The sequence below is a fragment of the Stegostoma tigrinum genome, chromosome 6 (genome assembly GCF_030684315.1).
Source record: "Stegostoma tigrinum isolate sSteTig4 chromosome 6, sSteTig4.hap1, whole genome shotgun sequence".
Taxonomy (NCBI): Eukaryota; Metazoa; Chordata; class Chondrichthyes; order Orectolobiformes; family Stegostomatidae; genus Stegostoma; species Stegostoma tigrinum.
Window position 1 is genome coordinate 53970029 of NC_081359.1, and position 1145636 is coordinate 55115664.

At 41.8% G+C, this 1145636-nt stretch overlaps 5 protein-coding genes across 17 annotated transcripts in view; 3 read left to right on the top strand and 2 right to left on the bottom strand.

The window, feature by feature from the left end:
- LOC132209768 (synaptotagmin-like protein 2) overlaps positions 1–2066 on the top strand; it is an 18513-nt gene extending 16447 nt beyond the window's left edge. The window contains exon 5 of the mRNA XM_059646581.1: positions 1347–2066. Coding sequence (XP_059502564.1) covers positions 1347–1495 — 149 coding nt within the window. The 3' untranslated portion in view covers positions 1496–2066. The remainder of the gene's footprint in view (positions 1–1346) is intronic.
- A 7740-nt stretch (positions 2067–9806) lies between these two features.
- tmem126a (transmembrane protein 126A) lies at positions 9807–24109 on the bottom strand. 2 transcript variants are annotated; one of them, XM_048533244.1, is made up of 5 exons: positions 24000–24109; positions 23446–23561; positions 16988–17181; positions 16207–16321; positions 9807–10787 (listed from the first exon to the last, which is right to left on the bottom strand). In XM_048533244.1, exons 2-5 carry the CDS (start codon positions 23550–23552, stop codon positions 10586–10588), a joined length of 618 nt encoding a protein of 205 aa, XP_048389201.1. In that variant the 5' UTR covers positions 23553–23561; positions 24000–24109; the 3' UTR covers positions 9807–10585. The 2 variants fall into 2 exon arrangements, with proteins under 2 accessions (XP_048389201.1, XP_048389200.1); XM_048533243.1 differs by having other exon boundaries at positions 23861–24063.
- A 13-nt stretch (positions 24110–24122) lies between these two features.
- Positions 24123–915623, top strand: dlg2 (discs, large homolog 2 (Drosophila)). Of its 11 annotated transcripts, none has more exons than XM_048533248.1 (27): positions 24123–24181; positions 24801–25449; positions 62640–62771; positions 103681–103820; positions 197530–197637; positions 211282–211446; positions 253387–253503; positions 328598–328651; positions 401339–401389; positions 426076–426200; positions 436292–436461; positions 451608–451744; positions 453559–453703; positions 484851–484995; positions 517644–517800; positions 538339–538441; positions 693880–693994; positions 809829–810005; positions 836664–836739; positions 860594–860693; positions 861971–862012; positions 862844–862894; positions 872228–872329; positions 887706–887878; positions 892416–892525; positions 902301–902392; positions 911042–915623. In XM_048533248.1, the coding sequence occupies exons 2-27, from the start codon at positions 25431–25433 to the stop codon at positions 911146–911148; spliced, it is 2913 nt and encodes a 970-aa protein (XP_048389205.1). In that variant the 5' UTR covers positions 24123–24181; positions 24801–25430; the 3' UTR covers positions 911149–915623. The 11 variants fall into 11 exon arrangements, with proteins under 11 accessions (XP_048389205.1, XP_048389202.1, XP_048389203.1 ...); XM_048533245.1 differs by having other exon boundaries at positions 24149–24212; XM_048533246.1 differs by lacking the exon at positions 24123–24181 and adding an exon at positions 24213–24289.
- A 115120-nt stretch (positions 915624–1030743) lies between these two features.
- On the top strand, positions 1030744–1074509 carry ccdc90b (coiled-coil domain containing 90B). Of its 2 annotated transcripts, XM_048532123.2 has the most exons (9): positions 1030744–1031258; positions 1032739–1032858; positions 1043857–1043960; positions 1047124–1047225; positions 1056043–1056084; positions 1058474–1058545; positions 1059828–1059881; positions 1073360–1073474; positions 1073621–1074509. In XM_048532123.2, exons 1-9 carry the CDS (start codon positions 1031153–1031155, stop codon positions 1073677–1073679), a joined length of 774 nt encoding a protein of 257 aa, XP_048388080.1. In that variant the 5' UTR covers positions 1030744–1031152; the 3' UTR covers positions 1073680–1074509. The 2 variants fall into 2 exon arrangements, with proteins under 2 accessions (XP_048388080.1, XP_048388081.1); XM_048532124.2 differs by lacking the exon at positions 1059828–1059881.
- A 2989-nt stretch (positions 1074510–1077498) lies between these two features.
- On the bottom strand, positions 1077499–1119677 carry LOC125453520 (ankyrin repeat domain-containing protein 42-like). The gene is made up of 12 exons (XM_048533226.2): positions 1119579–1119677; positions 1111793–1111953; positions 1108092–1108199; positions 1107512–1107631; positions 1102691–1102826; positions 1099292–1099492; positions 1098474–1098599; positions 1092612–1092717; positions 1090749–1090918; positions 1090043–1090169; positions 1088721–1088862; positions 1077499–1083313 (listed from the first exon to the last, which is right to left on the bottom strand). The coding sequence occupies exons 1-12, from the start codon at positions 1119604–1119606 to the stop codon at positions 1083128–1083130; spliced, it is 1611 nt and encodes a 536-aa protein (XP_048389183.1). The 5' UTR covers positions 1119607–1119677; the 3' UTR covers positions 1077499–1083127.
- Positions 1119678–1145636: the final 25959 nt, after the last annotated feature.

Here is a 1145636-nt window from a genome sequence, read left to right on the forward strand (position 1 = left end):
CTGCAAATTCCCATTCAAGCTACTCATCATCCTGACTTGGAAATATGTTAGTTTCTTCACTGTCACTGGATCAAAATCCCAAAACTCCCTCCCGGACAGCCTTGTGAGTGTACTCCGACCAAAGGGAAAGCAGTAGTTCGAAATGGCAGCTCATCATCTTAAGTGCGACTTAAAATAGGCAACATATTTTGTCCCGGATGATGCTGCCCATACCCCATGAACTATTTTTTTAAAATTAGTAGCCTTAGTTGCATGCTGGACTGGCACCAGAACACCTAAATTCATCTGTACCTCCTGATTCTGTAGTCATTCTCTGTTTGAGTAATACTGTTTTGTTTCTTTTTTCTACTAAACTAATCAACTTCATATTTCTTTCATACTTGTACTAAGGCTAATGATGTCTAAAGCCACATGACCCTTGTGGAACTGAAACTGAGCATTGGTGAAGAGGGTTTTGCTGAGTCATTGTTGTTTGAAAAGATGTGTGCAAGTACTTTACACATGTTATTTGCATTGGATGATGTTTGTGGAATTTGTTCCTTCTATTTAATTGACCATCACTATTCACAACTGGATGTGGCAGAGTGGCAGAACTTTGATCTGATCCTTTGGTTCTGGGATCATTGAATTTTGTATTTTAATTCTGTTTTTGGTTCCCTTTTCATGGGATGTGGGCAGGGCAAGGCCAGTATTTGAGATAACAAGGTATAGAGCTAGATGAACACAGCAGGCCAAGCAGCATCAGAGGAGCAGGAAAGCTGACGTTTCTGGTCTAGACCCTTACTCAATTTTCTGAAGAAGGGTCTAGACCCGAAACGTCAGCTTTCCTACTGTGTTTTTCCAGTTCTACACCTTGTTATCTCAGATTCTCCAGCATTGGCAGTTCCCACTATCTCTGAATTCTTTTCTGAATTGATTAATTTTAATTGTACAGAATGCCATGATGGGATTTGAATCCATCCTCCCAGGGTATTTGCCTTGGGAATTACTGATCCAGTGACATCTGTTAGCAGGTGATTGTGGCTAATTGATCAATTACTTGACTGGGTAGACATTCCATGTTGTTCAGTCTATTCAAAAGTTACCTCACCTTTCTCTTCTGCTCTTTGCTCAACATTTCAGTATGGCCCACTATTATAATTGCAATTTGCTCCCTCAAGTGGCATTTGCATCTGTTTATTTTGTGCAAAGTGCTTGATGTGCAGAACAATGGAAGTGTTCTACATCATCACCTCATGTACTTGTGACAGCAGTCATTTGTGTACATTTTTAGCGGTGTAATTAATACGATGCCTTTGTGAACAAAGTCTGAAACATTCTCTTTGACTATTCTTCTTACGTTACAGGTAAAAGTTATGGATTGACAGTAGACTGGATGGATTCTACAGAAGACGAAGTATCTGTATGGGATAGAATGATGACCCATCCAAATACTTGGGTTGAGGACTTGCTCCCTTTGAGAATGTTGATGCTCAGCAAAATGTCAGGAACCTAAACTGAACATTTAACAAAACCGGAAAAAGTTGTTTTATAAATTGGTATGCCAAAAAAAATGCCTGCACACTAGTTCTGATTGTCTGGAACAAAAGTTTTTTTTAAAAGTTTTGCTGTTGTGACCAATTCTTTGTTCTAGGCTGAGAAGCAAATAACATGGATTTACCTGAACAAAAATAAGTTTATTTAAAGTTTATTAAAGGACAAGCCAAAGCTATATGCTGCAATGTTTAAAAAGTATATATAATGTTAGAAATAATAATTCAGTTTGTAATGGACTTCAATGTTGAAGATTCAATTTAACTTTTTCAGTCAGATGCCACTATATTATATTGATGCTGTAATACATTAACTACATTAACATACATTACCAGTACACAATAATCACAGAAAATCTGTGCAGTGATTATTTTCTGTTGGAGCACTTAAACAATTGTCAAACTGACTAATGGAGATTTTAAGAAATATGTAATTAAAAAAATTGGGAATTAAAACGTTCTTCACAAGCTGTTGCACATATGTACTGCAGAATCAGTTACAAATATCTATGTGGTAATAAAGACAAAACTTCATGGAGTTGTTTAAATTGTGTCTTATATGGGGATTATTAGTCAAATGCCAACATTGCTTGTGGCTGGCACAGCGCATCCACTTTATCTATAACATGGAAATTTTCAACTGCAATTCTCATGCATAGAATGCAGAAAATTTCTCTCACTTTGATAAGTACAACTCTGACATTGCTCAAGAAATTCAACACCATCCAGGACATGACAGCCTGTTTGTTTGATTGACATCCTAAAAAACACCTTCAACATGCACTCACTCCACCAGCAATGACATCCTGCCACTCTGTGATGTACTGTGCCAAATGTAAAAAGATTCTAGGACAGCAACTTCCAAACCTGAGACTTCTACCATCTAAAAGGACAAAAGCAACAGATATGTGGAAATACTGCCACCTGCAAGTTCCCCCTCCAAGCCAAGCATCAGCCTGTCATGGGCTACATACCGTTCCTTCAATGTAGTTGGGTCAAAAATCCTGGCATTCCTGTAATCCCTCCCAAAGAGCGCTTGATTGATTGATTTGATTTATTGTCACGTGTACTGAAATACAGTGAAAAGCTTTGAGAGTTATAGGCAGGTCATAGTAAGCAAAGGATGTACAGATCAAAAAGATTTAGACAGTGGCATACAGGCTACATCACACAAGATCAGCATTATTTGAGGCTAGACAGTACATTCATCAGTTGGATAACGGCCAGGAAGAAGCTATTCCTGAACCTGCTGCTGCATGTCTTCAGGCTCCTGTGTCTTTTGCCTGATAGAAAAGGTTGTAGGAGATCATCGCTGGGGTGCGATGGGTGTTTGATGTTGGCAGCCTTTCAGTGCCAGTGCTAAGGTTAACTAAACCACGTGTTGCAATGCTTTCAAGATGACCACCCCTACCTACTGGGTAATTAGGGATGGGAAATAAATGCTGGCCAGAGCTGAAGAAGGATCGCTGGACTCAACGTTACCTCTGCTTTTTCTTCACAGATACTGTCAGACCTGCTGAATTTCAATAGCAATTTCTGTTTTTATTTTAGATCTTCAGGATCTGCAGTAACTTGTTTTGTTTAGACGAGATTATCTGAATTGAGACTGGGAAAGGGATAGTTGCATCAAAATGTGGGTGTCATTGTACGCCAGTTGCTAAAAGTACACATGCAAGTGTAGCAGACAGTAAAGGCAGCAAATAGTTTGCTGGCCTTCATAGTGAGACGATTCAAGTACAAGAACAGGGATATCTTGCTGCTATTATACAGGACCTGAAATGTCAGAGAGAGTAAGAACTGCAGGTGCTGGAGTCAGATATAACACAGTGTGGAACTGGAGGAATGCAGCAGGCCAGGCAGCATCAGAGGAGCAGGGAAAGTTGATGTTTGAGTTGGGACCCTTCTCCAGAAAGGCTCCAACCCAAAATGTCAACTTTCCTTTTCCTCTGATGCTGCCTGGCCTGCTGAGTTCCTCCAGCTCCACACTGTGTTATACCTGGAATGTTGTGTGCAGTTTTGGTTGTCTTATTTGAGAAAGGATGGTTTTTGAAATGGAGGAAGTGCAGCAAAGGTTTACCAGACTGATTCCTGGAATAGCAGGACTGATATGGGGAGATTTGAGTCAGTTAAGATTATATTCACTGCAGTTCAGAAGAATGATGGGGCTTCTAGAAAAAAAGCTATAAAATTCTAATAGGACTACACTGGGTAATTGCAGGAAGGATGTTTCTGGTACCCAGGGAGCCTAGAATCAGATGTCATAGTCTAAGGATATGGGAATGGCAGTTTAAGATTGAGAAGAGGAGAAATTTCGTCACCCAGTGAGTGGCAAGCCTGTGATATTTTTTGCGACTGAGAGTGATTGAGGTGACAGCATTGAATGGTTTCAAGAGGAGTTCGATATAATTCGTAAGGCTATCGTGATCAACAGGTCTGGAGAGGAAGTGGGAACAGGATATGGAATTAGACGGTCAGCCATATCTGCAGTTTCAGCCATAACCTGCAGGAGGGGATTTGCTGTTGAGTAAGGGGTTGTCATGGTTTTGTTATCTTGTTGTTATAAGGGATCACAGAGCAGGCTGTTTTGACTTTTTTCCTCTCAAATTTGAAGGACTTTTGTTTGAAGTTCCTTTGCATTTATAGGTAGGACATTCCGTGATGATTAAGTACTTTCCCAGTGGATATTAATACTAGATTATTCAGTGACCAGTCATTTGGGACACTTCACTGCCTGAATCTTCTAATGGCTAGGAGGTTGTTTGCTCCTGTCTGGGACATGAGTTGGAGGAATGATAACTGAGGCAGATTCTTTGTCTGTACTCCATGACATTTCAATTTTGTCCTGCTGCTGGGGTCTCCAAATTCAGTTTTCACCTAGCTTTGGATATTCTAACACCTTCCCGCACCCTCTAGAATTCCTTAAGCAAAATGAATCTGTTTTCAGTGTGACCTGGTGTCAAGGCACTGCATTCCTTGTGCACTTCTAGCATCAGGACACTATCATTTAAGGCTAGCATCATTGCCATACCAGAGTGTTTTATAGCTTAATAAAATGATCGAAGATCTGGAGATTTCAAGTGAATTGAGGGTTGGGGATGGAATCTGCTTCTGGATTATAGAAGGCTGAAGTTTGGTCCCCTTCTGTATCCCAGGCTAAGTTTGTAAAACCTAATAATCTACGGAAGGAAAGAAATTCACACAAAGAAGTTGTTCTGTGAGCATTACTGGTTACAGGCACAGGATTATTAAGTATGTGCAAAATATGATAGTTTGCCATCGTTGTCCTCCTCACCTTGAAGATTTGGAGGGATTCATCATAATCCCACACTATTGGCATATTGCGACCTCCATGAACAAAATGGCTTCTTTTCAGCAGATTGTATTGCTTTGGGACATTACTAGCTTGATCTTGTTAAGATGGAGCCATTTTACTCATTTTGCAGCTGGATCACATACACAATGAGGGCTAGCTTTGTCCACAACACCACAAGGCAGCTCCTTAAATTGGATTTAAACATGACCATCCTTGCATTTTGTATACTTTTGCCTCATCAACTATGCACCATTCCTGCAATTTGTTTGGAGCTAATACATCTGTTTCTTTGATGGAATTTGCCAATACTGCTGGCTGTCTGCAGCTTCTATCCTCTGATTTTCTGTAATGTCTTTAAAGGACTTATCTGCTTTCCCTTCATGAGCTTCCATTTGTGGATACTGTTATTGAGTGGACTTACTGCCAGACCCTTAATTGTGCCAATCCAAATTCCCTTTGCTTTATTATTACTTTCTGCTACCATTTTGATAATAGCAAATTTATAATGTTGAATTATTAAATAATTTAATTGATTTATTCAATGTGATGTCATTCCATTCTTATTTTAAGTGAGACATTCCATTAACTTATCTTTTATTTTACTCAAACTTTAATGCCCAATTATAACCATGTTTTCATAATATTTTCAAAACAGAAACCAAACATTTATAAATACTTCTAAACAGTACCACATTTTCTCTAACGCAACTTGTCTGATTGCTCAGGTAACTGTTGATAAACTAACAGGTTTTGTTAGTGTCCAACTAATTGCTTTTCAAAAGGAACTATATTTTTATTGCCACATCACTGAAACCATCGAGACTGCATATATAAGACCAAGAATATAGAAGAATTAGACTATTCAGTCCACTGAGTTTACTTCACCGTTCGTTCATAACTAATATGTTTCTGAACTTGATTCTCCTGCCTTCTCCCTGTAATCCTTGATCCACTTACTAATCAAGAACATATCTATCCCTGTTTTAAATACAGTCAATGATTTGGCCTCTGCAGCTTTATGTGGCGATGTGTTCCACAGATTCCGATCTTGCTTAATAAATTCATCCCTTCTCAATTATAAAGGGTCATCCCTTTACTCTGAGGCTGTGCCATTTTGTACAAGTCTCTCTTACTAAAGGAAACTTCATCTCCACATCTACTGTATCTCGGCCTTCCAGTATTCTATAGTGTCAATGAGATCCCATCTCTCTTAAACTCTACTCAAGTCCTCAAACATTCCTCATGACAAACCGTTCATTTCCAGGATCATTCTTGTGAACATTCTCTGGGCCCCCTCCAAGGCCAGTAAATCCTTCCTTAGATATCAATACCAAAACTGCTGTCAGTATTCCAAATGTGGTCTGACCAGGGTTTCATACAGTTTCAGCAGTGCATTCCTGCTCTTGTATTCTAGCCCTCTCAAAACGAATGCCAACATTGAACTTGCCTTCCTAACTTCCAACTGAAGCTGGATGTTAACCTTTAGAGAATCTTGCTGTAGGACTCCTCAGTGCCTTTGTGCTTCAGATTTTAAAAGGTTTTCCCATTTAGAAAATAATCTCTCTCTATTCTTCCGAATAACCTCACACTTTCCCACATTGTATTCCGTCCACTACTTCTTTGCCAACTCTCTTAGCCAATCCAAATGTTTCTGCAGCATCCCCATGTGCTGAACACTACCTGAACCTCCATGTATCTTTGTGCATTAAGAGCAACAAAGACCTCCAGTTCCTTATCCAGATCATTAATGTATAACATAAATAGTGTGATCTCAACACTGTGACCTATGAAACTTTACTGCCATCTGAAAAGAGATCCTTTTAACCCCACTCTTTACCTTCTGCCAGTCAGCAAACCCTCTATCCATACCATACCTTGTTCCTCACACCATGGGCTTTTATCTTATTTAGCAGTTTGTGTGCAGCACCTTTTCAAAGGCCTTCTGGAAATCCAAATAGAATTTGTCCACTTTCTCTCCGTTGTCGAACTTGCCTCTTACCTCCTCAAAGAATTGTAACATATTTGTCAGGCATGAACTTCCCCTGACATGTTGATTCATTCCTATTTTACCATGCACTTCCAAGTACTCTGAAATCTCATACATAATAATGAATTCTGAAATTTTACCAATGACTGAGGCTAGGCTAACTGATCCATGATTTTCCATCCTCTTCCTCCCTCCCTTCGTAAACAGAGATTAGCCATTTCCCATCCTCTGGGACCCTTCCTTACTCCTGATTCCTGAAAAATCACACCCAAGGAAATTGTGTGGGCATTGGTGATCTCCTTTACAAGCCTGGCATGTAGAGAAGATTTATCCATCTTCAGCTGTTTCGGTTTCCTCAGCACTCTCTCCTGTTGGTGTCTATTATTACTTTCATAAAATTTCTATGAACCCAAATGAGCTTTATTTAGTTCATTGATTCTAATTACTTATAAATATAAAGCAATTCTTGAAATCACTGGAAATGTTGTTCCTATAAAAGAATAAAAGATCCAATCTGTTTAAGACAGAATGTGTAAATCCTGTAACATAAAATTGTAACCTGCCAGTGGATATTCTCTGATTAACCTAGTTTATTTATTTTAAATATTTTAAAAATTCCTAACAAAAGGGAGCAAGATTTTACGTGAAACACTGCCTTATCAAAAACAAATTGCTGAACATTTTGGGAAATAAACTGTACAGATTTATTTTCACCTCACAAAAGGTCCACAACATTTTAGATTAAGGTTAATTTCCCAAACATTGTTTATCTTCTTTCTCAAACTGATCCTTGTGAAGCTGTCCATTTTAAAACTTTGAGCTCACTGTATCAAACTTAAAATTTTTTTTGAGGTTTCAATCAGGTGTATCCAAACTAAAATTTACTTATCCTTTTAAAAATCGTGAGGAACTTACCCTCAATTCTTTAAATTTTGCAAATTTTTCACTACAATCACAATTAATCATAATAACCCCAAACATGTTAAGTTACGCGATCAAACATCTTTGGAAACATGTAAAATTTGTATCCAGACTAAAAATCCCCACATTTCTATCAGAATATCCTGTAATCTGAATTCTGGCCAGTAGCCTTGATTACAGTCCCTATTGGGTATTTGGGATGGGTTTACAAGGAAGCTCCTTGCTCAACCCATACTCCCACCGTCTGCTGTACCATTTCAATAACTCGTTTTATCTGCCTCTGGCAATAACTCCTTTCCCCTGCAATTTGATTATCTGAATCCACTTTCCACTGAAGAGGTCATTTGCGTGTCATATACTTTATGACAAATTCAGCTATATTATGTTCTGCCATTTCTTATAGACCTCCTGATTGGCTTGCCATTCTGTAACTCCCCTTTTTGGGGGTTCTAAAGGTCCTTGCACACATATCAGTATACAACTTTGATATCAGTCCACCTTTAATTACATCACTAAGCAATAACATATTATCACACAGTTGCTTAGATGGCCCACAAATCAGAATCTGTCTCAAGTGTTCAATCAATTAACAAATCTTGTAATGCAATTTCAGAGCAGCTGACCAAATTGTTCGAGCCAACTGCAGTATTGTATTATATAAAACAATCGGCTCATTTAATTGTCTTTTAATTACATCATTCCTGTTCAAAGCCATCACCTGATGTATTTTCTTTGGCCTCCCTTCAAGGTTATGCTTGAAGAAACACAGGCAGCTATTTGTGGTATTCTCTCAGACTCTCTTATCTTTCTGGTCACATAAACAATGGTGGATTGCTCCTACATAGTTTCAAATGTTGAGCAAAGTATCTGGCTTGACCAATACCTTCCTGTCCTCATGCCTACAGTGTAGTTCTTTGGCCAGGGTACCAATTCCTTCTTCAGTGTCCATTCCACCACCATAAGGCAAACCCACTTTACATTCATTAACATGAAATAAAATTAAGCACAATTACATGATTTAAAGTGATTAATAAGACAAGGGTGAATAACATATTGGCCTACAGAGCTGACATCAGAGAGTGTAAACACTGAAGGCATTAGTTTGCTTTTAGTGTAGAATAATCAAGGATTATTAAGAAAAACCCAGCAATTGAAAGCTTTTAGGGCAGTTTTGAAGGTAACCTTGACTGAGATCAAAACCAAGTAGAGTTTCTTTCCTAAAAAGCAATACAAAACAGTTCAGGGAAAGTTTTACGAGTACTGGTGTAGAAAGACTTCACAGTTTCCAGGACTGAACTGGAGACAAGTAGTTAACTCAAATCTAAAGATTTGATATCGAAAGGTAACTTCTCTGAATTTGGCTCATTGTAGAGTGGTGTTGAGGAATAGATAAGACTGCTTCATTGCGACGTTTTAAGATCTTTCAAACTGAGTTTTATTTAGTGTGTTCTATTTAAATAATTTTTATTTTCTGTATGTGTAATAAAACTTGTCTTGCTGGTAAAGAAAATCTGCAACCACATTTCATTCTGGTTTCTGACCCATGCTTGAATTTGTTAGAAGGAAAAATGTGAAACAAATTGTTCAGGAAATATCGTTTTTTTGGATCTGATGGTCAGATTGCACCGTCTCAGTGTACCACACACACCTAAAAAATATAACATACAATAGATTTTTTTTACCTTTAAAGTAGGACATAGTGGATGTATTTGTTATCAATTAAATACACATCCATCAATAATTGCCATTTAACATCTTTAAAGGACTCAAGTTGATTACAAAAGTATGATCAAACATTAATGGCTCCGAGGGAATGAAAAAGTGTCAAGTAGGGAGTTGGGGGGCCACGTTGGACAAAAATATTGATTCAAGGAGGCTGTTAGGAAGGAAAGGGAGTTGCAGAGATTTAGAATGGGAACTCAAAGTGTAGGGCCTAAATAGTCAAGGTCACCTACCACTGGTGGAGTGAAGGATATCGAATTCACAGAGTGCTGGAAAGGGATGTACAATTGGGGAACTGGAACGAAACAAAACGATAAATCAAAATACACCATTCAATTAATTATAAGCAAATTTATTGCATGAAAATTTAGATTATCATTATGTCCAGGAAATCATCCATACTGCTGCTGTTTCTTGATTACATAAAGAATGCATGTACATATTATGGTTTACGTTCAAGATTTCTTTCAGAATCAGTTTCATATTTTAACAGTGTAGCCAGAAGAATTTTTTAAAAATGATTTTATATTACAATTGCAGCACTTGGACTTAATGGCTTAAAAACTTAAATTTATATTGCATGTTTCAAAAACTGCCAGATATCTCTAAGCACTTCACAGCAAATTTGTGCAAAGGAAACTCCCAAAAATAGCATTGTGATAACAAACACCAATCTATATTTTTGATGTTGATTGAGGGATTAATATTGCTCAGCAGATTAGCTTTTCTTTGATACAGTGCCAGGGGTCTTTTAAATCTACCTGAACACTCAGATGAGGATTCAGTTTAACAACTTGATCTAAAGACTCCCTTTAGGGAGTGTCAAAATCAGAATTTTTAAGCTTAGATTCTGGAATGGGTCTTGAATCTGAAACCTTATGATACACAGGCAAAGATGTTATCAAATGAGGCAGGGCTGGTATGGTCACAAATACAGGATGACAAAAACAAAACAGTAATGTAGAGTCACTGACTTTGTGACTTTGATCATATTTGGTTGCGTGCTGTAATTCTAAATTCACAAATTATCTCCTCATACGATCATGCATTCACCAGTGTCAAACTATGTTGGTGAGTCCTGAAGAAATTACATTGTTCTTTTCCTCCAATTTATGCATTTAGTTCAGGATCTGTATGAGTTGGAGGAAGTGACAACATTTTCATGTAAATTGCATAGTGTTTGGAACTCAGGTAGACTCCGAACAGAGTTTGGAGGATTAATATGAAGCTCAATTTCCTCATAACTGGTTGACAAACAGTAATCCAGAATCGTAATATATTTCCTCTTTGTGGCATTGGGGCTGTATTATACCTGGAGCAAAGAGAGCAAAGCACAGTTAGAAAATAAATATTATTTAGAATACTTGTACCTAAGAGGTAAAGGTAAAGTGGCCAAAGTCCTGCTGGACCATAGGCTTGCTCTCCCGTCAGAAAAATACTACTGGTGACCATTTAACCCTGACGGTCACTATGCCTTAGGCAAGGGGAGGGTTTGAAAAAGAAGGTTCTTCATGGTAACCGCAGCTGGTGCAGAAATTAAACCCATGCTGTTGGCATCACTCTGCATCATAATCCGTAGTCCAGTCATCTGAACTGTAGCAATGGAGAAGTGACAGCAGACACAGGACAGGTAAAGGATGCTGCTAACATTCTTCAATCATGATTAAGCAACTTAACAGAATTAAACAACTATTATTATCTCACAGTACAACGGGACTTTGATCAGATGAGTGGCAGGTGAGTTTAATTTAGATCAATGTGAGGTGTTGCATTTTGGTAAAGCAAATCAGGACAGGGCAAACACCTAATGATAGGGTTGTGGGGAATATTGTCCAACAGAGAGAATTTGGGGTGCAGGTTCATCGGTCCCTGAAGGTGGAGACGTAGGTAGACAAGGTAGTGAAGGTGGCATTTGGTACATTTGAGTACAGGACTTGGGATGTCATGTTGCAGCTGTGCAGGACATTGGTTTGGCTAGTTTTAGAATACTACATTCTGTTCTGGTCTCCCTGCTAAAGGAAAAATGTAGGTAAACTTGAAAGGGCTCAGAAAAGGTTTATAAAGATATTGCTGGGGTCAGAGGTTTTGAGGTATAGGGAGCGGTTGAATAGGCTGGTGCTTTTCTCCCCTGGAGTGTCGGAGGCTGAGGGTGACCTTATAGAGGTTTATAAAATCATGAGGGGCATGGATAGGGTGAATAGCCAAGATCTTCTTCCCAGGGTAGGCGAGTCCAAACTAAGAGGGCAGAAGTTTAAGGAGTGAGGGGAAAGATTTAAGAGGAATCCAAAGAGCAACTTTTTCATGAAGAGAGTGGTCAGTGTACAAATGAGCTGTCAGAGGAAGTGGTAGAGGATGGTACAATTACAACATTTAAAAGGCATCTGGATGGGTATATCAACAAGAAGGGTCTACTGGGATATGGACGAAATGCTGGCAAGTGGGACTAGATTAATTTAGGATATCTGGTCAGCATGGACGAGTTGGAACCTAAGCATCTGTTTTCACATTGTACAACTCTATGACTCAATGAATACATTTATTTTGATTTTTAAAAATCAAAATCCCTTTTGTCTTGCAACTGCAGTATGGTGGCTCAGTGGTTAGCACTGCTGCCTCACATTGCCAGGGACCTGGGTTTGATTCCATCCTTGGGCGACTGTGTGGAATTTGTAATGTTCTCCCTCTGCCTGCATGAGTTTGCTCTGGGGGCTTCTGTTTCTTCCTACAATCCATAGATGTGCAGGCTAGGTGGATTAGCCTTGGAAATGCAGTAAATAAACATGATTGTCATTATGGCGACATGGCTTCAGGAACAACAAAGATTGCATCCTGAGCATTGACAAGTATAAAACATTAAAAACAAAGGTATATAGATAAAGGTGGCAGCACAGTACTGCTAATCAATGATGGCATTTGTGCTAATAGTTAGATATGACTGGCTCAGGAGATCAGGATGTAGAATTGGTTTGGGTGGAGACGAAGAGGAATTGGTGAAGAGAGGTAATTACTGGGAATAATTTACAGGCTCCCTAACAGTCACAAAATGCAGGACACGATATGCAGGAAGTAACACTGGGTGCTCGTGATAAAGTAATTCATGATTATTGTCATCCCTTTATTAAAGAGATGAACTGGGAAAGAAAACAAAAGATTTGTGATAGTAGCGTAGATGATGAGTTCATATGATGCTTAAAATAGGATACTACAGCAACATGATTTGAAACTGACTTCAGAGCATGGTATATTACACAATATATCATTTTGTGTAGTGTGATGGGATTAGTTAATGACCTCAGCTTGAAGGCACCCCTGGTAGCAATGACCATGAAATGATTGAATTTTACATCCAGTTTGAAAGGATGAAGATGGAGTTTAAAACTAGTATTTTAACCTACAATATGGGAAACTATGCAGACATGAAATCTGAACCAGCTAAAGCAAACTGGCACGCCAGGTTTGGAGACAGAGCAATGGAAACACAGTAGCAGACACTTAAAGGGATATTTCTGAATACTTAAAATAAGCTTATTCCTAGTACAAAAAAAATTCTAAAAGGGAGGACCCATCATCTAAGGTTAATTGAATGAGCTAGGGAACCATCAAACTGAAGGAAAAGTAGTCAACCACAAAGATGAATGACAGGCCAGATGATTGGTCAAAACATAATGAATATATAGAGAATAATTAATAGTTTAAACAGCAGGAAGAAAATAAAGCTAGCAAGAAATGTAAAAATTGACAGCTAGAGTTTCTACACGTATTTAAAAGAAAAGAGCATGTAAAGTGAGTATTGGTTCTCCAGAGAAGGGGGGAGTTAGTAGTAGCTAAAAGCGGCAGATGAAAGACAAATATTTTGCATCTGTCTTAACTATAGAGAATACAAAAGTATTTGAATAATAGCTGTACATCAATAGATGGAAAGGATTAAGATACTTGGTGGCATTGTGATCATGAGGGAAGTGGTACTAAACAAACTGATCGAACTGTGGGCTGACAAATATCTGGGTCCAGGTGGACTTCATCTTAAGGTCTAAAAAGAGGTTGCTAATGAGATCATAGATGCACTGGTGTCAAATTTTCATATTCCTATAAATTCAGAACGGGCTCCAGGGGACTGGAAAGTAGCAAATGTAACCCTCTGGTCAAGGTGTTAAAAGTCTAAGCCAATCTGCTTGATATCTATTGTGTGGAAAGCATTAGAATCAATCAATCAATAAAAATGACTATAGCTGTGCATTTAGAAAATCTTGGCTTATTATTTTTCTATCAAAAGGAAATATTGTTTAATTCATTTATTGGAGTTCTTTGAAGGAGTCATGTGCACCGTGATTAAAGGGGAACCCCGAGATGTATTATACATGGATTTCTAGAAAGCATTTGATAAGATGCCACGTAAAAGTTACAGTTGAAAATAGAAGTTTACAGTGTATGAGGCAGAATTGCAAGAAAGATGATTGGCTGGCGGAAAACGAAGTATGAATAAATAGGTCTTTGCCTTACTGACAGGATGTGACCGTGGAGTCCTGCACGGATGTGTGCTGGGGTCTCAATGTTTTACAACTTACGTCAATGACTTAAATGAGAGAAACAAAAGTATGGTGGCTAATTCCACAGAAATCGCCAAGACAGATAGGAAAGCATGTGGTGAAGATGGCATTGGAAAGTGCAGATGGGAAGAGCTAGGTTGAGTGACTAGGCAAAAATATGGCAAATGATATATAATATATGAAAATGTGAAGTTGGTTTCTTTGGCATGAATATTAGAAAATCGCATTTAAAGCAGAGAATGTTGGCAGAGTTCTGAGATGCACAGGAATAGCACATATTCAAGAAAGCTAATGGGATGTTTTCTTTCATTATGAGGGGTACCAAATGTAAGAACAAGAACAGACAGTGTTGTTGAAACGTAACAGGTCTAGCAGCATCTCTGAAAAGAGAAACAAAATTAATGCTTCTAATTCAATATCACTCTTCTGTGGAAGTGAATGTGGCTGGGAAATGATGTTTTTTCTGCTGTTGACAAAAGGAATAGAGGAGTGAGTAGAACAGATAGTGAGGATGTCCAGATCAAAAGGCAAAGGGAGTGCTAATGATACCGAAGGAAATAGAAGGATGCAAAGTAAGTGTGAATGACAGATCCAAACAATAGTAAATAGGTCAGATCTGCTCACAGCAAACTTATACCGTCAACATGGGGCAAGGATGTACATGCACAATCAAAATGGAGGGCAGTGTTCATACTTTGAAATTGTTGAATTCTATATATTTAATTCTGAAAGCTGTAAAGTGCTGAAATGGAAAATGAATGCTGTTCCTGTATGTTGGGCTTTGCTGGAACACTGCAGCAAGCACGGATGAAAATGTCAGCTTAAGAGGAAGAATTGTGTATGGAAATGGTAAGCAACTGGAAGGTCAGGAGTGATCCTACAAATGCAGTGAAAAATCAAATGGGATTTAATTTTCCGAATCATCCATATAGATAGTTTCCATTCAATCTTAATACTTGGCAGCATTTTTTGTTTAATTACAGGAGTTCATACATTGAACCGTACAGCATGGGAATGGACCCTTCGGCCTCGGTTGTTGGCTGAACATGATGCCAAATTAAACTAATCTGTTCTGCCGGCCCTTGGTCCATATCCCTCCATTCCTTGCATATTCACTTGCTTGTCTGAAAGTCCCTTAAATGCTCCTATCGTATCTGCCTTCCACTACCCCATCTGGTAGTGTGTTTCAGACTCCTAACATACTGTGTAAAAAAAACTTGCCCTTCATATCTACTTTGAATACTTCCCCCTCACCTTAAATGGATGCTGCCTGGTTTTAGACATATCAACTCTGGGAAAAAGATTCGAACATCAACCCTATCTAAGCATCTCATAATTTTATTGACTTCTATCAAGTCTCCCCTCAGCCTCTGCTGCTCCACAGAAAAGAAACCCGAGTTTTACTAGCCTCTTCTTATAACTAATAACTTATCTAGGCAGCATCCCAATAAACCTCTTCTGCACCCTCTCCAAAGCCGCCACATCCTTCCTGTAATGTGGCACCCAGAACTGAAAGCAGTGCTCCTAAAGGTTTTACAAAAGTCTTATAATGCTGCAACATTACATTCTGACTCTTATACTCAATTCCCTGATCAATAAAAGCAAGTATGCCGTATGCCATCTTTCCCACTCTATTTACTTACGTGGCTGCTTTCAGGGAGCTATGGACTCTTAACCCAAGATCTCTTTGTATATCAGTGCTGTTCAGGGTCCTGCCATTATCTGTATACTTTTCCTGAACATTTGATTTCCCAAAGTGCAGCACCTCACACCTACCTGGATTAAACTCAATCTGCCATTTCTGCACCTATATCTACAACTGATCTACATCCTCCTGTATCCTTTGACCCCCTTCTACACTATCCACAACTCCACCCACCTTTGTATTGTCCACAAACTTCCCATCCACACACCTACATTTTCATCCAAGTCATTCATGCACATCACAAACAGCAGAGGTCACAATACAGATCCCTGTGGAACACCACTAGTCACGGACTTCCAGACAATGAAATATGCTTTGAGTGTGTATTTTCTGCAGAATATTCTACAATTTTGTGTCCATTTATTGATGATTGGTATTAAATGCAACTGTTCTGTCCACCAAACTGCAAATATACCAAAACACTACAGTATCAAAACAATTCTTTGCAGCAAGACAGTACAAGCAAATATCATTCTCACCGCAATGCAAGGCCAGCATTTATTGGTAGGGCCAGAAGAACAGGATACAAGCCTCCTCCAAGAGAAGCTACTAATCCTCCTCTAACTAGAGCACATGTGGGACAATTGATATCACCTAAACAAAAATAAAAATCCAGTTTCAACACAAAAATCTCCTTTTAAACTTTAAGAACAATTTCAGCTTTATATTTAAAGAGCTATTCAGTTAATTGAGGTGGTATATGAGCATCTTCAAAACCTACTTTAATCTCTTTTCTAGTTTCCTTACTGTGTCTGCTTTGCTCAAACTTATTCTCTTCTGCCCATCTCAACACCAAATGCTGGGGCATTTTACTGTTTGAAAGAAGACTTCCATAAAACGAATAGTTATCAATAATGGCCAAATCCACTTGACAGATGTCTGTAAAACTAATCATGACTCATTTGGTCAAGCAAAATAACAAAATCACAGTCAGCTCAAGGTAAAGTTGTCATAGTCCCAGAGGACGATAGGCCTGTTCTCACACTAGACAGATGACTGGTGGTGGTTTAACCTGTGGAACACCACACCTCAGAGAAGGGGTGAAGGTGAGAGGGTGGGTAACCTCAGCCAGTATGGAAATTGAACCTATACTGTTGGCGTCACTCTGCATCACAAACCAGTCATCAAGCTAACTGAACTAACCAATATTACACTGCTCCAAAATATCTTCAATACTAAAAAATCCGAATGTGTTATTATTTTGGATCTAGTTAGTGTAAACAACATGCTTGCACTATCCATAACAAATACCTTACCAACCTGAAAGCAAAGGCTTTGATACAGCAGCATTATACCCTGCGACAGTAGTCAGGAATGGAAGAATTCCCATTGGTAAACTGGAAGCAAAACGAGCCTGTGCAATATTGAGTATTCTTCGAAAGAAACTGTTGGCAATTAAACCAGCAAATGCTGAATTTATTCCAAGGTAGATGGGTCCATATGAAAAAAATTTTCTGTGGGGACAAGAAGAAATCTACTTTTCATTACAAATCTCAACTGCTAACATGAGCTAATGTACAGAAAATCTTTCACTAACTATTACTTCACAGTGTTCAAGAAACATCTGAGGTGTGTGGAGCTACCTCCATCGTGCATCTCCAAATAGTTTAAAATACAAGATGTGGAAAGAAAGAATTGATTTAAGGGTGGCCAGAGTGACAGTGATTAACTTTATCAGTAATGATTCTACTACCACACATCTATTGCGGAACTCCCAGATTAAGTTGAATCTCAGGTATTCTTATCTGTCTGCATGAGGAAACCCCTACCTTGTATCCAAATTAGTGCCTTATTCAAATAAGACTATCTTACTTCTGTTATTACTACATTTTCAAATTCCTATGACGCATTTATAACTATGCTTTAGAATATTATTCCCTTTTCAAGGTATCATATTCTACAGTAATTGTATAATGCTAGTGTAACATGCTTTTGTAATTCCTCCAACAAATTTCTTGCTAAAATGAGAGATTAAGACAAACATTTATTCCAGATAGCATGATGAATGAATCATAACTATAGTTATTTTAATCTGCTAGATTGCTCAGTAGTTTTGATAATTTATTTCTACTCTATGTAAACAAGCTACTGTGATCTATAAATAGTATTGGTTTTTCCTAACTTCTTAATTGTCTCACACACTAAATAATAAAGAATGTGTTTATCATTACAAGTTTGCATGCATAAAAAATTATACTAAGTTGAGAAGAAATTTATGCAGTATATATCTGCGGCTTAAACGTTTTCTTTATGAATTCTGAACAGTGCAATGTAAATCTTAACCAAGGCCTCAGTCCATGAGTTTGCATAATTGATTTCATAACCTGATTGAACTAAAATGCTCCAATGAAGGGGAAGAAAAACTGGAGCCAAGAGCAAATATGGATAATAATTTCACTTTCTTTGGCTACAGTATTGGTATTGCTAACCCAGACAGAAAAACAAGGCAAAAAGGTAGAAAAGGCAGAATGCAATCTTATAAAATACCAAGAAAAACAGCTGATGAGCAAAACAACAACGACCCCAATATGGGAGTTCTATCAAGTAAAACTTCAATCCTCTTTCCACAACAAGCATCTACACTACTCTGTTCCAGCTGTTAAAGAACTCGCTTTACAGGCCACAATCATGCTGTTCTAAAACTGCAGATTTGTGGAAGGGGATGGAAACCTATCCAACTGTCATTTAAACATCACCCTCAAGGGGAGACATCGAGAATTTGATTAACCCTTGGACAACGTTATCAATTCTCCTAAAAGTTTGAGATCTTTCAGGTTTCTGAGAAGACAGGAGGCAAAGTCCAGGCAATTTGCAAGTGCTGTTAACTACAGAACCAGTGACGAACAAGAAACCTTCACTCTCCTAAATCCATTGATCTGCTTTATTCACCTTCACAAACATTCAACTACTAACCTACATGAGCTATTATAGCAGCTCAGTTGTAGTTAGTTTTCAACCTTCATTCTTGAAGCTTTCTGCTTCTATAAAGACAAGCCAGCAACAATATTAGCAACCAAGCTCACTGATATCATCACATGTAACTTTTATTCTAGAGTTGTATTTCTGATCACACATTTGCTGGGTGATTCGAGGTCGTGTAAATGGTCCTTGGTCTTGAGACTGCTGGCATTCCTTTCTTGGGTTCCTTTGCTCTACTTCCTCCTGCTGATGGGTGTTTTCAAAGTACAGTGTTCCTTCATACAGGAGGCTCGAAACAAGAACAAAGAAAATGACAGCACAGGAGCAGGCCCATTGACCCTACAAGCCTGCACCAACATACTGCCTGCCACAACCTGCCCGGGTGCTTCTGACCAGAAATGAGAGCCCCTCAGGGCTGTTGTCTCTGTCTCACTGGGTAAGTGAAAAAAAATGATAAAATGATGGTATTTCACCAGCAGCCAAGGCCTCCCATCTATTCTACACCTCTCATGTCTCCTCCAAGACAGTTCCCAGGCAGCGGTGTCTGTGCTGCATTTCTTGAGGTTAGCCTTCAGGGAGTCTCTGAAATGCATCCTTGGTGCTCCCCTTATTCAAGCAGTGGAAAGAGATTTGCTTTGGCAGTCAGAACTTGGGCATTTTAATTACATGCCCAATCCAGCAGAGTTGGTTTCGAACATTTCATAGCCTCAGTACTGGTGCTATTGGCTCCTTCAAGGACACTGATGTTAGTACATCTGTCCTCCCAGCTGATGCAAAACAGTCCAAGTTTCAGAATTTTACAGATGGGTCAGAAAGACGACTGCGTTACTCACAAATATGTTAAGCTTGAAGGTTCTCTTCCAAAAGAGTAGAGCTAATATTGTCATCCGTATACTGAAATTCCACGTTTTTTTCTTGGATTTCAACTGGTTGAGGTTGAAAGGTTTTCTCCTGTAGACAAAGTCCAAACCATTGGGATCTTGTTTTTGACAAGATGAAGAATAGTGGCAATGAAGAAAAAGAAATGGATGGGGGCAATTGCACATCCCTGCTTGACTCCATTTTTGATCTCAAAGGATTCTGTCATATTATCATCGGTGAGGAACATCGCTGACATTTTGCCATGGACAAGATGAAAGATGTTGATGAATTTCTTTGGACAGCCAGCCTATGACAGGGTAGTGCATAGCACTTCCTGATTGACTGAGTTAAAACCTTTGGTCAGATCAATGAAGGCCATTTAGAATGGTTTGTGTTGTTCTTATGATTTCTCTTGGACTTGTTGAGCAGTGAAAATCATGTCTTTAGTTCCATGGTTTAGTTATTAACCTCACCTGATTTCCAGTAGAATTTCTAGGGAAGATTTGGGTGATGATCTTCTTGACAATACAGAAAAGGAGATTCCTCAGTAGTTTACAGTCTACTTTGTCTTCTTTCTTGAATATGGTGGCAATGGCAGGATTTGTAATACCCAATAACTTTTGGCAACAGCTGTTTAATAAACTAACTTTTTATCTCGCTTGGAGCATAAAGTTGTGCTGCTGGTTATTTTTAAATTAATGCAAACTTAAAAGGAGTTATGAATGAATTATCATAATATGCAATTCATGGACGACTCCAAAGATAGACCTGACATAGTTGTGACAATGGCCAGAAAATACATGGCGCTTGAATAAGCCATGACGCAGCAGGGAATTTGTTAATGAAATTATTCAGATGAACCACAATTTAAAGGAGAATGAACTTTTAAGGAATACGTTCACAAAACGTGTGTCTTTCTAGCGCTTGCAAAAAAGCATCACTCAAATTGGTGGAATGGGTTCCAGACTAGAAATGTCATTCAAGATTTTAGAAAGAAAACTATCAGACACCATCAAGGTCAGGAGATCCACTAACTTTAGTTTACAGTTAGAGATATCTTTTCTGGAATATTTGTGCCCAGAGCAACAGGAATGTGTTCTGGAAAGAACTTCTAAATGATAAATGGATAAATACTTTGGCTTTTTCCACGTCTAGGATGACTTGTTTTGGTTATAGGTTAATTGTCTGCTTTGTTCCCATGCTAAGAGTGAGCATGTGCAAACTTGGTCCCTAAGTTTGATAGGCAAGCAGAGAATCACATTTCCTCGAGAGGGAATTGACAAATTTAAGATGAATTGAAATGATGAATGGATTCTTAGAATGTGCGAACACTCTCTGAGATTCAAAGACGAGGGGCAACTTATTCATGTACAGGGTTCTGCATATGTGGAATGAACTGAATGGAATGAATTTCCAGAAGAAGTGGTGGATCTGGGTACAGTTACAACATTTTAAAGATATTTAGATAAGTACATGGTTAAAAATATTGTGAGTGTTTTGGGCCAGATGCATGCAGTTGGGGCTCATTTAGTTTGGGATTATGGTCAGCACGGATTGGTTGGACTGAAGGGTCAGTTTTATGCTATATGACTATGAATGAATGCATGACTTACTGTCACATATCTGAGGAGATAGTGAAAAGTGTTTTGCCACCACAATCCAGTGCTATTTTGAGGTACAAAAGAATAAAAAGTACTGAATTAGACTTCATCTTCATTGGACAGGGTCCCAAATTTCACTTAGAACTTCTGCAAGATCCTCGCTCTGGGTCTACAGCAGCCAGGAGATCCCACTGCAGTCAACAAATTGCCGCTGCCTCTGAAGGAGTCCGTGCTTCGAGTCTACTGCCAGGGATCCCTGCTCTGCTATCGCTGCAGCCACTGCCATTCGCGGAGTCCACATATCAGGGCTATGAGGCCTGGAACTCCCACTTACCATTACTACAGCCAACACCAACCACCATTCCACGAGTCCTCATTGGGCCTAGGAGCCCAGAGTCATCACTGATTCTATTCCGGCCTCCTCACAATGTCAGGGAGATGAAGAGAAAGAAAAAACACAAAGGACAGGCAGAAAAAGAATGCAGCTGACCTGGAGTAGATAGACTCAGCATGGGCACTACTTACTGTGCTGGCACTGCCATCTTTACATTTAGAAGAACAAGATGCGATCATATTGAAATATGTAGGATTCCTAAGGGGTTTTACAGAGTAAATGTTGAGAAGATAATTGCTCCCATGGAACTGTCCAGGTAAGGAACCTTGATCAATCAGGAAGCAAATATTACAGGGGAAAGGTAGATAAGTGGAATTGAGAAATGTTGTGATCGACCTGCAAGAAGAACTGGTAGATGCAGATACAGTTACAACATTTAAAAGACATTTGGACAGGTACGTGAATACAAAAGATTTAAAAGGATAATGGGCCACATGCAGGCAAGTGGGGCTAGTTTAGTTTTGGAAACTTGGTTGGCATGATGAGTTGGACTAAAGGGTCTGTTTCTGCACAGTATGGTTATTTCAAAGAAAATAACAACTTTACTTATATAATGCCTTTCACAACCTTAGGATGCCCAAAAATGCTTCATTTAAAAAGTAGTTTAAATGTAGTTGTAGTATAGTGGGTACCAATCTGTGTAGATCGAGGACCTACAAACAGAAATGCAATATTTACAAGATGATACATTGTTATGATCTTAAGGAACAAATAGTGGAGAAGACAAAAGAATTTTCCTGTCCTTTTGTAATGCAGTCATTTAATTTTTTTTTAATATAACCGCTCGAGAGATATAGATCAGATTACGATTAATCTTTCATTGAGGAGATGGCTTATCTGACAATCACCATGTGCTCAGTATTGCGCTGAACTGAGACTGAACCCACCTCTCAGGACAAATTACCATTTACACAGCCACAGTTAACATTGATGGAATGAGAGGATAAAGATTAAATAAAACTGAATTAAGTTGACATTTCCACATTTCTTGGATGAGGAATTGATGCAGTAGAATGAGGCATCTGTCCAACATTTCTGACAATATCTGCAATGCTCCAGAAGGGAGAAAAATATTTAGATGGAGGTTGACAGGTTTTCTTCCGAGAATTATAAAATTATTTGCCTTTTTTCTGCATTCACATTTCACACTTCCAAGACGAGCTTCACTTTCAATTGTTGCAGTTGGTACATTACCTAAAAGTAATACCCCAATGGTGAAGAGAGCAGCTACATAACCTCTTACACATGATAATCAAATCAAAATTTATCTTCTAATCTTACCCACTTATATGTAATTCATTAAGGACCATCTTACAACGATTACTCAGATCTTGCTAGATTCCACACATCTCTTTTCTGATGTCCTTTGCATAACTGTACTGGACTGGACAGAATGAAGATACCCTTAATTCAGCACAGACTAAGGATGGTATGATGGCTGAAATATTTAAGTCATGGTAGGGAGCATTTTTCTGACATTTGTTTTAGAAATTAAGAATTGAGTACCTTGCCTTTGAGGTAGAAAATAAGTTAGTAAGCATTTTGGAGATGTAGTGTCATTAGCATCACTTGATTCCTTTTTATTACTCTAAATGAGGTTTAAATATTTAGTTCCTAACCTTTTAATTGCAAAAACTTGCTTTAAAAATTGTCCTGTATAAAAATGTGTAGTCACTGGTTTTAAATGTTTCATTTGGAAACTATCATTATCACCTGTTGAAAGTTTATTTAGTTCAAATAAATGTGAATTAGAAGGTCCTTCATCTGAAGTTTTTAAGAAAGCAATCTTAACTATGGCACAGAAACAGAAATTGATGGATAATCTCAACAGGTTTTGCAGCATCTACAGAGAGAAATCAGTGTCAAACTTCGGGGTCCAGCGACCCTTTTATAGAATCTTAACTACAAGTGTGTGTTTGTGGGGGCATAGATTAACTAAATACCTGTCTAATTCTGGAAGCTGTTGAAACCGTTCGAGAAGCATTTCCATGACATTTTGTTTGGATATACCAGGTTGCAGATCTTGAGTAAATAATGTATTAGCTGCCATTCTTGAAACCTACAACAAATTAAGATTTAAAATTAGGTAATCGACAATATTTTATTGGATGACAATGTCAAGCCAAAATGGCGCCAGAAATATTATAACTGAAATGCGAATGCGTAGAATTTGTGAAAAGAAATTGCGAAGTAATTAATAGCATTACACCTGACTTTATTGGGTTCAGTTCGTCGAAATGAAAACAGCATTAGATAAAATGAGAAATGCTACAAATACAGTAGGTCCATCAGCATATGTGAAGAGATGAACGAGTAAAAGTGCATTCGTATATTTCGCAAAATGGTAGAAAAAATTACCTGTGCGTGAATCCTTAAGTTCTACAGTGAACAAATATAATAGCTGCCGAGTACACTGTTATGAAGATAACAATTTCACGACTTTATACACTATCACAACATTTGAAACATTAATCTTAATCAAACATTAACATCTCACACTCTGTCAAGCTCCAGCACGCAGACATGTTGATCAGCTGACCAAATTGCCCTTTCAACTACGTTGCCCCGCCCACAGAGGAAGCCCTGCCCCCTTTCAACCAGTCAATTCGTCAGCCGTGGAGGCTCGTGGGTAGTGTCTAGACGCCAATCAAACGTGGCGCGAGCCTCTTCCGTTATTCAGTAAGAGCTGCGGCCGATGTGGGAGGATCGGGTAAAAAATTGGGTGGAATGGGTGGGAAGATGAGATGGTGCAGAAATCGCAGTAGATAGCGAATCGTATTGTACAAGGTTTAACAGATTTAAACAAGTAGTTTTGCCTTCCCCGAATTTTACACACCATGCTTTATTGATATTTAAGTGCCGATTCTAATGTAATCAATGTAGCTGGTAGGTGTTGGCCCTTTCAGTGTGTCCCGTGAGAAAGCCGCTCTGAGCTGCAGATTGTCTGAATTAAGATACATGGAGCGGCTCCTGAAGAGGGATGTTTCTATTCACTTCTGGAGCAGATGCAACTTGAACCGGGCTTCCTGGCCCAGAGCCATGGATATTACCATTGCACCACAAGAGCCCTACTGCTTAATAATAACATTGTACTTGATGAATTCCTTCTCATTCTTCGGGTATCAACAATGGCCCTTGTTATTTCAGTGTAACTGTAGAAGGGGAATCAAGTTAATAAATGATCACTTCAGTATTTTTATTATAAGGCATATTCGTATTTGGGAGCGATTTCCGATCCGTTTATAGTTAGATTTCAGGGCTGTTTCTGTGTTTCTGATTTAATTTTTCTCTCAAACAGTGTCACGGATGATGGCTGAGTCCGTCAGCGATGGGATTGAGACATTGATACGCGATGAATAAAACTGATGCTGGATTAATGTTAGGGACAGTCAGTACGGGCTGACGGGCCAACTGCTGCTTCCTTCTTTGGATCCCGGCTCCAATCGGACAGCGTCTCACCGCCTGGCTGGGAAATTCTACAAGCTATCAAAAGAAATCACGAGTGAAAGGAAGAATCACGTTTATTTTGCCAAGTTGAGACTACAGCGAATGTCTAGACTCTCTTGGAACAATTCGATTTAAATCCTGCTTGTTTTATTTTCCTAACAAACGTGCCATATCCTTTATGGATGTTCTGAATTTGAACTGGACAGTGAATTACCGTTCTATATAAAACATCTAGAAATCCCGTTCTCACTTTTAACAGATAGTTTTTTCGCAAAGCTTTTTATTGGGAGTTTGTGGATGTGTGTATTTGAGATTTGTTTGTATTCTTTAGCACATGTACTCCTTGGGCTTTCGTTACAACGAAGTTTAACTGCTTAAGAAGTTTCATCTGCTTGAAAAGTGAGAAGAGAAAACGAGCGGTGTCTGGTATCAAGCCTACCCAGAAGTAACGAAGATAGGTGATGACACTTTGGCGGAAAAAATGCCGGTGAGGAAACAAGGTGAGTTGGGTTTCCACGGTTGCGATATCTCGTTTGTGTTAATTTTTTAGAGAAATGTTGTCACTGACAAAGTGCCAAGTTATGTTATTTTTAAACTTTTAACTGCGTTAGCTTCCAGGATTCCGAATCTTGTGACGTACTTCAAGGGGACATTTTTAAATAAACCAAGATTAATTCAATATTGTACGTACAGAGTGGTGTTTCCATTCAATAGTTGTTTAACCGAATGATAGAGAATTTAGTGTTTTTGGTCAAGCTGGGCATCAAAGCTGACCTACCATATGTACATATTTTGATTCACTGTTAGTTTCCAGAAGTTGCAAAGTAGATAATGCTAGGTCAAGAACACATTTTGCGAGAGCCGTTTTTCTCTCCCTCTTTTATTGTTGCACTGGTGTGGCTTTGTGTTTTATTTTGTTGTTGCTTTTTGCTTATTTGATTCACTTTGAACTAAAAACAGACCATAAATGGTGCTGTGCAGAACTTGGTGTTGAACATACGAAAAAGTATCTGATGCCTATGATTTGTCAGGCTTGTCCTGACCGCGTATGTATGTGTGTGTGTGTGTGTGTGTGTGTGTGTGAGAGAGAGAGAGAGAGAGAGACACGCACAGAGATCCATTTTAGCAGCCCACAAAAATAACTTAAAATTCAGTAACTGAAGCCCCGACTGACTGGCCAGACTGTTTTTGCTATCAAAGTTCATTTCTCTATTTTGTAAATTGGGTACTTTCTGATTAGACCAATGAAAAACTATCTAAATTTGACTTTGTGGTTAAAATGTTAATTAGTATTGACTATTTGTTGTGCCTTGTGTTTGGATGTGCTTTTGAACTGAGCCAAAATATTTTTTTTTGTTCAATGTCCAATCTAGCAAATTGTATAGCAAAGAAATAGAAATGTGGCACAGCAAGTTAATAACCAAAAAAACTAACTAATATTTGCCAAATGTATACATTGTAGTGATTCCATATTGTCTTGTACTCTGAACATAAATGTTGTGTATTTTGGTCTAAGGACATGTGTATTAATCATAAGATTTTCCTATTTTCACAAATGGCATGGCTTTTCAACAGGTTTACGCATCCAGTACTTTGACTGTAATGGACTTCCAATACTGCACACATAAGCCCTTGTTGTACAGCCTATTAAATACTTCACTATAAGAACGCTATCAATGTATTCCAATATTTCACTGCTTGAAATAATGCTTGCAATTCTAATTCAATATTACATTGCAATCCACAGTTGGAGGATTTTCTAATGAATTATATGTGTTTTAGTGGATTAGTTTGTTGCTAAATTTTGTATAGTGAAGTGGACTTGTACAATGGCAAAGATTGACATGTCAGAATAGGTCTGATTTGGTACTCTCATTTTAAAGATTGCCTGTTTACTTGTTAGCAGTTTTAGAACCAGACTTGAGTCAAATCTACAGAGGATATCTCCTTTTAGGAAACCACCTAGGAATCCATTTGGCAAAAGATCAGCATTGGAGCCCAAGATGTGCTCCTTTTTAAGAAACAGCCTTAAATGTGTTTAAAATGTCACAGGTACTTTTCCAAACTATGGAAAGAAGGTAAGTGGCTGGCTTGGGCAAGGTGGCAGGTGGTGTTGATTCGGGGTGCTCGGGTTGGGCAGTGTCAGGTTTTTTGCCTTGGCGGGGATGTTGGGAATGGGATGGGGAAGTTGTTTGGGGAAACTGGTGGTTAGGGATGTGTCTGGAGTTCAGTGAGAAGCAGGTAAAGGTTTTCAGTTTTAAGCTTACTGTGAAGTTTGATCTATCAAATCTTCTCTGGGTAACTATTGAGCTAAGTAAGTCTGAACCTCCCCAAGTCTCTAACTTAGTGATGGGGATGTTTTTGGAGGCTCCTGGGCACCAGGAAATTGTCACACATGAAGTTAAATTCCCTTGGTGAGAGCTGTGTTGGGACTTTCACGTGATCCTGATGCTTATCCCTGTTTGTTTCTCCACTGACAATCTTCTGTAAGATCTGGACAAAGTGCACAAATTTTAGTGATTATTCACCAATACAAACATGAATGATTGCAATTTATACCACAATTTATAGGAGAAAAAAGTTGCTGGTTGCTTGGCAAATTGACTCTGGTTGTGCAAGCTTTTCATAATTCAAAAGCATGCAGTGCAGTTTACAAAGAATGGGTCACCACATATGAATGTATGTACGAAGCAGTTTCAAATCATGATGCTCTGTGATTTGGAGGGGAAATTTCAAGCAGAGATTCCCTTGCATTTGCTGCTGTTAACATCCTAGGTGACAGAGGTGCTGGTTTTGAAGGTGCTGTATGGAGCCTTAGGAAGCTGCTGTAGTGCATCTAGTGTAGTGGAGGGAGTGAATGCTAAAGGTGATGGACTACATGTAATCAAGTGGGCTGCTTTAGCCTGGATGGTGTCTAGCTGCTTGAGTTGTTGGCACTGTATTCCTGCAGGTGTGTGGGAGTATTCTATCATACTAAGACTTGTAGCATGTAGATGATAGGACAGACTTCAGAGAATCAAGAGATTATTTACTCACCTCCGTGTCCTAATCTTTCACTTTTATCATAGCCACAGTTTTTATTTGATTAGTCCATTTCACTTTGTGGCCACTGGTAACCCTAATTTGTTGCTGAAGAATCAAAGGGCTGAGGTAAGATTCTCTTGTTGCAAATTGTCCTTGCATAACTTTTGAACATTTTAATGTTGCTTCCACTTATACACACAATCCAGCCTTCAACTGATATTTTGCTGCATATGGTCATGGACTGTTTCAGCATCTGAGCTGGTGCAAGTGGTGCCAAAGTTGTAAAATCGTCAGCGACCAAAACACTTTTTTTCATCTTATGATGGAAGGAAAATCATTGAAACAGCGGAAGATGTTTGGACCTAAGAATTGTTGGAACATTTGAAATGTAGTGTTGATGTTTTGCACATATCAGGGCACACTGTTTCCTCTCTTTTGCACAAGGTTCAAGCTTTGAGCCACCAGAAGCCCATTCTGAAAGATTTGATGTTTAACAGGCTCCTTGGTCTGGATAATCTATTTGAATATGATGCTTTCAATATCATACACACTTGAGTTGGAAAGTTTTGGCATATTTGATGTGATTATTCACATTAGCTGACTGTGGGGGCAGGAAATTAGTAGGTATCAACTTTTTAAGTAGGTGACTTGGGAATGGTGTATATTCATGAATGGCAGCATGATTTTTTTCTAACGCTGATCTGTAGAATGACTGGAGTGGCATGGTGGCTCAGTGGTTAGTACTGTTGCCTCACTGTGCCAGGGACCTGGGTTCGACTTCAGCCTTGGGTGACTATCTGTGTGGATTTTGCACGTTGTCCCTGTGTCTGATTGAGTTTCTGCTGAATGCTCTAGTTTCCTCCCATAGTCCAAAGATGTGCAAATTAGGTAGATTGGCCATGCTGAATTGTCCAGGGAGGTGTAGGTTAAATGTCTTACCCATGGGAAATGCGGGGATGAGTGTGTGCACACTTGTTGGGCCGAATGGCCTATTTCCACACTGTAGGGATTCTGTGACTGCTTGCTTTCTTAGAGCATATTCTGGAGCCAACTATACAGCACATTATACTAGATCTGGTATTGCACAACAAGATAAAATGATTGATTACTTGAGGCACATTTAAAATAGCAACAATTATACAATGATGGAATTTTACGTTGTGTGAATGAGAGAGGGTTGATCCAAAACTCAACTCTAAACTGAAACTGGGGCAATTAAATGACCATGAAAAGGGAGCTAGCTTAGGTGAGGTAGTTAAGTGATAAATATCTAAGGGGTATTTCAGAATACACAAGAGGCACATTTCAACAAGAGAGAAATTCCAAGGTGTGGGACTAATCATCTATGGCAAACTATGATGATTTAAAGTATGAAACTTGAGGAAAATGTGCATAAGTATATGCAGTTTACTGGCAGGTCAGAAGTTTTCATGTTCTGATCAAAGAGCAATTAAAAGATGTACTAGGTTTTCCCACATTGTACAAAAAATTGCAAACAGTTTTTGTAAATAGTTTAGAAAGTTAACAAGTGAGTCTGGAGAGTACTTGATGGAAGAGTAAGGAGACTGCAGGTGAATTTATCAAGTGTTTTGCATCAGTCTGCTCAATTGATGATACATATCGTGTCCTAGAAATAACTGTAATCAGGAAATGGAATGAAGCTGTTAAGGGCTGTAGATAGGCTAAATGAATGGACAATGATCCATCAAATGGAATGTAATGAGAGAAAGTGTGAGATTTTCCATTTTAACAGGGTATTAAAAAAAACAAAATGGTGGGAGATTGCAAAGTTGAGATCTAGAGAAATCATGTGTCCTAAAAAGGTTACTATGCAGGTTCTGCAAATAATTTGCAAAGTAAAATAGAATATTGTTTATTGCCAAAGGAATTGAATGCAAAAGTGAATTTATGCTTCTGTTGTATTGGTGAGATCACATCTGGAAGACTGTGTAGAGTATTGGCCTCCTTTTTAAAGAGGGATCCGAATGGATTAGAGACAGTTCAGAGAAAGCTTATCTGGAGTGGGTGGATTGTCTTCTGAGGAGAGATTGGACATACAAGCTTGTATTACCCAGAGCTTAGAGTAGGAGGTGAATTGCTTATAGCATCTATGATCTTCAGGCATCTTGACAGTGTGGAAGGGATGTTTGCTGTTATGGAAGAAGGGGTTGGTGTTTTTAAAAAGGAGTTGGCCATGTAAAATAGATGAAGAGGATTTTTTTTTTCTCAGAGGGCTATGAATCTTTTGAGCTCACTGTTCCTGGAAAAGTAGATGCAGAATCTGGACATTTTTAAGGAACAGGTAGATTGATTCTTGATAAGCATGAGGGGTGAAAGGTTATCAGGGTCAACAGTAATGTTGACTAATGAGATCAGTCATGAGATCCTGCTCCTAATTTGTATGTATGTTGTGGTTGGTGCTTGATATGCGTTACGTTGATTTCTCAGCTGATTTACTTGTGATATTGGAGGAAAAACAAAATGCGAAGGAGTAAATGAGATATGGTAGTTATTATCCTCTTGCATTTGGTTGGATTAATTGAAATGGAATGATACAGGCTGTGAGACTAGAGAGGTTAGTTTTTTTTTGTCTGACTGTGCATGTGCAATAAACACAGTTCTGAAATGTAGACTAAATGTGAGAATTGAATTCTGCTATTTCATACTTGAAATGTAATTGTATGTGACACTTACTACTTTGTGCTTGATGGCGAGACATCAGTGTTTTGTCCTATTAGTACCAATAACTGGGCAGATGCCCAGTTAGCATCAGTTGCAGTAATACTTCAGCTCAGTGCAAGCTATCATCTTAAATGTTGAGTTTTGATGGTATATAACTTTATAATTTGATAAGTTATTTTAGCCAAGTTGATGATATTGAATATTTCTGCCTGCTGTCTCCTCCTCAGAAGAAAGAAATGCTGTGTGTGTGCTTAAAGCCTGTGTCTGAAGAGATCAGTTGTTACCCAATGGAGGTGGCAGCTAGCGAGCAGTCAGTCTATAGTTTAAAATGGTGTGTGCTCCACAGCAGCTTTTAGTGTAGGGAATTTATCAAGAGACTTGCAGAAGGTGAGATGAGAGAATGAACTAATTTACCTAAACGTCTTCCTGGAATGAGACTTTTAAAGATAATGGATGGGGTGAAAGAGAATTCTAGTGGGTCAGGCTGAAGTCTCCAACATTATAGTTGCCACAAATATAAGAGCATAGGGTTACACCAGGTCATTGTCAATGACAAAATGTAAAAGCATAGGACCTAGCCTAGTGTAGCTAATGATCAAGTAAGAGAGATAGTAAGAACTGCTGATGCTGGAATCAGAGATAACACTGTGGAGCTGGAGGAGCGCAGTGGGCTAGGCAGCATCAGAGGAGCAGGAAAGCTGACATTTCAGGTTGAACCCTTCTTCAGCAATGTCTCATTTCTGAAGAAGGTTTCCAACTTGAAACGTCAACTTTCCTGGTCCTCTGATGCTGCCTGGCCCGCAGTGCTCCTCCAGTTCCACACTGTGTTATCTCTTATTGGTGATAACGTAATTTTATATCTTCTGTACTGGCAAAGAGGGAGTTAATGTAGGACATTTGAGGGATAATTGTCAAGTGAGAGCAGACTTTTGGACATGTTGAAACTTGGGGAAGGGGGCAGTTCAAATTGGGGGATGTTGGACAACTTTGTGCATTGTTGTCAAAAATGCAGTAGGAATTTCAGAAGAGCGGAGGTGACATGAGTTTTCGGGATGGAAATTGGCCTGTGTTAGATTATAGGGTTATTGGCTTCTCTTGCAATCAGCCAAAAGGCTGAAGTTTATGGTAGAATAAAAAACAATAGCTTGATCCTAATGTTCATTTGGGAGAAATTTTCATGAGGGCAATGATGCTAATGTTATGGGCTCATGGAAATTACGGAAATTCAACTGAATATCATCAGAATACGTGTGAAAGCTGACTCTGCCACAAATCTTGTTACCAAAGACTGAGCAGGTGGTTGGTCAAGGAATTCGAAGTTATCAAAGATGTAGAAGGAGAAGCCATTAGATGAGTGAAGAAATGTTGGTCTCACTGAACTGGAATACAGGAAAATATATAGTGGACTGCAATGTGTTAAACCATATCCAGTGCTGCAAGGATATTTGCAGTTAGTTACAGAATGCACTCTCTGGCTTTGCCCAGAACAATCTCAGTGCTATGACAGGAAAGAAGGTTTAAATTTGAAAGTGTTGACCATTAAGGTGGGAGATTGGAGATAATGATCTGTCAGAGTCCTCCAACGTAAAAGAGTCTTGAAAAAACCTGTTCATCCAATCAAACTGCGGATTCAAGAATGATTTAGAAGTTGAGTAAAAAATGAAACGTTTTATAATGGTGATTTGAAATCGGAAATGGAGACATGAAGGTACGTGGGAAGGTTACTGGAAAATAACTGTAGAGTTATGTGGAAGCACTAGTAAATGTGTGAAATTGAGAGCATTGGGATAGAAGCTGATATCTGGGGGATCTGTATAGATGACTTGATCTCCAATAAGGCATATGAGCTCCTGTTGCATTGGTTGAAGGATTAAGACAGGAGGATGTTAGTCATAGAGAATAGGAGCAGTTCTGCACAGTGGCAGTGTTGGATGAGAAGAGTGACCCACTGTCAATGGATTATTTTCATTATGGCTGAGTATTTAGTTGTCACTAACTTCTGATTTTGTATGCTTTCATTTTCGAATATTGTCTTATGTGAAACCTTATTAAATGCCTTCTGTAAGTTCCTAGAAATACCATTTTGTAGGCATGCCCTTAGCTGTCGCACACTAGCTGGGTATCTAAAATATAACCACTATGTTAGAAATATTCGTTAGGTCTAACAATGTCTGTGGTGAGGGAATTAGCATTCATGTTTCAGTTTGATTGATGTTTCACCAGAGCTGAGAAAAGAGAAATATGGACAAGTAGAGCAGAGAAGGTGGGAGGGGAAAATATCCAGGGAAGCCTTAAAGGTGGCGGACAGGCAAGGAAATAATGAAGGCCGTGGTATAGGCCAAGTAAAGAAACAAAACAAAATTGTTTAAAATAGGTGTACAAAATAGAATGAACAGCTGCTGTCTGTTAGCAAAATTACACAAACTATTTAAAGCCAATGCCTGTGAAGGGCGTAGTTATTACAGCCTGAAATCGTTGAACTTTACATTAAACCCAGAAAGCTGTTTCTCTTATCTATCATGTTTTTTTAACTTCTCATGTTCAGCTGTGCTTATTAGCTTGATTTGGCCTTTTACAAATACATTTGAGATTCTTTCTGCTCCATTCACGTCTGTTCAAGCAATCTATCCCTAACTATAGATTCTTGTAACTTTCTCCTACCACAACATTAGACTGACCAATTTAGTTCTGAGTTTTTCATTCTTAATTTTCCTTGATAGAGTGACATTGACAATTTCCTAAACCAAGAAAATCATTTGTGGATTATAGAAGATCATCATTTCAGCATCTAAAATTACCTCATCTAATTTTAATACCCTAGGATGGAAGCCATTTAGTCCTGGAGATTTGTTTATCTTCATTCTTTGGCACTTTTTTTTGATCTGCAAGTATTAATCACTTCACTTGATTTTTATTATAGTTTTCGTTGACCTCCATAGGGGATAAATATCATGTTAAGCATTTAGTAAGTATGGCATTTCTTAATACTTTCTGCCCTCTCCTACAGTTTATTACTCATCTAACTTTTTAAAAGAAGCTTCCTTCTGTGAGCCAGAATGTTAGGAACAGCCTGTAGAAAGTAGCCTTTCAAAGTGTAATAGCTGCAGTACAAGTTGTCTTTTATAATTTTGAGACATTTGCTGAACTTTGGCAAAAATGAGTTTTGGTTCAAATCCAAACCTTTTAGCAATTAATATATTGAATACCTCAGAAGTGACATTCATAAAAGATGATGGATCCAAAAGTAGAAATGAATAATATATTTGGTGGTTATTTACATGAAACTGTGTACTGACATGAACAGATCATTTATAAGTAATTAAAACTGAAAATTTCCCAAGCCTATGCCCATATACATGGAATTGGTGAATAAAAATTTCTGATTCAAAAGATTGGGGAAAGTGTGGCATGCACCCTTTTAAACCAGGTTACGTAATGTCTACTTATGATGTCTGCTTGCATGATGAGTACCATGTGCAAGTTTTGTGATTATGCTCATTTCAAATGAATGTAAAATTTCATGACATTTTGTGAATGGCAAGCAATAGTCATATAAGTCTGAATGATTTATTGCTACTTTTATGCAATTTAGAAGTTCTCAACTGTCTGATGTTTTGTTTCTTTTAAGCCACCAACGCAGGATGCATTACACGTAATGTTTTCTTAATATCTGTGCATGGCAGATTAATTTTGATTATTTTAGACTAATTTTCACATTTGAAGGGGAAAAGTTATTAATTTCATCATTCTATTAATGGTTGTGCTGATTGCTGCATGTTTATACTGATTTTATGTTCTAGTGTAAATGAGATTGGCATTGAGGTCAGAAAATATGTGGTAGGCTGTAAATTTCAGCCAAACCTGATCATTTTGTCATTGATCCAGATCAATTGTGCCTTCAATAATATCGACTGTTTATACTGATATGTAATGGTTTGATTTTAGGTGTTGTAATTACACTGTTTTAAATGTTGCTTGATATCAAAGTCTTAGGAGCTGAGCTAGTTTATAGTTTGATTCAGTTTGCTACATACTTATTCATTTCTGTCTTTCTTACTCTCTAGGCTTTCTGGCTGTCATAGATGAGTACTTTAACTTAGTTTTGATATCATGGTAAGGTTTTGGCATTGTGCCTTGGATAAGAAAATCGGTAGCTGTTGTGTTGAATCTAGCTCCAAGAATTATACTCTTAAAGAAGCAAATATCTTGTGTTTTCATCTATGGTAAGAACTTCACATCAGACGTCCAATCTTAAGTAAATTTTCAACAAATGCTTGTATTAGGAATTTTTTTTTCTTTCTGCAATCGTTCGGTTTCCATCAAGTTTGTTTTATTAATTAAAATCTTTATACAATGCCTTTCTTTCCTTGCTGTAGGAACTAATAGATGTGGACTTGTACCACCTCATGGAATTACATAGAAATCAAGTAAATTTATAGAAGTGGACTATTCGAATTATCCAATCCAAGTTGCTGTTTATCTTGCCAAAGAATAGCAGTTCAAATTTAGTGTCTGCCGTATTATTATTCTGCCGTGTTCCTCCTCCACTGGCTACTTCCCTATCAGTGGCTGGTGATATCCCTTTACCTCACTTTTCTAGGGATCTGAATATTCCTGGTTCTCTGGGAAGTGGGTGTGGCATTTGTACAGGGAAACAAAACAGTATTCTCTCCATTACTTCCTGGAGAAATCTGAACTTGTTAAGCTTCATTTAGCTCAAATGAAATCACAGTTCCACTCTACCACTGCAAACTGTTTGAGTGATTTTTTTTTTTTGTTTTGATTAACTTTGTACCAGAACCCATTCCTGCAAATCATTGAATGATTTCAACAGTTTGTTCCTTTCAAAGGTGTACAAGAGCAGCCTTCATGCGGCTGTCTGTTTCCCAGTACAGTTTTGTGGTAAGGTTTCTTTTCCATATTTTTGTACCATTAGTGACAACTTTAAACCATCTTGTTTTGCATTTGGAAGCATGTTCTACAAAATCTTTCTCTTGTCCCAACTTGTAAATATCCCTTTCATTCCTCATTGCCCAGTTTCAATATCTTGTCTAGCTCAACTAAAGCAACTTGGGTCTTTGACAGTGTTAATCCACTTACGAATTCTTGGAATCCTTTTTCTTTTCTTTTTAAAGGGCAATCAATGTATTCAAAAGAATGAAGGTTAAACTTAAACAAAAAAATACTGCTGGCGGTGGAAATACTAAAATACTGAGCAGATCAGGCAGTATTTAGAGAGAAACAATTATCATCATATCTGTGGCCATTCTTCAGTACTGGACAAGAGTTAGTTGCCGCACTTTTCGCAAAAAACAATTTTAAAGTTGCCACAGTCTCACTGGAGCATAGGATTCCTCTCTCATTAGTGAGCAAAGACTGGCAATTTAAGCCGAGTACACTGCTCCTCAAGTGAGGAAAGAGGTTGAGAAGGAGAGTAGTTCATGGCGGAGAAATTGAACCTATACTTGTAGCATCACACTGCATTGCAAACCAGCTATCCAGCTAACTGAGCTAAGTGACCAACCTACAAAATTACAGCAGCAGGATGGAAGAGGAGAAAGAACAATAGAAAGTTTATGATCCTGCTTTTTAAAATCAAAGGCTTCAATGGCAAAGGGAGTTGAGCATTTGCCATCTGCCTTGCCTAGCACTATGATCCCTTTTGTTATTTACTCTCTGCTGCCTTGTACTCTGTCTTAGACCTACTCTTTCATTCTGCACTCGCCTTTCCACAAGTTTAAAACGTGGAGGACTTGGGCCAAAGCATTTATTGTTGCTGTGGTTATTTTATTGAGCTTAATTTTCCATAAAATTGACTCTGTTTTATCACAACCTCTGAAATGAGTTTCAGAATAAGTTAGCATGACACTAATTAGAAGTAGAAAGCTTTGAAAGAACTCTAATGACAGATGGGAACTGTCCAAATCTTGAACAGGCTACAGTCTATGATGGCAGTTTTAAAGTAAAAGACACATTCCTGAAAGGTCAGATAATATCAGTGGGGAGAAAAACTGTTAACTATCTGGTCTATGATCTTGTGTTGGAACTGGAAATATTTAGGGATAAAACAAATTGTAAGCAAGTGCAGAGGTGATGAGGGATAGAAGAGAGTAAAAATGGGGGCACATTTATATTTACACTTTATATATTTTGCGTGAAGTATATGTGGTCTGGGACTTGAACAGGTTTTATTTTTATTGAGGTTATCAAGTTGAGTGCAAAAGTTGATGTTTCTACCCTGAAGAAGCACCCTTCTATCTCCATCACCACAACTCCTCTCATCTACCAGTTTTCTCCCAAGTGACTGTTGTGGTTTTGGTTTTGGATGAAGCAAGAATGACAACATAGCTTCGCAGCCAAACCTATACCAAATCAAAGAAACTCCTCTAACTGTTTCAGACCATCTTGGTTTCAGTGGATTACAGCGATCACTCTTAAGATAAAGTTTTATGATTGCACCTGAAATTGCTATATAATATGAAAATGGTAGTATTACAATTGCTAAATGATACCGATGCTGATCACTGTGCTCTTGTAGATCTTAAATGCTGCAAATAATTTAGTTTGGCAGCGTCTATTGAGAGGGAAGCCCAGTTAATATTTGTGGTTGCCCTTTCTTGAATTTACAGGTTAGCACTGCAGCCTCACAGCACCAGGGATTTGGGTTCAATTCCAGCCTCAGGTGACTGTCTGTGTGGAGTTTGCACATTCTCCCCATGTCTGCGTGGGTTTCCTCCAGGTGCTCCGGTTTCCTCCCATAGTCCAAAGATGTGCAGGCTAGGTGGATTGGCCATGATAAATTGCCCACAGTGTTCAGGGGTGTGTGGGTTATAGGGGGAATGGATCTGGGTGGGATGCTTCAAGTGTCGGTGTCGACTTGTTGTGCCGAAGGGCCTGTTTCCACACTGTGGGAAATCTAATCTAAGCTAATCATCCCTGTCATGAATGTGCTCAGCATTTTTCAATTGTTTACCATAGTACTGACTTTTGTCATTTTTTCTTTTACTTCTAACTCTTGAATTCTTAACTTTTGATTTTTGTATTCTGTATTACCATCTATATTTCACAACAATGAAATGCATTTCATTAAGCATCTTTGGAAATGCAGATAATTTGATGTTTTGAGTGCTTAGTTTTATGTTTCAATTTTGAATCAGAGCAAAATGGGGATGTGAAATTAATTATTTAAATGTGTTGTAAACTGGTACACGGCTATTATACTGTTTTTTTAAAAAAAAAGCTTTAAAGGACTGCCAGATTGTATTTTAGGAAATTGAAGAAAAAAAACTGAAATCCTGTAAATCTGGACTAAAATGAAAATTGAGGCTGGCACAGGAGCAGAGAGAGTCCACTTGCTTGAACTATTTAGCAAACCAATTTCAAATGTGTAAACTCCTCAGCCGTACTTTTTCTAATGAACGACTTCTGGTCTAACAGCCACCACATCTCCTGTTAATAACATTCCCTGTCAAAAGGAAATATGCACTAAAGTTGTTTGAAGTTTTCCAAGCCAGTGATTGAGCAAGCTTGAGTAATGTTGTTATTCATGTTTTAAGTTTGGTTGAAACAGTGTACAAAGTCAGAAATGGAGAGATCAAAGTAGAAGTACAGATTATGATTTGAGATGGGTGGAATACACTGTCTTTCTCAAGTCTTGCTACACCTGTGAAGCACAGCATTGTTTTACCTGGTTTCTAATATAGCTAGTAGTATGTTTTTCTATATTAGTCATGAAACAAAAAATAAATCTTTTTCAACAGGATTTTTCAAGTACAATTATTGATTAATTATACAAAGCTTCAATGAAGATACAAAACTGCATAACATGCTATTTGTAATATCAGGATGTCTAACACTCCAAACCAAAAAATATACACAAACTCTAGGTGGAGAATGAACAAACTGATTTCTCCTTGTGGAGCTTCTCTGGGGGTCAGAGACGGGGAACAAAGAAAGGGAAATACTTTTGGTCAATGCTTTTGGCGTTTGAAGGCAAAAAGAATAAAGTTTGACATTTTTAGTTGTTATTATGGCCTGGAATGTAAAGACAGATGCCACTGAACATGGACAGTTGCCTGTTGAATATTGTTGAGGAAAGGCCGTATTGTGAGATCTTCCAGTCTGTCTTCAGAGGACAATCGAGTTTCATGCTGATTTCACCACAAAACAGAGATGAGATGAACACAAGCTTGTTCTTTAAAGCTTTCCTCTCCCAACATTCCAAAATCATTTCTAAGCCTGAAAACATGATTGAAACAGAACAGCTGTAAAACCAGTAGCAAAAAAAAACACATTTCGAATATGCAAGATTAGCAGTTATCTGGAACATGTGGTTTCTGCGAGTAACCTTTCTTAAAGTTTGAATGTTTCTTTACATTTGAACTCTTTAAAAATCCAGATATCTCTACAATCCTTCAAGTTCAATTTTGCCAACATTAAAGGCCATCATAATACCCCAAACCTTTTGGGGATGGAGAAAGAAGAAATACTACTTTCAAAACCATTTCATTCAAGTGTAAATAAATTTTAAAAATGTAATCATTTTAGAATTAAAACACATTTGCTATTTCACTCAATCTGCAAAGCGATCTCTGGTATCTGGTATCATTGGGGAAACCAAGCGGAGGCTTGGAGACCGCTTTGCAGAACACCTCCGCTCAGTTCGCAACAAACAACTGCACCTCCCAGTTGCAAACCATTTCCACTCCCCCTCCCATTCTTTAGATGACATGTCCATCATGGGCCTCCTGCAGTGCCACAATGATGCCACCTGAAGGTTGCAGGAACAGCAACTCATATTCCGCCTGGGAACCCTGCAGCCTAATGGTATCAATGTGGACTTCACCAGTTTCAAAATCTCCCCTTCCCCTACTGCATCCCTAAACCAGCCCAGTTCGTCCCCTCCCCCCACTGCACCACACAACCAGCCCAGCTCTCCCACCCCCCCCCCCCCCCCACCCACTGCATCCCAAAACCAGTCCAACCTGTCTCTGCCTCCCTAAGCGGTTCTTCCTCTCACCCATCCCTTCCTCCCACCCCAAGCCGCACCCCCATCTACCTACTAACCTCATCCCACCTCCTTGACCTGTCCGTCTTCCCTGGACTGACCTATCCCCTCCCTACCTCCCCACCTATACTCTCTCCACCTATCTTCTTTTCTCTCCATCTTTGGTCCGCCTCCCCCTCTCTCCCTATTTATTCCAGTTCCCTCTCCCCATCCCCCTCTCTGATGAAGGGTGTAGGCCCAAAACGTCAGCTTTTGTGCTCCTGAGATGCTGCTTGGCCTGCTGTGTTCATCCAGCCTCACATTTTATTATCTTGGAATTCTCCAGCATCTGCAGTTCCCATTATCTCTGGTATCTTTTGAGTTCCTTAGATCATTCAAAGTTACATTCTTGATGAAACACTTAATCAGGGAGAGCGTGTAAATTTGTATACAAAATTTGGCTTCACAGTAGGAGACAAGGTGGTGATGAAGGGTTATTTTTTGGACTGGAGACCAGCAGTGTTCCTCTGGGATTGGTGCAGTTTATTGTTTATATCAACAATTTGAAGAATTTAGGAGGCATCATAAGTTTGTAGATGACACTAAAATTAGTGGTATAGTGGATAGTGAAGAAGGTTATCTAAGAGTACAAAGACATCTTGATCATTTGGGTCAATGGGCTAAGGAGTGGCAGATGGAGTTTAATTTGGATAAATGTGACACATTGCATTTTGGCAAAGGAAACAATGGTAGGACTTCTACACTTAATGGTAGAGCTTTGAGGATTATTGTTGAGCAGAGAGACCCAAGGGCTTAGATACATAGTTCTTTAAAAGTTGCGTCACAAGTAGACAAGATGGTTAAGACGACATTTTAGCACGTTTGCTTCATTGCCCAGGCCATTGAATGTAGGAGTTGGGATGTCATGTTGAGGTTGTACAGGGCAATGGTGGGTTAATTCTGGAATACTATGTGCAGTTCTGGTTACCCTGCCATAAGATAGTATCAGAGAGGGTTCAGAAAAGATTTACTGGGATGTTGCTGGGATTGGATGGTTTGAGTTTTAGGGAAAGGCTGGATAGGCTGCAATGTTTTTCACTGGAGCATAGGAGGCTGAGAGGTAATCTTTTATAGAAGTTTACAAAATCATGAGGGCATAGATAAGGTGAAAAGCAAAGGTCTTTCTCCTAGAGTGGGGGAAATCAAGGATGCGTATTTTTCAGGTGAGAGGAAAAAGATTTAAAAGAGATCTGAGAGGCAACTTTTCCCCTGAAGTTGGTTCGTGTGTGGAATGAACTGTTAGGAGTGGTAGATGCAGGTACACTGACAACATTTAAAAAACACTTGGACACGTACATGGGTTTAGAGGGATATGGGCCAATGCAAGTAAGTGGGGCTAGTTTAGTTTGGGAAACTTGGTTGGCATGGATGAATTGGACTGAAGGGTCTGTTTCTGTGCTGTACAACTCTGATTTGAGTGGTAATTTTTTAAGGGATAAGCAAACTATTAAATTGGTCTGGTATTTTTCTTTCTAAAGTTTCTCACAAAGGCTAGGAAGTTACCAATACTAGTATTTCCCTGTAGCTATATGGATATGTGACTGATGTAGAATCTCAGGTTTTCCTTTTGTCATCATAGAGAATAATAACATATAGATAGGATTAGCCATTTGGACCCTCAAGTCTAACTCTCCATTCATATCATGGCTCCTCCATACCAGACCTACATGTCTCTTTCTTGCCAGTTCCTCATAACCCTCAACTTCTTGAATAAAGGCTAGATCACTGAAAATATTTAATCTTCTTCAATGTAAAGAATTCCACAGTCACTACCTCCAAAGAAACTCCCTCCTATCTTGGTTTTAAATGATTGTCTCTTTTTATTCTGCATATCTGCCCCCTAGTTGAGATTCCACCAAAAGTGAAAACATCATCTCAACATTAACCCTTTCAAGCTCCCTCAGAATCTCTTGTACAGTTCAACAATTAGATCACTCTTCATTTTTCTAAGCTGTAATGAATAAATGCCTAATATTTTTAGCTGTTCTTGATATGTCAGTTCCTTCAGACCAGCAGTCAGCCTCGTGAATCTCTCTTGAACTGCCTCCAATGCAATGGAATTGCAGTCAAGATTAATTTAGGATATCCTGATGGCTTGGATGATTTGGACTTAAATGTCTGTTTCCGTGCTGTACGTTTGCTCTGACAGTAATCTTTAATAAATATGGAGACTAAAACTCTACATAGCACTCCATGTGCAACTTGGCAATATACTGCATAGTTGAATAAGACTTCCCTCTTTTTAAGCTTCAGCCCGTAAGAATAAATATCAAAATTCCATTTGCTTTCTTAATTACTTGCTACACTCGCATGCTAATATTTTGTTTCATAAACAAAAACACCCAGCTCCTTCTGTGCTGCACATTTGGAGTGCATCTCTATTTAAATAATAATCTGCCTTTTGATTTTTCCTATTTAAGGTACATGATTTCTCATTTTCCTGCATTAAACACCACCTGCCAAGCTTTTGCCCAGTCACTTGACAAATCTATGTCTTATAGATTCCTTAAGTCCCAATTTGTCCTTGCACCTGTTTTTGTATCAATTTTGGAAAAGAAATATACTCTGCCCCTTCTCTAAACCATTAATATAGGTAAATGACACTCTAGGACTGATCTTTGTTGCACTCCACTGGTTATGTCTGTTCAACCTGAATAAAACCCATTAATCCCAATTTTGATAGCCAGTCCACAATCTATGCTAACACATTCACTCTCAATATTGAGGTCTCTTGTACAATTACCTTTTTAAGTAACACCTTATTTAATGCTTTCTGGAAATTCAACAACACCAAATACAACAGTTCCCTTTTTATCAAATCTGCTTGTTATATCTTCGATGAACTCTACTACATTTGTCAAATGTTATTTTACAAAACCATGAGATAACATAAAGAGCTGGCTGAACACATTTGGCCAAGCAGCATCAGAGAAGCAGGAAGGTTGACATTTTGGGCCTAGACCCTTCTTCAGAGGGTCTAGACCCAAAACATTAGCCTTCCTGCTCCTCTGATGCTGCTTGGCCTGCTGTGTTCAGCCAGCTCTATGCCTTGTTATCTCAGATTCTCCAGCATCTGCAGTTCCTACTAGCTCTGAAACAATTTTAACCCCCTTTACAAAATAATATTGTGTTTTTGGTTACGTTAAGCTTTTTCGACATGTCCTGCTAGTTTCTCCTTAATGATAGACTGTAGCATTTTCACAATAGATGTTACATGATGGCTTACTGACTTGCTGTCTCTCTACTTGAACAAAGGATGTTGCATCAAAAGTTTTCCAATTTTCTGAAACCTCCTGGAATGCAGAGTGTTCTGGAATAATTTGACCAATGAATCTGAGCCATGCCTTATGAATCAGAACCCATTTCTCGTGTGTCAGTTTTTGAACCTTGCATTTATCTCTCTAGTCTTACTTACCTTACAGAAATTTGCATGCATTGCTGGTAGTAATCCTGAGGCCACACCTTCCATCCCATTATCCGCTCCATTTATACAAATAAGCAGCTGAGGCCCCAACTCTGATCTATGTGGTACACTGTCATTTAACTTGATATACTTACAGAAGACTTGGGTACAGGCAACAAATTATTTGAGCAGGCACGCACAATTAGCCTGGTTAGTCCAAGACACAAACTTTGCATAAGGTCACAGTTTATAGACGCAACAGATCATGTAGTAAATTCCTCATCAGGTCAAATCACACTGCATGTTGATCAAATATCTTGGTGTAGGTTTTTTTTTGACACAGGCATTATTTTCACTTTATCCTAAATAATTTATTTTATGTCTTTGAGTGGCGTATCTCTTCCCGTACTCTCTATCTGTCACTCTTTGCATTCATTGCCTCACCCTCCCTTTATGTTCCACTCTTGTTTCTACCCATATGTGGGTCTTCAGCTTTGTTCCAGTTACTATTATATTTCTGACTGGGAATTTGACTTTTGACCTAAAAGGTTAAACCCCTTCAGCTTCCCTTTTTGGTTCCTCATTTGGCCCAAGTTGACCAACCTCGTAGTTTTGTTCTTTTCTCTTTCCACTCCACCACCTGTGGATACTGGCCAGGTATCGAGCTTAGGATTGTAAAGGTATTCGGTGCTACCGTCCCTTTCCAAATGTATTTTGTCACTGTCGTTTTCAAAATCCCACACTACTTGTCATCTCTTGGTTGACTGCACCAGAAACAGACAAGAAGGTTAGTACAGTGGGTTTGGGGGTTGGGGGGTGGGGGAGAGAAAAAGCCAATTGGATGATAACCAAAATTTGGACATGATCCTTGTACATGGGTGTGTCTACATTTGATACTGAATTCCTCAAGTTCCAGCAAGTGGTAGTATCTATTTCTGATATTGTCAACTAATGCCCTGATTTGCTGCTGCACTGTGTAATATATTTTATGCATTCCTGAGCCTCATCTTGATATAGGAGATCTTGCTTGGATACTGTAAAGTTTTTCTTCACCTGTATGTTAACTGTTCTTTCCTGTACGCTTCCACCAGTTTTACTTTTCCCGTCCTAGATGGTGCTGTGGGTGTAAAATGCACCACATGGCGAGTTGGACTGGATTAATTGCTCCCATATTGCTACTCCTTTTTGTGGCCTGGAAATGTAATTAGAGTTTGGTTAGCTGATTTGGCTGAATGGCTGATATTTGCAGAGTGATATCAAGAGCAAGGGTTCACTTCCCACATTGGTTAAGATTACAATGATGGACTCTCCTTCTCCATCTCTTGCCTTGCCTGCAGAGTGGTGACAATGAACAAAGAACAATACAGCAAAGGAACAGGCCCTTCAGCCCTCCAAGCCTGCGCCAACACATTTTGCTCTTCTGTATTAAAACTGCCTTCACTTAGAGGATCCGTATCCCTGTATTCCCTTTCTATTCATGTATTTGCCCAGGTGCTTCTTGATTACTGCTTCCACCACCACCTCTGATAGTGTGTTCCAGGCACCCGCCACCCTTTTGTGAAAAACATACCTCGGACATCTCTTTTATACTTCCTCTTTCTCCCACCCAGGCGCCTACTTTGCACCTTGAACCTAAATCTCCTAGTAATTAACCCCTCCAGCCTAGGGAAAAGCCTCATACTTCCCCAGGGACCGTTCCGTCCAGGATACCCTGATCAACTCTTCCTTCACTCCCAACACCCAACCACCTACCCTCTTACCACAGCTCCACAGCACCTTCCCCTGCAACCACTGAAGGTGTAACACCTGCCCATTGATCATCTCCCTTCTCACTATTCAAGGGGCCAACATACCTTCCAGGTGAAGCAGCTGTTTCCCTGCACTTCTTGCAATCTAGTCTACTGCATTTGCTGCTCACAGTGTGGTCTCCTGTCCGTTAGGGAAATGAAGCATAGACTGGGTGACCACTTCGCAGAACATCTAAGCTCTGTCTGTGCAAAAGACCCTGAACTTCCAGTTACCTGCCACCTTAACAAACCTCCCTGTTCCCTTGCCAACATCTCTGTCTCAGGCTTGCTGCAGTTCTCCAGTGAAGCTCAGCGCAAGCTGGTGGAAAAGTGCCTCATGTTCTGCTTGGAGACCCTTCAGCCCTCTGGATTCAGCATCGAGTTCAATGATTTTAGGGCCTGAACTCTCCCATGTCCTAACCCTGAATCCCACACACTGGGCTTTGTTATCTCAGTCTGCCATTACACAGTACCTATTGTTAACCACTAACGTGCTTCATTAACAGTTACTCACCCTCCCAACCAACTATCATTTACTCCCTACTCCTCTTCTCCCCACCCCCCCCCCCCCCCCCCCCCCCCCCCCCCCCAAAACCCTATCTTCTGTATATAAATTGACATTTGTCTCGCTACTTTGGTTCTGTGGCAGGGTCACTGGACCTGAAACATTATTTCTGATTTGACTTCACAGATGCTGCCAGACCTGCTGAGCTTTTCCAGCAATCTCTCTATTTTTGATTTATACTTTCTACTTATCCATGTCATTCACAATCTTTTAAACCTCTATCAGGTCATTCCCCCCTCCGCCCGACTCTTCTCATCCTCCTGCATTTCAGTGAAAACAGACAGTCTGTCCAACCTTTTTCAGTAGCTGAAATTTCCCCATAGCAAGCAACATCCTAGTAAACCTTTTCTATACCCTCTCCAAAGTATCCACTTTCTGGGAATGTGGTTACCAGAACTGCGTGCAATATTCCAACTGTTGCCTAACTAAAGTTCTGTAAAGCTGCAGCATAACTTGTCTATACTTGTACTCAATTCCCCTTCCAATGAAGGCAAACACACCATAGGCCTTTTTTACTGCCTTATCTACCTGCATTGCCACCTTCAGTGACCTGTTGTCCTGCACGTTCCAGATCTGTCGGCATATCAAAACTCCTAAGGGTTCTGCCATTCATTGTATAATTTCGATCTGTACTTGCCCTTCCGAAATGTATCACTTCACATTTGTCTGGATTAAACTCCATCTACCATTTTTCTGCCCATGACTCCAACTGATCTATATCCTGCTGTATCCTTTGATAATCCTCCTCACTATCTGCAACTCCACCAATCTTTGTATCATCTGCAAACTTATAAGTTAGACCAGCTACATTTTCCTCCACATCATTTATGTAGGTCACAAACAGCAGAGGTCCTAGCACCGACTCCTGTGGAACGCCACTAATTGCATTCTCCATTCCAAAAAGCAGTCTTCCACTGCTACCCTCTGTCACCTATGACTAAGCCAGTTCAATATCCATCTTGTCAGCTCACCCCTGATACATGTGACTTCACCTTTTTTACCAGCCTGCCATGAGGGACCTTGTCAAAGGCTTTGCTGAAGTCCATGTGGACAGCATCAATGGCTTTTAACTCATCAATCATCTTCATTACCTCCTCAAAAGAACTTGCTGAAGTTAGTGAGGCGCCATGCTGTTTATTGCCAATCAATCCATTTGCTTCTAAATGCTTATAGTTCTTGTCCCTGAGAATTTTTACCAATAATTTCCTTGCCACTGTTGAGGATCACAGGCCTGTAGTTTCCTGGGTTGTCCATGCAACCCTTTTTTAAACATTGGGACAACATTAGTTATGCTCCAGTCCTATGGGACCTCACCTGTGGTCAGAGAGGATACAAAGATGCTTATCAATGTTCCAGTAATTTGTTCTCTTGCCTCCCTCAGTATTCTGGGAAAGACCCCATTAGGACCTAGAGACTTGTCTGTCTTAATACTTTTTAAGATGCTCAGCACCTCTTCATTTTTAATGGCAACTTGGCTTAGAAATTTGACACTCCCTTCCCTGAGATTATCCTTCACTCATTCCTTCTCTTTGAAAACCGATAAAGAAGTGTTCATTTAAGCCCTCGTCTATCTCTTCAGGCTCCATGCATACATTCCCTCAGGTGAATGGACGTACTAAGAAGGAGAGTCACCAGGAGTGAAGCCACCACCAGTCGTCTTGCTCACGAGATCAGCGATTATGGTCTTGTAGGACTATTGCGACTTTACCTTCAGTGCAACATCTTCCTGTATCCAAAAATGCCATGCACGTTGGAGCCACCGCAGGCACTATAGCTTTCCATTGTATAGTTGGCTGTTGCATTAAGCATGTACCTCCATTTGCGCTCTCAAGCTGTAACCATGACACCCACACACGTGTGCACACACACATAATAATAAACATTGGCTGCTATGGGTGGATGAGAAAGAAAAACTAGATGGCAGTTCAATGTTCCCTGTCAATTGGGTGCATCAAGATGTGCTTTGCTTGCTAAACTTTATTGTTTTTTGGTGTCTTCTTCAGATACTATGTATACTTCCTTACAGGAGGCACAGAGCAACTGGTTTAAAATGTTGCAAGATCTGTGACCTGTGGTTTTGAAAACAGCACATTGCAGCAACTAGTAAGAGACAAACAATTTTTTGGGCTTCAGGTACTTCTAAGAAACAGATCACGTTCCCTTCTGGAAGGTCAAAAGTTTCTGCTAATATTGTTCAAACCAACAAGCTGTTCAAGTACCCAGGAAACCAGCCACATAGATTTTGATATCCACAGTTGTTCATCACACTAAAAACTGATCAGCTACTTGTTGCTGCCCAAATCTCAATTTAAGCTTACATGTTTGGTGCCATCAGCAATCAGCCTCCCCAACTACTTGAACAAATCAGAAATGTGAATATGATTGAGTTTGGATAACTATCTTTTAAAAGGTGTAGCAGTCTCTTCCACAATCCTTGGTTTTAAAGTATTTCATTTCAGTTTACAGACAAAAATAAAGATTGTCTCTGATATTTCCATATCACCATGTGGGGGTTATATCTTGAGTGATACCTCTCATATAACTGGGATTTCCAAAGCAAAACAGTTTTATGTACAGCACATTCTGTATCAATGTTAAATTCACGTGTTCAGCCCCTTGGTTGGCAGCTGGCCAGGCCATAGTCCGTGCTGTGACTGTTCAAACAATTTTGTCTATTTGTTAACCACAGGGGTACCTCACTCTCGTGAACTTGTCTGGTCAAGCATCCATGATCTATAGGTGCTGCAGACATAATTCTATTATTTAATAGATTGAGTGCTTTTTTTCCTTCCTGTACATTAATGAATGGTCCATGTTTGTGTCTACGGTACATTGTCCAAACCCCAACTGACTTGTGTCACTCTTTGGCCTGTGCCAAAACGCCTGTCCAGGATACTTTGCCCTTCTTCCTGAATTTTATTAACTCGATCTCTGAACCTTCCTTGGTCCCCTGTTGCCAAATCAGATTTACTCCTTGGATCTGTGTGTTAAATGCCAGACTCTCTAAGTTGGATCTTTTCTCTGAACAAGCCATGTAGCCATTGGTCGCTCTCCTCCATTAAGCCAAGTTGCCCATGTTGTCCACAATTTTTGGTAAAACAAGCGATAATTTTCCAGTCTGAAATAAATGCCATTTGGCCAAACCAGTATTGGAGATGTTGAAAATGATGGTACCAGATCATGCTGTACCTAAACTCAAATAATTAAATTTGAGAGATATCTGGTCGAGTCCAATTTCTGGTCCTGGGCTTGGAGACAATGTGATGGGTCAATTGTGCTTGCCACCTCTTTTTCATCCTCATTGATACTGCTGTGATAATGGGTGGAGTATTGATTTGACTTTCCTCCGTTCAAAGCCACGAAATTGGGACCTGTTGCTGTCGCTATTGGTGGCAGAATGTGGGGCTCTTCCCTCTTCCTTTAGAGCTCCCATTTCTCTCATACTGGCTGAAGTCATTTTTTCTTCTTAAAACTCACTCTACATCATGTACAGTGAGTAACATGGTGTGGGGCTGGAAGGAAACGACTTTCCAGTCGTCATAAAAATAAAATGCAAGAAGAACTTGGGTCTGGCAGCATCCGTGGAGAGAGATTCCATGTTTCTAGCCCAGAAAGACACTGCAGACCTCTAAAGAATAGTCATTTTAGTCTCTGAATTCAATGGCTTTCTTTTCGATACTGCTGATTTATTGCCAGCAATTTTCTCTTTATTTTCAAATTTCCAGCATCTATAGTTTTTTGCTCTCATTTGACCTTTTAGCCATCTCTGGTTGTTAATTGTAAAGAAGAAAATTTGTAACAGGAATCAACTGTAACCAGTGCTTTCAATGATCTTTTTCCTTTAATGTTGACACCAATGTCTGTATCTCTAAATGAAACTTCCACAAGTTACTGTTCGTTTTGGTGTGAATCCTAGCTTCTCCAGCATGGCCTTAACTGTGACCTTAGCACTTACGCTGGGTATCTCAGCCTGCTTCATTCCTGCCCGTACTTCCATATAGTGTACGATTTCTGATCCCTAATTTCCTGTGTCAGTCTGTGCAACTGCTTGCAAAGCTCTCTCTCAAACCATTTAAACTTTCTTACTGGTCCTACTTCTTTGCTACTAGCCGCAACATTTCAGGGTAGTCTCATCTCCCTTGTTGCCATCAATTTACCTGGTAGAACAACCAGATTAACTCCATGTGTTACCCTGAGTTCCATTAGGATCCCAGGCAACAGATCTTCTTTCTCTTGGATGGCTTTAGAAAGCATGCTAGTTAATATTCTTTTCATTCACAGGATCATGCTTGAGCTCTGCAGATGGTAGTCAATGTGTTTTATGGATATGTAGGTGAACAATACGATCAAAGTAGACAGTTTTGATGCCCAGCAAGCTACAAACTTATTTGATCACTTGTCCTGTAAAATGTGTTCCTTCATCCAAATTTCTGTGCAAGTATTCTCCATGCTGCTTTTACCATAACTCAACTGGTTGGGTAGTCTTGTGTGAGGTGGGCTGCTACCCATCTCGTAAGTTGGTCAATAATGACTAAACAATGAGTTTCTCCCCAACTTGATAGGAGGGTTCTATGAATCTATTTGTAATTGCTTCTTGGATCTTTTAGTCAGGCTGGTATGACATGCAGGCTTTAATCTTTTTTTCTGGATTATTTTGGACAGCCAACAGCATCTCTGGCATTTTTTGCTATTTTTCTTCCTGTTTCCTGCCACCACCAGCATTTATCCAGCCTATTTCTTCCTCCACTACCTCCCTTCTACCCCCCCCCCCAAACAATCCATCCAATATGGTTTCCTTCCTGTAGTGTGCTTTTGCATGGTATATTTTCATGAATGTATTATGATACTGCCACCTTTTTTCCTTTCTGCAGTTGCAGTCAGCACTTTTTACAACTCCCTGTTCTTCCACTTCATTATCCCTGTGTTAGTCTACCATATTCACCTTCTATGGCCCAATTGCTACTGCTGCCACCTGATGGTTGAGGTCAGTGCTGGCTGCCTCCCTCATCTATACATCGATTACTCATTTGGATGAAGTCTTTTCTTGCGTTTCGACCTTCATCACTTTCTCTAATGGGCAAACAATAATTAAGACTTTAATGGAATCTATCTCGTGTTGTAACTGAACTCCATTGCTACCTCAAACATTTACGTTCTATTGGTATAAACATTAGCCCTTTGGATGCAGTAGCACATTGTATGATAAAACTGTACCTATCGTTTGTTTTTCCCTCCAACGTAGCTGATGATGTGGACAATCAATGTCTACCTGTAATGATATTGCTCACCTACGGGTTACCTCACTCACTAACATTGAGAAAGTTAATGCTAGTTCTTAATGGGCATTTAAGCATAAATTCTTTAACTACAAAATCAAATAGACCTTAAAAAAAAAACTATTTTTGTAAACAACATCCAAAGATACTATTTTTGTAGATGACATACCTATTCCTATTATAGTTCACAAATGTTTAATTAGTCCAATTCAGCCTTTTGTCCCAAATTTTTTATTTTCAGGTGCATTTTATTTCACTAAAACATGATTTGAATATCTCAATTTTCAAATCAAAATATGCCCAGATAAATTTATTCCAAGCTCTCTGAGCAAAACACATCTGTTTCTAAATTCTAACTGAAGCATATCATATTATCTTTGTCTCAAGTGTGAGCCTTGGAGAACTTTTACTGTTTTGATTAAAGTATTCATACTATTTTACAACAGCACCAAACACCTCTCTTGATTCCCAGCGCTAATGTCTTGTATATTACATTTTTTACAGTTGGATGCCTCAGTTTCCTGAAAGTAATTCTTTTCAATGTTTCACATCTCAATTATTGCACTTTTTATTTTGTGTGCAGCTGTCCCTGTGTTTGTTGGCTATTTATTACATCCCTTGTCATTGTGTATTTTTGTTTTGGTGGTTTTCTTCCAGAAATGAAAACAGAAGCTTTATAATCTGTGTACACTTTTAATAACTTAGCACTATGTAACCTTTCTTTAATAAATTCTATTTTAAAATGTGCTTTCAGGAGGGATCAGAAGACTCCCTTTATGTGTCTTAAGATATTTTCCTGACCCTTTTGGGGGTACCTATTCTGCTATCAGCCTCTAGGGGTCTGACTTGTCTTTGCAGGCCTGGCATTCCCATTCTGCCAGTACAGTTCAGCCTGCTCAATTTTGTATCCTGAGTCCTCCATATTCTCTTGGATTTCCGCCCTATATCACCCCCAGATGGCACTCTGCCTGAATGATAGGTGGTAAATTAGAAATAGAAAGACAATTATCTTATTTTTTTTCCAAAAATATAGAAAAATAAAGAGCAAGGGACTGTTCTTAAAGCAGGTATGTGAAAAGGATTTCAGTACTTCTAACAAAAACCAAATACTGGCAGTTTGCAAGTACTTTTTATACTATTGCTTGTAAGTTTTTAGTTGTGGAATGAGTTAAGGAGTGTGTTTTATCTGTAACTAGAATCTCTTTATTTCTAATAAATAGTCAATTCTTAAGTGTAGAAACCTTTTCTATGCTTTCCATTACTTTGGATCTTAAAAGAAGGCAAATCAGGGGAATTCGCTGTTTTTTTCTTTTAAAAAAATCAATTTTTGTGCTGACCGAGAATGACGGATTTGTTTTTCTTCATACTACCGTAATGAAGCGTAACAATGTACTCACTGAATGCAGTGCTGATCCCAGGTGTGTGATTCAAGAATAATTGATATTATTGTATATTGCTCATCTTCCAAACTTAACATAGCTCTTTAAATTAAGGCAGGAGGGCTGAAAGCTATGATGTGCCCATCCTGTTTGGCATTGGGAGCCAGCATTTATGCAGGAAATGTTCAGCTTCGGATTTTGGAGCTGAAGACAGTGGAGTTTCCATGCGGTGAAGAATATTAAGGGTAACATGTATAGGGAAAAACTGTCTAAGACTTCACAGGCGGGAAAAGGATGGGTGACCGCCAGACAGAGCAAGAGGACGAGGCACATAGAGCAGGAGTCTTCTACGGCTATTCCCCTGCAAAACCGATGTACTACTTATATTTTGAGGGTGTGGAGTGAAAGTAACAACCACCAAATTCATAGATTTGATAGAATCCCTGCCATGGAAACAGGCTCTTCGGTCCAACAAGTCCACACCAACCCTCAGATCATACCACCCAAACACATCTCTAATAACCCACCTAATCTACACGTCCCTCAACACTATGGGCAAATTAGCATGAGCAATCCATCTAGCCTGACATCTTTTGGATTGTGGGAGGAAACCCACACAAACATTGGGAGAATGTGTAAACTGCACACAGACGGTCGTCCGTGGGTGGAATTGAACCCAGGTCCCTGGTGCTGTGAGGCAGCAGTGCTAACCACTGAGCCACAATGCTGTCCCCACAGTTGACTTTGCTGGACAAGTGAGGAATAAAATGTACTTGGATGCAGTAGCTGTGTGGGTTTTGCTTGTAATGGGAATAAATGGGCAGTTCGCCTGCAGTTAAGACTCAGGATGGTATGCTGCATTTATGGTGTGAGGGTCAAAGTGTCTCAAGGCAGATGTAAGACATGCTGGAGGGGGAAGGTGAACAACCAGTTATTATGGTACACCTTGTTTTTTAAACTTATAGTACAAATGACAACAGGATGATGACCAAAAATAAAGGTTCCGAGGAACAGTCACCAGACCCGAAACGTTAACTGTTTTCTCCTACACAGATGCTGCCAGACCTGCTGAGCTTTTCCAACAGCTTTGTTTTTGTTACTACCAGTGCTGGTGGGCCAAAACAGCAGGATATTTTTGGACTAAAGAGATGGTGTGAGGATTTATTGTCACCTGTATCTAAGTACAGTGAAAAGCTTGTTTGCAAGCAGTAAAGGTAGATCACAGCAAACAAGGACATACAGATCATAGGGTGAAAACAAACTTGGACAGAGTACAGCATACAGGTCACACTATGCGTTAAGAAAGGTATCATTAACAAGATCAACATTATTTGAATTTAGTCCATTTATCAGTCTGACATTGGCAGGAAAAATGTTGTTCTTGAACTGCAGGTGTGTGTGTGCATGTTGTATCTTTTGCTTCATGGAAGAAGTTGTGGGAGAGCATTACCGGAATGGGATAGGTCTTTGATGTTGGCAGCCTTTCCATGGCAATGAGATATTTAAATGGAGTCCATGGATTGGAATTTGGCTTCTGTGATGCTCTGGGCTGCGCGGACAACTTCTGTAGTTTCTTAGGGTCCTGGCAGAGCAATTGCTATACCAGGCCGTTGTGCACCTGGACACTGCTTTCTATGGTGCATCTGTATAAGTTGGTGAGGGTCCTTATGGACATGCCAAGTTCCCTGAGCCGCCTGAGGAAGAAAGGGTATTGTTGTGCCTTCTTGACCATTGCATATATGTGGGAGGCCCAAGCCAGGTTGTCAGTAATTGTCACTGTTAGGAATTTGATGCTGTCAACCTCTGCTCTGTTGATATAGATGAGGGCGTGTTCTCCTCCTTTCTTCTGAAGTCAGTGATCAGTTCTTTTTAGTTTTGCTGGCATTGAGGGAGGTTATTGTCATTGCCACATAGAATGTACAGCACAGTACAGGCCCTTCGGGCCACAATGTCGTGCCGAACTTTTATGCTAAACCTAGGGTCGATCTAACCTCCACCCCTACCTTACACTATCATCCATATGCCTATCTAATAGCTGCTTAAATGGCCCTAATGAGGTCAACTTTGCTGCCATCTTAAGCAATGCATTCCACACCCCGACCACTCTAAGTAAAGAACCTACCTCTGAGGTCTCCCCTATATGTACTTCCCCCTCACTTTAAAACTATGCCCCCCGGTAATAGCTACCTCCACCCTAAACAGTCTCTGGCTATCCACTCTATCTATACTTCTGATTATTTTGTCCACCTCTATTAAGCCATCTCTCATCCTTCGTCATTCTAAAGGTAGCTCTCTCAACCTTTCCTCATAAGACCTTCCCTCCATTCCAGGCAACATCCTAGTAAATCTCTTCTGCACCATTTCCAATGCTTCCACATCTTTCCCCTAATGAGGCAACCAGAACTGGACACAATATTTCAGATGTGACTGAACCAGAGTTTTGTATACTGCCAAGAATCTTTCCGTTATCCTGAATTCTGCTTTCAAGCTTGTCCTTCCAAAATGAATCACCTCACACTTTTCAGGGTTAAACTCCATCTGCCACTTCTCTGTCCAGCTCTGCGTCCCATCAATGACCCTTTGTAACCTAGAACAGCCTTCTGCACTATCCACAACTTGTATCATCTGTGAGCTTGCTAATCCACTCTTCCACTCCTACATCCAAATCATTTATAAAAACGACAAATAGGAAGAGGACTCAGAACAGATCCTTGTGGTACACCACTCATAACTGAGCACCATATTGAATATTTTCTGTCCACTACCACCCTTTGTCTTCTCAGGGTCAGCCAATTCTGAATCCAATCTGCCACATTTTCCCCATATCCCAAGCCTCCTTACTTTTTGCATGAGCCTACCATGGGGAATCTTATCAAAGGCCTTACTTAAATCCATGTATACCACATCCACTACTCTCTTTTCATCCATGTGTTTGGTCACCTCTTCAAAGAATTCAAGAAGGTTTGTGAGGCCTGATCTCCCCCTCACAAATCCATGTTTGTGTCAATCAGAGAATTCCCAGCTTTTACTGACAAAGAATCAATGGGAAAGTGGGACAGTACTGTGACGTCCCTCACTCTATCAAGAAAGAGATGAATGTGTTTAATAAACTCATGATTATGATTATTTGTACAATGAACAAACTTCCACTTGTACAACGGATCCATGTAATCCCCTGATGTTCATCTGTGAAATGGATTGATGTTCATTCTCAGAAACTAACTAAGAGTAAACTCTCAGAGATAATGGGAACTGCAGATGCTGGAGAATCCAAGATAATAAAATGTGGGGCTGGATGAACACAGGAGGCCCAGCAGCATCTCAGGAGCACAAAAGCTCCTGAGATGCTGCTGGGCCTGCTGTGTTCATCCAGCCTCACATTTTATTATCTAAGAGTAAACTCTCACTGTCTTTGCTGGTTAACTGCAGTCCCACTCTCCCCTTGTGTTAATCTATATGAAAATACTGTGCTCACCTGTGGGATAAATTTGTGTTCCTGGCTGCAGAAGGTTCTGTTCCTTTATCTGGATAAGTGCTTTAAAACCCCGGGGGTATGTGTGTGTGTGTTCTGGGTTGCTGCTTTCTCTCCCCCACCACCACCCCGCCGCCCCACCTCTAACATCACAAAGAAGCTTCTTGGTTTGCTCCATATCTGGAGGATGTGTTCCAGGTAGAGACAGCTGGAAACTGATTGGGTACCTGTGATTTGGAAGGAGAGAGGGGTTTGAATGACAGAACTTGGGGTTTATAAAATTGGTCTTGGCAGCTGTACTCCCCACGTCACCAAGCCCTCTATCTCCTTTCTGGATTCTGACTCCTCATTGTTAGATATTGTCCTACCACAGTGGCATCGTCAGCCAACTTGTAGATGGTGTTTGTTTGGAATTTGGTGATACAGTTATAGGTATACAATAAGTACAATAGGGGTCTGAGAACACATCCTTGGGAAGCTCCAGTGTTGAGTGTTATTGTGGAGGATGTGCATTTGTCTATCTTCACTGATTTGCGGAGGATGGTTTCAGATTCTGGGGCTTCAGGACTCCTTCTGGGAGGTCGGGCCAGTACAAAACTGAATGGGTTACACTCGAACAGGACCCGGATTGCTGACCGAAAGCGAGTGTTTGCTTGCGTGATGATTTTAACCTAAAGTGGCAGGAGCATGGGAACTACAGAAGGAGTCAGAAAGTTGAATCGAGAACAAAAACAAAAGATAGGGCAATAAGAAGTGATAGGCAGAGAAATCAAAGGCCAGGATCAAACAGAGCCACCGTGAAAAAAATCACGGTAATAACCATAAGATATAGGTATAGAATTAGGCCATTTATCACATTTGAGTCTGCCTTGTCAATTCATCATGGCTGATATGTTTCTCGATCCCATTCTCCTGACTTCCCCCTCTGACCCTGGATTCCCTTGCTAATCAAGAACCCATCTATCTCTGTCTTAAATACACACAATGACTTGGCCTTTGCAGCTATCTGTGACAATGAGCTCCACAGATTCATCACCCTCTGAAAAAGCTCCTATCTCATTTCTGTTTTGAAGGGTAGACCCTTCACTCTGAGGCTGTGCCCTTTCGGTCCTAGTCTTCTGCTAGTGGAAACATCCCCATGTCCACTGTATCCAGGCCTCTCTGTATTCTGTAAGTTTCAATCAGACCCCCCACCGCACCACCCCCCCCCCTCGGAGTACAGACCCAGATTCCCGAGCAACTCCTCATATGATAAACCCTTCATTTCCAGGATTATACTTGTAAACCTCCTTCCAATGCTATTGTGTCATTCCTTATATACGGCGCCCTAAATTGCTCACATCTTTCCAAATGTAATCTGACCAGAGCTTTACACTGCCTCAGCAATACATCCTGCTCCTAAATTCTAATCCTTTTGAAATGAATGCTAACATTGTATTTTCCTCCTTAACTGTCAACCCAACCAGCATGTTAACCTTCAGAGAAAGCTGAACCTGTATGCCAGCTTCAGATTTTGGATGCTTGTTCCTGTTTTACGTAATATTTTATGCTTCTCTTAAAGAAGTATTAAATTATTATATTCAACTTTTAGTTATGTTTTTGCATATTTTATTAACCTCACTACAACCATCAGCTGCTGTGCTCTTTTGAATTTTGGCATAGAATAGAACTTAATCATTTAATAGATACTCCTCAATTAGTTAGCTTCTCTTGTAACAAAATAAGAATCAATTCTTTGAGGCTGAAAAAGTTTAGGCAAAAGCGACAGATCACCTTTTTCTTTTTATTCCCTTGACGCCCTGAAATACTTAATCATGCAGTCTTTTGAGTTGCACTTAAGTGTAAGCCAGTGTAAGCTGGTTAGGTGTATGTGCTTCTCACAATGGTCCACCAGACTCACTTGATGATGGTTCAGTTTTAACTGATTCTTATTAAACTGTTCTTTCATTGGATGCCTTTTTTAGATGTATTGTCATAATTTTTATTTTTAGTTATTTCATTTCTGATTTCAGACAGACTTGTTTCTCTAGACCTAAACATGCTGTTTTCTAGGAGAGTTCTCCTACGTTCATATTGTGTGTAACTAAATGGGCACATCCTGGTTTGTCCTTTTATAAACTTGTAATACACTCATCCAAATTATGAATTGCTTTGATAATTCATCTAATTGTTTTCCACATGTGAAAGCATGGTGTCTAATCTCCTTAATTATTTCGTTGGCTAATTAGATAACAGTTGACAATATCCAAACTGAACATGTCCTTCTATCTCATTCTCTCACCATATCCCTTCCATCCTCCACTAAATCTTACTACTTAACAAACATGCACTTGATTATCCTCCTAGCGATTAGTCTTGCTTTGTTGTATTGATGTGATTTGGGTATTTATTTTGGATGACTTGGTATGTCAAACAAATAATTTTACCAATTCTTTTGATTGCCCAGTGTGAATTGTTCAACTATATTTTCGATGGTTCTCCAGTAAAGGTAACAAGACTAATACAACCTCCTTAGTTGGAATGTTAAGGATTTAATATGTTTATCAGCTCACCACTTCTGTATGGTTGTTTGTGAAGCCCGTGGGTGTTTGAGTTACTATGTGTTAGCTGTTCCCAAAACGCTGAAACATAACCTACTGTGAAAAGTTTGTCCTTCTATCAATTAGAAAAAACTTTCTTGGATAAGTTTGAGAGGAGCTCTTGTGTCTGCAAACTGATTCAAAAGGATCGAAATCAGTAGACTTGGTGACTCTTCAGTTGTAAATAACAGGAGTTTTAGTCCTTTGTCCTGCTCATGAGGTTATTCTTAATAGTATGTTTTGATCATTGTTTTAAGGGTTTGATGGTACCATGTTAAAGTTTCTTTGTGTCTATGGGTGACACACTGAAGACTTTAACTGTTGTTCACAGACTACTGATGGCTTCCTGAAAAAAATTACATGTAGTATTGGAAGATTGATCCAAATGGGTCACTTGCTAATTAGTAGTGGGTAAAGAACTTGTTTATTATATTCTGTCGTTTGTGGTAATGTTTTTCAAAGACATGGCGTTTAGGAATCAATTAACTATATTCATAATAGTAAGGAAAAACTTGTGTCCTGCTTTTTTGTAAAGGTCCCACATAGACCTCTAACATGCTACTAAATTGTTTCATAAATACAGGCGTGGAATTGAAGGTGCCAGTTTGATTGCATATTGTGATTTTTTCCGTCAACTGGCAGGTTGACATTTTATGCATACCTGCAAAATATGTCCTTGTGAAGACCAGACCAGTAAAAATGGCGATGTGTGTGCTTGGATTTTCCAGATTCCCCACGTGCTAAGCTGTGGGAATTTCATTGGCTGTTGTTAAAACTATTTGCAATATTTAGAGCAGTAGTAACTTCTGGTGCACCACCATCATCCTTAAATTTATGAGCAGATCTTCTCCAGAATCCCTTTTTGTTTTGACACCATAAGGTTCTAGAACACCATTTGTTTCAGATTCAATTTGAGCCGGTTGGACTACTTAACTCTGTAGTTTTGCAAGTCAATTAAATCGAGATGACTTATTGAACATCCCTTTCAGATTATCTAAACACCTAGGCCCATCCAGTCCACTCCGCCATTTAAATCATGACTGATGGGCATTTCAACTTCACTTCCCTGCACTCTCCCCGTACCCCTTGATTCCTTCTGAGATCAAGAATTTGCCGATCTCTGCCTTGAAGGCAGAGGACATAATGTCAAAGGTGAAGGACAGGAATTTAAAGAGATTCTTTTTCCAGCCAGATGGCCGTGAGAATTTGGAATTCAGTGCATGACAGGATAGTAAAGTTGGAAACCTATTAAGTACCCTTGTCAATTTGATATCCAATGATTTATGCTTGTTTAACCATTCCTTGGGCCATTATTCATTAAATGAAGGACTCGTGGAACCTTTTCCTGTGTCTGCTCGCTCTTGTTAACTTTATTTGGCCTTTCCATGACTACAGGCAAAGCTACAGCCTTCAGCCTGGACATATAATTGACCTACACTGGGGAATAATATGTACAATCAGTCTTTACAGATGCCATTCCAGACGTTCGGTCACATTCTAGGTGGATCAAATACAGATTTTCAGGTATATATTTCCCCACCAACACCATTCACACAGATATTAACATTCATTTCACACACTGATGTGAAAGTCATGTCTTTCCTCAGTGAAGCACTTGGGGTTACGTGCCTCATTTGAGACATACAAATTTACTTTTGACCAGTTCTCCTGGTAACTTGTATTGTGTTTACTTACCGTGCAGTTAAAGAGTCTTCCAACTGCAGTCAGAGCTACAACTCAGCCTGTTGTAATCTGTCAGGGTGTTTTCTTTATAAACCTTGGATTATCCTGCAACTTCCAGTAATCTGCATAAAGACAAATAGGAGCAGGAGCAGGAGTAGGCTATTTGGCACCTTGAGCCTACTTTATCATATAAGATGATCATGATTGATCATCTAACTCTGTTCCTGCTTTCTTGCCAAACCCTTTGATTCCTTCGACCCAAAGAACTATATCTAACCCCTCCTTGAAAACAATCTTTTACCCTCAACCACCTTCTGTAGTAGAGAATTCACCACCCTGGCTGAAGGAATCTTCTCAGCTCATACAATCATACAGGACAGGAGGGGCCATTAAGTCTGTGCTGAGCTATCTACGCTAGTCCCACTTTCCACCACTTGGTCCAGCACTTGAAATGTCAATATATTCAAGGTTATGGACCAAGTGGTGGAAAGTGGGACTAGCGTAGATAGCTCAGCACAGACTTAATGGCCCCTCCTGTCCTGTATGATTGTATGAGCTGAGAAGATTCCTTCAGCCAGGGTGGTGAATTCTCTACTACAGAAGGTGGTTGAGGGTAAAAGATTGTTTTCAAGGAGGGGTTAGATATAGTTCTTTGGGTCGAAGGAATCAAAGGGTTTGGCAAGAAAGCAGGAACAGAGTTAGATGATCAATCATGATCATCTTACATGATAAAGTAGGCTCAAGGTGCCAAATAGCCTACTCCTGCTCCTGCTCCTATTTGTCTTTATGCAGATTACTGGAAGTTGCAGGATAATCCAAGGTTTATAAAGAAAACACCCTGACAGATTACAACAGACTGAGTTGTAGCTCTGACTGCAGTTGGAAGACTCTTTTACTGCACGGTAAGTAAACACAATACAAGTTACCAGGAGAACTAGTCAAAAGTAAATTTGTATGTCTCAAATGAGGCACGTAACCCCAAGTGCTTCACTGAGGAAAGACATGACTTTCACATCAGTGTGTAAAATGAATGTTAATATCTGTGTGAATGGTGTTGGTGGGGAAATACATACCTGAAAATCTGTATTTGATCCACCTAGAATGTGACCGAACGTCTGGAATGGCATCTGTAAAGACTGATTGTACATATTATTCCCCAGTGTAGGTCAATTATATGTCCAGGCTGAAGGCTGTAGCTTTGCCTGTAGTCATGGAAAGGCCAAATAAAGTTAACAAGAGCGAGCAGACACAGGAAAAGGTTCCACGAGTCCTTCATTTAATGAATAATGGCCCAAGGAATGGTTAAACAAGCATAAATCATTGGATATCAAATTGACAAGGGTACTTAATAGGTTTCCAACTTTACTATCCTGTCATGCACTGAATTCCAAATTCTCACTGCCATCTGGCCGGAAAAAGAATCTCTTTAAATTCCTGTCCTTCACCTTTGACATTATGTCCTCTGGCTATTGACCCTACAACTGAGGGGAAACGTGCGTCCTGTCTAACTTGCCCATTTCCCTCATCTTATATGATGTAGTCAGCCCAGTTGAATTAGCATAGAATTTACATTGTCCTCCATCCAGTTTCAAATGTTATGTTATTATTCTCGTGCTTTTTTTTCTGTCAGTCACTTTACAAGTGACAGACCTGCGGAGATACTCGGCATTAACTTTAGGTAGCATCCAAGCATTGCTGAGCACTTCATGATTTTCCTTTTTGTTGTTAGAATGGGGAACTGTGCTACTACTTGTACCTTTTGCAGAACTTATGGTATAGTAAACTTGCTCTTACTGAGGTTGACCACAAGATTGACTGACTGTAATTTCTGCAAGCGTGCTTCCATTTGCCCTGTGAGTTTGCCGTACACTCTGAAGTCACCTCGGCACACTAGGCAACTAAATAAGCCTTTTAAGGGTTGCATTTGAGTTTGAATGGCATCACTTAACTTTGTTCTAATCTGTCCAGAGTTACAAAGGCAAAGATTTCCTCTGTGTAGGTGGTCAAGAGAACTGGCTAGTGTCCCCTGAATAAATCTACCTTGGTAATGTGGTCTGCTTTACCCATCTGATCTATGCAGTCTTCAAGCTGGAGTATTGGTTGGCAGTCAGCTTTGGTCACTGCATTCAATTTTTGACTTTTAGTGGAGCCAGCTGGCATGGGCAAAAGCTCAGTTGGGAGTTCCAGCTACTGTAGCTCTATTAGTTGGTGCTTCAGCGTGAAGTTAGTTTCCTCCCCTACCTGTGAGACCTTTCTTAGGTCTGATTGAAAGAAATGTTGCCTTATGAGAAGGCCTCTCCACTTCACAAAACAACATCTGGTAGTGGTAGGATGCTGTATCTTGGACTGCATAATCTCACTAAATGCAATGAACAGCCTCATTAAGTCTGTTTTATACTTTACACATCAGTGTACTCTGCCCACTGAATTGGCCTTTTAAGGATTCACCTGGTATTGGTCAGAACATTAACATAATATAATTAGCAAGCATATCTTTGACTTCATTTGAGATTTGTAGATGACAGTGTCTGTCATTGTTGGCTCAGGAATAAAGAAAGCTTGGGATACTTGGCCATCAGGAGGAATAGAAATCAATGAATTCCAGCTGGGGTTGCCTTTCTGCTGCCTGTTATTTCAGTGATGCATCTTAAGAATGGGTTGTTGTCTTCCCTGTTATCTCCAGTCAAATTCTGCATTGATGATCTGGGAAGAGTCGATTGCCTAAAATAAGCCAGAAAAAATTTTGTTCGTTCAGAATATTCTGTAGTAAGTCACTTTTCTTCCTGCTTTTCAGACACACAGCGTGCTCTACTGCTTCTTGAAGACTACTGTTCAAAGCTGAAGAAACCAGAAGAAAAACAACTTAAAAGTGCTGTTGAAAGAATTATAAGTATCTTCAAAAGTGGCTTGTTTTTGGCACTACTGGGTATGTTTTTAAAAAAATGCAGAAGCGAAATTAGGATTGTTTTCATAATATGGAAGAGACTTTCATTTGATTTTATATTGATTTTATTGATTTCATGTTTCTTATGTTTAAGAAATAAGTCAAAATTACTTTAAGCTGTTGAAAACAGGACTTAAAGCTGTAAATCTGACCATGATGCAAGTATTACATGAAATGAAATATAATGGTATATTCTATCAAGCCCAAATTATATTGGACCATTCACAGTGTAACTAACTGCTTTCCTACACTACTATTCATTAATTATTAATAGTAATATCAACGTTTCCCAAAAATAGGAATATAAACTGTAATGGAAAGTTATGTGGGAAATAGTCTAAGTTTATTAACTTTCATTTTAACTTTTAAGAAGATTATTAAACAGTAATGCTTCAGAAGGTATGGTGTCTACCTGACTTCTTTTGAAGTCTAAGATCATTCTGGAATTTAAATAGCAAACTTTCAGAGATTAAGGACTCTGATTTAATGACAAGCACAAACTAGTTTTGTTTTCTTGAAAAATCTCAGCAGGTCTGGCAGCATCTGTGAAGAAGAAAACAGAGTTAATGTTTCTGGTGCGTTGACCCTTCCTCAGAACTGATGGTGGCTGGGAAAATGTCAGTTTCTAAGCAGAAAGTAGGGAGCTGGGTGGGGTAGGGAGTAAACAATATGATAGGGCCCAAAGAGAGAGAAAGACAGTTGTTCAGAAAAAGGAGTTGCTAACGATTGGGCTGGGAGAGTGAGTACTTGTTAATGGGGACTGTTAGGGACTAACAACAGAGGATGTGTAGTGGCAGGCTATGTGGTAACAACGTCTAGTGTATGGGGTGGGGGGGCTGGGACACGGGAGAGTTTAGGCCCTAAAATTATTGAATTCAGTATTGAGTCTGGAGGGCTGTAGGGTCCCCAAGTGAAAAATGAAGTGTTCTTCCTCCAGCTTGCAATGGACTTCACTGGAATACTGTCTCAAGCCAGAGATAGATGTTGGCCAGGGAGCAAGGTGGTTCATTGAAGTGGCAGGCAACAGGTAGTTCAGGGTCTTTTTTGTGAGCAGAATGTAGATGTTCTGCGAAGTGGTCACCAAGTCTACACTTCGTTTTTCCAATGTAGAGGAGGCCACATTGTGAGCAGCAAATGCAGCAGATTAGAATCTTGTAAGTGCAAGTGTTGCTTTACTTGGAAGGTATGTTTGGGCCCTTGGATACTGGAGAATGAGGAGGTAAACGTGCAGGTGTTGCACCTTCGCCAGTTACAGGAAAGGTGACAAAGGGCTGTGCGGAGGTGTTGGGGATGAAGAAAGTATGGACCAGGGTGTCCCAGAGGGAAGGGTCCCTGCGGAAGGTGGACAAGGATGGGGAGGGGAATACTTGTCTGGTGGTGGCATCACGCTGGAGGTGGTGGAAATGGTGTCTGATGATCTACTGGGTGTGGATGATGGTGGGATGGTAGGGTTTGCCTTATCTTCACCTATCGCTGTTGCGGGAGGGATGAGAATGGGGGAGGGCAGAAGTGCAGGAGATGGGTCAGACCCGATTGAGGGCCCTGTCGACAAAGAGCTGGGGAATCCTCTGTTAAGGAAGGGAAGGGAGGAGTCAGATAGACCGGGTGAAAGTGAAGGCAGGGTGGAAATTGGAAGCGAAATTGATGAAGTTTTCCAATTCTTGCTGAGAGAGGGAAGCAGCACTGATATCATCGATGTATCAGAGAAAGAGTTGTGGGTGGGGGCCATAATAGGACTGGAACAAGGAATGTTTCACGTACCCCATGAAGAGGCAGGCATAACTCTATCCACATTTTTTCACATTCTTCTTCAACCAAGGATTCCCCAGCTCTGTTGCCGACAGGGCCCTCAATCGGGTCTGACCCATCTCCCACACTTCTGCCCTCACCCCTTCTCTTGCCTCCCGCAACAGCGATAGGTTTCCCCTTATACTCACCTACCATCCCACCATCATCCGCACCAAGAAGACCATCAGACGCCATTTCTGCCACTTCCAGCAGATGCCACCACCAGACACACATGCCCCTCCCCTCTCTTGTCCGCATTCCCCAGGGACCGTTCCCTCTGGGACACCCTGGTCCATACTTTCTTCACCCCCAACACCTCCCCACAGCCCTACGGCACCATCCCCTGTAACCGGTGAAGGTGCAACACTTGCGCATTTACCTCCTCACTCCCCAGTATCCAAGGGCCCAAACATAACTTCCAGTCGAAGCAATTCTTCACTTGCACTGCCAAGATCCTAATCTACTGCATTCACTGCTCACAATGTGATCTCCTCTACATTGGAGAAACGAAGTGTAGACTTGGTGACCGTTTCGCAGAACAACTACGTTCTGCTCACAAAGACCCTGAACTACCCGTTGCCTGCCACTTCAACTAACCACCTTGCTCTCTGGCTTGTTACAGGGTTCAGTGAAGCCCAGCGCAAGCTGGAGAAATCATACCTCATTTTCCGCTTGGGGACCATGCAGCCCTCCAGATTCAATATTGAGTTCAGTAATTTTAGGGCCTAAACTCTCCCGTGTCCCAGCCCCCCCACCCCACACACCAGGCCTTGTTACCATGTAGTCTGCCAATACACACCCTTTGTTGTTAGTCCCTAACAGTCCCCATTAACAAGTACTCACCCTCCCAGCCTGATTGTTAGCAACTCCTTTGTCTGTCCAACTGTCTTTCTCTCTCTTTGGACCCTATCATATTGTTTACTCCCTACCCCACCCACCTCCCTATTTTCTGCACAGAAACTGACATTTTCCCAGCCACCATCAGTTCTGAGGAAGGGTCACCAGACCGGAAACGTTAACTCTGTTTTCTCCTTCACAGATGCTGCCAGACCTGCTGAGCTTTTTCAGCAACTTTGTTTTTGTTCCTGATTTACAGCATCCACAGTTCTTTAGGTTCTTAGCTTTATTTTCTTTCTCTTTAATTTTACTGTTGTGTTTTTTGGCAGCCATAAAGTGAATCTTTTTAACATTTTGGTTGTAAAGAAATACACTATGTCCTTGATTAACTCTTGCATTTGTGTTTTTTTCCTCTCACTGTTGTAAATGTCAGGTATTGATTTCACTTAACTTAGTTTCTACATGTGGTATTTGTCTAGAATGTGAGTAGAAGGTTTGTGAAAATCATTAACCATGATGACAAAGGGCCAGTATTTAAACTACTTTGGGGCACAGTTTGAATGGTTGATGCCATGGAAATATTACGCTAGTTGTACTATTTGTAGTTTTTGTACAATAAGTTGTTGCATTGTGAAGTACTGGGTGTTTGCACTGTTGTCTTTGAGCTGTACATGGCACAGTACATGACTTGCTGTTTTCTATAAATATTTATTGTGATGATACTATGACTTAGAGGTGCGTTTTGTCCTAGTTATTTCATGAAGAATAGTTGAGACAGAAGTGATGAGCAGTCTGCTCAAAGCCAGTGAAGCTTGTGAAACCTTGGATTTTTAAAAAAATTGAACAACAGATGCAGCCTGAATGGGTGGGTTCATGCTCTCGTAGAACCAGGATTTTTAGTTACAGTTTTCTGCAGTTGTTGGGGTCTTGAAGCTGGATGTGGCAGCTCTTTATTCCCCTCTCTGTTGCAGCTAAAACCTGGGATTCTCTTCCTACTGCTAATGCAATGTTCCAGTGAAGCTCCATGCAAACCCGAGGGTCAGCACCCTCAACATTTCATAAGACAGTTCACTGTCTTCCAGACTCAATAATGAGTTCAAGAATTTCAGACCATCTATTGACCCAAGCCTGTTTGTCTTTTTGGGTAAGTTTTTTGTTTTTACTCTTTTTTTTAAACCTCTGGTTGATTCAGTTAGCAGTGTTCTTTGTTCTCCTATTCACTCTGGATCCAGCTTTTTTTTTTCACATGTCCCATTAGAATCCCATTAGGCTCAGTGCTACCAACTCTTCTGTCATTTAATGTTTCCTGTCCTTGTCCAATTATTTTATTTTTCCACTCTATCCTATTCTCAAAAATCATGGAGCATCTTTTGAGCTAGTGCTGACATAAATGCACTGAACCACTAAACTGAAGTAATATTTTCACATTGTAGAACATAGAGCAGTACAGCACAGTAACAGGCCCTTCGGCCAACGATGTTGTGCCGAACTTTTACCCGAAACCTAAGATCTATCTAACCTCCACCACTACATTATACGATCGTCCATATGCCTGTCTAATAGCTGCTTAAATGCCCCTAACGAGGCCGACTCCACTACCTTCTCCGGCAATGCATTCCACACCCCTGCCACTCTGAGTAAAGAACCTACCTCTGACATCGTCCCTATATCACTTTAAAACTATGCCCCCTCGTAAAAGCTACCTCCACCCAAGGAAAAAGTCTCTGGCTATCTGATCTACGTATACCTCTCATCATTTTGTACACCTCTAACAAGTCACCCCTCATCCTTCGTTGTTCTAAGGAGAAAAGCCCTAGCGCACTCAAGCTTTCCTAGTAAGACCTTTCCTCCATTTCAGGCAACATCCAGGTAATTCTCCTCTGTACCTTTGCCAATGCTTCCACATCTTTCCTGTAATGAGGTGACCAGAATTGGACGCAATACTCCACATATGGCTGAACCAGGCTTTTGTATAGCTGGAGCATAACTTCACTGCTCTTGAACTCAATCCCTCTATTAATGCAAGCTAACACACCGTACGCCTTCTCAAGATCTCTATCCACCTGGGTGGCAGTTTTGAGGGAACTGTGAACATGAACCCCAAGATCTCTCTGTTCCTCCACACTGCCAATAATCTTTCCAGTAATCCTGTATTCTGCTTTCAAGTTTGTCTTTCCAAAATGAATGACCTCACACTTTTCAGGGTTAAACTCTACCTGCCAGTTCTCAGCCCAGCTCTGCATTCCATCAATGTCCGTTTGTAACCTAGAATAGCGCCCCGCAGTGTCCACAATGTGACCTACCTTTGTATCACCTGCGAACTTGCTAATCTACTCTTCCACTCCTTTATCCAAATCATTTACAAAGATCACAAATAGGAAGAGGACCCAGAACAGATCCTTGTGGTATACCACTTGTAACTGAGCACTGTATTGAATATTTTCCGTCCGCTACCACCCTTTGTCTTCTCAGGGTCAGCCAATTCTGAATCCAATCTGCCAGATTTCCCCATGTCCCAAGTGTCCTTACCTTGTGCATGAGCCTACCGTGGGGAGTTTTATCAAACGCCTTGCTTAAATCCGTGTATACCTCATCCACGTGTTTGGTTACCTGTTCAAAGAATTCAGTAAGGTTTCTGAGCCATGATCTACCCCTTGTAAAATACCCCCACAGTAAAATACTGTGCCCCAAGAGAAAGTTTTCTACTAAGTAGGGGAAGGCAAGGTAGAGGTGCGTTTTCTGAAATAGATTAAAAATAGCTTGGCCAGGGAAAGAAAAGACCTGGACAAAGGACTATCATGAATATTTAGTGTGAGGTGCTTGAGTTATTGCTGTTCAATTTTTGATAAAATTATGTTGGGCTGGGGTTAGAAATGAAGCAGTCTAAGTTAGCAGTCAACTCCAAGTTGAAGAGTGAAGTGAAACAACCGAAGTAGCATACCAATTGTAAAAGCTATTTGAAAATATTAGGAAGCTAGATAGACAATTGATGTTAGTAAAGCAAATTGGAGACTGGAGATGTAAGTTAACTGGCTTTAGGCTGCAAGTTAGAGTACAGGCATATGCAAGGCTGATGTGACTGATGCCCTGTGTGAAGTCAGCAGCATGAATTAGCTGGATCTTGGAATAGAGAAACAGAGAGCCCAAACAAATTCCAGACAATAAGACCATAAGACACAGGAGTGGAAGTAAGGCCATTTGGCCCATCAAGTCCACTCCGCCATTTAAATCATGGCTGATGGGCATTTCAACACCACTTCCCTGCACTCTCCCCGTAGCCCTTGATTCCTTGTGAGATCAAGAATTTGTCGATCTCTGCCTTGAAGGCATCCAACGTCCCGGCCTCCACTGCACTCTGCGGCAATGAATTCCACAAGCCCACCACTCTCTGGCTGAAGAAATGTCGTCTCATTTCCGTTTTAAATTTACCCCCTCTAATTTGAAGGCTGTGCCCATGGGTCCTAGTCTCCCCGCCTAACGGAAACAACTTCCTAGTGTCCACCCCTTCTAAACCATACATTATCTTGTAAGTTTTTATTAGATCTCCCCTCAACCTTCTAAACTCTAATGAGTGCAATCCCAGGATCCTTAGCCGTTCATCATACGCTAAACCTACCATTCCAGGGATCATCCGTGTGAATCTCCGCTGGACACACTCCAGGGCTAGTATGTCCTTCCTGAGGTGCGGGGCCCAAAATTGGACACAGTATTCTACATGGGGCCTAACTAGACTTTTATAAAGCCTCAGAAGCACATAGCTGCTTTTATATTCCAACCTTCTTGAGATAAACGACAACATTACATTCGCTTTCTTAATTACGGACTCTACCTGCAAGTTAATCTTTAGAAAATCCTGGACCAACACTCCCAGATCCCTTTGCACTTCTGATTTGCAAATTTTCTCACTGTTTAGAAAATAGTCCATGCCTGTATTTTTTTTCCAAAGTGCAAAACCTCACATTTACTCATATTGAATTTCATCAGCCATTTCCTGGACCACTGTCCTAAACTGTCTAAATCTTTCTGCAGCTTCCCCACCCTCCTCAGTACCACCTGCCTGTCCACCTATCTTTGTATCATTGGCAAACTTCGCCAGAATGCCCCCAGTCCCTTCATCCAGATCATTAATATATAAGGTGAACAGCTGTGGCCCCAACACTGAACCCTGTGGGACACCGCTCGTCACCAGTTGCCATTCCGAGAAAGAGCTTTTTATCCCAACTCTATGCCTTCTGTCAGACAGCCAATCCTCAATCCAAGCCAGTAGCTCACCTCGAACACCATGGGCCCTCACCTTGCTCAGCAGCCTCCAGTGAGGCACTGTATCAAAGGCCTTTTGGAAATCTAGATAGACAACAATGGAGTCTGTACAAGGCATTGGTACAGACACATCTGGAGCACATTCTGTAGTTCTCAAAACCATACTACTATACAAATATTGAGGCAGAAGGAGGCGATTGGTTTCCATGAATTTTTAAAAGTCATTATATATAAGCATAGAATTGCGTTGTGCAATTGTTTACATTTTGTGTGTATAATGCAGTATTCACATATTTAGATGAACTGATTCAAAAATCACATGACACCAGGTTTATTTGAATCACAAGCTTTTGAAGTGCAGCCTCCTCATCAGGTGCAGTGAAAGAAGCGTGCACAGATTTTATAGGTAGAGAGATCAAAGGATCATACAACTGGTGTGAGTGAAGTGATCACACTTAAAATGCCTGCCTGACTGCTGTTGAATCTTTAATCATTCATACATTCCTGCATTCTGGAAATTGCAGAAGTCGGGTATGGAGAACTCCAGAAGCTTGCTTTCTCTCAAAATATTTGGCAAGAGACCTACTTACAATTGATTAAACTATGTCGATTTAGCCTCTTTTAAGTGTTATCCTGGAAGTGTGACTAACATAATGGAAACTGCACAGATGTAACATTTCTATAATGTGGATAGTAACTCAAGCCTTTTTAGTTTTCAGTTGATGTAGATTAAGTCTTTAGACATCTGGCATGTATGATTATACTGACCAAATGAAAGTATCATTAAAATGGCTTTTTAAACATTCAGTTCATTAAAAAATGTGTATTTTCAAGCCAATCGGCTTATCAGTGACTTGTGCAAAATAGGATAGTCGACATTAATTGTTAGTATTTTCTGTAAAAGTCAAATTATTAAAAATCTGAATGTTAGGTCTAAAAGACAAAGCATTTAATGTATAAAATTACATTTCATGTTTACAATTGCAATAGATTTTTCTACTTTTACCAATCCAATTGTTTTCTGTTTACTTTTTAAAAATGAAGAAGAAACCTGGAGTGTTGTTGCTGTTTTAAAATCATAATTGTCCTGCAGTGGCAGTGGAAAAATGAGCTCACTCTCTCCAAGGAATGGATTTCACAGGCAACCTACATGTAGAAGAGGAGGCAGGTGGACTTGCAAAATGCGGCATTGTACATCGAGCGCATTGCCCTGCTCAGCCTTGCTACGATTTTGCAAGCAGTGGGGAGGTGCAGATTTATTGCTGGCCTGTTGCCGTTTGGGTCCCTAAATATGTTATTAATGCGTCATTGAGCGTCTTATCTCCAATTTCTCAAATGTAATGTACCAATTATATGGTACTGCTGGCCAGCAAAAGTGGTAGTGGTTGTAGAGAGTGAATGGCTGCCTTCTTTTGAGCCCGCACTGTCAATCTATCACAGCAATGCCTGAGCTGAATTCAGGTGTTTTTCATGGCAGTCAAACTGGCCACCCAGAAGGACTGTAGCCTTCAACATCAGCTAGCCAAGCACACTCAAAAGTAGAAATCCTTGATACAATATGCCCATTTTTCTTACGTTAAACAGCCAAGAGCAATGGTGCAGTTTGTCCATCCCTTGAAAGAATGGTAAAGCTGTTAGTGATAGTCCCAAAATTGTGGATTAAGACTGTGTGTGCTTCAGAGCTTCTCAGTGCTGCATAATTTCCTTCAATGAAACTCTGGATGTAAGAGCCTCAGCAGCTGAAAATGTGCTGCATCTGGTGAATTTGAAACCGTGATCCCACCAAGAACAATTACTGTACTACTCGTTCCTTTCCCAATAGGCTGGATCACAAACAAATGGGGACTCGAGCAATGCTGTCTTTTCCCTCAAGGAGCCAGTCCTTCTGATCTCAATAACCAGAACAGTACAGACTCAGAATAGAGAACCCAGGCCCTGTATTAACCAAAAGAATCAAATCTTTTGACCATGATGAAAATGCATGATTTGTCTTCATTTCCCCTCATCAGTAAATAATCTCAGTTCAAACTACAGCATTTAGGTGGAAAGACAAAAGTTGAAAATTCCGAGAACTTCATAACAGAGATGCAGATGAAGTTAAAAAGTGAATTTGCATTTGAATGTGGATTTTAAAAAAAATACAAATAGACTGCCTACTTAAGATTAATGGAAAGGGTTCGCAGTTTGAGATGCTTTTCATGACTCTAAACTGCCTCAAGTGTTTCAAAACTAATAAAGAACTGAAGTAAATGTGGTATATGGCACATTTGTATACAGCAAGGTCTTCTAATCGTCCACATAAAAATGATCGGTTTTCAGGATGTTGGTAAGAAATATTGGTCAGGACACCAGCCAAAATTTCTGTGCTCCTCTACCTCCTCTGTTTGTAATGGTATTCATACATCCTTCTGAAGTAGTAGGCAGCTTTGTATTAGTGGAAATATGGGGATAGGAATTAATGTGGATTAACAATAACAATGTTAGGTTAGTGGGACTTGATATGGAACAGGATATCAACAGCAGAATCTTAAAGGAATTGAAGTTTGTGATGGATGGAGGCAAGCTAAGAGTCCTTCAAAATTATCAAGTCTGGAAGTGATCAAGGCAAAAATGCAGTAGGAGATTTGTTAAGTCTGCGAGGGTGGTAACACTAGAAGGAACAAGGTAGGCTTTGTGGAGGGTAAGGGTATGAGATAATAACCTTGCGAAGTTCACTGGGCTTCTGTGACTACAAACAGACTGTTTCAGCTTAAGATGGTGGTTATGGAAGGAGAGTGAAACAGTGGTCAGGGTATAAAGGCTTATGGTGGAGGCTGACAATGACTTTAGCCTTTCTAGTGGTTTGCAGATAACAATTGCAACTTATCTATTATTTTGCTCTTCTTTATCTTCCCTTGCCCCTCTTCTAAGGATAATTAACTTTTACACTATGTTGGGAAAAGGGTATCATTTAATCGCTAAAAAGTTTGAAAATTCCTCAACTCTCTATTTCGGTAGTAAAGTAAATTTGCCACCCACAAATAACATCAAGAAATAAAAGCAGAAGTGCTGGAAAGGCTCAGCAGATTTGGCAGTATCTGGTGAGAGACTGTTAATGTTTTGAGTCTAATATGACTCTTTAGAACTGAAAGGGTTAAAAAAGTAGTAGATTTTTATACCATTGACAGAAGTGGAACAGATTAAGATTGTGAATGGTGATGAGGGACAGAGACAATGGACATTTTACATCACTATCTCTTCAACATAAGCAACTCTTTTTGCTCTGGGTACTTTCACAATCTGATCCACTTGCTCCTTTCCCCCTTTGTCAACAGTGTTTAAAAAAAACACCAATTTTCAACCCATACCGTTCTGAAGAACAGTCAGATCGGACTTGATCTTAACAAATGTTGTCAGATCTGTTGCATTTCTCCAGCACTTTAAGTCTTTCAGATTTCCAACGTCCACAGTATTTTGCTTTTATTTGAATGTAAGGTATCAGCAAGATGCACTTTTGAAAATTTACAGGCAGAAACATGAAAAGAATAATTTGGAAAAATTAGTTTGAATAGTTTTCTTGATCCTCACCAAATTCTGCGGAAGGGATAAACATAAGCATTTTGAGTAGCCTGAGCAACAGAATTTGAGGATGCATTAGAACATAGAACATAGAACATAGAACAGTACAGCACAGAACAGGCCCTTCAGCCCACAATGTTGTGCCGACCATTGATCCTCATGTATGCACCCTCAAATTTCTGTGACCATATACATGTCCAGCAGTCTCTTAAATGACCCCAATGACCTTGCTTCCACAACTGCTGCTGGCAACGCATTCCATGCTCTCACAACTCTCTGCGTAAAGAACCTGCCTCTGACATCCCCTCTATACTTTCCACCAACCAGCTTAAAACTATGACCCCTCGTGCTAGCCATTTCTGCCCTGGGAAATAGTCTCTGGCTATCAACTCTATCTATGCCTCTCATTATCTTGTATACCTCAATTAGGTCCCCTCTCCTCCTCCTTTTCTCCAATGAAAAGAGACCGAGCTCAGTCAACCTTTCTTCATAAGATAAGCCCTCCAGTCCAGGCAGCATCCTGGTAAACCTCCTCTGAACCCTCTCCAAAGCATCCACATCTTCCCTATAATAGGGCGCCCAGAACTGGACGCAGTATTCCAAGTGCGGTCTAACCAAAGTTTTATAGAGCTGCAACAAGATCTCACGACTCTTAAACTCGATCCCCCTGTTAATGAAAGCCAAAACACCATATGCTTTCTTTACAACCCTGTCCACTTGGGTGGCCATTTTAAGGGATCTCTGTATCTGCACACCAAGATCCCGCTGTTCCTCGTGATACATTTTTTCATGTGGAAGCTTCCTAGTTGATTCAAACGAAAAGAAACTGAAGAAAACATTTAGGACAAAATTTTCCACTGTTGTGAGTGGCGCAGACAACAGCAAGAAAGATTTTCCCAATTTCTCTCTCTCTCTCTCAATATTTTTACATTTTACAAGTCTAGAATCTTATTCTTAATCAGCCATTACCTTATTTTCATGCTTTTACATCTCATTATTATTGGCCCAACTTGCCTCATTTATATGCCACACTCAATTTTTCCCTCACTTGCGTAACTAGAGCAATTTCCCATCCCCGGAAGTTAGAGCAATTACCTGGTGGCAACAGCTCACCATGTATTTCTCCTTCATGCAAATCAATATTAATTGCAATGCCCTACCTGCTTCATGGATAAAGATGCTTAGTTACATAAATTCACTCCATCTAATCTACTCTCCCTCCCACATCCCTCCCCTGCAACCTCTGTCATAAAATATACCACATTTTCTAGCTTCAATCATTCTGAGGCATAGTCAATGAACTCAATACTTTCTGTGCTTTCTCTCCACAGATGCTACAAAACCTGCTCCATTTCTCCAGCAATTTCGGGTTTTGTTTCAGACAGCCAGCACCTACACTTATTTGTTTTAATTGTAGGATTTGACCATTCAAGCCTCCCCTACCAGTCAATATGATTATGGCTGATCATCCAAATTAGTACCTTGTTCCTACATTCTCTCCACACCTTTTGATCCCTTTAGCCCTAAAAAACTACAATTTCAATGTATTTTCAATGTTTTTTCTCAGCCACTTCCTGTGGCAGAAAATTTCATAGGCTCACCGTTCTGTTGGGTGAAGAAATTTCTCCGTAACTCAGTCCTGTGTGGTTTACCTGTATCCTTACACTGTGACTACTAGATTCCCTAGCGGTTGAAATGATCTTGCCTACTGTTACCCTGTCTGGTCCTGTTAGAATTTCATGGTTTCTGTGGGAGTCTGCTCATTCTTCTAGAGTCCAGTGAAAATTGTCCTGACTGGTCCAGTCTCTCTACACCCTTTCCTCCTCCATCATTTATCTGCATAAGTTAGCACTTGCAAACCACAGCTTCACATCCTGCCTGTTCCTCGTTCAACATGCACACCACTTTGGTCCTTTAGCACTTCATGTTGAAGCCCAGAGGCACCCACAACCTGTGTGCCACTGCCAGGCTGCTTTGTGTGCGAGGTTGCATGCAAATTGTGCAGCTGCATATGATGTATCTTGTAGATCTTAGCTTCTTCCTTTAATGATCACTCAGTTGCTGTTGGATGCTGCCAGTCTGTCTGGCTTGTAATGCTTTTTGGTGCAGGAGAGAGAAGCAGCTTTATCATTGTGGGAAGCATTGAATGTTCAAGGGGTTTTGCGTGTCACTATTCCACGCTGTCCTACGTTGATGTCTCATCTCAGGTGTGTGTCACAGCACAAGTTTCAATCACAGTTATATCTGCTAAAGAGGAATAGTCCTTAGTAGGAACAAGGTGGATGATGATTAGTCAGGGGATGCCAACACAGTCAGCCAAAGGCTCATCTGATTCATGTTCAGGGGCTTGGCCACAGTCAATTCAGCACTTGGTCCTACTGGAATATCAGTTTAGTCCAGCAGGTCAAATGCAACCAGTCTGGGGATAATGGGTGTGCCAGTTGAAGTCCTGTAGAGACGTCAGTTGTTCTTAGTTAGGTCTGTCCTCGCAAGTCAGTCTCCGGGTGAAGGGTGTTGGTAGCAGAGGGGCTGGTGTATTGCATAGAGTCCACAGTCAGTTCTGGGGTTTGGGCCTTAATGGCTTGGAGCTTATTCAGGGATAGTCCACTGAGTTCTGTGGAAACTGGAAACTTTCTTCTGGGGATGGTTTTAACTGGACTGGGTCACTGAGGCAGTAGTTGGTGAAAGTGGAGAAAATTCAAGATTGGATAGGATCTTTGAGAACATGAAGTGATAGGAAGTTCCACTGCGACAGAAGGAATGGGAGAATACATCACAATCATTCTGATCTCTGCATAGGAAGAGTGGCCAGCCAGAGAGCAATTTGCAAAGTCATGGGTGCTATGGATAATCCGTGAGCATTAACTTATTAAAAAAATGAGCTAAATGGAAATGCGGGGAGATTGAAAGTCATTAGGGTCACAGACAACAGGACAATGGAACATGAAGGATGGAGAGGATCAAACTCTGTCTCTGATGGAGCTTGGAATTCAGTCAAGAAACTCAGTTGTAGTCTTCTCATTCTAGATCCAAAGTCAGCTGCGTAATAACTGTAGAAAAGGATGTGACTGCATGCATTAAGTTGGTGTTTTTCTCTTTGGGGGTGGAGTGAAATTTTTTGCATTTATTATGCATTCACTGATTTGGAAAAGCTATAAATTGGCATTATTTGTACTTGAGGTCATTTATTGTCCAAGAATTATGTAAAGACTACTGCTTTTTTTCTTTTTGAACATTGATCTGTGGATGTTAAAAATGAGAAACAACGTTGTTTTAAAAGCAAGAAAGTTGGAAGATGTCGCAGTTTGAAAACCTTGGCTCTGTAGGTTTGTGTCTGGGGAGGTTTTACCCAGTGACAGACTTTTGACTTTACAATCTTGGCCATTTTGTGTTCAGGAGTACTTGACATATTAACAGCTTCTTGATTTGGTTCTAGGGCATGTGGCCACAGTTTTGTTTTTGGACAATACACCTGAAATTTTGAACAAGCTTTTGGGGTGGTGTATGTGACAGCAGCTGTGGTGACTGGCATCCTTTCATTTGTAAGAGGTAATGGCAAAGAAACCTCAGCCGTTAGGTAATATCAGATGAAATCATCTGCAGCACTGATGGCTGAGCAGGCTAGTTCTGGAAAGGCCACAAGTGTTGATGTGATGCTATTCCTTTGTGAAAGAGGTACAGAATGATCTTTGCAGACACCTTGTTTGCAGGGCAGGTATTTGCTTTGGAATTTCTGAAAGCACATGTAGTTGTGGTGGAGACAGTGAGTTATTGCTTACAGCTGACTTTGTCTTTTGCATCAGTTGTCAGCTAGAGTTTCCTATTTGTTGTGTTTTGTGTAGGCTTTCACATCTCTTTGACAGCATCATTGTGTCTAAAACTTCAATTCAATTCACTGTTAGACTTTCTGCACAGCTAACCTCCCTGTATACATATCCCTGGGACTGTATCTTTTGTCCTGCCTAAATGCCCAAGCCAGTGAAATCACTTTTTGTTCTATTAGTGCTAACATATTCAATACATTTGCTGAAGAAAGCCTGTGAACATATGCTAATGGATAGTGAATTGTACGCAGACAACACCTGGGATTTTCAGGAGAGATTGGGAGAAAAATGATAGAAAATTGTAGAAGACCTGTTGTTGCAATAATTCTGGTATTCCCAATTATGTGCCTTTCCCATAAACCAATTAGAAGGATCCGAGATATGTTTCATTTACACAGATAAAGGAGGCATCTAGTAATATTTTTAGGTGTAAACCAATTAATGTGTAGGAGCTTATTAACTGTTTTTATTTCCTGTCAAGTTGGAAAGGTGATGAGTTGAAATTGCTTTGGAGTTTACTTACCTAAAAAAAACTGTTACGTAGATCATTTGCAGCCTTCACCTGCTCAATTTTGCAGGCACTCAGGATACTTGCAAAATGTGAATGGTGTCTTTTTTTTTAAAAACACATGCATATTGATTCTTGACAGTAGTGGCATGTGATTTACAAACATTAACTTGGTGACCTGAATTGTGTTTCGCAACAAATTTCCTACAAAGCTAAAACGACAAAGTTTTTAAAAAAAATTTTTCTTTGAAGACTACCCTTATAAAGCCAGGGGGAGCGGCGATGCATAGTGTCTTTTGCAGACTTGCTCCGTGAGAAACTGCAACCTTTGTGACACTGTTGTAGCAGCTGACATCCACTTGTTGATCTTGACAATTTATGGCTTCACCATATTTGCTGTTCATTGCCAGGAGCACTTGGGATCTTGACAGTAAGATTTAAATGGGATTAACGAGTCACAACACTGTCCTCATATCTGGAGTAGAAAGAGATTTTCTTTTAACTTGCATCGACAAAATTTGGTCCAGAATTAAAATTAGAGTTGCAGAATTCCTGCCAGGGAAGTTTTTTTTAAAATACGTGCATATTGATTCTTGACAGTAGTGACATGTAATTTATAAACATTAATTTGGTGACCTGAATTGTGTTCCGCAACAAATTTCCTACAAAGCTAAAACGACAAAGTTTTTTTTTTATTTTTCTTTAAAGACGATCCTTACAAAGCCAGGAGGAGCAGTGATGCATAGTGTAAGTTTTATAATCTGAAATGGATGCTGGAATGCTGCTTTGTGATTCCTACTGTTTTCACCTGTTGTAGTAAGTGCTTGGAACATAAGCAATATCTCTTTATTAAAAAAAATCCAGAAAATTTTGAGCGTAAGGTTGGTGACATGCTGACATATCTCTGTCCCATGTTTCTTTACTGAATGTTATCTTACACTACTGACCCTTGAGGACTAAAGGGTTTTTAAAATGAATCTTTCATAGAATGTGAGCATCCGTAATTGTTAAGTGGACAGTTAAGAGTCAACATTGTTGCAATGAGTCACGTAGACCATAACAGGTACAGATGTCAGATATTCTTCCTTAAAGGGAATTCAGGAGCCAAATGAGATTTTACCATTGCTGCAAGGCTGTAATTTTTACTTCTAGATGTTGTTGAATTCAAATTTCACAATCTGCTATGGTGGGATTCAAACCCACCTCTTCAGAACATTAACCTGAGCTTCTGGATTACTAATCCAGTGATTTTTAAAAAGGAATTTCAACAGTAACTGCTGGACACGTACATAAGGGGTTTGGTCTTGTGGTTGTCAAAATAAGCAGGAACTGGAATTTGACTACACAAGTTATAGCCATAGAGCTGTACAGCCTGGAAACAGACCCTTCGGTCCAACTTGCCCATGCTGACCAGTCTTCCTAAATTAATCTAGTCCTATTTGCCAGCATTCGGCCTGTATTCCTCTCAACCCTTCCTATTCGTATTCAGATGCCTTTTTAAATGTTGTAATTGTACCAGTCTCCTCCACTTCCTCTGGCAGCTCATTCCATACATGCACCACCTCTGCGTGAAAAAGATAATTCTAGGCCCCTTTTTAAATCTTTCCCCTGTCATCTTAAATCTATGCCCTCTAGCTTTGGACTCCCCTCCCTGTGGAAATGACCTTGGCTATTTGCTCTACCCTGCCTTTCATGGTTTTACAAACCTATAAGGTCACCCCTCAGCCTCCGATGCTCCAAGGAGAATAGCCGCAGTTTGTTCAGTCTGTCTCTACAGCTCAAACCCTGCAACTCTGGCAACATCCTTAAATCTTCTCTGTACCCTTTCAAGTTTCACAACATCTTTCCTATTGCAGGGAGACCAGAATTGTACACAGTATTCCAGAAGTGGCCGAATCAATTTCCTGTACAGCCACAACATGACGTCCCAACTGCTATACTCAGTGCACTAACAATTAATGTGAGCATGCTAAACGCCTCCTTCATGGACCCTGTCTACCTGTGACTTCACCTTCAAGGAGCTATGAGCCTGCACTCCAAGGTCTCTTTGTTTGGCAACTTGCCCCAGGTCTTTGCCATTAAGTCCTGCCTTGATTTACCCTACCAAAATATAGCCCCTCACATTTTTCGAGATTAAACACAGTACGTCCAGGCAGAGTAGTTTTGAAATGACTTGGGAATTGGGTAGTAGTTCACATGTAACAGAAATCTTCAGTAGAATAGAACAAGGTGATGAGAGAGGTTTTGTAAGTTCATGAGATTGTGTTTACTGCTTTTAATACACTATGAAAAATTGGAGAAAGACAGACAACCTCTCAGCTTTAGGGCAGTAGGGAACCTTTTATGGAGGGAGGAGGAGAGAGGGCTGAATTGGGTGAGCAAAGCTGGATTGACAGCTGTCTACATGACCGCACCAATTTCCTCACAGCAAACATCTTTCGAAAATAATGTGATAATGACCACAGAGATGGTAGGAACTACTGATGCTGGAGAATCTGAGAGAACAGGGTGTAGAGCTGGATGAACACAGCAGGCCAAGCGGCATCAGAGGAGCAGGAAAGCTGACGTTTTGGATCGAGATCCTTCTTCAGAACTGTTTTTAATTGGTCAGTGTACCAGGAATGTTGTCCTGCTCCTCATGAAGCTAATGCCATGATTTTTTTTCTTTACGGCCTGCTCTCAATTATCAGTGTAGTGATGGAAGTTGTCATCAACAGTACCTGCTTGTTGATGGGTTTGGGCTTCACCAGGCCCACTCCAGATCCTGACCTTATTACAGCCTCTATTCAAAGACGTACTAAAGTGCTGAATTCCAAAAGTCAAGTGGAAGTAAAAGCCCTTTACATCAAAACTATATTTGACTATGTGTGACTTCAAGGAGCCCTAGTAAGAGTAGAGTTGATGAAAATCAGGGGGGAAAGAAAATCTTTTGGAGCCATATGACCATCTCTAATAAGGGTAAATATAATCACCACCAAATGGTATTACCATCATCCCTTTATCAACATCCTGCAGGTTACCATTGACCAGAAACTCAACTGGACCACCTGCACAAATACTGTGGTTACAAGAGCGGGTCAGAGGCTAGAAATATTCCAGACAGTGACTCTCCTCCACCTGATTCTCCAAAGCCAATATGCTGCCTACAAGGTGCAAAACAGGAGTGTGTTGGAATGCTTTCCACTGGCCTGGATGAGTGTAGCTCTGCAACACTCTAGAAGCTTGAAGCCATCAAGACGAAGCAGCCTGCTTGATTGGCAACACACCCATAAACATCTGCATACTCCTCTACCGTTCTCAGTAGGTGCACAGTAGAAATTCATGAAAGATCCTTTGGCAGCCCCTACCAAACCATAAGCATCACCATCTAGAAGGAAAAGGGCAACAAATAAATGGAAACACCACCACCTTCACGTTTGCCTCCAAGCCACTCATTATCTTGACTTGGAAATACATCATTGTTCCTTCATTGCCGCTGGGTCAAAATCATGGAATTCCCTTAAAACAGCATTGTGTGTCCAGCTATAGCAAATGGACTGCAGTGATTTAAGAAGGCAACTGACTATTATCTTCCTGAGGGCAGCTAGTGATGTGCAAATTCCGTGCAGCCAATGATACCCTCTTCCAGATTTGATTTTTAAAAGCAGAGAGAGCTGTTTTGAACCTACCGATTTACAAAGATGGCTGCCTATTTTGAAATTAAGGCATTTAATGCCTTTTGTGAACCTGTGTACTGTGTATTCAGAATTCTGAAGAAGGTTCGCAGACTTAAAATGTTAACTCGGTTTCTCTCCAAGATGCTGCCAGATCTGCTGAGTTTCTCCAGCAATTTGTGTTTTCTTTGTTTCAGATCTCCGCACTTGCAGTTCTTAGTTTTATTTTATTGCCGTGATTTCTTTTCATTGTAGGACTAGACATGAGACAAATTTAGTTATTGTTAGTTTGTAATAATGGTCTCAAAATTGTGGAACATGTAGATTTAGTGTTTATTTTTGTTCATCAAAAGTGATGTAACTGCTACTCACAACATTGAAGCAGTTGGTTTAGCCTTTGGAATTATGGTAGTGACTACATATAAATATTTTAACTATGTAGGTTAGATTTCTAGTTCATGAATAGCTATGTGAATACCAAGCAGCATTTGGTATTGGTTGTGTGATTGGCTGTGTCAGGTGAATGAAGAGAAAACAGCTGTTGAATCATAACTGTTCAATCTCTTCTGCGTGAAAATGTGTAACATACATTGTTTCAGAAGAAAAATCAGCTCATAAGCTTAACATTAAAATAAATATCACTGTTTAAAAATATGTAATTGCAAATATATTTTGTTTTCAAACCTGTTTAATTGTTTGTAAAATAATCTTGCAATTTTTCTAATTCTGCTCTAATAATTTTCTTACAATTGTATTCATATATGTTTAATGACTCATCTTTTGAAAATATACTCTTAGGACAGGAGAAAAAACGTTTGCTTTATAGGCTGCCAGCGAATTCTTCAAGAGGTCAGTGTTAGAGACCTTACCCCTCCACTTTTTGATGCCAGAATTAACAAATAGAAAAAAAAACTGTTTTCAGGTGTGTTGGGTTTGACAAAGGGTTGTGAGGAGCTAATTCTGGAGTCCAAAGCAAAGACACCCAGGAGGGTGCTTTGAAGTGTAGGTTATTGCATCTGGAAGGGTGGAATATTGTGGCACCCTGAATTGGTGAAGGCTCAGATCGGTTTCAGAATCTTCATTTGTCTTTTGTATAACTCTGTGTCTTTAAACAGCTGCTTCATCAGTGCTTCAGAAAGCTGTGTCTCCAGCCAGTAAGTTTCAGCTGCTGTATTAAGTGTCAAAATCAAGTTTGAATCCTATTGCTGATGTAAATGCATTTAGAAATTTCTTGTGATAACTCTAGTTGATTGTTTGCTGAAGTTGTCAGAATATCACTTGGCAATCTGAGAGGTTTTCATATCAGAAATAGCACAGTGGGTTAAATATACTCCCTCACAATTTTAACATAATGAAAGGCCTGAAAGTGAAGATAACAACTTAATTTCTGAAGTTTTGCTGACTAACAAGAATTTGTTACCTTCAATTTTTAACCATTTGGTGCAAAAACATTTTTTGGGAAAAAAGTGGGAGTATCTTATTTACTAAAAAAAATTCACCCAGTGTGATCATAACTAACATTTGTAGTATTGCAATAATAATCAAATTATAACATTGGACCTATATGTCTGTTATGGCTAATCTGTGTATCATTTTAAATGTAGCAACTTGGCAATCATTTAGAATTAGAAAGCAGCTGTCAGTGGGAGTGATTTTTTTGTGGGCTGAAGGCCACCCATTCTATAGTTTGTGATCAGGCCTTCAGAATTGTTCTTGTCTGGAGTGTCACTGAGACCATTTTTAGTTTTAGAATTGCTTAGTCTAACAGTTTCAAGCTGTGGATAAATACAACAAATTGGTTTAGTTTGTTTTTCAATTGTAGTCTCTTTGATTTACTTCATGTTTTGTTATACCCATGACTTCTATGGAGACAAAGGAAGTTTTGCTTCATTGTAAGTTATTTAATTTTCTTTTCACCCATTATTTTTAACAGTAAGTATGACTTATTTGATGTCATAAGTAATTATAGCAGAATATATGTAATAGTTGAATCAGGATATCAATACTTTCAAGAAATGTGTGAAAAAACTTGATTTCACATTTGTGTAACAGCTCATTCTTTTTTAGCACACTTCCTTAGTAATGAAGTATACTATAATATATGCTCAGAATTATTTATTTTACTGTTTTTAGTTTAAGAATTACACAGTCCATTAGTTTCAAGCGGTGTGCAAATGCACATTAGTTGGGTTTGTATTTTAATAGGAGCTAAATGTTTTTCTGTTCTAATGTAAGCTCAGTTCCTGGTAGATATATTATTAGGATATTTTGTGAACAAACAACATTTTTTAATGTCTATTGTTTTCTACTGTGTCAGTTTTAAACAAAGATGAAGCCTTCTACTTAACTCCTGTGTCTGTCTAGCCTATCATGGAATGACATGCTAAAGTTAGTGACTAGTTGAAATAATGTCTCATCGTTTTTAAAATCAAATAACTGACTAAGCATAAACAAATGAAACCAATTTTAAATTTGGTTGGCAGTTCAGTGAGGAATGATTAACAGATATCTAAGCAGTCAGATCATTTAATTTTTCTGTTATTCATCTCATCTGACATAGGAAGCAAGCAACTTGACTTATTATTGTCACATAGCTCAGCACAGTGAAAAGTTTTGTTTTCTGAACAGATCAAAGTGCATAGGGTAACAGAACAGAGTGAAGAATATAATGCTGTAGTGTGAGATCAATGTTAAATTTAAAATTCAGAGGTCCATTCAGAAGTCTGATGGCAGTGGGGAAGAAGCTGTTCTTCGATCTATTCATACATGTATACAAACTTTTAAATCTTTAGCCCAATGGAAGAGGGTGGAAGAGAGTTTGACCAGGGTGCAAGGGGCCTCTAATTATGTTAGTTGCTCTCCTGAGGCAGCAGGAAGTATAGATGGAGTCAGTGGATGGAAGACTGGTTTTTGTGATGGGCTATGTTCATGACTCTCTAGTTGCTTGCAGTTTGGGAAGAGCAGATGCCAAATCACGTTGTGATGCACCCAAATAGAACGATTTCTTTGATTCATCAATAAAAATTGGTAAGAGTCCTTGTGGATATGCTGAGTTTCCTTAGCCTCCTGAGGAAGTAGAAATGGTGTTGTGCTTTTTTGACCATCACATTGATGTGAGCAGATGAGGACAAATTATTGGTGATCATCACTGCCAGGACCTTTACACTCTTGACTATCTCTACCTCAGCACCATTGAAAAAGACGGGGTGTACCCTCCACTCTACTACTTGAAGTCAATGACTAACTCCTTTGTTTTATTGACGTTGATGGAGAAATTATTGTCTGCTGCTAAACACTCAATCTTTTTCCTGTATTCTGGTTCATCACTGTTTGAGATTTGCCCTATTATGGGTATGTCATTAACAAACTTGTAAATGGAGTTGGGGCATAATTTGGCTAGGCAGTCATATGTGTATAATGGGTATAGTGGGAGGTTGAGTGTGCAGCCTAGTGGGGTATTGGTGTTGAGAATTTTGACGGCGGAGGTGTTGTCACCTGTTTGGCGAAATGTCAAAGAGGAGTCTTAAGTCCTGTATTCCTTAGCACAAGCAGTATTTATTCAGAACGCTGGCCTCTCTCACATATAAGGTAATAGAGATCCCTCTGAATTTAGTTTTCACATGGGGTCAAATTGCTGTCTTAACTACAGCTCAGAAGTCAATGAGTTCTGCAGTGAAATACAACATTTTTACACTTTTTGCCTTACAGTAATTACATGTAACATTGATATCATTGTCAGCCACATTCCCGGAATCTATACATCCAATCCAGTAAACACTCAATTAATTGATGGGCAACTTAATGGACAGCCTTAGCTCCTCACAATCTCATGATGGCTGCCAGATAACTCCATCTGTCCTTGGGATCTTAGAATGCTTCTGACAGTATTATTCCTTCCCAGACATTTGCCAGCTATACTGCGTTAGTTATGAATAACCTAAATAGTTGCTTTACATTTAAAAACTTCTCCAAATTCTGTATTAACTTCAATATGGCAGATTAGGAAGGATATTAATTTCTACCATTTGTTATGAAGTCTTTAAATTTGACTTTTTTTAGAAGTTACTATGACACAGCTGACAAATTGAGAACAATCTCTGAGTTCAGCCCGAGTGAGATAACACCTGCAACAGTATTTATGACCCTTGCTACTGTAAGTGGATTTTAAAGTGAGTTTCATTTTTTACAGTTTCTACTCTACACTTTCCATTACTAATTTTCTTTTAATGAAAAGCATCTCTCTGAATTCCACTGAGGGTGAAATTCAGTCACTTTACAACTTTAACAAGCCGTGTGGCTTCCACAAAAACTAGGGAACATATGGTTATTGTCCATTCTGTATTTTGTAATCTGTCTTTGTTGCTCTTCCCTTGACTTTTGGATGTAGGAATTTGTTCGAACTACCCACATCTACACGCAAGTCTCAATTGTTTATTTTTCCACACTCATGATCTCTCTTTATACAACCTTTCTCAGCCCTTCTCCAGTGCAAATGGTTTTTTTTGGAGGTTGTTTTTGCATGATATGTTACTTTATACTCCCCAATAATGCACTGGGCCTCTTTATTGCCTGTAAACATTTGATTAAGGAATGCAAACAACCTTTTCATGTAAATCTGTTGTTTGCTTTTCTAATTCAACAATTACCTAATCAGTTCTGAAGACTGTAGGATCAGACTTTTCCTTCTGCCTTTTACCAAGTAACAAACATTGGACTGGAGCTAAACTAGGTCTAACAAAAATGCCCCCTATTAAAATGCCTATTTTCTTTTAGAACTGCCTGTTCATGGAAACCCAATTAACTTCCCTAATGTTTCTTCCTATGGAGAATCTCATCTTATCCAGTATATCTATACGGACACTATATAAGTCAAGCTATGATCATCTTTCGGCCATCTTATGTTGGCTGAAACAGCTCCAAGTGGTCAATTTCAGTCATGGCTGCTAGAACATTGCCTGTTCTTCTTGACCGTGGTCAATGAGTCACAGTCGAGGGTCCAGTTAGAGAGAGGGGAACCGAGATCTATGTCTCTGAGTTTAGAATGTTTGGAATTATGGGGTTGAAGGTGGAAGTGTAGTCAATAAGTAGGAGCCCGACATACATATCCTTGCAATGCAGATATTCCAGGGATGAGTGTAGGGTCAGGGAGGTGACATCTGCTTTGGACGTGTTGCACAGGTAGGTGAATTGCAAAGGGTCAACTTTTTGTTAGTTAAACAAACAATTTTTGTGTGCTGCAGTCAACTGTGTGTTTTTTTTATTGGTTGGAGGAATAAGGTAGAAATGGTGGGGGGGGGGGGGGGGGGGGCGGTGGAAATGAGATCGCAGAGAGTGTGACTCACAATAGGATGGATGCTAAGCCAAACTGCTTCCTATGCAACCTTGGGTTCACCCCATAATGTAATGGGTGAGTGAGCACTGGAATTGGCAGCCTACCCACCATATGTAACCAAATAATTAAGGGTTAACTGAGCCTGTTAAAGGCCCCCCACTAATATTTTGCAAGAGCTGTTGTATGGTTGATGTGGGCAACCCATTTTTTGCTTAAAACAGAAGAAAGGAAGGGGGCTGTACTGTGTTCAGGAGAGTTTGTGCAGTGGAGCCAATGCATCTCCAGGGTACTATCCCACTTTCCTACCTGTCTGCTCCTAACAGCCCAGCCTACCCACCCCCATTGCTTCCCTCCCTAAGCTGGTCAAACCCTCTATGCCTAATACCCTTGAGCTAGCTTAGCTCAGAATCTATTGCTGCTTTTCTCATGGAAACAAAAGCAAATGCTGAAGAAATCACCGGGTATGGCAACACTGTGGAGACAGAAAAAGCATTAACGTTTCAGTCCAACATGACTTCTCTTTGGAAATTCACCTTAATCAAAATGTTTTGGGAACTGCATTCCAGCATGTACAGGTGCGACTTTTTGTTCTCTCCATATTTCCTAACTTCCTTGAGCCCTCGCAGCATAGAACTAATTTGGCTGCTGTAGATATTCCCTCTGATTGAACTACTACTATTGTTAAATGTAATTCAGTCTCTTTTACCAGTACAGTTAAAACAGTCTTGCCTAACATAGAGTTTGCTTTGCTCTCTTTCTCTTTCTTACACCAACTTCCAGTTTCATGCCCTGTCCCTTTGAACTCCTTTTGGTGACCCCTGAACTGCCCAGTGTAACCAATTGAAACCCTTACAACAGGCCCTGTCCCATGAGGCAGGGCTGAATGTCACTAATAGGTTGTTGCCGTCAAATGTAATAGCCTCTTGGAACCTCTTGTGTCCTGTTACCACAAATTGCGAGCAACAGATGGTTTTCACCACAAAGTGAAGATACATGTTTAAAAAGCTATGATAATCCCATATTAGTTTACAAATCTGGGTACTGGAACATGAAAAAAATTGACGAGCAAAATATATTACCATTGGAAGTGAGACATGGTTGTCTAAGATAGAATGAATGACAGGAATGTAAGAACATACTTAGGAAAACAAATAATGATGTAGAAGATCCAAGAGAGGCAACTTGCCCTAGTCTGTTTAATGTTGTATGTTCTACAGAGTTACAGGAGGACAAGAATTTGACTAAGACAAATGAAATTTCACATGTTTGCCGAAGAAAAGGATACAGTTTTTAATGATACAGTGATGTTAATTCGAAACTGACGACAATGGAATAAATTAATTTGTGATGGCAGGATCAATCAATATAATGGATGTAAATTTAGCTTTAGTATGCCCTGCTGTAGTGAAATGTTGCGCTATTTTATGTCAGTGTTATGGGGGAGGCAATGGCCATATGGTATTATCACTGGACTGTTAATCCAGTGACCCAGGTAATGTTCTGGTGATCTGGACTCAAATCCTGCCAAGGCAGATGGCACAAGTTGAATTTAATAAATATGTGGAATTAAGAGCATTCATGACCATGGATCCATTGTTAATTGTTGGAAAAATACATGTGTTTCACTAATACCCTTTTAGGGAAGGAAACTGCCATCCTTACTTGATCTGGCCTACACGTGACTCCAGATCCACAGCAATGTGGTTGAGTCTTAACTGCCCATTAGGGATGGGCAATAAATGTTGGCCTAACCAACAACTCCCTCAACCTGTGAATAAATAAAAAAAAGAGTAATGTGTACTGTGATCTTGAATTGTGCTGGCAGGAACAATTTGTTTTTCTTGTTAGAGAGATATGTTTAAGATGCTTTAATTTTGAAATTGGAAATTATAGTGAAAGAATCAGCTTTCTGAAGAAGGCCCAGACCCGAAACGTCAGCTTTCCTGCTCCTCTCATGCTGCCTGGCACGCTGTATTCATCCGGCTCTACTTCTTGTTATCTCTCTTGATCAACGAATCAGTTCTGTTGCTTGATGAATGAATTGCTCTTTAAGTCATTCATTAGAATCTGACAGTGTGGAAGAATACATTCTAATGCAACATTATGCCAGCATTGGGTTCAGTCAGAACTATAGATCTATTGGCTTCAGTGGAGAATAAAATCAGATCAGGAATGAAGTGGGTAATCCATTTGAATGAAATGGGTAAAACCAAGGAGGGGTTTCAATTATTTGAGAGGGAAAAACTATATAAACTGTTTATAAACTATTAGGAAGCCATGTATTTTCATTATCGATGGAATACGTAATATTTTCTGCATTTCAGTTACGTGATAATTCTCCAGTACATTTTTCTGACCTGATGGACAAATTGTTATGTTCAGATTGTAATGATACCAGTATAAACATAAACGATCATCTTCTACTTATAAAAACACCACCTTTTGAAAAGACAAACGAGAGCTGTGTGTAGTGAAATCAACTTCTAATTTTTAATCCCTCAAGGAAGTGAAATGTAGCAGACATGGCACAATTTCCTCCTTTGAAGTTAAAGCATGGCAGTATTGATGTTTGTCATGACTGTTGGTGGGTTACGTTGTTTGATCAAATTCTTTTCATCTCCTATTTGTGGAATCTACATATTATGTAAGTAACATGGAAAATTGTATGGTGAGTGACGCGCACCTTCCCAATTTCAAGGCTTGGGCACCATATTTAAAGACCAGCTGTTTACTACTTCAAACACTACAAGCCAAAACTATCCTTCAGCATCTGGTGGGCAGAATTACAAAAGAGATGTCAGTAAAACAGAATATACTATGCTAGCATATTTGCTACTATAATTGATTTGTGCACTATAGATTTTGCCAGATGTGGTCACAGGCAACAGCTTCTACCCAGCCAGTAGAATTGCGATCATGGCGTCAGACCCATTCAGCCTGGTTACAGATAACTGTACGGGCATTGCCGTTGGTTTGCACAGAAACTGTGCCATACATAGTCCTGGGGAAAAGGTAAATGATCCTCTGTGCTTTATAAGTTAAATTGCACTATCTTTCCTTGCTATCTTGTACTCACAAGCCCATTGCTCAGTGTGAATCTTACACTGCAAATGCCTCTCACCAAGTGTGATAGATTGCAAGCCTCCACATTGCCTATATTGTATCCACTCAACTGTCACCCATCTCCTCCTCCTATACTAACACCCCTTCCAAACATCATCATATATGCTCCTTAGGGATGCCAAAGCATCTCACATGGTTACATGCTGTTGCACCCATACAATTACATTTGATCTATCAGTTCATCTCCTTGCAGGATAAACTGGCCCAGAAATGGATGAAGAGGGCCATGACCGGCAGGGAGCTGGTATCTATCAAGGCACCCACCAATCCTGTCAACATTTGACAAAAAGTCATTGAGTTGACCACACAGAACAGAGAAACCTTATGGTGACGAGGGCAACAAGAGTCCAGCAAACTAGCCAGCAACATTGTACTCTCCTCTTTCTTTAATCAAGAAGCACATAGCAGGAGGAGACCATTTGGTCCCTTGAATCTGACTTCCTATTTAATAAGATCATGGTTAATCTGACTGTTACTTGGAATCCACATCCATGCTTGCCCCTGTTACCCTTGCTGATCGAGAACCTTTGCCATCTCTGCCTTGAATATTCAGACTTCCACGACTTTTCAGGAATAAAGATCCAGAGACTCATGATGTTGAGTGAAGAACTTGCACTTCATCTCTGTTTAAAGGGGCAAGCATGTGTACAAAAACTGGGACCCTTGGTTTGAGATTCTCCCATATGCAGAAATGTCTTCTCCATATCTGCTCTATCAAAACACATTGGGATCTTGTGTGTTTCAGTTAACTCATCTCTTATTCTTTAAACTCCAGTGAATACAAACCTAGCCTGTCATAGTCCTAGAGTCTTACAGATCGTCCAACCAGTCCACAGTGACCACGTTCCCAAACTGAACCAGTCACACTTGCCTATGCTTGGCCCATATTTCTTCCAGTCTTTTGTTTTCATTAACTTATCCCAATGTGTCTTAAATGTTGTAACTGTACCTGCGTCCACCAAATCCTCTGGCACTTTATGTAAAATATGTTTCCCCCAGTCCCTTTTAGACCTTTTACCTTGAAAATATGCTCCTTAGATTTGAAATCACCCACCCTAGAGAAAAGACCCTTGTTATTGACCTTAGCTATGCCTGTCATAATTTTATAAACCTCCAATCATTCCTTTCAAGACAACATGCCCATCCCAGGTTTTGGTCTTCTCTGAGCTCCTTCCAAAGCTTTTACATTCTTCTTTAATAGTAAGGTCATAAATACTGTGCACGGTGCCCCAGATGTAGTCTCACCAGTGCTTTGTACAATTGAAGCATGACCCTTCTAATTTTAGTGTATAATTTTCCCTTGCAATTAATCCAGACATTCTTCGAATTTTCCTAATTACTACTTGTATCTGTATACAAGTCTTTTTGCAGTTTGTACGCTAGGACATACAAAACCCTTCTTAATCTCCGAGCTCTGCAATATTTCACCAGTTTGGTCGATCTGATTTATCCTCAAATCCACTTTTCTGTTTTTCATACGTAACCCTTGATTCTCTTACTGGTTTTTAAAGATCTATTATTTACTTAAGGATTGACCAAACTACCTGGCCTCAGCAGTCCTCTGTGGTAAGAATTCCTCAGATTCACCACCCTCAGAAATAATTCTCCCTTACCTCTGTCTTAAATGTGTGATCCAAATTCTGAGATGATGCCTTCTGGTTTGTGCCTTTGGTCCTAGAATCTCCCACAAGGAGTAAAGGCCTTTTCATACCTACCCTGTCAAATCATTAAAGAATCTTGTGTTTCAAAACGTCACCTCTTGTTCTTCTATATTGCAATGAGTACAGGTCCAACCCTTTCAACCTTGTTTCATTAGACAGTCCCTCCATACCTGGTTTTAGCCTAGTGAACTTTCTCTGGATGACTTCCAATGCCAGTATATTTTTCCTTAGTGAAGGGGCATAAAACTGTTCATAGTATACCAGCTGTGGTCTGACTAGTGCCTTGTGCAATTTTAGGAAAACATCCTTACTTTTATACCCCATTCCTTTTGAAATAAAGGCCAACATTCCAATTGTTTTCTATGCTGAACTTGGCCAACACTCCAATTGCCTCCCCTGCGAACTGTTAGTGAATGCATGATAAGCTATGTTAAATCCCTATGTTCTGTAACTTTCTACAATCTTTCTCCACTTACGTAATATTCATCTGTTCTCTTCTTCCTGACGAAGTGCATAACTTCACATTTCCTTACATTATATTCTAAACACCAGGTTTTTACACACTTGCCTTCTACCTATCTTTTGTGTCATTTGTAAACTTGGCTATAGTGCATTCACTTTCCTCATCCAGTCATTTATACACTGTAAACAAATGTAGTCAGAACTGTCATGAGAATTTCTCAAACATTGTCATTGTCAGTACTGACAATAGCAGAACTACAGCATCAAAAGTTAATTTTAGTTAAAAATTGCATATTGTATGTTTATTTGAAGAAAATGATAGCCAGGAGGCTGATCAAGGACATGGTGCAATTGCAGGGCTCAAAGAACCTGACTGTAACACATGACATTCTGCAAACACCCTCAGCTGTTTATGTGCCTTTATAATCTTGCTTGTGGCTGTTCGTTATTCTCGGCTACAAGCAGGAATATCATAACATGGTAATTACAGTTTACTTTCCTAGTTAACTTGGTTATCAGTAAATGTTACGTTCTATCCATCTTCCAAATCAACTAGATAAATTGTAACTAGATGAAGTCCAGTACTGATCTGTAGTACATTACATATAATATCTTGAATCCGAGAGAAACTTGTCGTTATACTCTGCATTCTTTTAGCCAATCAGTCTTTTATCCATGCCGTTATTAGTACCCCCAGCCACACTATTCACTTCTATTTTGTACACTAACCTTTTTTTATGGCATCTAATCAAATGCCTTCTGGAAATCTAAATCCAGTAAATCATCTGTTTCCTTTTATCCATCATACAGCGAGAAAGGCAAGAGAGGTGGCAAACAAGAAAGATACAGAAACCAATTAGAATACCTGCAGTGTCAGGTCACAGAAGGCAGGAGTAGTGAGCAGGGACTAAAAGAGGAAAAAAGCTTTGCTTCCTGCACTTTTAGTTGCTTCCCCTGATGGCTAAGAGACGTGCAGGCAGCTGATAGGGTTACCTGCACCAAAGGATAGCAGACATAAAATGTAAGGAAATGCCAGGAGCAGATCTGTAAACTGAGCTGTGTTCTGTACCAGACTAGAGAGAGGGTTTGCCTGACAAACCTGGTTGTGGCCCATGCAGGCTGGGAAGAACAAGGGGGTGAGGTTGGGGACCGATGATAGGGCAGCTGGGAACGCTTGGCCACCTGTGATGCTGGGAGGAGGGAGAGCTGATTGGCTGTGGGGTGCTCTGCTTTGCTACTTGTGCTGGGATCAGGCCTGGATAGGCAGTAGGTGGAGGCTTAACTAGTACCTATGCTGGACTGAGCCTGCAGTGGGTGCTGTGGCACCTGGAGCAAGCCTGGTCCAGCAGCAGGTATATGGGGGTGCAGGGGCGGTATGGAAAGGTGGAACCAGGGCCCATGTACTTGTTATGACATGCCTGGTGAGGGTGAGGAAAAGGGGGATCTGGAGAGCCCCTTTGTGTCCCTGTGCGCAACCCAGCAGTTCAGGGATATGGTGGCACACCCGGACAAGCTTCCACACAAGGGGGACTTGTCTGTACATTTAATGGAGGTGGAACAGGCAGTAGAAAAAATGGCTGTGATGATGCTGGGATAGTCAAATTCCCACTGCCTTTCCTGACAGGGCCTCATATAGTCTACTATCATCCTACAACAATAAGAGGTGGAGTATGTTCACCAACATCCAGGAAGTGATCCTGGAAGCCATAGATATCAATGATTGAAGTCTCTTCTCCTGAGTGGAGAACATCATCCAGGTCGCAGGTGAAACCTCAAAGTATGTGAGCGCTTATGGAGAGTACCTCGACCAGAATAACTACTGGGAGGATGGTTGCCTGAGATGGAGAAGGAAAGGTCCAGGAAGGTAAGGGATGTGTTGGAGATGGTCCAGGTGAACTTGAAATTGGGGTGGAAGGCATTGGTGAAATGAATGAACTGTTCGAGTTCCTCTTGGGAGCATGAGGCGGCGCCAATACAGTCATCAGTGTAACGGAGGAAGAGGTGGGGTTTGGGGCCAGTGTAGGTGCAAAAGAGGGACTGTTCCACATAACCTACAAAGAGGCAGCATTAGCTTGGGCCCATGTGGGTACCCATGGCCACCCCCTTAGTCTGTAGGAAGTAGGAGGAATTGAAAGAGAAGTTGTTGAGCGTGAGGTTCCATCTCAGGCAACTACCTACAATCCGATGTCCATTTCAAGCTCACCAACTCCCACAGCTACCTGGAATACACCACCTTCCTGCAAAAATTCCATCCCCTATTCCCAATTCCTTTGCCTCCGCCACATTTGCTCCCAGGATGAGGCATTCTACTCCCTCACATCCCAGATGTCCTTGTTCTTCAAGGGCTGCAACTTTGCCCCCACAGTGGTCGAGAAAGCCCTCGACAGTGTCTCCCGCATTTCCCGTACCTCATCCCTCACACCCCACCCTCGCAAAACCGCCCCAAGAGCATCCCCCGAGTCCTCACATACCACCCTACCAACCTCCAGATACAACGCACCATCCTCCGACACTTCCGCTATCTACAATCCGACCCACCACCAAAGATGTTTTTCCCACCCCACCCTTGTCTGCCTTCTGGAGAGACCATTCTCTCTGTGACTCCCTTGTCCGCTCCACACTTCCCTCCAACCCTACCACACCTAGCACTTTCCCCTGCAACCACAGGAAGTGCTACCCCTGCCCCCACACCACCTCCCTCATCCCAGGCCCCAAGTTGACTTTCCACATCAAGCAGATGTTCACCTGCACATCCGCCAATGTGGTATACTGCATCCGCTGTACCCATTGTGGCATTCTCTACATTGGGGAAACCAAGCAGAGGCTTGGGGACCGCTTTGCAGAACACCTCCGCTCGGTTCGCAGTAAACAGCTGCACCTCCCAGTCGTGAACCATTTCAACTCCCCCTCGCATTCCTTAGACGACATGTCCATCCTGGGCCTCCTACAGTCCCACAATGATGCCACCTGTAGGTTGCAGGAATAGCAACTCATATTCTGCTTGGGAACCCTGCAGCCCAATGGTATCAATGTGGATTTCACCAGCTTCAAAATCTCCCGGCCCCCCCATTGCATCCCAAAACCAGCCCAGCTCGTTCCCCCCCCCTCACCTGTTCTTCCTCTCACCTATCCCCTCCTCCCACCTCAAGCTGCACCTTCATTTCCTACCTACCAACCTTATCCCGCCCCCTTGACCTGTCCGTCCTCCCTGGACTGACCTATCTCCTCCTCGCCTCCCCACCCATACTCTCCTCTCTCCACCTATCTTCTCCTCTATCCATCTTCAGTCCTCCTCCCCCTCTCTCCCTATTTACTTCAGAATGCTGTCCCCATCCCCCTTTTCTGCTGAAGGGTCTAGGCCCGAAACGTCAGCTTTTATGCTGCTTGGCCTGCTGTGTTCATCCAGCTCCACACTTTGTTATCTTAGATTCTCCAGCGTCTGCAGTTCCCATTATCTCTGATCAGAGGAGCAACTACTTTGGGTGCAGGAGGAGTGGCGCTCTGGAGGAAGGATTGTCCCAACCCATGGAATAAGTGGGAGGTTGGGATCTTCCTGTGCGTGTCTGGGAAGTGGGTCTGGTAACATAACCCCTAATGAGGCTTTTTTAAGAGATGTTTTGGGCTACACACACAGGGTCAGGGACGCAGCCATGGTGGTGAATGTGAGGGCCCTCACTGTCCCACATCATAACTCGTGGCTCTCGTCATAGGACAAAGGTTCAAGGCGAACCCAAATTAAGCACAGGTGGGCCGCCTGGGAAGGGAAATTCCTCAGGCTGATTGTCTGAGTAGGAGTAGGAGGAAGAGGAAAGACCAGACCCTGTGCTGAGGGCAACAACCAGGCTGGTACACTTGCCAAGGAACGCACCTGAGCAGTACCTGCTGGGACCCTAGTGGCTCAAGCCCAAGAGCAACAGCTAGGGATGGGGGACACCTGCAAGTATAACTCAAGCTCCAGATCCCGAGACACAGACTCCCGTCCCAGGAACATTGGTTGCGGGGGAGAATATTGAGGCTTGCAATAAATAACGAAGCAACCGAGGCTGTGGGTCATGATAAGAGGGCAGGCAATAGGCAGTGACCACAGGCTGCAGGGCCAGGGCTAGTAGCCCACCCATGGTTTGGCACTTGGGAGTTTCCCCAGGGGAGGCCACAGATCAGGCCTAAGCTCCAGACTGTGAAGGGCCACTGGGGAAGCCACAGGCTGCAGGGTCAAGGCTGCTGAACTGCTTAGCAGAGCAGGTTAGGCCACCTGTAGTTTGGGACTTTGGAGTTCCCTGGAGCCCCAAGGGGAATCTACAGTTTCACAGGTTGCAAGGCCTGGCCAAATGAACTGCTTCACAGAGTAGCTTGGCCCACCTATAGTTGGGGACTCAGGAAGGGTCCCTAGTTAGAAAGTGGGAGTGCTGAGGAGAACCCACCAGGATCCAAAGCCGAGGAAGCTACGGTCCCCAGTGTACTTGCCACCCAAAAACTGTAGGAAATGTGCAATTGCCCCAAATGAAGAGAAGCTCTCAGGGAAGGCCACAGGTTAAGCAGTGGCCCCAGACTGGGAGAGTCCCAGGGGAGGCCACAGGCCAGGCGGCAGTCAGAGACCATGGAGAGCTCTTAGGAGAAGCCAAGGTCCTACAGGTTGCAGAACCAAGTCCCCCTCAGGCTAGATCAGCCACCCATAGTCTGGGATTCGGGAGCGTCCCCGTCAAGTAAAGAGGGAACAGTGCGATAACCCTCCAAACCCTGAAGCTGAGGACACCGTGGTGCCCAGGGTACCAGCTGCCTAGAGGCTGCAGCAAGGGTAGACCCAGCAGATTTTAGCCTGGCCACCGGGAGACACTGGGCACTGTATATGGCTTTTGACTAAAGTCTTAGGTTCAGTTGGAGATGTTATGGAGATTGATTGATTGTGGGAATTTAATAATATGGAGCCTAACTTTAGTACTGCTGAAGGGCAAGGCTGTGTTTGTGTTCTGTGTCCACAGGAAAGGTCGGTCAGACGGACAAGAGTTTTACTGTTGGGTTGCCCAAACAGGAGGGGAAATAAGTAAGCCTATGTGGTCAGGGGACATTTCATTAGATAGGTGTCCTGCCACCCCCAGGCGATCAGGGGATGTTTTGGTGCTGTATGGTTGTGGGGGAGGGGGCGGTGGAGAGATGGGGTCACAATGTCACGGCCTCCATTACAAGAAAGTTTAAACTGAAGTTCACTTAGCCAAATGGTACCCAAGGAATGTCCTGAGTTTCCGAAGCTTCATCCTAGTTAGCAATGAGCAGAAGGTGGGTGGTGACAGCACATGGGGATGCTCAGGGTAGGAGCCCTGATTAAATTCTGTAATTAGGCTGTAATAGTGGTTAATCCAGCTAATCGTGTATTTAATATTACTGTCCTCTGGCACACTGTTCTTAGTGTTCCCATGCACTCCCTGTAGGATAACCATGCGACTTACAGCCAATTACAGCTAACTTCTTCTGCAAAGCATTGGTAGGGTACCTGGCAGTCCTCTGAATGTTAATGACCAGTAATGTATTATTACTGTCCTCTGTAGAGTTGATTGTGTCAATTTCCCTATTTATTGAATTTACCATTTTTTGATATTCTGCTTAACTTCTGCTTTTTGGAAATCAGTGTCGAGATTCTTTTGCCCTGAGATACCTGCCTACTGCCTCCTTCATTTCACATTGCCTAAATAAGTCCAGTGTCTACAGCCAGGGATCTGTAGATGGTTGAAATCACTTAAAAATCAGAACCCTGCACTTGCAGTTTAATTCATTTGCCATCTCCTTATTTTTGATGATTAATTCTCCAGACTCACTTTCTATAGGACCCAGGCTCAGTTTGTTGATACTTCTACTTTTTAAATATTTATGGGAACTCTCATTACCTTGTTTTATTTTTCTGGCTGTCTTGCCCTATACTCTGATTTTCATCTCCCTATTAATCTTTTAGTCTTTGCTTTTTTAATGTTCTGGCCAACCTTCTGAGCTGCCTGTTTTTATACAGTTAGGTGCTTTTTCTTGTAGTGTGATGCTATTTTTAACCTTTCCTGGTTAAACTTGAGCAGATTGCCCATCCCTTGTATTCCAAAAAATTAAAAGAAATGTTACTTATTCCATGTATCTGAAACATTCCCTTTGTCTGCCATTGTATCTGTATTAACCTATCCTTTAACGTAGTTTGCCAATTCTCTTTAGCCACCTCTGCTTTCGTGCCTCAGAAGTGTCCCTACTTAAATATGTAAAACAAAAACATCGGATCCATTCCTTTCCTCCTTGAACAATTGAATTTCCCATTTGTACTATGGTTGCTGTTACCACATGTGTTAGCCATGACATAATTAATTAAATCTATCTTGTTTTACTATGCTAGGCTGAGTTAATTTGTTCTCTAATCAGCGATGAAACTTGCTGTTCTGAAAGCAACCTCAAAACCATTCTTTGAGTTCCTCATCTAGGCTACTTTTGCCCATCTGACTTTAGAAGTTTTAAGTGGATTGAAATCTCCCTTGATTATTGGCAAACTTTTGAGCTCTTGCTATTTCTTTTACTAAGTTTCACTCTACCATGTTACTATTGGAGACTTACGCCACTTCCACATGTGGCTTCTTGCATTATCATTCCCCATCTCTACCCAAACTACTCCCACACCTTGGTTCCTTGAATTTAGGTCAGCCCTTTCTACTGTATAAACGATAAGATCCAGCAGTGCCACCCTTCGATCTTTATGTAACTTTCTAACCTTCCTAAATGCCTTGTCCCTTTTCAAGATTTTGGTCCTAATCAGTGCCATCCAGTCATCCATCAGCCATGTCTTGGTATTGGCTGCCAAATTTTGCTTATTTGTTTCTATATTCAACTAGGAAGAGGCTGCAGCTTGAGACCCCCTGCAACAACACCACGTTTAGAGGAGGCAACCTCTGAACATACATTGGCAGTCCTCCTCCAGAGACTGTTATCTCGCTTGGTACTTTATTTGGATTTGATTTGGGGGCAGATCTGGAGAGCACATCACTGCTGTGTTCTTAGGAGAGGAAGAAATGCCCAAAATCATTAACACTGAGGGTACCTGGGCAGTCCTCCATCAGTGCTTTGCAGACGAACAAAAACAAAGTTGTTGGAAAAGCTCAGCAGGTCTGGCAGCATCTGTGGAGGAGAAAACAGTTAACATTTCGGGTCTGCAGAACTCTCTATCCCCAGAAATGGAAACAGAAATGTAGAGGAAGGGAAGGGAGGAGTCAGACATAGACCAGGTGAAGATGAGGGTAGTGTGGAAATTGGAGGCGAAATTGATGAAGTTTTCCAATTATGGATGAGAGAGGGAAGCAGCACCAATGATATCATCGATGTATTGGAGGATGAGTTGTGGGTGGGGGCTGGAATAGGACTGGAACAAGGAATGTTCCATATACCCCACGAAGAGAGAGGCATAACTAGGGCCTATTTGGGTACTCATGGCAACCCCTCTTATCTGAAGAAAATGAGAGGAGTTGAAACAGAAGTTGAGTGCGAGGACAAGTTCAGCCAAGCGGAAGAGGGTGGTGGTCGGTGGGGATGGTTCAGGTCTTTGCTCCAGGAAGAAGCAGAGAGCCCTAAGACCCCCCCCCAACTCCCCGCGGTGAGGAATGGATGTATAAGGGGCTTGCACATCCATGGTAAAGAGGAGGTGGCTGGAGCCAGTAAACTGGAAGCTTTGAAACCTGCATAAGCCTTCAGATGAATCATGGATATAAGTGGGTAGGGATTGCACTGAATCAAGGTAGGAAGAGATGAGTTCTGTGGGGCATGGATAGACTGAAAGAATGGGTCTACTTGGACGGTCCTGTTTGTGGATTTTTGGCAGGAGGTAGAAATGAGCAGTGCGGGTTGGAGGACTATTAGCTTGGAAACAGATGGGGGGACATCACTGGATGAAATGAGATCTGTAACCATAGTGGATACAATGGCCTGATGTGCCACGGTGGGGCCATGGTCCAGTGGAAGGTAGGAGGAGGTATCTGAGAGGCAGCGCTGAGTCTTTGCAAGGTAGAAGTTAGTACGTGAGGCAACAACAGCACTGCCCTTATCGGCAGGCGTGATAACAAAGTTAGGGTTAGATCTGAGTGTACGGACAGTTCTCAATGAAAAGATTGAGTGCAGATAAAAGGCTGGAGGGAGGGGTCCAGGTGGAGGGAGAGTGTTGGAGTTGGGCAAAAGGGTCTGTGGGACAGGGAGAGGACTCTTGTCCAAAGAAGTGAGCACGGACGTGAAGATGGAGGATGAGCAGTTCAGCATCGTGTCGTGACCGAAATTTGTTAAGGTGGCGACGCAGAGGGATAAAGCTTTGCAGAAGAAGTTGACTGTAATTGGCTGTAAGTAGCATGATTAACCACCAGGGAGTGCATGGGAGCATTAAGAATGGTATTCTTCTGCAAAGCACTGATGGAGGACTGCCCAGGTACCCTAAGTGTACCCTAAGAGCAAAAGATGGAAGAGTCTATCTCTGGTTTCACTACCGGTGGCTATGTGAGCTGTTGGGCTGTTCTTTGTGGAAAAGTGACCTAGATCCAGCAGCTCAATAGCTGTCAGATATGCAGTCCAATATACACTCCATTGTTTTAGCCATGGGTACTTGACATCAATGGCAAGATCAAAAGGTTGAAGGACTTTGACCTTATTCCAGGCGTTGGCATGCTTCCACAGGGAGGAGGATTGGCAGATAATGCACCCCTGTAGTTTATTCTCTGGGAAACAGTGTTCCGCCTATCCACTTCACCTCAAGTTTTGACTCCCAATTCCGGCAGTGATTCAAGTAAAACGGGTGAGCCTGCATCCGTGTTGAATATTCGGCAAATCAAGGCCCTCTAAACTCTCATCCACCAGAGGACATCTACTGAAGTATTTGAAATCAACAGGGCATACTACAGAGTAGATTTCCTTCACAACTGTGGAGGCCCATTTTGCACCAAGATGTAGTGGGAGGGCAGAAAAACAAGAAAAAAGTTCTCTGCGGACATGGGTAAATAATTACGTAAAAACTTCACTTTTGTAACCTTATTTTTTTCTTCCACCATTTTAGTATCTATTGTAGTCGTCTTACTCAATAAGCCTCAATTAGATAGAGCAATGTTAAACATGTGGGTCATTTTTAATCAACAAATGGATGCAATGCATTGCAATTGCTGTGCATAAGTTTCTTTCTCTGAATCAATGAAGTGTTGACTGCAGGTAGCCTCATCCAAGAAGGAACTAGAAACTCATGAATTGGAAAGGTAGTCAGAGTGCTACTGATGAATGTCAGGGAAGTTGGAGCTAAAGATTTCTGAAAAGAGCCAGCACCTGGGATGTCCAAATTCAATCCCTTCTCCTCCACCTTTATTGAAGGGATAGCACAATCTGTGATGTTGTCGCACATTTCAGGAAGGAATGTTTTGATCAACGTGTGGTCTCTCAAAAGTGCCACTCTAATTTGTAAGGCTCTGAAATGGCCAATGCGTTATGTTTTCTTTATGCAATGCTCTGCTGAAAGTGGGTGTGCAAATCATAGTCCATTGTACTTTAAATACTGTCATATAGTGGAAACGTCCTGGGAGAAGTGGAAGTGCACATTATCACTGCTGCTTTATCACTGGTGTTGGGTCAAGGAAAGATTTTATGCTGGCACTTTAAGGTGAGGACATTAGACTCCTATTAGAAAGAAGAACTACTTATTCCATTGAGTACTGAAAAATGTAAAACAAGTAAGTCAATTTCCAACATGAAATATTCCACCCAACTACGCAAATAAAATTAGACTTGGCAAATTGAAACTGTCCACCAGTGCAAATGTCTCTCAATTGTGTAGCTATAAATTACTGTCTGGCTATCTGGAGCATTGCTCTTGGCCTTGCTTTGCTATTATTACTGGTAGATCTCAGGATTCTTGCCATAATTTTCTTCATCAGAAGATTCCTTCAGCCGTTGCATCTCTGGCTCATCTGCTTCTCACCAACTGAGACTGTGGGGGGCACAACACAACAGTATGATATAGCATACCTTAAATGACAGCACTGCATGGCACCTTCTGCTTGGTCCTGGGATCAGAGCTTCATCTTCAGGGGGATTTTCTGTTAGTCTTCTGTTGTATTTTTTGGATATACTTCTACCAAAGTATTTGTAGAACAATGTAGCACATTCCACATCAACCATCCTTGTATACGCCAAGGGCCTTACAAAGATGCTGGTGCATATCAGTGCTCTAGTATGTACAAGTTGTAGTATCTCCATGGATATCCAATATACAACTACAAATTTATTGTTTGTAACTTTTGCCAAATTGCAGATTAGAAATTGATAACGTGCAACCCCTGAAGTGATTGTGGTGGTCCCTCCAGACTGGGGAGATTGTGGTCTGGAACTCCCCATTTAAACACACTTCACCATTAACTTTCACACATCACCATTCTCTTTGAGCAGGTGCAGTGTGTAACACCTACAGCCTATCTGGCATTACCACAGCAGTGTGTTGTAAGCATGATCGCACCACCACAACTGTGTGTTTTCTTTCAGTGTTTCCTATTGGAAAAAAAATCCCATTTTGTTTTTAACCTCGGAACCAAAGGCTGTTGGGTTCCTTTCCCTCTGCATTGAATTTTGACCTCTGAGCCAAGACTCATCGGTTGATATCAGTATCGGAGGAGGTGCGGGACCCACGCAACATGACTGTCTCAACTCAGAGGCAGTGGATGCGGAAGCAATGATGCCAGCAGCGACAGAAAAGGAGCATATTGGTAGGATCCTAGGGAGGATGTTGTATGATGGTGACTGGAGGAGCAGAGAGGGTGAAATCTATACAGGAGGAAAAATGAACTTCTAAGATGTTTCAGTTTTGGTGATAACAATTTAATATCAAGTTATTTTGTATTTTACCGTTTCTGCAATTTATTCAGTAAGTTATTTTGTAATCCAAGATGGCACTGGTATGTGACATCATTGTCCACTTTTCAGTGTACTTAGGTACAAGTGACAATATTAACTAAATCTAAAGATAAATAAAGAGTATCCTGCTGTCCTGCCTACCAAAATAGTATTTCAGAGCTAGAGGCTGATGGCTATCTTTCCTTGCTATTAAAATATGGTCTGAGAGTCAGAGGTGGCTGACAGGACCTGTCTGCTGAATCATTCCTTCAGATCCAGGTACTATTGTCTGAGGCTGTTGGCTAAAGAATAAGTCCTGTCTGAACATGTCCAATATCTGTGGCTACCGTGTTGCTGTTGCCCAATTGTACGGAATAAGGCTGCAGATGGACATCATTTTGAGTGATCATTGAGGCACCTGCTGCAGTTGTGGCCGTTGTCGACAAAGTGAAGACAAAGAAGATGGCAGACATAGTCATGAACTCACTCCAATTATAACTAATAGAACAAACTCAACAGGAGTTCGGAGAAGCTAATCAGGAAGGGGAAGTTAATACGGTAAATAATGTAACTAATCACATGCGGATACATGCAAATAGCTTTTTGATGCCTGATATTTGATCTCACTGTGAAAGAGGACCTTATCGCACTTGTTTTCCCAATGACCAGAATCTGATTTTTGGACTGTCTGTCAATTAAGACATCACAATCATTATTCTTTTCACATAGGAAGGGGTAAGTCTTGCTTAAGGGCTCTTTGGAAGATTTTTTTTATGTGGTTGTAGACACAAAGAACAGGCTTACTTAAAAGCATTAACTAATTTGGAGAAATACATTATTCTCTTGCCATGTTTTGAATCAACAAATTATTTAACTTGTCACTTTAGTAGTCTCTGAAATAAATTTTAGCAAAACATTGAATGCTACAAGACAATTAAGATTCCAGATAATTTCAATAATGGTTCCATTATTTTGTCCTGTTTTTCAGAGAAATGGTTTGTGTTTTTTTTTCTGTTCAGATATCCAAGAATTCTATGAAGTCACGTTACTCAACTCTCACACAAACTTTGCACAGAAAACTGCCGAAGCCAACCAAGTAGTAGAAGAATGGGAAGGGAGAAATTCACAAGTGGTGGTCACACAAAAGAACATCTCAGAGGTAAGAAACTTTCATGTGTTTTGTATGGGAGAAAACAAGTTGCCCAGTTTCTTTAAATCAATCTATAACACAAGAATCTTTATTCTGCACTACTAGATGGGTGCAATAGCATATTAAATTTTTGTTTCTTCTGTTGGAAAAAAAATAGATGAGCATGATTATCCTTGATCATAGGCAAGTTAGTTCTATTTGGCATAAGTAGCACTCTATCTCTGTCAGAAGGTTGTGGGTTCAAGTCCCATTCCAGACATTTGAGCACGAGAATCTAGGCTGGCACTAAATATTGAAGATAGGGAGAGGTGGTCAGATTTTCCCGCTTTCTCACAGCTTGCCTTACCCCAAAAAATCTACTTACGAGAAGAAATATTTGAGCCTTTTTTCATTCTGTGATGTTAAAGAACAGAGATGACCTGTCAGCGTAAAAATGTGCATTAAAGGCAATGTATGCTTACCCATATTGACTCTGACAACAGTCCTCTAGTCTTGATTTTAGTGAAGCTAATCATTTTCTTTAAAGAGAATAGCTGCTCTCATTTGTAGGTTTTTGATTACTTTTGATAAAAGCTATACCAATGTACCACAAAAAAATATGCTGGTAATAATATGAAAGTTTAGATGAGTGTTCAAAAAATTGTTAGAATGCTAATCATACAATTTGGAGCAACCTATCTGTGCACGAATTGCCAGATTCTGTAGTTCCAGTTAGATTTTCCACAACAAAAATCGAGAAAAAAGATGAGTCTACTTCATTTTTGTGCAGAGCAAGCAATTTTACACTGGAGAGAGATAGTAAGAACTGCCAGTGCTGGAGTCAGAGATAACAGTGTGGAGCTGGAGGAACACAGCAGGCCAGGCAGCGTCAGAGGAGCAGGAAAGTTGACGTTTTGGGTTTACTTCTGGGCAGTATTCTTTATCTTGGCCATTAAAGTAAACTGATAATACATTTACAGTAGTTATCAATAAAATTGTTTTATAGATTTTTTCGAAAATATAAGCATAAAAATACTCTACCTAATTTCTTTTCCATACATGATGGTAGCTTTATGCACTAGAATTCCCTGCCACACCTCCCACTCTCTCTCGCTTGAACTCTCACTTGAATTCTCACTCTCTTGCAGCCTCGGTCCCTGTCTGATTTACAGCTGTGGCATATATTTGTCAAGTGACTGTGACATTGGGAGTAACTTGGGGGCTGTGTGAACAATACTGAGAAGGAGACCCAGATTTGGTTATCGCAATGATACAGTGTTGAAGGTCTTGCTCTGACTGAATACTAAAATTTCATGTTGGGAAACAACAAGGGGGGATTGATAGAGATGGTAGATACAATCTTTCGCCAACATCAGTATGGCTGTGGTCATCCCAGTGTTCGTTTGGAGGTCATTTTTGCTTATTCTGGGTTTGCTAGGCAGGGAACATTGTGGTGGTTCCAGGATCAGCACAGTTGTGGAGAGGTCAATCTCTCTTTAGCAGTTAACGTCATGTTAATGAATTATATCATCAAAGAATACCGGTGAGGGGAAAAAACAGATCAGAGAGGGATATTTGCAAATACATCCAAAGTGTTTTTGGGTAGGTAGCAAACTCGTCCATTTAAGGAAACTGAGTGCAAACCTGAGTTTTAAAACTGTTTGACTCAGAGTCATTGAGATGTACAGCATGAAAACAGATCCTTTGCTCCAACTCATTGTTGCTGACCAGATATCCCAAGTGCAGCTAGTCCCATTTGCCAGCATTTGGCCCATATCCCGCTAAAATTTTATTTATATGCCCATCTGGATGCCTTTTTAAATGTTGTAACTGCACCAGCTTCCTCCACTTCCTGTGAGCTCATTCCATACATGCGCCACTCTGTGTGTAAAAGCTGCCCTTAGGTCCCATTTATATCTTTCCTCTCTCACCTTAAACCTATGCCCTGTAGTTTTGGACTCCCTCACCATGAGGAAAAAAAACTTGTCTATTTATTCTATCCATGCCCCTCATGACCTTATAAATGTCTATAAGGTCACTCCTTAGCCTCTGACGCTCCAGGGAAAGTAGCCTCAGCCTATTCAGCCTCTCCCTTGAGCTCAAACCCTCTAACCACGGCAACATCCTTGTAAATCTTTCCTAAACACTTTCAAGTTTCACAACATCCTTCCTGTAGCACGGAGACCAGAATTGCACACAGTATTCCAGTAGTGGTCTTACCAATACTCTGTGCAGCTGCAACATGACCTCTGAACTCCTATACTCAATGCACTGACCCATAAAGACAAGCACACCAAATGCCTTCTTCGCTATCCTGTCTACCTGTGACTCCACTTTCAAGGAACTGTGAATCTGCACTCTAAGGCCTCTTTGTTCAGAAACATTCCCAGGACATAGAACATAGAAAAGTACAGCACAGTACAGGCCCTTTGGCCCATGATGTTGTGCCGTGGAATAATCCTAATCCAAAAATAAAATAACCTAACCTACATTCCCCTCAATTCACTGCTGTGCATGTGCATGTCCAGCAGCCGCTTAAATGTCACTAATGACTCCGCTTCCACGACTATCACTGGCAAACTATTCCATGCGCTCACAACTTTCTGGGTGAAGAACCTCCCTCTGATGTCTCCTCTATACCTTCCTCCTAACACCTTAAAACTATAACCCCTCGTGGCAGTCAGTCCTGCCCTGGGGAAAAGTCTCTGGCTATCGACTCTATCCATGCCTCTCATTACCTTGTACAATCTATCAGGTCACCTCTCTTCCTCCTTCTCTCCAGAGAGAAAAGTCCGAGCTCAGTCAACTTCTCCTCGTAAGACAAGCCCTCCAGTCCAGGCAGCATCCTGGTAAACCTCCTTTGCACCCTCTCCAAAGCCTCCACATCTTTCCTATAATAGGGCGACCAGAACTGGACACAATATTCCAAGTAACAAATATCTGCACACAAAATTGCCCCATCCGTTGGTGCATATTCTTGATGCACAATGACTGTAAAATAGGGAAATAGGAAAGAAAGCTTAATCCCAAATCCTCATTTATTAAGTGTTCTAGCATTTTTCTTTTTACACAAAGCTGATGGTGACAGAACTGTACTGAATTGTATAAAACACATTCAATTTGATAACTCGCTGCAAACATTTAGAATGTTAACTGCAGTTCCTAAAAAAAACAGTTTTGTTCCATATGTAAATATGAAATGCTCAACATCAAATGTAAGGCATTTTTAAATGTAGCAGAAGAAATAGCATTTAGTCTTCCAAATACTACTACAAAAAAGATGCATCATGCTCAAGAAAAATGATTCTCTCCTCCCTGACCTGACTGGTTTTTTCATTTATGGTTTTAACTGGAGTGCTTTTCCTTGGTAAATATGAAATTGACCAAATTTAATAAAAATTATTGGGGGAATGCTATTTTAGTTCAACTGCAAAGGGACATAAATAATTGCACCGTCAGATAAAGCGGCAAGTATATTTTGGAGCATGGAGGTAACGTGTATCATTAGAAAACAAAATATTTTGATTTTATTTTAAACACAGTCACCAATCACTAATAGATCATAGACAACATTTCAACCCAGATCTCAGCAAAGCTACCAGCAGTATAACTTACCATTAAGTGTATATGTCCTGCCCTGTTTTGCCTTTCAAAAATGCAGCATCTCAGTTATCTGCCATTCCTCGGCCCATTGACCCATCTGATCAAATTCCCATTGTACTCTGAGGTAACATTCTTTGCTATCCACTGTATCTCCAATTTTGTTGTACTGCGGGGAAATTAATTAGCTGTTTGGTGTATATCTGGGAAATGGTTAAGGTCAATTTTATTCTTAAGTTTTAACAGAGTGTACAAATTGGAAGTGAAGTTAATAAAATAAAATGCAACATAGATAAATAATAATTTTAAAAAACTCACTAAGGATTTTTTGCCATAAAAGTTACAAAGACATTTCAGTAAGAGCTACAAAGCAGAAGGGGAGCTTGTTTAAAATTACAGTTACAAGGGAAACAAGGGCTGACAAGTCTGTGGGTCTAGATCCTTTGGTCTTGAAAGCAATTGCTAACAAGGTATGTGTGGTGTTAATTTTCCAAAATTTCCTGAATTGAGGAAATGTTCACTGTCACTGGAAAGTAGCAAATCCATGAAGCGAGACAGAAAATAGGAAGAAATAGGCCAATTACTTGACATCTGTCATAGAGCACTTTGCTAGAACTGATCATCAGAGGTTAAAGCTACACATTTAGAAAAACTCAAGGTCTTTGGGAAGAGTCAGTAGGTTTCGTGAAAGGGAATTCACACTTGATCAATTTGTTAGCCTTCAAAGGAGTCTAATGTGATTTGGATAAAGGGGAGTCTAGAGATCATTGCACTTTGGATTCCTTGGATATATTTGGATAAGTGTCACAGCAAAGGTTATTCTGTAAAATAAAAGCTTGTGTTGTGTTGATATAAGATTGGCTGGCTGCTTGGCAGAAAACTGAGTTTGCATAAATGGGTATTTCACTGATAGGCAGATGTGATTCAGGAGTTCTGCAGGGGTCTGTGCTGGGGCCTCAAATTTTTACAGTTTACATCAATGTGGTGTGAGAAGGCATCATGGGTAAATTCACAGACAGCACCTAGATACATAGGAAAGTATGTTCAGAATAAGACATAAATTAGGGACAGATGTAGTTAGGTTGAGTGATGTTGGACAAGTGCAATTCACTTTGGCAGGAAGAATGAATAAAGTATTGTTTAAATTGACACCAACTGCAACATTGAGGTGGAGAGAGATTTGCGAGTACCAGTGTATGAACCACAAAAATGTTTAGTATGCAAATTGAGTATGTAATCAAGATGACTAATGGCTCCATTATTTTGAGAGGAGTTATACTGCAGTGTGCAGAACAGTGGTGAGATCACATCTTGAGTATTGTGTGCAGTTTTGGTTTCCTTTTATTTAAGGAAGGCTGTAAATGCCTTAGAGGTGGAGCAAAGGAGGTTTCCTGGATAGATGGGAAATACAGGGTTACAGGAATAGAGTAGAGAGGTGAGTCTGGGTGGGATGCTTTTCAGAGAGTCGGTGTGGACTTGTTGGGACAAATGGCCTGTTTCCACACTGTAGGGGTTCTATGATCTATGAAATAAGCATAATGTCTCATGAGGATAGGCTGGCAAGCTGGGGTTTAGAAGAGTGACTTGATTGTAGATCAAGGCAAATAGCACATTAAGGAATGTGATCACACAACTTAGGACCATGAGTGACTGCTGGATATTTAAGAAAACCAGGCAGGCGGGATAGCTGTCCCTTGAGATGATTTACTTGCTATTTGGTCTTCTATTCCGGATACTGGTGAGAAAAATGTTTTTTCTTGCCAATGTGAACCCAGCTAGTGGTCCTTCAGTTGGCTCAATTGTATAGGAAAGAACTGTGGAAGTCAGGCAGTCATAGGAAATTCATTCGTTAGGGCAATAGTCATGCAGTTCCGTAACTGTAGATATGATTCCAGGATGGTATGTTGCCTCCGTGGTACTGGGATCAAAGCTGTCACAGAGCAGCTGCAAGACATCTTTCTTAGACAAACATGGATACTTTAGTATACAAATTAGAGCTTAATACAAGCTGTAATAAATGCACAATTAATTTCTTACCCAGAATTTACATGTGGTAGATATGGATAATAGTCTGTGATTAAACACTCCACAATGCACAGAAAAATAACAAATATGGCCAGGGTAAACACCTCAGAAGTTAATGACATAGTGGGTCATCAATTTTCATTAAACTCCACGAGGATTACAATTCTTTACTGTTGCTGAACTAACCCCAAATCTTTCCCTTGAGCTGTTCTGTAATGGACAGCTGCAGTGATTGCTTCTTTTCTAGAATGAACATAAGGATTAGGAGCAGGAATAGGCCATTTGGCCCCTCAAGCCAGCCCTGCCATTCAGTAAGATAATAGCTGATCTGCCCCAGGCCCAACTCCTCATTTGTACCAGTTCCTCATAGTTCTCAATTCCTCGATGGTTCCAAAATTTATCTGACTCTTTAAATAGTGATCTGGCCTCCACAATTCTTTTTGGAATAGAAAATTCCAGATGTTCTCTACTTTTTTGGGAAAAGAATATCCTTTGCATCCCAGATAGGACTGTTAGGAAGGCATTTGGCACGCCTGTCTTCATTGCTCAGCCCTTTGAGTGTACGAGTTCAACATCATGTTTAAGTTGTACAGGTCATTGGTGAGGCGTCTTCCGGAATACTGTGTCCAGTTCTGGTTGCCCTGTAATAGGAAGGATATTATAAAGATGGAGAGGTTTCAGATTTACCATGGTGTTGTCAGGTATGGAAGATTTGAATAGTAAGGAAAGTATCATACTTATTGTTCCCACCTCCAGTCTCTCCTTCTGTAAACTGTTTCCCATAGAATGCAATCCAAATTGCAAGTTTATCTAACCAAATGAATGTGCCAAAAGAATTCTGTAGTCAGACTTAGTACATTGATTTAAAAGTAATTTAAGTTTAATAGTATCTAATTGGTATGTGTTGCTACAGCTTAAAAAAACTTTATTTGTAGTTATATTCAACCCTCTTCACTAGAGCATAGGAGGCTGAGAGGTGATCTGATAGAAGTTTATAAAATAATGACAAGTATAGACAGAGTTGATGACAGTTGGCTTTTCTCTAAGAAGGAGAATTTCAAGACTGGGGGCACATTTTGAAGGTGAGAGAAGAGATTTTAAAAAAGATGAGGCAAATTTTTTACACTGCATGAGGTATGTGTGTGCAGTTAATGCCCTGATGAATTGGTAGATGTGGGTAAAATTACAATGTCATGTCTCATGTCTGTGTCCATTGTTGTATTGAAGTCCTCCAGTAAGCTGAGTTGTTCCAATTTGAGAGATTCTGCAGACAGCAATGTCAATCCCTTCATCTTAGAAAGAGGAGATCAATGATGGAACATAAATACATGTGAGGTTAACTGGTGCTGCTTGAATTGAGAAACAGTTGAAGAAAATGTTTTGAACCATTTGTGGATAGGGATTATCACTGAGAGCAGCAAGTTTCTTAAAATGAAGCCTATAGCTTGCTAATGTGTTTGCCCTGAATTCTTCCCCTGCCAGATGAATGAGTAATGTTTTTCTTTTGGTGATCTGTTATTAATGAACCTGGCTTCTTGAAGGGTAGCTATATGGATGTACAGCCTATCACATTTAATGCAGGGACTTTTTAAAAATGAACTTGAAATCATGGCAGTTATGCACACTTTCTGCACTTCAAGTATGTTTATGTTTGCTCAATAAATGCATGAATCCCACATTGTGGGTCAAAGCCCTTAGAACAGTCGTAGTGCAAGCTTCTGAACTCAGTATTAAATGTAAATTGTCTGTTGAATTTGGACTTCCTGCCTGTGTAAATCATTCTCTGTTCAATTGCCCTTACTATCACTTGTTTTAAATTAATCTTTCATCGGATAAGTGTGTCAGAATCGGGGTGGGATTCTGTATTTCTGGAGAAAACGCAAACAAGGAATAAATATTTGTCTACCGCTTTGAGACATGATGTTTCCATTGTTTCCTTGCAGGTGGTTAGAGATTGTTGAAATATAAAGTTGGTCTTGAAAATGAAAATGTCACGGCAATGATAGGTAATGAGTAATCACTATTCTTTAGTTGATCATTGAACACAACTACAAATAAAGTTTTTTTTTAAGGAGTAGTAATGCATACCGGTTAGATACTATTAAACTTAAATTACTTTTAAATCATTGTACTAAGTCTGACTACAGAATTCTTTGGCACATTAATTTGGTTAGATAAATCTGCAATTTGGATTGCATTCTATGGGAAACAGTTTACAGAAGGAGAGACTGGAGGTGGGAACAATAAGTATGATATGAATCTCAGTTGGATTGTTTTTATTTGAATAAAACTGAATCTAAGTAAAACATTCATGAAGTTGTTTTGTTGAACATAGACATTTTGTTGAAACTTTTTGTCTTGTACTACTAATTAGTACAATCATAATATTACCTACTTAAATTGAAAACCATCATTTAAACTTTGGAAGAGGTGAGTAATGAGACATTTGATATTTGAGTTCCAGTGCCAGTCTGATGACAGGTATATAGGTCATACATCCTAAAGACTGGCAGTTTAGATCAAAGGGCATATCTGTTTAGCTATTTTCAACAAACAAGGTACTAGAGCCATGGAGTCAGACAGTGCTGAAACAGATCCTTTGGTCCAAGCAGTCCATGCTAAATTGCCTGTAGGATCTGCATGAGCTTCAGCAAAATAACAAATAGGTTCTATATTTCCAACATTTTCTAATCAATGTGATATATATTATTACCTTTATTGACTTTTGTTTCATTTTTTTTGGCAGAGCATTGATGGAATGAGCCCAGATCAGTACAGTTACCAAGAATTTTAGCAATAAAACCACTAGAGTATATTGAAACTATGCACTAAATGTTTAGCTGTGGTCCTATTTTGAAATTTGACTCTTGCTTCAAGTGTTTGGCGTTGGATTCTATAGTTAGGTAACAAGTGTTAAAACTTGTGTCAATTATTTTGGTACAAAAATGCAGGAAAAACCAAATAATTATTTGTCTTTTATAAATTAACTTCTTGGACCATTATTGACCAAATTTCAATCGGAGGTGTGGCTATTGATAAACTTACAGAAGAAACATTGAAATGTCTCCAATAATGTCCAGTCTTGAATAGCTGCTTGGTTACATAAACTGGCATTCCATTTGTGTCATCCCTTAAAACATGTATTGTAATTCCTGTTTTCTGGTTCTTAATTCGCAACCAGATCATTAATTTCAAACTATCCTAAAAGCTGATTATTTTGAAGAATGAGTTATTTTTGTAATGTTACAATTAAGATAAAATATCGAGGGAGAAATGTCATTGTATTATGTGTCTATACGATTCCTTCGCTAATTGTTACCTCTTGTATACTTCATCTCTGCTCCTTTATGTAATCATTTAAATGTTCAGCTGAATGGACGGGAAACCTTTAGTAAATAAGGAAAACATACGTATTTTCAAGTCTTTGTTTTTAAAAGCAATGTTTGATTGAAGATGGAACAAAAAGACTGTTCTGGATATTTATGAACTGAATGAATTGTTATCTAGTTGATGTATACCTAGAAATTTTACAATGCTTGTTTGAATATTTAATAGCCTGCTAACCCTCCAATTAAGTGGGTACAGAGATGGCCATATTGGTCTAGGGAAAAAGAAATCAATGTTAAGAGCTCATGCCTAGATCATTATATTAGACTCAATATATATTCAACCAAGGAGATTTAAAACATCTGAAGTTTCCTCTCCAATTCTAGTCTGCCCTGCATTCAGCCAGTGCCAGGCTCATCCAGCTGTGTTCAGGAAATAAATGTTTACAAGTAGTCTTGTATGTGACCCTTTAAAGAAGTCACTGGAGGCTGCCAACAAGGTAAGTATGTGGAGCTAAGATCGCTCATTCAATCTCATTCAATCTCATTCACTCCACGCACTCCACGCACTCCACGCACTCCACGCCATTTTTTTATCACTGATTCAGACTAACTTTTTTAACTGATCTTCACCCTTATTCACTCAGACTATCTCACTGATGTTACTCTCATATTCATTTGTCTTTATTGGATGAATCAATTTCACAATTGCAATTTCTCTCTCTCTAACCAAGCCCCTGGATACAGATATTTGTGGAAGCCACTTGAGTACAAATTAACTGCCATATTTCTTAATTTACAAGAATGACTGCTCTTCAAAGATATGTTGAGAAGTCCTGAGGCCTCAAAAGACATGAAAGAAATCTTGGTATACAATTGTCTTTAGGTATACATACCAGCTGATTAATTGAATTGTTGCTACATTGTTGGCATTGCAGTCTGTTGAATGAGCCATTCAACTGTGCGCCATCTGTTTGTTTAGTTAATTATATGATAACCTAAGATAGTATATGAAGAAAAGCAGAGATTTCTCCCAGTACCCTAGCTAACATTCTTCCATCAACCAAAGTTACTTAAAATCCAAGATAATAAAATGTGAGGCTGGATGAACACAGCAGGCCAAGCAGCATCTCAGGAGCACAAAAGCTGACGTTTCGGGCCTAGACCCTTCATCAGAGAGGGGGATGGGGAGAGGGAACTGGAATAAATAGGGAGAGAGGGGGAAGCGCACCGAAGATGGAGAGTAAAGAAGATAGTTGGAGAGAGTATAGGTGGGGAGGTAGGGAGGGGATAGGTCAGTCCAGGGAAGACGGACAGGTCAAGGAGGTGGGATGAGGTTAGTAGGTAGATGGAGGTGCGGCTTGGGGTGGGGAGAAGGGATGGGTGAGAGGAAGAACCGGTTAGGGAGGCAGAGACAGGTTGGACTGGTTTTGGGATGCAGTGGGTGGGGGGGAAGAGCTGGGCTGGTTGTGTGGTGCAGTGGGGGGAGGGGACGAACTGGGCTGGTTTAGGGATGCAGTTGGGGAAGGGGAGATTTTGAAACTGGTGAAGTCCACATTGATACCATTAGGCTGCAGGGTTCCCAGGCGGAATATGAGTTGTTGTTCCTGCAACCTTCGTTTGGCATCATTGTGGCACTGCAGGAGGCCCATGATGGACATGTCATCTAAAGAATGGGAGGGGGAGTGGAAATGGTTTGCGACTGGGAGGTGCAGTTGTTTGTTGCGAACTGAGCGGAGGTGTTCTGCAAAGCGGTCTCCAAGCCTCCGCTTGGTTTCCCCATTGTAGAGGAAGCCACACCAGGTACAGTGAATGCAGTATACCACATTGGCAGATGTGCAGGTGAACCTCTGCTTAATGTGGAATGTCATCTTGGGGCCTGGGATAGGGGTGAGGGAGGAAGTGTGGGGGCAAGTGTAGCATTTCCTGCGGTTGCAGGGGAAGGTGCCGGGTGTGGTGGGGTTGGAGGGCAGTGTGGAGCGAACAAGGGAGTCACGGAGAGAGTGGTCTCTCCGGAAAGCAGACAGGGGTGGGGATGGGAAAATGTCTTTGGTGGTGGGGTCAGATTGTAAATGGCGGAAGTGTCGGAGGATGATGCGTTGACTTAAAATCCAGTTTATTGCCATTTGTGGGATACCTGATGTGCAAATTGGCTGTTAACTTTGGTAACATGATAGGTTCGGTTATATTTGAAAGTTCATTGGTTCTTTCACAAATTCACAAAGGTTGGGTGAGTCTGACAGTGTAACTCATTGATGTTCCTACTTACTGTACCACTGAGTGGCACAGAATATGCATGTATTTGCAGTTTATCATGCTTTTAATTATCTGATGCCTATTGAGTTAGATGAAGGATAAAGTGGACCATATGTCTATCAGCAGTGCACCTTGCTGGGGTGTAGAAAAAGTGCTGTCAACCTAGTTTGTTTGCTTGTATTTTGTCAGTAATTAGTGTGTAGTCCATATGGTCTTATAATAAGGGGAGAAAATTGATTAACAGTTTTCCCACTGATAACTCCACGGGTAAAATTAACAACTGATCTGGTACTATTTTAGCGCGCAGCCTAGAAAGTTAGTTATCCTAATTTGCTGTAAGTTGGCCTATCACATCCAGGGTGGAAGTAGATGAGTAAATCTAACAACAGAGAAATGAAAGAATTATCCCTCTGTCCTCTGTTATTTGTGTCTGATCAAGAATGGCCTTGGCGGTGATGACCACCATGTTGAACAGCCAAGTTGGAAGGAAGATGTTATTTCTGCAGCAGGTATTTTGCATGTGTCAGTGACTTCTGATGGTGGATAGACCAGAGTGACTCAAGTTATAATATTGAATTAGGTGGTAGCATTGCCAGTTAACATCCACTTCAGTTTGCAGTTTTCGCTAGTCAATCAAGTTATGATCTCAGCCCCATTTTGTTCACTGTATTCTTTTAAACCTTGACTCCTGCTCTGTCAAAACTCTGCCTAGCTCAGCTTTTACTAAATTTAAAAATTCAACTTCCACTGCCTTCTGTGGAGCATAATTCTACCAGAATTTTAACAGTCTAGAGCTGTTTAAATGTGTTCCTGCAACCAGATTTCATCAAGCTTTAGAAAAGCATGTAATATCTATGTCAAACGTACCAAAGGTTTTTATCAACCAGGATAAGAATAGACAAGTGAAATCACCCACGTTATTACTTCATCCAGGCTCGTTAACATGCAGTGTTCTCTGTTACCACCTGTTCGGTAGAAATTAGATGCTGAGCATTCCAGGCATGAAAGTCAAAATGGGTACTTAGTGACTCTTACTTGCTGCTTACTCCTCCAGATGTGCTTACTACTTCACTGTAATGTCTTAGGGCATGCTCCCATGGGCAGCGTCCACATGTCCTCTATATCCATGCATGCTAATATGTGCCAAACTCATTTTAATTCTGCATTTTGGAGCACACCAGAACCTAGAATTGGAATGTTGCTCTAAGCGTATCTGGGTGCAGGGACAGACACCCACCTCATAGATCAGACCATGCAGCACCCCAGGGCTGCTCACTTGCTCTCGTTGCACTCACCCACTCTGAATCTACTTGCATGCCCATCATCCCAAAACCTTGTCTTTCAGCGCTTTGACCCCTCAGCCAGAGTTAAGAGATGCACCGTACTTCTATTTTGACCTTCCTTTTAGCATTGACGCAAAGGCAGGAAGTTTGTCATGATTATCCATTGTTATCAATAAAGTGGGTAGCATCATGATTTGTCGGTTTCACTGCTGCAACATGTGTCCATAGTATTCCTGGCAGTCACGTATTTCAAGAAATGGGTATACCTCAAAATTTAAGGGAAAAACTCTTCAGTCAGGGGGTCCTGGTACAGTCAGTCAAGGGAACTCTGTCTGTCCAGGGCATGATCAGTTTGCTACTTGGGGTGGTCGACATTGGGATTTTCTCCTCATAGCTGAATGTTGGTCACCCATCACCTGTCTTGGTTCCTTCTGACCTATTATAGACTGTTGTCTCCTGGAATAAGAGACAAGGAGGATTTGAGTGGGATGAAAGTGGGTGGTGGAACTGTTAGTTTAGTGCAAGGGAAAGATGGTGATGTGAAAGTGAATAAGTAACTTAAGGCCATGAAGGGTCATTAATGTAGGGGAATGGGAGTAAGAGAAAATGAGTAAAACGTTGCATACAAAAGTGAGAGTGGTAGAGCACAAGAATTCATGGGAGTTGGTGCAATGGCTAAAATAACGAGGTGTAACAACAGTGAGATTGTTCTTATCTTGGCAGAATGGAGAGGGTCATTGAACTCCTTATCAAACTGTTGAGCATTCCTCCAGATTACTGAAACTGCATTGACCCAGACAGCAACCAGGCTGGCAAGGTTTAGTTTTGTGGCCTTTGCTGCAGATTCTATAGAAAGAAGACATTCCTCCTCTGTACCATTCTGACCCCAACATATCAAGGTCCCCTTTCACAAAGTAGTGCACCAATTAATGCTTATCAGCTGGAGTTAATGCTTTCAGTCCAAACAGTCATGTCGCACTCAAAATATCAGCTGATTCTCACTCCACAAAAGCTGTCAGATCTGCTGAATTTCTTCCAGCATTTTCTGCTTTTAATTCAATTCTTCTTCCCAACCACTGATTCACATAATTTTCAAAATATGTTCACAAGAAATATGATATCAGTTATAGCCCAACAGGTTTATTTGAAATCACAAGCTTTTAGAGTGCTGCCCCTTTGTCAGGTGAAGAGAAGAGAGAACCTAGCAACAGACATCATAACGAGAGAACAAAAGATCATACATATGGTGTGAGTGGAATGTTGACAAGCTGAATAATAGGCCTGAACAGGTGATCGAGAGTATCAGGTGGTGTGAGTAAAATGTTAACAGCTGAATAACCAGTGAAGGGATAACCCTAAGCTGATTAACTGAGGCAGCGCTATAATTACGAAAAAATTAAAAATAAGGTTCTATTGGAGACGTTGCAAATGGTTGGAATAATGTGCTAAGTATAAGAGTCACATTTTAAAGGTCTGATGACAGTACTAGTAATCCAAAACTGTACAAACTAATTAAAATGGAGAGATAATAACAAGTTGTCAAAGTGATGGTGTTAAAACAAGGCAATAAGGAAGATTTTACAGAACACTGTGGTGGGCCGCATGTAGCATGACATAAACTCAAGATCAGGGTTGAGGCTGTCTTCATGGGTATGGAACCTGGCTATAAGTTTCTGCTCAGTGATTCTGCGTTGTTGTGTATCTTGTGCAGTGCAACCACCAAAGAAGAAAGTCACATTGTCCCCTCCAATCAACTTGGCCTACACATCTTTGGATAAAATGGAGATGTTGGTAACCCCACAATTAACCATGGTCTCATATGACCTAATAAAATCATGCTTCTCCTTTTCCTCCTGCTGTGCATTACTCATTTCCCCTGTTAGGCAGATGGGGTGGAGGGAGCCTTCTCCATAGAGGAGCCTATTGGCTTTGAAGATTTGGAGGCTTGTCCCAGGTGTTTATGTCTGGATAGGCCAAGCATGCTAAGGATCATTTCTTCAGGACACAAAATCCTTCCTGACTGAACTTCTAAGGTATGGAATGCCCAGCTCTACGGCCTCCTGAGTGTACACTGCCAAGTGTGGCTGTACTTGCAGCTGGGTGTCTCCTGGCACTACCCTGTCTCCATGTGAGGACAGCATGCTTGGATAGTGGCCAAGGCTCCCTGAACACCTCTTGTCTTGGCTTTGGTCTTATGGACCACTGTCTGGGACATTAGAGTCTAGACTGTCGTGCAATACAGCATCCCTCAAGGGTGCTGGGCCTCTTTCTCTCATAGGCAGCTGCCAATAGCTTGAAGGAAGCAGCTGGACAGTTAGTTGACTGGCTGCATTGCTGCAGCTTATCAATGAGGAGAGCCATTGCAACCTGAACTCCATCCTGCCAGTCTTGCTCATCTCTAAATATGTCCATGAAACCCCTCATTGATGGGACAACAGGGTCTTCTTCTGCCAGTTTCTGGCACTCTAAGTGCCAAGGATCTGGAGTAATTCTCCTTCAACCATCTGCATAACTGTGGGTGTGAGGTCCTCAGCATCCTCCCATCCTGCAATCCTTTCACCTGTCAAGCCCACCAACATTTTAATATTTACTGTTAGGGTAGAATGGGCAGACTTGCCAATGGTTGTTCCATATCCTGAATGGTTTCTTCCTTTTTTAGGTTGAAGAGGTTTCTCACCGGGGAGATAGATGCCTCTCAGCCAATTTGCTCAGCTTGCAGCTACAGCCATAAGACAGAAAAGCATTGCAGCCAGTAGTTAGAGGTGGTGACTGATATATCACACTGACCACCTGGCGAATGACAACGTTTCAGTGCTATGATAGGTGGTACTTGGTTGCAGGGATACTGATGTCTCTGCATCCTTGCAGGTCTGATTCCTGCCTTTACTAACCAAAGCAAGTATCCTCCTCTTTTGTGGGCAAGGACTCCACTGAACGTTGGACAGGCACTGACCAAAGTGACGGTTGGTGACCAGGCAGACATTGTGCAGTGGTGCTACCTCCTTTGTTTGTCCTTTGGGAGGATTTACGACCCTCTTGTTCACTATCCCATCAACCAGGATCTTCAAGTTCCTGTTGAACAGTCACGGTACTAACTTGTACTTCTCAGCTGTTTTGTCCTGTCACCAATCATTAACTGGGCAGATGCCAGCATTCTTCATGGTGGACTTTAGGTTCTTGAAGATGGCATAGCCACAAGGAATGCTATTCCTAGGTGAATTTTTCTAGGAATGGCGTGTGGCGAGTTGGAATGGAGATGTAATATTTACCTTGGGTTGGCAAAAGCAATTCCCTTCTCCAAATGATTGATGTATGTTGTAAATAGCTGGGACCCAATCACTCATCTGTGGTACTCCACTCATAACTGGCTTCTACACCCGAATAATGACTCATTTGTTCCTATTTTCTGATTCCTGTCTGCTATCCAATTCTCCATCCATGCCAGCATATAGAGTCATAGAGTTATCCAGCACAGAAGCAGGCCCTTTGGTCCAACCAGTCTATGCTGAACATAATCCCAAACTGAACTAATTCCACCTGCCTGCTCCTGGCCCATATCCCTCCAAACCTCTTCTATTCCTATATCTACCCAAATGGTTTTTTAAACATTGTAATTGTACCCACATCCACCACTTCATCAGGAAGCTCATTCCACACGTGAACCACCCTCTGTAAAAAAAAAAGTCTTTATTAAATCCCTCTTCTCTCACTTTAAGTGTGCCCCCAGCAATAAAATTCCCCATTTTAGGAAAATGATAGCCACCATCAACTCTATCCATACCTGTCATTATTTTATAAACTTCTATCAGGTCACCTCTCAACCTTCTATCCTCCAGTGGAAGAAGTCCCAGCTTATATAGCCTTTCCCTCATAACTCAAATCTTTCATAGCCGTTAGCATCCTCATAAATCTGAAACCTGTCCAGCTTGATAATATCCTTCCTAATACAGGACGAGCAGAACTGGATCCAGTATTCCAGAAGAGGCCTCAACAATGACTTGTACAACCTCAACATAACATCCCAACACCTGCACTCAAAGGACTGAGCAATGAAGGCAAGCGGGCCAAACACTCTTTATTTTAAAAGCCATCCTATCTATATGTGACACAAACTTTAAATAATTATATATCTGCTCCCCTAGGTCCCTCTGCTCTACAACACTACTCGAGGTCCTACTATTAATTGTATAAGCCCTACCCTTGTTTGTTGTACCAAGATATAATACCTCGCATTTATCCAGATTGAACTCCATCTGCCATTTTTTAGACCATCGAGCCATTTGATCAAGATCCGTTTGTAATTTTGGAAAACTGTCTTCACAGTCCCAAATGCCACTAATTTTAGTGTCCTCTACAAACTGATTAACCATGCCTCTGTATTCTCATCTATATCATTTATATAAATGACAAACCAAAGAGGTTGCAGAACTAATTCCTATGGAACACCGTTGGTCACAGTCTTCCAGTCCAAAACACAACCCTCCACCATTACTGTGTCTCCTGCAGGTAAGCCAATTATTTATCCAGTTGGCAAGCTCCCCGTGAATCCCATGTACCTAACTTTACTAACTAGATTACCATGTGGACCCTTGTCAAAGGCTTTACTAAAATCGAAATAAACAATGTCTAGTGCTCTGCCATCATCAACCCTTTTGGTAACTTCCTTTTACCTGGGAACAGGCTACTGCAATCACCTTTTGAAAGTTCTTGTCTCATAACATCAAAATTTGTGTCAATCTAATTAAAACCTTTAACTTTTATGGAAGGCTTATCCTTTTCCATAACCATTTGAAACTAATAGAATGATGATCATGCGACCCAAAGTTTTTACTTTAGCCATTTGCCCAGCCTTATTGCCCAAAAGAAGGTCTAGCTTTGCTCCTTCTCCAGCAGGAGCATCCAAATACTGATAAAGAAAATTTTGAAGAAAACATTTAACAAATTCCTCACCATCCAAACCTTTGACTGGGGCTACCATAGTTTTAATGTTTGGAAAACTAAAACCCTCCATTATTATGACGTTATCATGCTTACATGTATCGGAGATCTCCCTACATGTGTTTCTCAATTTCTCTCTTACTATTGGGGGCCTACAGTACAATCCCACAAAAGTGATCGATCCTTCCTTATTTGTAATTTCTACCCCTACGTTTTCCCTAGATGATTTTTCAGAAATATCTTTCCTAGTTGCAGCAGTAATGTATTCCTTAATCAAAAATGACACCCCACCCCCTCCTTTTTCTATCCTTCCTACAGCAGCTACAACTGGAAACATTGAGCTGCCAGTCTTGTCCATCTCAGTCGAGTTTCTGTAATAGCTATGACATCCCAATCCAGTGTTCTTAACATGCCCTGAGTTTATCAGCCTTATCCCCTTGCTTTGAAATAAATGTAGCTCAGTTCTTCAGAGTTACTACATACTCTGACTGTCTCTTTTTTAATTGCCATGTTCTGCTCACATTCAGAACCTACCCCATCAATGCTTCTATTTTCACTGCAAATTAGAATTCATTCAGTACCCCCTCCATCAGTATAACGTCTCCCCAATAGAATAAGCAAATCTCCTCGCTAAGATATTGATCCCTTTCCAGTTTAGATTTGACCCATTCTTTTGGGGTCTTTTCTATCCTGAAAGATGTTCTACTTGTGCAAGAATCTGAATCCCTAAACAATACACCAAGTCTTCATTGATTTACCTCCTTTATCCTTTTGTTCCTTTCCTCATTTGAGTTTGGCATTTGGGAGTAAACCAGAAATTGCTATTAAGGTTTTTTTAATCTTCTCCCTAACCTCTTAAATTCACTCTGTCCTGCTTTAATCTTTTCCCTAAAAATGTAATTCCTACCAATGCGTACAATAATTCATTGCTTTTCAATCTCATCTTTTAACAATGTTTGAAACGTTTAGAAACATCCTTAATCCTAGCACCAGGAAAACAACAAACCGTCTTAAAATTTATTCTCACTGCCACAGAATTGCCTGTCTGTGCCCCTGATAGGAGAGTCCCTTATAACAATAATTCTATTAAATCTTGTCAAAGGCTGCCTAACATAATAATCATTCCAATTGTCCAATAACTGACTGACCCTTCCATTTTCCTTGGAGAGACTATCCACTTCCACTTCAACTGTTCCCAAAAACTGGGGATCTATCTGATAGAAGAATAGCCACCATAGAATTTGAACTACCTTCTTACCTTTGCTGACAGTCCCCCATATATCTGACTGATCCTGCTGGTAATAACGTTTCTAAGTCTACTAGCCATCTCGCTCTGTATCTAATATATGACCTTAATAACATTAAGCTCAAAAAAGGGATGTTTCAATAACACCTTATGTATAAATTAAACTACTTTTCATTACCAACAGCAAACAATGCTATAATGGAATAAAATTTTTAAAAATATTTAAAACATAAAAATAAAATAAAATCAACCGCTTGGCTGATTAGCTGAATAAAAACAATTCCTCTTCAATAAATTCCTTGAAGAACAAGAAAATTCTTCTCTGGGACTGACCATGTGTTTGTCTTTCCAGAATGAAAAAACAACTCCTTATTTAAAACAAAACTGTTTGCATTTTTTTCAAAAAAAAGTCCCTTTGCAGTGTTTAAATTAAGCCTCTCAAGCACATACAGACTCTCTTTAATTTCTGAATTAAGAATATAAAAACCTCAACCATTCACTTTAGTCTTTTTTTAAAAAAAGAAACATCTTTTAAAAGAAGAGATAACAAGGTGTAGAGCTGGATGAACACAGCAGGCCAAGCGGCATCAGAGGAGCAGGAAGGCTGACGTTTCAGGCTTAGGCTCCAGCTCTACACCTTGTTATCTCAGATTCTCCAGCATCTGCAGTTCCTACTATCTCTGAAACAAATTTTTAGAAGAAGCCCATTTTAAAAAAAACACTTTTTTAGTTTGAGTTTTTAAAACAAAATGGAAAAAAATCTTTGATTAGTACAATATACCATTAAAAAAGTCTTTAACTAAGCCTGCAATCCCAGGACCAACTGTAAGATCCATGCTGTTTCAAGTTTTCCAAGAGTCAATTAGAGACCATTTAAGAGTCTGAGCCTTTTGGCACAGTGATTAACTCAGCTGCAGACAGGCCTGTCATGTGTAATATTTGGGACTTTATGAGAAAAACCGCAGCCACTGTTTCTCCTTCATATTATGTCAGTTAGATCCTGAAAAATAATTTCCAAGCAGTTTGTCAAACATTATTTCCCTTTCATAAATTTATGTTGAATTTGTGTAACGCTGTTAGTATTTTTTTCAGTGAAATTCTTCAGTATTTTTCATTAAAGCCTTTTTAACAGACTTCCCCCATTTTCCCATTCATAAAATCCTAAAAAGATAGAAAATTGGAGCAGGAGTAGGCCATTCAGTCCTTCGAGCCTGTGCCATCATTCAATACGATCATGGCTGATTATCCAACTAGATAGCGTGTTCCTGCTTTTCTCCATATCCTTTGATCCCTTTAGCCCCCAAGTGCTATATCTAGCTCATCATAATGATGTTTTGACCTTCACTGCTTTCTGTGGTAATGAATGCCACAGGCTCACCACTTACTGGCTGAAGAAATTTCTCCTCACCTCAGTCCTAAATTATTCACTCTGCACCCTTAGATTTTGACCTGTTGTTGAAGGCTTCCCCATCATTAGGAACATCCATTCTCTATCTACCTTTGTGAGGATTTTATAGCTTTCTGAGATTGCCCCTTGTTATTATGGACTTGAGCAAATGTAATCCAAACCAATTCACCTACTCCTCATATCAGTCCCATCATCCCAGGAATCAGTCTGGTAAATCTTTACAGAAAACACAGATCTGTACTTGCTAGAAATCTGAAGCAAAAACAATTTGCTGGAAACACTCAGCAGGTTTATGGAGAGAGAAACAAAGTTAGCATTTCTGGTCCAGTGACCTTTCTTCAGTATTGACTGTAGCTAAGAAAAGTTGGTATTATGTACGGTAAAGACCCGGGGTTGGTGTGGATCGAAAGTAAACAGTAGGTGGGAATCAAGCCCAGAGAGAGGGAGAGAGAGAGAGGAGCAGCAGTTGGACAGACAAAGGAATTGATAGTAATGAAGTGGGGACCAGGGCGTGGCAAGGTGCTCAGGCCGTAAACCATTGAACTTTAAGTTGAGTTTTGAAGGCTGGAGCGTTGCAGCAGGCAAGAGGCCAAAACTGGCCATGCTGAAATTCTGTTGTGTTCAGGGATGTTTAGGCTAGGCTGTGTTCTTTGGTGGGGTTGGTGAGACTGGATGGACTGAATGGTCTCCTTCCACACTGCATTCTATGATTCTATGAAATATGTGGCATATATGTACTTTTTATGAATAAGCTTAAAAGTAAATGATCAGCCATTCCGAAAACATGATTTTAAACCATTATATGTCAGGGAGCAGTGGATGACAGGGCTTCCTATTGTTTTAATTGAACCTTCTTATTGTAGGGACTTACGGTGAGAGAGGGAAAGCACAGAAAAACATTAGCTTACTTTTAAGTTTAGTATAGTCAAATATTTATTTTAACTTTGGAAAACTGAGTCTGGAAAATTTTTGGAAAGAGACAACTGAATGAAGTTAGAAGCAAGTATAGATTCTCCTAGAAAAAAGATTATTCAAAGCAGAAGGAAATAAGTCACCTCTGTGTATTTTGTGAAACTTAGTTATGGAGTGTTTGGTTAGAATTCTGCCGATTATTACAAGTGTGGGGAAATCGAGGATCTCAGTTGTGTGAATATTCCTGGAAAAAGATCTCAACTGATATTGCAGAAATGGAAAAGGAGCAGTTGAGTCAAACATAAGAGATAATAATAACTGCTGATGCTGGAGTCAGAGGTAACACTGGATGGAACTGGAGGAGTACAGTGGGCCAGGCAGCATCAGAGGAGCAGGAAAGTTAACATTTTGGGTTGGGACCCTTCTTCAGAACTGAGGGAGGGGGAAGGGAGATTCAAAATAGGTAGAGACGTGGGCGAGGCTGCAGATGGCAGGTGTGATGGTGATTGGTGAGTGCAGGTAGGCAATGGTGGGGGTTGATCAATGAGCTGGGAGGAGTGGATAGGTGGAGGAGAAGTTTGATAGGGTGTGTCAGGTCAAGGAGGTGGAGATGAGAGGGAGGGTTGGTCATGGGACGAGCCTGGGGATGGGTAGATTTTGAAACTGGTAAAGTCCACATTGAGACCATTGAGTTGGAGGCTCCGAAGGCAGAATCTGAGGTGCTGCTCTTCCAGTTGCTGCTTGGTGTCATTGTGATACTGGCATTGGCAGTTCTTACTATTGCTGAGTGAGTCATAACCCCAACTGTGAAGCCTCTTCTAGAGTGGCCTATCTTAAAGAAGTTATCCTGTTCCCTCTGGAACGACCTCAATGAATTTCTCTTCCAGTGCAACCCTCTGGTAATCTCTCCGGTCCTGAAACTGCTCGGCCATATACTGAAAAAAATCCTCTAGCGCCATAATGATGCCACACAGAAACTAGAGGAGCAGAACTTCCTATTCCACCTTGGGAGCCTACAACCTAATGGTCTCAATGAGGACTTTACCAGTTTTAAAATCTTCCCACCCCGGCCTCAATCCGTGACCAACCCTGCCTCTCCACCCTGCCTCCTTGACCTGACCCAACCTGTCCATCTTCTCTCCCACCTATCTGCTCCTCCCACCTCACTAACCAATCCCCATTACTGCTGACCTGCGGTCACCTGTCACCATCCTACCTACCTTTCCCAGCTCCACCATGTCTCTCTATTTGAGCTCCCTTCCCTCTTCCCCCATTTCTGAAGATGGGTCACAGCCAGAAACATCAACTTTCCTGCTCCTCTGCTGCTTGGCCTGCTGTGCTCCTCCAGCTCCACACTGTTATCTCTGAATTAAACATAAGGTCTGTTAGGAAGGAAATTTGACATGTCTGTAAAGTGATGAAGTTGGGCTTTCAAGCTTTGCTTATATTTAGCTTTATTTAATTATTTTTAATTTCTTTTGTGTCACAAATTTTAGTTTTATTGATAAAATAAAATCTGCAGCATTGTGTGGTTGTGTTTCAGTAAAAGACCACCCTGTTTTTAAAGAAAATGGCTGATCAAGCCAGATTTCATTCTGTGACCCGACTTATCTCGCAGTAACATCAGGTGGGGATCATAGTACGTGTTTAATCTGCACATGTTTAATCTGCATGATTCTGCCCTGTGGAATGTTGTTTCCATACCTCATGTTGCCATGGTACTTGTTGTGCCATTTCTATTATTGGGGTGCTTTGACCACCTGCAGTTGAGGAACAACTTATCTGCCTGTGCTTGCAATGAAAAATCTAGCCATTCACTTGTACTGCGTACAATTTCAGGTGGCTATGCTCTACATAGAGCTCAAGTTACCAGGTGGAACTTACCACTTGTCGTGAGCTTTGAAGGCTTGTTCCCTGGCTGTCTAATGCTCAACTATGGCAATATTTTGACAGATGTGTCTAAATAACTTGTTTTCTGTCATGTCACTTTGATTTCATCACTTACATCTGTTACTTCTTTAGTATTGGAGAATTAGTTTGAGTGTAGCATGACATTTGAGTTTGTAATGGATTAGTCTCCATGCCAACAGCAGGTGTGTTTTTGTACACTAAGATTGTGTTGTATGCTGAATTCATTTGATTCCTTTACTGCTGCCTCAAATTTTCCATTTGAAATAGCAAGGAAATGATGAATGGAGTTAAATTTCCTAATTCTTTATGGAAGGAGCTGAATTTGCACACTCAAACTGAGGGGCATTGTGTTTCATCGCAATGTTGGGAATGCTGTAACGACTGATGTGTACTTTCAGGTGTTGTCTAATCTTACTGGTAGTCACTGACATAAGCTGCTTCTATGAGGTGGTCTGGACCACTTCCGATAGTGGCTTATTTATCCAACTATTCCTCATTTCCACCCAAGTCAGATCTACTTTTTAAAAAAATTTACCCTGGGGCGTGGACATCACTGGCTGAACAGCGTTTATTCAGAAAGTGGTGGCGAGCTGCGTTATTGAACTACTGTAGTCTCTATACCATTGTAATGATACTTCTTCTGGATCTGTCTTGCCAGTGGGAAAGGATGCATTCAAGGTTGGTGATGGTAGTATCTGGGATGTTGTTTTTCAGATATGATTGTCTGAGTCAGGCTGTTGCTTGACTAGCCTATGAGACAGCGCTCCCAATTTTGTCACTAGCCCCAGATATTAATAAAGAGGGCTTTGCATGGTAAAACAGGAATGTTTCTGCTGTTGTCTTTTATAATGCCTAGGTCGTCGTCATCAGGCAGTCTGCCCAGTTGTATTTCTTTGTTGTGTCTTTGTAGTAATTGATACACCTACAAGTGACTATAACAACTGTAAGGCTATTCATAGGGCAATTGAGAGTTGTAGAGTCATAGAGCTATACAGCATGGAAACAGATCCTTTGGTCCAACTTAGCCATGCCAACCAGATATCCTAAATTAATCTAGTCATGTTTGCCAGAGTTTGACCCGTATTCCCTCTAAACTTCCATATCAATGTACCCATCCCGTTGCCTTTTAAATGTTGTAACTGTACCAGCTTCCTCCCCTTCCTCCTTCAGCTCATTCCATTAATGCACTATCCTCTGTGTGAACAAGTTGCTCCTTAGGTACTTTTTAAAATCTTTTTCCTCTCACCTTCAATCTGTGCCATCTAGTTCTGGACACTCCCTCCATCCTGGGGAAAAGACCTTGGCTGTTCACCATACCCGTATATGCTTCACGATTTTATAAACCTCCGTACGGTCACCTGTAAGCCTCTGATGCTCCAGGGAAAAAAGCCCCAACCTACTCAGCCTCTCCCAATAGCTCAAACACTTCAACCCTGCCAAGCCAACAACATTGTGGGTTTGGAGTCACATGTAGGCCAGACCAGATGAGGATGGCAGATTTTCTTCCCTGAAGGCCATTAGTGAGCATGTTCTCAGAGGCCAAGGTAATCTCTAACTATTGTACAAATGCCAACCTTGATTAACAGTGCCACCCCTCCAGCATTACCTTTTTTGGTTGTGGAATACCGTAAACACCATAATAATTGGGATCCAATCATTAACATCCTAAAGCCATGTATCAAATTAAATTTCATTTGGAGATAGCAAGAACTGCAGATGCTGAGGTCAGAGACAAGATGGTGTGGAGCTGGCAGAACACAGCAGGCCAGGCAGCATCAGAGGAGCAAGAAAGTTGGCTATGTTGCCTGGCCTGCTGTGTTCTGCCAGCTCCACACTGTCGTCTCTAACAAATTATATTTGTTTGCTTTATTGTGAATGCCACATGCTTTCAGTTACACACCCTTTATAGTTTTATCTTTTTGTTATCATTTTACCATTTAGACTTGATTGTTGGTATGTTAGTAAGTTTTGTTTTCTCTCTGCTCTTTCCTACTATTCTTTGACCTTTATTTCCTGCATGTCTATTTTCCTTTCTTACCTTGTCTCTACTCTGATAACTACACCTTTCTACATTTAGTGCTTTGCTCCCACAATTTGGTTTTAAATCTTCTCTATTTTCCTAATTGTGTGGTTTGCAAGAACAACGGCCCCAGCTATTCCTCTGTAATTCTATAGACTGGTGCTAATTTGCTATCAGCTCAGGTATGTTTTTATCAAATGTTCCTGAACCTTTCTGGCACTAAGAAGAGCAGCCACAGTTTCTCCAGGTTAATCCCTCATCCCTGAAAGTTTTTGCACCATCTCCGGAAATCAAGCATCCTTTATTTTCGGAAGGTCTTTTGATGGAAGGCCTAGCTGGTTTACTTTACCATATCTTACCAAACTTGCTCCATTAACTACCTACGTTGACCCTATTACATCCATCTGGCTGATCCTATCCCTTTCTTCACAGAACAACTCACCATTCCGTGAATAGCTGCCAAATGACCAGCATTCTTTGTGCCTATGCAATCCTGAAAATCTACTGTGTTAAAACAGTGGTCCAAAGCTGCTGCTTGGTCCCTGATATTTGCCTCAGATGTGCAAAAATAAAGAAATTAGTTATCAGAGATAATGGGAACTGCAGATACTGGAGAATCCAAGATAACAAAGTCAGAAAACATGAAGGGTCTAGGCCCGAAACGTCAGCTTTTGTGCTCCTAAGATGCTGCTTGGCCTGCTGTGTTCATCCAAGCTCCACACTTTATCTAAAGAAATTTGTGGCCTGGATTCGTGAGCAGGGATCTGAGGTCCTGTTGAAGGAACTGGTGCACAGGTGAGATGTCTCCTTTACCCCTTTTTGTGAGTAGGCAGTGGTGTAATGGCAATGTTACAAGGCTGTTGCTGTGAGGACATGGGTTTGAAACCTAACATGATAGGTGGTAAAATTTGAATTTGATTAAAATCTGAAATCTGAAATTTGAAATGCTATTCTAATTGTGACCACTGTAATTTATTGTAGAAATCCACCTGGTTCACTAGTTTCAGGAAAGGAAATCTGCCACCCTTACTAATTCTGGCCTATACATAATGTGGTTCAATATTAGCTGTCCTGTGGGCAATTAGAGATGGCAATAAATGCTAGCTCCATCAGGGATATTCACATCTCGTAATAAAAAATAATTAAAAAGGACTAATAGAAGAGGCTACAATATTAGGTCTTGACAGCCTAGTGTGAGTTTGTCACATAGCTGAGACTGCAGTGACCTATCTGGAAGAATGCATGGCAAGTTATGAAGAATATTAAGGTCAGTGTCCTTCTCCATTCCACCAGCATTATTGTACCCATCTTTTCTCTAAAACCTCATACTCAACTTATTTCTGCCGCTGAACCCGCTTCGCACCAAGGATCATGCTCTACCACACTCTATTGCTTAAAAATGTCTTATCTCACTTTTTTTCACCCATCCCAACTTCCCAACAGTACTAGCTGTGCACACCATTGCTGCTGCTACTCATTTTCTTGGGACTCCTCTCCCTTCACCAAAAGTAACAACTGTGCCACCGCTTTCAGCTCCCCTGCTCCTGCTCCCATATTCCAGGAGGAAAGAAGAGCAGAAAGAGTTAGATTGGGTAGTGGACTGCTTTATATTTGGTTTCTTATCCATTGTCCCTTTGCATGGAAATCAATCTGACTGTAATTCCCTGAGTGGCTGGTTGACCGTGTCCAAACCCTTGGATTGATATCAGAGGCTGCCCTTGACTTACTGTTCCGTGATCTCCTGCGTGAAGCCTATCTTTCTTTACTTGACTGAAGCCTACTGACAGCCTTGATAAACTTCCAGGCTTTAGGTCTATTTTAAATGGCAAGGCAGCACAGCAGTTCCCTGAGCCTGATATCTTTGACTGAGGGTCAAAGTTAAAACAGCCAAGGAAAGTCAATACAAAGCAAGGATGCTGTGACCATCCAGTTATGCTGAGTGTGAGAGTGCAGTGACAACAAGTGCAGAGGCTGGAGGTGCAGGCTGGTCCTGACCAGGAGTAGGGTGCATATCCCTGATGGCACTGTGCACTTGCACTTACAATGACAATAGCTGATGTAATATTGATTTGTGGAAAAATACTGTAAATAATTTGGGGATGTGTCATGTGGGCTTTTAGAAGCTGATACAAGTTGGATGCCAATAACCATGAATGTCTATGTGTGGCTGGCATGCACGCAGCATGCGCTGGGGTGTTTGTTTAGTATCCATCATAGAAGCTCCTCTCAGCCAGTGCTGGACTGAACTTGCCAGGTATGTACTCTGACTTGCATGTCAAGAATTCTAAGTGTCTGGCATGTTCAGCGTGTTTGGTAAGATAAGCTGAATATTAATCAGGCAAGTTGTGATGTTAATGTGGTGTTTGAGTTACAATCCCTTTAACTGGCAATTTGCTGCTGCCTAGTGAGAAACTCACATAAAAGCTGCAGTGAGTCGCTCCAGAAGTTGAGATGGACCTCTCCGGATTTCTTGTCTGATTCTGCTACAAATCTGGCAATAACCTAGGTCTTTCAGGCCACTATAAGATACTGACCACTATTCCTAGTATAAAATCCAAAAGCTTTGCTAATTATTATCTCAATATATTCTGCTGCTTACAAAGATCTACGCACATCGGGCGGCACGGTGGCTCAGTGGTTAGCACTGCAGCCTCACAGCGCCAGAGACCTGGGTTTGATTCCAGCCTCGGGCGACTATCTGTGCGGCGTTTGCACATTCTCCCTGTGTCAGCGTGGGTTTCCTCCGGGTGCTCTGGTTTCCACCCACAGTCCAAAGATGTGCAGGCTAGGTGGATCGGCCATGCTAAATTGCCTGTAGTTCAGGGCTGTGTGGGTTAGCAGGGGATGGGTCTGGGTGGGATGCTTCAAGGGGTGGTGTTGACTTGCTGGGCCGAAGGGCCTGTTTCCACGCTGTAGGAAATTTAATCTAATCACAGCCTCTCTGGCTCCCTCTGCACTCTATTTATTAACAGATCTTTGTACACTTTCGTTTTGAGTCACACCAATTTACAAGTTTTGATACAGCTTGAACATCTTTAATTTTTATCTATTATATAATCAAACTTGATTGACAGTTAACTGCCACTGATTGTTCAGAGGTTGCAGTTTCTATTATTCTGTTTAAAGTTCCAAGTATATTCAGAATGGTAAAGTAATTTTCAGGTTTAGGCACACTCCTGATACTTGCATTGAATTGTACCACTTGCACCAATGCAGCCATGTAGTAACAATAACAACTATATTTGGAACTTCAGAGATAGTGAGAACTGCCAATGCTGGAATCAGATAACAGTGTGGAGCTGGAGGAACACAGCAGGCCAGGCAGAATCAGTGGAGCAGGAAAGCTGATGTTTCAGCTTGGAACCCTTCTTCAGAAATGGGGGAGGGGGAACGAACCTCTGAAATAAATAGAGAGAGGAGGCGTGGGGCTGGGGAAGGTCTCTACCTACCTTGGTCTCTCTCTACATTGGTGAGACCAAATGGAGGCTCGGAGACTGCTTTGTAGAGCACCTGCGCTCTGTTCATGGCAAACAACAACACCTTCCAGTTGCAAACCAGTTCAGCACTCCCTCCCACTCCCTGGGTGACATGTCCATTCTGAGCCTCCGCCAGTGTCACAGTGACGCTTCCCAGAAACAGGTGGAGCAGCACCTCATATATTTCGTCTTGGGAGCCTACAACCTAATGGTTTCATTGTGGACTTTTTAACCACATTCAAAATTTGCCCACCTCCGGCCTCAACCCATGACTAACCCTCCCTTTCATCCCTGCCTCCTTGACCTGACATAATCTTTTCCTCTTCTCTCCCACCTATCCGCTCTCCCACTGCTGCCTACCTGCACTCACCTATCACCATGCCACCCACCTTCCCCAGTCCCACCCCTCCTGTCTCTCTATTTCAGAACTCCCTTCTTCCTCCTCTGTTTCTGAAGAAAGGTCCCAACCTGAAGCGTCAGCTTTCCTGCTCCTCTGCTGTCTGGCCTGCTGTACTCCTCCAGCTCCACACTGTGTTAGCTCTATTTGGAACATCCCTTGTTCAAGTCCTATTCTGGCTCCCAGCCACAACTCTTTCTTTGGTTTATCGATGAGATCATTGGTGCTTCCATCTCTCCAGAATTGGAAAAGTTCACTTATTTTGCTTTCAGTTTCCATCTGCCCTCACTTTCACCTGGTATGTCTCTGACTCCTTCCTTTTCCTTCCTTGACAACTGTTTCCATTTCTGGGGATAGACTAGCCACTAATTTCCATTTATAAACCCACCAACTCCCACAGCTAGCTCAACTATACATCCTCACTTCCTGTTTCTTCTAAAGACACTATTCTCCCAGTTCCTCTGTCTCCATTGCTTATGTTCTGATGTGGCCAGATTTGACGAGGGAGCCTCCGAAATGGCCACCTTCCTCCTCAACTGAGAATTCCCCAACACTGTTGTCAGCAGGGCCCTCAACTGGGTCTAACACATCTCCCACATTTCCATCCTCACCCCTTCTCTTCCCTCCTGTAACAGTGATAGCATTCCCCTTTGTCCTTACTTACCGTCCCACCAACATCCACATCCAGAAAATCATCAGCTGCCATTTCTGCACCTCCAGCAATGTGCCACTGCCAGACATACATACTTGTCCCCTCCCTTATCTGACTTCCACAGGGACTGTTCCCTCTGAGATAACCTGATTCACACTTCCTTCACTCCCACCACTCCCCACAGCCTCAGCCGAAGGTGTAACACCTGCCCACTTGCTTCCTCCCCCTTCAATATCCAAGGGCCCAAACGTACCTTCCAGGTGAAGCAACCCGTCTCACAATCTAGTCTACTGTATTTGCTGCTCACAATGTGGTCTCCTCTACACTGGGGAAACAAAGCAGAGACGAATGCTTTACAGAACGTCCATGTTCTACCTGCAGAAAAGACCCTGAGTTTCCAGCTGCTTGCCATTTTACTACACTGCCCTGTTCTCTGGCCAACATCTCTGCCTCAGGCTTGGTGCAGTGTATCAGCGAAGCTCTCAATGCAAGCTGGTAGAACAACACCTTGTTTTCTGCTTGGGAACCATGCAGCCCTCCAGACTTGATATCGAGTTCAATAATTTTAGGGCCTGAACTCTCCCACGTCCTAGTTCTCCACCCCACACGCCAGGCCTTGTTATCACATAGTTTGCCATTATAGACTACCTGTTGTTAGCCACTAACAGTCTCCATTAACAGTTATTCACTCTCCTAGCCAGATTGTTGTCCACTCCTTTGTCCAACTATTCTTTCTCTGGGCTCTAACCCCACCTATCGTTTACTCCTGACTGCCTCTTCCCACCCTATCTTCTGCATATAAACTGACATTTCCTAGCTACCATCAGTTCTGAGGAAGGGTCATCAGACCCAAAATGTTAACTCTGATTTCTCTTTGCAGATGCTGGCAGAACTGCTGCGTTTTTCTAGCAGCTTCTGTTTTTTGTTTCTGATTTGCAGCATCAGCAGTTCTTTCTGTTTGTACAACTATTTTTGTGTTGATCTGTGGAATATTTGTAGCCATCTTGAAGCAGAACTGTAAAGATTCATCAATGTCTTCAACAAGTATCTAACTCTCTTTGAAATAAAATTACAACACAAGGAAAATAATACGTTCCTCTGCATTGATGTTAAGCTCATACAGGTCAACATACATAAATTAGCAACAAGCTTTATTTCAAAATAACAGACACATTTCTACACAAAGTGGCATCTCCATAAGAAATAGGAAGAGGAGTAGGCCATTTGGCCCCTTGAACCTGATCCTCCGTTGTGTAGGCGCATAGATGATGCAACACGCCTCAATTCATGTTTTCCTGCATTTTTTCTGTAACCCTGATTCCCATAATGATCAAGAATATAGCTATTTCTGTCTTAAATTTACACAAGGGAGTCTAACCCCATTGGTCTCCCTGTCAAGGGGTCCTAAAGACCCTGAACGCATCATCCACAGACTGCTGGGGCCACAGCTTATGTGTTACCGTCACACATATACAAATCAGCAGTATAGTGACTAGGAAGTTATCACCATTTCTAGTGCGTCTCCAACCTCAATCTCAGATTTAAAGTTGACTATTAAGACATCCTTCATTTCAATAGTATCTGCTATATTTTTCCCATGTAGTAAATAACCCCTCAACTTATTGAATATTAAGCTATGGGTTCCTTAGTAATTTATAAGAGATTCATAACTTAAGTGATTTCAGGTATTTCTGGCTCCCAGATATCTGAGCATTTTTTTGTTGATGGGTTTAAAACTGTCGTGTAACCTTTGCAGCTTCCCTCCCCTCACCACTCTTACAGACTTCTCTTGCAGCACATATCCCCTCCCGCTCGTGCAACTCCTTAGCTCCTTCCTCCACACACACACACCCCGCAGCTTCCTTCCCCACAATCTCTCTTGCAGCTTCCTCCTCCCAGCCCCCAACTTCTGTCCAAGTCCCAGCAAAGTGTAGCTTTGATCTTTACCTCACTACCACTATGCTTCACTACCATTATATAATTTCCTAATGTTTGCAGCTCCTGACAGGACCAAATATTGACCAGAACACTGTGGATAACCCCTGCTTTTTTTTCTTTTGCAGAGTGGTGCGAACACCCACGAGAGTGGGTGGATGGATCTTGGATTAATATATCATCCATTTGGAACATGTTTCCTTATCGATGCTATCTAGACACCTTGTGATTTTGAACGCTTCCATCAAATTTCCTCCAGTTTATTCTATAATACTTTCTACAACATTTGCACTAATGTGTTTCAATTTCTTTCTTTTAAAGTATCTTTTGCTGATAAAACACTGCTTAGTTCTTGTCTTTTTCTGTGAAGCTATGAAGTGTTGCTATGGAAACTGAGGATCTTCAGAACCATTTAGCTAAGTTGTGTTAGCTGTGTATCAATCCATTGTTGTGGTTCCAGTGGTAAAGGAAGCAGTTATTAGTTACGAGTTGCTATGGTTACAACTGGTAATTAACATGTTTTTGATGAACACTTAAATCTTCACCATTGTGTTTTTTGGCATTATCTCAATTATTCACTGCATTATTGCTCTGTGATCCTGCCTGTGTATTTTCTTTACTTCAGTTTGTCTGGAAAATGCATCTGTCGATCCTGTTTAAATTATGAATGGATATTTTGCATCATGGCTTATTAACATATAAAGATAGCAATTCCATTCAGCAAATGTTTGTGAAGACACATACTGCTCTCATAGCCTTTTTTGTTTATTGTCACCCAAATTAGGTTTTGTATGTGAAGTTCACTGATTGTAATCACTGGTCAGAATCTTAGGGTTCTGTGTGAAGTGTGCAGTGTTAAGATTTGGGTCAGAATTGGATAAGAAGTTCAGCAAGGCCTAAATTCATGTTGGAAACATCTTATTTCATCTTGTACGTTTTTGACAAATGGCACAGTGAGTTTCTTAAAAGCAAAATGCTGTGGATGCTGGAAATCTGAAACAAATGCAGAGATTGCTGGAGGAACTCAGCACGTTTGGCAGCATTTGTGGAGAGAAGCAGAGTTAATGTTTCAAGTCCAGTATGACTGTTCAGAAAAAGATCATAGTGGACTCAAAATGTTAGCTCTGCTTTCTCTCTGCACAGATAATCCCAGACGCGCTGAGTTTCTCCAGCATTTTCTATGTTTGCTATAGTGAGTTTCTTGCTTTTTAAATGATTTGTTAGCAGCCCAACTTGCTTCATTAAAATTCAGCTTAAGACATGATCCAAAGGTACCTGCAGTCATCCACAGACATTGGTTTCTAGTGTTTGCCAGCCTCTCGTGACCATCACGGCAGCTGCCGAATACACTTTTTCAAGCCGCTTAGGTAGTGCAGACATGCATTACAGGGTGCACAAGCAAGTAGAATTGAAAGCAATAGCATTTTCAATTTGTGTGTTTGGACAGGGACACAGTTCACAGATTGGTTCCAGCTGCATCTCAAGGCTGCTCGCTTGCGTTCATAGTACCTACTCAGTGCCGTTTTGCATGCTCATAGTATCCATGCCGTGTCGTGTCGTGTTGTGTTGCGTCATGCCTTGCCTTTCCAATAAGTGCAGTTGCACAACTAGGCAGCTTGCTTTGCTGCTCAATAGCTTTCTGTTAAGGGAGTGGACTTCTTGTTGTACATTTGTGCATCGGTTATATTGATCTTGCACGCTATAAGCCAGCAGCTTGTGTGGCCAACATACATGTGCAACAAGCAAACAGCCATGCCTCAAGTATTGAGGGAGTAGTCTCATCGAGGTCCATGGAGACGCATTGCAAAGAATCTGAGCGCAGTAAGTCAAGGGAACTATCAAGACACCAGCACCATTTTCTTACCCCCTGCGCCCCCCCCGCCACGCACCAATCTAGAGGATTGGCCACGGTCAGGCTTTCAGTCATGGTGTCCATATTTCTGCAGTCCAGGGATCTGTTTTTACACATCTGAACAGATTGCTTAGAAAATGTACAGAACATACTGCCTGTGGAAGGTGGATGAGAATGAGAAGGCTATTTTTCGCTTCAGTTGCTGAAAAGACAGGAAGAAAAGAGATTGAGCAAAGGTTATGCCCAAAGAATGTAACCAGTCAGGCCATTTGCTTGCCCCCAATCTAATTTCTCTTTTCTGAGCTGACCTATCACCATTAGCCAGCTTACCTTCCCCACTAGGGTGCCTGACCCCAAAAGTTCCAGGCTGTGTTTCTCTGATATTGTGATACTTGTCATACCACCAGCCCCAACCACAAACTTATGGCACTTCTGTGAATGCAAAAGCAGCAGATCTCATTGACTTGCAGTTCTGAAGGATGGGTCATCTTTCCACTGAGACATGTCTAACCTGCCACATGTTAACACTTCAGAGCAACCTTTTTTTAAAGGCAGCCAGAAGTTTTATCCTTGTCCAAGCTGTAGCTCATTCTCAAAGTCAAGCCTATGATTTCTGACATGTAAGACGAGGTCAGTTTTTAACAACACAAAACTAATGAGGAAGTTCTGAGGAAAGCAGACATACAAGACGAATTTTGCAAATGACCTCCTTGTAGTGACTGGTAAAATTGAATGCAGTACAACAAAAGGAAGCCAAAAAAGAAATGCTAAAATAAACAACAACAAATACTATCTGACCTTTTAAAAAGAAAACATGGAAAAACAGCAAACTAAACCAAAGGACCAAGATGCATATCTACAAGGCCTCTATCCTCAACACACTGCTGTGAATAGTAAAGCCCATTCAATTACAAAGAAAAAATATTTCTACCTACAGTGAGGATCACACCTTCTTTTCATCACATGGAAGATGCAGCCATCATTTGAAGAAGCCTTTTTAGTGCAAACATGCTGAACGTACAAGCAAGAATCAAGCTGAGGAGACTTTGCAGTCTTGAGTATATATACATAAGATGGAAGATGACTGTATTCTCAAGATCGTTAGATAAGAACCAAGAAACCACTAGGGTACCCAGAGCTCTGATACAAGGTTGCTGTCAGAAGAGATGCAAAAGCCTTAATTGTCAATCATGACAAGTTGGAAAGAAACTATAGCCGAGAATTAGTGTGAATGAGGAAAGCTTCCATGGTCAGGAATTTGTCATCGTGGTAACGTGTGGTTTCAGAAGCTCCAAAGCAGATGCCGGCCCAGCAAATAATGTGTTGGGAGAGGTCATTCTGATACCACTAGTAAGGGGCAACTTCAGGTGTGACATTTGCATTGGATTTTACTTTTCTTGAATTGGAAAAAAATGTAGCTGGTGATGATATCTGACCTGACCAATGTTCAAAGGCTGAATTCCTATCATCTGTCTTAGATGGAAGAATACCAATGGGAACACAAAGCCAAATTGAGGAATTTGACAGTAGTTGGTGCAGGAAATGAACTATTATGTTCACATACAGAAAGAGTTTGTGATTTGTGTGTGCAGTCTCCTGTAAGTTGAAGGTGCAAATGCATTGATAAACACTGCAACTGCCTAGGCCTTACCAGTTCCTAATTTTGAACTATTTTTAGGGATTATGTAAGAAAAGGCCTCAAGAGAAGTTGATGTAGTCAAATATATGCTCAACAAAGCCCTGTCAAATAATTGCTAATACTGAAAGGTCTGTTACAAGTTGTTAATACTGAACAATTTCTCAGGATCCTGGAAATTGTGACTAGAATGATTTTTAAACTGTGCAAAGATTCTGTTGATGCCAGGAATGACCTATCAGTTGTGGAACTACCTAGTAAGGTTTCTGGGTTGGATTATTGCATGTTACCTCCAACATCAATTTGAAGGTATTTACTTCTTCAACTCAGACCAACTGGAAGAAGTAGTAGAAGCTTCACTCAAAATTTCTATACCAATTTGAGCGTAAACTCTGAGACTTTAACATAAAACAGTACCGATCAGCATTGTTACAGCATGTAGAAAACGCTTTATCAGTAGTTGGCATAATGGATTGTGACATGATACATTTTAGATTAAAGAATCCTGTGATTTTCTGAGCAGAGGTTACCATTGGTGTTAGTCGTCATTGAATTTTTTTCCAAGCTTTTTCTCAGATAAACGCAAAATACTACCAATTCTGGAAATTTGAAACAAGCCAAGAAAACACTGGAGAAACTCAGCAGGTTTGGCAGTATCTGTGAAGAGAGAGACAGGTTTGAGTTTGGTATGATTTCTTCCGAATTGAACCCGAGTCATACCAGACTGGAAAAACTAACTGTTTTTGTCTGGACAGTTGCTGCCAGATCTGCTGAGCTTCTCTAGTGTTCCGTGTTTGTCTAGTGATACGTTTTCCTACGGTTCAGTAATGAACTACTCTCTCTTATTTTTGTATCAATGCCTTTTTAATGGTCATTCAAAGACAAGAGCAAAATCACAGTTGGCTGATGTTATTGCTAGTTGATTATCCTTCATAAAAAGAAAAAGATTGCATTTAAAAAGCGTCAGAAAATCTTTTGAGATGTCTGAATTACTTGGTACAATGGCGCATCAGTCTCACATTCTGCAAAGCACAGGTAAATCAATGTGTTAATCTCCGAAAGAAACAAGAGTAAGTAGTAGTTGGGATTCAGCTGCTGTTGAACCTAATGCCTGCTGCCTGCAAAAGTTCTTGAGCATGGTTTATTTAGGTAAAATTGCTGTGAATGCAGCACATAAGTAAAGCCACCAGAGAAGGATTAATCAGATTTTTTTGACTGGTGGAAGTACCTGTGGAAGATAAACCTATCACTTGTTGCTGATCTAAGAAAGATGGAATTTACCCAGTGACAGATCTGAGTAGCGTTCAATCACATGGTAATAATTTAGAATAATAAATTTCAGGAAGAAAGACTTCTTGCCTCTTAAAGTTATGAAAATTGTGAAGTAGCATTTCAAATATATCTGCAAGACCTGTACCTTCAAGAACCTATCTTTGCCACATGTTTTTATTTCCTATGTAATCTGATTCAGTAACTTTACAGCACTCATTAAACTCCTGCCGTATTTAACTTGCTTTGGACCTGTGGTTTGGAAGCTTCTGTTGGCTCAAAATTCCTGAGTACAGAATTTGGCTGTGTAGCACAGGTGGTTTTGGGGTGACATGTACCAATTTAGTAGCAAAATTGTGTCCATGACATTTCTTGAACAGCTTGTGCCAACTACCGTCTTGATGAGGGGTGAGCGTGGAAATAAACTTGCAGAGTGGTTAGTTTGTGATGTCAGCCAGAATTTAACATTGATTTGACACCAGCATTGTTATTTTGGACTTTGGTGCTCAAGAAAATGTATGTAGCTGATCATGCATTCAAAAGCATGGAAGCGTTCCCATCACTGCTGTTTAAAGGATTCATCAATAACGTGCATGCTAATCATTTTCTCAGGCTTTATTTGAGTTTGTGGAAGTATAAAGGTATTGAAAGAATTTATTCCAGTTGGTGAAGAGTTTTGGTGGTGTTGCACACGAAAGGGGCATTCGTGCTACTGCAAGGACTGTGAGCACATCACATGTTCCCAGTCCTGAGTGGCATAGAATAAGTCTGCCTTTGGCTGTAGCAGGAGAGGTAGATCGTGTAGAGAACCAAGAGTAGAGAAGCTGCTTGCACATACAGGAGGAGGAGGGAGGAAGAGGAGAAGCAGAGGGCTTGCCATAGATAGCATCATCCAAGAGCATTTTCATGCATCACCTAAGCCTGAATGAATTTAACTTAGACCTGTGATTCACAGAGAAAATCTTCAGCGTTCTAACACCTCTTGAAGTCAAATCCCCAGCCCCAGAGGCGTGCAAAGATGACTCTGCCAATGGCAGTGATGATGGCCCTTGCCACCTAATACGTTGAAATGATTCAGGCTGAAACTGGTGACAAAGATTACATATTTTAGCTTACCCTCTATGCGGCATCATAAAGGTGATTGAGGCACTTTTGTCAGCCAAGGGCACTTCATTGTGTTATCACTGAACAGAAAGAAATAGGTGGAATCTAGGTATAAATTTGCCAGGTTAGTGGACTTCCCCATGGTACTATTGACTGCGGACATGTAGCTTGCAGGCACTGTATCTCATTACTGGGAAGTGACAGCTGCAAAATTTACTGCTTGTTCTGCTGTTGTGTGACCGTATCCAACAACAATGCTGGTTAATGCCCTTTACCCTGGCAGCAGTCATGGCATGTTCATCCTGCACCAGTTGGCTGTTCCAGTATTTTTTTAGCCATGTATCTGATGAGAAGTTGGGCACTTGATGCCCAGAACATCTGGTCTGCCCTAGGCTGATTGCTACCTATCAACAACCTTCCAGGGCTCACATTCCAGTCTGGCTGTTGTGCAGACCAGCCCTTGCCACCGTATAATAACATGTCACTTCAAATATACACACATGTCCATCATGTCCAATGTCTCGTCGTTGGCACTTCAAAGTTAACCACCTGGATCTGAGCTGAATTTTGGGATTGTGGCCCTTTTGAAAAATCTAGGCATGGGGTCAGATAACTACTTCTGTGGCCAAGCTGTCAGTTTTTAATGGGTGTCTTAAGGGAGGAAAATGAGATGGAGAAATGGAGTGCTGTAGGAAGACAATTCAAGAGCTTAGAATAAAGGCAACTGAAGGTCGAACATTTAAAATCGAAATGCCCAGGTGTTCTGAACAGGATGCATGCAAGCATGTTGATGAGTTTTGGGACTAGCACAAGTTACAGAGAAAGCCAAGGTTGATGCCTTAAGAGATTTGAAGCAGTGAAAAATGGGATTCATGTAGTGCTAGTCATCAGGATCCATGCTCTAAAGGGAACCTAGACTCAGGAAGCAACTACTACAGCTACCACCACTTTCATCTTGTGTCTGTTAATATATTGTAAGAAGAAAGCTGTAAGGTGGAGTAGAAAGAATGAGGCTGCAAGGTGGAAAAAATGAAGCTGAAAAGTGAAAGAATCATTTAACAAAAGGAACACACAACTAACTTACACCCGGAAATTCTTTGCAAAAACATGTGGAATCTATAGGTTAAGGCTGCATTTGTTCAAAAGCTATTATGGGGGGGAAATGTAGTAGTGCTATTACAGCAATCTTTGTGTCAGTTGTTAAATTTAACTGTGAATTGAGATCTGAGATACAATAAAGGGGTAGTAATTTTTTGGTTTAAAATATTCCAGCTGTAGGATTGAATGAGGAAAAAGTTCTTCACTCAATGGATAGTGAAACTATGGAATTTTTTTTTTTAAACCATAGAAGGCTGTGGAGGCCAAATCATTGAATCTCTTCAACAAAGAAGCAGATACATTTTTAGTTATTAAATTCATTAAGTATAGGGGAAAACCAAAATATGGCATTGAGATTGAAGAGTAGCCATTATTGTATTGAACGGTGAGGAAGGTTTAAATGACCAAATAACCTATTCTTGCTACTAGTCTCTGTTTTTCCATGTTTCTATGACTGACCATGGCTCATCCCCTAACTGACTTGGATGAATAACCTCAACTAATTTCTCTGCAACTCACTAACTAGCGTACCACGATTCCATTGAATGGTTGCACTGGCCCTGTACGATTGACAGTGGCATACTTCCTGGACCCTTGTGATACAGTCCCCCTGACCTTAGATGCTTTGAGCAGCCAAGTAACTGTGTTCAAGACCCTGGACTGTGATTGGATACTGTGCTTGACTTACTGTGCTGTTTTCCTCATAGTCCCCCTTGACTTGTCTGAGGACTGCTCCCCTTAAACTTAGAAATGGCAATTTTGTTAAAGCACATGCAGTTTTTTTGTCAGATTGAGGTTGGTGTGACATTAATGTTTGACATAAGGCAATATGAGAAGATTTGTAGCTCAGGTTGAGGCTCTGGATGTGAGTTTGCTCACTGAGCTGGAAGGTTAGTTTTCAGACGTTTCGTCACCATTCTAGGTAACATCATCAGTGAGCCTCCGACGAAGCGCTGGTGTTATGTCCCGCTTTCTATTTATCTGGTTAGGCTTCCTTGGGTTGGTGATGTCATTTCCTGCATTGGTGATGTCATTTCCTCTTTTTTTTCTCAGGGGATGGTAGATTGGCTCCAAATCAATGTGTTTGTTGATGGAGTTCCGGTTGGAACGTATACAGCGTATTCAAAAAGAATGGGTACCCTATGAACATAGTCCGCTGATTCCTCAGCATTAAACCCAAACAAACAGACAAAACGGGCTCAGAAACCATAACCACTCTCCCCTACATCAAAGACATTTCCGAAATGACTGCCAGACTACTCTGACCTCTTGGCATCAGGGTAGCCCACAAACCCACCAACACACTAAAACAGCAGCTAATGAACTTAAAATACCCTATACAGACAACAAACAAAACGAACGTCATCTACAAAATACCTTGCAAGAACTGCGACAAACACTGCATTGGACAAACTTGCAGAAAGCTAGCCACCAGGATACATGAACATCAACTAGCCACAAAACGACATGACCCACTGTCACTCGTATCCTTACATACAGATAAGGAAGGACACCACTTTGACTGGGACAACACAACCATCCTAGGACAAGCCAAACACAGACACGCACAAGAATTCCTAGAAGCATGGCATTCCAACCAGAACTCCATCAACAAATACATTGATTTGGAGCCAATCTACCATCCCCTGAGAAAAAGAACAGGAAATGACATCACCAACGCAGGAAATGACATCACCAACCCAAGGAAACCTAACCAGATAAATAGAAAGCGGGACATAACACCAGCGCTTCGTCGGAGGCTCACTGATGATGTTATCTAGAATGGTGACGAAATGTCTGAAAACTAACCTTCCAGCTCAGCGAGCAAACTCCCACCCATAAGGCAATATATCCATCCTCTTGTCTGACGCTGACAACCATGACAAGTTACCTAGCTTTATGTCAGTGTTAAAAATCATGCACATGTACTGTGTACATTTAAACTTGGGCTGTGGGCTGTGTGAGAAATGGCCAGGCAAGGCAGAGATAATGTGAGCATGAAAGATGCAAAGTGAGATAGTTTCAAGAGAGCAATTGAGGAGCCCTGAGATGCTATCTGTTCTGAATCCAACAAACACATTCTTCTCTCTAAGCAAATGGTCCTTTTGACAGCATAACAACAATAGACGCTGGTGCACTCCAAAATATAGTATTGTAAGTGGGTTGCGGAATTCTGGGACATGTTATCTCACCTGTTACGCCATTACTCTTTGAGTTTTTTTCAACTGCTGTTCTTTAAGTAGTTCAGAGAGGCCTAGAGCCGGAATACAATTTGTCTTTGAGGTACAGGCTGGCTTAAATCTCCAGGGCCCAATGAAATTTGTCACAGGTTGTTGTCTGAGACAAGGGAGGAAATAGCAGGGGTTCTGGCAATAACTTTTGATTTATGTCTTGCCACAGGAGAGGTGCCAGAGAACTGGAGGACAGCCAATGTGGTATCATTATTCAAAAAGGAGGGGATAAATCAGGAAATTACAGGATAGTCAGCCTAACCTCCATGGTAGGGAAGTAATTGTAAGGAACAGAAATAATGTGCACTTGGAGGGGCAGGGATTAATCAAGAACAGTTGGCATGGTTAAATTAAGGGAGCTATGTTTGACCAAGTTGATTGAATTTGTCAAAGTGACCAGGGAGTCTACTTGGAGATTAACAAAGATTTTGATATAGTCCTGCATGTGAGATTGATACTGAAGATAAGAACCCATGGGATCCAAGGAAATTTGGCAAATCGGATCCAGAATTGGCTGAGTGAGAGGTTACAGACAACGATATTGAGGGGTGTTTTTGGTGAGTGGAAGCCCCTGCCTGTTGGGATTTCACAGGAATCAGAGTTGAGGCCAAAGCGTGGGTTCAACTCTTGCACTGGCTGAGGTTACCATGAAAGACTCTCCTTTTCAACCTTTTTCTTCACCTAGGCTTGGTGACCCTCTGGTTAAACCACCACCAGTCATCCCTGTGTAATAGGAGAACATCCTATGGCCCAGAAGGTCGATGGCAACTTTACTTTTTTATAGAAATGATTTAGACTAGCATGTAGGAGGGTAAATCGCTAAGTTCATAGATGATATAAAAATTGGTGGGATGGTTGATAGTGAGGAGGATGGCTTTAAAATTCAGGAGGATCTAGCGGGCTGGCCAGATGGGCTGATCAGTGGCAAATGGAATTCAGTTCTGATGAGTGAAGTGATGCACTTGGGACAGGACAAATAGCCAAGCAAATACATTTTAAGACCCTGGAAAAAACTGAGGATCAGACAGACCTTGGTGCGTTTGTAGATAAAGGTCACGAAAGTAAATGGAATTCCTGTGTTTATTAGCTGAAGCATAGCTTTTAAGAGCAGGGAGGTATGATGGAACTGTGTAAAATATGGATTAGGCCACAGCTAGAGTACTGTAGGCAGCCCTGGAATTCATATTACAGGAGGAATGTGATTCCACTGAGAGGGTGCAGAGTAGATTTACCAAAATATTGTTTGCAACGGAGAGTTTTAGTTATGAAGAGTGATTGTGTATATAGACTGGGATTGTTTTGCTGGGAGCAAAGGAAACTGGGAGGTTGCGATTGTGATGTATAATATTATGAGGGGCATAGATAAGGTAGGCAGGGAAGGAACATTTTCCCCTTAGTGGAGAAATCAATGACTGAATATAGATTTAAGGTGAGGTGCGGGAGGTTTAGAGGAGATGTGAAGAAAATATTTTTCAACCAGAAGGTGGTGGGAAGCTGGACCTTACTGCCTGTAAGGATGGTAGAGTCAGAAACCCTCAAATTTAAGTATTTAGATTTACACTTGTGATGCTGGGCATACATGCTATTAGCCAAGTTCTGGGAAGTGGGGTTAGAATAGATTGGTAACAAAGTGTGAAGCTGGATGAACACAGCAGGCCAGGCAGCATCTCAGGAGCACAAAAGCTGACGTTGTGGGCCGAGACCCTTCGATGAAGGGTCTCGGCCCACAACGTCAGCTTTTGTGCTCCTGAGATGCTGCCTGGCCTGCTGTGTTCATCCAGCTTCACACTTTGTTATCTTGGATTCTCCAGCATCTGCAGTTCCCATTATTTTAGAATAGATTAGTGCTCACTTATGACCAGTACAAACTCGATGGGGCCGAAGGTTCTTTTTCTTTTCTCTATGGTTGTACGACACAATGACAGCAATTTGCATTAATCGATTACCCCTAATGTGGTGTAAGGTCCCGAGACATTTTACCAGTGTATTGATAAACAAACATTTTTCCATGAATTACAAAGAAAAAATGTTGTCGGAAAACCAAAAGCTTGGCCACAATAGCAGTATTTTAAGTAGTAGATTAGAGGTAGAGAGGCAGAGAGGTTTAGGAAAGCAGCTCCAGGGCTTGAGTCTGGCTCGCTGAAATCATAGTTGCCAGTGATATGATGAGAGAAATTAGGAATACTTAAAATGACCATAATTGAAGGAACACAAAATTCTTGAAGAGATGGAGAAGGTTGCAGAGGTATGTTCATTGCCATGGAGGGATTTGAACACAAGGTTGAGTGCTTAACTTTGAGGCAATTCTGAACAGAGTCAGTGTAAAACATTAAGCGCAGGAGTGACTTGGTTTGGATGAGGAAATGGACAACACATTTTCCAAGTCCAAACTGTGTCTTTCTGACAAGACTGTATTAGCCAAGTGGCTAAATATTTTTGGCTGTAGTTCAGTTTTTCCACACTCACAGAATTGAATTGCTTTTTGAGCAAAGTAAAATCAAAATCAACATGTATATTATTTACCTTAATGACAGTTATATTTAATTTGAAAACTGAAGCTAACATGATGTGATTTGCTATATGATCCCTTTAAATGCAGACCATTTAACAGTTAATTTGTTGCAGAATTTTTTTGGGAAAATCTCCACCTTGTTTTTAAACCAGTATGTTATCAGTGGGAGCATACACTCTTCCCTTCTGTTGTATTACGATAGATCAACTGTCTTCATTGCCACAGTAACTGGAAAGCAAGGATATTTAAGGATATTCTTCTGCAGCAGTACTGGAATTGTCAATTGTATTTTCATGTCATTTATCGATTTCAGTGCGTGGAATTTATTTGTAAAATAATGCTTTTTTTCTTTTGATTACTAAAATCACAATCAATGCAGTATCAAATGCACATAGAAGACAGAGGCATCTCTACCTTGCTGAAGCTCCTGTTTTTGGTCTTTACTATATGTACCAGGAAGCTAGTCACTGTTCCATATGCTCTTTGCCTACTGCAATGTTTTTTGCATGTTACTGCGCAGTGAGAACCAAGGTTAAGGTAAGGACTAGATTAAGGCTATTGTGCAGTTGGAGTCATGTAAACAAGCTGGAAACCATCAGTGTCTGTCTTTCAGTTTATTAAAAGCAGGAGTTTACAGTTGCTAGATGAACAGGTGGTGCAACTCAGTTGGTTCTGACCATTTGTGCTTCTGTATTTATTAATCAGTTTTTCACAGTTGTACTAGCTTCATCGTACAGGTCCTTTTTAACTGTTTTGTTACCTTGCTGTTGTGTATTTTTCAGCTGTTTGAACAGCACTGATGAACAAAATATCAGTCTGAAATAAAACAGGGTAGGCCAGAGCTGATAGCTAACATGGTTTATGCCGGGAGATAGCATGAATATCTGAGAATTTTGTTCGACTTTTAAACACATTTTTATTTTTCTTTGTTTTATAGAATTTGTGAAATGAGTTGATAAGATTCTAGATCTTGTAGCTAAAATTAATTGCACAGCAATGTATGTGAATCAAAATGAGCTACTGCTAAGATTATTAATTTATGAATTAATAAAAGTGATGCTTAGCTGTGTCACCTATTCTGGGGCTTATGATGTATTGGCGTCAGAGCTTTGATTTAACATTCATGGAATTGGGTTTACCAATTAATTATTTCTGGAACTTCAGTCTAAGTTGTAGGTTTGCCAATTTAGTTGAAGATGATTGCTCTGCTGTAAATTCTGTTGACGCTCCAAATGTTTGGGGGAAGTAGCAGGCCTGACGTTTGGACAGATTACATAATGTAGACATGATGAGGCATTTAGCTTCATAGAAACACAATGTTTGTGTATATTATGATTAAAAATGCCACTATTATTATGGAAAAAAGATTAAGTTGAATCAATGTATATTAAATTTAGCTCTTTCTAATTGATACTTCAGTAACTCAATTTTGTTTCTGACTTGTCAGAATTGTTTCCATGAGTACCAGTCAGCACTGTAGTTTAGCTACTAGTAAATTTATAAGAATGGTGTATTAGGACATCCTTGACTGTTTGTTTATTTTTAAATGTAATATTATTGCAGAAGGTTTGCTGAAATGGTATTGAAAATTATTCTGGAGTTAATCTGTTTTATAAATGTGGCAATTTTATTGACCTGTAGTCACTATAAATAACTGAAATCATATTTTCCAATTTGCCAAAGCTCCTCCTCTTCATTGTCATGGAAACAATCTATCTTATTTGCATGGTGCATTCAACTGTGTACATGCAACTGTGACTGTATGTGCAAAACATATGCAGGATTCAGTTGTTTTTCACCATATATAAAATTTTAAAAATGTAATTGGCAATTTAAGTTCTGAAGGACATTGAGAACACGAGACAAGTTCCTGTCAAAACTAAAGTCTATTTGTTTTCTTTTGGAGCGTACTTAAGAATTATGGACTTAGTGTTTTGTCAATTGTAATAGTTCTTTAAATGTCACCAAAGTAAATTCAACATGTTTGAAACATAAGAATTTATGAACAATATCGCAGCGACGTATTTGAACTATACATTTTACACATTCAAGCAATAGATAACAAATGGAATTTTTTACATGGTATGGGAAGTTGATGGCCTAATGATATTATCACTGGACTGTTAATCCAGAGACCCAGATAATGTTCTGGGGACCTGGGTACCTGGGTTCAAATACCACCATAGTAGATGGTGGAATTTGAATTCACTAAAATATCTGGAATTAAGAATCTGATGATGACTAAGAACCCATTGTCGATTGTTGATAAAACTCATCTGGTTCACAAATGTCTTTTAGGGAGGAAAACTGCCATCCTTTACCATCCTTACCTGGTCTGGCCTACATGTAACTCTGGACCCACAGCAATGTGGTTGACTCTGAACTGCCCTTTGGGTAAACAGGGATGAGCAATAAATGCTGCCTAGCCAGCAATGCCCTCATCCCATTTTTGAATTTAAAAAAAACTATCAGATTTTGTGTGTCATTTAGCTATGTACTATTACTGTGATAAGCTGTTGTAAATTCTGGGAGCATTCAAAGGTGGAAAGACTAGCCCATTAACTAAACATTGGGGCCCAAATTAAGATGTTTGTACATACATTAAAACAGATAATATGAAGAAAATATAGCGCAAAAGAACCACCCAAGTCACTATATAAAAACAGGAGTCAAAATTCCACAGCTTGTCAATAAAAGAAAATAATGCAGGGTAGGTGATTGGCCATGCTAAATTGCCCTTTGTGCCCAGGGATGTCTAGGTTAGGTGGGTTAATCATGGGAAATCAGGGGTAGGGGAATGGGTCTGGGTGGGATGCTCTTCGGAGGGGTGGTGTGGACTTATTGGGTCGAATGGCCTGTTCCCACGCTGTAGCGATTCTATGATTCTAATGATTAATAAAAATATTTGATGAAAGGTTGGCCCATTTAAATGTATGCTCTTTGCAAGGATTGATCTCTTTATGCACAAGTTATTTCCTAGAAATGTTTGTGTATAACTGACCATATAACAGTTGCCTCTTGCATCTTTGTGGTTTGAACAGAAATAGAGATTTCATCACAGAGTCAGAAAAATGAAAATACATTGAAAACTCGGGAACTGATGTAAAAGGACACCCAGGTCTCATTATATCCTCCCTTTTCCAATCTACATCCTTATTCAAGACTATTCATAAATGGTACTGAAAGAGTCTGTAATATCACTACAGTTGCTATTAGTACTGAAAGAGTCCAGATACAGAAAGGAGAAAGAAAATTATTTTTGGAACTTACTGCACACATTTGAAAAAGATTGAGGCATTGGGGATCAACTTCCATCCGTCAATAATAAGCCACAGTAAAGCATTGCTGGCAGTCAAGTATCATGTTAGTCTTTTCAAGGAAATAGAGACTATATTTAATCACATTTTGAACAAAAGAATGTACATTTTAATCCAACTATTTTCTTGTTTCATGTAGACTGGATTGATGGCATTTCTAAAAAATCAAATGATCAGGAAGCTTTGATATGCAACATAAAAGAGAAGACTCATAAAATACTTCATGCTGAGATGCAGAGATAAGTTGACATAGGGATCCCAAAGATTGGTGATTGGGAATTTAATTAAGTGCCATCCAAGCTGTAGATTTCCATTCCTAAATCTGCTGATAGAAACATAGAACAATGGAACAGGGATAATCCATTTGACCCTTCGAGCCTGCTCTGCCATTTGGTATGATCATGGTTGAATGTCCAAGTCAATACCACGATCTCGTTTCTCCCCATAACTTTTGAACCCTTTAGTTCTAAGAACTATATCTAATTTCTTCTTGAAAGCATTCATTGTTTTGTCCTCGGCTGCTTTCTTTGGTAGAGAATTCCACAGGCTCACCACTGTCTCTGGTTGAATAAATTTCTCCTCCTGTCTGTCCTAATTGGTATACACTGTTTTGTTGGACTGCTTCTGGATTTCTTGATCATTGGGACTATACTTCCCATGTTTACCCTGTCTAGTCATCTTAGAATTTTGCTGATTTCTATGAAATTCCCCTCATTTTTCAAAAGTCTAGTGAATATAGCTGTCCTGATACAGTCTATACTTCTGTCCTGCTATCTGAGCAATCAGTCTCGTAAGCTTTACCACTCCCTCCACAGTCAGAACATTCTTCCTTAGCTATTCCAGGTGGTCTCACCAAAGCCCTGTAAAATGCACCATGACATTCCTGCTCCTATACTCTCCTGTTCTTAGTATGAAGATTAATATGCAGTTTGCTGTTTTCACCACCTGCTGCATGTTTACTTACAGCAACTGATGTACAAGGACACCCAGACCTTGTTGTATCCTCCCTTTTCCAATCGAACACCGTTCAGATCATAATCTGGTTTCCTGTTTTTGCTGCCACATTGGATAATCTCATATTCATCTATATTAAACTTCATCTGCCATGCATTTTCCTATTCACTGAACTTGCTGCAATCACACTGAGGCATGTCTCACAACTCCGCTTCCTACCCGCTTTGTGTCATCTGCAAACGTGGAGATTTTAGTTAGTTCCGTCATAGAGATCATTAATATGCACTGTGAATAGCTACATTCCAACAACTGATCCCTCTGAATACCTGAATAGCCACTAAAATAAAACAAAGAACTGCGGATGCTGTAAATCTGAGGTAAAAGCAAAACTTTCTGGAGACATGCAGCAGGTCTGGCAGCATTTAGGGAGAAAAAGCAAAGTTAATGCCTCAGGCCCAGTGACTCTCCTTAAATTGATTATAGCTAGAAAATATATTACAGGCATGTATGCTGAACTTGGGGGTGAAGGTAGGGTGTTGAGGAAAGCTGGAGGGGATGCAGTTTGCTGTTAAAGGAGTAAGCAATGGATGGAGATGGAGCCCAGGGGAGAGAAAGACAGTTAAGCAGATAAATGGATGGATACTGGTAAGCTGGGGAGAGAGAAAAGCTGACTATTTGGATGATAAATAGGTGAAAATGGGATAGCTGTGCTGAAAGTAGCCATGTAAAGGACCTGGTAGAAGTTGTTCAGGCCCAAAAATGATTGAACTCTATGTTGTGCCCTGAAGGCAGTAGGGTCCCAAAGCTGAAAATTAGATGCTGTTCTCCCAGTTTGCATGGAGTCTTGCTGGAACGCTGCAGCAGACCTGAGACAAAAATGTTGGCCAGGGAGCATGATAGTCTTTTAACACTTGAACAGAAGAGCATTCCCTAACCATATCTGATTGCATAAAAAAAAGCTGAGTTATGAATGAGGCAAAACACAATGTTGAGGTTAAGATGCTCTCTGCAAAACATTCTTTCATTCATACAAGTTGAAATGTTTAAATTGGGCTCATAATTAATTATAGATTAACTTGTTGAAATTGAGATTAAAAATAATGTTTCCATGAATGCATGCAACACACTGGTAATGCACTTAATAATGTTTATATCAGATCTGTAGAATTCAAATAGACATGTAACAAGTTTGAGAAATCAATTTGGCAGATTTGAATGAGGGTTTGAAACAGAACTCTCAAACTCAACGTTCATGCACTGGTCAAAATTGTTTGTCTTGTCACTAGCTCTGTCAAATTTTATGCTTTGCTACTATATTTCTCACTTTAAAAAATATAACCTCAATACCTACCGAGTGAGTTTTGAGAAGATTTGTAGCTCAGGTTGAGGTTCTGGATGTAAGTTTGCTCACTGAGCTGGAAGGTTTGGTTTCAGGCGTTTCATCACCGTTTTTTTTATTTGAAAAAATATACTTTATTCATAGAATGTACAAAACAAAATTTATACGCCTATCCAGTCATGCAAGTTGCTCTGGGTTACCCAGGGGGTACGTACACCAACTAAAGGCAACAACAAAACGAAGTAAAAAAAAACAAAGCAAAGAAAATTACCCCAGCAGTTGTCTCCCTGCACAGTACCCGTTGGCCCCCTGACCAGTTGGGGAAGGCGCCAGCTGGGCCCAGTTACCAGATAGGGCACTTTTTTGCTATTCTGGACGAGGGGTTTCATATGTTGGTCTTTCCCCACTGCTCCTTGGTGGCGGCTGCCCTAAGCTTTAGTGCGTCCCTCAGCACGTAGTCCTGGACCTCGGAGTGCAGCAGTCTGCAACACTTGGTCGGGGTCAGTTCTTTCAGCTGGCAGACCACCAAGTTGCGGGCAGACCAAAGCGCGTCTTTCACCGCATTGATGGTCCTCCCAGGTGCAGTTGATGTTGGTCTCGGTGTGCGTCCCGGGAAACAGCCAGTTGAGCACGGAGTCCCGTGTCACGGAGCTGCTCGGGACGAACCTCGACAAATACCACTGCATCCCCCTCCAGACCTGCGCATAGGCACACTCCAGAAGGAGGTGATCGACAGCCTCGTTCCCCCCCCCGCAGCCGCCTCGAGGGCAGCGTGCGGTGGCGCAGAGATTCCGGGCATGCATAAAGGACCTCACTGGCAGAGCCCCTCTCACCGCCACCAAGCAATGTCCTTGTGCTTGTTTGAAAGTACTGGCGATGAGGCATTCTGCCAAACGACTTTGGCAATCTGCGTGGGGAACCACACAACGGGATCCACCCTCTCCTTTTCCCGAAGGGTCTTGAGGATACGACGTGCTGACCACTGCCTGATGGCCTTTTGGTCAAAGGTGTTTCCCTTCAAAAATTTCTCCACGAAGGACAGGTGGTACGGGACGGTCCAACTACTCGGAGTGTTCCGCGGCAACGAGGCCAGGCCCATCCTTCGCAACACCGGGGACAGGTAGAACCTCAGTAAGTAGTGACACTTGGTGTTTTCATACTGAAGATCTACGCACAGCTTGATGCAGCCGCACTCAAAGGTAGCCATCAGGGCGAGGGTGGCGTTCGTTGCGCCCTTTCCCCCATTTTCCAGGTCTTTGTACATGGTGTCCCTGTGGACTCGGTCCATCCTCGACCCCCAAATGAAGTGGAAGATGGCCCGGGTGACCGCAGCGGCGCAGGTCCAGGGAATAGGCCAGGCCTCCGCCACATACAACAGTACCGAAAGCCCCTCGCACCTGACAACCAGGTTCTTAGCTGCGATGGAGGGGGACTGGAACGTCCACCTGCCCAGTTTCTGCTTCAGTTTGGCGATACGCTCCTCCCAAGTCTTAGTGCACGCCCCAGCTCCACCGAACCAAACACCCAGCACCTTCAGGTAGTCTGTGCTGACGGTGAAGGGGATGAAGGAGCTGTCGTCCCAGTTTCTGAAGAACATGGCCTCGCTCTTACCCCTGATAATAAAGTGTGGAGCGGGATGAACACAGCAGGCCAAGCAGCATCTCAGGAGTGCAAAAGCTAACGTTTCGGGCCTCGACCCTTCAGAGAGGGGGAATGGGGTGAGGGTTCTGGAATAAATAGGGAGAGAGGGGGAGGTGGACCGAAGGTGGAGAGGAGAGTATAGGTAGGGAGGGGATAGGTCAGTCCAGGGAAGACAGACAGGTCAAGGAGGTGGGATGAGGTTAGTAGGTAGGAAATGGAGGTGCAGCTTGGGGTGGGAGGAAGGGATGGGTGAGAGGAAGAACAGGTTAGGGAGGCAGAGACAAGCTAGGCTGGTTTTGGGATGCAGTGGGTGGAGGGGAGAACTGCTGGTTTTTGGATGCGGTGGGGGAAGGGGAGATTTTGAAGGTGAAGTTCACATTGATATCATTGGGCTGCAGTGCTCCCAAGCCGAATATGAGTTGCTGTTCCTGCAACCTTCGGGTGGTATCATTGTGGCACTGCAGGAGGCCCATGATGGACATGTCATCTAGAGAATGGGAGGGGGAGTGGAAATGGTTTGCGACTGGGAGGTGCAGTTGTTTATTGCGAACTGAGCGGAAGTGTTCTGCAAAGCGGTCCCCAAGCCTCTGCTTGGTTTCCCCAATATAGAGGAAGCCACACCGGGTACAATGGATACAGTATACCACATGCGCCGATGTGCAGGTGAACCTCTGCTTAATATGGAAAGTCATCTTGGGGCCTGGGATAGGGGTGAGGGAGGAGGTGTGGGGGCAGTGTAGCACTTCCTGCGGTTGCAGGGGAAGGTGCCGGGTGTGGTGGGGTTGGAGGGCAGTGTGGAGCGAACAAGGGAGTCACGGAGAGAGTGGTCTCTCCGGAAAGCAGACAAGGGTGGGGATGGAAAAATGTCTTGGGTGGTGGGGTCGGATTGTAGATGGCGGAAGTGTTGGAGGATGATGCGTTGTATCTGGAGGTTGGTGGGCTGGTGTGTGAGAACGAGTGGGATTGTCTTTGGGCGGTTGTGGCCGGGGTGGGGTGTGAGGGATGTGGAGCGGAAAATGCGGGAGACGTGGTCAAGGGTGTTCTCGACCACTGTGGGGGGAAAGTTGCGGTCCTTGAAGAACTTGGACATCTGGGATGTGCGGGAATGGAATGCCTCATCGTGGGAGCAGGTGCGGTGGAGGCGGAGGAATTGGGAATAGGGGATGGAATTTTTGCTCTTACCCCGATTGACTTTGGAACCCGAGGCCAGTTCAAACTGGCCGCACATATCCAACAGCCGACTCACCAACTGACGATCGGTGCAGAAGACGGCATCATCGTCCACGTACAGGGAGGTTTTGACCTGAAGGCCTTTGCTGCCTGGGATAGTCACGCCCTTCAGGCTCACGTCCTTCCTGATGGATGCGGCGAAGGGCTCCACATAGCACACGAACAAGGCAGGAGAGCGCGGGCAGCCCTGCCTGACTCCAGATCTGACGCGAAAACTGTCCGATTCCCACCCGTTGATCGAGACTGCGCTAACGATGTTGGTGTAGAGCAGCCGGATCCAATTGCGGATGCCCTCCCCGAACCCCAATTTGGAGAGGAAGTCCCTCATGTAAGCATAAGAGAGCCTGTCGAAGGCCTTCTCCTGGCCCAGGCTGACAATGCAGGTGTCCACCCGCCTGTCCAGCACGTAGGCGATCTTATCCCTGATGAGCGCAAGGCTCTCAGCGATCTTCCTGCCCGGCACAGCACAGGTTTGGTCAGGGTGAATCACCGACTCCAGGACAGACCTGACCCGGTTGGCTATGACCTTGGCCAGGATTTTGTAGTCCACGTTCAATAGTGAAATGGGACGCCAATTCTTAATTTCTTCCCTCCCCCCCTTACTCTTGTAAATGAGGGTGATGATGCCCTTCCTCATGGACTTGCACATTTCCCCTGCCCGAAGTGCACTATCGTACACCTCCAGCAGGTCCTGGCTGACCAGGTCCAAGAGAGCGGAATACAGCTCGACCGGTAAGCCGTCGCTCCCGGGAGTCTTATTCCGCTCCAAGGACTTGAGGGCTGTGGGCAGCTCGTCCAGGGATATCAGCCAGTCAAGCCACTCCCTCGTGCCGTCATCTAAGTCCTCCGTGATAGACGACAGGAACGACTTGGAGGCTGTGCTGTCCGTGGGCTTTGTCGTACAGTCCGGCATAGAAGGATCTGCTGATCCTCAAAATGTCGGGCCAAGACGATGTCACCGAGCCGTCGTCCTCCTTCAGCCGGCTAAGCACAGAACTCTCTTTGCACACCTTCTGAAAGAAGAAACGTGAGCACATCTCGTCCTGCTCCACGGAGCGGACCCTGGACGGGAAGATTATCCTGGAGGCCTCCACGGCGAAGAGCGAGGCTTGCTGGCCCCTGACCTTGTAGAGGTCATCCGTGACATTGACCCCTATCAACTGCAGAAGGAGCAGGTTCTGCACCCTTTTCTGGAGTCGCGACAGCTTTCCCCGCCTCTCTCTCTCCTTCCGAACACCCTTGAGGACAAAGAACCTCTTGATGTTTTCCTTCACCAGTCGCCCGGAGACTCAGAGGAGTTTCACGGTTCTCCAACCAGCGTACTCCGTCTTAAGCCCCTCGATGTTCTTTGGGGTCAACAGAGTCGTGTTGAGCTTCCACGTCCCCTTGCCGGCCGGCTGGTCGTCTTGTTAGTGACAGTCGGCCAGCAGGAGGCAGTGGTCAGAGAAGAACACTGGCTCGACGCCGGTGGACCTGACCGAGAACGCCCGTGACACAAACAGGAAGTCTATCCTTGAGCAAATAGACCTGTCTGGCCGCGGCCAGATGTATCTCCGCTGTGCTCTCTTGGCAGGGTGGCTGAAGACGTCGAGCAGCTTGGCGTCCTTCACCGTGCCCATCAGGAATCTGGACGTGACGTCCAGTTGACTCCCCTTTCTCCTCCCCCCCCCCCCCCCCCCCACCCCCCCCCCCCCAACCCGCTGTCTCCACACCGGATTTTCCATCTGCATCAATGATGCAGTTGAAGTCTCCACCTAGGATGACTGGCCTGGATGTAGCCAGCAGGGGTGGAAGCCATTGCAGGACAGCCAACCGCTCACTCCGTACCGCTGGGGCGTACCCATTAATCAGCCTCAGGGGAGCGTTCCTGTAGGTGACATCAGCCACTAGGAGGTGCCCCCCCCCCGACCACCTCCACAACTGGAGAGATGGTGAAGTTGCGCCCCCGCAGCAGAATAGCCAGGCCTGAGGAGCAACAGTCGTGACTCCCCGACCAGATTGAAGGCCCACAGGTCCAGGCGCCAGATCATTTCCCGTACCTGCTGAGGTGCGTTATCCCGCACTCCTGCAGAAACAGGAGGTCCACCTTGACGGTGGTCAGGTGGGCCAATGTGGACACACATCTTGCGGTGGACTTGACGCTGCGCAGATTAATGCTCGCAACCCGTACCCCGATTGTGGGCAGTGACTGCAGTACCCTCTCCAAGTCCAAGGTCCAGCCCCTCCATCTGTCCCTTCATGCCCATGCCCGGGCTAACTGCTGGACGCTGTCCAGGCTCAGGAAACCGTCCGTGCTGCCTTCCGGGTGGCATCCCCCTGTCGGTGGAACGGAGGCCAAGAGGGCTGAGTAGTCTGGCAGTCATTTCCGAGATGTCTTTGTAGGGGACAGTGGTATGGTTTCTGGGCATGTTTTGTCTGTTGTTTGGGTTTGTTGCTGAGAAATCGGTGGACTGTGTGTTCATTGGGTACCCGTTCTATTTGAATATTTCAAAGACATCTTGGAAATGACTGCCAGACTACTCAGCCCTCTTGGCATCATGGTAGCCCACAAACCCACCAACACACTAAAACAGCAGCTAATGAACTTAAAATACACTATACAGACAACAAGCGAAACCAACGTCATTTATAAAATACTTTGCAAGAACAGTGACAAACACTACATTGGACAAACAGGCAGAAAGCTAGCGACCAGAATACATGAATGTCAACTAGCCACAAAAGGACATGACCCACTATCACTAGTATCCTTATACACAGATGAGGAAGGACACCACTTCGATTGTGACAACACATTCATCCTCAGACAAGCCAAACAGAGAGACACACAAGAATTCCTAGAAGCATGGCATTCCAACAGAATTCCATGAACAAACACATTGCTTTGGAGCCCATCTACCACCCGCTGAGAAAAAGAAAGGAAATGACATCACCAATGCAGGAAATGACATCCACACCGGAAATGACATCACCAACCCAAGGAAACCTAAACACATAAATAGAAGCGGGAAATAACACCAGTGCTTCACCAGAGGCTCACTGTTGATGTTACCTAGAACGGTGACAAAACATCTGGGAGCAAACCTTCCAGCTCAGTGAACCAGCTTACATCCGGAACAAAATAAAGACTCACTCTTTTGTGGACCGAGAGGAGGAGAGTGCTGTGTTGGAGGTGGAAGGAAGACGTCGGGTTGGCTATGCACCCTTGCAACTGGTGGATCTTAATTCTGGCTTCGGACTAACACTGGTTCAGGGGAGCAGCCAACCTGCAACGATGGCTGCGGCAAGTGCTCGTGCCCCAGGTCCGGGTGTTTGGAACACCATCCGTGTTTCCGTGAAGAAGATGGATGAAGGTGCACCTGTGGACCGCACCTTCTTCGTGAAGAGGGTCCTGTTGGACTGTTGTGGATTCGCTGCTGCGGACATTTACTGCCTGCAGGATTTCCCCAGAGGCGGTTATTACGATGTAACCTTCAGGAGTTCCAAGATTTGCGAGCGCTTCCTGGAGTTTTTCAAGGAGAAAGGAGGTGAGGGCCCCCTCTCTGTGTTGACCGCTGTCCCACTGTTCGTGATGACAGAGCGCAGAGGAGCCGTACGGTGACTATAAACATGTACAACCCGCATGTGCCAGCAGTTGATGTCCTGACCTTCATTGGAAGGTACGTGAAGGTGGAAGGGGACCTAACTGACATCATGGACCCCTTTGACATCTGGACTAGTAAGAGGCAGGTCAAGGTGCTGCTGAGGATGGGCGCGGACGGGAACATTGTACACCCACTGTCCACCTTCGCGATCGGCGGGAGCAAGGGCTACCTGACCTACGCAGGGCAACCTAAAGTCTGCCATGCCTGTGGTAGGTCAGGTCACGTGGCAGCCGACTGCAAAGTCACCATCTGCAGGAACTGCATGGAGGAGGGACACCTCGCAAAGGATTGCCCACAAGAAAAAAGCTGCAACCTTTGCGGGGAAGAGGGCCACCTCTATAGGGCGTGCCCGTGGCGGGGGACCACCTACGCCCAGGTCGCCGGCAGGGGCAATGCGGGGTCAGCCCCCCCTGGAGGAGAGGAAGGCACCAGGGCCCTGCAAGGACCCCACTAATGTGCAGGAGGGCCCAGGCCCGCAGGATGAGCCCGAGGCCAGCAAAGCACCCCTGCAGGCTTCGCTCCCCCCCGCGATCCCCCACCCCCCACCTCCCTCCCTGCACCCCCCCCCCCCCCCCCCCCCCCCCCCACCGGGCCACCGACAACCCGGAGTTGATGGAGGGGGCGACAGGCGACCTAGGGGAGTGGACGACGGTCCGGAAAGCGAGGAGGAAGGCGTGTCGGCGGGCCCAGGAACAGCAACCATCAGGCGGGAAGAGGCAGCTACAGGGTGGGGCTATAAGAGCTCCTCTGACGAGGGAGGATCGAAGGGGGCCTGCCCAAAGCAGAAGCTAAAGATCTCAAGGGAGAAGGAAAGCAGCACCCCGCTTCTAGGTGATGGGAGGCGTCCTGAGGCTCCGTCCGACACCCCAGTCACGTGCTGCTGGGGCCCTGGCCCCCCCCCCCCCCCCCCCAGAACTTCCAGGCGGGAAGGAGGAAACGGCGCGTCCCCAGCCTGACCCAGAGCCGGACTTCCCTGCCTCCGTACCCCTGACGGGGGGATGGCACCTGGAAGTCAGCACGGACGGTTTCCTGAGCCTGGAGAGCGTCCAGCAGTTAGCCCGGGCAATGGGCATGAAGGACAGATGGAAGGGCTGGACCTTGGACTTGGGGAGGGTACTGCGGTCACTGCCCACAATCGAGGTACGAGTTGCGAGCATTAATGTGCGCAGCGTCAAGTCCACCACAAGATTGGTGTCCACGTTGGCCCACCTGACCACCGTCAAGGCGGACCTCCTGTTTCTGCAGGAGTGCAGGATAATGCACCTCAGCAGGTACGGGAAATGGTCCGGTCCCTGGACCTGTGGGCCTTCGATCTGGTCGGGGGGTAATGACTGTCGCTGCTCAGGCCTGGCTATTCTGCTGCGGGGGCGCAACTTCACCATCTCTCTAGTTGTGGAGATGGTCGGGGGGGGGCGCCTCCTAGTGGCTAACGTCACCTACAGGAACGCTCCCCTGAGGCTGATCAACGTGTACGCCCCAGCGGTATGGAGTGAGCGGTTGGCTGTCCTGCAGTGGCTTCCACCCCTGCTGGCTACATCCAGGCCGGTCATCCTAGGTGGAGACTTCAACTGCATCATTGATGCAGATGGAAGATCCGGCGTGGAGACAGTGGGTGGGTTGGTGGGGGGGGGGAGTCAACTGGACGTCACGTCCAGATTCCTGATGGGCACGGTGAAGGACGCCAAGCTGCTCGACTTCTTCAGCCACCCTGCCAAGGGAGCACAGCGGAGATACACCTGGTCACGGCCGGACGGGTCTAATCGCTCAAGGATAGACTTCCTGTTTGTGTCACGGACGTTCTCGGTCAGGTCCACCGGCGTCGAGCCAGTGTTCTTCTCTGACCACTGCCTCCTGCTGGCCAACTGTCACTTACAGGACGACCAGCCGGCCGGCAAGGGGACGTGGAAGCTCAACACGACTCTGTTGACCCCAGAGAACATCGAGGAGCTTAAGAGGGAGTACGCTGGTTGGAGAACCGTGAAACTCCTCTTTGAGTCTCCGGGCGACTGGTGGGAGACGGTGAAGGAAAACATCAAGAGGTTCTTTGTCCTCAAGGGTGTTCGGAAGGTGAGAGAGAGGCGGGGAAAGCTGTCGCGACTCCAGAAAAGGGTGCAGAACCTGCTCCTTCTGCAGTTGATGGGGGTCGATGTCACAATGATCTCCACAAGGTCAGGGGCCAGCAAGCCGTGCTCTTCGCCGTGGAGGCCTCCAGGATAATCTTCCCGTCCAGGGTCCGCTCCGTGGAGCAGGACGAGATGTGCTCGCGTTCCTTCTTTCAGAAGGTGCGCAAAGAGAGCTCTGTGCTTAGCCGGCTGAAGGAGGACGACGGCTCGCTGATGTCGTCTCGGCCCGACGTTTTGAGGATCAGCAGATCCTTCTATGCCGGACTGTACGACACGAAGCCCACGGACAGCACGGCCTCCGAGTTCTCCCTGTCGTCTATCACGGATGTCTTAGATGACGGCACGTGGGAGTGGCTGGACCGGCCGATATCCCTGGACGAGCTGCCCACAGCCCTCAAGTCCTTGGAGCGGAATAAGACTCCCGGGAGCGACGGCTTACCGGTCGAGCTGTATTCCGCTCTCTTGGACCTGGTCAGCCAGGACCTGCTGGAGGTGTACGATAGTGCGCTTCGGGCAGGGGAAATGTGCAAGTCCATGAGGAAGGGCATCATCACCCTCATTTACAAGAGTAAGGGGGAGAGGGAAGAAATTAAGAATTGGCGTCCCATTTCACTATTGAACGTGGACTACATAATCCTGGCCAAGGTCATAGCCAACCGGGTCAGGTCTGTCCTGGAGTCGGTGATTCACCCTGACCAAACCTGTGCTGTGCCTGGCAGGAAGATCGCTGAGAGCCTTGCGCACATCAGGGATAAGATCGCCTACGTGCTGGACAGGCGGGTGGACACCTGTCTTGTTTAGCCTGGACCAGGAGAAGGCCTTCGACAGGGTCTCTCATGCTTACATGAGGGACTTCCTCTCCAAATTGGGGTTCGGGGAGGGCATCCGCAATTGGATCCGGCTGCTCTACACCAACATCGTTAGCGCAGTCTCGATCAACGGGTGGGAATCGGACAGTTTTCCCGTCAGATCTGGAGTCAGGCAGGGCTGCCTTGTTCGTGTGCTATGTGGAGCCCTTCGCCGCATCCGTCAGGAAGGACGTGAGCCTGAAGGGCGTGACTATCCCAGGCAGTGGAGGCCTTCAGGTCAAGTCCTCCCTGTACATGGACGATGTGGCCATCTTCTGCACTGATCGTCGGTCGGTGAGTCGGCTGTTGGACATCTGCGGCCAGTTTGAACTGGCCTCGGGTTCCAAAGTCAATAGGGGTAAGAGCGAGGTCATGTTCTTCGTGAACTGGGACGACTGCTCCTTCATCCCCTTCACCGTCAGCACAGACTACCTGAAGGTGCTGGGTGTTTGGTTCGGTGGAGCTGGGGCGTGCACTAAGACTTGGGAGGAGCGTATCACCAAACTGAAGCAGAAACTGGGCAGGTGGATGCTCCGTTCCCTCTCCATCCAGGGTAAGAACCTGGTTGTCAGGTGCGAGGGGCTTTCGGTACTGTTGTATGTGGCGGAGGCCTGGCCTATTCCTGGACCTGCGCCGCTGCGGTCACCCGGGCCATCTTCCACTTCATTTGGGGTCGAGGATGGACTGGATCCGCAGGGACACCATGGACAAAGACCTGGAAAATGGGGAAAAGGGCGTACCGAACACCACCCTTGCCCTGATGGCTACCTTTGAGTGCGGCTGCATCAAGCTGTGCGTAGATCCTCAGAAAACAAACACCAAGTGTCACTACGTACTGAGGTTTTGCCTGTCCCCAGTGTTGCGAAGGATGGGCCTGGACTCGTTGCCGCAGAACGCTCCGAGTAGTTGGACCGTCCTGTACCACCTGTCCTTTGTGGAGAAATTTTTGAAAGGAAAGACCTTTGACCACAAGGCTGTCAGGTAGTGGTCAGCACGTAGTATCCTCGAGACCCTTCGGGAAAAGGAGAGGGGATCCCGTCTTGTGGTTCCCCAAAGTCGTTTGGCAGAATGCCTCATCGCCAGAACTTTCAAAGAAGCACAAGGACATTGCTTGGCTGGCGGTGAGAGGGACTCTGCCAGTGAGATCCTTTATTCATGCCCGGAATCTCTGCGCCACTGCATGCTGCCCTCGAGGCGGCTGCGGGGGGGACAAGACTGTCGATCACCTCCTTCTGGAGTGTGCCTATGCGCAGGAGGTCTGGAGGGGAATGCAGTGGTATTTGTCGAGGTTCGTCCCGAGCAGCTCCGTGACGCGGGACTCCATGTGCTTTGGGCTGTTTCCGGGGACGCGCACCGAGACCAACATCAACTGCACCTGGAGGACCATCAATGCGGTGAAAGACGCTCTTTGGTCTGCCAGCTGAAAGAACTGACCCCGACCGATTGTTGCAGACTGGTGCACTCCAAGGTCCAGGACTACGTACTGAGCACTAAAGCTTGGGGCAGCCGCCACCAAGGTGCGGTGGAGAAAGACCACCGAATGAAACCCCTCATCCAGAATGGGGGAAAAAGGGCCCTATCTGGTAACTGGGCCCAGCTGGCGCCTTCCCCAACTGGTCAGGGGGCCAACTGGGGCTGTGCGGGGTGATGACTGCCGGGGTATTTTCTTTGCTTTGTTTTTTTTCCTTTAGTTGGTGTATGTACCCCCTGGGTAACCCAGAGCGGCTTGCATGACTGGGTAGGTGTATAAATATGTTTTATTTTTTGTGCATCTTATGAATAAAGTATATTTTTTTCAAATAAAAAAAAGTTACGAAACATCTGAAAACGAACTCTCCAGCTCAGCGAGCAAACTTACATCAATACCTACCTCCTTAATCACCATCCCAAATCATCGCTGGCTGTTTGTTCTCACCTTATCCAAATGAAATGTCTTTGGACACTTATATGTTATTGCTGCTAATAAATACAAATTGTCAAAATTCTGTTCCTAATGCCATTTGAAAATCTCAATCTGAATTGCTGCTTAATATTCACGATGGCTGTCTGCAAATAGTTAGAGAGACGATTCTGGGTGTTCGATAGTGCATCACATGGCAGACTGATTTATTGTCAAAATCTGAATGAATGTATTTGTGAAGTTTTGGGATTGGATTTGGGATACTCAAAATAGGCAGTCGGCTATTCCTAAGTTAGTTCAATATCGTTTATTCAGGTTCTTATGAAACAGCAGTTTAAAATGATGCTTTAGCTAAATTGACATGAAAAATATGTAACCTATGATTGTAAGTGTGGTTCACTGACGCCAGGAGATAAATGGACATTTTGCAAAGTATGTGTTGATCTTAATAGCTTGTGATATCAGCAGCTTGTACGGTCTCTAAAGTATTAGAGATCCATCCCTTGGTCTTCCTCCAGTTTTCCTATTTATAGCATCTTGAAGAAAGCAACTGCTTGATGAGCACTGCTGTCTAACGTAGACTTGTTGATATATTTTATTTCTAATTGCTAGGAGTTTACGCTATGTCAATCATATTTGTCCAAAACCTTCCCATGCTTATCGGACTGCACCTGACGTGTCAAGGTATTCATTCCCAATCCGTGTGGTTCTTTGGTTCTTTCTAAACACTTGTGTATATAATGGGTATACAGGGTGCCAGACTTGAAAATAGAATTGCAGGTAGACAGGATAGTGAAGAAGGCGTTTGGCACACTTGCATTTATTGGTCAGTGTTACGACTGTACAGTACATTAGTTAGGTTGCTTTTGGAACACTGCATTCAATTCTAGTCTCCCTGCTGTAGGAAGGATTGTTAGGAAGGGGAGGTTGAACCCCTCTGATAATTAAAATTGAAAAACAAGCCCCCAGTCTGTTATGGCAGGAGTAGAGATCTCTTTCTAATGATTAAACCCGAAACACCCAGAAAATTTTGCCTCACTTTGCCTAATCTGTTAAACTGTTACAGAGAAGGGGAGGTTAAATGAAAGAAAGTCCCTGATGTTCACTTTGAGTAACATGTATCAATTTATTTAATTAATCCTAACCCCGAAAAAAAAAAAAAATTAACAGGACTAGTAATAAACCGAATAATCCTCCCTAACTCCTAACTATTCTCTAACTGATCAAAACTCTACTGGTATACATTACAATAAACACGAGTCCCGCTTATATAACCCAAGTAGTAAGAAAATATAAATTAAAACTTAGTCTCTCAAAGTCTACACAGAATGTGTCTCCTGGAATGCTTTGCCTTCTCCACTGTCTCTCCAGTCATAAACACCTTTCTTCTGCTGTTCCTACTGTCAGGGATGTTTCCTCTACGAGGACTCTTAGCCACAAGTGTTATGGTGTTGTCTTTTATGGGTAGATGGTGTTTTCTTAGAGAGATTAGCGATTTCTTAATGAGAGCCTGATGCTTGTTTTTCAGATGGCGGTTCGCTCTCATAATGATTTTCAAAAACCTTCTCCTTATGTATCTTGGATGACATATCAATTTTCTTACAATAGCATTGGTCTGAGGTTGTCCAAACAATCAGATTTAAATTCAATTGGCTTTCAATCACTAAGTGCTTGGTTTAAATTAATTGACTGATTCCAGCCAGTTGCCAAAACAGCAAAACATGCCTACAATTTCCAGTCACACAGCCAATTGATGTATGTTTCCATTTCAGAACTGGCAGTACACCTTCAGCAACATATAGACATTTTTCTATTATATAAATCTCTAAGCCTAGAAAAGCACTTTATCTCTTTGAATGACCACACACAACTTTGTAACAGGATGTTGTGAAACTTGAGAGGACTCAGAAAAGATTTACAAGGATGTTGCCAAGGTTGGAGGGTTTGACCTGTAGGGAGAGTCTGAATAGTCTGGTGCTGTTTTCTCTGGAATGTTGGAGGCTGAGGGCTGACCTTACAAAAGTTTATAAAATCATGTGGGGAAGGATAAGGTAAATAGACAAGGTCTTTCCCCATGGTGGGAGAGCCCAGAACTAGCTGGCATAGGTTTAAGGTGCGAGGGAAAGATGTAAAATGGACCTAAAGGGCAATGTTTTCAGGCAGAGGGTGGTGTGTGTACAGAATGAGTTGCCAGAGGAAGTGGTGGAGGCTGGTATTTTAACAACATTTAAAGGGCATCTGGATAGGTATATGAATAGGAAGGGTTTGGAGGGATATGGGCCAAGTCACAGCAAATGAGCTTAGATTGATTTGGGATATTTGGTTGGTGGGGACAGGTTGGACCAAAGAATCTGGTTCCATGCTGAACAATTCTATGACTCTATGACACCCTGATGTTAAAGTAGCGATTTTGGAACCAGGATTGAAATCATTGTGATCACTTTTTCTATTTTATCTCACTTTTTTGCAGAGAGAGAGAGAGAGATAGCAAGAAAATGAAGTGGTAGCAGCATTTTCACAAGATTCTCTGTTGTTCAGAAAACCCTAGTTTGTTAAAGCCCTTTTCTTTGAGATTAAAAGTAGTGGCAACATGGCTACAATTATACCTCAGACATATTACAGAGTAATGGTGATAGATTATTTTTCAGGATGAAGCCTCCTCTCCCCTTCAGGGTTCAGAGTTACGATCACTGCTGTTTCGTGATTATATTAATGAATTTGACTTGGATTTGCAGGACTCAATTTCAAAATTTGACGATGACACAAAACTTTGAATTTATTGGTTAAGAATGAGGAGAAAATTAACAGTTTATAGAAGAATATCAACTGGTGATTAGGGCTGACATATTGCAAATGATATTTAATGCAAATATGTAATTTTGAGATATTTTGGCAGGAATAATGGAGGATGAACTAAATGGGGTGATTTAAAGGGGGTGAAGTAAAATAGTGATTGGGGTGTATGCGCACTCATCTTCGGAGGTGCCACAGCAAGCGAGAATATTTTAAAACCACCCAGAGGCCCTATCCTTTATAATTAAGTGTGGGACCAGATTTTCATGTTCTAAGAGGAATTGGAAGATGGAAATACTTTGAGTACATAAGCAGCAAGAAGAAACTGTTTAGATTTAATTATCCTACTAGGTTACTCGTGTTTATTAAGTAGTTGCATCTAGCATACAGGTGCAGTAGGTTATCGGGAAGACTAATGAAATGTTGGCTCTTACTTCAAGGGGGTTGGAATATAGAAGTAGGGAAATGTTTTTGCAATTTACAAGGCTCTGGTGAGACCACATCTGTAGTACTGTAGAGTTTTGGTCCCCTTACTTAAGAAAAGAGATCATTTCATTTGACGCTGTTCAGAGAATCTTCACAAGGATGATCACCAATATGGAGACAGAGTCTTATGAGCGAAGGCCTAAAAATTACTGATTCGGACTCTACTGCACTCACTGGAATTTCAATAAATGAGGTGATCTCATTAAAACATATTGGATTGTTAAGGGGCTTGACATGGTAAATACTGAGAGAATGTTTTCCCTTGTGGGAGAGTCTAGGACCAGGGGGCATAGTGTCTGAAAAAAAAAGTGCCAATTTAATACTGAGCCGAAGAGAGAATTTCTTTCATGAGAGTTAAGAGTCTTTGGAACTCTGCCACACAGAGCTGGGGCAGTATATGATGTGAGGAATGTTGGATCATTCATGATCCTGTGGATTGGAGGACATGCTTGGGGTCTGCACAGCCCACTCCTGTTCCTGTTTCTTATGGTCTTATGGTTTTATCTTCCAGTCATGATTGGCCTTAATGAACACTGTAGCAACTCGTGCCATAGAATTTCATGATGAACCGTGTCCCCTCTTCCACACCCTTTTCGAAGTCTGTTGTTATGCCTCTACCTCTGACCCTGCTGCTATCAGCAGTTTTAATTTCATGTGAGGTTTCAATTTGTTTTGCATCTTTGGTGTATCTAAGTGACTATGATAGTACTAATTATTAGGTGTGCTCTGTTTTTGCATTTGAACACTTAGACCAGAAAATGTTTGTGACATAATTCCATAGGATAATTAATCATTCAGGGTTGTTTTATGAGAATTGAGCATTGAGAGATCTCATGCAGATCCCCAATTAGTCCTTGGAAATTGGCCAGTTGTGTGAAAATCTAGTGCAGCTCTCTCTCCTTGACAATCAACATGATTTGATGGTCACATTCAGATCATAAATCCTGCTCTTGCAAATCCCACAGCTCTGTGATGGTTTTGTAAGATGTCCTTAATCTGAAGTGGCAATGCGCCTCACTAGTCTGGGGACAATTGTATCATGCATAATAGCAATTAAACTATGTAGAAGACATCAGAATCTGAATCAGAACAGCTCCTCAGCAACGTGAGCTGTCAACAGTTACATTATACACAAATAATCTGAAATAATCCTTGATACAATGGGACATGGAGGCCTCTGACAAGGAGTTGGGCTGTCTTTATATGGACCTTTGACATAGTTGATATTATTCCAATGTATGCAGCACAATTCAAGTTGTGGAAATTGAGAGGTAGGATTTTTGGGAAACCTGTTCTCCTCCCACTCACAACCTCATCACTGAAGAAAGGCAGCATTGCAAATGAGCATGTTGGCAAATATATACAATTCAAGGTGAGAGGAAAACAACTCCATGCCTTTGTGCAGCCTGCCTCTGAGATAAACGACCCACAGTTGACACTTCAGAGATTTCCTGTGATTACTTACGTTTCACAGAGATGACAGGATCAGCTTGTAATGACCAGTGACATGGTCAAGATTTCTTTGATCATGATTTGTATTCAACAAATTTGGCATTGAATATGACTCTCATGAAGCATTCTGAAATTACAGCTGTCTTTACCAGTGATGTATGTGTGTCTGTTTAATGCAGTTGCCCTTTTGAAGCGCGTCACATCATTCACAAATAGAATCCACTCTTTCAGGCAGACAACCTCCATCTACTCAGTGTGTGATGGCAGGCATTTCTCATTTCCTTTGCACACTCGCAATTCACAAAAGGATGGAAGGCAATACAGGTTGTATTTCAGTGAGTGTCTTGGACTCAGCCTTTCTGTATGTTGACCTATCCTCACTCTCTCAAGTTCCTCTTACTGTTGCTGTCAATTTGCTGTTAATTTCTAGACTGTGTTAAGCACTGACAACAGCCTATTCACCCTTGACTTTTTTTTATTCATTCATGGGATGAAGGCAACACTGGATGTGATAGTGTTTACTGCCCATTCTCAGTTGCCCTTGAGAAAGTGGTGGTGAACTGCCTTCTTGAACTCTTAAAGGTATGCACACAATGCCATTAGGAAGGTAATTCCATTATTTTAACCTTGTGACACTAAACGAATGGTTATATATCTCCAAGTCAAAATGATGTGTGGAAGGGTATTTGGAGGTGGTGGAATTCCCATATATTGCTGCCCTTGTTCTTTGAAATAGTAGTAGTTATTGGTTTGGATGTTTCTGCTAAAGGACCCTGGGTAAGTTTTTGCAGTGCATTTCGTAGATGATGCACATTGCTTCTATTGAGCGTCACTTAGGAAACAAGTGGATGTTTGTGGATGTGCTACCAATCAAGCACGCTGCTTTAATCTGGATGGTGTCAAGTTTCTTGAGTGTTGTTGGAGCTACACACATCAAGGTGAGTGGAGAGTTTTCCACTACACACCTGACTTCACCTTATGGATAGTGGATAGGCTTTGGGAGTCAGGAGATGAGTTACTTGCTGCTGAATTCCTAACCCCTGACTTCTTATGGCCACAGTTCAGTTTTTGGTCAATGATAACCCCCAGGTGGTTGTTAGTGGAGCATTCAAAGATATGAATAAGAAGATATGTTGGTTAGATTCTCTCTTGTTGGAGATGGTCATTGCATGATACTTGAGTGTGTGAATATTATGTGCTATTTGTCATCCCAGTTCTGGATCTTGTCCAGATCTTGCTTGGATTGCTTCAATATCCGTGGAGTTGTGAATGGTGCTGAATATCATGCAGTCATCAGCGAACATCCTCACTTCTGACCTAATGGTTGAGGGAAAGTCATTGATGAAGCAAGTGAAGATGGTTGGATCAAAGACTGTACCTGGAGGAACACCTGCCTAGATGTCCTGTGGCGGAGGTGACTCCCCATTAGCATCTTGCTTTATACAAGACAAGACTTCAATCTGTAGAGAGTCTTCCCCTGAATCCATTGCCTCTAGTTTTGCCAGGATACCTTGAAACACCTGGTCACAAGCAGCCTTGATGTCAAGGGCGGTCACTCTCACCTCATCTCTAGAGTTCACCTGTTTTGTGCCATGTTTGAATGAAGACTGTATTGAGGTCAACAGTTGACTGAACCTATCAAAATCCAAACTGAATATCAGTGAGCAGGTTATTATGATGTAATTTCTGCTCATTTGCATTGTTGATGACTCCTTCCGTCACTTTACTGATAGCCAATTAGCAATACATCAATCTATTCTGTATGTTGGATTTGTCCTTCGACCCTTTTGGAAGACACATAGCCTCTGACTTGTCTGGACACAAACTTGCTCTAGTGTCTCTTTAAATGTTTATGGTTTTCCTGCTTGATTAGAACAATAAGGAAATACCTCTTCCTTTGAAATAAAGTATTGAAAACCTACAGTAGCTTGATTCTATTTGTCAGTAATGAAGGAAAGACTTGCTAAATGTCCTGAGTCATTGCTTCCTTCCTAATAGGTTCTGAGGTAACAGTCCACTGGTAATGCTTCTGTAGTTTTAATACCTATTTCCTTTTACTGATACATCCTTTTCTGAGGATTCCTTAGGCACTGCTACTATTGCAACAGATCTCCCATTTCATTTTCTGCATTCGTTTTCATATCTCCAGCCTTATTACAATGACAGCATTTTATTTTCTATGTCTTACTTTTAGGTTCTAGCCTTTTTCCTTTAATTTTGATGTCCTTCAGTTTGCTTCCTAAAACCCATATATTTCCCATATCCAGATCATTTTATTCTTCAAATTTCCTTGTTGAATCCCAAATGACCATTTGTTTTTGTATAAGTTGTCTATATGATAAATAGTTATCTACTATTTTTGATGGTTTTTGAATTTTTGATCCTTGATCATTAGGGTCATCAGAATATTTTAGAATTGTCCCATTTATTATGATTTTCAACATATATTCAAACATTTTCTGTAGCTCAGTGATAGATACTGCTGATTGCACAGTATTTATTTTCTTCTTGCGATCTCTATAAATGTTTAGTCAGTTTTCTTTCTTAGATTATAAGCTTTAATTGATAACATCTTCATAATCTACAGACAACCCTTCTGAGAAATAAGGGAGCATTTATAGCTTTGCCTGTCAGTGGTTTTGGCAATGGGTCAGAACCCCAAAATACAATGGCCATTCATTGCTCTTTCTTCCAGTATATGTTTTCTAACCTACAGACACAAGATAATTTGAGGTGTAAAAAGTAAATGATACATGGGACGGAAGGGAATGTAACACCTTAGGGTGTTGAAGAAACTTTAATCAGATTAGACTGATCTTATTACAAGAGTCTAATGAACCCCTGCTCAACAGCAAACCATTCCTATGGATTATGTATTAAACTGCAGACACATTTTGTGTTTTCCCCTTTTGAAGTTTAAACAAGGACAGAAATTAAGAAGCTCGTTTCAATTCTACAAGTATGTGGTAGTGGAACTGAATGTTCACACCTGCGTGAGTCTCTATTTGAACATTAGCATGCTGTTAAGGTCCCAGAAAAAAACTATCTCCTAGTAGCCACTGCACTGCAGGTTAAGGAACTTTCTAACTTCGAGTGATAGAAGTCTGGTAGATAGCAAGACAAATAACTGAGATCCTTATTTCACTTTGAGTGTTGCAACTTGCTTGTAAGTATGAATAAGGCAAATGAACTTTGATCAGCTTACAAAACCAAGAATCTCAAAAATTGGTCAGCTACCAATGCCTCTGCTACTGGTAACTCTGCACTATACCAGCCACAATATTCAACTTTCTCTGCTTTATCAACAATTGAGAGATGATCTGGGTATCTTTTTAAAAATATATGTATCATTTTGTTTCTAATCTGTGTGTACAAGTGGTTGCATTAGCATTTCTTCTCATATTTCAACTAATGTATTGAATATTTTTGTTAAATCAAGAAAGTTTGGTTAAATTTGGCTCCTTCTAAAACAAGATCCCTTCTAAAAAGGGATCTTTTTTTAAATGAACTTCGTTGCAACCAAAGAAGTGGGTGGGTGAATAATGAAGGCAGCCAGTTTATTCCTTCTTCCCTGAGAGCACAGCAGTTTAGGTTTCCTGCCTGAAACTGTAACAAATTGGGAAACCTCACTGAGGGCCTGGTCATAACCTAAAATACTCAAACAATAAGGTCCAAACATCAGGCTGTGAATGTGGCCCAGACCTCTGGCTTCTAACACCAACTGTTGCAGATCCTCCACTGTCAATATACAAACAGATCTTTTGAATATCACTGTTGATGTGATATTCTCAGCTTCATCATGACAACTGATATCCTTCAGATCCTTATCTTTATAACAGCATCTGATCTCTACCAGCTCCTTGCCTTTCCAATAGCAACGGAATTCTCAATTTTATCTCAGCATTGATCTTCCCCCAAAGACAAGAACAGATCTCCTCCAGATCCTCATCTTCGTCACTGAAACTGATCTAAGTATATGCCGTTACATAATACTGGCTTGATCACATCTGGAGCCTCCCGTTCATAAAAACAAATGATGCTTCTCAGATATATTTGTACATATTGTAAAGAATTCATTTTATTGTAAATACATATTCTGTTTGTAAAATAAACTGTGCAGCATATGATGTGTAACATAAATGCACTCTCATTCTGGGATTGGAGACTGCTGCCTATCAGGGGTCATCTCTTCCAGGCAGCGGATAAAGAGAAGGCAAGGCCCAGGGTCTTCACTCCCCTTCACTGACCACATTTGCAGGAAGTACTGCTGGTTTGATAAGCTTGGAAACAGGGTTTTCGAGCTCGGGCATGGTCATCTGGTAACTTAAGGAAGTATTTCTGACTGACAGTGAGCTCTGGTCAGGAACAAGGAGGCCATCAAAGATTCAGGAAAGCCCCAGAGTGCATCTTGCTCAAGAAGAGATTTTATTTGTTGGAAAACAGTGAGAGTGATGGTTACTCTACAGCATGAAGCTGGAGCTCCGCTGCGCACTGAGGGGAGCAGAAAGAGAGGGAGAACAATAGTGGTGGAGAATTTAGCCATGGGGGTGCACTCACAGGTATTTCTGCTGCCACAGACATCACTCCAGAATGATGACTTGCCTTTCAGGGGTCAGGGTCAAGAAAGTTACTGAACCATGACGGAGCATTGGGAAGGGGAAGGGCAAACTTTCAGAGCTGCTTCACATTGGTACGACATAGGTAGTGTAGGAGGGAAGAGGCCTTGTGACAAGAATATCAGTAGCAGATTTTAAAAATGGGCCTACCTTAAAGACTGTAAACTCTGAATTAGTCCCAGTATTACATGTTGGCAAATATAGCAATAGGGGTATAGAACAGATGAATGTTCTAGAGCAGAGGAAGGGCTTTAGAATTCCCTATTATTGGGTCCATTTCTTGGGACGATTGGGCAAATCCAAGTCTCAGGGTTTGTATCTGAAACACAATGGGGCCATCATCGTCCTAGCGAGATTTGCTGGTGTGATTTTGGTGGCCATTTAAACTAATTTGGCAGCAGGATGGGATAATGGAGGCAGTGTCAGGTGTGATACACAGACAAGCATAGAAGAAGGAATAATTCAGTGTAGAAACAATGCAAATATTGTCAAGTTAAGGCACAAGGGACCATGGCAAGGCCCGATGGCATTTATTTTAATGCAAGGGGTATCATAAGGTAGGCAGATGGGTTTATGGTGTTGATTGGCATATGGGATATGGAATGGAGACATAAGTGAGAGAGTGGCAGACTGGCAATGATTTTGTAAACAAAAAATTCTGAAAGTCAAGGCAGGTCAGGCCATATTCGTGGAGAAAGAGCAAATGAACACCCTGAATCTAGATGACTTAATCAGAGCTAATGTGAAGTATGGAGAAGGCAGCATTTATGCAAAAGTGTGTGTGTGGAGTGCTGGGGGAGAAATGGGGCGGTTGGTGCAAATTAAGTGATTGAAATGCGAGAATGGCAGATCAATGCTGTGTCTAACTGCTAAACTGGAAAGAAGATGCTCACTCTGGAGCAGGAGAGGGGAAAGAGGACATTTTGACAGAAAATGCAACCAGTAAATCTAAAGAAAAGAATAGAAGTAGATTCACAATTTGAAGGTGTTGAATCTGTATCAGTCCAAAAGTTTATGAAATGACTGGACTGAATAGGAGATCTTCCTCCACTTTACACTGTGATTAGATGGAGCCTTGCAGCTCGCTGAGGACAAAACAGTGGACATACGAGCAGGACAATAAAATGTGAGGCTGGATGAACACAGCAGGCCCAGCAGCATCTCAGGAGCACAAAAGCTGACGTTTCGGGCCTAGACCCTTCATCAGAGAGGGGGATGGGGTGAGGGTTCTGGAATAAATAGGGAGAGAGGGGGAGGCGGACCGAAGATGGAGAGAAAAGAAGATAGGTGGAGAGGAGAGTATAGGTGGGGAGGTAGGGAGGGGATAGGTCAGCCCAGTGAAGACGGACAGTTCAAGGAGGTGGGATGAGGTTAGTAGGTAGGAGATGGAGGTGCGGCTTGGGGTGGGAGGAAGGGATGGGTGAGAGGAAGAAGTGGTTAGGGAGGCAGAGACAGGTTGGACTGGTTTTGGGATGCAGTGGGTGGAGGGGAAGAGCTGGGCTGGTTGTGTGGTGCAGTGGGGGGAGGGGACAAACTGGGCTGGTTTTGGGATGCGGTAGGGGAAGGGGAGATTTTGAAGCTGGTGAAGTCCACATTGATACCATTGAGCTGCAGGGTTCCCAAGCGGAATATGAGTTGCTGTTCCTGCAACCTTCGGGTGGCATCATTGTGGCAGTGCAGGAGGCCCATGTTGGACATGTCATCTAAAGAATGGGAGGGGGAGTGGAAATGGTTTGCGACTGGGCGGTGTAGTTGTTTATTGCGAACCGAGTTGAGGTGTTCTGCAAAGCGGTCCCCAAGCCTCCGCTTGGTTTCCCCAATGTAGAGGAAGCCACACCGGGTACAGTGGATGCAGTATACCACATTGGCAGATGTGCAGGTGAACCTCTGCTTAATGTGGAAAGTCATCTTGGGGCCTGGGATAGGGGTGAGGGAGGAAGTGTGGGGGCAAGTGTAGCATTTCCTGCAGTTGCAGGGGAAGGTGCCGGGTGTGGTGGGGTTGGAGGGCAGTGTGGAGCGAACAAGGGAGTCACGGAGAGAGTGGTCTCTCCGGAAAGCAGACAAGGGTGGGGATGGAAAAATGTCTTGGGTGGTGGGGTCGGATTGTAGATGGCGAAAGTGTCGGAGGATGATGCGTTGTATCCGGAGGTTGGTAGGGTGGTGTGTGAGAACGAGGGGGATCCTCTTTGGGCGGTTGTGGCGGGCGCGGGGTGTGAGGGATGTGTTGCGGGAAATGCGGGAGACGCGGTCAAGGGTGTTCTCGACCACTGTGGGGGGAAAGTTGCGGTCCTTGAAGGACTTGGACAACCCCCACCGCATCCCAAAACCAGCACAGTTCGTCCCCTCCCCCCACTGCACCACACAACCAGCCCAGCTCTTCCCCTCCAACCACTGCATCCCAAAACCAGTCCAACCTGTCTCTGCCTCCCTAACCTGTTCTTCCTCTCACCCATCCCTTCCTCCCACCCCAAGCCGTACGTCCATCTCCTACCTACTAACCTCATCCCACCTCCTCGACCTGTCCGTCTTCCCTGGACTGACCTATCCCCTCCCTACCTCCCCACCTATATGCTCCTCTCCACCTATCTTCTTTTCTCTCCATCTTCGGTCCGCCTCCCCCTCTCTCCCTATTTATTCCAGAACCCTCACCCCATCCCCCTCTCTGATGAAGGGTCTAGGCCCGAAACGTCAGCTTTTGTGCTCTTGAGATGCTGCTGGGCCTGCTGTGTTCATCCAGCCTCACATTTTATTGTCTTGGATTCTCCAACATCTGCAGTTCCCATTATCACTGACATACGAGCAGGATGCTGGGATAAAATGACCGGATCTGGGAAGGTTGGGCTTCATACTTGCGCATGGACCAGAAATGTTCTGCAAAGCCAGTCAGTGTTTGGTACTCCAATGTAAAGTTGGCCACATTGGCTGCAGCAAATACAATCAACCAGATTGGAGTGGGTACAGGCCAGATACTTTTCATGTGTGAAGACTGTTTAGGAGCTTCGATGGTGAGAACGAGCAGGTATTGCACCTTCTGCAGTGACATGAGAAGGTGCCGTAGGGAGGGGGTGTGCTGTTGATGGTTATGGAGGAATGGACTAAGGTGTTGCTAGGGAATGGTCAATGCGAAATGCAGGCAAGGGCAGTGGGGGGGACAATCTGTTCAGTGGTGATGTTCTGCTGGAGTTGTTCAACATGGCAGGAGATGATCATTTTGAATGCGGAGGCTGGTTGGGTGAAAAGTGAGAACAAGGGGGACTGATCGTGCTGCTGTGAGCAATGGGAAGGGGCAAGGGTGGAAGTACAGCTGATAGGCAGTATATAATTGTGGGCCCTGTCAACAGCAGTGGGTGGGAAAGCATGGCTATGGAAGTATGAAATCACATGAGCATGACCCGAGCAGATATGATGTAGGCAATGAACTGAGATGGAATCTTTGCAGGATGGGGAAGTGTGAAGGGCTGTGGTGAAGGAACTATGGGAGTCAATGGTGTTGTTGTGAATGGCAGCAGACAGTTTATAACTTAAAATGGAGGCACAAAGCTCAGGGAAAGGAAGGGGAGTATTGAAGATGTACTGTGTGTAAGTCAAATAGGGAAATTGGAGCAAACTAACAAATTTTTCAAGGTCCAAGTGAGAGCAGGAAGGGGAAGTGAAACAATTGTCGACATATAGAAGAGAGTGTTGTGGCAGGAGGCCAGTGTAAGGACTGCAACACCGATTGTTCCACATACCCCATAATGATGCAGGCATAACTGGGAACCATGCGGCTATCTGTAGCTAGTCCTTTGCCATTGCAGAAGTGAGATGAATTAAAGGAGAAATTGGGGTGGTACAGTGGCTCAGTGTTTAGCACCAGCGGCCTGGGTTCGATTCCACCCTCAGTGACTGTCTGTATGGAGTTTGCACATTCTCCCTGTATCTGCGTGGGTTTCCTCCCACAGTCCAAAGGTGTGCACGTTAGGTGGATTAGCCATGCTAAATTGCTAATAGTGTTCAGGCATGTGTAGATTAGGGGATGGGCCTAGCTGGGATGCTCTGAGCATTGGTTTGGACTTGTTGGGCTGAAGGGCCCGTTTCCACGCTTTAGGCATTCTATGAAACTCTTGGTCGTTACAACTCTCATATCTTTTCAAATTAGGCAAAGTATCTTTAAACTCTATCCTCTGGAAATTTAACATTAAATGCAGGTTTTGATTTTAAAATGTGGAAACAGGCCGTTTAACTCAACAAGTCCACACTGACCCTCCAAAGAGCATCCTACCCAAAGCCCCCCTCCCCCGTATATTTCCCATAGCTAACACATCTAACCTATACATTCCTAGCATCTAGAAACCACCGAACGTGCACATCTTTGAACTGTGGGAAGAAACTAGAGCACCCAGAGGAAACCCACACAGGCACAAGGAGACTCTGCAAACTCAACACACAGTCTACCAAGAGAGGGTGGAATTGAAGCTGGGTCCCTGGTGTTGTGTGGCAACAGTGCTAATCACTGAGCCACCGTACCACAATAGATCATCATCTGAGGCTTCTTTCTGCTTTGCTGTAAGCTTTTCAGTAGCCAATTCATTTGCTCTGATTTCCCTCTCTCGTTGGACTTCAAATTTTTTAGTTCCTTTCACTTTCCATTACTTTTTCTCCTCCCTTGCCAATTCAAACTTTCTTACTTTCATCATTTTCATCTCTCTTCTCCCCGTCTTCCAATTCAAGTTTTTAACAATTTTTTTTCATAGAACCCATACAGTGTGGACATTTTCTCTTTCCTCCAATTCAACTTTCTTTCTAACTGAATCTGTCTTAATTTCAGGCTTCCTTCCTTTTTAACTAAATCTTGTGTAATCGCATTAAATATCTTATATTCACAAGATCCTACTTGAATTCTACATGCAATTTATCCACGAGTTCCCTCAGTTTAAAAGTCAAAGTTTTCAAATAAGCCACTCCCAGCAAAGCCTTACCAAAGACAATTTGAAATGCTAGCCCTTGTCAGAGATTGCACATTGACTGTCCTATTTTGCCCTCAGTAGCTGTTTGTAAAGATCCACAGATCCCTTTTAAATATAATAAATTTTGATTAAGTAAAAATTCCTGCTTTCTTTTGATCTTGATCCAAAGAAGGGTCACACTGGATTTGAAATGTTAACCCTGTTTATCTCTCCATGGAATACTGCCAGATACACCTTCAGTTTCAACCCTTCTACCCTTAATAGCAACCTTACAGATACTCAGACCCCAGTGAGGGGTCATCCTTTTTCCGCTTAAAAGTTCTTTGTTCTTGGACATAGCTATAATTGATTTCTTCCTGCCAAACTCCAGAATTCACTCAATGTTTTCTTTAGTTAATGACTCTTTGTGAGATATTTAAACAAACTGTTCACACAACTAAATTGCTTTTTACATGAGTTCCTGAAACTTAAGCATTCAACAGCCTTGTGTTATATCATGAAACTTTTTGTTTCTGAAACTTTTCTCCTTTGACGTGTAAGTCACTCCCAAATTTTTTTCCGCAGAAACTGCTTTTGAGACTGCTAAGCTAACAGCACCTTTGCCACTATAGAGGTGTTCTCTCTGACAGACACTCATTAACACTCACTAACTTTCTGGACTGTTCTTTTATTCCTAAAAGAAGCTTATTTCCATCTTTGTCTCCTTCTGACATAGGACACCTTGTTACTTGTCAAAAATCTACTTTTTTCCTTTTTTCTACATATTTTGTCTGAAGCACCGAGTCATTCACCTAAAGAGTTTTTTTTTGAAAAACTTAATGTAAAATACAAATGTAAACAAATATGCAGACAAATCTGTACAGCTCAAAAAACTCAAAAAATTAAACGAAAATCATTTCTTCCTTACCCCTCATAATATAGAATTGCAAGTCAAACTAAAAACTACATAAAGTTCTGTCCACTTTAAAACCCAGCTCTCGAACAATAATAATTCATAATGAACCTTTATCACAAGATTAGATGTAGGAAGCTGACATGGAAAGTGCCAGATAGTTAAGAGAATATGGTGGGAGGTAGAGTGATAGATGGAAATCGTGGCCGTGGAGACAGTTGTGGAGTTATTACTTCATGTCAGAGAAGGAGTTTTGAATGGGCAATCAGAGATCACAAGGGGTAGGGGAACTTAATTGGACCAATTTCCCATATGATGTAGTGGCAAAAATAGGTCAGAATCTGGATGTCCTGTGACAACAACTCAGCTTCTCACTCTCCAGAATCAATCAAAAGTAAGATGAAATACTTATCAGGATGCGTACATCTCCAGAAACACTCGAAGCTCCACACAAAGTACAAATTAGCTCCATGATCTTCAGATCCACCATTTTATACTTACAACTTCTCCACCATTAAGGTATTGCTGTTGCAGTTGCAGTAGTATTTGCCAAAGTTTGACTTCTGATGTTTCTTTGTAGAGTTGATCACTTTCACTCGGATATTGTATGTGATGGTCTTCTCAGTTCCTGGATTGTATTAAAAAATGTCTCCATCATAAATGTGTAAGCAGAACAAAAACTATTTTCAAAGTTACTAGCTACAGCTGGCCATTACAGTTCTTTCAACAAATAGAACATATGAAATTTAATCTTTAAATGATGTAAAATTAAGCGTAATTTCATTCCCTATCCATATTTAATGAGTTAGTAATAGGAATATTGAAATAAACTAATTATTCATACCAAAAGAATATCTTTGCTCAAGGAGTGTTGCAAGTAGTCTTAAAAAAAGCCTGTCAAATAGGATGCAAACTTTTACTTGAGGAAAGATATTCTTTAAAGTTACATTTTAACAGATTGTGTAACAAAGCTGTTCCTTAGTTGGTTCTTCTAATGTGTTCCTAAATGAAAACTGCTTTTCCCATAATAATGTTAACTTAACTGGCCATCCTCTTATTAATTCTCACTACCTTCTAATCACTTACTCCTGCTTATTGGCTGAAGAAATCTTAATAATTTGTTAAACTGTTCTGCTTTCCTTTGTTCCACCACAGTCATGGTCACAGGTCATTGAGTCTTACAGCATGGAAACAGGTTCTTTGGTCCACTTGTCCATGCTGACTCAATCTGACCAATCTCATTTTGATTGTTTGACTCATAACCATCAAAAATGTCCCATTAATATACTCAGATAGTAGGAACTGCCTAGCTGTGAAAGTGATGGGTGGAGCGATGTCTCTAGCTGTGAAAGTGGTGGGCAGAGCGACGTCTTCAAGACAGAACAATAATACAGAATCCTGCCGAGTCTTCACCATCCCCCCAGACCTCCCACTTACTGAGGACCAACCGTCAGTCCTCAGTAATGGTCTCACCTTTTGACGCCCTCTACCCACACATTGATGAATACAACTCTTGTCTAAATATTGAGCAGTTTTTCCGCTGCCTCCGCCTCCGTGCTTATTTCTTTAATTATGAAACTAACCGTCCCTCTACTGACCCCTTCTCCTGCCTCCAACACAGCCCCTCCTCCTGGACACCACCCCAAGGCCTCCTACCCTACCTTGACCTCTTCATCTCTAATTGTCATCGAGACATCGATCGCCTCAATCTCTCCACCCCTCTCACGCACTCCAACCTCTCCCCCACAGAACGTGCAGCCCTCTGCTCCAATCCCGCCCTCATCATTAAACCCGCAGACAAGGGAGGTGCAGTTGTAGTATAGTGGACTGACCTCTACATTACTGAGGCCAGACGCTAACTCTCTGACATCACCTCCTACCGCCCCCTGGATCATGATCCCACCCCCGAGCACCAAACCATCATCTCCCAAACCATCCACAACCTCATCACCTCAGGTGACCTCCCACCCACAGCCTCTAACCTCGTCAACCCCAACCCGGCACCGCCAGCTTCCATCTCCTTCCTAAAATCCACTCCTTCCTAAAATCCACAAACCTGACTGCCCTGGTCGACCCATTGTCTCGCCTGCTCCTGCCCGACCTATCTGGATTTCCAGTTTTCCTTTGGCAGCTGGTTCCCTATATGCAGCACCTTCAGTGTGAAGAAATTATACCTTTGGCCCTTTTTAAATCTTTTCCCTCTCACCTTAAACCAATGCCCTCTAGTTTTGGACTCCTCCACCCTAGAAAACAAGACCTTGGCTTTTCACTCTATCCATGTTTTATAATTTTCATCCCTTTAGCCTCCGATGCTCCATGCCACCTACCCTGGCCATCCCTTTTTCTGACCCTCTTGTTTGGTGATCTTCATTCATTGTTTCCCTCTCTCACTCCCTTGTGCTTGCTGCTTCCTGTTCCCACTGTCTCCCCCTAAGTTGGCAAGGTTGGCGATGAGTGGAAGGGTCAACAATCAGAAGAGATCGTGAACAGAGGTGATAAAGGAAGTGGCAAACCAGAGTAAATTAGGGTCAAGTGAGCAGGAAGATTGCATGTGAGTGTAATGAGTGATAAGGTTAATGAGTAGGACAATTGACGAATGGGAAATTAAGTGAGACATGTGGTGAGTGAGAGAAGTGGGGTGGAAAGCAGTTAGTGAGAAGGTCTAGGGAGGGAAGTGGCGAGCAGGAGAGATGTGACTAGTAGGAGGAATGATGAGCAGGAGTGGTGGGGAGAGAAGGGTTGATTTACCTGCTAAAATCAAATTGCATTGGTACAGTACCCTTTTAGATGGGGGAATTCTTGTAATCATATTTACAATATGGAATGTATTCAGGTTGGCATGAAACTAATGGTTTGAGAAAATATGTCTAATTAATTAGTAACTTCTAATGGACTTCAGTTCAATCACATGCCAATGGAATAAATTGAACTTTTTGAACAACAATGAACTTGATCGGGTTTAAAACAAAACAAGGAAGTCCTGGAAATAATCAGTAGTTCAGGAAGCATGTATGGAGAGAGAATGTTTATGTTCAGGAGTTAAAACCATAAATGATATTATACAGAGACAATTGACTGCATTGTTCCTGTGTTGGTTCTTTGGTAAAGCAACCCAATTAATTGCATATTATTTTTATCCCCAAAACCTTCACCCCTTCAGAATTTATCCAATTTGCTTCTGAACATGGCTATTTAAATTGTCCACCAACCTGTCAGGCATTGCATTCCCAATTGTAATAATGTAGTACATAAGAAATGTTTCCTCATCATTTTTGGTGATCTTACCAATCACCTTAAACCTGGGTCCTGTGTTTTCCGACCTCCTGCCACTGCAAATATGTTATTCTTACTGTTCATGATTTTGATCACATTAACCAATTCCTCCCTGAACGTTTTCTTCTTTCAGGTGAATAATACTAGCTTCTCCAGGCTGTTCATGTAACTGAAATCTTTTATCCCTGTTATCATTGTGGTAAAATACTCACTAAGGCATTGTCATGTTTCTAAAGAAAAAGTGTCATCCAGAGTTCAGCATAATATTTCAATTCATACTTCTCTGTATTATTTTTCATCTGTCATACCCACTTATTTCATTAGTTTCCATATGTCCTCCTGAAGACATTGCAATGTTTACTGGGGCCTGAATTTTCTGATTTGCGTCAGAATCCCTGTTTCAGGTCCATATCAATGTAAAATTTACCTAATTACCTTTGGAGTACTTTCCAAGGTGAATTTGTGGACTTGGAGCCTGCCAGCCTGAAGCTGCACAGTCCAGGAACAAATGCAGCAGCAGTTGAAAGGAGCAGTGCTGATAACTCTTGTCTCTTTGTTAGCAGTAAATGCTGTGTTCTGTAGTTTATTCATATTCCTAGAATCCCCACGGTATGGAAACAGGCCCTTTGGCCCAACAAGTCCACAGCGACCCTCAGAGCATCCCACCCAGACCTATCCCCCTGCAATCCACCTAATTTGCTCATTCGTGAACACTATGGGCAATTTAGCATGGTCAATCCACCTAACCTGCACATTTTTGGACTGTGGGAGGAAACCAGACCATCTGGAGGAAACCCAGGCAGACATGGGGAGAATTTGCAAACTCTAACAGTTGCCTGAGGGTGGAATTGAACCCGGGTCTGTGGTGCCCTGAGTCGTCATGACCATCCTTTTTAAAAGCCACTGAGACAGTTGCAGAGAGAAGGTTCTGTATGTAAGATAAGTGGAGTGGGGTATAGTGATGTCATAGAGTAATTGTTGGTTAGGATAGAAGAATGTCGGGTGGGCTGAAGGTGTAGGTACTACCTTGGTAGCAGGCTGGGTGACTTATGAGTGCAGGTGGTGATAGGGAATTGCATCCATGGGAAGCTTGAGTGGTCAGGTAAGGATAGTTGTTGGGTCTCGAGTGGGCGCAGAGGGGCTTACTTGTGTGGGAGGGATTGGTTCCATGGGGAACCAGCGGTCAGGTCTCGGTGGCACTGTGGGTTGGGAACAGGAGTCGGGTCTGTTGAGAAAAGTATTATCGGGTACAGGAGCAAGCTGAGTCAGGTGAATGTACTTCAGGGTTTGGGGTTAACTTGATTTGGAAGTTTTTCAAGCCCAGGTGTGGGGACATCGGGTGTAAATTGAGGGTCAGTGGGGAAACCAAGTGGGGGTTGTCAGTAGTATCTAGATGAGATTACTTATATGGTTTTATTGACTGTATATTTTCCTGGCTATCGATTGAAGGAATTTTAGATGGTTTCAGATGCCAGGTAATTGCCGATCGGAAATGCTTTGGAGTCAGCTGTCTAAGGAGTTTGGGTGATCCTGATACACAACTCAAATCTATGCTTCAGCAACAACAATCTTTGAACTATCTGGTCCATTATTTCTGAGTTTAATGTCATTTGGAAACCTTGAAATTCTGCCTTTATATGTAAAAATCATGCTGTTACAATTAAAGCAAAAATGAAATGTCAACATTCAACTTTCATCAACTATTTCTAATACCTGAGCCATTCAGGGTTTAAAGTGACTTTTAATCAGGACAACTACTGATGTAACATGGCTGCTGTGATCTCTTGACTATGGATTGAGGCAAGTTTTGTGAAACCAGTGTAAGAAACACAAAATAGCTCTGCACTCAAGTTACATTTCCTCCAAATTTGAGTCATAGAATCATAGAATTGAATTCCTACAGGGTGAAAGCAGACCATTTGGCCTAGCGAGTCCACACCATATCTTTTGAAGAGCACACCACCCAGACCCAGTCTCCCATCCTATCCCCGTAACCTGAATTTACCATAGCTAATTCACCTAGTCTTCACGTCCCTGGACACTATAGGTAATTTAGCATGGTCAGTTCACCTATCCTGCGCATCGTTGGCCCCTGGGATGAAACGGTAGTGCCTGGTGGAAACCCATGCAGACATGGGGAGAATGTGCAAACTCTGCACAGATGATCATCTGAGGCTTGAATTGAAACTGGGCCCCTGGTGCTGTGAGGGAGCAGTGCTAACCACTGAGCTGTCATGCACCCCATGAAGAAATTTGCATACTGTTTACCTTGCATATTGTACAATGAAAATCTTGTCTAGCTTGGAAATATAATGAACATATTCAAGAATATACAAATGAACTTATGTCAACAGCTGCTTGGGACAGCAAAGTAGAGGCAAGTAAAATTGGATTTATAAGCAAAAACTGGAAGATACCATTTCTTTCTGCCTTTCATTCTCATTTAAGTCGGTGAATGGTGCAAAAGTAACTTGAGACAACAACCATTCAGGGATATCTTCAAATTTCCCTTTGGCTGTTATAATTCCTGTCTATATTAGGACAGCTAAAGTCTCCTATTATCATTCCTCTCTATTCTTGCAACCCATAGTAATTTGCACTATATGCTGTAATGTACTAACTATTCTGGCTATCAGCTGGGGGAAAGAAGATTGATGATTGAGCAAAAAAAACAGATCTACTCCAAAACCTTAAATAATCACCATAATTTAACTTTTTTACAGGATCCAAAATATTTAAATTTTTATTCACTCTTTGACAGCAGTTTAAAAGCCTCTAACGTCAGAGAATCACTACTGCGCAGAAAAGGCCATTTAGCCCATCGAGTCTGTACCAACATTCTGAAGAGCCTCCCACCCAGATGCCCCCACTTCCCTATCCCCTTTACCCCACATATACCCTGGCTAATCCATCTAGCCTGTACATCCCTGTACACTATAGGACAATTTAGCATGGCTAATCCACATGATTTGCACAACTTTTGGCTGTGGGAGGAAACAAGAGCACCTGGTGGAAACCCGCAAACAGTGGGAGAACATGCAAACTCCAGACAGACAGATAGTCACCCAAGGCTGGAATCAAATCTGCGTCATTGGCACTGTGAGGCATCAGTGCTAACCACTGTGCTGTCAGGCTGCCCCTCTATTTTGTTTCAAAAACTCATGGCCATCTAAACAAACCGCTTTATCTTCCCAAGTTGAAACATGTTAATGAAATGTTCCTGGGCTTCTTCAAGCTTCTGAGCAGCCCTCAGTACAATTTTTTTAGAATGTTTTGCCTTTTGTACATCATGGTGATACTGAAGCTGAGATAGGAGCTTAGCAGTAGGAGGATCAAATCTTCACATTATTCTGTGACAACATGTAATACTGTCATTTTACTTATTCCATTTGCAGCCATTTTTTAAAATCATTATTATCTAATGCAGCATGTTATATTACTACTTAATGGATTAGCTGTAGATGCCTCAGTGTACTTTAATTAGTTAAATTATAAATAGCCTAGCGATTAGTAGTAAGCATTTTGCATATAGTTGGCTTTCAAATTTTGTGATACACCATTGCATGCCAAAACTTGATTGATGGTATGTGCGATACAGAAGATTTGACATGATAATGCAAAATAAAGCTGGGTACACGGAAATCCATCTATGAATTTTTTGGAAATTTAGCATGTCATGACTGATTTATGAATTATGATCAGATCGTTATAAACTGGTGAAGCACCCCAATAGAAGAGCTCACTGTATGTTGTGTGTAAGGTACATTTATAATGTAGATTGGCATTTAGTTTAAACTGATATGACTGGGAATTGTGCTTATTCTTAAATTATAAATATCTCAGATTTCTGTTGTAATTAGAAATAATGAAATGTCCAAAGTTGTCCATTCCAGGATACTTCTGTGTTTCATTTTCAAGGGTATTATTTAACTGACTGTGCTGTTTAACTTCTGTGGAAAAGACTACATATTAAAGAAAGAGCTCAGAAGAGCCAGGAGGTAAAGAGAGAGCTCAGAAGAGCCAGGAGGAGACATGAGAAGTTGTTGGCGGATAGGATCAGGGTAAACCCTAAGGCTTTCTATAGGTATTTAAGGAATAAAAGAATGACGAAAGTAAGATTAGGCCCAATCAAGGATAGTAGTGGTAAGTTGTGTGTGGAGTCAGATGAGATAGGGGAAGCGCTAAATGAATATTTTTCAACAGTATTCACTCTAGAAAACGACAATGTTGTCGAGGAGAATACTGAGATACAGGCTACTAGACTAGGTGGGATGGAGGTTCACAAAGAAGAGGTATTAGAAATCCTTCAGAGGGTGAAGATAGATAAGTCTCCTGGGCCGGATGGGATTTATCCTAGGATCCTCTGGGAAGCCAGGGAGGAGATTGCCGAGCCTTTGGCATTGATCTTTAACTCGTCATTGTCTACAGGAATAGTGCCAGACGACTGGAGGATAGCAAATGTGGTTCCCCTGTTCAAGAAGGGGAGTAGAGACAACCCTGGTAATTATAGACCAGTAAGCCTTACCTCAGTTGTTGGTAAAGTGTGGAAAAGGTTATAAAGGATAGGATTTATAATCATCTAGAAAAGAATAAATTGATTAGGGATAGTCAGCATGGTTTTGCGAAGGGAAGATCGTGCCTCACAAACCTTATTGAGTTCTTTGAGAAGGTGACCAAACAGTTTGATGAGAGTAAATCGGTTGATGTGGTGTATATGGATTTCAACAAGGCGTTCAATAAGGTTCCCCACAATAGGCTATTGTACAAAATGTGGAGGAGTGGAATTGTGGGAGATATAGCAGTTTGGATCGGAAATTGGCTTGCTGAAAGAAGACAGAGTGTGGTAGTTGATGGGAAATGTTCATCCTGGAGACCAGTTACTAGTGGTGTACCGCAAGGGTCGGTGTTGGGTCCACTGCTGTTTGTCATTTTTATAAATGACCTGGATGAGGGCATAGAAGGATGGGTTAGTAAATTTGCAGATGACACTAAGGTTGGTGGAGTTGTGGAAAGTGACGAAGGATGCTGTGGGTTACAGAGAGACATAGATAAGCTGCAGAGCTGGGCTGAGAGGTGGCAAATTGAGTTTAATGCAGACAAGTGTGAGGTGATGCACTTTGGTAGGAGTAGCCAGAAGGCAAAGTACAGGGCTAATGGTAAGATTCTTAGTAGTATAGATGAGCAGAGAGATCTCGGCTTCCATGTACACAGATCCTTGAAACTTGCCACCCAGGTTGACAGGGCTGTTAAGAAGGCATACAGTGTTTTAGCTTTTATTAATAGAGGGATCGAGTTCCGGAACTAAGAGGTTATGGTGAAGCTGTACAAAACTCTGGTGCGGCCGCACTTGGAGTATTGCGTACAGTTCTGGTTACTGCATTATAAGAAGGATGTGGAAGCTTTGGAAAGGGTGCAGAGGAGATTTACTAGGATGTTGCCTGGTATGGAGGGTAGGTCTTACGACGAAAGGCTGAGGGACTTGATGCTGTTTTCGTTGGAGAGAAGAAGGTTGAGAGGTGACTTAATTGAAACATATAAAATAATCAGAGGGTTAGATAGGGTAGATAGGGACAGCCTTTTTCCTAGGATGGTGACGGCGAGCACGAGGGAGCATAGCTTTAAATTGAGGGGTGATAGATATAGGACAGATGTCAGAGGTAGTTTCTTAACTCAGAGAGTAGTAAGGGAATGGAACGCTTTGCCTGCAACGGTTGTAGATTCGCCAACTTTAGGTACATTTAAGTCATCATTGGATAAGCATATGGACATACATGGAATAGTGTAGGTTAGATGGGCTTGAGATCGGTTTGACAGGTCGGCACAACATCGAGGGCCGAAGGGCCTGTACTGTGCTGTTATGTTCTATGTTCTATATTACACTCGTGCCTGTCGACGTGTTTTTATGTCCACATGTTGAAAATAGATAATTTTGAGATTGGGGTTGTGGTCAGTGTTCTAGATAATAAACACATTGTCTGAAAATACATATTTCATTTTTGGGTTATTATTCACTGTACCATTAGCAAGCCATAACAAATCAGGAAGAACAATTATGTGAGTGGAAGCCAACAAAAAAATCTTCCTGTACCTCAACTGCATGTGAACCATGCCATCTTTGAAGGTAGCTTGCTGTTCAATTACAGCTTTCTCACCAATATCTTATTTTGGTCAATCTTGCCTCATTCCGTTTTTGCCCTATTGAAGTCAGCTCTCCACCAAATGATTTTTTTTCTGAGCCTGGATTTTTCTTAGCTTGTCATTCTCCTCCATCATCCAGAGCTTTATGGTACAATGATCACTGACTCCTGAATGTTTCCCTATGAACACTTGATCCACTTGTCCCACTTCATTTCCAAGATCCAATGGTGCAACCATTCTTCTTGGACTGGAGACATACTGCAGTAGGAAACACTGCTGCTTGCAATCTAGGAACACTTGCCCCTCATTGCCCATTCCACTACCAATCTTGCAGTCTATGTTTGGGTATTTGAGTCCCTCATTGTATTCACTGTAATGTTCCCATCTCTCTAAAATTTCCCTGCAGATTTATTTGCTTCATACTTTCAACTAGTTCGCAGACTATAGACTACACCTATCAATGTAATTGGATCCGTTTTGTTCCTTCACTCTAGCCAAATTGATTCTGTCCTTGAACCTGCTGTGATGTGTTCTTTCTCCAGTACTGCAATGCTCTCTAACCAATACTGCAAATCCTCCTTTTTTCCCTTTATCTATCTTTTCTGAACACTTTGTACCCGGGAATTTTTAACATCCACTCTTACCTTACCTTGAGCCAGGTCTTTGTTATCATCATTGGATCACATGGCAATCTGCACTTGGAACACCCCAATTTTATTAACTGCACTCTGAGTTTGTATGTCTGTGCACTTACTCTCTTATTAAGTTGTAATTTCTTCTATTCTTATTCTGACTTTGTCTTTTAATTCTATGCTAATGGCAGCTGCACCTTCAAATATTTTGTGAACAGTGGTATTTTCCTTCTGAGTTCTCTCTTTGTACCCACACCCTGCTTTAAAGCCCTTCCAAAAGCCTTAGTAAAATGCCCCACGAAGAACTCAGTCCAATCTCTGCTCAGCTTGTAGGTGCTGGCTTCCCCAGAACCAGTGCCAATGTCCCAGGAACCTAAAGTTCTCTCTCCTGTACCATTTTTCCAGCCACACATTCAACCGTCTTCGCCTCCTATCTCATTGTTAACTTGTACTGGGAGCAATACAGAGATTACTAAATTTGAGGTCCTGCTTGCTAACTTATCTGCTGAGCTCTTTAAATTCTGATGGCAAGACCACAACACCTTAATCTTAGTCATTGGTACCAATGTGGATCATGCCATCTGGTTGCTCACCTCCTCATGAGTAATGTCCTGTAACAACGTTGACTGGCACCAAGGAGGCACATTAAACAGGCATTCCTGTGGTTGTCATTCCTGTCTGTCTTCTTCCTTAACTAATGAATTCCCTATCAGTATCGCTCCTCCTTTCTTCCTCCTCCTCTCCTGTACAGCTAGGCAGATTGCAGTGCCATAGGCATGTCTCACTTGAAAAGATTAAAGCAGTACTGAGTGAATTTAAGAGTTAGGTAGAAAATTTTTTAAAAAACCTTAGAAGTAATCTCTGGTTTACTCCCAATGCCAAACTCAAATAAGAGAAGGAACAAAAAGAGAAAGGAGATAATTCAATGGCTGAAGACCTGTGTATTGTTCATGGATTCAGGTTTTGGGACAATTGGAATGTCCTTTGGGACAGAAAAGACCTGTTCAAAAAAGGAGGGGTCTAACCTGAACGGGAAAGGGGTGAATATCTTGGCAGAGTGTTTTGCTCATTCCATTAAGGGAGACTTTACACTCATAGAGAGGGGGCGTGGAGGAATTCTAAATAGTGTAAACAGGATTGATGAGGAAGGTTCTGAATATGAGGAGAGCATGACAATTAGAAAAGAAAGACGAGAGAGTCGATGTGTAGTCACTCTGAAGAGCTAAATTGCATTTATTTTAATTCAAGGAGTCTTGCAGGTAAGGTTGATGAACATGGGATTTGATGTCACAGTTATTACAGAAACTTGGCTGAAAGTTGAACAAAACTGGCAGCTCAATGTTCCCGGTTTTAGATGCTATATTGAAGGAGAGAAAAGTTGAGGGTGGCATTTTTGATTAAGGAATATATTGCTGCTGTAACTTGGGAAGATATTTATGAAAAATAGTCCATTGAAAATACATGGATAGAAATTAGACATAAAAAAGGAATGATCACATTGATAGGCTGTAGGTCACCCCATAGTAAGAGGGAAATTGAGAAACATATGTAGGGAGATCTCGGATATATGTAAGCATAATAAGGTTGTAATAATGGGGAATTTTAATTGACTGGGGCGACGATAGTGTTAGAAGTTTGGACGGTGAAGAATTTGTTAAATGTTTTCTTGAAAATTTTCCTTTACCAGTATTTGGATGCTCCTGCTAGAGAAGGAACAAAGCTAGACCTTCTTTTGGGCAATAAGGCAGGGCAGATGACAGGTAAAAGTGGGGAACCACTTTGGGTCTCACAATCATAACTTTATTAGTTTCAAAATGGTAAAGGAAAAGTATAAGGCTTCTATAAAAGTTAAAGTTTTTGGCTGAGTAGGGCAATTTTTAATGGTATGAGACAAGAACTTTCAAAAGTAGACAGTTTCCAGGTAAAGGGATGACACACAAGTGAGAGGCTTTCAAGAGTGTAATGACAAGAATTCAGAGGCATTTTGTTGCTGTTAGAGTGAAGGGTAAGGCTGGTCAGATTAAGGAATAATGGATGAATAAAGATATTGTCGTTTGGGTCAAGAATAAAATAGAATCCTCTTTTAGTTATAGACAACTTGGTTCAATTGAATCTCTTAATCAATATAGGGTCAGTCTTAAGAAATAAATCAGGAAGGCAAAGAAGGCCTATGAGATAGCGTCAGCAGATTAGGTGAAGGATATTCCAGAGAAATTCTACAAATATATTAAGAGCAAGAAGGTAACTAGAGAGATGGTAGGCCCCCTTAAAGATCAAGGAGGTTGTCTTTATGGTGAAATCCAGGAGATCAGAGAGATACTAAGTGAGTACTTTGCTTAAGTTTCTACTGTAGAAAGGAATGGAGTCCAGAGAATGCATAGAAATAAATTTTGATGTTTTAAAAGCAGTTCACATCACAGAAGAGGAAGTTCAGGAGGTCTTACAGAATATAAAAGTGGATTAATCTCCAGAACCTGATCTAATGTATCCCAAAACATGGGAAGTAAGGGAGGAAATTCAGACTCCTTGCAAAAATACTTGCATCATCTATATCTACTTGTGAGGTGACTGATGACTGGAGGGTGGCTAATGTTGTTCCTTTGTTTAAGAAAGATTGTAAGGAGAAATCAGTGAACAATAATCTCTGACTTCAGTTGTGGGTAAATTGTAGGGAGTAATTATAAAAGATAGGATTTGCTAGTATTTAGAGAGACAAAAATTGATTAGGGACAGTCAGTATGGTTTTGCCTGAGGAAAATTGTGTCTGTCTAGTTGATTGAGTTTTTTGAGGAAGTTACCAAAAAGACCGAGGGCAGAGCAGTAGATGTTGTTTACTTAGAATGTAGTGAAACTTTTGATGAGGTTCTGCATAGTAGATTAATTAGTAAAGTTAGATCATGTGGGATACAACATGAGCTTGCCAGTTGGATGTGTAATTGGCTTAATGGCAGCAGACTGTGTGTGGTGGCAGAGGGTTGCTTTTCGGACTGGAGGCCTGTCACCAATAGTGTTCCATAGGAATTGGTTCTGTGTGCTGTTTTGTTTGTTATTTATATAAATGACAGATAACAGATTTGAAGGCATGGTTAGTAAGTTTGCAGATGACACTGAAATTAATAGCATAGTGAAGAAGGTTTTCTAAGATTACAAAGGGATCTTGATCAATCAAATGGGTCAGTGCGCTGAAAAATGACAGATGGAGTTCAATCTGAATAAATGTGAGGTATTGCATTTTGGGACAACAAACAAGAGTAGGGCTTATACAATTAATGGTAGGATCTTGGATAGTGTTGTAGATCAGAAGGACCTAGGGGTGCAGATCTATAAATCTTTGAAGTTTGCAAACTATATCGACAGGGTGGTTAAAAAGGCGTTTAGCATGCTTGCCTTCATTGCTCAATTCTTTAGAGTATAGGAGTTAGAAAATCATGTTGCGTTTGTAGAATATTGGCTCGGCCTCTTGGAATACTGTGTCCAGTTCTGGGTTGCCCAGTTATAGGAAGGATATTATTAAGCTGGAGAGGTTTTCAAAGAGATTTACCAGAATGTTATTGGGTATGGAAGGTTTGTGTTATAGAGAAAGGCTGGATAAGCTTGGAAGTTCTTCACTGGAGCATAGGACGTTGAGAGGCAACCTTGTTGATGAGGGATGTAGGTAGAATTAATTGTTGCTGTCTTTTACCTAGGATGGGAGATTTCATGTCTGGGGGCACAATTTTAAGGTGAGAGAAGAGAATTTAGAAAAAGACATGGGGGGAAATGTTTTACACAGAGGGTGGTTCACATGTGGAATGATCTTCCTGAGGAAGTAGTGGATGTGGGTACAATTATAATGTTTAAAAGGCATTTGGATAAGTACATGAATAGGAAAGATTTGGAGGGATATGGGCCAGGAGGAGGCAGGTGGGACTGGTGTAATTTAGAATTATGTTTGACATGGACTTGATTGGACCAAGGGTCTGTTTCTGTGCTGTATAACTGTATGCACTCCTTTGAGGAACTAATGCCATCATCAGCTTCCAAAATGGAAGAACGTTTTGAGTCGAATCCTGGGATTGCTGTGCTTTCTTCCTGAATCTCTTAAACTATGTGTTGGTCACCTGCTTCCTTCAGTCCCTTAAGCTGTGATCACTTCTTTCAATAAGTTTTCCATGAACTCTTAGCCTTATGGATGTACTTTTCTGTAGCTAAGTGCACTTCCAGCACATGTGACATTTTGGATTCGAGTAGGATACATGATTTCCTATCTATTACAGAATACATGTTCAATTTGACCAATTTGTGCTGCCAAGCCTTAAACTTAAACTTACTTAAGTTTTACCTACTGGACTTAGTCTTAACTTATTTCCCTTTACAATAACTTTACTCCACTTCTCTTATTGTACTCTCCTTACTAATATTCCTTCTTCATATTGACTCTGACTTTCACTTATTCCTGTTTCTCAGTTAATCCCAAACTTCAAAAAAAATGTCAGTCGGGATGCTGTCCTCATGAAGAGTGAGTAACTGAATGTTGGACAGCTTACCTTGATTGTTTCTCTCCTAATGTGGGCTGCGGTCCTTGTGGAATGAGAGAAAGACAGGTATTGTGGGAGATGAAAGTGGGTGGCAACAGCATCCCTTTTGGTCAGAGTTGGGGATATGAAAGTGAGCTGGAAAGATGTTTCAGGCAATAGTGAGAGTGGTAGAACATGAGCCCTATTGGGAGGGGTTGCTTGGAATAGCAATGTGAGTGTGAGATACCAGAGAGAAAATGATGGCATTTTTGCTGGCAGTGTGGAGAACATCATTGACTTTTTTGCTACATTGCTGTACATTTCCTCCAGGTGCCTGCGACTACTGTGAGCAGGGTAGCTAATGCAACCAGGCTGGAATGGTCTGGTGTTGTGGCTTCCATTACTGGGCCTGAGGACAGATGATGCCCCACACCTGCACCGCTTGTTCCACCAAGTTTCTTCCTTCAAAGCAGGGTTCCAGTTTCACACTGTCCAAGTCAAATATCAGGAACCATGTAGGGCAGCTCCAGACTGGCAGTGTTTGTTTGGCTGCACAATGCGGTTTTAAAGATGACACAGATGCAAGGGATGTACTTCTTTCGTAGATATCTTGTAAATGGTGAGTTTTTCCAAAAATGACACGTTAAAATGGGGATGAAATCAGATGTGAGGGACACCGTAGGCACTCAGTAGGTAATTAATGAAACAAATTTGGTAAGATGTGGTGTAAAGCCTTCCTGGGCGTTGCAAACTCTCTGGTGAGAATCACTGGAAAAGACTCGCCACAACCTACACTGAGTCAAAAAATGTAAGATTCAGCCCTTTGACTTTTCCCAGAAAAAAATAGCAATTTTGAATTTATCTCCCACTATTACTGATGCTGTAAGACATTAGTGAGAGTGTCTTAAAGAGTGTCCCTGACTTTAGGGAACAAAGCCTGGCAGGTAGGCTGAGTTTAATATGATTTGACCAAAGTTGACTGGGAGCAGTTGCTTGTCAGAAAATCTGCATCAGAGTAATGGGAATCATTCAAAAAGGACAGTTAAGAGTGCAATGCCAGTGTATTCCCATAAATTTGAAGGGCCGGACCAACAATTCCAGAGAACCCTGGATGCCACCCATGTTGTGTTGGATTGATAAGAAAATAAGGGGTAACTTATAGAAGATGGGGTTCCAAATGCTAGAAGCCCTAGAGTAGAATGGAAATTGCAGGAGGTTACTTGAAGAAATTAGCAGAGAAGAGAGGGCATGAAGAAACACTGGTGGGCAAAATAAATGGAAATTAGAAGGTATTTTCTAAGTATATTAGGGGGAAGAAGAAAACGAGAGAGAGATTAGCACCTCCACCAAACCCACCCAAAATAAAACAGCGACCAATGTCATAATCCGGGGCAGCATAGTGGCTCAGTGGTTAGCACTGCAGCCTCACAGCTCCAGGGACTCTGGTTTGATTCCAGCTTTGGGCGACTGTCTGTGTGGAGTTTGCACATTTTCGCTGTGTCCGCGTGGGTTTCCCCTGGGTGCTCCGGTTTCCTCCCACAGTCCAAAGATGTGCAGGCTAGGTGGATTGGCCATGCTAAATTGCCCATAGTGTTCAGGGTTGTGCGGATTATAGGTGAAGGGGTCTGGGTGGGATGCTTCGAGGGGCAGTGTGGACTTGTTGGGCCAAATGGCCTGTTTCCACACTGTAAGGAATCTAATCTATATGTGGAACTGGAAAATGAATTCACTATAGAAAAAGATAATGGAGGTCCAGAAATCAGACAGAAAGACTAATATGTTTGAACAAATTAGCACGGGGGAGGAGGCATTATTGGTAGTTTTAGCCTGCTCAAAAGTGGATATGTCCCTCACACCCAGATGATCCTAAGTTGCAGTGGGATACAGTGGAGGAGATTGCAGGTGCTCTTACATTAATTTTTAAATTCTCTCTGGCCACTGCAGAGGCGCCAGAGGAAAGGAAGGTAGCTAATGTGGTGCTATTATTCTAGAAGACTCAGTATTAAACCAGGAAACTGTAGGCCAGAGAGTCTAACATTATTGGTTCTTACACTATTGGAAAACATTCTGAGGCACAGAATTACTATCCACTTGCATTAATCATGGTAGTCAGTTTGGCTTTATTGGGAGAGGTCATGTCAAACAAATCTTGATTGAATTTTTGAAGGGATGACTAAATGTGTCCATGAGGGTAATGAAGTTGATGTAGTCTACATGGATTTCAGTAAGGCTTTTAATTAACTATCTCATAGGAAACTGGTCAAGAATGAAGAAGGAGCCCCTGGTATTCAGGGCAATTTGGCAAAAAGAATCTAAAATTGACTTGGTGGTAGGAGTCAGAGAGTGATGGGTGAAGGTTGTTTTTGCAAATGGATGTTTGTTTCCAGTGAAGTGCCACGTAGTTCAGTGTTGAGTCCCTTACATTTTTTCGTATACATTAATGATCTAGACATGAATTTAGGAGGTATGATCTGTAAGTTCATAAAAGACAAAAGTTAGTGTGGTAAATGATGACGAAAATAGGATATTATAAATGGCTTGGTCTGATGGGAAGAACACTTGCAATTGTAATTTAATGTTGAAAAGCATGGGATGATGCATTTTGGAAGCAGTAACAAGGTAATGGAATACACAATGACTGGTAGGATTCTCGGAAATCCAAAGCAACAGAGAGACTGGAGTCCCTGTCCATATATCCTTGAAGGCAGAAACACAGTTTGATCAGGAGTTTAAGAAAGCATTTGAGAACTTGCCTTTACTAATTAAGACATTAAACATATGATCAGGGAGGTTATGATAGAGCTACATAAAATACTACAGGTGGAGTATTATAGTAGTTGTTGCTGTTGCATAATTGTAAGTGTGTGAATGCACTAGAAATGGTGCAGAGGAGACTCATCAGGATGTTGCCTGGGCTGGACTGTTTCAGCTATGAAGTGAGCCTAGATAGACTGGTGTTGTTTTCCTTAAAACACAAAGATTGGGAGGTGGACACCTGATTGAGGTGTACACAAGTGTGAGGGGCATAGATAGGAAGAAACTTAGCCTCTTAGTAGATGAGTCAACTACTGGGGGGATTGATTTACAGAAAGGCCAGAAGGTGTAGAGGGGACTTGAAGGCAAGATTTTTTACCCAGAGGGTGAGAACTCACTACGCAATAGAATGGTATAGACAGGAACCCTCACAACCTTTAAGTATTTAGCTGGTCATTTGAAATGCCATAACGTACAATGCTGTAGGCCAAATGATGGAATATGGGACTAGAGCACTAGATTACCAGCACAGGTTGGGCTGATGGGCCTCCTTCTGTGTTGTAAAACTCTATGACATTGTATGGTTAAGCATGACTAAATAATTATGTGTAACCAAATTTATTTTGTCTGATTTGAATTACCTTACATCAACCAGAAGGTGTTTTCAGGCTTATTATTCACATGGAGTGCTTCATTTCCCAATTCGATCTGCAAGTGTGACTTTGTCTGAATTAGACATCACAACAGAATACAATTAGACATTTTAATTATCGGAATATAAATTGAAGAATGATTGGAGATAACTGATTTGAATTGAATCAGTTATACTTTTCACATAGTTATATAGTTCTGACAAAAGGCCATTGAGGCAAAGTGTTGAATAATTTTTTCTTCACAGATGCTGCCTTTTAAATTGAATATTTTCAACATTTTCTCTTTATACTTCAGATTTCCAACACCCATAATACTTTGCCTCTGTATACATTGTGGTCCATGATGTCTGAAATATTTGTGTTTTGTTTGAGCAGACTTCATTTAAAAAAATGATCCCGTAGTGTCAAATTGTTGAGGTACACTTTTCATCTGTTTCGTCATGATTTATGTAGGCTAAAGATTTACACACAACACATTTATGACTCAATAGATACTAAAGTAATTTTGAATTCATTTTTTTTTAGCCAGCTGGTACAGAACAAGACGCAACATTAACAAGAGTGAAAGATGAAACTGATGAACAGGAAGGAGAATTGCCCGCAAAATTGCAAGAACAATGGGACCGTGCCCAGGTACAGTCTTTTTGTTAACTTCAAACAAAGCAGTTGCATTGAACCAAAACAGCATCAACTTCATCTGCTGGATCCATGTTTTAGCTCTTGGGCTAATCATTACTGGAAATCTGGTAGAACACTATTCTGCAGGAGATGTAAAATTGAAGCTTTATTGAACAGCAATCAGTAAAGAAATGTAATGCAAAATCTCTCGATGTTTCACCTCACTAAGATTGACATGTACCTTAGTATCAAAGTGAGGAACACTAACAGATTTGCCAGACTCAGTCTCTATTGGAACACCAATAGGGGCAATACATTTGACTTTACTGCCCTTGGTCAAGAGAGGTTGCAATTTGCTTCTGGTTGCTATCCAGTACCACTTTTGGAAATGCTTGCAAGAAGATGGATTGAAGTTCAAATATCCCTGTTGAATTCATGTCAGGAGTGAATATTCTAAGATGCTATATCTCTGCAGTAAGTCTGTAAGTAAGGTGAAGAAAATTGCAATGAAATACATTTAGCATGTAATGAAGAAAGAAGTCAAAGTATTAGACAATATATATTTTATGTAACTTTAATTTATTGGCCAAAATTACCTGCAGAAATGTTTTAATTCTATTGTTGGTCAATTGGCTTCTGGAACTAAACTATAGAATAGACTGTAATTTAATAAAACTTGACATTCTAACTAAATGACTTTAAAAAGAGAAATGGAAAAAAAAACAATTTTTAGAAAATATATTTTATTGTGTGAAAGCCCAAAGGGGAAATTTACCCTGCAAACATATGTGTACGTTCCTGGATTGTCTGTTGCCTGTGGCACTACTGAAATAAACTACCTACCCAATACTGAAATCCATCTTTGAGTGCAGATTTTTCTTTGACATTCTTTTCCATTAGTTTCATTGTACTACTGTCCTTACCTGAAATCATAACAAATGTCATGGAGGCTCGATGATATCTAACAACCTACTGAAATGAGCATAGTTCAAATGTAAACATTCTCAGTAAATGTTAGCAGGCTTTATATGAAGAGGCATCAAGGCTAATCCCAATTCCTGTGTCAGTCAATGTTCACGTGTTTCAGGAGGTATTGATGGATAGCAGTTGAGAGCATGAGGCTCTTTGAATATAGAACATAAAACAATACAGCGCAGAACAGGCCCTTCGGCCCTCGATGTTGCGCCGGCCTGTGAACTGATCTAAGCCCATCCCCCTACACTATCTCATCATCATCCATATGCTTATCCAAGGACTGTTTGAATGCCCGTAATGTGGCTGAGTTCACCACATTGGCAGGCAGGGCGTTCCACACCCTTACCACTGTCTGAGTAAAGAACCTGCCTCTGACATCTGTCTTAAATCTATCACCCCTCAATTTGTAGCTATGCCCCCTCTACAAGCTGACGTCATCATTCTCGGAAGAAGACAGTCACTGTCCACCCTATCTAATCCTCTGATCATCTTGAATGTCTCTATTAAATCCCCTCTTAGCCTTCTTCTCTCCAATGAGAACAGACCCAAGTCCCTCAGCCTTTCTTAATAAGACCTTTGCTCCAGACCAGGTTACATCCTGGTAAATCTCCTCTGCACCTTTTCCAATGCTTCCACATCTTTCCTGTAATGGGGCGACCAGAACTGCACGCAGTATTCCAAGTGAGGCCGCACTAGCGTTTTTTACAGTTGCAGCATGACATTACGGCTCCAGAACTCAATCCTTCTACCAATAAAACCTAACACACCGTAAGCCTTTTTAACAGCACTATCAACCTGGGTGGCAACTTTCAGAGATCTATGTACATGGACACCAAGATCCCTTTTGCACATCCACACTACCAAGAATCTTTCCATTGACCCAGTATTCTGCCTTGCTATTATTCTTCCCAAAGTGAATCACCTCACATTTATCCACATTGAACTCCATTTGCCATCTTTCAGCCCAATTCTGCAGTTTATCCAAGTCTCCTTGCAATCTGCAACATTCTTCCACACTGTCCACCACCCCACTGACTTTAGTGTCATCTGCAAACTTACTAACCCATCCACCAATGCCTGCGTCCAAGTCATTTATAAAAATAACAAACAGCAGTGGTCCCAAAACAGATTCTTGAGGCAAACCACTAGTAACCGGACTCCAGGCTGAATATTATCGATCTTTGAACATAGAACATAAAACAATACAGCGCAGAACAGGCCCTTCGGCCCTCGATGTTGCGCCGGCCTGTGAACTGATCTAAGCCCATCCACTCGTTGCCTTCTTACAGAAACCCAGTTTCTAATCCAATCTGCTAAATCTCCCTCAATCCCATGCCTCCGTATTTTCTCCAATAGCCTACCATATGGAACCTTATCAAAAGCTTTACTGAAGTCCGTATTTCTTTCTTTCTTCACAGACATAGTTGGGACTTGTGATGTCCTTGGAGCAATTTGCATAATAGTGTGGGAAAGAGCATAAGAGCGCAACTAAAAATACTTGTGTGAGGAGCCTTCAAGGCTTAATGTTTATTTTATAACTGTTACCTTTTATGCATTTTGAAAACAAAACTTGAATTGGATAAAGGAATACAATAGAAAACAAATTACACTTAATTATTCTGTTCAATTATCAAGAAATTCAATTCAAATGACTGTATATTAATAGGTATTTGAATAAGTATTAGTGATTGATAACAGCATTTTGAGTGCACTTAGTCCATTTTGAGCTAGTCTCTATTGTCATGTATTTGATGGCACAGCCCTTTGTTTTGACTTGCATTTTTCATGCATAAATTAGATTTGATCTTTAAAAATGGTGTATTTGATTGAATATCTAATTCAGTGCCAGCTAAGGAAAAAGGCAGTTAATCAAAATAGTCAATTTAAAAAAGTGCTGTAAGCACTTAAATGCATAATCAAGAGAACTGAGCTTTGTTGAGTCATCTCTGTTCTGAGGTAGGTTGAAATAAGCATTTAATAAGAAAGCCAGGTCAGTGGACAACTAAAATCTAGAAAATGTAGTATACTTATTGCAACCTTTGTTTTAGATGGTGTAAAGCAAACAAAATGCATGCAGCAATCTTTGACTATGATAGTAATACCCCAGTAACATTAGGAATGAATTTCCGAAATAACACATTGTGGAGATGGAGAAGCATTGTAGGCCAGGCAGCATCAGAGGAGCAGGAAAGTTGATGTTTTGGATCAAAACCCTTCTTCTGAAGTAGGAGAGGGGAAGTGAGCTCCGAGGTGGGGTGTGGCTGGGGAAGGTAGGTAGGATGGTGATCAGTGAGTATATGTAGGCAGTGATGGGGATTGGTCAATGAGGAGGGAGGAGCGGATAGGTGGGAGAGAAGATAGATGAGTTGTGCCAGGTCAAGGAGGCAGGGATGAGAGGGATTGCTGGTAATGGGATGGCGAGATTTTGAAACTGGTAAAGCCCACATTGAGACCATTGGGTTGTTGGCTCCCAAGGCGGAATATGAGGTGCTGCTCCTCCAGTTTCCGGGTGGCATCATTGTGACATTGGAGGAGGCCCAGGATGGACATGTCACTCAGGGAGTGGGAGGGGGAGTTGAAATGGTTCGCGACCGGAAGGTGTTGCCATTTGGGGCTCATGGGGATTGTGCCTTCTGTCTTCACACCCCAACAAAAATAAAGACAGAATCTCCCTTGTCCTCACATATCATTCAGGACAAACCAGGGTTGTCTTCGAGGAGCAGGGTAGTCAATGTTTTGGGTCAAACACCTTCGTCAGGACTGGCGAGGGGGAGGTGAGCCCAGAAGTAAACAGAGAGAGGGGGATGGAGTTGGGGCTGGGTGAAGAGTAGGTAGGAAGCTGAAAGTTGGGTGCAGGTAGAAGGTTATTGTGATTGGTCAATGGGAAGGGTGGAGCGGATATTTAGGGAAGTTTGTCATGTCGTTTTGCAGCTAGCTAACGTTCGTGTATTCTGATGGGTAGCTTCTTTTCTGTCTGTTCAATGTAATGTTTGTGGCAGTTGTTACATGGTATTTTGTAAACTACATTGGTTCTGCATGTTGTGGGAATAGGGTCTTTAATCCTTTATGAATATTTGTCATGGAGTGGCTGTGGGCACGTGTGCTACCATGATTCCTAGTGGTTGTCCGAGTCTCATTGTCCATTCCGATATGTCCTTCCTGTAGGGCAGTTTGGCCAGTGTGTTAGAGTGTACTGTGTCCCCTTGTTGTCTGTTTAGTAGGCAGCTGTGCATGAATTACGGGATATCTGTTCGTTGCGAAGATTTTGTATAGGTGCTCATTGTCTTTGCTGTGTATTTTTGGCGTGTTACAATGAGTGGTGGCCCATGTAAATAGTTCCCTAACACAGCTTTGTTTGTGGACATTCAGGTGGTTGCTGCGGAAGTTGAAGATTTGGTCAGAGTGGGTTGCTTTCCTATATACTGAGGTTTGGAACTCTCTGTTGGTCATATGTTCAACTCTGCTGTCCAGAAACAGAAGCTGATAGTTGTTTTTTCCTTCTCTCATGAATTTAATCCCAGCGAATATGTTGTTGATGAGGTGATGGGCCTCTTCTAGTTTGTTACATTTAATAATAACAAATGTGTCATCCATGTACCGGATCCACAGTTTAGGTTGAATGCAGGGGACGATGGTGTGTTCTAGTCTTTGCATGGTTACTTCAGCGATGAGTCCTGAAATGGATGACACCCTGGGTGTGCCATTTGTATACTTGACCGTGAAAGACGAAATGTGCAGTGAGGCGCAAGTCTAGTAGTTTCAGTATGTTGTCATTGCTGGTCTGCATTCCTGCTTCCTTTACTAATGTAGCCAGTGTTTTTTTTTGGCTAGTGTGATGTCAGTTGACATGAATAATACTGTGATGTCAAAGGATGCCATACTCTTGTCATCGCTAATTTTTATGTTCTTGAGGGTATTGAGGAATTCTTGGGTTGAGTGGATGGATTGGGGTGATCGGTCGACTGGGTGTTTCAGTCTCTGTTGTAGGTCCTTGGCCAGTTTGTGTGAGGGTGTGCCTGGTAGGGAAACAATGGGTTTGAGGGGAATGTCTGATTTTTGTACCTTAGAAATTTCATAGAAGCAGGGGATGTTCATGCCTTCTGGTTTAATTCTCATGTAGTCCGTCTTGATTATCTGTCCTGCAGTTTTTTCTTGTCTTTGACAACTTTATGTGCCATTTCTTTTAATTTTGTACAATCCTGATGTTCATTTATTAGCCATGGTTGTATGACCTCTTGAGTGTTTGCACCTGGAAGGATTGAATAATTACTGTAAGTCATGTGATATTTCTGTAAAAATTATCCTTTGCTTATGTAAGCACTGACAAGTCCTTCTATGAAGATACCTGTCCCAATTCGATTAAGATGTAACCTGTCCAACTTGGTACAGGTCCCCACCCACCCCCAACCCCCCCGATCCAGAACTAGTCCCCAGTTCCTCTGAAATCTTATGCCATCTCTCTTATTCCAGTTTTCTAGCCAACTATTCAGTTGAGTTCTTACAGAGGCATACAGCACAGGAACTGATCTTTTGGTCCAACTCGTCCATGCTGGCCAGTTCCCTAAACTAAACTAGCCCCACTTGCCTTTGTTTGGCCCATGTCCCTCTGAACCTTTCCTCTTCATGTACCTATCTAAATGTCTTTTACATGTTGCAACCGTACCTGTACCTGCACCTACCAGTTCCTCTGGCAGTTCAATCTACACACAAACCACTCTTTGTGGCCCCTCAGGTCCTTTTTAAATCTTTCTCCTCTCACTTGAAAAATATGCCTCCTACTTTCGAACTCCCTCACCTTAAAGAGAATAGCAAAGATCTCTTCTCTAGATCTATGCCCTTCATGATTTTCGAAACCTCTATAAGGACAACCCACAATCTCCAAAGCTCCAGTGAAACAAGTCCCAGCCTATCCAGCTCTTCTTATAACTCAAACCCTCCGGTCCTGGCAACAGCCTGGTAAATCTTTTCTGAATTATCTCCAATTTAATTATATCCTTCCTATTGCTGTTCAAATCCTGTGTTTTTTTTTAAAGTTTCAGCTCCCGAAAACATACTTTCAGACCTCATCCATCTTTCTGGTACTAATATGGGCCATGACTTCAGACAGATTCCTTCACCACCATCGACCTTCCCTGAAGGATATCCTGCAGATGCTCCATGACATTCTTGACCCTGGCACCAGGCAGACTATACATATTCTGCAGTCATGTTAACCACCACAAACTCCTGTTCTATCCCATTGTCTGTAGAATCCCTTTGCATTGCCCTTTCATTCTCCTTTTTCTGCTGTACAGCTGAGTCACCTATTTAAGATGCCGGGTAGTTGTGTGATAGTAAATATGACATGGAAAAAGATACTGGAAGTACTCTTAGACAGTTGCATCTATCTCTCGAGTGCATCCTGATGGCAAGAATTTGTGAAAGAGCAATAGAGACAATTTCTTTTCTAGTCCACAATTTTTTGTATTATATGTCATGCTATTTATAACATGCCTCTTAACTGCTGAAGGCATGTCGTTCAGTCATTTCATTCAAGGGATGTGGGTGTTACTGGCTAAGCATTTATTGCTCACCCTGACTGCCCTTGGAAAGGTGTCGATGAACTGCCTCCTTGAAACGCCACAGGCTGTTTGGTGTAGGCTCATTCACAATGCTGTTCCGGAGGGTGTTCAGGACATTGGATGCAATATGGTTGTGGGTGGATACAGCTCGAGCTTGAGTGGAAAATTGAGACTTCCAGTATACTAGAAGCTGACTTGGAGAGACAGTGAGATTACACGTGGTTGCATGTTTGTGTGGGAAGTGGTGTAGGTGCTGTAGATATATAAGATGTAACTTTATTGGATTGACTATTTAAAGTAAAAGTCAATTTTTTTTATTTGATGTGTCTTTTGCCTGTTAATTTATGTATAGTTTATATTAGTTCTGATTTGTAAATTTAACATAAAATACTGAAAAAGTGGAATATTGTTGGTACTTTATTAATTTCACAATCATTCCGTAAATTTGGTTATGTTGCCTGATAGTTTTCCTATAGGAAAACTAACAATATAATTTCTCTTCAACTTCTCATTTTACTCAATATATTCACATCCTGTCATTCACCAGTGGCACACTCTGGCACTTAAATTTCATACCTACTGTCCAGATAATTCCACTCATTGTTGCATGTCATAGCTGTCTGTCTGACACCTGACATCCCCCTCAGACCCATTGTTTCCCTACCAGGCACACCTTCACACAAACTGGCCAAGGACTTAAAACAGAGATTGAAACAGCTAGTCAACAGATCACCCCATTCCATCCAGTCAACCCAAGATTTCCTCAAGAACATAAAAATCAGCAACGACGAGATTATGTATCCTTTGAAGTCACAGCTTTATTCACATCAGTCGACATCCCACTAGCTAAAGAAACAATGGCCACATCACTAAGGAGGAAGCAGCAATGCAGACCAGCAGCTCTATCAGCAATGACAACATACTTAAACTACAAGGTTTATGCCTCACCACACACTTTGTCTTTAATGGTCAAATATACAAACAGCTCGGCAGCCCACCAATGGGGTCACCCAGCTCAGGACTCATTGCAGAGGCAGTCATGCAAAGACTGGAACACACGACCCTCCCCTGCATTTAACCTAAACTGTGGATTAGGTACATAGATGACACATCTGTCATTATTAGACACAACAAATTAGAAGAGATCCACCGCCTCATCAACAATGTATTCGCAGGGATTAAATTCACAAGGGAAGAAGAAAACAACAATCAACCTCCGATTCTGGATGTTAAAGTTGAGTGTATGACTAACTGGGAGTTCCAAACCTCAGTGTACAGAAAATCAATCCGCACTGATGAAATCCTCAACTTCCACAGCAACCACCCCAACGTCCACAAACGACGCTGCAGCAGGACACTACTTGAATGTGCCAGGACACACTGCAATACTCCGGAACTATGCTGGAAAGAGGAAGAGCATGTATACAAAATCCTCGCTATAAAAGAATATCCCTGCAACTATATCTGCAGGTGCCTACTAAACAGACAACAACAGGAGGACACAGTACACTCTAATACACTGGCCACACTGCCCTACATCAAGAACATATTGGAACTGACAACGAGACTCCTAGGACCACTGAGAATCACGGTAGCCCACAAGCCCACAGCCATTCTACGACAAGCACTCACAAGGAGTAAACACGCCATTCCCAAAACATGCAGAACCAGTGTGGTTTACAAAATACCATGCAATGACTGCCACATTACATCAGACAGACAGGAAGGAAACTAGCCATCAGAATACATGACATCAGCTAGTTGCAAAATGACACAACAAACTCTTGTTAATATCAGAACACTCAGACAATGAAGCCCATCAGTTTAGCTGGGACAAGGTAACCGTAGTGGCCCAAGCCAAATATAGACACGCATAGGAATTCCTAGAGGCATGGTTTTCCACCTGTAATGCAATTAACAAACATACAGAATTGGACCCCATATACAAACCCATACAGGTCAAAACTGGAAATGACGCTATTCACCATAACAGACCAGACAGTATAAATTCCAAGTGGAGTAGAACAACATCGCTTCATCGAAGGGTCCACTGATGATGTCACCTAGCATAGTGACGAAATGACTGAATGAAACCCAGCTAGCTCGGCGAGCAAGTCAATAACCTCACCCACAACCTGAGCTATAGATCTTCGCCAAAACTTTAAACTCCAGATATTCATTTAAGCACCACTGCTCTCTCCCTTCCAGGGAAAGTGACATTTAGGAAGGAAAGCAAATTCAATATAGAACAAGGACACCTGCATCTCCTTCTATCACCAAAGGAGATGATTCTCAGCATCATGGTATGGACTGGGACAGACCCATAATGTACATCGTTATTGAGAGATTTGAGAATTATGTTACTTTACTGTCTTAAATCTCTTCTCAATTGGCAGCTCAAACTCACTCAGCGACATAACACGATTAGCAACTTACAAAGGGTCCAAGTGTGGACTTCCTGTTTCCAGTCTACCTAATTTCTTTCACACCAACTTTTCCTTTCTGAATTCCTGCTCTCAAATACATAGCTGCTGCCTATCCATCCGCAGTCGTACCATGAGATTAGAAACAAAATAGCAACATGTAACACCGATGAAAAGATTCCATCACTTGTTCTGACAGTCACAGCCACCTGTCCAGAGACGAGCACTGCATGTATTTCGGAGGCTAGCATCCACACAAGGAGGGTTGCAGCTAGACCAGGGTTGAAGGAAAAATTGTAGACCAGTTCATCAGTGGGTGAGGTGGCAGGGAGTTCTTCTGTAGAGGCTTCCAGCAAGGACTTCATTGAGGCAGCATACAGGACAGGACTGGTGGGCATACATACTGACATGCTGGGTGTGTTGGTTGGTTTTCTGAGTAGCCTTGTTCAATTGTTGGAGAACATAAAGGCGTCCAGCTCCAAGGTGACAGAAGATGTGTTGTTGAACTTGGCCTCTTCATATCCTGTCAATCTTTAGTTCATCACAGGCCCAGAGGCACTAGGACCACTCTTCAACAAGTCTTGCCTCCTTTCTGTACTCTGGTCACCTATGGCTCCAGTATCACTGTAAAGTTATAAACAAAAGGAAAAACTCCACACAGTTTGTAAGAGAAAAAATTCCACAATTGAACTGTCCTATCTGTATATTCAAATAACATGACTGTTGAGTCACCTTGCTGCCTGATTCTTCCTTTCGCAAGAACAACACATGCAAAGCTAAAATATGCCTTGTTCAAATTTAGTTTCCAGGAGCATGATTTTAAGGTCCTGCCAGCTCTGTTTCTGAGACTGAAATTACCCCTGCTGGCCAGTGTGCCTACCCAGTTTAATTGTCTGGAAGCAACTATGAATGGAGGTGTGGGTGTAGGGGGGCAGATGGGATAAATTACACCAGGCAGACCTGGAGGCCCGCCCTTGGTGCAGAGGCATAGAACTACAGACTGCTTGTAGTGGGCACAACCCTCAATCCCCTGCCTTGTGGAAGCAAAGGTGTTAAATTTAGTACTTTTTATATATCTTCACGAAACAGGAGGATGCTACACAGGCCATTGTGTCAGAGGAGAAAATTCTGTCATGAGAAGGGTTCAAAATTAATAAGGAAGAAGTCTTGCATCGACTATTGGAGTTTAAAATTGCAGTACCAGGACCAGATAAGGTGCATCCGAAAAGTTTGAAGGAAGTGAGAGTCGAAATTATAGGGATATTAGCCATAATTTTTCAATCTTCCCTCAGGGGAGGTGCCATAAAATGCGGGACTGTAAATGGACTTGTTCGAAAAAGCTTGCAAAGATAAACCCAGCAATTATAAATTAGTCAGTTCAATTTCATTGGTAGGGAAGGTTCCAGAAATAGTTCTTTTGAATAGAGTTAGTAGTCACCAGGAAAAAGATACGATTGATTAGGAAGTGTTAGCATGGATTTCTAAAGGGGAAATCATATTTACTTAGGTTGCTGGAGTTTTCTGAAAAGATGGATGAAACAGAAAATGAGTGGAATAGATCGGCTCAATGATAACAACATTGTTGATGTAATATACGTGGATTTCCAAAGGATGCTTGATAAAATGCCACACAGCAGACTTGTGAGGAAAGTTATAGGCCATGGTATAAAAGGGACAGTAGTAACACAGGTACAGAATTGGCTAAGTATTATGAACTAGCGATCAATAGTCATTGGATATTTTCAGGCTGCAAGAAGTTTGTAGTGGAGTTCCCCAGGGATCAGTTTTGGGATCCTTACTTTTCTTGATCGTAGAACCTCAGCAGTGTGAAAGCAGGCCATTTGGACAATCGAGTCCACACCACCCCTCCGAACAGCTTCCCACCTCCTTGTCCTATCACCCCACATTTCCCATGGCTAATCCACCTACCTGCAAGTCTCTAGTTTCTATAGGCGATTTAGCATGGCCAATCCACCTAGCCACATTTTTGGACTGTGGGAGGAAACTAGAGCACTCAGAGGAAACCTACACAGACCCAGGGAGAATGTGCAAACTCCACATTGACAGCTGTCCGAGGTTGGGATCAAACATGGGTCCTTGGCACTGAGAGACAGCTGTGCTAACTACTAAGCCACTGTGCAGTCTTGATATATATTAATGATCTAGATCTTGATGTGCAGGGATCAATTTCAGAGTTTTCAGATGACATGAAACTTGGAAGAATTGTTTTTGGTGAGGAGGACAGTGTAGAACTCCAAAAGGGTATTGACAAGTTGGTGTAGTGATACATGGTGGATGAAGTTCAAGCAGAGAAGTGTGAAGTTATGAAGAACATTGAAAGACAATTCCAAAGTGGGTGAGAAGCAGAGGGCTTGGGATGTATATGAGCACAGGTCATTGAAGGTGGCAGGACAAGCAGAGAAAGCAGTCAAATAAAGCATACAGTATCATTAGCTTCCTTAATAAGAGCATAGAGAAGAATGAGCAAGGAGGTGATGTTGAACTTCCGTATGACACTTATTCAGATTTCACCTGGACTATTGTGTACAGTTATAAGTGCCACATTTTAGGAAAGATGTAAACATATTAGTACAAGTGCAGAAACAACTTTCAAAATTGTCTTAGGAGTAAACTATGTCAGTTATGAGGATAGATTGAAAAAAATGGAACTGTTCACCTTAGAAAGAAGAAGACTGAGAGGAGATTTTGATAGAGGTTTTCAAAATCATGAGTGACCGGGACAGAATAGGAGCAACTGTGTCTGCTCAAGTACAAGAAAGCATAGATTTAAAATGAAGCACAAAAGAAGCAAAGGTAAAACGAGAAAATACCTTTTGACTTAGCAATTAGTTAGAGAATGGAATGATCTACCTGGGAATGTGATAGAGGCAGATTCAATTGTAGCGTTCAAGAGGGCATTAGATGATTATTTGGATAGGAATAGTGTGCAAGGGAATAGGCAGAAAGTAAGAGATTGGCACGAGGTATTGATGCTTGCTTGAAGAGCCAGTACAGGCACAATGAGCCTCCTTTTGCACCATAACAATCTTTAGATTCTGTGATTCCTGCTATTATGGTGTTCTGTCTGCAAAATCCATTTTTTAAAATTGAACTTCAAAGAAGTTCACAGTGTTGTTTCTAACCAACTTTTCAGCCTTGCAATGGAGTCTTGAAGCTGGTCAGACTTGGTAACATCAGATAGAAATATTACAAAGTGCTCAGGTAGGGTTGTGTCATCACATATTCATATGTCTGATGGGCTGTTCAAGAAGCAGCTGGAGGCAGAGCCCTACAAAAGCTCATTCAGACTAAATGAACTTGGCATGCCATATTTTTACTGATTATTCTCTGTTCCTTCGAACAACTTGTATTGTCCTCTATTTTAAGTCCTGAGTTTGAATACCTAGATATTCAGCAGTTGATATTCCTATCTGGTGCTGAGGCAGAACTGAAGTGCAGCGTACTTGCTGGATTACTTCAGTAATTTGAAGGACCTGCCAGCTAAACTATGTAAAACACAATTAGCTCTACTCAATGTAGAACATCAATAAGGAGTGTCCTGTACCACAATACTGCAATGGCCTAGCATTTCTACTTAAAAGTGGAGGAAACTGATTTTACAAAATTATTTAAAAAGGACCTGAGAGGCACAAATAGTAGTTACTGTGTGGAATAATCTGCCAGCGGAAGTGGTGGATGCAGGTACTATCGCAATGTTTAAAAGACATTTGAATAAATACATGAATAGGTTTGGAGAGATATGGGCCGGACGCAGGCAGATGGGACTAGTTTAGCTTGGGAACATGATTGGCTGGGCTTAGTTTGACTGAAGATATCAAAGTATGAAGCTGGATGAACACAGCAGGCCAAGCAGCATCTTAGGAGCACAAAAGCTGTCGTTTCAGACCAAGGGTCTGTTTCCATGCTGTATGATTCTATAAGTGTAAAAGATCTATTTCAGCGTGGTTATTACGAGCTGAAAATATGAATCAATTCACTTCAGTAGCTACGGATGAGAGATCAATCTCAAACTGAGAGCAGCCAGTGAAATATGAACATCCAGAATTACATGGAGTTAATGCACAGCAGCATTTCAGCACTGAGATGCAACTTCATTGGAGTTTTTTTTCCTCTGTAACTGATGTTTGTCTGAAATACATAAGCAGAGCTTGATCCAGACGAGTTTTATTCAGTGGGAATTGAGGCTATGATTATCTAGGTATTAAAATTAGACAAAGTATGATAGCAGCTCTCACACTACATGTGCGATGTAATTTGTAGTCTATCATGAATGCTGAAGTGTATTCAAGGCAATTTGTATATAAATAGATTTACACGTGAATCCACGGACAGAGACTATTGTTATTTGAGCGGACATTGGCCTCAGTGCAGAATGTTGAAGAAACCATTTCAATCCCATTGTTACAGTTATTTTACAGTTGTATTTATGAATAAAAATGACACTTTTTACTTTCTTTACTCCTGTGTACTGTTGTAATAGTTGAAGGGAGCTGTAGAACGAGCAGGGACAGACTATCTGGAGTGTGAATTCTGAAACAACTACTTATGTAGACACTTTTTGGGAGATGGAATGCTCTGCTCTGGGAAGTGGCTGAGTCGAAACTTATTACATCTGTTAAGAATTGAAATTATAAATGAATTTTCCCAATTCCTTTCACTCATTTAATTTCTTTTTTTAGAACTATCATTATCAAGATGAAGCTACATCTCCACATGAATATAGCTTACCACAGCTAACCAATGAAGTCAAAGGCCCCGAGCTCGTTCATGTGTCTGAGAAGAATTTATCACAGGTTGAGAATGTTCATGGATATGTGTCACATGCTCACATATCTCCATTAAAGGTTAGTTCACCTATAATTATAACATGGTTTGGAATCAGAGTAATACATTTCGCTCCAAGTGCTCAACATTTTTGGGATATTTAGAATTGTTTCATCAGTGGATAGTTAATTCAGCAGTAAAGTCACCTAAATACTCCAAATCTTACATTTTAACCCTTATTAATTTGTTGCAATGGTAAAGTTTCTGCTGAGAGGAATTATAATTGTTTGGCATGCACGATAGGTTAATTTGCAATATATTATTTTAATATATTTACACTTCTTGTCTGAAAGAAAAACAATTCAAAATTAATACATCTAAAATAGTTTATTGCCATTTCATTGTCTAATTGTGTTTGGCCTGACTTGATCTGTTTTCTCCCGACATTTTAATTGAAATAAACCATGATCCTGCCTTTTACTTGCTCCTATGTGTATGGTGATCAAGCAATATTACAACTGTTGTGTTTGACAGTATATATGTTAACAAAAAGACCAGGATACTTCTGTACTTTCTCCTATCTATGGCATTCTTCACACTCAGCCAGCTGGGAAATATGAAAGCAACAGTACTATATATGCCCTGCTGCTTAAAACTGCTGAAGTGTTGGTAACCCTGTGAGTAATAAGTATAACTTGAAAAAGTAGCACTATGCTTTGCAGTCGGCAGTGAAGTGAAGGTGTTCACATTGACTGTGTGAAGAAGTACAACTCTATCTTTGTCACAGCTTGCAGCATGGACTTGCTGTGGCTGCACTGGGGCCCAATGATGAGCTAAGAAGCAAGGCCTACAAAAAATTGCCCTTGAAGCCAAACCTTGTTTACTGAGCAGGTTTTGTGACTAGTTGGAGCAATTCAAATTAACTCAGTTAAGAACCAACTTAAATGTTCACCAATCCATCCCAAGTTCCTAAATGATACACATCAGCTGGTGTTCCAGAGAAGCCTTTTCAGGTGCTCTGCAGCTTCCAGATTTGGATGTCACTGAGCTCCCCAAACAAGATTTGGCACTATTGACACCACAGCATTTGCTGCTATTGGGTCTGCACAATTTAGGTCTATACTTCATGGCCAGGGAGATGGTAGTTTAAAAAAAAGCTTGCTTATGTTTCTCAGTGTAAGTAAATTAAAGAATGAAGAGACAAAACTATCAATAAACAGCAGCTGGATGAAGTAATACATAGAGTAGCAGTATACTGTGGGTGTTGTGAATCTGAAATAAAGACAGAGAATGCTGAAAATATTCTGCAGATATCATAATGTTTGTGGAGAGTGAACCTGAGTTAAGATTTCAGGGTGATCATCTTTAACACTTTTGTGAATGAATCTAGTTTGATGCAGTTCCAATTTCTGGGATGTTGAAAAAAAGAATAGAATTATCCTGATTGATATTACTGATCAGATGATCAGAGCTCAATGCCTTTCTGAAACAACTTATTGACCTCCAACTGCAAAAAATTCTTCAAACATTTGAAAAGTTAATAAAATGCAATCTATTCCTGCTGTTGCCAATTAATTTTTGAAGGAAACATGTAATTATTCTGACATTGGAATAAGCAATATTTAAGAGTTTAATGGCAATTCATATTCAAATCATTTAGTATTTCAATTGCCAGTTGAAAACTGTAGTCATTGCTTTCTTACATGTGGTTCAACTTTCTCACAATTATTTTCAAAATTTAATGTTATTCAGGAAAATATTTGCTTTGCGCTGTTTGCAGTAACACTGCTGAAGTACAGTGCAAATAGTGTGAAGTGACTAATGTTATTAGGAAAATGCTGAACAACCAGCATACCAGTATCATGTTTTGTGTCTTCTGTTAAAGTGACATAAAATCACATTATATTTATGCAAGGCATGCAGTATATAATACCATACTTTTTGTGGAATACATAGGTCAAAGTTTCCTCCTCTAATTAACAACATATTTTGTATTTAGGCAGAGTTGAGTTTTGTTTGTAACATCAACATTCTGCCCCTCCCCTATGTTAGAAGCCTAATAATGCCCTATCCAGATTTCTGTGCGAGTATCAATCTATATCTTCGCTAAAGGACAAATTGGGAGAGTGTTATGATCTTAGAGACTGACAACTTTTCAAAGAGCTTTGAAATCCCACTTATTATCTGAATTGCCAACTGTGCTGTACATTATGCAATCATCAATGAACATTTACCTTCTGACATGAGGGCAGGTCATTGAAGCAGCTGAAAATGATTGGGCCTAGGAGACTACCCTGAGGAATTCCTCATGAGTGTCCTGAGACTGAAGTGGCAGACCTCCAACAACCACAACTATTTTCTGTTGTGCCAAATTTGACTCCAGTCAGCAAAGGATTTGTCTCCAGTTCCCATACACTCTAGTTTTGCCCCGGTTCCTTGATGCTACACTTATTCAAATGCAAGCATGATGTCAAGGGCAGTCGCTCTCCTGTCACCTCTGAATTCAGCTCTTTTGTCCATGTTTGAACCAAGGTTAAATGAGGTAAAGAGCTGAGTGGCCCTGGCAGATCCCAAAAAGTGGGCTTTGGTGTTGCTGAGCAGGTGCTGCTCGATGGCACTGTAGATAACACCTACCATTGCATTACTGATGACCAAGAGTAGACGATAGAATGGTAATTGATCTGCTTGGATTTGTCTAGTTTTTTGGGTACAGTATATAGGTTTGCACTTTTCCATGTAGTTAAATAAATATCTATGTTTTAGCTGTACTGGAACAGCTTGGCAAGGATTACGGCAAGATCTGGAGCACACATTTTCAGTACTTTTGTCAGAATGTTGTCAGGCCCTTAGACTTTGCAATATCTAGTGCCTCCAACCGTGTCTTGATATCTTGTGAAGGAAATCAAATTTACAAAAGACTGGCATTTGTGATGGTGGGTACCTTTCTGAAGGAAGCAAAGATATCCAGCAATTCTAGCCAAAGGTTATTGCAAATGCTGCTGTCTTATCATTTACACTCCCTATATTGAAGACGGGGGTATTTGTTGAGCCTCCTCCTCCAGTCAATTGTATTGTTGACCACCATGCATGAATGCATGCAGCAAGATTTCAGAGCTTATATCTGATCTGTTGTTTGTGAAACCACTCTGTTTTGTCCATCACTTGCTGCTTATGCTGTTTGGCATGCAGGTAGTTCTGTTTTGCAGCTTCCCTAGGTTTTAGGTATTTAAGAGTTTAATGGCAATTCATATTCAAATCATTTAGTATTTCAATTGCCAGTTGAAAACTGTAGTCATTGCTTTCTTAGGTTTTAGGTATGCTTTGTGTTGCTGCTGGCATGCCCTCCTGTTCATTGAACCAGGGTTGATCTCGTTGCATGACAGTAATGGTAGCACTGGGGATATGCTGGGCTGTGAGTTTGCAGATTGTGTTAGCGTACAGTTCCAACAGCGGTAAATGGATGCCCAGCTTTGAGTTGCTAGATCTGCTTGAGCTCTAACCCATTTAGTATTGTTATAGTGCCACACTGCACAATGGAGGTCATTCTCCATGTTAAAATAGGACTGTGTGGTGGTCACTTTTATTAATACCTTCATGGAGATGCATCTGTAACAGGCAGATTGGTAAAGATGAGGTCAAATATGTTTTCCCTCTTAGAGGTCCCCTCACCATCTGCTGTAGATCCAGTCTTGCAGCTATATTCTTTAGGCTTCAATCAGTGGCGGTGCTGCTGAGCCATTCGGTGATGGATTTTTGAAGTCCTCACCCAAATTATGTTCTATACTCTTGTTTACTTCAGCTCTTCCTCCAGGTGGTACTCAATATGGAAGAGCACTGAGTCATCACCCAAGGGAGGGTGATGTATGGCTTTAGTCAGATGTTTCCTTGCACATGTTTGATTTCATTGTGTTCAGAGTCAATGTTGAGGACTCGCACCAAAACGCTGTCCTGACTGTATTCCACATGTTGCCTATTCTGCTGTATCTGTCCTGCCAATGTTACAGGATATAGCCCACAGATTGTAACCTGGTTTTTGGGATGTTGTGTGTGAGGTATAATTGAGAGAGTATGACGATGTCAGGCTGTTGTTTGACTAGTCTGTGAGATCACTGTCCCAATTTGGCGTAGGCCCACAGATGTTAACAAGGAGGATTTTGCAAGGTTGACACAACTACTTACCATTTCTAATGTCTTCAATACTAGGTGGTTCCATCAGGCTTCATCCCTTTCCTTTTCAGCAATTGTTATAGCTGAATGGCTTGCTAGATCATTTCTCTGGGTAGTTCAGAGTCAGTTTCTGTGGGTCTGGATTTGAAGTCACATGTAGGGCAAACCAGGTAAGCATGGATGTGTTGGTCCTAGTTGTCTAGAAATATTCATCTCCAGGAGGTCATGATTATCTAACACAATTGTGTGGCAATTCCTGAGTCAGCATAAATAGCAATCTGCTGTTAGGTATACCAGGGCAAGTCCAACAGCACATAATATGTTGATTCTACTGCCCAGCTGGAACTCACGAGCTTTTGTGTGGTTTTCATTAGTTTTCAACACAGCTGTGGTGGTTTGGAAGCGTTGATGCAAAGGTCACTGTTCGGTCAGGAGTGATGCCAAGGTATAGTGTCATTCAGTCATGGGACAGTGGTCAGCTCCAGAATGGATGTTAAATTCTTCCTTTGTCTTTAAGTTGTAATGGGGAATTGCGGTCTTGGCAGGATTTGGTTAAATTCACCATTTCCCAAAGAAGGTTTTGAGAGAACATAGATCTGCAATGAATATTTTGTGCTCTGAAGCGCATAAGCTTGGAAAGCAACGGACAATTGATAAGTGGGATTGCAAGAGAAGGAAGTTACTGGTGTGCATATATGTTGAAGAGCATCACTGCAATCACATATCCTTGTGGGATCCTTTTGTTGGTGTACAGCTGATTTGATGACTAAGCTATACTGTCAATTTCTGAACATGGACTTGCTTAATTATTTTCACATAGATGATTTTGAAGAGCAAGCTGCAGCCTACATCCCTTGCATCATACCAGCGCTGAAATTCATATTTGACTTTACTCATTTGTGTGACAGGCAGACTATCTTCTTGGCTTGACAGCAGAAACCTCTTAGTGCATACACCACTCATGTTGGCACTGCATAGTAGCAGTGTGAAGTAGCTGACTTGACCTGTTTCTCAAACTGTCAAGATATCTGAGATAGACTGAATACTTTTTATGTCCGAGAATGACCGCCTCGTGTCCAAAAAATGGCAGATGATACCAAATAGTATGTCCCTTCGGCTGTTTACAACAACAAAGATACTGACCACACCCAACCAGGCCATGCTTGAAAAACTTGCAACACAGTGCCCATCATTAGATATGATTCTGCAATTAGACAAAATTTGCTGGATAATCCTGAATTTGCAGTCCTCAAGTTCGATGCTACCAGATGTCTATACTGACTTCTTTGGCTTCAGTTGGTTGCATAGCTTATTGAGGTGTAATCATAGAGTCATAAAGAACAGAAGAGGCCCTTCAACCTATCAAACTTTGCTTTTCTAAGTGGAGATTAATTTTCTCCTTCAGAATTTTCTTCAGTAGTTTTCCTACCAGTGATGTGACATTCTGGTGTATAATTCCCTGACTTATCTTAATTACCTTTCCCAAAAAGTGGAACCACATGAGCTGCCCTCTAAACTTCTGGCACCTCCACTGTGGATAGTGAGAAATTTAAAATTTGGGTCTACTCTACCCTGTAATTTCCTCCTTTGCCTCCTACAACAATTACTTTGGGCATCTGCAGTCAGGCATGTGACTGATATGTACTGACCCATAAAACTTTGATTTGTTACGAAGTTGAATGGAGTAATTGTGAAGTGGGGGGCAGGAAACTAAAATGTGTGGTTCCTTTAAGAAATTTGTGCTTTGTCTGTACTTAAATTAAAAAAAAACATATGTCTGTGAGCAGCAGTTGAAGTTGCCAGTACAGAGAGCCTCAGAAATGAAACAAGCGTATCAAAAAAGCCTTTATAGGTGGCAGGCAAGACAGCAGAGATAACAAGGTGTAGACTGGATGAATGCAGCAGGCCGTTTGGCATCAGAGGAGCAGGAAAGCTGACATTTCGGGTCAAGACCCTTCTTTAGAAATGGGCGAGGGGCACGTAGAACATTACAGCGCAGTGCAGGCCCTTTGGCCCTCTGTTGCGCGGACCTGTGAAACCAATCTGAAGCACATCTAACCTACACGGTTCCTTTCTCATCCATATGTTTATCCAATGACCATTTAAATGCCCTTAAAGTTGGTGAGTCTACTTCTGTTGCAGGCAGGGCATTACGACTCTGAGTAAAGAACCTCTGACGTCTGTCCTACATCTATCACTCCTCAATTTAAAGCTATGTCCCTTCGTGCTAGCCATCACCATCCGAGGAAAAAGGCTCTCGTTGTCCACTCTATCTAATCCTCTGATCATCTTGTATATCTCTATTAAGTTACCTCTTAACTTCCTTCTCTCTAACGAAAACAGCCTCAAGTTCCTCAGCCTTTCCTCATAAGACCTTTCCTCCTTACCAGCCAACATCCTGGTAAATCTCCTCTGCACACTTTCTACGTCCTTTCTATAATGCGACGATCAGAACACCAGAGTTTTGTGCAGCTGCAACATGACCTCATGGCTCTGAAACTCGATCTCTCTACCAATAAAACCTAACACACCGTATGCCTTCTTAACAACCCTATCAACCTGGTAGCAACTTTCAGGGATGTATGCACATGGACATCAAGATCCCTCTACTCTTCCACACTACCAAAAATCTTACCATTAACCCAGTACTCTGTATTCCTGTTACTCCTTCCAAAGTGAATCGCATCACTTTTCCGCAATAAACTCCATTTGCCATGTCTCAGCCCAGTTCTGCAGCTTATCTATGTCCCTCTGTAACCTCAACGTCCTTCTGCACTATTCACAACTCCACCGACTTTATTGTCATCTGCAAATTTACTAACCCATCCTTCTACGCCCTCATCCAGCTCATTTAATTGGCCCCAAAACAGATCCTTGCGGTACACCCCTAGTAACTGAACTCCAGGATGAACCTTTCCCATCAACCACCACCCACTGTCTTCTTACAGCAAGCCAACTTCTGATCCAAACCACTAAATCACCCTCAATCCCATGCCTCCGTATTTTCTGCAATAGCCTACCGTGGGTAACACTATCAACTGCTTTACTGAAATCCATATACACTATATCAACCACTTTACCCCCATCCACCTGTTTGGTCACTTCTCAAAGAACTCAGTAAGGTTTGTGAGGCACGACCTACCCTTCATAAAACCATGTTGACTATCCCTAATCAGATTGTTCCTTTCTAGATGATTATAAATCCTATCTCTCATAATTCTTTCCAACACTTTACCCACAACTGAAGTAAGGCTCACTGGTCAGTAATTACCAGGGTTGCCTCTACTCCCCTTCATGAACAAGGGGACAACATTTGCTATCCTCCAGTCTTCTGGTCGTATTCCTGTAGATAATGACGATATAAAGATTGAAGCCAAAGGCTCTGCAATCTCCTCCCTAGCATCGCAGAGAATCCTGGGATACATCCCATCTGGCCTAAGGGACTTATCTATTTTCACACTTTCCACAATTGCTAACATCTCCTCCCTACTAACCTCAATGCCGTCTAGTCTAATGGCCTGTATCTCAGTATTCTCCTCGACAACTTTCTCCTGTGTGAATACCGATGAAAAATATTCATTTAGTGCCTCTCCTATCTCTTTGGGTTCCACGCACAATTCCCCACTACAGTCCTTGACTGGCCCTAATCTTACTCTAGTCATTCTTTTGTTTCTGACATACCTATAGAAAGCTTTAGGGTTTTCCTTGATACTACATGCCAAAGACTTCTCATGTCCCCTCCTGGCTTCTCTTAGCTCTCTCTTTTGGTCATTCCTGGCTAACTTGTAACTCTCAAGCACTCTAACTGAGCCTTCATGCCTCATCTTTACATAAGCCTCCTTCCTCTTGACAAGAGATTCAACTTCTTTAGTAAACCACGGTTCCCTCACTCGAGTACTTCCTCCCTGCCTGACAGGTACATACTGGTCAAGGAGAGTTACCTGTTCCTCGAACAAGCTCCACATTTCAATTGTGCCCAGCCTCTGCAGCTTTCTTCCTCATCCCGTGCGTCCTAAATCTCTCCTAATTCCCTCATAATTACCTTTCCCCCAGCTATAACTCTTGCCTTGCGGTATATACCTATCCCTTTCCATCGCTAAAGGAAATGTAACTGAATTGTGGTCACGATCACCAAAGTGCTCACCTACCTCCAAATCCAACACCTGGCCTGGGTCATTACCCAGTACCGAATCCAATGTGGCCTCGCCTCTTGTTGGCCTATCTACATACTGTATTAGGAAACCCTCCTGCACACATTGGACAAAAACTGACCCATCTAAAGTACTCGAACTATGGCATTTCCAGTCAATGTTTGGAAAGTTAAAGTCCCCCATAACAACTATCTGTTACTTTTGCTCCTGTCCAGAATCATCATCTTTACAATCCTTTCCTCTACATCTCTGGAACTTTTCAGAGGCCTGTAGAAAACTGCCAATAGGGTGACCTCTCCCTTCCTGTTTCTAACCTCAGCCATACTACCTCAGTAGACGAGTCCTCATCAAACGTCCTTTCTACTGCCGTAATACTGTCCTTGACTAACAGCGCCACACCTCCCCCTCTTTTACCACCTTCCCTGATCTTACTGAAACATCTAAACCCCAGAACCTGCAATAACCATTCCTGTCCCTGTTCTATCCACGTCTCTAAAATGGCCACAACATTGAATGGCCACAAGTTCCAGGTACCAACCTATGCTGCAAGTTCACCCACCTTATCCGGATGCTCCTGGCATTGAAGTAGACACACTTCAAACCACCTTCCTGCCTGCCAGTACACTCCTGCTTTCTTGAAACCTTATTCATGACCTCACTTCTCTTAACCTGCTGTACACTGGAGCCGCAATTCAGGTTCCCATTCCCTGGATGAATTAGCTAAAATACTCCTGAAGAGCATTGGCACATTCCCCCCCCACCCAGGATATTGGTACCTCTCTGGTTAAGGTGTAGACCATCCCATTTGTAGAGGTCCCATTTACCCCAGAATGACCCCCAATTATCCAAGTATCTGGATGTGAGTTTGCTGGCTGAACTGGAAGGTTCGTTTTCAGACGTTTCATCACCATTCTAGGTAACATGATCAGTGAGCCTCCGGTGAAACGCTGGTGTTATGTCCTGCTTTCTATTTATCTGTTTTGGTTTCCTTGGGTTGGTGATGTCATTTCCTGCGTTGGTGATGTCATTTCCTGTTCTTTTTCTCAGAGGATGGTAGACAGGCTCCAAATCAATTTGTTTGTTGATGGAGTTCCGGTTGGAATGCCATGCTTCTAGGAATTCTCGTGCGTGTCTCTGTTTGGCTTGTCCTAGGATGGATGTGTTGTCCCAATCAAAGTGGTGTCCTTCCTTATCTGTATGTAAGGATACTAGTGATAGTGGATCATGTCTTTTTGTGGCTAGTTGATGTTCATGTATCCTGGTGGCTAGCTTTCTGCCTGTTTGTCCAATGCAGTGTTTGTCACAGTTCTTGCAAAGTATTTTGTAGATGACGTTCGTTTTGTTTGTTGTCTGTATAGGGTATTTTAAGTTCATTAGCTGCTGTTTTAGTGTGTTGGTGGGTTTGTGGGCTACCATGATGCCAAGAGGTCTGAGTAGTCTGGCAGTCATTTCTGAGATGTCTTTGATGTAGCGGAGAGCAGTTATGGTTTCTGGGCACATTTTGTCTGTTTGGGTTTGTTGCTGAGAAATTGGCGGACTGTGTTCATTGGGTAGCCGTTCTTTTTGAATACGCTGTATAGGTGATTTTCTTCTGCTCTTCGTAGTTCCTCTGTGCTGCAGTGTGTGGTGGCTCGTTGAAATAATGTTCTAATGCAGCTAATCCTTACATACAGATAAGGAAGGACATCACTTTGATTGGGACAACAGATCCATCCTAGGACAAGCCAAACAGAGACACGCATGAGAATTCCCAGAAGCATGGCATTCCAACCAGAACTCCTCTAATAAACATATAGGCTCCAAATCAATGTGTTTGTTGATGGAGTTCCGGTTGGATTGCCATGCTTCTAGGAATTCTTGTGCGTGTCTCTGTTTGGCTTGTCCTAGGATGGATCTGTTGTCCCAATCAAAGTGATGTCCTTCCTTATCTGTATGTAAGGATTAGCTGCATTAGAACATTATTTCAACGAGCCACCACACACTGCAGCACAGAGGAACTATGAAGAGCAGAAGAAAATCACCTATACAGCGTATTCAAAAAGAACGGCTACCCAATGAACACAGTCCGCCAATTTCTCAGCAACAAACCCAAACAGACAAAATGTGCCCAGAAACCATAACTGCTCTCCGCTACATCAAAGACATCTCAGAAATGACTGCCAGACTACTCAGACCTCTTGGCATCATGGTAGCCCACAAACCCACCAACACACTAAAACAGCAGCTAATGAACTTAAAATACCCTATACAGACAACAAGCAAAACGAACGTCATCTACAAAATACCTTGCAAGAACTGTGACAAACACTACATTGGACAAACAGGCAGAATGCTAGCTACCAGGACATGTGAACATCAACTAGCCACAAAAAGACATGATCCACTATCACTAGTATCCTTACACAAAGATAAAGAAGGACACCACTTTGATTGGGACAACACATCCATCCTAGGACAAGCCAAACAGAGACACGCACGAGAATTCCTAGAAGCATGGCGTTCCAACCGGAACTCCATCAACAAACAGATTGATTTGGAGCCAATCTACCATCCCCTGAGAAAAAGAACAGGAAATGACATCACCAACGCAGGAAGCCAAAACAGATAAATAGAAAGCGGGACATAACACCAGCGCTTCACCGGAGGCTCACTGATGATGTTACCTAGAATGGTGATGAAACGTCTGAAAACGAACCTTCCAGCTCAGCGAGCAAACTCACATCCAGAACTTCAACATGAGCTAGAAATCTTCTCAAAACTTGCTATCCAAGTATCTGAATCTGTCCTTCCTGCACCATCCATGCAGCCACATGTTCATGCTCTCTCTACCTATTCCTTGCCTCACTCGCACATGGCACGGGTAACAAACCAGAGATAAGAATTCTGTTTGTTCCAGCTCTAGCTTCCACCCTCACTTCTTGAATTTCTGCCTTGCAACCCCATCCCTTCTCCCACCTTTGTCATTGGTACCTATGTGGACCACGACTTGGGGCTGCCCCCCCTCTCCCTTAAGGATCCTAAAAACATGATCCAAGACATCACAGACCCTTGCACCTGGGAGGCAACACACCAACCGCGAGTTTCTCTCATTCCCACAGAATCTCCTGTCTGTCCCCCTAACTATGGAGTTCACCATGACTAATGCTCTCCTCTCCCTGCTTCCCTTCTGAGCAACAGGGACAGAGTCTGTGCCAGAGACCTGTACCCCATTGGCTTACCCCTGGTAAGTCAACCCGCCCCGCCCCCCCCCGCCATAGTATCCAAAGCGGTATACTTGTTATTGAAGGGAATGGTCGCAGGGGATCCCTGCACTGTCTGCCTGTTCCGTTTCTGTCCCCTGACTGTAACCCATCTACCTTATTCCTGTAGCTGAGGTGCGACTACCTCCCTGTAACTCCTCTCAATTACCCCTTCAGCCTCCCGAATGATCTGAAGTTCATCCAGCACCAGCTCCAGCTCCAGTCCGCTAACACAGTTTCCAAGGAGCTGGAGTTGCGTGCACTTCCCGCAGATGAAGTCAGTGGGGAGACTAGTGGCGAATCTTACCTCCCACATTCTACAGGAGGAGCGTGCAACTGCCCTAACATCCGTTCCCACTGTTCTGAATTCCCAAACAAACTATTAAGAAAAACAAACTGGTAACCTTACCAAATCAGTGCTCAGAACCTTTTTCTTTGGTTAGAGGAGGAGGATGGGTGGGAGACAGTGTTTCATGTAAAGCAACTGCCCAAATATATTATAAGATAATAAAATGTGAGGCTGGATGAACACAGCAGGCCAAGCGGCATCTCAGGAGCACAAAAGCTGACGTTTCGGGCCTAGACCCTTCATCAGAGAGGGGGATGGGGGGAGGGAACTGGAATAAATAGGGAGAGAGGGGGAGGCGGACCGAAGATGGAGAGTAAAGAAGATAGGTGGAGAGGGTGTAGGTGGGGAGGTAGGGAGGGAATAGGTCAGTCCAGGGAAGACGGACAGGTCAAGGAGGTGGGATGAGGTTAGTAGGTAGCTGGGGGTGCGGCTTGGGGTGGGAGGAAGGGATGGGTGAGAGGAAGAACCGGTTAGGGAGGCAGAGACAGGTTGGACTGGTTTTGGGATGCAGTGGGTGGGGGGGAAGAGCTGGGCTGGTTGTGTGGTGCAGTGGGGGGAGGGGATGAACTGGGCTGGTTTAGGGATGCAGTGGGGGAAGGGGAGATTTTGAAACTGGTGAAGTCCACATTGATACCATATGGCTGCAGGGTTCCCAGGCGGAATATGAGTTGCTGTTCCTGCAACCTTCGGGTGGCATCATCGAGCAGTTCATCCACTTCACTAACACCTTCCACCCCAATCTACAACCCCTCTCTGATGAAGGGTCGAGGCCCGAAACGTCAGCTTTTGTGCTCCTGAGATGCTGCTTGGCCTGCTGTGTTCATCCAGCCTCACATTTTATTATATTGCATGGGCAAGTTGGCTTAGATGCTACTTTTGGATCACTTTTCTTTCCACTGGATGTGGAAGATCTTGGTAGAGAAGGTGAGCATGCATTGCCAGTGACCTCCAGGATAACTGTCATTAGAGGACCAACCCCAACCTCCATAGATCACTGCCACTCATCAACCTTTCGTGCCCTTTTAGCAAGGAGAGAAAGCAGAGAGATGTGTATTATTGTAATCACTTATGTAGAAAGGAATGACAATATTTGTGAAATGTAACTGAGGCATGGCTATGAGAGGGTCATAGCATAAGTGTGAGTGATAGCTTCTCAGTTTGGGATTTGAGGTGCCTGAAAGAGGGATGGATAGAGCTACAAAATCTGTAATAATGAGAGGTGCTTTGCAGGAGAATTGTATCTGCAAATGTTATACCACTCATCTACTACGCCTCCTTATGTCCCGTATGATGTGCACTTTCCAATCCTGCTGCTGACTTCCTCAACCATTTCCATTTACACCTACATAGTTGATGAGATTGTATCCTTCCTCCTGTCCTTGATAAATTTCACCTAACTGGACTCGTCACAAAGCACAGCAGGACTCCAGCTAAGAGACACCTAGGGATGAGCAATCTGAGTTTTTCTTCATTTTTAGGGTTGTTGCTTCAAAATAACAAGTGTTGATTATCCCTTTCAAGCCATTGCTTTATCACTGATTATTAGCTTCCCACTCTCATTGCTCAAGGAATCTAGAACCAGGATGATAATTTCCTTCAATCAAAGAGCAATGATTTGGGCAATGATGCTTCTGTGTAATGGACAAAACTGTGCTCTGCTATAGTAGTTTCGCTATCCATCTCCTCCGTGATGGCAAAGTGTGAAACGGTGCCAAATTTCTTTCATGTGTAAAGTTTGTGATAATGTTCCACCCACCTTTAAACTAGAGAATTCAGGAGAGGTTATTAAATTCTCCAGCACAGACACAAATAGGATAAAGTGTTTGGAAAAGGCTGGCAATCAAACAGTGGGAAAACGAATGAAAATGAGAAGAGGGAGGGTTAATGCAGGACTGAAGGTGTTATATCTGAATGCAGTATAAGGAATAATGTAAATGAGCTTGTGGCACAGATTGAAACTGGCAGGTATGATGTGGTAGGCATCACGATGTGGCTGCAAGGGGGGTCAGGATTGGGAACTGAATGTCCAAGGATATACATCCTATCAAAAAGATAGGCAGGTGGATCAAGGGGGTGGGGTTGCCTTATTAGTGAGAAATGAAATTAAATCAATAGGAAGAGATGAAGTAGGGTCAGAAGGTGTAGAATCTGTGTGGGTACAGTTGAGGAATTTCAAAGGTAAAAATACCATAGTTGGGGTTGCGTACAGCCCTCCAAACAGTAGTCAGGAGCTGGGGCGCAAGATACACCAGGAGATAGAGAAGGTGTGTAAGAAAGGCAAAGTCACAGTGATCATGGGTGATTTCAATATGCAGGTGGACTGGGAAAATCATGTTCGTAGTGGATTGCAAGAAAATGAGTTTGTGGAATGTCTGTGAGATATTTTTGAGAGCATCTCTTGGTGGAGCCCTCAAGGGAACAGGCAAAACTGGATTTTGTGTTGTGTAGTGAGGCAGACTTGATAAGTGAGCTCAAGGTAAAGGAACCCTTAGGAGGCAGTGATCATAAGATGATAGAATTTACTCTGCAATTTGAGAGGGACAAGATAGAATCAGAGGTAATGGTATCACAGCTGAATAAAGGTGACTAGAAAGGTATGAGGAGGAGCTGGGCAGAATTGACTGGCAGAGGGGCCTACCAGGAAAGACAGTAGAACAGCAATGGCAGGAGTTTCTGGGGGTAATTCAAGAGACACAGCGAGAATTCATCCCCAGGAAAAAGAAGCATGGTATGGGGAGAATAAGGCAAACATGGCTGACTAAGGAGAATGGGGTTGAGAAACTTATCAGTCAAGATTGAATGGCAGAGCAGACTCGATGGGCCGAGTGGCCACATTTCTGCTCCTATGTTTTATTGTCTTATGGTTTTAACTTTCTATGTGTTTGCTTGCTTTACTGACAATTACTGATCTCTTTCTCTTCAAGAGAATGACTTGGTTTCTGCTATGTCCATTGTGTTGTTAATTCTTTTGTACTCCCAGATTTCAGATATAGCTCTATACTGTTACAGAGAAACAGAAATTTATTTATACAGCGTTGACCCTTTAGCTCTGATCCGTTTCTGGCAATTCTGAGTGCATCCATACTGGTTTAAAAAGAACAAGGATACTTGGAAAATGAGTGTACTGATTCTCCATCTTAAGAATACAAAATCATTCAAACCAATTTGTCTTCACTTACTGGTTTTACTATTTTTTCTCTCTGACTCGTTTCCGGGGGAGTGCATAACCTTTCTTCTTTTGTTTAGCCTGCTATATTCTCCAGATAATTTTAAGGGCTCCTGTTACAAGAGCAAATACACTTTGAACAAGATGGTATTTCATCATTTTTAGCTGTCAACCTCTCTTGCATTGGAAATTAACTATCACAATGGGAAGTCGTGTTCTTTACGACCTTTATTTTTAAGGAAAGTTTGTTTTATTACTTCTTTGTCTTTTTTTACTTCCTAATCCAATTGTTTCTTCCATTTCTTTATCTCTTTTAATACCGTATTTATCGTTGAATTCACTTACTTTAATGCACCCCATTCCTCAGATTCAGCTAGGCATCTTTTAGGATATAGCCCTTTGACCCCTTTGCAACTGATGATCATTTTCCCACTCCAGCAAACAACCCTTCTGATACCTTATTCAAGCCCCAGTAGGAAAAGAGGTATGGAATACTCACCTTGGTAGACCAAATTATGTCACTGTTTTTGGTTTGAGATCTGGGTTCGAGGAGCAACATGAGGGTTGTGGTGATATGACTGTATGCTGCTGATCTCCTTTGTAGTCTTTATCCAGATTGCTTGGTCTGTCACACTGGCTTCACCCTTCCACCCAATGAGAAGACCACACCTGCTTTTCCCTACAGTCTAGAAGAGAATCTTGAAGCAAGTATAACTGAAGGGGTCAGCTGGAGGTTTCCTTCAATCATTCCTGCTGTAGTTCTCTGGTCATTTCTTTGCTCAGCTGAGGCAGCAGAAGCAGGGTGGTTTGAGGCTGCACTGAAGTGAAAGAGTCCTTTGCTCAAGCATTTACAAATGCATGACTGGAAGCTCTTTAAATATGCCACCACTGAGACTAATCTACATCAATACTGGTGCAGTGGTAATGTCCCTCCCTCTGAGTGGGAGATTTGAGTTTAAGTCCCATCAGCTCCACAAGTGTGTAATAGCATCTTTCAACTGAGGCTGATTATAAGGTATCTTCTGCTTCATGTCCTGGAGCAGACAGTCCCCACATCTCACATTTCTTATTTGAGTAGATGTTGCTAAATGACCACACGGGCCTTTTATCTCATTTTCCCTCAGAAAAAAAAATGCCCAATGGTTCTAAGCAATTACAAGTTAACAAATTGAATATATAGTATTGAAATTCTAGTTTCATTATATGGAATTTTTGTCTGTATTTTTAAAATTGCCAGCTACTGGACATTTGTCAGAGAGTTGGAAAGGCTGGCAAAATGTCAAAGCAAAGTGCCAGTGATTGTTCAGCACTGTTCACACTCCATGCCATTCTTACCTGTGAAAGTTCCAGCGTCACCGTCTTTCTTCCACAACTCCACTGATATCTCAAACATTAAGGTGCCTTCTCCTTGTAGGCATTGCGCCAACAATGGCTTCTCTTAGCAGTGGTGCTGCTGAGCTAGCAACCTTTTTAATGGTCCAGAATCTTTTCGAAGCAGGCTGTTATTCTTAACCGGGCCATTTAATTGGACACTGTTGGAAATATGCTTCATCGGGTCCTGCCACTGGCCACTGTGGTCAGCCTCCTGCTTTTAGTGCCATTGCCAAAATCTCAGCTCACACATTAACAGTCCACCCCATATATCTCAATGTCAGTTTTATCGTGATTCCTGAAATTCACCATTGGTCAATGAACCTGCTGTACCTGTAGCTGGACAAAGTGAAAGTTAGAGGAAATTTTTAAAAAAGTCACGTTTGTTAATGTTAAAACAGTCGCAGATCATGCTTTTCTGAGCAATGTGCATTACTTGTACTTTGTTGTTGAAATCAACATGTTGCCTAGTTGTTTTTATGGTGGGTTTAGAAGTGTACTTGTGTCCCTTTCCACAAGATGCAAGTCTCTCCTCTGTGGCAAACCTTCGCAAAGATGGGCTAATAAGAAGACAGGTTTAGTCTAAACCTTCAGAGTCATCAATCTTGTTGAATCTGACAAGTTTCCAATAGATTTTCTGTCAGCACAAATACTTCTCAAAGGTTAATATGCTGTAAGACTTTTTGTTTCACTGTCTACCTCAACAGAAGCTGCTTCAAGGGGAATGAAAAATGAACAGATGAGAAGTCATTTTTAAAATCTGGAATTAGAAATGACATGTCGGCTGTCATTAAACAGCTTCATGTTTTGTGATTCACTTGTCCAGTTACAGTTTACAGTATAAAACAAAATTATTCTAAAGGATGTGTGGGAGTAGAGAGACTCAAACATATGGGTCAGTAGGCGTGGCGGGATCAGTACACAGAACTGTTAAGAAAACATATATTTTAGGCTTCACAAACAGGTCATAAAGCCCAGGACGGGGACGCTATGAAGAACTTATCAAAGACACTAGTTAAACATCAGGTCGAGTATTGTGTGTAATTCTGGGCATCACAAATAAGAAGGACTTGAATGTACTGGAGAGAATGCAGAAACTATCATGAGGAGGATTCCAGGGATGAGCCATTTCAATTATGAGGAAAGATTGGAGAAAATGTGATTTTTTCGTTGGAGAGGAGAAGGTTAAGAGAAGACTTATCGAGTTGTAAGGTTGTACAGCATGGAAACAGATTATTTGATTCAACCAGTCCATCCTGAACATAATCCCAAACTAAACTGGCCCCACTTGCTTGCTCCTGGCCCGTATCACTTCAAATATTTCCTATTCATGTGTCCATTCAAATGTCTTTTAAACACCGTAATTGTACTTGCATCCACAACTTCCGTAAGAAGTTCATTCCACATGCAAACCACTCTATGTGTAAAAAAAAGCCTCATGTCTTTTTAAAATCTCTCTGCTCTCACATTAAAAATGTGTCCCCTATTCTTGCAATTCCCCATCTTAGGGGGAAAAAACCAACTACCATCAACTCTATCTATACCTCTCGTTATTTTATCAACTTCTATCAGGTCACCTCTCAACCTCCTACAATATAGTGAAAATAAAATCCCAGCCTATCTGGCCTTCCTTTATAACTCAAACCTTCCATACCTGGCAACACCCTCGTAAATCTCTTCTGAGCCCTTTCCAGCTAGATAATACCCTTCCCATAACTGGGTAACCAGAACTGGACACAGTACTCCAGAAGAGGCCTCACCAATGTACTGTACAACCTCAACATAAAGTCCCAACTCCTATACTCAAAGGACCAAGCAATGAAGGCAAGCATGACAAATACCTTGTTAACCATCCTGCCTGTATGTGACGAAAACTTTGAAGGATTATGTACCTGCACCCCAGGTCCTTCTGTCTTAAGCACTACCCAAGGCCATACCATGGAAGTTTTCAACGTTGAGAGTTTTGGACAGAGTAGATGGAAAACAACTGTTCTGTTCATAATGAGTCAAGAACTGGGGCAAAGATTTAAAGTGTTTTATGAGAGAAGGAAATGTGAGGTGAGAAAACTATTTTCACACCCAATTGAAGCCATTACAGGAAGAATGTGTAATTCAAGAGTGAGACTTCATGCAGGATAAAATACGACAACAGAATTTTGGATTGACTAGAACTCATGCAGAGTCGATGTTTTAGAACATAAGAACATAAGTACTAGGAGCAAGATTAGACCGTCTGGCCCCTGGAGCCTGCCCCGCCATTTAATCAGATGATGGCTGATCTTTGAGACTCAGTTCTACTGACCTGTCCACTCACCATAACCCCTTAATTCCTATACTGTTCAAAATTTTATCCAGCCTTGCCTTAAAAACATTCAGTGAGGTAGCTTCAACCACTTCACTGGGCAGGGAATTCTACAGATTCAAAACTCTTTGGGTGAAGAAGTTCTGCCTGACCTCAGTCCTACATCTGCTTCCCTTTATTTTGAAGTGATGCCCTCTAGTCCTATTTTCACCTGCTAGCGGAAACAAGCTCTCTGCCTCCACTTTATCTCTAAGATGTTTCTATAAAATGTCCCCTCATTCTTCTGAATTCCAATGAATATAATCCCAGGCTACTCAGTCTCTTCTCATAATCCAACCCTCTCAGCTCTGGAATCAACCGAGTGAATCTCCTCTGCACTCCCTCCAGTGTTAGTATACCCCTTCTCAAGTAAGGAGACCAAAATTGCACACAGTATTTCAGGTGTGCCGTCACCAGGATGCTTTACAGCTGCAGCATAGCCTCCCTGTTTTTAAACTCCATCCCTCGAGCAGTGGCAGACAAAATTCCATTTGCCTTTTTAATCACCTGCTGCACCTGCAGTCCCACCCTTTAGGGATTCATGCACAAAGACACCTAAGTCGCTTTGCACAGCAGCGTGTTGCAATTTTTTACCATTTAAAACATAGCCCATTTTGTTGTTATTCATACCAAAATGTATGACCTCACACTTATCAACAATGTACTCCATCAGTCAGACCTTTTCCCACTCATTTAGACTGTCTATGTTCCTCTGCAGACCTTTAGTGTCTTCTGCACACTTTGCTCTACCACTCACCTTAGTGTCATCTACAAATTTTGACACACCACACTTAGTCCCCAACTCCAAATCATCTATGTAAATTGTAAACAATTGTGGTCCCAACACTGATCCCCGAGGCACACTAGCCACTGACCGCCAACCAGAAAATCACCATTTACCCCTACTCTTTGCTTTCTACTGGTCAACCAATCCTCTACCCATACCAATACATTACCTGTAATACCATGCAACTTTATGTTATGTCGCAGCCTTTGGTGTGGCACCTTGTCAATTGCCTACTGGAAATCCAGATACACCACATCCACAGGTTCCCCATTGTCCACCATGCAAGTCCTGTCTTCAAAGAATTCCACCAAGTTAGTTAAACATGACCTACCCTTCATGAACCCATGCTGGGTGTTCCCAATGGGACAATTTATATCCAGATGTCTTGCTATTTCTTCCTTAATGAGAGATTCAAACATTTTCCCCACTACTGAAGTTAACCTAACTGGCCTATAGTTACCTGGTTTTTGTCCTCTTTCTTTTTTAAACAGTGGCGTCACATTGGCTGTTTTCCAATCTCTGGGAACCACCCCAGAGTCCAGTAAATTTTGGTAAATGATTGCTAGTGCATTTGCTATTTCCCCCATCACCTCTTTTAATACCCTGGGATGCATTTCATCAGGCCTCACACGTTGTCTACCCTTAGCCCCATTAGCTTGCCCAGCACTGCCTCCTTAGTGATAATGATTGTTTCTAGGTCCTGACGTGCTATAACTTTCCTGCCATTAGTTTTCGGCATGTTATTTGTGTCTTCCACTGTGAAGACCGACACGAAATAACTGTTTAATGTCTCTGCTGTTTCCTCATTCCCAGTTATTAAATTGCCTTTCTCATCCTCTAAAAGATCAATGTTTACCTTCACCACTCTTTTACGATTTACATATTTATAGAAACTTTTGCTGCCTTTTTTTATATTCTGAGCTAGTTTATTCTCATTATCTTATTTTCTTTATAACTTTTTTGTGGCTTTCTGTTGGCCTTTTGGGGGTGGCCAGGACAATTTCGAATGGTTGTTGTTTGGAGGTGGCTAAGACATGTGAAGTTGATGCACTGAGGCAGGGCCAGATCAACATCTAAAACTCCTGCAGCACTTGAACTTTGACCACCAAAGATGTGAGTTTTTCTCACCCTGACCTTCTACACAGTTGCCATTGATTGAGGTAAATGCAAACACCCAAGCCATGTACTCTGGAACTCCTCCTCCAAGCCTTGCTACTACTTTTGTCTTTTTTTTATATCATCACATGTATTCCCTTCCTTGAGTTGACATCCATTTCTGATTGACTGGACTTCAGTGAAACTCCTTGTGATTCTGTTTTTGTTAAAAATGTGCTACAGGATGAAATCCTGTTAGTCATGAAATTGACTGGATAAGTTTACAATAATAAATAATTGCTGTTGTGTTTTGGCATAAAGTATTGTGTACATTGTATTGTGTAAATTGACAGTAGAACATATAGAACATAGAACGTTACGGCACAGTACAGGCCCTTCGGCCCTCGATGTTGTGCCGACCTGTCATAGTGATCTGAAGTCCATCTAACCTACACTATTCCATGTACGTCCATATGCTTATCCAATGATGACTTAAATGTACCTAAAGTTGGCGAATCTACAACTGTTGCAGGCAAAGCGTTCCATTCCCTTACTACTCTCTGAGTAAAGAAACTACCTCTGACATCTGTCCTATATCTTTCACCCCTCAATTTAAAGCTATGCTCCCTCATGCTTGAGTCACCATCCTAGGAAAAAGGCTCTCCCTATCCACCCTATCTAACCCTCTGATTATTTTATATGTTTCAATTAAGTCACCTCTCAACCTTCTTCTCTCTAATGAAAACAGCCTCAAGTCCCTCAGCCTTTCCTCGTAAGACCTTCCCTCCATACCAGGCAACATCCTAGTAAATCTGCTCTGCATCCTTTCCAAAGCTTCCACATCCTTCTTGTAATGCGGTGACCAGAACTGTATGCAATACTCCAAGTGCGGCCGCACCAGAGTTTTGTACAGCAGCAGCATAACCTCTTTGTTCCGGAACTCGATCCCTCTATTAATATAAACTAAAACACTGTATGCCTTCTTAACAGCCCTGTCAACCTGGGTGGCAACTTTATAGGATCTGTGTACATGGACACCGAGATCTCTCTGCTCATCTACACTACTAAGAATCTTACTTTACCTTCCGGTTACTCCTACCAAAGTGCATCACCTCACACTTGTCCGCATTAAACTCCATTTGCCACCTCTCAGCCCAGCTCTGCAGCTTATCTATGTCTTTCTGCAACCTACAGCATCCTTCATCACTATCCATAACTCTACCGACCTTAGTGTCGTCTGCAAATTTACTAACCCATCCTTCTACACCCTCATCCAGGTCATTTATAAAAATGACAAACAACAGTGGACCCAGCACCGACCCTTGCGGTACACCACTAGTAGCTGGTCTGCGGGATGAACATTTCCCATCAACTACCACCCTCTGTCTTCTTTCAGCAAGCCAATTTCCGATCCAAACTGCTATATCTCCCACAATTCCATTCCTCCGCATTTTGTACAATAGTCTACTGTGGGGAACCTTATCGAACGCCTTGCTGAAATCCATATACACCACATCAACTGGTTTACTCTCATCTACCTGTTTGGTCACCTTCTCAAAGAACTCAATAAGGTTTGTGAGGCACAACCTTCCCTTCACAAAACCGTGCTGACTATCCCTAATCAATTTATTCTGTTCTAGATGATTATAAATCCTATCCTTTGTAACCTTTTCCAACACTTTCCCAACAACTGAGGTAAGGCTCACTGGTCTATAATTACCAGGGTTGTCTCTACTCCCCTTCTTGAACAGGGGAACCACATTTGCTATCCTCCAGTCATCTGGCACTATTCCTGTAGACAATGACGAGTTAAAGATCAATGCCAAAGGCTTGGCAATCTTCTCCCTGGCTTCCCAGAGGATCCTAGGATAAATCCCATCTGGCCCAGGGGACTCATCTATCTTCACCCTCTGAAGGATTTCTAATACCTCTTCCTTGTGAACCTCAATCCCACCTAGTCTAGTAGCCTGTATCTCAGTATTTTACTCGACAACATTGTTGTTTTCTAGAGTGAATACTATTGAAAAATATTCATTTAGTGCTTCCCCTATCTCCTCTGACTCCACACACAACTTACCACTGCTATCCTTGATTGGCCCTGATCTTACTTTTGTCATTCTTTTATTCCTTAAATACCTATAGAAAGCCTTAGGGTTTACCCTGATCCTATCCGCCAACAACTTCTCATGTCTCCTCCTGGCTCTTCTGAGCTCTCTCTTTAAGTCTTTCCTGACTACCTCGTAGCCCTCAAGTGCCCTAATTGAGCCTTCACATCTCATCCTAACATAAGCCTTCTTCTTCATCTTGACCAGAGATTCCACCTGCTTCGTAAACCACAGCTCCCGTGCTCTACAGCTTCCTCCCTGCCTGACAGGTACATACTTATCTAGGACACACAGGAGCTTTTCCTTGAATAAGGTCCACATTTCTAATGTGCCCATCCCCTGCAGTTTCCTTCCCCATCCTCTGCTCCCTAAATCTTGCCTAATCTCATTGTAATTGCCTTTCCCCCAGGTATAACTCTTTCCTAGTGGTATACACCTATCCCTTTCAACCAGCTCAACAATGTTTTCTCACAGCCTGGTCTCACTAATATGTCCTGCCTTTGAAAATAATGAGATTCAAGCGATTAGTAAACAGTGTCCAAATTTTGTTTTTCCAGCTCCGGCGACTATTGCAATTAAGGCCAGCTTCCAGTCTTCAGTTAGTGGCACAATGCTAAATGTTCAAAGACATGGATCAGACATCGAATTGAGCTTCATCGCGTAATTTTCTGATGCATCTTCCCATGAGGTCCCGAGATTTTGGCTAATTCTGGCACTGGGCTGATCTATAGCCAGAACCTAAGCAGGCAGGCAGGCACCAGAAAATGAGCCAGTATTAAATGGCAGTGTTTTGAAGAGCCAGTAGGGTCTGGAGTTCTCTTTCTTGTTTCTCTAGAAATTAAACAAATTTTAAAAATCAGTTGGTAACCTCCAGCTGCCCCTTTGGGCAAGTAATTGCAAGGTCATGTCAATGTACAAAACAATTTGTCATACAGAGAGCAGGAGAAAAAGGGAGTGAAAGCAAGGAGGGCTTGAAGACAGTCACCAGCACCTAAAAAAAAGCAAGAGAATTGAGGGACAGCACCACTGAAATAGTTCAAGGGAGAGCTGGGACAGCAGCTTCGTAAACTGTGGGAGAGAGAGTGAAGTCAACAGCTTCTCAGACAAGAATGAGAGAGGAGTGGGCTTGTCTGAGAAAGGCAGCAGCAGCGGGAGATTAAAACTGGCAGCAGACAGCCCCTTTAATATACTTTTGCCTGTCAGAGCAAAAGTGTGACATCAGAGAAGAGCAGGCTAGGTGACCAGATGACCTTTCTTCCATGTGTCTTTAATTTGACAAGGTAATTTAATTCAGGAGACAACATTACATCGGAAGAGTACAGTAAAATATTTAATATCCAAATTAATTAATTGAACAGAATAGAGATGGCTGGACAGACAAAGTGTTGCAGCTTAGCATGTGAGCATTGGTGGACACTGGTATAATCCATGGTGATGACATTTGCAGCAAGTGTTAGCTGCCCAGGGAACTTAGAAACGATGAGTAGGGGTCTGAGCTGCATATACTGTGATGCATCAAGGATTGGGAAATTTACTTGTATCCTGAGAAGTGGGGATTACCAGCCAAGATGAAAACGCAAAGGAGTAAGTGGGTAAGCTGGAGCTGCTTGGTGTCTGTTCAGACTTTCATGTCAGTAATTTCACTGTCTGGTTTCTCTCCATTTCCTTGGAAAACAACAAACAGCATATAAATATGGTGAGATTAGACAAATAGATCTCCATCTCTTACAAGTAAGATTCTCAACTCACTGTTAAAACTTTAGGTGGAAAATTGGACTTTTTTTCCAATCTAATTTTTCCATTGTTACCATATATTCTGTATGGACTAACCATTTTCCATTTTGTTGAAGAGTTATGACAAATCCACATGTAGAAGTATAGGAAATAGGGGCAGGAGTAGGCCATTGAACCTGCTTCTCCATTCATATGATTACAGATGATCCTTTACCCCAATGCCATGCTTCCAGTCTCTCTCCATATACTGAAGGTGTGTCTTACCTAGAATCTATTTATTTCTTAAATATGTTCAGTGTCTAGGCTTCCACTAGCTAATATATTAAAGAATTACAGAGGTTCACCACCTTCTACTGATAAAATGTCTCCTAATTTCAGCCCTAAAGGCCTACCACGTAGCCTGAGTCTACGATGCCTTGTTTTAGACCCATGAGATAAGGCTACCAACTTTACTCCATTCATTCTGTCCAGCCCTGTCAGAATTTTGTTTCAATGAAATCCCCCTTTTGTTTTGTTTTTAACCTCCATGAATACAAATGGAGTCTGCCATAACAGAGATATAGCTTCAGGATGACATGGATTGGACCAGCATATTAATAGGCATGAGACACGAAGGAAATGAGTCAAAAGTGGCCCTGATAGTTAGTTATGGTTTTAGCACAATACACAGGCATGGCCTAAGTTCATCCAGTCAAGATGTGGAAACAGTTTGGGTAAAGATGTGAAATGTAAAAGGTAAGAATTTGCGTGGTAGAGTGGTGTATAGGTTCATAATAGTAACTATATGGCAGTGTGTGGAGCATAAAAGAAAAAAATAATGAGAGCTTGTCAAAAAAGAACTGATGATAATCATGGAAGATTTTAATTTACATATAGATTGCAGAAGTCAGATAGGCAAAGTTTGCTTAAATGTGGAGTTTATAGAATATTTTTGAGGTAGTTTCTGAGAACAGCATGTTCTGGTGTCAGTCCAGAGGACAGACTATATTGGGCTGCTATTGTGCAATAAGATAAGATTAATGATCTCACAGTGAGGAGGGCCACTGGATAGTATTCCGTTCTGAGACTATTTCTTAAAATTTAAATAATAGGAATTATGAGGGCTTGAAATTAGAGCTGGATAAAGTGAATTGGTAAATTAATTTAAAGATAGACCAATAGGAGATATTTCAGAATACACAGAATAGATAGATTTCAAAAAGTAGGAAAAATTCCAAGGGTGAGACCCATCATCTGTGATTAATTATGTTAAATGTTATGTAGAAGTGTTAAATATGTTACTGAACTAAGAGAAAAAGTACATAATTCTGTAAAGATAGGGGCATGCCAAAAGATTGGAGGGAATATAAAACAAAGAGTTACCAAAAAGTAATACACAGGGAAAATGTAGAGTACATGATAAAGCTAACCAGAAATATCAAAGCAGATTGTAAGAGTTTATATATTTAATTTTTGAAAAAGAAAGGAATTAACAAATTGGACATTGTTCCTATAGAAACTGAGTCTGGAGAATTGATAATGGAAAATAAAGAAATAGCAGATGGTTGGACAGGTATCTTGCATGGTCACCTCTTCAAAGGATATAGGTAACATTCCAGAAAAATAATAAGTAAAGACATAGAGGGGAGGAGGAACTCAGGAAAATCACAATCACTAGAGAAATGGTACAGAGTAAATTGTTGGAGGTGAGGTCTGACAAATTCCCAGGTCCCGATAGACTTCATCCTTGGGTCTTAAAAGAAGTTGCTAGTAAGATTGTTAGTGCATGGTTTTAATTCGCCGAAGCTCCCGACATTCAGGAAAGGTCTTATTGTATTGGAAGGTCACAAAGTAACTCTTTTATTCCAAAAATAAATGAGACAGAACACATAAAACTATCAGCCAGTTAGCTTAACATGTCATAGGGAAAATGTTAGAAATTATTATTAAAGAAGTTATAGCAAGATGCTTAGGTGTGTTCGAGGTAATCAGACAGTCATAGAGTTATACAGCACCAAACAGACCCTTCTGTCCAAATTGTCCGCATCAACCAGATATGCTAATCTGATCTAATCTCAATTGCCTGCATTTGACCCATATCCCTCTTAAACCCCTTAATGGGCTGAATTTAACACTTTCTGTTTGCTAAGTCTGCTTTTTGGAGAGCTTTTCACTGAAAGGCCTCATGTGTTTTGTTGCTATATCTTACCAAATTTGCATTATTACTTAAGTACCTCATCCCTATGGCAACTTGCGTTCAATTTCTCCCTCATCTCACTGTGCACTATTCCCACAACAGCTGACCACATTGCAGATATCTGCCAAAAGCTTGGCATCCCTTGTTTCTGAACCATTTTTAAAAGGCTGCTGTGCACTCAGATATGGACTAGAATTCTGAAACTGCCCAGCTCAGTTAATGACAGTCATATTGTGGCAAAGAATGAAAAGGTGATACTGCGATTCTCAGACAGGGGCCTGAATGACCTAAATGACACAGTGACTCAGAGGAGAAGCATTCTCTTCCTGGAGGACTAAAGTGGCAGACCACGTAACCAGACCCTGCCAGACTGGACTGATGATGATACCCAAGTCATCACTATGTCCCAGGTGTGGAGGACTGACAGCAATGCCACAAAAATGTATGAGCAAGTGCTACGCTCTGTGCTCTGTCACTGCACTCTCACTGTATTTCTGCTATTGCCCCTATTTACCACCAAAGCTCTTATTCTGTCACTTCCACTATTCCCATCCTCAATCTCACCATTCTTGTCCCCAACCATCCACACCAGTACCCCTGCATGCCTTCCGTTTTGCCTCCTTAGACCTTCAGAACACTTCAGAACATTTCTCCCATCTGCACCAGCACCAACAGTTGTGCCATTCACATCAATCAAATATCTTTTGGTTCTTAATCAAATATCCCCCTTTATTGTTGTTAGAGAAAACAGACCATGAGAGGGTGGAGCAAGCCTTTCTGGGTAGAGGGCTTGCCTTATAACCATGTTCTCACTCTGCGGAGAGAATTCTGGCACTCGCAGGAGAAGACTGGGACTCCTGTGGGAATGCAGAAAAGGCTGTGCTCCATCAAATGAGTAAGCATCTTTCTTCATTCTGCCTCCTCTCTTTCTTGGAACAGGCTAACAGTTTCAATCTTTGCACGCCATAATTAATCGCACTGCAGTGACTTCTTCTGTCATTTCTTGCAGGTTCTGCTAGCCTCCTTTTGACCTTTGTGGGGAAATACCTGCCTTGCCCCAGAAGCAAACTGTTGGATCTCTGAAGATGAAAGTATTGAAGCCTCAGAAGAAGCATTGGCAAAGCTGCCTCTTGCCACTCTCACTAGCACAGATATTGATACTTCTGGGAAAATCTTAGTTACAGTGTGTGTGGGTGCACAATCTGGTGGGGACCTCGCAGCAACAGCGCCCCAGCTAGCTGAGGAAAATACATTTGGAGGGCTGCTGGAGACCAGGCACTTCCACAGCTCCAGGCAGGAATGACACTTTGATATTTGCAGTCATTGACTTCATCCGAATACCGAGAAAGAGCAACAGTGGCAGACAAGTACCTGGGATGCAATGACCCTTACTACTCAATAGTACAGTTTGATAGTCACCAGGGACAGGTTGGCAGCTGCCATAGTGACCCTTGCCAGGCATCCTCTGGAACTACTGAAGATGTGCATACACTTGCTGTCCGATGCCCCAGCCATTGGTCTTCAGGATTGAAAGTGTGGTGATAGGAGATGGAGGAACTTGATTGCAGTTCAGGTACCCCTCCTGACAAGGAGAAAGGGCATTGCCAGGAGGCACTCAGCCGAAGATGAAAGCACACAGGCTCCTCTGCACTTTCCACTCAGCACACTGCAAAGGTGGCCAGGTCCTCCACCTCTACTTTGTCTGCTCCCCTTTGACTCTTGGAAGTTGAGCTGATGAGAATCATCTTACTTCTGCCAAGAAAATCCTTGGCATTTCTGGTCTGTTCAGGCATAAGAACCCCAGGTTACCCCAGCAAACCTCTAGGCCCAATAGACTCATCAGCTTAGCCAGGTATCCCCACACAATCCTTCATAATGCCCTTTGTCTGCCCACCATTCCCACCCAGCCCCTAGCATATGCGGTGACCAGGACTGGTATGGTCATATACTGCCCCTCCCCATGAAACAGCGGTGCTGCTGCCTGACTGGATACTCCCTCGATGTCACTGCACTATTTATAGATGTGCTTTACCATATCCACCACCCACCACTCCATACATCTCCCCAACTGCTATACCCTCTGTACTGGCCATTGATGAAACCAATAGACTGACTGTGACTGTTCCATTGGCAGCAGAGGCATAAACCCCCCAACTGATTAAATCCAACTGGACGTCTGAATGTGGCCAGTGCCCTTGGCTGGTATGAGAGGCTGCTCTTGATTTATTGTGACAGAACTCCTTGACTGATGGGCGCCTCTATGGACTCTAATGAAGACTACTCTTCTAAGAGGTACTTACATAGCTGCCTGGTTGCTGCACATGCAGTTTGTTTATTGCATATGCTGCTAGCACATGGAACAGATGTGAGCTTGATATAGCATGCTGTTGTTTTACATGACATGTGCCCCCTTGATTGAGGACTGCTTTGCGGCAAGGTGTTCTCCCTAAAACTGGTAGCTATGGTAATTTACTGAGCAAGGCAGGGGGAAAAACGGCAAGGTTGCTGAATATGTGAAGGTAAGTGTTAAGTGAGAAAGCACTAAGAAAGCCAGTCAGAGTCCTTAAATGCAGCCTCGTCTTGTCTGCAAGTTGGGTGTCTACGCCTGTATGTAAAGTGACCCCTCTGCAATCTTTTGATGTTAGTTGCAGCTGAACCCTGTAAAACAATTATGTGCTTCCAAAGCACACTGCCAGTGCATTAGAGATGTCACAGAATGGTCATAATGGATTGGCAGATGCCAGTTGCCAATGTCTGTGGATGACAGTTGCTTCGGCTCACGCCTGTGCTCATGCCCTGGCTGCTGTTTGGTTGTGGGCAACGCAGGTGTTGTTCAAAGTAAACCGTGAGTTGAATTTGTCAGGTACAAGGTCTAGTTTCTTGTTGAATTTTTCTAACGTTGAGCTTGTTTGGTGAAGCAGATGGGACTTGAACCCAGGCCTCCTATCTCAGACTACCATTTCCAACACCAGCAGTTGAGAGTGAACAGGATATCTGGCACTCCTGTTCTTTTTTTTAAAACCAGAGTCTGTCCCTAGAATGAGGAGTCTCTCTGAATCTCCTATTTATGTTTTTTTATTTCCCCCTCAATACCATTGAATCCAAAGATGCCCCAGCAGAGTGTTTATATTTTGTCCACATCACCTGTAGCGACTAAGTAAACAGACACTATTATGCAAAAACTTTCTTTATTTCCCATCCTATACTTTCCATCACCAAGAAAACAGCCATGTGGCCCATGAAACAAAAGCAGAGCCTGATAGAGGCAATGCTGAGACTCCTGTTCTTATTTGTCAGTCTGGACTCCCTGATTGGACCAGGTTAACAGCTATAATCAAGGAGCTCATATTCCAGTGAGGTCCCCTGGTTGACCTCGTTCCAATCACTACATCCCTCCTCCTGAATCCGAGGACATAGGCCAGTTCTTTTGTTTTGTACCTCCTCCTGGGATATTTTATCACTGGATCAGTTTCCTCCAACTCTACCTGTGATGACATAGGTGGCATGTAATGCACAATAGCTCGCCTCTTGTACCCGAACAGTCTTGAAAGAAATTCATTCTCTTTAGGTGACGGAGGTGTCAAGGCAGGAACATGCACCATGTCCATCTAGATTCTGAGGTAGCTTCAATTTTCCATGGATAGTGAGAACCCATAGGTTCCGGAACGGTTGGAAAGGCTGTCGAGGGGCCGAGCACATTTTGTCCCCACACCGTTAGCAAGTTTGCAGCTTTCATATGGCACACATGCTTTTCCAGGACCTAACTGAACTGTGTACATCACTGGACATGACCTTACGTTGACTATGCCTCTTATCCACGCAGGGCCACTGCCGTGGTTCCTACACCAAACTTTGTGCCCTGAAGTAAACTGTCTCTCTCGCGTAGCAGAGTCTTGTGTGCAGCATTACCGTTCCTGATGCTGTTTCACCGTCCCGACTTCCCTGGTCTGGGAAGATCAGATTTAACCTAATACTTCTCCCTATTAGCAACTGCGCTGAAGCCATCACTGTATTTGCATGAGGTGTGGTCCTTTAATCAAGGAACTGGGAGAGTTTGGTCTCTAACAAAGCTGCAGGTTGTTTCTTTAGGCCTGGCTAAACAGTTTGGACTCTTCCTGCTCGACCATCGGATGATGGTTGGTATGGAGCTGTCCTTATATGTTGAATACCATTTGATTTTAGGATGTGCACAGTTTTGCCATTCCCTTTCCTGTGTTTGACAAATAAACTCTGAATGTCTAGCCACTTTGAATGGGGATCCACAATGACTAAGAAAATTGAGTCAATGAAAGGACCAGCATAGTTAACACGTAACTGAGTCAAGGGTTTACCTAGCTATTCCAACAAATGTGGGAGAGCTGCTGGAGGAACATGCAAAATAGGTGCAAGAGTAGGCTATTTGGCCTTTCAAGCCTGCACCACCATTCAATATAATCATGGCTGATCATAAAATGTCAGTATCCCCATTCCGCTTTCCCTCCATACCTCTTGATCTTCTAGCTGCAAAGGCCATGTCCAGTTCCCTCTTGACTATATCTAATGAACTGCCCTCAATAGCTCCCTGTGGTAGAGAATGCCACAGGTTAACAGCTCTCTGAGTGAAGAAATTCTTACTCAACTTAGTGCCGAATGACTTACCCCCTATTCTTAGATTGTGACCCCAGTTCCGGACTTCCCCAACATTGGGAACATTCTTCCCATATCTAGCCTGTCCAATCACATCAGGATTTTATATGCTTCTAGGACATCCTATCTCACTTTCCTAAATTCCAGTGAGTACAAACCTATTCAATCCAATCTTTCTTCGTATGCCTGCCCTATCATTCCCAAGAATCAGTCTGGTGAACCTTTGCTGGACTCCCTCAATAGCAAGAATTTCCTTTCTTAAACCAGTAGACAAAAACTGCATGCAATAATCAAGGAGTGGCATCCCTAAGGCCCAACATAACTGCAGCAAAACATCCCTACTCTTATACACAAATCCTTTCAGTATGAAGACCAGCATGCAATTAGCTTTCCTCACCACCTGCTGCATCTGCATGCCACCCTTCAGTGACTGTTCTGTCATGACACCCAGGGCTCTTTGCACTTCACCTTTTCCTAAGCTGCCACCCTTCATCCTCTCTGATGAAGGGTCTAGGCCCAAAACATCAGCTTTTGTGCTCCTGAGGTGCTGCTTGGCCTGCTGTGTTCATCCAGCTCCACACTTTGTTATCCTGGATTCTCCAACATCTGCAGTTCCCATTATCACCACTTAGATAATAATCGGCTTTCCTGTCTTTGCCACTAAACTGGATAACCTCACATCTATCTATATTATACTGCATTTACCAAGTATTTGTTTGCTCAGTCAATTGTCCAAGTCACCCTGCAGCCTCTTTGCATCCTCCTCGCAACACACATTACCACCCAGATTAGTGCCATTTGCAAATTTGGAGATATTGGTTTCAGTTGTTTTATCTAAATCATTAATATACATTGTGAACAGCTGTGGTCTCTGCACTGAATCCTGTGGTATCCCACGCATGACTGCCTGCCACTGTGAAAAGGACCCGTTTATTCCAACTGTCTGCTAACCAGTTTTTTTTATCCATGTCAACACATTACCTCAGATTCCAAGAGCTTTAATTTTGGTTACTTGTCTCTGGTGGGGGAGCTTCTGAAAAAACTTTTGAAAGTCCAGATACACACCATCTATTGATTCACCCTTGTCCCACTATACTAGTCACATTCTCAAAAAATTCCAGAAGATTTGCCAAGCATGATTTTCTTTTAGTAAATCTTTGATGACTTGGACCGATCCTGTCACCACTTTCCAAATGCTCAGTTATTACATCCTTAATAATTGACTCCAACATTTTCTCCGCCACTGATGATAGGCCATCGGGCCGATAATTCGCTATATCTCTCCTTTCTTTTTTAGAAACTGGGGTTACATTAGTTACCTTCCAGTCGATTGGAACTCTTCCGGAGCCTCTCAACTACTGGAAAATGATCACCAATATGTCCACTATTTCTAGGGTCACTTCCTTACGTACTGTGGATTGCAGAACACCACACCCTGGGGACATGTCAGGTTTTAATCCCATCAATTTCCTGAAGATCATTTCCTGAATAATAAAGATTTTCATCAATTCGTCCTTCATGCTTGGCCCTCTGCCCTGTAGCATTTTTGGAAGGTTATTGGTGTCCTCCTTGGTGAAGACAGTTATAGAGTTTTTGTTCAACTGGTCTGCTGTCTCTTCATTGTCCATTTATGAATTCACTTGATTCTAACAGCAAAGGATCTCTATTTGTCTTCACCAGCCCTTTTCTTTTCATATATTTATAGAAGCTTTTGCAGTCAGTTTGTATGTTTTCCACAAGCTCACTTTATATTCTGTTTTTCTTTTCCAAATTAAACCCTTTGTCATCCTCTGCTGAATTTTGAATTTCTCTCATTCCTCAGATTGGCTGCTTTTTCTGGCCAATTTATATGCCTCCTCTTCGGCTGTAACACTCTCCCTAATTTCCCTTTTTGGCATTTTTGAGCCACCTACCCTGTTTTACTCTTACATCAGATAGAGATATGCACTCGTGAAAATTCATCCATGTATCCTTTAAATGTCTGTCATTGCCTATCCACTTAAGTATCCTTGGTCTGCTTGTCCGCACCAATGCATGTCTCCTACCATCAAAGTTAGCTTTTTTAAAGTTCAGGATCCCAGTCTCAGAATTAACTGTGTTACCCTCCATCTTAATGAAGAATTCTATCATACTCTGGTTGGTCTTTGCCCAAAGGATCTCGCACCATGAGGTTGCTAATTATTTCATTCTCATTATACAATGCTTAGCCTATGATGGCCTGCTCTCTCATTGGTTCCTCGACATATTGGCAGAGGAGACCACCCCACATACCTTCTAGGAAATCATCCTTCATCACTTTGCTATTAGTTTGGTTCATCCAAACAATATGCAGATTGAAATCACTCATGCGCTTATTGTACCCTTATTGCATGCATCACTAATTTCCCGTTTGATACCATTCCCAAACCCAGCTATTGCTTGGTGGTCTGTACACAACTCCCATTCATGGTTTTCTTTCCCTTTCTTGTTCCACACTGAACCCATACAGTTTCCACATCGTCCAGACTAATGTCCTTCCTTACTTATTTAATTAGAACTTCACCCTGGCAGTCATTATCTAGTCAAAAAATGTTGAGCCAATCTAGATGAATCTTTCTCAATCAATTGTCTCCCATCAAGTTTGGGCCCATGTCTTCTACTGCAATCAGCAGTAACTAAACCAGCTGCATCTCATAAGAGACCAGAACTGCAGTTGTGCCTTTAATCTGCAAAGGGTTCCCTGGCATAGCTTCTCAGCCTAGCTGAGGTTTTGAGCAAACATAAGGGTTCGAGTCCAGAGTGAATTTCGTTAATGACTGGTTCTGTGATCTCTGTAACAGCCACATTGGTATCAACCTTCATTAGTATCAAGTGACCAGACATTTATTTTGATTGTTTCTGATTTGGGTGTTGCTAAGCAATTTAACTGTTCCAAACCAGATATAGGTGGACTTTCCAGAGTGTGCACTCTCCTGCATACCAGCCCATGAGTTCTCTTATTCTATTTAGGTCTTGTGGGTCTCTTGCTGTGTTGAGTCACCTGCTAGCCCTGATCTTGAAGAAAATTTTAACTATTTAGCTGATGCTTGGCTTTGTTTTGGGGTTTTGCTGTGGGCGGACCCCAAGTTCTTTTGTGCAGGATATGTCCTGAGTGAGGCTATGCAATTACCTTCAGTCAAGTGGTGTTCCCAAGCTCAGTCAGACAGGCGAGGGTGTCCAATTCCATTGAATACCCCATAACCCATATGGTCAACACGCCACCTTTTCCAATGGTAAAGCTAGCATCTGTTTGAAGTTCAGTTGGGCTTCAGCTAGTAGGCACCTTTACATGGTTAAATCATGAGTCCCACGTACCAAATCGTCTGTTAGCATGTCATTAATGGATAAACCAAAGTCACATTCCTTTGGTATCTTAACCTTGTCAAAAATCCTGATACTGTTTTCTGTGGTTCTGTAATTGCCAAGTAAAACGATAGCATCTTAGATTTAGAGGAGGCTTGGGCTCATAATATTCCTTAACTAAATCCTTCACCTCAGAGAAAGTTTTAATATCTGGTGCCTCAGGGAATGTTAGGCTCCTGATAGTCAAAAAAGCTGTGGATCAACAAGTTGTCTGGAGAATTATTCATTGCTTTTCATCTTCCCCAATGTCATTTGCCTGGAAAAAGTTAAAAAAATTCTTTCTGCATACTGGACTCGGTCTTCAACAGCAGAATTGGGTGAGTCAAGCTTCCAAAATAAATGCACAACGTCAGAACCACAATTCAAAGATGACTGTTATGAATGAGTGATAATGGGAACTGCAGATGCTGGAGAATCCAAGATAATAAAATGTGAGGCTGGATGAACACAGCAGGCCCAGCAGCATCTCAGGAGCACAAAAGCTGACGTTTCGGGCCTAGACCCTTCTTCAGAGAGGGGGATGGGGTGAGGGTTCTGGAATAAATAGGGAGAGAGGGGGAGGCGGACCGAAGATGGAGAGAAAAGAAGATAGGTGGAGAGGAGAGTATAGGTGGGGAGGTAGCGAGGGGATAGGTCAGTCCAGGGAAGACGGACAGGTCAAGGAGGTGGGATGAGGTTAGTAGGTAGGAGATGGAGGTGCGGCTTGGGGTGGGAGGAAGGGATGGGTGAGAAGAAGAACAGGTTAGGGAGGCAGAGACAGGTTGGACTGGTTTTGGGATGCAGTGGGTGGAGGGGAAGAGCTGGGCTGGTTGTGTGGTGCAGTGGAGGGAGGGGACGAACTGGGCTGGTTTGGGATGCGGTGGGGGAAGGGGAGATTTTGAAGCTGGTGAAGTCCACATTGATGCCATTGGGCTGCAGGGTTCACAAGCAGAATATGAGTTGCTGTTCCTGCAACCTTCGGGTGGCATCATTGTGGCACTGCAGGAGGCCCATGATGGACATGTCATCTAAAGAATGGGAAGGGGAGTGGAAATGGTTTGCGACTGGGAGGTGCAGTTGCTTATTGCAAACCGAACGGAGGTGTTCTGCAAAGCGGTCCCCAAGCCTCCACTTGGTTTCCCAGATGTAGAGGAAGCCACACCAGGTACACTGGATGCAGTATACCACATTGGCAGATGTGCAGGTGAACCTCTGCTTTATATGGAAAGTCATCTTGGGGCCTGGGATAGGGGTGAGGGAGGAGGTGTGGGGGCAAGTGTAGCATTTCCTGCGGTTGCAGGGGAAGGTGCCGGGTGTGGTGGGGTTGGAGGGCAGTGTGGAGCGAACAAGGGAGTCACGGAGAGAGTGGTCTCTCCGGAAAGCAGACAAGGGTGGGGTTGGAAATATGTCTTGGGTGGTGTTCCAAATGGATTTTTTCAGGGCTGTGCTTTTCTTATGTCGCCACTGAAATTACTCAACAAAGGATTGTATCATGCCACCAAGTCACCCTTAATTTACATGTCAAGACACTGATCCAGCTTCCACAGAGTCAGCACTCAGAGTCAACAGAATCCCAAATACTTATGATTTTTTTTGTCCTTTTTTCCCCTCCTTTATTTAAATAACTGTGCTGAAGCTGGTATCACATCGCTGAGTTATCCTTTATTTACATGTGAACAGCACATGGGCTCTGACCAGCCTGTCCTCATTTTATCTCTTAACTAGGGATCCCTGACTGGACAGGATTAACAGCCCCAATCATATTCCATGATATGCACCTAACACATCACTGCAACCACTACGTCACAAAGGCCAATTCAAAGTCCAATGATCATCACCTGCAGTTGACCAACTCTAGGGCTATTGGCTGTTGCAGGGGCTCTTGTGGTGTAGTGATAGTTTCCTTACCTCTGGACTCAGAGACCTTGGATTCAAGTCTCACCTGCTCTAGAGGTATGTGATAATATCTCTGAATAAGTTGATTAGGGGTAAAAAAAGAAAAAAAAAATCTGGTTCCTGCGATATGGTTGTAGTATCCCTATCTTTTGAGTCAACAGGCCTGGATTCAAGTCTCACCTGCTTCAGAGGTGTGCAATAACGTCTCTGAACACACTTAAAGCAGTTTTAGCACTTATAAAGGTATTATTCATACAAGTGGGTCGGAGGATAAGACACCTTGGTGTTCGGTGGGGTTAGAGTGGAAATGTGCGTTGAAGGTATGTACAGTGTCCGTGAGGACTACAGATTGAAAAGAATAGGACTAGGGAACCAGACTGCTGTATGCATTAAACTTGTTGCCACTAAGGACTTAGGCCTATCATCTAGTTAACTCAGCTCATATCAATGCTGCCAATCTCAACCCACTTCTTGTTGCTTTCACAGGCCTACAGCTAATCAGATATTTGCCAATCTTCCAAATGTACTAGTACACAGTCACTTAGATGTTGTTCCTTCTCCAGCAAGGCAAAGAGGCACACGAGAGAAGGAATCAGAAGCTCGGCAATATGAGCAGCAGCATTTCTGGAGCCCAACAGAGGAGTTGTCTGTCTGTCTGTCTGTCCGTCCTATTAGGATGGTTGTAATGTGGTTGAGCTGGCATCGTGATCAAATTGCTTATAGTGTACTTTGGATCTCTTGGTTCTCTGTGTTGTGCTAATAAACATGTATACCACTCCCCAAACCTTTCTCTTCTAAGGACTTGTTTTCAGACACTTAAATACAGCTACCAGCCCAGCCACCAAACCTCAATGATGAACAAAAAGACCAAACATTAATGACGAGGCCCAGTCAAGTGATCTGACTCTAAGATTCTGGTAGTGCATGCATCTGGGAGGTTGAAAGAGATCAGACACTAGCATGTAGCTTGATGTTTAAGCATGAATAGCTCTCTTTCAGGCCAATGACAAAGAATAGATTGTTTGTCAACTGATCAGAATATGATGAAATATTATAACAGAGACAACTGATGACCATGACCATGCCTACTGAGATGCAGGCCTGCTAGATAGCCTACTGTAACTGTCAAAGAGCATGGAGGAGTTTGGCACATAAAAGGTGGAGCTTGCCACAGTGAATCCTCTGCTTCATTTTTCTGTTGTCTTGCAGTCCCACTGACTGTGCCACTGCTCTCGCTATTATGTGTCAAATTTTTATGTACACAGGTAATTCCATCATCAGAATGCAGTAAAACCCTCTGGTAAATGCAAAAACTCCCCAAAATTCTATCACCCACGCACCAGAGTACATGCAGTTTCCAATAGAAAATGTACCTGCAAACTGTATGCCTTACTCCTTAAAAAATCAAAACACCAAGCCCATCTTGCAGATTATACCTGTTAGCAGACTGAACAATATTGAGGTTCCTTGCAAGTTGTTTGACGACGTTTGAATTTTAGAGTTACCAAGTTAAACTTTAAACAGTTTAAAAAAGATGAAAGAGGATGTTACCAGGGTTGGAGAGTTTGAGCTATAGGATCAAGGCTGAAACAGGTTGGGGCTATTTTCCCTGGAGATTGGTGGCTGAGGCTTCTTATAGAAGTATGCAAAATCATGAAGAGCATGGATAGGATGAATAGTCAATGTCTTTTTCCCAGGGTAGGAGAGTCCAAAACTATAGTGCATCAGTACTGAAGACAATAAATGCTGGAGATCTCAGTGTGTCAGACTGCATGTGTGGGGAGAGAGCAAGCTAACATTTGCTTGCTCTCTTTCCATGGATGCTGTCTGACTTGCTGTGATTTTGAACATTTGTTGTTTTCTGTACAGATTCCAGCATCTGTAGTAATTTCCTCCTATAGAGTGCATAGGTTTAAGATGAGAAGGGAAAGATTTAAAAGGGACCTAAGAAGCAGCTGCCAGAGGAAATGGTGGAAGCCGGTACAATTACAACATGTAAAAGGCACCTGGATAGTTACATGAATAGGAAGGGTTTAGAGGGATATGGGCCAAGACTAGATTAATTTAAGCTATCTGGTCTGCGTGGACAAGTTGGACCGAAGAGTCAATTTCCATGCTGCACATCTCGATGACTCTCTCTCTCGTGTGTAAATGAGTTAGGATTTTTGCATTTGAACAAGTGTCATCTGCCTTTTCTGTGTATCTGAAAGGATTTAATGATTAATATGTAACTATCAATATTAGTTCATGGGATATCCTGCATCTGAACCACACAGGGACAAACATCCTTCAGGTATGTTTCCTAGCACTGTTGGCAAGAGTGTAAACCAGTCTGACAGTGGGAGGGGACACAGAATATTGATGAAATGGAGAATCAACGTGCTATAGCAAAGGAAGCAAGCCAGAATGAGTTCAGCTGTGTTGAATTCAGGAGAGTAAGGCAAGGCTGGATGGTCTTCACTTGAATGTAATGAATGTAATAGGTAAGACTGATGAGTTAAAGGTGTGGATTGATGCCAAAGTGTGATTGTTGATATCTCAGAAACATGGTTGAAGGAAGAAGCAGAAACGGTCACTCAACATTCTGGGTTATAGGATCTTTAGGTGAGACAAGAAGGTGTAAAAAGGATGGAGTAGCTCTATTAACTAAGGAACCAATTACTGCAATAAGGGGAGATGATATGGAAGGGTCTTCAAGTGAGATTTTTGTGAGTTGCATTTAGGAATGTTGAAAGGGCAGTCACATTATTGGGAGTGAATTAGAGACCTCCAGAGAGTCAGCAGGCAATAGTGGAGCAAATATATAAACAGTTCACGGAGGCGTGTGAGAGTGCTAAACAAGTAATTATACCAACTTTTCCAAAATAAATTGGGATGGTCATAGTATTAGGCATTAGAGGGGCAGATTTCTTGAAATGTCTCCGGGGAGTTTTTGTATCAATGTGTAGAAGGCCTAACGAGGGATGTAGCAGTGCTGGATATTGTGCTGAGGAATGAAGACGGACAAGTGTTCGATGTGGTAGCGGGGTAACATTTTAGCAGTAACAACGGTACGGTTCAAATTTTTTATGGACAAAAAGAAAGATGGCTTGCAAAAGATGACTTTTGGCTTAGGAGAAGACTGAGTTTATTTAAAATAAAGCAGGACCCCAGCCAAAGTTGTTTGAGAACAGCTCCTTGCATGTAAGTCTACAGCATAGAAATGGTGGTGGGGGAGGAGCATTTGAAAAGGAGCTGTGGAGAGTATGGGGGAAATATAGGAACAGTAAGGTCAGGACTGGATGAGATAGTTTGATGTAGGAAATTGGCGATGTGGGGTGCGGGTGAATGGGATATACTGGAGGCTCTGATGGGCATTAAAAATGCATGAATCCCCTGGCCTGGATAAATTGCACCCCAGGCTGCTGTGGGAGGCAAGGCAGGAAATTGCACGGGCTCTGACACACATTTTTAATTCCATCTGGCCACGAGTCGGGGGAAGTACCAGATGACTGGAGGACATCTAATGTGGCTCCACTTTTCAAGACAGGTAGTACGGATGAATCAGGAAATTACAGACCAGTGAGTCTAATATCAGTAGTAGGAAAGTAATTGGAGAAAATTCTGAAGGGGAGAATTAATATTCACTAGGAAAAACCTGGATTAATTAGAGAAAGTCAACATAGCTTTGTCAGAGGTAGGTCATGCCTAACAAATTTGTTAGAATTTGTAGTCAAAGTGTGTGGCTTAGGGAAGTATAGTTAATATTATTGGATTTTAGCAAAGCTTTTACCACATGGGAGACTGACTGATAAGGTTAAAGCACATGGAGTTCATGGAAAATTGGCGAGATGGCTGAGAAACTGACTTAGTAATAGATCACAAAGGGTAGTGGAGAGGTCTGTCTGAGTGACTGGAGGCTGGTGTCCAGTGGTGTATCACAAAGTTCAGTACTGAGACCTTATTGGCTGTTACATACTTAAATGATACAGATCAACATGTGGGGGGAGAATGTTGAGCACATTTGCTGATGACATCAAGATTAGTAGGGTGGTTAGTACTGAAGAAAATGGTTTTAGGTGTTAGGAAGATATAGATGAGTTGGCCAAAGCAGAAGTGCCGAAACAGGATGAGACACGGAGAGGCAGAAACAGATGTTGGGGCACAGGGGGGCAGAAACAGAGGATAAGCATTTAACCCTGATATGTGTGAGGTGATGCACTTTGGAAGAAGAAACAAGATGAGGGAGTATGTAATGAATGGCAGGGCATTGAGTACTTTGGGAGACTGTTTAGAGGAACACAGAGGATCTTGGGGTTATTGTTCTCAGATGGCAACCATGTGAATAGGGTATTTAAAAAGGCATATGGAATGCTTGCTTTCATTAGTCATGGCATAGAGTAGAAATTATTGTCTTGTATACTTTTTAATGAAAAATACAATGACAAGTTTTATATGTCACCCCAATACAGTGCCTACAAATAAGAGCAAGGACGTCATGTTGGAGTTGTACAGAGCATTGGTTAGGCCACAGTTGGAGTACTGTAGGCAGTAATGATCATCTCACTACAAGAAGGAAGTGATAGCGTGAGAGTGGGTTCAGTGGAGATTTACCAGGATGACACCTGACATGGAGAAATTGAGCTACAATGAGAGATTAGTTAGGTCTGGATTGTTTTTGTTACAGTAGAGAATGCTGAGGGGGCCACAAATGACATGTATAAGGTAATGAGGGTTTGGACGGAGTGAAAAGGAAGCAGCTGTTCCTCTTGGTTGAGAGGTCAGTTACGAGGAGACATAGTTTAGGGCATGGGGCAGGAGATCCAGAGGAGATTTGAGAAAAAAAATCTCCACTCATAGGATGGTGGGAATCTGGAATGCACTGCCTGGGAAGGTAGTAGAAGCAGGAAAACTTCAACCTTTAGAAAATATTTGGATGAGTGCTTGAAATATTATTGCATTGAAGGCTATGGGATAAGTGCAGGAAATTGGAATTAATGTGCCTTTTGTGGTAGTTATTGTTGGTGCAGACACCATGGGCTGAAGGGCCTCTCAGCTGCATGAATTTCACTCTAATGCAGTGTTTGTCAAGTATTGTTGCTGCATCTCCTTGCTAACAATTGCCCAACCTATCAGCAAACTCTTGTTATGCTGTATTAATTGCTGTTTCTTTTCAAAGTCTGTTTTTTGCATCCTGGCCTGATGAGTTCAAGGTGAAGAGCTGTGAATTTTTGTGAAGTTCTGTATTACCAAGCAGTTGCATTTATAATCAGTGTTGAAGTTGTGTAATTAGTCTCTGGCCAACAGTTTGTCTGGTACATGGGATAAAAATTGGTCAGATAGGTTCCAGATGCAACTTGATCAATTGCAAATAAATGTCAAAAATGTTTCATGGCCATCACATATTAGGATGTGCTGCTGAAGCAGTCTCAGACTATGTCTCTCTGTCATTACATCACTCTTGCCTCTGGTTATTAGGTTTGTCCCTGTGATGTCCAAGCCCAGCTGCTTGACTTGACTGACATGGAAGAACAGCCATGTGATCTGGAGCTTGAAGATGCTGTGAACTTTAAAGAAGGCACAGAATCTCATCAGGTTAGTCCTGACTTGACCACTATAAGGAGAAGAGATGCTGCTCCTGAATCTGTTTTTTAAAAAAACCATTCGACTTGTTCCAGGTGTTGAGATCACCTTCAAATAAGCCAAGATATCAAAATTGACCACTTAAGAATAAACCACAGTATATGATCAAATACCTAGTAACATAAAGCGTTTCTCCTTTCTTGGAGACTACAAAATGATTTCATAACTTGTAAATTATTCCTATAAGGCTAGTGATGCCATAGGTCAAGTCGTGTTTCCTTTTCACTTCTTGGAAGTTAACTAGCTCTAACTAACTAACTAAATTTGAATTGACATAGTTGCAGTTGGACTTTCCAGTTGAAGTGTGGAAAGATAATTAACTCAAGATAATACAATTCATTTCTTAAACTCTGGACATCCGAAGGCACTAGAGAGCCACTTAAAAAAAACTTTGCTTCTTACAGCAGTTCCTACGCTTAAAATAAACTTTCTTAAATGTAGAAACTGCTGTAAGAAGCACAGTTACCAATTTGAGCATGTAAGGTGACGCGTAAATGTTAGTCTGGATTGTAGCTCATCTTCCTATAGTACCTTGATAGTTCCACATTTATCTGAAAGGGCCAACTTGGTTTAATGTCTCAGTTAAAAGATGAGGTCAAGCCAATAGTGACTGGGGAGGGGATAGACTTGGTGGCAAGTGTTTAAAACCTGCGAAGAGTTTGAAGGCAATTGCTTTAGTTTTCCCAAGACTTAACTGGAGAAAATTGAAACTCATTTAAGATTGGATGTCATCAATATAATCTGGCAACTCCAAGGTAGTAAAGGATCAAAGGAGATGGTTAGAGCTAGAGTCTGGTATCATAGACATACCTATGAAGGCTACTGTCCTTGTCTTTGGATGATGTTGTCAAGGGACAACATGAAGATGCCAAAATAGAGTGTAGATGGATCCTGAAGATGACTCCTGAGGTGGAATAATAAACCTTTGCTATATATGCTCTGCCTATGATGGATTATGTGCTAATAAACTCAGTTGCTGTGGTCCCTGAGAATTCTTTGTGATTGTTCAACAATTAATGGAGTGAGGAGGGCAATCAGAAGAAATCTTTTTAGTCCAGCATATTACTGTAAAATGAAGAAGTAGTTCCTTATAATGGAAAGGTAAGTAATAGACAATTGCAGTAGGTAAAAGTACAGGAGTAATGATAAACGAGGATCAGTGGAGTTAGTGGGATTAGTTTTGGATTAACAGATCAAAGAGCCAGGACAAACCTCATGAATCAAATTGTTTATTCCTGTTCTGCAAATTTATGTAGTTCCAAAAGTTAATAGGACTTAAATAAGAGACAACAAAGTGTAGAGCTGGATAAACACAGCAGGCCAAGCAGCATTAGACGAGCAGGAAAGCTGATGTTTCGAGCCTAGACCCTGCTTCAGAAATCCAAGTGCAGAAGAGATTAGATTGTCCAGCAAAGTAAATGAAAGCGGAAATTGCTCTAACAGGCTTCCTGCCTTAATTTTGATATTCTATTTTACCTTATCTAAGATGGATTTTCCAGGCCTTAAGAAGAGACCACTAATGCAAAGTGTAACACCAAATGAAGGAATGTCTTAAATGTACTTTTGAGGAACACTATTCGATCACTATTGCATGTAAATTACAGCACTCGTTATGAAACTAAATGCAAGTTTACTAAATTTGTAAGTGACCTTAAGATAAACGCAAGTACGTGTTGATATTTATCCATAATGGTAGACTCAGATTAGATTTATCATGTAGAAGTAACCTATCATTATATTGGGTAAAGTGCTGTTTGTCAAAGATTAATCACTGCTATAGATATGAGAAAGAAAAACACTTCAGTGTAGCATGTAATAATTTCAACATTTAGAAAATTCAGTGAAGTCGTTCAAAATTCAATGAAGTCTTAGGGAGCGTAAGCCCCTTCTTCTCAATCTATCCTCATAGAACAAGTCCGTCATGCCTTTTGCATCCCCCTTTCTTTGGATAAGGAATTCAGAATTGTACATATTTTTCCAGGTGAATTCACTAAAGACTGCATAACTGCAACAAAATTTTTTTTACTTTGTTACTGTAGGCCAACATACCATTTGTTTTCATAATTGCTTGCATTTGCATATTAGGCTGCATCGCAAGGGTACATAACTCTTGCAGATCATCATTTACCAGTCTGTCACCACTTGAAAGCTATGGATTTTTACCCTTTCAGCTAAACTGGATAATTCTACACTTTTCAATATTGTACTTTGTCGTTTGCTTATTTGATTCTTTATTAGTTTGTACCTGTTTGCTGCCTCTTTGCATTCTCCTAACTGCTTACTTTTCCACCTAGCTTTCTACCCATAGCAAACCTGGGTATGTTGTATTTGGCACTGTCATTTAAATCATTGATAGAGGGTTTAAACAGCTGAGGCCCAAAAATGGAATATTCCAGCATCTCACTAGTTACTCCACACTATTCTAAAAATGGACTTTTTATTTCACTGTTGTTTTCTATTAACCCTCCCTCAATCTGTTGGAATGTTTATCCACAATCCCAAGAAAAAACTGTTGCTGTCCCTCCCTTCTCTTCAGTTGCTTCCATTCCGTCCCTCTAGTCACTGCTACACCCCCCTTCTCATCCTGGTCACTCCACCCCACTTCCAGATCTGGCCATCTTCCTTCCTGGTCCCTTGATGATGGTTGTTGCCATTTTAGTTGACCATGGGAATGAGCTGCAGGGTACAATATGTGGGGTCCCAGGGGTCTCACCGTTAAGTTACCCACATTTCTAGACTAAAATGTCTGGAAATGCAATGATTATCCAGAGATCTGTAGTAATTTACTAGAAAGATGTGGTTGAGGATGAGCAAAGTGTTGATGACAACATGGTAGCACAGGAACAAAGTAAGAACTAGGAGTAGGAGTAGGCAACTGAGCCCCTCAAGCCAGCTGTGCCCTTTGATATGATCATAGCTGATCTTACCTTTGCCTCAACTCTGCTTCCCTGCCCACTCTCCATAGCCCTTAGAATCAAAAAACCCCTACAGTATTGAAGGAGGTCACTTAGCCTGTCAAGCCTGAGCCAACCCTTTGAGGAGCATCCTACTCAGGCACAGTTCCCCACCCTATCCCTGTAACTCCACATTTGCCATGGTCATTCCATCTAACGTACACAACCCTGGACACTAAAGGACAATTCAGCATGGTCAATCCACATAACCTACACATCTTTGGACTGTGGGAGAAAACCGGAGCATCCGGCGCAAACCTACTCAGACACAAGGGGAATGTGCAAACTTCACATGGACCACCACCACAGCTGGAATCGAGTCCATGCCCCTTGCACTGTGAGGCAGCTGTGCTAAAGACTGAGCCACTGCCACCTCCTTCAACCTGTAATTAAAAATATATCTCCTTGACAGATGTATTCAGTACTCCAGCATTCACATATTTTGGATAGTGATGATGAATTTTATTTGTTTGCCAAGATATGGAATTTGCAGCACCACCGCACAGGCAGACATTGTCTTCTGCTAAAGCAAGGATTCTGTCCTCATAGTCCATGAACAGATGAATATGGGGCACCCCACCACTTGTCTTGGCCCTCTTTGCCCTCTTCTGTTTCTTTTTCTCCTGGAATAAGACAAGTGGCGGGATTGAGGGCTGATAGTCGTTGGCACGGCTGTTAATGCTGGTCCAGCAGATGGGAAAAGTGATGAGATGTCCCACGTGAATAAATATGAAGTACAGAGGGCATGCAGGGTTAGTAATCTAAGGAAAAGCGTGGATGAGAGTATCAAGGGAGGATGCTGCATGCAAAAGTGAAAATTATCAATCATGAGCCTTGGTGGGAGGTAAGTGTACTAGTGGAGTTGGAATGAGTGTGTGGTAGCAGAGCGAAAGTTGTGGGATTTACTCTGCAGACCTTAGATCATTAACTTTCTTCTTGTACTGCTAGGCATTCCTCAGGCCTATGGAAGTGACGCTGACCAGGTGAGAACATTAGGACAGATGGCAGTGTTTGTTGCTGTGGTTTCCACTGATAGATCTGAGGAAAGAATTCAGTCCTCCTCATGACCACCTTATGGCATGGGGGAGGCGATGGCCTATAATGGTACTATTATGGGACTGTTAATCCAGCGACCCAGATAACAACATTCTGGGGACCCAGGTTCAAATCCCACCACGGCAGATGGTATAACTTGAATTCAATAACTATCTGGAATTAAGAGACTAATGATGACTGTAAATCCTTGTCGGTTGTCAGAAAAACCCATCTGGTTCACCAATGCCTTTTAGGGAAGGAAACTGCCATCCTTACCTGGTCTGGACTACATGTGACTCCAGACCCACAGCAATGTGGTTAACTCTGAACTGCCCTCTAGGCAATTAAGGATGGGAAATAAATGCTGCCTAGCAGTGACATCCCTCATCCTGTGAATGAATAAATGTGGATGAAAGGATCCACCAGAACTTCCATGTCCCTGTCAGCAAAGCAACGTGCCAACTACTATTGGCCATTCTTAGAGCAATTCCTCCCACAGTGCAACTGTGAAGAGCTTTTTCTTGCTTGTCATGTTTGAACTGGAGCACAACTGGATTTTATTATTGTGTCGCGGCTGGACATCTAAAACGTCGAGCAGCAATAAGCATTCCACTGTTGGTGAGGGCAATATAGTGTGAGAGCAGCATAGTGGAGACATGGTGTATAATTAATGAAGTGCACAACATAAAATTGCGCAAGAAAATTTTGCTGGACTTTACAGAAAGAAGCCTCCTATGAATCTCTCTAAAATTGATACATAGCTAACATTTGGGGAAATTCAGACTTCTGTTTCCTGCTACTAACGAATTCTCATTTCATGCCAATATATTAGCCCAAACTCATCTGCTTTAATCATATATGCTAGCCACTTATGTAGGACTTCCTCAAAATCTTTTTGAAAATCCACATATACTACATCCACTGGATCTCTTTTCTATATTCCACTAGTTATATTCTCCAAAAATCTTCAGTGGGTTTGTCAAACATAATTTTCCATTCATAAACTGATGTAACCTTTGTCAAATCCCATTGATATTTTCTGAATGCCTGTTGGAACACCATCTTGTAATTGACAGCCATCCTCTTCAATTTCACCTTCATAGCCAACTTAATATTCCAATTGGCCTCCCACATTTGAATCTGAATCATTAATATAAATTACAAATGTCAAGGGATCCAATATAAAGCCCTGTGGAACAAAAACTGCCTTCCTTCTGTAAAAACATCAGTGAATCATAACTCTTTGTTTCATGATGCTGAGACAATTTTGGATCCAACTTACAATATTCCTCCATATTCCATGTACTTTGATTTCTCTGACCAGTCTGCCGTGTTTGTTACTACTTAAGTTGGTGCCCATCTTTCCTGGAACTCAGTGATTGAATTCCTCCAATTAGGTTTTGCCTCTGCCACAGCACCAGATTGTCACAAAAGATATCCCATACAATTTTTACAAAGGTAAACTATCTCTCTTTGCATACAGTTCTGGTTGCCCCATTACAGGAAGGATGTGGAAGCATTGGAAAAGGTGCAGAGGAGATTTACCAGGATGTTGCCTGGTCTGGAACAAAGGTCTTATGAAGAAAGGCTGAAGGACTTTGTTCTGTTCTCATTGGAGAGAAGGCGGCTAAGAGGGGATTTATTACAGACATACTGATGATCAGAGGATTAGATAGGGCAGACTGTGAGAGTCTCAGTGAGATGTCGGCTTGTACGAGGGGGCATAGCTGCAAATTGAGGGGTGATAGATTTAAGACAGATATCAGAGGCAGGTTCTTTACTCAGAGTGGTAAGGGCGTGGAATGCCCTGCCGGCCAATGTAGTGAACTCAGCTACATTAGGGGCATTTAAACAGTCCTTGGATAAGTTTATGGATGATGATGTGATAGTGTAGGGGGATGGGCTTAGATTAGTCCACAGGTCGGTGCAACCTTGAGGGCCGAAGAGCCTGTTCTGCGCTGTATTGTTCTATGTTTTATGCCCTTCACGATTTGTCTGCAGCTTTTGACACAGTTAATCACCCATTCTTTTTTCAGCATTCCTTCAAATTCAACTATCTGGGTTGGAATGCAAATGAGCTATGAGATGTAAAACATCAACATTCAGATACAGCAAGTAATTAGAAAGACAAGTTTAATCTTTGCTTTCAATGCAAGGATGGCTGGAGTGTAAAAGTAGATTTGTGCAGTCATCTAGCCCTTTAGTAAAACCAGAGTTTTTGCCTCCTTATTTATGAGGGATAAGCTTGATTAGATAATTCAGAGACCATTAACTTGTTGATTCCTGGGATTGAGGGATTCATAGTCTAATATATTCATAGAGATTACAATACAAAAGGTGGTTATTCATTCCATTGTGTTCAAACTGGTTGCAAAGACCTGATTACAAAAATCTGATTTTCCAAGTCTTGGTTCATAGCACTGGAGACAATGACAACACAAATTAATGCTTAAATATTGCTTAATGTTATGAGAATTTTTTGTTTTAACCATTCCTTATCTTATGAGAAATGGTTATTCTGAATGTTTAGAGGAATTAGAGATTATTTTGCTGAAAAACTTAAGAATCTGAAAGGTGTGCCTTCACAGAGTACATGCAAAAAGGATGTTTCTCTCGGGGTGGGGGTCAGGGGTGGTGGGTTGGGGGTCTGCGTGGTATATCTAGCATTGGGTTATCCATCAAAGAATGAGACAACGTGGTGTACCTACTTGGATGATTGAATCCTTGGAATTCTGTTCTCCTGAGATTTGTGACACTAAGTCATAGAGTACACACTACAACTGTTGCTGCTGATCCCAAAGGTATCTGGAACAGTTGCATGTGTACTCATGGCTCAGACCGTATGTGCTGGCACATGTGCAGCTAATCCAACTGTCTTTCTAGTTGACAGCTGAGGTATCAGAGGTACATGCAGCCACAGTGCAAAGACTTCTTAAAATGTAATATTGTTCATTATTTATTTGCTGAATAATACATTTACTCATTGTAAATGGATTAAATTCCTTTGATAGAATCTGTAAAACAATCCATTTTAAAGTAATACATCAATGTGTTTCTGTTGAGAATTTTAATAGGAATGATTAACAAATGAATAGAACATTTTGGGCAACTGTAAATCCCAACATGTGTATGTTTAATATCTTCCATAATGGTCGGTTTCCAAGTAGATCTCAAGATCGTCTAGTTGCAGATAATAAATGAATGACTCACTGTAACTGACACTGTATTTGCACATACTTCCACTTGTGTTGTGGAAGAAATGCTCTTAGAACCCTTGTTAATTTTTTTCATTATTTTTGCTCTATTATTTTTCAAATTTGGTTTGGAGCTATGAACTGAGATCTATGAGTTAAAGTTGGCTTTTGGACTGTGGCTAACTGCTTGTGCTAAAAGGAAAAGAGACTAAACAAGCTGTAATGAGGCCTGGCTTGGAAGTTATTTGAAGGTTGGTTCCTCATCAGAAGCCTCTGCAAATGCTTCATCACCGGGGAACAGCATTATGTTTAACAGATAACAGAATGTGGCTATTATCAAGGCCAGTACCTGGGAATTGGTTCCGTTATGTGTGGAAAAGACTTTGAGCAAATGGCAGATGGTAAATGGGACATGGTGGAAGAGATAGTCAAAGTTTGAATTAGGTTTTTGGAATCTTGGTTTTGGTTCTACAGCATGAAGATTTGAAAGGCCATGCCTAACCTCCCATAAGAAGCTCTTGCAAGTGCAGAGAATATGTATGTAAATATTATAATATGAATTATTAGTATTAATGCCTTTCTCTGAGTGAACTGAAGAAGTGACCCTGATCAACATCTTCAGAAAATCAGCCAATGAACAGTCATCATCTATGCCAGTGAAACAATGCATCTTGAAATCCACTTAAGAAATGTGGCTCATTTAGTTGAATTTTTAATTATTTATCCCTTAACTGTGCATGTTTGTCTGTCTGTCTTTTGTGTGAATAGGGCTGAAATCAAAGGCTCTTGGGTTTAAAACATAACATTAGATAACACTTTTTTTGCTGTACTGAAGTTACTATATTGTTAATAAATTGACTTAGACTCCCTACTGTGGAAACAGGCCCTACGGCCCAACAAATCCACACTGACCCTCAGAGCATCCCACCCAGTCCCATGCCCCTTAACCCAACTAACCTTTATGACCCTGAACACTATGGGCAATTTAGCATGGCCAGTCCACTAGCCCACACATGTTTGGACAGTGGGAGGAAACTGGAGGACCCAGAAGAAACCCAAGCCGACACAAGAGAACGTGCAAACTCCACGCAGACAGTTGCCCAAGAGTGGAATCAAACCCAGATCTCTGGTGGTGTGAGGTGGCCGTGCTAATCATTGAGCCACTGTGCTGCTCAGAAATTGTTAACTCACTTGTTTAAGATCCAAACCAGTGTCTAGAATTGATTATTCGCAGAGCCTGAGATTAGTAGAAAACATGTGGTTAGAAATTTTTAGGGTTGGCTTTGAAGATTTCAATTTTACTGTCTAGCAAAAATGAAGCCAGAAAGGCTGGTTTAGTTTGGCTATCTATGTACATGTCATATCAATAAATACAGCAGCGAATATATTCAGGGCTGAGGTAGACAGATTAATGAATTATTTTGGTGAGTCAAGGGTTCCAGGGAACGGGAAGGGAAGTGTTGTTCAGGCCAAGACAAGATCAACTGTGACCATTTTGAAAGTCAGACGAGGTTTTAATGACCATATGACTTTTTTTTGGTCTAATTTTTATGTTTTTAACCTATGGTGTCAATACTAGGGTTATCTGCCTTAACTCCTCCTTATGTCACATGCTAATATACTTATTGGGAATATACATTACATTGAAGGTGCTATTTAAATCTAAGTTCTTGTTATACTTGGGTCTTCAAAGCACATTTGTTCAAACAATTCTCAATGCAGTTAGCCCTCAAAGGAAAGCCAGAAGATTTGCCAAGGTGAGGTAAAAAGAAACATGTGAGAGAAAAAAGGCCTATTACCTTGGACTCAGAGATAATGGGAACTGCAGATGCTGGAGAATCCAAGATAACAAAGTGTGAAGCTGGATGAACACAGCAGGCCAAGCAGCATCTCAGGAGCACAAAAGCTGACGTTTCGATGAGAGCATCATCTAATGAAGGGCCTAGGCCCGAAACGTCAGCTTTTGTGCACCTGAGATGCTGCTTGGCCTGCTGTGTTCATCCAGCTTCACACTTTGTTATCTATTACCTTGGACTACCTGTTTACCCCTTCATTACCAACTCTCAGCCTTTGCCGAATATTGCAGGATCAACTTAGTTGCCTCTCTTTTCAGCACGTGAATTGGGATTGGCTTAAGGAGTTTTCAAGAGAAAAAGAGGTGTTTCCTAAATACTAAGAAATTATTTTGATTTCTTAATTTTCTTACAAGTAAGACTTGGTCAAAATTCAATTTGACTGACCTTCTTATTTTTATTTTTCATGTAGGTGCCCAAAAATTGGTGCATGATCCCTACAACTCTATTTGCCATTTAAAAATATTCTTCACAATCAAAACAAATGACATATACATATTTCGACACCAAATATACATTGTTTGATTAAGACTATAAAGTTCATATCTTGCACACCAATCAGACACACTAGGTCAGTAAGGCATTCTATCCTGATATTTTGAACATAACTGCCTCTTACAGTAGGAATTTAAACTGCCTGTTAATTGATATAATACATAATTATGTTTCACTTATCAGTGCATTATATGCCTTACTTGACATGATTTGTTCCTGTTGCATATACATTTTTGTAAAAGATAGTCAGCACATCTTCAAAACAGATTTACTGCTTTTGTTTATTTCTCCAAATAATATTTTATTTCTAGAAAAACAAATCTGTTATAGCTTTTAGTTAGCTATGTGCAGAACAATGCACACTGAAGCATTTGACAGAGTGAAGAGGAGCATTAAGTGAGCTAACATGTAAAGTTCCATTTCAGTGTATTTGTACCTTCAACACAAACAGAAATTTCTGGAAAAGCTCAGCGGATCTCTCAAGATCCAATTCTGAGGAAGGGTCAGTAGAACTGAAATGTTAACTCTGATTTCTCTCCATAGATGCTCCCAGGCATGCCAAGCTTTTCCAGCAATTTCTGTTTATGTTGAAGGTACAAATACACTGAAATGGATCTTTACATGTTAGCTCACTTATTATTCCTCTTCACTCTGTCAAATGCTTCAGTGTACATTGTTCTGCACGTAGCTAACAAAAAGTTATAACAGATTTGTTTTTCTAGAAATAAAATATATTATTTGGAGAATTAACAAAATCAGTAAATCGGTTTTTAGGATGTGCTGACTATCTTTTGCAAAAATGTATGTTCAATTGGAGCAAATCATTTTAAGTAAGGCATATAATGCACCGATAAGTGAAACATAATTGTGTATTATATCAATTACAGAAGTTGCTGGAAAAGCTCGGCAGGTCTGGAAGCATCAATGGAGAGAAATCAGAGTTAACATTTCAGTTCTACTGACCCTTTATCAGAACTGGATCCTGAGAAATCTGCTAAGCTTTTCCAGCAATTTCTGTTTTTGTTTCCGATTTCCAGCATCTGCTGTTCTTCCGATTTTTGTTTGCGGCATCTGTCTGATGCTGTGTACGTCAATTTTGAACTGTTTGATTATCGGATCATATTTGTATTCGACTGTTGAACTGTCAGAAACTTTAAAGCACTGATTGGTAGCTTGTCCTTTCTGGAGGTGCGAAATCTATTTGGATCAAACTCAGAACATCAACCTGCAGCAAGAAATTGAAAGGAAAGGCTGGGGCAAGAGGGGGCTTTTGGATAAACAACTTTTCCCAGGGAGATCAATTGTGCTGATGGTATTGTCCAAAAATGCTAAATAATGTATTCTCTTGTAGCTCTGTACTAACCACCTTAATCTATATTGATTCTCAACATTTTCTGCTCTGTGCAATGGATAGGTTCAATTCTCAGATTAATTATTTAAGCTTAATAAATCAAAATAGCATTGAGTCTTAAGGATACCATAGGACTCCAATTTTCAATGGATAATGAGACCCTCCTTTTTGCTTGAAAGAGTTGACCTTGAAGATGTGACAGTCCCAAAAATGGTGGGCCTTTCGTGGGAAGTTGATGTTAAGCTTTTATTTTTAGAATTTTTAAAAAATTTTGCCTTGTTTCTATACTGCCTGGGAGATAACAGATGCTTTTAGATCATTTTCTACTTGACATATCACTGTAAAGCTCTAAAATTATGTTTGGACAGAAGAACATTTCTTTTTGAATTAAGCTCTGCTAACAAATTTCATGTAAAAACTTCTGCTGCCTATTTGCTGTGCAAATCTTTAGCCATGTAGTCACTGAGAAAATTAGAAAAAGTTGTATAATTGAAGTTCAATGGGCTAATCAAGCCCCTAAAGTATCAAATTCCAATTCCTACACTTCTCCCTATCATGCACATATCTTGTGACAGCTTTAAAATGCTGCAGACAATTAGTTATCAGAGGAGATGTGAGCTTGTTGCAAAGATAGCTGTTCCTGGTCTCCTGCTGGTGGTATGTAAATATATCTGCGGACGCGTTGAGGATTTATAGAAGCAAAAGCATTTAGAGAAAGAGTGGGTAGAGTACTGATAACTAGGTGCCTGATCTCCACGGTTCTATATATGCTGTATGTGAAACTTAGATTAGTTGACATTCATAGTGTGCAAGATCACTACAATATGCTGGCCTCTGTCTGGTACGCTAAGAAATTGGGCCGACGATTTGTGCACAATGCCAGAAGAGAGAAACTACCATTGGTAAGATTTATAATTACACAGTTGAACATTGTTGTCAAATTGTAGGAAACTTTCTGGATTTTTTTCAAAATTTATTTGTGTGGGCTTATTTGTTGAAAGCTGGTATAGTAGTTTAATTATATCTAGGTGTACCATGAAATTAATTGTTAAACAGTTGTATAGAGATGGAAAATACATATTCTAATTTTACAATTGTTGTGGTTTGAAACAGTTTTCTTCTATAAAAGATTGTCTTGGTATCTTTCTAATTTATCTGATAAAATGAGTTTACCATTTTTTGAATGGGATCTGTCTCTTGTAGATCCCAGAAAGCATTTCCTAATGACTCTCAGAATGGATTTATTTCAGAGGGTTAAATAATCCCACTTTCAGTCACAGAAGACAGAGGGCAGCAGTGGAAGGGTGCATTTCTGAATGGAGGGCTGTGAATAGTGGCTTCCCTCAAGGATCAGTGTTGGGACCTTTGCTGTTGGTAATATATATAAATGATGTTGAGGCGAATGTAACTAGTCTGTTTAGCAAATTTACCGATGACACAAAGGTTGGTAGAATTGCGGATAGCAGTGAGGACCGTCAAAGGATACAGCTGGATATAGAGCGGTTGGTGACAGAGAGATGGCAGATGGAGTTTAATCTGGAAGATTGTGAGATAATGCATTTTGGAAGGTCTAATCCAGATGGAAAATATGCAGTAAATGGCAGAACCTTTAAGAGCACTGATAGGCAGGGGGATCTGGGTGTACAGGTACACAAGTCATGGAAAGTGGCAACGCAGGTGAAAAAGTTAGTCAACAAGGCATATGGCAAGCTTGCCTTCATCGGCCGGGGCATTGAGTTTACAAATTCGCAGGTAATGTTGCAGCTTTATGGAACCTTAGTTAGGCCACATTTGGAATATTGTGTTCAGTTCTGGTCACTACACTACCAGAAGGATGTGGTGGCTTGGGACATGGTACAGAAAAGATTTACCAGGATGTTGCCTGGTAGTGAGGGCATTAGCCATGAGGAAAGGTTGGAGAAACTTGGGTTGTCCTCACTGGAATGACGGAGGTTGAAGGGTGACCTGATAGAGGTCTACAAGGTTATGAAGGACATGGACGCAGTGGACAATCAGAAGCTTTTTCCCAGGGTGGGAGAATCAGTTACGAGGGGCCATGGGTTTAAGGTGCGAGGAGCAAGGTTTAAAGGCGATGTTCGAGTCAAGTTTTTTACACAGAAGGTGGTGGGTGCCTGGAACTCACTGCCGGGGGAGGTAACGGAAGCAGATTCTAGAGTGACTATTAAAGGGCGTCTTGACAAATACACAAATAGGATGGGAAAAGGGGGATACGGCCTCCAGAAGGATAGGGAGTTTTAGGTGTGACGGGCATCATGTGGGCGCAGGCTTGGAGGGCCGAACAGCCTGTTCCTGCGCTGTGATTTTCTTTGTTCTTTGTTCTCATGTTTCTCATTATCTGCTTTCCTACACATACTGATTTTTAAAATGAAATTATGGCTCTTTTGATAATAATGAACTCTTTGAAGCTAGTATATAATTCATATTTTTTTAATATAAAGTATCACAAATATAGTGGATTTTAAGGTAGATGCTTCTGTCAGCTACAATATAGATTTTTAAAGTAGTTAATTACCGATTCTCTGTACGTTTTGATACTGTTCGTATTTTCTCATCCTTTTGCTGAAGTATGTTGATAGTAAAATTAGGATTAACTTTGCTACCTCATACGACTCATTATATTTGTATTAGTACAATGTTATGATTTTGGATAATTTATTCAGTGTTAGTCAAGAGAACAAATATGATGAATAGAATATACTACACTGGGCCTCCCTTTCTGACTAAATGTTTGCTGAATTATTTCAGTGATTAACACTGTTTGGCTTGAATATGAATGTGCCCTTTGGTGAAGTTCTATTTTGTACTAGTGGAATCTAATCAACTGATAATTGTAATCCTGTAGGATATTTAACACATTGAATAGGTTTGAAGCAGTGACCAATAACTACATTACAACAATGTTCTCTATTTTTGGTTGTGCCTGATATGGGATCATGTTCAATAACAACTGAGATTAGTGAGTGGCGAAAATAACCTCTTTATTGAGCATTCGCAGACACAGGAACAAAAATAAAGTTGCTGGGAAAGCTCAGTAGGTCTGGCAGCATCTGTGAAGAAAAAAATAGTTAACATTTCGGTCTGGTGTATTTTTCTTCACAGATGCTGCCAGATCTACTGAGCTTTCCCAGCAACTTTGTTTTTGTTCCTGATTTGCAGCATTCGCAGTTCTTTTGGTTTTTATTACAGTTTTATATTAGCCTGTTTTATGCATCGTTCTTACATACATTAAAATTTTAGCATCATGGTGTCAGATAATTCTATCTGTTGTACGCAGGTTTGTGTGACGTCTGTCCTGGGGAATCAGGAGATGGTTTAAGCGCTTGCTAAATGCTGTCAGTTACTTCTGATGAGATCAGATTGTCTGTCATGTCTGTGCTGGCAGTTAATAATAATATTAGTAAAATTACTAGGCCTAAATTATCTCAATAGTGAGAAATTATACGTGTACCAAATTAAAGTACAGAGGATATTAAACTAATCTCCTGCAGCTGGGTTGTGAGATTTCATTTACTATTGCTGGTTTTGACAGTTATTACACTTAATCATGTAATTCCATGGACGTGCTGTTCTGATAGTATGTTTCTTAAAGAGGTTGCGGCCCTATTTAATATGTCGTTATTAAATATATACTAGTGGAGGAAACTGTTTGATACTTTGCAAACTTTTCAGGTCCCAAGAGATGGTGGCTAAGGGCTAATTAATATGATTATGTTTCCATATTTTCAAATGAGTTATGGAGACACAATGGCAGGGATGGCGTTATTCTGAGTAGGTTACAGTATTAACACTTATTCAAGGGTCTAAACGCTGCTTGCAGGATGGGTTGATAAGAATTGAAAGGTGTAAAGAAACAGTAATGGGTTTGAAGGGATACTTAGGTTAGTTTAACATGGTTTTATGAATGAGTGAACGTAAATACAGTATAGTAAACATAGCACGCTTGCACGTGGATTCGTAAATATTTATGAATAAATGAATAGAAATGTGGTATACTAAACATAGAGCGCTTGTAGGTGAGTTGGTAAAGAGAATCATAATACAGTATCTCACCCCCTTTTGATTCTACTGAGATCCTTCAAAGAGTATCAATCAATTCTCATTATAACTTGGGTCTTTTCAGATGTTGGAGGGGCTTACGGAGACAAGGCTTGTAGTTGGGAATGGTTAATACTTTTAGTATTAACTGGCCTCCCCTCCATTTGGGTTATGTACAATGGCGAACATTCCAGAGCCTGGAGAGGGGTTAGATGTGAAATTTTGATAAGCATACCACTCTGCCATTTCAGATTCAGAGAAGGGAATAGGGTAGAGCGGGATTCCCCCTTTTAGAGTAAAATGTCGGAACATATCCAACACTTGGACAGATTAGAAGCTTTGGCATAGGTGTATGACATAGAGGTAAATATTTACATTTAACTCTAAGTACCCTGATAGGACAAAAACTGCAACAAACATATTTGAAGAAAATGACCGTAGACACTATGTTGGCCAGTCAGTCTCTGGTTCCGCTGTATTGTAAGATGTCTGTTTGGTGTGGGAGGCATGAATTCAGGCTTTCTTTCCTCAGACCTTGATAATTGACTGTGTGATCAGCAGCACCTGGTATGGTCCTTCCCACTTCATGCCTAAGGGTTCTTTGTGGGTCTTTTTCACAAGAACTCACTCACCTGGAACAATGTCATGACCTCTCTCCAGCAGGTCTTTCCAGGCAGCTGCGAAGTGTGAGGAGGCAGAACTTACAGCATCTGTTAGTGCTTGGCAGTAAGACAATAGGGCATCAGTCATAAGATGATATTCTGACCTCTGTAGTTCTGTTGTCCTGGGTAGGGACATTGACCTGCCTGTCACAATTTCAAATGGACTCAGACCCGTTGTTTTGTTGAGCATAGCCCTGACACTGCGCAGAACTATCGGTAAGGCCTGGGGCCAAGGCATTCCCTCCAGGTGGTGTTTAGCCAGTTGCTGTTTCAGAGTCTGATTCCTTCTCTCCACCTGCCCCGATGATTGTGGATGATAGGGACCATGAAAGTTCCAGTCAATCCTCAAAACTGGGCAAACTTCTTGTCACACTGTTCCCATAAAGTGGGTTCCCAGGTCCAAGTCAATACTAGTGGGTAGCCTGTACTGGTGTATGTAATCCTGACACAGTACTTTGGCCGTGGCCTTTCTTGTTGTAGCAGCTTCCACCCATTTGGAAAACTTGTCCACAATTACAAGTAACCTCGATGCTGTGGAAGCAAGAAATAATCAGCTTGCAAATGCTGGAATAGCCATGGAGGTGCTGGTGCTTTCAATTGGGGAACTTACACTTTGGCTGCAGGGTTTTTCTTCTGGCAAGTGGGGCAGTAGCCCACTACCACTTGGGCATATTTTCTAAAATCTTGTCCCCACTAAATGTGCTGGAACCAGGCTGTCATCTGTTCAGGCCCCAAATGTTCCCAGGAGTGGATTTGTCATGCCAGATGTGGTATTTAGTCAGTAGATGTGACTGGTTGTTTTGATTCTCACTGTCTCTAAACTCCATCTTTGAATAGCCTGTGTCTATTATCGATCCATTTCCATTTTTCCTCTTGGAACATTCATTCTGCATTGTTTGCAGATTTTGATTTGCTGTCCCAATGTTGAGCAGGCAGATGTGCACTTGAGGCTCTTGGCAGGAGCAATTTAAAAACATCTCTTTTGGCTGCCTAATCTGCCAAGGCATTACCCTGGGCTTCCATGGTGTTATTTTTAGTGTGGGCTTTACGCTTAATATGGCCAATTCTTTGGGCAGCTGTAGATCCTCCAGAAAGTCCATGCTTTCCTGCCTATTTCTGATGGGGGAGCTGCAGCTGTTGGGAATCCATGCTGTTTCCATAGTTGACCTATTGTGGGCAACTCAAAAACCATAGTGCAAATCTGTGTGAATGTTGGCAGACTGGTCCTCTGCAATTCTGCAGGCTTCGCTCAGAGCCCATAATTCTGTTTGCTGTGCCGATGCTCCAGGAGGTAGGCTTCCCAATGCCATGACAGTGTGGAGTGTCATTGACAGCCCATCCAGCTTTCCTTTATACCATTTTTCACAAAAGAGGATCCATTGGTGTAAAGGATGAGGTCTGAGTTTTGCAAAGCCTCATTCGTCATTTGGTTATTGTCCTCCAATTCCTGCAGGATTTCAGCACATACATGGTCATCTCCTTCCCCTTCTATAGGTTCCAGTAATAGTGTGGCTGGATTGACCGGACTTGCATGAACTATTTTTAGACTAGGGCTTCTAGGATTGCTATCCATTGGGTCCACCAGGTAGAATTTACTTCGGATACTCTGTTCATAGAAGGCAAAGAATGCATGGGATGCAGGTATTTAACCATTAATCTCTGACCCAACACCAGACTCTCAGTAACTTCCACTGTCATGCATGCAGCTTGAGCCACTCTCAAACAGCGGCCCCATCCGAGGCTACGTTGACCGATTTCCCTGAATAATACTCAACAGGCTTCAACCTGTCCCCATGTTCCTGGGCCAGCACTGCAGTCATATAGCCCTCCTTCTTGTGGAATAATAATGTAAAGGCTTTTCTGTCATCGGGGATTCTCAATGCGTCTCTTCAGGTCCTGGAAGGCTTCTTCCGGTTCTTTTGTCAGTCCAGTTTGTTCTTTTGAGTCCCTTTCCCCTTCAGGATGTTTGTCAGGGTTGCGCTAGTTGGGAGCACAAATCAACCCAGCACTGGTTAAAATTACACAGAGCCAGGAAATCCCTCAGTTCTCGTGTTGGTGTAGGCTGTTTGGCAGCCTGTATAGCTGCAGTCCAACTTTGGATGATTTCCCTTTACCCATGGGTGATTTTCCATCCTGGATAGACTACCTCTTTTGGGCCTATCTGAGCCTTTTCAATACTGCCCTAATGACCTTATCGTTGCAGGTGGTTGAGGAGGGCCTTAAGCTCTGTCTCGTGTTGCTTTTCCATTCTGAGGCTATCAGTATATCATCCACATACTGGATGATAACTGACTCAATTGGCAGCATTTCGCAGAGGTGGTTTTGAAAGGCCGTATGGTATACAATCAGGCGGTTGTGGAATCCCTTTGGGAGTTGGGCCCATGTGTACTGTTATTGCTGTACAGTAAAGGAAAACCGCAACTGTACTTCACAGGTGGGTCAGCTACTATTAATGTGACCTTTTGACCAATGCATTGGTTGGCTTTCATGTAATCCATAGTTAATCTCCATTCCCTAATTGTCTTTTGCAGGGCCACACTGGGCTGTTAGAGGTGCTGTGGGTTTTTACCAAAATCACTTTTTCCTCTTGCCTCTGAATTATTGAGAAGATTCCCACAGCAGACATTGTGCAGAAGGGGGTATTGTTTATTGCAAGGTGGAGTTGACCCTGTAAAAATCACGGGTTCCATTTGCAGTAACCTGCAGTCATCCTTGTCCTTAGCTCAGGTGGGGTGATTTTTTAAATTCTTCCTTTTGTTGGTTTATGATGGACCACGTTATCTGTCCATCATTAAAATGTAAAGTCAAGTTTAGTTGGGTGAGGATATCCATTCCAAGGAGCAGCTGGGCTACAGGTCTTACTAACTAGCGGGGACCGAATGTAATTTACATAGCATTCATCCTTTTAATTTCGATATTGTCAGCTCCTGCTCTGTAAGCTGTTCTCACTGTTCCATCTAGTGGGAGTTTGGTCTCATGCTTCTGGGGTAGGCAAGGCAACTCTGCTCCTGTGTCCAAAAAGCACTGTGTCCACACATGGTCATGTACAGTCTGCCTCTCCTCTGCTGGCATGAAGCAAGTAGAAGCATGTAAGGGCACGGGACAGGCTCTCTTTTTTTTGTTACCTTTAACAGCTCCTGCTGCTGCTAAGTGGTTAGCTTTAAACTACTGTAGGAGGGCGCGCTGTTCTGCAAATTTGGGATTCCTGCAGATTCTTTCCAGGTCGCCATAAACCTTTCCTCATATTCTGGGACTCTCTCTGTAGTTTTTTGACAGCAAGCTGTGACTTTTATCCATTCGGTCTTGGGCAAACTATACCCCTGTAAACCAATGTTTTATTGCTTTCCAGCCAGCTTGCAGCTTTGTTTGTACTCTCTGAGGGCACCTTTGACTGCGTCATGGAGAAGGCATCCTTCTCCTTCAGTGACAATGACATTCAGAATTTAAATGAGCATATACATTCCTCTTAACTAATTTAGGCTTTCCCATGTCTTCACCTTCTTTGATTGAGGCAATTGTTTAGATCACCCCTGTCCATGTTTTCGGTTGTCGCAGGTCCAGGATGTTTTTTGGTCTGTTTTACCACCTCTGTACCATCCTCTAACCTTTGCCTTACCACTTTCTCCAGTTTTACCTTCTTGGTTTTAACAGGTTGATGCCAGGGTTATATACCCTCATTGCTTTCACCGCTGGAGGACCCATCACTTCCATCCCTCTGTTTCCCTAGGGCGATAACTTGGTTTTGCTGAACGATTTCCCGGATACTGCGTGTGGCCGGATACAAATTCTGCATGGGCTTGGGAACCGGGAGAGAAACTCACAGGACTGTTATCGCATCCTTCAGTTTCTTGTTTTCTTTCTCAAGTTTCTGATTTACAAGTTCAACTTTTTCTTGCTTTGAGCTCTCCTTTTGCAGCTGTTCCTGCACTGCTTTTAATTGCTCTTTAAGATGGTTTAAATCACAGCCATGGGCTGATCATGATGACTTCATTCCTTGGGTGAATTTGTCCCATCAGTGCAAGGGACCATTTAGTTCTGTCCTTATTCTTTGCTTGGGTGGTTTTACCCCAGGCTTGTTTTATGTGGTCTTGGGTCCACTGTCCTTTGGGGATATTATACTTCTGCCAGATTCTGGTTAGGGTTTTCCCTCATGAAAACTGTACTTCAAGGTAGTTTTGTAATTGTTGTAGCATTTCTTCCCCGGTTATGGTAAGAGGGGCCAGCATGCCTTTGGAGGATGTAGGCAACTTACAGGGGTTACTCATAGTCCCTCAAATACTCATGTTGTAGGCAATTTCAGCCAATTTGGATCTGGATGCGAAAATTGCCAATTATGGGATGTTTGGGATCATGTTCAGGGACTAAGTCATGACTGGAAGGAAGTAGTGTCAGTGACTGGTAAGTTTTGGCAGTGCAGCCATCAATCCTGTCAACTACGCCTAGTTGTGGGATTGTGTTCAATAATGACCGAGATTGGTGAGTGGTGAAAATAGCCTCTTTATTGAGCATTCACAGTTTGAGGTGGCGGTGAAATCCAAAGTACAATTTTACAGTCGCCTCTTTTTATACATAGTTTTTACATCCATTAAAATTTTAGCATTATGGTGCCATATAATTATATCTGTTGTACATATGTTTGCATGACATCTGTCCTGGGGAAGCAGGAGATGATTTAACACTTGCTAAATGCTGGCTGTTACTCCTGATAGGATTAGAATGTCTGCCGGTCTGAGCTGGCATAAATTGAGAGGTGTTAGTTGTTTTGTCTTTAAAGTTAGTAATGTTAGTAAAAATACCAGACCTATATGATCTAAGTAATTGAGAAATTATACATGTAGTAAATCAAAGTATAGAAAATATTAAACTGATCTCCCGCAGATGGGTCGTGAGATTTTATTCGCTGTTGCAGATTGTGACAATTCATACACATTTGTTCATGCAGTTTTATAGAAGTGCTGTTTTGATAGTATGTTTCTTATAGAGGTAACAACCCTATTCAATATGTATTTAAAAAAGCACATTCTAGCAGAGGAAGCTATTTTAAGTTCTGCAACCTATTCAGGTCCCAAGAGACGATTGCTAAGGGCTAATTATTGTAATATTTCCATAGTTTCAAGTAAGTTATGGAGATATGATGGTGAGGATAGCATTGTTCTCAGTAGGTTATGGTATTAAATTTTATTTAGGGTTCTAAACGCTGCTTGCAGCATTGGGTCAATAAGAATTGAAAAGTATAAAGAAGCAGTAAAGCGTTTGAAGGGATGTTCAATTTAATTTAACAGAGTTTTATGATTGAATGTAAACGTGGTATTGTAAGCATGATGGACTTGTGAGTTTGTAAAGAGCTATGAATGAATGATTTAGAAATGTCGTATCGTATATGTAGAGCTCGTGAGTGAGTTGTTAAAGATAATCATAATACAATATCTGTCACTGCACAGACTTCTGACTGATCTGTGTGGTATATTTAAAGAGTGGAAGTGATATAGTGGAAGTTGATGGAGTTTACATGGGTTTTTCTGAGCGGCCTTACATGCTTGTAGCCTACAGACAACATTGCATCACAGTGTATTATCTTCCATTGTTCAGTTAAATAGCTGGCTAATATGACGTCAGGCCTAATTGTATCATCACTCAAAATCCATAGGAGATGTAGCAACTTTGCCCCGAAAGCCTTCAGAATTCTGGAGAAATTCACTTGTCTGGTTTGACAATGGGAAAAATGGCACTGTAAATAGAATGGAAGGAAATGGTGAGGAGCTGCGCATTAAATTACAGGTAAGGTTCTGTCCTGTGCTTATCACTGACAAATTCTATCACTGACAAATTCACCGGTGAACCTATCACTAACAAAAGTGGGAGAGAAGAAATCTGAGAAGATCAGTGAGCAAGATAAATAAATGCTGGCCGTGAGGTAGATATTGAGAAAGAGTCTGCCAAATTGGGAAGCTGTGAGCTGACAGGCAAGGAGACTGTGAGCTGGAGAGTGGGCAGTGGTGGATGGAATCTGGGAGCTGGGTACTGATTGATTTATTAATTTGATTTTAATGTTACATGTACCGAAATATGGTGAAAAACCTTCTTTACGAGTGGTCCAGGCAGATCACAGCAAGCAAAAGATGTAGAGATTTTAAAGGCACACAAGTTTCACTGCAGGGTATATTATTTGAGGCGAGAGTCATTCAACAATCTGATAACGGCCAGAAAGAAGCTGTTCCTGAACCTGCTGTTCAGGTTTCTGCATCTACTGCCTGATGGAAGAGGTTGTAGGAGGTCATGGCCAGGATGTGATGGGTCTTTGATGATGTTTGGCTGCCTTTCAGCAGCAGTGAGCCGTGTAAATAGAGTCCATGGATGGAAGGTTGGCTTCTGTGATGGTCTGGGCTACACGCACCACCTTCTATAGTTTTATATGGGTCTGGGTGGAGCAATTGCCATACCAGGCTGTTATGCACCCAAATAGTATGCTTTCAGAGGTGCATCTGTAGAAGTTTGTGGGGGGCCTTATGGACATGCCAAATTCCTGATCCACTTGAGGAAGAAGAGGCATTGTTGTGCTTTCTTGACTGTTGCATTTACGTGGCAAGTCCAGGACTGGCGTCGGTTATTGTTACTCTGAGAAACTTAATGCTCTTAACTCTCTCAACCTTACTTCTGTTGTTGCAGATGGGGACATGTTCTCCTCTTTTCTTTCTGAAGTCGATGATCAGTTCTTTAGTTTTGCTGATGCAAGAAATAGATTGTTTTCAGTGCACACATCACCAAGTCCTCTGTATTTTGACTTGTCGTTGTTAGATATCCGTCCCACTACAGTGGTGTCATCAGCGAACTTGTAGATGATGTTCGTTCAGAATTTGGCAACACAGTCATAGGTATACATGGAGTACAATAGGTGGCTGAAGATGTATCCTTGTTGGGGGAAGGGGTGGTCTCCATTGTTGATTTTTATTGTGGAGGAGCTGCAGTCACCTGTCCTCACTGATTGTGACCCATGGGGCAGAAAGCCGAGGATCCAATTGCAGAGGTCAGAGCTGAGACCAAGATTGTGCAATTTTGAAATCAGTCTGGAGGGGATAATGGTGTTAGAGGTGGAGCTGTAGTCAGCAAGCAGGAGTCTGACAAAACATAGGTGTCTTTGTTGTCCAGCTGTCCCAAGGATGATGTAGAGTGAGGGATATGGCATCCTCTGTGGACCTGTTATATCAATAGGCAAACCGTAGGGAATTGAGGCAGATTGGGAGACTGCTCTGGGCCATGACAAGTCTCTTGAAGCCCTTCATGATTATTGTAGTCACAACTATTGGGTGGTAGTCATTTAGGGACACTGCATGTGTTTTCTTGGGTTTGGGGATGATTGTGGTCTATTTGAAGCAGGTGGGGACTTAGGCATGTAGGAGGGAGAGGCTGAAGATGTCAGTGAATATCTCTGCCAGTTGGTCTGCATAGGACCTGAGTGCTCGGCCAGGGACTCTGTCCAGGCCTGTCACTTTCCTTGGGTTAACTCCCAGGAGGACTGATCTGACTTCTGAAACGGTGACAGGGAGCAGGTGTGTCTGGGGCTGTTGAGTCAGGTGTCACCATGCCGGTGGTATTCTGCTCAAACCAAGTATAGAATGGAAGCTGGTTTTGAGCCAGGCGAAGAAGCCAGCAGTTATGCACTATTTTACAAACCTGCAAGGAGTTGGCAGGATTGGAGTTGTGTTTTTGGCAAGGCTGTCATAGATGGATGGGTCTGAGGCACCTGTAGGAAGGGCTGTGGGAGACAGGCTGCAAGGAAGGTAGAAAATACAGGGAGTCTGTGATGGGATGGGTGAGGGGAAATGGGGAAGACAAGGAGTCTGCAAGGGGCTGGTGAGAGAAGGATGCAAGCTGCAAGAGAGTGCAAGAGACACAGAGGCTGCAAAGAGTTAGTGTGAGACTACAAAAAAAAGGACAGTTTTAAAACTCTCAACAAAGGATCATGCAGCTAATTAAGATTTAAGAAAATTTGAAATTGCTGAGGCCATTAATTACTTGCAAAATAATAATGAATATTCACCTCAAGGTTACCAAAATTCAGGTGTTACTAAATGGAGGAAAATGTAATGGATACTACAGAAATATTTACGTTCAATTGTTAAATCTAATCCTGAGATGCAGTAAAAAGGGAATAACTGCCTAGTTAAAACATTTTAGCTATTTGAATACAAAATAGAAACACATTAGATTTCATCTCACCAATCTGGAAGGTATCTTATAGGCAGGCTCTTTCTGTGTGTAGAAGTATTGAAAAAAGTACTTTTCCTGTTGTCTTCTGTGAATTCAAGTATTATGATGTCTAGGAAGTTAATGCTTTCCTTGTGTGTCATGATTTTAAAATTTAATAGACAGTTAATACCCATATTGCTGAATTCTTCTATTACAACGTGCGTGAGTCCTAACTCCAAACATCATCGCAAATACTGAAGATGTTGTTATTATGTAACTGCATTACCTAATAAAGAAGTAAGTGAGAATGAAAAATTAACCCTTGAAATTAAAATCACCCTGAAAATCACAAAGTGGCTTGAAAGTCTGAAGAGAAACCCTTGGAGAAAATAAATAATGAGTGCCTTGCTTTGTGTTGCTGAATTATCTTCTGATCAGGCAGAGTTGTGGAATTTAGTGAACATGGGCGAAATCTCATAGAACTCTGAGTAACACAAGCTATGGAGAGTTTTTTGGCAGAATCCAATGAGTGGTCCATCAAAATTGGGAACATCTTGCTTCATCTTTTATGCGTTTGCTGAGTGGCACGTTGAGTGTCTCACTTAATAACAGTGAGTTGCTAATTAAAGAAGACTTATAGCTAGTTGAACATCAAACTAAAGCAAAACCTCCCTTCATTAATATCCAGCTTCATATCTTGCAAATGTGCCAAATAAGCAAGGTATCGAAAATCCTTGACACAGAGGTCAGAGCAGGTACCCTGCAACCTTGGGTCAGTACTTCTTCTGAAGGACTTCCATGACAGACACTAGCTGCCAACATCTCAGGATATGTTAATGTCATAAAGTCATACAGTCATGGAGGTTGACAGCACAGAAAATAGCCCATCAAGTCTGCGTCAAGTCAAAAACAAGCACCTTGCTTCCATTGTCCAGTACTTGACCTGTAGCCTTGAATGCCTTAAATGTCGTGAGAGTGTTTGCCTTGCAGGCAGTGTGTTCCATGGTCACTTATAAGATGTTTGTGCAATGCTACAATTTGGGCTATACGAGTAACTGCCACTGTAATGCTGCAACAAGGACACTTTACGTTCAGGCATGCACTCGATTCCTGGACTGTACCAGGTTTCATCTCTGGCTTGTTTACTCACACTGAGCCTGCCAGATGCTCACTGTATCTCTTCCTTGCAATGCCTTGCCATGTATTTTTGCATTTTGCTCCCTAAGCCAGATATACCAGATGCTTATTATTTTTGGAGATAGTAGAAACTGTAGATGCTGGAGAATCTGAGATAACAAGATGTAGAGCTGGATGAACACAACAGGCCAAGCAGCATCAGAGGAGCAGGAAAGCTGACGTTTCGGGCCTAGAAGGGTCTAGGCCCGAAACGTCAGCTTTCCTGCTCCCCTGATGCTGCTTGGCCTGCTGTGTTCACCCAGCTGTTACACCTTGTTATCTCTTATTACTTTTGTCCTACTTTGCTGTTTAGCACAGGTACAAAGTCAGGAAGCTTATCATGGTTATCAACAGATCTTCACCAAGTCAAGGAAGATGGCATTTTATCAAAAAGCTCCATGCACAGTAAGGCAAGGGCAGCTGTCAATATCAGCCCAGGAACATAGATGCAGCCAGTCAGCTGCATGGGATGGTCATTTCGGGGGCCTCTTCATAAAAGTGGCAATGAACCATTTGGGCAGTCCACCACACACTGTGACTCTTTCTGCTGTATTATGCACTAATTTCCTACTGCAATCAGAGCAAAACAGGTATTAATGGAGAGCTAGAGATGTGATTGTTGGGGTCCCTTGCTGAGATATTTGTATCATCAATAGCCGTAGGTCGGGTGCTGAAAGACTGGAGGTTAGCTAATGTAGTGCCACAATTTAAGAAAGGTGGTAAGGAAAAGCCAGGGAACTACTGACCAGTGAGCCTGACATCCATGTTCAGCAAGTTGTTGGATGGGATCCTGAAGGACAGGATTTCCATGTATTTAGAAAGGTAAGGATTGATTAGGGACAGTCAGCATGGCTCTGTGCATGGGATTTTGTGTCTCACTAACTTGATTGAGTTTTTTGAGGAAATATCGAGGATTAATGAAGGCAGAGTGGTGGACATGATCTGTGTGGACTTCGGTAAGGTAGTTGACAAGGTTCCACATGGTCAACTGGTAGGAAGGTTAAATCACATGGAATACAGGAAGAACTAGTCATTTGGATAAAGAACTGGCTCAAAGGTAGGAGAAGAGGGTGGTGGATGAAGGGGAGTCAATAAATATGGAGCTGGAAAAGCACAGTGGGTAAGACAGTATCCGAGGCCCAAAACATTGACTTCCCTGCTACTCGAATGCTGCCCGACCTTCTGTTTTTCCAGCTCCACATTTATTGACTTGAGTTTCCAGCATCTACAGTCCTTACTGTCTCCAAGGTGGTGGAGGAGATTTGCTTTTCATACTGGAAGCCTGTAACCAGTGGTGTGCCACAAAGATCAGTGCTGGGTCCAAGGCTTTTTGTCACTTATGTAAATGATTTGGTTGTAGATATAGGTTGTATCATTAGAAAATTTGAAGATGACGTCAAAATTGATGGTTAGTGGACAGCAAAGGTTACCTCTGTGCTCAATGGGATTTTGACAGATGAACCAATCGGTCGAGGAGTCGCTGATGGAGTTGAATTTAGGTAAATAAGTTGTTGCATTTTGGAAAGGTAAGCCAGGGCAGGACTTATATGCTTAATGGTAAGATCCTGGGGAGTGTTGCTTAACAAAGAGACCTTGGAGTGCAGGTTCAGAGTTCCTTGAAAGTGGAGTTGCAGCTAGATAGGATAGTGAAGAAATAATTTGGTATGCTTGCTTTTATTGGTCAGTATATTGAGTATAGGAGTTAGGTCAGTTTTGGAATACTGCTTGCTATAGGAAGGATGTTGTGAAGCTTGAAAAGGTTCAGAAAAGAATTACAAGAATGTTGCCAGAGTTAGAGGGTTTGAGCTACAGGGTGAGGTTAAATAGGCTGGTGTTATTTTTCCTGGAGCATTGGAGGCTGAGTGGTGACCTTTATAGAAGTTTATAAAATCATAAGGGGCATGGATAGGGTGAAAAGACACAGTCTTTTTCCTGGGGTGGGGGAATTCAAAACTAGAGAGCAGAGGTTTGAGGTGTGAGAGTGGTAAGATTTAAAAGGGACCTAAGTGCTTGTGTTTGAATGAGCTGCCAGAGGAAGTGGTGGAGGCTGTTACAATTACAACATTCAAAAGTCATCTAGTTGGTAAATGAATAAGAAGAGTTTAGAAGGATATGGGCCAAATGCTGGCAAATAGGATTAGATTAATTTAGGATATCAAGTCAGCACGGACAAGTTGGACTGAACGGTCTGTTTCTATACTGTACAACTCTGATTCCATGAAAGTGGTTGGCTGAGCTGTTAGTTTTGGTGTGGGTGGGGAGATGTCCCAAACAAGTAATTAGCAGTGCCGAGGTAAGTGCTGTTGGGGTTTGGGTGTGGAATTTGACAGTGAGCTGGGAAGATGCTCCAGGTAATATGAGAATGGTAGAACAAGACCATTTGTGAGAGGTGAGTACCGTACCAGAACCAGAGAGAGGTTTTTTTTAAAAATTATATTCATTGACAAGATGAGGGTGTCGCTGTCTAGGCCAGTATTTATTGCCCATCCCTTGCCTAGAAGGCAGTTGAGAGTCTAACAGCGAGTTGCTGTGGTCTAGAGACCAGGTAAAGATGCCAGAGATAATAGTGTGGAGCTGGAGGAACACAGCACACCAGGCAGCATCAAAGGAGCAGGAAAGTTGACGTTTTGAATCAGGAGTCTTCCTCAGAAAAGGCAGTTTCCTTCCCTAAAGGACACTAGGGAACCAGAGGTTTTTTTTTCCCCCTTGACAATCGACAATGGTTTATGGTCATCATTAGAATCTTGCTTCTAGATTTTTATTGAATTCAGATTCCATCCATCTGCCCTGGCAGGATTCAAACCTGGATCCCCAGAACATTTCCTGGGTCTCTGGATTAACAGTCTAAGGATAATACCTCTCGGCCCACTTGAGTGCAAGGTTAGGAGAGAAGATGGCAGAAGTTGCTGCCAGGTTTCCTGAAGAAGTAATGTTTCAATTTGTATATGTGTTGAGAAAGATATTTACCTTCGAACAGTAACTTTTCTTCTTTGCTGATTTTATTTCTAAGTGTTTGATTTCTGGATGTTAAGAGCAAAATAAGCATGAAATGTATGCACCCCGTCAGTGAAAGCACTGGGTTTACTTCAAAAGACTTGTAAAACGTAACAGCTGACTACTTAACGTGCATCAAGAATTTTGTTTCACCAGACCTAATGAAATGTAAAAAGTTTAATCATTAATGAAATGGTGTAAAACGATACAATTCCACCCTTACTCTGGTCACTACTAAACTATGGCACCTGTGAAATATTTATGGAAATTAATTATTTAATATGAGATTGTTTGTACCTAATAGGTATTTCATTATATAAGGCAGCTGAATTGCATTTGCTAAGGCTGAAGTATTTGTATGTTATGGACCTTTTATGAAAATTTCACTAAATAAGAAATTATACTTGGTAGAGGATTTTACATCCTTGAAGGACTGAATGGAAAATAGTCTGTGTACGGTGTGTCAGTCTGAGCTGTTTTATCACAGGTGGGATGGAGAAGTGCCAGGGTGCTTGACAGCAAGTGGCAGGTAGCCAAGTATGGATATTTGAAAGTCACTTAAGGCCTATTATCGGAGTAGAACTGAAATGTTTTCATTTGACCTCTCGTATGCACCCAAGATATTGGGTCTGGCTGGTTGCTTGGAGGTGACATCTTGTTGCCAACATGGGCTGCGGCTCTTCAGGTCAGTTGAGACCCTCCACATCTGCCTGGTCATTGGGGACAGGACCTAATCATTGGAAAATTGTTACCAGATGACCTGTTCCTACACAATGTGAGGTTACAATCCCCAGATGTTAGCACCATTCTGCCCTTAAGAGATTTTGGCTACAGTTGATCCAGTTGTGAAGATAATTTGTTGTGATTTTCTTGTATGTATGGCATTCTCAGTAGAAAATTGAGTGAAATTAAATAATAATTTGAAAATAAATGATTTTAGGTATTTTCAGAGTGAAGAAAAGGTAAGAGTTGAACACTTTAGGGAAAGTGACAAAGATCAAATTGATGTGCTTAATTCATTCAACACCAATTCATATTCAAATTTTCATTTGCCTGTGTGGATGAGCAGCAGGTATGCTTTAAAGTAGTACTTTGTGATAGCATGCCAGCGTCCACTGCCTCCGTGATGTGCTAGAATTTTCAAAGTGACAATAGGAGTGGGAAATATGGAACATGCTGCTAATTAACTGCCCATTAAGCTTGTGAAGAGGCTTGGTAATCAACCCAGGAGGATCAGATGTTGATTTTCAATCCCAAATTGCCAAACCTAGAGAGCCTGGTGCATAATAATGCACTGCTGTTAGGTTTAGTGCAGGGCTAATTAAGTATTTTTTCTATGATGGAATGTTGTTGTCACCTGTGTGTATTGTTCCAGATTAGCCACTGTATAATTACTTGGGCATTTGGCCACTTTTGTGAATGGTTGATGCTGCTAGCCCTCCAAGTTGCTGTGTTTCCTCGTCTGGAAGTCAGCAGCATGTGCCATCTTAGTTGCTGTCTTTTCTTGATACCTGTGTTTTGCGTTCAGATCCAGCATCCTGCTAGACCTTAGTGCTGTTATGTGGACACTGAGTTCACTGCAATGCCCAATTAATTAAACATCTGCATTTTAAGATCCATTGCTTGAGCATCCTGGATGCATCCCAGTATTTGGACATTGGATTTTTGAACACTGAATTGAAAATCAAACTCCAGTCACTTTTGCTCAGCAGTGGTATACATGTCTCTAATTTATTAAATTGATACCCCATCAACCTATTCAAATTGGTGTAAAAGGTTCCTGATTCAAAGCTTTTAAAAGAAGAGCATGAAAGTTCTCTTGAAGTTTTACATTTTTATTCATTTATAGAATGTGTGCAAGGCTCACTAGGTCAGCAATTATGCCCATCCCTAATTTCTCTGAGGAAGGTGGTGACTGTAAGATGATATCTTGAACCACTGCTTTCCCTGAAGGAAGGGAACCCTGGTGTTTTGACTCAGCGACAGTGGAAGTATGGTGATATAGTTTTGACTTGGGATGGTGTGTGATTTGATGGTGAACTTGCAGGTGATAGGTTCCTATGCATCTGCTTGCCTGGCCTTCTGCGTGGTAAAGAGTGATGATTTAGGAGATGTTTTTGAAGGGATTTTATAGATGGTACACACTGTGAACACTGCACCATCTGCAGTGACAGGAGTGAATGTTGAATTTAATGGGTGGGGTATTGATGAAACAGGCTGTTTTCTACAGGATGGTGACAAGTTTCTCCAGCATTGTTGGAATTCTATCTACCCAAGCGAGTGCAGGGTATTCCATAATAGTCCTGACATATGCCTTTTAGATAATTAACAGAATTTGAAGAGTCAGAAGGTAAGCCACTTGGCCTTAGCATTTTCAGTCTCTAACCTGCTCTTGTAGCTACAGTATTTACATGGCTGGTCCAGTTCAGTTTATGGCCAGTGATAAACTTCAAGATAATGATGGTTGAGATTCAGTGATAGTAATGCCAATGAACATCATGGGGAGATGGGTAAATTTTTCCTTGTTGGAAATGATAATTGCCTGCCACTTACGTGGCACAAATATTGCTTGCCACTTCCTTGACATTTGTCAGATAAAGCCTGGATATTGCCCAGGTCTTGTCAGATATTAACATTGACTGCATCAGTGTTTGAGAAATTGTGAGCAATGCTGAATGTTGTGAAATTATGAGTGAACATCTCCATTTCTGATCTCGCAATGGAAGAAAAGTCATTGACGAAATAGCTGTAGATGGTTGTATCAAGGACACTGTTCTGACGAATGCCTGCTGAGATGTCCTCTGATTTAGATAGTCAATACCCAATTGCCACAAATATTTCTGACTCCAGTTAGCCAAGTGTTTTCCCCTTGATTTCCACTGATTATAGGGTCCTTGAATCCATACTTAATCAAGTGCTTAAAATGTGAGGCTTGGATTCTCCAGCATCTGCAGTTCCCATTATCACTTAATCAAGTGCTGCCTTGATGTTAAGGGTAGTCACTCTCACCTCCCCTATGGAGTTAAACTCTTTTGTCCCTGTTTACGCCAAGGCTATATTGAAGTCAGGTCATGAGTAACCCTGGGGGACAAAAGAAACTGAGTATAAGTGAGCAGGCTATTTCTTTGCAAGTGCCGTTTGAGAGCAAAGTTGACGACCTGTTCCATCATTTTGCTTATGTTGTGGTTGGTTGACTTGCCAAGCTAGTTTGTTCCCAGACGTTTCATTACCAAACATCATCAGTGCAGCCTCTGATGAAGCGCCAGTGTGTTTTCCTGTTTTTTTTCTAGTTTCTGGTTTTTAAATTCTGGAGTCCGTTGAGCTGGATTGCCTCACTTCCGGTTTTCCTTCGGAGTGGAGTGTATATGGGGCCGAGTTCTATGTGTTTATCGATGGCTTTCTTTGTGGAGTACCAGCCTTCTAGAAATTCTCATGCATGTCTCTGCTTAGCTTGTCTCAGCATTTTGGTGTTGTCCCAGTCAAATTGGTGGCTCTCCTTATCCATGTGGATAGAAATGAATGAGTATTGGTTGTGTCTTTTTGTAGCCAGTTGGTGTTCATGTACCCTTGTTAGTTTCCTTCCTGTTTGTTTGATGTAGTGTTTCTCACAGTCTCTGCAGGGAATCTTATAAATGGCATTGTTCCTGTCGATAGTGGGGAGTGGGCATTTGGTTCGGCTGAGCAGTTGTAGCGTTAATGTGGGTTTGTGTGCCACTCTGATGCCCACCGGTCGTAAGAGTGTTGTGGTTACTTCCAATGTGTTCCTGGTGTAAGGTAGTGTGATGCGTGTGTCGGGGTGTGTAATATCTTCCTGATGTAGTTTATATAGGCATCTTCTGACCCAGTTTTTTTGGATATCCATTATCTTTGAAAACCTGGAAGAGGTGTTCTTCTTCCTCTCGGCGTAGTTCTGTATTGCTGCAGTGTGTTGTTGCCTGTTTAAATAGTGTTCGCACGCAGCTTTGTTTGTGTGTTTAGGATGGGTACTGTTGAAGTTCAGTACCTGGTCCATGTGTGTGGCTTCTTTGTGTACTTTTGTTTAGAGATTCCCATTTGTCTTACACTCTGCCATGAAATCCAGGAATGGAGCTATTTTTTCTTCCCCTCTCTGGTGAATTTTATTCCGGTGAGGGTGCTGTTTATTAGTTTGTGTGTCTCCTCTAGTTTGGTCCATTTTAATGATGACAAAGGTGTCATCCATATAGTGTATCCATAGTTTTGGTTGGATTAGCGGAAGGCCCATCCTTTCCAGTCTTTGCATCACTGCCTCAGCGATTAAGTCCAGATGTAGGTGATCCCATGGCTGTCCCTTTGATTTGTTTGTATGTTTGGCCATTGAAAGTGAAGTGGGTGGTGGCATAGACCCAGTAGTTTCAGCATGTCTGTGGAGAAGATCTCACTGGGGTCTTGCTCTTGTTCCAGTAGTGCTGTCATGGTTTCCCTTGCTGGTGGTATGTCTATTGAAGTGAATATGGCAGTGACATCAAACGATATCATGGTTTCCTTGTCATCTAGCCTTATGTCTTTGATGGAATTCAGACGTTTTTGGGTTGAGTGGATTGAGTGGGGTGACTTGTTGACCAGTTGCTTGATTCTCCTTTGCAGTTCCTGGGCTAATCTGTGTAATGGCTTGCCTGGTAGGGGGCCTATGGGTCTAAGGGCTACTTCCAGTTTGTGTACTTTCAGGAGGCCATAAAATCAGGGTGTGTTGGTTCCTTCGGGTTTCATTCTTAGGAAACCTGCTTTGTTGATCTGTTTGCTTTGTTGGAGTCTTTTTAGAGTGTAGACGATTTTGTTGCCTAGCCGTGGTGTTGGGTCAGTCTGTACAGGCCGGTATGTGTTTTTGTCGGTGAGCAGTGCCTGTGCATTGGATGTGTAGTCCCTTTTATTTAGTATTACCGTCATGCATCCTCCGACTGTGGGTAGTGTTGTGATGTTCTGGTCCTTCTGCAGTTCTTCCTGGGTTTGCCTTTCCAATGTGTTGAGGGTGTTGAGTTTGCTCCTTCTGGTCAGTGTCGGGATTGCTATCTGTGTTATTGTTTGTTGTGTTTCTTCACTGATGTTATTGGTCCTCAGTGTGGCTAGGAATTCCATTTTGTTGGCATCTCTGTAGTTACAGTACAATCCTTGGATGAGAATAGCTTTCTCCGTGTCTTTCAGGTGTCTGTTCTGTTGTTGTCATTTTGGTGGGTAAGTGTGGCTAGCTTGTCCTGAACGCTCTGTCTTTTTCTTGGCCCTTGTCCAGGAGCAGTCTTGATGGGTCACTTCCAGAAATAAAGTCTTTTGGCGTGTAATTTCTCTGTTATATCTTTGGAGCCGGTTATGCATCATTTATCATTACACTTACCATCTTGCAGCCATTTTGTTCTGCTGTTTTGTGGGCTTGTGGGTTGTTGATAGGTTGTTTGTATCTCACACTACATGATAATACTTGGTTCCTGAGGCATCCATGTAGGAAGTACAGTTATTCTCAGGTTGCGCTCTTTGGTTTGGCATAATTTTCCCATTTTCATGCTAATTTGAACGTGCTACACTGGTAGGTCTCTAAGGTTTTGGAGCAGATTTGTAGCTTGTGTTGTGATTGGTTGGCTCGCTGAGCTAGTCTATTATTCAGCAGATATTTCATTACCCTGCTGCAAAAAAAAACAGGCAGGAAAACACACCAGCACTTCATTGGAGGCTGCACTGATGATGGTACCCAGCAGCGTAATGAAACGTCTGCGAACAACCAACTAGCTGGGCAAGCCAACCAACCTCAACAACCACAACCTGAGCTACAAATCTACTCCAAGACCTTAGAGATTTTGCTGGTGATTAAGCCTAGGGTGGTAATTGGTTGGGTTGGATTGATCAAGATCTTTGTGTGCTTGCTAGCCACTGGAGAGGTCCCAGAGGGCTGGCAAGTAGTTAATGTTGTTCCTCTGTTCAAGAAGGAAAATCGAACAATCCAGGAAATTATAGACCGAGGTATCTCTCATCTGTGGTTGGGAACCTATTGGAGAGAACTCTTAGGGATAGGATTTATGCACATTTGGAAAAGCATGGTCTAATTAATGACAGTCAGCATGGCATTGTGTAGGGCTGAACATGTTTTACTAACTTGATATTTCACTTTCGTCACTTCCTCAAAAAATTCAGTGAGGGAGGAACAGTGGATGTTGTTTACATAGATTTTAGTATGGCGTTTGACAAGGTCCTTCATGGTTGGTTCATCCAGAAGCTAAGATACACAGGATCCCCATTGACTGAAGAAGGGTCGAGGCTCGAAACATCAGCTTTCCTGCTTCTTTGATGCAGCTTGACATGCTGTGTTCATCCAGCTCTACACCTTGTTATCTCTCTTCATTATTATTGCTGGAATTTTGTCATGTCCCATTGATTTTACAATATACAGTGCTTTCAGTTTTTTTCTTTGCATATTTGGAGTGAATTAAATTACATCTGTGATGCTGGGAGGGGTCATTCACTTGGCAGGGGATCCCATGGATTCATATGGAAGGAGAAATAGAATTACTGCATGTAATCTTATGGACTGTTAGCTGGAGAGCTGGTGAAATCTTGTTGCCTCATTTTGTGAAGGCCAGTCACCTTAAGTGCCGGTCACCCTTTTCCAGGATCAAGGATCCTGGGGGCAGAAGATTCCTGCACTGGGAACTGCTGGGCAATCAGAGGTCAGTAGTTCTAATGAATGGCAGTGCCACCGACAAAGTAATGACTGCTGCCAGTAGGGCATTCACCCAACACTCAGGATCATTGCAGAATTAAAGACCAGAGATGATTGGAAGTGGGAGAGGGTTATAGGTGAAGTCTGTTTGAGAGGGGTTGGGGAAGGGAGCAAGGGCGGGTAGGTGACTATCAGCAGGTTCCCTTTTGGATGCCAAGTTCCCCAATCAGGCACTTGTGTACTTTTGATTAAGGGCACACCCCCTTCACAATATTTCAGGACATTCATTTGAACTAGGCAAAGTTAGCAATATCATAATTTTGAGGAAGTGGGAATGGTGGAAGGGCAGGAAAGTGATATGGTGAAGTGTAGAAGAGATTAAATGACACAAGGTTCCATTGTCCAAAACTAAAAGGAGTGGAAGTGTTTGGGAGAGGTGGGAATTGCAGAATACTGCATAGCTGTTGCAAAAAAGCAAACAAAAATGGAAAAAAATAAGAGAAAATCTTGTGAAGATCAAAATGAACTAACTGAAACAGCAAAATAGAAGTAGATGTTACAAACTAAACTTGTTGAACTCGATGCCCAGAGCTACAAAGTGTTCAGACAAAATGAGTTGCCGTGCTCTGAGAAACTGAAATGCTGCAAGAGGAAGTAAGTAAAATACCAAGAACATGATGGAGGCTTCATTAATCATGGTGGAGAATGTTCTTGATTAAGGAAACAGAAGCTGTACTGGAAACACTTGTATGGAAGATTGAACCATTAGGACAAATGCAATGGAGACAGAGATACTGAAAGAATTGATTAGAATCCTGACAGGAAGTAGAGCGAAAGGATATATCTGGAATTAGAGCGAAAGGATATATCTGGGAGTCAAGATAACAAAGTGTGAAGGTGGATGAATACAGCAGGCCAAGCAGCATCTCAAGAGCACAAAAGCTGACGTTTCGGGCCCAGACCCTTCATCAGAGAGGGAATCAGTTGGGAGTCAGTTGGTTAAGAGTGAACAATGGATGCTAGCCTATCCTCACAGATGGAGACTGAGAACTCAAAGGGAAAGGAGGTTCCTGAGATAGAATTTTTGGAAATATAAAAAGATGGAAAGTGGAAGCAAATTATGTTTACTCTTTCAAGTTAGCCCAGAGCTCGGGAAAACTGCTTTAGAGTCACATTTCAGTACAGACTAAGAGGAAATTTTTCTCTCAGAGCAGTGTGACTTTGAATCTCCCTGCATAAGAAGGGAGTGGAGCCGAGGTCATTGAATATTTTTATATTCAATTTTTATATAACGAGTGATATAGAGTGATACTTGTTTGGCAAAGGAACTAAAGGTGTCAAGATAAATTGAAATGTGGAATTCAGAAAACAAACAAATCAACCATCAACCATACTTTTCTGAAGAAGGGTCTTGAACCAAAACATCAGCTTTCCTGCTCCTCTCCAGCTTTGCTTTCCAGCTTGGCCTGCTGTGTTCATCCAGCTCTATACCATGCTATCTCAAATGAACCATGATCTTATGGGACAACAGAGCAGACTTGAGAAGCTCTTCCATCGCTTGGTAATATTTCCTCATTCCCCATAGCACCTATTCATGCAACTGCAGAAGGTGTAACGCTTGACTATTCATTTTCTTCCTCCTCATTGACCAAGGCCCATCTTTCGGGTGATGTCATTTTACATGTATTTCTTCAAATCTAACCTACTGCATTTGCTTCTGACAATGCAGTTCCTTTCTGCTGATGAGACCAAATGTGGATTGGTTGGCCACTTTTGAGAGCACTTTCACTATCTTTAGGCATGTCTCTGACTTTTCAGTTGCTTGCTATTTCAATGAACCATCTTGTTCCCATTGAACAATTTCCCTCTTGGACTTGCTACAGATTTCCAATGAAGCACAGTGTAAACTGGAAGGATAACACCTGATCCTGCACTTGGGAGTTGTACAACTTCTAAGACTAAAATGAATTCCACAACTTTAGAGCATGACCTCCGTATTATCCACTTTTGTTACATCATTCAATGAACTTGCTTCTTCTAACCACCCACCTCCAAGCACATGCATTCACACACACGTGCACACAACACACGGTCATTGTTGACTTTGGTCTCAGCAGGGCAGAACTGTTTTCTCCTTTTCACAACCTTCCTTCACACACGTACTTCTGCTGTCTTCGAAAGACACAAAAAGCCAACATATGCAGACGTCACATCACGTCAGGCAACAGGATCCTGTGTGAGAACCTCTTTGGCTATGTTGAGGGTATCTTGAAACCCATTGTACCCCTAGCTTCTATTGCAACTCTACAGACTTCTTACAGAAACTCAGCACCCAGGGACTAGTTGAACGAGGAATATTCCCCATCACAATGGATATTTCGGCACTCTACACCAGCATCCCCAGTGATGATGGCATCACTGCAACAGTCTTTGTATTCAACATCAACAACTGCCAATTTCCATGTCATCCTACAATACATCAGCTTCATCCTCAACCACAATATCTTCGCCAAGATCATCCTTCAACCTCCGCTTCTCGCGTTCAAACAACTGCCAAACCTTAAACAGATCATTGTTCAGAGCAAATTACCCAGCCTTCAGGATAACATTGACCACACCATGGCGACCTCGGCAAGACATGCCAGATCATCAACATGGACGCTACCATCACACGTGCGAACACCATCCACAACATACACTGCAGATAGTTTTGTGACTTGGCCAATGTTGTCTACCTCATATGCTGCAGGCAAGAATGCCCCAAGTCATGGTATATGGGTGAGACTGTGTCAGTATCCGCACAGTGGACACTGCATGGCAATCACCAGATAGGAATGTCCCCCCTCATTCAGGGAGCACTTCAACGGCCAAGGATATCCAACCTCCAAAGCAGCCTTCGAGATGCACACAAAGCAGAATCACTGAGCAGAAACTCATAGCTAAGCTACATACCATGAAGACTGCCTCAACCAGGATCTTGGGTTCATATTGCACCAAATGTGACCACACAATACTGTTCTGTAAAATCTTCCTTATTGTCCTGCTTTGACACTATCACCTTGATATCTTGTAATGATCTCTCGACCTTAATTTGTTTGTATAGCTTTAGATCGCTTGCTACTTTGATTAGACCCTCAGCATGCAACTCTTATACCTAGCGTGTTATTCCGATCATTTAGTTTGCCTCCAGCACAGCCTTGTATTTAATTTTTGTAGTTATAATCTGAATAACTGAGCCAGAAAGATATGTCAATCCCTTCATTTGTTATTCAGCTGTTGACACTTCACTGTTACTGTCTGACATGCTTAATCGCCTGCAGAGACCTGTCATTCGGCCTGGCGACACTCCATTCACACCATTTGTATGATCTTTTGATCTATATTGTCTGTGCCTTGCTACTCCCTTTACTTCACCTGACAAAGGGGCAGTGCTATGAAAGCTTGTGATTTCAAATAAACCAGTTGAACTGTAACTTTTGACCTTGTCCACCCCAGTCCAAACTGGCACTTCCATATCTTGGTTTTACTATAGTTAAGATGTTAAATTTGAAAAAAGCTTTCAACAGATGGAATCCCTGGTCAAATTCTGAAACACAGTGCAGAGACTCTCCTGGCAGGCCTATACAACATGATATCCCTTATCTAAGCTGAAAGACATGGAATCTTAGGAATGATATGTTCATGACTCTATTGAAGAAGAGAGACAAACCTAATGGTGGTAATTAAGGGTTAACTGCCTCTGTCTGCAACAGTGACTATAATTGCAAGGACCCTGTTTAACTGCCTCCTCCTGACAGCCAAGAAACTGCTTCTAGGATTGCAGTGTGGTTTTTGCTGATCAAGGGACGTTGGCATAACTGTCACTAGATATCCAATTCATGAAAAATGCAAGGAACAACACCAACTGATGTGTATTGATCTGTTGATGTGATGTGAAACTTTGACTCAAGGGCTTGTGGACTACCTTCTTCAACTTTGACTGCTGTCAGATATTTGTCAGAATCAGCTACATACTCAACAATGACGTGCAAATCACGATCATTACCAGTGGAACCACAGCAAACCCTTTCCCAGTAAAGGCAAGGGTCAAACAAAGCTGTCATTGCACCAACCTGTTCTTCATGTTCTTTTCATTATAATACTATACCTCACTTCCAGAAAATTACTTAGAACAGTGCACAGGTAATCTATAGAACAGATGGGAAACTGTCCAGCCTACCCATTTCAATCCAAAACAAAAATCGCTTCAACCTCCTTTACGAATCATCAACATGCAGGTGATGCTTCTGTGTATGCCCACTCAGAAACCTTCAGGAATTTTGTATTTGTCACCAGATCTGGTAAAGTTCTCCATCCCTTCATTACCTAAGTCCATGGATTCAATGCCTTACCAATCTACAACACCACTTCCTGTATTGCAGTTACAATGCTGACAACTGCAAACTCATCTCGGCCTTACCTGACTTGATTTTTTTTCCCACAAGGAAAGAAACCAAAGATTTGCGAATATGAAAACCAAGGCCTGTGGAGGGATAGGACTAAAATATTTTGTGCAGTTTGGCTGAGGAAGGTTTGTATGATGGTGCTAATATGTAGGTTTAAAAAAAATCCCAAAAGAACGGTGGATGCTGTAAATCAGGAACAAAGCAGAAGCTGCTGTTGAAACTCAGCAGGTCTAGCAGCATCTGTGAAGAGAAAATCAGAGTTAAGGTTTTGGGTCTGGTGATCCTTCGGACACCGGATGCAAAACGTTAACTCTGATTTTCTCTTCACAGATGCTGCCAGACCTGCTGAGCTTTCCCACCTCTCCTTTGGCCCCCTCACAGCAAGTAGGTTGGTTCCATCAAACTTAAACCCAAAGTTAGATATTGTTTTAGATGTTTCTGTGCTTTCAGTGTCATTTGTATTACTCAAGTTAATATATTCATCTGGTTCCATTTTCTGAAGAAGGGTCTAGATAGAAATATCAAGCATTCCTGCTCCTCTGATGCTGCCTGGCCTGCTGTATTCATTCAGCTCTACACATTGTTATCTCAGATTCTCCAGCATCTGCAGTTCCTACTATCACTCCCCCCAGTCACATTTAGTGCCTGGTTAGACAACTGTTGCTACATGTTGTAGCACAATCCTATCCCTATTGCAGGTCAATTTCAAATTTGTGTTCCTGGAGCAGAATGAGATCAGTGAATTTAAACTATATGTTTAGTATGGAAATGGAGGGACACAAAGCAGGGACATATAGGCCAGTTACATTAACATCTGTCACAAGGAAAATCATATGGTGGTTTGGCCTCAACCACTTTCTATCGTAATGACTTCCGCGGTGTCTTCCCCCCTCTGGGTGAAAAAATGTCTTTCATCACAATCCTAATTTGCTTAACGTTTCCTTATACTGTGACCCCTGGTTCTGGATTCCCCTGCCATCAAGAACATCCTCTCTGCATCTATCCTGTCAAGTCCTTTTAGGAATTTATAGGTTTCTGTAAGATCCACCTCATTTTTCTGAATACTGCAAATCCTAACTGATTCAGCTTCTCCTCTTATGTCAGTACTGTCATTCCAGGACTTAGCATAGAAATCTTTGCTGCACTCTCCCTATAATAAGAAAATTCTTCCTGACGTAAGGAGCCCAAAACTACTGGGAATATTTCAGGTGTGGTTTCACAAAGGCCACGTATAATTGCAGCAAGACATCTCTGATCCTGTACTTGAATCCTCTTGCTATGAAAGCCAACATATCATTTGCCTTCTTTAACACTTGTTATACCTGCATATTTACCTTTAGCAACCAGTGAGGACTCCCAGCTCTCATTGCTCATTTTCTTCTCCATCATCTGAATGGCTACATATTGAGAATTTGCATTCCTATTTTGCTACCAAAAGTGGATTACGTGACATTTATGCACATTGTATAGCATCTGCCAAACATTTGCCCACACACTCAGTTTATCCACATAATACTAAAGCATCTCTGTGTCCTCCTGACAGCTCACCCGTAGCCTGTGGATAACCATATGGATGTAATGGCATGTATTATTCTTAGATTTCCGGAAGGCTTTGTATAAAGTGCTGTGCCAAAGATTGTTATGGAAAATAAAAGCCTAGTTATATATGTTGATATTTAGAGAAGATCAGCTGGCTAACAGGAACCAGACAGTTGGTATAAATGTTGGCAAAGGGAAATGAATAGTTTGCCAGAAGGATAAGTACCAAGGTTTACAATTTAAGTAGATGATTTGAATGAATGACGGAAGGCATGGTTGCCAAATTTGCTGATGACGCAAAGGTAGGTGGAGTATGGAATTTGCAATTCTTCCTGGGTCTGCACGGAATTCCACTCGACTTTGGTTTCCTCCCACAGTCTAATTTATCTAACCTGCACATCTTTAACCGTGCTAAATTGCCTGTGTTCAGGGATTTGGAGGTTAAGTAGATTAATCATCATAAATGCGGGGTTATGGAGATAACGTGAGAACCTGGGTCTGTTTGGAGGATTAGTACAATCTTGATGGGCAAAGTAGACCTCTTTTCGCAGTGTAGGGATTCTGTGATTCTATTCTATGATTCTAGAGTAGTAAAGGGAGCTGTGAGGAGGTGTTGAGGAGACTTCAGAAAGTTTTCGATAAGCTAAGTTATTGAGCAAAGAAGCAGTAAATGGAATACGATATGGAAAATGTAAAATTATTTGAACTAAACATGTCTGAATGGTGAGAGATTACAGATCTCTGTGAAATAGGCTTCTGGTAATCTAATTATTATGCTACAATAAATGTTAGTCTGCCATTAGCTTTTTGAATACAAAAGTAGGGAGATTATTTACACAGGAATTTGGTGAGATGATGTCAGGAGAACTGTCTGCAATATTGGTTTCCTTATTTAAGGAAGAATGTAAATGCAGTATAAATAGTTCCAAAAATGTTTATGATGTTACTATCTGGAATGAGCATGTTATCTTCTGAGGAAATAGTATTGGCTGGGGTTTAAATGAGTGAGAGGCAACATGATTGAGACATACAACATCCTAAATATACTTGATAGGGTGGATGTGGAAATGATACTCTCTCTTCGAGGAGAATATGTAGAACTAGGGGAACTGTTTAAAATTAAGAGACCTTCGTTTAAGGCAGAGATAATGATGTGACAAAGACGATTGAAGGCAGTGCATTGGATGTTGTCGATATGGACTTCAACAAGGGGTTCAACAAGATTCTGCATGATAGGTTGTTAGTAAGGTTAGATCACATGGAATCCAGGGAGAGCTAGTCATTTAGATGTAAAATTGGCTTGAATGTAGGAGTCAAAGATTGATAATGAAGGTTGTTTTTCGTACTGGAGGCCTGTGACCAGCAGTGTGTTGGAAGCAGTGGTGCTAAGTTCACAGCTTCTTGTCATTTAAATAAATGATTTGGATGTAAATATGGGAGGAATGGTTAATTAGTTTACAGATGACACTAAAATTGGTGGTGTAGTGGACAGTGAAGAAGGTTACCTCAGAGTCCAAAGGGATCTCAATCAGATGGGCTAATAGACCTCAGAGTGGGCGATGAATTTTAATTTATGTAAGTGTGAGGTGTTGCATTTTGCTCAGGCACTTAATGCTAATGGTTCTGGGGAGTGTTGCCAAATGAAGAGACTTTGGAGTACAGGCTCATAGTTCCTTGAATATTCAGTCAGAGGTAGACAGGATAGTGAAGGAGGTGTTTGATCAGGATAATTGCCTTTATTGGCCAGTACATTGAGTATAGGAGTTGGCATGTCATGTTGTGGCTGTACAAGCCATTTGTTAGGTTGCTTTTGGAATACCATGTTCAGTTCTGGTCTCCCTGCTGTAAGAAACATGTTGCTTAATCTTAGAGGGTGCAGAAAAGATTTACAAGGATGTTTCCGAGGTTGAAGGGTTTGAACTATATGGAAAGGCTGAATAGGCTGGGGCTATTTTGTCTAGAGTGTCAGAGATTGAGGGATATCCTTATAGAGATATATCATGAGGGGCGTGGAAGACCAAGGTCTTTTTCCCAAGGTAGAGGAGTCCAGAACGAGAGTGTATCTGTTTATGGTGAGAGGGTAAAGATTTAAAAGGGACCTAAAAGGCAACTTTATCACGTGGAGGGTGGTGACTGTATGGAATGAGCTGCCAAAGGAAGTGGTGGAGACTGGTACAATTACAACATTTACATTTAATGCGCATCTGGATGGGTACATAAATTGGAATAGTTTTGAGGAATATGGGCCAAATACTGGCAAATGGGACTAGATTAATTTAGAATATCTGGTCAACATAGACGAGTTAGATCAAAGGATCTGTTTCTGTGCTGTACAACTCTGTGACTCTAAATCTTTCACTGATGATTATAAGCCAATGGTATTTTCTGCCTCAAGGTGAATGGAAGCAATAGGTTTGAATATATTTAGGACATGGGTGAACAGTTTCCTGATAATTATGGTAAAAGATTTTCACAGTTGGCTGGGAATGTACAATGATTGGATCAGCTTTGATTTTATTAAATGATGAAGTAGGAACAAGTGAGAATCAAGGGACTGTGTGGCTGACTCCTAATTCTAATTTATTTTAGTTTTAATGGCTTATACACATCGACATCCATGTTCCTCTGCTCCTGCATACACTTCAGAGTTCTACCAAAATGTGTAACCTCATACATTTCCATGTTGAACTTTTTTTTTAATGCGTTTATGGGATGTGAACTTGGCTAAGGAAGCATTTTTGGTTCTTTCATAATTGTCCAGCTGTGGGCTGGGAGTCATGTGTAGGCCAGACCAGGCTGGATGGAAGTTTCCATTCTTTAAAGGGTGCAAGTGAACCAGATTCATTTTACAACAATTGACGGTGATGTCATTGCCATTAGACTAGCTTTCTACTTCAGATTTTTTTCTAATTGAAGGCAAACTTTACCATTTACCATGGTAGAATTTGAACCCCTGCCCTCAGAACATTAGCCCAGTGTTCTGGGACACTAACAGTCTTCTACTACCTCCCCACTCTGTCATCCAGTGCACACCACTAATTTACCTATGTTCTGCCAGCATTCTGTTCTCACCTCCCTACAGTTTACAATGGTTCTAAGTTTTGTAGCATCCTGAAATCTTGAAACTATGCCATGTACACCAAAGTCCAAGGAGGGCCATGGAATACCTCTACATAGGTCTTTGACATAAGACTTTATTCTGAAGAATGCTGCATCCATCATGTTACAAAGAGAGAGGAAGAGATTGTAAGTGCTGTTTTAGTTATGACACTTTCTTCCCCTGGCCCCATGTCACTCAAAAAGGCATCATTGCATGTGAGAACATTATTGCCAAATACCTACTGTCCAAGTTGAGAGGGAATCAGTTCCATGTTCAAGTTCAGCCGAAACAATTTTATAATATCTTTTTGGTTTGTGCCTCATAGGTGGCAATTTTAAGATCACCTGTGATTATTTAAGCTTTACAGAAATGAATATCTTCATTCTGCTTTGACTAATGATATGGTCAAAGTTAATTGTGATCAGAATTTACCCACAATACGATTCAATGGATGCTTTTCACATCTAGAACGCGATAATTACAGATGACTTGAAGCTGTACTGAAAATATCTGATTCACGCAATTGCCCTTGAATGGCCTCATTATTCACAAACTGATGCTGCGTTTAGGCAGAAGTGAAACAAACTCTGCTCACTCCCAGGTGTGGTTACAGCTGTTTTTGGTTTGCAGTGCATGTTTACAAGCCATATGAATTTTCAAGATAGCACAGATTGGACTCCCCTGACCTTCCACATCACTTTTTTCTTGGTGCCCAGCCAGGACTGATCCTCCACATGTTCACACACAACACTTGGAATTGTGTCTTCAACTTTCAACACTATCCCCTTAGACCCTGCTCTACAGCTGAGTTATGCCCACCACCATGTTACATATCTCCCCTCATCAAAGCCATGTGGTGGTTTCCATTGATAATTGCTGTTCTCCCACAGTATCCCATGTTCTTTAATGTACCGTTGTCTATCCCCTCACGTGCCAAATAAGTCCCTTTCACAATTATTGCCCCATCTGCATCCTAGTTTGCTGCTTCCAATCCCCCAAATTGAGTCCTCTAAAGTCCCTAATATAGCATTGAGCCCTGATAAGCCCATTGATTTTCACTGAGCTGAACCCCAGGCCTGATGGTGATCCAACCCTTGACCGGCTTCGATAGAGAACAAGGTGTAGAACTGGATGAACACAGCAGGCCAAGCAGCATCTCAGGAGCAGGAAAGCTGACGTTTTGGGCCTTGACCCTTCATCAGAAATGGGGGAGGGGAGGGGGGTTCTGAAATAAATAGGGAGAGAGGGAGAGGCGGATCAAAGATGGATAGAGGAGAAGATAGGTGGAGAGAAGACAGACAAGTCAAAGAGGCAGGGAAGGAGCCAGTAAAGGTGAGTGTAGGTAGGGAGGAGATAGGTCAGTTCAGGGAGTACGGACAGGTCTAGGGGGCGGAATGAGGTTAGTTGGTGGGAAATGGGGGTGTGGCTTGAGGTGGGAGGAGGGGATAGGTGAGAGGAAGAACAGGTTAGGGAGGTGGGGATGAACTGGGCTGTTTTTGGGTGCCACAATGATGCCACCCGAAGGTTGCAGGAGCAGCAAGTCATATTCCACTTGGGAACCCTGCAGCCCAATGATATCAATGTGGACTTCACAAGCTTCAAAATCTCCCCTCCCCCAGCTGCATCCCAAAACCAGCCCAGCTTATCTCCGCCTCCCTAACTGGTCCTTCCTCCCACCTATCCCCTCCTTCCACCTCAAACTCCACCCCTACCTCTATCCTACTGGCCTCATCACGCCCCCTTGATCTCTCCATCCTCCCTGGATCATCCTATCCCCTCCCTAACTCCCCACCTACACTCACCTTTACTGGCTCTATCCCTGCCTCTTTAACCTGTCAGTTTCCTCTCCACCTAACTTCTCCTCCTCTGAACTTTTCCTCCTCTAACCATCTTCTGTCCGCCTCCCCCTCTCTCCCTATTTATTTCAGAACCCCCTTCCCCTCTCTGATTTCTGAGAAAGGGTCTAGGCCCAAAACGTCAGCTTTCTTGCCCTTCTGATGCTGCTTGGCCTGCTGTTTTCATCCAGCTCTATGCCTTGTTAATTAAGAACAGGTTTTTGACTGCGTGCAGAGGAGAATGTTTGAAAGTCGGAGTTGTTTGATTTAGGTCAAGCAAGATGATCTGTTGACATGGGGGGAGCATTGCTTGTTTATTATTTTTGTGATATAATATGAAAATCATCATCTATAATTGAGTATGAAATAAAACGACAATTTATTTGTTGACTTTCGTCTTATCTTCCAAACTCTTTCCTTGATCTACTTTCAAACGATTGAGAGACACCAAGTGCTTTGTGTGAAAAATGCATGAATATTGCATTCAGACCACAAGGTGGTATCATTGTTATGTGGTTAGGTTGCCTTACTATAAAAATATATATTGATAAGAGGCATGAAATTCACAGACAGGGACAACATAATATAAACCGTGACATTATTTTGAGGATTATGGATATCCCAAATTAGGAAGCAAGTTGCTGTGTTACAGCAAAATATCTATGCTTCATACACTGAAAGTTTTAGGGATGTAGAAGACATTAGTATTTTCTACATTGTGACCAAGTTAACCAGTGCTATTTTAGTTGTGTGATCCATTTACTTCCCTATCCTTGTTGCACTTCTGTTTTTCGCCTATATGTGGCCCTTGGTGACTTCAGCTGAAAATGTTGCATAAGTTTGCACAGCTACATGTTGATGCCTTGCTCTACCTCACTAACATCACTTTTGATCACTCCAGTGAATCTGAATTATCAAACTGCTTGCCTGGCATACATTACTGGACAAACAGAAAGTTCCTGCAAATCATTATTGGTAAGACTGAAGCCTTTGGTTCCCATTACAACATGTGTAACTTGGTCACTGACACCATGTATTTCTGTGGTAAATGTCTATGGCCAATCCAGATTGCTTTCAACCTTGAAGTTGGATTTTACCCCCACCCATTGGGCATGCTTTCAACAGGTGGACTTGTAAAATAGGTTGGGTGGCAAGTGTACCACCTTCCTATTCTTCATTCTAGTATGGAGGGGAAGTGAACTCTGAAGTTTGCACCCATTTCACCATATGCAAGTATTTGATTAAGGTCTAGTGAACTTAGTAGGTGTATGACTGGATGTGGCAAGACTGCAGAGCTTTTACCTGATGTGTTGGTTTGGTGATTGCTTAACTCTGTATATTGCTTCCTGAAATTGTTATTGGCCATGTAAATAGTCCTTTGTTATAGCTTCACCAGGTTGAATCTTTATTTTTAAGTGCTGGTGCTGCTGTTGGCATGGCCTCCTTCACTTTCTGTTGAACCAAATTTGATCTCACGAATTGGTGGGACTGGTAGAATGAGAAATATGCATGGTCATGAGATTGCACAATGTGGTTGGAAAATGATTCCACTGCAGCTCATGGGCCACTGTGGCTCTTGACCCAATTTTGAGTTGTTAGATCTATTTGAACTCTAGCCATTAGCAAGTTTCTAGTGCTACACAACCTAATGGAGGGTAACTTCAAAGTGAAGACAGGACTTTGCCTCCCTGGGACTATGTGGTGATCGTTCTTACCAACACTTTCATGAATGGTCGCTTAAATGACAGATAAGCTGGGCAGGCAGAATAGAAGATAGAGATAACACAGTGTAGACCTGGATGAACACAACAGGCCAAGCAATATCAGAGGAGCAAGAAAGCTGATGTTTCAGGTCGAGACCCTTCTTCAGAAATGGGGGAGGGGAAGGGGTTTCTGAAATAAATAGGGAGAGAGGGGAATGCGGATACAAGATGCATGAAGGAGAAGATACGTGGAGAGGAGACAGACAGGTCAAAGAGGCGGGTTTGGAGCCAGTAAAGGTGAATGTAAGTGGGGAGTTAGGGAGGGCATAGGTCAGCCCAGGGAGGAGGGACAGGCCAAGGAGGTGGGATGAGGTTAGTGGGTAGGAGATGGGAGTGAGGCTTGAGGTGGGAGGAATGGTTAGGGAGGCGGGGACAAGGTGGGCTGGTTCTGGGATGCTTTTGGGGGAGGAGTTATTTTGAAGCTTATGAAGTCTACATTGACTTGGGCTGCAGGGTTCCCAAGCGAAATATGAGGTGCTGTTCCTGCAACCTTCGGGTGGCATCATTGTGGCAATACAGGACGCCCAGGATGGATATGTCATCTAAGGAGTTGGACGGGGTGTTGAAATGGTTCACTACTGAGAGGTACAGTTGTATGTTGCAAACTGAGTGTAGGTGTTCTGCAAAGTGATCCCCAAGCCTCCCCTTGGTTTCCCTGATGTAGAAGAGGCCACAACTAGAGCAGTGGATACAGTATATCACATTAGCAGATGTGCAGGTGAATATCTGTTTGATATGGAAAGTCTTCTTAGGGCCTGGGATGGGGTGAGGGGGGAAGTGTAGGGGTAAGGGATAACACTTGCTCCGGTTGCAGGGAAAAGTGCCAGGGGTGGTGGGGCTCGAGGGGAGTGTGGAGCGGACAAGGCATGGAGAGAGTGGTCCCTCTGCAAAGCAGAAAAGGGTGGGAAGGGAAAAATGTCTTTGGTAGTGGGGTCAGATTGCAGATGGCAGAAATGTTGGAGGATGATGCGTTGGATTCGGAGGTTGGTGGGGTGGTATGTGAGGACAAGGGGGGCTTCTGTTTTGGTTGTTATTGTGGGTAGGTGGTGTAAGGGATAAGTTGCGGGAAATGCGAGAGACACGGTTGAGGGCATTTTCCACCACTGTGGAGGGGAATTTGCAGTCCTTGAAAAACAAGGACATCTGGCATGTCTGGGAGTGGAATGCCTTATGTTGGGAGCAGATGTGGTGGAGGCGAAGGAATTGGGATAAGGGGTGGCATTTTTTTGCAGGAAGGTGGGTGAGAGGAGGTGTATTCTAGGTGGTTGTGGGGGTTAGTAGGCTTGAAATGGATCTTGGTTTCCAGGTGGATGCCAGAGATGGAGACAGAGGTGTCCAGGAAGGAGAGAGAGGTGTCAGAGATGGTCCAGGTAAACTTAAGGTTGGGGTGGAAGGTGCTGGTGAAGTGGATGAACTGTTCAATCTCCTTGTGGGAGCGCGAGGTGGTGCTGATACAATCATCAATGTAATGGAGGAAGAGGTGGTGTTTAGGACCAGTGTAGGTATGGAAGAGGGATTGTTCCAGGTATCCCACAAAGAGGCAGGCATAGCTGTGGCCCATGCAGATACCCATGGCCACCCCATTGGTCTGTAGGGAGTGGGAGGAATTGAAAGAAGTTGTTGAAGGTGAGGATGCGTTTGGCTAAGCGGATGAGGATGTCAGTGGAGGGGGACCTGTCGGGCCTGTGGGACATAAAGAAGTGGAGATCCTTTAGGCCATCTGCATGGGGAATGCAGGTGTATAGGGACTGGAAGTCCATGGTAAAAATAAGGTGTTGGGGACCAGGGAATCGGACGTTTTGGAGGAGGTGGAGAGCGTGGGTTGTGTCACGGATGTAGGTAGTACCCGGACCAAGGGGGAGAAAATGGAGTCCAGATCGGTAGAGATAAGTTCAGTGGGGCTTGAGCAGGTGGAGACAATGGGTCGACCAGGGCAGTCAGGTTTGTGGATTTTGGGAAGGAGATAGAAGTGGGTGGTGCAGGGTTGGGGAATGATGACGTTAGAGGCTGTGGGGGGGAGGGGTCACCTGAAGTGATGACGCTGAGGATGGTTGGGAGATGATGGTTTGATAGTTGGGGGTGGGGTCATGATCAAGGGGGCGGTAGGAGGAGGTGTCAGAGAGCTGGCGTCTGGCCTCAGCGATGTAGAGGTCAGTGCACCATACTACAATTGCGTCTCCCTTGTCTGAATAGAAATTGGTTTTTCCCTCTTGTTGATTGCCCTTTCACGTCTTGCAGGCTCAGACTCTAGTTTTGTTCCTTGAATGGCCTCCTACTCTCCTGGATGAATTCTATGACAATAATTATTCACATGCCAACATTCTCTATGCCAACACCTCAATCAGGCTCAACTTATTAAAATGGCTACTTATAGTAGTTCCTACTACCTCTGTGACAATTTTAATCCTGCTGTGAAAGCTCTTCTAAGGATGCCTTCCTTAAAGAAGCTGCCCTCAAGCTTTCTTGCTCCTCTGATGCTGCTTGGCCCACTGTGTTCATCCAGCTTCACACCGTGTTATCTCAGATTCTCCTGCATCGGCGGTTCCTACTATCTCTCTCAACTTATTAATCGATCAATATCCTTTTCCCATGGAGCGTATACTGTCGGTCTCCTTGGAATTTGTCATTCTTGAATCTGGCCTGATATGTACATGATGAAAGCATTGACAGCATTTATTTTCTTCAACTATGCGTGGCAACACTGTATCTCTGCATTTGGTGCTGCTGCCTCACAGTGGCAGGAACATGTTTAATTCCAGCCTTGGGTCACACATTCTCCCTGTGTCAGTGTGGGTTTCCTCTGGTGCCTCAGTTTCCTCCCACGGCCACAGGCCAGGTAGATTGGTTGTGCTAAAATGCCCCATAATGTCCAGGGATGTGTAGTTTAGGTAGATTAGCCATGGGAAATGGTGGGGTTAGGGGATAGATAGGGTGGTGAGACAGGGTAGGATGCTCTTCAAAGAGTTGGAGTGGACTTGTTGGGCCGAATGACCTATTCCCACAGTGTAGGGATTCTGTTCATCATTATACCCAAAAATTTCTGTTTCACCCCATACCATTCTGATTGGGGACTGTAGTGCTGTTCTCCTACTGTAATGGGACAATAACGTGACACTCCTTCCCTAACATAACTTTGGATGTACTTTCACCATAAGGACTGAAATGTTTCAAGAAGATGGCTCAACAGCAATTCTTGTTTAACAAAGGGGAGGGTTAATAAATATAGGCATTGTCAGCAATGCTTACAGTCTAAGAACAAATCTTTAAGGCTCGAGTAATAGCCAAGATTGGTTTCTGAGGTCGGCATGCACTGCTTAAACAGCAGTCTTTTGTACTTTTTTCCCTGATCAAATAAATGCCTTGGATTAATTTGGTTCAGGATTATGTGTTGCACACCCAGTTGCCTTGATTTTTAACATGCTACCCTAAAGAAAGTTTAAATCATTGAGGGTTAACAAATCAGATTTGACATTGAACAATAATAACTAATGTAATCTCCATAGGTAACACTAGCTTTCACAGAAGCCTTTAGCTAACATACTCACAATTTTCCATTAATAGAGCTATTAACATGTTTGTTGATTATAGTGTATCTTTTGATTCCAATTTCAAATGCATTGTGTTTATTTTTGCTCCAAGATTTACTGCCGTAGTTATTTATCGAGTAAAGAATGAATGATGGTTCAACAATTTTGTAGAATTAATGGAAACACACATTCTGTTTCAGAGATTATGGGAACTGCAGTCTGTTTCAGACTTTTTCTTCTAGTCATATTGAGTAACTCTGTTTCAAAATAGACTGTATGAATCAAATACTGAATCTAGTTCAAATCAGTTTCAAGTTATGTTGTAACAAAATCCTGTTTTGAAATTATAACTAAACCTTGCACCACCTAATTTTTTTTATACATAAGAAAATTTTAGGTTGATGTATTCTAATTTCTGATTTTGTTCACTGGTTTGTTTAGTATAAAACCACTTATTCAAGTTCCATTAATCATCAAATAGTTCAGTTTAACATGCTTCTCCTCATAAAGACTGATACTGTAGTGTCTACGTTTGTAACTGGCTGAACAGTGCATTGATTGCTTCTGCCTATAACAAGGATGCTGTCAAGTTGCTCTGTGTTAAGTCGTCTACCCACAAAGAGCGCAAAGACAGCAGATAATGCTGTGTAGCTGCTGCTTTTCTCCTATAATGTAACAGCAGTAAAAATAGTTGAGTAGGTACGAGGACTCTAATCCACGTGTGCAACATATTTTTCCAGCTAGCTAGAAAACTGATAGCAACAGAATGACAAGTTATCTGAGAAAGCATCACAGCTGCTGCAGAGGCCCAGATAGCTTAAGAGCTATAAGAACTATGTCAATGGTTGTGAGTGAACCGCACTGCTCCTGTGGCTGGTGGCATGAGCCAGAAGAATACTATTACAATACTGAAACCTTGCCAAATTCAGATATCACCACAGCTCAAAATCGGACCAAATTTATGATAGTACGTGGTAGTGCCCTGAAAAGCCCCAGCAAAAGTGTCTCTAAGATGAAGAGTGTCAACTATGATTGGTGGTCTGAATGTACTTGTCCATCTCACAGCAGCTGGTATGAGCAGGTATTTAACAGAATTGTGATTAGTTTTGGTATTCATTGTTAGCTACTTGCACAATCTGGAATCTGTGGCACAATGATGCCTTTTCAAGATACGCTACAGAATGTACTGCTTGTGTTTTGATAAAATAAGTTCAATTGAACCCCAATTAAATAGAACTCTTTGCTTAAAGTGTATTGTGCTTCTCAGTAAAAGGCAAGTATTTTAATAATTATTTGAATTTTGATTTCATCCAGTCAATACGAGTTGGTGAATTCATGAAATTAATGTTAAATTTAGTTCCAGAATTGCTCTCTAAGTTTCAACAAATGTTTATATTTCTTACTTTTTAAATGACTTTGAGCCAGGGAACTTCATAGTTGCACTAAATGTATTAGTTTATGCTAAGTATATATTTTTATGGTTGTTGTTACAATTCTAGTTTAATTCTGTCTTAATTTTCCACAGAGCTTTACTACAATGTTTGTTATTTCATGCAGTAAAGAATAAGTGATGGTCATTAATATAGATCAGTGTTTGTTTATGGTCGTAACTATAGTTGTCAGTAATTATGAAAGGATATCTTTGTTTAAAATTTCTCGTATGTATAGAAATGTTAACACATTCAGTGAAAGTCACCAAAAAAATTCCTGAAATCTTACTGTTATTTATTGATATTCCAAAGCTTTGGAGGAATTGGGAGTGGAAGTGGTCATCAATGAAAGCATGGAATTGCAATAGCATAACAGCAGCTTGTTTTACACTATGCCTGATGTTCATTTTAATTGATGTCCAAATGGCTTGCTGTCACCTGTTTTGCAATTTCACTGAAGATAATTTCACCCCTAGTGTTTAATTTTGCACAACATCAGCTTGTATGGTTTTGTTAACATTTATGTAAGTGCTATCTATTTTCCTGTTTCAAATGAGAATATCAGCTACTGTGTTATTAGCTTTCATATAAATGCTATCATTTTTGATCAATAATTGCTTTAGCTTTTTGTGAGGGCTAGAAGAGAGGTCAGGAGAGGTTTTGGGTTAGGTTGACATGTTTAATATACACCCTGCCAATTCTTGTCACATCATGCCGCCTGGTTTCACAGCCTGCCAGATCTGACATCATGAAGGTAGGAACAAATTTTAACAGGTTAGGGTTGAATTAACTCTTGTATTTGGCATATTTAATGGAGCCTTAATTTTTAATTTCAAACTCACAATCACAAAGCCTTCACAATTTTTCTCAATCTTTGGGGATGAAAGTTACCTTGGATGGTAATGGCATATTATCAATAGTGAATTAGCAGGCTGTTTACTACTCTACCATTGGCTTCAGTGCATCAGAAAGCAAAGCAAAGTGTAGAATTGGTCGTTGACGTAGCTCAGGTAAGGTTTTCATGACCCATGCAAATATCAACCTTGTTATGATTACTTTAATGCGTATTTTTCACTAGCAATAATTGATTGGGTGCATGTTCCCAAATTATGCATCCATATGGGAAATTAGATCTTCTTAAAAAAGACATTGGGTCAAGATCCTGAAACTATCCTGCATTTAACTGAATTTCTGAGAGTAGAATTAAGGACAAGCTGTGAACCAACTCCCTTCGATCTATAATGTAAGATCCGAAGACATAATTAACAAGTCAATTATGAAGTGAAAGACACTTCACCACCCTTCTGAGGAAGGGTCACTGGACCCAAAACGTTAACTCTGTTTTTTCCCTTCACAGATGCTGCCAGACCTGCTGAGCTTCCCCCCCCCAGGCCTCCTACCCTCCCTCGACCTCCTCATCTCCCAACTGCCGTCGAGACATCAATGACCTCAACCTCTCCACCCCTCTCACCCACTCCAACCTCTCCCCTGCAGAACGTGCAGCCCTCTGCTCCAATCCCAACCTCACCATCAAACCCGCAGACAAGGGAGGCGCAGTTGTAGTATGGTGCACTGGTCTCTACATCGCTGAGACCAGACGCCAACTCTCCGATACCACCTCCTACCGCCCCCTGGCTCATGACCCCATCCCTGAGCACCAAACCATCATCTCCCAAACCATCCACAACCTCATCACCTCAGGTGACCCCTCCCCCCCACAGCCTCCAACCTCATTGTTCCCCAACCCTGCACTGCCCGCTTCTATCTCCTTCCCAAAATCCACAAACCTAACTGCCCTGGTCGACCCATTGACTCTGCCTGCTCCTCCCCCAACCTCATCTCCACCTATCTGGACTCTATTTTCTCCCCCTTGGTCCAGAAACTCCCTACCTAACCACCCACGCCCCCCCCACCTCCTCCAGGACTTCCAATTCCCTGGTCCCCAACACCTCATTTTCACCATGGACGTCCAGTTCCTATATACCTGCATTCCCCATGCAGATGCCCTAAAGGCCCTCTGCTTCTTCCTGTTCTGCAGACCTCACTAGCCCCCCTCCACCGACACCCTCATCCGCCTAGCCGAGCACATCCTCACCCTCAACAACTTCTTTCAATTCCTCCCACTTCCTACAGACCAAGGGGGTGGCCATGGATACCCACATGGGCCCATGCTATGCCTGCCTCTTGGTGGGTTATGTGGAACAGTCCCTCTTCTGCACCTACGTTGGCCCTAAACCCCACCTCTTCCTCCGTTACATTGACTGTATTGGCACTGCCTTGTTCTCCCAAGAGGAGCTTGAACAATTCATCCACTTCACCAACACCTTCCACCCCATCCTCAAGTTCGCCTGGACCATCTCCAACACATCCCTCACCTTCCTGGACCCCTCTGTCTCCATCTCAGGCAACCACCTAGAAACCGATGTCCATTTCAAGCCCACCGACTCCCACAGCTACCTAGAATACACCTCCTCTCACCCACCTTCTTATAAAAATTCCATCCCTATTCCCAATTGCTTCGCCTCCGCCGCATCTGCTTCCAGGATGAGGCATTCCACTCCCGTACATCCGAGATGCCCTCGTTCTTCAAGGATTGCAGTGGCCGAGAACGCCCTCGACCGTGCCTCCCGCATTTCCCGCAACTCATCCCTCAAACCCCGTCTGCAATAGCTGCCCAAAGAGGATCCCCTCGTCCTCGCATACCACCCCACCAACCTCCGGATACAACGCATCATCCTCCGACCGTTCCGCCATCTACAATCCGAACCCACCACCAAAGACATTTTTCCATCCCCACCCTTGTCTGCCTTCCGGAGAGACCACTCTCTCCAGGCCTCCCTTGTCCACTCCACACTCCCCTCCAACCCCATACCAGTCACTTTGCCGTGCAACCGCAGGAAGTGCTACACTTGCCCCCACACTTCCTCCATCACCCACATCCCAAGCCCCAAGATGACTTTACACATCAAGCAGATGTTCACCTGCACATCTGCCAATGTGGTATACTGCATCTGCTGTACCCTGTGTGGCTTCCTGTACATTGGAGAAACCAGGCAGAGGCTTGGGGACCGCTTTGCAGAACACCTCCACTCGGTTCGCAATAAACAACTGCACCTCCCAGTCGCGAACCATTTCAACTCCCCCTCGCATTCCTTAGACGACAGGTCCATCCTGGGCCTTCTGCAATGCCGTAATGACGCCACCCGAAAGTTGCAGGAACAACAACTCATATTCCGCTTGGGAACCCTGCAACCGAATGGTAACAATGTGGATTTCACAAGCTTCAAAATCTCTCCTCCCCCCACTGCATCCCAAAACCAGCCCAGCTTGTCCCCGCTTCCCTAACCTGTTCTTCCTCTCGCCTGTCCTCTTCTCCCACCTCAAACCGTGCCTCCATTTCCTACCTACCAGCCTCATCCCGCCCCCTTGACCTGTCTGTCCTCCCCATACTGACCTATCCCCTCCCTACCTCTCCATCTATCCTCTCCTCTCCACCTATCCTCTCCTCTCCACCTATCCTCTCCTCTATTCATCTTTAGTCTGCCCCCCCGCTTCCCTGTTTAGTCAGAACCCTCTCCCCATCCCTTTTTTGATGAACGGTCGAGGCCAGCTCTTTGTGCTCCTAAGATGCTGCTTGGCCTGCTGTGTTCATCCAGCTCCACACTTTGTTATCTCAGATTATCCAGCATCTGTGGTTCCCATTATGTCTGAGTTTTTCCAGCAACAATATTTTTGTCATTGTTATTGTTTTGACACTTCACCAGTCGTAATCTTCACTGATACTTAGCTCATTTACAGTTGAACTTTTCTGATGCCAGCTTCCATGCAAGTTTCATGGGTTTCGCAAGTAGAACTATTAAATATAAAATCGGGAATGTTGCCCTGAGCTACATAAACTTTTGATTAGGTCACAACCAAAATATTGCGTTCATTTCGGATCATTTTATGTTACAAAGGATAAGAATGTGGTGATTGTGGAGGTGTTGGGTGCGGTAGGAAGAGTTGATGTGGTCTCCTTGATGGAATGTAGAGAAGACTTATTTAATGGTTCCAGACCTTGAGCACAAGCATGACGACTGACACTGTGATCCATTGCTGACTGTGCAGTGCATTGTCAGAAGTGCTAACGTTTGAACAATACATTAAACTAAAATGCCACAGTTTGCAAGAATAGATATGAAAAATCCTGAGGCAATAATTCAAATAAGAACACAGGAGTTATGCCCAGGTCCTGGCCAATCACCATTCCATCAAATTTAGACTACCTAGACTTTTTACATTGCCATCCATGGTGTTTTCTGAATGCAAATTAGCTATGATGTTTCTTACATTACAGTAGTGGTTACGGTTCAAAATGTATTTCATTGATAATAAAGCACATTGAAACATTCAGTTGTACTGAACTATATAAGTATATGTATTGTATGCAAGTTTTTTTATAATAAGGAATTTTAGCAATTATGATGGAGAAACTATGGCCCTTTTTCTTGATACTAAGGGACAATTTAATGGAGATTAACTGACAGTTAAACCCCTGACATAAAAGCAGCAGTTGTATATGTTCAAAGACTAAGTTCTACCAAAACTAGAGTCAAGGAGAATCAGGAAAAAAATCCTTTACTGGTTGGAGTCATACCTTGGGCAAAGGTGGTGTGGTTGTTGGAGTCAGTGATGTCAACCCCAAAACATTACTGCTGGAGTCTGTCCAGGTAGAGTCCTACACCTAACTATACTTGTTGATGTTTGTGCAATGTTCAATTTCATTCACGAATCCTCATACTGAAGCAGTCATGCCAAATGCAGCAAGACCTGGACAACATCCAGGCTTAAGTTATGAGTGGCAAGTAACGCTTGCATCACACAAGTCTGTCAAGGAATCACCATCTGCAATGAGAGTGAATATAACCATAACTCCTGATTTTCACTTTTTAAAATATTCATTTATGGGGTGAGGGTGTCGCTGGCTAGGCAGCATTTATTGAATCTCTAATTGCCCAAAGGGCAGTTATGAGTTAATCACATTGCTATGGGCCTGGAGTCTCATGCAGGCCAGTTTCCTTCCCTAAAGGACATTAGTGAACCAGATGGATTTTTCCCCAACAATTGACAGTGGATTCATGGTCATCATTAATTCCAGATATTTTATTGAATTCAAATGCCACCATCTGCCATGGCAGGTTTCAATCCCAGGTTCCCAAAGCGTTATGTGTGTCTCTGGATTGACAGTTCAGCAATAATTCCACTAGGCCATTGCTTCCCCTATGATATTACCATTGCATATCCCCCACTAACAACCTTTAGGTCATTACCATTGACCAGAAACTGAATTGAACCAACCGTGTAAATATTATGGCTACAAGAGCAGAATCAGAGGCAAAGAAGTCTATGGCAAAAAAACTCACCTCCTGTTTCTCCAATGCCTGTTCACTATCTGTTAGCATTAGTAAGGAATGTGATGGAATACTTTCCATTTGATTACCGAGTGCAGCTCCAGCAACACTCAAGAAGCTTGATGCTATCCAGGCCAAAGCCGTCTGCTTAATTGGCAGTGCATCCACCATTTTGAGCATTCACTACTGACAAATATTGACACACACACCATCTATAAGATGCACTGAGATAACTCAAAAAGAGTCTTGACAGCAACTTCCAAATCATCTTGAAGAACAAGAATAGCATGTACATAGGAACAACACCACCTATGAGATCCCTTGAAAGCCATACGCCATCCCTGACTTGGAACTAAATCACTGTTCTTTTATATTTATTGGCTCAAAACATTGGAAATCCCTTCCTGACAGCACTGTGGGTGATTGTAGCAGTGAAGATGTCAGTTCACCACTATCTTCTCCAAGACAACTTATTGCCGAACAATAAGTGCTCGCTTAGCCAGTGATGCTTCCATTATATGAACATGTTTTTAGAAAAGAAATACACAATGAAGGCAGGATAATAAAGTGTGAAACTGGATGAACACAGCAGGCCAAGCAGCATCTCAAGACCACAAAAGCTGACGTTTCGGGCCTAGACCCTTCTTCAGAGAGGGGGATGGTGAGGGTTCTGGAATAAATAGGGAGAGAGGGGGAGACGGACCGAAGATGGAGAGAAAAGAAGATAGGGGGAGAGGAAAGTATAGGTGGGGAGGTAGGGAGGGGATAGGTCAGTCCAGGGAAGACGGACAGGTCAGGGAGGTGGGATGAGGTTAGTAGGTAGGAAATGGAGGTGCGGCCTAAGGTGGGAGGAAGGGATGGGTGAGAGGAAGAACAGATTAGGGAGGGAGAGACAGGCTGGGCTGGTTTTGGGATGCAGTGGGGGAAGGGGACGAACTGGGCTGGTTTTGGGATGCGGTGGGGGAAGGGGAGATTTTGAAGCTGGTGAAGTCCATAATGATACCATTGGGCTGCAGGGTTCCCAAGTGGAATATGAGTTGCTGTTCCTGCAACCTTCGGGTGGCATAATTGTGGCACTGCAGGAAGCCCATGATGGACATGTCATCTAAAGAATGGGAGGGGGAGTTGAAATGGTTTGCGACTGGGAGGTGCAGTTGTTTATTGCGAACCGAGCGGAGGTGTTCTGCAAAGCGGTCCCCAAGCCTCCGCTTGGTTTCCCCAATGGAGAGGAAGCCACACTGGGGACAGTGGATGCAGTATACCACATTGGCAGATGTGCAGGTGAACACAATGAAGGCAGGTTTAGGTAAGGTAAAAATGGAAAACCTTCTCCTTGGTGATGCAACTAGGACCTAAGGGGCACAGACATGCGATCTTGGGTAAGATATACAGTTGAGATGTGAGAAAGAATACTTTATAGTTGAGCATGGTAGAATTGAAGATGAAGTTTGATTTTAAAAAGAAAATTAGATTGGTACTTGAAAGAAGTGAACATTCAGTGGTATTGGGTTGAAGGGGGAAAGGGCTTCCTGAAGTGCTCAGTGGAGAGTTGTATGGATTTGATGGCTGCCTTCAATGTTGTATATGATCCTTTGACGTTATGTAACTCCACCTTGCACCTCTGGTAAGGAGGAATGACTGGGATTATACCAACCGCACCAACAACAGTAGGAACAACACCAACTTGCTTCTCATCGTCTACATGTAAGGGAATAGACCCAGTCATCTAGTTGGAAGGAAACAAGAGCCCTCCTAAAAATACCTGCAGGAAGAGGATTGACTCTCTTGATTTGCTTGGCAATCACCACAATACTTGGGTGTAAATGGCAGTCATTGGAAGTATCTGCAGCCTTCTTGAACCATGCCTTCTTCCCATTCAAACAGGTAGTTATATGTTAGCAGTGCTAGCAAATGCTTGTCACATTGCCACCACCCTATTCTTTCTCAGATTTCTGCCACTTGCCACTTGGATGAGAGGTACCTGGGGAGAGTGGAATGAGTAGAGCTACATGATATTTGTCCCAAAGTGTGTTGTGCTAGAGATTACTCAGTTTGATAACTGAAATGCTATTCCTCTCACTTCATGTGGCTTCCTGAGATGATGTTGATGAATGATCTTGGTACACTTGTCTCCATTTTGAGAAAACCATAAATATACTGTTGACTTCATTGACCACATCTATTCATATCTTTTTAGCTGGAGAGGCTGATCTGCTCCTTCTCTGTTTTGGAGAGCTCACTGCCCTGCAGTACTTCAGATCCCACATCAGGAGATCTGGAGATCAGCCTTCCCAAGTATCTTTTATATTGCTGCAGCCTCAAACATCTTAGAGTTGGTCAGGACTTGTATTGCATGCTATGATCCCTTTTAAAACCTTTCCCTTAACAGATGAATGCCTCATCCTGCCCACCAGTCTAGTTACGTTGAGGTGGGTTGCGAATTTCACTCCTGAGTTAAATACGCATGGCTACGCTGCCCAATAGTTAACTGTGATCTCAACCTTAAAATGGTCCCATAGGTCTGACAAAGGTTAAACCCAACATTAGAATGTTGGCAAATTAATACTTGAAAATCTAGGGATGTTGTACCTGCTCTTAAAAAAAACGTAATGGAGTCACATTGAAACAAATTCCCGCAATCTTTTCAACTTGTGCCTGATCAACCACGAAATTGAGTGAATTTGATATGATGTAGAGAGGTTTTTTTGTGTTTTTTGGAATGGGGTATCTCTTTTAAGGCCAGTGTTTGCTGCCCAGTTTTAATTGCTCTTGAGTAAATTATAGTGAGCCACTTCCTTGAAATACCACAGCCCCATCTGGTACCTGCACACAACACACCAGTTGGGGTGGGAAATACTCATATAGTCAGAACAATAACACTGTTCCTTCACTATTCCAGGATATTGATCCTGAAATAGTGAAGGAACAGTGATATCGTTCTAGTCAGGATGTTATGTGGCTTCTCAGTGACCTTGCTAGTTGTGGTGTTCCCATGCACTCGTGTTCCTTGTCCTGATTGGTGATAGATGTTTTGGTTTAGACTGTGCTGTTGAAATAGCCTTAGTGCGTTGCTGCAATGTGTCTTCCAGATAGCACATATGATAACCTTATTCCAGTGATGATGGTGGGAGTCAAAATTTGAGGTAGGATATGTGCACCAATCAAGTGATTTGTTTTGATAGGAACACTGCCAAGCCTCTTGAAATTATTGGAACTGTATCCTTCAATGTAATTAGACAATATTCCAGCATACCTAGGGTTTTTGTAGGATTTTAAACAGTGAGACAAAATGAAGGCTCAAGCTTGTACAGAAGTTAAGTAGAGCAAGTTAAATAGACAAGGCAGGCAAGAGCACGGCAGGAAATGAGGGAAGACTGGTGAATTAAACTGCTTTTATTTCATTGCAAGAGACTTGACAAGTAAAGCAGGTAAGCTCAGTGAACATGGTACTGGGATATCATAGCTCTTACAGAACAAGGGTTTAAGGATAGACAGGACTGACAGATCAATATTCCAGGGTACAGATGCTACAGGAAGGATGGAGGGATAGGAGAGAGGAAAGGCAATGGTGTATTTGATTAGAGAAAACATCATGGCAGAGATGATAATTCTGAGGAATTATCCACTAAAAGTATATGGGTGGAACTGACAAATAAGAAGAGGGTGATCACTTTGTGATTGTACCATGCCCCACCCAACGTGGGAAATTGAAGAACAAATATCTTTAGGAGATCGCAGATAGCTATAAGAATAATCGGGTTATAGTAGTCAGGGATACAACTTTCCAAACAGACTGCAACTGCTATAGTGTTAAGGGCTTGGATGGGGAGGAATTTGTTATATATGTTCAAGAAAAATTTCTCAATCAATATGTAGATGACCCTATTAGAAAAGGGGTAAATCTGCTCTTAGGGAAATAAGAAAGGGCAAGTGACTGAGGTGTTAGTAGGTGGCAGTTTGGGACCAGTGACAATAATGCTATTTTAAAATAGTTATGGCAAAGGAAAGGTCTGGTCCACCAGTTAGAATACGAAATTTGGGCAAGGCAATTTTGATGGTATTAGACAGGAACTTTCAAACTTGATTGGGGGAGGCTATTTGCAGGCAAGTGGACATCTGTCAAGTGGGAGGCTTTCAAAAGTGAGATAACAAGAGTTCAGGGCTAGCATGTTCCTGTTAGTATGAAGGGCAAGGCTGGCAAAAGCAGGGAACACTAGATGACTAGTGTAGGCAGCTGAGATCAAGTGAATCCCTTGAGGGGTATAGGAGTATACTTAAGAGGGAAATCAGGAGGGCAAAAAGGGGACATGAGGTAGCTTTGGCAGATAAGGTAAATGAGAAAGCAAAGAGATTCAAGTATATTAAGGGCAAACAAGTAACTTGTGAGAAAGTAAGGCCATTTAAAGTCCAAAAGTTCATTTATACGTGGAGCCACAGGAGATGTGTGAGATCCAAAATGAACATTTCTCATCAGTATTTAGCATGGTGAAACGTATGGAAGCTGGAGAACTTGTGGAAATAAATAGTGATGTCTTGAAAAAAAGTTCACATTATAGAAGAGGAAATGCCGAAGGTTTTAAAACATGTAAATGTAGATAAATCCCCAGGATCTGATCAAGTGTAACCCAGGACATTGTGAGAAGCTAGGAATAAAATTGTGGGGCCCCTAGCAGAGATATGTGTATTATCTACAGCCGCAAGTGAAATGTGGGATGACTGCACGTGGCTAATATTGTGCCATTATTTAAGAAAGGCTGCAAGGAAAAGACAAAGAACTATTGACTGGTCAGCCTAATGTCTGTAGTGAATAAATTGGTGGAGGGGATTCTGAGAGACAGGATCTACATGCATTTGGAAAGATAAGGATTGATTTGAGATAGTCAGCATGACTTTGTTCATGGGAAATTGTGTCTCATGAGTTTGATTGAGTTTTTTGAAGAGGTGAACAAGAAGGTAGATGAAGGCGGAGTGGTAGATGTTGTCGATATAGATTTTAGCAAGGCTTTCGACATGGTTCCACGTGGTAGACTGGTTAGTAAGGGTAGAGCACGTAGGATCCAGGGAGAGCCAGCCAATTGGATACAAAATCGGCCAGATGGTAAGAGACAGAGGGTGGTGGTAGAGAGTTGTTATAGAGACTACAGGCCTGTACCAGTGGTGTGCCGCAAGGATTGATACCAGGTCCACTGTTGTTCATCATTTATATGAAGAATTTGGATGAGAATGTAGGAGGCATAGTTAGTAAGTTTGCAGATGATACAAAAATTGGTGGTAAAATGGACAGTGAAGAAGAGTACAATGGGACTTTGATCAACTGGTTCAGTGGGCTAAGAAATGGCAAATGGAATTGCAAGGTGTTGTATTTTGGTATGAAAAACCAGGGTAGGATTTAATAAAAACAAAAGAATTGTGAATGCTGTAAATCAGGAACAGAAACAGAAGTTGCTGGAAAAGCTCAGCTGGTCTGTCAACATCTGTGAAGAAAAATTCAGAGTTAGCTTTTCCAGTCCGGTGACCATACCTCAGAACCCTTCCTGTTCTAAGGAGGGGACATGGGACCCAAACATTAAATCTTTCTTTTGCAGATGCTGCCAGATTTGTTGAGTGGTTCCAGCAACACTGTTTTTGTTCCAGGGTAGGACTTGCACTGCTAATGGTAGGGCCTTGGGAGTATTGTCAAACAGAGACCTGGGGTTCGGGTATCTTGTTTCATGAAAATGCCGTCACAGGTAGGATGGTGAAGAAGACATTTGGCATGCTTGCCACCATTGGTCAGAGTATTGAGCCCAGGAGTTGGGACATTATGTTGCAGCCATATAGGACAATGCTAAGACCACATTTGGAGTACTACATACAGTTTTGGCCACCCTGCTATGTTATTAAATTGGAAAGGGTGCAAAAATGGTTTACAAGGTTGTTGCCGAGACTTGAAGATTTGAGTTACAAGGAGAGTCTAGTTAGGCTGGGACTTTTCTCCCCTGGAGTGTAGAAGGCTGAGGGGTGACCTCATTGAGGTTTATAAAACTATTAGGAGCATCAATAAGGTGAATGGTCAAAGTTATTTCCGCAGGGTAAGGGATTCGAAAACCAGAGGGCATGGGTCCCTATGAGAGCTGAAAGATTTCAGAGACTTGAAGGGCAACCTTTGCACACAGAGGTTAGTGTGTACATAGAATGAACTGCCAGAGGAAGTAATAGAGATAGGTAAGACATTTAAAGGACATTTAGCCAGGTAGGTGGATTGCAAAGGTTTGGAGGGAAATGAGCAAAATGCAAACAAATGGGACTAATTTGATTTAGCAAACCTGATCGGCATGGATGAGCCAGTCTGAAGGGCTTGTTTCTGTGCTATATGACTCTATGACATACACCAACTGTCTGCCTTGAAGCATATTGACTGCTTTGAGGAGTGAGTGTGAAGAATTTCCACTCTTTTTAATTTGGGCTTGTAACCAGAATCATTATATGGTTATTCTGGTTAACTTGATCCTGGGGTTTTAGCAATGTTAATGCATCAAGTGGAGGTAGTTAGATTTTCTGTTTTTTGAATGCCATTGCTGGGCAGTTTTGCAGCATGACAATTAAATGCCGCTTAACTCAAGCCAGATGTTGCCCAGATTGTGTTGCATACCAGCTTGGACAACTGCGTTAACTGAGCAGTTGCAAATGGTAGTGAGCGATATGCATTTATGGTTGAACATCTCCATTACTGACCTTTTTAATAGAATGACGTTTGTTGATGAAGCAGTTGAAAGTTGAACTAGGACATTTCTTTGAAGGCCAATTACAGTGATGTCCTTGGGGGTGAAAATGAATTAGCTTCAATAAGCTAAATCATTTTTTTTTCTTTGATTCTTATTGACTTTGATTTGGCTCTTTGATGCCACATTTAATCAAATGTTGCTTGGTTCAGACAGTCGCTGTCTTCTCACCTCTGGAATTTAGCTCTTTTGTCCATGTTTATATCAAGGTGTAATGACACTTGGAGCCAAGAAACAAGACAGGAAGCAAATTAACATTGGTGAACAGGTAATTGTTGAGTAATAAAAAGGGGAGGGAATGGCCTAGTGGTATTATCACTAGATTATCACTGTTAATCCAGAGACCCAAATAATGTTCCGGGGACCTGGGTTCACATCCTGCTATGGCAGATGGTGGAATTTGAATTCAGTAAATATCTGGAATTGAGTATCTAATGATGAGCGTGAATCCATTGCTGACTGTTGGAAAAACCCATCTGGTTCACTACCTTCCTTTAGGGAAGGAAACCGCCAACCTTACCTGGTTTGGCGTACGTGTGACTCCAGACCCACAGCAATGTGGTTGACTCTTAACTGTTCTCTGGGCAATTAAGGATGGACAATAAATGCTGCCTAGCCAGTGACGCCCTCATCCTGTGAATGAATTAAAAAAGAACTGCTGCTTAATAGTTTTTTAATTGACACTTCTAGTCATTTTATTGACGTTTGAGAGCAGACTTATTGGGCACTACTGAGTGACTTAGATTTGTTCTGCTTTTTTTAGATAGGACAAAGCTAGGAAATTTTCTACATTGTTGGTTAAATATCATTATTGCAACTGCCCTGCAAAACTTGGATAATGTGACTTGTTCTATGCATACTGAAGAAGGGAAACAGGAGGGCGAAAAGGGGGCACGAAATAACTTTGGCTGAGAAGATTAGGGTGAATCCAAAGAGATTCTTTGAATATATTAAAGGAAAAAGAATACCAGAGAGAGAATAGGACCCCTCACAGACCAAAGTGGACACGTATATGTGGAACTGCAGGAGATGAGCAAGGCCCTTAATGAATATTTCTCCTCTGTGTCTACTGTGGGCAAAGACATGAAGACTTGCGGAATTTAGTGCCAACATCTTGGAGATAGCCCATTATCAGAGGAAGGGGGGTATTGGAAGTATTAGAATGTATAAAGGTGAATAAGTCTCCTGGTCCTGACCAGATATATCCAAGAAGCTGGCAAGAGACTTAAGAAGAGATTGCGGAGACTCTGGCTGATATATTTGCATCATCGTTAGCCACGGGTGAGGTCGCAGAAGACTGGAAGGTAGCGAATGTTGTGCCCTTATTCAAGAAGGGCTGCCAAGAAAAGTCTGGGAATTATTGACCAGTAAGCCCAACATCTGTGATAGACAAATTATTTGAGAAAATTCTGAGGGATAAGATATGCATGTAATGTGGAAAGTCAGAGTTTGATTAGGAGTAGTCAGCATGGCTTCATATGTGGGAGATCATGCCTCACAAATTTATTATAATTTTGAAGTGACCAGGATGTTTGAGGACAGGGCAGTAGCTATACTCTATATAGATTTCACTAAGGCCTTTGATGTGGTTCCATGTGTAGGTTGCTCTGGAAAGTTAGATCGCGTAGATTTCAGGGAGACCTAGCAAATTGGATACATGATTAACTTGATGGTAGGAAGCAGAGAGTAATAGTGGAAAGATGCTTATTGGACTGGGGGCCTATAACGTGGTATGCCTTGGGGATCAGTGCTAGGCCCATTGCTGTTTGTTAGCTATTTCAATGATTTGGATGAGAAGGTACCAGACATGTTTAGTAAGTTTACGGATGACGCTAAAATTGGCAGTATTATGTACACTGAGGAAGGTTATCAAAAATTGCCACAGAATCTTGATCAACTGGAGAAGTGGGCCGAAAAATGGCAAATAGAGTTTAATATAAATAAGTGTGAGGTGTTGCTTTTTGGAAAGTCAAATCAAGGTCGGAGTTTCATTGTGAATTGTAGGGCCTTGAGGAGTGTAGTGGAACAGTGAGACCTTGGAGTTCAGGTGCATGGTTTTCTGAAAGTGAAGTCACAGGTAGACAGGACAGTGAAGAAGGCTTTTGGCACACTGGCCTTCATCAGTCAGGGTATTGAGTATAGAAGTTGGGAAGTTATTTTGCAGTTATACAGGACTTGGTGAAGCGCACTTGGAAAATTGTGTTCAGTTTGGTCAGCTTGCTATGGGACGGATAGAGTTTGAGAAGTTTACAAGGATGTTTTCGGGTCTCAAGGGACTGAGTTATAGGGATAGGTTGGATAAGCATTTTCTCCAATGTGTAGGAGACTGAGGGGATGATCTTATAGAAGTGTATAAGATCTTGAGAGGCATGGATGGGGTGAAAACACTCAGTCTTTTTCCCAGGGTTGTAGAATTGAGGACTAGAAGCTTAAAGTAAGAGGGGTAACAATACATGGGAACCTGAGAGGCAACTCTTTCACCCAGAGTATGGTACACATATGGAATGAACTCGCAGGGGAAGTGGCTGAGGCGATTACATTAGTGACATTTAAAAGGCATTTTGACAAATATATGGATAAGAAGGATTTAGAAGGGTATGTGCCAAGTGCAGGGAAATGGTGTTAGCATAGATGGACATTTTGGTCGGCGTGGACTAGTTTGGGGCCGAAGGGCCTGTCTCCGTGCTGTAAGATTCTATGACGTACATCATCTACTGTTGGCAGGATGTTGCCAGGGCCCGTGCCATTTAACCCTTTTTTGAAATCAAGATGAATTACCTAATTCATCTGAAGATTGATATCTGTGATGCTAGGGATCTTGGCAGGAGTATTCATTTGGTAACTCGGGCTGAAGATAGTTACAAATGTGTCAGCTTTTTCTTTTACACTGATGTGTTAGATTCCCCAGTCCTTGAGAATAAGTATGTTTGTGGAATCTCTACTACTAGCTAGATGATGAAGTTTCCGCTACCATTCACAATTGATGGGCAGAACTCTGAGTGTGATCTGTTGATTCTGTAGTCTTTTATGTCACCAGCATAGTCTAATCCATATTCTTCAGCTGTTGGCAAGAATATAGTTGCACCTTCAACAGGTTTTCACCTCACTTTTAAGCATTCTCTTCGATTTGCTAGCATACTATTTTACACTCCTCATTGAATCAGGAGGAACCATTGGGGGGCTTCAGGAAGATGATAGAAAGAATGATGTGCTGCAGTCTAAAGTTATGCATTTGCTGGTGGTCTGCAGTATATCATAGATGCTCACGTTTGATCTGCTAGATTTGTTCTGAACCTGCCCTATTTAGCATGACAATAATCGTGGTCACCTCACTTAATTGACTGGACGGCTGGTTTGTGATGCAAAGTGATGCCAACAACATGGTTTTAATTCCTACATTGGCTGACATTACCATGAAGGACTCTACTTCTCAACCTTTCCTCTCAACTGAGGTATGGTGTCCCAGAAATCAAACTCAATTGCCCGTCATCGGAGCAGTCCCATGGCCCAGTTGGACTATGCTGACTTTACTTTTATGTTTAATCCCATGCAACATGGCAAATAATATGCTCAATGTTAAGATGGGACTTTGTCTGTATATTTCCAATTAATCTGTTGTTGGTAACAATAGATTAAGGATTAGTGAGTGCCTGGATACTGGGAGAACTTTCTGTAATTCAGACAGTTTCACAGATGCTTTAACATACACCTGAACCAACATGACAGGAAGGGTAGCCTCAGATTGGTATCTCATTCGCAGGATGGTTTCTCAGACAACTCATAATTCACTCAGTACTGAATGATGGTGTTAAACAATATTATTTGTTGAATATCTGAACTCGGGCTTTGCAGCTAGTTTATTCAGCTGTGCAGACATGTTGGGCTGAATGGCCTCTTTCTGTGCTGTAATTTTTCGATAGTTCTAACATGCAAATGTTTGAATTGTAAGTGAAAGTGCAAAGAACTAAGAAAGGAGACAAGTGAACAGGCAATGTCACTCCAAGCTTTAAAAGATGCATTTGACTTTGGTGTTTATTTACCATGTCTAAAATAATACATTAAAATTTAATGTTTTAAGCCTACATTTATAATAAGTTCTGCAAATGCACCCTCATACCAGTAATAATATTGGGCAGAGACAAATTTACAAAGCTACTTTACATCATAAATATTGTCATATTTTGAAGCAAAGAAATTGAACATGAGTTTTTATAATTGATCATGATTTGGAATTTCATCTGATATTCAACAAGATACAAACCAAATCAGTTACACAGTTTGACAAATCAGAGTGTTTTGGGCATAGGTGAGCTTTGCTTGAAGCTGGAATATGCAATGTATTTGCAATTTGTTACATCTTGTCAGTCCAGCCTTACATTCGATGAATATACCTCCACAATGACAATCTGATGTAGTGCTAATAGGGAACCTTGGCTTAAAATTAAACACTGGTAATATTTAAGGATATAACATTTTCAAAAAGAAATGGAGAAACAACATTGGGAGATGAGCAGCAGCAGTGATTGATGAAGAAATTGGTGTGTTGAAAACAGGAGCTGAGTGTTTGAGTGCAAAGAAAGAAAGGGTCCATCTGGTCTGCAACTCTTCCCTCCTGTCTTCTTTCCTTACCCTTTTTGCCTTCTTTGTTTTTCTTTTTCTTCATCTTGGTGTCGTCATGGAGGAGGGCAACCTGAACAGAACTCTTGGCAAAGCAGCAGCCTGACCAGGCAGTGGAACCAGGGACTCGTAGTTTTGGTAGACCTGGAGTAGAGATGCCAAGCAGCTGCAGCAGAGCCGAGGATTCCTGGATATGGTCATCCCTGAGTGGGGACTCCTGGTTATTTGTGAGATGGTAGCAGTACCTCCTGGTTGTGGTAGGCTCTGAGCCGGGGTCTCCTGGTTGCTGGCTAGTTGGTGGTGGCACCTCCTGGTTGTGGCAGACCCAGAACCACGGACTCCTGGTTATCGGCAAGGCCGCAGTGGAACCAGTGTGGGTCCACTGCGGAATCCTGACATTGGTGGCCTGTGGGCGAGTTGGGCCCAGCAACAAAAAGATCGTACTGAATGGTGATGACCCTGACGTCAGTGTGTCCAGCATTTGAGATGGAGGGGTGGTGGCTCAGGTGTCATAGGACAGCCAGCTCAGGACTCAAAGTGGATGCAGCGGAACAAAGATGGACTCTCTTTTAGCTATATCTTTTTATTCTTAAACTGTTGTAAATGGTGCTGGATTGAAACTTTTCACTGCATCTTACTGTGTTCATTGTAGCGTAGAAGTGACAGTAAATTGTCATTCATTCAAAAAGTGTAGGATTACACTGCTTGGGCATTAGACACACCCAAATACTGAGACCGTAAGTTCAAAGAAAAGTTACATCAGACTCAAAGCATTAACTTTGTTTCTCTACCCACAGATATTGTCAAACCTGCAGTGTTTCTCCAGCACTTTGTGCAATAATTTGCTTCTATTTACCTATCCCAAAATTAACTTGATAATAAAATGTGAGGCTGGATGAACACAGCAGGCCAAGCAGCATCTCAGGAGCACAAAAGCTGACGTTTCGGGCCTAGACCCTTCATCAGAGAGCGTCTAGGCCCGAAACGTCAGCTTTTGTGCTCCTGAGATGCTGCTTGGCCTGCTGTGTTCATCCAGCCTCTCATTTTATTATCTTGGAATTCTCCAGCATCTGCAGTTCCCATTATCCAAAATTAACTTGAATTTTGTTTGAATATATGGTAAGGAGATGGAAGAATTTATGGAACGAGTTCAGGAAAACTTACTTGATCAATATGTTGTTTGTCCAGCTAGAAAGGAGGCAATTCCTACACTCCTAGTGAACGAGTGAACCAAATATCTGTGAAGAAATATTTAAGTAAGATTTAGACTCCTAATGAAGAAGGTTCTATTTCAAACATGTAGATGTTCACAGCAGAAAAGGAAGCTATTTCACCCATCTTGTTTGCACCAATCAGCAAAGGTCTGCCTACACTAATCTCATTTTCCATAGCTCTGGGGGCTATGGCATTGCAATTGGATTTCAAAATATTGCTTAAATGTTTCAAGAGTTGCTGACTGAACCTCCCGTTCAGGCAATGAGTTCCTGACCTTCATCACTTGGGAGGGCATGTTAGATGGTGGCTAAAGCACCACCGACACTGGCAAGATGGTTCACCTAATCACCTGCCAATCAGCTTTTTAAGAACTAGCAGCCGAGCGAGGGCACTGCACTGAAATAGCCAGGTGCAAGTACTCCCTCATAGTTGCACCGTCTAGTTTCTAAAACTACTGGACAAGACCTTATACTTTGGGATCCAGTGGTGAGAAGATAAGTTTTAAATCTTCAAGTCATGGTTTAGGGTAACAGGGAGAGCGGTATTAGGGAGGTCCAAGGCAAAGGCATGGATGGGGCCTGTGAAAGCGCCCTCCTCTTGTCCGAATTCCATGCTTTCAGTTGTTCCCAGATTGGCAGGTGATTGGAGAGATGGCAAGTTTAGGTCCTTTAATTGACCACTTAAAGGCCTTAATTGCTAGCATACTCTGCCCATCCCTAATTATTTCTTTGATCTAGTGGTTTTCTTGACTAGTTCAGAGGTCAGTAATTGAACCAGCCACATTCATGTGTTTCAGTAGTCATAGTCATCATTACTGAGGCTAACTTTATGTTCCATATCTGGTAATTGAATTTGCACCAGCTGCGTGGTGGGAATTGAACTCTGTTTCCCCTGGGCTTATAGAATTCAAGTATAGTAGTATTACCATCACACTTTAGTCTCCTCCTACAGTCATTATCACTTTTCTATTTGTAGCAACTTGCTTTGGACAAATTAGTTGCTGCTTTTCCTGCATTTCAGCTGTGGCTACATTTCATATGGCTGTGTTGTGCTATGGATCATCCTGTGGTTGTGAAATGTACTATATTAAAAGCAACTGTTTTTTTCATGTAAGATAACAAGGTGTAGAGCTGGATGAACACAGCAGGCCACGCAGCATCATAGGAGCAGGAAAGCTGATGTTTCAGGCCTAGTGTTTCGGGCCTAGACCAGTCTAGGCTGAAAAGTCAGCTTTCCTGCTCCCATGATGCTGCTTGGCCTGCTGTGTTCATCCAGCATTACATCTTGTTGTCTCAGATTCTCCAGTATCTGCAGTTTTTACTTAAGTCAATTGCCTGTGAAATATTTTATTTTTAAAACGTGTTAAACCAATAATCTTGTCTGTTATCATTAGTAACACACTTGCTTCTGAGTTAGTAGGTTCAAGTCCAAGTACAGAGTTGTCGGCGCACTAATCCAAGCTCATGTTCCAGTGCAGTACTCCTTCATAGTTGCAAGTATCTTCTTTTTGATGAGATGTTAAACCAAGGATTTATTATCCTTCTCAAGTGGATACAAAAATTCAATGGCACTATTTTGAAAAGTGCAAGGAAATAATCTGCTGCTGTCCTGGCCAATATTTATCTCTCTGTCAACATCATTGAAAATAAAATGATTTGATCATTAGCATATTGCTGTTTTTCAGGCACCAGCTGTATGTAGATTGGTTGCTGTATGACTTACAGTACAACTTAACTCCATTTCAAAAAGTACTTCATTGGCTGTAAAGTGCTTTGGGTTATCCTAAGGTCATAGAAGACACTCTATGAGAGTAAACAAAACAAAAGAAGAAATTGCTGGAAAAACAGAACTGGCAGCATCTGTAGACAGAGAAACAGTATTAATGTTTGAGTTCAGTGACCTTTGGTCAGAAGTTGGAGGTAGCAAGAACTACAGATGCTTACCTGACCTGCTATGTTCCACCAGTTCCGCACTGTGTCAACTTTGGTCAGGACCATAGTTTTTGTTCCAGATTTCCAGTATCTGCATTCTTCATTTTTATCTGCAAGGGCAAATGTTCCTTTCAATGGGATTTCATTGGTTCAATTTACAATAAACACCGGATAAATAATTATTTTTCACTGTTGCAGCCGAAGCCTAATCCAAGATATATTTTTATCCATGTATTATTTTTAGCAAAAGTGGATACTGCTTGTTCTCAGTAAATGGTAGAAATTACACATCTCCACTTGTAAAATAGCATTGTATATGTTTTTAACTAAACTTAGGACACTAAGAGAAAACTAACTCCCTTCTCAGCCTACTAATTCTGTTTTGGTTTTTTGGTTTTTCTTGGTGTTTTAAACAAAAAACTAAGTAATTTACCGATGCAAACTGTTTGCATCAAACAGTTTAGGTGTTAATGAACCTATGTACTTTTAAATTGTTAAATGGCAGTAGTTGAAATGGTAACCTGAAGTAACTATTCTTAACTTTGAAAACATTAGCTTCATTACAGGACTGCATTTTGGCAACTGACACGTGCACAGATCTAATGTTTGGAATTGCTAGATTATAATTTAGCGCAACATTATTCAAGCCCTAGTCCAGGAGTTGAAATCCTTTTCTTGCTCTATCCAGTAAAAGCTATATTCTGGATCAGAATTATTTTTCAGTAAAAGGCAGCCTGTAAATCTGTTTTCAATGCAACTGTCAGATCTTACTTTGTAGAGCCTGCATCAGATTAAGATATTCAGCCAGTTCAGTGCAATGGTACTATTATATTTTATTCTTCAATTACTTGTGTGTTAGCAATTGTGTCAATGGTCTTGATCAGAAGGGGGAATGCAGGATGGAGGTTGAGGATCTCTGGAATGTCCTGAGAAGAGACTTATGAGAGGTCTATATGTGCTTCAACCACTGGCTAGGGGTGTTCTGCACCACCCTGTCTCCATGAGAGGAATGGGCACCTGGACTGTTGTGAAGGTTCCTTTGCCTTGTCACCAATCTTCAGACCTAGTGACCCATGGGTGATGGAATGAAAGTATGTGTAAATCTCCAGCCTGTGGGGGTGCTGGACCTGACTCTCCTTGGCAGCCGTCAACCTTTCCACGTAGAGACAGACAGGTGGCCACACGATTTGCTGCATTGCCCCAGCTTCTGGGCAGTAGGCCCATTGTGTCCCATGTGCTGGCACTGCTCTGCCCCACACATTTGGATGAAGTTCTTGACTGCCTACATCACAAGGCCATCTCATTCTGGAGATGAAGAGGTGCCTGGTCTTCAGCAGTCCTCTGCAAGTGGCTTAAGGGTGTTTCTTCCTCGGCCAGTAGTGGAGCTGTTGTAGTGAAGTGCTCACCATATCTTCAACCCACACATTGTATGTCTAAGTTCCCCCCAGAAGTGTCTGTATGTGGACTGTTATGGGATGCAGGATGCATTCTTGCTGATGCTTGCTCTGGTGTCTCTGTACTCTTGTCCTCACAGCTGAGTATTTGTCTGCAGAGATTGTGGCTAGCCTAACAGAACCTGTAAGACAGAGAGAGAGGAGGTGCCATAGACAGTGGTTAGAAGTGGTGTGCAATGATTGAGTGTGACAGTGGGGCCATTGTGAGATTTACTGTGGAAGGAAGTGTGATAATCGCTTGTTAGCCAGGACATGAATGTCTTAGCATCTGCACAGGAGTTGTCCCAGTCTTCTCCTGAGAAGACTAGAATTCTCAACACTCATGCGAACGTGGATGTCTGCAGTCCCTTCACCTCTACAGCTGTCTCTGTGCTGTTGTCGGCTGTTTTGTCAATGAGTGAGACTACAAGAGTAGCACGGCTGTTCATGCTGATTTGAATAGGGTAAGGTGATAAAATGTATCAAGGGTCGGAGGATGCAGTCCAGAGGACATGCAGAGTTTGTAGTGTGGAGTTTGGTGGGGCACGGGTGGATGGGAGAGACTGAAGGAAAGAAGGTGTTGTATGCAGTGAGAATGGCATGAGCTTAGTGGGAGTTGGATGCAGTGTCAAAAATAATGTGTATGACATTAGCAGAGAGGAGTGTGGCACTTAACCTGATTGCATGGAAATGATGATTTAACTTCCTGCATGGCTGGCTGTTTCTCCCCACCATGGAGGTGGCACTGACCCAGGTGGCGATCTTGGTCCAGACTGGTAGAGTCTAGCAGCATAGCCTACTCTACTGGTCTTCCAGGAAGAGGACACCACTCCTTTTGACTGCAGCATCTGCCTTTGGTGAACTATGATGCCGTCTTCCCTTTCTCCAACACGTTCAGTGTCATTACCTTTGTATTAAATCTATAGCCTTATTCTTGTTGAGAATTATGTTTAAACTCATAATTACCAATTACATTAGCATAGTCATAAGTCCATAATTTTCTCATTTTTGCTAAAAGGAGTACAAGTAATTAACATTCTTGCTAAATGCTATAAAATCATTGTGTAAATATATGAAAGCAATTTATTATAAAAATACAGGAAGAATGATAACTTTTTTACATGAAGTTTCCTGAATCGTCGGAAGATGTAAGTTGTGATATTTAGTTTTGATGCAGACATAAGATGTATAATAATAGTTTTTCAATGTACAATACTCCGTACCTTTTAAGTTGGTACGTGGGCATAATGTATTTTTTAAAGTAACTTTACGTTCATTATAACTGATCTTTATTACAAAGTTTTACTGATTTAAGCATTAAATGTGGAACTAGCCTTCAATTTATTGCATAACAATGTGACAGTTCATGAAATCGTCTTTGTACTTTGGTAGTATTAATTTTTGCAAATGGACCTGACTACATTTGTATTTACACACAGGCGAGCCCTGCCCCCATGATTGTAAACACAGAAACACTGGAGACAGTCCCATATGTAAGTATATCTCTTCAGGTATTGCACGATGGCTATAACAATTGCTTTTAAAAAAACAAACAATATTTTTTCCACTGCTATGTCTTAGAATGCTCATGTGTTTGCAATTTGTCGCGAAAGAAATAGATTATAAAAGTAGAGGATGTTATTGCAACTCTACGAGGCATTGGTGAGACTGTATCTGGAGCTCTGTGTATAATTTTGTTCCAGTTACTTGAGGGAGGATGTAATTGCTTTGGAGGCTGTTTAGGGAAGGCTCACTAGATTAATTAAGAATGGGTTTTTTTTTAATGAGGAGAGATTGAGCAGTTTAGGCCTATATTTGCTAGAGTTTGGAAGAATGAATCATATTGAGATATATAGTGCCCTAAAGGGAATTAACAAAAGTAGATGTAGAGCAGATTCTTCTTCTTGTGTGGCAATCTCGAATGAGTGGTCGTAGTTTTAGACAGAGTGGTAGCAGATTTAAAAGAAATTAGAAGGATTACTTTTCACAAAGGATTGTGAATCTGTAAAATTCACTAAGCATTAAATAGCAAAGCAGGCTTGAGGGGCTGAATTGTTTACTCCTGCTCCTAGTTTTTACGTTCTTATGATTTTTTAGAATTTTTAAAATAAGCATTGCTGGGGATGACAGATATAAATTATATTCTTTATTGTATCCTAGTTTTGTTTAAAAGCTGCAATTTTTCAGTATAGTGCAATGTGGAAAATAGAGCACATGCAAAACTGTATGCAAGTATCAAATAGGATTCGGATATTTTCATAGTCATAGAGTCATACAGCACAGAAACAGACCCTTCAGCCCAACTATTCCATGCCAACCTTAATCCCAAACTAAACTAGTCCCACTTGCCTGTGCTCCAGCCATTTCTTATTCATAAACTAATCTAAATGTCTTTTAAACGTTGTAACTTCATCCACATCCACCACTTCCTCTGGCAGTTTATTCCAAACATGAACTACTCTCTCTGCTTAAAAAATTGCCCAGCATGTCTTTTTAAATTTTTTTTCCTTTTACCTCAGAAATATGCCCCCTAGTCTTAAATTGTGAATCACTCAATTTCTCTCTTGACTATCTGCACAAACTTCAGGTTAACTCAAAGTTCTAATATCTTCAGCAATGATGGAAATGAGTCTACCAGGCGTTCTTACCTGGAACGATAACATTTTATGAGAATGCTAAAAATTGCTGGATATAACAGTTAAAAGATTCAACATTATGCAGTTTCTATGTTCTTCCCCAAAAAGTTAAAAATTCAGGATCAGTTCTGTTGCCCCGGGATAGAAGAGGTTAAATTAAGTGCAGTTGAAGAGTTTCTTTAAAAAAAATAGACTTGCATCAAAGGACAGAGATGTTGGGGGGTTGGGGTTTGGGAAACAATTTTCAATTTGAGGCATTTGGTAGCACAATTAGTGGATAGGATATTCAGAATGAAAAGGTTAGGAGATCAGAGTGAAAAGTGCAGTGAATACCAATAGAGATGTAGGCTGGAATTTTCTGAAACAGTGGGGAACTGGTTAGTATGTACACAGGAAGTTATATCTCTAAAGGTCATTCTGGCCTGGGATCCATTAATAGGTTAAGTAATACATTTTTAAAAATTCTTTCTGCTAAAGTGAACAACTTTGTATGTTCCCACATTATACTCCTTCTGCCAGATTTTTATACGCTCACTTGACCTATCTATATCTGTTTGCATCTTCCTTATTCTTCACAACCTAATTTCTTACCCAACTAAGTGTCATATACAAATTTAGCAATGATGTCTTCACTTCCCTCACCTAAGTCATTGATATAAACTGTCAAAGGGTGATGCTCTAGCACAGATGTTTGTGGGACTTCACTCATCATATTCTGCCAATTAGAAAATAACCCATTAATACATGCACTGTTTTCTGATAGTTAGCCAAACTTCTGTGCAGATTGCATTCAATCTTCTAGCCCGAGCCTCCTGAGACTCTGGTGTTGAGATTTGTCAAGAGAACTTTTTGTTAATGATATGTCAAGTATATTATCAAGATTAAAAAAAATATGCTGGTGAAACATGAACAGAGATAAAGGGATTACAAAATAAAAGAACTTAAATAAAGAAAGACTTATGAGATACTGGATATTGGTGAGGGAGGAGGCAGATTCATGTTTGGTTGTATTTGTAGTAACTACATCTAGTATCAAATATGCAGATTGGTGTCTGGTTTCCAATTTCATTGTCTAGCTTCAGGATGATTTAATACTGATCTGCTTATAGCCATGGTTTTGGGAGATTTTTCTTTCATGTCTGTTCCATTTCCTCTGCCTTTGGAACAACAGGAGGCTGAGATGTTGATCCCCTTGCTTCTGCTGGTGCAGTTGGCTTCGGTTTTCTCTTATACCTGGAGCAGTAGAGGTTGAGAGGGCACCTGATAGTGTTATAAATGGTAGATTGTGTCCTAAAAGGTAGATGCCCCTCTGAGGGAAAAAAAACCCGAAATGTTCAATGAGGATCACCTCACCCTATAATCTTTTCTTTTATTCATTAACGGGATGAGGGCATCACTGGCTAGACAGCATTTATTGCCCATCTCTAATTGCCCAGACAGCTGTACAAAGCCAACCACATTGCTCTGGGTCTGGAGTCATGTAGGCCAGACCAGGTAAGGATGATACTTTCCTTCCCTAAAGGACATTAGTGAACCAGGTAGGTTTTTTGTGACAATTGACAATTGATTCATGGTCATCATTAGATTCTTAATTCCAGATATTTTAGTGAATTCAAATTCCAGCATCTGCCATGGCAGGATTCAAACCCAGGACCCCAGAATGTTTTCTAGGTCTCTAGATTAACAGTCCAGCGATAATACCACTAGGCAATAACCTCCGCTGTTAAAAGGAGTGTGAAAAGAGGTGTAATCTGTCTTCTAGCAACTTCTAGTATTTAAGTCAAATAAATACCTGACACTCAGTTTACAATCAACGTGTAACAATGCATTTATCTAACTCTAACAATGAACAAATCAAACTATTAACAAACCAAACAAATCCCTTCTAACTACTAAATATTCCACAATAACGCAAGATTTTATTGGCAGCTGTTCCAATAAATACAAGTCTCACTTGTATAATAAAACAATAGAAATTAGTGTCTTGAAATTACAGCCAGGTTAATTCTTCCAGAATGTTCTGTGTCTTCCCTTGTCAATTGTTCCGTCAACCATCAGGAACCTTAGCGAGGAGTGCTGTGGTACCGTTGTGAATAGATGGTGCTTTCTCTAATAGCTGAGAGCTGTTATCTCTTGCAGATGGCAGTTAGCTCTGCCAATTTTCCAACTCCCCCTTCTTTTATGCCCCTAATGATACATCAATTTCTAACAATCAGATTGGTCCTAGGTTGTCATAACCGTTAGATTCAAATTTGATAGGTTTTTGGTATCTTAAGTGCCGCTTGGCCTACTAACGGTACAGCCTTTTGGTACAAATGTATCTGGTGCTCTCTCTACTTGCAAACTTTCAAGCTGCTAAGAGGCATCTCTAAGCATAGAAAAAGCACAGCCTTTTAAAGGGATCACACAATGCTTTCCCCTGTAGCATTTTACAAACACCAGCATTTTACAAGCACCAAGTTCTAACGTCCTGCCTCCCAATCCACAAATACTCTCCCCAACTTAGCAACAACAGATGTATGATTATGAGAGACATAGCTAGGTTGGATAGTAAGGTACTTTTCCCAATAGTTAATAACTATAGGGCATGGCTTTTAAGGTAAGAGTTAGAAGGCTAAGTGTTAAGCAAATACTTTGAAAATAACATGAAGGAATTGAGATAAATTGATTTCACTCTGTTTTCAGGAAAAACAGTAAATGTAAAACACTGAATTAAAGTATTTTTTGGTTCTAAGGCTTATGACTGCATCATTCCTAACTAAAGATAATAAAATGTGAGGCTGGATGAACACAGCAGGCCAAGCAGCATCTCAGGAGCACAAAAGCTGAAGTTTCGGGCCTAGACCCTTCATCAGAGGGGGGGATGGGGAGAGGGAACTGGAATAAATAGGGAGAGAGGGGGAGGCGGACCGAAGATGGAGAGTAAAGAAGATAGGTGGAGAGAGTATAGGTGGGGAGGTAGGGAGGGGATAGGTCAGTCCAGGGAAGACGGACAGGTCAAGGAGGTGGGACGAGGTTAGTAGGTAGATGGGGGTGCGGCTTGGGGTGGGAGGAAGGGATGGGTGAGAGGAAGAACCGGTTAGGGAGGCAGAGACAGGTTGGACTGGTTTTGGGATGCAGTGGGTGGGGGGGAAGAGCTGGGCTGGTTGTGTGGTGCAGTGGGGGGAGGGGACGAACTGGGCTGGTTTAGGGATGCAGTAGGGGAAGGGGAGATTTTGAAACTGGTGAAGTCCACATTGATACCATTAGGCTGCAGGGTTCCCAGGCGGAATATGAGTTGCTGTTCCTGCAGCCTTCGGGTGGCATCATTGTGGCAGTGCAGGAGGCCCATGATGGACATGTCATCTGGAGAATGGGAGGGGGAGTGGAAATGGTTTGCGACTGGGAGGTGCAGTTGTTTGTTGCAAACTGAGCGGAGGTGTTCTGCAAAGCGGTCTCCAAGCCTCCGCTTGGTTTCCCCAACGTAGAGGAAGCCGCACCAGGTACAATGGATGCGGTATACCACATTGGCAGATGTGCAGGTGAACCTCTGCTGAATGTGGAATGTCATCTTGGGGCCTGGGATAGGGGTGAGGGAGGAGGTATGGGGGTAAGTGTAGCATTTCCTGCAGTTGCAGGGGAAGGTGCCGGGTGTGGTGGGGTTGGAGGGCAGTGTGGAGCGAACAAGGGAGTCACGGAGAGAGTGGTCTCTCCGGAAAGCTGGTTGCCTGAGATCGAGACTGAGAGGTCCAGGAAGGTGAGGGATGTGCTGGAGATGGCCCAGGTGAACTGAAGGTTGGGGTGGAAGGTGTTGGTGAAGTGGATGAACTGTTCGAGCTCCTCTGGGGAGCAAGAGGCGGCGCCGATACCAGCTTGTAACTGATGTCCATTTCAAGCCCACCGACTCCCACAGCTACTTAGAATACACCTCCTCCCACCCACCCTCCTGCAAAAATTCCATCCCCTATTCCCAATTCCTCCGCCTCCGCCGCATCTGCTCCCACGATAAGACATTCCACTCCCGCACATCCCAGATGTCCAAGTTCTTTAAGGACCGCAACTTTCCCCCCACAGTGATCGAGAACGCCCTTGACGGCGTCTCCCATATTTCCCACAACACATCCTTCACACCCCGCCCCCGCCACAACCGCCCTAAGAGGATCCCCCTCGTTCTCACACACCATCCTACCAACCTCCGGATACAACACATCATTCTCCGACACTTTCGCCATTTACAATCCGATCCCACCACCCAAGACATTTTTCCATCCCCACCCCTGTCTGCTTTCCGGAGAGACCACTCTCTCCGTGACTCCCTTGTTCGCTCCACACTGCCCTCCAACCCCACCACACCCAGCACCTTCCCCTGCAACTGCAGGAAATGCTACACTTGCCCCCATACCTCCTCCCTCACCCCTATGCCAGGCCCCAAGATGACATTCCACATTAAGCAGAGGTTCACCTGCACATCTGCCAATGTGGTATACCGCATCCATTGTACCTGGTGCGGCTTCCTCTACATTGGGGAAACCAAGCGGAGGCTTGGAGACCGCTTTGCAGAACACCTCCGCTCAGTTTGCAACAAACAACTGCACCTCCCAGTCGCAAACCATTTCCACTCCCCCTCCCATTCTCTAGATGACATGTCCATCATGGGCCTCCTGCACTGCCACAATGATGCCACCCGAAGGCTGCAGGAACAGCAACTCATATTCCGCCTGGGAACCCTGCAGCCTAATGGTATCAATGTGGACTTCACCAGTTTCAAAATCTCCCCTTCCCCTCCTGCATCCCTAAACCAGCCCAGTTCGTCCCCTCCCCCCACTGCACCACACAACCAGCCCAGCTCTTCCCCCCCACCCACTGCATCCCAAAACCAGTCCAACCTGTCTCTGCCTCCCTAACCGGTTCTTCCTCTCACCCATCCCTTCCTCCCACCCCAAGCCGCACCCCCATCTACCTACTAACCTCGTCCCACCTCCTTGACCTGTCCGTCTTCCCTGGACTGACCTATCCCCTCCCTACCTCCCCACCTATACTCTCTCCACCTATCTTCTTTACTCTCCATCTTCGGTCCGCCTCCCCCTCTCTCCCTATTTATTCCAGTTCCCTCTCCCCATCCCCCTCTCTGATGAAGGGTCTAGGCCCGAAACGTCAGCTTTTGTGCTCCTGAGATGCTGCTTGGCCTGCTGTGTTCATCCAGCCTCACATTTTATTATCTTGGAATTCTCCAGCATCTGCAGTTCCCATTATCTCTCATTCCTAACTAAATTTGTGTTTACTAATTGCAATCACTTTTCAGGGGAATGCACATCAAAGGGCCATAAATTGCTATTAATTTGGACCCCATTGACTGTCTTGATAAAATCTCTATAACCAAAGTTAATGTGATACAATACATTATTAGAACTGAGAAGCATTATAGCAGCATAGAACCTTTATTTAATGTGCAGTTGCAATTGGCCTGAGAAAATTTTTTGAAGGGCTGAAGAATGAAAAATTAAAATCAAAGTGATTTACAGCATTGGAACATGAATTACATGATGGATGCAAGCTTTTCAATTGTTGAAATACTATTAATAATGGGAAGAAACACTTTACCAATGTAGAACTGATTTAGATATTGAATAAACAAGACTGAAGCATACAGTGAGAATACAAACCTGATAATTAGAGTGCCTTCAATCCTTATTAGTGGCATGCTTCAGTTAACAGCAAATTATTTTCCCCTTGGTTATGGAATTAAGGTCAAGGCCTTGTTCTCAGATTTTCTGTAAGAATAGAACACTCTTGAGAATAAGGCCAGTTTTAAGAAAGAAATGGGACAAGTATTATTTTGACTATTCTTTTTCAACATTGAATTTCTATATAATAACTTGTAGCCTCCCTGGTGCTTATTAACCTTAGTCATAAAGAAATACTTCCCTGAAGAGTACAATGAAGCTCTTGTTAGGAACTTGTCTTAAAAGGCATCTTTCTAATTATTGCTTTGGTTAATACCTACATCAATCTCAGAGGAACTCTGATGTGGTAAATAAAGCCTAAATTTCATGCACCAATTGGACAACATTCCTTCCCGGCCTTATTCGAATATGATGATGTTGAATCTGTTTCTTGACATTGTGCAATAATTCTGAAGTTGAGCAAAGCATAACTTTAGAAATCACTTCATGCCTCATGTTCCTATAAATCCCAGTCAATTCAGTAATTAATTGAGCAACTCAGTCTCAATGTGTGCCAATTCTTTGTTTCACTTGCAGTTTTACTTTGGTTACATGGCTTGCAAAAGAGGAGAGAATGAGAACAATGTTAATTCCACAGCACCCAGGCAGGATATAAAGTAATGAAGAAGTTGGGATGAAGAGTTGGAGACTGAAGTTGACATAGGATGAGACGTGAAGGAACTTTAATCTGTTAACTTTGGGCTAATGTGGACCCACTGAAAGCGTTACCTGAGAGCAAGTCAGAGTAAACAATTAGTGGAGCTATAGAGTGAGAGCGATACTTAGAGGGAAGGCTGACAGAAATCCTCAGAACGTTGGACCATTGGAATAATGCATTCCAATGGATGGTCCTCCTGGGAAAAGAAAGACAGTTAACAAGAGCAGTTGACCAAGGAGAATATTGACCTCTAGCCAGTCATTTGTTTTGGAGCATGAAGGAGCTAGGAGAGCAGAAGGCCTCAAAAATAACTGGGGTAAGGACCACCAATGCAGAAGAAATTACCTTCTAGGAAAGGTGAATAGGCAGCAATCAAAAGACCTGTAGATGTCTGAACAACAGTGCTTATTTGTCAGAATCTGTCCATGGAAGCAGTTACATTTTATTTGTAAAGTGCTTGTGAAGTCTGTGAGTGTACATCTGATCTCTGCAACTTTGAAAATCATTGTGGCTGAAAAATCAGTGGAAAATGTCTGCAACATTTCTCAGTCAGCAGCCCAGTGGTTGCATCAGACTTATCGCAGATGCAGCTCAAGACAGTAGCCAATTATATCAAGCTCAACACTGATGAGGACAAGCAGACAGAAAGTGAGAAGATTTAGAGAAGGGGCTGGATTTCTTCAAAATGTAAGTGGTAAGCATGTGATGAGGAGAAAAATTTTCTCTCACTAGGTTTTCCATGTGGAATTCTTTTTCCCCAGAAAGTAATGGAGGCTGAATCACTGCATTTATTCAAGGCTGAATTTTTTTTTGACTTTTATTTACTTTTTTGATAGACGAAGGAGTGGAGGATTGTGGGTAGCAGCCGGAAAGTGGCAGTTATATTATATATTGGAACAGGATAAGGCCTTTCAACTTGTTGAACTTGTTCTGCCATTTAATGCAATCATGACTAATCTAACTCTTAATCTATAGATAGGAGTTGGAAGCCATGTTGAGTTTATACAGGACATTGATGAGGCCTCTTCTGGAATACTGTGTGCAGTTCTGGTTGCCCAGTTATAGGAAGAATATTATTAAGCTAGACGGGGTTCAGAAGTGATTTACCAGCATGTTGCCGTGTATGTAAGGTTTGACTTATAAAGAAAGGCTGGATAGGCTGGGACTTTTTTCACTGGAGCGTAGGAGGTTCAGAGGCAACCTTATTGAGGTTTATAAAATAACGAGGGCTATAGATAGAGTTGTCTTTTCCCAATGATGGGGGACTTCAAGATTAGGGGGCACGTTTTTAAGGTGAGAGAAGAAAGATTAAAAAAAGATGGGGGGTGGGGGCAAATGTTTTACACAGGGTTGTTCACATGTGGAATCATTTCCTTAAGAAGTGGTGGATGTGAGTACTATGACAACATATAAAAGACATTTAGTTAAGTACATGAATAGGAAAATGTTTGAAGGATATAGGTCACAATAAGGCAGGTGGGACTGGTTTAGTTTGGGACTGTGTTTGGCATGGACTAGTTGGACTGAAAGGTCTTTTTCCGTGCTATACGACGCTGACTCTGGTATAATATTCTCTTTCCCCAGAAAGTAATGGAGGCTGAATCACTGCATTTATTCAAGGCTGAATCATCTCATAACCCTTTATGCTGCTGGTAATCTGAAATCTATGATACTGTACTTCAATTATATTCAAAATGGAGCTTCCTCAACCATCTGGGGTAGGGAATTTCAAAGGTATATAACCCTCTGAATAAAACCAATTCTCATTCTTGGTCCTAAATGACACCCTCCTTATTTTTAAATTGTGCCCTCTGGTTCTGGATCCCTAAAAAAGGAAAATCTTTCCTGAATCTGTCCTGTCTATCCCTTGAAGTATTTTATAGTTAACAAAGCTATTATCTCATTTTTCAAAACTCTATAGAGTGCAGTCCCAATTTACCAAATTTCTATTCACATTATAGTCCTGTCTTCCCAGGAATAAATTTGGTGAACTTGTGTTGCATTTGTTCTCTGGGAACAATATATTTTCTGAGGCAAGGAGACCAAAATTGCACGCACTCCTCTACTTTCAGTCTAAACAAACTTCTGTACAAGTGAAGTCTGACTTCATTACTCCTGTACTCCAAGCTGTACATGCATGTTTTCCTTCAGGGACTTATCGACAATGACGTCTTTATCTCTTTGCTCATCTACACTTTCCAACCCTTTACTATTCAAGAAATATTCTGTATATCAGTTACTCTTACCAAAGTGGATAGCCACACATGTTTCTACATTATAGTATATCTGCTATATTTTTGCCCACTCACCACACTCATCCAAATTCTCCTGAAGCTTCCGCACAATACATATTCCTGTTTAATTTTGTATCATGCAAATTTGGAAATATTTCATTTTTGGTTGCCACATCCAAATAATTATATTTTGTGAACAACTGGGTCCCAAGTACTGATCTTTGCAGTATCCCACTAGTCAGAGCCTGCCAGTGAAAAAATGATTCCTTAGATCCTTCTCTGTTTTCTGACTTTTGGCTAATCTTCAATCCATTGCTGCTTCTTTAGTTCCAACCACACAGATTCCACCCACTTCTTCTGATCTAAGATCATCTCTGACTAATGTACTCATCTCAGCATATAGAATCAGCATAACTCCACCTCCTATTCCTTTTTGTATTCCTTTCCTCCTTAAATATTAAATATTCATGGAATCAGAGGCATGCAGCATGGAAACAGACCAATCAAAAGGGATGTCCTTCCCTTAATTTGAAGTGTATGTTGATCCTGTAGCTCTGTGTACAGATGTACACTGTGATGTACACTGTTGTTTACTTGAAAATGAGGGCTAGCCATTAAATAAGTGGCTCATGACACCAGTTAGGAATCTGCATTCTGAAACTAAAGAAAGAAATATTGCAAGTCAGGGCCATTATAGGGAGATCGTTAATGCCTTTGTGGTGGGTGCTGAGACATTGAGTAAATTTGAGGAGAAGATATATGTTTAATTAGTATGGGTCAAAGGATTATGGAAAGTGGGCAGAGATGAGATCAGCCATAATCATATCAAATGGTGGACCTGGCTTGAGATACTATATTGCCTATACCTTGGGGAGGTGATGGCCTGGTGGCATTATCACTGGACTGTTAATCCAGAGACCCAGATAATATTCTGGGGACCTGAGTTTGAATCCTACTAAGGCAGATAGTGGAAGTTGCAATCAGTAAAAAAAAATTGAGAACTGGAATTGAGATTCTAATTATGACCATGAACACACGGTCGATTGTCGGAAAAACCTATTTGGCTCACTAATGGCCTTTAGGGAAAGAAACTGCACCCCTTACTTGGTCTGACTTACATGTGTCTCCGGACCCACAGCCTACATGTGACTTTGAATTGCTGGGCAATTAGAGATGGGCAATAAATGCTGCCTAGCCAGCAATACCTTCATTCTATTAATGAATAAAGAAAATAAAACACTTACACTTAGTTCCTATGTTCTTCAGTGCACTCCATCGAAAGAAAGAGCATCCTTCCTCAGATAATAAGTTCAATTAGTTCATAGCTATTCAACGACCTCAATGCCACTTTCCCACATTTTCTGTATACCTGGTATCCCTTGATGTCATCAGTCTGCAGAAATCTATTCATTGTAACACTCAAATGAACACATTAAACAGACACCCATGATGACCCTTGTCTCTACTTTGATTTCCTAGCTTAGACTCATAGAGTCATACTGCACAGAAACAGACCCTTTGGTCTAACCAGTCCATACTGACCATAATTCCAAACTAAACTAGTCCCACCTGCTGGTGCTTGGCCCATATCCCTTTAAATGTTTCCTATTCATGTACTTATTTAAATGTATTTTACATGTTGTAACTGTACCTGCTTCTACTACTTCCTCTGGAAGTTCATTCCACATACAAAACACTCTTTGTGTAAAAACAAAATGTTGCCCCCAAGTTTTTTTTTAATCTTTCTACTCTCTCATCTTAAAAATATGACCCTGGTGTTTAAATTCCCCACCCTAGGGAAAGGACACTTACCGTTCACTTTATCTATACTGTAGAGTTTGGAACAAAGTCAGCCGGATGGATCTCTCCAAAGATGGGGCTGTTAACCTGCTCCAATCAGGGACTCCTGGCTGACTGGAATAAACAGGAGTGTCGGGGGTTCAGTTTATGCTAGCAGTCACCTCTGAGCTAGCTGGGTCAATTTCATGTATTTTATATATGTAAATAAAGGGAGACTTGGTGACAGCACTTTGGCCTTCGTGGAAATATTTCTGTAGCGAGAAGAGAATAAAATGCTCCAGAAGAGATTCACTTGCAGCAGTTGTCTTTGAGTTGGATGAGCATTTCTGGTCTTACGCCTGTATTTGGGAGGCTTGACATGGTCGATCCTGCCATCGAAGATTTGGCCCAGTCTGTGGAAAGAATGCATTATTTTTTTCCAGGCAGATAACTTTGGGACAGATGAAAAGCAGCAGGTAATTTTCTTGACAGCTTATGGATCCACAGCTTTTTTTAGTTATTAGAAGCCTAACTTTCCCTGAGACACCAGACACTAAAACCTTGCAAGAGTTGATGGATTTAGCTAAGGAATATTGAAATCCCAAGCCTCCTTTAATTCTGAGACATTATCAATTTTACTTGGCAGTTTGAGAACCCATATCATGATTTTTGTATGAGGTTAAGACAACTGGCAGAGGCATGTGGGTTTTTGGTTTAACCACAAGTGAGGTGGTGAGAGACCATTTCATATGTGAGATCAATCATGTGATTATGCAAAAGTGCCAACTAGCTGAAACTCAACTGGACTTCATACAGGCACTACAACTGGCTTTGTGAGAAATAGTGGCAAGTGAAACATATGAGTTACAGGGTATGCCAATAGAAGTGAACGTATTTAGCTTAGTAGCAGCAGTGTGTACTATCTACAAGGTGCACTGCAGAAATTCACCAAAGATCTTCAAACAGCAGCTTCCAAACCCACAATGACTTCCTTCTAGAAGGACAAGGGCAAGCAGATATATGGGAACACCACCACCTCCAAGTTCCTTCCAAATCATCCACCATTTTGACTTGGAAATATATCGCTGTGCCTTCACTGTTGCTGGGTCAAAATCCTGGAATTCCTTCCCTAATAGCATTGTGCATCAACCCACAGCAGGAGGAATACAGCGGTTCAAGAAGGTAGCTCACCACTACCTTCTCAAGGGCAATTAGTGATGAGCAAGAAATGCTGGCCAGCCAGCGACGCCCACATTCCACGAAATGAATAGGGGGCAAAAAAATTCGCCAGGCTGACTGTGCTTGGGAACACCACTTGAGTGAAGGAAATTGCACAGATTTGCTCGGGATATATCCTGAGCAGAGGGACTGTAGGTCAGCCCGCATCAAAATCCCAAAACAAAGCTAAGCCTTAGCCAAACAGTTAAAATTTTCTCGAGGATCCAGCTGGCAGACTATTGTAGTTGCTGCTGGTACGCGGCCTTGAGTCCCACAAGGCGTGAATCGAGAAAGAGACCTCATAGACTGATATCCAGGAGAATGCACACCCTGGAAAGTCCATCTGCAAATGGTTTGGAACTGTTAAGATGTTTAGCAAAATACAAATCAAAACTAACCAAAATAAATGTCTGCTCAAATGGTCACCGAATTCGAATGGTTGATACACACCTGACTGTATCAGTGATTTCGAAATCAGTCCTTACCAAAGTTTGCATAACATTTTGGCTAGGCTGTGAATTATACCAGGGAACCCCTACAGATTAACAGTACAATTTTGATTGCAGTCTCTTAAGAGAAGCAGCTGTTTCCATTACCACTGATTGCACTAAAAGGCTTGGGTCAACCAATTTGAGCGTTATTCAACTTAACTGTCTCAAAATTGTTCAGTCAGAAAATAGCTGATGAAGTAAAATCCTGATTAAGTATCTAAACAAAAACCAAAAGAATTGCAAATGCTGTAAATCAGGAACAAAAACAGAAGTTGCTGAATAGCTCAGCAGGTCTGGCAGCATCTGTGAAGAAAATATCAGAATTAACATTTCGGGTCCAGTGACCCTTCCTCAGAACTGATGGTAGCTGGGAAAACGTCAGTTTATATGTAGAAAATAGGGAGAAGGGTGGGGTAGAGCATACAGGATAGGATAGAGCCAAAAGAGAGACCAAACAGTTGGACAGACAAAGGAGTTAATAATGATCAGGCTGGGAGGGTGAACAGTTATTAATGGGGACTGTTAGTGACTAACAACAGGTGGTATGTAATGGCTGGCTATGTGATAACAAGGCCTGGTGCCTGGTTTGGGGGCTAGGATATGGGAGAGATTAGGCCCTAAAATTATTGAAATCTGTATTGAGACCTGCAGTATCCCTGTGTGGAAGATGAGGTATTGTTCTTCCGGTTTGTGTTGAGCTTTGCTGGAGCACTAGAGCAAGCCAGACACACACATGTTGGCCAGGGAACAGGACGGTGTGTTGAAATGGCACGCAGTAGGTAGCTCAGTATCTTTTTTGTGAGCAGAACATGCATGTTTTGTGAAGTGGTCACCCAGTCTATGCTTCGTTTCCCCAATGTAGAGAAGACCACATTGTGAGCAGCGAATGCAGATTATGGGAAGTGCAAATGAAGTGTTGTTTCACCTGGAAGGTATATTTGGGCCCATGGATACAGGGGAGGGAGGAGGTAAATGGGCAGGTGTTGCACCTTCGCCAGTTACAGGGGAAGGTGCCGTAGGGCTGTGGTGGGATGTTGGGAGTGAAAGTAGTATGAACCAGGTGTCCTAGAGGGAATAGTGCCTGTGGAAGGTGATCAACGCAGGGGAGGGGAATATGTGTCTGGTTGTGGCATCTCACTGGAGGTGGTGGAAATGTTGTCTGATGATCTTCTGGATGTGGATGCTGGTGGGATGGTAGGTAAGGACAAAGGGAACCCTATTGCTGTTGCAGGAAGGAAGAGAAGGGGTGAGGTGGAAGTGTGGGAGATGGGTGGACCTGGTTGAGGGCCCTGTCAACAAGGGAACTGGGGAATCCTCGGTTGGGGACTAAGGTGGATGTTTTGGAGGGTCCCTTGTCAAAGTTGGCCTGTACTGAACATATACAACAGACTTGGAGGAACTGAGAGAATGGGATAGAGTCTTAACAGGAAGCAGGGTGTGAGAATGTATAGTCCATGTAACCGTGGGAGTTGGTGGGTTTATAATGAATGTTAGTGGCTAGTCTATCCCCAGAAATGGGACCAGAAATGTCGAGGAGGGGAAGGGAGGAGTCAGAGATAGACCAGGTGAAAGTGAGGGCAGAATTGAAATTGGAAGCGAAATGGATGAACATTTCCAATTCTGGACGAAAGGGAGAAGCAGCACAGATGATATAATTGGTGTGTGTCAAATATTTAAACACTTTTCAGGAAGGTCTAGGACCTATCAGAGGGGTCAAAGTCACCTTTACATGTTGACCAAGAAGCAAATCCACAATGCTGCATGAGCCTGCCCAGTGCCATTTGCTTTACATGCATGAGGAAAGGCAGAAATCAGGAGGCTGGAAAGCAGAGAAATCATCAAATCAGTACAGTTTGTAGAATAGGCAGCACCCAGCCATACCAATTGTGAAGCCGAACAGGTGAGTTTGTCTTTGTGAGGATTTCAAATAAATGGTAAACTGCTTTTTGCAGCTGGATAAATACCCAATCCCTTACATAGAGGACTTAAACGCCACAATGGCCAGGGGTGTGGAGGTGTGGAGGGGTGCTGTTGGTGGGCAGGGTGGCTCTCCTTCAAGAAGCTGGACATGGACATGGACATGGACATGGACATGAGCTATGCATACGTGCAAGTGCAATTAGATGTTGTGTGTGGTGGCTAAGGTTGGATGCCGACATAGCCACTTTTGTTTGGCAGTACCCAGTACCCTGCAAGGACAAAACATAACACCAGCAGCTTCCCCACATTTGTGGGAATGGCCGGGTAAACCTTGGACTCGGTTGCACTGCGACTATGCAGGTCCATTTGTGGGCTTTGTTTATAGTCATTTGGATGCTAATTCAAAGTGGTTGGACATTCATAGAGTTCATCCATCAAACACATGAATGACAATTGAATAATTGCAAGCATCTTTTGCAATACACAAATGCCCAGAAGTGCTGGTCTCAAAATGGGCCATGATTAAGCAGCACAAAATTTGTGAAAGAAGGCAATCCAAACTTTGAAGGCACAAAGAAACGGCTTACAGCCTCACTTGATATCAAACTGTCCTGATTCCTGTTAAATTGTAGAACTACCCGCCACGCAACGACAGGGATAACTCCAGCAGAAGTCCTAATGGGGAGAAGACTCTGCACCAGGTTAAACCTGATCTTCCTGGACCTGGGGTGGGGGTGGTGGGGTGGTGGGACTGAAATAGTATCAGGAATGTGAATACTACTCATAAGACCCCTGTAAGTGAGAGAAGAAGTTTACTTCAGGGAACAAAATTTGGTATCAAAACCACGTGAATGGCCTTGCATGGGTAAGAGACATGGTTGATGTAAGGTCAGGTCCCATGATGTACAAAGTACAGTTAGGAAAGATGGTCCTGAACAAACACGTGGACCACACAAAAGCTGCAACCTCGTAAACAGGGAATGAACAAAACATACCTGTCTCATCAGAAAATCTCACAAGGCTACCAGAATCCATAGGTTCTCCACCTCACCCTAGCATCAAAGAAACCTCTGGGGATGAGATGAACACAGCAGGTATTGCAGCCTTGATGCCATTACCACCTGAGGAGGATGAATTTCAGCTGAGACAATCTGGGTGCAAGAGATGGGTTGCATACTAGTACACACTACCAGTAACAAGGCAGAATCGGAGGAACTGGACCTGGTGTGAAAATACCCCAGGAAAAGCTATTGGAGAAAGAACAGATCCATGTCCCAGGATGTAAATGGGGAGGGATTTTGTGATTGGAACCAGATCAGCCAAGTGGATCTCATAGAATATAATTTCCCTGATTGGGGCTATTAATCTGGTCCAGTCCTGGCTGGACTCCTGGCTGACAGATATAAACAGGCGTGTCACAGGTTCTGTTCAGTGTAGGATCTAGCTTTGAGCTACCTATGTCAATGTCATATACTATACATGTGTAAATAAATGGTGAGTTGGTAACAGGATACTGGACTTTGTGAGATTGCTTCATATATCACTCATTATTTTGTAAACTCCTATGAGGTCACCCTTCAACCTCCTATGATCCAGTGAAAAAAGACCCAGACTACCCAACTTCTCCCCATAACTCAAGCTCTCCAATCCCAGCAAATCTCTTCTGAACCTCCTCCAGTTAATAGTGTCCTTCTTATAACCAAGCGACCAGAACTTGAACACAGTACACCAGAGGAAGCCTCACCAACATCCTACAACCTCAACATAAAGTTTCAACTCCTAAACTCAAAGGACGAAGCAATAAAGGCAGCCGTGATAACCGTCTTAACCACCCTTTCTACATGTGATGCAAATGTCAAAGAATTAGGTACTGGAACCCTTGGTCTCTCTGTTCTACAACACTACCCAAGATCTGACTTCTAATTGTATTGGTGATGCCCTCAATTGTTTTGCCAAAATGCAATATCCAAATTGAACTCCTAAGACTTTGGAGTAGACTTGTAGTTTGGGTTGTGGGTGTTGAGGTTGGTTGGCTCGCTGAGCTGGTTTCTTGTTTCACAGACATTTCATTACCATGCTGGGTAACATCTTTAGTGCAGCCGCCAAATAAGTGCTGGTACGTTTTCCTGCTGGGTTTTTAATCTCTGGGGTTCATTGAGATGGATTGGCTCACTTCTGGTTTTCCTTCATAGTGGAATGTATATGGGGTCAAGTTCGATATGTTTATTAATAGCACGCTTTGTGGAGTGTCAGACTTCTAGGAATTCTTTTGCCTGTCTCTGCCTAGTCTGTCCCAGGACCTTGGTGTTGTCCCAATCGAAATGGTGGCTCTCCTTGTCCATGTGGATTGAGATCAGTGAGTGTTGGTTGTGTCTTTTTGTAGCCAATTGGTGTTCATTACTCTTGTTGTTAGTTTCCTTCCTGTTTGTAGTGTTTCTTACAGTCTCTTAGGACTGCTGGGCATCAGAGTGGCACACAAGCCCACATCAACCTTAGACAACTGCTCACCCAAACTAAAGACCCACTGCCCATCATGGACAGGACCAGTGTCATCTACAAGATCCCCCGCAGTGTCTGTGAGAAGCACTACGTCAGTCAAACAGGAAAGAAACTAACAACAAGAGTACATGAACACCGTCTGGCTACAAAAAGACATGACCAATAATCACTGATCTGAATCCACATAGATGAGGAGAACCACCACTTCTACTCGGGCACCAAAATCCTGGGATAAGCTAGGCAGAGACAGGCACGATCATTCCTGGAAGCCTTTACATTCCATGAAGCTCGTTATTAGTGAACGTATTGAACTTGACTCCATTACATTCCACTGAAGGAAAACTGGCAGTGAGGCAATCTATCTCAATGGATCCCAGAGTTTAAAAACCAGGTGGGAAAAAACACTGGTTCTTCATTGGAGGCCGCACTGCGGATGTTAACCAGCATAGTAACGAAATGCCTGTGAAACAAGAAGTCAGCTTGGTAGGCCAACCAACCTCAACAAATTAAATTCCGTCTTCAACTCTTCAGCCAATTGATCAATGTTTCTCAACCTCAACCTCAATAACTAACTGCTATACCACCTCTTTTGCTGTCATCCACAAGTTTACTAACCATGCCTTCTACATGCGCAAATAAAGCATCTATGTAAGTGACAAACAAAAGTGGACCCAGCATTGATCCCTATGGAACAACTGCTGGTCAGAGGGCTCCAGTCCACCGCCAATCTCTGTCTCCTGCCATTAAGTCAATTTTAAAACCAATTGGGAAGCTCACCCTGAATCCCATGTGATCTAACTTTACTAATTAACCCACCATGTTGAACCTTGTCAAAGGCTTTACTAAAGTCCAAATAAACAATGTTTACCATTTTGCGCTCATTAATCTTCTTCGTTAGTTTCTCAAAAAACTCAATCAAGTTGAGAAACACTATTTTCCTTGCAGAAAATCAGGCTGACTATCCCTAATTATATCCTGTCTCCTCAGATGCATATAAATCCTATCTTTCAGGATCACTTCTAACAACTTATCCACCATCGAAGTCAAACTTGCAGGTGTGTAGTTCCCAAGCTTTCCTTACATCATCTTAAAGGCACAACATTAGCCACTCTCCAATCATCCAGCACTTGACCTGTAATTATAGATACAAATATTTCTGCAAGATGTCCTACAGTTACCTTCTAACATCGCACAATGTCTTGGGGTATACCAGACCTGTTTACATACGCTGTGCATTGGTATGTCATCGTCAGCTGTGCTGAAGGCTGGCAGATGAACTACTATTGACTTGGACGGGATGACTTAAGGTACCATCTTCTGATTATCTTAAGCCATGCACCTGCTGGCATTGAGAGTGACTCCTGGCAGATGGTGGGTCTTTTGTCTGTTACCAGCTGATCCTGAGCTGCTGGTCTCCTTGGTAGTGAGATGCAGGAAACATTGGGCCAGGTTTTTGTGGAAGAGGTGAGGAAGTCAAGTTTAATGAATGCCATGATCTGGCAGAATCATCTGCTTTTTCAAAAGACACTAATATGCTAAACTAGATTTAGGGTGGCACGGTGGCTCAGTGGTTAGCACTGCAGCCTCACAGCACCAGGGACCCAGGTTCAATTCCAACCTCGGGCAACTGTCTGTGTGGAGTTTGTGCATTCTCCCTGTGTCTGCTTGGATTTCCTTCGGGTGCTCCAGTTTCCTCCCACAGTCCAAAGATGTGCAGGCTAGGTGGATCAGCCATGCTAAATTGCCCATAGTACACAGGGGTGTGTGGGTTATAGGGGGATGGGTCTGGGTGGAATGCTTCAAGGGACAGTGTGGACTTGTTGGGCCGAAGGGCCTGTTTCCACACTATAGGGAATCTAATCTAATCTAATCTAAAATTTAAACTGGTCGATGAGACAAACCCAAATCGTCTTTCTTCATGGTTCAAGTTTAATAATGATTCCTTTCACACCCTAATCACATCTATATTACTCAATTAACATGTTTAGACAGGTTGTGACATAGTTTGATGTTAGATGGGATTTTACACAAATATATGATCAGTCCTGTGATACCGAGCTTTCTCTAAAGGCTTTGGTGGTGTTGGTTGACACTGCATGCTCCCTCTCCAGGCACAAATTTAGTTGTAGACAAGAGACAGCCATTCATAAACCATGACTCCATGGCCTGCTTCCTGGATCTGTTGATGGATACTGAGGTCAGGTCTAGCAGCACTTCCATGAGCAGGATCTTTGACCAACCCAATCTCCCCTGTGCACTGGGTACCCAAAGATCAGGGACATGAGACAAAAGTGCAACCAAAAGGTTCTTTAAATAACTAAACAGTGCTGCAAAAAACATATATGTGGTCCCTGGATGCTACAAAAGTAAAAAATAAACAGTTGAACTGAGAATCCATGAACCACCTTAACTAATGATTCCATAGGATTATAGAACATAGAACGTTACAGCACAGTACAGGCTTTTCGGCCCTCGATGTTGTGCCGACCTGTCATACCAATCTCAAGCCCATCTAATCTACACTATTCCACGTACATCCATATGCTTGTCCAATGATGACTTAAATGTACTTAAAGTTGTAGGCAAAGCGTTCCATTCCCTTACTACTCGCGGAGTAAAGAAACTACCTCTGACATCTGTCCTATATCTATCACCCCTCAATTTAAAGCTATGCCCCCTCGTGCTCCCCGTCACCATCCTAGGAAAAAGGCTCTCCCTATCCACTTTATCTAACCCTCTGATTATTTTATATGCCTCAATTAAGTTACCTCTCAACCTTCTTCTCTCTAACGAAAACAGCCTCACGTCCCTCAGCCTTTCCTCGTAAGACCTTTCCTCCATACCAGGCAACATCCTAGTAAATCTCCTCTGCACCCTTTCCAAAGCTTCCACGTCCTTCTTATAATGCAGTGACCAGAACTGTACACAATACTCCAAGTGCAGCCGCACCAGAGTTTTGTACAGCTGCAGCATAACCTCTTGGTTCCGGAACTCGAACCCTCTGTTAATAAAAGCTAAAACTCTATGCCTTCTTAACAGCCCTGTCAACCTGGGTGGCAACTTTCAAGGATCTGTGTACATGGACACCGAGTTCTCTCTGCTCATCTACACTACCAAGAATCTTACATTAGCCCAGTACTTTGCCTTTCAGTTACTCCTACCAAAGTGCATCACCTCACACTTGTCTGCATTAAACTCCATTTGCCACCTCTCAGCCCAGCTCTGCAGCTCATCTATGTTTCTCTGTAACCTACAGCATCCTTTGTCACTATCTGCAACTCCACCGACCCTAGTGTTGTCTGCAAATTTACTAACCCATCCTTCTATGCCCTCATCCAGGTCATTTATAAAAATGACAAACAGCAGTGGACCCAACACCGACCCTTGCGGTACACCACTAGTAGCTGGTCTGCGGGATGAACGTTTCCCATCAACTACCACCCTCTGTCTTCTTTCAGCAAGCCAATTCCTGATCCAAGCTGCTATATCTCCCACAATCTCATTCCTCCACATTTTGTACAATAGCCTACTGTGGGGAACCTTCTTGAACGCCTTGCTGAAATCTATATACACCACATCAACCAGTTTACTCTCATCTACCTGTTTGGTCACCTTCTCAAAGAACTTAATAAGGTTTGTGAGGCACGACCTACCCTTCACAAAACCGTGCTGACTATCCCTAATCAATTTATTCTTTTCTAGATGATTATAAATCCTATCCCTTATAACCTTTTCCACACTTTACCAACAACTGAGGTAAGGCTCACTGGTCTATAATTACCAGGGTTGTCTCTACTCCCCTTCTTGAACAGGGGAACCACATTTGCTATCCTCCAGTCATCTGGCACTATCCCTGTAGACAATGACGAGTTAAAGATCAATGCCAAAGGCTCGGCAATCTCCTCCCTGGCTGTGTACAGAACCGTCCAACCCAGATCTCTGATGGAAGGCAGGAGCACGTCTACATAGGTAGCCCCCCACTGGGATCCCCATTGCCTATCAATAGAGAGCAATGCCTAAATCTGCCCCAGGCAGAGAATAAAGGAGAAGTGAATGGTGTACAGGAGCTCCATACTGGGAACTCTTCTGCAACACACAGGACAAAGAGGGAATTTCTAAGTGGAGGTTGAGGGTGTGGAGCCATTTCCCTTTTATAACATAAGGCATAATAACGTAAAAGATCATTTCTAATCAGCTCTGGTACAGTGTGGGCATTGAGCCTTGGCCTCCTGGCCCAGAGTTAGTGACACTATCAGTGCCACGAGAGCCTTTTCGCTACCAGTCAAATATTTAATCCATTAAGCCAAATTACCTGCTTAACGACTTTGAATATTAACTGATACACCTATTATCATTAAATAGAAGTGTTCAAACCCATACAAATAAACTTTGAACTAAAATTAATTGAAATGAAAGGATCATTTTTCTCATATAAGAATTATTTTTCATTGTCATTCTGTAGAATATAATTGACTTCAATATTCCCTTTTCTTTGTCACAGCAGATGAAAAGGTGTGACCCAGAAAAGAATTTTTTTCGTTTACTTTCAAGTCCTTGCACAACAAAGGCATTCCTTTATCAAATCTGCTTTCTGCTAAACATAGCAGTTTTTCATACAACATTTTATGGCAAACCTTTCTTGGATTACCTCTTGTATTGGATCTTGTTTAGCACGGAGGATAAGTATGTCCCTATATCTAAAAATTCTACAAGAACCAGTGTTTTAGCAGTTACTTTTAACTTTTGTTGTTGGCTTCCCAGGCCAATGGACAATTTGTATTATTCCCTCCCACCAAGAATATATTCTGCTATTTTTGAATAATCATCTGGAAGATTGGCATATGAAGCATTTATAAAATTTGCAAAAGTTCTGGGTCAATCAAAGCTGGAAACTTGATTGGCATTTTTCTGAATTTAATTTCTATAGTATTTTATTCAATGCCAAGACTTCCTCAACAGGAGCATGTTTCAGTAATACTTAGATCCGATATGTCATAACCAGTACTGAGTTAGTCTAAGTAAAAAACAATTTAACTGTTTAATCAAACCTCGAAGTCTCTTTCTGCACTCGATGCAGAAGTATCTTTCTTTGAGGCTTTTAAGGTTTCTGACAATATCTTAGCTCAGTACAAACATACATGGATGAGATGAAAACTGAGACATCCTTTGTGGTTAGAATCATCAAAAGCTGAGAGGAGCCCATAAACTTTGATGCCTGTGGCTCATCCACAATAGTGAGGTCCAGTTGTCCTAAAAGGAAAAAGGCCTGTTGTGAAGTCCAGCTTAGTTATCCTCAATTGCATTGGCATTGGCTTGCTCAGTGACAGTGCAATAGCATGCAGTTTGCATGTGTACACCTCATTCCTTGAATGTTCTGCTGTCCAGGAAAGTCACCAGTCTTATGGAAGAAGCCGCACACTCCAGGAAATCCTCCTCCTTTTTTGTAGGCTCTGCCAATTTGGACACTTCTTCAGCAGTTATCATTGTTATGCCTTTGTAGGAGCAGAGGGTCCACCATCCATTGAGATAATATAGCGATTCATTTCTACCAAAATCCATTACAAACTCTTGTGATTCTCTCTTGCATGTTGAGGCATTTTCAATCATTTACCCCCTTGAACTCAGGCCCAGAAAGATTGGAAGGGCCTGGAGGTTGCTTGAATTGGTTTTCTCGATTCATAGGGATTATTTATCTGTTTTCCTGCCTGCGCCTCTTACACTTAAAATAGTACATCCTCCCATTGTTGAAGATTAGGATCCTTCCTCAGCTTTACAGCATGGAGTATGTCACTTACACTTATGGATGACCTCATAGCTCCTGACCTTCTCTGCCAACTCCACCCAGGTCACTTGGTCGAGTGGGGATGTTGCCATTTTACATCTCTCCAGAGGACAATATCTCACATTTTAGTCCCATCCTGGTGGTAGGTACAAAGGAAATATTTATCAATTATGGGCTGACTGTGATCCAGCCTCTGCCATTGTTTTAGGTAGGTGGCCTTACTTACTATTTTAAATTGGTACCAATAGGAGAAAACCTGAAAGGTTACCAATTGTTCTGAACAACTCAGGAGGATTCCCATTGTTAAGAATAGCAATAACCTTCTGAATGCAACAGATTTTTATGACATCTCCTGCACTGTTCATTCACCTCTTAGTGCAGAGTCTCCATACCGCTGTTGCATACAGAATCACAGAATTATTAAAGTGTAGAAGGATGCTATTTGGCCCATCATTTGTGCACTGGCTCTATCATCTATAGTAGTTTGATTACCTAGTACCAATCTCCTGCCTTTTCCCCATATTCCTGCACATCACTACCATCCAAAAATCCATCCAGTGCCCTCTTGAATGTCTCAATTGAACCTGCTTCCACCACATTTCCTGGCAATGCATTCCCCAATGTGTAAAATAACGTTTTTAACACCACTATTGCTTCATGTGCAAATCACTATGCCCTCTTGATCTTGTTTCTTTTACAAGTGGAAGCAGCTTCGCTCTGTCTACTGTGACAAGCGTGTTCATAATTTTTACCACCTCAAACAAATCTTCTCTCAGCCTTCTTCCCAGGGAGAACAGTCCAATTTTTTATAGACTAGCTTCAAATCTGAAGTTTCTCACTGCTAGTAAATTGCTTCTGCACTTTCTCCAATACATTCACATCTTTCTGATAATGTAGTACTCACAACATACACAATACTCCAGCTGAGATTTAAAGTGTTTTGTACAACATTACCTACTTGATGTTGTACCTTTGCCCCTCGTAATAAAGCCAAGAACACTGTGCTCTCTCCAACTGTCCTGCCATCTTCAATGATCAGTGCACATATACATCTTAGTCCTCCGTTCCTGCAACCCTTTTCAAATTGTCCCCTATTTTATATTGTCATTGTGGTTTTCCGACCAAAGTGCATTACCTCATCCTTCTTTGCATTGAACCTCATTGCCACCCATCTGTCCATTCTGTCAACTTGTCAACATCCTTTTGATGTTCCACACTGCCAACAATCTATCCAAGTCTTCTTCCTTATTGATTTTGATCCCTTCTAATGACAGAGTTTCTTCTTCTGTCACCATCGACAGGCAGCACCCTCCCCTTTTAGTAAAGGTAGATCAAAACATTTATTTAGTATATAGGCCATGTCCCCTGCCCTTTTCTATATATCCCCTTTTGGGTTTCTGAATGGCTGTCCTCCTCCTCCTTTAATCATACTCTTACTGTTTAAGTGCCTAGAGAAATCTTTGGGTTAGGATTGGCTGCTAGGCCTTTAATCCATTCAGTGACAACTGTTTCCTAGAGAGAGCCCCCGCCAATAGACCACAGGCCAGAAGGAAAAATGAGTACAATTTACAAATGACAGATTTGCCTGAATCTTTTTTATATTTCAAAATGGAGATCCAATGTGATGATTATGTTCATTGCCAAAGATTTTAGTGTTTCTTTTTCCCTCTGGGAGTCTTCCTGTTCAGTTGCTAATTGATAGGCCAGCATTTAACAGCAGCAGGGCCACATGCCTAAGTAGGAGCAGACATGCCAAACCTTCCACCTCTGTGATACCTTCATCTTTTTATCATGAAATCCTCGTTATAGACTTTGTTCCCTGTTCTTACTAAATTAGTTTCCACTACATTGGCGCCTATATCCAATAAGAAAAGGCCATCCTGTGTCTATTCCTTGCTATTGATATGGTACCCAAACCAACTTGTGTAGTTTGGTGAGTTGCAGCTTCTGTTGCTGCTTCTCAGTACCGGGAACCCAAGTTCAATTCCAGCCTTGCGTATCTTTCTGTGTCAAGTTTGCACATGCTCCCCATGTCTGCTTAGATATCTGACAGGTGTTCTGGTTTCCTCTGACAGTCCAAAGATGTGCATGTTTGATGGATTGACCAGACTAAATTGGCCCACAGTGGCCAGGGATCTGTAGGCTTGGTGGATTAGGCTTGGTAAATGCAGGGTTAGAGAGATTGTGTAGGAGGCTGTGTCTGGATGGGTTGTTCTTTGGAGGGTTGGTGCAGACTTGTTGGTTCAAATGGCCTCTTCTTGCATTGTGGGAATTCAATGATTAACTCATGAAATGCATCCAAATGCAGCACTGTAAAATAACTGAAAACTAAATGCAACTTTTCCACAACAGGAATTCACCCAAGTAAATGGTTAGGAAGTAGATTGAGGTCTGTGAGCTGCTAATAGATCTTATCTTGCTGGTCACTTTCTAAATCTGTTTTTCATCAATGTTTATATTGACCAATTGCCATAATGCAACATTGATAACGGTATTCATGTCCTACCGATTGTAATTTGCTATTTTAAATTTACTTCAGATTTCAGCAACTATATTTTTAAAGTTATGAATATACTGGTTTTTTGAAGTGATGATTTATACTACTGAATATTTTATAATATTTCTTGCATGCTGAAGATGAGGCTTGGTTGTCTGCTGCACTGGAACTGTTGTAGGGAGGCCAGATTTGGTTAGTAATGTTAGAAAGGCAGATAATTACAGGCAGCTTAAAGCAGGCCTGTTATCAAAGACTCTTTTCCTAATCTAGATCATAGTGAAATGGTGGATGTACTTTGGAGAAATACTTTTACTGATGTATAATTTGATTATTTTTAGTAATATGTTAGGGAAACAATCCATTTAGGAAGTGATGTGATCAATGAATAACAAAAAAGGAAATTAACAATTAGAAGCTTATAATAAGAGTATTAAACGAGCAATTGGGAAGTTGATTAACTAGCACTCAAACTGTCGTTGGCAGTTTCTAAGATTGTATGGAAAACTCACTTGATTCACATGACAGGAGCAAGTCATTTTACTGTAAAAGTATCTGGAATGTCTTTGTTTTCAAGAAAAGAGGAATGCTAGCGATGGGAGTGAGACTTTGAGTACCTAGAATCATTACCAGGCATTACTGGGTTGGGTAAATAATATTTAATTTGGGTTAAAACTGTCTGTATTTTGCATAACAATGTGGTTCAGATCTACTCACTATGCACTGTATTTTCTGAACGAGGTTACAAATGGGGCACTTTCATTTTGTGTTTTAAGTCGACTTATGAACTAGGCTAAGAGGGATCAGTGAGGCAGTATCTCAGTAAGATGTCAATAACTTCAGCAAAGCAGGGGCAGAAGAGCTATTAGAGAATTATTTCATTTACAGAGGTAGTATTATATTCATTTTTAATCAACGTTTTCAGACAGGTTGTGACACACCTATGGAAAACGCCTATGGGTTTCTAGCTCAAAAGTGGGAATACTATTTCTGCACCACAAGAGCCTTTTCTGATGCTTTTAAAGAAGAGTGAAGGGAGAAACTGAAAATACATATAATATTTAAACCTCAGCTAAATTTGAAAACAGGTGTTGGGTAAAATTGTGATATCCCCTTTAAGGCCCATGGGAAATCACTTAATCTCACTATGGAGTACATTGAGTATGGGTTCCAATTGGGAAGGCCACTGTCAGTTACCAAGGGCACTCATCCCTGAGCCATTAATGTATAATAACATCTCTGAACAGGTTGGTTAGAAAAAATTTGTTAAATAAAAAGAAAAAAGATGAAAATGAAGCAGACCTATTTTCACAGGTTGATGTAGGGACCAGCAATGGTTTATGCATACGCAGGCAAAAGAGGATCTGGTCATTTAAGTGATTAACTATCTCTGTTCAAATTGAATTTGGAATCTCTCTTGTCTGGAACCTGGAATATGGAGATTAGATCAAACAAGAACAATTCTATTCTTTGTACATTTGTTTTCAGTAGCCAGTCTACTTATCGCAATATAGTGGTATCTCTAGGGACATGATTACAGGAATGCCTTGGGGTGTGGCATCAGGCATTCTTTAGTACAATTTGTGAGGCAAAATAGTGCAGGTGCTGTAAATCTGAAACAACCACAGAGAATGCTGTCTGGCAGCACCTGTGGAGAGCAAAGTAGAGTTCATGTTTTGAGCTCAGCATGACTTCTTCTATGCAAATGCTACCAGACAATTTGTTACTTAACTGTAGAGAAGATTAAGGAAGCATAACGGGATTATTATTTCTTTAGACTATCTAAATCCGTGTAAAAAAAGTTTGTTAAACCTATGAAGCAACATAAAAAAGTGTTAAGACCCCTAACAAGAAGTGTCAAATGTGTGAAGACCTGTCAAAAAGTGTTGAGTCAAAATTGTCAAGATTTATGAAGAAAGTTTAAGACTCAAGATCTGTCAAAAGTGTCAAATGTTTCTTGAACTGTTGTGGTGTGTCAAACACATTAAGAGGTGTCAAGACCCATCAAGAAGATTAAAATTTGAAAAACTGACAGAAGGCATTAAACATATTTTGAAGTTGCAAGACATGTTGTGATGTGTCCTTATTAACTCTTGTGAACAAGTGTCAAATGCAGCAAGAACTGTCAAACCGCCTTGTTAAAAAAATGCCAAAGCAATCAAGGTCGATTAATCTCTGCTTCCCTAACCTGTTCTTCCTCTCACCCATCCCTTCCTCCCACCTCAAGCCACACCTCCATTTCCTACCTACCACCTCATCCCGCCTCCTTGACCTGTCCATCTTCCCTGGGATGACCTATCCCCTCTCTATCTCCCCACCTATACTCTCCTCTCTACCTATCTTTTCTCTCCATCTTCGGTCCGCCTCCCCCACTGTCCCTATTTATTCCAGTTCCCTCTCCCCATACCCCTCTCTGATGAAGGGTCTAGGCCTGAAACGTCAGCTTTTGTGCTCCTGAGATGCTGCTTGGCCTGCTGTGTTCATCCAGCTTCACACTTTGTTATCTTGGATTCTTCAGCATCTGCAGTTCCCATTATCACTCATCGATTAATATGTGCTACTTTTGATTTTCCATTGTTTTCAAACTACTAGCACAATTCCATGACATCATATTATGCTACATTATATTCATACATCAGTATTTGTTGTCACTGCCCAGTAATAGAAATGTAGTTTCCTTAGAGATAAATACATTTAGCAGATAAATCCTTGCTATGCCAGGGAGATGACAGCTTTAAAAGTGAATCGGTTTTTAACTTTTGAATGAAAATCTGCTATTCAGTAACATTTCTTGAATGCAAAATTCAAATATTTGAATTCATTGAAAAAATTTGCAACCTGTGGTTGATTCAGATTCAGCAGTTACTTCAGTAAATTGGGTGTGATTTATTACCAGCTGCTCAAGCTGAATATTTGAATCCACTAGGATTTTTCATATTTACAACCACAGCATGTTTTCACCCTGTGTTCCATTTTAGATTGAAGTCATTATAACTGGCTACTATCCAAAAACATAAATATATTAGTTCATACTTGCTGTGTATTACCATTAAAAATTCAATCAGCTGTTAAAACAAAAAGTACAATACCATTGAAACATTGAATCAATCATTTTCTACTGTAACACTTGTGAAATTACCAATTCTATACATATTCCTGACATTAAAAAAATAGAAAAAAGAAGTAGATTATCTGGCCTTTTGAGTCTGCACTTGCATTCAATATGATTGTGGCTGATCATCCAATATTGATCCCTTTAGCTCTAAGAAATATATATAATTGCTTCTTGAAAAATCTAGAAAAAATCTTGAAAATTTTATCTGGCCTCAACTGCACTCTAGGTGAAGAAAATTTCTCTCATCTTAGTCCAAATGACTTGTCCTGTGACCCCTGGTTCTGGACACTTTGGTCATCCTTCCTGCAATTACCCTATAGAGTCCTGTTAGAATTTAAAAGTTTCTACGAGATCTCCCTTTATCCTTCTAAATCCCAATGCATGTAATCCTAAACAAACTAGTGTCTGTTTGTATGTCAGTATTGCCATCACAGGAATCAGCCCTTTGTTGCCTTGAACATCCCTTGCCAGATAAGGGGACCAATACTCCAGGTGTGGCCTCATGGAGGCCGTGTGCAATGCAAGCAAGACAATCCTGCTGCTGTACTGAAATCCTCCTGTTATGAAGGCCACCCCACACACTCATTGCTTCCTCCACTGCTTTGCTGCACCTGCAAACATGTTCAATGACTGGTATAAAAGGGCACCCATATAGAGTCATAGAGTTAAACCTAAGCATGGAAACAGACTCTTTGGTCCAGCCAGTCCACACCAATCATAATCTCAAACTGAACTAGTCTCACCTGCCTGTGCTAGGTCTATATCTTTCCAAACATTTTTTTATGCATGTACTTATCTAAATGCCTTTTAAATGTTGTAACTGTAGCCGCATCCACGACTTCCCCTGGAAGTTCATTCCACACACAAACCAGCCTTTGTAAAAAAAATTGCTCCTCATTTCTTTCTTAAGTCATTCTCCTCACACCTTAAAAATATGCCCCCTAGTCTTGACATACCTGCTATTCACCTTATCTATACCTCTCATGATTTTATAATCCTCTATAAGGTCAGCTGTCAATCACCTAAGCTCCAATGAAATGAGTCCCAGCCTATCCAACCTCTCTTTATAACTTAAACCTTCCATTCCTGGCAACATCCTGGTAAATCTCTTAACTGAACTTAAGGGCCCTATAACAGGGTACCAGAACTGAACACAGTACTTCAGAAGCAGCCTCACCAGCCTCCTGTACAATCTCAACATAACATCCCAATTCCTATATTCACAAGTCAGAACAATGAATGCAAGCATGCTAAATACCTTCTGAACCATCTTATCTATATGTGATTTAAACTTCAAAGAATTAAGTGCCCAAACCCTCGGTCCCCCTGTTCCACAACACCGCCCAAGGCCATATTTTTAATTGCATTAGTCTTGTCTATGTTTGTTTACCAAAATGTACATTCCTCCTCTTGATTTATAACCATTCAGGTAGTGAGCTTCTTTCCTGTTTGTACTACATAAGTGGATAATCCAACATTTATCCATGTTATACTGCATCTGCCATGTATTTACCCTCATGCAACTTGCCATTGACCTTGGAAACAAGCCAAAGCAATGATACGCAACAACGGAAATAGAAGATAATAAAATGTGAGGCTGGATGAACACAGCAGGCCAAGCAGCATCTCAGGAGCACAAAAGCTGACGTTTCGGGCCTAGACCCTTCATCAGAGAGGGGGATGGGGGGAGGGAACTGGAATAAATAGGGAGAGAGGAGGAGGCGGACCGAAGATGGAGAGTAAAGAAGATAGGTGGAGAAGGTGTGGGTGGGGAGGTAGGGAGGGGATAGGTCAGTCCAGGGAAGACGGACAGGTCAAGGAGGTGGGATGAGGTTAGTAGGTAGCTGGGGGTGCGGCTTGGGGTGGGAGGAAGGGATGGGTGAGAGGAAGAACCGGTTAGGGAGGCAGAGACAGGTTGGACTGGTTTTGGGATGCAGTGGGTGGGGGGGAAGAGCTGGGCTGGTTGTGTGGTGCAGTGGGGGGAGGGGATGAACTGGGCTGGTTTAGGGATGCAGTGGGGGAGGGGGAGATTTTGAAACTGGTGAAGTCCACATTGATACCATATGGCTGCAGGGTTCCCAGGCGGAATATGAGTTGCTGTTCCTGCAACCTTCGGGTGGCATCATTGTGGCAGTGCAGGAGGCCCATGATGGACATGTCATCAAGAGAATGGGAGGGGGAGTGGAAATGGTTTGCGACTGGGAGGTGCAGTTGTTTGTTGCGAACTGAGCGGAGGTGTTCTGCAAAGCGGTCCCCAAGCCTCCGCTTGGTTTCCCCAATGTAGAGAAAGCCGCACCGGGTACAGTGGATGCAGTATACCACATTGGCAGATGTGCAGGTGAACCTCTGCTTAATGTGGAATGTCATCTTGGGGCCTGGGATGGGGGTGAGGGAGGAGGTGTGGGGACAAGTGTAGCATTTCCTGCGGTTGCAGGGGAAGGTGCCGGGTGTGGTGGGGTTGGAGGGCAGTGTGGAGCGAACAAGGGAGTCACGGAGAGAGTGGTCTCTCCGGAAAGCAGACAGGGGTGGGGATGGAAAAATGTCTTGGGTGGTGGGGTCGGATTGTAAATGGCGGAAGTGTCGGAGGATAATGCGTTGTATCCGGAGGTTGGTAGGGTGGTGTGTGAGAACGAGGGGGATCCTCTTGGGGCGGTTGTGGCGGGGGCGGGGTGTGAGGGATGTGTCGCGGGAAATGCGGGAGACGCGGTCAAGGGCGTTCTCAATCACCGTGGGGGGGAAGTTGCGGTCCTTAAAGAACTTGGACATCTGGGATGTGCGGGAGTGGAATGTCTTATCGTGGGAGCAGATGCGGCGGAGGCGGAGGAATTGGGAATAGGGGATGGAATTTTTGCAGGAGGGTGGGTGGGAGGAGGTGTATTCTAGGTAGCTGTGGGAGTCGGTGGGCTTGAAATGGACATCAGTTACAAGCTGGTTGCCTGAGATGGAGACTGAGAGGTCCAGGAAGGTGAGGGATGTGCTGGAGATGGCCCAGGTGAACTGAAGGTTGGGGTGGAAGGTGTTGGTGAAGTGGATGAACTGTTCGAGCTCCTCTGGGGAGCAAGAGGCGGCGCCGATACAGTCATCAATGTACCGGAGGAAGAGGTGGGGTTTGGGGCCTGTGTAGGTGCGGAAGATGGACTGTTCCGGAAATAGAATAATTGTTATTGGAAAAAATTTCTTCTTAAAAGGCGGATAAAGTTCGGAAGGCTGTTTATCAAAGGTTCTTTTAAACTATTAATGTAATTACATTTTTGAAAATGTTAACGTGTCTCTATTTATTTATCATAATTGGAGAAGTGTTATGACTTCAGTGTTGACTTTCTTTTTCAAAACTGAAATCCAAAATCCCAATCATATACTGAAAGAGTGAAGCTGCATAATTCCACAGTTTGAAGCATTTTATTTTTGTTATGCAAGAGTCAAATAAGCAAACATTAAATACTGGACAAAAATACCAGAAGAACTGCAAATGCTGGAAATCTGAAACAAAAACAGAAGTTGCTGTAAAGTATTTACAGGTCTGGCAACATCTGTGGAGCAAAAGCAGAGTTAATATTTTTGGTATAGTGACCCATCTTTAAAACCCCTTCTTCAGAAACTTTAAATAATGTCTTCAATAACTACCTGTACTCTAAATCTCAGAAAAAGCATAAACATGAATTACAGGTAAATTGTGATCAATAATAAACTATTATGTATGGAATGGCAATTGCAGTCATAACAGACATTAGGAATTGGCTTGACAATGCACTGTGAATTTATGTCGTTAATCTCAGTCACAGCATCCTTCAAAATTCTGTCTATCTCACGAAGACGTTTAGCTCCTGTTCTTCTAAAATTTGACCTGATTTCCAGTCAACAGTACAGCCAATGGCAGGCCCACTGGCATAATTTTTACAAAAAATTACATACATCTTTAGAACCTCCCTGCTTATTATAACACACTGGGTAGTATACAACTACTACTGTTACTCTCAAGTGACCGAAAAAGCTATAGCAATTATAAACTTATTTCACCTATTCTCAGTCTGTCATTTTTTTTTGTTTTTAGATTAGCCAATTCAGGGACATTCTTATGTATCTCTGGCAGAGGTGGGTCTTGAACCCAGGACTTTTGGCTCAGAAGTAGGAACACTACCACTGTGCCACAAGACCTGTCAGTTTGCCTGTATTACACTACTGTGATCATCAATGGCTGAGCTTTGAAGGCAATCAGTGTTCATTTATATCATTTCGAACATGTTCAGTTTGTCTGGAATGTTTGGCTTCCAATCTTAGTTTCATTAGTGGTTTGCTTCTTTTGGTTTTGGTCTTTAATTTCCCTTCTCAGGTAGGGTCTGTCTTTGAAAATGCAAGCATTGAAACTACATATTTGGTTACATAATCAAGATGAAATTCCACTGTTTTTATTGTTGATGAGCCAAGTTTCAGTTCATTCTGGAAGGAGGTTTTTGATGACAGGTCAGAAGTCATATAACACCAGGTTACAGTCCAACAGGTTTATTTGAAATCACAAGCTTTTGGAAGTGAAGTCCTATTGAAGGAGCAGTCCTCAGAAAACTTGTAATTTCAAATAAACCTGTTAGACTATAACCTGGTTAATAAAGTGTGAAGCTAGATGAACACAGCAAGCCGAGCAGCATCTCAGGAGCACAAAAGCTGACGTTTCGGGCCTAGACCCTTCATCAGAGAGAGCTCTAGGCCTGAAACGTCAGCTTTTGTGCTCCTGAGATGCTGCTTGGCCAGCTGTGTTCATCCAGCTTCACACTTTATTATCTTGGATTCTCCATCATCTGCAGTTCCCATTATCTCTGAGACTATAACCTGGTGTTGCGTAACTTCCAATTTTGTCCACCCTAGTCCACCACCAGCGTCTCCACACCTTTGGTGATAGGTGGAAGCCTATGGTTGTCTCCATTATACTTGATTCTGCTAAGCAGCTGAGAATAGTTAAATTTAATTCTGCTTCCTGATCGTTATTCTTAGTGCACAGATTTAAGGATTAATAGCAGGAGACAAACAGGTTAGTTTGAATCTTGTGTTACAAGTTACAGGCAATTGGAGGCAGAATCTAGGCCAATTTCACTTAGAGCTCTCAGAACCTGCTACCAACCACAATTGGGACAGATTCTGAACCCAGTAGAATACAGTGATGAGAGTTGACCTACTAAGTGTATGAATTTTTAGGACAGCAACAGACACCAGGCATCAGTCCTATCCTGTCATGTCTCCACACAAGTAACATGCAGGATTTAAGACAAGGTTTCCTAAAAAGTCAAGAAATGTAGCCTGCCCTTCCCAAGACCAAACTGCTATGAAAGACAGACCATCACTGACAAAAGAACCATTTGCAGTTTTAAAAAAAACAACTGCACCGTATGAAACTATTGCCAAGGAGAAGCACAAGAAAGATGAAAGTAAAGCCCATTTTGACACAGACTGGGAGATCTTTGGCAGAGGTGGTGATTGGCTTTTATGTCACTAGATAAGTAATCCAGAGGCTAATACTTTGGGGACATGCGTTCAAATCCTACCGCAGTAGATGGTGGCATCTGAATTCAATAAGTCTGATAACTGAATCAATTCTCCTCCATGTGGAACACAATTGATGGACACACTGACATGGGAAGGGCAGAAAATGTGCGTTGCAGATGGGCTCTTCAGTGTCCTATTCAAGGATGGATTGATAACATCATTGTAACTGAATTGGGTGAGTCTTGAAAGTCATAGTTTGTAGACTGGACCTTCCAACAGATAGTGCTGGAACCAACAAGGGGAAAATGTGTTTGTGGAACTCACTAATTTAACTGTAGCAGATGTGTCAGTTCATGACAGTCTTGGCCATGGTCACTGTGCAGCCCTTGTGGAATTGGAGCCCTGTTGTCATACTGAGGATACCCTCCATTGTGTTGTGTGACATTACCATCATGCCGAATAGAAGAGATTTCAAACAGATCTAGAAATTCAAAACTGGGCATTCGTGAGACACTGTGAGATGCCAGCAACCATAATCTGTGGTCTTGTGGCCTGACCAGTCTCTATCCAGTGTGCCATTGGCATCAAGCAGCAATCAGCCCTGATTTACTGAAGAGTGCAAGACAGCATGCCAGAAGCAGCACCAGGCTTACCTAAGTATAGAGGTTCCAATTTGGCAAAACACATACAGGGCTACTTGTGCACAAAGTTGTGGAAGCAGCATGCAATTCACAGTTGTAGAATTATACAGCATGGAAACAGACCCTTCGGTCCAACCAGTCCATGCCAATTATAATCCCATACTAAATTAGTCCCAACTGTCTATTCCTGGCCCATTTCCCTCCAAACCTTTCTTATTCATGTACTTTTTCAGATATCTTTTAAGCATTATAATTATACCCATATCCACCACTTCCTCTGGAAGTTCATTCCATACGTGAACCACACCAGAAATTCCACAACCAACCAATCAGATGTAACCTCTGCTGCCCTTCCACATTTGGCTGTGAATGGTGCTATACAACTAAAGAACTCATTCAAGGAAGAGGATCCACATGATTCCTGTCCTCAATGATGAGGTGCATAGCACATCAGTACAACTGATAAGGTAGAAGAATTTGCAGTCATCTTAAACTAGAATTACTGAGTAGACAATCCATGATGATATTGAATCAGTTTGGGTGGAAGTAAGGAAAGCAAAGGAAAAGACATCATGGGTGGGAGTCATCTAACGACCCTGGAAGGATTTCTTTGTAAAAGGACAAATTATAAACCAGGAAGTAACGGAGATTTGTAAGGATACTACAATTACCATGGGTGATGTTAATCTGCATATTGGCTGGATGGGCAAGGACAACATGGAAAACAGGCTTTGAGCATTGATCAGGGATTGTTTCTTAGTGCACTATGTTGTAGAAACTATGCCGGAACAGGCTATTTTAGATCTAGTCATATGTACTGAGGCAGATTAATAATTTATTCTGGTCAAAAAGAACTTGATGAGAAGGATTAACTAATAATGGACAAGGATAGTATCCAATCAAACATTAAGACACACAATGTGGCAAAAAATAATCGGAGGCCAAAGGATTGGGAAGATTTTTTTATGAAGGGGATCAACTAATATTTGGATTCGGTGTTTCATCTTAAGTGGAGTGATTATAAAACCATAAGAATAGAAGTAGGCCATATGGTCCATTGAATCTGCTCCAGTATTTGGTGAGAGATCATGGCTGATCTGATAATACTCAACTCCACTTTCCTGATTTCCCCCAAGAACCTTTCAACCCCTTATTGATCAAAGATAATGGGAACTGCAGATGCTGGAGAATCCAAGACAACAAAGTGTGGAGCTGGATGAACACTGTAGGCCAAGCAGCATCTTAGGAGCACAAAAGCTGATGTTTCAGGCCTAGACCCTTCATCAGAAAAGGTGGATGGGGAGAGGGCTCTGAAATAAATGGGGAGAGAGGGGGAAGCAAATCAAAGATGGATAGAGGAGAAGATAGGTAGAGAGGGGACAGACAAGTTTAAAGGGCGGGGATGGAGCCTGGAGAGGTGAGTATAGGAGGGGCAATAGGGAGGGGGTAGGTCAGTCCGGAGAGGATGGACAGGTCACGGGGGCAGGATGAGGTTAGGAGTTAGGAAATGGAGGTGCGGCTTGAGGTGGGAGGAGGGTATAGGTGAGAGGAAGAACAGGTTAGGGAGGTGGGGACAAGCTGAGCTGGTTTTCGGATACAGTGGGGGGAGGGGAGATTTCGAAGCACGTGAAATCCATATTGATATCATTCGGTTGCAGGGTTCCCAAACGGAATATGAGTTGCTGTTCCTGCAACCTTCGGGTGGCATCGTTGTGGCACTGCAGGAGGCCCAGGATGGACATGTCGCCTGAGAAATGGGAGGGGAAGTTGAAATGGTTTGCGACTGGGAGGTGCAGTTGTTTATTGCGAACCGAGCGGAGGTGTTCTGCAAAGCGGTCCCCAAGCCTCCACTTGGTTTCCCCAGTGTAGAGAAAGCCACAAGGGGTACAGCGGATGCAGTATACCACATTGGCAGATGTGCAGATGAACATCTGCTTGACGTGGAATTTCATCTTGGGGCCTGGGATGTGGGTGAGGGAGGAGGTGTGACCCCACCCCACCACCAAAGATGTTTTTCCCTCCTTACCCTTGTCTGCCTTCCAGAGAGACCACTCTCTCTGGGACTCCCTTGTCCACTCCATATTCCCCTCCAAGCCCACCACACCCAGCACTATCCCCTACAACCGCAGGAAGTGCTACATTTGCCCCCAAACCTCCTCCCTCACCCACATCCCAGGCCACAGATGACTTTCCACATCAAGGAGATGTTCACTTGCACATCTGCCAATGTGGTGTGTTGCATCAGCTGTACCCGTTCTGGGTACCTCTACATTGGGGAAACCAAGTGGAGGCTTGTGGACTGCTTTGCAGAACACCTCTGCTCCGTTCACAATAAACAACTGCACCTCCCAGTCGCGAACCATTTCAACTCCCCCTCGCATTCCTTAGACGACATGTCTATCCTGGGCCTCCTGCAATGCCACAACAATGCCACCCGAAGGTTGCAGGAACAGCAATTCATATACCACTTGGGAACCGTGCAACTGAACGGTATCAATGTGGATTTCACCAGCTTCAAAATCTCCCCTCCCCCCACTGCATCCCAAAACCAGCCCAGCTCATCCCCGCCTCCTAACCTGTTCTTCTTCTCACCTATCCCCTCCTCCCACCTCAAGCCGCACCTCCATTTCCTACCTCCTAGCCTCATCCCGCCCCCTTGACGTGTCCATCCTCCCCGGACTGACCTATCCCCTTCCTACCTCCCCACCTATACTCACCTCTCCAGCCTGCATCCCCACCCCTTAAACTTGTCTGTCTCCTCTCCACCTATCTTCTCCTCTATCCAACTTTGATCCGCCTCCCCCTCTCTCCCTATTTATTTCAGAACCCTGTCCCCATTCCCCCTTTTTCTGATGAAGGGTCTAGGCCTGAAACGTCAGCTTTTGTGGCCCTAAGATGCTGCTTGGCCTGCAGTTTTCATCCAGTTCCACACTTTGTTGCCCCTTATTGATCAAGCCTGTTTATCTCAGCCTTGAATACACTGAATGAGCCAACCTCTACCGACCTCCATGGCAAATAATCTGGATTCACTGCTTTCTGAGAGAAGGAGTTCTTCTTCATCTCTGTCTTAAGTGGTTGATCCTTGTTCTAGATTATTCCCCCTGGTCTTAAACTCTCCAAAAGAGGAAACAACCTTTCTGCATCTGCTGTGTCAGGCCCCTTAAGAACCTTATTTGTTTCAGCAAGGTTTTCTGTCTTTCTAAACTCCATTCAGTCCAAAACCAACATATCGAAGCTCACTTCATGAGAACATTCCTGCATAACCAGTCAACTGAGTGAACCATCGCTGGACTGCTATCTATGCTGCTTTTTGAACATTCCAGGGTTGTATCAGCTAGAGTTTGGAAGACGATGAGATGATTTGATTAAAATGTATAACATCCTGAGGGGTCTTGAGAGGGTAAATGTGGAGAAGATGTGTTTTCAAAAGGGATTTTCCAGAACTAGGGGTTACTGTTGAAAAATCAGAGGTCACCCATTTATAATATGAAGTGTCATTTTTTCTCATGGAGGATCACAAGTTTTTGGAACTCTCCTCCTGAAAAGGTGATGTAAGTAGAGTACTTGAATATTTTTCAGGAAGAGGTTAATAGATTCTTGTCAAACAAGGGGGTGAAATGTTATTAGATGGTGGAGTGTGGATTTGAGATTACAATCAGATCAGCCATAACCTTATTGAACGCAACAGCAGAGTTGAGAAGCTGAATTACCTACTCCTGTTTTTAATTTATGTGTTTGTATTAAAACTTCTCCGTAACTTCATCAAAACAAAATCATTCAGCTTAGTCAATGTGGTCTGCCTTTTATAAACTTATCATGACTACCCTTAATTAACTCAGACCTTTCCAAATGTCTGTTAGTTCTTTCCATGAATATTGTTTCCAATACATTATCTATCACTAATGTTGAATTGGCTTGTAACTAGTTGCAATGAATATCCTTACAGCCTTCCTTGAATAAGAGTGTAACATTTTCTATATCCCAATCTTTTGGCATCTCCCCTATGTCCATAGAGAAATTCACAATCCCAACCTTCACTACTCTTAACAACCTGTGATGCAAGCCTTCAAACCAGACAACATATCTATGCCAGAAGTTGCCAACCTTGTCAATTTTTACCAGTGATTAATCTATCATTTCTGATTCTACCAGTGCTTTGTTTGCATTTTCTTCCTTAGTAAACACTGAAAGAAAGTACTTGTTAAATATTCCAACTGTTGTAGCTATTCTAGGACAGCTTGGCTAGGGATGTGAGTAGTTCTGGAACACAAGCCTTCACTACTTTTGCCATTTGTCAGAGCCTGTAGCCTTCACAGTATCTAGGGTTTCAGCTATTTCTTTATATTACATGGAATGAATGAAACTGGTTGAAGGTCGTCACTTGTGAGGCTGAGATGAAACATTCACTTAACACTTTGGCTGAAGGTGGATGCAGATGCTTCAGCCTTGTCATTTGCATTAATAACCTGAGTCTCCCCATATCATTGGAGATGGAGATATTTGCGGAGCCGACACATCCTACTGATTTATTTCTTGACTATCACCTTTGATGACTGGATGTGGCAGAACTGCAGATGTTAGATCCGATTTGATGGTTATGGGATTGCTTAGCCCTGTCTTTTGCATGTTTTCCCACTGTTTGGCATGCAAGTAGTCCTGTGTTGTGGCTTTATCAGGTTGACACCTCACTTTTAGGCATGCCTGTTGCTAATCTGTCAACTTGCCAGCAAGCTTCATTGTACCAGGGTTGATCTCTGTAGTTTCTTCCACTTAGCACAGTAGTGCCAAACAACATGGTGGATGGTACCGTCAGTGCAAGGATGGAATGTTGCGTGCACAATAACTGCATGGTGGTCACTTGTTGTAAACCATCAAAACATTTGAGGCTGGTAGATTGGTGAGGTTGAGGTCAAATGAGCTTTTGTTCTTATTGCTTCCCTCACAATTTTCTGCAGACACAGTCTAGCAGCTGTTTCCTTTAGGACTCAGCTGGCTCAGTCAACTGTTATGGTACCAATTCATTCATGGTGATGAACATTGTGATACATGGAGTACATTCTGCACTCTTGAGACTTCCGTATACCATAGTGCTACTACGCCTCGGTTGATGCCAAGTGGTTCATCTGAATTCATTTGTTTGTTTATACTTTGAGGCATTTTGAAACAATGAGTGGCTTGCTAGGTTATTTGAGAGGCCATTGAAGATCAATGACATTTTTTTGGGTCTTGAGCTTCATGTTGGACAGATCTGGTTAGGATGGCAGATTTCCCTCCCTGATAGGACATTAATAATGGAGTTTTATGACAATTGACAATGGTCTATGTTATACCAGGTTTTAATTCCAAATATTGTTGAGTTCAAATTTTACCACAGGCCTTGGTGGAATTTGAAGCCATGTCTCAAGAACATTATTTCTGAGTTTTGGATTATTGATCCCCTGTCACTACTACTATTTCATTGTGCCTCCCTTTCTACCTTTTCTGCACAGCGATCCTCAAAGTCATATGATCAGCAATCAAATTTATACTGTTCAAATCTTGCCTGGTTAAAAAAAGTGTATGTGTGATTCACTGGGTGGGAATTTGACTGTGTATGTATTGCCAAACCTTGTAATTGCAGAGATGTTTTGAGGTGTGTTAATTGGTATGTTTAAACAAAGGTGGACTGGAATTGCAGCGATGTGCAGATCCTGTACACAACCTACGGCATATGATCCCAGAGAAATTCAATAATGTCCACTAAGGAAAGGTAACCTAATCTGACCCATTGGGATTCTAGACTCAGTAGTGTGCTTGACTCTTAACTAGCTTTTTACACCATTTCAGGGGGCAATCAGTTCAAGGGCAATTCAGAATGGGCAACAAATGCTACATTGCTGGCACTGCCCACATTCCATGAAAGAGTAAAGAATATTTAAAGCAAACAATTTTCTGTTTTAATAGTCTTCCACTGCCCACATTTATTGGCTTTTGCTCTTTTCTCTCTGAGCAATTATATATTATGTGTAATTTCTTTGAAGAATATTCACAGGGCTGACTCATTCTGGCACGTAGTTCTATAGGGAATGGCACCCCAATCCAACTACCCTTCGTATATAAGTCTATCAACGTACATTTTGAACAAAGTTATTTTAATTGCCAGAAGACTTTTAATTTTAACCGAGCGTGCTTTCTAGAAGTAGGGTATTAGTCCCATGAATGGTCTTTGGTGTAAAATTAATTATTACTTTATTCAATCTTTTCCTTCCAATATTCACCCATATTTTATTCTAATCTTAGAAAAACATTTTAGCTTTTATTTTAGATTTTGATTTTCATATTTTTATCAGCATCTTTGCATTTTTGTCAAAATATTTGTTTGTGATGCTCTAGAATTGTTATTTCACATCTTACTGAACTTACAAGATCACAAACAGTGTTGAAAAACAATATCTATTGTTGAAAAGACATTTTGGTATAATTTGCATCAAAGGCTGAAAACCGTTTCCATGTAATTATTAAATTAGTGCTTTCTGAACTTGTTGCCAGGCCTGAATGAAAGGAGCATAATTCTATTTCACTTAAGGACCAGATTTCCACCTCCGATGCGGTGTTGCTCCAAGCAGTTTGCATGACACTTCGGCTATATTTTGAATAATAGTTTTTCTTGTGTTATTGCAGATCTCAGAGAGGTACGATAGTTTTAAGACAGCTAGATGACATCACAATATTATCATGGTTCACTGGGATAGTGCACTGGAAACCAAACCCCACTATCCCCAGAGCTGTCATAGATGTGAAAACATTTATTCAAATTATCTGAAGTCCCTGATTCACCTGACTGTTTAACTGAAATTAAAAGTAAACACTCATCAGCATTCTGTACTTAACAGGGAAACAACTATTTATTGAAAAATGATTGTTTTGAACCAATGGCAGAGAAGAAACACAAAATAACACAAATAGCTGGTCATTTAAATTCATCTGAATTCATTCTTTCAATTTCTGTGAAGGTGAATTTTGTATTCCTCTTCAAGAAAAGAATTTGCAGAGAGAGGAAGTAGCTGCTTGAGATTTTCTTCCACATTGCTTCTGACAAAAAGGGTGGCGAGAGAGAGAGAAAGAAATGTTTTCTTCTACACATGTTGGATGTTTCTACTGTATTGTCCTAACACAAAGCTGCAGCCATTCACTCAGGATTTAAATGAAGATGTTGTTACTTAGCTGAGTAGGCCTAAACACAGGTTTTGGTTGAAAAATCAAAGGAAACCTAACCAGATAAATAGAAAGTGGGACATAACACCAGTGCTTCGTTGGAGGATCACTGATGATGTTACCTAGAATGGTGACGAAACGTCTGAAAACTAACCTTCCAGCTCAGCGAGCAAACTCACATCCAGACCTCAACCTGAGCTACAAATCTTCTCAGAACTCGCTATCAATCCAAAGTTTGTCACTGGGCAGAGGTGCCCCCAGGTAGACATGTACAGAGCTAATGTGTTTAACAATAGTAGCAGATAATGGGAAATTGATGACCCACTTTGCAGACAATGACATGGCAGTTCAGGTTGATTGCACATTGCAGAGGGATCCATGCTTCTCCCCTAGGAAAGGACAGGCAGAGAAGCCTACAACACCAGATCTGCCAATCTGATGCCAAATTTCTACCTGGGTCAGTTGCTCACTGCCTTGAGAACATCCAGCAATGACTCACAAGATAGTCCATGATTTTCTGCCAAGGTGAGTGGCCGTCTTTGCTCTACTACCTCTCATTCACTCTAACACTGCTATTACGCTCACTGAGGCTTATCATGTATCACTGTCATGATCACAAGCATCATCTTCTCTCACTTGCTCTTTCCCAACTACAACCCCCACCCCCAACCACCACTCCAACTCAACTCCTCAACAAGGACTAGGACAAGCTCTGCTTGGCCTCTGTGCTTCCCAATCACACACTCAGAACATGTCCCACCTTACACCCACCTATGTAAGTACAAACAGCTGAGCCACCCACTTCTATCTTACTCAATCCATCCCTTTCTTTCATTCTAGGAGAAAACAGTCATAAGTAGGGCCGAAAGTGGCAGCCCAAGTGGTAGAATGTCAGACATTCAGATCTTCACCCCTTGTGAAGAGAGGGCCCTCACCAGCAAGGACTGATTCGTCTGTGGTGATACAAGAAGCATTCATGTCTCCGCAATCAAATAAAGTGTATTGGTAATTGCTAAGCTGTCCCATTACTCTCACTGTGAATTTAATGTGACATCCACCACTTCTTCATGATGCATTCTCTTTTCTGTTTTATGCAGGTACAAGCAACATTAGCACAGTCTCTGTGTCAAGTGTACAATTCCACAAGGCGTTCCCTCTTCCGCTCTGAGGAAGATGGCATTAATGCCTCAGTGGATACAATACCAAGGCTGCCTTCAGCACCCCCACAAGCTCAAATACTACACTTCAGTGGAAATGTTAGTTAAATTAGAGTTGGGGGAATGTGCCAGGGAACACTTAATCTCCAGAGATACCTGAGGAATCAACACCGTAGATCACTGGCACCTGAAGAACTACCAGATGTCCAAGCACCTGTTTAGCCTCAGACAGGATGGAACCCAATAGTTTTGGTAATCTTGGGACTTTATACATGTGCACAAACAGAAGCAGGAGCAGCATACTGGTATATCGGGTCACTGGGAAACCTGACATAAAAGTTTCAAGACTGCAAAAATGCAGTAGGCCTCTGCTGCCTCAGACATGCAAGCATCTGGCTGCCTCGACAGACAGTTTTATGTCTGCTATGGAGAGCAACATCTAGCACATTCAGTATTTGCTAGATGTGCATTCAACCTTGCACTCCATTGCTCTGCACCAATGGTAAGGCAACAGGATCATGAGGAACCTTGATGTCACTCCAGGTATTCCTTCCTCCCAACGTGACAGGCCAGTACTAGTACACATGCAGCCAGCCACATACAGGTCCCTTCACATGTGTCCTCTCAGAAATCCCAGAGGTGACTACATCTTCTAGCTCGCCCTCTCTGCTTGCCGCTCTGAGCCCATTAGGAAGTCATGTTGAGGAGGGTGCACATGTCTCCATTCAAGATGTCTGGACTCTCTAAATAGAGATTAGCAAATACTCCGAGGTTGCCTGATCAACATTCCAAGGCTAATCTCCACCTCAACTGCGGAACTAGGTCATGGAAGATAAATGATTTTGTAAGGGCACATAAGTGGCATGGCTAACATATCATTGCGAATACGTTCTGACATTTGTAAATATATGTGCACTTTTCCTCATCAGGTGTCTGAGCAAATGCCTGTCTAGCTGCAGTGATAACACTGAAGACACAGAGGCTAGCCAGACTTGTACTAGATGATGTTTGATGGATCAAGGTTTGACATAAGTGGCTCCTATTGTCATGCAAAGGCTAGGGGTACTTGGAAGTGATTGCTACTTTGGCAATTAGGCTCAATCTTTTCAGGCCACAAAACTTTGCTTGTTCATAATAGCCAGTAATGACTTTGATTCCTGATGCTGGGTGATGTGGGACAAGGATTTGAACTGCACAGGAGGTTAATGTTGAAGGTTCACATAGCATATTGTGCTGACAGATGTATTTCAGCTTCAGTGTATGGATGTTGGTCTAATGCAGCTGCCCTTTGAATGGCCTTGCACCACTCCAAACTGAAGCCTTCTCTCTCACAGAATGAAATATTTACCCCACCTACTTTGAGTTTGGTTGCAGCCATTTTCAGCTCCATTGTGCACTTGATTATTGTACATGATGGAAGGAAACAGTGGTTGCTCCTCAACCAGTTAAGTCTTAGGCTTGACCTCTTGTTGTTCAAACCTCCACCCCCATGTAAATATTCCTTTCTCGGTAATCCTTTGCATCAATCCATAGGTTTTGAACTCCCCCAGATTCCCATTTAACCCATCTATCTTAATCTTCATCTCCCCATTTTATTCCTCCCACACCCATGTATGTGGAGTAAATTGTGCTAGACCCCCATGGAATCCAATTTGATTCTATCAATGAACTTCCTCCCCTCTGATGTCATAATCCCTTTCACTTTGATGGTCCGTCATTAGCCTCCACTTATATATTTAATTGCCCCTGCCTCAAAATTGTAATCTCCTCTGTATCCCAGTCTGCTGTCTCTGATCCCCATGATCAAGTTCCTAAGCTTTCCACCACAGCATTGGCTTGTTATAACCCGACTTGACTTTTACTTGATCAGCCCTAGGACTGATCATGGCTCACTCTCTTGAGCAACTCAGGCAAACAGTCCCAATTATGAGTGACCAGGCCCTTGATTGACATTTGTACAGCCCCACAACTGGCTTCCTGCACCTTCCAGACAGGGCTATCTATGGCCCACTCCCTAGATGTTGGAGGTACACACCCCTGACGCTGACCATGTCCAAGCTCTTGGACTGATATTGTTGCACCAGAAACACCTGTCTGAAGGGTGTGTCCCTTGATTTGCCTATGGACTACTCCCCTTGGATGTTGAGACATGACCACTTGCTTGAAATACTTGCAGAGTATTTGGCGTACATGTGGCTGACATATGGTGCAGCTGTCAGGTTGACATAACATGATTTGTCCACTCCCTTGATCAATGAATGCTGACAACTATGACATGCTGTCTGGCTTTGTGTCAGTGCTAAAAGGCAAGGCAAGACAGAAATGTTGTGAGCCTTTAAGTTGGCTGAGGTAGCAAGGTACAAAAAGGCAAAGCAAAGTAAGGCTGGAATGCAATGAGCACTGACGTAGATACAAAGTGAGTGAGTGCTAAGTGAGCAAGTGAGGATCCCTGAGATGCATCCTAGGCCTTACCATGAACTGGATATCTGTCCCTGTGGGCAAGATATCCTTGCAACAGCATTGCAATGTGATGTGCTGGAGTGCTGTAAGCTCCAAAAACCATAGTGCAGAACTGTATTAAAAGTGGATCAAAGATGTCTCAATAGGGTGCTTCAAGGCTAATATATGTGGAGTGCCAGGATCCATGGACATAGGATGCTTACAGTGGTTGCCATGGAGTGCACCCTGATCTGTTGGTGCTCGATGATGTGCTAGAACTCTGGAGGAGCAATCAATGAGTTTGAAATGGTTGGTAGCTACTCTGACTTTCCATCAGGATGTCTCAATGTCTAGTTTCTCTCTAGTTGGTGAGAGAATGAAAAACTGCATATTGCTGTAGTGGAGTCAAATAATAATGGGGCTGTTAAAGCATGATAATCCATGCAACTAGATCACTTGCTGCTCATGATTGAGAATTTCATCTTACTGTTCCACACTTGGCTAGAAAATGGGCATTTTGCACTTGACATTGAGAAACTCCTCACTAGACATCACACTTGATTTTCCAAAATTTCTTGATATGGCCCACATTGTGCAGGAACTGGGAGGATTCCACTCCAACTGTGTTATCATAGCCTATAAATAAGCTACTGTTGCAAGTATACTTCTGATTTCTGACTCAAGAAGAGGCCATCACAGTATGGTATGTGTTATATGGAGTAACAAATGGTAAATCATGAACAATATCATTCTTATTATGTAATGTGTGATGAGCCCTTTGCTGAGAAAAGCCTGAATTTTCATTGCTGTGAAATGCCTTTAAGAACAAAGTAATTTGGGAAGTAATCTGAAAGAAGGTTAATTAGTTGCCTCATTATAACATTATTAAGTTCCAAGAACTTCTCATGTGACCTGAGGTTGCCATGGGGATGAACATCTGAGGGGCAAAAGATAAGTAGAAAGATAATTGCAGTGGGGTTGATTCAGTGGTTTATTGTTTGGCAGTTCAAACCACAGTGGGATGTCAAATAAAGGAGAAACTATCTGAATGACATTGTTTTCTGTTTGGCTTTCTTCAGTCAGATCCTTGTGTTTAAGCAGGTCTGTGGGAATAGTGCAGAAACCGAGGGCAGAATTTTACATTTCCCGAAAAGTGGGTTTACAGGTTGAGGGACTTATACCAGACTGTGTTCCTATTGTCCTGATCTCTGTACAATTTACAGTGGACAGAGGTGTCTTTGGCCATGCCCCTAATATGCCATTTAGTGGTCAATCAATGGCCACTCAAGCATTGTTTCCCATCCAGCTTCATTTTTCAGGTTGGTAAAAGAAAACCAGAAATGAGGGAAGACCCTAAAGGTGGTGAATCCAGTAACAGCCCCTTTTCACCATTGAGCACCATCCATAAGGCATACCTCTCCATAGATGCTTAGAGCCATACAGCACAGAAACAGACTCTCTGGTCCAACCAATAACAACCATAATCCCAAACTAAATGAGTCCCACGTGCCTATGTTTGGCCCATTTCCCTCCAAACATTTACCTAAGAATGTTAAATGTTGTAACTTCACCTGCAACTGCCACTTCCACTGGAAGTTCATGCTATACATGAACTATTGTCTGTGTAAATAAACATTGTCCCTGTCTTTATTAAGTCTTTCTCCAGTCACCTTACAAATATGCCCTCTGGCCTTGAAAACCTCACCCTAGGGAGAAGATAGCTGCCATTCACCTTATCTATATCCTCATTATTTTGTGAACTTCTATAAAGTCACCCTTCAACCTCCTATGTTCCAGTAAAAAAAGCCCCAGCCTATCCAAGATAATAAAATGTGAGGCTGGATGAACACAGCAGGCCAAGCAGCATCCCAGGAGCACAAAAGCTGACGTTTCGGGCCTAGACCCTTCATCAGAGAGGGGGATGGGGGGAGGGAACTGGAATAAATAGGGAGAGAGGGGGAGGTGGACCGAAGATGGAGAGTAAAGAAGATAGGTGGAGAGAGTGTAGGTGGGGAAGTAGGGAGGGGATAGGTCAGTCCAGGGAAGACGGACAGGTCAAGGAGGTGGGATGAGGTTAGTAGGTAGCTGGGGGTGCGGCTTGGGGTGGGAGGAAGGGATGGGTGAGAGGAAGAACCGGTTAGGGAGGCAGAGACAGGTTGGACTGGTTTTGGGATGCAGTGGGTGGGGGGGAAGAGCTGGGCTGGTTGTGTGGTGCAGTGGGGGGAGGGGATGAACTGGGCTGGTTGAGGGATGCAGTAGGGGAAGGGGAGATTTTGAAACTGGTGAAGTCCACATTGATACCATATGGCTGCAGGGTTCCCAGGCGGAATATGAGTTGCTGTTCCTGCAACCTTCGGGTGGCATCATTGTGGCAGTGCAGGAGGCCCATGATGGACATGTCATCTAGAGAATGGGAGGGGGAGTGGAAAAGGTTTGCGACTGGGAGGTGCAGTTGTTTGTTGCAAACTGAGCGGAGGTGTTCTGCAAAGCGGTCTCCAAGCCTCCGCTTGGTTTCCCCAATGTAGAGGAAGCCGCACCGGGTACAGTGGATGCAGTATACCACATTGGCAGATGTGCAGGTGAACCTCTGCTTGATGTGGAATGTCATCTTGGGGCCTGGAATGGGGGTGAGGGAGGAGGTGTGGGGACAAGTGTAGCATTTCCTGCGGTTGCAAGGGAAGGTGCCGGGTGTGGTGGGGTTGGAGGGCAGTGTGGAGCGAACAAGGGAGTCACGGAGAGAGTGGTCTCTCCGGAAAGCAGACAGGGGAGGGGATGGAAAAATGTCTGGTGGTGGGGTCGGATTGTAAATGGCGGAAGTGTCGGAGGATAATGCGTTGTATCCGGAGGTTGGTAGGGTGGTGTGTGAGAACGAGGGGGATCCTCTTGGGGCGGTTGTGGCGGGGGCGGGGTGTGAGGGATGTGTCGCGGGAAATGCGGGAGACGCGGTCAAGGGCGTTCTCGATCACCGTGGGGGGAAAGTTGCGGCCCTTAAAGAACTATCCAGCCTATCCAGTTTTTCCTTATAATTCAAACCCTCTATTCCCAGCAACATCCTGGTAAATCTCTTCTGAATCCTCTCCAATGTAATAATATCCTTCTTATTACAAGGCAAACAGAACTAGACACAGTACTCCCGAAGATCCCTCACCAAGGTTCTGTACAACCTCAACATAAAGTCCAAACTCCCAAACTCAAAGGTCTGAGCAATGAAGGTAAGCTTGCTAAATGCCTTCTTAACCAACCTTTCTATATGTGATTCATACTTCAAAGAATTATGTACCTGAATTCTGAGATCTCTCTATTCTAAAACACTACCCAAGTGCCCACTTCTTATTGAATAAGTCCTCCTCTTGTTTGTTTAACCAAAATGCAACACCTCAAATTTATCCAAATTAAATTCCATCTGCCAGTGTTCAGTCCATTGATCCAATTGATCAAGATCTCTTTGTAATCTTAGATAACCTTCTTTCTTGTCCACTAATACCACCAATTTTGGTGTCATTAAACTTACTGACTATGCTTTCTATATTCTCATCTAAATCATGTGTATAAATGGCAAACAAAAGTGGACCCAGCACAGATGCTAGTGTAACACCACTGGTCACAGGCCTCCAGTCCCAAAAACAACACTCCACTATCACTCTCTGTCTCCTGCCATTAAGCCAATGTTGTATCCAACTAGCAAGCTGACCCAGAATCCCATGTGATCCAACTTTACTAGTTCGTCTATCGTGCGGAACCTTATCAGAGGTCAAGTAAACAATGTCTGCTGTTCCTTCCCTGTCAATCTTCTTTGTTACTACTTCAAAAAACTCAATCAAGTTGTGAGACACAATTTCCCTTGAACAAAGCCATGCCAACTATCTTTAATCATTCCTTGCCTTTCCAAATGCACCTAAATCCTATCTTTCAGAATCACTTATGACAACTTACCCACTATCAAAGTCAGACACACAGATTTACAGTTCTCAGGCTTCTCCTTACATCCCTTCTTAAACCAAGGCTCAACATTAGGCACGCTTCAGTCATCTGGCACCTCATGCATTGTTATAGATGACATAAATATTTCTGCAATGGGTCCCGCAACTTCCTCCCTAATTTCCCACAACATCCTGGGATGCGCAAGATCAGATTCCAGAGATTTATTGACTTTTATATTTTCTAAGGCTTCTAGCACTTCTTTTTCTGTAATTTATACTATTTTCAAAAACATCAATATTTATTTCCCGAGTTACCTAGTCTTTACACAATAAACACTGACGTGAAAGATTAATTTATTATCTCTCCCATCTCTTGAGATTCAACAAGTTCTGGGGAGTGTTGCTGAACAAAGAGACCTTGGAGTGAAGGTTCATAGTCCCTTGAAAGTGGAGTCACAGGTAGATAGCGCAGTGAAGAAGTCATTTGGTGTGCTTGCCTTTATTGGTCAGTGCATTGAATACAGGAGTTGGGAGGTCATGCTGCAGCTGTACAGGGCGGTGGTTAGGCTAATTATGAAATACTGCATGCAGTTCTGGTCTTCGTGCTATAGGAATGACGTAGTGAAACCTAAAAGGGTTCAGAAAAGATGTACTAGGATTTTGCCAGGTTGGCGGGTTTGAGCTACAGGGTAGGACTGAATAACTGAATAGACTGGTGCAATTTACTCTTGAGAGTTAGAGACTGAGGGGTGACCTTATAGAAGTTTATAAAATCATGAGGGGCAATGATAGGATAAATAGACAAGGTCTTTTCCCTGGGGTGATGGGGGTCCAAAATGAGAGGGCATACGTTTCAGGTGAGAGGGGAAAGATTTAAAAGGGACCTAAAGGGCAACATTTTCATGCGGAATGTGGTGCATGTATGGAATGAGCTGCCAGAGGAAGTGGTGGTGGCGGCTGGTACAATTACAACATTTAAAAGGCATCTGGATGGGTACATGAATAGGAAGGGTTTAGAGGGGTATGGGTCAAATGCTGGCAAATAGGACCAGATTAATTTAGGATATCTGGTTGGCATGGACGAGTTGGACCGAAGTGGCTGTACGAGTCTATGACTCTGAAAATACCAAATTGAACCTTTTACAACTAAGAAGTTTATAACTTCTACATAGCGCTATGCTGATGGCAGAGTAAGAGACACTGCTTATTCCTTTAGTCTGACAAAACAGGAGCTTGCGATAGATAGCCTCTGGTCTTTGGAGGCTGTGAAGGCCACTCCAAGGATTGTGTCACAAAATGTGCATGTGATTATTTTGTCTCATACTCTTTACTTCCTTGCCCTTCAAACAAAGCATTTGATTGACAGAGTAAACTAATTTAAATTTCATTGACTTTGCTTTCAAATATGTCTATGGCCTAATCTTTCAGCGAGTGATGACCACCAGACATGTATACTCTGAACATTTTGTGATGCTGAATTGCTTCCATTGTGTATTATTCCTGGTCACTTTTTATCACTATGCCATGTAATGTGGAGGATTTCTGCCAATTATATTTTCTTCACTAATAGGTAAAGATATCCCTCTATTTGAATAATGTTGTTGCGTCCTCTGTTCTTCTATGTGTTAGATAAGTCCATTCAAGCATCTTCTGTTTGAATATGTGCCACATTTTATTATCCTGTTGATACAAAGTAATATTTTCTTCATCTTTTTATCCTTTCTTACCTTTCCTTTTGTTTGTTTGATATTTTTGAAATATGTGTCTGTTTGGTGTTATTCTGTTGATTTTGTAAGTTAAATAACTTGCTTTCTCCAGTCTTGTTTAGGAGAAAGCTTGCCATAATTTTATTTTTTAGATCAGGTTATTTGTCAGTCAATTTAAAATTTGCTCATGCATTGCATTTGCATTTGGGCATTAGTCAATTGTGCAGGTGAGGTTTTGTTCACTTGCCTTTAGTATTAGATCAATTAATTATGCTATGACTGGGACAAAAGGAATGTGCTGACAATCAAACTCCACCTTTCCATCTGTCACAGCTTTAGAGTAACTGTTGATTTAATTCCTTAAATTGCCAATTGCTTAAGTTTAACCTGGTGGACAGAAATGCTAGCATTTGGAAATTCGGCACAAGATTTCAGGAGGGACCCTTGCAACTTCAGGAGTGTTTTCCATAACCTGACTCCTGGATTTGTAGAGCAAAACTCTAAATCCTGAGAAGATTGCTAGAGATTCATTAACGAAGAGCCCCCAATCCTCTCAAAGCATAGACAAAAACAGAAATTGCTGGAAAAGCCCAGCAGGTTTGGCAATATCTGTAAAGAGAAATCAGAGTTAACATTTTGGGTTGAATGATGCTTTGTTGGAGATAGGAGCAGAACTGCTTCAAGGTGGGGGTACTAGAAGAGAAGTGGCAGTGAATTAAAAACTAAGTAAAACTGAAAAATAACAACTGTGGATATAGTTAATCAGAAACAAAAATAGAAATTGCTGGAAGAGCTGAGCATGTTTGGCAACATCTGTGGGAGAGAAATCAGAATTACTGTTTTGGGTCGACTGACCCTCTCAAAGCTTGTTTTTTTTTCCAATAATTATGGCAATAAATCCAAATTCTTATCTCCTTGAAAGCTTTGTTTGTCTGTTTCTCCAAAGAGATTTTTTCCCCCCATATGTGGCAGTACACAGGCAACTGTTAGCTTCATTTTCAAAAAGTCACATGGTAAACCCCATTCAATCCAGAAAATGTCCAAATAAGAACAACAAAGAACAAAGAAAATTACAGCACAGGGACAGGCCCTGTAGCCTTCCAAGCCTGCGCCAATCCAGATACTCTATCTAAATCTGCCACCTATTTTCCAAGGATCTGTATCCCTCTGCTCCCTGCCCATTCATGTATCTGTCTAGAAACAACTTAAATGATGTTATCGTGCCCGCTTCTACCACCTCCGCTGGCAACACGTTCCAGGCACCCAACCCCCTCTGCGTAAAGAACTTTCCGTGCATATCCTCCTGAAACTTCTCCACTTCACCTTGAAATCATGACCCCTACTCTGTGAAAAAGCTTCTTGCTATCCACCCTGTTTATACCTCCCATGATTTTGTAGACTTCACTCAGGCCCCCCTCAATCTTTGTCTTTCTAAGATAAATAATCCTAATCTATTTAACCTTTCTTCATAGCTAGTGCCTTCCATACCAGGCAACATCCTGGTGAACCTCCTTTGCATCCGCTCCAAAGCATCCATATCCTTTTGGTAATGTGGCGACCAGAACTGTATGCAGTATTCCAAATGTAGTCGGACGAAAGTACGATACAACTGTAACATGACCTGCCAACTCTTGTACTCAATACCCCATTTAATGAATGAAATTCATGAATGAATAATTCTTGACCATTCTATCCACCTGCATTGCCACCTTCAGGGTACAATGGACCTGAACACCCAGATCTCTCTGTGCATCAACTTTCCCCAGGGCTTTTCTGTTTACCGTATAGTTCGCTCTTGCATTGGATATTCCAAAATGCATCACCTCGCATTTGCCTGGAATGAACTCCATCTGCTATTTCCGCGCCCAACTCTCCAATCTATCTATATTCTGCTTCATTCTCCGACAGTCCCCTTCACTATCTGCTACTCCGCCACTCTTAGTGTCATCTGCAAACTTGCTAATCAGACCATCTGTACCTTCCTCCAGATCATTTATGTATATCCCAAACAACAGTGGTCCCATAACAGATGCCTGTGGAACTCCACTCGTCACAGTTCTCCATTTTGAGAAACTCCCTTCCACTACAACTCTCTGTTTCCTGTTACCCAGCCAGTTCTCTATCTATTTAGCTAGTGCACCCTGGACCCCATGCGACTTCACTTTCTCCATCAGCCTACCATGGAGAACCTTATCAAATGCCGTACAGTAGTCCACAGGTAAAATAGTTACAAAATCTTCCATTTTTTACCTGATAGTCCTTTAAATGTAAATATCCATTCCTAACAAGCCTTCATTCTTGCAAAATGAAGTACCATTTCCCAATATGTTTAATTTTGATGTAGATGTGCACACTGTACAACATAAAACACAAAAATTGGACTTGCATTCATTCATTAATTGTTTTACAAAATCTATGAAAGTTCTTGTCACCTTCTTAATCTTCAAATTTTTCCATATTGTTACATTTTTCATAGTGATCCACGATATTATTCTTTTCCAACATTATACACACTTTTTGTGTTATAACATTGTTTTAAATGTTCTTCTGCATGTTGCTGTATATTAATATAACATCTAAGTAAACTATGTAATTAGGTACATTAGTTATGACTGAGTTCATAAGTCTTTGGGAAGCAGCTGGAGCATAATTAAACCTGAATGGCATATCTCAATATAATTCATTCTTTTGCAGAAAGATATAACTCAATTGGTATAACAAAAGCTGACATCTCCTTCGCTCTTAATGTCAACAGTACTTACCAGTATCCTTTTTAATAATTCAGTGTTAGGAAGGAATGAGGCACTGGAAATCCTATCAATATAACTGTAACTGAAGAATTTGTGTATGAATCTATTTTTGGCACTGCATTTATTCTTCACTAATTTATGCAGAATCTGGTTTACCCATCAAGTTTAGCAATTCATACCACAGGTGAATTCCAACTGTTTTGACTGGATTCAAAGAAGTTATTTTAATGAATCTGTTTAAAGGTATTATTACACATCTCTGGAGCAGGTGGAATTTGAATCTGGTTTCCTGGCTCAGAGGATTGGACACTGCCACTGCATCGCAAGAGCCCTGCAACTGATTTTCTAACATATGTTCAAGCTGTATTTTCACCTGAGTTGATGTTTTTTTCTGGACTTAAAAGAATGTTGTTAATTGTGCAGGCTCCCCTACTTCCACATCATGTCTGGTGAAGGACTTGCAAATTGTTACATTGGTGTTTATTGGAACAGATTTCCTTAAATTTTTTACTAGATCTTCATGCAGTCCTTCCTCTGGGTATGAAAATATGGTATATAACTGTGGCATTAAGTAATAATAGTTAGTTGGATAGTAAGAAGTCCAATTTGTGAATTGTATGTGTCTCATTCTACCACACTCTCATTTCCATCATCCTGCACAATTCTTACCATTTGACATGCATCCTTCTTCTCCTCCTCTCTTGGATGGTAGTATCTCAACTTGTGAATATGGTATAAATAATTTTTCTTCCTGTAATCTGGATATCTATCAAATCATTGACTTTATTATCTTTCCAGACCACTTTACAGGCCACAGAATCTTGCCTTCAGAGGTTCTCTGAAAGTAACTATACTAAGACTTCATCTCCTATTTGAAGTACTCTTGGATTCACGAGATAGTTAATTCATTAATTTCAATTTTCCAAGACTCTTCAGGCTCAGGTTTGGTCCGATTAAATTGGAAGATAACAAATACAGCAGCCATGTTTGCTGATAACACAAAAATTGGTAGGAAAGTGAGTTGTGAAAAGGACACAAGAAGGCTACAAATTGATACAGATATGATTGGGCAGAGAGTGGCAAATGGAGTATAATGTGGGAAAATGCAAAATTGTCTGTTTTGCAGAAAGAATAATAAAGTAATCATAGTATCTGAATGGTGAGAAATTACAGAGCTTGGAGATGCAAAGGGATCTGTGTTTCCTAATGCATGAACCACAAGAGATGCATTTGCAAGACAGCAAGTAATTAGCATAGATAACAGAACTATATTGTTTATTGTAAGGGGAATTGAATACAAAAGTAGGAAAGTTATGCTTCAGTAATACAGTTCACCTGGTGATTTCACATCTGGAGTACTGTGCACTATTGGTTGCTTAATGTAATCAAGGATATAAATGCAGTGAAAGCAGTTCAGAGGAGGTTTACCAGACTAATGCCTTGAATGAGTATGTTGCCTAATGAGGAAAGGTTGAACAGACTAGTCTTCTATCCACTAGAGTAAGAGATGACTTATTTCATCTTTGCCTGCAAAGAGTTTAAATATTCCTGTTCTGCTTTGATTATACTGCTCTGAGTCTGCCCAAAAGCACAAACACATAATCTAAAATAGCATTTGTCCCTCTGTCTTCAAACACTTCGGCCTTCTCTTTTCAATATCTTTTCAAGATCTTGGATGAAGACAACATTAAATTAGTAATTGGTAAAGGATAACAGGACAGCTACCAACTTCCTCTTTTAAGAAAACCAAAAAGCACTTAGAAGGTGCTAAAATTTGGCTGCAGGTGCAAGTATCCTGACTGGTTTGTATTGTTAAACTAAAATTGAATTGGTGGAATTGACAAGGAACTTAAAGGTGAATAAAACAAAGAACTAAAGAATACTAGAGATCTGAAACAAAAGCAGAAAATGCTGGCGAAACTCAACAACTTTGACAACATTTGTGATTGAAAGAAGAGTGAACATTTCGAGTCCGGTGACTCTTCGTTGGATCTGACCTTAAGGAAGAAGTTGTCTATACTGCCTTAGAAGGCAGAAATAATTAATCATTGGCAGGACATTTGGGATTTTTGAAAATACAGAAGGGACTAATTACTCCAAATAGTAAATCACTAGAGTTAGTCATGATCTGGTTACTGTTAAAAGCAGTCTCAGTATCAAAAAGAAATGAAGCAACTTGAAATAAAAAACAGCTATTCCACAGTGCATAACTAACTATTGGATTCACTTCTAATAAATCCCACGTTAAACCTCTTTATAATCCAGTAAATGTCCAAACTGTTGAAAAATCTTCCATTTTCCTCAGTCCTTTAAATATAAAATGTGTATTGCCAATGATTGACTAATATTTGAGGGAATTAAGCTGCAGTTTATATTGTATATTGACTAGTGATCACTGCCAATTGATAGCCCTAAATTATGGGTTTCTCCCCATAGCTCAGTACAAATGATTCATTCACTCAATTTGGGATTTCCTTACTACCCACCAGAATGCCTTGTTACCACACAATAATGGATTCTCCTGAAATGTCCTTGGTCCCTGGATTTGATGTGAAATTCAACCAGTCCATGGTACCCCATTCCTTTGTGATCACTGATGATCCACGAACCCTGAGATATTCAGCTTAGCCACACAATATTTGGTCATCCTATGATTTGTATGCACCTACCTGAGATGCCTGCAATTGTCACAATCAGCCCAAGATGTCCTGGGCCCTTGGTAACATCATAATACTGTGCAGTATTTGCCATTGAATGACATCTCTGCAAGATGACAGCAGATTAGGCTCATCCATTCTGTTGGCACTTCCCTTTAGTTTTCTTCTATTCTCATTTTTTTTTAAACATTGAGTTTTCTTTAGTCTTTTGTCTAATTTACTTTCTGAAGGTGGCAGTGGTGGTATCAGGGTGTTGAATTTGGTGGTTGACTCGATGTCCATTGTGAGGCAGCAGCTGAGAGCCTAGCTTGAGACTCTTGGTGAGTTCCTGATACATATCGCATGAAGCAAAAGCAAGACCAAGGATCAACGCATGGACAAAAGGTGAGGCTGAGGCCCAGTGCACCTGCCACCTGGATCGGGGCTTTGACAGTCAGGTGTGTGGCAGCAGTTTAAGGCCCGGATTGGGACTTGGGAGGTCTGAGATCCCAGGAGCGAACCAAACTCAGCGACGAAGGTTTCTCCAATATCTACAATGATGATGAGAGCAGGGGGCTCAAGCCTGTGGGGGGGAAGCATGCCAAAGCAGAGGAGATTGAGCCAAAGTAGGTAGTGCAGACCCAGCATGGTTAAGCATTGAAAGAAAACTTAATACTAGGAAGGACTGTAATGTTTAACTTTTCATTTGTTCCTTATTTCTTTCTACCTTGTTTTTACATTTTTATACGTAGGTACTTATACCTAAGATGGCGATATGTGTCCTCCAGTACTTTTGCACTTGAGTACACATGAAAATAAAGTCTGAATCAAATCAAACAGGGAAAGCATTTCTGGAGAGAGAGAGGTCTCAATGAAGTAACTGCATGGGCAAGTCTACGGCCTTAGGATTGATCCTGTCTGTGAATTACTTTTCTTTTATTCATTTGTGGGATGTGGGCATCGCTGGCAGGCCAGCATTTATTGCTTGTCGTTAGTTGTCTTTGAGAATGTGGTGAGCTGCCTTCTCGAACCATTGCATTCCTCCTGCCATGGGTTGACCCACAATACTATTAGGGAGGGAATTCCAGCAAGTTGACCTAACGACTGTGAAGGAATAGTGATATATTTCCAAGCCAGGATAGTGAGTGGCTTGGAGGGGAACTTGGAGGTGTTGGTGTTCCCATATACCTGCTGCCCTTGTCCTTCCAGATGGAAGTGGTCGTGGGCTTGGAAGGTACTGCCGAAAGATCTTTGGTAAATTTCTGCAGTGCATTGTGTAGATAATACGCAATGTTGCTACTGAGCGGTGGTGGTGGAAAGTAGTGGCAGTCAGGTAGGTTACTTTGTTCTGGATGATGTCAAGCTTCAGGAGTGTTGCTGGGGCTGTACTAATCCAAACAAGATTGCATATTCCATCACATTCCTGACTTGCGCTTCGTAGATGGTGGACAGGCTTTGAGGAGTCAAGAGGTGAGTTAGTCACCACAATATTGCTAGCTTTTGACTTGCTCTTGTAGCTGCTGTGTTTACGTGCTAAGTCTGGTTGAATTTCTGGTCAGTGATAACCCCCATGATGTTGATAATGCGGGATTCAGTGATGGTAACATTGTTGAATGCCAAGGGATAGTGGTCAGATTTTCTCTTATCTGTAATCGTCATAGCCTGGCATTTGTGTGGCATGAATGTTACTTGCCGCTTGTTGGCCCAAGCCTGAAAATTGTCCAGATATTGTTGCATTTAAACATGGACAGCTTCAGTGCCTGAGGAGTCATGAATGGTGCTAAACGTTGTACAATGATCGGCAAACATCCCCACTTCTGACTTGATGTTAGAGGGAACAGCATTTATGAAGCAGCTGAACATGGTTGGGCCTGGGACACTACCCTGAGGAATTTTAGTAGAGATGTCCTGGAGTTGAGATGGCTGACCTCCAACAACCAGATCTTGTGTCAGGTATGACTTCCGCCACTGGAGAGCTTGCCCCTGATACCTTTGATTCCAGTTTTGCTAGGGCTCCTTGATGCCATACTCAGTCGAATGCAATTGATGTCACTCTCACCTCACCTCTGGAATTCACCCCTTTTGGCCATGTTTGAACCAAGGCTGTAATGAGATCAGGAGCTGAGATGCCCTGGTGGATTCCAAACTGGGCGTCACTGAGCAGGTTGTTGCGAAGCAGTTGCTGCTTGATAGCACTGTTGATGACACCTTCCATCACTTTACTGATGATTGAGAATAGTCAGAAAGGGCGCTAATTGGCTAGGTTGGATTTGTCCTGCTTTTTATGTACAGGACATACTTGGGCAATTTTCCACACTGTCAGGTAGATGCCACTGTTCTCACTGTACTGGAACAGCTTGGCTAAGGGAGTGGCAAGCTCTGCAGCACAGTCTTCAGTATTACTGCCAAAATGTTGTCAGGGCCCGTAGCCTTTGCAGTATCCAGTGCCTCCAAATATTTTTTGAAATTATGTGGAGTGAATCACATTGGCTGAAGGCTGGTATCTGTAATGCTGGGGTCCACTGCAGGAGGCCGAAATGGATCACTCACTTGCCACTTGTGGCTGAAGATTGCTGTGAAAGCTTCAACTTTTTCTTTTGCACTGATGTGCTGGGCTGTTCCCTCATTGACACTGAGGATATTTGTGAAGTCACTTCCTCCATTGAGTTGTTTAATTGTCCATCACCATCCACGATTGGATATTGCAGGACTGCAGGGCTTAGATCTGATCTGTTAGTTGTGGGATTGCTTAGCTTTGTCTATCACTTGCTGCTTATGCTGTTTATCATGCAAGTAATCTGGTTTGGTGGTTTCACCAGGTTGACACTACATCTTCAGGTATGCCTGGTGCTGCTTCTGGCATGCCTTCCTGCTCTCTCCGTTGAACCAGGGTTGATCCCTGGCTTGCTGATAATGATTGAGAGGGAGATATGCTGGGCCATGACATTGCAGATTGTGTTGGGGTACAGTTATACTGCTGTTGATGGCCCACAGCAACTCATGGATGCCCAGCCTTGAGCTGTGAGATCTGTTTGAAGTCTGTCCCATTTAGCACAGTGATAGTGCCTCTCAACGCAATGGAGGTTATGGTCAGTGTAATGGCAGGACATCGGGTCCACAAGGACTGTGCAGTATCAGGGGCAAGCTCTCCAGTGGTTGTCACTCCTGCAGATTCTGTCATGGGCAGGTGCATCTGCAGCTGGCAGTTTGGTAAGGATAAGATCAAGTATGTTTTTCCCTCATGCTGGTTCCCTCATTACGTGCGGCAGACTGAGTCTAGCAGCTATATCCTTTAGGACCTGACCAGCTCAATCTGTAGTATTGCTGCTGAGTCACTCTTGGTGATAGACATTGAAATCCCCCACGCAAAGTGTCTTGTGTCTTTGCTGTCCTCAGTGCTTCCACTAAGCATTGTTCAACTGAAAAAGTACCAATTCATCAGCTGAGGGAGGACAATATGTGGTAATCAGCAGGAGGTTTCCTTGCCCGTGTTTAATCTGAAGCCACAAGACTTCATGGTCTGGAGTCAATGCTGTGGACTTCCAGGCTAACTCCCTCTTGACTGTATATCACCTTGCAGCCAAATCTTCCAGGTCTGTCATGCCAGGGATGGTGTTTGTGGTGTCTGGGACATTGTCATTCTCGTGGAATCATACCTTACAGACAATGTTAGGTAATTACTTGACTAGTCTGTGAGACATCTCTCCCAATTTTGTCACTAAGCCCCAGCTGTTAGTAAGGAGGATCCTGCAGGGTTAATAGGGCTGTATTTTCAGCTGTTGTCTTTGCTAGTGGCTTGGATCAATGCTAGGTGATATGTCTGGTTTAATTTCTTTGAAACTTTGTAGTGTTTGGTACAATTGAATGGCTTGCTAATTGAGAGTCAATTGGGAGTCAATCACATTACCATGGGTCTGGAGTCACATATAGGCCAGTTCAAGTGATGATGGAAAATTTCCTTCCCTGACTGACATTAGTGAACCAGATGGGTTTTTTCAATCGTCAATAGAATCTTAATTCCATGTTTTTAATCAAATTCAAGTATCACCTTCTGCCATGACAGGATTCGAACCCGGGTCCCCAGAACATTAGCTTAGCTTCTGAATTAATAGTTTAGCGATAATGCCACTAGACTATCACCTACTCCATATTACTGTTGAAATTGTCTCTCAGCTTGGACAACCAACCTTAAAGCCATCTCTTTTCCTGGGGACAGGCTATCAGATTCTATGGCAAACCTCCCAGCAATGAGAGAAATATGATTATAAATTGTGATGAACATCTTAATTTCATTCTGGAAGGTCACAACATTATTTTCTTTGGGCCCTCCCCTCCAGTCTGTCAGAAACTGCAAAGCGGTTTGGAAGTATATTCGCAGCAGAAGGCCCAGATTGCAACTCATTTGAAGATTTAAGTAAATTTGCCTGCAATAATTCAGATCTATCCACGTGAGCATCACGTCATGGAAGCCATTTCACAAGTCCTGAAGTCTCCATCATGCTTGGCCTGCTTCTACAGGAGCCACTTTCCTCCTATACAAGGCATTTATTTTTTATTCATTTGTGGGATCAAGGCATCACTGGCTGGACCAGCATTTGTTGCCTATCCTGTTTGCTCTTTATCTGAGTGGTATGCTAGGCAATTTGACAGGGTAATTAAGAGTTAACCACATTGCTGACCAGGTATTGATGATGATTTCCCTTGGCACCTTTGTCACTCCTGCTGATAATTAGATATCACCCACACTGTGAAGACACCTGCCAGCCCTGCTCAGAGGTTTGTACCAGCCAGCTGTGGGAACTAGCCTCCTTTCCTACTTTGACAGAGCTCACTGAGACAGCTACTTAATTGATTGTGTCTAGGATAATGATGTCCATCATCAGCATTGATCTATTTCAAGTTCCTGAACCTGAATTTACCCTAACATGGTGTTCTAACCTACCAGCAAAATGCAGCACAAAGTATTTTTTAATGTTTCTGTCACTTTAAATTTCATGTAATAATTTTTTCTGTTTCTATCTCTAAACCATAATGTTTAGTCTTGGTAACTTCATCATTTGCAGATACTTATAGAGACTTTTATGATCTGTTTAAGGTCTCAATCTAATGTATCCATATACTTTTTACCAGTTTATAAATTTTACAGTAATTCTTAGTTCAGTTTTAAAATCCTCATAGTCTTCAGGTGTACTGCTATTTTTTGGGAATGTTTTAAGGTACTTCCATTAAATTAACACTATTATTAATTTTTCCTTTTATTCATAATTGGTCCACTTTATCCCTGTTATTTGAATCTTTGAGAATGTATTGCCATTGTCAATTATGAGATAAATCTTTTAATGCATGCCATTGTTTATCTGCCATTGTATCTTTTAATTTAGTTTCCCAGTCCATCCTAGTCCACCCAGCTGCCATGCCAGCTTAGTTTGCTTTGGTTAAATCTAACATACTTAGTTTTGGACATAACTCAATAATACTCAAACTCAGTATAAAATTCTATTATTTTGTGGCCATTCATGCTCAACCAGTTTACTGAATTAGCTTCTGCTAACAGTGCAATTACTGTTAAAATGCCTATAAACTAGTCAAGCCTTTAGTTTTGTTCGCTTTGTTTATTAATTCCAGCCAACTTATTCTACACCTTTCCTGTCTATGGTGTACTGTCTTTATGACTTTTGCTATCATCAGGGCAACCTATGTCCTGCTTTTACATTTTGCTTTCCTCATCTAAAAATCTAGCATTCTCAAATCATTAATGAACTTGGCCATTCTGCCAGGGTGACTCTGATCTAGCTAATAGGTCCAAACGTTTCATTTCTATCTGCAATAATTTAATCATTTTATAATAAGTGCACTCAGATATAGAGCTGGATTTTCAATCATTAATCTCAGACTGGAAATAGGTTTTTCTTCTGGGACCTAACCCTGTACAGCATGCTTTAGGCATACTCATTTTAATTTCAAAGTTGTGACCTTTAAAAGGACAGGGTATGTGCTCACCATCCAATTATGGAGACGGATGCTCATGCTGGCTGGCCAATGCAAAACCCTCCAGTGCTCAAAGATCATCATTTCTATCAGCTGAGAAAGAGGAAACTGTTCCAACTGTTTCACTCAAAGCATACTGGGAATCATGTCCTGACAAGGGAAGTAACTAAGATAGTAGATAGGGCTTTAAAGAAATAAAGAAGCAACAAGTTAAAGTAAAATGGAAAGATAAGCAACAGGATAGTATGTGTACAGGTGGGTTAAAGCTCGAGGCAGACTAGGAATACAGCAAAAAGGAAGGAGGACTTAGGATATCTTGGGATTTCCAATATCTCTAATAATGATAAGAATGTTAGCATTAAGGCACTTTACCAAAATGCCTGTAGTATTCGCAACAAATTAGATGAATTAACAGCGCAAATCATCTTGAATGATTATGATGTGGTAGGCATCACAGAGACATGGTTGCAGGGAGTTCAGGACTGGCAGTTAAACATCCAAGGATTTACAACATCAAAAAGACAGGGAGGTGGGCAGGGTGGGGGCGGGGTTGCCTTGTTAGTTAAGAATGAAATTAAATCTATGGCACTGAATGACATAAGGTCAGAGGATGTGGAATCTGTGTGAGTGGCGTTGAGGAACCACAAAGGCAGAAAAACCATAATGGGAGTTATGTACAGACATCCTAACAGGACCAGGGGCGCAAGATACACTGGGAAATAGATAGGGCATGTCAGAAAGGCAAGGTCACGGTGATCATGGGGGACTTCAATACGCAAGTTGACTGGGTGAATAATGTTGCTGGTGGATCCAAAGAAAGGGAATTCATGGAATGTTTACAGGATGGCTTTTTGGAACAACATGTGATGGAGCCCACAAGGGAGCAGGCTATTCTGGACTTAGTGCTATGTAATGAGCCAGACTTTATAAAAGATCTTAAAGTAAGGGAACAATTAGGAGGCAGCAATCATAATATGGTAGAGTTCAGTCTGCAGTGTGAAAGAGAGAAGGCAAAATCAGATGTAATGGTGTTACAGTTAAATAAAGGTAATTACAGGGACATGAGAGAGGAACTGACGAAAATCGACTGGAAGCAGGGCCTGGCGGGGAAGATAGTGGAGCAGCAGTGGTGGGAGTTTCTGGGTGTAATTGAGGACACAGTACTGAGGTTCATCCCAAAGAAAGATTATCCGGGCGGGGTGGGGATTAGACAGCCATGTCTGACAAAGGAAGTCAGGAAATGTATTAAAGAGAAAGAGACAGCCTATAAGGTGGCCAAGAGCACTGGGAAATCAGAAGATTGGGAAGGCTACAGAAACAAACAGAGGATAACAAAGGGAGAAATAAGAAAGGAGAGGATCAAATATGAAGGTAGGCTCGCTAGTAATATTAGAAATGATAGTAAAAGTTTCTTTCAATAGCGAAGAAACAAACGAGAGGCAAAAGTAGACATTGGGCTGCTCCAAATTGATGCTGGAAGGCTAGTGATGGAAGATAAGGAAATAGCTGAAGAACTCAATAAGTACTTTGCGCCAGCCTTCACAGTGGAAGACACGAGTAGTATCCCAACAATTAAGGAGAACCAGGGGGCAGAGTTGAGTATGGTAGGCATTGCAAAAGAGAAAGTGCTAGAAAAGCATAAAGATCTAATAGAAACTTACAAGATAATGCATGGCTTAGAAAGGGTGGACGCTGGGAAGTTGTTTCTGTTAGGCAGGGAGACTAGGACCTGTGGGCACAACCTTAGAATTAGAGGGGGTAAATTTAAAATGGAAATGAGGAGACATTTCTTCAGCCAGAAGAGTGGTGGGCCTGTGGAATTCATTGCCACGGAACGCAGTGGAGGCCGGGAACTTAAATGTCTTCAAGGCGGAGATTGATAAATTCTTGATCTTACAAGGAATCAAGGGCTATGGGAAGAGTGCAGGGAAATGGAGTTGGAATGCCCATCAGCCTTGATTAAATGGTGGAGTGGACTCGATGGGCCGAATAGCCTTACTTCCACTCCTATGTCTTATGGTCTACGTTGGTTCAGGAAAGGTTTAATCCAAAAACCATACTTATCCTAAATACGAATCTGCTGTAAAGCTTGGACATTTTTCCAATGGTTTTTGAATTAAACCTTTCCTGAACAAACTTGTTGCTTCTTTGTTTCTTTAAAGCCCTATCTACTGTCTTAGTTACTTTCCTTGTCAGGACATGACTCGCAGTATGCTTTGAGTGAAATACTTGGAACAGTTTCCTCTTTCCAATACTGTGCAGGATCCCAAAGCACTGAAGCCCCAGCAAGACTTCATAACATTGAAACCTCTGTCTCCCATGCCATTTCTTTAGCAATACATTAAGCTTTCTAATCTTTTTGTCACAATACCAGTTTGAATGACTCGCTTTTTTTACTTGTTCATGAGATGTGAAAGTTACTGGCATGCTAGCATTTTTATTTGTGCCTAATTTCCTTTGAAAAGGTGCAAATGAGTTGCCGTTCTGGAGGTACTTTGTTCAAGGTATTCCAATATTGAAGGCAATTATACATATCAAAACAAAAGCTGTGGTCCGAACACTGACCCTTAGAGAACAGTGTTATGAAGTTGGCCAGTTACAATGTCTAACTGCTTTTTTGTTGTGCCAGTCTTTTTCTCCAAGCAGACACTGATGCTGCTATTCCATGAGCCTCAATTTTGACTTAGTGTTTGCTATGGTTTATCTATTTTACAACTGGCTAAATGTAGTCTTGATATCCAGGGCAGTCACTCTCACCTCACCTCTGGAATTCAGCTTTGCAAATGTTTAAACCAAGCCTGTAATGAGATCTGGAGCTGAGTGCACCTGGCAGAATCCAAACTGAAAATTATTACCGGTGTGGTTCAACATTTTACTTTCAACTGTAACTCAAGGTCTCTCAGCCGATACTCATTCCTAGTCCTACCTAAGGCTTTGGTTCACATTCTACAACAAAAAGATACTCCCCTTCTTGGTCCAAATTCTCCAGCTGCCAGAAGATGATCTTACCTGGCTCTAAGCTTCCTTTGAAACCTTCAGTGATGATTACAGAAAACAAAACTGGACTTCTGTCTATTTAGTCCTTTCTCATTTGTTTGGATGTATGTTTGAGTTTGACTGCATTTATGTTCGTACAGAAACAAATTTGACGTGAAGTTATCAGCTTTTGCTAATATCTAGCTTTCTTGTTCTTTGTTACCATACTTGGTTCTTTTTTCTTTCTTTGGTTTCAAATTTGCCATTTTTTGGTCCATTCTTCTTTCTTTTGACTCCTTTTTCCATTTATATATTTGGTTTCTTTTTTTCTGTTTGCTTTCTTGTTTGTCTCACAAGATCCCCTAGCTTTCTGCTTTGATGCTCTGATCTGAGAGCATGGTGCTGTGTGTTATTTTCAACAAAGTGGTATTTCAGGTTCTAATAAATTAAAAGTTGAAGATACAATTCAACGGAGGATTGATGAAGACAGAGCGGTGGTGTTGTCTGGATGGACTTCAGCAAAGTACTCAACAAAGTTCCACACGGTAGACTGGTTAACAAGGTTAGATCACGTAGAATACAGGGAGAAGTAGCCGTTTGAATACAAAATTGGCTAGAAGGTATGAGAAAGAGGGTGGAGGTGGAGGGTTGCTTTTCAGACTGGAGACCTGTGACCAGTGACATGCCACAGGGATCATTGCTGGGTCCACTGCTTTTTGTCAACTATATAAATGATTTGGATGTGAATATTGGAGGTATGGTGAGTAAATTTATTAAATGGCACCAGAATAGATGGTGTAGTGAACAGCAAAGAAGGCTATCTTAGAGAACAACGGAACCCATATCACGTGGGCCAACTAGCCAAGAAGGGGCAGTTGGAGTTTAATTTAGATAAATGTGAGGTATTACATTTTGGTAGGGCAGGACTGACACACTTAATGGTAAGGTCCTGCCGAACAAATGGACCTGGAGTGCAGGCTCATAGTTCCTTGAAAGGGGAGTTTCAGGTAGACAGAATAGTGAAGAAGACTTTAGTTTGCTTGCATTTATTGGTAAGTGTGTTGAATATAGGAGTTGGGAGGTCATGTTGCAGCTGTACAGGACATTGGTTAGGCAATTTTTGGAGTACTGCTTTCAGCTCTGGTCTTGCTATATGAAGGATATCATAAAACTTGAAAGGGTTCAGAAAAGATTTGCAATGATGTTGCCGGGGTTGGAGGGTTTGAGCTACAGGGAGAGGATGAATAAGCTGGGGCTATTCACTCTGGAGCATCAGAGGCCGAGGAGTGATCTCATAGAGGTCTGTAAAATCATGAGGGGCGTGGATCAGGTGGATAGTTGAGGTATTTTCCGAGGGTAGGGAATTCCAAAACTGGACGGTGTAGATTTAAGGTGAGAGGGGAAAGATGTTGAAGGGACCTAAGGGGCAACGTTTTCATACAGAAAGTGGTGTGTGTACGGAATGAAGTGCCAGAGGAAGTGATGGAGGGTGATACAATTACAACATTTAAAAGGCATCTGGATGGATATATGAATAAGAAGGTTTATAGGGATATGGGCCAAATGCTGGCAAAGATTAATTTAGGATATCATAAGACCATAAGACATAGGAGTGGAAGTAAGGCCATTCGGCTCATCGAGTCCACTCCGCCTTTTAATTATGGCTGATGGGCATTTCAACTCTACTTAGCCGCGCTCTCCCCGTAGCCCTTAATTCCTTGCGAGATCAAGAATTTATCAATCTCTGCCTTTAATGTCCCGGCCTCCACTGCACTCTGTGGCAATGAATTTCACAGGCCCACCAATCTCTAGCTAAAGAAAAGTCTCCTCATTTTCATTCTAAATTGGCCCCTCTAATTCTAAGGCTGTGCCCATGAGTCCTAGTCTCCCCGCCTAACGTAGACAACTTCCCAGAGGAAGAAGAGGAACAACAAGAGGAAGAAAATGCAGGCAGAGTATGGTGGGAACCCAAGGATACCTTTGTCATCCTCCAAATTCCAATTGCCAATCTAGGAACAATGGCAGCACAAGAGCAGATAGCCTTTTGTGACTCTCTTTCAGTTAGTCTGTCATGGAGACTTGCTTATATATTCAACCCAATATTCCCAAAAAAAGAGGAACAATTCCAACATTCCATTGCCTCATAAACATAAATAAATAAATAAATCTGATTGGCATGGGTGAGATAGACTGAAGGATCTGTTTCTGTGCTGTATATCTCTATTATCCACAGCTAAATGTCACTATGTCTTTGTGTTTGTTTTTGTAAATTTTAACGTGAGTTCCTCATTGCTAGATAGCGGTCATATAATGAGAATATATTGTTTATATTATTAAACTATTAACATTTATGCCAATGTAGAAATTATCTGCTTCATAATATCACCATGTCATGATTGTTTATTTATATATTTCCCAAAATATCTTTGAATTGCATAGTAATTTATTAATTTTCATGCAACTTATAGTTGGTTTTCCAGTGACTATAGTGATGTACATAATAGTCTCTGGCTTCATTTTTGTTCAATAGAAAACAAGTGGAATTGGTTCAAGTAAACAATGGGGAATGTCTAAATAGATTCCTGGAAGTGAAAATGTTGTAAAAACAGTCTGAGGACAGCAAAACAGTAATGGATATTTTATTAAGTGAGAAAAGAGAAATATTAATCGACTATAGAAGATGAGTCAAGCCCCTTTTGTATTTTTTCTACTTGTTTTTCTATCCAAATGCATAGAGCTGGATATTGTTATTGTAGCAGTAACACAGCCAATAGGCTGAAAACCCAGGACAACCCCACCTTAGTCTATTGGGGAAGTCCTCACCAGATTTGGTGGCAGTCAGGTTGCTACCGGGGGTCCGGTACTATTACAAGCAAGGTCACCTCAAAATATTGGTGGTCAGTCAGTGAACAGGAAGCTCTTCAATACCAGTGGCACTGCTGGCTGCAATAGGCATTGCTGAGACTCCACCCAACCAGGACAAACAGCTTGGGTGTTGCCCTTGGATCAGACTAAATCAGGTTGAGGTTACTGAGGCCATTCAAGCAGTTCTCAGCTAGGGAAGAGTCATTGGTAAGGGTAGAGAGAGTGCTGATACAGGTTGGCTGTTGTTGCAGGGGTCTCTTGTGGACCACAAGCAATCCAATTAGAGGACCCTCTGAAACTACTAGAGGGCCATCAAGGTTTTGCAGGCACTTTCTACAAGTGGCAGAGAGTCAATCTACCACTGGTAGAAGGCCATTTTCTACCTTACCTTCTGCAGGCAGAGTGCCACAGCAGAGATAAGGCAATAGGCATGCCACTCCACTGCAGTCCCTCTCTTTTTTCACCCTCTTCACATGCTTCCCCATTTGAACTAGCAGGGCGTATTAAATTCAGTCCATTATTTATGTTTTGTAGAAAGTCAGATATCTGAATACATTTTCTGTGCTTCACTATGCCATTGATGGCCATTTCACCTTGTGGTGATGGATGGATGGATGGTTATGGGTCTCTCTCCTAAATCTCTTAACTTTTCAACTTCCATAACTAACCACCCTATCAAGTGTCGAGTCATTTGACCTTTTGTTTCAGTGCTGATTTTTCCGTGTTAGTCGTGTTCTTTGAAAGCATAACATCTTTACTGCCATGCTGCTGATGCTGGAAATCTCTTAGTGTTGTGATGCAGCTCATTACCAATATCTCAACAGCAGTTCAGCATGTGTAATAAATGCTGGTCTAGCCAGTGATGCCCACATCCCATGAATGAATGATAAAGATCTGCATCTAGTCCAATGGGTTATCTTCTGGTCCTATTAAAACTAACTGCCCAGCGTGATCTCAAGTTCCTCAGGAATACTGACAACTGGATAGTCTCTAGGCCAACAAATAATGACATCACAATGGGATGGCTAATAAGCAAAGTAATAACTGATGCATGTAGAAATGGGATTTTAATCTACGTATTGATTGACCAACAAATTCGGTCAAGGCAGCCTTGAGGAGGAGTTCATAGAAGTATGAACTCCACAATAGTTTCCCGGAACAGTATGAAGTGGAACCCACGAGGGAGCTAGGTATCCTAGATCTGGTCCTGTGTAATGAGACAGGTATAATTGATGATCTCATGGTTAGGGATCCTCTTAGAGGGAGTGATCACAGTATGGTTGAATTTAAAATACAGGGTAAGAAGGTAAAATCCATTACCAGTGTCTCATGCTTAAACAAAGGAGACTACAATGGGCTGAGTCGACTGGGAGAACATATTATATGGTGGGATAATTGGGGAACAGTGGAGGAAGTTCAAAGTGATATTTCACAGTGCTCAGCAGAAGTATGTATCAATGAAAAGGAAGGACTATAGGAAAAGACATAATCAGCCATGGATAACGAAGGAAATAAAGGAGGGCATCAAATTGAAAGCAAATGCATACAAAGTGGCAAAGATTGGTGGGAAATGAGGGGAGTGGGAAATCTTTAGAGGTCAACAAAAAGTCAGGAATGAAGCTATAAAAATGTAAAAAGAATTATGAGAGTAAACCAACTCAGAATGTAAAATAGATAGCAAACATTTTTCTGAATAGATGAAATGAAAAAGAATGGTTAAGGAAAACATTGGTCCTTTAGGGAATGAAAGGGGGTATTTAATAATGGGAAATGAGGAAATAGCTGAGACATTGAACAGATATTTTGTGTCGGTGCTCACCGTGGAAGACACAAATAATTTGCCAATAATTGATGACAAGGAACCTCCTGGCCCTGATGGAATACATCAAAGGGTATAAAAGAGATGGCAGGGGAATAGCAAATGCACTTGTGGTAATTTATCAAAATTCAATGGATTCTGGGGCGGTTCTGGCAGGTTGGAAAACAGCAAATGCCACTCCCCTGTTTTAACAAAGAGGTAGACAAAAGGCGGCTAACTATAGGCCCATTAGCTTAAGTTCTATAGTGGGGAAAATGTATGGATCTATCATCGGGGAAGAAATATTGAGACATTCTGGATGGAATTTGTCCCATTTATTGGCAAATTATTTGTGTCTTCCACGGTGAGCACCGACCCCATTGGGCAGCCCAGCATGTGTTAATGAAAGGCAGGTCATGTTTAATTCGTTTCCTGGAATTCTTTGAGGACATTAAGAGCACGGTGGACAATAGGGTACTGGTGGATGTGTGTATCTGGATTTCCAGAAGGCATTTGGTAAGGTGCCACACAAAAGGCTGCTCAATAAGATAAATGTGTATGGCATCATGGATAATGTATTAGCATGGATAGAAGGTTGGTTAACTAACAGAAAGCAAAAAGTGAGGAAAAATGGGTGTTTCTCTGATTGGCGATTAGTGATTAGTAGTGTGCCTCAGGGATCATTGTTGGCACTGCAATTATTTTCAATTTACATAGATGATTTTAGAGTTGGCGACCAACTATAGTGTGTTAAAGTTTGCAGATGACACTAGGGTAAGTCGTAGAGCAAAGTGTGCAGAAGACACTCTGAATGTCTGCAAAGGGATATAGGTAGGTTAAGTGAGTGGGCAGGGATATGGCAGATGGAGGACAATTTTGGCAAATATGAGGTCATCACTTTGATAGGAATAACACCAAAATAGATTATTATTTGAATGATTAAAAATTGCAGCATGCTGCAGCACAGAGGGACCTGGGTGTCCTTGTACACGAATCACAATAAGTTGGTTTGCAGGTGCAGCAGGTAATTAAGAAGGCAAATTGAATAATGTCCTTCATTTCTAGAGGGATACGGTTCAAAGACAGGAAGGTTATGCTGCATCTGTATAATGTGCTGGTGAGGCCACATCTGGAATTCAGTGTTGTGTACAGTTTTGGTCTCCTTACTCAAGAAAGGATGTGCTGAAGGGGGTGCAGAGGAAGTTCACTTGGCTGATTCCAGAATTGATAGAGTTGGCTTATGAGCAGAGAGTGAGGAGACTGGGAGGATACTGATTGGAATTTCGAAGAATGAGGCAGGATTTGTCGAAACATATAAAATTATAAAAGGAATAGATAAGGTAGAAGCAGGGAGGTTGTTTCCACTGGCAGTTGGAACCAGAACTAGGGACATAGCCTCAAAATAAGGGAAGCAGATTGAGGAGTAAGTTGAGGAAAAACTTCTTCGTCCGAAGTGTTATGAATCTGTGGAATTTCCTGCCAGTGAAACAATTGACGCTACCTTGTTGAATGTTTTCAAGGCAAGAAAAGCTGGATTTTTGAACATTAAACGAATTAAGGGTTATGGTGAATGGCAGGTAAGTGGAACTGAATCCTTAAAAAAGTTCAGCCATGATCTTATTGAATGGTGGAGCAGGCTAGATGGGCCAGATGGACCACTCCTGCTCCAATTTCTTAAGTTCTTACGACAATGGTGGAGCTGTTCTTTCTTTGCTAATGTATTAATAGTAAGCAAGAGGATTCTCTTTTTATGCATATGCCAATTTTAATCCATTCATTCATCAGACCCTGGATTACCACCAGAGATAAAGGCCCACTGTATTTTCTTTAAACGTTATTACAAAACATATCAACTTTATACCACATGTGTAGTATTTCAGTTGAGGTCCGAATAGCTGCTGCCAAAACACATGGAAGACATGTTTGTAATTATTTGTGTATCTTGAGTATGTTGCAGATCTTGAGAAGAGTGTGAATTTTAGAATACATGTACCAGAGGTTGGTTGACCTCAATTTCTCAATGCTGTGACTGGTATAACTGCAAAATATTTCTGTTTTCATTTTAAACTGATTTCTCCAATTAGTTTCTTTTGTTCTTGATATTTAGGTTAATGGAACAGAAATAGAATATGAATTTGAAGAAATCACATTAGAACGGGTAAGTTTAAAAAAAGGTTCCGCTTATACTTGTCTATTCTCTGTAGTTTGTATCCTCTGTATTTTTTTGGAACATGGGTTGACATCCAATTTAGGCTTTGTTGCCTAGGCACTTCTGCAACTCAATTAATTATGTATTTATGTAGATGTAATTAATCCTTTTACAAACCCTTCATGAAAATGAAAACAAAAAAATGCCAGCAATCATAGCGGGTCAGACAACATCCAGGGAGAGAAAACAAGTTAATGTTTTGAGTCTAGACGATTCTTCATCAGAGATGAAGTGAACTTTTTTTTCAGTTCAGATTCCAGTATCTGCAGTAATTTGCTCCTCCTTTGCAATGATGACTTTAGTTAATTGTGCTGGGGCAGGATTTGAAGAATGCATGAAGCTCTACAATAATTTAAGTTCATGCAATTCCTTTGATAATTAATATTGTAAAATAGCTCTGATGAAGGGTCTAGGCCCGAAACGTCAGCTTTTGTGCTCCTGAGATGCTGCTTGGCCTGCTGTGTTCATCCAGCCTCACATTTTATTATCTTGTAAAATGGTTGTTCATTTGTGCTTATTACAGATCACCAAATGTCCAACACCGATTGAATAATAACACTTGCAAATAAACTATGAATTTATTACTAAGCATCACCAAATTGAAGTAGAATAAATAAATCTCAACTTCACTGGATTGTGGTTATACTATACCAAATACTGAACAACAAGTACATTTGTGGAGTTGTGTCAAATCAAAAGTGATTTTTCATTAATCACAGAGAAAGGAATTACTGCTGTTTTGACTGATGGGTAGTGAACCAATGCAGGTAAAAGGTATTAACATTGTGAACTTGTTAAACAATAGCTATCAAAACATAATAAGGTTTAAAATAAAGATTGAGAAAGACAAAAGATAAAGACCGAAAATACAAGTAAAAGGTGATAATTTTGAAGGGACTGGGGACGGAAAATTGAAGAAAAAGAGTTATATAGTGATTAGATGGTCATGGGAAATCATTTTTAAAACTGGTATTAAATTTCAGAAAAAAAAACTAGTTGATAATGAAATACCACAGGAGAATAAAGAAATAATGGTAAAATTGAAACTAAAGAAAAAGCGCATGGACAATAAAAGAGAGTGACAAAAAAGGAATGTGAATGAGATTAACAAAGAAGTGAAGAAATATTACGGGTAAATCATGATGAGTTACCTTTAATTTGCCTACTTATTAAGAAACATCACAATCAAGTACTGAAACAATGATTTAAACTTTATTACATGCAACAACCAAAATAAGATGCCTCAAGCAAGCAAGTTAAGCCTCACAACTCAACTTGGCTACTTCCTAATTAATGATAGAATCCTAGTCAGATTCTATTAGTGGTGTCTCTGGAAGTGTCCAGAGTTTGATCCTTATGCAGTGTTGTTCTTCAATGTTCTGCTATTGAGTTGTTCTGGTGTTGGATTGTTATATAATTTTCTATATTTTAAGTTTGTAGTGTGACATTATTGATGATTCACTAAATTCATTCATCCCATCATTGATTATACTTTTGGAGGCCTCAAATCTGTAGCTTGCCTTCTTATCAGCAGTAACAGTCCTATTCTTTGTTCCATTTGGGGTTAGTTATCTGTTTAAAACATAACTTTTCCTGCAATTCACCCTTTACTTCAGAATATTTCTTCTCCACACAATCTTAATTGCTCATTTGTCACCAGGCAGCAGGTTATCAAGCAGTTATTATCTCCTGCCTCCCAGAAACAGATTGTGTATGTTGCTTCTTCCCAAAGATGGTTTATTCACTTATTACTTTTATAACATATTTTTCCTTGCCCCTTTCATCTTGAGAAACAGTTTATTTCAGAAAGAACCATTGCTGATTCTTTCAATCCATGAACAGTTATAAAAGTTGCAAAGTTTATAGTATCATAAAAGGTAGGGAAGAAAAGTAGATCAATGAAACTAAATTATCATGGGTGATTGATCGGAGCCTTGAATTATGTAACAGACAAAGTGAACTAGTACGTGTCATTGTTTTAAACAAAATCTGCAAGCCAAACCTGGCTCATAACGTAACTTGGAGGAATGCAAGGCTCCACCTACCACATGATTGTCTGTGTGAATCCCTGAAATATCATTCAGTGTAGGTTACCAAAGAAAATTCAATGAGTGGGACTTCCAAAAGACAAAGTACAAAGCAATTTCATTACCTTCTCTAAGTAGGAAAATATCTCCTATGTGTTATATTTTAGTGAGCTTGAGTCAAAAGGCATTTTTATGTTTACAAAAAACAGGTTTTAAAATCCAGCTGAAATCCTTAGACTGTGTGTTAGTTGTCTCGTGTGCCGTAAAGTTCACAGCCTAAAGAGAGCCATCAAACACTCCAGCACTGCAGGTAAAAATGAAAAGATTTAATATTGCTCTGAGTGCTGTTTGGCCATCACTGTTGAAAGGATACATAACAAAGAATTTCAGCTAACCTGTAAAGTCAAGAATCTTGGAATCGACTGCTCACGTTACCAATGCTGAAGCTGCCAGTGGTTCTGAATATTAAGGCCACAATATCCAATCCTCTACTCTTCACAAAACTCAGAAATTGATCATTTTAAGTGTGTGGACCCGCCTCTCATTTCTAATATGTGGGTTAGTGTGTGTTATTAGTTTTTATTATATTTAGGACTTCCTCTTGCATGAATTAAGGAAGGCCCGGTTACATTTTAAAACCTTAATTCATTTAGTCTAGGAGCACGGCATCCACAAGGAATGGGATTCTTTCCAAATTATTCTTGTTGTAACCAACTGTGGGATCAAATAAATAAAGGAGGGAAGCTACTTCATCCTCCCTCACCTGGGAGCCTGAAAATTTAGGTTATTCTATATAAAGCCATAATAAATTGGAGAACCTCACCCGGAGATTTGTTTAATAGAATGTAAACTGAATTAATCATTTACCAGCAGAGACCTACAAATTGTGTGTGATGAAATGATGACCTTTACTACAGTATTACTTTTTTAAAAAAAGTTCTCAATTCCATGGCATTTCATTATTCTCATGTCATTCCCATCCCATTCCTTTTACCCTTTTCATTAGAATCCTCATCCCACCTCTTCTTTCTATGTCATTTCCATTCCCCATTCCCCCTTCCCATTGCATTCCAACCCACTTCCCACTCTCAGTTCTATTCCTCCATGAGCTCCTCCATGTCATTTCTCTCTGCTACCCCACCAACGAGCTCCAGTGTTGTTGGTAATGACACTAAACATCAAAGAGAAGTGGTTAATAATTTTCCCGTGTTGGAGATAACCATTACCCGGCAATTATATGGCATGAATGTTGCTTGCCAGTTATCAGTCATCAGCTGAGCGTTGTCGAGGATTTGGTGCCCTTGAGCATACTCTTCATTATCTGAGGTTTGGGAGTCGACCTGAATAACTTGTAATCATCTGTAAACAATCCCATTTCTGACTTTTATGTTCACAGAAAGATCACCGATGAAGCCAATGATTATGTTTGGGGCCAAAATAGTACAATGAGGAATACCTATAGCAATAACAGATAACCTGTATGAGGGCAGTTTCAGGGATTCATGGTTAAAGACAGTGCATGGAGTCAGTGGGACTCAGAGTTAGCTTGAGAAGAACAAATTCAGGAATCCACAATCAAAAACAGCTGTGGAATGTCAGCGGAAGGTAGGGTTCGCCTGAAAGGAAACAATGTTGAAGTCCCAAAGCTAAAAGCGTGAGAGTCAGTGAGAGACAGATCAAACTATGGACAAAAATGCAATGTAAGCATAACGTGGGGAAGCATTGGTTAGTCAGTAACTTTTTCTCCTTTTCTAAATTAGCTCACTGAAATAAAATGGGAGCTGGAAAATTGGGAAAACAAAGACAATCAGACATTTAAAACCAGTGGGTGTTAAGGATAGAGAACGGAGATTTATATAGAATGGCAACCTGAACTGGAAGAATTATGTGGGATTGAGCTGTTTCTGAAGTGAAGTGATATCATAGGACAAGGACTGATGTGGAGTGAGTTTTTTTAATTAGATTTTAAAGTTAATAACAAAGGAATAGTAAAATTAAATAGGTTTAAAGTTTTCATTAAAATTGAATATATTTGGATATTTACGGTTAAGTCAAATATTTCAGCTAAGCTGTCTGTAAATAATGTCACCTCAAGAAAAGAGCAGCAGCTGATTGCTGAGTAGCTGATGGATCTCTTGTCGAGTAATAATTTTCATTTTTTAATAATAGATGCAGGGCAGCATGGATCTTTGGACTGTGAATCCTCAAACGTGGAAATCATAGAATCATAAAGAAGAGGCCCTTCAGCCCATCAAGTCTATACCACTAAAGCTACACTAACTGTACACCAGTCCTACTTTCCAGCACTAAGCCCATGACATTTCAAGTGCTCGTCCAAGTACTTTTAAAAGTAACAAGGTGTAGAGATGGATGAACACAGCAGGTCAAGCAGCATCATAGGAGCAAGAAGGCTGATGTCTCGGGCCTAGATCCTTCATCAGAAACGTATTTCTGATGAAGCATCTAGGCCCGAAACGTCAGCCTTCCTGCTCCTATGATGCTGCTTAACCTGCTGTGTTCATCCAGCTGTGCACCTTGTTATCTTGGATTCTCCAGCATCTGCAGTTCCTATTATCTCTTATAAAATGTTATCTGATATTTTGTGGATGTCTTACAGTGTTGCCAGCTGCTGCTCACATTCCAAAATCTGAGACTTAAACTGCTGCAGCTGAATACACTTCCTGCACGTGACTATCCAGATCAATCAGAAGCATCTTAGAATTGTTTTCTTTCGAGCAGAGAAGGTTGAGGGGAGCCTGAGAAAAGTGTATAAGATAATGCGAGGCATGGACAGGGCAATTAGAAAGTAGCTGTTTCCCTTTGTTGAAAGGTAAATAACATGGGGCATAATTTTAAGGTGAAAGAAAGGAAGCATAGACGGGTTTTGTGGAAAAGTCTTTTCACCCAGAGGGTGTTGGGGATCTGGAATGTACTGCCTGGGAGTGTACTGAGGCTGGTAAACACATAACCTTTAAAAAAAAGTGTCAGAGATAATAGGAACTGCAGATGCTGGAGAATCCAAGATAACAAGGTGCACAGCTGGATGAACACAGCAGGTCAAGCAGCATCATAGGAGCAAGAAGGCTGATGTCTCGGGCCTAGATCCTTCATCAGAAACGTATTTCTGATGAAGCATCTAGGCCCGAAACGTCAGCCTTCCTGCTCCTATGATGCTGCTTAACCTGCTGTGTTCATCCAGCTGTGCACCTTGTTATCTTGGATTCTCCAGCATCTGCAGTTCCTATTATCTCTGACACTTTTTTTTAAAGGTTATGTGTTTACCAGCCTCAGTACACTCCCAGGCAGTACATTCCAGATCCCCAACACCCTCTGGGTGAAAAGACTTTTCCACAAAACCCGTCTATGCTTCCTTTCTTTCACCTTAAAATTATGCCCCATGTTATTTACCTTTCAACAAAGGGAAACAGCTACTTTCTAATTGCCCTGTCCATGCCTCGCATTATCTTATACACTTTTCTCAGGCTCCCCTCAACCTTCTCTGCTCGAAAGAAAACAATTCTAAGATGCTTCTGATTGATCTGGATAGTCACGTGCAGGAAGTGTATTCAGCTGCAGCAGTTTAAGTCTCAGATTTTGGAATGTGAGCAGCAGCTGGCAACACTGTAAGACATCCACAAAATATCAGATAACATTTTATAAGAGATAATGGGAACTGCAGATGCTGGAGAATCCAAGATGATAAAGTGTGAAGCTGGATGAACACAGCAGGCCAAGCAGCATCTCAGGAGCACAAAAGCTGACATTTCGGGCCTAGACCCTTCATCAGAGAGGGAGTTGGGGTGAGGGTTCTGGAAGAAATAGGGAGAGAGGGGGAGGCGGACCGAAGATGGAGAGAAAAGAAGATAGGTGGAGAGGAGAGTATAGGTGGGGAGGTAGGGAGGGGATAGGTCAGTCCAGGGAAGACGGACAGGTCGAGGAGGTGGGATGAAAGCAGACAATGGTGGGGATGGAAAAATGTCTTGGGTGGTGGGGTCGGATTGTAGATGGCGGAAGTGTCGGAGGATGATGCGTTGTATCCGGAGGTTGGTGGGGTGGTGTGTGAGAACGAGGGGGATCCTCTTTGGGAGGTTGTGGCGGGGGGAGGGCGGGGTGTGAGGGATGTGTTGCGGGAAATGTGGGAGATGCGGTCAAGGGCGTTCTCGACCACTGTGGGGGGGAATGTTGCAGTCCTTGAAGAACTTGGACATCTGGGATGTGCGGGAGTGGAATGCCTCATCCTGGAGCAGATGCGGCGGAGGCGGAGAATTGGGAATAGGGGATGGAATTTTTGCAGGAGGGTAGGTGGGAGGAGGTGTATTCTAGGTAGCTGTGGGAGTCGGTGGGCTTGAAATGGACATCAGTTACAAGCTGGTTGCCTGAGATGGAGACTGAGAGATCCAGGAAGGTGAGGGATGTGTTGGAGATGGCCCAGGTGAACTTGAAGTTGGGGTGGAAGATGTTGGTGAAGTGGATGAACTGTTCGAGCTACTCTGGGGAGCAAGAGGCGGCGTTGATACAGTCATCAATGTAACGGAGGAAGAGGTGGGGTTTGGGGCCTGTGTAGGTGCGGACATAACATATAACATTTTATAGATGTGTTTTTGTTTTATTTCTTTCATGATGCGTGGGCATTGCTGGCATGACCAGCAACTGTTGAGCTCAGTGGCTTGCTATGCTATTTCAGAGGGATGTTAAGGGTACCCTGCAGCTTAAAAATATGTAGGAAGAAGAGGGGAGATGTACCAGAGGACCAATCAAGTTGTGTTGAAATCCTCCACTTGCATCTCACTAACAACCAGCATTTATTCCTGAATACAGCTGACTTGGATAATTATTTTAAGTGTTGCCAGAGCCAAGACACTGGCATCATGACTGACTCAACTTACACAGGCACATGAAGAAAGAATGGAAGATTGGTAGTGTTTGGTAATCAAAAATTTGGGAACACAGGAAAATCTGCACAACAATTCCAGATGTAATATTGTCATTCTTGTATCAGGATCAAGAATATAAGTGAGTGCCTACAGAGCATCCTGAGAGGGGATAGTTTTTTTGATAGGTGACAATGACAAATTGAAAGAAGACTCTGGGGAAACAAGTAATTTTTTTTTTCAATTGCTGTTATGGAGATCAACTTTAGTGCCATTGGGTAGTGGGGGAGTGGGATTTAGTCAAAGTTCACCCTGCTGAGTTACAGAATGCTTTCATACTTTACCCAGATTACAGCAAGCATATTACAATTCCCATGCTTCATTATCCCTGTGTCCCATATCATCTTTGTCTCCCATAATTTTTGTAGAGAAGCGCTGATGTTGGACTGGGGTGGACAAGGTCAAAATTCACATGACACCAGGCTATAGTCAAATAGATTTATTTGTCAAGACAAGCTTTTGGAGTGCTACCCTTCGTAAGGTGCTCCTGATGAAGGGGCAGTGCTCCAAAAGCTTGAGATTTCAAATATATAGTTGGACTATAACCTGGTGTCATGTGACTTTTGACATAGTCTTTGTAGGCACTGTCTGTTCCTCACCCAAGGCCTTTGATAAAGGTGTTTGGCACACTTGCCTTTGTTGACTCCTTTGAGTACAGAAGTTGGGATGTTGTGTTGACATTGTACAGGACATTGGTGAGTACTCTTCTGGAGTACTGTGTCCAGTTCTGGTCACCCAGTTATAGGAAGGATATTATCAAGCTGCTTCATAAGAGTTTACCAAAAGAGCTGCCGCATTTGGAAAGGCTGGATAGGCTGGGACTTTTTCAGTGGAGCGTGGCAAGTTGTGAGGTGAACCGATAGAAGTTTATAAAATAATGAGAGATGTAGATAGAATTGATGGTAGTCGTCTTTTCCCTAAGAGGGCAAAATTTAAAAACAATGGGCACATTTTTAAGGTGAGAGGAGAGAGATTTAAAAAAGACATAAAAGACTTCATTTGTTTACATAGACAGTGGTTCACATGTGGAATGAACTTTGTGGTGAAGTGGTGGATGCGGGTACAATTACAACATTTAAAAGATGTTTGGATGGATATTTGAAAAGGAGAGGTTTCGAGGGATATGGGCCAGGAGCAGGCAGGTGGGACTAGGTTAGTTTAGGATTATGTTTGGACCAAAGGGTGTTACTGTGCTTTGTGACTGTATGATAATGCAGCTTCTCACTAGTAACATTGACAATCTGGATGCATTATTTGTTAGTTCCCACATACTTTGGCTAGCTTTCATTATTATTGGCTAAATAGTTAAACCTTTAACTCTGAACCAAATTGACTCCTTTCACTGAACAACCAGTGGTTGTGCTCCATTTTAATATTAATTACATAGAGAAAAAAGGATGCATTCCTGTAGTCAAAGTTTGGAGAGTAATGTTAACGTCAAAGGAAATAATCACTGGATTACTCTTGACTCTATGTATACTCCTTACCAAACACGAGCACAGAAGTAGGATGACAGTGCAGATGAAAGAGTAGTTACGGAAACAATGGAAGAGAGAGGGCTTCAGTTTTTGACAACATTGGCACCCATTATAGGGAGATTAAATCTATGAAGGCCCAAGTTGGGACCAGTTACTTTGTGGGATGATTTGCTAATGTTGTTGTGGAGAATTTAGACTAACTTGGGGACTAGGAAGTAATGATCGAGAGGTCTACCGAGATGCATAGAAAGTCAGGAAATCCAGATAGCTTTAAAGTAGAAAATACTTAAGTAATAGTTAGGGTGAAAGTAAGAGGGATTGCAATAGAGTCATAAGATTACTGTGCATGTATATGAATAGGCCCTAAGTAACATTTAGTGAACTACTGGTGGAGATTAAGTACTTGGAACTGAGATGTTGTGGCAGTAACAGAAACCCGGTTCAAAAAAGGACAGGACTGCATGATGAAATGTAATTATTTCTGGATACAAGATGTACAGGAACAATAGTGAAGAAATATATATGGCAGTTTTAATGAAGGAAAGTATTGCAGTGCTGGAGAGAGAGCTTCCAGAATGTTTAAGGACTAACTCTATTTGGTTAGAACAAAGAAACAATAGAGAAAAACAACAGGGAATGATTGAGAATTATGAATTGTTAATTTTGCAGTCAGCTTCATTGGGGTAAGAATAGATCTAGCACAGACAATTTGGTATTAAAAATGTGCAGGCAAATCTAACTGAACAGTGATCAAAATTTTAAAGATGAGGTGGTTTTAATCATGGTAATTGTAAGGAGTAGAAAAAATAAAAACAAATAAATCTGGATCTTTCTAAATAATGAAAAAGATTAAAAGTAAGACGATGCCTCAATTGAACCACTGTCCCATAGACCTCGATCGTCCATCACGTGAAAATATTTTCCTCATGTTGCCTTGCTTCTTTGCCATTTACTTTAAATCTGTCTCCTCTAGTTCTTGATATCTTCATGCATGAATAATAGGTCTTATTCCTTTGTAACCATTAGCTTTTCCACTACCAAGTCTGTCATAGTGGATGGTGCTTAAGACACTCCATACCGTTAATCCTTGCCACTTTCATCCTTACACAACACAGAGCAGGGGGAAAAGGGAGGAAGTAAAATGAGAGATATTAATAGAATGTTTCCGTGGCTCATCATCAAGTGCAATTGCCTCCCTCCTGATTTTGCATACTGTTATAATCAAACTGATTCAAGCCTTGATGCAATAGTTCCATGAGCTCCCTTTGCCTATTACCCAACAGTATTAACAAATTCCAGTCCCTAGGATGCCATATGTGGGTCTGACCTCCTGGCTAGAATAAGTTTTTCTCATACCAAGCGATTCCACTCAGCTCATACCAAAATGCTCAAATTTGATCCCCTGCCTGACCACTTTCGGACTCATCTAAATGCTCCCAAACTCTGCCTTTCCTTCACGGGCCACAACATTTCTGCCTATCCTTCACAGCTTGAGTTACACACCTTTTCCTGTGCATGATTCTGAAAACTACCTCTGTCTAATATTAGTTTGATTCCATCATGCTCTTTTAAATGGTAGTAGCTTAAAATCCTTTATCTCAGTCTGTGAATTTGTGCAACAAATACATACATTAAGAGGCATGCAAAAGAAGGAGGTGAAAAAAAGGAAAAAGTCTGTTGGAGATAAACAAAGATTGAAAAAGAAACCATGAAAAAGATAGAAAAATAACTTAGAAAATATTGGTGTGGGAAAGAAGCTGAGACTACTGGTGGAAAATAAACTTCTTTCATGGTCATAAAAATTATTATTGATAAGTATGATAAAAGACTGAAAATATTTGACCTGAAAGATTTACAGTGCTGTTGTTTCTATTTTTTTCCCCAATGTCATTGAGGCAGTGACTGCAATTCTGCATAGTCAGAGAAGAACAGGGAAGGGTGCACTCTTCATTAGTTTTATTTGCATATAGTTTATTTTAATCCTTGCCGAGCCCAGAAAGGATTGTTCTAAAAATAGAATGCTGATCACCTTGTGGTGGAGACTATAGCCTTTAACTATAAAAATAGCTTTAACTATTTGCATACCTTAAATCTAAGGGCTAAATTGGCTAGTCCTCAAAACAAGCACGGAGATGTGTGATGTAAATAGGAGGTAGCACAGTGTTTTAATGATTGCTGCTTGCATCTAGCACTGACTGTGATATTTATTGATTGCTAGCATCAATAGAAACCTTAACTTATAACTAATTAGCAGAAGGTAAGCTAGGCTACCCTACTTAAAACTAGTAAGTACTTCTTAACAAGTGGGAGAAGAGGCACATTAATTTTGGAAGAGGTGGTGGGAGTCATGCAAGAAGTGAATCATGTGAGTTCTAATCTAACAAGGTGTTTTTTCTGATGCGGCATTGCTTATGTTATCTCCCATAACTTAAGAAACTGAGTGTGGATATTGTTGTAGTGAAGAATCCAACTGACATTTATTACAATTAAATTATTTTCCAAAATATTACATTCTTGAGGCACAAGGGGCTGACAATTTGCAACATTTGTCAATTTTGAGAAGTTGTGTGAAGTGGCACAATGGCTCAGTGGTTAGCACGGCTGCCTCACAGCGCCAGGAACCCAGGTTCAATTCCACCCTTCAGCAACTGTCTGTGTGGAGTTTGCATGTTTTCCTTGTGTCTGCGTGGCTTTCCTCCAGGTGCTCTGGTTTCCACCCACAATCCAAAGATGTGCAGGCAACGTGGATCGGCCATGCTAAAATGCCGAAAGTGTTCAGGGATGTGTAGATTAGGTGGATTATAGGTGGATGGGTCTGGGTGGGATGCTCTGAGGATTGGTGTGGACTTGTTGGGCCGAAGGGCCTGTTTCCACACTGTAGGGATTCTATGAATTTTTCTCTGTGAGCTCCAGTGGGTGTTCTTGTGTGATTTTTATGGTGCTTATCTAATTATGTATGCACCATGCCTTCATGGTACTGCTGTCATGTTATCTTGTGCTTAGCAGTAGTGAATATGCATGATGATGCTGTGGCCTTCAAGTATTTGTACCAGTGGAACTACAATAAAATTCCAACTATGTAACAGTTCAAAACCTACAAACCAGGAATGGTGCTTCACAGTTCTAACGTGTATGGACCTCGAAGTCCTGGTGGAAGACGTAGTTGCAAGGAGAGCTGTCCTTTTTTCCCAGGACCAGCAGAAGAAACTACAATCCCAGATCCTGTCAGCTTGGTCCTAAGTTTCTACCCACGACATTGTGAAATAAACCCAGCTATATAGGAGTAAGGTTAGTTAGTTCCTGCGTTCTGAAAAGGTAATTGTCACCAGGTTCTCTTTGCTACCTCACCATCACTCTGACTCTATTTTTGCTCCCACTTTTCAGACGCATTGTCTTCCACTCTCAGTATTGCATGCAACATATTCCTTCAGTGGTTCTCACTTACCCTATTCTCTCAAACCGCTTACCCTTCCTTCCCTCTATGATTCCGACACACACTTGGAGCAACACCTCCACTTTGCTGTGACTCTCAAACTTTGGAGGTTTCAGCTAAGGAGGTGAGCCTGTATCTGGCTGGGACAGTTTCAGCATGATTTGTTTTGTATCCCCACATGCCCTAGGGTTGTCTGCTGAATATTCCTTTTGTGGACCATGGATCTGCACCGTCACATCCCATAAATGAATTTTTTTTTCCAAGCACACCTACAAAATAAAACATAGTTACGTTTGAATATGAGAGCACTGTGAAGCCTTCCTGCAGTTCATTACATTAACTTCTACTGTACAACGGGAAAATGTAAGAAAGAACAAATTGAAAAGTTGTATTTGCATGTGGGAATAAACAGGGGTTGCTTCCTTTCAAGAATCAATACAGTAACATTGCTGAAGACATCTCAGTAGTAGTGCAGAGATAGTAGGAACTGCCGATGCTGGAGCCTGAAATAACAAGGTGTGTGGAGCTGGAGGACCATAGTATGCCAGGCAGCATTAGAGGAGCAGGAAAGCTAACGTTTCAGGTCTGGACCCATTCATTTCTGAAGAAGGGCCCAGCCTCGAAACGTCAGCTTTCCTGTTCCTCAGATGTTGCCTGGCTTGTAGTAACTAGCTTTATAAATCATCTGGACCTCCAAATTCGATAGATATACTGAAAGTGCTGCAGGATGTCGGAGTTCTGGCAACTACCAGGGCAGTGGGTGCATATCTCCAGGAAGTGGTAACAGTGATCACAGAGCACCTGCCCATTAATTATATGGAACCCATTCTGGTTTATGAATTTCACAGCATTATGATGCAGCCCTGTCAGTCCCACATGTGTAGCCTATGGCATCCTGCACCTGAGAGAAGACACCTATGTTCCTGGATCCACTGCCCTGGCTGTAGGGCTGACTTTGCCATCAGGGGAACAAAATGAACAATGTGATCATGCACAGAGGGGTTCGGTCACTGTCCATTTATGGGTGCATAATTGAAAGATCCCACACAGATCACCCGTTGCTCATGGAAGCATCCAGTATCAGAGACGTTCAAATCCCCTGTCATTTTCACAGTCAATGGAAGAGGACTAGCATTTTACACCCTCACAGGTGGAAGGTGATGAAGGGGTTGAGACCCAGAGAAAAAGCGATCTGTCACAGCACCACTGAAGAATCAGCAGATAGACAAGCTGATTCAGGGGTACACAGAACACCTTCTTCCATGCCAAATTCATATGAGAAGGATAGCTTTTGTTTTCTGGAATTTCCAGTCTAATGACTTTGGTTCAAAAAAAATGAGTGCTGCCATTAGTGCTTTACTGACATGAGTTTTCTCAACATACCTGCGATATAAAATCATAATTTATTCAATACCTAGACTTAGCCCCTCCATTGCAGATTCTGTAGCATCCAAGATTCTCACAGTCATGACCTTGAATTGCATCACAATGAACTACATTGCATTTATGGGTTCACTAACGCTGAATTTTTAATTCAATTACAACATATTGTAATTGCTGATAATACAAAAAGCCCACGTAAGTGAACATTTTGGGATCATTGCAATTTCTGTGAAATCTTACAGGAACTTTATGTAGTGCTTCACCTGCGACAATGTCTGACATGGAGGCAGCCTGCTTTTGTGTGTGCTGTGTCAATGAAACTGTTTAAGACTGCCATCCTCTGAGTTGAGATCAGCATGGGGCTCCCACTGACTTCTACCCATGCATCCGTACCTATACACACTTACGTTCTGCAGACACATTGTAAATGCCACTTAGCAGCTCCACTCAAGGGATGTGAGCATCACATGCTGGGACAGTGGCCAGAGAGGTTAATTGCCCTTTCCTAGGAAACTGCCACCCTTACCTGGTCTGGCCTACAAGTGACTTCAGAGCCACAGTTACGTGCCTGACACTTAAATGTCCTCTTGGCAATCAGGGATGGATGCTAAATGCTGGCCTAGCCAGTGAATCTCTCCTCCAATGAATGAATAATTAAAAAAAATAATGAGCTGCATTACTTTAAAATCCTTTGACATCCTGGACAGTTTCCTCTTCTAGTTTTGATAGGTCCACTTTATCATTTTAATCCCTTTGATAGTTTTGTATTTCTTTGACAGTTTTGGCAATTTAGTAGTTCCAATGAAATCATGCACTTTTTACACACAAGCAGGTCTGCTTAAATAATCCTGAGGAGTACCTTGTGTTTCAAAGGATATGGAGGAAGGTATAGGGGAGATGCCAGAGGTAAGTTCTTTATACAGAGAGTGGTGGGCGTGTGGAATGTGCTGCTGGCAGTGGTGGTGGAGTCAGATACTTTGAGACTTTTAAGCGACTCTTGGATAGGCACATGGAGGATAGTAAAATGTAGGGTATGCAGGGTAGATTGAGGTCAGTAGGATAATAGGTCAGCACAACATTGTGGGCCACAGGCCCTATACTGTGCTGTACTGGTCTATGTTCTATGATATCTACCTGTCCAGAGTGTGCCTTACCTCTACCGAAGAATGATTCCAGTCCCCTTTGGACCTTAGTAGTTCTTTGGCAGCTTGATAGTGTTACAACAGGCGGTGGCCAAACCCCTCTGTTAATTAAACTAAAATTATCTGTTATGACCGAGTAGGAGTTCCCATCTAATAATCATCCCTAAACACCCAGAGAAACTCACCTTTCCCCTCATAATCTATTAAAAGAGTGGTTAAGAGAAAGAAAATCCTTGATCTCCACTTTACCAATAGCAAGAAACAATTTATTTATGTAACCCAATAATGATCAAATGATCAAATTACTAACAAAGCGCGAGGTGGATTGGCCATGCTAAATTGCCCGTAGTGTTCAGGGGTGTGTGGGTTATAGGGGGATAGGTCTGGCTGGGATGCTACAAGGGGCGGTATGGACTTGTTGGGTCAAAGGGCCTGTTTCCACACTGTAGGGAATCTAATCTAATCTAAATCAAATCAACAAACCCCCCTAGAGTACCAACTACTCCCTAACCTGTCTAAATTCTACTGGAATTCTGTTTAAATAAAGACAAGTCCTACTATTATAAACCTAATTAATAATAAGCAATAAATTATAACTTAACTCTCCAAGTTTGCGCAGACTGTTTTCCGGGATATTCTATCATCTTCAATCTTTTCACAAACACTTTTCTTCTATTAATACAGCTGTCAGGGATGACTTATCTCTAATTTCTTCAATGAGGACTTTGAGCTAAAATGCCATGGTACTTTTGATTAATTAGATGGGTTTTCTCTGATATGAATGATGCTAACTCTGGCATAGCAGTTATCTGAAATTTTTCAGATGGCAGTTGGCTTTCCCTAATTTTCCAAATGCCCTCATAGTCAAATTTTTATAATATGATTGGTTTCAGGTTGCCAACACTACCACTACCACAACACTTTTTAAATTCAATTGACTTTAAATTGCTGAGTTCGGTTTCAAATTAGTTGGCTGAATTCAAACTCATCACATCAAAACAGGACTGCTGTTTTGCTTGCCATCTATAAGGCTTTTTTGGATACACTTGTTTCATATTTTGAGGCCCTCTGCAATGGTAATTTCAGCTGCTGCTCACAGACATTTTTTAAAAAATGTTTTAAGTACAAATTTCTCAAAGGAACCACACATTATAGCTTCCTGCATTCCACCTCACAATTACTTTAGCCAACTTAAAAACAACAGTCACAAGTTTGCATTTGTTTTTACATGCAAACATTTTTACTTTTAACAGTCCAAGGAGGTGCCTAACCTTGCCACAGGATGCCTTATCAGAGGACACATTTTCTTCCCCAGAATCTCAGGGCAAGATCCAAAGGAGTACCTTATGTCTCCAAACATATACCCTGTTTATTTAAATGAATCCACAAGGTTCAGGCCTGTTCTTACCTTGTTTAATTTACACACTAGTTTTCGGACACCTATTTTACTGACATCACACAAGAGCGGAGACAGGTGATGATTGAAATAGCCAATTACTTTCGCAAACTGTTGAAGTATGCATCTCAATCTGAATCCATTCCCACTCCTGCATAGTGCATAGCTGTGTGTTTAGGGTCAAGACGTTCAATTCTGGCGTATTCTGTCATTTACCCATGCCATTAAGGCTCTCAGTCCTGCCACATATCTGAACCAGTTTGAGAGAGTTTGAAACATAACAAGGAGAAACCAGTTTATCACAAGCAGGTGTGTGAGTAGCTGCCTTTCATCTACTAGTGTGTGGCAAGGGCTTCTAACATCATACCATCCATGTGGATAATAGAAGTATTAAACATTATTAAATCTAACTAGGGATAGCATTTGTGATTCAAAGCACCAGCCAAGGGCAAGTCAGTTTACAGACCAACAAGGTATAAAAGTGACCACCCTCCAGCAAGTCGTTCCTCCGTCATTGTTTTGGCCAGAGACCTCCTGTAATGCTTCCAATCATGTCTACTTCTTCATTGCATACAGCTTTCTCCTCCGACTTTCTAGAAACATCACATACCTACATGGCGTCAGCACCTCCACTGTGAAATCAAGTGAGGCATCATTTAAAGTTGACACTAATCTTTTATACCAGCTGTCCAATCTGGTCCTTGTTTGCCTTCCTCACATGTATTCTGCATGTGTGTACATTTCTGACTTCTGGCCCTTTCAAAGGTCTGCCTGCCTTTCAGCTCCTGTCACCATATCACACCATGCTGTGCCTAATTAGATAGCAATATTAGTCAATTGGCTGCTGCCCTTAAGATTGTATCAATATGTGGCATCACACAGCAGTGTGGTCAAGCCCAAGGAATCGTCCTGACTGCTATTTAAAATAAAATACTGATTCTTGATATTTTTGGCAAATCATCAATGCCATCAAGTTTCAGGTGGCTTTCTCGCCATGAGAACTGATGAGATCTCTCACCACATCTTAGTAAACCTGCCTCATTAACTATTTACCCCACCACTATGAAGCCACTCACCAAATTCTAGCCCCATTCTACCAGATCCAGAACAACTTGTCACTGATGAGATATCCAGAATGAATCAGGATCCTTGGTGCTACTGCCTTCTTTAAAAACTCAATGTGCACACAGAAGAGCACGTCAATTTGGAGCTACCCTGCATGGTTCCTTGCCCAGGTATGCCAAATAGAGAAAATAGATGCCACACTCTACTTTATGGGCATGGACCATTAGAGGCCCAAGTGGATAAGGTGGTATAAACACAGAATGTGTTCTTGTCCAGGATTGGCAATGGAATCCAATACCCCAGACGATGTCAGCCTGAGCCAAGATTGCCACACTGGTCAGCACAGTCTCAGTAGTCTGGAGGAATGGCCAGCAGTGCAGAAAGTGCATATTTCCTCCTGTACCTCACACTCACTGTCTGTTATTGTATCCACCTCCCGCCAATACTTATCCTCTACCGCCATCACTGTTGCATGCAATATCTTCCCTCATTCATTGACACCCACCCCAGTCCTCAAAAACACTAACTCTGCATTCCCTTTCTGCTGTCTATTCACTCACCAGGGACATCTCCCCCTTGTACCAAAAGTAACAGCTACACTATCCACTTGCACCTCCCTTATTATCTGCCTCTCTCTCTTTCTAGGGTAAACAGTTCCCAGTAGGGTCAGAAAGAGTTGGGACAGGTTGTGTGTTGTTCAACACTCAGCTCCTTATCTCCCATGAGGAGAAGATCAGACTCAGACCATCCTGAGCAGCTGACTGATGGGATTCAAGCCTGTGAACTGGTATCTGAGGTGGCCGTTACTTACTGTGTCAGGACCCTCTGAGCAAAGATTATCTCGTTTGACTTCCACTGAATCCCGCTGTCAGTCATGACAAGTTTCTTGGCTTTGTGTCTGTGCTAAATAGTATGGTAATACAGGAGGACTGTGTGCCTGGTATCTCTGTCTGAGGGGGAAGGTGTAAGAGGCCAAAGATGTTAAAAGCATCAGGTAGGCTCAAAGTGAGTGAGCACAAAGGGAGCAAGCAATCAGCCTCGAAATGCAGCCTGGTCCAGAGCAAAGTACTTGTCCCTGAGCTCAAATTGCCCCTGCTGCAACATTTTGATGATAGTAGCTGTTGCACCTTGAGGTACAGCATCAAAGTCCAGAAGAATACTGTAAGTGAAACAGGTGAACCATGAGGAGTCTCAGAATCTGTCATGTTAAATGCCAACATCTGTGGATGTTGGGTGCATGGGGCTGGTACCTCTGGTGCTTGTCTTGAGCTAAAATAAAGAACAATACAACACAGAAACATGCACTTCGACCCTCCAAGCCTGCATCAATACATTTTGTCAGACAGCATCTGTTGAGCCGGAAATTCAACGTTTCGGGCTGAAACCCTTTGTCAGGTCTAGGGAAGGGAAAGGGGGCACAGAAATAAATAGAGGGAGGGGGTGGAGGGTAGGTGAGGTGGAGTTATGTGGATGCAGGTAGGGGGAATAATACCTCATATTTCACCTTGTGAGTTTACAGCCCAATGGCCTGAACATTGACTTCACCAGCTTCAAAAATCTTTCCTCCGCCAAACTGGCCATCTTCTGACTTACCTATCCACTCTACCATTCCTGCTGACCAACTACAATAACCCCTTTCCAGCATCCATCTATTGACATCCCACTTACCCTTTCCCCAGTCCCATACCCCTCCCTCTTGTTAGTTCTGGGCTCCCATCCCTCTCCCAGTCCTGATGAAGGGTTTTGGCCTGAAATGTTGACTTTCCTGTTTATCGGTTGCTATCTGACCAACTGTGCTTCTCCAGCTCCACATTTAATGACTCTAGCTTCCAGCATCTGCAGTCCTAACTGTCTGCAATATATTTTGCCCTTCTATACTAAAACTGTCTTCACTTGCAGGATCTGTATCCTTCTATTCTGTTCCTATTCATCTATTTGACCAGGTGTTTCTTGAATGCTACTATTGTGTCTGCTTCCACCACCTCCTCCGGCAGTGCGTTCCAGGCATTCACTACCCCTTTTATGAAAAACCTGCCTTGTACATCTGTTTTAAACTCCCCCTTTCCTCATCGCATCTTAAACCTTTGTTGTCTAGTAATTGACCCCCCATCTTGGGAAAAAATCTCATACTTTTCACTGTACCCATGCCATTCAGTCTTATAAACTTGTATCAGCTCCCCCTGCAACTCCTGCATTCCAATGAAAACAAACCCAGTCTATCTCACCTTTCTTCATAGCTAAAATCCCCCATAGCAGACAACATCCTGTCAAAACTTTTCTGTACTCCCTCCAAAGCATCCACATCCTTCTGATAGTGTAGTGACCATAACTGTTCGCAATATTCTAGGTGTGGCCTAATTAAAGTTCCATAAAGCTGCAACATTACTTGTCTATAATTATACTGAATGCCCTTTCTGATGAAGGCAAGCATGCCATAGGCCTTTTTTACTACCTTGTCTACCTGTACTGCCACTGTCAATGAGTTGTGGACATGTACATCCAGATCCCTCTGCATATTAATACACCTAAGGGTTCTGCCATTCACTGTATAATTTCCACCCATTCTTGACCTTCCAAAATGCATCACCTCACATTTACCTGGATTAAACTCCATCCACCATGTTTCTGCCTATGCCTAAAACTGATCTATATATCTTACTGTATGCTCTGACAATCTTCTTCACTATCTGCAGCTCCACCAATCTTTATATCATCTGCAAACTTACTAATTAGACCAGCTACATTTTCCTCCATTTATGTAGACCATGAAAAGCAGAGGTCCCAGCTCTGATCCGTGAAACACTACTAGTCATAACCCTCCATTCTGAAAAGCATTCTTCCACTGCTACCCTCTGTCTCTTATGACTAAGCCAACTCTGTATCCATTTTGCCAGCTCACCCCAATACCATGCAATTTCACCTTTAGTCTTCCATGAGTGCCATTGTCAAAAAGCTTCAGCAAAGTCCATGAGGACAACATCAACTGCTTTTCCCTAATCAATCAAATTCATCACCTCTTCAAAAAACTTGATCAAGTTAGTGAGGCACGACCTCCCCTGCACAAAATCATTCAGTCTATCGCTATTAAGCCCATTTGCTTCTACATCCATATAGATCTTGTCCATCAAAATCTTTTCCAATAATTTTCCCTACCACCAACATGAGTCTCACATGCCTGTAATTTCCTGGATTATCCCTGCTACCCTTCTTAAACAATGGGGCAACATTGACTATTCTCCAGTCCTCTGGGACCTCATCTGTGGTCAAAGAGGATACCTAGATGTTGGTGTCCAGCATCCGCCACAGAAGTCCTTTGGAACAAGCAGAGTTGAAGCCACTCAGTACCCAGTCTTGCTTCCATGTCGAGAATTCTTAATACCTACTTTGCGTGCAGTGGATTAAAGGATAGGAAGCTGCATTTAATGAAGCAAAATGAATGGTTAACAAGATCATTAACAAGCAATAATCCTGCTTAATAGGCGACTCATCACTCTCTAACGTGAAATTCCCCTTGCTTCCTGGAACTTAGTTAAAACATGCAACACGTCCAGACCCGAAACGTCAGCTTTCCTGCTCCGCGGATGCTGCTTGGCCCGTTGTGTTCATCCATCTCAACACGTTCTCCAGCATCGGCAGTTCCTACTATCTCTGAAACAGGTTATTCCTAATATTGAGCTAGACGTTGCGGGACTTTTCACACAATTCTACCACATTTGTCACTATTGCCACCATCATTCAGTTCACTGTAAGGTTTCCCCTCCAACTTTTTATAAGACTCAGCTTATTGTGTTTTTAATGCTGCCAAAAGTGGGAATAAGGAACACTCGAGACGGCGGCAGAGTAAGTTGTTCCATTTGCTCGCCCGTTTCCTATCGTTCTTGCTTCTTTTGCTCTTCTGTCTCCTGTCTGTAGTAATTCTATCCCATTCCCCGCCACTACCCTTTAACTAACTTCTTAAAGAGTCGGGAAGGCGTTGGATTGCAGCAGGGAACCACATGGCGGGAGCTGAATGCGCGGGATATGTCCTGTAGTTACAGCGGATCAAGAATGGGCCAGTTCAGCGGGACGAGCAAGCCGGTAGGGCAGCAGCGGCGAGAGCCGGCTGATGAAGCAGTCATTGGTGGGGAAAACGGTGCCTTTCGCTTGGTGGTGGTGGCCTCCCGGATGTCCTAGTGATTAGAGTGGTGCCTGCACCATTGTGGAAATGGGATTTGGGACTCTGAGATCTGGACTTTTTTTCTTGCTTGCCTTTTGGCTCTATTAAAATCTTTTTCATTCTGGTTTTGTAACCAAGTAGGCAGCTGTGAATGGCGACTTTGTGCACTTTTCCCTGTACTTGTGTATTCCTATACTTAGTAGTATGTGTGACAAATAAATAAATATATTAATTAATTAAGTCAAGATGCTCGGGTATAAAGATACATAAAATTTGAATTCAGTAATATTCTTTATACTGTTTAGGTAGTTTGCGTTTAAAGTACTTTGATCATGATGCTTACAGTTGAAGTACTACATTTTTAAGGTAAGCAATATTCTGAACGGAAGCAAAAATGAAGAAAAAATTAAGTGGGATGCACCAAGGATCAGTCTTCATGTTATTACTGTCTTTAGTGTACATTTCAGACTGATATGGTAAATTATGCAAATGAAATCAAATTTGGGAGATTTAGTGAGTTGAAGTAGACCATTCCAAATAATGTTGAGTTGGATAGAATATACAAGTGAGTAAAACATAGACAAGCAACATTGAATACAAATACACAAAGTAGTCTGTATTGAAAAGAAATGTGGGAAGTGTGTACTCTTCCTGAATGGTGTTTAAAATGGACAAGGATTAAGCAGAAAAATACTTTCAATCTCCAGTATACTTCTATATAGTGGTTAATGTACTTGACAGCATCATGACCTGTGGTCAGAAACACAAAGTACTGTGGACATTGTAAAATTATAATTCTAAGTGTACTTTTAAAAAGAGAACCGATACTGTCAAAAATGGCTACAGGTATAAAATAAATGGCTTTCTGGACAGAGAGAGAGATGTAGGGAATTTCATCTCTACGAATATGAAAGGAACTACAAACAACAGTCCTATGAAGGAACAAAAAGGCAAAACAGATTGGACTGCAACCTTTTGTGGCTACAGAGATAACAAGGGCTGATGATCCCTTGTTCAACATGAAGGCACTTCTTGCGCTCTATATTCCAAACTGCAAACGCATTTCGTGTTTTCCCCTTGAACACAAAGGTAGGGGGTTAAAAATCAAGTTTTATCTACTGGAATGTATTCGAGGATTGAACAGTCTCATGTATCAACAGGAGTTTAAGCATTAGCATGCTGTGAAGTCAAATATCCCCTTGTCACTGCTACATTTCAGGTAAAGACCCCACTTCACTTTGTGTGTTGCAAGCCAGACAAAAGAAAATAGAACAATAAAAGGATTTAGTCTCTCATGCTGAATGTTGGAATCAAATCCCAGTCAAAAGTAATCAGAATTGTAGAATCTCAACTAATATCAACTTTACCAGGAACCTCCACTGCAAATTTTGACAATGTTCAACTATCTGATCTTTGCAACCAATTCAGTGACAGATCTGCATACCTACTCTTGTGAGTCCAAAAGTATTAATCTCTTATTTCTAATCTATATGTGGACTTAGTAATTATTTTCATAGTTTGTAATAAACTCACCTAAATTCACTTTTTGTTCGATTTTAAAGTGTGGTTAAATTGGCTCCATTTGAAAGATAAGTTCATTCAAGTGTGGGAGAACGGGTGGCACGTGACTCAGTGGTTAGCACTGAGTCTCACAGCACCAGGGACCCAGGTTCAATTCCAGCCTTGGGCGACTGTCTGTGTGGAGTTTGCACATTCTCTCCATGTCTGCGCGGGTTTCCTCCGGTTTCCTCCCACAGTCCAAAGATGTGCGGGCTAGGTGAATTGGCCATGATAAATTGCCTGTAGTGTTCAGGGGTGTGTGGGTTATAGGGGATGGGCCTGTGTGGGATGCTCCAAGGGGCGGTGTGGACTTGGTGGGCCGAAGGGTCTGTTTCCACACTGTAGGGACTCTAATCTCTAATCTATAAAGATATCCACAAAGGAAGGAATCCTTTTTTGCTATCAACCAAGAAGAGGAGCTTGTGCATCGCCCGAGAGCTTAACTGTTTGGGTGAAATCACATCTGAAACTGAAACCTTGCTCTGCTTGTAACAATGATTGACGTGCTCAAACAATGCAGTCAACACAGATGTTTATTTTTATAATTTATTGATGGGTTGAGGCTGTTTCTAAAGCTTTTATTGTCCAGCCCTAATTACTCAGAAGGCAATTCAAAACCAACCACATTACTAAGGGTCTGGGGTCACCTGTTTGTGCGTGCAGATAAAATGGCAGCTTTTTCTTCTGAAAGCATTCTAGTGAATCAGATGAGTATTGGCAACAATTATCAATGTCTGCATGATTACTATTATGTAGCTTTCCCCCTAGGTTTTTACAGTATTCAAATGTCACCACTTGCTATGATGAGAAACAAAATCATGTCCCTCAGAACACTAGTTTGGCATTCTGGATTGCTGCAGTAGTGACAGTACTACAACGCTACCACTCACCATTAAATTATATAACCAAGAATATAAAATAGAAATCAAAAGAAACCAATTATGTTATGCTCTGATCACTTCGCACTTTTCATAGCACGTTCAGTTCCAACCATTATGACGCACTGGAAATATATTGAGAGATTGAAACAATTGCAGGCACTGCACTGATGACCCTCAAATTAAACCCCAGTTTTAGATATTCGAATTGTGTCTGACAAAAACTAGTCTTTCAATGCTGACAGGAGGCATTTGACAGGTGACATTATAGAGATCTATAATGTTGTAAACAGTGCGAAGAGATTTAAACCACAGATTACTTTGTCACCTCATGTGATTGGTTCAGATTAGTAAAGGGCTTTATGATTTTTGTGATATGTCCTGAAACCTTAAGAAAATTGTTGTATCTTGATCTCAGTTAAGAGAGTATTTCCTATTGAATTCAATGCAACTATCTGTTTGAACTGAATTTTTTTTGTTTTGAGTCAGTCTCTGAATTTTTAGTGTAGCGTAGTTATTGCAAATGGGCTCCAGGTACATCAATAATCAACAACTGATAAGGACATATTTTAAAGGCAACACCCTAACCACTCAATGACGGTGGAGAAATTTTGCACTGCTGCTTGATCTTTGCGAAAGTGTCCACCATATGCATAACCTGTGGACTGCTCGAATTGCAAAACAGGCTTATTAGCATCAATACATACAACAGAGCTTAACTTTTTTTTATATAGGCCCTTTGTCATAACGTGAAGATATTCAACACGTTATAAATCTGAACAAAGCAAATGGGAGAGTAGGAGAACAAACAAGTAAAAAATCAGAATGCTGACTCATCATGAAATTTAGCAGACACATTTGTAGAAACAGAAACATTAACCATTATTTTCCTTGACACATATGCTTTAACTCTTCAGTATTTGCTGACAATTTCTTTTTATTTGTCATCTGCAGATATGTTGTCTGGAACATTTTGTCATGAGTAAAACATGTTGTCTCCTTAAACCCTTGCGAAGCTGTTTGGGGGATAAACACATGACAGTGGATTATTCGAGAACTTTTGATTTAAATTGGCCTTGCAGGTTTTGCAATATATTTATTTTGGAGTATGGAACCTTATTACTGATTGATTTTTTGTGTCAACGAAAATAATTAAATTCCATTCCACCATTTCCTTGTCTGCCAGGGTAATTCCGGCCTGGGATTCAGTATAGCTGGAGGTACAGACAACCCTCATATTGGAGATGACCCTGGGATATTTATTACAAAAATTATCCCTGGGGGAGCAGCAGCTGAAGATGGACGGCTAAGGTAAACACTTTGAATTTTTAAAAAATATAAGTTAAAATACTCTAGTATGAAACATGAATTGCAAACTTTGAGTCACAGACTCATAGAGCAGTAGAGCTGTACAGCATGGAAACAGACAGTTGGGTCCAACTTGTCAATGCCAACCAATTATCCTAAATCAATCTAGACCTGTTTGCCAGCATTTGGCCCATATCCCTCTAAACCCTTCCTATTCATATACCCATCCAGGTGCCTTTTTAAATGTTGTAATTGTACCAGCCTCCATCACTTTCTCAAGCAGCTCATTCAATACACCCAGCACCCTCTGCATGACAAAGCTGCCCCTTTTTAAATCTTTTTCCCCTCTCGCCTTAAACCTATTCCCTCTAGTTTTGGACTCCCTTGCCCTATTTACTTTATCTGTGCCCCTCAAGATTGAATCTCTATAAGATCACTCCTTAGTCTCTGATGCTCCAGAGTACATTGTCCATGCCTATTCTGCCTCTCCCTATAGCTCAAAACCTCCAGACCTGGCAACACCCTTGTAAATCTTTTCTGAACCCTTTCAAATTTCACAACATTTTTCTTGTAGCAGGGAGACCAGAAAAGCAGGCAGTTTTCTAAAAATGGCCAAACCAATGTCCTATACAACCACAACATGATCTCTCAACTCCTATACTCAATGCACCTGATGAACAAAGGCAAGCATACCAAACGCCTCCTTCACTTTTCTGACTTCCTGTGACTCCACTTGTAAGGAACTATGAACCTGCACTCCAATGTCTGTTTGTTCAGAAACACTTCCCAAGACTTGATTTACCTTTACAAAGTGCAGCATCCCACATTTATCTAAATCAAATTCCATCTGCCACTCTGTGGCCCATTTGTCCATTGCTTTGTGCTCTGAGGTAACTTGCTTGGCTATCCACTATACCCCCAGTTTAGGTATCCTGATTCGCCTTTACAAAATGCAGCATCTCACATTTATCTGATCGATTTCCATCTGCCACTGCTTGGCCCATTTGCTTATCCCTTATGGCTCTGAGGTAACCTTCTTGCCTATCTAATATATCCCAATTTTGGTGTCACCTGCCAATTTACTAACCATATCTCCTGTGTTCATATCCAAATCACTTATGTAAATGTCAAAAACAGTGGACTTTACGCTTTCCTTGTGGCACACTGATGATTGCAGGTCTCCAGACTGAAAAGCAACCCTTTGCCACTATCCTCTCTCTCCTACGTTCAAGGCAGTTTTGTATCCAAATGGCTAGTTGTCCCTGTATTCCATTTCACCTAACCTTGCTAACCAGTCTACCATGCAGAACCTTGTCAAACTCCTTAGTGACGTCAAAATAGATCAGATCCACCACTCTGCCTTCAATCCTCTTTGTTACTACTTCAATTACCTCAATTAAGTTGGTGAAACATGATTCCAACACACAAAGCCATATTGATGATGCCTAATCTGTCCTTGCCTTTCCAAAATACATGTAAATCCTATTCCGTAGGATTCCCTCCAATAATTTGCCCACCACTGATGTCAGGTTCACTAGTCTATAGTTCTCAGGCTTTTCCTTACTAATTTTCTTAAATGCTGGCACCACATTAGCCAACCCCCAGTCTTCTGGCACCACACCAATGGCTATCAGTGACGCAGATATCTTAGCAAGGGACCCATCAATCACTTCCCTAGCTTTCCACAAAGTTCTAAGGTATACCTGATCAGATGCCAGGCTTTATCCACCCTTTTGTGTTTTAAGACATTCGGCACTACCTCCTCTGTAATGTGAAAATTTTTCAAGATGTCACTATTTATTTCCCCAAGTTCTGTAGCTTTATATCCTTCTCCACAGTAAACACTGATGCAAAGCATTCAGTATCTTCCCATCCTCTGCAGTTCCACAGATAGGCAGCCTTGCTGATCTTTAAGGGGCCCTGTTCTGTCTCTGGTTACCCTTTTGCCCTTAATGCATTTTTAGAATCCCTTTGCTAAAGTTATCTCCAGTCCTCTTTTTACCCTCCTGATTTCCCTCCTAAGTATACTTCTATTGCCTTTATACTTTTCAAGGATTTCACACAATCCCTGCTGACATGTGCTTCCTTCTTTTTCTTCACCAAAACATCAGTTTCTCTAGTTATCCAGTGTTGCGTACATTACGAGCCTTGCCCTTCAGCCGAACAGTAACATATTGTCTGTGCACTCGTTATCTCGTTTTTGAAGGCTTCTCAATTTCCATTTGTCCTTTCACCTGCAAACATCCGCCCCAATCAACTTTTGAATGTTCTTGCCTATACTGTCAAAATTGATCATCTTCTAATTTAGAACTTTAACTTTTAAACCCAATGTGTCCATGTCTGTCACTATTTTGATAGAATTATGATCACTGTCCCCCCTCCTTCCACTGACACCTCAGTCACTTGCCTTGCCTTATTTCCCGGGACTAGGTCAAGTTTTGTACCTTCTCTAGTAGGTATGTTCACATACTGAATCAGAAAATATTCTTGTACACATTTAACAAATTCCTCTCCATCCAAGCCCTTAACACCATGGCAGTCCCAGTCTATGTTTGAGAAGTTAAAACCCCCTTCTGTTACCACCCTATTAATCTTACAGATAACTGAAATCTCCTTATAAATTTGCTTGTCAATTTCCCGCTGACTACTGTGGGGGGGGGGGGGGGGGGGCGGGGGAGGAGTCTATAGTACAATACCAACAAGGTGATCATCCCTTTCTTATTTCTCAGTCCACCCAAATAACTTCCCTGCACATACTACCTAAGTATAGCTATAATGTTGTCCCTAATCAAAAACACCAGCCCCCCTCGTCTTGTGCCCCCCTTTCCACCCTTCCAATAGCATCTACATGCTGGAACATTAAACTGCCAGAACTATTCATCCCTGAGTCATGTTTCTGTAATTGCTATGATATGCCAGTCCCATGTTCCTAACCATGCCCTGAGTTCAGAGATAATGGGAACTGCAGATGCTGGAGAATTCCAAGATAATAAAATGAGGCTGGATGAACACAGCAGGCCAAGCAGCATCTCAGGAGCACAAAAGCTGACGTTTCGGGCCTAGACCCTTCATCAGAGAGGGGGATGGGGAGAGGGAACTGGAATAAATAGGGAGAGAGGGGGAGGCGGACCAAAGATGGAGAGTAAAGAAGATAGGTGGGGAGGTAGGGAGGGGATAGGTCCGTCCAGAGAAGACGGACAGGTCAAGGAGGTGGGATGAGGTTAGTAGGTAGCTGGGGGTGGGAGGAAGGGATGGGTGAGAGGAAGAACCGGTTAGGGAGGCAGAGACAGGTTGGACTGGTTTTGGGATACAGTGGGTGGGGGGGTAAGAGCTGGGCTGGTTGTGTGGTGCAGTGGGGGGAGGGGATGAACTAGGCTGGTTTAGGGATGCAGTAGGGGGAAGGGGAGATTTTGTAACTGGTGAAGTCCACATTGATACCATATGGCTGCAGGGTTCCCAGGCGGAATATGAGTTGCTGTTCCTGCAACCTTCAGGTGGCATCATTGTGGCAGTGCAGGAGGCCCATGATGGACATGTCATCTAGAGAATGGGAGGGGGAGTGGAAATGGTTTGCGACTGGGAGGTGCAGTTGTTTGTTGCGAACTGAGCGGAGGTGTTCTGCAAAGCGGTCCCCAAGCCTCCGCTTGGTTTCCCCAATGTAGAGGAAGCCGCACCGGGTACAGTGGATGCAGTATACCACATTGGCAGATGTGCAGGTGAACCTCTGCTGAATGTGGAATGTCATCTTGGGGCCTGGGATAGGGATGAGGGAGGAGGTGTGGGGACAAGTGTAGCATTTCCTGCGGTTGCAGGGGAAGGTGCTGGGTGTGGTGGGGTTGGAGGGCAGTGTGGAGCGAACAAGGGAGTCACGGAGAGAGTGGTTTCTCCGGAAAGCAGACAGGGGAGGAGATGGAAAAATGTCTTGGGTGGTGGGATCGGATTGTAAATGGCGGAAGTGTCGGGGGATGATGCGTTGTATCCGGAGGTTGGTAGGGTGGTGTGAGAGAACGAGGGGGATCCTCTTAGGGCGGTTGTGGCGGGGGCGGGGTGTGAGGGATGTGTTGCGGGAAATACGGGAGACGCGGTCAAGGGCATTCTCGATCACTGTGGGGGGGAAAGTTGCGGTCCTTAAAGAACTTGGACATCTGGGATGTGCGGGAGTGGAATGTCTTATCGTGGGAGCAGATGCGGCGGAGGCGGAGGAATTGGGAATAGGGGATGGAATTTTTGCAGGAGGGTGGGTGGGAGGAGGTGTATTCTAGGTAGCTGTGGGAATCGGTGGGCTTGAAATGGACATCAGTTACAAGCTGGTTGCCTGTGATGGAGACTGAGAGGTCCAGGAAGGTGAGGGATGTGCTGGAGATGGCCCAGGTGAACTGAAGGTTGGGGTGGAAGGTGTTGAAGTGGATGAACTGTTCGAGCTCCTCTGGGGAGCAAGAGGCGGCGCCGATACAGTCATCAATGTACCGGAGGAAGAGGTGGGGTTTGGGGCCTGTGTAGGTGCGGAAGAGGGACTGTTCCACGTAACCTACAAAGAGGCAGGTGTAGCTGGGGCCCATGCGGGTGCCCGTGGCCACCCCCTTAGTCTGTAGGAAGTGGGAGGAGTCAAAAGAGAAGTTGTTGAGGGTGAGGACGAGTTCAGCTAGGCGGATGAGAGTGTTGGTGGAGGGGGACTGGTCGGGCCTGCGGGACAGGAAGAAGCAGAGGGCCTTGAGGCCATCTCCATGCGGAATGCAGGTGTACAGGGACTGGACGTCCATGGTGAATATGAGGTGTTGGGGGCCAGGGAATTGGAAGTCCTGGAGGAGGTGGAGGGCGTGGATGGTGTCACGGACGTAGGTGGGGAGTTCCTGGACCAAAGGGGAGAAAATGGAGTCCAGATAGGTGGAGATGAGTTCGGTGGGGCAGGAGCAGGCTGAGACGATGGGTTGACCAGGGCAGGCAGGTTTGTGGATTTTGGGAAGGAGATAGAAACGGGCCGTGCGGAGTTGGGGACAATGAGGTTGGAGGCTGTGGGTGGGAGGTCCCCTGAGGTGATGAGGTCGTGAATGGTGTTGGAGATGATGATGGTTTGGTGCTCGGGTGTGGGGTCATGATCGAGGAGGCGGTAGGAGGTGGTTTCGGAGAGTTGGCGTCTGGCCTCGGCGATGTAGAGGTCAGTGCGCCATACTGCCACTGCGCCACCCTTGTCTGCGGGTTTGATGGTGAGGTTGGGGGGGCTACCTACTAACCTCATCCCACCTCCTTGACCTGTCCGTCTTCCCTGGACTGACCTATCCCCTCCCTACCTCCCCACCTATACTCTCTCCACCTATCTTCTTTACTCTCCATCTTCGGTCCGCCTCCCCCTCTCTCCCTATTTATTCCAGTTCCCTCTCCCCATCCCCCTGTCTGATGAAGGGTCTAGGCCCGAAACGTCAGCTTTTGTGCTCCTGAGATGCTGCTTGGCCTGCTGTGTTCATCCAGCCTCACATTTTTATTATCATGCCCTGAGTTCATCTGCCTTTCCTAACAGGACTCTCAGATTGAAATAAATGCTATTTAATTTATCAGCCTTACCTTGTTCTTGGCCTTGTCCTTCCCTGCCCTGACTGTTTGATTTGCTCCTTTTCCCAACTGCACCATCTGCATCTTGATCTCTTTTCTCACTATCTCCCTGGTTCTTTTACTATCTTAAATCCTCCGAAGAAGCTTTAGCAAATCTCCCTGGCAGTATATTAGTCCCCTACCAATTCAAGTGAAATCCATCCTTCTTAGAGGGTCTCCTCTACCCCAGAGGAGATTACAGTGATCTGAATATGTGAATCCTTCTCCCCAATACCAGCTCCTTAGCTAGGCATACATCTGCCCTATCCTCCTACTCTCACTAGCTCATAGCACCAGGAATAATCCCGATATTACTGCTCTTGAGGATCTACTTTTTAAATTCCTGCCTAATTTCCTATAATGTGTCCTCAAGACCTCATCCTCTTCTAGTCCTATGTCATTCATGCTAATGTATACAATCTTCTGCTGTCCCTCTCCCCTTTGAGAATATTCTGCACCGACTCCAAGATATCCTTGATCCTGACACCAGGGCAGCAACATGCCATCCTGATGTTTCACATCCACTGCTCTGCCTTCATTCCTCTTCATTACTTCTTCAAAAGTCTCCAATTAAGTTGGTGAAACATGATTTCCTCACACAAAGCCATGTTGACTATGCCTAATCAGTCCTCGCCTTTCCAGAATACATGTGTGTGCTATGTTCCCTTGACAGCCCATCACCCCCTACATTTTCCAAAGCAGCATACTTGTTTGCTTTGGGGATAGCCATTGAAGACTCTTGCACTACCTGCCTACCCCTCTTACCTTTCGTGGAGGTGACCCTTCTACCTGATTGAATCTGTGGTTTTTCTTCCTTCCTGACACTGCCATCCATCACACCCCCCAGCTCCTGTAAATTCCTCATTACCTCTAACTGTTGCTCTAACCAATCCAAGTGATCCAATACAGTTTGCAACCAAACACTTTCTGCAGACATAATCGTCAGGAACTGAAATTTTCCCTAATCTTCCATCTCTGACAGGAAGAGAACATCATTCTACTAAATATCATCATTGCACCATAACTGTCTTTTTAGAACCAGAAAATCGCATAGTCTTACTGCTCCAAAAATATTGTTCCATGATAACTTTAAAAATGTAAAGCACAGATTCTAAGTTCAATCAAGAGACAGATCTCAAAAAAACCAATAATCCAAAAAAGCAGATGTACAAAAAAAATGTAAGATCACACTTTAAAAGAAAAACCATTAGCTGCAGTCCCACTGTGAGCTCCCCACAAAGGTTTCTCCAAGGTCAGTTGTGAATTTTACAGTTTGTTTATTTTTATTAAAACAAACTCTGATGTCTGGAGATACATCTGAAGCAGTCTGCTTGTGCATGTTCTCTGCTGGGTCACACAGCTGTGTAGGTTTACTGCTTGTTATTTTGTCTCCCATGTGGTATCTTCTTTCTCTCCTTTTTTACAGTGCTGTCATTTTGATCTCTTTTTTTCCAAAGTTCCAAAACAATGCAACAGCTTATAACTGCTCCAAAAAGTTTGAAGAACTCAGCTCCAACACTGAAAATACCTCAAAAAAGAAGCAGCTCTTACAGCCACATTCTTTTCTCGTCCTCCACCTCTGATTACCCAACAGTAAACTATTTCTCAGAAGTTTAGAGACATTTGGAGTGATGTGGAGTTTGAAGTGTTTAATGAAAACCTCTCACTCAGCTAATTTCAAATGTCGACCAAGCTTGGAGCACCAGACACCAATGGCTGCTGAATTTGCACAGGTTAGGCAAAAGCAGTGAAAATACTGATGCTCTTAATCAGAAGACTGACCACGGGAGGAAATCTACTCTGCCAGGCTGTGGCTGGTGCCATAGTCTTGCACCAACTCAAAAGCAGCACTCTGCTGGGCATTCAGACCTAAGATAAGATTCAGTGAGTTCTGGACAGGCAAAATCAGGCATGGTTTTGCCTTTACCATTGATTTCAAAACAGGACATTGGACACTGTTGTGAAGTTGGGTAGAGTTCTTGTGGATTGGGAGGCAGGAAGTTAGAATTTAGTGTTTGTAAAATGCAAGGGGGAAAGCATTGCACGGTCCCTTTAAAAGATTATGTGCTTTTTCTGTGCTTAGAAATTTAAAATGGATACCTGTGAGCAGCAGCTTGAAAGTTTGCAAGTACCTGGAAACCACCCGAATTGAAATAATTTTATTGAAAGGCCGTACACTTATCAGCACAAGCAGCAGTTTTTTTTAAACCAAGACAACAGGATTAGCTAATCAATTTGAACTAGGCACTTAGATACTAAAAACCAATTAAATTTGAATCTCATGGTTTTGACAACATTGGACCAATCCTATTGGACAGAGTTCCAGAGCTAGTTGCCATCTGCCAGAGATAATGGCCCTCAGCTCTTAAGACAGCATCACTTGCTCTCATTGTGCTTTCTCGAAGAGATAGAGGAGACAATCTAAATAACAATGGTACCTCCGGCGCAACTAGTTAATATTCCTGATAGAAGAATCAATGGAGAAATCACAAAACATTCTAGAAGACATGTAACCTAGCTGTAATTTTAAGAGAATGAATTCTATTTTTTAATATAGGTGGGACTTGTGTTTATTGAAACACCGTACCATTATAATCTTACATTATTCCAGAATAGTTAGTAGTTAGATTTATTCGGTTTATTAATAGTTTAGTTAATTTGTTCACTGTTAGTTAGGTAGATAAATTATTACTTGCTGATTAATGGTGGAACTTGGCCAGATTCCGCAAAAATGACTGCCTTGTTATTTTTTGGCCTTAATTGTTTGGTTGAAGACACAGCTTTCCATTGATTAATCCTTAAATTGTTCTGCAGGGCAACCCTTATCCTTTGTGGCAATAAAACATACAGTTTATCAGCAGGTGTGAAAGCAGTTTTGTTCGTGTTCCCTTCACTCCTCCTTTAGTAGACATGGCTAATTGCTTTCAATTTCTGGTAAAAAAATTGCCCTTGTCCTTTAAAAGTTTATTCCAGACAGAGTTATTGCTGCTGCTTTCCATGTGTTACAGTTTGTCTTTTGTTGATTTAGTTATTAACATTCCAAAGTTTATATTGCCACGCCAGCTGTTGGAGTCTCAACCAGAGCAACAATAGTTGAGATGAAGGCAGAGGATTTTGGAGGAGACATGAGGCCTCTGTCAGCTGGTACGTGACAAGGGGAGAGAGATGAAACAACATAAACTCCCCAACAGCCTCAAGTGTCAGTGTTGGTAGCAGTCCATGATCAAATAGAACCTCAAATGATAGAAAATCAACTGCGCTGACCAGACAATTATGTTACTGGTCCAGGAGGCTGGCTGATATTGATAATGCTGTTGAAATTGAGAGGCATGTATTTTATTTAAAACCTGATAATGTATTTAATTGGCAATCTCTATAACTGGGGAAAAACCTTTTTTAATGTTGTGACTAATGAAGTTGAGGCATTAAAGCAATGGTGCACTGCTTTTGTCTCAGTCATTACAGTTTAGGAATTACAGTTAAAAGAAAATTAAGGGAGATAAACTAATTCAAACCAAACAAAATAAACAATGTGGGAGAAAAACAACATTTGAACAAAGGGACAAGTTAGGGTGTGGTACACAAATAAGATAATTTAAAAACAAATACAGAATGAATAAGTAATTTGAATTAATTACAGGTGCAAATTTAATTGGATTGGCAGCCACTATATAGCTTTGAGGCAATGAGGATTGAATATACCAGAATATAATATCTACAGGAAATTAGAAAAATGGATGAGGTGGCATGTGAATAATTAAGATGAAAAACAATATAACTAGAAGGAAACAGGCATCAGGCTTTATCTGGGTAGAATTTAAGAAGTAAATATCTCATAGGTGTTGTTATGGGCTACTTGGTAGCAACTTGAAATCGGTTTAAAAAAGGCACTAATATAAAGGTTAGACAATCATGTATTATGGGTAGAGTGGTTTTAATAAGCAATTTTATTAGCTTTTTGCCATTGCGAGTTACAAATTTGTATTAAGAATAATCAAAACTCAAAAACTGCCTTCCTAGCCAGTTTATATGACCTAATAAAATTTAAGTGTTACATTGCTATGGAACTAATTTTAAAAATTATAAATATATTACCTTACAGTAAGGAATGGTAATTTTACAGAATATGATAGGGCCATTTTCCAGGCATCACTCGGCATTTTTTTTTTGTATTTCGGCCATCTGATGTTGCATGTGTGGCTGATAACTTTTTCTGGTGACCTTCGCCAGCTGGGACTGTTTGAACAGTGTCTGGTTTAGGTTTAGTTCTGATCTTCAGTTTGGGGAAAAGCCTATGATAAGGTGGTTGTCTTGATAATCTGTCCTATTTTGGAAAAAATAAATCACCTTGTTGCGAGTTCAAGGCAAAAGGCATTTGATTTTTTTGTGAAAGAGTGATTAACGGACCATCTCATCTAAAGGACTTACCTTTTTCAAGTTATATCCGACAACACATACTGGATTCTACATACGAGATAAATGAAAATGAATTTTCTTTTGACATCTAGAGTCAATGACTGCATTTTACGAGTGAATGAATTTGATGTATCTGAAGTGTCACACAGTAGAGCTGTAGAGGCCTTGAAAGAAGCTGGTTCGATTGTACAACTGTATGTGCGTAGACGAAGGCCGATTTTGGAGACTATTACAGAAATAAAGCTCATAAAAGGACCTAAAGGTAATCTTCACTTAAAATGGAAAAAAAAGGAAAACAGTTTTGAGATGCTGAAGCATTACAAATGGAATATGTTGAAAATTGTTGAGTAATTTAAATTTGCTTTTTCTGTGCAGATCAGATGTGCTAAATTTGGTTCTTAAGTCATGTAACCTTAGAATATACGTACTCATTTGTCACCTCTAAACCCCAAATGTTTGCCTTGAAATTTTATTGTTTTTTTTAAAATAATAGCTTTTTTGAGAGGATGGAATATCTCTGCTAAAGGACATAACTGGAAGATTTATTGTGTTGATATTCTAATTAAGATCATTTACCTCTTCAGAAAGTTAAATAATCACAACGTTGTTTGAATTAAATCCATTTTAGATTTTGTATGTCAAAGCTGCTCAAATATGTTATTAATTTCGGTATGTAAGTTTGACATGTCTACTACATTCTTCTGGATGTGTCTTCCAATTTATTCTTCATCCATTCAATAGTTTATCTATCTCAGAGCTCACATCCCGTCTTAACCAATCTTGCAGTGAGTATCAAAAGTCAACTGTCATACATTGAACACGACTTCTTTTCCTCGTTGTAAAACTGAATACTTTATTTTAAATCACAAAGCAATAATTATCAGCAAGTAATTTTTTTAAGTGTGGTTATCTTCAAGTGCATAAGTAATCTTTGAACTATAAATGTATCAACGAATACACTGAAGTTGAAGTTGTGGCCCTGTGCCTGAAATTTGAGATACTCACTCTCAAAATCATGTCGATTAAAGGTGATCTGACCATTTGTACATGTGTAGATGTTCATGACCAGATCCTGATGTGATCAGTGTGGAGAGTGAACTTTCTGCTATTTTGATGCATATGTCTACTTTCATAAGAGTAGATGCAGGCCAGCACTTCCCACTCTCTAGAGTATTTATGTTCAGTTTCTGACAATGAGCGTGATGTGTATGTGACTGGTCATTTGCTTCCCTCAATTTCTGCAAGACTACGCTCTAATAACTTTTCTTGGCTCATTTGATGTGACATTAATTTCATCATATGGGTTGAAATATGTAAGGACTGATGAAGATGCTATCTTTGCCTTTAACATTCTAAGCACTCTTTGCCACACTGATGTCTATTCCCATTGCACATCTTTCTGCAGTAGCATCCAAAGAGGTTGTGTGATCTCTGCGTGCTAATATAAACAAATTTGTGATTTTAAAAAAAATTGATTGTACTGAGCAACTGTGCCAACTCTTTCATGTTGGATGAGATTGGAAGTACTTGAATGTACTTGTGGTTGACATGTAGACTTTACTCCAGTTGTTCTTACTCTGTACCCTACAAGAACGTTTGTCCTTGCTAAGAATCGAACTACATTGTGTGATTCTAATGAACACCATTGTTAACTGCTGCTCAATTTTTCATTGTACCAAAGTTGTCAATGTTGACTATCCCCTCAACCTCTGACAAAACAGAAAAATGCAATCTTCTAGAACGCAATAGGTGTTAAACTTAATGTGTAGCAAATTCTGTGGTGCTGAAATACCCCTTCATGAGTATTAAATGCTGTAAAATATTTGCTTTATCTGAAGACTGTTCCATCACATTCCAAACTTTCTCAAGGCTGTGGAATCATGAAAATATGTGAAGATATCTTAGTTTGTAGAAAGAAGATGCTCGTCTTCAGTCATAGCTGAGTTAACTTCTTAAGGTTAAGCCATTTTTGCACTCTACATAGATTAGATTTGATACCCTTGAAAATGAATTCATTTTTAAAATAATCTGTTTCTAGATATTATAAGTGCCTGTGACATTTTGCCACTTACTGTAAATGACAACTATCTCAACTATTGTAAAATTGGTAAAATTGTTGTGTCAACATGAAGTGCACAACAGTGCTCCCCAATCTCTCTAAATCCAGTAAATAATGAGGGATACCAATGTCTGTAGTCTATATCATCAATCATGTCATTGTATGCCCTTGTCAAGTCTTCAAGTTTGAATCCAATCCTATTGAAAAAAAATTATCCTTACAAGGTGTCTGTCTTTTAGCTAGGTAGAATATGTACCTGCCTAAGATAATGGGCTGAATTTTCCATTATCTGGCTAAGAGCCAATGTTGGGATGTTTCAGAGAATATCCCACCATGTGATGTAAGAGCAGAAGGAGGCCGTTCAAGCCATGATATCACGGCTGATCTTCAGCTTTACATCCCTGCCTTTTCATAGAATCACAGAATTTTGCAGGATAGAAGGAAGCCATTTGATCCATTGTGACTGGCTCCCGAGAGAGCTACTCAGCTATTCCACTTTCCAACCCTATCTCCATAGCCCTCTGTGGTAATCACTTACAAATATATCCAGTTCTCTCTTGAAACTTCCTATGGACCCTCTCCCCATCACTGTCCCAGGCAGTGCATTCCAAATCCTGACTAGTCTGAGTAAAGACACTTCTACTCATCTCCCTCCTAACTCTCTTGCTGACAGTCTTGAAGTTGTGACCCCTAGTTACTGACTAATGGAAACAAAATGTCCTTCTTTACGCTGTCAAAATTGTTCTTGTAATTTTGAAAACCACAATGTGGTCACTTCTTAATCTTCTGTGCTCCATGATCAATAGTCCTAATTTCTTAATCTTGCCTCGTATCTGTAATTCTCCCTCATTCCTGATATCGTTCTAGTAAATCTCCTTTGAACTCACTCCAGGCTTTGACATCCTGCCTGAAATAAAGTGCCGAGAACTGAAAACAGTACTCTGAATGTAATCTGACTAATGATTTGTAGAGGTTTTCCTCACAGCCTCTGATTCTCATACTGATTAAACATTTGCTTATCTCAGTCTTGAATATACTAAACAATCCAGTCTCTACAGCCTTCTGTATTAAAGAATTTAACCGTTTCACTATCTTCTGAGGGAATAAATGTCTCCTCACTTTCTGATTTAAATGGGTGATCCCTTAATCTGAGATCATGCCCTCTGGTTCTTGACTCTCCCACAAGGGGAGATAACTTCTTAGCATTTCTGCTGTCAATACCCCTAAGAATTATATAATCTGGCAACTGCTCAGCCCCAGACAGGAAAGGACTGTATAGTGTCAGCATTTGGAAACAGGCAGAGGAGTAGCTGGCAGGTTTGTAAGAGACACTTGGTAAATTGGATGAAATGTTGGTTGAGCCTGCCAACATCATCAGTACTGTACTGTGACTGGCTTACATGCATTTGGCTATTTCCATCAACAGGTGGCGCCATGGGAAGCTGGGTCCACCAGAACACTCAGTTGCTGAAAATGTATACAGACATTCCACTCCCGCACATCCCAGATGTCCAAGTTCTTCAAGGACCGCAACTTTCCCCCCACAGTGATCGAGAACGCCCTTGACCGCGTCTCCCGTATTTCCCGCAAAACATCCCTCACACCCCGCCCCTGCCACAACCGCCCAAAGAGGATCCCCCTCGTTTTCTCACACCACCCTACCAACCTCCGGATACAACGCATCATCCTCCGACACTTCTGCCATTTACAATCCGACCCCACCACCCAAGACATTTTTCCATCCCCACCCCTGTCTGCTTTCCGGAGAGACCACTCTCTCCGTGACTCCCTTGTTCGCTCCACACTGCCCTCCAACCCCACCACACCCGGCACCTTCCCCTGCAACCGCAGGAAATGCTACACTTGCCCCCACACCACCTCCCTCACCCCTATCCCAGGCCCCAAGATGACATTCCACATTAAGCAGAGGTTCACCTGCACATCTGCCAATGTGGTATACTGCATCCACTGTACCCGGTGTGTCTTCCACTACATTGGGGAAACCAAGCGGAGGCTTGGAGACTGCTTTGCAGAATACCTCTGCTCGGTTCGCAACAAACAACTGCACCTCCCATTCGCAAACCGTTTCCACTCCCCGTCCCATTCTTTAGATGACATGTCCATCATGGACCTCCTGCAGTGCCACAATGATGCCACCCGACGGTTGCAGGAACAGCAACTCATATTCTGCTTGGGAACCCTGCAGCCTAATGGTATCAATGTGGACTTCACCAGTTTCAAAATCTCCCCTTCCCCAACTGCATCCCTAAACCAGCCCAGTTCATCCCCTCCCCCCACCGCACCACACAACCAGCCCAGCTCTTTCTCTTCTCCAACCCCCCCCCCCCCCCCCCCAACCACCCACTGCATCCCAAAACCAGTCCAACCTGTCTCTGCCTCCCTAACCTGTTCTTCCTCTCACCCATCCCTTCCTCCCACCCCAAGCCGCACCCCCATCTACCTACTAACCTCATCCCACCTCCTTGACCTGTCCGTCTTCCCTGGACTGACCTATCCCCTCCCTACATCCCCACCTATACTCTCTCCACCTATCTTCTTTACTCTCCATCTTCGGTCCGCCTCCCCCTCTCTCTATTTATTCCAGTTCCCTCTCCCCATCCCCCTCTCTGATGAAGGGTCTAGACCGGAAACGTCAGCTTTTGTGCTCCTGAGATGCTGCTTGGCCTGCTGTGTTCATCCAGCCTCACGTTTTATTATCTTGGAATCCTCCAGCAGCTGCAGTTCCCATTATCTCTTATCTATGTATACAGACCTGATTTCCATCACTTCAGCAATTGCTACTTGGCATCAAAGGCAAAGCAAGTGGGGTAAAGGGATCAAGACTTCATTCCAAGTGCCCCATCCTCTCAAGCAAATAAAGTGGTGCCAGCCATATACCAGTCTGTCCTTGCAGGACAATTCAGAAGTGCCTGATCCCTTAATTTCTATCCTACCTGCGATTCCCAATCCCAAATTTCAGACAATGTGGATGAGCCTGCATCTGGCCAGGATACTCTCAGCATATTTGGACCTGTTAGAAGGCATCTGGTGTTGATGGCCTAATCTGCAGGGCCAATACACACTCGTACAGAGTACGATCCCTCAACTCTAGGTGTGAACCCCACTATTGCATTTAGACATAGAAGGTGGGCAAGGAAGAAGAAAAGGGATTAAAGGGATTATAGGTGGTATGGGTGATACTGCATTTTAAATAGATTCTCATATCTGAACATGTGCACTTTACCCTGTTTCGTCACCTGTTTGACGGTCATTTTTGCTGTAGGACTAGTTCACTTAGAGACCATGTCAGAGTTAAAATATACCTTCATCCACCCCAAGGAGAATAGATATTATAATAGTAAGGATTGGTCAGCTCTGAGAAACATCTCAGGTGGCTACAGGTTTCACATATCCTTCAATCTTTATGTTAATGACTGCAGCTTACACTTGGTACTTTGGTGCAGAGATTACTGATTGAAAAATTAGTGGGAAGGTCTTGTGATGGGCCACTGCCTCCACTCACATTTGACACTTATGGTCACTTTGTGTTCAGTAGAATGGTAATTAGGTTTTAAATGTTAACTCCGTTTTCTCTCCCTAGATGCTGATGAGTTTTTGTTTAAAAATGAAAAGGCACTGGGACTAGTAAACATAAAATACTCACATTCATCTGTTTTGCTGATTTTTGTTGTACGTTTTATATATAAATCTATGCAGAAATGACGACAGTATATTTAATGTGTGTTGCAGACTTGCTCACAGTGCTTTAGTCTGCTACATGCTTGATCTATATTCACTGAGCCCATGCCTGGGTATAATCAGTCAAGTGTAGTGAAAATGAATGGTAAAGACACCAATCAAACGTTGAACACTGTAAAAAGAACAACTTTAATTGCCAGTGATAATGGGAACTGCAGATGCTGGAGAATCCAAGATAATAAAATGTGAGGCTGGATGCCACCCGAAGGTTGCAGGGACAGCAACCCATATTCCGCTTGGGAACCCAGCAGCCCAATGGTATCAATGTGGACTTCACCAGCTTCAAAATCTCCCCTTCCCCCACCGCATCCCAAAACCAGCCCAGTTCGTCCCCTCCCCCCACTGCACCACACAACCAGCCCAGTTCTTCCCCTCCACCCACTGCATCCCAAAACCAGTCCAACCTGTCTCTGCCTCCCTAACCTGTTCTTCCTCTCACCCATCCCTTCCTCCCACCCCAAGCCGCACCTCCATCTCCTACCTACTAACCTCATCCCACCTCCTTGACCTGTCCGTCTTCCCTGGACCGACCTATCCCCTCCCTACCTCCCCACCACCTATACTCTCCTCTCCACCTATCTTCCTTTCTCTCCATCTTCGGTCCGCCTCGCCCTCTCTCCCTATTTATTCCAGAAGCCTCACCCCATCCCCCTCTCTGAAGGAGGGTCTAGGCCCGAAACGTCAGCTTTTGTGCTCCTGAGATGCTGCTGGGCCTGCTGTGTTCATCCAGCCTCACATTTTATTAACTTTAATTGCCAGTTTATCTAACTGTCTTTATCAGTGTTAGTTTATCTGCCATGTTTCATGAAAAAGTGTGTTTTGACTTGTCATACAAACTGCAATGTGACTTATCATTTTATGCTACCACCAAAAAAGTAATATAGAAAGAAATAGTCAGGTTTGGTAGTGCATACTAGATTGGAATTCTTTGACATCCCCACAAGACTTTTAATAATATTCATGTGCTTTAAAATGAAAATGAAAGAGGTCACACGCCAGTTCAGTTTTTGTTTTAAAGAGCCATACCAAAAGTATAGTTGTTAGATTTGACAGTGTCCAGACCATCGGAGCTGGAAAAATAACTTTTAGTAGTCTAAGTATATAGGACTAAAAACATCCCTACAGTTCAGTGAATTAACTTGGGTTTATATGAGAACCATATTTGACATATGTGCAGAAATTCACCAAAAGGAAACACTGTTGATACTCATGAGTGGAATAAGTAATCTTATATTGAATATGGATTAATACTTCACTGCGGTTGAGTGTCTGTGTAAAATGTATTTCTGGAAGAAAAAGTTAGATATTTTTGTTAATGATATGGTATTTCCAAATGATCATACAGCTTTGTTTTTTATTTTCATTTGCATAATAAACATATGGTCTTTTGTTAAAAAATGTATTGATATTCTCCAATGAGTATGTACAGTGACATTCTCATCAAAAGAACTGCAAAATATTTATGTCTAACCATTCCATCACAGAATTTTTGAGATGCAACAGGAAATTTCAGTATAACTGTGAGAACAGTGTAATTGTTGCCCAGTGTGGATTAGAAAAAAATCAATTCACATGAACATAAGAACCAGAATTATAAAGATTAACTTGAATGTCTTTCAAACACGGTGCAAATCAGATTGAAGCTGTTTTAAATATCATCAGATGTATATGTATTATAAATTATATGATACATTATCAATAATTACAATAAATTTATAGAATGCAGACCTGGTCTGAGAAGTGGCAGATGGAGTTTAACCCTGAAAAGTGTAAAGTGATTCATTTTGGAAGTATTAACTTGAAAGCAGAATACAAGGTTAATGGAAAGATTGTTGGCAGCCTGGAGGAGCAGAGGGATCTTGGGGTTCATGTCCGCCGTTCCCTGAAAGCGGCCACCCAGGTGGATAGGGTTGTTGAGAAGATGTATGGTGTGTTAGCTTTCATTAGTAGAGGGATTGAATTCGAGACCCGTGAAGTTATGCTCTAGCTATACAAAAAGCTATACAAAAGCCTGTTCGGCCACACCTGGAATATTGTGTCCAGTTCTGGTCACCTCATTACAGGAAAGATGTGGAAACATTGAAAAAAGTGCAGAGGAGATTTACCAGAATGTTGCCTGGAATGGAAGGAAGGTCTTACCTGGAAAGGTTGAGAGAGCTAGGGCTTTTCTCTTTAGAACAACGAAGAATGAGAGGTGACTTGATAGAGGTGTACAAAATGATCAGAGGTATAGATAGAGTGGACAGCCAGAGACTTTCTCCTAGGGTGGAGGTAGCTATTATGAGGGGGCATAGATTTAAAGTGAGTAGAGGTAGACATAGGGAAGACGTCAGAGGTAGATTCTTTACTCAGAGTGCTCGGGACATGGAATGCATTGCCGGAGAGGGTAGTGAAGTCAGCTTCGTTAGGGACATTTAAGCGACTATTGGAAGACATATGGATGAAAGTATAAGGTAGGGATTGAGGTTAGATAGACCTTAAGATAAGTATAAAAGTTCGGCCAAACAACATTGTGGGCTGAAGGGCCTGCTCTGTGTCCTATATTACTATAAAACATGAAGCTGATCACTCAGGAAAATTGAATACAGTTCACCAGAGTTATTTCAGAAAGCAATGTTTGAATGTATTGGACTAGTGTGAGGAAGTAACAATGTGCTGTACTTTGAATTACAGAAGGTATTTGGCAAGGAACTGAATACAAGGCTATTACACATAATAAGAGTTTGTGGTGTAATGTATTACATATTAGCATAGATAAAGGATTGGCTGGCTAACAGGAAATAGAGTAAGCTGAAAATGATTATTTACAATTAGCCAAGCATGATGGGTGGAGTGCCGAAGGAATTACTACTGGAGCCTGAACTATTTATCATTAGTATTAGTGAACTGAATCTTCAGAAAATATCCCCACTTCTGACCTTATGATGGAGGGAAGGTAATTGAAGCAGCAGCTGAAGATGGTTGGACCTTGGATACTACCCTGAGGAACTCCTGCAGAGATGTTCTGGAGTTGAGATGACTGACTTCCAACAATCATGACCACCTTGCTTTGTGCAAGGTAAGGTTCTGACTGGCAGAGACCTTGTCACTGATACCTACTGTTACTTTTTTTTTAAGGATCCTTGATGTCACACTCGGTGAATGTAGTCTTGATGTCAAGAGTTGTCATTTTCACCTGGAATCAAAACTGGCATCAGTGCGTATCAGGGGGCAAACTCTCTGGTGGTTGGAGTCATACCTGACAGATAGGAAAATGTTTGTGGTTGTTAGAGGCTAATCATCTCAGCTCCAGGACATTTTTGCAGGAAATCCTCAGGGTAGTGTCCTTGACCCAGCATCTTCAACTGCTTCATCAATGATCTACTGTCCATCATAAGGTCAGAAGTGGGGATGTTCGCCGATGGTTGCCCCATGTTTAGCACCATTCGCGACTGCTGAAATACTGAAACAGTCCGTGTTCAAACGCAACAAGATCTGGGTAATATCCAGGCTAGCACTGACAAATGGCAAGTGACATTCATGTCACACAAATGCCAGGCTATGAACATCACCAATAAGAGACAATCTAACTACAACACTTGATATTCAATGGTGTTACCATCACTGAACCCCCCCACTGTCAACATCATGGGGTTATCATTGATTAGAAACTCAACAGGACTCACCACATAAACACTGGCTATAAGAGCAGGTCAGAAGCTAGGAATACTGCGGTGACAAACTCACTTCCTGACTCCTGAAAGCCTGCCCACCATCTACAATGCATAAGTCGGGAGTATTATTGAATATTTCCCACTTGCCCTGATGAGCGCAGCCCCAAAAACACTCGCAGCTTGACACCATTCAGGACAAAGCAGCCTGCATGATTGGCACTACATCCAGAAGCAGCCACTCCCACCACCAGCGATGCTCAGTAGCAGCTATGTATACTATCTACAAGATGCACTGCAGAAGTTTACTAAAGATCATCAGACAGCACCTTCCAAACCCATGACCACATCCATTTAGGACAAGGGCAGCAGAAATATAGGAACACCACCACTTCAAATTCCCCTCCAAGTCACTCATCATCCTGACTCCAAAATATATCACTATTCCTTCACTGGCGCTGGGTAAAAATGCTGGAATTCCTTCCCCAATGGCACTGTGGATCGATCCACTGCAGGCAGACTGCACTGTTTCAAGAAGGCAGCTCACCATCACCTTCTCGAGGGCGACTAGGGATGGGCAAGAAATGTTGGCCATCCAGCGACACCTACATCCCACGAATGAATTAAAAAAAACTCACCTCTGGAATTCAGCTCTTCTGTCCATGTTTGAATTGGGGCTGTAATGAGGTCAGGAGCTGAGCTGCTCTGGCTGAATCCAAACTGGGCATCACTGAGCAGGTTATTGCTGAGCAGGTGCTGCTCAACAGGAGTATTGATGACACCTTCCAACACTTAACTGATCGAGAATAGACTCATGGGGCAGTAATTAGCTGGGTTGGATTGGTCCTGCTTTTAATGTACAAGACAATTTTCCACATTGTTGGGTAGATGCCTGTGTTGTAACTGTACTGGAACAGCTTGGTTGAGATGACATAAAAATTGTTAGGACACCTAGGTTTTGAAAAGGATATTGAGGTCTGCAAAGTTGGGAAGTAAGTGGTAAATTCAATATATTGTTGTCCACTTTGGCAGCAGAAATAACAGAATTGCAAATTACTTAAATGAAGAGAGTTTGCATACCAGGTATACAAAGGAATCTGGGTGAACCTGGCAGATGAATCTCAAAACACTTGTTTGTAGGTGTAGCAAGTGATTCAGAACACAAATGGAAAGTTATTTATTGAAAGGGTAATGAAATATAAAAGTAAGAAAGTCTTGCAACAGTTGGACAGGGAGTTGATAAAACCAAATCTGGAGCATTATTACAGTTTTGCTTTCCACATTTAAGAAATAATATGAAAAACAGTTCAAAGTTCATGCATTTGATACCTAGGGTGGGGGATTATCTTGTGAGGAAAGGTTGGATAGTCTGGACTTGTGTCCATTGAAATTTAGAAGAATGCGAGAGTTTTATTGAGCCGTATAGATCCTGAAGAGACTTAACACTGCACGCTGAAAGCATGTTTCCCTTTGTGGTCAAGATTTGAACTAATGGGCACAATTTAAAATGGTCATGAGGAGAGTTTTGAGTATTCAGAACTGTAACCCAGAAGGCTTTGCATCCAGAGTTACTGAATATTTTAAAGACAGAGGTAGATTCTTGAGTGCAAGGAAATCAAGGGTTATTGCAAGTATGTAAGAATGTTATCCAAGGTGCACAATCAAATCAGTCATAACCTTATTGACTGGGAGAGCAGTTGGTGATTGTTTTGTGGTATTATCACTATGCCGTTAATCCAGAGACTCAGGTAATGTCCTGGGGACCTGAGTTTAAATCCTACATGGCAGATGGTAGAACTTAAATTCAATAAAAATTGGAATTAAGAAGTCCGTGAGACCGTTGTCAATTGTCGGGAAAAAGACATCTGGTCACTAATGTTCTTTTGGGGTGTGATATGCCGTCCTTGCCTGGGCTCGCCTCCTTGTGACTCCAGACCCACAGCAATATGGATGACTCTTGACTGCTTTCTCGGGCAGATGGATCCAACAATGCCCAAATCCCATGACTGTACTTAAAAAAAAAAAAAAAAAGGCCTTGAAGTTCTAAACAGCCTACTACCCTCCTAATTCATTGTTCATATGTTAATGTGCATAATATTAATGAATATATAATACCACAATTAATATCTATCAAATTCCCACTTTATACAAAACTTTCTGATTCTGCTTTATCTTTCAGTTGATTACAAACATTTTTGCTGAAATTGTCTATTTTTATTCATGGTTTCTATGCCTTTGTTCTAAACTATGCTTGTGTACCACTGATATTCAGGTTATAAAATAAAATGAAGGATTTAACATCTAGCCAGGAGTTTGTATCAGTGATGGTATCACTTTTCAGTAGTTTTTAAGAAAAATAAGAATGCAAATTTCAATATGTGCACATACATAAACATGAAAAACAGGAAATCATGAAATTTCAGTCGAAGTTATTCTGCTCATCCAGAAGCTTTGCTATTAACTTAATGAGAGATCAGGCATTGAAACACGTGGAAGTTGGGAACTTGCATGATAGATGCGTACTAAACCCGCAAGAAAAAATGTAGAGTTGGTCCAAGTGAATTTTTAATGACTTGGTCAATCAAAATTACTGTAATTGATAAACAAATATTTTGTCTTTATTTTTACTGTGGATAAAGGAGTAGAGGCTAGGGAACTTGGTGGGGGGGGGGGGGGCGGGGGAATAAATATTTACACCTTGAAAACAGTTCACATTAGAGAACAGGAAGTGCTGAACGTCTTAAAAGACATAATGTGGATAAATCTCTGGGCTCTAATCAAGTGTATCTCAGGGTGTTGTGGGAAGATGGGCAAGAAATTGCCAGGCCCCTGGCATTGATAATTTGTATCACTTACAGCCACAGGTCAGGTGATGGTGGTTTGAAGGGTGGTTAATATTGTGCCTTTCTTTAAGAAAGTTGTAAGGAGAAGTTTGGGAACTATATAGATCTGTGAGTCTGACATCAGTGGTGGGTAGATTGCTGGAAGGCATTCTGAGATAGGATTTATTTTCGTTTGGAGTGGCAAGGACTGATAAGCAATAGTCAGCATGGCATTTTGTGTGCAAAATTATGTCTCATAAACTTGATTGAAATTTTTGGATATGTAGCCAAAAAGATTGAGGGCAGTGTGGTAGATGTTGTCTGTTTGGATTTTAGTGAAGATTTTGTCAAGGTTCTACATAGTAGACTAATTAGTAAAGTTAGATCACTGCGATCCTAGGAGAGCTTGCCAATTAGATACAAAATTTGCATAATTGTAGGAGACAGGGAGTGATGTTGGATGGTTGTTGTTTGGACTTGAGGCCAGTGACCGTCAATGTTCCATGCGGATCAATGCTGGATCTGATTTTACTTTACATTTATATAAACAATTTGGATGAGAATTTTGGAGGTTTGGTTAGTATGTTTGCGGATGACACCAAAATTTGTGGTGTAGTTGACTGTAGAAGGTTATCTAAGATTACAAAAAGATATTGTTCAATTGTGTCAAGGGGCTGAGGAGTGGCAGACAGAGTTGAATTTAGATAAATGCAAGGTATTGCATATTGGTAAAATAAATGAGGACAGCACTTGTTTAGTTAATAGGGCTCTGGGTCGTGTTGTTGAACAGAGAGGCTGAGGGATTCAAGTACATCGTTCTTCAAAAGTCTCATCCTAGGTAGACAGGCTGGTTAAGAATCTGTTTAGCATGTTTGCATTGATTGCTCAGATCACCGATCATTGGAGTTGGGATGTCATGATGAGGTTGTACAGGACGTTGGTGAGGCCAGTTTTGGAGAACTGTGTACAGTTCTGGTCACCCTAGCATAGGCGGGATATTATTAAATTGGGGAGGATTCAAAAAAGATTTACCAGGGTTTTTCAAGAACTGAAGGGTTTGAATTATCTGAATTGCTTGGCACATTTTTTTTACTGGCGCATTGGAAATTGGGGCATGAATATAGAAAGATAGAAAATAGGCGCAGGAGTAGGCCATTTGGCCCTTCAAGCCTGCACCACTAATCAATATGACTATGGCTGATCATGCACTCTCAGTATCCCATTCCTGCTTTCTCTCCATACTCCTTGATCCCTTTAGTTACAAGGGTCACTTCCAGCTCCACCTTGAATATATGAAAGGAACTGGCCCCCAACCACATCCTGTAGGAGACAATTCCACAGGTTTGCAACTCTGAGTGAAGAAATTCTTCCTCATCTCAGGCCTGAATGGCTTACCCCTTTATTCTTTGACTGTGACCCCTGGTTCTGGACTTCTCCAGCACCGGGAATATTCTTCCTGCATTCAGCCTTGCCAAATCCCATCAGGGTTTTTATCTGTTTCTATAGGATATCCCATCATTCTTCTAAATTCCAGTGAGTACAAGCCCAGTCGATCCAATCTTTCCTCAAATGATCTTGCAGAGATTTATAAAATCATGAGAGGTATAGATAAGGTGAATATCAATGGGCTTTTTCCCCAAGGGTGGAGCAGTTCAAAACTACGGGGTATGTTTTTAAGTTGAGAGGAGAAAGATTTACGAGGGACTTGAGGGGTAACCTTTTCAAACAGAAGATGGTTCCTATGTAGGATGAACTGCCAGAGAAAGCAGCAGATACAGGTACGTTTACAGCATTTCAAAGGCATTTTGGAAAAAGGTTTAGCGGGATATAAGCCAAACGCAAGCAAATGGGAATGGTTCAGTTTTGCAAACTTGGTTGGCGTAAACAGATTGGACAGAAGGGTATGTTTCTGTGCTGTATGAATCTATGACTCTCTTAATCACCATGTTATTAATGCAAAGTCAGGGCCTCTGTTTCCCATACCATACAGCTACTATTTTAATAATGGTAAAGTGCTGTGATTGCCATAACATTTAGCCCATTAGTTAGTTTACCCTCTTCTTTAAAAAGATATTAAAGAAGAAAAACATGAACCTCTTGTTAGTACAGTCTGAAAATCACTTAAAATTCTTCAAACCTTAACTAATTGATATGTAAGTTTTTTGCATGAATAATTAACATGAAAATAGTATTTTGTATTTGTTGTAGCTTTTTATAAAAGCGCATATTTTGAAATAGGAAGACCAAAACCATAATTTTTATATGTTTGATTTTCTAACCTTCATGGAAGGTCAATGCTTTCAATCTCCACAGCGTATCATCTCTGTTCGTATCGTAGTTATAATTCCTACTGCAAACCTTTTTGCAACTTTCTTCACCTCTGGCCTCTGCACCTTGCTCAACAGCATTCCTATCTCAATTCCTCTTAAACGTTGACTTGTCCAAAGTACAAAATTCAAATTCTAGCTTTCATACTAAGCATTATTTATCCATTACCTTTATCACCGCTGACTGACATTGGCTTCCTTTCCTGCAGCACATTCAGTTTCAAATTCTCATCCTCAAATTTCCCTATCAACCCACATTTCAACAATTCCTCAGTCTTATATTCTTCAGGACACCCTTTGTATTTCCGATGGTTCTATTGTGCTTCCTCTGTTCTTTCACTCTACTGGTTACAGGTTGCTTTCTTGCAAATTTGTTACAAAGTTACAGCTCACACTGACCAAATCCTCAACTTCCACAGCAATCACCCCAACATGCACAAATAGAGCTGTGTTCGGACACTATTTAAACAGGCCACCACTCACTGCAACACACCAGAACTACGCAGGAAAGAGGAAGAGTAAACATTGATGGAAAACTGCAAAAAATGCATAAGAGATAGTAGGAACTGCCAATGCTGGAGAATCTGAGATAACACGGTATGAAGCTGGATGAGCACTGCAGGCCAAGCAGCATCAGAGGAGCAGGAAAGCTTGATGCCCAACATGAAATGTCAGGCTTTCCTGCTCCTCTGATGTTGCTTGGCCTGCTGTGCTCGTCTAGCTTCACACGTGTTATTTCAAAAAAATGCATAAACTGTATTTGCTAAGCAGTATCTTTGTTTATTTTGTAGGATTGGGATTCAGTATTGCTGGTGGTGTGGGTAACCAGCATATCCCAGGAGATAATAGCATATATGTTACAAAAATAATTGATGGAGGAGCTGCACAGAGAGATGGCAATTTACAAATTGGTGATCGACTGCTTATGGTAAGGAATCTTGCTTTTTAATGAACATTAGGATATAGTTTGTAAAATAAAACAAAGAATTGCAGATACTGGAAATCTGAAACAAGAACAAAAATTGGGGAGTGATGGCCTAGTGGTATTATCGCTGAACTGTTAACCCAGAGATCCAGATAACATTCTGAGGACCTGGGTTCGAATCCCGCCATGGCAGATGGTGGAATTTGAACTAAATAAATATCTTGAATTAAGTTGTAATGATGACCATCAATCCATTGCCAATAGTTGTGGGGGGAAAAACTTTCTATCTGGTTCACTAATGTCCTTGGGGGAATGCAACTGCCATCCTTGCTTGGTCTGGCCTACATGTGACTTTAGACCTGTAGCAATGTGGTTGACTCTGAAATACCCTCTGCACAATTAGGGACGGGCAATAAATGCTGCCTAGACAGTGATGCCCTCATCCCGTGCATGAATAAAGAAAAAAATATTGCTGGAGAAACTAAGCATGTCTGTCAGCACTGGGTGGCAAAAGTGGAGTTAATGGTTCAAGTTCAGGGACCCTTCATCAGAATAGTTCTGAGGAATGGTTGCTGGACTCAAAACATTACCTCTGTTTCTCCAGCAATTTCTGATTTTAGTTTGAGTCTTGTGCACAGTCAGGTAGGATACAATATCCAAGTAGGATACAATAAGTAAGATATAAGAACACATTTTGCATTTAGTGTTGCAAAACTAACAAGAATAGTAGAGCAGTGAAATTTGGAGGTTGTTTTCTCCTAAACTAGTTCTACCTGTGGAAGGAAGGTAGAGGTCCAAACTCCTGTTCAGGAGAAAAATGACTTGCATTTACCCAGCTACTTTAAGTTTGTCAGAATGTCACAAAACGCTTCACAGTTAATGCAGCAGCCAGGAACCCAACTCCAATGTGATACATGATTACAAGACCTACCCTGGTGACCTTGATAGGGATATAGGTGACATCCAAGATTCAAGTATGATTCCACAGTTGTTGACGTTCTTTCAGTATCTTGCACAAAGCCTTTTCTTGAGCTATTAATTGGCTTAAGGTGAGACCTAGCCATATTTAAATGGCTGGCAGCTGTCTGATCTCAGGAGTGCCTGGTAACAGGAGCCTCTGAGACTGCACCCAATCCCAGTGGTTATTGTCAATGACACCAGATGCATTCTAGGCTGGCAAGGCCAGAAAGGATGGCAAGCTTTTGGAGTTGGTGGGCAGAACAGAGGGAAAACATGGGTATAGGAAGAAATTGCGGGACTTCTGGTAGGTGAATTCAGCCCTTGAAAGAGGTACTTACCGTCTGTCACAGTTGCCAGATTGAGCAATGAAAGTTACTGCGTTCCACACTTGGTGCCGACCTCTTCAGCCCAGATAAAATCCTACTGTCCTTCATAAGATATGCTTGATTTCCCACTAATTGACCACTTAAGGGTCATGATTGGCCTAAAGGTGGGTGAGCTGCCTGACTTCTCCTCTGTGGGTAAAATGTAGTGATTGTGGGGTCACGTAGGTGCTGGGAATGATGCCCTGCCATTCTATCCCAAGAGGCCATAAATCCTGGCTGTGTGTTAGATTGTTGATTAATCTATTGAAGTAGAATCACAGATACTGATGCTACTTCAGATTTTTTTTCAAACAAATTTAAATTCTTCTATTGTTATACATGAAACTGTGATACTTACTGCCTTGCATGGTATGCAAATTCAGGAAAGAATTTAATTGGTTTGTGTATATCTTGTCATAAAATGCAGCCTACCAATCAATAAATATAATTAAGAAAATGATTCTGTTTCAATTTTGAACCTATCCTTTAAAGGTCAATAACTACAGTTTGGAAGAAATAGCACACGAAGAAGCTGTAGCGGTGCTGAAACACACAGCAGATGTGGTATATCTTAAGGTTGCAAAACCTACAACTGTTTACATAAATGACCCCTATGGACCTCCTGATATCACGCACTGTAAGTGGCTTTTTTTACTCCTTTATATCTTAATCTTGAGTTATTGCTTAAGTTTGTTTGGAATTTTATTACTCAGTTTAACTAATTAATTCTGTTACTAACCACACCAGCAACAAGATAGTGTTTTTAATGCAAATGCCATGCTCTCTGCTCAATAATGTCTCTGGGTTGTCACAAGACCTTCAGAGAGTTCATTTAGCAGTTGATATAATAGCTTTACAGCAAAACAAAAATGCAATTATAAGCACAGCTTGTTCTGAAATAAGATTGGGGAGACTTCAAACTGGATTTTGACTCTCTGCAAGTGAATGGGTTTTGAATGAATTAAAATCTCACTTTCAATGCTGTCTGGTATTTTGGCTCACAGCAAATTAAGCAATTGTAAACAACAGAATGTAAAGCTTGACTTCTTTTTGTTTAGATTCTGATGAATTATTAAATGTAATTTAGTAATGGTTGCTTTCTTCTATTGGGCTTCTTGCATTTGCTTGGGGTCACCACAATGCTAGCTGATTATCCCCCTCTGCCATAGCCACTACTTCCTCTTCATTTTTAAGCTTTTATCTTTTGCCAGCACTATCTCCCAAGTATGTGAAACTACTTGCTTTTTCCAGAGTATCCATCTGTAATCCTCACAACTTCACTTTGTACTATTCCAACATAGTTTCTTCTCCAATTCTGCCTTTCGCTGAAACGTTTATATTCATTACCAATTTATCTTACCTTGCTGCCCTTCAAGTTTGCTTCCTGGAGACCCGGAATTTGTATTCTGTTTCTCACCATCAAGCCAGTTATTCCACTTCTCTTCCTTGTCAGACTAATATTTAGATTCCCAAGTCCCAGTCCCATATCCTTTCCTTTGAGCTTTCTCAAGGCCTGGTGTGTGGTGATTGGAGTAAGGACTGGGACTTGGGACTTGTACTGACAAATGCTTGTGCTGCACCAGTGACTAGATTACTTACAATATTATACCCTTGGATTATAAAAAATCCAAGAATGTAAATAAGCAAGTACTGATTTTTTTTGGGCCCATGTGTGATGACGCAGCCTCTTTCGAGAGGTCTGTCCTGTTTTATTTTATTGCGAAGAAAGGTTGAGACTGAGATGTCAATGAAGTAAACAGCTTGTGAGGCCGTGGGGTTTTTAAAAAACGTTGGAACAATAGAGGCAGCCTGAATGGGTGCAGTCAAGCTCCAAAAGAGCCAAGATTTTTACTTTTTAGCTTGCAGCAGTCACTGGGGTCTTGAAGCTGGGTTCGGAGCTTTAATACATCTATCCCTGCTATTCTGTGAGTTTTCCCTTGATGGCTTTTTTTGCTCCTGGACAGGAGAATTGCATTGAGAAAATCTATTTTACTGAATTTGCATTTGCTAAGAGTGTATTTATGGGTTGTTACTAGTATTGGAACAGTAGCTGTTTAGTAGTTAAATAATTTATTATTCTGTTAACTTTTCCAATAGAGTTAGGTTATTCCAATTTTTTTTTTTGCTGTGTTTTAACTATAGAGTATGAATAAAGTGAGTCTGGCTTCAAGCCTTTTAGTTTGACTAATTGAATTGCCTCTGAACACAATGCCTGGCACTTGCCTTTAAAGTATGAGAAAATTAGGATGTAGGTTACTTTCTTAATATATTTTGAGGAGGATTGGCCTTATTCATATGTATGCAAAACAATTTGATTTACTTGGAAAATGAAAATGCTTGTTGGGTTATGGTTTTCTCATTTATGACCTGCCAATATGGTTACAAAAGGCTTCAAATCCGGAACACAGAAGTACACGTGGCCCCTTAAGAAAATGGCTCAGTCAGTGCCCAGTAACTGTTCAAACCTTTTGGATTCACTTCAGAATGTACACATTTTTTACCAGATCAACAATTAGCAGTCAAACAACTAGGCATAGCCAACACATTTTTACCTACTCAATTTCCCTATTTTCAGTTTTTCTTCTCTCCTAGCTAACTAAGAGCCATTCCTCCTTGTCTGACTTTCTTTCTGTTTCTTTGTGCTCCAACACTACTTATCCACTCAGTCCCCTGCCCCATTTTCCCCCAACCTGCTCCCTGACCACAACGTTAACATAAGTAGCATATTTTTAGCTACTACTCTTTCTAAAGAAAGGACATTACATACAAACCATTAACTCTGCTTTCTCTTCACAGATACTGCCAGATGTGCTCAGTTTCTCCAGTTTCTGTTTATGTTTCGGTCAATCTTGCATTAAGGCAGTATGCTGCATTAATTTAACATTTGCACCATATAGGCAGCCACATTCCAAATATTTAAGGGTGCAGGCCTCATTGGAGCCCATAAAGGCAATCAATATCCAGGGAGTGCTGGCACAGTAGTTAAAGGCAGCCTTTGATACTGGTCCTGGAAATTGGCCACAGTCAATCTGTGAGTGCAGCCTGAAAAATTAAGGGAAATGGTGAGGATTGTGGTGGGGTTGAGAGGGCCTGCTGTTTTGAGAAGGAGAAAAAGGAACCTGTTCATTAGGAGCTACAGACTAGAAGAAGGATGGATGACAATTGTGAAGGGATTGACTGTAATAAATCAGCGTTGTAAGATAAAACAGAGATGGGAAGGTGGAAAGAGAACTGGTTGTCTAGGATCAGGTTTCAAAGGGATGGATAATGCATGACCATACCTGCCACCTAGCCACTTAGAGCATGTCCTCCTCTGCTCGGTGCCTGCTGTTACTACCATGTCTCTGAGGAAGGGCACGTGCAGTGTATGCCAGGTTCCCCATCTCCCTGTCACCTTGCCTTTGGTCTTGATGACCAATGACCAGTGTGATTGTGAGCAGGTGTATGTGCCTCTCTAGTGGGTTCTGGACTAGACAGCCACCAACCTGTCCATGTAGGTAGCAAAACTGTCATGCCTGAGGCAGTTTGGTTCCCATAGTGTAGCTGCATTCCTGAAGTCTCAGAAAGAGGGCCACATACCTGTGCTCCCTGGGGGTGAAATCCCTGATTGACAACATCACTTGGTGGCCTCTAGCAGTTTTCTGTGTGCCAATGGCCTGGGGCACTTTTCCTTGAGCTAGCCATAGTATGGTGCTCCCAAATTTTCTAATGCTACTATTTCCACAGAAGGGTCAGTATTTGAGTTGATGGGTGGTGGGGGAGTGTATAGGAAACAGTCTTTCTAATGCTCACTTCCTTAGCACTCTGCTCAGAGGTTAAGAAGGTGGCTTCTCACAGACCAAGCCAGTTCTCTACAAAACTCACGGATTCCACTAGTACCTATAAAACAAAAGACAGAGAAGGTATCACTGATGAAGTAGTGTGCACTGAATGACGTTGACCTCGTGAGTTGTGGGGGAATGAAGAATAATCCTTATTGAGTTGGTTGGACTCCACTTCTCATAAGAAAGTCCCTCCATACTTGATATCAGCCTAGTGAACCTTCTCTGGACTGCCTCCAATGTTTGTACGTCTTGCCTCTTTATAAGGAACCCAAACTGTTTGCAGTACTCCAGCTTTGGTCTGACTGGTCCCTTGATAATTTTAGCAAAATCTTGCAAGTTTTGTCCCACGTTCCATTTGCTTTCCCGATTACCTGTCTAACATGGAATCTAGTTTTTTTTTGTGAATGACGGCTGAGGATTCCCAAATCCTTCTGTTCCATAGCTTTCAGCACTTTTTTTTTTTCTCTTTTAAATTAGAATGGCATTGGGTGGGGAGCTGGATTTGTAATTAACAGCATGAGGTATTCAGCCTTCCAAAAGACACAACAGGGAGTAAGGATATTAATAAAGAAATGTGGTCGATGGAGCGTAATTGTGGACACAGGGATGGTTTGAAGTGTGTATACATCAATATCAGAAATAAGGCGGGTGAACTTAGTGCATGGGTCAGTACATGGACTATGATGTTGTGCCAGTACAGAAACTTGGGTAACTCAGGGGCAGGAATGGTTGTTGGAAGTTCCAGGATTTAGATGCTTTAAAAGAAATAGGGAAGGTGTTAAAAGAAGGGGCAGAGCGGCATTGCTGGTAAGGGCTAGAATAGCAGCTACTGAAAGGCAGTTTGAGAATGATAGATCTACAGAGTCAGAGATGCTGCAGAATCCAAGATAACAAAGTGAGAAGCTGGATGAACACAGCAGGCCAAGTAGCATCTCAGGAGCACAAAAGCTGTCGTTTCAGGCCTAGACCCTTTAGCAGAGTGGGGGATAGGGAGAGGGTTCTGAAATAAATAGGGAGGGAGGGGAAGGTGGACTGAGGATAGAGGAGAAGATAGGTAGAGAGGAGAGTATAGGTGGAGAGGGGATAGGTCAGTCCGGGGAGGACGGACCGGTCAAGGAGGTGGGATGAAGTTGGTAGGTGGGAAATGGAGGTGCGGCTTGAGATGGGAGGAGGGGATAAGTGAGAGGAAGAACAGGTTAGGGAGGCGGGGACGAGCTGGGCTGGTTATGGGGGAGGGGGAGATTTTGAAGCTGGTGAAGTCCACATTGATACCATTAGGCTGCAGGGTTCCCAAGCAGAATTTGAGTTGCTGTTCCTGCAACCTTCGCATGGCATCCTTGTGGCACTGCAGGAGGCCCAAGATGGACATGTCGTCTAAGGATTGGGAGGGGGAGTTGAAATGGTTCGCGACTGGGAGGTGCAGTTGTTTATTGCGAACCGAGCTGAGGTGTTCTGCAAAGCGGTCCCCAAACCTCCACTTGGTTTCCCCAATGTAGAGGAAGCCACACCGGGTACAGTGTATACAGTATACCACATTGGCAGATGTGCAAGTGAACATCTTAATATGGAAAGTCATCTTGGGACCTGGGATGGGGGCGAGGGAGGAGGTGTGGGGGCAAGTGTAGCACTTCCTGCGGTTGCAGGGGAAGGTACTGGGTGTGGTGGTCTTGGAGGGGACTATGGAGCGGACAAGGGAGTCAGAGACTGGTCTCTCCGGAAGGCAGACAAGGGTGGGGATGAAAAAATGTCTTGCGTGGTGGGGTCGGATTGTCGATGGCGGAAGTGCCAGACGATGATGCGTTGTATCCGGAGGTTGGTGGGGTGGTATGTGAGAATGATGGAGATTTCTTAGGGTGGTTGTGGCGGGGGCGGGGTGTGTGAGATGTGTTGCGGGAGACACGGTCAATGGCGTTCTCGACCACTGCGGGGGGAAAGTTGCGGTCCTTGAAGAACGTGGACATCTGGGATGTGCGGGAGTGGAATGCCGCATCCTGGAAGCAGATGCGGCGGAGGGGGAGGAATTGGGAATAGGGGATGGAATTTTTGCAGGAGGGTGGGTGGGAGGAAGTGTATACTAGGTAGCTGTGGGAGTGCTACATTTGCCCCCACACCACCTCCTTCACTCCCATCCCAGGCCCCAAGATGACTTTCCATATTAAGCAGATGTTCACCTGCACATCTGCCAATGTGGTATACTGTATCCACTGTACCCAGTATGGCTTCCTCTACGTTGGGGAATCCAAGCGGAGGCTTGGGAACCACTTTGCAGAATGCCTCCGCTTGGTTCGTAATAAACAACTGCACCTCCCAGTCGCGAACCATTTTAACTCCCCCTCCCATTCCTTAGACAACACGTCCATCATGGGCCTCCTGCAGTGCCACAATGATGCCACCCGAAGGTTGCAGGAACAGCAACTCCATATTCTGCTTGGGAACCCTGCTGCCCAATGGTATCAATGTGGACTTCACAAGCTTCAAAATCTCCCCTTCTCCCACTGCATCCCAAAACCAGCCCAGCTTGCCCCCTCCCCCCACTGCATCCCAAAACCAGCCCAGCTTGTCCCCACCTCCCTAACCTGTTCTTCTTCTCACCTATCCCCTCCTCCCACCTCAAGCTGCACCTCCATTTTCTACCTACTAACCTCATCCCACCTCCTTGACCTGTCCGTCCTCTCTGGACTGACCTATCCCCTCCTTACCTCACCACCTATACTCTCCTCTCTACCTATCTTCTTTTCTCTCCATCTTCAGTCCGCCTTCCCCTCTCTCCCTATTTATTTTAGAACCCTCTCACCATCCCCCTCTCTGATGAATGGTCTATACCCAAAACGTCAGCTTTTGTGCTTCTGAGATGCTGCTTGGCCTGCTGTGTTCATCCAGCTTCACACTTTGTTGTCATGAAACATCAGCTTTCCTGTTCCTCTGATGCTGCCTCGCCTGCCGTGTTCCTCAAGCTCCACAGTGTGTTAGCCCAGACTCTAGCATCAGCAGTTCATACTACCTCATCTCTAAGGGGTCTGTGCTTGCTTTGGCCTTTTCTTTGTTTAAAGAAACCCTTGCTGCTCTCTAGATATTACTTAGAAGCTTACGCTCAAAGTTTATTTTTTCCCTCTTTATTCTTTTGGTCGTCTTTTTTAGTTTTAAAACTTCCCCAATCCTCTGTTCTACTACTAATTTTTGTCACGGTGTCTGTTTATTCTTTCAATTTCAACAAGGACACCTCGGCCTCTTTGTATATCTATGCTTTTTAACGTCTTGCCATTTAAGCAATGCTCTGCACATTTATTTCTCTTACCAAAGTGGATAATCGCATATTTTTTTCCACATTAGACACTGTCTGCCATGTTCTTGCCCTGTCTCTAAACCTGTCCAAATCCTCCTGAAACCTCTTTAGACCTTCCTCACAGCACACATTCCCACTTAGCTTTATATCAATCTGCAAATCTTACATTCAGTTGCCAAACACATATTTTAATTTTTATATTCAAATGTGACCTTGGATTTGAACAAATGTCCCTAGAGCACTGGATCATGAGATCAGTGACATTCCCACTACAGCACAATTTACTGGGCTGGCCATTAAATGTAATTTTTAAACATTTAATCTTTTTTTCAACCATTTGCAGATGTAATTACACAACTTGGGAGGAGGTAAAATATGAACCTGGGTCTATCTGTCTAGGGGTAGCAACTCTACCACTCTGCTAACAAGAGAGTATTGGTCAACAAATCTGCTATTTTTAATCAACCTGTTTGGAGATGTTATGATACACTTCTGGAGTAGGTGGGACTTGAGCCAGGCCTCCTGACCCAGTGATACAGACACTAACATTGCACACTCAAGAGCCCTTGGTCATCAAACCCAATTTGTTTTTTCAAAAAAGATTTTCTATTTAACCTATTTTTCAAATCAACCTGTTCAGTGATGTTATTACACACGTCTGGAGCAGGTAGGACTTGAACCTGGGCCTCTTGGTCCGGGCATAGGAACGCTACCGCTGTGCTGTGAAAGGGTCTACTCTTTTTTTATATGTATTTTATTCATGGGATGAGGGCATTGCTGGCTAGACCAGCATCTATTGCCCATTCCTAGTTGCCTTCAGTTTGAGTAGGCCAGACCAGGTAAGGTTGGCAGTTTCCTTCCCTAAAAGGGCTTAGTTGACAATGGATTCCTGGCCATCATTAGTCTCTTTAATTCCACATATTTATCTAATTCAATTTCAGTTGCCATCGGTCATAGTGGGCTTCCAGCCTAGGTCCCCAGAACATTACCAGGGCCGCTGGATTAACAGTTCAATGATAATACCATTAAGCCGTTGTCTCCCTGCTCCCTACATCTAAATCATTGACATATATTGTAATCAGCTGGGGCAGGAAATGGATGTCTGTCAGGTTGCGATATAAATATGACACTTGGCCCTCCAATCTTTATGGGGTAATGGTAGAGTCCTCAATCCCCTGCCTCCCCCTCATCTCCATTGGCCAAGTCTGCCAGCTCTGAATATGTAAATGACTGGCCACTACTTGATTGAGCATGGCTGACCATGCACAGCAGAAGTCCTGTTCATTGCTAGTCCTGCCATTAGAACAATAGATTCAACGACAAGACTCCACCCATCTATTTTAGTCTAATGGTACCATATTTATGTCTCTCAGGCTGTCTGTCCACCACTACTTCTAGGAAAAAAAAGTCAGGCTGTCCAGATCCTCTTGATAGGAGGGACTTGTCAATAGTGATTTTATTCTTCTAAATCGATGTTGCAATTTGCCCAGTGCCCCCACAGCCTTTTCTCAACATGAAGCAATTAACTGGCTATTGAATTCTAAATTTCAAAGTTATTCTAATTAAATTTTCTAAATTAAATGTCTTCACATAGCACGTAATTCATTTAGAATGAAAGCATAGCTTTGTTTATATGTTTATACCTAAAATTATTGATTCTTTTCTTTTTATGATTGGTGAATCTGTATCCTTGGGTTGCTATCTTCTTCTGCCCCATTTGGACTCTTAGTTTTCAAATAGTAAGTGGCCTCATACACTTGCTATGAAATATGCCAGTTCCCTCTGCTGTACAGTAAAATTAATTTGTTATTGACATGTCTGTTCTACAAATAAGTGTAATATGTGGGAACAGTTCAAAAATTTACAGATGACACAAAACTTGGAGATTAGTGTAGTTTCATCAATAGCATATTTCAATAATATACTATGATGGAATTTGACTACAACTTAGATTTAACAGAATTTTCTAGATTTGGGAAACGTGGCAGTGAAGCTGAGGTGAGAGTGACCTGCTGGTCATTGTAATTGTTTAAGATCATAATGAATGAGCGGAATGAAAATTCAGTTGGGTTAAAATCAGACCACCTGTGATTTTTATTGAATGGTGGAGCAGGCTGAAATGACCAAGTGGCTGACTCTTGTTCAGTGTACATGTGTTCAGTCTCAGTTGCTTGCTTAAAAACTGAGTTGGTGAGAGTGCTTGTTTGTGTGTGACTAGTATATAGACTTGGAAATGCCTGCACAATGAATATCATGAGTGATTTATTTAGATTGATTGATTTTATTTATTTTCACGTGTACTTGTTACAAACAGTGAAAAGTGTTGTTTAATGTGCCATTTTTAAAAACACAGAATATAATCCAAGACATACAATCTAAAGGTAAAAGGTTAATATTACAGACCTCCATGTAAATTGCCTTTGAATTAAGGGCCTGGATCCAGGCTGTTCCACACTAATGCTGAATCCAACACCTGCATGAAGCACTCATCCAGCCTCGAGTTCCCTCATTGAACCACCACCACTGGAATTCTTCGACACTGTCTTCCTCAAATGACATCATCACTGCTAGGACAATCAATGCACTAAGCTGCCTGTTCCCAAATTGGGCCCAAACTCAACGCTAGATGATGCCTTACCTGTTTTTCGTTGTCTTCCTCATCCCAAGTCAATCAGCATCATTGACAGCAAGGGCCTACTGTTGAGCAGATAGTAGCAGAGAAGGGAGAAGTAGAAGCATCAAGATCACAAGAGGCAACAGCCTTCTGATCATATTTATAAACAGAGGCCCACTTCCTTAACCTATTTGAAGAGTAGTGCTTATAAAAGCTATGATCATGTCATCATAGATATCTAGAAGACCTCTTACCTACTAGCTCTGGTGGCCAATATACATTACCAATGAATTTGTCCTTAATTTCCTTGTCTCTGCTTCCTCCAAAGCACAGAGGTGTAATTTTTTGATCTGCCTCACACAGATATCTAACAAAGTAGCAGATGGGTTGTTTGTGAGGTTTGGGTGATGTTTCAACTCTCTTTAGAATGATAATATCCAGGATGCAAGATATGTGTGAGAGGATATTGATGTCCACCTCTGTGCTGGTTTCTCATGGGTACAGGATGCCATTGATAATATGGCATTTTAATTACTCCATTACGTTAACTAGTTGCTTTTGTCAGCTGCAAGGATGTTATTGTATCAATCTTCAGCTGGTGTGCAACCACAAAGAGGTGCAATCAGAGCAGTTTCATATTAATGCTTTCATACTGCATCAGCTGAACATCCTCCAGTGTATTCTGACTGGAATCAGCTATTCAGGTTTGACTGTCAAATATAAAAGATAACTTGAAACATGGTTGGTGATGTCACCTCTGGGAAAACTTGCCAATGAACACGGGGTGCTGTAATATGAGCCTTATGACAATTAGATATGTATTTGAGCAAACAATCAATGTGCTTTAAAGTTATACTACATGTGCCTAGATAGGTTTGAAAGCAGCTTTCAACTCAGACTATTGAGACCCTCGGGCAATGACTGCACGTTGCATTCTGCGCAACTGAGTTCAGGAGTGCTGACTAGTGGCACAGAGAAACAATTCACTTAGCACACTTTACCTAAAGAATAGTGATGGAGAAGGAAGAGGGCAAGGCAAACATCAAACAATCTGCTCATGTTGCTGCTCAGGATGTTGTAATGTCTTGATAAGTCATGCACGTGATCAAAGTAGCTGTCACATTTACCACCCTTCCAGTTTCCCAATCTCACCCCACTTGTGTCTTATGCAAACAATCTATTAACAAAACAATACCTATAATTCTAGTTCATCTCTTCATGTCCAGCACAAAAAAATTGACAACTTGAGTTGGAAATTAAATTTAAGAATGGGGGAAGTGTTTTTTCAAATGATTAGTTATATTTATTTTGTGCGCAAGAAGCATGAGTAACTGCAGTTATGGCTGCCAGCTTTTCGGAGCTGGAGCTGGACGCATTGTGAAGTATTTGTGATGCAGATTCTGTCATGAATGACACATTTAGTGAGGTGGTCACACCGAAGATGAGGACTACACAGGTAGAAAGGGAATAGGTGACCATCAAAGTAAAAAGCTCAGGAAGGAAGTGCAGGAGTCCCCTGTGACCATTCTCTCTCTCAAAACAGATAAACCACTTTGGATTCTGTTGAGGGGCGGCCTTTCGGGGAAAGCAACGTCAGCCAAGCTCCAGCACAGAAAAGAAGGAAGACGATTGGCAGAGCTATAGTGATACATAAGGAGTACAAACAGGCATTTCTGTGGCTGCAGACAGGAATCCAGGATGGGGTATGTTTCCTCCCTGATAACAGGGTGAGGGATGTCACAGAGCAGCTGCAGGACATTCCGGAGTGACAGGCTAAACAACCAGTACACAGGCCCCAAACCCCACCTCTTCCTCCGTTACATTGATGACTGTATCGGCGCCGCCTCTTGCTCCCCAGAGGAGCTCGAACAGTTCATCCACTTCAACACCTTCCACCCCAACTTCAAGTTCACCTGGACCATCTCCAGCACATCCCTCACCTTCCTGGACACCTCAGTCTCCATCTCAAGCCCACCGACTCCCACCCACCCTCCTGAAAAAATTCCATTCCCAATTCCTCCACCTCCGCCGCATCTGCTCCCATGATGAGGCATCCCACTCCCACACATCCCAGATGTCCAAGTTCTTCAAGGACCGCAACTTTCCCCCCACAGTGGTCGAACACCCGTTGACCGCATTTCCCGCAACACATCCCACACACCCCGCCCCCGCCACAACCGCCCAAGGAGGATTCCCCTCGTTCTCTCTCACCAGCCCACCAACCTCCGGATACAATGCATCATCCTCCGACACTTCTGCCATCTACAATCCGACCCCACCACCCAAGACATTTTTCCATGCCCACCCTTGTCTGCTTTCCGGAGAGACCACTCTCTCCGTGACTCCCTTGTTCGCTCCACCCTGCCCTCCAACCCCACCACACCCGGCACCTTCCCCTGCAACCGCAGGAAATGCTACACTTGCCCCCACACCACCTCCCTCACCCCTATCCCAGGCCCCAAGATGACTTTCCATATTAAGCAGTGGTTCACCTGCACATCTGCCAATGTGGTATACTGCATCCATTGTACCCGGTGTGGCTTCCTCTACATTGGGGAAACCAAGCGGAGGCTTGGGGACCGCTTGCAGAACACCTCCGCTTGGTTTGCAATAAACAACTGCACCTCCCAGTCGCGAACCACTTCCACTCCCCCTCCCATTCTTTAGATGACATGTCCATCATGGGCCTCCTGCAGTGCCACAATGATGCCACCCGAAGGTTGCAGGAACAGCAACTCCTATTCCGCTTGGGAACTCTGCAGCCCAATGGTATCAACGTGGACTTCACCAGCTTCAAAATCTCCCCTTCCCCCACCGCATCCCAAAACCAGCCCAGTTCGTCCCCTCCCCCCACTGCACCACACAACCAGCCCAGCTCTTCCCCTCCACCCCCTGCATCCCAAAACCAGTCCAACCTGTCTCTGCCTCCCTAACCTGTTCTTCCTCTCACCCATCCCTTCCTCCCACCCCAAGCCGCACCCCCATCTCCTACCCACTAACGTCATCCCACCTCCTTGACCTGTCCGTCTTCCCTGGACTGACCTATCCCCTCCCTCCCTCCCCACCTCTACTCTCTCCACCTATCTTCTCTCCATCTTCGGTCTGCCTCGCCCTTTCTCCCTATTTATTCCAGAAGCCTCACCCCATCCCCCTCTCTGACGAAGGGTCTTGGCCCGAAACGTCAGCTTTTGTGCTCCTGAGATGCTGCTGGGCCTGCTGTGTTCATCCAGCCTCACATTTTATTATCGTGGTCACAGTACACACGGGTACCAATGCCATAGGTAAACAAAGGGGTGAGGACTTGAAAACTGAAGATAGGAAGTTATATAAATTAAAATGCAGGACCTCAAACGTGGTAATCTTAGGATTGCTCTCATAACCATGTGCTATTGAGAGCAGGTATAAAAGGACAGATCGCATGACCGAATGGCTGGACAAATGATATACCAGAGAGGGGTTTCGATTTTTGAGGCATTGAGACCATTTTCGGGGAAGTTGCAAACTTTTCAAGCCCGATGGGTCAGGCCAGAGCTGGGACTAATATCCTCACATGGGCTATTACTAGTTCTGTTGGTGAGGTCTTAATTTGGTATGGCAGGGAAATGGGAATCCAAGTATATGCTCAGATGGGTCAGATTCAGATCAGGAAATGTGACGTATAACATTAGTGTTGTCATCATTGACTCAGAAAGACAAAAGAAAAGTGGATCAGAAAACAACAGCAAAGGAAATTAATGGGGGTTATACTTCAATGCAAAAAGAGTATTACTAGAACAGATGAACTGAACACACAGACAGACAAGTGGCAAAACAATGTGGTTACTATAACTAAAACCTGGTTAAAGGAGGGGCAAAATTGGCAGCTTAGTATTCCTGTACATAAAGCTTATAAGCAAAATATAGTGAGTGACCATAACAGGAGAGGGGATAGCATTATTGGTTAAAGAATCAGTTACCCTTGTGAGAAGGAATGACATACTTAACAGGTTAACAAATGAGACTTTATGGGTTGAGCTTAGAAATAAGGGAGCAGTCATACTGCTTGGAGTATACAACAGATCCCAAATAGCGAGACAGTGATAGAACATGTGTGGAAATATTTCTGCCTGTAGGAATAAGAGGGTAGTAATACTATGAGACTTTAACTAGTGTCAACTAGGTTTCAAACAAAATAAGGGGGATTGAGGGTGAAAACTTTCATATTCTGTGTCCAAGAAATTTTTGTAAAGCTATATGTGACAAGCCCAACAAGAAGAGATTTCTGGATTTAGTTTTGGGAACTGGGTGGTGAAGTGACAGTGGGCAACCATGTCAGAGATATTGACTACAGTTCAGTTAGATTTAGTATTAGGGAAAAGAACAAAGATAAATCAGGAGTAAAAGTTTTCAACTGAGGGTTAGGCAAATTTTACAAAACTAAAATGATTTGTCTGAAATGGACTGCTAAAGGATAAATCAGTGGGAAACCGGAGGGAGGCGCTAAAAAGTAAAATCCCCAAGTTACAAGGCAGGTAAGTCTCCTCCAAAGAAAATGAATTGCCAAACCTAGACTCCCAGGGTTGTCTGTAAAATTACAGATAATTAAATAGAAAAGGAAAGCCTACGATTGTCACAAAAATCTCAGCACTGCACATAACCTAGAGGCGTTAGAATCTGCAAAGATCAAATTGAATAAAAAGGAAATCAAACAAAGGGCATGAAAAAATTACCAAGCAAGAAAAGGGGCGGCATGGTGGTTCAGTGGTTAGCACTGCAGCCTCACAGCGTCGGGGACCTGGGTTCGATTCCCGCCTCGGGTGACTGTCTGTGTGGAGTTTGCACATTCTCCCTGCGTCTGCGTGGGTTTCCTCTGGGTGCTCCGGTTTCCTCCCACGGCCCAAAGATGTGCAGGTTAGGTGGATTGGCCATGCTAAATTGCCCATAGTGTACAGGGGTGTGTGCATTATAGAGGAATGGGTCTGGGTGGGATGCTTCAAGGGGCGCTGTGGACTTTTTGGGCCAAAGGGCCTGTTTCCATACTGTAGGGAATCTAATCTAATCTAATCATTAATGAAAACCCAAAGATGTTTTAGCAGTATATAAAGAACAAAATGACAGTTTACAAAAAGGTAGGATATAGCAGAGAGGAAAAAGGGAACTTGGGAACATGCAGTGAAAATGGGAAGTATGAATGAATATTAAATGAATTCTTTGTCTCTGAATTCGCAAAGGGGTGATATGGATGTAGTAGTCCAAAAGAAGCCAGAATCATAGAGTTATCAGGCATATCCTTTGGTCCAATTTGTCCATACAGACAAATTTTCCTAAACTAAACTAGTCCCATTTATCTACGTTTGGTCCATATCCCTCTGAACCTTTCCTATTTATGTACTTGTCCAAATGTCTTCTGAAAGTTGTAACTGTACCTGCATAGACTTTTCTATTAGCAGTTCATTCCATACATGACCCTCTGTGTGGAAAAAGTTGCCCATCAGGTCCTTTTATAAATTTTTTCTACTCTCACCTCATAAACATGTCCTCTAGTTTTGAACTCCTGTACCCTAGGGAAAAGACCTTTGTTTTACATCTTATCAATGTCCCTCATGATTTTATAAACCTCTAGAAGGTCACCCCTCAAACTCCTATGCCCCAGTGAAATGTGCCCCAGCCTGTCCAGCCTTACCTTGTAGCTCACACCCTCCAGCCTCAGTAACACCGTGGTCAATCATTTCTTCACCCTCTACATTTTAATCATATCACTCTGATAGCAGAGCAACCAGAACTGTATGCAGTACTCCAAAAGTAGCCTTACCAACATCCTGTATGACTTCAACAGTACGGCCCAATTCCTATACTCAATGGTCTGAACAATTAAGAGAAGCATGCCAAATGCCACCCTGTCTACCTATGATACAACTTGCAAAGAATTATGTAACTGAACCCCTAGGTCTCTCTGTTTGACAGCACTACCCAAGGCTGTACCATCAACTGTCTCAGTACTGCCCTTTTTCATCTTACCAAAATGTAACACCTTGCATTTATCCAAATTAAACTCCATCTGCCACTCCTCGGCTCATTTGGTCCAATTGATCAAGATCTCCTTGTAATTTTAGATGGCCTTCTTCACTGTTGACTAACCCACTACTTTTGGTGTCATCTGCAAACTTACTAACCATACTTTCTAACTTCTCATCCCAATCATTTATGTAAATGGCAAACAACAGTGGACCAGCACTGATCCCTGCAGAACACTACTGGTCGCAGACCTCCAGTCCGAAAAACAACCTTCCACCATCACACTGTGTCTCCCACTGTCAAACAAATTTTGTATCCAATTGGCAAGCTCTCCCTAAATCCCATGTGATCTAATTTTACTACCAATCTACCATACAGAACCTTATTGAAGGCATTACCAAAGTCCACACAGACAGTCTTGGACAAAATAATCATAATGAGAGAGGAAGTGTTAGAGGAGTTGGAATCCTTGAAAACCGATACCAGGGCTAATGAATTGTTTTCTAGGTTGTTGAAGGAGCTCAGGAGGAAATAGCAAATGCTCTCAGGATTATTTTCCAATCTTCTCGAGACACAGATGAGGTGCCAAAGGACTGTGGTTCCATTGTTTAAAAGAGAGGATACAAAAGAAACACCAAACGATTATAACCCGGTTAATCTTACTTTGGTGGTCGGGAAGTTGTTCGAATCAATTCTAAGATATTGGCTAAACTTAGAAAAGCATGGACTAGTCAGGACGGTCAGCATGGCTTTGTTAATGGAAGGTCATGCCTTACAAATTTGATTGAATTCCTTGAGGTAGTGACAAGGAGGATTGATTCGGGTAGTTAGTTATTGTTGTCTACATGGGTTTTAGTAAGGCATTTGACAAGGTCACACATGGCAAACTGGTCAAAAATGTGACAGGTCTTGGGATACAGGTTAATGTGTTGAATTGGATCCAAACCTGGTTTATTAAGAGGCAAAAAGGGTAATGGTTGCTGACTGACCTTGCAAATGAAAAGCTGTTGGAAGTGGTGTTCCACTGAGCTTGGTGTTAGGACCCTTGCTATTTGATTTATACATTAACAATTCAGAGTAGAATGTATGAATTTCCCAACACAATTAGAAAATTTACAGATGACAAAAGTTGGTTATGTAGAGGATAGCTGTAATCTCCAAAATGATGTAGATGTGTTGGCAGAGTTGGCAGGAAAGTGACAGATGGAGTTCAACCCTAATATATGTGAAGTAACACATTTAGGGAGGTCAAACTGTAAAAGGAAATGCACAATAAATGGGAACGTACTGAGGGGTAGATGAAGTGAGAGATCTTGGCATGCAAGTGCACAGGTCCCTACATGTAGAGAAGGCAGTGAAGAAGGCTTTTGGAATGCTCTCCTTCATTAGCAGAGGTATGGAATACATAAGTAGGGATACAATGATAAAACTGTATAAGACACTGGTGAAGCCATAACTAGAGTATCATTTGCAGTTCTGGTCACCGCATTACAAGATGGATGCAATTGCTCTGAGACAGTACAGAGAAGATTTATGACAATGTTACCAGGGCTGGGCACTTTTAGCTACGAGGAGAGAGGGTGTGGTTGTTTTCCTTGGAACAGAGAAGGCTAAGGGACAATGTGTTTGAAGTATCCAAAATTGAGAAGGTAGAGATAAAGTAGACAGGAGAAACGTTATTCCCCTGGCAGAGATTTCAAAAATGAGGGGTCGTAGTTTCAAGCTAAGTGGCAGAATTATTAAAGGGGGCATGAGGAAAAATCTTTCTAGGCATAGAGTAATGCATATCTGGAATTCACTGTTGGTGGTGGCAGAGGCCCTAAACACTTTCAAAACGCACCTGGATCTGCATTTAAGTTTCGTAAACCGCAGGGCTATGTGCACGAAGGTGGGATTAGGAGGGGCTTCTGGGTGTCTTTGCATTGGCATTGAAAAAGGGGCTGAATGGAGTTCTTCTACCTTGTATCATTTCTATAGTTCTATGGTATTTAAATTTCACTATCTGTCATGTTGTGATTTCATGTTGTGATTTGACCTCACATCTCAAGAACATTTGGTCAGGGGCTCTGGATTAGCAGTCTGACGATGTTACCACTATGTCCTAACACCACCTCTACTTAGACCGAGGATTGGGGTGAGTACCAATAGTGGATGATGGAAAGAGGAAGAGGGTAAAATGTAACAATGGATAGGTCCAAACCGTAAGTGGGTATAAATAGTAAAAATGTGATATCATGAGACGTAGAAACAAAAGTAGGACATTCAATCCATCGAGTTAATCTCACTATTCAGTGAGATCGGGGCTGCTGATTTGATAATCGTCATCTCCACTTTCTTGCCTCATCCCATTAAACTTAGTTCTATGAGTGATTAGAAATCTATCGTGCCTGTGAATGTACTTAAATCATCATAGAATCCCCACAGTGTGGAAACAACCCCTTTGACCCAACAAGTCCACACGGACCCTTGGAGCAGCCCACCCAGACCCATCCCCCTATAACTCACCTAACCTATATATCCCTGAACATTATGGGCAACTTAGCATGACTAATCCACCTAACCTGCACATCTTTGGACTGTGGGTGGAAACCCATGCAGACAGGGGGAGAACATGCAAACTCCATGCAGACACCCTAGGCTGGAATCAAACCCGAGTCCCTGGTGATATTAGGCAGCAGTGCTAACCACTGAGCCACCGTTCCACCCAGGTTCAACAACATTCTGTGATAAAGAATTCCCCAGTTTCACTTCTCTGAGAGAAAAAAAAAACTCCTCCTTTTAAATGCATGTCTCTCTCACAAGGTAAAACAATTTGTCCCCATATATCCTTTTATGCCCTCAAGAATCTTGCATGTTTCAATAAGATCTCCTCTCATTCTTCTAAACTTTAATGAAGACCAGCTCAACCAACTCAACCACCCCTCAAAAGAGAAGCATTCCATAACTGGGATCAACCTCGTGAACCTTCCATAGACTGCAATGGCAGTTATCTTGCATTAGATATGGGAACCAAAATTGTTTTAGCAATAGCTCTCCATTTTTTTTTATCCAAAATTCTATTTGCATTCTGTATTACCCATTCAACTTGAAAACCAGTTTTTATGATTCATGCATTAAGACCCCCAAAATTCCTGTGTGTTGCAGCTTTCTTTGAAATTTCCCCATTTATAAAATATTCAGCTCTTCTATGCTTCCTGCCAAAGTTAATAATTTCATATTTTTCAACATTATATTCTATCTGCCAGGAATTTTTTTCTTCATCTGTATGTTTGACAAGACAGAGTAAGGGAAGGGTATTGTAGAAGCAAGTAAATTTGGAACTTTGCCTGCCTTTCTGATCTGGATGGATCATTGGAACATTTCCTACATTGGATCCTTATACTCATGATGAGACTCCTGCTAGTTACATCTTGATTACTTCCAGGTACACTTCCTTTGGTAGGGCAATAAATTTTGTTTTCTATCAGTAAAGAAAAGAACATCCTCTTCATCCCTATTACATCTAGCAGTCCATCTTGGACTGCCATATTAAATGTGGGCTCAATCTTTGTATTCTCTGATTCTACCTCTACTTGGCACTCTGACTAGAGCTCTAACATTTCTCCACCGTATGTATCTGTGAATTTCGTCTGTGTCAGATGGGATTGCACTCTTTAAAGGCAAGAAAGTAAGTAAAATGCCAATGAGACATCCCTGTTGAAATCAGTGCCCTACAGTCTTGATGTTTGTTATTCACTATTGTTCCCCCATCAATTAACCCACTTGGATCTTGCTCCATGTTATTATCAAGGCAATTCCTGCTCGTCTTGGGAACCTACCATCAATATAGACAGAAGTTTCCTTTAATAGCACAATCCTCATGTAAAGGAATTGCTCTGAACAATATGTAGTTTATATGTGAAGGAACCAGGGAGTTAAAGAACCTTATGAAGATGAAAGAGATTGAAAGCAGAATTCTTTAGGTGTGTTTTGGGGTCGAAGAAAGGCAGAGAACAAAAGGTACACAAATAAGGCATCCGAGAAGGCAGCTCATCACTGCTTTCTCAAGGGCAACTGGTGATGGGCAATAAATGCTGGTGTTGCAAAGTTGGGTAGAGTATATGTGGATTGGAACGTAGGATGTTAGAATTTGATGTTTGTAAAATAATAGAGGGGAAACGTGTAGCCCCTTTAAAAGCTGATGTGTTTTTTCCAGGCTTGGAGTGAAAAAAGTACAGATGTACAGAGAGCTCCTGAAATTTGAAACATTGTATCAAAAAGCTGTGTGGTGAACAACGCAGGCAGTAGTTTGTTTGGTTCTTAAGGCAACCGGTTTGAAAATCAGCCAATTAGTCTAAACCAGGCACTTGGAGACTAAAAACCAATTAAATTTAAATCTGAAAGTTTTGACAATCTGGGACCAATCTTAGTGTAAGAATTTAATAGGTCATCAAGGGTATAAAAGAAGAGGGCATTTGCAAATCGGTGACAGAGCCTACTGCCATCTAATAGAGCTAACAGTCCATCAGCTCTAAAGAGAAAAATCACTGGCTCTTACAGAATTTTCTAAGCTTTCAGAATAACCGTCATTTAACTAAAGGTATAATGGCACTCTTAGCTAATATTCCTGACCCAATAATTCGATGGAGAAAGGTGTCCTGCCTGAGGATCAGCAGAGAGAGTGCAGAACATTCTGGAAAATTGTATTCTAGCTTTAATTTTGAGAGATTAAGTCTTAATTTTTAAAATTATTTTGGTTTAAATGAATGTGACTTGTATTTATTCAAACAGAATATCATTAGAATTTTGTTTTATTTGGGAATGGTTAGAAGTTGAGGGGGAATTGTTCTGTTTGTTAGTAATTCTGTTAATTTGTTCACTGTTACAGTTAGATAAACAAATTTTTACTTGTTGATTATAGAGTGAGTGAAAGGATTTCATTGCACTTAACAATTCCTCTAACAGACTGGGGGATGAGATGCATGTTTTACCTGCTTTACCACTTCTTAAAACAGACTATAAGGTGAGGCAAGCCTCTCTGGGTGTTTCAGTTTTTGTTATCGTAGGGGAGTTGACCCCTGCTTCATACCACCCCAGAAGCTAGCAATACATAGGGCCCCACAAGCTATTTTTATTTAGAAAAAGAAATGACTGAAGCAGTTTTTCCAAGTTTGGAAATGGTGCAGTGGGATGTTTTGGAGAGAAGCTGTGATTATGATAGGCCTAGAGTTTTGCAGGGACAGAAACCCTTTAAGGCTGCTGGTGAGTCCCAATTCCATGAGTTCCAATGCTATTGCAGGTGTTTCCAGTGCCATCAATTGTGCTAATTGGCAGCACCTGCTCAGCAACAACATACTCACTGACATCAGTTTGGATTCTGCCAGGGACACTCAGCTCCTGACTTCATTGTAGACTTGGCTCAAACATGGATAAATGAGCTGAATTCCAAAGGTGCAGTGAGAGTGGCAGCCCTTGACATCAAGTCTGCATTTGACTGGGTGTGAAATCAAAGAGCCCTTACAAAACTGCCATCTATGGGCATCAGGAGGTAAACGCTGTTGGTTAGAGTCATACTTGGCACGTGGGAAGATGATTGTGGTTGTTGGAGGTCAGTTGTTTCAGATCCAGGACAGCTTTACAGAAGTTCCTCAGGGTAGTTTCCTACACCCAGCCATCCTTAGCTGCTTCATCAATGACCTTCCCTCCATCATAATGTCTGAAGTAAGGATGTTCACTAGTGATTACATAATGTTCAGCATCATTCACAAACCCTCAGATACTAATGCAGTCTTTATTCAAGTGCAACAAGATATGAACAATATCCAGGCTTGGGTTGACACAGAGCAAGTAATATTTGTGCCGTACAAATGCCAGGCAATGATTGTTATAATAAGAGATAATCTAAATACTGCCCCTTTTACATTCAATGGTGTTACTATCATTGAATCCCCAACTATCAACATCCTAGAGGTTAGCATTGGTAGCTTGCTAGACTCTCCATATCAATACAGTGGCTACAAGAACAGGTCAGAGACTAGGAATACTGCAGTGAGTAACTCACCACCTGACTCCACAAAGCCCCATTTGCCTGAGTATTGCAGCTCCAACAACAATCAAAAAGCTTGACACCATCTAAGACAAAGCTGCCCACTTTATTGGCACCACATCCACAAGCAACCATTCCCTCCAACAACGAGACTCAGTAACAGCAGTGTGTACAATCTACAAGATCCACTTTAGAAATTCAGCCAAGATCCTTAGACAGCACCTTCGAAACCATCTGGAAGGACAATGCCATCAGACACATGTGAAGGACTATGTGCAAGTATGCCTCAAAGACACTCAACATCCTAACTTGAAAACATAATGCTGTAACTTTACTGTTGCTGGGGCAAAATCTGGAATTCACTCCTAAGGCATTGTGGGTCAAGAGCCAGCATATAGATTGCTAGTAACAGGCAATAAATGCTGGTCAACCACCGAAACCCAGGCCCCATGGGAGAATGAAAAAGAATCATTGTTGCTGACTGCAGATTAATCACATGATATTAGACAGAGGGCTAAACTTGCAGACAGAGACATATGGCAGGTGAAGATGCACTAAATGTGCTTGAAAAAGCTTGGAAAAGAGCTATCTATCAAACATGACTTCACTTTCTTATCTCAATGTTGACTCCATGTGAACCTGTCATCGCTTTTTAACTATTAATTCTTTAGTACAGACTCTAGCATTTTCTACGCTACTGGCGTCAGGCTGACTGGTCTATGATTCGAAGTTTTGTCTCCAAGCTGTAGGAATGGCTCCAGTGGCTATAAAAACTTGAAAAATGGCCACCAATGCACTCTCAATGTTCAGGGGACTTTCTAAAGTACTCTGGGATATAGAATATTGGAGCTTATGGATTTATTAGCCTTCAATCCCATCAATTTCCCCAACACGATTTCCCTGCTAATACTTATTTCCTTAAGTATCTCTCTCTACTTGGTGTAGTTGTCTTTCCAAGTAGCATTTGATAGTGTGCAATTTCAAATGTTGCAAAAGAGCAAATGGTGTAAATATCATGGAAAAAGGCTTTTTTCATCCTGCTAACGGGATGTTGGGGTAAATGTCCTTACACGAGTTAGCAAGTTCTCACTAGTACACTGTCACAGGGATCAGATGATCTGTGCAAGGAATGGATTTGTTGTCCTGAAATTTCCCATGATTTAAAAAAAATTTCTTTTATTTTCTACCATAATAGTTTACTTGCATGCAATGTGGATGGACATTATGACTGAATAATTACACTATACCTTGAATTAAATTGAATCAGAAGTTCTTGTTTAGACTATCTTGACTCTTAACCTGTTTGATTTTAAAGTGAAAATTAGTTGAAATGTATTAAAAATAAAGACTTCTTGTTCTTTGACCATGAGACACTTGGAAAAGTTATATACTTCCTAAAAAAAAATGTTTCAGAAACAATAACTTTTTAAAAGCCCAGCCTCCTTCTGTGCCTGAATAATTGCTGTCTCTTGTTTGTTGCTGTGGAACATTTGACACCATTTCCAGGACTGAAGATAATAAATATTGTGGCGTGTGTGCTGAATTTCCTCAGCTGATAGGCTTGACATAGAATACTTTAGAAAGTAGAAGTCCAGTCACTTCTTTTAAGTGACCTAATTTTCAGATTTCTGGTATCACAAAGTGATAGCTGTTTTTCAAGCTTTTTCAACCACATTTAGTGCTTCTTCACCTGCCATATGTCTCTGTTTGCAAGTTATAGCCCTCTGTCTATCATAATCTAAGAGACGAGTGTGTAAAAATAAAGTGCAGAAGTTAAGAAGTAGTGTACTGAGATGGATAAAAAACTGGCTGGCAGACAGGAGACAAAGAATTGGAATAAATGAGTTTTTTTCTGAATGGAAGATGGTAACTAGTGAGATATCACAGAGATTGCTACTAGGACCCCAGTTACTTACAGTATATATTAGTTATTTAGATGAGGGAATTAAATTGATCCTCCAAATTTGCAGATGACAGCAAGCTGGGTCAAGGGTGAGCTGTCAGAAGGATGCAGAAATGCTTCAGTTTTAGTTAGACAAGTTGAGTGAGTGGGCAAATGTATTACAATGGCAGGATGAATCTGTGGCTATCTACTTTGATAGTAAAAACAGGAAGGCAAATTATTATAGGAGTGGCTCTAAATTGAGAGGGGGGCTGTGCAATGAAAGCTGGGTTTACTGGGGCACCAGGCACTAAAGCTAAGGATACAGTTGCAGCAGACAGTAAAGAAGGGAATTGATATGTTGCCTTCATAGCAAGAGGATTTCAATACGGCAGCAAGATTGTCTTGCTGCAGTTATATAGGTCCTTGCTGAGACTACACTTGGAATATTGTGTTCAGTTTTTGTCTAGTTATCTGAAGAATGATGTTCTTGGTATAGAGTGAGTACAGCAAATGATGAACCTGTGGAATCTGCTACTACAGAAAGCATTTGATGCAAGAACTCTACATGAGTTCAAGAAAGAATTGGATGAACCATTTGGAGCTAAATCAGTCAAGGGATTGGGGGGGGCGGGGTTCAGGCGAGAGAAGCAGGAGTAGCCTATTGAGTTGGAAGATTAGCCATGATCATAATGAATGGCAGTGCAGACTTGAAGGGCCAAGTGGCCTACTTTTTCCCATATTTCTACCCTTGTGTATTTTTTTCATTTCACTGTAACTACTGTGGATGTGACTTTATCAAAAGCTTTTAATAAACTATAATAATTAATTAAACACAATTTCCCTTTCCCAAAGCCAAATTGGCCCTGTTGAATCAGTGTTTTTCTAAGCTTCTAACAGCCACCTTAATAATTCTAGCATAATAAAATGTGAGGCTGGATGAACACAGCAGGCCAAGCAGCATCTCAGGAGCACAAAAGCTGACGTTTCGGGCCTAGACCCTTCATCAGAGAAGGGGATGGGGGGAGGGAACTGGAATAAATAGGGAGAGAGGGGGAGGCGGACCGAAGATCTTCGGTCCGCCTCCCCCTCTCTCCCTATTTATTCCAGTTCCCTCCCCCCATCCCCCTCTCTGATGAAGGGTCTAGGCCCGAAACGTCAGCTTTTGTGCTCCTGAGATGCTGCTTGGCCTGCTGTGTTCATCCAGCCTCACATTTTATTATCTTGGAGTCTCCAGCATCTGCAGTTCCCATTATCTCTTTAATAATTCTAGCAGTTTGCTTATGACAGATGTTAGGTATTGTGACATATAGTTTCCTGCTTTAGCCCTCCTTTATTGAGTAAAAGTGTTATAATTACTATTTTCCAATATGCTGAAACCTCTCCAGAATGTAAGATTAAAACAAATTTGTGTACTCTCTGTGTCATTTCTTTCTAGACTGTAGGATGCAAGTCATCCATTCCTGGGAATTGTCAGTGTTTATATCCAACAGTTTTCTGAGATCAATTTCCCTGCTGATGTTCGCTCCCTCGTATCGCCTCTTGATTTCCAATTATCTTTTGACAAGTTTTCTAAAGTGCTTCTCACATACAGATCATTACATAATACCTGTTCAAAGCCTCCACCATTTCTTTGCTTCTCATTATCAATTATCTAGACTCCCTAAAGAAACAACATTAGCTTCAGTGCTTCAGTTCCTCTTTTACTCTTCAAGTCGACTGCAGTGGTTCAAGAATGTAGCTCACCATAACTTTCTTGAAGGCAATTGGAGATGGGTAGTCTGCCCAATCTGCAAATTAATAAAAAAATCTTGTGGAAACTCTTGCTATTGTATGATTAATTAGCTTTCTATCTTACACTGTGTTCTTCCTTTTATTTTAGCAATTAAGGCTCTTTAGGACTACCCAGTCCTCCAACTTACCACAAATCTTTGCAGGTTTTTAGTGTTTGTTTCAATTTAATTCTGTCCTTACCTTCTTTGTTTAGCCACGGATGGCATATTCTTCCTAAAGAACCTTTTGTTTACATTGAGATAAAGCTTTGCTGAGAGTTATTAAATAACTCCTTAAAGTCTGCCACTGCAACACTACTGTTGTAATTTTTTTGTCTAGCTTCCCAGTTCACCTTAGCCAGCTCTGCATTTTGTTATGGAGAAGGGGGGTTTAATGAAAGAAAATCCCTAACAAGTAACAATTTATTTATTTAACCTTAATATTGAACAAATTAACAGAATTACTAACAAATTAGTACATCTTAGTATCTCAAAATCTACATGCCTTTCTTCTACTGTTCTGATGTCATTAAATGCCTTTCTTCTCCTGATTTGGCTGTCAAGGATGTTTTCTCTGTGAAGCCTCCTGTGAGGACTCTTAGCTAGAAGTGCTGTGGTACCTGTTATGGGTAGATAGTGCTTTTTCAGAGAGCTTAGCAATTTCTTGTGAGAGCTAGATGCTATTTCTCAGATGATGGTGACCATCTCAACCTGATTTTCAAAATCCCTCTCCTTTATACCTTCGATTATGTACCAATTTTCTTACAGTAGCATTGGTCTGAGGTTGTCAAAATCATCAGATTTAAAGTCAAATGGCTTTGAATTGCTAAGTGATCAGTTTAAATTATTTGGCTGATTCTAGCTACTTGCCAAAGCATCTAGACAAGCCTAAGGTTTCCAATCACACAGCCAATTGATACATGTTTCAGTTTCAGAATTGGCTGTACATATTCATCTACATACATGCACATTTTTCTTCTGTATAAATCTCCAAGCTTAGAAAAGCACTTCATCTTTTAAAGGAAGCATGCAATCTTCTCCCTTTTGATTTACAAATTCTAGCTTCCTGCCCTCAAATTCATGATTACTGTAAACATCTTCATAACAATATCCTCGCAGATTGCCTTCATATAAAAAATTAAAGTGCTACACTTTTCCCTTTCCAATTGAATATGAAACTATTATATTATAATGACAATGAGAACGACCACCTTTTATGATGAATTGTCTCTTATTGTACATTACCATGTCTAGGATAATCCGTTTCCTACTTAACTCTAGATAAACCAATCTATGAAATTGTTCTAAACCACTCTATGAACTAATTTTCTAGGCTACTTTGTGCCAGTCGGCTTGTTCTAATCTACATGTAGTTTAACGTCATTCGTGATTATTGTAGCATATTTCTTGCATGTCAATTTTGTTTCTTCTTGCAAGCTTTGCCTCAGAATGTAACTGCCTCTTGCTTTTACTGTTTCTCATCTTTATCCACACTAAATTTATGCCTTGATCTTTCAAGTTAAGGTAATCTCTGCGTATTAGTATAATGTCATCCTTAATTAACAGAAATAACCCAAGACTTTTCTAGCCTTCTGTCATTCCAAAATGTTTTGTTCTTCCTGTCACACTCCAGTAATCATTACCCAAATTGTGGCCCTGGCCTATTATATTGTTGTCTCATTTTACCATATCTCCCATTATTTGATCCATTCCCACCCCTATTTAGTTTAAAGCCCTCTTTACTGCCCTAGTTATTTGATTTGTCAGAATACTTGTTCCTGCATGGTTCAGATTTAGGCCCTCCTATGGTAAAACAATGCTATCGCCTAACCTCCAATTTTCAATTGTACTCTTATCTCATTAGGAATCTCATTTCTCAAGTCTAATGTGATACCAATAAAACATTGCAGGATCTGTTTTTCTTGAACATAAGATATTTTCATTAAAGCAGACCTCTGAAAAATATCACATCCTAGAAGCAATATTTAGGTCATAAACAAAGCCTTAAACTTTGCATAGTTGCCCTTCTGCATCTTCTGTCTGTATCAGAAAAATCCTTTCTGAAAAGAGACATCCTGCAAAAATGTTACTTTCATGTTATTTGATTTATATTCTCAAAATTATGTGAACAAAGAGCTAAAAAGATTTTCAAAATCACTTTTCAGCCATGAGTAAGTCCATTCTGACATGTATATTACTCATTTGGTCTCTACAGCCTCCAGCACTAAGACTAATTTTAGCCTTAAAAGCCCAAACTACAAGGACTTTGCGTAGACCATGCAACAAAGAGACAGACAATTCGGCCAACCAACCTATGTTTATACTTCAATGAAACGCTTTCCCATCTTTCCTCTCTAATTCTGCCATTGTGAATCTATCACTTTCTTCCTCATATGCTTGGCTGATTTCCCCATAAATGAATCTAGTACAACTCATTTCAAGCTATTTCTATGTTAGCAAACTCCACATTCTCACCACTCTTTGGAATAGATATTGCTTCTGCATTCCTTTGGAAATCTTGACGATCTTCTATTACGTTCTTACCACTCTCTTGTTCTGTCAGTACCCTCTATCAAAATCTGTCATATTTTAAATTCTTCTATACTTTCACAGAGAAACAGACAGCAGAAGTCATGGAAGGCATGCAGAGCATAAGCAATATTCTGGGCTAAAACATTCGCCTCTAAGCTAGTAAGAGGTGAAAGAAACTGTGCGGGCAACTACAAGGTAAAAACACTAGAAGTACTTGCCCGTTACAGAAGGTTGAACTCAACAAAAATCTGTTAAGCGGCAATTTCAGGGTGTTTCGTAGATGATTTTTAAATCTGTGAGATCTAGTGTGCTATGTCACATAACTCTCCATTGCTTACCTCATTAAAGTATGCATGATGTCTCTATCACACTGTTCTTGCACTATCTTGCACTCAGCAGCCGTGAAATGCCTGCTGATGCTGGCACTTTTCCGACGTGCACCTATGGGTGCTATACTTAAACTCCAGTTGTGCACTAAGTCAAATGTTGCCACCCTGGTCTGAAGTAGCCACCCAAGTCAGTACAGTGAGCATGGTCTAGAGGAATTTGCAGCATTACTGGAAGAAGATTGATGACCTTATGCACACTGCAAGAAATGTTACTATCAGCGCTCTCTACTACCTCCCATTAATTGTAAGTCTGCCATCCCGCACTTTCCACTAAGGGTCATGCTGTATCACTGTCTATGTTGCATGCAGCGTATTTCCTCAACGGCTCTCACCCACAGCAACCTACCAGACTCCTAATTCTTCCTCCTTTCTATTCTGCCTATCCATTTACTCAGTATACTCCAGCACTTTACATGACTGATGAAGGACTAGACCTTGGACTGAACTTTGTCCTTCATGACTGTTCATTGCTGCCAGATATGAAAAATTTTCAGGATATCTGTCTGCATAAAGGCAAGGCAGAGATGCTATGACAAACTATGGGCCCTAAGATGCACCCTGGTCTGATGCAAGAGATGGGTACCTAGCCCCTGCACTCAAAGTAACTGGATAGTGGCATGACAGTGTAAGGTATGATGAGCTCCAAAGTGCATTACTGAATTTTTCAGTCTTTAAATGGATTAAAATCTTCAATGATTATAACTGTATGTTTCTAACAAGCTCTCATTATTTCTTTCTTTATGCTGCATGCTATTATATGGTTACTTCTAAAGGTCCTTCCACAAATGACTTTTTTGCCTTTTCCAGTTCTCATTTCTACCTAAATTGTTCCCACATTTTGGTTCCCTAAAATTTTGCCATCCTTCTCCACCATGCTAATGCCATCATTAACTTACAGAGTCACTCCTTCACCTTTCTCTAGTTTGCTATCATCCCTAAATGTCATATGCCCATCAAGTTTAAGTCCAATTCCTTGATATTCTGCAGCCATGTCTCTGTAATGGCTACTAGATCACACGTACTAACTTGTATTTTGTTCTGCATTCATCTGTTTTGTTATGAATGCGATGTGCCTTGAGATGCAAAGCCATTAGTTTTATCCCCTGACACTTGTAAATTCAAGTTGATGGTTAACTTTTAGATTTATTCTTTTTATTCATTCTTGTCATTGTTTTTTTATCACTGCGCATGACAGTTTCTACACTTGTTCCAAGGGCAATGAGTATGAATAAGGGTCTAAATAGGAATGGTTGTCCAAGAGTCAGCCATTGGATGTATGGTGATGTAGTGGTTATGCTACTGGACTAGTAACCCAGAATCATAGACTAATGTTCTGGGGATCTTCATGGCAGATGATTAAATTTTAATTCAGAACAATCTGGTGTTAAAGGCTGGTCTAATGGTAATTGTGAAATCATTGTCATAAAAAGCCAACCTGGTTCACTATTATCCTTTAGGGAAGGAAATTCATCATCCTTACCTAGATTGGTATACATGCAACTCCTGATCCTTAACAAATAGCTTGAGACTTAACTGGCCTGTGATTTTAGTTCAAAGTCAATTAGAAATTAATAATATGTACAACTAAGAATATTGTACACTGGAACTGTGGGAAGTTGTCTAATTGTAAAATAATCATTCAGTAGTGCTTGATGTGGGGAATCCCAGTGAAGATTGTCATGATGGTAATGGCCACCAATGAACCTGAAGACTAGAATCAAACCATTCTGGAAGAATTATGAAACTCCACCCAGTGTGAATTTGTGAAATCAGAGTCTTGGTGACAGATGGGATTATGGTAAATGTAAAAGTTCTTGTATATCTAAACATGTAAATGTTAACAATGCTTGGAGGGTGATTCGGTATAAGACAGTAGTTCCGATCAATCTGATGATATATAATTCTTGAAATGAGAGTTAGGAGCCTGCCTTGAGATTCCAATTAGATCAGATGTGTCATCCCTGGCTCCCAAAGGCCTTTATAATTGTATCTAACAAGCCAACGTAACATGTAACTGGGGAGAAAGGGGGAGGCAGACCGAAGATGGATAGAGGAGAATATAGTTGGAGAGAACAAGGGAGTTGCAGCGGGAGAGAGACCCCTGAGGTTGGTCCGGAGGGTGGAGGGTAACTTCTTCAGGTTAGGTGTCAGCTTTTGTGCTCCTAAGATGCTGCTTGGCCTGCTGTGTTCATCCAGCTCCACACTTTGTTACCCTGGATTCTCCAGCATCTGCAGTTCTCATTATTTCTGTAACATGTAACTGTTATTATCATGCAATAAACTGTATTATATTATTAAGGCAAGTAGGCCCACTTGTTAAACTTCAGTTGTGTTTATCTTCTACCACTGATAACCAAACAGACAGTTAGATCTGGTATAGAAGAACATTAGTGGCAGCACTGTACCCCAACCATTAGGACATTATTGGTTTCACAACTCACACATTAGTTCTGAAATTACTATACAAGGAGATGGTTTTTTTTTTATAGAATCCCTGCAGTGTTGAAACAGCCATTCAGCCCAACAAATCTACTACTCTTCAGAGAGCATTCCACCCAGACTCACCCCACTATCCTATTCCTGTAACACTGCATTTCCATGGTTAATCCATCTAATCTACACATTCCCTGGACACTATGGGCCATTTAAGCATGGACAATCCTCCTAATCTGCATGTCTTTGGACTGTGGGAGGAAACCAGAACACCCAGAGAACACCCACACAGACACATGGAGAAGACACAAACTCCACACAGTCACCCCAAACTGGAATTGAATGTGGGTCCCTGGAACTGTGAGGCAGCAGTGCTAACCACTGAACCACCATGCCACCCTGGCAATGGGAGCACAATTGGTCAGTTTGTTTGATAAGTTCGTCAGTTTATTGCATGATAATAATGGTTACATGTTACATGCCATCAGGAGACAGGAATGATGCATCTAATCTAATTGGGACCTCAAGCTGGACTCCTAATTCTCATTTCAAGAATTATATATCATCAGATTGATTGGACTTTAATGTGACCACTAACTTTAACTCTGCCAGAACCATTGTCTTATACAGGATGCCCCTCCAAGCTATTTTCTCCACTATTAATATTTGCACATTTAAATATAGAAGAACTTTTACACCAATCAGATGAGTAGTTTGTAAAGCAATGTATTTGAAAGGTTTCTGGAGCACAGTCTGGTGTAGTATTATTAGAAACACTCAAATGAAGATGGTTGAAGTTATATATGAGGAAAAGTTAAAAATGTACTGGTTCTTTGTCTGTTTGTTTCAGTATTTTATTAAACTTGTTGATACATTGTATTGATTGTTAATGTTTAGCTTCAAGTTTTGCCAAACTGCCTGCCAAATATACCGTTCAAGATTTTTTAACTTTCATTTTATTATTACCAACTAGAGTATATAATGCAGAAACCCCCTTTATTATTTTAAAAACAATTTTTTTTGTATTTTTTCTTAGCTTATTCTCCTCCAATAGAGAATCACATCCTTCCCTCCACTGGGAATAATGATATGCTGGATTACAAATCCTCGCTTCCACAGATTACATCAGGAAGATATTCTCCCCTTCCAAAACATATCCTCGGTGAAGATGATGATATCAGGTAACTTCTCAGTATACATTGTTTTGTGTGTACTTTTTAAATGTTGGTTTTAATTCATATGTTTGAAACTAAACCTAACCAAATGTCAAAATCAGTGAAGGTAAGTGGAAATATCAGTAGAACGTGCATATATTTTGTGGCATTTATTTCTTTCTATTATTACTTTTGTTATGCTTACTGACAAATTTGTTGAATTATTCTAATTATTCTTCAGTTCCACTTTGACATGCTTATCAAGGATGCCATGAGATGAATCCTTTCATTTACTGCTCATGCTGACTGTGATTCATCATCATGTTTTTAGAAAACCACTGAATGTATGTTTTTCACTTAGTATGTTTGTCAGCTTATAAATTGTTAAGGCATGTGAACAGGTGGAGATAACTCAAATCTATGTCTAACAACCTGCTTGGTGAACTTGCATTTCTCATTAGCATTATAGAATACTGTTTTGGAAGGTATGAAATTTACAGCCAGTTTAGTTTTTAATAATTTCATCATTGCAGCTGTAATTCACTAACGCTTTTACAAAACTACGTGTTTTTAAAAAAAAAACCTATCCTATTTTTAATCTTCTGCAAGTTATAATCTCTACCATAGTTTATTTTTAAAACTTGATCTACAACTGATCCATAAAACTGTCCTTGACACAAGACTTACACTGCTGTTCAAAGTTTGAGTCACACACTGAATGGTTTGAAGGATGCTTTTCCACCATAGCGGTTTTGTAATATTAGAGTTCTGCATACAGAGTCAAAATAATTTTGCCCAACAATTGAATGAGGATATGAAGCACTTCAACGCCATGACTGGGATATTGCATGTGTATCCTTATGTTACCTGTCATCTATCCAAAAACACGAGCTAAAATAAATCTATTAACAGTTGTAGATATGATGAGACAGATTATGTTTCTTGCTGGAACATAATTGACTAGAGTTTACTGTAAAATTAACTGTGAAGCTAATGGTGTGTTTGCTCAACAACTTCACTGGCAACAGATTGACAGTTTGAAAACAAAATCCAGGAACCACTGCCTTTTTTGCACTTTTACTCCACAAACTATATAAATACAGCATCCTAAGGTGTAGCTCCCCCTTCAAATGTATCGATCGTCATGCAGATCCTGTACTTGCATGGTAGATGGAGATAATGTCATCGATAAAATTGGGGCCAGTCCACTGCTATCAAAGTAAACTTTGTAACAATATGTTGACTCTTAAATACTTTTAAACGACTTCTGTAACATAGAAAATTACCTTTCACAAAGCATTTTGTGTCCTCTTTCCTTACAAGTAAAGAAGAAATATATTTTAAGTGAATAAAGTTGCATATTCACCCAATGGATGCTATACATTTCGTGAGGCTGACTATGAAACAGATGTATTACATTGCATAAGTGCTGAGGTTAGTGCTAGTCATGGATGCAGAAATGAGGAGTTGTGAACATTTATAGGAAGTGATGCTTATGGATGTTATTAGGCAGTGATATGATTACTATCTGATACGACTGGAGCACACATCTTCAAACTCAGCAACATCTTTGTGTCCTCTCATCATTTCTTTTCATTCCATTTGTGTCCAAAATCTGTTGATGTACTTTATTGAACATACTCAATGGCTGAGCATCCACAGTTCTGTGGTGAAAAGAATTTCAAATGGTTCATGTATCCCAAATAAAGAAATTTCTGTTCATCTCAGTCCTAAGTGGCCAATCCCTTATTCTGAGACTGTGATCACTTTGAATCCTGAGGTGTAAGAAAGATCCTGACTGCATTTAACTTGTCAGAAAAATTATATAGCTTTCAACAAGACCACTTTTCATCTTCCTGAACTTCAGCGAATATAAATTTAGGCTATTCAGTCCTTTCTCATAAGACAAACCACTTCATCCCAGGATTCACGTGGTGAATCTCTGTTATAATCTCTCTTGAAGGCATGCATAGCTTTCCTTTAAGCAGGCCAAAAGTGAATATACTAGGCAAAATTACCCATTGTAGTACATTTAGTAGGTAGGGTGAAAGAGACAGTTTATATCATAAAATGGAACAAATTTAGCATATGCATTCACTTTTCTTGACGAGGTTAGACCATCAAATAATTTTTGCACTGCATCCAGGCTGTAGGGCTTCCATTGCTCACTTCCTTAGACAAATTAAAATATAGGCACAGCAAGTGATTAGGAAGGCAAATAAAATGTTGCCATTTGTTGCAAGAGAATTAGAAGATAAAAGTAGGAAGTTTTTCTACAACTATATTGGGCACTGGTAAATCATGTTTGAAATATTGCATGCAATTTTGGTTTCCTAATTTGAGAAAAGATATAATATCATGAGGAATAGTTCAGAGAAGATTCACTCAACTTATTTCTGAAATGAAGGAGATATCTTATGAATCTAGAAGAATGGGAGGTACAATCCTGAAGGGATCAAGACAGGGGATATATGTTGAGAAAATATATTCCCATGTGAATGATACTAGAACTAGGGGACACAGGTGGACTTTGGTCTGTGAAACTGTCTTCCCCACTTGTGGACCTTGAATATTTTATGGCTGAGTTAGATGAATTCCTGTGACAAGAAGAATCAAAGGGTATAGGATGACTCAGAAGGTAGAGCTGAGACAACAATCTGATCAACCATGATATTATCACTTATTAGAGCAAGCTGAGTGGTTACATGGCTTACTTCTGCACCTGGTCCTAATTTGTATGATTGTATGTATCTTTATGAATATTTTCTTGGTGGCAATAACAGGCTTCTTTTCAATTTGGCAGTCCTTCCCATGGGAGAGATAAGTGGAGAGAAACTTGTACCTTATTACGAAGTGACATCCCAGATCTTCCTGCAATGGCACCTGATTGGTAGCTGATACTTTCTAGTATAATTAGGCTCTTAACTGAGGAAGCCTAGGCAAAGATGCCAGCCGTTCAGATTGGCAGATACAACCCTTTGCAGCACCACGGACAATGTCAGTGCTACTGTTGCTACAACATTTCACAGGAATGATCCAAGAGCATGAGGACGGTCACACCTCTGCCTCATATCCAGACCCTCGATCATGCACAGATTAGGATAAATGCTGATTGAGGGACACCAATCCCATCCATTCCTGACACTTCCATCAAGAGAACAAACAGACTGCATTTCTTCCCCCACTGGAGCTGAAGGGTGGCACTTTGGTTCAGTGGTTGGCACTGCTGCATGATAGTATTGGGGATCCGGGTTTGATTCTACCCTTGGGCAGCTGTCTGTGCGGAGTTTGCCCGTTCTCCCTGTGTCTGTGTGGGTTTCTTCTGAGTGCTCTTGTTTCCTCCCACAGTCCAAAAACGTGCAAGTTAGATGGATTGGCCATGCTCAATTACCCAAAGTGTTCAGTAATGTTTAGGTTATGTGCATTAGCCATGGGTAATGCAGGGGTAGAGGTAGGTGAATGAGACTGAGTGGGATGTTCTTCAGAGGGTCAGTGTGGACTTGTTGGGCTGCATTGCCTGTTGCCAAATTGCAGGGATTCTACCAAAAACATGTAGTTGTAGCCCAGATGGGAAAAGGCATTTAAATTGCCATTTATTTCCTATTGAAGGGTGTCAGATGTGGCAGGTGGAAAGGTCAAACCTGGTCATTCCAGAATTTAATTCTGATGGAGGTAGGGAATTGGTGGAAATCTGGTTTCTATCCTGACTTCATGTCTACCATCTCTGTGCCTGGAAGCTTCCGCCCATTTTCTTTGCTGCTTTTGCCTAAAGCTAACAATAATACCAAGGAAAAAATTATGAAGTGTTGTTCTTGCATTATAATCAAGCTGTAATGCTCCAAACTGCGTATTTTTTTAAAAAGTAGAATTCACATTGGGTGTGCAATACTGCACAAAATCGGAATTAAAAATTCACTGCCTCATTCAGTGTGAAATGCAGAATAAAGATTCAAAATTTTACTTCAAAATCTTTCTAGTAATAGTGGCATCTTGTGGTTAGTAATGGTTGGGCAATTTAAAATTGGCGATCAAAGTTCTTTGCAAAGGCTTATAAAATTTATTCTTGTGTGATAATACTGCATTCCTCAGACTTTAATTTCAACAAACTCCTATGAGTGCAATCAGTTTCCTGATCAGGTTGTTCTTTAGAATCTCATCATTAGGTATCCTGAGCCCATTATCAGCATTCCAAGAAAACACTGTTGCCTTCTTGACTATGATAAAAGGCAGCATCGTTAAGCTAAATATCTCCACAATCATGTAGACTTGTTTCCTGACAATGACTTCACCTGGTACTTGATCTTTGTGTTCCTTCATTTTCTGTTATTTGGTATCTCCAGACATGTGAAAGTTCTTTTTTCAATTCAGTCATAGGATGAGGATGTCACTGGCTAGGCTAGCATTTATTGCTCATCTGTAGTTGTCTACAGAGCAGTTAAGAATCAACTACATTGCTGTGGGTCAGGAGTCACATGTAGACCGGATCAGGCAAAGATAGCAGTTTCCTTCCTTGAAAGGATTAGTGAACCAGATGGGTTTTTTATGATAATTCATGGTCATTGTTAGACTCTTAAATTCAGATTTTTACTGAATTTGGATTCTACCATGGCAGGATTTGAACCCAGGTCATCAACTGGGTCCATGGAGTTACAGTCCTGCAATAATATCACTAGGCTATCACCCCTCCAACTACTACTGGTTAATCCCGAAGTGGCTTACATTGACTTTATTTTTCAAATTTATTTGATCCTGACATCAAATTCAGGACTGCAGTTATTTATGTTAAATCCTATATTTCATATCTTAGGTATATGTTCTTGTAATGAAATATTACATTGAAATTATTTGTAAACAGAAATGGCAGTGCAGCATTTGAGAATGGGTGACTCACTTCACCAATAAGTTAAGGCATATTAGCACTAGCAGATTATTAGAAAGAAAAAAAGTTCTCAATTATAGTAAATTTACTTTAAGTGCATGAATATATTTTATGCAAGTACACTGAGAAGAGTGGTGTAATTCTTTTCTCCCACCTGGATCTGGACAGATATGGAGACACCACAAATAATAGCTAAATAGTGGCCACCAGCCCAGAAATTGGGACAGGTGAATTTCATTCTCAGTAACCTGAAGTTCCCATAATTTTCACTAAACTTCCATATATATTTGTTCTCTCAAACAAATGCGAGTGCAGTCTTTATGGCCTATACCTGCAGGAGGCCAGCGATGGTGGAGAATCCGACTGCCTGGATGTCCGACTTTTCTCATTTCTTTTTATTCATTCTTGGGATGTGGGCTTTGCTGGCTAGGCCAACATTTGTTGCCCACCCCTAACTGCCCTTCAGAAGATGGTCATGAGCTGCCTTCTTGAACTCTAGGATTTTGACCCAAACACACATTATATTTCCAAGTAACGGAGGGGACCTATCAAGTGCTGGTGTTCTCATGTATGTGCCGCCCTTGTCCTTTGGCCGTGGGTTTGCATGCTGCTATCCAAGGATCTTTGGTGAATTTCTGCTGTGTATCTTGTATTTGGTATGCCCTGTTACTACTGAGCAACTGTGGTGGAGTAACTGAATGTTTAGATGTGGTGCTAATAAAGTGGGTGCTTTGTCCTGAATCGTATCAAGCTTATTAGAGCTGCACTTAGGCAACATGAGTAAAATGAAGTTTTAGTTCAAGCCTGCTTTAACAGCTACTAGTAAAGTGATGATCTGCAGTGGTTATATAGTAACTTCTAAGACAACGCATTGGTGTGGCTTATTTGACTGTTGGGCAAATACTTTGCCTGCAAAGGCACATAGACAGGTCTCAGAATGAGAAGTAGGAGGGAAGCAATCGGTGAGGGTAAAGTGGTGAATCACTTTATGAAGTGGTGAATAAATTGGTGAGTTTGAGAGAACCAACAGTCAAGATGATCGGCAATTGCTATATGTGGAGGTGGATGATGAGAAGGAGGAGAAGTGAACAGGAATGGGTGAGCAACTGATCATGAGAGTGGGTTAATTGGAAGAGGGCTGAAAGTGACAATAGATGGAACTTGTAAGCTCAGAAGCAGCTTAAATGTAAACTTGGCACACTCACTAAATCAGGCTTTAAGGAGGATACGTTTGTTGCAAGTCTTTTTCAGATTCATGTTGAAACCAGGAATAAATTTAATTTAGTTTTCATTGTGCAACTTGAACATCGGCATAAAGCATTCACTTCAACTCAAAATCTTTAGGTCAGTGTAGTTTAGAAGTCATAAATAAAAGCATTTTATTCACCAGCTACTTCAATAATGTATTTTTCTGTGTATTTTTGCACATAATCAAAGATGATTGAAACTATCATTATTCTCTTTTGTAATATATATTGCTCTACTATTGCTTAAGTTTACAATTATTGAAAAAATCTTTAAAAAAATTCAGTTAGCAAGCAAGGAAGAAGCTAATTGGGATTGGTGGTTCAGGCCTTGACAGACTTCTGAGTTTTTTTAGAGCAACCTTCAAAGCACATTACAGTACAAGGTCATTACATCCTTCCTTTCTGATGCAGCAGACCAAAAGATATTAGTTACATAAGCACTTAGAAAGCACAGTGGAGACCTATTTAATTATATGCTAAAAATAACAGATTCATTTCAGAAACACAGCAAAATCAAATGTTTAATAAACACTTAAATTGTATCTTTCCAAACTATTTAATAAAGTACTGGGCTTTGGTTTTATTAAACAAAATGTCCAGTAAAATATATAGTTGTTTCATAATATTTGTAGCAGTTTTAAGTGACATCTTTGTAGCAACTTTTAGTGACATTTTTATTGCAATTTTTTAGTGTCATTGCCAAATTAAACTCACTCTAATTAGCAGGGTACATATTCATCTTAAGATAATAAAATGTGAGGCTGGATGAACACAGCAGGCCAAGCAGCATCTCAGGAGCACAAAAGCTGACGTTTCGGGCCTAGACTCTTCATCAGCTCTGATGAAGAGTCTAGGCCCGAAACGTCAGCTTTTGTGCTCCTGAGATGCTGCTTGGCCTGCTGTGTTCATCCAGCCTCACATTTTATTATCTTGGAATCTCCAGCATCTGCAGTTCCCATTATCTCTGATACATATTCATCTTCACTGTTTGAATGTTAAATCTGGAGAAGTGGATCACTCGTCTATTGTATAATTGGCCTAATTTCATCCTGTTGTGATCTATACAGTATAAGTTGAAGGGTGATCTACTTCATGAAATTGCATTCAGAGCAGTGAGCTTGAATTTAAATAAACTTGTTTAATCACAAAGCAATGGACAGATTAAGCAGACTGATGCAGCACTGTCCATCTGTGAAAACTGACTCAGCCTTTACAAGGGGGCAACAAAGTTTGTCATTGGTATAAAGTTGCAAGTTGATGTGCGGTCCATTGTGACAGACCTGGAAACCCATGGTCTATGAAAAAAAAACCAAGATGTCACTTTGCACAGTGTCACATTGAAACATTGGTCCAGATTGTTTGCCTGTGTTCTTAACTGGGTCTGAATCTTCTAATTCAGAAATAAGACTGCTCCCTGTGAATTGTGGATGACACTTTAAACATTACTGATTAATTTATTTCCAGATTTCTCACTTCTCCATCTTTCAAGAAAGAATAGACTCCATATGCAACAGAATTACAACACCTAGGCTATGCAAGGATGTCATGTTTGGTGTCTCCAACTAAATACATAGACAGTAGCCCAGATTTTTGTGGAGTTGTGGAAACTCTGTGGGCATTTCAGATTGTGGCAGGACCTGGAGCCAGACATTCTGCCATTTCTCACTGATCCCACTTCTGCCAATAAGGAGAAGTGAATGTGGTGTGACGTGTAAATGAGAAAAATTCAAACTTAGCAGGGCCATTTCAACTCAGTGCTGAATTCAAATGTTCCACATTTTTGCGTAGCAAGGCCCTTAACTGTTATGTGGATGTCACAGATTGAGATCAACACATTAATGCTCATAAAAGTTAGATACCTAACCCTTTTAAAGATATTTAGACTATGCTGCCTTACTTGCAGTGGTGCTATTGCAATCGTCATGACGTACTAATTAAAGAATGCTGTACATCTGTCTGCAATTCACAGTTAATCTGGAAATCAGTGTTCTTCAGAGCATCCATTTCTGATATTTTAAAATATTGTTTCCTTGGATATGGTCGTGCTGACAAAGCCATCATTTGCTGCCCATCATTATGTCTTGTACTGCCCTTTCAGATGGCAGTTAAGAGTCAACTACATTACTGTAGGTACAGTGTCTATTGTAGTCCTGATTGGGTAAGGATGGCAGTTTTCCTCCCCTAAAGGAATGTTAGTAAATCTTTAAAACAATTGATATACCAACTTTATATTCTAGATTTATTAATTTAAGTTCCAGCAGCTTCCATGATGGGATTTGAACCAATAATTTAAAGAATTTGTCTGAGGTTGTAGGTTGCTAGTCCAGTGGCATTACCAGTATGCCATCCCCTCTCAAATGTACTTAGGAAGAAATCTTAAGGTGTAAATTGTGTCCACCGCCCCTCGTAGTCTCTAAGAGCAACAAAACAATGCAATAAGGCACTTGCAATCACAGCCTCTTCCTAATTAGCCATGGCACACAGTCACAAGAATTGCAAGCCAATACATTACAGCTACCAAATCCTCTACCATATCAGAAACTCTACTAGGACACAAAGATAGACAGGGGTTTTTGCTGTGGTGAGTTGAAGGATGTTCTCCCAGAAGCTGCCAAATGCTAAAGCAGCATGGAAACTTTGTAGGCCAAATTGCATGGGTGAGGATAAATTACCACGAATTAGACCATAAGACATAGGAGCAAGAATTGGGCCATTTGGTCCATCAGGCCAGCTCTGCCATTCAATCATATCTGATGAATTTCTCAACCCCATTCTCCTGCTTTCTCCCCATAGCCTTTGATCCCCTTGACAACCAAGAGCCTATTTATCTCAGTCTTAAATATACTCAATAACCTGTCCTCCATAGCCTTCCGTGGCAATGAATTGCATAGATTCCCCACGTCCTGGCTGAACAAGTTTCTCATCATCTCTGGTCTCAAGGGTCTTCCCTTTACTCTGAAGCTGTTTCCTTGGGTCCTAGTCTCCCCTGATAATGGAAACATCTTCCCAACATCCATTCTGTCACGCTATGCCAAATGATGATTGAGAAACCACTCTTGTGAGGAAACAGTAGCCATCTTACCTGGTAGCCCTCAAAGATACAGCTGTTCTTTTCAGGGTATAGCTGGGACCTCTGCAGCATTTTGATGTCCTCCATTTGGAAATGCATCTGTAATGTCACGAATTCAATATTTGTCAGAACCTTCCAGTTCTTCTCCTTCCCCTTTCAAGCTACCAGTTAACCAGCGAAAACATCAGAATTCTCTTCCATTGTTGGTTTTCTGCAGTTGCAATGTGCAATTAATTTTATCCGCATAGCTTTGAAAGCACCCTCTCACCAATCAGCATGTTGTGAACAGAAAATTCCACTCCCTTAAATTACACTTTGCTGACAACTTTTGCAACCAGTTTTGTAGTTCTGCTGTATATATTGAATGTACATGGCAACCATGTCTTTGTAAGACTGCAGATGTATATGAGGACATTTGGTAGGAGAGAAGGGGATCCCTCTAAAGTTGGTTCATAACTCCTCTGAAAAATCCTCAAACTGCTACAGAGCAAAGATGCTATACTGGCCTTGCTCTTGTCAAGCAATTATGGACTAGGCTGACAGTGAGATTCCAGCCCCTGGTTCAGGTAGAGAGCGCCATGCAGTACAGTCGACAGGATGTTACGTGTTAGAGTGATGTGGCCTCCACAACCTGAATTTCCAAAGAATGTGCTGGAGAAAGAGGGGGAGATGCAAGGGCAAGAGGAATTCTCTTAGGCGTAAGATTTTGGTGACGATCCTGAGATGTACCAGGAGCAGTGACAAAGAGCAAGACAGGGCAATGTTCCAGAGAGCTTGACAGACCAGAGAAAACATTATAGCTAGGCACTTCCAGGATGACTGAGCTGGGTGGATAGTTTCTGTTTGCAAGGTCTAGTTTCATTTTCCGCTGCTTAGCACATTCCACTACTTTAACTTGTTTTCATTATTTAGTACTATATGCAATACAAAGTTCAGTTCTTCTTTCAACTGAAAGACACTAGTCACCCTACCATACATTAAGGACATATCTGAGATGACCACCGTATTACTCGGCCCCCTAGAAATCATGGTAGCCCACAAACTGACAGCCACACTATGACAGCTACTGATGAGAATGAAGGATCCGACAACCACAACTAACAGGACCAATGTTATTTACAAGATACCATGCAAAGATTGCCAAAAACATTACATGGGACAAACTGGAAGGAAACTAGCCATTAGGATTCACGAACACCAATCAGCTACCAAAAGACATGACCAAACTATCACTCATTTCAATACATTTGGACAAAGTGAGACACCAGTTCAACAGGGACAATATAGCCATCCTAGGACAAGCCAACCAAAGTCACGCGCAGCAATTCCTGGAGACCTGGCACTCAAACCGGAATCTATTAACTAACATGTAGAGCTGGACTCTACGTCCCAACCACGAGGAAACAAATCTGGAAGTAATGCCACTTGCCTCAGCAAACACATAAGTAACAAGAGGAACAGAACACCGACGCTTCACCAAAGGCATGCTTGATGATGTTACCTTGTATGATGATGAAATGTTTGCAAACAAACTTACCAACTTGGCAAGCAAGTCAACAACTGAGTGCACATAATGGTTAGTTGCAAAACTGGGTTAAATCAATACTTGTGCTAGAAAATAATATCTGTACTTTTGTCAAAAATGCAAATTTTACAGTACTATTCTTTCTTCAGGGAAAGAAAACTGCTACCTGTGCATGACTGCATGACCTATTTGTGATTTTTGTAGACTCATAAATTTATTGTTGAGCACCACCTGCTGTTGGCTTCTATCTTCACAGGCTATTCTATTCCAATAAATAATAGATTTTTAAATTCAGTACTTCATGGCTGGTTTTTTCACTGGATGAGCTTGCCCCATAAACAGTTTCATCTAATTGAGTAAAGCTGAAGGATTTTTTAAAATACATCAATAATTTTTGATGTCCATCCAGCATGTTTGGTGAAAGTCTTTCTTAACTCAAAAGCTGAAATCTAATAAATGCTCAGCACCGGTTTTCTGTTGACACTTAGTGGCTAGTGCATATTTTGAGAAATCAAAATCAAATATTATTTTGGAATGTTTGAATATAGACAAAGACTTGGACCCTGCCGCAGGTTGGTAAGGCTCTCTGGTTACTCAGGTAAAGGCCTTATCCGATGAGATGGCTCCACTCAGCCATAACGAATAACAGGCTCATTGATTCAATTTTTGTATTCAACTGATCTTAGTAGCCACACTATGCTGTGGATCAAGGGGAAAAAAATAAATAATGATCTGCTCCTCTTAATTTTCTGATGATCTGGTTGTGGAAATACATTATGGGTCCAATTTTTTGGACAGCACCTGATTCTGATCTACCTAACCTAAGCCTAACCCCACCACTTAAGTAGTTAGTAGGAATACATCTCTCTCCTAATGGCTGCCATGCCAGTTTCCCATGTTTGGGGAGTGAGAAGAGCTCTTGTGGGGTGCAGGGAAAGGTGCCTCCAAACAGGACATTTATACAAGTAGGAAAAGTGCTTTCTCCTTCCCACCTAAGATCAAACCAAGCCTGAAATTTGTGGCTGGCTGGCAGCCATGTAAGGGCCTCAGCTAAACTGATTTAAAGTTGGCCACCTAAATTTTGCATGATATCATTAAAATTATACAAAGGTTGGAGGGGATCTGTTAGGGACAGGAGGAAACTGACAGACTTTACAGGCTCTCTCTGCCTCAAATTCACCTACGGGGACAGATTCCAATTCATGCAAACTTGATTGAGGACAGAATCCATCTAGCAGATTTTGTTGAACGGCCTTTGCTTCCCAGACTCATAGCTGGAAAACTAGTGAACAAGGAATTAGAGAAATGTAGGCACATTCTTTTAAACTGGTTCACTCCCTTTAGAAATGATGGAAAAAAGAACGAAGGCTTAAAAGGCAATATGTTAGTGTACCCAGAGGTAATGGGAACTGCAGATGCTGGAGAATCCAGGATAACAAAGTGTGAAGCTGGATGAACACAGCAGGCCAAGCAGCATCTTAGGAGCACAAAAGCTGAAGTTTCGGGCCTAGACCCTTCATCAGAGAGGGGAAATGGGGTGAGGGTTCTGAAATAAATAGGGAGAGAGGGGGAGGCAGACTGAAGATGAATAGAGGAGAAGATAGGTGGAGAGGAGAGTATAGTTGGGGAGATGGGAGGGGATAGGTCAGTCCGGGAAGGACGGACAGGTCAAGGAGGCGGGATGAGGTTAGTAGGTAGGAAATGGAGGTGCGGCTTGAGGTGGGAGGAGGGGATACGTGAGAGGAAGAACAAGTTAGGGAGGCGGGGACGAGCTGGGCTGGTTTTGGGATGCAGTAGGGGAAGGAGAGATTTTGAAGCTTGTGAAGCCCACATTGACACCATTGGGCTGCAGGATTCCGAAGCAGAATATGAGTTGCTGTTCCTGCAACCTTCGGGTAGCATCATTATGGCACTGCAGGAGGCCCATGATGGACATGTCATCTAAGGAATGGGAGGGGGAGTTAAAATAGTTCGCGACTGGGAGGTGCAGTTGTTGATTGCGAACCAAGCGGAGGTGTTCTGCAAAGCGTCCCCAAGCCTCCACTTTGTTTCCCCAATGTAGAGGAAGCCACACCGGGTACAGTGGATACAGTATACCACGTTGGCAGATGTGCAGGTGAATATCTGCTTAATATGGAAAGTCATCTTGGGACCTGGGATGGGGGTGAGGGAGGAGGTGTGGGGGCAAGTGTAGCACTTCCTGCGGTTGCAGGGGAAGGTGCCGGGTGTGGTGGGGTTGGAGGGCAGGGTGGAGCGGACAAGGGAGTCACGGAGAGAGTGGTCTCTCCGGAAGGCAGACAAGGGTGGGGATGGAAAAATGTCTTGGTGGTGGGGTCGGATTGTAGATGGTGGAAGTGTCGGAGGATGATGCGTTGTATCTGGAGGTTGGTGGGGTGGTATGTGAGGACGAGGGGGATCCTCTTAGGGCAGTTTTTGCGGGGGCGGGGTGTGAAGGATGTGTTGCGGGAAATGTGGGAGACGCGATCAAGGGCATTCTCGACCACTGCGGGGGGGCGTTGCGGTCCTTGAAGAACATGGACATCTGGGATGTGCAGGAGTGGAATGCCTCATCCTGGGAGCAGATGCGGTAGAGGCGAAGGAATTGGGAATAGGGGATGGAATTTTTGCAGGAGGGTGGGTGGGAGGAGGAGGGACCACTTTGCAGAACATCTCCTATCCCCTCCTCCCACCTCAAGCCACGCCTCAATTTCCTAGCTACTATCCTCATCCCGCCTCCTTGACCTGTCCATCCTCCCCGGACTGACCTATCCCTTCCCCACCTCTCCACCTATACTCTCCTCTCGACCTATCTTCTCCTCTATCCATCTTATGTCCGCCTCCCCCTCTCTCCCTATTTATTTCAGAATCCTCTCCCCAACCCCCTCTCTGATGAAGGGTCCCGGCCCGAAACATCAGCTTTGTGCTCCTGAGATGCTGCTTGGCCTGCTGTGTTCATCCAGCTTCACAGTTTATGTTATATTAGTATACCATGTCTCAGATTAGAATGCACAATAGCTTAAAATAGTATGATGTAGATTCCACATATTGTGAGTTATTAATCTCAGTTTGAGTTCATTGCACCTAACACTTTGGAAAGTAGGCTGAAGCATGCAAAGGGCAATAAATGGTGTGGCACGATTGCTCAGTCATTAACACTGCTGCCTCACAGCGTCAGGGACGTGGGATTGATTCCAGCCTTGGGTGACTGTCTCTGTGGAGCTTGCACATTCTTCTGCTGTGCGCTCCGGTTTCCTCCCATGATGCAAAGATATGCAGGCTAGGTAGATTAGCCATGGTAAATGTGGGGTTATGTGGTAGGGTAGGAGGGCTGGTTCTGGGTGAGATGCTCACCAGAAGGTCAATGCAGCCTCATTGGGCTGAAGGGCCTCTTTCAGTGCTGTAGGGATTCTGTGAAGTACATTCTAACGTAAGAAAGGAAGGATATACAGAGACAGGTTTTATTATGTGTTTGCGTTCTGTGAGACATTTATGGCACTCTCATCACTAATATGGAAGAAGGAGGTGGAAGCACCACCAAAATACAATAGGCTGGGAAGGAGGAATCTACAGTGGGGCAAATATTTTTAGACAATAGTCTAGGATTCTACGTACTTCTGGCTGAGAAAGATAATGTGTCAACCATGACTTTATTTTTCCCATTTTTTAATTCCTGAAATACATGGTAAGGTTACTACAATGGAAAAATAATTTTTAACCATGAAGATGAGAATCACTAGGGATTTTGGCATTTGTATTATGTCCCTGCACTGGATAACTCAGCTATCTAAGAAAAGAGAAATGTGACTATACTGTCAAGGAGGAAATGGGAGCGTAACTGATCACATTACTTTTCACTGAACATTGAGAATTAACATTCCTACTTTTGTGTGAGGAATAACTTCAGAGGAATCTAACAGAAATCTCGAGGTGGAAATCAGAGCATGTACCTCGTGGCATGAGCACACTGGCCGGGGAAAGTGTCAATGTTGATCAGTGCCAAACAGCATCTCAGAGCTTGATCTATGGGTATCAACTGTTAGCACCCAAGCCCACAAACACTGGTATCTGATACTTGCCAACCTTCATGACCATCATGACACCTCTCCAATCCACTTGTGGCGCTTTTAGTAAACACAAACCTGCAATGCTGAATGTACAGGCAGTTAGGGTTGAACAGCTAGAGCAGGGTCACTTGTCATGTAGGAACAGGCACTCAACTCCCACATTAGAGTGTCTCTCAACGCTGCTTGCTTGCTCCCTTACTCCTACTTCACTACCTCACTTCATGCTTGCAGTATCCCTGATTTGCCTGGCTTTACCATTGCCCGTTAGCCTTTAGGCTTTGGCTGAAGTGCCAATGTGCTATCAGTAGTGCCTTAATGATGTGCTGTTTTGCACAAACACACAGAGTGGCCGCAGGTCATTGCTAGTCAGTAGAAGTCCAGCTGTAATGGCAGGCACATGTTGATGACTGGCACATCAAAATGTTAGTGTAACACTTGGAGCATCTGCCAGCTGCCTGCATGGCAACCAGATTGCAAATGGCCATGTTAGAAATTGGGAGGAGGCTAGTCCTTAGTCCAGTCAAGGAGTCATCCAGAGATCATGATCTATGTTGGGACCAATGAGATAGATAAAAAGTGGAATAAGGTCCTGTAAGCTGAATGCAAGGATTTTGGAAATAAATTATAAAGCACGACCTCAAAGATACTAATCACAGCATTACTCCCAGTGTCATGTGCTTGTGAGATCAGGAAATGAGAAAAGACTGGTTGACTGTGTGACTGGAAGGGAGGGATTTAGATTCTTGCCATATTTGGATCATTTTAAGAGAAGATACTGTCAGTTTAAGCTTAACATATCACACTCTAGCAGGATCAAGGTTTTCCTGAGGATGTTTGCTCGTACTTTGGGGAACGACTGAAAGTACAGAAGGAGGGATACAGGAACCTGAGCAGAGACAAGAGTGAGGAAAACAAGATGGAAATGAAGGATTGAAAAGTCGGAAATCAAAGGAAACGAGCTATCATCAAATAGAGCCATAGTGTGAAAAAGTTTAAAAAATATCAGGCAAGTATGCCTGAAGATATTATATCTGAATAGATGGAGCATTCAGAATAAGGTAGATGAGTTAACAGCACAAAAAGTTGTTAGCAGGTACAATATGATTGCAGCAATGGAGATATGGATGTGGGGAATCCAAAGGTGGGAAATGAACATTAAAGGATATTTAGTCTTTTGGAAGGATGCAAAAAAGAATAGGAGGTGAGGTGCCATTATTAGTGAAAATCAAATCGGTGCAAGTCTGAAATAAATTTGCAAAGAAATCCTGATAATCTACATTCTAGGTTATTAAAGAAAGTGGTCATGGAAAAAGCAAGAAACTCTGTTCATTGTTTGTAAAAATCATGATGGAGCAAGAAACTCCCAATGTTGAGATTGACCAGGACACAAATATTGCCATAATTCACTTTGAGTAGACTCCTTCCTTTAAAGTTCTGCCAAAGTGTTGAAAACGCAATCTGACTGTACAGTTTTAAGCATGATTTACAATCTACTGACTTGACTATTATGTAGCATCTTCATTCATCCAATTATTGCTTCACAGTAACTAAACATATCAAGGACCGAATTAATACTCGCTGATCTCTTTCAACTTTAGCCTTAAATTATTCAACACCAGTTATAACCTATTTGGGCCACTCGTTTTCTTCCCTTTTGCAATATTTTACATTTAACTTTATTACAACCTATCTGCTTATCTCTTTATATGTGTTTTCTAATTCACCTTGTTAGTGTTTGGCAGTCACTGCTCTCGTCAATTTGACATTACCTGTGTAAGCAGTCAATTTGCCTTAAGCTTCCAAATCTGAAGATATTGATTAGAAAGTACAAGCCCCCATATTGATTCCTGGACACTCCATCCGTCACTCTTTCTCTGGCACTTGCTCATTGACATTATTTCCTATTAAAAATTTGTGGCTTCCTACTCCTCCTTCTCACTGAATTTATTATCAGTTTCTAAGATGTAATTTTCATTTCTGTTGTTTAAATAACAGCCATTGATCTGGAACTTTACAAAGTTTGGAACTTTTTAGGAAATCTAATTATCGCACATTGTAAGTCTTTTCCTTTGGAATATAAATTTCCCATAGAATGTCAAAGGTGATTGCATGGGAAGGATTTCCTCCTTTGAAGTGAAACTGATGACAAAGCTAATCACTTTACCATAAGGAGGTTTAATAGATTACTATTAATTTAAGGGTAAAAACACTACTTCTTAATTATACACATTGGTAAGAGCCAAGGTTTGATCTTAATTTATCGATGCTGATGCACGTGCTGCGTATTTCCAGCATTTTTATTTTCTTTTGTTTTAGTTACTCAGTATTTTCAATATTTATTTTTATTTCCAAAACTTATTTCTAATTGAAGTTGAATGTGTTGATATGAATGGAAATACCCACACTGATACTGACCTCATGGTTTAAGTAAGGTAAAATCAGGGTTACGATCAAGTAGATTCATCATGATGGTATGAAAGGGAAAAACATATCTGACAAATTGATTAGAATTCTTTTGATATAGGAAAGATGGATAAAGGTACACTTAGTATATGGTATGGTGTAGCTGGGTTTTTAGAAAGTACTCAATAAGGTACCACGTAAAAGGTTACAACACAAGATTATAGCTCAGGATTTTGTGCGTAATATATTAGCATCGACAGAGGATTGGCTAACTAGCAGGAAACTGCCTGGATAAATGGATCATTTTCAAATTGGCAAATTGTAATTAGAGGAGACCCCAGAGGTTAATGTTGGATCTCAACTATTTACAATCCAAACTGATGTTTTATTTGAAGCAAAGACTGTATTGTAGCTAAATTTGCTCATGATATATAGATAGGAATGTTAAGTTGTAAGGAGAATTCAAGTCTGCTAAGGGATATATAGATAGATCAGGAAAACTGGCAAAACTTTGGAGAAGAGAAATGTAACTTTGTGAGGAAGTATTAAAAAAATTAATGGAGATTAATAATGCTGCAAAAAAACAAAAACAAATACAAGTCCAACAAGAAATTACAAAGGCAAATCGAATGCTGGCCTTATACTGCCAGGGATTGGAATGTAGAAGGAAAGTCTTGTTATAGTTGTACAAGTTATTGGAAGTATCTCAGTTTTGATCCCTATATTTAAACAAGGGAATATTTGTATTGGAGGTAGTTCAAAAGAGATTTACTGGGATGATTCCTGGGTAAAGGGTTTTATATTATAACGAAATATTCAGCAGGCTGGGGACAGACTCTTTGGAATTTCAAAGGAAAATAGACGATGCTTATTAAACATAAGAGGTGGTACAACAAGGCAGATGTTGAGAGGATGTTTCCCCTGTTAGTGGAATTTAGAACTAAATGGAACAGTTTCAAACAATGGGCACATTTAAATCAGAGATGAAAAGAATTTTTTTCTTTTGGATGTTTGTTAACCTTTATATGTGGTTACACCACAGCAATGGAGGTTGCTGAATCATTAAATATATTCAAAGCTAAGCTGTTAAATACTGATCTACAAGGGAATCAGAGTTATTGCTTGAAGGCAGGAAGGTTAGGTTGAGGCTACAATCAGATGTCACAACCGTTGAGGTGTTTGCCGTGTAGTGTGTGAAATGTGAGTTAATTTAACTCATTTAGGACAACATTTTTTGAAGTTCATATGATTCCATTTAAAGTAGACCAGCAGTCAAAACTATTGCCTAAGTAGATTTATGGATAGTTTATTACAGGCTGTTAATGAAAATGCCTTAGGGAAAAGAGACATTACTGAGAAAACCAATACAAGATTAAAATAGGTACAGATAAGATGGAAATAATACTTTTAAGAAGAAAGATCCAAAAAAGTTTCTCTGGTATATCGTTGGAGTCCGTTGCTTCAGTTTTTTCTTGCTGAAATGAAAAAGTTATGCTTGAGGCCAGATCCAGTTGCACTGGCTCTGTAGTTGAATAGTTGGCATTTTCTTGTGCAGATTGAGTGTTTATTCAGTGATTTTCTTCTTGGAGTTCTGTACTCGAGATAACTGCACATTCAATTTTTACATTCAGGTCAGGCACCTTATTTTGGCACATCCAAAAACCAAAAAGCCTAAACACTGATAATGGGAACTGCAGATGCTGGAGAATCCAAGATAATGAAATGTGAGGCTGGATGAACACAGCAGGCCCAGCAGCATCTCAGGAGCACAAAAGCTGATGTTTCGGGCCTAGACCCTTCAGAGACCCGAAACGTCAGCTTTTGTGCTCCTGAGATGCTGCTGGGCCTGCTGTGTTCATCCAGCCTCACATTTCATTAGCCTAAACACTGAGGTCTCTTTGAAAACAGACACAAACAGATCTGTAGGCATGCTGAATTAGGCCTCTTTAGAGGGGGAAAAAAGACTTTGCTTGTCCAAAGTGGACCTAAAGTGCAGTTTCTCTTTCCAAGGGTCCAAATGAACTTGCAAGTAAGTGCATCCACAAACAGAAAACGCCCTTTATCCGAAAACCAGTTGGACCCAAGATTTTCTGCTAAAGGATTCCGGACCTGTAGTTCCAACTTGTAGAAGTGTCTGTCTCAGGCTTTCCAACTGTGATTAGTCCAGCTCTGGAGGTAAACTGTTCCAGTGTCTTTTAGGTGAAGCAATCAGTTTTTCTAGAGCCTTAGGTATTAACTTGGATGGCTCCCACTTTGTTGTTTGTTCAGGGTAGAAGAAATTTTTGTATCTTATGTTGTCCGAGGCAGGATGTACTCTAAATGTCTCCCTTTTGTGATTTGATGTTGAGACAACACTGTTCAATGTGAATAGAAAGCATTCATTGTAATCGACGTGCCCCCCTGTTATCGACATCTTAAAGAAGATTTTTAATTGATTTCCAGTCTACAGATTTTAAAACAGATTTATCCTTTTAACATGTTTTGATACTGTCATAATATATTTGCCGTGAATAGGGAAATATGAATTTTGAAAACATATTCATTTTTACAGAGGTGCATTGTGAAGAAAAGAGTGAAGAAAATATTCACAAATTTCTTCCGTACACTGTACCAGAATATAGGTGCTGCTTTGTTTTCCTAGTTAGGTTTTGATTTTTAATCCAGTTCATTCATTTCTTCTCCTTTTGCTGGTTGATCATAGTTTGCATTGATTGGAATCCTGGAGCTTTCTATTTGTTGTGAAATTATAAATACAAATGCTCTACAGATAGCTCATTGACTAAAACTCAAGAATTAGTCCTCCTTTTGTGTAGAAATCCTCAATTATCGCCTGCTGGCAGTGTATGTAAATACTCAGCACGTCACTCTCCTTTGCCATCTCCTTAGAACCATGAGAAATAACTTTCCCTTTACACACAAAACCTTGATGGGTTTCTCCACCACTCTTTGTATTTGCACAAAGTGTGACAATTTTTTGACTGTGGACATGGTCTATTTTGCTACTGCCTTCACTCGCATATGATCAATTTTCTTTATTATTGCAGTCTTGCCACAAATAAAATAGCTTGGAGTTAGTCCCAGAACTCTTCTACATTTTTGTTCTTAAAAGCTAGAGAAGTGCCTTTCCATTTCTCTTCGTTCTCTGATCCTTTATAATCCAGGTCCTGTTCCTCTGCCTCCTTTTATGTCACTCTCCTGCTGATTCTAACCATGTGGTCCACACCTACTGTGATTCAGCAATTGTTTGGGTTAGTTCATAGCCTCAGCCTTCCTTTTAGATGTACATGTTGAGGTGCATTTTAATTATAGAATCCCCACAGTGTGGAAACAGGCCCCTCGGCCCAACAAGTTCACACCAACCCTCAGAGCAAACCACCCAGACCCATCTCTCATAACCCACATAATTTACACATCCCTGAACACTGGGCAATTTAGCGTAGCCATTCCACCTAGCCTGCACATCTTTGGACTGTGGAAGGAAATCGGAGCACCTGGAGGAAACCCATGCAGACATGGGGAGAATGTGCAAACTCCACGCAGACAGTCACAGAGGATGGAATCGAACCCAGGTCCCTGGCGCTGTGAGGCAAGAGTTCTAACCACTGAGCTGCCCCTAATATTGTAGGGGAGACAATTTCTGAACTTCTCTAACAACACCAACTCTCTATTCCCTGTATAATAGATTGTACCCAATAGATTGCTTGAACATAATTCCACATGTGTTGATATGAGTTTCTTGCATAGATTTGTGAATTGCTGGTGAGATGCTTCTGAAATAAATTCAAAGGCAGAAAGCATTGCCTCCTGTTTGTAATCAACAGTCACCTAGGGTGACATGGTGGAAATCATGGACATTTCCTTCCAACTGACCACAGAACGTCACTATTCCCACTGCTTGGGTGGGGGCTTGGGGGGGCGTGGTGGTTGGTGGGCGTTGGTGGTGGGCGGTGGTAACTGTTCTGGTAACTGCTTTGAAGCCTGTTTCAATATTATGATGGTTTTCGTTGTTAGTTAGCAATGCTGACAGCCTGTGAGTGAATAAAAAAATTGGGCATAATGAAATTTTCTTTGGCAGCTTCAAGCTCAATCTAGTTATTATCTATCTGTACTTGCTACTCAAATTCCAACATCTGCATGTTGAAATCCTGGTCCCTATTGTAACCTATTACTTAGCCATATATTTCTGACCTTGAAACTGTAGCTCCTTTCCTCTGGCTAATTCTTCTTCTCTCCGAACTTGAATTTCGAACAGTTCCTTCTTTCTGGGTTTGCCGTTCTAAGTCCTCTTCTCTGGCATTAAACTGCAGCTCCTATCCCAGTTTTTGCAGCTGTTTGCTTAAAGTGACCAAGTCAGGTTCCAGTTCAACTTCTACTATTTATTCTATTTACTATTTGTTAACTGAATCTGAAATTGTTCAGCCAACATTCTCAAGCACTGCTTCTGTCTCTCTGGAGATCCAAATACCTAGAAATGGCTTTTAAATGGTCCACATCTAAGGACTGTAACTTCTGCCAAACTAAATCTTCCCGATCAATAAGTTCTTGGGCAAATGTCATTATGTTAAAATATTTTAGTACATTTACAAAACAAAAAATCAGTACTGGAAGATAATAAAATGTGATTTTATTATCTTGGATTCTCCAGCATCTGCAGTTCCGATTATCACAATCACTACTGGAACCCTGATTTAGTTTCAATTCATTTGATTCTGATGCTTACCCTCTACTTACAACTTTTAAGTGGTTTAAACTCTACTTGTTTCACAACGGACTAAATCCCAGCTTTATTTCAAATTTTGCTTTGACTCATTTTGAAATGGGTACAGTCTCAGACATGAGACCCCAGTTATCACTGGCCATGTGACACACAAGTCTGCTGGTTGTAATAAATGATCCTTTTGGAAGAAAGTATAGGCCAAATGGCCTTCTCCTGATCCTGCTTCTGATATTCTTGAGTTCCCACAGTTCTTGCTTCTGATCATTATCCACTGATTTCTACTAAAAGTGGCTGTGTAAGAAAGACAGATGAGGACAACATTATGCTAAGTTGTGACATTTTGCATGACACCACTATGATGCAAAACCAGAAACAGGACTACCCACCATGACAGACCAGACCATATAAATTCAGAGTGGGACAGAACAACAGTGCTTCAAAGGAGGCTGGAGAGCACTGAAGATAGCGAGTTTTGAGAAGATTTGTAGCTCAGGTTGAGGTTCTGAATGTGAGTTTGCTCGCTGAGCTGGAAGGTTAGTTTTCAGACGTTTCCTCACCTTTTTTTTATTTGAAAAAATATACTTTATTCATAGAATGTACAAAAAAATAAAACATTTATACACCTACCCAGTCATGCAAGCCACTCCAGGTAACCCGGGGGTACGTACACCAACTAAAGGAAAAAAACAAAACAGAGAGAAAAAAAACAAAGCAAAGAAACCGCCCCGGCAGTCGTCACCCCGCACAGTCCCAGTCGGCCCCCTGACCAGTTGGGGAAGGTGCCAGCTGGGCCCAGTTACCAGATAGGGTTCTTTTCCATTTTCTGGACGAGGGGGCTCACACGGTGGTCTTTCCCCACCGCGCCTTGGCGGCGGCTGCCCCAAGCTTTAGCGCGTCCCTCAGCACGTAGTCCTGGACCTTTGGAGTGCGCCAGTCTGCAACACTCGGTCGGGGTCAGTTCTTTCAGCTGGCAGACCAGCAAGTTGCGGGCAGACCAAAGAGCGTCTTTCACCGCATTGATGGTCCTCCAGGCGCAGTTGATGTTGGTCTCGGTGTGCGTCCCCGGAAACAGCCCGTAGAGCACGGACTCCCGTGTCACGGAGCTGCTAGGGACGAACCTCGACAAATACCACTGCATCCCCCTCCAGACCTCCTGCGCATAGGCACACTCCAGAAGGAGGTGATCGACAGTCTCGTCCCCCCCCGCAGCCACCTCGAGGGCAGCGTGCGGTGGTGCAGAGATTCCGGGCATGCATAAAGGATCTCACTGGCAGAGCCCCTCTCACCGCCAGCCAAGCAATGTCCTTGTGCTTGTTTGAAAGTTCTGGCGATGAGGCATTCTGCCAAATGACTTTGGCAGTCTGCGTGGGGAACCACACGACAGGATCCACCCTCTCCTTTTCCCGAAGGATCCCGAGGATACTATGTGCTGACCACTGCCTGACGGCCTTGTGGTCAAAGGTGTTTCCTTTCAAAAATTTCTCCACGAAGGACAGGTGGTACGGAACGGTCCAACTACTCGGAGCGTTCCGCGGCAACGAGGCCAGGCCCATCCTTCGCAACACCGGGGACAGGTAGAACCTCAGTACGTAGTGACACTTGGTGTTTGCATACTGAGGATCTACGCACAGCTTGATGCAGCCGCACACAAAGGTAGCCATCAGGGCGAGGGTGGCGTTCGGTACGCCCTTTCCCAGGTCTTTGTACATGGTGTCTCTGCGGACCCGGTCCATCCTCGACCCCCAAATGAAGTGGAAGATGTCCCGGGTGACCGCAGCGGCGCAGGTCCAGGGAATAGGCCAGGCCTGCGCCACATATAACAGTACCGAAAGCCCCTCGCACCTGACAACCAGGTTCTTACCCGCGATGGAGAGGGACCGGAGCGTCCACCTGCCCAGCTTCTGCTTCAATTTGGCGATACGCTCCTCCCAAGTCTTAGTGCATGCCCCAGCTCCACCAAACCAAACACCCAGCACCTTCAGGTAGTCTGTCCTGACGGTGAAGGGGATGAAGGAGCAGTCGTCCCAGTTCCCGAAGAACATGACCTCGCTCTTACCCCTATTGACTTTGGAACCCGAGGCCAGTTCAAACTGGCCGCAGATGTCCAATAGTCTACTCACCGACCGACGATCGGCGCAGAAGACAGCGACATCGTCCATGTACAGGGAGGTCTTGACCTGAAGGCCTCCGCTGCCTGGGATAGTCACGCCCTTCAGGCTCACGTCCTTCCTGATGGAGGCGGCGAAGGGCTCCACACAGCACACGAACAAGGCAGGAGAGAGTGGGCAGCCCTGACTGACTCCAGATCTAACAGGAAAACTGTCTGATTCCCACCCGTTGATCGAGACTGCGCTAACGATGTTGGCGTAGAGCAGCCGGATCCAATTGCGGATGCCCTCCCCGAACCCCAATTTGGAGAGGACGTCCCTCATGTAAGCATGAGAGACCCTGTCGAAGGCCTTCTCCTGGTAAGGCTGACGAGGCAGGTGTCCACCCACCTGTCCTGTACGTAGGCGATCGTATCCCTGATGAGCGCGAGGCTCTCAGCGATCTTCCTGCCCGGCACAGCACAGGTTTGGTCAGGGTGAATCACTGACTCCAGGACAGACCTGATCCAGTTGGCAATGACCTTGGCCAGGATTTTGTAGTCCACGTTCAAAAGTGAAATGGGACGCCAATTCTTAATTTCTTCCCTCTCCCCCTTCCTCTTGTAAATGAGGGTGATGATGCCCTTCCTCATGGACTTGCACATTTCCCCTGCCTGAAGCGCACTATCGTACACCTCCAGCAGGTCCTGGCCGACCAGGACCCACAGAGCGGAATACAGCTCGACCGGTAAGCCGTCGCTTCCGGGAGTCCTATTCCTCTGCAAGGACTTGAGGACTCTGGCCAGCTCGTCCAGGGATATCGGCCGGTCCAGCCACTCCCTCGTGCCGTCGTCTAAGACCTCCGTGATAGACGACAGGAACGACTCGGAGGCCGTGCTGTCCGTGGGCTTCGTGTCGTACAGTCCGGCATAGAAGGATCTGCTGATCCTCAGAATGTCGGGCCGAGACGACGTCACCGAGCCGTCGTCCTCCTTCAGCCGGCTAAGCACAGAGCTCTCTTTGTGCACCTTCTGAAAGAAGAAACGCGAGCACGTCTCGTCCTGCTCCATGGAGCGGACCCTGGACCGGAAGATTATCCTGGAGGCCTCCGCGGCGAAGAGCGAGGCTTGCTGGCCCCTCACCTCGCGGAGGTCCTCCGTGACATCGACCCCCATCAACTGCAGAAGGAGCAGGTACTGCACCCTTTTCTGGAGTCGCGACAGCTTTCCCCTCCTCTCTCTTGCCTTCTGAACACCCTTGAGGACAAAGAACCTCTTGATGTTCTCCTTCACCGTCTCCCACCAGTCGCCTGGAGACTCAAAGAGGGGTTTCACGGTTCTCCAACCGGCGTACTCCCTCTTAAGCTCCTCGACGTTCTCTGGGGTCAACAGAGTCGTGTTGAGCTTCCACGTCCCCTTGCCAGTCGGCTGGTCGTCCTGTAAGTGACAGTCGGCCAGCAGGAGGCAGTGGTCAGAGAAGAACACTGGCTCGACGCCGGTGGACCTGACCGAGAACGTCCGTGACACAAACAGGAAGTCTATCCTTGAGCGGATAGACCCGTCTGGACGCGACCAGGTGTACCTCTGCTGCGCTCCGTCTGCAGGGGTGCTGAAGACGTCGAGCAGCTTGGCGTCCTTCACCGTGCCCATCAGGAATCTGGACGTGACATCCAGTTGACTCCCCCCACCCGCTGTCCCCACGCCGGATCTTCCATCTGCATCAATGATGCAGTTGAAGTCTCCGCCTAGGATGACCGGCCTGGACGTAGCCAGCAGGGGTGGAAGCTGCTGCAGGACGGCCGACCGCTCACTCCGTCCCGCTGGGGCGTACACGTTGATCAGCCTCGGGAGCATTCCTGTAGGCGATGTCAGCCACTAGGAGGCGCGCCCCACCACCTCGTGAACTTGAGAGATGGTGAAGCCGCGCCCCCGCAGCAGAATAGCCAGGCCCGAGGAGCGACAGTCGTTACCCCCCGACCAGATCGAAGGCCCACAGGTCCAGGCGCCGGACCATTTCCCGTACCTGCCGAGGTGCGGTATCCCGCACTCCTGAAGAAACAGGAGGTCCGCCTCGATGGTGGTCAGGTAGGCCAACGTGGACACACATCTCGTGGTTGACTTGACGCTGCGCACATTAATGCTCGCAACTCGTACCCCCATTGTGGGCAGTGACCGCAGTACCCTCCCCAAGTCCAAGGTCCAGCCCCTCCATCTGTCCCTTCATGCCCATTGCCCGGGCTAACTGCTGGACGCTCTCCGGGCTCAGAAAACCATCCGTGCTGCCTTCCGGGTGGCATCCCCCCGTCAGGGGTGCGGAGGCAGGAGGGTCCGGCTCCGGGTCAGGCTGGGGATGTGCTGTTTCCTCCTTCCCGCCTGGAAGTTCTGGGGGGCCCTCCAGTGCTCCAGCGGCACTTGACTGGGCGTCGGAGGGAGCCTCAGGACGCCTCCCGTCACCTGGAAGCGGGGTGCTGCGTTCCTTCCCCCTCGAGACCTTTAACTTCTGCTTCGGGTGGGCCCTCTCCGAATCCTCCTCGTCAGAGGAGCTCTTATAGCCCCCCTGTAGCTGCCTCTTCGCGCCTGATGGTTGCGGTTCCTGGGCCCGTCGACGCACCTTCCTCCTCGCTTTCCGTACTGTTGTCCACTCCCCTGGGTCGCCTGTCGCCGCCTCCATTGGCTCCGGGTTGTCGGGGGGGATCGGAGCCTGCAGGGGTGCTTTGCTGGCCTTGGGCCCATCCTGCAGCGCTGGGCCCTCCTGCACGGCCTGGCCCTCCTGCACATTAGTGGGGTCCTTGCTTGGCCCTGGTGCCTTCCTCTCCTCCGGGGGGGCTGGCCCCGCATTTCCCCTGCCGGCGACCTGGGCGTAGGTGGTACCCCGCCGCGGGCATGCCCTATAGAAGTGGCCCGCTTCCCCGCAAAGGTTGCAGCTTCTCTCTCGTGGGCAACCCTTTGCAAGGTGTCCCTCCTCCCTGCAGTTCCTGCAGATGGTGGCTTTGCAGTCGGCCGCCATGTGACCTGACCTACCACAGGCATGGCAGACTTTAGGTTGCCCTGCATAGGTCAGGTAGCCCCTGCTCCCGCCGATCGCGAAGCTGGACGGTGGGTGTGCGACATCCCCGTCTGCGCCCATCCTCAGCGTCACCTTGACCTGCCTCTTACTCGTCCAGATGCCAAAGGGGTCCACGATGTCAGTTAGGTCCCCTTCCACCTTCACATACCTTCCGAGGAAGGTCAGGACATCAACTGCTGGCACATGCGGGTTGTACATGTGTACAGTCACCATACGGCTCCTCTGTGCTGGCATCACAAACAGTGGGACAGCGGTCAATACAGAGAGGGGGCCCTCACCTCCTTTCTCCTTGAAAATCTCCAGGAAGCGCTCGGAAAGCTTGGCACTCCGGAAGGTCACGTCGTAAAAACCCCCTCCGGGGAAATCCTGCAGGCAGTAAATGTCCGCAGCAGCGAACCCACAACAGTCCAACAGGACCCTCTTCATGAAGAAGGTGCGGTCCACAGGTGCACCTTCATCCACCTTCTTTACAGAAACACGGATGGTGTTCCGGACCCCCTGACCTGGGGCACGAGCACTTGCCGCAGCCATCGTTGCAGGTTGGCTGCTCCCCTGAACCAGCGTTAGGCCGAAGCCAGCATTAAGATCCACTGGTCGCAAGGGTGCACAGCCAACCCGACGTCCTCCTTTCACCTCCAAGATAGCACTCTCGTCCTCTCGGTCCACAAGAGAGTGGGTCTTTATCGTGTTCGAGATGTCAGCTAGTTCACTGAGCTTGCCGGTTTGTTCCCAGATGTTTCGTCACCATTCTAGGTAACATCAACAGTGAGCCTCCGACAAAGCGTTGGTGTTATGTCCCGCTTTCTATTTATCTGGTTAGGTTTCCTTGGGTTGGTGATGTCATTTCCTGCATTGGTGATGTCATTTCCGGTTCCTTTTCTCTGAACATCAACTAGCCACAAAATGACATGACCCACTATCGCTCGTATCCTTACATACAGATGAGGAAGGACACCACTTTGATTGGGACAACACATCCATCCTAGGACATGCCAAACAGAGACACGCACGAGAATTCCTAGAAGCATGGCATTCCAACCGGAACTCCATCAACAAACACATTGATTTGGAGCCAATCTACCATCCCCTGAGAAAAGGAACAGGAAATGACATCACCAACTCAAGGAAACCTAACCAGATAGATAGAAAGCGGGACATAACACTAGCACTTCGTCGGAGGCTCACTGATGATGTTACCTAGAATGGTGACGAAACATCTAAAAACGAACCTTCCAGCTCAGCGAGCAAACTCACATCCAGCACTGAAGATGTCACCTAGAAGGGAGACAAAACAATTGCACAAAAACCAGTCAGCTTGGCGAACCAACCAACAACTCCAACATTTTGTACAATTGCCTGGTTTGTCCACACTGACCTTCAGGCCAATTATCACAGCTGCAGAACCATATCCGTATAATGATAAATAACTTCTGGATAACGAGGGAGAATCAACCTTAGGGAGAAAAAATGGTCACTTGAAAACATGAAGGGTTCAGTTCATTCTGACAGCTAATTGGTTCCTTATTAAAATTCAATGTGAATAATTTCAATATAAAACATAGAAATCAGCACCATTCAGCTCCTCAAACCTGCTTTGTTGTTCACTAAGATCCTATTTTATTTGCTTATGAACTTAATTCTACAGTCCTTTCTATCTCCTATAACCCAAGACTCTCTTGTTAGTAAGTATTTATCACCTCTGGCTTAAAAACATTCAGTAACTCAACCTACTCAGCACTTTGGGGAAGAATAGCCCAGAGAGTCATGACATTCACAGAGACTATTTCCCATTGTTATCTTAAAGGAAGGTGCTTTATTTTAGTTGTTTTTGTTTTAGTCAGCCTGTCCAGGGATTCCATGACATATCCTGGAGCAGTCATATTCTGTAGTTGTAGTTTCCTCGACAGGGAAAGTATCCTTTCAGCATCTTCCCTGTCAAGTCTTCTCAGGATCTTGTATGTCTCAGTAGTTTCACCTCTTTGAAACTCCAGAGTATACAAACCCAGCTTGTCCAATCCTCCCTCGTAAGGAATTCCCACCAGACACTCACCCCAATATCTATTCCAGATATCAGTGGGTGAACCTTCCCTGAACTGCTTCTGACACCTTTATATTCTTTCTTATTAGGCAAACCAAAACTGAGCACAGTACTCCATATGTCATCCATATAAATGCGGAAAAGAATCCCAACTTTTATGTTCCATAGTTGACAACATTCCATTTGCCTTCCTAATTAATTGTTGTATAATAATTTTCTATGACTTCTGCACCAGGGTACCAATATCTCTCTACCTCAGAGTTCTGCAATCTCAGGCAATTTAAGTAATGGGTTGATTTTCTATTCTTTCTGCCAAAGTGGGCATTTTCCACATTTCCTACATAATACTCCATTTGTCAAATTTTTGCCCCCTTACTTAATCTAACCATATCCTATTGCAGACTCCTTCTGTGAAACCACAGCACTACACCGATTCCTGTGGCAGACCATTATTTACAGATTGCTGTTCTGAAAATATTCCCCTTATCCCAACTGTCTGTCTTCTGTATGTTAGCCAGTCCTCTACCCATAGTCAGCATGACTGTGATGCCTTTGGTTCTTTATGAAGTAGCCTAATGTATGATGCCTTATTAAATATTTTCTGAAAGTCTAAATATATTGCATCCATTGCTTCCCCTTTACACGTCCTACTTATGATCTCATCAATGAATTAGTAAATCTATCAGGCATGATTTCCTCTTCAAGAACCCATGCTGACATTGCTTGGTCTTGTTACGTATTTCTAAATGCTCTGCTATTACATCCTTTAATAATGGGCTGCAACATTTTCCCGATAGCAGATATTAAGCTATCTGGCCTTTAGTTACCTGTCTTAGATCTCCTTTCCTTTCTGTCCCCTCTTTACATATTACATTCCTGACTATCTTTATGTTTTTACTAATCATTATTATATTTGTTTCCTTAATCCAAGTCATCAATATGAAGCTCAGAATAGTAAATTTCATTGTCAAATTTATACTTTCTAATTCTAGTGCTAATGAGCATGATGAGATAAGATGTTAACCAAACTGTATGGCCAGCCTAACAGTAATCTCAGAAGAGTGGAAGCAAACTAAATTTGAGAATAAAATTTAAATATGCACAACAGAATTTTAAATAAACTACTGAAAAAATCTTTCATAAGTAACATAAAATACAGTTTTGTTATTATGATTGGAGAAATTAACATAAAGTTATAAAGCCTAAAATTCTTAATGTTAACTGTGAATATAAAACAATATGCAGGCTGTTTGGTTGACTTAACTTCCCATGCAAATTTTCAGAGAGTTATTAAAAGAAATAAATTAAATGCATGAACACATGAAGTGGTACAAAATGAATAAAGAGTATTTGATGAAAATTTCTTTTGGCATCCTGATGGTTTTTGCTGCGTTATTTGATCCCTGTCAGTGCAGCAGATGGGTCTACAGTTGCTTTCAGCTCCTTCAGCCAGGGAATATATAACTTACAATTGTTCACATTCTTGATTGTTATTCAGTGGTTTTTTTACGATGTTTTAAGTGTCAAATGAAGACATGATTTGATTTATTGTTGTTAGACAAGAACACATTCAATATGATGTCCCCCACAGTCAAATGAAGAATGGACATTCAAGTATGAATCTTAGCAGTGGGCACTGCAAGTAAAATCACAGCTAAGCAAGACCTAGCCTTTGTAGCTGAGAAATGGATATAGGCAAAAAGTTGCATTTTAACAAAGGAACAGAGCACCTATCTTTGTCCGAACAAACTTAATCATGTTTGATCCATGGATTTCATATTACAAACCTCAAACAGCAAGACAATGTATAATACCTAGTTCATAGCTAAATAAAATTATAGATGTTGAAATATAACTGAAGGCAAGCGGATGTGATTAAGTATTGTTTCCAACTGTTTTTGAGCATAGTTCTTTTTATGTGGATGAAATATATATTAATATATTTATACATATAATTGTATTAGGTTTACTTCTAACCAATGTAAACTTCTTATAAGGTATCAGACATAATTTTCTATATCATGAACAAAAACAAAGTTGCTGGAAAAGCTCAGCAGAACTGATTCTGAGGAAGGGTCTCTGGACCCAAAACATTAACACTGCTTTTTCCTCTGGCTCTGAGGAAGGGCCATTGGACCTGAAACATTAACTCTGTTCTTTTCTCCGCAGATGCTGCCAGACCTGCTGAACTCTTCCAGCAACTTTGTTTTTGTTCCTGATTCACAGCATCCACTGTTCTTTCAGTTTTTATAATTTTCTACATTTCTAGCTACATGCCATTCAAGGGAAAACAAACATGAAACGGAATGAATGAATTAATCCCTGAAACTAAACATCAGAATTGCGTAAATTAACTGTATCTATTGGCTGCAACACAAGCACCACATGAGTGATTTCAGCATGAGATAATATTAAATATTGATTGACTAGTTACCTGAGCATGGGACCAATGTTTTGATTACCTACAACTAGTTAAAGCGAATTTGACCTCTGAAACTGATGTTGCAATGTGGTTGAAATGTTGTGGGAGCTAAACCTGACCTTAGAACACCAGAAGGATGGTACAATGTGGAAGAATGCAGGTTCTAAAGATCTTGAACATGAGAATACAAGAACGAAGAAAAGGACAGCAGTTGACCACCCCTTCCACAAGCCTGCTGTCTCTTTCAATTTGATCATGGCTGATTTACCTTGATTTCACCTTCCTGTACTGTTCCCGTTATGCTTGATCCGCTTAGTAGCCAGAGGCCTCTTGATCCCTGCCTTTAATATACTAAAGTTGGAGCTTCCACTGCTTGCTGAGACAGCAAATTTCAAGGATTCACAACCATCTTTTAAATAAAGAAATTTCACCTCATCTTAATTCTAAATACTAGGGCTCTGGACTGTAGCTATGACCACTGGTTCTCAATCTCCTACTTGGGGAAATATTCTCCCAGCGTCAACCTGGAAAACTGAAGATTTTGAAAGGCTGGAATGTCATCACAGATTTGGGCAGAATAGAGAAAATTCATTGACAATTATGAGAAAAAAATTGAGTGCAGTGTACATTCTGCAAATTTAAAAAGGTTTTGTTCTGTGCTTGCTGGAAAACTACTTGACTTATTTTCAAATTTAAGGTGACGTTAGGGTGAACATTTTCAAGTTTAACTGAACAATTATAAGAATAACGCAGCTATTAAAAATGTAAGGTTTTATCTCTTCACCCATCTTATCCATTGAAACTGAAAAAGATTTTTCAAATTAGGAATGATTTCACTAAAATCTAATTTGACTTGAATTTTTCTTTATTTTTGCCAAAGGTTCCTATTCCTGAAACTTCTCCAGTTAATCAGCTATTTGTTTTTATATAACTTAATGATTAGCATTGACAAAATGCAGACATCATAAACCATGTAATAATTTTAAATCCTTCAGAAATTGGAAACAGAATGATTGATTCTCTAATGATGCAACTTTTGTGACTAGTTTGTTTGGTGTAAATCACTGGCACCAATCTATGTTCTTAACAAACAGGTTAAAAGTAAAGAAAATAGCTTTAAATTCCCTGACTTTCGTATTACTTTCTTATATTTACAGGGAACCAAGGAAATTTGTGCTTCACAGAGGATCTGGTGGATTAGGCTTTAACATTGTTGGGGGTGAAGATGGTGAAGGAATATTCATTTCGTTTATCCTGGCAGGTGGCCCAGCAGATCTCAGTGGGGAGCTGCGAAGAGGTGACCAAATTCTATCAGTAAGTTTTTGCATTTTGGTGCAGCTTTGTTTAAAAGCTCCTGTTATGTGATTATTGATGAATTGCATCCAATGTATGATATGAACAGGAATGTTGCAGAAATCATGCACAAGGAAAGAACTTTGAATAAGAGAGTGATTAGTGCCCAACTCTCAAACCACGAAACCAAAATTGATGAGCAAGAATACTGCTCAAAATTGCTTGTGATTGGAAAGTGACCAGTGTGCTGCTGAAGGCAATCGCACCTCAAGAAGCAATAGTGAAACAGCAAGAACTGCAGATGTTGGAGTCAGAGATAACACTGTGTGGAGCTGGAGGAACACAGTAGGCCAGACTGCATCAGAGGAGCAGGAAAGACGTTTTGGTCAGACTCTTCTTTAGAGAAAGGGTCCTTTCTGAAGAAGGATACAGACTCAAAACATCAACTTTACTGCCCTTCTGATACTGCCTTACCTACGATGTTCCTCCAGCTTCACACTGCATTATCAAGAAGCAATGCTTTTATCATTGTCAGGTGAAATTTAAGCGGCAATGTACCCAAATCATAGTGTGTCAGGATAGCCAGGAAGGAAATCTGGATGAAACAAATTAAAAGTGTCAGACTGCAGCCTGCAGTTTTAATAAATTCATAGGTTCATAAGAAATAGGGGCAGAATTAAGTCATTTTGCCCATCGAATCAGCTCCACCATGTGATTATGGCTGATATGCCCCTCACCCCCATTTTCCTGCCTTCTCCTCATAAACCTTCAAACATTACCAATTAAACATCTATCTAACTCCTCTTTAAATTTACACACTGTCCCAGAATCCACAGCACTTTCGGGTAGTGAATTCCACAGATTCATCACTCTTTGAAAGAAATAGTTTCTCCTCCGTTCTTTTGTAGATTTGCTTCCCCTTATTCCTAGACTATGACCTCCAATTCTAGAATGCCTCATAAGAAGGAGCACCTGCCCCGTGTCTATTTTATCTATACCCTTTATCATCTTGAATACCTCAATTAGATCTCCCCTCATTCTTCTAAATTCCAGACGGTATAGACCTCAGCTGTTAAATTCCTCTTCATACAACAAACCCCTCATCCTTGGGATCAGTCTAGTGAACCTCCTTTGAACTGTCTCCAATGCAATACACCTCAAATAAGAAGACGAAAACTGTGCACAGTACTCCAGGTGCATTCTCAGTAATGCCTTGTGTAATTGCAATAATACTTCCTTACCTTTATATACTATTTCTTTAGCTATAAAAGCCAACATTCCATTTGTTTTTTTTTATTATCTGCTCTACCTGCATGCTAGTTTTCTGTGACTCATGAACAAGGACAGCCAGATCCCTGTGCACCAGAGTACCCCAAAGTCTCTCCTCATTTAGATGGTAGGTTGCCTTCCTAATTTTCCAACCAAAATGCATGACCTCATACCTATCCGCATTAAACTCCATCTGCTTCACTTTGGTCCACTCTCTTAACCTATCTATATCCATTTGTAAGGTTCTTATTTCCTAATTGCAATTTACTGACCTGCCTATTTTTTGTGTCATCTGCAAATTTGGCCAAAGTGCCTTCTATCCCTGTATCCAAGTCATTAATGTAGACGGTAAATAAGTGTGGCCAAGGACCAAACCCTGTGCCCTCCACTTGTCACTTCTTGCCATCTCGAAAAAAAGAATTTATTCTGACACTGTCTTTAGACCAACAGCCAATCACCTATCCAAGCTAATAAACTATCCCTAATCCCCAATCTTGTGAATTAATTGTTAATTAATTAATTAGCCTTTTATGCGGCACCTTACCAAATGACTTTCGGAAGTCCGGATATATTACATCTACAAGATTCCAATGATCTTTGCTTGTTACATCTTTGAAGAATGCTAGCAAATTAGTCATACATGATTTGCCTTTCATAAAACCATGCTGACTCTGATGGATAGCGTTTCAACTTTCCAAATGTCCTGATATTGCTTCCTTGATAATTGATTCTAACACTTTGCCAACAACAGATGTTAAGATAACCAGTCTGTACTTTCCCACATATTGCCTCCCCTCCCCGACCCCGGCCTTTTTGAAAAGGACTGTTACATTTGCATTTTACCAGTCCACTGGAACCTTTCCCATGTCCAGGGAATTTTGGAATATTGTGCCCAATGGATCCACTAACTCTGCTGCCACTTCCTTTAGTACCCTAGGATGTAGGTCATCAGATCTGGGGAACTTATCTGTCCTCAATCCTAATAGTTTGATGAGTACCTGTTCCCTATCGATGTTGATTTTTCTAAGTTCTGCCCCTTCTTTTACCTCTGACTTGCCCGTTCCAATAGAAACAGTACTATTGTCCTCCACTGTGAAAACTGAGCCGAAGTATTGATTTAGCATCTCAGCTATTTCAGTGTTCCCCACTATTAATTCTCTGGTTTCATCTTCTAAGGGACCAACATTCACTTTAGTGACTCTCTTCCACCTTATATACCTATAGAGGCTTTTGGTGTCCTTTTTAATATTTTGAGCTAGTTTTCTTTCCTAGTTTATTTTAACTATTTTTATTAATGTTTTAGTATCCCTATGTTTATGTTTGAAAGTTTCCCAATCTTCCAGCCTGCCACTGGCCTTTGCAATCTGGTATCCCTTAGTTTTTGACTTTATATTGATCTTGACTTCCTTGTTTAGCCTTGCATGTTTTTTTACTCCCTTACCATCTTTCTTCCTCACTGGCATATATTTTAATTGAATGTGGTACTGAACTATTCTGGAAGCAGCCTAAACTACACTACATCAACCAATTTTGGGAAGAGAGCTGAAATTAACATTGGATTCCCAATTTTCAGAAAAATAGAGTTGTGGCCTAGACCATTATGGGATACCAAATCAACATTATGTATGGTATGTCAAGCAGCATCTCAGGAGCACAAAAGCTGACGTTTCGGGCCTAGACCCTTCATCAGAGAGGGGGATGGGGGGAGGGAACTGGAATAAATAGGGAGAGAGGGGGAGGCGGACCGAAGATGGAGAGTAAAGAAGATAGGTGGAGAGAGTGTAGGTGGGGAGGTAGGGAGGGGATAGGTCAGTCCAGGGAAGACGGACAGGTCAAGGAGGTGGGATGAGGTTAGTAGGTAGCGGGGGGTGCGGCTTGGGGTGGGAGGAAGGGATGGGTGAGAGGAAGAACCGGTTAGGGAGGCAGAGACAGGTTGGACTGGTTTTGGGATGCAGTGGGTGGGGGGGAAGAGCTGGGCTGGTTGTGTGGTGCAGTGGGGGGAGGAGACGAACTGGGCTGGTTGAGGGATGCAGTAGGGGAAGGGGAGATTTTGAAACTGGTGAAGTCCACATTGATACCATATGGCTGCAGGGTTCCCAGGCGGAATATGAGTTGCTGTTCCTGCAACCTTCGGGTGGCATCATTGTGGCAGTGCAGGAGGCCCATGATGGACATGTCATCAAGAGAATGAACCAAGCGGAGGCTTGGGGACCGCTTTGCAGAACACCTCCGCTCAGTTCGCAAAAAACAACTGCACCTCCCAGTCGCAAACCATTTCCACTCCCCCTCCCATTCTCTTGATGACATGTCCATCATGGGCCTCCTGCACTGCCACAATGATGCCACCCGAAGCCTCTATAGGTATATAAGGTGGAAGAGAGTCACTAAAGTGAATGTTGGTCCCTTAGAAGATGAAACCAGAGAATTAATAGTGGGGAACACTGAAATAGCTGAGATGCTAAATCAATACTTCGGCTCAGTTTTCACAGTGGAGGACAATAGTACTGTTTCTATTGGAACGGGCAAGTCAGAGGTAAAAGAAGGGGCAGAACTTAGAAAAATCAACATCGATAGGGAACAGGTACTCATCAAACTATTAGGATTGAGGACAGATAAGTTCCCCAGATCTGATGACCTACATCCTAGGGTACTAAAGGAAGTGGCAGCAGAGTTAGTGGATCCATTGGGCACAATATTCCAAAATTCCCTGGACATGGGAAAGGTTCCAGTGGACTGGTAAAATGCAAATGTAACAGTCCTTTTCAAAAAGGCCGGGGTCGGGGAGGGGAGGCAATATGTGGGAAAGTACAGACTGGTTATCTTAACATCTGTTGTTGGCAAAGTGTTAGAATCAATTATCAAGGAAGCAATATCAGGACATTTGGAAAGTTGAAACGCTATCCATCAGAGTCAGCATGGTTTTATGAAAGGCAAATCATGTATGACTAATTTGCTAGCATTCTTCAAAGATGTAACAAGCAAAGATCATTGGAATCTTGTAGATGTAATATATCCGGACTTCCGAAAGTCATTTGGTAAGGTGCCGCATAAAAGGCTAATTAATTAATTAACAATTAATTCACAAGATTGGGGATTAGGGATAGTTTATTAGCTTGGATAGGTGATTGGCTGTTGGTCTAAAGACAGTGTCAGAATAAATTCTTTTTTTCGAGATGGCAAGAAGTGACAAGTGGAGGGCACAGGGTTTGGTCCTTGGCCACACTTATTTACCGTCTACATTAATGACTTGGATACAGGGATAGAAGGCACTTTGGCCAAATTTGCAGATGACACAAAAAATAGGCAGGTCAGTAAATTGCAATTAGGAAATAAGAACCTTACAAATGGATATAGATAGGTTAAGAGAGTGGACCAAAGTGAAGCAGATGGAGTTTAATGCGGATAGGTATGAGGTCATGCATTTTGGTTGGAAAATTAGGAAGGCAACCTACCATCTAAATGAGGAGAGACTTTGGGGTACTCTGGTGCACAGGGATCTGGCTGTCCTTGTTCATGAGTCACAGAAAACTAGCATGCAGGTAGAGCAGATAATAAAAAAAAACAAATGGAATGTTGGCTTTTATAGCTAAAGAAATAGTATATAAAGGTAAGGAAGTATTATTGCAATTACACAAGGCATTACTGAGAATGCACCTGGAGTACTGTGCACAGTTTTCGTCTTCTTATTTGAGGTGTATTGCATTGGAGACAGTTCAAAGGAGGTTCACTAGACTGATCCCAAGGATGAGGGGTTTGTTGTATGAAGAGGAATTTAACAGCTGAGGTCTATACCGTCTGGAATTTAGAAGAATGAGGGGAGATCTAATTGAGGTATTCAAGATGATAAAGGGTATAGATAAAATAGACACGGGGCAGGTGCTCCTTCTTATGAGGCATTCTAGAATTGGAGGTCATAGTCTAGGAATAAGGGGAAGCAAATCTACAAAAGAACGGAGGAGAAACTATTTCTTTCAAAGAGTGATGAATCTGTGGAATTCACTACCCGAAAGTGCTGTGGATTCTGGGACAGTGTGTAAATTTAAAGAGGAGTTAGATAGATGTTTAATTGGTAATGTTTGAAGGTTTATGAGGAGAAGGCAGGAAAATGGGGGTGAGGGGCATATCAGCCATAATCACATGGTGGAGCTGATTCGATGGGCAAAATGACTTAATTCTGCCCCTATTTCTTATGAACCTATGAATTTATTAAAACTGCAGGCTGCAGTCTGACACTTTTAATTTGTTTCATCCAGATTTCCTTCCTGGCTATCCTGACACACTATGATTTGGGTACATTGCCGCTTAAATTTCACCTTACAATGATAAAAGCATTGCTTCTTGATAATGCAGTGTGAAGCTGGAGGCCTGCTGTGTTCATCCAGCCTCACATTTTATTATCTTGGAATCTCCAGCATCTGCAGTTCCCATTATCTCTTATGTATGGTATGCTCTGATTGACAACCTGCATAGTGCAGTATATGTTATTTGCCTGAAAAATAGCTTATTTTATCTGTCTTAAGTTTTGCTTTGAATAATTATCCGCGCATTGTATTTAAATTTTGTAATATGTAAATGTTTTATTATATTAAAAGAGCCTTATAAATGTAACTCATTATTGTCATTGATTCATAATAAAAGTACCAAATAAATCTCCAGTTCAGTGTTTCAATTGACGGAAAATCACAAAAAATGCTACATGTAAGTAAGGACCCTGAAGTTTAAATATTGATTGCAATTATCCTTCATGAATGTTTAAAATTACTACATGGCTTATTCTTTTCTGTGCTGGCACGAAATATTGTGTTGCAGTTTGACACTTTAGTTAGATTGAACTTCTTGTCAAATGCTGAATGAAGGAATTCAGATATTGAATCATTGTATGATTTTTAAAATCTGATCTTTTACATTCAGATGAAATAAAAAATACGAGGAGTGAGAGTTGGAAACATATAATTCTCATGCACCTAATTGTTCCTGTTTTTGACAAGAATCGATTTTCTCATGTCAGTGTTAATTTCAAGGCACCTGTTTTGCCAACCTCAAAGAGAATGATGCAATAATAAAAATGACAGATTACATTTAGGAAGTGGAGATGTTTTTCTGTTTGTCACAAAGTTAAATCTAATTGATTGCTGTGTTTTGTCCTTATTTTTGCATTAATATGTTTTGAAAGTGATACAGAAGCTCCAAAACTTAGTGAAATAGCACACACAAGATGTTCTGTTTTTGATTTTTTTTTTACATCCTGTGTTTGGGATTATGACATATGTTTTGAAGACACTGTCAGTGAGACCTTTTATCAAGATTAAATTTCAGCTGTGTATTCAGATATAAATTTGTTTGCTCTATAAAATATCTATGTACATTTTTGCATAGACTTTAGTTGCTACGTAGGTAAATTGTTGATCTTTCTACTCCGTCTATATGAAAACAAAATATAAGTAAGCTAGAGACAATGTTTTTGTTAATACCCGTGGAAAAATGAAAGCAACTCATTGAAGCTGTAAGTAGTGAGAACTGCATGTCTTTAGCTCCCAGTAGTTCTTATAATTGTAAGTTATAGAACAAATAATATTGTATTTAAATATATATTACATAGTAGGCTCCTAGGCAGACTGAAATTACTAAGTTGACAGAATTTGATGTGTTCTCGAAAAAAAGCCCTCAAATCATTTTTTTCTCTCTTAGGAATTCTGAATGCTGCCAGAAGAGGGCAGTATCCAATCAAACATGAATTTCATGCGTTGCTTTACATGATTGTTTACTCTTATGGGTAACAGAAATTCTTGGCATTCTGTGTTAACAGCAATTTACATTTCATACAACAATATTATTATAGGAAAACACCCCTAGGTGCCTCACAGAAATGTAATAACACATAAATTGACATTGAAGCGAGAAATAGATATTGATGAAGAGGGGATTGGGAGGTAGATGGGGTGGTAACTAAAAGCTTTGTCAAAGATGTGGATTTTAAGTCTTAATGGACATGAAACCAGATGAGACGGACTAAGTAATAGGGAGCAAATTCCAGAGCTTAGGCAGAACCTGTAGAAGTGAGGTGAAGGGAATGCAAAATAGGCCAGAATTGCAACAGCCCAGAGTTATAGGGCTGGAGGAACTTTTAATTTGGAGATACTGGAGGATCAAGAGCCAATGTAGATCAGTGTCCACTAGGGAGATGCATGAGCAGGACTAAATGTGATTTTGGATATGGACAGTAAAGGATAGAGTGGGAAGAAGTTATTGGAGGGTGATCGATACCAGGCCATCCAGAAGGCTATGAGCATGGTTGTCTGGAAGTGAGAATAAAAATGATAATTTTACAGATGGGTTGAGAAAGAGCTAGAGATGTGTGATATTCCAAGGTTGTAAATAAGTAAGCTTTTCGATGTAAAGGATGTGGTGTAAAAAGTACTGCACAGTCAAATAGGACAAAAAATTAGTACTGGGATATGAATACAAATAGAACAAGCTTCACTAACCTGGAAATCTGATGGTTTGGCATCTGCTTGAACCTCCATACCCCATTATCTGCTCAGAGATGCAATTATCTCTCTTCTCTGCAGTCTTGGGCCGTGTTAACAAATCAATGCAAAATGTCCTAATACTAACTCGTACTTTTCAGACGTTTTGTCACCATTCTAGGTAACATCATCAGTGAGCCTCCGATGAAGCGCTGGTGTTATGTCCCACTTTCTATTTATCAGGAAATGACATCAACAACCCAAGGAAACCTAAACAGATAAATAGAAAGCGGGACATAACACCAGCACTTCATTGGAGGCTCACTGATGATGTTACCTAGAATGGTGATGAAACGTCTGAAAACTAACCTTCCAGCTCAGCGAGCAAACTCACATCCAGAAACTCAACCTGAGCTACAAATCTTCTCAAAACTCGCTACTAACTCGTACGCTGCTTTCAGTAGTCCATTACACCCTACCTTTAAAGTTAAATTTCTGGATGGGCCTGTGTCAGTAAGATTTGAAAGTGAGCAATGTTAACACCTAAAGGTTATATTGCCCTTGGGAGGATAATGTGACAAAATTTGCTACGATCCACAGAGAGAGTCCCCACAGTGAAACTTGCTGAAAATGACACATGGCTGAGTTTTGGTAAGATTCAGCCTCTTTTGTATAAATTTCCCAGATTGTTAGCATAACTTCTGAATTAAGTTTGGTGGATAAATTTGTTGTATGTTCATATAAAGGGACCCATTACGAATGAACTGAACATACTGATGCCAAGATTTAATTCAGTAATGGGTTGGTATAGATTTCCTCACCCCAAATCTTAGATGCAGGAAGGCATGATATTTATCTCCTTGTGCTCAAAGGGGCTGAGTAGCTAGAGTGATCTTCCCATTTGAGAAACCCCTACTTTGTAAGTTACTACACCAAGCGGAGTAGTAGCAGAGACAAGATAGTGTCTTGGTGTAAAATTGATGTACAAATTAACAGAAATTTTTGCAAAATTTCTAAGAAAATTTGTAACTAATGTATCATGTTGATCATAGTTTTGGATAAAAGGATGCTTTGGGATAATGAACAGAAATTGTTGGATTATTAGGTGTCTGATAAGAGAAACAGTAAAAATGGCAGAATTGTAATGATTGGCCCTTCATTTATTATGGAAGGTTAATAAAAGAACAGAAACACAAAAGTTAGGAGTAGGCTTTGTTTGTCTATTGTCTCTGTAGATTTAAATAGCCAACCATTCTGGTACACCTGAAAACATATGCCATTTAAACGTAGAATTCAGTTGGCTTATTCAGGCTTCTTGGTACGTTAAGTTATTTTCTTCCTCTAATTTTCTCCCTACCGTCCCTCCTCTGCCCACTCATCTACTGCTGTGTCCCAATTGACCGGATTCTATATTGCCATACCTTCACAATTCCTCATCAAATGCTTCTAAGACTCCTTCCAGAACTTGCTATTAGTGTTGTGGGTGTCTCTACGGCCCAAGGACTGCAATCTTCTTATATCAATGATCTTATATCAGTTTGTTCTTGATGTAATCCTGCGTGATCTCTTTAGGTTAAAAACGGTTATTAACTCTAGTTTTCCATTAACTTTAAGCAATTTAATTCAATAATAGAAGTAAAAGTTTTCCCAGAGAGAAAATAATGTCTTCTTGTTCAACTTTATTCTGGTGAACAGAACTTAAATGATGTGATGATCATTTCCTGGTCCTGAGAGTTGGGAACTCTATAGCCACTTGTTCACCTCTGCCATTGCCTTCAACATTAATTCCTTCATTGCTTAATTGCAGCAGCAAGATACACTGCAGAAACTCATTAAGGCTCCTTCAACAGCACATTGAATTGAATTAGCTTTGTTGTCACATTTACTCAAATGAGTACAGTGAAAAGTTTGTAAGCCGTCACGTACGGCGCCATCTTAGGTACAAAGATACCGAGGTACAGCTTCTTCAATTACAAGATTAGTGACAGTGCACCAACATGGCACCATCTTAGGTACAGAGTACCTCAAATACAATCCTTAGTTACAGATTAGACCTAATCCACAAAGTCTACCACCTGGAAACATAAAGGCAGGAGATGCATGGGAACAACACTACCTCTAGGTTCCCCTTCAAGTTACATGCCATCTTGACATGGAACTGTATTGCCATACCTTTACAGTCGTTTGTTAAAATTCCTGGAACTCCTTCCAGGATTCCTTCACAATGATGTGGGGGTCCCTACAGTCAAAGGATTACAATGATTCAAGAACTCAACTCAACATCACCTTTGCCAGTGCAATTAGACGTGGACAATAGCCCAAGCTTTGTGCACATCCCAATGTATGAATAAAAAATTATCCTATTGTTATAACGGACCATCAATGTTCAAGTTTCATCATTTGACGCTTTCATGGATTAAAAATAGTTTTGAAAAGCATACTACTGACCTGGTTAGACACAAAATAAAAACTGCAGATGCTGGAATCCAAGGTAGACAGGCTGAAAGTATACAGCAGGCCAGGCAGCATCTGGAGGGAAGGAGAAAGTTCTCAACTCCCAGGACCAGTACATGATTATGCATTACTTGAGTTCTGTTGCTGAAATATAGTTTATTTGCAAGTTTCAGGTTTGGATCCTAGATTTTTTCTTGAACTGAGCACACTGCAGGCAGCGAATCATTTCAAAATTATCATGCAAGTATAAATAAAACAACAGATGTGAAGTCACTAATGCCTCGCTGAGTTTCATTGCTTCTCTTTTGTAGTAAAAGCCACTTCCACATCTTCCAAATGAATTGCCTGGGCATCTCAGGTGATCAAAGCAACCAGGTCAATTGTATAAGGTAGACAGACAGGAGGCTGGAAGAACACAGCAGGCCAGGCAGCATCAGGAGGAATGGAGAAGTCAATATTTTGGGTATTAGGATCTCGGCATCCTACAATGATCCTGGGGGAAGACAGCTTCACCCCATCCGATAAGATCCTGAGGTCCCTGTCCTCAAATCATGTTGCCAATTTCTCCTTATTTATCTTGTTCTCCACTGGACATGTCTGCAATTGTGCAGTTCAACTGCAGAATGGCAGTGCTTGTCTGGTGAGCAACGGTGTTTCGAAGATGCATCTGGTGCCAATGATGTAAGTCTATTTTGGGATATTAGGCCATTGGCAAGTTCTTCAGGCTGCAGCGAGCAGTAGAATTGGGCTAGCATCAGACAAAAAACGCACCTGGGGACAAGATAGATACTTAATGACGTGTTTGAAACTGTAGCTCGAGAATTCTTCTGGGCCCCATAGATACAAACCCTCCCTGAAACTCAATGAAAATGACACTTAGCCAAAGAAGTTGTAAGATTCAGCCTAAAGCCATTAACTTTGTTCCTTTATTATTTTTATGCCCTCTAGAATTGGGTGTTGAATTTGTATTCTCAACACATTTTCTAAGGATCTGTTTACTATTTCCCATCTAATACCTTTCTTGCCTTATCTCTAATCCTTGATTTACACATCTTCCCAAATGTGATCTCTTACCCTACACCTTAATTTAATATCCTGTCTGTTCCATGGTTCACAAGAACACTGGTCCCAGCATAGCTTTAGGGGTTGACCATCCCAACAGCATAGCCCCCACTACACAAGTGCTGATGTTAGTGCCCCAAAACCAGAAACTAATTCTCCCATTCCTTCTCTTTTCAAGTTCTGCTCATATTAACTAAGCAGAACCTCTTTCCTTATTCTGCTTTGTCATTGGTACATCTTTGTACCATGATGACTAGATTCTCCCGTTTTCACTGTAAGTTGATCTCTAACCAGAGGAGTTGTCCTAAGCCCTGGCACCAGGTAGGCTTTGCAGCCTTTTGAACCTTATTCTTTGCTGCAGAGAAATTTTTAAGTCCCCTTCAATACACTGTCAAAAACTAACACTACATTCTTTTTTGCTTCCTGATTAAAATGGTTTCCTGGACCATGGTGCTATGGTCAGTTGTTTGACCCAGCTCTCATGCCCAAACTAATCAAGCAACCAACCTTTTCGCCATTTGCAAAGGCTCCTGTTTGCCTGCCTTGCCAGGATCACACCCACCTTTCCTTAACCAGTGACCAAATCAGAATACCATACACGGTGCCTCAGTGGTTAGCACTGCAGCCTCACAGCACCAGGGACCTGGGTTTGATTCCTGGATTCCCGTGCGGAGTTTGCACATTCTCCCCATGTTTGTGTGGGTTTCCTCTGGGTGCTCCGGTTTCCTCTCACAGTCCAAAAATGTGCTGGCTAGGTGGATTGGCCGAGCTAAATTGCCCGTAGTATTCAGGGGGTGTGTGGGTTATCAGGGGATGGGTCTGGGGAGATATATCAAGGGGTGGTGTGGACTGGTTGGGCCGAAGGGCCTGTTTCCACACTGTAGGGAATCTAATCTATGGGATGTGACTACTTCATGGAATAAAATGTCCATGTAACTTGTCCCCTCCCTGATGTGTTTTGTGTCTGTAAAATAAGGTATTTATTTTTCAGCCTCCAGCTGATAAACTCTGAGTCAAAGACTCTCGAGCTTTGAATAATTGCTGCAGATGTGTTTGCCCTAGATCACAATAGTGACCAGGAAATACCACATTCTGTAATCACTACACATCACCTGCTCAACCATCTTTATTATTTCTTAATTAAAGATTAATTTAATTAATGTTTATTTTCACTGAGACTTACTGTCCTAAATTAAACCGTAGAACCTAAAAAAATCTTTACTACTTAAGAATAAGATAGATAAATGAATCATTAGTTTGTTGCTTCTGTTTTGCTAGAACCTCTTAAATAATCATAAGTTAGCTAATTACAGGTTGCTAACATTTTTGTAAAATTCAGCTCTTTACGTACAATTCCTATAAGCAGCTGCTCACCAAGCAATCAGCTCAAAATGTTCGTTATCTCAGTTTGACCTTTCTTCCAAACTTTGCATGCATATCCTTCTCCACACACTTGTGTATCTGCCATAAATCTATCTCTGTCTGCTCCTCTGCCAAACAATCATATAATGGCTTTCCCGCAATGTCACTGTTCACTGTTTCTTTCAAATTGTCTCCAGGTACTTTGCTTTCCTGCTCCTGTAAGTGCTTTTAACGGCCTATCTCACTGTCTAGGTGCAGCTGACTGCCTGTCTTGCATCCTCCTGTAGTTCCCTCCTTCAGATGCTGCTGACTGCTGGTCTCAGGTCCTCCACTTACCTGCTCTACTACTCGGTGCTTTTGACTGTCAGTGTTGTGAACCCCTGTTCACCTATTCATTTAATTATTGCTAACTGCCTGCATCCTGGACTGTGCTCTTGCCCATTCCTCAAAGCAAAGTGCTGTTCGGAAAGAAGTTAGATTTCAGCCCAGTGACAGTGGAAAAAACATGGTGTTTAGGGAGCAGTCACAATGATGTGTGGTTTGGATGAAAAATTGCAGATAGTTTTGTTCCCATGCACCTGCTGTCCTTGTTGAGGTCCCTGATTTGAAAGGTGCTATTGAAAGAGGCTTCTTTAAATTGCTACAGTATATTTTGTATAAGATACATGCTGTTGCCACTGGTGAATGGAACAAATGTTGATTGTAGCGGATAGGGTGGTAATCAAGTGGGCTGCTTTATTCTAGATGATATTGGATTTCTTTCACGTTGTTGGAGCTGTATGTATCCAGGTAAGTAGAGAATATTCATTATGCTCTTGACTTGTGCATTGTAGATAGTGGACATATTTCTAGTGAGTCAGAAGGAGAGTTATTCACTACAAAATGCCCTCATACCAGCTCTTGTAATCACAGTATTTATATGGTGGTCCAGTTCAATTTTTGGTCAATGGTAGGTTGTTGGTAGCATAGGAATTCAGGGAGTGGTAATGGTTTTGATTGTAAAAGCAGATGGTTAGATTCTCTTTTGTTGAAGGTGGTAACTTTCTGGCATTTGTGAGATGCTACAGTTGCTGGCCACTTATGAGCCTAACTCTTTGCTTTGCCTGTACTGGCTACTGCATTTCCTAAATTAGAGAGTACAGACTGGAGTTGTACCTACACACAATTGTGTCAAAGTCATTCATGCACTTCTGACCTGCTCTAATATGAAAGAATACGCATTGTTCCTCAGTACTGCTAATTTTTATCTGAAATTTGATCCGAAGTATGCAGAGTTTGCAAAGTGCTTCAAATGTCACTGCGCAAAGATATAGAATGGCAATGGATGATCAAACAATAATCAGAATTTAGCTTATTTTAGTGTTGACAGCACCTTCACCAGGTCTCACTCATTTCAACCCACATATGAAATCATATGTCAAGACAAATGTCAAGAAATGTGATTAGAGTTGTATTCTTACTGTGTATTGAGGGATGGAAACATCCAATTACTTATGTAACATGACTATTGTTAGAAATAGAACTCAATTACTCTGCTGGACAATAGGAGGCAATAGCCTGTATAAGCACTTGTGAACATTAGGCATATACGTTGCTGCAGTGGAATATTTACTCTCTGCACCATGTACCAAGAGGTAATAACATTGTTAGCCATGCCAGAATCGTATTATTGACTTCTATGTATCTACAAATGGTTAGATAATCTTCATCAATAACTTTGAATTTTTGAAGTAGCTGACCTACTTAGCCACAATACTATTGCAGGCAATGTTAATGGTAGTAAAGCAACTTGTGACATTGCAATGTATATGATTTCAGTCATTCTATATGGGCATGAATCCTGTTACAGTAAGAGGAGTTGAAGGCAGAATTCATGGCAGTCAACGTACTGCTGAAAGTAAGTCAGTGCTAAAACTGAATGGCTTCACAAACTAATGGGAGAAATGTCCTGTACTACAGAGTAAACATTTAATTTGAATTGTTTGATAGTACTTATATTGTGTGTATGAAACTCAAGTCTCCTGAAAGCACTACAGTAACATTTATTGCATCTTGTCATGAAGGACGTTGGAGTGTAAAGATGAATCAAGGATCCCTTGAAGCAGTCAGGTGGCCAGCAATAAATTGCTGCTTAAGGGAGTTTGTTAGAAACTGTAAAGCACATATACTTAATTTTAAAAAACTGTTAAGCTGCATCTGCAAATCTACAACTAACTCCGTAGCCAACAAAATCATGGCAACATCTCCAAATCAGTATGTTTGGAGAAGTACAAGCAGATCCTGGGAATCGAGAATTTTTTACTCATATCTAGAATCGTAGAATCCCTACAGTGTGAAAAAAGGCCATTCAGCCCAACAAGTCCACACCGACTCTCAAAAGAGCATCCTTCCAGACTCACCCACCTATCGCATCCCTGTAACCCTGTATTTTCACGGCTAATCCACCCTACATGATCTACATTTTTTAAAATTATCTCGTGGGACATAGGCATTGCTGTCTGGCCAGTATTTATTGCCGATCCATAGTTTCCCTTGAGAAGGTAGTGAGCTGCCTTCTTGAACTGCTACAGTTCCTGTGGTGTAGGTGGACACACAATGCCATTAGGGAGGAAATTCCAGGAATTTAACCCAGCGACAATGAAGAAACAGCAATATATTTCTCAGTCAGGATGGTGAGTAGCTTGGAAGGGAATTCTTAGGTGGTGGTGTTCCCCTGTATCTGCTGACTTTGTTCTTCTAGATGGAAGTGGATTTGTAAGGTGCTGTCTCAGCATATTTGGTGAATTTCTGCAGTGCGACTTGTAGATAGTGCACACTGCTGTTTCTGAGCATTGGTGGTGGAGAGGGTGGAAGCCTGTGGGTGTGGTGCTAATCAAACAGGCTCTTTTGTCTTGGATAGTATGAAGCATGTTGAATGTTGGGTTGGAACTGCATCCATCCAGGCATGGGAATTATTCCATCACACATTTGACCTGTGTCTTGTGGATGGTGGATAAACTTTGGCAGTCAGGAGTTGAGTTATTTGCGATTGTATTCCTAGTCCCTGATCTGCTCTTGTAGCCACGATTTATAGTGCGTCCAGTTGAAATTGTGGTCAGTGGAAAGCCTGTGGATGTTGATAATAGGGGATTCAGTTATTTATAATGCCATTGAATGTCATGGGGCAGTGGATAGAATGTCTTTTATTGAAGATGATCTTTGCTTGGCATTTTTGTGATGTGAATGTTATTTGCCACTTGTCAACCCAGTCCATGGGATGTGGGTGTCAACTGGCTAGGCCAGCATTTGTTGCTCATCACTAATTACCCTGGTGGTGGTAAACTGTCTTCTTGAACCACTACAGTCCTTGGGATATAAGGACACACATAGTGCTGTTAGAAAGAGTGATTATGACATGGTGACAGGAAAGAAACAGCGATGTTGTTGTAAGACAGGATGGCGTGACTTGATAGGGAACTTGCAAACAGTGGTTTTCTCATGAATCTGCTGCCCTTGTTCTTTTAGGTGGCAGAGAGAAACATCGGTGAGTTACTGTAATGCATCTTGTAGATGATATACACTGTTGGTACACTCTGTTGCTTGTGAAGGAGTGAATGTTGACAGTGGTGAGGGGGGGGGGGGAATGCCATTCAAGCCATGCCCCTTTGTCATGGAGTATGTCAAGCTTCTTGGATGCTTTTGGAACTGCAATCATCCAGATAAGTACAGAGTATTCCTTTATACTACCAACCTATGCTTTGAACTGCCAACTGAATAGCTTTATAATTACTCCATTGGCTAAATTTTACTTGCCCTGGTGTGAAAGGAACTGAGGCTGGAGGCTGATAAACTGAATTCTGCTGCTGTTTCACCATGACATGGGTTGTTTCCAATCAAACAGATGCAGGGAACCGATTTGCATCATTAGATTGAATTAAAGGGCCATTTTACCAAGCTGTGGACATTTTGTTGATTTTGCAGTTGTTTCCAACAGATGGAGAGGTGACCAGCTTCATGGAGGTCCAACTCCTTCTGGTTGTCCAGGAACACCAGAGCCAGAGTCAGCATAAAAGGCAGTTCCTTAGTACTAATGAAATCTCTACCTATCAAACTGTCCCCAACACCCAGTCAACTCAAAGGATTTGCTTTGCAAACAGCAAGTCTACCAACCTCAACAATCTTGAATTTTAACTTTTAATTTTTACTTACTAAGGGGATCTCATTTTGAGTGCTCCAACTGAGCATGAGGTTGCGTGGTCAATGTCACTGGCCTATAATCCAGATGCCCAGACTAATCTTTCTTGAGATAAGGAATCAAGTGCACCTTGCAGCAGGAAACATTTTAATTCAATGGATCAATTAGTTCAAAGTTACTAGATTGTCTCAGTAATGGTGACTATGAAACCATCACCTGATTCACTTCTCTAAGTTTAGGGAAGATTATCTGTCACACTTAACTGCAAAGGTCTACATATGACTGTTGAATGTAGTGGACTTTTAATGCCCTCTGAAATGGGCTTGCGTTCAAGGGCACTTAGGGATCAGCAATAAATGCTGGCCACGTCAGTGGCACATATGTTGCAAGAGAAAAAAAATCACTCAAATTTCACCCTGCCTTTGGAATTGTAAAATTATGCCTGTTACCATGTGCTGAATTTCTACTGTCAAGGGAATTTTGTTTCTGGCTCAGAAATCTGCCACACAGTTAAGAAGTCATCCCTTTATCAACAGGCAGGTAGGTCTTCAATCTAGTTAGGGCAGCAGGAAGGCTCTCCAAAGTGGAGGTTAAATTGGAAGTTTTCTAGCTTCAGAGGAGAACCAGGCTACAATACAAGATATTTATCTGGGAGGGTGCCCAACAAGTTTATGACTTCTCAGTCACTTTCATAAACTTCAATTAAGGTACAGTATAGTCAGACGATCACAATGGGAGGAACCCACTAGAGGGTAGTCTTTGGTTGCATTCTAATGAAGGTAAGCCTACAGGCCTGCCATTAAGTGCCTGCTTCCAGCCAATTGATCTGCTTCCCACTATTTCACTAAACTGGAAGACAACTGGAATCTTCAAGGACATCTCTTAAACCTCCCTTTAACAGATTCTTATTGAGACAAATGTCCTGCCTGCTTCAAAGGGATGACCAATCTTTATGTCCTGACCTCATCTCTCCAATGCCGTCAAAGATTCCAGAAATCTGAACTTGCCAACTTGTATTATACTTCTAGACATCCTACTACCCATTTCCATCCCAGTTTGAAAATTCCCAAATATTCAGCCCTATTACTGTATGATTCGTTTGAGAACATTTAATACATCACAATACATACATCCTCATCTCTCCTAGAGTTAAGGAAAGACCTCAAAGCAAGATAAAAGCTCAGGCCAATTAGGACACTCTTTTGTGGGAAAATGGAAAGCTATTGACATATAACCTGGTGGTGCCATTAGATAACCTTTAAAACCAGTGGCCATCCTAACTGAAAACCGAAAGAACTCACCCTCCACCCCATTTTGTGATTGCCTATATATTATCACCAGTAAATCACAAATGATTGAGTTTCATTCCACTTCCGTCGAATGGGCAGAATTCACCCACCTAAATCAAATATTGTTTTCTTTATGGTCTGTGAAACATTTGAAGATGCTCCAATACTCACCAGATAGTTTTCTAACATTTTTAACAGAATCATTTAACGGGGTAGAATTACATTTGTATGTTTTAAATTCTGTCTTTTCTTACATTTAAAGTGCGTATTGATATTGATTTGTTACCTTAGTTTTGCTGAAAAAGACAATTTTTTGACACTTGTCATCTTGCGGTCATCAGGATATTTTTGCGAGAATACAAATTAAGGGAAAACTGACATTTATTCTGCATGAGGGGACAGTGCTGACTGGTTTGCAGACGGACACTGATTGGTAGAGGCATTGCCATGGGGATACACCCATTATTGCGGATTGACAGTTGACAGGCCTTGTCTAAGCATTAAACACGCTGGATTAACTCTGATTGATCAGGGTTTTTGCATGAGAAATGAAACAACAAATGGCTACCTCCTAATGTGTTGAGTAGAAACAGACACAGTCAATATACAGATTGTTACTGTCTGCAAAGAACAGGGCATTATTTATTAATATATAAAGCTTCCAGTACATTCAAGTGTGCCACATGACAGGTTTGACTGATATCCTAAATTGGTTGCCTGTATAATTCTTCATTCATTCAGAAATATCCAGTACATTGTATTGTCAAATTTCAGAGTCACATCTAATGTTAGATACTGTGTTCTGAGTTTTTCAAGCACAGGCCTGTTATAAATGGTCGGTATCTCATTTAAAGCAAACAGCCAAAGAGATGTGCTATTTGGAACAGTCTGTCAATTTTTAAAATTTAAGCCAAGCTTCAGTCTAAACTGTTAATCAGTAGTAATGGGTGCATTCGCCATGTCAGTGCTTCTACTCGTCAGAACCCACATGTAAACTAATCAACATTCTTCTCTCATGCGATATAAATGTTGGTTTTTCTCTTGAATTGATATTCTCTGAAACATCTTAATGAGTGCAATATCAAAAGCTTCAGGAAAATGTGTAAATAAAGCAAAATACTGCAGAAGCTAAAAATCTGAAATAAAAGGAGAAAATGCTGGAGAAAGTAGGTCTGGCAGCATGTGTACACAGAATCCCTACTGTTTGGAAACGGGCCATTAGGCCCAACAAGTCTACACTGGTCCTCTGAAGAGAATTCCACCAGATCCATCCACCTTCCCTGTCCTTGTAACCCTGAATTTCCCATTGCTAATGCTCCTAACCTACACATTCCTGGACGCTATGGGAAATTTAGCATAGCAAATCCACTTAGCTTCCACATCTTTGGACTGTGGGGTGAAACCAGAGCACCCAGAGGAAACACACGCAGACATGGGGAGAATGATGCAAACTCCACACAGACAGTCGTCCGAGGTCGAAATCAAACCAGTGTCAACTACTGAGCCACCTGCGGAGAGACAAAGTAGTTAATATTTTGAGTTAACCAAGTGTGGAGCCGGAAGAACACAGCAGGCCAGGCAGCATCAGAGGAACAGGAAAGCTGATGTTTTGGATCAAGATGTGACTCTCCAGTTCTGAATAGTGTTTTTTTTTAAATTGCCTAGTCTGTGCTGTATATTCTGTTTATGCTGAAATTTACTGATTAGGAGAATTTTAAATGACTGTAAGTTAACTTTGAACTAATTTTGAGTAAAAGTACCAGGAAAAGGATTGTCATTTCAGCCGCACACATCTGCCCCAATGTTCTGGTATATTGTTATGGAGAGTATTGAATGTTACAGATTCCAACATCAGAATAATAAGAGCAGGTTTCCGGGTGAGCTGGATTTATGCCAGTCAAAAAGATGGTTCGCTAAATAAACCAATGCCTAGTAAATTCCCCAACTGAGAAGGACAGAGCTCCTACATGGCATTCTATTTCCCAGACATCTTCCTGCTGATGTGGTTGACTGCACTGAGGGCAGAAGTAAGCCCAATCACATTTTGATTTTTATCCTTTTCATTACACTCCCATTGGACTCATGCCAAATGTATACTGGAAGGAGCCCAGTCATGTCTTTCAGCAGTCCTGTGCAATTGTTGTGGCTGCTTATTCCCTGTTTGAACGGATGATCCAACTGATGATGTGTTTGTGCTTAATTGTGACCAGATGAATACGGCACTGTTGAGCAGTAATTCATGACTCATTGAGTATTATTGCTACGGATCACCAAGCTAAAACTCATATTCTATAAATATGTTAGTTTGTGTACTGTAATGTTTGTTAATCCTAATTTTATTTTGCATTAGGTTTTTCACATTTACTCATCAATCTATTTATATGTAACATTACATCACTTGCAACAGACAAATCATCTTCCATGAAAAACTGAGTTTGTTTAAAAAGTTGTGTAAATTAACTGCTTTCTTTTTCTTACCCAGGTAAATGGCATAGATCTGCGTACTGCAACACATGAGCAGGCTGCACTGGCTCTAAAAGGAGCGGGCCAGACTGTGACTATGATTGCTCAGTACAGACCTGAAGGTAAGAACTGTAATTTGAACCAATGTATATCTAAAGATGAGTGTACTGAGTTTTCTTTGAGGAGACTAATATACAAACAACTACCCAAAGTTTTAGGCAACCAAAGCCCTATTGTTAAGACTCTAGGGAGAACTTAAAAGTAAATCTTTCTTAAAGCAGGAATGTCTAAAAATTAAATAATTTATCTTTGAAAATCCAAACTTTTGCGGAAATCACCGAACAGACTTTCTTTTTCTGAAATGGCCTTCATTGAGGTGTTTTCTTGTTTTAATGTCAGGAAGTTATCTTGTGTAAGTATAGTGTTTGAGCTCAAAATATTGTGGAAACACAGTTTTTTAAAGTTCAAGATGGGTACCAGCTTCTGTCAAGTAATTGCAATGTCTGATCTGTAAAGATGTGCTCCTCAGAGTTAAAGCTGAGAATAAATAACTATCAAATCTTTAAATCCTCATTCATAAACCACAGGCCAGTTAAATAATGATTGAAAACCCTTAATTCTGGAGATCACACCAGGTCTGGCAGCATCCATGGAGAGAGAGCAAGCTGACATTTCGAGTTTAGGTGAATCTTGATCTGTCTCTGAAGAGTCATCGGGACTCAAAATGTTAGCTTGCTCTCTCTCCATGGATGCTGCCTGACCCACTGCAATCTCCAGCATCTGTTTTTTTCAGTTCAGATTCCAGCATCTTCAGTAAGTTTCTACAACCAGTTAATTAATAGATTGATTACAATGATTTTTTTTGTTTGTAAGGATCTAAACATAATTTCAGCAGATATAGGCTCTGCAAGACCTATATGAAATCTATTGCTGAAATTTTTAGACAGGCTTTAAATACTGAAGGAAAATTACAATACCAAGCATAAGAAATAGTCACCACCAACCCATCCACAGTTTCCCGTCAGTGAATAAACTGGCCAAAAATCAAGCATGTCAGGGTTACACTTTTAACTTGTAGCCCTGCCACAAGATGCAAGCTCTAACTGTGCATTTTTCTCACTTCCCGATGTTCTCCAAATAGGTTCTCTCAAATCTTTAAGAAATCAATATATCTAGAACAGTAATACTATCATGACAAAAATGCATTAGAACATGAACAACAGTAATCTGAATTAGTATTGAATAACAATGTGGATTATAGATTATGCTTTCACTTTTAACATCCAGCGCAAGTCTGCCACACACAACTTCACATAAATTAGCATTAATTGATCATGTCACTTCAACTCAAATGCTGTAGAATAGCTATTTTGGAAATTGGAAGTGATGAATGAGTGTAACAGAAGGTGCACTCTGTGTTTCAGTTGAATTGTTAAAGCAGAGTAAAGGAAAGCCTAGTAATTCGGTAACTAGCAATGCCTAGATCTTCCTGCCTCCAAACAGTCCAAGACCAGAAATACCCCCAAGAAATTTATCGTAACCCCACAGAAATACCGATGCAATCCGCAATGACTATTCAGTAATTGCCCAGAAAGTTTAAACTTCTGATGGGCTACATTACCCTGAATTCAGAAGCCTCCAAAGAAGTCTCCAACTCAGAAGGTTCCAAAATACTTAGTTGGTAGGGTAACTATACAAATAATGCTTCATTCCCTGTCCTTATTCACAGAGCCATCATGGCATTTTGACCTTTTCCTCAATTTGGCACAACCCAACTTCACTTTCTTAACCAGCTAGAATTGTGTCATCCCTTGCACCCTACCACCCAACCCAGTTGTTAACCTACCACCCTGACAACTCACTCAGCTGCTACTGTACCACACTAACACATTTCCTAGCTGCCTCTCTACTGCTTTTCCAACCAGCAACAAGACCACCCTAACTATTTGGTATCCTATCTTCCTGCAGCATATTTCTACTGCCCCCGGACACAGTGCCATCCTGCCATTTGCGACACTACCACTGTGGACCATTGCTCAGCTGGCACCTCACCCTTCTTATCACTTACCTCATCCATTGTAACCATTTGCATACTTACATAACCAAACATTTATCCATTTGCTCAAACATTCAGTTTAGCATAATGACAAGGTCTGGGACAATTCAAATATTCTTCTGTCAGATTTTCCACAACAAATGCTCCAGAGAGCAGTTTGCATCAGAAATCTGAATTGAAAAGCTACTGACAAATAAGTTTTGTTTTTAATCTTTTGTTATGATTAATGTTGGTCAGAACTGTTATCATGTTGATTGGAAAATTGCAACTATATCTAAAACTAGTGTGTTTATTGCTGACATTTGTGCAGAATTATGTTAGCTACTCTTTGTAGTCTTAATAAAAACACCCATCATGATCCAATGTACTAAAAATTCTATAATTATAACTGATAATTATGAGTTACCATGATATTTTGATCCTTGAGTATACTTACAGAAGAAACTTGCCATTTGCGGAGAGCTTTTCATGATTAGAATGTCGTAGCATGTTACAGTCAGTGCAATATTTTAAAGTCACTGTAGTAACCTAAGATATATTAATATGATATTATCTACGTTGTGATGTCTGCTCTATAATATTATATATATTTTAAAAGGTAGTTTTTAGAGTTTGAATTTCAAAAATGTTGCAAATGAGTATTGGTAAGTATAGTGAAAAAGTCAGAGAGTTCTTCCGGAATGTTGACCTAGTCCAGCATTGCTCAGAAAGCAGGTGTCTATAGAACCCTTAGTGTTAATGGAATAAAGATGTTTATACTATGGGGGTTTACAACAGATGGGTAATTATGGAAAGTTATTAGTTTAACTTTCAGTTCTGAATAGTCCAAAATTGATTTTGGGTTAGAAAACCCAGGAATTGAATTTTTTGGTAATGGTTCAGAGGTAAACTTACTGGGTTTAAAAACAAGTCAGTTTCCTTTCCATGTAGGAGTATTGGTAATTTGGGGAAAATGCAGTCGCCCCAAAAAAAGAATATTTTGTGAAATTGCCAAACCAAAAAAGTTGTTTAGAAATCTGCTATAACTGAGAAAGCATTGGCTTCTAGAGTTGTGGAACTATTCATGTTAGAAGATTTGGAAAAGATTCACTAAATTGTCATCGCAGTCCATGGCAAAGTAAATGCCGGGAGTCAGTTAATTGGAACTTAAAGATTCTATATAAAGGGTTATTTTCTCTGGGAATTGAATCTCTGTTGTTGAGAAATGGGTTAGAAATTTAATGTTGGAAGTTGCCTTAAGATTTTTCTGTCTTTTTGCTTTTGATCTGTTTTGTGTGATAAATTGCTGTTCTGGTATGAAGAAAACCCTGCAACCCTCACATGCTTGTGTCTCAATGGCTAGCCACAATATTAACCAAGATAACAAGGTGTAGAGCTGGATGAATACAGCAGGCCAAATAGCATCAGAGGGGCAGGAAAGCTTATGTTTTGGGCCTAGATCCTTCTTTTTTTAAATAGGCATGTACTAAGAAAGGTAATGTGGCTGTGGTACCTAGTTTGCTTCAGGACGTGGTCGAGCAGTTTCAGGGCCGAAGAGATTACGAGAGAGTTGCAGCAGGAGAGAGATCCACTGAGGTCTTTCTGGAGGGAGGAGAGTAACTTCTTCAAAGTAGACATCCTTAGAAGAGGCTTCACAGTGGGGGTAAAAATGTTTCAGAGATAGTAGGAACTGGAGATGCTGGAGATTCTGAGATAACAAGGTGTATAGCTGGATGAACGCAGCAGGCCAAGCAGCATCAGAGGAACAGGAAAGCTGACGTTTCGGGCCTAGACCCTTCAACTGACGTTTCAGGTCTAGGCCCAAAACGTCAGCTTTCCTGCTCCTCTGCTGCTTGTCCTGCTGTGTTAATCTAGCTCTACACCTTGTTATCTCAGATTCTCCAGCATCTGCAGTGCCTACTGTCTCTCCTCAACATTAACTAACATTTTTTTAAAAAATCTATCCAGCTAGATTTCAATTTTGAATTTGCCTTGGCCATTAGCATCATTAACTGGATTTGCAATAATACTTTGGTTAAAACTATGCTGGTACATTTATCAAACAGTAATTTTCAGATCATTCTAAAGCTTAAATATTATTTCAAATATCCCAACTGTATTTTTTTAAAATTTCATTGCAACTGAAATTATTACACTTTCTGGCTTAAGTTGTCTCGTTTGTGGTTCCAGTTGTGCCAGACAATTTGCAGTGGGATTCATTCTGCGGAGTAGTGATTGATCAGCCTTTACTACATAAAGTTTAAAATATTTTGTTTTTGGAGTGATTTTGTCATTTATCATGGAGAGGGAACATTATTGTTGACATTTTCATAATGACAAAAGTATATTTTTTTTCTTGCATTAGATATAGATTTGTTTATGGTCTTAAAAATCACTCCATTCTTACCTTCCTTCTAGTTTGTAATCTTGCCTACAGTTTTATCTCATTTGAATAAATATAGATTGTAGATAAGATTTTAACAATGAAAAGTAATTAATTGTCTGAAATTTTCTAAAATCTGAACATTTGAAGTAATCAGACTTCCCATTTTTATTTTGAGTAATACTTGATGCCATTTGTAGAAATGTATAATGAAATTAAACTCCATAGCCAGAATTTTTAAAAAATTAATTCTGTTGTTATTTACCCAGTCAATAGTTACTGAAGACTTCTAAGGAGAAACACTTACTATTTCTACCATCATGACTCATAAGAAATACTTACATTAAAGGATTGAATTAAATAAAGGAATAATAAGAAAAGTATCCTGATTTACAACAGGGCCGGAGCTGAAATAAGTAATAGAACACATTTGAACAACTTGTTGATTGGAGAACCATTTGCTAGTGTTCAATAATTCCTTGATTAATGCAGTAATATACAAAAATGATTTTTCCCCAGAAATTCTTCTCTAGACCTAAAGCAATGTAATCCTTAAGTGCTTTGATTCACTTTAATTCAGTCAACCAGTGGAGAGCAACAACTGATTTTCTGCTCAAATAAAGTACTGCAAATCTACACACCCCTGAACATAGAACATAGAAAAGTACAGCACAGTACAGGCCCTTCGGCCCACGATGTTGTGCCGTGGAATATTCCTAATCCAAAAATAAAATAACCTAACTTACATTCCCCTCAATTCACTGCTGTCCATGTGCATGTCCAACAGCCGCTTAAATGTCACTAATGACTCCGCTTCCACGACTACCACTGGTAAACTATTCCATGCGCTCACAACTCTCTGGATGAAAAACCTCCCTCTGACGTCTCCTCTATACCTTCCTCCTAACACTTTAAAACAATGACCTCTCGTGGCAGTCAATCCTGCCTTGGGGAAAAGTCTCTGGCTATCGACTTTATTCATGTCTCTCATTACCTCGTACACCTCGATCAGGTCACCTCTCTTCCTCTATCTCTCCAGAGAGAAAAGTCCGAGCTCAGTCAACCTCTCCTCATAAGACAAGCCCTCCAATCCAGGCAGCATCCTGGTAAACCTCCTTTGCACTCTCTCCAAAGCCTCCACATCTTTCCTATAATAGCGCGACCAGAACTGGACACAATATTCCAAGTGTGGTCTCACCAGGGTTTTGTAGAGCTGCAGCATAACCTCACGACTCTTAAACTCGACCCCCCTGTTAATGAAAGCCAAAACATCATATGCTTTCTTAACAACCTTATCCGCCTGGGTGGCAATTTTGAGGGAGCTATGCACTTGAACACCAAGATCCTGCTGTTCCTCCACACTGCCGAGAGTCCTGCCTTTAATCCTATATTCAGCATTTAAGTTCGACCTTCCAAAATGCATCACTTCGCATTTATCCAGGTTGAACTCCACCTGCCATTTCTCAGCCCAGCTCTGCATTCTGTCAATGTCTCGCTGAAGCCTGCAATAGCCCTCGATACTATCAATGGCACCTCCAACCTTTGTGTCATCAGCAAACATACTAACCCACCCCTCAACCTATCCTCATCCAAGTCATTTATAAAAACTACAAAGAGCAAAGGCCCAAGAACAGAGCCCTGCAGGACACCACTCAGCACTGAACACTACGGGCAATTTTTTTAGCATGGCCAATCCACCAAATGCTGAAGCCCTGAAGTAAAAACTGAAAATGCTGGAGAAATGCAGCAGGTCTGGCAGTAACTATGGAGACAAAATCAAAGTAAATGTTTCGAGCCCAAAGTGACTCTTCAGAACTGAAAGACTCAAAATATTTAGTCTGTTTATCTCTCCACAGATGTGCTAGACCTGCTGAGTTTCTGTCGCACTTTTAATAATTGAGTTTCTGCTTTTAAGTTCTGAGGATTTATTCTCAATAGAGTACTGAGATCAAAGCCCCATCTGAACAACTAATTTTCTTCTAAAAAAAAACAAACTATCAGTGGGACACAATGAAGACCTAGCAAAAAATGCTGAAAGCAAGTAAATGTAGAAGGAGGAAATAATGTTTGTGGGCAAAATAGCATCTTCTTAAAATATTGATTGTTGTCTGGTGATCTGGAAAAATGCTTACATAAGATGATGTTAAGAGAGTTGCCTTATTGCATTCCAAAACATACTCCTGACAAGACAGCATCCTGGCAAAAGATTATAATAAAAACAACAAGGGAGGACGGGACCTTACATTTCATATTTTTTAAATTATCCATGGGATGTGGGCATTGCTGGCTGGGCAGAGTTTATTGCCCATCTTTAACTGCCCATGAAAACGTGTTGGTGAATTGCCTTCTTGAACAACTGCAGTCTGTTTCATATAGGTAGACCCACAATGCTCATAGGGAGTGATTTTCAGGATTTTAACCCAACTATACTAAAGGAACTGTGCTATATTTGCAAGTCTGGATGGTGAATGGCTTGGAGGGGAATTTTCGGGTGATTTTGGTGGTGTTTCCATGTATCTGTTGCTCTTATTCTTCTAGTTGGTAGAGGTTGTGTGTTTGGAAGGTATTGTCCAAGGAACTTCGGGAATTTCTACAGTGCATCTTGAAGATGGTACACACTCCTGCTGCTGAGCGTCGGTGGTGGATGTGATGTCAGTAAAATGGGCTGCTTTGTCCTGGATGGTGTCAAGCTTCATGAGTGTCATTAGAGCTGCACTCATCTAGATAAGCAGGAAGATGGTGGCCCAGTGGTTAGCACTGGTGCCACAAAGCGCCAGGGACCCGGGTTCAATTCCTGCCTTGGGTAACTGCATGTATGGAGTTTGCACATTCTCCCTGTGGCTGCACGGGTTTCCACCAGGTTTCCTCCCACACTCCAAAGATGTGCAGGTTAGGTGGATTGGCTATGCAAAATTGTTCATAGTGTCCAGGGATATGTAGGCTTCATGGATTAGCCATGGGAAAAATGCAGGGTTACAGGGATAGGGTGGAAATTTGGGTGGGGTGCCCTTCGGAGAGGTGGTTTGGACTTGATGGGCCAAATGACCTGCTTCCATACTGTAGGGATTCTGTGATTCTGTGATAAGTGAATATTCAATCGTATTCCTGATATGTGCCTTGTGGATGGTGGACAGGTTTTGGGGAATCAGGACGTGAGTTACTTGCTGCAAGATTCAGAGCCTCTGACATAGCAGTGTATACTGGCGGTGTACTTCGAACAGGTGATACACATGTCCAACATTCACCCTACCTTGCTGAAAATTGCAGAGCTACTTCTTCATGGCTGTTTTATGATCTGGTATAACCTCTGTCTCCATGGCCTGATAGCATTCTATAAAGACTTTTGCAAAGCATCCATCTCATACTTTAGTTCTGCCCCCTGCCTCCATGTGTAAATCCCTTCTTTGGTCCCGAATTAGCCCTACTCCTTTTAACACTCTTTAGTATTTATGTAGCATTTGGTTTTCACTTTTCATATTCATGTTGTTGACCCTAACCTTGATATGTTGAATGTTTCTTCCTGTCACCAGTTCTCCCAACATTAACTGGCAGTAATATTCATTCTCTGGTTGTCAATTTTCTAAAACCCAGTTTTATTGTGCAGCTGTCTTCACAGTTTATTATTAGCATTTTCATGACACTTGATTGATTATTTACTGAAACAATCCAAGCAATATGAACTTCTTTGCTGCTGAGATTCAGCAATGTACAACCTCTGATTTCTAGCAGAAGAACTTGGAAACTCAGTGACAGATCTTTTGCAACTAATCCAAACGTGTTGAGTGGACCTGGCACACCCATCTTTGTATGAATTACCAGAATCCGAGTTGCTACCCTCACCCTGCTTTAGACAAATCAGTGTGCCTGGAATAGAGGCCATTATTCACAAAATCAGGTCCCCTAAATCATTTTTAAATCATTCAAAATCTTTCTGACTCTACAAAAATCCAGCCCTCAGGTTTGCAGACACCCATTTCAGCTAATTGAAAACAGAGACACTTGGGTTTGCATGATTGCAGAATTTGACAAATTTGTGCTATTTTATTGTATTTAAATGTATTGATACAGTATATTTATGTAAATTCTGATTTGCAATATACATGAAACCATTCTAGTTAGGTACAGAAGTTCAATAAAGAAACTGGAGTCTAGTGACACTATTGTATGCAGTGAGCTTCCATATGAACTTCATTACACTTTGACCCTCTCAAGAACTTGTCCTAGTTAGAAATGCACAGCCCTTTGGCCCACAATTTTGTGCCAAACATGACACCAAATTAAACTAATCCCTTCTGCATGCTGTTGGTCCATATTGCAACATTGCTTGCAAAGTCATATGATTATCTAAATGTCTCTTAAACACCCTTGTTGTATCTGCCTCCACCACCACCCCTTGGAGTGTGATCCACACTCCTACCATTCTGTATAAAAATACTTGCTCCTCACATCTCCTTTGAACTTTCTCCTTCTCACCTAAAATGCATGCCCCCTTGTTTTAGACATTTCAATTCTGGGGAAAAGATTCTGACTGTCAACCCTATCTTATACATCTCATAATTTTATGGACTTCTATCAAGTTCTCCCTCAGCATCCTCCATTCCAGAGAAAACAGCCTGAGTTTTTTGTTTTATTCATTGACAGGACGAGGGCATTGCTGGCTTGGCAGCATTTATTGCCCATCCAATTCAGAGTCAACATTGCTGTGGGTCTGGAGTCACATGTAGGCCAGACCAGGTAAGGATGGCAGTTTCCTTCCCTAAAGGACATTAGTGAACCAGATGAGTTTTTCCACAACAATTGACAATGGATTCTTGTTCATTATTCGATCATTCATTCCAGATATTTATTGAATTCAAATTCCACCATCTGCCTTGGCAGGTTTTGAACCCAGGTCCCCAGATCATTATCTAGGTCTCTGGATTAACAGTCCAGCAATGATACCACTGGGCCATTGTCTCCCCTAGTTATTCTAGCCTCCCCTAAAGGCCATATCCTCCAATCCAGTCACAGTCCTGGTAAACTTCTTCTGCACCCTCTCCAAAACCTCCACATCCTTCCTGCAACGTGACAACCAGCTTGAATGCGGTATTCTTAAATGTGGCCTAACCCAAAGCCTTAAAAAGCAGCAACGTGATATGCTAATGCTTATACGCAATTCCGTAACAAATAAAGACAAGCATTTCACACACCTTCTTCACCCCCTGTCTACTTGCGTGGCCACAAAGACCCCCCCCCCTTTACATCAGTGCTGTTCAGGGTCCTGCCATTAACTGTATACTTTTCCTTAACATTTGATCTGCGAAAGTGCAGCACCTCACACTTACATATGCCACACTCCATCTGCCATTTCTGCACCTACATCTGCAACTGATCCATACCCCACAGTATCCTTTAACAATCTTCTACAGTATCCACAACTCCAACTATCTTTGTATTGTCTGCAAACTTGTTAACCCACCCACATTTTCTTCCAAGTCATTTATGTAGATCACAACAGCAGAGGTCCCAATACAGATCCCTGCACAACATCACTAGTCACCTTCCTCCGGCCTGAGAAACAACCTTCCAACACTATCCTCTGTCTTCTATGGGAAAGCCAATTCTGGATCCACACGGTCAAGTCACCATGGATCTCTTGCATCTCAACCTTCTGGATGAGCCTATAGTGATGGACCTTGTCAAAAGCCTTACTGAAATTTGTGTCGACAATATCCACTGCTCTACCCTCAATCACTTTTGTCACCTCCTCTAAAAATTCAGTTAAGCTAGTAATACATGATCTGCCTTGCACAAAGCTATGCTGACTGTTCCCTAATTAGGCCACACTTTTCCAAATGCACGTAAATCCTATCTCTGAGAATTATCTCCAATAGCTTCCCCACCACTGATGTAAAACTCACCAGTCTATTGTTTCCTGGATTTTCCCTATTTCCCTTCTTGAAAAGAGGAACAGCATTAGCTATTTGTCAGTCCTCTGGGACCTCTCCAGTGGCTAAGAGGATACAAAGATCTTGTTCAAGGCCCTAGCAACCTCTTGCCTCTCTCAACAAACTACGGTAGATACTGTTGGGCCCTGTGGACGTACCCACCTTAATGGTCTTCAAGAGACCCAACACCACTTCTTTCTTGATCTCAAAATACCATACCGTGCTTGACACAAATCCCACTGTCCTCTATATCGTTCTCCTGGGTGAATACTGACACAAAGTACTCATTTTGGATCTAAACCACATCCTTGGCCTCCAAGTACAAGTTCCTCCCTTTGTCCTTGAGTAGTCTTACATTCTCCCTCGATACCCTCTTGTGTTTAACATATGCATAAAATGCCTTGGGATTCCCTTTAACCTTACTTCCCAAGGTCATTTCATGGCCCCTTCTTGGTCTCCTAATTCTCTGCTTGAGTTCTTTTCCTGCTGTATTTATATTCTTCATGGGCTCTGCCTAATTTTTGCTTCCTAAATCTTACACATGCTTCTTTTTTCACTTTTGACTAAATTCATAACCTCACTCGTTAACCAAGGGTCCCTTACCTTGCGATCCTTATCCTTGCTTCTTATTGGAACATTCCAGTTCTGAACTGTCATCAACAAATCTTTAAACAACTTTCACATCTCAAATATGAACTTGCCTGATAACAGCTCCTCCCAATTAACACTCACCGGCTCCTGCCTGATACTGATGTAATTTGCCCTCCCCCAATTTAGTACCTTGCCACATGGTACTGACTTATCCTTATTCATAACTGTCTTAAAATGTGTGGAGTTGTGATCACTCTCTAAAATGCTCTCCCACTGAAAAGTCAGTCACCTAGCCAGGCTCATTAGACAGTACAGAGTCCAGTATGGCCCCTACTTTTGTAGGATTATCCACATACCGTTTCAAGAAACCCTGTTGGATGCACTTAACAAATTCTGACCATCTAAGTCTCCTGCTCTGAGGAGTACCCAGTTGTTATTGGGAAAATTAAAGTCATCCACAATGACAACTTTGTTTTTTATTTCATCTTTCCATAATCTGCCGATATATTTGTTCCTCAACGTTTCGGTGGCTGTTGGGAGTCCTATAGTATAATCCTTTCAGAGTGATTGCACCCATCTTATTTTTGACCTCTGCCAATACTGCCTCCGTGGATGAGCCCTCCAGTATGTCCTGTCAGAGTATAGCTGTGACATTCTCCCTGATTAGAGATGCAACTCCTCCAACTCTTTTACCTCCCTCTCTACCTTGTCTAAAACAATGAACTCTAGAACATTGAGCAGCCAGTCCTACCCCTTTCTCAATCAAGTCTCTGCAATGGCCACAACATCATTGTCCCATGGACTCATCTGAACTCTAAGTTCATCAGCCTTACCTTTAATACTCATTGCATTGAAATAAACACACTTCAGCCCATTAGTACCATTGTCTTCATTTATTTGTCTCTGCCCGTCTTTTATTTCTGATTTACTGGTCCTAATATGTACTTTCCTCTCAATCCCTCCACTTGCTGACCTGCTGCCCTGGTTCCCAGCCCCCGTCGCTCTAGTTTAAAACCTGCCGAGTATCACTAGTGAAATTCACTGCAAGGATATTGGTTCCCCCCAAGTTTGCAATTCATCCTTCTTTCACAAGTCACTCCTGGCCCAGAAGAGATGCCAATAATCATGAAATCCTGTCCCCTGCACCAGCTCCTTAGTCATTCATTCACCTCTCCTATCATTCTTTTCCTTACCTTACTAGCATGTGGTCCAGGTAGCAGTTCTGCCCACAGCTGTTCTATAATACTTTACAAGCCATTCATGTATTGATAGTTGACATAGAGTAAGTTTGGCAGAATTCAAACATATAGTAGAAAAAATAAACATAACCACAAAATGGCCTTTCGTTATGTCTAGGCTGCTGTCATGATCGCAAGGGTTGAAGGATGTCCAAAATCTGTTGCTGTTCAGGATGTCTTTCAGAGTTCAGCAATATCTCTTTACTTGGGATGTGTAAAGAGGCTGCTTAATTCTGACGCCAGTGGCTGAATCTTAATAGAAATCAGCTAAATGTCAATTATGGTGAATTTCATGGAGATTTTCTCTCCGCAAATCTTCTCACACTACCTTTGCAAACCTGCCTCATTTCCTATGCACCACACCATTATGGAGGTGTATTTTCCCACTTGCCATAGGTGGAAGTACTCATCACTTTAAGGATCCTTTGAAGCCCAACAGTTCAGCTACTCAAGCTCTAGCCGTCTGGAGTTACCCTTCCCCCCCACAGGTAGTGGGAGAGCATCACAAACCAATGCTTCCCAGCTGAGACTTCATTGATCACGCAGTTCTCATTCATACATCTGTTGCTATTTATGAATTTAAGAACCAAGTGACAAAGCTTTCCTCAGCAATTCTACCCAATGTCCTCATCTTCCTCCTCAGAAGACTGTTACCACTCTCCCAGCTGGTCAGCCTCTATCACATCTCTTCTTTGCCTTCTGTAGTTGTGTAGATCACAACATGCTTGGATTATGCAGAACATTCTATCTAGAGTGTCACACAAGATTTCCTCACACAAACATTGAAACCTCATCTTCAGGTATACTGCCATCTGCACAGCTCTGATAGAAGAATTGGCTGCATTGTATCTTTGTTGATCCCCAGTCAGGCAGTTATGTACCAATTCATCAGCCAATGTGGCAAGGGGTAGTCCCTGTTTCCGAATAACCTTCTTCATAAGGCATTATCAGGTCTTTGAGATGAAACAGAAATGTGGGTGTTCTCAAAGATAGTGGCATCGTTGCAGCTTTCAGGGTACCTGGCACATACGTCTAAGGTGTGGAACTGATGATCACAGATGACTTACACAATGATGGGATGGAACCTCTGCATCCTAATTTGCTGTTTCCAGTCTCCAATTGCTTAACTTCTACACTACAGCAGTTGCCCCCAGTAGGAACCCCTGGTTTTCATTGAGCTGATGCTCTGGCCTGAGTACGGTCCACCCCAAGCTATATTGGAAGAATGGCCCTGACTGATGAGTGTCCAAGCAGCTGACTGATCTTTGTTGAGCTCCTAGCTTCTTATGGTGGCTGGGAAAAAGGTCAGTTTATATTCAGGATAAAAGGGGATGGCATAGGGAGTAAATGACAGGATAGAGTCTGAAGAGAGAGAAGAGCAGTTGGACAAAGAGTTGACAACAATCAGGCTGGGAGGGTGAATAGCTGTTAATGGGGAATATTAGTGACTAATAATAGATAGTGTATAATGGATGGCTATGTGGTAACAAGGCCTGGTGTGTGGGGTAGGGGTCTGGGACACGGGAGAGTTTAGGCCCTAAAATTATTGAACTCGATAATGATTCCAGAAGGCTGCAAGGCTCCCGAGCAGAAAATGAGGTGTTGTTCTTCCAGCTGGCGTTGGGCTTCACTAGATCAGTGCAGCAGGCCAGAGACAGACATGTCGGCCAGGGAACAGGGTGATGTGTTAAAGTGGCAGGCAACAGGTAGTTCAGGGTTCTTCTTCATGCGAGCAGAGCGTAGATGTTCTGCGAAGTGGTCACCCAGTCTACGCTTTGTTTCCCCAGTGTAGGGGAGACCACATTGTGAGCGACAAATGCAGTAGGCTAGATTCTGGGAAGTGCAGAGAAGTGTTACTGCACCTGGAAGGTGTGTTGTGCCCTTGGATATTGAGGAGAGTGGAGGTAAATGATCAGGCATTGCACCTTTGCCGGTTACAGGGGAAGATGCCATCAGACTGTGGGGGTGTGTTGTGGGTGAAGGAAGTTTAGACCAGGGTGTCCCAGAGGGAACGGTCCCTGCGGAAAGCACACAAGGGAAGGGAATATGTGTCGGGTGGTGGCATCTTGCTTGAGGTGACAGAAATGGTGCCTGATGATCTTCTGGATATGAATGCTGGTGGGATGGTAGGAAAGGACAAGGGTAACTCTCTGCCCTAGAACAACACCTCATTTTCTGCTCGGGAGCCTTGCAGCCTTCTGGAATCATTATCGAGTTCAATAATTTTGAACTATTGCTGTTGCAGAAGGGAAGAGAAGGGGTGAGAGCAGAAGTGTGGGAGATGGGTTGGAGCTGATTGAGGGCCCTGTCAACAACAGAGCTGGGGAATCCTTGGTTGAGGAAGAAGGTGGACATTTTGGACGTTCCCTTTTCGAAGTTGGCTTCATCTGAATGTATACGACAGAGACGGAGGAACTGAGAGAATGGGATGGAGTCTTTACCAGAAGTGGGGTGTGAGGATGTATAGTCCAAGTAGCTGTGGGAGTTGGTGGGTTTGTAATGGATATTAGTGGCAAGTCTATCCCCAGAAATGGAAACAGAAATGTAGAGGAAGGGAAGGGAGGAGTCAGAGATAGACCAGGTTAAAGTGAGGGCAGGGTGAAAATTGGAGGCGAAATTGATGAAGTTTTCCAGTTCCAGATGAGACAGGGAAGCAGCACCGATGATAGCATTGATGTATTGGAGAAAACGTTGTGGGTGGGGGGCAGAATAGGACTGGAACAAGGAATGTTCCACGTACCCCACAAAGAGACAGGCATAATTAGGGCCTCCGCAGATACCCATGGCCACCTGCTCACCTGACGAAAATGAGAGGAGTTAAAAGAGAAGTTGTTCAGGGTGAGGATGAGCTCAGCCAAGCATAGGAGAGTGCTGGTGGGTGGAGATGGTTCAGGTCTTTGCTCCAGGAAGAAGCAGATAGCCCTAAGACCCTCCTGGTGGAGAATGGACGTGTAAAGGGATTGCACGTCCATGGTAAGGATGAGGCAGCTGGAACTGGCAAACTGGAAGTTTTGAAACCGAGTAAGGTGCCAGACGGATCATAGATGTATGTGCGTTGGAATTGGACTGGGGAGAGAAGACTGAGTCAAAGTAGGAAGAGATGAGCTCTGTGGAGCAGGAGCAGGCTGACACAATGGGTCTGACCAGACAGTCGTTTTTGTGGATTTTTGGGAGGACGTAGAAGCAAGGTGTGCGGGACTGGGGTCTATCAGCTTGGAACAGAGTAGGGGAGACCATTGAATGAAATGAGATCAGTTACTGTAGTAGATACAATGGCCTCATGTGTCATGGTGGAGTCATGGGCCAGGGGAAGATAGGAGGATGTATCTGAGAGTTGGCGTTCAGCCTCTGCAAGGTAGAAGTCAGTACGCCAGACTACAACAGCACCACCCTAGCGGTAGGCTTAATAACAAATTCAGTGTTAGATTTGAGTGCAGGGAGTGCAGTCAGTTCAGAGGGAGATAGGTTGGATTTGGTGAGAGGCGCAGAGAAGATCTGGTGACTAATATCACGTTAGCAGTTCTCAATGAACAGATTGAGTACAGGTAAAAGCTGGAGGGATGGATCCAGGTGGAGGGAAGAGTGTTGGAACTGGATGAAGGGATCTGTGAGACGGGGAGCAGACTGTTGTCCAAAGAAATTAGCACAGAGGCAAAGACAGCGGAAGAAATTCGGTGTCATGTCATGCCCAAAATTCATTAAGGTGGGGACACAGAGGAAGAAAGCTGAGACCTTTGCTGAGTACAGAATGTTCACCCTCCCGACCTGATCATTATCAACTGTTTGTCTGTCCAACTGCTGTTCTCTCTTATTCTGTCATTTACTCCCAACCCCATCACCATTTTTCTGAATATAAACTGACATTTTTCCCAACTGACCCTTTTCTGAGGAAGGGTCACTGGACCCAAAGTGTTAACTCTGTTTTTTCCTTCACAGATCTGCCACACCTGCTGAGCTTTTCCAGCAACTCTGTTTTTGTTCCTGATTTACAGCATCCACAGTTCTTTCGGTTTTTATTCAAAGTTGCAAGTCAGGCTTTTGGGGCTTCTAGATACATTGGAATGGAAATCAAGCAGAATGGATCAAGTGCCACATAGCATCAGGAATGTTATTTGGAAAGTGTGAAGACTTTGGTTTTCGTCAGGAAAAGGTATCACACAAAATGTTGTGCATTCCAAAAGCTGAAATGGAGGAATTGCAAAGTCTAATTGGACAGATGTATCAGCTGGGGACCTGAATAATTGCCAAATTACCTGTTTTGTAGTATTAAATTTGAGTACAACCATCAAAAATTTCAAGGTGGAAGATTTTATTCAAGTGAATAAAATGTTGAAAAAAATTATAGTCTGTTTTTAAGCATCATAAATATTACTTTTAACAATAAACTGACTAATTTATACCAATGAGTCCAAAATGGTCAGTATTGTTGCTTTAAGTAATTTTTAATGAGGCAAAGGACTAGACCATCTTGGTTTTTTAAAATTTTCGTCATTCAGAAATACCAAAAACATGCATCTTGTTACATTTAGTAATGTACCTTTTTCAAATATCTGTGATTGGTTTAAGTGCAGAAAGGTTTCTCATGTTTCCTGTGGGGAAAGGAGGTAAATATTGCCCTTTAACATAGGAAGCTAAATAATCAAAGAATGGTAAGAAGCACCTTAATAACAGAAACTCTTGCTCTTGCTGAGGTGGTATATATGACAGTTTTTCCTAGTGAAAATATTGAAAGAAACTCTGAAAAGATATTAAGCAGCAGTACCCATTATGTGCTAGATCAATTCTAAGTCAGGATAGGATTATGACACTCAACAAAATATGTCAATGAGAAAAGATTGAAGATTGATATTACAGTTTTAGAACAGATGCCAGAGAAGGGAGAAATCAGCAAATTGAAATATGTAGGAGGCAGCAGTTAATTTTTCTGGTTGCTTCATAAAGAAAGGAACAGGTTCTAAGGAACTGAGATAACACGGTGTGAAGTTGGATGAACACAGCAGGCCAAGCAGCTTTAGAGGAGCAGGAAAGTTTGATGTTTCAGGTCGGGACCCTTCTTCAGAAGTGAGGGAGGGGAAGGGGATTCTGAAAGAAATAGGGATACGGGGGGAGGCAAATAAAAGATGGATAAAGGAGAAGATAGGGTGAGAGGAGACAGACAGGTCAAAGAGGCAGGGTTAGAGCCAGTGAAGGTGAATGTCGGTGGAGAGTGAGGGAGGGGATAGGTCAGTCCAGGGAGGACGGAGAGGTCAAGGGGGCGGGATGGGGCTTGAGGTGGGAGGAATCGTTAGGGAGGTGGGGACTAGCTGGGCTGGTTTTGGGATGCAGTCGGGGGAGGGGAGATTTTGAAGCTTGTCACACATTGATACCCTGGGGCTGTAGAATTCCCAAGCAAAATATGAGATGCTGTTCCTGCATCTTTCGGGTGGCGTCATGGTGGCAATGCAGGAGGCCCAGGATGGATGTGTCATCTAAGGAATGCGAGGGGGAGATGAAATGGTTCACGACTAGGAGGTGCAGTTGTTTGTTGCGAACCGAGCATGGGTATTCTGCAAAGCAGTCCCCAAGCCTCCGCTTGGTTTACCCAACGTAAAGGAAGCCACAACGGGTACAGCAGATGCAATATAGCACATTGGCAGATGTGCAGGTGTACGTCTGCTTGAGGTGGAAAGTCATCTTGGGGCCTGGGATGTGAGTGAGGGAGCAGGTGTGGGGGCAAGTGTAGAACTTCCTGTGGTTGCAGGATAAAGTGCCGGGTTTGGTGGGCTTGGATGTGAGTGTGGAGCGGACAAGGGAGTCACGGAGAGAGTGGTCTTTCCAGAAGGCAGACAAGGGTGGGGATAGAAAAATGTCTTTGGTGCTGGGGTCAGATTGTAGAGGGCAGAAGTGTTTGAGGATGATGCGTGTGTACGGAGGATGGTGGAGTGGTATGTGAGGGCGAGGGGGATTCTCTTTTGGCTGTTATTGCGGAGGATGTGGTGTGAGGAATGAGTTGCAGGAAATGCAGGAGACATGGTCGAGGGTGTTCTCAACCATTGGGGGGGGAAAATTTGCGGTCCTTGAAAACGAGGACATCTGGGATGTACGGGAGTGGAATGCCTCATCCTGGGAGCAGCGGAGGCAAAAGAATTGGGAATAGAGGATGGAAGTTTTGCAGGAAGGTGGGTGGGAGGAGGTGTATTCCAGGTAGCTGTGGGAGTCGGTGAGCTTGAAATGGATATCGGTTGCTAGGTGGTTGCCTGAGATGGAGACAGACGTCCAGGAAGGGGAGGGATGTGTTGGAGATGGTCCGGGTGAACTTGAGGTTGGGGTGGAAGGTGTTGGTGAAGTGGATGAGCTGTTTGAGCTCCTCTTGAGAGCATGAGGCGGCGCCAATGCAGTCATCAATGTAACAAAGGAAGAGGTGGTGTTTAGGGCCAGTGTAGCTACAGAAGAGGGACTGTTCCACATAACCTCCAAAGAGGCAGGCATAACCTGGGCCCATGCGGGTACCCATGGCCACCCCTTTTGTCTATAGGAAATGGGAGGAATCGAAAGAGAAGTTGTCCATCCTGGGCCTCTTGCAGTGCCACAATGATGCCACCCGAAGGTTGCAGGAACAGCAACTCATATTCTGCTTGGGAACCGTACAGCCCAATGGCATCAATGTAGATTTCACAAGCTTCAAAATCTCCCCTCCTCCCACTGCATCCCAAAACCAGCCCAGCTCGTCCCCGCCTTCCTAACCTGTTCTTCCTCTCACCTATCCCCTCCTCCCACATAAAGCCGCACCCCCATTCACTACCTCCTAACCTCATCCCGCCCCCTTGACCTGTCCGTCCTCCCCGGATTGACCTATCCTCTCCCTACCTCCCCACTTATACACACCTCTACAGGCTCCATCCCCGTCCCTTTAACTTGTCTGTCTCCTCTTCACCTATCTTCTCCTCTATCCACCTTCAATCCACCTCCCCCCCTCCCTATTTATTTCAGAACCCTCTCCCCATTCCCCTTTTCTGATGAAGGGTCTAGGCCAGAAACGTCAGCTGTTGTGCTCCTAAGATGCTGCTTGGCCTGCTGTGTTCATCCAGCTCCACACTTTTGTTATCTCAGATTCTCCAGCATCTGCAGTTCCCATTATCTCTGAAGGAATACAGCAGGTCAGGCAGCATCAGAGGAGCAGGAAAGTTGACGTTTCAGGTTGGTACCCTTCTTCAGGAGTTTAGGCCCTAAAATTATTGAACTTGATATTGAATCCAGAGGGCTACAGTGTCCCCAAGTGGAAAATGTGGTGTTGTTCTTCCAGCTTGCATCGACCTACACTGGAACACTGCAGCAAGCCTGAAACAGATGTTGGCCAGGGAACAGAGTGGTATGTTAAAGTGGCTGGCAACTGGAAGCTCAGGGTCTTTTTTGTGAGCAGAATATCGAGGTTCTGCAAAGCAGTCACCCAGTCTATGTACATTTTCTTGATGCTTGAAGTGGCACTGACCTGCCTGCTGTCTGGGTCAGCTGACTGTGTCTGGTGCTGTGGCTTCCTTCTATAAACCACAGAGAAAGAATGACCCTCTTCTCAACTGTCACCTCCAGACCCCTTTCTCCAAAGCAGGCAGCCATTTCCCTTTCTACAACATCCATAAAAATGACGGAGTAGTAGGTCAGTTCCTGGGTTGCAGACATGTGCACCCGAGGGGTGCTCAGCTTGACTTTATTCTGACCCATACCCCAAGAATGAGGATTATGTCTCATAGGCACTTTCTGCTCGGGTAGACCTGCTAAATTGAGAAATTTCTAACTCAAACTCACTATCTTAGTACCAAAATTCTGCGCGGAGAGTTTCAGATAATTTGGTCTAACATGTGCAAAATATTAAATGTTATAGACCTGATTTCTTCAGTCTATAACCTTGTTTAAAATTGTTGAGCAACCTAGGACCACCGGCAAAACTAACCATTGCCCAGAATAAAATAATGAAGACAATGTGTTTCCACTAAATCCACCTGTTGAAGGAAGCTCTTCAAATTGACCTGTTTTGTTCCTGGTGTGTTTTTAAGCATTATAAATATTACATTTAACAATAAACTGACTCATTAATACCAATGAGACCAAAATGGTCAGTGTTATTGTTTTAGGTAACTTTTTGTGAAGTGGAGGACTAATCCATCTTGCAAGCAATTTTTTTTAAAAAAATCAAATGCAGTTTCATCCGAATTGTAAAGAAAAATCTATATCTGGATTACCACTCTAAATACATCAATTCACGCCTTCAATGAAAAGAAAAAATAAATTCTTTTATAACATTGACGATTATGCTGGGACATGGAATAATTTGTTTGTGATCAATAAGTATGTTTAATATTTTTCATTGCAACATGTCATAGTTTTGGTTTATATCTTAGTAAAGTTGCCATATTTTAATTTTCCGGCTACTTCATCCTACTTAGAGTGAAACTCAATTTAGAACTCCCTTGTTGATTGTTTTAAAAATTGTGCACATCTGTTTAGTTATAACTCACTTGGGAAAGTGCACTTACCCTCAGGCCCCACTATTCCCATTAAAGTTAATGATTTAATCAAAGTCTGAAATTTACCTGTCTGATGGACTCATGTTAAGAGAAAACATTGACCTTCTGTCCTTGAATCTTCTTTCTGGATTCATTCATGCTGTAAAGGAAGGTCAAGCAATTTTAAAGTCTTCAGGTTATTAGTTAAAGACAACAGCTTTTATCAACTGGTAAGAAAAGATAGCTGGCTTTCCTCAGGCTTTAGTCAGTTTTATTGTCGAGAGATAGAACTTGCTTCTACAACAGAATAGAGGTTTTTCTCTCTCTTTAGTGAACGCTCAGTCTGTTTACCTGCCCAGGATCCAGTCAGAAAACTGTCATTAGATAGCGGCCTCTAGCATCCAAAACTGCACAAACCAATCAGCAAACGTTTGAACAAATCTCACTCCAGACAGATCCACTACCACCACCACCCTCTGCCCCCCACCACCTCACTGCTTGCAAAGCAACAGTACAATCACGACTCACAATGAATTCCAATAGTTTGTTTTTAAAAGTGCAGCAATTCCATCCACTGTCTCTAATTTTAAAACAATGCTGCCCTCATTTTTGTCCACAATTAAAATTCATATTTTTAAACTATATCTGCTAGTTTCAAAAAGTGAAGTTTTTATTGTAAAAAATGGTTAAGCAACTTTCAAAAACAATTCTGATATAAATGCACCTCAAACAAATCTAGGTTCTTTACATTTACCGGGTAGCTTGTGTTCTTCTTGCAAAGTGTGGCTTGTAAGTGAAAAAACCTGAGCAATGAGTGATCCATTTATAAGCTTCTAATCGAGCCAGGGAGTCTAAAAAGTGGATCATTGTATCTATCAGAAATATAAATCATTCTTGCGGGATGCTGAATCAAAGAGTGGCATTGAAGATAAAAGAAAGTATTCATGCCTGTTTTCAAGCATCCAGCGACATGCCATATCATCATGAAGATGGGATGCGAAAGGAAAAGATCCAAGCAGTTCAGTTTGGGAACTGTCAGTAGTTGCGGATCTGGTTTCGTGTAGACCACAACTCACTGAATAGGCACAACTCAGCCAAAACAAATAAATTTTAATCAGACCAGAATTGAAGGAATGAAATTGCTAAATTTATCATTCATCCAGTCGAATGTCTGTGGGAGCTCAATCTTGATTTAAAATTCATGAGGGGAGTGCAAGATATTGAATGATTTGCCTAGTTTGTAACTAGAGAAGAAGTCTACAATGTCTTTACTAAAACTTGTGGCAGAAAGCATTCATCTTGAAAGGTTAGGTTTGAGGTAGCTATACAGAAGTTGTGGAAGCACACTGAAAACAATCAATCTGTTTGTATCCAAAGCCACGACAAGAAGCCAAAATGTCCACAGTCACGCAAAGAGAATTGGAAGATCACTTAGATAAAAGTGAATGGAAGGATTCCATCTGTCTTGCGCCTTGAGAAACCCAGCTATGGCATACTAGATAACAAAGTGTGAAGCTGGATGAACACAGCAGGCCAAGCAGCATCTCAGGAGCACAAAAGCTGACGTTTTGGGCCTAGACCCTTCGTCAGAGAGGGAGATGGGGAGAGGGTTCTGGAATAAATAGGGAGAGTGGGGGAGGCGGACCAAAGATGGAGAGAAAAGAAGATAGGTGGAGAGGAGAGTATAGGTGGGGAAGTAGGGTGGGGATAGGTCAGTCCGGGGAAGACGGACAGGTTAAGGAAGCAGGCTGACGTGGTAGGTAGGAAATGGAGGTGCGGCTTGAGGTGAGAGGAAGGGATGGGTGAGAGGAAGAACAGGTTAGGGAGGCGGAGACAGGCTGGGCTGGTTTTGGGATGCAGTGGGGGTACAGGAAGAACTGGGCTTGTTTTGGGATGCAGTGGGGGAAGGGGAGATTTTGAAGCTTGCGAAGTCCACATTGATACCATTGGGCTGCAGTGTTCCCAAGCGAAATATGAGTTGCTGTTTTTGCAACCTTTGGGTGGCATCATTGTGGCACTGCAGGAGGCCCATGATGGGCATGTCGTCTGAGGAATGGGAAGGGGAGTTAAAATGGTTCGTGACTGGGAGGTGCAGTTGTTTGTTGTAAACTAAGCGGAGGTGTTCTGCAAAGCGGTCCCCAAGCCTCCGCTTGGTTTCCCCAATGTAGAGGAAGCCACACCGGGTACAATGGATACAGTATACTACATTGGCAGATGTGCAGGTGAACATCTGCTTAATATGACCTTCCACATAATGCAGTTGTTTGTTGCGAACTGAACAGAGGTGTTCTGCAAAGCGGTCCCCAAGCCTCCGCTTGGTTTCCCCAATGTAGAGGAAGCTACACTGGGTGCAGTGGATACAGTATACTACATTGACAGATGTGCAGGTGAACATCTGCTTAATGTAGTATACTGTATCCACTGCACCCGGTGTGGCATCCTCTACATTGGGGAAACCAAGCGGAGGCTTGGGGACTGCTTTGCAGAGCACCTCCACTCAGTTCACAACAAACAAGTGCACCTCCCAGTCGCGAACCATTTTAACTCCCCCTCCCATTCCTCAGACGACATGTCCATCAGGGGCCTCCTGCAGTGCCACAATGATGCCACCCGAAGGTTGCAAGAACAGCAACTCATATTCCGCTTGGGAACCCTGCAGTCCAACGGTATCAATGTGGATTTCACAAGCTTCAAAATCTCCCCTTCCACCACTGCATCCCAAAACCAGCCCAGCCTGTCTCCGCCTCCCTAACATGTTCTTCCTCTCACCCATCCCTTCCTCCCACCCCAAGCCGCACCTCCATTTCCTACCTACCACGTCAGCCGGCTTCCTTAACCTGTCCGTCTTCCCCGGACTGACCTATCCCCTCCCTACCTCCCCACCTATACTCTCCTCTCCACCTATCTTCTTTTCTCTCCATCTTCGGTCCGCCTCCCCCACTCTCCCTATTTATTCCAGAACCCTCTCCCCATCCCCCTCTCTGATGAAGGGTCTAGGCCCGAAACGTCAGCTTTTGTGCTCCTGAGATGCTGCTTGGCCTGCTGTGTTCATCCAGCTCCACACTTTGTTATCTTGAATTCTCCAGCATCTGCAGTTCCCATTATCACAGCTGTGGCATACAAATGGGTTGGTCCTAGGAAAAGGGAATGAACGCTCAGGATTCCATAAAATGAGGGGATTCTGGAAAAGGGGGTAAAAAGTAGAACTGAGTTAATGGCATCTCTTTATAACCTATTCTGTTAAGTATACAGTGTTTGCTTTAATTTCTCATTTACATATACTTTAGGAATGCTTTTTATCGATGAGCTTGAAATTGTTTGATATGTTCAGTGGATGTACGTTCACTAATGTCCTTCCAGGAAGGAAACTGCCATCTTTACCTGGTCTGGCCTACATGTGACTCAAGACTCACAGCAATGTGAGATAACAAAGTGTGTAGCTGGATGAACACAGCAGGCCAAGCAGCATCTCAGGAGCACAAAAGCTGACGTTTCGGGCCTAGACCCTTCATCAGAGCCTCTGATGTAGGGTCTAGGTCAGAAACGTCAACTTTTGTGCTCCTGAGATGCTGCTTGGCCTGCTGTGTTCATCCAGCTACACACTTTGTTATCTTGGATTCTACAGCATCTGCAGTTCCCATTATCTCTGATCACAGCAATGTGGTTGACTCATCAATGCCCTCTGGGCAATGAGGGATGGGCACTAAATGCAGGCCTAACCAGCAACACCCTCATCTGTAAATGAATAAAAAAAACTTCTTTGGAAGCTATCAGTCTGTAAAAGGATCATAACAGAAGACTTAGTCAATATATTAAGCCTAAATATAAATTGATAACAACAATCCAAATGTTTATTTAAATCTTAATTGGCTTCACTTGTACTAAGAAGCAGCCATTTATGACAGTAAGTTGAATGTAATTATTTTTAGATTTTCCTTTCACTTTGCCCATTATCTTTAAGATACCAAAAGTTCTTATTTTCACATTACAATTTCACGTAACACATTTAATTACTAAACAGTGCTTTAACTCACCTTAAGGTGATAGCCCAAAACATTTTTTCATTGGTAATTTTGGTTTTAATGACCTACATTGTCTCTGTGTTTCACCTTTCACTACCAGGGGTCGATTAGCACACCATGACTGGTGTGCGACACAGAGTTCAGTTTCCACGCTGGCTGAGTTTACTGTGAAAGTCTCTCATTTTCAACCTCTCCCTTCTCTTGAGGTGCAGTGACCCTCAGGCTAAACCACCACCAGCCTTCTCTCTTTATCTCTCTCTCTCTCTCTAAAAAGAGAGCGGCCCTATGGTCTGTTGAGGCCAAGACATTTTAAGGCTAATAGCGTGACATCTTCAATGATAATGGGAACTGCAGATGCTGGAGAATCTGAGATAACAAAGTGGAGCTGGATGAACACAAGCAGCATCTTCTCGTTTAACAGGCTTCTTTGCAAAAATCTAATCTCAGGTCTAATGACAATTTTTAGAGTTTTGTTTTTCTTCAAACAATAATGTCAGTTTGACAAGAAAAGCATTTTAGTATGGCAGATGGTTTAGTGTCATTGCTGGAAAATTTTATTTCTGCTGAATTTGTCTAAGTACAATGTTCAAAGGTTTAATTACCACATATATCTATGTAAACATATGTTCTCTATAAATATTGATCATAATTGATCATAAGTCTTCAGATTTTCCAGGTAAAAGAGAATATTAGATTTTTAGAGATCAAATTCATTCACTACCCACACTCCTCCCCCATTCTGGGAGTCCTTCACTCATTCAGTGATATAGGTGTCAGCAGGAGATACTATTGAGGAAAGCCTTGGTGCCATTCTGATTGTTCACATGCAGTTGCTGAAACTCCATTAGCATCATCACTGGCAGACAGCTCAAATCACAGCATCCCTGAGGAGACACAGCCGTAACTAAATAATTTCCTGATCTAACCCTGCTACATGGTTCTCAGAGCTAAACAGCTCAACCTACCCATTATAGCACACTGTTCTCAACATTCCACACCCATCAACCTTTTAGTGATAGGACAGGGGTTGCTGATCAATCCATGCGCAGGATATCATTTGTGCCTGTATTTAGCAGGCTTGCAAATTTCTCAGGAAAAGGTTGACCCTTAACTTTGCCTAAAAAAATTGGTTGAAAAAAATTCAAGTTTTACAATCATCTATGTGTATGTACAACAAACTGAGAATTTTTGTCTTGTCAAAGATATGTTAAATGAATACTAGATCTCTACATGTATTTACATAGGTTTGATAAATCTGCTTGGCTAATATTAACTAATATTAAAAATGTGGTACATAAAAAGAAGTATAAATAGAATTAATGTTATATTTGGCAATTGTAAGATGTTTACACACATTTCTGTTGGTGATCAAATAGAAGGCTTCTAATTTAGAACATAAAAATTGCACAGAACAAATTTTCAGTTTTATTAATGTTGTCAATTCATTAGCCATTGCCCTCATGAATAATTGAGATCCCTATTCCAATTGTACTTGTTAGTAAGTAAAACTCAGTAATAAATACCACTGTAAGTCATGAGATTTCAATGCAGATTTGCACAACGTATGCATGCCTACTTTAACTTTTGTATAATTGTGCATAAAATGATAAGACGAAATGAATATACATTATGATGTTTTGGTGGGAAATAATTTTTATTTTATACATTGCAAGATCAGGATTATAAAATTTACTTAATAATTTAGTCCAATGTTTTCTTTTAGGATAAAAACTTGGCTAAATAAGCATTTCTCTTTGCAATGTAAATCTTTCAAAGCGTAGTATATACTGGATGTATGAGCAGGACATGTGGCTCATATGCCTGACTCCTAAAGCAATTGCACTTCTTGAACCTCAGTCGCAGCAGGAAGCTCAAGGAAGTCAGCAGAAATATTTTAGAAATTTCTTCAAATCACCCCTGAAGAGGTCAGGGGACACCTTGGCTTGGACAGATTGAAATGGTAAAGGCTCATTTGTGAATGTACCAAAACATTGAGATAATTCACTGGAAGCATACAAGGCTAAGATAACACAGTGTGGAGCTGGAGGAACACAGCAGGCCAGACAGCATCAGAGGAGCAGGAAAGCTGACGTTTTGGCTCAGGACTCTTCTTCAGATTTTCTGAAGAAGAGTCCTAACCCGAACTGTCAGCTTACCTGCTCCTCTGATGCTGCCTGGCCTGCTGTGTTCCTCCAGCTCCACACTGTGTTATCTCTGACCCCAGCATTGGCAGTTCCTACTATCTCCAAGGCTAAGATAAGGCTTTAAAGACAGTATACAAACTTAAAACAAAAACCTTCACCTATCCTAACTTCCAATACTGCCTGTCCCATTCATGCCTGAGTCTTCCATTTGCATATTTGACTTAGCTCAGAACCCATTAAATTGAAATGGAAAGAAGTCATCTTCATTCTCGCTGGATTGCCTAGGAAGTTGATGGGGTGGAAATTAATTTTTTAAGTGCTGCATATGTGGAGTTTTCTTTTCTGTATACTAAAAGGAAGCATATGCCTTCAACTTGTTGAGCGGAAAATGTGTGGTCGTTGTGATCTTTACTGTCACCTGATGGACACTTGCATGCTTTCTTATAATTTGCGGTTCAAAATCGATCATTGCTAACTACAAGCTATATAATATCCATGGATATTTTAAACTAATGTAACCAGCTAATGTATTTTCCAAAGGCAATGAGATATATACAGTGTAATAGTTTTGGTATATCAATGCAATCTTGAATAATAATTTATGTAGTTATATGATTAGATATGAAAATTCATTAACAGAGAAATTATGTATTTTGTGCAGCAATGGTTTCAGAAATATGACAGACATTTTTTTTCCTAATAGAGCATAGAAATTGTCCCTTGTATTGTAATTGAATATATGTTACAGTCACAAAATGTCTTCTGCAAGAACTCAGAGGAAATAAAGCTGTATCGACATGCATTTGTGACATCACAACTGTTTAAAACTTGAATCTGTTAATGTTATGTTGTAGCATTTAATAGTTGCTATAGAAGAATTTTTTAACAATTGCAAGCATAGTATTGTAGAAGAGTGTTCCACCTTCTCTGCATGAGCTGTGCCTGTGATTAGTCATCATCGTAATCAGGATTGGGAGGATAATACATCCAGATCCCTTCTCATTATGATGTTACTCTAATAGAAGTGTATGAATGTAGATAGTGTGAAGGTCTGGTTGGACTTGAATACTTTGACCAGAATGGTGTCAACTGAATGGATACTTGTCCAGGCTTGTACCTGAACGGTGTTGCTGAGCAAAAGCATTCAGGCTGCCACTTGCAGATCTATATTTCAACCTCAGTTATTCATTTCAAGAGATTAAGTATAGAAAATTAAATGTGAGAAACCTGGGGCTGAGTCAAAATGATTCAGTCTTTCTGGATGATTCAAACTGGGTTGTGTTCACTCTCTGAAATAGATCAGTGCAAGTTACCACGATAATGCAAATGACATAAGAAATAATTTTGCCCTAAGGTTATATTCACGTATTAAAAAATACTAGAACAACACGTTAAAATAAGGCGAAGGAAATGATCAATTAAATTATTTTAAAATAGCATATCATTTAATATTTAATTAGAATGCATGTGGCTATACAAACTGCAAAGATTTAAAAATCTTGATACAATTTTGTCACTGTAAAATCCTAGATTTTTGCCAGAATATGTTAAAATATAATAGATGACATGTATTAGCTATTTGCAAACCCAAAAGTTTTGGCTGTTTCAATCAGTAGCTTTCATTAAAATTATTCTTTTGTTATGTTAGACCCTATTCCAAATTGATCCTAATTGAGCCTGCTAAAGTGAATATTTAGTTATCTTCCTAGCATTTTCTCTGGAAAATTTAGTGCATTCTGTTGGTAGAAGATAGGCAATAATGTTGAGCCCTTAAGAGTTACAGTAAATTAAACTACTGCTGCATTGCAGTATCTATCCAGATGGTGCCTACTGTAGTCCCTTTGGAAGGTAACAGGAAGGATTTTTTTTCCTCATTGATGAGGTAGCAAACCAAGTCAATTAAAGCTTGCAGCTCAACAGCCCATTAAAAAATCTATTATTTGTGATTTAATTAGTTCAATTAATGATCTTTTTTGCTAAACCCATACTGTGCATTTGGAAACTATTTTAATTGTTGGTTGCTTCTACCCTTATCTTGACCGAGATTTTTGTTAATGGTGCCAGGCTGTAATATTAATCACAGTTGAACAATAGCTTTGTCATAAAGGAATGTAAGCAAATGCATTTTATGCGACTGAACTGTTTTAATTCTGCAAAATACTTCTGGTCTGCTGTCACCGTGTTATTGTCACTTCCCAGATACTATAATTAACCCTTCAAATTCCAGTATGTCATTTCCCACTGCATCTTTAAAGGGAAGACATATTCAGATTTTTATGCTTTGTCCATGTGGCTCAGTGGTTACGACTACTGCCTCACAATGCCAGGACCCAGGTTCAATTCCAGTCTCAGGTGTCGGTCACTGTGGAATTTGCACATTCATCGGGCATCTGTGTGGGTTTCCTGTAGGTGCTCTGATTTCTTCCCTCACTCTGAAGATGTGCAGATTGGGTGGGTTGGCCATGATAAATTGACCATAGTATCCAGGGATATGCAGACTGGCTGATTAGCCCTGTGAAATGCAAGGTTGCAGAGATAGTGTAGGGGGACTGGTGTGGGTAGGATGCTCTTCTGAGGGTCGGTGTGGATGTGATAGGACATTGTAGGAATTCAGTGATAAAATTTCACATATCTAAGATAATATTTTCATTGTGCATTCCCACCCCTGAAAATATGTAAGGCCAGCTTTTCACATGGAATAATGCTTAGTGTAATGATGTAAATTCTGTTTGAATTACTATAATGTTGTCACCAATTCTCAAGATAAAATGGTGCCTTCATTGCATCTCATTTCATATGGCCGGTATATTTCAAGTCAAGTAAAATAATACATTTTAAGAGAGAAAATCAATCGAAATCATAATACAGGTGACATTTAAGTGTGATGATTTAACATAGATACTTCTGCAAAGAATGTGGGCTGAAATATTTATTTGTAAAGGAATATTCCTGATCATTTGAAAGAAATTCTTAAGACCGCCATGTTTTGTTCCAATATAAATCCTTTCCTCCCCCTGTGGAGAATAATTCTGTTCCTCAGAATGTTTTCCTACCACTGATGATGGACTCACTGGCCTTCAGTTTCCTGAATAATAATACCAGGTTTACTGTCCTCCAAACTGCCTCTCCTGTGTCCAGAGAAGATTTGATGATTAATGTCAGTTTCCCTGCATTATAATTGCTTGCCTCTTATGGCCTGGGATACATCTCTTCTGGGCCGAGGGACATATTAGTTGTTAAATCTGCTGAAACCACTAATACTTCCGCACTCTCAATCGTAATTTGTTCAAGTATAATACAGTCCTCTTCTTGAGTTCTACTCCTACATCATTCTTCTCTATCATGAATATAACTGTAAGGTACTAATTTGAAACTCACTTTTGTCTTGCAGATCCACTCACAATTGCCACTTATGCTCTTCATGGGCCTCACTCTTGCTCTGGCTATCGTCTTGCCCCTAATGTACTTACAAGTGTTTTTCAATTTTTTTAACCCGCAACTATATTTTCAGGTCCCTCATCCCTTTTCTAAACTCTTTTCTTAAATGACCCTTTAAACCTTACATGGTCCTTTACGGCATCCACTGATAATCAGGAGAGCAATTCATTGAGTTCGGGACAAACAGTCAACAATAGTCCAGGGATGGGCTCATTGCACTTAGTTGCTAAACAAATTATTGCAGGTAAAGTTAATTTGAGTTAGAAAAATGGGATTGCTTGCAGTGTAGTAGGGGTCTAGAGGAATGGAGTTATCATAATTCTTTGTCACTCCGACCTCTACATGGAGAAATTATATGGCCCATAAGGGCTTGGCTACTCTCAAATGGACTCTGGACTTGAGGCAGAAAATCTAATATTTGATTAGAGGGACTCAACAGAAGTGAAGAAAGGCCATAGTGGTCATAGGGACTAGAAGGAACTGCAAAACAGAGGGAAGCATGAAACATTGGGGGATCATCTTGATTCTCAGGCAAATCCTGCAAGGATAACAATGCAAAACGTATAAAATGTTTGCTACCACGTGCAAAGTAGGTGGAATAAATTACTGTGCTGACTCATATTGTCTTCTTGCTATGTACAAGTTGCATTAAGTTTTTTGTTCACTTTTTACCATGAGACCTAGTGAGATCTCTCACTGTATCGTACCAGATTTACCTTATTAAGTACCTAACATGTTGCAGCGACATTCCTTTCATTTCCATCTAGCCATGAATGATTCCCCAGAAAACCCTCTGCAACCATGATATCCTGAAATTGACCGATATCCCTGATGACAGTAAAATGTTTAAAGGCCTTTGTGTACATAGACATGAACTGTCAGCCCAGAGTGGCTCTGTGTGGCTCCTGACATTTGCCCTGGATGCAGCAGGCAAGGATGATTTGGCACACTACTTTGCAGTCAGGGACCTGGTGCAGACGCAGAATGCTCACTTCCCCCAAGTCGAACAGAGGAGAACAAATCACTATATGCCAGCCTGGTCTGAGATTGGCATCTGGGTCAATGTAAGTGCCACCTTCTTGTGTCTGAAGCCTCACATTCACCCTGCCTCTGCTGCTGTATACGCCTCTCACTAAGATTCTTGCTCTACCATTATCATTTCTTGTCTTACTCACTGTCTGACACCCCAAGATCAGGTACCACGAATATAGCATGCTGTCTACATTATTCACTCACTCAGGACATCTCCCCAGCTGCACCAGGAGTAACAGCATTGCCAACCACTTTCATGTTCATTAGCACCTTCTCCTCTCTCATTTCAGAATGAAAAGAACATCCAAAGGGATCCAATAGCAACTTGGGTGGTGAACTGACCAGCATTTGTTTCCTCACCCAATAAGTGGACAGCATGCTGACTCTGCCCCAAATGTCTGACTGACTGTGTCCAAGCCCCAAAAATATTATTGAAGGTTGCCCTTGACCTACTGTTTCTGGGACCCCTGACTGAATGCTTGACTGAGGACTGCAGACAACCATGACAAGCTCCATGTCTAGGCTGAACAGCATGGCAGTACAGCAGTAATGTAAGCCTGATATTCCAGATTGATGAGAAAAATGCATATTGACAGTGCAGTCTAGGGCTGATATGAACATCCAGGTATACTGAGGATGAGTGAACATTATAACAGCAAATGAATATTTCAGAGATGCAGCCTTGTCCATGAACTGAATGTGTGTCCCTAAGCACATAGTGTCCTTGCAACAGCATTACAATAGTAGTTGCTGGCACAGCATGAAGTACAGAAGCATACAGTAACTAGATCACAGGTATACCATGAAAGATCTTAGAGACTGGCAAATGTCAGATGCCAGTGTCCCTAGACTTGGGTGCATGTGACTGTTATGCATATGAAGATGCCCTGAGATGCTAGTTTCAATGTCCAACATGGAGGTCCTTTGGAATAAGCAGTAGTCTGAAGTCACCGGTTACTCGCTTTGATTTCCATGTTGAGAATACTTGACATGGCTTGTTTGGCACAACTGGTAAGATACGAAGTTGAATATTTGCTAGGCAAGCTGGACTGTTAATTAGCATTTGACAAACTATAGTCCTCCTCAATTAGCAACTCGGCACTGTCTAGCAAAATTTGTCATGTCGGTCAGCAAAAGAATAAACAAATAAAAGATGTAGCAATTTTCTCCCAATGTAGAGAGAAGCCTTGCCAGATTTTTCACCTGATTCTGTTGCAGATCACTTCATAGGTTATATCACTCATGCCTCAATAAATTTGCACACTTTTTTTCTTTGGTAGAGAAGTAAAACCTTTGGAGTTTGAGGTCCTGGTAAAGAAAATTGCAGTAAGAGTGATTCAGTAATGCCATCCACCAGGCTTCAATTTGCACTTGATTGGCTGATCATTCAATGAATACTAAGAATTATGACCTCAAGCAATCATGCCCATTATGTTATGCATACTTGCTATTTCCACATCATGTAATCTGAGCAAACATAATCAGATAAATGTATTTAAAAGCTCATCTGAAGTCCTCATATCACAAACATTTGCATAGCTAGCTTTGGAAAACAACGCTTCACAACTGCCATTTTTACATTCTGAACTGTAAGTGTGCCAGGACATGGTTTGTGATGTGCAAGTGATTTGCCACCATTGCTGCCAACCACTGCTGTTTCTACCAGGAGTGCCCATTTTGCTGTAAGAGCATCCTGTCACTAACCTGCAGAGTTTGTCAACAGAAAAGGCTTCCACTCCATCAATATTGAAATTATATGTGAGTATTGATGCCCAATCTTGGAGGTTTGCATTGGATGTTCAGATAGATGCCATTATATGTACACACTGGAGAGCCGATTTCTGTGCCCTTCCAAGGACCTCGCAATGAAGAACAATTGTGGCTGGGAGACAGGTTAATTACTCGAAATATTGCTCATGATACCTCTACGAACTGCTCAGACTACCATAAAACAAACACAATACCGCTCATGAAGTGTAAGCCAAAGTGGAATGAACCATTGATCTCCAGAAGATGTACTGCTCCAACTGAGCCTTGCCATACAGACCAGAAAGAGTGTCCTGCATCTTTGTGGCATGCCCTGCCCTTCACAACTGGAGTTAATAAAGGAGGAGTGGAGGTGGTGTGTGTCCTGGAAGCATACAAAATGGTGCATTGATAGCAGATCTTCTGAAATTGAAGATGAGGATTAGGCATTGATGATGAGGAACATGTGAAAAAAACATGATCAAATAATGCATTAAATGCAAGAAGCCCAGGAGAAGCCCATTGTGACTTGCTTCCATGATAAATGATTTGGAATAATACTTTATATTTTTAAATTATTTTCCAGCTAGGCAAGGCTAACAGTTTGCTGCCCATCCCTAACTGCCCCTTGAACTGAGTGACTTGCATTGCTGTTTTAGAGCCAACCACTTTTTTTGTGAGACCAGTGTCATATATAGACCAGAGATAATGGGAACTGCAGATGCTGGAGATTCCAAGATAATAAAATGTGAGGCTGGATGAACACAGCAGGCCAAGCAGCATCTCAGGAGCACAAAAGCTGACGTTTCGGGCCTAGACCCTTCATCAGAGAGGGGGATGGGAGGAGGGAACTGGAATAAATAGGGAGAGGGGGGGAGGCGGACCGAAGATGGAGAGTAAAGAAGATAGGTGGAGAGGGTGTAGGTGGGGAGGTAGGGAGGGGATAGGTCAGTCCAGGGAAGACGGACAGGTCAAGGAGGTGGGATGAGGTTAGTAGGTAGCTGGGGGTGCGGCTTGGGGTGGGAGGAAGGGATGGGTGAGAGGAAGAACCGGTTAGGGAGGCAGAGACAGGTTGGACTGGTTTTGGGATGCAGTGGGTGGGGGGGAAGAGCTGGGCTGGTTGTGTGGTGCAGTGGGGGGAGGGGATGAACTGGGCTGGTTTAGGGATGCAGTGGGGGAAGGGGAGATTTTGAAACTGGTGAAGTCCACATTGATACCATATGGCTGCAGGGTTCCCAGGCGGAATATGAGTTGCTGTTCCTGCAACCTTCGGGTGGCATCATTGTGGCAGTGCAGGAGGCCCATGATGGACATGTCATCAAGAGAATGGGAGGGGGAGTGGAAATGGTTTGCGACTGGGAGGTGCAGTTGTTTGTTGCGAACTGAGCGGAGGTGTTCTGCAAAGCGGTCCCCAAGCCTCCGCTTGGTTTCCCCAATGTAGAGGAAGCCGCACCGGGTACAGTGGATGCAGTATACCACATTGGCAGATGTGCAGGTGAACCTCTGCTTAATGTGGAATGTCATCTTGGGGCCTGGGATGGGGGTGAGGGAGGAGGTGTGGGGACAAGTGTAGCATTTCCTGCGGTTGCAGGGGAAGGTGCCGGGTGTGGTGGGGTTGGAGGGCAGTGTGGAGCGAACAAGGGAGTCACGGAGAGAGTGGTCTCTCCGGAAAGCAGACAGGGGAGGGGATGGAAAAATGTCTTGGGTGGTGGGGTCGGATTGTAAATGGCGGAAGTGTCGGAGGATAATGCGTTGTATCCGGAAGTTGGTAGGGTGGTGTGTGAGAACGAGGGGGATCCTCTTGGGGCGGTTGTGGCGGGGGCGGGGTGTGAGGGATGTGTCGCGGGAAATGCGGGAGACGCGGTCAAGGGCGTTCTCAATCACCGTGGGGGGAAAGTTGCGGTCCTTAAAGAACTTGGACATCTGGGATGTGCGGGAGTGGAATGTCTTATCGTGGGAGCAGATGCGGCGGAGGCGGAGGAATTGGGAATAGGGGATGGAATTTTTGCAGGAGGGTGGGTGGGAGGAGGTGTATTCTAGGTAGCTGTGGGAGTCGGTGGGCTTGAAATGGACATCAGTTACAAGCTGGTTGCCTGAGATGGAGACTGAGAGGTCCAGGAAGGTGAGGGATGTGCTGGAGATGGCCCAGGTGAACTGAAGGTTGGGGTGGAAGGTGTTGGTGAAGTGGATGAACTGTTCGAGCTCCTCTGGGGAGCAAGAGGCGGCGCCGATACAGTCATCAATGTACCGGAGGAAGAGGTGGGGTTTGGGGCCTGTGTAGGTGCGGAAGATGGACTGTTCCACGTAACCTACAAAGAGGCAGGCATAGCTGGGGCCCATGCTATGCCTGCCTCTTTGTATGTTACGTGGAACAGTCCATCTTCCGCACCTACACAGGCCCCAAACCCCACCTCTTCCTCCGGTACATTGATGACTGTATCGGCGCCGCCTCTTGCTCCCCAGAGGAGCTCGAACAGTTCATCCACTTCACCAACACCTTCCACCCCAACCTTCAGTTCACCTGGGCCATCTCCAGCACATCCCTCACCTTCCTGGACCTCTCAGTCTCCATCTCAGGCAACCAGCTTGTAACTGATGTCCATTTCAAGCCCACCGACTCCCACAGCTACCTAGAATACACCTCCTCCCACCCACCCTCCTGCAAAAATTCCATCCCCTATTCCCAATTCCTCCGCCTCCGCCGCATCTGCTCCCACGATAAGACATTCCACTCCCGCACATCCCAGATGTCCAAGTTCTTTAAGGACCGCAACTTTCCCCCCACGGTGATTGAGAACGCCCTTGACCGCGTCTCCCGCATTTCCCGCGACACATCCCTCACACCCCGCCCCTGCCACAACCGCCCCAAGAGGATCCCCCTCGTTCTCACACACCACCCTACCAACCTCCGGATACAACGCATTATCCTCCGACACTTCCGCCATTTACAATCCGACCCCACCACCCAAGACATTTTTCCATCCCCTCCCCTGTCTGCTTTCCGGAGAGACCACTCTCTCCGTGACTCCCTTGTTCGCTCCACACTGCCCTCCAACCCCACCACACCCGGCACCTTCCCCTGCAACCGCAGGAAATGCTACACTTGTCCCCACACCTCCTCCCTCACCCCCATCCCAGGCCCCAAGATGACATTCCACATTAAGCAGAGGTTCACCTGCACATCTGCCAATGTGGTATACTGCATCCACTGTACCCGGTGCGGCTTCCTCTACATTGGGGAAACCAAGCGGAGGCTTGGGGACCGCTTTGCAGAACACCTCCGCTCAGTTCGCAACAAACAACTGCACCTCCCAGTCGCAAACCATTTCCACTCCCCCTCCCATTCTCTTGATGACATGTCCATCATGGGCCTCCTGCACTGCCACAATGATGCCACCCGAAGGTTGCAGGAACAGCAACTCATATTCCGCCTGGGAACCCTGCAGCCATATGGTATCAATGTGGACTTCACCAGTTTCAAAATCTCCCCTTCCCCCACTGCATCCCTAAACCAGCCCAGTTCATCCCCTCCCCCCACTGCACCACACAACCAGCCCAGCTCTTCCCCCCCACCCACTGCATCCCAAAACCAGTCCAACCTGTCTCTGCCTCCCTAACCGGTTCTTCCTCTCACCCATCCCTTCCTCCCACCCCAAGCCGCACCCCCAGCTACCTACTAACCTCATCCCACCTCCTTGACCTGCGTCTTCCCTGGACTGACCTATCCCCTCCCTACCTCCCCACCTACACCCTCTCCACCTATCTTCTTTACTCTCCATCTTCGGTCCGCCTCCCCCCCTCTCCCTATTTATTCCAGTTCCCTCCCCCCATCCCCCTCTCTGATGAAGGGTCTAGGCCCGAAACGTCAGCTTTTGTGCTCCTGAGATGCTGCTTGGCCTGCTGTGTTCATCCAGCCTCACATTTTATTATCATATATAGACCAGACTGGTTAAAGATGGCATATTTCATTCCCTAAAGAAGTCTTAGTGAATCAGTTGGGTTCTCATGATACATTCATGGTTACCATCACTGAGACTATCTTTCACTTCCAGACTTTTATTAATCAATTTAAAATTCCACCATGTGCTACCATGAAATTTGAACTAATGCCCCTAAACTATTGAGTTACCTGGGTGTCTGCATTGTAAGTCCATTTATATTACAACTATGCCAGTGTTTCTCCTTAATTATTTAAGATTGTAATGGTATGTGGCAAGCAGCCCTTGCTTAGCGCAAAGTATTTTAAACCTTGTTACTTTTGTAGTTTTTAACTTTTCTTGCTACTGAATAATTGCCTTGTTATCTATCTGATAGTACACTTGAGATATTCAGATGATCCCACCTTGAAGTATTGACACGATACTCGTCCTGCTGACGATTAGGACAAATGCAGTAATTAGTGAGTGGGTGAATCAACATTACATGATGCTAAGGTTCAGTAGATCCTATGTTGCTATCCGAAAATCATCTAGTGCCATGAAGTGACTCATGATAGCCGGCAGGTGAGAGGAAAGAGTTGAAACTCCTTTTGACCATTGGTAAGTTTTCAGTGTTGCAGAGACTAAAAGGTTACCCTGAAATGCTTGAGCATCCTGTTGGATTGTATTGAACTTTGTGAAAGGTGAAACATTATGCAGCTTTTCTTGGCAAACCACTGTGCTGTGAAAGGCAGTGGACATATGAATTACACATTCTACATGTGCCTTAAATGGCAGTGCATTCCCTTGAAATTCCCATGAGTAGAACAAATGGGTCCATATGCAAGTGTATGCAAAGTCTTAATTCATCAGCTACTCTGAGGATACAATTGGTTGTGTCACTTACAGGTTTGGAGCGGGTATACATATTTGGTGCAAACAGTATTGTGTAGCCTACTGGCCGATGACATCCATTGCAGAGTTGGGTGGTCTCTTTCCAGTATAAACATTGGGTTTCCAATAGTTTCCCTTTTAGTTTCCGGTCTTTTTTTTTTACCAATATCATAAATGGTGACCAAGGTCATAACCTGGTAGACCTGCAATAACTGGGCCATTATAAAATGTCTGTGGTAACCAGGATAATGATATTTGAATGTAATAGAACCCAGGGATGGAATCTCAGAGACACTGCCCATGGTGTGTTCGGTGTTATTTGGTCAAACTTGTGAGGACATAAATTTCAGTGTGTGAAGTGAAAAGGTGTTTATATGTTTGCATGTTTCCAATTTGGCATAAGGGTTATGTTGACCCTTCACTTATGGCCCATATAATCTGGATGGTCATAATTGTTTCTGATGGTGCCACTGTGCTGAAACATTTTTTGGTATTTACTGTGCAGAATGCTGGTTTACTTGAATAGCAATGGTTTGGTTACCATAATCTGAGTATATATCTTGGATAGACAATAGATTTTGTATTTTTGATTTCGTTGTTTGGTATACACCCTTGTTTGACTAGAATACTGTCTGGCTTTTGGATGTGGCCTCATATAATGTTGTACCACATGTTCTGACCCTTACTTTCTTCCAGTGCTTCTGGTGTCCTCTGGGCCACATGCCTTTCATACAGCATTCAAAACTAGTTGTTTCCTTAACACACTTATGAGGCCACATCAGCAGCATTGATTTGTATGCTTGCTTGTGTTGACTATTTTGCTAATGAGATGTGAGTTACACATAGGCTATAGACTGTCACCTGTTGATACTTGGGTCTGTTTTGTAGTGATACTTCCACTGTATAACCTTTAGATTGAACCAAGAGATCTTTTTGAAATGGTTCTGTTAGGGTTGATATTGTCCCGAACTCAGTTATTCTACCCTGTAGCTTTGCTGTTGTCAATTCATAATTACTTCCTTTTTCTCAGCATCTACTTATGAATTGACCAATAATCTCTGTTGTTTATTGCCAAAAACATGTGAATTCCAGACAATTTATTTTAAAATTGAACTTTACTCATAATTGGTCTTCAAATGTCATCATTTTCTCTGGATTCTTAAGATGGTCCTTGATGTGCTGTGTTTGTGGAGATCATCATTGTCGACAACAACTGTAAAAGACTTGCTGATCTGATTTGGAAATATTGAAATGCTTGAAGCATTGTTCAACATGTTTTTGGAAAAAGTAAATTCGCTTGGGAGATCATTGTTTTCACTATTTGAATAGTGAAAATGTTCTGTTCATTTATCAACATTTTACGGGATTTTCAATTTCAAAGCAGTTTTTGACAGTTATTTGAGTTTCTTCTAGCTATTAGTTGCGGTACTCTTGGTGGCCATTGCCTTAGCTTGTCATAGCCATTGCTTGATTGCGGTGATGACACTGTTAGACACTGATTTTTTAAATCAGTTTCAGTTTATAATTTCCACCCACAAAATTGATTTTAGGTGTGGAAAACAGCTGCAAACTGAAAAAATAAAAGGCATCAATGCAAAATGATTCATGTTTTACAGCAGGGAACTGTTACTTAATGGATTCTGCTTCCTGTCTCTATTGAATCAAAGTATTTTATGTTCCTTGACCACCTGAAAGGACAGCAAGCAGAAATGGATTTTGTTCTGACTGTGGGGTTTTACTTAAAATTAAGCCTCACTCAAGAATCAGCTCCTTAAATTGTGTTACTGCGTTATCTTTGTAGTCGAAGTCTGACTGTTTAAACTCCCACAAATTTAAAGAATTTTAACAAGGCCTGATGCTTTCCAACCCGAGCTTGGTGCAATAAATCCCAGTACAAAGATATAATGTATAGAATTTTAATACACACTGAAGTTTTTTGATAGCTGTTTCTTTTTCACAGCAATTTGTTTATTCAGCTGACATGAAAGAGTTGATGCATGTGCTCAGTTCAGTCAAATTTTCTAACTGTCCTGCCGGAATGTTACTGATAGAATTGTTAAAAATCTCATATATCTAGTAATCATCAGCTGCTATGATGTTACATTCTTTGTTAGACAAGGATTACTTTAAAAAAAAGTGGATTAAAAAATAAATTAAGACTATATGAAGATAGATTTACTGGGGCTAAGTGTAAAGCATGTCAGTTCTGTAACTGGTCATTTGTATTGCCTATTAAGTCATAGAACTAATACATCTTATCCATTGAGGTGGGTGGTGAATGACGGTAGTCTAAGATACACCCCGTTAAATGTGAATACATATTCTAACAACAGAGCAGCTCATCCTTAAGGTAATTGTCCTCCTTGCTAGGTTATCATATCTGGGCTAGATTATATGCTTCAAATTATCCTTCAAAATTACTGTACAATCAACTGCATAAACACCATCTGGAATTCCTTTAAATGTATTTCCTTTTCTTACTTGTGGGAAAATCATCTGGATCTGCTCAATATAACAAAGTGTGGAGCTGGATGAACACAGCAGGCCAAGCAGGAGCGCAAAAGCTGACGTTTCGGGCCTAGACCCTTCATCAGAGAGGGGGATGGGGAGAGGGTTCTGGAATAAATAGGGAGAGAGGGGAAGGCGGACCGAAGATGGAGAGAAGAGTCGCAGTGGGAGATAGATTCCCTGAGGTTGGTCCGGAGGAAGGAGGGTTACTTCTTCAGGTTAGGCATCCCTGGAAGAGGCTTCACAGTGAGGTTAAAACTGTATCAGAGATAATGGGAACTGCAGATGCTGGAGAATCCAAGATAACAAAGTGTGAAGCTGGATGAACACAGCAGGCCAAGCAGCATCTCAGGAACACAAAAGCTGACGTTTCGGGCCTAGACCCTACATCAGAGAGGGGGTTGAAGAGAGGGTTCTGGAATAAATAGGGAGAGAGGAGGAGGCGGACCGAAGATGGAGAGAAGAGTCGCAGTGGGAGAGAGATTCCTTGAGGTTGGTCCAGAGGGTAACTTCTTCAGGTTAGGCATCCCTGGAAGAGGCTTCGCGGTGAGGTTAAAATTGTATCAGAGATCCGGAGGGAGGAGGGTAACTTCTTCAGGCATTTTTCTCCTCTTGTTCATAAGCAGAGATGTTACTTAATTTTTTTCTTATGTTGTTCCCTTTTTGAAATTGGCTATGATATATTTCGGCTAAAACCCTCTGTCTCTGAAGTCCAGTTTTTAAATGAGCCGCAACAAACTCTTTCAGATTAAAACCGTGTGCTGCACACTGACACATGTACCCACACCCTGTTTGTGTTGGTGTTGTGCAGAACTTTAGCATTGTTGAGAAAGGTACATTTCGTCAAAATTTGTTTGATACGATCAGGATAAACCGCAATAATCCATGCAAGGTCCACAGATGTGAAAACCAGTTTTAATATTTTCATATTTGCTGATGGCCCAAAACTCAGCCGGGGAGAATGCAAGGAGGCTTTGAGAGGACTTGGACAGCTTAAGTGAATAGAATAGAACATAGCAGATGGAATTTAATATGAATTTGGAACATTTATTTACTGGTGGAAAAAACAAAGGCAGAATATTCCTGAAATGAGAAGTTTCAGAATGGCAGGTGTCCACAGGGACCTAAATCTTCTTGTCCATTAATCATGAAAACAGCATGCACATTTAATAAGCAATTGCGAAGACGAATGGTACATTGGTTTTCTTCACAATAGGATTTGAGTACAGAAGTAAGGTATTTTGCTGCAACTACTTTGAGTCTTCATGAGACTTCACCTGAAATACTGTTTAGTTTAGGTTCTTTTATGTAAGGAAGGACATATTTTACATAGGGGAAGTGAAGGGGTGGGGGTTAAATCATGGAAACATAAAATTTTAACAAGAACTAAACAGGTTAGATGCAGGAACGATGTTCCTGATGGTGGGAAAGTCTAGATCTGTGGTCATAGTTTAATGATAAAGGGACATCCTTTTAGGACTGAGATAAAGAGAAATTTCTTCACCCAGAGAGTAGTGATCCTTTGGATTTCACTACCATATAAAGTATTTGAGGTTAAAACATTGTGTTTTCGAGAAGTGGGTAGATGAAGCTCTTGTGGCTAAAGGGATACGGATATAATTGGACCTTAATGATCAGCCGTGACCACATGGAAGCTTGTGAGCAGGCTTGAGAGGTTGAAGGTCCAGCTGCTGCTCTTATCTTCTGTGGTTCTGAGGTTCACCAGACTAATTCCTGGGATTGGCAACATTGTGAAGACTGCATCTACGTTTCCTAAGTTTCAAAAAGTGAGTGATGATTTCTTTGAAATTTACAAAATTCTTACAGGCCATGACAGGATTGATGTAGCTGAGATGTTTTCCTTGATGGTGAGTCTAAAACTAGGCAATATAACCTTAGGTCGTTTAAAAAGGAGATGAGGAGGAATTTCTTTACATTAATGGATATGCAGATGGTGCTGGAAAGTGATGTTGTGTTTGATGATCCGTCTTGATTTCACTGAATACCATAGAGGCTTGATGGTCTGCATAGCCTATGCTTGCTCTTTGATTTCTGTGCGTTCTTTGAAGTTTCTTTGTTGCTGCAGTTGGCTGAAGTGGCAGAATTCCTTTAAAATTTCCTGCATATTGAGAAAAGAAGGCAGAGCAGTTGTCTGACTTGCCTGCAGAAAGGGAGTTACATTTCTGAGGCTGCAATGGGATAGGGCAACAGAGAGGAGAAGTTCTGAGCAGAGGTAGGAGAAAATGAGCTCTCCACTGAAAGCCTTGCCTGACATGCTTTCTGACTTCAGCCAGGAACAATGTTGAAAGAAAGAATGATAATTCCAGTTTTGGAGGGAAGAGGTACAGTGTCCAAGTAAGGGGAGGAGGCACGGTACTGAAGTAAGGGAAGCAGGCACCTGGAGCAAGCACAAAATGTTCACACTCTATGTTCCCATCTAACATCTCTATTTTCCTGGCTCTGGTTTCATATGCATCCATCTTCCTTGGCCCAACATTGATACGAGAACTCAGCTTTGTTAATCCTACATAATTGAGCCTCTCCAGCGTTTTTCCACCATTAAATACTTAAAACAATCTGTCCCTAAAGCCAGCAATTGCTGTTGTGGCAAGCTATCTCACTGATATTCAATAAAAGAGTTCAACTTTCAGTTCATAGCTCAAATGGTTCTGCTTTTGGAAACAGGCTTTTGCTGCGAACAGAAGTTGAATGTTGAATGGCAAGTATACAAATGATATGCATGATGGCACTATCAGTCATGTAAAACTGTCTGAACGGAAAAGATTAATATTGGTGATCCACTGGATTGCATTACAGATCATCAAGAAGAATACCATTATTGAATAATAATATTAATTTAAACCTATTGTTTTTCAGTATTGCATAAGCACAAATTGGAACAGCATATATCTTTATTCTTATGGTGTGCCAGGAGTGTAATGATTTTATTTCACAGAATCACAAAAAATGTTACTGCACAGAGGCAAGCCATTCAGCCCATCATGCCTGCACTGGTTCAGTTACCTAGTGCCAATCTCCTGCCTTTTCTCCATATCACTGCATGCCATTGCTATTCAATTAATCATCCAATGCTTTTCAAGTGCCTCAACTGAACTTGCCTCTACCACATTTTCAGGAAGTGCATTCCATACATTTGGATAGCTGACTGTAGGGGATCAAAACCAAGCTGTTATACTCGAATTCAATTTTTTCGTGATTGGAATGAGTCTATCATTCTTCTGAATAATAAATCAAAACTGTTGCTTTCATGTTTCCAAAAATAAGGGCACAATATTCCATTTAGTTTCGAGTTTAGGCAAATTACGGTAGCGATTTAGAGCACATTTTGGGACGTGCTGGACAAAATTGCACACAAAATTGGTGGAGACATAATGTTGTAGAGTAACACACAGGTAACAGCTACAAATATTTCACGCCTCAGTAATTTTGTTGCTAGAATTTTAGACTCTATAAATCTTTTACAATATATCACTTTCTTAGATACAAATAATGACAGTGTATTCCTTGAAGTTCTAAATTTTTAGATATAAAGTGACAAATGAACTAGTTTGTAGTATTTAAAATGCATTACAAGCTCAGCTTTCTCTTTGTCCATTACAGATGAGCCAGAACTTTCCACCCAAATAATTTTTTTTTACATTGGCTATATGCTCTGAGTTAATTGTTGTTATTGAAACAAAGTAGGACGTTCACTCTAATAGAACATAAAACGTAGAACTATACAGCACAGTACAAACCCTTTGGCCCACAGTGTTTTGCTGTCCTATTATCCTACACAACGATTAAACTAACCTGCAAACCCTTCATTTTACTATCATCCATGTGCATATCCAAGCGTCTCTTACGTGTCCCTAATGCATCAGATTCTACTACCACCGCTGGCCATGCATTCAATGCGCACACCACTCTCTGTGTTAGAAACTACCTCTGACATCTCCCCTATACCTTCCTCCAATCACCTTAAAATTATGCTCCCTTGTAATAGTCATTTCCACCCTAGGAAAAACGTCTCTGGCAATCCACTCTATCTATGCTTCTCATTCTCTTGTACACTCTGTCAAGTTACCTCTCATCCTTCTTTGCTTCAAACAGAAAAGCCCTAACTCTCTCACCCTTTTCTTGTAAGACCTGCCCTCCAGTCCAGGCAGAATCCTGGTTAATCTCCTCTGCACCCTCTCTAAAGCTTCCACATCCTTCCAAAAATGAGGCAACCAGAAATAAACATAATATTCCATGTGTGGTCTAACCAGGGTTTTATAAAATTGCAGCATGACCTCATGGCTCTTAAACTCAGTCCCCCTGCCAATGAAAGGAAACACACTGTGTGCCTTCTTAATAACCCTAACAACTTGGGTGGAAACTTTGAGTGATCTATGGATGTCAACCCCAAGATCCCTCTGTTCCTCCACACTGCCAAGAATCTTGTCATTAACCCTGCATTCTGCATTCAACCTTCCAAAATGAATCACTTCACACTTTCCCGGGTTGAATTCCATCTGTCCATTGTTTGTCCAGCTCTTGTCAATGTCCTATTGCAACCTACAACAGCCCTCCACATTGTCCACAACTCCACCAACTTTCGTGTCATCGGCACACTTACTAACCCACCGTTCCACTTCCTCATCTAAGTCATTTATAAAGTCTAAAAAGAGCAGAGGTCCCAGAACTTGTCCCTGCAGAACACCCCTGGTCACCGAGCTCCAGATAGAAGACTTTCCATCGACTACCGCCCTCTGTTTTCTATTGGAAAGCCAATTCTGTATCCAGACAGCCAAATTTTCCTGAATCCCATATCTCCTTACATTCTGAATGAGCCTACCATAGGGAACCTTAACCTTTCAAATGCCTTGCTAAAACCCATATACACCACATTCATTGCTCTACCTTCGTCAATGTTTTTTGTCACCTCCTCAAAGAATTCAATAAGGCTTGTGAGGCATGACCTGCCCCTCATAAAGCCATGTTGACTATTTCTAATCAAACTATGCTTTTCCAAATAATCATAAATACTATCTCTCAGAGTCCTCTCCAATAATTTGCCCACCACAGAAGTAAAACTGGCTGGTCTGTAATTCCCAAGGTTATCCCTACCCACTTTCTTGAACAAGGGAATAACATTTGCCACCCTCCAATCATCTGATACTGCTCCAATGGACAATGAGGACACAAAGATCATCGCCAAAGGCACAGCAATCTCTTTCCTCACTTCCTATATTAACTTTGGTTCTATCCCATTTGGCCAGGGGACCTATCTATCCTCACGTTTTTCAAAATTTCTAGCACACCCTCCGTCTTAACATCAACCTGTTTGAGCATATCATCCTGTTTCACATTGTCCTCACAAGCTACAAGGCCCCTCTCGCTAGTGAATACTGAAGCAAAGTATTCATTAAGGATCTCCCCTACTTCCTCCGACTCCAGGCACAAGTTCCCTCCACTATCCCTGATCAACCCTACCCTCACTCTGGCCATCCTCTTGTTCCTCACATAAGTATAGAATGTATTGGGGTTTTCCTTAATCCTACCTGCCAAGGTTTTTTCATGCCTCCTTCTAGCTCTCCACAGTCCATTTTTCAGTTCCTTCCCAACTACCCTCGAGTGCCTTGTCCAATCCTTAATTCCTCAACCTTATGTTATCGTCCTTCTTCCTCTTGACTAGATGTTCCACATGTCTTGCCATCCAAGGTTCCTTCATCTTACCATCCCTTCCATGCCTCAGTTGGAAAAACCTGTCCAGCACTCATCGCAAGTGCCCCCTAAACAACTTCCACATTTCTGTTGGTGTATTTCCCTGAGAACATCTGTTCCATGTTTCCTACCTAATAGCATTGTAATTCCCCCTCCCCCAATTCAATACTTTACCTTACCATGCTCCCATCCCTCTTCATGACTATGCTAAAGGTCTGGATGTTGTGATCACTCACCGAAATGCTCTCCCACTGATCTGATACCCGGCCTGGTTTGTTGCCCAATACCAAATCCAATGTGGCCTCCCCTCTAGTTGGCCTATCTACATATTGAGTCAGGAATCTTTCCTGGACAGACCTGACAACAACTGCTTCATCCAAATTTTTTTGCACTAAGAAGATTCCAGTCGATATTAGGGAAGTTGAACTCATCCATGACAACAACCCTATTGCTTCTGCACCTTTCCAATCTGTTCCTCAGTGCCTCTGTTGCTATTGAGGGGTCTATAGAAAACTCCCAGTAAAGTGACTGGTCCTTTCCTGTTTCTGACTTCCACCCACACTGACTGAGTTCACAAACCATCCTCGATGACCTACCTTTCTACAGCTGTGATACTATCCCTGATTAGCAAAGCCACTCCTCCACCTCTTTTACCTCCCTCCCTTTTTTTAAAAACATCTAATCTCCGGAACATCTACAACCATTCCTGCCCCTGTGATATCCAATTCTCCATAATGGCCACAACATCATAGCTCTAAGTACTGATCCATGATCTAAGTTCATCACCCTTTTTTCTGATGTTAAAATAGACACATTTCAACCCATCACACTGACTACAGCCTTGCCTTTTCAACTGTCTATCCTTCCTCACAGACTCTCTGCATGCTGTATCTGCCTGAACATTAGCTGCCTCATCCTTTGATCCATCGCTCCAGTTTCCATCCCCCTGCTAAACTAGTTTAAACCCTCCTGAAGGGCTTGAGCAAACCCCCGGCCCAAGATATTGGTGCCCCTCCAGTTCAGATGCAACCCGTCCTTCTTGTACAGGTCCAACCTTCCCCAGAAAGTGTCCCAATGATCCATATATCCGAAGCCCTCCCTCCTATACCAGCTCTGTAGCCACATGTTCAGCTGCAACCATTGTCTATTCCAAATAATAGTTTCCTCAAATTACTAATCATAATTGTAGAAAAATTTCAGAAAGCATATGCCTGCATTTATGATATATAGTAGCAGCTAGAAAAGTAGCCTTGCAAAATTAACCCTAATATATAGGATTTTGAAATACTGTCAGATCTTCAATATGAAATGTCATTTGTGGCTTTGTTGATAGCCCATTTGCTTTAGTAATAAGATTCTGAGTTTGAACAACATGAAAATGGCTTGAGCACAGAGCTGATCCTCCAGTATAGTAGTTTTTTGTTTTATCCAAGGGGGGTGGTTTTCCCATGCTGAACCAACAATTATTGACTATCCCTTGTTGCAGTTGAGAAAGTGGTTTGAGTTGCCTTCTTGAACCACTACAATCCATTTGGTATAGGTGGACCCACAATGCCATTATCAAGGGAGTTCTATGATGTTGACCCAGCGATAAATGTTTCTAAGTCAGGATGGTGTGTGACATGGTGTGGATGGTGATGTTGCCATGCAGACAAGTCTCCTGGCCCTGATAAAATGCATCCCAGGGTATTAAAAGAAATGGTGGGGGAAATAACACACGTGCTCCTGGTAATTTACCAAAATTCTTTGAAGTCTGGGGTGGTTCCTGTAGTTTGGAAAATAGCAAACGTTATGCCACTGTTTATAAAACGTGGTAAACAAAGGTGGATACTTATAGATCAATTAGCTTAACTTCTGTAGTGAGGAAAATACTTGAATCTGTCATCAAAGAGGGATAGTGAAATACCTGGATAGAAATTGTTCCAGCGGGCAGACCAGCATGGGTTCATGAAAGCAGGTCATGTTCAACTAATTTACTGGAATTCTTTGAGGACATCACAAGTGCAGTGGTCAGTGGGGAACCAGAGAATGTAGTGTATCTGGATTTCCAGGAAGTATTAAACAAATGCCACACAAAAGGCTGTTGCATAAGATAAATGTATACGGCATTATGGATAATGTATTTGCACAGATATAGGGTTGGTTAACTTACAGAAAACAATGAGTTGTGATAAATGATTGGAGATCAGTGGCTGGTGGTGTGCCTCAGGGATCAGTATCGGGACCTCAATTGTTTGCAGTTTACGTAGATGATTTTGGAGTAGGGGACCATGTGTAGTGTGTTAAAGTTCACAGATGACACTAAGATGAGTGGCAGAACAAAGTGTGCAGAGAACACTGAACGTCTGCAGAGGGATGTAAATAGGCTGATATGAGCGGGCAAGGGTCTGGCAGATGTAGTACAATGTTGGTAAATATGAAGTTGTCCATTTTGGTAGGAATAACAGCAAATGGACTATTATTTAAATGGTGAAAAATTGCAACATGCTGCTGTGCGGAGGGACCTGGGTCCCCTTGTGCATAAATTACAAAAGGTCAGTTTGCGGGTACAGCAGATAATTAAGAAGACAAAGGAATATTGTCCTTTGTTGCTAGAGGGATGGAGTTTAAAAACAGGGGTTATGCTGCAGCTGTATGGTGGGCTAGTGCGACCACACCAGTTGTACTGCTTATAGTTTTGGTCTCCTTACTCGAGAAGGAATGTTCTGGCACTGAAGGAGTACGGTGGAGGCTCACTTGGTTGATTCTAGAGTTGAGGGGTTGGCTTATGAAGAGAGATCGAGTAGATGGGGACCATACTGATTGGAATTTAGAAGAATGAGGGAGATCTTATAGAAACATATAAAATTATGAAAGGAATATATCAGACTGAAGTAGGGAAGTAGGTGAAACTAGAACTAGGGGGCATAGTTTCAAAATAAAGGAGATCAAGTGTAAGACTGAGCTGAGGAGGAACTTCTTCTCCCAAAGGATTTTGAATCAGTGGAATTCCTCAGTAAAGCAGTTGAGGCTAACCTCACTGAATCTTTTTAAGGGAAAGTTACATTTTTGAACAATAATGGAATTAAAGGATTATGTGACTGGGGGTTAGTGGAGCTGAGTCCACCATGAGATCAGCCATGATAGTTGGGAGAGCCAGATGGCCTATTCCTGCTCCTACTTCTTATGTTATGTATCTGCTGCTCTTGTTATTTTAGTTAGTAGTATTCGTAGGTTTCGAAGATACTTTCTAAGATGCCTTGATTAATTCCTGCAGTGCAGATTGTACATGGTACAAAATGCTTCACCACAGCATTGGTTGCGGAGGGAGTCATTCTTTGTGGATGTGGTGCCTACCAAGGGGGCTGCTGTGCCCTGGATTATGTTAAGATTTCTGAGTGTTTTTGGAGCTGCACACTTCCAGCCAAAAAAGACATGCACCTGACTTGTTCCTTGTAGCTGTTTGACAGGATTTGGGAAGTCAGGAGGTGAATTATTAACTACAGAATTCCTAGCCTCTCATCTCCTTTGTCAGAACAGTATATACAATAATATGCTCACTGATGCTCAGTTTGGGCTACAGCAGAGCCACTCAGTTCTTAACCTCATTGTGGCCTTGGTCCAAGCATTGTCCAGGTCTTGCTGCAATTAGAAATGCTTTAGTATCTGAAGAGTTGCAAATGGTGTTGTGTATTGTGCAATAATCAGCCAACATCCCTATTTTTGACTCATGATGGAGGGAATGTCATTGATGAGGAGACAGAGAATGGTTGGAGCCCTAGGCCCAACCATTCTCTGTCTCCTCATCAATGGGGCAGGAACTCCTGCAGGAATATTCTGGATCTGAAATTACTGATGTCCAATAGCAACAATAATCTTAATTTGTCCTTGGTATAACTCCCACCAGTATAGGGTTTCTACATTGGATCCCACTTAATCTAATTTTGTGAGGGCTCCATGAGGGTGCACACAGTCAAATATGACTTTAATGACACAGAGTCACTGTCACTTCACCTCTACAGTTCAGCTGTTTTGTGCATATTTGGAACAAAGCTTCAATGAAGACAGGAACTGAGTGGCCCTGGTGGAAACAAAACTGAGCATGAGTGAGTCAGGTTATTGTTATGCAAGTGCTGCTTGAGAACACTGTTGATGTCCCGAGGCATCACATGACTGATGGTTGTAAGTAGATTGATGGGAAGTTAACTGGCTGTGTTCAGTTTATCTTTCTTTTTGTGTACAGATATACCTGGGCAATTTTCCATGTTGTCAGGTAGATGCCAGTTTGTAATTGTACTGAAACAGCTTAGCTAAAGGCATAACACATTTTGGATCACAAGTCTTCAGTACTATTGCCAGAATGTTTTCAAGTCCCATAGCTTTTGTGGTGTCCAATGCTTTCAACCATTACTTGACACGTGAAGTGATTCAAATTTGCTGAAGATTAGCTGGATCATTCATGCAGCACTTCTGGCTGATGATGTCACAAATGCCTCAGCTTTTTCTTTTGCATCAATGTGCTGGGCATCCCTCATCAATGAGGAGGACTAAGTTTTATGGAGACTTCTCTCCTAGTGAATTATTTAGTTGTCCATCACCATTCCTGACCCGATGTGACAGTACTGCAGAGCTTATATCTGATCCATTTATAGAGTCAATGAGTTAAATGGGACAGAAGCAGACCCTTCAATCCATTTTGCATGTGCCAACTAGTAATCCGAAACTGATCTAGTCCCAATTGCCTGCATTTGGCCCATATCCTGGCACAGTGGCTCAGTGGTTAGCATCACTGCCTCGAAATGCTGGGGACACAGGTTCAATCCCAGCCTTGTGCAACTGTTTGTCTGCAGCTTTCACATTCTCTCTATGTCCATGTGGCTTTCTCCAGGTGTTCTGCTTTCCTCCCACAGTACAAATGGGTGGTTTGGCCATGCTAAATTGCCCATAGTGTCCAAAGGTACATAAGTTTGAGGAATTAACCATTGGAAATTCAGGGACAGGCGGGGGAGGTGTGTGTGAATCTGAGCAGGATGCTGTTTGGAGAGTCAGTGTGGATTGTTTGGCTGAATGGCCTGTTTCCACACAAGAGATTCTTTGACATTCTAAACCCTTTCTATTCTTATTTCTATCTAGATGCCTTTTAAATTCTGTAATTGCACCTGCCTTCACCATCTCCTCAGGCAGCTCATTCCATACACATACCACCTTTGCGTAAAAGTTGCCCGTCAGGTCCCTTTTAAAACTTTCCCCTCTCACCTTAAACCTATGCCCTCTAGTTTTGGACTCCCCTACTCTGGAAAAAAGATCTTGGCTATTCACCCTATCCATATCCCTCATTATTTTATAAACTTCTATAAGGTCACCACTCAGCCTTTGAAGCTCCAGGGAAAATACCCCAGCCTATTCAGCCTCTTCCAATAACTCAAATCCTCCAGTCCTGGCAAAATCCTTGTAAATCTTTTTTGAACCCTTTCAAATTTAGCAAAATCTTTCTTATATTAGGGAGACCAGAATTGAAAGTAGTATTCTTAAAGTGGCCTCTCCAATGCCCTGTACAGCCGCAACATGATGTCCTAACTCCAATACGCAATGCATTGGTCAATGACGGCAAGCATTCCAAACTCCTTCTTCCCCACCCTGTCTATCTACAACTCCAGTTTTGAAGAACTATGCACCTTTGTTGTGCAATCGCTTAGATCTATCTAGCACCCACTGTTGATGCTGTTTGATATACAAATAATCCTATGTTATATCTTCACGAGGTTAACACCTCAGTTTTAGGTATGCTTGGTGCTATTCCAGCCATGCCTTCCTGCCCTCTTCACTGGATGTAGGTTATTCTCCAGGCTTGATGGTAATGATAAAGCAAGGATATTCTGGGCATGAGTTTGCAGCTTGTGCTTGAATGTAATTCAGCTGTTCCCAGTGGCTCGCAGTTCCGCATGGATGCCCTGTCTTTAGTTGCTAGATCTGTTTTCAAAGTTCAAACTATTTCGCCACTGTATGAGTGCCACACAGCACATTGGATGTGAAGATGGACTTCTGTCTGCACAAGGACTTTCCAATAGTTATTTCCACTGGTGCTGCCATGGACAGATGCATCTTCTTTAGATAACCTCTTGCATTTTCTATTATTCTGTAGGGCATCTGTTGTTTTGAGTCTGCAATATCTGCCATAAGCCTCCTTTTACTTCCTTATCCAAATCTGTATGTCCCCTGACATTCGAGATTGTCTGGACTTGTTGATTCAACCTTCACCTTTACAAAGACATGTTGACTCTGCATTCTCACTATTATCCTTTTGAACAATTTCCACAGCGCTCATGTGAATTTTCTTGCCAGTAGCTGCTTTCGGTCTATTTTAGCCTCTTCCTGTCTTATCAGATTAAAATCGGCCACTTCTAAATTCCGAATCTTTATTTTGAGCCAACTTTTTTCTCATCCGCAGCTACCTTAAATCTTACTGAATTATGACCACTATCACCGGAATGCTTTCCCAATGACACAACTACAATATGTGCAGCTTCGCCCCCTAAAATTAGGCCCAGCATTGGATCCTGTCTTGTAGGACATTCTGCATGCTGGCTTATAAGGCTCTTCTGGACACATTTAAATATTCTATCCTCTCTAGGGCTTTCACACTTTGTTTATCCCAGTTAATATTGGGAAAGTTAAAATCCCTTGCTATTACTTTTGCATTTCTCTCAGATTGGCTGACAAATCTAGTTCTCCCCTGACTGTTTCAGGTCTATAGTGCACACAAGTGGTGATTGCTGACATTTTTTGTTAAGTTCTCCTAATATTGCTTCATTTGACAAATCTTCTGGAATATCATTTCTCCTTATTGTGGTAGTTGACTCCTTGATCAATACTGTGACACCACTTCCTTTTTGACACGCTCTATCCCCTCTCACTACCTTCTCTCTTCAGATCTCACTTGAAGATTCTATATCCCAGAAAATTCAACAGCCAGATTCCCTCCATCAAACATGTCACCAGGAAAACAATGATATCTCATCCACAATAAATTAATCAACACCCTCAATGCATCTGCATTAGATCAGATTATACAGGTCCCACCTTCTCCAGAAATGGTCTCAGTGATCCATGAATCTAAATTCCTCCCTCCTGTTCCAACTCTTCAGCCATGCATATATTTGTTCAAACAGCCTATCCTCATACTAACTCAAAATGATGCTGAGAATAATCTAGAAATTACAAACTTTGAGGTCCTGCTTTTTTTAATCTACCACCCACCTCCCTAAATTATTATTGCAGGACTTCATTCTAAGTATGTTGTTGGTCCCAATGAGAACCGCATTCACTGACTGTCTACCCTCTCTCTTCAAAGTGTCCTCCAGCCATTCCATATATCCTTCATCCACACTCCAGGGTCACCTGGAGTCTGTAACAAATGCCTATCTGTGCTTCTCACTACTGAATCTCCTATTGCTTTTGTTCTCCCTTTCTTTCTGCTCCCTCCTTGTGCAGCTTGGCTCTGACTGTACGCCCCTGACGATCCAGGGCAATCACCATCAACCAAATAGAAAATCTGTTATTGAGTAACATGCACACTGGGGCTTCCCTTCTTCTGACTGGTAGTCATCCATTCACTCACAGATTGAACATCCTCAGCCTTACTGATCACTGCTGTGCATCTGGCCAATGCTGAAGCTGGTCAAACTGGTGGCATTTCGTAAGGTTGTGACCATCCAGATTTCAAGAATGTTGAAAATTTCCCATATACTGCAGTCTTTGCAACATAGAACTGAGCTCCCCTGTAATACTATGACAGTTCATAGAATATCTGGCACAGTTCTCCAATATTTCATAGAACCCTACAATGTAGAAACAGCCCATTTGGCCCAACAAGTCAACATTGCACCTCTGAAAAGCATTCCACCCAGACCTATCCCCCTACCCTTTCCCTGTGACCCTGTATTTCCCATGTCTAATCCACCTAATTTACACAGCCCTGGACACTACAGGCAACTTAGCGCGGCCAATCCACCTAATCTGCATATCTTGGACTGTGGGAAGAAACCGGAGCACCTGGAGGAAACGCATGTGGACACAGGGAAAATGTGCAAACTCCTCACAGAAAGCTGCTAGAGGGTGGAATTGAACCTGGGTCCCTGGCACTGTGAGTCAGCAGAGTTAACCACTGAGCCTCAGTGCTGTTCCCTGGTATCAGTGGTCATTTGTAATTCAAACATTGATGAAATGAAAGCTTTTTTTGTTGATCAACTTTGCAAATTGGTGATAATGAGTTGTCAAAGCAACATGGATGCAGTTGATAGTGTCCTGCGCCTTGGGGAATCTGACTGCCCCTACTTCTTAATTTTTCATCATGGAGGAAGGATATGAACAGCTGTGGTCTTGATAAAATGGCATCTGTGACATTCTGGATGCATGTATAAATCATAGATTGGGAGCCACACACATACCCCTTAGTTGGTCTTTGAAACAATTCGCTCGCATAAAAACCCAGAACAGTTGTGACCTTGTTGGCCACAGATTGGAATTGTCACCCAGTCATTATGAGCCCAAATCAATACAGTGTGGAGCTAGAGGAACTCAACAGGTCAGGCCACATCAGAGGAACAGGAAAGTCAATGTTTCGGGTTTACACCCTTTATCAGAACTAGGGAGGGGGAAAGGAGCTCAGAAATAAATGGGGAGGTGTAGGGCTGGGAAGGTAGGTGTAGTGGAGATTGGTCAGTGTGAAGGGTGGGGCTAATAAGTGGGAAAGAAGATGGACTGGTTGTGTCAGGTCAAGGAGGCTGGAAACAAGCGAGTGTTGGACATGGGATGAGGTCAGTGGTAGGGAGGTTTTGAAATTGGTGAATGCTATTTTGAAGCCATCAGGCTGGAAGTTCTGAGGCAGAATATGAAGTGCTACTCTTCCAGTTTGCCTGTGGCATCATTGTGGCAGTGGAGGAGGCCCAAGATGGACATGTCACCAAGGGGGTTGGAGGGAGAGTTAAAATGGTTGGCAACTGAAAGGTGTTGTTGATTATAGCGTACAGAATACAGGTGATACACCAGAATACTTGGTGAATTGGTCACCAAGTCCATCTTTGCCTTCACCGATGTAAAGGAGCACACATCGAGAGCAACAGGGACAGGACGCCAGTTTGGAGGATGTGCAGGTGAATCCTTGTCGAGTTTGGAAAGATTGTTTAGGGCCTTGGATGGAGGTGAGATGGGAGGTGCACGGTCAGGTTTAGCACCTCCTGCGGTTGCAGGAAAAGATGCTGGGTGTGGTGGGGAGTATGGAGTAGATGAGGGAGTCATGGAGTGAGCAGGCCTTATGAAATGCAGATGCGGTGGGGAGAGAAATAACACTTTGGTGGTAGGTTCAAATTGTAGTGCTGGAAGTGGTCAAGAATGATTCGGTGGACTTGGAGGTTGGTGCAATGTGAGGACTGGGGTACTCTGACCTTATTTTTGTTTGGAGGAGTGGGTTTGAGGGTAGAAGTGCAGGAAATGCAAAAGATGCATTATAAATCAATGGAGGGGGCAAGTTGCGGTCCTTGAAGAAGGACAACTGGGATGTACAGGCGACGTCCAGGAAGGAGAGGGAGTATTGGAGCTGGTCCAGGTGAATTTTAGGTTGAAGTGAAAGATGTTAGTAAATTTAATGAACTGTTCAAGATCCTTATAAGAGCATGAGGCAGTGTGGATTCAGTTATCAAGGTACCAGAGGAAGAGGTGAGGGATTGTGCCAGTGTAACAGCAGAAGATGGACTGTTCCACGTATTCTACGAAGAGGCAGGCGTAGCTCAGGCCCCTACCTTATAGCCACCCCTTTTATTTCTAGGAAATGGGATGAATTGAAGGAAAAGTAGTTGAGGGTAAGGACAAGTTCCGTTAGGCAGATGAGGGTGTCAGTGGAGGGGGACTGGTTTGACTTGTGGGAGAAACAGTGGGCTTTTAGGCCATCTGCAGGGGGATACAGGTGTATAGGGACTGGATGTCCATGATGAAGATAAGGCGTTGGGGCTGGGGAATTGAAAGTTTGGAGCAGGTGGAAGGTGGGTGTAGTATCCTGAACATAAGTGGGATGTTCTTGGACTGAGGGGAAGAAACGGAGTTGAGGTAAGCAGAGATGAGTTCAGTGGGACAGCAGTGGCAGAGACAATGGGTCGACTGGAGCTGTAAAGTTTACGGATTTGGGAAGGAGACAGAAATGGGCAATGTGGGCTTGGGGAATGATGAGTTTGGAGTCTGTAGGTTGGAGGTCTTCTGAGATGATAAAGTTATTGATAGTCTGGGAGATGGTGGTTTGGTGATTGGGGTGGGGTCACATTCAAGGGGATGGTAGGAGGAGATGTTAGAGAGTTGGCCCCAGACTTCCGCAACATAGCTTGCAGTATGCCATACCACCACTGATTTCCCGCCCCCCCCCCCCCACCCCCCATCAGCGGTTTTGCTGGTGAGGTGGAGTTGGAGCAGCACCTGCTCCCAAGATGGAACACTCCACTTCAGACATCCCAGATGTCCTCATACTTCAAGGACCACAACTTTACTCCCACCTCCATTGATTCATAATGCCCCCAACCACATCTCTTGCATTTCCACACTTCTGCTCTCAAAACCCCTCCCTCAACAAAAATAAGGACAGAGTTCCTCTAATTCTTACATACCATCCCAACACCCTCCGCATCCAGTGCACCATCCTCCGCCACCTGCAATCTGGCCTCACCACCAAAGAGATATTTCCTTCCTCATCCTTACGTGCTTTTAATAGGGACTGCTCACTCTGTGACTCCCTCATCTGCTCCACACTAATCTAAACTAACGTGACAAGGAGGAAACAATTAGTGTGCACAATTGAACAGTTATGAGTGCTTGAGGCCATATTTCTTAATATACGCTTTTAGATAATGAATGGTCTATGGATGAAGCACAAATTGAAGCCAAGTAGATGGCATTATTAAATCAATGCAGTCATGATTATTGCATCTGTTGGTAGCAGGGCATGCATTTCCAAAGCTTTTACTCTGCCTCCCCAAAGGGCAAAACTGTAACATATTCTGTCCATTTTGCTGCAGTGTCAGTTTTTTCACGTAATTATTGTGCAATTGACTTCAATCCATGATGACAAAGTTCTAACTTTGTAGCCTCGTGTGTGACTTGTAGGCTCTACCTGAGATGCAAGATGACCCCCACCACCCTATATTTTATGTTTCCTTTAATTTGGTTTGCTATTCCTGTGGCCCTTCTGACCCTTCATTCTCCTGTTTTTGTTAAGCCCATTTATATAAATATTAATATCCTCACCTTACCATTAGAGCCCATGACTTTGTGAATTACCATACCCTTGTTTGCCCTACAATTTCTCTATGGCAACACCAGAGTAACCACAATCTGTAAGCATCTCCTTCCCCAGTGGTTTCCATTCCCTTGTATGGTCAAGGAGATCCAACCCTTCAGTCTAAAATTGCCTCCTTTCAATGTAATCTGCCGCTCGGTGACCCAATGCAACGAACTCCATTCCTGCACTTGATTTTCCCATTTTAGTTCGGATTCCACGGACTGCCAGGATGATTCCCTAACCACAATTGAACAAATCACTAAGATTTACTCTGGCTCAACCCCAAGGCTGATTTCTCCATAGCATTCTAAATGAATCACTGTTCACAGTTGTTTCAACATGAATGCTCAAAAAGTTATTAATAATAAAGTGTTTCACAATATTACAGATTGAATTTTGATAAGTTCCAGTTGACAGTTTATTTTAACAAGCAATACTGCAACAAATATTTTGAGGTTAGCGAAGCAACTCATTGATAGAAGTACTTGAGCTGGACCAGTAGTTTGAGATTTCTGTTTTGAAAATTATCAACTTTGAGTCAATTGTTGTTTGGATAACTTGTATCCAGCATCCTAGTCAGCATTGCAAAATTTTTATAAAATTGAAATTTTTCCAAGATTTCAACTGATTTTCAGAGCAAATAACTAGACAATACTTGTATATATTAATGTAAGCAAACATATTAAATATAGCAAAAGTCAGTTTGAGCAATCTACACATTTTACCATTTATTTGTCTAAGTGCTCATTTGTAATAGGGCAATACTTCAAAGATTTGCTTCTAAGGGGAACATCAGTATAGCGTATCAGTTCAGAGACAGTGTTCCCATTTACTGCCAGATATTAAGCTTGAGTGTTAGCCTTTTAATCCCATAATGCTACTTCCCAATTCTTTAATACATCTCCAGATGGAAAAAGAATTTTGGAAGATTACAATCAATGCATGAAATAAGCATAGAGAATGTTAGTGATGTCAGGCAGCAGCTGTGGAGAGAGAAACAGAATTAATGTTTCAAGTCCAGTTTGACCGTTCTTCAGAACTCTTTATTCCCTTGTGGGTTTTAAACGTCTTGTTTTAGAAAATTATCTTTGATGCATTCAGTAAATTTATTTATTTCTATAGTTCTCACTCTGCATGAGTTAAAATTGCTTATTATCTCAGGCCTGAAAATGCAGCAATGAGGTTCCTCATCCTGGAGATCATGTATTATCTTAGCCGAGAACTTCTATCAGAGTTGGAGCCACTCACCTTTCGCACCGTTGGGCTTCTCCAGGCTTCTGAGTTTCCTGTTAGATTATTTGGGCCTTACTCCAGCGATACAAACTTGATAGAGTTTTTTGAGCAAATAACCAAGAAGATTGATGAGGGCAGAGTGCTAGGTGTTGTTTACTTTGACTTTAGTAAAGCCTTTGACAAGGTTCCGCAAGGTAGACTGACTGATAAAGTTAGATCACATGGGATTCAGGGTGAACTTGCCATTCAGATACAAAAATTGGCTTAACGGTAGGAGACAGAGTGATGGTGGAAGGATGTTTTTAATACTGGAGACTTGTGACCAGCAGTGTTCCACAGGATTGATGCTGGGAACACATATGCTTGTCATTTATATAAATTGTGTAGGTGAGAACACAGAAAACACAGTTAATAAATTTCTGGATGACACCAAAATTGGTGATATAGTTGGCAGTGAAGAAGGTTTTTCAAGATTACAAAGAGATCTTGATCAACTCGTTCAGTGGATTGAAGTACAGCAGACGGAGTTTAATTTGGATAAATGTGAGGTGTTGCATTTTGGTTAAACAAACAAGGGCAGGACTTACACAATTTAAAGTATGGCCTTGGGTACCGTTGCAGAACAAACAGACCTAGGGGTTCAGGTGCATAATTCTTTGAAGTTTGTGTCATACGTAGACAAGGTGGTTAAGTAGACATTTAACATGTTGCTTTCGTTGCTTAGACCTTTGAGCATGGCAACTGAGATGTCTTGTTGAAGTTGTAGAGAACATTGGTGAGGGCTCTTTCGGAATACTGTGTCTGGTTCTGGTCACCCTTTATAGAAGCATATTGTTAAGGTGAAGAGCATTCAGAAGAGGTTTACCAGGATTTTACCAGGAATGGAGGGTTTGAGTGAAAAGGTAGGACGAGATAGGGTGTAACATTTTGCAGTGGTGCATAAGAGATTGAGGGGAGACATTAAAGAGGTTTATAAAATCATTAGGGAGTGTGGATAAGGTGAATGGCAGCTGTCTTTTCCCCAGGGTGAGACTTTGAAGACGGATGGGGGGCATATCTTTGAGGTGACAGGAGAAAGATTTAAAGAATACATGGGGGGCAATTTTTTTGCACAAAGAGTGGCTCATGTGGAATGAACTTTCATTGGAAGTGGCAGATGCAGATACAGTTCCATCATTCAAATGACATTTGGATAATTACATGAACAATAAATGTTTTCAGGGATATGGGCCAAGCTTGGACAGGTAGGACTACTTTAGTTTGGGATTATGGTTGGCACAAATTGGTTGGACAGAATGATCTCTTTCTGTGCCATATGACTCTATAACTATTTGGATGTGCACTTGAAATGCCATAGCATACAGACATTGACAAAGTGCAAGGAAATAAGGTGAGAGTGGATGCAAATGTGATTACTGGCTCTGTCACAGTCCTGTTTCCATGCCCTTAAAAACTTTGGCACTCTACCTGATGTCATGTCAGTGAACACTTGTAGCAACTGCGTTTCACTACGTAGAGTGAGGAAATATCAACTGCTCCTTAGGAGCAATGAAGAAGGTGTAAATTTGGATAAACCTAGGTGATGATTTCCTGGGTAACTTCCTCGGGGCTATAATTGAATGGTGGGATGTTTTTATATGACAAGATGGGAGAAGGGAAGTTCCTGCCACACCAAGCAACCTAAATGGAGGTGGCAGCAGAGCCAACACTTTTGCCCAGAAGACCAGTCTGCAATATCACAAGAGGTCTAACAGCCTTCTTCAAGAGTGAGTGGCGTACATAATTTTCAATGTAGTCACATGGCTGTGAAAAGTATATGCATGGTGTACATGGTGTGCATGGGAACTGAGAAATGAGTCAATGATTGGCCGCAGCCAGCATTCATTCTCAGGGGGCATTGATATCCAGCATTAGCTTTGAGGATGGTGGATGGAAAGGAATGGTGCATTTAAAGAGCATTACCAAGTGCTAGAATTAGTCTTGGTATATTGTTTATCCATCTTTGAGGCCATAATTTGTTCAGGCCTGACACTAGTCATTCTTTCAAAGTCTTCACAAACAAAAAGCGCCCATCATACCCAGAAGTGGAGGTGTGTCCTAGCTGATGCAACTAGAGCTGGTCTGTCACCAATAGTGACACAGTGAGGCTGGAGTTCACACTGAGTGTTAGGAAACATGTCCAAGAAATGTATCCAAGGGTGGGGTGTGTTTTAGTAGCAGGGGCAAGAATGTGAGTGCCTCACCTGAAGGCTGGGTCTTAGGTGAAATGGTGGAAGTGTCTCTCTGGAATCCCGTGATTACTTTCTCAACTTCATTTGAAGAGAGGATCATTGCTAAACCTTATGTTTTCTGCAACAAGATCATCATTATCTACAGCAAAAAAACAGCTGCATGAGTGCAATATTAAGCTCTAAGTAAGACAAGGGGGTTTCAGAGTGTGCATTGTTCATCCTTGCTTTGCACATTCCACCAGTTCTGATACACACACCTTGATAAGTTTGTGCAAATAGGAAACCTAAACTGCTTTCACAGCACATAAGATCTGGACCAGCTGTCTGATGCTGTGAATGTCCAGGCCACTGACTTTCAAAGGAATACTGGAGTCGAGATTAATGTTGAGCCCCAAGAAGTTGACAAAACTCTGAAGTTGACCAGAAGATGCTGCATGTCAAGAATGAGATCTGTGAAGATCTGGCAAACATTCAGCAAGGTAGGTGCAGCCAAACAAGGACAGTGGTGGAGTCCATGAAGGCCATGATAGTTTTGATTGCCCTCTTCTCTGCACACGTGACCATAAGAAACTGCTTATGCTTATCAAAGCCAGATTCAAGTCAACAGCCAGTGGCTGCTGGAGAAATGTATAGACTTGTACGTAGTATCAAGATAAGAAGGAAGTGTGATGATACAATGGTGCTAAGACCTGCATTTTACCTTTTTTTTGAGGAGATGTTTTAAGGCCAAGGTAGTGAGCAGTCTACTCAAGTAAACAATTTGTGACACTTTGGGTTATTTTTACATTGGAACAATAGAAGCAGCCTGAATGGGTGGGGTCAAGCCCCCACAGAACCAGGATTTTTAGTTTTAGTTTTTCAGTAGTAGTAGTTGCTGAGCCTTGAAGCTAATTGGAAGCTGCAGCACGTCTTCCCTGCTACTCTGTCTCTGAGTTTTCTCTCAATTTCTTTCTTTCCCTCCTGGACTAGCAAATTGCCTAAGAGGCAGTCTGTTTTTTGAACTTGCCTTTTCCCTCAGGTGTATTTATGGATTGTTACTATGTTGGAATAGTTACTGTTAGAGTAGTAAAAGAATCTATTAATCTGTTAAGGTTTCTAATAGAGTTGTCAGTCCAATATCTTCTTTCTTTTGTTGTATCTTTACAATAGTGTATGAAAAAGAGTGTTTTGCTTGAAATCTGGTAATTTGACCAACAAAATTGTATCCAGAATGCAAACCCTGGCATTTGCCTTTAAAATAAAAAAAGTTTAGCTTTAGGCCATCTTAATATGTTTTTAGCGGAGTCTGGTCTAGTCCTTAACAGAGATATTAACACTTGGAGTTTCCATTAGTCTGTTAACTATCTCTGGTAAGCAGGGAGGGCCAGTTGGATCTCAAGATAGTGCCCTAAACATCAGCTGCCTGTATCTGGTGATTTCTCCTAGTCACTCCCAATGTTAACAACAGCTCCTCCATCCATCTGCCAAAGACACCAATTTAGCCAGATGCCTGGGTGACAAAGGAACCTCCTGGAACTGTGCATTTCATGTCCTTAGACAAACAGAGGACAAGTGTCAAGGCCAAGCCAAACTGTAGTGTTTGTAACAAGGCTGGTCAGCTGGAACTCATCTAGCATGAGATCCCTGATTGGGGTTGTTAACCAGAGCCAATTAGGGAAGCATAGCTGTCAGATATGAACAGAAGTCTCAGTGAATCTCATCGTTTTAGGGACTGGATCTGAGCTAGCTGGTCCAAGTCCATGTACTGTGTATGTGTAATTAAAGAATAACTTTGTGTCAGCATACCAGTCTCTGTACAGTTATTTCAGTGGTGATGAGAGAAAACAGTATGGTCCTGAAGAAAATTCATTTACAACAGTCGTCTTTAAATTGGGTAAGCACCTCTAGCAATATGCGGTTATTTGGGAAGCGAGACTCGTTCGATCCTGCCAACAAATATTGACCCCGGTATGTGGAAAGAATGCATTATTTTTTTCCTGGGCAATTAGTATTCGAGTGGAGGAAAACTAATGAGTAATTCTTCTGACTGCTTGCAGACCTGCAGCTATTTCGGTTTTTAGGAGTCCAACCTTCCCCAAAGCTTCAGATACTAAAGACTTTTGAAAGTTGACAAATTTAGTTAAGGAATATTATAACCCCAAGCCTCCACTAATTCTGAGATGCTATTGGTTTTGTTCGGCAGATCAAGAAACAAAGAAATCCATTTCAGAATGTTTGAAGAAATCAAGATGACTGACAGAGGCATGTGATTTTGGATTATCCCCGAATGAGATGCTGAGAGTTCATTTGTTGTGTGCATTTAATGACACAACCATACAAAAGGACATGCCTCTGCCAATCGTCTTAATCTCATCAAAAATCCTGATACTGTTTCCCCTGGTTCTCAAATGGCATCTCAGAATTAAAGAAGGTCTGGGGTCATAATATTCCCTAACTAAATCTGTCAACTCTGTCAAAGGTTGTATTATCTAGTGCCTCAGGGAAAGTCCCACTCCTAATAACCAAAAATATGCAGGTCCACAAGTAGTGAGAAGGATTACTCATTGCTTTGCATCTGCCTCAATGTCATTTGCCTGGATAAAATATTACATTATTTTCACATACTGTGCCTTGTCTTTGACAGCAGGAATGAACAAGCCAAACTTCCCAAATAAAAACAAGATGTCAGAAGTGCTAACCTCAACTCAAAGACGACTGTTATGAGCAAATTTTCTTCAGACATGTACTATTTTCTTTCATCGCCACTGAAATAACTGCATCAAGCTGGTATCCCATCACCAAATCACCCTTTATTTACATGTTCAGAGTAGATAGGCTTGGAACAGCCAGCTCAAAGCATTCTCTGGACTGAGGAGACCTTCTGAATCTCCTGTATATATACATTTTTAAACTTGTTACATGTCATTCTATAGGTCAAGGGCTATAAACAAGTAGACATAAATAAACCCCATTGTGAACCTTAACTCATTCAGGCTCAAAGGTCCAAGGACAGTACAGAACCAAATTCAGCATTAATTTTCGGTTGATTAAGGTTATCCCTTGAAATAACTGCACAGAGGCTCTCATGTTTATATCTATCAGCCAGGGCTCTCTGATTGGCCCAGGGTAACAACCCAAGGATCTTGTAGTCAGTGGATCAACCCAGCCCTGGTTCCAATCACTACAGTAATGCAGGGAGTTTAGCTCCTGTCTGCTATCACATCCTCCCATAGGTGTGGACAGGCTTAATGAGAGTGGTCCTAGCAGCATTATATTTTTTGAGCAGCACAAACTGCCTTATGCATCAGGTCAGCAGAATGCAGCTGTCATTAACTAGCTTCCCTTTTTGTCTTTGTCTACTGTCCTCCTTAATGGAATATCATCCATCAGAGTGCATAATGCCCGGGGGGAAAGTAACCTTTAACTTCTCAGCTGTACCCTTCCCTTTCAAGAATCTTCCTAGCTCCGAGCCCCTTGACCAATCATTACTTTCTGGAGGCTCCCTTCTGGTGTTTCAGCTGTAAGGGTTGTTCCAAGAAACATTTCAAACTCCTCACATTTCTAGCAGCCAAATCAGCTACTGTCTCCACCTTCACAGAATGGATTCACTTTCACCCTTTCCTGTGTCCATACTGCTGAGAATTCCTCACCCTATTCATGCTCATGTACATCAGCATTCCACATAGAATTTCAATTGATATAAGTTTGTTAATCAGTTGCTAACTGCTCATTTATGGAAAATGATTGTGCTTCCTATTTCAGCCCCCACTCACCTTCCGCATATAGCCAGGAGTTATGATGTCAGGTTTAAACCCAACATCATGAAACGTGATTTTATGGAGACAAGGAGGAACAATCACACTTCCTAACACCAAAATATCAATTTCTCTCTCCTTATTATGCAGTGAATACCAGCATAAATGCTGCAGTTAAAATATTAATAATACAAATTTCCATGGAACTTTAATTTATAACCAAACAAGACCACTTAAATTAAATCCTCTCTGATGAAGGGTCTAGGCCCGAAACGTCAGCTTTTGTGCTCCTGAGATGCTGCTTGGCCTGCTGTGTTCATCCAGCCTCACATTTTACTATCACTTAAATTGTGATCTTCCAACAGTTGCCACAATAAAATATTTTCCAAACAGACATTTGTGAACTTTTCAATTTCACTTCTGACAACAACAATGGGAAGAAAATCAACTTTACAGAAACCTCCTGGTGGCCTCACCTTTTTACACTTTCCTCATATGAGATCATTGTAATTACCTGTTATTTATGGCAAGTTCCTGTTTATGTGCGAAATGTCAAAGGCTTTTGATATTGAAATTCAATTCATCAGTAAACTCATGGACTTAAAAACATGCTCCCTCAGGAAGCTTATTGACATGAAGAAAAGATGCAGCTTTGGATTTATTTCAGTTTGATTCATGAAACAATCCATACATCTAATTTTAGAAACCAGCAACGCTTTGTTCTGAAAAGATAGAATTCAGTAAATTTTATGAAACATATTAAGATTGTCTGCATGATATATTTTTAGATTATGATCAAACAGTCTTGTGAGGAGCAAGACATTTCAGGTGAAGCACTTAAAAATCAGCACGGGAGGTTTTTTTTTATCAGATTGATCCGCTTCTCCATATTGATTGCAGAAGGCATATTGTAAACGTCATCCATGCTTCTTTCAAAAAATATTTCTGTGCGGTAACATTTAAAGAATTCAAAGGTTTTATTTTTAAATATCTGCATTTAAATGCACTGGTGCAGGTTTATAGAAAAGTGTCAAAAATACCTTATGTGAATGTTCCAATGATTTGGTTCCCATTTCAAATGAAGTTTAAGTCAATTTATATATATTATTTAATTGTATTTATGTTTTATATTGTATAAGTAGGGGGTCTTGGGACATAAAGTTCACATAAATAATAGACAAATTATTGTCATGGAGGTTTACAGCACAGACAAAGCCCTTCAGCCCATTAGATCTGCACCAGTCATAAATAACCACCTAACTATTCTAATCCTGTTTTCCATCATGTAGCATCACATCTATATGTCTTAGTACTTGAAAAATGTTATGCAAGTTTTTTTTCTACCGCCCTTATAGACAGTGAGTTCTAGATACCCACCACTCGAGGTGAAAAGAAATCCTCACATTCCCTTCGACCCTCCTACCCTATACCTAATATATGAACCCTGCTCATTGATCCGTCCACCAAAAACAGAAGTTTCTTCCTGTCTACCCTCTCTGTGCCTTCAGAATTTCATATGTCTCCATCTTCTCTGCTCCCAAGATGCTATCACATCCCTTCTATAATGTGGATTCCAGAACTACACACGGTACTCTAGTTATGGCCTAATCAACTTTTTAATGCAGTTTCAGCATAACCTTCCTGCTTTTACATTCTACGCCTTGCTTAATAAACCTAAGTATCTCAAATGCCTTCTTAACTTCTTTATCCTGCTGCCCAGCTGTCTTAAGGGACTGGTGGGCATGCACATCAAGGTCTTTAAATCCTTCCCAGGGTCTTTTCATTTATTATGTATTCCCTTTCCTTGTTTGTCCTGCCCAAGCGCTTCACCCGACATTTATCCAGGATGAATTTCATTTGCCACTGATCAGCCCATCTATATCCTCCTGTAATCTAGGGCTTTCTTTACTATTTATCATCCCAATTTTTATAACATTTGCGAACTTACTGATCAACCCTCCCACATTCATATCTGATTTGTTTTTAATATGTATGTGTGTGTACATAAATATAGGAAAGGCACCAACACTGATCCCTGCAAAACCTGACTGGATTGCATGCTTTCAGTTACTAAAACACCCTCGCTTATCATCCTTCGCTCCCTGCCGCATAGCCAATTTTGGATCCAATTAGCCAAATTTTCTTGGATCCCATGGGCTCTTACCTTGACCATCATGCTTCCATGCAGGACCTTATCAAAGGCCTTGCTAAAGTCCAAGGAGATAACGTTGAATGAATTACCCTCATCTGTAAACCTGGTTACCTCCTTGAAAATTTGTGAAACGCAAGAAAATTTTAAGTGCGTGATTTATGCCCAAGTTTCTTACACTTTAGTTTCCAAGCTCTTTGTATTGATTTGAGTGGTTGAGTTAAATCCATCCTATTCTTCAAAATAGGTTACATACAGATGTCAGCTTTTGGAATTTACAACACTTGTATTAGTTTGTGACAGATGGTCAAATTGTACATATTTTCTTATGTGCATGAACACTACTAGACAGTCTCCAGTCATCAAGACTGATATGTAAGATAAGACTGAAGAAAGGTCCCGACCTGAAACGTCAAGCTTTCCTGATCCTCTGATGCTGCTTGGCCTGCTGTGTTCATCCAGCCTCACACCCTGTTATCTTAGATTCTCCAGCATCGGCAGCTCCTACTATCTCTCTCAAGACTGATAGGCTTTGCTGAAAGGATCCATCACATTAAATCATGGGCAGCCTCTGATACCAGTTCAGAGGCTTGGACATGGTCAGTCAGTCACTTGGGGCGGTCAGAGTCAGGATATTCTCTACATTAGGGGTGAGGAAATGAAAGTTGAGCATCCTGCCACTGGTCTTGAATCTTTATGCCCTATTGCCAGCTGTTTTTCTGTTTCTCAACCTCTCTCCTTGCCTGAAGACCCTTATGCTAAACCACCCTGTCATTTCTCTATAATGGGACAGCAGCCCTATCGTCTGGGAAGACTATGGTGACTTTATCTTTTACCTGAACTCTTATTGTGCAAAAGCAAAAATAGCTGCAAGCAGAACTGTGAGCAGACTCCAGAATTAAGCTTTAATTGCTGCTTAGAACATAGAACAAAGAACATAGAACATACAACAATACAGCGCAGAACAGGCCCTTTGGCCCTCGAAGTTGCGCCGACCTGTGAATTAATCTAAGCCCCTCTCCCTGCACTATCCCATTATTATCCATATGCTTATCCAAGGACTGTTTAAATGCCCCTAATATGGCTGAGTTAACTACATTGGCAGGCAGGGCATTCCACACCCTTACCACTCTCTGAGTAAAGAACCTGCCTCTGACATCTGTCTTAAATCTATCACCCCTCAATTTGTAGCTATGCCCCCTTATACAAGCTGACGTCATCATCCTCGATTAAAGACTCTCACTGTCCACCCTATCCAATCCCCTGATCATCTTGTATGTCTCTATTAAATCCCCTCTTAGCCTCCTTCACTCCAATGAGAACAGACCCAAGTCCCTCAGCCTTTCTTCATAGGGCCAGTGCGCCAGACCAGGCAACATCCTGGTAAATCTCCTCTGCACCTTTTGCAATGCTTCCACATCCTTCCTGTAATGGGGCGACCAGAATTCCAAATGAGGCCACACCAGCATTTTGTACAGTTGCAGCATGACATCACGGCTCCAGAACTCAATCCCTCTACCAATAAAACCTAACATACCGTAAGCCTTCTTAACAGCACTCTCAACCTGGGTGGCAACTTTCAGGGATCTACATACATGGACACCAAGATCCCTCTGCACATCCATACTACCAAGAATCTTTCCATTGACCCGGTATTCTGTCTTCCTATTATTCCTCCCAAAGTGAATCGCCTCACATTTATCCATATTAAACTCCATTTGCCACCTTTCGGCCCAATTTTTCAGCTTATGCAAGTCTCCCTGCAACCTGCAACATTCTTCCACACTGTCCACCACTCTACCGACTTTAGTGTCATCTGCAAACTTACTAACTCATCCACCAATGCCTGCGTCCAAGGCATTTATAAAAATGACAAACAGCAGTGGTGCCAAAACAGATCCTTGAGGCACACCACTAGTAACCTGACTCCAGGCTGAATATTTTCCATCAACCACCACTCGTTGCCTTCTTACAGAAAGCCAGTTTCTAATCCAAACTGCTAAATCTCCCTCAATCCCGTGCCTCTGTATTTTCTCCAATAGCCTACCGTGTGGAGCCTTACCAAAGGCTTTACTGAAGTCCATGTACACCACGTCAACTGCCCTTCCCTCATCCACATGCTTGGCCACCTTCTCAAAAAACCTCAATGAGTTTAGTGAGACACGACCTGCCCTTGAAGAATCCATGCTGACAATCTGCAATCAAATTGTTGCTTGCTAGATGATTATAAATCCTATCTCTTGTAATCCTTTCCAAAATTTTTCCTACAACAGACATAAGGCTCACAGGTCTATAATTACCTGGGTCATCCCTACTGCCCTTCTTGAACAAGGGCACAACATTTGCAATCCTCCAGTCCTCTGGTACTAAACCTATAGACAATGAGGACTCAAAGATTAAGGCCAAAGCCTCCGCCACCTCCTCCCTAGCTTCCCAGACAATCCTTGGAAAAATCCCACCTGGCCCAGGGGATTTATCTACCTTCACACCTTCTAGAATTGATAACACCTCCTCCTTACTAATCTTAATCCTTTCAATTCTAGTAGCCCGTAACTCAGTCATCTCCTCTACAATATTCGCTAGTTCCTCAGTGAAAACAGATGAGAAATAATCATTCACCACCTCTCCAATCTCCACAGGGTCCACAGACAACTTCCCACTTGTCTTTGACTGACCCTATTCCTACCCTAGCCATCCTCTTATTCCTCACATACCTATAGAAAGCTTTAGGGTTCTCCTTTATTCTACCTGCCAATGTCTGCTGATGCCCCCTCCTTGCTCTTCTTAACTCTCTCCTTAAATCCTTCCCAGCTAATCTGTAACTCTCCAATGCCTGATCTGAACCATCTTGCCTCATCGTCACATAAGCCTCCCTCTTCCGCTTAACAAGAGATACAATTTCTTTAGTAAACCACAGTTCCCTTACCTTATCACTTCCTCCCTGCCTGACAGGGACATACCTATCAAGGACACGCAATATCTGTTCCCTAAACCAGTTCCACATTTCAATTGTCCCCATCCCCAGCATTTTGCTAACCCATTCTATGCCTCCTAAGTCTTGCCTAATCGCATTATAATTGCCCTTCCCCCATGTATAACTCTTGCCCTGTGGCATGTTCCTATCCCTTTCCATTGCTAAAGTAAACATAACCGAATTATGGTCACTCTCTCCAAAGTGCTCACCTACCACTAAATCAAACACCTGGCCTGGTTCATTACTAAGTACCAGATTCAGTGTGGCCTCCCCTCTTGTTGGCCCTTTTCGTGCGCTTCCACGAAAGTTTGACTGAGCACAAATCCATTGCAATGACTTGTAGTCACTTTGATTTAATATTGTGTTTTCAAATCTACTGTTGTATCAGACTTCATACACGCAAAATAATTTGCCTTCGTGAAAGGCAAAACCTAACTCTCTTTATCTTAACCCCACACTCCCCCTCAAGTGACTCTACTGGCTAAGTACAGATTAATTTTTTGGGAAGCTGTGGAGAGACCTATTATCTGAATTGTGGTGGCAGTTACCCTAGTGAAGTACAGAAGGACATTGATCTTCTTCCTCCGCTAATGGGCATTCCATCAGATAGCTGAGATAACATCAACCTGGGTAGAAACTTGGACCAGGCTGGCACGGCCTGGTGTTCTGGTCCTTGTGGAGAACGAAAATCCATGTCCAGACATCTAACAGTACCTCCAAAACCCTGTCTGAAATGCAGGGTGCTGTTTACCTCTTGTCTGCCATGTCTGGGGCAAGGCTGGGGAACCATACAGAACATCTCCAGACTGAATGTTCTCATGCAGATGTACATCAAGTTTTTAAAATGGTGGGGTGGAAGGTTTAGTCGTGAATTCTGTGGTATCTGCTGAATGGCAAGTTATTCCAGGTACAGCACATGGTAAGAAGGGACAGAAATCAGCTGTGTTTTGTGCCAAAGGGACAGTGTAGAAAGTTAATGAGCCAAGCTCAGCTAGAAAATTTGCTGCACTTTGTGGCTACTGTCACTCCACACAACGCAATGTAATTTGCATGTAGACAAGTATATACAGGCAGCATGGTGGCACAGTGGCTAGCACTGCTGCCTCTCAGTGCCAGGGTCCCATGTTCAATTCCACCCTCGGGCAACCATCTATGTGGAGTTTGCACATTCTCCCCATGTCTACATGGGTTTCCCCCAGGTGCTCCAGCTTCCTCCCACAGTCCAAGGATGTGCAGGCTACATGGATCAGATATGCTAAATTGTCCATAGTGTCCAGGGATGCTTGGGTTAGAAATGGGGAAATGCAGGGGTAGGGGAATGAGTTTGGGTGAGATACTCTTCAGAGGGCAATGTTGACTTGTTGGGCCAAGTGGCCTACTTCCAGACTGTAGGGATTCTATGATAAGATTCAGCCCATTGTGTCCTGAAAAGATGTATTGATGTACTGATTGTGAGATATAATGTAACATCCCATCCCTCTTTTTTGCAAAGAAAAATTCTTAATCCAAACAAATAGACACAATTATACACAGGCAAATATGGTCAATTTGATAATTATATAGGCAGGTAAAACAGAGATTTCAATTCTTAACATTTCAAACACTTTGGAGTTTTGACAGCTGATGCTGACCTGGTGATCTTATGTCCATCTAGATGAATAAGCATTGTATTCTGTTAGAGATAATGGGAACTGCAGATGCTGGAGAATCCAAGATAATAAAGTGTGAAGCTGGATGAACACAGCAGGCCAAGCAGCATCTCAGGAGCACAAAAGCTGACGTTTCGGGCTAGACCCTTCATCAGAGAGGGGGATGGGGTGAGGGTTCTGGAATAAATAGGGAGAGAGGGGGAGGCGGACCGAAGATGGACAGAAAAGAAGATAGGTGGAGAGGAGAGTATAGGTGGGGAGGTAGGGAGGGGATAGGTCAGCCCAGGGAAGACGGACAGGTCAAGGAGGCGGGATCAGGTTAGTAGGTAGGAAATGGAGGTGCAGCTTGTGGGGGGCGAGGAAGGGCTGGGTGAGAGGAAAAACAGGTTAGGGAGGCAGAGACAGGCTGGGCTGGTTGTGTGATGCAGTGGGGGGAGGGGATGAAGTGGGCTGGTTTTGGGATGCGGTGGGGGAAGGGGAGATTTTGAAGCTGGTGAAGTTCTGTTACACTTCTTTGACAAGTTGGGTGTCTTGCTATTGCAGTCAGTCAACGTCACCACATGTTCATCATCAGAGTTATGCTTCTGAACATACGTTGTGCTGCGAAATGTAATACTTTCTTCTTTGCTGTTGCATGAAAATGCACTAATGTTCTGTGAAAATCTTGCTTTACTGATAAATCTTGGCATTTATTAATCATTAATTTGATAGTCCATACCAAAAGTTTAATTGGACCCCTTGAGCCTGGATACTGGGTATGATATGATATGGATCACTCCCCAGTTGGTACACATTCTTTAAAGTGTTTGCCAGTACACTGTTGTCCATTAGATACTCTACATTCCAGGATGCCAAGTACGTTGCAAATAGCTCTGCGGAAGGGTCACCAGACCTGAGACGTTAACTTTGTTTATTCCTTCACAGATGCTGCCAGACTTGCTGAGCTTTTCAAGCAACTTTGTTTTTGTTCCTGATTTACAGCATTCACAGCTCTTTCGGTTTATTAAGTTGCAAATAGTGCTCAATAAGTTGCTTACTCCTCAAGCCTGGGAAATTTAAACAAATCATCTGACACAGATATAATCTTCCCTGTGCATTGTGAATATGTCTGTTATGACTTTTGATCAAGGAATGAATGGAGAATCATGTGGATATAGAGGCTCTTTTCACTGCTGTGGTTGATATGTTTGACATGTTTCGCACCTGTTCATGAGTTGTTAATTATTCAGAATCCATTTTGACCAGTAAACAGGGCCATGTTCCAGCCACAAAAACAAAGTTGCTGGGAAAGCTCAGCAGGTCTAGCAGCATCTGTGAAGGAAAAGACAGAGTTAACGTTTCGGGTCCAGTGACCCTTCCGCAGAACTTTTTCAGCCAACTTGTGGTATTTCATTCCCATGTGCTCCTGGTCTAACACGGGCATGATACCTGAGCATAATAGTTTTGGTTTGAGGACTTTTTGCCGTTGAAAATAACTTATTTGATATATCAAGTTCATCTCTGCAAAGCAAAAGTGAAACAGCCTTTACAAATACTACTTTGATATTGTTTGGCCACCCATGAATAATGGTCTTTTGCAATTTGTGTGGTTGCACATCTTGGGAGTTGCCACCTGCAACTGTTTACATTGTGTCTGGCCAAAGTGTAACAAATAAACCTTCAGAACATTTTCAACTCCACCATAAAATATCAACACATAGATCAAGAGTAATATCTTGATCTTTATGTGGGCTGGCTAATCAGCTCGGCATGTCAAACATAATTATCCGGACACCTTGCTTATGTCTCACTTCAAAGTCATATCCTTACATCTTGACAAGTAAACACTGCAAATGTGATGATGCCCTCATTAGTGGTCGCAGCAGTGCATCTCCAATGCTTTTGATGTGTTTCAACAGTGAATTTCTTACCAAATAAGCATGTATGAAATTTCATGATGCGAAAGACCAGAGCTGATGTCTCACACTCTACAGCTGAACAGTTGGCTTATGAAGGTGACAGTGTCTTTTCAGGAAAAGCAATAGATTATGAAAGGACATCTGCTTCAGCCTTATTCCAATATGTCTACTTTGAGATCTATGGCTTTTGTTGTAGTATTGTAACATTTTGCTGAAATAGCTGCTTGAAAGTATTGAACATGTATTGGTAGGGGTCATCTTGCTACACTTAATGGATGACTTTCTTTAGCAAACTTCCGTTGGAGGTACCTTGTCCTTTAAATTGAAAATATATGGTGGAGAATAAATTAAATATTCAAGACAACACTGCAGATCCCGTTTATCCTGTCGGCTAGGCATTCGTTTAATATTCTCAATCTTACCTGGATCAGGATGAATGGGCACAAAGAGGTTTCTCCAGTTGACATTGACCTGGCTCTTTGAGCTGTTAAATAGCAGCCCATCAACATACAGAGAGGATACAGTTCTGAATGTGGCAATGAAAATGATAAGGTAGTCAAGAATGTATATGGCATGTTGCTTTCATTGATCAGGGCATAGTGTATAAAAATTTTAAAGTAATGTTGCAGCTGTAAAACTTCAGTTCGGCCACATTTGGAATGTTACGTACAGTTCTGGTGACCATCTGGTCATCAGCAACATTTTGAGAGACATTTTGACAAATACATGAATAGACAGGGGATAAAGAGATAGAGGCAAAACGTTTTTAGTTGAGAGAGGCAACATGTGTGGATGCACTGTTGCACCTGTTCTATTCTTTATGTTCTTGATTTCAAATTTCACCAACTGGCATAGTAGGATCCAAACTCATGTCCTGATAACATTAGCCTTGGGTCCTAGATTACTAGTCTAATGACAGCTACACCACCACCTCCCTAGGAATTTCTAAAAGATATTGACTAAGGTACAGCACATGAGCAAAAACAAACTTGCTGGAAAAGCTTTGCAGTCTCGCAGCATCTGTGAAGGAAAAAACAGAGTTAAATGGTTTTGAGTCGTATATGAACATGGATTGAGGATTGGCTAACTATTAAAAGGCACCAAATTCAGATAAAGGGGCATTTTCATTGATGATGCTCTGTAACTAATCGAGTTCTATTGGAATCATTTCTGGGGTGGCAGTTGTTTCGAATGGATGCGAATGACTTGGATAACACAAAATTGGCTGGGAAGGCAAATAGTGAGGCTAACGAAAAGACTCTTCAAAGAAAAAAGCAGTGATAATGGGAACTGCAGATGCTGGAGAATCCAAGATAACAAAGTGTGAAGCTGGATGAACACAGCAGGCCAAGCAGCATCTCAGGGGCACAAAAGCTGATGTTTCGGGCCTAGACCCTTCATCAGAGAGGGGGATGGGGAGAGGGAACTGGAATAAATAGGGAGAGAGGGGGAGGCAGACTGAAGATGGAGAGAAAAGAAGATAGGTAGAGAGGAGAGTATAGGTGGGGAGGTAGGGAGGGGATAGGTCAGTCCAGGGAAGACGGACAGATCAAGGAGGCAGGATGAGGTAGTAGGTAGGAAATGGAGGTGCGGCTTGAGGTGGGAGGAAGGGATGGGTGAGAGGAAGAACAGGTTAGGGAAGGCGAGACAGGCTGGGCTGGTTTTGTGATGCAGTGGGGGGAGGGGACGAGCTGGGCTGGTTTTGTGATGCAGTGGGGGAAGGGGAGATTTTGAAGCTTGTGAAGTCCACATTGATACCATTGGGCTGCAGGGTTCCCAAGCAGAATATGAGTTCCTGTTCCTGCAACCTTCGGGTGACATCATTGTGGCACTGCAGGAGGCCCATGATGGACATGTCGTCTGAGGAATGGGAGGGGGAGTTAAAATGGTTCCCGACTGGGAGGTGCACTTGTTTGCTGCAAACCAAGCGGAGGTGTTCTGCAAAGCGGTCCCCAACCCTCCGCTTGGTTTCCCCAATGTAGAAGAAGCCACACCGGCTACATTGGATACAATATACCACATTGGCAAATGTGCAGGTGAACATCTGCTTAATATGGAAGGCATCTTGGGGTCTGGGATGGGGGTGAGGGAGGAGATGTGGGGGCAAGTGTAGCACTTCCTGCGGTTGCAGGGGAAGGTGCCAGGTGTGGTGGGGTTGGAGGGGAGTATGGAACGGACAAGGGAGTCACGGAGAGAGTGGTCTCTCCAGAAGGCAGACAAGGGTGGGGATGGAAAAGTGTCTTGGGTGGTGGGGTCGGATTGTAGATGGCGGAAGTGTCGGAGGATGATGCATTGTATCCGAAGGTTGGTGGGGTGGTATGTGAGAACGAGGGGGATCCTCTTGGAGCGGTTGTGGTGGGTGTGGGGTGTGAGGGATGTGTTGTAGGAAATGCTAGCTGGTTACCTGAGATGGAGACTGAGAGGTCCAGGAAGGTGAGTGATGTGTTGGAGATGGCCCAGTTGAACTTGAGGTTGGGGTAGAAGGTGTTGGTGAAGTGGTTGAACTGTTCAAGCTCCTCTGGGGAACAAGAGGCGGCGTCGATACAGTCATCAATGTAACGGAGGAAGAGGTGGGGTTTGGGGCCTGTGTTGGTGCAGAAGAGGGACTGTTCCACATAACCTACAAAGAGGCAGGCATAGCTTGGGCCCAGGCGGGTACCCATGGCCACCGCCTTTGTCTGTAGGAAGTGGGAGGAATCGAAAGAGAAGTTGTTGAGGGTGAGGACAAGTTCGGCTAAGCGGATGAGGGTGTCGGTGGAGGGGGATTGGTCGGGCCTGCGGGACAGGAAGAAGCGGAGGGCCTTGAGGCCATCTGCATGAGGAATACAGGTGCATGAGGAATACCTCAACACCTCATTTTCACCATGGACCTCAACACCTCATTTTCACCATGGACCTCAACACTTCATTTTCACCATGGACGTCCAGTCCCTATACCTCAATACCTCATTTTCACCATGGACGTCCAGTCCCTATACACCTATATTCCTCATGCAGATGGCCTCAAGGCCCTCCGCTTCTTCCTGTCCCGCAGGCCCGACCAATCCCCCTCCACCGACACCCTCATCCGCCTAGCCGAACTCGTCCTCACCCTCAACAACTTCTCTTTCGATTCCTCCCACTTCCTACAGACAAAGGGGGTGGCCATGTGTACCCACATGGGCCCAAGCTATGCCTGCCTCTTTGTAGGTTACGTGGAACAATCCCTCTTCCGCACCTACACAGAGCCCAAACCCCACCTCTTCCTCCGTTACATTGATGACTGTATCAGCGCCGCCTGTTGCTCCCCAGAGGAGCTCGAACAGTTCATCCACTTCACCAACACCTTCTACCCCAACCTCAAGTTCACCTGGGCCATCTCCAACACATCCCTCACCTTCCTGGACCTCTCAGTCTCCATGTCAGGCAACCAGCTAGCATTTCCCACAACACATCCCTCACACCCCGCCACTGCCACAACTGCCCCAAGAGGATCCCCCTCGTTCTCACATACCACCCCACCAACCTCCGGATACAACGCATCATCCTCCGACACTTCCGCCATCTACAATCCGACCCCACCACCCAAGCCATTTTTCCATCCCCACTCTTGTCTGCCTTCTGGAGAGACCACTCTCTCTGCGACTCCCTTGTCCGCTCCACATTCCCCTCCAACCCCACCACACCTGGCACCTTCCCCTGCAACCACAGGAAGTGCTACACTTGCCCCCACACCCCATCCCTCACCCCCATCCCAGGCCCCAAGATGACCTTCCATATTAAGCAGATGTTCACCTGCAATCTGCCAATGTGGTATATTGTATCCATTGTACCTGGTGTGGCACATCTCTACATTGGGGAAACCAAGCGGAGGGTTGGGGACTGCTTTGCAGAACACCTCCACTCGGTTTACAACAAACAAGTGCACCTCCCAGTCGCGAACCATTTTAACTTCCCCTCCCATTCCTCAGACGACATGTCCATCATGGGCCTCCTGCAGTGCCACAATGATGCCACCCGAAGGTTGCAAGAACAGCAACTCATATTCTGCTTGGGAACTCTGCAGCCCAATGGTATCAATGTGGACTTCACAAGCTTCAAAATCTCCCCTTCCCCCACTGCATCACAAAACCAGCCCAGCTCGTCCCCTCCCCCCACTGCATCACAAAACCAGTCCAGCCTGTCTCCGCTTCCCTGACCTGTTCTTCCTCTCACCCATCCTTTCCTTCCACCTCAAGCCGCACCTCCATTTCCTACCTACTACCTCATCCCGCCTCCTTGACCTGTCCATCTTCCCTGGACTGACTTATCCCCTCCCTACCTCCTCACCTATACTCTCCTCTCTACCTATCTTCTTTTCTCTCCATCTTCGGTCCGCCTCCCCCTCTCTCCCTATTTATTCCAGTTCCCTCTCCCCATCCTACTCTCTGATGAAGGGTCTAGGCCCGAAACGTCAGCATGTGTGCTCCCGAGATGCTGCTTGGCCTGCTGTGTTCATCCAGCTTCACACTTTGTTATCAAAGAAATATTGGCAGGTTAAGTGAATGGAGGGAAAAAACTTGGGATATGGGAAAATGCCATCTTAAATCCCTCTGAAAAGTCTGTATTCCTCCAATTCTCACCTCTTGGCAATACCTTGATTTCACTGTTCTACCAACTGGTGCCTAAACCTTCAGCTCCCAAGGATCTAACTAAGCTTTGGAATTCTTCCCATAAACTTCCCTGGCTTTGTTCTTCACAATAAAATTTAAAACACTACTTAAAACATATCTGTTAGACCAAACATTTTTGCCATCTGCTTTGATCTCTCCTCCCACTGTTCAGATTTCAGTTGAGCTTTATAGTACTGCTGTGAAGTTCCTTGGGATGTTTAATTATAATTGAAAGAACTTACATTAACTATGATCAATTTCTAACTTTATAATGGTTCTATAAACCTAGACTTTTTGTGGTGTATGGACTGACATAATTTGAAAAAAGAAAGATGGCAGATTCTTCGCTTGCGAAGATCAGTTGGGAAGAGATTCGTCAGCGATTTCATTGGCACAACCGTTGGTGGCTGTAGAGTCCTATCCTGGACCTGCAGATCCTGCAGCAGTGCGGGCAAGGGAATGCACCGGACAGCGGGGCTTGAGATGAGGGCTCCTTTCTGCGTTTCCATCTGCCCTCTGCAGCTGCTCTCCTCGAACATTCGAACTGCTCCGTCGATGTTGTAGTTTTCTTCCGCCATGCGTCCCTGTCAGAGGCCAGCTTTTGCCATTCCGTTGAGGCGATGCTGGCCTGAGACAGCTGTTGCTTCAGTTGGTCCTTGTAGCGCTTGCGCGGGGCACCGCGGTTTCTTGCTGTCGCAGAGTTCCCTGAAGAACACTGTCTTGGGTATTCTGGTGTTGTCCATCCGTGATACATGACCCAACCATCAAAGTTGCTTCAGGAGAAGGGTCGCTTCGATGCTGGGGAGCCAGGCCTTTTCCAGCACTTCATTATTAGAGATGCGGTCCTGCCAGGTGATGCCCAATATAGAGTGCAAGCAACGTTGGTGGAATCGTTCCAGCAGCTGCATCTGTTTCCAATACAGAACCCAGGCCTCGGAGCCGTAGAGCAGTGTGGTGACGACCGTGGCCTTGTAAACCTGGATTTTCGTCAACATGCTTATCGAGTGGTTTCCCTATACACGCTTCCGCAGTCGCCCGAAGGCGCTACTTGCTTTCGCGAGGCGATTGTCGATGTCTCCTGTGACTGTAACATCGTTGGAGATTATGCTTCCCAGGTACGTGAAGCGTTCAACCGTGTTGAGGGGGTGGCTGTCGATCAAGATTCAAGGTGGGTTGCATGCGCTGCATGGTGGCTTCTGGTATAGGATCTCCGTCTTCTTCAGACTGATCGTTAGCCGGAAAGCCTTTGCAGCTTCGTAGAAGTGCGTCACTGCAGTCTGTAGTGCATCTTCTATGTGTGTGAGTAGGGCACAGTTGTCTGCATACAGCAGCTCCATGATGGGCTCCTGTGTTGTCTTTGTGTGAGCGAGGAAGCGGCGCAGATTGAGGATATTGCCGTCCAGGCAGAAGCGAATGTAGATGCTGTTCGTGATGCCCTTCTTCGCTTCCTGCAGCATCACGTTGAAAAAGATGGCAAAGAGCGTTGTTGCCAAGACGCTGCCCTGCTTCACGCCGTTGCTGATGGGGAACGGGTGTGATAGGTCACTGTTGTATTTCACCTTGCCACTCTGACCTTCATGAAGTTGCTGTAGGACGATTAAGAACTTAGGACGGCATCCAAGCTTCCCCAGGATTTTCCATAGACCCTCACGGCTGACAGTATCGAAGGCTTTGGTGAGGTCAATGAATGCCGCGTACAGTCCAATGTTCTGCTCACGGCATTTCTCCTGAAGTTGGCGAGGTGCGAAGATCATGTTGGATGTGCCTCTGTTGCTCTGAAACCACATTGACTTTCCGTCAGGTTGTCCTCCGTAATGGTCGGGATCAGTCTGTCCAAGAGGTTTCTGGAGAGAATCTTCCCTGCTGTAGACAGCAGAGTGACACTTCTGTAGTTCGAATAGTCCGATTTCTCACCCATGTTCTTATACAGGGAGACTATCACAGAGTCACATAGATCAGCTGGTACCTCACCTTGCTCCCAACAGAGTGCAAATAGGTTGGTGAGTTTGTTCAGGAGCAAAGCTCCTCCTAATTTGTATACTTCTGCAGTGATTCCGTCGATACCGGGGGCTTAGTGGAGCTTCAGCTTAGAGATGGCGGATTGAACCACATCCAGTGTTGGTGGACGGCCAAGTTCGGATCTGATGTCCTGCTGCGGGATTCTCTCGATGGATGCTGTTTGTACTCGATGATTGTCCACGAAGAGGTTCTCGTAGTGTTCTGTCCATCGCTCCATAATGGCTTCTTTGTCAGCAGAGCGCAAAGGGGCCTGAAGTTGGCGGGTCGGTCCATACATCGTGCGCAGGGACTCATAAAAAGCTCTGGTGTTGCCAGTGTCTGCATACTGCTGTGTTTGTTCTGCCAGATCTGACCACCAGTCATTTTGCATCGTTCTGAGGTTGGCTTGCGGGGTACTGCATGCAGCTCTGTATTCTGCTTTGGCTGTTTTGTTGTCAGATCTGGAGAGCAAGGTCTGATGGGCAGAGCGTTTCTTCTGGAGGAGAGTCTGTATCTCAGTGTCATTTTCGTCAAACCAGTCTCTGTTCCTCCTAGAAATGTATCCAGCCACCTGAGCAGCTGTATCTCGCATTGCAGACTTCAGGTGATCTCATGTCTTTCCTGTGTTGCCATCTGTGTCCGATGAGTCCTTGGATTTCAGTCTCTCCTCTAGCTTGGACTGGAATTCGTCACGAAGAGTGCAGAGCTTGCTTACGTGGATTTTCTTGGAACATGGTCCCCTCTTCTTTGTCACTGGCTTGACTACTAGTCTTACTTTAGTCCGTACCAGCCTATGGTCTGTGTAGCAGTCCGCACTTGGCATAGCCCTGGTCTGTAGGATGTCCGATCTATCCCTTTGGCGCACTAGGACGTAGTCCAGGAGGTGCCAATGTTTGGATCAGGGATGCTTCCAAGTCGTCTTGAATCTTGCTTTTTGTTGGAACAGTATGTTTGTTACCACCAGTCCGAGTTCTCTGCAGAGCTCCAGAAGCAGCCTCCCATTGTCGTCACAGCTTCCAATGCCATGCCGACCCAGGACTCCAGGCCATGCCTCTGAGTCGTTGCCCACCCTCGCATTGAAGTCGCCTAGGATGATGAGTTTGTCTTTCGTGCTGACTTTCAGGAGGAGAGACTTGAGCTGGTCGTAGAAGGTTTCGCTGACTGCGGGCTCAGTTTGCAGTGTGGGGGCGTAGATGCTCACAAGAGTGGCAAACTGGTTGGCTTGCAGTGGGAGTCGCAGGGTCATGAGCCGATTGTCTTCTTGATCATGAAATGTACTCCTGAGAGTCTGTTGTCGGTGCTGCTTCTGCCGGACCAGGACAGAGTGTAGCCTGCACCATGTTCTACCAACGAACCTTGTTCTGCGAAATGGACTTCACTTAGAGCAGTGATATCGATGTTCAGCCAGGACAGTTCTCATGCGACGAAGGCCAATCGTCTTTGCGGGCGTTCGTTTGCTGGCGAGTCTTGCATTGTGCGTACATTCCAGCAGGCTAGCTTGAGGTTTGTTGAGTGTTTAGATTTAATCTGTTTATTCTTACCGCTTGAGGGAGATGCCCATTGGCCGCAGTGATCCAACCAGGTGGTGGTAAGGCAAGCTTTCTTTTAACTGCCTTTTCTAGGCCCGTCTCCGTTCAGAGCAAGCAGTGCTGTCCCTGAAGAGGGCTGCTTGGTCACTCAGAGGGCTGCCGAATGCTGTTGTTGCCTCAAGTCAACAGACAGACGACCCGTTGCTCTGAGCTGCCTACATGCAGAGTTGAGACTGCGACTTCCAGTGTCATCTAACACCTGCCGGTACACCCCTCCACCATCGCTGTAGGACTTTTCTTCCTGCCTGCGCTGCGTAGTTTTATAATGACAGTTGGTGCGCGCGAACCGACGCCACTCTTTAGGCCAGGGGACGTTACACAGTGGCACAGCAAGCTGAGACGACTGCGGTGGCTGCGAGGCTATAGGTTGAAATTCAGAGTTTTCCTTCTCCTACAGGCACTGCCTGCCAAGGCTGACAAGTTCTCTCAACCCGGGTTTGGAGTCAGAGTCGTCCTTCTCCTAGGCTGGACTGCTCCGCTTTGGTAGACATGGTTATTTTTGTTGTTGTTGCCGGTTTCAATAGCATATATCAGCAAACAACAAAATACGCCACTACACTATCTTCCAGCTGCTGGGGATCCATCTTCGCGTCCACCGGAGGCCGATGACGTCATGTCCACCTATCCCTAAGCAAGGACAAACACTGCCTCCCATCACCACTGAAATAACTGACTTAAAAATGACCTCAGTGATCAGTTGATAACAGCTTGAACCAAGGTCCCTGAAGCCAATGTGGAATAAACAAAATTGTCTGAACTGACGCCGCCCTTTTTAAAAGGGCACTGAAATCAGTCAGGCGTGAAGAAACATGTAGCTCTCATTTTTTTAATTTAGACCTGTGTGATAATTTTTATGATAATAAGGTGTAGAGCTGGATGATCACAGTAGGCCAAGCAGCATCAGAGGAGCAGGAAGGCTGACGTTTCAGGCCTAGGACCTTCTTCAGAAGGGTCTAGGCCCGAAACATCAGCTTTCCTGATTCTAAGATGCTGCTTGGCCTGCTGTGTTCGTCCAGCTCTACACCTTATTATCTCAGATTCTCCGGCATCTGCAGTTCCTACTATCTCTGATAATTTTTATGAATTGGTGATGAAAGATTCACCTGAAATTATCCACCTTAAGAATAGGTGGCAATACTTAGACATGGCAATACACAAATGAGTGGACATTCATTCAGGTGCTTTAGCAGAGCATTGGCGATGGCCTTGTAACAGCAGAATGTGAATATGCTCTCTCTTCCTCTGCTATTGCTCAGGAAGGACAAAACCGCCACCAACAGTACAAGGAGACAGAAAGAGACTGACAGCAGGAGTCTCTGGAAGCTAGAGTCAAAAAACGTGGAACTGGAGAAGCACAGCAGATCAGACACCAGCTGAAGAGCAGGCCAGTCAACTGAAGAAGGGTTCTGACTCAAACCATTGACTTTTCTGCTCCTTGGATGCTGTGTGACCTGCTGTGCTTTTCAAGCTCCACACTCTTCACACTGACAGTGCAAATTATAAAGAAGATGGTGGTGGAGTAGGACTTTTGAGTTCAGGGCTTGTCCGCTCATTCTGCTTTTCATTTAATTTTGATCTTTTTTCGCTCCTTTCTCGCTTTATTTTTCCTTTTTTACCCTCCTTTCCCTCTTTTAGTTTACTTAGCTCTTGTTGGAGAGCTTGGTCACAGTGATGATGTTGGCAGCAGTGAGTGAGTTCAGTGCAGGATCTTGGCAGCAGCACTGGAGGCGAGGTTGTTTTCCTGGAGGCTTCTACATTGATGAGGCATTCCTAGCACCGACTCATGGTTGTTGCACGGAGATGAGTTTGGGTTCTTGCTGGCATCTATAGAGACAGGGGTGTCAAGTTTGGGCCCAGTATGAAACCTGGTGGTAACAGCGAGGATGGGCGTGAACTATTATGGCAATGGAATCAAGTTTGCGCCTGTGCAGTACCTGGCAGCATCAGTTGAGTCTGCATTGGCAAAGTGCAGCAAGGATGCATAGTGATGAGGGGAGATAGCGCTGAATAGTGACGAACTTTGTTCCAGTGCCAGTGCTGTGGCGAAGGCGACTTGTGCCCGTCCACCAGCCCTTGACACATGACAGAGCACTCGACAAGAAAGCCTGCAAAACTGAGCATTTTTTCTTTATTTCTTTATTTTTTCCCTTTATATTGTATGTTTTGTTTTATTTTTCTGTTTTAAGATGGCACTGGAGAGTGGTAACACTATACAACACTTTTTACTGTATTTTGTAACAAAATACACATGACAGTAAATTAATCAAATTAAGTAAATCAAATCTTTGTCATCATGTTGCTGTTATCAGTAACTGAAAGTTGTGGTTGTGCACTGCATTTGTTAAGCCATATGCATGATTTCATAAGCAAATACAATCAGGTACTTTCTCAATAATCATATCCACATGCTGTTGTAATATAACTTGGCTAATTAAGAGCCAAAATGGTAACCACTAGAAACAGTACCACCCAAATTACATCTAAAATGTTGTAAGCTCTTGGTATTCTTATGCTAATTAGACAGAACAGCAACCATGCTTCATATTCAGCTGTGAAAAGAATCTTGTTTCAGAAAAATTTAAAATCTAATTCTTCCAATGTCAGTATTTTGTTTGGAAACATTTTTGAGTGAAAGGTTATGGCACCATGGACGTACGGATACTTTTCTGCTGCCTTTATTTTGAGAAAGCCTGTGTTGGAGCTATCTAGCCTCCACAATGCACATCGAAACATCAATAAATGGTGTCATATCATCCTTAAGATGTAACATTGCATTACTCTCAATATTTCTGATCATGTCAAATCTGTTTGGGTACAGAAATTTGGGAATGTTGAATGATTCGATTCTGTGATGTGTCATCTGTTCTGTTGCAGTTGATGTGGTTTGAAGCTCATGAGATATGGCCATGTTAAGAGTGTTGGTATTGACACGTGTTTATGAATGTTGGTATTGACACATACCAACCTCTCCGCATCATAATTTCACATCTCTGATTCACTTACAGCACGCTTCTGCACTTCAATACTGCGCTTTAAAACACGGTAGTTACTCTCATTGGAATGCTGCTGCAAAAATATTTTGCATACAGCGACAGGCACCCAGCTTATGGAATGGGCCAGGGTGCATCACAGGGTTGTTCGCTTGCTCCTTTGGTGCTAACACAATTTTCCCCGCCTGGCTGCCTATACCTTGGATTGCTTTTTACTGCTTTGGTCCCTCAACTAGATCTTATAAGGCTTACAGTACTTCTGTCTTAACTTGTTGTTTAATGCAGACATAAAACTGGACAGCTTGTCATGCTCATCAGCAGTCATCAGTTAAAGGAGTGAAATGTTGCTCTGTGGCAGTGTACTTCATCAGTTGTACACCTGCACCATGTGCTAACTGTGTCCGTGCCAATGATACTTTGTGATTCAAAGACATCAACTATCTCTTAAAGTGTAAAGGGAGCAGTCAAGTCGAGGGGCACACCTTTAAAACAAGGGGTCCAGCTAGGCACTGTAAATCAAGGACAATCTCTGGTATCATTCCAGGGACTTGGGATGGTCAGGAAGCTGCTTGTGGTCATTAGGGTCATCACTCTGTCGGGAACAAGAAGCCAAATGTCAGGCATTCCACCACATTTACAAGTCATTTTCTCCTGGAATAACGAAAAGGCAGTGATTGAGTAATATTTAAGTGGGTGGCATGAATGTTAGTGAAGGTTGAGATAAGTGGTGGGGTGTCCCAAGTGAGTGAGCAGGCAGCAGGAAGGCCATGCATGGTTAGTGGTGTGGGGTGGGATGAAGAGCTAGTGAGGGAAAATGTTGCACCCAGTACTGAAAGAAGCAGAGAATGAGCCTTAGCGGGAGATGGATGCAGTTAGCTGAGAGAGAGTTCAAGTGTGGCAACAGAGAAAAGGTGGCGGCACGTACCCTGGCAAAGCAGAAAATGTTATTGACTTTTGAGCACTGATGTCTGTCAATCTCAGACCAGGCTGGCAGGTTTTGATGTTTTGGCCTCTTCTTTTACTGGTCTCTAGGGAAGAAGATACCATCCACCAAGTTTTCCAGATGATTGTTCGCAAAGCAGGACACCCCAATGTTCCCTTTTTGTTGGGTATTGGGCAGATATTACCAAACGTGTAGGGCAGATTCAACTGGCAGTGCATGACTGGGCGAATGGTGGCCTTTTAAATATGGCGTCAGCACCTAGGATATTCTGATAGAGAGTGAGTGCCTACAGCAAGTGGGAGAATCCAACTAGCTTTGAATGAGAAGGGTACCACTGGTGCATGATACCTGGTTCATGAGGTAAATTTGGGATGACAGTTCAAAAAAACTCACGATAGCTTGTGAAGGGAATCCCTCCATGAATACGATGAGAAGATACTGTTGTGCATAAATATCTGCCAAATAGTACAAAACCATGAGGTCCATGCCCAATTTCTTATGTTACACCAGATAGCAAAAGTATTATTGCATCAGGTAAAATGCCCTGCTGGAGGCAAATCTCACATCAAGCCGTAATCTCTTTAGTCATTAACTCTAGCACCGTTCCCTTTGTCAGCCATTGAACTAATTTGTGAATGGTTTCCTGTTTTCAGCTTCCCTCCCTTAATAAATATGGAAGCTATCTTTGCTACTTGACAGTCTGAAGGTATCTTTCCACAGTGTACCAAATTTTGGAGAATTAACACCAATGCACCTACAACCTCATCAGCCACCTCTTTGAAGACCCTAGGCTGAGTCAGTCAGAACCTGGGACTTGTCAGCCAACAGCTCCATCAGTTTAACAAAGTGTGAAGCTGGATGAACACAGCAGGCCAAGCAGCATCTCAGGAGCACAAAACCTGACGTTTCGGGCCTAGACCCTTCATCAGAGGGCTCTCTGATGAAGGGTCTAGGCCCGAAACGTCAGCTTTTGTGCTCCTGAGATGCTGCTTGGCCTGCTGTGTTCATCCAGCTCCACACTTTGTTATCTTGAATTCTCCGGCATCTGCAGTTCCCATTATCACAGCTCCATCAGTTTGCTCAGTTCCACTTCTACTATGATTGGAATTTTATCACTTTTATCTTTCCCTTCCAACTCCTGATTGACAGCTATAAAGGAATATAAAGGAATATTTTGTATCCTTTGAGGTGAAGACAGAAGCAAAATAATTGTTCATTAAATCAGTCATTTCCTTACTTTCTCTTATTAGCTCCACAATCTCAGTTGCTTGAAGGCAAATACTCATTTTACTTCCGTATTTCTATTATAGCACAAAAGAGCTGCCAACCTCTGACTGGGTGAGATTTCCACTTGATCCTTTGGCACCATGATTCTGAGCGGTGGTCCATTGCTAAGTGTCTGAATAGCTTAAGCTGCAGTGGGCCTTTCATAAGATAGAAACCATGAGACAATTGACAGCTTTCAGGTCAGCAATCAAAACACCTACTGCATCCATAGATTTCTACCTGTAGTGTTTGTAGTAAATGGGGGGATCTGGAGGCAATAATGTATTGCATGAAACCAGATAAATTGGGGATTACTAAGCTGCAGCTACAGAAAAATCAGGAATGGAAATTAAACATGGCAGATCATGGTATGCTTAGACAAGATGAAGAGGGAAAACATGGAAGTGAAGATCATTTATTAGTATTAGAGATCATTTAATGGTAGTAGAAAAAAGTAATATAACTGTCAGCAAAACAGAAAAAGTCCGTATGCACAGTGGTAGAAGTTGAATAGAATCAATCTCAGTGATAGGATAGTCTACAGACAATCTAGTAGTGAAAGGGAAGTAAGGAAATAAATAGGGATAAAATTTAGGGAAATGTCTAACAAACATGGAGTAAGAAGATAGATGAGGGCAGAGTGATAGACATCTGTGTGGGCTTTAGCAAGGCTTTTGACAAGGTTCAGCATGGTAGATTGGTTAGTAAAGTTAGACCACATGGGATCCAGGGAGCTCTGCCAGTTGGATACAAAATTGGCTTGATGATAGGAGACAAAGGGTGATGGTGGAGGGTGGTTTTTTGAACTAGAGGAATGTAACTAGGAGTATTCCGTAGGGATCAGTGTTGGGTCCACTGTTGTTTGCCATAATATAAATTATTTGGATGAGAATATAGGAGGCATGGTTAACAAGTTTACAGACGACAACAAAATTGGTGATATATTGGGCAGTAAAGAAGATTTTTTTAATAGTATAATGGGATGTTGATCAACTGAGCCATAGGCCAGGGAGTGACAGATGGGGTTTCATTTAGATAAATGTGAGGTAGTGCATTTTGGTAAGATGAACAAGGACAGGACTTGCACAGTTAATGGTATGGCCATGGGAACATTGTTGAACAGAGAGACCTAAGGGCTCAGGTACATACTTCCTTGAAAGTGGCATCACAGGTAGACAGGGTGGTGAAGAAAGTGTTTGGCACGCTTGCCTTCATTGGTCAGAACATTGAGTGTAGGAATTGGGATGGCATGTTGCAGCTGTACAGGACACTGGTGAGGTTTTGATCACTTGGGTGCTGCATACAATTCTTGCCGCCCTGCTATAGGAAGTATGTTATTAAATTGGAAGGGGTGCAGAAAAGATTTACAAAGATGTTACTGGACTGAAGGGTTGAGTTACAGGAGAGGTAGATAGGCTAGGATTTCTTTTCACTGGAGCATTGCAGGTTGAGGGGTGACCTTATACGAGTTTGCAAAGCCATGAGAGGCATAATAAAGGTGAAAAGCAAAGGTCTTTTCCCCAGACTAGGGGAAATCAAAACTAGAGAGCGTAATTTTAAGGTGAGAGGAGAAAGATTTAAAAAGGATCTAAGAGGCAACTTTTCCACAGAAGGTGGTTCATATGTGGAACTAACTGCAAGAGAAAATAATAAATGCTGGTATAGTTACAACATTTAAAAGCCATTTGGACAGGTACCTGAATAGGAGTGGTTTAGGGGAATATGAGCCAAACAGAGATACATGGGGCTGGTTTCATTTGAAAAACCTGGTTGGCATAAGTGAGTTGGAAGAAGGGTTTGTTTGCATGCTGTACGTACTATGACTCTATAATAATTATGGCAAGTTAAATTGGCTACTAGAGATAAGTGAAATTGATCATTTTTTAACAGTGTATAAGAACTGTTTTCAAACACAATATGAAAGAAAGCCAACAAGGAGGATTCATAATGAACATGAACCAGAAGAGTGAAGAAAAATAAGAGGAACAACTGACTAGTAGTATACTGAATACATCAAGGTTTAAGAAGTAATTTAGAAGAGTGCGATTAGTGAAGGAATAAATGCACATTTGTCAGAGTCGCTGATTCCCATGAACAAATAAAAGAAACCTTCCAAATCCAAGTTGAGCAGTACCTTTTCAACTAAAACAGTGAGAAACTCTACTTTTCAGACCAGCAAGAATTCTTTAATAGTACAGAAAATGTATTACAATGGGTTTCTTTTAAAATTACTTTTGAAAATGTGGGCATGCTGTTTTAAAATTGATTCTAAAGGTTGATGTTTTGATTTGTATAGTGCAGACTTGAGTCAGCGTATTCTGTTTGCACATTTTTTGGGGTTTTTTTTGCTGAAGTATTTTTGCACATGGCAACTTTTTTTTATATCTGTGTATCACAATGGTATTGAGCCTTCAGAAGTGATGAGAGTGTATCGAAAGTGCACAAATCCTAGGTGATTGAGAGTGTAGTTATCACGAAGACCATATATTTCTCTAGCAGCATTGAACTTCCTCAAACTGCTTAAAACTAGCAGGGGCATGTTTGCGTAGCTTCAATCCCTTCTGTATTCAAGAGACCCAGAGTTTATTTTCAATGAAAATTTATTTGCATGTAATACTAACAATTGATCTGATACTTTTAATGAGCTACTTTAATTTGGTTATTTAGTGAAATGTATAGAACATGTAATGCATGTTTCTATTAACAAGACTGTTTAGATGGGTAGATATTTCTTGACCAATTTAGTATTATGAACAAGGTCATCACAGACATGAGTTGCAAATGCAATAATGAGATTTCATTCTCCTTCTGAATGAGAAAGCTGTAATTATTATGGCAAGCATCTTAACTTCTGCTGGAAACTACCATGGAGGTGGAAAAATAGACATAATTTCAGTGAAAAATTATGCATTACACCTAATGTATTTGAAGTAGATGGGATATTGGCACATTCTTGTTTGTGAGGACAGAAATAACTTACTGGCAAATGGTTGTGAAAATAACAACGTTATTTTTCCCTTTAAAATGGTCTACAGTTCAGCTATGTGATATAGAACAAAGTCCAGAATATGTAAGTGACCTTCAGTCAATGGAAATCCAGTTCTGCTGTCCTGCTTGTTCATTACAGTTGGTTTTCTGTTTTCAAATATTACATCCACTAACCTATTGCACATTCAGCTTTTGGCAAAGGATACTTAAGTATATATTCAAAAGGAAATGCAAGTGGACTAGACAACCTAGCCCCTCAAGCCAGATCTACTATTTAATAAGATCATGGGTGTTCTAATTACTCAATATTCCTACATACTGCTGACAATCTGTCATTTCTTGCATATCAAGAATCGAACAATCTTTGTCTTATAACTATTCAAAAATACCGTTTCGACCATCTCTTGAGGGAGTTCCAAGAGTCATTATTATCTGTGAGAGAGAAAACAATACTTATTTGTGCCTTAAGTGGGACACCCCTATTGTACAACAGTGACTCGTAGTTTTTTGATTTTCCGAACAAAAACATATTTCCTGTGATAATGGTGAGACTGAGAAGCTTTGGATAGTTCCACTGCCACCAATTGATCTTTCGGGATTAACCTAAGATTTTCAAACCATATGGGGAAGTCTTCAGAAGAAGATGAACTAAACCTTGAAGTACATTGAACAAGTTTATTACTTACTACTTGATAGATACTCATATCAAATTATGATCTTCTCTTTGTCAGAAATCAGGCTCAATTTAAAGTTAGTTTCACATAGCTAGTAATAAAACATTGTTGCACAGAATTAGCATGAAACACAGAGTAGGTTATTTCCTCTTGGAACAATCTTTCGTAACCTCATGGACGAAGCTCAACATATATTTTGATACTAACTGTCTTATACAATATCTAGCACCAAACTTTTTTCTGGTGATTAAATTCTTTATACATTTGTTTCAGTTAAACAAAATAAGGTTATCACTACTCAGTCACTCCGTTAGTCTCTGACATTATAAATGGCTGACAACTTGTTTGGGTTGAAAGTCTGCAGTTTGCAGATTGAATATTCCGCTTCAGTTCATTACAGGTAATGTTGGTGGTATTGTTCATTCAGTTCAGTTAAAGCTTATTGATTTCTTGAATGCTCTTCACTAAGGTATCCTTTGACTTTGGTTTCACTGTTGAAGGTTTTATTCCCTTGGAGGTCTTGAATTTTCTCGGATTGTAACAATAAAGATATTTGTGTTTCTTAAAGAATTAATCTTCTCCTGTTGATGATATAATAAGGTATATTCACTACAGATCCTCCCACATTTGTTCATAATCCCTTGGATAGGTTCATCATTTGTTTAGGTTTAATCGTAAACAATAAAGCTGTTTTAGTACTTCTTCCAAAAGCTGAACAGACTGTAGCACTCCCGGTTATAGTCAAAGAAATCCAATGATAAGATCTTGAAGATTCATCTGTAAATGGATTACAATTAAATTATTCCTCCTAAGCTGTGAAAACAGTAATATCATCCATCCTTCAATCATGAAGAGATCTAGGACATCAATACAATTAATTGCACATGGTTTATTTATACTCTTCGGTATTATGAACAGTTTTCTGAGAATTATTGTGTATTTATATAAGTATGTTGGACTTTCAGTTTAAGAGTCCAATTACACAATGTAATGATGATGTCATCAGCCATTTTGAGTGAGAAACAGCCTAGTCTAACTTTCCCTTTTATAGAGTGAACTTCTCCATAATAAAGCTCCCGTTGTTTATCACGCCTGGTCTTTCTTGGAACTTAGCACCAATGAAGTCTTTGTCTTGTCGATTAATTTTATGGCTATTACTACTGTTTGGCTTCTGACCCATTTCAGGTCTTTGAGTATACTATAGGATTTGAACAGCTAAGTGTGCTTTTCTAGTCAGAAATGAGAAGGTGTTCTGATAGTGTAGACCCATTCCACATAGGACTGATCTCTGAATTTTTAGTGTACTTTCAGCATTTCACATGATTTTGATATTTGATTTGATGTTTGATTTGAGTTATTGTAGCCACATGTACCTAAGTACAATGAAACACTTTGTTTTGCAAGCAGTACAGGCAGATCATAGTGAAAAAGGACATACAGATCATACGGGGCTTAGACAGAGTGAGGCGTTACAGGTTACAACTGCACAGGGGGTGTGCAAAGTAAGATCAATATTAGCTAGGTCAACCTTATTTGAAGTTAGAGAGTCTGCTCAGCAGGGAAGAAGCTGTTCTTGAACCTGTTTGTGCTTGTGTTCAAGCTTCTGTATCTTCTGCCTGGTGGAAGACATTGTAAGAGGGCACGACCAGGGTGGGACGGTCTCTGATGACGTTGACAGAAGTGTCAGTGGAGTCCATGGATGGGAGGTTATCTTCCATGCTGGTCTTGGCTGTGCACATCACCTTCTGTAGTTTCCTACAGTCCTGGGCAGAGCAGTTGTCATACAAGGCTGTTACGTACCCAGGTAGTATGCTTTCTATGGTTCATCTGTAAAAGAGGGTTCTTTTGGGCATGTTGAATTTCCTAACCTGCCAGAGGAATAGGCGCATGTCTTCTTGATTATCACACTTGGGCGGCACAGTGGCTCCGTGTTTAGCACCGCAACCTCACAGCACCAGGGAGCCAGGTTTGATTCCAGCTTCGGGTCTGTGTGGAGTTTGCACTTTCTCCCTGTGTCTGTGTGGGTTTCTTCCAGTTGCTCTGTTTTCCTCCTACAGTCCAAAGATGTGCAGGTTAGGTGGAATAGCAGTACTAAATTACCCGTAGTGTTCAGGGATATGTAGATTAGGTGGGTTACAGGGGTTATGGGTCTGGGTGGGATGCTTGGAAGATCAGTGTGGACTTGTTGGGCTGAATGACCTGTTTCCACACTGTAGGGATTTTATGATTCAGGTGGGAAGTCCAGGATAGGTTGTCAGTCATTGTCGCTCATAGGAACTTGAAGCCCTTGACCCTCTCCACTTTAGCTCCATTGATGGAGATGGGTGTGTATCCTCCTCCTTTCTTCCTGAAGTCAATGTTCAGGGGATTTTTTTGCCAACATTGAGAGAGAGATTGTTATCATAGCATCATGACACCAAGCCCTCTATCTCCATCCTATAATCTGACTTAGAGTTGTTTGATGTCTATCTTACCATGGTGGTATTGTCAGCAAACGTGCAGATGGTCCTCATTCAGAATTTGGTTACACAGTCATGAGTGTGCAGGTAGTACAGTAGGGAGCTGAGAACATACTCTTGTGGGGGCTCGAGTGCTGAGGGTTATTGTGGAGGAGATGCAGTTGTCTACCTTCACTGATTATGATATGTGAGTCAGGAAGCTGAAGATCAGTTACAGAATGCGGAGCCGAGGCCTAGGACTCAGCGTTTTGAGATTAGTCTGGAGGAGATTATTGTGTTGAAGGCAGAACTGTTGTCAATGAACATGAGTCTGACCTGGGTGTCCTTGGTATCCAGCTGTTCCAGGGATGAGTGTAGGGCGAAGGAAATGGCGTCTGCTGTGGACCTGTTTCACCAGTAGGCAATTTGCAAGGGATTGAGGCAGCTGGAAGGCTAGAGTTGATGTGGGCCATGACCGGCCTCTCAAAGGTCTTCATGATTGTGGAGGTTAAAGCCACCAGGCATTAGCCATTAAGTCACATTGCATGTGTTTTCTTTTGTACTGGCATGATGGTGGTCTTGAAGCAGATAGGGAACTCGAATTGTCGGAAGGAGATGTCTGAATGCCTCAACAGCTGGTTTGCACAGCATCTAAGTGCACTACTGGGGACTCTGTCTGGGCTCATCGCTTTCCTTGGGTTCCCTCTCAGGAAGACCGATCTGATATCTGCAATGGTGATGGAGGGAACAGGAGCTCTTGAGGCAGGTGACTGCACGCTGCTGGCATTCTGCTCGAACTGAGTGTAGAAAGCATTGAGTGCATCAGGGAGGGATGTGTTTTTGTCCACGATCTTGCTCTGCTTCATTCTGTATCCCATTATCTTGTGCAAGCCTTGCCATAGGCATCGGATGTCTGTATGATTGGTTTGGGCCTTTAACATTTTCTGGCACTGCCTCTTGGCATCTCCAATTGCTTTGCAGAAGTCAAATCTGGCTTTTCTGTATAGGTCTGGGTCATCCGACTTGAAGGCTGCACATCTGGTCTTCAGTAAGCAGTGGGATTTCCTGGTTCTTACAAGGTTTTCAGTTGTGGAACACTTGGTTTGACTTCTTTGGCATGCAGTCCTCCGCAGACGTGCTGATGAAGTCCATGACGGTGGTGGCATATTCGTCTGGGTTGTCCACGGAGTCCTTGAATATAGTCAATCCACCAATTCCAAGCAGTCCAGGAGAAGCTCTTCTGCTGCCTCGGACCAGCATTGCACTACTTTCTGTGAAGGATCCTCCCGTTTCAGCTTCTGCTTGTAAGCTGGGAGGAAGAACACAGCGTTGCGACCTGATTTTCTGAAATGTGGACAGGGAATGGAGCAGTAGGTGTCTTCAATGGTTGTGTAGCGGTGATCCAGGATGTTCAGTCCTCTAGCAGGGCAGGAAACACGTTGGTGGTATTTTGGCAGCACCTTCTTGAGGTTGTCCTGGTTGAAGTCACCAGCCACGATAAATAAGGCCTCAGGGAATTTTGTCTTCAGGGCATTTGTAGCAGTGTAAATTTCATCCAGGGCATCCTTCACATCCACATATGGTGGTATGTAGACTGCTGTCAAAATGGCCGAGTTGAACTTGCACGGCAGGTATTAGGGGAGGCATTTTACTGTAAGGTATTCTTGGTCTGGGGAGCAGTGACTCATCAGGATCACCATGTCTGAGCACCAGGAAGTGTTGATTCGGAGGCATACCCCTCTGTCCCTTGATTTACTCCCAGTGATGTCATACAGTCTGTGCAATGTATAGAAAACCTCTCCGCTTGCAAGGCACAGTCAGATATGGCAGGAGTGAGCCATGTCTCTATAAAACAGAGCACATAGCAGTCTCTCAGTTCCCTCTGGGAGTAAGTCTAGATCTCAGTGCATCCATTTTGTTTTCAATAACTTGGATGTTTCCTGGAAGTATTTTGGAGAGGGGGCATTGAAACCATGTTGTTTCAGTTCCACCTGCATACCAGCACGTCTTCCCCATTTCCTTATAGGTTTCCTCCATCTGGATGGGCCTGGGAGTTAGTGGTGCAAGTATGCTACACCAGAAGGTAAGTGAGTTGGGTCCGGTTAAGCTGGGCCTCCCCCAGAGTAGTGATCTGCCTGCACCATGTAATTCCTTGTAACAGTTATTGTTTCATTTTCTCTCACCAAGGAATTTCTTAAAATATTTTCAAACTCACTTATAGAGAAGCCATTATAATGGACACTTCATCAAAAGCACATTTGAAGGGCGCTGAGTGTTGTGCGGTGCCCATGAACTTATGTAAATATGCATGCTGTGTAACTCATTGTGTGTTTAATTCAATGTGTTACAACTGTTAATGTGACATAGCAATAATGTCGAGATAATGTTTGTTGGGTAATGAAAAACGTTTTAAAATACGTTTTCATTCTTCTTAGGTGGAGGAGAATGATGTGAATTAAGATCTGTGATTCATCCATAATTTAGTCTCAGTTATTTAAGAATTTGGACATGAGCTTGTGACATGTGAGTTTGGTCTGTGTGTCTGAAATGGTTTAAAGTTTAACTTGTAGAAATTCCTTAGCTTTGATTTATTTTTTAAAAAAGAGAGAGATTTCCTAGTGTATGAGGAGGTTTTGTTAGGTGAGTTTTATGAGCAAAGTTGTGCATTCGTCAGTTGTGCATCGCTTTATAACCAGGTCAGGGACTGTCTTTTTCTCTTTTGATTGGCGGAACACTTAGAAATAATTTAAGGTTTCAGGTTTGCTTTAGTTTTTTCAGAATTCTTGGCTAAACCTGGTTGTGTGAAACAGTTGCTCCTGAGGAAGGGAGATGATTTAGAATTGTTAAGAAGTTGAGTAGATTAATTGTGGAGTTCAAAGCCGTAAGTATTTGGCCACAACCTTAAAGGGACCTTTGAAGCTGAGAAAGTCAAGGCTTGTTGAAGGCATAGAAGCATTAAAACTAGAAACAGGAATGGGCATGCAGCTCTTCAGGCCTGCTTTGCTATTCCATTTAGAGTCATAGAATCATATAGCACACAAACAGATGCTTTGGTCCAACTTATCCGTGCCGACCAGACATCCCATTCTGAACTAGTCCCATTTGCCTGCATTTGGCCCATATCCCTCTAAACATTTACTGTTCATATACCCATCCAGATGTCATTGTACCCACCTCCTCCACTTCTTCTGGAAGTTTATTCCATACCCACGCCACCCTCTGCATGAAAAGTTACTCCTTAGTTCCTTTTTAAATCTCTCCACTCTCACCTTCAATCTATGCCCTCTAGTTTTGGAGTCTCCCACCATATGAAAAAGACCTTGCCTGTTCAACCTATTGAAGTCCCTCAGGATTGTTTAAGTCTGTACAAGGGTATACCCCAGCCTCTGACACTCCAGAGGAAGAAGCCCCACCCTATTCAACCTGTCCCTTTAACTCAATCCTTCTAGGCACAGCAACATGCTTGTACATCTTTTCTGCACCCCTCAAGTTTGGTAACATCCTTCCTATAGAAGGGTGACCAGAATGGTACACAGTACTCTAAAAGTGGCCTCACCAATGTTCTGTACAGCGGTAACATTCTGACGAATGAGGGCAAGAATGCCAAATGCCTCCTTCACCACCCTGCCTATTTCAACTCTACTTTCAAGGAACCATGCACCTGCACCCCTATGTCTCTTTGTTCAACGACACTCCCCAGGACTGTATCATTAATTGTATAAGGCCTGCCCTGATGTGCCTTACCAAAGTGTACACCTCACATTTACCTGAATTAAACTCCATCTGCCATTCTAAAGCAAAAATTTAAAACAGGTCAGTAAATGAACAGTGGCAGGCATTTAAGCAGATATTTCAGAATGCTCAGCAAAAATATATTTCAGTTAAGAAGAAGGATTCAATGAGAAGGAGAAACTACTTGTGGCTAACAAAAGTGGTCAAGGAGAGTATTCAATCAAAAACTAAGGTAGGCAAAGTGACAAAAAGTTAAGGTAGGTCAGAGGATTGAGATTTTCTTTAAGAAGTGGATAACGCAAAAAATGTCTTAAAACAAGGTGTCAGCCTAATGGGATTATCGCTGGACTGTTAATCCAGCGAGCCAGGCAATGCTCTGGGGACCTGGACTCGAAACCCGCTACAGCGGAATCTGAACTCAATAAATGAAACCTGGAATCAAGAGTCCAATGATGACCACAAAACCACTGTTGGCTGGCAGAAAAACCCAACTGGTTCACCAATGTCCCCCAGGGAAGAAAATTTGCACCCCCGGCCCATTTCTGCCCACGTGTGGCCACAATTCCACAGCAATGTGGTTGACTCTTAACTGCCCTTTGAGCAATTAGGGATAGGAAATAAATGGTCAGCGACGCTCTCATCCTATCAATGAATTTTAAAAAATCAAACAGGAGAAGATTGCTAATGAAAGTAAATTGCCGAGAAACAACTATAACAAAAAGCAGGAGCCTCTACAGGTATTTTTAAAAAAACAGCTAAAATGAGTTGAAATCCTTGGACAATTGTAGCGTAAATTTGTAAAAATAAATTCCAAAGCATTTCAACTGAAAAATTATAGAAAGTGCAATCAATGTCAACTTTTCTCCATACAACAATTCATCCCACAGTCAGAAGCAATTCCAGAGCCAAAGTGAAACTGAACAATATTCTCATCTGATGAATGAAAAAGAAAAAAAGTGCAAAGCATTGCCATACCTCAGGAGAATTTTTTTAAAAAATAAAACATATTTTGGGAAAATAAACAGTAAAAATGCATCCCAAAAGGTTTTGACTTGAAAATGCAATCAAATTAATACTTCTTCAGATAATAATTCACCCCACGCTCAGAAACTATGTGAGAGAGAAAAAGAGCAAATTCTTTCAGCAACAGAGATTTCCAAACTGAGTATTACGTTCATTAATTGGCTCCAAACATATTGACAGTTCCAGAAATTGACAGACACTAACTGAATACTACACTTCTATGTGTTAACAGAGACCAACAGATGCAACCTCAACCCTGTATAAAGACCTGACAGATACAATGAGCCCCACACTCTTGAACAATACCAAATATTGATAGATTTGTTGAGTAAAGGATTAATGTTAACCAGCCATTGATCTAACTGATGGTGTAGTTGTGATATAAGCACAGCCTGAACTGGGAGCGAGGAGAAGCAACACACTGTATCTTCAAGAGACATGGACTGAACTAGGACTGAAGTAATGTGTATAGTTCCAAGTAAAGAGTTAGACTTTACCATGCCCACATCCAGATTACTGGTAGAGTAAAGCAACCAAAGTTTACTAATCCAAACCAGCACAAAGGGAGGGAATGGGACAAACCAAATCAGAAATAAAACAATTTGGATCGTTGTAGGAAGGGTTCCTTCCATTGTCACTCAGTCATCCAAACTAAGGCAGGCACTGAATACTGACAGTATCAATGATTGCGAGAGAAAAACTTTGGTCAAAAAAGTCACAATATTACAATAATCCAAAATTGCACATTACCTGAGATTTACAAATGATACAGAATATATCTGACATTGTGATACAGTATAAGAGACAGAGAAAGCCCATGCTTTCTTATTAAACTGGAAGCAGAGCTAAATAGACTCAATTCTATACTCTACACTATAGCTCCAGCAGTACCCATTGGAAATGTGACATAGAACCAATTCCAGTGTAGTTTAACACAGATAATGAAATGTGAGGCTGGATGAACACAGCAGGCCCAGCAGCATCTCAGGAGCACAAAAGCTTTTGTGCTGCTGGGCCTGCTGTGTTCATCCAGCCTCACATTTCATTATCTTGGATTCTCCAGCATCTGCAGTTCCCATTATCACTAGTTTAACACAGAGATGTTTTTTGATGCAGACTTGCAGAATATCAGAAAAATTCAGATACAGAATCAATCCCATGTTCACTGGTAGCACTGGAGACTAAATGAGAATAGACTCCCACAGTCACATTCAGTAACTCTGAATTAATCCCAAAATCACATTCAGTTCCACAATCTGACAGACCACAAATATCACACTTACATATTGAACCAGAGACACAGATTTAGAATGCATCTCCTCTCCCAAACCCCCGCATGCTTTCTGTACCAGACGCTGGCAGACATAAAATGTGTCATATCAGTCATAAAATTGCCCCCACAATCAACTGCAGTGTATCAGAGCAACAAACAGAGCTAATCTTGCACCCACATCAATTTCCATATGCCTCCGAGAGACCAGATGAGCTTCACACTTTAGACAGTACCAGATACAGGCAGATACAGAATGAACATGGTATTCAAATTGATTAACGGTGAGTGACAAATATAGAATTAATTCTAAGCTCACGTATATTTCAAGAGACCAGCAGATTCAAGAGGGGCCTTCAAGATGGGCAGTTGGTGGATTGTTGTGCTGGCTTTGACCTGGTGCCAACTCAGTGACCAGCCAACCAGAGCTATGGCCTCTGCGAGTGCCCACATCCCAGGTTAGCAGACTAAAATATAGTCAGGATAACTGTGAAGATAATGGAAGAAGAATCGGTGGTCAACAGGACCTTTATCTTGAGGAGAGTCCTCCACGATTGCTGCGGGTTCCAAGCAGCAAGTATTTTCTCTGCAGAATTTCTCAAGCAGGGGCTATTTCAATGTGACCTTCAGGAGCATGAAACAATGTGAGCATCTTCTGAAGGTATTTCGGGAGAAATATGATCTTGGTTAATCTTATATCTCAACACCTTATTTCTGCTTTTCTTCCATACCCTTTGATAGCTTTAATATCTAAGGCATGGTGGCTCAGTGGCTAGCACTGCTGCCTCACAGCACCAGGGACCCAGGTTCGAATTTTCGAATGTCTAATTTTCAAGTGGGTCTAAAATGCCCCATAGCACTATTTGATAAATAACTAAATATTTATCAACAGATTATCCAGTTATTGGTGAAGTAATGTGTGCAAATTGTCTTTCGTGCTTGTCTACTTTCAAACCATGACGATATTTTAAAACTCATCCTGTAGCAGAGAAGTGCTTTGTGATATCCCAAGATCAAGAAATTTGCTTTAAAAATGAAGGTTCTTTTTTTCATTCAATCATCATCAAATTACAAAATTTGCGTTGAAAGGGTTTATTTGCTGTTTATTTAAAGAATTCTGTAGCATAGTTTGTCCAGAAATTGATACCCTATTATGTGTGGACAAAGTGCCAAATTAACAATCAATTATTTTAACACTACTGTTAAGAATTATTGCGGAAATTGAATATTTAAATGCTGAATTGGTAGATTCCTATTGCGCAGTTAAACTAAATGTGATTTAGTATTGTGATTAATCTAGTTGTAAGATCTATTTCATGTTATGTTAAGTTTGAAGCAAGTAATATTTACAATAACCAGGACAGAGACAACAGCAGAAATTAAAGCAGATCACAATCCAGTCACATTTTACTTGTTAAAAGCTCATATTTTGAGCACAGTGTTTGACCTAACACTCTAAGCATTAAATACTTTATTTAGTTTCCCTTTCCCCTTCCCCTTTAGTATCTACTATATTTTGAAAAATACGCAGACTATCTATTTCCAGTTTCCTGATGAGTCTTCTCTGAAAGGTTCCTCACTGGAGGAATGCAAAAATCTCTGAACTCTTTTAAAGGGTTTGCTGCTTCTGAATTGAGTGACAAGTTTGAATGGAAACCCAAGATTAAGAGATACTTATTTTCATCAGAGATTGTGAATCGCAAAAGAATAAGCTAAGCATTTACAATAGTCTTTAGCCAGCAGTTCTAAGTGGATGATCCAGCTCCCTAGCATCACAAATTCCAGTCTTCGGCCGATTTGATTCACTACACATGATATCATGAAATGGCTGGAGGCACTGGACACTACAGAGGCAGTGGGCCCTGAGAACAATGTGGCAATATTGCTGAAGAACTATGTTTTGAAAATTATCATGTCCTTAACCAAAGTTCGCCAATCCAGCTACATCACCACCAATTATGTCCTGTACACAAAATATGAGAAATCCAACTCAACCAGTTGCCACCTCATAAGGCTACTCTTGATCATCAGTAAAATGATGGAAGGTGTCATTAACAATTCTATCAACCAGCATTTGTTTAAAAATAACCTACTCATTGATGCTTAGTTTGAGTTCTGCTAGGGCCACTCAGCTCTTGATCTCATCACAGCCTTAGTTCAAATATGGACAGAAGAGCTAAATTTCAGAGGTGAGGTGAGAGTTACTGCCCTCTCCAAATTTGTGGGCAAAAAGGTTCACATTTGTCTAAGGCATTGGAGTCAATAGGAATCAGGGAGACAACACTCCACTGGTTGGAGTCATCCCTGACAGAAAGGAAAGTGGTAGTGGTTGTATTTGTTGGAAGTCAGTCATCTCAGCTCCAGGACATCTTTGCAGGAGTGGTGGTGTTCTAGGTCCAACCATCTTCAGCTGTTTCATCAATGATCTTCCCTCCATCATGAGGTCAGAAGCGGGGGTGTTCACTGGTAATTGCACAACATTCAGCACCATTTGTGATTCCTTAGATACTGAAGCATTCCATATCCAAATACAGCAAGACCTGGACTATACCTAGGCTTAGAGTGAAAAATTGCAAGTAACATTTGCACCATGTAAGTGCCAGACAATGACCATCTCCAAGAGCAAATCTAACCATCAGCCTTTGATGTTGACAGGGATTACCATCCCTGAATCCTAGTATCTGAAAATATAAATTGGGAAAATAGAATGAAGAACAATATTGGTAAACTATGTAAAAGAACAGCAAGAGAAACTTTGAAATAAGCCTTTAGCTTCTCAATGTGTTATGTATCTGTTTGACCTTTTGTTTTAGTTTGTGGAAAATTGATCATTATTGTCAGAGGTAGAAAATCTGGAAGATAATTTCAATGATCTTTGCTTTCTACTTCTGATGTTGAATAATCTTACTGGAGCTGGTCAGACTGCTTGTTGTTAAGATATCTTTGTCTGGATTCTCCCACTGATTTGTAAGGACTCCAGAGCAGCTTATTCACTTGGAAAATGTCTCAAATTTATAATGCAAGAGTTGCAGCCTACCTCAACTTCTACAAAAAAACGTTGCTGGTTTTCTTCAGATTTAAACTGAGTTTTTGATGGCAGAGAACAGGCAGCCTTTGGGCTGGATGAAGATCTGCAACTCCTTTTTTTCTGTCCCCCTGTATCTCTGTAACTTGTTCCCAGATTGGGTTATTTGCTTTCAAAATTAAAGGGACTCTCAATTTTAAAAAAAACAATTCTTTCTCATTTTAGTCTGCAGTTTTTAAGTTTGTGCATGATAACAAATGTACTTGGAAGCATTGTGAATTGTGAGGAATGATACCATGGAACTCCAAAGGGATATGGACAAGTTGGTGGAGTGGGTGGATTGGTGGCTAATCAAGTTGGGTCTGCTGAAGTGTGAGATGATGAATTTTGGTCAGAAGAACTTGCGCAGGCAGTATACAATAAGTGGTGCTATACTTAAGGGAATACAAGAGAAGTGGGACCTGGATGTATATATGCAAAGATCGCTGAACGTGGCAGGGAAGTTACAGCAGCTCAGTCATCCTGAGCTTAATTAATTGGGACATGGAATATAAGAGCAAAGTGGTTATGCTGAACTTGTACAAAAAACAAATTCGGCCTCAGTAGGAATATTGTATACATTTCTGGGTGCCACCGTATAGAAAGAGTGCAGAAAAGATTTGTATAAATGGTTCTAGGAATGTCAAATTTAACTTTTAAGGATTCTTTGGAGAAATTGGGGCTGTTCTACTTGGAGAGAAGATGCCTAAGAGGAGAATGGATAGAAGTTTCAAAATCATGAGAGACATGGATAGAGTACGTAGGGAGTATACAGATTGAGAATGTAAGGACACAGCTTTAAAATGTTTTGCAGATGTATTCGTGTCGTAAGTTAAATGTATTTTGTGATTTGAGTGAGGACTTTTTCACACAATGTGTGGTTCAATTCTGTAACTCACTACTTGGAAGGGTGGTGGAGGCAGTGTCAAAGGTAATTAGATGATTATTTGAATAAAAACAACCTGCAAAGATATGGGGAAAAGGCAGGAGAATGGCACTAAGTCATGAGTGATGAGTGGTTTGAATGGCTTCCTTTAGTGCTGTGATTTTCTCCTGAGATTGGAAATGCTACCAAGAGGATAAACAGACGTGGCCATTCAAAAAGGAAATATATAAAAAAGTTAGGAATTTACTTCCACTTCTAACTTATCTGATATACTGTTCTTGTTACGTGCTAAGGCACAACCTGTGATAACCATTATCACTTTTATTTCAGGGTTATTAATTAACTGTTACCATTGACCACAGTCAACTGAACTGGACTAGCTGTATAAGTGGTACAAAAGCAAGCCATAGGCTAAAAATAATACAAAGAACTACAAATGCTGCAGATCTGAAATAAAAATAGAAATTGCTGGTAGAACTCAGCAAGTGTGTAGAGAAGGCAGTTAACTTTTTAAGTCTGGTGACTCTTCTTCAGAACTGAAAACAGCAACAAAAAGGTAGTATTTATGCTAAAGACGAGTTGGAAGGTTGGGATCTAGGGGTGTTGGTAGTAGTAAAGGTGAGCGAAAAGATAGGGACAGAGCCCAAAGAGAGCAAGGAGCACCAAGTCTGTTATTTCCTGCTACTTTCTAAAAGGGAAATAGCTTCTGGAAGGAAAGATTTTAAACTAGGTGGTTGGTAATTTCCATATATCTCTGTAACAGCTGAATGCTTTTTGCAAACAAATGTTGGAGTCATATACACATACCCCCCCCCCCCCCACCATGTAATCCCTCTAAACCTTAATGGGTCTGTCCAGAAAATTGAATAGAAGGTTATTGGCACAAAGGGAGCAAATTAATTTGTACCAAACAGTGTAAATTAATGTTGTATAATTATAAACAAAGCATTCCCTTGAGAGCAGGAACATTGTGGTGCTGTTTGGTGACAGTGTAAGGATTTAACACTGGGGTCATGAACAATGCCTTCTCAGGGTACCTCTTTTCACCTACAAGCCAGCCCTGGAAACTATGGAATGGAGTGAAAGTCAAGGAACATGGGACTTGTACTGTGTGTGAACATTGACAGTTCTCTGGATTGTGAATACAAACCTGGTGGAATTGTTTCCTGTTTGCACAAATGATCTGAACATCAAGGAACTGAAATTCCTTCCTGTTAAGGAATGCAGCTGGATAATGCATTGAGTTCTGAGCACTACATGTATGCAATCGAAGGTCCCTTGTTTCTGAGGAAACCCAGCAATAGCAACAATTCAATGGCTGAAGGACTCTGTCAACCAAATTGCTTTGTTCTTTTTGTCGAAGGAAGAGAGACTATGTGGGAATGAGTTTGATGTGATGTGCATGGACTCCCAAAATAATTTCATAAAGTTCATTGTATAACACACTCATCAGCAAAGTTAGAGCCCACGGAAGAAAATAAAATAAATGTGAAGTCACAGGAATCAGAATGTTGTTGTGAATGGATATCATTCAGATAGGAGTACATGTGGGTTTTAAACGGATCATGTCATAACCTCTATTTCCCAGATATATATTAGTCACTTAGCTGTTGCAAGGCACAATTTCATAATTTGTGGGTAACACAAAATTTGGAATCATTGTGAATTCTGATCAGGCTAGTTGGACTTCAAGAGGACAAAGGATGTTGCATGGGTGGATAAGCACAAAATTAAGTTCAATGTTGAGAAGTGTGATGTTGTTCATTTAGGCATTAAGGACATGCAGAAATAAAATAAAATGAAAATATATTACTCAAAATGGGTGCAGACATAGAGAAACCTAGGTCTATATGCACAAAAAATGAAATGGGAAAAGCAAGTTGATCAAGCGGTTAAACTACATCTGGGATCTTGGGCTTTATACATAGGAATATAGTGTACAAAATCAAGGAATCTATGATAAACATTCATAAAACATTGATTTGACATAAACTTAAGTATTGTTTCCAGTTTTGAGTGTTAAGTTAGAAGAAGAATGCGAAGGCATTAGAGCTGGTATAGAAAAGGGTCCTAAAAATAATTCCAGGCTTGCAGAACTTCAGTTCAGTACATGGACTTGAGAAAGCTGAAATTGTTCTTGAAGAGGATCAGCATAAGAAGAGATCTAACAAAGATGTACAAAATCATGTGGAGTCTGGATAAAATAGACGAGGGGAAACTGTTCCCATTGGAAGAACAATCAAAATTGAGAAGACATTGATTTATGGTGATTGGTTAAAGAAATAACAAAGACATGTAAAACCTTTTATTCAACCAATTATAAGGATTGGAATGCACTACTGCACCTGAGAATATGTTGGAGGGAAATTTTACCAGGACCTTCGAAAGAAGAATTGGATAATTATCTGAGGAAAACATTTTGCGACATTATGAGCAAGAGATGGGGAGGTGAAACTTTTGTTAATTTTGCAAAGAACTAATTGGAAATATGATATATGTGATAATTCTCTGATTTGGACTTCAACATTGTTATTAAAATGTATGAAATGTAACTTTATTTTCATCGATGAACATTGAAACAAAGTGGATAACTCTCAGACCTACACTTCACTTTTTCTTTCATTAAAATTCACTTCATTTGTTCACATTATATAAATAATGCAATGTAAATTTAGCCTGCATGCAACTGTGGAGCCTTGGGATTAAGTATAAAGTGTGTCAATAATCATTCTTGCTGGGAAAGGCAACAGTTTTTAGCATCTAACTTTTTACTTGCTAATCCAAATGTTCTTGGTGGGTTGATGTAACTGCAGGCTGCTGTAGCAGAAAGTCAGTAACAAGAAATGGGTCAGCACAGAGAGAAAAATTACCATAATCTCAATTTCAATCAATCATACTGAGTTCAGCTGATTTTACTATAGGGACATAAAGAATGTTCTTTGAACAACATAAAAAGGCCAAGATGAAATTGGCTGATTAAAAAAGGAGGCAATTCGAACGATATTGCAAGATGGAACTGTATGAAGATTTCAACAAGGATGTCAAATTTCATTTATGGAGTGCCTTTAACTTAGGAAAACATCATCATAGAAGCAGTGGAGGTGTTGAGAGAGGCCCTGAGTTGAGTATTTGATTGCGCATGTGGAAGCTGAACAAATGTTTGGAGTCCTTCCAGTCTGACTGAAGTAGTTTTGACATGAATTGAGGAGGAAGGTAGGATAGTTTGGCAAACCGATTAGTTTCCGCTTCCTGCTGATCTTGCCTGGTGGCAAGTAGCTCGTTTACATATTTAAGAGATCACAATAAGAGCAGACTGGGGAGATGGTGAGCTGAAAGTCAAGGGTGCCTGGAAGCAGTTTGCTGGTGAGAGGTAAGGGAGCACACAAGACGTCTTTAGGTTCCCTCCAACCTCCACATTAAAAGACTCAGAAACCAATTGGTTCCTCTCCAACAGAGTGTTTGGTAGTTATGGCCACAAATTATTGTAAAAATTTTTAAACTCTTTTGTACTTACCTCAAAATGTAACGTGATTTGTGATCCTCATTTACAAGCTATGGTGCCCACATCTGCTGGTGGAACTATTATTCTTTCAAGGCTGTAGGCCATCTTTTTTATGGTTGGCCTTTTGTAGATGATTTTGCCATCAAAGGACAACATGTTAGCAGGGAAAAAGGGACCAAGCCTTAAGGGTTTCAGAGATAATATCAAAGGAGTGAAACAAGAAGACAGTGGCAAAATTTTCCCTTTTTTTCAACTAAGTGTGGGGTTGGTATCCTTAAAAGCAAGACATGTATCATCCACCCACCTGACCAGCAGGAAGTTCTACTGATTCATGTCATGATTAGGCACTTAGATTGTGACCAAGTGAGTTTCTTACCCAATCAGTTGTTGGGACTACAATGAACCAACTCACCTGCCAGTATATCAGAGGCTTGCAGCCTGTGTGAGGTGTGGCATCCCCTCAGAGGCCCTGGATGTTGGTGTTGCAGCAATGCTGAAAACCAGGAGAACGGGATTTGTTGGAGGAAAGAGAGATGGCCAGGTAGGTATCATGCCGAGAAGGGTTTCAATGACAGGATAGATTTCAGCAGCTGCTCTTGACCCTCATCCATGCCTCAATCATCCTTAGACTGGGGAAAATCAAGCCCTTCCAAAGAACCCACTGAACAGGTTGTCCACTTTAAAATACTGGAAAAGATTGACACTTTTCTACCTGCTTGGAACACAATTAATCAGACTAGTGGCAGGATATATCCCTCTAGTGATCATTTATTGATAATTTAAGGGCTTACAGCACTGGTCTTCCCACTTTGTAAAACATTAGAGCTCTTGTGGTGCAGCAAAAATGTCCCTTTCTCTGGGCTGGAAGTTCTAGGTTCAAGCCTCACCTGCCCTGGACATGTGTCATGATTTCTGAACAGTTTGGCTATAAGTAACTAAACATTTATCTTGTTGAAATGAAATAGTGCACATAAAATGCATGCAAGGTCCTTTCTTTCATTTAAAAAGGTAGATTAATAGATATAATGGACTAGCTAGTGAGTTTTGAGATGAGGAAGGACACCACTTTGATTGGGACAACACATCCATCCTCGGACAAGCCAAACAGAGACACGCACGAGAATTCCTAGAAGCATGGCATTCCAACCGGAACTCCATCAACAAACACATTGATTTGGAGCCAATCTACCATCCCCTGAGAAAAAGAACAGGAAATGACATCACCAATGCAGGAAATGACATCACCAACCCAAGGAAACCTAACCAGATAAATAGAACGCAGGACATAACACCAGCGCTTCGTCGGAGGCTCACTGATGATGTTACCTAGAATGGTGACGAAACGTCTGAAAACTAACCTTCCAGCTCAGCGAGCAAACTCACATCCAGAATGGACTAGCTATATAGAGAGAATGGCTAACAAGAACAGGTAAGAAGCTAGGAATCCTGCAGTGATTATCTCACTTCCCAATCCCCAAAGCTGGTCCAACAACAGTCAAAAAGCTTGAATAATCCAAGACAAAGCATCTCACTTAATTGACAATACATCCACAAACATTATCCTAACCACCACCAGTGTTCAATAGCAGCAATCTATACCATCTACAAGATGCACTGCAGAAATTTGCAAAGGCTTCTGAGACAGAATCTTCAAAACCTACAACCACTTCCATGTGGAATGATAAGGATAGAAGATACATGAGAACATCACCACCTTCAAGATCCACTCCAAGCCACTCATCATCCTGAGTTGGAAATATATTGCTGTTCCTTCAGTGTCACTGGGTCAATATCCTGGAATTCTCTCCCTAATGGTGTTGTGGGTCTACCTACAGCACATTGAATGCAGTGGTTACAGAAGGGAGCACACCTGCACCTCTTCAAGAGGAGCTATGTATGGGTAATACATTCTGGCCCTGTCAGCAATGCTCACATCCCACAAATTAATTTAAGAAATGAGCATTACATCTCCCTGATAGTTGACGTTTAGCACACCCACCATTTTAAATTTGTAAATTTCATATAGTTTTCCAACTTTTAGATAATCTTGAGTTGAAAAGGTATGTTGATATTCTTTTGTACTCAAGCAGAATTGTTTAGTCTGCTTCACATTTGCTGTGTTGCTCTTAGCTCTGTCACTTTTCCATTTAACTAAATCAATAAATTGTACTCTATTTAGTTTGGTTGATGCACCTATACAGTCAAATTTTTCAGTTAGCAAATGACTATTTATAAACAAAATTCTCTAATGAATGACCATGATTATAAATCCAGGTTACATTATAATTCAGCTTTTTAAAGTTTATTGTTTTCTTGTGGTTTCTATGTAACTTCATTTGATCTCTACAGCGTTGCACTTCAGGTGTCTTGCAGTATTACTGAACCAAAATACAGAAGAAAGATTGTGTATGATAATATTTAATAACAGAATTAAACATTTTCTGAACTTTTTAAAGATTTTTTTATTTATAAGTTAAACCCTTATTTCGGTTGTTTATCTGGAGGCAATTGCATCATTAAAAAAGTAAAAATGAAATAATATTATTTTAATGAACAAAAGTACTAAAGTAGTGCTATTGGCTGCAGTTTGCATTGTTTACACATCTCTGGCTTGAATCTGGCATATTTAACCTTTCAAGTGTGAAAGAAAATGAATATGTTCCATTTTTATTTGGCTGAAAAGACAAGAAAGATCATAAGTAAATTAGTACTTCTTCACTTGCTGATAGTTTTGGTATTTTGTTTGTTAATTTGACACTGTTACCTTTACTCCTTTTGGGTGAACTTATCATCACAAATTGAACAGAATTTCCACAGTTGTTTTATGGAAAATGAATTGATATGATTTTGAATTATTCTGAATCCATGATATGTTCTGATAACTTAGTGTATAAGTGACTCTCAGTTTGTCAAGGATATGGCTTCAGATTTAGCAATATAAATTAGGCTAAATGTTACTGTATTTGCATGCCTAATAATGTCTGCCATGCATTAGAAAGTCATTTGTGACTAAAACATGAGTTAACTTGAATTTAAAAAGTATTCAGATAATACTGAAACATCAGTTTTTGGTGACCATAGTATCTACTTGTCCATCCCAAGCTTGATTGTTGAGGGCAGACTCTTGTGGAGGTGACAGGGGTCTCAGCAATGCAAAATCTTCACATAATCTCTCTTCTCAGAATGGCCATTGCATCCTGTGCAACTGAAGTCCTGGACAGGCCATCAGCAAGTCTTCACTTTGGATCAAGGATCTTACATGTGGAAATGGACCTGGGGAAATGGTAGTGAAGTGACATTATGACATAGGACACTAAGACAGAGGTCCAGATTAATGTTATGAGTTATCCCCTAATATCCAGTGGAATTACTAATCAATTAATAACACTGGTCTAAGTTACATGTCACTAAGACTTGTGGGATGATAATAGGGCTGTCCTCTCCAGGATCCTAAGATGTTCTGCCTTTTTTCTTTATAAGACCTTCGAGACACCATCAGATTAGTGGAGGTTGAGGTGGTGTACAGTGCCGTCAGAACCATTTCCTGATACAACTTCTGCCATCCATATTTGTTCTGGTCTCCGTGTGCTTACAGATCAACATCAAAGTAGCTGATTCCTAATTGTCCTCCCAAATAACATTACAAGGCACTCAAGTTCAAGGGTATTTAAGAACAGAGCAATAAATGCAATATCTACAGGCCATGAAACAATAAAAGAAAGGTTGGCTTACCAAGAGCTTCTAGTCAATCAACTTTATTGAGCAACACTGGAGAGGTAATGACTGTTGTCAGTACTGTATCCACACTAGACTTTATATGTGAGATGAGCTAAGAAGCAGGTGAAGAATAGTGCAAATGTGGTCACCGAATGAAGTTTACTGGGGAGGGGTATTTAGCAAAATTGACAGGGGTGACTTTCAGTAAACACCCCAATCCCAGTGCTGGATCACTTGGTTTATTCTCCAGATGTCATTGATTCAGAGTCTTCCCACCACCCACCACAACATACCACCAGCAAGGCTGCATGAATTCACTTATCATGCCCCCTGAATGGCAAACATCCTGCCCACCACTGAATTAGTGCCAGCAGCAATCGTGCGAGGCTCTTTACTGAGCATTAGTCACCCACTTAAAGGTCACAATTAAAGGCAACCTGACACAATGTCCACAGGCCTTCCCACCACTGACTTAATCAGCATGGATGCAGAAAGGTAAGTAGCTCTACTTTCCCAAGTGATTAATTAAGGGAAGGAGACAAAAACAGGTGACTACAGGCCAATTAGCTTAACATCTGTTATTGGAAAAATGTCAGAGACTATTGTAAAGGATTGTATAACAGAGCATTTCAAAATATCTCATACGTAAAGCAGAGTCAGCATGGCTTCATGAAGGGGAAATCATTCCTGACAAATGTTTTAGCACTCTTTGAGGAGGTAACAAGAAGGATTCCTTTGTTAAAGGGAAAGAGGAGATGTAATAAGTTTAAATTTTCAGAAGGCATTTGATAGGTTACCATAGTAGCGTAGTAACATTTAGGCTACTAAATAAGACAAAAGCTCAGGTTATTGGAGGTAGTATATTAACATAGACAGAGAATTAGAGTTGGGATATGGGGGACATGTTCAGAATGACAGCCAGTAAGTACTGGAGGGCCACAGGGAAACATTGCTGGGGCCACAATTATTTACAAAATATATCAATAATGTGGATAAGGCAAGTGAATGTATTCTATGGTCAAGTTTGCAGATGATATAAAAGTTGGTGAGGATGACACAAAGAATCTAAATAGAGATATAGACATGGTAAGTAAATGGGCAAAAAATTGGCACCTGAAATATGATGTGGTAAAATGTGATGTTATGCGTTTTGGCAGGATTAATAGAGCAGCTGAATGTTATCTAAATAAATTTGGAGGAAGACCTGCAGAAAACTACAGTGTAGAACTGAAGATTAACAGATCAGCCATGATCTCAATGAATAGCAGGGCAGACCTGGCAGGGTGAAGTGCTTACTTCTGCTCTTGCATTTTATGATCTTATTGTCTGACTAATTCATCAGGAAGGGCACAAGATTTCACTCTGCCTCTCCAAAGGGTTACCAGCCAATTATTGATCAGACTAAATATATGAGAATATGAATTGGGAGAAGAAGTGGATCATTTGCCCCCTCTAGCCTGTACCATCCTTTTAAAAAATGACCATGGCTGGTCTAACTGTGACTTCACTCCACATTCCATTAACTTTACACTCTATTTCTTTACAAGAATCTATCTTATGACTTAAAAATTACAAAGACCCCTGCTTCTACTATCTTTTAAGGAATCTTGAAGAACTATGAGCCTCAAAGAGAAAATTTCTCCTCATCTCATTTTTAAGTAGGTGACCCCTTAGTTTTCAACAGTGATCCCAAGTTCTGAACTGTCTAAATCAGTTACCTTTTATTCTTCTAAATTTCAGAGAATACAAGCTGAGGATCTTTCACCACACAACAGTAGTCCCATTCCAGGTGTTAGTTCAGGAAGTGTTCTCTGAACTGTTTCCAATGCATTTATATACTTTCCAAATAAAATGACCAAAACTGTGCACAGTATTCTAGATTTGATTTCACCAAAGCTCTTATAGGTAATGCATTCTATTAGCTTTCGTAATTATTTACTGTAGCTCCATTCTAGCCTTTTGTGAATCATACACTAGGACACTCAGATCCCTTTTCATCTCAAAGCTCTGTAGTCACTCACCATTTAGAAATATGCATTTTTATTCTTACTACAAAAGTAGGCAATTTCACATTTTCCTGCATTACTCCCTATTTGCCAGATCTTTGCCAATTAAATTAACCTGTCTTTTTCCCTTTGTGGCCTCCTAATGTCTCTTCACAACGTGCTTTTCAGTCCATCTTTGTGTTATCAGCAAATTATCATTGTTCACTAATGAATGTTGCCTTTACAAAATAACAAAAACGTTGAAGTCCCAGCACCGATTCCTGTAGCATGCCACTTGTAACAACTTATCAAATATAAAATGACAAAATGTGCCTTCTCTGTTTCCTGTTAGGTAGCCAAACTTTTCTTTGTGTGAATTTGTTGACACCTGCACCACAATTTTTTTATTTTCCCTAAAAACTTTGATGTGGCACCTTAACAAGTGCCTTCAGGACATCTGAGTACATTAATCTACCACTCCCCCTTAATCCACAGCATCTGTTATTTCATCAAAGAACACCAAGAAACTGGTTAAACGTGATTTCTCTTTCAAAGAAATGTATTGACTCCGCTTATTTGAATTTTTCTTAGTACCTTGGCTTTAATGTTTTTAAAAGCTTTTAAAATTTTCCTGAGGACAGATATCAAGCCAACACTGTGGCTGGCGTGGTGACTGTGTGGTTAGCACTGTTGCTTCACAGCACCAGGAACCCCGGTTTGATTCCAGCCTCAGGTGATTGTGTGGAGTTTGCACATTTTCCCCGTATCTGCATGAATTTCTTCTACGTGGCCCAGTTTCCTCACACAGTCCAAAGAAGTGCAGGTTAGGTGATTGGCCATGCTAAATTGACCATAGTGCAGGATGTACAGGCTAGGTGGATTAGCCGTTGGGAATGCAGGAATATGGGATAGGGCGTGGGTCTGTGTGGGATGATCCTCGGAGAGTCACTGTGGACTTGATCGGCCGAATAGCCTGCTTCCATGCTGTAGGGTTTCTATGATTCTAACTGGTCTGTAATTTCCTGCTTTCAGCCAGCCTCTTAGTTTGAATAAAGGAGTTACATTTGCTTTCTCCCAACTAATCAAATCTTCCCGTAATCTAAGAACTTTTGAAAAATTAATGCATCAACTATCTCACAGTCACTTCTTTTACGACCATCAGATGAAGTCTATCAGGGCCTAAGAACATGTCAGCCCACAACTCCAACAATTTGCTCGGCACCACTTCCTTGGTGAAAGTAATTACCCTGAATTTTCCCTTTCCATCTGTTTCCTGTTTACCTAGGGGGCTAAATTGTAACCTTTATATTGAACAGTGATGCAACATACTTGCTCAATTCATCTGTCGTCTCTATATTTTCCATTTTTAATTCCCAAGACTCACTTTCTATTGGGCCATTGCTCATGACTGGAACGTTCTTCTTTTTTAAAGTGTAACTATTGAAAGTTATTACCGAGAGGAAGAGAAAGTTGTTTTTTTTTCTCTAAAGAATGTATTCTATTAAGTGACAAAAATGAGACTGGACACAGTTACAGACTGAATTTCAGATACTAATTGGTGACTTACTCTCCAACTCATTTCTGACTTCTGGTTGATTTTATGGAAGGCTCATTGGATTTCTGGCCCTTTCCTTACCAAACATGAAATGCCTTTGAATACTAATTAAATACATAGGTTGAAATTTCCGTACATTTCAGTTCTGACTGCTAAACCATTTGGATCTTTCACCAAAAATATTGAGCAAGTGTGTAATTTGCTATTTGTCAGAACTTCACCAAAAGCTAAAGATGCCCCTTTGAGAAAGATGCCTCAAGATGGATTAGAAGGCAAGTACTATTTCTTCCAGTAGATAATTTTTTTATTCCTGTAATTATAACAACATCATGTAGGGATTTTTTTGATTGAATAGTGACCAAGATGTATTCAGTACTGGTGGCATTTTCTTGCTCCATTTTGCTCCTCTAATTTCTTTCCATGCAATATGATGATCAAAATATCTGTTACTTTTTTTGAGTTATTGATTTCAAAAGTCTGGTGAATGATGATAACTTATAATATTTGTATTGAATTCAGCATGGTGAAAAAAGATTCCAAGCTGCAAAACAAGCTTTTATGCCTTTGGGGTTCTCTGGTACGTATTTCGTAGACTGCACTGTTACCGAATTTTCCAACAAGTCTAATTTGGCATAATATGAAATATTTTTAAGTACTTGTTTGAAAATTGTTTCTGCAACACAGCATAACACAACCAGAGATATTCTGCTCCATTTTATTACATGGCATGTAATGGATATGAAATGTATTCACTCGTACTCAGCTGTCTGGTCATGATCCAAATGACGTCTGACAGTTGTTAGGAGCTGTTCCCTCATCTGATCCCTTGTCATGACCCCTCTTCATTTCTTGTTCTCAATACACAAAATTTCTAGGCAAGGTCGAGCCTTTCATGGGCAAACAGTATCATCAACTGAAATCCCAGTTGGCATGAGTTCTAGACCTCAGTTAGCCACACATCAGTTAAGAAGGCACAGCAACACTTCTTCTTCAGGTGGCTTAAATTCAGCGTGTCCATAAGGACCCTCACCAACCTTTACAGATTTCAAATGGAACGCATGCTATCCAGGTGTATAAAGGCCTGGTATGGCAACCGCTGTACCCAGGACCATAGAATACTAGAGTAGGTTGTGTGCATAGCCCAGACTATCGCAGTAGCCAATGTCTCCAGCATGGACTGTATTTGCACTTCTCATTCCCACGGAAAGGCTGCCAGTGTCACCAAAGATCCCTCTCAGCTCAGAAATGCTCCCCTATAATCTCCTCCGTCAGGCAGAAGATACTGAAGCTTGAACACACACAACAACAGGGTCAAGAACAGCTTCTTCCCTGCTGGTAGACTAATGAATCGACTTTCTAGCTTCAAATGATTTAGATCCTGCTTTGTAAACCAGCTGTGCAGTTGTTACTTGTATGCCTCGATTTGTCTAAGCACCCTTTGATCTGCTTATACTACTTAGCCATGCTTAGGTACATGTGACTGCATTAAAACTAATTAAATGTTACTACCAATCATTGGCCTGAATTGGCAGTAAACAGAAATGTGGCCAATGCAGCTACAAACCACTCTCACTGAAAATGGCTTGTGGTGGGGATCATTGGCCATGATTCACATTGAATTTGGTGGCAAAGTGCACTGAGTCACCCAGGACAAAATAATGTTTCTAGCCACCTCTAATCTAGACTCCACACTAATTTAACAGTCCCATATAACTCTAATGGGATAATCATTTTTTAAAAACCAGTGTAGATTCAATTGATTTAATGTTCTTTTCTGTGCTCCAAGATTTAATGGAATGGAGTTTAGCAAAAATCAGCCATGCCCACTTTGAGGAATTTCATGGAGAGCTTTCTCCATAAGCACTAATGAGTTTTCACACAATATTTTATGCTGTTCACCTCATTACATATGCATCATGTCTGTTTAGTGTGTTTGCACAATCATTTATTAACCAGTGGCAGAAATACTCACTTCTGCTGAAATCCCAGATTTTTGCAGCCTATGCAAAATTTAGACGCCAGGCTCTGCACCAGATAAAGCCAAAAGCTCCTCTTCACAGTTGTAGTGTGGGAATAAGTACCCTAGGAATTGTTAGCAGAGGCAAGTTGCCAACCTGATTTGTTATTAGGGCCTTGGGGGTCCTCGAGGACAGGTTGCTGTCATCAAAACAGCCAGAAGAGAATATGAGACCAGATCTTGACAGGCTACCCTGAATTAGTAGCCTGTGTCAGTATGGTGTCCAAAATCTGAAGGAACATTCAGCAATGCCACCAGAAGATTTAAGACCCTCTGCAATCTGCAAGATTCAATGCTGTAATCTTCTTTCTCTTACTTCACATTCTAACTCTGCTACTGCACCCACCTACAACCAAGCTGGTAATTTCTGCTCTCACTAATGCATACAACATCTTCCCTCACTCACTCTTAACCATCCAGGCCCCCAAACTGTTAGCCCTGCATGGTCTCTTAAACTGCCTGCTCATTCATTTGGGACACCTCACAATTTTTCTTCTCCCTGCATTGGCTCTAACAGTTGCGCAAACCATGCTCAGCTCACTCAATACTTCCATTTGTCTCTTTCTAGGAGGAAACAGCTCAAAAGAGTGTGGGGAGAGCCAAGATGGGTTGTGGGATGCCTGATGTCCATCTCCTCATCCCTTAGAGGGCAGAATTCTTGCCATATCAAGAGAGGATGGTGGATATTTGTGTGGTGATGCTGAGACTTCCTTAACCAACAAACAAATAAAATTCAGCTTCTCTGCTCTTCTATTTCTGCCACAGTTAATGTAATCTTTACCTTCTTCCCTGTTTCACTACTCATTTTCTATCTTGTGTCCTGCAGGCACAAATGGTATCCTGAAGAGACCAACCCCTCAAAATATGATCTCCTCCTCAACTTCTGAGGCAGAGACCACAAATCCCTCAGAGGAAGCATCAACAAGACTGCCTTCTGCCTCTCCACCACTCACATACTAGCACCTTAGTGGGTATGCCAACTAGAGTACAATGCATATATGTTCTGGTGAGCAAATTGTGGCCATGTCTCAACATTTGGCTAAGGAAGAGACACCCCGGGTGGCAGACAGAGGACTGGAATCCAGGCTCCTGCTCAGCTTCAGGAGAAGACTACATGGTGTCAGCTATTAAGAATTTCATTTGAATGCACAGCAGACACAGGAGCAACAGACAAGTTGTAGAAACTCGGCAAACTGACTTGAAGGCTGAAAGAGTCATACAACACTATCTTTATCGTAAGATATGTATTTTCTGAAATCAGATTTTCTGAAGAAGGGTCCAGACCCAGAACGCCAACTTTCCTGCTCCTCCAATGTTGCTTGGCCTGCTGTGTTCATCCAGCTCTACACCTTGTTATCTCCCTATCTTTATTGTGCTGCCTTTGGCATTTGATATTTGGCTGCCTCCATGGACGGGTTGGTGGCTGCCATTCATTCCTAGGTCCAGCATATTCCATACCAGTTGAATATATACACAGGCATGCATTCCATCGTTCTAGCAATTTATGCTTAGCACCAACGACATGGATGTTGCAATAATTGCAAACAGGCCTGTCACCACTCACTAGGAAAATTTTCATTTCACCTCTCAAACCTTGGGCATGAAATATAGACATTTTTTCTTGACATTGGGAATCTCATTTTTTTCCGATCTCCCCATATTTTCCAGCAGACTGTTTATTATGTTGTACGATAATGAAAGAAATTGACAATTGAAAACCAATGAATGCACCAATCAATATATATAAACCTGCCGTTATGAAACACTTGAAGAATAAAACAATTTAATGACTTTGGCAACACTGAATTAGCAAAGCACTTTGAATTTTCTTGACGGATATTCCCATAATATAAATACTTAACTTCTTGAGAATTTTTATGATTTTTCATGCCCACAAAGCATCAATGCTCTTAGTTCTCAGGTAATCTGCTGTGGAGATTGTGTCTAGTTCATTTTGGTAAAATAATTCTAATGTTGTATGCAAGGACAGTTTACAATTTCCCTTACATAACTTATATACCTTTAAATATCATATCACAAACAATGCTTCAATAATTTTATTTATTTGAACTCAATATCAACTAAATTACACTGATGCATTCTACTGTTGATATTAAATTGACTTAAACTTGATATTGGAGTCGGTTTGACAGGAAGAAAAGCCAGAAACTGCAAGGAGATAAATTTCTATCTGGCACTGAATGGCAGAAGTCAATGTTCATTTCCTTGTAGACAGTGTTTGTGCAGAAAGAAAGACTGTTCCAAAAATACAAATGAAGCTGTCTAATAAGCATGGATTGCTGGATTATACATCATCCAAACAAGATTCACCCTCCCCCCACCCCCCAAAACCAAACTAAGATGGCCCAACCTTCTCAAGAACTCTTTGGTTGCTAAATTTAGAGGTACCAACTTCACGAACCCATTTAATATATTCATAAAGCCGCCACCCAACTGAGCAAAAGTACAACTATTAGCTTTCATCCCATAAGAAGTAACATGCACCTCAATCTCTCTTATTCTCCTTTACATAGACTACAACCATTCCCTATTGATCAAAGCACTTCAGTGGAAACCAATACACAAGCAAGAAGAAGTTTGAGAAGAAATCTGACAAAAAAAATCCCACTGAAGATAGAGACCATCAACAAACTGGCCATCCTCATCAATTAGAAATCTGGCTTCTGAACCTCCCAACACCACCTCTCTACTACACACCCACTTCTGCACTGAAGGCAAACAATAAAAGACAAAGGGGTTCTGCATTCTTCCATCCCTGGGAAGCCTAAATTTGATCACCCCACATTTAATCATGAAGTAAAATTGAGCCCTTCCCCTATCCCTGACTGTGAATACACTAGATAGCACTCAGTCCCACTCAGTAGAGGCATGTTTTTTCCCTTTCTACACCTTGCCAAAACTGAACTGGTTTGTTACCGAGATAGAACTTTGAAGGGAAGAGTAATGTGGGAGTGAGAGTCATCGACAGTCAGCAGCACCCTAGCTTCCATAGATAGTAGGAACTGCCGATGCTGGAGAACCTGAGATTACACAGTGTGAAGCTGGATGAACACAGCAGGCTAAGCAGCATCAGAAGAGCAGGAAAGCTTGATGTTTCGGGTCGGGACTCTTCTTCAGAAATGGGGGAGGGGAAGGGGATTCTGGAATAAATAGGGAGACAGGGGGACAATAGACAATAGGTGCTAGAGTAGGCCATTTAGCCCATCATTATGATCATGGCTGATCATCCAAAATCAGTATCCTGTTCCTCCCTTATCCCCATAACCCTTGATTCCACTATCTATAAGAGGTCTATCCATCTCTTTCTTGGAAGCATCCAGAGAGTTGGCCTCCACTACCTTCTGGGGCAAAGCATTCCATATATCCACTACTCTCTGGGTAAAGAAGTTTTTCCTTAACTCTGTTCTAAATGGCCTACCCCTTATTTTTAAACTGTGTCCTCTGGTTCTGGACTCACCCATCAGCGGAAACATGCTTCCTGCCTCCAGAGTGTCCAATCCCTTAATAATCTTATACGTCTCAATCAGATCCCCTCTCATCCTTCTAAACTCAAGTGTATACAAGCCCAGTTGCTCCAATCTTTCAACATATGATAGTCCCGCCATTCTGGGAATTGACCTCGTGAACCTACGCTGCACTCCCTCAAGAGCAAGAATGTCCTTCCTCAAATTTGGAGACCAAAACTGCACACAATACTCCAGGTGCGGTCTCATCAGGGTCCTGTACAGCTGCAGAAGGACCTCTTTGCTCCTATACACAATTCCTCTTGTTATGAAGGCCAACATGCCATTAGCTTTCTTCATGCCTGCTGCGCCTGCATGCTTGCTTTCATTGACTGATGTACAAGAACACCTAGATCTCGCTGTACTTCCCATTTACCTAACTTGACTCAATTGAGATAGTAATCTGCCTTCCTGTTCTTGCCACCAAAGTGGATAACCACACATTTATCCACATTAAACTGCATCTGCCATGCATCCATTCACTCACCTAGCCTGTCCAAGTAACCCTGTATTCTCATAACATCCTCCTCACATTTCACACTGCCACCCAGCTTTGTATCATTAGCAAATTTGCTAATATTACTCTTGATGCCTTCGTCTATGTCATTAACGTATACCGTAAACAGCTGCGGTCCCAGCACTGAACCTTGTGGTACCCCACTGGTCACTGCCTGCCATTCTGAGAGGGACCCGTTTATCACTACTCTTTGCTTCCTGTCAGCCAGCCAATTTTCAATCCAACTCAGTATTTTGCCCCTGATACCTTGTGCCCTAATTTTGCTCACCAATCTCCTATGCGGGACTTTATTGAAAGCTTTCTGAAAGTCCAGGTACACTACATCCACTAGTTCTCCCTTGTCCATCTTCATAGATACATCCTCAAAAAATTCCAGAAGATTAGTCAAGTACGATTTCCCCTTCGTAAATCCATGCTGACTCTGACCTGTCCTGTTACTGCTATCCAAGTGAGTAGTAATTTCATCTTTTATAATTGACTCCAGCATCTTTCCCACCACTGACGTCAGGCTAACCGGTCTATAATTTCCTGTTTTCTCTCTCCCTCCTTTCTTGAAAACTGGGACAACATTAGCCACCGTCCAGTCTGTAGGAACTGATCCTGAATCTACAGAACCTTGGAAAATGATTACCAATGCATCCACGCTTTCTAGAGCCACCTCCTTAAGTACCCTGGGATGCAGACCATCAGGTCCCGGGGACTTATCTGTCTTCAGACCTAACAGTCTATCCAACACCATTTTCTGCCTAATATAAATTCCCTTCAGTTCGTCCATTACCCTCGGTCCTTCAGCCACTATTGCATCTGGGAGATTGCTTGTGTCTTCCTGAGTGAAGACAGATCCAAAGTACCTATTCAACTCTTCTACCATTTCCTTGTTCCCCATAATAAATTCACCCATTTCTGACTTCAAGGGCCCAATTTTAGTCTTAACCATTTTGTTTCTTTTTACATACCTAAAAAAGCTTTTACTATCCTCCTTTATATTTTTGGCCAGTTTTCCTTCATAGCTCATTTTTTCTCTGTGTATTGCCTTTTTAGTTATCCGCTGTTGCTCTTTAAAAGCTTCTCAGTCCTCCGGCTTACCCGTCATCTTTGCTATGTTATACTTCTTCTCTTTTATCTTTATACAGTCCTTAACTTCCCTCGTCAGCCACGGCTGCCCCTGCCTCCCCTTAGGATCTTTCTTCCTCTTTGGAATGGACTGATCCTGCACCTTCTGCATTATATCCAGAAATACCTGTCATTGTTGTTCCACTGTCATCCCTGCTAGGGTACTGTACCATTGAACTTTGGCCAGCTCCTCCCTCATAGCTCCATAGTTCCCTTTATTCAACTGCAATACTGACACTTCCGATTCTCCCTTCTCTCCCTCAAACTGCAGATTAAAACTTATCATATTATGGTCACTACCTCCTAATAGCTCCCTTACTTTGAGGTCCCTGATCAAATCTTGTTCGTTGCACAACACCAGATCCAGAATTGCCTCATCCCTGGTAGGCTCCAGTACAAGCTGTTCTAAGAATCCATCTCGGAGGCACTCCACAAACTCCCTTTCTTGGGGTCCAGTACCATCCTGATTCTCCCAGTCTACCCACATGTTGAAATCTCCCATGACAACTGTAGTGATACCTTTGCGACAGGCCAATTTCAACTCTTAATTCAACTTGCACCCTACATCCTGACTACTGTTTGGGGGCCTGTAGATATCTCCCATTTGGGTCTTTCTACCCTTAGAATTTCTCAGCTCTATCCACTCTGACTCTACGTCTCCTGATTCTATGTTCCCCCCTCGCATGGGACTGAATATCATTCCTCACCAACAGGGCCACCCCACCCCCTCTGCCCATCAGTTCATCCTTTTGATAGCACGTATAGCCTTGAATATACATTTCTCAGGCCCTGTCCACTTGAAGCCATGTCTCAGTTATCCCCATAACATCGCACTTGCAGGGAGGCGAATAGAAGATGGATAAAGGAGAAAATAGAGTGAGAGGGGACAGACAGGTCAAAGAGACGGGGTTAAAGCCAGTGAAAGTCAAAGTAGGTGGGGAGTTAGGGAGGGATAGGTCAGTCCAGGGAGGATGGACAGACCATGGGGGCGGGATGAGATTAGGGGGTAGGGAATGGCGGTGGGGCTTGAGGTGGGAGGAGTGGTTAGGAATGCTGGGGCTAGCTGGGCTGGTTTTGGCACGTGGTCGGGGGAGGGGGGATTTTGAAGCTTGTGAAGTCCACATTGATACCCTTGGGTTTCAGGGTTCCCAAGCGAAATTGAGATGCTGTTCCTGCTTCTTTTGGGTGGCGTCATTGTGGCAATGCAGGAGGTCCAGGTCGGACATGTTATCTGAGGAGTGTTGGGGGTGGGGAAGTTGAAATGGTTCGCGACTGGGAGGTGTAGTTGCTTGTAGCAAACCAAGTGTAGGTGTTCCACAAAGCGGTCTCCAAGCCTCCGTTTCATTTCCCCGATGTAGAGGAGGCCACAAGGGGAACGGTGGATACAGTATATCACATTAACAGATGTGCAGGTGACCATCTGTTTGATGTGAAAAGTCTAGGGCCTGGGATTGGGGTGAGGGGGGAGGTATAGGGGCAGGTGTAGCACTTGTGTCAATTGCAGGGAAAAGAACCGGGGGTGGTGGGGCTGGAGGGGAGTGTGGAGCGGAGAAGGCATCCTGCATTGTCACAAGGATGCCACCCAAAAGATGCAGGGACAGCATCTCATATCTCAAATGCCAAAACTGGCCCAGCTAGGCCCTGCCTCCCTAACCATTCCTCCCACCTCAAGCCACCTATCCCCTACCCACTAAGCTCATCCCACCCCCCTGACCTGTCCGTCCTCCTGGACTGACCTACCCCCTCTCTAACTCCCCACCTACATTCAGCTTCACTGGCTCTAACCCCGGGTCTTTGACCTGTCTGTCTCCTCTCACCCTATCTTCTCCTTTATCCATCTTCTATCCGCCTCCCCCGTCTCCCTATTTATTTCAGAATTCTCTTCCCCTCCCCCATTTCTGAAGAAGGGTCCCGACCCAAAACGTCAAGCTTTCCTGCTCCTCTGATGCTGCTTGGCCTGCTGTGTTCATCTAGTTTCACACCTTGTTTACCCTGGCTTCCACGGTGGGATCGTGCATTACTACATCTGGCATCTACTCAAATGCCTGAGGCAGCTGGGGTATAGTGGGGAGATGAAGACTTAGATAGCCAGATTAAGTGGTAACAAAGAAGTGTAAAGCCTATAATATTGATGGGGAGAGATACGAAGAAAGTAATGTACGCATTTCGGAGTTCACCAACAGCCAGAGGATGATCCTATGACTCCCTGGTTATGGAACAACCACTTTCATCATGCTGCAAATAAACAAATGTGCACTGGGGTTAAAAATGGCTGCTACCACACCCTGAATGGGTGGGAGGGGTGTTTCATGCTGATTGAAGGCGCTTCAATTTCAAGTGATATGAGGCAATTCAAAGGACAATAGCATTAAACAGACAATAGCATTAAACCGACATTCATGCACTGAAGCTGAAACATGTCTGTGAGCACTACAAGCTGCGTGAACCTTTGGCATTAACCTTCTGTGTGCACTTCCAATCCTTGACCAAGCATTCTTCACCATGTTCTGCAGCAGGAATCTTTGTCACTTGTCGCTGTGATGGATAAGCAATGTTAGGAGCCTGGAAAAATTAATCCAAGTAGCCATAATAGTAATCAACATCTAAGTTCCCATTACTTCTTGCTGAGACATGAATGTTTCACAAGTCCAATCCTAGACTCACGAGCAAGGAACAAAATGCTTTTCTCATAGTGAGTATTGAGCTGATCATCACTTGTCTAGGTCGTTTCACCTCAATTATGGGCTGTTTCCCCTGGCAATAAGGCAAAGGGTGCGATTGAGCAAGATAAATATAGGTGGTACAGCTGTTAGTGCCGGTGCAGGTGGGGGAAAGATGGTTAGATGTCCCGAGTGAGGAAGTGTGCAGTGCAGAGGGCCACAGGGTTAGGGATGTAGGTTTGGAGTGAGAAGGATTGAGTAAGGGGGGATGTTACTTGCGATGAAAGTGGTCGATCATGCCCTTAGTGGGAGGTGTTGTGCATTAGCAGGGATAAAGTGAGTGTGCGAAAGAGGAATGATACTGTGAGAAGAGGCAAAGAAGAAGAGCTCATTGACATTCTTGCTACATTAGTATGCATTTGACCAAACCATGGAGAATGCATTGACCTGGGTGGCAAACTCAGACGACACTGGCAGGATCTGGCATCATTGCCCTCTCTGCTTCTCCTGGGGAAAGGCCTTCCTCTACAACAACCCATCTGCTAGGACCTTGATTTCCTTGTGCACAAAATGGGGTGCCGATTTCCCTTTGATGCTATATTTGTGGCAAATCTCACAAATTGTGAAGGGCTGTTCTGGATTGCCAGTACTTGATTGGGTGCGTGTTAGCCTTTTAAAGATGACATAAGTGTCAGAGATCCTGGGATATCCCATCAGAGATACTTCTGCCTACAGTGAGTGGAAGAATCAGGCTAGCACCGGATGAGCAGGGCACCACAGAAGACTGTTACGTAGATAATGAGATGAGTTTGGAGCAATAGTGTGAGAAATCTTCCATGCCTCACCTCCATGAACCTCGCTAAAAATGGCCCTCAGCAGATTTCATGCAAGATTCCACCCTTTATGTTCATGTGTAACCTGATGTATGCTGCCTCAATAACATTAATTTTTTAGCCTATCGATTCTCTGAATGTATTATTTTATAGTGAATATGTCCAACAGAACTAGTTGCACCCCTTTGAGATAATCTACAGATGTCTGTGCACAAAATTTTCAAAGCATGAAGCACTCATGTGAAAACAGCACAAATGACTTAAAATCAACTTGTACAGTCAGCACACAAAACCTCTACTTCTCAAAAAAGTATAATAATAATGAGATTGTTTCTGTATCCTTTATCATCCTACGAAGAATCAGGCACCTTGTAATAATTTCTAAATACATTAAAAGGGTCAAAATGAACTGAGTATCTGTTAACCCACAGTATTTCCACCTAACCCACTGATATCCTCTTGGGCATTCGATTTTGACAAAATTGTAAATCAGCTTTAATTTTGCAACAAAAGGATTTGAGTTGTCTTCTTGGAAGCCATATGTATAAGTGTTTTCAATTTTTATTTTCGAGAGCTGTATTTTTATGGGCACAGATGATTTAAAGCACCAGCAGGTTAGAATTAATGTGTAATTCACTGGCAGAATAAAATTGAATTTTCTATTAGTAATTCGATTTTCTGCCTAAATCTCTGCTTGTTTTACTATTGAAGCAATACATTATTGTGAAATTCAATTACCATTTCAGCAAGTGCAGAAAGATCATTGTATATGTTTAAGTTCAAATTAAGCTGTAACCTTTGCTTTGCTATAACGTTTGCTTGAATGCTTAAAAAATATCTGGTGTTTTTATGCATAAGGTGTGTGCATATGTACATATACAGTGTTAAAATGAAATTAACTGTAATAGCATTTTACAACAATTCAATCGTTCTAGAATCTGAAAATACTCTTTGTTAGATAGCTGATCCTTGTTTCCATGACAAAATGTTTTCAACTTGCAGAACATAAAGCTTGCATTCAGAAATGTTTCTGAAGCCTTGACGACATTTTCAATATGATTCACAGGCCACCTTATGGTCATACTGATAATGTTGTCTTAAATCCTACCTGACTGAAGAACAGTCAAAGCTTTACTTGAATGACTTTATCAAGATGAGTACATTAGAACATGACTGCATATGTGATTAGTGCAATTTATAATTGTAGACACAAGTACCATATGTGATAACCTTTTACATGCTTTGCTTGTGATTTATTATCAACTTATTATTATCAAGCCTGACGTCAATGGTGGGCAAGTTGTTGAAGGGAAACCCAAGGGACAGGTTTCACATTTGGAAAGTCAGTGACTGATTAGGGATAATCAACATGGCTTTGTGCATGAAAAATCTTATCTCACTAACTTGATTGAGCTTTTTGAGGAAGTGACAAAGACATTTGATGAGAACAAAGTGGTGGATGTGATCAGTGTGGACTTCAGTAATGCTCTCAACAAGGCTCCTCATGGTAGACTGGTCTATCCTATTTAAATGGGCTACTGCTCGCTGCAACATGCCAGAACTACACAGAATCTACACAAAATCTTCGTTATGAGTGGATATCCCCGGAACTTCATCTGCATGTGCCTACTAAATAGACAACAAGAGGACACAGTACACCCTAACATATTGACCACATTGCCCTACATCAAGAACAATACTTCCCAGGGTACTAAAAGAGATGGCAGGAGAAATACCAGGTGCACTGGTGGTAATTTTCCAAAATCCACTGGACTCTGGGGCAGTCCCAGCAAATTGGGAATCAGCAAATGTGATGCCACTGTTTAAAAAGGGACGTAGACAAAAAATGGGGAATTATAGACCGGTTACCTTAACCAGTGTAGTCGGGAAGATGGTTGAGTCTATTATCAAGGAAGAAATAACAAGGCATCGCGATTGAAATTGTCCCGTTGGGCAGATGCAGCATGGATTCATGAAGGGCAGGTCATGCTTGACAAATCTTTTGGAATTCTATGAAGGCAGTATGAGCCAGGTGGACAATGGGGACCCAGTGGATGTAGTGTACCTAGATTTCCAAAAGGCCTTCAACAAGGTGCCGCACAAGAGGCTGCTGCATAAGATTAGGATGCATGGTGTTACGGGTAAAGTATTAGCATGGATAGAAGATTGGTTGACAAACAGAAAGCAAAGAGTGGGAATAAATGAGTGCTATTCTAGCTGGCAATCAGTGACTAGTGGTGTGCCTCAGGGATCGGTGTTGTAAAAATTATTTGCAATTTATATAGATGATTTGGAGTTGGGGACCGCATGTAGGGTGTCAAAGTTTGCAGATGACACCAAGATGAGTGGCAGAGCAAAGTGTGCAGAGGATTGTGAAACTTTGCAGAGGAACATAGATACATTGAGTGAGTGGTCAAAGGTCTGGCAGATGGAATTCAATGTAAATAAATGTGAAGTCATGCATTTTGGTAGGAGTAATAGTAAAAAAGGATTATTACTTGAATGGTAAAAAGTTGCCGCATGCTGCTATGCAGAGGGACCTGGGTGTCCTTGTGCAGGAATCACAAAGGTTGGTCTGCAGGTACAACAAGTAATTAGGAAGGCAAATGGAATTTTGTCCTTCATTGCTAAAGGGATTGAGTTTAAAAACAGAGAAGTTATGTTGCAGCTGTACAAGGTGCTGGTGAGGCCACACCTGGAGTACTGTGTGCAATTGTGGTCCTTACTTGAGAAAGGATGTACCGGCACTGGAGGAGGTGCAGCGGAGGTTCACTAGGTTGATTCCGGAGTTGAGGGGGTTGACTTATGAGGAGACTGAGTAGATTGGGATTATATTGATTGGAATTCAGAAGATTGAGGGGGGATCTTATAGAAGCACATAAAATTATGAAGGAAATAGATAAGATAGAAGTAGAGAGGATGTTCCCACTGGCAGGTGAAGCTAGGACAAAAGAGCATGGGCTCAAGATTAGAGCAAGCAGATTTAGGACTGAAATAAGAAGGAACTTTTTCACTCAGAGGGTTGTTAATCTATGGAATTCCTTGCCCAGTGAAGTAGTTTTTAAAGCTAAGGTAGATTTTTTTGAACAATAAAGGAATTAAGGGATACAGTGAGAATGCAGGTAAGTGGATCTCTGTCCACGAAAAGATCAGCCATGATCTTATTGAATGGGAGAGTGAACTCGAAGGGCCGAACGGCCTACTCCTGCTCCTAGTTCTTATGTTCTTTATGTTCTTATATCAGAACCAACAATGAGACTCCTACAACCACTAGAAATCGTGGTAGTAGGAAAGCCTACAGCCACTCTACAAAAATATTCACTAGGATTAAAGACCCCATACGCATGGCATGCAGAACTAACATAGTTTACAAAATACCATGCAAGGACTGCCACATTACGTCGGACAGACAGGAAGGAATCTAGCCATCAGAATACAATAACATGAGCCAGCAGTAAAACGGCACGATGAACTTCCCTTAATCAGTACACTCAGACAATGAAGGCCATCGGTTTAACTGGGACAACATAACTGTAGTAACCCAAGCCAAACATAGACATGCACATGAATTCCTAGAGGCACGGTTTTTTAACCCATAATGCAATCAACAAACATATAGAATAGACCCCATATACAAACCCATACAGAAAACCAGAAATGACACTACTCACCGTAACAGACCGGGCAGTATAAATTCCAAGTGGAGTAGAATAACATTGCTTCGTTGGAGGCCTCACGAATGATGTTACCTAGCATGGTGATGAAACGTCTGAACAAAACCAAACCAGCTTGGTGAGCCAGTGAACAACTTCAACAGCAACCCGAGCTCCAAATCTTTAGTAAAACCTTAAAGGGGCTCGATTTATTTAGAATGTCTGGAGAGCATGGACAAGTTGGACTGACAGGCCTGTTTCCATGCTGTGCAACTCGATGACTCTAATTCATGTCACTTAAATAAACTATGAAATTTTAATGGCTCTGATTGAGTATTGTAGGAAACAAGTTGTTGATAAGTCTTGAAATATATGGCTTTATACATTGTAAAATTTCCTTTTCTTATCTTCTGGACATGCTTAATTCAGATCAAATAAGCTGCAGCTCAAGTTTGAATGTGTATTCATTTTATTGACAGTAAGTTGATTCAACACTCTAACAGGTTTGTCATTTAACTAATCCCCTTGGACATGATTTGATTTACATAATGGCACTCTTTGTTTCTGTTTCCTTTTTAGAGGTAATGACTTTGATATTTTGTAAGCAATGTAAATGGAATTTTTTCTGTATAATTTGTTTTGTCCATATTACATTTCGTTAATCATTCTTTCTTGATTATGTAGCTTGCTACTATAATTAATTTGGTAAATATAACTAATTTTCGAAGCTTACATACATGTAAGCAAATCAGATTAGAGTTCCAAGCAACAGGAAGGTGTGCTGCTTTCGCATATCAATTAAGGTTTTTGCGAGTTGTACATGTTTGAGCGCACAAAGTGGCAATGTTTCTTTATTCATTTGTTTTTTTTAATCAGGTATTTGGGGAGGGTTGCTAGTTAAGGAAACAGGCAGGTAGGATAGAGTATAAGATTGAACAGGAATCAGTAGGAGCAATGAAGCATATCAAAGAAGATATTTGTGTTTGTATGATTATATAGCTAAAACATCATAACATTATATGTTCCAGCAACGTTTTAAGCCTCAATCTAATAGTCCTTAGTAATATGTGATTCAGACCAATTCAGATTTGGTCTACAAAGAAACCCTAGAGCTTGATTTAGCTTGGATTACTGGGCATGGCTGATGATGTTTATGAGAATGGTTTTGTATTATCAATTTAATGTTTTCTGAATTTCTGTTTTCTGACTTTCGTTACTGCAAAATAATGTTTTTCTCTCTGGTTCTGGCCCTAAAAAGAAAATAACTCAAATTTGTAGTTTTGAAAACAACAAATGCTGCAGACCACAATGGGTTAGACAGGGTCTGTGGAGAGAGAGCAAGCTAACGTTTTGGATTTAGATGACTCTTCATTACAGCTCATCATTAGCTTGCTGTCTCTGCATAGATGCTGTCTGACCTGTGGTGATCTGCAGCATTTGTTGTTTTCAGTAAGGATTCCAGTCTGCACATGTCGTAATTTGCTGCTAAATTTGTAGTTTTGATTTATTTCACATGGTATTTATATAGTTCATCTGTTCTCCATTGAAACGTAATATGCTGCAATTAGATTATGTGTATCTATTAGAACTGAAAAAGGGAAACATGGTCAATGCCACCGATTTTCCTCATGTTGAAGACAAATGTTCCTTCCTATCAAGCTTATTTAAAATGGTACAACATTGCACCCCACAAGAAGTAAGATCTAGAAAATCCAAATTTTGAGTGAAACCAATTTACTTGAATCCACTTCCTCATTTAAAGTCAAAAAATGTATAGAATTTGTCATTGTACTACTCTCAATAATACATAATTATAATGACAGTCATATGTTGTGCAGATCAAAGTAAAATAAGAAATATTGCTCAGAATGAACCAAAGTAATTTTGATTAAAACAGATTCTTGTGCTAGAATATGGAAAAAATGATATTCATATACAAAACGTGGTTTCCGAGGTGATATGAATCACAAGCTAACTGAAGCTTGAGTGGAAAAATCTTGGTTGAGTAGGATCAGTAAATCCTTGACTGCAACAGATAGAGAAGCCAACTGCTAGACATGTATTCAGATTATTTTTGTACAGCTATAAAATACATTGTACTTATTTTTAAAGTGAGAGTTTTTCTTTTCATTTCTTTGGCTATATAGGAAAAAAGTTGAATAGCTATCATATGCATTCCGTGCAGTTAATTTTTTATACCTCTGCAGTAGCACAAAATTGACTCATTTTGCACACCAATCTGACCTTATTTCCATAATAAAAGTGAGGAGTAACACAACAAAGGTTTTCAGCCAAATTCTGAACATTTTAAATTAGTGCTGATGCAGTTCACAATGAGTCAATATGAATTATGTTGATTGGTGAGTGGGTTTTGGTCCTTGTCTAGGAAAGAATTATAAGAAGCAGAATTTTGGATGAAGTGTGTTTTAGGTGATAGAAAGTTGGCCAAGAAGTCATGATTGCTGGCAACTGGGCTGTGATACTTATGATGACCTGTATGAAGCAGCAATGAACCCATTCAGAGAAAATTGATTCACCAGGCAGATATCCTGAACCCAAACCATCACAAACCCTTGAAGAAGATAATGAGCTGAAATTTCTGTGTCTCTCCATTTTTCCTGTACATAGTGGGGAAAGTTTGAAATGCTGCGTTGAAAAATATGAAGCACTTCCAGCTCCAGTGAAGAACTTCCCAGCTGTGTCATCACAATGTTGAAAGAATCATTCAATACAGTCTCCGGAGATGAATCTGGTATACAAAAAGAATGAAGAATATTCTGAAATAACAAAGTATGGAGCTGAATGAACACAGCAGGCCAAGCAGCATCTTAGGAGCACAAAAATTGACGTTTCGGGCCTAGACCCTTCATCAGAAAGTGGGAGGGGGAGAGGGTTCTGAAATAAATAGGGAGCGGGGGAGGCGGATCGAAGATGGATAGAGGAGAAGATGGGTGGAGAGGAGACAGACAAGTTAAAGGGGCGGAGATGGAGAGGTAGGGAGGGGATAGGGCAGTCTGGGGAGGATGGACAGGTCAAGGGGGCCGGCTGAGGTTGGTAGGTAAGAAGTGGAGATGCTGCTTGAGGTGGGAGGAGGGGATAGATGAGAGGAAGAACAGGTTATGGAGGCGGGGACGAGCTGGGCTGGTTTTGGGATGCATCCCTTATTCCCAATTCCTTCACCTCCACCGCATCTGCTCCCAAGATGAGGGGCTCCACTCCCGTACATCCCAGATGTCCTCGTTCTTCAAGGACCACAACTTGCCTCACGCAATGGTCGAGAATGCCCTCGACCATGTCTCCCACATTTCCCGCAACTCATCCCTCACACCCCATCTCTGCAATAACCACTAAAAGAGAATCCCCGTAGCCCTCACATACCACCCCACCAACCTCCGAATCTGACGCATCGTCCTCTGACACTTCTGCCATCTACAATCCGACCCCACCACCAAAGACAATTTTCCATCCCCACCCTTGTCTGCTTTCTGGAGGGACCACTCTCTCCACGACTCACTTATCCACTCCACATTCCCCTCCAACACCACCAAACCCGGCACTTTCCCATGCAACCGCAGGAAGTGCCACACTTGCCCCCCGCCACCTCCTCCTTCACCCTCATCCCAGGCCCCAAGAAGACTTTCCACATCAAGCAGATGTTCACCTGCACATCTGCCGATGTGGTATACTGCATCCGCTGTACCTGTTGTGGCGTCCTCTACATCGGGGAAACCAAGCGGAGGCTTGGGGACTGCTTTGCAGAATACCTACACTCGGTCTGCAATAAACAACTGCACCTTCCAGTCGCAAACCAATTCAAACTCCTTCTCCCGTTCCTCAGACAACATGTCCATCCTGGGCCTCCTGTAGTGTCACAACGATGCCACCTGAAGGTTGCAGGAGCAGCTACTCATATTCCGTTTGGGAACCCTGCAGCCCAACGGTATCAATGTGGATTTCACAAGCTTCAAAATCTCCCCTCCCCTTACTGCACTCCAAAACCAGCCCAGCTCATCCCTGCCTCCCTAACCTGTTTTTCCTCTCACCTATTCCCTCCTGCCACCTCAAGTCGCATCTCCATTTCTTACCTACCAACCTCATCCCGCCCCCTTGACCTGTCCGTCTTCCCCAGACTGACCTATCCCCTCCCTATCTCCCCACCTACACTCACCTCTACAGACTCCATCCCCACCCCTTGAACTTGTCTGTCTCCTCTCCACCTCTCTGCTCCTCTATCCATCTCAATCCGCTTCCCCCTCTCTCCCTATTTATTTCAGAACCCTCTCCCCGTCCCCCTTTTCTGATGAAGGATCTAGGCCCAAAACGTCAGCTTTTGTACTCCTAAGATGCTGCTTGGCCTGCTATGTTCATCCAGCTCCACACTTTGTTATCTTGGATTCTCCAGCATCTGCTGTTCCCATTATCTCTGATACAAGAATATTCTGAAGTTAGCTCTGGAAACGCAGAAATGATGACTTCGCCACTACTCCTAAGGGAGGAATTTCTGTTTCAGTGGCTAGTGGTATCAAAATATGTAAATACAGCATTCCAATATAACTCAGGTGGACTGCCTTGGTGAGCTGGGGGAATTTTCATTTTTTTTCTAAAAATCTCAATATTTTTGTAGCTATCGTGTAATTGTAAGTCATCGGTTAAATTCACATGCAAAGGATGTAAACAAGCATAGGTATTTTCTAATCAACCTGATCAGAGATGTTAATACTTACTTCTAGAGCATGTGACACTAGAACCCAGAGCTCCTGACTCAGAGGTAGAAACACTATTACCAACTACACTACCAAAAACATTCTGAAGAAACATATAAGAATTATCTACCAGCCATCACCTGTGGCTATTTAATTAAGGAAACTGGATTAGACTTCTTTTCTGTCATGGGATGTGACTTGAATGGGGTCCTGGGAGTTTAGTGAGTTGAGGGGTTACATGAAGATGAAAGGAGACGCTCTTTAAATTATTTTCACCTATTTGTATGTGGTTCTTATTCTTAGCCTTAACTATTCAATTTATATATACAGGCAAAGCAGCTGAATGGTGAATAACAGTGCATAATTATACATTCCAATTGCTAATCTCAGTTGATAGTAAAAAACTCTAAAAGTAGGCTTACAGTATAACAGTGCAGCTCAGCCATATGGCAAACCCATCCTAATGCGTCTGGGAGTCATATGACCTAGATAAGTACAGGTGCAGCAAATATCACTGGCGACGGGAACAGAGAAATGTGAGCTCTAGGGTTTTGAATTCAAGTGGCACCTGGAGTTACTGTGGTGCATCTGTGAGGCAGGGGAATATGGGCATGGCATATTTCATAAGGTGGTCACGCCAATGTATGGGGATATGCAGGTAGATAGTATAGCAATTCCCTGAGACAAGTTAACTAAACGGATGTGGTAATCAGTGTAGTTGTCAAGCTTTCAAAGGAACTCTCACATTTCTTTGACTATTCAGATTTCCTGTGTTTCTTTTATACAAACAACAGCATCTGAAGAGTCATTGGCTTTTTTTGACTTCAGTAGGTCATAGACCTAGTACCAAACACGTATTCACTTTATCCACAGTTGATTATTACTTGACATGTGTTCAGTTTACATGAAAAATAACTGACTGGCTATTTGATCCCTATCTTGTCCTCCTGTATCAACACTGCACCAATATCAACATCACTGGCATGGAGCCAGTTTAAAATACCTATCAAGTCCTGCTAAACCCAGTGAGGTAATCAGTGTAGCTTTCAAAGGAACTCTGATATTACGTCGATTGAATTTATTGTCACATGATCCGAAATACAGTGAAAAGCTTTGTTTACGAGTGGTACAGGCAGATGATAATAAGCAATGGATGTACAGATCAAAAAGAATTAGGCAGAGGCATACAGGTTACATTGCACAGGGCATGTGCTACACAAGATCAATTTTAACAAGATCAATATTATTTGAGGCTAGAGAGTCCATTCATCAGTCTGATAATGGCTTGGAAGAAGCTGTTCCTGAACCTGCGTGTGCGTGTGTTCAGGTATCTGTATCTTCTGCCTGACGGAAGAGGTTATAGGAGATCATTACTGGGATGTGATGGGTCTTTGATGTTGGCAGCCTTTCTGCAGCAGAGAGCCATGTAAACAGAGTCCTTGGATGAAAGGTCAGCTTCCGTAATGGTCTGGGCTGTGCACTCAATCTTCTGTAGTTTCTTACAGTGGTGGGTGGAGCAGTTGCCATATCAGGCCATGATGCATCCGGACAGTATGCTTTCAATGATGCATCTGTAGAAGTTGGTGAGGGACCTTATGGGCATGCCAAATTTCCTGAACTGCCTGATGAAGAAAGGGTGTTTTTGTACCTCCTTGACTGTCACATCTACATGGGAAGTCCGGGACAGGTTGTCAGTTATCGTCACTCTGAGGAACTGGATGCTCTTCACCCTCTCAATCTCAGTTCCATTAATGTAGATAGGAACGTGTTCTCCTCCTTTCTTTCTGAAGTCGATGACCAATTCTTTAGTTTTGCCGACATTGAGGAACAGATTGTTTTCATTGCACCACATCACCAAGCTCTCTAACTCTCTTCTGTAGTTTGACTCGTCGCTGTTAGTTATCTGTCCCACTACGGTGGTGTCATCAGCAAACTTTGTAGATGGCGTTCATTTGGAATTTGGCAATACAGGCATGGGTTTAAAGGGAGGTGTACTGGGGCTGAGGACACATCCTTGGGGTCTTCAGTGTTGAGGTGCTGGTTGAAGGAGGTGCTATTACCTATCTTCTCAGATTGCAGTCTGTGAGTCAGAAAGCTGAGGATCCAGTTGCAGAGGGCAGGGCCAAGACCAAGGTCACCGCGTTTGAGATCAGTCTAGAGTGGATAATGATGTTGAAGACAGAGCTATAGTCAATGAGCAGGAGTCTGATCTAGGTGTCTTTGATGTCCAGATGTTCCAGGTATGAGTGCAGGGCTAGGGATAGAGCATCCTCTATGGACCTGTTACATTGGTAGGCAAATTATAGGGGATCGAGATGGGCTGGGAGACTGGAGTTGATGTGGGCCATGACCAGCTCCTTGAAGCACTTCATGATTGTTGAGATCTGAGCCACTGGATGGTAGTCATTAAAGTACGTTGCATGTACTTTCTTAGGTACAGGGATACTGGTGGTTTTCTTGAATTCTAATTTTTGCCTTTTTTTTAAAACAAACTTGTCAAAGGAGGCACAACTATACTGAAAATTCAGCACAAACTTACGATAAAGTTTACTCGTATCAGTATAACACAATTTTTCCAAGGGATGCAGAGTTCCTCCCAAATTTGCTAAACATTACCAGGTCATCAATGTATACAACAAAGTAGTATATTCCTTAATGACCTTTGTGATTGTTCACAAACATTTCTGGTACATTTTTTGTTCCAAATGGCATGACTTTACATTGATAAAGACTGTCCAATTACAAAAACTGATACATCTTTGACTGCATCAGACTTGCCAAAATTCCTTTACTTACCAATATCCCTTGAAGTCAGTTGGTGTAATAACCATAGTTAAATCCTCCCTGTAGTCTTCCAGTGGTGGGATTAGATGAGCATCCATCTTTGTCACTGTAACCTTTGTTGCCTTTGTGTTAATCTACACATTGATTGTAATTTGAGTGATAATGGGCTCCTGAGATGCTGCTGGGCCTGCTGTGTTCATCCAGCCTCACATTTTATTATCATTGATTGTAATTTGCCTGGTTTTGGATCCATCACAATGGTAAGCTCTGGCTACTGCAACTCATTTCAAAATACCATTGTCTATCATGAACTTGATCTCTTTCCCTACTTTGGCTGACTTTGTGGATTGACTTATTAATAATCTTGATATTTTTATGGGCAAAGTATCTCCCACATTGAGATCATGTCAAAAAAAATTTTTTTTAGCCTATTCACAGAAATTGATCATGAGTTGCAAACAAATTTTATAAATTACCGCCGTAGTTGTATGGGAATTAGTAGTATTCCATCTAACTCAGATTACTGGAGGGTTGCCCTCTGAATTTTCAATTTCTGATTCATTCTCAAATCATCCTGAATCTTTAACTGTACCCCCATTTCTTTACCCAATGTGAACATACTTCCGACTATCTTTCCTGATATTGTATCTCTTTAGCATATTAACATGACACACTTTACTAACTTTCTTTTCTTCTGTTTGGAGTACTCATTGCATAATTCACATAATTCAGTTTCTTTTTGATTTGATAAGGTCCGGTGAGCCTCACTTTTCATGATACCTCAAAGACAGGTAACAATATAAACATGTTGTCTCCAAAGACAAAATTTTAGGCTATAACCTTGTTAATTGCTCCAGCTGTCATTGTTTGTTGAGCACTCTTCAAGTGCTTTTTGGCCAACTCACATGCTTTGATAAGGATTTTTTCAGAAATTTGGCACATAAGTCAGAAGTGAAGTTGCTGACCTTTTGGTTTACAAATTTTTTGTTTTAATCTGACCTCATGTCCATTTCTTAGTTCATGAAAACTAAATCCAGTGTCCTGTTAACAGATTCTTTAATGACAAGCAGAAACAAAGAAATTCCTTTATCCCAATTATTAGGATATTTCTGACATTGATACTGTTCAAGTTCTTTAAAATTAGATGCCATCTTTCTAATGCTGCTTGAAGTTGAGTTGAACATAGGTTGAAGCATAAATTGTTTTATTCTGAAGCTATTCAGAATTTTTATGAATGTTTATGCAATAAAAAATGGACCTTGATCTATTTGCATTTCCTTGGATAATCTACATTTTGCAAAAATTGAACTAACTTCTGCATTCCTGTTTTTGCTATAATTTTTGCCAAAGGCACTGCCTTAGAAAATCTTGGATTAGGAGAGGTTTTGTTGGAGGAAGTGTATGGTGAATTGAAGGATCAATTTAATAATTAATCAGGTGTTGGGCTAGATTTTAATGGTTTAAACTTCCTTGGGAAACTATTAGTTTAACTGAGGCTGAGCCCTACAAATTCTCTGCCTTTAATGGATTATGTTAGAGGATTCCAGACACAGTGAAATTGCCTATTAGAATCTTCAATTTTCAGGGCAATTCCCATGAAACATGCTACATCTAAGATACCATATGCTTTCAATGAGCAACTCCATTCCTCACTGCTCCAGCAATTTTCTGGCTGTCAGAAAATTTGGGCTGCTGTTTCGCATTCCTGGTTTTAGGTAAAAGTCGTATACATTCTATTAAAACTCTGATAAGTGGCTCTTTCAAAGCTGGTATCAGAATTAAAGGCACATATTTAGTTGATTTTCGGTGTTTCCCCACTACCTGATATTTACGTCGCCTCTAGCAAAACTTAACTGCATCTTTATGTAATCTTAGTTAATAAATACGGTTTTGTATTTTCAGCCAGTTTACTCTGTTGACTGGACAGTTGGATTGCAAAACAAAGTGATGCCAATTATGCAGGTTCAATTTCTATGACGAGTGAGGTCAATATAAAGACTTCATCTTCTCAACATCATCCCTTGGTATGAGGTGTGGTGACCCTCAGCGTAAACGTGCCACTACTCATCTCTGCCCAATGAGACAGAGCAGCCTATTCTCTTCTGGGATCATTGCAACGTTATTTCAATTTTCCTAATATCTAAGTGACCTGCTATTGGAATTTTTTGAGCCATTCATTAAATTTTGTGTTAATACCCAGATGGCGCAGATGATACTGTCCGATGGACTTCTGCCCATTATTAATGGGCTGGTATATGAGTCATTCTCTATTTCCTCAATAGGCTGTTTGAAATTCAATTCAGGATTCGTTTGTTTCATTTTGATTAAAGAAGATTAACTAAACATGCCAGCCTCGTCCTCTTTGCTTTCCTCCTCTCGGTTTAAGTTTGGGCAACATGGTGGCCCATTGGCTATCACTGTTGCCCCACGATGCCAGAGACCCAGGTTGAATTCCATCCTTGGGTGACTGCCTATGTGGAGTTTGCCTGTTCTCCCTGTGTCTGTGTGGGTTTGTTCCAGGAGGCTCCGGTTTCCTCCCAAAGTCACAAAGTTGTGCAGATTAGCTGGATTGACCATGCTAAATTGTCCTTAGTATCAGGGACAGACTTGGAGGATTTTCCATGGGTGGGTGTGGGTGGAATGGTCTTTGGGCAGTCATTGTGGACTCAAAGGACCAAACGGCCTGCTTCCACACTGTAGGGATTCTTTAACATTTCAAAATAGCATCAGGGAACTAGATTTGACATAACTTCTCTTTGCATGGATTCTTCCTCTTCCTCTTCCTGAGTGATTTTATGGATGTGAGTTCTAGTCACAGCTCAGTCAGAAGACAATACAGGATGTTCCTCCAGTAGCAACTCAATTTCTTGTACTTCCACTGATTATTTCAACACCCTTAGTGAGGCCAATATTTTTGGACCAGTCAGGTAATTTCCTAAAGTAAAATATTTCCTGCACAAGCAATAATTGAAAAAAATGTTTTACTGTCCCAAACTATCAGCTCTTTTCAAAATGTTTCTGAAGCAACAGGTTCCACCTGTATAACTTCCACAGTTTTAATATCTATTTCCTTTCCTAATGTACCCTTTTCTGACGGTTCCTTAGGGGTTTCCACTTTTGCAATAGGCTTTTCATTTAAGGAGCTTGAAGATATCCAGTTTTATCACAATAGAAACACTTTTTCTGTATAATTTTGGCGTCCATCTGTTTGTTCACAAAAATGAATACTTTACCATCTCCAGATTTTGTGTACCTCCAATTTCATTGTTGATACTCATATGATGATTTCTCCACATGCATAAAGCTTTGATTGGAGCACATTTGGATATATTGTGAGCAATTTTGGGCTTTATATCTTAGGCATGATGTGCTGGCCTCGGGAGTGCACAGGAGGTTAACAAGAATATTTTTGGATAAGGAAGGCTTGTCATATGAAGAGTAGTCAAGGACTTTGGGACCATAATTGATTGAATTTAGAAGGATGAGGCAGGTCTGATTGCAACTTACAAAATACTGAGAGGCCTGGACAGACTGGATGTAAAGATGTTTCCACTAGTAAGAGAGATTGAAGCTGTGCCTTTGGGCTCTAGAGTGAACAGACAATCCTTTAGAACTGAGATGAGGAATTTCTTCAGCTAGAGGATGGTGAATCTGTGGAGCTCAATGCTGCAGAAGGCTGTAGCCAAGTTATTGCAAGTATTTAATACAAACAGATTGATCCCTTTACTAAAGAACCTATGTTTAATAACTGGGAATGACGAAATAGCCGAGACATTAAACAGTTATTTCGTGTTAGTCTTCACAGTGGAAGACACAAATAATATGCCGAAAACTAATGGCAAGAAGGTTATAGCGGGTCAGGACCTAGAAACGATCATTATCACTAAAGAGGCAGTGCTAGGCAAGCTAATGGGGGTACAGGTAGACGAGTCTCCTGGCCCTGATGAAATGCATCCCTGGGTACTAAAAGAGGTGATGGGGGAAATAGCAAATGCACTAGTAATTTTTCACCAAAGTTCGCTGGAATCTGGGGTGGTTCCCGCAGATTGGAAAATAGCCAATGTGACACTACTGTTTAAAAAAGAAAGTAGATAAAAACCAGGAAACTATAGGCCAGTTAGGTTAACTTCTGTAGTGGGGAAAATGTTCATTAGTGAAGAAATAGCAAGATATCTGGATATAAATTGTCCCATTGGGAACACCCAGCATGGGTTCATGAAGGATAGGTCATGTTTAACTAATTTGGTGGAATTCTTTTGAGGACATTATTTGCATGGCAGATAATGGGGAACCTGTGGATGTGGTGTATCTGGATTTCCAGAAGGCATTTGACAACGTGCCACACAAGGGCTGCGACATAAGATAAAGTTGCACGGTATTACAAGTAATGTATTGGTAGGGATAGAGGATTGGTTGACCAGTGGAAAGCAAAGACTAGCGGTAAATGGATGTTTGTCTGGTTGGCAGTCAGTGGCTAGTGTGTGCCTCAGGGATCAGTGTTGAGACCGCAATTGTTTACAATTTACTTAGATGATTTGGAGTTGGGGACTAAGTGTGGTGTGTCAAAATTTGCAGATGACACTAAGGCGAGTGGTAGAGCAAAGTGTGCAGAAGACACTGAAAGTCTACAGAGGGATATAGATAGCCTAAGTGAGTGGGCAAAGGTCTGGCTGATGGAGTACAATGTTGATAAGTGTGAGGTCATCCATTTTGGTAGGAATAACAGCAAAATGTTTTATGTTTTAAATGTTTTAACTATGTTTTAAATGGTAAAAAATTGCAGCACACTGCTGTGCAAAGTGACTTAGGTGTCCTTGTGCATGATTCGCTAAAAGTAGGATTGCAGGTGAAGCAGATAATTAAAAAGGCAAATGGAATTTTGTCTGCCAATGCTAGGGGGATGGAATTTAAAAACAGGGAGGCTATGCTGCAGCTGTATCAGGTCCTAGTGAGGCCACATTTGGAGTAGTGTGTGCAGTTTTGGTCTCCTTACTTGAGAAGAGGTATACTAGCACTGGAGGGAGTGCAGAGGAGATTCACTAAGTTGATTCCAGACTTGAGAGGGTTGGATTATGAGGAGAGACCGAGTAGCCTGGGATTATACTCATTGGAATTCAGAAGAATGAGGGGAGATCTTATAGAAACATATAAGATTATGAAGGGAATAGATAAGGTGGAGGCAGAAAGGTTGTTTCTGCTAGCAGGCGAAACTGGGACTAGAGGGCATCACCTCAAAATAAAGGGAAGCAGATGTAGGACTGAGGTCAGGAGGAATTTCTTCACCCAAAGGGTTGTGAATCTGTGGAATTCCCTGCCCAGTGAAGCGGTTGAAGCTACCTTGCTGAATGTGTTTATGGCAAGGCTAGATAAATTTTTGAACAGTAAAGGAATTAAGGGTTATGGTGAGTGGGCGGGTAAGTGGAGCTGAGTCTCAAAAAGATCAACCATGATCTTATTAAATGGGGGACAGGCTCGAGGTGTCAGATGGCCTACTCCTGCTCCTAGTTCTTAGTTCTTATGTTGTTATGTTCTAAAGGTTAAGGGGAGAAGATGGAAGAATGTGGTTAAGAAATGTATCAGCCACGATGAAGTGGCAGAGCAGACTCAATTGACTAAATGTCCTAATTCTGTTCCTATATCTTATTGATCTTATGGTCTTAACTTTAGTGATGAGGAAAGAAGGATTAATTTGTGATAGAACTAATACAACTGGACAACTGAATTAATTAAGGAGAGCAGTATCGATTTCCTAAGGAAAATACACAGTTAGCTAATTAATGAAGTTCTTTAAAGAGTTAACAGAGAGAGTTTATATGGATTAAGTTGTTGATATGCTCTACATGTACTTCCAAATGGTGTTTCATAATTGTACTGTAAAACAGATTTGTGGAGCAAGTGCGCGAGTTCATGGCATAAAAAGAACAATAGTAATGTGGATACAAAATTGGTTGAATCATAGGAAACAAAGAGAAAAAGAACAAAGAAACTCTAGATGCTGGAAACCTGAAACAAAAACAAAATTTGCTGGAAAGTCTCAGCGTGTCTTTGGAGAGAAATCAGAGTTGATGTTATTCGTCCAATGACCCTTCTTCTGAAGACAGGTTGGGGGAAAGATTGGGAATAAATGATATGAGAAGATAGAACTAAACATAAGAGAAAAAAAAATTGGGCAGACAAAAGAGTGGATAAAAGTAAAAACAGAAATTGCTGCACAGGCTCAGCAAGTATGGCAGCATTGGTGAAGAAAAAGTCAGAGTAACGTGACTCTTCCTCAGATTGGCAGGTGTTACACCTTCTGCAATTGCAGAGGAAGGTGCCATTGGGCTGTGGCGACAATTTGGGAGTAAAGGAGGAGTGGACCAGTGAGATCTAGAGAGAACAGTCCTTGCAGAAGGCTGATAAGGGAGAGGAGGAAAATGTGTCTGGTGGTGGCATCCCTTTCAAACTGGTAGAAATGGTGGCTAATGATCCTCTGGATAGGAAGCTGGTGGGATAATGTGGTGGAGAGGTCTTTCTAATTCTTTGTTTAAAACACCAGGAGATGTAGGGAATACCTCAAGGAGTTAAATTTTTATTTGTAAACAAAAGCTGTGACAGTCAGAAAAATGGTTTCCCGACTGCCCTCGACTATTTGGGGCTCGCTACTTTTGTACTTTTCTAGTTGCCGCGCTTATCTGGTATCTTTAGCATAACCAATCACATTAGCTTGTATCCATCTCAGGCAACCAGCTAGTAACTGGTGTCCATTTCGGGCCCGCCGACTCCCGCAGCTACCTGGAGTGAACCTCCTCCCACCCACCCTCCTGCAGAGATTCCATCCACTGTTCCCAATTCCTCCGCCTCCACCGCATCTGCTCCCGGGATGGGGCGTTCCACTCCCGCACATCCCAGATGTCCAAGTTGTTCAAGGACTGCAACCTTCCCCCCGCAGTGGTTGAGAGCGCCCTTGACTGCGTCTCCCGCATTTCCCGCAACACATCCCTCACACCCCGCCCCCGCCAAACCGCCCAAAGAGGATTCCCCTCGTTCTCACACACCACCCCGCCAACCTCCGGATACAACGTATCATCCTCCGACACTTCCGCTATCTACAATCCGACCCCACCACCCAAGACATTTTTCCATCCCCACCCTTGTCTGCCTTCCGTACAGACCACTCTCTACCGCGACTCCCTTGTTCGCTCCACACTGCCCTCCAACCCCACCACACCCGGCACCTTCCCTTGCAACCGCAGGAAGTGCTACACTTGCCCCCACACTTCCTTCCTCACCCCCATCCCAGACCGCAAGATGACTTTCCATATTAAGCAGAGGTTCACCTGCACATCTGCCAATGTGGTATACTGTATCCATTGTACCCGGTGTGGCTTCCTCTACATCGGGGAAACCAAGCAGAGGCTTGGGGACCGCTTTGCAGAACACCTCCCTTTGCTTCGCAATAAACCACTGCACCTCCGAGTCGCGAACCATTTCCACTCCCCCTCCCATTCTTTAGATGACATGTCCATCATGGGCCTCCTGCAGTGCCACAATTATGCCACCCGAAGGTTGCAGGAACAGCAACTCATATTCCGCTTGGGAACCCTGCAGCCCAATGGTATCATTATGGACTTCACCAGCTTCAAAATCTCCCCTTCCCCCACCGCATCCCAAAACCAGCCCAGTTCGTCCCCTCCCCCCACTGCGTCCCAAAACCAGCCCAGCCTGTCTCTGCTTTCCTAACCTGTTCTTTCTCTCACCCATCCCTTCCTCCCACCCCAAGCCACACTTCCATTTCCTACCTACTAACCTCATCCCACCTCCTTGACCTGTCCGTCTTCCCTGGACTGACCTATCCCCTCCCTACCTCCCCACCTATACTCTCCTCTCCACCTATCATCTTTTCTCTCCATCTTCGGTCCGCCTCCCCCTCTCTCCCTATTTATTCCAGAACCCTGTCCCCATCCCCCTCTCTGATGAAGGGTCTAGGCCCGAAACATCAGCTTTTGTGCTCCTTCGATGCTGCTTGGCCTGCTGTGTTCATCCAGCTTCACACTTTATTATCTTACATTAGCTTGTATTGTCTTTCCAAACTAATCATCTTCTGCCACAATGGTCTTCTACTCTACACTTAACCTATCACATCATGCCACCGTTGCCCTTAACATAATGCTCATGTATCACGTGATTTGACTAACTTATCACATTATGCTATCATTATTTTCAGCCTGTGCTCATCTGTTGCTCATCTGTAACATGATTCCATGCATTGCTCAATTAAGCCGTTGCTCATCTCTAATGTGATTCTATGTATTGCTCCACTAATTTAATTACACACTGTCATATCAATTTGCATAGTGGCAGGTGAGGATGAGGGTGAGGGAGTACTATTGCTGTTGTGGAAGAGTGAAGGCCAAAGTTTTGGAGATGAGTCAGATCTGCTGAGGGTCCTGTCAACTATGGTGCTGGGGAATCCTTGATTGAGGAGGAAAGTGGACATATCAAAGGCCCACTTGTCAAAGTTGGCATCATCAAAACAGATGCAGAGGAGATGGAGGAGCTGGGAGAATGGAATAGAGAATGGAAACAGTGTGCTTGTTAATGGGTATTTTTCAGGCTGGTGGATAGTTTATAATTGTGTTTCACAGAGATCACAATTGCAACACTTACTTTTCCAGATGTACATTAGTTATCTAGACCTTGGTTTACAGGGAACAACTTGTAAGCTTATGGACGATGCAAAACTTGAAAATAGTGGAAACTGTGTGGAGAATAATGTAGAACTTTAAATGTACAAATTGATTAATGCGGGCAGGTAGTTGACAGATGATGTTCAATGTGGAAAAGTTTGAGGTGATGCATTTTGGTTGAAGGAACATGCTCAGAGAATTTAAAATAAAGAATACTATTCTAAAGGATGCACGGTAATAGGACAAACCTGGGAGCATATGCACATTTAAGTGTTAGGAGAGATGCGCAGAACAGCTAATAAAACATGTATTATACTTTGCTTTATTAAGAGGAGCATCAATTACAGGCCAAGGAATTTAAGATAAACTTTATAAAATGTTCTTTAGACCTCAGCTGGGGTATTGTGCACTGTCTCAGCACCACACTTCAAAAAGAATGTGAAGGTAATAAGTACAGTCCAGAGAAGATTTATGAGAATAATTCCAGGAATAAGAAACTTTAGATAGGAAGATAGATCAAGGAAGTTAGGACTATTTTCCTTGGAGAGGGGAAGGTTAAGATGAGATTTGATGGAAGTTCTGAAAATCATGGAGAGTTCTGGACAGAATAGATCTGGAGAAGCATCAAGAATGAAATGACACGTAAACCATTGGCAAAGAAGCAAAAACAATGTGAGGAAAAAAAAGCATTTTCATACAGTGAGTAGACATGGTTAAAAAATTAAGTATTTAAAGTTTTTTCAGACTGAGATGGAAAGGTTCTTGATGATCGAGGGTTACGGGGAGAAAACGGGAGAATGGGTTTGAGTAACTTATCAACCGTAATTGAATGGTGGAACAGACTCGATGGGCCAATTGGCCTAATTTCTGCCTCTATGTCTTATGGAACATAATGTCTGGAAATGTGGTAAAGGTAGAGATACTCAAGAGGGCGTAAGATGGTTATTTGAAAGGAAACAATGAGAGGAAAATGATAGGTGATGGGAAAAAGCAGGAGAATGGCACAAAACCACAATGTCCATTTGGAGAGCTGGCACAGACATATTGGGCTGAATTGCCTCCTTCTACACTGTAAAAATTCTATGATTCTGTGATTCCCCCACACTTGGCACAGCTCAAAAAGTAGGAGTGCATCATAGTCAATAATAATGTGGACTTGAACATTCAATGAAATGGAATCCTCTTAGACATATGCTTAAAGTTTATAGTCTGTGGAAAGCTCCTGCAAATGTGTTACAGACTTGATGGAAAATTGGAAAACAGCATGGCGTTCATGACAGTTTGTCGTATCCCTACAATTCTTATTCCCACCCAAGAATTTTGGACTGACTTGATATTGAAACTTTAAATACTTAGTTTTCCTTCATGTTTTTAAAATACCTTCTTTAAAAGATCATAGATATTCTGCAGTTGATTTTTTTGTTGCTGAATGAAGGCTTGCTTTTCTGGAATAGACTTCTTCAAGCTAAAACTAAGATCACTTTTTTAAAGTACTTTTGTCACTTGTTGATTGTAGCAGAATATTCTTTTCACCTAAAAACTAATGATTTTTAAACTTGAAATATGTCAATAAAAAGATTTTTCCACTATTACAGGATCTCTTTCCTTTGTCAGTCGCCAGAGCAGTGGTTGTCCCTGCACATGACTTGTGAAAGCTTTCTGTAAGAATTTTCTTTTCAGTCTCTGAGGCTTAATAGCACTGTGTTACTGCTAATAACTGGAGTGTTTGGCGTCACAATTTTTTTTTTACATAGTTAGACTCTTTTGTCCCTTGATTAATTTCCAGTTCCATTTGATGTGCAACTTTAAGGTTTTGTAAAGTATGAAAGCTCTGTAGCTTAGGACTCTGCTGAAAGACAGATTCTGAACTTCTGAGCCCTGTTGATGAAACTCAGTAACATACTTCAACTACCAGTTAAGCAGGTTAATACTACCTGAACCTTTAATATTACCTTGACTAATTTAGACTTAACCATTTCCTTTTACTTGGATAGCGTTTCATTAACTATTTGTAGTTGTTTATGGGCTATTTCACAACTTTTTTTTCTCTAATATCTTAAGGTTATCATGATCTGTGCCAGTTGTTGTTGTAAGTATTGCATTGTGTACAGATAATTTCTGCTAATAGAAGTGAGGTACTGTCCAAGCTTGAAGTTTTAATGATTGTGAAACTTGCTTGAAGCCCTGAGACATCTTCATGTAGTATTGTGCATCCCTTTCAAAATCAGTAATCCAAGATTTTTCAAATATTGTGGTCATCTTTCTGCCTGTGGAGAACTCTGAATCCTCACTATAGTTCATTTGTTGTTATATTACTGAAACCTCCTCATCAACCGATTTCCCTTTTAATGTTAACACATTAAACAATTTATTTCAGAGATAATGGGAACTGCAGATGCTGGAGAATCCAAGATAATAAAATGTGAGGCTGGATGAACACAGCAGGCCAAGCAGCATCTCAGGAGCACAAAAGCTGACGTTTCGGGCCTAGACCCTTCATCAGAGAATTTCAACAACCCTTCATCAACAATTTATGTCAGTTCATTTCACTTAGCCTGAAACACTGACAGGTCCTTTAACTCCAGTTGCATTTCCTTTAACCCTGCCAAGGCTCCATTCATCTTTACTGGGTGTTGTGATGTGGTGCTTAGCAACTGACACTTCAAAATGTCAGTTTTATTCTCTTTCTCTGTCGTGGTATGGTCTTCACCACAGAATGAAATTTCTATACCTAGTCGTAGATGTTGCTCCTATTGCTGTCATATTTCACTGGTGCATGTATTTGAATAAGCAGACAAGATCGCTTCCTTGTTAACCTCTTTAACAAAAGGGTGACTGTCTTCAAAAGAGACAGCAGAGTCCAATGAACATTGATAGTCAAGTCAAATAGTGTAGGAAGATCCAGGACCTCTGCTTGAACAAAATCAACAGCGTGACTGGAGCTTTCATTCACAGAGACACTATTCTGAAAGAGAAAACTAAGGTCTACAATGCCCCCTTGTGGCAGGTTATGTCATTCTGGGCATCTTTTTGTAGCTGCTTGTAGTCTCTCATCTGAGAGAAACAAAATAATTATTTCTGCATATGAGGTGCAGAATCATACCATTATCTTCCTATGGTCCTAAAATGGAGTTTCTGTAATGGAGGCTGATCCATGGTGCACTCAGTCATGTCAATGCATTTACTTCTGCAATTGCTGAGTGGATAAGATTCGTGAACATTTCTGCTTAACAAACAAGAGTGACAATTAGGTATGACATGTGAAGTATTTGTGATCTGTTTCCTATTATAGTGTAGTATAGCCTGCACAAGCCATCTCATTTTTTGTTGTATCAGGAGTTGTGTCTCCTGTACCATTATTATTTATGGAAGATAATTGGGGAATTCACGCTTTCAGTCATGCTGTTGAATCTGAAAGAATGGATGTGATTATCCTGTATCCAATTTAAAATTAGTTCCGTTGTCAATAACATGCCAAAATCATCTTGTGGATCTGCATAAGCATGGACCCACAACCTTCAATAATCTGTATATTCCCCTGAGAAGATTTTATCCCACTCCATAGTGTAGTGGGCCCAGGTGAAATTGGTTGAAAGAAATTCACCTAGATTAGCTCAACGTTTTTTAACTAGAAAATTTGAAATTAGAAATTGTGTGAAATTCTAATTAGATATCCAGACATTTTTTAGGAAAGTCTAGGGGCAATCAATGGGCTATTTCACAACCTTTTTTTTCTCTGAATATATTAAGGTTATCATGATCTGTGCCAGCCGTTGTTGTAAGTATGCATTGTGTACAGATAATTTCTGCTAATAGAAGTGAGGTACTGTCCAAGCTTGAAGCTTTGATGATCATGAAACTTGCATGTTGCCCAGAAAGCAAGTCCACATTTCAGCAAGACCCGCACAGTTCACTTTGGCTTATGGGCAATAGTCGAGGCAGTAATCATAGGGCTGGAAAACAAAAGAATCATCAAACCAGTGCAGTTTGTGGAACAGATGGCACCCACCGTACTGATTGTGAACTCCGATGGGTTGGCTTGTTTTTGTGTGGATTTTAAACAAATGGTAAACTGCTTTTAGCAAACGAGAAATACGCAATCCTTTGCATGAAGATTTATACGCAAAGCTGGTGACGGCTCTGGCCTTCACGAAGCTGGGCATGAGTCATGCGTACTTGCAATTGCAGTTAGATGAGGATTCCCAGAATAATGCGACAAATAATACCCATAAGGATTTATGCCAATATATGAGACTGCCATTTGGACTATCATCAACCTGTGTAATTTTTGACTCGATGATGAGGAATATTTTACAAGGTCTAGCCCAGATCGCCATTTATCTAGATGATGCTAATAACAGGGAAAACCAATAAGGAGCACTTTAGAGAACTTCAATGTAGTCCTTAGGCAATTCTCCAAAGCTAGCATGTGCCTGAGAAGAGAAAAATATGTGTTCCAGGCACCCAAACGACGTACTTGGGCTACAGATTTGACACGACTGGATTATACCTGTTGGAAGATAACGTGAAGGTGATCAAAGCTGCCTCGGCTCCCAGGCCTGTGCCAGAGCTTAAATTTTTTCTTGGGCTGGTGAATTATTACAGAAAGTTTGTATATAATCTGTCTTCCATCCGGGCATCTATGCATCAACTTCTAAAACTTGTATTTAGCACTGCTGACTCACAGTGCCAGGGACTCAGGTTCAATTCGAGCTTCAGACTACTGTCTGTGTGGAGTTTGCTCATTCCCCCTGTGTCTACGTGGGTTTCTTCCCGCAGCCCAAAGATGTGCAAGTTAAATAGATTGGCCATGCTAAATTGCCCATAGTGTCCAGGGATGTGTAGGTTAGGTGGATTAGCCATGGGAAATGCAGGGTTACAGGAATAGAAAAATGGGTGGGTTAGTCTTCGGAGGGTTGGTGTGGCTGAATGGCCTGGTTTCACACCTGTAGGGATTCTAAGATTTTATTCAATGATTCTTTATAGATGTAATTTAAAATTCTTTAAAAATGTAATAATAACAGATTACAAGCCCTTGGTAAGTCTACTTAAAGAGGACAAAGCAGCACCACCGATAGTTTCAGGCCAAATTCAGTAAAGGGCTACAATACTAAGTATGTACAATTACAAGTTGGAACACCGCCCAGGAGGCCAAGTAGCAAATGCAGATGCATTGGGCCACTGAAAGAATCCGTAATGGCTTTAAATTTCCTGGACACGCCCAATCACAGCTGACAATGTCAGCCTTTGAGCACAGATCAATCCTGGCAAAACTGAAACAGCTGGTGGTGTGGGGAGAAACCAAAGGGCTATCACAATCATAATTGAATCTTGTTTGGATCCGGAGAGAGCAGATCGCAGTAGAGGATGCCATATTACTATGGGGAGCAAGAGTGATTGTCATGGGCAAAGGTCACTACCATATACTGGCTGAACACCACCAGGGCCATCTAGGGGTTTCCAAAATAAAGATATATCTGCTGCCTAGGATCTGATGCAGACATAGCTGTATTTGGAGAGCAGTGCCCAGAGCACCAACAAGGACAAGCATTATTGCTAGAAGCTCCCCCACAATCATGGGAGTGACCTGGTAAACCCAGGTCTCAGTCCACATTGACTGTGCAGGTCCTTTCATGGGCTGAGTGTTTTTGGTCATTGTGGATACCCACTCGTAGTGCTTAGCATGCAAAGGGTTCATGCATCAACCATGGGGAAGACAATAGAAAAGCTGCCCTCATCTTTTCCAATGCACGAGCTCCTAAATGGTCACGGATAATGGGTCATTGTTTACCAGCAGGGACTTTGTGTATTTCCTAAAGATAACTTGCTTCCATTTTCTAATGGTATTCATCCTATAAGGACAGCTGAAAACCATCCATCATCCAGTGGTCTGGTAGAAAGTGCAGTCCAAACTTTGAAGGCAGGCTCAAAGAAACAGCCTGCAGCTTCATTAAATACCAAACTGTCCTGATTCCTATTTGATTATAGGACCATCCCTCTTGCAACTACAGGGATACCTCCAGCAGAGTTGCTAATGGGGAGAAGACTGTACACCAGGTTCAATCTGATCTTCCTGGACCTGGGGAGGAGAGTGAAATGGCATCAGGAACTCCAATGCTGAACACAAGATTCTGCTGTGTGAGAGAGGCAGATTGCTTCAGGGTCGAAGTTTGGTGTAGGAACCACAGGAATGGCCCTGTATGGTTCATGCAAGATCAGGCCCAGTGATGAATAAAGCTCAGGTAGGTGCAATGGTCCTGAATAAGCATGTGGACTAAATGAAAGCTGCAAACTCACAGTGTGGGAGCAAAACATGCCTGGCTCCTCGAGTGCCCTTCTGACTATTGTGGAACCCATGGATTCTCCCTTTCCATAAAGTGTTGAATCTGAGATGGACACGGTGGATATCACTGCCTCAATGCCTTTACCACTTGAAGAAGAGAATGACTTTCTTCTGAGACATTCCAAGTACAAGTGACAACCTACTGTGCTACTGCAACAATATCAGAGACGGAGTTGGCAGAACGTGACTCTGTGCTAAAACACCCACGCGGATGTCCGTAAAAAAGAATGAGCCTATGTCCACAAACTCAGAGTAGGATGGCTGTAGTGGCCATAACAAGTTCAGCCAGATGGACCTCACACAATATGAGTTCCCTGATTGGGGTCTTTAACCTAGTCCAATTAGGGAGCCCTGGCTGACGGATATAAACAGGAGTATCAGAGGTTCTTTTCACTCTGAGAGCTGTCTGTCAGTCTCAAGGATTTTCCACATGTAAATAGTGGGTGACTTAGCAACAGGATATTCAGCTTTGTAGAGTTACTTCACTCAGCATCAACATATTCTTTAATCCCTACAGGCTGTTCTGATTGGCTTTAAATGATGATACATCAGATTCTGCTCTAAAATGACCTCTCTTCTGGAATTTGTGACCCTTTATAATACTGATTGGACAAAGTCCCTACCAGTGCAATTCTTTGATAACATTGACCACCCCTGTTTCTTCTTACACTTTCTGTTGTTCTGCTTTTTGGTGCGCTTTAGTATCCCATCTCTGTAAAAATCTTAAAAATCTGCAATCATCTCTTACTCACTTTGGCTGACTAGTTTTTTTGTCAGCTTGCTAGAGGACTTTTCCTGCACTGTTTCCATCATTATGTGGGGATCCCTCTCCAGAGTCTGGGAACTAGGTTGACAATGAAGTCCCTTGCATGCTGCATTGTAATAACTTGGCTACATCATTTCTCATCTTTTTGAAGTTAACTGTCTTCCAAATTAGAAATCTCCTTTTAGACTTTTCGTTTTTCTTTCCTGTTGCTAATCTATGATGCGATGATCCCTGTTACCCAAGTTTTCCCCATATTCTCTTGGTCAATTTTGCACTTATCATTACCTGGCACAGTTCTAATAATTTCTTCGTTAATGAACCTAGAACTCATGGAGGAAGTTCTCCAGATTTACAAGTACTGTGGGCTCCTGTTCTGCTGCTCTGATGACAAACTGTTTGCAATCCATCACATCCTGGGCATCAGGAAATCCATGAAACTGCTGCTGAGCTCTGGGCTATCTTATGTTGACCGGTGAGGTCAATGATGCTTCCTGTAGCACACAGGACAGAGCCAGTGACATTGATGTCAAAAGTTATGCTAATTTTGAGAGCCGCAGCATAAATATGGCTCCTGGACCATTAGCCAACAGGACCTGCTGCAGGATGCTTCAGAGGTCTGCAACCAACATTCAGAAAAGTACAAGATAATAAAATGTGAGGCTGGATGAACACAGCAGGCCAAGCAGCATCTCAGGAGCACAAAAGCTGACGTTTCGGGCCTAGACCCTTCATCCCGAAACGTCAGCTTTTGTGCTCCTGAGATGCTGCTTGGCCTGCTGTGTTCATCCAGCCTCACATTTTATTATCTTGGAATTCTCCAGCATCTGCAGTTCCCATTATCTCAGAAAAGTACGGACTGTTTATGCACAGCTTTTTAGGTAGATCAGACTAACTGTTAGAAACTTCTTCCTGTTTAAATGGAATTGAGGTACAAATTGAGTTAAGGTACTCATAGAATTCTAATTCACATATGTTTGCAGCACCACTATCTCTCATTGGTTGCTGTTTTGATCTACAAAAATATGTTGTTATTGAGAGGGTAGCCGACAGAAACAGAGCAGTAATTCCTTTGGACCCACCCAATAACACTGTTTCCATTGGGTGAATAGGTTTAAGTCACCATCTGTGAGAATGCAGAGATGAGTGAAAATATATAGGTGGTTCTATTTATTTACATTTTATTTTCCTAAGCTATTCAATGCCTTTTATTCTGTAAACTTTCCTTATCCCTTGTGGGATGTTTGGTAGTCATTCAGCTTTAGATTAACTTACACCAAAAATAGAGGGTAGAATCGTTAATACTCCTCTCAATTATTGCTCTTTGGTATCTTCTAACTTGCTTGTGGAAGAGGACCAAGGAGTATTAGCCACCTTTCCCTCTCCTTTTTGTGCCACTCTGCTACTGCAATATGATAAAATCTAGTGTTAGTGTGAAAATAGCTGCCTAACACTCAGATGCATCTTTTATGAGATCGTACTAAAAGTCATGATTATGCCCAGCAGTGAGAGGAAAATGTTCCTCTTTAGTGTCAATGCTTTAAAATCAAATAAGTTCATGACTAGGATCAATAGTCATCTGAAAGCAGAAGTAGAATGGATGTTGATTCTAGCAAGGATATGGATGGCATCATCCACAAACACCAAGAGTGATTAAAGATAAATATTTGAGTGAGGTGTTTTGAATTGTAAAGGCACTATGTAATTATTTTACAAAACTTGTGTTTTATTTTGCTTTTAAATTATTTTGGAGCATTTGAAGTATCCACATTGTCCTGCAGATTAGAAGTTAATATAAATACATCTGAGTGTTTCAAAATCTCCTTAAATTTATATTGCTAATTTCTAAAAGTGAGCAATGCTTTTAAAACAGAGAATCTTTAGACAAATAAACTTCAACAATAGCATTTTATAAAAACAAAATGTGTTCAAGAAATTTTGAATAATAATTTTAGAGGAAGACTAAGGTTGCTCATGTTTTCTAGACTATCACCTATATGTGTGTACTGAAAGCCAACCATGAATTTAACAGGACATCAGAGCTGAGCCCAATCCTGTTTAAATGCACACTTTCCAGCAGGGGTCACTGGATAATGATAAAGAATAGGAGTAAGCCTCTATGCCAGTACACTGCAGTCATAATACCCCTACTACCACTGTAACTTCTATAAGCAAATGATGCACACAGTGGGAATTGAATCTGTGACTTTCCCTGTCAGTGTAGGACATCAACTTCTTTACAGTTTAAAATCATTGCAGTACCCTCCTAGGTTAACTCTACCTTCCTGCTACTTTTAATACATCTACACCACAACTATAACAGAATAAGTAAATAATTGATTGATACTCTTACTTTGAAAATATTACTAAAGAGTTAGAAACACTATGCATAATAATTTCACAAAACAGCATCAGGTAGTTCAACTATTGTGCTGAAGATAATTTCATTTTTATTCGACACAATTTTGATTGATCTTAACTAGGCTGACTTGAAAGTATTGTGATCTTTGTTATTTAAAATTAACCTGCATTTTGTACCAGATTAAAGTAAAAGTAGAAAATTCTCTCCAATTGTTTATGTTGGCAGCAATGTCAAGTGAGGTGCCATAATTTTTTTTAACCTTACATATAATGCCTGTGTTAGGTACTATACCATGAAAAGAATAACCAAAATTGTGTATCCTTGGTACAGTCTGTGCCCCCATGTTTCTTGCTGAAAAAAATCTTTATTTTAAATATAGATTATTTTTCTTATGCAAATAAATGCGTTTAAAAATTCCTTATCCACGCCTTCTCAGCTTAGATCTTAGAAACCTATAAACAAATGAATTAAAATGGAGCGTGCTAACAATCGGTGGAGGCAGGGGAGATCAGTATTGGGCATTAGCAGAAATTAATTTGTAGCTTTACTTGTCTGAATGAATTTGGAAATCTTTCAGTACTCAGGTGAAGATAATTTGGATTAAATTCTGATAATGATTACTGGCGCCACTGAAAAAGCTGCAGTTAGCATTTAAAGGCTTTGTTGTTTGATATTATGAGCTATTAAACCATTCCATCATGTGCCACCACAGACTGCTGTGATAGGATGATGAGTTGAAATAACAGAAAACACCAATGCTATAGGTTGGTGAAATGACACTGGGTTTGACTGCACATTCTTAATGGGTCATTCCTTCTTGAGCTGTACTGCTGCTGCTGCTGCTGTTGTGGCAGGATAACCCTGGAATCTGGTTATATTGGAGAAGATTTGAACATAATTGGCAAGGTAGGCTTGCTTTTAGGGCAGAAGCTTTTTTTTAAGAGCAGGAAACATTAACAGCCTGCTGATTTCAGGCATCAGTTTAAAGCGTTTGTACTGAAATTAACAGGAATGAAGATTTATAGAAATCCATTACAACGTGTTTGGTTTCCCTGGTGATTTCTGCAGTTGGTTGTCGACATTACCCTGCTATTGTAAATTTGTGCGTGGTTTGCAACATAATTCTCTATTTGTGCTTTGAAGGAGTTTGACTTGTGTTTTCTTAACTCCTCTTGATGAGTTGTCATATCGTTATTTTTTTTCTTAATTTTAAACTTTTGAACATTCCTCTCGTAGCCAAGGATTGAATTGAGATAATGAGATGGATGTTGTTTGGTCTTTGAATGCAATAAGCTGTATGATTAAGCTATCACAGTTGTTAAGGAGATAGAATTTTCAATTCTAATTTTGAATTATTCTGGAGCTGAAAGACACAGCTTCAGGGCAAATCTATTGAGTTCTGATTGTATGCCTCTTGTTTTTTTCCTCCCTCCTGACAATATTTTAAAAATATTTCATAATATAATGACTATATATCAGAATATTTTGCAAAATCAGTAAATTATGACATTTCATGTTCTGTATTGTGATAAAATTTCTACATTAAATAGTAGTACGTGCAAAATGGTTTTTGTATGGTAGTAATACTAATATAAATGTGAGCAAGAACATACATGTCACTTAAACCTGTTTGATTTTCTGCAATATGATGCTGCACTAGAATTTTCAATCAATTCTTGCATCTAAGTATGTGCATGCATTTTTCATAAGCCCTGCAATATTGTAGCATAAAATGCCCAATAATTTTGGAGGTGAAAGCTAACATACATTCTTGAATGAAATCAGTAATGCATTGGCAATGATGCATATGGTTGATTACAGTATTATGGCTGTGATGTACTTATTGTAGATGTGTTGACATTAGAATGAAATGAAAGAAAAGTCTGCATCTTTTCTCCCAGAAATGAACTTAATTCAGCTCCACGAACACTGCAGTTTTCATAGCGTTGCTTAGAGTTTACTGGCATTGGGTGTGAATGTATGTGGTAAAGAGAGGAGTGGGAAGAAATAGAATAAGTTCAGATAACTGTTGTGATTTCACCTTTGATAAACCCAAAATTGCATATAATGCTAGAAAATAAAAGCTAAAATGCTTGCATCTTCTTTCCTCTTCCCCATTCCCACCTTCTCCATTCAGAGTACAGCCAGTTTGAGGCAAAAATCCATGACTTACGGGAACAGATGATGAACCACAGCATGAGTTCAGGGTCTGGTTCCCTAAGAACTAATCAGAAACGCTCATTGTATGTAAGGTAAGTAAATTTATTTGTTCTTTATTTACTTAACTGACAACTGTACTGTTACATAGAGTGCAATGTACACTGATACATAAAGTTGTAGAGTAATTGTATCACAATGTGAAAAGGATAGTTGGACCACTGTTTCCAGCCACATTCGTTTATTTACTAACAAGTTATAGGCACTAGTCACAGTCCTAGTGATAGCTTTCCAATATTGGCTCAAGTGAGTTTGTATGAGGCCAGAAGCAATTAGCAGTGACCTGGAGTAGTCCATGAATAATAAGAAGATGAAAGAAGCCTAGTCCTCCTGTTTCCATGGTAGGAGAAATAAAAAGAGAGGTTAAAATTACCTCTAGCAACCATTATTATTCCACTTTTTCATTATTTAGCACCTGAAGTACCTTCACAGAGGAAGCATCTGCTTTATCAGTGTTCGGTCTAATTGGAGATTTAAGCAGCCTTTTCCCGCCTGTAAAATGCGATCCAATTTCTAGGCCATTGCTGTTTTAAATGGATTTTTAGGTCATGCTTCATCAGTAAATAACACACCATATGTTAAAATATTATTCCAGCTGTTGAAATAATAGTCATTTTATCTCATAACGAGCTATGTAGGTAGGCTTAAGATTTGAACCAGTATCTGCTGCTTTTCACCAGAGAAAAAGTATTGATAATGGAAAATCCTTTCTTATTGGACCTAAAATAACTCCAAATGTCTATCGGTAATGCAACCTTGACAAGGCTTTTTACTTCATATCATTAGACAAGCATTTAAACACCTTTATACTTAGCAATGTTAATAAATTGATTAACTTTACCCTCCTTGCTTACAATGTTACTCATGGGGAAAAATGCATGCAAAATAGCTCCACCACAGGTGGTGTCAGAGGTACCATCGACCTTGTTGTTACTCACGTCACTCTGTTTCTTTGAAGCCTGTTAAATTAAAGTCACTGTGTACTTACTGGCAGTTTTGATGTGCAATTTATTCCTGAAATCAAAAGCTGTGTCTTGGAAATAATCAATTTTTTTTTCTAAGCTACTGAGGGGAGAAGTATTTATAGGCAATCAATTTATCATTTCAAAAGGGGCATTTGCCCAACCCCTCCACCTTGTGTGTGTTTCAGTTAATCATTTTATAATGTCTTTAAATATGGTATACACAGAAATAATAGCTCGGTGTTTATGGCATTACAAGTTGCACAATAACTCCACCGCATCACAAAGTCATCAGCTGCAGCAATACAAGCTCTTCTTCATCTCCAGAATGAGGAATAAGGAAAAAAGATAGTCAGGAAATAAATGAATCCTCATCACTATAATATATCTTGCGTAGCTGTTTAGAAACTGAATGCTCAGAAAAGTCAGGAAGTAAACCATTTATAATGTCACTTGACTGCACCTTTGCCTCAGCTCATCTGCTGCTGGAACACTTGTTCTGTCTATACTTGACTATCCCAACACATTCTTGGTTGGCCTCTGTATACTGTATGGTCTGCTACCTGCACCAAGTGCCATTCACACTACCCATATATTTGTCAATACTAGATAAGCACAAGTGCTTCTTGTTCTGCCCGTTTAATGTGAAGTTACTAGTACAAAAATGCAAAGATTGGGCAACTGAGCAATTTGATTGAAAAATGAATAAAGTCTAAACTGAAAGATGCTTTCTTCATGTCTCTGCTGCCATTGATCTGATCACAACAGAATTAGGTGCAGTCTTGACTTTATTGTTGAATTAATTGCTCAGTACAACAAATCTTAAATGCTCCTAAAGAGACACCATGAAGTCAAAGTTTTTTGCCTTGTATTCATCAGGACTGAAGCACAAGAAAAGTAACTTAGAAACATAGATATGTACAATATACGAGCAGGAGTAGGCCATTTAGCCTTTCAGGCCTGCGTCGCTGTTCAATAGGATCATTGCTGATCATCCAATTAAGTACCCTCTTCCTACTTTCTCCCGATATCCTTTGATCCCTTTATTCCAAAGAACTATGCATATATCTTGCTTGAAAGTCTTCAACAGTTTCCTGTTGCAGAGAATTTAACAGGCTCACTAGTCTCCGGGTGAAGAAATTTCCCCTTCTCTCCGTTCTAAAAGGACTCTTATCCTTTGACTGTGACCCCTGCTTCTGGAATTCCAGAATTCATTGAGAACTTTCTTTTGATAGAAGGTTAGCCTGTCTGGCAGCCAAAGGGCAGCCTATCTGCCCTTACCAAAGCAGATGTACTTAATTATTTCTTGGGCCTCAGGCATAAAAATTCCCATCCTCGAGCTGGGCAATGCTTTCTGACTGTAAAAGTTAGCTGCATGTCAAAGTCAGACAGTTACCAATGCAAAATTCAGAAAATTAGCTTGTTTTTAAAAGATTGTTAGAGAGAATGGAGAATGAGTAGTTGGTGCAGGCAACATTGACAACTTTAAGGGAAAGCTAGATAAAAACCCACGGAAAATAGTAATAGAAGGTTGTTCTATTCAAGTCCAAAGAAGAAGAATGGGAAGAGGGTTGTTTGGAAAATGTTCTGCACAACCACTGACAAAGACCAGTAAAACAAAATGGCCTGTTTTTGACCTATAAGCTAAACGTGATTTGATCTAATTAATATGAAGAAAGTAACTGCAGTCAGAAATAAATGCTATTGTGCATTTATCAGCAGCAGAAGTACTTGCTATTCTTGAACATGCTTGAATTTGTACCACTGCACTGTGTTTGAAACCCAGCTGTACACCAAATCAATCACTTATATATAGTCAGGAATGTCCCTTCACATGAAATGTAGTGGGAGGGAAACAAAAAGGAAAAGCTCTGAGGGCACATGGTGCCATGCGTGACGTTTCATTGGGAACAGAATCTCACACTCACAAATGTATTGCCTACATTTGTTGACATCATCAGTTTTCTGATCGACTGTTATTGTAACTGCGGCTGCAAGAATCAAATTGCGCAGGCTACATGTTCTTAGTGCAATAACATGTTAGAACCCTGTCTGAAGGAGTTCTACTCTTTCCCTGAAACTAAGCAGAGCGTACCATCTAGTCAGTCAAGCAGTTTAAAACATTAACCTGTATTGAACGACGTGTAAAGCAAAAGAAAAACAAATAAAGTAGGCTGTGCATGCTTCTAGGATGAAAAAAGGATGCCAATATTACCCAAAGATTGAATGATGATTTCACCCAACTTTAATCTCTTGAAAACAATTGTCAGTAAAGCCCTGAGATAATGGGAACTGCAGATGCTGGAGATTCCAAGATAATAAAATGTGAGGCTGAATGAACACAGCAGGCCAAGCAGCATCCTCTGATGAAGGGTCTAGGCCCGAAACGTCAGCTTTTGTGCTCCTGAGATGCTGCTTGGCCTGCTGTGTTCATCCAGCCTCACATTTTATTATGTCAGTAAAGCCCTGTCTGGTTTGTTGTATCTGAAGCTGCGCCACTGTATCACTCTGAAGGTATATTCCTTCGGCTCAATGTCTTGGAGGAAGCTGCTGCACTCCCAGCTCTTCAGAGGCCATCAGATGCCTCTTTGAGTTTTTCACTTGTACAGAGCACTATATGCAAGGATAAGTAGGGTACATTCTTTCTAGAGTGTACTGCAAGATCCTCCCAGACTGATCGAAGCATTAGAACCTCATCTTCAGGAGGCCAATCATCTATTCTACCATGGCTCTTGGGGAAGAATTGGCCACACTGTATCTGCATTCAGTCTCAGTCAGGGACGGTTGCACAATGGAATCATCAGCACAGGTGCAAAGGATAGCCTTTGATTTGATTTATTCGAATTACTTATTGTCATGTGTATCTTGTTACAAAATTCAGTAAAAAGTGTTGCATAGTGTTGCCACTGTCTGGCACACCTTAAAAAAGAGAAAATTAAACCAAAACATTGAATTTGAGGGCATAAAAATGAAGAAATAAGAAAGTGTCCATTTTACAATCCTACTTGTTAAGTGCTCCATCGTGGGCCTGCTGGCCAGGCATGAATCACCATTGCCATGCTGCCGCTGCTGGAGCGAAAGCTGCCTTCACCAACAGTGTCACCACTGAGTCATCACTAGACCTCTCTAATGTAGAATTTACTGATGCTGCCAGGTACCACACTGGCCCGAACTTGACTCTGTCACCACCATAAATCTGATTCCGGCCCACCTCGCCATTGCAGCCACTGCTGATGTCGCTACGACCCATACTGGGCCCAAACTTTCCTCCACCGCCACCTCCATGATTCTGCAGTGGATGCAGATGATACTGGAACCCAAACCAGCCTCACTGCTGCCACGAGTCCATACTGCTGGGCCTACTCGAGACTGTGCGGCTGGGCCTACTGGGGTTCATGTTGAGAGGCCAAATCACTGATGCCTTCACCACAACTGAGCTCTTCACCAAGAGCTAAGTAAAATAAAATGGAAGAGAAGAAAATGAGAGAAGACTGGGGAGAAAAAAAAGAACCTATCCATCTTGTCAACTAGCAGCAAAGGCATCCAGGCCTTGAAATGATGTAGGGACCTGAGACAGCTGAAACATGAAGTCATCATGTCAGTTTCTAAGACATTTGGTGAAGACCTCTAACATAAGGTGCCAATTATCATGATTGCCATGTAAATTCGCTGAATGGAAGCCCCCTCTGTTGATGAAATCAGTTGTACTATGATATTGCGGTCTCAATACAGCGTATTGTACCCTGCACTTGAGGAAAACCAGCTATATTCCTGAAGTATATTGCACAGGCTGCAGTTAGGAGATAGCGTGGTGTGATCTGTCACAAATTATGGTAACAGCTTTGATACATTTGTGGATTGAGACAGCCTCCCAGGACTCCTCAGTCTGTGAAAACACTGCACTTCACATATCTGGCAGAATCAAGGATGATTGACTGTGGATCTCCTGTATTACCTCTACTTCCTGAGAGTACCATCACCTGTCATTTGTTCATGTGGAAGTTGTTTTGCAGCAGCTGGAATTTGCTGGTTGGCCTGTGTTTACTGAGGCATTTGTTCCACCTCAATCACTGCTTTGTTGTTGCACTGTGGCAATAGTGTCAATGACCCTGCTGCAGCTGGATCCATTGGTCATGGTCCCAATTAATCTATCTGGGGATTTTCAGAAGCACAAAAGTGGTTTGTAATGTGAGCGTCTACACTTACTTTGCTCACAAATGACAATTTAGCTTAGTCACCCATAAAGTAGGACATGGAGGACTTTGTCAAGAAGGCCCATGGAATCCCTTTATATAGATATTTTACATACTAGATATTATACTGATATATGCATTACAAGCCATTACACACAAATGCAGTGTGATATTGCGCCATTGGATTACTTAACTCTTGCCCCCCTCACATCACCTAAGAAAGGTGGCATTACATGTAACAACATGTTGTCCAGTAAGAAGTGCAAGATGAGAGGAAAGCTGCTCTGCGTTCTCATGCAGACAAAGGGACCTTCAATTGACTTTGTGAATTGTGGACTGCAGCTGACACTTTACAGTTGCCTGTCATTACTTCTGCATCATGAACGTGACTACTAAATATGTAATGGCATGGTTAGGATTGCTTGTGACCAGGAATTTTATTCGACAAAATTGATCACTGTGTGCATTTCACATACAGAATTCTAGGATTATAAATGTTTTAACCCATGTTGAGTAAGTGCCTAATTAATGCAATTGCCTCTTGAAGGGCCTTACATCGCTCACAAGTAAAATTTACTTCATCAGATGGAAAGAACAGTTAACTCTGCCACCAGTTTTTAATTTCATTTGTGCATTTGTGATTCAGCTGAGGTTAGATGGCAACACAGTGCTTTGCAGAGTGAGTCATAGGCTTAACCTGTCCACCTAGGTGACTTTCCCAAGCTTTCATGTTCCTTTTGTTTTACTTGCACTCCCTGTCTACCCCATCAGTGAGCTTCCACACATTCCCATTCAACCTTTTGATTTAAGTCATCATTCCCCAATAAAACCCTGTGAAATGCTGGCCTACAGCATATTCATGCCAACCCTTTGAGATGCATGATCCTTCCCTGTTGAAGCCTAGTTAATGGTCATCATCGATGACCCCTTCTTCGACAGAAACCCCATCCCCTCCGATGCAATGGTGCCTCCTACCCTTAGATGTAGAGTTCCCCACCCACCAGTCACAATTATCGTTCCCCTGTGTCATGGCATGTTGCCTCCAATCCCTGTAATTGATTTCACCAACTTATCCACCATGATTTTCAGGAATGACCATGGCCCATATCACTGACCAATGTGAAATGACTGTCCCAATTGACAAGTAACCAGATTTCTGGCTGATCTTTGTGCAACTCCCCAATTGATTTACCACTCCTCCCTGCACTGGGTCTGTAAGACTAACCATAGCCAACTCCCCAAACTATAATGATATGGAACCCCTGACCCTGATACTCCTAAATGGTCAACTGATCACCTCCTAACCCCTGGACTGAGTTTGGACACTGCAATTGATTGACTATGGCAGGCCCCCCTGATAGACAACACTCCTCCTTTGCTTGACTAAGGACTACTCCGTTTGAATTTTGGGACATGGCCATTGGTCCAAGAACATTCCATATGTTTGCTACATAACTGCTGGTACATGTTGTAGGTGAGACATTTCCATATCATGGTGCAATACATCGAGATGCCTACCCCCTTAGCTGATCACTGCTGACAAGTATCATAAGCTGCATGGCTTTATTTCTGCAGTAAAAGACAAGGCAGGATGAAACCATTGTGAGGCTTTAATTCCTGAATAAGGTGGTAAAGCGAGGCAGCAAGGAACATTCATGTAAGCACAAAGTGAGTGAATGCTAAGAGAGCAAAGTAAGAATCCTGGTTATCACCTTGTACCAAGAATGAGATGATTGGCTGTCACTGTGTGAATAATCGCACTTAAATGTGTCAGTGCGTTCCAAACTGAATTGAAGTGAAGTGGTGGACTGTATTCTAAGTGGGTTGGAGCTATGCAGTGGTGATACAGTGAGAATGGTGTATTTCAGTTGACAATCTCTGTGGATGAAGGATGCAGCCGGCCACTGGCAGGGAGCATGCCCTGAGGTTCTGGGAATACTGAGTGTTGGCCAGGATGGAAGCCTGGAGGAGTAAATGGTAAGCTGGTGCTGCCAGTTAACTAGACAGACTTTAGAATCATTGAATAATATAACACAGAAACTGACCCTTTGATCCAACTCATCCATGCAAACCAGATAGCCTAAACTGATCTAGTCCCATTTGCCAGCATTTGGCCCATACCCCTCTAAACAATTCCTATTCATGTACCCATTCAGATGCCTTTTAAATGTTGTAAATGTACCTGCCTCCACCACCTCTGGCAGCTTGTTCCATACACTCACCATCCTCTTCATGAAAATGTCGCCCTCGTGTCGCGTTTAAATCTTTTGTCTCCCATCTTAGACTTATTCCTTCTGTTCCCCAACCTGGGGAAAGGACCTTAGATACTTATCAAAAACCATGCCCCTCAGGATTTTGTAAAGCACTATAAGACAACCGCTCTGCCTCCTGGGCTCCAAGGAAAAGTGTCCCAGCCTCTTCAGTTTCTCCTTGTAGCTCAAACCCTCCAATCCTGGCAACATCCTTGTAAATGTTTTCTGAAACCTTTCAAGTTTAACAACGCCTTTCTACAGCAGGGAGATCAGAATTGAATGCAGTACCAAAAAGTGCCTGAACCAATGTTGTATACAGGCTTAATATGACTTTGCAATTCCTATACTCAATGCACTGACCAATAAAGGCAAGGGTGCCAAACACCTCCTTCACCACCTTGTCTACCCGTAACTCCACTTTCAAGGAACTATGCATCCGTGCAGCTAGGTCCCTTTGTTTGGCAACACTCCCCAGTGTTCTACCATTAACTATATAAGTCCTGCCCTGATTTGCCTTATTAAAATACAGCACCTGAAATTTGTCTGAATTAAAGTCCATTTGCCACTTCTCAGACCATTGACCTATCTGCTCAAGGTTCCTTTTGTACCCTGAGATAACCTTCTTCACTGTCCAGTATACCACTAATTTTGGTGTCATCTGCAAATGTGTTAACCATTCCTCCTATATTCACATCCAAATAATTCATATAAATAACAAAAAGCTGTGGACCCAGCACTGATCCTTGTTGCATACATGCCTCCAGATGGAAAAACAACCCTCCAAACCCATCCTCTGCTTCTTTATTTTGCATCCAAATCTCTGGCTCTCCCTGGATTCCATGTCATCTAACCTTGCTAACCAGACTACCATGGGGAGTCTTGTTGAATGCCTTGCTGAAGTCCATATAAATAATGTTTACCATTCTGCCTTTATCAATCTTCTTTGCCACGTTTTCAAAAAATTCAACTAACTTTGTGAGACATGATTTCCCATGTATCAAGCCGTGTTGACTCTCCCTAATCAGCCCTTACTATTCGAAATGCATGTAAATCCTGTCCCTCAGGATTCCCACCAACAACTTGCCTGTCACTGATGAAAGGCTCACTGGACTATAGTTCCCTGGCCTTTCCTTACCACCTTTCTTAAATAGCGGCATCATGTTAGCCAACCTCCAGTTTTCCGGCACCTCACCTGTGGCTATCTATGATAGACATATCTCAGCAAGGACCCTAGCAATCTCTTCCATAGCTTTCCACAAAGTTCTGGCATATACCTCATCAAGTCCCGGGGATTTATCCACCTTGGTGCATTTTAAGACATCCAGCACCACCTCTTCTGTATTATGAACACTTTTGAAGATGTTGTTGTTTATTTCCCCAAGTTCTTTCATTTCCACATGCTTCTCCACAGTAAATAAATACACAAAATACTGGTTTAGTGTCTTTCCCATTTGCTGTGGTTCCCATCTACAGATGACCTTGTTGATTGTTCATGTCAGAAATTGTCACCATCCGGTTTTTCTCCACTGCCTTGTAAAATTACAAACAGCATATAAATAAGGTGAGAGATAATAGGAACTGCAGGTGCTGGAGAATCCGAGATAACAAAGTGTGGAGCTGGATGAACGCAGCAGGCCAAGCAGCATCTTAGGAGCAGGAAAGTTGATGTTTTGGGCCTAGACCCTTCATTTCATTTTCTGATGAAGGGTCTAGGCCTGAAACGGGAGTTTTCCTGCTCCTAAAATGCTGCTTGAACTGCTGTGTTCATCCAGCTCCACACCTTGTTATCTCTATAAATAAGGTGAGATTAGTTAATAGTAAAATGTTAATTCATGCAAATAAGCTTGTCACTGCTCACTAGCGAGACTCTTGATGCAACTTATTTGCCATATTTTACTAACCAACTCACCACTTCCCACATTGTATAGAAAACACATAAGAAATAGAAGGTGAAATAGCTTCAGACGTCTATGAAGGCATGTTAGATTGTTAATATTTATGTTATGTAATTATGTACAGTTCTCATCGAAGAAAATGAAACAGTAAAAGATTGCAAATAAATATACCTAATGACACGCAGGATGAATTTTGGACACAATAGGTTGAATTTTATATCCTTTTTGTCTAAATGTTGGTTGTGTCTGTTTTGGCAGCCTTTCTTGCTCAACTCATCTCATTAAGTACCTGCCACCACATGACATGCCTCTCATCGGATTCTAACCTCCATCTTAGCACACATCATTCTGGACCAATTCACCACTCAGTGGGATATCTGACAATAGACCCAGCATCTTTACAGTCACATGTCTTTAAAAGGCTTCTGTACACTCAGGGTTGGCAATCTAGTGTTACCCCTCACTCGCTGACTAAGTAATAGCACAACAGCCACAAACCCATCTGTTCAGGGTACATAGCCAGCACGGCTGTCACTCTGTCAAACATTCAACCCGAATTCTATTGCCCTACTTACTGTTTAACCAGCATGTCCCACAGTTTTCTTGTCATTACATCATTGGATCTTGTTATGCTACATTCCATCCAAACACCTTTCCTAATTCACTACCACCTAGTCTAAATGGTATGTAATTCTGCCCATGGCTGATGATACAGAGACTTGTGAGATAGATGCTTTGTCTTTGCAGACAACATGCCCTCACAGCAGCCTTTACAGCTAGTTTAATGTGGGCTCTGCAGTACAACTCTAAGCCTTATAAATATCATGCAAGTGACTGCAATGCCATGTGGATCATGAGTTGGCAAATGTTAGAAGCCACTGTCCACAGACGTGAGCAGTTGGTGTCATGGATCATGCCCTAACATTAGCTGTGGAGACTGTTCACAGCCTGCAGCAAGCTGAAGCTACCAGTACCCATTCTGACTACAAGGATTCTTGACATCTAGTTTGTTCGGCATATTAGGTAAGATAGGAAGCTAAATATTAATGAGGTGAGTTGTGCCACTAATTAGGTGTTCAACAAGCTGTAATCCCCTTTAGTTGACAACGCATGCTGCAGAGCGAGTAGCTTGTCTCATCGCCTGGCAGATACATGAAAGATGCTGTAAATTGATTCTATTACCTTTGCAATAGGCCTTACCAGACTTCTTGTATGATTCTGCCGTAAATCCTACCATAGCTGATGTAATTCAGACCCTGTACGATTCTGCTGTATGTACTAAACATTTTTTCTTTCACAATGCATTTTTAATCTTACCACAAATCACCATTAGATTATTTCTTCCCATGTGATGCTGGGCTGCAACATAATTCATTATTAATGATAACTACAGTAGTAGCAGTAGTGTTCACAACTCAAAGATTGATGGAGAAGAGGATCATAAGCGAAAATTGAATGAAGACCACAGAGAGGAAAAATGTAGTAAAAAAAATTTCTAAGATTCAAGCTCATTCTAAGAAAGATTGTAAATCCCAAGTAGGACTTTTGCTGTCTTGTCTTCTTAGGAAGATCACAGAAGAAATTGACATCTTGCTAATTTAGCATGCAAGTGTCTCCAGTAAAGGCTGGCTGACAGGAAGCAAAGAGTAGTGATTAATGGGTTCCTTTCAGAATGGCAGGCGGTAACCAGTGGTGTTCCACAAGGTTCAGTGCTGCGATGGCAGCTGTTTACAATATACGTTAATGATATAGATGAAGGTACTGAAAGTAATATTAGCAAATTTGCTGATGACACAAAGCTGGGTGGCAGTGTGAAATGTGAGGAGGTTGTTATGAGAATACAGGGTGACTTGGACAGGCTAGGTGAGTGGACAGGTGCATGGCAGATGCAGTTTAATGTGGATAAATGTGAGGTTATCCACTTTGGTGACAAAAACAGGAAGGCAGATTACTATCTCAATGGAGTCAAGTTAGGTAAAGGGGAAGTACAGCAAGATCTAGGTGTTCTTGTACATCAGTCAATGAAAGCAAGCATGCAGGTACAGCAGGCAGTGAAGAAAGCTAATGGCATGCTGACCTTCATAACAAGAGGAATTGAGTATAGGAGCAAAGAGGTCCTTCTGCAGTTGTACAGGACCCTGGTGAGACTGCACCCGGAGTATTGTGTGCAGTTTTAGTTTCCACGTTTGAGGAAGGACATTGTTGCTATTGAGGGAGTGCAGCGTAGGTTCACGAGGTTAATTCCCGGAATGGCAGGACTATCATATGTTGAAAGATTGGAGGGACAGGGCTTGTATACGCTTGAGTTTAGAAGGATGAGAGGGGATCTGATTGAGACGTATAAGATTATTAAGGGATTGGACACTCTGGAGGCAGGAAGCATGTTTCCGCTGATGGGTGAGTCCAGAACCAGAGGACACAGTTTGAAAATAAGAGTAGGCCATTTAGAACAGAGTTGAGGAAAAACTTCTTCACCCAGAGAGTGGTGGATATATGGAATGCTCTGCCCCAGGAGGTAGTGGAGGCCAACTCTCTGCATACTTTCAAGAAAGAGATAGATAGATAGATAGTGGAATCAAGGCTTATGGGGATAGAGCAGGAACAGGATACTGATTGTGGATGATCAGCCATGATCATAATGAATGGTAGCGCTGCCTTCAAGGGCCGAATGGCCTACTCCTGCACCTATTGTCTATTGTAAAGCATCGGACTTTAAAGTCAGAGGCCTTTTATTTAGTAACCAAATACTCTTTTGTTACCTTTGGAAAATGTCCATTAGCGAAGCATTTCAGGCAGGAGAATATAATGGTTCTTTTGGGTCACTTCACTAACTGTTGTCATTTCATTGTCTGTTATTCCAACTCATTCTCTCCCTGGATTCATTTCCCTTAATCTTTATTCCCTCTTACAATACTCTATTTTATAAAGCTCAATAATCTAAAGGCTTGCTGAAGTGAACAAATGATTGTGACAAACCCTCTTGTTCAATAATTTTGTGTAACGATGCACCTATTTTGTTGCTTCATTGACCTGCATACATTTGTGACGTCACTCTGAGTAGAAATGCGGAACAGTTCATAGGGCGTATACAATTGACATTTTGGATTGAACACCAGAATTAAGATTACAAAAATGAGCTGAATGTATGGTGACCAAAGTTTCAAAGGAATAAATGGAATGTTAATCGATTTTGAAGTATTGAAATCGGTAGGAAGAAAAGTGAAAAGAAAATTCAGAGGCCAGGGTGAGCAAAGCAGGCACCTTACCCAACAGAGATAACAGTGTGTGGAGCTGGATGAACACAGCAGGCCATGCAACATCTTAGGAGCACAAAAGCTGACATTTCGGGCATAGATCCTTCATCAGAAAAGGGGGATGGGGAGAGGGTTCTGAAATAAAGAGGGAGAGGCGGACCGAAGATGGATAGAGGAGAAGGTAGGTGGAGAGGACAGTATAGGTGGGGAGGTAGGGAGGGGATAGGTCCTGTGATTTCTCTTCCAATGTTGTGAAGTGTTCAGGTGGGTTGCAGGAACAGCAACGCATATGCTGCTTGGGAACTCTGCAGATCAATGTGGATTTCACAAGCTTCAAAATCTCACCTACCCCACTGCATCCCAAAACCAGCCCAGCTCGTTCCCCCCCTCCCTAACCTGTTCTTCCTCTCACCTATCCCCTCTTCCCACCTCAAGCCGCACCTCCATTTCTTACCTACTAACCTCATCCCGCCCAATTGACCTGTCCATCCTCCTCGGACTGACCTATCCCCTCCCTACCTATACTCCCCTCTCCAACTATACTCCCCTCCCCACCTACTTATCTAGGCACCAGACAATGGGGAATGAAATCCCACACAAAACTGACAAAGCGCAGGAGGAGGGAAGAAAATGAATCAGTCAATGGTGAGCAAAACATTACATACAGAGATCATTACAGGTTGGAAAGAACACTCAAAGTTCCTCACTATGAAGTGCATGATGAAACGGAATGTATTTGATGCCATTAAGGAACTCGACAAGCATGTGCTAAGCCTAACCAACATTTACAGAACAATATGGATACCAATAGAAAGATCAAAATGGAGCTGCTACACAGAAAAAGGGAAAGAAAACATAACCATTTGCAAGTGTGTGGACATTACAGAATGCTGAGGAGCTGGATATATTATTCCTGACTGATGGAGCAGGTCTGTTGGAGACTTCCTAATCTCCTGACGTTTCAGACTCACACAGCAAATTCTGATATGCAGATGCCATTGTTAATGATAATAAAACTCATTTTTAAATTAAATAACGGGGAAATGTATCGATTTTGTGTGATGCAGAGCAACAGTTGAGGCAAAAGATTCTTGGAATATTTTCATTTAACTTTGGGGCACTCAATATATCAAAATCAAGGGTAGAAGTCAAAAGCATGCTACACTTAACAGTGGAAGAGAAATCACAGAAACCTTCAATGCCTTCTTAACTATTGTACTACTTTATTTAACAGAGATGCTTGTGAAGCTTTAAATATTCTTTGGCTGGCAAGCATTGAGGACACTGACGGTGATTTAGTGCATCAGGAATTGCTTCCCACTATGGGCTCTCCAACGATAGGATAATACAAAACTTTAATTTTTGTTAAAAGTAAAGCACTGAATGACAGGAATAAAATAACCCAAAGACTAAGGTGACTAATCATAAAAGGGTATTATAGACCATAGTTTACTCTTCCTCTGGACAGTGAGATGGATGGAATGTACCACTTGTATCATTCAGTGGAGGATGAGGTGCTAGGCCTTCCTGTACTCTTGGATGCACTGTTCATGAAGTCTCTGCTTCACTTTCAAGGACAGTCACATCCCTTTGTTGAAGAAAGTAACAAAGATGTTATGTTATCTATTTGTTTCACAGAATTCATGAATGGCATACAATCACTGCAAACAACTAGAAGAAATTCCTTACTGAAAACCAGATCACCATAGTGAAGCAGCAAAAGACAAGTATCTTGAAGTCTCAGCTGCTGATAGCTGTACCTCCACACTTGCTAGACATGAATTGATCCTTGGTGAAGTTGTAGATATTTACTAAGCAACTTGTTCAGAGATATTATGACACGTAGTAAAAGTGTAATCCTATTAATCCAAAACACACCCTAATAAATTGAAAAGAAGCTACGCAGACTTTGTATACCCAAAACATCAGGTATACTTACTAAAATATCACTCCTGGTACAGGACCCAAAACAATACTCCTGATTATAGTTCCCAAAAATACCACTTATAGAGTGCGCGTGGTGACCTAGGACACATTGCCTAAAAAGATAGTGAAAGCAGAAAGGTTAAATAACTTGAAATTAAGTTGGATAGTTGGTGGGAGCAAATTTGCACAGGAATAGGGATAGAGAGGTAGAATAGGACTCATTGGATTGTTCTACGAAGAGCCACCGTGAACTTGATTTACCAGATGACTTTCTTATGTGACATCATTATTCTATAACACAAACTTTATTGACTGTAACTTTCTATATAGAATATATTTTGTGTATGGTTTGTTCCCTGTAAACCGGCGTAGTGGGGCAGATTGTGAAGTAACCTAAAAATTAGTTATTGCCCAATGCCTCCAGTTGGATTGTAAGATTACCAAATTGAGTGTGAAGAAAATCTCTGTCCAAATACACTCTTAACTGTCTTATGACACACGATGCATTTGCACCTTTGGTTAACATGGCCAATAAATGTTGACATCATCAGCAATGCGCTCATCTCATGAAGAAATAAATAAAAATCCCCTCTAAGTTGCTACCAAACTCCAAAAGGGTGGATGCTGAACATTTTGGCAGAATAAGACTGACTGATGATGGATCTTCAAGATGCTTTTCATTGTCTTCCTGAATTCAAGGTCTAATTTATCTGATTGCACTGAAAGACACGAAACTGATTTTAACTCTACATTGTGGTAGGAATGGGTTTGGTGGGCAGAGAAGACCTAACCACCCTATTTTACTGCAGACTCCCTGGTTCACCATTTAAGTTTGCAATTAGCTGTGGTCAGATTGGAACCCAATGGAAAAACTCAATGAGTAGTTATTCAAAAACCAGTACCAAATGTCATTAGAACTAAAACACTTTGTTTTTACTAGGTTTTCGTCAGTGGCAAATAACTTAGTAGAATATCATGTAAAAGACTTCAGAAGTTGATTGATGAATCCCACCAATGCCTCGTGGATGTTTAGTTTTGAGCTGCTAGGTCTACAACGGCCAGGGTATCCAGCCTTGTGGTTGTTACGGCATAGAATCATTTTAGACATCTGCTATAGATAACAAAGTGTGGAGCTGGATGAACACAGCAGGCCCAGCAGCATCTCAGGACCACAAAAGCTGACGTTTCGGGCCTAGACCCTTCATCGGAGAGGGTTCTGGAATAAATAGGGGGAGAGGGGGAGGCGGACCGAAGATGGAGAGAAAAGAAGATCGGTGGAGAGGAGAGTATAGTTGGGGAGGTAGGGAGGGGATAGGTCAGCCCAGGCAAGACGGACAGGTCAAGGAGGCGGGATGAGGTTAGTAGGTAGGAAATGGAGGTGCGGCTTGAGGTGGGAGGAAGGGATGGGTGAGAGGAAGAATAGATTAGGGAGGTGGGGACAGGCTGGGCAGGTTTTGGGATTCAGTTGGGGGAGGGGACGAGCTGGGCTGGTTTTGGGATGCAGTGGGGGAAGGGGAGATTTTGAACCTTGTGAAGTCCACATTGATACCATTGGGCTGCAGGGTTCCCAAGCGGAATATGAGTTGCTGTTCCTGCAACCTTCGGGTGGCATCATTGTGGCACTGCAGGAGGCCCATGATGGACATGTCGTTTAAGGAATGGGAGGAGGAGTTAAAATGGTTTGCGACTGGGAAGTGCAGTTGTTTATTGCGAACCGAGCGGAGGTGTTCTGCAAAGTGGTCCCCAAGCCTCTGCTTTGTTTCCCCAATATAGAGGAAGCCACACCGGGTACAGTGGATACAGTATATCACATATTAAGCAGATGTTCACCTGCACATCTGCTTATTATGGAAAGTCATCTTGGGGCCTGGGATGGGGGTGAGGGAGGCGGTGTGGGGGCAAGTGTAGCACTTCCTGTGGTTGCAGGGGAAGGTGTTGGGTGTGGTGGGGTTGAAGGGGAGTGTGGAGCGGACAAGGGATTCACGGAGAGAGTGGTCTCTCTGGAAGGCAGACAAGGGTGGGGATGGAAAAATGTCTTGGGTGGTGGGGTCAGATTGTAGATGGCGGAAGCATCGGACGCTTCCCCCACTGCATCCCAAAACCAGCCCAACCTGTCTCTGCCTCCCTTACCTGTTCTTCCTCTCACCCATCCCTTCCTCCCACCCCAAGCCGCACCTCCATCTCCTACCTACTAACCTCATCCCACCTCCTTGACCTGTCCATCTTCCCCTCTCTACCTCCCCACCTATACTCTCCTCTCCACCTATCTTCTTTTCTCTCCATCTTCAGTCCACCTCCCCCTCTCTCCCTATTTATTCCAGAAGCCTCACCCCATCCCCCTCTCTGATGAAGGGTCTAGGCCCGAAACGTCAGCTTTTGTGCTCCCGAGATGCTGCTGGGCCTGCTGTGTTCATCCAGCTCACATTTCATTATCCACATTTTGTTATCTTGGATTCTCCAGCATCTGCAGTCCCCATTATCTTAGACATCTGCTACCTGCTTTTCCACTCAAGAGTGACTTGTAAAATCCAGCCTATTGTCATTGTTAACGAGATTAGCATTTTACTTTTGATTAATTATTCGAGTTTAAACTCTCTCAGCTATCATGGTAGGATTAGACCCATAGACTTCAGAACATTAGTCCAGCTGCCCAAACCCCTTCAAATAAAATGACAGACACAAACAACCAGATACACAGATAAACACACCTGCACACACACATTAAAAAGTGAAATATTTCTCTATTAATAGAGTTTATACTGTAAAGAACAAACATAAGGCAGGATCCACAATGGATAATGCAATAGTACAACCTAGGTTTCAGATATTTTCTGGTAGTGTGAAACCTGAAAAATTAATTATGTGAGTTGTCCATCTATGAATGATATGCAGGTGCCATAAATGATTATCTAGTTTTTCCCTTGTTAAGATCACATCTGGAGTACTGTGAACAAGTTTGATCTTTTTTTGAGAAATGATATATTATATTAAAGCAGTTCAGAGAAGATTCACTTGTAGAATGGTTAAACAGGTTGAGCCTAGTCTTGTTGGCGTTTAGAGAAATGACAGGTGATATTATTGAACATGTAAATTAAGGGGGCTAATTTCTTTTGTGTGGGGGATTAGAAATCGAGGACATAGTTAAACATAGCGATCTCCCCTTATAAAACAGGGAGGAGCAGAGTTTGTTTGCTGAGAGGGCTGCTAGTCTACAGAATTGTTCACAGGGGGAAATAATGAAGGCTGGCATAGTGATTATGACAATGGCAGCCAGGTAGATAATAGGATATGAGGTCCCTGATTGGACCAGATTAACAGCCCCAACCAGGGAACCTTGACTGCCAGATATTAACAGGAGTGTCAGAGATTCTGCTCACTTTAAGAGCTGGCTCCGAGGAAGCTGGACCTGTGTCAAGAACTCTCCATGTGTAAATAAAGGATGACTTGATGATGGGATACTGGCCTCTGGAATTATTTCAGTTGTGTCATTGATTTTATTTGTGGTGGAGCTAGATAGTCTGGGGATCCAAGGGCTACACGTGAACATTGAGTTCAGACTTCACCTGGGTTGGCTAAGATCTTATCAAATGGCAGAGCAGGTTCAAAAAACCAAATGATCTTCTCCTGCTCCCAAACACTACGAACAATGTTCTTTTCTTGTCCCAACATTAGCTAATCGTTCATATTTCACTGTACTCGGCTGTTGCATTCTCTGGGTCAACAACTTTTTCAAGTTTCTCTGAATGAGCTGAAGCTTATCATGATCAATCCTGTACCAGGAAGTGTTAGGTGCAGGAGATTTTAACATATATGTATTTTCTCACTTCTATTTCTTCGTACCAATTCCTGGGAAACTGAAGTGAATAATTGAGGTTTTGGCTTAATGCAAGGGCCACAGGTTTCTGATAAGTTAGGAGATCAATGGAAGATGCCCAGTCTAATTGTGTTCAGAGGAGGGGTAAACCTGTGGCAGACCTTGCCCAAGGTTTCATTATTGAACTTGAAAAAGCACTCATTCTCCTCCTGGACTTCAAAGAATTTCTGAGAAATGTAATACCATCCATTCCTGGGCCTTTGTAGGCTCAACATTGCTAAAAAAGCTAGTGGCTTGGAGAATGCATTTAATTTGCATAGATCCAAGATAACTTGGTTTTGAAGTCCAAATGATGACATCAACCTTGACATTTCTATATTTGAGGATCATACCTGACTAGAGTGAGTCACCTTCAAGCTCTGTACAATGCTTTAGAAAAAGTGAAATAGTTGGAATGCTATGAGGTTTTCTTCACTTACTGCGCATCACACTTAAGAGTTGAAGTACACAGATGAATGTAACAATAAACACTCAGACATCATGAAAAGATGAAAGAGTAGGAGCTGAAATGGATGGATAGTTCAGTGGCTGTGCTAGAGAAGCTTCGAAACTCCTATAGCGCTCTCAGGTACATTCACCAGAATTCTTGAAAAATTGAACAGATAAAATTCAGTGGATATCTAATATGGATCAGATAAAATCCACTGTTCAAGCCAATAATACAAACTGAATTTAATTCCCTCTTTGTACAGGCAAACCCATCATTATCCACAGGATCCATTTCTGAGTTACCATAGAAACATCATAAAATCTGTTTGGGAAAAGTGTACAATCTGTTTGCGGAGAAAATAGTTCAATGACTGGAGAAATGTGAGAGGATTTTTTTCAGCTCTCTCTCCCTTGTATCTTCTGTTACTTAATCAATTGATGACTGAAGTAAAAGAAAGCTTTTTACATTAAACAAATAATCTTTATATTTAATAATTCCTATGTAACTGTTTCAGTAGGAGGATATGAGTCACTTTGCTTGTCTCCAAATGATCAAATCTCTTTTATTTTGAAAAAAGCATAATGTAAAGAATATGAAAACGGGCAAGAATGGATCCAAGACAATGGATCCAAAATGCCTCAGTGATTTCAGTGCACTTCAAGCATAATTTCAGGCAAGGACCAAATCTCAAATGAGACATTATTCATGTCTTGAGACTGTAAATGAAACATCTACATTACACAACCACCTCATTGATGCAGAGGAGACCTGCTGTGAGTGACACCAAACATGGTAATTCGCAAATCCTGCAGTCTCTCAGGGCCTGCACAGACTTGCCAGTATGACTATGAAACATTACAGGAAAATATTATGACCTGGACCCCCCCCCCCCCCCTTGATTAGCAAAAACAGTATTGAAGTAGTTTTCACTGCATTTGGACATATTCTTCTACTGTGTTCCACAACAAAGAATGGCCATTCTTGCACTGAAATTTTAAGTAGGTTCACTTTACTTGAAAGTTTCAAGTTTATTTAAGAGAGAAACTTATAACTTGCAATTAGAAAGCATCTTCTATATGCTTCCTTTGTCCAGTTTGCTGCTGCTTGGTCTCCTCAGGCTGCTTGTAATTGGTGTCATCCACGTCCTCAGCTAATTAATAAACTCAACTCACACAACATGTTCCTCTGGCAAAGAGCATATCTAAGCCATTGTTTACCCCTTTCCAAGAAGGGCTGAAGCCAACCAGTTGAATACGACATTTTCTTAAATTGTGACCTGTTAAATAAGGTGTGCATCTGAGTTGCATTCTGAAAGCATTTAACACCTGAAGGTAGGATAACAAAGTGTGGAGCTGGATGAACACAGCAGGCCAAGCAGCATCTCAGGAGCTCCTGAGATGCTGCTTGGCCTGCTGTGTTCATCCAGCTCCACACTTTGTTATCTTGGATTCTCCAGCATCTGCAGTTCCCATTATCACTAACACCTGAAGGTAGCTTGTGTATGAAGGAATCTATCCCTTGCCTCCAAACTTTTGCATGTTCCACAGTAGATATCTGCAGCAGGTGTGAAGCCAGCAAAATTGTCAAAGTTACATCTAGTACAATTACGTGCCAATTTAGCCTGAACAGCACATTGTTATTAATTTCTCGAAGTGTATTTTTTTTTATTTATGCATGGAATGTGGGCATCACTTGCTGGGCCAGTATTCGTTGCCTTCAAGAAGGTGGTGGTGAACTGTCTTCTTGACCTACTGCAGCCCATGTGCTGCAGGTAGACCAATTATGCTATTAGGGAAGGAGCTCCAGGATTTTGATCCAGTAACACTGGAGGAATGGTAATATATTTCCAAGTCAGGATTGTGAGTGGCCTGCAGGGCAACTTGTAGGTGGTGGCATTCCCCTGTATCTGCTGTTTTGACATTCTAGATGCAAATGATAGCTTTGGATTGGGGGAAAGCAGATTTTATTATAATAAAGCAGGATCTTGCCATAGTAAACTGGGAACAGTTCCTTTTGGGTAAGCCTACAGCATTCAAAAGGAGCTGGGGAGGGGCATTCAAAAAGGAGCTGGAGAGAGTACAGGTCCAACATGTATTCTTTAGAGGGAAATGTAGAAGTAATTAGTTCAGAAAACCCTAGATTTCAAGGGCAAATTCAGGACGAGACAAAGAAGAAGAGTGAGCCTTTTAGCAAGTCCAAACGGAGCAGTTCAGTTGCAGCCCTAGAGAGTTACAGGAAGTGCAGGAGGGAACGTAAAAAAACAATTAGAGCAAAATGGGGGCATGAGAAAGGGCTTGCGAATAGGATTAGGGAGAATCCTAAACTATTTTATAACTACCTTAAAGGGAACACATTAACCACGGAAAGAGTAGACCCCATTAGGGACCTGTGAGTCAAGTTGCAGAATATTGGAAGGGTGTTGAATGAATGAATATTTCTCTTTGGTTTTCACTCTGGTAAAGGAGAACATTGGTACAGAAATCAGAAAAAGGGACTGTAAGGTACAGAATATTGGAATATCTGTTGGGCTTAAAAACAGACAAATTTACTGGCCCAAATGAATTGTGTCCCAGGCTGCTATGGGAGGCTAGGCAGGAAATTACAGGGGTTCTGACACAAAATTTTAATTCCTCTCCGACTGCAGTGAAAGTGCTAAAGAACTAGAGAATGGCTAATGTGATTCCTTGTTTTATGAGAGGTACAGAGATGAACCAGGAAATTACAGACCAATGAGTGAAACTATTAGAGAAATTTCTGAAAGACTGCATTAATACCCACTTGGAAAGCCATGGGTTAATTCGGGATAATCAGTGTGGTTTTGCCAGAGGGAGGTCGTGCTTAACAAATCTTCTGGATTTTTTTGAAAATATGATCAAGTGTGTGAATGAGGTAAGTTCAATGGACGTATATATAGATTTTAGCAAAGCTTTTGACAAGGTCCCACATGTAAAACTGTTTGAGAAAGTTAAAGGGGATTTAGGGAAACTAGGCAATATGGATCAGAAATTGGCTTACTAATAGGATGCAAAGGATAGTAGTAGAAGGCTGTTTGAGTGACTGGAGGCTGGGTTCCAGTGTTGTGCCGCAAGGATCAGTACTGAGACCCTTATTGTTTGTTATAAACATAAATGACAAAGGTGAAAACGTGGGGGAAGTGTTAAGCAAATTTGCAGATGACACCCAGGTTTGGAGAGTGGTTGTTAATAAAGAATATGGTTCCCCTAGGTTACAGGAAGACATAGATGGGTTAATCAAATGGGCAGACCCGTGGCAGATGATATTTAACTCTGGTAAGTGCAAGTGCACTTTGGCAGAAGAAACAAGATGAGGGAGTATTTAATGAATGGCAGGACACTGAGTAGCTTAGAAGAACAGGTGCATCTTGGGATAATTATTCACGGATCCCTGAAGTCAGCAGAGCATGTGAATAGAGTAGTTAAGAAGGAATAATGGGACACTTGCTTTCATCAATTGTGACATAGAGTATAAGAGCAAGCAGGTAACATTGGAGCTGTACAAGAGCATTGGTCAGGCCACAACTGGAGTACTGTACGCAATTCTGGTCACCTCACTTCAGAAAGGATGTGATAGCACTAGAAGGGGTGCAGAGGGAGTTCACCAGGATGTTGCCTGGAATGGAGAAATTGAGCAATAAGGAGAGACTATGTAGGATCGTTTTCATTAGAGCAGAGAAACCTGAAGGGGAACATGATTGAGCATCATAAGATTATGAGGGGTATGGGCAGGGCCCATTGAGCAGCTGTACCCCTTGGTGGAATGGTCGACCACAGGAGGGCGTAGTTTTAGGGAAAGGGAAGGAGATTTGGGGCCATTTGGGGAAAAAAAACTTTCACTCAGCAGGTGGTGGGAATCTGGAATTCAATGCCTGGGAAGTTAGTGGAGGCTGGAAACCTTAGCCTTCAAAAAATATTTGGATGAATTATTCAAATATCATAACATTCGTTGGATAAACATATGGATGATAACGGAATAGTGTAGGTTAGATGGGCTTCAGATTGATTTCACAGGTCGGCGTAACATCGATGGCCAAAGGGCCTGTGCTGCGTCATAATGTAAGATAACAAAGTGCGAAGCTGGATGAACACAGCAGGTCAAGCAGCATCTCAGGAGCACAAAAGCTGACGTTTCGGGCCTAGACCCCCTCATCAGAGAGGGGGATAGGGAGACGGTTCTGGAATAAATAGGGGGAGAGGGGGAGGCGGACCGAAGATGGAGAGAAAAGAAGATAGGTGGAGAGGAGAGTATAGTTAGGGAGGGGATAGGTCAGCCGAGGTAAGACGGACAGGTCAAGGAGGCGGGATGAGGTTAGTAGGTAGGAAATGGAGGTGCGGCTTGAGGTGGGAGGAAGGGATAGGTGAGAGGAAGAATAGGTTAGGGAGGCGGGGACAGGCTGGGCTGGTTTTGGGATGCAGTGGGGGAAGGGGAGATTTTGAAGCTTGTGAAGTCCACATTGATACCATTGGGCTGCAGGGTTCCCAAGCGGAATATGAGTTGCTGTTCCTGCAACCTTTGGGTGGCATCATTGTGGTACTGCAGGAGGCCCATGATGGACAGGGAGGAATGGGAGGAGGAGTTAAAATGGTTCACGACTGGGAAGTGCAGTTGTTTATTGCGAACCGAGCGGTGGTGTTCTGCAAAGTGGTCCCCAAGCCTCTGCTTTGTTTCCCCAATATAGAGGAAGCCACACCGGGTACAGTGGATACAGTATATCACATATTAAGCAGATGTTCACCTGCACATCTGCTTATTATGGAAAGTCATCTTGGGGCCTGGGATGGGGGTGAGGGAGGAGGTGTGGGGGCAAGTGTAGCACTTCCTGCGGTTGCAGGGGAAGGTGTTGGGTGTGGTGGGGTTGAAGGGGAGTGTGGAGTGGACAAGGGAGTCACAGAGAGAGTGGTCTCTCTGGAAGGCAGACAAGGGTGGGGATGGAAAAATGTCTTGGGTGGTGGGGTCGGATTGTAGATGGAGCAAGTGTTGGAGGATGATGCATTGTATCCAGAGGTTGGTGGGGTGGTATGTGAGAATGAGGGGGATCCTCTTGGGGTGGTTGTGGCGGGGGCGGGGTGTGAGGGATGTGTTGCGGGAAATGCGGGAGACGCGGCCAAGGGCGTTCTCGACCACTGCGGTGGTGGTGGGGGAGGGGAAGTTTCTGCGCTGTAATGTTCTATGTTCAAAGTTCTATTCCAGGATATGGGACAAGTGCAGGAAATTGGGATTAGGGCACTTTTAATGGTAGTTTTTCAAAGCAGACTCAAAGACCCATTTCTGGACTATATGAATCTATGATTCCAGATGGTTTGGAGGGTGCTCTCTATTAATAATGCATCTTCAGATGATACACATTGCTGCTACTGAGCATTGGTGGTGGATGGAATCAATGCTAGTGGATGTAGTGCCAATCTAACAAGCTGACTGTCCTGGATGGTGTCAAGATTCTTAAATGTCATCGGAGCTGCACTCATCCAGGCAAGTGAATGAAAAATGGTGTTCTGAAACAGCTAAAGAAGTTTGTGATAAAAGTTGTGTTCACAATTCAGTTGACAACCTAGTTGAACATAAACTGCAAGAGAAAATTGATAAGGGAAATGGAAGTGTAAAGAGATAGTAGGGACTAAAAGAATTTTGTGTACATATAAATAGTGAAAAGGTGGTCAAAAGAAATGAGAAAATTAAATGGAGATCTCATTGTAGCAGTAGTGAGTATTGTGAGTCACCACAAACTTTACATGAGACTGTGAGCTCTGTCCTCTGTTTTGATTACATTCAATTAAGAAGGTTTTGCTAATGCAACATCAAAGTTGGAGGTCACAGAAGCAAGGTGAAAATGTCTGCCCTGGATATGAAGATAGCATTTTTTTTCAAGTGTGGCATTAAGGACCCCTAGCAAAACTGAAATCACTCTGTGATAAAACTCAGTGGTTGAAATTAAACCTAGCACGAAGGTTGTTTTCTTTTTGATGTTAATTGTCATTGCCCAGGATATTGCTACAGGTATTTTTCAAAATAGTGCCCAAGGCTTAATTGTCTTCATCGGCTTCATCAGTGACAATGATTCCATCGTAAAATCAGAAATTGGTTTGTTTGCTCATGATTGTACAGTGTTTAGTTATTATTCACAGCTCTTCATAAACTGAAGTAGTTAGTATATGTCAGCATGCAGGAAGATGGAGAAAGCATTCAGACTTTGGCTATTTAAAAAATACATAACGCTATGCCACTTGACTGTGGGTCATGATCATCTCCAACCAGAGTGTATCGTGCCAGCTCACCTGGCCCTGGCACATGGCGCCAGGACCTCGAGTAGCTATATGGCCGCACTCTGACTGCCTTCAGTCTGGGGTGCTGACATACATGGCGCTATTCATCTACTGGATAGACTTCCACTGAACGTGGTATGTACCAGCTGAAGTAGAATACGTGTTAGGAATTGTGATTTGAAGTCCGGCAGTAAACTTAGTTGATGTTGAAAGAAATAAACAAGCCTCATTGTCATTTAGGATTTGAAGAAGCTACAAGGCAAACCCAACCAAATGTCCAAAGATAAAATCAAAAGTTTCACATTATGCCATGATTACAAAAGGGTAATAAATTTCAAAAAAATGAATCTGAAAGCTCTGTGTCTCAATGCGAGGAGCATTTGTAAGGTGGATGAATTAACTGTGCCGTTATTAACAGGTATGAAGTAATTGGAGTCACAGAGATCTGGCTCCAGAGTGATCAAGGATGGAAATTCAACATCCCGTGTTATTATATTTTCAGGAAAGATAGACGGAAAGGAAAGAGAGGTGGAATAGTTTTGCTGATTAAGGAGGAGATTAACAGGGCAGTCAAATTTGTCGATTTTGTACCACCCCACCAACCTCCTGCCCCAATGCCTACCCCCTCACCCACATCCCAGGCCTGAAGAAGACTTCCCACATTCAACAGATGTTCACCTGAACATCTGCTAATTGTGGTATATTGTATCCACTCTTCCTGTTGTGTCCTCCTCTACATTGGGGAAACCAAGCGGAGGATTGGGGACCGCTTTGCGGAACACCTACACTCGGTTCGCCTCCCAGTCACGAACCATTTCAACTCCCCCTCCCATTCCTTAGATGACATATCCATCATGGTCCTCCTACAGTGCCATACGATGCCACCTGAAAGTTGCAGGAATAGCATCTCGTATTTCGCTTGGGAACCCGACAGCTCAATGGTATCAATGTGGACTTCACAAGCTTCAAAATCTCCCCTCCCCCAACCGCATCCCAAAACCAGCCCAGCTTATCCCCGCCTCCCTGACCTCACCTTCCTCCCACCTATCCCCTCCTCTCACCTTCAACCCCACCCCCATCTCCTACTTACACTCACCTTATCCCACCCCCATGACCTGTCTGTCCCCCCTGGACTGACCTAACCACTCCTAACTCCCCCTACACTCACCTTTACTGGCTCCCCCCCCCCCCCACCTCTTTGACCTGTATGTCTCCTCCCCACCTATCATCTCCTTTATCCATCTTCTATCCGTCTCTCCCTCTCTCCCTATTTATTTCAGAATCACCTTCCCCTCCCCCATTTCTGAAGAAGGGTCTAGGCCCGAAATGTCAGCTTTCCTGCTCCTCTGATACTGCTTGGCCTGCTGTGTTCATGCAGCTTTACACCTTGTTATCGCAGATTCTCCAGCATCTGCAGTTCCTACTATCTCTTATATTTAGGACTGGCTGTAGGAAATTAAACAAAACAAACTGAGGTATAAGGTTGATAAAATTCTTAAAATGCTGAAAGGCCAGAGAGGAAGGGTCTGATGAAGGGTCTAGGCCCGAAACGTCAGCTTTTGTGCTCCTGAGATGCTGCTTGGCCTGCTGTGTTCATCCAGCCTCACATTTTATTATCTTGGAATTCTCCAGCATCTGCAGTTCCCATTATCTCTGGAGGTCTGGAGGTAGTTGTGCACAAAACAGAGAGAGCTCGCTTACAGGTACAGCAGGTAATTAGGAAGGCTAATGGAATGTTGACTCTTATATCAAGGGTTTGAAGTACCAGAGTAAGGAAGGCTTACTGCAACTGTACAAGGTGCTGATGAGACCACACATGGGGTACTGTGCGCAGCTTTGGTCCTTTATGTGAGAAAAGAATTTGTTTCACTGGAAGCAGGTTTTGTAGAGTGATGGCCAGTCTGAAGGAACTGTCTTATGAGCAAAGGCTAAACAGGGTGGGAGTGAAATCACTGCAGTTTTGAAGGATGAAAGATGATCTCTTTCGAATGTATAGGATTCTCAAGTATCTTGACAGCTTAAATACGAAGAGGATGCCTCCCATCATGGGAGAGTTTAGGACAAGAGACTCAAAATAAAATGGCACGAATTTAAGATTAGGTGAAATCTCATCTCTCAGAGGAATTTGAATCTTCGGAACCCCTTGCCACAAAGAGCTGTGGGTGCAGAGTCTCTGGGTATATTTAAGATAGATTCTTCATCAGTAGCGGAATCAAGGGTTACAGGTTAAAGACAGGAAAATGGGTGTCTTGAATGTTAAATTAACCCAATGTCAGGAGCCTGAATTTTGTGCCCACACCCCCCCCCCCGCGCCTCCTTTCTAAGCATTCCAGGTCAGCCAGGAGGATTCTGTCTTACGTTGAAATAACTCTACAGAGGCCAGTGTCCCACCACCAAGTCATGCTTTATTTACATGTGCAAATACTTGATACTGGTCCAGTTTTGTCAGAGCCAGCTCTCTAAGGGAGCAGAAGCTCTGACACTCCTGTTTATATCTGTCAGCCAGGGCTCCCTGTTTGGAACAGATTAACAGCCCCAATTAACAAACTCATATTCTATGAGGTCCACTTGGCTGACTATGTTTCAATCACTACATCCCTCCCCCTTTAAGTCTGGAGATGTAGGCCTGTTCTTTTTCATGTAGCCTTGCCTGGGGCATTTTCGCAATTGGCCGAGTACGTCTGACTCATCTTGGAATATGGATAGAATGTACAGGATCACAGCCTTTTTCTTGCACTGGAGAGTCTTGGAAGAAATTTGTCGTCTTCTTTACATGGTAAAGGCACCAAGGCTGCGACATCTGCTGTGTCTGCCTCAGACTCTGAGGTTTCTTCAACACTAGATGGAAGGGGACCCACACGTTTAGACTGCCTTTCTGGCTGTTCTGAGAAGCTGGGTGTGTTTTGCTTCTGCTCCACTTGCGAGTTTGCAGCTTTGGTTGTAGAGGATTGTCTCACATATCTGGACTTTGTTCACCGCAGGACCAGACTTCACATTAATCTTGCCTCTTACCCAGGCAGAACCGTTCTGGTTTTGGCACTGAAATTTGTTCCCTGAAATAAACTGTCTCACTTAAAGGAGTCTTGTGTCCAGCATTAGCATTCCTGCTGCCATTTCAGCTCCCCCACCATCCCACAATGTCCAGGAAAATCAGATTTAACCTGGTGTAGAGTCTTCTCCCCATTAGCACCTCTGCTGGAACTATCCCTGGCATACTATGAGGTGTGGTTCAATAATCAAATAGGAACCAGGACTTGATATCAAGTGATGCTGTAGGCCGCTTTCTTCAGCCTGCCTTCAAAGTTTGAACTGCTCTTTCTGCAAGATCATTGGACAGTGGATGGTATGGATCTGTCCCTATATGATGAATGTCATTTGACATTCTAAAATGCAGTACTCGAATTCCTTGCTGTTAAATGAATGGCCTACTGTCAGTGACCAACACTTCTGGAGGCAGTGTATTGCAAAAGATGCTCACAGCTTTTCTATCAGAGATAATGGGAACTGCAGAAGCTGGAGAATCCGAGATAACAAAGTGTGAAGCTGGATGAACACAGCAGGCCAAGCAGCATCTCAGGAGCACAAAAGCTGACGTTTCGGGCTTAGAATTTCATCCATCTCCACACTTTGTTATCACGTCCTCATGTTTAATGAATGAACTCGGTGCACGTCCAACCACTTTGAGGGCATCCGTAATGACAGTCGACATGTAACCGAGTCCAGGGTTTACCAGTCCATTCCCACAAATGTGGGGGAGCTGCTGACAGTAGTTTTTGTCTTGGCACTATGAGCACTGCCCCACCAATGTGGCTATGTCAGCACCCATTCTTGGCCACCAGATATAACTTATCGACAACATCTTAATTTTGGACACCTCTGGATGGCCTGGATGGATTTCAGGCAGTATCTGGAGGTAACATTTGCCTGGGGCAATCACTCTTGGTCCCAATAATAAAATGTTATCCTGTATGATGATCTGGTATCGGCAGGTCTCAAAGTTTCAGCTGTGGTTGTGATGACCCTTTTGCTTTCCACCATCACCACCAGCTGTTTAAGTTTTGTCAGGATCAAATCTTTTCTCCATCTGATACTGTCAATAGTGACTGGAAGGGTGCCCAGAAAGTTTAAAACCATAATAGGCTCTTCCAGTAGCGACACCACTACCAGCGGGAGGAAGTTCAAGGCATCCGCTCTTCCTTTTTGTCCCCTCAAATAGTGTTCCAACTTGTAATTGTACACACCTGGAGTGAGAGCTCAATGCTGAATTTGACCTGAAACTATGGATAGCATTGCCTTGTTCTCTTTGAGTAACCCTAGCAGGGATTTGTGGTCAGGTACTTTTAAAAAATTTACATCTGTGAAGCTATTGGTGGAAATTTCTCGCACCAAAAAGACCGCTAACCCTTCCTTCTCTATCTGGGTGCATTTGCACACTGCATCAGCCAAAGTCTATGAAGCGTATGCTGCTGGATGTACTTCTCCATTGGGCCATCTGTGAGCCAACAGTACCCTTATACCATTTGGGGAGGCATCATATGGCAGTACCAGATCTCACCCTTGAATCATGGTGTGCCAACACCTTTGACGATGATAGCTGTTTCTTCACTTCCCTAAGGCAATGTGTCGGCTACGAGACCATGTTCAGTCGCAGCTGTAAAGGGTGTCAGACTGGAGGCCAGATTATGTATGAACTTTCTGTAATAATTCATCAATCCAAGGAAAGACATTAGCTCTGGTACAGACATAGGGGCACCTTTGGTCACCCTCACTTTATCTTGCGAGGGTGTAACCTGATCTTCTTACCTCTAGAACCAAGTCTCTTGGATTGCCTGAAACACATTTTTCCCTTCTAAGGCATATGCCCACTTTGGAGTAGTGTCTAAGGATGAAGTACAAGTTCTCTAAGTGTACTTTATTGGTTTTCCCTGCTATTAACTTGTCATCTAGATAAATGGTGAACTGGGGTAGACCTTATAAAATGTTTTCCACCATGAGCTGAAAAATGACACAGGCTGATGATGCCCCAAATGGCAGTCTTATATATTGGTACAAATGTTTATGGGTGTTAATTGTCAGAAATCATATGACATCAGGTTATAGTCCAACAGGTCTTCATCAGGAAGGGGCTACGCTCTGAAAACTTGTGTTTTCAAATTAACCTGTTGGATTATAACCCGGTGTTGTGTAATTTCTGATCTTGTCCATCCCAGCCCAACACCGGCACGTCTACATCATGGTATTAATCGTAGCATACTTCTGGGAATCTTCATCTAACCACAATTGCACGTACACGTGGCTCATGTCCAGCTTTCTGAAGGACAGCACCCCCTGCCAGCTTTGTATATAAATCCTGTATGCGAGGGATTGGGTATTCATCCAGCTGTGAGAAGCAATTATCTCTTTGTTTAAAATCCTTACAAAGGCAAACCAGCCCGTTGGGCTTCACAATCAGTATAAGTGTTGCTGCCGTTTACTTTGCAACCTCCTGATTTCTGCCTCTAGTTTTGCACGTAAGGCAAATGTCTCATTGTGGCCTTGTAGAATCGTGGATTGCCTCCTAGTCAACATGCAAGATGGTCTTGGTTCCTTTGATAGTCACTGGACCTTCCTGAAAAGCCTCAGTGCATTTCGTTCAGACTTCACTCAGGCAGCCAATATCTTATTGAAAAATGTTGAATCTTTCTCAACCAATTTCACCCCATCAGCTTGGGCCAGAACCTTTTATTATTACCAGTGTTAACTGAATCAGCTGCTTTGCATAAGAGACCAGAAGTTGTATGCCTAATAGAACCATAGAGCACAAAAAATGATCCTTCAGTCCAACCAGTCCATGCTGAACATAATCCCAAACTAAACTAGTCCCACCTGCTGCTCCTGGCCCATATCCTTCCAAACATTTTCTATTCATGCACTTATCCAACTATCTTTTAAACATTGTAATTGTCCCCACATCCACCATTTCCTCAGGAAATTCATTCCACATGTGAGCCACTCTGTATTAAAAAATTTGCCCTTGTCTGTTTTAAATCTCACTCCTCTCACCTTAAATGTATTCCCCCGAACTTAAAATCCCCATCCTTGGCAAAAGACACCTATCATTAACCTATCTCGACCCCTCATGATTTATAAACTTCTGTAAGGCCACCTCTCAACCTTTTATGACCCAATGAAAAAAGTCCCAGCCTATCTTTACAACTCAAACCCTCCAGTACCAGCAACATCCTGGCAAATCTGTACCCTTTCCAACTTAATCCTTCATATAACTGAGTGACCAGAAAGGAACACAGTACTCCAGAAGAGGCCTCACCAATGTTCTGTACAACCTCAACACGACTTCACAACTCCTATACTCAAAGGACTGAGCAATAAATGCAATTGTGTTAAAAGACACTGCCTCCCAGGTGCCAGGGTCTGTGGTGTCTTTAGGGTCCTGAAGGGAGAGGGTGACCATCCCCAAGTCGTGGTCCACATAGGCACTAATGACAAAGTTAGAAAGAGGGATAGGGATGTCAGGCAGGATTTCAGGGAGCTAGGGTGGAAGCTGAGAGCTAGAACAAACAGAGTGGTTACTTCTGGTTTGTTACCCGTGCCACGTGATAGCGAGGCAAAGAACAGAGAGAGATTTCAGCTGAACACGTGGCAGGATGGTGCAGGAGGGAGGGCTTCAGGTACATGGACAATTGGGGCTCATTCTGGGGAAGGTGGAACCTCTACAAAGAGGACGGTCTCCACTTGAACCGGGGGGCACTAATATCCTGGGTGGGAAATTTGCTAGTGCTATTCGGGTGGATTTAAACTAGCTCAGAAGGGGGATGGGAAACTGAGGTGTAGTTCTAGTACACAGGAGGGTGAGCGTAGGGCGGACACAGACAGGACCTTACTGTCACAGGAGTGTGCTGGCAGACAGCAAGTTGTGTTAAAGTGTGTCTACTTTGACTCAAGGAATATCCAAAATAAAGTAGGTGAGCTTGCAGCTTGGATGGGTACCTGGGACTTCGATGTTGTGGCCATTTCGGAGACATGGATAGAACAGGGTCAGGAATGGATGTTGCAGGTTCCAGGGTTTAGATCTTTCATTAAGGTCAGGGAAGGTGGTAAAAGAGGGGGAGGTGTGGCTTTGTTAGTCAAGGACAGTATAACGGTGGCTGGAAGAACTTTTGATGAGGACTCGTCTGCTGAGATCAGAAACAGGACAGGAGAGGTAACACTGCTGGGAGTTTTTTATAGGCCCCCACAAAGTTCCAGGGATGTGGAGGAGAGGATCAGCACAACTAGTCTGGGCAGGAGTAAAAAGAACAGGGTGGTCATAATGGGAGACTTTAACTTCCCTAACATTGACTGGAAATGCTACAACTCTAGTACGTCGGATCGAACAGTTTTTGTCCAATGTGTGCAGGAAGGTTTCCTGGCTCAGTATGTCAAAGGGCTGACAATAGGGGAGGCCTCACTGGATCTGGTACTTGGTAATGAACCAGGCCAGATGTTTGATTTAGTGGTAGGTGACACTTTGGAGACAGTGACCATAATTCGGTTATGTTTACTTTAGCAATGGAAAGGGATAGGAACATGCCACAGGGCAAGAGTTATACATGAGAGAAGGGCAATTATAATGCGATTAGGCAAGACTTAGGAGACATAGAACGGGTTAGCAAAATGCAGGGGATGGGGACAATCCAAATGTGAAGCTGGTTTAAGGAACAGCTATTGTGTGTCCTTGTTAGGCATGTCCCTGTCAGGCAGGGAGGAAGCGATAAGGTAAGGGAACCGTGGTTTACTAAAGAAATTGTATCTCTTGTTAAGTGGAAGAGGGAGGCTTATGTGATGATGAGGCAAGATGGTTCAGATGAGGCAACGGAGAGTTACAGATTAGGTAAGAAGGATTTAAAGAGAGTTAAGAAGAGCAAGGAGGGGACATGAGCAGACATTGGCAGGTAGAATAAAGGAGAACCCTAAAGCTTTCTATAGGTATGTGAGGAATAAGAGGATGGCTAGGGTAGGACTATGGCCAGTCAAAAACAGAAGTGGGAAGTTGTGTGTGGACCCTGTGGAGATTGGAGAGGTGGTGAATGATTATTTCTCATCTATTTTCACTGAGGAACAGGAGAATATTGTAGAGGAGATGACTGAGTTATAGGCTACTAGAATTGAGAGGATTAAGATTAGTAAGGAGGAGGTGTTATCAATTCTAGAAGGTGTGAAGGTAGATAAATCCCCTGGGCCAGATGGGATTTTTCCGAAGATTGTCTGGGAAGCTAGGAAGGAGCGGTGGAACCTTTGGCCTTGATCTTTGAGTCCTCATTGTCCACAGGTTTAGTACCAGAGGACGGGAGGATTGCAAATGTTGTGCCCTTGTTCAAGAAGGGCAGTAGGGATGACCCAGGTAATTATAGACCTGTGAGCCTTACGTCTGTTGTAGGAAAAATTTTGAAAAGGTTTACAAGAGATAGGATTTATAATCATCTAGCAAGCAACAATTTGATTGCAGATTGTCAGCATGGATTCTTCAAGGGCAGGTCGTGTCTCACAAACCGCATTGAGTTTTTTAAGAAGGTGACCGAGCATGTGGATGAGGGAAGGGCAGTTGATGTGCTGTACATGGACTTCAGTAAAGCCTTTGAAGAGGCTCCACATGGTAGGCTATTGGAGAAAATACAGAGGCACGGGATTGAGGGAGATTTAGCAGTTTGGATTAGAAACTGGCTTTCTGTAAGAAGGCAACGAGTGGTGGTTGATGGAAAATATTCAGCCTGGAGTCAGGTTACTAGTGGTGTGCCTCAAGGATCTGTTTTAGGACCACTGCTGTTTGTCATTTTTATAAATGACTTGGATGCAGGCATTGGTGGATGTGTTAGTGAGTTTGCAGATGACACTAAAGTCGGTAGAGAGGTGGACAGTGTGGAAGAATTCTGCAATTTATCCAAGTCTCCCTGCAACATTGGGCTGAAAGGTGGCACATGGAGTTTAATACAGGCAGAGTCATGTCACTTTGGTTTAATCCTTAATTGGATACCACGAGACTGTGGTATGTGGGATTAGTGATGGAGCCATGCAAAAGCACCTACTAGCTGAAGGCCAACTGGACTTGAAATAGGCATGACAATTGGCTTAGTCATTACAAATTGCAGCAAGTGGAGAAAAGTGTTACAGGGTATGCTGGTGGAAGTGTGAGGTGATTCACTTTGGGAGGAATAATATGAAGGCAGAATACCAGGTCAATGGAAAGATTCTCGGTAGTGTGGATGTGCAGAGGGATCTTGGTGTCCATGTACATAGATCCCTGAAAGTTGCCACCCAGGTTGGTAGTGCTGTTAAGAAGGCTTACGGTGTGTTAGGTTTTATTGGTAGAGGGATTGAGTTCTGGAGCATAATGTCATGCTGCAATTGTACAAAACGCTAGTGCGGCCTCATTTGGAATATTGTGTGCAGTTCTGGTCGCCCCATTACAGGAAGGATGTGGAAGCATTGCAAAAGGTGCAGAGGAGATTTACCAGGATGTTGCCTGGTCTGGAGCGCAGGCTCTATGAAGAAAGGCTGAGGGACTTGGATCTGTTCTCATTGGAGAGAAGGAGGCTAAGAGGGGATTTAATAGAGACATACAAGATGATCAGAGGATTAGATAGGGTAGACAGTGAGAGTCTTTTTCCGAGGGTGATGACTTCAGCTCGTACAAGGGGGGATAGCTACAAATTGAGGGGTGATAGATTCAAGACAGATGTCAGAGGCAGGTTCTTTACTCAGAATGGTAAGGGCATGGAACGTCCTGCCTGCCAATGTAGTTAACTCAGCCGTATTAGGGGCATTTAAACAGTCCTTGGATAAGCATATGGATAATGATGGGATAGTGTAGAAGGAGGGGCTTAGATTAGTTCACAGGTCGGCGCAACATCGAGGGCCGATGGGCCTGTTCTGCGCTGTACTGTTTTACGTTCTAAGGCTCTGTAACGAATCCTTGGTACAGGTTCTCAGTCTGGCCGAGGCCTTGTGCAAACTTGAGGTTTGGCAAGCAGAGCAAATTTTATTAAAGACTGGTCTGCAATCACTGATACAGCCCCGCCAGTATCAACCTCCATTAGAACAGGGTGACCATTTAACTAGACATTTATTTTGATTGGTTTTGAGTTGGATGTTGCTAGGCAGTTTAATTGCTCTAAGCCGGATGCAGGTGAGCTTTCCAGGATGTACACTTTCCTGGATACCAGTTCTCTTACTCAGTTCAGGCCGAGTGAGACTCTTTTGCTATCTAAAATCTGTATACCAGCAGAAACGACAATGGTTTGCCAGCCTAGATCGCAAAGAAAATGTTAACCATGCAGCTGAGTTTGGGGTTTTGCTGTGGGATGACCTAGAGTCTCTCTGTTCAGGATATGTCCTGAGTGAGACTAAGTAATTGCCTTCTGTCAAGTGGTGTCCCTCAAGTTCAGTCAGCCTGGCGAGGGTGTCCACTTACCCCAGCATACCCTGTAACACTTTTCTCCACTTGCTGCAATTTGTAATGACTAAGCCAATTGTCATGCCTATTTCAAGTCCAGTTGGCCTTCAGCTAGTAGGTGCTTTTACATGGCTCCATCACTAATCCCACATACCACATAGTCTCGTGGTATCCAATTAAGGATTAAACCAAAGTCACATGACTCTGCCTGTCACCTTACCCTTGTCAAAAATCCCAACGTGGATTCCCATGGTTCTTGAACTGCCAAGTAAAACCAATAGTGTCTCAGCTTTACAGGAGGCTTGGTGTCATAAAATTCCTTAATTAAATCTAGCAACACCTGGAAGGATTTTGTTTCTGGTGCCTCAGGAAATATTAGGCTCCTAACAAATTAAAAAGCTGCGGGTCCACAAGCTTATCAGGAAAATTACTTGTTGCTTTTCATTTGCCTGGGGAAAAAAAACACATTCTTTCCACGTACTGGGCCCAGTGTTTGGCAGGATTGAATCAGTCAGGCTTCCCAAATAATGGCATAATGCCAGAAATGCTTACCCCAGCTCAAAAACTGCTGTTGCAAGCAAACTTTTTTCAGGAACATATTTCTTTCTATTGTCACGAGTAAAATAACTCCACAGTGGCCTATATCCCATCACAAAATTACACGTGTGTAGTACTTGACATTGGTCCAGCTTCCTCAGTCAGTTGTTAGAGTGAACAGAACCTCTGACATTCCTGTTCATATCTGTCAGCCCAGTATCCTTGATTGGACCAGTTTAACAGCTACAATCAGAGAACTCTTATTCTTTGCTGACCTCATTACAATCACTACATATGTGATTCCATGAAATGTGATCACCATTATGAAGATTTATAAACTTTAGTAGTGCACCAATATAAAAATGTTTGCTATTACTTTGCTGGTACAATTTACAATACCTTTATTGGAAGCTATGTCTTTAAACACACTCTCTCTCACAAACACCCTCACTGTTTCTCATATACTCTCTCTCTCTCTTACACACACACCCTCCTTCTCTCACACCCTTTTTCACACATTCTCTCTCTCTCACCCTCCTCTCTCACACACTCCCTCCCCCTCTCTCTCACCCTGGTAAATTTGCCTCTGAATATACTAACTTCTCATATTATAGTGACTTCGCATGTAGTCATGCGATTAGCATGATCATTTAATTTATGCAACATGTGCAAAATGCCTCTAACTTAAATTATGATAGAATTGATTTATAGGTTAAGTTAAACACATTGTCAAGTTACATGAGAACAACAGCTTATGTGGTATCGTCAGTCATCTGTTTCGAAGCATTCACAAACTTTAAGGGGAAAAGAGGCAAAGATCTATTTCTGATTCATGCGTTGTACATTGTGTCTGTGTCAGATGAATGTTACTAAAGGCTTATAAAAGCAATAAAGTGCTCATTTTAACTTTTTTCTGGATTCTGCACATTCAACACAATTAAGATTCTTGCATGTTGCATGAGGATTGAAATCGTACATGTCACAGGGAGTAATTGAGATTTGATATGCAGTCAATTTTTCAGTTTAATGAAACTGCTATTGTATTATCCCTGCATTATACTTATTAAAATAATTGCTGTGACAAATAAAATAGTCCACAGTTACCACAGGAGTTTAAAGTATTTACTGAGGCCTCTTCTACTGCCGAGAAGCCATTTTAATAAGCTTTGCCTACTTATAGCTGAAGGTTACGGCAAATATTTATTTTACAATTGCCACTTATTCATAGGAAGTCATATTCATGCAGACAAAGTTTATTTGCTTTATTATTGTCTCAAGTGCCTAGGTAGGGTGAAAAGTTTTGTTTTGCGTGTAGTACAGGCATGCTAGTGACTGATATTATAAATTTGTCTTGACATCTGTTGAGTTGCTGTCAACTTCAACTTAGTTGCTTGGTTTATGTGTCATTTTCCAAAATGCAAAGACCAGTGGACAAGGGCATGCAGGGTAAAGAAGACTGTATATTGTTCTATATTACACGGGTCAATAAATATATAGGCATCGACAGCCATCCAAAATTTTAAAATATTTGCACTGCAATCATTTTTCTGATTTTATATGTTTGTGTATATGTTTATGTATATATGTTTATATACGTTTGGCTTACTTCCCTGCCTTTCAGTTTTAAAAATAATAATTCACAAATTTGTGTTGTTTCCAAGAAAACAGTCTAGCCTCCACCTTCACTTTTTTGGAAAGGGTTTGCAAAATGGCAGCCTCCATCAGTGCCACAGATATATTTTGCATTACCCAAGTTACCCAATATACACACAACTATTCTAATGCATCCAGTTAGCAGATTGTTATACTCATCCAGCCCCTGGCCACACTGCCAAGAAAATGGACAGAGTTTAAAGATATACAGACACAGAACAGAAATAATTTGCACAAAGTCATTGCGGCCTATAAGACAGGGGAAAAGCCCATCAAGTCTGTGTGGGTCAAAAACAATCACCAAGCTATCCTAATCCCATTTTGCAGTATTTGGATCAGAGCCTTGTGCACCTTGGCATCATGTGTGCGGACCTAAATGCTACTAAAACCTTATGAGGATATCTGCCTCTAACGTCATATAGATACAGAGTTCCAGATTCCCACCATCTTCTGTTTGAAAAAAATCTTTCCTCACATTTCCTCTAAACTTTCTGTCCCTTACCTTAAATCTATGATCTCTAGTCATTAATCCCTCCACCAAGGAGAAAAGTTACTTCCTATCTATGCCTCTCATAATTTTCTACATCTTAATCATGTACCCCCTCAGTCTCTTCTGCTCGAAGGAAAATAACTCAGTCAACACAACCTGTCTTCATAACTTTAACTCTTCAGCCCTGGCAATATCCTGTTAAAACTCATCTGCGTCCCTCTCCTGTTCAGTCGTATCTCTCCTATAATGTGGATCCCAGAAATGCACCTAATGCTCAAACTGTGGCCAACCAACATTTTATACAGTTCCAGCATCATCTTGTTCTTAAGCTCGATGCCTCAACTAATAGAGGCAAGCATCTCATATGCCTCCACAATGACTTGATCTACTATTTCAGCTTACCTTAGGGAACTGGTGGACATGCAGAGTGACGTCCCTCAGATCCTCGGTATTTCTAAGAGTCCTACCATTCATCATGTATTCCCATGCCTTGTTTGTCCTGTTCATTATGTATCTCTTTCTTTTTTTGAGTTTGAAGAAGAATGTCCTGATTATAATAGAATAGTTGGACAACAGGTTGAAGTTCGCACTTGCTGTCGAATCAGATGTTGTACTGATGTTGGTAATCCTTTCTCCATTGGTGTTGTACAAAAGTTCAGAAGCACAGTATCAAAATATTGCTTTGTTGCTCAACGCTTAATGATCATTGATTTTGATAGCATGTACTATATACACCATCAAACCATTTGAGCATGGTTAATAGAGTAATAACATAACAGGGGTAACATTCCACTTAGTACACATCTAGAAATGGTTTGTCGGTGAATTCTGGTCCATTAGGCGCTATTATGGATGTGAGTTTGCTCGCTGAGCTAGAAGGTTCGTTTTCAGACGTTTTGTCACTTTTTTATTTGAAAAAATATACTTTATTCATTGAAAGTACAAAAAATAAAACATTTATACACCTACCCAGTCATGCAAGCCGCTCCGGGTTACCCAGGGTGTACGTACACCAACTAAAGGAAAAAACAAAAAAGAAAAAAAAACAAAGCAAAGAAAATACCCCGGCAGTCATCTCCCCGCACAGTCCCTGTTGGCCCCCCGACCAGTTGGGGAAGGCGCCAGCTGGGCCCAGTTACCAGATAGGGCCCTTGTTTCTATTCTGGATGAGGGGTTTCATACAGTGGTCCTTCCCCACCGTGCCTTGGCGGCAGCTGCCCCAAGATTTAGCGCGTCCCTCAGCATGAAGTCCTGGACCTTGGAATGCGCCAGTCTGCAACACTCGGTCGGGGTCAGTTCTTTCAGCTGGCAGACCACCAAGTTGCAGGCAGACCAAAGAGCATCTTTCACCGCATTGATGGTCCTCCAGGCGCAGTTGATGTTGTTCTCTGTGTGCATCCCAGGAAACAGCCCATAGAGCACGGAGTCCCGTGTCACAGAGCTGCTCGGGACGAACCTCGACAAATACCACTGCATCCCCCTCCAGACCTCCTGCGCGTAGGCACACTCCAGAAGGAGGTGATCGACAGTCTCATTCCCCCCCCGCAGCCGCCTCGAGGGCAGCGTGCGGTGGCGCAGAGATTCCGGACGTGCATAAAGGATCTCTCTGGCAGAGCCCCTCTCACCGCCAGCCAAGCAATGTCCTTGTGCTTGTTTGAAAGTTCTGGCAATGAGGCATTCTGCCAAACGACTTTGGCAGTCTGTGTGGGGAACCACACGACGGGATCCACCATCTCCTTTTCCTGATGGGTCTCGAGAACTGACCACTGCCTTGTGGTCAAAAGTGTTCCCTTTCAAAAATTTCTCCACGAAGGACAGGTGGTACGGGACGGTCCAACTACTCTGAGCGTTCCGCGGCAACGAGGCCAGGCCCATCCTTCGCAACACCGGGGACAGGTAGAACCTCAGTACGTAGTGACACTTGGTGTTTGCGTACTGAGGATCTACGCACAGCTTGATGCAGCCGCACTCAAAGGTAGCCGTCAGGGCGAGGGTGGCATTCAGTACGCCCTTTCCCCCTTTTTCCAGGTCTTTGTACATGGTGCCCTGCGGACCCGGTCCATCCTCGACACCCAAATGAAGTGGAAGATGGCCCGGGTGACCGCAGTGGCGCAGGTCCAGGGAATAGGCCAGGCCTCCGCCACATACAACAGTACCGAAAGCCCCTCGCACCTGACAACCAGGTTCTTACCCGTGATGGAGAGGGACCGGAGCGTCCACCTGCCCAGCTTCTGCTTCAGTTTGGTGATACACTCCTCCCAAGTCTTACTGCACGCCCCAGCTCCACCAAACCAAACACCCAGCACCTTCAGGTAGTCTGTCCTGACAGTGAAGGGGATGAAGGAGTGGTCGTCCCAGTTCCCGAAGAACAGACCTCGCTCTTACACCTATTGACTTTGGCACCCGAGGCCAGTTCAAACTGGCCGCAGATTTCCAACAGCCTACGCACCGACCGACGATCGGTGCAGAAGACGGCAACGTTGTCCATGTACAGGGAGGTCTTGACCTGAAGGCCTCCGCTGCCTGGGATAGTCACGCCTTTCAGGCTCACGTCCTTCCTGATGGATGCGGCGAAGGGCTCCACACAGCTCACGAACAAGGTAGGAGAGAGTGGGCAGCCCTTCCTGACTCCAGATCTGACGGGAAAACTGTCCGATTCCCACCCATTGATCAAGACTGCACAAACAATGTTGGTGTAGAGCAGCCGGATCCAATTGCGGATGCCCTCCCGAACCCCAATTTGGAGAGGACGTCCCTCATGTATCCATGAGAGACCCTGTCGAAGGCCTTCTCCTGGCCCAGGCTGACGAGGCAGGTGTCCACCCGCCTGTCCTGCACGTAGGCGATCGTATCCCTGATGAGCGCGAGGCTCTCAGCAATCTTTCTGCCCGGCACAGCACAGGTTTGGTCAGGGTGAATCACCGACTCCAGGACAGACCTGACCCGGTTGGCTATGACCTTGGCCAGGATTTTGTAGTCCACGTTCAATAGTGACATGGGACGTCAATTCTTAATTTCTTCCCTCTCCCCCTTCCTCTTGTAAATGAGGGTGATGATGCCCTTCCTCATGGACCTGCACATTTCCCCAGCCCGAAGCGCACTATCGTACACCTCCAGCAGGTCCTGGCCGACCAGGTCCCACAGAGTGGAATACAGCGCGACCGGTAAGCCGTCGCTCCCCGGAGTCTTATTCCTCTCCAAGGACTTGAGGGCTCTGGTCAGCTCGTCCAGGGATATCGGCCGGTCCAGCCACTCCCTCGTGCCGTTGTCTAAGACCTCCGTGATAGACAACAGGAACGACTCGGAGGCCGTGCTGTCCGTGGGCTTCGTGTCGTACAGTCCGGCATAGAAGGATCTGCTGATCCTCAAAATGTCGGGCCAAGACAACGTCACCGAGCTGTCATCCTCCTTCAGCCGGCTAAGCACAGAGCTCTCTTTGCACACCTTCTGAAAGAAGAAACGCGAGCACGTCTCGTCCTGCTCCACGGAGCGGACCCTGGACCGGAAGATTATCCTGGAGGCCTCCGCAGTGAAGAGCGAGGCTTGCTGGCCCCTCACCTCGCGGAGGTCCTCCGTGACATCGACCCCCATCAACTGCAGAAGGAGCAGGTTCTGCACCCTTTTCTGGAGTCGCGACAGCTTTCCCCGCCTCTCTCTCGCCTTCCGAACACCCTTGAGGACAAAGAACCTCTTAATGTTCTCCTTCACCATCTCCCACCAGTCACCCGGAGACTCAAAGAGGGGTTTCACGGTTCTCCAACCAGCGTACTCCCTCTTAAGCTCCTCGATGTTCTCTGGGGTCAACAGAGTCGTGTGGAGCTTCCACGTCCCCTTGCCGGCCGGCTGGTCGTCCTGTAAGTGACAGTCGGCCAGCAGGAGGCAGTGGTCAGAGAAGAACACCGGCTCGACGCCAGTGGACCTGACCAAGAACGCCCGTGAAACAAACAGGAAGTCTATCCTTGAGTGAATAGACCCATCCGGCCGCGACCAGGTGTACCTCCGCTGCGCTCCGTCTGCAGGGGTGCTGAAGACGTCGAGCAGCTTGGCGTCCTTCACCGTGCCCATCAGGAATCTGGACGTGACGTCCAGTTGACTCCCCCCACCTGCTGTCCCCACGCCGGATCTTCCATCTGCATCAATGATGCAGTTGAAGTCTCCGCCTAGGATGACCGGCCTGGACGTAGCCAGCAGGGGTGGAAGCTGCTGCAGGATGGCCAACTGCTCACTCCGTACCGCTGGGGCATACACGTTGATCAGCCTCGGGGGAGTGTTCCTGTAGGTGACGTCAGCCACTAGGAGGCGCCCCCCCACCACCTCCTCAACTTGAGAGATGGTGAAGTTGCGCCCCCACAGCAGAATAGCCAGGCCCGAGGACCGACAGTCGTTACCCCCCAGCCAGATCGAAGGCCCACAGGTCCAGGCACCGGACCATTTCCCGTACCTGCTGAGGTGCGGTATCCCACACTCCTGCAGAAACAGAAGTTCCGCCTTGACGGTGGTCAGGTAGGCCAATGTGGACACACACATCTTGCGGTGGACTTGACGCTGCGCACATTAATGCTTGCAACTCGTACCCCCATTGTGGGCAGTGACCGCAGTACCCTCCCCAAGTCCAAGGTCCAGCCCCTCCATCTGTCTCTTCATGCCCATTGACCGGGCTAACTGCTGGATGCTCTCTGTGCTCAGGAAACCATCCGTGCTGCCTTCTGGGTGGCATCCCCCTGTCGGAGGTATGGAGGCAGCAGAGTCCGGCTCTGGGTCAAGCTGGGGACGCTTCTGCTTTGGGTGGGCCCTCTCCAAATCTCCCTCATCAGAGGAGCTTTTCGCCCCCTTGAAGCTGCCTCTTCCCGCCTGATGGTTGCAGTTCCTGGGCCCGCCGACGCCCCTTCCTCCTCGCTTTCTGGACTGTTGTCCACTCCCCTGGGTCACCTGTCGCCGCCTACATCGACTCATCGGGGGGGAGCAGAGCCTGGAGGGGTCCTTTGCTGGCCTCGGGCCCATCCTGCGGGGCTGGCCCTCCTGCACATTAGTGGGGTCCTTGCAGGGCCCTGGTGCCTTCCTCTCCTCCGGGGGGACTGGCCCCGCATTGTCCCTGCCAGCGACCTGGGCGTAGGTGGCCCCCCGCCGCGGGCATGCCCTGTAGAGGTGGCCCTCTTCCCCGCAAAGGTTGCAGCTTTTTTCTTGTGGGCAATCCTTTGCAAGGTGTCCCTCCTCCCTGCAGTTCCTGCAGATGGTGGCTTTGCAGTCGGCCACCACGTGACCTGACCTACCACAGGCATGGCAGACTTTAGGTTGCCCTGCGTAGGTCAGGTAGCCCTTGCTCCCGCCGATCGCAAAGCTGGACAGTGGGTGTACAATGTTCCCGTCCGCGCCCATCCTCAGCTTCACCTTGACCTGCCTCTTACTGGTCCAGATGCCAAAGATGTCCATGATGTCAGTTAGGTCCCCTTCCACCTTCACGTACCTTCCAAGGAAGGTCAGGACATCAACTGCTGGCACATGCGGGTTGTACATGTTTATAGTCACCATACGACTCCTCTGCGCTGGCATCACGAACAGCGGGACAGCGGTCAATACAGAAAGGGGGCCCTCACCTCCTTTCTCCTTGAAAACCTCCAGGAAGCGCTCACAAAGCTTGGAACTCCTGAAGGTTACATCGTAAAAACCTCCTCCAGGGCAATCCTGCAGGCAGTAAATGACCACAGCAGCGAACTCACAACAGTCCAATAGGACCTTCACGAAGGTGCGGTCCACAGGTGCACCTTCATCCACCTTGTTCACGGAAATGCGGATGGTGTTCCGGACCCCCTGACCCAGGGCACGAGCACTTGCCGCAGCCATCGTTGCAGTTTGGCTGCTCCCTCAACCAGCGTTAGTCCGAAGCCAGCATTAAGATCCACCAGTTGCAAGGGTGCACAGCCAACCCGACGTCTTCCTTCCACCTCCAACACAGTCGCGCTCTCCTCTTCTCGTTCCACAAAAGAGTGGGTCTTTATTTTATTCCGGATGTAAGCTGCTTCACTGAGCTGGAAGGTTCGTTCCCAGACAATCTGTCACCATTCTAGGTAGCATCATCAGTGAGCCTCCCATGAAGCGCTGGCGTTATATCCCGCTTTCTATTTATCTGTTTAGGTTTCCTTGGGTTGGTGATGTCATTTCCTGTTCTTTTTCTCAGAGGATGGTAGATGGGCTCCAAATCAATGTGTTTGTTGATGGAGTTCCGGTTGGAATGCCATGCTTCTAGGAGTTCTCGTGCGTGTCTCTGTTTGGCATGTCCTCGGATGGATGTGTTGTCCCAATCAAAGTGGTGTCCTTCCTCATCTGTATGTAAGGATACAAGTGATAGTGGGTCATCTCGTTTTGTGGCTAGTTGATGTACTATCACTAGTACCTTTAAATACAGATGAAGAAGGACACCACTTTGATTGGGACAACACATCCATCCTAGGACTAGCCAAACAGAGACACGCACGAGAATTCCTAGAAGCATGGCATTCCAACCGGAACTCCATCAACAAACACATTGATTTGGAGCCTATCTACCATCCTCTGAGAAAAAGAATAGGAAATGACATCACCAACCCAAGGAAACCTAAACAGATAAATAGAAAGCGGGACATCACACCAGCGCTTCACCAGAGGCTCACTGATGATGTTACCTAGAATGGTGACGAAACATCTGAAAACTAACCTTCCAGCTCAGCGAACAAACTCACATCCAGAACCTCAACCTGAGCTACAAATCTTCTCAAAACTTGCTAGACGCTATTATATCCAATACGCAAATAAGCTGAAAATATTGGTCACCTTGTCAGTGATAGTGATGTTCATTAGGTTGCTAATTGATCAAACATGGGGAAATTTGGAGAAGTAATCCATTACAAGATGTAATCGTCCCCCTGGATTGTAAATTGTTCTGTTGCAACTTTCGTCCAAGGAGTGATGGAACATTATATTAATGTAGAGGCTCCCTCTGCTGTTGGAGTTCATACTTCTGGCATACCATGCACGCATTCATGAGCTTTTGAATATCCTGATTTGTCCCTGACCAGTTCACAGATTCACATGCTAACTATCATGTGCATTCAATATCCTTGGACTTGTTTCACTTCGATAATGACTTCTTGTGATATTACTAGATTCACAGCTGTATGGCCAAAACAAACAAATTCTCTAAGGTATGTTTTTAATACTCGTCGGGCTCTCCTGATAATAATCTTTTGAACCTTTTCTCATTGCTAATTTTTAAACTTACAGATTACAAGTGTTTGCCGTCGCTTTTGTCAAATCCATACTCTGGAGCATCAGCATGTAAATCAAGAGGAACATCTAGGTCTAATTTGCTCAGCATGTCAGATGTACCTAGTTTATATTTCACTTTAAAGTAATATCCTTGCCAGTCATTAACTGTTTCAATTGCATTACATGTGGTGTGTTTTTAAAACTCATCAATTGTGACTCCCTACAACTGCCACTCCTGAACCATTGCCATTTACTAAATGGAAGACTTCAAGTAGCTAAGCTGAGCTTACTATTGTCAGTACAGTGTGATTCAGCGTAGATTTGGTGATTTGTAATACTCTTTGAGACAATATCTCAGAGGGAGTACAATGGAGCAGCACTTGCTTAGCTATATGTCTTTCCAGATGCATAGCGATAATACGTTAGCTTTGGCTCCTCTGTTGATTTTAGCTTTTAGGATTTATCAATCTATCTTTTCAGCTCAGAAATTGTTCATGTTTCCAAGAGCTTCTGATAACCTTTATTCCATTGACATGATGTGTGAGGGTAACAATCATCTTGTCAAATTTGCTTTTCACTTGAATTGATCGAAATTTTGTTTTTAGTTTGTGCATTTTTTTCTTTGCCACCAATACTGTGGTATTGAACCATCTTGTTAGTCCATTGAATCCTTACAATGCGGAAACAGATCCTTCAGCCCAAAAAGTCCACACTGACCCTCACAGCATCCCACCCAGACCCATTCCCCTAAAACCTATCTAATCTATGCATCCCTGAACACTACGGGCAATTTACCATGGCGAATCCACCCACCCTGTACATCTTTGGACTGTGGGAGGAAACCAGAGCACCTAAACACCTTTTGCTACAAGTTTCATTACTAACTGTGGCAATAATGTTGGTCGCACCAGAAGCATGTGATTATTATTGATGTGCTTTGCTTCTGCCTGATTCCACTACAAACACCACTACTGATTAGCTGCCTTGGAAACTGCCAGAATAACAGTCATTGGCTGAGTGTTATAACAATCAATAAACAATGTAAGGCAGAGTAAGAACAAGGACAATGCCTACATTGATTTGTTTCAGAAATATGTGTTTTTGCCTACAGTGATGTTGCAGGTGTATAAGTAAGACGCATTTGCTCTAATATTTCACCTAAGACCCATTGTGAAATTTCATTTTACTAAAGATCAAGAAGCTGTGTCTATCTGTGAAGGAGAAAGTAAGGACAAGGATTGGGACACCTTGAGGAGATGCCCTCCCCACGCTATGAACTGTTTCTCCATTTTCACTGTCATGACCTCAGTTTCATTTTCCTACTAGACAAGAATGGGACAGCATTTGGCTGTATGTTAATGTGGCACTCAACAACCAAGACAATGCTCTGATCAATCTTCTGCAAACTGGCAGGAGAGGATGCAGGCCATTAGTCTGGATGACCCTGAACTCAATAGCCTGCCAGTCTGATTTCTGTGAGCTTGTTCCCACATTTTACTGCAGTGGATATCAGTGCAAAAGTTTACGACATCATGGCATTCTTTCTTGATGAAAACTTTTCCATTTTTTCTCTAAGGGTGCGCACACATTTCCTGCTGCTGCTCCATAAATTTATTTGATTTTTAATGATCCTGAATTCAGTATCCGACCTCCAGGATCTGTCCAATTGTGTCTGTCTTCTCACTATGTCCATTGTGTATATTAGCAATTTTGGAATCAACATGGTCTACGTATGTTGTGAACAAAAACAGAAGTTGCTGGAGAAGCACAGCAGGTCTGGCAGTATCTGTGAAGGAAAAAACAGAGTTAACATTTTGGGTCCGATGACACTTCCTCAGAACTTGAGTTCCAGACCCAAAACGTAAACTCTGTCTTTTTTCCTTCACAGATGCTGCCGGACCTGCTGAGCTTTACCAGCAACTTTGTTTATGTTCCTGATTTACAGCATCTGCAGTTCTTTCAGTTTCTGTGTTTGTTGTGTTTTCTCGGTTTGAAATTTCTATAATCTCCAAATGGTGTGCTGCATGAGGCCATGAGTTACAAAGGAAGGTGGGATAGCCTGGGACTTTCATCACGAGCGTGGGAGGTCAAGAGGTGACCTTATAGAAATTCATAAAATCATGGAGGGTATAGATCGCGTTAATGGTAGGTGTCCTTTTCCCTAGAATGGTGGCTTACAAGACTAGGTGGCATGTTTTTAAGGTGAGAGGAGAGAGATTTAAAAAAGACGTGAGCGGCAATTTTTTTACTCCGAGGATGGTTCTCATGTAGAATGGACTTCCTGAGGAAGTAGTGGGTGTAGACACAGTTATAATATTATCTAAGTCACTTAGATAAGTAAATAAATAGGAAAGGTTTTGACGGAAATGGTGCAGGAGCAGGAAGGCAGGACTACTTTAGTTGAGGAATGTTGGCTGCAGAGACTGTTGGACCAAAGGTTCTGATTCCATGTTGCATGACTCTAAGAGTTTTTTTTATTTACAGGTGGATGTTTTCATACATTCTCTTTAAATATGGTTAGAGCTGCTGTCTTCAAATTCCTCTACTTATGTGACTCTAATGTCGCCATTACACCATTATCAAAGATGTTAATCCACTTAATTAATGTCTCCCCTCCCTCCCCAAGTATTTGATACTAACGTATTTGCATTCTGTGAATCTCTGTCAAAAGTCTCAGTAACAGAGTGATGCTTTGATTGTTCTATGTCTGATTGTCTTTTGAGGTGGCAGATGGTCAATACTCTCCTATCTTTTGGTCTGAATGTTCTCCTGAGTGGAGTAAAGCTCCTCATAGATTGTTCTTCATCTTTTGAGTTTTTTTAAATCTATTTATGGGATGAGGGCATTGCTGACCAGGCAGCATTTATTGCCCATCCATAATTGCCCAGAGGGCAGTTCTGAGTCTGCTACATTGCTGTGGGTCTGGAGTCACATAGGTCAGATCAGGTAAGGATGGCAGTTTCTTTTCCTAAAGGACATTAGTGGACCAGATGGGTTTTTCTGACAATTGAGAATGGGTTCATGGTCATCATTAGATTCTTATTTCCACATATTTTATTGAATTCAGATTCCACCATCTGCAATGGTGGGATTCAAACCGCAGAACATTATCTGTGTCTCTGAATTAACAGTCCAGCAGTAATACCACTAGGCATTACCTCCTCTTTTCTTGACTAGTAAAACCAAATTTCTCCTCAGACTTCCACTGTGACAACCCTTATGTTTAGTGAGATAACAAGGTGTAGAGCTGGATGGACACAGCTGGCCAAGCAGCATCAGAGGAGCAGGAAAGCTGATGTTTCGAGTCTAGACCCTTAAGTTAAGTGCCTGTTATTGAAGCTTCAAGTCTAGTTGCCCCTTTCTTCCCTCTCTCACTGCTTTACAGTTGTCTGAGCATTTTTCTGGACTGTTAGATGTTAATGGGTGTGGGAGAGACAGAAGCCGTGTTCCCAATCTCCTTTACATCAGCAACTTTCATTCTGGAGTGATGAGGATCAATGCCTTAATCTGGAAAGGTTTTGGGTTTTGTAATGAATAAAGCTGTAATTACTATACTGTCTCAGTGTCTCCATTTGCTTCAGGAGAGTAAGGTGAACTGATAACATGAATGCAATCATATCCATGTGCAAAATTTTGAACTTACTCATGTGCAAATCTTGATCCGTTGTCTGGCATTTCTATATCCAGGACCCATGTGTAGAGGGATTGGAAGATGTGTCTGTTGTGATATTATATAAATGATTAACATCAATCCATCTTGAATAATAATAATCAATAACTGCAATGAAAATATTTCCCTTGAACTCAAATAAATCCATTCCCAAGTAACTCAATGGTGCTGGTAGTATAGGAGACATTTATGCTGCTTTTATTTTCTTATTTATAGCTCAGGGTTAGGGTTCATAATCAATTCTTCTGTGAGGTGATTAATACCAGGCTGTTTGTTTTGTCTATACATGACAGTTCATAAGTTCCAAGATAATAAAATGTGAGGCTGGATGAACACAGCAGGCCAAGCAGCATCTCAGGAGCACAAAAGCTGATGTTTCGGGCCTAGACCCTTCATCAGAGAGGGGGATGGGGTGAGGGTTCTAGAATAAATAGGGAGAGAGGGGGAGGCGGACCGAAGATGGAGAGAAAAGAAGATAGGTGGAGAGAGTATAGGTGGGGAGGTAGGGAGGTAGGGAGGGGGTAGGCCTCACATTTTATTATCTTGGATTCTCCAGCATCTGCAGTTCCCGTTATCTCTGATACTAGTTCATAAGTTCCAAGTGTCTTTAGTGAGATTTTTCAAGAATGTCAAGCTGAATTGCTCTTGTATAACTAATTTCTCATTTGAAAACCAGAAAGTAACAGTAAAGTGTTTTGTTCTTTTCCATGTGCTGGCACGGTATGGATTGTTGGTGCATGAACTGGCTTTCCTTCCAGGCAACGTTTCTGGATTTAAAGACACGCCTCATTCCGTTATTGGTATCACCTTATCTCTTGCTATGAGTTGGAGGTGCCAGTGTTAGACTGGAGTGGACAATGCCAGAAATCACGTGACACCAGGTTATAATCTCACAGGTTTATTCGAAAACATAAGCTTTTGGAGCCTTGCTCCTTCTTCAGGTATTAGTGAGGTGGTACCAGACGGAGAATTTATAGTAAAAAATCAAAGGGTCACACCACTGGTGAGGATTATTAAACAAACATAAGATGCTGTTAAATCTTAAATCAGTTAGAAGGTGTTGATTGACTAATACGTATACGTAAATCCCTGAATTCCTCTCCAGTCACTTCCCTGAGAGAATTAAAGGTTTTGTAAGTGTAAAGAAGAGGTGACATTTTAGGTCAGACAATACATATTAGCTGTGAGGCTTTGTTTAGAATCTGTTTGTGTTTTGGTTTAGAATCAGACTGGTTTTACTTCTAAAGTAGGAATTATTAAAATGCCAGCTGAACTGACTGTCTACAAATTGTGTACTTTTTGAACGAAATAGAATGTATCTGCAAATACAAATTCACCCCATAAGATTTAGAAGTGTGTTTGTGTGTGTGCGTGCGCAACTGCGTGTGCCTCTGAGTGTGTTGGAGTGTGCCTCTGTGTGTGCGAGTGCATGTGTGTTTCTGTTTGTGTGCACGCGTGCATGTTTGTGTGTGTGGGCACGCATTTGTGTCTGTGCGCATGTTTGTGTGCGTGTGCGTCTGTGGGTGTGTGCGTGTGTTTCTGTGTGTGTTTGCACGTGCAGGCAAGTGTGTGTGTGTGTGTGTGCGCGCACATGCGTCTGTGTGTGTGCACACACGCACGCGCGTCTGTGTGTGTGTGTGTGTGTATGGTGCGGTGCGTGAACATCCATGTGTGTGCTTGCGCCATCCATGTGTGTCTGTGTGCGTGCACGTTCGCGAATGGGTGTGTGTGTGTGTGTCTGTGGCACATCTGCATGTGTGTGCACATTTATGTGTGTGTGCGCGCGTGTGCGCATCTGTGTGTGTGTGACAGCACACGCGCGCGTCTGTCTCTGTGTGTGTGTGTGAGCGCGCGTCCGTGGGTGTGTGTGTGAGCGCGCGTCCGTGGGTGTGTTTGTGTGTGTGTGTGTGTGTGTGTGTGTCTGTGCGCATCTGTCTGTGCGCGTGTCCATGGGTGCGTCCGCGGGTGTGTGCGCACGCGTCCACGTGGGTGTGTGTGGGGTTGTGGGTGGTAGGGAAAGAGGAAAAAAAACAAAACCATACAGAAGCCACAACAATGAATGAATGGAGATGCAACAACAATTACCAAACAGGGATGTCCCCTCCCAGTAGAGGAACACTTCAGTGGTCAAGGGCATGCAGCCTCGGATTTTCAGGTTAACATGCTCCATGGCTGACTTCAGGTTACACAGCAACGCAGAGTCACCAAGCAGAGGCTGATAGCCAAGTTCAGTACCCATAAGGACCTCAGCCAGGATCTTGGGTTCATGTCGCATTGCAGGTGGCCCCACCACACTGTACACGCTCACTCAAATACACACATGCATATATACACACTCGCTGATTCACTCACATAAACGAACTCTCTGACATGCACACACAGTCTCACACAAATCTTCTCTCTTGCACACAATCTTTCTCGCTTGCTCTCTCATGCACTCTCTCCCGCACGCGCACACACACACGCACACGTGCACACACACTCACTCTCTCTCGCTGTCTGTCACACACTCTGTCACTCTCTCTCACACAAACACTTATACACTGTCATTCACTCTCACACAAACAATATTCTGGCTCTCCCCCATGCACACACACTCTCACTCTCTCCCCCTCCCACTCCTTAACACACCCACGTACTGTCATTCTCTGCACCCCATGAGATACCCATCAGTACCCATGAGGGCCTCAACCAAGATCTTGGGTTCATGTCGCACTACAGGTGACCCCACCACACTACATGCACTCACACAAACGCACTCTCACACATGCATATACATACACACACCCACTCACTCACTCTCACAAACTCTCTGGCATGCACACACACTGTCACACACATTCTCTCTCATACACACACTGACTCTCAAGCACACGCGCACTCACGCACACCTCTCACACACATTCTCTCCCACACTCTCTCTGTCACTCTCGCTCTTTCTTACACACACGCTTCTTCCTGCTCTCTCTGTCACACACACACATTCTCACACGCACTCACTCTTACACACTATCTCTTTCTAACTCTCTCTCACACACTCACACAATCTCACTCTCTCTCACGCATACATACATTCTGGCTCTCCCCCGCACACACATACTCCCACTCTCATTCTCTCCCAAACCCCGCTCCCCCACACACCCATACTCTCACACACCCACTCTCTATCTCTATCTCTATCTCTATCTCTATCTCTATCTCTATCTCTATCTCTATCTCTATCTCTATCTCTATCTCTATCTCTATCTCTATCTCTATCTCTATCTCTATCTCTATCTCTCTCACACACATTTCTCTCTCTCCCGTCATACACACACTCACTATCTGTCTCTCACACAAACACACACATTCTCTCTCCCGTCATACACACACAATCACTATCTCTGTCTCTCACACACGCTCTCTCACCCTGTCTCTCCCCTTTCTCACCCACACACTCACTCTCTCCCCTCATACACAAACACACACTACCTGTCTGTCTGTCTGGCATAAGAACTAGGAGCAGGAATAGGCCATCTCGGCCCTCGAGCCTGCCCGGCCATTTGATAAGATCATGGCTGATCTTTTTGAGACTCTGCTCCACTTACCTGCCCATTCACCATAACCCTTAATTCCTTTACTGTCCAAAAATTTATCCAGCCTTGCCTTAAACACATTCAGCGAGGTAGCTTCAACCACTTCACTGGGCAAGGAATTCCACAGATTCACAACCCTTTGGGTGAAGAAGTTCTTCCTGACCTCAGTCCTACATCTACTTCTCTTTATTTTGAGGTGATGCCTTCTAGTCCCAGTTTCACCTGCTAGTGGAAACAACCTCCCTGCTTCCACCTTATCTATTCCCTTCATAATCTTATGTTTCTATAAGATCTCCCCTCATTCTTCTGAATTCCAAAGAGTACAATCCCAGGCTACTCAGTCTCTCTTCATAATCCAACCCTCTCAACTCTGGAATCAACCAAATGAATCTGCTCTGCACCCCCACCAGTGCTAGTATATCTCTTCTCAGGTAAGGAGACCAAAACTGCACACAGTACTCCAGGTGTGGCCTCACCAGGACCCTACACAGCTGCAGCATAGCCTCCCTGTTTTTAAATTCCATCCCTCAAGCAATGGCAGACAAAATTCCATTTGCCTTTTTAATTACCTGCTGCACCTGCAATCCTACTTTTAGCGATTCATGCACAAGAACACCCAAGTCCGTCTGCTCAGTAGTGTGCTGCAATTTTTTACCATTTAAAACATATCCATTTTGGTAGGAATAACAGCAAAATGGACTGACCTCACACACACACACACTCTCTCTGTCTCCCTCCCTCTTCTCTCCTCTCTGTCATGTGCACACGAACGTGCACGCGCGTGTGCGTGCACACACACACACACACTCACACTCACACTCTCTCACACACACACTCACACACACACACACACACTCTCTCACACACACACTCACACACACTCTCACACATACACATATTCTTTCTCTCCCCCGTATGCACACACCCTTATTCTGTCCACCCCCCACTTACTCTCTCCACCCCTCCTCTCCCGCGCACGTCCACACACTCTCACTTTCTGTTCCCTTTCTCTCTTACACTCACGCTCACTATCTTTCTTTCAGACACACGCTTACTCACACAGTCCCTCTCTCTGTCACTCTTACACACATGCTCTTTCTCCCTCTCCTGCACAGACTCTTTCTGCCTCTGTCTCTCTCTCGCTTCCCCACACACTTGGTTCCTCTTTCCCCTTTCTCACCCACAAACACGCACTGTCTGTCCCCTCTTACACACACACACACACTCTCTGTCACACACGCACATTCTGTTCTCACACAGTCTCTCTCCCATGCCCCACATACACATGCTGTCTCCTGCGCACACACTCTGTCTCACACCCCCTCTCGCTATCTCCCTCTCTCACAAACACACACTTACTCTCTGTCCCCTCATGCATACACACTCATACTCTCTCACACACACACGGTCTCTCTCTTTCTCTCTGAAACACACACTCTCGCATTCTCCATCTCTTTCTCTCTCCCCCTCCCCTTACATACACATGCTTTATCTGCAGCACACACACTCACTCTTTTTGTCTCTGTCTGCCTCCCACAACACCCACTGTCTCTCCCCTCATGCACACCCTGTCTCTCTCTCTCCCTCTGTCTCTAGTGCACATGCACACGCAAACACGCACACACACGCTCTCACACTGTCCCTCTCTTGCCCCCCAATACACCCGCTGACTCTTGTGCGAGCACACACTCTTCCTGCCTCACTTTTCCCACCCCCACACTCTCTCTCTTTCTCTCTTCCTCTCTTCCTCTGTCTTTCACACTCTCTCTCTCTCTCTCTCTCTCTCTCTCTCTCTCCTCCCCTCACACCCACACATGCTCTCTCTCTCTTGCTCTCTCTTTCTCTCTCTATCGTTCACTCTACCTCTCCCTTTCTCTACCCATCATGCACACACCTCTCTCTCTGTCACACACACTCGCGCACACACAAATACACATACTCTCTCTCATACACACACACACACACACACACTCTCTCTCTCTCTCTGTCTCTCCCCCGTCTCTCTCTCACACACAAGCATACTGTCTCTCTTGCTCTGTCTCTCACACACTCTCCCACACTGTCCCACACACAGTCTCTCTCACACACACACACACACACACACACACACACACACACACACACACACACACACTCGTTCTCCTCTCTCTCATATACACATACACTTGCTCTCCCCTCTCTCTCTCACATACTCTGTCTCTCCCATGCTCCACATACGCATTCTGTCTCCAGCGCGCGCACAATGTCACACATTCTCTCTCCCCTTATACACACACATACTCAGACTCTCTCACAGGCACTCACACTCTCTTACTCTCTCTCTCTTTCTCTCTCTCTCTTCCCCCCTGCCTCACTTACACACGCTTTCTCTCCAGCACACACCCACTCTTTCTGTCTCTATCTCCTCCCCAACAAGCACACCCAACTCTCTCTCCCCTCATGCACACACTGTCTTTCTCTCTCTCTCCCTCACAAACACACACAGACACACACACACAGACACGCACGCGCACGCGCACGCACACGCACACACACACACAAAAACTCTTTCACAAATTCTCACACTGACTCTCTCGAGAGCCCCTCATATACACACGCTCCCTCCTACATACAGTCTCTTGCCTATCTCTCCCCGCCCCCACACACACTGTCATTCTCTCTCTCATTCGTCTTCCTCTTTCTCTTTCACATTCTCTGTCCACCCCCTCACACCCACACACACACTCTCTCTCTCTCTCTCTCTCTCTCTCTCTCTCTCTCTCTCTCTCTCTCTCTCTCTCTCTCTCTCTCTCACTCTCTCTCTCCCCTCCACACACATTCTCTCTCTCTCTCTCTCTCTCTCTCTCTCTCTCTCTACCCCTCCCTCTCTCTACCTCTCACACATACATTCACTCACTCTCCCCCATACACATACCTAACTCTCTCTCTATCACACACACTCACTCTCTCTTTCTCTGTCTCTTCATCACACCCACACACACATTCACACACACACTCACCATCTCCCTCCCTCCCTCACACAAGCTGTCTCTGTCACTCTCTCCGTCTCTCTCTTTCTCGCGCACACACACACACACACACACACACACACACACACACACACACGCGCTTCCCTCTCTCTCTCCCCCCCCCCCCTCTTCTCTCTCTCCCCCCCCTCAAACACACACACACAGGTAAATCTATGGGGTGAATTTGTATTTGAAGATACATTCTATTTTGTTCAAAAAGTGTACAATTTATAGGAGTCAGTCAAGGTAGCATTTTTAAAATTCCTACTTTAGAAGTAAAACCAGTCTGATTCCAAACCAAAACACACAGATTCTAAAAAAGTCCTCACACGTAATGTGCATTGTCTGACCTAAAATGGCACCTCTCCTTTACATTGAAAAAACATTTAGTTCTCTCAGGGCACTGACTTGAAAGAAATTCAGTGATTTACATGTATACATTAATCAATTAAAACCTTCTAAGTGATTAAAGATTTAACAACATTTTATGTTTGTTTAATACATCCTCATCAGTAGTGTGACCCTTTGATCTCATACTTGTAAATTCTGTATATGTTACCACCTCACTAACACCTGAAGAAGGAGTGAGGCTCTGAACGCTTGTTTTCAAATAAATCTGTTGAACTATAACCCGGTGTCACGTGATTTCTGACCTTCTCTGTTGCAATTTATTTTCAATGGTTAGTAAGTTGCAAGTAATTGATGATGTATGATCTTCAACCTGGATGTGAAGCTTCGGCTCTGCCGGAGGCTCACTGATGATGTTACCTAGAATGGTGACGAAACGTCTGAAAACTAACCTTCCAGCTCAGCGAGCAAACTCACATCCAGAACCTCAACCTGAGCTACAAATCTTCTCAAAACTCACTAGATCTTCAACCTCTTCAGTGAATTCTAAATCTCCCTGTATATTCCATTTGATGGCATTCTTGTGAGTGTGTTTGCTGTTGTTTGGTACTTTCCTATATATTGAACATGATGCATGAGTCTTAATTTAAACCACTGAATTCTGAATGGTACTATATCTGAAGTACAACCAGCTTTGTGTTGGAGTTTGAAATCATCTTGCAGTCTTTTTTTTAAAGATTGCTTGTTTGATACAGATGTTGCTAGCTATGTCAGTATTTATTTCCAATCTGTCATTACCCTTGAGAAGGTGATGGTGAGCTGTCTTCTTGAACTGTTGCAGTTTTTTCAGGTGTAAAAATGCCCACAGTACCATTTGGGATGGAGTTGCAGGATTTTGACTGAGAGACAGTAAAGCAATAGGGATATTGTTCGAAGTTGGGATGGTGAGTGGGATGGAGGAGAACTTGCAGGTTGTAGTGTTCCTATGCATCTTCCTTTGTCCTTCTTGTTCGTGGAAGTTGTTGGTTTGGAAGGTACTGTCGGAGGAAAATAAAGTGCTACACTTTAAATCTACAGTCTCTAAATTTCTGTTCCTCTAGCACAAAAGGTATTATCAAGTCCAGGGAGAAGATACCTTGCCATCGCCCCAAGGTCATTCACTGTCAGGGATTGGTTCAGCTGAGCTGTCACAGTCCAGTCAGCTCATCCCTTCCAGCACTCTGCTTTTACAGGGATGTTGCTATTACTAGAGAAATTCAGCTGTGAGAAAATTTTAGATTGTCTCAAGTTGTTTTCTTTCAAACAGAGGAGGCTAAAGAAAGATTGATTGAGGTTTTTAAAATTATGAGGGATATGGTCAGGATCTATTTTCTTTGACAAAGAAATCAATGATTGGGCCGTACAACAGAAAATTAAAGGATTAGAAAAAGTATGTGCTTGAAGTGTTGTGACCTACAATACTCCTGATCAAGAGGTGGAATGTGGGATTAAGTTGAATACAATTTTTTTTCACCAAAGATAAACATAATGCCAAAGAACCTTTTTCTGTAAATTTTGTGTGTTTTGTATGTTAGTTCACGGAAATTAAGAAATCAAGATAGTGAAATATTTTTGTCTCTCTTGCAATGGATCAGGCTGATCACACACATTGGGCAAGGTTTTGTTCCAAAGAAAACAATTTTTTTTTAGTTGATTAGTTGTTTAGGGAGCACCTATTAATAACATCAGTTGTTGTTGTCATAAAACATCTTTGCACTTCTTCAGTTGATTCTACACATTTAGAGAATTTGTATCTGAACATAAATAGAATGCCATCAAAAGATCACAAGCTCAAAGAGCGGTTTTTTTTAAACAACACCAGCTTGATTGAACGATACCTGAGCTTATTTGCTTGACATGCAGCACACGTTACGATTTTTCCAGTCAAGATTTCCATACGTATAGAGAAGTTATCAATTTAATTGCATCTATTAGCAGGATAAGAGTTACCTTTCACAATCAAAATATTAGTAACAGAGTCAAATTTAACTCCAGGAAAGTAACAGTATATGTGGCATTTTTTCTGAAGAAGGGTCCCGACCCGAAATGTCAGCATTCCTGCTCCTCTGATGCTGCCTGACCTGCTGTATTGCTCTAGCTCTGCACCGTGTTACATTAGTATTTTGTGGCAAGACTGCAAGACTGTCAACATGTGTAAACCTTTACTTGCACTTGACTAAAAATCTTTTTGGAAAGAAGAAAAAATATTTAAGCGAATTGAAACATAAAATGGAGCAGACATAGCTTGTCCAGTTGTATAATAAGCAGGAAGAAATGGAGGAAAAGTTGTGTAAAGGAAGAAAATATTGAGAAAATAAAGAAAGATAGCTAAAAAGTTGCACAAAATCCAATCAACTGACATAAACAGTGAAAAATTTTTCATGACAATGTTTTCTTCAGCAGACAATTTGAACATCTCAGTGAAGATGTTTAGACACAGCAAGTCATGGGAAAAAAGAGTACATGTGGTGAAAGTCCTAATTCTGCTTTAATTTTTTCACAAAAGCACTTCTATTAAAATGTCATTTGCCATCATTCAGTTTCAGACTACTACTCTGAATATAGTTTTCTCACTCTTAAGCCAATAATTTCAGCACAAACCAGATAGAACTGCGTGCACCTGTGCATAAGATTAGAAAATTTTAAACATGATTCATGCCCAAATTCAATGATTTTAAGTTTCTTTGGTGTTTTACATTTGGCCATGTTCAGTTAAACCAAATCAAGACTATACAAAAAATTGAACATGTCTCCCATGTTTACATTGCAGATGTCTGCTGATTGTTCTGGTTAGAGGAGACTTTTCAAATTGCATCAATTATCTTGAGCACAGAGGCACCAGTTTGTTATTTTAAGATTATTCTTATCAAAATATATGTAACTTAGCAAGAGACCAGTAAGTTTATCATCAATAAGATGCAGGTAAAAATTGCCCACATCCCTGATTGAAGCCTGTACATCTCCCTGATTCTGTTAGCCCTAGCCCCTGGGCTCATCTCAATGGAACCGTAGGACTGACCATTATCCACTTGCAGGATTACAGAGGCATGACTCCTGACTGAGTTCACTCTGAATAGATCCCTGACTGTGCCCACTTTCCTGGACTGGTATGCATGGCTGCCCTTGACTTATTTTGCCAGGACCCTTGACTGACAGGTGCTTCCATATTTCAGTGCAGCTTTCTCCCTTCAGACATGAGACACAACTGTCTGCTTGCTACATGTGCAGTGTGTTAGCACATAAGCTGCTAGTACTTTGTGAAAGCGTGAACCTGTTGGATCCCTGGCAAAGTTTGTTCCAACTGTCCTATGAGGGAACAGGCTCAACCATTAGGTTATGGGACAGAATGTGGAGTATTTACTGCAGCCACGGTAACAGATGGGAAGTTAAAATGCCCGCGCAGCTCCCTGCTAGCCTTGAGCTGAAGGACACTGCGGCATTGGGCGGCACGGTGGCTCAGTGGTTAGATTAGATTAGATTCCCTACAGTGTGGAAACAGGCCCTTTGGCACACTGCCCCTTGATATATCCCACCCAGACCCATCCCTCTATAATCCACACCCCGAACACTACAGGCAATTTAGCATGGCCAATACATCTAGCCCGCACATCTTTGGACTGTGGGAGGAAACTGGAGCACCCGGAGGAAACCCATGCAACACGGGGAGAATGTGCACAGACAGTCACCCAAGGCTGGAACTGAACCCAAGTCCCTTGCACTGTGAGGCTGCAGTGGCAGCACGGTGGCTCAGTTGTTAGCATTGGGCAGTGTGGACTAGCTGGGCAGAAGGGCCTGTTTCCACACTGTAGAGAATCTAATCTAAAAATATCAGTGGGGTGACGAACAGCCAAGCCCAGCATTTCATGAACTCTATTTAAAGTGCCATCCATAGTGTGCAAGCCATTGCTAAGGATACATATGATCTTTTTTGGCTGCCATGTTTGAGACTTCATGCAAATCACCACTCTTTTCTTGGAGAAAGCCATTCTCACAAAGGCCTGCAACGTCATGTTATTCATGCTAGATTTAAACTTCTCCAATTTCTTTGCAAACAAAAACGTTGTTGTTGGAACACCAGATATTGCATTGCACATTCTTTTATGCTGCACTAAAAGTGTTCCCATTGTTAATGGCCCCTAGTGCTCATTATCTCCTTCAGCCAAACGGATCTTGTGATATCTTGCAATATCTGACAAAGAGTTCTTTTCTGTTGTGCCTATTGTCACCATATATGTGAGTCACTTACCAGTTTCTGAAATGAACTGCACGAGTCCTGTGATAGTGTATCTTCTGAAAGAGTAATATTTCTGAGGAGTCATAATTATGTATCTGGGTCACCACACCCTTGGGATATTTGAAGGACCTGTGATAGACTAAAGATATGAATTAGGACAGTGAAGCAAAGAATAACTTAAGTGATTACATAGAAGTTACATGGTGAGTGATGAGCTTCATATGCCACATAGCTGATATTTACTTCTGCCACCAGACAGTTGAGACACCCTCGTTTTCATATGACCAATGGACAAGCAAACCAAAAACCTACTGATTTCAATATCTCCTCCTCTCATAGAACATAGAACAGTACAGCACAGAACAGGCCCTTCAGCCCACAATGTTGTGCCGACCATTGATCCTCATGTATGCACCCTCAAATTTCTGTGACCATATACATGTCCAGCAGTCTCTTAAATGACCCCAATGACCTTGCTTCCACAACTGCTGCTGGCAACGCATTCCATGCTCTCACAACTCTCTGCGTAAAGAACCTGCCTCTGACATCCCCTCTATACTTTCCACCAACCAGCTTAAAACTATGACCCCTCGTGCTAGCCATTTCTGCCCTGGGAAATAGTCTCTGGCTATCAACTCTATCTATGCCTCTCATTATCTTGTATACCTCAATTAGGTCCCCTCTCCACCTCCTTTTCTCCAATGAAAAGAGACCGAGCTCAGTCAACCTCTCTTCATAAGATAAGCCCTCCAGTCCAGGCAGCATCCTGGTAAACCTCCTCTGAACCCTCTCCAAAGCATCCACATCTTTCCTATAATAGGGCGCCCAGAACTGGACGCAGTATTCCAAGTGCGGTCTAACCAAAGTTTTATAGAGCTGCAACAAGATCTCACGACTCTTAAACTCAATCCCCCTGTTAATGAAAGCCAAAACACCATATGCTTTCTTAACAACCCTGTCCACTTGGGTGGCCATTTTAAGGGATCTATGTATCTGCACACCAAGATCCCTCTGTTCCTCCACGCTGCCAAGAATCCTATTCTTAATCCTGTACTCAGCTTTCAAATTCGACCTTCCAAAATGCATCACCTCGCATTTATCCAGGTTGAACTCCATCTGCCACCTCTCAGCCCATCTCTGCATCCTGTCAATGTCCCGCTGCAGCCTACAACAGCCCTCTATACTGTCAACGACACCTCCGACCTTTGTGTCGTCTGCAAACTTGCTGACCCATCCTTCAATCCCCTCATCCAAGTCATTAATAAAAATTAAAAACAGTAGAGGCCCAAGGACAGAGCCCTGTGGAACCCCACTCACCACTGACTTCCAGGCAGAATATTTTCCTTCTACTACCACTCGCTGTCTTCTGTTGGCCAGCCAATTCTGTATCCAAGCAGCTAAGTTCCCCTGTATCCCATTCCTCCTGACCTTCTGAATGAGCCTACCATGGGGAACCTTATCAAATGCCTTACTGAAGTCCATATACACCATATCCACAGCTCGACCCTCATCAACTTTTCTAGTCACATCCTCAAAGAACTCTGAGGTTTGTAAGGCATGACCTACCCCTCACAAAGCCGTGTTGACTGTATTTGATCAAGCCATGCTCTTCCAGATGGTCATAAATCTTATCCCTCAGAATCCTTTCTAACACCTTGCAGACGACAGGCGTGAGACTTACCGGTCTATAATTGCCGGGGATTTCCCTATTTCCTTTCTTGAAGAGAGGAATTACATTTGCCTCTCTCCAGTCCTCAGGTACGACTCCAGTGGAGAGCGAGGATGCAAAGATCTTCGCAAGTGGCGAAGCAATTGCATTTCTCGCTTCCCAAAGCAGCCGAGGACAAATCTGGTCCGGGCCTGGCGACTTGTCAATCTTAATGTTTGACAAAATTTTCAGCACATCAGCTTCCTCTATCTCTATCCATTCCAGCATGCACACCTGCTCTTCAAAGGTTTCATTCACTACAAAGTTCGTTTCTTTCGTAAAGACAGAAGCAAAAAACTCATTTAGGGCTTCCCCTACCTCCTCAGACTCCACACACAAGTTCCCTATGCTATCCCTGATCGGCCCTACTCTTTCTTTGACCATTCTCTTATTCCTCACGTAAGTGTAAAATGCCTTTGTGTTTTCCCGGATTCCTTCTGCCAAGCCTTTCTCGTGCCCCCTCCTGGCTCTCCTCAGACCATTTTTGAGCTCCTTCCTTGCCTGCATGTAATCCTCTCATACTGTTTGTTGTGAAATGGAGGTTCACTTCCAGCTCCCTGTCTTTTCCACATGTTCTGTTCTGCCTTCTCCTGCAGTGAGGGCAAGTAAATACTTTGGAGTGAGGCTCATGGTGTGTGTTAAACTGATGATGGAGAGTAGTTGTTGAGTATGGTTATGATGTAAGGATAAGGGTGTTGGTAGATTGGTAGATGGGTACATGGAATGTGTGGAAGTGCATTAGTGAAGTGGGATGGGCACACCTGCAAACTATGTTTGTGTGAGTAGTGTTGGACTGTAGTAGGCTTGATAAGGCAAAAGACAGTTATTGGGTAATACACAGATCAGAACATAAGGGAAAGTGTTTTTTTTTGTCACCTTTTTTGTCGCCTCATGCTCTTAAAACACTTCTGCATTGAATCTAGCATTATATCACATTTCTGCTTTCAATATCCATGGGCAAATTACAGCCATACTTTATTCTTTAATGAAGGTCCTTTTCTCTTGTCAGGAAAGAACATCACCCTGTGGGTGCTTACAGTCCTGGCGTCATGTCCAACAAGATATTGCTAAATTGCTGAGATCTTTTGAATGTCTAGAATCAAATTTTCCAATTCCTTGTCATGTATTCAATTCCAACCATCAATGTCTTACATATTTTGATTGTGTCTTTAGATACTAGGATTGAATAATCTCATGGTTCACACCCACCACCCCCCCGGCCCCCATACTAATTTGTTGGGAAACCTGGAAATGATAGTTAACACAATGGCTACAGATAGGCACACTGCACTTCTTTCCCTGGATTCCCTCACACTACCAGTTCCCCTCGTCCAGCATGCTATGAAGTTAAAATCTTATCTAGCTGTCTTAGACTTAGCCATAACCCAAAGCAGATTTGACACGGTGGCCCAAATTTGGTAATGTAGAGCAAGCTATTACTACCCAACAACCAATTTCTTTCTTTCTGATAATGCTTTAACCATAGAAACTTTACAATATATGAGGCAATTTGTAGGAACAGAAAATCAGAGATGGGTTTAAGGATGACGGAAAAAGATGTAGCAGATAATTAATTTACTTAATTGCAAAGACCAGACCAGCTGCACTTCACAGAAATCTCTCAGGGCATTTCAATTTAGGGATGAAAAGATAGAAAAAATTCTGAATACAAACGAAGAGAAATGGAGAACATTCTGGAATTAAAGAACAATAGCAAAAAAAAATTATAATAGAACACCAAGTTCAAGTGAAAAGAAGTGCTTTAGAAACAGGAATGCAAGTAAGAAAAATCCAGGGGGGAATAGCCTCAGTTCAAGGCAGCAGGTTACAGAGGGGAGGGCATAATCACTAAACAAAAGATGAACTGACATTATGAGAGAGAAAAAGAAATCCAATCTCACAAGAGAGAGAATTTATTTAGTGCTATCAACATAGTAACATATGGCAAGATAGTTCCCAAGAAGACATTATTCAATGCCAAACCATTTTTTCAAATATTCTTTCATGAGGTTGTAGACGCCTCGTCGAGCTGACGGGTTTGATTGCAAACGTTTTATCACCCAGCTAGGTAACATCGTCAGTACACCTCTGGTGAAGCGTCAGTGTTCTCTCCCGTTTGTTATTTCTATGCCTGGGTTTGCTGGGATGAAGGGTATTGCTTATGGTTTTGTTTCTCAGTGGAGTTTACACATAGGGTCTAATTCAATGTGTTTGTTAATGGAGTTCTAGTTGGAACACCAGGCTTCCAGGAATTCCCTGGCATGTCTCTGTTTGGCTTGTACGATTACCAATGTTTTGCCCCAGTCATATTCGTATTCCTCATTGTCTGTGTGTAGTAGGACAAGTGAGAATCGGTTGTGTCTTTTGGTGGCTAGTTGATGTTCATGTCTCCATATAATCAGTTTTCTTGTGGTTTAGCCTAAATAGGTTTCTCACAGTCTTGCATGGTATTTTGTATACTACCCCAGTTTTGCCAGTTTTGGGTATGAGATGTTTTACGTTCGCCATTAACTGTCGTAAGATGGTTGTCGGTTCGTGGGCTACTCTGATATCTAGGGGTCTGAATAGTCTTGTGGTTCTCCATGCAATGTCCTTGATGTACGGTAGTGTGATAAATGACTCTGGTTGTATCTTCCTGTTGTGGTCTGTCTCAGAGGTAATGGCAGATTGTGCTTTTTGGGTATCCAGTTCTTTTAAAGACTGTATAAGTGTTCCTGTTCCACTTTGCATAGTTTGGGGTTGTTGCAATGTGTTGTGGCTCATTTAAATGGTGTCCTGATGAAGCTCTGTTTGTGGGCTTTGGGGTGATTGCTAGTGTAATTGAGTATTTGGTCCCTATGTGTGGTCTTTCTATTTGAGCTAGCCTGGAGTTCCCTATTGTTATTGCATTCTATCATTATGTGCAGGAAGGATAGACAGTTGTTGTTCTCTTTTGTGAATTTTATCCCAGTAAGGATGGTGTTTATGTTGGTGAGTTTCTTCCAGTTTAGTGCATTTAATACTCTCAAGGGTGTCATGGACATATCAGGCCCAGAATTTGCGTTGTATAGTGAGAAGTGCTGTCCATTCTAACCTTTGCATTACTGCGTCTGCAATCAGTTCTGATATTGGAGATCCCATTGGTGTTCTTTTGATTTGTTTGTATATGTTGTTGAAGGTGAAGTGGGTTGTGAGGCACAAATCTAGCAGTTTCATTGATGTTGTTGATGACCTGGATTGTCTGCTTACTTGATTTGTCTAGCAGTGTTGCAGTTGTTTCTTTGGCTAGGTTGATGTTTACACATATAAATAGTTGAAGGATATCATCATCTTGTCCTCATTTATCCTGGTGCCCTTGACGATATTGAGGAATTATTGCGATGAGCGGATGGAGTGGGTAGTGTTGTCAACTAAGTATTTCAATTTCTGTTGTAGTTCTTTGGCAAGACTATATGTTGGTGTCAGAGATAATGGGAACTGCAGATGCTGTAGAATCCAAGATAATAAAATGTGAGGCTGGATGAACACAGCAGGCCAAGCAGCATCTCAGGAGCACAAAAGCTGACGTTTCGGGCCTAGACCCTTCATCAGAGGGTCATCATCCACCCTCTGATGAAGGGTCTAGGCCCAAAACGTCAGCTTTTGTGCTCCTGAGATGCTGCTTGGCCTGCTGTGTTCATCCAGCCTCACATTTTATTATCTTACTATATGTTGGTGTACCTGGCGGTGAGGTAATGGGTCGGAGGGGAACCCATTGGTTTTGTACCTTCGGGAGTCTGTAGAATCAGGGTGTTCTGCATCCCTCTGGCTGCATTTTTTTGTTAGTCTGTCTTGCTGATGTCTCCTGAGTTGTGTAAGTTCTTCGGGGTCATTGTAATCCTGTTTCCTGGCTGTGGTAACACAGTGTGGAGCTGGAGGAACACTGCAGGCCAGGCAGCATCAGAAAAGCAGGAAAGTTGACATTTTGGGTTGGGCCGCTTCTTCAGAAAAGACTCCAACACCTTGCGGTTCTTACTATCCCTTCCTAGCTGTGGTGTTGGGTATATCACCAACTGTTGGTAGGTGTTGGTATCTGTTAATAGTGCGTAAGCTTTCTCAATGTTTTGGGTTCTGTTGAGGATTACTGTCATGTGTCCTTTGTCTGCTAGTAAGATTACAATGTTGCTGTCTTTCTTGAGTCTTTCCAGGGCTTTCCTGCCTTCTCTATTGAATGTGTTCTACTTCTGTTTTTTTGCTCAGTGTTGGGACTATCGTTTATCTGATGATTGGTTGTACTTCCTCCATTAGTCCATTGATCTTTAGTGTTGATTCCAGCGCAGCCAGAAAGTCAGTCTTTTTGGCATCTTTGTAGCTCTGGATGTAAGTTTGCTCGCTGAGCAGGAAGGTTAGTTTTCAGACGTTTCGTCACCATTCTAGGTAACATCATCAGTGAGCCTCCAATGAAGCGCTGGTGTTAGGTCCCGCTTTCTATTTATCTGTTTAGGTTTCCTTGGGTTGGTGATATCATTTCCTGTGTTGGTGATGTCATTTCCTGTTCTTTTTCTTAGAGGGTGGTAGATTGGTTTGGAGCCAGTGTGTTTGTTGATGGAGTTCCAGTTGGAAATGCCATGTTTCTAGGAATTCTCGTGCATGTCTCTGTTTGGCTTGTCCTAGGATGGATGTGTTGTCCCAATCAAAGTGGTGTCCTTCCTCATACATACAGATGAGGAAGGACACCACTTTGATTGGGACAATACATCTATCCTAGGACAAGCCAAACAGAGACATGCACGAGAATTCCTAGAAGCATGGCATTCCAACCGGAACTCCATCAACAAACACATTGATTTGGAGCCATCTACCACCCTCTGAGAAAAAGAACAGGAAATGACATCACAAATGCAGGAAATGACATCACCAACCCAAGGAAACCTAAACAGATAAATAGAAAATGGGACCTAACACCAGCGCTTCGTTGGAGGCTCACTGATGATGTTACCTAGAATGGTGATGAAACATCTCAAAACTAACCTTCCAGCTCAGCGAGCAAACTCACATCCAGAGCCTCAACCTGAGCTACAAATCTTCTCAAAACTTGCTATCTTTGTAGGTATAATTCAGTCCTCGCACTAGGATGGTCTTCTCGGTGTCCGTAAGAGGTCACCCCGAGATGTTTTTAATGAATTTGTGTTATCCATGTCATTGATGTGAATGGTTTTGGACAGTTTTCCTTGAAGGGTTTTTTTCTTTGTTCTGGTCATTTTTTTGTTGTATGCCAATGGCTTGTTCCAGTGTGGATATCCATTCCTGGTTAGTTGCATTGGAGTACAGAGATTTTTGGCACGCAATTTCCCACTTGTATTTTCTGTAGGCTGTCGTGGGCATCATCGATCATAACCCTTATCATTTTGCAGCCATTCTGTTCAGCTGTCCTCCGGGTCTGTGGATTGTTGACTGGTGGTTTATACCTTAAGCTTTGCGGCAGTAGTTGCTTTCTGAGGCATTTGTGCAGGAAGTATTGTTGTTCACAGGTTGCACTTCGTCAGATGGCATTTGTTTCCCATCTGCAGGCAAGTTTGAGGTGTTGCGCCCATAGGTGTTTAAAGTTTCCGAGAAGGTTTATAGGTCAGAATGTGGATGAAATTGTAGACATACTCACTGAGCTGGTGGGTTTAGTTGTAAACATTTTGTCACCCTCCTAGGTAACATCATCAGTGCGCCTCTGGTGAAGCAATGGTGTTCTGCCCCACTTGTTATTTATATGCCTGGGTTTGCTGGGGTGATTGGTGTTACTTCTGGTTTTGTTTCTCAATGGTTTGTACACAGGGTCTAATTCAATGTGTTTGCTGATGGAGTTCCGGTTGCAAACCAGGCCTCCAGGAATACCCTGGCATGTCTGTGTTTGGCTTGTGTGGTTATGGATATGTTGTCCCAGTCGAATTCGTGTTCCCCATTGTGCGTGTATAGTGAGACAAGTGAGAATTGGTTGTGTCTCTTGATGGCTAGTTGGTGTTCATGTACCCGCATAGTCAATTTTCCTCTGGTTTGATTTATGTAGTGTTTTTCACAGATCGCGTGTGGTATTTTGTATATTACCACAGTTTTTTGCTGGTTTTGGAAATGGGATCCTTTACGCTCATCAGTAGCTGACGTAGAGTTATTACCAGTTTGTGTGCTACTCTGATACCTAGGGGTCTGAGTAGTCTTGTGGCCGTCTCTGAAGGACTGTGCAAGGACTGTGAGAAACACTATATTGGCCAAACCAGAAGACAATTGACTAAGCAGGTACATGCACACCAACTGGCCATCAAGAGACACAACCAATTCTCACTTGTCTCACTACACACGGATAATGAGGGACACGAATTCGACGGGGCCAACACATCCATAATCACACAAACCAAATAGAAACACACCAGGGAATTCCTGGAGGCATTGTATTGCAACCGGAATTCCATCAACAAACATGTTGAATTAGACCCTTGTACAAACCACTGAGAAGCAAAACCAGAAGTAATACCAATCACTCCAGCAAACCGAGGCACATAAATAACAAGCGGAGCAGAACACCGATGCTTCACCATAAGCGCACTGACGGTGTTGCCTAGGTGGGCGATGAAACATTTTGCAACCAAACCTACCAACTCAGCAAGCATGTCTACAACCTCATCCACAACCTGAGCTGCAAATTTTCCAAAAACTTTATTCTTTCATGACATTTGAATGTCATCATCAATGCCAAATTTATAAAGACACATGATCATACTTTTACCCAAAAGCGTAGATTTTAACCGTTACATTTAAAAATGAGAGAAGACAATTGCTTTAATACTTATATAGGATATGGGTATCACTGGCAAGACCAGCATTTATTACACATGTCTAATTGCCTGTAAACTGGGTGACTTGCTAGGCCATTTCAGGGGGCAATTAAGAGCAACCATATTGCAGTGGGCTGAGAGACACATGTAGACAAGACCAGATATGGATGACAAATTACCTTCCCTAAAGGAGATTAGTGCTTCAAATAGCTTTTTACAACACTCAATCACAGTTGTTATAGTAACTATTATTGAGACTAATTTTCAATTCTAAACTTAGAAATTAAATTGTAAAGCCCACTAGCAGCCTTGGTGGTATTCGAACCCATGTCCCCAGAATCTGACCTTTTTGGATTACTAGCATAGGAACTGTAAACTTTGACAGGTTAGGAGTTTTAGTAGTTTAAGGCATTGCCACCAATTGTCCAACAATTAAAATTTGGAATATTCAAGAGGCAAAATTAGAGCAACCTACAGATCTCTTAAGGTTATAGGTTTGGAAGGTTTACCAGATAAAGAGGAATTTCAACACAAGGATGAGAATTGCTGGTACTCCTCCATTGAACTTAGAGGTTGGAAGTCACTTTCCTGAAATGAAATTTTATAATTAAATTTTAAAATTTAATTTTTCAGTTTGATCCTGTATATGCAAAAACATCAGCAGGGACCAGCAAAGTAATTTGTTTATGTAATCTTCTTGCAATGTTTGCCTTTTCATTGTACCAATGGCAGGTGACGCTACCCTAATAAGAAATAGATTTCAAGATGGTAATGCTGATCTACACTCCTCCTTTTATAAAACAACTGAAACTTGACGAGCATGCAAGTTACCTGTTTAGACCATCAGTAGATGCCGATTCTATTTATAAGCACCACTGATTGATTGAAGTGAGAGAGTAAAGCTCTGACAGAGGGGTACAAGAAAACAGGTCTCGTGGAGACAGTGAAAGGGCATAGCAGTAAGCAACAGTAACATCAACAGTATGTTGAAAGATTTATTTTAATCCCTCAAATCTTGCTTCTTCGCAACACTATATTATTGTAAATATTAGAAATCTGAAACAAAAACAGGAAATTCTGGAACTATTCAACAGATCACACCATCTCTGGAGAGTGAAAACCAGTAATGGGAGGTGGTGTCCTGGCCCTGAGGTAGTGGGAAGGGAGCTGAGAATCGTCTAGACAAATAGTGGATTGTGGGATTGGGACAGTTCTGCAATGTATTCCTATTATCTGGGAATTTTATTGGAGCGTGCATGTATGCAGATCAACTGCTCAGTCCCTTCCAACCCACAGTCAATCTACACGTTTAAGGCCCTAATTATGGCCCTTTTTGAGCGCCTACCGACATTTTGCTTGTAGGGGAACACCTCTGCCAGTTCAGTGGAGATGCCGTCTCTACAGCAGTCCATGCCAGTCATCAAAGACAGGGGCTGACGCCAAATAGGGACTACCATCCGCAAAGGCTGTCCCTGCAACCCAAATGCTTCTGCTACAGTGGTTTACCATCTGGTCATGGATGTCTGCTCTTTCTCATTTCCTCAAATAAAGTAATTATAAACATCCCCCCCCCTCCAAGAGCACCTTTTCACTTTCTGCTGCAGCAGCACCGATCTCTCTAATTGGGCTGTCGAGATTGTAAAACGGCAAACTTGTGATTGAGCAGGTAGTATTAGGAGTCCACCTGGCATCCTTACTTCAATAGTGAACTCAAAAGGCAGATAATTATGAGGGTCCCCCTCGTTCCTTCAGTTTGGCTCCCAGCAAGTATAGGCTGAGGGTCTCTAGTTCTCACACCTAGCACCCCAAAGCCTGTGAAAAAAGACTCATGTACTGTTTTGGATCTGTGAGCTTTTATGTGAGGGCCCTGTGACGGGCAGTATTACTGAGAGGAGCGGGTGAGGGCCCTGTGACGGGCAGACAGTGTTACTGAGACGAGCCGGTGATGGCCCAGTGACAGTCAAAGAATGTTATTGAGAGGAGTGGGTGAGATAAGGCTCTCACTGAAAAAAAATATATTGTACAAAATGCAGAGGAATGGGATTGTGGGAGATATAGCAGTTTGGATCGGAAATTGGCTTGCTGAATCAAGACAGAGGGTGGTAGTTGATGGGAAATGTTCATCCTGGAGACCAGTTACTAGTGGTGTACCGCAAGGGTCGGTGTTGGGTCCACTGCTGTTTGTCATTTTTATAAACGACCTGGATGAGGGTGTAGAAGGATGGGTTAGTAAATTTGCAGACGACACTAAGGTCAGTGGAGTTGTGGATAGTGACGAAGGATGCTATAGGTTGCAGAGAGACATAGATAAGCTGCAGAGCTGGGCTGAGAGGTGGCAAATGGAGTTTAATGCAGACAAGTGTGAGGTGATGCACTTTGATAAGAGTAACCGGAAGGCAAAGTACTGGGCTAATGGTAAGATTCTTAGTGGTGTAGATGAGCAGAGAGATCTCGGTGTATTTGTACACAGATCCTTGAAAGTTGCCACCCAGGTTGACAGGGCTGTTAAAAAGGCATACAGTGTTCTAGCTTTTATTAAGAGAGGGATCGAATTCCGGAACCAAGAGGTTATGGTGAAGCTGTACAAAACTCTGGTGCGGCTGCACTTGGAGTATTGCATACAGTTCTGGTCACTGCATTATAAGAAGGATGTGGAAGCTTTGGAAAGGGTGCAGAGGAGATTTACTAGGATGTTGCCTGGTATGGAGGGAAGGTCTTACGAAGAAAGGCTGAGGGACTTGAGGCTGTTTTCATTAGAGAGAAGAAGGTTGAGAGGTGACTTAATTGAAACATATAAAATAATCAGAGGGTTAGATAGGGTGGATAGGGAGAGCCTTTTTCCTAGGATGATGACGGCGAGCACGAGGGGGCATAGCTTTAAATTGAGGGGTGAAAGATATAGGACAGATGTCAGAGGTAGTTTCTTTACTCCGAGAGTAGTAAGGGAATGGAACGCTTTGCCTGCAACGGTAGTAGATTCACCAACTTTAGGTACGTTTAAGGTGTCATTGGATAAGCATATGGACGTACGTGGAATGTTCTATAGTGTAAGTTAGATGGGCTTGAGATTGGTATGACAGGGTGGCACAACATCGAGGGCCGAAGGGCCTGCACTGTGCTGTAATGTTCTATGTTCTATATCAGAGTAACAAAAATTCGTAATATAATGGATTTTATGCAAGTCGGGGTGGGGAGAGTGGAAGGTAAAACAAAAGTGAAGGCCCGTGATAAAGTGGAAGGAAAAAGAATTAAATAGCAAAATATTTCATTGTGCAACACCGAAGGGTTTGGTAATGGGACAAGTAATGAAACAAGGTATGTGCCTAGAAGAGATGAGAATTAAAGGCTATCTCTGAAGTATCTATATCTGAAAGCAAAGTGAAGTAAATAAGAAACCACACCATTAAAGAGAAATAAAAAGAAAATTAGGGATAATATGATTTAAAATTATTGAATTCAGGTTGAGTCCAGAAGCTGCAAAAGTACCCAATGGGAAAGGAAGGTATTATGTCCTGAAATTGCAATGAAATTAATTTGAACACTGCAGCAGACCAGTGACAAAACTTGGAGTGAGAGATTGAGGAGCAGATGAAAAACTAAAATTACAGGCGACTGGAACCTCAACTTTGACTTTCCATTGCAGTTGGACTGGCGCAATGAAAACCTTTTGTAATTTAATCATTTTTTTTCCTCTATTCATTTTGTGGGCTGTGGGCATTGCTGGCTGGCCAGCATTTCTTACCCATCCCTTGTTGCCCTTGAGAAGGTGGTGGTGAGCTGCCTTCTTGAACCACTGCATTCCTCCTGATGTGGATTGACCCACAATACTATTAGGAGGAAGGGAACTCCAGGATTTTGACCCAGCAACAGTAAAGGAATGGCGATATATTTCCAAGTCAGGATGGTGAGTGACTTGGAGGTGGTGGTGTTTCCATATATCTGCTGCCCTTGTCCTTCTGGATTGAAGTGGGCGTGGGTTTGGAAGGTGCTGTCTGAGAATATTTGGTGAATTTCTGCAGTGCATCTTGTAGATAGTACACACTGCTGCTACTGAGCATCGATGGTGGAGGAAGTGAATGATTGTGGATGTAGTGCCAGTCAAGTTGGGCTACTTTGTCCTGGATGATGTCAAGCTTCTTGAGTGTTGTTGGGGCTGCACACATCCAGGCAAGTGGAGAGTATTCCATCACACTCCTGAGTTGTGCCTTGTAGACGATAGACAGGAGTCAGGAGGTAAGTTACTCGTCGCAGTATTCTCAGCTTCTGGCCTTGTCTTGTAGCCACTCTGTTAATGTGGTGACTCCAGTTGAGTTTCTGGTCAATGGTAACCCCAGGATGTTGATAGTGGAGGATTCAGTGATGGTAACACCATTGAATGTCAAGGGATGGTGGTTACATTGTCTCTTATTGGTGATGGTCATAGCCTGGCATTTGTGTGGCACAGATGTCACAGTCCAAGTCTCTATGTTATTCAGATCTTGTTGCATGTGAACGTGGACTGCGTCAGTATCTGAGGAGTTGCAAATGGTGCTTAACATTGTGTAATCATGGCAAACATGCCCACCTTTGGCCTTATGATGGAGGGAAGGTCATTGATGAAGCAGTCGAAGATGGTTGGGCCTAGGTCACTACCCTGAGGAACTCCTGGAGCTGAGATGAATGACCTCCAACAACCACAACCATCTTCCTATGTGTCAGGTATGACTCCAACCACCGGAGTGTTTGCCACCTGATACCCACTTTGCTAGGGCTCCTTGATGCCACACTCGATTGAATGTAGCCTTGATGTCAAGGGCTGCCACACTCACCTCACCTCTGGAATTCAGCTCTTTTGTCCTTGTTTAAACCAAGGTTGTAATGAGGTCAAGAGCTGAGTAACCCTGGCGAAACCCCAACTGGGTGTCACTAAGCAGGTTTATTTCTGAACAGGTGCTGCTTGATAGCACTGTTGATGACACCTTCCATCACTTTACTGATGATTGAGAGGAAACTGACGGGGCGGTAATTGGCTGGGTTGGATTTGCCTTGCTTTTCGTGTACATGGCATACTTGGGCAATTTTCGACATTGTCAGGTAGATACCAGTGTTGTAACTGTACTGGAACAGCTTGGCTAAGGGAGTGGCAAGTTATAGAGCATGAGTCTTCAGTATTATTGCCAAAATGTTGTCAGGGCCGGTAGCCTTTGCAGTATTCAGTGCCTCCAGCCATTTTTTGATATTATGTGGAGTGAATTGAATTTGCTGACGATTGGTATCTGTAATGCTGGGGACCACTGGTGCGAATGCTTCAGCCTTATCTTTTGCGCTGATGTGCTGGGCTCTTTCATCATTGAGGATGGGGTATTTGTGGAGCCGCCTCCTTCAATGAGTTGTTTAATTGTCCACCACCATTCTGACTGGATGTGACAGAACTGCAGAGCTCAGATCTGATTCGTTGGTTGTGGGATCGCTCAGATCTGTCTATCAGGTGTTGCTTTCACTGTCTGGCGTGCAAGGAGTCCTACTTGGCTTCACCAGACTGATATCTCATCTTCAGGTATGCCTGGTGCTGCTCCTGGCATGTGCTCCTGCACTGTTTATTGAACCAGGGTTGATTCCCTGGCTTGATGGTAATGGCTGAGTGGGGGATATGCCGGGCCATGGGGTTACAGGTTGTGTTGGAGTACAATTCTGCTGCTGTTGATGGCCCGCAGCGCCTCATGGATGCCCAGTCTTGAGTTGCTAGATCTGTTCGAAGTCTGCCCCATTTAGCACAGTGATAGTACCACACAACACAATGGATGTTGTTCTCAACGTGAAGGCGGGACTTTGTCTCCAAAAGGAATATGCGATGGTCACTCTTACCGATACTGTCATGGACAGATGCAACTTCAGCTGGCAGATTAGTAAGGATGAGGTCAAGTATGGTTTTCCCTCTTGTTGGTTTCCTCACCACCTGCCGCAGACCCAGTCTGGCAGCTGTGTCCTTTAGGACCTGACCAGCTTGATCAGTCGTACTGCTGCCAAGTCACTCTTGGTGGTGGACATTGAAATCCCACGCCCCCCACACCCCCCCCCCCCCCCAGCCCGAGTGCATTTTGTGCCCTTGCCATCCTCAGTACTTCCTCTAAGTGTTGTTCAACATTGAAAAATACTGATTCATCAGCTGAGGGAGGATGGTGTGTGGTAATCAGCAGGTTGTTTCCTTGTCCATGATTAACTTGAAGCCATGAGACTTTATGGGCTCCAGAGTCAATGTTTTGGACTCCTCGAGCAAGACCCTCCCGACTGTATACCACTGTGCCGCCCCCTCTGCTGGGTCTGTCCTGCCGATGAGACAGGACATATCTAGGGGTGGTGATGGTGGCGTCTGGGACATTGTCTGTAAGGTATGATTTTGTGAGTATGACAATGTAAGGCTATTGCTTGACTAGTCTGTGAGACAACTCTCCCAATTTTGGCACTAACCCCTAGACGTTAGTGAGGAGGACTTTGCATCGTCGACAGGACTGTTTCTGCATTGTCTTTTCCAGTGCCAAGGTCAATGCTAGGTGATTGTCCAGTTTCATTTCCTTAAGTCTTTGTAGCAATTGGTACAATTGAGTGGCTTATTAGGCAACTTCAGAGAGCAGTTGAAAGTCAACGACATTGTTGTGGGTCTGGAGTCACATGTAGGCCAGATCAGGTGAGCGTGGCAGATTTCCTCCCCTAGAGGACAATAGTGAACCAGATGAGTTTTTCTGACAATCGGCATTGATTTCGTGATGATCAGTAGATTCTTAATTCCAGACTTTCTTTTTGAATTCCAATTCCTCCAACTGCCATGGTGGGATTCGAACCCAGGTTCCCAGAGCATCAGCTGGGCTTCTGGATTAATAGTCTAGCAATAATACCACTAGGCCATTGCCTACCCTGTCAGAGACACTTCCTTTTCTTCTTCAGCATGACAATGAACTCTTCCTTGGCTTTCTTTTCTGCATCTACTTCTTTGACCAGGCGTCCTTCCCCATGCAATAAACCCTCTATCTATCTCTGGTTCTGTCCTTTCAATTAGATCCCTCCTTCTATCCTCTGACCCAATTTTGATTTTTTTCACTGAGAACTGCTAGTGTGACATAACTGTATCAATTTCTCTACTTCCCTCATTTGCTCAAACTTGTCTTCCTATGAGCTTGTAGCACTCCATTCTCTCAAACCACGATTGCGCCACTAAACACTTAACCATTGTCTCCAACACAGTCATTGACGTCTTTGCTTCTGAACAACTTTCATCCACAACTTGTTTCTATATCCCTCCCAAAATCAAAGCAGGACAGCTCTGCTAAACCCATAATTTCGGCATATTCCAGATCCTTCTATTTGATGTTTTTCCCATATGTCCAGTAACGTCCTCCCTACACCTATGATTCTTTGAATGTCCTCTATCACTTTAACAGTTTCCAGTTTCCTGTATCAACAGTTGATGCAGACATTAAATCCTGCTGCATCATTTCCTCTCACCAGTCTTGTGCTCTCAGTTTGTTTTTTTGAAAGGGGGTTCAATTTATGACCATGAACCATAATCTTCAACTGTTGTATTGAACTTGTTTTCACAACATCCCCTTCAAATCTACACACTTTATCCAAATTAAAAAAATGCAGCTATGGGTGCCTCCTTGGGCCATGGCGTTGATGGCCTTTCTGTGGGGCATATGGAGATGCAGAAAAGAAAGCCAAGGAAGAGTTCATTGTCATGCTGAAGAAGAAAAGGGAGTGTCTCTGACAGGATAGGCAATGGCCTCGTGGTATTATTGCTAGACTATTAATCAAGAAGCCCAGCTGATGTTCTGGGAACCCGGGCTCGTTGGCGGAATTGGAATTGGAATCCAATCCTATTCAGACTCTATTACTTTTTATTTCCAATTTCTACTTTGTTTGACTTCAACATGGTCCATATCTAACTCTTCCAGCTGTCTTCCACAACCAGTTCACATACATTCCCTGTGAGAACTCTGTCTTTTAGTTTCTGCCTCTATCAATGTTTGAAAGATACCATCTTCCACACCAGTGCATCAGTTTATTTTCCATTTTTCCTTAACTGAAGATTTCCCCCTTTCCCCTCTCTCCCAGAACCATGTTAGATTCCCACTATCCTCATCTTCACCCCACTATTAATCCTTTGCCATTTTCACCATCTCCATCATGATACCACCACCAGACAAAGCGTTTCCTGCACTTCAGCATTCAGAAGTGAGTGTTCTGTCTGTGACATCTCGTGACACTTCTCAGTCATTTCCAGCACCCCTTCTTTTCTATTTCACATTTCCATATAATCATAGGAAATGCAACTTCTATCCTTTTACTTATCCCCTTATCATCATTCGAGGACCCAAACATGCCTTCTACATGAAACAGCAATATATTTGTATTAATTTTAATTTAGTTTAAATACATTTGTTGCTCATGATGTGGTCATCACTCTCCTGGGGATTACCAATAGAGGCAGGGGACCGCTTTGTGGAACTCTTCTGTTCAGGTTACCAGTATAATTCCATGCTTCCACTTAACTGTCATTTTTATTCTACATTTTTCCTCTGTTCTATCCTTGTCATACTAGGGTTTGCTAATGAGATAATAAAATGTGAGGCTGGATGAACACAGCAGGACAAGCAGCATCTCAGGAGCGCAAAAGCTGATGTTTCGGGCCTAGACCCTTCATCAGAGAGGGGGATGGGGAGAGGGAACTGGAATAAATAGGGAGAGAGGGGGAGGCGGACCGAAGATGCAGAGTAAAGAAGATAGGTGGAGAGAGTATAGGTGGGGAGGTTGGCAGGGGATAGGTCAGTCCAGGGAAGACGGACAGGTCAAGGAGGTGGGATGAGGTTAGTAGGTAGATGGGGGTGCAGCTTGGGGTGGGAGGAAGGGATGGGTGAGAGGAAGAACCGGTTAGGGAGGCAGAGACAGGTTGGACTGGTTTTGGGATGCAGTGGGTGGGGGGGGGGGAAGAGCTGGGCTGGTTGTGTGGTGCAGTGGGGGGAGGGGACGAACTGGGCTGGTTTAGGGATGCGGTTGGGGAAGGGGAGATTTTGAAACTGGTGAAGTCCACATTGATGCCATTAGGCTGCAGGGTTCCCAGGCGGAATATGATTTGCTGTTCCTGCAACCTTCGGGTGGCATCATTGTGGCACTGCAGGAGGCCCATGATGGACATGTCATCTAAAGAATGGGAGGGGGAGTGGAAATGGTTTGCGACTGGGAGGTGTAGTTGTTTGTTGCGAACTGAACGGAGGTGTTCTGCAAAGCGGTCTCCAAGCCTCCGCTTGGTTTCCCCAATGTAGAGGAAGCCGCATTGGGTACAGTGGATGCAGTATACCACATTGGCAGATGTGCAGGTGAACCTCTGCTTAATGTGGAATGTCATCTTGGGGCCTGGGATAGGGGTGAGGGAGGAGGTGTGGGGGCAAGTGTAGCATTTCTTGCGGTTGCAGGGGAAGGTGCCGGGTGTGGTGGGGTTGGAGGGCAGTGTGGAGCGAACAAGGGAGTCACGGAGAGAGTGGTCTCTCCGGAAAGCAGACAGGGGTGGGGATGGAAAAATGTCTTGGGTGGTGGGGTCGGATTGTAAATGGTGGAAGTGTCGGAGGATGATGCGTCGTATCCGGAGGTTGGTAGGGTGGTATGTGAGAATGAGGGGGATCCTCTTTGGGCGGTTGTGGCGGGGGCGGGGTGTGAGGGATGTGTTGCGGGAAATACGGGAGACGCGGTCAAGGGCGTTCTCGATCACTGTGGGGGGAAAGTTGCGGTCCTTGAAGAACTTGCACTGTGGGAGGAAAGTTGCGGTCCTTGAAGAACTTGAGACTCAGTTTAAGCTAAAGAAACAGGAACTTATAGAGTCAGGAAATTATAACAGCACAGAAGGAGGCCATTGGACACGTTAAGTCTGTGCTGGTCCCTTGTAGTGCAATCAATCACTCTGTTATTCCTTTGCAGTGTGCCCACAGCTTTGCCAGTTTATTTCCCTTGAGTGCTGTTTTGAAATCATTCATGGTCTTTGAATACATTCCTCTCATAGGCACCAAATTCTATGTCACTGGCACTCGGTGTATAAATAGATGTCCTTCCTCACATTCCTCCCCACAAATATCATTCCCAAAATGTAGCTCTTGTACCATCACCTAAAGGGAACTTTAATTGTGGTAATTGAAGTAAATTATATAATGACAGACTGTGTTCCTTAAACATCCAGCTGTGGTAGTTCACAAAGTCAAGCAATTTTTTCTCTCTTCTGATTAGCTAAAACTTTTGTTTCTCTCACATCACTCTTTCTCTGCTCCTTTGCTCAAAAAAGCCATTGTTATGTGTTTCCATAATCACTATCTGAAAGAAAATAAGGTATTGCATTTCACTCAATTTAACATTTAATTTACTTCATACAGTACGCAAAAGCTTTCCCTCCATTTTGTCACGTTGTCCAGAAGATAGTCCATTCTTGTAGCAGTATGATGTTCAGTCTTTATTAACCAAATACATGTAACATTTAAGTTTAAAATTCTTTGTATAGCAATCCTTAACTCAAGTTCTTCCTCTCAAATGGCAAAGTATATGTTTTATTGCTGCCATCTCCTTTCTCACAATGATTCAAGTTCATTTTGTTGCCATATCCTTGGTTTCATTAAATTGATTCAGTTTTGCAACGTTTTTCAAAAACACTATGGTGGCTTCTTAAGGCCAGGCAGCATCAGAGGAGAAGGAAAGCTGATGTTTCAGATTGGGTCCCTTCTTCAGAACTGGGGGAGAGGAAGGGGGCTCTGAAATAAATAGGGGGCTGGTTGGGCTGGGGAAGGTAAGTAGGATGGTGGTAAGTGAGTGCAGGTAGGTAGTGGTGGGGATTGGTCAGTGAGGTCGGAGGAGCAGATAGATGGGAGAGAAGATGGACAGGGCAAGGAGGAGAGAATGAGAGGGAGGGTTGGTCTTGAGATGAGGCTGGGCATGGGGAGATTTTGAAGCTAGTAAAGTCCACATTGAGACCATTGGGTTGTAAGCTCGCAAGGCAGAATATGAGGTGCTGTTTCCCCAGTTTCCAGGTGGCATCGTTGCCTATTCATGAACTATTCAAGAATATTTACGAACGTATAGGAGTATCTAAGGTCATCTAAGTTTGAATATCTGGTAATATTCCAGAATAGAATATCCTTGAACACCAAAAGTAAAATTTTACCATAAAGCTCCATGTGAATAAGGTATGTTCTCTTGGAGGGTGAAAATATCTTTTGAGAAATACTAAGGTTTCTTAATATTAGAATCCCAACAGTGTGGAAACAGGCCCTCCAGCCCAACATGTCCACACCAACTCTTACAGCATCCCACTCAGACCCATACCCGTAATCTACGCATCCCTGAATACTATGGATAACTTAGCATGTCCAATCCACCTACCTTGCACATCTTTGGACTGTCAGAGGAAACCAGAGCACGCAGAGGAAACCCATGCAGACACAGGGAGAATGTGCAAACTCCACACAGTCGCTCAAGGGTGGAAGTGAATCCAGCTCCTTAGTGCTGTGAGGCAGCAATGCTAACCACTGAGCCACTGTGCTGCCCCACTGAAATTTCAGTGAAGGAACCTTTTTCTTGTATTATTCAGATCACTCCTGCTTTGCAATTGTGGGTGTTAACTCCATGTGGGTTTCTCCCATATGTAACATGTAACACTGCACCATTAAACATTATTTCGTAATTATTCAGTGTAGGTTCCTTTATGAAGATTTGAGATTTTATGTGAATTTGCTTATGATGTTTTATTTGGATATTCTTTTCACCTCTGGTATTCTTTCAATCTCAAAAGAATCCTTTCATAAAAGTTTATCAATCAGGATGATATTTCATTTCCACATCTTTGAGTGTTGGCTCATCCCCATATCCCATGGTATTCATGTGATGAGGATCTTTGCCATCTCTTTTTGGTTGAATGGCTGTAGTATTTCTCCTATAGTTGACAACCTACTTCACTCCTGGATGTGATGTTGCCATGTTTCCTTTCAGGTATTCGTTTTAGTGATCAAACTATTGTTTATACTTTTCTTGCAGTCAATGCTGAATATTGGTCGACTAACTTCATTCATAGCATATGTCTGTCATCAGTATGTCCAATGTTCTCTCAAATTGGAAATGTTTCTATGTGGACTTCTGAGTTCTGTATGCAGCATATTTAAACCGGAGTAGAGGTCAGATAGCAAGACGTGATAGAATTTCTCAGCTTCTGCATGGCTGTGCAACCATGCACCTTTTAGGAAATATTATCTTGTTGCTTTCTAGGTGTATCCTAATTTCAAAATGGGCTTTTCCAGGGTCTTTAATGTCTACCTTAATATTCACCATGAGATGTTTTTAATTTCTATGTGCCCTACCTAATTCGTTATATAGATTTGTTTGAGAAATAAATATTTCTAACCAGATACATCTACAGCGATAACTTAATGCTTAGATAATTTATGACGGAGTTAGGCAGTTTCAACATGTATTTGTGGGAGGTCAATCAAATTTGACAAATCTGTTGAAGCTATTTCAGGATGTTACTTGTATCATTGAAATAGGACGACCAATGTATAAGGTGTATTTAGATTTTTCTGATGGTCTTTGATGAAATCTCTCTCAGGAAATTGTAACCAAAGTAGAGCAGATGAAACGGGGGGAAATACGATGCCATAGATTGAGAATTATCGAACAGGCAGAAAATGGATTAAAAATTAATAGATACAATCTAAGGACAGCAAGCCTTTCCAAGGAGGAAGTTATGCGAATCAGTCACAGCTGTTCATATCATTTGAATGTGGACATTGAACGTAATATTTTTAAATTTGCTGACCACAGAAAACTAGTTGGGGATGTGAGTTGAGGAAGACAAGGGCTCTTCAAGAAAATTTGGACAAGCTAAGTGAATGGACAACAACATGGAATCTAATCTGAATAAACTTGAAGTTAATCATTTTAATAGTAGAAAAAGAAAGAACAGCAGATTGTCTCTTGTGTGGTGAGATATTGGGCAGTGTTGATATCCATTGGACCTGGATGTACTACTCTGAGTCACCAAGTCACGCAGGTGCAAGCAATTAGATAGGCAACTGATAGGTTAGACTTCATCGCAAGGGAATTTTAATATTGGAGTAAAGATGTCTTGCTGTAACTGTACAGTACTGTATTCTTAGTGTAAAATACATGAGGCAATACAATTTTTAAAATATCAAAAATATGAACTGCAGCACTTCAAGGAGGCAGCTTTCTCAAGGGAAACTAAGGACAGAAAATAAATTCTGGCTATCCAATGACATTTACATCCCATAAATGAATTGAAAAGAGGAAATCCAGGCAAAATCCTGATAAACTTCTTCTGTACCCTCTCCAAAGTCTCCATATCCTTTCTACAATGTGGCAACCAGAACCATACACAGTAACAGCAAATGTTGCCTGAGCAAAGCATTGTGCAATTGCAACATGACTTGCCAAATTTAAGACATTAATGCCCCAACTAATGAAGTCAAGTATGCTATATGTTTTGTTTTCCACTTGTGTTGCCATTTTCATGGAACTGTGGACTTGAACTCCAAGATCCATCTGTGTATCATAAATAAGATAACACAGTGTGGAGCTGGAGGAACATAGCGGGCCAGATAACATCAGAGAAGCAGGAAAATTGACATTTCTGGTCAGGTCAATGCTTTAAGGGTCTGGCCATTTACATGATCAGTTCCTCTTGCATTTCTACCCCCCAAAAATGCATAACCTCACACTTAGAACATAGAACATTACAGCACAGTACAGGCCCTTCGGCCCTCGATGTTGTGCCGACCTGTCATACCGATCTCAAGCCCATTTAACCTACACTATTCCATGTACATCCATATGCTTATCCAATGACGACTTAATGTACCTAAAGTTGGCGAATCTACTACCGTTGCAGGCAAAGCGTTCCATTCCCTTACTACTCTGAGTAAAGAAACTACCTCTGACATCTGTCCTATATCTTTCACCCCTCAATTTAAAGCTATGCTGTACACAACTGTACGCAATCCTCCAAGTGCGGCCGCACCAGAGTTTTGTACAGCTGCAGCATAACCTCTTGGTTCCGGAACTCGATCCCTCTATTAATAAAAGCTAAAACACTGTATGCCTTCTTAACAGCCCTGTCAATCTGGGTGGCAACTTTCAAGGATCTGTGTACATAGACGCCGAGATCTCTCTGCTCATCTACACTACTAAGAATCTTACCATTAGCCCAGTACTTTGCCTTCCGGTTACTCCTACCAAAGTGCATCACCTCACACTTGTCTGCATTAAACTCCATTTGCCATCCCTCAGCCCAGCTCTGCAGCTTAACTTGCCCAGATTAATCTCCATCTGTCATTCGTCAACCCAATTTTCCAACTGATCTATATTCTGCTACATCATATCCTTTCTCACTTTTCCACAACTTCACCAATTCTTGCGTCATTTGCAAGTTTACTAATCAGGCCAGTTACATTTGCATCCAAATCATTTACATATCTTGCAAACAGCAGAGGTCCTAGCACTGATTCTTGCAAGATACCTCTGCTCACAGACCTCCAGTCAGGAAATCATCTCTCCACAAACTACCCTCTGTCTTCTATGCTATGACCAAGCCAATTTTTAATCCAGCTTTCCAACTCACCATAGATTTCATGATACTTGATCTTCTGGACCAGCCTACTATAAGGAGCCTTGTCAATTGCTTTCGTAACGTTTGTATAGACAACATCCATTGCCTTACCTGCATCAATCTTTTTGTCACTTCCTCAAAAATTTGATACAGTTTGTAAGTAGTTGGTATGGCTTAGGACAATGGGAGAACGAGAGGTGATCTCATTGAAACTAACAAAATGTTTTATGGGTTGATGTGGCTAGATATTTCCCCTAGCTAGTGAATCTAGAACAAGAGAACACAGTCTCAGAATAAAGAGCAGCCATTTAAGCTCGAAGTGAGGGGGCAATTCTTCAGTCAGAGTTTAGTAAATCTTTGAAATTCTGTACCACAGGTTACTGTAGAGAGTCAATCATTGTGCATTTTGAAGACAGAAATCGATAAATTTCCAAGCACTAAAAGTAACAGGTAGCATGGGAATGGTGAAAGAAAATCATGTTGAGACAGATGATTGGCCATGTTGTTATATTTAGTCCTGCTTCAGCACTCAATGAGCTATTTGGCCAATTTTTAAAATATTAATGCATCAATAAGCATGGTGTTCTGGGTCCTGTGCTTCTTGAGCAAATAAAAAATTACAGTGCAGAAACAGGTAACTTGACCACTTAGCTCATGCCACTCTCCTGCCTTCTCAAATCAACTATCTAATTCACTTACAAGTACCTTGATTTGTACCCACCACATTCTCAGGCAGTGCGCTCCAGATTCTAAATACTCATTACATCAGAAGTTTCTTTTGAATCAACACTCTTTGTTGATTCTTTCATTAGAACATTATCCTCATTTAAACTGCCCAAACTCACCACTTTGAATACTTGATCAGATTTCTTCAGTCTTCTCTCCAAGGAGAACAATCGTAGATTCTCCAATCTATGTTCATTATTGAAATTCTTCATCATTTGAGAAAATTAAGAAGAGATTTACAAAAGTGTTTCCAGGGATAAAGAATTTCAGTTATAAGATTGATTTTAAATGTTGAACTATTTTCCTCAAAGAAGGCAGAGAAAGAATCTGATATAAGTATTTGAATCAAGAGTAAATGGAAAACATTCTCACTATTGAAAAACATCAAGGAAGAATGGCACAGATTTCAAATAGTTAGCAAAAGAAGCCAAAATAATGAGGAAACATTTTTTTAAACAAAGTAATTGATTAGGGTCTCAAATATTCCGCCAGTGAGAATTAGAAGCAGGTTCAATTGGGTATTCAAAAGGGAATTTGACAGGAACAATATGCAAGGTTACATGGATAAGGCAGAAGAATTAGCATTAACTGATCTGCTCACATGGAAAGCCAACACAGAAGCTGAATGAGTGGCCTCCTTTTGTACTGTAATGATTCTATGTTTCTGTAAAGCTGCTAAAACCAGCTCATATGCAACAAGCAGTCTTAGCTGTTTTATAATCTATGGATTATTTATCAAAAAGAAGCAAATAAAGCGGTCCACTGATTTTCCAAACAATACAATTAATAATAGAATGCAGAGATAGCTTGTGAATGCTGGAACTTTGCAGCAAATTCCTCAAAAGGAGAAAAGTAGATTTCTACTCCTTCCTCGCTGAAATAGGCAAGAGGGAAATATTACTTGTTAACTCAAAGCCAGAAGCAAATCTGACTCTTCATAAAGTCATGACTTAAGTTCCCTTTTGAAATTCAAAGATTTCCTCTTTACAGTCTGAGATTCAAACTTAAGTTTTCACATTTCTCTTAGCATCTCTTCTCTTTTTTGAATTGATGTCTTTTTATTTATTTTTCCATTTTAAACTGCTTCAGCTGCAATTTATCATAACCAAATCAATCTGCATTTTTATCTAGACTACCTTTTTTCATCAAGGTTCAAATGTTGATTCATTAACTCAACTAATTTTGCTTTCCTTGTGCCTACTTCGAATTTTACTTTCAACTTTTACAAGGAAGCATAGAAGATAAGAGCAGCAATGGGCCATCCAATCCTGCTCCACCATTCAGGATGATCATGGCTGAGCATCAATCTGAATAGTCCAAACCTGCCTTCACCTCATATTTCTTGATCCCTTGTTTTGACATCAACCACTTTATGGGATAGTGAATTCCGCAGTCTCACTATGAGCAAACAAATTTCTCTTCATTTCAGTCCTAAAAGGTTTACATCTTACCTTTTGAACTATAATCTCTGGTTCTGGACTTTCCCACCATTAAGGACATCCTTCCTGCATCTAACTTGTCTAGTTCAGTTAACATTTGTAGAAATTTTTTTTCTGCTATTTCATTTAAATCAACCTTTGTTAACTATTGCAAAGCACGGAAAAACAAATCCCCTCTTGCAGAATGCTTCCACAAAAAAAAGGCATTTTTAACAGCAAAAGCCACTGTGAAACCTTGCATACATAAACTCTGGCCGAACCCATTGTATTTACTGCAACCTGTGGATTCAATATCAAAATCTATCGATGTCAACTTATTGTTGGTGTGACAATCTCTTTGGAGGCTCAATTTTTTTTTAAGTTTGAACTTAGTTACTGGCTGAAATCATAGCCTGATAAGATTTCATGCTTTCAAATTTTCTCTGTGAAAAACAGTATTGACTAAACACTTTTCCTTTTATAGGCAACTTGTACGTTAAGTCACATTCTCCTTATACACTTGTCACTTTTTTTGCACTCTCCACAGAACTACAGATCTTCAGCAAATAGCCCACGTTTCCTCCAAACTTCCAATGGGTTTAACATGCTAGCAACTTTGAGTGATAGTCTTCAGGTGTTTTCCTCAGTATGTGGAATGTTTCTGAAATAAACCTCTAGCAGAAAGCCTGTTCCGATGATTCTTCTCTTCACTGGTCACACAAGAACATATCTCCCTAAATTCATGGAAGGCTACATAATGTGTCTCTTCAGCTCCCAGTCGAGAAATGTTCCATGCCGGTTCTTGTACGACAGCTCACAAAATCGGTCCACCTTTTCTGCTGACTACCTGGCAATTCTGTTAAGCCTCGGCCCCTCTTTTCTGCTCAAGATATAAAGAGCTCTGACCCCTTGTCCCAGATGTGAGAATTTCACACCTTGCCCCACAAATTCTTTGACTTTAACATCTTATTCCATAGCAATTAAACCAGCCTTAGCATTTGGAACAAGTCGTATCACCTCTTTCTTTACTCAATCTAAAATTAAACACATAAGTTAAAACAAACAATCTTATAAGCCTTATTATTGTAACATCTGAATGTGTGCATTTTATATATGGCATAGCTTTGCACATCCATAATCATAGTATAATTTCCTATATTTCCCTGGACATGTGCTTTCCTAACAAATTTTTGCTGTGCAAGATAATTACGCAATAAATCAATGAATTACAATAAAACTAAGACAAACAGGACAATTTATCCCTTCTGTCAGAAAAATGTCAGCTTTTAAATATCAAGTAAATCAGTATGTAGATGATCAGTTTAATCCAGACTCTTAGAACTAACTATTGGATATATTCACACTTTAGATTTTGTCACTATTAACATTATCAAAATTTACATCCTTTTCAAAATGCTAGTCTGGTAGGAAAATTATATTTTTTGCAAGAACATTACCCACGAGTACAGGAAGCTTGATAAAATAACCCCACAATGCCAAAAGAGAATGCATTAATTTTTTAAAATCATTTATTAATTTGTGGGAGGTAGGTGTCGCTGGCTGGCCAGCATTTATTGTGCATCCCTATTTGCCCTTGAGAAGGTGGTGGTGAGCTGCCTTGAACCGCTGCAGCTTCCAATTACTGCGGGTTGACTCACAATGCCATTGGGAGGGAATTCCAGGATTTTGATCCAGTGACATTGAAGGAATGATGATATATTTCTGAGTTGAATAAAATCCTGTTTATATATCAGCAAATTAATCATAACTGGGCCAGTAAGATTACAATTAGATTTCGAAAACAATCAACTGCTCAACATTCAATTTTTCAAGATTGAAATACAAGATATGTACTATCCAAATTGAAACTGACAAATTAGGTCTTGTTTTTAACCAGTAAAATCTTCAATATTTTTGAGGCTCGTTTACCCATAATTATGCTTCAGTACTTTGGAATAATTACTTTATTACATTGCCACATGAATAACATGATCATTGTTTTGCGGTGAAGACCGTTCAATTGCCAGTCTGTGTTTCAGTGTAATTTCAGCTTTATTTTAAATGTCACTAGCCAGATTTTCACATTATCAGAAAAGCAGGATGCCTATATTAAAGATAATAGTGAGTGAATTTATGGCTGAGTTTACTTGAAGATCTTGAGTTTCAATAAAAAGAACTCAAGAACTTTGTTGACACAATGTCGGTATTCTGAATTCTGATTAAATTAAGAAATACATTGAATTCCTATTGCTCAAATTTTAGAACTGAGCATTAAAAGGAGAACAAAGCTGTAATGTAGTCTTGATTGCAGCTTAAAAACCGCGCAACTAAAGAAAGAAGTGTAAATCTTGAACTAATTGTTTAGGACTGCATGGGAACTTTATGTCCCCCTCAGTTCTGTGCAAAATTAATATTAATTATTCTGATTATAGAAATGCTACGATGAAATAGCTGATGCAAGAAATTACCTCTTGTCACACTAAGTTTTGTACCTACACTCCGTGGACATATTTATTTTAAACAATTCTTACTATAAATGTTTAATTAATATAGAAAAAGTCCTGACAGGCACGTTGTTTCCCTAATATTGTAATTGGAATGCTCATGGATATATCCTCAATGCATTCGAATTACTCACTCTTCAGTAATAGTGACCAATGTTTGTTTATTTCCACTTTTGTTGATGTGTGTCTTTTAATAGTCTGACATTAATTTTTCTTAGGTATGAAGTAATTCAAAATTGAAATCATTTTATATATAATTTTGAACCAATGTCAGAGTAAAAGTCTTATTAACTTTACAAAAAGTAGGATGAATTCTACTTAACAATTAACAAACAAAGCAGATGCTCCCTGCAAATTTTGTTTGGCCAGTAGATATCACCTATGGTTTTAATTGTGTGATCTAAAAGTTCACATAAAGTGCTTTTCAGTCTTAACTTCGATATTCTATTATTTTCTAAATGCAGAAACAGACAATTAAGATCTCTTCAGCATATTCAGAGGAGTGTATCTTCCAAACCCAAAGTCAAACCACAATTTAGAACAAAAGTGTTTCTGGAAATATGATTGCCCTTTACCTAAAAACAATCAGTTGTCTTGGGGATTAAATATTCTCTAATCTATTATGCGATAGTAATGGAAAATGCTGGTTTAAAAAAAAATGGAAGGGCCAGTTATTTTTCACAGCATTAAGACACTGGGATGCATCAGAAATTTATAACCACTTAAAACTCCAAGTGGTAAAAATAGTAACACTATGAAATTCCAAAAGCAAACCACTGGAGTCATAATAAATTAATAAGCATGCAGTCATTGTAGTATTCTTTTTGTAATATCTGAATCTATCAATTAGAGCATGCGATTGTAACTCCCTGAGGTACCTATTATTTTTTTCTAAATAAAATGTATTGTTCTTGTTTGTAAACATTAACAGCCACTTTAAAGTATTAGTAATAAGTGTTACATTTGCCAAGTTTAAATACCTTAATATGATTGATTTAACTCCATACATAGCAATATCATTTATGTTAAAAAAAGGCAATTTTTAAATTTAACTCTGCATATGATATGCTGTAGTGTGCTGTGATTTGACTGTAAAATAATACTGCACCCAGCTTGCTTTGAAATTGCTTGCATCCTTTTTAACTGAGGTTATCACATTTTAATATACGTAATCTGTGGTGAATTTATTTGAGCTTGGGTGATCAGATCAACCATGTCTCATGAGTGGCAGAACAGACTATTTGGGCCAAATGGTCTACTTCTGCTCCAATGTCTTACGATCTTATACACTTATGGTCTAGGTTCAGTATAATGGACCCATGATATAACCCAATCTAATCTTTGAGCTAAAATTACATTTCAGCATTTACTTAGTGTACATGTCAAGCTTTCTCTGCAAAATGGGTAAGTGGCATGATCACTTGAATATAAATCCAGAGACTGGGGCCATCTTCTGGGGACCTGGTTTCAAATCTTGCCATGGAAGATGGTGAAATTTGAATTGATGACCATGAAGCCATGGCGATTATAAGGAAAATCCCACCTGGTTCAGTAATGTCCTTGAGGAATGAAATTCTACCGTCCTTACCTGGTCTGACCTACATGTTGCTCCAGACCTACAGCAAAGTGGTTGACGCAGAACTGCCCAATAGGCAATAAATACTGACTTAGCTAGTGACTGTCACAGTCCATGAATGAATACTGAAATGCTACACTCAAGTTAGTAATCAGCCTCCACACTTCACACAAATATACATGCTTTATTTATATTGTAAGTCAATGCATAAGATTAAGCAAGCGATACAGGCTGTTTATGTGTGAAGTTTAAGAGATTCTCACAGAGCAGAGCATGCATGATATGATGGGTGATAAAAAGAAGTGCATCCTGCAGCAAAAAGAATGAAGTACAAGGCTAGTTTCAAGCTAAAAATCATAACATTTGCTAACACACCAAATAACTGTCCTACATCAGAGAATTTACTGTTAGTTAAAGACCAGCAGGAAAATGAAAGGAAGAGGTATATGTCCTAACAAAGATACCCAAGACAAAATATGCCATAAGAACCAGGATGGGCGAACAACCTGATCTTGAAAAGCATGTATCAGAATATGTCCTTGCAAAACATCAGAATTGCTCTTTGTCACCAGAAATGTGTTATAAACACACACACACACGCACACGCACACGCACACACACACCATAAATGGGTAAAGTCAAAAAGTATCAAACAGAATGAAACAATCTTGTGTTGTGTCAGAAGACCAAAGTTTCTCAGAGACTACCAGAGGCCTTCGAGTAAAATTACCAGTTTCCAACCATTCACTGTCAATGCAAAAAAAACATGAATAACCATTAAGTAAAATTGGTAACATGGATGAAATATTCATGCATTTCAATATACCCAGCAGCCAAACTGTGGAGCAGAAACGTTCAAGCAACAGTCCTAGTGAAAACAACAGGGTGTGACAAGACAAGATGTGAGGTGGTATTAGCTTGTGTGGTTAATCTAATGAAATTGAAATTTCAAGTATAACACTATGCTGAATATTAAGTTCTCTCCAGGAGTTTTTATCCAGGGCAACAGTTGGTTGGATGAAGATGGAATGAAACTATGGATCAAAACTGTGTGGAATAACATCTTGGTGGCCTGTATAAAGAATGTAGCTTATTAGTGTGGAATATTTTCAGATTTTGCATAACCAATGAGACAAAAAGGCACCTGCAAAGAAATATCACTCACTTTACAGTTTTACCAGCAACCTAATGTCTGGACTTCAACTTTTTGATGTATGTCTCGAGCCAGCTAAGGATCATGTTAACTCTGCATGGAAAAGGTAGGTAGTTAACAAAGGGAAAAAAAAATCAGAGTGAAAATATGTGCCCTGCCTAGCCTGATTTTTTTGTGATCTAGAAAGCAAAATCGATTTGGTTCTTTACAATGATGCCCTAGCTAAAGAGACTCAGAACGAAGTTGATGAACTCTTTGTATCAGATGCCAAAGACAATGAATTTGAAAATTTCAAAAGGCTTATTGATATCTCAGATGACTTAATTTTTAAAAAGTGCCTCAATTTAATATCCATTATCCATTAACCAATTACTTCTTACACATTTTCAAATGATGATCGCCCTGAAAAGGATTCACGTCATTATCATGAATGGAGTAAAAACTGGGTCTGCGGCAAGTGGAGAGGGAACCAGCAAGAAGGAAAAACACACTTCACCTCCATCCTTACCAGCCTGCCACCTACAGATGCATTTCTCCATGATAGTATCTCATGTTGTGTGGCACCGTCACAGATCTAGCAAGTCAAGATTGGGCATCCATTAAGTGCTGTGACATCAACAGCAGCAGAATTGTACTCCAGCACAATCTGTAACCTCATGGCCCAGCATATCCCCCAGTCAACCATTACCATCAAGCCAGGGATCAACCCTGGTTCAGTGAAGAGTGCAGAAGGGCATACCAGGAGCAGCCCCAGGTATTACCAAAGATGAGATGTCAACTTAGTGAAGCCACCAAACGGGATTATTTGCACGTCAAACAGCATTAGCAGCAAGTGATAGGCAGATGTAAGCAATCCCACAACCTACAGGTCAGACCTAAGCTCTGCAGTCCTGCCACATCCTGTGAATCGTGTTGGATTAATCAGCTCACTGGAGGAGGAGGCTGTACGTAATCCCCATCCTCAATTATGGAAGAGCCCAGCATCTCAGTACAAAAGAAAAAGCTGAAGCTTTTGCAGCCACAAGTACCAAGTGGATGATCCATCTCTGCCTCTTCCAGTGGTCCCCACCATTACAGTTACCAGTCTTCAGCCAATTCAAGAAACATCTGGATACACTGGATACTGCAAAGGCTTTGGCCCTGACAACATTCCAGCAACATTACTGAAGGCTAGTGCTCCAGAACTTGTGATATTCACTGATGTTTGACAATGTTTCAGCACCATTCGCAACTCCTCAGATTCTGAAGCAGTTTGTATCCAAGTGCAACAAGATCTGTACAATGTCCAGGCTTGGGCTCACAAGTGGCAGGTAACATTTATGCAAGTCAAATGTCAGTCTATGACCATCACGAATAAGAGACAATCTAACGACTGCCTCTTGATATTCAATGGTGTTACCATTACTGAATCCCTCACTATCAACAGCCTGGGAGTCATCATTGATCAGAAACTCAACTGGACTCACTACGTAAATGCAGTGGCTTCAAGAGCAGGCCAGAAGCTGGGAATACTGTGGTGAGTAACACACCTTCTGACTCCCTAGAGCCTGTCCACCATCCACAAGGCACAAGTCAGAAGTGGGATGCTCTCAACTTGCCTGGATGAGTGCAGCCCTCAGAAAATTCAAGAAGCTTGACACCATCCAGGACAAAGCAGCCTGTTTGATTGGCACTACGTCCATAAGCATTCACTCCCTCCAACACAGACACTCAGTAGCAAGTCTGTACTATCCACAACATCCACTGCAGAAACTCACCAAAGATCTCAGACAGAACCTTCCAAATCCACAACTACTTACATCTAGAAGGATAAGGGCAGAAAATACATGCGATCACCACCACCTTCAAGTTCCTGTCCAAGCCATTCCTAATACTGATTTGGAAATATATTGCTGTTCCTTCACTGACGCTGGGTCAAAATCCTGGAATTCCCTCCTTTAATGGCATTGTGGGTCAACCCACAGCTGATGGACTTGGACTTACAGAAGTTCAAGAAGGCAGCTCACCACCACCTTCTCAAAGGCAACTAGGGATAGGCAATAAATGCTGGCCAGTCAGCGGCATCCACATGCCATGAATGAATTTTTAAAAATAAAGATATAAATTAAAGATAATAAAATGTGAGGCTGGATGAACACAGCAGGCCCAGTAGCATCTCAGGAGCACAAAAGCTGACGTTTCGGGCCTAGACCCTTCATCAGAGAGGGGAATGGGGTGAGGGTTCTGGAATAAATAGGGAGAGAGGGGGAGGCGGACCGAAGATGGGGAGAAAAGAAGATAGGTGGAGAGGAGAGTATAGGTGCGGAGGTAGGGACGGGACAGGTCAAGGAGGTGGGATGAGGTTAGTAGGTAGGAGATGGAGGTGCGGCTTGGGATGGGAGGAAGGGATGGGCACCTCCATCTCCTACCTACTGACCTCATCCCACCTCCTTGACCTGTCCCGTCCCTACCTCCGCACCTATACTCTGATATAAATTAAAGTGTTGGGTTTGAACATGCATAAGCTCAAAATCATTGGTGTTGACAGGTTGTGTAAGGGAAAAAGGAACATGAAGATTTCAGTAATCTTTCACTGCATAAATCTCCTACTGTTTTTGCACAGCCTGATTGTGCTGCATAGGTTGGAATAAGGTTCCCTTTGTTAAAGGTTCATGTAGATACCTTTCATGACATTCCTTGTTGAAGCCCTCCATGATCCACCACATGGAGGACAATGCTAAGCTGTGATTTCTCTGTAATGTGTATGCTGACGGCACACATTACTAAGAATTTGGTCTGTTCAGATATTCCCTACAGTGGTACATTGTAACTGTGACCAATGGATCCAGCCACGGCAAGAATTTTTGTTTTTGTGGCCACAGTGCTACAAAAAGCACACAGAAATTAAGGAATAAACACACCAGTAAGCCAAGAAACAGCAATGATGACTCCTAGGATGTTGATAGTGAGGGATTCAGTAATGGTAACACCATTGAATATCAAGAGCAATAGCTGCCAAACAGCTTTGACATGAGAAAGTCATTATCTGAAGCTCCCTTCAAGACATTGAAGAGGTGCAGAAAGTCCAAAATATATCAACCTTGATTCCAAGACTGCGGGAATCCAGCCTTACTGGCAACATCCAGTGCCTGGGCTGCAGCACTGACCTCACCTTTGGGAAAGTTGTGGTCGTGTGACTTTGCACATATTATGTTGATAATAGCCTTGATATATTTGTGGATTGAGGACCCTCACAGGTTCTTGAAACAGTTGTGTTTTTAAAAAATGGCGTAGTTGTCACATTGGTGGCCATGGGGATAGAATGGCCACCCACTGCTTCAGGGCAACAGTCCTGCTCCAAACCATGAAGCAGTTCTGTGATGTGCTCTGGGACACTTTCAGTCTGTGGCAGCAATATGTCTTGTCAGTCTGAAATGTTATTGAGGATGGTATACTCTCGGACTTCTGCACCTCGTCCATGACCTGAAGGGAGTGTCAGCTGCAACATCTTCATGTGGAGGTTCAGAGATAGTAGGGACTGCCGATGCTGGAGAATCTGAGATAACAAGGTGTAGAGCTGGATGAACACAGTAGGCCAAGCAGCATCAGAGGAGCAGGAATGCTGACATTTTGGGTCTGGACCCTTCTTCAGACTTAAAACCTCAGCTTTCCTGCTCGTCTGATGCTGCTTGGCTTGCTGTGTTCATCCAGCTCTACACCACCTTATTTCATATGGAGGTTGTTTGGCATCTGCTGGAGGTTCCTGCTGGTCCTGGGCTTGCTGACACATATGTTTCTCCTTGATTTCTCTGCATCTTTATTTCTGCACAGCCACAGTGATGATGATCCCTGCTGTGGCTGTGGTATGGTTCCAATAATTCTACGTGGGAATATCAAAAACAAAACACTTCCTTAATAATGTTAGCAATCAGCATTCATATCACACACAATGATAGTTTAGCATAGTCTTTGATACATTGGTACATTAAAATGACATGTATCCTGCACAGTCTGGAACAAAGGGCTGAGAAATCTGCTCAATATCTGTCTGATGTCATGGCTGTGTCATGCAGATGCAAGACTGATTCCGAGAAGTGAGTGTCAGCCACTATGAAGATCCAGGTCCAGTAAAGAACAATCGCTATTTACTGGATACATGCAAGCGCTTTTCTTCTATTACCTAAACCATGGATGCATTCATTAACTGGTTGGATGAGGAGGCATAGATATCTTGACCTCCCTCCAAGTGCCCTTTTCCCTCAAGTGGCAAGGGAAACGTCATTGTGCTCCGATGTATAGCAAGAATTGGCTGGCCAACAGAAGACAGCGTGTGGTAGTAGAAGGAAAATATTCTGCCTGGAAGTCAGTGGTGAGTGGGGTTCCACAGGGCTCTGTCCTTGGGCCTCTACTGTTTGTAATTTTTATTAATGACTTGGACGAGGGAATTGAAGGATGGGTCAGCAAGTTTGCAGACGACACAAAGGTCGGAGGTGTCGTTGACAGTGTAGAGGGCTGTTGTAGGCTGCAGCGGGACATTGACAGGATGCAGAGATGGGCTGAGAGGTGGCAGATGGAGTTCAACCTGGATAAATGCGAGGTGATGCATTTTGGAAGGTCGAATTTGAAAGCTGAGTACAGGATTAAGGATAGGATTCTTGGCAGCGTGGAGGAACAGAGGGATCTTTGTGTGCAGATACATAGATCCCTTAAAATGGCCACCCAAGTGGACAGGGTTGTTAAGAAAGCATATGGTGTTTTGGCTTTCATTAACAGGGGGATTGAGTTTAAGAGTCGTGAGATCTTGTTGCAGCTCTATAAAACTTTGGTTAGACCGCACTTGGAATACTGCGTCCAGTTCTGGGCGCCCTATTATAGGAAAGATGTGGATGCTTTGGAGAGGGTTCAGAGGAGGTTTACCAGGATGCTGCCTGGACTGGAGGGCTTATCTTATGAAGAGAGGTTGACTGAGCTCGGTCTCTTTTCATTGGAGAAAAGGAGGAGGAGAGGGGACCTAATTGAGGTATACAAGATAATGAGAGGCATAGATAGAGTTGATAGCCAGAGACTATTTCCCAGGGCAGAAATGGCTAGCACGAGGGGTCATAGTTTTAAGCTGGTTGGTGGAAAGTATAGAGGGGATGTCAGAGGCAGGTTCTTTACGCAGAGAGTTGTGAGAGCATGGAATGCGTTGCCAGCAGCAGTTGTGGAAGCAAGGTCATTGGGGTCATTTAAGAGACTGCTGGACATGCATATGGTCACAGAAATTTGAGGGTGCATCCATGAGGATCAATGGTCGGCACAACATTGTGGGCTGAAGGGCCTGTTCTGTGCTGTACTGTTCTATGTTCTATGTTCTAAGAGTGACAGACAATATGCTGGACATTTTCATTTCAGGACACTCTGGCCTGCCACACCACCTTCCCACTACTAGCAACCTAAACACTTTCATCATGTCAGGTCGGGCAACTACACAGGGTCACCCAGCAGATTGAAGCTCTCTAAGCCTCAGGCCCATCAAAGTTATATCAGAAAAGCAGTAGGCAGCCTTCTTCAAGCTTTGTTGCATTCACTATTGTGACACAAAGACATAGTAATTGGGGAAAAAAGATTAAAGAGCATTGAAGTCTCTTTGGGTGTATGGCTATCAACTTTGATGTAACATGACACTTGACAAATATAAAATATAGCACTTTGTATGGCAGTGATAATGGGAACTGCAGATGCTGGAGAATCTAAGATAACGAAATGTGAGGCTGGATGAACACAGCAGGCCCAGCAGCATCTCAGGAGCACAAAAGCTGACGTTTCGGGCCTAGACCCTTCATCAGAGAGGGGGATGGGGTGAGTGTTCTGGAATAAATAGGGAGAGAGGGGGAGGCGGACCGAAGATGGAGAGTAAAGAAGATAGGTGGAGAGGAGAGTATAGGTGGGGAGGTAGGGAGGGGATAGGTCAGTCCAGGGAAGACAGACAGGTCAAGGAGGTGGGATGAGGTTAGTAGGTAGGAGATGGAGGTGCGGCTTGGGGTGGGAGGAAGGGATGGGTGAGAGGAAGAACAGGTTAGGGAGGCAGAGACAGGTTGGACTGGTTTTGGGATGCAATGGGTGGGGGGGGGGGGGAAGAGCTGGGCTGGTCCCCCTTCCCCCACCGCAACCCAAAACCAGCCCAGTTCGTCCCCTCCCCCCACTGCACCACACAACCAGCCCAGCTCTTCCCCCCCCCCTCACCCACTGCATCCCAAAACCAGTCCAACCTGTCTCTGCCTCCCTAACCGGTTCTTCCTCTCACCCATCCCTTCCTCCCACCCCAAGCCGCACCTCCATCTCCTACCTACTAACCTCATCCCACCTCCTTGACCTGTCCGTCTTCCCTGGACTGACCTATCCCCTCCCTACCTCCCCACCTATACTCTCCTCTCCACCTATCATCTTTTCTCTCCATCTTTGGTCCGCCTCCCCCTCTCTCCCTATTTATTCCAGAACCCTCACTCCATCTCCCTCTCTGATGAAGGGTCTAGGCCCGAAACGTCAGCTTTTGTGCTCCTGAGATGCTGCTGGGCCTGCTGTGTTCATCCAGCCTCACATTTGGTTACTTTGTATGGCAGTTTGTTTTGCAATTTGTTAAGGTTTCTGCCTATTTATATTTTACTTGTAGATTACGTTGAGACGCCAATGATCTCCTTAGGTGCTCAAATGCACATCATATGGAATAGCGCATGAAGTGTTGAGACTCACGTTTGCCGCTGATCTTTGAAAAGAACATGTCATCTGGAGAGCAGGAACATAGCTAGATATATGGGTTTTGGGAATTAATCAGCATAATTTAGCTTCTCTACATCTCTCTAATCTATGAATGACCCATGCAAATGGAGATTTGAGTCACACAAGTCTAGCCTCCGCATTATAGTGCATAACACTATACTGATTTTCTGAGAAGGATTCTAAACAGGAAATTACTGGGGCAAAGAGAACAAATTAAAATAGTCTAATGTCAAACAAGGCAGCTTAAAATCATAAAGTTATAAAGCCAGAAACACCTATACCCATAATTAACTCCTTGTTCTGATTGTCTACATTTTTTAATGTAAGATGATTCACCCTTAAATATAGCTGGTTCTCTCAGACCTTACTCCGTCTCTCACTGCTGTCCTGCCTTATTCAGCATCTTCATCACCAGTGTTGGATCCAAAGATGTCTCCAGCATTGCTTTTCACTCATTGGCAGGAACCTAAATGCCTTTGGTATACCCTCTCTCAAAGTGCTACTCAGCAGTGTTCGTAAGCCTTGTACCCTTCTTCACCCACAGATACGGCCCGTTGAGCCTCATACCCTGGGTTCTGTGATCCAGGGTATTCCTTTTTCTCATCTTTATTTTCAAACGTCATTAACTCTTATACAGCTACAGAATTAATTTGATGAAACATCTGGTGTAGAAGTACTGACCTGTGAAGAAATTGCAGAAGTGAGGTTTGTTTTCCACTTGCAATTTTGACATAAGCAATCTTGTTATTACGCTGCCCATATCTTCATTGAGTGTGAGGTTTACAGTCACATCTACATGGTGAAGTGCATCCTCCATGATTTATCTTCTTCCTTGTGCAATGAGTTGTTTGTTTTCCTGATCTTAACATTGAGCTAATTGCCACATGCATGAAAAGAAATCTCACCTTTCATTATCCCTTGTAATACAACCCTATAATCCTGGAATCTATAGCCTGCATGAAGGTTGCATTATCGTGTCCTTAACTTTCAGATACATTGGCCTGGGTGTGATCCTGCATGGCTGAATGTGGAATAAAGGCCACTCGCCACCATCATCCACTGTCAGTGGATCTTTAGGTGCCCTTCTACTCAACAATAATTGAATCGTCGGCGCGGTTGACATGTTGAATGTAGATGAGTGGTGGACAGTGTTGAAGAATTTTGCAGGTTGCAGGGAGACTTGGATAAACTGCAGAATTGGGCTGAAAGGTAGCAAATGGAGTTCAATGCAGATAAATGTGAGGTGAATCACTTTGGGAAGAATAATAGGAACACAGAATACTGGGTCAATGGAAAGATTTACGGTAGTGTGGATGTGCAGAGGGATCTTGGAGTCCATGTACATAGGTCCCTGAAAGTTGCCACCCAGGTTGATAGTGCTGTTAAGAAGGCATACGGTGTGTCAGGTTTTATTGGTAGAGGAATTGAGTTCTGGAGCCGTGATGTCATTCTGCAACTCTACAAAACGCTAGTGCGGCCTCACTTGGAATATTGCGTGCAGTTCTGGTCGCCCCATTACAGGAAGGATGTGGAAGCATTGGAAAAGGTGCAGAGGAGATTTACCAGGATGTTGCCTGGTCTGGAGCGAAGGTCTTATGAAGAAAGGCTGAGGGACGTGGGTCTGTTCTCATTGGAGAGAAGAAGGCTAAGAGTGGATTTAATAGAGACATACAAGATGATCAGAGGACTAGATAGGGTGGACAGTGAGAGTCTTTTTCCAAGGATGATGACATCGGCTTGTACGAGGGGGCATAGCTGCAAATTGAGGGGTGATAGATTTAAGACAAATGTCAGAGGCAGGTTCTTTACTCGGAGTGGTAAGGACGTGGAACGCCCTGCCTGTCAATGTAGTTAACTCAGCCACATTAGGTGCATTTAAACAGTTCTTGGATAAGCGTATGGATGATGATGTATAGTGTAGGGGGATGGGTTTGGATTAGTTCACAGGTCGGCGCAACATCGACGGCCGAAGGGCCTGTTCTGCACTGTATTGTTCTATGTTCTATGATGTTGAAAATTACTTTGTGTTTTTCTGCAGTGAATTCTTTCATTTAGTATGAAACCTTTAACTGATTGTTTATGCATTAGTATTCAATTTCTGTTCAGTTGTCTCAGTTGGATGTTCTTGAGCCTTAAAGGAATATGTAAACAGATTTTGGGGCCTCTCTTATCTGTTCTATGCATTTTCTATGAGGCCGTAATATGAGTGCCAGTTTAGGCAAAAGATGGTGTTTTCAATTTTTCACTCAATTCATTAACCATCTACCTTCCCTGTGTAGCTTACAGCTTTCCCCATCAGTATAGGTGTCCTTCTCCTTTCATGTGGCATCCCCGCTGTCCTTCCTTTAATTCATTCCCCCAGCCCTTGAATATCAGAGTTTCTCTATATCCGTTGAGACCCCTGCACTACCTTGATCTCATCTCATCCAAGTACCTATGTGCAGCCTTAGCCTCACACTGCCCCTTATTCAATTCGCCCACTTTTAATTCCTGTCTAGCCCATTATATACATACATGTCATGACATGTACATGTGTTCCCCACCTAAATATACAGCTCCTACTCTTCCTTATTGTTTTTGCCCTTATCTCTGTGATTCTCCGCTCTGCATCCCAGTTTCCTCCCACCACTCCCAGGATTCTTCCAGTGTCCCAACAACAAAGCCCTTTAAATTCCATTCCCTACCTCTGTTCTCTAATTAACCCGCATTTATCTGTATTTTTGAACAGACCCCTCTTTTCATTTCAGCCTGTCAGATTTTCTGGCATCAGCCTTAATAACTGCCTTGCTTGTGCAGGCTTGTTGCAGGCTTCACCCCTTGTACTGTAAACATCTCTACAAACAAATCCTTTAGTTATGAAGGAGCGAAGTAACCAAAGAATTTATACCTACCAGAACTTGGAGGAAGAAGCCGATATTGTCACTACATGCCTCAAATATCTAGTCAAGTCCTTCTTATTTCTACCTAACAAGGGTGTATGTAATTCTAGTGGACTACATTAATGGGTATTCAAGGAATGCTAATAAATTTTTAAAAGGTGCAGGTCGTGAAACTGTATTTCTTATTCCAATTCCATTTTGATTTCTCTCCCTTTCCCTCTCCTTTAATGTTTGCATTGCCCTCAGCTGGCTTTGCTTGTAAATGAATTTATAGGTGGTGGTTAATAGATGTAAAAAAAATGTGATTTGGTGATAAAGAGAAAAAATTCAGTTTAGTGTAAGAATACTTCTGGATATAGAGACAGAAAAAAAAACTAACCAACCTGAGAGACTCTGAGCACTGAGTAGCAAAACTTTAGGCTTCCAGTGAGAAGTTAAATTCTTGCTTCCTACTAATTAAGATACCCCATCCACCCTTCTAAAAGCTTTGGGCATTCTCTGTAATTCATACTGAACATTTAGAAGTTTTCTCCTGGAGCTTTAATAAATGTTACCCTAAATCGCCAAATGGTTTCTTCAGATCAGCAATCTTAACATTAATACAATCTCTTAATAAGCCTGTTAATGGCAATTCCATAGAATTTATTGTGCCCAATTGATGGAAACCCTGAAACATTGTGCTGTTTGTTGTTAATGTTATTTCCAATTAATCTGTTTCTGATATCTCATTTGTTTGGTGGCTCTGCTGAAGTATTCATCTCACAAGGCCATTAATCACCCGCAGCAGCATTCAACAACCTACTTAATGGTCAATTAAGTGAATTAATAGATGTAAATCTATTTTCTTCAGTGCAAAGATTGGCTGCTTTTATTTTGCTTGTTAAGCTCTTTAAACATGCTCCACTGCGCAATACCATATGCAAGCATAGCTGATCTCCTACCTCCAAAAAGCCTTTCGAGGGAGAAGTCCTGAACTTGAGAAAAGCACAATGGAAGTACACTTCAAATCCTCTTTCCCAAGCCTCTTAATTACCCACATGCCTTAAAGGCCTAAAGATTTGTCAAACTCAATCTTCAATATGTTCAATGACTAGGGGTTCATATGATGCCCCTATTTCTGGGTCAGGAGTCCCAGGTTTGCATCTTATCTGCTCCGGAGGTGTGTAATAACTTCTCTGTTCAGGTTGATTAAAAAGCATCAATATTCAGTGGCTGAACATCCACAGTTCTCTGAGATACTGAATTTCACAACTTTTGAGTGAATAAGTTTCTCAACTTTAAATGGCTAACTGCAAAGCCAATATTAAATCGCAGATCATAGATTCTGCAGCCTGTGAAGCATTTTTTCATTATCTATCCTGTTAACACACGTAAGGATTTTTTAAAGGATTTTTCATGTTTTAATTGGGATATCCTTTCATTCTCCTAAACTCCAAAGAATGTAGACCTAAAGTCCATTCAATGGACAATCCCTCCATTCCAGGAACCATTTAAGTGAAGCTTTATTACACTTCTTCTAGGACAAACATGTCCTACCATAGCTCAGAAGATGAAACTGCACACAGTACTCCACATGTGACCTCACAAAAGCCCTGAGCAACAACAGTCAAATTTCTTTACTTCTATATTTGAATCACTATGTAACATAACTTTGTGTACCATTTGCATTCCTAACTGTTCACTGCATCTGTACGTTAACCATCTGTGATTTATGTACAAGGACCATAAGGTGCCTCTGAATGCAATGTTTCCTCATCTCCTAACATTCAAAAAACATTCTGCTTTTCCTTATTCCTCATACTAAATTTGATAACAACACATTGCCTCATTACATTCCACATGCTGTGCTTTTTCCCATTCAGCAACCTATCATTTTATTATTCGTTCAGAGAGTGAGTTCCACTGGTTGGGCCAACATTTCTTTTGCTCATTCCTGGTTGCTGTTGAGAAGATGATGCTGTGCTGCCTTTTGTACTGCTGAAGTCTTTGTGATGTAGATACAGGAAAAATGCTATTGGGGAGAGTTGTGGCAGGGAGAAGGGAACTCCAGGATTTTTAGCCAGCAATGGTGAAGGAATGGTGATATATTTCCGAGTCAGGATGTTGAGTGGCCTGGAGAGGAACATGCACATGTGGTGTTCATAAGAATCTGCTGCCCTTGTCCTTTTAGCTGATAGTGGTCATGAGTTTGGAGGGTGATATCTAAGGAGCATTGGTGAATTTTTGCAGTTCATCTTGTGAATTATACACAATGCTGATACGGTGCCCTTGGTTGTGGGCTAACCAAGTGGACTGTTTTGTCCTGGGTTATGTTAAGTTTCTTGAGTTTGTTAGAGCTGCATCATCAAAACAAGTGGAATGGATTCTGACACATTCCTGATTTGTGCCTCACACATAGTAGAAAGGAGCTAGGGGAGTCAGGCGGTGAGTTACATACCACAGGATTCCTAGCCTGTGACCTACTGTTGTAGCCACAGTATTTATGTCTAGTCCAGTTCAGTTTCTAGGCAATTTTATTCCTCAGAATGTTGCTAGTGGTTGATTCAGTGATGGTAATGCCATTGAATGTGAGGGGGCAATGGTTATGTTCTCTCTTGTTGGAAATGGTCATTGCTTGACACTCGCATGCTACAAATGCATGCACCACTTGACAGCTCAAGCCTGGATGTTGTCCATGCTTTAATGCAATTTGATATGGACTGTAGCATCTAAGGCTTGCAAATGGTATTAAACATTGTGCAATGATCAGTAAATATCCTCATTTCTGACCTTATAATGGAAATAAAGTCATTGATGATGCAGCCTAAAATGCATGAGCCTAGGATGCCACCCTGAGCATGTCTACAGTAATGTCATGGAACTGAAATGACTGACCTCCAACAACCACAGCCATCTTCCTTTATACTAGATATAACTCCAATCTGCAGAAATTTACTTTAGATTCTCATTGATTTTAGTTTTGCTGGGGATCTGTAATGCCACAATATGTCAAATGTGGCCTTACTGTCACGGGGGCAGTCATTCTTATCTCACCTGTGTAGTTCTGCTATTGTAAACCTGTTTGAATGAAGGCTGTAATAATCTTGGAAGAACCCAAACTGAGCATTAGTTAGCAAGTTACAACACAGTATGGAGCTGGAGGAACACCTGCAAACTGGAAGAGCAACACCTCATATTCCGCCTCGGAGGCCTACAGCCCAATGGCTTAAACGTGGAATTCACCAGTTTTAAAATCTCCCCATCCCCGGTCTCATCCCATGTTCAAGCCTCCCTCTCATCCCCTGACATGACACACCTGTCCATCTTCTCTCCCACCTATCTGCCCCACCCATCCCATCGGCCAATCCCGACCACTCCCTACCTGCACTCGCCTACCACCATCCCACCTACCTTACCCAGCCCCACATCTCCTCTCTCTATTTATTTCCCAGCTCCCTTACCCCTCCTCATTTCTGAACAAGGGTCCCTCCTGCTACTAATGTAATGGACAGATGCATCTGCTGCAGGCAGACTGGTGTGGATGATATCAAGTATATCTTGCCTCTTGTTAATTGCCTTAGACCTTCTGTAGGCTCAGCTAGCAGCTATGGCATATGGGATTTAACTGGATCAGTAACAGTTAGCTTTTCTGAGCCACTCTAGGGGATGGACATTGAAGTCCTCTATGCAGAACATATTCCTCGCCTTTGCCATCCTAAGTACTTCCTCCAATGAGTATTCAAATGGAGGAGTACTGCTTCATCACCTGAAAAGTTTAGAGGCTGGATTTGGTGCCTGGTAGTCTTCAGGAGGTTTCCTTGCCCCTATTCGACAAGAGGCTTTGAGACTTTATATGACCCTGGGCCTGTATTAAGGACTCCTTTCCAACTGCGTACAGCTGTATTGTAACCTCTGCTGGGTTTCTCCAATCAGTGGGACAAGTCGTACACAGGGATGGTGATGGTGGTGTCTGAGACAGTGTCTGTTAGCTATGATTTCATGAGTATAACTATGACCAGCCATTGCTTGACTAGACTATGCAACAACTCTCTCAATGTCACCACAAAGTTCTTGCTGTTGGCATGGAAGATTTTACAGGGTTGACTAGGTTAATTTTTCCATTGTCCTTTCCAGTGCCTGGGCCAATGGCGGATGGTCAGTCAGGTTTCATACCTTTGAAACTTCCTGGCAGTTTGATACAACTATTTAGCTTTCTAGACTATTTCATATGCTATTTTAAGAATCAAACACACTTCCATAGGTTTGGTATGTAGGACAGACCAGCTAATGGTGGAAGATATCACTCCCCAAAGAACATTCATGTATCAGATCACTTTTTTTATGACAATTGATACTGTTTTCATGGTCAGTAGACGTATAATTCCAAATTTTTGTAAATTCAAATTTCACAATCTCTGAATCTCCTGCAAGAATACCTCTTTACCACCACGACATTCTGTATCCCTATTTGTGCCCTCCTGACTGTTAATTTCTAAGTGTTACTTGCAGTCACTTCCTCTAAATCATTTATACCTACATTATGTAAGCACTAATGTAATAAAAAACTGAAGCTTAATCTTTCCTATATCTGACTCAATACACAATTCCAACCCAGAAATGACATTTATTCTGACTCTTAGGTTCATACAAATATAATTCCCCAATCTGATCAGTCCTACGTTTGTGTGATAACATCTGTGTAGCACCTTATGCTTTTTGAGAATGAGTACACTATATTCGACGGTCTCCCATTTTCCATTCTCCCAGTTACTCTTCTAGAACTCAAATTGGTCAAACATGATCTGTATTTCATAAATCCATATTTTTTCTGGTTAATTAGATTTGATTTTCTCAGTGCTCTAACTTCATGATCCTATTAATAATTAGCATCTATATTATTACTCTTCATATTTCTTGACACCTTTTAAAAACCCATTTATCCTGCATTCCTTTCCTTTAGCTTTATCCAAATATCACAGCAATATGTTGAGCATTTGTGATATAAATATTTGAGTAGAGGGTGCATAATCCATTGAAAATTCATTCCAAGTGCCTCTTATTCCTATAGATGGCAATATTACAGGCTTTTCAATGTTAAATAACGGTGAAGAACATTATCTCAGAGTACAATGGGACCTTGATCAAATAGGTCAATGAGCCAAGGAGTGGCAGATAGAATTTAATTTAGATAAATATGAGGTGTTGCATTTTAGTAAGGCAGGTGAATGTTGCCAGACAAAGAGACCTAGGGGTGCAAGTTCATAATTTAATGGAAGTGGAGTTGCAGATAGATGGCGTGGTGAAGAAGACATTTGGCATACTTGCCTACATTGGTTAGAATTGAGTATAGGAGTTAGGATGTCATGTCAGGGCTTTACAGGACATGGTTGAGGCCACTTTTTGAATACTACATACAATTCTGGTTGCCATTCTGTAAGAAAGATGTTAAATCTTCAGAGATTACAGAAAAGATTTACAAGGATGTTGCTGGGACTGCAAGGTTTGAGCTGTAGGGAGAGGCTGAATAGGCTGGAGTTTTTTTTATCTAGAGCGTTAGAGGCTGACAGATGACATTATAAAAGTTTCTAAAATCTTGAGGGGCATGGATAAGTGAACAGCCACAGTCTTTTTCTTAGGGTTAGAGAGTCAAAAACTAGAGGACATAGGTTTAAGGTGAGGAGGGAAAGATTTTAAAAAGGACCAGAGTGGTAATTTTTTTTCATGCAGAAGGTAGTGTGTGTGTGTGGAATGAGTTGCCTGAGGAAGTGGTTGAGGGGGGTCCAATTGCAACATTTAAAGGGCACCTGAAGTGTAAATGTATAGGAAAGGTTTGGAGGGATAGGGGCCGAATGCTGGCAAATGGGACTAGGTCAGATTTGGATGTCTGGCCAGCATGGATGAGTTGGACCAAAGGGCCTGTTTCCAGGCTGTATGATTCTACAACTCTATAAATTTATGTTTCCGTGCCAAAGATTACACTTAGCATAATATATGTTGATTTACAGCACTCTTCACACTGCAGTGAAGGTCCAGCACAAACTAGATGCTCAAAATGTCTGAAATGAGGTTCAAATTCAAAATTTCTTGACTCAACAGTGATAGCGCTACCACTAAGCTAAGGCTGGCACCTTACATGCCATAAACTTCCAATTGTAATAAAACAGATAATTTTCTGAACCAATGATGTTTCCCTATTTCTCTGTTCACAGGTGTCTGAGACCCCCTGTAAGAGGGTGCGCAATCATTAGAAATTTCCATCAAAAAGGTCACAAAACTCTTTGGTTACCTGTACACAAGGTGAATGATAAAAGCTATTCCTTTGCAACTGACAGCAACGGATATATCTTAAACTGTTTTTGGTGCATTGAGTGGATAAACACAGAAAACTTACTGGTTCAGTAATTGTCTAGTAATTCTAGTAAACTTTCTCTTCTGCTTCCAACATATTTGCATCTTTCCATAAAAAAGAAACAATACTGTATGTACCACTCCAGATGTGATCTCACCTAGGCCCTATTTAACTGATGCATAATCTCCCTTGCAGCAAACTGTAACATTCTATCGGTTTTCTTAATTACCTGATGTAATGCATCGCAGCCTTCTGTGATTGATGCACTAAAATATCTAGATTCCTTTGCAACTCTGAGCTTGAAAGATCCCATCATTTTAAATAGTATGTTTCTTTTATAGTCCTCTTGCCAAAATGGTCAGTTTCACAAATCCCCAATTCATAATCCATTTATCAGAAATTTACCCAGGTACAAAAACAATCTAGATGTTTTTATTGCCTGCTTCTGTCTTCTTCACAACACTTTTTCCAATCATAATTTTTTGACCTCTTCAAATTTAGCAACCATACTTTTGGCCCCTGGGTCCAAGTAATTCATATAAATTATAAAACTTTGAAGTCCCAGCACTCATCACTGCTGATCAACATGCATTTTGCCAAACAGAAAAGAATTAATTTATGTCTACTCTGTGTTTCCTGTTGGCTCAGCCAATACTTTACTCCTTGTACCATGAACCTTTATTATGAGCAAGCTGTTCTCCAAGCACACACCATCCTGGCTTGGAAATATATCATTGCTGTTTTGCTGCTTCTGGAATTCCCTTCCTAGCCAGCATTATGAGAGATGCTATACTCCAAATATTTTAGCAGTTCAAGAAGGCCACTTATCAGCTTCCGTTGGGCATTTAGAAATTGGCAATAATTTGCTCACCTAGCCATTCATGTTCACATCCTATGATTTAGTATTGACACTTAGATGACTACATTATCATTTTTTTTCTCTCTGAAATCACTTGAAAAAATTGACAAGTTGCAATTCGGTCAGCCTGGGGTGACAATGTAGAGACCCCACTGGCAGGATTTTTGTTAACATGGTTTTGCACCCAATGACCAGAAGAATAAGTGGTAAAGACCAATGTTGACTGCCCTGCAGCACTCAAAGAATTGTTGATTGGCAGGAGACCATATTTCAACTCTTCATTGAGGATGACATCTAATTGTTCAGTCGCTCATTAATCCCAGCAGTGTTCAGGACTGAAACTACAAGCAGTCTCAAAATTAAATGTCCTGGAGCTTAAGGCTAGGTAGATATGGGCGATCTCATTGCTGGGTAGGATCATGAGGCCCAGAATGTTGGGAAGAAAAGGATGGAGATGCCAAGGGATGAGAGTTCTTGTGGGGACTGCAGACATCAAAGGAGTGCACCCCCACTATAGGAAAGAGCAAGTGGCACCCTCGCCACTTGCTACCTGAAACCTAAGCAAGGCCTTACCTCTCCTCCAAACATTTTTCACCAGCCTTAAAATTATGGTTGGACAGGAAACAGCCATAAGTGGTTGTTCATTGGCCATTTAAGGGCCTCAGTTGAGGCTGAGGCTGCTGGGTGCTAGGGCTGTAAAACTGTGGGCAGATGCTGCTGTTAAAGAAGTTAGAATGAAAGCTGTCCTGGCATTAAGCCCCAAAACCCCTCTACCACCTGAAAACCCACTGCTGGGGAGAGGCATAAAATTGTACAAATTAACTTGAATTAATCAGATGTCAAAGAAAGATTAGCTTTGTTCATTATCTGCATATCCAAAAAAGAATTATTAATTAAAAATCTAATCACTCCTGATCAACAGAAACTCAAAGCAGTTGAGGAATTGGTGCCAGTAGTCAAAGGGGATTTGTTTTAAAGCCACTTGTTTTGCAGATCATCTCTAATTTAAAAGAGGACTTAAAGGTATCATAAAAATATCACTCAATTTACAGCAGAACTCAAGGAATTATCTGAAACAGGTGATTTTTTGAGAGTCTCTCACAGACGCAGCAAAGTATCATCTTTCTATGCTTAAACATAAACGAGACGCCTACAGTCTTTCCTTGGGAGGAAGGGCACAATCACTATGAATATCATTTAATTCAAGAAGGTAAAAGTCAGAAAAGCAAACTCAACGTAGAAAAATCTATAAAAGGCTCCAGGCAAAATATAGAAGCATTATACACCAGGTTGTCTGGAAAAAGATGAATACCAAATATGATCACAAGATATCTAGATCTGAAGAGAAAATAAAGAATAGCAGAGTGTAGAAACCAGAACGAAAGAGAATTTCAGCACTAGAATAAATGGCTTCCTTCTGTGTTGTAAGATTTTATGGGTAGAATTAATACTGTGCCTAGCCAAGGTCAAGTCTGTGACAAGTGTGTTACATCACTCAGGAAGGATCTACAGCGAGGAACTTGACTTTTAATTGTCTTCTGAAATGTTCTAGTAAGTTGCTCAGTTGAAGGGTAATTAGGATTGGACATCAAATACCAGTCTTACCAACAATACCCACACCCCATAAAATAATTGTAAAAGGCAGCAATTCATGCACAGCAAGTTTCCACAAATTGTGATGCAATTGTCATAAAAGAGTTAGTTTTGGTGATGTTGACTGAGGGCTAAGTATTGGCCAAGGTACCAGGGATAACTCCCCTGTTCCTCTTCAGAAATCCACCATACGATTTTTGCATTCAAACAGACTAGATGTGACCTCAATTAACATCCAGAAGATGGAATCCCTCACAATGCAGTACTTTTCCTAACAATAGCGTGTCAATATAGAATTTCATTCTCCATTCTTTTGGAGAGGGATCTGACCCTACAACCTTACAACTTAGTCACAGATACCACCCAAGAAGTGTTGAGATCTTGGAATATGTCAAATTCTGTCCATTGGTGCCATTTTACACATTGCCAATTAATAATTCTGAGTTGGGACAGCAGGGTGGGGTAGAATTCAACTATATGTATTTGCATACTGTTAGCTCAAATCTAAGTGATCTCCCTGATTGGAATAAACATATTAGCCCTGGCTTTCAAGTTGAGTTGCGTTCCAGAGGTACTCTGATTTTTGGGCCTTGCCCAGTAAAGGCATTAAGTGTGAGAGTACATCTTATGGCAAAATCAATTGTGGCACTCATTTAAGACTTTGAAAGCTATTTTGTTGAAAGTATATTCATAAAATCATATACAACAATATAAATTTGGCTAACACTTCAGATAAAAACATGTGAAAATGATGTAAGGGAAACATTGAAAGACACACACCTTTCCTGCTCATCACTGCAGTATCGGTTGTTGTGTTGGGTTGCTTTTTCTTATTCTGTTGAAGTCCATAATCTTCTCTGATGTATAGTTATAGACTCGAGTTTGTTTCTTCCAAACCCTTCAGCACTCATCCCCAAGGATCTGAGGCGGTGACCATAGCATGCTGTAGACGGGGAGAAAAGGAAAAGAATATAATTAATGACTGCAAACACAACTGAAGTCACAGTGCAGATGGAATTTTCAGAATCATGATCATGCTTTGAAAAGGTGAAGAACAGGTTTACAACAGAACTTCCATTCAACAGGACTCCATTTAATCAAACGTACAGGTTTGAGTACAGGAAGTGTGTCCATATTCATAAAGAGCGTACACATTCTGCCATGAATTGATTTATTGCCAATTATGTTCAAACCATACACAATGGCAGCTAGGGTCATGATAAAGTGGAGATTGTCTTCAAAAGGAGAACATTTTCTCAATGGTATTCTATGAACACCAGATGCAGTTGCACCTGTAGGGGAATTTGGCATGCCTGCATCAGAAGTCTGAAAATTATACGGACTATAAGAACTATGAATATACAAAACTACAAACAAGCAGATGATATGCTTTGTTACCAGGGGACCCCAGAGATTACCTAATCTTTAACATTCCATCTCTTGCGCTAGGTGTGCTTTAGGAATCATAATTTGATGCAATGGGAGAATAACTTGCATCTCATCAGTCGAGGCGTCAACATGGCTTTGGGCTCTCTGTGTATGCCAGTCAATGGGAGTGAAGGGTCCTCTCTCACCTGCACCCATCTGGTCTTGCAGAATTCATGGCTCAGCTGATTTCTAGATTTCATTATGCAACAATTTACAGCAAAAAAGAAAACATCTTTATTCTCTTCTTACTTGGATACTACACTCAGATCTGGAACAAGCAATGATATTAGCATGCATTTAGCAAAACGAATATGTTCCACTATGTGCAGCTCAGTAGTTGCTCCTGGAGGTTGCAATTAGCTTCTGCAGCTGGTTCATTCTCTGCTGGAATGTGGCCTCCTGCAGTTCATGGTTTAGGGATTTCACCTTCTTATTGAGAACTTACTTCCCTGCCTTAATCTGTGTAAGCCCTGGTTGTCATTCCCATCACTTCGATTTAAGTATTCCTTGGTGGGGAGGGATGTGCATTTCATTCATGACTCCCACCCCAAAAACAGATGATGAGTGGGTACCTATTGCATCGATTACTTGGTCTCAACCCCTCAAGCATGGCTGGGCATCTCTCTGTCATGAAATCATCCATTTGACTCAATAAATATTTTTGTTTTCTGGGCAAGCTCTGCTCGAACTCTCATGTCCTACTGACAAACAGAAATTTGAGGTTACCTTTTGTCACCGATGAGGTATACTTGTGCTATTTGCAAACTTTTGTCCCTGCATGTTAATATATCTCAACAAAACCAAACAAGTAACTCGTGCACCTATCCTGGTCAACAGTAGTGGCCCCTAGTGTTCACTTAACCTATATGACTTTACTTGGGCCAGGGACATTATTAATATTGTCTGATTCCACTCTTACCCTATTCTGCCCTGATCGCTTCAGGAGACTCTGCAAGCATGGACATATGAATTATGATCAATGATTGATACACAATTGTAACAGCAAGCAATCAGACTTGCCTACAAGTAACATGATATGTGTTTTGTAATATGGATCATTGAGATTCCACATGTATTCTGCTGAATTCTAGTCCCCTGATTTGTCAATGCTCACCTAAATCCTTTGAACCATGCACATCCTGCTGGGATTAGGAAGTGTGGAATTAAACTAATAAACATGGACACAATCCTGGATTTCCCTTTGTTATCAAGGACTCAGATGTCTGCATTTGTAAGGATGAAATCCAGTATTGAGGTTTATTAGGGTTATCTATTATCTATTCCTGGTTTTACATCCATTAGGAAATGATATCTTTTGATTTAATGCTTTTGCTTTGTCTGAAAATAATAAACATGCAGATTTCCTAGTACTGATATGAGGCTAAATGGTTCATAGTCATCTGCTTTATTCCATTTTGTAAACAGTGCACAATATTTTGAATCTTCCATCCTTTTGGTATGATTCATGATACCAAAGTGTATTATATATGATTTTCAGTCTGTCAACAGTGTAAAGTGTCGGCCTGGTGAGTTTGTGACTGTTAGACAGATTAAGCCTTATAATAGTTTCCTTTTCATATATACATGGTACATGCCTTCTACAGTGGTTCAAGAAGGCAGCTCTGAAGAAGGGTCCCAACCTGAAATGTCAACTTTCTTGCTCCTCTGATGCTGCCTGGCCTGCTGTGTTCCTCCAGCTCCACACTGTGTTGTCTCTGACTCCAGCAGCCGCAGTCCTAGTTATCTCTGTGCGCTATAGAAAGTTGTGTGGCAGAATCAGAACTCCAGTTCAGTGAAGCGGTCTCGATTTCATGATCATCTGATCCCATCTTTTGTAGTTTTCACAAGCAGCATGGTGAGAGCTTTACTAGGTAGTGGCAAGTTGCCAATTGACAGTAATTGTTAAGCTCCTTGTTGATGGCCAAACTTGCCTGATTAATATTCTAGTTGTGATCTTACCAAACTTGGAAATAAATTGGTCATGGACAAAATCCAACCTGAAAACCGAAGCAAGTGTTTAGTAGATTCAGCTTACTGCCTTCTCTGAATGACCATTATCTTGCCCACAATCAAATTTTCAGAAATGTCTGACGGCTTGCCGTAGATACTTTGTGTTAAGCACAAATGCTGCTGCCACGTGATACAGATGTTAGGTAGGTACAGGCTTGAATAGGACTGTTGCACAATACAGCCAGCATCCGAGTCACCTGATTGCACAAATTGTAATTCAAGCATGGAGGATTGATGGAATGGGTGCCAATAGGGGAGAAGGAAATGAGTATTTCAAAGGCATACTGAAGCTGAGGCTGAAATTTGAGGGCAAAGGACTGCTCACTGTAGTCTTAATCGTCAAATATACTGAAAGTTCATATTGATCAGGACAATGACCATAAATGCACATACAATGGATATGGGAAGTGAATTGACATATGAAGGAGGTGACTGCAAATGCAAATGGTCACTGTAACTTAGGTAGATTAGATAATAACCATGTGCACCCAAATACAGGAGTACAGTAAAAAGTGTTGAGTCGTCTGTGGCATCTGTGAATACAATAGTTAAAATTAAAACAAAACCAAAATTACAGAAAGAGAAGGAAAAGAAAATGTCCAGATTACTCTCACTGCCATTGTTGCCACGTTTCATGGCTCACCAATGCCCCCTGTGCTAAACCAACCGATGCCACAGTCACCATGTTCTGGCACCCCTGGATGTTCATGGGAAAGAACTTTGGCTGTGATAATATATATCAGCAAAAAGGTATGCAAGCTGTTTACTCCTTGGCAATCCTGCAGTATTAACGCTGTCTGTGTGATCCATCTCTTGGGCGCAGCCAACTTGATAGTAGGCAATGTTGATGGAGCTAGGGAACCTAAAGTATCAGAATATACATACATTACTACCCCTGTTCCCACATGATGTATTTCGAGCTTATTGTATACCACCAATGATCATACCTTGTAACTGTCTAAAGAGTGTAATAATAGGCCCTACATTGAGTCATGGACAATCAGATGAACAGTTAAAAAAAATTTTAATCAATAAAAAAAGCTACTTTGATTACTCTGAGGTGTGACTCCCCCATGGCCATTACGTACCTTTCTACTCCTCTCCCTGCTATTGCACCTTGTTGCACAGATGGGTGGAGAGAGCCTGCTTTACAGTGAAGTGCTTTGGACCTGGCAGTTCAGCAGGGGTAACCATGGGTGTTTGGGTTTGGACAGGCCAGACATGCCAATGGTCAAAGGTCAGAGGGATGTGGAGATGGAGGACCAGGCTGCCGCCTCAGTGCCCTGAATGGAAAAGGACCTGTGAGTGGCTCCTCTTCTGGCTGCGTGTCTCCTGTGTGTCTTCATGAGAACAGAGTACTCTTGGGGTCAAGACTCTCCACCCCAATCTCACCTTGCCTTTACTCCTGGAACGATGGAATGCAGGCGCTCCAGGATCCTCTGAGGGTGATGGCCCTGTTAAAATAAGATCATAAGAACTAGATACAGAAAGAGACAATTCATCCCCTCAAACCTGCTCCACTATTTAATATGGTTATGGCTGATCTCATCTCGGCCTCAACTCAATTTTCCTGATGCTTTCCGTAACCCTTACAATCTATAACTAATTAAAAATTCATTCCCAACCTCCTTAAATTTATTCAGCATCCTGGTGCCCACCACGCTCTGGGGCTGAACAAGAGCCTATTGCCAGCACTCCTCCAAAGGCTAGTGGCCTGAGGTGCTTCTCCCTCACCCATTTGGTGTGAAATCCTCAGCAGCCTCCCATCATACCTTCTTCACCCACCAATGCCACCAACATCTCTGTTCAGACTTAGTGTGTGTTCTGTCACGCAGCCTTTGACACTTTCATTCACAGAGGTAAAGGACGTGCTCTGCAAGAAACGGGCTTTACTCTTTGCAGATGTATGTGGGATCCTGGCTGCATCTCTAAGATGTAAGAGACAGAGGGCGTTGTGACCATAGGTTACAAGTGGTGACTCATGTATGACACTGACTGCAGGGTTAATGACAGTGTTTCTGTGTAAGTAAGTGGAAGTTCCAGTATATATGATACTTACTCAGTTGCCAGGATGTGAAATGTCTCTGCATCTTCATAGGAGCAATCCGAGCCTTCTCCTGCAAAGGCAGAGATCTTTTTCACATACACAGATAATGGAAACTTACTCTGGCAAACCAGAAATTGTCACTTTTATGCAATACTGTAACCAGTCCTCTGCACCCTGGAAATGGCACTGATCCAGGAGACAGTCTCCATCTACGCTGGTATTGTGTAATGTCACAGCTCCCACACTGCTTCTCCAGGTGCCTGTCAGAGAATTGTGGTCCAACTTCTCCTCTTGACCATCTCTCCTGAGTACCTAATAACAAACAGGACAGCTGCCAGATTCCAGCACTATTCTAGGTACATAGCAGGCTTTCAAAGATGACACTGATGCAAGTGATGTTGATCTGAATGCAGTTATTGGATGAGTTTCATATTGTTCCAGGAACATCATTTGGTAAGATGAGATGAAAATTGGGCTTGGCACTTACCATTGGTAAACAGCAATTAATGAGGTGAGTTGGGTAAGACATGACGTGAGAACTTGTGGCATGAGTAATTCTACCAAACTCAACACAAGTTGCACTTTGCCAAAAAATAGGTAAGATTCAGCCCATAGTCTCTACAAAATTATAATTTTGGTAATTTAAACTAGTGTAAACTGTAAACAAAGTAATTTCTACATGTTGATTCTCAAAAACTTGCATTAATTTTTTGAAGATCGGGCGCTAGTTTTGATGCAACCACATTTGCATTTAAAATGAATCTCCACTGTCTAATTTCTTTTCCCTTTATGGCAGTTTCTTTCATGTCAACTAGATCTGCTACTTTGACAACTGAGAAAATTTTAGATTTCATCATTAGAGAAATGGCAGAGCTGTTCTGTCATTTGTTTTGAGGAAATTACATCTGGGCATGAAGTAGCAACGGAAGGTGCATTTCCTCCAAACCTTTAGTGCTCAGAAACACAACCATCTGTTCAAATGAGTAACTCCTCATAAAATAAGACTAGTGCATCAATTATGAAGTGAATATGTGCTCTGAGGATGTAGGGCACCTATCATTGGGCATTGTTACGGAGCAAAAATGTTAAAAAGAAAACACACCGGATATTTTAAATTTAAGTAATAAAGTGCTTAAAGCAGTAGCAAATAGCTTGTTGCCTAGCAAAAATGCATGACTTAAAAGCCTTTGCAATATGTTTTTCAGAGCTCTATTTGACTATGACAAAACCAAGGACAGTGGTCTTCCAAGTCAAGGTCTCAGCTTCAAATATGGAGACATTTTACATGTTATCAACGCCTCTGATGATGAATGGTGGCAAGCACGAATGGTTACACCTGAAGGAGACAGTGAAGAGATGGGTGTTATACCAAGCAAAAGAAGGTTCATAATTCTAACATTTTACCACATATTCTCTGTATGATTGAATTTAGAAAAGTTTATGTCATCACGATAAATATTCTATCCTCTAATTTTCCATGGCTGGCATCTGAAGTCTACACTTACGGTGGGAGGGATACAGTATGAAATATGTCCACATAAAGAAAGACGCACAGTGCATCTAGTTTATCAAATCACTTTGCCATCTGTACTATATTTCTGTGGTCACTATTAACATTCAAATACAGCCTGAGATTGTTCAGAAGCCATTTTTAGATATCCAATAACAGCCTATAATTCCTACAATGTATTAAGGCAAAACTAAAAGGAAGCAACAAATGCACTTGGCCATCATTTTGTTAACATAACTTGGTATGACTTACCAATTTGGTTGATTCAACAGCATATTGCTGCAACAATATATCACAACTGTGCATTTAACAAGTAGAAATGACTTCATGAAATCTGCTTTGCCATGTTCACTTTCACATACTTCTGCTGAAAGCAAAAGGAGATTAATGTGGACTTCACAACCTTCAAAATCTCCCCTCCCCCAACCTCATCCCAAAACCAGCCCAGCTTGTCCCCACCTCCCTAACCTGTCCTTCCTCCCACCTATCCCCTCCTCCCACCTCAAGCCCCACCCTCATCCCCTACCGACTACCCTCATCCTGCCTCCTTGACCTGTCCATCCTCCCTGGACTGACCTATCCCCTCCCTAACTCCTTACCTACACTCACCTTTGCTGACTTCAACCCCACCTCTTTGACCTGTCAGTCTTCTCTCCACCTATCTTCTCCTCTATCCACCTTTTATCTGCCTTCCCCTCTCTCCCTATTTATTTCAGAAACCCCTTCCCCTCCCCCATTTCTGAAGAAGTGTCTAGGCCTGAGAAATCAGCTTTCCTGCTCCTCTGGTGCTGCTTGGCCTGCTGTGTTCATCTAGCTCTACACCTTGTTATCTCTTAATATGTTTGCTGATTAGTTTATGTAACACCTTAAATGGTGGTAACAACTCCATTTGTCACATTTTAAAATTAAGTCCTGGAGTTTAGCTGCTATGAGGATTTCCTTTAGTGGTTACAATATTATGGTCTCTCTCCTCATGTGTTTAAAGGGTGGAAGAGAACTTAATTAGGCAGGATAATGCCGTAGTCAGACTTCTTGCCCTGCCACTAATTGAAGCCCATTCTATTTGTGCAATCTTGCTCAGGAATCATGTAACATTAACACCCCAGTTACAGAGTCATGGGGCATGGAAACAGACCCTTTGGTACAACTCATCCATGCCAAACAGATATCCTAAATTACTCTTGTCCCATTTGCCAGCATTTGGTCTATTTTCCTCTAAACCCTTCCTATTCCTATGCCCATGCAGATGCCTTTTATAGAGTTATAGACTTCTCATCAATATCTGAAACACCATTTGGAATGCTGAACAAAAGATGTTGTATACTTGCCTGCGTACAGTTTTTTTGTGGGAAATCTTCCAACAGAGTACCCTTCAGAATGGTTTCAAATTTCTGGGTAATTCCCAGAGTCCCTGCTGGAATTTCTGAAGGGTCATTACAGCATCCTTTGTTCGCCTGCTCCCCAATATTTTGAAATCTAGAAGATCTGGGCCAATGCCATCACGATCATTTGCACCCTTGTTTAAAACTAGACACTAAGATTTTCTTTGTTGGGGCATATACAAAGTTAGTTGCAATTTTTCAATCCTATTTGACTCTACTCTGAACTTCCAAGTGCATATCTCCTCGATCACCAAGACTGACTTTGCCTTTCGAATTACTCATTCTGCCCTACTTCTACTCATCTTCTGTTGAAACCCTCATCTATAATTTCATTTCCTCTGCACACAAATCCAGGCCATCTTCATATCCCACTCTCTGTAAACTTGGACATGCCCAAATTTCTGCTGCTAAGTCCTAACTTGCACTAAGTTCTATTTGCCAATCATATATGTGCTTGCTGACCAACACTGGCCCCTGCCTCTAGTTTAGAATTCTCATCCTTGGTTTGGGCATCCCGTCCCAGATTGAGCTAGGGTGGCAACGGTGAGAGTAAAATTTCACTGCTGCCTCAAACATAGCTAAAACCTCTAATTCTGTTCTCATTGTCAGCAGGTTTCATGAGGGTGGGAATTATAAACGGAAAATGCTGGAGAAGCCTAGCAGGTTTGGTAGCTCTTGTAGAGTGAGAAATAGATTTAATGAGGGTGGGGTTAAGCATGCGCTTGGAAGAGGACCACACCGATTAAGAGACCAGTTGATCCTCGTAAAGGCAGTATTCAGTCCATTTGTGACTTTTTGAAAGATAGCCAGACTTCAGAACCCCTCAGCATGTACACACAAAGGCCGGGGTGCAGCAGAACTGACTCAGTTACAAGAAACCTTATCTGCAAGTTACTGGTGGCCATCTAAAGTGTGAAAGAAGATGTTCTGCCCCGGCATGAAAAATTGCAGGAATGCAAAGAACAGGGGAAGAACTAAAAGGCAGAATTCTTATCAAATTGAGATGCATAGGTGGTCTTCAACCAGTTGGCATCACTTGGGCAGGGGGTCACTGACTAAGACTATGTATACCTCATCTGACCAGTAATGCCACAGGTGGAAAAGTGAGTTGGACTGTCAGAAATAAAAACCATTCAAGCAGTGGAGTGGCAACATGCACATGGAGGAAGGAATCCTTGGCATCAGAAAATTCAGAGAAGGCTATAAGCCAGCAGAGAAAAAAACACTTTCTCTGCAAAGAATTCATCAGGACAGGGAAAAGTATTCAGAGATGGAGTCATAGAAATGTACAGCACAGAAACAGACCCTTCAGGTCCAACTCATTCATACTGACCAAATATCCTAAATAAATCTAGCCCCACTTGCCAGCATTTGGCCCATATCCCTCTAAATCCTTTCTATTCATATGGCCATCTAGATGCCTTTTAAATGTATGTGTACCAGCATCCACCACTTCCTCTGGCAGCTCAAACTGTACACGCGCCACCCTCTTGTGAAGATGTTGACTCTTAGGTCCCTTTTAAATCTTACCCCTCTCACCTTATACCTATGCCCTCTAGGTTTGGATTCCTCCACCCTGGGGAAAAGACCGAGTCTGTTTACACCATCTATTCCCCTCATGATTTTATAAACCTGTATAAGGTCACCACTCAGCCTCTGACACTGCAGGGAAAATAGCCTCAGCCTATTCAGCCTCTCCGTATTGCTCAAATCCTCCAACCCTGGCAACATCCTTGTAAATCATTTCTGAACCCTTTCAAGTTTCACAACATCATTCCTATAGCACAGAGACCAGAATTGCACACAGTAGTCCAAAGGTGTCCTAACCACTGTCCTGTACAGCCACAACATGACCAGACTTCAGAACCCCTCAGCATGTACACACAAAGGCTGGGGTGCAGCAGAACTGGCTCAGTTAAAAGAAACCTTATCTGCAAGTTACTGGTGGCCATCTAATGTGTGAAAGAAGATGTTCTGTCCCTGGCATGAAAAATTGCAGGAACGCAAAGGACGCAAAGCCAAACTCCTATATTCAATGCACTGACCAATAAAGGAAATAAAAGAAAAACATAATAGAAACCAGTGCGAAAGGAAACTAGGACTTGCCAGGGAACAGGTCACAGATCATGCCACCCTGCCAATAACAGTCGTCATGTCATTGTGTTCTAGAATGAGTTCAGTGCTCGAAGCTTAACTGCAATCTCTGCAGCATCTAATAGTCAGCCAGACACCATTACATCACTCTGATAGCAAATGTCCTCTTTGGTAAGGTTGGGGAGCAGAATAGAATTGTGAATGATGGAGTATCACAGGTACAAAGGGAACTGATTCGGCCACCATCATTGGATTCTCCCAATCCACTGAATGATTATCGAAACCCATGTTACCATCAAGTCACCCAATGACATTTTAGAAAAGCTTGTCACTTGCTGAATATGCATATAGTCTGAGCATGATAAGAGCTTCCTTCATGCGTGCAAACTTTTGCCAGGTTGTTACCATTATAATTTCATTCTTTGCCAGAAAAATCTTCCACAGCTATCCCACCCAACTCAAAGTGTATAATGGATTTTAGGGGATAGTGTCTATCCATTGATGCACCCCTGCTGCATGAGTGGCACAAAGAAAGGCACAGAATATTACAATAAGAGCTATCGACTCACCTGATTCCTCATTGAGCCATCCATCAAGTTGTTAAAACTTGCAGCACAAACCTGCCAGGATCTCTTGAATGGAGGGAGAGTTTGGAATGTGACTCAATAAAACCAAGATGATGATAGTGGAAGAACTGATTTCATTGAGAGAAGGGGCAAATCAGACCACGCAAGAGGTTAAGGAATGCAAAAGGAGAATCTGCCACTGCACAAAGTGACGCAACTGACCATGAGGTCTTTAGGTTCAAGTTGCCAAAACATTGCTGTGAGTGCTGGTCCGGTCTAGCAGAGGTTCGCCTAATGTATTCCAAGATCTTGTTGTGGGCTTACCACAAAAATGTGAATTTTATAAGCCTGTGATTTGACCAGGAATGACAATCATTTATCAGGATTATGCAATTTTACTTTAATGAAGTTGTGTTACTGCCTGAATCTTCATTGATGAACAGCCCTAGTTAATACACTTACTGCAGGTTTGCACTATTTTGCACCAAATTAATATGATTGTACATCTTAACGTGATGAGAAGTGGTTTTATTTGCAATGTGCTCTTAACTGCCTATCAACGGGTGACAGCTATATACACTGTAGTGACACACTTAGTAATCTATTTGACATAGTAATCTCCACCCTCCGACACCTGTACATTGTAGTTTCAGAAAATACCTTTAAGGAAATGAAAGAAATATGCTCATTTCTCTGGCTTTGCAGCTGCAACAAGTATGGTTGTTATCTTCATTTTGGTCAGTAGAGCTGTCTCTTGGGACTGCTGTGCCTGCCTCCCTGTAGGATAGCCCTTGTCACCAGGCTGTGCTCCACAGATTCTCTCTAGAAGTTGAGTTTAGTGAGGGTGCCCTGAGAAATACAATATTCCTCATCTAAAGGCACCACCTCCACCGTTGGTTTGAGGATTGCTGCTACTGGACCACAACTAACATCCTCTTCCGCCTCCTTTGACCACATGTGCAAATAACCTGTGCAGACTGCAAAACACTTCATGTATTCCATGAACATGGTGACTCAGCTTTTCAATAAATTGGTCCAAGCTACATGAAAAACAGTACATTCTGTGCCTCCTTGAATCTAACCACTGTCTCATTGGAGTTGGTCATAAACTCAAAGTTTTAAGACCTGATTGAGCTCTACTACTGCATGAAGCCCCATATCCACAAAACAATAGTCCTCACAGATTCAGGGCAGATCATATCTCTATGTTGCTGATGTTCCAAGTATTGACCACAAACTTAAACCTCAGGGCCTTTCTTCATTTTCCAGCTAGACGTCATTCTGACAGTCCTATCCACTCTGAGGGGTGTGTATATAAAAGACACTGTCTTCTCTGTCTCTGTCACATCTCCCTGCACACTTGACCTGTGCTTGTCAAGTACTGACATTTCTAATCACTTTTAAACATCCACTGAAGTGAAAGAATCTGCACTAATCTAGGACAGGAGTCAAATATGTTGTTGCTTGCTCAGAGATTTGCTCCTTCTTCATCTGTCAGAGGGATGAATGTGGGGAAAGGATTCTTGAGATGCCGCAGGGACTTTTATGAGTCACAGTGGGAACTCATGAGAGCTAGTCTTCGAGACGCTAGAGCCTGTGCTTTAAGGAAGCTTCCCATAACATAAAGTGCTTGTCATGCTTTCACATGAAGTGTCACATGAACCCCAATCTACCTGTCCCAAAGCAACATGCATTGATCTCCACAACAGTCATTTGGACCTGCAATAATACTTTTGCCATCCCAACGTTCCTCCAACTGAGACACCATTGCAATGTCCACTGCTGTCTCCATTGATACTCTGAAATATATCAAGAGAGGAGTCATTCCAGTGGTTTTAACCATTTCCAAGTCATTGTGTACTACTTTCTCCAGCACATGCAGATGAGTCGGATAAAGCATTGTAGTCCATCATGAAAAAAAAACCTTCTCCAGGTGGTTTGAAACAGATATTTCCTACTTCCCGAGACATTATGCTCCACAGCTTCTTCGGCTAAGTGTGTCCGAGGCACACAGTCCTCCAGAGAAGAGGAGTTGCATATTTTCTGTATTTCTTCAGCTGAGAGTCTTCTTGAGTCATTACCTTCTTTGAAGATTTCAATTTTTTGGTTACTGCATTTGACACACATACCAGTGTTTTGTGAAGAGTTCTGAGGAGCAGCCATGGTTTTTTATTCTGCTGTCTCTGTGTTCCCATCTTACATCTGCTGGTTTTGTAATGGACATGTCCTTAAATGTATCAAAGGCCTAATCCCGGCAATATTGTATCCCAAAGGTAGTGGTTTCACTATCTGGAATCAAGTCTGCCTCCCATTTTGTGTTGCTCACTGGAAAAGCAATTCCTTTTTGTTCAATTTCCTCTATATCTCTTGTCACTTCTATTGATAGAAAGATCAGCTTTATTCGATTTTTTTTCCCCAATTGAATCTAAATCATTGAGTCAAACTCCATTAGGAGCTTTTTTTTTCAATTAAATATTTAGTATTGCAGTTCCCAGAAATTTCCCCAATGCATCAATCTTATTATCTTGATAAACTGCCAGAACTGTATATGGTGCTTAAAATGAGGATTCACCAATGCATTATTAAGGATTTAGATAATTTGACTTGATTTATAATCAGATGCACTTTACATGCTTTCAATACTTGGTTACCTTTCAAATAGCTTTATACTGATTATACACATGCCAATGAATAGTCATTAACTACACAAATACCATTTGTTAAATAACAACCTGCTGTTTACATCTAACTTCATTGTGCCCAAAATGGCAAGTGAAACCAGCAATGCACAATGACAGCAAACTGGAGCAGAATTGTCAAACTATGTCCAGAATTGCCCCCAGACCTCATTGTAATACATTAAAATGTTTCTTGATAGATAGGAAATTACTAACATTTTAAAAAAATGTAATTTTCAGAAAACATACATTCCTAACAAGCAAAAATACCTAATAGAATCAGTAACAGAACCATATCTTACAAGGAAAGTTGAACACTGTATTAGATCAAAGAGGTTTCTAATAGAAGTTGTAAGCCTGAGAGCTGGGAGAACTAACAATTCAACAAAGGAGGACAAAAAATATTGATAAAGAGAAAATTGAATCATAGAATCCCTACAGTGCAGAAACAGGCCATTCAACCCATTCAGTCCACACTGACCCTCCTAACAGCATTCCACCCAGACCCACCCCCCAATCTGTCCTTGTAACCCTGCATTTCCCATGGTTAACCCACCTACGCTGCACATCCCTGAACACTATGGGCAATTTAACATGGCCAATCTATGTAACCTGTGCATCCTTGGACTGTGAGAGGAAACTTAGAATTTGGAGCATTTAGAAGAAATCCATGCAGTCAACGGGAGTATGTGCAAACTCCACACAGTCACCGGAGGGTAGAATTGGACCTGGGTCCCTGGTGATATGAGGCAGCCGGGCTGTCCACTGAGCCGATGAATATGAATGTAAAATAACAAGAAACATAAAAATGGATTGGAAGAACTTTTATTAATATATATAAAGAAAAGATTATGAATGATAAATGTGGATCCACTACTGCACAGAAAGCAGAATTTATAGCAGGAAATAGAGAAATGGCAAAAAAGCTAAATAAATGCTTTTTCTTGTGTCTTCCTCTGTGAAGATAGACATAATCTCACTAGAATAATTAAGTTCCAAAAGTGTGGTGAAAGTTTGGCACTCAAAGAAATTAGTATCAGTGGAAAAAAAGTAGTATTGAAGAAATTAATGGGATGGAAATTTGACAAATCCCCAGGACCTGATGGCTTTCACCATAGAGTGCTGATAAAGATAGTTATAGAGATAATGGATACATTGATGATCATCTTAACTTTGTAATGGTGCCTGCAGACTAGATGGTTGCAAATACAGTTTAAGAGAGGAAGAAAAGAGAGAGCAGAAAACAACAGACCTGTTAGCCTGACATCAATAGTCAGGAAAATACTAGAATCTGTTATGAAAGATGAGAGTACTGGATATTTAGAAAATAATTAATTGTGCAGAATCAACTGAATTATGAAGGGGAAATCATGTTTGATAAACCTGTTTGAAGGTTTTGAGGATATTTCTTGCAGAATCAAAAAGTCAGAGCCAATAGATGTGGTGAATTTGGATTTTCGGATAGCAAAAATAACCATACCCCACAATAACTTTGAAAAAGCCCCCATGTGAGAGATTAGTAACCAAAATTATTGTGCATGGAATTGGGGTTAATATACAAGCACACTCAGGATTGGCTAACAGAAAAAAGCAGAGAGTAAGAATAAATGAATCATTCTTAAATTGGCAGGCTGTGATCAGTGGGCTATGATACAATGAAGAATTGTATGAAGAAGTGCCTCAGCTATTTATACTCTTTATTAATGTTTTGGATATGAAGAGCAATTGTATTATTCTAAAGTTTGCAGTAATATAGAATTTGCTGGAAATACGCGTGGTGATGAAGTTGGAAGAATCCTCAGAAGGATTTAAACATCTGACTCAGTGGGCAAGAACATGTCAAATGATATATCGTGTAGGAAAGTGAAGTTATCCACTTTGGTAAGAAAGATTGACATGTATTGATGTCAAAAGTTGTTCAAATCTAGCTGTGGATTCTAGAACAAGTGGGCACCGTATCAGAATAAAAGGCAAGCTATTCTAATTGAGATGAAGAGGAATTTCTGATCTTTAGAACAGCTTTCCCCAGAGGGTTGTGGAAGTTCAGTCATTATGTGTAAGGCAGTGTTTAATCAATTTTTAGTTAATTAATTTAACTTTTCATTTCCAGCTCAACTGACAGAACATTTATGTCTCCCTGTAGTCTAAAGCTTTCCTCTTTACTATAAAATGCACAACCAATTTTTGTATCATTTTGAAACTTCTTTATCATGCCACTCACACATTTGAATCAAAGTCAATAGTATGAATTATACAAAGTAAAGGAACAATTATAGGGATCTTTGGAACTACAGATTTTATGTTTCAGTATACATTGTCAATCATCACTCTTGGGTATCAAACACTAAAACAGCTTTTCCACTTCACTGGGCTGGTTTTGGGATGCAATGGCGGAAGGGGAGATTTTGAAGCTTGTGAAGTCCACATTGATACCATTGCGCTGCAGGGTTCCCAAGCGGACGCCACCAGACACATAATTGCCTCCCCTCCCTTGTCTGCCTTCCACAGGGACCGTTTCCTCTGGGACACCCTGGTCCACATTTCCTTCAACCCCAACACCTCCCCATAGTCCTACGGTTACCTCCTGTAACCAGCAAACGTGCAACACCTGCGTGTTTATCTCCTCCCTGCCCAGAATCCAAGGGGCCAAACATACCTTTCAGATGAAGCAACACATCACCTGCACATCCAAGAATCTCGTCTACTGCATTCGCTGCTCTCAATGAAGTCTCCGCTACACTGGGGAAACAACGCATAGACTTGGCAACCACTTTACAGAACATCTACGTTCTACTCGCAAAAAAGACACTGAACTACCTGTTACCTGCCACTTCAATGCACCATCCTGCTCGCTGGCTAACATCTCTGTCTCTGGCTTGCTACAGCGTTCCAGTGAAGCCCAACATAAGCTGGAGGAACAACACCTCATTTTCCGCTTGGGGACTCTACAACCCTCCAGACTCAATATTGAGTTCAATAATTTTAGGGCCTAAACTTTCCCATGTCCCAGCCCCCAACCCCACACACTAGGCCTTGTTACCACATAGCCTGCCACTACACACCCCTCTTTTTAGTCACTAACAGCCCCCATTAACAAGTACTCACCCTCCCAGCCTGATTGTTAGCAACTCCTTTGTCTGTCCAACTGTCTTTCTCTTTCTTTGGGCTTTATCCTATTGTTTACTCCCTATTTTCAGCATAGAAACTGACATTTTCCCAGCCACCATCAGTTCTGAGGAAGGGTCACCGGACCCGAAACATTAACTCTGTTTTCTCCTCCACAGATGCTGCCAGACCTGCTGAGCTTTTCCAGCAACTTTGTTTTTGCACTTATTTTCATACCAAGTTGCAGAAATAAACAGTGTGACTACTTCACACACTGAGCCATTCATTGTTCTATTAGATAGCTAGTAATTATTTTAATTTGTGGAGAACCTAATTAATAATGCCCAATTTACAAGTAATGGATCTTAATATCCGTGTGACACAGTGATAAAATTCACAGGAGCGTCAGGGTCTCATTCCTAAACTTGTAACATACAGTCATAGTTACAAAGAAACATATACAACAGTAAGAAAACCAAAGTTATACAGCATGTTATTATCTGTTTCATCCCTTGGTTATGTATTTTTTAAAATGTCAATCTGGTTCTTTCTTGACTGAGTTCACATGTTTTGGGATTGTTCCAAACTTAATGCACCTGTCTATTCCACTCACCTTTTCTGCAAAAGCCCATCTCCTTAGTTCTTGCTTTAGCTTATTTATGCCCCAAGAATGTTGAATATTGAATGTCCCTTTCTGCTGATGATTCCATAAGACCATAATACCATATGAAATAGAAACAGGAAGTAGGCCATTCGGGGCCTTGAGCCTTATCCACTCTTCAATGAGATCACAGCTGATCTGATACTCCTCATATCTACTTTCCTGTCCTTTCCCATAACTCTTGATTCCATAACTGATCAAGAATCTATCTATCTCAGCCTTAAATATACATAAGGACTCTGCTGCCACGGTTCTCTAGGGTAAGGATATCCAAAGACTTTCAACCCTCTGAGAGAAAAAATTCCCTCTCATCTTAGTCTTAAATTGGCGCCTCTTAATTCTGAAGCTGTGCCCTCTGGACTTGGATTCTGTCATGAGGGATACATCCTCTCAGCATTCACCCTGTCAAGCACTTTAAGAATCCTAGATAGCAAGGTGTAGAGCTTGATGAACATAGCAGGCCAAGCAGCATCAGAGGAGCAGGAAAGCTGACGCTTCAGGTCTAGACCTTCTTCAGAAAAAGGGTCTAGACCCGAAACATCAGCTTTTCTGCTCCTTTGATGCTGCTTGGCCCGCTGTATTCAATCAGCTCTACAACTCGTTATCTCAGATTCTCCAGCATCTGCAGTCCCTACTATCTCTTAAGAATCCTATGTGTTTCAATGGGATCACCTCTTATTCCTCAAAATTCCAATGGTTAGCATCATAACTAGCGCTCATAAGACAATCCCTTCATACCGGGAATCATCTCTAGCAAAAATTCTCTGAACTGCTTCCGAAGAAATAATACACGTTCCTAAATGAACTACTCATGATATTCAGTCCTTTGGTCTCACTTCAAGCATCAAGCACCTACTCTTTGGTATACAGGATCTTCTACTGTCTGCTGTCTGTTATGAAAGTAAAGTAACAATAGCAAACAGACTTCCCTACTGGAAATGGAGGAAAGCCAGAAAGTACATACAACTCTAGGTTCCTCTTGTACATTTCCCGGTACCAGGAGTACAAGCAATTTCCAAGCCTTCACTCTTCACTAAAAACAATAAGCTGTAGCTCAAGGTTGTACTTTACCTAGAATCTTGGAATTATGCACCTGGAAAATTTCTTTCTTAGACCCTATTTGGAAAGCAGGAGGTGATGGATCTTCCCAAGTCCTAAAACTATGCCTGCGGGAAATGGTCAGAAACCCCAATTATTAATAGAGTGAACCAAACAGCATGGACACTTTATTCAATTGATTCATCAGGCAGTTGGAAGACCAATTAGCAGCCTTCCAGTTTGGAAACAGTATCAACTACGTTAGCAGATAAGGGAGTGAACACTTCAACATCATAGAACCCCTACAGTGTGGAATCAAGCCTTTTGGGTCACCAGATCCATATCGACCTTCCACCAGAAGAACAACTCACCGAGAGCCACCCCCTGACACTATTCCTATAACCCTGCACTTCCCATGCCTAATCCACTTAGCCTGCACATGCCTGGACACTGAGCAATTTAGCATGGCCTATCCACCTAATCTACGCATCTTTGCATTGTAGGAGGAAACTGGATCACCTGCAGGAAACCCATGTAGACATGGGGCAAATGTGCAAACCCCACACACGACAGTCACCTGAGGGTTGAATCGATTCTGGGTCCCTGACACTGTGACGCAGCAGTGCTGATCGTTGAGCCACCATTCTGCCGAAAATGGTGACACTTTGTCTTCAACTTTTTAAGATTTGCGTGAACAAATAGACCTCACAGCTGAGACATCACTGTGGGAGCAGAGAACCCACTCCACGGGGCAACCTGTGACTGTCCCTTTATCCAGGTAGACAATAACTACCTCTAGGCTTACCTGGAAAATTTGACCTTAATAAGGACTTAATAGTTTGTGAGAGATAATGGGAACTGCAGATGCTGGAGAATTCCAAGACAATACAATGTGAGGCTGGATGAACACAGCAGGCCAAGCAGCATCTCAGGAGCACAAAAGCTGACGTTTCGGGCCTAGACCCTTCATCAGAGAGGGGGATGGGGAGAGGGAACTGGAATAAATAGGGAGAGAGGGGGAGGCGGACCGAAGATGGAGAGTAAAGAAGATAGGTGGAGAGAGTGTAGGTGGGGAGGTAGGGAGGGGATAGGTCAGTCCAGGGAAGACGGACAGGTCAAGGAGGTGGGATGAGGTTAGTAGGTAGCTGGGGGTGCGGCTTGGGGTGGGAGGAAGAGATGGGTGAGAGGAAGAACTGGTTAGGGAGGCAGAGACAGGTTGGACTGGTTTTGGGATGCAGTGGGTGGGGGGGGGAAGAGCTGGGCTGGTTGTGTGGTGCAGTGGGGGGAGGGTACGAACTGGGCTGGTTTAGGGATGCAGTAGGGGAAGGGGAGATTTTGAAACTGGTGAAGTCCACATTGATACCATATGGCTGCAGGGTTCCCAGGCGGAATATGAGTTGCTGTTCCTGCAACCTTCGGGTGGCATCATTGTGGCAGTGCAGGAGGCCCATGATGGACATGTCATCTAGAGAATGGGAGGGGGAGTGGAAATGGTTTGCGACTGGGAGGTGCAGTTGTTTGTTGCGAACTGAGCGGAGGTGTTCTGCAAAGCGGTCCCCAAGCCTCGGCTTGGTTTCCCCAATGTAGAGGAAGCCACACCGGGTACAGTGGATGCAGTATACCACATTGGCAGATGTGCAGGTGAACCTCTGCTTAATGTGGAATGTCATCTTGGGGCCTGGGATGGGGGTGACGGAGGAGGTGTGGGGACAAGTGTAGCATTTCCTGCGGTTGCAGGGGAAGGTGCCGGGTGTGGTGGGGTTGGAGGGCAGTGTGGAGCTAACAAGGGAGTCACGGAGAGAGTGGTCTCTCCGGAAAGCTGACAGGGGAGGGGATGGAAAAATGTCTTGGGTGGTGGGGTCGGATTGTAAATGGCGGAAGTGTCGGAGGATAATGCGTTATATCCGGAGGTTGGTGGGGTGTTGTGTGAGAACAAGGGGGATCCTCTTTGGGCGGTTGTGGCGGGGGCGGGGTGTGAGGGATGTGTCGCGGGAAATACGGGAGACGCGGTCAAGGGCGTTCTCGATCACTGTGGGGGGAAAGTTGCGGTCCTTAAAGAACTTGGACATCTGGGATGTGCGGGAGTGGAATGTCTGATCGTGGGAGCAGATGCGGCGGAGGCGGAGGAATTGGGAATAGGGGATGGAATTTTTGCAGGAGGGTGGGTGGGAGGAGGTGTATTCCAGGTAGCTGTGGGAGTCGGTGGGCTTGAAATGGACATCAGTTACAAGCTGGTTGCCTGAGATGGAGACTAAGAGGTCCAGGAAGATGAGGGATGTGCTGGAGATGGCCCAGGTAAACTGAAGGTTGGGGTGGAAGGTGTTGGTGAAGTGGATGAACTGTTCGAGCTCCTCTGGGGAGCAAGAGGCGGCGCCGATACAGTCATCAATGTACCGGAGGAAGAGGTGGGGTTTGGGGCCTGTGTAGGTGCGGAAGAGGGACTGTTCCACGTAACCTACAAAGAGGCAGGCATAGCTGGGGCCCATGCGGGTGCCCATGGCCACCCCCTTAGTCTGTAGGAAGTGGGAGGAGTCAAAAGAGAAGTTGTTGAGTGTGAGGACGAGTTCGGCTAGGCAGATGAGGGTGTCGGTGGAGGGGGACTGGTCGGGCCTGCGGGACAGGAAGAAGCGGAGGGCCTTGAGGCCATCTCCATGCGGAATGCAGGTGTACAGGGACTGGACGTCCATGGTGAATATGAGGTGTTGGGGGCCAGGGAATTGGAAGTCCTGGAGGAGGTGGAGGGCGTGGGTGGTGTCACGGACGTAGGTGGGGAGTTCCTGGACCAAAGGGGAGAAAATGGAGTCCAGATAGGTGGAGATGAGTTCGGTGGGGCAGGAGCAGGCTGAGACGATGGGTCGACCAGGGCAGGCAGGTTTGTGGATTTTGGGAAGAAGATAGAAACGGGCCGTGCGGGGTTAGGGAACAATGAGGTTGGAGGCTGTGGGTGGGAGGTCCCCTGTGGTGATGAGGTCGTGAATGGTGTTGGAGATGATGGTTTGGTGCTCGGGTGTGGGGTCATGATCGAGGAGGCGGTAGGAGGTGGTGTCGGAGAGTTGGCGTCTGGCCTCGGCGATGTAGAGGTCAGTGCGCCATACTACCACTGCGCCACCCTTGTCTGCGGGTTTGATGGTGAGGTTGGGGTTGGAGCGGAGGGCTGCCCGTTCCGCGGGGGAGAGGTTGGAGTGGGTGAGAGGGGTGGAGAGGTTGAGGCGGTTAATGTCTCGACGGCAGTTGGAGATGAAGAGGTCGAGGGAGGGTAGGAGGCCTGGGGGTGGTGTCCAGGAGGAGGACTTGTGTTGGAAGCGGGTGAAGGTGTCAGTAGAAGGAGGGTTGGGTTCCCGGTTGAAGAAGTAGGCATGGAGGCGAAGACGGCAGAAAAACTGCTCTATGTCCAACCGTGACTGGTATTCGTTGATGTGTGGTTGTAGGGGGCAAAGGTGAGCCCCTTGCTAAGGACTGACCGTTCGTCCTCAGTCAGTGGGAGGTCTGGGGGGATGGTGAAGATGCGGCAGGGCTCAGTGTGGCTGTCTCCTCTGGGGTTGCTGGCTGAGGATGTTGTGGGCGGAGCGATGAGGTCGTCGGCCGTGGGCGGGGTTCCGTCGGCCGTGGGCGGGGTTCCGTCGGCCGTGGGCAGGGTTCCGTTGGCGTCGGCCGTGGGCGGGGTTCCGTCAGCGGTTGGAGGATCGGGGTGGGCGGCAGCAGCTGCGGTGAGGGTGGTGTGTGGGGTGTTGTACCTGGACGTGGAGGTGGTGACTGCAGCAGCGGTTCCAGAAGTTCTGTGGCCGGCGGAGGCGGATGTGACGTCATCGGTGGGGTGTTTGTGATGGCTACTGTCCCTTTGCCAGTGGGAAGCCCTGCTGCCCTCTCATTCTGTAAGACCATAAGACATAGAAACTAGGAACAGCAATAGACCATTAGGTCCTTCAAGTTAGCTCCACCATTTCATATGATCATGGCTGACCCTGTATCTTGGAGCAAATTACTGCAGATGCTGGAATCTGTATTGAAAACAAAGACAAGCTAGAGATCACAGCAGATCAGGCTGCATCCTTTGGAGAGAAAGCAAGCTAACATTTCAAGTTGAGATGACTCCTCATTAGAGCCAACGTGAGGTGTGGAGAGGGCAGCATTTATGTAACTGGCGGGAGGTGTGAAGTACTGGGGATGTTGATTAAGTGATTGGCAAGTGAGAATGGCAGAACAAAGGTGTATCTAACTGTCACACTGGAAAGAACATACAGTCCCAGTGGAGTTGGGGGAGCAGAGAGAGGACATGGTGACAGAGAATGTAACAAGTAAAGCTAGAAGAAAGGGAAGAAATGCAAGTGGATTTACTTTTTGGAGGTGTTGAACTCAATATTAAGTCCAGAAGTTAGTAAAGCATCCATTCTGAAGATGAGATGTTGTTCCTCCAGTTTATGCTGTGATTCAGTAGACCATTGCAGCATGCTGAGGACAGACATGTTGGCATGTGAGCAGGGCACTGTGTTAAAATAACTGCCTACAGGAAGGTTGGACACATGCTTGCGCATGGACCAGAGGTGTTCTGCAAAACAGTCACCCAGTCTGCTTTGGTTTCTCCAATGTAAAGTGGCCACATTGATGCAACAAATACAATATACAGGATTGGATCCTCGATCTCAATCCCATATTCACGTTTTCTCCATTGACCCATGGTGCATTTAAAATTTTAAAATGTATCCATCTCTGTCTTAAATATTTTCAGTGACTTGGCATCTGCAGCCTTCTGTGGTAGAGAATGTTATAGGTTCACTACCCATTGAATAAAGAGAGTTCTTTTCGTTTCAACCCTAAACAATCTAACCTGTATTCCAAGACTTTGTCAAAAACAAAGTTGCTGGAAAATCTCAGCAGGTCTGGCAGCATCTCTGAAGGAGAAAACAGAGTTAACATTTCGGGTCCAGTGACCCTTCCTCGGAACTGATGGTGGCTGGGAAAAAACATCTCAGTTTCTCTGCAGAAAATAGGGAGGTGGGTGGGGTAAGGAGTAAACAATACAATAGGGCCCAAAGAAAGAAAAAGACAGTTGGACAGACAAAAGAGTTGCTAAAGATCAGACTGGGAGGTGAGTACTTGGAAATAGGGACTGTTAGGGACTAACAACAGAGGGTGTGTATTGGCAGACTATGTGGTAACAAGGTCTGGTGTGTGAGGTCGGGGGCTGGGAGGTTAAAGATAGCAATCAGAACATACGTTCCAAAGCAGCAACACTTCACCTGCACTTCCCACAATCTAGTCTACTGCATTCGCTGCTCACAATGTGGTCTCCTCTACACTGGGGAAACAAAGCATAGACTTGGCAACCACTTTGCAGAACATCTTTGTTCTGCTAACAAAAAAGACCCTGAACTACCTGTTCCCAGCCTCTTCAATGCACCACCTTGCATCTCTGTCTCTGGCTTGCTGCAGTGCTCCAGTGAAGCCCAGTGCAAGCTGGAGGAAATATTCCTCCGGTCTCAATATTGAGTCCAATAATTTTAGGACTCTCTAAACTCTCCCATGTCCCAATCCCCACCCTACACACCAGGCTTTGTTATCACATTGCCTGCCATTACACAACCTGTTTTGTTAATCACTAACAGTCCCCATTTAACAACTGTTCACCCTCCCAGCTTGATCGTTAGCAACTCCTTTGTCCGTCCAACTGTCTTTCTCTCTGGGCCCTATCATATCGTTTACTCCCTACCACACCCACCTCCCTATTTTCTGCATACAAACTGACATTTTCCCAGCCACCATCAGTTCTGAGGAAGGGTCACCAGACCTGAAAGGTTAACTCTGTTTTCTCCTTTGCAGAAGCTGCCAGACCTGCTGAGCTTTTTCAGCAACTTTGTTTTTGTTCCTGATTTACAGCATCCGCCATTCTTTTGGTTTTTATTCTGAGACTGTGTCCCTGGTTCTAGATTCACCAACTAGGGAAAACATCTTGGGAGTTCTAATCCAGGATTCTATCAAGTTAAACTTGCAGGTTGAGTCAGTAGTCTGGAAGGCAAAAGCAATGTTGGCATTTATTTTGAGAGGACTTGAATATAAAAGCAAGGATGTTCGACTGAGGCTTTATAAAGTGTGGGTCAGGCCACATTTGGAGTATTGTGTCCCGTTTTGGGCCCCATGTTCTCAGGAAAGATGTACTGGCCCCAGAGCATGTTCAGAGGAGGTTCACGAGAATGGTCCCAGGAATGGGAACTTTAGCATATGAAGAATGTTTGAGGACTCTGAGACTATACTCATTGGAATTTGGAGCAATGAGGGTGGATATAATTGAAACCTTTAAATTACTGAAGCGTCTGTACAAAGTGGATGTTGGAAAGATGCTTCCATTGGTAGGAGAGTATAGGACCCAAGCGCACAGCCTTAGATTGAAGGGGAGACCTTTCAGAACTGACATAAGGAGAGAAATTTCTTCAGCCAGAGAGTGGTGAATCTATGGAATTCACTGCCACAGAAGGCTGTAGAGGCCAGGTCATTGAGTACATTTAAGACTGAGATAGATAGGCTCTTGATTATCAAGGGGATCAAGGGTTACAGGGAGAAAGCAGGAAAATGGGGTTGAGGAACTTATCAGCCATGATTGAATGGTGGAGCAGCCTCAATGGGCCGAATGACCTAATTTCTGCTCCTATGTCTTGCGGTATTATGGTCTTTCTATACTTTAGTGAATTTAGGCTCAGTCAAAGCAATCTCTCCTCATAGGACAGTGCTGCTGTCTTTGGTATCAGCCGAATGAATCTTTGCCGCATTCCCTCCATAACAAATATATCCTTTCTTAGGTAGAGAAACCAAAACACACAAGACCCTGCATAAGATGCAGGAACAGAAGTATGCCAATAGTTGTGTCAAGTCTGCTCCACCATTGTTTTTTCCCCATACCTCTTGATTCCTCGACTGAAGAGGTAAATCTGCCTATCGCAGCCTTGAATATATTTCATCACCTAGCTTTGATAGCCATCTACTGTAAAGGATTCCGTAGATTCACAACACTGAGAAATGTAATTTCTTGTCATCTATCTTAAATGAGTGACCCCTTGTTCTGAGATTATGCCCTCTCAATGCCCACAAGCGAAAACATCCTTTCTGCATTTACCTTGTCAAGTCCCTGAAGAACCTTGTCTTTTTCTTATCCTCTCATGGGAGATAGATGTTGTTGACTCAGCCAGCATTTAGCAACAATGAAGGAATGGCAATATGTTTCCAAGATGTATGATGAATGGTTTGAAGAGGAGATTGCAGGTGGTGGTGTTCCTATATATCTACTACCCTTGTCCTTCTAGATAGAAGTGGTCATGAGTTTGGAGGCTGCTGTCTTATGATCTTTGGTGAAGTTCTGCCAGAAATCTTGTAGATTTTACATATTGCAATGACTGAGCATTGCTAATGGTGACAGTGGATGTGATAGCAAGTGCTAGTTTCTGGATGGTGCCACGTCTCTTCTGTGTTGTTGGAGCTGCACTCATTCAGGCAAGTGGGGAGTATTCCATCATTCCTCTCAGTGTGTTACATGCTGCAACATTCATGGCCTTTATTTATATAGAACATAGAACATTACAGCACAGTACAGGCCCTTCGGCCCTTGATGTTGTGCCGACCTGCCATACCATTCTGAAGCCCATCTAACCTACACTACTCCATGTACGTCCATCTGCTTGTCCAATGACGACTTAAATGTACTTAAAGTTGGCGAATCTACTACCATTGCAGGCAAAGCGTTCCATACCTTTACTACTCTCTGAGTAAAGAAACTACCTCTGACATCTGTCCTATATCTTTCACCCCTCAATTTAAAGCTATGTCCCCCCGTGCTTGCCGACACCATCCTAGGAAAAAGGCTCTCCCTATCCACCCTATCTAACCCTCTGATTATCTTATATTTCTCAATTAAGTCACCTCTCAACCTTCTTCCCTCTGACGAAAACAGCCTCAAGTCCCTCAGCCTTTCCTCGTAAGACCTTCTCTCCATACCAGGTAACATCCTAGTAAATCTCCTCTGCACCCTTTCCAAAGCTTCCACATCCTTTTTATAATGCGGTGACCAGAACTGTACACAATACTCCAAGTGCAGCCGCACCAGAGTTTTGTACAGCTGTAGCATAACCTCTTGGTTCCGGAACTCAATCCCTCTATTAATAAAAGCTAAAACACTGTATGCTTTCTTAACAGCCCTGTCAACCTGGGTGGCAACTTTCAAGGATCTGTGTACATGGACACCGAGATTACTCTGCTCATCTACACTACTAAGAATCTTACCATTAGCCCAGTACTTTGCATTCCAGTTACACCTACCAAAGTGCATCACGTCACACTTGTTCGCATTAAACTCCATTTGCCAGCTCTCAGCCCAGCTCTGCAGCTTATCTATGTCTCTCTGTAACCTATAGCATCCTTCGTCACTATCCACAACTTCACCGACCTTAGTGTCGTCTGCAAATTTACTAACCCATCCTTCTATGCCCTCATCCAGGTCGTTTATAAAAATGACGAACAGCAGTGGACCCAACACCGACCCTTGCGGTACACCACTAGTAACTGGTCTCCAGGATGAACATTTCCCATCAACTACCACCCTCTTTCAGCAAGCCAATTTCTGATCCAAGCTGCTATATCTCCCACAATCCCATTCCTCCGCATTTTGTACAATAGCCTACTGTGGGGAACCTTATTGAACGCCTTGCTGAAATCCATATACACCACATCAACCGGTTTACTCTCACCTACCTGTTTGGTCACCTTCTCGAAGAACTCAATAAGGTTTGTGAGGCACGACCTACCCATCACAAAACCGTGCTGACTATCCCTAATCAATTTATTCTTTTCTAGATGATTATAAATCCTATCCCTTATAACCTTTTCCAACACTTTACCAACAACTGAAGTAAGACTTACTGGTCTCTAATTTCCAGGGTTGTCTCTACTCCCCTTCTTGAACAGGGGAACCACTTTTGCTATCCTCCAGTCTTCTGGCACTATTCCTGTAGACAATGAAGAGTTAAAGATCAATGCCAAAGGCTCAGCAATCTCCTCCCTGGCTTCCCAGAGGATCCTAGGATAAATCCCATTCGGCCCAGGGGACTTATCTATTTTCACACTCTGTAGGATTTCTAATACCTCTTCCTTGTGAACCTCAACCCCACCTAGTCTAGTAGCCTGTATCTCAGTATTCTCCTTGACAACATTGTCGTCTTCTAGAGTGAATACCGTCAAAAAATATTCATTTAGTGCTTCCCTCATCTCTTTCTGACTCCACAACAGCTTCCCACTACTATCCTTGATTCGCCCTAATCTTACTCTCGTCATTCTTTTATTCCTTAAATACCTATAGAAAGCCTTAGGGTTTACCCTGGTCCTATCCGCCAACAACTTCTCATGTCTCCTCCTGGCTCTTCTGAGCTCTCTCTTTAGATCCTTCCTGGCTACCTTGTAACCCTCAAGTGCCCTAACTGAGCCTTCACATCTCATCAGAACATAAGCCTTCTTCTTCCTCTTGACCAGAGACTCCACTTGCTTCGTAAACCACGAATCCCGCGCTGTACTCCTCCCTGCCTGACAGGTACATACTTATCTAGGACACGCAGGAGCTCTTCCTTGAATAAGCTCCACTTTTCTAATGTGCCCATCCCCTGCAGTTCCCTTCCTCATCCTATGCTCCCTAAATCTTGCCTAATCTCATCGTAATTGCCTTTCCCCCAGCTATAACTCTTGCCCAATGGTATACACCTATCCCTTTCCATCACTGAAGTAAACATAACAGAATTGTGATCGCTATCACCAAAGTGCTCACCTACTTCCAAATCTAACGCCTGGCCCGGCTCATTACCCAGTAGGAAATCTAATGTGGCTTCGCCCCTTGTTGGCCTGTCTACATACTGTGTCAGGAAGCCCTCCTGCACACACTGGACAAAAACTGACCCATCTATAGTACTTGAACTATAGTGTTCCCAGTCAATATTTGGAAAGTTGAAGTCCCCCATGACAACTACCCTGTCTCTCTCACGCCAATCGAGAATCATCTTTGCTATCCTTTCCTCTACATATCTGGAACTATTCAGAGGCCTATAGAAAACTCACAACAGGGTGACCTCTCCTTTCCTGTTTCTAACCTCAGCCCATACTACTTCAGTTGACGAGTTCCCAAACATTCTTTCTGCAACTGTAATACTGTCCTTGACCACCAATGCCACACCTCCCCCTCTTTTACCATCTTTTCTGTTCTTACTGAAACATCCATCCCGGAACCTGCAACAACCATTCCTGTCACTGCTCTATCCATGTCTCCGAAATGGCCACAACATCAAAGTCCCAGGTACCAACTCATGCTGCAAGTTCACCACCTTATTCCAGATGCTCCTGGCGATGAAGTAGACACACTTCAAACCAACTTCTTGCTTGCTGGTGCCATCTTGCGTCCCTGAAACTTTATTTCAGACCTCCCTACTCAACCTTTTCTATACTCGAACTACAATTTTGGTTCCCATCCCCCTGTTGAATTAGTTTAAACCCACCCAAATAGCTTTAGCGAATTTACCCCCAAGGATATTGGTACCCCTCTGTTTCAGGTGAAGACCATCCTGCTTGTAGAGGTCCCACCTACCCCAGAAAGAGCCCCAATTACCCGAGAATCCAAAACCGTCCCTCCTGCACCATCCCTGTAGCCATGTGTTCAACTTCTCTCTCTCTCTCTCCCTATTCCTCGCCTCACTAGCATGTGGCATGGGCAACAAACCAGAGACAACAACTCTGTTCATCCTAGCTCTCAGCTTCCATCCTAGCTCCCTGAATTTCTGCCTTAAATCCCCATCTCTCTTTCTACCTATGTCATTGGTGCCTATGTGGACCACAACTTGGGGCTGCTCCCCCTCCCCCTTAAGGAGCCCAAAAACACGATCAGAGACATCACGAACCCTGGCACCTCGGAGGCAACACACCAACCGTGAGCCTCTCTCGTCCCCACAGAACCTCCTATCTGTCCCCCTAACTATGGAGTCCCCAATGACTACTGCTCTGCTCCTCTTCCCCCTTCCCTTCTGAACAGCAGGGACAGAGTCTGTGCCAGAGATCTGTGCCTCACTGCTTTCCCCTGGTAAGTCTCCACCCCAACAGTATCCAAAACGGTCTACTTATTGTTGAGGGGAATGGCCACAGGGGATCCCTGCACTGCCTGCCCGTTCCCTTTCCGTCCCCTGACTGTAACCCATCTGCCTTTTTCTTGTACCTGAGGAGTGACTACCTCCCTGTAACTCCTCTCAATAACCCCCCTCTGCCTACCGAATGATCTGAAGTTCATCCAGCTCCAGCTCCAGCTCCCTAACGTGGTTTTCAAGGAGCTGGAGCTGGGTACTTCCCGCAGATGTAGTCAGCAGGAACACTAGTGGTGACCCTTACCTCCCACATTCTGCAGGAGGAACATTCAACTGCCCTGACCTCCGTTCCCATTATTCTAAATTCCCAGAGAGACTGTTGAAAAATAAAGAATAAAAAATAAACTAGTTACCTTACCAATCTGGCGCACAGAACCTTTTTTTTGGTTAGAGGAGGAGGATGGGTGGGAGACACTACCCGTGCAACCACACAAATATATTACCTCACTTACAGAGGTCCCATGTCTGCTCCTGCTCAGCGTACGCTCCGCCTTTTCACGATAAGTTTTTAAAACAGTGACTCACCTTCCCAGCAGCTACCTAGTCGACGCTCCTGCTCCTCCTGCTGCTGAAACAAAAATGGAGGGCTCCGACGCTCGCGCTAAGTTTTTAAAACCTTACCTTCCCGGTCGCCTCCTGGTACTCTCTGTCTCGCTCTCGCTCTCCTCCCGAAAATCTAGTCCAGTTCACTTTCTGTCAATGGTAACCCAGGATGTTAATTTCGTGGGATTCAGTGATGCCAAGACCTTTGAATGTTTAGAGGGGATGGCTAGATTGTCCCTTATTGGAAATGGTCACTGTCTCGCATTTGCATGGTGTGAATGTTACTTTGCCGCTTTTCAGCTCAAGCCTGGATATTGTTCAGGTTTTGCTGCATTTGGACTTGGATTGCTTCAGTCTCTGAGGAGTTGCTAATGGTGCTGAACTTTGTGTAATCAGTTTGATTTTTAAAATTTCTTCCCTACACCCTTATATCCTTAATTATTTAGTAATATAGAGATTATATTAATATTCTCTACTGAAGAAAAATGCAATGTATTTATTGAACTCCTCTGGCTTTTCCTTGTTCACAAATTTTATTCCCCAGCATTGTGCTCTAAGTAACTCTTGTCCACTTTGGCCTTTCATTTCCTTTTTTTGTATTTAAAGAAGCTCTTATTGTCTATTTTTATATTATTTGTTTGTCCTCATTGCTAATTTTCCCCAATTTATTAGATTTTGCTCATCTTTTCTTGGCTGTTAAACTTTTCCAATTCTCTGGCTACTACTTTGTAGCATTGTTTTGTTTTGTCAATTTGAGGTACTTTTAATCAACCCGTTCAGAGATATTATTACACACTTCTGGAGCATATGGAACTTTACCCTGGGATTCCTGGCTCCAAGATTGGGACACTATCGCTGTGCTACAAGAGCCCTCTTTTTTTTAATTTGATGCTATCTTTAACCTCCTAGCTAATCAAGGTGAATTTATTCCTGCCCTATAATCCTTGTTCCTCAGTGGGATATATGTTTCCTGTAAGTCATCTACTGTATTCTTAAATGTCCACCATTGTTCCTTATCTACCTTTTCTCCTAAGTTCTTTTCCAAGCCCACACCAGCCAACTTTTCTCTTGCCTTATATAATTATCCTGATTTTAAGTTTTGCACAGTTGTTTCTAATCCAGTTGCTCACTATCAAACTGAATGCTAAATTCTAATGTGTTTTGTTCCCTAGGGGATCTTTTACTCAGAGTTCATTCATTACACCTATCTCATTGCACATTACCAGATTCAAAATAGCCTGATCCCTGGTTGGATCACAGCAATTTGTTTCACATAACTGCCCTAAATACCCTACGAATTCTTCCTATTGGCTACCTTTACGAATTTGATTTTCACGTTCTACATGAAGATTAAAGTAACCTGTGATTAATGTACTGCTTTTTTTACATGCCCTCATGATCTCTTGATTTCTTCTTTATCCTTCAGAACAGCTACTGTGTGGGTACCTATAGACTACTCCCACTAGTGTCTTCTTTCATTGTTATTTCTTACCTCCACCAAGATGGATTCTACGTCTTTTAATTTCATAATAATTCTTGCTTTCATAGTTGTCCCATCTCATGCTAATGAAGTTATTCCTCTTTCATTCCTGTCTATATTTTTGGAAAGTCATATATCACTGAATATCTACAGCCATCAATACAGTTCTTCAATTCCCTGGAAATACTGGTTCTAGCGCAGTTCAAGTGAAGCCAGTTCCATAGGAAAAGGCTCCTTCTATCTCAGTATCTGGTGCCACTGCTTCATGAGCTTAAACTCTTTCCTCACATGCTAATCTTTAGGCCATGCAGTTAATTTCTTGATTTTGTTTTCCTGTGCCAGTTTGCCTGTGGCCCAGACAGTAATCCAGACATACCCCAGAGATTTTAAGTTAGCCTCTCTTCAGAATCTTTCAGGAGAACATATTTTCCAGTCCCATCAATGTTGTTGGTATCAATGTGAATGATGACAACCAGATCCCATCCCTCCCATTTGAAGTTCCCGTCTAGCCCCGAGGACTTGTTCTGAAAGCTGGCAACAAGCAGGCAATGCAGACTTTAGGCTCACATATGGCTGCAGAGAACAGTATCTATCCTCCTAATTTATATTATATCCTCCTATTTGCAATTCCCACTTCAACTCGTCAACTCAGATCTGAAATTTGTCAAGCTGTAAACAGTTGAGCAAATGTGTTCATGGTGGATCATCTTAGTGTCAGGCGCCTTTCATTTACTCCACCTGCTATTTATTATTAATTAAATCATTCTAGTATCCCACTCTGAATACATCAGTATTATTTTATTAGTTTTAACAGATTATTATCAATTTTACACCTAACAAGTAAACGAGACAAAAAAAACTAGAGACTAATATATAAACTACAAACTTTTTTTTACTTTAAGGGCTAGAAGCACTTGCCAATCCTTTTCTTTGTCCACGCAGAGCAACCAAATGTCTCTCTCCATTCACCACTTAACTCCTTGATTCATTCACTTTCAACTCTGTATTCAAAGATGCAAGCCTTGGTGCTATGTTGCACTAAGTTAGCTACTTGTATACGTTTCCAACTCAAAAGGCCTATCTGGGTTAGTTAGTGAGGACTCAGCTTCAGCCTGTTTTTAATTAGGCCACACCATCAATGGACCCCTTGAAAATAAACATACTCAAACCTCACTACTACAGAGCTTTAAACAACAGATTTGCTTGCATGCCAACTACAAATTAGGCTAAATTATCTTTGCATAAAATAAAAATTTAGACACTTTCTTACCAGGCAAATGTATGCACTCAGTCCAAGGCTAAACTGAATTTGTGAATTGAATTTATATGCTCCCAAACAAAGGGCTTATCTTACTTAATTATTGTGGATTTAGTTTCAGCCAGTTCCTAAGTAGGCTGCTCTTTCAGAAGTTCTCTGTAAAACATGTTCTGTAAAATCATCCACGGCTAGAATAGAGTCGACTAGAATAGGGCCTGTGCACCTCTGATCCCTCACCTGGCCCAGGTTAAAATCAAGCCTCATAGCAATGGCTCTAAAATGAATGTTGACCTGTTGTGTGTATTTCTAATATAATGCAAAGCATCTAGGTGGTGGTTCAAGAGTAAATATCATCTTATGATTTTTTTTTCACTTATATAAATGTCAACTGCACTCTTGATACCTGGGTAAAGTACGGATGTGATTTAAATTTTAATTTTTTGTGTAAGAATTGTAACAGTTAGACTGCTTGTTTTACTATCCATCAAATTTATCTTTCTCGGTATTTTTGACTGAATCATTGAATCAAAATAATCTATTCTAATGCACCATTCATTCTCCTGTATCTCCAGAGTTGAAAGGAAAGAACGATCTAGACTTAAGACTGTAAAGTTCAATGCCAATCCTGGAGTGATTGATGCCAAAGGGGTAAGTGAAGAAAGTAATGCTATTGTTGCACACTGAATTAGATAGTTCCCAGAGCTCCATTTGCCATGCAGCATTTGAGATCCCAAGAGAAACTCTGGTTGAATTGAAAATGGTTTAAAATAGAATAACATTCCTAAAGGTCCATTTAGATTCAATGCATTACCTATAATTATCATACCTGAATAATTCACTGTGATGCACAATATATTGCAAACAGGTTAAGCTTATACAGAATACGAAAATACAAAGTATGTCCTTTTCATATTAACATTTTAAAATACTAAATACTGACAATTGTTCCTGCATCTTTTGCATTACCCTACTATTTTTCTCAACAAAGTAACAAACAAAGTTAGAACTTAGAAATCTGCCAACCATTTGTATCTAGAATGAAAACTTAGTCTTTAAAATTATTTAATGTAAGAAATGTTGTACTTTATAATTTACTGCCAAAGGTAGTAGATGTAAAACCTTTGGTAAAGGTAATGTTGATCTTCAGCCACAACAAATTTTACTGAGCATTTTTCTGAAAGGGCACAGATTTCATTGAGCTAATTAATTTCATAGAATTAAAATGCATATCTGACAGACATTTCAACAATATGATTCAAACTCACATTCTACAAATTGCGGATGTTTATAGGAGCCAGACTTTGTAATGATGCAAGATAACTGGAGATCATATAGCAGGAAAATGAAAATATCAGAATATTTAATTAGAATTGATAAAAGATAATTGGCACAATGTTTAAAATATTGCTAATTTTCTTAAAACAGAGTTGAACTAATTACCAGCTAATGTTTTGGATGTTTATTTTGAAAATGTTTTACTCCTTGAAACATCACATTGATTTCTGTTTGGTCACTGCAAATATTTGTTTCTACAAAATAATGACCTATATTGCATCAGCAAAGCAATAATTACATTTAATTCTGAGTCTTCTAAAAACAACAAAAAAGTACTTCAAAAGAGAACGTGATTGATGTAAATTGTTTTGTTCAATATTCATTCACTGTTCAATATTTTAATACACTTTTAATTTCTGGCTTTTTGCTTTCTACATATTGATCTATTTATGAAAGCTCATCTGCTGTCAATGGGCAAGTACCAGCCATACTAATTGTAATATAATTATATTTTCTAAATGTCTTCAGTTTTAGTAATACATAAAAAACATCCATTTAACCTTATCCAAATATCCTAAGGATAATTTATTCAGACTCTTTAAGCCAAAATGCAGATGAACTGTTATAGTTGACAATTGAAAAGATCTTGGAACTGACTGGAAGAAAACTATAAACAGTGAGCAAGATACAAACCAAACATTACACTTTAATGTTATTTCGATCAATCTTTCTAGGGATGTGACCCATATCGTAACCCAATATAAATGGATTATTGTTTTTTGTTTTGCTTTGGCTCACAGATTACTAAACTGAGAACTTTTATAGTTGGATATAGCACTGTGATATTACTTCTTAAATTAATTGTATCATTGCCTAGCATCAATTTATGTACTTCTAGCAGTGGGCCACCAGAAGTCAATCAGGCGTGGAAGTCAGCCTCCATGAAGACCAGAGATAATAGGAACTGCAAATGCTGGACAATCAGAGATAACAAGGTGTAGAGCTGGATGAACACAGCAGGCCAAGCAGCATCATAGGATCATCTGATGAAGGGTCTAGGCCCAAAACGTCAGCCTTTCTGCTCCTATGATGCTGCTTGCCCTGCTGTGTCCATCTAGCTCCACATGTTTTTATCTCCATTAAGACCATTTATGTCTTTCTGAAATAAGTAGTGCAGAATCTTCCAAGGAGTGGCAATCACAGTTCAATTGCCAGCACATTCCTTTTTATTTATATTGTCCTGTAGTTCTACATTTCTGGCGTGAACCTCTGGTTCAGGTTTTTTGAGGAAAGAGGTATGTATTTGTTCAGAGAGCCTTCCAGTGCAGTGTTGGATCAGCACCAGAGACGAAATACTGCTTTTACACCAGTCATTGCTGTGTTCTCAGGTTTGGAGGTCGAAATGGTAATTGACAAGCTACAAGGTAAGATGGGAAGATAACGGGGAAGGATGGCAGGTGGTTCAGCTAGTAAGGGGGTTAGGTGCCAAGGGGGTGAGGAGATAGGGTGACAGGTAGATGAGAAGGTAGGGTGGCAGGTCAGTGTGGGGTTAGGGTGATAGGTAAATGTGAGGGGAGTAGGGCGGCAAGGGGGTGAGGATGTAAGGTCCCAGGTAGTGATTGGTAGTGGAGTAGGGGTATAGTGGCAAGTGGGCTTGAGGATAATGAGCCAGATACGAATGTGAGGGAATAGGGTCTCAGTAAATTCAGTGAGGGATTAGACTGACACAGGGATAATGATCATAGAAACATAGAACATAGGAGCAGGAGGAGACCATTCGGCCCTTTGAACCTGCTCCACCTTTCTTCGTGATCATGGCTGATCATCACTGATCATCCAACTCAATTGCCTAATCCTGCTTTCTTCCCATAATGTTTGATCCCATTCACCCTAAGTGCTACAGAGATTAGCAGAGCAATTTTATAGTTATCCACGAGCTTGAACCGGTTTAATCCTTCTAACATTTCCTCAATTGCCATCTAGTTAATTTAGTAAGAGCCTTCCAAAGTCTCCAAGTCTAACTCAGAGTTCAGTCTTCTTTCAGAGCTTTTCAGGTTTCAGATAATTGCACATCAAAGACTAAATGACCCAAACAATTACTGTATAGTTAGCATGTTGGACTCCCAATGAATCCCATAGTGCATGTGTCAGGGTATATTGCATTGAGTTGAATGATCTGTTTTCACTTTATTAAACAAATGAAAACTATAATATGTTGCCATTATCTGCTGGCATTTTGAGTGACAGAAGATATTAAGATATAAGACAAATGTAAATAAAACCAGAGTTCTTCCTCCCTTCTTGTGCTACGCCTGACATTGGGGGAGTGTAGGGGGTCTTCACAATGGGCTCCATGCCTATCAATGCACCCACATCACAGTTCTTTCCAGGAGTTCTGCTCCAGGGTGACAACCACCATTGCTCCACTACCACTCCGTCACCAGGAGCACCACACCTAGTCTCTGAGTGCCCAGATCTGCAAAATCTGGGCCTAAGTACAGAATGTGAAACCATTTAACCAACCTTTTATGTTAAACTGCACTGTCGTCCAAGGAGTTTCTTAAAACTATTTTTGTGGTCAAAAAGGATCATTGCAATTTCAGGAAAAGCAGTCTAGAACTATCTATCATAGTTACAGTGAGGTAGTATTTCATGGAAGCAATATAAATTCATTATCAGGTTGCATATATATTAACTGTGACAAAACAAAAACTTTCCCACTCTCTCTACAAGAATTACTGCATGTTTCTGAACAAGATATTATGTATTTAATAATCCAAAAGAGCTTTACTTTTGCATTATTCATTTAGTTTGACTTTCTCTAGCATATCTAAATGTAAAAGAACATAGAATCTTATTGTTGTAGCACGTTCTGCCTTGGAAAAGGGATCAAGCTGTACTTCAGCAGGAATTGCAGTTGTCTTTGGCTTCAGTTGCCCACAATTAATTTAAAAATCCAAATGAGATAACAAGAACAACAAGCTCATCTATTGGAAATTAATTCTGTAAAGCAATTTTATCAATTGCTGCTGCTGCTTGTAGATTCTTCAATTAGGAGATCTGCTGTCATGCTATACCACAATCTTTATAAATCCTTTGGATCCCAACTGAATCAATCTGTGACATCTGTTACCCAACTATACTTAAGTTAACACTACTTTCTGCTGCCCTCTATTTTGCCCTCAAGAAGAGATCTGTACAGTTTGACAACGCTCAGCAAGGCCAAAGTACTGGCATTTTATCAAATACATTAAAGTAACTGTTTATTTGTGTTATGAATTTTTAGCATTTCTCTTAGCATCCACGTTTTAAAGGCCTTTATTTCCTTTCAGAGATCTTTATTTGATATCCAGGTTTTTAAAGTATACAGAAAAGTGGATAAAATAAAACATTGTATGAGACATTTTCTAGTTACAAGCATGGGATTCCTTGTTGTTAGTATTCCCTTCATTTTCAAAAAATTATTTCTGGATATCCCTATCTTTCTGTGAATTTCTGCAAAGCACCTGTCGTCTTCTGTTATCATTCCAAGACTGCTATTGATTAATGAAAACAAAGCCCTTATCATGACCTTTTTCTTTACAACATACATTTTGACATTTATAAGGCAATTTTCATATGTTGTCTTTACTAATGAGGATTGTCATTGATAATTTCAATCAAGCGTGTCCAACCATTTAGAACAAGATGCCAGGTCCACGTACAACAATCACTGAGTGGGCAATGAATGTTTTTATTTGAAATGAACCAAGTATAATCATAATTAAACATCATACTGAGGATAATTAAATTCTTTTGTAATTAAACTTCTCCATATTTATTGATAGTGTCACAATTATTGTAGAGTGTGTAAGTGCTTACATCTTTGGATATATTGCGTTCACATTTTTTTCTTACACACTCTACAATAATTGTGACACTATCAAAAAATGTGGAGAAGTTTAATTACAAAAGAATTTAATTATCCTCAGTATGATGTTTAATTATGATTATACTTGGTTCATTTCAAATAAAAACATTCATTGCCCACTCAGTGATTGTTGTACGTGGACCTGGCATCTTGTTCTAAATGGTTGGACACGCTTGATTGGTTTTGGCATTACTTGGTGCATTGTTCTCTATTTTATATTTGCATACTTCAAAAGAAATAAAGAACCACTAGGTGTGCAATTCAAACAGTCATGCAACATTTATGTTCTTATCTACTTTTCATTTATTACCTGTCTGACCAGTCTATACTGACTATCCAAGTTTCAGCCAGAACTCGCCAAATCTAGCATGGTCTGAACTGTATCACTGGTAAAGTCGGGAGTGGATACCCCTGCAGCTTCATCCATAGATGCCTAGCCAACTGACCATACAACCAGGACACACCAAAACCCAAAACAATAACCGCCTTACCATGTTATAAAATATACCTCAGAACTGACAGTCAGACTACTCAGACTGTTTGGAATCATGACGGCGCACGAACCAGCAGCCACACTAAGCCCTCAACTGACCATGGAAACTGCACAAAACACTACTTGCAGGACAAACAGGCAGACAACTAGCAACCTGCATGCACGAACACCAGCTAGCAGCTTAATGACACAACCAGATGTCCTTGGTTTCAATACACACAGACGAGAAAAACCACACTTTCAACTGGGACAACACTATTACCATTAGACAAGCCAAACAGGGAATTCTTGGAGATTTGGCATTCATCTGCGGACTCCATCAACAAACACATGGAATTAGACCCAATGTACAGATATTGCAAAGCATAGCTGGAACCAGCACTTAGCAGAAGCAACAAAAACCAGACCATGTAAATTTGAATTGGCACAAGACAACAGTGCTTGGCAGGAGGCTCCACAGCACTGAGGAGGTCACCTAGTAAGGAATGAAATGTCTGCTATCAAACCTCCCATCCTAGCAAACACACCAAAATCTACATCTAGCACGCAAGCTACAAATCTTCACTCAAACCCTTACATATACAATCCCTACCCTGCGGAAGCAGGCCATTTGGCCCATCAAGTCCATAACAGCAGTTCAAAGAGCATCCTACTCAGTCCAACCCGCGCCTCCACCCTATCCCTGTTACCCATGCATTTCCCATGGCTAATCCACCTGAATTACACATCCCTGGACATTTGGGCAACTGAGAATGACCAATACATCTAACCAGCACATCTTGTACTGTGGGAGAAAAGCGGAGCACCCAGAGGACACCCACACAGACGTGGGGAGAATGTGCAAACTCCATAGAGACAGTTGCCTGAGGCTAGAATCAAACCCAGGCCCGTGGCGCTGTGAGGCAGCAGTGCTGACCAGTAAGCCACCATGCTGCCCTTGTTCTGTCGCTCAGCTTCATCTGCATCACAGCAAACCTTCCATCTCCCAGTCTTATCTGCTGGAGCTGTAACTTACTCACCTTGTTTGCCATTATCTCTAAAGGAACGGAAATATTTAATGAAAAAAATTTTGTCTTAAAGAAAAACATTTAGTACCATCTGGTTGCACAGGATAATTAAAGCTTCTCTGATTAGTGTAATTTTATCAGTGAGGGAACATGTGTTTAGTTCTATAGAAGAAGCTTATCATCAAGAGGGTATTTGATTGAGGACCTGCTAAACTGCGATGAGTAAGACTCCTTCCAGGTGGATATCACAGCAGGCAGGTTTAGAGGAAAGTTTGGTGATGTCTTAGCTGATGCGTTATCGAGCATTCACCAACATTATTCTGTTCTTGTAATGCAGCGCTTAAGACTTTCCTGGTCATGTACATTACTTTGATATTATTAGTGATCTTCTTGATACCACAGGGGATGCCAGATTTGTTATGGGATCTTTTAAAGTTATTTGCACAAAAATTCTAAGCGAAAATGAGGCTTGTGTTTATTGCAATAAACACTGTAATAGGAACTGGCATCCACAGATGAAAATCGGAGTGTGTGATGAGAGTCCACAACCCTCTTTACTTACCTAATTGCACATTGTACATAGGCTGCCTGCATAGAGCTGTTCACTTATCATGTTGGGAAGCATTTTTTCAGTTATGTTATTACTACCAAAGGAAAACAGTATCACTAGTGCTTTGAAATAAAGTAAACATGTCAGGTTCGAGCTTTGGAAATCTATTTCTTTGCAATGTTTTGCCACTATGCATTCTATTTTTTAAAATCAGCATCAAGGAATTGCCTGTAATGTTCTGCTAAGTATAAATGGTATAGAATGTAAAGCACATAAATGGGCATGTGAGCTTTGAGCTTCATTTCAGTTGATTCAGTTTAGTTTGATGGTGCATTGTTGGTTACTAGGCCATCTTCATTGTGATTTATTTTGTTAACTTGAGTTTTACTCTAATATAGTTCCACCCTGTTTTATGTCTTAAAGGTACAAACATGATTCTGCTGCATATCTGGCCACATGCAATTTCCAGTGCCAGTGGCATTCGAGGTTTAGTCCCTGATGAAATGTAATTCCATCATTGACTGTTCCATTCACACTTTAAATTAGGTTGCCCTTTAATGTGTGGAACTATTTACAGCTCCTTGATGGGATACTGAAAAGAAAGCAGTGCAAGCCTTGAATATTTGAACAGGCATTTAATCAGCCCCAAAAGTACCTGAAAATTCAAAATCATAGCAGATAAAAAGAGATATAAAGCATGTCGGCAACCGAGGTCACGCTGTTCCCTTGACAATTTTCAATTGGCTTTTGTTGGTTATTTAATCTGTTTCATAGGTCCCACCACTCATTTTTGTTCAGCGTATAATTTAATGATGTTTTAACAAAATAGAGCTTTAAAGTATATCTTTGTTTTTCAAAAAATATTCATCTCATATTTCTAGTAAACCTAAGTGTCAGACGTGATCTGCATTTAAATGCTCCCACAGATTGCATGCAAAGGTACGTCATTCAGAGACTGCAGTCAGATGACAATTTAAAGCAAGCCAGTACCGTAAATACAATCATATTTCTCTCTTTTCATAAAGGGAGAAACTTTCATCTACCATCGGTTGCTTGATATACATGGTCTCAAAAAAATTAGCATTCATTAACAAAATAATGTGTTAGCTGTAGTCAGTTCTACTTTCTTTTTTCTCTGCATATGCACACATAACTAGTCTTTAAATCATGAGATACCAATGTGTAGAGCTGGATGAACAGAGCGGGCCAGGCAGCATCAGAGAAGCAGGAAAGCTGACGTTTCGGGTCTCTACCTTCATTTTCTGAAGAAGGGTCTAGACCCGAAAAGTCAGCTTTCCTGCTCCTCTGATGCTGCCTGGCCCGCTGTGTTCATCCAGCTCTACACCTTGATATCTCAGATTCTCCAGCATCGGCAGCTCCTACTATCTGTGAGTAGTCTTTAAATCGTGCTGTCTCCTAATAGTATGTGTTCAGATGTCGTTGGCTGTTTATTTTGTATCTGTTTGTTTCTAGTGTGATGCCCCTTTTCTGGTGAATGTCATTCCTCTGATGATTTCTATTGCTCTGTTAAATGTTGTTGCAGAACTGTTTCCATTGCTAGATATCTGCATATCTTTGGAACTGATGGCCATTCTGTATCATGTGTAGGCAGTAAAATCAAATTTCCCTTATCAGCTGCCCGCATTGCAGGCGAAGCTTCTCTAGTTGTATGTAGGCAATATGATGACATATCTGGTCATTGACTCTTATTGTATGTGATCGAGATGATAACTGCTCAATATAAGCACCAAGTTGCCACATGGGCTGACTCTTTTCGAGAGCATTGAACGTTTGCGCTCTGACTGACCATCCGATGCTCAGCTCTGACAATGACTGCAGTTTTATCGACATGAAATTTGGCTTTGTGTCATTTCACCTTGATTTTGTCACTTATACTTTCACTCCTTCTGGCCGCAGTAGTTTCTTTTGCAAGAGTAGTTTGGGTACAGGATGACATTAATGTATATACTGAACTTCTTTCCATTGCCTTAAACAGGTGAGTTTCTTGACTCAGGAATTGGTTTGTACAAATCATGCTGAATTTGCTCAAATTTTTTATAATTCCTTTGACAGATTTCTCTGCTGCCTAACCTTTGCCTTTGACTAGGGATTGTATAAAGGTCATACATGTTACTTTGTAGTAAATTTTTGAATCTTTTATTAAACAAGATAGGTTCTTCACTCACAAATTAAGGGTCATTGCCTCTCATCAAAAGGTTTAGAATAGCATAATGACTTAAGGCATTCTCCAATCTTGCTTATAGCCATTGATGTCAGCTCATCTAACTCTCAGTAAACAGAATATTAGTTGCAGGCAACAAGATAAGTGGTTTTCATGAGAGTAAAGAGCTCCACTTCAAGCTTAATCCATGGTCTATCTGGGATCATGTACCATTTGCAGATCTTTAGCTTGCTTAGCTCGATATTTGTTACAAGAACAGCAATGGTCAAAATAGTTCTTAATCTCATTCCTCATGTTTGGCCAGTAAAGCACTTTTCTTGGCTTCCTTAGGCTAGAATCATTTCTTTAAAACCTGTCCTGGATGTCCTTCAGCATGTCATTTATCATTTCCATTGGGACATTGGCTTTATTTTCTTTGTCCAAGATGCTATCTTCACTTCATCACTTTATCTATGTCTGCTCCATCCCCTCTTATAGGAACAGGTTGGCCCTTGAGGGCAGCACAGTCACTCAGTGGTTAGCACTGCTGTTTCACAGCGCCAGGGATCTGGATTTGATTCCCGCCTCAGGCGGCTGTCTGCGTGGGTTTCCTCTGGGTGCTCCGGTTTCCTCCCACAGTCCAAAGATGTGCAGGTGAGGTGGATTGGCCATGCTAAATTGCCCATAGTGTTCAAGGATGTGTATATTAGATAGGTTACATAGAAAACCTGTAGGGGAATGGGTCTGGGTGGTTGCTTTTCAGACGATCATGTGAACTTTTTTGGCTGAAGGGCCTCTTTCCACACTGTAGGGGTTCTATGATGATTGATGCTTTCAGGCCATCCTCTCATCATTAGTTCCTGCAATAAATAAAGAGTTGCATCTTTTTGTGTAAGTTGCTCGATTTGAGCAAGATATGTATCTTTCATATTCGATATCGGTTAGGTTGTTGCTGTATTTCGAGCTGTTATTTCTCAGTGAATCTGAGATTTCACATTCTATCTTAGCACGCTAAACTTTATTTGTAAGGAGTGATGCTTTTGGCAGCACATTGACAGTGAACATCTGTTTCCTTTGCTCATATGCCACACCCAGATGATTCTGTACAACTTATTTGCAGATACTTTGGAACAGATAACAGCAGTTTGAGGAAGATACTTTGAAGTGGCTTATAGTTGGACTGTACTGCCATTTTGTCCCTTGCAAGCATGTCGTATAGTTATATGGCATGGAAACAGACTTTTTGGTCCAACATGCCCATGCCAACCAGATATCCTAAACTGATCCAGTCCCATTTGCCAGCATTTGGTCCATATCCCTCTGAACCCTTCCTATTCATTTATCCATCCAGATGCCTTTTAAATGTTGTAATTGTACCCACCTCCGCCACCCCATCTGGCAGTCTTCCATACACACACCACCCTCTGCTTGAAAAAGTTGTCCCTCACGTCCCTTTCAAATCTTTTTCCTCTCACCTTAAGTCTATACCCTCTAGTTTCGGAGTTCCTTGCCCTGGGAAAAAGACCTTGGCTATTCACCCATGCCTAACCATGCCCATCATGGTTCTATAAACTTCTATAAGGTCACCTCTCAGCCTCCAACACTCCAGGGATAATAGCCCCAGTCTATTCAGCCTCTCCCAATAGTTCAAACCCCCCAATCCCAGCGACATGCTTGTAATTCTTTCCTGAGCCCTTTCAAATTTAACAACATTTTTCCTGGAGCAGAGGGATCAGAATTTTGTTCTAAAACTGGCCTCACCAATGTCCTGTAAGGCCACAGCATGATGTCCCAACTCCTATTCCGAATGCAGTAACCAATGAAGGCAAGTGTACCAAATGTCTTCTTTCCCACCCTGTCTTCCTGCGACTCCACTTTCAAGGAACCATCTGCATCCCTAGGTCCCTTTGTTTGACAACACTCCCCAAGGCCCTACTGTTAACTGTATAAGTCCTGCCTTGGTTTGCCTTAGCTAAATGCAACGCCTCACGTTTATCTAAATTAATCTCCATCTGCCACTCCTCAGCCCATTGGCCTATCTGATCAAGGACCCAGTGTACTTTGAGATAACCTTCTTCATTGTCCACTACACCACTAATTTTGGTCTCATATGCAAGCTTACTAACCATACCTCCTACATTCACATCCAAATCATTTACATAAATACTGAGAAGTTGATTAAAATGCTGAGATACAAAAGCCAAAACCAGACACCTTTTCTGTATTTGAGTGTATCTTTGTTCATTTTGCATTAACACTCTGGATACAATGCAATTGCATATTTGATGCTGGATGAACACAGCAGGCCCAGCAGCATCTCAGGAGCACAAAAGCTGACGTTTTGGGCCCAGACCCTTCATCAGAGAGGGGGATGGGGTGAGGGTTCTGGAATAAATAGGGAGAGAGGGGGAGGCGGACCGAAGATGGAGAGAAAAGAAGATAGGTGGAGAGAGTATAGGTGGGGAGGTAGGGAGGGGATAGGTCAGTCCAGGGAAGACGGACAGGTCAAGGAGGTGGGATGAGGTTAGTAGGTAGGAGATGGAGGTGCAGCTTGGGGTGGGAGGAAGGGATGGGTGAGAGGAAGAACAGGTTAGGGAGGCAGAGACAGGTTGGACTGGTTTTGGGATGCAGTGGGTGGAGGGGAAGAGCTGGGCTGGTTGTGTGGTGCAGTGGGGGGAGGGGACAAACTGGGCTGGTTTAGGGATGCGGTGGGGCCTAAAGGGGCCTAAGTTCTGCAGCTCTTCCCCTCCACCCACTGCATCCCAAAACCAGTCCAACCTGTCTCTGCCTCCCTAACCTGTTCTTCCTCTCACCCATCCCTTCCTCCCACCCCAAGCTGCACCTCCATCTCCTACCTACTAACCTCATCCCACCTCCTTGACCTGTCCGTCTTCCCTGGACTGACCTATCCCCTCCCTACCTCCCCACCTATACTCTCTCCACCTATCTTCTTTTCTCTCCATCTTTGGTCCGCCTTCCTCCTCTCCCTATTTATTCCAGAACCCTCACCCCATTCTCCTCTCTGATGAAGGGTCTAGGCCCGAAACGTCAGCTTTTGTGCTCCTGAGATGCTGCTGGGTCTGCTGTGTTCATCCAGCCTCACATTTTATTATCTTGGATTCTCCAGCATCTGCAGTTCCCATTATCACTGCATATTTGATGCTCCAGGTTCTGTTGCCCTGATGCAAGGTGACTTCATCATTGACAGTGAAAGTACTTCAGCACTGATATTATTGGCATTTACTATTTGGTTATACAAGAAGTAGCTTCTTGCCCAATGTTATTCCTTCTTTACAACGAGCCTGTGTAGAGGTTTATATTGTGATGACAAATCATGCAAGAACTTTGCTAAATAGTTGACAAATCTGCCAAATAATTGCTGTCATATCTGTTGATCACTGCATTTCTCGTACAACTCTCACCATGTCAGAATCTTTGAAAAATCTTTGCTGTTTGTTTATGACCTATGTCATTTGTTTCATGCATTTTCAATTGCGTATGTTTCTTGTCCATTTTTAGGTTGGCAAGCTGTATCTAGCAGTAATTCCAAGTAATGAATGTGATGTGTAGTGATCGCTTCCATTGTGTCTCCAAATTCATAGACTAGCAGATCATATGTCTTTAGCTTTCATTCTGGAAGATCATTGACTATCTCATGCTGTCTACCGTAATACTTTTCTGATAGAAGGGAAAAGCCAACAACATGTGCAAATGTCTATGCTTCCCAATTATGACCAGAATGTAATTAGGAAACCGTTGCTTTGGTCCAGATGCACTGGCTAATCACATCTTCAACATGAGGGGAACCTTTACCTCAGCAAATTATGGCTAAATGTCTTCAATGGTTAACTTGGGATAATGAGATCTCTTCAAAGTTTTATTGAAGTCCATTTTATCTAAGCATGTCTTTTATTTTCACTGTCTCCATGCTGTCCTATGTGTTGTCATTATCTTGAATACTCTTCTTTTCTAGCTTTTCTTTTGGCTTTCAGACTGGATTTAGGGCAGCTAGGACTCCTAATGGTAGAAGCTGCATTGGTCTTACACTACCATGTGCTGTCATAATATTATAATTGAAGTTATGTTACCCAGGAAGACACCCAAGACCAGTGAAAACATAAGATCCCTAGAGTTTGGAAGCAGGTCATTTGACCCATCAAGTCCACATCAACCCTCCAAACAGCACCCCACACCCTCATCCTATTCCTGCATTTCCCACAGCTATCCCACCGAACCTACACGTCCCTGGACACTGTGGGCAATTCACCATGGTCAATCCGCCTAACCTGCATATCTTTGTAATTGGTCAGGATCCATTCAGCAGTCAATAATTTATTGGGATATGAAGGGCTCAAATCCCTTCTAGAATGTTTAAGAGTTTTCATTACAAACTTTAGTTGGGCTTCTGCTGAAATTAATACATTTTTCATCACCTTTTACTATCTAGAACTATAGCTCTTTATTCATGCCTCTGCATTAAGCTTAATTATCTGTATAGTGGTTTTTTTCCATCATATAAGTTGAATATTACTTTTAAGACTTACAACTACTTTGAGTCACTTCACACAGATCTGCAAAATTCATGATGATGCATTAAGCACCTGTGTCTATCTGACACTTCACATTCACTTAATGCTTTCCTTCTGCAGTCATCATTCTAACAATCACAGACCATTAAACCTAACAATACCACCTTGTTGAATGGTATAGATTTATTTGTCAGAATCATTCATGATATTTATCCCACAAGCTTTCTTTATAGGGTTGTTTCATTCATTTCTATTCAAGTACTTGGATGTAAAGTAAGTCAGCTTCTTGCATTTAAGAGTTTTGCTTTCTTCACACTGCACATGCTTCCTTTCCCTTAATATGATATCTTCAACAGAATTTACATCCTGTCCACTGGTCTAATCTTGCTGCTGACTCTTCTGAAAATATTTCTTCCTTTTTCCTAATCTATTTCATTTAACATAGAATGTCTCGCTAGTATAATATACCTCATTAGTTGTCCCATTAATATGCTGTAGCAGATGATTGACAATCGTAGAGCTTCTGCTCATGTTACTACCTTTCTTGAAATAGATCTTTCTTCTCTCAGCAAACATCACAACAGTATCTGTTATGCCTAACACTATATACCTCTAAAGGGATCATCGTTCTTTTGTCCACACTTTCAAGATTCAGCTAGATGTATCAGTACCACATATATTTATCGATAGCCTCCTATCCCCTTGAGGCCTGACATTGAACAAGTAGCGCAAGTAAGTAACATTAATTTGGGGCTCAAGACATGTTTTCAAAACCTACAAAGTCTCTCCTATTTGGCTTTTCTGCTGTTGAGTGAGATGAAGGCTGTAATGCAGCTTGTTGCACTCTTTCCCTAGCACTAAGAACAGGACTGCAACTTCTATTTACTCATGTTTTTAAAATTAATCCTATTGTCATTTAATTGTTTTGCCAATAACAGTGAAAAAGTCCAATTATGTCTCATATATCTTTTCATTTCCATGGCATTAGATTGCGTAAAACATACAATCATTTTGACTCATCCAGAAATTCAAAGCTGCAGATATTTTTTTAACTTATTTCCCTTTGTTTTTTTTCAGTAGCTAGCTTTCTTACAGCTCTGGAAGTTCACATGTTTTCAACTGCACCATTACTCGCGCCACATTACAAGTAATTTGTGTTTGATCATTCTCACAAACTGCACAGAAAGCTGCTTACAGCAGAGGTAGCAGTTATGTGATTCTGATGAGCCAATCATTATACTAAGTACAGTTCAACTTCTCCAATTAGTTACAGCAGAACTTCCACTCCTTGTTATGAACTGCGTTATAGCGACAATGGCAGTAAAATACACAGCGTGTGAAGAAAAATCAGATACTCAGCATTAAGAAACATTTTCCTGAATTTTCCCTTAAGCCTTAAATTGTCAGATTGGAATCTTGCTATTGAGTGGCTACTACTTTATTTCCATGCATTTGCATTTTGTTTAAGCCTCAATTCACCTTATTTATATGTCACTTCTAATGTCCCTGTGTTTCAACTAGAAGCTAAAGTGTGCAAATTACATGCATATAAATCAAAGTGGTTACATGGTGGCTGGAGCTCACTAAATGTTTGCCTCAGCAATCACGCAAATATTTCTTCACAATAATATCCCAACAAACTTCATGGCTGCCATCCTCCACAACCCTTTAACTACATACGTTGCCAGCCTCACCACATCACCATGCCTGCTCTCAGACTAACTCATACACTACTTCAACTTTGCTAGAGATAGTAGGAACTGCAGATGCTGGACAATCTAAGATAACAAGGTGTAGAGCTGGATGAACACAGCAGGCCAAGCAGTATCAGAGGAGCAGGAAAACTGACAATTCTGAATTTCTGAAGAAGGGTCTAGACCCAAAATGTCAGTTTTCCTGTTCCTCTGATGCAGATTGGCCTGCTGTGTTCATCCAGCTCTACACCTTGTTATCTCTTCAACTTTGCCAGTTTGCTTTGCATACAGGGTCAAATGTATGTTACTGCATCCAGATAGAATGCATCTAATGGCTCTTGCCTTACGTTCTGAACAAGTCACATGCTTTACACTCACTAACTTCAGCACTGACGTATGCATTAAGTTTAGATAATTCAAGCCATCCATGGGGGTGTAACATGAGAGTGTTGTGAAATTTCTCATGATAGCCAGCAGGTTGAGAGAAATCCTCTTAAATGTCCTGTTAACCCTTTCATTATCAATAATCATTCAGTGTTTCAGAGTGCTCATAAAATGTTAAGTTGATTTAAAATGTTTGAGCATCATTTAAGATGGCACTGAACCCGTGAGTTGCAGCACTTTGTGCTGAGAGATATTAGGAACTGCCGATGCTGGAGTCTCCAGTTGCAAGGTTGGAGCTGGAGGGACATAGTAGGGTAGGCAGCATCAAAGGAGCAGGAAAGCTGACATTTCGGGCCTGGACCTTCTTCAGAAATGGGGCAGGTGAAGGATGCTCAGAAATAAATGGAGGGGATCGGTGATAGAAGGTGGATAGTGGAGTGGATAGGCTGGAAAGAAGACAGACAGGTCAAGGAGGTGGGGATGAAGCTTGTAAAGGTGAGTATAGGTAGGAAGTGAGGGTGGTGTTTGATCAGTGAGGTGGAAGGAATGGATAGGTGGGAGAGAAGTCAGACAGGTCAAGATGGTGGGCATGAGCGAGGGGGCTTGTCTTGGGATAAGGTCGAGGATGGGGAGATTTTGAAGCTAGTAAAGTCCACATTGAGATCATTGAGTTGTAGGGTTCCAAGGCAGAATGTGAGGTGCTGTTCCTCTAGTTGCTGGGTGGCATCTGGAGGAGGCCCAGGATGGACATGTCATCCAGGGAATGGGAGGGGGAGTTGAAGTGGTTCGCAACTGGGAGCTGTTGTTGTTTGTTGCAAACTGAGGGTAGGTGTTCCACAAAGCGGTCTCCGAGCCTCTGCTTGGTCTCCCTGATGTAGAGGAGTCCACATCGGGAACAGCAGATACAATAGACCACGTTAGTGGATGCGCAGGTGAACATCTGTTTAATATGGCAGGATTTTTTGGGGCCTGGGATGGAGGTGAGAGGGGAGGTATAGGAGCAGGTTTAGTTCTTCCTGCAGTTGCAGGGAAAGATGCCGGGAGTGGTGGGGCCAATGGGGAGTATGGCGTGGATGAGATAGTCACGGAGAGAGCGGTTCATCCGGAAGATAAATTAGGGTGGGGAGGGAAATATATCCTTCCGAGTGGGGTCCAATTGCTGGTGGCAGAATTGGCGAACAATGACACATTGAACCTGGAGGCTTATGGGGTGATATATGAGGACAAGGGGAATTCTGTCTTTGTTGTTATTGCGGGTAGGGGGTGTGAGGGCTGGGGTGCAGGAAATGCAAGAGATGCGGTCGAGGGCGATTTTGACCACTGCAGGGGATGGGAGGGCAGGCGGTGGTGGTGGGGGAGGGGGGAAGCAGTGGGGGTGAGGTTGGAAATTGCAGCCCTTGATAAATGAGGACATCTGGGATGACCTAAAGTGGAATGTCTCATCTTGGGAGCAGATGCGGCAGAGGAATTGGGAATACGGGATCACATTCTTGCAGGAAGGTGGGTGAGAGGAGGTGTAGTCTAGGTAGCTGTGGGAATTGGTGGGCTTGAAATAGATGTCAGTTTCAAGGTGGTTACCAGAGATGAAGATAGAGAGGTCCAGGAAGGAGAGAGAGGTATCAGAAATGGTCCAGTTGAAGTTGAGGTTGGGCTGGAAGGTGTTAAAAGTTGATGACCTGTTCAAGCTCCTCATGGAAGCATGAGGCGGCACCGATATAGTCATCAATGTAATGGAGGAAGAGGTCCAATGATCCCTGATGTGTGAGGTTATCAACAGTTATGGAGATGGTTTCTTATGAGAGTAAGCAATACGTATCCATTTCAACTGCCATCATCCCTTCAATATTGAAGAGTGGACCTCACTTAAAGGACAAATGGCCTACCATAATTCCTAATTCCATTGCTAATGATGCCAGTGAGGCTTCTTCGCAGGACATTCCCGAAGTGTTTGGACACTTCAAAACCCTCCTATCTGAGATTCCTAAGCCTGCTGCAGATTCAGGGTGTGAAGGATGAGCCTGTATTCGGCAGAAGACTTCCAGCAAGCCTGCTGCGTACTCTAGGTCCAAAAGCTCCAGGGGTCAAATCTTCAAAGCCAACAAGGCAAACCACACAAAAAAAACTCCCTCTATGCCAGTTCCAGAATCAGGACTGTATTTCAATGTAGTGGGAAGAAAAAAAAGGAAACTTACTGAAAGCACATATCCTTTCAACACCAATGGAAATAACCTTGCTACTATGCCAGCCACTTTCGTTGTCAGCACTGGGTTTTCTCAAGTATCCCGTATCATAAACTTCACTTGTGGAGTGAAAACTCCTTGGCAACAGCTTGCTGCCTTTATAAATTTTAAGGGCTTTCATTTCATCAACATAGAACCAGCGTGCAACCACAGGAAAATAATTGTGTACTTTATACAAATCATGGCTCACAGAACTTTTGAAATCCCCAGCCTGGTTAATGGATGGATCTTTGGTGATAAGAATTATCCTTGGTTAATACTGACAACCCCAAAGTGAGGCAGTGAAGCACAACACTTAAGCTCATGCATCCACCCAAAATATCATACAACACACCACCAGGCTTCTTAAATGTACTAATCTTGCCTTTTCCTATCTGGTGGGGGTTCTGTGATACGTCGCAAAGGGCCTCAAGAATACTGGTGGCCTACAGTGCATTGTGTCATCTGGTGCTGCAACATAGACAGGTATTGCAAGGGGAAGAGCATGAGAAAGATTAACACTCTGCACATTCTCTCATCAGGAGGTCAGAATTTCTGCCTTTTTCCAGTTCACTTTCTGCTTAATCATATGACTCCAACAACATTACACAATATACATTGTCATTGTCTGTTCCTGTACTGAATACAACTTCCCCCTTTGACTGTCACTGTTTCCTTTGTCACCCAGCACTCTCAACTCAACACTCAAGACACCACAATTGACAGAAGTGACGCTGACGCTGAAGATTTATCCAATTTTGAGTCGCTACTTGACCTATCATTCCAACTCCCTCACTGGACCACCACAGCCCATAGTCCAGGCTGTCCCCTTCATCGCACCCTCCAATACCCAAACATGCTCCCTGTTCACACTCCCTACAGGCACCTTATATCAATGTGTCCAAACACCAACCTTGATACATCTGCTGGCTTCTGTAACAGAGTTCAACACAGAAACCTGTTTACTTTTGTCACAACTGCACAAAGCTACCAGATATGTGTCTTTTTTAAATGAGTGTTAGCTGGGTATCATGAGATTCACATGCACTGTTAGCTTTACCCTGAATGTGGGGCTCTATTCAAAACTGTATCATGTTAATCAGTATTCCTTGAATGCCAATATGTTACACATAAGAGCCTGAAACTAACAGGTGTAGTTTTTGACACTCCATAAATATGCCATTGACTTTGTCACTTCATCCCAAAACAACATCAGGAAAGTGAAATTTTGCAATTGCTTAATTAAGTCATCCCACATATGTGTCCCACTATACAGAGTCCATAAAATTCCACTCAATGTTTTCAGCAATCTAAAAATGTTTATAAAATTATAAAAATGCAATGATACTTAGTTACTGTACTTACAAGTATAGTATATAAATATTACAATAGTAAGGAATTCCTTTTGTGAAGGAATTAAAGACAAAAGTAGCGCTGAGCATTTTAAAATGGATGCATTCTATAATGTAAAATTTACCCATAGTTATTTTAGCCAGCTTATTAAATTGATTATTAAATTTTGGCCACCTCAAATTCCTGCCATCAAGTTTTCTTGTACAGAGAAGTATATGAAGGAGGCATGTTGTAGTATGCTCTGCAAAGTGTACTTCGATTTCTGTCGACTGTCAATACATTCAATAAAGACAATCTGAAGGAGCACTTCCACAAATCCACCAGTAGAGCAATTCTTATGCTTGATCTTTTAAACCAGTTCTGTCTTTCTTTTTAAAAGCTCTCTCTCTTCACCCTCCCTCTTGTCCCTTCTGTTTCCAAATTCCGCAGCATTCAAGAACTAATGATTTTGAGGTCTTAAACATAGGGAATGTAAGTCTGTGACAGGCTAGAGGAGAGGATATGAAATGCTGTAAGTAGACCAGAGCTGTACAAGAGCACTGCTGCCATGTGGCCATACAAAAATTACCGTGCCAGAATTAATACAGGAACCCCAATAAATGGTGGTGTGGGGTGCAAGTTTTTCAACTATCAGCTAGAAATAGTTTTCAAAAGTCAGAAGTCACACGACACCAGGTTATAATCCCGACAGATTTATTTGGAATCACAAGCTTTTGGAGTGCAGCCTCTTTGTCGGGTGCAGTGAGAGAACAGGGCATACATACACAGAGTTTGTAGGCAGAGAGATCAAGGTCAGATCATTACCTGGATATCACTAACACACGTGGGACCACCACCCTCCATATCTACAGCAGATACTCATGAGACTCGACCAACGTTGTTTATCTCATAGGTTGCAGGCAAGGATGCAGGCATTGTATATCAACAAGACCACGCAGACACTACCACAATGGATGAACGGACACTGCCCAACAATCGCCAGACAGGAATATTCCCCCCTAGTGGGGGAACATTTCAGCAGTTAAGGACATTTAGCTTCCGATCTTCAGGTAAGCATCCTTCAAGGTGGACTCCGAGATAGACAACAATGCAGAATCAGCGAGCAGACCCAAGTTTCATACCCATGAAGACGGCCCCAACTGCCATCTTGAGTTCATGTCACGCAACAGGTGGCCCAGTTAAGCTGTTTTGTATGTGTAAAATCTTCCTTACTTTCTTGTTTTGAGAGCATTACCTTGATAAATTGTTATGATCTCACTACCTTAATTAGTTTGTACAGTTTTGAACTGTTTATTAGAATCTCTCACAAACGATTGCGCACACACACTCGTATTCTCTCACACTCACACACACTCTCAAGCAATATACACATGCACACACTCTCTTTCTCTCTCACACACATGTACTCAAGCACAACTACAGACGCACGCTCACACACACACACACTGTCTCTCGTCCTCACTGTCTCTCTCTCACACGCACATGTATAAATGTGCATACACACACAAATACACAATCACATGCACACACACACACACAAATTTATCGGGTGAATCATCTCATCCAAGATGTTTGCTGATTTGCAAATGCATTCTATTGTGATAAAAAATCTCACAATTTGTAGTCACAGCCAGTGTGGCATCTTGTAAATTCTAGCTTTTGGCATAAAACCAGCCTGATTCCAGGTTAAAACTCAGAGACATATTCCAAACAAAGTCTCATGCCTACAATTCAGTGCCTGACCTGAAATGTCACCTTTTGTATATTCCTAAGGTTCTGCCTGATTGTCATGACAGCATAGCACCAACATTGACTTTATAAACACTTTACACACCATCCGTCACTCTTGGTCATCTACAGAGACTTATTATCTGACAGTCCACTCATACCAGTCGTATGACCCTTTGATCTCTCTGCCTTTAAGCTTGATGTCTCTTGTCCCTGCTTTGTCATTGCACCTGATGAAGGGGCTCCAAGCGCTTGTGTGATCTAAATAAACCTGTTGGACTATAATCTGGTGTTAAATGACTTCTGACTTTGTCCACTCCAGTCCAATACCAGCACCTCCACACCATATTCTTCAAAAGTTCATTCTTGTGCTCTCAAATCACAAAAGAGAAACCTCTTCATGAGCTGTTTACTTCAGTATGTTAGATTAAATAAATACTTTGTCTCAGATGTTTGGTGATCTTCAATAGTATGATAGTTTAATTTCTAGCTTTGCAATTAATCAAAATTCCTGCCTGTCTAATGGTTAGAGTAATTTCACTTCAGACTGAATTATAAGAAAGTATTCTATGCTGTAAATGTGGGATAAAGATGAAGGTGTGTGCTTGTAATACTCAATTTGATAGTAAATTGAAACACTTTCCACTTTCACCTCTAAAAACAAATGCATGAATTTAAACTGCTTAAAGATTTATGTGACAAAAATGTCTCAAAAATTATTTTCAATCAACATCAATGCAACTACTTTGATTTGATCACCTGAACATCACTCGCTTTATATAAGATGTACTATTTATAGTTATGTATTCTAAGTTATGGTAACTTCAGGCTTTTAAAGCAAACTTGTTTTTCAACAATTTCAAATGAAATCTATCTCCCAAACCATACCATTGAAATATTGGCAGATATGATCATTAACTGATGGTTCACTGAATTTATGCATCATTGATTGCTGTTTAATGCTGACTTAGTTGATTACACATGGTCAAGTGGGGTGCCATGGAATCATTTCTTAACAAGGAAATAGTGCCCCCGGGACAAAAAAATTAATGGAAAAAGAAGCCAGAAAATAGAAAGTGAAAATGTGATAGACAACTGGAGATCAAATGTATTTATTAGTATGCTCAGTACTAGTGAAGGTTACCATAATGTAGCAGGTGATACAAAATATATGGGTCATTTTTTATGTTGTGATAGACGTTTGGAAAATTGTGCTTAGTCGTGTTGAGCTGCTGTTCTGTTCTGAGATAAAATGTGTATCGTTCCTTACAACTTGATTTTTAAAAAAGCAAATGGATATTATTAAATATTGCAACAGACCCAAACACATGGAATGCAGAAGACATTTACTCTTATGTTGTGTTTCATGTTTTTGATCTCCCATTTATTAAGAAAATTACATGTCATATATAAATTGCATGAATCTGAAAAGTTGTTACAACAGCAGTTTTATTATTTCAAACAAACATTTTAATGTTCCTGTCTTGCTACCTTCCCCATGTTGCATGCTTTGTGTATTGTTTCATAACATTACGTTAAGTAGCATACTTTGTCTTCTTTTAAACATGTCCTTGTGGTGGGCCCGATTTAATATATGATAGCACCACTGATGAAGGATAATCATGGCATATTTTAGCGCTGATGGTTTTGAGTATAACAAAAAGCACAGCTATTCTCATCCAACATCATCAAACAAAGATGGTTTGCCACTTTTTGCACTGAATACACCATAATCCTTATTTAATTGATAAGTATTACTGTAGGAAGTAATTTCGCATTTTCTTTTGTGTCAAAATTTATCTAATCCACTATGTGCCCAAAATTTGCCTTTCTTAACATGAGTAAAACCATCCTTAAACTAAGTTGTATTTTCCCTTTTTCAGCATTCACCCTCTCCTGTCTAACACCACCTAAATGTAATACTGGCATTTGAAAATTTGTGCTTTCCTAAAAGTAAAGCAAGATTGTGTGACAAAATATACAAAAACATCAATGAGGAGTGATGGCCTCAGGATTCACTTCAAGTATCCTTGAAAGTAAATCCGAGCACAAAGTTGGACCTGACAAAAATGCTATTTTACACATATTAACATTTGATTTTTCAGATGCCAATAAATATCAGCACAGTAAGCTCTGATACAAAGTGACATATATAATTATTAAATCAAGCCCAATGTCTTTTGTTCAGAATTTTTTTTTAAATCACCCTTTATTTCTGAACAAATGTTGAATTACTGTTCAGATATAAAAGTGGAAGGGAACAGCAGTGACAAAGGTATATATTATTAGGCTCACATTTTTATATCAGGAATTACTTAATTTTTGGAATTCCTTAAATTCTTTTTGGCCTTGTAGAGCTAAATTCCCTGAAGTGTGATTATGCTTCAGTGCATGTAATCACCAGCAATCAAGGTTTGGGCTACCATTAGCCAGAAAATGTAGGTGAGCGTGCGAGTTACGTTAATTTACCAATTGATTTAAGATAGAAAATTTGGCAAATACCTCAAATACTTAAATTTATGGTATTTTTAGTGTAAAAGATAAAATGCATATAAAATAGCACATCTCCAACAAAGCCCATGTTCCTTCTCTTGGTCTTACATTATTGTGGAGACGATAGAGACTAAAGTGTTGCAAATGGCTACTCATTGTATAAGTCTACATGAAATCATTCAAAAAATGGTTGGGCAGTTTCTATTTTGCAATCCCAATTTTACTCTAGAACGTCAAATTAGATAATCATTCCAACATAACTGATTCTTGAGGCAAAATTTTATATATGAGCACAGCTAACTGTATGTATATCTGTAAATATTAAGAGTACCACTATTGCACCTATGCCCTGCGTTCCAATAACAATGTTGGCTGTTTTTAAGTAGACTGTGCCAGATGTAGTGATAGGTGATTATCACCAATTTCTGCATGTCAGGGCCTATATAGACACCAGTAATGCAAATGTTTGGCGCCAACCAAAAATAATTACCAAACTTTAGGCTGAAGGAATATTTGAAATTTCCTAGAAGATGAATTTCTACAAAAATTAGCCAGCCATAAGTTTGATTTGGCTGATTTATCATGTCTTGTGAGTGTGAGTCACTGCTGTTACTTCTACTTTTACAACCTGTGAGTTTGTCAGCATGAGTACGACAGCACTTACTGTAGTTGTCCCTGTTTGCCCCATGCCTTTTCTCCTTCACAGTCATTCAATGACAAGCGTAAAAAGAACCTCATCTTTTCACGAAAATTCCCATTCTGCAAGAACAAGGACCACAATGAGCAGGATACCAGTGATCCAGAACGTAAGTAGGACTAAGAGACAGCATAGCTCACAGTGCTCACAACCATGTGTACACAAAGGCAGGGTGAGGCTATACTACTGTGACCAATGTGTGACAGCAATCTGGATCCCATCATATTATTACTCTCGTAAAGTAGACCTTTTTATAAACAGGTATAAAAAGTTGTTCGAGAGAGGTAGAGACCGTGTCCCTTTTCTTTCAACTTAAGTATTTTGTATTTCAAAATAAACACAAATCTGGCCAAGAATTAAATAATATTCCACACTGTCCAAGGCAGAAGATTGTTTACGCTGTTAATGTAATAGATACACTTTTGATTTTGGATTTTTTCTAACTTGTACAATTGCCTTTTATCTGCTACAGTACCACTATCATCTTTTATTTAACTGCAATCCCGCTCAAATATTAAAACTAGATTTTTATTACCTCAGCAGGCAATGTCAACCTGTCTGTTTATTGTTCAATATGAAATACAATTTGCTTTTGGAGCTAAAGGGATACTGTCTTTGAATTGCACCATATTGGTATGTATTAATTCAGGCAAAAAGCCTCAAACAAGTATGGGAATGCCACAGTGTCATGTAAAAACCACTGGGCTCCTGATTGGCTTATCTGCATGGTCTGTCATGGTAGTATTTAGTTCAAATCCACTGACTTCTTCCTTCCTCTTCTGCGGTTATTCTTCCTGTCTTTGCTTGCTGTCTGGGGACCACTGTGCAGGAGATCCCCGGGTTAGCCGACGATGGTTATGGAACAAAGACTCTGAGTAAGTTTTGAAGAATGACCACAATGACATGCCACTATCTAATTATAATTTTTTTTGCAAACATCCCAAGGAGAGTCCCAGCATGTAAAAATTGACCTTTAGTAGAAAACCAATATGAATGTCCCAAATGTTTTAGTTTCTTTTGTTTCTGCATGATCAATTGAAGCGTGCAAATTACTATCTAATCACCTATTAGAATATTCTTTTCTGTCTTGACAACATCCATTGTTTGTTTTATTATAATAAATTTGTGCTTGTGCTGCTGGGATGCACAACACCATTGTTCTATTCAGGATTCTGCATTACTCCCCAGTCCCTTTTGCACTTTCTCCCAGTCCCTCAAACAATTACTGCTGCTGTTTTAAATGCTATTTCTCAATATAAGCTACTTTTGTGTTTTAATGGTACATTTCTGTTGTGCAGCATGTTCCATTTTTAAAGCCTACATATGTTGACACAGCTATGTGGCACTTTCTTTGAATCTTCCTAATTTGCTATATTGTTATTGCAGAACATGTTACTTCTAATGCCAGCGATAGTGAAAGTAGCTACAGTAAGTTCATTTTATTTTTTTGAGTACCATATTATTTCCAGCTTTTTTGCTTACTCCACCAGTTTTAATGTATACTTTTATTATAATAATTTATTAAAGCTTAATATAATGTAATATTATGTAGTATCCATTATGTACACTATTCTGTTCCATGGTATCCATTCAAGAAATACATAATAAACATTGGATCTGAAACTTCTGGGACAAATGAAACCAAATAATGCCACACTTGATTTTGTGTAAAATAATTTACAATCAATTTTATTCTTTTTAATACAAGCTTTTACATTTGGAGTTAATTGTTGTAAATTTGAATTCTCTTAAAGTTGATTTTTGCTGCTTACTTCATTTAACTAGCACTTCACGGGTTTCTAGTTTGTCGAATAGCCATTTGCTTTAGAATAAATACTGTCTGTCTTCCTTCTTAAGCTATTCAAGAGTAATTGGAAAGCCACAGACCATTTTCATGGTTTGCAATGGAATTTATTTTAAGCAAAAAATTAAGAACACATTACCAACATTAATTTAATTGTTTATTTATTTGAAAGCCAAATTGTAAATTTTAGAAAAATGAATCCTCTGAGCTCAAAATTTTCTATTAAAATCTTAGAATCAGAGAACCATAGAATTCATACAGTGTGGAAGCAGGCCATTTGGACCATTCAGTCCACAATGACTGTCCAAACAGCATTCCACTTTTGGCTTTCAATATTTGGTATCCTTCATACTGGACAAACACTGTATTAAAGTTATGTGTGAGTAAATTTTTATTTAATAAGAACTGGAATAAAGAATTTTTCTTTGAGATATTTTGTTTCTTTCTGCAATTAGGGAGCCCAGAGGACTGCATTCTTTCATATGAACCAGTTATACAGCAAGAGAGTAAGTCAAACTGAATTACAGGATATAAAACAACTTTTGGTTCTTTTCTTTTAGAATTTGTATGTACGGTCAACCAGCCAAAAATCCATGAAGTTCACACTGCTTCAAATATATTCAAAATTGTAAGAATACCAAGGAATCGTAGAATCCCCACAGGGTGGAAGCGGGCCATTTGGCCCATCAAGTTTGCACAGATCCTCCGAGGAGTATCCCGTTCTGACCTCCCTACTCCTATTCCTGTAACCCTGCATTTCCCACGGCTAATCCATTTAGCCTGCACATCTGTGGACATTTTAGCTTGTCCAATCCACCTAAACTGCACATCTTTGGACTGTGGGAGGAAACTGGAGCACCCGGAGGAAACCCATGCAGACACAGTAGAATGTGTAAACCCACGTCTGGATTTGAACCCAGGTCCCTGGTGCGGTGAGGCAGCAGTGCTAATCACTGTGCCACCATGCTGCCCACAATTTGTGATTAAAAAACTGAAATGTTGATTAAATCATTCCTCTATCTTTCTCTTTATTGTATTGGCAACATTAGGTGTTACTTTAGCAGCGTAATATACCTTGCCTTCAAAGGACTCAGGACCTCAGTGCAAATTGCAACAGCATTGAAATGTGTTTATTTATTTATCTTGAATGAGACCTAAGGCTGAATTTTCCCTTTTTTTAAGCTATGTGTTAAGTCAAATAAAGTTCATAACACATGGCCCGCCTTGTACCATGGCAACTTTTTCTCACCCAAACATATCAATTATACCCCTGGGGTCTATGGCACTTGTCTAATGGAAGGACATGGTAGCAAAGGCAGAAGTGCTTGCTGCAACATACCTGCCACTGGTATCCCATTTAAACACCAGCTATGCATCACCTCAGATGCTGCATACTAGGAACTGCCCTTCACACTGTGGAACTGTGCTGTTTTTCTCAAGAAAATAGCCCAGAACTTCATGGTGGCTCCTCAATTTGCTGTTGAAGTCTTCCAGTTGAAACACAATGCAGGAAGAAAATGAATGATCTTCTGCACTCTGCAAGAGTAAGTGCAGCCAACTTCTCTGTGCTGCCTTACTCTCACAAGGTCAACCCTCACTCTAACTCTGCATTGCAATTACCTCTAACCAAGGCTCATGAACTATGACTGTCATTCTTGAAGATATCATGTTCTTTCAATGGCTCTTACCCACCTCGTCCTCCCGTATTATAAACCTTTTCTGCCTGCTGTGTTTCTATTTACTCACACGGGATACCTTACCATCTGTCCTCTCATGCATCATTACAAACTCCTCCAATCATTTCCATCATACTTAATCCCTCCATTTGTCACAACTGAAGGATCAAGTGTGAGGTGGGAAGCAAACATAATACCCCTCACAGTATATGAGGAAAACGTTTTGGATTTAGGTGAAGCAGAGTGCAAACCCTCAAGTGATGACATGGTGGTGTTCATGGGTAATCAACATCGTAAACTTCATCGTGCTGCTGTCTAATTACCACCAATACTAACTTATTCTTAACCCGCATAAGTTTTTGGTGCGTTTCCAAAATAGTTCCCTCTTTTTCCTTTATGCAGACACTAACAGCACCCAGCAAACTTTCATTTTAAAGAAACTGACACTGGAGACCTCAGCTCCACTTCCAGTGCCAAGGAGGAAGCCACTGATCCCTCAGAGGGTACGATGGCAAGGCACAGCTGCAGCCTCCACCAGATCAGAGACTTTCACTTTGATGGTTCTGTATCTAGATTAGTCTTGGGAGGAAAATCTGTGAAGCATATCGTCAATCCATCTCTGCAGCCGTTCATTGAAAAAACACCCCAGGTTCTGACACTCAGAGGACTGCTGGAGACCAGGCACTTTCTCAGTCCCAACCAAAGGAAACCCCCACGATCTCGGCCATCAATGACTTTATTAAAATGTACAGCCAGGCAGGTTTGTCAGAGAAGTCAATAAGGTGAGACAAGGAATGGAATTTTGTCCATTGGTACATTGCTGGTTCATGCCCCATGCATCTGGCTGTCTCTGTAGTGGAATTTGCGATTGGCATGTAAATCCAGACCCAGCACACTCAGTAACTGCTTGAAAACAGCATGGACCTGCACTCCATCACAGTAATAAACAGGTGCTCAGCACCAATGGCAAGCTGAGGGAATGAAGGATCTCAATGTCACTCTTGGCCAGCAGATATCCATAAGAAGAAGGAATCACGCTAAGAACCTACAAATGCTTCCTCCAGAGGTGTTCACCACTCCACTTCACCCCTATCTCTAAAGCCAAAGTATGTAAAGCTCTAAGTTGAGGGGAATGGATCTGCACCTGGGCAGGACTGGGCTCTCTAGGCCCAGTTGTCCACAGGATTGACTACCATGTCTTCCAGGCCATTACGGAGAAACATAACAAAAACATAAATTGTTAGAAAATCTTAGCAGGTCTGACAGCATCTGTGGAAAGAATACAGAGTTAACATTTCAATTCTAGTGACTTTTCTTCAGAACACAGCATCCACAGTTCTTTTATTTATTTTGGGACTAACTGTAGATCAGGCTCCCTCCTGCCCAAGTGCAGAAGTCAGAAGAACAAGGTTACTGAGTGTGTATAGGTGGCACAGGTGAAACAGCATTGTAAATTATCTATATATGTTATGAAGTATATGCTATAAATATACTGGGGGTTACCATTCATCAGAAATTGCCATATCATTACAGAGGCCCCAAAGAGCAATTCAGAGGCTTGGAATCCTGTTGCATGTAACTCAGCTCCTCACTGTCCTAAGTCTGTCCATTATCTACAAGGGATGGGTCAGGAGTGTGGTGGAATACTCCCTGTTTCCCTAGATAATTGCAGCTCCAACAACACTCAAGATGCATGACACCATCCAGGACAAAGCACCCAGCTAGATTGGCATCATTTCCACAAACATTCATTCCCTCCGTCACAAATGCACAGAAGCAGCAGTGTGTACGATCTATAAGATGCACTACAGAAAGTCATCAAGATTCCCCAGACAGCACCTTCCAAACTACCATCAAGAAGAACAAAAGCAGCAGGTATATAGGAAGCCATCCTCTGAATGTTCTTCTCCAAGACAGTCATCATCCTGATTTGGAAATAAATCAACATTCTTTCACTGTCTTTTGGTCAGAATTCTGAAACTACCTCCTAACAGCATTGTGGGCCTAGCTACATTATATGGACTGCAGCAGTTCAAGAAAACAACTCATCGTAACCTTCTCAAAGGGCAATGGAATGGGCAATAAATGCTGCCCCAGCCAGAAAATTCCACTTCTGCACATATATTCTCTTGCCCACTTAAAATGTCTGCTCTGGTGTCTTTGTGGCTGTCAGACCTGAATCTGACCTAAGTTACACCCATATAAGAGATGAATAACCTCCTCCAACATCCCAAGGATAAAAGAGGTTGTGATAACCAAGCATTTCTCATCTATCACAAGTTGCTAGTTCTATGACTGCAGATAGCATTCATGAGTCATTACAGACAGCTAAACCTTGATGTTGACTACATCAGCCAAGGCAATGCACTTTGAATCTGGACAAAACTGAAGCTGAAATCAATTTGCAAGGATTGTGCTTAAGCCAGTCCTCTATCCATCTTCCACACCGACACCACCAGGTACAGAATCAGTTGATTCCATGGGATAAGGTTCATTCTATTAGCTTTCCAATGGTGTGCACTGCCATTCAAGGCTGGGAAATGGTACAATGGGCTGTTTGCCTTCGTCACTTTCTGGAAAAAACAGTGGCTTCTCACTGTGAACGATACTTTGCTCAATCATGTTTCTTGGATATCTTTCCTAGCCAATGTCCTGATCCTTATTCTAATCTACATCTTCAAAAGATTGGTGTTAATCCCCCATTTCCTCTGTATTTAGAATATTCTCCTTTGTTGACTCAGGGCTCAGCATGCCTCAAATGATGCAGCACACCCTTTTCAGAATGTGCTTTAAGGCCCATGCAGATACCTCATTGATAAGGAGGCCTATGGTCTGTTCTATTGTGGCCGTACTGGTAGCATAAGCAGCACTATATCTTTGTTTTGTGTCAGACCAAGGGTTTTGAAAAAGTGTCATGAACCATGAGAGAGTCTAGTCTTTATCTCCCAGCAGCCAACCCTGTAATGCACAAGGTTCTTGGAAGGATGCAGTTTCCTAATGTGTGCGGATCTTGGCAGCTCATAGGATAACTGCTGCAGAGCTCTGAAATCTGGCATTGTTGGTCACAAATAATCTGAATATTGGGGTGTAGCTTTTTCTGTTGACAACCTCGACAGGTTGGTAAGTGGGAACTCTCAAAGCAACAAGGATGCAGTTGATGGTGTCCTGCTGCAGTATTGAAGAATCACACTGCTCAAGAGAGGAAATAGTCAGGTGTAATTTGGAAGAAATGGCATCCGTAACATTTCAGCTGCATTAATGACTTGAGGATTGGAAAATGCCATACAATTTCCCAGTTCCATCTTGAAATAAGCACCTGGCATAAAAACGCAGGGGAACTGAAACCATGATGGCTACCCAATCCTTCTGAGTGCAATTTCTGCCCCGGCTGTTGACACAGTTTAGTGATGATAGACAAAACATCGTTAATCTGTGCCTGCACTGTGTTTCGAAAGAGCTTTACAAAATGTCTCAGGGCCTCCTCATTTGCACCTGCCTTCCTGTGGGATCTTCATTTGCTACCTCTGGAAGCTATATAGCAGACAAAGGAGAATGCTATCCTTGCAGGGCCTGTTGATGAAGTTGAAATTGCTCTTGCCATCAACATTGTCCTCACGTTTGAAACAATGCTACAAGGCAAAGCCCATGTCAAATTTGTGAACAGATAATCTGTGGGAAATGTTAGAATGTGAAACTATTTCATGTTTGTACTCCTGAGTCCTCATACCATACATAATGAAGTAGTATTTTTTACCCTGACACAACATGCCACAGAGACCTTACAGGGAAATAAATACACCCCACTCCCAAAAAAAGCTACCCCTGAACATCACCAACAGCTCTGTTCGCAAGAATGTCACCACTGAAGTATTTTGTGCAGAGTTTGCTATGGATACATTTCAGAAATGCCAAGCCAAGGTAATAATCTTCAGTTAGAATCTGATTGCATTTGCTTAGTTGACATGACATGGAGCCGTGCAATGTAATGATTTCGACTGCTTGAGACCACAATTTTTGGGCAATAAATGACTAGTTATGACCTGTTATCAATTTTATGCTAGAAGTGTGGCATTACTGAATTAGTGAATGCATGATTAATGCATTTGTCCGTAGCAGAACCTCAACATTAAGTAATTTTGCTCTATCCTTGAACGGAAAGCAACATTTTACTGTGCTGCTCTGCATTGGGTAGCAACCATTTTATATTGTTATTGTGCAGTTGATTTTGCATTTAAGATGGCATGGTTTCATCTCTTTGTTCTTACGAGTGAATTCCAAGTTCAAACCTGAGACTAGGATGATCCTCCCTATATTTCATATTTGCTTCTGCATTGCTGTTGGTGTCTGATGACTTTTCAGCCTCCCTCATTTCCATTCAGTCTCTATATCTACAATTTACCCGGAGATCCTTGTGAAAACCTGTTCTCACAGAGTGCCTCTTCCTTTCTGTGATCTCTTGTCCTTTAATCTTGAATTTCACCCTTTCGCTGTCATCATGCCCTCACAAATCAGTTCAATGAAAACCATTGCCAGACTTCAGTTTCTCACTTTCTCTGGACTCCATGGACCATAAGCCATCTGACTATTAGCATCCAAAGTCGTGGCCTACCCACCCAGTGCAAAGTGAGTGACTGCTAGGAAATAAAGCTAAAAGCCATAAGATGCAGCCTGTATAAATGTATGAGATGCATGCATTTCCCTGTATGCAAAGAAGGTGTAAGTCATCGATGTTTCTGGTGTAAGAGTTGGACTGAGAGCAGGCATGATGATGTAGTGAACTAGCAGTTTGCCATTGCCACCTTGTGTCGACGAAGGATGGAGAAGTACAATGTACATGCAGAGATGATGTGAGGATGGCTGAGTTGAATGAAGGCCTTGAGAATCAAACAGTGTACTGCTCTGAATGTCATGTCAGATTTGGCACTGTATAGTTTGTCGGAGAGGAGAGGAGAATTCAAAGCTGCATAGAGATGTGGAGCTTTGGCCTATTAATGAAACAGAATGGATACGTAAAATTAAGGTAGTTACTACTAATTAGCAAGATTCTGGATTTAAACCTTGGAGAAAATCAGAATCTTTCGTTCTCTTTGTTGAGATTCTGATTTTTTTTCTTCATATTTTATCCCATTTCTTGTCTTTGTCCATGATGTTCAAGAGTGGAAAATTTCTCCCATCATTTCCAGTCATATTTGAGAGAAGTTTGACTATGACCTGGGATGACAAGATGAGCAATATTCTTTGTGTTTCTGGTTTAACGATTAAAAAGACTAATGGAAGAGACCTGATGACTGAATTTTTCATCTTCTCAGTCTTTTGGTTCTCTCTGAAGTAACATGATTGTCTATTTCAATTACTGATTGTGATAATATATTTCAAATTCAAAAATATTTTCCAAGGAATATTTTCATATTAATACCAAGTTTATGCCCCCTGTTGCCAATTTGCTAACTGGTGAAACTTGTAATGTTTCACTATTTGTTCTCTGAAACTCTTTCACAGCTTTGAACACTCGTATTAGGCCCCTCCACCTAACCTTCTGTACTCCAGTAAATAGTTTTAAAGTTTGACATCATATCTAAACAGATAATTCATTTTACAAATTCCAAGCTGCATCTTTTTACTTGACTGTAAATATCTTTCTATATTACGATGTCTGTAGCTACACACAGTAAAGTTAACAAACAAGTAATAAAATTGTTACTAATTTTTGGAGAACTGAAGAAAAGCAAAATTAACTCAAAATGCTTAATAACAGCACGTGATTTCAACTTTTTTAAAGTTCAACATCTTATTTCCTCTCTGTTCTACTCAATTCCTTGTGTAAAAGATCAAGAACTATTTTTTTGGACTTTTTCTGTGAAACCTACTTTTAAATAATGGTGTGTTTGAGTTGTGAATGATTCATGTCCTCCACTTCATTTAGACCTTCACATTAAAATTCTTTCTCCTTATTTTGATTCTGTACAAAGTAGCTGTTCATTAGCCTTTACTCAAAATCCAGATTTTCTATATCCACTGCAAATTACACACGCTCACTTAAAATCGAATGAAATCAGTAAGCGTAAACCAGCTTTACAAATTCATGTTCATTTTCCCTGATCAGCTCTTATCATTATTAATGTGCTCACTGATATTGCCCTCATTATAACTGATATTGGACTAACTTGATAACAGCCAATGGACTTACCTTCCCTATTTTGAACAGGATTTAATGTTTGTTATCTTCAACATTTGGTACAATCCTCAATAATTATGGTCAGAGTGCTTTTTTGGCACAGGTTTTATCTATGCAGAAGTTAAGAATACAGTAACAATGGTTCCTTAGAATGTGAAATTTATTTTAAATTGTTTTTAAGCATTTTCCATACGGCTTAATTCCTTATTATAATTTTTATATATGCTTATGTGGTAGAGATTGTTTATACATTTTACTGATTGTTGGCATTTATTCCTTTTCCAAATCTGCCAGTTGAGTTCTAGTCAGAGAAAAGATTATTTTAGCAACTAAAATCTGTAGTGAGATTCACAACAGCTGGTACAACAAAAAAGCAGATTAATGGTGTTCAGGATTAGTGCTGGAGAGGTAAATACTTTACATCCAAAAAGTCTTTGATCAACTGATTTAATGAGATCTTTCTCCCCAATTCCTCTCTGGGGCCATTTACAGCTGTTTGCTAGTGACAGTGTCAAGGGGCAGCTACCAACTGGAAAATGATTCCAAAGCAAACATGTTAGATGCTGGAAATCTGCAATTAGGGGCAGTCTTAAGAAATAGCCATCATGGGCATAGGGGACAGAGAACTCTCTGATGAAGGGTCTAGGCCCGAAATGCCAGCTTTTGTGCTCCTGAGATGCTGGTTGGCCTGCTGTGTTCATCCTGCTTCACACTTTGTTATTTTGGGCACAGGGGGCATTGGGATTGAAAGAAAGGTCAGGGAGCTGGCTCTTAGCAGTCACACTTCTGTTCTATGTCCGTTTCCATGACCGTGAACTAGTGCAAATGGAGAGACATTCCAACTATCATTAATTGACCACTTAAGGATCTTAATTCGTGGTTGGGCATGAAGATTCCACCACCATTTCAGATTGATGATCTTTTGTCAAACATAATTTTTTTTAAATGCAGTTTAATCTGGCTGATTTTCTGATGCAAACCTATTAGTTACTGTGTCACACAGTTCCTTCATCTGTTATTCATGTGAGTAAACTGTAACAGGAATTTAAATCACTTATCTTCTGGGTTGCAAAAGATTCAAGGAAACTTGTAGTCAGTCTAGGAATGTTGAGAACCTGAATGTTATAGTGCTAGAATTAGATTCTGGAGAATCTCTGTTTTTGACCCAAGGTCAGCTGGAAGTTCTGTAATCAATACAGTACTAGTAGCCTCTTTGCCGTGATAGATAGAGAAACTATGGCAAAAAAACAAAATGACATGAGTAATGAGAAAAATTTTGAAGAGCTTGTCTGTCAACCAATGAAATGGGCTTCCTTAAAGCTGAAGTATTTCAGGAGTTGAACCTATGTATTTAGCTGGGAGACATGCATAGCTGGCTGTCCAGTTGCCAGCAGATCCGAAACTGGTGCTGAATAAACCCCTGTCCAAGTGATCCGCTTGCCCTCATTACATTTTTTCTGATGGCAGACCAGGAGTTTCCAGGCCTTCCATGTTGCTTTTTCTCCTTTCATCTTGCAGCGGTTGAGCAGAGTTAGTCATTTCATTTAATTCTGATGCTTTCTTGGTCATAAAAATGCCACCACAGTTATGTGACTCCAACACAGGTATTGAGAATGATTCCATTCCTACTTGGGAACCAGCCAGCAAGCTGATATTGGGAAAGCCTTTAGGATACTGAATCCAGCAGCATTATGTAATATTGTGCCGTATGTTACATGGAAATGTAATAACAGTAGGCAATGACTGTTAATGTGTCTGTGATAACTACATATCAAAATGAATGGATCAAAATTCACAAATCAATACCTCATGCATAACTGTCCTCACAAGTGGAAACAGCAGTAAATATGACATCCAGCATAGTTACAAAAGTTTGCACTTCACAAATTAATTTCTAACTTTTGAGATGTAACTTCTTAAAGATAGTGTGTCGTTAAAAGTAGTATTGTATTTATTTTGTAAAGTAAATAATTTCATTTGTTTTTCAGTTAATTACAGTAGACCTGTCATTATTCTGGGTCCAATGAAAGACCGAGTTAATGATGATCTGATATCAGAATTCCCAGACAAATTTGGCTCTTGTGTACCACGTAAGTAATACCAGAGGAAGAGTATCACTGTTTAGTTTATTTTGTATGCATCCAGTTAATACCAATCATGTCTCTACATTTATGTCTAAATATAAGAGTAGAAGATGGTTGGATGTACTGTAGAGTGTTATCTAGAAATTATCTTGTATTGATTATATATAGCATTATTCCATAAGCTCCTAATGCCCACCTATTCTATTAATATTGTGGTAAAATGAGGGCTTAACTTTTTCCACTGTACTACAAACTCATTTAATTTGGAAGTGAAAGTTAAGGTAATGAATCAGGATCCAATAATTTACCAAACTGAGAAGTAAAAGTATGATTTTCCAATGCTTAACTGAAGAACGCCTTAAAGAACATTTGATCTATTTGTGCATGGATCAGGAACTTCTTGTGGATCAACTTAGAACTTGCAATTGAATGAGATATTCACAAGGCTTAGAAGAAGGAAAAACTTCAAGTTCAAATATTTTAAAAATCTGAAACAGAAATCTAATCCATCTCAAATACCTCAAGTAGATAGGTTGAGTTTGCTTTCCATAGAACAGAGTAGGCTAACAGGGGCTCTGACTGAGGTGTACAAAGTTCCGACGGGCAGAGACAGGATAGATAGGGAGCAACTTTTCACTTAGTAGAATAGTCAATAACCAGGAGCCACAGTTTTAAACAATGAGCTGAAGGTTTATTGAGAATTTGCGGAAAACATCTTTCATCCAGAGGGTTGTGGGTATTTGGAAATCACTGCCTAAAAGGAGTGGCAGAGGCAGAAACTTTCAAGATATTAAAGATCCATTTACATGAGCACCTGAAATGCCTTAGCAAACAGACTACAGACCAAGCACTGGAAAATTGGATTAGAATAGATAGGTGTTTGATGACCAGTGGACATGATGAGCCAAAAGCCCATTTTCCATGCTGTAAAAACTTTATGACTCTAAGTAGTCCCATATCTATTGCTTCCACTAGTGTCAGTGTTTCAGCAGCTACTGTACTTTTAACCTTGAAAATCTAATTTTAGTAAATAGTAAGCCTGTCCATATTTGGCATTGTAGCACAATCAAACAATTTAAAGTAAGCACTGAGTTTGGAATCTCTTGATAGAATTTTTCAATCTTATAGTAGCCTGTTAAATTCTCTCATGAATGTTTCTATAGAATAACCATTTAGCTTTCTAAATTTATCAAAGTCTGACTATGCTTCATATGTTTTTATCAGTTCATTACATCTATAAGTTCTGAGCACACAGTTTAATAGATCATCCAAACCTTTGTCTGAGGCTCCAGTCCTAAAAATGCCATAAACTTGACCCTACTTCTGGCAGGAAGTGCCTAAGCCATACCTGTTTTTCCTATGATAAAGACTTAACCCATGTCAGTATCTCTTACTTCATCTTTTCATTGTTCATTAGGCTCGTCTTCATAGAAAACTTTTTAGAACACTTAGTTTCAGCCATTTCTCTCAAACGTAGCTCAATTTAAATCCTTTCATCAGAAACAGAACTCTTTATTTCTATTTTTTTTGCCCTAAGGTACCAGATCTAAGCCAGTTGGTAAATAGAATTCAAATAATTTTTTTGGTGGATAGAATTGATTGATGACTCAACCACTCAGCTCATCCACACACCGTACCACCTGGTCTCTCTTTATACTTAGTCAGTCCTTTAATTAATCAATTAATCAATTAATCCAAGTAGGCAGTGTAACTTGCTGTACTGACAGTTTGGCTTCACAAAATGTTTGAATCAATCTGTATTTTATCTCTCTTGTCCCTATGTGCCCAAAGTATAGTATTGTAAATGATGCCCAAAAGTACATTCCACTTTGCTTCTACACACTATGGGAGTGCCAAAGAATCTGTTCCATAAAGTCAAGGAACTGTTGGTTTTAATCTTGGTAGGTAATGTGGCTGACTCTCATTGGAGATGAGACATGAGCTCTACTGCAGATTTAAATGAAAAGCATCAAGTAACCCACCAAGGAGTAATCTACATAGTAGTCAGTGCTGTGGCAGCTATGTGTGTTGAGAATGGTGTTAAAAGAGTTAGGTCTGGTGTTGATCAGATCAAGCTGTTGCCACAAGCCTGATCTTGGATATCTCTCTGACACCTTGAGGTATGGTTTGTTCTGAGGGAGATATTTGCTACGCAAAGCTCATGGTAGCAGTATAACTCAGTCTCTGACCTACTGCATTTATCTATCCCAGGCCTTGAATGTGTGAAACAGAAGAACCATGCCCACTCTTCCATTAAAATTTCCCAGTAGATAGTGATGTTCTAGCTTAGGGATTCTGCTGATGGCAGTGTCAAATTCCTTGCTGGCTTTCACCCTTACAGTGGAGCACAGTGTTGGAATTTTTTTTTCTTTATTCATTCACAGGATGAAGGCATTGTTTATTGCCTATCTCTAATTGCCCAGAGAGCAGTTATGAGTCAACCACATTGCTGTGAATCTCATGCAGGCCAGAACAGGTAAGGATAGCAATTTCTTTCCCTAAAGGATGTTAGTGAATCAGAAGGGTTTTCCTGACAATCGGCAATGGATTCATGGTCATCATCAGACTCTTAATTCCAGATATTTATTGAATTCAAATTCCACCATCTGCCACAGTGGAATTTGAACCCAAGCTTCCGAGTATTTCCTGGGTCTCTGGATTAACACTCCAGCGATAATATTACTAGGCCATTGCCTCACCTCAGTGCACACATTCATGAGGTTAAATGGCTCAGTTTCAGTTGTGGGATAGATACGAATAGAATAGAATTAGAACATCCTTTATTGTCAACTGTCCTTAAGTACGGAAGTACAGGAGTGTAGTACACAGCTTACAATGTCACCCAACATTGTGCCATCTTCGGTACAAAGTACCAAGGTACAGATCTTAGATACAACACAAAGAAATAACGGAGGAAAGGAAAAGAGTTACATTACTGAGAGTTATTCAGAGTAGAAGTTAGAAAAATTAGAAATATAGTTAAAAAGATCTGCATTAGAGTAATTCTGTAAAGGGCCTTCAATAGTTCAGTGCAGGGGTCTTCCAGACGTGTTCTGAGCACACTCGCAATTCACTGAATCATTCACACTGGTCCCCACTCTGCTCAGGCATCCAACCCGCTGGCTGTCCCTGCTGCGCTCAAGCTCCAGCCCGTTGGCTGTCCCCATATTGTTCAAGCCTCCAGCTGGCACTACTCCATGCCTTCAGCCAGCTCTATATTAGGGGAAGGCACCAAAATGAGGAAAAAAGAGATGGAATTGGGAAATGAACAGAATGAGTAGAGGAGCTGCAGTTGGAGTGTCCTACTCCAGCGCCATCTTCACTGAAAACAGAGAGTAACAAGGAATCAAGTTTTAAACCACTTGTGTGGTTTCTACCATTGAGAACAGTGAGTTCCTATCAACAAAGCTTTGCTTGCATTTTCTCTGAATGCTTCCCCTACCAGATTAATGTATATTGTTTTCCTTTCAATGATCCACTCTCAGGAGCCGGATATGTTGTAGTGATCCTATGTCTACATTAAGCCTAATAAGTTCCATGTTGGTGCCATCTAACCTATGTGCATTATTGATCAGCCACAAGCCACCTGTTAGCCACATTCATATGGTGCTGTCACCAAGACTGACAAAAGAAAAGGTGGCATCATCTTTCTTTTTGTTTGTATGCTAGGAATGATGGATTCCATCTAGTTGTTCAATAGAAGTTGTAAGCTCGAAGCCCTGAACAGTAACTCTGGATCTTGGCAGATCTGCACCTCACTAGTCAGTGCACCTTGCTGTTTGACTTGAGGTGTGCAGTGGTTGACCAATGGATCATGATGGTCCATCCCACCAGCCAATATAGCCTTAAGCCCTGGTTATCTATGCCAGTCATATTGAGCTTGTTAATGGAAGTTGTCATCTCCTGGTTGTGTCAAGACTGGAATCTCCTCTCTGAGACACAAGTCTAAGCAAATTATGAAGAAACTGGCCTTTCCAAATATTGGAGACATCCTCTTGACGTCCCTGGTTGAGTCCAAAGTAATGGAAAGCACTGCAAGAATGATACCTAGATTTCAGTGGTTAAGTTGGGGAGATTATATAAATTAGACCTGTTTTTTCTAGAATTTAGAAGGCTAAGGGGTGATCTGATTGAAGTCTTCAAGATATTAACAGCAAAAAATAGAGTAGATAAAGATAAACTATTTCCACTGGTTGGAGATTCTAGAACTAGGGATGGAGTCTGAGAATTAGGGTCAGAGCATTCAGAGAGATGTTAGGAAGTATTTCTACACACAAAGGATGGTAGATGTTTGGATTTCTCTTCCACAAATGGCAGTGGATGCTGAATCAGTTGTTAAACTGAGTCTAGGATGGATAAATTTGTGTAAAGCAATTGTATGAAGGAATATAAGCCAAAGGTGCGTATGTGTAGTTAGGTCTTAGGTCAGCCATCATCTCAATGAATGGCTTACTCCTGGATTCTGCAGGTGCAGAAACACCTTTCTGTTGCCCTAATTATAAAAAACACTATCACTATTACTTTACTATTAGTTAGCCATGATACACGGCCAGGCTTACTCCAGTTCCTGTGTCTTGTATTCCAATGTACATTTGTTATTGGCTTGGTTGCCAGAGTGGTCTAAAAAGGTGATGTATTTGGAAACCATTCTGTCCTTGTGATCCACTCTGATTCTTATCGAGGTAACTTCTTTAGCCTTCACCTCTCCTGACGCAGCCATATTGGAACTAATGGAACTGTTCACCCCTAAACAGGAATATGATTCACAGGTGCCAGAGCCATGCCCTCCATGGGTGAGTAGCTAACAGGAAAGCAATAGTGATAGTGGTTTCTATACTTATGGCAACAGAATGGTGTTTCTTATGCTGCAGAAATGAATCCAGAATGATATGTTATCTCTCTTGTGTCAAAGTCTTTAAGGGGCCATATTCTCTCCCTAGCTATTCTATTATCCTTAATGTATTTGTAGAACCCCTTTGGATTCTCCTTAACCCTATCTGCCCCTCGCAGACACGAGGAGAATGTGCAAACTCCACACAGACAGTCGCTTGAGGCTGGAATTGAACCTGGGTCCCTGGCGCTGTGAGGCTGCAGTGCTAACCACTGAGCCACCATGCCAACCACATATATTCCTGTTCCTGTGAAGGGCAAGGCTGGTAAGTGTAGGGAATGTTGACTAGAGAAATTGACGCTCTGGTCAAGAAAAGGAAGGAAACTTATGTCAGGTATTGATAGCAGGAATTGAATGAACCCCTAGAAAAGTGTAAGGGCAGAAAGAATATGCTCAAGAGGGAAACCAGGAAGGAAAAGAAGGGACATGAGATAGCTTTGTTTGCTCTGGGTGCTCCGGTTTCCTCCCACAGTCCAAAGATGTGCAGGCTAGGTGGATTGGCCATGCTAAATTTCCCGTAGTGTTCAGGGGTATGTGGGCTAAAGGGGGATGGGTCTGGGTGGGATGCTTCAAGGGGTGGTGTGGACTTGTTGAGCTGAAGGGCCTGTTTCCACACTGGAGGGAATCAAATCTAATCTTTGTCTCTGGATTCTCACTTCCCACTTTCCTGTTAATATCCACCCCCAACCAACTTTTGAAAGTTCTTGCCTAATAACTGTCAAAATCAGCCTTCATAGAACATAGAACATTACAGCACAGTACAGGCCCTTCGGCCCTCGATGTTGTGCCGACCTGTCATACCGATCTCAAGCCCATCTAACCTACACTATTCCATGTACGTCCATATGCTTGTCCAATGATGACTTAAATGTACTTAAAGTTGGCGAATCTACTACCGTTGCAGGCAAAGCGTTCCATTCCCTTACTACTCTCTGAGTTAAGAAACTACCTCTGACATCTGTCCTATATCTTTCACCCCTCAATTTAAAGCTATGCCCCCTCGTGCTCGCTGTCACCATCCTAGGAAAAAGGCTCTCCCTATCCACCCTATCTAACCCTCTGATTATTTTAGCTTCCTCCAATTTAGGACTTTAACTTTTCCATAGCTATTTTAAAACTAATAGAATTATGGTCACTGGCCACAAAGTGCTCCCCCAATGACATCTCAGTAACCTACCCTGCCTTATTGCTCAAGAGAAGGAAAAGTCTTGCTCCTTCTGTAGTAGTTGTATCCACATACTGAATAAGAAAATGTTCTTGCACATACTTAACAATTCCACTGCCATCTCTATGCAGTCTCAGTCAATGTTTGGAAAGTTAAAATAATGGTAGGGAAAATATCAAATACATTAAAGACAAAAGAGAAATTGGGAAAGAATATGGCTCCTTAAAGATTAGCAAGCCAGTCTGTTTGGAGCCACAGGAAATGGATGAGATACTGTACAAGTATTTTGCATCAGTGTTTACTATGGAGAAGGATATGGAAGCTAGAGAACTTGGGCAAATAAATAGTGATATCTGGAAAAGTGTCCATATTACAAAGGAGCAGGTACTGGATATTTTAAGACACATGAAATTTGATAAATCTCCAAGACCTGATCAGGTGCCTCAGAACTTTGTAGGAACTGATTGCTGGACCCCTTGCTGAGATATTTGTGTCATTGATAGCCTTGGGTGAGGTGCCTGAAGCATGGAGGTTAGCTAATATAGTGCTGTTATTTAAGAAAAGTGGTAAGGAAAAGCCAGGGAACTATGAGCTGGTGAACTGTCAGTGGTGGGTACGTTGTTGAAGGGAATCCTGAGGGACCGGGTTTACATGTATTTGGAAAGGCAAGGACTGATAGGGATAGTCAACACAGCTTTGTACATGGGAAATCATGTCTTGCTAACTTGATTGAGTTGTTTAAGAAGTAATGAAGAAGATTGATGAAGGCAGAGCAGTGGACATTGTCTCTATAGACTTCAGTAAGGTGTTCAACAAGGCTCCTCATTGTAAACTGGTTTGCAAGGTTGGATCACATGGAAGACAGGAAGATCAAGCCATTTAGATATAAAATTGGCTTGAAGACAGAAGACAGGTGGTGGTAAAGGTTGATTTTCAGACTGGAGGCCTATGACCACCAAGGACCAGTCCTTGATCCACTTCATTTTGTCATTTAAATAAATGATTTGAATGTGAATATAGGAAGTATGGTTAGTCAGTTTGCAGATGACACCAAAATTGGTGGTATAGTCAACAGTGAAGAAGATTACCTAAGAGTACAACAGGACCATGTTCAGATGGGCAAAGGGACCAAGAAGTGGCAGATGGAACTTAATTTAGGTAAATATGAAGTGCTGCATTTTGGTCGGGCAAATCAGAACATATCTTGTACATGAATGGTAAGGTCCTGGAGAGTGTTACCAAGCACTGGTACCTTACCGTTACCTTACTGTACCAAACAGTGTTACCTTAGGGTATGGGTTCCCAGTTCCGTGAAAGCGGAGTTGCAGGTAGACAGGGTAGTGAAGTAGATGTTTGGTACACTTGTCTTTATTGGTCAGGGTATTGAGTATAGGAGTTGGAAGGTATGTTTCAGCTGTAGAGGACATTAGTTAGACCACTTATGAAATACTGTGTTCAATTCTCTCCCTGCTGTTGGAAGGATGTTGTGAAACTTGAAAAGTTTCAGAAAAGCTTTACAAGGAAGTTGCCAGGGGTGCTGTAGGGTGAGACTGGATAGAATGGGGCAATTTTCCTCTGGAGCATCAGAGGCTGAGCCATTTGAGTAGCTGCAGAATGTCAGAATGGATAATGAGACCGGTTCTGGGAGAGGTGAGGCTAGTACAGATTTGACCATATGCCGATTAACAACCTGAGGACAATTTCCTTGGAGACAATTTGCTTATTCACTCGAAAAGGGCTTCAGCCAAGTTGACAGTAGGATGAGAGCCTGGAATTAGCATTTCAAGGAGAAACAGCTTTGCAAAGGACTGGGAAAGCTATGTAGGTACGTAGAAAGAAATACAAGCTAATACAGTATAATCCAACTGAAGTCAATAGTGCTTGTATGTTAATGCATGAAATATATTAAACAGCATTGGTAAACTACAGGTACAAATAGATATTGGGGCATATGATGTTCAGGCGATAATGGAGGGCTGATTCTAAAAAGCTTAAGTCTAGGTACAAAATATGCATGCTATCATATACACACACTTCTAGAGTGTGCTTCACCATTGAATGAGATCCTGACTGATTCTGAAGCAGTTAACTCAACCCTTGGTTAGTTCATGTTGTATAGAACCAGTCATAGAGACCATAGGATGTCACAGAAGTAGGAGCAACAGGTGAAGCATTTTCACATTGCTACAAATAATAACAACAAGGGGTATTAGCCACTAACGGCAAATTGGGCAGCATGGTAACTCAGTGGTTAGCACTGCAGCCTCACAGTACTAGGGACCCAGGTTCGATTCCACCCTAGGGTGACTGTCTGTTTGGAGTTTGCACATTCTCCCCGTGTCTGCGTGGGTTTCCTCCGGGTGCTCTGGTTTCCTCCCACAGTCCAAAGATGTGTAAGCTAGGTGCATTGGCCATGCTAAATCGCCTGTAGTGTTCAGGGGTGCGTGGGTTATAGGGGGATGGGTCTGGGTAGGATGCTGCAAGGGGCGGTGTGAATTTGTTGGGCTGAAGGGCCTATTTCCACACTGTTGGGAATCTAATCTAATAGAATTCTACCATCAAGTCAACAATGCAAACATGTAATGTTAGAATTTCAGTGCTAGTGTGACACTAGGTATATTTCCCAAAGTTTGCAGTTTGTATCAAATAGTATATCCCTTCAGTTTTTCGCAACAATTAAAGTACTGACTGCATCCAGCCAGCCTGTGTTTACAAAACCACAACACACTGCTCACAAAATGTGATTCTGCAATTGGGTAACATTTGCTGAATAATCCTGACTGTGCAAAGAATTATGCTGACAACCAGTTTAGGATTGTCAATTAGTCGAGCAGCATGGAGTATTTGTGTATACTGGAATTTACACATATAATACATAGGGCCCTGTACTCTGCAAACAGAGAGAACATGTGCACACACTGTACCTAAATCAACTGAACAAAATAGATGACAGCCATTCATCAGTTCATTTCTCAGAACAAAGCCCTAACCAACTTGCCTCATTTAAAATTTAAACAAAACTTGGCAGTTAAGCCAGCTATAATTAATAGGTGCATTCTCCATGGCAACACCTAACCAATGTGAATCTGTTTGCTGATCAATTAGCACACAGCTCCCTCATCGCATAAATGTTGTTGCCAATCAATTAGCACTCTCCTCTCATGGAATACAAATGTTTTCTCTTTACTTTGGTAATTCTTGCAAATCATCCTGATTAGACTAAAAGCTTTGATAAATATTGATCTTTTTAAGCAATGTTCAAGTTCTGTACTGTCAAATGGCTAGTTGATTTATTAATTGGTGTTGTTTCATGGTACTTTAATGATCAGAAGAAAAGTCAATAAATTTTCAGAAGAGATTTGAATTTACAATTGATACCTCACAGAATTGTACAAGATTTCATGCTTTCTAACTCTTGCTAAAAAAACATGATTATATATGCAATTGACCAAGTGGTTTTTTTTTCAACAATAACATACATTTAAACTACAGAGTGTGATGCTCACTTTTTATATTTAACATGTACCCCACTGTTTGAGGAATTACAGTTCTTTGAGCAAATAGCCCATAGTTGCTCCCAATTTTCTTTAGGTTCCTTTATCTGTATTTTGCTGAGTAATAACTTTGATGACTGTTCCCAGCTGCTGCCTCAGTTTTGTTAGTTTTTTTGTTAAAATCCACCATGAGCAATAAAGCCTGTTCTGATGATTCTTTCTTCTTATGTCAAATCATCCAGTACGCTTACAAGACAGTAGAATGCATCACATCAACGAGTGACCATCTTGCTCCCTCATTTGTCTGCCGTAGCTCACAAAGCCAAGCAGCCTCATTTAAATTTCATCAGATAGTTGTTTGTCTGAAATAGACGGAGTGTTAACATGGAAAATCACATAGTCCACCAACATTAGAAGGTTGGAAGACTGAGTTTGACAGACTGCCTTACTCAGCTCTGAATATTGGGAAAGTGCAGAAAATGCTTTCTGTGAGACCAGAGGGACACTCGCCTGACAGCAGTTTGATTTCATGCCAACAGTTAAAAATGCATTCAGGTCCTGATGATGTCATCAAGACCCAATATGCAAAGAGGGAACTGCTAGCTTTTGCAGATGTCTTTTCCATCTGCTCGGTGTCACTGGTTAGAGTTAAAAACAGTAGATACTCGGCACTTTTTAATGTCATCAGGATGAATTACTTCTGATGAATGCTTTGTTTGAAAATATTTCTGTCATTCTTTGTATTTATATTGAAGTATTAACACATTTATTTATTGGCATGCTTTACAAATATTGAAGACAGTGTCCAGATTTTTTGTGTGTAAAAATGCAGCAGTACTAACCTCAACGCACATCACAACTTCCGCAGATTGCTCTGGTGACAAAGTTATTAGCCATTCTGTTTAAACCATTACCTGTTAACTAGATGATGAATGAAGGAGGAAATCCATCAATCTCTCTCTCTCTCTCTTTCTTCCTCCCGACCCACCTCCCTTAACAGTCAGACTATAGATTTAGGTTTGCCTCCAATAATTCATCAGTATTCCAGAATTTATTTAGCATCTGGTTCAGCACCAAAACTTATCGCATCATTTCCAGCGATTCCCTTCATTTTAAAAAATACGAACTATCCACCTCAGTATTTCTTTTCTAATCAAACAGAGACAACTCTTTCAATGCAATGCTCAACTGAATTGATTTAGGGTTAGTTTCATCACTGTTATTTGGGAGTACAGAGCTACTCCATTCACAACCTTCATTCTTCAGGCAAAATTAAAACTGTTTCTGTAATTATTGTTGATCATTGTTTGCAATGTTAAGCACAAATTGGGAGTCGAGTTGCAGAAGAAATTAATTGGCTGCAATGCACTTTAACTGCCCACATCCCATCAGTAAATAGAAAAAAGCCTTCCATATTTTCTTCAGTGCCTAAACTGGGATGCTTGGCAATGACTGCAAATGCTTGCTAGTAAATACTGCTCCACAACCAGCTAACTCCACATCCAATCAGCTGGTAGCCTCTACATCTTTGTGTCACAGTTTCTTTGCTATAATAGAATTGCCAGTGACATGTCTTAAAAGTTGGGAAAACCAAAACTAACACATTTCCATTGGATACATATGGCTGACTGTATGGCGGTACCGTTCTATAAATCCCAGTAATTTTGAGAGAGTTTCTGTGGAGAGAGTGAAGGAAAGCATTTTTTTCATAGCATATATATTTATATATTTAGCATTTATAGCAAAACAAGCTACATTGACTGTAAGGGCAGCGAGAATTACCATGGAAGTGATTACAAACAGGATTACATTTACTTTCTTCTGTTCAAAACTTTGTTTTCTCACAAATGGAAAATTGAGTCAAATCAGTTTGGTGCTTTAACAACAATTTAATTCAGTAGTTATATTTTTAAGCCGTATAAATTATATTAATTTTTATACTGTTTGAAGCACATTTGGGAAGCTGACCAGCAATGTAATTGAAAATGTAATCATACATATGCTATGCCTCTATGTTTGTGTGTCAGTCACTATCCAACCTCATAATATCATTAACACCGGCGAAGGGTCTCAAATTTAGCATTCCATTTCAACACCCCCTCCCACTCCCTGGGCGACATATCATCCTGGGCCTCCACCAGTGTCACAGTAACACCACCCAGAAACTGGAGGAGCAGCACCTCGTATTCCACCTTGGGAGCCTACAACCCAATGGTCTCAATGCGGATTTTACCAGTTTTAAAATCTCCCCACCCCTGGCTTCACCCCATGACCAACCCTCCCTCTCATCCCGCCTCCTTGACCTGACACAACCTGTCCATCTTCTCTGATATAACAAGGTGTGAGCTGGATGAACACAGCAGGCCAAGCAGCATCATAGGAGCAGGAAAGCTGACATTTCAGGCCTAGGCCCTTCTTCAGAAATTTCTGATTCTTCAGATTTCTGAAGAAGGATCTGGGCCCGAAATTTCAGCTTTCCTGCTCCAATGATACTGCTTGGCCTGCTGTGTTCATCCAGCTCTACCCCTTGTTATCTCAGATTCACCAGCATCTGCAGCTCCTACTATTTCTGTCCATCTTCTCTTCCACCTATCCGTTCCTCCCCTTTACAGACCAATCCCCACCACTACCTACCTGCACTCACCTATCACCATCCCACTTACCTTCCCCAGCCTCACCCCTCCTGTCTATTTATTTTGGAGTTCCCTTCCCCTGCCCATTAGTGAATAAGCATCCTGACCAGAGATGTCAACTTTCCTGCTCCTCTGATGCTGCTTGGCTTGCTCTGCTTCTCCAGCTTCAGACTGTGTTATCTCTGGCCCCAGCATCGGCAGTTCTTACTATCGCAAATTTAGTAATCAGCTTGATGCTATAGCAAACAGTATAATATGTTCTAATTTGTTTCCCGCTACACAAATTGTCACTTAGCTACCTTGTGTATATTATAAAATATATTTTATTGCTGCAAGACTTAATTTAAGGGTATTGTGAATTAATCTAACATGGGTACATTCCTACAGTCTCCTTTATACTGTTACTGAAATCATAAGATAAGACAGTTGTTACTTATATGATAGAGAAGTGGAAAAATGTGAGAAAGAGCAATTCACTACGGACCAGAATTACACTTGTGGAGACATGGTAATCAGTTCTTCCCTATCCCCACCAATCTAATTTTATAACTTCTACCAATGAATATTCTTCAATGTATCAAAGTATTTAATTGAATTTGGAGCATAGAGTCATAGAGTCATACAGCACGGAAACAGACTCTTTGGTCCAACTCATCCCAGCCAAACAAGCTTCGCAAACTAAACTGGTTCCATTTACCTGTATTTGGCCCAGATCCCTCAAAATCTTTCCTATTCACATACTTGTTCAAATGTCTTTTAAATATTTTAACTGTATCTGCATCTACCACTTTGTCTGGCAGTCCATTCCACATACAAATCACCTTCTGTGAAAAGTTGCCAGTCAGGTCCCTTTTAAATCTTTCTCCTCTCACCTTAAAAATATGCCCTCTAGTTTTGAACTCCCAAATCCTGGGGAAAACACCTTTGCTATTCACCTATCTATACCCCTCATGATTTCCATGAGGTTACCACTCAACCTCCAGTGAAAAAGTCCGGGTTTATCCAAATTCTCCGTATAACTCAAACCCTCCAGTCCCTGTACCTGAGAGATGCAATAAAATATCATTTTAATCATCTCTAGCTTTCTATTTGTCATAATGATAACGTATGACTGAGAAAGTAAATAACAGTGATATTGTACGTGCAATTTGAATAATAATCTGCCGGCTGAAAAGAAGTAATCAGGAAGCACTGTCTTGTTCCTTTTTTATCTTTTGCCCCTCCAGCTGAAAACATTATGTCTCAATTTTCATGCCCAAATGGGAAGGTCAAGTGAAACCCTGGTTTCACAACACTGCTTTAGAAATAGAGCCAATGCTTTGGATTTTCATTCCATGATGGTGAATTGATTGGGAGTCAGGCCAGGCATCAAAGGAGGACCCTAAAAGATTGCAAGTTCTTGAGGCAGGTTAGGTGGAGAACATGTGGGGGACTCCAACAGTATACTCAAAGTGAAAACTGAAAATTAAAATAGAAAGCATCCCTTCTGCTGACACCCACTCACTCCCCATGCCCCAAACTTGCCAACCAATCAATAAATGCCCTGTTATGAAAACGGTAGTTTGGGATAACAATCATGCTGCACAAATGTTTTAATGGTTTTATATGGCCAAGCATTTTTTTAACAGTTTCTTGACAACTTTGCCCCTTCCAGTGAACTTATATACATTTTTCACACAATCATGCTTTTTCATAATCCCAAAGGTTATATTACCGGCACGAAGGGTCATATTATCTACATCAAAGGTGTCCCAGGAGTAACAAGATGTAACTTAGCTCTCCAGAAAGTGAAAAAGGTGTGAAACATTCCTCCAGCTTTCACTGCTGACTTACCCCTCACTCTCTTTCACACAACTAGGTCCTTCTTCTCCACCAAGAGAACCGTAAGCCGTCTTAATAACTCCCATAGCCCTTCATACCGGTCAATTTTGTGCTTAAATTGACCTACCACCCTTTCCCTTTCACTGACTGAGTCAATTCATTGAACAACTCAGTTGAGTTCAGCTCCAACAAATCTCAAGAAGCTGAACATCATATAGGGCAAAGTAGCCTCTCTATCCTGGCTACAATCAGCAAGTTATTGTCCAAACATGTTTTGTGTTTGCAGCATACAGAATTTCAAAAAGAACCCAGATGAAGGTTGTTGCTACATGGATATAGTTCTAAAGCAGACTGTTCAGCGAATGTAATCAGTCGGTGGCCAAAATTTGTTTATGGTTCTGCAGCAAACAGCTAGTATACTGTGCTATTTTTATATAATTTGTTTTCAACCCCTTTATTCAACATACAATGGGATGTTATTCTCAGCTTTAGTGTTGGAAAAGATGCAAATTGAAGTTTCAGGAAAGAAGATCATTATGTAGGTTACCTCATCTGTTTTGCACCCATCTGGCCCCTTGTATAAGCTGCAAGTAGAAAGTTGAAATAGGAAGAAAATAAAAAAGTTTAAAGGACATACAGAATAAATGTTATTAGTTAATATGATTGACAACATTGTACACAGTGCCTTACTGTTATATTTGTGTAACAGATCTGGTTTCAAGGTATTTAAATGGATATCATTGCCAGCAATCATTGGTTGGTTTCAGAGATGGCAAAATAGCTTTAGATCATATAGCATTGGGGTTCATCTTAGCCAGAACAATTAGTGCATATCCTTTCATGGTGATTGTTTAATAGAAGTATCCGGATGAAGGCATCATATTGCTTAACCAGGAGGTGTTCCCATTAACAGAGTTCTATTGTACATAAATACTGTTTCATTAAATAGATTAACATTTTCTAATGTGTAATTTACTGCTTATCAATGCATGCCAGGAAATAACCACCCTTATGTGCATGAAAAAAAATTAGTGTTTTGTAAGGCTTTTTCATGTGGCATGAAATTATGCCATCTAAAAGTCTATTTTAATGTTTTGGTAAGATATAACTTAACTCAGGTTGTCTAAAAAAATTGTCTTGATAACAATTTTGAATTGCTGTCAATATAGAACACAGTATTTATGTATTTAAAGTGGATTTTAAATTGAATACAGTATAGACAAAAATACCATGTTACATAATGCTATAGACATTTTGTTTATTTTTATACTAAACAGAAATATTGCTGTTGATATTGGTGCTCATATTGTTAAAATTTTCAAGTAATTATTTGCTACTGTAAAATACTAACTTATGCTGTTTACACTCTTTTAAAAAGATACCACAAGACCAAAACGCGATTATGAAATGGATGGACGAGACTATCACTTTGTTACTTGTAGAGATCAGATGGAAAAGGACATCCAGGAACACAAATTTATTGAAGCAGGACAATACAATGATAATCTATACGGAACCAGTGTCCAGTCTGTAAAATATGTAGCAGAACAGGTATGTTCTTACTTTTTTTTGTTACTTTACCAAAATTCTGAGGTAATCAAAGAGAATTTGGGCTAATGGTAGAATGTTAGTTACAATGCTAGAATGAAAGTAAATCTTTTTTGCAGTATCATCATCAAGGTCTCCCAGGTCAAATGTGCCTTGCTTCAGATCCAGTGTTTCTTCTCATCTTATTCATGGGATTTTCCAGAAGCAGAATGGTTATAGTTATCAATAGTTAATTTGTAGTACAGAACTTGAGTATTACTAAATATGACTCATTTTGTCACAGCTTTTCATTTTGTACTCTTCAAGACAACTTGCAAGAATACCAACTCAAGTGGAAAACCAGCATTTATACTGCATGAGAAGAAAGTGCAGATTGGTTGACAAGTGTACTCTGAATTTTTGAGGTGCTGCAATGGAGAATGCACTGAATAATGATAAAAATAAAGTATTTCAGATACTGGATATCTGAAATAAAAACAGAAATCACTAGTCAGGAATCAGCAAGTGAGGAGAGAATAGTTTAGGTTTTGAATCCTCAATGAATCTTCTTCAGAACTCAATTAATGATGATTGATAGTTAACCAACAAACTTTATTTAAATTTTAAACCAAATAAGTTGGTATGATTGGTCAGGGATTGCCCTGAGAAATGAACCAGTGAGTGTCTGTCACTTATTTTGTTGCAAATCATAGACATTGTGCATTAATATTAATAGCATCCAGTACATACAAGTGCATCACACTATGAGCCCAGTTGACAATTCCAAATTGGCTGTCAGCGTAATTCTTTAGGAATATCCAGAAAATGTAATCCAGTTGCATTTATGTTAGATATTATGTTGCATGTTTTGCAAACACAGGTTGGTTGCAACAATAAGTACTTTGCTTGCTGCAAACAGCCAAAAAGGCATGCCGATTGAAACAATCTGCCAGTCTTTGGCATGTATAGCCTATAAACCTGGCAAAATATGAGCCTTGAAACTCATATACCACACTATCCACTTGTATAATAGGCAAAAAATTATTTTGGCTTGACACCAGCATCCTGTTAGTGGTGAGCACCACTCATGTCACTACTGCAGAGTAGCAACATGAAACCTCTCATTTCACCTGTTGCTCAAATTTTTAACGTATCTTACCTTTCCAGGATAATATGAGACAGAGTACTTTTTCCACTAACAGTGACCACCATAAGGCCTCATGAGTTTACATGATGAGCTGCATAAAATGATCTGATTCAGATTGCCATTACATTGCGAGATGGCTTTGATTTGTCCTAGTTCAGTATCAAGTTTGCAGGGTAAACCCATAGCTCAGGCCCTAGTGGTTGCTAATAAAGACCAGTCTTATTGTACATGGAACCACAGGAATTTCAATTTGTTTACTGACCTGTGAAGGCAGATTTGCAGTAAACAGTAGTAGAATATCTCATGGCCGATTTCTAAGTGAGGACTTTGAGGAAAGAGAGCTCATTTGACAGTTCCAATTGCCAATCAACTCCCTCCTGTCAGCCAGTTTATTTCCCCTTGAATCGGAATTCTTATGAATTATCCTGGCAAATACAAGACAAAAAGCTGTGATAAATTATATCTTTTCTCAGCAATATTCAATTACGTTTAATCATGTCATTTATAGAAATCACTTTGGTTTCAATTAGTGAATGTTATGTAATATTCAGGCCAAAACAGTACAATAATAGTATCTGGACCCATCATTCCAAACACCTGACAATGTAGTGAACAAATCAGATTAATAAATTATTATTGAGGAATATTTTACTATCATTCTTAAAACATTCCAAACAATTTTGTTCCTTCAAATAATTTAAAATACTTGTAATTCAAACTTGGCAAAGTCGAGCTTTTAAAATTCGAATATTGATAACCTTTTGCCAGATTGATACAATAAGTTAATGTTTTATCAAATATGATTGCTACTTAAGCCCATTTTGAATGGATAAATGATGACAGTATTAATAACATAACATATGTTAATATAGATGTAGAGGATACTTACTTCACAATTTAAAATTAAACATTAAATCAGCAGGGTTACATAACAATTGTCTTAAAAATTTAGCAAAATACATGAATAACAATTCAGTTTTTTTACAGTAAGTGATTAAAATGCTGTGACACCTTAAGTGTTGTCTTCCTTACGCCAAATGGGTCAGTCATTTCCAAAATAACTTGTTTATATATATGAGAGAGATAGGAAATTGATGAAAGTCACATGTCTCACACAGCTTTGGAGCTGATATTTAGTTTTTGCTGAAATTCAAATTATTTTTTGGAAAAAGTCACCATAGCAAAAATCACAATTCACACAATTGTTAAAGATGCGATGGAACTTCTCTGGAAGTAATTTAAAGTGATTCATTTTCTGTTTGCTGCACACATAGTTGTGAGTCAGCAACAATACCATTGTGCCATGTTTTATTCTATGAGAAATTAATGCCAACGCATCGATTTTGCATCTGAACCTACTGTAAATAGAGAGTTATTCTAGTGCAAGTCCTTCTAGAAGGGATCTGTGCCATATTTGGGCAGGACAAGTAAGTTTACCTCCTTAACCATTCAAATTAAAGGTTAATTAATGAGCTGCACAGGCTCTAAATGATGAAGTCGCAGCTGGAATATTTAATTCAGTGTCAATTCAGATTCAAAAAACAAAATGAAGAGGAAAAAGAAAACTACATTGAAGGAAACATATACAGAACAAAGAATAAGTTGGTTTTTAAAAAATCAACAAAAATCTAAATTTAGTGGAACGTAAATTATACTTTTAAAGTTAGTTTTCAGTATGTCAAGAAGGTTGCTTAGCAAATGTATCATCGCTTTAAGAGTTAACATACACTAGAATGGAAAACTTTTCGGGATGGTATATTGATATAAAGGATGAGGATGAAAATTGTGCTAGAAATAATCAGCAGAATCCCTCACAGACGAGGATGACTGTCTTCCACTCTCAGGATGAGTCCATAGGTGGGTGCATAGGCCGACATGGCTACCGCAGGCTCTGTTGCACTTGGGACATGTGGTGGGCTTGGGAAGAGGTAGCTGAGGCATTGGTGTGGCAGCATGCTCCTTTTGTTATTTCACCTGGCTTTCATTTTGTCCCGATGGCAAGTCTCGACGTGCTTGACACCTTCCCGGATGCTCCTCCTCCACTTCGCACAGTCTTGAGTCACCGATTCCCAGGTGTCTGTGGGAATGTCACACTTTGTTAGTTAGGCCTGGAAGCTAGAAATAATAGTGAGATAGTGAGTGCCATAACATGTTCAGCTTGTAAACTTTAGTGCATCTTTCTTAATTCCATGATTAATTGATTGTTTGCAGTCACTAAAAGCTGCTGTCCCACTTACAATTTTATAACAGTGAATGCTATTAACCTCATTGTTATTTCAGTAGCAAAGCCTATATTCCACATAGCCAAAGGTCTTTGAATTATCCTAAGGACCAGACCAAACCCCCTCAAAATACATTGAGAAGATAGTCTAGACCCTAACTTTTTGTTATTTTAAAGGTAAATGCCAGACATTACATTCCTGATGCAATTCAATTGGTCATACTACCGGTCTTAAATAGAATATAATTTATTCATACAGTTTAGTTAAAATATAACAAAAGAAACAAGAAATTGGAATAACCTAACTCTATTAGAGTAGTTTACAGAATAATAGACTAGTTAGCTACTAAACAGTAACTGTTCCAATATGGTAACATCCCATAAACAGACATTTGGCAAAGGCAAATTCAGTAAAATAGATTGTGTCACTTGCAGTTCTCCAGCCCAGGAGGAAAAACATAAAGAGAAATCTGTGTGTGTGTGCAGCTTCCAAACCTAGATGCCAGCAACTGCCACTGAAAACTAAAATTAAAAATCCTGACTCGAGGGGAGCTTGGCCCACCCATTCAAGCTGTTTCTATCACTCCAACATTTTAAAAAACCTGTTTACTTTATTGAATTCAAATAGCCAGATCATCACCACTGACTTAAAACCTCTCTTCAAAAAAATCATGATAAAAAGCACCTCTTAGTCATAGTATCATAACAGTTAAAAGGGAAGCTTCAGACAACTACAGGAAATAAATTATAAAGGATTCTTCAAATCATTTTTAAACCTTGAATAGCATTCACTGTTATAAAATTGTAAGTGGGACAGCAGCTTTTAGTGACTGCAAACAATCAATTAATCATGGAATTAAGAAAGATGCACTAAAGTTTACAAGCTGAACATGTTATGGCACTCACTATCTCACTATTATTTCTAACTTCCAGGCCTAACTAACAAAGTGTGACATTCCCACAGACACCTGGGAATCGGTGGCTCAAGACCGTGCAAAGTGGAAGAGGAGTGATGCGAAAGAGCATGCGAAATGGTTCTCATCACTAAATGTCAATAGAGAAGATAATAAAATGTGAGGCTGGATGAACACAGCAGGCCCAGCAGCATCTCAGGAGCACAAAAGCTGACGTTTCAGGCCTAGACCAAGATTTTGTTGTGCTAAATATAACAAGCTTTTTCTGCTTTTCTTTAGGGCAAACATTGCATACTTGATGTTTCAGGAAATGCTATAAAACGGTTACAAATTGCTCAACTTTATCCCATTGCTATTTTTATCAAACCCGTTTCTGTGGAGTCATTACTGTAAGTACTTTGTTCATTCATTGATATTCAATGTTTAGTACAAACAGATAGTTAAATTTAATGTCTTTCCTGTTAGTGGTTCAAATCTCAATGAATACATTTGCAATTGAACAAGGCTTTATTATGTTTCCCAGAAATATCTCAAATAACTTCACATGCAGCAGAATAAAACAAAGAATTGTGGATGCTGGAAATCTGAAACAAAAGCACAAATTGCTGGAGAAAGTCAGGAAGTTTAACAGCATAGAAACAGAGAAATTCAGAGCGGGAGTAGGCAATTCAGCCTTTTGACCCCAATCCTCACATCTTATCTTCCACCTGAAGACCCTTCAGCCTTCAGGACTTAATATTGAGTCTAATAACTTGGAGATCCTCATCATCTCCTTCCATGCTGTTTAATTTTAGATTTCTTTTTTCCAATAAGGAAGCACAGAGCTCCAGAAAAAAGCAAACTTCACCCTCTGTCTGCTGTGGCTTGTTCCCCACAGCAGCATCAAACCAAAGCTGTTTGGTAATCAGTAATTAAATAAACCACAGGGAGCTTCCACACCGTTGCACAGCCGTGCAGTAAGTATCCTTTACTCTTGTTGAAAATTAGAGGCACATAAGTTTTAAGTTTGAGCAGTGAGCAATTGGAACATTGTTTCACAAAAGTTAGATTCAGAAAATTAACGGCATTTGATAATAAATAATTAAAATGTCACTTCACATCAAAAGAATGATTAGCAAATTCCATTGGATATAAACTGGGCCAGATTATAGATACTGTGGCAACAGCTTGCACTTCCCAGTGTCAATGTATTTAGCTTCAGGCTGCTAATGATGCTTGGAGCAAGAATCTGTCAGTTTGCAGACATTCATTTCTCTTGACATCTTTTCTTTGCTGAAAGCTTCATGTGGGTTGGTAGTGGCAAGTGACCAAGGATAATATGCATCATTTACTTTATTGATAAAGATTTAGGGTTTCTGAATGCTGCCTACTTGCACCTTTTACTTAAGTAGTCTTTCTCTTAGAATGTGCACAAGTATTCTACTTACTTTTGAATTACCATTTAAGCTATTACTTACTACCCACGATTCAAAATTCTTTGTGTACCATGTAGTGCAGCTAATTTTAATTGTCTGTAGTCCTGCAATGTCAGAATGCTACCTTTGATTCCGATGAAATGTCAAAGTTGTCTGCTCACATGGCCTTTGAACAATTGCTTAATGAACATTGAGATTTGATGGACATGAAAAAACAAGCTGGTTCATCAAACGTGCATCATGCCAAGACTGCTGAATCATCATGACTGCTGCTTCCCAGCCGTTCCCACAGTTATGTAATCCTATGGCAGAGCAAAGTTACAGAGCAAAAGGCCTAGAAATGTAAGGGATTCCATAGAAAATTCCCCTCCAGTCCAACACTCTGACGGAAAAATGTTTTCTCATTTCTTTCTTCAATGAGTGACCCTTTATTTTTAAATTCTGGTTCTGATCCCTAATTCTAGATTCTCCCACTGGTAGTAACATCATTTCAACGATCATCTGGTTAAGTCCCCTCAGAATTTTATATGTTTAAACTAAGTCTCCTCTAACTTTTCTAAACTCCAGAGGATAAAGACTTAGGCTGTCTATTCTTTCCTAATAAGGCTCACTACAGGTATTAGACTAATAAACCTTCACTGAACTACTTCCAATGTATTGACATCTCTAAGTACATGTCCAGCACTGTACACAGTACTCTAGATGCAGTCTTGTCAATATCTTGTATAACTGAAGCACAATCTCCCTACATTCAATTCCATTATCAATAAAAAGTAACATTCTATCAGTTTTCTGATTATTTGCTGTACTTGCATACTAACCTTCTGTGAGTCAGAAAATGAATTTGACTATAGGATGAAATGGATCAAGATCTGAGGACTTATTAATTCACAGTTCCAACAATTTACTCAGTACTACTTGCCTGGTAACAGTATTTTTCTTGATTTCCTCCCTCCCTTTAAATTCCTGATTTACAGCTAACTCTGGGGTGCTATTTGCATCCTCTTTGTGAAGACCAATGCAGAATATCTATTTAATTCATCTACCATTTCTTTATCTGCCTTTACTAGTTCTCCAGATTCATTTTCTACTGGACCAACACTTTTTTAGCTCTTCATGAAATATTTAAAGACATTTTTATTATCTGGTTTAATATTTTTGCCTAAATTTTCTTGCACTGTCATTTATCCATCTTTATTAATCTTTTAGTAACTCATTGCTTTTATTTTAATATTCTGCCCATTCTTCTGATCTGCCATCTATCTTTGTAAAATCATGTGCCTTTTCTTTGATTTTTATACAATCTTTGACTTTATTAGTTAGCCATGGATGACAGGCCCATCTCCTTAGAATTTTTTTTATTTCTTGGAATGTATCTATTTGGCTATTTCTGGGATACCCCCTTAAATGATTACTACAGCATCTCTGTTGACCAGTCCCTTAACCCAAATTGGTGGTTAACGTTTGCTAACTTTGTTTTCATGCCCTCAAAATTGCCTTTGCTAAGATTCAAAATAATAATCCTGGACCTACACTTCTCTCTCCTAAATAGAATTAAAAATTCAGTCATAATGTGGTTGCTGCTATCCACTGGTGCTTTAAATATGAAGTCAATAATTAATCCCGAAACGTCAGCTTTTGTGCTCCTGATATGCTGCTTGGCCTGCTGTGTTCATCCAGCCTCACATTTTATTATCTTGGAATTCTCCAGCACCTGCAGTTCCCATTATCTCTCATTATATTTTGATGTCTAGTTGGTGCCATAACATGCTGGTTGAAGAAATTATCCTAAAAACATTCAATGTATTCTTCATCTAGACTACATTTCCTCTGTTGATTTTCCAGTCTTTGTGTAGGTTAAAATTCCCTATGATAATTGCTGTACCCTTTTGACAAGCTCCCATTATTACTTAGTTGATAATGTGATTACTGTTAGGGATCCTGTACACTCCTGCCATGAGTGACCTCTTGCCTTTACCATTCCTTATCTCTGCTCAGACTGCTTCTGTATCCTGGTTTCCTTTCTATTATGCTAACTTTATTGTTATTTAACTAATCCTCCACGACTCCCTAGCTTCCTATCCTTTTTAAATGTCACGTATCCTTCAATATTCAGGTCCCAGTTTCAGTTGTCACATAGCCTCATCTCAGTTATGGTCTCAGGATTGTACTTATTTATCTTAATTTGTACTATAATTTCATCCATTTTAATTTGAATGCTATGTGCATTCAAATATAGTGCCTTAAGTTTAACTTCTATTATTTTTGTAATCTGCAATCTTATCTGCACTCTCTCTCCCTTCCTGTTATTATCTGTTTGTCATTTCACGCGTTAATTCCTTCCTCTGTTGCACTTTTCCCTCTTTAATTCCTCACAACTTGTCAAAGTTGAGGCTTATCCCTTTAATTTGCTTAAAACCCACTCTATTTCCCTAGTTATGCATTTGCAAAAACACAGGAACAAGTATAGTCTAAATTACAGAAAAGATAACCTTTATTGAGATCATGCGACCGATAACCCCACACTTTATGTATATACAGTACAATGTCCAACACTGCATGTATTTTATAAATCTCTATCACTTGATTTCTATGTTCACGTTACTCAAGAGTAATTGAACCCTGGCCTTTGAAACTGAACAGCAATATGCTTTTTATGTAAGTGACCGAAACAGTACAGCACTCTTGTAGTAATCTGACCAACAATCTCCATAATGTAAAAATGATGGTCTTTGATTAATACCGAATAATTCTACTAATAACACTCACGATGCTTGTTAAGTTACTATAATCCTACCAGACCGGAGGGCTGCTCTTTTCATTTGAGAGAGACAACTAGTGGTAAGTTTAACCTGAGAGTCACTACACCTCAAGCAAGGGACAAGGTTGAGAAGAAGAATTCTTCATGGTAACCTCAGCGAGTGTGGGAATTGAATCCACACTGTTGGTATCATGCTGCATTGCAAAACCAACTGTCCAGTTATAGTTTCTCTACATCAGTCATGAGTATTCAGTAATCTATACACAGTAGCAATAAAACTTGCTTCTCAAACACTTAACAGTGTTGTTCCTTGCAAATGATTTGTACATTCTGTATTAATCTTCGCAGCTTGAATGATGTTATTCCGAGCAAAGTGGAGGAGTTTTGTTGATGTATCAACTAATGTTTACTGTATGGCCAATACCACAGAATGTATTAACTGGTCAATTGTCTTATTTTTATGGGGCTATGCTGCATGCAACTTGACTGCTACATATCTCCACATGACAGCAGTACTTGAATTCTTGGCAATGAAGTAAATTGGGTCCTCTTGAAGACATGATGAATATAAGTGCAGGTTTTTCCCTCCCCTTAAAATGTTAGAGTATTTTTACACTTTGCTACAATTCTTGAAAAGGCTTATCTAAGAAGCATATACTGGCTATGAGTTTGAATGAAAAATACCAGGTTTCAGCACTGCATTTTAAAATAATTTTTTTCTTCTGTTATCAGCTTCACTTGATTACTATATAGTCTATTTATGCTCTCGATCTGTACACCTTCATGAATTCAAGACAAAATTAAAAGCTAATGAGGTATTTTAATGTCTCAGTGTGCAATTTTCTACTCCCTGAGATGGTGAGAATAATAGCTAGTGTGATGAGTTAATTGGGCGATAGTCCAATAATTAGATTCTCATCATTGAGATGAACTTCTGCAATTAAATTCTCCCTCCTTGGATGGAAAGATTACTTTCTTGCCATCAGGTGGCGAGAGACCTACATACATGTATTTGCATCTCATTAATTGCAAAACTCGCCAGAATTAAGTTCACCTTCCCAATTAACTGATACTCAGTTGAGATACCTGACACTTCAGAAATTTGTCTGTATAAACCAAGCATGCACCTGACAATTTTATTCTTCAACCTCCAGTCCAAGTGAACACACAGCTTTGGCTGCTTCTAGCAAAATCTTCTTGATGGCCCATGCCTTCATGCGTAACCTGTACAACTGCAGTAAATGCACCCATAGGGATCCGGCAGAAAGTGTCACTGGCACATTGCTCCATCCAAATTGTGAAAAGTAGAACACCAACTTCAGCTTCACAGATCACACTTTAACAGGCAGCATCAGCCACCAACTTTTGAGTCACAGCTGGCACTTTAGCATAGAAAGCATGGCTTTAGGACTCGGTGAAGCATCATTGTGAAAGCAAGTATACGTGTCATTGTATGACATGGTTCTTGTCAAGTCAGAGGTGGTGCATGTGCCAGCAACTTCCTCAACAAACTGCATGAAGTGCGTTGTGATGTGTGAAAGGGAAATCGGAAGATAGCTCACTGGGGCAAAATTGGCCTCCAGTCAGTAAGTACCACCACAATCAGTCTGGGAGCTAAGCCACTTTTCGTCTGGGAGTTGGCCCATAGCCAGTCAGGCAGTTAGTCGAACTTAAGTCCAGGGATTGGCTTTGTTTCAATCAGAAGATTGGGCCTAGGTTTATAGAGTCATATTACATGGAAACAGGGTCTTCAGCCCAATTTGTCCATGCTGACCAGGTTTCCTAAACTGAACTAGTCCCATTTGCCTGCAATTGGCCAATATCCCTCTAAACCTTTCCTGGCCGTGTATCTGTCCAAATCTCTTTCCTTGCTGATGAGTCAAGCAGGGCCGAAAAGTCTGTCTTGGAAGGATGGGCATAGACAAACAAGTGGGCTATGTAGAATCCATCCATGGCATTGTCAAAGCCATGGTCAGCTCCACTTGGTCTGCTGGGTTCACTGTCTGAGGGAATGGTTACACTCTGAGAGAACAGTTGAAGATAGTAAGTTGAGATCTGGTGAGACAGGATGGTCTTTAATGAGGAGTCAAAGCAAATCATGGTCACTCTGGCCTCAATGCAGATAGAGTATAACACCAGCAATGGTATTTGCACCTTATATGCAACAACTTTTCTATTTAAGGAGGCTGCTTCAAAAGATTTGTTTGCATTTCAGACCCATGGTGCTAAGCTTTGTCTACCTGATATAGAAAAGGGCAGGCAATCAGAGAACCTCCTCACAGGCCTGATCCTGAGTCTGTTGAAGATGGGGATAAACTAGCATAGGTCGTGGGCAGTTGATGAGGTTATTTGGCCAGTCTGAATGCCCATCTTCCATGGTTATTTCTATGGTTATGTCTGTGTCTGGGTGGCCTTGAAGAGAAAGCATGCAGTGTCCATTGGTGCACACAAGGCTTTCTATGACTATTTGGCATGGCAGAGGCTGGAGTGCATTGTTAAATTTCAAAACATATATCAATTTGAAATTTGTTTTATAAAACTTGCACCATTGACGTCTGTTATAGTGCCCATTTAAAGATCTGGCACTCTTTTAATCTGGTTTTCTTTGGTTTGATTTGGCTTATTTGGTTTAATTTGATTTAGTTTTATTTAACTGCTTTTAGAAAAGCTAACCAATACCAACCTTGTTTCTGAGCCTGACTAAGATGACCATGAAAAAGTCCAGGCAGCAGTATTTGAAGGGTTTAATCAGCCCAAATGCCTGCCTCTCTTTCACAGCTATATCCATGCCTGAGTGTACATGGAGAGGGAGCATGTAGTGGCCCTGGTATATTGTAGCCTTCTACGCCCGGAGGGCATGGAGGGCCTGGTATGCATCATTAGGCCTCAAAATCACACTTTGTTTTGATTTTTTGTTATATTTCAGATTTTATTTTGTTACAGTGCACCTTTGAGGGATGTTATTTGGTTGAATTTGTTTTAGGAAAGTCACCATGTCAGGTCAAGTGCTTGGGCCCTTAATAAGCAACTAATCTTTGTAAGAACGTAGCCAGAATTTACATAGGGCAGGAAGTCCAGCAGAATCTCATTTAGTCTTCTCACAGATCTGCTGAAAATGAATGAAGCATGGCAGAAGTCAAATCATTGATGTCTTCTTCATAGAGACAGTAAGGTCTGCAGATGCTGGAAGCCAGAGTCAATAAATGTGGAGCTGGAAAGGCACAGCAGGTCAGACAGCATCCAAGGAGTAGGAAAGTCAGGTCAATCCTGATGAAGGGTTTCGACCTGAAATATTCACTTCCCAGTGTCTTCTTCATAACTTACACTGTTTTGCTTTTTTTAATCAACTAACCCATCGAGTTAATTCATTTGTGATAAGTGAATGATTGCTAAACAATTTCATAAACATGATGTTGTGCAGAACATTTGGAAATATGCACATGTGGCCTTTCATGCTTGAACAGTTATCAAGCAAGTTACTCTACAGGTGAAACTCATAGCCAACAGCTTCAAAATATGCTGAATGCATGATTGCCCTTCATGATTTTTGTTCCATATACAGTCAGAGTGTTGAAAACACTGCTTTCTTGAAAATAAACAAAGCCCTTTCAAGTTTAACTCTCTTGAGAAAGGCAAATGATTATGGTGTCTATGATCATGGCACGCACTGGATGAATAGCAAGCAAAGAAGGTCAAAGACATATTGTCAGAATAAGTTTAAATTGGAACACAGCAGACCTCACAATAGAATTTAACATGCTTAAACAACGCTCAGATTTATAGTTTCTAGGTTCAGGCGCAAATTCTAAAATACATGTACACACAGGGTACATGACATAGGTAGTCATCATGAAGGCTGCAAATGTAAACCTTCTAGCATACGACAGTTCACCAGTTTCATTTGTATATCAATAATGATGGATTGTAAATGCAATCAACATGCCTGGGAGCTGTAGATGTTCTACATTGAAGACACTGCTGGGCCAGTGATTGCAGGCATACGTGCATGCCACGACTTCGCACTCATCGTCATCCCTGGAATCATTCAAACATAAACAACACAACAGAAACTGCAGCACACTTTTCAAGAACTTGCATGACTAAATATGAGAGAAGAAGAGAACACTTTAATATCTTCTGAGTTATTGCAGCCAAGATCTTGACTCTTTGCTGTTGAAAGAAAAATGAAAGTTCAAGAGGAAAAGGCTAAACAACTAGCTTTTGATAAACCCAAACATAAAAATGCTGTTTCAGAGATGATGAAATCTTTGGTGAATGTGTCTACTCGGGTCACAATGATCTTTGAAGAGCTGAAAGAGAAAGAAGGGAAGAAAGAAAAGAACTACAAACTTCATATCACCAACAATCAGAGTGAAGGGATGAGGAAAATATTCTTCGATTGGAGGGTGGTGAGTCTGTAGGACTTATTGCTACAGAAAGCTGTGGAGGCCTAATCAGTGAGTGTTTTTAAGACAGAGATGGAAAGGTTCTGAATTAGTAAGGGGATCAAAAGTTATGGGAGAAGGTAGGAGAATTGGGTTGAGAAACATCAGCTTTGATCAAATGGTGGAGCAGACTCAATGGATAGAATGATATAATTCAGCTAATCCAGTTAAAAAAATACATCAGTTAACAAGAAGATCTGGAGCAACTCAGGTAAAGCAGATCAGGATTAGTAGGAACATCAATAGAAACCTCAGCTTGAGCTCAAAGCAATATTGGGCAAAAGGAATGAGAAACATCTTGAGCTATCATGTCACACCATACCACCTATTGGATAATGACCTGTGCTGACAAGGTCAGGGTGCAATTCCATCCAGTAATTCTAATGATAGCACCTTCCCCTAATTCCTTTGCCAGTGAAACATTTTTTGTATCTTCTGGGGACCGCTGAAGCATTTCACAGTCTTCAACTCATATGTACAGCTGGAATGTTAGTGATCCCCTCATCACAAAAGGCGACCACTTCATCTCTTTGCTCCTTGACATGAAAAGTCAGGTAGCTAGGGGATTAGCATTCACGATCATCACTGGTTTCTGCAGGTTGAGAGTGCAATCAGTTACACGTTCATACCAATCAGAGCACTCTATCATGAACCAGCTGTCTTTGTGATCAGAAAATTATTTGCCTCCCATAATATTCAAATCATTGATGACCACAACAGTCAAATATTGCTGATCTACGTTAGATATCTGGTGAGTTGCTTTGACTCATACATCCTGGATCTCTCAGGTGTTAGCTTCAAATTATTATGTGGTCTGGAGGAAGCAGACAGGGAGAAACTTCCCATTGCTGGACAGGTTCAGGACAGTGGGGGGGATTTAAGTTGAATGGCAACCAGAATAACTTCTGAGCAGTGAATGAGTATGAAGAATGGATTGCCTGTGTGGAGGATGCAAACATAATTTTTGCTTTCAAAAGGAATTTAGATAACATTAGAAGAGAAATATTTGCAGGGCTACGGGAAAAAGGGTTATGGGAGTAGATAAGTTGCTGTTTCAGAGCCAGCATTGACACCTGTCTTCTGTGCTGCAACCATTCAACTACTCTATGAAATATAACGTTATGAATACTCTTGGTCTTAATTAAGATATTGAATAAAATTATTCACTAATCAGGCCTCATGTGATCAGCAAATCGTCAGATACAAATAAGCTCTATTAATCCCAACAAGAACAACTGGCACAGACGTAATGAACTGAAAGTCTTTCTACTATGTGATATTTTCTATGATTGTATCATTTTATGAAATGTAAAGATTCTGCTATAATTGGACTCATTCCATGTTGTGTTACAAAATAAGAAATAGAAAACTGTACATTTAGTGATCACTGTGATATGTTTTTCATTTTTCCACTCAACCAGTGTGAATGAAATCCCATGATATTACATTATGATGCCCTCTCGTCTCTCCTACAGAATGCAAATGTGTGAAAGCTACCTGGTAAACATTGTGTAAGGTATGGTGCTGGCTTTTTCTGTTACAGGGAAATTAATAAGCGCCTAACAGAAGAGCAAGGTAGAAAGACATTCGATAGAGCTCTGAAGCTGGAACAGGAATTTGGAGAACATTTTACAGGTGTGTATGCATCAAAATATTTGAGAAGAAAATTAGCAAGTAATCAATGCAAAATATCATAATTTGTTTTCCTTGTTCATAAAGGTTGGCAGTTTTAATATTGTTACAGAGATGGTAAGACCTGCCGATGTTGGAGAATCTGAGATAACAAGGTGTAGAGCTGGATGAACACAGCAGGCCAAGCAGCATCAGAGGAGCAGGAAACTTGTTATCGCAGTTCTAATATTGATTTCACTGCCCTTTATGAGTGAGACAAATATTGGATTTTTCCAGTAATTGTTGAGTTATTTCCACGTTGCTATATGCAGTGGAGCTCTGCCAATGTACATTTTTCCATTGCATACATTAATAAAAATGTATGAATAGAAATATAATGGAGCAGAAAATGGCAGTCGTGTAATTTGCTTAACAATTTGTACCATATGTAGAGCTTTTTACATCATATTGAATTACTAAATCTGATCTGGACATTGCTATTGTTAAATCAGTTAATAATAGAATAGTTAATCTGACATGCAGTGTGAAGTAGCCCCGGGCCCTGAATGGTGTGGGCGGTGGCATGTCAGTTAGTTAAAATGAGAATGAAGAAATAAGATTCTTGATGTTGAGGATGAAAAGTCCAATTTTTCAGATAAGGTTTAACAACTATTGAAAATCTCAACAGTGACCAGTGAGGGGTCTATTTGCATGTATTAACATTTCATTATTGCGTAACTTCCCCTCATTTCTATACCGTTTGCTATTTCCCCAGGCAATGGAAAGAATCTGAAAATTTCAGCTCTGAAACTTGTAGTGGATGTCTGACAACTGCAGTTTGCTAGTGATAATGGGAACTGCAGATGCTGGAGAATCCAAGTTAACAAAGTGTGAAGCTGGACGAACACAGCAGGCCAAGCAGCATCTCAGGAGCACAAAAGCTGACGTTTTGGGCCCAGACCCTTCATCAGAGAGGGGGATGCGAAGAGGGTTCTGGAATAAATAGGGAGAGAGGGGGAGGTGGACCGAAGATGGAGAGAAAGGAAGATAGGTGGAGAGGAGAGTTTAGGTGAGGAGGTAGGGAGGGGATAGGTCAGTCCAGGGAAGATGGACAGATCAAGGAGGTGGGATGAGGTTAGTAGGTAGGAAATGGAGGTGTGGGTTGAGGTGGGAGGAAGGGATGGGTGAGAGGAAGAACAGGTTAGGGAGGCGGAGACAGGCTGGGCTGGTTTTGGGATGCAGTGGGGGGAGGGGACGAGCTGGGCTGGTTTTGGGATGCAGTGGGGGAAGGGGAGATTTTGAAACTGGTGATGTTCACATTGATACCATTGGGCTGCAGGGTTCCCAAGCGGATTATGAGTTGCTGTTCTTGCAACCTTCGGGTGGCATCATTGTGGCACTGTAGGAGGCCCATGATGGACATGTCATCTAAAGAATGGGAGGGGGAGTGGAAATGGTTTGCGAATGGGAGGTGCAGTTGTTTATTGCGAACCGAGCGGAGGTGTTCTGCAAAGCGGTCCCCAAGCCTCCGCTTGGTTTCCCCGATGTAGAGGAAGCCACACCGGGTACAATGGATACAGTATACCACATTGGCAGATGTGCAGGTGAACCGCTGCTTAATATGGAATAGCAGAGGTTCACCTGCACATCTGCCAATGTGGTATACTGTATCCACTGTACCCGGTGTGGCTACCTCTACATCGGGGTTACCAAGCGGAGGCTTGGGGACCGCTTTGCAGAACACCTCCGCTCGGTTCGCAGTAAACAACTGCACCTCCCAGTCACAAACCATTTTAACTCCCCCTCCCATTCTTTAGACGACATGTCCATCAGGGGCCTCCTGCAGTGCCACAATGATGCCACCCAAAGGTTGCAGGAACAGCAACTCATATTCTGCTTGGGAACCCTGCAGCCCAATGGTATCAATGTGGACACCACCAGCTTCAAAATCTCCCCTTCCCCCACCGCATCCCAAAACCAGCCCAGTTCATCCCCTCCCCCCACTGCATCAGAAAACCAACCCAGCTCGTCCCCTCCCCCCACTGCAATCCAAAACCAGCCCAGCGTGTCTCCGCCTCCCTAACCTGTTCTTCCTCTCACCCATCCCTTCCTCCCACCTGAAGCTGCACCTCCATTTCCTACCCACTAACCTCATCCCACCTCCTTGATCTGTCCATCTTCCCTGGACTGACCTATCCCCTCCCTACCTCTCCACCTATACTCTCCTCTCCACCTATCTTCTTTTCTCTCCATCTTCGGTCCGCCTCCCCCTCTCTCCCTATTTATTCCAGAACCCTCTCCCCACCCCCCTCTCTGATGAAGGGTCTAGGCCCGAAACGTCAGCTTTTGTGCTCCTGAGATGCTGCTTGGCCTGCTGTGTTCATCCAGCTCCACACTTTGTTATCTTGCAGTTTGCTAGTGTCTTCTTTGAGTTTTCATGGTACAAGCATCAGTTTTCATCACATGATCATGCTACATTTTCAATTATTTATGAACCAGTTCAGCACATCATGCTACTATTCAAAGCTTAGCCACACCTTTCATTGCAATGCTGTTGCCAGACCACTTTGCATAGAGGGACAAGCACCCAACTCATGCACCAGAATGCATCTCTGGTTCCCTGGCTTGCGTTTTGAGCAGTCAGTCATTCAGTCTGCACCTGAGATAATGGGAACTGCAGATGCTAGAGAATCCGAGATAACAAAGTGTGGAGCTGGATGAACACAGCAGGCCACGCAGCATCTTAGGAGCACAGAAGCTGACGTTTCGAGCCTAGAAGGGTCTAGGCCCGAAATTTCAGTTTTTGTGCTCCTAGGATGCTGCTTGGCCTGCTGTGTTCATTCAGCTCCACAGTCAGTCTGCACCTCCTTGGATTTCTCACCATCTCTACCATGCCTTGCACTTTTGCAAATTGCAAGCTCATTCAGAACTTACAGCCTCACAGTACTTCTTCTATTCTGTCTTTTTGTTTCAGGCAGACACAAAACCAAGGCAGCCTGCAATGTTTGCAAACAGTGATCAGTCAAGGGAATGGACATGCCACTGTACAGCACTGTGTTACATCAGTGTGACAACTGCACTGACTGTGCTTCAATGAAATGGCATGTTCAAAGTCTAAGGAGAATAGTCAGTCAAGTCAAGGGAACTGTTGTCACTCAGGGTCTCCTGGCACAATCAGTCAAGGGCATCATCTGATATCAGTCCATCAACTTGAAAGCGTAGGTTGGCCACTTGAAGAGATTCAGGGTCAGCAGTAGCATACTGTTATGTCCAGGGAGTGAGCTACAATCAGTCCTGCATGTCCAGTGCCACAAGAATGGGGATTAGCGATAAGGCAGTTGGCAATTTGATTCTATATAACACAGTGAGTCTGGCCAGTCGTCAGTCTGCGTTATTGTTTCAAGTAAGTTGACTTGGGCCATTGCTAGTCCTGAGTATCTGTTCACTTGAAAGTCAAGGGGATTTATGAAAGCAGTGCTATGGTAGAGAAGCTGGTAATGTCAATTGTGAGGTATGGGGGCAACATGCTGATAACAAAGAATAATAATAATGAATGGGAGATCTCAACACATGACAGTGGGAGGTGGTAAAGAATAGGGTACTATGACAGGGAGGTCATTAATAATCATCACTACCCTGGCTTCATTGGGATGGGAGGAAACAATGCGTAATGACGTTTTATATAACTAAGCTTTATGCCTGTGGATCGTAGGATGAGAAGCTAAATAAAAGATTTGGATGGGAATTGGGGAAGGTCAAACTAAATTGGGTTAACAGGCAGGGCAAGCCCATAAGGGGACATTACGGTTGAGTGAGTGGTTTCACCTTGATTGACGAGCTGAACCTGCAACTCATTGCAGGAATCTGTGTTATTTTCCACCTCCACCTGAAATGTCACAATGAATATAAAAAATGTCTGTCAGCACACTTAGAGTGAATGTCGGTGGAGTAAGATTCATTTATCTCAGAGGAAGATACTTGTGAGCAATGTAAAACCATTTGAGGGGCAATTGCATTAATCAGATGCTCGCATAATACAGGTTGAAGACATCTGCTTTTTTTAATTACAGAATTCTGGATGTGAATCACATTTACATTGATCAGCTATATTGACGAAAAATCCTGATCATAAGTAATTTTGACTATGTCATTGAACATAACAAATTAATCCAAATAATCCTGTGAAGCAGAAGTAATGTGAGGTGAGCTGAAAAGTTTCACCTTAGTTGCAGAATCCACAATCAGCTCCAAGACATTATAGCTCATACAATGCCCAGCAGCACCTCATCTCACACGTTGAACTATAGAATGTCCACACAATTATCTTATTTACAATGCTGCCTTTCTTGATTACTTTGAAGAATGGGGATGGATGGAGAAGTTCTCATTCTTCCTACCATTCCTACTGTATGTGTACAAAATGGCTTGAGCAGCATACTTCCAAACTAGTTCGACAATGTATAGGATTGATGTGCAGGCATCCCATTGCCCTCGTCGAATGCCTCCATATCTCAATGTTTGGAAAATGCTGTTGAAATGTAAGTTGTGTGCAGTGACTGCTGAATGCCCACATTGCTTTGATTCTGATATTGTCCACATGGCTCATTTGTCTGTTCCCCATGGATACAGGCAGCGAAGCTTTTGTTGCTTCTGTATGTACTGCACTTCAAGCATGCACAGAAAGGTTTTCAGGAACATGTACCTCGAAGACCAGGACAAACAATAACCTCCGGTAGATATGGAGTAGCCTCCTAATGCAAAATTTCTAACTAAAATGTCATCATGATGCAGAGAAACTGTAGGGGACCCACAATCATTTGTCTTCGTGGAATGTCACACAGCTGAGAGAAGAATATTGATGCTATATTCTGTATAGAGTTAGAATTCAGAAAGCCACGTGAAGACTTAGCAGATGAAATATAATTGTGGGGCCATGTGAGGTTTTTGCAGGTAGAGGAGTTGAATATTATTTAAATGGAGGAAGACTGAGGGTTTTGGGAGTCCTCATCCATGAATGACAATAAGTTTGCATCCATGTTCAGCAGGTAATAGGGACTGCAAGTGGAATGTTAGCCATTATTTCCAAGGAAATGGAGTATAAAAGTAAGAAGGTTTTGCTAGAATTATATAAGGCATTAATCAGACCATAGCTGGAATACAATGACAGTTTTGGGTTCCTTACCTCAGTAAATATATACTGGCATGGAAGGCAGCCCAAAGAAGGTTCACTAGGATGAGACCAGGTATGGAAGGACTGTCTTATGAGGAGAGATTGAATAGATTGGGCCTGTAATCATTGGAATAGAGACGATCGAAAGGTTATTGAAACATGTAGGATTTATAGGAATCTTGACAGAGTAGATGTGGTCAAGTTGTTTCTCCTTATGGGAGAGACTAAGACCAGAGGGCATAATTTTAGAATAAGGGGTCACACCTTTGAGTCAGAAATGAGAAGGAATTTCTCCTCTCAGAGGGTGGTGAATCGGTGGAATTCTTTACCACAGAGGGCTGTTCAGGCTAGATCATTGTGTATTTTGAAGGCTGAATTAGACAGATTTTTAATCCATGAAGGAAATCAAGTGTTATGAAGAAAAGGCAGGAGGTTGGAGTCCTGGGTTATCAGATGAACCATTACCTTATTGAATGACGAAGCAGACTCGTCGGTCTAAATGGCTTATGTCTGTTCCTATGTCTTATGGTCTAATGATGCCCGGCATACATATAATGCAACACCTTCTCCCACTGGGCACAACAAGGGCCATAAGATGTCTCCTCCACATGAGATTTCCATGACAGGTCTGGGGGTTCATTCAGTGCAGTACAGTCAGACACTCCAAATAAACATTGGATGATTTGCCCTGGAGGATCGAATGAGACGTTAATAGATAATGAACATCTTTGAAAGCTGCAGTACTGTACCAAGTAGAAAATGATGACCTTCATGAGAAGGAACATCACATTCACCATCTTACGTCACAGCTACTTCAATAATGACCTTGCCTCCATCATAAGGTCAGAAGTGGGGATGTTGGCCAATGATTGCACAATATTCAACATCATTCACAACTCCTCAGACACTAAAGCAGTTCATATTAAAATGCAACAAGACCTGGACAGGGCTTGCTGATATGTAGCAAGTGACATTTGCTATAAACAAATAATCATCTTCAATAAGAAACAATTTAACCATCCACTCTTAATATTCAATGGTACCACCACTAAATTCCCCACAATCAAATACTGGGGATTACCATTGACCAGAAACTCAAGTGGACTCAACATACAATGGCTACAGGAGCAGATCAAAGGCTAGGAGTACAGTGGCAAGTAACTCAACTCCTAACTCCACAAAGCATGTCCACTATCTACAAGACAGAAGTCAGGAGTTTGATGGAATACTCCCAGTTTTCCTGAACGAATGCAGCTTTAAAAACACTCAAGAAGCTTCACACCATCCAAGATAAAGTAGCTAGCTAGATTGGTATCACATCTACAAACATCTACTCCCTCCACCACCGACCTTTATTAGCAGCAGTCTGTATTATCTGTAAGATTCAAGGAAATTTGCCAAATATCCTTAGTCAGCACCTCCAAGGCCAAGACCACTTTCATCTAGAAGGACAAGGACAGCAAATACATGGGAATATCATCACCTGCTTCCCCTCCAAGCCACTCACCATCCTGACTGGGAAATATATCGTCGTTCAATAGGTCAAAATCCTGAAATTCCCTCCCAAAGGCATAGTGGGTCTACCTACGGCACATGGACAGCTGTGGTTCAACAAAGCACAAATCAGACCAAAGCAGAGTTAAATTGAGTGTGAAGTAGCAGAAAAACAATAGTGGACTTACTCCTACAGAGCATAGAAAGTCATCAATCTAGGCATTCCATCGGACCATGAACACTGAACTGATCTGAGTGTCAACTTCAGACCTGGCTCTTCTGGCAGTCCTGGGAAAAGAGAATGCCCACCACTCAATCCAAAAAGATTTCCAAGTTTCTGATGGCAAACTGGAGTGCCAATTTGCATCTCTCAGCCATCTCTGGGGTAATTCTTCCCATACTGAAACTGTAAGCAGAAATTCCTCACTTGCAGTGTTTGAACTTGTCCGCTTTAACTATGGTGCCAGCACCGGGAAATCTAGAAATTCCCGGCAACAATAAGCGCTTCCACTACTGCTAACCACAAGATCATGTGGCAAGTAGCTCATAAAATGAGCAGTGTAAATTTTGTAGGAGAGCTTGCTAAGGCTCAAGTTAAGAAACACTTCATGAAATTCCCTGAAACAGCAAGTTCTTGGGAAAATTCAGCTGTCACTCTTTTTGATACGTCTCAGCAATTGTGCCAGGTTTTGCCTGTATATATTGCAACTATATTCATCATCACACAATTGTATGAACATCTAATGTTCTTAATAGTTAAGACTTAAATTTGTTTACATTTAAAACATCTTTGATGTAATTATGTGAGTTGCTTTGTAATTTTGCACATCCTTTTGAAAGTATTTGGAAAGGATTTTAACAGAGAAGCACTGTTGTTTTGTCCCAGAAATCTCTGCTGTAAATACACACAGATGTGCTACAAAATGACACAGTACAAATAAGTAACTTAATTACAGAAAAGAAATAAAAAGGTACTAGATCTAAAAGCCTGGGAAGAGATTCATTTGTGTTATATAAGCCTTCGTCATTTTAATCAAACAGCCACTGCCTTGGATTGCTACCTGTCTTTGAGATAATTGAAAAACAGTCATGCAGATTGAAGCTGCTGTAGCTAACTTCTTTCCCAGAATTTATCTTCTATACTAATGCATCAATGAAGTTGCGAGGTTGTTTTCACTGTGAGAGATGTTTTTAAGTTGGCAGGTATATTTGTCCTTTCAGGTAGACATAAATGGTACCTTGACAACATTAAAAGAGTTCTTCTAGTATCTTGGACATGATTCATTCCTCAACTAGAAAACAGATTATCTGGCAATTTTTCTCATTATTGTTTGTGGAACCTTGTTGCATATATGTTAGTGTCACATTTCAAACCTTGTAACAGTATAAAAACTTCAAAGAATTTCATTAGCTGTGAAGCACTTTGGAACTGCCTACAGATATGAAATACGTTATACAAATTGTTCATAATAAATTTCAGTGAACCGATTGATGTTCTGTGTACTTTAAGGTAACTGAAATTAAATGGTCATAGTAAATTTTAATTTGACTTGGTTTGATAGCAACCTAAAACTTAGTTGTGTTTGGATTTAATAACAAAATTCACCTAAAAGGCTATATAATAGGAGTCAATTAAACTTTTCAAGACTGGAATTGATAGACTTTTTGTGGCTAGGATATCAAGGAATAAGAACTATCAAAAGGATGGCAGGGCAGACTTGATGGTCTGAATGGCCCACTTCTGTTCTTACATTTTATGGTCTTAAAAGATCATCTGGAGTTGAAATAAAGATCAGCCATGGTCTAACAGTGCAATGTTGCAGGTTCAACAGATGAAATAGCATCTCCTTCTCGTGTGCTCCTAGATCATTTCTGCTGTTGACAAATAAACAAACAATTTTGTAAACAGAGGGAAATCTAATGACTTGAGGTGGATGTAAAAGTATTAAATTTGAGGAAAATTCCCTTGAATCACAATCAGTAATTTTTGTTTCTATTTAAATCCACAGCAATAGTACAAGGAGAAACCTTGGAATCGATTTACAACCAATGCAAACTAGCAATTGAAGAACAGTCTGGGCCATACATTTGGGTTCCTTCAAAAGAAAAATTGTGAATCAGCCATAGATGTGAGACTGACAAGAATTTCTGTTCAGATAGTGATATTTAATTTATTTTTAATTACATTTTCATCTGTATCCATTGCACATAATCATGAATACACTTTAAATTAGAAGCTCAGCAGGATGTTTCTGCACAGGACTGACCTGTATTCTGGGGGAGGGGATGACAAAACAACCAGGAGAAGATTTGAAAAAGACAAAAAGACTTCTGGGACACCAAGGAGCGTCCAACAGTATTTGTATATCCAAACCACATATGTATAGATCATAATTCTTGAAGAAGGTGTTTTAGCCCTTATTGTGATCAAGTGGACAAAGCAGGGATGCCTGTACTTAGTTTTATTCTCTGATAGGGCAGTGCCCAGCATTTCAACATTCAGCCAGTTGTGTGAATTGATGATTCACTAGAAAGCAAAATCCTGCAGATTTTGTAACTATGCAGATAGAATTCATCACATAAATTTTATAAACAGTTTTATTTTGAGATTTAACATTATCTAAAGATGAACTCACATCTATAAAATCCAAATACGAAACATTTTCAAGCATTTAACACATTTTAGAATGTGTTTAATTTGACAACTGGTTAAAATCAGAATTATCTTCAATATACATTTTAATATTTATATGCAGAGGTTATTGAAATAATTTATAGTAAAGGAAATATATTGCTGTAAATTGTGAGGTCTATTAGTCATGTTTCATGACAGCTCCAGTATTGACTGGAAGTATTATTTTAAAGAAATTTAGGGAGCAGGGCAATTTGTGGCTGGTTTTCTGTGATTAGAATCTAAATGTATCGATTATCAATTGATTTGTGAATAACAGTAAATTCACTGCCATCTCCAGCTGTTGCTTGTGAAAATTGACTTACTTTTCTTCCTTTATGAAAGAAGCATGCAGCTTGAAATTTTAACCTCTATCTAATTAGTCAATGTTAATTTGTGTGCTCTGCATTACAATTTGAAGATTAATAACTGTGGCTAAGTACAATCAAAAATGTCATTGTGATTTCCTACCTAGCCATAGACATGTTTTATTCTTTTTGTTTGATCCAATTTATTATTTAGTTCTGTGTGGCTGTTTCTACTCTAAAGCTACTATTGCAATCCTTTGAAATTTACCTATTTTGCTTTTCATTTCTTTTTGGTTGGCTGGAATTTTATCTTCTGTGTTATTGAGTGAGTTGTACTGTACAAACTGCTGTATTTAGGTGCACTGTAAGATTATGCTTATCCTGTGCTGGTTTGATCACAGTTAAGGTCAATTTTAGTCTATTTTACAGAATTTGAAACACTCCATACCCATTATAAGAGATGTAAGCAAGCCATTTTAAGCTCTGAATAGATAGAATCATCGAATTGTTACAGCACTGAAGGAGGCAAATCAGCCCATTATGCCTGTGCCAGGTCTCTGTGGGAGCCACAGAAATCATTCCACTCCCCTACCTTTTCCTGAAATCCCTGCAATTGTTTTCACATAATTATCTAATACCCTTTCAAAAGCTATGATTGAATCTGCACCTACTACACTCTCAGGCAGTGCATTCCAGATCCTTGCCATTTACTGGGAAAAAAATTTTTCTTTATTTCACCTTTGCCATTCTCCTTAGATCGTTGTACTCTAGTTTACAACTCTTCTGTCAATGGAAACAGTTTCGCCCCTTTCTATTCTGTCCAGATCACTGTTGATTTGAACACCTCTTATCAAGTTTCCTCTCAGCCTTCCCTCCTGTCAGGAGAACAGCTCCAGCATGTTCAATCTGTCCTCATTGTTGAACATTTTATGCTTGGAATAATTCTTGTAAATATTTCCAATGCATTCATATCCTTCCTAAAATGTGATGATGAGAATTGGACATAATATTTCAACTGAGATCAAAGCAGTGTTTTATAATGGCTTGCCATGACATTCTTGCCCGTATGTCTTGTTAACTAATTTCTCTGCTTTCTTCCAACTTCAATGATTTATAAACACAAAATCTCAGGTCCATTTGCTCTTGCACCCCTTTTAGAATTGCATTCTTTATTTTATACTGTCTTTCTTTGTTTCTTTCCTGCCTAAATAAATAGAGCATTTATCTGACAAAGAACTCACTCACTTACTAACAAATACTACAAATACTGGAAACCTGAAATGAAAACAGAAAATGTTAAAATTTCTGAGCAGTTGAGAAAATATTTCTGTGGAAATAAGCAGCTTTAATATTTCAGGACAATGACCGATTGTTAAAATAATTAATTATTATTTTTTAAAGAACATGCGTCTTTGTCTTATAATTACCATTCAGTTATGCATTACTGCACAATAGGTATTTATAAACATGAATGCCAGGATTGTGACTAGTAGAACAGTTTGGGGAGTAATGGGTATGGAGTAAACAAATTGACCCATCAGTGAAGCTTTCAATTCAATTTGACCAGCTATTTGTAGAAAATTTATTAACTCTTGGTCCATGATGTTAGCATTCTCAGGAGTTAAACTTACAGTACTTGGGTATCACAGGACTTGAATTTAAGCTCCCATGGAGTACAGAATTTTGTCAACCACTGATACAAAATAAAATACTACAGATGCTGGAAATCTGAAATAAAAGGGGAAAAGGTTGGAGAAACGCAACAGGTCAGAAAGCATCTGCAAAGAAGAAAGTAAAAATGATCATCTTTAGTCGGATCATATTTTCTGTTCAAACATATAGTCATTGACCTGAAATATTAACTTTCTCTTTCTCCACAGATGCTTCCTGACTTGCTCAGTATTTCCATCATTTTTTTTATTTTTTTGTCAATTGCTATTGTTTCATTTCTCTTCAGTCAATGCACATAAAATTGATACAGCTGAAATCTCCAAAGCAAAAGTACATACTTAATGGGCGTGTACTTAATTTAAGAAGTTCACAAATGCACCTTTTCATGAATTTCTGAAGATTTGAAAAGTAGTTTGAACTTATAATATTAATCACAATCTAGACTTTCTTTGGAATGACCAATATGCCATTGTCCCTTCATATGATCTTAAATGATTCTTTTTGTTGAGTTTTTGGGGTGGGGAGGGAGTCTTCTAGATCCTATATATTTTTACAGGAAGTGAAATCATCTGCCTCTACTTTTTTAAAAGCCCTAATGAAAGTACTCCAAATATTCCACTGTGTCAAAATCTGGGAACTTGAAGGGGCCAGGACCCATTGGTCTTACCATAATTGGGTGCATCAATTAACCTGAAGAATTTAAAGCTTTTGCACATTTTGTAACTTTAAGCTGAAAAATAATGTAACTAGAGAGAAAAACCTTGTTTCAAAACTTGCAGATTATTCCCTGAAACTACCTGCTGTAGTTGGATGAGACTGAAGAAAAAGCTCCACTGCTGGAAGAAACTCATAGTTACCAGTTTAGACGATCTCACAAAAATAGATTGGTTACCTGTTGATTGTGGATGATCATTTTTTTCTATTCCATTTATGTAAAGAGAAAAGCACACTGAAATAAAGAACTGGGCTGTATATTTATCAATATAAATAAGTATTCATGCTTGTTAGTGATTTTTTTAAAATTGCCCTTTATTCAGATAGAGACACCCTTGATATATACTGCTTTTGATCAGTTTCATGTCTGTATTTCATGTTTCATGTTGGATGCACTACTTCACAATGAACCTTCAAAACCTTAATTCAATAAAGCCACTTCTCTGTATACAATTGTATGCACATTTAGTTTTGATGGCTGTAATGTACTGTTCGTTACTTGCCTGCCTTTTTTTAATGTTTTGTTAAGAGGAATTTCATTTAATAATCTAAAGTTTGCACAGATGAATCTTCTTGAGCAAATGTTAAATTTTATTTGTAAACTATTCTAAAATTAACACATGGTGCTTTCTTTGAACTTGATTCCCAGCAATAATTATCTTCGGATGCAATCATTTGATTGAAGAATCAATTCCAAATCAATTGAAGATGGTGCAAGTCTAAAGTCTAACGATAATCCTTATTTTTACAAATGGAACCAATAAGTAACATTTTAAAGATAAACTTCTTTCTGACAACAGGAAATCAAATAGAAACATATCTGATAACAATGTAAAACTGGTACCTTCTAATAATGTATTACTAGCTATCATGAATAGTCCAGCAGTTTTCGTACTGGAATAGAAGACCCATGCTAATTAAATCATTATCTCTATTCAATCTTTAATTAGTGTTGTATGCTATTCCAACATAAACCATGATGGGTCATTCAGTATAGCTTTAATATAGTTTGTCTCAGCAAAACCTCAGTTATCTGATGCAGTAATTATCCGCATGTTTAAAGCAACATTGTCTCTTGTGGTTTTTCAGAACCAAACTTTATTTTGAAATTGTAACAAATGAAAGCTGTAGCTCGGCTGTCTCAAAGTTCTACAAGGATCTGTGCAATTTGTGTAAAAGCATTGAGTGTGAATGACACAATGTACTGTTTGTGGTACTATAAATAAACATGGCAGCTGAATTCTCTAGTGCTACCACCTTCATTACTGAAATGCATTTCTAAAATATCTTTAAACCTTATACTAGTGAGATGATTACAGAGTACTAATCTTGATTTGTTTAGCAATGTGACCATGGAAAGGCAAACTCTGCCTTTAAACAGACAATAATAAGCCTGGGTTGATGGCATGCTCTCCCAATCCACAAGATAGGCAGCCACACTTTAAATTTGTGATTTGATTTAACATCTCACTCATGCATTTATTGCTCCGACTGCCAATTGTAGTGCATTTAGGTGGCTGAGCTTACATTCTAACGAAGCAGCTACCAAATTAAGGTCCTGTCATCTAAATAGTACTCCACAGTGATTTAACTCAATGAAGCAGACTGTTGGACAGTATTTGACCCTGAAATAAAACATTGATTGATTGGTTCCAGGTACTGACTGAATTAATGAGAGAATTGAGAAAGTACACATTTTATGGCTAAGAGATTGCTTGTTTCTCACCTTTTAAATTCTCAAGACTTAGCAGAGATGCTATTTTTGCCACTACTACCACCTGCAAGTTTCCCTCCAAGACACACCTTATCTAATTTGGAACCATATCACTGCTCCTTCACTGTTACGGGGTCAAAATCCTGGTACTCGTTCCCTAACAGCAATATGGGTGGGCCTACATCTCAAAGACTGCAGATGTTCAACCAAGCAGCTCACCACCACCTTTTTCAGGGAAATGGGCAGTAAACACTAGTCTAACCAGTGACTCCCATATCCATGGATGAATAGAAAAAAGTCTCAGCAATAAGCTGATCAGCCAGGGCAAGCAGCAAGCTGGTTTGATGGAAGATATCAGGTGAGGGAGGCCAACTGATAGAAGATTTTACCCAGTCCTCATCTAGGCCAAGAGTCAACTTCTTCAATCTAACTGAGAAGCATTACATTAGGCGATTCTACTGCACTGTACAGGCTGTCCATGAAATCTCCCACTATAGGACCTGCTGGCCCAAGTAGACGTGCTTTCACTGATGGTTGTCAAAGTGGCAATTGCCCTCAATGCTTTTGTCTTCTGATCCATTCAACCTGTTAGAGCTGGACATCCCCATACCTTCTAGTTAACAATGCTAGCACATAGGCTTTTAAGCAACTCATTACATGTTAAAGATGTCAATTTGTAAATTACACACAGCTTGGCGAGAATCTGCTGACAATAGCATTGGAAAATATCCAAAACTTTCAGCCAAGGTATTCAAGGCATTCAAGAGTGGTACACTGGAGTCGTAAAGATATTTGCTTGTTCATTGTATAGAACCAGCATTCTTTCAGATCTATATTACTGTTTTAAGCTATGAAACACCAGCTACTAAAGCTACCTAAAGCATTGAGTATTTGGAATGCTGAGCAACAAATAAGTTTAAACTGAGGGCAAAATTACCAGAATGCAGGGCTTAAAGTAGTAGTTCAACTGAAGGGTAATGTTAGTGAGTCCTGCAGCTGCTCATCCTCCCACAACTTCCTCAAGTACGCGCATGTCAGGCAATTGGGCGCACCCAGATTTGTAAGGCAGATCCTGGTGAGGGGGAGGAGTATCACTGAGGGCAGATGGTTCATTGCTATGGTGTTGTTAATCATTGCCCTGTAGGAAACCTTGAGAGACAAATAATGCCCAAAGGGAAGTGTATCTCATTAACCACCACCCTGGGACTGATTGATGACCAATTAGTGATAGGTGTTGCCATATTCCAGCGTGTTCACCAGACCTGGTAAGATGCCAGTTGACGTAGGCAGAGGTCCTTAATTGGTCACTTAGTTTACTCATGTAGCGCCAGATTGTTCATCATCCACTATGTCCATCAGTGGCAAAATGGTACAGTGATACAGTGGTACAGTAATTGGTGGCATAGTGGCTCAGTAGTTGGCACAGCTGCCTCACAGTGCCAGTGACCCTGGTTTAACTCCACCCTCAGGTAACTGTCTGTATGAAGTTTGCACATTCTCCCTGTGTCTGCATAGATTTCCTCTCGGTGCTCTAGTTTCCTCCCACAGTCCAAAGATGTTGGAGTTAGGTGGACTGGACATGCTAAATCACCCACAGTGTCCAGAGGTGTGCAGATAAATTGGATTAGCCATAGAAAATGCAGGATTACAGGGATTGGTAGGTGGGGTAGGATGCACTTTGGAGGTTGGTGTGGACTTGATGGGCTAAATGTCCAGTTTCCAGACTGGAGGGATTCTATGATAGGAAGGTGACAAATACGCTCCACCACATGTCTACCTGCACCATTTCGCTAGCCTTCCTTTCCTGAACCTGATTCCCAAAGGACTGCTAAAATTTTAAATTTTAAAATCCCCACTTGCCTGAATGAGTCCAACCCCAACAGCGCCCAAGAACCTTGACACCATCCAGGCCAAAGCAGCACGGTTCATTAGCACTACATCCACAAGCATCCACTCCCTCTACTGACGCTCAGTAGCAGCAGTGTATATGATCTACAAGCTGCACTGCAGAAATTCACCAAAAATTATCAGATAGCACTTTCCAAACTCATAACTATTTTCATCTAGAAGGACAATGGCAGGTGATATATAGTAATACCACCACCTTCAAGTTCCTCTCCAAGCTACTTACCATCCTCACTTGAAAATATATTGCTGTTCCTTCACTCTCACTGGGTCAAAACGCTGGAATTCCATTCCTATTGTCAGTTGACTTACAGCAGGTGAACTGCAGCGGTTCAAGAAGGCTCGGGAGTCCAGTACAAATGGTATGGTGACTTCCAAGTATTAGTGACTTTTTAAATTCATTTTCCATCTGAATTGTGATGCAGTAGGGAATAAAGCCATGGGGTGGCACGGTGGCTCAGTGATTAGCACTGCAGCCTCACAGCACCAGGGACCCGGCTTCAATTCCAACCTCGGGCGACTGTCTGTGTGGAGTTTGCACATTCTCTGCGTGTCTGCGTGGGTTTCCTCCGGGTGCTCTGGTTTCCTCCCACAGTCCAAAGGTGTGCAGGCTAGGTGGATCGGCCATGCTAAATTGCCCATAGTGTTCAGGGGTGTGTAGGTTACCGGGGGTTGGGTCTGGGTGGGATGCTTCAAGGGGCAATGTGGACTTGTTGGGCCAAAGGGCCTGTTTCCATACTGTAGGTAATCTATTCTAATCTAAAAAAAGTTTGTCAGTGAATGTCAGAAAACATATTTGGCTGAAGTCATTGTCATGGATAAATAGTTTATAATGTGTCTAAGTTTAGAGATTTGGTGTGAGGCTCACAGTGATGGTTGGTATTAAGGGAGAGGTGAAGTATAAGAATGTATGTTTAAAGTAGGATTATTACAGATTACTGGTAGATAAGTGTGCTGATACTACTTGTGGTTGGAATGGGTGGTGCTATTAGTCAGAGATGACATTTGAAGATTGCATCACCGACATTTACCACTCAAGTGAGGTGATTGATCCTCACGCTGAAAGTAGGTACTCCTACCATTGATCTTCATGGTTGTCTTCGCCTTCCCACTGCTAGCATTTCCCTTCCAACTCCTTCACTAAGACCCCCATGCAGCAATTGAAAAATTAGCACTTGCTTCCTCCAGTATAGTGTTATTCTTTTCTTTCCCCCAGGTCAGATTGTCTTCGATTAAAACTCCCAGAAGTTGCTCTACCCATGAAACACATTAATTTTAAGTGCTGCAGCCTAGCTTTATGTAGTGCAGGCTATATTTATGTGATGCTAATCGCTTATGACGTTAGCCCCTTGCTGACTCATCCAGCCATTGAACAATATAGTTAGCTTTGAACACATAGATCATAAGTTGCCTTGATTGCAATTAACAGGAGCAGGTTAACCAAGCATTGGGAGCTCAGTGCCCACTTTAGCTCTCTCTGCAGCCCTATCCAGGACCAACCAACACTTTAAATTTTTCATGGATGCAAAAACCAAAATAATGAGCTGTAAGATATGTAGTAGCCGTACATGCTAGCTTCACTGGTAGCCAAGAAATGAGAGACTGTATCATCTAGCTACAAAAGAATAATCTATTGCACCCATCAACAGAAAAATCTATGCCAGTTTCACTGTCAACATGTCTTCAGCATGCAATGTTTATCACATGATTTTGGCACATTGCACAACATGGAAATACAGGGAAGATAACAGTTAAAGAAGACAAACATGCAGGAAAGATATAAGAGTTTATATTTTGCACAAGCTTTTCAGCTGAAACACAAAATATATAGCCTTAGTTCTCTCAAAATATTTGCTTAGAATCAAGAACATTAATTCAACAGTAACCCAATGGAAATTCTGCATTTAATTTAATGCTGCAGAAATGCCTTACACAGGAAATATTGTACTCACTTCAGATGCATTCCAATGAGAACATACCAATTTCCAGATGGAAATTTTAACACCTGAACTGAAGTACTTTTGAATTGTATACAATTTTTCGATAAAGCAGGTAAACATTTTCATCCAATTAATTAAATTTAATAGTAATAGAAATGTAATGAGATGTAAACTCAAATAATAAAAAGATTTCTGTGGAGAACAAACTATGGACAAAACCAACATAATGTACCAAATCCCATGCAAAGACTGCAACCAACATTACATTGGACAGAGGAAGAAAATTGGCCAGAGAGTACATGAGCACCAACTAGCAACAAAGAGACACAACCAATACACACTCATTTCCATTCACACGAATAAGGAGGACCACCAGTTTGATTGGGATACACCAGGATCCTAGGACAGGCCAAACAGAGAAGCACGGGCCTGGTTCTCCACCAAGAAGGTCATCGACAAACGCATAGAACTAGATCCTATTGGTACACCACTGCAAAGGAAAATCAGAAATGAAGTAATCAAATCCAACAGATGCCAGAGTTTAAATACCAGGCAGGAAAACACAACAGCGCTTCACCGGAGGCTGCACTGATGATGTTACCCAATAGGGTAATGAAACGTTTGCGTACAAACAAACCAGCTCGGTCAGCGGACCAACCACAGCATCCACAACCCAAGCCACAAATCTACTCAAGAACCTTAAAATGATTTCTGCGTATGATTAATTAAGGCAATCAACTTTCGGTCTCAAGTTTTTTTTAATATATTATAGATCGGAATGAAAATATTGAGAAATTTATCTTAAAAATGTGTGTTGTAAACTCAATTTACAATCAGGTAGGAAATGAAAAGCATACAAGTTAATAAAAGATAATGTTCTCAGAGTGAGATGGCCTATAATTTTGTGAGGAAAGTATAAAGGAATTTCTGGGGTAGAATTCAGAAAACTGAGGGGCAGTATCAGGCTTAAGGAATTTTAATTCCCAAGTCCTTCTAAATTTAACTGGAGAGTTAGAAATAGAAAGATCACCCACTTTCTGGGTTCTGTTTCCAACAGGTCTTTAGTATTCTGCTCAGGGCAAGAATATACCTTCTGAAAAAATATAGCATACTTTATTTGTATTACTGTCATTTAGCACTACAAACTGTATTTCCTAGGTTCTCTGATGCCTACTTATAGATCTAATGGAACACATGAGATTCTCCTTCTTCCAATGGAAGGAAGAAATGGATGTTCACCAGGCCTAAGTAGGGGTGACTGAAATCATCTGCTCTGAAATATCAACCTTGGGAGTGGAAGACAAGAAACATTTCAATGGCCTGAGAAAAACAGTGAGCATGAATTTATCTGACTTTTGATCTCACTAATGTCTGAAACAGTCTCTCCTGTTCATTCTCATCACTTTGAACAATTCACTTCCTTTGCCCAAGTCTACACCAGCTATTTCAAAGTGTAGTTCCACACACTTGCTTTGCCTGAAATTTGTTTCTCCTTTAATTACTTCAAGGGCAATGAGACAGGCAATAAACAATGGCTTTACTAGCAACACCCGTATCTCAAGAAGAAGTGAATAAATAAGGAGGAATGTTCCAAAGATTCTCAATCCTCTGAGACATAGAGAGAGAAGAAAAATCACCTCATCACCATTTTAAATGGTGACCTCTGATTTTAAAACAGTGACTTCTAGTTCTAGATTTTCCAACAAGAGGAAGCATCCTAACTAATGTTCTAGACCCCCAAGGATCTTTTACATTTCAATCAAGTTGCCTCTTACTCATCTAAACTCAGCATATGCAAGATAAGGTTGCACAACCTTGCTGCATAATTTGCCCATTCTAGGTAGTTGTCTGGTAACCTTTCTATGAACTGATTCTAACGCATTTACATCTTTTCTTAAATAAGGGGACTAATACTGTACACATGTTTCAGCTGAAATCTCACCAGTGCCCTGTATAACTAAAACGTAAACTCCTTGCTTTCATAGGCAATTCCCCTTATAATAAATTATAACATTAAAACAACTTCCTTGATTACTTGCTGTATCAACATGTTTGGAGAAATATGTAGTTACTAGTGATTGGCAGCTTGGCTTTGTGTGGGGAAGATCACATAAACTTGTTTGAGTTTTTTAAGGAAGTGACAATGTAATCAATGACAACAAGGTGATAGATTTCTATATGGACTTTAGCAATGTCTTAGACAAGGCCCCTCATGGAAGGCTGATACAAAACATGAAGTCATATGGGATTCGCAGTGAGCTGGTAAGATGGATATGAAACTAGCTTAATCATAGATAACCTGAGAGTAGTGGTAGAAGATAATAAAATGTGAGGCTGGATGAACACAGCAGGCCAAGCAGCATCTCAGGAGCACAAAAGCTGACGTTTCGGGCCTAGACCCTTCATCAGAGAGGGGGATGGGGGGAGGGAACTGGAATAAATAGGGAGAGAGGGGGAGGCGGACCGAAGATGGAGAGCAAAGAAGATAGGTGGAGAGGGTGTAGGTGGGGAGGTAGGGAGGGGATAGGTCAGTCCAGGGAAGACGGACAGGTCAAGGAGGTGGGATGAGATTAGTAGGTAGCTGGGGGTGCGGCTTGGGGTGGGAGGAAGGGATGGGTGAGAGGAAGAACCGGTTAGGGAGGCAGAGACAGGTTGGACTGGTTTTGGGATGCAGTGGGTGGGGGGGGAAGAGCTGGGCTGGTTGTGTGGTGCAGTGGGGGGAGGGGATGAACTGGGCTGGTTTAGGGATGCAGTGGGGGAAGGGGAGATTTTGAAACTGGTGAAGTCCACATTGATACCATATGGCTGCAGGGTTCCCAGGCGGAATATGAGTTGCTGTTCCTGCAACCTTCGGGTGGCATCATTGTGGCAGTGCAGGAGGCCCATGATGGACATGTCATCAAGAGAATGGGAGGGGGAGTGGAAATGGTTTGCGACTGGGAGGTGCAGTTGTTTGTTGCGAACTGAGCGGAGGTGTTCTGCAAAGCGGTCCCCAAGCCTCCGCTTGGTTTCCCCATCCACTGTACCCGGTGCGGCTTTCTCTACATTGGGGAAACCAAGCGGAGGCTTGGGGACCGCTTTGCAGAACACCTCCGCTCAGTTCGCAACAAACAACTGCACCTCCCAGTCGCAAACCATTTCCACTCCCCCTCCCATTCTCTTGGTGACATGTCCATCATGGGCCTCCTGCACTGCCACAATGATGCCACCCGAAGGTTGCAGGAACAGCAACTCATATTCCGCCTGGGAACCCTGCAGCCATATGGTATCAATGTGGACTTCACCAGTTTCAAAATCTCCCCTTCCCCCACTGCATCCCTAAACCAGCCCAGTTCATCCCCTCCCCCCACTGCACCACACAACCAGCCCAGCTCTTCCCCCCCACCCACTGCATCCCAAAACCAGTCCAACCTGTCTCTGCCTCCCTAACCGGTTCTTCCTCTCACCCATCCCTTCCTCCCACCCCAAGCCGCACCCCCAGCTACCTACTAATCTCATCCCACCTCCTTGACCTGTCCGTCTTCCCTGGACTGACCTATCCCCTCCCTACCTCCCCACCTACACCCTCTCCACCTATCTTCTTTGCTCTCCATCTTCGGTCCGCCTCCCCCTCTCTCCCTATTTATTCCAGTTCCCTCCCCCCATCCCCCTCTCTGATGAAGGGTCTAGGCCCGAAACGTCAGCTTTTGTGCTCCTGAGATGCTGCTTGGCCTGCTGTGTTCATCCAGCCTCACATTTTATTATCTTGGAATCTCCAGCATCTGCAGTTCCCATTATCTCTGATACTATTTTAACCCCAGTAGTGGTAGAAGGATATTTTTCTGACTGGAGATCTGTGACTAGTGATGTTCCACAATGTTAATTGCTGGGCTCCCTGTTATTTGTAATATATAGAAATAATTTCGAAGAGAATGTAGGTTATCTGATTAAGTAAGTTTGTGAATGACAGAAAGATTGCAGATAGTGAGGATGATTGCCAGAGGATACAGCAAGATATAGATAGGCTGGAGACTTGGGTAGAAAAGTGACAGATAGAGTTTAAGCTAAACAAATGCAAGGTGATGCATTTTGGAAGATCTCCTGCAGAGGGCTAAGTATAGAATAAATGACAGAACCCTTAGTAGCTTCAACATACAGAAGGATCTAGGCGTACAGACCCACAGTTCCCTGAAAGTCGCACACATGTGGTCAAAGTGGTCAAGAATGCATATGGCATACTTGCTTTTATCAGTCAGGGCAGAGAGTACAAAAATTGGCAGGTCATGTTGCAGAGATAATGGGAACTGCAGAGCTGGAGAATCCAAGACAACAAAATGTGAGGCTGGATGAACACAGCAGGCCAAGCAGCATCTCAGGAGCACAAAAGCTGACGTTTCGGGCCTAGACCCTTCATCAGAGAGGGGGATGGGGTGAGGGTTCTGGAATAAATAGGGAGAGAGGGGGAGGCGGACCGAAGATGGAGAGAAAAGAAGATAGGTGGAGAGAGTATAGGTGGGGAGGTAGGCCTTGAAACTGCTAACCTCATCCCACCTCCTTGACCTGTCCGTCTTCCCTGGACTGACCTATCCCCTCCCTACCTCCCCACCTATACTCTCTCCACCTATCTTCTATTCTCTCCATCTTCAGTCCGCCTCCCCCTCTCTCCCTATTTATTCCAGAACCCTCACCCCATCCCCCTCTCTGATGAAGGGTCTAGGCCCGAAACGTCAGCTTTTGTGCTCCTGAGATGCTGCTTGGCCCGCTGTGTTCATCCAGCCTCACATTTTGATGTCATGTTGCAGCTGTATAGAACATCAGTTAGAACGCATTTGAAATTTGTGTATATTTCTGGTCGCCACATTACCAGACGATGTGAAGGTGTTAGAGATGGTACAGAAATGATTTACCAGGTATTATCTCTGAGGAGAGATTGAACAAACTTGAACATTGAAGGATGAAGGACAACCTGATACAGATTCCCAAAATTATGAGATGCATGGATAGCATGAAGTGTTAAATGTTCTTCCCAGGGAAGAAATGTCAATTACTAAGGCGAAGTAGGTTTAAATTAAAAGGGGGTACATTTAAATGGGGTGTGAGATGCTAGATTTTTACACAAAGTGCCTGAAATTCACTGCCAGAGGAAGTGGTGGATGTGGATACAATAGTAAGATTTAAGAAGCATTTTGACAGATCTATGAATAGGCAGGGAATAGAGGGAAAAGGTTTTTAGTTTAGAAAGGTGTCATGTGCTGGTGGAGTTTCAGAGGACCAAAGGACCTGTGCCTGTGCTGCACTGTTCTTTGATTTTTGTTCAATCTATGTACTGATATTTTGTGATTCAATCACTAGGGTACCTAAATTTCTTTCCATCTCAGAGCTCTACAATATTTCACCATGTACATAAAATGTCTCCTTTCTGCTCTTCCTGCCAAAATAGACAATTTCACATTTTCCCAGACTATAATCCATTTGCCAGATTTTTGTGTATTCATTTAACCAATCTATATCATTTTGTAGCCTCATGACCTTCCCCCATTCATCTATTTCTGTGTCATCAGCAGATTTGGCAACCATGTCATCTTTACCTTCACGCAAGTGATTTGTATAAACTGTAAATAGTTGAAGTCCCAGCACCAGTCCCTCTCGCACACAATTTGTTACATCTTGACAACCTGAAAAAGATCCTCTTTGCTTTCTGTCAGACAGCCAATGTTCTATCAATGCTAATGTCCTACTACTTAGACCATGAGCTGCTATGCAGGGGCATTAGCAGCTGGGTGACTTGAAACTCCAGTATTTCAACCAAGCTGAGTATGTCAACAAACAGGAACTGGACGAACACAGCAGGCCAGTCAGCATCTGGAGGAAAGGAGGAGTCAACTTTTCGGGTATTACCCTTCTTCAGCATTGAAGGGTAACAACCAAAACATTGACTGCTCCTTTCCTCCAGATGCTGACTGGCCTGCTGTGTTCTTCCAGTTCCTGTTTATCTACCTTGGATTCCAACATCTGCAGCTTTCTTGTCTCTATGTTCCAATTGCTCTATTTATTCCAAAACGACAGGATACAGGTGAATTTCAAATGGATGACACGTTGTGCCCAATCTGAAATGTAAGGGGAAACGATATGCTAGCAGAAATTTTAACAGCTATGCTTCATTAATTCTCTTCTGCCCTTGTTGTGGCACAGACAGACCTTGAACAGCAATGTTTTACATCAGTGAGGACACGCAGATGAGATTGTTGGAAAATGTGACATATAAAGAAAAAATATTGCATTATTTTATGGAGCACATCAAAGTCAAAGAAATTGTCAACCACCTAAAGCTAATATTGGGGAGCCTCAGCTAATGATTTTTTTTCATGGAAAATGGGTGTGACTGGTTGGCAGAATCTGTGGAGAGAAAGCAGAGTTAATGTTTTGGGTTCAGTGATTCTTCTTCAGAACTGATTGTAGCAAGGAAAGGTATTTATACAGAAGATGGGTTGGGGAGGAGAGCAGTAAATGACAGGTACAGATGGAACCTAGAGAGAGAAAAACAGTTGGGCAAACAAAGGAATGGGTAATGTTCAGCCTGGGAGAATGAAAACTGCCAATCTGGACTAATTGTGGCTGACAATGAGTTGTTTGTGGTAGCAACCCATGAGATGATGAAGCCTGGTATATGGGGTTGTTGTACTGGCACGTGAGAAAGTGGTCAGGCCCTAAAATAATTGAATTCAGTATTGAGTCCTGAAGGCTGTAGAGTCTACAAGTGGAACAGGAGATGCTGTTCTTACAGCTAGCACTGAGCTTCGCTGGAGCACTGTAGAAACATGAAACAGAGGTGTTGGCGAGGGAACATGGTGATGTGTTGAAGTAGCAGGCATCAGAAAGCTTGGGGTAATTTAAGCAGATGCAATGTATGTGTTCTGCAAAGTGATTACCCATTCTGCATTTCATCTCCCCAATACACAGAAGACCACATTGTGAGCAGTGAAAACAATAGACTAGATTGAGTAAAGTGCAGGTAAATCATTGCTTAACTTGGAAGGTGTTTCTGGGGCCTTGGATGTTGAGGAGGGAGGCAGTAAACAACAGGTGGTACCCCTTCTGTGATTGCTGGGGAAGATGTTGTGAGGTTGTGGAGACATGTTGAGAGTGAAGGAAGAGTGGACCAGAGTGTCCTGGAGCAAATGGTCCCTGTAGAAGATTGACCAAGAAAAGAAGAGGAACATGTGTCTGGTGGTAGCATCCCACTGGATGTGGCAGAAATGGTAGCTAATGATCCTATGGATGCGGGCGCTGGTGGGATGATAGCTGAGGACAAGGGGGAAACCTATCACTGTTGTGGGAGAGATGAGAGGGAGTGAGAGCCAAAATACATTTGATTGGTCAGACCTGGATGAGAGCTCTATCAACCACAGTGCTGAGGAATCCTCAGTTAAGGAAGAAGGTGGACATTTTGGAGGGCACCCCTTGTCAAAGTTGTCATCTTTGGAACAGTTGCAACAGAGTTGGAGAATTTGGGAGAATGGAATGAACTACTTACAGGAAGCAGGGTGTGAGGATATTCTGTCAAGTGGGAGTTGGTGGGTATGTACTTCATTTGGTAGCTAGCCTATTCCCAGAAAAGGAAACAGAGATGTCACGGGAGGGAGGGGAGGAGTCAGAGATGGACTACCTGAATGTGAGAGCGGTATGAAAATTAGAAGCAAAATCGATAAACTCTTCCAATCTCGGACAAGAGAGGAAAACAGCACCAATGATGTCATCAATGAGTCAGAGAAAGAGTTATGGGTGGAGCCCAAAGCAGAACTTTAACAAGGAATGTTTCATGTACCCCACAAAGGGACAGGCATAACTGGGGCCCATGTGGATATCCATGGCCACATCTTTAACCTGAAGATAGTGAGAGGAGTAAAAGGAGAAGTTGTTCAAAATAAGGATGCACTCAGCCAGGAAGAGGAACATGCTGGTGGCTGAGGATGGTTCAGGCCTTTTTTTCCAGGAAGATGGAGCCCTGAGACCATCCGGAAAGGGGATGGATGTGCATGGTGAATAAGGCGTGGCTGGAGCCTGTGAACTGGAAATTTTGAAACTGTCATAAAAGCGTCAGAGGAATCACAGATGTAAGTCGGAAGGGGCTGAACAAGGGGCAAAAAAATCAAAACAAGGTAGGACGGTGTGGCAGGAGCAGGTAGAATCAATATGTCTGCTCAGGCTGTCCTGTTTGTGGAATTTGGGAAGGAGGTAAAAGCCGGCTGTGTGGGGTTGGGGTCTACGAGCTTGGAAGTCAGGGAGTGATCACCAGATGAAATGAGATACTGACCTTTGTGGATACAGTAGCCCATCCTTCAATGGTGGAATCATGGTCCGGGGAAGATAGAAGGAAGTATCTGAGAGCTGGCACTCAACCTCTACAACGTAGAGGTCAGCTGGATGTCTACTCATTCATTTACTGGACAGCCTGAAGATTGCACTGGGACTCTTCCATTTCCCTACTCACAGATGTCTCAATTTTTATTTGCAAGCTATATTGCTTAACCAAGTTTGACCAGACATGTCTAAGTTGACCAACTGGACAGACTACTGAAAGAAGCAACTCATATTCCGCTTGGGAACCCTGCAGCCCAATGGTATCAATGTGGACTTCACCAGCTTCAAAATCTCCCCTTCCCCCACCGCATCCCAAAACCAGCCCAGTTTGTCCCCTCCCCCCACTGCACCACACAACCAGCCCAGCTCTTCCTCCCCACCCACTGCATCCCAAAACCAGTCCAACCTGTCTCTGCCTCCCTAACCTGTTCTTCCTCTCACCCATCCCTTCCTCCCACCCCAAGCCGCACCTCCATCTCCTACCTACTAACCTCATCCCACCTCCTTGACCTGTCCGATTTCCCTGGACTGACCTATCCCCACCCTACCTCCCCATCTATACTCTCCTCTCCACCTATCTTCCTTTCTCTCCACCTTCGGTCCGCCTCCCCCTCTCTCCCTATTTATTCCAGAACCCTCACCCCATCCCCCTCTCTGATGAAGGGTCTAGGCCTGAAACGTCAGCTTTTGTGCTCCTGAGATGCTGCTGGGCCTGCTGTGTTCATCCAGCCTCACATTTCGTTATACTGAAAGAATAGATCGTGTTATGAAATATAGGCCATTCTGATTGCAAAATAGGAGAGCTTTACAATATGTTAAATTTAAATTACTTAAAAGTCTCTTGTGCAGATTATTTGAATCTGGTGAATCATCATAGAATCCCTACAACGTGGAAAGAGGCCATATGCCATCAAGTCTGCACTCACCCTCCAAAACGCATCCCATCCAGGCCCTACACACCCTTGCCATCCCTGTATTTTACCATAGCAAATCGTAGCTCGCAACACTGCAGACCAGTTTTGTATGTCTAAACCGTCTAATCCACCTAATCTGCATGTCTTTGGACTGTGGGAGGAAACCAGAGCGCCCAGTAGAAACCCACACAGACATGGGGAGAACATGCAAACTCCACACAGACAGTTACTCAACGGTGAAATCAAACTCAGGTCCCTGGCACTGAGAGGCAGTAATGCTAACCACTGAGCCACCTACTGCCATTGTGCTATTCACTAATGCTGTAATAACAAAATAATCTTTTGAAAATATTTTTAATCAGTTGTAGATTGGTTGGTTGCAGATGAAAATCAAAGTAGGCACAATAAAAATTGAGATAAAATTCACCAATTTGAGAAAATGGCAGAAATCCGACAACAAAACTTTATGTCCAGTGACCCTTCTTCAGAACTGGACCCAAAATGTCAACTCTGATTTCTCTCCACAGATACTGCCAGATCTGCTTAGATTTTCAAGCAACTTCTTTTTTGTTTTATTTTTCCAGCATCTGCAGTTCTTTTGTTTTCTTTCCCTGAAAAACCCCACGTGTCAATAAGATCCTTTCTCATTCTTCTAAACTGTGGTGAGTAGAGCCCCAACCCGAGTAACCTTTGCTCAGACAACAACCCCTTCATACCAGCAATCATCCCAGTGAACCTTCTGTCAACTGCTTCCAATGAAATTATATCTTTCCTTAAACAAGGGGCCCAAACTGCTCACAGTACTCCAGTTGGGTCTCACCTGTACCTTGTATAGTTACAGTAAGACTTCCCTACTCTTAAATGCCAACGCCCCTTGAAATATAATGACATTCCATTAGCCTTCCTGATCCCTACTAGCCTTTAATGTTTTGTGAACATCCCCAAGGGCCTTGTGTTGCGCCACTTCACTGGTATTCTCTATTTAAATAATATTCTGTCCTTTAGGTCTCCCTTGCAAGATGTACAACTTTGCATTTTCCTACATCATACTCTATTTGCCAACTTCTTGCCCATTTAGCTAATCTATCAATAACTCTCTGTAAAATGTTTGTATCCCTCTTATCAGGTTCGTTTTTCGGAGACCCTCTCAGACTTGCTGCAATAGCAAGACACTGACCTGTTTAGAAAAACACAAATCCTTTTATTACCAAGCAAGTACAAGCTGTGGAGAATCACTGTACTCAACCCGGCACAGAGTGTAGAGTCTCGCAAGTAATTCTCCCCGAGCAGCAGACAGTCCCCGCTTTTTATACTTTACAGAAGACATGATACAAAAAACAATTTCACAATTTACAAAAGACATGATTCATGAAACAATTACTACAGCAGACAAAGACAGGATACCAAATAAGTATTGCATGAAGAACATAAAAGACCAGGGTATAGTATTGATTGCTAGTGAAGTAGCTGCTAATGGCAGGAGGTGATTTCGAGTTGTTGTCCGGGACAGATTCTGATTTCAATTTGCCAGTGTGTCTGGCTAGAACAAAGTCAGTGCCCTGGCCCCTTTGTCAGCGACAGAAGTTACATGCTTTAGAGGTTTCACACCTTTACAAATTTTCCCCACCTAACCCTATTTGAAACAGTTTGATTCTAATTTTATTTTAGTCAGGAAGCTTAAGACAGTGTCTGCATACCGATGTGTGAGAAGATAAGGAGTTACAAAAGCTTTACCCTGAATTCCTAGCTGGGCAGGAAGATTCAGGGCAGTGCCTGCATACCTATGTGTAGGTAGATAAGATAATAAAATGTGAGGCTGGATGAACACAGCAGGCCAAGCAGCATCTCAGGAGCACAAAAACTGACGTTTCGGGCCTAGACCCTTCTATAAATTAAAGTCTCTGCATAGGAATCAAATGCAGATAAAAGACCTTAATTTATTGAAGCGTAGAAATCAATGGGATGTTATCACATTAACATCTCACTCTCACAGCCTGCCTTTCCGTCGATTCCAGTGTTGTCTGCAATTTTGACTACAATATGTTCACTTCCCTCCCCCAAGTCATTAATTTGTTGTAAACAGTTGAGCTTCCAGCACTGATCCCTCTGGAACCCCACCAGTCGCAACTCGTGAACTTGAAAAAGAACCTCTTGCTCCCACTTGTTGTTTCCTGACCGTGAGCTAATTTTGCATCCATGCCAATATACTACTTCCATTACTAGAAGCTCTTATTTTATGACATAACCTTTTGTAAGGCACCTTGTTGAATGTCTTCTGGAAGGAAAACACCACACTGGTTCACTTCTAGCCACTCTTATTATCTGTTTTTGTTTTATATTCCTCATTAGTTTGATTTGTAGTTTATTTCCTATATCTTTTTTTTAGCCTTCCTTTGCTGGATTCTGGATCTAACCCAGTTTTCCAGGCTATCATTGACCTTGGCCTCTTTCTCTGCTTTTTCTTTAAATTTAACATAATCCTTAACTTCCTGGGCTAGCCATAATTGATTTATCCCTCTCTTAGAATCTTACCTCCTTAATGGGATGTACTTTTGCTGAGAGTCACGAATTACCTCCTTCAATGTTTATTACTGCTTGCTTACTATCATTCCTGCTAATCTATCCTCTTAGGCTAATTCTAACCTCATTTTATTGTGATTCACTTTACTCAAGTGAAACACAATTGTTTTCAGCCCAAGTTTCTCACTCTTGAACTGAATATTAAATTATACTATGTAATGATCATTACCTCCTACGGGATCTTTTTACCCAGATGTCATTTGTTAACCCGCCTCATTACCCATGACCAGATCCATGAGACCCTGCTCCCTAGTTGGCTCAATGACATATTGCTCTCGGAAACTATTCTTAATGCACTCCATGAATTTGTTGTTGTAACTACCCTTTGAAATTTGATTAATGAACATGAAGGTTAAAGTCACCCATAATTATTGCTCTATTCTTCTCACATGTTCCTATTATTTGTTGATTTACAGCCTTTCTAACAGTGTGGCTACTGTTTTGGTGTTTATACACAACGCTTACCAACTTCTTTCCTGTTGTTCTCTACCTCAGCTTAGATGGGCTCCACACCATCTGAGCCTTGAACATCTCTCACAGCTGTCCTTATTTCATTTCTTACTACAATGGCTGTAAGATTTTTTTATTATTGAGGGATAAGGGGTCACTGTCTAGGCTAGAAGTTATTGCCCATCCATAATTGCCCAGAGGGCAGTAAAGAATCAACCACTGCTGTGTTTCTGGAGTCACACGTAGGCCAGACCATATTAGAATAGCAATTTCATTCCCTAAAGGACATTAATGAACCAGACAGGTTTTTCCTGATAATAAACAACGAATTCGTGGCCATCATTAGGTTCTTAATTGTCTCTGGATTAACAGCTTAGTGATATACCACTAGGTTATTTCCCTCAATTTGCACCATCAGTTCATCTACCTTCTTCCATGTACTTCATGCATTAAAATATAAAGCCTTTAAGTCGCTTTCATTTTCAATTTTCCCTACATTTTTACAGCTCCTTGGTACAACACAATATTCACACATTCTGGTCCTTCCTTTTATTTTCTGGAAGCAATCAACCCTATCAATTGATACCCTGCAATCCTACCACTATTTAGTTTAACTGAGGCCCTAGTTATTTGATTCGCCAGGACTTTGGGCCCAGTATGATTCAGGTAGAGCCCATCCCATCAGAATAGCTCCCTCCATTCCCGTGACTGGTGCCAAAGTCCCATGAATTTGAGCACATTTCTCCCACACTGAATCTTTGAGCCACGTGTTGACCTCTTTAACCTTGACCCTGTGCCAATTAGCTCATGGCTCAGTTAGTACTCTGGAGCTTATTACATTTTTTGGTTCTACATTTTAATTTAGTCCCTAGCTGCTCATATTCCCTCAGCAGAAGCTCTTTACTCTTTCTACAGACATAATTGGTACCTACATGGACCACTCCAAATTTGTCTGCAGCCCAGATGACATATCTTAAATCCAGACACCAGACAGGCAACAAAGCCTTCAGGATGCTCAATCTTGGCCACAGAGAATGGTATCCATTCTCTGGACAATACTATCCCTGATCGAAACTATGTTTTTCTTTTCACCCACCTCTTGGATGGTTCCTTATATCATGGTGTTGCAGTCAGTTTGCTCATCCTTCCTGCAACCCCTGCTCTCATCCTCACAAAGAGCAGGAATCTCAAACCTGTTAGACAAGTTCAAATGCTGAGTCTCCTTTAGCACAACCTCCTGGATCCCTCAACCTGTCTTGTATTGTTCTCTGTATTTTGTGTGAATTGATAAATGCTGCTGCTTTTGATAGTGTACATAACTTAATATTTGAATTAAATATGCTATAAAAACATTAGTAATGACATGATATTTGGTTGATCAAGCTTATTTTTCCCAATACCCTACACAGGGAGGCAGTAAATTGCAGCGATATCAGTGATGAAGTAATCCAAAGATGCATGGTTTGTGTTTATGGTTTCAAATCCCATCATAGCCATGATGATATTTGTATTTAATTAATAAATCTTGAATTTACTACTAGTTCACTCAAGGATGCTTACCACTTTTACCTAAATGTGATTCCAGGCCAAGTAATATAGTTAAATCTTAACTGCACTCAGAAACAGCCTAGCAAGTCACAAACTGGATGGACTAAAATACTGATTATTGACCATAGAGTCCCACTGACCCTGTATCATCCTCCTTACTAATATTTGGGGATTTGTGACAAAAATTGGAAGAGCCGTCTCACAAACTAGTCAAGCAAGAACTTGACATATCATTCTCATAGAACCATATCTTACAGACAATGTCACTGACACCCTCATCATGTGTCCCTCCAATAAGAGAGACCCCACCAGTGCTATATAGTCAGTAAGGAGCTTCCTTAGTATTGACTCTGAAGCCAATGAAGTCTCGTGGTCAAAAATGGGCACAAAACTTCCTGCTGATTACCACCTAGCTCCCCTCTCCCATCTAATTGAGAAAGCTCGACATGGAAAGCAGAGCAGGTACCTGGTGACTTCAACTCACTGCTTACCCCAAAGAATCTTCATGCCTGACATCAGGTACCAACATGTCAGGGCACCACACTCGACAGGCAACAACCACAGGCTTTATGTCTGTGGACACTGACATCCACCCTGTTGCAGCCACTAAAACTACTTATGGCACATCTGCAGTCCTCTTAAAGGGCATCTGTGCATCTCAAAGCTGCATTCAGGAAGCACCAGCAATTATCATTGAAATGTTTCAGCAAGTGTTTGCACTCAAGTCCATGGACCCAGCTTATGTGCTGAACCAGGGTGCATCTCTAGGCTCATTACTTCCTTTCATAGCATTCACTCAATTTGAGCATACTTGGATGTTCATAGTACCCTGCTTTGCCATTCTGCACTTCGCCCCTCAGCCAGAGATGCAAGACTCATATTATTTCTGTCATTATTTGTTATTTAGCACACACTCAAAATCAGGAAGCTCATCACAGTTTCCAACAGTCCTCTGTCAAGCCAAGAAGGATAGTGTTTGCTTTGAAAGTCCCACCATTGTAAGTCGGGAACAACCTCCGATACTAGCCCAGGGATTAAGATATGCCATTCAGGGCAGTGAGAATAGGGACTCCCTCCTTAATGAGGGAGAACTGAATGTCACATTGCTGTCTCTTGCTGCACCATTGGGGACTGTTCTTCTCCTGGAATGAGAGAGAGGCAGATATTATGGGAAGTGAAAATGAGTGGCACAGCTATTACCGTTGGTCCACATAGGAAGGTGTTCTGAGCGAGTGATTCGGAAGCTCACAGGGCATGCAGGTTGAGTGGTGTCGGTGTTGGGGTGGGCAACAGCGAGCAAGGGAAGATATTGCAGGCAATCATGGGATTGTAGAGCTTGAGCTCTACAATTGTAGAGCATCTTAAGGGAGATGGGTATGACAGCAGAGACAGAATGAATGTAAGGAATGAATGAACAAGATTTTGGCACTTACCTTAGCGCATTGGAAAAATCTGACTGCCTTCCTACAGGGCTACCATTTCTCTAAGCCAGCTTTAACCCACCTCAGACACGGCTGTCATTGTTTGGCATTCTGAACTCCACTGCTGTTTTTGGGATAGGAGAGATTCCTGCCTCTGTACCTCCCTGATCAACATATTCTCCAAGTCCCCATCTGCAAAGCAGGGCGATGAATTTCTCCTGTCTGCCACTTTGGGGGAAAATGTCAGGTACTGTGCGGGGCATGTCTGGACTGATACTGTTTGTCTGGCTGCAACAGTCTTTTAAAGATGTGTGCTCACAGGATGCTGATGCTTTCCAGATATCCACTAAGTGGTGAGTTCTTCCAGAAAGGCTGAATGGTAAGGTAGGACTGAAATCAGATGTGACAGACTTCATAGTGATGGGGTAGCAGTTAATTAGATGGGCTTGTTAAGAAATGGTGAGAAAACACATTCAACTCCATAGCACAACACGAACAAAAAATCTGACATATTAAAACTTAGCGACGGCATTTAAGATTCATCCCTATGTGTGTAATGTTGCGTTTGCTTATTTTTGTCAGATTTAATTGGGAATAAAAGGCCATCCTCTTTCACTGAAGGAAACCTTGGAATTAGCACCATTTCAATCCAGTCAAGTAAACTTTAATTGAAGTGCAATAACTAGGTTCTGAATAAGGAACTTAAATATTTATTGAGACTGACCAAGGGGAGATTAAAAAGTGAGGAACAGATCACCTCTAATAAAAGCAAAATACTGAGGATGCTGGAATTGGCGGCATTTGTGAAGAAAGGAATAGAGTTATTTCAAGTCAAATATGGCTTTTTTCATTTTGTAAGAGGAAAGATGTTTTTATGCTGTTCATAGAGGGAAAGGATGAATGAGTGGAATAGATGGAAGGGTGCCCAGAGCAAAAGACAAAAGAAGTGCTAACAGTGGGAAAGGGAAGATAGAGATTTGAAATCAGTGTAAATGGTACATAGGAAAAGGAGAAAATGGGACAATTCTGCCAAGAACAAAGCCAATCAGACATAATCCAGACACAGCCAGGAGGGTTGTAACATAAGTTGAGAACATGGGTTGTGTCCTGAAGTTGTTGAAATCAGTATTGAGGCCTTGAGGCTATAGAGTGCGTAAGCACAAAATGAGGTTTAGTTGTCTGCTAGTTGGAGTCATACCACACAAAGGAAGATGTTGTGGTTGTTGGAGGTCAGTCATCTCAGCTCCAGACATCTCTGCAGGAGTTCCTCAGGGTAGTGTTCTCGACCCAACTATCTTCAGCAGCCTCACCAATGACCTCCACTCCATCTTTAAGGCAGAAATGGGTGTGATTGCTGTTAAATATACAATGGTCAGCACCATTCATGACTATGCAGATAATAAAGTAGGCCATGTCCAAATGCTGCAAGAACTCGACAATATTCAGTCTTCAGCTAATAAGTGACATAACATTCATGTCAAACAAGTGCTAAGTAATGACATTCTCAAAACAAGTGAAAAATTAACTGTTGCCCCTTGACATTCAATGGCATTACCAACAGTAAATCTGTCTACATCTTAAAGATTACCAGTGACCAGAAATTGAACCTGACCAGTCATTTACATAGAGATAGTAGGAAATGCTGATGCTGGAGAATCTGATATAACAAGGTGTAGAGCTGGATGAACACAGCAGGCCAAGCAGCATCAGAGGAGCAGGAAAGCTGGCGTATCAGGTCTAGACCTTTCCTCAGAAATGGGGGCACGGAAAGGGATTCTGAAATACATATGGAGAGAGGGGGGGGGGGTGGATAGAATATGGATAAAGGAGAAGACAGGTGGAGAGGAGACAGATAGGTCAAGAGACGGGGTTGGAGCCAGTAAAGGTGAGCTTAGGTGGGGAATTAGGGAGGGGCTAGGTCAGTCCAGGGAGAACAGACAGGTCAAGGGGGCGGGATGAGGTTGGTACATAGGAGATGGGTGTGGGGTTTGAAATGGGAGGGGTGGAGAGGTGGGAGGAAGGGCAGGTTAGGGAGGCAGGGACGAGCTGGGCAGGTTTTGGGATGCAGTACGGGAAGGGGAGGTTTTGAAGCTTGTGAAGTCCACATTGATACCATTGGGCTGCAGGGTTCCCAAGCGAAGTATGAGATGCTGTTCCTGCAACCTTCGGGTGGCATCTTTGTGGCACTGCAGGAGGCCCAGGATGGACATGTCATTCAAGGGATGGGAGGGGGAGTTGAAATGGTTCACCACTGGGAGGTGCAGTTGTTTGTCACAACCACAAAGCAGTCCCCAAGCCGCCACTTAGTTTCCCCAATATAGAGGAGGCCACAATGGGAACAGTGGATGCAGTATACCACATTGGCAGATGTGCAGATGAACATCTGCTTGATGTGGAAAGTCTTCTTGGGGCCTGGGGTGGCGGTGAGGGGGGAGGTGTAGGGGCAGGTGTAGCACTTCCTGCGGTTGCAGGGAAAAGTGCTGGGGGTGTTGGGGCAGGTGAGGAGTGTGGAGCAGACAAGGGATTCACGGGGAGAGTGGTCCCTCCGAAAGCAGATAAGGGTGGGGAGGGAAAAATGTCTTTGGTAGTCGGGCCAGATCGCAGATGGCATAAGTGTTGGATGATGATATGTTGGATCTGGAGGTTAGTAGGGTGGAACATGAGGATGAGGGGGATTCTGTTTTGGTTGTTATTGTGGGGAGGGGGTGTGAGGGATGAGTTGCGGGAGATGCCAGGGACACGACCACTGTGGAGGGGAAGTTGCTGTCCTTGAAAAACAAGGACATCTGGGATATCTGGGAGCAGATGCGGCAGAGACAAAACAATTGGGAGTAGGGCATGGCATTTTTGCAGGAAAGTTGGTAAGTGGAGGTGTATTATAGGTCGCTGCGGGAGTCGGTAGGCTTGAAATGGATATCGGTTTTTAGGTGGTTGCCAGAGATGGAAACAGAGAGGCCCAGGAAGGAGGGAGAGGTATCAGAGATGGTTGGAGATGAGGTGGAAGGTGTTAGTGAAGTGGATGAACTGTTCGATGCTCCTCATGAGAGCACCAGGGGTTGCAGATACAATTATTAATGCAATGGAGGAAGAGGTGGGTTTTAGGGCCAGTGTAGGTACGGAAGAGGGATTGTTCCACGTAGCCTACAAACAGGCAGGCATAGCTTGGGCCCATGCAGGTAGCCATGGCCAATCCCTTTGTCTGTAGGAGGTGGGAGGAATTGATGGAGAAGTTGCAAAGGGTGAGGACGAGTTCAGCTAAGCGGAGAGGGTGTCAGTGGAGGGGGACTGGTTGAGCCTGCGGGACAGAAAGAAGTGGGTGGCCTTTACGCCATCTACATGGGGAATGCATGTGTATAGGGACTGGACGCCCATGGTAAAGATGAGGTGTTAGGGAGAAGGCAATTGGAAGTTTTGGAGGAGGTGGAGGGTGTGGGTTGTGTCATGGACGTAGGTGGGGAGTTCCTGGACCAAGAGGGAGAAAATGGAGTCGAGGTAAGTGGAGATAAGTTCAGTGGGGCAGGAGCAGGCGGAGACAACACGTCGACCAGGGCAGTCAGGTTTATGGATTTTGGGAAAGAGATAGAAGTGGGTGGTGCGGAGTTGGGGAATGATGAGGTTGGAGGCTGTGGGTGGGAGGTCACCTGAAGTGATGAGGTTGTGGGTGGTTTGGGAGATGATGTTTTGGTGGTCAGGGGTGGAGTCATGATCAAGGGAGCGGTAGGAGGAGGTGTCAGAGAGTTGGCATCTGGCCTCAGCGATGTAGAGGTCAGTGTGCCATACTATACCTGCGCCTCCCTCGTCCGCAGGTCTTATGGTGAGTTTGGAATTGGAGCGGAGGGCTGCACGTTCTGCGGGGAGAGGTTGGAGTGGGTGAGAGGGGTGGAGAGGTTGAGGTGATTGATACCTCAACAGCTGTTGGAGATGATGAGGTCGAGGGAGGGTAGAAGGCCTTGGGGTGGTGTCCAGGAGGAGGGGGTGTGTTGGAAGTGGGAGAAGGCGTCAGTAGAGGGAGGATTGGACTCACCGTTAAAGTAAGCACGGAGGCAGAGGAGCAGAATAACTGTTCAATGTCCAAACATGAGTGGTATTCGTTAATGTTTGGGTGCAGGGGGGTAAAGATGAGCCCTTTACCGTTCGTCCTCAGTAAGGGGGAGGTCTGGGGGGATGATGAAGACCCGGCAGGGCTGGGTGCTACTGTCTCCTCTCGAGCTGCTGACTGTGGAGGCGATGGGCGGAGTGACATTGGTGTTGGCGGTGGGCAAAATCATTTATGTTCTGTGGCCACAACGACTTGGAATTCTGTAGTGAGTAATTAACCTTCTGTTTCCCCAGTGCCTATTGTAATAATAACTACATCTAAATACCCATGCTGTAGTAATATAGTCTCTACAAAGAAGGTGGGAAAGGTGTCACAGGAATAATAGCCTACTGTGCAAAACAGAATCAGGCACAGCTCATTAATGGCAGCCAAAATAGTTGCTCAACCATTGTGTTTATCACGGCAAATAAATTAAAGACAGAAGGGAGGACAATGTAACACATGTGTCGTCCAAACAATCCTTGGTTGATGATCTCAGTGTCACAACAGCCCTGGGTGGGAGTCAAACTTTCTAGAATAGAATAGAAATTTATTGTCATGTGTACTTTTACATGAAAAATATAGGAAAAATGTTTTAACAGTTGCCCACCACTGCGCCTACATCAATGACACAAGTCAAACATAATAATAAAATAAGCAAATGAAAACATATGAAAATAAATGCTATGGAAGACATCTAAGTGGTAAGCCAGGAACAACCATTACAGAAGCAAGACCCTGAGTTCAGAGATCAGAGAAGAAGGACACATCGAATTGAAAGACTGAAGACTGGTCAGCTATTCCTTTCTAGTGAAGTCAGGACACAAATCTAAATACAGATCTGAGACATCTTTGTGTTGTAAGCTGATGCAATTTTATGCTGTAGTGTTAAATTGACTGATTAAAAAGTAAATACAGTATAGGCTGTAAACATTAAGTCCTCTCGCATTGAGACAGCAATGGACAATACTGGCTACCATCAAGTGAGGAGTATGATGAAATAATCTCACCTGGCCTGGGTGCCTACAGCTCCAACAACACTCAAGAAGCTCAACACCTTCCAGGTCAAAGCAACTGACTTCATAGCATGCATTCCATCACTTTAAACATTCACTCCCTTCACCAGCAACTCACTGTAGCTGCAGTGTCTACAATCCTCAAGATAATCTGCAACAGCTCTCCAAAGCTCTTTTGATAACACTTTACAGGCTCAAAACCTCCAGTAACTAGGACAAGGCCAGCAGACACATGGAAATACTGTCACCTGCAAGTTCCCTCCAAGACGCATACCATCTGACTCACAACTTTCTTGTCATTCCTCTACTGCTGTTTTGTCAAAATCCAGGAACTACATCCCTAAAAGTACCGCCCATGTACCTACACAATATGGACTACACTGACTTAAGAAGGCAGCTCACCACCATCTTCTCTAGGGCAATTCAAGTTGGGCAATAAAAATGTCACCTATCAGTAACACTTACATCCCATGAACAAGAAACACTTATCCTGCTTGTTCTGAACGTCCATGCAAGGAGCCATTCTCTTGATCTCTTCCCTTCTGCCATTGCATCAAAAAAGGAAAATCATTTGATTTACAACTTCACAAACTGTATGGCCTTTAAACAAAAATGACCCAGATGACACAAAATTCTCATGCAGCACTGACCTTACCTTGAAGGTGGAATGAATTTAAAAGTAAATTTAATACAAATATGCATTCGCAGCTTGCAAATATATTACCGTTATAAATCTGCCAGAGGCCAGTGACGAAGTTCAACGTACCACTGATTTCATCTCTGCGTCATGACTTGCTATAAGAGTATTCGAAATTTCACATTCTTCCCTAATTCAGTCAGACTGAATTCTACGTTTCCCATTCTGGTGGGATCTGTAAAACCTCCCTGAGGAAAGAGTTGAGATATTTGCATCAAGAAAGGCTGGAAAGACAAAGAAAGAGAAAATAGAAGACAGTTGTACCAGGTAAGAGGTTTAAGAGGGAAAAGATTGCATCCACTGCATTTTTTTCACTGTCTGTTGGAAATTAGGGCTCTGAGAGGAACTTTAAGGAGCTAAATAAAACTTCAAGATGCTTTGTTCACCAGAAGCAACTTCCAGCCATATGTGACTAACCTGGATATAGCCAGAAATTAAGAAGTGTAGACTTTGAATCTCAGGAATTATTTAAGAAGGCATCTAGGTTCAAAGGAATCAAGCTGCTCAGACTTGCACTCAAACTTGACAGCACAACAGAAAGGAAAGCAGTGCAGATAGCAAAAGGTATGCTGGCCATTATTTGTGAGGTCACATCTGTATGATTGCTCTTGCTAGACCGGACATCAACCCTGAAAGATTTAGATTGGATATGGTGGTATGTAATTTAATTGAGGCATCTTCCCAAATGTACCCCACAAGCTGCAAATGTGCAAATTCAGTTCTTTTATATATGCCAGTGCTTTTGTTTACATTAACTGTCATTCCTAAAATTTAAAAATTTAGGTACCTCTGTTTACTTAATTGTGTTCATTGAAAATTAGTCTCATATCTTTTTATATTTTCTTTCTTCAATGACTGCAATGTCTGCTGTCAGTCTCTTTTCATAACCAAGAAGCCTGGGACAATTCTTATTACTTTCAATACATCCTTCCACAAACATTTCTTTCCTGCAAAAACTTCTGTAGTTATTATGACCATCCTTTTAAAAGTGGCAAATAGCATTTGGTGGCTTTTCAGTCAAACTATTCAACTTATCAATTGTCTGATGAGTATTAACTTATTAAAACCAATGTGTGGAACATTATTAGTACATAGTTTTTACTTCTGATTCTAATTGCACTATATGGTAATGCAGTTCTTAATCTAGTGTGTTTTGCTAAATTTTCTTACGACATATTAGCCCATGGGTACACACATGCAGAAGCAGACATATCTTTTACATCTCAGACACAATAACTATTCATTATTGATTATGTGCTCACTTCCCAGAATAAAAACCAAGCGACAAAGCATCTTCAAATGCAAACAAAAAATACAGTATGTGACTAAATATTTATCATGCCTTTTCAAAAGCAAGAAAATAACTTCCAAGATTGGGTTAATAATATTCTTGAGTGATTGGGTATCGTCAAATTACCAGTAGGCAAGATTCCATAGCACCTGTTATTTCAGATGTAATACCTTGCAAGTTGCAACTATGAAAACACCTGGGCCTTCTATCCACAATTAAATCACTTAATTTAAAGAAGGGAAAAGCATTACAGTCATAAGTAATATATTCAAATGCAAAAAACATTACAGGAAACATTTTGAAAATATGCCAAGTCCAAAGAAGAATTAAGCAGCTAGAAAATGTAGGACATGAGTGAAATCTTTAAATATTGAGCAGAATCCTTTGGAAGTAGCAGGGCTCGTGGCTGAGTCATAGAGCCATGGAGATATACAGCACGGAAACAGACCCTCAGTCCAACTTGTCCATGCCGACCAGATATCCTAAATTAATGTAGCCCCATTTGCCTGCATTTGGCCCATATACCTCTAAACTCTTCCTATTCATATACCCAATCAGATGCTTTTAAATGGTGTAATTGTGCCCGACTGCACCACTTCCTCCAGCGGCTCATACAATACATACATCACCTTCTGCATGAAAAGGTTGTCCTCTTAGCTCACTTTTAAATCTTTCCACTCTCATCTTAAACCTATGGCCTCTAGTTTTGGAGTACCCTACCCTGGGGAAAAGGTCTTGATTATCCACCTTATCCATGACCTTCATGATTTTATAAATTTCTATAAGGTCGCTCTTTAATCTCTGATGTTCCAGGGATGATAGCCTCAACCTATTCAGACTCTCCCTATAGGTCAAAACGTCCTAACCCTAACAACATTCTTGTAAATCTTTTCAAGTTTTACAACCTCCTTCCTATAGCAGTGATACCAGAATTGAACGCAGTATTCCAAAAGTGGCCTAACCAATGTCCTGTACAGCCGCAACATGGTCTCCCACTTCAAGGGCAAGCATATCAAAAGCCTTCTTCACTATCCTGCCCACCTGTGAATCCACTTTCAAGGAACTGTGAAACTGCACTCCAAAATATCTTTGTTCAGCAACATTCCGCTGGTCCCTACCACTAAGTGTATCAGTCCTGTCCTGATTTGCCCTACCAAAATTTAGTACCTCGCATTTATCGAAATTAAACTCCATCTGCCACTTCTCAGCCCATCAGCCTAGCTGATCAAGGTCACGTTGTACTCTGAGGTCATCTTCCTTGCTGTTCACTACACCACCAATTTTGGTGTAGTGAACAGCAAACTTATTAACCATACCTCCTACATTCGCAACCAAATCATTTATATAAATGACCAAAAGCAGTGGACTCAACACTGATCCTTGCTGCATACCACTGGTCACAGGCCTTCAGTCTGATAAATAACCCTCTATCACCACCCTCTGTCTCCTACTTTCAAGCCAATTTTGTATCCAATTGGCTAGCTCTCCCTCTATTACATATAATTTAACTTTGTTAACCAATCCACCATGTAAAACCTTGTCAAATGCCTTACTGAAGTCCGTGTAGACAATGTTCACCACTCTGTTTCATCAATACTGTTTGTCACTTCCTGAAAAAATTCAGTCAAGTTAATGAGACATGATTTCCCACACACAAAGTTATGCTAATTATCGCTAGGATTTTAGACCATTTCATTTTTGCCAGCTAAGACTGGGGACTTACAAAGGGAAGCAAGGAAACAGCAGGGAGACTTTGAATGAGTATTTATCGATCTGTCTTCTTGGTTGGAGATTCAAAAAAAGCATCCCAAATAGAAAAGCAGGAGAAATAGGAGGAGAGGAATTTAAAACAATCCTAATCAACAGACAAAATTATAAGAAAACAAATGGTTCTACTATCTGAAAAGTCTCCCATAAATGATTATCTGCATCTTAGGAAAATAGTTGCTGCATTATGACGCAGATTCCAGACAACAGAAGCACTGTACTTTTAAGATAGTTACACAACATCACAATGTGGCATTTTTGAATAAAGGTACCCACTTTGCCTTCAGTCACTCCATGTGTCATGGTATCAGTGGAACGAGTCCACTCTGCATATGTAATATACAGTTACATCAGCAAGTATTAAACCCAGGCTCCGTGTGTAAGTTTGTGATATAATGCCATAAGTAGCTAGTATTGTAAAAAAGGTTCAACACACCTGATGTAACAATACTTTTATTGTAAATGTTACATGGGCTAACATATAGAAAACCACAAAGCACATCATGAAGTGGGCACTACAAGCTACTTGCGGCAGCTATTTTGAGGCAAGAATTGGGCACTCAAGCCGAAAGAGACAACGATAGCATGGCATCTGTGAGAGTTATCCTTCATACTGATCCAGCAGTCTGTCAGGTTCAGAATAAAGTTACAACTGTAACAAAACTAAAAAAGGCTACAACCAAAACTAAAGGCTACAAACCTGCACAGAAGCTGCAGACACAATTTAAAATATTGTATTTAAAATGTCCTGCAAGGGCTCTTAGTAGAAAATGCAGTTCAAGAATAATGTAATAGCATTTTATAAATTAAAAAAGGCCTTACCTGAGTCACAAAAAAGTCAGTTATGTCATTACTTTTCCCAAAAGGCACAAAATTTAAAAATAACATGTGACTTTATCATCCTGTTTTGGAGCAAGTGCCAAAATCTGTGACTCTAAACCTATAACTTTTAAAAGAGCAGCAATACATCATAACACAAAAAAAGGAAAAAATATTCTTAAAAAATTTTAAATACAAAAGAGAAGAGCAGCCAAAATAGATAAAGGACTCAGTAAAACAGTACACTACAGTTCAGGTTCTTACACTCGCATCTTAAACAGCATAAAACAATGCATAAGATGGAAAGCAAACATCTGACAATGGTTTCACATACAATTGACATCCTATCAGACCTTCAGTTGTTTAAAGAAAGGAGCAATCTTTACCTTACATACCAGCATATAACTGACAAAGAACCATAGATAGTTAAGCCTCTTCTTGCTTTGGGCAACATAGTATTGTGAAGAAAAACATTCTCCTGTATTTCTGGTGATGGCAGCAAAGGTGCTAACCACAGATTTCTGATTTTAGAGGATCAACTTAAAGTTTGAGCGAATTTCAGGATACATAAGGCGAGTTATGTTGGCAACAGCTAAGTGAAAGCATTGACCAAGTCACAAGTGGGTGTTGATGTAAAGGTAAAGAATATGTTTTCACTCAAACTAACTTAGTTGAAAGCTTAATAAAGCTAGTCATTGCCTCTACATTCATTAAATCCTTCAGAAAAACACTTCTGCACAAACCAAAGAATATAGCATTTTCACTCCACTAGAACAAGGATGTTTCTTTGAAGCAGTTGCAACAGACTAAGTGCTTGACTCTGGAAGAATTAGTACAGGCCATCAAAACAAGGAACAGTCTCCTTCTGGTATGAGATGTGGCTTGTCTCACCACCAAGATGGTGTCCAGCATTTTGTGACATGTGCATGTTGTGTTCGACAAGAGGGTATTGGGCTAAAATATGTTAGAAATTCAATCGCTCAGAGAAGGTCAAAATGCAACACAATGTTCCACAGCAGCATGCGAAGAAGTGACAACAAAGGAACAATCCCAAAGAAGCCACCCAAGTTCTGTCCACGGCATGCAAGTATATCATTCATATCCAAAAGGTACTACTATATTATAGCTTACAGACTCCATATGGACATATGGAAAACCTGGCACACCATATGGAGGCTGTCAGAAAAGCTAGTCTTTTACCTCCATCTGAATGACAACACAGAAAAAATAGACAACATGAACTAAATGTCAAAACTGATACTGGAACACGCAAAAATATCTTACATCTTACGAGAGATATTCTCAGAAAACTGGCACAATTTGATGCAATCTGCATTTGGTAAACTAACTGTTTACAACATCTCTTGTATTAGTATTATTAATCTTGAATGCCAGTTCAGCTCTTGAGGATTAATACCTGAAACATATTGCATGATTGAAACAGTTAGACTGATTACTATTACCTCACAGCATGTACAGATCCACATATTATCATGATTTATGAGGTAACAAATCGATCACTTGCAACGCCAAAGGTTCAAGACCTCCATGCTGAATCCATCCATTTTCCGACTAACCTTTACCCAGCCAGGTTTGCTCCTATTAGTGACATTGAAGGCAATGCAGTGCGACATCAGAAAGATGATGTACGAACCAATATTGGCACTCCTCATTGGTGCAGCATTCACTTTCAAGATAAGCTCAAATTGGAATTGGATTGCACAGCATAAAACAATGTCAACTGAAAAGTAGTACTGATTGGTGTTGTTCCATTATTTCTGTTTTGAAGAAAGGCAGCACTGTACATCTACATTTAGAATGAAGGTGTCTGAACAATACAGTAAAGGGATACCCACAAAAGATTCCTATCTCAGAAGATGTTAATCCCATGCTGTCATGCTCTCAGAATTTTTCCAAGCTCATTGACAAGCAATATTGTTTCAAACATTTTTCCCTGGAGTCACCAGAACACACAAATTTTAGAATTCCTTTCAGTAGCTCCAATTTCCTCAGATTGCCATTAGGATTGACCATCAGCTGGGACATATTCCAACAATATGAGAATCTACTAAATTGCTTGTGCATCACAGGTGACATGGACACCAGTTTGTTTGATGACAAGAAATGAAGAAAATATTCAAGACTATATGAAGTGTCATCGTTTTAAAATCTCAGAGACAATCGGAAACAATCGGCATGAATTTAGAGATTATAACTATTACTATAGTTAAATTGTTTGATGAGCTGACTAAATATATATATAGGTGAAATCTATTTGATTGAAAATAATGCTTAGATTTCCAGAAAATATATGGCAAGGAGTCAATGCCAAATTAGCCAACTGAAACAAGAACAGACTTGCCAATTGAAAGAAGTAACCAGCAGAATTTCATCAGATCCTTTCCGGGTTACTCTGCTTATTTGGGGAAGAAGATAAAATTCGATAAGAACTGTAAGGTTCACGATAAGCTGAATCACAGCCTTCTGTGATGAAAACCTCCATGCTTCTCTCTCTAATAATGTTATAGAAATAATTGGTAAAACTGAGCAGATGGTGAGTACCAAATGTAACAATTAAGTGGAATGCTTAAATGGCAAACAGATTTTGAAACAGACTTTCATGTCACTAAATTGTGCTGATGGATATTGGAACCGGAAAAGCGACATGTGCGCTGTAAACAATGGTGACGGGGTCTGATTGCTCAGTTTATCCATACGGTGATATTGGTCACACATCCAGCAAAATTTAGCTTTCACCTCGAAAAAAGAACTAATAGAAATGCTGCAATAAATTGTTTGTTGTGTCTTTCACCCTCTGATATTTTAAGTGGAGCATACCCTGACCATGTGAAGCTCTTTTCCTTTCTGACTCTCAGTTTCAATTTCAATTATGAGTCAAAAGCTCTATTGAACCTTTACTACTGCATTGATCAAAGTGTATATGAACTGATAATGACAGCACCAAAGACCATCATTATAACAACCACTGCAGCTCCAGGAGAAAGTCCATGACCACGTATCCACTGGTAGATTGGACAATCACCACAGTCTTACCAATGTCATCCATATCCTCAAAACAAAATATTGGGCCGAAAAGTTGTTCTTTCCAATTTTCAGGTTTTCTGCACCTGTGCAAATCAAGATCAACAGCAGACAAAATTTGTATGCCCATTTTATCCAATGATTAAGGCCATAACTTGTGCATGTCTGGAACTGAACTCTGCTACTTAGCACCATAAATAAACTCTGGTACTGTACACAGTAGGAAGCTCCAATAGCATCCTTTACCAGTCACCTGATACAGGCAACTGCTCTTCTTAAAGGCAAACTGTCTTTTAAAGAGAAATTGCACAATGAGTTTTCTGCAATGAGCATTCCTAGAAACTGAATTCCAGGAGGTATTAGTAGTGAAGGTGAACAGGGGACCTCAATCACCATGTTGGGATGGAAGTGAGAGTGGGCAGCCAGGTAGGTCAATTCCCAGAGTCTGATCTCAATGTTATGGCTACAATGGTCCAGGAAATCCATTAACTTCACAAGGATGGCTGTTGTCAGTGAATACATCATCACATGATATAATGTATCCACTGCCAAATAAATCTCTCCTTCTGTTCAATACATCTCACCCCATCACCCACTCAACAGGGGTTCGTGGCATTCAACATTCACACCTGCCTTCCAGGCACTCCACTTCATCCTCAAACACCAGCTATGATACCAGCCTCAAACTAACCTCTCACTGCCTCCACATAGTTAGTTCACTATGACAGGTATTTCACTGAATTAGATTGTTATGCAATTACTGATACTCTGCCCTCTCCTCGAAGTATACAATGACACAAAGTAGAAGGGACCAGAGCAGAGCTGTTGGGGAACAGCACAGAAGAGAGCACTGACAGGTGAACTCCAAGCCACTGGATATTTTGGTTGGCTACCAGGCAGCCCCCTGTCAATGTCAAGGAACATGGAGGAATCCAGGAGCTTGGCAGAGAAGATAGTGATGAGTATTTATGCCATTTTAATTACAGGAACTCAAATGATTGATTCCTTCCCTGTTCAGCCTTACTGTGAACAAGTCATTTGCTCTTAGACATCCTGTGAAGATGCAACAAAACTCAATGGGAAATGCATGAATCTGGCAAAATAGCTCCAAAAACATACAGAATACTTTTGAATCCATTGCAATACAAAGTGTTCAAAAAATTTAAATTAACTTCAAACAGGGTGGTTTGCCTTTAAGTAGCAAACCCCGGGACTGCGGTGATTTTACCTTGACTTTTGCTGTTGGGTGCTTCTTGCTGCTTCGTAATATTTTATTCACTATGAAATATCACTTTGTGACTCTGGCGACATATCAGCCAACTGGACTGTGTAATGCCAGCACAGTTCCAAGTAAATGTGTTTCAGTGATACAAGGAACAAACACGCGGCCACCCACGTCCACAGGGAATGAACATGCACCAAACAGGTAGCAGCTGGATATGCAGCATGGGCCCCAGGCAGCTCCCTATTAAACTAACAGTGTTATGCAAATTAATTTTGTGCCACCACTTAGTGAGTTCAAGCACAAAGTTGTCAACGCATTTATATAATGAACTTAATTGCATGGGAGAAAAGGAAATTGAGAGATCTTTAAAATGTTTTGAACACAAATATAAAATTAATTTGCCTTAACCAAGTTTCAAGATTCAAAAGCACATGTTCCTACCAAGCAATAAAGTCCTATTAAGTACAATTAATGCTGTGTACATTCATTGCTAGTTGCTTGATTCAGAATAATAGTCAAGGGTATAACATTAAGCACAACAAGTGATGACTGAATTTAAATATTGTGTTGGACAAGACGATTCCAGTGATGCTGACAGCAAGGAAACATCATGAGGCATACATGACGGGTGAAGATATAGAGCTTGATCAGCATTCTGGAACAGTGGCTACTGCCCAACATCAGGAACAAAGTGTGCAGAATGTTATCTCAGCAACTCAACTAAATATGATATTGTCCCTGATAGAGTTCAATATAGCTAAATGATTTATAAATTAGGATCAATAAGAATGAATTCCAAGGTGAGAATATTAATAGTCTCCTGGTATTCAGAACGTTAGGATGTGTGTTTTGAATTTAGAGTAATTACCTCAGGAAATGGCCAGTTTATAAATTTTTCGATTTTACTTTGGATTTGGCAGATTAGTAAATGAAAGTCAGCTATATAAACAATAATGTGGAGGCGTTGGACTGGGGTGGACAAGGTCAGAAGTCACACAATACCAGATTATAGTCAAATAGGCTTATTTGAAACCACAAGCTTTCTGGACACTGCTCCTTCATCAGGTGAAGTCACTTCACCTGATGAAAGCAGCACTCTGAAATTTTGTGATTTCATTAAGTCTGTTGGACTGTAACCTGGTGTCATGTGACTTCTGAACCCATAAATGACAAGATCAGTGCTGATTACAAAATGTGGATGCATTGTGTTCATTTTGTGAGTGCAGTTAATGGCTTTAAATGTCCAAAGTGATATCTGTGGTGCATGCACACAATTTGGTATATGAGTTGTGTCTGACACTATATTATTGAGGACATTAATTTATGTGCTGAGTCTCCAACGGAAAAGCATAGAGGAGGGGGCTCACACTTTGACATCAGCAGTGCCATTTCAGAACTTAATTTTCCAGCTAACTCTCTTAAGCACACCCGTCTCAACACGTGATCAGGAACGGGAACACACCACTCTCCTTCCAGCAGTATTCAGATAAACAACCACTGTCACGTTCTGAATAATTGTTCCATCGAATCATTTCTGTTTGCTGTCCCTATAATAACTAAAAGTGTTTGCCGTTTCCTAGAGGGTTTTTTTTAGTTGCGAGGTGCACAAGTCATGGCTTGGCAAGTGCTGAAAGAGTTGTTTCCGAATTTAAGAATTCTGCAAAACCCAGCTGCCCCCGATACAGGTGCTGACCTAATAAGTCAAATACTCCACCTCTTATATATGCCAAAGGAGAGACTCTGGAATATTTTGAGAACATTCCATAACTTGGTAGCAACCTTTCCCAAAAGGTCAGCATTGGCAAGGAGATCTGACACAAGATTAGCTCTGCCGTCTCAGCCTCCTACAAACTACAATTGTGAGTGCATGACATAAAGGACCTCTGAAAGTCAGCAAAAAGCTTAGTTTGCAGAGTAGTTACCATCACGACACTTCTGTACTGCAATGAGAGCTGGACTGTACATCAGTGACCTATATGAACACTGGAAAAATTTTGTTAATAGTACCTTCACTTCATTCTCTGGATTCAATATGGGGGCTTTTGAACAAGCACTTGCAAAAATCTCACAATATGCTGTCCTCTGTATGAGATCACTGAGGGTCTGTTCACAAAGAGATGATTATATTTAATTGTCTTTTTACAGAGAACAGCAGGCAAAGTAACCAGAACTCCCCGTGGTGCAGAGTGCAATTGGCCATGTGCACATTGCTTTGTGGATGCCACAGATCAATTCTGAGAAGTATCTCCACTTTCAGGGATTCAACCCCTCAGTATTCACAAGATTTGTAATCATACAAGTCTATAGATGATATTCCAGCAACAGTTAGGATGTTCCATTCTATGGCAATCCATCACAATGTCATCTATATTTGAACCACCATGGCAAACCAGAAGTGACTGCTTTTACAACATACTTCTGTTTTCAGCTGAAGCAATTGTGTTAAAAAGTTTTATTTTGATTTAGTTCTCAAGAACAGCAGCCAAGTTACCAACATTGTTTTATGTCCCCTCGACCTCATCTATCAATCCCATCCATCTTCCTCCATGCTTATGCTACCAATACCTACTCATCCCCAATGCAACATGGTGCCCTCCATGTCTCCTTGTACCCCATCAATGACCCAATTGTATCCTCCGTAGCCACTCACTTATGTCCTCAATCTACAGTCATCAGCAGCAATGCAATAGGAAATTAACACGTGAAGAAAATTAAACCTATAATGAAACAATCGTTGATGCTAAAGATAAGAACTGTAGTTCCATCACAAAATGTTTAATATTTTAAATGGTTGTTGAGATGTGTAAACATACAATCATGCATTCAAGAACTAGATTAAAAAGCTTATTATGTCATTACAGCCTCCTAAAACTCTCCAGCTCTTGACTGAACAGTTATGTCAAGAGTGAAGCTTTTAGAACATAACCATGCATGATGGTCACAGCTATCAAAGCATTAAATTTCATTTCCAGCCCTTCCTAGTGCATGTTAATTTGAAAACAAATTGCCTGCCAATCAATGGCATTTTTACTAGCTTTCACCAGCAGAACAACATTTTTATCACAATTTCATGACTCTATGTCTAGGGATAGATATCTAGGTCTAAGCAGGAACATATACTAACACATTTTCCTACAATTTTGAATTAATTATAGCATTTTCTTCATTGGGAAAAATATTGTAATGCATGTCAACACTTACAATGATGGTCCAAGTAGTGAACAACATAAATTTGCAGGATAGAGATATATAATCAATAGCTGCAGTTATTTTGCTGAGGAGCAAAGTTATTGCATACATTATAGATGCTTCTTGTCAGAACAGCTCAACAGATAATATGCACAAATATTACTCAGCCATTTCCATCATGTCAACAGAAAAAGAAAGAAAATGGGAACATTTAGAATGCATTCAATGATCAGGGCATCAAAATCAAAATTAAAATGCATGCCAACAAAGTTATGCTACAATGCAGCATCTAATAGTGACACTCAAAGACGTCAACACATTTAACATAGATCTGTCGGAATGGCTCCTCAGCAGCCTTCCCTCAGTGATCACAAAGTCTCCAAAGATGTGTGTGTTTTTGAGCTCCAAAACCTGCAGTGAACTTCACTAAGTGAGAATAGGGCAGGCATATTTTGTGCTGTCATGTCTATTTAAATCTTAGTATACTGGATCATCATGATTTGTACTTCAATCAGACAAGCCGAGAACAATGTGAATATTTGAGCACTTTTGATCAGGGTAAGAATTTAAATGAAACTTAAATATTGCCTCATGCTGTCATTTGTTCAACTGCCACATACAGATATAATTATTCTATCCCCATCATAATGGTAGAGGCATCTGAGCAAGCATTTTATAGACACAATCTTCTCTCTTACTCTCCAACATGGAGAAACATAACTTCAACACATCAACCACATTTCTTTTGGTTTATTTATTTTTTTGAAAGCTCTCATGCAATTTTAATGCAAAGTTAAATGAGCTGTTATTCATACTGGTAGCCTTGGTGGGCATTATTTCACAACATAAAATGTGCCCTAAGGATGGTGCAAACTCTTAAGCTCATCAAAACCTCTAGAACAATATGTTGGGAAATGTCTTAGTTTGTTCTTGCACTCTGTCTTGTATCAGGATATTGGATAAGCAGACCTTTAGTCCTTCATTTCTTTATTTATTTTTATTCCCTTCTTCCTACTATCATTTACGTTGCATTATCCCGTAAAGTTACATCACTAGAGGGATCCAAAAGTGATTTGATGTTTCTGAACCTACATACTTTAACCTTGTATGTAGTTGCTATTTTTACTGGTGCTTTTGTGTCTGACATTCATAGTGTGTGGAATGAAGGTCCTGTCATGGTACAATCCATATATTTTAATCAACAGAAACAATCGATTCTGCAATGCTCTGCTTTTGATGAGATAGAGCAGGAAAGAATAGCTATTATCTGTAGTCAAGACACACATCATTTTATTCAAAGTTAAGATTTTTCGTAAATGAAATGAGGCTTTCAATGAATGTAAATGAAAGAATGTTAAGGAGAAAAGAAAAATCATTCACTAGTTTAGGATTTTATTTTGCAATATTCACAACAGTTAATAACTTTCTACAAAAATGATATTAACTAGGGACACAGCAAATGTTGTATAATTTATTGCATGTTTTCCTTTCATCCCTAAGAAACAGCTACAGGCATTTAGTTGTCTGGTTTTGGTATTCCTTCTTTGTGCTAAATTGTTCTGCCAGAACAGCCGTTATTTTGCTGAGGAGCAAACTTATTGCGTACCACTATAGATGCGTCTTGTCAGCACAGCTCAACAGATAACATGCACAAACATTACTCAGCCTTTTCCATCACGCCAACAGAAAAAGAAAGAAAATGGGAAGATTTAGAATGATTGGGGCATTAAAATCAAAATTAAAATACATGCCAACACATAGAAAAAATATTGTCATCATTTCATGCTTAATAACATAGTTATCTCAGGAGCACATTTGTTTTATCCTATCTAGTCTAAATGTTTATTTTCACTAAGCCATTATTCAAAACTTAAATGCATCAGTTGATAACTGGATGCATTATTAAGATCCTCCATTGGTATAGATCAGGCAAAAAACACAAATTACACAGGAATTGCTCACAATTATGGTGATATAAGTCTGCAGTTATATTGCAAATTGCTACAAAGTGGTTTAATTTGCTAATTGAGATGAAAATATCAGCATAAATTGTGTGTCAGATGGTGCACCAGGAGGCTGTCCCACATTGATTTTAATTCACATCAGCTACAATAACTGGTGAAAAGCTTATTACAAAACTATATCATAGGTCACGATGGGAATGTTTAAAATCTCATACGGCACCTGTTAAGCAGTAAAGTAAGCCTCCTGGTGTACTTTGGGAACATTCAAAATAAACTGCTTTGGAAACAGAGCTCTATGTGCTTTCAAACATGGGCTCAGCTCCTTTATTCCTCTACAGTTATTACCTGAAGAAATGTGTAGCTAACAATATAACCATTCAGCAGACAGCACATTTGACGTCATTGATATTGGGCTAAACTCGGTTCTTGTAACATAATTGCAAGCTTACATGATTTATTTGACTCAAAGAATAAGTAACCCTCTAGAACACTTCTATCTCCACTCTACTCTCAGCTGGAGTTCAGTGATAGCTCTCTCAGCTTTGAGATAGAAGGTTGTGAGTTCAAAGTTGCATTCCTGAGTCTTGAGTACATAATCTACATCCGCAAGAAGGCTCATGATGTTGATCTAACTTGTTAATTACTACCTGCACTTTTTGTTTGGTTTTAGATTTCTAGCATCTGAAATAGTTTGCTTTGGTACATAGCCTAGTTTGGTATCTTAGTGAAGTGTTAAGAAATGGACCTGCACTTTTTGTTTGGTTTTAGATTTCTAGCATCTGAAGTAGTTTGCTTTGGTACATAGCCTAGTTTGGTATCTTAGTGAAGTGTTAAGAAATGGACCCATTTAATGAAGAAATTGAATTGTTATTTACATTACTTCAGCTTCTGGTCAATAATAAAACAACGAACACAGATTTGGGGAGGCATGGTGGTTCAGTGGCTAGCACTGTCGCTTCACAGCACCAGGTACCTGGGTTCAATTTCACCCTCAGGCAACTATCTGGGTGCAGTTTGCATGTTCACCCTGTACATGTGCAGGTTTCCACTAGGTGCTCTGGTTTTCTCCCACAGTCCAAAGATGTGCGAGTTAAGTGGATTGGCCATGTTAAATTGTCCATAGTGGTCAGGCTTGTTTAGGTTAGATGCATTAGCCAAAGGAAAATGCTGGGTTATGGGGATGGGCTTACATGGGATACTTTTTGGAGTGTCAGAATGGGCTTTTTGGGCTGAATGGCCTGTTCTCACACTGTGACGATTCAATGATTTGAAACGTTGCCAAGACAAGACTCATAAAAAATAAACCATGGTGTAGGGTTGAGTTATTTTTTTCAATAAGTTTGACCTGATTCAGCAAGTGAGGAATTAGATTATATTTTATTCAGGTATGGTCAACAAAATACCTGTGCTGTCACAAAATTTGGTTGCTTCTCTCCCTACCTCACCCTTCATATTTGGTGGCCTGCATTGCCCTTAACAGGCTTCACACATAAATTGATCTGTTGGAAATTGTGGGTGATTTGCTTATAGTGATTAATAGATTAAAAATACCATGTGTGAATGGATGAAAGGGAAAGAACACTTCAGGATATGAAAAAAAAGTCACATCATTTGGCAGAGATCTAGTGATGTGGTGGAAGTGTCCCTATCTTTGGATCAGGAAGCCAAGTTTCAAGTACCAACTGGTTGAGAGGGGTGCAATAGCATTTCTTTAATGTTGATTTTTTTTTAAAAAAAGCACAAAACTTAGCTTTCATCTGTGCATTTTGTTTTGGTAAATAGCAAAGCAGTCATTTGCCCATAGGTCAAGTGCACAAATGTTAGAACTTTCTCACACAGCCCAGCCTAATATAAACTCAGGATAGCAAATGTTCAGTCACTTTGAAAGGAAAATAGCTTTTGGGTTTCTCTGTTCTAACTTGCTTTAGTTTTGTACAGTAATTAGTTAAAAAGGGATACAATGAAAGTAAGTAACTGGCATGTGTATATATTACTTAGAAATTTAATTTCTGTCTGAGTTTTGTGTTGTTAGTTTGAGCTTTATGCATTTTGCAGTATCTTGTGCTTTGTTACCTAAGTTTTAACACAACTCAATATGTTGATAAGGTTTGGTTCTTGCCAGTGTGACTGCTATTTCTCTGTAAAACAAAAGAAGGTTTTTGAAAGTGACTTTACTTAATGTATTAAACTATTATTTTGACAAAAATATATTGATAGATTTTAGGATTTTCCAGAATGTCTAGCTGTAGTTGGAATGATATTATCAATCAATAAGGGATGACACCACATATCCTCCAGACAGAAAACAAGTTACTCTGGTGGTGCAATCATCATTTGGGTGGAGATTTATGAAAGCTTGTAAGCTAATGCGGACAATCCATAATGAAAGGGATAGTGCCATATTTGACTGACGTCACAAGGAACTAGTCAGGAGATAATAGGAAACGATATTAATAAAATGACCACCACTTTTAAAGAAATCAATAAAAAATTGGGTGCACACCACATGGCCAACCCGAGATTGATCATGAGCTGTTCACGTATTGTACTGCAAGCTAATCAGAGTTCAGGATGCCTTTGATCTTGAATAGTGATCAGGGCAAGCATGGGTTCATAACCCATAACACTTAGCAGTCCAGAGCACAGAGAAGAAGGCAGAAGATGGAAGGAGAAGTTTGGTCAACAGAACAAAAGACAGAACAAAAACAGAAGTTGCTGGAAAAGCTCACCAGATCTGGCAGCATCTGTGAAGAAAAAAATCAGAGTTAATGTTTCGGGTCTGGTGACCCTTCTTCAGGGCAAGACATGGGTACAGTAAGCCAGAGGTCATGCACTGGTATTTCAACGTGAATTGACTTGGATCCACTGTTTTTATTGACCATCATTTTTTCTACTTATTATAACAAACTTAATAAATCTTGTGAGATTAATGAAAGCAAATATAGACCTGAAATAGTTATTTTTCTTTGTTTGTTAATGGAAGGAGAACGTTGCTAGCCAGGCAGTATTTACTGTCCGTCCCTAATTACCCAGAGGGCAGTTCAGAGTCAACCACATTGCTGTGGGTCTGGAGTCACATTTAGACCAGACCAGGTAAGGACGACAGTTTCCTTCCCTAAAAGGCATTAGTGAAACAGATGGGTTTTTCCTGACAATCAGCAATGGATTCATGGTCATGATTAGATTCTTAATTCCAGACTTTTTTTTAATTGAATTCAAATTCCACCATCTGCCATGGCAGGAACAAAACCCAGGTCCCCAGAATGTTATCCATGTCTCTGGATTAACAGTCCAGCAATAATACCACTAGACCATTGCCTCTCCTATTATCCATTTGTGTCTAATCCAGGCTAGTAGACTTTTAATTTGGCTCTCCAATAGCTAAATCATGCTTTAATTATAAGTGATATACATATTATAATTAAGATAAAGTGAACACCAAAACCTTACAGTGGAAATATCTAATACATGTCTCAAGAAAAATAAAACATGTTGAGCACCAAATAATTCAATAAAGAACCCTATGTTATAAGTAATAAAGTTTAATAAAAATGGACTTGTTTTCAAATTGAGAAAGACACTTTACAATAAAGAATGGAAACCTGTTTTGCTAAATAACAGACAACAACTTAATTTCTCTAAAAATTGGATAGCAAGTATGCACTTTGGTCAATCAGAAATAGATCTGCCACCTTTGATGAGAAATCTAGGAGAGCTGCAGTGAGGACCGTCCCACCACTGAAAACAAAAAGTCTTATTTTCCAATAAACTTTAAGCAGTGATATGAGGTTCTTGCCAGTGCGCACTGATAGGCCTATTTGCATGTACTTGTCTGCATTAATATCCCATCATTAGGTTATCACGTCTCTTCAATATACCATTTCTCATTCTGCCTCTCAGCAGATAGAAACTAGACAGTGACAATTTCTAATATGAAATACAGAGTGGTAATCTAGCTACTCGAGCTTGCTGGTTGCTCTTCCAGTTCTCCACTGGCAGTGGAAACTCAGTCCAACACTTCATGGGCAGTGACACCCACAGACACTCCAATCCGGCAGGACTTCCATGTCCCCACTGGTAAAGTAGGGCGTCTATTACTCTGTTTGAGAAGTCCAGGGCAAATAAAAAGGACCATGCAGGGTGGCTGAGGACTGCCAGTGCATGTCTGAGCTTTAAAAATGGTGCTGATGTCAGAAATCCCAAGAGGTTCTAGTAGCAGCCAGTGCTATCACCTCTGGTGAGTAGGGTGCCATTGAACATGGTGCATAGTTCAGGAGATGAAATAGAAAGATAGTGTGAAAATCCTTGCTAGGGCTCACAGAGAAAAACTAGAGTCCGAGAATCACATAGCATGGAAATGGACCCTTCAGTCCTACTTGCCTATGCCAACTAAGTTTCCCAACCAAACTTGCCTGCGTTGGCCCATATACCTCTAAATCGTTCCTATTCGTGTACCTGTTCAAATGTCTTTTAAGTGTTTGAACTGTAGCACTTCCTATCACAGTTCATTCCACACACGAACCACCATCTCTGTAAAATAAGGTTGCATTTCAGGTCCCAAGGGAAAAGACCTTTGCTATTCCTTTGCTATTCTGTACCCCTCATGATTTTATAAACATCTATAAGGTCAGCCCTCGACCTCCTCCATTCCCGTAAAATAGTCCCCAATTATCCAGCCTCTCTTTATAACTCAAACCCTGTAGTCACAGCAATATCCTTGCAAATCATTTCTGCACCCTCTCCAATTTAATAATATCCTTTGTAAAGCAGGGTGACCAGAACTATAATGCTTCAAAAGTACTGTACAACCTCAACATGACATCTCAACTCCAAAGGTTTGAGCAATGAAGGAAAGCATGCTAAACGCCTTAACCACCCTGTCTACCTGTGACACAACTGTCAAAGCACTATGTACATGAACCCCTGGGTCTCTCTGTCAACACTCCCAGGGCCTTACCATGAACTGTATATGTCGTGAATTACTTGTTTTACCAAAATGCAATATCTTGCATTTATCCAAATTAAATTCCATTCGCCACTCCTCAGCCCAGGTGATCAAGATCCCTTTGAAATCTTAGATAGCCTTCTTCACTGTCAACGATACCACCAATTTTGGTGTCATCTGTAAACTTACTAACCATGCCTCCAAAATTCTCATCCAAACTTATATAAATGACAAGCAACAGTGGACCCAGCACCAATCCCTGTGGAATAGCACTGGTCACAGGCTTCCAGTTTGAATGACAATCCTCCATCACTACCCTCTGTCTCCTACCATCAAGCCAATTTTGTAAATTGGCGATCTCTCTCTGAATCCAATGTGATCTAACTTTACTAATCAGTCTTCCATGCAGAACACTGTGATAGAGTTCACTAAAGTCTTCGTTGACAATGTCTACTGCTCTGCCCTCATCTATCTTTTAGGTCATGTCCTCGAAAAAATGCAATCAAGTTTGTGAAACATAATTTCCTACACACAAAGCTATGCTGACTATCCCTAATCAATCCTTGCCTCTCCAAATGCATGTAAGTTCTATCTCTCAGAATCACCTCCGACAACTATTCCACAGCTGATGTCAGACTCACCATTTTATAGTTCTCCAGCTTCTCCTTACAGGCTTTCTTAAATAAAAGCATTACATTAGCCACACTCAAGTCCTCACCTGTGGCTATAGATGATACAAATATATCTGCTAGGAGGTCTGCAATTTCTTCCTTAGTTTCCCACAACATCCTTGGATACCCTTGATCAGGTCCTGGAGATGTATCCACCTTTATGTATTTTGTGACCTCCAGCACCTCCTCCTCTATGATGTGGACTGTTTTCAAGATATCAATATTTATTTCCCTGACTTCCCTGGCCTCTATGTCTTTCGCCAAAGTAAAAACCAACACAAATTTTTTTTTAGTCTTTCCCATCTCCTGTTGTTCCACAAATAGACATCTTGTTGATCATTAAGGGGCTCTATTCTCTCCCCATTTGCTCTTTTGCTCTCAATGTACTTGTAGAACCTCGCCAAAAATGTCACTGAGCCAATTTCTGGTAAAATTAAGCAGAAAGTTTCAATTTCTAAATGAGAGTACTCCTCTAAAATAGGCTGAGACAAACACAAAATAGTCTATGAATTTATATTGCATTGTAACTGCAATTTTTATAACATATTCGTTTGAATGCTCTGAATTTAAGTGGATTTGTTACCATACTGTCATATGAGTAGTTTTAGCTTGGTCAGATTTACTTAGTCTGTTTTCATTTTATTTAGATTAAGTTAAATCTTCCTGTGGCACATTGTAAAATTAATATAATGTAAACCAGGATTGGTTTTTCAGATAAATTCTTACTTTTAATTACTAAAAGGTTGTAGACTCTTATTTAATACTTCGAAGAATCAAGCACAAATTTTTTTTAAATTCTGGAAATCAAGTTAGGATTTTATTAATTAATATTGATTACTTCAAGTGAATCATTTACACTATATGGTGCCAGTGTTATTGTATTTTATTCTGAGTTAAATTTGTTAGACTGAAAACTACTGTGGAGAAGGATATTTCATTTTAGGACCAAGTCTATACATCATAATAATGACTAAGTGCCTGTAATGATTTAACGATTTCTCATCTGAAGCTTCAGCTGAGTTCAACTACATAAATTTAACTTGCCAGGAGTTAAAGGTAGCAGACCAATTGACAGCTGGCGGTTATGTCTTTCCATTAACATGTTAAACTGAGGTAAAAATAGAAAATTGTGGAAGTATTCAGCAATCTAACAGCATCTGTGAACTTGGGGATCAAGAGTTAACATCTCAGATCATGACATTTCATCACAAGAAAGAATATGCAAAGAATATTGGAAATGTCTCTTAGAAGGATGTCTTATTTGCTAATTGAACTATTGCAATCTGTGGTAAAATGCACATGCCCAAACACTTTAAAACACATCTGTCCAGGTACCATGTGGCATCAAAGCCAACAAACAGACACAAGTCAGGTAACAATAAAACAGTTACAGTTTTATTTAACAAATAATCAAATATAAGCAAGCTATTCAACGTTGTTACTGAATTCGTTCTAACTACCCAAGGCTCCCACAAATACTTCCCATTCACATCTGAACTTGGAGACAGGCTGGCAACGTAAATCAAGCTGAGTGGTTGCTCTCAATCTGCAGAAGTGGGTCTCGTGCCACAGTTAACCTCTCTAGGTAGAGTTTCCTTTTGCCTTGAGTGTCTTCAGCTTTTTAGTAGAGTCTCTGCTGCTATGATCCATTGGTTGTGGGAACACCTGGCTCTGACTACCATTTGCTACTTTTGCAGTTTGGCATGTGAGTAGTCTTGCTTTGTAGCTGCATCACATTCACACTTCGTTTTTAGGTACGTCTGGTGCTGCTCCTAGTATGCCCTCATGCACTCTCCATTGAACCAGAGTTGATTGCCTGGCTTGAATGGAATGGTTGAGTAGGGGATATGCTGACCCATGAGGGCACAGATTCTGCTGGAGTATAATTCTGCTGCTGCTGATGGTCCACAGCACCTCATGGATACTTAGTTCGAGTTGCCAGAACTGTTTAAACTTTAATAGTGGATAATGAGGCAGGTTTAGTAAGATGTTTCTGAATAAAAGATCACCTCGGAAGTAGTGATCATAACATGATAAAATTTATATTCAGTTTGGGTGTGTGAAACCTGTATTGGAAACAACCGTGTTTAACATAAATGAAGAAAATTGCGGTTAAATGAGGATAGAGTTAGCGGAAGTAGACTGGATAGACAGAGACTAGCAGGAAAGACAATAGCAAGCAGTGGCAGACAGACATTTAAGGAGTTAATTCATAACTCACAGCAAAAATGTATCACAATAAATAGGACAGATTCTAAGGGAGGGATAAACCAATTATGACTAGCCAAGGAAGTTACAGAGAGTATAAAGGAAAAAGCATATCAAGGAGGCAAAAGTCAGTGATAGCCCTAGAGCACAGAAAAAATTCAGAATCCAGCAAAGGTGAACTAAAAACAGGATAAGGAGAGAGAAAATAAACTATAAGGGCAAAACATCAAAGAATATAAAAACTGACAATAAGGGCTTCTTTAACTACATAAAAAGGAAGAGAGAGGTCAAAGTGAACATATGGCCTTATAAGATGAATCTGGGGAGACAATTGTGGGGAACAAGGAAATGGCAGAGGAGATACAAAAAATATTTTGCATCAGTCTTTACTGTGGAAGATACTTTAAACATCCCATTAATATTAAAGAATAGGATAGGGGAATTAAGTGCCATCACCATCACTAGAGTAATAGCACTAGACAAATTAATTGGGCTAAAGGCAGGCAAGTCCCCTGGTCCTGAAGTGTTGCATCTGAGGATCTTAGAAGTAGCTATAGCGATGGTGGATGCATTGGTTGTAATTTTCCCAAAATCCTTAGATTCTAGCAAAGTATTAGATGATTGGAAAACAGCCAATTTGACACCCCTATTCAAAAAGGGAAGCAAAAAGCAGGTGCCTATAGATTGATTAGCCTAATGTCTATTACTGGAAAAATGTTGGAACCAATTATTAAGCAAATAATAATAGCACATTTAAAAAATCATCATCAAAACAAGTAGAGTCACCATGGCTTCATGAAGAGAAATTATCTCTGAACATTTTTATTGGTGTTTTTCAAGGAAGTCTCAACCACAATGTATAGAGGAGAAGCAGTACATCTGTTATATTTGGATTTCTAGAAGGTATTCGACAAGGCACCTCATAAAAGCTTACATCATAAGACAAAATCTCATGGTATTAGAGGTAGCATGTTGGCATGCATGAACAATTGGCTCATGGGCAGGAAACAGAAGGTGGTATAAGGGCACTTTTTCAGGTTCAACACTTGTAATCAGTGTGGTTCCACAAAGACTGCAATTATCTACATTACATATTAATGACTTGACGGAAGGAAACGAACATACTATAGACAAATTTGCAGACAACACAAAAGTAGGTGAAAAGGCAGATTGTGAGAGGATACAAACAATAGATATTGAATCATTAAGTAAGTCCACAAAAAGTTGGCAAATGGAGAATACGGTCAGAAAATACAAAGTTGTTCATTTTGGAAGGGAGAAGAAAAGAACAGCATTACTTAAAAGGAGAAAAGCTGCAGAAAGCTGCAACACAAAGGAACTTGGGAGTATTTGTACACGGAGCACAGAAAGCTCACACACAAGTGTGACAGGTAATGAGGAAGGCTCAGGAAATGTTGGCCCTTATTTTAAGTGGGTTGGAGTATAAGAGTAGGGGAGTCTTACTGAAACTGTATAAGGTATTGGTGAGGCCACATTTGGAGTACTGTAAGCAATTTTCATTTCCTTATTTAAGGAAAATTATCATTTCATTGGAAGTAGTTCAGAGAAAATTCACGAGGATGATCTTTCGTATGCAGAAGTTGTCCAATGATCAAAGGCTAAACAGGTTGGGACTCTATTAATTGAAATTTAGAAGAACGAGAGGTGATCTCATGAAACATAAGATTCTTAAAGGACTCAACAATGTAAATGCAAAGAGAATGCTTCCCCTCATGGGATAATACAGGGCCAAAAGGTATAGTTTTATGAATAAAGGAATGCCAATTTAAGACTATGATGAGGCAGAATTTCTTCTCTCAGAGCACTGGGAGGCTTTGGAACTCATTGCCAGAGAGTTTTGGGGGCAGACTCCTTGTGCATATTTAAGAATCTTAAACAGGAGGGGAATCAAGTGTAATGGGGTAAAGGAAAGAAAGTGAACGTGAAGAATGTTAGATCAGCCATGATCTTACTGGATGCCCTGCTCCTGTTCCTATTTCTTATAATTTCATGGTCTTATGGTTCGAGTATAGCATCAGTTTTTTTTAGATAATGTCAAATCACATCTAGCTGGAACCTAAGACAGAACAGTTAAGAGGAAATCCTGCAACAGTCACTCTTCTAAATAATGCAAATGGTCATACATGTTATTAGTTTGTATATATGGTTTCCAGCTTTCATCAATTAAAGGCATGCATGACATATATTCAACGATAATATAGAGTACACCTTTATACTTATATATATGACCTAAACCAGTCAGGCAATTCATACAGAAATCTTAAATCAAAGTACAGTAAGAAATGCAAAATGTAATACATATCCAAAAGAGAAAAATGGTTTAGCATGTAACCTTCACCAGAATGCTACAATTTCAACTATCCATTTAAACTGAAACTAGCAACTGAGAAACATGATTATTAAGACAGGCAGAGATGAAATTTTGAAAAATACTTAAGTAAGTTACTTTATTAAATACAATATTAAAACTGAATGAAAAGGTCAAACTTTGCTCTCAGCAGTGAATGAACAGCTCCAACCATTCATTAAACTTATTCAGACATTTTTTTGAGAATTTGCACTGAAAAGTAGTGTAATTAGAATGCCATTTCAGCATTGCACATCCAAAGACATCTGGGATCTAAGTGAAAAGGGCAAGCTGTTGTCTCTTGAATCAACCACATTGCAGAATCAATAATAAGCCAGAGTGTCTTGTTTTGAAAGTGGGATTTTAGAAGATGATTATGCTTCAGGACTGTCTCTTCAATTTAAAGAAAAATGGTCAAATGAAGAGTGACATTGATTTGTTCCAAATTCTACCAGACAAGCCTGGGTAGCTTGGTTCCCATGGAGACAGGACTGGCTAAGTCAAGAGTTATTAAGAGCAAAGTGCAAAATGTTGACAGCTGAAACAAAGGCTAGAACAGCTGTGGATGACTACGGACAGACTTCACAGAATCCCTACGGTGTGGAAGCAGGCCGTTCAGTCCATCGAGATCATACAACCCTCAGAAGAACATCCCACCTATATCCACACCTACCCTGTCTCTGTAACTCTGAATTTCTTATGGCTAATCCAGCTAGCTTGCACATCCCTGATTTCTCTCTGAATAATCAGATAATAGGATGGACAGAACCCTAGAAACAGTATTGTTATGAAGAAAGGCTGGATAAGCTGGTCCTTTTTTCACTGGCACGTGGGAGGAGGGCAGCAGCAACCTTATAAAAGTTTATAAAATAATGAGGGATACAGATAGGGAAAAGTCAACTGCCATTAACCCTAGGATGGGGGATTTCAAGACCAGAGGGAGCATTTCTAAGGTGAGAGGAGAAAGATTTAAAAAAAAGAGATTAGTCCTGGCATGTCCAGGAAGGGAAAGAATTGCTGGAATGCGTTTCATTGATGATATTCAGGTCAGAATTTTCTGGAAACTATAAGAAGCACCTTTTTACAGTTACTCAATATTATGACAGAGAGAAACAGGGCGAAACAAGTTAAAGCCGGGTCTGATGTTGAATGGGTTCCTATAAATTCTACAACTTTGTGGCGATTAAGCAGTAAAACATGGAACAGAGGAGCAATTTAATGTGTACTTTTACAAAAAAGTGAAGATTTATACGTTGCCATACCACAACGCGTAAATTAATGACAGAAATCAAATAATAAGGAAAAAAAAACAAATAAAAATTCATCACAATTCAATTAACGGCTCCTGGGTATACTGCAAAACCGGGCCGAAACCAGCCCGGAGGGCCAAGCGGAGATTGCCACATCACGCCGGGACGAGACCTCCATGCTGAACCGTTAGAAGACCAGAAGCCGCCTCCGAGGCAAGGATGAGAACTCCGCGCCAGGACTAGACCTTCACGCCGCGCTACTAGAATTCCCGACAGCCCCAAAAGGTTTCGACGCTGGGACAAGATCACTATGTCGGGCAGAGGCCACGCCTTCCAGGACAAGACTGCTATATAACTGTAATTAAGTAAGATAAGCTATTTAATTGTTTTAAAATTTATTGAGACATATCTTTCTGTAGTTTTGTGTATTAATTACCTAAAAGGTGTTGCTTATTTGATGTTCCTTATGGCTTGTTATTATAGTAAAAGACTGATAACCTGAAACCTTATGTCGTATCCTTAGGTCGTCACTGGGAAATCAAATATCTTTTCAAAAAATCTTCATATTCAGTGGGGATCATAACAATCTACACCAGGAAATGCCAATTAGTGTATTTAATATTTAATGTGAAATCAGATGTTGGATGCATTATAAACACTGGGATAGAAAGGTAAAATTAAGAATGATAACAGAATTTTATTTAAACATTATCTAAATGTCCAAATGCCGTGATAGCATGAGGAATATGGTTCCACCCTTGCAAAAGTTTATTTTCAAGGCCAAGAAGTTGTTAGTAATTAGGACTCACTGCACTGTTTAAAACAAACTTACAACTTCCATGAGAGTTTAATGTATATTTATCATGCACTAACTTCGTGCCCCAACGTATTTCAATGCTGGGTCTCGTTGAAATAGTGTATAGCTTCCAGAGGAGCATCAGGTCCACGATGTCAGCAACATTCTAGTTTCTGCATTTAATTGTAGTCACAACTAGTTTATATCCAATTTAATCTATAATAATATAGTGCAGATTACCTAGCCATAATTTCTGCAGCAAAATTTGGCCCACTATTTTATACTGTCTGATTGTAGATTCTTAGATTAGGACGATGTGAAGATGATTTTAATTGTTTCAAAAATTTCATTTGTCACAGATTAATGTTCTTGAACTAAATTTCAAAAAATCACCATGACATGCAGAGTTTTTGTCACTGCTGAATTTGTCCTATTCATGTCAGGTTGAACAAATTGATTAATAATATGAACCATTGTATTACATGTTGCATCAGAAGTTTCATTGTGGTTGTGGCTTTGTTTTCAAATAAAGGTTTAAAACATGTTTTAATTTAAAACAATTCCATCTAAAATTTTAGGATAAAATTTAGTTTCATTTCTCAATATTTGCGGCCCCATTAAAAATATAACACTATTTACAACTTATTTGATTTGTTGTCATAACTCTGAACATTGGTTCATAACATATATATCTTGAATGTAGATCACCTGATTAAGATCACCCCTCTTAAATTTGAATCTGACCTGGGATCTAGAAAGGGCATGAGTTAATGAAACTGTTGGAATTTTGAATAGGATGTGTTTAGTTAAATATTATTCATCTTGGTAACATTACCAATTTTCACTGTTTGCCTTTGCACACTGGACATGATGGCCTAGGTTTTCCAATTAAAAGATAGTTGTTGCAACAACATAACCTGAAAAATTGTATCAGAGATAATAGGAACTGCAGATACTGGAGAATCCGAGACAACAAGGTGTACAGCTGGACGAACACAGCAGGCCAAGCCGCATCTTCGGAGGAGGAAAGTTGATGTTTCGAGTCTAGACCCTTCATCAGATGAAACGTCTGCTTTCCTGCTCCTAAGATGCTGCTTAGCTTGCTGTGTTCATGCAGTTCTACACCTTGTAATAACCTGAAAAATGTTGTACGAACTCCTCAGAGCTCCTGATGCACTGACTACATGAGAATTGGCCAGAAAGTTCAACTTTCAGTGATCAGTTACCCAGCATCTGGAACGTTCTGGAAAAGACTGCATATCTAAGTTAAAGTCAGAGACTTCCAAATGTTCTAATTCAGGAAACTGGATAGCTAGTTAGGAAAGGATAGAGGAATTAAAATCTGCACAAATGCTTGGGTTGCTATAAAACTGAGACTCCTAAGTTCTCACCCCTCCCATAGGCCCGCTAGCAACCTTCCCCCGCCCCAACATTTGATTTTGATTTATTCCAGTTTTGCTTGGGTCCTTTGTGGCTTACTCAGTCAAATGTGATCTTGATGTCAAGGGCAGTCACTCTCACCTCACCTCTGGAATTCAATTCTTTAGTCCAAGTTGGAACAAAATCCTTAGTGGAGTCAGGAGCTGAGTGAACGTTTCATAACCCAAAGTGAGCACAATATTGCTAAGAAAGTGTTCCTCAATAGGACTGTTGCTGACAACTTCCATCACTTTACAGATGACTGAGAGTAGGCTATGGGACAGTAATTGGTTGGGTTGGATTTGTCTTGCTTTTTGTGTACAGAATATAGTCAATTTTGTACACTTTCAGGTAAGTGCCACTGTAGCTCTACTGGAACAGCTTGGCAAGAGACTCAGCAAGTTCTGGAGCTTAGGTCTTCAGTATTATTGTCAGAATGTTGTCAGGGCGCTGTTGCAATATGCAGAGACTTCAGCTGTTCATTGATGTCATGTGGAGTGAATCAAATTGGCTAAAAACTGGCATTTGTGATGTCAGGGATCTCTGGAGGAAGCCAAGATCTATCAGCCACTCAGCATTTCTGGATGAAGATTGGTGCAAATGTTTCAGTCTTACATTGTGCACTTGTTTCTTGGACACATGCATCATTGAAGATGGAATATTTAAGGAGTTGGATTATAAGGAGAGACTGAGTACTCTGGGATTGCACTCATTGGAATTCAGAAGAATGAGGGGAGATCTTATAGAAACATATAAGATTATAAAGGGAATAGATAAAGTGGAGGCAGGGAGATTGTTTCCGCTAGCAGGTAAAACTAGGACTAGGGGGCATTGCCTCAAAATAAAGGGAAGCAGATGTAGGACTGAGGTCAGGAGGAACTTTTTCACCCAAAGGGTTGTGAATCTGTGGAATTCTCTACCCAGTGAAGTGGTTGAAGCTACCTTGCTGAATGTTTTTAAGGCAAGGCTAGATAAATTTTTGAGCAGTACAGGAATTAAGGGTTATGGTGAGTCGGCGGGTAAGTGGAGTTGAGTCTCAAAGATCAGCCATGATCTTATTAAATGGCGGGGCAGGCTGAAGGGGCCAGATGGCCTACTCCTGCTCCTAGCTCTTATGTTCTTGGGCTAACCTGTCCTACAGAACAAGGGAATAAGAAAAACGACAAGTTCACTGTAGAAAATATATTGGTTTTCTTTCTTGAATGTAAAACTGAGTTTATCAAGATTACTATTGAAAAGCCAGAAAGCAAATGGATAACTTCAAACAGCTGTTATAATTTAAAATTTACGTTTTCTACAAAGACGATCGATCATGGTGGAATATCACAGTTCCATTTGGCAAGCGGTGGAGAAAAGCCATCTGCTGCTACTGATCTTAATTAAAACATTGGCATCTGCAGTTGTCAAGCAGAAGGGGACAGAAAGGCAGTGTGCCTTCGTAAACGTATAAAGCAACTTTCTCAGGAGCATAGTAGAATAGGGTTTTGACCCTTAAGCATTTGCAGAGCTAAATCCCTGTGTGGCTTTAACTTTCATCAGGCATAGCTGATATGGACAAATCAGTGCAAATAAACCTTTAGATCAAATGTGACATTTAAGATAAAGTGCAAGAGGCATAAGAAAGACCAGATTGATTTTCCCCATCAGTAATAGCATGGTAGTTCAGTGGTTAACACTGCTACCTCACAGCACTGGGGACCTGGGTTCAATTCCATCCTCAGGCCACTGTCTGTGTAGAGTTTACACATTCTCCCTGTGTCTACATGGGTTTCCTCCAGGTGCTTTGGTTTCCTTCCACAGTCCAAAGAAGTGAAGGTTAGGTGGATTAGCCATGCTAAATTGTTCATACTGTCCAGGGATGTGTAGGTTTGGCGGATTAGCAATAGGATGCTCTTTAGAGGGTTGTTATGGACTTGTTAGGCCAAATGGCCTGCCTCCACACTGTGGGGATTTTAAGTGCACTCAACTTAAGTTGTGATCATCAGAAAGATAATTAGGATTGTGATCCAAAGAACTTTATTTTCACAGTTTCGTATCAGTGTTTTTATGAGGTCCACGTTGGTCTGTGATTTATACTAGAGGTTAGAAATTGTGGCTTTATGTGACCATTCTATAATGGTCTTCATGATCAGGTTACCATCCAAAGAACCAGCTGTCAAATTCAAGAATGATACTTTCCATTCTGAATTTAATATTAAGTGAGCTTATAAATCTGACAACATGCTAAACACTTTCTTGATTATGGTAACAGATCAGACGGACACCTCTTTCTTCCTTCTTCCTCTGTCTCACACCCCAGATGAAAGGGCGCTGAAAAGGTAGATTTTATTCACAATTTCCTGTCACTCTTCGCAGTGCTATCTTTAAACTTCAGGCACACAGAGTTATCGACTTCCGTTGTTTCCTTTTGATGATAGCATAAATATTCTGTTCATAAAAAGGAATAGAATGTCAGTCATAGCATATGAAATACTATAAAAAAACTATGTATAAAAGTCTAGGATGATAAGCAATACATTATTCGGCATAAGGTCTACACTGTACAAAATGTGTTTGTTTTAGTTTTCTACATGCCAACAGGTTGTATCAAAAATCACTTTTGTTCATGATGAGTTATTTATTGTTGATGTTTTTACTTGAAGTGGGTTTTGCTTCCAGCAGAACTGTTTTATTGGCAATATTTATATTAACCTTTGTAACATAAGAAACTAGATGTGCGTATCATGGCATTGAAAAATTCAATAGAGAGCTATAATAGCTACAATATGTACTGACATTCCATTTCACAGATACACCTGTGTCTCAGCTCAAACAATTTGATTATAACTGAGGGATGTGCTTCTAGTAGCAAGTGATTGAGTTAAGGTGGAGTATGCATATACTCCACCTTAGATCATATACCACGATGATGCCATTAGCATGTCTCTTAAAGGTATATTGTCATACTGTGTTTCTTAGAGGTATCTTATAAACTCTCACCATGAGACATACACAATAGTATATCGGTACAATGATTAACCAGCTTATTCAAATTGCTGAGAATGTGCTTTGTAAACTTTATGCCACAGGTGCCGATGTGTGCCTATAGCTTGACCTTATGAAAAAAAGATAGTTTAAAAATTAATATCTTTACATTGCACAGTCATCCTAATCCTCAAAAATGTTTTGATAAGTATGGGTACCCTATAATTACTTGACTTATTATTTGACTTTAATAATGAACATATTTTATATTCCATTCATGCTCAATAGAAAAACATGAGAATGGCCTGCTGAACCATTTAAGTTAAGCCAAAGAGCAATATTTCTTAGTTACTTTGTTATGAAAAAAAATGCAAAAAAAAATTTAATGTTTTTGATGTAAAGGTACTCTGTGCTGTCTATATACTGGCACCATCACAGCAAGAGTATGAAGTAATAAAATTTATAATGCCACATCTTGAGGTCCAGCATCTGAACTATTATAAAAACCATATTAGAGGATAGCAATTTGTAAAATGATACTTAATTGTCATGTTTCAGCAAATGCAGTACTTAAAATACATTTACTGGGTTAGCAGGAGTACCACAATATTTCATTAGCCCTCACAGTCAATGATTTTTCACAGGACAATATCTTAGGCCGGTAACACAAATGATGGATTCTGTTTGCTTGAAGATCTCTTGTGGGTTTATTTATGATTAAAACCAATGCATTGGAATCTCTGCATATATCCTTGGCCTAGGATGCCACAGTGCAGAGTGACCATAAGCTCTGACCACATGATGACATTCTGGCCCTCAGTCCATCTGCATATTGAGCTCGCAACAATAATAAAACAACCTATTTATTTCCTAAAGATAAATCTTGTACGATCAAGGTAAAAGATCTCTAAAGAAGAGTCCAGACCCGCAACATCAGCTTTACTGCTCCTCTGATGCTGACTGGCCTGCTGTGTTCATCCAGCTCTACACCTTGTTATCTCAGACTCCAGCATTGGCAGTTCCTGCTATCTCCAAAAGTATATAAATGTTGGATTATAACAAAATTAGTTATACTGAATAAAATTGTAAAATTTAGTAAAACCATGATAAAAGATGTAAAGTTTAAGAGTATGGAAGTCTAAAAATGCATTTATTATTTCACTGATTTGTCTACTTTTCCAGATCTTATAGTGGAGTAACCTTCTGGAAGTGTGGATTTTACTCCTGGTTGCTCTTAATTCACAGGTGTGTCCGCAGCATATTATCTGTTGGCCTAGTGTTTCCATCACACTGCCATTGTTTGGTTGTGTTCATTCGTGTCCACTGTGCATAATTGACATGGTGTATATTTCCCTTAGCTGATTTTTGTTCCCCCTCAACAATACTCCATTTAGTTTTAACTTTGTATGACCTTAAGATTACTGCATATATTGCTGCAGGTAACCAGGTTCCTATTGTAGGTTGTACGACACTGACATTTTGTCTTATGGGCAGTCAAGGTAATTTCTCATATGAATGCCAATCAGACACAATCTTCATTCTCTGTTGCAGGAATGATATCCTGCAACTTGGATAGATGGTAGCTGGTCAATTCATTCTCACACTTCTTCTGAACATGATCTCTGATAGCGACGATAACTCCTTAACCAGAGATGTTGCTCAGAGATGTCACATGGTAATATGGAAATATTGTTTTATTGTGAGACACATGCAGGATGAGTGATGTAATGGTGTGAACCATTAATATATGTCTAGATTGTTTGAATTCGAGTAATGCAATGAGTATACCAGAAGGTTCACATTCCATTTTGGACCAAATATCCCTGAAAGATCTGTTCATATATAGCAACTCATTGTCAGAAATGATTTCTGCAGGTGCAGCAAACAAACTGAATAATGCACATTGCAAGATAGGAACAGGAGTCAGCCATTCTCCCTGTCAAACATGCTCTGTCATTTAATACAACTGTGGCTTTTCAAAGACTTCAATGTCTGTTGTCCATAGTACTCCCATAACTCTTCATGCAATTAGTAATCAACAATTTATCAATCTCTACTTAAATAGGCTCAAAGATGTAACTTCCAAAGTTCTCTGGGGTCGAAAATCCCAATGATTCAACACCTACTGAGTACAAAAAAACTTTCTCTGTACCTCTTATTTTAAAATTGTGCCCTTCGTTGTATGCTTCTCAGCCAGGGGAAACATCTTACTTGCATTTATACTGTCTACCCCTTTAAACATTTTGTAGTTTTACACAAAATCAACTCTCATTCCACTAAACTCTAGAGAATGGCCCTGTTGCCCGATATTTCTTCATAGAACTGTCCCGCGACTGCAGGGACAAGTCTGGGGAATGTTTGTTGAATTCCCTCTGTGGCAATAATGTCTTTCACGAGATAAGCAGAGCAAAACTGCATGCAGTTATCCAGGTGGGGTCTAACCAAGCTCTTGCACAATCAAAGCAAGACTTCACTACTCCTACAATCAAATTCTAGTGCAATAAAGGTTAACTTTCCACTAACCTTCCTAATAGCTTGCTGCATCTGCATGTTAGCTTTTAGTGATATATTGCCAAACACTTTATAACCTATCATCATTCGAGGATAATCTGCGCCTTTGATATTCCTGCCAAAATATATTCAATCAAACATGTTTCATGTTCCATTTCAAGCCTGTTTTAAACCCTCACCATTTTATATCTTCGTCACAACACATATTCCCACTTAGTTTTGTAGTGTACAAGTTTGGAAATATTAAATTTAGTTGCCACCTCCCAATCAGCAAAATATATTTTGACCAGACAGAGTACTGCTCCCATGGTACTCCATTGGCTACAGCCTGCGAACATGAGAATGATCTATTTAATCTACTATCTGCTCTCTGCTGTTAACCAATCATTAATCCATGCAGGTTCATTACCTACTATTCCATGAGCTTTATTTTTCACTAACCAGACTCCTGCAGGGGAATTTATCCAAAGGCTTCTGAAAGTCTAATGAAAGTCTAAGCATACTACATCCATTCTTTATCAATTTTGTTAGTGACTTCCTCAAAAAGCTCAAAAGGACTCATCAAGCATAATTTTCCATTTGCAAATCCATGACAATGTCCAAACAGATCATTATCACCTAGACGTCTATTTATGACATCCTTCATAACAGATGTTACAACAAATATAACAGGGCTAAAATTCCCTGTTTTCTCCCACTCCCTTCTTAAAATCTGCATGATAGGTATCAGAGAGCCAGAGGGCATCACCACTGTGCACCCTATTTCCACGCCCCCTGCCAACACATTCAAAGAGAAATAAAAAGTGACATTGCTTTAAAAAAAGAGTGCCGCTGAGAAATGATTTGAAAGACTCTGGTGAAGATCTCTATTGCAGTATCCAGATTCATGGGAATGGGGTCAGAGATAAAGGGAACTGCAGATGCTGGAGAATCCGAGATAACAAAATATGAAGCTGGATGAACACAGCAGGCCAAGCAGCATCTTAGGAGCACAAAAGCTGATGTTTCGGGCCTAGACCTTTCATCAGAGAGGGGGATGGGGAGAGGGTTCTGAAATAAATAGGGAGAGAGGGGGAGGCGGACCGAAGATGGATAGAGGAGAAGATAGGCAGAGAGGAGAGTGTAGGTGGGGAGGTAGGGAGGGGATAGGTCAGTCCGGGGAGGACAGACAGGTCAAGGAGGCAGGATGAGGTTAGCAGGTAGGAAATGGAGGTGCGGCTTGAGGTGGGAGGAGGGGCTAGGTGAGAGGAAGAACAGGTTAGGGAGGCGGGGACGAGCTGGGCTGGTTTTGGGATGCAGTGGGGGAAGGGGAGATTTTGAAGCTGTGAAGTCCACATTGATACCATTGGGCTTCATCTTCAATGAATCCAAATCTTATTGCTCCTTCCCCAAAGTACTTTTTCAAGCACAAGATCAATTTATCTTGAAACTTAGTATTGAATCTGCTTTCACCATTTTTTTCAGACAGTGCAGTTCAGAGTAACACTTGCTGAGTAATAAATAATTGTTCCCAAGCAGAATATGAGTTGCTGTTCCTGCAACCTTCAGGTGGCATCATTGTGGCACTGCAGGAGGCCCAGGAATGTCGTCTAAGGAATGGGAGGGGGGGAGTTAAAATGGTTCGCGACTGGGAGATGCTGTTGTTTATTGCGTACCGAGCGGAGATGTTCTGCAAAGCGGTCTCCAAGCCTCCGCTTGGTTTCCCCAGTGTCGAGGAAGCCATACCGCATACAGTGGATAGTGTATACCACATTGGCAGATGTGCAGGTGAACATCTGCTTGATATGGAAAGTCATCTTGGGGCCTGGGATGGGGGTGAGGGAGGAAGTGTGGGGGCAAGTGTAGCACTTCCTGCGGTTGCAGGGGAAGGTGCTGGTTGTAGTGAGGTTGGAGGGGAGCGTGGAGTGGACAAGGGAGTCCCGGAGAGAGTGGTCTCTCCGGAAGGCCGACAAGGTTGGGGATGGAAAAATGTCTGGCCTGCTGCTGACCTCTCCACTGCCTGATTGGTTTGTGACTTCGCCTCTTATCTGTGCTCCACCCAGTGAGACCTGCATTGCTTCCACAAGATCCCGCCTGTGAATCTAATTTAATTGGCAGAAGATCCAAAAGCCAGATGAAGAGATTTATTTGTTACTCAGCAAGTGTTACTCTGAACTGCACTGTCTGAAAAAAATGGTGAAAGCAGATTCAATACTAAGTTTCAAGGTAAATTGATCTTGTGCTTGAAAAAGTACTTTGGGGAAGGAGCAATAAGATTTGGATTCATTGAAGAACTCTTTCGAAGAGCGACACTGGCACTGAGCCAAATTCCTGAATGTTTCATTTGCATTTGTTCTCAGAGTTTGTAACTAGCTTTTAGTAACATGATTAAGCAAGTATCAAAAACAACTACTCCAGGTGACACAAAATGCTTTTGTACTTCCTGTTCACAATGCATAATAAAATTATGAAAAATATATTTGAAATAATGGTAACAAATTAGCTCTTCTGATGATGAAATGTCTGGCTAAAGTTTCTAAAAATTAAATAATAAAGCTTCTGATAACATAAGAAATTGTTTAATGACCTAAAAAGTAACCTATTTTGTGGCAGTTTGTGGAAAGATCTGAGGTGACAACTGCAGAGAGAAAAGTAGATTTATGCTTTAACCTTCTTAAAGTGACATGACTTGGAATTTCTAATTTTTTTAAAGCCATTTTTGCCAAAAACCGTTACTGCTTTCCTGTTCTCTTCTATTTTGTTACTTTAAACATCTGAATACCACATCAGTTGGAGCAACCAAGGATCAGTTGTTTAATGAGCTCATCTTACATGATCCAACTTGGATACTCCATTGAATATATTTCACAATTCCAACATGATTGTATAATATTTATAATATAATTAACAGTTCATTATAAGAATTCAGATACATGGCACTTCACAGACCAGAAAGTCTATAGCAAACAGTGATTTAATCAATGCTCCTATAACAATTCTACCTTTTTTCCCGACATTCGACTGCATGACAGTACATCAAAAGATCTACACGACAACGTAACGTATAACAATATGGAGCCGGAGGAGACGGCTTATCTCCGTATTTTCCATAATTTATTCACGGAATGTAAGGTTATCAGAGCCAGCATTTATTGCTCATCCCTATTTGCCCTTGAGAAAATGGTTGTGAGCTCTCTTTGAGTACCACTGCAATCCATTTGGATCCATCCACATTAGTGGTTGAGTTTGGACAATGTGTAAGGAGCCCTGGTGAATTTCTTCATTGCATCTTGTAGATGGTACACTGCTGCTACTGAATTTTATTTCTGAAGGCAGTAGATGTTTGTGTGATATCAATTCCATGAGTTTCCTTGTCCAGAATAGTGTCATGCTTCTTGACTTGAGCTGCATTCATGAAGGCAGGTGGGGAGTATTTCAGCATATTCAACTTGCATCTTGTTGGTGGCAGATAGTGCTTCAGTCAAGAGGTGAGTTACTCACTGTAAACTTCCAAGTGTTTGATGTGCTGTGTTACCCCTAGAGCTTAAATGGCGAATCCAGTGGTAGTCAGGTGACTGAGGGTGAGTTGGGTCAAGTCTGGGAGCAGTTGGACGTTTCGGGGTCAGTTAAGTGATGGAGAGTTAGTCAGTTGGTGGTTATATCTGCTTAAGGAGATAGTTAGGCGTGGTTGGTTGGTAGAAGGGTATCTTGTGTTTTGTGGGTGGGGTCGGGGAGTTAGTTTTGTCTGGTCAGGGGTATAGCCAGTTGGTCACTCTTTTTGCTGGGTGGTTGTAAACCAGGTAGTTAGGGGTAAGAGTTAGGTGTATCATCAGGTTGGTTTGTATCAGGGGTCAGTCAAGTGTTTGAGCAGGTAGTCAGAATGCAGTTCTTAAGGGTCACTGGACCTGAAGCATTGACAGTGCTTTCTGTCCACAGATGTTGAGTTTCCTGAGCAAGTTTCTTTAATGCACGAGGCCTGATAGTTAAGGCAGATGAACTTAGGGTATGGTTAGGGACATGGGACTGGGATAACATTGCATTAATGGAAACACCACTCCTGGATGGGCAGGACTGGCAGTTTAACGTTCCACAGTATAGATGCTACAGGAAGGATAGAAAGAAAAGCAAGAGAGGAGGGGGAGTGACATTTTTGGTTAGGGATAACATTACAGCTATACCTAGGGAGGATATTCCTGGGAGATTATCTAGTGAAGTTATATGGGTGGAACTGAGAAAGAAGGAAGAGATGATCACCTTGTCAAGATTGTATTATGGGTTCCTCAGTTGTCAATGGGAAATTGAGAAGCAAGTGTGTAAGGAGATCTCAGATATTTGTGAGAAAATTGGGTTGAAATAGTAGGGAATTTTAACTTCCAAACATAGACTAGGATTGTCGTAGTGTTAATGGATGGAGAGGAATTTGTTGTGTGTTCAAGAAGATTTTCTTATTCAATTTGTATATGTATCTACTAAAGGAGTAGTAAAACTTGACCTTCTGTTGGGACATAAGGCAGGGCAATTTACAGAGGAGTTAGTGAGGAAGTTCTTTGGGGCAACTCGTCATGATTCTATTAGTTTTAAAGAAGTTATGAAAAGGGATAAAACTGATCAAAAGGTTAATGTCCTAAATTGGAGCAAGGCCAAATTTGATGGTATGAGATGGAAAATTTTCAATGTTGACTGGGAAGTTATTTGTAGGTAAAGGGATCGTTGGTAAGGTGGGAAGCCTTTAAATGTGAGGTAACGAGGGTTCAGAACAATATGTTCCATTTCGTGCAAAGGGCAAGACCGGTAAGTGTACAGAATGCTGGATGACAAGAAAGTAAGGCTGTGGTCAAGAAAAAGAAGGAGTTGTTCATCGGGTATACACAGCTGGGACTGAGTGAATCCCTAAGAGGAATGACTGTAGCAGTATACTGAAGAGGGGAAAAAGGAGGGCAGAAGGGGTCATGAGATAGCTTTAGCAAAGACAGTTAATAAGAAACCAAAAGGACAAGTACATCAAGGATGGAAGAGTAACTAGGGAGAGAATAGGGCCCCTTAAAAATCAACTTCGCCATGTATGTATGGAACCACAGGAGATGGGTGAGACACTACACAAAAATTTTACGATAATAAAATGTGAGGCTGGATGAACACAGCAGGCCAAGCAGCATCTCAGGAGCACAAAAGCTGACGTTTCGGGCTTAGACCCTTCATCAGAGAGGGGGATGGGGTGAGGGTTCTGGAATAAATAGGGAGAGAGGGGGAAGCGTACCGAAGATGGAGAGAAAAGAAGGTAGGTGGAGAGGAGAGTATAGGTGGGGGGGTGGGGAGGGGATAGGTCAGTCCAGGGAAGACGGACAGGCCAAGGAGGTGGGATGAGGTTAGTAGGTAGGAGATGGAGGTGCGGCTTGGGGTGGGAGGAAGGGATGGGTGAGAGGAAGAACAGGTTAGGGAGGCAGAGACAGGTTGGACTAGTTTTGGGATGCAGTGGGTGGAGGGGAAGAGCTGGGCTGGATGTTTGGTGCAGTGGGGGGAGGGGACGAACTGGGCTGGTTTAGGGATGCGGTGGGGGAAGGGGAAATTTTGAAGCTGGTGAAGTCCACATTGATACCATTAGGCTGCAGGGTTCCCAAGCGGAATATGAGTTGCTGTTCCTGCAACCTTCGGGTGGCATCATTGTGGCGCTGCAGGAGGCCCATGATGGACATGTCGTCTAAAGAATGGGAGGGGGAGTGGAAATGGTTTGCGACTGGGAGGTGTAGTTGTTTGTTGCGAACCGAGCAGAGGTGTTCTGCAAAGCGGTCCCCAAGCCTCGGCTTGGTTTCCCCAATGTAGAGGAAGCCACACCGGATACAGTGGATGCAGTATACCACATTGGCAGATGTGCAGGTGAACCTCTGCTTAATGTGGAATGTCATCTTGGGGCCTGGGATAGGGGTGAGGGAGGAGGTGTGGGGGCAAGTGTAGCATTTCCTGCGGTTGCAGGGGAAGGTGCTGGGTGTGGTGGGGTTGGAGGGCAGTGTGGAGCGAACAAGGGAGTCACGGAGAGAGTGGTCTCTCCGAAAAGCATACAGGGGTGTGGATGGAAAAATGTCTTGGGTGGTGGGGTCGGATTGTAGATGGCAGAAGTGTCGGAGGATGATGCGTTGTATACGGAGGTTGGCGGGGTGGTGTGTCATCTTCGGTCTGCCTCCCCTTCTCTCCCTATTTATTCCAGAACCCTCACCCCATCCCCCTCTCTGATGAAGGGTCTAGGCCCGAAACGTCAGCTTTTGTGCTCCTGAGATGCTGCTTGGCCTGCTGTGTTCATCCAGCCTCACACTTTATTATCTTGGATTCTCCAGCATCTGCAGTTCCCATTATCTCTCACAAATATTTTACATTCGTGTTTAACCTATGTTTAATAGTGTATTTAATTACTGTCGTCTGTATAATTGCTATTGTTAATTTCATTGCTTATTACATTTGCCTTTATTTCTTATATTAAACTTTACCTTCTGTATTTAATAAACTCAGGTTTTTCAGGGCAAAAGAATCTATCAACTGCCGATCTTTTCACATTCATAAATCAGTCCAGCATCAGAAGGTGGGATCTGGGGGTGATTCAAACCATCTAAAAATCGGCAAATTACAGATCACTAACCAGAACCCTACAGACTCGATGATAGTACTTTGACTGCATGTTCCAAAGACTGACCAACCTCAGTAGTGCAACCTGGAATTAAAAGAGAGTGTAATAGAGACCATGCAAACACTGTTGGTTGTCATGAAAACCTATTTGGTTCATTAACATTGCTTAGGGAAGAAAATACTTTGTCCTTACTTGGTCTGGCTTACAAGTAAGTATAGATCCACAGCAATGAGTTCATTCCTAAATGCCCTCTGAAATGGCCCTAGCAAGCCACCCACTTCAAAGGGCAATTAAAGATGGGCAACAAGTACCTGTCCTTTCAACAAATTCCACAATCCTTAAAAGAATGGAAGTAAATATGTGGGATTATTCAGAGTGGATGCAGAAACAGCAGACTGACACAGCGTAGAATATGTGCCACAATCTGTAGTATTGACCAGTTAGTGACACAAATGACACTATGAAGCATGGGATAGATTCCAGCTGTGCTCCAGCAGGTGATTCCCTCCAATAATCAAAGGCACCATGGAGGGACTGAGGAGGTAACAGATGGTGGAGAGAAGGCCATCCCTTCATGAAGCTTCATCATCATCATCATCATCATCACCTAATTTCTTGGCACCTGCAATATATTGAATAATTGTAGACTCTTGCCCTGAGACCCTGGCCATTCCTATAATAATATCAGAGCAGCAGCTCCGAATATGTCCCCTACCAGCATCTTCAAGTTGTGGCAAAGAACTGGGAAATCTCTGACACAGACAGGCATCAGTGAGCACTCTGTCTCCACATTATCCTCAGCCATAAGAGGAGCACTTTGTTGGAGTGGTTGTGTGAACAGGTCAATGTCAGTCATGTCATTAGTGGTCATTTGGGTGTGTCTGCCATAGATCATAAAATGCCTATAGTGTGAAATCAGGCCCTTTAGCCCAGCAAGTTACAACAAATCTCAGAGCAACCCACCCAGATCCATCCCCTGGTAACCCACCTAATCTATACATCCCTGAACACTGTGGGTAGTTTAATATGGCCAATTTACCTTACCTGCACATCTTTGGACTGTGGGCGGAAACCAGAGCACCAGAGGAAACCCCACAGAGATATGGGGAGAATGTGCAAACTCTACACAGTAACCCAAGGGTGGAATTGAACGCGGTTGCTGGCGCTGTGAGGCAGTAGTGCTAACAACTGAGCCACCGTGCCACCCAAATACATTACTCTGTTCTTGAGTAAAGCAATGGGCATGATATTGCACTATCTTGTTGCTTAAACAATATCCTTTCTTCTGAGATGTGCAGTCTTGCTGACACTCCTTATATGAGCCTTTGAGGCTCGTAAGCAGAGGGTCCATTAACTTAACACAATTAGCCCAGTCACCTCCCAACCAAAATGATTTCATCAGCAGTGACCAGAGATTATACATAATTGACTAGATTCTGTGCATCTGCCTGTTGTTGAATGAGAGCCTTTTCTAAAGCTTTTCTCTTTCATCGAGTGTCTTGTTGCTGTCTTATGTGGCTTGCACATTGTTTTTGCCCCATCCATACTGCTGTAGTTCCTATTCAAAATTGAATTCAAAACTGGCCCTTAATAATTGACAACAAGCCTATGTGTGTGGCTTAAATGACTGCTTTGTGATCTCAGGCAGATTCATCGATATAGCTTTTGATGGAGCCTTTTAAACTTGGAGTGTACCAGTTCCATGTCAGAAAATTGGTACACTGATTGTAGAATCATACAATTGTAGAATCATGGTACATGGGGAAGGATCATGTACCTACCTGACCTCCAGTTCCCACTACTCACTCAAACATAAATCACACCTTGACTTGTTGGTATTGATATGAATATGATTATGAATTAGGAAATATCAGAACATTATTGATAGCACAGTAGCTTTTAGAATAGAACCACTTATTTAATGACAGTGATTTATTTTTCTAAATTTGTCCAAAGATGAGGAGGAATAGCATTGTAAAATAAATGAACATTTTTTATTTATTGATATTACTTTTATTTTCATGCTTCTTTACCCTGAGATTGCATTTCAAGTATTATGCATAACGCTTCAGTCACTTCACAAGAACAATCGGCAAAAACTGACATAACCTCAGGACATTTTATTTGCGGCAGGACTAGATCCACACATGACATTGCATAGATATTTAAAAAAATCAATTTGTGACAATTTAAAAAGATCAAATTTTAGGAAAACCAAATAGACTAAAATGGTTCTTTGAGCATAAATTACATTTGTACCATCAACAACCTATTACATTAAAATATTTTGAGACAAGAAGTACATTAATTTATAACCAAAGCAGTGTGCTTCTCAGGAATAATGCTACAATATTTCCTTGACTACTTGGAGCCTGACCTTGTTTCCCAAGCAACATGCAGTATCACACGATCACTATCTTGTCTATCACCAAAACAGACAGGATGAAGTGAGATAAATTAACTGTGCTATCCTCACCACATCAGAATTAGCGAAAAGTTTTATATTCACTTCAAAAACAATCAGGATTTTTTTCTGCAGATGAGCAATAGTCAAGTAGTTGAGTTAACTTTATCAATCGTTTCTGATGAAAATACCAGAAGGAATTTAAGTTCTATTATATTGTGCTGACATATTCCCTTGGGAGAAGTGCCCCTCAGTGCCAATGTGGAATTTCTAATCTTTGGGATATGTCCTGCAGAAGTTTTTGCATCTAACTTTCATTTTTTAGAGACAGAATTATGACTTTGCACGTTGCTTTCTTAATGAACTTCTGAAGAAAGACTGACTACTTACATTGAATAGTACCTAAAGAATGTGACAAATCTTACTGAAGTGCAATATTACAGAGTTAACATGTTATTGTATTACCTAGATATTTTGTTATTGTGATGGAACTGAAGAAGCTTCTAATGACCAAGGCTGTGCGCTTTTAATAGATGTAAATTGCAAGTAATTTCTGGCATTTCCTCAATATTGAGTAATAACATGGCATAGGGCAGAACAGTGGCTAGTGGTCATCATTGCTGCCTTATAGCACCAGGGACCCAGATTTAGTTCTAACCTTGATTGTCCACTTGCAACGGGTGCTCCAGCTTCCTCTTTGCATCCAGGAATGTGCAGGTTATGTGGATTGGCTGTGCTAAATTGTCCATAGTGTCCAGGATGTGTAGGCTACGGGGATTAGCCCTCATAACTGTGAGATTACAGGGATCGGGTGGAGTGCTGCATCTGAGTGGGACGCTCTTCAGAGGGATGGTGCAGATTTATTGGGACGAATGGCCTCTTCTGCATTGGAAGGATTCTCTGATCCTATGACAAGACACCAGGTTCTGAGGAAGGGTCACTCAACCCAAAACATTAACTCTGATTTCTCTCCATAAAGGTGCCAGATCGGCTGATCTTTTCCAGTAATTTCAATTTTTGTCTCTGATTTGCAGCAATTGCATTTGTTTTTTTTTAATGCTATATTCTGAGTGTGTGAAAGCTCCTATATGGATCTAAGCTTTGCATATTGTACAATTGTATTTAAATTTGTCTCTATATTTAGTTCATCTTCTACTTCTGCTGCTGTTTGTAGCTATTCCTGCCAGGAGATCTGCTGTAATGGACTGCCACACATATCTGTCTTGCACCATTCCTTCGCATCCCTTATAGTTCACTTCCAATCACTCTATGATACCTGCTTTCGGCCACACTGACCTCCTCCTCGTCTTGTAGAAGAGATCTCTGTATTTTCTCAGCTTTAATCAAATGACTGAAACACGACATTTTTTCTGGACGTCCTCACCATGGACGTCCAGCCCCTATACTTGCATTCCTCATGCAGATGGCCTAAACGCCCTCTGCTTCTTCCTGTCCCGCAGGCCTGACCAGTATCCCTCCACTGACACCCTTGTCCGCTTAGTCAAACTCATCCTCACACTTAACAGCTTCTCCTTCAATTCCTCCCACTTCCTACAGACAAAGTGGGTGGCCATGTGTACGCACATGGGCCCAAGCTATGCCTGCCTCTTTGTAGGATGCATGGAACAATCCCTCTTCCGAAGGTACACTGGCTCTATCCCCACCTCCTCCTCCGTTACATCGATGACTGTATCGGCACCGCCTTGTGCTCCCACGAGGAGGTCAAACAGTTCATCACTTCACTAACACCTTCCGTCCCAACCCTAAGTGCACCTGAACCATCTCCAATACCTCACTCTCCTTCCTGGACCTCTCTGTTTCCATCTCTGGCAACCACCTGAAAACTGATATCCATTTCTAGCCTACTTACTCCCACAGCTACTGAGAATACACCTCCTCTCACCCATCTTCCTGCAAAAATGCCATCCCCTATTCCCAATTCCTTTGGCTCCGCCGCATCTGCTCCCAAGATGAGGCGTTCCACTCCTGGACATCCCAGATGTCCTTGTTTTTCAAGGACCGCAACCTTCCCTCCACAGTGGTCGAAAATGCCCTCGACCACTTCTCTCGCGTTTCCCACAACTCATCCTTCACACACCTTCACTGCAATAACAACAAAAACAGAATCCCCCTTGTCCTCACATACCACTCCATTAACGTCCAGATCCAATTAATCATCCTCCGCCACTTCCACCACCTGCAATCTGACTCCACTACCAAGGATATTTTTCCCTCCACACCATTATCTGCCTTCTGGAGCGACTACTCTCTCCATGACTCCCTTGTACACCCCACACTCTCCACCAGCCCCACCGCCCCCGGCACTTTTCCCTGCAACCACGGGAAGTGCTACACCTGCCCCACACCTCCCCCCTCATCCTCATCCTAAGCTCCGAGAAAACCTTCCACATCAAACAGATGTTCACCTGCACATCTGCTAACGTGGTATACTGTATCCGCTATTCCCGTTGTGGCCTCCTCTACATCGGGGAAACCAAGCAGAGGCTTGGAGACCGCTTTGTGAAACACCTACAGTTGGTTCGTGACAAACAACTGCAACTCTCAGTCGCGAACCACTTCAGCTCCCCATCCCACGCCTTGGAGACATGTCCATCCTGGGCCTCCTCCGGTGGCACAATGATGCCACTTGAAGGTTGCAGGAACAGCACCTCATATTTCACTTGGGAACCCCGCAGCCCAATGGAATCAATGTGGATTTCACAAGCTTCAAAATCTCCCCACCCCCTACCGCATCCCAGAACCGGCTCAGCTCATCCCCGCCTCCATAACCTGTCCATCCTTTCTCCCACCTATCCCCACCTCTTACTTAACAGCCTCATCCCTGCCTCCTTGACCTGTCCGTCTCCTTTCCACCTATCTGCTCCTTTAGCTATCTTCCATCTGCCTCCCCCCCCCCCGTCTATTTATTTCAGAATCTCCTTCCCCTCCCCCATTTCTGAGGAAGAGCCCCAACCGACCCAAAACATCAGCTTTCCTGCTCCTCTGATGCTGCTTGGCCTGCTGTGTTCATCCAGCTCTACACCTTGTTATCTCATTTTTTCTGGATGTCACTTTTTAAGAGTTCTTTATGCTCATGTAATAATACTATAATAATATAAGTAAATTTCACACCCCATTGTCTAAATTTGGAATTTTTAGCACAGGTCTTAGCATCCACAGTTCAAAGATTTCTGTTTTCTTCATAGATCTATATTAATTGCCCAGCTTTCTGAGACTTATAGAAAAATGTACAACGTGTTTTATAAACGGATACAGCACGAAGGAGAGTCCATCTCCCAATTAATGGCCGCTTTAAAGAGGTTAGCAGAACATTGCAAATTCAAACAGTTCCTCCAAGATGCCTTTCAGGACCGTTTAGTTTGTGTCCTCCAAAACAAAGCCGCCCAATGGAAGGTATTAACAAGGAGAGGCCTGGATTTCCAGGCTGTTTTCAAAACTGCCACCTTGATGGAGTTGACCATCAGCAAAACATTTGAGCAACAATGCCCAAGTGCATAAAATAGCGAATACGCAGCAAAGTACAATAACAACTGTAAAATGCTGCCGATTTGGCAAGAGGGACCATAAGGAGTCAGCATGTTGGGCTTGAGAAGGCAAGTGCCGCAGGTGTAAGCGAGTGGGCCATATTGTCTGAACTTGCTGGGTACAATTCAGAGAACAAGGCATAAGGTACATGCTGTCAGCCGGTGGTAAGCTAGGAGTCTGCGGGAGAAGCAGAAGGCTCAGAGTCGGCAGAGTTTTGGACAAACATCCTATTGGTATGGGGTGAAGCTGATCGTTTCTAGGTTCTTCCCAAATTAGAGGGGAAGACAGTAAAGTTAGAATTGGACATGGGTGCAACATTGTTTCTGATTCCCAAATCAATTTATCAGGAAAAGTTAAAGGCATTGCCATTGAATCCTGCCAGGATTACACTACAGATATACACAGAACTTGTGATGCCACTGAAAGTCTTGTACTGGTGAAAGTACAGTTAAGGGACCATTGTATATTCAGATGCTCCTGGTTGTAAAAACTAAAGTTAAACTTGGTGCGGGGTGTATAGTCTGGTGGCCACAAAAAAATGAGTTTGCAACAGATTTTGGACAGTTACAAAGATGTCTTCAAGCAATCCCTGGGAGAATTGAAAAGGATAGAAATTAAACTTCAGTTGAAGTGAGAGGCTTCACAGAACTGTTTAAAAATCCTAGAAGAAACAATAAAAAGGTGGCAGGAGCAAGGCTTACAAGTAAAAAGGGAGAAGTACAAGTTTTTTTTAAAAGACTCCATAGAGTACTTGGTTCATGTAATTGTTGACAGGGACTACACAAGTCGCCCAAAAAGATGGATGCTATCATGCAGGTCCCTAGATCAGATAGTGAGTCTCAACTGAGAGTGTTCTTGGGACTTGTTAATTACAGCAAGTTTGTGTCTGATCTGCAACTGTGCTAAAGCCCCTGCATTGGTTACTGGGGAAAGGGCAGCTGTGAAAATCGACCAGGAATGTGAAGAGATTTACTGGGAGGTGAAACAAGTCCTCAAAAGGTCAGAAGTATTGACTTGAACCTGAAGTTTCCACCACAGTTGGCATGTGACACCTCGCCTTTTGGGGTTGGTGTTGTATGGTCACACATCCTGCCAAATGGAGAGGAAAGGCCCATCATGTTCGCACAGAGGTCACTAATGAAGATGGAGGGGAAGTATGCCCATGTGGAAAAGAAAGAATCGAGCACTTTGGTGTTAAGAAGATCACCCATTTCCTTCACAGCAGGCACTTCGTGTTGCTCACACACCACAGGCCACTAACCTGCAAATTTTGGGCTGTAAATGGAAATACTGTCAATGACGGCAGCACACCTACAGAGATGGGTACTGGTTCTGTAGGCCTAATCATATGAAATCGGATACTGGCAGTCAGAGAAATGCAGTAATGCAGATGCTGTGGCAAGGTTACCACTACCAGGAAATGAGGATGTTCCCAACTGGAACCTGAAAATCATGTACTTTTCCCAGGAATATATAGTATTGGAATCAGTGAGTCAGGTGTGGAATACTACCTGGAATTACCTGGTCATGAGCCTAATTGTGGAATTATTCTAGAGAGGAAGGATTTGTCATCAAGACCGCCCAGAATTACGCCTTTACCAGGAGATGGGAGTTGTCTGTATCAGATGCGAGTTTAATTTGGGGAATGAGAGTTGTTATTCGAACCCTGTTAAGAGGAAAGATGCTGGAACCAGTGTAGCAAGGGAACCCAGGCATGATGCGAATGAAAGAAATAGCCAGGAGCTACTTTTGGTGACTGAATGTGAATTCCCAGATTAAGGAAAAGGTAGAATCATGAAAATCCTGAGCATTAGTAAGGACGGCGCCACAGTTATTGCCCCTTCCCCCATGGGAATGGAATTAATCACTGTGGCAGTGGATCACATCGATTTCATGGGACAAGTAGAGGGACAGATGTTACTAGTGGTTGTGAATGCCTGCTCCAAGTGACACAAGGTGGCAGTCATGAACTCGGTATGAGGGGAATGACAATAGGCAGACTGGATGAAATATTTGATAGGTTCTGGAACCCCAAACAAGTTGTGAGTGACAAAGGTCCACAGGTTGTGATGTAAGAGTTCAAGGAATACCTGGAAAATCCAGGAGTCAGATATGTGAGATTGGCTCTGCAATAAGTGGCTGGGTGAAGCAGGCCTTAATAGTCTCGCAGTGGGAGGGTTCACTAAGATGGTGACTCAACAAGTTCCTCAGCACATACAGGAACCCACCACACTTGACAACCCAGTGCTCGTCCGTAGTATTCAGTCGCCAGCTGAGAGTCATGTTTGCAGCCACAAGAGGCCGGAAAGTTGATAGTGTGAAATCAGAAGGGCAGATGGCTTAGAATGGGGAGGAGCCTTGAGGTCAAGGATATTCCAAAGAGGAGAGACCATGTTAGTCCAGAATTATACGTCTGAGGACAAATGGATCCTACTGGTGGTGTGGGCTCAAACAGGACCATTGTCATATATGTTACAGATGAGGGATAAACTGATCTGGAGGAGGCACACGGTCCAGCTGGTTGTTGCGTACCTCAGAATACCAGGCCAGTCCAGATGGGACCAGTGGTGTGGACTGAGTCATGTGGCTCTGAGCCAGGATTGGCCACACTGAGGGACTCAACAACAGTATCATCAGGGCCACAATGGCCAATCAAAGACGAACTATAGAACAACAGGAGCTTCCAGAAGCCTGGGACACTACACTAGAAAAGATTCCAGAGACGAGGAGGCAGTCTTTGAGGAATTGTCATTCCCCCAAGAGACTGATCATGTCAATGTAGACTACAAAAGGATTGATTATTTTTTATATATTTTGTAAATATTCCAGATGATGTACATAAGTTAGCTACAAAGCCTGCATAATAGTATGTATGTTATACATTGTTGAAGGGAGTATTGACATAAAAGGAAATCAATGTGGATTTCACAAACTTCAAAATCTCTTCTCCCCCCACGGCATCCCAAAACCAGCCCAGCTCGACCCCACCTCCCTAACCTGTTCTTTCTCTTACCTATCCGCTCCTCCCACCACAAGCTGCACTTCCATTTCCCACCTACTAACCTCATCCTGCCCCCTTGACCTGTCCGTCCTCCCAGGACTGACCTATCCCCTCCCTAACTCCCCACCTATACTCACCTCTGCAGGCTCCATCCCCACCCCTTTAACTTGTCTGTCTCCTCTCTATCTATCTTCTTCTCTATCCATCTTTGATCCTACTCCCCCCTCTCTCCCTATTTATTTCAGAACCCTCTCCCCATCCCCCTTTTCTGAAGAAGGGTCTAGGCCCAAAATGTCAGCTTTTGTGCTCCTAAGATGCTGCTTGGTCTGCTGTGTTCATCTAGCTCCACACTTTGTTATGTTGGATGCTGTGTGTGTTGTTTTGTGTGCTGCCCCTTTAAGCGAGTGGGTCAGGTGACCCAGAGGCAGGAGCTAGAGGAGGCCATCTAAACTGACTGTGGAGCTGAGAAAGGATGCACAATAAAGTATTCCCTGTTCAAGTTTACCCGCCATCTACCTCATGTTCACTTTATGGATCTAGCAAACCACAAACATCATAGTTTATGTACCTTAAAATGCATCTTGAGAATGATTGAATAAGACAAAGACTTTGCCATTCACAACTGTCCACAATCCCCAGCGGAAAGCCATATACATTTAGAGAGATTGTGTAAAACACTGACGTTGGTGGTTGGGATGGGAAAAGTGTGGAAGGCCTGAATATGGTCAACGGGGTTGAAGAGGTCAAGGGGAGAGACGTAAAATAAAAGATTAACTATTCACTCTAAGAATAGTAGCTATACCTGTGCAAAAGTTGCTATACCATAGTGACATCAGATCATGGAAATGAGACCTAGGTCTGTAGGGTTTCAGAGATATCTTCTGTTACCATGAAAATGGTAATGCTCAATAACAGATGTTAACGTTCACTCACCTGAGTGTACACTTAAGTGGTCTATACCTCCACCCCCACTACCATCCTACTATTGGATGACTGTTAAGCTCTGGCCCTAATGTTTACTGACTGTGTATGAATATGCTTTGCGTTGTTTCCTCTTATGCAACTATTAATGTAACAGTGTTAACATTTTTTCATAATTGACAGTTTCCCATCAAATGAATTATGTATGTTTTGATACTAAAATAGCAACATTTGATTGTTTTCATCAATCAATTTGTATTTTTAATTGCTACAGACAATGACATTAGAAAATATTCGAAAAAAAACATGCATTCTATTATCGCAAAAAAAGATTTGTGGTTGCTAGGTTACTATTGCTAGGCAAATAGGCTGTTAGCTGACTGTTTAAATGTCGTTTTCTCCAGCAGGCCTTTACAGTTCCAGAAATATCTAGAAATCCAATGATCACAGATTTCAATGACACAAATGAAAATGAGACTGCCACAAAAAAAACGGTTTGGGAATTTGTCCTAAACTGGCCTTTAAATTTTGAAATTTTGAACCTATTTTAATTTGTTGTAAATTAGGTGGCAATTACAGAATTTTTGATTTAAGTTCACTCAAACAGTTCATCGTAGGCATATTACTGAGCCCAGCATGTCATGGAGTGATAGAACATCTAGGAGACAGACACCCCTAGGCATCTAACAGATAACAAGGACTGCAGATGATGGAGTCAGATTCAACACACTGTGTGGGGCTGAAAGAACAGAGCAGGCTGGGCAGCGTCAGAGGAGCAGGAAAGTTGACTTTTCAGGTCAGGATCCTTCTTCAGAAATGGGGAGGGGGAAGGGAGCTGGGAAATAAATATAAAGAGGAGAGGTGGGGCTGGGGCAAGTAGATGGGATGGTGATAGGTGAATGCAGGTAGGGAGAGGTGGGGATTGGTCAGTGGGATGGGTAGGGCAAATAGTTTTAAAATCTCCCTGCCCCGGCCTCATGACATGTCCAAGCCTCCTCCTCATCCTGACACAACCTCTCCATCAAACCCTGACAGCCTTTTGTAGGGACCGCTCTGTTCGTGATTCCCTTGTCTGCTCCACACTACCACTAACTCCAACCCACTCCTGGCACCCTTCCCTGCAACTGCAGAAGTGCTACACTTGCCCCCTCACCTCCATTCAAAGTACAAAACAAACCTTCCATATTAGGCAGGGGCTGACCTGCACATTCGTCAACTTGGTTGACTGTATCTGTTGCTCCTGATGTGGCCTCCTCTGTATCAATGAGACCAAGCATAATCTCGGAGACTGTTTCGTACCCCATCTGTGCTCTGTACATGACGAACGACAACACCTTCTGATCATGTTAACTCCCCCTCTCACTCCCTGGGTGACATGTCCATCTTCCAGTGTCCAATGACACCACCCACGAACTGGAAGAGCATCACCTCATATTCCGCCTCGGGAGCCTATAGCTTAATGGCCTAAACATGAAATTCGCCAGTTTTAAAATCTCCCCAGCCTGTGACTTCATCCCATGTCCAACGTCCCTCTCGTTCCCGCCTCCTTGACCTGTCAAAACTTGTCCATCTTCTCTCCCATTATCTGCCCCACCCATCCCACTGACCAATCCTCACCACTCCCTATCTATGGTCATCTAACACCAACCTACCTACCTTTCCCAGCCCCACTCCTCTTTATATATTTCCCAGCTCTGTTCCCACTCCCGATTTCTAAAGAAGGGTCCTGAACTGAAACATCAACTTTCCTACTCCTCTGATGCTGCCTGGCCTCCTGTGTTCCTCCAGCTCCACAGTGTGTTCACCCGAGGCATCTACTGTGTGTCTGAGGAGATGATTGGGTAAATTCATTGACAGAACCCTAACTGCTGTCATGTTTTTAACCTAACCCAGCAGGTGGAGATTAAGTGAGTTCTGGTCGACTGAAATATTGTAAACGCAATATACTGCGCAAGTTTCAAGATGAGCTCTACTTAACAGGCTATATCCTGTGCATTCAGCTGTTACAGGGTGCCAATGAGTAATTGAATATAAATTCCTAAATTCCTAGTTTCCTGAAGTAAGCAATGATTTTCGAATGAATAAGAATGATACAATCAATATATCAAAGAGTTAACTTTTATGTAAGGTACCAGTGATAGCAGAATTAAATAGATTATTTAAAGTTTTATTGTTTTAAAATAGCAATTTCACTGTCATCACTATAGACACCACGCAACTTATGTTCCAGGATAGATAGTGCCTTACTGAAAGAAAGACCTCTGCATCAAATTTTCAGCACTTTGAATGCAATTGTTGATGATAAAGACAACTTGATCTTTCTGTTGCTGCAGTGCCACCTGGCAGTTATAAGGAAATAGCAGCCAGTTCTCAAATGCTATTTGAAGAATAAACAAATAATTACATTTGAGAACTTGGACCAATATGAAAAATATACCATGGTGCGACAATTGAAAACAAGCATATGGCAAATGCAACTTTATAGAAATTTAGGTAGGAAAAAAATTGAATTAAGATTAAAATGTTCAAAATATATCTTTGATTCCTGAACATTCTACTGTGTTATTATCCAAGCTGATGTTATTACTGGGAAGTCAGAACACAGATTAAATCAGGATTGATAGATCATTTTTTGTTTTCCTCTACCTTACAAGGCGGTCTTCACTGAAACATGAGCACACAATACCTTAGATTGGTTTCAAGAATAAAACTGAAGTTTAATTACACAAAAGAAGAGAAAATAAATAGAATAAACCAAACTATTTATATAAAACAAAATTTGGAACCTTTCAAAACAAAAAATATAATCCTATCTATCCCAGCATCATCACTTTACATGAATCAAACATCCAGAGAGACTTTGATTCTTTATCACATCTACAGGTTTAACATAACTGTTTCTTTCAACTCCTGGTCTTGAGAGTTTGATAGCCTTTTATTTGATTGGTTTCAAAATTGAGCTTAAGTTTTCTTAGCTTCAAATAACCCATTCGGGGTTCTACTTGAACACCTCTGGTCTGAAGCTTAAACTGAAACCTTTACATTGATGTAAACTATTTACTAACATTTCTGAACTGACTCTTTTCAGCAGAAACTTTCACATATCTAACTTCCATCAGGAACTCTACAAACTAAGAAACTGAATCTTTCCAAGCAATGGGTTTGTTACCCAAACTAAAAGAATTCCTGATGCTTCTAAACAAAAAGCAAACTAATGTTCCCCAATATTTATGCTGTCTGCTTATTAAACTATCACAATTCAACCAAATCCTCATCATCAACCTTACATTGTCTTAAAACAACCATGGCTCCATAAATGCTGGCTAAGTAATCACTAATGTAGCAGTCAATGCCAATAACTTAAAAGGAGGCAAATGCTGGACAAAAGTAGTCCATTGTTTGCAGATCTGCCAAAGATACCATGGAACCAGGGGAACATTGCAGCATGTTATTTCATGTAAATATGATGATGGACTCCAACAAATGCAGTGGGCTGTGAATGGTTTACTTGGGTCTGGAATGGGAAGGGTGCTAAAGAGCAGCAGGCATTCCCTTCTGAATTCAATGTGTTGTGTTACTCAGTTGACACAGCTTCCTCACCAAGTTGGTGTGCATACTGCAACCACAGCAGTGATGAAGCACAAGATAGTGTTTCTGAAAATTCTATGTGTGTACTGATCTGTGTGGGCACTTCTTTATTGTCAGGAGAAAGTGTGCTGCATAAACCTAGCATGCTGTGAAATGCAGAATTTGTGCAAGCAACAAGCAAATTTGATAGATGCTAAGGGGCCAGGGGTACAGAAGTAGTCATTTGAAGAGGATGAAAGCATTGAGCTGAAGGAATCTCATCTTGTGAATGGCAGTGCTCAGCTGCATCAGGCACCACAGAGCAGACAGGATATGATTGACATCTGATTCCAGTAGGTGCTAGCTGGATACAGAAGAACATTGAGGAGTGTTAAGATCAAGATATCGTCTGGTTTGTGTTGTGGGTGTGAATTGCAGCATGACTTCATTTCCTTTGTAGTCCTGTTCATTGATTGTCAATAACAGCTCATGTTTGGTCTTGTCTCAATGCTTGCCTGTATGTCATGTTGCCCTACTGGACAGTAACAAGATAGGGTGACAACTGGGCATTAGGGAAAGAGTAGTGGGGACTAAGGACAGTTAATGTGTGTGGCCTATTGGGTAGGGAGCAACTACGGTGAGCAAAGGAATGTCAGCCATGCCAATTGTGTATAATGGACAGTGCCACTTCATAGCTGTTGTATCATTATGCTGCCAGTGAGGGCCATCACCAGATTGCAAAGTAGCTTCTTAAAGATGGTGAGGTCACGAAGGATGCTAATCTTCCTGTGGGTATCTGGTGAGTGAAGAGTTGTTCTGGAAATATGGTAAAATGGGGCTAAAAATGAGAGACACCATTGGGGTGGACTACATAATTAATGAAATGTGTTAAGTAAGTACAACAAGAAATCTTGCAGCACAAATCCTACCCAAAACTTAGCGCCATTTGCACTTAGCCAAAAAAAACAAGATTCAGGCGCAAGTCGCCTTCTCAATTATTGAAATAACTTTCTAACATGGTCAGTGTTTTTGAAAAATAACTAATAAATTATTCAATCCTCAGCTCACTGTCTTGTAGTAAAACACCGCCCCCCCCCCCACCCGCCGCAATACCGATGTCACTAGTATGACAGCCAGTTTAAATGGCTTCTCAGGATTTGATGCAGTTAAAAGCAGTGCAGTTTTCAGGACAGCTTTCAAGTTGTCAAAAGCACTCTGACAATTCCATCCAATCAAATTTTGTCCCTTTCTTCAACAAATTCATTCAAGGTGCAATAATAGTGCTGAATTTTGGGCCAAACTTGAGACAAAATCTACTCATGTCAATATAATGCAAAATGTCATGCTTTTCCTAGGCACTGGCAAATGTAAAATAGCCCATGCTTACACTTCTCTATATGCTACTTGGCCTTGTCCCACAGCGTGAGCCAAATATGTCCCCTTTGCTTTGGCAATTTCACTCAGGCAGATTTATAATCAAATTGACTTTATGTAGCCAATCAACCTGCTCAGTCAAATGCTGAAAGCCTTCTTCCCGGGTTTGCCTAAAAGCAACCAAATCATCAATGTAAATAGGACAGTGACGTAATTGGAAAATCATTGGCTAGTACATTTTTTTGTTTCAAAAGGCATGACTTTGTATTGATAGAGTCCATCAAGTGTTAAAAAAAAGCTGATATTTCCTTAGCTCTATAAGTCAATTGAGCTTGCCAATATAATTTTAGCAAGTCACATTTTGTTACATATTTTATGTGTCTAATTTGTTCAATATAATTCTTCAATCTTGGAATAGGCTATGAGCCCACTTGTGTTGATACACTGAGTTATGTTAAGCAATACAGAATTGTTGTGACATATCTCATTTCTGCACCATTATTCCAGGTGAGCTCCAGCTACTATGAACCTGTTCAATAATGACATTGCTCACCATGCAATTATTTTTTTCCCTTACTTGATCTAATTTCTCAGGATTGGGTCTGTAAGGATATTGTTTTATATGTGACACACTTACTACATTATCATCATAAACAGTCAAAACCAATTTTCCAGCCGTATTCACACAAATTATATTGCAATTTTGTAATAGCCATGATAAGTTATTTTGATAGCTTTCTAGATGATAAATCATGATGCTATTTAACTTTTTAAGGTCCTCTGTACTATCCAAACTGATTGCTGGAAGATCAACTTCAGAATTTTCAATTTCTGAGTCATCTTTAAATTGTTCCAGTACTTCTATTTCCCTACTTCTTCCCTGATTATCGCCCTCTTTGAATATCACTTTAACGTGTTAACATAGTAGCATGGTAGACTGATTTTATTTTTACTTCTCTGCAGTACTTACTATATACATAATTCATAATATTGAGATTAGTTTTGATTTGATAAAGCCAGTGAACCTTACTTTTAATGTCCCCCTGAAGACACTTAATACCTTGTTTCCATCAACAAAATTTCAAACTTTGGCTTTTCATCTGTTACAAATTTCATTGTTTTTTGAGTGCCCTTCAAATCCTATTTAGCCAACCAATATGTTTTGGTCAGTTTCTCTTTGAAATTCAAACATAGGCTGGAAATATAATCTCTGAACTTTGGTGTATCAATTTTTCTCACTCAGTGTCAGTAACCAGTCAGACAAAAGGAAATGGGACAACGAAATGATTCTCATTCTGAATGCTGAAATTCTATCATGGTCAAAAGGAATCAGGATTACAAGATTTCAAACCTAACTGCAAAACTAAGAATTGTGAAACTGACTTTTCAAAATTACCTCCAATGTAACAACTGCGATGTTCAACTATCCGCTTTTCATAAATAAGTGATAGTCTGATCTGTATTTCAGTTTTTTTCTTTAATGTCTAGTTTTGTCTTTTTTTGACTCACCTCGTATTTCCAACCTATGTGCATTTGCGTTGCATTACTAATTCTTCTGTGTTTAGTAATTAATAAGCTCTCTCTTAGTTAACTCAAGAATTCCTAGTAAATTGGCTCATTTAAAAACATAAATTTATTTGGGTCTTGGAGAAAAGTAAGGATCTTTATTTAATCTTGTTGGATCCAACTGAGGGATGGGTGAATAAAGAAGGGGAGCCAGCTCATCCCTCCTCGACCAGCAGCTTAACAATTTATGGTATCCGATCTAGAATCGTAACAAATTGGGAAATGGTTCATACGTTCTTGGCATAATATGTGGATTAGTGGCAACGAATCTACCTGAGGTTTCCAAAATGGTTCTAGTGGACATGACATGGATTCCTTTCTGTTGAGGTTGATGGTTTCCTCAACCACGTGTCTATTTTGTTTCCCACAGTTCCATTTCCACCACTTGCTCTCCCTCTGTAAACCTTAACAGCATTCTCATTGTTCTCACCTTTCACACCACCAGATTCTACATTTAATTAATCATCCTCCAGCAACTACAGTGCAATGTCACTCTCAACCCTATATTCCCCTCATCATCTCTTTCAGCATGCTAAATAGAACCATTCCTTCCACTTGATTCATTCTTCCATCATACTCATTCCTTTGTCCTGACAGTTCCACAAATAAACACATAATTGGATACCTGCTATTTCAGCTTTCCCCTTTCTACCATCTGGATGAAACAGCGAATTTACTCGGATATCTACCAAATAAGTACACCAAAAGGTTTGCTCACCATGTAGTTTCCGTAATGTTGGGGGACCCAATAAAGACAGTTAGATTGTTTTTCTGAACATTTGCATTTAGTTTACAAGTGTAACTCAGAATTTTCTTGCTACTTTAATCATCCAAGCTATTCATACACTGGTCTCTGCCTCTTACATTGTTCCAATGAATTTCAAAGCAAACCCTAACATTGAGATTGATTCGCTTGGTACAACTAGATAAAAAAAAGTTGATAAGTAATCATCAACACTGTTTACAACTCCCCTGATTCTAATGTTCATTGAAATCAGAAGAAATTGAAATGAAAGAAGCAAGATAGACTATACTTGCTATCACTCATTTTCACTTCAGCAAGCAAAGACAGAACACACACAATTGAGTTTAATCATTTTAAATGTAACCCATGGCTTTATTTTAAGTGCAGATAAGACAAGAAAGCTTTTCCACAATTATATTAGGTCGGTACTTGAGATGGTGCATAGCTAAAGAGGCACAGCCCAACAGTTTACTCACTTTACTCCTTCACATTTTCGGGTCATGGGAGCTTTCTCCTCTTTGTCAGAACTTCAAAGTTTCCCTCCTTGAATCCAACTGCAACTATCTTACTGTAACTATTTATTCAATCTCTGGACTTGCTGTTTGTTTCTATACTTGTCACAATATCACAATCTTCTGTCTTAGATGTTTAAGAGTTCCTACAGTACATGCCTGGCTACATGGATGTACACAACCAACAATACTATCATCATTTTTGATTATGTGATCACTCCTGCCCTCCATCTCAATTTATTCTCTCACTGCCCCGTATCTCCTTAAGATTGATTTGAATCTAACATCTTCCAATTATGATAAAAGGTCATGGACCTGAAACATTAACTCTGTTTTTCTCTCTCTCCACAGATATTGTCTTCCCGGCTGAGTGCTTCCAGCGTTTTCTGTTTATATTATAAATACATTTTGTCCTAGCAAAATAAAGTTGGTCCATTTCATTGATGAACAATTATTGAATATTTCTGCCATTTCATTATAACCGTCAATGATTCTGAATTGATCAATAGTGGCCCTATATTATTGTTTTGTTCAATGTACCTTCATAACCTAATTTCATCGTTCTTCTTTGCCTTCCTAATTATTTCTTTTATTGACAATTTTACACTGCTGTTTCTCCTAGTCTTTGTATTTTTATTTGTTATTCCCACCCCTGCTACCCATGTACTTGAAATTTATGCTATTACTAACACATGATTTTTCCCTTGCATCTTTATTCATCTGTGGAGACCCTCATTTATAGTTCTTGCTTTTTCTTGTCTTTTAAAGGAATGTATTTTTCTTGAACTCTGTTGAGCTGCATTTTAAATGTTCCTGATCACTGTTGAGCATCAGTGTCTGCCAGTTTTGTTCATTTTATTTTCTCAAATTCTAGCCTCAACCCCACAAAATTGTTTTTTTCTCAGTTTGTCACATATATACTTCTTTATTATCATCTAAAAATGCATGGTTATAGTCACTATTGCCTGGATGTGTTTGCAAAATGTTTGTAAATATAATTAAATTAATGCAGAAATTTAAATGTTAAACCTGATACTACATTAAGTTTTATTATAAATACAATAAAAAAGATTATGCAGAATCTGAATCTTTGCTAAGAGCAAACTCAATCTATGAGATAAAGGCAGAGACAAGACAAAAAATGAATTTACATTGGGATTGTAAGTATAATTTTTAAGTAATATATCCTCCTCATGTTTAAGTGGATGTAAAAATTGTGTTAGATGTCTAAGAATTCCTACAGTATGTATCTGGCTACATGGATGTACATAACCAACACTATTTCTAGTTGAAATTATTAATGCATTGGTTATATCTAGATGAATTGAGTAGTTTAATTATCCTACACTGTATAATTTTGTCGCAATTACTATAATGTACACTAAGATTTATTCTTATAATAAAATACAATTAAGCAATTGTTAATAAATTGAAGACTCACATTTAGTGCCTCAAAGACCCGCAGACAAATAAAACTATTCTACAATGGTTAAGTCAAGATTGTTTGTATTGATGGTGGTTAATTCAAGTGAGTCGTTTCTGCTGTGACACACCTTTGTAGATACTTTTAATCCTGAGATAATTTTATTAATCTGAAAACTCCTGAAATGGAAGAAATTCCAGTCAATCCCTATAATGATTTAAAACCAGTTCAGGATTTAGCTTAACAAATTGGTTTAACTGGATAAATTTACCTCTCATGGGTGGGGATTGGGGTGGGAGAAAATGTAGTAGAACCATTAACACTTTTACCTCTCATATTTCGTCTGGTTTACTTCCCATTGCTCGATCCAACAGCAAATTTTCTATTCATAGGCTTCACTTATATTAAATGTTCCCATACATAAGTATTAAAAAGGAGCCTGGTATACAACATAAATACCCCATTCCATTTTCCTCTCTCTTCCCAACAATTGATTTCAGTATAATTAAAATTCCCTATGATTATATTTCTATCTTTGTAACTCATTTCAATAATTTGTTTACAGAGCTCTTTCTCTATTTTCTTCCTCCATCGGGTGGTCTCTAGATAATCTGCATTGGTGAATTAGATGACTTCTTATATCTAAATACATTCTATTTTGATCTTTCTAATAGCTGCATTTTTTGATGACTTTTATATTATCTGTAGTAAGCATAACAACTCCACATTCCTTTTCTCCTCTCTGTCTTTTCTAAATATATAGCTACTGTGCATTGTTTAATTCCCAGTTTGTTTTATGCAACTAATAATTCCTAAAACATCCAGAGCCTTACTATATATTATTCTCTCCAGTGCCCCTGTTTTTTTTAACAGAAAATGTATGCTATGCTGTACAAACAGTTTGTCTCATTTTTAATAGCAGATGTTCTCACTTTATTTATAGCAATCTTTTTATGCTCTTGCTCTGTAACTATTTATTCCCAGGTCATTTATGACCTCTCTTTTTTTTATACTGTCCTACACTGTCCATTCCTATTTCATTTATATTTTAGCTTGTCTTATTTCTTCTAGATCCTTATCCCTACCTTACTGTGCCAAAGCCAAGGACAGCTTCCTGCCTTTCCAATAGCTCACTGGACCCATTCATGTTCTGGTGGAACTTAGCCCATTATTCCAGTCCTTCCTGTCCTATGTATAGGATTCCCTCTTTTCCACACTTTTCCAAAAATTGTCATCACACACAAATTGACAGTCAGCCCCTTCTTTCTTTATAGAATCATAGAATCTCTATATTGTGGAAGCAGGCCATTTGGCCTATTGAGTCCACATCAACCCTCTTAAGAGTATCCCACGTAGACACATCCTCTATCTTCCTTCTTGTAATGTTGCATTTTCCATGGCTAATCCACCTAGCCATCTAGGGAAAGGAGAGAGCTCCACATTTCTGATTGGAGATTATGATCCAAGCTCCTTCTGAAATACAGAGTTGTACTTCTCCTCTGACAATTCCTTCATAGCACAGAACCATCGGGGATGGCAACACGCCCTTTTCAAGGAGTCAGCTGCCAAATTCTGAAATCTAAAACTCCAGAATCACAGACAGACACATAGACAGCAGTTGTCAAGCAGTTCTAGGGCATCTCTATAGGAGTTCCTCAGGTGAGTGTCCTTGGTCTAACCATCTTCAGCTGCTTCATCAATGACCGTCTCTCCATTGTAAGGTCAGAAGTAAGGATGTTCACTGATGATTGCACTATATTCAGCAATGGCTTCCCAGGCACTGAAGCAGTCCATGTTCCAATGCAACAAGATCTAAAAGATATCCAGATTTGAGCTGAAAAGTGGGCACTAACACTTGTGCCAAACAAACGCCAATAACCATCTTCAATAAGAAAGAATCTAACCATCATCCCTTGACATTCAATGATGTTACCATCACCAATGATGTCACCCAGTATAAATATGTGGGAGTTGGCAGTTACCATTGATCTGTTTAGTTTCTGGTCTAGAGATATAAATACAATGTCTATAAGAGCAGGTCAGAGGCTAGGAATAGCATAGTGAATAATTCATCTCCTGAGCCCCCAGAGCTTGTCCACCATCTACAAAGCACAACCCAGGAGTGTGATGGAATGCTCCACACTTACCCAGGTGAGTGCAACTCCATCAGCAATCAAAATGTTTGAGACCTTCCAAGAGAAAGCAGCCCATCTGATTAGCATCACATCTTCAAATACCTACTCCTTCATTCACTGGTGTTCAGTAGCAGCAGTGTGTATCATCTACAAAATGCACTGCAGAAATTCTCCAGGGTGCCTTAGACAGCATAAGGGGTTTTGTTTCTTGGGGTAGGAGTTGGGAGGCAGAAGCAATGGAACCTGGAGAAAGGCAATGCTGATGTGGCATGGGAAGGGAGCAGAGGATCTGAAGTCAGGGATGGGCTTCTGGGTCCAGAATAGGGTAAAGGGTTTCAGGTCTGCCAACTATGGAAGGGGATTAGATCCAGAGTTGGGAAAATGAGTTTGAATCTAGAGTGGGGCAATATGTGGTCAGGTCCAGAACAAAGGAAAGGGGTTCAGTCCAATGGTGGGGGAAAGGGTGAATGAGGTAAGGAAGAGTCAGTTGAACAGTTACTAAGAAATTTATGTCTTCAATAGTCTAACTTTTCCTGACTATCTACTTAATTCATTTCATTGGAACCCTCCAAATTCTCCCATTTAAGTGGGGAGTTCCAGGTGCACGGGAATTTCCCAGGCAATTCCTTTGAAGCCTGCTGTGATGGGAAATCCACAGGCTCCCAAAGCACAACTCCTGTTTATGCTGCAATAAAAACTGTCCGACCATGAGAAAATTTGGGCCATTAAACCATCTGATTTGGTTCTGTAAAGCATTATCTGACCTAATGTATATCACTCTACAAAACAGATCCCACAAAAATGTCTCCCTGTCAAATTCAAGCTTCACAGAAATGTGCATGGCAACAAACTGAGATTTCATGACCTCAGTGTGAGCTTTCCCTTTAGCACTCTGATATTAGATGGATTCTTTCTGCGCTGCAGAGAAAGCGAAGGTATTTGGCAGACACTGCATCATGTTGGAATATGTTTTGTGATGACAGTGACATGAAAGGGAGACCTACACAACAGGCGCACCCTTAATCTTAGACTTATTTTCCCCAGTCCCCTTGGTGTTGACTCATAGAACATAGAACACTATAGCTCAGTACAGGCCCTTTGGCCCTCGACGTTGCTCCAACCTGTGAAACCAAACTGAAGCCCATCTAACCTACACTATTCCATTATTATTCATATGTTTATCCAATGATCATTTAAATGCCCTTAAACTTGGTGAGTTTACTACTTTTGCAGGCAGGGCATTCCACACCCTTACTACTTTCTGAATAAAGAACCTATCTCTGACATCTGTCCTATATCTATCACCCCGCAGTTTAAAGCTATGTCCCCTCGTGCTAGCCATCACCATCTGAGGAAAAAGGCTCTCACTGTCCAGCCTATCTAATCTTCTGATCATCTTGTAGATCTCTATTAAGTCACCTCTTAACCTTCTTCTCTCTAACAAAAACATCCTCAAGCCCCTCAACCTTTCTTCATAAGACCTTCCCTCCATACCAGGCAACATCCTGGTAAATGTCCTCTGTACCCTTTCCAATGATTCCACATCCTTCCTATAATGCAGCGACAAGAACTGTATGCAATACTCCAAGTGCAGCCGCACCAGAGTTTTGTACAGCTGCAACATGACCTCATGGCTCCGAAACTCAATCCCTCTACCAATAAAACTGTACGCCTTCTTAACAACCCTATCAACCTGGGTGGCAACTTTCAGGGATCTATGCACATGGACACCGAGATCTCGGCTCATCCACACTACCAAGAATCTTACCATTAGCCCAGTACTCTGTATTCCTGTTACTCCTTCCAAAGTGAATCACCTGACACTTTTCCGCATTAAATTCCATTTGCCACCTCTTAGCCCATCTCTGCAGCTTATCTATGTCCCTCTGCAACCTGTAACATTCTTCTGCGCTATCCACAACTCCACCAACTTTAGTGTCATCTGCAAATTTACTAACCCATCCTTCTACGCCCTCATTCAGGTCATTTATAAAAAGGACAAACAGCTATGGCCCCAAAGCAGATCCTTGCAGTACACCACTAGTAACTGAACTCCAGGACGAACATTTCCCATCAACCACCACCCTCTGCCTTCTTCCAAGTAGCCAGTTTTTGAACCAAACCGCTAAACCACCCTCAATCCCATGCCTCCATATTTTATGCAATAGCCTACTGTGGGGAGCCTCATCAAACACTTTACTGAAATCCATATACATCACATCAACTGCTTTACCCTCATCCACCTGATTGGTCACCTTCTCAAAGAGTTCAGTAAGATTTGTGAGGCACGACTTACCCTTCACAAAACTGTGTTGACTGTCCCTAATCAAATTATTCCTTTCTAGATGATTATAAATCCTGTCTCTTATAATCCTTTCCAACACTTCACTCACAACCGAAGAAAGGCTCACTGGTCTGTAATTACCAGGGTTGTCTCTACTCCCCTTCTTGAACAAGGGGACAACATTTGCTATCCTCCAGTCTTCTGGCACTATTCCCGAAGATAATGACAACATAAAGACCAAAGCCAAATGCTCTGCAATCTCCTCCCTAGCTTCCCAGAGAATCCTAGGAAAGATCCCATCTGGCCCAAGGGACTTATCTATTTTCACACTTTCCAGAATTGCTAACACCTCCTCCTTATGAACCTCAATCCAGTCTAGTCTAATAGCCTGTATCTCAGTACTCTCCTCAACAACATTGTCTTTTTCCTGTGTGAATACTGACAAAAAATATTCATCTAGCACCTCTCCTATCTCTTTGGACTCCATGCACAACTTCCCACTACTGTCCTGGTCTGGCCGTAATCTTACTCTAGTCATTTTTTGTTCCTGACATACCTATAGAAAACTTGAGGGTTTTCCTTGATCCTACCTGCCAAAGACTCCTCATGTCCCCTCCTGGCTCTTCTTAGCTGTCTCTTTAGGTCCTTCCTGGCTAACTTGTAATTCTCAAGCATCCTACTGAGCCTTCACGCCTCCTCTTCACATAAACCTCCCTCTTCCTCTTGACAAGAGTTTCAACTTCTTTAGTAAACCACGGTTCCCTCGCTTGACCACTTCGTCCCTGCCTGATAGGTACATGCTTATCAAGGACACGCATTAGCTGTTCCTTGATCAAGCTCCATATTTTAATTGTGCCCCCTCCTGCAGTTTCCTTCTCCATCCAATGCATCCTAAGTCTTGCCTAATCGCCTCATAATTGTCTTTTCCCCCAGCTATAACTTTTGTCCTGCAGTAGATACTTATTCCTTTCCATCAATAAAGTAAACATAACTGAACTGTGGTCACTGTCACCGAAGTGCACACCTACCTCCAAATCTAACACCTGGTCTGGTTCATTACTTGGTACCAAATCCAATGTGGCCTCGCCTCTTGTTGGCCTAGCTACATACTGTGTCAGGAAACACTCCTGCACACATTGGACAAAAACTGACCCATCTAACGTATTTGACCTATAGCACTTCCAGTCGATATTTGGAAAGCTAAAAGACTCAGTTGGTAACTTAATCTGCTCTACTCTACCAGCAATCTGGACATAGGCATGGTAAAATAGTTCCAACACTTTATTCAATTTATTTAAACTAACACGGTGTTGCTTTCTTCTTGGTCTCTCACACAGTCTTTCTTATTGAATGTCTGTTTTTGTTAAGATTATATTATCAGCCACATCACTGACTGATTCATATTAACCTCTTACTCCACAGGGAATTCCAGTGTGCTTGTGGAATTGGCCACCATTTCCACTCTGAAAAAGTTGATTTCAAACACTTTGCAAAACCCTGTGCCAAGCTGGATCGTGCTTCCTCCACGTTCCTTGACCATGACTTTCTGACAGGCCTGCAAATGCATCAAGTATAGGTATGAACCTTTTTTGCCTGTTGCCCTAACAAAGTCTTCATCTAAATATTCTGATGAAGGGTCTAGGCCCAAAATGTCAGCTTTTGTGCTCCTAAGATGCTGCTTGGTCTGCTGTGTTCATTCAGCTCCACACTTTGTTATTTTGTGTCTGTAACAGGTCAGTTCAAGGTAACATTCTTGCTGCCCACAAAGACAAAAAAAAACTGACTATAAATCAGGAATTCACTTTGATTGTAAATTTGAACTTGACTTCAAGGGGAGACAGGGCATAGTTTACTAAATTCAAGGAGCATCAAACCTCCTTCAAACAAAATGGAATAAGTCAGCAATTGACAAACACACTAATCAATTCTATAATGCAATTTAAGTAGGTGCAAAAGCTTAAGGAGCCAATCAACAATTCCAAAATTGAAAGCAATGACTTGCAGTCTTGGAATGAAATAAACTGAATTTGAGGGTGCTCTGACAAGACACAGATCCTCCAAGTAGACCTAAATAAAAATAGCAAGCACTACAGAAACTCAGCAGATCAGGCAGCATCTGCAGAGAGAGAAACATTTCTACGTTAACATTTCAAATCTGACATGACTCTTCTTCAGAATTGGTTGATTGAATGAATGAGTAACTGGGTCAGTAGGTTAATGAGTGAGTCATAGTTAGCTGCGGGGAGTAGTTGGGTCAGCTCAGGGAGGAGAGGATAGTTTGGTTGGGTTAGATCAGGTTGTGGAAGTGGCAGTTGGATTGGGCTGTGCTGGCGGGGATTTAGTTGGGCTGGGTTAGATCGCATCAGATCAGGAAGTGGAAGACAGGTGGGGAGCATAGTTAGGTCAGGTTGGATAATTGAGTTGGAGGTATAGTGTTAATTGGAGTAGCTAATGTCAGTAAGGGGGTGCTCAATTCTCCTATCCTGTTCAAGTCTTGAAATCTGAGCTCATATGTTCCATAGTGTCCTGACAGTACACATTAGTCCATTTGAAGTTTAAACATCCTTGACTATTTCAATACATGTCTGTGAATTTTGACATCTGCAGGGTCTCAAAATCCCTCACAGATTTAAGTCTAGGTTTCACCATTCTAAATCATAAAAGAATCAGGCCATTATATTAAATTGTCTCATTGGACACTCTTAACAACAAAAGTGTTTAGGGAATCCTGCCAGGTAAAAATTTCAGAGAACTGTAATGCTGATTGCAAGCGTTAATAAGAAAGTTGACAAACTGGAAAATTGCACCAAATAATGAGAAAATTGATGAATAAACACCAAATTACATCTCTATACCATCAAATGCCAATTGCTTGACAACCAACTCAGAAATGCTGAAGTGTAGTTGCTGTTGTAATGTAGGAGAGATGGCATCCAATTTATACACGGCGTAAACATCAAAACAGCAATTAGAGAATCTCTTTACTTAGCAAAGAACGCTGAAGAATAAATAATGGCTTTCAAAACCTCTACACCTCTTGAGACATTTTGCATCAATCCCAGAGGGTAAAACGGACTGCAGCTAAACTAAAAACTGTCAGTTTTGACAGAGCAGTAGGCAGTGCTGCATTGGAATGTCAGCGTAGATTTAATTTATATATTCCAGACTGAATCTCAAGATCAAGAGCAGGCCATATAGAGTAGATGGGGAGAAACTTGTAATAGGACAAGAAACTGAGGGTACAGATATATAAAGATTTGCAAAAGAAGCAAATGTAGGGTGAGAAAAAATCTTTTCACACGACAAGTAGTTGGATGAGGTATGCACTGCCTGGAAATGTGATGGAGGCAGTTCATTTGAGGCATTCAAAGCATTGAATAATTATTTGACTAATAATTTACAAGGTTAGATGGAAAAGAAGCAGCAGATTAGCAGAAGGTAATGATACTAATTTGAAAAGTCAGCACAGACATGATTGTTCAAATTATATCCTTCTATACCATAACACTTCTGTGACTCTGCAAAAGCCACACTTTCTGACTCAGAAGTCATAATTTTAACATCTGATAACCACTCAACTCGTCCTGAGATATGATCCCTGATCTTCTGCCTAAGTCAAGATATGATATCCCAGCGAAAACCCGTGATGAATAACACTATCTTGACACATCTGCGCATTGTCCAGTGACTGATGTTCAAATTTTTATGAGTCAAAATGAATTCATTTTGTTAAATGGAGTTTAGGGAGGTGATGATTCCTGATAATGTACTACCTGTAACTGTGGCCTTCATTATAACTGCTGTATTGCTTCCCAATTGAAGGTTGACTTCCCCAATGTCGCTGATTTCTCAAGCAGAATAGAAGTCTATTCCTGTGCTGTGAAAAGAATGAAGGCACACAGTAATATTGTGACTTTCATGATCTCAGGACATCCCAAAGTACTGCACAGTGCAGGTCACATTTTTGAGACAAGCACCAGCCACCAACAAAGCACTCATGTTTTGTTGATATTCCTCTTCAATGCAGATCATTGCAAGTCAGCAGTGGGTCAATGTGGCTGTTTTCACAACCTACATTTGCTACCAACAAGGCTCTGTACTGAATTGCAAACAAAAGGTAAAACGTAAAGTTCCTACCATCTCCATATTCAGTTTCATAACTTCAAGGTTGATAGCTCAAACAAATGATTCCCACTGAAATTGTCTATACTCCAATTTTTATTCTGTTAAAGTCAAAACTTTTAATGGCTGCAACATTCTTCTGATCAAACATCATAATTATCTTTTGGAGTTTTACGACACAAGTGGCAAGGAAACAATGAATACGCATAAAAAGGTGAGAATTTCTGCAGATTTGCAAAGTCTCATTTTAACTAGTTGTGACTCCAGAGAAAATGTTAATGCCATTCCTCTGGGGTATCTGCCACCTTACTGATGATTTTACTGCAGATGGTTAATAATTCACCCATATGAAAAAACAGCATTTATTTAACTCACCATTCTACAACATATCAGAAATTGCAGGCTGAATTCTTTTTGGCAAACTAAGCTTGAACTTGCCAGGGCTGTGGTTAAACTAGGGAAAAAAATAAGGGAATCTACAAGCCTACTGTCACTTTATCTGTATTTTCAGTTCCTAACTGCTGCCATGGTCACCACTGACCATCCATTTCTAGCTTACTGCATGCAGGTAATGATTGAGGGTATGCTCTGGAATCCAGGTGGATTTCCTTTTTTACTATCCAGATCATAGTTATTTCTGAGAACTTTCATGGGAAATATGATGGTACCCATATCGGGAAGTAATAATAATCTTGGCATATCCATATGGAGCAAGGAGGCCTTAAATTGTTCCATATTAATTTTTCGGTGATCTCTGCTGAGGATTATAAATCAACCAAAATGTTGCTCTCTAGACTGTTTTGACCTCTTTGAATCTGGTCACCTCTTCTATCAAACCTGCTGCCATAGAATTGCTCCTGGGCAATTGCTCCTTCTTCATTGTGACCGGGATCTTTCTGACAGTTTATCAAACTTAATGCATAACTTCTACCTAGTTTGCAATTAATGTATCAGTGGAAGGACAAGTAGAAGTCCAGCTGCACAACAGCAGTGTGGCTGGGAGAATATCAATCTATTTGTGCCAGATTTGGTCTGGGTGTCACAGCTTATCCAAAAACAAGGCTGAAATCATAGGTGCTTCTTGTTAAGCCAGAGTGAAAAGTTATAGGCTTTGGCAGGAATGTGGAGTAATCAGACAACCATAATTTTATTGGAAGGTAGATAGGGCTATTCCATTCTAAGTTCATATGTTCATAAAGTAGTTAATTAAGAATGAACAGTTTAGATATGATGCACAAACTGATTAGGTAGAAAAGATACATATGTAACAGGCGAGAGCAGTGTACCAGTCCCAGACAGAATGAATGGATGGTGGAAGTGGGGGTTGATGGGGAAGAAGTGTCTGATCTCAGTGATGGCAGTCTCCTCAGAATGGGTACAGATATCTCAGAAAGATATATCTTTCCTCAGCTGCTGCACTTGCTGGTCCCTAAGATCCACTCTCAATACAATGTGACATCTTATGTACAACTTTGACTGTTTTTTTCATCAGCATCACACTATCTCAAAGTTTCTTGGTCCCTAGTTCCATTTTATTGTCATCTCATTTGAGTTATTAACCATAAAGTGTTACTCTTCATTTCAGATGTTAAGGAACACAAGCTCCGATAACACATGAGTACTGGCACTCCTCCAGATCCTTCCTCAAATCCCCTTTTCTCTGATGCCATCCTTTCTTCTAACTCCATGTCACTTTGTGTATTCACAATGTCCTCTAACTTTCTGCCCGTATGCTGAATAATCAGTGCAAAACAAAGAATTCAGTTTTATCCCCTTATACCACCACCTCATAAATTTTGCATGTGGCATGACAATGAACTGTTCTTATATTGCCTTCACCTCCCTTTTTTCCCAATTCAGCAAAACTTGTACCCATCTCCAATACTTCACCTCTACCTGGACCCCTTTCTCTGGTCTCTTATCTGCTTTGATATTTTATTTGAGAATTTCCAACATGACATCAACCGACTTAATTTCTCTGCTTCCCTCACCCTCTCTAATTAATCTCCCTCAGAACACACTGTTCTCTCAAGTTTAAACTTGACTTTGTTAGCAAGGCTGTTGACAAGAATGGTGTTATTGTCACTTAGCGTATCGGTATCTACCTCACAGAAGCTGAGTGTAAACTTTCCTTTTTATATCCCTCGGACCATAACTAAACTCCTGAACATCTGCCCATTGTTTCAAGGACAGGCACTGATCTCAACTCCTTTGGAGGTATTCCCTCCACAGCTTCCCACATTAATGTTCCTCAGCTCCAAACAGCCTATTTCTGTCTTTTTTCTAAAATCCACAAAAAGGACGGTTTTGGCAGACCATTATTTTAATGCTTTGATGTTCTACTGAATTTATTTCTTACTATCAACCCTATTTTTGTCCCCTTCTCCAGTCTTTTCATAACTATGATTCCTGACTCTTCTGATGCCAAACCTATTTCAACAGTTTCCAGTTTCTGGTTCTAACTACTTCCTCTTCATCATGAATATACAATCTCTCTTGACATCTTTCCTTATCAGGACAGTTTCAGACCTTTTGACTTCTTCCTTGAAAAGAGGTCTCAATATTCCCCAACCACCAACCTCTATTGCCTGGTTGAATTTGGTTTTCACATTGAACCATTTCTCCTTTGAATTATCTCTCTTCCTCCACATAAAATGTGTGTATAGGTACCCACAGGAAGCATAATTATGCCTGTTTTTCTATAAGGTAAGTGGAACATTCCTGGATTTAGTTCTATTCAGGCGCCCTTCCCCGACAAATCTTTTTCTGGTACATTAACAATTATATTGATGCCACTTTCTGCTCTCATCCAGAACTGGAAACATTAGCTAAGCTTACTTCCAGTTTCCAGCTTTCTTCCTCCTTCACCTGGCTCATCTCTGATTCTTCATTTCCTTTACTTCTCTGTTTTCATTCCTGGGGATAGGCTGCCTACTTATATTCATTGCAAACCCACTGACTCCCATGGCTACCTCAACTACTTCCTCACAAACTCCTTCCCATAATGACATGATTTTGTTTCCCAGTTTCTCTGTTTCAATTGCCTCTGTTACAGAGATGCATCTTCCACAATGACACTTCTGATTCCTCAACTGAGAAGTCCCCAGGGACCTTGGACAGATCTGATTATTTTCTTATCTTTCTTCCCACACACCATCCCTTGGCTCTCAGGATGATAATGGAGATCCTGGAATCCTCACTTCCCATCCCAGTACTCTTCACACACAAAGGATCATCCTCTGCCATGCCTGCCACACTCAGCATGATATAACTGCCAAACATATCTTCCCCTCCACTGCAAATATTTCATAGATACTGTTCCTTCTGCAAACACTGCTTCCAAGTGAAGAATCAGTTTATTTGTACTTCTCTCCATCTGCCTACAATGTGTCTCCTCTATATTGGGATTATCAAATGCAGACTCGTTTACTGTGTTCCAGAATATCTCCTGTCAGTTCACAAGTAAGATGCCAACCTTCCAGTTGTTTGCCATTTCAATACAACATTTTGCCCTCATGCTAATATTTCTGTCCATGGCTTACTGCAGTTCTCCAGTGAAGCTCAATGCAAGTTCATTTCAACTTTTGATATTTTTCTCCATCCTGCTGTAGCCTCCCCACCCCCATCCATCCCACAGTATCGGTATTTTGCTTTTTAATTGTTTTGCTTTCAGTCAGAGCTCAACTTTATTCTTTTATTCACACCTTTTCTCAACCTATGCTCTGAGTTTTCTATAATTATAAGACCATAAGACATAGGAGCAGAAAGAGGCCTTTGACTTGCCAAAACTGTTCTGCCATTCAATGAATTAATGGCTGATCTTATAATCCTCAACTCCTCTTTCCGGCCTTTTTCTCAGACCACTTGATTACCTTCCTGATTAAAAATCTGTCAATCTCAGCCTTGAATATACTTAATGATTCAGCCTGTACAGTCCTCTGCCCAATTCCACAAATTGACTATCCTCTGAGATAGGGAATTTCATCTCACCTCTGTCTTAAATTGGCAACCTTTAGTCTGCGATTATGCCCTCTAGGCCTAGACTCTCCCACAAGGTGAAGTAATCTCTCCATAGTTACCCTGCCAAGCACCCAAAGAATATAAACTGTTTTAATAAAGTTACCTCTCATTCTTCTAAGCTCAATAAGTACAGTCCAAAGCTATTCAATCTCTCCTCAGAACAAAATCTCTCCATGCCCGGGATCAACCAAGTGAATCTCCTCTGGACTGCCTCCAATGTTAGCATATATTTCCTTAGATGTCTCTGTTCTATGACACCCTTGATCTCCATTCTCCCTTAATATTCCCCGGCCTGCCCTTCTGTTCTTTTTATTCTTCCCTATTTTCAACAGCACAACATCCATAAATTTTCCATCTTTCTCTTCAGTTTCAAAGAAATGGGTGGTACAGTGGCTCAGTGTTGGAACTGCTACCTCATAGTGTCAGGGACCCCAGTCCAATTCACCCACAGGTGACTGTTTGTGTGGACTTTGCACATTCTCTCTCCAACTGCATGCGTTTGTTCCAGATGCTCTGGTTTCCTCCCACAGTCCAAAGATGTGCAGATTAGGTGGATTGGCCATGCTAATTTCCCACTGTGTCCAGGGATATGCAGACTAGGTGAATTAGCCATGAGAAATGCACGGTTATAAGATGTGCCTGGGCAGGACGATCAGTGTGGACTTGATGGACTGAATGACCTGCTTCCACACTTTAGGGATTCTATGATTCTAAGTGTCCCTGGACTCAAATTACTTATCTCCACAAATATTAAAAGATCTACTGAGCTTCTAAAGCACATTGTATTTTTTATTTCCTCAGAATAGTTTACATTCAGACATAAGGACCGATAAAGCTGACCTTCAGAGAGCTTGCTCTTCATCTTCTTGAGCTAGTCAAAATATTAGTCTGAAATCAATATGGATCTTCCCCAAATAGTTCATGTCAATCACTTATTCCATTGCTCATTAAAGACAGGAGTTCAGACAAATCCCATTCATTTCTTTCCAGGCCCATGAAGTAATCCTGTGGTTCACCATTTTCTAAAACACCCTGTTTAACATTTATGCACACTTAGTTCAGATATGACTCATGAGATCCAACCTTATCAGGGTTAAGATTGTCTGCCAAAGCCTCTTCTAAAGATATGTCCTTGGCAGAGAAGACAGATCTATGCAATCCTGTGTCTGTAAGCTTGCTCTCTGCTATAAGAATTCTCTGAATAAGAAGGAGAGCCATTTATATAATATTCAATTGATTATTTAAATTTTAATCGGTTTAAAACAGTCATTTCTTACACATTTATCATATTTTGTCATCTCCTCTGGAAAAATGGCAAGAGATCACTCTTGGAGTCATTTTATTACCTCAGAGTATATTCCACAGCAACTGATTCTAAAGACAGTTACCATGGCAACCAGCCTCCCTGTATATTTAGATTTCAAAGAACATCAAACATGGAGAACCACTTTTAAATACAAACATTTTTCTTTGCTGATGTGAAATGGTGAAAATTTAATAGCGATTTGGGTCGATGGCTAGATATGGCCCACTTGGATAGGAAGCAATTGAAATTTTTCTGTGTTACATATATACACATAGACTTTAAAATTAAAAAGCTAATTTGCACTGAAGGTATTCCAATTTCTTCCAATGGATAAATTAATATTCTGCATTATTTACTGTCATTTGAAAGAACTGAATGCAATTTAGTTGCACAAACGTTTTTCAGCAAGGAAAACACCCAAATTTATTCAAACTGGAAACAGGGAGGTCACATAGTGTTATTACCTGGCAAGTAAGAAGATGGTTGTGATGCCAGAGGTCACTTATCTCAGCTCCAGGGCATCTCTGCAGGTGTTCCTTGGCTAGTGTCCTAGGTCAAGCCATCTCAGCTGCTTCATCAAGGACCTTACTGACATCATTAGGTCAGAAGTGGGGATGTTCGTTGATAATTGCACAATGTTCAGCGCCATTTGCGACTTCTTAGATACTAAAATAGTCGACATTCAAATACAACAAGGTCTGGACAATATCTGGGTCTGACAAGTAGCAAGTACTCTACAAATGCCAAGTAATGACCATCTCCAACAAGAGATTGTTTAACCACGTCCCCTTGACATTCAACGGTATTACAATCACCGAATTCTCCACTATCAATATCCTAGTGATTACCATTGACCAGAATCTCAACTGGACAAACCAGATAAACATAGTGGCTAAAACAGCAGGTCAGAGGCTAGAAATACTGAGACATGTAGCTCAAAGCCTGCCTACTATCTACAAGGCACAAGTCAAGAGTGTGATGGAATACTCATAACATGCATAAATGAGTGTAGCTCCATCAACATTAAGAAGCTTGACATCATCCAGGACAAAAATTCCACTTGATTGGCACCTCATTCACAAACATCCAGTCCTTGCACCACCCATGATCAGCAGCATTCAGAAATTCACTGAAAGATTCTTAGGCAGCACCTTCTAACACACAATCACTTCCACCTAGAAGGACGAGAGCAGCAGATACATGGGAACTCCACCATCTGCAAATTCACCTCCAAGTCACTTACCATCCTGACTTGGAAATATATCACTGTTCCTTTACTGTCATTGGGCCAAAATCCTGGAATTCTGGAGGCCTATGCAGCCAGAAAGAAAATTAGAGAGAATGCTGTTTAGGGCCCATCAGAGTCCTGCCATGCACTATTGCAGCAACTGTAGAAGTTTAACCTTCCTGTGTGCTGAAATGTGGTATCTAGGATATTTCTTACACTGAGCTCTGCGGTCAGAGACTTGGGCTGAATACATTTCTGAATACTTACAATTATACTTAGATTGATACAATGTTTACAATTGGATTTTTTTTACAACTTGGTAGACTGTACAAAGCTTTAAAAATAGTGGATGGAACCTGGGCTTCACAGTCCCACACATATTTTCTTCCCAAACGAATTTCACCACTTCAGAATAGAAGGATTTTTTTATCACATATTCGTGGGAGTTGGGTGTCACTGCTGGCCAGTATTTATTGCCCATCCCTACTTGCCCTTGACTGGGTGGTGGTGAGCCACCTTCGTGAACTGCCTATGTGCTATAGTTAGACACACAATTCTGTGCGAGAGGGAGGTACAAGATATTGATCCAACAACACTAAAAGAACAGTGATACATTTACAAGTTAAGTTGGTGTGAGGCCTGGAGGGGATCTAGCAGTATTGTTAAAACTTTGGGTTATATTATTAAACGATTAGGTATCAATCAATCTTTTCTGAAGAAATACAATACTTGCAAGAATATTATACTTTGAAACATTTCTGGCCATTCTGCTAATTAAAAGATTTATGAAAAACAACAGTAACAATTGTGCTTTAAGGCATACTTAACAGAGAAATGAGTCACAGTCAGAGAAGTCTATAGCATAGAAAAAGGCACTTTGGCTTGTCAAAAACAACTACCTAACTATTCTAATCTTGTTTTCTAGCACTTGGCACGTAGCCTTGTATGCCTTGGCATCGCAAGACTAAATCTAAATACTCCTTGAATGCTATGAAGGTTTCTGCCACTACCACTCTCACAACAAATGAGATCCAGAATCCACCACTTTTAGGATTATTTCTTTTTCCTCATTCTCCTGTAAATCTCTTGCCTCTTACATTAAATTCACACTCCTGGTCATTGAAATCCAAATTGTTTATATGCATCACAAACAGTGAGGGCAGGGTGGTTAAATTCTAATGAGCTAGTTTGGGAGATGATGGTGTAGTACTATTGTCAATGGATAAGTTGTCAAGAGCCACAAGCTTATGCTCAGAGATATGGCTTTGAATTCCACCATGTCAAATAATGAAATTTGAATTCACAGCATCTAGAACTAACAATACTTAATCTAATGGTGACCATGTAATCATGTCATAAAAACCCATTTGATTCACTAATGTCCTTTAGGGAAGGATATCTCCTCTCCTTGTCTGGACTCCAGACCCACAGCAACATGGTTAACTCTTAACAGCTCTTTGAAATGGCCTGGGGAGTCAATTGCCATTTAGGATAAATAGCAAGTGCCAGCCAAACTAACAATGCTGAAGTCCCATCTAGAAAGAGAGAAAAGTAAAATATGCCCAACCATGTGACTCCCCCTCCGGAGACAACTCCGACAACCTGACCAACTAAGCTAACTGCTCCCCTGACATGACCCTCCAATGGCCCTTCCCATTACCAAACTTTTCTACTGTCATCTACCAGTGAAATCCAACCCTACTAGCCACAATTCTTATAATGTCAGTTTATCGACCTGAACAATGTGGGATGCCTTCGGTGGATCCATTGCCAGAAAACCTTCTGCTAAATAGACAAAATGGGCAATAGGTTGGCAATAAAATTCTTTTGCAGAAGGTAGGCCCAGCTTAGATAAACAGAATATGTTAATTTTAAATCACTTAATAGCTAATAATATTATATCTGAGATGCATGATAGCCTCTTGTGAAACATTAGGCTCGCTTTAAGAATAGATATACATTACTATTGCTGACAGGTTATGATAAACACAACAAGATTGGTCAACATTGTTTCAGAGATAGTAGGAACTACAGATGCTGGAGAATCTGAGATAACAAGGTGTAGAGCTGGATGAACACAGCAGGCCAAGCAGCATCATAGGAGCAGGAAGGCTAATGTTTTGGGCCTAGACCCTTCTTCAGAAATGGGGATGGGGAAGAGGGTTCTGAAATAAATAGGAAGAGAGGGGGAGGCAGATAGAAGATGGATAGAGGAGAAGAGAGGTGGAGAGGAGACAGACAGGTCAAAGAGACGCGGATGGAGCCAGTTGAGGTGAATGTAGTTGGGAGTTAGGGAGGAGATAGGTCAGTCCAGTGAGGACGGACAGGTCAAGGCGGCGGGATAAGGTTGGTAGGTAGGAATAGGGGTGGGGCTTGAGGGGGAGGAGGGGGTAGGTGGGAGGAAGAACAGGTTAGGGAGGCGGGGACAAGCTGGGCTAGTTTTGGGATGCAGTAGTGGGAGGGGAGATTTTGAAGCTTGTTTCCCTCCCCACCCTTATCTGTTTTCTGGTGGGACCACTCTCTCCATGACTCCTGTGTCCACTCCACACTCCCCTTCAGCCTGACCTCACCTGGCACTTTTCTCTTCAACTGCAGGAAGTGCTACACCAGCCCCTACACCTCCCCCCTCACCCCTATTCCCTCCCTCCCTACCGCATTCCAAAACCAGCCCAGCTTGTCCCCGCCTCCCTAACCTGTCCTTCCTCCCACCTATCCCCTCCTCCCACCTCAAGCCCCACCCCCATCCCCTACCTACTAACCTCATCATGCCCCCTCAACCCGTCCGTCCTCCCTGGACTAACCTATCTCCTCCCTACCTCCCCACCTACACTCACCTTTACTGGCTCCATCCCCGCCTCTTTGACCTATCTGTCTCCTCTCCACCTATCTTCTCCTCTATCCATCTTTGATCCACCTCCCCCTCCCTCCCGATTTATTTCAGAACCCTCTCCCCCTCCCCCATTTCTGAAGAAGGGTCTAGGCCCAAAACATCAGCCTTCCTGCTCCACTGACGAAGAATGGTCAACACACTGCTCCTCCCAGGAACAGTCCTTTCTTTTCACTGAGTTTTTCTCATGATGTCAGTCAATCCTCTCTGATACTAACTTCCTTATACAACACTGACCACCTAACTAACCTCCTCCCCCCACCCCACACTCACCCAACTCCACACCCATCTACTCTAAATATCCACCTACTCCCTTGACCTGACTCAGTGTCGGGGAATCTTTGCATACAGTAGCTTTCCATTCATCATTGCTGCTCAGATCATTCAATCTGAAGTATTATTGAACTGGAACCAGTCAGTGTGCCTTGTGTGTGTATGAGGTCACTTCCATTGGCTGTTCAGATGTTGCACTTCTCTGACCTCATGGAACTAAGTGAATCAATTGAAGGGGGAGGTCATGTGAGTGATGTTCAACTGAGCCCATGAATAGTGAGAAATAGCCATGACGATACCACCTTCAAGCAATTTACTGGAGATAGTATGGTGGAAAGTTTATCACCAAAAACATGAGGTGAAGGACAATAATTGCATTTTTGCCTTTCGCCCGTAAAATGATGACAAGAGAGAATTAATGGGGAAACTCCTGTCATGTTCTTGTTTCTCAATAAGCTGTAGATGGTCTTATTGCTGATAGCAGTTGCTTTCTTTGTTGACCTTTTCAGAGTTCAGCAGGTTATTATCAAGTTAAAAGATGAAGGGAGACAGCAGATAGAGGGTAGACATAAACATGTTGAGAAAACCTCTCAAGGCAATATTGTGACAGGTATGACCTTTGGTGCAATCTAAAGTATGAATCATAGAATCCCTACAGTGCAGATAGATGCCATTCAGCCGATAATGTCTGCACCAACCCTCTGCAGAACATCATACCCAGGCCCCCTTTGCCATGACAATTCAACCTAATCTGCACACTAAAGAGAAATTTAACATGGCTAAGCTACCTAATCTTTAGCGTGTGGGAGGAAACCAGAGCAGCCGGCAGTAACAGGGAAAACATGCAACCTCCACACAGACAGTCACCCAAGGCTGGAATTGAACCTAGTTTCCTGATGCTTTGAGACAGTAATGCTAACCACTGTGCCACACTGTGGCCACACAACAGATCAGCAATATGTAGTTACAGCTAATGCTTCCCTTAATTTTACATTGTCTCCAGCTAAAAAGCAAAAAGAACAATATAATAAAAACAGACAATTTATGTTACTTCATTTTCATTTGCGCCACCTCCTAAAAGCAAAAAGAGCAATGTAATATAAAAGGGCAATTTATTTTGCTTTATTTTTATTTGCATCAGCTCCACTTTAGTTTGATATAATAGGCTATTTGGTAAAGTAATCATTTAGATCTCAAACTGAGCCAATTTATCTCTAGGAAGTCAATATAACTACATTTACGTCAGCACAAATCACCGTAGCTGTCATAACATCATTTGTCACAAATTATTACTTTCTGGTTTATTTCTGAAAAGTGAACTATCTTTATAATCTATTCTCAAATTGTAACAAAATAAGCAACCAGAGGTTGTTTGAATCCCATCTTTCATTTACCTCACGAGCATGTTTATCAGTGATCCTGGGTCTCAGGTAGATATAAAGCCAGCAATTGCACCCACTCCCCTGGTGTCACTGTCAATCAGTATACAGCTTCCAGCCTCTCATTGGTCAGGAAGGTGGGATTTCTGCCTGGAGTCCTTGTTACTGGGGAAATTCTGTCAAGTACCTTGGTAACTCGTAATTACATGGTCCTTCACAATAGGAAGCATTGCAGAACTGTCACTGCTGCTCCAGTCTTTCAGTGAAAACTTTGTCACCTCGAGTAAATGTTGTCCAATATATTCAGTGGCAAGCTACACAGGGCTGAAAAAAAAATAATAAGGTATATAGGGCAATTGAGGCTTTGAATATAAAAGCAGGAAGATTACAATGGATGTATAAATAACGTTAGTTAGGCTGGAATACTGGAGTACTCTTGAGAGGTGCATAATCTATGCAAATTTACTAGAATGTTGCTTGGGCTAGAGCATTTCAGCTACACGAGGGACTAGATAGGCTGGAGTTATTTTTCTTATAGCAGAGAACATTAAGAGGGCAACATAATTGAAGTGTACAAAATTATGAGGGGCGTAGACTAAAAGAAACCTTTTAGTAGAAGGGTCAAAAAACAGGGGACACAACTTTTAGGTTAAGGAGCATGAGATTTAGAGGGGATTTCAGGAAGAATTCTTTTTCATGCAGAGGTTGGTACCTATCTGGAACTCACTGCCTGAAAAGGTGGTACAGGCAGAAATCATCACAACATTTAAAAAAATGTGTAGATGAACATTTGAAAGGCCAGAGCACATAAGGCAATGGGCCAAGAACTGGAACATGGGACAAGAGTAGACAGATGCATAATGACATAATAGACCAAAAGGCTTCCTTTAATGCTGTAAATCTCCGTGACACTATGATCAGTTTGAGTAAACTTTGTTATTGGCAATTGTCATTGATAACATGGACCACAACAGTCGAACTGTTCCCCTCCTACTCCAGCCATCTCCAACGCTGAGACAATCCCCTTAACCAAATTAGAAAGTGGGCAACACAACCTTCGGGACTCAAGCTATTCACTGCAGTGTCTTAACAGTGCCTATGCCCTTATTATATAGTCTTTTGCTATAACTATATTCTTTTTAATCCCCTGACTCAAAATGAACCTGCAATATTGTGCTATGGTCAATTTTCTCATTCTTCCTGCAGTCATTGCTCTCATCCCCATACTTTGAACCTTGAATCTGTTGGACAACTGACGGGGCTGACCTGACTCTATTGTTACCTTCTGAATCCCCATGTGTGCCTCACTCTCTGCCATGTGTTCTCTCCCTGATTACAGACCAAATCTGATTCCCTATCCTAGAGGATATGATTGCCTCTCAGAAGAAAGGGCACAGGCATGTTCTCTCCTCCCTAATCAATCGTAATGCCTCTGATGCAGAATTAAAAGTACTTAGCATCTTCTCAGATTCTTCTTTTTTCTATACTTTCTAGATTTTTCCTGCACTAACTCCTATCTGATTCATCCTGAGAATTTAATTACACCTTTAAAACAGCTAGCATGACCATAATGTGGGTATAATGGATTGATACGACAATCACTTTTAGTTGATCCTAAACAAACCAAAAGATAATTTTATTGAACCAGTTTATTACTTAAAAGAATACTAGGGTCATCAGCAAAATACACTTATTTTTGTTACTGCTAATATGAAGGTTTCCCATATATTTATACCAAATTAATATATTTGTAATGCGCAGATTAATATTTAACATTCTCTTAATAGAAACAAACAAATTTGCTGCCAGATGCTTGGTAGGTCAGAAATATAACTGTTCTAATCATTTCTGTAGCATTTGGACCAGGTTTTCAATATTTTAGTGTTCTTGTTATCATGACCATCAACTCTCTTCGTCAGCAATAACTTTAACATCGCAGTTGGTAGCTCTGACAAGCTGTTCTTTTTGAAAGGTCAAGTCTAACTGATGAAACTCCCCAGTTATTTAAGTTTTTAAAGCTTAATTGTATTTCTCATTATGTTAGTCATTTCTTCTGTGAAGTCCCAATATCCGTGGCACAACTCACTGTTCAAGGTTGATACAGGAGTTGACTGCGTGATAACCCTTCACTCGCCACTTTGAACTGTAACTGTTTATGAACCACAGATCTAGTTGCTCAAATTTCTGTAATGGAAATTCTCTGCATTTCCATAACCATGACTTGTTACAGTGCAATTACTTTCAGTGGGATATGAGGGAGTAAAATTCAAGGGAGTACTTGAAATTTTCAGGAGGCAGAGTCATGATTGGCAATTAGCATATGCCTGTTTCTGTTGAAGCAGGCAATACTTAAATTCTGTGCTTCTACCTCACTTGCAAGATTGCAATGTAAAGTTGACATGCTGCTGGCTAATTAAGTGTCCATCGAAAGGTCCAGTGGTGTATGCAGTTAGCACATGGTTCAGCTCACCTGTAGCTTTTATAGGAAGCTGCCTTCCCCTCTTACAGAGCAGTGACTTTAATTGTAATGAAGCGGTTGTTGACTGTCTGTGTTGCAATTGGCTATGAGGAGAAACACCTCGATGGTACGGGCAAGAAAAGTAACTCCTAGGTTTTCAAATGTGATCTGGAGGATCCAGTGGACAAATCGGAGAAGAGAAGCAATATTTCTGCAGGAAGATATCTCAGCAAACCAAGAAGGAAATGGGAATAACTAACAACTCTTTTGAGCCGTTTCTCTCTGCTTCTTAGTATTGGACTGACCAGCAGCCCAAATGTAGCAACCTTCATCTTTCCCTGCCTCTTATCTCCAGGACCTGGCAGGAGGGCAGCAAGACATTCAATGATATTACATCGGTGGCTGCAGACAGTGAATACATCTCTGCATGTTATCACGTATGCACCATACCACCATCCAACAGAAATCTCAAAAAATCAGGACTCAAGCTTACTGTTCAAATATGCTACTCAATTTCATACAACTTCCAGTGCTGACAGTCCCAGCCACATCTTCTGCTGCTAACACCAACAAATGAATGATTCATTTATTGTCACATGCATTTTTCAGTGAATAATACAGTAAAACACAGTGAAGTGCTTCAACAGTTGCCACAGTCCAGTACCATTTTGAATAGCTTAAAAATAAAAAGAATAAAAGATATAACTGAAAGAGACACCTGAGTCCTAAGCCAGCTCACCATTGACACCTGTGCCTCCACCACCATCTGTGCCGTACATGCTAACATAAGTGTCACATCTCCGCCATTGGGCCCCTCAAGTCAACACTATTGCCCCCAGTGCCGAACTCTGGAAAGACGTCCCTGTTGCTGCTGCCATCGGTATCGCATCTAGCCACAGTGAGGAGCCGCATCTTCCACCGCCTCCAACTGGTAGGAGGAGCTGCCATTAAGAGCACGGCCCAATCGAGCTGCCGATTTCAGCAACTAACGCGTCACAAAAGGCTCCAAATGAAAGAAAATGAAACAGAAATAAACAAAAAGAAAGAGAGCATGTGGGAGCAGATGAGACCCGGGCAACAGCTCGCACGCAGGCCTGGAGAGGAGAATTTTGACAGGCAACAGACAGAGAAAAGCTTACAGAGATACATTGATAAACCAGCCAGAAAGATGACATCCATTTCTAGAGCATGGAAGAGTCAAGTTTTAATTTGGAACAGAGTTTTGTGATGAATTTGGGCCCCATCCTTTCGAGAATGGGAGTGGTGGCAACTTTGTGACAGCATTTGCAGATCAAATACAATGCATTATCTGCAAGCCAAAACCTTAAGTTCCATTGCAGCATTGGCAGAAATCACCTAAAATCTGACAGCTGTAATAGATCTTAAAAATTATGATACCACTGTTGGTAAGAAACTTGTTTCTGACTCTAGTAATAATTCCATTTCCTGATAGGTCACAGCTTCTGGCACTTGTGCTAGCATGACAGCCTTGCTCAAGCTGTATGCCATTTTTGTTCGCAGCTGAATGATCCACCCATTTCAACAGTATATTGCACCTGCTTTGTGGAGACTTTGTGAGAAAGGAGACAAGACAATCAGGTAGCATGCTAGACCAGAGCCCATGGGCTTTAATTCATTGATAAGAGGCCATCAAAGATGAAGATTGCTACATTTGGGCTGCTGGTCAGTCCAATACTAAGAAGCAGGAGAAATGGCTCAAAAGCGTTGTTAGCAGTCTCCAATTATTAGAACATAGAACATAGAACAGTACAGCACAGAACAGGCCCTTCAGCCCACAATGTTGTGCCGACCATTGATCCTCATGTATGCACCCTCAAATTTCTGTGACCATATACATGTCCAGCAGTCTCTTAAATGACCCCAATGACCTTGCTTCCACAACTGCTGCTGGCAACGCATTCCATGCTCTCACAACTCTCTGCGTAAAGAACCTGCCTCTGACATCCCCTCTATACTTTCCACCAACCAGCTTAAAACTATGACCCCTCGTGCTAGCCATTTCTGCCCTGGGAAATAGTCTCTGGCTATCAACTCTATCTATGCCTCTCATTATCTTGTATACCTCAGTTAGGTCCCCTCTCCTCCTCCTTTTCTCCAATGAAAAGAGACCAGGCTTAGTCAACCTCTCTTCATAAGATAAGCCCTCCAGTCCAGGCAGCATCCTGGTAAACCTCCTCTGAACCCTCTCCAAAGCATCCACATCTTTCCTATAATAGGGCGCCCAGAACTGGACTTGATTGAGAGAAATCTGAGGAGTTAAGAAGGCGACAGAAGGTTGCTGGTCTGTCTGAGAAAAAAGCAAGCAATGTAGGTGTCTGCATACAACCTAAAGTCTGGGGAACTAGGTGTTCATTGAAATTCAGATGAGCTGTCTGATAGCTGAAAGTGGGGTGAAAGAAGCTCACATGCATTTGTTTGGTGCAGTAAAGAAAGCTTGATTTTTGAAGAAACCCAATGTGATGTCGGTTTTGTGAAGGTAGCTGTCTGTGTGTAGTTACAGAAGAACAACCTTGAGAATCTGGATGAGAACAGTGCTCGACAAGATTCAACTATTGGTATATGAGCAGTCACTGAGGTAATCGAATGCAAAGCAACTTTGAACACTTTGAAGTGAAATTGTTTTAATGACATTTGATGGCCCACAGTGTCACAAACATCTGGTTAGGTTGCTGAGAAATTTACAGGAACTGTAGGATCTGGAATCTACTTGATTTACTCTGTGGCATGTTGATCTCTGTTTATTTGTTGACACGTATTCACCCCATGTTAATTCTGGATGTTAGGGGGCAAGTTGTGAGGTTTTTTTCATTTGTTCATGTGATGTGGGCATCACTGTGCCAAAATTCATTGCTTATCCCCAATTAGCCCAGAGAAGGTGGTGGTGAGTTGCCTTTTAAACTGCTGCAGTCCCTGGAGTGCAAGGATACCCACAGTGCTGCTATGGAGTGAGTTCCAGGATTTGACACAGCGAAAGTAAAACAGTAATATAGTTCCAAATCAGGATAAAATGTGACATTTTACTGGATTGGTATTTCCAAATATCAGATCAAAATGCCATTCGAGAAAAAAAATGATAATTAAAAATAATTATGACACAAAGAAGGTCATTTACTTTGATACATCTATACTGACTCGGAGAGAATGCTATTTTAGTAATTGTACACCCTTTCTCTTTCAATGTAATCCTGCATTCTGTCTGTATCCACCATTCTTTCAGGAAATGCATTCCTGTTCATAATAATTTGCTAGAGGATAGAAATTATCATCGTATCCTCTAAAACAGATTTGTATTAATATAGCACTTTTTGTATTAATATAGCACTTTTTACATTCTCAGGATGCCTCAAAACACTCTACATTCAATGAAGCATTTTTGAAGATGTGGCTAATTTTCACAGAAGCTCCACAAACAGAAAATGAAAATGATTAAACAATCCATGTCATTAATGTTGATTGAACTTTGGCCAGACATAACTTTTCTTCTGATCTTCTAAGCAATACCATGCAATCTTTTACTCCTACCTGAGGTGGAAGACAACACCTTGCTTTAATGACTCATATGACTAATGTGGAGGCGCTGGTGTTAGACTGGGGTGGACAAGGTCAAAAATCACATGACACCAGGTAATACCACTAACAGGTTTATTTGAAATCACAAGTTTTCATAGTACTGCCTGCCCTTTCATCAGGTAAAGACAGAACCCAGGGACAGACTTTATAATAAGAGAAATCAAAAGATCGTACATATGGTGTGAGTGGAGTGCCGACAGGCCAAATAATAGGTCTCTGCACTCTTGCTCATCTGCAGAGACATATTATTGGGCCTGTCAACACTCCACTCACACCATATGTATGATCTCTTGATCTCTCTGATTATAAAGTCTGTGCCTCGGTTCTCTCTTCATTTTATCTGACAAAGGGGCAGCACTTCAAAAGCTTGTGATTTCACATTATTCTGTTGGATCATAACCTGGATTTGTGTGATTTTGTGACCCTATCTTACTGATGGCAGATGCAACAGAGTAGAATTTCCTTAACACTGCATTGCCGATTCAGCCTGGACTTATGTAGTAACAAGGTATAGATCTGGATGAACACAGCAGGCCAAGCAGCATCAGAGGAGCAGGAAAGCTGACGTTTCAGGCCTAGACCCTTCTTCAGAAATGGTGGGGGGGAGGGGGTTCTGAAATAAATAGGGAGAGACAGGGAGGTGGATAGAAGATGGATAAAGGAGAAGATAGGTGGAGAGGAGACAGATGGGTCAAAGAGGCGAGATGGAGCCAGTAAAGGTGAGTGTAGGTGGGGAGATAGGGAGGGAATAGGTCAGTACAGGGAGGATGGACAGGTCAAGGGGGAAGGATGAGGCTAGTAGGTAGGAGGTAGGGCTTCCCCCAACCCCATCTCCTCCTACTAACCTCATCCTGCCCCCTTGACTTGTCTGTCCTTCCTGGACTGACCTATCCCCTCCCTACCTCCCCACATACACTCACCTTTACTGGCTCCATCCCCACCTCTTTAACTTGTCTCCACCTATCTTCTTCTCTATCCATCTTCTATCCACCTCCCCCTCTCTCCCTATTTATTTCAGAACCCGCTTCCCCTCCCCCATTTCTGAAGAAGGGTGTAGGCCAGAAACGTCAGCTTCACTGCTCCTCTGATGCTGCTTGGCCTGCTGTGTTCATCCAGCTCTATACCTTGTTATCTCGGATTCGCCAGCATCTGCAGTTCCCACTATTTCTGGACTTTTGTATTCATTTTTTAAAAAAGTAGACTTAAACTCACAAACCTCTGACTCAATGTTAAGGGTAATACCAACTAAACCATGGCTGGCCTTCTGGCTTGTTTAGATACTGTCTTAAATCTATGCCTGTTAATTATTGACTTATGTGCTAGTGGAAATAGTTTCTCCTTTATTTTCACATAAAGCCATCTGGAATTTTGGATATCTCTACTAAATGCTTGCTTGATCTTTGTTCCAAAGAGAACAATGATATCTCCCCCAATGTCTTCACTGAAGCTCTTCAGTCAAGGGACAATGTCTATGCCCTTTCTGTAAATGTCACTCCCACCTTTCTATCACAGTTTTCCCTCACAAAATAACTGGAAATAAATCAGTGCACTAGTTCTTTTTTTGTTTGCTCATGGAATGTGGGCGTTACTGGCTGACCAGCTTTTATTACCCTTCCCTAGGTGCCCTTGAGAAAGTAGTGGTGAACTGCCTTCATGAAAAATTGCTGTCCAGCTGCTGTGGGTTGACTCACAATGTCATTAGGAAGGGAATTGCAGGATTTTGACCTAGCAACAGTGAAGGAATGTTGAAATATTTCCAAGTCAGTATGGTGAGTGGCTTGGAGAGGAACTTGCAGGTGATGGTATTCTCCTGTCTCACCCTTGTCCTTGTAGATGGAAATCATTGTGGATTTGGAAGATCCTACCCAAGGATCTCAGGTGAATTCCTACAATGCATCAGCAGATAGTACACACTGCTACTACTGAGCGTCTATGGTGGAAGGAATGGATACTTGTAGCAATGGTGCCAATTAAGCAGGCTGCTTTGTCCTGGATGGTGTCAAGTTTCTTGAGTGTTGTTGGAACCGCATCCATCCAGCAAGTGTTTAAAAACCTTACATATGATATATAAAACTCTTATTACAGAAGAACATGTTTCAAATTTATTGTAAGGTTTTGCAATATTCACCTGTATTAATAAAACACAAAATGAAATTAGATCTACTCAATCAGCAATCCCATTTTATCATCAAAAGAAATATTTGAAAGTACGTTCCCCAAAAATTAAGAAATGTCTTACAATCCCAGAGTAAATATTGGTCTAACTAGTGGGTAATGTTAGTTAAAGTAGGCATGACTTGCTGAAATGGCAGCACTAACAACTAAAATTTTTAATCAGAAAAAAGGAGACTTGATGATTTCCCATGTTGGGGCTCTGATTATTTTCTTTGGAAGCTTATTCCGTTGGACACTTGTACCTGGAAAGAAAGATTGTTGATAAAGATAGTAAGAACCGCTGATGCTGGAGTCATATTAACACAGCAGGCCAGGCAGCATTAGAGGAACGGGAAAGTTGATGTTTCAGTCGGGACCCTTCTTCAGAAAGATTGTTGATACATTGTTTTAGAAATAAATAGTCTTTGTCGCTTGTGTGGATTTATCTTATGATTTATCATTGCCAGAAGGCACCTGCTACTCGCTTCTATCAATTCCCATTGTTACAATTCTTATTTGATAAAACATGATCGGTCTATCTTTTTCTCTCCTTTGCTGTCATGATTACCATTCCCAAAGTTTTTGTCAAGGATATGACACTGAAGTATTTCTTGCAAAATTGAGCAGCATGTCTTTGGATCCCTTCAATCTTATTTATATCTGTTAAAATATAAGGATTGCGTACACAATTAACACACTTCAGGATTGAATAAACATTGATTTTTTTTACACTAAGATTCCTCCTCAGAAATCCAAAAACCCTATTTGCTTTGGATGGTATCTTCTGAATATGGGATCCTCATTAAAGATTGTTTTTAAGATGAAACTCAGGTAAAGTTGTATATCAATATTCTTAAGCAACACTCACCTTGTATAAACACAGGCAAATGACTTTGCACATTATTAAATGCTGTTAAATCCCACATACATAGCTCTTGCTAATATTAACAGAATTATATTTTGAAGCAAGATTTGCACTTAAGTGCTTTCACACAGTTGCTTGGCTGAGACGATGGAACAGCTGTTTGAAAATTACTTATCTGCATAACTTGTTCACAGTAGCATATATGTAAATTTTAAAGAAAACAATAAAATTCAAAGTTTCTTCATAGACAATATATTCTAATACCAATTAAGGACATTTCATTGGAAGATTTCCAAATACATAGCTGTACATATTATTCTGTGCTGAATATGTATCCAATTTTCTCTTCATCAATAGCATCAATCAGACACTTACAAAATGTTTTCCATGCTTCAACAGCTTTAAAGATATTTCTCCAAAATTCCCTCTTCAGTAACTTAAAAATAATTATAATTATAAAAGGATGACTCCTTTTTGTTGATTCCCAAACCAATGATAAAGGTTGTTTTCGATTCATGCTGCCAAGTTTCTTCTCAATTTTAAGACAGTTGAACAAATCTTTTATTAGATTTTTGTGTTCCAATGGAAATAGTTCCAGGATTACAAATCTTTAAATTATGCTTAACTATGTTTTTTGAAGAGACAATGGGAAGGTCAGCACATTCTGATATTGATCACCTGGTAAATTGGGCAAAGTAATGGCAGATGGAATTTAATCCCAATAAGTGCAAGGTAATGCATTTTGGGAGGTCTAATAATATACTCAATGAACGACTGAGGAACCAAGGTGTACATGTCCAAAGTGCCAGCACAGGCGTAGTGAAAAAGGAATTTGGGTTGCTTGCCTTCATTAGGGGAGATGATGGACTAGTGGCATTATAACTGGACTGTTAATCCAAAGACCCAGATAATGTTCTGGGGACCCGGGTTCATATCCTGTTAAGGTGGAATTTGAATTCAATAAATATCTGGAATTAGGAATCTAATGGTGACTATGAATCCATTGTTAATTATTGGGAAAACCCATCTGGTTCACTAATGTCCTTTAGGGAAGGAAACTGCCACCCTTACCTGGTCTGATCTATATGTGACTCCAGACCCACAGCAATGTGGTTGACTCTTAACTGCCGTCTAGGCAAATTAGGGATGGGCAATAAATGCTGCCTAGCCAGCGATGCCCACATCCAGTGGATGAATAAACAAAAAATAGCCAGGGTGTAATGTATAGGAGCAACAAAATCTTGTTGCAAGAGTGTAAAACATCGTTTAGGCTACAAATGGAATACTGAATATTCTGATCTGTGGATGTGAATGCACTGGAGAGGGTGCAGAGGAGGTTCACCAACATGTTGCCTGGGATGAAAAGTCTCAGTTACGAAGAGAGATTGAATAGGCTGGGGTTTTTTTTGCTGCAGAGGCTGATGTGGGGTGATGGTATGTGATTGAGGTATACAAGATCATCAGAGGCATTGTCAGAGTAGATTATGAAACTGTCTTCCCCATGGCAGACCAGATGGCATAAGTTTAATGTATAGAGCTGCAGCATAAGCTTACGACTTTTAAACTCTATTCCCCTGCCATCTTGAATATCACTTTCATTCCTATAAGTTTCTGCTTTTACATCTATTTTCAATTTATCTTCTTTCAGATGTTATCATAACATTTCCGAACAGATTGATTGTTAAAACTATAATAAAGACCAATTGCCAATTCTTGTGTTCTTGAAGGGATCAGAAACAGCTGACCTCTGGAATCAGTGATAATGGGAACTGCAGATGCTGGAGAATCCAAGATAATAAAGTGTGAAGCTGGATGAACACAGCAGGCCAAGCAGCATCTCAGGAGCACAAAAGCTGATGTTTCGGGCCTAGACCCTGCATCAGAGAGGGGGATGGGGTGAGGATTCTGGAAACAATAGGGAGAGAGGGGGAGGCGGACCGAAGATGGAGAGAAAAGAAGATAGGTGGAGAGGAGAGTATAAGTGGGGAGGTGGGGAGGGGATAGGTCAGTCCAGGGAAGACGGACAGGTCAAGGAGGTGGGATGAGGTTAGTAGGTAGGAGATGGAGGTGCGGCTTGGGGTGGGAGGAGGGGATGGGTGAGAGGAAGAACAGGTTAGGGAAGCAGAGACAGGCTGGACTGGTTTTGGGATGCAGTGGGTGGAGGGGAAGAGCTGGGCTGGTTGTGTGGTGCAGTGGGGGGAGGGGCGGACTGGGCTGGTTTGGGGATGCAGTGGGGGAAGGGGAGATTTTGAAACTGGTGAAGTCCACATTGATACAATTGGGCTGCAGGATTCCCAAGCGGAATATGAGTTGCTGTTCCTGCAACCTTCGGGTGGCATCATTGTGGCACTGCAGGAGGCCCATGATGGACATGTCGTCTAAAGAATGGGAGGGGGAGTGGAAATGGTTTGCGACTGGGAGGTGCAGTTGTTTATTGCGAACTGAGAGGAGGTGTTCTGCAAAGCAGTCCCCAAGCCTCCGCTTGGTTTCTCCAATGTAGAGGAAGCCACACCGGGTACAATGGATGCAGTACACCACATTGGCAGATGTGCAGGTGAACCTCATCTTGGGGCCTGGGATAGGGGTGAAGGAGGAGGTGTGGGGGCAAGTGTAGCATTTCCTGCGGTTGCAGGGGAAGGTGCCGGGTGTGGTGGGGTTGGAGGGCAGTGTGGAGCGAACAAGGGAGTCACGGAGAGAGTGGTCTCTCCGGAAAGCAGACAAGGGTGGGGATGGAAAAATGTCTTGGGTGATGGGGTCGGATTGTAGATGGCGGAAGTGTCGGACCTCTGGTATCCTTCATAGTAGGGAGGAATTTAAATGCATTTGCTAGTTCTGGTTTCTAGGTAATGATCTACACTATACGAACGTCCCAGCTTATGATAGGGCTGAGTTGTGAGGGTCCCATTGGTGTGTCACAGAATTAAGGCGGAGATTTTCCACTTGTTTGTTTACCAGCCCCACATTTTTTCACGCTTCAACATAAGTAGACGGGGGGGCCTGGGTTGCTGAGAGGGGACTGTGGCATTTTTGGTTCAGCTGGGGAAGGACTGTTGCAACTGGTGAAACCACAACTCAGCAAAAGTCAAAAGAGAGCGAAAGGGGGCTAAATGTGCAATTACAGAATATACTTCGGTTTTTGCTTTGTAATTTTCACTTCACACCACAGGGTGACGCTAAACTGAGCTCTAAGAATTTTCGGATGAGAGCGCGAGGTTTGCAGTTTCAGGAGTGGAAATGACATCAAGGGTAATGTCGTTCCGTTAAATAAGCTTTTATCACTCATTCGGATTTAAATAGCAGTCGCAATTTCACAGCTTTTCAGCAGAAATAACTGGTAAGGCTTGAATACTAAGAGAGAGAAGACGGACATGAAACAGATACAACATTGTAAGAGTTTGTTACAAACTTGCCACTTCCGCGTTCACGTTCTGCAGCATCGCTTAGACCAAAGTGTTGGAGCACTGCCAAAACGTGGTGAGTATGACTGTTTAAAGTTAACGTATTGATCTGAACTGTCAAAGTGCTGTCATTGGGGTCAATAAGTTCATTTTCCGGACGCACTGAACGGCATTTTAAAAAAAAAGTTTATCGTAGGCCACGTAAGGAATGTGGGTGTACAAATTCTCTGTAAAACTCTCAATCGCTGAGGTAACCCCTGGGTATATCTTGCAGCCCTACTGGGTGGAGAGTTACGACTTCTTTTGCCAGTCCAAAGCGAATGGGATCTCATCTACAAGTCGTGATACTGGAATGAAAATCTACAAAATCACTGAAAACACAATTAGAAGGAAAACCCAGAGGAACCTGCTGATTTTTTTTGTTGTCCACTCCCACTGCAAAAATATGACGGTGAAAATATTAATTACAATACATTTCCCTTCACCCCACCCCCACCTCAAACCAACATGATTAGGACCTTTCCCACGAATCCTCAGAACAGGGTAAAACAAACTGACAGGACACGTTCCCCATTACCATGTCACAACAATCTAAACCTCCATGTGAATGTATTTGTAATTTAGTGATATCATAAAAATCTAAAACAGATGTGTCTAATAGATTAATATAAAATTAATTCCTGAGAACAGAATTTTAAAAATAATGAATTAATGGTTTATTTATGAAAAGGGTGTGACTTTTTAGAAATAAGAGATAACAAAGTGTAGAGCTGGATGAACACAGCAGGCCAAGCAGCATCTTAGGACCACGAAAGCTGACATTTTGGGCCTAGACCTTTCATCAGAAAAGGGGGAGGGGGAGAGGGGGAGGTGGATCGAAGATGGATGGAGGAGAAGGTAGGTGGAGACAGACATGTTAAAGAGGCAGTGATAGAGCCAGTAGATGTGAGGGGAGGGGATAGGTCAGTCCGGGGAGGACAGACAGGTCAAGGGGGCGGGATGAGGTTAGTAGGTAGGATATGGGGCTGTGGCTTGAGGTGGGAGGAGGGGATAGGTGAGAAGAAGAACAGGTTAGGGAGGCGGGGCTGAGCTGGGCTGGTTTTGGGATATAGTAGGGGGAAGGGGGATTTTGAAGCTTGTGAAGCCTGTCCACCTATCTGCCCCACTGACGAATTCCCACCACTCCTTACCTGCATCCACTGATCACCATCCCACCTACCTTTTCTCAGCTCAGCCCCACCCCTCCTCTCTTTATTTCTGAGCTCTCTTCACCTTCACCAGTTCTGAACAAGGATCCTGACCTGAAATGTTAACATTCCTGCTCCTCTGATGCTGCCTGGACTGCTGTGTTCCTCCAGTTCCCCACTGTGTTATCTCAGAATTCCTAAAGGCTCTTCTTTCCCTAATACAACCAATTCTGCCTTCTACAGCAGACATGCGTCGTACAAGGTCTTTGTTTCAAAAGTAAATTGATGAGATGTTTTGAATATTTATGGACACTTATCAGGAACTCTGGATGAAATAAGTAATACAAAGCTGATCTGTTTTGATTGTAGGTTTTTTCACTGCTGCCATGTTGCGCACGTATGATATTAGAAAGGTTGAGCAGTTGTCCAAGGAGCAAAGGAGGTTATGTTTTGACACTCACGCTCTCGTTCTTGAGCTGGAGAATAATGGTGAGAAAGAAAGCAGCACTCCTGTCAAATGTTTGAATGTTATTGTATCGAACTGAAGTACAATATTAAGTTGAAGATCAAAAATAACAGCATCATTCTGTGCAGATGAGATTTGATATTTCATGTTTCAGTTTCTTTTGTAAATTACAAGAAGTTTAAATTAATAGGACAAACAGAAGAATAGAAAGCTTCTAAACTCTTGAATCTGCCTCAAGGGTGTCCAGTCTGTATCACAGTATCCTGGAACTATACAGTGGTGACGTAATTCCCCACTATTTGGGTGCTGCCATCAGCCCAAAAAGACATTCTGCCTACCATACAAATGAGTAAAAATCATCACATCCCTTCAGCCCTTTGAACCAGGCAGACTACTCAACCAACCTTATACTTTCCAAATTCGGAACATGCTGTCCAACATTTGAAGTGATTCTGTGATTGGGCAGCACTGGCTGAATAATTATGAGTAAGCCAAGAATTACACTAGATTACCAACCAGTTTAAGATTATCTGACAATTTTACAACACTGCTCACTTACATTTGCCAAAAGCTACATCTACAGGGCTGGTCCTCTGCTGGAAAAATAAATTTGCTCAGGCATTGTACCTATATAATTAAGCAATTATTTGGATGACACTTTCCTGATATGTTCCCCATGAATGTTGTGCCCAACCACAGTCAATTTGCCTTTTCTTAAATTTTTTTTAAAAGAAAATGCTTAGGTGGTAAATGGTTGAGGAACTGCCATGGAGAATGCACGAGGAAACAATCAGAGTCCATTTACCCACAAATCAGCACACCCTCCCATTTATTCATTTAGTGTAAATGATCCTTTTGTTTGAAATTTTGTATTGTAACATCTGTCCTGATGAGTGTAAGATGAAAACCTTTAGCATGATGGAACAGAATTTTACGGGGTGAGGGGAGAAATTTGGGATAGACAGCCAACGAATATTCCCGTTTGGTAACGGTGACATGCTGTGGGTGGGGACAATTGATAGAAATTGGGCCTTCTGCTTCAGTGGGAGGAAGTCTCACCCTCCGGGGATGCTTTCCAATATGCAACAGTTCTGGAAGCATCCCTTTGGTACTGGGCATGTCTGCCATGTAGGCAGGCCTGGGAAGAAAGAGCAATGGATTGCAGACCAAGTAATACAAGGTATTGGGCAGGAAGGTTTAGTGACCTTAGGGGTGGGGTGGAGAGGGGAACTTTCAATTACCCCTAGGAGGAAGGGAAGGGTATTGGGTGCTGTCTTCTGGATGGGTGCCCCTGATGCCACAGTAGTATACCCTTTCTTGACCTTTGTACAAAATGAGCAGCATGCCTCCACCTGCCTGCCGACACCATCCATTTTATGGTATGGATGAAGTAATATTGGGAGTTAATCAAATTAAACTCAGTAGATCCTTAATTATTTATTTACATATAGTGAGAAGACTGCCAGTTTTAACACTCATCCACCCTCTCTATTTGAAGGTGAGTGGTCTGCTAAGGATTGGTTTGGAAGGCGGTAGACTGAGCACTGCATTATTTAATGTTGAACCACCCCCCAACCCTGCTGCAGTACTGAAACACATCTTCCAGACATGGCATGGAAAATTCAGCACCATATTACCTCTTCAGAAATACTCAAGTTCCACTCCTGTTCTGTCCTCTCAAGCAAGTATACATTAAATTATCACAATCTTTTTAACTTTAATCTTTAGTGATTTTGCTTTTTTCACTTTCTGTAAGGGACTTCACGGGAGATTTCCACAACTCTGTGTTACCTCCTCCTGTATATTTTCTTAGCTTGTGTGCTACCTCCTCCTCCTCATGCTGTTTCCTTACAACTTCATATTTTCATACATTATAAAAACTGAGACCAAGGGCTTTTTCAGTATTTCTGCCATTTCCTTAGTTCTCCATAAGCAAGAATTCCTTTTGACATATTTACTAAGCCCACTCCTTTTATACTTTTCAGGTTTTTAGAATTTTTATTACAGATGGTCTTCCTGCCTAGTCCCTCGTGACTTTAGAATCCTTTGACAAAAAAAAAACCTGAAAAATCTGCAGATGCTGGAAATATGAAACTAAAGCAGGGGCGGCACTGTGGCTCAGTGGATAGCACTGCAGCCTCACAGCGCCAGGGACCCAGGTTCAATCCCAGCCTCGGGTGACTGCCTGTGTGGAGTTGCACATTCTGCCTGTGTCTGCGTGGGTTTCCGCTGGGTGCTCCAGTTTTCCCCCCCACAGTCCAAAGATGTGTAGGCTAGGTGGATCGGCCATGCTAAATTGCCCATAGTGTTCAGGAGTGTGTGGGTTATGGGGGGATGGATCTGGGTGGGATGCTCCAAGGGGCAGTGGGGACTTGTGGGGCCGAAGGGCCTGTTTCCACACTGTAGGGCATCTAATATTTAAATTACTGGAAGCCTTAGGAGATCTGAAGGGTCAAAGGGTCGCTGGACCTGAAACATTAACTCAGGTTTTCAACAGATCTGTTTTTGAGTTATTATAATTCATTTCCTTTTAATCATTTCTGTCCTCTGCATTTTCTTTACAATTATTAGTTTGAAATTGGTCCATATCCTTTTACAGTCTTAAATTTTCATTGTCCTAGTCATGCAAGGAGCTTCATCTTTTGCTGTACTCGCTTTAATTTTTGTGGTAATAAATCTGCTTGTATTCTGATCAGCTGTTTGAATTTTGGTCAAAAACTGATAATTGTTTGTGGGTAGGTAAATTGAGTATTGCTGAAAAAGAGACATTGGGCTGGATCTTATAGAATCCCACAGTGGGAGTGGGCAGGTGCCCAGCTCACTACTGTCCCAGCGACCTCGTAATGTGCAGGTTCAGTGAGTGTAAAAATTAGCATCAAAAACAAAGTCACTGATGGAGAAAAAGGGAAAAACAGAGTTAATGTTTTGGGTCTGGTGACCCTTCCTCAGAACCAGACCCAAAATGTTAATTCTGTTTTTTCCCTTCACAGCTGCTGCCAGACCTGCTGAGTTTTTCCAGCAACTTTGTTTTGTTCCTGATTTACAGCATCTGCGGTCCTTTTGGATTTTTTGTCAAAGTTAGCATGCTGCTCACCTTTTTGTAAACAAATAATGAAGTGTCCATTAACCTGACCTATCCCCTCCCCACCTCCCCACCTACACTCGCCTCTACTGACTCCATCCCCACCCCTTTAACTTGTCTGTCTCCTGTCCACCTATCTTCTCTGTCCATCTTTGATCTGCCTCCCCCTCTCTCCCTATTTATTTCAGAACCCTCTTCCCCTCCCCCATTTCTGATGAACGGTCTAGGCCTGCAACGTCAGCTTTCCTGCTCCTAAGATGCTGCTTGGCCTGCTGTGTTCATCCAGCTCCGCACCTTGTTATATGCAGGACTGAGCTGCCTGTTTTAGATTTTTTTTAATCAACCTGCTCCGAGGTATCATGACATACCTCTGGAGCAGCTGGGGCTTCCACCCAGGCCTCCTGAATCAAAAATAGGTCAACATTTTATTTCTCCTGTGTCTGAAGCACATTGTTTTTTTTTCTCCAGTTTGTGGGCTAGTTCCTTTTAATTGCATTAAAATTTGTTTTGCTTTCCTTCAGTCAGGGACTATTCATCTTTGCTGACTCTTTTTATATTTATTTGAAATTGAACCTCTTGGACCGTTTCTTGGCACAAAATCGATTGTCTCTTCCTTGTCACAATGGAAGTCCCCGAAAAAGTCCTGTATACTTTGTACACCCCCTTCTCTTCGTCCACTATTTGTGTTACATCTCCCCTACTTTTTGGATAAATTAAACCACTTATTATTCTGCATTTTGCTGTAATTTCTTTTGCATATTTCTGCATTTTCTTTCCAATGTTCAGTGGATTATAAGCAGCTCTCAAAGCACTGGCAGTTCCTGTCTTAATCCTTAACTAGCATTTTCACTATCCCATGTGTAATATTTTATTGCTACCAGCACGAGTGGTCTTTGCTAAACAGCTTCAGGACAAGCCAGGGAGCCATGTACAGCCAACCTCCACCACTGGCTTCAGTACAACCACTTGTACACTTGTAGAAAAACAAGCAATGTTACATATTACCCCCATAAGTGCCCCTTCTTCAAGTTGTGGCCGATCTCAAATTCAGCAAAAGAGGTGACTGTCGCATGTCTCCAAGAATTTGCATTCATTAAATAAATAATAGTAAAATTTATTGCTGAGTCATAGAAGTGTTACAGCACAGCAAAAGAGGCTGCTATGCCCATTATGCCTCTTTCAACTCTATAAGCAAGCATCATTAGGTAATCTAATTTCCTGCTTTTCCCCATATTCTTGTACACTATTTCTAACCAAATAATCATCAAATACCCTTTTGAATGCCTTTATTTAAAAGGGAATCTGATAATGAACCTGGCCCACTACTTTTCTTCCTACACTATTGTCCTTATTTTTGTACCAGCTTTTTAGCTTCCTTGCCCTGCTTTACCCTATGAAAATGTAACAAAACCTTTTGCATTCCTGGGGACTTAGTGAACCTTAGCTGTACTGTTTCCAATGCAAATATGTCCTTTTTAAATATGGAGATCAAAACTGCACAAAATGTTCCAAATACCTTTTTACATAACTGAGCTAGTCTTTTTTTTCCCATGGGCAGTTGTTCCTGTGAGAAATTGACAGTCTTTTGTTTTTAAAAACGCACATTTTTGCATGAAGTATCTTGTCACTTAGTTCTCATTGAATCTCCACAGTGTGAAAACAGGCCCTTTGGCCCAACAAGTCCACAATTACCCTCAGAGTATCCCACCCAGACCCATCCCCCTGTAACGCACCTAATCTACACATCCCTGAACACTACGGACAATTTAGCATGGCCAATGCACCTAGCCTACACATGTTTGGACGGTGGGAGGAAACCGGACCACCCAGAGGAAACCCGAGCACACGTGGGGAGAAGGTGCAAACTGCGCACAGACAGTGACCCAAGGCTGGAATCACACCCAGATCCCTAGTGCTATGAGGCAGCAGTGCTAACCAATGTGCCACCGTGCTGCCCCATTTATAAAGATGTTCTGAGGAATATGCTGAGCATATGTGAATGTAAACATTTTTAGGCATTGTTTTACATCTTCAGAAACTTGACTCCTGCACCACAGAGTCGTGACTGTATTATCAACTGCTTCGTAACACACTATTCAAGCCAAATTACCAACTTGCTTTCCATTTAGAGTTGTGTGATTATTAGGCTTTACTTGCACACATACTGCACACATTAAAATATCATTCCTCTGAGTATGAAAGAAGCAAACCAGGTAAAATATCAATTATTTTTATCCACAACCCATGATCATTCCCTTATGTTTATATTTTAAGATCAGTCCTATTCATTGGAAGGCTTTTGCCTCAACAGTTACATGCAACAAAACACAGGAGGCAATTTCAATCATTTATATGAATATATTTATATTTCATCAAGCAATTGTAGTGTGGGTTATATGCACAGCTGGATTTTGCTACGCATTATCCCACAAATGGGTTGGGGGGGGGGTGTTGTAGGAGAGAGTTGCTTGTAGTTCCCTAACAGTCAGAGATGTTTCTGTGATGAAGCAAATATGGTGAATGATCTGAACTGAGCTGGTTGTTTTCATTTTAATGGCTGCCAAAACACCCTGTTCTACTTCAAAATGTTTTGAATCAGTGTATACTTATTGTCCAGTAACAGCTGCTGAGACAGTCAACATTCAAAAAGTACTCTAATTCTTGATGTAATGTTTATCATAGGTCACCTACAATATACTAGTTTAGCGGGAACCTTGGGTGTTATCTAACATTTCTCTTTCTTCATCAACAAACAGTTCCATTGTCGATACTAAACTTGAGCGTATGTATTTTTTGACTCTTGGAACAGGAGTCAGACTCTCTGACTCTGTGATTCCATGTCCGCGAAGGGGACCCCTGCTCAGCATAAAAGCAAAGTACTGGAAGTTGGAAATAAAAGCAGAAAGTGTTGGAGAAACTCAGCAGGTTAACAATATCTATGTTGGGGGGAAAAAAAGTCAGTGTTTTGAGTCGAATGAACATAGAACAATACAGCGCAGAACAGGCCCTTCAGCCCACTATGTTGCGCCGACCTGTGAAATAATCTAAGCCCCTGCACCTACACTATCCCATCATTATCCATATGCTTATCCAAGGACTGTTTAAATGCCCCTAATGTGGCTGAGTTAATTACATTGGCAGGCAGGGCGTTCCATGCCCTTACCACTCTCTGAGTAAAGAACCTGCCTCTGACATCTGTCTTAAATCTATCACCCCTCAATTTGTAGCTATGCCCCCTTGTACACAGTGTAGACACAATGTAGCCCATACATCAGGAAGATCCACTGTGAAGCAAGCAACAGGTCTCCAGGCAAAAAACAACACATAATCCTACATGGTGTGTTCTAGAATGATTGATTGACTTATTGGAGCTAGTCATACAGCACAGATCTAACTCTGCTGTGCCAACCGGGTATTCTAAACTGAACTAGTTTCCTGCTAATGGTCCATTCCCCCTAAAGTTTTCCTATCCATGTACGTCTGCAAGTGTCTTTTAAATGTTGTAACTGTACCTGCATCTGCCACTTCCTTTGGCAGTTCATTCCACATATAAACCACCCTCTGTGTGGAAAAAGTTGTCCCTCAGGTCCGTTTTAAATCTTTGCCCTTTCACCTTAAACTTATGCCCTCTAGATTTGGACTCCCCTACCCTGGAGAAAATATTTTGGCTATTCACTGTATCCATGGTGCTTGTGATTTTATAAACTTCTATAAGGTCACTTGGAATTCTCCTGAAGAAGTGTCATACTGAACGGAAGCTGCCAGACCTGCTGAGTTTCTCTAGCACTTTCTGTTTTTTAGTCCTGTTGACCATATTTTTGTTCCAGGGAGGAGGGGAAAGTTGACAAAGGATGCATGGTGAGGATGGAAATCTACAAGACCCAACTTCATTTCCTGAAGCATCAAACCAGTTGTAATAATAACTGCCAGGCCCTTTGACAATTGTATCCATACAATCGGTTGAAAGAGATAGCCAGACATGTGTTTTTATTTGACATGACCTCTGTATGAATGCTTGACTGGCTAATACACTCAGCCCGAAAGGTATTGTTGACAAAGCCTGCAGGGGAATGATATTTAGTTTGATTAAATACATTTATCACCTTATAATAACCTAATTGATCTTGGAAGATTTTTCTTTATTTTGTTTCATTCATACCATTATACAATTAATTGACAGCTTAGACAATGTAAGGCAATGTATTTCAAAGGGACTGTTAATTTATGTTGGCTTTTTTAATTCATTCACCGGATGAGGACATCACTGGCCAGACAGCATGTATTACTCATCTCTAATTGCCCAGAGGGCAGTTCAGAGTCAACCACACTGCTGTGGGTTTGGAATCACATGTAGGCCAGACCAGGTAAGGATAGCAGTTTCCTTTTCTAGAGGACATTAGTGAACCAGATGGGTTTTTCCAACAATCGATAATGGATTTATGGTCATCATTAGACTCTTAATTCCAGATTTTTTTTTTACTATAATTGAACTCCGATTCCACCATCTGTTGCACCTTACTGAAGAGAATGCTTCCCCTGTGGTTCACCACTCATCTGGAGTGCCAGGAACCAAGTCTATGTTCAGTATGAGCCCGACCCCATCAAAGCACATAGGATGTTTGAAATACCACCATGATGGATCTGGCAAGGGAAGAAATGTTGCATAAGGGCTTGCTACCTATACCTTTATCCCACGCTAACAAAGCCTTGCTGCAAGTTAGAATTGAGGCAAGAATCCAAGAATCATGCCAATTTGACTACTTTTAAGAGCCTTCTGATTCACCTTCTGATTCAACCTAGCTCCACAAAAATCCAGGCCTTAATTTTTATTCAAATCCCCATCCCTAATATCCTTTTGTGTTTGTTGCCTAAGTTCTTGCTGTCCCTTACCTGTATGTCGGCTATCCTATGTTGAGTGCCAATCCTAAACAGTCAGTTTTAAAATTCGTATCTGCCCATTCACATTCACACCATTTCATATTCATTGGTCCAGCCCTATGACCCTCTGAGAACTCTCACTCCTCTTGTCCATCACAAGCCTGTTACACCCCAGATTAGTGGCTGTGCCTTCATCTGTCCATGTGTTTCCTCACTAAACCTCTCTGCCTCTTCAACTATCTCTCCTTTTAAGACATTCTTGGAAACATGGCTCTTTGGCAAAGTTTTTGGTAACCTGTCCTAAGGTAGTCTTTGGCTCTGTCTCCTTTTTTGTCTGATCACATTCCTGTGAAGCATCTTTTGGTATTTTACTACATTAAAGACGCTTTAAAAACACAAAAGTAGAGTCAGAAATCAGGAGGCTGGAAACCAAAGGAGTCATTAAACCGATCCTGTTCGTGAATGGGCAGTACTGGTTGTACCAATTGTGAAGCCCGATTGGTTGGTTTGCCTTTGTGGGAATTTTAAACAAACGGTAAACAGCTCTTTGCATCTGCGAATACCCAATCCCTTGCATTGAGGATTTGTGTGCAAAGCTGGCAGAGGTTGCTGTTCTTCATGAAGCTGGTCATGAACCACATGTGGTTGTAATTGCAGTTATGTAAAGATTCCCTGAAGTATGCACAACTAATACCCTTAATACCCATAAAGGTTTGTACAAAATACTCTAATTGGCAGTCTAGCATATCGTAGGCCCATGCATTTCTTTTCAGGGGATGATGGAGCACATTTTACAAAGTCTGCTCCAGATTGCCATTTACCTAGATGAGTTCCAATAATGGGAAATGAATAAGGAGCACTTAGAGAACTTGAACATAGTCCTTTCTCGCAAGCGGGCATATGCCTTAGAAGGGGAAAAAGTGTGTGTGCACAGGCACCCCGATGACCTATTTAGGCGACAGAGATGACTCGACTGGCTTACACCCATTCAAAGATGAAGTGAGGGTGATCAAAAGTGCCCTAACTCCCACGTCTGTACCAAAGTTAGCTCTTTCCATGAGCTGATACTTTATTATGCAAAGTTCATAGGCAACCAGGACTCCATCCAGGTATCTTTATTTCAACCTTTGAGAAAGATTCAGCCTTTGAAATGGTTGTCTAGCCAAGCCATAGCTTTCAGGGACATGAAGAAGCTGATACTATCATCTAAGATGTTGGCACACTGTGATCCCAAGCAAGATCTGCTATTGACATGCAGTGCCTCCCTGTATGGCACTGGGTTAGTATTAGTTCATAGGTGGCGCAATGAAGTGGAATGCCCAATAGCTTGTGTATCAGGACTTTGACTAACGCAGAACGTCAGGTTTGGCAGTTATATTTGAAGTCAGCAAGTTCCAACAATACTTTTTTATGGACATAAATTTGTCATAATAATGGACCACAAGCCCCTGCCAAGTCTATTTAAAGAGGACAAGGCAGTGCTGCTCATAGCTTCAGGCTGAATTCAGCGGTGGGCTGTAATCCTAAGTTTGTATAATTACTAGTTGGAGCACCATCCAAGAGAAGAGTAACAAATGCAGACGTGTTGAGCTGCCTCCTACTGGCAGGTAAGCTGCTGGTGGTACTTGCGCTGAAAGAGCTTGTAATGATGACAATATCAGACGTTGGACACAAAGGTCCAGTCCTGGTAAAGCTGAAACAGCTGATGGTGATGGGGGAATCCAAAGGCCAATCACAAACAGACCTAAAACCTTTTGGACCGGGAGAAACCAAATCATCGGGAACAGCATGTTATTATGGTGATTGTACTAAGCAAAGGTCACCACCAGATACTAGCCGAACACCACCAGTGTCATCTGGTTATATCTGATGACCAGGATTGGATGCAGACATAGCCATATTGGTGGAGTAGTGCCAACAAGGACAAAATTACTGCCAGCACCTCCCCCACATTCGTGGGACTGATCAGATAAACCCTGGACTTGGTTACAAGTCAACTATGTAGGGTCTTTTGTGAGCCCACTGTTCTTAGTCATTGTGGATGCCCACTCAAAGTGGCTACACTTGCAAATGGCATCAAGAATGCAATGCTGGACACAAGACTCCTCAAAGCAAGAAAGACAGTTTAGTTCTTGGGACAAAGTGTATTGTAGGAACAATGGGAATGGCCCTGCAGGGGTAAGAGGCATGGTCAGCGTGAGGTCAGGTCCAGTGATGTAGGTGTAGCAGCCCTGAACAAGCATGTTGACCAAATGAAAGCTGCAAACTCGAAACAGTGCAGGAGAAAAACATGTCTGGCTTCTTGACAGCCTTTCTGTTTTGGAATCTGTGGGTTCTCCCCCCTCCAAGTGTTGAAGATACCTTGGAATCTGAGATGGACGTAGTGAACATCACTGCCTCCCAATGCCCATGTTACCTGAAGAAGGGAATTTCTTCTGAGGTACTCTGAGAGAAAGAGGCAAGTTACTGTGTGTTACGTGCCGCCTGTATTGGAGGCAGAGTTGAAGGAACCTGACCCGGTGCTGAAATGCCCCAGGATGGCCTACAAGAAAGCACCACCCTATGTCCTTGGACTCTGCGGGAGGGATGTAGTGATTGGAACTAGGTCAGCGAAAGTGGACCTCATAGGAGTTCCCTGATTGGGGCTGTTAACCTGGCCTGGTTAGATAGCCCTGGCTGATAGATAAGAACATGAGTGTCAGATATCCCATTCCCTTTGAAAACTGGCTGTAAAAGACTCAACATGTGTAAATAAAGAGCGACTTGGTGACGGGATACCAGCCTCAGTCAAGTTAATTCACTGCCTATGCATAAATTGACTGCCATGTTTTCTATATCTTACAAGAACAACATCAAATTCACCGTCCTCTCTACAACATTTTGATAATCCTGAGGTATTGTGACCATCTGTATAAGTGAGTCTTTGTTTTACCTGACTGCTCAGTTTAGTTGAGGAGCCTATTGATGAACAGTCATTTCGGTGACAAAAGAAGTGGGTCGACAACAAATAGAAACATTTTAACCGTCTCTTATTTTATCTTTAATTTTTTTTGGTGATAAGGTTTTCGAAAAGAGCAAGCAGAGGCTGTAGTCACAATATTAGCAAATTTAACCAGTGCTAGTATGGATTCCACGTACCAGGACATGGTAACCAAGGCACAGCAGGTAGGTGGAGTTTTTTTTTGAGACTGTGTACAAGAAACTGGCTTTTGAATCTCTTTTTTTTTTCTGATAAGATGGAAACAAATTCCAAACAATGTTTTGGAAACTTTCATTGGTAAATTTACTTCTGACTATCTTAAGGTGAAGAAATTCTCCCAGTTTGCTACAAGACTTGATGAAAAATGCTCTTTCCTTTAAAATGAGGGGAATAAAACTCCACTGGGCGAGAGCCTGGGAAATCAATTACTTAGATAAATTAAATCATTATTAACTGCCCCTGTTTAGAAACACAGGACTGGACATTCCACTGAATCCCTGATTAAAGCTGACTGTGGGAATTGAAGATTCTGATGTACAATTTCCCTGTGCCTGGATCTCTCCAAAGGAATCCATTAAAGGCAAATAATTCAGAGGGCTCTGCATCTGTTAAGTCAATAGTTACCCAGGAAAGGTTGAAGATTTAAAAACCAAATTTAACTTCTGGTTAAAGAATAAGATCACCCACTAACTTACCGTACCTGTCCCCCACTTCTGCCTGCCATCACTAAGACATCAACTAGCACACTGTCCAGGAACTGCATTGCTGAGCTGAGCCCCCAGGGCCCAGTAGCCTGTGCCTACTGAGCCCACTTGTATCTTCCCCTTCCCACCACCATTGCACTCCTCATTCCCTTTCAAACCAGCTGCAACAACATCTACCCCCTTGCTGGCTTGTGCTAATATATAATATATTACAGGGCAGGCACTGGCATGTCCCTCTTGATGTTAACGTTTGTCTTCCTATTTGCGTATTGCCCTTGTGATAAGTTTTCAGCAACCTACAAGCAAGAACACTAAGATGATTGGGCATCAACATTTCTGAATCTGTCATCATTTATGAAATGCTCTTTTTATTTTGATTTTGCTTTTCCTACCAAAGTGGATGACTTATTATTATTCCATCTGTTATGTTTTTACCCACTTGTTTAGCCTGTCTAAATCTATGTTGCATCCTCCTCAACTCCCATTCCCACCTAGTTTTGTGTCATTGGCAGACTTGGAAATACTACACTTGGTCCCCACATCCAACTGCATTGACTGTTATGGTAGCTCACTGGCCACAGCTTGTCAAGCTGAAAATGTCACATCTATTTCTACTTTTTTTGTTCTGTTTGTTAACCAGTTCTCAGTCTGTGCTAGCACATTATCCCCAATCCCATGTGACCAAATATTGTTTAATGACCTGTGTGGGATCTTATCAAAAACCTTTGAAAACCACTAAATTTTCTATAACATTTGTTGAATCCTCCTTATCTATTCTGCTTGTTGTATCCTCAAAAACCTTCAAGAGGTTTGTCAAGCATGGTTTCCCTTTCATAAATCCATGTTGATTTTGCTGAATTCTGCCATTATTTTCTAAGTGTCCGGTTGTCACATTCTTTATAATAGATTTCAACATTTTCCCAATACTAGGTCAAGCTAATGTCAAAATATATTGCTTCCCATTTTCAGTCCCCCTCCACCTCTCTTAAATACTGGGAATACATTTGCTACTTTCTAATCTGCTAGAAATTTTCCACAATCTGTAGACTTTGGAAAAGCTACCAATGCACCCACTGACTCTATAGCCGTATTATCCAACATTGATATGGAGATCATGAGGTGCAGGGGATTTAGCTACTTTCAGTCTCATTAATTTCTCTAGTATTACTGTTTTACAAATATTAATTTATTTTAGTTTCTCATTAGTCCCTTGATTCTCTGCACTTTGCATTTTTCTGCAGGATTTTTTTATTTTTTCCATGAAGACAGAGCTCAAAGATTGTGTGTTTTTTTTTTACTCTGGGGTTGGGTGTGCAGATGGTAGCATTTCCTGGCATTGTAAACCCGAACCTGGGGAAAAACTGGCTCAGATTTTCATTCCAGAATGGTGGGGTTCCCTGGGAAACAGATTGGGCAGGAGCTACGTCCATGCACTGGCACGTTTAAAAGATTAATATAAGAGTTAACATTTATCACCCTGCAGCTGTATCATATATAATGGCAATCACAACATATCAGTTTACTTCTGTTTATGTTGATAATTCAGCTGTCTTGTTGCAAATGCTGCAAGAACAGCCTTTAATTGTCACTTTTACCTTTTTTGTGTGTTTTGACCCTACTTGCTGCTGTGTTTCTCCTACCTTACGGTTTTGCTTAATACTTTTCTACCTATTATTACCAGCTTTGTGTTTCTACTATCAGAATGTTGTTTTAGCTTCCCATTCCCGTGCCGAGTTTTAAACCCTGACCAACAGCATTGGGAAATCTCCCTGTAATAATAGTAGTGCTACCAAGGTAAGTCCTGTCTTCCTTGTACAAATTCTGTCTGCTCCAGACCCAACTCCAATGCCCCAGAACTTTAAAGGCCTCCATCCTGCACTAGTTCTCCATCAACGTGTTCATTTGCTGTATCCCATTCCTGTATTCATTAGTAGGGCAGTATACTGTGTTGGATGCTGACGTTATTAAAAGCTACATATATGTTTCTCTCCTCTGGTATTCCATTCTGACGTCTGTGCTTGAATCAAGTCTATAAGATAGTCTTCTGTGGAATGAAGCCTATACCATTATAATTAGCATTCCTTTCATTCTCATATTAACATTTGGGAGAAGACCCTAATCATACATCACCTCCCCAATGAAGCAACTTCCAACAGGCTGAATGAGAGGGAGTTCTGCCTGTAAATAAATGTGAGTGCCAGTAACAGGGGGTTTGGAGGATAACAGGACATTTTCTGAGAAAGGAAAATTGCCATAGTCTTACCAGACCCATAACAGTCTGCTCTCTCTCAGAGAGAGAGAGAGACAGCCAGCTCATGGTAGTTTAACTTGAGGTTGTGAAGGAGAGTCCTTCATGGTAACCTCGGTCAGTGTGAGAATTGAACCCATGCTGTTGGACTCACTCTGAATCGCAAACGAGTTAGCTCGCCAACTGAGCTTTTCCTTAAGACAACACAGAAAGGAACCTATGATGTTCAAGTGCTTTCTATTGACATGCACTGCCAATAAGTATTTTGTATCATTGCCTGACTAAATTGTAAAGGACAAAGTAGAGTAAAAAAACAAGAAAACTGTTGTCGTTGTATAGAATTTAAGAACTACAACATACTATTTTTATGGAACATCTAATGCCTGTTTCTTTCAGGAAATAATGCTGCAACAAATCATGGCCCATTTGGACTCCATAAGAAAGGATATGGTCATTCTGGAGAAAAGTGAATTTTCTAACCTGAGGATGGAGAATGAGGTTTGATTCCAAAATACATAAAATACAAGTGACTAATGAAATTAACAGTTTTGGGGGTTAAATTGAATAGCTCCCAATATGGGCACAGTGTGGTTGCATTGTGAGATTAACTTGCATTCATTCAATGCGAAAACAAATGGCATGACAACTCCCTAACAGTTGTGCGATAGAAAGATTGCTGTATGGCCAGCTGTGGTGGAAATTATCTCTGGAATTAAAAACTACCCTTGATAATAGTGATCCTGAAACCTTTGTCAACTGCCTAAATACCGATACAGATCATGAATGTGCTTTGGGGAAAGGATTTTGCTGTCTTTATTGTACACATGACTTCAGACCCACAACAATATGGTTGCCTCTTCAATGCCCTCTGAAATGGTGGAGCAAATCACTCTGTTGAATCAAACTGCTTTTGAAAAAAAACAAATAGCAAAGAAATGGATGGCATGGTGACTCAGTGGTTAGTGCTGCAGCCTTACAATGCCAGGGACCCGGGTTCAATTCCAGCCTCGGGCAACTGTCTGTGCGGAGTTTGCGTATTCTCCCTGTATCTGCGTGGGTTTCCTCCGGGTGCTCGGGTTTCCTCTCTCAGTCCAAAGATGTGCAGGCTAGGTGGATCGGCCATGCTAAGTTGCCTGTAGTGTTCAGGGTGTGTGGGTGAGAGGGGGATGGGTCTGGGTGGGATGCTCCAAAGGGCGGTGTGGATTTGTTGGGCCGAAGGGCCTGTTTCTGCACTGTAGGGAATCTAATCTAAACAGGACAGCCCTCTTTGTATTGAACCCCTGGAGATGAGTGAGATATTAAATGAGTATTTTGCACCAGTTTTTACTGTGAAGAAAGAAACGGAGGCTAGAGAGCTCAGGGAAATAAAAATTGATGTGTTAAAAACAGTTAACGTTACAGAAGAGGAAGATCTGGTGTTCTTGGAAATTGTAAAGGCAAATAAATCTCCAGGACCTGAACTAATGTATCCCAGAAATTTGTGGGCATTAAGGGAGTGGTAGAAGGTTGCTTTTCAGACTGGAGACCTGTCACCAGCGGTGTTCCACAGGGATCAGTTCTGGGTCCTTTTTGTTTGTCATTTATGTAAATTATTTGGATGAGAATACGGAAGGCACAGTTAGTAAGTTTGCAAAATTGGTGGCATAGTAGACAGTGAAGAACAAAAACAGAAGTTTCTGGAAAAGCTCAGCAGGTCTGGCATCACCTGTAAAGAAAAAAAAAAATCTGAGTTAATATTTTGGATGCAGTGACCCTTCCTCAGAACTGATGGTAGCTGGGAAAATGTTGGTTTATATGCAGAAAATAGGAAAGGGAATTGGGACAGGAGTAAACAATAGAATGGACCCTGAAGAGAGAGAAGAACACTTGGATAGACAAAGGAGTTTATAACAATCTGGCTAGGAGGGTGAATAGTTATTAATGGGGACTGTTAGTGACTGAAAACACATAGTGTGTAATGGCAGGCTATCTAATAACAAGGCCTGGTGTGTAGGGGAAGGTGGCTAGGTTATGAGAGAGTTTAGGCCCTAAAATCATTGAACTTGATATTGAGTCCAGAAGGCTGCAGGGTCCCTCAAGCGGAAAATGAGGTGTTGTTCTTCCAGCTTGTGTTGAGCTTCGTTGGAACACTGCAGCAAGCTAGAGACAGATGTTGGCCAGGGAACAGGGTGGTGTTAAAATGGCAGGCAACAAGTAGTTCAGGATCTTTTTTGCGAGCAGAACGTAGATGTTCTGTGAAATAGTCACCCAGTCTATGCTTTGTTTCCCCAATGTGGAGGAGACCACATGAGCAGTGAATGCAATAGCATAGATTCTGGGAAGTACAGGTGAAATGTTGCAGGGGAAAGTGCCGAGGGGTTGTTGGTGGGGTGGGGGGGAGGGGGGGGGATATGTAGCGGTGGCGTGTTGGTAATGAAGGAAGATTGGACCAGGGTGTCCCAGAAAGAAGAGTCCCTATGGAAAGTGAAAAAGGGAGGGGAGGGTAATATGTGTCTGGTGTTGGCATCTTGCTGGAGATGGCAGAAATAGCATCTGGTGATCTTCTGGATGTGACAGTGAAGAGGGTTTTCTAAGATTACAAAGGGATCTTGATTAAATGGGTCAATGGGCTGAAAATAGCAGATGGAGCTCAATTTCGGTAAATGTGAGGTATTGCATTTTGGTACAACAAGCCAGGGCAGAATTTCTACAATTAGTAGTAGGTGTCTTTTCCTCAGGATTGGGGATTTCAAGACTTGGGGCATATTTCTAAGGCAAGAGTAGAGGTTAAGACACAGGCAAATTTTTACATAGCAGGTGGTTCGCGTGTGGAATGAACTTCCTAATGAAATGGTGGATGCAGACAGTTACAACATTTAAAAGTCACTTAGTTAAGTACATGAATAGGAACGGTTTGGAGGGATATGTACCAGGAGCAGGCAGGTGGGACTAGTTTAGTTTGGGATTATGTTTGCATGTTCTGGTTGGACTAAGTATCTGTTTCCATGCTGTATGTCTATGATATCAACTTAACACCAGAAATGACAACAGAACACTTGCCCTGCCAACTTTGCAAAGTCCTGCCTACAAACATCTGGATACTTATGCTAAGGCTAAGAATGCTTTCTGGCAACCTAGTTCAGCAAGATCTGGAAATTTTTGTGAAGTGTGATTCTGGGAGTATGTCCAAGACACCATCATCACTGTCTGTGTTCTTCCTGTCTCACCAGCAGGACACACCCAGTAAAGGTAGTGGCACAGTTGTATACGTTGAGAGCAATTTTTCCTGGTTGTTCCACAGCATTAATCCCAAGTTCCTCCAGGGCCTGACCTCATTACAGCCTTCATCCAAGCATGGACAAAAGAGGTGAAGTGAGGTGCGAGTGAATTATGTCAAAAGCAGTCAAGATAACATTTGACCAGGTTCATCAGAAACTCTAGCAAAACAAATATTGATGGGAATATATGAGGAGGGGACATTACACTGTTTAAGCCGTCATTAATTAAAGAGAAAATGGTCATGGTTGTTGGAAGATAATCATCTCAGCCCCAGGACCCCACTTCAAGAGTTCCCCAGGATAGTGTCCCAAGTCTGACTATCTTCAGCTGCCTCACCAATGACTTGCCATCCATTTTAAGATCCAAATTAACAATAGACAATCATCAGTGAACAATGTTCAGCATCATTCAGGACTCCACCGTTACTGAAGCAGCCTATTTATATTTAGAAAAACCTAGACAATATTCTGCTTCAGATCAGACTGACAAGAAACGTTCTTGGTACACAGGTGCCAGGTCCACCTCCAATAGTAGAGAATTTAACCATCACTTCTTGACACTATCAGTAGGGTGACAGTCACTGAATCCTCCACTGTCTGCATCCTAGGAGTTATCATTTAACAGAAGCTGCATTGCACAGCTTTATAAATTCTGTGGCTACAGAAACTGATCAGAGGTAAGAATTTTGCAGCAAGTGACTAATCTCCTGAATCCCTAAAGCCTGTCCACCATCTACAGAATACAAGTCAGGATTTAGATAGAATACTCCCCATTCACTTGGATGGGTTGAGCTCCAAGGACACCAAAGAAGCTCAACATTATTGAAACGAAGTGGATTGCTTAATTGTTACCTCATCTGCTGCCGTAAATATTCACTATCTTTTACCAACACAGTGGCAGCAATATGTACCATCTAGAAGAACTTCTGCAGCAGCTCACTCGGGCTTTTTCAGAAACAATTTCTAAAATCATAATCACTACCACCTCAAAGGATAAGAGCAACAGATGCATGGGAAAACCACCACTTGCACATTCCTTCCCAAGCCATAAACAAAAACATCCTGACTTGGATTTATATTCCCATTACTTCACTGAAACTAGGTCAAAATCCTGGACCCCCCCTTTCTAACAGCCTTCTAGGTGTCCCTGCTCCCCAAGGATTGCAGCACATCGAGAAGCCAGCTCACTGCCACCTTCTCCAGGACAAGTTGGATTGGACAAGAAAAGATAATCCGAACAGTGCTGCCCACCTCCTGTGAAATAATACATTTCATTAAAATGCTCTTGTTAACCATGCTGATCAATAGCTGCAGCGGGTACATGATTGGGCGCCCAAAATCATAACATGTTAGGATTGCTCATGTTTTGAGGTGCTGAATCATCCACGACTTTGTTTGGGCTAGAGAACAATGAAGCATTGAATATCTGGAGAGAAAGGACAGGCTAAAGGGTTTTCCACACTGATGAAGGAAGTCTGTATGCAAAGGGTGCCAAGAGACTTTAGACATGTACTCAAAAGGAAGTGCAAGCAAATGGATGTGGAGGTCAATTGTAAGAGCCAAGCCACAAGGACCTGGGCACAGTGTGGCCAGATAGTCAAAGATCTCACATGATTGGGCAAGTTTACTCATGCCACATCCTACCCACTTTATTGTTAACTGCAGAAACCACTCATTCTCCACACACCTATTACTCGCTTACCAACAACCTCTCAGAACTCATACCATATATTCACATGTTTCATCTCCCACTCAAGCACTATATGGTTAGGAACCAAAGTGTTGGAGGCCCATTCGAATGGATGTGGATAGACCCCTGAATTTAACAGGATAAGTAGATCTTGTTGATGAAGAAAACACTCAGGATATTTTCCGATGTTAGTGAAGGAATATTTATGCTACAGCTACATTAAACACCATTCAGCCAGTGACCAGAGCATTGCGTACAATTCTTGTCATAACATTATAGAAAGAAAATGACTGTATTAGAGAGGACATTTGTGGTGGTGTTGCAAAAATGGAAAACTTTAACTCTGAGCAAGAATCTTAACAGGCTAGGGTTGCTTAAATTAGGAAACTGTGAGCAATGGGTAGGTTTAATTGAAATATATAAAATTTTAGAAGGCCAAGATAGTGTGGATAGAAAGGACCTGTTTCTCTGAGTGTCCAATATGCGGGGACCCACGTTTAAAGGAATTGGCAGAAGAACTAGAGGAAATTTCAGAAATTCTTTCACCCGGAGGATGGTGGGTGTCTGGAAAGAAAGGGAAAAAAATTATAGAAACCTCCCTGTACTTACACACCTGATGTTTCCTAAACTACAGAGCTACAGATCAAGATCTGGAAAGTAGGATTAAATTTGTTTTCAACACAATGGACCATGTAGGTTCCTTCATAAATCTTCAGTTTCTTATGTTCTTGCTTCTTCCTTTCCTCTGTATGCTCAAGGAACACCCACCAACCACAGAGCTGATGGCAAGTGTTTTCCCCTGAAAATGGTGAGGTTGTGCAACAGGCAGTAGACCACCATAAACCTGTGTTGCAAGGCTCTTTCTGAGTTGATCATCTTGAGCACCATAGGGAGATAAGGCCTCTGGGTGCATGCCTTTCTTCCCCCTTCTCTCACTGCAGCTTCTCCTACTCTATCGACCTGTTTATTCTCCAATTCAGCTTATTCCAAGGGAATGTTTACTAATATGTGAATGCGTGGGCAAAACAGGTTAATTGTAGCACCAGATGGAAAAGTGGGTTGACAACAAACCTGTCAGTAGATGTTGTTCCCTTTTTAAGTAGGTGCTAGCTGGTATTTCAGTTATTGAACATAGATGAAGGTATTGATTGTATGTTGATTTGAATCTGAATGTACATTCAGCTGTACACCGTTAGCTGGTCAAGCTCTAAAATGTTACTGCTAACTGACAACATAATTTATCCGCTCTCCATATTTTCAAAGATTTGAATTGCACTGAATGGTTCAGTTACCATGCTTCAGCGCCATTTTGACTTTCTAGGAGATATTAAGATATAAGACTAAAATTGGGAAATAAGCCTTTAAGTAAAAACAGAATTAATCTTCCCTCTTCTTGTGCTCTGCCCGACATCTGTGGGTCTGGGAGATCTCCACAATGGGCTCCAGTCTACCAATGCTACCACATCACAGTCTGTTCCAGGAGTACCAATTTGGGCCTACTGCAGCGCCATAGTTAAAGCCCAGCATCTCTGATTCCAACACTGACTGCAGATGCTGCCTTCTCCACTGATGTTGCCATGATGCCCATTCGGTCACCACTTCGACACCACCAGTACCAAACCCAACCAATGTCATAGTCGCCGGTCATCGGATGCCATCTTTTGCTGCTGAACCTACCCCGTCGACATCACCTCCCCTGATGTAGTAGCTGCCAATGCCAGCACTGGTTCCCATGCTTGTCCCTCCAACAACTCTGCTCCTGCCATCTTACTGAAATCTTCTGCCATGAATGTCTTTCATGGTGGCCCGTTCAAGTCCACACTGGGCTTGGTTGAGTCCACTTGCGACCCCTCGAGTCAGTGCTGGGCTGACTCTCCACTGCAGTAACAGCAGGTAAGTATAAGAAGTTGGGGGGAGAAAAATGAAGAGCAGACAGAACGGATGAGTCCTCGGCTCAGGAGCCCCATTCCTCCACCATCTTGGCATGGGAATGGAAATGAGATTTATTCTGTGCTAGCAGCTGTACCAAATGGTATTCAGGGCAATTTACTTCACAAATGTGCAAACAATATTGTCCATGATTTAACTTGCCCAGCTGTGAGATCATTGCTGCTAAGTTACTTTCTAGACTTGTGCTATTGCCTCAAAGCAGTAATCTGATTATCCTTTTCCTCTTCAGAGATGTATAGTTGCCTCACAGCATATATATAGAGTGTGTGTGTGTGTGTGTGTGTGTTTTATACATAAATAATGTATAGTATGATCAATCTATTGTAAAAATATTCTTAGTGAGACTACATTCAGCTCATATCCTGCTGTCAGTCAGCTGTAACTTGTTTTTGATTCAGAAGGTTATGGGTTGAAGTCATTTTCAAATAGTTACATTATCTCTGATCATACTTCCACATGGCCTTGTAGCAATGCTAAACTGTCAAAGCTGGAGATTTTCAGATGAAATAAAAACCTTGCACATTGAATGTGAAACACTCCATAACACTATATTTTAAAAATAGGGGATTTCTTATCAGTGATTATCATCTTGTTTCTATATATCCCATCAAGCAATGTCACTAGAACAAATAAAATAGTCATTTGTTGCATTCTGCTATTTTCCCATCAATATGGTAAACCATTTATTGGACTCCTAACATCTTGCAACCATAGAAATTACTGTTGAATCTGTTTTGAATTGTTTGCTGGCATCTGTGATCTGTTCAAATCAGTGACCTCCAGTGGCAAGAAAGAAATACTGCATGGTTTTTGTCAAATGAGATCCTGAATGTATATGATGCAATAAATAAATTTTGAAGCAAGTTAATTTAAACCATCAACTCATTACCTTTTTTAAAAAAAATTTTTCTTCAGAACAGGACATCACTTATGAGGCTAGATTTAACTGCCCGTTCCTAACTGTCCATGAGATGGTTTGAGAGGTTGCTTTCTTGAACGATTGCAGTCTATGGATTTCAAGATTTCAACCCAACAAAAACTAAAGAATGGTGATATATTTCTAAATCAGATGGTAACCTAGAGGTGAACTTGCAGTTGGGGTTCTGTATCCGTTTGCTTTGCCCCATGTCTTTCTACAGAGTATGGTCACAGGTTTTGAAAAGTGCTGTCAAAGAATACTGATTAAATTGCTGCATTGCATCTTATGTATGGTAGACAGTACTGCCACGGGGAAAGGGCTATCAATGAAGTCACCCGCTTTGGTGTAATGGTGTCAGGCATTTTCTACATTATTGGAGCTTCACTCATTCAGGAAAATGGAGCATATTCTATTACACTGCTATGATTGCAGATGATGGACAGGTTTTCTGGAGTCAGGAGAGTTACAGTTCGCAGAATACCAAGCCTGTTCTTGTAAGCATATTGTTTTTGTGGCTGATCCAATTAAGCTTCTAGTCAATGTTGACCTTGGGACATTGAGGGAATTTGATAATGCCATTAATTGACAGGAGAGATGGTTAGATACTTTCTTGTTCTAGGTGGTCATTGCTTTGCACATGTTTGGCATGAATGTCACTTAATCATTTACCAAACCAAGCTTGAATGTTGTCTAAGTCTTGATGTGTGTTGGCATTGACTGCTTCAGTATCTGACACTGCGAGTGGAATTGAATATGGTGCATTTATCAGCCGAGGTCATTGAGGTCACAGTTGAAGGTTGTTGGAGCTCGGATGTTGCCCTGACAAGTTCCTGCAGTAGTGTCCAGGGAATTACATTTTTCTTTGTGTTTGGTATGACTCCAGCCAGGGGAGTTATATTCCCAACGTTCCCAAATGTTTAATTGTATAAAGCAGGATGTTAATGTTGAAGATTTCTGCTTAGATTAAAATCTCAGAATTTATTTGAGTTCAGTACTAAATGCATGTTTGCCTCAGTTGGCATTACTCTTGAGCTTCAGAATTTGAATATTTTACAACACTTTGGACTGTCAACAGGTTGTAGCACTATGTAGTCCTAGGGAAGTGCCACATCAACAAAACCATGTCATCAGATGAGTCATTGACTATTTGGCTGCTGAAGTGGAAGTCAAATATTCTGTGGTGTCATCAGAATATCTTGCCCAGCATTTCCCTAGCTAATTCCACATTCTTAATCTGGTCACAAGATGAGTGAATGGGCAGTGTTAAAATATATCATTGTAATCTGATTAGACAATATCTTTTGTATTCCCAGCAACTGAAAAGATCAAATATTAACTTTGACTATCATTGTAGTGTTCTTTCTAACCATATATCAGCATGCCACCAATTTTTTATATTATTTAAATGAAACAAATAGTTTCTTCATACTTAAATAATTCTTTTACTTCTAATATTTTAAAGAATTTTGTTTCAACTCAGTTCTTTGTTCTTTTACTAGAAAATAAAAATTGAGTTGGAGCACCTAAAACTACAGCTTTTGGTAAGTTGTCATAAGGATTGATCTTGAATTATCACAAGAGTACTCTGTGTTTGTTTAAGAAACAGACTGCTGGAGAATCTCAGCAGGTCCAGCAGTATCTGTGGAGAGAGAAACCAAGTTAATGTTTTGAGTCCAGTGTGACACTTCTTCAGAATTCAAATTGTTCTGAATAAGATGGAATGATTTTTGATGACAAACAATTTTTATTGTCACATATATCTAGGAAGGTTCAATGAAAAGTGTTTTGCTACCACAACCGGGTGCCATTTTGAGTTGCAAAAAAAAAGAAATTACTCTATTTGAACATAGAACATAGAACATTACAGTGCAGTACAGGCCCTTCGGCCCTCGATGCTTTCATAGGTTAGCGCAACAATCTGAGGCCCATCTAATCTACATTATTCCATTATCACCCATATGTTTATCCAATGACAATTTAAATGCTCTTAAAGTTGGTGGATCTACTACTGTTGCAGGCAGGGCATTCCACATCCTTACTACTCTCTGAGTAAAGAACCTACCTCCGACGTCTGTCCTATATTTGTCACCCCTCAATTTAAAGCTATGTCCCCTCATGCTAGCCATCACCATCCGATTGTGCACCCTATCTAATCTTCTGATCATCTGTAGATCTCTATTAAGTCACCTCTTAACCTTCTTCTCGCTAACAAAAACAGCCTCAAGTTCCTCAGCCTTTCCTCATAAGACTTTCCTTCCATACCAGGCAACATCTTGGTAAATCTCCTCTGCACAGTTTCCAAAGCTTCCACATCCTTCCTAGAATGCGGCGACCAGAACTGTACACAGTACTCCAAGTGCAGTCGCACCAGAGTTCTGTACAACTGCAACATGACCTCATGGCTCCGAAACTCAATCCCGTACGCCTTCCAAACAACCCTATCAATTTGGGTGGCAACGTTCAGGGATCTATGCACATGGACACAGAAATCTCTCTGCTCATCCTCACTACCAAGAATCTTACTATTAGCCCAATGGTAATTCCTGTATTATACTCTGTATTCCTGTTTCTCCTTCCAAAGTGAATCACCTCACAGTTTCCGTATTAAACTCCATTTGCCACCTCTCAGCCCAGCTCTGGTGCTTATCTATGTCCCTCTGTAACCTGCAACATCCTTCCACACTGTCCACAACTCCACCGACTTTAGTGTCATTCACAAATTTACTAACCCATCCTTCTATCCCCTCATCCAGGTCATTTATAAAAATGACAAACAGCAGTGGTCCCAAAACAGAGATCCTTGCGGCACACCACTAGTAACTGAACTCCAGGATGAACATTTCCCATCAACCACCACCCTCTGTCTTCTTACAGCTCGCCAATTTCTGATCCAAACCGCTAAATCACCCTCAATCCCATGCCTCCATATTTTCTGCAATAGCCTACCATGGGGAACCTTATCAAACACTTTACTGAAATCCATGTACACCTCATCAACCGCTTTACCCTCATCCACCTGATTGGTCACCTTTTCAAAGAACTCCATAAGGTTTGTGAGGCACGACCTACCCTTCACAAAACTGTGTTGACCATCCCTAATCAAATTATTCCTCTCTAGATGATTATAGATCCTATCTCTTATAATCCTTTCCAACACTTTTTACCCATAATCAAAGTAAGGCTCACTGGTCTGTAATTACCAGGGTTGTCTCTTTCTCCCCTTCTTGAACAAGGGGTCAACATTTGCTATCCTCCAGTCTTCTGGCTCCATTCCTGTAGACCTTGACGACATAAAGTGCAGAACCTTTGGCTTTGATATCTCCTCCCTCATCATCAGTTCAAATTGGGTCTCGAGCACTACTCAAGGGCTTCTGAAAGGTGTTCCAGGCCTCAAGGAGTTCCCCACTCTAGCACAGCAATGACAGTGGCTTGCCTGCTACCGCTGCCAAGCCTTCCTGCTCTGGGCAGCAGCACCACCACCACAGCTGATGCCCTGCTATCGTTTACAGACCAGGTAGCGCCCACCTCCACAATCTCTTCAGGCACCACCAGAAGTTCAGGCTCCAGGCCTACCACCGCCAGGAGTCCCAATCCACACTGCGGCTGCCACCCTGCCCACACTACTCTGGCCTCAGATGAAGAAAGAAAAGATAAAGAAAAAAAGCGAGCAAGAAAAAGATGCAGCTGTCTGAAGCAGTTGGACTCAGAAGCTCTAACAGTACTTACCATGTCTGGGCTGCCCCATTTAACCAGATTTGAATCAGTAAATCTTTTATTCTCTCCGTCAATGCTGTCAGACCTGCTGAGCTACTCCAACGTTCTCTGTGTTTGCTTCAAATTTCCAGCATCTGCCGTATTTTCTTTTTGTCTATTTCTTGAGCACTTTTCCAAATTAATCTGAGCTGAAGATATGTGATTTTGGTTTTGTAGGATGAAATTAAGAAAATCAGAAGTGACACAAAACTGGACATGAACTTAGAGAAGAGCAGAATTATGGACACGGTAATCTGTCATTGCTATTTCAGCTACCTTGTTGCTAATCTATTGTCTATGCACTACCAACTACCAAGTTCCTTCATAGAATGGCACATGGGGAAACTGCAGTATTAAGGTTCAGCAGAGTTCGAGATGTGGAGATAACTGAATGAAAAGAAGAGTAAGAAGCTGGAGACAGTAAGAGTTCAGATGCTGGAGTCAGAGTCAGTACAGTGTGGAGCTGGAGGAACGCAGAAGGTCAGGCAGCATCAGAGGAACAGGAAAGTCGACATTCAGATTTACATCCTTCATCAGGACCTGATGAAGGATGTAAATCCGAAATGTCAACTTTCCTACTACTCTGATGCTAACTGACCTGCTGTGTTCCTCCAGCTCCACACTGTATTGAAGAGTAAAACGTTATTTGGGCAGAGGGGACAAAGGAGGCAGGGTAATTAATTTTGGGTAAAACAACTCCGAGGAACCAATTAGCTGCAGGTGTGAAACATATCGACAGGGGACAATTGTAGTAAAACAAGTCAATTGGAGGAAACCATGGCAAAGAATATCATTTTGATAGAGGCCAAACTTCTGGGCAGTCTTTGGTGATTGTGTGTTAAAAGTGGTTTTGAAATTCCCTTGATGTCCCTGTTGATTCCTGTCTGAGAAATGGTGTTGTGGGCAATGAACAAATTGAAAATGGGCTTTGAATGGTCTGGGTGCTGAATTTCAAATTTAAAGTGCTTCAAAATTGAAGACCAATTAACACAATATGAGACCATAGTCCAGATGCTAAGTAATGATTTAACTGCAGTTGAATTTCATTTTTCCAAGATCAAGAAAGGGAATTTTAAAATAATCTAAATTCCTTAGTCATATTTAATGTGATTGCAAAAATACATCTGTTCGTACATTAGCTGAACTGAAAAGTTTGCCCAAGATCTACTTAATGACTGTAAACGTAAAACTACAGGCTTAACTACCACTTAAAAATGCAACTAATTGACTCTTAAGTCATGATAATAGAACAGTTAATAGTTGAAACCATCTATCCCAGTGTCACCTGCTTCTTTAACAGTTACTGTACGGGATATACTAAGTACTATCAGGCTGAAATTTTTTTAAGGGGTAATAACCTTCTATGCATTTTCAAATGGAATTAATCTGCATGCTCAGATCCATAATTGAGCATCCTCGACAAATATTTAGATACATAATGGAATTATTTAAACAAATGTGATCACCTTATCAGATCTTTTTATTAAGCAATTATTAATATTTCACATCCATAATCACAATTTTTTATTAGTTTAGAGAGCAAGAGAAGCTTTTAATGACATCTAGAAATGAATTTACTGAACTGGTAAGTGGTTACAAGATTATTAATTTATATATATGCAAGGTTTTAGATTCTGGCAAAGAATTGTTGATTATCACTCAATCTAGTGAATATTCTCACAGTTGAAGTAATATCAGAATTTTTCTTTTTTCATGCTATATTCAATTGTACAAAATTAACATTGTTGCAAATCCAAAGTGATTTAACAGAAAACATACAAAACAGAAGTAAAAAAAGTGACCAGGAAACTAACAAGTAACGATTGAAGATTTATTGAAATAACCATTCCAGAAAGGTCAGTTGAAGGAATCTAACAAGGGGAGGAAAAAAAACTTTTCTCATCAATTTTTAAAAAGTTTAAAAAAAACTTTTCAAAGCATCTTCTATGGCCTTTTCTTCTGCTTCAGTAACCAAAGTCACTCCTGTCCAAAGGATAGTTTGTAATATAAAACAACGAAAGTCTAGAATTTGCTGAAAAAAATGGTGTATGTATTAATGTGCAAGCAGACAGAAATTTGTGACTAGGCACATGGTGAATTGTTTATTGCTGTAGGCTGGCAGCTGATTTGTGCTGATCCACCATTAGCTTCATGGTAACAGAATTATGAGGGCCATGTGGCCCTGTGGTATTGTCTATAACTACAGCCAAAAGGTCTCTCTGTTCAAGTCCAATCTATACCGCAGTGTTCCCTCTAACATTCTTTCCCTCTGCATGGACCTCTGAGATCAGTATTTTCCGGAACCAGCAGTCTTTGCTGCAATCCATATCTACACACCAATCACTCTGTGTGGGCCTTTGGGTTTTCTGCAAATACAACTCAGCAGGAACATTGCTGTACAGAAAGTGTGTTATAACATGCTCAAACACATGTCTTAAAACTAAAAAATAATGTTAGGATTCTTCTGGCATTGTGGTATCGCCCCTATCCCTGGGCTAGAAAATCTGGGTTTGAGCCCTACCTGACAGTGAGGTATGTCAGAACGTGTCCAAACAAGCTGATTTAACGGCTGTGTTGCTTTCAGAAAAACAAATTTTGGGAGTCATGTGACTTTACCTCAGGGCCATAGGTTTTGTGTTCAATTCACACCTCCAGGGCAGGTGGGTCATGACATGTCTGAACAGGTTAATGTTTTTAACAGAACCCTACCCTAACTCTCCCTATAGAGTTCCTGCACCTGCATGTTAATTGCCCATTAAACTCTTGACACAAAGTTGTCTAGTAGTTCAGCGTAACTGCTTTTGGAAAGAAAGCAGAGTCAGTGTTTCAGGTCCAGTGACCCTTCTTCAGAACTTCAAATCATAGAATCCCTACAATGCTGAAAGAAGCCACTCAGCCCATCTCTGTGAGGAGATCATAGCAAGGGTTCAGCTAAGTGGCTAGCTTTTTTTGGGTAAATCTACAATAGTGAGTAGAGTGGATTCTTTTTGATTTATTTTTTGTTGAGATCTGTCTCTTGATCACACTTTAAAAATATAAAACATGGGTACTGAGTTAGCCTGGAGCAGTGTTTTTAGAGCAGTAGAACTGTATTTTTTTTGGGTCTGTAGATCGATAAGGCACAAAGATAACCTTTAGTAGAGTGACATGCTTCTGATGTGGGAAATTAGGGAGAGTTTCCATGTTACTGATAATTGTCTGCAGGAAGTGTGTTTAGTTGTGAAACCTGTCGGATCGCATGGATTGGTTGGAACAACTGTTGGAGGCAATGAGGAATTTTCAGGAGCTAGAGGTGTGATGGATGGCAGTTGCAGGAAGGGAGATAAACCAGAGATGCAGTCAGATATCTCCAGGAGAAGTAGGAAAGATAGGCACATAGTGTCCTGTGGCTATTCCCATCTCAAACAAAAAGGAAAGGTTGCTGTTTCGGAAAATGTAGGGGGTGATGGAATCTCGGGGGAATGTAACACCGACAACCGTGTTTCTGGTACTGAGATTAATGTAACAAAGGGTACGTGCAGGTTCCAAGTGGTCAGTTGTGATAGGGGACCCTCTAGTCAGAGGCACAGATGGATGTTTCTGTGTCCGACAATGAGACATCAGAGTGGTGTGTTGCCTCCCTAGTGCCAGCGTTAAAGATATGTCTGAGGTGCGAAATATTCTCAAAGGGAAGAGGGACCAGCAGAAGTTGTTGTACACATTGGAACTAATGACAGGAAGAGATCAGGATGGGATTGTGAGGAGAATTTCGGAAGTTCGGCAGGAATTAAAAAAGAGGTCATCAAGCGTGGTAATATCTGGATTGCTCCTGGTCCACAAGCTAGTGAGGGTAGGAATAGGAGGATCAAGCAGATGAAAGTGTGGCTGAGGAGCTGATATGGGTGGGGGTGGGGGGGGGGAGAAGATTCACATTTTTGGATCATTGGAATCTCTTCTGGGGTGGAAGTGACCTGTATAAGAAGGATGGATTGCACCTGAATTGGAAAGGGACTCACCTACTGGCGGGTAGATTTTGCTAAAGCTACTCAGGCGGATTTAAACCAGTAAAGGGGGTGGTGGTGGGAGGGAATCGGGCAGAAAGTGAGGAAAGGGATCAGTCTGAGGCTGGTAGAGTTGGGTAAAAGAATGAGTCAATCAGACAGGGCTAGCGAGAACAAGGTAGGACTGATAAAGTTAATAAAATGTGAGGCTGGATGAACACAGCAGGCCCAGCAGCATCTCAGGAGCACAAAAGCTGACGTTTCGGGCCTCGACCCTTCATCAAAGTAACTGCGTTTATTTCAATGCGTAAGCCCTAACGGGTAAGGCAGATGAACTAAGCGCATGGTTGGGAACATGGGGCTGGGATATCATTGTAATTACAGAGATGGTCTCGGGGATGGACAGGACTGGCAGCTTAACGTTCCAGGGTATAGATGCTGCAGAAAGGGGAGCAAGACAGGAAGGGGAGTGGCATTTTTGATTATGGGTAACATTATGGCTATACTTAGGGAGGATGCTCCTGGGACTATGCCCAAGGAAGTTGTTTGGGTGCAACTGAGAAATAAGAAAGAATTGATCACCTTATTGGGACTGTAGGTACTGCCCACCCCCAACACCCCACCAATTGATAAGATTCCCCACAGCAAGCTCATTCATAGTCAGGAGGTATGGGATACATGGTGATTTGGCTGTCTGGATTCAGAATTGGTTGGCTGACAGGAGGTAGAGAGTGGTTGTAGATGGCAAGTATTCTGCCTGGAGGTCAGTGCTGAGTGGTGTCCCGCAGGGCTCTGTTCTTGGGCCTCTGCTCTTTGTAGTTTTTATAAATGACTTGGATGAGGAGGTTGAGGGGTGGGTTAGTTTGTTTGCAGATGACACAAAGGTTGGAGGTGCCATTGATAGTATCGAGGGCTATTGCAGCCTTCAGCGAGACATTGACAGACTGCAGAGCTGGGCTGAGAAATGGCAGATGGAGTTCAACCTGGATAAATGCAAAGTGATGCATTTTGGAAGGTCGAACTTAAATGCTGAATATAGGATTAAAGGCAGGATTCTCGGCAGTGTGGAGGAACAGCGGGATCTTGGTGTTCAAGTGCATAGCTCCCTCAAAGTTGCCACCCAGGTGGATAAGGTTGTTAAGAAAGCATGTGGTGTTTTGGCTTTCATTAACAGGGGGATCGAATTTAAGAGCCGCAAGGTTATGCTGCAGCTCTACAAAACCCTGGTGAGACCACACTTGGAATATTGTGTCCAGTTCTGGTTGCCCTATTATAGGAAAGATGTGGAGGCTTTGGAGAGGGTGCAAAGGAGGTTTAGCAGGATGCTGCCTGGACTGGAGGGCTTGTCTTACGAGGAGAGGTTGACTGAGCTCGGACTTTTCTCTCTGGAGAGAAGGAGGAAGAGAGGTGACCTGATCGAGGTGTACAAGGTAATGAGAGGCATGGATAGAGTCGACAGCCAGAGACTTTTCCCCAAGGCAGGATTGACTGCCACAAGGGGTCATAGTTTTAAGGTGTTAGGAGGAAGGTATAAAGGAGACGTCAAAGGGAGGTTCTTCACCCAGAGAGTTGTAAGCGCATGGAATAATTTGCCAGTGGTAGCCATGGAAGCAGAGTCATTAGTGACATTTAGGCGACTGCTGGACATGCACATGGACAGCAGTGAATTGAGGGGAATGTAGGTTAGGTTATTTTATTTTTGGATTAGGATTAATCCACAGCACAACATCATGGACCGAAGGGCCTGTACTGTGCTGTACTTTTCTATGTTCTATGTAATAGTCAGTGGGAAATTTGAGAAACACATTTGTGAGGCGGTCTCTTATCTATGAGAATAATAGGTTGGTTATGGTAAAGCATTTTAATTTTCTAAACGTAGACTGGGACTGCCATAGTGTTAAGGACTTGGATGGAGAGGAATTTATTAAGTGTGTACAAGAAAATTTCCTGATTCAGTATGTGAATATACCTACTAGCGAAGGTGCAAAACCTGACCTACTCTTGGGAAATAAGGCTGGGAGGTGACTGAGGTGTCAGTGGGGGAGCACTTTGGGGGCAGTGACCATAATTTTATTAGTTTTAAAATAGTATTGGAAAAAGATAGACCAGATCTAAAAGTTAAAGTTCTAAATTGCAGGAAGGCCAATTTTGATGGTATTAGGCAAGAACTTTCAAAAGTTGATTGGGGGCAGATATTCACAGGTAAAGGGATGGCTGGAAAATCCTCTTTTTGCGGCAGAAGCCGGGCGGAAGTGAGGTCGCAGTACAGAGGCAGTCAGGAAGGTAAGTGAGTGCTATTTAAGTACTTACCTCGAAGCCAGCGGTCCTTTTTGCAGCAGAGAGCGGCAGGAAGATCGGGAGCAGAGAGCGGAAGAAGTGGAGCTTGCTGGGAAGGTGAGTGATTGTTTTCAGTGGGTGCGTTCAGGTTTTCTCTTGTGTCTCTTCCTAGTTTAGTACTGTGTGAGCTTTCAAATTAGTGGGGTAAAGATGTTAGGACAGTTACATGTTCCTCCTGCAGAATGTGGCAGGTGAGAGACACGACACATGTCTCCGCTGGCCACATCTGCGGGAAGTGCACCCAACTCCAGCTCCTCAAACAGAGTTAGGGAATTGGAGCTGGAGCTGGAGCTGGATGGGCTGCGGATCATCCGGGAGGCTGAGGGGGAAATTGAGAGGATGTACAGGGAGGCGGTCACTCCTCAAGCGCAGGATAAGGACAGCTGGGTTACAGTCAGGAGGCGGAAAGGGAACTGACAGACAGAGAAGGGATCCCCTGTGGCTGTTCCCCTCAGCAATAAGTATACTGCTTTGGATACAGCTGATGGGGACGGCCTACCAGGGGAAAGCCATAGTTGTCAGGTCTCTGGCACTGTGGCTCAGAAGGGAAGGGGGGAGAATAGAAAAAAGCTAGTGGTAGGGGACTCAATAGTTAGACGGATTCACAGGAGATTTTGTGGTCAGGAACGGCACTCCCAGAAGGTATGTTGCCTCCCAGGTACCAGGTCCGGGATGTCGCCGATCGGGTCTACAAGATTCTGAAGGGGGAGGGTGAGCAGCCAGAATTCGTGGTACGTATTGGCACCAATGACATAGCCAAAACAGGGATTGAGGATCTGAAAAGGGACTACAGAGAGCTAGGTTAGAAGCTGAAGAGCAGGACGTGTAGAGTAGTGTTCTGAGGTTTGCTACCGGTGCCACGAGATAGCGAGGTGAAGAACAGTAAGTGAGTGCAGCTTAACACATGGCTGCGCAGCTGGTGCAGGAGGGAGGGCTTCAGATACTTAGACCATTGGGATGCCTTCTGGGCAAGGGGGACCTGTACATGAAGGACGGGTTGCACCTGAACTGGAGGGGCACAAATGTCCTGGGGGGGAGATTTGCTCGAGGTGGTTCAGGAGGGTTTAAACTAGTTTGGCAGGGGGGTGGGAACCAGAGCTACCAGAGTGGGGAGGGGGCGTAGTAGTAGATGAGGCAGTAGCAGGATGCAGTGAATCTACCGGGAAGGTTTTTCAAGTGATGGAACGAAGGGATCGGTTAAAATGTGTCTGCTTTAACACAAGGAGTGTCAGAAAGACAAACTTTGGATCAGTACTTGGGACTATGATGTTGTGGCCATAACGGAGACGTGGGTTTCACGGGCACGAATGGTTGCTAGATGTTCCAGGGTTTAAAACGTTTAAAAAGAACAGGGAGGGGGGGAAAAGAGGAGGGGGTGTAGCGTTGCTAATCAGAGGGTGCATCACAGCAAGAGAAATGAAGGTTGCAGAGGAAGGTTTGTCAACTGAGTCAGTATGGGTGGAAATTAGGAACAGCAAGGGAGCAGTCACCTCATTGGGGGTTTTCTACAGACCCCCAAATAGCAATAGGGAGATCGAAGAACTCATAGGCCGGCAGATTGTTGAAAAGTGCAAACGTAGCAGGGTTGTTGTTATGGGTGACTTCAACTTTCCCAATATTGATTGGAACCTCCTTAGTACAGATGGTTTGGATGGAGCCGTTTTTGTCAGGTGTGTTCAGGGGAGTTTCCTTACTCAGTATGTGGACAGGCCGACGAGGGGAGAGGCCATTTTGGATTTGGTGCTCAGCAATGAGCCAGGACAGGTGTCAGATCTCGCGGTGGGAGAACACTTTGGCGATAGTGACCACAACAGCCTCACATTTTACCTTAGCTATGGAGAGGGAAAGGAGCAGTTACCAGGGGAAGATATTTAACTGGGGAAAAGAAAACTATGACACTATCAGGCAGGAGTTGGGAAGTACAGATTGGGAGCAATTGTTCCACAGAAAGGGCACAACAGACATGTGGAGACTGTTTAAGGAGCAGTTGTTGCGAGTGATGCATAAATTCGTTCCTCTGAGACAGGTATGAAGGGGTAAGATTAAGGAGCCTTGGATGACGGGAACAGAGGTGCTTCTTGCCAAAAAGAAAAGGGCAGCTTACATAAGGTGGAGGAAGCAAGGGTCTAGCACAGCTTTAGAGGATTATAGGCTTGCTCAGAAGGAGCTCAAAAGTGGACTGAGGAGGGCCAGGAGGTGGCACGAAAAAGGCTTGGCAGGGAGGATTAGGGAGAATCCGAAGGCATTTTACTCATACGTGAGGAATAAGAGAATGATCAGGGAGACGGTCGGGCCGATCAGGGATAGCGTAGGGAACTTGTGCGTGGAGTCTGAGCAGATAGGGGAAGCCCTAAATGAGCTTTTTGCTTCGGTTTTCACTAAGGAAAGGGACCTTGTTGTGAATGAGAACTTTCAGGAGCAGGGAAACAGGCTTGAACAGATCAAGATTGAGGAAGTTGTTGTGGTGGAAATTTTGGCAAACATTAATATTGATAAGTCCCCAGTGCCAGACCAGATTTATCCTAGGAAGCGAGAGACGAGGTTGCTAAGCCGCTGACGAAGATCTTTGCTTTCTCACTCTCCAGGGGAGTCGTACTGGAAGATTAGAGGGAGGCAAATGTTGTTCCTCTTTTCAAGAAAGGGAATAGGGAAATCCCTGGAAATTACAGACCAGTCAGTCTTACGTCTGTGGTCAGCAAGGTTTTGGAAAGAATTCTGAGGGATAGGATTTATGACTATTTAGAAAAGCGTAGCGTGATTAAAGGGAGATAGCATGGCTTTGAGGGGGGCAGGTTATGCCTCACAAATCTTATTGAGTTCTTTGAGGTGGTCACGAGACAGCTCGATGAGGATCGAGCAGTGGATGTGGTGCACATGGACTTCAGCAAGGCATTTGATAAGGTTTGCCACGGCAGGCTCATTCATAAAGTCAGGAGGTATGGGATACATGGTGATTTGGCTGTCTGGATTCAGAATTGGTTGGCTGACAGGAGGCAGAGAGTGGTTGTAGATGGTAAGTATTCTGCCTGGAGGTCAGTGCTGAGTGGTGTCCCGCAGGGCTCTGTTCTTGGGCCTCTGCTCTTTGTAGTTTTTATAAATGACTTGGATGAGGAGGTTGAGGGGTGGGTTAGTTTGTTTGCAGATGACACAAAGGTTGGAGGTGCTGTTGATAGTATCGAGGGCTATTGCAGCCTTCAGCGAGACATTGACAGAATGCAGAGCTGGGCTGAGAAATGGCAGATGGAGTTCAACCTGGATAAATGCAAAGTGATGCATTTTGGAAGGTCGAACTTAATTGCTGAATATAGGATTAAAGGCAGGATTCTCAGCAGTGAGGACGAACAGTGGGATCTTGGTGTTCAAGTGCATAGCTCCCTCAAAGTTGCCACCCAGGTGGATAAGGTTGTTAAGAAAGCATATGGTGTTTTGGCTTTCATTAACAGGGGGATCGAGTTTAAGAGCCGCGAGGTTATGCCGCAGCTCTACAAAACCCTGGTGAGACCACCCTTGGAATATTGTGTCCCGTTCTGGTCGCCCTGTTATAGGAAAGAGGCTTTGGAGAGGGTGCAATGGAGGTTTAGCAGGATGCTGCCTGGACTGGAGGGCTTGTCTCGTGAGGAGAGGTTGACTGAGCTCGGACTTCTCTCACTGGAGAGAAGGAGGGAGAGGTGACCTGATCGAGGTGTACAAGGTAATGAGAGGCATGGACAGAGTCGATAGCCAGAGACTTTTCCCCAAGGCAGGATTGACTGCCACAAGGGGTCATAGTTTTAAGGTGTTAGGAGGAAGGTATAAAGGAGACGTCTGAGGGAGGTTCTTCACCCAGAGTGTTGAGTGCATGGAATAATTTGCCAGTGGTAGCCATGGAAGCAGAGTCATTAGTGACATTTAGGTGACTGCTGGACATGCACATGGACAGCAGTGAATTGAGGGGAATGTAGGTTAGGTTATTTTATTTTTGGATTAGGATTAATCCACGGCACAAAATCGTGGGCTGAAGGGCCTGTACTGTGCTGTACTTTTCTATGTTCTATGTTCTCAAATGGTAAGCCTTCAAAAATGAGATAACGAGAGTCTAGTGTTGCGGTTAGGGTGAAGGTAAGGCTAGTAGCTGTAGGGAATGCTGGATGACTAGATAAATTGATGTTTTAGTCAAGAGAAGAGAAAAGAAGCATATGTCAGGTTTAGATAGCGGGGATCGAGTGAAAGGCAGTAGGAGTATACGCCAGGCAGGAAATCAATCAAGAGGGCACAAAAGGGGCATGAAATAGCTTTGGCAAATAGGGTTAAGGAGAATCCAAAGGGATTCTATAAATACCTTAAGGACAAAAGCGTAACTAGGGAGAGAATAGGGCCCCTTAAAGTTCAGCAAAGTACCCTATGTGTGAAACTGGAAGAGATGGGATAGATATTAAATGAGTACTTTGCATCAGTATTTACTGTGGAGAAAGATATGGAAGATCAAGAACTTGAGGAAATAAATAGCGACATCTTGAAAAATGTCCACATTACAGAAGAGGCGTTAAACATCTTAAAACGCATAAACGTGGATAAATCCCTGTGACCTGATCAGGTGTACCCTAGAATCATTGGAAAGTGAGGGAAGAGATCGCTGGGCCCCATGCTTAGATAATTGTATCAATAGCCACATGTGAGGCGCTGGATGACTGGATGTTGGCTAACCATGTGCCGCTATTTAAGAAAGGTGGTAAGGAAAAGCCAGGAAACTACTGACCAGTGACATTGACATCAGTGGTGGGCAAAGAGATTGTTTGGATGGAATCTTGAGGGACAGGAATTTACATGTAGAGGAAAGACCAGGACTGATTAGGGATAGTTGACGTGGCTTTGCACGAGGGAAAACATGTCTCACTAACTTGATTTGTGTTTTTTTGAGGAAGTAATGAAGAGGATTGTGGAGGGTAGAGCAGTGGATGTGATCTAAGAGTACTTTGGTAAGGCTTTCGACAAGGATCTTCATGGTAAACTGGTTAGCAAGGTTAGATAACACAGAATACAGGGAGAACTACCTGTTTGGATACAGAACTGGCTCGAAGGTAGAAGAGGACAGAGGCTGGCGTTGAATAGTTGCTTTTCAAACTGGAGGCCTGTAATCAGTGATGTGCCACAATGATCGGTGCTGGGTCCGCTGCTTTTTGTCATTTATGTAAATGATTTGGATGTGACCATAGGAGGTGTGGTTAGTAAGTTTGTTGATGACACTAAAATTTGGAGGTGTAGTGGACAGTGAAGAAGGTTACCTCAGAGTACAATGGGATCTTGATCAAATGGACCAATGGGCTGAGGAGAAGTAGGTGGAGTTTAATTTAGATAAATGTGATGTGCTGCATTTTGGAAAAGTATCGTGTGACTTCTGACCCAGGTTATAGTCCAACAGGTTTATTTGAAAACACAAGCTTTCGGAGACTTACTCCTTCAGGTGTTAGTGAGAGAGGTAGTATCAAATACAGAATTTATAAGTAAAGGATCAAAGGGTCACAAACCTAAGATGCTGTTAAATCTTTAGTCAGAGAGAACCCCCAGTCCAACACCGGCACCTCCACATCATGGTATTTTGTAAAAGCAAATCAGGGCAGGACTTGTACGCTTAATGATAAGATCCTGGGGAGTGTTGCTGAACAAGAGACCTGGGCATGCAGATTCATAATTCCTTGAAAGTAGAGTCTCAGGTATATAGGATAGTGAAGAAAGCATTTGGTATGCTTGTCTTCATTGGTCAATGCATTGAGGATAGAGGTTGGGAGATTATGTTGCGGCTGTACAGGACATTGGTTTGGTCACTTTTGGAGTATTGCATGTAATTCTGGTTTCTCTCCTACAAGAAGGATGTGATGAAACTACAAAGGGTTCAAAAAAGTTTTACGAAGATGTTGCCACGGTTGGAAGGTTTGAGCTACAGGGAGACGCTGAATAGGCTGGGTCTATTTTCCCTGCAGTATCAGAGGCTGAAGGGTGACATAGAGGTTTATAAAATCATGAGGGGAATGGATAGGATAAATAGACAAAGTCTTTTCCCTGCGGTAAAGAAGCCCAAAACTAGGGGGCATAGGTTTACTATGAGAAGGAAAAAATATAAAAGGAACCGAAAGGGCAACTTTTTCCATGCAGAGGGTGGCACATATATAGAATAAGCTGCCAGAGGAAGTGGGAGGCTGGTACGATTACAGCATTTAAAAGGCATATGAATAGGAATGATTTAGAGGGATATGGGCCAAATGCTGGTAAATGGGACTAGGTTTATACAGAATATCTGTTCAGCATAGACAAGTTTGACAAAAGTTCATGCTGTTTGTCTGCTATGACTCTAATCTGCACTGACCATCTGAACAGTGTCCACCCAGAGTGACCCTCACGCGCAACCCCCCAATCCCTGTAACTCTGCATTTCTCATCGCTAATCCACCTAGCCCGCATATCTTTGGATTGTGGGAGGAAATTGGAGCACCAGTGGATACCCTCGCAGACACAAGGAGGATGTGCAAACTCCAGAGTCTCCCTTGTCGAAGTTGGCCTCATCAGATGAGGCCAATTTCGACAAGGAAGCATCCAAAATGTCCACCTTCTTTCTCAACTGAGGATTCCCCAGCTCTGATGACAGGGCCCTCAACCAGGTCTGACCCATCTCCCGCGCTTCTGCCCTCACTCCTTCTCTTCCCTCTCACAACAGTGCTAGGGTTCCCCTATCCTCATCCACCATCCCACCAGCATCCACATCCAGAAGAGTAGCAGATATCATTTCCGCAAACTCCAGCAAGATGCCATCACCAGACGCATATTCCCCTCCCATGCTTTGCCCGCTTTCTACAGGGACCATTCCTTCTGGAACACAGTGATCTACACTTCCTTCACCACACCCCGCCCCGCCCACCCCTAACAGCCCTACGGCACCTTGCCCTGTAACCAGTGAAGGTGCAACACCTGCGCATTTACGTCCTCCCTCCCCAGTATCCAAGGGTCCAAACGTACCTTCCAGGTGAAGCAACGCTTTACCTGCATTTCCCAGAATCTAGTCTACTGCTTTCACTGCTCAGTGTGGTCTCCTCTGAGGGAAACCTCTTCGCAGAACCGCTTTGCCGAACATCAACGTTCTGCTTGCAAAATAGACCCTGAACTACCCATTGCCTGCCACTTCAACTCACCACCCTGCTCCTTGGCCAACAACTCTGTCTCTGGCTTGCTGCACTTTTCCAGCAAAACCCAATGTAAGTTGGAAGAACAACACCTCATTTTCCGCCTGGGGACCCTACAGCCCTCCGGACTTAACACTGAATTCACTAATGTGCCTAAACGGTCCCATATCCCAGCACCCCCACCCCACGCCTTGTTACCACATAGCCTGCCATTACACACCCCCTATTGTTAGTCCCTAACAGTCCCCATTAACAACCTCTCAGCCTGATCATTAGCAACTCCTTTGTTTGTCCACTGTTCTGCTCTCTCTCTTTAGGCTCTATCTTATAGTTTTATCCCTACCCCACCAACCTCCCTATTTTCTGCATATAAACTGACATTTTCCCAGCCACCATCAGTTCTGAGGAAGAGTCACTGGACCGGAAACGCTAACACCGTTTTCTCCTTGACAGATCATGCCAGACCTGCTGCACATCTCCAGCAACTTTTGATTTTGTTCTACTATTCATCAATTGTGTTAGTGAAACACACGTTATAGCGTGTACATGTACAAGGTTACTCTGTACAGACTCATCAGTACAATTTCTTAAGGGGGGGAAAATTAGAAAAATAAATAAATAAATACAAAGTCCAGCATTACAAATCATTAGAAATAAGTTAGAAAAATGGAGTAATAAAAAGTGCAGAATAACAGTCCTTCCAACCCACTCCACGCTGGCATCTAGTTCGTGCTCGGCTTTGAATCCCCTCCAGGCCAGGAAGCCACACCAGGCCATGACGAACTAGAAGACACTTTACCAGATCAGCGCTGAATTCAAGTCTGCGCTGAGGCCAGGAATACAGATCCATGCCTTTGAACCTACTTCACTGTTCATTAAGAGCATGGCCGACGCTGTTGTGCTCTCATCTCCACTTTTCTGTCTCGTCCCATTACCCTGGACTCCCTTGTCTATCAAAAATCTATCTAACTCACCCCTGAATAAATTTTAAAGTATGTCATCTCCACTACCTTCTGAGTAAGAGAATGCCATAGACTAATAAACCTTTAAGGGAAAACAAGTTGCTTCCAGGTGTCACAAATGCCCATTATTTGTTCCTTCTTTCTCAGCACCACTTCCACCCAGAGTTTGCCTGCGGCTGCCAGTACATCTGCAAACATGTTAGCCCTCACACCCACTCTATTCCCACCTGACATTGAACAACTCCTGCTGTGTTCCTCCAGCTCCACACCTTTGTTATCCTAGGAATTCTGCTTCTTTTTTCTGCATGCATAGTGGCAACAGAAGTAGAACCACCTGGAAATGTCAATGATCAAAGGATTTGCATTTATAAATCACCTTTCACAATATCAGATGTAAAAATGTTTTATAGCTAATTAAGTTCTGAAACACAAACAAAGTTGTAAAATCTGTCAAGCACATGATTACACATCAAGATCCCACCAACAGCAATCAGCCGATGACTGACTAGTCTGTTTTAGTGGTCTATTATTGTCACCTATTACCTACCTCTTGGATGCAGAAATATACAATTCCTCTAAATGCAATATTACCATTCCTTGTAGATTGATTTGTGATTGTTGTTGACCTTTTCAGAACTCAGACACAGACCGTGCCATCACTGAAACAAACAAAAAAATTGACACAGATGTGGCTTCACTTAAGACTATGTTGGAATCACTCAAACTGGAAACAATGAGGTATCTTGCAGGTAAGATTGTGAAAGTGGCATGGTTCAATTTGAAAAACAAAACTCCTTTGAGTCAGCCAGCTACACATTCTAAAATAATATGGTTTAGAATTCAGCATTATAGAAATGTCTACATTTTATCTATTTTCTGTTTTATTATTCTACAGCATCGGTGTTCAGTTGCCTAGCAATAGCCTTAGGATTTTATCGGTTCTGGCAAAAATAGCAAATGAAAGATGATCTTCAGCAACAAACAATATAATGGAACTTAACGATCTTGAAGACAATTCCATATAAAAAAATAGGATTTTCCTGGAGAGAGTGATTGTTGATCTGCTGTGTTTTTAGGAAAGTCTGTTATATTCCATTAATGTTAATTATGTTTACAAATTATTCCAAAACTTGATAGTGAGATGAGACACAATGCTGTTTTACTTGTAACATTCTCATATGAACTGATTTTGGCTGTTCTTAATCCATGCTGATAAGAGTGGGATCATGGCACAAAACTGATCTTGAACAGCTTCTTTATGAACATTGAATGTGTTGCAATATTCAGCATTTGGTGCTGCTTTGAGGTCCTGATTCTAGCCTCTGGGTATTCTGTAGCTGAGCTTGCTATGCTGAATATTGATACTTGGTTGTTCAGTACTAATGTAACCTTGAACAGAATTCTTTTTTACTTGCAATATTTATTGAAACTGACGGAAGTTAGAGAAGACTGACGGACCAGTATGTGGCAGCTCTTTGAGGTAATTATGGAAAGTTATATGAGAAACTAGACAGCCAACTATTTTGCCACAAAGCATAAATCCATCCACCTATGTTATTGTTTGTGCTGAGAAACGAGAACAATTAAACCAATTCATTCTTTGGAAAATTAAAGGATAAACAATTAAGACAAGTTTTTAAAAGTCACTTGGTGTAAAGAAAATTATCAAGTCAAGTCAATTTGATTAAGTCAGTATAATGAAACGTGTGTGTTGTAACAAAGATGAATATTCCTTTTTTAAAAAGAATGCTTGTACTATATGTTCATAAAAATAAAGGACTTAAAGCCAGTAATTTTAGTATCAATGCCTATCCATATGTGTAATGTGTACAATCTATAGAAGGAGCCAGTCTTAAGCAGTGAAAATCCAAAAGTGACTACTTCTCTCAGTTTCCTGTGTGATTGACTCAAATGTGAAAAAGATAGCTCAGATTGATCCAACACCAGCTTCTGTCCCACATGTTCTTTTTGTAACTTCCACTGGTCCCCTTCCTCCCAGTCATACCTCCACACCATTTCATGTTATTTTCATGCACATTTACTGCAAAGACAAACAGAAAAGAAGTGCATAACAACTCTAATTTATTTCTATATGTACACACTCATTTTAAATAGCTGAGTGCATGGACCAAACATCTGCATTGCTCAAGTACAAATATGACTTGTAATTTAGATGTGCATTTGCAGGTGTGTAGATTGTCACAAAATTATTTACTTCCCACATATACATTATTGTGAGGAGTCAACAAGGAAAATGTCTGCTTGCTGTAGCATGCATGCATTCGAGGCGATGTGTACTTTGAATCTGGAGCATGCTACAATCGGTCATCATAAAATTTGTCTTAATGGCAATTCATTCATTGGCCTTATGCCTGTGGAAGTTATCTTTTGGAGCTGATGCTTATCATTGCACTTTATTTATCACAAGCATTTGCTGCTTTAGGAACAAGAATTCATTTTCACTTGTTAAAATATCACTTGTACAATCATGTAGAGATGTAAATCACCAAAGAATAAGTGAAAGAAACTAAATACTTGGCTCCTGTTCATGTACAACCTAATCACAACAAAGACAACAATGATCGGTATATTTGCATCACTTTATTTTATGCATTGTCTATTATTTGCCTTCAAGACAAGACAAAAAAGAAGTTAATTAGTCCAATATAGACAACTAAATCCAGGTGTAGATGCAGGCACTTAAAAACAGCAATACAAAAGGAAAGGCAGAATTGAAGATTTAAATCAGGATCTGAATCATGCTGTAGAGCCTGTTTCAATTTTTCCCTGTACAATTGACATTTGATCTTCTTTCCACAGGAGATATAAAAACAACTCCGTCATGCCAAAGATTTTCTAGTCGAGTGATGCTTGCTTTCTTATACAACGTTTTATCTATTCTTGGATAACTGATATTCTTGCCAGAACCAAATTCCAAAACATTTTAAAAATTAGTTTTATATTTATTCCAGCAGCACTTAGGCATTTAATCCTCAACCAACCCCAGAACTACATTCCCTCCCCGCCAACAAAATACTTCCAAAACCCTTGTCAACTACCTTCACAACATGTATCCACTCAATTTTTTTTATTCACTCACAAGATTATCGCTTCTTTCGCTAAGCCAGCAATTATTGCCCAAACTTAATTGCCCAGACAGCAGCAAGGAGTCAACTACATTGCTATGGTCTGGCCTTACAATTGTACTGAGGCGGGAAAGGATGACAGATTCAAAAACTGAAATAGCTCAGCAGGACTGGCAGCATCAATGGAGGGAAATCAGGGTTAACGTTTTGGGTCCAGTGACTCTTCCTCAGAACTCACACACCCAAAACACCGACTCTGATTTCTCTCCACAGATGCTGCCAGACCTGGTGAGCTTTTCCAGAATTTGTTCCAGCACCTGCCGTTCTTTCGGTTTTTATTAAGGATGATAGATCCCCTCACCTTGAGGATTTTTAAGGGAGTCAGATTTTCCCAACAGTTGACAGTGGTTTCACGGTGATCCAAATTCTTTATTGAATTCAGTTCCACCATCTGCCGTGGTGTGATTTGAACCTCAGAGCATTAGCTGAAGTTTCTGGATCAATAGTCTAGAAATAATACCACTAGGCCACTGCCTCCATAAATTACCACAAACATAGCAGTTATGGACAAATATGAAACCAGTTGATAATAAAATGTGGGGCTGGATGAACACAGCAGGCCCAGCAGCATCTCCGGAGCACAAAAGCTGACGTTTCAGGCCTAGACCCTTCATCAGAGAGGGGGATGGGGTGAGGGTTCTGGAATAAATAGGGAGAGAGGGGGAGGCAGACCGAAGATGGAGAGAAAAGAAGATAGGTGGAAAGGAGAGTATAGGTAGGGAGGGGATAGGTCAGTCCAGGGAAGACGGACAAGTCAAGGAGGTGGGATGAGGTTAGTAGGTAGGAGATGGAGGTGCGGCTAGGGGTGGGAGGAAGGGATGGGTGAGAGGAAGAACAGGTTAGGGAGGCAGAGACAGGCTGGACTGGTTGTGTGGTGCAGTGGGGGGAGGGGATGAACTGGGCTGGTTTTGGGAGGCGGTGGGGGAAGGGGAGATTTTGAAGCTGGTGAAGTCCACATTGATACCATTGGGCTGCAGGGTTCCCAAGCGGAATATGAATTGCTGTTCCTGCAACCTTCGGGTGGCATCATTGTGGCACTGCAGGAGGCCCATGATGGACATGTCATCTAAAGAATGGGAGGGGGAGTGGAAATGGTTTGCGACTGGGAGGTGCAGTTGTTTATTGCGAACCGAGCGGAGGTGTTCTGCCACCCGAAGGTTGCAGGAACAGCAACTCATATTCCGCTTGGCAACCCTGCAGCCCAATGGTATCAATGTGGACTTCACCAGCTTCAAAATCTCCCCTTCCCCCACCGCATCCCAAAACCAGCCCAGTTCGTCCCTTCCACCCACTGCATCCCAAAACCAGTCCAACCTGTCTCTGCCTCCCTGACCTGTTCTTCCTCTCACCCATCCCTTCCTCCCACCCCTAGCTGCACCTCCATCTCCTACCTACTAACCTCATACCACCTTCTTGACCTGTCCGTCTTCCCTGGACTGACCTATCCCCTCCCTACCTATACTGTCCTCTCCACCTATCTTCTTTTCTCTCCATCTTCGGTCTGCCTCCCCCTCTCTCCCTATTTATTCCAGAACCCTCACCCCATCCCCCTCTCTGATGAAGGGTCTAGGCCTGAAACGTCAGCTTTTGTGCTCCTGAGATGCTGCTTGGCCTGCTGTGTTCATCCAGCCTCACATTTTATTATCTTGGATTCTCCAGCATCTGCGGTTCCCATTATCAATGAAACCAGTTGACATGGGTTTTCAATGTATTTTGTTGGTCCATGGACCAAATGGCCGGTTTCTGTGTACGTTCTATGTAAAATTGCTGCAATAATAGGATTGTCAGTGTTAAAATCTTGAGAAATGTTAGTAATGCCTTCCTGTCCACCAGGTGTCCCTATATCAACATGCTACTAATCAGCTGCTTCTTTCTTTATTTAAGTCTTGATTTTAACATTTCAGAGCATTTTATTTCCATTCTGTTTTAAGCCACAAAACAACTACTCATTGTATCCAGAGTTTTCAGCTCTTCAACTGAATTACAAAATAGTTACTGCACAGGAATTCCCTGTGCACACCCTTCACTTTCCATTCTCTAATACTGTCCCTTAAATAGATGGTTTGAGGAACTGCCAGCAGATCCCTGCCAGTTTGACTGCCACTTACAAACCATTATTAGTGTGGGGACTGAATCCCTAGCCACTTGTCAAGAGATGCTTTGCTCTGCATTTTCACGTTCGGAAGGATGTCAGGCTGGTGGGGGGGTGTGCAGAACTTTGTTAGAATATCATCTGGGGTGAAAAGAGTGCAGTCACCTGGAGAGATTGATGGAGTTTAGATTGTTCTCCCTGGACCAGAGAAAGTTAATGGGCAATTTTAATAGAAATCTTCAAAATTGTGAAGGGTTTGGAGATGCAGAAAATTTGAAAATATTGCAAGAACACGAGGAGGGATATAAGATTTTTTTTAAAAAAGCACAGCAAATTGCAATCTGAAATGCAATGCCTAAAATGGTGATTGAAGCAGATTCAAGCATAGCTTGCTGCTAACATCACTAATGTCAGTTACCAAAGAAATGCAGTGAAAATATCAAGCACTGCTGTCTGACTGCGTGCAGCAACAGCCACTGGTCGTCAGGAAGCATTCCATGGTTCTGAGCCTTTCAGCATACACTCTTCTTGTAATGGTGAGTTTCAAAATGAAACAAAAGGGGGAACGTTACATTAACTTTGCTTCTTCTCTGTCACAACAATATTGCTGTCGGTCCTTTCCAGGTAGTGTTCACTGTAAGCCCAGCTTTACAACCTTTGCAGCTGCTATTTTTTTCCTCCTGGCTCTTAGCCAGTTGCTTATATTTGAGCATTAGTTCCTGCAGTAGTCAGCTAGCCTACTGATACACAAGGCACCTGTGCTCAAAATGTTTTCCAATTTAAAAAAAACTGTGTTGCATCAATATCAAGAATAAAATTCCCCTTCCTCCCCATTCTGCTTTTGTTCTCCCACAAACTCCCCTTCACAGACCCCTTTCATTGCTTTACTTTTCCTCTCCATTTCTCCCCTCATCTACCCTTGACCATCCATCCTCCTTGTCTTCTGTTCTCCTTCCTGCTTTCTACTGACCCTTCTTGACACAGACTCTCCACTAATTAGAATTGATAAAAATCAGAGCTATTCACTTCATCATATCTCTAGTCTAAACTTGGTGTGTTATGTTTCAGTAATTTATTTAAACAGCATTGCTAAAGCTTTTGAAACAACATGGTGTGTTACATGGAAATGTGATCATTTAATTATTTTTAAAATACATTTTAAAATTTTTCATAATTGCAAATATTAGTATTTATGAAAGTATCAATACCAAGTTATGACAATTAAATAATTCTGCATCTAAGTTAAGAGCACAATTCAAATTAGATTTCTAAGCATATTTGATTCACATGATGAGTGCAAGTACTTCAATTGTGTTCCAAGCTCTTAAAAACCCAGCCCAACATTTATATTTGTGGAGATAGCAAGGAAGTTGAATTGATCAACTTCCTGGCTAGGATCTGTCTTCTTTTAAAGAGGTTGTATCCACTTTACCTTTGTTCCATTGGAGGTTGGCACGGTACTGCTGGGCTTGCTTCTTCAGTGATAGACCAGAAGAGGTATCAGGAAGGAGATGAAGTGGCTGGAAATCCTGCCATTGTTCATACCTGTGTCCACACCACATACATAGATGTGGTCCTTCATAATCTCTGAAAACCCATTCCTCCTTATATGACCCTTCATCCCTCTTAAACCAAAACATCTTCCATAGCCACCCCCACAGTATTCACTGTAGGCAGATTAGCATGTGAACATAGAAATCAAGAGCAGAAGTAGAACATACAGCCCCTTGAGCCTGCACTGCCGTTCAATAAATGGTTGGAGTCGTACCTAGAGGAGAGAATCTAACCATCACCCCTCTGCACTCAATGAAATTACCATCACTGAATCCCATGTTATCAATATGCTGGGCATTGCTATTGACCAGAAACTGAACTAGACTGTGGCTACAACAACAGATCAGGGGCTAGGAATTCTAGCGAGTAATTCCTGATTCTCCAAAGCTTGTACAAGGTACAAGTCAGGAGTGTGTTGGAATAGTCCCCATTTGCCTGGATGAGTGCAGATCCACAACAATCAAGAAGCTCGGCACCATCTAAGACAAAGCAGCCCATTAGACTGGCACAATATCCACAGTTCTCTCAACCACCGATGCTCATTAGCAACAGTGAGTACCATCCACAGCTTGCAGAGATTTAGCAAAGCTCCTTAGGCAACACCTTCCAAATCCACACCATGACAATCAGGAAGGCCAAAATATATGGGAGCACCACCAAATGCAAGTTCCCCTCTGAGCCACTCACCATCCTGATTTGAATGTTTACACCCCCTGAATGAGTTTAAAAACAGAAATCATAACTGATCCACTTGTGCTTCAAATTCCCCATTCCCAGTTACCTACAATCGCCTTAGATTCCCTAGTGTAAGTGTCTATAAACCTCCTCCCCAAAGATATCAAATGACCCTGTGTCTTCTAAGGCAGAGAGTTCCAAAGTCACACAACTGTCACAGGAAAAAAACGTTCTCTTGATTGGTCCTAAAACCCTTAATTTTTAAACAGTATCCCTTGTTCCTCACTCACCCAGGAAAGAAAACATCCTTTCTATATCCAGCTGGTCAATGCCATTCGGGATCTTATACACTTCAATCGAGTCACAGCCCAGTCTGTCTGACCTATCATCATGTGACAACCTGCTAATTCCAGGTATCAATCCAATAAACTTTTTCTGAACCACCCCAATATATTTACGTCTTTAAATAAGCGTATAAAAACTGCAAAGAGGAGATATGGTCTCAATAATTCCATGTATAATTGAAGCATAAATCCTTACTTTTATGTTCAATTCTGCTTATAACAAAGGCTAGAATTCCACTGTCATTAAGTATATGCTGTAACTGCACAGAACAGTACAGCACAGGATGTCATACCGAACATGACACCAAATTAAACTAATCCCTTTCTTCAGCCTTTGGTCCACATCCCTCTTTTCCTTGCATATTCAAGTGCTTACTAAAAGCCCCTATCGTATCTGCCTCCACCAACCACCCGTGGCAGCACATTCCAGAATCCTATCACTCCTTGTAAAATACCTAACATACTTAACATTTTTGGAACTTACACAGTAGTAGCATTGACTGAACACTCTGCATTTCAGAATTCTTCGATTATTCTGTCTAAATAATACTCTGCTTTTTTTTTTAACTGTTCCTATGAATGTGCACCTTTCATTTCTAAACAAACTCCATCTGCCAGATGTTTGCCCACTCATTCCACCAATCAGTCTACATCTTCCTTATGCCTTTGATCCCCTCAACGAAATCATCATATAAACAATAAAAAGTTTAAGCCTCAGCACAACCTTCAAGAACTTCACTTGTCACATTCTACTAATCAAAAACAACTATTTTATGCATTCAGTTTTCTGCCAACCAGCCAATCTCCTACTCATGCAAACATGTTACCACTTACACCATGAATTCCTACATGGCACATCACTTTTTATATGTAGATAGTTTTCCAAAAAAAAGTTCAGAAATGTTAGTATGCACCCCAGAGCTGTAGGTCTTGAACCTTGGTTGCCTGGATCAGAGGTAGGGATACCAACAGTGTACAAATGTTCTCCTTTCATACCTTCTAATCAACCAGCTCAGAGATGTCATCTGCAGACCTCTAGAGCACATGGGACTTGAACCCAGGTCTCCTGGCTTAGAGGTCAGAACACTACCAATGCATGAGTGTTTCTCCTTCAAAGAACACCAATAAATTGATTGAATATGATTTCACTTTCCCAACTAGCAGTTCTTTGTTTAGTCAATTTTGACATTGCACAATTCCAAATCTAGTATAGCTTGCTCCCTCGTTAATTCCAGCATGAACTGCTTCAAAACACCCTCTCAAAAGTATTCAACAAAGTGCAAAATAACACAGAAGCTGGAAATCTGAAATAAAAACAAAGTGTTTGAAAATCTCAGCTGGTGTGGTAGGGAGAAACAACTTAACATTTTAGTCAATTTTAAAAAGAACCATATCGAATTCAAAACTTTGACTCTGTTTCTGCTTCCACAGCCACTGTGAGGCTTGTTCAGTTTCTTCAGTACTTTTTGTTTTTACCTCAAAAGCATCTAGCTTACATACAGCACCCAACTGTTGAAACAAAGAACATCTTATTTTGTGCATTTCACAGCCTGTCAACAAGATAATTCCTGGAGCAACTGACTAATTAGTTTTGGTTTCCCACACTGGATAGGGGATTCCACATGACTCATAAGTCCTCATGAACACTTGCACAATAAAATGCAAAAGTATTCTGGTCACCGCATTATAATAAGGATGTGGAAGCTTTGGAAAGGGTGCAGAGGAGATGTACTAGGATGTTGCCTGGTATGGAGGGAAGGTCTTACGAGGAAAGGCTGAGGGACTTGAGGCTGTTTTCATTAGAGAGAAGAAGGTTGAGAGGTGTCTTAATTAAAATATATAAAATAATCAGAGGGTTAGATAGGGTGGATAGGGAGAGCCTTTTTCCTAGGATGGTGACGGCGAGCACGAGGGGGCATAGCTTTAAATTGAGGGGTGAAAGATATAGGACAGATGTCAGAGGTAGTTTCTTTACTCAGAGTAGTAAGGGAATGGGACGCTTTGCCTGCAACGGTAGTAGATTCGCCAACTTTAGGTACATTTAAGTCGTCATTGAACAAGCATATGGACGTACATGGAATAGTGTAGGTTGGATGGGCTTGAGATCGGTATGACAGGTTGGCACAACATTGAGGGCCGAAGGGCCTGTACTGTGCTGTAATGTTCTATTTAAACTGCCTACTGCCCAATAGAAGCAGCAAGGTGGGAGTGCTGTTTGTGAGAGAGCTAACCAAGCCTTAGCATGCACTACAACTGCAGGAAAAACAGAAACTGAATTGAACTGAAATGGAAACTGAAATCCCAGAAGCAAGTACCAACCCCCCATTTTAAGGAAGTCTCAATTTAATCTGACTCAGCAAAAACATTTTAGCCAAACTGTCTAAACAACCAGTGTAAAAATGTTGATTTAAAAATGGAACAGGTATTGAAGATACACGCAAGAAGGGTAAAATAATCAGAAAAAGAACATTATCAACCAGCAATTGCATTAGTTACAAAATTGGCACCCACATTATACAATAGTATAATGACAGTTGTCAGTTTTTTTTATAAACAGACACAATGGGAGACCAATATGTGTACAGGTAATGTTATGGTCTGGATTTAGTTACAGATTTGAATGTGCCTATGGCAAAAGATTCTGGAGTATCAAAATGGTCTGGGGTTGGCACTGTCCTTGTCAGAGGAACACGTCGCACAAACACACCTCCAGAATCGGTCACCTGTTTCTTCTTTCCTTTTTGTTTCCCTTTTATAGGCTCTCCCAAAGTTTCTTCCTATGTTAGGCAAAGAGAAAAATGTATAAACGTGTCTTGCAAAAACAATGATGTTAACAAAATAAGAGAAAGCGTTTCTGCTTCAGTAAACACCATCTGTCTTGCAAGAACAGTGTGCACATCACTACAAGTGCAAAGTCATGGCATAATTAGTGGTGTACAATATAAAATCTAGTACACTGTGGGTTAGCACCAGGGAAAATTATCTTCAAAAATACAAGGTTGCTGAAGTAACTGCACAGAAGCCAATATCCTATCATCAAATCACCCCTTAATTTACTTCTACACAATACACTGGCTGTAGCCAGCCAGCTTAGAGTCCTATGTATGAACTGAGAAGATTCCTGTCTCCTGGTCAGTCAGGGTTTCCTGATTGCTCGGGTTAACAACCCCAATAAATAACCCCACAGTCAATGTGGTCAACCTGGTTTCAATCACTAACGTTACCTAAAAAAATGCAATTAGTTCATTAGTGCCCTTCAAGTAGGAACCCTGCCACACCAAAACAATCTGGATTCTAACATATGATTTTCTCTTAATACATCCTACATTGGCCTTTGCGGACATTCTGAAAAAGCAATCACTGTGGAACTCAAGAAGACGAATTCTAGTCCATTCAGTAAAATTTAGGAACTGCTGCCCAATTTGGTATAACTGTCCCAATGATTACTCAAGCTTCAACCTGACCATCATTCTCACAGAAAACATTTATTAAGCAATATCTCAGAACTTTCTTCAATATCCCAAGTATATCCTGTGCAATCACAAAGGTAGACTGATCAGTGCTGGGGCTAAAAGGTATACAGTCGGTTGGTTTAGGCCTGGGAGTCCTCAACATTGACTCTAAATCTCATTAAGTCCCAAAAGCTTCAAGTGCTGGAAAACCTGAGCAAGTCTGGCTGCATCTGTGAAGAGAGAAACAGTTAAATTTCTGAGTTCAGTATGGATTTTTTTAGAACTTTGTTCCTGGAATATGAGCAACACTGGCTACTCATGTATTTATTGCCCATCTGTAGCTGTTCTGGAGAAGATGGTGGGATGCTAACATTTTGAACTGTTGCAGTTCATGAGATAGATGGACATCCATTATGATGTTAGGAAGGATTTTGATTTGGACCCAGCAAGTGAAGGCATGTTCCAAGTCAGGACGGTGTATGACTGAGAGAAGAACTTGCAGGCAGTGGTGTACCCATGCATCTGCCACCCTTGTCCTTCTAGGTGGTACAGATTGTGGGCTTGGAAGATGTCCTTGAAGGAGCCTGGCTAAGTTAATGTAGTGCATCTTAAAAATGATATACAGTGTTCAGTGGACAGTGTTCAGATTTTTAAGTGTAGTTGGAGCTGCACCCTTCAATGCAAGTGAAGTGTATTCCATCAAAATCCTGACTTGTAGAGATGATGAACAGACCTCAGGGATGCAGAAGATGAGTTACTCCTTTTAGAATTCCCAGCCTCAGCTCTTGTAGTCATAGTATTTATGTGGCAAGTCCACTTCGGTTTCTGGTCAATCATAACTGCCAATAATTACTGTTGATAATGGGGGATTCAGCAATGGTACTGCCATTGAGTATCAATAAGTGACAGTTAGGTTCTCTCTTGTATGAGATAATCATTGCCTCACACTTGTGTAAGATGAGTCTAAGCCTGGATGTCATCCAGGTTTTTGCTTCAGTACCTGAACGATGCCGAACATTGTACAATCATTAGTGAACAATTCACTTCTGACCTCATGATGGAGGAAAGGTCGTTGATGAAGCCGCAGAAAATGGTTAGACGTAGGACACTACCCTGAGGAACTCCTGCAGTGATTAAACTCTAACTATCAAACCATGAATATTATTGAGACAAACACATGTTGTTGCAGCTTTTCATCTTTCACTTATCAGACAATTTGCAAGAATAGTATTATAATGGAAAAACAAGATTTGCACTGTTTGAGAAGGGGTGATGATTGGTTGACAAATGGAATCTGATTGGTGGAGGCATAAGCATGGACAATGCACAAATTATTTGATGACTAACAGCTAAATGACAAGCTTTGTTCTAAATGTTAAACAAAGTAGGTTGTCTCTGATGAGTTAATTCCTCAGGGTAATGCCTTGACCAGAGAATGATTGTCACCTATTTTGCTGAGTTGAAACAGATGCTGTGTCTCTATATGTTCTGAGGTAACAGTTCTGAGGAAGGGTCACCAGACCCAAAATGTTAACTCCATTTTCCTTCACAGCTGCTGCCCGACTTGCTGAACTTTTCTAGCAACTTTGTTTTTGTTCCTCTATATGTTTGTGTTTTGTCTGCAAATTAACAGGGCCCTGCATATTAACCCTTAATGTTAATAATTGCCATTGCTCTTTAATATTCCCCTGGCTGTTCCTTTGCACTTGCTCTTCCCCAACGTTTTTTTACAGTACAATATCCATCATTTTCTCAATTTACTCTTCAGTTCTAGGTTTGATACATTTTTTTTTTTCTGAAGAAGTGTCCAGACCCGAAACGTCAGCTTTCCTGCTCCCCTGATGCTTCTTGGCCTGCTGTGTTCATCCAGCTCTACACCTTGTTATCTCAGGTTTGATACATTAACTCTGTTCCTCTCTCTAAAGATGCTGCCAGACCTGCTGAGTTTCTCAAGCATTTCTTTTTTTTTTATTTACCATTTCTGAATTTGCGGTATTTTGCTTTTATTTTGGAGGCCAATTGCAATCAACAAGCCCCACCACCATCACCAACTGATGAACTAACATTCCTTAACATTGAAACCCATTTGAGAGAGAACCGGAAAAGAAGGTACAGGTTACACCCTGGATGCAGAACTTCAAGTGCCAGCACCACTAGTAGTTAATTAGAACCATTACTGACCATGCAGACTGACTCATGGCTGGCACAGCTTGAAAACTCAGCCACCAACACAAGTGAGTAAGCTAGTTGACCTCATCCTCACCAGTCTATCTATAGAGAGAAGTACATATATGAACATGTCAAAAACTAAATTAGGCACACTTTAAAATGAGGCACCATTCCATTGAACCCACAACACATGGTTCCCAGTGCAATAAAAGGCAAAAACAGCAGGCTGGAGAACACTGTTCCACAACCAAAATCAGAACAAAGTTCTATAGTCCTATAATACCAAGTCATGAATAGTGTCACACAAATCATAAAACTAACAGAAGAAAAAGGAGAGTTCATGAACATTTCCATCAATGGTGATAACAGAGCCTCTTTTCTGGGTGCAACAGTTAACTTGAAGAGTTTTCAATGATCTTAAGAAGATTGCACCAAATGGATGATGGCACTTGGCACCCTTCTGAGACATAACCATCAGTACATTTGTGTGCAGACTATTTGTTTCATTCCTTGTGACCTGAAGAAGCAGCCTAGTGTACTGTAAACATTGATAGTTGTGGCTCCCGCACAACATCTCAGCCGGATGATCCATGTCCTGCATTTCAGAACTAAGCACGCTGTGTAACCATGGTTATGAAGATCGGAAGGTTCATTAACACCCTTTCAGGAAAGCAATCTGCTGTCCTTATCCAGCCTGGACTAGAAGTGACTCCAGATCCATGGAATCATGAAATGTGATTGACGCTTAATGGCTTTCTGAAATGGCCCCAGGGAGCCAATTAGTTCAAGGGCAATTAGGGATGGGCAACATATGTTGACTTGTCAGGGACATCCATGTCCTATGTAAGAACAAAAAAGGTGGGAGGCCAACCAGGAGAGCAATGGAATAGCCATGTTCAGAGGAAACAAAGGCTTAGAAGAATGTCATTTGAGATGGGAACTAACCACTTCCCCAAAGTCTGTTGCTTAAATGTAGATATAACATAAGCATTAACTAACAATGTCTAACATGGGTCAGGTAAGTCCCACTGCATGGAAAGAACATTAAAAATTTAATCTTGCCAAATCATCAAAGAAAGCACATAGAGGGCTCAAAAACACTATTAGCAAGTGAAAGCAATGCATTATTTTTAATTACACACAGATGAGAGAAGGAAGTTTCCTAAAAAGAGTTCAACTGGCTAAAGACCTAATAGGTAACGTGTGGTGGCAGATGATGTGGGCATGGTTCTTAATAAGTACTCGGGTCTTCCTTCATAAAAACAGGAGACGTAGCAGACACTATAGATCTCGAAGAGTGTAAATATTGGACTGTATAAATATAGTGAAAGAGCAGATATTAAGAGATTTAACATCTTTGAAAGTAGATACCGGGTCCTGATAAAATATATCTCTGGGCTGTTAGGAGAAACCGAGAGTAATAGCAGACACTCTAATCATCGTTTTCCAGTTTTATTCAGGTTGCAATCATGACGCCCGAGGATAAGACGACAGCTAATAGATCATTGCTTAAAAACAGAGAAGGGGTTTGATCGAATAATTATTGGTTAATCAGCCTAGCTGCAGAAAAATTCTGAGGTGCAGTATAAATAATCATTTAGAAAATCATTAATTAATCAAGGACAGTCAGAATAGATTTGGAAAGTCATAGAAAGGCCGATAGGGCAGTACATTTGACTTAACTGGCATGGATCTTAACGAGGTTTTTGACAAGTTCACACAATGGCCCTCAGGGTTCCAACAGAAAGTGGCAAGTTGAATCTGAAATTGGTTCACTACTAGGAATCAAAGGATAAGTAATATTCAATAGTGTTTTTGTTTGGTACTGGAAGGTTTTTTCCAGGGTGGCTCAATGAGGCTCAGTACTGTTTGCACTATACACGAATTATTTGGACTTAAAGGTAAGGGCCTCTTTAAAAAATTTGAGGATGATTCCAAAATTTGGTCCGTGGTCGATTGTAAGAAAGAAATGTGTAGCCTGCAGAAACTTACTAATAAATTAGTCAGGTGGGTAGGAAACTTATAAAGCTAGTTCAAAAGTGAGAGGGATCGCCTTTTTTGGAGAACAAGCAAGAGAAATAATACCTAATAAATTTATGATATTGAAAGTGATTCAATGTGCTGTTACCTACAAGGCTCTGCGAGTTGGGAAGTGGGATTTGGCTGATCAGATGTATTTAGGTCTGTGCAGACACCATGGGCCAAATGGTTTTCTTCTGTGTCATGTATTTCCATGATACCACAATTACTAAAGCATCAATAATAATGCCATCAAATGACTCCAACTCATCAATGTCTAACACGTTAAGTTGAGGGTCTGCTAGAACCACTGAACTCCAGACATCACAACAGCCTGAGCTCAAGCATAGATGCAAGAACTGATTGCCAGAGCAGAGATGAAAGGAACTGCTTTTTCAAAAAATTCATTTGGTTCAGTAATGACAAAAACAGTTGCTGATTTGTGAACTCACTTTGTTAAAGGTCTCCTAAAAGACCAAATAAAGTAACATTAAAACACTGAAAAGTGATCAACAAACTAGCTAAACTAGTGTAACCCTCTCACCACAGAGCCACCAGACGTCTTCAGTTTTCCCAGACACTGATTTAGGTGGCCTATCTCTGCTCGACAGTCATCCAATTGACATTCCAGCTTCTCCCGGCGAAGACGTTCATACTCCAGTTGATTCTGCAACTCCTGCAACATTCTGTGAGAAGAAAAATGCCAATCTTTCTTACACACAAATACTATCTAAATGCTACTCACTACATTAAAATTAAGTGGGAACTTTGGCAGTGATACCTCACACAACCTCACACAACCTCCTCCTTCTCATACAGAAATGGATGGGCAACAAATTCATCAGTCATTGACACTCAAGAGAGAACAAAATGTGTGTGGACTTCACTGTACAATGACCAAGGGTAGAAGCCTCGGTTGAGTTATGTTTTCTTAGTCAAACGATGCTACAATAAATCGGAGTATCCAAAATGTTATCTTGGCTGAGGTATCATAGAATAGACTGTCTCCTCACAGAGAATGAAAACAGCAGATTCAGACAGAGACAAAAGGGAATGTGCACAGATCTTAGAAACCCACACTGGCAAGTAACTTAGTCAGTCCAGCTGCTCACCTTGCAAAAATAAAATGATCATCAATAAATATCAAGGTTGGACCCCAAATGCTTTCCTCCACCCTGATGACATTCATTTTTTGATGCAGATTGCAAACTAGAAATTAGATTAAATTCGGAGCTTTTAGAAATCACAGAACTCTCGTTTTTAAGTGCTGTCATTAACAATGTAGTTCTATAAGACAGCCATACAATGATAATATTTTCCTTATCTGTGCCTAGTGGAGTTTTGCAGCACTACCATTTGATATTCATCAAGTTCAATTAAGCTCTTTCAGCACTCTTGTGTGAGGTTTTCTCCACTAATTGAAAAATACAGCTGAGCTGGAGAAGTAAGTATATGACAGTACATGAGGTCACATCCTACCATAACTGCTTAGAACAGCCAGAAATTGTGCTCTTATGCTATCTGAGACCATCTGAGTTAGGGCAATGAGGAGAGGCAGCATTGCTTCATTTAAACTTAAAAGTTAGCTAAATTACAGTCAGCTCAGCTTCTCACATTGTTGTGCAAAATAGTAAATGATTTCATTAAGAGAATGAATAACTAAACTTTAGCTGAGTATTATATGTTCAGCGACCTGTTTCAGCTGAGAAATTGCTTCTGTGATTTCTATCTATTTAATTCCATCGACTGGAAGCTATGGGTAGTACAGTCACTATATGTTTAACATTCAGCACGTGACATTCTCTACCGACAGCACATACTGTGAAAATTATTTCATAGCAATAAAAAGTTGCGCTTGACAATTACCTTTCTGCTTCTTTCTCTTCCTTCCACCGGACATGGTCTTCCTCTAGCATGCCTCCAAGTTGTCTGTAGTTGCTTTTTGCAATTTCTAATAACCGTTCAAATTTTTCAATTTTTTCATAGGCCCTCACTACATTGGTGAGCAAAAAATGCTGAGTAAGTGAAAATACTGATTTGCAGAATGAAAGTAAGAAATGTTGAAATTAGGTTGTAAAACAAAGACCAATATGTATTTGAAAAAGACAAGAAAGTACATATGTACTGAGGGAGATGATGGCATTGCGGTAATGACCCTGGACTGGATCCAGGAGCCCAGACTAATAACCAACATTGTCTTTGTATCTACTCCATGCAGAGCAAAGGGGCTGTGGTGAGGACGGAGGGAATCCAAAACATCACAGCTTATGACATGATTTGAAGCAGGGGAGGGATGAGAAAAGACAAAAGGGAACATAACTCCTTTTAAAACAAGTAGAGGAGGCAGTGTCTATGTTACAAAGGGCTACAAATTAATTGATTATACGTTTTGCATTTTTCTTCCTGAACAGTTGTTTAGTAATTTAAATGTCACGTCAGCGACTCTTTATAACTCACTTTAAAATAACGTGGGATAAATTGGCATGTCCCCAATGGAATTCAACTAAATGTTTCAAAATAATCTGTCCAATTATATATTGTTTAATAAAGCACACAAAGAATAACAACTTACTCCTTGCTTCCCTCTTCTGAGCAGCACTCAGGTTAGTGTTGTCCTGATTATCAGTACTTGCTTCTACACCACGTTGGCGAAAGAAGTTGGGATTGTCTTTACTCAATTCTTCAACAGAATCATCATCTGTGCCTCCACTCAGAAGATTAGCAGCTGCCAACTGGGAAAATCTGTTATGCAGTAATCCAAGGATTAGTTTGTGCTGGACCCGCCCTATACAAGCACAAAATCTGTTTGTGGTTTGAACCTAACTTGTGCAATAGCTACCAGGTCACCCAGGAAACCAGATACAGTTGCCCTGTTTTTATGGTATTTCTGTAAAGAACATGCTTGGCATTCAAATTATTGATGTTCCAGGCCAAGATCTTAATAAAGAATTTCTAAGAGTGTGCTAAAACCACCGGGCAGCCAGACAGCCAGATCTAACTAGACATACCTATGTCAATATAAGCAAGATCCCAGAAAACACCAACTCCAATCTTCAGGGTCTCATTCCCTTTTTTAAGAGTACAGCTGGAGTCAAGCAGAGAGATTCCACCCACAAGATTTCCTGAAAATATGAGCACACTAAGTGTCTCCAGATTTTGTCCTAGCTTTTGACTGTAGATCAATGCTAAGGTCTAAATGTAAAAAAAAATTTGAGAAAACAAAGAAACTATATTTATTAGAGGGAGATGGTTGCATTGGACTAATAATTCAGGGGCCTAGACTAATACTGTGGGTTCAAATCTTACTGCAGCAGCTGGTGGAATTTAAATTCATGCTGTTTTGCTGCATATCCATGGATTTGCAGAGCCATAAAGTGAAATCAAATCACAATTGCTAATAGTGGGAATTTCTAGCTCTCCAAACAGGAGATGCTTAGCTTCTTGATAACATATATTTTCAACTTTTGTCCTTTTCTAGATTTATTTCTGTAACGGTAAGTCAACTAAAATAATAGACATTCTGTACAAGCAAGTGATAGCTTTTGTTGAGCAACAGGTTTGTATTAACATACATCAACAGAACAATCTGTCTAGAGAAACAAAAACAGTGAATAGAATTTGAGTAATGCATAAGTGATTTGAGACAAACATTTCCTCAACATTCAGCCCCTGCCATTTTTTCAAAGTTTATTCTTGCCGTGTAACTGCAACCATTGAAGTATTTAAGCAGGAACCCATCTCTCCTTTGAAGTTTCTACTATCATAAAATGTTGAACATACAAATGAATTATGCTTACTGACTAGGATTCTATGAAGTCATCTCAAGAGTTTAGATTCTGCACAAATTACCTGATCAGCACATTCACCCTATGTCAGTGTGGGTTTCCTCCTGGTGCTCTGGTTTCCTCCCACAGTCCAAAAATTGCATGTTAGGTGAATTGGCCATTCTAAGTTGCCCATAGTGTTCAGGGATGAGTAGATAAGGTGATTTACAGGGGGATGGGTCTGGGTGGGATGCGCTGAGGTTTGGTGTGGACTTGTGGGGCCAAAGGGCCTGATTCCACACTGTAAGGATTTTGTGGTTCTATGATTATTACTGTAAAAGATCACCACCTCCTATTTCACAGTTTATTTTTAAAACAACTTAAATTATTAAAATAAAGTAACTTAAAAAATGAAATATCTGGCAGAGACCAAGCAAAGGCAATCTTGAAATTCTCAAACAGAAACTGCTGCAGACACTTAACAGATCTGGCAGCATTTGTGAAAAGAAAGCAGAGTTAATGTTTCAAGTCCAGTGACTCTTAAAATTCTCATGTTGCTGAACACGGCAATGATATGGTTTACAAGTCAAAAGTCTCCCCCTTCATTGCAGGTGAAATTAAAAGGTTGAACATTTCTAAAGCTACTACAGTTTTAACAACTAATTGATTACCTCTTAGCCACATCTTGTGGTGTCTCTCCAGCATCATTTCTGATGTGTTGGTCTGCTCCCATTTCTATGAGCCATTGCAGGCAACCAATGTGTCCTTGCCCAGCAGCTAAGAATTGTACATACAAGTGTCAGTTACGTATAATTCAATTTTGCCATTAAGAAAAAAATAATGTAATTTTTGTCCGAGAATCATTATTGACTCTGTACCTTCTGTAAGGCAGCTATTTTGTATTTATTAGTGGTGTTCAAACCAATATTATGCTACTCAAGGTTATAGTTATGGAAGTAAGCTTTTCAAAGATACCTTGTGGTGGAACTGAGTAGAACAGGAGTTAAAATGTAAGCAGGATGTTTACAGCTCGTCTGTTGCCCAGCAACTACTTTAATGCCGCTGTTTTCTCAAGTAACTGGGAAGCCTGATGAAATTTACAAATCATTAACATTAACTGTGCAGGACAACCCTAGAATACACTCAGCAGTGGACCTATCTGGTACGTAACTTGTCTTTGTAAAGATCAGAGGACTAGGAATTCTTCACTGGGCCCTACAAAGAAAGCTTGGGCACTTCTACCTGAGCTCTCCATCCAATTATTTCCAAAACCCAAAAACCCTTCCCTCTATAACTAACATGACTGCCTGGTTATCTCCAGCCACTCAATCTTAGTTGTCCTGAAGCCATCAAGCTGCTGCAGGATTCTTATTTAAGAGGTTGTTGCAAAGCCAACCAGTAGGATGTCAATGAGACTTAGTTATTACAATGAACAGGCTGGGTTTCCTGTTGCAGCTTCTGTAGCGATGCAGCATCTCACTAGAAACCCAGTCAGGACTTTAAACTCACCTGATTATTCATTTGAAAAAATGGTCTACAACTGTAATGGACAACAATGCTTGTAATGTACCTGATCACAGCAACAGAAAGCAAAGAGAATGTTTATTTCCCTGGATTACCATCTGGACTTGAGCAAACTGATGTAGAGTCAACAATGATCAAAAAGTTGAATGCATGCTCAAAGATTGCTGAGGGAGAAATAGGTTCATGTTCATGTTGCACTGGTGCCAGTACTGGTGAAAGAGGAAGCTGTTCCATTGGGCCAGGTTTCACTTGAATTGTGTTGAGACCAGTGCCAATGGTGGCTTATTGATATTGCTGGATGCCAGCATATGGAAACTTAACAAATTCCAGAACCTCTCCTTCAGAATGCATGAAAGGTGGCATATTTGGTTGACCATGTATGGGTTGATATATAGAATCGTAGAATCACTTGTGTGGAAGCAGGCCCTTCAGCTCATTAATTCCACACCGAATGACCCTTGGAGCATCCCACCGAGACCCATTCTCTTATAACCCACCTAAGCTATACATCGCTGAACACTATGGGCAATTTAGCATGTTCAATCCACCTAACCTGCACATCTGTGGACTGTGGGAGGAAACCCACGCAATATGCTTGGGAATATTCAAGGATAGGCCAAATTTCTCATATACAGAGTTGAAGACATCACGATTGGCTTGCAAGTCCGGTACAAAGTGGGCAACCACACTGCAGTCATCAGCAAACCTTGGATTCTGTATACCAATGATGGTCAATTCAGTGGCAGGGAGCCAACTGATGTTAAAGAATTTACTGTCCAAACAGTGTTTAATACTGACAGTAATGGGTTATTAACATGCAAGGACTGTGAGAAAAACTACATAAGCCAAACCAGGAGAAAATTGATTCCATGGGTACATGAACACCAATTAGCCACCAAGAGACATGGCCAATTCTCACCTTTCTCACTACACATGGATAATGCGGGGACACAAATTTGACTGGGACATCACATCCATAATCTCACAAGCCAAACAGAGACACACCAGGGAATTCCTGGAGGCCTGGTATTTGAACTGGAACTCCATCAACAAACATATTGAATTAGACCCTAAGAACAAACCATTGAGAAACAAAGCCAGAAGTAATACCAATCACCCTAGCAAACCGAGGCAGATAAATAACAGGTGGGACAGAACACTGACACGTCACCAGAGGCGTGCTGATGATGTTACTTAGCAGGGTGCTGAAACGTTTGCAACCAAACCCACTGGCTCAGCAAGCAGGTTTACAACCTCATCCACAACCCTGGCTACAAATCTTCTCGAATACTTTAAAGGGTCATTAACGTTCAATCAGGTGAACAGTTACCATCAGCTACATTGTGAACAGTATAGGGGCTATCACACAGCCTCGCTTGACCCTGATCCTGATTTTTCAGATTTCCCTATCAGGTTCAAGATCTTTTTCCTCCTAAATCGACAGGATGAGTGCATGGTCTCAGCAAATAGAACCTGGTGAGTGATATTGCTTAATGTGGGGATCATAGGTGTCTTTTGTGAGCACATGTCTGTCAACTTCATGACCTCAGCTGAGCCACAGATGCTGTTATTTTTAATTTATTTGATTACTTGTTGCAGCTCTCCCAATGATGGTGGGTCACTCATGGATTCTACCACAAGCTACTGGGACTTAGTTTGGACAATATCAGTTGTCCTTAGCGATTCACATTTTGAGGTAGCATGGTCATCCTCAAGAGAAAGATTAATCTTTGAGTTAGGAGGACTTCATTCATTTGACCTTCGTAGCTTCAAAAAACCTTCATGTCAACATGGTTAATGCATTGTTGGATCTCTTGGTTTTTTTTTTAAATTTCCACCACATGTTCTTTAATCTGCACATTTGTTTGGGTGTTTTCCTCGTTCCAATGGGGTGTTGCCTTCTTAACTTGTGACCTTGGCTTATTTTGCCAGGCAAAATGTTTGCTTGTTTTAGTTCAAGTTTGTCACATAATTCAGTATAGTTAATGTTACTTGTGACAATGGTATTTGAACCCCAAGGTCAAGTCCTGTTGGTGTCTAGGTATCTCATGAAGCCAATTTTATTTGACATCACTGATCTGGAATTGTGTTAGATGTGTAAAAATTGTCCAGATTGATCCTGAGCTCCAAATGGAATTCTTCTGCTCAGTTGGGCTACTTCATGGCTGAGACATTCATCACCTTCTTTTGAACTTGCTCCCCTTTCAATTCTTAAACCTATCTAGTTGTATATTCATTACCAAGCAGTTAAGTCCAGGAGGCATCAGTTTGCTGCATGAATCAAACAATACAAATGTCATTTAGATTTTTACCCAAATGACATAATCCAATGGATGAAATGCCTTGATTTACATGTCTCCATTTGGGTTTGTGTTTATACTTTGGAAAAAGAAGGTGCTTGTTCTGATGAGACTGTGCTGAGCACATTATGACAGTGACTGGATGCATTTTGTGTTTGTTTTCCCCTGTTCTGTTTTCCAAGGATTCTGCTCCTGACAACCGAATCCCAGCCAACCCAGGTATTAAAATTTCCCAGATGCATGGTCCTATAGGGATGGCAGTGAGAACTTTTATTAAGGTCAAGAGTAGAGTTTTTCCTTACAATTTACAATTTAGAGTCAAAGGTCAGTATATTCCAGCTTGTGACTGTGACATATTGATTTCTGTTGAGTTGGAGGCAGTTTCATGAGACTCCTAATAATACAGTTAGGAAGTTCTGCCCCAGGGCAAACAAAATCCTGTTCAAAATAGCAAAACCAACTCCATGACTACATAGGTTACTGTCTATTTAGCTTTTCCAGCAAGAGATATGTAACTTTGCAAATTCCTTCAGCTGCCTCTTCCCAGGATGGAATCTTGGTAGCTAACATGATCTGGCAACAGGTTTTCTTTTAAAATGTCACTATTGAGATTATTCTTGCGTGTTCAAATTTTCCAACTTGCAAAACATAATAAATTCTCCTTCAGTATTGTTGAAAAAAGACATTTTTTTTCAAAGCTTTTCATCTCACGCTCATCAGGATGTTTCACAAGAATACAAATTCAAGAGGAAAACCAACAGTTAAAGTACACGAGAAGACAGTTGATTGGTTGGGAAGTGAAGTCTGAATGGTGGAAGCATGGAGAAAGCATTCATTTATATTAATTACCACCCAGGCCTTGCTTAAATTTAAACCAGGCAGGGCGGCTTTGATTGTCAGAGCTTTGCTATTCTAGTGAAATGTTCTGATGAGCACAAGACAAAAGGCTTCAACAGAAGGTATGGTTTTTCAGTAATACTCAAGTTCTCTACTACCAAACAACTATGTTTTCTTTCTTTGTCCACAAAGTTTGTGATCTTGTAGGATATGGTTCTCCAGCCAAGAAAAATTCGGCCAGCCTGTTTTAAAGGCACTTTATAATGAAGACATTCTGAGCTCAGTCAGAGCAGCAGCAGGAGAGAAATGGATCAAGCTGAGTCGGAGCAGCAGCTGGAGAGGTATATGAGATCAATGAGGTCAATTATGAGAGGTAAACATAGAGTAGATCATGAGAATCTTTCCACATGACTGACGTGTCTAAGACCAGAGGGCATAGGTGTGAGGTGAGGAGCAAGTAATTTAGGGGAAATATAAGGAAAATGTTTTTCACCCGGACGATGGTAGATATATGGAACGTGCTACCCGAGAGGGTTGCGGAGGCAAGTGCTCTCACATCATTTTAAGAAACAACTGGATGAGTACTTAAATGCCAAGGTACAGCAGGCTATGGGCTACGTGCAGCTAAATGGGATTAATGAAGTTTGGTGTTTGTTGGTCAATATAGACGTAGTAGGCTAAATGGTTGCTCCTATGCTGTATGACTCTATGATACTTCTTCTAGCATAGGGTATCTGCTAGCAAAGATACCACTGTCCCAACAAAGGAATCCAATAAACTTCATGCATCTGACACCAGCGAGCACCTTCTTAACTAAGGTCTGAGATTCACACTGTCCCTGTCACCAATCCACTACTGCTATAGGACTTGACAAATTGGCCTTGGTGAAAATCTCTGCATTCATTTAATGTGGAGACACTGAGATTACACACTGTCCAAAAAACAGATTCTCAAAGGAATAACAAGCAAGAGAAGATTGTGCATCTCACTGCACAACTATATTCATGATTCAACCCTTCAGTAAACCCTGGTATCATTCTGATGAATCTGAATGGTACTGAACTGCAAGACCAATGTGATTTTCCCAATCTTTGCTGCCAAAAATTGCATACCTTGCTCAGTTGGCGTTTGATTAAGTCTTTGTAAAACTGAACCATAACTTCCTCACATTTGAATTCTAACTCTTTTGAGTTAAAGGCCGACATTCAGTTAGCCTTTTTGATTACTTTGTTTATATGAGTATTAGCTTTTAGTGATTATTTACCTTGGCATACAAATCTATTTGTTTCTCCCCAGCTCCTGGTCTCTCAGCATTAAGAAACAACACTTTATTTTGACCAATTTTGTTGCTGTTGACATACTTAGGATGATTCATAAGAGCACAATTGATGGGCTAATTGTTCATTTTCTTCCATTTAGTCTATTATTTTGGGCTACCAAACGGGATGCATTTCAGATTAAACTTCTGCACACATCAGGGAGTTATTCTATTTTTTCCCCACAGTTGCTTGGTTACGTTTTGTTGCTAATTTTTGTCCAGATCCAAATAACATAAACAATAGAGCCTTGATCCTGATACTCTGCCCCAGTAAGGTGCCTGAAAAAAACACTTCCAAAAAGCATCATCTTCTGAATTAGTGGGAGGTTTTCCACTACAATCCCTATCACAACCTATTTTAGATTATTTTATTGCTAATTTTGTTTAAAATATGGGAAGATTGAGCTGCATGGAGACTGTTTTGACTATTTACTGCGGCTGTTTACTGGTTGGCAGAGGCTTTTACCACTTCGCTTTCAAGAATTTGAAGAAATAAAATGCCAATATGCCAACAGTTCTTATTGCAATCAATATCATAGTTTCTTGGGGATTACCTTTATGCATGGGGGTGCAGCCCTTATCATCTCTTTCATTGATGTTAATTACTCCAGATTCAACTAGCTGTCGCAGAGTTTCATGATCTCCTTTGAATGCACTCACATGAGCTGGAAATGCGAGATCTAAGAAAGGTCCAAGAAGCAGAAGAACAATGGCAAGGCATTTATCCACAAATTTTTGAGTCATTACCTTCTACCCACTTATGTACATCCACACTGTTTTCTTTCATTCCATTTAATAATCATACTCTTGAAGCAACTATCTGGAGGTTTTAACGATAAGATCAACTCAAGTGATCTTTGATTTGTTAAACATACGGCAACATCTTTTTTTTCCATCCTTTGTCTCTTGTCTACTTCACATTGTGATCATCAGAATGGAGTTCTTCACCTACAGGCTCTCTCAGACTCTGGTCAATTACGTGAACTTTACACAACTTCATTGCATTGGAAGAGGGCTAAAAAGTCCACAGAACATTCTGTTTCACTTGAACACTTATCTTGCTGGTTAACTTCTATTAATATCAGTTATATAGAAGCCTAAGTATCCTCCAAATATTGTTTTTTTTTTAAAGTTGATTTTACAAAGTGTCCTGTGTAACTAAACTATATTATTCATTAATCCTGCTTTGTAACATTTTATACAATCACCTAAAAGCTACCATTACTATATAGTGAAATAAAAAATATCACGTTCTGCAAAGCTACAAAACCCTCTGTATTCAATATTAACAAACGACTTCATGAAACTGCACCACAATCAGCAGTAAAAGACTGTGGCACTAAAAGTGAAAGCATCATCTGGTCCTGCTTACTTTCTTGATCTACTGGATGATCTCGTTCATGTTCCACAGCTACAATGTACTGCACGATGTCATCCTTGCAGAATCTCTTTGCAAGATCCTTCGGGGTTTCACCTTGATCATTCCTGGCTCCAAGTATCTGGGTCACGCTGTCTCCATGGCAGACAAGAAACTTAAAGCAATGCAAGTGTCCTTCCATTGCTGCAAGATGAACTATCATTAAAAGAATAACAAGTCATATTAGAAGTAGACAATATTACTTCCGGTATTACAACTCAAATATGCCATAACCAAACTGTCAATAGTACGCAATGTCATTCACTAAACAGTATTTTAACAGGACAGCTATATTTATCATACAAAACAACTCAAATTTGACAAGGTCTTGCCACTGCTCCACATGCAGTGAAACCTGTTGAAAAGAGCAAGTGCACAGAGATTATACAAGGATTGGTGCCTTCAGAGTTGGCTGACAGTCAGGGTTTTAGAGTTCTTTATCCACATTGTACACATCTTGCCTTTAAAGCATTCCCTTCATGGGGGATCAGCCTCACTGATAGACTTGGCTTCCATCCAAGTAGGGACGACCTCACAGTAAGCTCTTACATCTGGTAAATTTGATCCCTGACCATCACTGTGGGAGAAGAATCTGAATGAACCTTCAGACCGGGGTGGGGGGAGATTTTTTCAATGCAGATGAAGTTGGGGACACTTCTGTCCTTATTTACAACATTGCTTGAGGGCAATATGCTTACCCTCCTCTTGCTTCAATTGTCAGGTTGCCCACTGTCACCTACGGCAAAAATTGCTAAAGCAAGTTAAATCAGAGGATGCCAACCTCATTGATATATTTAAAATGCCCCCAACAATCTCTGTAGGAATGGGCTGGCTACCCATCATTTGTTCCACCTCCCCAAAACCCGGTAATTGGCTGGCTAAATCTGGCTTTCCACGCAGTCAGAAATTTCTAACTGCACCCAATCCATGCACTCAACTAGATTAAAAACAGACCGTTACTGCTTACAGCAGGTCTGGCAGCATCTGTGCAGATAAAGCTGAGTTATCATTTTGACAATGCAGCACTCTTGCAGCACTGCATTAGAGCATCAGCCTAGACTTTGTACTTCAAGTCCCAACAGCAGTCTTTGATCCACAATTCTCTGACTCAGAGATTCTAATATTGTCAGTCGGCACGTCCCCAGAATGTGGTGCCATGGTAGCATCGCTGCTAAGACTGAGGGAACAGTACAAGAGACTAGACCAAAACAGTGGAAATCTCAAGTTCTGGTGGTGTAGGGATTTTTTGATTGCCAGGCTGGAGGAAGTTATACAGATGGCAAGGGCTGAGAACATGATAGTGACTTTAGATTTGAGACACCGAGCAGCAGGCAGTAAATGTTGTTCAGCGAAGACACGTCGGAGAGTAATCAAGATTTATTAGGGGACAGCAAAGCTGCTGCAGAATTTTAAATGAACTATGTGGGTGCCATCATTGGAATTCAAGTTCATTAGCAGATCAGCTCTGGCTCCTGCCAGCTTCAGGCAACAACCTGTTTATGCAAAATACATTGCTGTTTCAAATTAGTGTTCTATCGGATTTCACAAAAATCTCCCAGCTGCTGCGGGCCCATCACATATACAAGCTCCCTTTTCCACAGTCATCTTCCCTCAGCGCAAACAGAACAGACAATTTCTAGTTTGGTTCCTTGGTAAAGCCAACAAGTATTTTGTCCACCTTTCAAAGTCAGCAACCTACCTTCTTTACCTTTACTCTTTCATGTCTCTGGCACTGCCAGCATTTGCTACTCATCCCCAAGGGAAGGTACCACTGAGCCATCTTCTTAAACCACAGTAGTCCACATGATGTAGGTACACCTAAAGCACTGTTAGAAAGTGAGTGCAGGATTTTGACTTAGTAACAGAGAGGGATCAGTAGTATGGCTCCAGGTCATGGTGATATGTGATTGAAGAGTCATAGAGTCATACAGCATGGAAACAGGCCTTACTGTCCAACCAGTCCGTGCCAACCATAATCTCAAACTGAACTAATCCCACCCACATGCTCCTGCCCCATATCCCTCCAAACCTTTCCTATTCATGTACTTATCCAAACGTCTTTTAAGCATTGCAATTATACACGCATCCACTGCTTCCTCCGCAAGTTCGTTCCACACACAAACCACCCTCTGTGTAAAAAATTTGCCCCTCATGTCTTTTTTAAAATCTCCCTCCTCTCACCATAAAAATGTGTCCCCTAGTCTTGAAGTCCCCCATTCTAGGGGAAAAAGCAACTACAATTAACTCTAGAGATAAAGGGAACTGCAGATGCTGGAGAATCCAAGACAACAAAGTGTGGAGCTGGATGAACACAGCAGGCCAAGCAGCATCTCAGGAGCACAAAAGCTGACGTTTCGGACCTAGACCCTTCATCAGAGAGGGTCTAGGCCCGAAACATCAGCTTTTGTGCTCCTGAGATGCTGCTTGGCCTGCTGTGTTCATCCAGCTCCACACTATGTTGTCTACAATTAACTCTATTTGTGCCTCTCATTATTTTATAACATGGATGCGCTGGTGCTGAACTGAAGTGGACAAAGTCAGAAGTTAGATGATGTGAGGCTGCAGTCCAACAGGTTTATTTGAAATCACAAGCTTTTGCAGCGCTGAAGCAAAGGTTCACCTGATGAAGCAGTAGTACTCCAAAAGCTTATGATTTCAAATAAACTTGTTGGACTATAAACTGGTGTCATGTGATTTCTGACTTCATTATTTTATGAACTTCGCACTTATAGGGATCGGGGTTCCCATGCATCAACCGGTCTTATACTTCCCCTAGCTCTAGGTGTGATTGTAGGAACCACAAAGAATTCCTGAAGTGCACCTTTTCTTTGGTACACTGTTGTCATTGAAGCATGTGCAGGACATGAGCTGATCAAAGCTGGTAATTCTTTAGACTCTGCCTTGAAATCACACAACCATTCTCAGTGTTCTGTGTGACTCAGACCAACTCCCAACTTCACAGTGGGATCACAAATGAAGGGGCTACTCCACGCATTCACGAACTACTGTAATATTATCACCTAAATCAAATCGCTGAATACCTCATGACCCCTGACTCAGCCAAACACCAGGCCACCTCATCAGCAGAGCTATAACAACAACAGTAAATAGTTTAATCTAAACTTTTGTAGAACAAAATACATGCTTATAAGAACAATGGGACAAAAGATACTTTACTATACAATGCATGTGAACAGGAGACACATTTAGTGGACTTCAATACATCTAGTTGCTGGCTCACAACCTATTTACAAAACAGTAATACTACCTCAATGGCAGATATGAAAGAACTTTTTTTGCCAAATCCTCACCAAGTAGGATTTGACACTTTGGATACCCACGAGTTTGTAGTACCTGGTAAATTGCCATCACGGTCCACTTCATTTACATCTGCTCCCCATCTGACGAGAAGCTGCAAGCAACCCAGCCTGCCATGAAAAGCAGCATAATGGACACCCCTCCAACCAGTTTTATCTGTTGAATTTGTGTCCTGGGGAGCAAATCAAACAGGAAAATGATGTCTCAGGGACAAATTTCACCAAATGTGGTGTGTGCTTTGACTCAGCATATCCATCTGCAGCCATGAAAAAAATGAAATTAGGGAATAATTTCCACAATTGTTGTGTTCAAAATTAATGAAATCAATTTATAAAGAACACTTCACTAGCCAATAAAATAAGCAGATGTTATTTTCAAAATTTATTAAAATCTCCGGGTGTCTATTTTGCTTTCCAGACTGAATACACGATGACTATCCCTTTCCCAGAGGCCACAAAATTTGCTGTGAGTAAAATCAACCTTATGTTTTTTCTGTTCATTTCTTGTGGGATGTGGGCGTCGGTGACTGGCCAGCATTTGACTGGCCAGCATTTCTTGTCTTTCCCTAGTTGCCCTTGAGAAGATGATGGTGAGCTGCCCTCTTGAACCGCTGCAGTCCTCCTGCTGTGGGCTGACCCACAGTGCTATGAGGGAGGGAATTCCAGGATTTTGACCCAGTGACAGTGAAGGAACTAATATATTTCCAAGCCAGGATGGTGAGCGACTTGGAGGGGAACCCATATATCTGCTGCCCTTGTCCTTCTGGATGGAAGTGGTTGTGGGTTTGGAAGGCGTTGTCTGAGGATCTTTGATGAATTTCTGCAGTGCATCTTGTAGATAGTACACACTGCTGCTACTGAGCATCGATGGTGGACGGCGTGAATGTTTGTGGATGTAGTGCCAATCAAGCGGGCTGCTTTGTTTTGAATGGCGTCAAGCTTATTGAGAGTTGATGGGGTTGCACGAATCCAGGCAAATGGGGAGTATTCCAACACACTCCTGACTTGTACCTTGTTTAGTGAACAGGCTTTGAGGAATCAGGAGATGAGTTATTCACCGCAGTATTCCCAGCTTCTGGCCTGCTCTTGTAGCCACTCTGTTAATGTGGTGAATCCAGTTGAGTTTCTGGTCAATGGTAACCCCCAGGATGTTGATAGTGGAAGATTCAGTGATGGTAATACGATTGAAAGTTATGGGGCAGTGGTTAGATTGTCTCTTATTGGAGATGGCCATAGCCTGGCATTTGTGCGGCGCAAATGTCACTTGCTACTTATCAGTCCAAGCCTGGGTATTGTCCAGATCTTGTTGCATGTGAACATAGACTGCTTCAGTATCTGAGGAGTCACGAATGGTGCTGAACATTGTGCAATCATCAGCGAACATCCCAACCTCTGACTTTATGATGGAGGGAGTCTCATTGATGAAACAGCTGAAGGTGGTTGGGCCTAGGACACTATCCTGGAGGAACTCTGGAGCTGAGATGAATGACCCCAGCCATCTTCCTATGCGTCAGGTATGACTCCAACCACCAGAGAGTTTGCCCCCGATACCCCTTGATTCCAGCTTTGCTAGGGCTCCTCAATACCACACTCGGTCGAATGCACCTTGATATCAAGGGCTGTCGTCACTCTCACTTCACCTCTGGAATTCAGCTCTTTTGTCCATATTTAAATCAAAGCTGTAATGACATCAGAAACTGAGTGGCCCTGGCAAAACCCAAACTGGGTAGCGCTTAGTAGTTACTTAAAAGCTTCCTTACCAATGGGAAAGAGTGACACCAGGAGTGGTGATAAAAGCAGTACAGAGGTGGTGAGAATGCAAGATGTGGGGGGGGGGGGGGGGGGGGGGGGGCGGTGTCAGCAGGAAAGATTGAACAACTGGGATTAAGGCAGCACAGTGTGATGGAAACTCAGTGAGAGATGGGGGAATGCAGCAGGCACTGCCACTGCCATCTGGATGCCAACTCAAGGAATGACATAACAAGGAAACACTTTAGGTGACAGACCAAGTGAGATACAGCAAATAGAAAAAGAGATCCAACCAGTTAACAATATGGTGGGAGGGAGGCCTAGAGCCCAGTGATTCGTTCTGTGTCAGAAATATCTCTTTGCTGATATTACAGGGGCCATGAATATGATGTTCATGCTATGCTTTGCCATTTATCCACAAACAATCATGATTTGGACTCCAAGGTTGGGGGTAATTGGGGCAACATGGTCATTTTAGTCCCCATTTTAGTCCCCAGACTCTAATTGTCTCAATTATTCCCACCCTAGGGCAAAGATCTTTCTCCATCAAGACAAATGGATAATTCGTGAGCCACAGGCATCTCACATTAAAAGATGTTGTGCACAGACAGCTTTACATTTTCAAAGTAAAGTTAGGATCCGCATATCAGTTCTCTCAAGAGCAATCCTAGCTACATGTGGCATACTGCATGTGCATGTAACACTTGAAAACTTCAGTGCTATAACAGCACTAACATTGTCCTGAGTGAGACACAGCAGGCAAGGAAAAGGTCAGCTCAATAAGCAAGGTGGCAAATACACCTTCTGCTGAACAGTATATCTGAGGAAGGCTACCAGTTCTGTGGGATTGGTTTTGCCAACAGAAAAAATGTTGATTGTCTCAGAAAGCCCCTGTGTGGGAGAAGAAACTGCTTCGTGACTCTTTGGCTCACCCTAACTCAGAAATAGTACACCATATGCCATCAGTGCATAGCCCCAACTCTAGAAGCAACAAATTAAGCTAAGGAGGCTTTCTGCTTCAGCTTTGATCAGTGACTGTCCCATGTCCAAAAGGGAAAGCAGTTGATTTTTCTACGTGATTTCAACTCCAGATTTGGAATAAATAAAACACCTCATAATAACACTCTTGACTCTGCACATGGCACCTGGTTGACTCTGTCATTGTCTGAGTGAGGAAGCATAAGGATGCTCACATCGCTCACGCCATGACAGGAGCTGACAACTGCTGGACTGACCATTATGTCATCCATTCTTCAATCTCCATCAGCCCTGCCCACTAACACCAGCAGCAGAAGTTTCCCTGCTGTCTGCCAAAGGCAAGATCATCGCAAAAATCCTTGTCATTGGGAAGAGGAAACTGAGGAGGTCCTCTTGAAGTCCCATGAATTCCATCCATTAAGCAGCAGATACGTTGGAACACTAGCATCTACAAGTTCCTCTCCATGCCACTCACCAGCATGACTTGGAAATATACCACCATTCCTTCAATGTTTCTGGGTAAAAATCCTGGAACTCCTTCCTTAACAAATTATGGGTCTACCTACAGCCCATGGATGGCAGTGGTTCATTAAGATAGCTCACAACCACCTTCTCAAGGGCAACAAAGGGATGGGCAATAAATGCTGGCCCAGCCAATGACACCAGCACCCCATAAGTGAAATTTTAAAAAAAGCTACATTCCCTGTAATTTTTTCCCAGACCTCAGATTTGAGCACATCAGTGACTTCCAGAACAAGCAGTTGATGCATTGGTATGTGCACACTCTCCGAGCAACTGCATAGCTGAGAGGTAATATCACCATCAAGAGGAACAATGAGTGCAATGAACAGGACAAGTGCAAGGAAAATGCAGACAGCTTTAGCAAAATTTATACATGGACTTCTTTGACCTCAAAGGCCTTTGATGTTATCATTTGAGAGGGACCATGGATCATCCTCAAAATCAGTTCCCTGCAGAAATTCACCACCGTCCTCCGCCAGCTGCACAACGACATGCAAGTAGTGATCCTTACCAACAGATCCATCACGAACCCAATACGTGTATAAATGGAGTCAAGCAAGACTGCATAACATCAATGCTCGTTTCTATCTTCCTTGTCACAGCACTGCACCCATATGCATGAAATTCTGTACTAGTGTGGAGCTAATTTACAGAACAAGCAGGAACATGTTGAACCTGTATCCAAAACAATGAAGACTCCAAATTCTGTTGCAAGCTGCTGTATGCAAATGATGCAAGGATCTACGAGGCCTTTTGCACGCATCAGCTATGTGGACCACATACCCTGTGAAATATTATCAGTGACGCCTCCACAAAATTCTCCAAATCCAAAGATAGGATAGGCATTCTAATAAGAATGTCTTCTATTGGGCTAACAACCCCAGCGTTAGTTAGCTACCTTGGCAGGCTAATACCTTGCACGCTTGACACAAGACTTCCAAAATAACCTTCAATATGGAAAATGGTTACCAGGAAGACAGATGGATTACTTCAAGGCTGTCCTCGGAACCTTCGAAAAATGCAAAATCCCAGAAGGCCTGTGTAAACCTCTAGCCCAAACCACCCAAACAGGAGAAGAAGAAGCATGTGAAGGATCCAACGTTTTTGAGCAACTCTGACAGATCCAGAAGGAGTCTAAGCACAAACAGAGGAAGGAACATGAAAACGACTCAAGCATCAAACACTTCCACTTCAGCAGGGTGTGTGGATCCCATACTGAACTACTAAGTTACCTCAGCACCCATGACATCAAAGTGGAAGAAAGTCATCCTCAGTCTCAAGGGACAGACTAAAACTGAAAACATCTAGCCCAATTAACTGAAAATAAAAGTGAAACTGCATCATTTTCACATTGCTCAGTGTCCAAACTTTTGTAATCAGTGTTCAAAATTTTGTAATCAAACGTTACCAAATAAATCTTACCTGGCTATTGAAATAAGCAGTAGTTATTTTTACACAACTTTTTTTAAAAAGTTAAATATTTACATAATCTATAGTGCCTATCTTGCTTTCTACATTGAACACACAAATGGCCATCTCCCCTTTCCTAAAGACCCTGAAATTTACTTTGAGTAAAATCAACTTTCACAGCTAATTAACAGTTCCTTACCGCACCACTGCGAAGAATAGTCTGAAGCGTGTAGGAATGTCCATGGGCAGCAGCCAAATGTGATGGAGTACAGCCTCTATCATCCTTTGCGGTTAAATTGGCACCATTTGTTACCAGGGCCTGTAGACCAATACATGAAGACATTACATTATGCTTCTCATTATGAAACAGAAATTTTGAAAAGTTAGGGCACAAAAGGAGGCAATTGTCTGTGCTGGTTGAGCATCTCGTAATCTTACTTTCTACCTTTTAGTTCACATCCTTGTGGATTTTAGAATTCAACATTACATCCAAGTATTTTTAAATTCAATTTTCTCTTACATACAAGAATTAAGGATAAGTTATGTAGAGACTTGAGGTGGTGAAGAGATGTGAATTTCAACCAGTTTACTGGATTGAAATAACATTTATGATGCAAAGAGCGCTGTTCTATTCAATCATCCTCTCCTCTCCAAACTATAGCTTGTCAGTAAAATTCATAAGCTGCATGCTTGAGACAAAACTTAATTTTTTAAAAAACTTTACACCGATCAAAATATTTATTTTGGGACAGAACAACACAAAAATAAAGTTAATTTACCTGCATACAGGCATCGTGACCCCTGATGGCTGCAATGTGTGCTGCTGTCCAGCCCCTGGAAGTTACATCTGTCAGATCAGCACCGTGCCAGAGCAACCAATGCAGGCACTGTAACATGGAAACTGAACTGTAAGTATCTGCCTCTTTCAAATTAAATAAGATTAGAACATATTTTAAATTTTATCTTAAAGCTGATAATAAATAATTGCCTGATTATTTAAATTCGTACCATTTAACAATTAATCCTGAAATTAAAACTGAAATTAAGAATATTGTTGATCCTTGAATATTCCAAATATATATTAAAGGTAGATTTGTTTTTTCAAAATGAACAGATAAGATGGCTGAGTCTTGTCCCTATAATCATCAATCCACTTCAATCTCATGGTGTACACATGCTGGCATATGTAAAGCAAGCAATTACCTACATACTGTAACATGATTGATTAAGAAATTCGGCGAAAACAGGAGATACCACAGAGAATGAGAATGAGTAAAGTGCAGCTTCAGCTTTGGTTCCAGTTTAATTGCAAGTTGTAGGCTGACAATAGTGGTAATAGGGTGCAGATCCGAAACATCAGCTTTCCTGCTCCTCTGACGCTGCTTGGCCTGCTGTGTTCCTCCAGCTCTACACCTTGTTACCTTAGGCCATTTAGCCCTTTGTATCTGTTCTGTCATTTAATATGATCATGGCTGATCACCCATCTCAGTTCCTGCTCCTGCTTTCTCCTCACACTCTTCGATCCCCTTAGCTCTTAGAAGTATATCTAACTCATTCTTGAAAACATTCGATGTTTTGGCTTCATCCACTTTCTGGGGCAGAAATTTCCATAGACTCACCACGCTCGGTAGAAAAGTTTCTTCTTGCCTTAATCCTAAATGGCTTATCCGTATCCTTAGACTGTGACCCCTGTTTCTAATCCCATGTTGTGGGTTTAGGTCTGACTCTTCAGTTATTTCTGCCCGCCTGATATCTTTCTCACATCTCTACTCTTGGAGATTTGCACACGTTTTCTTTTATAATCTCTGCCATAAAATTGGTTTCTGATTGTTTGCCCCCAATTTTTTTACTGGAGGGTAGGGAAGGGATCAGAGGTCCTGCCAGAAACACAGTGCCAAGGATTGGTTGAGGTGGGAATTGGGTGTATGGTGAGTGGGGTGCTCAAAGAGAGGGAGAACAGTTGACTGAAGAGGAAAAAAAAGGTAAATTTGCCTGGACGCTTTACTCCAGGAGACATACTTCTTAGGATAACTTTTTTGATTTGGTCAATTGTCAGGGACAGGAAAGTGTGACTGCAAGTTAAGCAGATTAGGGGGTCTAGAAGGCAGGAAGACAAGAGTTTTTTTGCAATTGTCTAACAGCTTTGACGTTTTTGCAGCTTGTTTGAAAGAGGTTGAAGGTTGCAAAGGTTTATGAGCTACCTGGCTATGGCACTGTGGTACAGAAAGCCTTGCAAGAGGACAGGCAAAAATAAATGCAGTGGTAGTAGGGGGCAATACAGTGTGAGGGGTTGGTACTGTTCTCCTTAAATGCATGAGTCCAGATTGCTGTATTAGGGTTTGGAATGTCACCTCTGGGCTGAAGTAGAACATGCAGTGGGAAGAGGAGGATCTGATGGCTGGTATCAACAACACGGGAAAAAAGTTCTGCTGAGGGACTGTGAGAAGTTAGGTGCTAAATTAAAAAGCGGAATCTCAAATCTAATAATCTCTGGATTGCTACCGGAGTCACATGCAAATTGGCATTATATAAATAAAATTTTAAAAGTCAATGTATGGCTTAGAGACTCATGTAGCAGAAGTGGGTTTCAGCCTTGAGGCACTGACATTAACACTGGGGAAGGTGGAAGCACCACTGATGGGATGATCTACATCTGAACCATGCTGGCACTTGTGTTCTTGCAAGCCACATCACTAGGGAAGTGGACTTTAAACTGAATGCAGGGAGAATCAAGCAAATCAAGGCATAGAGCCAAGTTAAGTCAGTGAAATATTAATTTGAAAAATGAAGATCACAGAAGGGCAGGAAGGGACAGAGCAAATATATTAAGAACATACCAGCAAGATTGACAATGATTGGGTCTAGAAAATTAAGGACAATATAGCATTCAAGGAAAATAGGAATATAGGTAAAGGCAGAGGAATAACACTCCTAATCTAAGATGCTTTTGAGGTTGTAGACTTGCTTGCCGAGCCAGCGTGTTTAACTGCAGATGTTTTATCACCCTGCTAGGTAACACCATCAGTGTGCCTCTGGTAAAGCGTCAGTGTTCTGTCCCGCTTGTTATTTATATGCCTCATTTTGATAGGGTGGTTGGGGTTCATAGGTAGGAGTTCATAGAATGTTTGAGACAGTTTCTTAAAGCGGCACTTTCTATAACTGAGCAAAGGAGAGGTAAATTATATTTGGTCATGTGACAGGATTAGTTAATGACCCAGCAGCAAAGTTACCTTGAAGTAGCAGCAATCATAACATGGCTGAATTTTACAGGGGAGAAGAGTGGGACTAAACTTAGACGCAGACTTGTTCCCAGTTCAGAGGAAAGGTCACTTGACCTGAAACATCAATTCTGATCTCTCTCCACAGATACTACCAGGTCTGCTGACCTTTCCAGCAATTTCTATTTTTGTCTCATAAGTAAAGTAAGTGTTGGTGAGAATGGGGAATTAATAATAAATAATAAAGAAACAGCAGATGTAATGAAAAGTTAGCATGCAGGTACAGCAAGAAGACTGATAGGTTATTATCTTTTATTAAAAGAGGAACATAACATAAAAGTGAGGTTGTAATGTTTTGATTATACACGGTATTAGTGAGATCACATCTCAAATACTGCGTGCAGTTTTCATTTCCTTATTCAAGGCAAGATATAAATGCACTGGAAGCAGGTCAGTGGAGATTTACTTGACCTATACCAGGAATGAATGAGGAAAGATGAGAAAAGATTGGAAAAGCTGAAGATTTGAAGCGTGAAGGGTGATTTGACTGAAGTGTCCAAAATCCTGAATGGTCCTGACAAAGTGGAAATGGAAAGGTAGTTTTCTCTTGTGAGGGACTCCAGATCAAAGGGACACTGTTTTAAAGTTATGGGTCACACTTTTGGGTCAAAGAGAGGGGGATCTGTTCCCCCCCACCAAAGTGTGTTGTGCAACTTCAGCAGGCAGTGCCTCAGAAGACAGTGAGAGCAGCATTGTTTACATCTTTTAAAGCAGACGTAGATAGATATTTCTTAGGCGGGAGAATCAGGGTTAATCAAGGTTATCTGAAAATGTGGAATTTGTAACACAAACAAATCAGCTATGATCTTATTGATTAGTACAGCAGGCTTGAAAGTCCAAATAACACAATTCTGCCTCTAATTCATATGTTGTTAATAGATTGGCTTGCAGGAGAGGAGTGTAAAATCAAATGTGGAGGGAGAGATTTGATAATGAGCACACAAACCACTAACATATTGCAGGGAGGTACATCAAGGTTGGTTTAACTGGGGGACCAGGATTGCAATCCTGCTTGTCCTGGCTGAGAGGCAATGATGATAAAACACAGATCCACTCAATCCAACAGCTCTTTAGCTGTCAATACTGACACTGGAAAACTCAACTGCTAGCTGTTACATACAATTCAGTGACAAAATTTAGGATGCACAATCTGCTGAAATTATCAAGATGCTTTCATTTTGACAACAGAAATAGCTCTTCACCTCTAAACTATCCGAGTGTACTGCCCATTGCAGTGGAGTGAATTTGTGAATGGGATCAACTTCATTAATGCTGGCTCCATTTTTTACCATCAGCTCAAGCTCCTTCACATCACTGGCTTTCACTGCATCATGAAGACTGGCAAAAGACTTCTTCCTTGTAGCTGTCAAACAAAAAACAATTTCAAACAATGAATGCACAAATTATTGGCAATTAAACAACTAATTGGAGGTAGTGGCTCCACAAATATGCCCATCCTCAATGATGGGGAACCCAGCACATCAATGCAAAAGACAAGCCTCAAGCATTTGCATTCATTTTCAGTCACAAGACCCAAGGAGCTGATCCAGCTTAGTCTTCTGAAGCTCCCATCGTCATAGATACTATACTTCAACCGATTTGATTCATTCTATATGATGTCAAAAATAAGCTGAAATCGTTGACAATGCAAAGGCCATATGCCCTAACACCATTGTTCAGATTAGAAAATGATGGGGACGTGTTGGACTGGGGTGGACATGTACATTTAAACACGGGTATCTACACAACAATGTGGAAAATTGTCTTGTGAATAAAACATAGGACAAATCCAACATGGCAAATAACCACTCCAACTCCCTGGCCTCCCCAGTCTACTTTTGATCATCAAAATGATGGCAGGTAGTGAAGGCATACATTGGGGAGTGTGTTGGAACATCTCCACTTACCTGGATGAATGCAGTTCCAAAGATGCTCAAGAAGTTTGACAACATCCAGGGCAAAGCAGCCTGCTTCATTGCCACCTCAATCTCCACCTTCAAAAATTCATTCCTTTCAACAAACACAATGACAATAGTGTGTATCACAGACACGACACACACCAGTGACTCACCACAGCTCTTCAACTATACTTTCAAACCCGAGGCATTGGCCAACCGCAAGGACAAAGGGCAGTTGATACACGGGGACACCCTCACTTGCAAATTTCCCCTAAAGACACACACCATCTATATCACCGTTCCTTTCCCGTTATTATCTCAAAATCCTGAATTCCCTCACTAACAGCACAATGGGAGTATCTATACTATATGGACTGCAGCAATTAAAGGACATGGCCCACCACCACTTTCACAATTTCAATTAGGAATAGGTAATAATGCTGGACAAGCCAGCAACAGCCCTATCCCATTAAAAATGTTTTTTTAAATCATAATAGCATTTTAATCCCATTAGACATTTTAGCATTTACGCTTTAGATTAGATTCCCTACAGTGTGGAAGCAGGCCCTTCGGCCCAACAAGTCCACACCGCCCTTTGGAACATGCCACCCAAACCCATCCACCTCTAACCCACACACCCCTGAACACTACGGGCAACTTAGCATGGCCAATCCACCTAACCTGCACATCTTTGACTGTGGGAGGAAACCGGAGCACCCGGACGAAACCCATGCAGACACGGGGAGAATGTGAAAACTCCACACAGACAGTTCCCTAAGGCTGGAATTGAACCTGGGTCCCTGGTGCTGTGAGGCTGCCGTGCTAACCACTGAGCCACCGTGCCACCCCGAAGTACTCAAGTAGTGCTCATCACAGGTGCTCAAAATTGAGGTTCTGCACACACCTTTCAAGTGAAATAATCAGAAAGCTTTCATTGAGTAGGGGCAGCCTTACGGATGTCTGATACAATCAGTCACCCAGGATTCTGAGGTTGGACAGCACTGTGATCAGAAGTAACCAACAAAGCCTTATTGTTAGGCAGGCTTCAAGCAAGCAGTGAAATGGGAGTAAAGTGCAAAGACCTCAGAAAAAACACATTGTGGGGTGAGCAACGTGGAGAGGAGCAGGAAAATAACCTGGTGGATCCACAGTTAGCAAGGCTACTGCTGGTTGGCAGATGATTCAACCTTGTCTAAGCCAGAAGTGTTTTTATCTCTGTAAATATACTTTAAGTATTGCATTCTTAAAATCAAAGAAAAAACTGTTCTGAAAAGAATTATTAAAATACTCTATCTGCAGCACATTCTTGTTATGGGTTTTATTTAGTATTATAATCTAGTTCAGAAGACTATAAAGTTTTAGTTCATTTTAAAGAGAATTCCTTCAATGTAAGTTTGGGAAACACTCTTATATTGTATTCAGGGAAGAACAAACATCCTGCAATTAGTTTAAAAAAAACAAGGTGGTTCGACATTCAAGATTTGAATATTCAGCTCAGGAGCTTTTTCTCATTCACAAATTAATTGTTTCTCTACAATCCCATAATTGTGGACAATCCCCTGGTACCTCGTCCAAGTGGACAATTTGTGGGCTTAGATAATATTTTCTGCCTAGCTATTCTCTCCCTGAAACATCAGTGTAAACCTGTCCTCATCAGCACATATGCATTTCCAGGCAGAGTCTCATTAACAAATATAACTTGGAACCCTTGCTGTTTCTTGTGTGTATGGCATACTAAACACAATTACTTTGCTCCCCACATAACCTGAAGCAACTAACTCAGCTTAAGTTGTGGAATGAGCTGGAACCATCTTCCTCTGCACAGATTTTATCCATAAAGTAATGAGGAAATTTAGTTTTTGTTCAGTGCTATATGACAAGCACATCTTTCTTTGAAATTGGAGTGAATAGAACACATTAAAAGGCCACTTTGATTATTTACTAAAGTCAAAGAATTGCCTGTTGTCCATTAAAATCAAAGCCAGTGTGTTTAGTCCATTCCCCTCGCTGCCAACTCTCTGAAGCCGAACCAGGTGACCTATAGCCATCATAGCGATTTTAAAATTCATTTCTGGGATACAGGCATCGCTGACTGGCCAGCATTTACTGCCCATCCCACTTGTTCTTGAGAAGGTGGTGGTGAGCTGCTTTCTTGAACTGCTGCAGTTCACGTCCTGAGGGTTGAACCCACAACACCATTAGGGAGGGAATATTTAACTCAAACATGAACTTCTAACTACCTATTCACAATATTTCTGCAACAACCAATTTTCATCTCCATGTATTACTTAACACTGGCCCTGCCTCAGCTCATCAGATGCTGAAACTTTAATCCATGTTTTTCAAGTTACCAAATTTTTCCCATTCAAACTACCAAGTTCTACCCACTATAGATATCAGACCTGCCTGTGTTCAAACTTGCACCAAAATCCGGTTCTCCCATCACCCCTATGCTCACTGACCGACAGTATATTTGTTAAGCAGCAATAAAATCCTCATCCTTGTTTTCAAATCCCTGTGGGATATGTGCAATTCTCCAATTCTGACCTTTTAAGCATCACAGTTTCCAATCGTTCCACTGTTGGCAGACAGGTTTTCTCCCTTAAAGTTTTTGAGAAGATTTGTAATTCTGCTTGTGGATGAGGTCATAGACACGCTCACCGAGCTGGTGAGGTTGGTTGCAAACACTGTGTCACCCGTTAGGTAACATTGACAGTGCCTCCAGTGAAGCGTTGGTGTTCTGTCCCACTTTTTATTTACATGCCTTGGTTTGCTGGGATGATTGGTGTTACTTCCAATTTTGTTTCTCACTGCTTTGTATACAAGGTCTAATTTAATGAGTTTGTTGATGGAGTTCCGATTGGAATACTGGGCCTATATGGAGTCTTCAAAAGGAATGAATACCCGAAAAGCACATTCCGCCATAACCTCCGAGACAGACCACAACAGGAAGACACAACACCAGCAGACACACTAATCACCCTACTATTCATCAAGGGCATTTCACAGATGGCCACAAGACTACTCAGATCCCTAGGTATCAGAGTGGCCCACAAACCAACAACCACCCTACAACAGCTACCGATGAATGTAAAGGATCCCATACCCAAAACAGCAAAACCATTGTAATATACAAAATACCATGCAAGAACTGTGAGAAACACCACATCGCCAAACAGGAAGAAAACAGACAATACAGATACATGAACAACAACAAGCCACCCAAAAAACATGACCAATTCTCACTTGTCTCACTACACACAGACAATGAGAGATATGAATTTAACTGGGACAACACATCGATAATCGCACAAGCCAAACTGAGGCAAGCTAGCGAACTCCGGGAGGCCTGGTATTCAAACTCAAACTCCTTCAACAAACACATTGAATCAGACCCTGTGTACAAACCACTGTGAAACAGAACTGGAAGTAATGCCAATCACTCCAGCAAACCGACGCATATAAATAACAAGCGGGACAGAACACCAACACTTCACCGGAAGTGCACTAACCATGTTACCTAGCAGGGTGACACAACGTTTGCAACCAAACCCACTGGATTGGTGAACAGGTCTACAACCTCAGGTTTTCTTCCTCTCTAAACCTTTCTGCCACTCTATCCTATTTTTAGGATGCTTCTTGAATTCCATCTCATGAGCCATTCCCTTATGAGGCTTACTATCAAATTTGTCCAATAACAAACCTATGTTATAATCTGTGATAATGGGAACTGCAGATGCTGGAGAATCCAAGATAACAAAGTGTGAAGCTGGATGAACACAGCAGGCCAAGCAGCATCTCAGGAGCACAAAAGCTGACGTTTCGGGCCAAAACCCCAGCTTCACACTTTGTTATGTTATAATCTGGAAAGCTTTGCTAAATTAAAACAATGACATAGGCACATTAATACTTTTTTAAAAGGCACCAAATACACCCACAGAGTTTAAAAAAAATCCAAACAGGGTGAACAGAAACAAATTGAACAGTAATGAAGAAAAATACAGGATACAAAGCTCTGCTGGGAGTCATTTATAGACCCTCAGATGATTGCAATGTAGTGATTCATGCATTAGAATGGAGATCCAGGAAATGTGCATTGAAACATTCTGGTTATAATAGGAGTTTTAAATTTCATAAACTGGAAACAGTAATGTAGTTCATATTAAATTTCTAGAATGTCCCAGAAAATTGTGTCAAATGCAATACATTTTAGGAGAACAAAACACAAGATCAACAGTGATGAGTAATGAATTAGAAATAATGAACAATCACACTGCGAGACAATATCCTGTGAGCATGTGACTACATTTGTTATAAGATATGAAAGGGATTTGCAGAATCCAACATCAAGGCTTTAGAAGAAATTAAAGAATTAAGAAATAATAGCAAATTCCAGTGGGCTTGGGGATATTATCCTAACCAAACTGTTAAAGAATGTAATTATACATGTCTGAAGGAGAACCTAGAAATTCCAGCTCAGAAGTAGAGATTCTACTACAGTACCCCAATAATCATACAAAAAAAAATTCTTCTACCCAAAACTGTTATCACAGAGTGCCTACAATGCAAACAGCAGCCATTTGGGCCATCAGGTCTGTACCCATCCTCCAAAGAGCATCCCAACCCCAACTCTGTCCCTGTAACCCTGCATTTATCTAGCCTACACATCCCTGGACACTGGGGAGCAATTTAGCATGGCCAATCCATCTAGTCTGTGGGGGGAAACCCACAGAGACACAAAAAGAACATGCAAGCTCCATACAAATGCTTACCTGAAGGTGGGTTCAAACCTGGGCTCTGGTGTTTTGAGGCAGTGGTGCTAACAATTGGGCCACCACACCTAAATGGGGATTGAAGTCTGTTTGCAAGTCTGGATTTAATTAGCAACAGTACAATCCCCTTCCAGGTTGACATTCCAATCAGAATACCATTCATTTTTTTAAATTTAGCCTATTTTGTAATCAACCTGTTCAGAGGTGGTGTTATATACCTCTGGAACAAGTGGAAATTGAACACAGGCCGCTCAGACCAGGGGTAGGGATAGAATCACTGAGGGCATGACTCAATGTTATCACACACAAATGAGCACCTTCCCACCACTAAAATCATTCTGACTTTTTTTGCTTTTTTTTCAAACTAGTAACCACCATGAGTTAAAAAGCCTGTGTATCCAACTGAGTATTTACAAGCAAAGCCCATTATGGGCAATGAGAACCATCAAAGGTGAGCTGGGGGGTCAGGGGCAGGGGCAGGAAGGGACAAAATGGAGTTGGAGGGGGCAATAAGGCACTGTATCCCACTTGTCCCTAAACATATTGACAGCATTGATTGTCCAAGGACACCCAAGCACAAACACAGCTGCAGAACAGGAGCAGACAGTTGGCAGAGATGACCACCTCCACAGCCCGCTGCCTGGACCTGCTTATAGCCAGCCTGGCCAGGCCCAGGAGGAGGTCCTCCTAAATTGCCTATACCCCTCCACACAGAATACCCCCAAGAGACCTATAGGTGGATTCAGGGATAACTCCTACAAATTACTTTAGTAATGAAACATGATTGACTGCTGTATAATCAGTTCAATTTCGCCCACTTAACACTGAAAAGTGTGAGATATTTCATTTCAGAAAGTCAAACAAGGTGAAAGAACATACAATGAATGACAGAATACAGAAAAGTGGGAGAAAGTGAAAGGTCTTGAAGTAAATATCCACAGATCTCTGAAAATATCAGGACTTGTCAATAAAGTGGCTACAAAGGTGTAAGGAATCTTTCATTCATTGGCTGAAGCATAAAAAATAACAGAATGGAGCTGTCTGAACCACATATTGAGTACTGAGTGCAGTTCTGGGTTATTTACAGAAAGGGTGTAATTGCTTTAGAGATGGTACAGAAGAGATTTCTGAACATGTCAGTAGTGGAAAATTGCAGCTATAAGGAAAGATTAGAAAGGCTAGGTTGTTCACCTTGAAGCAAAGGAGTATGAGAGGAAACTTGATTGAAATGTGCAGAATTATGAGGAGCTTGGATAAATTGGCTCGGAAGTATCTATTTACAACAGCTGAGAGATCAGTGATCAGAAGAAAGATCTGAGGAAAGATGAAGGATTTTTTTTCACCTACTCATTGGGAGGAGTTTTGAAATCATTGTTTGTAAAAGTAGCAATGGCAGAAGCCTTCAAATCATTTTAAAAGTGTCTGGATATGCACTAGAATTCCTATAACCTCCAAGAATAATGACCAGATGCTAAAAAGTTGGATTAAACTGGCTGATTGTTTTTTGGGTAGCGCACACACACTATGAACAAAGTGGCCTCTTTCTGTGACATAAATTTTCTAGTATTCTGTAATTATGGTCTATTTGTATAAACACCTATTGCAAAAGGTAAAAGATACAAGGGATTCAGACTAACAGCAGTAAATCAGTGTAAACAAAATCATTATAGCTATGATTATTAACTAAATTCCATTAATAATTTTAAACAAAAATACCTAGTTAAATATGTATAAAAAGATCTGCATTCAATACAAAGTTTATTTTTCATATTATTTTTTACCAATATAAGAAGTAGGAGCAGAAGGGCTGAGTTCTAGTCCCACATGCTCCAGAGATGTGTAATAGCATCTCTGAACAGGTCAACTGGAGAATATTTTTATTTCTAGAAAATCTACCTTTTCTCAACAAATACTTATGACGCAGCATCCACCACTCTCCGGGGAAGAAAGTGCCAACGACTCAATACAAATTAAACAATTCCGAAAATCCTACAGAAGGCAATGCGGTCAATCTTGCTGTGTGTGCTACTTGAGAGTGCTAACAATTCCTTCTCATTCATTCTCCAATCCAAATTCAGCTGCTAAGTGGAAGATACGCCTCTAACTTCTAATTGTAATCTTGATGTACTTTTATGTCTAAAACTTTTTTTTATTTTTTTTTCCTCATAAGATAACTGTAATATTTCTAATCTCAAACTACATTCAGGACAAATTCCAATCCTTGAACACGTATATTTCTTCATCCATTTCATATTACCGCTCACATACAGTTCCTCTAAAGATCCCTCTTTGTTCTAATACTCCAAATTATGGATTACCTAGGGCGGCTGCAGAGACCGTAGGCATCGCTGCAGCTTGCTTCAATTTCAGTGAAACCTGGTTAAATGTTCAGTAACAGCTCCCAACGCGGAGTAAGGTGGCGACTGCATTAGCAACGGGAATAAACTTCCGGTGTCACTTGAACTGAAAATAACAAGTTGCTTTCATTTCCGCACTGCCGAGAAACAAGTTACTGGAAGATCTGTTGATGGGAACTCTAACAGAGGGAGCGGGTTCAGGGTAAAGCAGAGAATGGAGCACAGACAATGTGAATGACGGCCGACATCTGTGAGATTGTCGAGCTAACCCATTGAGAGGGACCCTCGGGATCATGAAGGAAGAGGGGTTGGATTATTTTAAACTGGCCGCATTGTAGGTTTGCAAGGATTGAAGGAATAAATTCACAGGGTTTTGTGCTTTGTAACGTGGGCTGCAGAGTGTTCGATAAACTAAAGCTTGAAGAGCGGGCGAGCGTTTACAATCTGAGCGCGTATCTTTAGGGGAATACCGTGAAGGCTCAGCATGTAGTGAAGGATAACAAACTGTGGAGCTGGATGAAGATCAAGCAGCATCTTAGGAGCACGAAAGCTGACGTTTCGGGCCTAGATCCTTCTTCTGTGAAGCGTTTAGGCCTGAAACGTCAGCTTTTGTGCTCCTAAGATGCTGCTTGGCCTGCAGTGTTCATCCAGCTCCACAATTTGTTATCTCGCATTCTGCAGCATCTGCAGTTCCCATTATCTCAGTGGTGAAGGTTAGTCAGGTTACAGTATGCCTGAACTGGAAAAATGTTAGGAATCACACAACACCAGGTTATAGTAAAACAGGTCTTTGTGAGGAAGGGGCTGCACTTCGCAAGCTTGTGATTTCAAATAAACCTGTTGGACTATAATCTGATGTCATGTGATTTCTGATCTTGTCTGTCCCAGTCCAATACTGGCACCTCCACATCGTGGAAGAATGTTGGTAAAGAATGCTGTGGGACGTTATAGGTTGTCGAAGCAGCTTCTGTTTTTGTTCCTGATTTTACAGCATCTGCAGTTCTTTCAGTTTTTTTAAAAATAAATATCTGGTTAAATGATCACCCAGTTCCAGTGGAGGTTGATAATGGTGTGGCTGCATCAGTGATTGCAGAACCAATCTTTAAAAAAATTTGCTCTGGACTCCAACTCTTATGTTTGTTTAAGACCTTCGCGAGACTGAGAACCTATACCAGGGAAACTTTGCAGATAAAGTGTACAACTTCAGTTCCAGACTCATATGAGAAGCAAGGGAGTCATGGAGAGAGTGGTCCCTCCAGAAGGCAGGTGAACCTGGATGAACACAGCAGGCCAAGCAGCATCAGAGGAGCAGGAAAGTTTGATGTTTCGGGTCAGGACCCTTCTTCAGAAATGGGGGAAAGAAGGGGACTCAAATAAATAAGGAGAGATTGGTAGGTAGATGGAAGATGGATAAAGGAGCAGATTGGTGGAAAGGAGATGGACAGGTCAAGTAGGTGGGGTTGGAGCCAGTAAAGGTGAGTGTAGGTGGGGAGTTAGGGTGGGGGTTGGTCAGTCCAGGGAAGATGGACAGGTCAAGGAGGCGGGGTTGAGGCTGGTAGGTAGGAGGTGGGAGTGAGGGTTGAGATGGGACGAGTGGATAGGTGGGAGAAAGGACACACAGAGAAAGGGAGGCGGGGACAAGCTGGGCTGGTTCTGGGATGCAGCAGGGGGAGGGGAGATTTTGAAGTTTGTGAAGTCCACATTGATGCCATTGGGCTGCAGGACTCCCAAGCAGAATATGAGTTGCTGTTCCTGCAACCTTAGGGTTGCATCGTTGTGGTACTGGAGGAGGCCCAGGATGGACATGTCGTCCAAGGAGTGGGAGGGGGAGTTGAAGTGGTTCATGACTGGGAGGTGCAGTCGTTTGTCACGAAACTGTGTACACGAAACATAGGGGCTGAAACAGACTATGAGAAACAGAGGGGTGAAATAGAGTGTGAGAAACAGACTGCGAGACACACAGTGCTACAAACAGAGGGGCTGAAATATAGTGTGAGAAACACCCTAGGTGTTCCACAAAGTAGTCTCCAAGCCTCCGTTTGGTTTCCCTGATGTAGAGGAGGCCACATCGGGAACAGCGGATGCAGTATATCACATTAGCAGATGTGCAGGTGAACATCTGTTTGATGTGGAAGGTCTTCTTGGGGCCTGGGATGGGCGTGAGGGGGGAACTGTAGGGGCAGGTGTAGTAAGTACTTCCTGTGGTTGCAGGGAAAAGTGCCAGGGGTGGTGGGGATGATAGGGAGTGTGGAGTGGACAAGGGAGTCATGGAGAGAGTGGTCCCTCCAGAAGGCAGATAAGGGTGGGGAGGGAAAAATGTTTTTGGTAGTGGGGTCAGATTGCAGGTGGTGGAAGTGCCAGAGGATGATGCGTTCAACGATGATGGGGTTCTGTTTTTGTTGTTATTGCAAGGAAGGGGTATGAAGGATGAGTAGCGGGAAATGTGAGAGATGCCATCGAGAGGGTTTTCAACCACTGTAGAGGGGAAGTTGCGGTCTTTGAAAAATGAGGACATCTGGATGCCTGGGAGTGGAATGCCTCATCTCGAGAACAGATGTGGCGGAGGTGAAGGAATTGGGAATAGGGGGTGGCATTTTTGCAGAAAAGTGGGTAAGAGGAGGTGTATTCTAGGTGCCTGTGGGGTCAGTAGGCTTGAAATGGATATCAGTTTCTAGGTGGTTGCCAGAGATGGAAACAGAGAGGCCCAGGAAGGAGAGAGAGGTATTGGAGATGGTCCAGGTGAACTTAAGGTTGGGGTGGAAGTTGTTAGTGAAGTGAATAAACTGTTTGAGCTCCTTGTGGGAGCGCGAGGCGGCGTCGATACAGTCATCCATATAAGGAAATGATGGAGCATAGAGCCAGTGTAGCTTCGGAAGTGGAATCGTTCCACGTCATGCAGGTACCCCCTTTGTCTGTAGGGTGAGGACGAGTTCAGCTAAGCGGACAAGGGTGTCAGTGAAGGGGGACTGGTTGGGCCTGCAGGACAGGAAGAAGTGGAGGGCCCTTAGGCCATCTGCATGGGGAGTGCAAGTGAAGAATTCTGTAAAATTCTGTAAAGTGAGAGAACTCTTTCAGAACTGAGTGCCTGGATTACCCAAGGGATAAACCAGCCAACTCAACCAGAGTTGGAGTGCTGTCCTAGCTCCACAAAATGTGTTCCTTAGCAGAATGCTGCTCTTGCCTCATGAGATTTTCTTTCCACCTTTTTGTGTTTCGTTGTTAAATTTTAAGTTTTTAAACCTGTAAACCTTTTAGAATTTTTTTTGGAAAAATCAAAACCTCAAACGGCTAGGTTATCAAGCTGTGTCATTGTTTTCAGAGCATTCAAAAAGCTAATGTGTGTCTTATACAGTTGGGAATGGGTTTGTGCAAAATCAGAGAAATTACTGCCTGTTAATTATTAAATTCTTGCAATGATTCTTTTGAACAAGACACAGAGAAATTAAAGCTAATTGCTAAAGCTAACTAAAACTGTATGACGCATGCAAAGTAATGTGTTGAAAGGAGATATTAAATGCATATTATGTGCTAGGTTTTACAGTTGAGAAAGAAATGAAGACTAGAGAACTCAGGGAAATAAATATTGATGATTTGAAAACAGTTCACATTACAGAGGAAGAAGTGCTGGAGGTCTAAGAAAGCAAAGAAATAGATAAATCTCCAGGACCTAACCAAGTATATCCTAGAAGGTTGTGGAGAGTTTGGGAGGAAATTTCAGGCTCCTAGGAGCAATATTTGTAGCATCTATAAACACGGGTGAAGTACCGGAGGACAAGAGGGTGGCTAATTTTGTGCCATTGATTAAGAAAGTCTGCAAAGAGAAGCCTGGAAACTACAGACCTGTGAGACTGACATCGGTTATAGAACATAGAACATAGAAAAGTACAGCACAGTACAGGCCCTTCGGCCCACGATGTTGTACCATGGAATAACCCTAATCCAAAAATAAAATAACCTAAACTATATTCCCCTCAATTCACTGCTGTCCACGTGCATGTCCAGCAGTCGCTTAGATGTCACTAATGACTCCACTTCCACGACTACCACTGGCAAACTATTCTATGCGCTCACAACTCTCTGGGTGAAGAACCTCCCCCTGACGTCTCCTTTATACCTTCCTCCTAACACCTTAAAACTATGACCCCTTGTGGCAGTCAATCCTGCCTTGGGGAAAAGTCTCTGGCTATCGACTCTGTCCATTACCTTGTACACCCCGATCAGGTCACCTCTCTCCCTCCTTCTCTCCAGAGAGAAAAGTCCGAGCTCAGTCAACCTCTCCTCGTAAGACAAGCCCTCCAGTCCAGGCAGCATCCTGCTAAACCTCCTTTGCACCCTCTCCAAAGCCTCCACATCTTTCCTATAATAGGGCAACCAGAACTGGACACAATATTCCAAGGGTGGTCTCACCAGGGTTTTGTAGAGCTGCAGCATAACCTCGCGGCTCTTAAACTCGATCCCCCTGTTAATGAAAGCCAAAACACCATATGCTTTCTTAACAACCTTATCCACCTGGGTGGCAATTTTGAGGGAGCTATGCACTTGAACACCAAGATCCCGCTGTTCCTCCACACTGCCGAGAATCCTGCCTTTAATCCTATATTCAGCAATTAAGTTCGACCTTCCAAAATGCATCACTTCGCATTTACCCAGGTTGAACTCCATCTGCCATTTCTCAGCCCAGCTCTGCATTCTGTCAATGTCTCACTGAAGCCTACAGTAGCCCTCGATACTATCAACGGCACCTCCAACCTTTGTGTGATGAGCAAACATACTAACCCACCCCTCAACCTCCTCATCCAAGTCATTTATTAAAAAGTACAAAGAGCAGAGGCCCAAGAACAGAGCCCTGCGGGACACCACTCAGCACTGACCTCCAGGCAGAATACTTACCATCTACAACCACTCTCTGCCTCCTGTCAGCCAACCAATTCTGAATCCAGACAGCCAAATCACCCTGTATCCCATACCTCCTGACTTTATGAATTATGCCTGCCGCGGGGAACCTTATCAAATGCCTTGCTGAAGTCCATGTACACCACATCCACTGCTCGAACCTCGTCAACCCGTCTCGTGACTTCCTCAAAGAACTCAATAAGATTTGTGAGGCATGACCTGCCCCTCACAAAGCCATGCTGACTCCCTTTAATCATGCTATGCTTTTCCAAATAGTCATAAATCCTATCCCTCAGAATTCTTTCCAAAACCTTGCTGACCACAGACGTAAGACTGACTGGTCTGTAATTTCCAGGGATTTCCCTATTCCCTTTCTTGAAAAGAGGAACAACATTTGCCTCCCTCCAATCTTCTGGTACAACTCCCCTGGAGAGTGAGGAAGCAAAGATCTTCGCCAGGTTATGGGTAACTTGTTGGAGGAGATTCTGAAAAATAAGATTTACATGCATTTGGAAAGGCAAGGACAGATTAAGGATAATCAGCATGGTTTTGTGAAAAGAAAATTACGGCTCACAAACTTCATTGAGTTTTTTAGTGAAGTAACCAAAATGAATGATGAGGGCACAGCAGTAGACATTGTTTACTTGGACTTTAGTAAAGTCTTTGAAAAGGTTCTACTTGGTAGACGAATGAGTAAAGTTAGATCACATGGGATTTGGGATGAGCTTACCAATTGGCTACAAAATTGGCTTGATGGTAGAAGACAGTGGATGGTGGACAGTGAATGGATGCAGGATTGTTTTTCAGACTGGAGACCTGTAACCAGCGATGTTCTACCGGAGCTCTAAGGAAGGGTCACTGAACTTGAAACGTTAACTCTTATTTCTCTCTACTGATGCTGCCAGATCTTCTGATCTTTTCTGGCGATTTCTGTTTTTGTTTCTGATTTACAGTGTCCACAGTTCTTACGGTGTTCCACAGGGATTGGTACTGGGTCCACTTTTGTTTGCCATTTATATAAATGATTTAGATGAATATAGGAGGCATGGTTAGTAACTTTGCAGATGACACCAAAATTGGTGGTATATTAGGTAACAAAGAAGATTATCTAAGATTAAAAAGAGATCTTGAATAGTTGGGTCAATGGACTGGGGAATCGCAGATAGAGTTTAATTTTGATAGGTGTGAGGTATTGCGTTTTGGTAATACAAACAAGGACAAGACTTGTACAATTAATAGTCAGGCCCTGAATCATGTTGAGAATAGAGAGACCTAGGGGTTCACATACATAATTCTTTGAAATTTGCATCACAGACAGGGTGGTTAAGAACGGATTTAGCATGCTTGCCTTTATTGCTCGGACCTCTGAGTGTAGAAGTTGGGATGTCATGTTGAGGTTGTACAGGATGTTCGTGAGGCCTCTTCTGGAGAACTGTGTTCCAGTTCTAGTCACCCTGTTATGGGAAGGATATTATTTAGCTGGAGAGGTTTCAGAAAATATTTACCAGGCTGTTGCCAGGAATAGAGGGCTTGAGATATAAAAATAGATTGGAAAGACTCAGACGTATTTCACTGGATCATCGAAGGTTGAGGGGTGACCTTCTGGAGGTTTATAAAATCATGAGGGCCACAGATAAGGTGAATGACAAAGATCTTTTCCGAAGGGTGAGGTATTTCAAACCTAGCAGGCATATTTTTAAGGTAAGAAGAGAAAGCTTTAAAAAGGACATGGTAGGCAACCTTTTTATACAGAACGTGGTTAATGTGTGGAATGAACTGCCAGAGGCAGTAGTGGATGCAGGTATAGTTGAAACTTTTAAAAGACATTTGGATGAGTTCATGAATAGGGAATTTTTGAAGGGACATGGGTCAAGTGCAGGCAGGTGGGACTAGTTTAGCTTGGGAACATGGTCAATGTGGACTGCTTGGACTGAAGGGTCTGTTTCTGTGCTGTATGACTCTATGACTCTAAGAGATGGTGGGAGTGATGTACACTATCTTCCATGGAAGATTAGAATTAAATTTTATTATAGAACATGGATACAAGAATACAGTGAAAAGTTTACACTGTCGCCATTCCTTGCACCACTTTAGGCATAAAGGTACCTTGGTACAAAGTCTTAGGTACAAAGTACTCAACATTACAGTCTTATAAAGTAGAAAAATAAAGAAATAAAGTTACAAGTCCAACATTAAAGCCCTTCTTAAGTGCTTAGCCAGGCAGACCTCACGATCCCCATAAGCCCTCAATTTCGTCCACATTGGACCAGAATGGGTTCCCTCTCCCTGAGCTGGTTCAATTTCCCCCATGCATGACGTTGCCACAGATGCTGCGTGACCTCTGGCTGCCTGCTCTCCCCACTGCCTCCAGCTGCCTGCTCTCCCCTCTGCCTCCAGCTGTCTGCTGTCTCCACTGCCTCCAGCTGCCTGCTGTCCCCACTGCCTCCAGCTGTCTGCCCTCCCCACTGCCTCCAGCTGCCTGCTCTCCCCGCTGCCTCCAGCTGCCTGCTCTCCCCACTGCCTCCAGCTGTCTGCTGTCTCTACCGCCTCCAGCTGTCTGCTCTCCCCATTGCCTCCAGCTGCCTGCTATCTCCACTGCCCCCAGCTGCCTGCTCTCCCAATTGCCTCCAGCTGCTGGCTCTCCCCATTGAGTCAGTCTGACTGCTTTCACCACCATCTCCAGCTGCCTGTTCTCACAGTTTGCTGGGATATTTCTCTTGCTGCCATGCTGGCTTGATCTCCTCTGTCTTGCACAAACTCTATCTCCACAGAAGGTAAGTAGGTTAAAGTAAGAACAAAAGAGCAGTAAAAGAAGGAAGAAAGTAAAGTGAAAGCAGATGAAACAGATGAGCTCCACGCAGGAGCCTGCCCCCTGTGCTGCTACTCAATCTGTGAGATGCCATTTATGCATTGGTGAGTCAGTTCCAGTTCAGTAGTACAAGTAGTTCTCCTATAATGCAATAGTTGCGTTCTTGTGTGACCTCATGCCATAGAAAATCACATTATAGGAAAATTGCTATAGAAAATTATTATTCTGTACAGTAGAAAGTTCGTGTTATCCAGACAACATCCTCTATTCATCAATCACATTTCGGCCAATTCACGTTAACAAAACACAAAGTACCTGTCTGTCTTTTATCACATGATTCATTGCCATGCTATGGATTTGGGCTTAAGAACAGTCTGATGGAGGAGAAGACAAAGCCTGGAGTTGTCTTCAGGCTGATATTTCAAAGTAAAACTACTTATTATACATTATACTAAATACATGGTGATTGTCTTGATCAATATGAGAAAGTGCACTGATGCTCAAGGCTAATTACTCAAAGTTTCCCAGTTTACCTGAATGATGGACTAAGATAAACAGATAACACCAAACAGGTTACTCCACCTAACAAAAAAACCCTGTTTATTACAAAGAAATCAGTTCCGACCTAGGATAATAAAAATTACTTATCAGCCAAAGTCTCTGCTAACCTGAATCCCCTTCCTAAACTCCTAGACACATGCAGACAGACAGTCAAAAGAAGAAAGAAACAAATAAACATAGATATCATAGGTGAAGAGAAAAATATAAGGAAAACACTACTAAATAGCACTCGTCTACAAAATATGATAAGAAGTCCATTTTGCTTCTTCCAAACAACTCTGTTATTTCTAGAAACTTCCAATTTGATTTTGATTTGATTTATTCTTGCCATATGTACCTAGGTACAGTGAAAAGTTTTGTTTTGCATGCAGTACAAAGCAGACCATACCATACACAGTACATTAGGGTAATAAAATAGAGCGAAGAATACAATATTACGGCTGTGGAGAGGGTGCACAAAGATCAACATTAAATCTAAAATTTGAGAGGTGCATTCAGAAGTCTAATAACAGCAGAGAAGATGCTGACCTTGAGTCTGTTGGTACATGTGTTAAGCTTCTGCCTGATGAAAGAGGTTGGACGAGAGTATGCTTAGGGTGGGAGGGGTCTTTGACAATGTTTGCTGCCTCCTGAGGTAGCGAGAAGTATAGATGGAGTGAATGGATGGAAGGTTGGCTTGCATGCATAATGGACTGGACTGTGTTCACAACTGTCTGTAGTTTCTTATGGCCCTGGTAAGAGCAGTTGCCGTACCAAACTGTGAAGGATCTGAATACAATGTTTTCTGTAGTGCATCGATAAAAATTGGTGAGAATCTTTATGAACATACTGAATTTTCTTAGATCCTGAGGAAGTAGAGGCATTGTTATGCTTTTTGACCATAGCATAAATGTGGATGGACCAGGATAGATTGTTGATCATCACTCCCAGGAACTTTTCATTCTTGACCATCTCCAACTCAGCACTATTGATATAGACAGGGCCATGCCCTCCACCTTGCTTCCTGAAGTCAATAACCAACTCTTTTGTTTTGCTGACACTGAGGGTGAGATTGTTATCTTTACACCATGCCACCAAGCACTCTATCTGTTTGCTGCATTCTGTCTGATACACATCCTTTCAGTCCTTTGCTGAAGACAGTGGCTGACAAAATCATCTGTTCACTGTTTAGAGGAAAAAACCCACAGCAACTGTTGGGAGAGAACAGCCAGGTATCTTTCAGTTTTTGGTTATTTTCTGCAGAGAAACTTAGAGATTCTATCTCTTACAGCTTGGAGGCATTCTGCCTCACACATACTCTGCCCATCTGCCTAAGGGCTAACCAGAGAGTTATTATCATTTTAAAGATTACTAGCCTCCACAACTGGGGGTGCTGTCTCTGGACAATGCTTGCTCTGCAAATACACCCATGTTAGAATGATATAAATTTCTGTGAAAGTATAGAATCCTTACAATGTTGAAGCAGGCCATTCTGCCCTGAACAGCATCCTGCTCAGAGCCACCCAGCCTACCCTATCCCCATAACAATTTTTTCCCCACGGCTAATCCACCTAGCCAGTACATCCCTGGAAACTGGAAATTTACCTTGGCCAATCCACCTAATGTGCACATCTTCGGACAGTGTGAGGAAACTGGAACACCCAGAGGAAACCTATGTAGACACAAGGAGAATGTGCAAACTCTACACAGATGGCCACCAAGGTTGGAATCAAGCACGTGTCTCTGGAGCTGTGAAGCAGCAGTACTAACCATTGAACCCATGCCACCCCTCAATCTTTGCCCCTAATGTGCCTCTCATTCTTCTAAACTCCAGTGAATATTATCCTGACTATTCAGTCTCTCTTTGTACATTAATCCTGCCATCGTAGGAATCAGTCTGATAAACCTTTGTGGCATCCCTCCAAACCAGGGCAACCTTGCTCAGAAAAGCAGACCAAAACTACACCATTATACATAATACCCTTATACGTAATCATAATACTTGGTATCACCAAGGGTCTGTACAACTGCAGCAAGACATCTTGCTAGAAGGGTCTAGGCCTGAAACGTCAGCTCTTGTGCTCCTGAGATGCTGCTTGGCCTGCTGTGTTCATCCAGCTTCACACTTTGTTGTCTATGTAGTAAGACATCTTTCGGTCCTGTGCTCAATCCTCTCACCAGTCCAACATTTTCCTTTTTTACCGCTTGCTGCCCCTGTGTGCTTACTTTCAGCGGCTGGGGTGCAAGGACACTCAGGTCTCATTACACCTCCCCCTTGCCTAAGATATTGTCATTTAGATAATAATTTGCTTTCCTGTTTTTCTCCCAGAGTGGATAATCTCAAATTTATTCATATTGTACTTCATCTGCCATGCAATTGCCCACTCACTCAACTTGTTTGTTTTGTTTCTCTTCTGAGTCTGTTTTACTGTTGTCACTCTCCCAGTATTTATCCCTTAAGTATTTATGCCTTTAAGAAAAAATGTTCTAATCTACTTTTAACACTCGCCCTTAATGCATCCAAGTTTCTACCTGTATATACTAAACTTGTATCCCAGCTACCTGGTATTTAACTATTTCCCATGCCTGGTATCTGTGACATTTTTTTCTCCCTGAACACAAACTGGGCTTCACCCCCTTTCATCCTGTTGAAATTAACTAGTCTCCAACTCAAAACTTCATATTTGAGTTTTCATATTCAACCAAGGTCAATCTTTATGAGCTGTTTTCATTCTTTCTAATCTAATAATAATATAGCAATCCATCCTTCTTCATTATACATGCAAAATGTTCATGGGAATACAAAAAGAAACTTGTTGAGAACATCAAAATTTTTTATAATTCAGTTGGAAAAGCATAGACAAGGATAATGTGAGCAGTTTTTAAAAAAATTCTCAGTCATAAAATATAGTTGCTATAAGAGCAGGCCAGAGGCTGCAGATTCTGCAAGTAAATTTCTGCAAGTAAATATGCAGGTGGACTGGGTGGATAATGTTGCCAGTGGATCCATAGAAAAGGAATTCATGGAATGTTTGCAGGATGGCTTTTTGGAACAGCTTGTGATGGAGCCCACAAGGGAGCAGGCTATTCTGGACTTAGTGCTATGTAATGAGCCAGACTTTATAAAGTACCTTAAAGTAAGGGAACACTTAGGAGGCAGTGATCATAATATGGTAGAGTTCAGTCTGCAGTTTGCACGGCCACGGCCGACGGATCCCCGCCCACAGCCGACGCCGACGGAACCCCGCCCACGGCCGACGGAACCCCGCCCACAGCCGACGACCTCATCGCTCCGCCCCCAACCTCCACAGCCAGCAACCCCAGAGAAGACAGCCACACTGGGCCCTGCCGCATCTTCACCATCCCCCCAGACCTCCCACTGACTGAGGACGAACGGTCAGTCCTTAGTAAGGGGCTCACCTTCGTCCCCCTACAACCACACATCAACGAATACCAGTCACGGTTGGACATAGAGCAGTTTTTCCGCCGTCTTCGCCTCCATGCCTACTTCTTCAACCGGGAACCTAACCCTCCTTCCACTGACCCCTTCACCCGCTTCCAACACAAGTCCTCCTCCTGGACACCACCCCCAGGCCTCCTACCCTCCCTCGACCTCTTCATCTCCAACTGCCGTCGAGACATTAACCGCCTCAACCTCTCCACCCCTCTCACCCACTCCAACCTCTCCCCCGCAGAACGGGCAGCCCTCCGCTCCCTCCGCTCCAACCCCAACCTCACCATCAAACCCGCAGACAAGGGTGGCGCAGTGGTAGTATGGCGCACTGACCTCTACATCGCCGAGGCCAGACGCCAACTCTCCGAAACCACCTCCTACTGCCCCCTCGATCATGACCCCACACCCGAGCACCAAGCCATCATCTCCAACACCATTCACGACCTCATCACCTCAGGGGACCTCCCACCCACAGCCTCCAACCTCATTGTTCCCCAACCCCGCACGGCCCGTTTCTATCTCCTTCCCAAAATCCACAAACCTGCCTGCCCTGGTCGACCCATCGTCTCAGCCTGCTCCTGCCCCACCGAACTCATCTCCACCTATCTGGACTCCATTTTCTCCCCTTTGGTCCAGGAACACCCCACCTACGTCCGTGACGCCACCCACGCCCTCCACCTCCTCCAGGACTTCCAATTCCCTGGCCCCCAACACCTCATATTCACCATGGATGTCCAGTCCCTATACACCTGCATTCCGCATGCAGATGGCCTCAAGGCCCTCCGCTTCTTCCGGTCCCGCAGGCCCGACCAGTCCCCCTCCACCGACACTCTCATCCGCCTAGCTGAACTCGTCCTCACCCTCAACAACTTCTCTTTTGACTCCTCCCACTTCCTACAGACTAAGGGGGTGGCCATGGGCACCTGCATGGGCCCCAGCTATGCCTGCCTCTTTGTAGGTTACGTGGAACAGTCCCTCTTCCACACCTACACAGACCCCAAACCACACCTCTTCCTCCGGTACATTGATGACTGTATCGGCGCCGCCTCTTGCTCCCCAGAGGAGCTCGAACAGTTCATCCACTTCACCAACACCTTCCACCCCAACCTTCAGTTCACCTGGGCCATCTCCAGCACATCCCTCACCAACCTGGACCTCTCAGTCTCCATCTCAGGCAACCAGCTTGTAACTGATGTCCATTTCAAGCCCACCGACTCCCACAGCTACCTAGAATACACCTCCTCCCACCCACCCTCCTGCAAAAATTCCATTCCCTATTCCCAATTCCTCCGCCTCCGCCGCATCTGCTCCCACGATAAGACATTCCACTCCCGCACATCCCAGATGTCCAAGTTCTTCAAGGACCGCAACTTTCCCCCCACAGTGATCGAGAACGCCCTTGACCGCGTCTCCCGTATTTCCCGCAACACATCCCTCACACCCCGCCCCCGCCACAACCGCCCTAAGAGGATCCCCCTCGTACTCACACACCACCCTACCAACCTCCAGATACAACGCATCATCCTCCGACACTTTCGCCATTTACAACCCGACCCCACCACCCAAGACATTTTTCCATCCCCACCCCTGTCTGCTTTCCGGAGAGACCACTCTCTCCGTGACTCCCTTGTTCGCTCCACACTGCCCTCCAACCCCACCACACCCGGCACCTTCCCCTGCAACCGCAGGAAATGCTACACTTGCCCCCACACCTCCTTCCTCACCCCTATCCCAGGCCCCAAGATGACATTCCACATTAAGCAGAGGTTCACCTGCACATCTGCCAATGTGGTATACTGCATCCACTGTACCCGGTGTGGCTTCCTCTACACTGGGGAAACCAAGCGGAGGCTTGGAGACCGCTTTGCAGAACACCTCCGCTCAGTTCTCAACAAACAACTGCACCTCCCAGTCGCAAACCATTTCCACTCTCCCTCCCATTCTCTAGATGACATGTCCATCATGGGCCTCCTGCAGTGCCACAATGATGCCACCCGAAGTTTGCAGGAACAGCAACTGATATTCCGCCTGGGAACCCTGCAGCCTAATGGTATCAATGTGGACTTCACCAGTTTCAAAATCTCCCCTTCCTCTACTGCATCCCTAAACCAGCCCAGTTCGTCCCCTCCCCCCACTGCACCACACAACCAGTCCAGCTCTTCCCCCCCACCCACTGCATCCCAATACCAGTCCAACCTGTCTCTGCCTCCCTAACCGGTTCTTCCTCTCACCCATCCCTTCCTCCCACCCCAAGCCGCACCCCCATCTACCTACTAACCTCGTCCCACCTCCTTGACCTGTCCGTCTTCCCTGGACTGACCTATCCCCTCCCTACCTCCCCACCTATACTCTCTCCACCTATCTTCTTTACTCTCCATCTTCGGTCCGCCTCCCCCTCTCTCCCTATTTATTCCAGTTCCCTCCCCCCATCCCCCTCTCTGATGAAGGGTGCAGGCCCGAAACGTCAGCTTTTGTGCACCTGAGATGCTGCTTGGCCTGCTGTGTTCATCCAGCCTCACATTTTATTATCTTGGAATTCTCCAGCATCTGCAGTTCCCATTATCTCTAGAGAGGGGATAGGTCAGTCCAGGGAAGACGGACAGGTCAAGGAGGTGGGATGAAGTTAGTAGGTAGGAGTTGGAGGTGCGGCTTGGGGTGGGAGGAAGGGATGGGTGTGAGAAAGAACAGGTTAGAGAAGCAGAGACAGGTTGGACTGGTTTTGGGATGCAGTGGGTGGAGGGGAAGAGCTGGGCTGGTTGTGTAGTGCAGTGTTGCTTCCCCAACCTGTTCTTCCTCTCACCCATCCCTTCCTCCCACCCCAAGCCGCACCTCCATCTCCTACATACTAACCTCATCCCACCTCCTTGACCTGTCCATCTTCCCTGGACTGACCTATCCCCTCTCTACCTCCCCAACTATACTCTCCTCTCCACCTATCTTCTTTTCTCTCCATCTTCGGTCCGCCTCCCCCTCTCTCCCTATTTATTCCAGAACCCTCACCCCGTCCCCCTCTCTGATGAAGGGTCTAGGCCCGAAACGTCAGCTTTTGTGCTCCTGAGATGCTGCTTGGCCTGCTGTGTTCATCCAGCCTCACGTTTTATTATCTTGGATTCTCCAGCATCTGCAGTTCCCATTATCACTATAGACTGTAGAGACATGCTGGTGGAGGAGCCTGTTTGATTTCCTACAGCCTATTCTGGTCCTGAGAGATGGTTACTAAGGGCTAATTAATATTATAATCTTTCCATTGTTTTGAGTGAGTAATGGCAATACAATGGTGGGGATGGCATTGTTCTGAGTTGGCTGCAGTATTAACACTTATTCTGGGGTTGCCTTTGATACAAAAACAGGTCTAAACACTGCTTGCAGCATGCAATCAATCTTGTAAGAGTAAAAATATAGTACAAAAATGAAGTTTTATGATTGAATGAATGGAAATGCAGTATAGTAAACATTGAATGCTTGTGAGTGAGTTAAGAAAGAGAATCATAATACCATACCTCACATAGCACGGGACTGAGGATGTTGTACCTAAATACACATTGTATACAAATCAAGGTAAATGAGCTTGTAAAGCAGATTAACATTTGCAGGTATAATATTGTGGGTATCACAAAGACTTGGCTAAAAGAGAATCAGAGTTGGGAACTAAATATTCAAGGATACATGTCTTATCAAAAGGACAGGCGGATGGGTAAAGCAAGTGGGGTCGCCTTGTTAGTAAGACATGAAATTAAATTGATAGCAGGAAGTGATATGGAGTCAGAAGTTATAGAATCTGTGTAGGTAGATTTGAGAAACCACAAAGAGTAAAGGGCCCCAATGTGAGATGTGTGCAGGCCTCCTTGCAGTAGACAGCATGCAGAGAAGAAAACAGATAGGAAATTGGCATAGAAAAGACTTGTAAGAAAGGCACTAATACAATAATCACTGGCGACTTCAATATGTAGGTGAATTGGGAAAATCACATTGGCAGCGGATCTCAAGAAAAGGAATTTGTGGAATGTTAATGAGACTTTTTTTGTATCAGCTTGTGGCAGACCCCAGTAGGGAACAGGCAACTCTCGATTTAGTGATGTGTAATGATGTAGACTTGCTCAGGGAGTTAAAGGTGGAAGAACCTTTGGGGACCAGTGACCATAATGTGGTAGCATGCACCCTGCAATTTAAGAGGGAAAAGATTGAACCAGATGTAATGGTATGACAATTCAGTAAAAGTAACAACAAAGACATGAGGGAGGATCTGGCCAGAGTTGATTGGAAAGGGAGCCTAACAGAGAAGACAGTGGCAGAGCAATGCCAGGAGTTTCTGGGATAGTTTTGGAGGACCTGCAGAAATTCATCTCAAGAAAGAAGAAACTTGCTAAGGGGAGATTGAGGCAACCATGACTGGCAAACATAAAAGCAAAGAAAGTGTTTAGAATGTGGTGAAGATTATTGGGAAGCCAGAGGGTTGGAGAGCCTTCAGAAACAGCAGAGGAGAACTACAGCCATAGAGTCATACAGAACAGAAAAAGACTCTTCGGTTCAACTCGTCAAAGCTGACCGAATTTCCCAAACTAAACTAGTCCCACTTGCCTGTGTTTGGCCCATATCCCTCTAAACCTTTCCTATTCATGACTTATCCAAATGTCTTTAAATGTTGTAACTCCATCTGCATCTACTACTTTCTCTGGCAGTTCATTGCACACAACAACCGCCCTCTGCATGAAAAGGTTGCCCCTTATATCCTTTTTAAATCTTTCTCCTCTCACCTTAAAAATATGGCCCCCACTTTTGAAATCACCCACCTAGGAAAAAATCTTTGCTTATCTATGCCCCTCATGATTTTATAAAGCATGACAAGGCCAACTGTCAACTTCCTACACTCCAGTGAAAAATGTTTGCAGTCTTTTCCAGCTACTCCTTATAACTCAAACCATCCCATAACATACTTGTAAGTATTTTCTGAACCCTCTCAAATTTAATAATGTCCCTTCTATAACAAGTAGAAATTGTACACAGTACTGCAAAAGTGGCCTCATCAATGTCCTCTACAACTTTAACATGGCGTCCCAACTGTTATACTCTGTGGTCTGAGTGATGGAGACAAGCTAAATGCCTTTTTAACACCCTGTCTACCACTGATGCAACTTCCAAAGAACAGTGTACCTGAACCCTTAGGTCGCTGTTTGACAACACTCTCAGGGTCCTACCATCAACTGTATAAGTCCTGCCCTTGTCTGTTTTACCAAAATGTTTAACACCTCGTACTTATCCAAATTAAACACCATCTGCTACTCTTCAGTTCATTTGCTTAGTTGATCAAGATTCCTTTGTAATCTTAGATAACCTTCTTCACTGTCGACTATACCACCAATTTTGGTATAATCCACAGACTTACTAACCATGCTTCCAAAATTCACATCCAAATCATTTGTATAAATGACAAATAAAACTAAAAAAAAGCAATAAGGAGGGAGAAGATGAAATGTGAAAGTGAGCTCATTGGTAATATAAAAGATTGCAAGAGTTTTTTTTAGATATTGTATCTAAAAGGTAAAAGAGAGGCAAGAGTGGACATTGGACATCCTGAAAAACAAGGCTACAGAAGTCATAATAGGAAATAAAAAAAAGGAGCAAGTGAATAGGTACTTTGCATCAATTTTCACATTAGAAAATGCTAGAAACACCACAGAGCTTCAAGAGTTAGAGGTGTATGTGAGTGTAGTGGCCATTACTAAGGAGATGGTGCTGGAGTAGCTGAAAAGTCCGAAAGCGGATAAATCATCCGGACCGGATGGACTACACCCCAGGGTTCCCAAGAAGAGAATGTAGAGGCATCAATGGCTATCTTTCAGGTGTCACTGGAGTCAGCGCGGGTCCTAATAGATTATAAAATGGATAATGTAACACACCTGTTTAAGAAGGGAAGGAGGTAGAAGAAGGAGCTTTAGGCTAGTTAGCCTGACCTCGATCTTTGGTAAGGTTTTACAGTCCTTTACTAAGGATGAGATTGCGGAGCACTTGGAAGTGCATGATAAAATAAGGCAAGTCAGCACAACTTCATCAAGGGGAGATCATGCTTGACAAATCTGTTAGAATTCTTTGAGAAGGTAACAAGCAAGTTAGAAAAAGAGAACCAGTAGTTTAACCAGTAGACATGATCTATTTGGATTTCTTGAAGGATTTTGTCAAGATACTGCACAAGAGGCTGCTAAATAAGATAAGATGGTATTTGGAGCAAGGTGCTGGCGTGGATTGGCTGATTGTCAGAAAGCAGAGAAGAGGGATAAAGGGGTCTTTTTTAGGATGACAACCAGTGGAGTTCTGCAGTGGGACCATAACTACTCACAATATACATTAGCGATCTAGATAAAGGAACTGAGGACATTGTTGCTAAGTTTGCAGAATGCACAAAGATAGGTGGATGGTCAGGTAGTGTTGAGAAAGTGGAGAAGGCGCAGAGGGGCTTGAACATGCTAGACTAGTGGGTAAAGAATTGGCAGAAAAAATATAACATGGGAAAGTGTGAGGTTATGCACTTTGGTAGGAAGGCTAGAGGTATGGACTATTTCTAAACAGGGAAAAGCTTTGGAAATCTGAAGCACAAACAGACTTAGGAGTCTTAGTTCAGGATTCTCTTAAGGTTAATATGCAGGTTAGGTTGGCAGGTAGAAAGGCAAATGAAATGATAGCATTCATTTCAAGAGGACCAGAATATAAGAGCAGAGATGTATGCTGAAATAGTATAAGGATATGGTCTGACCAAATTTGTAATATTGTGCTCAATTTTTGGGCCCTGTATCTAAGGAATGATGTACTGGCACTGGAGAGGGTCCAGAGGAGGTTTATGAGAATGATCCTACTGATGACAGGCTTGTCATATGAGGCCCAGTTGAGGAGTCTGGGTCTGTACTCAATGGAGTTTCAAAGGATGAAGGGGGATCTGTTTGAAGCTTGAAGAATACTGACTGGCCTGGGGTAAAGTGAATGTGGAGAAGACATTTCCATTATTAGGAGAGACTAGAACGCAAGGGGACAGCCTCAGAGTGAAGATATGAACCTTTAGAACTGATATGAGGAGGAATTTCTTCAGCCAAATGGTGGTGAATCTGTGAAACTCATAGCTGCAGAAAGCTGTGGAGTTCAAGTCATTGAGTGTATTTAAGACAGAAATAGATAGTTTCTTGATTAATGAGGGGATCAAAGGTTACAGGGAGAGAGCAGGAGAATGGGATTCAAAAACATTTCAGCCACGACTGAATTGCAGACCAGACTTGATGGGCCGAGTAGCCTAAATCTGTTCCTATTTTTTATGGTCTTCTGGTCTACTGGCAATAAATGAGACAAAGGTTAACGTTGGAAATGAAAGTGTGGATATGACAAACTTACAAACACATGAAGAATTCCATGAATATGTATTAACTGGGAAACTAAACGGGAAAAAGTAGTTTAAAGGAGGAATTCATTGAATGCTTTTGGGACAATCTCTTTGACAAGCATGCCATGGCACCAGCCATAGAGCAGGCTATACTTGACCTGATTTTGCCCAGTGAGATGGGATTAATTAGTAACCTAAGGAAAATGTCCCTCGGTAGCAGTTATGATAATATGATTCAATTTTACATACAGATTACAGGAGAGAAGTTTGGATCCAAGCTATTTTGCACTTAAGCAAAAACAATTATGAGGCTACGAAAACAGAGCTAGCGGAAGTTAAAAGGCAATTTAGTTCAGGGGATAATCAATAGAGATGCAGTGGCAAACATTTAAGGAGGTATCCTGGAAAAAGCAGAATAGATACAGTTCAACAAACAAGAAAAGTTCTATGGGATAGACCCATCTCAAAACAAAATATGTTTGTGCTAAGATCGATGGCAGGTCAGCGGATTAAACAGAACTTAAAAATCAGCAAAGAATTGCTAAAAGATCAATAAGAAGGAAACATTGTGGTGCAAGAGAAACTTGCCAAAACATATCAAAATAGATAGGAAAGATTTTCTCAGAAATTAAAAAAAATGAAGAATTAATAGGATAAGTGTTGGTCCTAAAGAATTAGTAATGGAGGATAAAGAGATTGCAGGCAAATTGAACAGGCATTTTATATCAATGTTCACTCGAAAGGGTGCAAATAGCATCCCAGTAATAACTGAAAATAAGAAATGGAAGATAGTGAAGAACTCAGAAAAATTACAGTCACCAATGGAGTAGTACTAAATAAATTATTGAAACTGAGTTGGCAATCCTTGGATCTTAATCCTTAAAAGAAATAGCTAGTGAAACAGTTGATGAGCTGCTTTTAATTTTCCGAACTTCATTAGATTCAGGTGTGCTTCCTTTAGATTGGAAAATAACTAATGTAACTCTTTTATTCAAAAAGACAGAAAGCAAGAAACAACAGGCCAGCTAGCTGTCCTAGGGAGAATGTTAGGAGATATTTTTAAACAGGATACTTGGATAATGTTGAGGTAATCAAGCAGAGCCAACATGGTTTTGTCAAAGGGAATCATGTTAAACGAATTTATTGGCATGTTTGAAAGAAGTAACTTGTGTTGTAGATAAAGAGAATCAGTGGATGTATTGTATTTAGATTTCCAGAAGGCATTTGGTAAGGTGCCATATCAAAGGTTACAAGAAAAAATAAAGCTCATGATGTCAGCGACATCTTGGCGTGAAGATTGGTTGGATAGCAGAAAGTGGAGCAGCGATAAATGGGTTTTTTTTTATCAGCCTGACAAGATGTCACAAATGACTTGTCACAGGGGTCAGTGGTGAGACCTCAAAAGGTCAAGGGGGTTATTCTTGTTCCTTGCTTTTATGCCTATAATGATGGATAGTTAAGGATGCTCTGATCTGTACAATTTGTTTTATATAACTGTAATGCACCTTGTAGTTTATATGCTAACTATCCAAAACCACATGATTTCATAGGTGATACAGTAAAGCAAATGAAAAAATAAACAGTTTAATGGTGAGGAAGTTTTTATGAGGTTTCTCTGTTGCTTATCTTGTGATGCAGTGGCAGTGTTCCTTCCTCTAAGGTAGGAGACTAGATTCCAGCCCCAGCTGATTCAGAGCTGAGTAGTAACTTCTTTGAACAGGTTGATTATAAAAATATCTCAGAAGAAGGAGAAAGAGAAGATCAACCATGCCAACAGAACCAGAGAAATGAGATTCGGGAGTCTGCAACTATGGATGAGTAAACTGTCCACTGAATGATGGTATATCCAAGGCATTACAACTTTTTTTTTATTCATTTGTACAATGTGGGCATCACTGGCTGGCCAGCATTTATTGCCTATCCCTCGATGCCCTAGAGAATGTGGTGGTGAGCTGCCGCCTTCTGCTGGTATAGTCCATGTGCTGTAGGTTTACCCACAATGTCCTTAGGGAGGGAATTCCAGGATTTTGACCCAAGGGCAATGAATCAACAGCAATATATTTCCAAATGAGGGTGGTGGGTGGCTTGGAGGGGAATTTGCAGATAGTGGTGTTCCCATGTATCTGCTCTCTGTGTCCTTCTAGATGGAAGTGATTGTGGGTTTGAAAGGTGCTATCTATGGATATTGGGTGAATTTCTGCAGTGCATCTTACAGGTAGTACACACTGCTGCTATTGAGCATCACTGGTGAGTGAGTGGTTGCTTAAGGATGTGGTATCAATCAAGTGGGCTGCTTTGCTCTGGATGGTGTCAACCCTCTTGAATGTTGTTGGGGTTGTACTCATCCAGGTGAGTGGGAGATATTTCATCACACTCCTGACTTGTCCCTTGTAGATGGCTGATGGTCTCTGGGGAGTCAGGAGGTGAGTTACCCACTGCAGTATTCCTAGCCACAGACATGTTCTTGTAACCACTGTGTGTATGTGTCAAGTCCAGTTGAATTTCTCGTCAATAGTAACCCAAGAATGTTGATAGTGGGGGATTCAGTGATTGTAACACCATTGAATGTCAAGGGTCTCTTATTTGAGATAGTATTGCTTGGCATTTGTATGGTGTGAAAGTTACTTGCCACTGGTCAGCCCAAGCCTGGATATTGTCCAAATCTTGTTGCATTTGAACATAGACTGCTTCAGTATCTGAGGGCTTGTAAGTGGTGCTGAACATTGTACAGTCATTGACAAACATCCCCATTTCTGAACTTATGGTGGAGGGAAGGTCATTGCTGAAGCATCTGGTGACGGCTGGGCCTGGGATACTAACCCAATGAACTCGGGCAGAGATGTCTTGGAACTGCAATGACTGAACTCCAACAACCAGAATCATCTTCCGATGTGCCAGGTATGGTTCCAACCAGTGTAGGTTGGGCCCCTTATACCCAATGGCTCCAGTTTTGCTTGAGTACCTTGATGCTACACTCGGTTGAATGCAGCCTTGATGTCAAGGGCAGTCAATCTCACCTCACCCCTGGAATTCAGCTGTTTTGTTTGTGTTTGAATCAAGCCTGTAATGAGGTCAGCAGCTGAGTGGTCCTAGCAAAACCCAAATTGGGCAGTGAGCAGGTCATTGCTGAGCAAATGTTGCTTGGTAACACAGTTGATTACACCCTCCATCACTTTACTGATGATCAACAGAAGACTAATGGAATGGTATTGGGCATGTTAGATTTGCCCTGCTTTTTCTGTACAAAACATACCTGGGCAATTTTACACATTGTTGGGTAGATGCTGCTGCTGTAACTGTACTGAAACAGTTTGGATAGGGGAGAAACAGGTTCTGGAGCACAAGTCTTCAGTATTATTACCAGAATGTTGTCAGCACCCATAGACTTTGCAGTATCTAGTGCATCCAACCTTTTTTTTTAATATCACGTGGAGTGAAACAAATTTGCTGAAGATTTGTATCTGTGATGCTGGATACCTCTGGTGGATGCTGATATGAATTATTCAGTCAGTATTTCAGTTTGAAGATTGCTTCTTCAAACAGAAATGCTTTAGCTTTATCGTTTTCATTGATGTATTTGGCTTTTCTATCATTGATATTTGTGAAGCCTCCTCCTCCAGTGAGTTGATTGTCCACCACTGTTCATGACTGGATACAGCAGAATGACAGAGGTTAGATCTGATGTGTTGATTGTAGAATCTCTGAGCTGTATCACTTGCTGTTTATGCTGTTAGCAAATATTCTGTTAGGTACTTCCACCAGGTTCCCACCTGATTTTTAGGTATGTCTGATGATGCTCCTGGCATGCTGTCCTGCATTCTCCACTTAACCAGGGTTGATACCCTGGCTTGATGGTAATGGTTGAGTGGGAGTTATGCCAGGCCATGAGTTTACATGTACAATTCTGCTGCCACTGATGGCCCACAGCGCCTCATGGATGCCCAGTCTTGAGTGCTGTACCTGTTTGAAATCTGTCCCTTTTAGCACGCTGATAGTCCCCCACATCATGATGGAGGGTATTGTCTATGTGAAGACGTGGCTTTGTCTCCACAAGGACAGTACAATGGTCACTTTTACCGTACCATCATGGATAGATGCTCCTGCAGTTGGCAGATTGGTAAGGGTGAGGTCAAGTATGTTTTTTTTTCCCTCTTATTGATTCCCTCACCACCTGCTGCAGATGTGATCCAGCAGCTACATCACCTAGGAATGGACCAGCTTGTACTGCTGCCAATTATGCCTATGTGACATAATTGGAATCGCCTACCCAGAGAACATTTGCACCCTTGCCACCCTCAATGCTTCCTCCAAGTGTTATTCAACATGGAGCAGTACTATTTCATCACCTGATGGAGTGCAGTATGTGATAATCAGCAGATGGTTTTGTTGCCCATATTTAACCAGAAACATGTCTAACCGTGCTTCACCTCATGGGGTCTGAAGGCAATGTTGAATATTCCCAGAGCACATCCTTTCCAACTGTATACTCCTGTGCCATGACCTCATGACCTCTGCTGGGTCTGTCCTGCCAGTGGGAAAGGACATATCCAGGGATGGTGATGGAGTATTTGGGACTTTAGCTGTAAGCTATGAACCCATGAGTATGACAATGCCAGGCTGTTGCTTGTGAGACAGTTCTCCTAATTTTGGAACTATCCCCTAGATATTAGTAAGAAGGTCTTTGCAATGTTGAAAGGGCTGCTTCTCCTGTTGCCTTTTCTGGCATCTAGGTCAATGCCGGAAGGTCTGTCTGGTTCCATTTCTTTGTTGGGACTTTGTAGTGATTGATATAACTGAGTGGCTTGCTAAGTCAATTCAGAGTCAACCACAAGTGTGGAGTCACATCTAGTCCAGACCAGAAAAGGGTGGCAAATTTCCTGCATTAGTGAGTCAGATGGTTTTTCCAACAATCATTAGTAATTTCTTAATTACAGATTTTTTTTTCTTAAATTTAAATTCCACCATCTGCCTTAGCAGGATTCAAACCCAGGCCTCAGAACATTAGCTGAATTTATGAATTCTGGATTTTTGTGATGGTACCACCTGGTCATCACCACCCCTTAAATCTACCAGCAGCTTGGTGAAAGGCAATGCCAGAGGTGGCTTTGCATGATTAGAGAAGCTGTCATCCACACCTGTCATCTCCAGAAAGCAAATCTGCTTGGGAGGTGGCACTGAAGATCACAGCTACAACACAATTCCTTGCCACTGACTTGCAAATCTCAAACAGTGACACATATGGCATCTCCCAAATGGCAGCCTTAAAGTGAATTAATGAGTTCACTGATGCCCTTTGCAGAAAGATGATACAGTCTGTCTAGGTCACCGTGGACCCAGACAGCAAGGTGCCTGAACTGTCAGATTTGTAGCCATTGTTGGGTTCCCTCACATGCAAGGGATCATTAACTGCACATGTGAAATGTTCAAGGCTCCATGACATAATCCAGTTAAATTTTGAAATGGGAAGGAATTTAACACAGTTGTTGTCCAACTGGATGTGATCATATGCAATAATTCCAATGAATTTGTGCTCATTAAACAGGGAGCTCTCAATAAGTTTACATATTGCACTACTCCTGGATTCAATGAATATTTGACTCCCACCATCTCTAGCAAACTACACCACTGATGCATTGTTTTCAAAAGAAAAAAAATCTGAAATATTTTCAGAAAGTCATTTTAATATCATCAAATCTGAAATGTCAGACATTACACCTGTTTTATTTAACATAGCTTTACAGTTTACTCGATAGGGGGTCATGGCTAGTTTGCAATGCAGATTCTAACAGCGTGGGTCCAATTCCTTGACCAACTGAGGTTACCATGAACGGCTTTCCTTCTCAATCTTTCCTTTCATCTAATGCATGAAGAACAGCAGGTTAAACCACCACTAGTCATCTCTGATGAGGGAGTGCCATTATGGTTTGGTCAGACCATGGCAACTTTACAGGTCACTTTAACAAACTTGCCCTTGATACCCTTAATTTAAGTTTAAGGTATTAGTCGTAGACCAATATTTTTAACTCTTAAACCAAATGTGAAATTCTATAATTCTGCGATTAGTGTCACTGAGGATCTCCTTTATTGTGAGGTTAGAATTGTATCTCATTTAGCCTAAATAAAAGCGAAGTGCTGCAGATGCTGGAAATCTGAAAATTAAAGTGTTGGTGAAACTCAGTATGTCTTTCAATATATGTGCAGGTTGGGTGGATTGGCCATTGGAAATGGAGGGTTACGGGGATAGGGTAGGGAGGGGTGTGTCTGGGTGGGATACTGTTTGGAGTGTCTCTGTGGCCTTAGTGCACTGAATGGCCTGCTTCCACACTGTAGGGATTCTATGAATCTTTGATTCATCAATGTTAAATGAGGAAAAACAGCAATAATTTTCATACTTAATAAAGGAGGCAGTGCAGTGGGGTGTCACTGCGCTTGAAATCCAGAAACCCAGGCTAATGCTCTTGGAACAAAGGTCTAAACCCACTGTGGCAGCTGATGGATTTTAAATCAAAGTGATAAAATTTAGATTAAGAAAGGTTCATGTTGGCAAAACTATCATCGTGTGTCAGGAAAAGACCTAATGTCCTTTAAATGAAGGAAACTGCCATCCTAACTGGTCTGGCCTACATGTGACTCCAGCCCCACAGCAAGGGGGCTGAGTCTGAACTCCCCTCTCATATGTCTGAGCAAAATACTCAGGTGATGGGTAACAGCATATTGGCCTTGGTGGTGTCGACCACATCCCACCAAACATTACAGGGGAAAAGGAAACACGAGGTGATGCTGGCTGATAGGAAGTGTTGGCCAAAAGTTTTAGTTTCCTTCATCAAAGTGACAGGTGATCAACTGTTATCTGCCTAAACAGCAGAGATTCGGGTTAACACCAAGGTTAACATGACTAATTAGATCTCAGATTCTTTGCCAAACTTCAGGGAATCTATACAACATTTATTAAGGAGGTGT

Bases quoted from the DNA above. Each gene is read 5' to 3' on its own strand.
- tmem126a (XM_048533244.1), bottom strand. From the start codon at position 23,552: ATGGCAGCTAATACATTATTTACTCAAGATCTGCAACCTGGTATATCC. The intron at 16,322-16,987 runs GTTGGTAAGGTA...ATTTTTGTTTAG, and splicing joins ATCAAAGCCTTTGCTTTCAG to GTGATATCAATTGTCCCACA. The intron at 10,788-16,206 runs GTGAGAATGATA...TCTTTGCTCCAG, and splicing joins AATGCTGGCCTTGCATTGCG to GTATAATACAGCCCCAATGC.
- dlg2 (XM_048533248.1), top strand. The intron at 401,390-426,075 runs GTAAGTTTAAAA...CTTGTCTGCCAG, and splicing joins AAGAAATCACATTAGAACGG to GGTAATTCCGGCCTGGGATT. The intron at 436,462-451,607 runs GTAATCTTCACT...TTTATTTTGTAG, and splicing joins GCTCATAAAAGGACCTAAAG to GATTGGGATTCAGTATTGCT.
- ccdc90b (XM_048532123.2), top strand. From the start codon at position 1,031,153: ATGAAACAGATACAACATTGTAAGAGTTTGTTACAAACTTGCCACTTC. The intron at 1,032,859-1,043,856 runs GTGAGAAAGAAA...TTTGGTGATAAG, and splicing joins TCTTGAGCTGGAGAATAATG to GTTTTCGAAAAGAGCAAGCA. The intron at 1,047,226-1,056,042 runs GTTTGATTCCAA...TTCTTTTACTAG, and splicing joins ACCTGAGGATGGAGAATGAG to AAAATAAAAATTGAGTTGGA.
- LOC125453520 (XM_048533226.2), bottom strand. From the start codon at position 1,119,606: ATGCCTACGGTCTCTGCAGCCGCCCTAG. The intron at 1,098,600-1,099,291 runs GTAAGCAGGACC...GACCTTTCTTAG, and splicing joins TCATCCAGTAGATCAAGAAA to ATCTCGCATTTCCAGCTCAT. The intron at 1,092,718-1,098,473 runs GTAATCCCCAAG...TACAATTCTTAG, and splicing joins CTGCACCCCCATGCATAAAG to CTGCTGGGCAAGGACACATT.